The sequence below is a fragment of the Cervus elaphus genome, chromosome X (genome assembly GCF_910594005.1).
Source record: "Cervus elaphus chromosome X, mCerEla1.1, whole genome shotgun sequence".
In the NCBI taxonomy this organism is placed as follows: domain Eukaryota; kingdom Metazoa; phylum Chordata; class Mammalia; order Artiodactyla; family Cervidae; genus Cervus; species Cervus elaphus.
This window is the reverse complement of record NC_057848.1, coordinates 31,192,747-32,346,179: the sequence shown is the minus strand read 5'-3', so window position 1 is coordinate 32,346,179 and position 1,153,433 is coordinate 31,192,747. Positions and strand designations below refer to the sequence as shown.

Genomic DNA, 1,153,433 nt, shown 5'->3' with positions numbered 1-1,153,433 from the left:
TGAATAGTTGCGACAGAGACCATATGGCTTGAAAAGCCTAAAATATTTACTCTCTGGCCTTTACAAAAAAGTTTGCTGACTCGTGATCTAGGTCATGGTTACACGGGGGTAGACATATGGAAAAACTCGAGATGTGCATTCCAGATTAGTGCACTTCATGCACTTTATTGCAAAGATTTTTTTCATGATGGAGAAAAATGAAGATTAATAAGAATACTTGCTCAAATGCTTGGTGTACATTAGTTCAGAAAAGAAATGCTGAATTCAGTCCCTTCTTTACTTTCATTCTTACAGATGAGAATCATTCCTTTATACACCTTCTTTATGACCAAAGTATTACGTGAAATAATATTAGAAGCAACTTTGATATAAATTAATCCATCAGTGAAGCTCTTTCAAATCATGAAATTCAAATTGACATTTTGCAGGTAGGAAAAACATGATTAATATATCATTTCCTATTTGCTTTAAAAAAAACAGTAAAATGGAAAGCTGTTTTGGCAATAACAGAATGTTTGACTCTTATTGGTGGTCCACCTCTGAATCAAATCATTGTTAAAGGTCATCATGACTTGTCTGAAAAGGCATTTGTGTCATTAACTAAGGAACTGCTTAAAAAAAAAATACCCATGCAACCACAGGAAAATATCTGCTACCATGAAGAGGCCAGTGTAAGCCAAATGACAGTGATAAATGCATTATAAACATGTCTTTTTGGAAGCTTGTAATGATGCAATTTCTTTACATTGTCAAATTTGCTCCTAACTTTAGTTTCATATTTTCGCTGTTTCCAATATTCATAAATTGTAATGCATATCAAGGAGCACATTTCAGTGTGAAAACGAAAAAGAGCTGGAAAATACATTTACAAGATGGCTTCAGGGTGGGAAATGCATTTGTTTCTAAAAGCCAGGAGACAAATTTAAAATCACAGTCTGGCAGTCAGACAAGTCAGTGACAGCCTTTTCATTAAATCTTGGCTAAACTGTATAGTTATTCTGTTGTTGTAGTTGCTGCTATTTTTACAGCTATAGTTGTGAACCAAACAATATGAGAGTGATCCAAATACAGTGGCAAGACAAAGCAAAGCAATATTGTTAATCAGTTTGTGTTCTTTATGCTCCTATTAAAGACATTTTATATTCATCTTCTAACTGCATCCAGCCTCAGATATTCCAACTAAGCATACTTCAACTGATCTGAAATACCCGGCAGCTTTTAACATAAGGTTGCCAGAGTTCTCCAGGCAAGCTCCAAGTCCTTTCTTAGGATCTCTGATGACTGATCCCACTTCTTGAAGTGGTGGGAGGTTTTAGCTACAATTTAAAGTCTACTTGACTTCAGAAATTCATTTGTACATGAGAAATATCCTACCATGCAGTTGTTAGCGGATTAAATGAAACATGTAAAGTTCCAAGAACACAGTGGTGCTCTGTGATTGATACTGATGTCAGCTTTCTAAGAAATCCATTTGGTCCTTTCACCTAATTTGGTGGTAGTTGGATCTGGGTAAAGTGGCGCAATTACAGTGCTGTTTAATAGCACTTTCTGCAATGATGGAAATGTTCTGTATTTGCACTTTCCAATTCTGTAGCCACTAGCCACATGTGACTGTTGATCACTTGAAATGTGCCTAATGTGAATGAGGAACTGAACTTTAAATTTAAAATCAAAGGTAAATAGCCATATGTGACTAGTGGGTGTCATATAGCCACAGCACAGCCTTAGGGGACTAAATTTTATTTACTAAAGTAGCTTTCAATTAGATGTTCTTATCCATTTTGAGGTGCCATGGACCTGTTGGGAAGTTTGGTGAAACCTATTGGACAATTTATTTAAAGTCTTTTTTTTCCTTTCTTTTAAAATATATCTTTACTGAAATATAATTCACATGCCATGCAATTCACCCTTTTGTATAAATCAGTGGTTTCTGGTATATTCACAGATATACGCAACCATTACCACAGCTGACTTTAGAACATTTTTTTAACGACCTCAGGAGGGCTTCCCAGGTGGTGCTAATGGTAAAGAACTCACTTGCCAATACAGGAGGCGTTAGAAACATGGGTTTGATCCCTGGGTCGGGAAGATCCCCGGAGGAGGAAATGGCAACCCATTGCAGTATTCTTGCCAGGAGAATCCCGTGGACAGAGGAGCCTGGCGTGTTGCAGTCCATGGGGTTGTGAAGCGTTGCACACAACTGAAGCAACTAACACCAGCAACTCTTCTGCCCTTTCCTTGACCACACTCAGCTGTTAAGCTCCACTACTTGCCTGCTGATTACTCTATTAGCCATTACAATAGCCCTGAGGCATGAATTCCTCTACAGGCTGATCTAATCAGTAACTTCTGAGGTCAGTACTTGATATTTGTTCTGACTTCATCAGGGTTCCTCCCAGCTCACTCATTACCTTGATTTCTCCTACAAACTAGCTGACCTATAGTGTAGGCTATATAGGCACTAGGTTCTCAGTCCTCTGCTCCATTTCCTTCACCACAATCTCTACTCTTTTTTTTAGATTTACACTTCTCCATGCTCTACTGCAAAGAAAGTCTGTTCCTGAAACAGGAGCGATCTGCTTAATGGTCTACTTCTCTCCTTCTCTCTCCATCCCAGGAAAATCTCTGGGCCTGGGCTCTAGCTCCAGTGGTGGGAACGAAGGTAAGCTTCTCTTTTGAGTGACAACCCCATTCTAGGAGCTCAGTGCTCACTCAGGTAAGGGGCGGGGGCGCAATATCTGAGGTTTTCTTGGCTTGTCTCTCCTGGTATGGAAACACTGCCTTATGAACTGGGGAATGGGCTATTGAGGCCCAAGTATTTTCAGCATGCCAGAGCCAAAGTAGAGCCGCTGTTTCACAAGGGTGGAGTAGAGAGAAGAAAGGAATCCCCACCTCAACTGCACTGCCCAGGGTTTAGCCTCAGCAATAGGCAGCTGGGAGTAGGATGAGAAAACACTGACATCTTGGTCCTCCTGGGAAGAAAGCCCATTAGCTGAAAGCTGTGGAGAGGGGGAGCCCTGTGTTCTTGGCTCTAGCAATCTGGAGTGGAGTCTCCTCACTCAACTGACAGGGCAAGGGAGAGAGTGGTCTTGGTTCAAATACCAGACTTTCTTACAGGGAACTATAGTCAATATCTTGTAATAACCTGTAATGGAAAATAATCTCAAAAATATTATCTTTATATATGTATAACTGAATCACCTTGCTGTGCACCTGAAACAGTGTAAGTCAACTATACTTCAATAAAATATATATATTAAGGAAAAAAATTTCCATCCATTTTCTTGAATAGCTGATTTTTCATTCCTCATTTGCCCTTATTGTTACTGAGTCCAAGCTTGCTCTGCTCGCTGCACAACAGGCCAATGGATCTGAGAGACAGATGTTGAGGCAAGGAAAACGACTTTATTCAGAAAGGAGCTGATGGAGAAGATGGCAGGCTAGTGCCTCAAAATAACCATCTTATCAGGGCCAGGTTGCCAGGTTTTTTTTTATGAATCAGAGATGGAGGGGAGGTGAGGAAATAGAGAAAAAAGACTATTCAGTCCTTGCAAATGTCCTCAAGAATGGCAAGCATCAGGCAGGGGAATGTGTTAGTTTCACTTCCTCACAGTTCTTCTCTGGTGGGTGGGCAGCTCAGGTTGTCTCCCCAGGCCATTATGTATGTTTACAATAACAAAAAAGGGTTAAAGTCACAAAGATCCAGTGTAAATTTGAAATTAACTCTTCCCGGTTATATTATGACCATTTCCAGAGGCTTTAAATGGGGATATCTATATATATTACCTATATACATAAGTATATAAAATTACATATAATATATTGTATGTAAATATATATACTTTTATATAATATATAATCTCCATTTTTATCGGGGAGCAGATCAGCAGAGCTCCTCACACTGTCCTGTCAGAAGCTGATCTCCTCTAAAAATCTCTTCAAATAAGTACAATTAAATACACATGATTCCAAAGGAAACTAAATTGAAATATACAGCTTTCAAAACATTTACACACACTATGATATATTAACATATATACTTTTAAATTAATGCATTGATAATAAGACAGTGATAACTAAGAAATGTCATAAATTCAAAATAGTGATGAATATAAGTTGTATTTTAAAATATCTGGTAAAAGTTTAGTATAATATGCAAATATCTGTGATTATTACTGTTAGAAAAATTACTGGGATGGTTAAAACTACTGCAGTGTGTTGCTTATATTCATAATTAAAGAAAATGCTACATTTCAATTAAAGATTAGTTAAAATAAAGATATAAATTTTTCCCTTACAAATGCAGGGCACTTGAATCATATTCATGGACTCTGCAGAGGTCATAGATCCCAGGTTCAGAATCAGTGCTCAAAACTGTCCCTGAGATGAGGAGAGAAATTGAGGAACCCTGAGAAATCTCATCCTGTTCTATGATCAATAAAGCACTAGCAAGGCAAAAACTAAAGTTTAGGCTATTGCAAAATCTAAATGTCTTTTCTTCAGTTTCCTTAACCTCCATTCCTTCTTTATCTGGACAGCTGAAATCATAAATCTATATTTTTTATAATTTATTTCTCTATTGTGTCTTTTCTCATATCCAGCCCATCTTCTCTCTCTGAAATGGATCAAAATGTTTCTGTTAAAATTTTCCTCCATTCTTGTTACCATGGCCACCTTAATCAATCCCTCCTCAGACCCCTGACTTTCAAATTGCTTGCTATCAAGAATGGAGCTTTATTATTTCTGTCTGACAAGCTCACTGACACATCACTTTGCTTCCACCACTCATTTCTTCTTCTCTTACAAGGGTTGGCTCAGTATGTGACATATGCAGTCCAGGGCTTTAAGCTAGAGGCACTCACCATCCCATGATTTTTTCAAAGGAAAGCCCTATCACTAGGATCCAAGGAGAAGCTGGTTTTGTCATAGACTCCAGGAGATGCCACTCTGGACAAATTCAAACTGCTATTCTCATTTGTTATTTTAGGATGTCACAGTTACTTGGAAAATGATTACCCTGATCCTCTGTTAAACATTTGTTCATCTGTCTAACTAGCTTCTTCCCTCTCCCTTTTCAAATCCTGCCTTAAAATGTCTCTGGTTTTCAAGGTATTGCCTCTGCTTTCTTTCACTTCTGGAGGAAATCAGTGGTTTGTTCATAAATCTAGCTGTTAACATTTGTTCCCAGAACATTCCATCCCTGTGCAAAAGGCAATTTCAACTTGTAGAAGCCTACCCTGATTCCTTTCATAAAATTGCAGACTAAATGAAGTCCACATATATGTACTGCTTGCTAAGGCCATTTAATCAATCTAACTACACACTTTATATCCAGACTCTGTAGTAATACTACTGAACGGCTGTCTCTAAATAGAAAAGACTATATGCATAGGTAGGTGATGGAAGAAAAGAACAATGAACAATTCTGTTGCTCCCAATAGGCAAAGTCAATCAATTTTCTTTTAGTGAAAACTTCTAAAGGCTAAACGTTGCTACTGGGAAACATTCAGTGTAACAGAACCATTTTAGTGCCTGGGTAGATGACCCATTCTAATATTTCTTTATCAACTGCTTATACAAATTCTCTGCAATGATGATGCTGTACAAAAAGGCACTTCTTCTTCTACCTGTACGTGTAATAACCTCTTTCTGTAATAAAAACACCTGGTCCTGTGCTTTTGCACTATATTCAGGAGAAGAAAATTAAAACTGAACTGTAGATAGGCTCTTTAATCCTCACTTGTCCCAGCATCAAGTAGAAATTGCTGCTCAATTATTCTTCTTGGGGCATTCTTAAAATATTTCTCCATCATCTCCCCACGAAAATAACACACACACACACACACACACACACACACACACACACACACACACACACACACACACACACACACACACACACACACACACACACACACACACACACACACACACACACACACACACACACACACACACACACACACACACACACACACACACACACACACACACACACACACCCCAAACACCAAACCTAGCCTTTCAAATCACTGAAATCAAAACAAATTCTGAGGTGATGTTGTGTGTGTAATACTTCCCACATTTCTCTTCTGGTATCTGCAGGAACAGGAGTCTTAGTAAAAACTTCAATGAAGAAAAATTCTGCTTTAATAAACTAATTAGAGATCCTCTTAACTTGGTAGAACAAGATAAACCCAGTGTGTAGGAAGAAGGAGGGGACAGAGGGCCAGGTTTCCTGTTTCTTTTTGGATGTACTGAGTTTAAGAGTCTGGAGAGAGCGTGGTGGGAGGGGGGATCGGGATGGGGAATACATGTAAATCCATGGCTGATTCATGTCAATGTATGGCAAAAACCACCACAATATTGTAAAGTAATTAGCCTCCAACTAATAAAAATAAATGGGGAAAAAAAAAGAGTTTGGAGAAATATTATGGAGATGTTCAGCAGGATGTTAGAAATTCAAGTATATTGGCATTTCACAATTTTGCATTTTATACCAGAATACCTGACTCATACTCTTAGATATTTATAGTGTTGTTCTGAGTAGAAAGCTTCACTTAGACAACTGTCTTGTGGTAATAGAAACAATATGTAAAAAAATGAATTAATTAATTTATTATTATTTTCTTGTTTTGGACATTGCCCTTTGTTCAGTCTTTGGCTCTTGGAAACACATAAGTTTTGAAAGCATTTGACTCTAGATAGCATACTTGTGATCCTTACACGGTTTTACATAACAAAATCCATCCATATTATTATAACATCATGAGAAGTACCCTATTTTTCACTCTGTTTTCCAGAAGCAACAATGGTCATCTTTGTTTTTTTTTTTTTTTTCATCTAAACATTTCCTCTGAGCTCTACAGCTCAGCTGCCTTTCCAGGAAGTTGAAACCTGAAGGCTGGCCTCATAACAGATAAAAGAAAAGGATGTTTAATCATCTTTGAGAGTTAACACATCATATTTCGAATGACACTAATAAAGTCAATAAAATTAGATGATCTAATTATCTTTTCACCCAAACAAAATGTCCCCATTTCACTCATGTACCATTCCCTAGGTAATTTAGGCAAAAAGCTTCTGCTTTTATACAAATTACTTTGGACTGTCATGTGGTTGTTTTCAGCCTGAATTGTTCAGCTATAGTGTGGGTTCATGAAAGAAAGGCGGGTTGCCTTTAAATAGATGTGGGAGTGGGATTTTATACATTAGGTGCATGTCATTCCTCACTGCTGCCTTTAATGTCTGCAAAGAATACCTTTTGTGGAGAACACAGAAAATATGGTACGTAGAAGTACTTCGGGATCTTTACACCCAAATTTAAATGATAATAACAGCATACAGATTGCTCTATAGGCTTTGATGAACATGTGCACAGCCAAGACCAAGTATTCAGTGATACCTAGCTTCACTCCTGTGTTGGTTACTTTCTGGAACCATATTAAATATCTATCCAATAGACATTATGCAAAATGTTATTCAGGAAGGGAAACTGAAAGCAAAGCTGGTTTAATGAGTGGATTAAAAATAAGAGGATCAGATGGCCCATACAGGTTCCACCTGTACCATATTGGTATGAGGAACCATTAAGTAAGTGGTCAAGCAATCATGAAAAGTCCCACACTGGGGTCCAAAGAGGGACCAAGTTATACTGATCCAGTTAAAGAGAAGCCATAAAGGGCTTTGGAAGATTTTTCAAATTATAATATTTAAGTTAAACCAAGAAGAGTACTTTTGGGAACAATAGCATGTAAACAAAGAATTTACAAGTGTTCTCTATAGATTCTGAACCCCCTCTGCTCCTGAACTTACATGTAAAGTTTGGAGACTTAGGCCAAGACTGGTGTACCCTCTTTGACTGGGGTTAATGGGGAAAGTATGAGCAGAATCTTCTTGGTTGTCTTGTTCTGGCTGCAACAACACCCCTCTAACTCGGTAACACTTGCCAGAATCAGCCTGGAAACTACACAAAAATATTCAGGAATTGTCCTGTCTTGTTAATGTGGCCCATGGTGACTGGTCCATATGTGATTACTTAAATTGAAGAACAGTATATATTTGCTATATGCTTCCACATTACTAACAATTCCATACTTGATAACCCATTCTGAGCTGTTATTTTCAAATACACACACACACATCTCCCAGTGACAGTATGCTAGAGAATGTTATTGCAGGCAGTCATAAATTCAGGATGACCTCAGCAATATATACAGTCAGTTGACACTAGAAATCATGATCAATATTGAAAGCAATAGTCAAAAATGGCCCTTGAGTTGATTCATGTTGTTGTATGGCAGAAACCAACACAACATTGTAACGCAATTATCCTCCAATTAAAAATAAAAAATTAAAGCTCAATAAAAATGGCTTAAAAAGGCAAATTTTATGTTATGTATGTTTACCACAATTTTTATAAAGCATGAAAATATGATAAGATGGAAATAAGCAAAAAATTAAGAGAAGCAGTAAAAAAGATAAAAAAAAATTAAGAGAAGCAGTAAAAAAGATAAAAAAAAAAATACTTGGTACATTTGTATAAAAAATGGCCCTTGAGTATAAAAGGACTCCAATGAGTAGTTATTTGAAGAAAAATTTTCATGACATGAAGAATGGCATTTTCAAAACCAAGCTACAGATTGAGTCAGGTTGAAAAATACAAAAACATTATATTTGTCCAGGTGCTCCTAGGGATTCTCATCAATATTTTAGCAGTAAACAGTGAGCCTATTACTAGGGTCACATGGCATGCCGGTTAATTTTTATTTAAAATGAGTGCCATTATTCATAATCATCCACATCGCTGAGATGAGCTCTTAAGTCCTGCTGAATGGAAGCTTGACGATGGTGATCTTTCAGAAAAATGCCAGCAGCTACTTGAAATATTTACAAGAATGTCAAGATGGAAAAAGTTATAATAATACTCATGGTCAACCTCATCATCTCTTAGGAGTGGGTCTGCCCATGTTCAGGCTTGGACACTAACGTAAGCTGATGGAGGATGTGGTTCAAAATGAAGAATTTTCAGCACTACAAACAGGAGAGCTGCTAATTTGCAAAGCAGAGTTTTGAAATTATTTGCCTCAGTGCTCCACTGTCTTTTGTAGCTTTTATACCCTAAATTCTATTGGCAGTTAGCTTACCAAAATGTGACCTTGAATTGGAGCTCTCAGAAGAAACTGAAGGTTTCTACCTTAACTCCTTGCAGGTTTACTTCCTGAGATGGTTAATTTTATGTGTCAACTTGATTGAGCCACGGGTGCCCAGATACTTGGTTAAACATGATTCTGGCAGATTCCCTGATGGCTCAGTTGGTAAAGAATCTGCCTACAATGCAGGAGACCCAGGTTTGATCCCTGGGTGGGGAAGATCCCCTGGAGATGGGAATGGCAACCCACTCCAGTATTTTCGCCTGGAGAATTCCAGGGACAGAGGGGCCTGGTGGGCTACTGTCTGTCCATGGGGTCGCAAAGAGTCAGACATGACTAACACTTTAACACTGGGTATTTCTGTGAGGATGTTTTTGAATGAGATAATTAGTAAACAGCAAAACAGATCATCCTCCCTAATGGGAGTGGCCTTCATCCATTCAGTTGAAGGCCTGAATAGAAAAAGAAGTCTGACTTTCTCTCAGTAAAACAGAAGTGCTCTTGCCTTACTGCTCTCCAATTGGAACACTGGCTTTTTCCTGTATTTGCACTCAAACTGAAACATCAGTTTTTCCTGGGTCTTGAACTTGTTGGACTTCAGTCTAGAACTATACCATCAGGTTCTAGTTCTCAGGTTTCCAGACTCAAACTGGAACTATGGCATGGGCTCTTTTGGGCTTGAAGCTTGCTGACTTACCCTGTAGGTCTTGGGCCTTGTCAGCCTCCATAATCACATGAGCCAAATAAAAGCATATGTCTTTTTGTTTATTAGATATATACATAGAGCCATATCTATTTAAACAGATATCTATCTATCTATTGACAGAAAAAGGTTGGACAACGAGGAGACAAGAAAGAGGACATGAAGTCTAGTGGGGGTAATATCAAGTTGGACAGAAGCCTGTTTGTTTCAATGGAAAAAAAAATGAGTACATCTACAGAGAAAACACGAGAGGATGAATTGATAGAGAAAGAACTAGGAGAAGGTGAAAAGGAGAGACCTGTTTCAAAAACACTTGAGAAATGACTGTTTCATAAACACAGAAATAACAAATCAGTGGTACCTGTAGTATCTATCAGTACTCCTCCAACTCGAATATGTGACCTTCCTAGCCATGTTATCATGGAAATAAGGGAATCTTAGATTCTGCTGCAAGAATTGTGGGAGAACTTGAACACCAACTGCATTTCCCCATAGAAATAAGGCTCTAAATCCTGACTAGGTGTAGTTAAAAGAGCAATATTACTCTCTTCAGCTATACTTTTTCTTTTTAAGGCTATTGTTATCTTGTCTGGAGATCAAACTACCACTTATGACATTGTTTTTATGGGGAAATTCTCTCAATTTTCTGAAAGACAGTGTCCAGATTGAGAATTGCCTGTTGATAGCTTGGAGGCTGTCCAACTATTCCAATGACACTAGTATTGGGGGCGAAAAATGGGAACTCAAAATCATTTTCCTAACCATCCAAGAAAACCAGCCTTATTGATTTGTGGGCATATCTCAATTCAACCCAAAGTGGCATTACTTGGCTTGTTTGGCTTTCTTATTTACCACCTTTGGCTCCAAATGACTCTTAACTGTTCCCTGAAATCAATTTTCATCTTCTCAAGTAGAAATGTTTTTGGCGTCTGAGGAAATGCCAAAGAATGGATCACAGGCTCTGAAGGCAATATTAAAGATGATTTCCAAAGATCATTTTGAACAGTGGTAGCCACTTTAGCATAAGTTTGCAAGGTCCAAAGGAACAACTCTGAAGTTTTGAGAAATAATTTTGCTAAGTTATAATATATTTGTCTGAATTTTTTTTAAAAACCAAAGGCTATATTTTAGACTATTAGTTGTCTCTTCAGGGATTAATTTCTTTTCTGTCCAGCTTAATTGTACATGTTAAGAGCCAGGGACTGTAGTTTCATTATGGTTCTATATGTATCCCTATTTGGTGCCTTGCAAAGAGCTGATGTTTAAAGGATGTTTTACATTGATAATCAATATGATACATGTTCTCTCAGTACTTATGACCTAGACATAAAAATAGTAATAAATCTCATCTGAGCTGTTTTGAACAGAACATAGTACGTGTAATAGAAAAAACTTGCAAAACACAGACAGAACATATAAAATAGATGATGGCATAGCACCAAAATTAGCTTTTAACACAAACCAAATGGAAGGAAATAGAGAAGACCCTGGAAGATGGAAAGATCAATCTCATTTTTTGAGCATAAGGACAGAAGTACAAACTGAAACTTCCAGCTCAATTTGACAGTTTGGGTGTAACTCTCATTCTACAAACTACTCTGCTTTTCTCTCTCACTTCCCAAGGCTTCTCTAGAAAAATCTTATCCTGGTTTTCCCCTCAAATCCTATCCTGTTGACTAGCTCCACATTTGACATCAAATTCATCAGCTCTTATTTCTTCTTTTTTTTCTTTAGCTATAAATGACTCCAGATTTCAAAAGGCAAACGTACTATTTATTGTCATTTTCTGTAGTGTGTTTCTAAATTGTTCTCAATATAATCCAAAGAGGGATATGTTCCCCAATTTATAACAGGACACCAAAATGCAGGTTAACAAAGCTAGCATCTTAATGAAAAAAAATTCCACAGATTGCTATTTTAATATCAATGTCATATTCTTAAAGACTGCAAATGAAATCTGAATTGCTATTGGATAGAGGAAATGAAAAATGATGATGTTGGCAAGAACAAGAGTACGAATATTCATGAAGAAGGACAAGCATATATTTCCCTAAAATGTAATGCTCTCCTGCCCAGGGGAGGCCATCTGGCCTCTTTGATTGATAGTTAAAACCAATTAAGACAAAATGGGGATACTACCTTATTGGGTTTCACCACAAGCCTTCTGATATCATCCTTAATCTTATGGTTTCTTCTTAAATGTTTTGTATTAATGGTACAAATTGAAAACAACAACAGCAACAACTCACATTTAAGCTGAGTACAGTCCACCAGGTCCAAGCAAACACTCCTCATTAATATCTATAATCATTGCCTTATCCCAAAGAAGCAAAGATAATAACAATACAGGCCTGCTCACACATACAAACTGTTTTCTTGGCTCTTAGAATAGCCACCATGTTCGTTCATGCTCAGTCGCTTCAGTCATGTCTGGCTCTTTGTGACCCTATGGAGTGTAGCCTACCAGGCTCCTCTGTCCACGGGATTCTCCAGGCAAGAATACTGGAGTGGGTGGCCATGCCCTCCTCCAGGGGATCTTCCCAGCCCAGGGATCAAACACAGGTCTTCTTCATTGGAGGCAGATTCTTTAACATCTGAGCTACCAGGGAAGCCCTAGAACAGTCAGGCAGCCAGTTAACTGCTTATTCTTCACCCAAGCTGCCAGCACCTGAAGGCGTGGGAGTCTCCCAAGCGGAGTGGCAATAGTGTTGAAAACATTGATGACCCTGATTTCAGACACATTTCCTCAAACTGAGTTATGACAACATTGGAGTGAAAGAAGCTTGTATTGCTTTGTATCTATATGTTACAATCACTGGTACATAGCTTCAAGTCCCTCAATATTGCTGATTTTTTAAGTGTTTTAGTCCCAGTTTCCACACCTTAACTGCTTGCTAGTGAAGTCTGTTCTCTCCTTAGTCCAAATTTTCTTCTTACTAAAATATTTTTTTTTCCTGGCTATGGCTCCATCAGTCAGCCCTCATTTTATCTTGTATCTGGGCCATAATCACTTCTTCAGATGGTCCTCATTGTTCTGTAAATAATTCTTCTGGTTCAGTTCAGTTCAGTTCAGTCGCTCAGTCGTGTCCGACTCTTTGCGACCCCATGGATTCCAGCACATCAGGCCTCCCTGTCCATCACCAACTCCCGGAGTTTACTCAGTCTCATGTCCATTGAGTCAGTGATGTCATCCAACCATCTCATCCTCTGTAATCCCCTTCTCCTCCCACCTTCGATCTCTCCCCACATCAGGGTCTTTTCAAATCAGTCAGTTCTTCTTCTGGAGAAGGTGAAAAAAAAAAAAGATAGCACCTAATGACCCAAGTTTCATTCAATATATCCATTACTAAGCATGCAATTGTGATAAATTAGCTATATATACAAATAGTATAGAGTAGGGCACTGTTTCCAAAGAATGGCATGCATACTCTTTGTGATATGTAAGATGATTTTAAGTGGTACATAAACTAATATTTGAACTTTCCTGGTGGCTCAGTGGTAAAGAATCTGCCTGCCAAGCAGGAGACATGGGTTCAAGCCCTGGGTTGGGAAGATTTCCCTGGTGAAAGAAATGGCAACCCACTCCAGTATTCTTGCCTGGGAAATACCATGGACAAAGGACCCCGGTGGGCTACAGTCCATGGGGTCGCAAAGAGTCAGCAACGACTTAGTGACTAAACAACAACAATAACAAACTATTATTCATGATAATATTTACATATTTATTTTATTGAATGGGTATACACATACATGGGTGGTATTAGAAAACTGTGATTACTCAGATTATATTGCTTAGGATAAGATTAAGGTTTCTAAAAAGGAAAGAGTAATTTTTTAAATTAAGTAAGTAATAATATAGATGTTAATATAGATGTGGCAAAATCATGAAAGTGGTACCCAAAAGAACAAAATTTGGGAAACATTTGTGCTATAGTTAAGAACTCTCCCATGTTTTAATCCCCTGCTCTGCCACTTATGAGCTATGTGACTTTGGGAAAGTCCTACTCATTGAGCCTCAGTTTTCTCATCCATGAAATACACTTACCACACAGGGATGAAAAATGAGAAAGACATAATCTTCCTCCCTGAAATAGATAGGTATATCCAAGTTAGGGCTTGAGTCGAGGAGACAAAACATAGCAATCAAATAGCAGAGGCATGAAATGGGGCTGGGGTTGTTTATAATAGAGCCTTTGCTCAAACAATCTCCCAGGATATCAAAAATTACTTTTTGGTAGATGTTGCAAGAATACACTGGATTTCATAACAGACTCATCTGGAATAAGAGACTGCTCTTCTAACATCCTCTGCATATCTCTGTACTTAACAAATTGGTTTAGAAGTATATGTTTCCATGTCTGTTTCTCCCATCAGCTTGGGAGCATCATTACGACAGCAACTATGACTTTTCATCTTTGTATCCCAACACCTCACAAAGTGTTTGTCCCAGTGTAATGGCTCAATAAAGGGCTATTGAACTGAAAATAACAAGGCTGATTTTTTGTTTTTTTAATTTAAAGCCCTTAAAACCCATGCAACTAGAGAAAGCCCATGCAAAGTAATAAAGACCCATCACAACCAAAAACAAATAAGTAACTTTAAAAAAAGAAAAGAAAAAGTAATTAGCCTCCAATTAAAACAAATAAATTTAAAAAAAGAACACATTGTCCACTCATAGTGTCAGCTAGGAGATAAATATATATAAATGAGTTATTATATTCTAATACTTGGAATTAGGAAACAAATCAGTTACTCCATTATTTTTCTAGCCTTTTGACACAACCTCAGTAAGTTTATTTCCTGCTTATAAGTGAACAATTTTGAAGGGTGAAAAGACTCCAAGAACCCTTTCAATGTCAGATTCCTTAGAACTGTAAACTACTAATTTTGGAGCACTTGAACAATAACCACATAGTGACTGTGGCTTACTTGGTGGATGTAACTTGATTAAAACTGTGTTGAGACATGGCCACTAACTTATTTCACATGGAAAATTGACATTAAAAGATCTGTGATATAGTAAATAGGAAAAACAAATATTTTAGATACGATTCATTGAATTGTGGCCAAATCAACGATCTAGAGATAAAAGGCTAGGCATTCAGCCATCTATGTAATATTTTCTTCTTTCATAAACATATAATCATTGATGTACTTATTTTGAAGAGATGTAGTAAATGAAAAAAAATTGGGAAACACACCTAGGAAAGTGTTATAAAAAGGACTTCCTTGTCATCCCAGATATGAAGGCTCTTTGATTTGGTTCTTACTTTATGCTATGGAAGGCACCAGACTATCAGTTAACAAATGAACCAAAGCCCAAATTTGAGACATCTCAATGACAGTCTTTTAGTTAACTTGATGTCGTTGAAAGAACATCTTTTTGACTTAAATTATTACCTCTGACATTTCAAAAAATAATAAAAGGAACAGAGTGGAAGTCAATGGGCCTGAATTCTAATCCTTAGCTGTATCTTTAACTTGTTTTACCTTGTCTTTTGACCTTTTGGATTCTTATTTTTCACATGAGTATACCAAAAACAACATCTGCCTCATAAGATGGGCTTGAAAATTAATGAGATGATATCTGAGAAGTACTTGAATATCAGGTGCTCTGTAAATTCTAGGTACCGTTACTCAATATTAAAATCCATTACCCTTCTCAGAACCACCCAACTAACCTGCTACATCTGTGGTCTGATAGCACATAGGTGTAAACAAGAAAATATCAAACTGGACACCATGTCCTTCTTACTTTAATAAATTTTACTCAAATTTCATTAGAAACTAGCCATACTTTTCTTCCTTAAGTTTTTTATTCAGAATGTTGAACAATCAGTTTATTAAGAGTGCATGGCCTATTAATTGATAGGTATTTTGAAAATCAGTTGTTCTTGAATGTGAATTCTTAGCAATACTAAGGATGAAGATTTCCACATTTTAGGATAGTCCACCTTTGACCAATTTTTTTCTCACTGCAGAGAAGAAGTACATATCTCCAAAATCCAAAAAGAATCTCTTATAGTAACCATCAAGGAGTAAATATTATAGGGTTGAAGTTGCAAATTAACACAATAAAGGCCATATGGATGACCTGATAATATTGATCTATACTTGACAGCACCCTGGAGGAATGTAATTTTTTGTTTTAGTAAACTGAAAACTTATGCACTGAAACAATGACAATAATGATAAATGATTTCTAAGCAGGTGCTTTTCATGTATGATCTCGTTAGATGCGTTATGAAAATATTTCTGAGATAAATGTTATATATCTGAAAATCAAGGCTCAGTAAAGTTTGCTACCAAGTCCAAGGCCATATACCTAGTGAGTGACAGATCTAAAATTTAACCAAAATCATCTGACTACAGACTTGATATATTTTCCATTCAGTTCAGTCAGTTCAGTTCAGTCGCTCAGTTGTGTCCGACTCTTTGCGACCCCATGAACCGCAGCACACCAGGCCTCCCTGTCCATCACCAACTCCCAGAGTCCACCCAAACCCATGTCCATCGAGTCGGTGATGCCATCCAACCATCTCATCCTCTGTCGTCCCCTTTTCCTCCTGCCCCCAATCCCTCACAACATCAGGATCTTTTCCAATGAGTCAACCCTCGCATGAGGTGGCCAAAGTATTGGAGTTTCAGCTTCAGCATCAGTCCTTCCAATGAACACCTTTAGGATGGACTGGTTGGATCTCCTTGCAGTTCAAGGGACTCACAAGAGTCTTCTCCAACACCACAGTCCAAAAGCATCAATTCTTTGGCGCTCAGCTTTCTTCACAGTCCAACTCTCACATCCATACATGACCACTGGAAAAACCATAGCCTTGACTAGATGGACCTTTGTTGGCAAAGTAATGTCTCTGCTTTTTAATATGGGGTCTAGGTTGGTCATAACTTTTCTTCCAAGGAGCAAACGTCTTTTAATTTCATGGCTGCAATCACCATCTGCAGTGATTTTGGAGCCCCAAAAAATAAAGTCTGACACTGTTTCCATTATACTGTGATAACTGAATATGTAGATATTCAGAGAACCTCCCCCCACCCCAAATCTCTTACAGTGAATCTGAAGCTTTTCTAATGAACCAAAATTCTCTTCAAGTGGCTTTTCACTGAGAATTCCTATAGGGTTACTGAGGAAGTTACTCAATCTGCTTTGCTCTTACAAGTCTGTCTTTGATTACCTTCTTCAGAGCTACGATTGTAGGTCATTAAGGAATACAACTTTCAAGACTGTTTCCTATTTCTATGCATAAACAGCTTTCCATCAACTCAATTACATTGCTTTCTTTCTGCTTTTCCCTCTTCTCTATTTCTTTTTCTCCTTTTGTTTTCACAAACCCTTTTGATTGTTTTTCCTCTAGGGTCCTGTCCCTTGCAAAGTTTCCACATGAAGTGCAGCTATTTCCTACAAGAAATTCCAGGATATGGACAGTCATACCACCAAGTACCATAAGCTATATATAGCTCCAGCAAAAGACAGTGTTTTCTGTTCTAACAATGTCCCTCATGCTTAGGGAGTCAAACTCCTCCACATATTGTTTTTCTTTTAACTTTAACCCCTTAAAACACATATCTTTCATCTGTCAACACACTCCTGTTTCCTCTTTTTGTAGGGGAAGAGTGTGAAGCAGGGACTCCTGGTGGAAAAAAAGGCAGAAAGTAAGCCATATAACTAAACCAGGGGAAAGACTTTAAGAAAACATTCTTAGTATAGATGGTGAAGTAGCAACAGGGGATGTATGTAAGACACAGGTGGTCAGCATGTGTTTTGAGCAAAGGAAACATTATCCAACAGACAGTCGAATTCCTTTAGAATTGCCATTTGTTCAGATGGCTGGAGGACAGGTTTTCCTTCAGGCAATCATTTCTACTGTGTCAGGTTGTATTACACCAAGCAAAGCCTGACTAAAATCCTGTCTGCTCTGTAATAAGACTGTATTTTAATTCCACACCAACCAATCTCTGTAAATCTGCAATCATAACTTAGTCCAGGGAACAAAAGCACTGCATGGCACAGTGCCTCCTGGCATACAAAATCCACATCCTCCCTTATCTAAAATATCATCTCTAAAAACTGACAAGGAAGCTCCCTGGTGGATATCAACAGTTGTATTCTTCTAATAAGAGCAGAAATTCCAGGTGACTCCATTTTGGCCATCTCAGGGACTAGAGAAGAATCACTGCTTTCTTCATTTTATTGTTATGCTGTGTCTTCCAGAAGTGAGGCTAAAAAATCACCAACAGATGGCTGTGGCAGAGATGAGTCCAAGGGTTTGGCTGTTGACAAATCTCCCCAGGAAGATCTTTCCTTTTGATCATTATGTTAATGCCACACCTGCCCATCTGCCTCTGGACTCATATGACCCATGGTCTGTTGCCTAAATTAGAGAGCAGAAATCCAGCTTAGGTCAGCTTCTAACCTACTAGTAGAGACAAAGTCTCATGGTACAAATGAGTGCTTTGTAGGCACAGTCATACATTCATTTGTCAACTAACCATTATTCATTAAATGCATACCATCTGTTAGGAGGTCATTATAGGTGGAGAGGGAGCAGCTTCGGGAATTTAAACTTTTAAGGCCTCATCAAAGTCAGAGTAGACACAAACAGGGCAAGGCTGGAGATGTCACACAATGTAAATCAACAAGTTTCCCTCACTATATTGAATATGAAATGACAAAAGAACCAACTGAAGACCTAGGCAGTATCAGCCAGTCTCTCTGAATAGTCTTCTTCAGTACAGTCTTAGTTGTCTGCATGATCCTTTGATTATGACTATTTTCTTGAAGGTGCTGAGGTGTGATTGTGACAGTTTGGAGAATGTTTCAGACCATGAATTTCACATACGCATGTGGGGAAGGTGTTCTGACAAAAGATGGTGGACTGACTACATGTATTTACCTCTCTTTCCTTCCACAGTCTCATTGAAATGGAAGAAAACACATTTTCAAAATAATTAAACCGTAACAGGGCTAAAAAAAATAAGAAAGGCATCCAGCAATAGCCCAGAAAGTTTGAGGAAACCCTTAAAGATAGAAAGTAAATGGGATCTGATTAATGGAGTAAACAGAGGAGGGAAAACTGTGAACCTAAAACTAGGGTTGGAAGAGTTCTTCCTTCCAAGAGAGCTCTAAGAAGTGCCATGCCCAGACTGAGACTCAAATACAAGAGCCTAAGTGGGCCATGGGGTAATTTTCAGCATAATTAAGGAACTGCATGATGTATCTAGAGTCTGTCATACAGAGGGAAGTCAGTCAGAAAAACAAATATCTCATAATAACACATACGTATTGAATCTAGGAAAATGGTATAGATGAGCCTGTTTGCAGGGCAGAAACAGAGACACAGACATAGAGAACAGACTTGTGGACACAGGGAGGGGCAGGGTAGGATGAATTGGGGCAGTAACATTGACTTATATGGTCTTCGCAAGTGGCACAATGGTAAAGAACCTGCCAGCCAATGTAGGAGGCACATATTTGATCCCTGGGAAGATCCCTTGGAGGAGGAAATGGCAACCCATTCCAGTATTCTTGCCTGGAGAATCCCATGGACAGAGGAGCCTGGTGGGCTACAGTCCATGGGGTTGCAAAGGGTCAGACATGACATATCGACTAAACAACAACAGTAGCTGATTCGCTTCATTGTACAGCAGAACTGAATACAATATTATAAAGCAATTATACTCCAATAAAAGTAAATTAAAAAATAAATAAAACACTCCCCCCCCCAAACTGCTAGGCCAGTTGAACTCCTCCTCCTAACTCCAGAACAAGCCATTCAAGGTAAACAGTGGCTAGCACGTCAGACTTGTGCCCAGGATTAAACCTGAAAACTTCATCTGCAATATAAAGAGAGTAAACTGCTTCCTGGAATGGAGAGGCTCCCAAGGTATTGGGTTTTTAAGAGAGTCTGAGGTAATTTTAGATCTCCACAACAGATAGCCCTGAACCAATGACTCTCAACTCAGCTTGCATATTAGAATCACATAGGAAGGAGTAAAGCAGAAAACAACTGCTCTAAAGCAATGTTCCTAAATTCTAATGCACTTGTGAACCACCTGGGGCCTTGTTAAAATGCAGATTTTGATCCTGAAAGTCTGAGGTAGGGCCTGAGGTTATGCATTTCTACCAGGCCCCCAGGTTCCCAAATTCCAAGGCAATTGATAGAGGGACCACACTTTGAGTAAGTAAGTGAGTGTTAGTCACTCAGTCCTACCAGCTCTCTGCGACCCCATGGACTGCAGCCCACCAGGCTCCTCTGTCCATGAGATTTTCCAGGCAAGGATATTGGAGTGGGTTGCCATTTCCTCCTCCAGTGGATCTTCCCAACCCAGGGATACGAATCCAGGTCTCCCGCACTGCAGGCAGATTCTTTACCGACTGAGCTACAAGGGAAGCCCTTAGTAGCAAGGACCTAAAAAAATCACAAAAGACATCATTTCAAACAGAAGGCAAATATTAACCAACTTGATCATATGAAAGTAAAGGTGTAAGTTGGGAAGCCTCTTATCCATCAGAGGGTGGACAGAATGAAAACCACAATTACAGAAAACTAACAAAACTGATCACATGGATCACAGACTTGTCTAACTCAATGAAACTGTGAGCCATACCATATAGGGACACCCAAGATGGACAAGTCATAATGGAGAGTTCTGACAAAATGTGGTCTACTGGAGAAGAGAACGGCAAACCACTTCAGTATTCTTGCCTTGAGAACCCCATGAACAGCATGAAAAGGCCAAAAGATATGTCACTGAAAGATGAACTTCCCAGGTTGGTAGGTACCCAATACGCTATTGGAGAAGAGTAGAGAAATAACTCCAGAAAAATGAAGAGATGAAGCCAAAGCAAAAACAACACCCAGTTGTGGATGTGACTGGTGATGGAAGTAAAGTTCGATGCTATAAAGAACAATATTGCACAGGAACCTGGAAAGTTAGGTGCATGAATCAAGGTAAATGGTAAGTGGTCAAACAGGAGATGGCAAGAGTTAACATTGACATTTTAGGTATCAGTGAACTAAAATGAACTGGAATGGATGAATTTAATTCAGATGACCATTATATCTACTAGTGTGGGCAAGAATCCCTTAGAAGAAATGGAGTAGCCCTCATAGTCAACAAAAGAGTCTGAAAAGCAGTACTAGGGTTCAATCTCAAAAATGACAGAATGATCTCTGTTCATTTCCAAGGCAAACCATTCAATATCATAGTAATCCAAGTCTATGCCCCAACCACTAATACCACAGAAGCTGAAGTCAAATGGTTCTGTGATGACCTACAAGACCACCTAGAACTAACAGTCAAAAAATATGACATTTTCATCATAGGGGAGTGAAATGCAAAAGTAGGAAGTCAAGAAACACCTGGATTAACAGGCAAATTTGGCCTTGGAGTACAGAATGAAGCAGGGCAAAGGCTAATAGAGCTTTGCCAAGAGAATGCACTGGTCATAGCAAACACCCTCTTCCAACAACACAAGAGAAGACTCTACACATGGACATCACCAACTGGTAAATACTGAAATCAGACTGATTATATTCCTTGCAGCCAAAGATGGAGAAGCTCTATACAGTCAGCAAAATCAAGACCTGAAAAAAAAAAAAAAACCTGGAGCTGACTATGGCTAAGATCATGAGCTCCTTATTGCAAAATTCAGGCTGAAACTGAATAAAGTAGGGAAAACCACAATAGAATGGGAAAGACTAGAGATCTCTTCAAGAAAATTAGAGATACCAAGGGAACATTTCATGCAAAGATGGGCTCAATAAAGGACAGAAATGGTAGGGACCCAACAGAAGCAGAAGATAGTAAGAAGAGGTGGCAAGAATACACAAAAGAACTGTACAAAAAAGATCTTCATGACCCAGATAATCAGGATAGTGTGATCACTCACCTAGAGCCAGACATCCTAGAATGTGAAGTCAAGTGGGCCTTAGGAAGCACCACTACGAACAAAGCTAGTGGACGTGATGGAATTCCAGTTGAGCTATTTCAAATCCTGAAATATGAAGCTGTGAAAGTGGTGCACTCAATATGACAGCAAATTTGGAAAACTCAGCAGTGGCCACAGGACTGGAAAAGGTCAGTTTTCATTCCAATCCCAAAGAAAGACAACGCCAAAGAATGCTCAAATTACCACACAATTGCACTCATCTCACATGCTAGTAAAGTAATGCTTAAAATCCTCCAAGTCAGGTTTCAGCAATACGTGAACCGTGAACTTCCAGATATTCAAACTGGTTTTAGAAAAGGCAGAGGAACCAGAGATCAAATTGCCAACATCCTCTGGATCATCAATAAAGCAAGAGTTCAAAAAAAAACATCTATTTCTCCTTTATTGACTATGCCAAAGCCTTTGACTGTGTGGATCACAATAAACTGTGGAAAATTCTGAAAGAGATGGGAATACCAGACCACCTGACCTGCCTCTTGAGAAACCTGTATGCAGGTCAGGAAGCAACAGTTAGAAATGGACATGGAACAACCAACTGGTTCCAAATAGGAAAAGGAGTACGTCAAGACTGTATATTGTCACCATGCTTATTTAATTTATATGCAGTGTACATCATGAGAAACGCTGGGCTGGATGAAGCACAAGCTGGAATCAAAATTGCCAGGAGAAATATCAATAACCTCAGATATGCACATGACACCACCCTTATGGCAGAAAGTGAAGAAGAACTAAAGAGCCTCTTGATGAAAGTGAAAGAGGAGAGTGAAAAAGTTGGCTTAAAGCTCAACATGCAGAAAACTAAGATCATGGCATTCGGTTCCATCACTTCATGGCAAATAGATGGGGAAACAGTAGACACAGTGGCTGACTTTATTTTTCTGGGCTCCAAAATCACTGCAGATGGTGATTGCAGCCATGAAATTAAAAGACGCTCCTTGGAAGGAAAGTTATGACCAACCTAGATAGCGTATTAAAAAGCAGAGACATGACTTTGCCAACAAAGGTTCGTCTAGTCAGGGCTATGGTTTTTCCAGTGGTCATGTATGGATATGAGAGTTGGACTATAAAGAAAGCTGAGTGCCGAAGAATTGATGCTTTTGAACTGTGGTGTTGGAGAAGACTCTTGAGAGTCCCTTGGACTGCCAGGAGAGCCAACCAGTCCATCCTAAAGGAAATCAGTCCTGAATATTCATTGGAAGGACTGATGCTGAAGCTGAAACTCCAATACTTTGGCCACCTTATGTGGAGAGCTGACCCATTTGAAAAGACCGTGATGCTGGGAGGGATTGGGGGCAAGAGGAGAAGGGGACGACAGAGGTTGAGATGGTTGGATGACATCACCGACTCGATGGACATGAGTTTGAGCAAGCTCCGGGAGTTGGTGATGGACAGGGAAGCCTGATGTACTGCAGTCCATGGGGTTGCAAAGATTCAGACATGAGTGAGCAACTGAACTGAGACTTAATTCATTATTGAAATCTATTTTAAAACTTTAAAAATAATATAATAAATATAGGGTAGTAGAATAGACATAGGAAGCCACCAAAATGAGACAGAATTTTCATCTTTCAAGATAATAAAAATTACTGAACATTGAATACATCATAAGCACTATCTAAACATCTTACAAAAACATGTACTCTTCACAAAAACACTGTAAAGTAAATACTACTATTATCTCTATTTTAATGATGATAAAATGGAGACCCAGAGAGATTAAGGAACTTGCTCAGGGTTACAGAGCCAGGAAGTGACAGAACCAGGATTCAAACTCAGGGAGTCTGGCTTCTGGATCTATGCTATTAACTACTGAATTGAAATGAACTAATAGATGTTATTTAAAACATCAAGAAACAGAAGCATAAACATACTGTGTAATAGGAAATTTGAAACCACTTGAAGAATAAAAACTTAAGTGCGGTTTTTATCTGTGAGACTCAAGGGCAACTGGTGGATAAAGATGAAGATATTAATTTTACTTTTTATTTTAGATATTTCTGAGTTGCTTGAAGGTATTTTGCCATGTACAAAGTTATTTAATTTTTCAAAGATAGTTTAATGTATTTTAGTGAATTAGAAAAATAGGAAAGAAATAAACCAAAGTATTAATGATAATTATTTTCTAAAGGTGGATGAGGGTAAGGATTTATGGTCATTTTTCCCCCTTTTTTTCAACTTCTCTGTATTTTTCTAAATTTTTTGGAGTTACTTTAATCTTCTAAATAATTTAAAAACTCAATCTGTAGGCCACATTGTCAAAAATAGCAATTCTTGTTACTCCATATATTGAAACCAGTTCGCACAACAGAGGTTGGAGGTGGTACTAAGGACCCTCTTTAGGATGTTTTGAAAGTGAGCCTACCTCGATGAAGAAATCATTACCTTAGAATAACTCTCCAAACTTAATATGGATTCTTATCTAATTTTTGTGATCCCTCTGCTTCTCCATTCCCTCTCATATCCCACCCCTCTGCCCAGTAGAAAAGTAGGTACCTTTAATTGGTTGTTTTAAGTAGCTTGTCGCAGGCTATACCCTTTTCCAGTCTTTTAATATCAGAAAACAATTTTGACACATCAGGAGTATCTTCTATCTGAGGTTTCCATGCAAAAAGACCCTGGATATGCTACACTTAGCATGTCCAAGATAACAAGAAACTGACTTCTTGAAAAAAATGCTACAATTCCCCCATACAAGGCATTCCTTTTGGACAGATAACTCATCTTGACAGCCTTTGAAGGTTTTAAATTCTTTGGGTATTCCCTTATGGATACACTGTCCTGGTCGAGTTCAATACCCAGGCTAATCTGAGATCTCTTGCACTTAATTATGCAATTTGATCAGACAGAAAGAGCTGAATCTGGGAGATCTTTCAGCATCAAAGTTTCCAATGAAGGTGACTCAATATAACTTAGAATCTGAGGGGACAGTTAGCTGATATTATCAGCATTCAATGGGTATGGTCCTAGAGACTTAGCTAGGGACTTCAATGTTGTCTACCTAGTGACGATACAGAGTGCATCTCCTCTTAATTTGAAAAGTAATCCCCAAAGTGTTGAAAATAATACAAATAGTAAAGAAATACTCGTGAACCTAATGGTGGTTCTTCTTGATTTCTATCATAGTAGGGTTGCTTTGATAATTTGTGCTGAATTCTCATGTATAGGTAGTACTGATCTTGAGTTTGCAAGCAAGTGGCAATGTCAGTGCTATTTAACTTTTGGGGGCTAAGCTAAAATAGGAAGACGTAGCTGATTTTATCTCATCATTCTAGTACATACATAGAAGCCAATAATTTCTTAACTTGATTCCATATGCTGATACACCAAAACATAATTTTTTCTCAGTAGACAATGAAGTGACTCAGAAATTATTGACTTATGGAAGAAAAACACAGTAAAGGTTGTGTTGCCCTCAGGGAAGCTTACAGATCTTGATATTTTAAGGGAGAGGACTCTCTTGTATCTCCCCTTGCTATAGGTGGTGGGAAGGGGTAGGGTTAATGCCAGTTGCCTAAGAAAGTGACACTGAAACAAAGGAAGTTTTACTTTCCTGTTTCTTTTGTTTGATTTAATCAATCAAGTCATGAAATAATGCCCTCAGATATTACTGGAGTAGGTTATCACAAATGGAATCATCAGACACAGAATTTTTACAAAACTCTGAAAAATTCCAAAGGAGATGACAATTTAATCCATGACAGGTACCTAATTCAGGAGACTTCTTAATAACAACACTTTTATGGGTATCTTCAGTTGCTGGATTCACTTGGGCAAGGTAATTTTTTCTGAGACTTTCTTGCTAGCAGCTAGGAAGCTGCTTGACTCCTGGAGCTAGCTCAATGGTGGGGTGGAGGGTAAGTGCCTTGTGCACAGAGCACTCATAGTTTCTGTAGGCTCACAAGGCACACATTTGTAACTGTTGCAAGGACTTGACAAAATGCTTAATTTCTTGCTTTTCTAACACTTGGGATAAAAGGCATAGTGAATTGGTGAAACACAATTAAGTATTGCAACACATTAAGTAACACTGGAAGTTCCTAGATCCTCACAGAATATCTTGAGAAATTTGTTTCACAGCTTACTTCAGTTAAAATATTCTAGTCTTATAAATACATTTGACACTGATTCACATGGGTTTGGACCAATTTCTTATCAAGAGGCCTTTGCACCACTCAGATGCTTTCCTGAAAAGATATATAAAACAATAGGTTTTAAGCATTTGATAGTGGACATGCTAGTCCACTAAATTCAGAGAAGAAACACTCTCGAGTTGAAATACATATACCCCTTGACTTTCTGCCTAGGAGCAATTTCCAAACTGTAGTGCAGGAAAATGAAGCCTAAGCAGAATGTAGCAGTCTCATGGAGTGAAGGGAAGAGATCAGAGTTATGAGTTGCTAAGATGACTAAAAAATTTTGGACAGTTACTGGAAAAGGAGAGGGTTACAGAAATGTGTGTAGGAATACCCACTAGTTTCTTGGCCAAATCCTCAGCTCAACAGAGATTTTAGAAGTCACATAGTGCTGAGAATATAATAAAGTTTTGACCCATCCAAAGTAGAGTCCTTTGTGAACATACCAAACATTCACTTGAAACCTGAGAAAAACCACAATTTTAGGAGCAGGAATTTCAAACCAGGAGTAGGAACTGCACCTCAGAACTAGGGGCAAAATAGAAATTGTACCACCCTTCCCACCCTTCTCCAAGAAAATATGAAACCAGACTTTGACAAGATCAAGATAAATCTCCAGTAATGTAACTGCCTTCCAACACAAAATTTAATCATCTTTGGAAGAAGACAACATAATCCAGAATCTCTACAACATACCATACATGTCTACATGTCCAGTAGACAATAAAAAATTAACATACATGTAAAGAGCCAAGAAAATGTGAATTATAATACTAAAAACAAAGTTCAAAATAAAAAAACCAAAGATCCTATATGCCACAGTGAAGATCAAAGATTCTGTGTGCTGAAACTAAGACCTGGCGCATCCAAATAAATAAAGAAATCTAAATATTAAATAAAGAATAAGATGGAAATTCTAGAACTAAAAAATGCAATACCTAAAATAGAGAATTCATTGGAATGAATAAATGGGGCTTCCCTGGTGGCTCAGACAGTAAAGAATCTGCCTGCAATGCAGGAGACCAGGGTTTGATCCCTGGGTTGGGAAGATCCCCTGGAGAAAGAAATGACAACCCACTCCAGTATTCTTGCCTGCAGAATCCCATGGACAGAGGAGCCTGGTGGGCTACAGTCCAAGGGTTGCAAAGAGTCGGACACGACTGAGTGACTAACACAACACAACCCATTGGAATGAAAGATGACTGAACAAAACAAAAAGGGATTGGTGGACTTAAAGACAGGTCAACAGAAATTATACAAATCAAAGTAAAGAGAGAAAACAAGCAAAAAGAATGAAGAAATAAATCACAACAGAACTTCTGAGACTTGTAAGGCAGTATCAAATGATATAGCACAAGGGTCTCCAACCCCGGGGGCCATGAACCAGTAGGAACAGGACCACTCAGCAGGAGGTGAGCAGTGGGTAGGCTGAATGAGTGAAACTTCATCTGTCTTTACAGCTGCTCCCCAATGCACTTGAATCATCCTGAAACCATTCCCCCGTATTCCCCTCTAGTTCATGAAAAAATTGTCTTCCATGAAACCAGTCCCTGATGCCAAAAAGGTTGGGGACTGCTGGTCTAGAATACATGTAATTTGAGTCCCATCAGGGAAAGGAGAGAGGGAATGAAGCATTTGAAAGTATTTGAAGAAATAATGACCAGATTTTTTTTAATTGAAAAAGATACCAGCTCATAAATCCAAGAAGCTCTGCAACTTCAAGCAGGAAAAATACACGGAACACACCTAGGGAAATCATAGTCAAAATTGGAAGACCGAGGTAAATAGAAAATCTTGAAAGCAGCCAGAGAAAGAAATAGCATTTTTCACAAGAAAGCAATAATAAGAATGATAACTGCTTTCTTTATCAGAAACAATAAAATCAGAATTTTAAAGTATCCTTTAAAAAAGAAAGTGAAATAGAGATATTTTTGACAGACAAAGCTGAAAGATTTTGTCTCCCACAGACCTATACTATAAGAAATTTGTTGTTATTCAGTCACTAAGTTGTGTCTGACTCGTTGCAACCCCATGGAGTGCAGCATGCCAGCCTCCTTTGTCCTCCACTATCTCTCAGAGTCTGCTCAAATTCTTGTCCATTGAATAGGTGATGCTATCTAACCATCTCATCCTCTGCTGCCCCCTTCTCCTCCTGCCTTCAATCTTTCCCAGCATCAGGGTCTTTTGCAACAAGCCAGCTCTTCGCATTAGGCAGCCGAAGTATTGGAGCTTAGGCTTCAGCATCAGTCCTTCCAATTCAGGGTCGATTTCCTTAAGGATTGACTTGTTTGATCTCCTTGCTGTCCACGGGACTCTCAAGAGTGTTCTCCAGCACCACAACTCGAAAGCATCAATTCTTCAGCACTCAACCTTCTTTATGGTCCAACTCTCACATCCAAACATGACTACTTAAAAAACCATAGCTGTGACTTATATGGACCTTTGTTGGCAAAGTGATGTCTCTATTTTTTATTTATTTATTTATTCTATTATCTTTTTTTTTCCATTTATTTTTATTCACTGGAGGCTAATTACTTTACAATATTGTAGTGGTTTTTGCCATACATTGACATGAATCAGCCATAGATTTACATGTGTTCCCCATCCTGATTCCCCCTCCCGCCTCCCTCTCCATCCCATCCCTCTGGGTCTTCCCAGTGCACCAGCCCTGAGCACCCATCTCATGCATCCAACCTGGGCTGGTGATCTGTTTCACCCTTGACAGTATACTTGTTTCAATGCTGTTCTCTCTGAACATCCCACCCTTGCTTTCTCCCACAGAGTCTAAAAGTCTGTTCTGTACATCTGTGTCTCTTTTTCTGTTTTGCATATAGGGTTATCGTTACCATCTTTTAAAATTCCATATTTTTGCGTTAGTATACTGTATTGGTCTTTATCTTTCTGGCTTACTTCACTCTGTATAATGGGCTCCAGTTTCATCCATCTCATTAGAACTGATTCAAATGAATTCTTTTTAATGGCTGAGTAATATTCTATGGTGTATATGTACCACAGCTTCCTTATCCATTCGTCTGCTGATGGGCATCTAGGTTGCTTCCATGTCCTGGCTATTATAAACAGTGCTGCGATGAACATTGGGGTACACGTGTTTCTTTTAGATCTGGTTTCCTTGGTGTGTATGCCCAGGAGTGGGATTGCTGGGTCATATGGCTATCTAGGTTTGTCTATAAGAAATACTGAAAGGAATTAAGTGGGCTGAAGGAAAATGTAATCAGAGAGAGACATAGTTCTACAGGAGGAAATGAAAACCACCAGAAAGAGTAAATTTGTTAATAAATACAAATAGTCTTTTAAACATTAATCTTATCATTATTATATTTATTTATTATCATATTAAGTCTCTTTAAAGATTGTTGGCTATTTAATGTAGACATAACACCAAAGGAATGTGCAGGATATAGCATATGTAAAAATAAAATATATGACAAGAATCCAAAGAGTAGGAGAATAGTCATTGTAAATATATTTTACAAAACTATTAAATAGCTCACAAAGTAATAGAGTACATTTTTAATGTATAATAAGTCATAGATGTACTATAATCTCTAGAATAATCATTAAAATAAAACATCAATATAAAATATCATAAAAATGATCAAGAAAGAAAATGAAGTTGCTCAGTCATGTCCAACTCTTTGCGACCCCATGGACTGTAGCCCACCATGCTCCTCTGTCCATGGAATTTTCCAGGCAAGAGTACTGGAGTGGGCTGCCATCTCCTCCTCAAGGGGATCTTCCCAACCCAGGGATGGAACCCAGGTCTCCCACGTTGCAGGCAGACGCTTTACTGCCTGAGCCATCAGGGAAGCCTGATCAAAATGATCAAAAAGAATAACTAAAATATCTCAAAAGCAATCAAATTTGAGACTCTCAATATATTCTGTATCAGTGGGATAAAGCATGGAATTAACAGATTCAATGAAGACCTGCCTTTTCCTTGTTACACTAGATGTTTAGTTGCCACTTGGATTGGGTTTAGAAGATGAGGAAGTACAGGTATTTCTTGGTCTGAGTCTCTTAACAGTAGAGATGTAGAAGGGAGAACAAGATCACAAAGAGACTGGCTGTTGACTGCAGAGCACTTGACTGCCTTGATGGTGGAGTTAAATGAATTTGAGGCAGCCAAGGTATTTTGGAAGGAATTACTTCAAAGGGTTACAGCAGTTGTTTGATTTGAATAAATCTTCATGGGAAGGAGTGGCACCAGAAGCAGCAGCCCCAGTCTGAGCCTGTCCACCCTTACTCTGCTCATGTCTGCTCTATTGTCTTACTGGATGCTGAAACCACTGGCTCTGGGCAAGTGCAGGCAAGGTCAATACTTAACAGATTTGATTCAGTTCAGTTCAGTTCAGTTCAGTCGCTCAGTCGTGTCTGACTCTTTGTGACCCCATGAATTGCAGCACGCCAGGCCTCCCTATCCATCCCTAAATTAGAAAAGTAGGAACTGAAAAATAAGAAAAGAAACAGATGAGATAAATGAAAATCAAACACCAAGATGGTAGATTTCAACCTAAAATATCAATTTTATTGTGTAAATAGACTAAACACCCTTCTTAAAATACAAGATTGTCAAACTTGATGGTAAAGTAAGACCCTACTATATATTTCTTAGTTGATACACACACTAAACATAGAGACAAAAGGAAGCTGAAACTAAAAGAATGGAAAAAGACATGCCACGCAAACCCTAATCATATAAAATATGTTATGGCTGTATTACTATCAGACAAAGTAGCTTATGATGAGGAGATATACTAGTAATAAAGACATTTCATAATGATAAAAGGGTTAATTATTCAAGAAGAGAAAACACTCCCGAATGTGTTGATTCTGATGAGAAGTCCTAATATATGAAAGTCCTAAATATATGAATCAAAAAAGTCCTAAATATATGAATCAAAAACTATTAGAAAATAAAGGATAGTCAAATCTACAAACAAGGAGACTTTAACAACATTCTCTCAGTAATTGATGGAACATGTAAAGAAAAAAATCAGAAATAAATGAAGGACTTAACATCATCAACCATTTGACCTAATTGACATTTACGTAACATCAGACCCATTAATAGTAAAATACACATTTGGTAAAGAACATTCACCAATGTAGACCACATGTTAGGTTATAAAATAACCCCAATACATTTCTAAGGATTGGCATCATACAGAATCCTGCACAAGAATAAAAAGTGGTATTTTGGCACCCGTAAAAAACCAGAAATCAATAACAACAAGATACACAGGGAGTCCTCCAATATTTTGAAACTATGCAGTATACTACCAAAAAACTCATGGGTCAAAATGAAATCACAAGGAGATTAGAAAATATTTTTAAATGAAATATAATAAAACAGTTATACCAAATCTTGTGTGATACATCTGAAACATCTCTTAGAAGAAATTTTGTCACTTTGAATGCCTATTATTGGAAAAGAAGACATAGAATCAATGATTTCTATTTCCACCTCAAGAAGTCAGATAAGTAACAGCCAGCTAAACCCAAGTAAGAAAAAAATATATAAATAAAAGTGAAATTAATAAAATGGAAAAAATAGCAGAGATTATCAACAAAAATTTTTTGGGAAAAATTTAACAGCATGAATACACACAGAACAAACTGTATCAGGAAAATAATGAAAACATAAATTATGAATGCTAGGAATGAAAAAGGAGATATCCCTATAGATTACAATAATGATAATAAAAGAATAATAGGGATGACTTTATGCCAAAAAAGTCAACAACAGAGAAGAAATGAATAAATTTGTTGGAAGAAGCAAATTGACAAAACCAGTACAAGAAGTAGGAAATCTATACTTGTTAATGAAATTGAGCTCATTACCAAACAATTTTCCACAAATAGAGCTCCAGGTCCAGATGACGTCACTGATGAATTCTATCAAACATTTAGGGAAGAAATAATACCAATCCTATGCAAAATCATTCAAAAACATTTCTTACTAATTTATGAAACTGGTAATACTAAAACATAACATACAAGAAAGATAAATTATAGACAAATATCACTCCTGAACATAGATACTTAAGTCCTTAACAAAACATTAGAAAGTCAGATATAGCAATATATAAAAAGGATAATCTACCTTGATCTACCTTGAAATTATATTGAACTACCTTGAAAAAGTGGACTTTTTCATATATAAAAATTGATTAATTTTTATCAGATTAAAGAACATCCTGAAATTTCAGTAGATGCAGAAAAGGCATTTGAGAAAATACAAAAAACTTAGGGATAAGAGCAAAAGACTAAAAACTATAAAGCCTTGTTGAGAGAAATTGAAAGATACTTAAATAAATGTAAAATAAGATGTTCTTTGATAGGAAGAGCAAATATTAAGATGCCAGTTGTCCACAAACTGACCTAGAGCTGCACTGTCCAATCTGGTAGCCATTAGCCACTTTGTGGTTGTTTATATTTATTTATTTTTATTTTTATTTAGGTATAGGTGATTTACAATATTATATTAATTTCAAGTACATGGCATAGTGATTCAAAATGTTTATAGATTATACTCCATTTATAGTTATTATAAGATATTGGCTATATTCCTTGTGCTGTACAATATATCCTTGTATCTTATTTATTTTATACACAGTAGTCTGTACCTCTTAATCCTCTACACTATCTTGCCCCTCCTCCTTTCCCTCTCCCTATTCGTAACCACTAGTTCTCTATATCTGTGAGTCTGTTTCTTTTTTATTCACTAGTTTGTTTTATAGTTTAGATTTGTGGTTATTTATTTTTAAATTAGTTATAATTAAATAAAACAAAATCTTTGTTTTTCATTTATACTATCCATATTTTAAATGCTCAACAGTTACATGTATGTAGCTACCATACTAGACAGCACAGATACATAACACTGTCACCATTATAGAAAATTATATTGAACAGTATTGATTCAAGGCAATTGTGAAAAATCTTTTTTTAAGAAATCTACATGCTGATTTAAAATTTTATTTGGAGGGCAAAATACCTAGCACAGCCAAAACAATCTGGAAAAAGACAGAGTTGAAGGACTCATAACACCTGACTTCACGATTTTGTATAAAGGAACAATAAACAAGACAATATGGTACTGGGGACGTGATTTTAAAAAGGCTAGATGGAAAAGCAGAGAGTCCAGAACTAGACCCAACACGTATGATTTTCAAAAAGGGTGCAAAGCAATTCACTAAGATAAAGGCAAATTTCTTCAACAAATGATGCTTTGGGTGTCATTATGGAAGAAAATCCTAGATAACTACCTCATACCACACACAAAGAATTATGCAAGATGGATCACAGACCTAACCACAACAATTAAAACGATAAGGCTACTAAAAGAATACACTGGATAATATCTTTTCAAACTTGTGGTAGGCAGAGGTTTCTTAAAGTGAACACAGAAATCATGAACCATAAAAGAAAAAAACAATATATTTTGCTTCATCAAAATGAAAAATTTCTGCTCATCAAAAGACAACATTAAGGAAATGAAAAGGCAAACGACAGATTGGGTGAAAATATTTGGAACATAGAACAGACAAATATCTTGTATTCAGAATATAATGAAAGAATTCCTGTGACTCAATAATGAATGAAAACCTACCCAGGAAAACACTTGAAAAGACACTTTGAAACAAGATATATGTGAATAAACAATAAGAACAGGAACAGATGCTTAATATAAATCATCATGAGGAAAATGAAAATTAAAGCCATAATAAGATATAGCAATACTTACTAAAATTGCTAAAAATGAATGAAAACAAAAAATGACAAAATCAAATGTTAGAAAGGATATGGAGTAACAAGAACTCTTGTACATTGCTAGTGGGATGGCAAAATGGTACATCTTTGGAAGATTATTCAGCCTTTTCTTATAAAGTTAAATGTAAATTTACTTTATAACAAAACAATCCCACCTCTAGGCAGTGATCCAAGAGAAATGAAAAGAAATGTTCACAAAAAGCACATACTGAATGATTCCATTAATACAATAATCTGCAACAGAAAAAAACTACCCTATACATGATAGAAATCATATCAGTGTTTACTTGGAGATGGTAGGGCTGACAAGGAGAGCTGGAGTGAATTTTCCAGGGTAACAGAAATATTCTGTATCTTGATAGGGGTGTGGGTAATGTAAACATATGCGTTTTATAAACCGATATGGCACACTTAAGATCTGAGCATTTTATTGAATGCAAATTATAACTTTCAGTTCAGTTCAGTCACTCAGATCTTGAGTGTGCCATATCGGTTTTGTAAAATGCATATATTTACATTATGTGCAAATTATCACATTATTACATTATGTGCAAATTATCACAAACTTACTGACTTTAAACAACACCCATCTATTACTTCACAGTTTCTCTAGGTCAGAAGTTCAGTATAGCATGACTGGGTTTCTAAACGAAGGGAATCAAAAGGCTGAAATCAAGGTGTCAGCTGTGTCAAATTCTCAGCTCAAGGTTCTGAGGGAAAACATGCTTCCAAACTTATTCATACTGTTGGCTGAATTCAATTTGTTGATGTTGAGGGGTTGAAACCCACTCCCCTTCTTTTTTCTGACTATCTTTCAAGGACTGCTCTCAGCATTTAGAGGCCATTTTCAGTTCCTTACCCCCATGGCCTCTTGATCTTCTGTCCTAGCTCAGTTGGTAAAGAAGCTGCCTGCAAGGCAGGAGACCCAGGTTCAGTTCCTGGGTCAGGTAGATCCCCTGGAGGAGAAAACAGCAACCCACTCCGGTATTCTTGCCTGGAAAATCCCATGGACAGAGGAGCCTGGTGGGTTACAGTCCATGGGGTCTCAAGAGTTAGAAACGACTTAGCGACTAAACCACCACCACCATGGCTTCTTACATCTCAGTAACAGTGAATCGTCCTCACATTGAATTCCTCTCACAGTTCAGATAGCTCTGATTTCTTCCTTTGCTACCAGTCACAGAAAAATGCTTTAAAAGGGGTAATGTTATTAGGTCAAGATATCTTAAAACCAACTGATTTGAGACTTTAATTACATCAGCAAAATCCCTTCATAGCAGTACTTGATTAGTGTTTGAATAACCAGGGGCCAGGAATTATGGAGAGGGGTATTTAAAAATGCTACAGACCACATAACCATATAAAAAATGAAGGAAGAATAAAAACACTTTCAGACAAACAACAGCTGAGAAATTTGCTACCAACAGATTTTACTACGAGAAATACAAAAGGAAATTTTTCAGGGTGAAAGGAAAAAGGTATAAAACAAAAAGCCAGTTGTGTCCTTTCCTGGGAAAAATCCCCTAGTGATCTTCCTTTATATTTACAATAAAATACACACTTCTTACCATGGTTTCAAGACCCTCTGCTTCCTTCTCCAACCTTGTCTCCTACTGTCCTCCTATTTCTTCCTTGATCTGCAGCCATTTTGTCCCCTTGTTTGGTCATTTGTTTTGGTCCCTTGGATTCATTGGTTGACATAAGGGCTTCCCTGGTGGCTCAGATGATAAGGACTCTGCTTCAGAAGATCCAGGTTTGATTCCTGGGTCTGGAACATTCCCTGGAGAAGGGAACAGCAACCCACTCCAGTGTTCTTGACTGGAGAATTCCATGGACAGAGGAGGCTGGTGGGCTATATAGTTCATGGGGTTGCAAAGAGTCAGACATGATAGAACAACTACCACTTTCCTGCCTTAAGGCTGCCCCATTTTTATGGAGTGGCCTTCCCAGACTTAATGCTTCTCATCATTCTATTTGTTCAAATCAGAATGATCTTCCCAGATTTCAGATTCTATGATTTTAGCGTCAAAGGAGATACCTACCCGTCAAAGGTGGACCAACTTCTCTGCCTCTCACCAGATCTCGATATCACATTACTCTGTTTATTTTCTTCATAGAATTTAATATTCTCTTGAGATTACCTTGTTTATTTATTGCCTTGTTTATTCTTACCAGACTGCTTGTCCTTTATTGTGTTCTCAATACCTTGTCTCTTTCACTTTTTTTCTCTATCTTGTCCTTAGGGCTTAGTGTGGAGTCCTATAAGCACACAAAAAGTACTTGTTGTAGAGTCTGAAGTCAGGCAGGTTGATTCCTCCAGTTCCATTCTTCTTTCTCAAGATTACTTTGGCTATTCGAGGTTTTTTGTATTTCCATACAAATTGTGAAATTATTTGAAGCTCAATTCCAGAAAAATAAATGACCCAATCGAAAAATGGGCCAAAGAACTAAACAGACATTTCTCCAAAGAAGACATACAGATGGCTAAAAAACACACGAAAAGATGCTCAACATCACTCATTATTAGAGAAATGCAAATCAAAACCACAATGAGGTACCATTACACACCAGTCAGGATGGCTGCTATCCAAAAGTCTACAAGCAATAAATGCTGGAGAGGGTGTGGAGAAAAGGGAACCCCCTTACACTGTTGGTGGGAATGCAAACTAGTACAACCACTATGGAGAACAGTGTGGAGATTTCTTCAAAAACTGGAAATAGAACTGCCATATGACCCAGCAATCCCACTTCTGGGCATACACACTGAGGAAACCAGATCTGAAAGAGACATGTGCACCCCAATGTTCATTGCAGCACTGTTTATAATAGCCAGAACATGGAAGCAACCTAGATGCCCATCAGCAGACGAATGGATAAGGAAGCTGTGGTACATATACACCATGGAATATTACTCAGCCGTTAAAAAGAATTCATTAGAATCAGTTCTAATGAGATGGATGAAACTGGAGCCCATTATACAGAGTGAAGTAAGCCAGAAAGATAAAGAACATTACAGCATACTAACACATATATATGGAATTTAGAAAGATGGTAACGATAACCCTATATGCAAAACAGAAAAAGAGACACAGAAGTACAGAACAGACTTTTGAACTCTGTGGGAGAAGGTGAGGGTGGGATGTTGTGAAAGAACAGCATGTATATTATCTAGGGTGAAACAGATCACCAGCCCAGGTGGGATGCATGAGACAAGTGCTCGGGCCTGGTGCACTGGGAAGACCCAGAGGAATCGGGTGGAGAGGGAGGTGGGAGGGGGGATCGGGATGGGGAATACATGTAACTCTATGGCTGATTCATATCAATGTATGACAAAACCCACTGAAATGTTGTGAATAAAGGAATGATGCAGATCTGTATATGAAAATGTTGACCTACCCACACATTTCCATTCTTCCACACAGAATGCCATGAAGCAAAGCATTTACCCCTGGCTGCATGGCGCTGGAGCGGCCAGCGGCTGAGAGGAGATACCCCAGGTCCAAGATCAGGAGCAGCAGCCGTGAGAAGATAGCCCACGTCCAAGGTCAGAAAAACCTCAGTAAGAGAGTAGGCACTGGAGCAGATGTGAGGAGATACCCCTGTACAAGGGCTAAGGAGAGCCCCAGCAAGACGGCAGGAGGGGCGAATTTGCATTTAGGATCAAATCCCATTCCTGCCAGAGACGCTCAGAGGGCTCAAACAAACCTTGTGCACACCAGGACCCAGGGACCCCACAGAGACTGAGACAGAACTGTGTTTGAGCATCTCCTGTGGAGGTACCGGTCAGCAGTGGTCTGCCACAGGGACAGGGGCTCTGGGTGTGGGTATGGCATGAAGTCCTTTTGGAGGAGGTCACCATTAGCCCCACTATACAGCTGCCAGAACTTATATAGGACTGGGAAATAGACTCTTGGAGGGCACAACAGAATCTTGTGCACCAGGACCCAGGAGAAAGGAACAGTGACCCCACTGGAGACTTGCCTATGGGTGCTGGGAGTTTCCAGCGAAGGCGTGGGTTGGTGGTGGCCTGCTGCAGGGTTGGGGACATGAACTGTAGCAGTACATGCCTGGGATCTTTTGAGGGAGGTCACCATTATCTTCATTACCTCTACCAAAGTTTGGTGCCAGGTAAATAGCAGGGAGGGAATGCAGATCCACCCATCAACAGAAAATTGGATTAAAGATTTACTGAGCATGGCCCCACCCATCAGAACAAGACCCAGTATCCTCCTCAGTCAGTCTATCCCATCAGGAAGCTTTCATAAGCCTCTTTATCCTTCTCCATCAGAGGACAAACAGACTGAAAACTACCATCACAGAAAACTAACCAATCTAATCACATGGACCACAGCCTTGTCTAACTCGAAACTATGAGCCATGCAGTGTAGGGCCACCCAAGACAGATGGGTCCTGGTGGAGAGTTCTGACAAAATGTGGTCCACTGGAGAAGGGAATGGCAAACCACTTCAATATTCCTGCCTTGAGAACCCCATGATCAGTATGAAAAGGCAAAAAGATAGGACACTGAAAGATGAACTCCCCAGGTCAGTAGGTGCCAAATATGCTACTGGAGATCAGTGGAGAAATAACTCCAGAAAGAATGAAGAGACAGAGCCAAAGCAAAAACAACACCCAGTTGTGGATGTGACTGGTGATGAAAGCAAGATCCGATGCTGTAAAGAGCAATATTGCATAGGAACCTGGAATGTTAGGTTCATGAATCAAGGCAAATTGAAAGTGGTCAAATAGGAGATGCAAGAGTGAATGTCGACATGTTAGGAATCAGCGAACTAAGACTGGAATGGGTGAATTTAACTCAGATGACCATTATATCTACTATTGTGGGCAAGAATTCCTTAGAAGAAATGGACTAGCCATCATAGTCAACAAAAGAAATGCAGTACTTGGATGCAGTCTCAAAAATGACAGAAAGATCTCTGTTCGTTTCCAAACCAAACCATTCAATATCACAGTAATCCAAGTCTATGCCCTGACCAGTAAAGTTGAAGAAGCTGAAGTTGAATGGTTCTATGAAGACCTACAAGACCTTCTAGAATTAATACCCAAAAAAGATGTCCTTTTCATTATAGAGGACTGGAATGCAAAAGTAGGAAGTCAAGAAACACCTGGATTAACAGGCAAATTTGGCCTTGGAGTACAGAATGAAGCAGGGCAAAGGCTAATAGAGCTTTGCCAAGGGAATGCACTGGTCATAGCAAACACCCTCTTCCAACAACACAAGAGAAGACTCTACACATGGACATCACCAACTGGTAAATACTGAAATCAGACTGATTGTATTCCTTGCAGCCAAAGATGGAGAAGCTCTATACAGTCAGCAAAATCAAGGCCGGGAGCTGACTGTGGCTCAGATCATGAACTCCTTATTGCCAAATTCAGACTTAAATTGAACAAAGTAGGGAAAACCACTAGACCATTCAGGTATAACCTAAATCAAGTCCCTTACGATTATACAGTGGAAGTGAGAAATAGATTTAAGGGACTAGATCTGATAGACAGAGTGCCTGATGAACTATGGACAGAGGTTCGTGACATTGTACAGGAGACAGGGAGCAAGATCATCCCCAAGAAACAGATATGCAAAAAAGCAAAATGGATGTCTGAGGAGGCCTTACAAATAGCTGAGAAAAGAAGAGAAGTCAAAAGCAAAGGAGAAAAGGAAAGATATACCCATCTGAATGCAGAGTTCCAAAGAATAGCAGGGAGGGATAAGAAAGCCTTTCTCAGCAATCAATGCAAAGAAATAGAGAAAAACAATAGAATGGGAAAGACTAGAGAAATGTTCAAGAAAATTAGAGATACCAAGGGAACATTTCATGAAAAGATGGGCACAATAAAGGACAGAAATGGTATGGACCTTACAGAAGCAGAAGATAGTAAGAAGAGGTAGCAAGAATACACAGAAGAACTATACAAAAAGATCTTCAAGACTCAGATAATCACAATGGTGTGATCACTCACATAGAGCCAGACATCTTGGAATGTGAAGTCAAGTGGGCCTTAGGAAGCATCACTACGAACAAAGCTAGTGGAAGTGATGGAATTCCAGTTGAGCTATTTCAAATCCTAAAAGATGATGCTATGAAAGTACTGCACTCAATATGCCAGCAAATTTGGAAAACTCAGCAGTGGCCACAGGACTGGAAAAGGTCAGTTTTCATTCCAATCCCAAAGAAAGGCAATGCCAAAGAATGCTCAAACTATCACACAATTGCACTCATCACACACGCTAGCAAAGTAATACTTAAAATTCTCCAAGCCAGGCTTCAACAATACATGAATCATGCACTTCCAGATGTTCAAGCTGGTTTTAGAAAAGGCAGAGGAACCAGAGATCAAATTGCCAACATCCGCTGAAAAATCAAAAAAACAAGAGAGTTCCAGAAAAACATCTATTTCTGCTTTATTGACTATGCCAAATTCTTTGACTGTGTGGATCACAATAAACTGGAAAATTCTGAAAGAGATGGGCATACCAGACCACCTGACCTGCCTCTTGAGAAACCTATATGCAGGTCAGGAAGCCACAGTTAGAACTGGACATGGAACAACTGACTGGTTCCAAATAGGAAAAGGAGTACGTCAAGGCTGTATGTTGTCACCCTGCTTATTTAACTTATATGCAGAGTACATCATGAGAAACGCTGGGCTGTAGGAAGCACAAGCTGGAATCAAGTCTGCTGGGAGAAATATCAAATAACCTCAGATATGCAGATGACACCACCCTTATGGCAGAAAGTGAAGAAGAACTAAAGAGCCTCTCGATGAAAGTGAAAGAGGAGAGTGAAAAGTTGGCTTAAAGCTCAACATTCAGAAAACTAAGATCATGGCATCCGGTCCCATCACTTCATGGCAAATAGACTGAGAAAAAATGGAAATAGTGGCAGACTTTATTTTTCTGGGCTCCAAAATCACTGCAGATGGTGACTGCAGCCATGAAATAAAAAGATGCTTACTCCTTGGAAGAAAAGTTACAGCAACCTAGACATCATATCCAGTTTTAACTATTGCTTCCTGACCCACATACACATTTCTAAAATGAATGCATTTTAGCATATGAATCTTAGGGAGCAGGCTGATTAATTTTGGACTCTAAGATAACTCCTATGATCTGTTTTTTTTCTATGATCTGTTTTATGTAAAGGATTTTTTTCTTGTAATATAGACAATCTGTTAAAGTATTTAATAGTCTTATTAAACAATTGGTTTATATACTGTACTGCCCAGAGTTTTCAAAACAAAAAGTAAGGAATGTCATCCTCACAATCACAAAAATGTTAGTATTGAGTACCACTATGCCTGACAATAGACAAATTGTTTAAAAATGTTTATAGCTACCAAACTATTCTGAAACTAACTTGAACGATTTTAGTGTACAACCATAGTTACTTAAAGGAATGAAAGCAGTGACAAAGCATATAACCATCTCATGGGTAAGGGTTTTATTACTAGAGTATATAAAGTTTGAAGTTTTTTATAAACAACAGTTCTGTAAACAATGTTTTCACTTTATTGTCCATATTTAAAGTTTTAACTTGTAACTTATGATCCTGCTATTATGGGATTATATTAGAAGAATTATTCCTAGCTTTTCCCTTCTTATGTATTTCCTTTTTTCTTTTTCATCTTTTTCACCTACCACTGGCACCCAGTGGCACCCCAAGGCATTGCTGATTACACTCAACTATTTTAAGTGATTACTGACCATTATCATTATTTCTTTGCTAAGAAAATCTTTTTCTATTTTAGTTGTATCATCAAAATACTCCCCTAATTTTAATTTCTCCTCATCTATAATACATGACTTTGTTTTAAGGTGTCACTGTTCTGTTGTCTCTTTTATTAGCACATTTTCCAGTACATTATTATCTCCAGCCTTCATTCAAAATGTCTTTAAGATGGTTAAAATACTCAGTTCATTTAACTTTTCCCCTTGCGGAGTCACAACTGTCTTTGGCTGTTCTTCGAAATACTTATCTTCTTATGAACTTAGTTTTTAGGCATGAGAAGTGAGAAATATGCAATGGCTTAAGAAAATAAACTTGAAAGTCTAGCCATGCCTTGGCAAACAACTCCAAATGAGATGTTTATTAGAAAAGCCTAGTCCTTCAAAAGGGGATTGCCAATGAGGCGAGGAAATGGGTTTGTGAGCTGAAGGAGTCTGCTAATGGAAATCAACACTAGTTTCTAGTTTCTGTTTATAGAGGCAGGTCAGAGAGATACCTTGAGAGCTCCCATTCTAGTGTCTAGTTAGTATACTTCTGAAAGGATACTGGACACTTTTCAGCCACTTCTCCAAAAAGATAACCTAGAGACAGCCCAAATACAGCAGATTTCTGTATGTCAGATTCCTCAAGCCTACTTACATTTTCTATCTGGAGAAAAACTGCCCATGTGGATGTCATTCTAAGTAAACACTGCCACTTATTTCCAAAACTCACCCACTGAAGATAATTTAAAAATAAGACTGAAAAAAAAAAAATAAGATTGGTCCTCCTACTGCTATATTAGTATTTATCTTCTATTGTACTGAATGTTTTCCTCAGAGAAATATTTTCTTGGCTGACAAGTATAGAGAGGGAACACCATACCCTCTCATGACAGCCCCCTCTGTCAGAAAAGAACATTGTGTCGTGCAGTCAGTTCTTAATTAACTGGGGTTATGGGAAGCAGGCAAAGTATGGATTAAGTGTAATTCTACAGGTAAGTCCTACAGTTCATTTTTATCCATTAATTTCAACCTCTTTCCTAATCATGACTTGTATCAGAGTTCTCAACAATTAAGTAAATATGGAGATTTTGTTTCACTTCCTTTCTTATCCCCATCTAATGAACAGGAAAATGGAGAGTGGGAAGTGAGGGGAAGAGGTATTATCTACTAATATGATAATCAGTCATTGTATCTAAAAGAGCAGTCTGTATTGGCTCATTAGATAGCCTTAGTTTCTTCCTGATGTTTCCAGACTTTCATCATTTTAAAAAAAATTATTTATTTTAATTGGAAGCTAATTACTTTACAATATTGTGGTGGTTTCTGCCATACATTAACATCAATCAGCCACGGGTGTACATGTGTCCCCCATCCTGAACCCCCTCCCACCTCCCTCCCCATCACATCCCTCTGGGTTGACCCAGTACACCGGCTTTGAGTACCCCATTTCATGCATTGAACTTGGACTGGTGATCTATTTCACATGTTGAAATATACATGTTTCAATGCTATTCTCTCAAATTATCCCACCCTCGCCTTCTCCCACAGAGTCCGACAGTCTGTTCTGTATATCTGTGTCTCTTTTGCTGTCTCGCATACAGGGTCATCATAACCATCTTTCTAAATTCCATATATATGCATTAATATACTGTATTGGTGTTTTTCTTTCTGGCTTACTTCACTCTGTATAATAGGATCCAGTTTCATCCATCTCATTAGAGCTGATTCAAATGTGTTCGTTTTAATAGTTGAGTAATATTCTATTGTGTATATGTACCACTGCTTTCTTATCCATTCATCTGCCGATGGATATCTAGGTTGATTCCATGTCCTAGCTATTGTAAACAGTGCTGCAATGAACATCGGGGTACATGTGTCTCTTTCAGTTTTGGTTTCCAGTGTGTATGCCCAGCAGTGGGATTGCTGGGTTGTATGGCAGATCTGTTTTCAGGAATCCCCACACTGTTCTCCATAGTGGCTGTACTAGTTTGCATTCCCACCAACAGTGTAAGAGGGCTCCCTTTTCTCCATACCCTCTCCAGCATTTATTGCTTGTAGACTTTTTGATAGCAGCTGTTCTGAGAGGCATGAGATGGTACCTCATTGTGGTTTTGATTTGTGTTTCTCTGATAATAAGTGGTGTTCATCATTTTTTCATGTGTTTGTTCCAGGTTTTCATCATTAAGATTGGACCCCAAATCAGGAATCAGAAGAACAAAGCTGGGGTCAAATTTTTAAAAATCCAGAATCACATCAGATGCATGAAATATAGCCTCTAGATACATAGCTCTGGCATCCAAAACTACCAATGTAGGCAGTTTTGGTGCTAAAATTGCTTTTTTTTTTTTTCTCCCTGGTTTTTATTTCCAATATATGAAACAGGGATTCCTTCAAACTACTCTAGGGTTGGTTTGAAGAAAAACTCTAATTACTAAACAGCATATTTGATTTAAAAAGAAAGAAAGAAATATATCCTCAATGTGTGCCCGGGTCATTCTGCTGTCTTCTGTGGGGGTTGTGAGTGATCCCAGGACTGCATGTTGGTCTCCCCTTCCTGGCACAAATAGTCAAAGCAAGTGCATATGTGAACTGTGTGCTCATAAATAAGATAGCTCAAAATGGGAGTATTTTTCCCATTTCTGCCAAAGAATCCTTACTTAGATTGGAATTTCCCTTTCTCTTGACCTTATTCACTTCCTATCTGTAAAACGAGGAGTTTGGATTGGATTATCTCTAAGGTACCATCTAACTCTGAGTTTCTGATGCTGCTTGTAAAAACTTGCAACTTTACCCTTTCTCTTCTTCACTTCAAACCTTGCCCTCAGCAGAAAAATCAAAAAAGTTGAAAGTCAGTTCACGCTATACTGCTGCATTTTCATTTTATAAAAAGCAATATAGTTTTATCTTTTCCTTTGGGTACTTTTATTATACTTTGAAAACCAAAAATAAATATTGGAACTAATGTGGGTACAAACTATACTTTCTGTGCTCCAGTCCAATCTCTATGTTTGGTAGTTGAACAAATTTTACCCAGGTGAGTCCATATGTTAAAAGAAACTACAAAGAGTAAAATACCACTTTACAGTGCTGAGTCATTGTCGGGTAACAAACAAACATTTCTTTCAGTAAAAATAATGATGTTATTCTTATTTAAGAAGAGCTTACATATCTGGGCTTCCCTAGTGGCTCAGAGGTTAAAGCGTCTGCCCGTAATGCGGGAGACCTGGGTTCGATCCCTGGGTCAGGAAGATCCCTTGGAGAAGGAAATGGCAACCCACTCCAGTATTCTTGCCTGGAAAATCCCATGGACGGAGGAGCCTGGTGGGCTACAGTCCACGGGGTCGCGAAGAGCTGGACATGACTGAGCGACTTCACTTCATTTCTACATGTTTGGAAAAAATGAATCAGTATCGTCTGGGCTTCTCTGGAGGCTCAGATGGTAAAGAATCTGTCTGCAACACAGGAGACCCCAGTTCAGTCCCTGGGTTGGGAAGATCCCCTGGAGAAGGGAATGACTATTCACTCCAGTATTCTTGCCTGGAGAATTCCACGGACAGAGAGGCCTGCTGGGCTACAGTCCACGGGGTCGCAAAGAGTCGGACATGACTGAGCAAGCATAGGCATATAGACCATGGACAGTAATCAGCAATTATTTTCTTAAACAAGTTTAGTAGGGACAAAAAGACATGTAAAATGTTATGTGGCAGCCTGGATGGGAGGAGGGTTTGGGGGAGAATGGATACATGTATATGTATGGCTGAGTCCCTTTGCAGTTCACCTAAAACTATCACAATATTGTTAATTGGCTATATGTGTTAAGTCGCTTCAGTTGTGTCCGCTTTTTTGCAACTCTATGGACTGTAGCCCGCCAGGCTCCTCTGTCCATGGGGAGTTTCTAGGCTAGAATACTGGAGTGGGTTGCCATGCCCTCCTCCAGGGGATCTTTCCCACCCAGGGATTGAACCCAAGTCTCCTGCAGCTCCTGCACTCCAGGCAGATTCTTTACCCCTGAGCCACCAGGGAAGTCTGTTAATTGGCTATACCCCAAAACAAAATAAAAAGTTTTTTTTAAAAGACATGTAAATAGGTATGTGCAAAAAATACTGTGTTTATATATGGCATAGAAGGGATTATGAAGGATTATGAAGCAGTCTGAACTGGAGGCAAGAAAGGGTGGTCAGAACAGAGAGTGTAAGTAGGGACTCATGGAGAAGATGGGAGAGTAAGCCTCAAGAGCCAGATCATAAAAGACTTTATACATTCCAATAATAGATAGCATCAAAAATAGCATCACTGACTCAGTGGACATGAATTTGAGCAAATTCTGGGAGACAGTGGAGGACAGAAGAGCTTGGCGTACTGCAGTCCATGGGGTCAGAAAGAGTCAGGCACAACTTAGTGACTGAACAACAACAAATTACAGAAAAAATTTTTGCTTGATCCTATAGGCTAAGGTGTCCCAAAGTGGGCTTGTACATATGAGGGATGCTTTAAGGTGATATATGGATTACCTTGTTATTTTAATAGTATTTATTTTAACACATATTAGAAAAATAATAGACCTTCAAACTTGATTTTACCAGTGTAATTGCTCAGGGGAAAGCTAAAATTATTTTAAATGAATAAATTTAAAGAAAAATATTACCTAAATAATAGTACAGATGGTACACAGATATGGCAAGAAAAATTATGAGGGTGATGAACAAATGACTGATATTTGGGAAAGAGTTCTACATGAGGGATGTTGGAGGGTTTTAAATAGGGGGTATTATAAGATTTATTGTTTTATTTAGAAAGATCAATCTGCCTATAGCATGGAGGATAGATAAAAGAGGGGGCAAGTTAAGAGAGTATTGCTGTAAAATCTGAACTAAGGCACTAGCAGTGAGACCAGGAGTACATATAGATATGAAGGCGGTTAAGTAGACAGCATCTATAATGCTTGGTTAATAGGTGTTTTAATCCATGGTCCAAACGAGAAAATAATAACCACTCTAGGTATTTAACACAAAGGAAATTAAATACAACAGTTTGTAACATTGAAGATGTTAGAACTGAGATGACACGCAGGGGATGTTGAAGCTACAAAGAGATTAGCAACAGCAGGAATCCCCTGAGACTTCCACAGCTGAAAGGACAAGAAGAGATGTTGTTACTAGAGACAAAGAGCAGAGGTCACACCATTGAAGCTGGAATCGTTGCAAGCCTGTCAAGCGTTAGCTGAAGACATGGAGGAGACACAGCTGCTGCCCAAAACCACTGGATTGTCTTTTCCTCCCATCCTCCAGTTTCCTATTGGTGTTCCCTATTGGTTGAATTTAGTCAGAGCCTCTTAACATGGAAACATGGGAAACACAGCCTGCAGTGATCAATCCTCTACAAAAAAGAGCAGAGCAAAGAAAGGTAAGGAATGGATCTAAGGGTAATGATGAGCCTATGATTGGTACATTATGGGTGGAAAGTAGGGAAGAGAAAACCTAGTTTTATGACTTGAATAACTGGTTAGTTAGTGTGGTTATTCTCTAAGAAATATTAGAGTAGAAAAGGTTTAAAATGAGTTCATTTCTTAAACTTTGAACTACATGTGAGGTATCTGTGAAACATTCAAGAGAATGGAGAAGACCAACAGGGAGTTGAAACACAGTAGGCAGAGCTGAGTGGTGATAGAGATTGTAATAATTTATGAGTGACAGTTAATAGTATGAAAATAAATTGCTTAGGTGTTTAGTATACAGTAAGAAGAAAAAAGCCAAGGATTATGCTGTAGGGAAAACTAGCATTAAAAGAACAGATAGAGGAAGAGGAGCCAGTAAAGGAGCCTGAGGAGGAACACTCAAAGAGGTAGGATTAAAAGTACTGCCTAAAGAGTCAGAGTAGGACAGAATCTCAAGAAGGGAATCTTTTTTTAAGATTTGTTGTTTTTATGGACCATTTTCACAATTTTTATTGAATTTGTTACTATATTGCTTCTGTTTTGGATTTTTTTTTTATGTTTTGGTTTTTTAGCCAAGAGGCATGTGGGATCTTAGCTCCCCAACCAGGGATTGAACTGGCATCCCCTGCACTGGAAGGCAAAGTCTTAATCACTGGACTGCCAGGGAAGTCCCAAGAAGAGAATCTTACACACTGCCAAGTTCACCCAGCATGTTAAGTAATGTGAGAACCAGAAGAGTCCATTGGCTCTGACTGTTAGATCATTGGTGTCCTTTGCAAGAGCAGTCTCAATTGAGATTTAGGGGTAGATAGCAATTTATAATCAGAGAAGGCAATGGCACCCCACTCCAGCACTCTTGCCTGGAATATCCCACGGATGGAGGAGCCTGGTGGGCTGCAGTCCATGGGGTTGCGAAGAGTCGGACAGGACTGAGCGACTTTACTTTCACTTTTCACTTTCATGCATTGGAGAAGGAAATGGCAACCCACTCCAGTGTTCTTGCCTGGAGAATCCCAGGGACGGTGGAGCCTGGGGGGCTGCCGTCTATGGGGTCGCACAGAGTCGGACACGACTGAAGTGACTTAGCAGCAACAGCAACAATTTATAATGGTCTGATGAGAGGATGGGAAATTAGGAAGGAATTGGGAGACAGTGGTGTGAATCACTTTTCAAGAAGCTGGTGAGAGAAAAAAGGAGAAGAGAGAGGGTAGTAGTTTGAGAGGCGTGCAGAGTCCAGAGACAGTAACAGAATTTTCAGTATGAGAGCAACTTGGACTTGTTTGTATGTCAAAGGAAAGGGGGAAGATGTATTAAAGACAGAAAGGAGAGAGAGAGTAAAGCTAATGCAATTCTTGAAGAAATATTAAGAGATACACACCAGAGCCAGATAGAAATATTAACCTTGGTCAGGAGAAGGAAACTTCTGAGACCAGAAGGAAGAAAATGAGAATGGGAAGATAATCTTAGGTATGGGAAATCAAAAGAGTTCATCTGTAATAGTCTCAATTTTCTTTGAGAAATAAGAGTTAAAATAAGCTTCTAAAGAGAGTGGAAAGGTGGTGGAGTAGGACATTTTGGAATTTTCACACTGGGGCTTGGACAAAGGCATCAATCAGGGTCATAAAGCTGACATTGGAGAAAACAAATTTGCTGCAACACTGATTAGCACAACTGTGTGGTTTCTTCAACAGGTTGTAGAAGTTGAGAAGCGGGTAGTTGGAATGATCCTAGACTGGAATTTAGCAAAGTAGTTAGGTCAAAAAACAAGAAGTGAAAAAAAAAAAAAATCAAGAAGTGGAGGAAATTATTCATCAAGACAGACATTTCAGTGAAGCACTATGAGGTCCAGGCTCAAGACCAAAGATATTGATGTGATCAACAGCCTGGAGATCCCAGTATTGGACAAATTCTTCCTCTAAAATTTATAAGTGTAGCTTGATGAAGTATTGGCTTCTTCTTGGTTTATTTTATTTTAGTTTAACTTTGTGGCCTAGGAAGAGGAAGGAAAGAAATGAATTAGAGGGCCAAGTGTGTGTTATGTCCTAGCTACAGAAAATACATTATTTTAATTAACCTTCACTTGCTTGTTGTTGCTTGTGTGTGTGTGTGTGCTCAGTCGTGTTGACTCTTTGAGACCTCATGGACTGCAGCCCACCAGGCTCTTCTATCCATGGGATTTCCCAGGCAAGAATGCTGGAGTGGGTTGCCATTTCCTTCTCCAGGGGATCTTCCCTGGGAAAGATCAAACCTCTGTCTCCCACATAGCAGGCTGATTCTTTACCTCTGAGCCACCAAGAAAGCCACTTCACCATTATGCTATGGAATAAATATATTCATTATGCAGAGGACACAACTGAAGCTCAGAGAGGTTGAGAGAATTTGCTGAAGTTAACGACAACAAGTAATGAACACAGAAAGAGTTCAAATTCAGTTCTAATTGAAAATTCAATGTTTCCACTATACCCTGCTGTCTCTTTACCAAAAAAGAAGAAAAGAATATATATAAAAAGAAAACGTATAAGTGAATTTATTACATGATCAAATGACCATGCAGTACTCTTGGAAAACAATACTTCCCTAAATGGAGTCTCCAAATGAGACTATTACTGTCTCCAAAGGTTATCCTAAGCAGGTTCACAGACTGAACCTGTGTGTGTTAACATTTGCTGTATGGCAAGGCCTATATTTTGGTTTCTGGCATGAGTAAATAATTTGCTTATGACATTTAAACTAGACATCATCTCATTGGTGTCTCATTTAAAGCAGTGCCAATGTTCCCATTAGTTTTAAGTTTCGGTTTTGTTTTTTATGCCTGTGGCAAGAGATAGTTGGGGTACTGGTGATCCACAGAGATTTTGCCACTGGAAGAGGTCCACAGACTGAAAAAGACCAAGAGCCGCTATATTAATGTCCTGAAGCTGTGGCCTGTCCTCAGGGCTGAGTTAAAGGACTGTGTATTTGAGTGAGGTAATACTTGACACTCAGAATCTTGATCAATAAAGGCATAAAGTCAGGAGCAGATTGTATCAGCATAATAATAAAAGCTGGAGAACCAGAATCCAACATGCTTTCCACGGAAATCTTCCTGGTGCCCAGCTCCGAGTTGAGATGAACACAGGACAACTGATACCTCTAGAATTCAGTAGTAGGTAGTGCAGAGGTGCAAGTCGCTCAGTCGTGTGTCCAACTCTTTGTGACCCCCTGGAATTCTCCAGGTCAGAATACTGGAGTGGGTAGCCTTTCCCTTCTCCAGGGGATTTTCCCAACCCAGGGATCGAACCCAGGTCTTCTGCATTGCAGGCGGATTCTTTACCAGCTGAGCCACAAGGGAAGCCCAGGAATTCAGTAACTGGTATTTAAGGCAGGAAAGAATATCATTTTCTCTTCTGAATTAGAGATATCCTCACCACAGGAAAAAAAAAAAAAAAAACCTCTAATAATTATCATATGATGAATTTAAGCAGTAGACAATCAGGAATGGATAAGCAATTCCCCTATTAACACTGAAGTAAAAGGAATTTACTGAGCACCTAATGCATGCCAGGCACTCATTTTATTCTCGTCATAAAAACCTTTGCATGCATGTGTGCTAAGTTGCTTCAATCATGTCCGACTCTGTGACCCTAAGGACCTTAGCCCACCAGGCTCCTCTGTCCATGAGATTCTCCAGGCAAGAATACTGGAGTGGGTTGCCATTTTTTACTCCAGGGGATCTTCCCAACCTGGGGATCGAACCTGGGTCTCTTGCATTGCAGGCAGATTCTTCATCACTAGTGCCACCTAGGAAGCCCAAAAACTCTGAGGCAAGAATTATTATCCTTATTTTACAGTTTAACAAAATGAGACACAAAGAGCCAAATGAAGTTTCTCAAAGTCATGCAACCAATAGATAACATAATTTGGGCTTAAACTTATATCTATATGTTCGAAAATGCCTCATAAAAGAGGCATTAAGAAACAAGAAGGAGGTAGACATTTCTGATAGTGATCTAAGCAAGCAGACTATATCTTGTTCATCCTATTTATGAACAAAGATACTACTTATTCAACTGGAATCCCTGGCAAGATTTCCTAACTTTTTTTGTGTGTGCACTATGGACCTCTTTAATATATGGGAAGCCTATTAAAACCTTTTTAAAACTCATGAAAGACATAGGACTACAAAGTTCTATTAAAATTTAGTTATCAAAAATTGTTTTTAAAATATATGACAATCTATGTGCTTTTTTTATTAAGGTTTTAAATATAAGATCTAGCAGTAGGTTGTTTGTTTGTTTTTTATATTGAGCTGCCTGAGCTATCTGTGTATTTTGGAGATTAAACCCTTATCAGTTGCTTCGTTTGCAAATATTTTCTCCCATTCTGAGGGTTGTCTTTTTGTTTTGTTTATGGTTTCCTTTGCTGTGCAAAAAGCTTTTAGGTTTAATTAGATCCCATTTATTTCTGTTTTTATTTTCATTACTCTAGGAAGTGGATCACAAAAGATCTTTGCTGCAGGGCTTCCCTGGTGGCTCAGTGGTAAAGAATCTGCCTGCCAAGGCAGGAGACACAGGTTTGATCCCTGATCCAGGCAGATCCCATATGCCGTGGAGCAACCATGCCCATGGGCCACAACTATTGAGCCTTTGCTCGAGAGCCCGGGAGCTGCAACTACTGAAGCCTGCCCACCCTAGAGCCTGTGCTCCACAACAGGAGAAGTCACTGCAATGAGAAACCCATGCACCACAACTAGACAGTGTCCCCTGCTCACCACAACTAGAGAAAGCCCACACAGCAGCAAAGGCCTGGAATGAAATAAATAATAATAAAAGCCTAAATAAATAAATAAATAATTTTTAAAAAAAGATCTTGCTGCAACTTATGTAATTTTCCTTAATAAAAGTTTTAGAAAGATCCCTGAATTCAGACCACAGCCCCCTTATATGTTACCATCTGAGCCACCAGGGAAGCCCCTTTCTGATATGTTCCACAGAGATCTATATAATGGTGTGTTGGAGTTGACATGAAATGGCTTACAAGAGATGACTGTTGAATTGTCAGGCAGTTTGCAAGCTGATTGATATATATATATCCTTTGTTAATAAGTAAATTATATAAATTTACAGTTCAATAAATTATATTAAAAACAATCAATAAACACTAAAAACTCATCACTTACTAATTATTTCATTGCATTCTGTTATTGCCTATGCTCTTGAGGTTATTTATATCTGCTGTATCTATATTGTAAAAATACCGTATAATGGCATGCTACCATGTCACCTCTTCCCAACTCCACTTTCAGCGACATCATGTTGATAACTTGAAATCAGCCATGAAAACTAGCGCATGTTACAAACCAGGGCTTTTTATCCCACACAGACAACAGTTAAATATTTAAAGGCACACCACTCTGTCCATGGGCTCCAGGTTAAGAACATCTGGTAGGATAAATAACACACCTGAAGATCTCTAGGGAACTTTTTCAAATGGGGAATTCTAGGGTAGGCCTAACAAAAGTTGTTTTTTTTTTTTAAATACAAGCATAATCCATAAAAAAGTGAAAATATTGCAGATTATGAAAATGAAGATATTCTGTTCTTCAAAGATACTTTTAGGGGAATGAAAAAACAAGCCACAGATCTGGAGACACTATTTGTAGATCATATATCTGGTAAAGGACTTATATTTAAAATATATAAAGAGCTCTCACAATTCAATTATAAGAAAAAAACAATCAAATAAATGAATGAAAGATATAAACAGATACTTCATCAAAGAGTATATACAGATGGCCAGTTAGCCCATGAAAAATACTCAGTATTAGTCATTAGGGAGATAGAAATCAAAATCACAGTAAAATACCACTAAAATTAAAAAGATTGATTATATCAAGTGCTGGTAAATGCATGGGACAACTGGAATTCTCATACATTGATGGTGGGAAGGTGAAATGGTACAACCAGTTTGGAAAATAGTTTGGCAGCTTCTTATAAAGATAAACTTATACTTCCCATATGACTCAGCCAGTATAGTCTTAGGTATCTTCACAAGAGAAATATAATCATGAAAGTGAAGTGAAAGTCACTCAGTCATGTCTGATTCTTTGTGACCCAAGGACTATACAGTCCATGGAATTCTCCAAGCCAGAATACTGGAGTGGGTAGCCTTTCCCTTCTCCAGGGAATCTTCCCAACCCAGGGATCAAACCCAGGTCTCCCACATTGCAGGCAGATTCTTTGCCAGCTGAGCCACAAGGGAAGTCCAGGAATACTGGAGTGGGTAGCCTATCCCTTCTCCAGCAGATCTTCCCAATCCAGGAATTGAACTGGGGTCTCCTGCATTGCAGGCGGATTTTTACCAACTGAGTTAGGGAAGCTCTCACAAGAGAAAGAGAAACAAAATCATATGCCCATAGAAAAACTTGTACATGGATGTTCATAGCAGCAATATTCGCAAGAGCCCAAACGGGAAACAACCCAAATGTCCATCAACAGATGAATGAATAAACAAATTGTGGTATCAACACACAATTGAACACTACTCAGTAATAAAAAGGAGTAAACTGTTGGTACACATAACAACTTTGATGAATCTTTTAAAAATTATACCAAGTGCAAGAGGCCAGTAATAAAAGAGTACATAGGGTATGATTTCATTTATAGAAAATTCTAGAAAGTGTAAACTGCTTAGGTGTAAACCAGATCAGTAGTTGTCTGGGGATGAAGAACTGTGGAGAAGGGCATGAGAGAAGGATTACAGAGGGCCATGAGGAAACTTTTGTGAGTGATGGATATCTTCATTATCTTGATCATGGTGATCATTTCATGGGTGCATACATATGTCAAAACTTAGCAAATGTTACACTTTAGAAAGTGCTGTTTGTCAATTATACTCCAAAATAAAATTTATTTTTTAAGAGGACTATACATATCATACCATACAATCCAACAATACCACTTCTGGGTATTGTTATTGTTTAGTCACTAAGTCATGCCCAACTCTTTTGCGATCCCATGGACTGTAGCCCACCAGGCTCCTCTGTCCATGGGATTTCCGAGTCAAGAATACTTGAATGACCTAAAGTAATGGAAATAAAAACAAAAATAAACAAATGGGACCTAATTAAACTTAAAAGCTTTTGTAAAATGAAGAAAACTATAAGCAAGGTGAAAAGACAACCCTCAGAATGGGAGAAGATAATTGCAAATGAAACAACTGACAAAGAACTAATTTCCAAAATATACAAGCAGCTCATGAAGCTCAATACCAGAAAAACAAACAACTCAATCAAAAAGTGGCCAGAAGACTTAGACATTTCTCCAAATAAGATATACAGATAGCTAATAAACACATGAAAAGATGCTCAACATCGCCCATTATTAGAGAAATGAAATCAAAACCACAGTGAGGTATCACCTCACACTGGTCAGGATGGCCATCATCAAAAAATCTGCAAACAATAAATGCTGGAGAAGGTGTGGAAAAAAGGGAACCTCTTGCACTGTTGGTGGGAATACAAACTGATACAGCCATTATGGAGAACAGTATGGAGAGTCCTTTAAAAACTAGGAATAAAAAAAAAAAAAAAAAAAGACTAGGAATAAAACTACCATATGACCCAGTAATTCCACTACTGAGCATATACCCTGAGGAAAACATAATTGAAAAAGATACATGTACCCCAATGTTCATTGCAGCACTATTTACAATAGCTAGGACATGGAAGCAACCTAGATGTCCATCGACATATGAATGGATAAAAAGTTGTGGTTCATACACACAATGCAAAATTACTCAGCTATAAAAAGAAACGTATTTGACTTGGTCCTAATGAGGTGGATGAACCTAGAGTCTATTATACAAAGTGAAGTAAGTCAGAAAGAGAAAGACAAATATGAGTATTAGATCATATATATGGGATCTAGAAAGATGGTACTGATGAACCTGTCTTCAGAGTAGAAGTGGAGATGCAGACATAAAGAACAGACTTATGGACACAGTGGGGAAAGGAGAGGGAGTAATGATTTGAGAGAGTAGCATTGAAACATACATTACCATTTGTAAAGTAGATAGCCAGTGGGAATGACACAGGGAACCCAAAGCCTGTACTCTGTGACAACCTAAAGGAGTGGGATGGAGAGGGAGGTGGGAGGGAGGTCAAGAAAGAAGGTACATATGCATACCTATGGCTGATTCATGTTGTATATGGCAGAAATCATCACAATATTATAAAGTAATAATCCTTCAATTAAAAATTAAATTAAAAATTATTGGAGTGGGTTGCCATTTTCTTCACCAGGGGATCTTCCCAACCCAGGGACCGAATCCACGTCTCCTGCTTGGCAGGCAGATTCTTTATCACTGAGCCACCTGGGCAGTCCCTTTTAAGAGGAAGACTGATCCTATTGGCAAAAGATTTAAATAGACACTTCAGCAAAAAAGATACATGGATAGCAAATAAGACTATTAAGGGTTATTTTTTTCTTCATGTTTTGAGAATCCTTCATTATGTCAAGCCACTGGGGGCCAATTATTTGAGGAGAGAACAGTTTCAGATTTGACTGTTTCAGATTTGTTAAATGGTATTCCTTATAAAAGTCTAAAATATTCCCTCCTAAGTAAATCATACTTCCCTCTGTATTCTCCATTTATTATATGAATGTATATGGAAGGAGCAAGCAGAGAGAGTTTTCCTTTATAGGTAGAGAAGCTGAAGCACAGATAATAAGCAATGCGTCTAGGTCACTGAGTAAGTCAATGGCAGAAATAAGACTAGAATCCAGATCTCCATCTTCTCATTCAAATGATTAAGGGAGGGCTTTCTATTGGAAGAAAGAGCCTTCTGTGTGATTCCGCAGGGTGATAAGAATTCATGGCAGGTCACTAAGAGGTAAGCCTGCCTGTTGGAGGAATCTGTGTTCAGTTCAATTTTAACATACCCTTGGGAGAGTAGAATCAAACAAACTTAGTGCTCTGAAATGTCTAAAGAATGTTTTAAATTGGGTAGCATATTTGCTTCTTAATCAAAAGGTCTCTTATCAATATGCTATTGCTTGATACTGCTAAATTGTCCATTTAGTACATAGAAGACTCACATTCATCTACAGATCCAAGAACAATATCTGAGCCAACATTTTATTAACTTGTATATTTTTCCCAAACCAATGATTGGTTGTGTCCCCCCTACTCCCCACACCACCCTCTTTCCCTTTAGATGTTGCTGGGGAGATTTTGGCAGAGCCTAGAAAAGGGAGGAGGGAAATGGGTAGGCAAAGGGGGAGTTAAAGGGGAGTTACTGGGAGCCACTGCTCTCAAAACAGACAAAAAGAAGAAACAAGAGTGGGAACACCCAAGCCTCTTCAACCCCTCTCTCAGAGTCAGGGCCTCTGTATGTGGGAATCCTGCCAGAAATTTTAAGGTACCTCTAATAAAGAGGGCAACAGGGATTGAGGATGTTCTTCCACTCCTGTTTAAGGACCATTTACAGAGTATAGGAAGCCTATTATACCCAAACCCCAATCCTTCAATGGGAGACACAGTCAGCCACCCGTTCATACACAATGGTCAACAAAGACCTCAGCAGCTACTGGGACACGTGTATGCTTTCAAGCAGAAACAAAGGGACAAAGGCAGACATCCAGAAAAACACACGTTTTTCAAGCCCTCAAAAAATTAGTTAGGCAGAGAAGAGAATTATTGGAGAAAGTGTAGGGAAAGCCATAGGTGGCCAGAGAGGCAGGGGTGGAGGTGAGAGACTGGATTAGCAGTGAAGTGTGAAAGAGAGAGGGTAAATGAGTTAGTCTGGTCCCATAGAAACTCCACTTAAGGGTGGATTAGAATAGAATGAGACACAAATCTCCCCAAATACTAATGTTTCAAAGCTCGAATTTTCTATGAAGCCTCTGAATTCCATATATTAAAGGAAATTCTAATCACCTTCCCTACATTCTCCAGTAGATTCATTCCCCAGAACAATTGTGCAAGGGCAAAGTGATCATATTAGAATATATATTTAAATCATTCAGACATTTAGGAAATATATTTCTAAGAAAATAAGCATGCACATCAGGTGATAAGCAAAAGAAGAAAGCAAGTGCAAAAACAACCACAGCTATCTGAGAAGTGATAAAAAAAGAAAAAGAAACCATGTAAAACTGAGAGCATCTTCTAAACATTGAAAAGCAGGAATTAGACAAAGAGAATTTTAAAAACTACCTACTATCTTTTTTCTTTTCGAATTTTTTTCTGTGTTGGCACACATTCGAAGGCACACAAACAGACAGCTAAATCAATGCCCAATATAATCTCACTATTGTGAATCACTGGAGGCAGGGCTAGACTGAAGTAGTGGAAAATCTGAAATACACAATATTTTTAAAGACATGCATTTTTATTACTTCCAAGTGCAGAGTTACTCCAACTCTGTTAAGACAATTTTGCCTGGTAAAGGACCCACTTTAACAAAGAGTTCGAATGGATTGATTAGAACAATTGCAATTACCTTGAACCCAGCTACAAGAGTTTTTCAATGAAGCAGATTCTACCTTGGCACTCCATCTTTCAGAGAAACAACAATAGCTCAAGTTTATTTTGTACTTCCTATATACCAAAGGAAATCAACCCTGAATATTCATTGGAAAGACTGATGCTGAAGTTGAAGCTCCAATACTTTGGCCACCTGATGTGAAGAGCTGACTCATTGGAAAAGACCGTGATGCTGGGAAAGACTGAAGGCAAAAAGAGAAGGGGGAGGCAGAAGTTGAGATGGTTAACATCACCAAGTCAATGGGCATAAATTTGAGGAAACTCTGGGAGACCGTGAAGAACAGGGAAACCTGGCTTGCTGCAGTCCATGGGGTCGCAGAGTTGCACAGGGCTGAGTAACTTAACAACAACACAAATGTGCCAGGCAAGCACTGTTCTAAGCAGTTTACCTGGGTTGTCACATTCATTCGTCACTATTAGTATATGATGTATATTCGATGATTATCCTCACTGTATTGATGAGGAAACTTAGACTTAGGAAGATTAAGTACCTTGTTCAAAATCAGTCACTTAAGAGCTAGAACCCAGGTTTGAACCCAAACAGGCTAACTCCGGGGCCTGTGCTATTAACTAGGGTACTGCGCTGCCTCAGATAAATAACCCTTGGCCTCAGGTAAAAAATTTGATATCAAGGATTTATTTTCAAAACGAAAGAAATTTTCAGATATGTTTTGGCATCAGCACACACTGAACCCTCTCTTTTACATTCTCTGGTCTCTGCAGGTACATATGTGGTTCCAAACAAAGGTCATTGACTTTCAGAGTCATGAGCCTTGGGGACTGCAGGATCCTCTGGCATTGAAGAAAGAGCCAGTTATCTTCAGTAGACTGCATTGCTAAAGTAGGAAAGTCAGTTAGCATCTTTTAGAGGAATTGGCAATGAGAGTTGAAATATAATGGTTTTCTGCTTAACTTTTGGTTTACCAGGAAAGTAAATCAATGACAACCTCCCACCCTCAAGCAGTAAAAGTTATCAAGATTTTGCTGCAGGGAGCCTAACAAATGTTTACATGTATAAGAATACAGTTAAAAATTCCATCTCCAATTCTATCTGCTTAGCAAGCTTTCTGTCTTTACCAAGTGCACAGATGAGCTTCAGTCCAGCTTTGGCTTATCACAGCCTTCAAAGATCTTTAATTAGTGGAGTCAGGATTATGAAGATTTTGTATTTACCTCTGATAAATATCCTAGTGACAATATAATACGATCGTTCAAGATTTTTATTGTGTGGTGAGAAATAATACCATGTGAACCAGGAATGATTATGACTACGGGCCAAACAACAACAACAACAACAACAAAAAAGAAACAGAGGAATAAAATTGAGGGAAAACTAAAGAAATCATCTTTTGATAGGTTGAAAAGTTTAGAAGCTGTTGGGCAGGTTGCCATGGATACCATGTCCCGAATATAATACTGGGCTTTTCCTCACAGATAAACACTAAAGACCTGACTCACCACCTGCACACCTCCATTCTGTGCATGCAGTAGTGACTATATGGAATGGAAATTCTCTATTTTGATGAATGAGAATGCAATGGGAAATTTCCTGTGCAAAAATCCTAACTGGCTGAAAGATACTCGAATGGGATTAATTCCAAAAGGATTTTTATCCCATTTTTCCATTACCCAAAACTTCTAAATTAAACTCACTACACAGTAATCTTTATAAATTTATAGTAAAGAAACAGAAATCAGGAATTGGTTATAATGCAGCAGATCTACATAGCCTCCCTTTTTAAAATAATTAACACTTGACAACCAATGGCACACAGTCTTATTGCCCATCTATTGGAGTTTTATGGGGTCTGGACAGAGCAAAGAATATGGCAAGTTGGGAATCTCCTCCATAGACCGCTATAGAGGCACTACACCAGAAATATATACCACAATAAGTTACTGTGTCAGGAGTGCACTGCTCCCTTCAAGGAGCAGAAGCAGTTCTGTATATAACACATGGACTGTAGATTAAGACAGACCCACAGTTAGAGTCTAAAAGGCTCAAATCTCAGTTCTGTCACTTTCCTAGCTGGAAGATCTTGGGTAAATTGCTTAATCTCAGACTCCTCTTACTAATTTATAATGTATGGACAACAACAGTACCTACACTACAGAGTTGCTGTGAGGACAAAATGAGTCATATACAGAAAGCACTTAGAACAGTGTTAATTCTTCACTAAATGGTCACTTGTTTATTATTCCTCCACACCTCAAATCTTTTATCTCACTCTGGATATGGCAAAAATATCAATACAAGCTTATGATAGCACTAACTTCCACTTTTCATGTTCTGGGGGAACACTGACAAAATCTTCATTGCCTACCTCCTTCCACATGCTCCTTCCAAGTTCCTTCCCCCAACCCTTCAATTTATCTATTAATTCCCAAAGCTCCAGTCTTTCTACCTTCCCACAGAAAGGAGGCAGCTAGAGAAATTTTCTTTAATATATACCAGCAATAAACTATATAAAAGTAATGAGACAGACCAATGGAATAGAATAAAAGTTTAGAAATAGACAAAGTCAAGGAAATTTTGCATATGATAAAGGTGGCACTTTGAATTTTAGGGGCAAAGATGGGCTTTTTACTAAATAGCATTAGAACAATTGGATGACTATTTGGAAAAAAAAATTGGATCCATATTTCACACCATCAAGAAGGCTAAACTGCATGGAGGTGAGAGATCCAATGTAAAAAGTGAAATTATACAAGTTGAGTGTGGGAAAGGCCTTTAATCTAAGATTCAAAAATCCAGATTCAATAAAGAAAAATACTGATGAATTCAACTATAAAATTTTTTAACATGCAGGCAAAACAACACAAGAAAAATTAAAGACAAAGTGCAAACTGGGAGAAAGTATTCTTAGCATATATCATAATATCTCTACTACATAAAAAACTCATAAATTAACAAAGAAAAACACCCAAACTCAATTTTAAAAAACAGGCAAAAGACATGAACAGATAACTTGATATGAATGACCACTGAAGATATGAAATGATGTTCAATTTGACTCATAATAGAAGAAATGCAAACTAAAATTAATCCAAGATATCATTTCCAATCTATCAGATTGGCAAAAGTTCAAAGCCTTAATAAAATACTGTTGAAGAGGCTGTGCATAAAAGTCACTCTCATACATTGCTGGACTGAATACAAAATGGTGGAACTTTTATAGCAGGTGGGAGATTTGGCATTAACAAAACTACACTCAGTAATTCAAATTCTAGAAATTTACATTGAAGATATTCCTCAAAAAAACCCCACAAAAACCCAGATTTTTAAAATCAGGGCATTATTTGTAAATGCAAAATATTGGGGGAAAAGTTGGCTTAAAACTCAGCATTCAAAAAACTATGATCATGGATCGGGTCCCATCACTTCATGGCAGATAGATAGGGAAACAATGGAAACAGTGAGAGACTGTATTTTCTTGGGCTCCAAAATCACTGCAGATGGTGACTGCAGCCATGAAATTAAGACACTTGCTCTTTGGAAGAAAAGTTATGACCAACCTAGACAGCATATTAAAAAGCAGAGACATTACTTTGCCAACAAAGGTCTGTCTAGTCAAAGCTATGGTTTTTCCAGTAGTCATGTATGGATGTGAGAGTTGGAGTATCAAGAAAGCTGAGTGCCCAAGAATTGATGCTTTTGAACTGTGTTGTTGGAGAAGACTCTTGAGAGTCCCTTGGACTGCAAGGAGATCATACCAGTCCATCCTAAAGGAAATCAGTCCTGAATATTCATTGGAAGGACTGATGCTGAAGCTGAAACTCCAATACTTTGGCCACCTGATTCGAAGAACTTACTCATTTGAAAAGACCCTGATGCTGGGAAAGACTGAAGGCAGGAGAGAAAGGAACAACACAGGATAAGATGTTTAGGTGGTATCATTGACTCAATGAACGTGACTTTGAGTAAACTCTGGGAGTTAGTGATGGACAGAGAGGCCTGGCGTGCTGCAGTCCATGGGGTCACAAAGAGTCGGACACGACTGAGAAGCTGAACTGAACTGAATTGAATTGAGAAAGTAGCATTGACATATATACTCTACCATGTGTAAAATAGATAGCTAGTGGGAAGCTGCTATATAACATAGGAAACCCAATCTGGTCTTCTGTGATGACCTAGATGGGTGAAATGGGGTGTGGAGTGGGATGGAGCCTCAAAAGGGAGGGAATATATTTACACTTATGGCTGATTCACGTTGTTGTATGGCAGAAATCAACAAAACATTGTAAAGCAATTATCCTCCAATTAAAAAAAAACTAGAGATAAATACCACAAAAGGATAATAGCTATTAATTCATAGTGGTGGGAATATAACTAATAGTTCATTTCTCTGTATTCTTTTACCATTTTTTTTTCTAAAATTTAAAAGATAAATTCTAAAGGAAAAGTGAGTTCTCTGGGGAGGAATTACCTTCCCTTACCTTCTAAGATGAAATGTGAGGCAAGTGAGGTAAACCTACTCTTAAACCTTCAGGACACTTTGGAGTTATGTAATTAGGACTTCCTCAAGGAGTCTACAGAGAGGCATGATGATCTAGGATGGGAATAAAGAGACCAAATTTCTAGAGAGCTGGAGAAGGGTTCAACATCTTTCCGAGTCTCAGTTTCCTTTATTTAAAATAAGAAAATCAAACAAGGCATTTAGGATCTTTTACAGTTATTAATATAAAAATATATAATTTTGCCCATGCAAGGGTAACGATCCATAAAAAGTAGAATATCACTAGATGTGAACTCTATGCCAGCATCTTCATGAGGGGGCTTCCCGGGTAGCTCAGTGGTAAAGAACTCGCCTGCCAATGCAGGAGATGTGGAGTTATTTCTCCTTCTTTCTGGAGTTATTTCTCCACTGATCTCCAGTAGCATATTGGGCACCTACCGACCTGGGGAGTTCCTCTTTCAGTATCCTATCATTTTGCCTTTTCATACTGTTCATGGGGTTCTCAAGGCAAGAATACTGAAGTGGTTTGCCATTCCCTTCTCCAGTGGACCACATTCTGTCAGACCTCTCCACCATGACCCGTCCGTCTTGGGTGGCCCCACACAGCATGGCTTAGTTTTGTTGAGTTAGATAAGACTGTGGTCTGTGTGATCATATTGGCTAGTTTCCTGTGATTATGGTTTCAGTGTGCCTGCCCTTTGATGTCCTCTGCAACATCTACCGTCTTACTTGGGAATGCAAAAAGGCAAAATGGTTGTCTGAGGAGGCCTTACAAATAGCTGTGAAAAGAAGAGAAGTGAAAAGCAAAGGAAAAAAGGAAAGATATTCCTATTTGAATGCAGAGTTCCAAAGAATAGCAAGGAGAGATAAGAAAGCCTTCCTCAGTGATCAATGCAAAGAAATAGAGGAAAACAATAGAATGGGAAAGACTAGAGATCTCTTCAAGAAAATTAGAGATACCAAGGGAACATTTCATGCAAAGATGGGCACAATTAAGGACAGAAATGGACCTAACAGAAGCAGAAGATATTAGGAAGAGGTGGCAAGAATACACAGAAAAACTGTACAAAAAAGATCTTCACGACCCAGATAATCACAATGGTGTGATCATTCACCTAGAGCCAGACATCCTGGAATGTGAAGTCAGGTGGGCCTTAGAAAGCATTACTATGAACAAAGCTAGTGGAGGTGATGGAATTCCAGTTGAGCTATTTCAAATCCTGAAAGGTGATGCTGTGAAAGTGCTGCACTCAATATGACAGCAAATTTGGAAAACTCAGCAGTGGCCACAGGACTGGAAAAGGTCAGTTTTAATTCCAATTCCAAAGAAAGGCAATGCCACAGAATGCTCAAACTACCGCACAATTGCACTTATCCCACACGCTAGTAAAGTAATGCTCAAAATTCTCCAAGCCAGGCTTCAGCAATACGTGAACCGTGAACTTCCAGATGTTCAAGCTAGTTTTATAAAAGGCAGAGGAACCAGAGATCAAATTGCCAACATCTGCTGGATCATCAATAAAGCAAGAGTTCCAAAAAAAAAATCTATTTCTGCTTTATTGACTATGCCAAAGCCTTCGACTGTGTGGATCACAATAAACTGTGGAAAATTCTGAAAGAGATGGGAATACCAGACCACTTGACCTGCCTCTTGAGAAACCTGTGTGCAGGTCAGGAAGCAACAGTTAGAAATGGACATGGAACAACCAACTGGTTCCAAATAGGAAAAGGAGTACGTCAAGGCTCTATATTGTTACCCTGCTTATTTAACTTATATGCAGAGTACATCATGAGAAACGCTGGGCTGGATGAAGCACAAGCTGGAATCAAGATTGCCGGAGAAATATCAATAACCTCAGATATGAAGATGACACCACCCTTATGGCAGAAAGTGAAGAGGAACTAAAAAGCCTTTTGATGAAAGTGAAAGAGGAGAGTGAAAAAGTTGGCTTAAAGCTCAACATTCAGAAAACTAAGATCATGGCATCCGGTCCCATCACTTCATGGCAAATAGATCGGGGAACAGTGGACGCAGTGACTGACTTTATTTTTCTGGGCTCCAAAATCACTGCAGATGGTGATTGCAGCCATGAAATTAAAAGACACTTACTTCTTGGAAGGAAAGTTATGACCAACCTAGACAGCATATTAAAAAGCAGAGACATTAGACATGAGTTTAAGTATGCTCAGGGAGTTGGTGATGGACAGGGAGTCCTGGCATGCTGCGATTCATGGGTTGCAAAGAGTCGGACAGTGAGCAACTGAACTGAACTGAACTGCACTTCACATAATGGAATCATACTGTATGCACACTTTTGTGTACTCTTTTGGCATACTATAATGCATTTATTCATAGTGTGGATGAACATTTGAATTCGGTATTTACATTTTATGGTTCCCTAGTGGCTCAGATGGTAAAGAATCTGCCTACAAGGTGGGAGACTCAGGTTCGATCCCTGGGTCAGGAAGATCCCCTGGAGAAGGGAATGGCAACCCACTCCAGTATTCTTGCCTGGAGAATTCCATGGTCAGAGGAGCCTGAAGAGCTACAGTCCATAGAGTTGCCAAGAGTCAGACACAACTGAGCAACTAACACATTCACCTTTATCTTTTATGAATAGTATTGCTATTAGGATTCTTGTACATCTCATATGTTGACAATATAAAAGCATTTATGTTGGTTTATAGAGTTGGACGTGACTTAGCTACTGAACAACAACAACAATTACTTAGAAGTGAACTTGCTGGATTATAGTGTGTAATATGCTCAGCTTTAGAACATACTAAGCTTCCCAGAATTGTTATCTCAGCTTATGCTCCCACCAGAATGTATGAGTACTAAGCCTTCGGATATTTGTCGTTTTTCTCATTTTAGCAATCCCAGGTTTTGTGTTTACGTGTCAGTGTGGCTTTACTTTGCACTTCTGTAATGACTACTGAGATTGAACATCCTTTTTATATTTACTGACTGCTTTCTATCGTCTTTGAAGAAGTGCTTATTCGAATCTGTTATCCATTTTTCTATGAGTATACTATGTTTTAAAATTGATTTCTGGGTATTCTTTATATATTCTGGAGGTGTCCTCTGTTATTTGAATATGTGAATTGCAAATAACTCTTCTTCTGTGGCTTACTTTTACAATGACAGTTAATTGTGAAACATCAGTAGAGCCTTTTATTTATTATTTAAATTAATTTTTATTGGAGTATACTTGTTTTACAATGTTGTGTTAGTTTCTACTGTACAATAAAATGAACCAGCCATACATATACATATATTCCTTCCCTTTTGGACTCCCTCCCATTCAGGTCATCACAGTGCATTAAGTAAAGTTCCCTGTGCTATATAGTATGTTCTCATTAGTTAACTATCTTATACATAGTATTAATAGTGTATATGTGTCAATCAGAATCTCCTAATTCCTCCCACCCTGCCCATCCCCCTTGGTATGTGTACATTTGTTCTTTATATCAGTGTCACTATTTCAGCTTGGCAAATAAACTCATCTATGCCATTTTTCTAGATTCCACATATATACATTAATATATAATATTTGTTTTTCTCTTTCTGACTTACTTCACTCTGTATGACACTCTCTTGGTCCATCCACCAGTAGGGCCTTTTAAAAAGTCACTCCAAATACCTAACTTATCCTCAGCCAGTCCCTTTAGTAGGCAAGGGAAGGAAATTCTGTCCATGTTATAGATAAGGACAGCAATTAGAAAAGTTAAGACATTAAAGTGAAGACTGGAATCTCATTACCCTGATCCTGTTTGTGTTCCATCAATATCAGATTCTATTTTAGATTCCTCTCTTCAGCACCTCTGCCACCCTCTCCAACAACCACATGTCTACATATAATTTGATTGCAAATTAACATTTAGTTTCCTCTAGGAGGAAGATCAATCTTGATGTCAACTATAACCAAACTCAGTTTCTGGCTCTTCACTCCATTCTGTATTTCCTGATAGATTACACAAACATTAAACCAGTCACCAACTAAACAAATTTATAATAACACGAAACTGGAATAACTAGCAAAAAGGTGCCTCACACATTAAAAGTTTAGCAACTTGTAATTTCATGACAAAGGGTTCCCACTGGAATTTTAAGGTTAGTTGAGGCAAGAGACGGATATACACAGAAGACTGACTTCTGGGAAAAAATGTGATTTCAGATGCTCACTCAATATTCACTAAATGTTAGAAAAGAAGAAAGATTTGCTTTGTCTCTGAAGAGGCCCTGGAAGCCTGTAGGGGTTGGGCAGGACACATTTATGGACTTCACAATAGAGGATAATTTTTTTAAACTTTGACAGAACTTTTGTTCGGGGTGAGAAAAAAATGTATACTATCACAAGCCAATATCCCAACATCTGTGCCCTTCACCTAGTGCAATGCTATTAAAAGTCATCATTGGACTATCAGGAAATAGAATCACAAGGAAGTGAGTTCACAGATCTAAGCAAGGTCCACTCCACCTCACCCAGGTATTTCTCTATCAACTGGCTGAAAATGTAATCCAAACTTTATTTTCCATTTTAAGGTTTTGAGCTCTATTAAAATTAAATTTGGGTATATATGGTTGTGATATTTGCACAACAATGTGAATATACTTAATGCCAAAGAACTCTATACCTAAAAAGATTAAAGTGGTAAATTTTATGTGTATTTTTCATATTTTGTGAAAAACAAGGAAACAAACAAACCAACTAAATTTGGGTATGTGAGGCCATGGTATAAGGAACATTCTTTAAAATTCTTTCAGATACTTTCCTGAGAATAGATTTGTATGAGGGAAAATGAGAGCAAGAAAATGATGTATTTATGGGAGGCCTTTAAGGTACTAGGGCTTAATTGAAGAAAGGAATTTCAGAGACCTTTTGTATAAATGTAATTTTTCTGAGTCTATGCCCCTTTTGTGTGAGCTGTAGTTCAAATTCAATTTTATACTCTTTTCCACTTTCACTTCCTTCCTCGGTATCATTACCGTCAAGTACATTAATTAAACATAGGTTAACAAAAACTGTATGCCTAGAGGTCATTAGGGAAATATTCTTTAATAAAAATAGACAAGACAAGAGTTATTATTAATTAGGATATCAATTATTTTGTATAAATCACTTTAAAATTGTTCTAGGGTACTTGAATATGGTTGCTATTATTTTGCAAAAATGAAGAGAGGAATTTCTAACCAAAGTAATCTTGAGGCTGGTCCATCTGGATTGTCTCAATTTCTAAATTAGTATAATCAGAATTTATGAGGTTTTAAATGTCTCGATTATATGAGCACCTCATGTCTGATTAGTTCATAATGCATTCTGTACAACATTCAGTACAATGGGCACTTAATAAAAATAATTTATATTGAGGAAGACATGCAAAGTAATAGATTTTGCAATTATTGACTTACAATATAATGTATTCATATATTAAATAATGAATACTCATGTCAGTCATTGTTGTAGGAACTCAGAATATAAAATACATCATTCTTGCATATGGAACCTGACAGTCTACTCTGGGGGACATTGGAATATAAATTGAGAAATGCTCTAGTTTTAGCAAAACATTATAAGATAACAAAAGAAAAATCCACTATTTTGGGTGCAGAATCAGAAAAGACTTCTCATAGAAAGCAACATTTGAGGTAGTTCTTAAAGGAAAAGTAGAAATTGGTTGAACTTCGGTGGGAGTGAGAAATAATTGTGCACGCATAGAGATCGACATTGTTAAAGGCCATGACAGCTCAAGAAACTTTATACAGAGGAAATTGGGAGTGATAAGCTGAATAGTAGGAAGGTTTAGGAAACTTCTCTTAAAGTGACAAGGCCATTTTTTTCACAGACGACACATGTTTCCATGCATGCTAAGTCACTTCAGTTGTGTCTGACTCTGTGTGACATTTTGGACTATACCTCACCATGCTCCTCTGTCCATGGATTCTCCAGGGAGGAATATTGGAGTGGGTTGCCATTTCCTCCTCCAGGGGGTCTTCCCAACCCAGGGATCGAACCCAGGTCTTCCACATTGCGGCTGGATTCTTTACTGTCTGAGCCACAAGGGAAGCCCCATGTTTCCATAGGTTGGGTATTTATTTGGGATGGCTATGGAGGGGTAATTAGGTTATGAGAGCTCTAAAGTTCTCTGAAGCTCCACTTACATTAGAGCATATATTTAGGAACTAACATAGGATTGGTTTGGTGTGTCAGAAGCATTTAGGTGTTGTGGCAGGGTGTTTGGTGTGGGGACAGAGAGGGTAAGAAAGGTAACCTTCCCTTCCTTAGTAGAAAGGACAGGAGATGAGGATTCTAATATAACAAACCAACGTGTGTGCATGCTAAGTCACTTTGGTTGTGTCTGATTCTGTGCAATACAGGCTCACCAGGCTCTTCTGTCTATGGAATTCTCCAGGCAAGAATACTGGAGTGGGTTGCCATGCCCTCCTCCAGGGGATCTTCCTGACCCAGGGATCGGACTCGTGTCTCTTACATCTCCTACATAGGCAGACAGGTTCTTTAGCACTAGTGCCACCTGGGAAGCCCAGCAAACTAACACTGAAGGACAACTAATACTTTCATAAATAAGGAATAGTCTTCCTTTTTATAACTAAGACTATTCATTTGTTTGGTTTTAGAAAGAGAATCTGATTTCATTAAAGTTATTATTTCCTATGATTAAGAGACAGCATGTTTAGAATTTACATCAATATTTGAAGTTCATGTGTCTTGTATTTTATAGGGGGTATGAGCTTTCATCAACAATCTTACATATTTGTCACTGTAATCAAGCCATAACAACTAACTTTAGCTAACAAATAGTTATTTTCATATTATAAGAATAATCTCAACTCCAAACCATAAATTTACTAATTGCTTCTCCTTATGGAGCACAAGAACTGCTTTCCATGCCTATATTCTGCCTCTTTACAAATCAAATATGCCTTAGTCTAGGTTGACTTACAAAACTCACATAAATACAAATCTTACAACTAGAGTATTTCTTCACTTTTCTATCTACTACCTGGAACATAAACCAAAGATAAGATTAGCAGTTAGTACCTTTGTTATCAGATATCATTTTTTCCCACTTAATTGCTCATATTAAAGCAGAACATGTTAGCCACTTCAATTTTGTTCTCTTGAGTGGAGCAGATGTGTAGTGGGAGAGAATACCCAAAAAAAGACCAGAGATGTTGCAGTGTTGGCATAGGGTGTGATTTATATGCTTACCAAGACTCACTATGAGGTAGATCATTGGCATATCTACCCAATTGGGAACAATGGGCCAATGGTAGATAGGCAAGTATCAAACAAATAATTTGGGGATAAAAACCTGACAGAGGTTTGGTCAACAGGCAGAAGCACACACATAAGCAGAGACATATTAGCATGGTGGGCAAGGTAGAGAGAGGTCAGAAGCAGGAAGGATAAATAGGTAAGGGCATAGTGGTTAGCTGGAGATTGTTACAGAAGATCCTTGAGATAAAAGTGAGGTGGAAAGAAATATGGGTTGTAAGAACTCAAGAATATTTAAAAAAAAAAAAACAAAAAACAGGAGTGAGTGATGGTGATCAGGTAGCGAAGGAGCCCAGCAAGCCATGAAGAGAATCAATGATCTCAGTGAAGTGCTGGAGCAATTTAGTGGTCTAGTGATATCAGGAAGCTTGTAAGAAGATTGTGGTTTGAAATAGAGCTGGGCTGAGTGAAGTCCTAGTACTGTTGGTAAGTGATAAATGTAGCATGAAGGCAAACATTAACAAGGTTTAGAAGAGCAATGACTCCAATCTCTGGCATCTGGCAGGTCACTAAAAATAAATATTGATTGATAGATGGCTTAACATAAATGTTGCCGAGAAAATAGCAAAGGAAGAAGTAGAGAGAAAAAAGTCATCTAAGTGCTAGTTACCACAAAAGAGAAAGTGATAAAGGGGTAGCAAAGAGAGAAGTGGGTCTAGCCTACCATAGTTATGATTAGTATGTTAGTGAACTTTGAGATGTACGCAGTTTAAGGGAAAGTCTCTGGGCCTCAAATTTTTCTACTGAAGAAGGTGGTATGGGAGGTTTGGACTAATGATTAGCAGGGTCCCCATTCAGCTTTGATACTTCATGATACATTCTAAGGTGAAGCTCTGACTGCATCACTGGAACAGTTTCTCAACTCCTCTGAGTTGAAAGAAACTCCACTGAGTTGAAAAAGACCACCTTGGTGAGTCCATAGAGAAATTTGTGTTTGCAGAAGAGAATCAGAGTGAACTGGAGAGATAAGAGGAAATGAGTTCTAAGACTTGGTAGGGATTTGAGGCTGACCTACATGGTGGATTAAGAATATAGGGAGAGATGATAAAGAACAAGCGATGGTTTTCAGGATGTCATGAAAAGAATGCTATGAGATTATTAGGTTTAAAGAGAGGACCACAGTAATAAGAGGTTTGAAATAAGAACAATAATATGCAAAGGAGGGATGGAGGAGGGATTTTTATTGAGTAACACAGTAAAGATCAAGAGTCAGGCAGACAGAGAGAAAGAGAGAATTAAATCAGGGCCACTGCAAGGATGTTAGCTTGAAACCTAACAAGCGATCTTTCACTCTCAGCCTTCTCTTCTGGCTCCTCTTCAATTTGCAAGCACAGACAAACATTTGACTTCTTCATTTCTCCGAGCAACATGGCAGAGTGCAAACACGGCAGCTTTGGAGCCAAACAAACTTAGTATGAATACAGCTTTGTACTACCTGGGTGACTTTGAATAGGTTACTTCAATGCTTTGTATCTCATTTTTCTCAGATGCAAAATGGTAATAGTACCTACATCATAGGATTGTTGTGAGGCTGAATTGAGTTAATACTCTAAGTTCCTACAAGACTTCTTTCCTCTATTCCAACCTAGAGCCAATCAACTCCTCACAACTGTGACCTCAACCTTGATGTTACTCCTCTGCTTAAAGTAGGGACCTAAAGGCTAAAAGGCTGATGGGTCACAGAACCCTGCTAAATGTCACATGGTCAGTCTCCTGTAGTGGAATGCACACTACATTTGGAATAAGACAGAACTAGATTCAAATCCAATTTCTGTCACTTAGAAGCTTAGTTTTAACCTTGGTCAATTACTTCTCTCAGCCTTAGTTTCCACACCTTCATTGGGTGGGTGAGGAATGAAATAACAAATATAAAGTGGCAGGTACATTGTAGGCATCAATAAACTTTAATCTTTCTTTTTCATCACCAAATTTCCAGAGTGAGTTCTTAATACTGTGTATTTAAAATATTTGGATTTTCCTACCTTCAACTTGGCTTGTTAAGGTCACTGAAAACCTCACTGCCACATCAAAAGATAGTTTTTCTTTATCATATCTACTTCTCTGCTGCTGTTGATACCACAAACCACTAAATACTTCTAAACATACTCCCCAGTCCGAGCCTCAGGAATATTAGTCTTTATCTGGTTTGCATCCCATGCCTTTGGCTTCTTCTATAGTATCTGTTTCCATACTTTCACATCAAAGCATTTCCCACTGGCCTTAAGATGCTCATTTGGGGATTTTTATTACTATACAAATGAGGCCTTGTCTGTTCTTGGAGGAGCTGTCAGGGATCCCCAGATTAAAGGGACTTACAGGTCTTTGTACTACGGGAAGAGGAGAAAAGTTATTCTAAAAGATGTCAACAAGAGAGATGGAGGTACATCTTCCTTGACTGAATTAATAAATCAGCCAAGCTAAAAGTTCTATCAAGAGAGATTAGCAGTTTTGTGCTGATTGCCCATAGCATGGGTTTCTGCTGAAATTATGAAACCATGAAGTTGCACACGGTGGGTTTACTGTATCAGGGTCAATATGATCTGTCTCCTGGATTCAATTATCATCTCTGTGGATGACATAGATTCTACTTGGCGGCACTGAGCTTAATCCATGGGTTCAGTCCTGTATAACTAAGGCTACTATATTTTCTGCATCAAAAGTCAGGAGACATATGCATGGCCTGACAAAGGATTTTTTTTCTGATCTGTGAATTATTCATATGAAGACTTGCAAAGATTCAAAAATTCAATCACTTGTACTGAATTTACTTTACTGAAAAGAGGTCTAACAGATATCTATCTGTGTCACCATCAGTGTGAGCATAGATTTATCCTTGGTAGCTTCCTTCAGGTTAAACTTTCCTATCATAAATGGGAAATTTGATCATTTTTTTTAACATCCCCAGTGAGGTAACTTAGGGTAATTAATGTTCAACTCATATAATCCCTGCACACATTTAGTTTTTAGATTATCACTTCTTTGAGAAAAAGTGCTTTTTTTTCTACTTTATTCTTCCTAGTTGTGCTGTCACCATCATCATACAGGCAGGTGGTTTATCAACTGATGTGCACCAGGAACAACTGGAGAAACCTGTTAAAATGGCCAATGCCTGGGTCCCACCTCCACAGAGCTTGATTTGATAGAACTGGCACAGGGCTCAGAGATTTGCAGCTTTAACAAGTTTCCACTTGTTTCATTTTTTTTTCCCACTTGTTTCTGATGCAAGTGTTCAAAGGACCACACTCCTGTAACACTGTTCTGTGTGAACTATTTACTTTGTTTTTAATGTTTAAATCCAACTGTTTTAGCAAAGCCTTATATTTTTGACCATACAAAGATACTGAGGGAAAAGTTAATGTCTGCAACTCAACTTGAAGATAAAACATGTGTCTTGTAGATTTAATTGCAATACAGTATGAATCAAGACACCTACTGGGCTCTTTATAATAGCCCTGTACTCTAACTGTGGGCAAATTACCTGATGAAGAAAAAAATAACCCCTTGACATAAGGCTGAGGAGTTGAGGACTAAACAATCTTGCCTGTGACACTAAGGAATCTGCATTTTACTCAGTAGATCAATGAGAAGCAACTGATGAGTTGTAAAGAGGAGCAACATGAGCAGGCTTAGATTTTAGAAAGTAATTCTCAGGTGATAATTTGAAGAATATACATAGTTAGGGAGGTTAATTAGGAATCTGTCACAATAATTATTTTCAATTGTAAAAAAGGTGGAAACCTAGTACAACCAGGTTTCTGACGTTGGTGATGAAGTTGGTGCTAATAATTTTCTTTTTTAAAAACAGCCCCTTGAGGGCTGAAGCTGAATATCAAAGATCCCAGACAATAATGGTAATAGCACAAGTAAAATTTACAAAATGGACCCATAAATGCCTGGCTTCAGCTTGTTTTCATTTTTAATTTCAATCTTGAGACTTTTTAATATTAGTAATAAACTGCTGTATTCAACTAATAGTAATTGGGTACCTGTGAATGCCCACCTGTGCAAACTTATAGAGAGGCCACAATTTCAGTTTACATTGCATACCATCTAATTGCTTATTCACTTCCTCATCTGTGAGACTGGAGGCATCCAAGGCCAGAGGAGAACAGGCTCTAATGCCTAATGCCAGAGTATACCTAGATGCCCGTGAGTATCACTAATATAGAATATGAACTATTATAATGTTCCATCAATGCAGGAGATGCAGGTTCGAACCCTAGGTCAGGAAGATCCCCTGGAGGAGGAAATGGTAACCCACCAGTATTCTTGCCTGGGAAATCCTATGGACAGAGGAGCCTGGTGGGCTAAAATCCATGAGGTCGCAAAGAGTCAGACATGACTTAGCAACTGAACAACAAGTGTTCCATCTCAGGAGGTTACATGGCCTACACACGAAATGGTACACTACACTATCACAGGACTTCATTTTTGGAAACACTGGTCCATGTTCTCCTGTATTGTGTTCTCTAGCAAAGGACCTATACTCTTGCAATCTTCTTCCTGTTCAGCCTCAGTGGCTAGCTCCTCCAGCCATCTCTCAGGGGTGTTCACGTCTTCACCTATCATTTACCATTTCTTTCCCGTTGCCTATATTTTATCTTATTTCCTTTGTAATCACTACTTTCTCAGACATCATTTGTTTAGTTCTGTACAGGCCTCCTTGCAAAAGTAATCCTTTTCTATCATTACACTTGCAAATATTCTAGGATAAAGTAAAAACATTTTTGATATTTCTTGGCTGGAGTAGATTGTGTTTTCTAACTCATAGGCATGCCAAGACCCTTTGTCACCTTCTTATCTTGTACAAGATTAACAGTTTGTCCAGTGAGATTACCACTCTGCTTCTGTGTCTGTTGGTTTGGAGAGAAGAACTCTGGATATGTTATTTTTTTACATTTATTTCTATAAATATTAATATACTACACACACAATATTCTCTACATTGCTTACCTCTCTCAATAATCTATCTTGGACATCTTTGCATATCAGTAATATAGATCCTCCTCTTTCTTTTAAACTACTGCCAGGTATTCCATTTTATGAATGTACAACAACTAATTTAACCAATCTCTTAATGAAGGATGCTAGATTTTTACAGTCTTTTGCTTTTACAGTGTCTCAATAAACATTCTAGTATGCACATCATGTGCACATGTACCGCCAGAATACTGAATCACAGGATATGTGTATTTTTATATAGATATATATGACCAATTAATTATTCACTGAGTTTACAGTCGATCGATGTTTTAAAACTAACAGCAAAAAGTTCTTCCCTTCAGTTCAGTGCAGTCACTAGTCACGTACAACTCTTTGCAACCCCAGGGACTGCAGCATGCCAGGCCTCCCTGTCCATCACTGTTTGGAGTTTACTCAAACTCATATCCATTGAGTTGTTAATGCCATCCAACCATCTCATGTTCTGTCATCCAGTCCTCCTTCCGCCTTCAATCTTTCACAGCATCAGGGTCTTTTCAAATGAGTCAGTTATTCAAATCAGGTGGCCAAAGTATTGGAGCTTCAGCTTCAGCATCAGTCCTTCCAACGAATATTCAGGACTGATTTTTTTTAGGATGGATTGGTTGGATCTCTGTGCAGTCCAAGGGACTCTCAAGAGTCTTCTCCAACACCACAGTTCAAAAGCATCACTTCTTTGGTGCTCAGTTGTCTTGATAGTCCAACTCTCACATCCATATGACTACTGGAAAAACCACAGCTTTCACTAGATGGACCTTTGTTGGCAAAGTAACATCTCTGCTTTTTCATATGATGTCTAGGTTGGTCATAAATTTACTTCCAAGGAGTAAGCATCTTTTAATTTCATGGCTGCAGTCACCATCTGCAGTGACTTTGGAGCCCAAAAAAATAAAGTCTGTCACTGTTTGCATTGTTTCCCCATCTATTTGCCATGAACTGATGGGACCAGATGCCATGATCTTAGTTTTCTGAATGTTGAGTTTTAAGCCAACTTTTTCACTCTCCTCTTTCACTTTCATCAAGAGGCTCTTTAGTTTTCTTCGCTTTCTGCATTAAGGGTGGTGTCATCTGCATATCTGAGGTTATTGATATTTTTCCTCACAATCTTGATTCTAGTTTGTACTTCATCCAGCCGAGCATTTCTCATGATGTACTTTGCATAGAAGTTAAATAAGCAGGGTGACAATATATAGCCTTGACATACTCCTTTCCCTTTTTGGAACCAGTCTGTTGTTCCATGTCCAGTTCTAACTATTGCTTCTTGACCTGCATACAGGTTTCTCAGGAGGCAGGTCAGGTGGTCTGGTATTCCTATCTCTTGAAGAACTTTCCAGAGTTTGTTGTGGTCCACACAGTCAAAGGCTTTGGTGTAGTCAATAAAGCAGAAATAGATGTTTTTCTGGAACTCTCTTTCTTTTTCTATGATCCAATGAATGTTGGCAATTTGATTTCTGGTTCCTCTGCCTTTTCTAAAACCAGTTTGAACATCTGGAAGTTCATGATTCACACACTGTTGAAGCCTGCCTTGGAGAATTTTGAGCATTACTTTGCTAGCACGTGCTGCTGCTGCTGAGTCGCTTCAGTCGTGTCCAACTCTGTGCGACCCCATAGACGGCAGCGCACCAGGCTCCCCCATCCCTGGGATTCTCCAGGCAAGAACACTGGAGTGGGTTGCCATTTCCTTCTCCATGCTAACATGTGAGATGAGGGCAATTGTGCGGTAGTTTGAGCATTCTTTGGCATTGCCTTTCTTTGGGATTGGAATGAAAACTGACCTTTTCCAGTCCCGTGGCCTCTGCTGAGTTTTCCAAATTTGCTGGCATATTGAGTGCAGCACGTTCACAGTGCTTTTAGGATTTGAAATAGCTCAACTGGAATTCCATCACCTCCACTAGCTTTGTTCATAGTGATGCTTCTTAGGGCCCACTTGGCTTCGCATTCCAAGATGTCTGGCTTTAGGTGAGTGATCACACCACTGTGATTATCTGAGTCGTGAAGATCTTTTTGTATAGTTCTTCTGTGTATTCTTGCTACCTCTTCTTACTATCTTCTGCTTCTGTTAGGTCCATACCATTTCTGTCCTTTATTTTGCCCATCTTTTCATGAAATTTTCCCTTGGTATCTCTAATTTTCTTGAAGAGATCTCTAGTCTTTCCCATTCTATTGTTTTTCTCTATTTCTTTGATTGATTGCTGAGAAAGGCTTTCTTATCTCTCCTTGCTATTCTTTGGAACTCCGCATTCAAATGGGTACATCTTTCCTTTTCTCTTTTGCCTTTCGCTTCTCTTCTATTCACATCTATTTGCAAGACTTCCTCAGACAACCATTTTGCCTTTCTTTTCCTTGGGGATGGTCTTGATCCCTGCCTCCTATACAATGTCACAAACTTCTATCCATAGTCCTTCAGGCACTCGGTCTATGAGATCTAGTCCCTTGAATCTATTTGTCACTTCCACTGTATAATCCTAAGGGATTTTATTTAGGTCATACCTGAATGGTCTAGTGGTTTTCCCTACTTTCTTCAATCTCAGTCTGAATTTGGCAATAAGGAGTTCATGATCTGAGCCACAGTCAGCTCCCGGTCTTGATTTTGCTGACTGTATGGAGCTTCTCCATCTCTGGCTGCAAAGAATACAATCAGTCTGATTTCAGTACTGACCATCCGGTGATGTCCATGTGTAGAGCCTTCTCTTGTGTTGTTGGAAGAGGGTGTTTGCTATGACCAATGAGTTCTCTTAGCAAAACTCTATTAGCCTTTGCCCTGCCTCATCCTGTACTCCAAGGCCAAATTTGCCTGTTAATCCAGGTGTTTCTTGACTTCCTACTTTTGCATTCCAGTACCCTATAATGAAAAAGGCATCATTTTTGGTGTTAGTTCTAGAAGTTCTTGTAGGTCTCCATAGAACCATTCAACTTCAGCTTCTTCAGCATTACTGGTCAGGGCATAGACTGTGATATTGAATGGTTTGCCTTAGAAATGAACAGAGATCATTCTGCCATTTTTGAGAGTGCATCCAAGTACTGCATTTCAGACTCTTTTGTTGACTATGAGGGCTACTCCATTTCTTCTAAGGGGTTCTTGCCCATAGTAGTAGATATAATGGTCATCTGAGTTAAATTCACCCATTCCAGTCCATTTTAGTTCACTGATTCTTAATATGTCTATGTTCACTCTTGCCATCTCCTGTTTGACCACTTCCAATTTGCCTTGATTCATGGACCTAACATTCCAGGTTCTTATGCAATGTTGCTCTTTACAGCATCAGACTTTACTTCTATCACCAGTCACATCCACAACTGGGTGTTGTTTTTGCTTTGGCTCTGTCTCTTCATTCTTTCTGGAGTTATTTCTCTATTGATCTCCAGTACCATATTGGGCATCTACCAACCTGGGGAGTTTATCTTTCAGTGTCCTATCTTTTTGCCTTTTCATACTGTTCATGGGGTTCTCAAAGCAAGAATACTGAAGTGGTTTGTCCTTCCCTTCTAGACTAAAAAATCTTCCCAATCTTATGCCATTTCAACATTTCAAATAACAAATAACTTTTTATTAAAAATTATTTATTTCAATTATTTCATTTTATTTAAAATTATTCTTCCTTTAAAACATTTTAGAGTAAGCTAAAGCCCCTTCGACCACCATTCCCAAATCTGGTATTATCAGTCCTACAAAGTAACCACCATATGGTATTTATTCTGCTTAAGTCTTTTCTGTGTACTGATAATACATAAGTGGACTATAAAGATATAGATATACTTTGCAGTCTGATTTTTTCATACATAAATGGTATCATATTAGGTATGTCATTTTGCACCTTTTAAAAACTTAACCATAAATTTCTGAGCTCTCACTACATTGATCGATGATTAATATTATAAGAAGGCATTATATCTTACTCAAATCACATTTCTATTCATGGTTAGAGGACTCTGCACATCAGACTCAGGATTCAGGCTGCTGGGGCAGTCACCATTTTGAACACTGACAATCTACATGGCAGGAAAGAAAAAGCTTTTCAGAGTTACACACTTACCACAAAAATAGTAACTCATTGACTAGAACTAGACATGGTCCTAATCAACCATAAAAGAACCACTGAGTGCAGTCCACCTCTGTGCCCAGAAGGAAAGGAGAACTGGATAACAATGAATATCACCAATTACTCTAACAATCAGAAAAACCAAAAAGTCATAAGGTATACACTTATCCTACTTTAATGTACACTCCCAAATTAAATTCCAAAGCAGCTACACTAATTTGCATTCCCATTACCAAACTGTGAGCATATGTATCTCCCCATATTATCCTTGACACTTGTAATTATCATGGTACTTTTGTTTGTTTTCCAAATCAAATGAGGAAGAAAATCATGCTGACATAATCTGTATTTTCTTCTGATTGCTAGTGGAGTTAATCATCTCTTCATTTGTATTGGTCGTTTGTATTTCTTCTTCTGTAACATACATGTTTGGATGTTTAGCCATTTTTCTGCTAGTTTGTTTTTAAGTATGCTTACAAATTTGTAGAAGTTCTTTTATATGTTACAGATACAAACCTTTATCTGATAGGTACATCGCAAGTGTCGCTGGATTAAATTAAGTACAATTCTTATTTTTATTATTCTCCACAGGCACAGAAAACAATTACCTTGGATCTCTCACACAAAGTCCTCTGAAATATTTGCAAACAGTCAAGTCACTCCCTAAATTCCTCTTCTTTGGGCTAAATAACCACAATTCTCTTAACCTTTCCTCATAGGATTGATATTTCTGTTTCTTCAATCACATTTCCACTTTGTCTACATTGTATTAATATAGTGGCCTACCAGAAGCACCGTACATGTCTAAACTGTGTAACTGATCTGCTTTGCTTCTTATTTCTTCTCTTTTTGGTAAGTTTAAACCCAAATTTGCTTACCATGAACAGAAAAGACATATGTCTTTACAAGTTGTATGTTTGAACCTCACTCCTAGTCTTTTTATATCTTTGTACTTGTTCATCTTTCTTCTTTGCCATCTATTTTTATTTAAATTAAATTTTATTCTATGTCACTGTAAGATGTCTAATTATATTTCTGGGCAAAGAAGGGTATAATAAATGGGTAAAGGGGCAGAGAAAGAGAACGAGAGAATTCGGATAAATTTATAATATAAAGGCCCAGCTCTCAGAACTATCAACACTTTTTTACCCCAGTATTTGTTTTGTACTTTTCCCACAACAATTTTATGCTATCGATTCAATTCAGTTGCTCAGTCATGCCTGACTCTTTGTGACCCCATGGACTGCAGCACACCAGGCTTCCCTGTCCATCACCAACTCCTGAAGCTTGATCAAATGCATGTCCATCAAGTCAGTGATGCCATCCAACCATCTCATCCTCTGTCATCCCCTTCTCCTCCTGCCTTCCATCTTTCTCAGCATCAGGGTCCTTTCCAATGAGTTAGTTCTTCGCATCATGTGGCCAAAGTATTGGAGCTTCAGGTTCAGCATCAGTCCTTCCAATGAATATTCAGGGCTGATTTCCCTTAGGATTGACTAGTTTGATCTCCTTGCAGTCCAAGAGTCTCAAAAGTCTTCTCCAACACCACAGTTCAAAAGCATCAATTCTTCAGTGCTCAGCTTTCTTTATGGTCCAACTCTCACATCCATACATGACTAACAGAAAAACCATGCCTTGACTAGATGGACCTTTGCTGACAAAGTAATGTCTGTGCTTTTTAATATGCTGTCTAGGTTGGTCATAGCTTTTCTTCCAAGGAGCAAGTGTCTTTTAATTTCATGGCTGCAGTCACCATCTGCAGTGACTTTGGAGCCCAAGAAAATAAAGTCTGTCACTGTTTGCATTGTTTCCCCATCTATTTGCCATGAACTGATGGGACCAGATGCCATGATCTTAGTTTTCTGAATGTTGAGTTTTAAACCAGCTTTTTCACTCTCCTCTTTCACTTTCATCAAGAGGCTCTTTAGTTCTTCCTCGCTTCCTGCCATAAGGGTGGTGTCATCTGCATATCTAAGGTTATTGATATTTCTGCTGGCAATTCCAGCTTGTGCTTCATCCAGCCCAGCGATTCTCATGATGTACTCTGCATATAAGTTAAATAAGAAGGGTGACAATATACGGCTTTGACGTACTCCTTTACCTATTTTGAACCAGTCCATTGTTCCATGTCCGGTTCTAACTGTTGCTTCTTGACCTGCATACAGATCTCTCAGGAGGCAGATCAGGTGGTCTGGTATTCCCATCTCTTGAGGAATTTTCCAGAGATTGTTGTGATTCACACAGTCAAAGGCTTTGGTGTAGTCAATAAAGCAGATGTTTTTCTGGAACTCTCTTGCTTTTTCTATGATCCAAGGAATGTTGGCAATTTGATCTCTGGTTCCTCTGCCTTTTCTAAATCCAGCTTGAGCATCTGGAAGCTCTCGGTTCACGTACTATTGAAGTCTGGCTTGGAGAATTTTGAGCATTACTTTACTAGTGAGTGAGATGAGTGCAATTGTGCAGTAGTTTGAACATTCTTTGGCATTGCCTTTCTTTGGGATTGGAATGAAAACTGACCTTTTCCAGTCCTATGGCCACTGCTGAGTTTTCCAAATTTGCTGGCATATTAAGTGCAGCACTTTCACAGCATCATCTTTTAGGATTTGAAATAGCTCAACTGGAATTCCATCACTTCCACCAGCTTTGTTTGTAGTGATGCTTGCTACTTTTCCCACAACAATTTTACGCTATGGATTCTGGTAAATTCTGATCCTTTTCATCCTACTCAGTCTTTTCCTTTTACTTATGCACTTCAGTCCATCCTAAAAGTAACAATTTATATTTTTCCCTCTTATGTTTTATCCTGTTGTTGTAGGGGTACACACACATGTGTGTGTGTGTGCGCTCAGTCGTGTCTGACTCTTTGAGACCCCATGAGCTGCAGTCCACCTGGCTCCTCTGTTCTCCAGGCAAGAATACTGGAGTGGGTTGCCATTTCCTCCTCCAGGGGATCTTCCCAACCCAGGGATTGAACCTGCATCTCCTGAGCCTCCTGCATTGGCAGTAGGATTCTCCCTGGTGGCTCAGACAGTAAAGTATTGGTTTGTGATGAGGGAGACCTGGGTTTCATACCTGGTTTGGTAAGATATATATATACATATCCCCTCCCTCTTGGACCTTCCTCCCACCCTTACCCCCCACCACAGAGCACTGAGCTGAGCTCCGCGGATATACAGCACATTCCCACTAGCTATCTGCTTTACACAGAGCAGTGCACACGCTGTCTCCCAATTCATCCCATCCCTCTTCCACTCTGCTGCCCTGTGTCCAAACGTCTGTTCTCTACATGGAACAGACTGTTTCTTGACATATGTAGCTCCTGAATCCCAGAGGCATTCAAGCACAGGTTAGAAAGTTCCCGTTTTTCTCCTAAATTATACCATTTGTCATCATTAAAAACAATTAATTAACATTTAAAATGGAAACATCTATTATTTTGCTGAATATACATGAACATGATAGAACATTAAAATTGTACACAGAAAATGAAAACCCTCATTATTTCAACCCTAGGGATCCCCAATGTTAACAGCTTCATGTTCATTCATCTAGACATTTAATTTGTCCATGTAAACATCTTGGTTTTTACAAAATGAGATCATATTATATACAATGTTTTGCCAACTGTTTTTTCCATTTAAAAGGTTGGATATCTTTCCATGCCAAGAATAAATATTTTTGTACTGTACATTATATAAATTCTGTTAGTTTATAAACTATATGCCAAATTCAAAATCATAGAGAATCAAAAAGTGAGTTATAATAAGATTATACTACACATGCTGCTTTTTCAATGTTTTTTAAGTTAAATTATAGTTGCTTTACAATGTTGTGTTAGTTTTAGGTGTACAGGAAAGTGGTTCAGTTACATGCATATGCATTTATGTGTGTATGTATATATACATACATATATAATACTCAATATTTTATAATAACCTATAAGAAAAGAATCTGAAAAATTATACATATATACACACATATGCATATATATATTGTATATAAGTTCATTTGTTTTTTTCTTTTTTAGATTCCATGTGTAAGCAATATCACATGATATTTATCTTTTTCTGTCTGGCTTACTTCACTTAATATGATTATTTTCAATCATTTAGAAAAATTGAAAGAAATATACAGTGAATTCTTAAATGCTCACCACCTTGATTCTACAGTTGTTAACATCTTATTTGTTTTACACATATCTGTCACTCCATCAATCCATCTTAATTTTTGATACATTTCACATGAAATTATAGATATCAGTACAGTTTACCCATAAATATTTTTGTATGAATATCTTTAACTGGAGTCTAATGACTTCTAAAAAACTGTTTTCCATCCATCTTTATTGAAGTATAACTGACATATTGTAAGATATTTAACATGTACAATGTGATGATTTGATATTACATACACATTGTGAAAAGATTCTTCTCATTGAGTTAACACATCCATCACTCCACATATTTTCCTTTTTCTTTATTTTTATTTTTGGTGAGAACATTTAAGTTCTACTCTCTTAGCAATTTCAAGTATACAATACAGTGTCATTAACTACCATCACCATGTTATATATTAGAGCTTCAGATCTTATTTATCTTAAAACTGAAAGTTATATGCTTTTACCAACCTCTCCCTATTTCCTCACCTAGCGCCTGACAACAACTTTTCTATTTCTATGAGCTCAACGTTTGTTTTTTTTTTCCTCTTAGATTCCATGTGTTAGTGACACTATGCAGTATTTGTCTTTGTCTGGCTAATTTCAGTTAGTATAATGCCATCCAGGTTCATCTATCTTGTCACAAATGTTAGGACTTCCTTCTTCTTTAAGACTGAATTATATATGTGTGTGTGTGTGTGTGTATGTGTGTGTGTGTGTGTGTGTGTGTGTGTGTGTGTGTGTATATATTTTTTTAAAGGCTTCCCTGGTGGTTCCCTAGTGGCTCAGTTGTATATGGGCTTCCCTGGTAGCTCAGCAGTAAAGAATTCACCTGCCTATGCAGGAGACCCAGGTTTGATCCCCGGGTCAGGAAAATCCCCTGTAGAAGGGAATGGCTACCCACTCCAGTATTCTTGCCTGGAAAATCCCAAGGACAAAGAAGCCTGGTGGGCTTCAGTCTGTGGTGTCACAAAAGTGCTGGACATAACTTAGTGACTAAACAACGACAAATACATATACACACACCTTGGCTATTGTGAAAAATGTTGTTATTAACATAAGAGAACATATGTTTCTTCAAAATAATTATTTTATTTCCTTTGGATATTTACCCAAAAATGGAACTGCTGGATCATGTGGTAATTCTATCTTTAATTTCTTAAGGTAACTCCATACTGTTTTCCATAGAGGCTACACCAGTTTACAGTCCCACCACTAGTGCACAATGGTTCCCTTATCTCTACATCCTTGCCAAACTTTTTATTTCTTGTCTTTTTGATAATATCCATCCTACCAGGTATGAAGTGATATCTCTTTTGTGGTTTTTATTTGTAAATGATTAGTGATGTTGAGCATGCTTTCATGTACTTGTTGACTGTATGCCTTCTTTGGAAAAATATCTCTTCAGGTCTGTTGTCCATTTAAACATTTTTATCAGTTTTATTGTAGAAATTTAAGGTGTATGGTGATTTGATTTACATATATTGTGGAATAATTGCCACAATAGATTTAGCTAACATCTATCATCTAATACAGATACAATAAAAAGAAAAGAAAAAACTATCTCTGTGATGAGAACTCTTAGAATCCACTCTCTTAACTCTCCTATATATCATATAGCCATGTTAAATATAATCATCATGATGTATATTACATCCCTAGCACATAATTTATCTTATAACTGGTAGTTTGTACCTTTTATTAATAAACACCTTCTTCCAATTCCCCTCCCCTTAACTCCATGCCTCTAGTACCACAAATCTGATCTCTTTTTCTATGAGTTTGGTGAGGGTTTTTTTTTTTTTTTTTTGCTTTTAGATTCCACATGTAAATGAAATCATACAATATTTGTCTTTCTCTAAATTATTTCACTTAGCATAATGCCTTCAAGGTCCATCCATGTTATTGCAACTGGTAGGATTTTCTCATTTTTATGGATGAATAATATTCTTTATCCATTTACCCATTGATAGATATTTTAGGTGTAAGCTACTTGGTTTTTTTGATATTGAGTTGTATGAGTTCCTTTTAGTTTTGGGGTATTAAACCCTTATCAGATATATGGTTTGCAAATATTTTCTCCCATCTGTAAGTTGCCTGTTCATTTTGTTGACAGTTTCCTTTGCTGAGCATAAGTTTTTATTTTGATGTAGTTTCACTTTGATTTTTTAATTTTTGCTTTTGTTGTCTTTGTTTTGGTATCAAATTCAAAAAATCATTCCCAAGACCAATGTCAAGGAGCTTATTCTCTATATTTTCTTCTAGGGGTTTTATAATTTCAGATATTACATTCTTTTTTTTTTAATTGGAGGAAAATTGCTTTACAATTTGTGTTGGTTTCTTCCATATAACATTAAGAATCAGCCATAGTTATACATATATCACCTCCCTCTTGGCCCTTCCCCCCCCCCATTCTACTCCTCTAGGTCATCATAGAGCAACAGCCCGGGCTCCCTGTGTCATATAGTAACTTCTCACCAGCTTTCTATTTCACACATGGTAATGTATATATGTCGATATTACTTTTTAATCCACTTTGAGTTGATTTTTCTATATAGTGTGAGTTAGGGATCCAGTCACATTCTTTTGTATGACTCTTTAATTAGATAAAATTCAGATAAAGTGAAATACAAGAATTTTAGGGGTATCATTTAATGAGCTTTAAAAAAATGCATACACACATGAAACCTAGGAATCACTGAGATAGACACATCATTTCCAAAAGTTCTTACTACATACTATTTTGTAGTGTACTCATTTTGCAGTTAAAACCATATGTGACCATCATTTGTTGCTAATAAATATAGATCTTATATCTCTTTTTACATTGTAAATGTAAAATATATCCAAGCCAAAATTTCAAATATCTTTTCAAGTGGTGAGATCATACAAACTACACCATTCTGCACCATGGTATTACTTTTATCACATTACAATATATCTTGGGTATCTTTCCATGCCAGTAATGCTGAGCTACTAAATTCTTTTAACAGATGCATAATATTCAATAATATGAACAATTTATATAATCATCCCCCTATTGATGAATGTTTGAGATGTCTAGTTTTTCACTATAGAGAACAAAGTTATAATGAAAACCTGTGTAGATATTTATCTCATTTGTTTTATTATATTCTTAAGATAGAGTTCCAGAAATGGGATAAGGGGACTTTTAGGCAGAGTTCACTCCCATACACAGTCTGCACACCCCAAAAACAGTGTGTGCAGTTTCTGTTATTTGAAAGTGTGTTTTCCAGGTTTCTATAGCTGGCAAGATAAAGTTTATATTCTAAGACAGGAGAGGCCAAATTAGGGATCAGAGGATGGAAAGCCAATCTAGGACTTCTGGACTAGAAATCCAAGCATTGCACAGCCCTGGGAGCTGGGACAATCGTTATAATAATAATAGTGATTAACACTTGCAAACAATATATCATCAGCCCCATAAAGGAAAAAATAAGGAAGGAAGATACTTAATTATCCAGGAAATTCATAAATGCCAGAAATCTAGAGCAGTGGTTCTCAAACTTGAATTCATATCAGAATTACCTGCAGGATTTGTTAAAACACAGATTGCTAGGCCCTACTAGATTGCTAAGAGTTTCTGATTCTTCAGGCTTTTGATAGGACCTGAGAATTTCAGTTTCCAACAAGTTGTCAGAAGCTCATATTGCTGGTACAGGTGATACTGAAAAGCCCTTATCAAGAGAAGACTAGAAAGAGAATTCTCATATTTTATCCATACTGGCCAAAATTTTGTTCTAATTTTTCATTTAGTCCACATGGACAAATTCATGTAGATAGAGATCTAGTGATAACTATTTCTAACTTCTGTTTGTCCTTTTTCCTATGTGTTTATGAAACCATGTCAATTTCCTTTTAATCTCTGCTCTCTTATTGTTCTATATTTCTCAATCTCCATTACATGACTGATATTAGAAATTTAAAATTTAATGAAAAACATCTTTAGTAACTGAATTATCGGGTGGCAACATCTGAAATACAGGTACAGATCTTTGTCATATATGCCTACATAAAACCTATCTAGAGAAAATCGCACAGATTTAATATGTGTATTGGAAAGTTGAATTAACTACCTTTCTCTAGATAGAATGGATATTAGTTCTGTTAATTTACAAGGCTATATGTTAAAACCAAAATAATGCTGAATCAGAAAAAGAGAACTATGAGTGCTTGTTTATGCATACATACATAGTATTCCTCAGGGCTATTTAACTTTTGAGACATGAAATTTACTAGTCTTTCAGGAACATGCCACCTCCATATGTCACAAAGTTTCTTGTAAAAAATATATATATATACATATATATGATTTCAAAGGTGGTGTTAGTGGTAAAGAATCCTCCTGGCAATGCAAGGAGGTGCAAGATACGAGGGCTTGATCCCTGGGTCAGGAAGATCCCCTCGAGGAGGGGAAAGTCTTAATCCAATAAGATTGGTGCCCTTATAAGAAGAGAAAGAGAGAAATCACTCTCCCAACGCCCATGCACCAAGGAAAGGCCTTGTGAGGACACAGTGAGAAGGTGGCTATCTGCAAGGCAGGAAGAGAGCTCTCACCAGAATCTGACCATGTTGGCACCCTGATCTCAGTCTTCCAGGCTCCAGAACTAGAAAATACAGGTCAGCCACACAATCAATAGTATTTTGCTATGGCAGACTGAGAACACTAAGAGGGTATTGCTAGACTGATTTTGCACAAGAAGTTATGATAAAACCTTAGAGTAAGTTGGGATTTCTAAGCTCATCTTGGCCAAGAGCCCACTGGGTGCAAGAATAAATTCTACAGTATCCTTTGGCTTGAAGCTATCCAGTGATAAAGGACTGGATATCCAATGAGGCAACCCATACCATAATGGATAGCTTTGAAAATTGGAAAAGCCTTATGTCAATGTTCAACCTGTCTTTCTCTAATTGCCACTGTGTTTTATTTTGCTCTCTAGAGCAGCACAGATTGGGACCTCTAAGTCTGCTAGCTCTAAGAAGCAGCAAGGGTTCATTTAAAAAAGCTGAGACTCCTTTCAACTTTACATTTATAAATTGACCTGAGGTTGAAGATTTGTGCTTTTACCAGCAACCATATATGGAAAATGTATACTGACTAGGAATTTCTACCAGAAAAAATTACCTTAAGTCATTTACCTGAATCTGCAATGTGAATCTTGCAATAGCTGATGCTACGCTCAAGCTATGTTCCATCTGTCATAACTCATAGGTTGAAGCTCCCAATGGCTTTATTTTCTCCACAATTTCAAGAATTTTCAGTGTTTCCACAACATACACTAGCATACATGTATTCAGTTATTATAACAAAATAGCTTCTTTGCACATAAAACACTGGAAGTTTATTTAGGTTATAAAGCTTGATCTAATAGAAACATCCGAGGTTGTTGATCAGAACAACAGGGTTTGGTTCTTCCCATGTACTCACTTGGGGCTTCTCCAGTGGCTCAGTGGCAAAGAATCTGTCTGCAATATAGGAGCTGCAGGAGACGCAGGCTTGATGCCAGGGTTGGGAAGATCCCCTGGAGGAGGGCTGGCAATCAACTCCAGTAATCTTGCCTGGAGAATTCCATGGACAGAGCAGCCTGGCAGGCCATAGTCCATAGGGTCAAAATGAGTTAGACACGAATGAAATGACTTAGCACATAGCACTCACTTAAAAATCATTACTTTGCATGGGGAAGTATCTAATGCTTCTGGGCTTCAGTTTCCTTATTTCCAATACATGACTATTATTTGCCTTTCCATTATGAATATGTGGTAAGAATAAAATGAAAAGTTCTTCAGAAAAAGTCTAATACTCTGGGAGGTGGGTCATAGAGGATCCTGGTGTGATTTATGTTGGAGAGTGTTTTGCCTATGTTTTCCTCAGGAGTTTTATAGTTACGTTTAGATCTTTAATTCATTTTGAGTTTATTTTTCTGTAAGAAAGTGTTAGAAAGTGTTCTAGTTTCATTCTTTTACAAGTGGTGACCAGTTTTCCCAGCACCACTTGTTAAAGAAGTTGTCTTTTCTCCATTGTATATTCTTGCCTCCTTTTCAAAGATAAGGTGTCCATAGGTGCGTGGATTTATCTCTGGGCTTGCTATTTTGTCCCATTGATCTATATTTCTGTCTTTGTGCCAGTACCATACTGTCTTGATGACTGTAGCTTTGTAATAGAGCCTGAAGTCAGGCAGGTTGACTCTCCCAGTTCCATTCTTCTTTCTCAGGATTGCTTTGGCTATTTGAGGTTTTTTTTATTTCCATACAAATTGTGAAATTATTTCTTCTAGTTCTATGAAAAATACTGTTGGTAGCTTGATAGGGATTGCACTGAATCTATAGATTGCTTTGGGTAGTATACTCATTTTCACTATTGGAAATAAAAGCAAAAATAAACAAATGGGACCTAATTAAACTTAAAAGCTTTTGCACAACAAAGGAAACCATAAGCAAGGTGAAAAGACAGCCTTCAGAATGGGAGAAAATAATAGCAAATGAAGCAACTGACAAAGGATTAATCTCAAAAATATACAAGCAACTCCTGCAGCTCAATTCCAGAAAAATAAATGACCCAATCAAATAATGGGCCAAAGAACTAAACAGACATTTATCTAAAGAAGACATACAGGTGGCTAACAAACACATGAAAAGATGCTCAACATCACTCATTATCAGAGAAATGCAAATCAAAACCACGATGAGTACCATCTCACACCAGTCAGAATGACTGCTATCCAAAAGTCTACAAACAATAATGCTGGAGAGGGTGTGGAGAAAAGGGAACCCTCTTACACTGTTGGTGTGAATGCAAACAAGTACAGCCATTATGGAGAACAGTGTGGAGATTCCTTAAAAAACTGGAAATTGAACTGCCATATGACCCAGCAATCCCACTGGTGGGCATACACACCAAGGAAACCAGAATTGAAAGAGACACGTGTACCCCAATGTTCATTGCAGCACTGTTTATAATAGCCAGGACATGGAAGCAGCCTAGATGTCCATCAGCAGATGAATGGATAAGAAAGCAGTGGTACATATACACAATGGAATATTACTCAGACTTTAAAAATAACACATTTGAATCAGTTCTAATGAGGTGGATGAAACTGGAGCCGATTATACAGAGTGAAGTAAGCCAGAAAGAAAAACACCAATACAGTATACTAATGCATAAATATGGAATCTAGAAAGATGGCAATGATAACCCTATATGTGAGACAGCAAAAGAGACACAGATGTATAGAACAGTCTTTTGGGCTCTGTGGGAGAGGGCAAGGGTGGGATGATTTGGGAGAATGGCACTGAAACATGTATATTATCATATGTGAAACGAATCACCAGTCCAGGTTTGATGCATGAGACAGGGTGCTCGGGGCTGGTGCACTGGGATGACCCAGAGGGATGGGATGGGGAAGGAGGTGGGAGGGGGGTTCAGGATGGGGAACACATGTACACCTGTGGCAGATTCATGTCAATGTATGGCAAAACCACTACAATATTGTAAAATAATTAACCTCCAATTAAAAGAAATAAATTTATATTAAAATAAAATAAAAAAAGAAAAAGTCTACACAAACATGTTCTGAGACCTCTGCAGAGACTTATTTTTCTGAGGAAATAGTAGACAAACTTTTCCTTATTTCTTCCACTAAGAACAACTTTGTATATGGAAAGAATACATGTTATATAATTTTACATATAATATATATATTATATATATATATATATATATATATATGTTATAGAGGCCAAGTAGGAAAACTGGACTTCTTTCCACCTTGCAGTAATTAAATGCAGTCTCATTTCCTCTGGTGGGAGAGTCTTAGAGGTGGCCAGCTGAAGTAGAACATTTTAATAGGAATAAGAGTCTCATAATTCCTTAAAGCTAGACTTCCATCAAAAATATTTTGTAATAAGAATCAGGAAGATATCTAACTGAATGAAAAAAAGACAATGAATAAATGTCAATGCCAAGATAACAGAGATATCAGAAAAATCTGATAAGGATTTTAAAGTAGGCTTCATAAAAATATTTCAACAAGCAATTACGAATATACATTTGAAGCAAATGACAAGATAGAAAGCCTCATGAAAGAAAAAGAAGGTCTCAGCAAATAAACAGAACACATAATACAGGACCAAAATGGAATTCAGCAAAGTTATAAGGTACAAGATCAACACATAAACACATTGATATCACTATACACTAGCAATGAGCAATCTGAATAGGAAATTCAGAAAAATTCCATTTAAAACAGCACTGAAAGAATAAAACATACAGGAGTAAATTTAACCAAATAGGTACAATATTTGTAAAACTGAAAATTATAAAACATTGCCAAAATAAAGAAAACTTAAATAAACGGAAGAGGCTTCCCTGGTGGCTCAGTAAAGAATCCACCTGCCAATGCTGGAAACATGGGTTCAGTCCCTGGGTCAGGAAGATCCCCTAGAGAAGGAAACGGCAACCCACTCCAGTTTTCTTTTCTGGGAAATCCTATAAAGAGAGAACCCTGGCAGGCTATAGTTCATGGGGTTGCAAAAGAGTTGGACACAACTTAGTAACTAAACAACAACAACAACAAAATAAATGGGAAGAGATCCTGTGTTCATCAACTAGAAGATTTAATAATGTTAAGATGACAATACTTAAAGCAATCCACACATCAGATGCAATACCTTTCAATATCTCAATAGCTTTTTTCCCCACAGGAATGGAAAAGTTTATGCTAAAATTCATATGGAATTACAAGGTACTCAAATATCAAAACAGTCTTGAGAAAGAACAAAGTTGGAGGAGTCACACTTACCAATTTCAAAACATATTACAAAGCTAACCTAATCAAAATAGGGTGGCATTGGCATAAGGGTAGACAAATAGATCAAGAGAATAGAACAGAGAGACCAAAAATAAACCATCAAATTTATGGTCAATTGACTTTCAAGGAGGGTGCCAAGACCATTCAATAGGAAAAGAATACTTTCTTCAATTAATGATGCTGGGATGGCTGGATGATGACATGCAAAATAATGAAGTTGCATACACTTAACACTTTATACAACAATTAACTTAACATGGATCAAGGATTTCTTCTCTGAAGAAGACATAGAAATGACCAATAAGCATATGAGAAGATACTATGGAAATGTAAATCAAAGCCACAGAGAGATACCACTTCACCCCCACTAGGCTTTCTATAAAAAATAATAATAAAAGAGAAGATTACAAGCGATTGTGACAATGTGAAGATACTGTAATCCTCATGCATTTCTGGTGGGAATGTAAAAAGGTGAGGCTGCTATGAAAAACTGTTTTGACAATTCCTCAAAAATTTTACACAGAACTACTATATGACTCAACAATTCCACTCCTGGATATATACCCCAAAGAACTGAAAACAGATGTTCAGAAAAATCTTATATACAGGTGTTCACAGCAGCATTATTCACACTAGCCAAAAGGTAGAAACAACACACATGTCCATAAGTGATTAATGGATAAACAAAATGTGACAAATCCCTACAATGGAATATTATTCAACTATTAAAAGAAATGAAGTACTTATACATGCTACAACATAGATGAACTTTGAAAATATGCTAGGCAAAAGAAGCCAAACACAAAAGGCTACATACTGTATTATTTCATTTATACAATATATCCAGAATAGGCAACTCAATAGAGACAGAAAGTGTATTAGTGGCTGGCTGGGACTTGGTGGAGAGAAGAATGGGAAGTAACTACTTAATGGGTATGAGATTTCTCCTTGGGGTAATGAAAATGTTCTGAAACTAGATAATGGTGATGGCTGTACAACATTGTGAATGTACTAAATATCACTAACATTAAATTTTCTGTGATATGTATTTTATCACAATGAAAGAAAAGAACAAAATGGACATTTTAGAACTAAGAAATGACAGTAAACAAAATAAAATTAAAAAAAAACATAATAGGCTCAAACAGAATGGAGGGGACAAATGAAAAAAGTAGCAAAACTGAGGTTAACATAAATAAAATTATGCAATTTGAACAACAGAGAGAAAATAGATTTTAAAACTAAACACAGCCCTAGGGATCTATGAAACAGTAACAAGAGATCTATTATTCATGTACCTAGAGTCCTAGAAGAAAGAAAAAGAGTGCTGTACTGAAAAAATACTTAAATAATTGTTGAAAATTTGCCACATTTTGCATGACATAAAGTTACAGGTTCAAGAAGATTTTTAAGCCTCAAATCAGAACTGTACCACAGAATCCACAACAAAGCATCATGATCAGACTTCTGAAAATTAATAACAAATTATATTGTCAAAGAGCCAAGGAAAATGACATCTTGCCTATAAGGGACAAATAACTCAGGTTATTCAACTAGATATCAGCACTTACATTAAATGTAAATGGTCTAATGACACCAACTAAAAAACAGGAATTGGCAAATTGGGTTTTAAAGCATGGCCTAACTATACACTCTTTAAAAGAAATTAGTATCAAAGATATAGGCTGGTAGAAAGTAAAATAATGAGCAAAGATATATCATACAAAAATTAATAAAAGTAAAGTAAGATTGAATATATCAGATAAACTTCAGGGCAAAGGAAATTACCAGGGGCAAAGAGGGACACCATAAAATATTTAAAGGATCAATCCACCAAGAAGACATAGTGATCCTTAATAAAAATGGAAGGAGAAATAGTCAAATTCACATTTATAGCTGGAAACTTAAACACTATTCTCTCAACAAGTGATAGAACAACTAGACAGAAAATCAGCTAATTTATAGATCTCAACACCGTCATTAACTGAAAGAACCTGAGACATATTTATAGAACACTCCACCTGACAAGAGTAGAAAACATACACTTTTCAACTGCCCACAGAATATATACCAAAGTAGACTATGAAAAGTTGTGTCTCATACTTTGAGACCCTATGGACTGTAGCCTGCCAGGCTTTTCCATTCATGTAATTCTCCAGGCAAGAATATTGGAGTCAGTAGCCATTCTCTTCTCCAGGAGATCTTCCCGACGCAAGGATCAAACCCAGGTCTCCTGCATTGCAGGCAGATTCTTTACCGTCTGAGCCACAAAGGAAGCCCAGAGCAGACCATGTTGTTCAGTTGCTAAGTAGTCGTATCCGACTCTTTGCAACCCCATGGCCTGCAGCATCCTGGAGGTTTCCCTGTCTTTCACTATCTCCTGGAGTATACTCAAATTTATGTCCACTGAGTCAGTGATGCCATCCAACCATGTCATCCTCTGCCGTCCCCTTCTCCTCCTGCCCTAAATCTTCATTCATGCACTCATCTTCTCCTGGGAATTCCCAGGGAATTTGACTTTGAAGAACAGTGGGATTTGATTACAGAACTTCCACAGGAGTAGGGAAACAGAAACTCTTGGAGGGCACAAACAAAACCTTGTTTGAACCCGGACCCAGAGAAAAGGAGCAGTGATCTCACAAGAGACTGAGCCAGACCTATCTGTGAGTTTTTGAGGGTCTCCTGTGGAGGAGTGGGTCTACAGTGGCCTGCCACAGGGACAGGTGCAGTGGTAGCAGCAGTCCTGGGAGGGGCATGCTGGCATAAGTCCTTTTGGAGGTCACCTTTAGGCCTACTAGAGAGCCTACAGACTCCAGGACTGGGCCAGCTCAGGCCAAACAACTAACATGAGGGAGCACAGTCCCATGCATCGGCAGAAAATTCTGCATTAAAGTTTTACTGAGCATGGCCCTGCCCACAAAAGCAATACCCAGTTTTCCCCACAGCAAGTCCCTCCTATCAGGAAGCTTGCACAAGCCTCTTATCCTCATACATCAGAGTGCAGACAGAAGAAGCAAAAACTATGATCCCACAGCCTCCAGAACAAAATCCACCATGACAGAAAGCTAACCATAATGATCACATGAATCACAGTCTTGTGTAACTCAATGAAGCTATGAGCCATGCCATCCAGGGCCACCCAAGATGGACAGGTCATGGTGGAGAGTTCTGACAAAACATGGTCCACTGGAGAAGGGAATGGCAAACCATTGCATTATTCTGGCCTCGAGAACTTCAAGAACAGTATGAAAAACCAGACCATATCCTGGGCCATAAAATAAATGTGAAAGAACTGAAATCATGCAGTGTTTTCTCTGACACAATGGAATCTCAGTACAAATCAATAACAGGAAGATAAACAAGAAAATCTGTAAATACTTGGAAATTAAACAATACCTTTCAAAATAATTTGTGAGTCAAAGAATAAGTGAAATAGAATATAGAAAAATAAAATACTATACCAAATTTTGTGAGCTCAGCTTAAGCAATGAGAGGAATATTTATAGCACTAAATGATTACATTAAGAGACAAAGTCTTAAGTTAATAATCTAAACTCCCACCTGAAGAGACTAGAAAGACCAAAATAAACCCAAAGCAAGCAGAAACAAGAATATAATAAAGATCAGAAATCAATAAAATTGACAACAAAAATTCAATGAAATTCAAAGATATGATTCTTAGAAAAGGTGAATAAAATTAACAAACCTCTAACCAGGAAGGCAAAGTAAAATAGAAAGGCATTAAAAGGATAATAAGAGAATAGTAGAAACAACTTCACATATATCAATTTGATAATCTAGACAAATTATACCAATTCATCAAAAAATACAAATTGCCACAACTTATCCAAAATCTAATAGATAACTTTAATAGCCTTGTATCTGTTAAGGAAATTATATTATTATTTTAAAAATTCTTCCCCTCAAGATTTCCAAGCCCACATAGTTCCACTGGAGAATGCTACCAAACTTTTAGAGAAGATATTTTGCCAATTCTACACAGTCTTTCAGAAAATAGAATTTATCTTATGAAACTAGTATTACTTTGATATAACAGTGAGACACAATCACAAAAAAGAAAAATACAAACCAAAATTCTTTATGAATATAAATACAAAAATTTAAAAACTATTAGCAATAAAACTCAGCAATATATAAAAGGAGAATCCATCATAACCAGAAATAAAAATTTTGTTCAATATTTGAAAATCAATCAGTACAATCTACCATATTAGCCAGACTAAAAAAGAAAAACATGATCATATCAATCATGCCAAAAGAGTTTCACCAATTCAATATTTATTCATGATTAAAATAACTCTCAGAAAAAATATAAATAGAATAGAATTTGCTTTATTTAATAAAGCACATCTATCTGAAAACCAAAGGTAAACTTTTATTTAATGGTGAAAGAGTACATGCTTTCCCCCTAACTTAAGAAACAAAGCAAAGATGCCTACTCTCATCACCCTTATTCAACAAGATATCACATATTCTAACCAATGCAATAAGACCAGAAAAGGAAATGAAAAGAATACAAATTGGAAAAGAAATCTATTCTTATCTGCACATCACATGGTGATATTTATACAAAATAACGAAGGAATCTTTGGTATTGTCTTTCTTTGGGAAGTACATCAAGGCTATTTATTGTCACCCTGCTTATTTAACTTATATACAGAGTACATCATGAGAAACACTGGGCTGGAAGAAGCACAAGCTGGAATCAAGATTGCCAGGAGAAGTATCAATAGCATCAGATATGCAGATGACACCACCCTTATGGCAGAAAGTGAAGAAGAACTAAAGAGCCTCTTGATGAAAGTGAAAGAGGAGAGTGAAAAAGTTGGCTTAAAGCTTAACATTCAGAAAACTAAGATAATGGCATCCGGTCCCATCACTTCATGGCAGATAGATGAGGAAACAGTGGAAACAGTGGCTGATTTTATTTTTGGGTCTCCAAAATCACTGCAGATGGTGATTGCAGCCATGAAATTAAAAGACGCTTACTCCTTGGAAGGAAAGTTATGACCAACCTAGACAGCATATTAAAAAACAGAGACATTACTTTGCCAACAAAGGTCCATCTAGTCAAAGCATGGTTTTTCCAGTAGTCATATATGAATATGAGAGTTGGACCAAAGAAAGCTGAGCACTGAAGAATTGATGCTTTTGAACTGTGGTGTTGGAGAAGACTCTTGAGAGTCCCTTGGACTGCAAGGAGATCCAACCAGTCCATCCTAAAGGAGATCAGTCCTGGGTGTTCATTGGAAGGACTGATGCTGAAGCTGAAACTCCAATACTTGGGCCACCTGATGTGAAGGGCTGACTCATTTGAAAAGACCTTGATGCTGGGAAAGATTGAGGACAGAGGAGAAGGGGATGACAGAGGATGAGATGGTTGGATGGCATCACCAACTCAATGGACATGAGTTTGGGTGAACTCCGGGAGTTGGTGATGGACAGGGAGGCCAGGCGTGCTGCGGTTCGTGGGGTCGCAAAGAGTCGGACACGACTGAGTGACGGAATTGAACTGAATCAATAAATCTACCAAAAAAAAAAAAAACCCTCCTAAATGAATTCAGTGAGTTCAGGAAGGTGAAAGCACACAAGGTAAACACTAAAATCAATTACATTTCTATATATTAGCAACATGTCCACTGCAATAATGTTTCGTTTCAGTTCAGTTCAGCTCAGTCGCTCAGTTGTGTCCGAATTTGTGACCCCATGGACTGCAGCCTGCCAGGTTTCCCTGTCCATCACCAACTCCCAGAGCTTACTCAAACTCATGTCCATCGAGTCAGTGATACCATCCAACCATCTCATCCCCTGTCATCCCCTTCTCCTCCCGTCTTCAATCTTTCCCAGCATCAGGGTCTTTTCAAATGAGTCAGTTCTTCGCATCAGGTGGCCAAAGTATTGGAGTTTCAGCTTCAGCATCAGTCCTTCCAATGAATATTCAATAATGTTTATAACTAGTCAAAAATAGAATTCCCTGGCTGTCCAGTGGTTAGGACTCCATGCTTTCACTGCCAAGGGCTCAGGTCAATCCCTGGTTGGAGAACTAAGATAACACAAGTTGCTTGGCACATCCAAAAATTTTTTTTAATTAAAAAATAAATCGTTTATAAATGTAAAAAACATGGACAGGATTTGCATGTGAAAACTAGAAAACACTGATGAAGGAAATAAAAAATATCTAAATAAATGGAGATTAATACTGTGCTAACAGATTGAAAGACTCAGCATAGTAAGGATATCAATTTTTCCCAAATTAATAAATAAGATTATTGTCAAAATCTCAATAAGTTTTTTTTGTAGATATAGGAAAGATTGTTCTAAAATTTATATGGAAAATCAAGAGGACTAGAAAGCTAAAACAATTTTGAGAGAGTAGAATAAAATAGAGGAGTAACTCTATCTGGTTTTAAGACTTGTAGAACTACTGTAATCAAAACTGTATGGTACCAGTTTAGAGGAAGACACACACATGAACTCATATGTAAAGAACCCAGATGTAACATACATATACTAAACTGACTTTTGACAAAGGAGATAAAGCAATTTAGTACAGGAAAATTTGTCTTTAACAAATGGTGTTGGAGAAATTGGACATTCATAGGCAAAAAACACAGTGAACACTGGTTTAATTCTCATAAATTATTCAAATGTTAACTCAAATGGTTATAGATTAATGATGTCCAGGGCTTAAGTATGGTCAGGAAGTAAAAATGTGGGTGTGATTATAAAAGTGTGACATAGTGAATTTTTGTGGTGATGGTGCTGTGTCAATTTCAGTATTCTAGTTGTGATATTGTACTATAGTTATACAAAATATTATCATTGAGGGAAACAAGAAAAAAGTATTTGGGATCCCTCTGCATCCCTCTGATGTATAATATTATATGTTACAAGTGTACAACATAGTAACTCACAATTTTTAAAGGCCATACTCTATTTATAGTTGTTACAAAATATTTGCTATGTTCCCCACGTTGTACAATATATTCTTATAGCTTCTTTTATATCTAATAATTTGCACCTCTTAATCCCCTTCTCCTATATTGCCCCCTCCCCCTTCTCTCTTTCCCCACCGGTAACCACTAGTTCATTCTCCAAATCTGTGAGTCTTGTTTCTTTTTTGTTATATTCACTAGTTTGTTGTATTTTTTTAGATTCCACATATAAATGATATCATGCAGTATTTGTCTTTGTCTGACTCATTTCACTTAGCATAATGCCTTCCAAGTCTATCCATGTTGCTGCAAGTGGCAAAATTTCAGTCTTTTTTATGACTGAATAGTAGTCCACTGGGTTTCCCAAATGGTGCTAGTGGTTAAAAAACTTGCCTGCTAATGCAGGAGACATAAGAGATATGGGTTCGATCCCTGGGTCGTGAAAATCCCCTGGAAGAGGGCCTGGCAACACACTCCAGTATTCTTGCCTAGAGAATCCCATAGACAGAGGAGCCTGGTGGGCTACAGTCCATAGGGTCACAAAGAGTCATACATGACTGAAGTGACTTAGCAGCAGTAGTAGTCCATTGCATATATATATATATATATATATATATATATATATATATATACACACACACACACACACACACATTTGTTTATATATATATACATATATATATATACACACACACACATTTGTTTATGGATACTTAGGTTGTTTCCATATCTTGGTAATTATAAATAATGCTGCTATGAATATTGGTGTACATGTATATTTTCAAATGGATTAAAGACCTAAATGTAAGACTGGATACCACAAAACTCCTAAAGGAAAACAGGCAAATTGCTCTTTGATATAAATCACAGCAATATTTTATTTTGGATTCGACTTCTAAAACAAAGGAAATGAAAGCAAAAATAAACAAATGGAACCTAATTAAACTTAAAAGCTTTTGCAAAGCAAAGGAAACCATTGACAAAATGAAAAGATAACCTACTGAGTAGGTGAAAATATTTACAAATGATACAACTGATAAGGAGTTAATATCTAACATATATAAATAGCTTATACAACTAACATCAAAAAAACACTTAGAAATGGGCAGAATTGAATAGACATTTTTCTGAAAAGGAAATGTAGATGGCCAACAGGCACATAAAAAGATGCTTAACATCACTAATCATCAGGGGAATACAAATCAAAACCACAATATGATATCATCTCACATCTGTCAGAATGGTTACCATCAAAAAGACTACAAATAACAAATGTTGGCAAGAATGTGGGAAAAGGGAACCATTGTACACTGTTGGTGGGAATATAAACTGGCACAGCCACTGTGAAAAAACAGTATGCAGGTTTCTCAAAAAACTGAAAATAGAACTACCATATGATCCAGCAATTCCACTCCTGGGTATATAACATCTGTGATTTTTATAACTGTATGTGAATCTACAATTATTTCAAAATTAAAAGTTTGTTTTTTTTTTTTTTAAGATTAGGCTACATAAAATGCTGAAAATTATAACAGCATGGGTGCTCAGTCACTCTTTCATGTCTGACTCATTGTGACCCCATGAACTGTAACCCTCCAGGCTCCTCTGTCCATGAGATTTCCCAACAAGAATACTGGAGTGGGTAGCCATTTCCTTCTCCAGAGGATCTTCCCAACCCAGGGATCAAAGCCATGCCTTCTGCATTGGCAGGTGGATACTTTACCACTGTGCCATCTGGGAAGCACTATAACAACATAGTTATTGATTTTTTTTTCATTTATTTTTATTAGTTGGAGGCTAATTACTTTACAATATTGTAGTGGTTTTTGTCATACATTGACATGAATCAGCCATGGATTTACATGTGTTCCCCATCCTGAACCCCCCTCCCACCTCCCTCCCCATCCCATCCCTCTGGGTCTTCCCAGTGCACCAGCCCTGAGCACTTGTCTCATGCATCCAACCTGGGCTGGTGATCTGTTTCACCCTTGATAGTATACTTGTTTCGATGCTGTTCTCTCAGATCATCCCATCCTCGCCTTCTCCCATAGATTCCAAAAGTCTGTTCTATACATCTGTGTCTCTTTTTCTGTCTTGCATATAGGGTTATCGTTACCATCTTTCTAAATTCCATATATATGCATTAGTATACTGTATTGGTGTTTATCTTTCTGGCTTACTTCACTCTGCATAATGGGCTCCAGTTTCATCCATCTCATTAGAACTGATTCAAATGTATATGGAAATACAAAAAAACCTCAAATAGCCAAAGCAATTTTGAGAAAGAAGAATGGAACTGGAGGAATCAACCTGCCTGACTTCAGGCTCGACTACAAAGCCACAGTCATCAAGACAGTATGGTACTGGCACAAAGACGGAAATACAGATCAGTGGAACAAAATAGCAAGCCCAGAGATAAATCCACGTACCTATGGACACCTTACCTTTGACAAAGGAGGCAAGAATATACAATGGAGAAAAGACAACCTCTTTAACAAGTGGTGCTGGGAAAACTGGTCAACCACTTGTAAAAGAATGAAACTAGAACACTTTCTAACACCATACACAAAAATAAACTCAAAATGGATTAAAGATCTAAATGTAGGACCAGAAACTATAATACTCCCAGAGGAAAACATAGGCAAAACACTCTCCGACATAAATCACAGCAAGATCCTCTATGATCCACCTCCCAGAATATTGGAAATAAAAGCAAAAATAAACAAATGGGACCTAAGTAAACTTAAAAGCTTTTGCACAACAAAGGAAACTATAAGCAAGGTGAAAAGACAGCCTTCAGAATGGGAGAAAATAATAGCAAACGAAGAAACAAAGGATTAATCTCAAAAATATACAAGCAACTCCTGCAGCTCAATTCCAGAAAAATAAATGACCCAATCAAAAAATGGGCCAAAGATCTAAACAGACATTTCTCCAAGAAGACATACAGGTGGCTAACAAACACATGAAAAGATGCTCAACATCACTCATTATCAGAGAAATGCAAATCAAAACCTCAATGAGGTACCATTACACGCCAGTCAGAATGGCTGCTATCCAAAAGTCTACAAGCAATAAATGCTGGAGAGGGTGTGGAGAAAAGGGAACCCTCTTACACTGTTGGTGGGAATGCAAACTAGTACAGCCACTATGGAGAACAGTGTGGAGATTTCTTATAAAACTGAAAATAGAACTGCCATATGACCCAGCAATCCCACTCCTGGGCATACACACTGAGGAAACCAGATCTGAAAGAGACACGTGCACCCCAATGTTCATCGCAGCACTGTTTATAATAGCCAGGACATGGAAGCAACCTAGATGCCCATCAGCAGACGAATGGATAAGAAAGCTATGGTACATATACACAATGGAATAATACTCAGTTATTGATATTTTACAAGAGCTCTTTTTCTCCTCCAGCATCCCTCTGACTGTTGGAGAAAACACTAACCAAGAAATATGAAAGATTATTCTAGAGCCACAATTTCAAACTTTCCAATTAAATCACAGGAAGAATCAATAAACCAAGTGATACATATATTAATATTTAGAACCCAGGCTCAGTGGTAAAGAACTTGCCTAACAATGCAGGAGACACAGGTTCGATCCCTGAGTTGAGAAGTTCCCCTGGAGAAGGCAATGGTACTCCAGTGTTCTTGCCTGGGGAATTCCACGCACAGGGGAGCCTGGACGGCAATACCCCATAGGGTCACAAAGAGTTGGACACGACTTAATGACTAAACAACAACGTGTGACATATACTTCAAGGGATAAAGAAAAGTCTAAGACACAGATTCTGCCTTTGAGCAGCTTACTATCTAGACACATACATAAGAAATGATGCAATTAATACAAAATCAAATCTCATCCATTTTAATATGTGCTTTTTTCTCATGTTAACTTTTCTGAAATCAGAATATCTTGTAAATGAAATTTAGTAAACAAAAGGCACTATATATATGTGACAAAGGAATAAGTCCGATAAAGAGTTCTCTTAATATTTCAGAGGATAATTCATTGTAATCAGTAGTAAGGAAAGACTACATAGAGGAGGTGAGAATTAACAGGGCGTAATGCATGGGTAAGATTACAAGAGACAAATGACAGACAGGTGAGTGGTTTAAATGGAAAAGCAGAGAATGGAATTAAACATAAAAAGGAGCTGGAAATTGCGAATATGCAGGTCTCATTTCAGGTAAAAGGGCACAAGGCAGTTTGGCTTAAGTCTTCACTGAAGAAAAAAAAAAAAAACAGAGGAAATTCTCCTTTTGATAATAGTGGGCTAGGTAATTCCTACTGATGGCTCCCTGTTAGGATGGATGAAATATTTGGAAATCATCTTAAAAGTATCAAAATACTAACTGGATTGGAATTGCCTTTTCAAAGTCTCAGAGAAAGCAATATTCCAGAGAGGAAAGCCTAGTATTAAAAGCTGCTTTTGTCCTAAGGTCGTTTGACAATCTGAAATTAATAGCTGCGAAATTGAGTAGTAGTTTTTCTGGTGGCATTTGGTGAGGGAAACAGAAATCAAAGCCCTATACTTTCTCAAAGTGGAGATTCTGATAAATTTCCTTTGTCAGTAAGCTCAAATCCCAACAGCTTACATCCTCAGGGTAAAGGGAGTACTGGACTTGCCCTTCCGTGGACTTGGAACCCAGTGCATGAGCAGCCAAGGGACTCCAAAGCCATAAATTTAGGTTAACATGTTTCTAAATTGCTAATGCACTCTGTGCTTAGTTGCTCAGTCATGTCCGACTCTTGGCGATCCCATGGACTGTAGCTCGCCCGGCTCCTCTGTCCATGGGGATTCTCCAGGCAAAAATACTGGAGTGGGTTGCCATGCCCTCCTCCAGGGGATCTTCCCAACCCAGGGATTGAACTGGGGTCTCCTGCATTGCAGGTGGATTCTTTACCAGCTGAGCTACCAGGGAAGCCCAGGTATGCACGCTGGCACCTGGCAGAAGAATCAAAAATCTTCTCTGGTGAGGGTCCCATCGTCCTTGACCTTGAATTACTCTTACTGATAGTTATTAAGAGCTAATTGTCAGCCTACAGTCAAAGGCAACCAGGCACATATAAAAACAATATATCATGTGGATAAATCAGCAGAAAAACAGCAGAAACCAGCCCAAAGGACTTCAGATTTGTGGCTTATCAGGCACAGACTAAGAAATATCTATGGTTACTATATTTAAAAATCAAAGACCAGCATGAACGCAGTCTGCATGGAACACAAAACCATAAAAAGCAGTACAGCAGATATGAAAAAGCACCAAACATACCTCTAGAACAGATCAATTCATTGTGAAGATTAGAAACTCTTTGGTGGGTATACCAGCAGATTATACAGAGCTAAGGAGAAAGGAAAGATATTCCCATTTGAATGCAGAGTTCCAAAGAATAGCCAGGAGAGATAAGAAAGCCTTCCTCAGCGATCAATGCAAAGAAATAGAGGAAAACAATAGAATGGGAAACTAGAGATCTCTTCAAGAAAATTAGAGATACCAAGGGAACATTTCATGCAAAAATGGGCTCAATGAAGGACAGAAATGGTATGGACCTAACAGAAGCAGAAGATATTAAGAGGTCGCAAGAATACACAGAAAAACTGTACAAAACAGATCTTCATGACCCAGATAATCACAATGGTGTGATCACTCACCTAGAGCCAGACATCCTGGAATGTGAAGTCAAGTGGGCCTTAGGAAGCATCACTATGAACAAAGCTAGTGGATGTGATGGAATTCCAGTTGAGCTATTTCAAATCCTGAAAGATGATGCTGTGAAAGTGGTGCACTCAATATGACAGCAAATTTGGAAAACTCAGCAGTGGCCACAGGACTGGAAAAGGTCAGTTTTCATTCCAATCCCTAACAAAGGCAATCCCAAAGAATGCTCAAACTACCGCACAATTGCACTCATCTCACACGCTAGAAAAGTAATGCTCAAAATTCTCCAAGCCAGGCTTCAGCAATACATGAACCGTGAACTTCCAGATGTTCAAGCTGGTTTTAGAAAAGGCAGAGGAACCAGAGATCAAATTGCCAACATCCGCTGGATCATCGAAAAAGCAAGAGAGTTCCAGAAAAACATCTATTTCTGCTTTATTGACTATGCCAAAGCCTTCGACTGTGTGGATCATAATAAACTGTGGAAAATTCTGAAAGAGATGGGAATACCAGACCACCTGACCTGCCTCTTGAGAAACCTGTATGCAGGTCAGGAAGCAACAGTTAGAACTGGACATGGAACAACAGACTGGTTCCAAATAGGAAAAGGAGTACGTCAAGGCTGTATATTGTCACCGTGCTTATTTAACTTATATGCCGAGCACATCATGAGAAACGCTGGGCTGGATGAAGCACAAGTTGGAATCAAAATTGCCAGGAGAAATATCAATAACCTCAGATATGCACATGACACCACCCTTATGGCAGAAAGTGAAGAGGAACTAAAAAGCCTTTTGATGAAAGTGAAAGAGGAGAGTGAAAAAGTTGGCTTAAATCTCAACATTCAGAAAACTAAGATCATGGCATCTGGTCCCATCACCTCATGGGAAATAGATGGGGAGACAGTGGAAACAGTGTCAGACTTTATTTTTGGGGGCTCCAAAGTCACTGCAGATGGTGATTGCAGCCATGAAATTAAAAGACGCTTACTCCTTGGAAGGAAAGTTATGACCAACCTAGATAGCATATTAAAAAGCAGAGACATTACTTTGCCAATAAAGGTCCATCTGGTCAAGGCTATGGTTTTTCCAGTGGTCATGTATGGATGTGAGAGTTGGACTGTGAAGAAAGCTGAGTGCCGAAGAATTGATGCTTTTGAACTGTGGTGTTAGAGAAGACTCTTGAGAGTCTCTTGGACTGCAAGGAGATCCAACCAGTCCATCCTGAAGGAGATAAGTCCTGGGTGTTCATTGGAAGGACTGATGCTGAAGCTGAAACTCCAATACTTTGGCCACCTCATGTGAAGAGTGGACTCGTTGGAAAAGACCCTGATGCTGGGAGGGATTGGGGGCAGGAGGAGAAGGGGATGACAGAGGATGAGATGGCTGGATGGCATCATTAACTTGATGGACATGAGTTTGAGTAAACTCTGGGAGTTTGTGATGGACAGGGAGGCCTGGTGTGCTGCAATTCATGGGGTTGCAAAGAGTCGGACACGACTGTGCAACTGAACTGAACTGAACTGAACTGAAGGAGAAATTGGTGAACTTAAAATAAGTCAAAACAAAGTATCCAGAATACAGTACATAGAGATAAATGATAGAATAAACAGAAAGAAGAGAGGATAAGAGACAGAGGATAGAGTGATAAGATTTGACATTTGTTTAATTGGAATCCAGGAGAGGAGAGAAAAAATGGGGCAGAGGTAATATTAGAGGAAATGATACTTGCCAATATCATTAAACTAATGAAAAAACCTAATCCATGAATTTAATATGTCCTAGAAATATGAACTAAGATAAAAAGAAAGCTGCACCTGAAAACACCACAGTAAAATTGCAGTAAAATAGACACAGAGGTAATCTTGAAAGCATCCTAAATTTTAAAATGGTAGGTTATAACTATTTCTTAACTATATGCTATAACAAAATAGTGTAATGGGTAATAAAAAAAATAATAAAATAAAATGGTAGATTTACTTTCAAAGAAGCGAATTAGACTGGCTGTTTTCTCAAAAACAACAGAGGAAAAAGGAAGACAATCAAATAACATTAATTAGCTAAAAAATAACTAAAATAAAAATAAAAAATAACTACTCACCTAGAAATCTGTAGTTAGCAAGAATATCATTTAAAATAAAGATTAAAAACTTTTTCAAACAAACGAAAACTAAAACATCTTTAGAAGAGTGAACTAGAATTAAAGGTATTCCAAAGGATACAATCCAGGAAAAAGGAAGAATGAGTGAAGAGAAAAGAAAGTAGCAAATCTGTGGACTTCCTTGGAAGTCCAGTGGTTAAGACTCCATGCTTGCATTGTAGGAGGTGCGGGTCTGATCCCTGATCAGGGAACTAAGATCCCACATGCTGTCTGGCGTGGCCAAAAACAAAAATAAAATAAAGTGGTAAACACATGAGTAAATCTAAATGAATACTGACTATCAGAAACAATAATTATCCTTTGGAGGGTATTAACAATATAGAATTAAAATGCAGCAACAATAGCATACAAATCTAGATATGGAAAAAACAGAGTTAAATTCTTCTAAGAAATAATGGAAGATAAGTTTGGACAAGATAATTGAGACTAAAAGATTAGGAAGATTAAATGCCAAGATAACGAGTTAGGATTTCAATAAAGAGACAATAGATTCAGACATTTAATGACACAATGAGAGTGGCATGTTAAGAAGATGAGCCTGGACTTCTGTTTAAGTGGTTTAGAAGAAATAAATACATGAGGTAGAAGGACCAATACAGTAAACAAGGTGTGAAATAGTAAGGTGTGGTGGTGGCAGTGGGAAGTAAAAGGCATAGAGAATGAGAGACTAACTGGGAAGGAAGAACAGACAGAACTTGATAATTGACTGGGTGTAGAAGGCTGACAAAGAAAGAAGTTGATGATCCAGAGGCTTCACCAACTATGTAATGGGGAAAAGAGCTTGTTAACAGAAATAATTCAATCAAAAGAAAAGTTACTTCACACGAAGAATAGCAAAAGTAGTGAGCTTATTTCAAGATGTATCGAGTTTAGGTGAAACAAGCAAGTGAGATTTGAAGACTGAAATGAACTTGGAGAAATACTAGGGCCTGGGGAAGATTTTTGGAGTCATGCACATTTTGGTGGCATTTGCAACAGTGTGGACACAGTGTGTATTCAAAGAGTGCCAAAGACTGAACTGAAGCACACACATTTGGGAAGCAAGATTTTGAAGGAGGTCAGCAAAGATAGAAAAATAGAAAGGAGCAGGGGGTGAAGTAAGACAAGAACAATACAGTATACAGTGTCATGGAAACCAAGAGCACAAAATTTCAAAAGGGAGAGGATGATCTTCATTAAGTGGTACAGGCAACTAGAGATCAAGGATAATGGAGTCCAAGAGGCTCCTGAAGCATCACGTGTTCTTTTCATACTGTCTCATCGGCCTTATCCTTATTGGAAAAAAAAAAAAAGAAATCCAAAGAAAATAGAAAATGAATTAAAGATAATTTGCAGCTTATTTTTCCAATCTTCTCCAAGCTTTTTGTGGTGAGGTGAGACACTATTATATTTCTCAACCAAACCAGCAGGGACAGTTGCTGCTGACACTAGAAGATGCAGAAACCTCTGAGAATTCCCCAGAATCGACCAGGAGAGGCAAAAAAAGGGGAGGGGGGTAAGGGTTACACAAGCATTTCAAGTAAAGCTGAGGGTATGAGAGCATCGTAACCCAGCATTACCCAAGTTGGATTTTGTGATAAACTATAGGGGCTCCCTGACCAAGAGGCAGTATTTTTAGAAGAGATACCTATATGGTTGTTTTCTCTTGTAATTAAAATCTTACATTTGTATAATACAACCCACTTAAAAACATAAATGCTGTTTGTAGTTAAGTACATGTCTTAATTTTCACGCAAACTTCATTAGTCTTCCATGGCTAACTTTATTTTTCTCATTGATCCAAATAAGGCACAGTTTCTGATTATGATTAAATACTACAATGCTATATTAGGTCCAGGCATCCACTTTCTGTAATACTTTCCCCCAAATCTCATTCATAAAATGAATGAATTGACTGTTAATATATTATGTACATTATAGCACATTGTGAATTCATGGACTCTAGATGCTTTGAACATCTCTATGCAATTTGGCTAAAGCACAAATGTAATTATGATAAGAACCCATCTCTACCCACTATTTGCCCTACTGGAGAGAGATGGTCAATTATAATTTTCACCTATCAATCACATGCTACCATTTTCAATATCATACAACTTCTTTCCACCTGGTATCACTCTGGTCTCAGGGTCCTTCAGCTGCTTGGCAACTGCTGCAGGTTCTTGTTTATGGCAACATTTCATTCTGTATGAGGCCTGTAGCTAGAGGAATTGAAAAGATAAGATGCTTGAAAATTTCTTCTTCACACTCAGGTTTACCAACTAGAAAATCTTTCTTTTACCAAAATACTCTATTGGATTTGTCAGAGCAACAGGGAGCTTTAGGGTAGATTTGTAAGCATAGAGGATGGACAACTAGACTTGATGGGTGATTTATATCAGCCCCAAAGATCAAGCCATTCAGTCTTCATGTAAAGGGAGCAAAAGGAAGGAATTGATGGTTGATATTTGGATGAAGTCAACTTTATATCTCATTCTGGGTAGATACCACAATATGGAGCCTTATTTTTGTGTTTGATATAGCTATCACATTCCCCAGATCATCAGACTCACTTATTAACTTAATAATAATATTAATAGTAGTAGCTAAAATTTATTGAATACTTATTACATGCTAGGCATTGTTCCTAGTGCTTTACATGTATAGTATGGCAGAAAGCAAAGAAGAAAAGAGCCTCTTGATGAAAGTGAAAGAGGAGAGTGAAAAAGTTGGCTTAAAACTCAACATTCAGAAAACTAAGATCACGGCATCTGGTCCCATCACTTCATGACAAATAGATGGGGAAACAATGGAAACAGTGAGAGACTTTATTTTCTTGGGCTCCAAAATCACTGCAGATGGTGACTGCAGCCATGAAATTAAAAGACACTTGCTCCTTGGAAGAAAAGCTATGACCAACCTAGACAGCATATTAAGAAGCAGAGATGTTACTTTGCTGACAAAGGTCCATCTAGTCAAAGCTATGGTTTCTCCAGTAGTCATGTATGGATGTGAGAATTGGACTATAAAGAAAGCTGAACACCAAAGAATTGATGTTTTTGAACTGTGGTGTTGGAGAAAACTCTTGAGAGTCCCTTGGACGGCAAGGAGATCAAACCAGTCCATCCTAAAGGAAATCCGTTCTGAATATTCATTGGAAGGACTGATGCTGAAGCTGAAACTCCAATACTTTGGCCACCTGATTCGAAGAACTGACTCATTTGAAAAGGCCCTGATGCTGGGAAAGATTGAAGGCGGGAGACGAAGGGGACGACAGAGGATGAGATAGTTGGATGGTATCACTGACTCGATGGACATGAGTTTGAGTAAACTCTGGGAGTTGGTGATGGACAGGGAAGCCTGGCCTGCTGCAGTCCATGGGTTCACACAGAGTTGGACACGACTGAGGGACTGAACTGAACTGAATTTAGATATAATGAACATACAATAATGTACATTTTTAAGTTGTACAATTTGATAAGTTTTGACATGCACTCATGAAACTATCAACACAATCCAGAAAATCAAAACATCTATTACCCCTAAAAGTTTCCTCATGCTTCTTTGCAGTCAAACCATCCTACCTCTTCTACCATTCCACCTCCATCTAAGCAACTACCAGCTGGCTGTATGTCACTATGGATTAGATTTTCTAGAATTTTATATAAATAAAATATGCTCTTTTTTTGTCTGCCTTCTTTCACTAAGAATGATTATTTGAGATTCATCAATGCTCTTGGGTTATCAGTAGTTCAGTTCTTTTCCCCCTGACTAGTATTTCCTTGTATAGACAAACTACAATTTGCTTATCCATCCATTTCTCTGTTGAACATTTGGACTTCCACAGATTGTATCTATTACAAATAATGCTGCTATAAGCCTGGATGAGAGGCGAGTTTGGGGGAGAATGAATACATGTATTTGTATGGCTGAGTCCCTTTGCTGTTCACCTGAAACTATCACAACATTGTTAATCATCTATACCCCAATACAAAATTAAAATTAAAAAAAAAACAAATAATGCTGCTATAAACTTATGTATAAGTCTTTATAGGAATATATCCTGTCCTCAGGGTTTCTCTGGTGGATCAGATGGTGAAGAATTTGCCTGCAATGCAGGAGACCTGGGTTGGATCCCTGGACCAGGAAGATCCCCTGGAGAAGGAAATGGCAATCCACTCCAGTATTCTTGCATGGAAAATTCCATGTACAGAGGAGCCTGGCCAGCCATAGACCAGGGGGTCACAAAGAGTCAGATACAACTGAGTGACTAAGAAAGTTTAATAAAACACAAAAAACTTGTCTCATATTTTCCCACATATTTCATTCATTATCGCTTGTGGTGTTCCTTATTTCTTCCTGTTTAAATATACCTTTAGTATTATTTCCTTTCTGCCTCAAAAAAATTCCTTTTAATACTTCCTATAGTGAAGATCCACTGGAGACAAATTCTCTTCACTTTCATTTATCCAAAGTTGTATTTTTTTTTACCTTCATGTTTGAAGATTAATTTTTGATGGGTGTCAGATTCTGGGTTGATAGGTTTTTTTGTTTTTATTCATACCATTCCATAGACATTTGGCCTCCATTTATTCTGATTAAATATCAGCTCTTTTATTGTTTTCCCTCTGTATGTAATGTGCCATTTTTCTTTCCCTGCTTTCAAATTTTCTCTTTATTTTATATTTTTGGTAGGTTGATTGTAACGAAACTAGGTGTGGATGTCTTTGTATTTTTTTTTTTCCTTCTTTGCATTCACTTAGCTTCATGAATCTATATAGATGGCCGAATACCACCAAATTTGAGAAATTTTCAATCATTATTTCTTAAAATATTTTTTTTCTGCTCCTTTTTCTCCCTCTCTTCTCCAATCTGGGATTTTAACAGGTCTTGACAATTCTGCTCATTTTCTTCCCAATCATTTTTCTCTCCATTATTTAGATTGAGTCATTTCTATGGTATCTTCAAGTCCCTTCCTTCTGCCATCTTCAATCTGATTTTATATTCATCTAGCTTATTTTTCATGTTATATTTTTGGGCTTTTTGTTTCTAGAACTTACATTATGCTATGGATCCCTGTCTTTTTGTCCTTTAAAATAGTATTTTCCTTTATGTCCTTGAATATTTTAAAAATTATTGATTTAAATCTGTGATTGATCATTCCAATATCTGGATCATCACAGAGCTGTTTTCTATTGAAAGCATTTTTCCCTTGATTTTGGTTGTATTTTCCTGCTTTTTCACATGTCTAGTGATATTTTTATTGCATGCCAGATATCATAATATTTTAAGGAGTCTGGATTTTACGTCCATTAAAGAATGATGACGTTTGTTCTGATATTCAGTTTATTTACTAATGGTTCTCCTTTACACTGTGGAGTCTTGGTTTTAAGCTTTGTTATGATACTCTATGTGTCTAGAGTAGCCCATTGGTATTTACTGTTAAGGCAAGGCCCTTCTGGTACCTAGGTTTTAACAAGTTCTCTCCATTCTGGCTAGAACTGAATTCTAATACCTCCCTGCATTATGTGACCTCTACAATCTCCATTCTGCTCACAATTGCTCATCTTCATTCTGCTCACCTCTGACAGCCACAGTCTACTAGGTCTCATAGCATCTTATTCTGCACTTGTGCAATTCAGGCCTAAGTCAAATACCTAAAGGAAACCCTCTCACAAACTCTAGTCTCTGTGCCATTGCTGGAAAATTGTCCCCAGGCAGAGAGATGGGAGAATGTGAGGCTCTCTTCATTTGTCTCCCTCTCTCAAGGTTCATATTCCTATACTGCCTATTGTCTAGTTCTTGAAAATAGTGTCCTTAAGTACTTTTTCTAGTTTTATTGTTGTTTATGGCAGGAGGGCAAGTCCATTACTAGTTACTCTGTCATGTTTGCAGGGTATGTTTGGTTATTATATTTTTCTAAATTTTAATATTCTTACTATGTATATATTGCTTGAGTAATCAGATGAAAAAATAAAGACATTCAAAAAGTTTCAGGCCCATAATAAAGTAAAATATAACTCCAGGAGAAAATACCAATTTTGAATCAAAGACAATATTAGATCTCTATTTTACACCCTCCATTAGCAAAATGTTATTAGAGATACAAAGATGGAAAAGTATAAATGATTGAATTATGTTGGGTTGTTGATGACATTTCTTCGTTGAGTTGGCTGGATATTCAAGTTGCAGAAAAGTATAAAGACATATGAATAGAAGCATCTGTGTACAAGTTAGTGCAATGTAGAAGAGTCTTCAGTCTTTGAGAGTACTTATGGATGTTTGTAGAATGTGAGCATGTGAAAGAAAAAAGATATGATTGAGTATAAAACAAGAAAATGGGGGAATGGGGAAGGCAAGATGTATGTTGAGGAAAGAATTCTTTTAAGAATAGGAAAAGAGTGCACATAAATCTAGAATATGTTACTCTCATTATTCATATTAATTTGCTCACAATATTCTTATTTACTTGGGGTAGCTGGATACACAATAGAACCTTAATAAGAATGTGATATTTCATTCACTGTTTGTAAACAAATAAAAGTGTACTGGAACATCTGTATTTGTTCCTACAGACCACCCTATTGGGAAAGAAGAACCTCTGCTATTGTACTCCAGTTCATCAGCATTACTTACCAAATTAGCAAAGACAGCGCCTTCTGTATGTTTCTTGTAAATGAATATTCTTGACTGTATTAACTACCTAGGACAGAAGAGTTAATATCAACAGCTAATGGGTGCAGGGAAGCATTAATTGAGAGTGATTTCAAGAGTAGGAACAATAATTAGACCCTGAGGCCCAGGAAGCCCAGCTAAACAATAGATGGAAAGAAAAGCTTGGGACCAGGTGGGGGAATAAAAAGGAGCCGGTACGAAATGGAAAAAGTCAGTCAGGGACCAATGATTAGTGTGAAAGTCAATACATTTCTCTCATGCTGCTTCTCCTTTTATGTTTCTGAATTGTCTGTCTCTAGCTCACCCAGCTCTCCTTCTTCCTCCCACTATTTCCTCTGGCTGTCTCCAAAAATTCAGTTCTTGCCCCCATCCATTCCCCTTTGTACTCACTCCATTAGGGAAGCTAACCTATTCTTCTGATTTTGGCTACTCCTTGTATACAAATGAATCTAATGTGTCCAGAATCAGCACTGACTAACACTAGTTTCTTATTTTCTTTTCTGTATTCTAGGTTCAATTGCCCACAAGATATTTTTCCTTTAGCTTTCCTACTGTCCCCTGAAATTTAATATGTCAAAATTTTAATAATTCTCCCTTCTCATTCTCAGGATCCTTTTCAAAACAAGAATTCCTCCTAATCTCACCACCACCACTACCAACACCATTAGCTTTCCAGTGTCTCATCCCTGAAACTGTGAAATGCTTTTTATTTTTCTCAAATTTATACTACATCCAATATATTGCCAAATCTTTCTAATTCTTCCTCTGCAAAATTCCTTAGGTTGCAGCTTAATTTTTCTTTCTAAAATGACATCAAGTAATATCAAGACGATCATAATATCTTTTCAAATGGCTTCCTTGCCCTAGCTTCTCTTTGCTCCAGTGCAACTCTCACAGATGCTAAATTTTTTTTTCTTTTTTTTTTTTAGTTGGAGGCTAATTACTTTACAATATTGTAGTGGGTTTTGTCATACATTGATATGAATCAGCCATGGATTTACATGTATTCCCCATCCCGATCCCCCCTCCCACCTCCCTCTCTACCTGATCCCTCTGGGTCTTCCCAGTGCACCAGGCCCGAGCACTTGTCTCATGCATCCAACCTGGGCTTGTGATCTGTTTCACCATAGATAATATACATGTTTCGATGCTGTTTTTTCGAAACATCCCACCCTCGCCTTCTCGCACAGAGTCCAAAAGTCTGTTCTGTACATCTCTGTCTCTTTTTCTGTTTTGCATATAGGGTTATCATTACCATCTTTCTAAATTCCATATATATGTGTTAGTATGCTGTAATGGTCTTTATCTTTCTGGCTTACTTTGCTCTGCATAATGGGCTCCAGTTTCATCCATCTCATTAGAACTGATTCTAATGAATTCTCTTTAATGGCTGAGTAATATTCCATGGTGTATATGTACCACAGCTTCCTTATCCATTCGTCTGATGATGGGCATCTAGGTTGCTTCCATGTCCTGGCTATTATAAACAGTGCTGTGATGAACATTGGGGTACACATATCTCTTTCACATCTGGTTTCCTTGGTGTGTATGCCCAGAAGTGGGATTGCTGGGTCATATGGCAGTTCTATTTCCAGTTTTTAAGAAATCTCCACACTGTTCTCTATAGCACCTGTACTAGGTTGCATTCCCACCAACAGTGTAAGGGGGTTCCCTTTTCTCCACATCCTCTCCAGCATTTATTGCTTGTAGACTTTTGGATAGCAGCCATCCTGACTGGCGTGTAATGGTACCTCATTGTGGCTTTGATTTGCATTTCTCTGATAATGAGTGATGTTGAGCATCTTTTCATGTGTTTGTTAGCCATCTGTATGTCTTCTTTGGAGAAATGTCTGTTTAGATCTTTGGCCCATTTTTTGATTGGGTCATTTATTTTTCTGGAATTGAGCTGCAGGAGTTGCTTGTATATTTTTGAGAACAGATGCTAAATTTAAATCATTGTTGTGAGTTGCTAAGTCATGTCCAACTCTTTGTGACCCCATGGATTGCAGCACGCCAGGCTTTCCTGTCTTTCACCATCTCCCAGTTTGCTGTAACTCATGTCCATTGAGTCAGTGATGTCATCCAATCATCTCATCCTCTGTCACCCTCTTTGTGTTACTCCATTTCTCAGAACTCCTTTAGTCTGCTAACTTTATCAAGTTAAACTCATCAGCCTAGAATTCAGTACTCTACTTCAGTTGTCTCCTCGTCCATGGCCCTCCCAAACTCTGTTCTCATTTACCTCCAAAGTAGAATCACAGAAAATACATACTAGAAGGTACCTTTAAGTCAGAAATGTATGTGAGACATTTAGAAGAAGTTTCTTTTAATTGTTTATTTTATTTTGGAGTATAACTGATTAACAATGTTGTTATAGTTTCTGGTGGACAGCAAAGGGACTCAGCCATACATACACGTATATCTATTCTCCCCCAAATTCACCTCCAATCCAGGCTGCCACATAACATTGATCAGTCTTCCCTGTGCTATACAGCAGGACCTTATTGGTTATCCATTTTATATATAGCAGTGTGCACAAGAGACCTAGAACTAGGTGTAAAAGTCATCCAGATATCCATATTAGTTGAAGAGGTAGAAGTAGGTGGCATACTGGGAAGGTTAAGTGTGATTAAAGAAGAGATTCAAGGGCAAAATCTTGGGCTATGCAAATCTTTTTAAGGATGAAAAAAGGAGGAAGATTCAGCAAACAAGATTTTAAAAATCAATCACAGAAGGTAGAGGCAAATTACTCAGTAGTGTCTAGTATATACCATGTATTTTACATCCATTGTTTCTAAAGCTTACCAACTCTTGGCAAACCAAATATTATTACCAACATCTTTTAAAGATAAAAAAACCTGTAGCTGAAAAAGCTACATAGTTGCACATCTAGGGTTTTAATCCAAAACCACATTGGTTTTGATCCAGAGTCTCTGCTCTTTTCATCAAAGTCCATTGCAAAGGAATCAAGAATGAGTAAGACTAAAAATGTATTTTTGGATTTGGTTAGAAAGGGGATTTATTAACCATCTTGTGTTCAGTCCCTAGTTAGAAATGAAAGTGGAAGTCAAATTGCATGTAGGTTGAAACAGAAAAAGCGACAAGACTTAAGAAATTTGATAGGGGAGATAGATGAAGCTGTTGCTGGAGTATGTAGTAGGGTTGAAGGAAGGTATTTTATGGTAATGGAGGCATGCACATACTTGTCCCCAGAAGAGAAGAACACAACTGAAAGAAAAGGTTTGAAAATGTATTCAAGAAGGGTCATAAAGAGGGGGAGAAGGGAAGACAAAATACAAGTATGAGAGGAAAAAGCCATGGCAAGAAGAAAAGAATATTTTTTTTTTTCATAAAGACAGAATATAGCAAGAGAGAGAAGAGGAGGAAGTCAAACATTCTGAAATAGAAACTATGGGTACATGTAACTGGACCTAAGTCACTCCAGTTGTGTCTAACTCTTTGTGACCCCATGGACTGTAGCCTGCCAGGCTCCTCTGTCAGTGGGATTCTCCAAGCAAGAATACTGAAGTGGGTTGCCATTTCCTTCTCCAGGGGATCTTCCCAACCTAGGATCAAACCTGCATCTCCCATGTCTCCTGAATTGGCTGGTGGGTTCTTTACCACTAGCACCACCTGGGAAGCCCACAGAGTTCTCACTAAATCTCGATATACTTTTGTTGAGAGAGCCACTCATGGTATACTTGAGAGTGGGAAGGAGCTGAAGAAAAACATTCCATAAGGACCTATAATGTTTCAATCTCCTTATAAATATTTTCTCTTTAAATCCTCATGACTATTTCTTAAGCACACAGCCTTGTCATGGTGAAGGGGCTTGTGTAACTCAATGAAGCTACGAGCCATGCTGTGCAGGGCCACCCAAAAAGGACAGATCATAGTGGAGAGTTCTGACAAAATGTGATTCACTGGAGGAGGAAATGGCAACTCACTCCAGTATTCTTGCTGCAAGAACTGCATGAAATTTATGAAAAGGCAAAACACTATGACACTGGAAGATGAGCCCCCAGGTCAGAAAGTGTCAAATATATTACTGGGGAAGAGTGAAGAACAATTACTAATAGCTCCAGAAAGAATGAAGAGGCTGGCCAAAGCAGAAATGATGCTCAGTTGTGGATATGTCTGGTGGTGAAAGTAAAGTCTGATGCTATAAAGAACAATATAGCATAGGAACTTAGAATGTTAGGTCCATTAATCAAGGTAAATTGGACATGATCAAGTAGGAGATGTCAAGATTGAACATTGACATCTTAGGAATCCATGAATTAAAATGGAGAGGAATGGGCGAATTTAATTCAGATGACTACTATATCTACTACTGTGGACAAGAATCCCTTAGAAGAAATGGTGTAGCCCTCATAGTAAACAAGAGTCTGAAATGCAGTACTTGAGTGCAGCCTCAAAAAAACCATGATTTCTGTACATTTCCAGAGCAAGCCACGCAACACCACAGTAATCCAACTCTATGCCCCAACCACTGATGCCAAAGAAGCTGATATGGACTGGTTCTATGAAGATCTACAATACCTTCTAGAACTAACACCCAAAAAAGATGTCCTTTCCATCATAGGGGATTGGAATGCAAAAGTAGGAAGTCAAGAAATACCCAGAATAATAAGCAAGTTTGGCCTTTGAGTACAAAATGAAACAGAGCAAAGGCTAACAGAGAACATGCTGATCACAGCAAACACCCTTTTCCAACAACCTAAGAGATGACACTACACATGGACTTCACCAGATGGTCAATAATGAAATCAGATAGATTATGTTCTTCGCAATCGAAGATGGAGAAGCACTACACAATCAGCAAAAACGAGATCTAAAAAAAAAAAAAAAAAAAAAAAACTAAGACTTGGAGCTGCCTGTAGCTCAGATCATAAACTCCTTATTGCAAAATTCAGGCTGAAATTGAAGAAAGTAGGGAAAACCACTAGGCCATTCAGGTATGACCTAAATCAAATCCTTTATGATTATACAGTGGAGATGACAAATAGATTCAAGGGATTAGATCGGGTAGACAGATTACATGAAGAACTATGGATGGAACTTTGTAGCACTGTACAGAGGGCAGTAACCAAAACCATCCCAAAGAAAAAGAAATGCAAGAAAGCAAAGTGGTTGTCTGAGGAGACTTTATAAATAGCTGAGGAAAGAAGAGAAGTGAAAAGCAAGGGAGAAAGGAAAAGATATATTCATCTGAATGCAGAGTTCCAGAGAATAGCATGGAGATATAGGAAGGCCTTCTTAAATGAACAATGGAAACACACAGAGGAAAATAGTAGAATGGGAAAGACTAGAGATCTCTTTAAGAAAAATTGGAGATATCAAGGGAGTATTTCATGCAAGGATGGGCAATAAAGGACAGAAACAGTAAGGACCTAACAGAAGCAGAAGAGATTAAAAAGAGGTGGCAAGAGTACACAGAAGAACTGCACAAAAAACATCTTAATGACCCAGGTAACCATGATGGTGTGGTCACTCACCTGGAGCTGGACATCCTGGAGTGTGAAGTCAAGTAGGCCTTAGGAAGCATTACTAGGAACAAAGCTAGTGGAGGTGATGGAATTCCAGCTGAGCTATTTAAAATCCTAAAAGATGCTGTCAAAGTGCAATTTGTCAGCAAATTTGGAAAACTCAGCAGTGGCCACAGGACTAGAAACGGTCAGTTTTCATTCCAATCCCAAAGGAGGGAGAATGTTAAAACTACCATACAATTGCATCCATTTCACATGTTAGCAAGGTTATGCTCAAAATCTTTCAAACTAGGCTTCAGCAGTACGTAAAACAAAAACTGTGCATCTGAACCAGCTATACAAGCTGGATTTAGAAAAGGCAGAGGAACCAGAGATCAAATTGCCAACATGCATTAGACCATGGAGAACAAGGGAATTCCAGAACAAAACATCTACTTCTGTTTCATTGACTACACTAAAGCCTTTGACTGTGTGGATCACAACAAACTGTGGAAAATTCTTAAAGATATGGGAATACCAGACACCTTAAATGTTTCCTGGTAAATCTGTATGCTGATCAAAAGCCAATAATTAGAACTGCACATGGAATAACTGACTGGTTTAAAATTGGGAAAGGAGTACGTCAAGGCTGTATATGGTCACTCTGCTTACTTAACTTATATGTAGGGTACATCATGTGAAATGCCAGGCTGGAGGAATCACAAACTGGAATCAAGATGGCTAGGAGAAATATCAACAACCTCATGTATGCAGATGACACCACTCTAATGGCAGAAAGTGAAGAGTAAAAGAGGAGAGTGAAAACACTGGCTGAAACACGACATTCAAAAAACTAAGATCACAGCATCCAGTTCCATCACTTCATGACAAACAGAAGTGGAATACGTGGAAGCAGTGACAGATTTTATTTTCTTGGTCTCAAAATCACTGCAGACAGTGACTGCAGCCATGAAATTAAAAGATGCTTGCTCCTTAGAAGGAAAGTTATGCCAAACCTAGATAGCATATTAAAATGCAAAGACAACCCTTTGCCAACAAAGGTCCATCTAGTCAAAGATACGGTTTTTCCAGTAGTCATGTTCAGATGTGAGAGTTGGACCATAAAGAAGGCTGAGCACCAAAGAATTGATGCTTTCAAATTATGATGCTGGAGAAGACTCTTGAGAGTCCCTTGGACTGCAAGGAGATCAAACCAGTCAATCTTAGAGGAAATCAGTTCTGAATATTCATTGGAAGGACTGATGCTGAAGCTCCAATACTTTGGCCACCTGATGTGAAGAGCCGACTCACTGGAAAAGACCCTGATGCTGGCAAAGATTTAACACAAAAGGAAAAATGTGTCTAATTTATAAATTAAACTTTATCATAGATGTGTATGTACATACAGGAAAAACATAGTATATATAGGATTCAGTACTATCCTCAGTTTCCAGCATCCACTGGGGGTCTTGGAAAATATCCCTAGAGGATAACAGGGGAACTACTGTACTCTCTTCAATGTGCTGTGCTGTGTTTAGTCATGTCTGACTCTTTTCAACCCTATGGGCTGTAGCCCACCAGGCTCCTCTGTCCATGGGGATTCTCCAGGCAAGAATAATGGAGTGCATTGCCATGCCCTTCTCCAGGGGATGTTCCCAATGCAGGGATCAAACCCAGGTCTCCCACATTGCAGGTGGATTCTTTACCATCTGAGCCACCAGGGAAGCCCAAGAATACTGGAGTCGGTAGCCTATCCCTTCTCCAGGGGATCTTCCCGACTGAGCAATCGAACTGGGATCTCCTGCATTGCAGGCAGATTCTTTACCAGCTGAGCTACCAGGGAAGTCCACTCTCTTCCATACTATCACCTTTATAAGGCTTTTTTCTGAAGCATTCCCCCACCTGCTCTTCCTTATCACCGAGTAGGGTGCTGAGCACATTCCTGAATACTGTTTTGAATTAATCATGGTTGAATATTCCTGAAGAAGAAAACTGACAAGGCTATGGATGGAGAAAAAAAGACAGTATTAAGATAGGAATAACTGACGGAGGCTTGAGGAGGTTTTGTTTTGAAACAAGAGGGGAAAGGGGGGGGGGTGGGGAGAAGGAGGAAGAAGGGAAAGGAGAGAGTAAACTGAAAGGAAAAATGGTGGGAGAGAACTAAAAGGATCTATGTTAGGGGAGGAGTATATTGTCACCCTGCTTATTTAACTTCTATGCAGAGTACATCATGAGAAATGCTGGGCTGGATGAAGCACAAGCTGATATCAAGATTGCCAGGAGAAATATCAATAACCTCAGATATGCAGATGACACCACCCTTATGGCAGAAAGTGAAGAGGAACTAAAAAGCCTCTTGATGAAAGTGAAAGAGGAGAGTGAAAAAGTTGGCTTAAAGCTTAACATTCAGAAAACTAAGATCATGGCATCTGGTCCCATCACCTCATGGGAAATAGATGGGGAGACAGTGGAAACAGTGTCAGACTTTATTTTGGGGGCCTCCAAAATCACTGCAGATAGTGACTGCAGCCAAGAAATTAAAAGACGCTTACTCCTTGGAAGGAAAGTTATGACCAACCTAGAGAGCATATTAAAAAGCAGAGACATTACTTTGCCTACAAAGGAGTCAAGGCTATGGTTTTTCCAGTGGTCATGTATGGATGTGAAAGTTGGACTGTGAAGAAAGCTGAGCACCAAAAAATTGACGCTTTTGAACTGTGGTGTTGGAGAGGACTCTTGAGAGTCCCTTGGACTGCAAAGAGATCCAACCAGTCCATCCTGAAGGAGATAAATCCTGGGTGTTCATTGGAAGGACTGATGCTGAAGCTGAAACTCCAATACTTTGGCCACCTCATGCGAAGAGTTGACTCATTGGAAAAGACCCTGATGCTGGGAGGGATTGGGGGCAGGAGAAGGGGACGACAGAGGATGAGATGACTAGATGGCATCACCGACTTGATGGACATGAGTTTGAGTAAACTCCGGGAGTTTGTGATGGACAGGGAGGCCTGGCGTGCTGCGATTCATGGGGTCGCAAAGAGTCAGACACAACTGAGCGACTGAACTGAACTGAACTGAACTGAGGGTTTAAGGAGTATCTCATAACCCTGCTTTGAGAATTACTAATACACAGAGCACATATTCTTTCTTTTTCTTACATACACATACAAATAACCCAGCTATACTCACAGGGTTAAGCTACAATTTTCCCAAACTCTATCCTTCACACAGTTGTTTAAACAAATTTTCTCATACACACCCATACCCATAAAAAGACAAATCTCAGATGCACACACCCTGACACCCTTTTTCTGACCTCAGCACATGTCCACACAGACACACAGCCAATGCCCTTATATATGCTACTGTGCACACAGTCCCCTTAAACCCTTCCCCACAAATCGACAGCCATGTATCTGTGCACACACACACAAATACACACATCTACATGGCTTAGCTCCAGAGAATTCATCTCCACTCCTGTTTCCTATTTACCATCTGCAATGGAAAAGAGCTCTCTTTAGACAGAATAGCTATTAAATAGATAGGGACCAGAATAATCATTTGTTGTGCGTCATTGTTGTCAGTAATTTTGATAACCAGATCAACAAAGCACTATTATAATGGACCATCTGCAGTGACATGGAAATCAGGGTTATAAAGAACCCTTATAATAGGATTTTTACCTCTAGTTAAGAAAAGAGGTCTACTAACAGATTTAGCGTAAAAATAGGGGAAACATCAGCCTATTTAAAAGTGAGGGCCTTACAGCTGCATAATAATCCTAATTATCCATGATTCTTATCTCTTTGTTACAGCACTTATATGAGTCTCTTAGATTCTGTTCCAGTTAGCAGTATTACTGGATGTACTTGAAAGTAATACAATTACATGTCTTTCAAAATGTTCCATTACTTAGATTTTTCATTAATTCAGACTGACCTTAACTCCTCCCTTTCTCCCCCCCACCACCCCCTACCTCCGCTCCACAATTAGGATGAATTAGAGCAGTTTCAGTGTATGTAAAGACTTAAGGTTTTTATCCTTTTCTGCCTTGTACTAGAAGAAAGTAAGGGAGAGAGGAGAATGTCAACATTGAGGCCCTGGAGGGGAGAAATCTGGGAGGTCTGAACAGATGGATCAGAAGGAAGAAAAACAGGAGGGGGATTAGAGGGAAGGGAGGAGAGTGGGAGAGAGGGGTACAGAGAAGGGGAGTGCAGAGAACCTGACACCAGAGGGGAAAGCATCAGGGAGAGAGAAGCTGAGAGGGAAAGAGGCTAGGGACCCAAGTGGAGGGAAGCAGGGAACTGAGGAGGGAGCAGGATGGGGGTGGGGGGTGTAATGGGAAACCCAACATGAGAGGTAATGAGCAGGGGCTGCAGGAGGAAAGGCCTGGGAAGGAAGCAATGGAGGGCATTCAAAGCCTGAATACTGGGCTGAATAGTCTGTGCCTCTAGGAATTTTACACACACACAAACACACTTTGCTAAAATTTATTTCGTTCTCTTATGTATAAGACCAAAGATAAACTGTGCCTCCCTCACCATTTTGTCCACGAGCAATCGTGCACGCTTAAAGACAGCACACAAACACTGCCCCGCTTTATTTGGAGAGGGCCTGAAATTGCTCAGCTACTTGGAGCAGACTTAAAACCATCCAGTATAGCTGCCTGTGACCGTATATACTCCACTTTAATTCCCCAAATATACCGATGACTTAGGCACTATGTCACTGATTAATTTGTTTTCTCTTCATTTCTCTCTGACAACCTCCCCCCCAACCCCCCCACCACACACACACCAAGGAACCTCCCCCCCAAATTCTTTCCAACCACTCAGTCCTCTGAAGCAGCCAGATGATACTCCAGCCCTCAATCCTGGCTTCATAGCAAAAAGAAAAAAACCAAACGGCTGCTGTATAGGCAGCTTGTGGGTGTGTCAGGGCCCAGCTGTGAAGATACTCTCAAATGTGGCAGATCCTTGGGGTCGCTGTGGAGGTGTCGAGCAAGGCGGCAGGCTGAGACTTCTGCTCCAGTGCTGAGGTGCTGAGGTTGGGCAGCGACTCACCTCACTAATATTTGCAACTTTTCCTGAGGCTCCCAGAGGGTAATCTGGCTTTTTGCATTCACAGACTCCTCTGCTGAAGACCTTGGTGCAGGTTGTCAGGAGTTGAGGGGGACAATATTTTACTTACTTACTTACTTACTCTTTTGTCTTACTCAAAAATTCTCTTCCTGAAAATGAAACAGCAAGTCAAGGTACCCTCCAGAGCTCTCAGCGCTCATCTTGTTGTTGTTTAGTCACTCAGTCATGTCCGGCTCTTTGTGACCCTATGGACTGTAGCCCACCAGGCTCCTCTGTCCATGGGATTCTCCAGGCAGGGATACTGGAGAAGGTTGCCATGCCCTTCTCACAGGGGATCTTCCCGACCCAGGGATTGAACCCACATCTCCTGCATTAGCTGGAGGATTCTTTACCACTGCACCACCTGAGAAGCCCCAACACTCATCTACCTCTGGATAAAATCCTGTCTCACTCTTGACACCATGATCCCCTTCCCCAGAAGGTGGGGAGTAAGGGACATTTTTTGTCCTCTCTTTGATCAGTAGTATTAAACTTATAGTCTTATATCCTGGTCACCGATCCCCAAGTCGTCTTCACTGCTTACAAAAAAAAGAAAAATCTGATAGTCCTGATCCAACTATGCTTGCCGACAACAATTGATCATGAAGGATGTAGGGATGGGAATATGTGATGAGGACCTCCCTCTCAAGTGGATGCCAACCCCGACCCTCACTATATTCCTCTTGGAGTCCCTGCAATCCTGCAGACAGTCATAGGGAAAAATAAGGAAGTGAATGGTATTCTAAATGTGCATGCATACATGCTAAGTCACTTTAGTCATGTCCGATTCTTTGCGACCCCATGGACTGTAGCCCACCAGGCTCCTCTGTCCATGGGGATTTTCTAGGCAAGAATAAGAAATGGGTTCCATGCCTTTCTCCAGGGGATCTTTCCTACCCAGGGATCAAACCCATGTCTCCTGCCTTGGATGGCAGGTTCTTTACCATGAGCACCACCTGGGAAGCCCAATATTCTAAATACAGCAACTGGATAACCCCAAGACTTGGTTCCTAGGAGGAAGCAAGCTTCCACATGCCAAACACGCTAGACTCCATGGGTGGCATCTTTCCCTGCCTGGCCCACCAGATATGTACAGATAAGCCAAACTACATGTCATAGAGGTTTCTAGCTGCCTTCCCCCAATATCTCTATTCTCAGGACTCTTCTACCTGGGGAGATTCCTCACCCATATCTCTAAGTTCTTTGAATCCTAGAAAAGGTGTTCCTAACAGGGTTCTGGGTACCCATATCCCAGATTCCAGGCAGCTAGACTAGGGAATTAAAGAATTCAGTACTGCATCTTCAGCAGCAAGTTAAGCAAAAGGGGTGGGGAAGAAAGGATTCTTTGAGATGGATGAGAAGATGAAAACTATGAAACTGTAGATTAGAAGCCTCTCTGGTGACAGAGACAAATGTGCACATACCTACAGTGTGAGAGGAAAGCCATAAACATGTCTTTTTTTCAAAGTTATTTATTTCAGGGAGTGTTCCCCTGGAGACTTCTTTGGGACTTGAAGTTTTCACCAGGTGCGACATGTTGTGCACTCCATGTCCTGGCAGCGCTGGCACCTGAGCAGCACAAGAACAAGGTGGAGTCACCCAGGAAGAAGAGATGCCTCTAGCTCACTGATCGCCTGCTTCAAAAGCAGATTTGTACAGGCTAAGTCGCTTTAGTTGTGTCCGACTCTTTGTGACCCCGTGGACTGCAGGCTGCCAGGCTCCTCTGTCCATGGGATTCTCCAGGCAAGAGTACTGGAGTGGGTTGCCATTTCCTCCTCCAGGGGATCTTCCCGACCCAGGAATCTGGGAGTACTATAACCGGCAAGCTATACACCCAAACCCAAGAATGCTGATATCATTATTGTTTGAAAGAACTCCCAGTCAAACCCACTCCTTACTGTCCTAATACCTCAACATGTCCAAGACTACAGTGAGGCAAGAAAAATGCCTAAGGTGCAAAACTGAATAAAGCATTCACTCTCAGGGTCATGCAGCTGCTAACCATGCACTTACATGGCCATGAGGAGTGCCTCCTTAAATTTTGCAACTTAGACATTTCTCTTGTCTTATCCTATTCCTGGCCTTGTATCTCACTGTAAAAAGAAAAGTCCATCAGGCCTCATCTGGACTGGGAAAACCAGAAGGAAGCCCATGGTCTCACTGCATCTGATTGTACTATTCAGTTTACACAGGCAATGGAACTCCAACAAAACACGGGACCACACAACCAAGAATCAAGACAGGGCACATATTTGTAAGGATGCAATTTACCCTCTGCTTAATTTCTTCTCACAGTGGGGAACTCTTAAGCTTCTCAAGCAACTCATTTCATCTTTGGTCAGCTCTATTAGAAACATCTGTCATCACTGAGCAGTACTTTGTCCCTCTCCAAGGCTTCTACCCGTAGCTCCTGATTCTAACACACAGCAAAGACTATCTCATCCTCAACAGGACATTTCTTTCAATATTTGAAGATAAGTAAAACACTTATGCATCCCCACATGTACATAAAGTTACCACTTATTACACATCAACAAAACCCCAGCACTTTGTACTGAGCCACATCACCCACCACCTCATTTAATCCTGACAGTAATCTTGTATAAGGTATATGATGAATATTAATTCCATTTTACTAGTGAAGAAACTAAAACTCTTTTAGGGCAAGACACACATGTGCATGTGTGCTCAGTCATGTCCAACTCTTTGTGACCCCATGGACTGTAGCCGCCCAGGCTCCTCTGTCCATGGGATTCTCCAGGCAGGAATACTGGAGTGAGTTGCCATTTCCTCCTCCAGGGGATCTTCCCAAGCCAGGGATTGAACCCGAGTCTCCTGTGCCTCCTGCATGCAGGCGGATTCTTTATCCGCTGAGCCATTGGGAAAGCCCAAGAGCAAGGCCTGTGCCTATTTATATCACCATTATAGACTCAATGCTTAGCAGAGTGCCTGACACGTAGCAGGTGTTCATTGATTTGAATGAGTGTAATCCAGCGCCCAAGTCACACATCCAGTAAGTGGTGGAGCTGGGATTCAACTTCCAATCCAAAGCCTGCTCTCCTTTCGTTATTCCCACCTTCCTAGTTCCCTCATCTGACATTCAGAAGGCTTCATTTGTGTCCCTTCATCCTGATGGCTTTCCTCAAACATTGGTCTGTATCTGTTTGAAGAATGACTGGTGTAACTGACCCAAAAATGCCAGCATGTCTTCTAACAACACTATTCATGAATTTTTCAGACAGGTGTCTATTATATCAGACAGGTGATATAATTGTACTCCAAGTCCTCTCACAGTAGGTTTTCCTGTTACCCATCCACTCCAACTTCCAGCTAGAAGTTCTATTTAATCAGGTCTCAGTTATACTGATTAGCACATTTAATGTCCTGAGTTCTAATACAAATTTCACTTTACTGCACATACAATCTCTAGGCATTAGTAAACAAACAGCTGTGGACACAACACTGACTAGCCCTCTCCCTAACTGCTTTCTCATGTTAATCAGCAGGTAAATCCTAAACTTTGATTTTTTTTCCCCTTTTCCTGTCATACCTGATTTCCCCCACTGAAACTAGATTTACTATCTAAGCATTTTTCTCTGTTATTTGACACAATCTGCATAATTAGGCAGCCAGCTTCCAAAGGCCCAGGCTTTGAAAAGGAGAAACAGAAAAACAAGCAAACACCTGTGTTCCTCAATTCCCCGGCCATTCCATTTACTACTGCAAACTTCACAATCTTTAAAGATATCTCTCTGATCATCTGATGGTGTCCTAAGAATCAGCAGGAATGGGTAATCATCATAGCTTTGGAAAGTCTCTGCAGGATCTACAGCACATCCAGGTAAGTGCTCCTAGAAAACGGCACACTTTCAGGTTGGCAGTATTTGAGTTACTCCCAACTTCTCTACACCTTCAGTGGGAAATCCTACTGGCTAAGATTTGGCTCCCCTGAAGGTCTGTCTTGCTTCTAATAATGCTCAGGAATCCATGTAATTTACGCTTTTCAAGATAGTCTAGTGGACTCCACTGTGATTAGAGTCATACCACACATTATTATGCCTTATATATATTTATATTTATTTACTTACAGTTGTGGACTTCCCTGGTGGCTCAGTGGTAAAGAGTCTGCCTGCCAATTCAGGAGACATGAGTTCAAACCCTAGGTGGCCTTGGAGAAGGAAATGGCAACCTTCTCCAGTATTCTTGCTGGAAAATCTCATGGACAGAGGAGCTTGGCAGGCTATAGTCTATGGGGTTGCAAAAGAGTCGGATATGACCGAGTGACTAAACAAATTTACAGTTGCACAGCGATTCCTCTCCTTCTCTTCCTTTTCTGCGAACCTTTCTCCTACCACCCTCCATGACTCTGTCTTTGATACCTTTAGCCATGGCACCTTTCCCCCATAGATCCTGGGATGTTTCTGCTTTTTTAAAAAACCTCAACCTTCATCCTTTGGGTAAAAAGGGCTTACACCTACTGAAAATGTTATGTACTTCACTGGTTCAGCGAGTTTTATTTCTCTTTCTTTTCCTCATCACTGACAAATTCAATGAAAATTCAACTATGAGCAGGGCATTGGTTTAGGGACAGTGAATACAAATCTATAGTTGTTAAAGATAGAAACGCTGGCATAAAACAATACAGCTGCTGTGGAGAACAGTATGGAGATTCCTTAAAAAACTAGGAATAAAACTACCATATGACCCAGCAATCCCACTACTGAACATATACCCTGAGAAAACCACAGTTCAGAAAGATACATGTTCCCCAATGTTCATTGCAACACTATTTACAATAGCCAGGACATGAAAGGAAACTAGATGTCCATTGACAGATGAATGGATAAAGATGTGGCACATATATAAAATAGAATATTACTCAGCCATAAAAAGGAACAAATCTGAGTCAGTCGTAGTGAGGTGGATGAACCTAGAGCTTGCTATACAGAGTGCAGTCAGTCAGAAAGAGGAAAAGAAATATCGTATATTAACACATATATATGAAATCTAGAAAAACAGTGCTGATGAACCTATTTACAGGGAAGAAGTGGAGATGCAGACAGAGAGAATGGACTTGTGGACACAGCAGGGGAAGGAGAGGGCAGTTCAAATTGAGAGAATAGCATTGACATATATGCACCATCATATGTAAAATAGATAACTGGTGGGAAGCTGCTATATAACACAGGGAGCCCAGCCTGGTGCTCTGTGATGACCTAGATGGGTGGGGTGGAAGAGACAGGGAGGCTCAATGGGGAGGGAATATATATATATATATATAATATTATACATATATATGCATAATATGAATGATTTGCATGGTTGTATGCCAGAACCAACATAACATTTTAAAGCAATTATCCTCCAATTTAAAAAAAGAAAGGCTGGCAATCTTGCCTTAGTTTTGAGCTCTTTCTGTTATTAGAATCTAAAAAGTACTTGTTTGCTTTTAATCATATTGCCAATTGTTGTGAATGCTTTCCATCTTTCCTGATAATATGGAGTCCAGAGAGATGCTTTCTACAACTTTTCCTACTCTCAAGATGTGGCAGCTAGATGGCTTTTGGTAGCCACTCCAGCAAGAACTACAGTAGCTTCTTCAAGTTACTAGAGAAGTACCCTAGGATTTTCTCCTCTTGCTTTGGGTTGAGATTTTATGTAAAGCCTCATCTTTTATGGGCGCTATTGGTAACCAACTGGTTCAACAACCGTAATTATGCCACATTTTCTGTTGCCCTGGTAATACAAGCTTTCGTTGAGTACTTTGTAAAAAAAAAAATGTTTTTTCAAAATAAACACTTAAATTACATACAAAAATACCCAAGTAACATGCAATTTTACCAAAAGTTTATAAACATCTGCCTTTACTGCCTTTTTGAGATAGCTAACTCATCATCACTGGGGACATTGAATTTGAGATTGTATGACCACCTGTAAGGGAGATTCCTACATTTTTTTATTGTTGAGATATATTTTATTTTTTTATTGTTGAGATGTATTAATTTTTAATTAAGGATAATTGCTTTACAATATTGTATTGGTTTCTGCTGTACATCAACATGAATCAGACAAAAGTATACATATGTCCCCACCCTCTTAAGCCTCCCTCCCACCTCCCATCCCATCCCACCCCTCATTGAGTTGGAGGCTAGTCTAGATAATTTCTAAGGTTCTTCCAACTCTAAAATTTCATGTTCAAAAAACTAACCCTCAGAGGGTATACCCCATGTTATGACTCAGAGCTAAGTCCTAGGCTCTGGGGGCCCTCTGCATGTGTTGTGAATGTCTGGCATTTTTGTTATCCCTGTTATACACACTGCACTCTGGGATAGCTTTAAGATAATTTCAGCACTGTGTGATGGAATATACTGCCCATAGGTAGGCAGTATCTTCATATTCCTCACTATAATTGGTACAGTCATGCACATGTTAAGAACGGAATGAATGCTTGTTGCATTTGAACTTTGAGATCCAAAGCTGTCACAGAATACCCGCTTTCTGTCATCCCTGAAATTCATGGCATTCTGGTGATAACATTTGGCCAGGTTGTATCCATAGGTCTGGCAATTACTTGACTGTTCCCCCTCTATCATGGCATTTTTTAGGGTGGCATGAACTCAGAGTCATCCAGAGGAGGAAGTCATGGAAGATATCACACCACATGATTCCACCCAACCTCTCTTCATATTCCTAAACCTACTTACAGGTAAATAAGTTTTCAGTGTACATTGGAAGTAGCATTCAATAAGGAAAATAAAGTGAAAAGAATATATGTTGGAAGTAAGGAGGAATTGCTCAATTACCTCACACTGGAGATAACTGGAAGTTTTTATGAGACTGTTTGTATAAAAGTCTCTAATAATTTTAGTGTTCATGAAGGGAATTACTTCTTCACTACCTATCTCCTTAGGCAAGGAGACCTGGGCAATTTTGAATTTATTTAGTTGCTAGGATATTGAGTTCTTCCTACGTATGATCCAAGGTTATACCACTTACCAGAAAACATAGTGATAACAGAAGTTCTTTCAAATGGTGTATGGATTAGTGGGCATGTAGACAGAAAGAGAATGGAACAGATGAATGGAGAATAGGTGGCACTAGAAAGAATGGCTCAGTAGGTAGATGATGGAAATTGGTGTTGGCATCTTAGAAAGGTCATCCTTTCCCTGCCTGAATTCAGAATCTGTTGTGAAATAAGACAAAATAATGAGCTTTTATCACTCATAAGGGATAGGCTGGAAGATGTAGCTCATAATGTTAGTCAAGAGGGTTTCCTGATAGCAAATTCCAGAATTAACAGAGACAACCACCCAGGAACAGGCAATGATCTATGAGACCAGGCCTTTCCCCATGGGATATGTTAAGAGTCCTTTTCTTATAAGAGCAAAGGAAGAACAAAAGAGGTTACAGCTCATTCCCAAGAAGGAAGGAGGGGACTATTCAAATCCACTTTTTGCTCCCAAACTCACAAACCATGTCACTCCACCTCTCATAGGAAGGTGCAGTAAAGAGTGGAGAGAAGCCAAATGCATGACAGTGATAGCCAACCCTCCACATGATAGGGAAACATCAAGAATGGAGAAGAAGCATTTCATACCCATCTTCACTACAAAGTGGCCTTTTAGTGAGAAAATTAATGGTTAGAAAAGAGACCCCAAAATATTAGCCATTTTTATTTTCCACGTGAGAAATACTCTTAGCACGATCCACAGCATGCTATTACTTCAACATACAATAAGTTATCTGAATCTAGTTAGTTCAGTAATTCAGAGCCATATGTGATAGTGAAAGTCCTGATCACGTTTAAATATTGTCCATATTATAAAAACCATATTAACCTAGGGTAACTTTAGTACACATCTGATGACTTATTTTGACTATCTTAATAAGAGATCCAAGGCCCAGAGTGGAAATAATACATCAGTATGCATAGAAAGTGGCTGCCAGTGATAATGGATTCCAAATATCTAAGAAACTGGTATAATTAATACCTGAATTCCTCTAAGACTGATCTTTTACTGACAAGCACATGGGTAGGACAAGTTGTCCCTTGGATATTATAACAACAGTCATCTATCATAGAGGTTGAAAGGAAATTAATATTTTTCCTTATTCTAGAGAGCAGTCACACGTAGAAGACAAAACTCAATAACCCTATCAATCATTGTTTATAGATAGACAAATTCAGTATTGGGTTTAGGATTATGAAAGAGAAAGTTTGAAAGAATTGCAAACAACATAACAAAGATGGAATAATATAGCATGAATTACGAGCCCATCTCCTTCAGCATTTTTTAGGATGAGCTCTCAGCTTAGTTCAGTCGCTCAGTTGTGTCCGACTCTTTGTGACCCCATGGACTGCAGCACACCAGGCCTCCCTGTCCATCACCAACTCCCAGAGTTTACTCAAACTCATGTCCCTTGACTTGGTGATACATCCAACCATCTCATCCTCTGTCGTCCCCTTCTCCCGCCTTCAATCTTTCCCAGCATGAGCTCTAGCTGGAAGCTATTACTTTGAACACAGTTATTTTCGAATTTTAAATTAAAACATATTTCCTTAATCATCACACACAATTATCATTTGCATTATTTCTCTGCAGGTTTAAAAAACTGCATGCAATGTAAACATAATTTGGCTACAGACAAAACTGATATTGATTTTGGGCAGAGACTAGTTGACAGCAGAACACGCAGATTACGCATTGTGCCTTACTTTTGATCCTCTCCACAATAACCAGGCCTCTTCCCTTGTAGTTTAGGTCAAACAGCCAAATGGAACAAATGGAAAGTATGACTAAGAGCTTTAGTTTAATTACTACAGAAGCTACAATCAAGACAAACCATTGATGAAGAGAGCAATTATCATCGCTCTGAGTTTAAATGGTGTTCTCCTCTGTCCATTTCTCTAACACCCATGAGGAAAACCAACAGCATAAAAACAATGTGGCCCCCAAAAATGCTAATGTTGGTAATTAACAGATGATTTTAACATTTTAAAAGAGTAATTACCTTCTAGAATTTCTAGAACAATCAGATCAAAACTAAATGTACAGGGCATTTACATGAAAGTAGCTGTTGCTGTCTTTGCCTGCAGTTAGATACATAGTATTCTGGAAGCTGTGATTTGTTGAATCCAATAAATATATTTCCTCTGCTGACGACTGAAATTCTGCTTTCTCTTTGGTTTTAAGAACTCCCTCTTTGGCTTTTTACTTCCCATTAGTCTATAAAAGCAACCAATATTTATTGAATACTGACTGTTCCAGACAGCATACAGGTTGCTGGGGTTACAAAGATAAATAAGAGCCATTCTCCACCCTCAGGTAGTAAAAATGCTCCTCAGAGGAGTATCATTAAATTCCTAACACCCAAGTGAGAATTAGTTTTATCGATCCTCTCCTGCAAGAGATCGTGCAGGATAAAAAGGGAAAAGGAGAGTTTTAAAAGGAGTTTGGAATGCACTTCTACTAGCATTAATTCATGCCTTTCATCTGAGTCATTAATCCCTTTCAATTTCATCGGGAATAAATTCTAAACACCTGAAATAAAACAGTAATTATACAAAATATCTACTTGCTCCAATAATATAAAATACTATTTTTTCAACCACAGGATGGAAACAGGTTCTGTGTGCACACTTCACTTATTAGTAAAAAAAAAAAAAAAAAAAAAAAAGGTGAAGAAAACCCCTGTTTTATAAGGCAGAAAGGCCTAGGGTTCAAATTTAACTCTGCCATTTACCACTGGTGTGATCTCAACCTCTTAATGGCCCTGAACATCTGTTTCTTTTCTTTTTTAAATATTATTTAATTTAAATTATTATTTATGTTTTGGCCATACTACACAGTATGTGGGATCTTAATTCTCTGACCAGGGATCAAATTCACACCCCCTGCATTGGAAGCATGGAGTCTTAACCACAGGACCGCTAGGGAAATCCCCTGAACATCTATTTCCTCATCTACAAAATGGGAAAAATAACAAGTAATGTATGCAAAAGGATTTCCCGGTGGCTCAGCAGTAAAGAATCCACCTGCAATGCAAGAGACATGGGTTCAGTCCCTGGGTCGGGAAGATCCCCTGGAGAAGGAAATGGCAGCCCACTCCAGTATTCTTACCTGGGAAATCCAATGGACAGAGGAGCCTGGTGAGCTATAGTCCACAGGGTCGCAAAGAGTCAGACATGACTAAAGTAACTTAGCATGCATGCACACAATGTATGCAAAGCATTAAGCACAGTGCCTAGCTCATAGTAGGTATTTCATAAATATTGTGTGTGTCCTTTTTCCCCACACTAATTATATAAAACTGCTGTTCTCCCAGTGGGAATTTTTCAGGTCTTCAATACCTTTTCAAGGGATCTGTGAAATCAAAGCTATTTTCATAATACTACTAAAATATTATTTGCTTTTTTCACTCTCATTCTCTTATAAGTATATGATGGAGTAAGTATCACAATAAATTGGAGAAGCAGATAGGAGAATCCAGCTGTCTTCTATTAAGCCAGACATTACAAAGATTTGCAAAAATGCAAAATAATGTCACTCTTCTCACTTTTCACTATTGTATTTTTAATGTAGCTATTTTTTTAACAGCTATATGTTACTATGTTAACATATAATGGCTTCCCAGGTGGGGCAGGGGTAAAGAATCTGCCTGCCAATGCAGGAGATGTAAGAGATGTGGATTCAATCCCTGGGCCAGGAAGATCCCCTGGAGAAGGAAATGTCACTCCACCCCAGTATTCTTCCCTGGAAAATTCCATGGACAGAGGAGCTTGGTGGGCTACAGTTCATGGAGCCACAAAGAGTTGGACATGACTGAGTGACTCAAGATTGATGGGAGAAATATCAATAACCTCAGATATGCAGATGACACCACCCTTATGGCAGAAAGTGAAGAGGAACTAAAAAGCCTCTTGATGAAAGTGTAAGAGGAGAGTGAAAAAGTTGGCTTAAAGCTTAACATTCAGAAAACTAAGATTATGGCATCTGGTCCCATCACCTCATGGGAAATAGATGGGGAGACAGTGGAAACAGTTGTCAGACTATTTTTTTGGGCTCCAAAATCACTGCAGATGGTGACTGCAGCCATGAAATTAAAAGACACTTACTCCTTGGAAGGAAAGTTATGACCAACCTAGATAGCATATTAAAAAGCAGAGACATTACTTTGCCTACAAAGGTCCATCTAGTCAAGGCTATGGTTTTCCCAGTGGTCATGTATGGATGTGAGAGTTGGACTGTGAAGAAAGCTGAGCGCCGAAAAATTGATGCTTTTGAACTATGGTGTTGGAGAAGACTCTTGAGAGTCCCTTGGACTGCAAAGAGATCCAACTAGTCCATCCTGAAGGAGATAAGTCCTGGGTGTTCATTGGAAGGACTGATGCTGAAGCCAAAACTCCAATACTTTGGCCACCTCATGCGAAGAGTTGACTCGTTGGAAAAGACCGGGATGCTGGGAGGAATTGGGGGCAGGAAGAGAAGGGGACGACAGAGGATGAGATGACTGGATGGCATCACCGACTCGATGGGCATGAGTTTGAGTAAACTCCGGGAGTTTGTGATGGACAGGGAGGCCTGGCGTGCTGCGATTCATGGGTTGCAAAGAGTTGGACACGACTGAGCAACTGGACTGAACTGAACTGAGTGCCTGAGCAAGAGTATTGTTCATTTTAAATGAATTAAGAAATAAATATTTTAACCTTTTCAGTTTTAATTTCTAACATGGGAAATATTGATGGATATAATTCATTCACAAAAACAAAGCTCTTAAATCTAATTTTAGACTTCACTTTTCCTAAACTTATCTCTATACTTTTCAAGATTAAGTATACCAACAGACTTAAGGTTTACCACATTCTTATTTTGGCTTCTATCACTCTTTGGTAAAAGTGTGAATATGCCATGAACCAACAAAGATGTGTGCAAGAAGAGAAGTAAAGGGCCTGAAAATTTCCTCATATGATTAATCATCTCTAATTATTAGCCATAATAACTAATTTAATAGCTCACAATTTGTTTTATTATAGGGAGATTTATTGAGATACAGTGAATTTCACCCTTTCAGTGTATATTCTATGGATTTTAACAACTATACTGTGTGCTTAGTCACTTAGTCCTGTCTGACTCGTTGCGACTCCACGGAGTGTAACCTGCCAGGCTCCTCTGTCCATGGGATTCTCCAGGCAAGAATACTAGAGTGGGTATCCATTCCCTTCTCCAGGGGATCTTCCTGATCCAGGGATTGAACCCAGGTCTCCTGCATTGCCGGCAGATTCTTTACTGGCTTAGCCACCAGGAAAGCCCTTAATAACTGTATACAGCTGTGTAATGGTGATGGACAGGGAAGCCTGGCATGCTGCAGTCCATGGGGTCGCAAAGAGTCAGACATGACTGAGTAACTGAACTGAACTGTATCACAATCACAAATATTCCCTTTGTAGTCAACCCTGACCCCTCCCCCGACCACTGGCAATCACTGGTTTGATTTATGTTCTTGTCGGTTTTTTTTTTTTTCCTTTTCCATAATGTTATATAAATAGAATCATACAGTATGTAGCCTTTTGAGTCTGGTTTCTTTCACACAGCAACACAAATATTAGATTTATCCATGTTGTTGCATGTATTAGTAATTTGTTCCTATTATTGTTGAATTGTATTCTGTTGCATGGATGGATGAATCAGCTTGCTTCTCCACTCTCTAGCTGATAGATATTTGGGCTGTCTCCAGTTTGGGCGATTATGAATGGAGCTGCTATAAACAGTCGCTTACAGGGTTTTGTATGGGCATATGTTTCTCTTTCCCTTAGGTAAATGCCTATTAAGAAATATCCAAACTGTTTTCTAAAATGGCTGTAAAAATGACTTTTCCATAAAACATGTCATTGATCAAAATTTTAAGATTTCAGCAACATCTCCTGTTGGAGATCTTTGTTTGTAGAGAGTAAAGAACAGACTTTAGGGAAAGAAAGAAATTAGGGAATATAAATGCATTCTGCTTCTCATCTTAAAATTAATTCTGAGAAATTCAGTTAAAATTTCCATATATTGTTCTGTTTTTCAGCTTTTGTTTAGTATAGATATTTTGTTTACATTTGATTATCCATAGAAAATAAAAGCTTATGCATTTTGAATAGTGCTGTCACAAAAACATTCATAAAACATTTGATGTCTCTTTTTTATCTGGCCTCCCTATAAAATATAAAACAAAACCTTGCAGAGAACATTCCCTCTCACCTGAAAGGGGCAGTGGTGAACACAGTGGAGTTATTTCTTATTTAAAATTGTGAGCCTAACAGTGTGGCCTTATCCACGATTTGCAGTAAAACAATAAAGAGTCAGTTAGAATCAATACTTGGAGAGCAGAGTTGTAGTTTTCTTTGCTCTTAAAACCACACAGAGTCAAAGGAGATTATTTCCAGGATAGAAGACCTGAGGAAAGCCAAAATTTTTAGAATTCAGTATTTTTATCAGTAGCTAAAATCTGTGCTTTTTAACATGTTGTTAGAGGACAGATACTCAAAAATTCGTAAGCTACCTTGAGTTTTGTTGGTACCGTTTTACACGCTTCTATACCTCTGGTTTCTCTGTTAAAATATTAGATTGCAAGAGGTACTACAGGACATACAGCATTCAACCCTGTGGCTCTTTTGTTAAATGATGGTTACAAATGTGGCTTCAGAATCCCTTAATCCATATGAGAAATTGTCTTTCAAATAGCCATGATGAATTTCTAATCATTTGGTTTTAAGATAACAATCAGTGTTCAAGTGAGTGCATTTAGGTATATTAAACGAAATCTGAGCCCTGATAATATGTGAATACAGGAAATTCCCACTTTAAAACAGTTGATTATATAAATCTATACACTTCATTTGCCTTGGCAGACATAACCTATCTTTTCAAAATTTGAAAAGCTCTGACATTTGTCATTCCTAAGGTACTGCTAAGCTTTGAAAGCTTTGAGCCAAGATTCAGATGGCTATCTTCATTCAATTTTGTATGATATATCGGTTAAGGTGCCAGAGGAAATGAGGCAGGGAGGTTTAGATGACCACTAGGGCTGAAGCCAAATTCCAGAGTATGCCCAGTTGGTTTTGACACTTCTCATCTTCTTTTCTTGTGGCTCAACTGGTAAAGAATCCGCCTGCAATGCAGGAGACCTGGGTTTGATCCCTGGGTTGGGAAGATCCCCTGGAGAAGGGAAAGGCTACCCACTCTAGTATTCTGGCCTGGAGAATTTCATGGACTCCATGGAGTCCATGGAGGAGCAAAGAGTTGGATACGACTGAGCGACTTTCTCTTCACTTCACTTCACCTTCTTTTCTGATCCCCACTCTCATTTCTGGTTAGACTCTCTTCACCACTATTCAGGACCATTATATTATCCCATGGCCTTGGTAAGTTCAAAGTAACCCAAGATGTCCTCCTCAAAAGTGATTTATACTGACAGAGAAAGACAAATACTGTATGATATCACTTATATGTAGAATCTAAAAAATAGAACTATCTGGTGAATATAACAAGAGAGAAACAGACTCACAAATATAGAGAACAAACCAGTGATTACCAATGGGGAGAGGCAAGGGGCGGGGGCAAGATAGGGGTAGGGTTTAAGAGGTACAAACTACTATGTATAAAATAAATAAACTACAAGGGTATATAGTACAACACAGAGACTATAGCCAACATTTTATAATAACTATTAATGGAATATAACCTTTAAAATTGTGAATCACTATGTTGTACACCCAAAACATGTAACATTGTCCATCAATCATATACCTCAATAAAAAAGTGATTTATACTAAAAATAATCTTCTTTCTTGCTCTTCCCCTTCCCTAAGATCTTGTTCCCTCAGCTGACTAGCCAAAAGGAAATAATTCTGGTTATTGAATAAAATAGTCCATATTAATTACAGTATGAGTGATTGATAGACTCAAACTTCTTGCCCTAGCTATTTTCCATTGTGCCCCCAGATCCATTTCTACCCTTTTTCATCCTGATCTGTGACCTGGGAAACTGGACTATATAGGCTACATCAACAGGTCATCTTGTCCTCTGGCTTCACATTAGGTTTGGCCAATGGGAAATACTGGCAGATGACTGAAGGGCATCATAGTGAAATCAGCTTGTTTATTTCCTCAATTTCTTCTCTGCTGCATTACAATGGTTGTCTAAGTCAATTGAACAAGGGCCATACCTTCTGTCTGGGTGCCCTCTAATACAGCTTTTAATGGATTTTGTCAGTTGTGTAGTCCTCTTGCTCTCTTGGGGTTTCCCTGATAGCTCAGTTGGTAAAGAATCCACCTGCAATGCAGAAGACCCTGGTTCACTTCCTGGATCAGGAAGATATGCTGGAGAAGGGATAGGCTACCCACTCCAGTATTCTTGGGCTTCCCTTGTGGCTCAGCTGGTAAAGAATTGGCCTGCAATGCGGGAGACCTGGGTTTGATTCCTGGGCTGGGAAGATCCCCTGGAGAAGGGAAAGGCTACCCACTCCAGTATTCTGGCCTGGAGAATTCCATGGACTGTACAGTCCATGGGGTCGCAAAGAGTCAGACACGACCGAGTGACTTCCACTTGCTCCCTTGTGCAGATAGAGTCCCCACTGTTTCTAGTCCTAGGATCTTATACCATCCTTTGTTACATTTCCCTAACCCCGCCTACACATTTGCTAATAGCACCTCTAATAAGTTTTCCTCAATTATACCATTTAAGCATGTCATCTCTTTCCTATTAGGATGCTGACTGGGTTCCCAAGTAATTTACCCTCCTTTCTTCCTGCCCTGCCCCTTTTCTAAGAAACATAAATTAGACATCCCAATTCTGAAACGTTATGAGACCTATAAGATAGGGAAAGAAACCTCTGTTTCTGGACATAGTGATATATATACTCTTCTGATGATTCAAGGATCATCTCTGACTATCTAGGAGATAATGAAGAAAGAAGCTTATAATGATAGTTCATGTATTTTGAGTATTTGCTACGCCCCAAGTAATTTCTATGAACTACATCAGTTAATCCTCAAAATGACCCAACATTTTTTATCCCCATTTTAATTTTCAGAAGTTTAATTATGATGTTTCTTGACATGGATTTTCTTGGGTTTATCCTGGTTGGGGTTTATTCAGCTTCTTGAACCTGTAAATCTGTGTCTTTTGTCAAATTTGGGGAGTTTTTGGCTTTAGTTTTTCAAATACTCTCAGTCCCATTCTCTCCTTTCCATCTGGACTCCAATGATACAAATGTTGGGTCTTTTGTTATTGCTGCACTGGTCCCAGACAGAGGCTGTTTTCCTTTTTTTTCCCCAGAATATTTTCTCTCTGTTGTTCTGATTAGGTAATTTCTATCAATGAATCTATCAATCTATCTTCTATCAATCTATCTTTGATCTATCTTCAACTGATTCTGTCCTCTTGTCATCTTCACTCTACTAACAAGTTCATCCAGTGAGTTTATCCCACTGAGGGAAAGGGGAGTCTCAGGCCCAGGAGATCAAAGGGGTACAGACCTGGCTACTTTTTGTGGCATAGTTCCTCTTGCTGGTGTCATCCATCTATCCAACTGCCTCAGGGAAGGAGAAGGAAGTCTTCTGACCTTCAGGGACATAAAGACTTCCCATGTCAGGCCACTCCCTGGTACCTGTCACCTCAGTATGTCTCAGGGAGGAACAGAATTTTGGGCCTAATCTCAAAAAGAGCACTTCACCAAGCTGCTTACTGTCAACAAGACTTCCAGTGAATCAATCTTTGCTATTTTCTGGGCTTGCCTGGTCTTATCGGTGGAACTTGCATCATTGGAGGAAGAATGAGCCAACCTAGGCTCTCTTCTATTTCTAGGGTGGGAGTCAGGACATTTTGGGCCTGGGTCATCTTCTTCTGTTGGGTGGTTCTATACATTGCTGCTATTTTTCCTCTATTCCTTATGTCCCAAACCAATACATTTTTCTCTTACCATTACTCAAACTTATCTTGCATTATTTCCTGGATTTGAAGTTGTGTTTAATAGGGATGAGCAGGAATAGACAGATCTATCCCTTGTGGCTCAGATGGTAAATCATCTACCTACAACGCGGGAGACCCAGGTTCGAACCCTGGGTTGGGAAGATCCTTTGGAGAAGGAAATGGCAACCCACTCCAGTACTCTTGCCTGGAAAATCCCATGGACGAAGGAGCATCGTAGGCTACAGTCCATGGGGTCACAAAGAGTTGGACACGACTGAGCAACTTCACTTCAGGCATAGACAAGTCTACTATCTTAGTCATATGATAGATTCTCATTCTTATTTTATAGAGGAGCAGACTATATTAGAAATTTTAAGGTATTTGTCAAAAGTTGTAAGCTAGGGAATGGCTGAAGTGGGACTCAAATCAAGGCAGTGTTTTTTCCCACGTCCATTTTCTTACCTTTGGATTTGGGGAAATTCATCAAATAACCAAGGCCTCTAGACTAAAATATCTCTTTTCTTGTACATGGAACTAGTGAGCCCAGTATATGACTGCTTATCCATGATGTGTTCTAGGGAATGGTTTGAGTTCCTTCCAATGGTATGGTTCATAAAGAGAAGAATTTGAAGGCATGGAGTTAGGAAATATTGACCTTGATTTAATTTAACCTTTTCTTCTCTTCTAAAGTGCACACTGTTTGAAAAAGAATAAAGACTGGACTGTTTTAAAACTAAGATCCCAGTAACTGAATAATTAATTCTAAATGAACAAGTAGGAGATATACTTGCCATCTGAGAATTTGGGAAAAGAAAATTTTGTTAGTTTTCCTTACTTCAGGACTGGGAGGGCATTTTGCTTGAGAACTGCTGGTTATTGGAGAGGACCCCTTCTTATTTCTAGGAATATTTCTTAGTATTCACTAAAAGACATCAGAAATAATTATAAGATATTATACATAATAGTCTGGCTATCCTTATCCCTTTTCACAATTCCTTACATGAGTTACACATTAAAGAAGTAATTTTTGATGTCAGCCTTATTCACAAAAGTGCAATTCACTTTATATAACTTCAATTGCCAATTCTATAAATCATATGATCAAATTCACACTCACTTGCTTTTATCTGTGTGCTGATGGGGTGGTCCCCCCTTATTAAATAGTTTTAAGGCAACCCACTCTTCCATCTCCTGCTTATAGTACTTATTCACATTATCTTCTCCCTCCCTCTACCTTAGTTAACAAAAAGACTTTGATCTAGCAAAAAAACACAATTTCTTTAAACCCCCATGCATATCAACTCATGCAAATAGATCCTCTCAAAGGTATTTGGTTCTACAAATCTTGGTTTTGTAGCACTCATTGGTTGTACAAACTGTCATCCAAATTAGGTACAAATAGAATACCCAGCTGCATTTATAATAATGAGAGAACTGGAAACAACTTATATTGTCCAATCTTAGGGGAAAGTTTAAATACATATGCTATGTTGTAGAGTTGAGTAATACGCAGTCTTTGAAAAGAAAATAAATAGTACTAAAAGGAACCAGAGAGAAATGGCTGATTTCAGAAATGGGGCAGGGTAGGCATAAGAGGAGCCTGGTATACACTGTTATTGAAGAAAGTAAGGAAGTACTTTAGAAAAGTGATGGGAACATGTCAAAGGAAACAGGAGCCACCTTGAAGGAGCCACCATTGGCCAAGTCTGAAACAAAATTAGGATTAGGAAAAAAAAAAAAAACAAGGGCAGCAATTAATTATAAAACACTGAAAAAGTAAGAATCCGGAATTCATATTGATAACAACTAGACAGATAAGTAAACTGGAGAGGAAAGAGGTATTTTGCCTTCGTAGAATGCTGAGTACCAACTGGTAAATGTGAAGGAAGTGATAAATTGAAAGATTATCATTTTTTAGTCATTATGCTAAAGATTGGTCCAGGCAGGAATCATCAATGGAAGTTTAGTCTATGGAAAATTTTTGATGAAAAGAAGGATATTTTCATGTTATGAAAGTGGCTCTCTATAGACTGCTTATTATTTTCAAGGGAAAATACTAATTATACAGTGGATAAATCAGATAACACCTTGACTGAATGGTCACAAGTAACATCACCAAGGAGAAACAGATAAACATTGTATGCCTACTGAATGGTACCCCAAGAAGGACACAGCATCATTAAGTATTATTCTGGCCAGAAATGCATAGACCAAATCTAATTATGAGAATATGTCAGAAAAAAATGAGAAACCTTTTGTGAAAATAGAGAGGATGAGACTGTATTCTTCAAAACTGTCAGTGCAAACAAAACCAAAAATAGCATGATTGTTAACTGCAATACCTGACCCAAGACTGAGAACACTCTACTAGAAGGACACTTGGGGGTCAATTAACATAAGTGTAATATGGATGAAACAGCAAGTCACTCAGCTGTGTCTGACTCTTTGCGACCCCATGGACTATACACTCCATGGAATTCTCCAGGCTAGAATACTGGAGTGGGTAGCCTTTCCCTTCTCCAGGGGATCTTCCCAACCCAAGGATCAAACCCAGGTCTCCCGCATTGCAGGTGGATTCTTTACCAGCTGAGCCACAAGGGAAGCCATAGAAGACTAGAAAAATTATTGTTCCAATGCTATATTTCCTGAAGTTGGAAAGTGTACTATTATGTAAGACAATACACCCATTCTTAAGAAACACATGCTGAATTATTAAAGGAATTAAAGTTAAATTATTTTTAGGAGTTATTTTAGGAGTTAAAGTTACAGGACATTTTGCTGCTGCTGCCAAGTCACTTCAGTCGTGTCCAACTCTGTGCAACCCCATAGACAGCAGCCCACCAGGCTCCTCTGTCCCTGGGATTCTCCAGGCAAGAACACTGGAGTGGGTTGCCATTTCCTTCTCCAATGCATGAAAGTGAAAAGTGAAATTGAAGTCGTTCAGTCCTGTCTGACTCAAGACCCCATGGACTGTAGCCTACCAGGCTCCTCCATCCATGGGATTTTCCAGGCATTTTAGGAGTCTATTATACAGAGTAAAGTAGTCAGAAAGAGAAAATCAAATATAGTATATTAATGCATTTATATGGAATCTAGAAAGATGGTACTGATGAACATATTTATAGGGCATCAGTGGAGATGCAGACATAGAGAACAGACTTGTGGACATCTTGGGGGAGGGAGGGAGGGATAAAGAGTAACATTGAAACACATGCATTGCCATATGTAAAAGAGATAGCTGGTGGAAATTTGATGTATGGCCCAAATCTAGTGCTGTGTGACAACCTAGAAGGGTGGGATGGGGTTGGACGTGTGAGGGAGGTTCAGGAGGGAGGGGACATATATATACCTATGGCAGATTTATGCTGATATATGGCAGAAACCAACATAGTCTTATAAATCAATATCCTCCAATTAAAATAAATTTAAATATTTTTAAAATAGGTGAATCTCTATTTGGTTAAAGGATAAGAATGAATTAAAACTCTGTGTTTTAATACATATATGGTGAAATATATGTTCATCATATATTTTAAGGGAAGAAAAGCAGACTGTGGTATATAACTAGTATTCAATTTTGTAAAGAAAAAATATGTATATGTAGGCTCATGTATGCACAGGTAAATATGTGGGAGGATATATATATAAAACAATTAATGTTTCTCTTTGAAAAGTGGAAATATTTTCATAAAAACTTTTATTTTTTACTTTATACCTTTCTGTACTGCTTGCATTTTTACAATTAACTTAAATTACTTTCATGAATATTGAAAATATTTTCCACTTAAAAGAATTCACATGGATAGACATCTTCTGAATTCTAAGAGAAAGAACAAATCATTCAAAATGAAGTAATATAAGGAACTAAAATCAGTTTAAAACACACACACAATATAGACAAGTATAACAGATAATTCAAGTAGTCAATAATAAAAATGTTAATATCAAATTGCAGCAGGATCTTTTAGCAAAATAAGCCCAGACCAAGTCTAAAGTGACTTACTCAGAGAAAAATGAAATATTTTGTGAGTATGCTAAGGACCTCTGTGAAGAAAACCACAAAATTTCACTGAGAAACAGAAAAGGCATAAAAGAAGATGTAAATGAATGGAGAGACATGTTATGTTTCTCAATGGGAAGACTTAACAGTGTAAAGACAGAACCGCTCTCTTTCCCTTGAAACACATTTTTCTCTTGGCAGTTATGCTGTAATCTTCTGTTTTCGTTCCTACCTTACTGCCTGCTTCTTTTCAGTCTCCTTTCCTGGGTTCTCCTCCTCCCAGGAACCTCTGTGGCATTTAGTCCTTAAGGATCTTCCCTTCTCTATTTGCATTCTCCCTAAGCCAATTCATCTCCTCCGGTGGTGTCAAATACTATTTATATGTTGATGACTTCAGTATCGACCTCTCCTCTGACTGCCTACCTGACGTTATCACACTGATGACTCTTACTACATCAAACTTCAAAGGTAAAAAACAGAACCTTTGATGTCTAACTTCAGCTTGGGACACCTATCCTCTAGATCCTCGTAAGGTTTCTTCTCATTTAGATCTCAGTTCAAATGTCAACTCCCTGGGACACCTGATCTAAAATACTCCTGTCCATTTGCTGAAACAGATATCCATATCACACTGCGTGTGTGCTAGGTTGCTTCAGCTGTGCCCAACTCTTTGTGACCCTATGGACTGTAGCCCACCAGAATCCTCTGTCCATGGAATTCTCCAGACAAGAATACTGGAGTGGGTGGCCATTCCCTTTTCCAAGGGATCTTCCTGAACATGGGATGGAACCTGGGTCTCTTATGTCTCCTGCATTGGCAGGTGGGTTCTTTACCACTAGTACCATCTGGGAAGTCCCTCATATCATATTACCTTGTTTAAATGTCTTCATGGAATTCATTATTATCTGAATTAATTTCTATATATATTTACTTGTTTAGTACACATCTCCTCACTACTACTACTGACTAAAATGTAAACTCAAGAGCAATGATTTTGTTTGACTTGTTCATTGACTTGTTCATTTATTTTCAGCATGTATTATAGTGCCTGGCACAGAGCAGATGCTCAATGAATATTTATAGAATGAAGGAAGGAAAAACAATGTATAAATTTTAAATAATTTCAATCATATCCTAAGAGTATATTGAGAAAAGGGGTCCTTGACAAAGAGACAATTCAGTTGTTTGGGGAAAAGTAAGCATAATGGTATAGTAAGGAAATCTTTGAGGGAAAAAAAAAGAGTAAAGAAGGAGAATTTGCCATAGTAGGAATTTTTAAATGTTAAATATTGAATAATGAATAATTGAAGTAGTGCAGTACCATCGAGGGACTGAAGTGGTAGATCCGTAGAAAAGAAAGTCCAGACCAGAGCCAAATACATTTAAACATTTAATATATGACAAAGGCAGCATTTTGTATGAACCACTGCCAGTAGTGAATGGTAAATTATTCAATAAAAAATGTAAATAACGTGCAGATAACTAAGTCGCCCTTTCTTCCATGTACTATAACCTCGCTGAAGTGTTAACAGCTTCTTGTATATCCTACCAGAGATCATCTCTGCACTTTCAAAAATTTTACATTTACACATTCCTTTCTCCCCCCACAAATGGTAGCATACCACTACATTGTTATGCATCTTGCCTTTTGTTGCTTAAAAATGTCTTGGACATCTTTCTATATAACTACATGTTGAGCTGCCAAATTTCTTTTAATAACTGCATAATATTCAATTATATAGACATAACATAATTTAAAACTAGTTCTCAGTGATGGTTGGGATTTCCCTGGTGGGCCAGATGGTAAAGAATCCGCCTGCAATGCAGAATACCCAGGTTCAATCCCTGGGTTGGGAAGATCCCCTGAAGAAGGGAATGGCAATCTACTCCAGCATTCTTGCCTGGAGAATTCCATGGACAGAGGAGCCTGGCAGGCTATAGTCCATGGGGTCGCAAAGAGTTGGACACGACCGAGTGACTCACACTTTCACTTTTCACTCAGTGATGGTTATTTCCAATCTTTTGAAAGTATAAATCAGGCTGTAATAATTAGTTCACTCAAATATGACTGTATTTATAGGATGAGTACTTCAGAGTGCAATTTCTAAGTCAGACAGTTTGTCTCTTTTTATTTTTGATAGATTGTTTTCAAAATGTCCTTCATAGAGGAAATGTCAATGTATTTTTTCCAGTTTTATTGCAATATTATTGACATAGAACATTGTGTAAGTTCAAGTTGTACAACATAATCATTTAATGTATTTATTGTGAAATGATTACCATAATAAGTTTAGTTAACATCCACCACCTCACATTCTTATGAGAAGAACTTTTAAGATCAACTCACTTATCCACTTTCAAATATACAATACAGGATCATTACTTATAGTCACCACGCCATACACTACACTCTCAGCATTTATAACTGATTGTACATTTTGACCACCTTCACTCACTTTCCCCACCCCCTCACTCCCCACCTCTTTTTTTCCTCTGGTAACCACCAAACTGTCCTCTGTTTCTGTTAGTTCAATTTTTAAAATTTCACATATAAGTGAGATTATACAGAATTTGTCTTTCTCTGTCTGACATTTTACTGAGGATGTACCAGTTTAAACTCACATCAGCAATGCATGGAAGTGCCTGATTCCCTTGACTGTTCCCAAAACAGAGTATAGAAGCTTTTTGATCTGTGTCAATAGATTAGAGATGTTATCTTGAATTTGTTTCATTTGCATTTCTTTTATAATAAGTGAGTTTGACATGCTTTCATATGTTTGTAAGCCATTTTTAAATTTCCTTTTATACAAATTATCTAGTTGTATCTTTTGCCTATTTTTTTCCCTATTGTTGGTCTGTTCCCTTGTTGATTTATAGGAATAATTTATATAGTAAGAAAAGTTAGCTCACCATTTGGAAAAAAGTTCCTACCAAAAGCCATAAGCCAAAATGAATTCTATATGAATTTAAAATGTGAATATAAAAGAAGAATAGGATACTGGTGAATATACATACAATCTTGTGATGAGGAGAGGCTTCCAATATGAACTTAAAGGCAGAATTCATAAAGGAAAAAGATAACGGATTGAACTATAAAAAATTTCAAATTTTATGTAGAGCAAAATTACAAACAGACTTAATAAGCAAAGGACAGCAGTACATGTGCATATATTGGAGGGGGGGAAGAGAAAGCAAACATAGTAAAAGTGGTAAATATAGAAAGTGGTCATTATTCTACTCTAGCAATTTTTTGATAGGTTTAAAAATTTTCAAAATAAACTGTTGAGAGACAGTAATACTAAAAAAACAAAACAGAGAAATCCAACCAAAGTTTAAAATTCAAAAATTAAACAACTACTATAGCATAATAAAGATTCTTAAAAAAATAAGAATAAAGTTGTATGCAATAAACTGGAAAATCTTGATGAAATACAAATGACAGACACCAAAATAAAAAGCAATATTTAAAATATATATGATTGCCAAAAGAATATTCTTAATATAGAATATAATCTTATGAATTAATAAGGAAAAGATATAGGTGAAAGTAATTGACAAAGAACAAGATCAGGCAATTTACAAAATAAGAAATACAAATGACCAATAAACTGTAAAAGAAAATTCAAAAAATTCAACTTTGCCGGTAATCAAAAAATGCAAATTAAATGACATACCATTTTCTATCTATCAGATCGGTAAAGCTTACCAAAATAAGAGAATAGTCAATGTTGAGCCAATGGAAGAAGAAGGACACTATCTCAGATGCTGGATAGTGGGCAGATAAATTGTCACAATTTTTCGGAAGGGCAATTTGAAACCATGTTTTAAGAGTCCTCAAAAGTTCATTCCATCTTACTTTGCAATCCTTTTGCTAGGAATTTTTCTAAGGACATAATTGAACAAATGTAAAAAGACTGGTGGATAAGGAGGTCTAACATACCATTATTTTTCATTAAAAAGTTAGAAACAAAATTATCAATTAGAAACTGGTTAAATACTTATGAGGCCACTAATACAATTATAAATGTGCATGTTTATTGATATGCAAAGATTCACAATAAAGTTAAAAAGTTATGCATATTATGATCACATTTGTATAGAAAAATTTTCAGAAGATATACACCAAAATGTCAACAGTAGTTGACTCTGGGTGGTGAAATTTTGTTTGCTTTTATTTGCCATTTGTTCATCCATGTTTCTTATATTTTTAGAATGATAATATACAATGTGCATAATGAAATTTATACCATATTAACACTCAAAAAATTTTTATCAACAAATATGTAAAGGCAAAATAGTTTTGATACTAGGGAAAAATGAGCAAAAGGCTCATTTATCAAGTAAATTTATCAGGCAATTTATCAAGTAAACAGTACAATAGCCAACAACAAAAAATACTAAACATCCTAGTAATTAAATTAGTGCAAACAAAGCAATACACTTTTTTAACACATCAGATCAACCAAAATAATCAGGTGGAGGTATAAAATAGTACTCATCTACCAAAGGTGCTGTTTCCAATGGTACCAACATTTTGAAGGACTTTTTGTCAATAAGGATCGAAAACCTGTAACTTGTGCATATCCATTGATCTAAGATATGCTTTCAGAAAATAATCAGACAAGTGTGAAAAGATGTATATTTAAGAATATTCAGCAAGGTGTCATTTATAAAAGCAAGATATTGGGAATAACCTCAATAATAGTTGGTTAAATTCTGTAAGTCCATCTTACAATGGAATGTTATGAAACCACTAAAATTCTTATTTTTGTGTCACCAACAGAGAATGAGAGAGAGAGAATCACAATATGCTTTCTTTCCTTGTTCTCTGAATGTGGTTTTTTTTTTTATTATTTTATTTATTTTAATTGGAGGCTAATTACTTAAACAGCAAAAAAAAATTACATATAGGTTACAACATGGATGAAACTTAAAAACACTATGCTAAGGGAAATAAGTCAGAGGCAAAAGGGAAAATATTGTATGATCCTCCTTATATGAGGTACCTAAAACAGGCAAATTCATAGAGACAAAAAAGTTACCCAAAATTAGGGAGAAAGGGGAGTGGGCAGTTATTATTTAATGGGTACAGAGTTTCTTCTGGGGATGATGAAAAAGTACTGGAAATGGACAGTGACAACAGTTGCACAACATTGTGAATGTACTTAATGCCTCTAAATTGCACACTTAAAAGTGGTTAATATGGTAAATTTTATGTTACATATATTTTACCACAATTTTTAAAAGCACATTGCAAATAACTCTATGTAACATGATCTCATTTTGTGCTTACCATGTCAAAGTTGTAGTGAAAGTGTTAGTCACTTAGTCATGTCTGACTCTTTGCAGGCCCATGGACTATAACCCACCAGGCTCCTCTGTCCATGGAATTCTCCAGGCAAGAATACTGGATTTTCCTGACCCAGGGATTGCACCTGAGTCTCCTGCATTGCAGGCAGATTCTTTACCATCTGAGCCACCAGGGAAGCCCCAATCATGTATAACGTGATTCCATTTTGTTCTGACCATATAACCATATAATTCACTAAAGTGTCCAGTTGATTAAGCAACACAATGGAAACAGTATTTTACATCATATGGAGATTTTATGGGTGCTTTTATTTTTCCTGTATACATTTGTCTATATTTTTTTCATGAGTTTAATACTTGTATAAGACTATTTTTTAAAATTAAAAGTATCAGAAATATGTGATGAGTGAAAGTGCAGAGTCAAAAAGCAGAGATCTTTAGAAGTTTGTAAGAAATAAAAAACAATTATAACTCTTAGTTAACCTACATGTCCCAAAAAACAAATATTACTCTGTACAAGCCTTTGGAAATAGGTTCTCTGCTATGCATTTACAGATTCTTTATTAACCTATATAAACTTTCAAAGTTAAGTTTTAAGGTTTTATTTCCTTCACTCTAAAATGTTCAAGATAGGAAGTTTTAAGTGTAGATCTTTATTGTTACTTGAGGATGCATCCATTTAACTTGAAGATTTCTGTTTTGCTTTAAAATACACATCTTCAAATATTTTACAGTATTTAACAGATAAACATTTATGACCCTTTTGGTTTTTAAATTAAATATTGTATTGAGTTAAAAATGATACTTTTATCAATTCACTGCAAAATAAAGTTTAGTAGTATTTTTTTTTCCTTTCTAAGTTTTATCCTGTTGTTGTAGGGACATACACACATATACGCATGGGTGCATGCTCAATTATGTCCAAATCTGTGCTACCCCATGGACTGCAGCCCACCAGGCTCCTCTGTCCATGGGATTCCCAGGCAAGGAGTACTGGAGTGGGTAGCCATTCCCTTCTCCAGGAGATCTTCCCGACCCAGGGATTGAACCTGGGTCCCTTCATCTCCTACATTGGCAGGTGGATTCTTTTCCACTGAGCCACCTGGAAAGCCCCAAGTTTAGTAGAGGTGGGAGTAAATAATGTGTCATTCACTTAGTCAATATTTATTTAATACCTAATACAGCAGGAAAAAAAAACAGACTTAATATCTGCTTTCATAAAAAATGAAAATTAACTGAGACTAGAAGAATGAGATGGTGTAATAATAGTTAGGTAAACAATTGGGAATAGTGACTCCAGGAAGAGTGACTAGTGTCTGCAAATTTCCAGAAGCAAGAAAAAGCTTAAAACAATTCAAGACATAGTAATGAATGAGGAAGAATATAGCTAGAGTGTAGGAAAGGAGTGAGGAGGAAAATGAAGATGGAGAAACTGCAGCCAGATCATGGAAGCTCTTAGAGATATAAAAATACTCTTAAGTTTAATCACAAGCCATTGAAGGGGATGACATAATCAATCATACCTTTTTAAAAGGTCATTTTCTAAGGTAGGCTTCCCTGGTAGCTCAGACAGTAGTGCCTGCAATGTGGGAGAGCCAGGTTCAATCCCTGGGTCGGGAAGATCTCCTGGAGAAGGAAATGGCAACCCACTCCAGTATTCTTACCTGGGAAATTCCATGGACAGAGGAGCCTGGTAGGCTACAGTCCATGGGATCGCAAAGAGTCGGACATGACTGAGCGACTTCACTTTCTAAGACTTTCCTTGCTATAATTATAGCCACTAGTTTTTGTGGGGGTACTTGAAAGTTTTCAAGACTTATCCAAACACAGTATCTTCCCACATCCTGTTAGGTAGATATTTTCTTCATTTTACTTAGGAAGAAATCTGAGTTCACAAAATATAAAAGTGGACTCACTAAGATCATGTAGTTAAGGGGCAAAGTCAAGACTCTAGTTGAGGTCTTCCGATACCAAATCTTATACTCTCCATTGCCCTACTTTGAATTCTAATCATATCACTAGTATTCAACTATCCACATTATCTTTTCATTAACTTTGAAACGTTAAACTTAAAAGCAGGACAAGACAACTCTTTGTAATGCACTTAATTTTTTTTTCCCTTTGGTCAGGAAAATAAAAGTCTCATGGATCTGGAGAAAAAGTTGAGCGTTCCACTTAGGGGAAATCATGCTCATAGCAGGGTTTTTGTACAAGATGAACCGCACTCACCATGGTTAATGCTGTTTTCCAGAAGTTTGATTGTGGGACATGAAAAATATAATAAAACAAAATAGAAAAAGATTAAGGTAGATGAACACCAAATAGCATATAATAGCTAATACAAGTAAACACTGCAAAATAGAAAGGGCTTACCAGTAACTCAGATGTAACCAATTATTAGAGAATGTTTCCCATAGAAATGGTATTAACAGTAACTACAGCTAAACAAAAAGATATATTTTCAAAAACATACACAAAGCTATGTAGCATGATTTGGGTACATACAGATAAGTACTATTTACTAGCAAGGCTGTATCTATCTATACATGCACAATGAATGAACTGAAGCCTAGTCAATCCATTTATTTTGGCTTTCTTCATGATTGATGTGGAGAGCCAAATGATTGAGTGAACCAGAGCAATCAGCATCAATCTTGAGGATGCCAAAATGAACAAAGTTGCTGTAACCTAGCTCAACAAGTAAGCAAATCAAGTGAACAAGTGCTTGCATAGCACTGGCTGTATGCCCAGAAATGTTCTAGATTCTGTCAGGGCTATAGTTAGAAAACATAGTGTCTGCTTATGAACTTACAGTTTTGTTGGGGTCACAAGTTCTAAACATAAACTATCAAAGCAGTATAAAGCTAACTATAGCACATACACTCAGTTTATGCTATATGGCTTCAGAGATCAGTGAGCCAGAGTGAGCAAAATTAAGTTGGACATCAAAGAAAAGATAGGATTTGAGTTGCTGAAGAGAAAGAGAGAAAAAGTATATCACACATTTGCTGAGTGCCTCCCCTCAAAAATCCCTTCTCCTTGAAATAATGCTGAATTCTTATTTGGGAAACCATTCCATCAGCAACTCTCAGCCAAGTGCTTTAGGCTGAGTTGACTCTCACTCTAGGTGTGCATGATAATTGTATTAAGTCAATCAAGATATTCTACCCTCCTGGCACCAGTGACTGCTTGAGGGATGGGCATGTAACCCAAGCCTAAATGAACTGCTGCATCTTAGTCCCCTCTGGCCTTAGTAATTAATATAAAAGATTTCTAAAAGCTCCTACCAGAGTAGACTTCTGCACATTTTCTGAAAATGCTGAGACACAGATTTCTCTTCTACTGAATATTATATTATGAAGACTTAAAGTTTCTAGTCATTTAAAACCAAACCACATAGGTGTTTTGCAAAGGAGGGACCTGGAATTGAGAAAGATCTGCTATGTGGTCCTTGTGGGTTGGTATGGACACTATTGAAAACAGAATGGAAGAGACTCAGAGTATACCTGTACCCTTAGTAACATCACTAAACTGCTAGATCTTTCCTTGCCTGACACCAGTTTAATCTCTGGACTTTTTTAGTTATATGAGCTACTAAGTTCTCTTTCTTTGAATAAAATCAAGTTCTGCCCAGCCATTCATGTGACTAGAGCAAAGGATTCATGTTGTTGAATAGACAGCAATCATAGTGGATAATGAAGAGAGTCTATATTGTAGAGAAACAAGTGACAGAGACAGGATTTGGGATATGATAGGCAATTAGGAATCATGACATTTCATTAAAAGATAATGATATGAATGAAGTGGTAACCTAGGAATATTGATCAGATCGAGGTAAAGTTAATGGATTGCAGGGAAAACAACAAGAAGACAGCAGGGAAATCCTTTAGGAGGATTTGAGGGCCTGGTCTATGGTGGTGGTGATGGAAATACAGAGAAAAGGACTGAGAAGTATTTTTGTTAATAACATGAGTTCTGGAAACTGCCCGAGTTAAAATTTAGAATCTACTATTGCTACTTATACTCTACATTCCCATATTTTGAATAAAAATCATATTACTTCTATCCAACTAGTCATATCATTTCATTATGATTTGAAACTTTAATCTTAGGGAGATTACATATCTTTTGTAAGTTACTTAGTATTTCTTCCCCCCAGTTTTCTCATTTGCAAAATGAGAATAAAAATAATACCTAACATCTTAAGGTTGTCATTATGATTAAATGTAGAAATACATGCAAAATGAGACAGGGCGCTCAGGGCCAGTGCACTGGGATGACCCTGAGGGATGGAATGGGGGGGTGGGTGGGAGGGGGAATTCAGGAAGGGGGGTACATGTACACCCATGGCTGATTCATGTGAATGTATGGCAAAAACCACTACAATATTGTAAAATAATTAGCCTCCAATTAAATAAATTAATTTACAAAAAAAAAAAAAGACTGAAGGAAGGAGAGGGTTTCACATACAATGAAAATGGAGTCACATCCAGTACGTATTGTTAATTGAAAACTGTGCACAACAGTGTGTGTAATTTAATGCCATCTATGTAAAAATGAGAGGGAGACACTTCTACTCTTTGTAGTGCGTCCAACATTTCTGGAAGGCTAGACAGTGGTTAACTCTAGAGAGTGTGTCTGGAAATTTTACTTTTTACCCTACAAACTTCTTTGCTACTGGGATGTTTTAACCATGGGCATATACTAATTTTGAAATAAAAAGCTACTTTTTTAATTTTTACAAATGAAAAAGAAATTCCATTTGTTTAGGGAAAGTTTCTTTGGATAACATGGAGTTTTAGTTTTTCACCTCTCTTAAATAATATATTTTCAACTCTATTGAATAAATGGAAGATTTTAATTTGGGAAAAAAAGAAATACACAAAAAATACTTAGAAGAGTCTGTATATCATAATATATGACATTATATATCATATTATATATAGCATTGGGCTTCCCTGGTGGCTCAAACAATAAAGAATCTGCCTGTTATGCAGGAGACCTAGTTTCAATCCCTGGGTTGGGAAGATTCCCTGGAGAAGGAAATGGCAACCCACTCCAATATTCTTGCCTGGAGAATTTCACAGACAGAAGAGCCTGGTGGGCTGCAGTCCATGCAGTACACAAAGAGTTGGATATGACTGAGCAACTAACACTTTCACTTTCATATATAGCATTAATATGTTATGTTAATGTATTTTATATAGTTATATAGAAAAATTTTATGTAACACTTTGAATGCGTTAATCTTTTCAACAACTGTGTAGGGTGGACCATTTTACAGATAAGGAAACTGAGGCACAGAATGTTTAAATGATTTCTTCAAGGATATAAATAGTTGAAGCTAGGACCCAAAGTCAGAGCTTTGGACTCTGAATACCACAACATTTAGTGTGGCTTGCTACCTTCAATTTTAAATGTCAGGGTTATCATGGGACCTACAGGGTCTCTGAAATGTGTGGTGTGTCCACATTAAGTTCAGAGCACTCTTGGCCCTCATTCAATAGGCTAAATTTCTGTCAGTAAGTACAGAAGAAGTAGCAGATACAAACAACATCGAAGAGCTTCTAGATTACTGTTGAATATCCCCATTTCCATAAGGGCAGTTACTGTGGTGCTCAGGATGGGAAAAAGCCTTAAAGAAGGTGGACTTGAATAGAAAAGGACGCTTAGATGAGATCCAAGCATTAATATGTTGCTACAATGTTCTAAATATGGAGGATATGTCTCCAAAATAGGTTATCAACAAGTGGTGTTGGTAGATTGGATTGCAGAGTGCATAGATAGCCATGCCTATGATAATAAAGGTTACATAAGAGCATGAAGCCATATTAGCCACATGACTTACATGTGCCAGGCAAACTGAAAGTGATGGCAGGAGGAAAAGCCAGTAGTCATTGCATACTTAAATATCAAGACTTAAGAAAATTTAGTTCTTGGAGGCCAAATATAGAGCCCTAGGTAAGAAACCTAAGGCCAAAATCTCTATTTGATGTTTTCAAAAAAGCATCAGTTCCAAACAGAAAAATAAGAGTGGACACTCCAAATTATTCCTAACCCAACATAACTCTTTTAATTACTGTTGTTGCTCAGTCACTAAGTCATGTCCAACTCTTGGAGATCCCATGGACTGAAGCATGTCAGGCTCCTCTGTCGTTCATTACCCCCCAGACTTTGCTCAAATTCATGTCCATTGAGTGAGTGATGCCATCCAACCATCTCATCCCCTGTCATCCCCTTCTCCTCATGCCCTCAAACTTTCCCAGCATCAGGGCCTCCTCCAATGAGTTAGCTCTTCACATCAGGTGGCCAAAGTATTTGAGCTTCAGGTTTAGCATCACTCCTTCCAATGAATAGTCAGGACTGATCTCCTTTAGGATTGACTAGTTTGATCTCCTTGCTGTCCAAGGGACTCTCAAGAGTCTTCTCCAACACCACAGTTCAAAAGCATCAATTATTTGGCACTCAGCCTTCTTTATGTTCCAACTCTCACATCCGTATGTGATTACTGGAAAAACCATAGTTTTGACCATATGGACCTTTGTTGACAAAGTAATGTCTCTGCTTTTTAATATGCTGTATAGGTTGGTCATAGCTTTTCTTCCAAGGAGCAGGTGTCTTTTAATTTAGTGGCTGCAGTTACCATCTGCTATGATTTTGGAGCCCAAGAAAATAAAATCTGTCACTATTTCCACTTTTTCCCACATATTTGCCATGAAGTGATGGGACCAGATGCCATGATCTTAGTTTTGTGAATGTGGCGTTTTAAGCCACCTTTTTCAAACCTCCTCTTTCACCCTCGTCAAGAGGCTCCTTGTCACTTTCTGCCATTAGAGTGGTATCATCTGTATATCTGAGATTGTTGATATATCTCCCAGAAATCTTTATTCCAGCTTGTGAGTCATCCAGCCTGGCATTTCTCATGATGTACTCTCATATAAGTTAAATAAGCAGGTTGACAATATACTTCCTTGACGTACTCCTTTCCCAATTTTGAACCAGTCCGTTGTTCCACGTCTAGTTCTAACTGTTGCTTCTTGACCTGCATACATATTTCTCAGGAGACAGATAAAGTAGTCTGGTATTCCCATCTCTTTAAGAATTTCCCACAGTTTGTTGTCATCCACACAGTCAAAGGCTTTAGTGTAGTCAATAAAGCAGAAGTAGATGGGTTTTGTTTTTTTTAATTCCCTTGCTTTTTCTATGATCCAACAAATGTTGGCAATTTGATTTCTGGTTCCTCTGCCTTTTCTAAATCCAGCTTGTACATCTGAGATTTCTTGGTTCATGAGCTGTTGAAGTCTAGCTTGAAAAATTTTGAGCATTACCTTGCTAGCATGTGAAAGGAGCACAATTGTATGGTAGTCTGAACATTCTTTGGCATTGCCTTTTTTTGGAATTGGAATGAAAACTGACCTTTTGCAGTCCTATGGCCCCTGCTGAGTTTTCCAAATTTGCTAGCATATTGAGTGCAGCACTTTGATAGCATTGTATTTTAGGATTTGAAATAGCTCAGCTGGAATTCTATCATCTCCACTAGGTTTGTTCATAGTAATGCTTCCTAAGGGCCACTTGACTTCACACTCCAGCCAGACACTGTCTGGCTGAAGGTGAGTGACCACACCATTGTGATTATCTGGGTCATTAAGATCTTTTTTTGTACAGTTCTTCTATGTATTCTTCCACCTCTTCTTAATATCTTCTGCTTATGTTAGATCCTTACCATTTCTGTCCTGTATTGTGCCCATCTTTGCATGAAATGTTTCCTTGATATCTGTAATTTTGTTGAAGAGATCTCTAGTCTTTCCCATTCTATTGTTTTCCTTTATTTCTTTGCATTGTTCACTTAAGAATGCTTTCTTATCTCTCCTTGCTATTCTCTGAAACTCTGCATTCAGTTGGATATATCTTTCCCTTTCTCCTTTGCCTTTTGCTTCTCTTCTTTTTTAGCTATTTGTAAGGCCTCCTCAGACAATCACTTGGCCTTCTTGCATTTATTTTTCTTAGGGATGGTTTTGGTCACCACCTCCTATACAGGGTTACAAACTTCTATCCATAGTTCTTCAGGCACTCTGTCTACCAAATCTAAACCCTTGACTCTATTTGTCACCTCCACTGTATAATCATAAAGGATTTGATTTAGGTCATACCTGAGTAGCTTAGTAATTTTCCCTAATTTCTTCAATTTAAGTCTGAATTTTGCATACTAGATCATAAACAGGCTTCCCTGGTGGCTTAGATGGTAAAGAATCTGCCTGCAATGCATGAGACCTCGGTTCAGTCCCTGGGTTGGGAAGATCCCCTGGAGGAGGTCATGGCAACCTACTCCAGTATTCTTGTCTGGAGAATCCCCATGGACAGAGGAGGAGCCTGGCGGGCTACAGTCCATGAGGTCACAAAGAGTCGGACATGACTGAGTGGCTAAGTACAGATCATATACAGGCAGACATAGTTATGGACATGATGGTAAATGATATACATATGAATGTGCCACTTACTTTTGTTTAAAGAAGTTCAAGGGTGAAATGGTAGAATAGTAGCTTCAAGAGGTAATATGTTGCCAAAATAGAATCAGAAGATCTTCAAGATAACCTACATCCACCAGAAAAATACCCCACAAAATACAGAAAACTTCTTTTGGGAATTTACTTCCACAATCAGCCACCTGATAGATCAAATAGCATAAGGTTGAGTCCTGAAATAAACATAATATGTTGGGGAGAGAGAAAAAACTGCCATCTAAGTTTCAGACACTGATATACTCAATTGAATGCAGAGTTCCAGAGAACAGCAGAGAGAGATAAGAAGGCCTTCTTAATGAACAGTGCGAAGAAATAGAAGAAAACAAAAGAATGGGAAAGACTAGAGATCTCTTCAATAAAATTGCAGATGTCAAAGAAACATTTCCTGCAAGGATGAGCACAATAAAGCACAGAAACAGTAAGTAAAGACCGAGCAGAAGCAGAGGGGATTAAGAAGTGCCAAGAATACACAGAAGAACCATATAAAAAAGGTCTTAATGACCTGGATAACCACAATGGTCTGGTCACTCACCTAGAGCTGGACATGCTAGAGTGTAAAGTCAAGTGGGCCTTAGGAAGCATTACTATGAACAAAGCTAGTAGAGGTGATGATATTCCGGCTGAGCTATTTAAAATCCTGAAAGATAGTGCTATTAAAGTACTGCACTCAATATGTCAGCAAATTTGGAAAACTGAGCATTGGCCACAGGACTGCAAAAGGTCAGTTTTCATTCCAACCCCAAAGAAGCGCGATGACAAACAATGTTCAAACTACCATACAGTTGTGCTCATTTCACATGCCAGCAAGGTTACGCTCAAAACCCTTCAAGCTAGGCTTCAGCAGTACATAAACCAAGAACTACCAGATATACAACTTGGGTTTCAAAGAGGCAGAGGAATCAGAGATCAAATTGCCAATGTTCACTGGATCATGGAGAAAGCAAGGGAATTCCAGAAAAAAATATCTACTTCTGTTTCACTGAGTACATTACAGTTTTGACTGTGTGGATGACAACAAACTGTGGAAAATTCTTAAAGAGATGGGAGTACCAGACCATCTTACCTGTCTCTGGAGATACCTGTATTTGGGTCAAGAAGAAACAGTTATAACTGGACAGGGAACAACGGACTAGTTCAAAATTGGGAAAGGAGTGTGTGCTAAGTAGTGTCTGACTATGCAACCCTATGGACTGTAACCCACCAGCCTCCTCTGTCCAGGGAATTTTCCAGGCAAGAATACTGGAGTGGGTTGCCATACCCTCCTTCAGGGGATCTTCCTGACCAAGGATTGAACCCACGTCTCTTACACCTCCTCCATTGGCCGGTGGGTTCTTTACCACTAATGCCAGCTGGGAAAGTGATAGGCTGGATATTGTTACCCTGCTTATTTAACTTCTATGCAGAGTATATCGGGGCTTCCCAGGTGGAACTGGGACATGGTACATGGACATGAATTTGAGCAAACTCCAGAAGATAGTGGAGGACAGAGGAGCCTGGTGAGCTGCAGTCCATGGGGTCACAAAGAGTAGGACATGACTTAGCAATAGAACAACAACGTTTCAGATGCTCTAGAGGTCAAACATGTTGCCCTTCTCTTTCTCCACCTCTTGGTGTTAAACCAAGTGATGCCTCTTTCAGAAAGCATTAATTTAATAGTATTGATACTCCATGATAAACTTCAGAAGACAAAATATTCTGAAAAATTTAAAATGATTTCTACAAAGACAAAAAACCCTGTCAGCTTTTTGGCCTTCACAAAAAAGAGAAAAGAAATTGGCTTTTCTGGCAAGATTTCCCTGAAGAGGAAAGTCTCCCTCCCAATACAGACGTGTTTTACATTGAGTGGGAATTATGGACCCCAAATAAGAGTGATCTTGCCAAACAGAGAGTGCTAACTTAGGTTCTGAAATCCCTCACTGATTTGGAAATCCCCATCTTTCTGGTAGTTTATTCTAGTATTATTTCATCAGATAAATGGAGCAGCAAAAATCAGTAAAATTATATGTTATAATTTTAAGAAGTAAATTTACCTATTTCCAAAGAAGCTAAGAGCATCCCATTTCCATTTATATAGACATTTCTAATTTTTTCCTCTAATGCACAGTTGACCATTAAGGCAGTTTTCCATAAAACTACTTCTCATAATTCTGCTTCTTGTTGTAGCTATGAGAAATATAGCATTATTAGATGGTGTTCTTCTTATGAAGTAAAAAAGAATTATTCCTCATAGATTTAGCTGGTTTCTGATTCTTTCATGCCAAACCATACTTTTTTTTTCTAGTTAACTAGTGTTTTTATATATTTTTTATTTATTTTTTTCATTTATTTTTATTAGTTGGAGGCTAATTACTTTACAATATTGTAGTGGGTTTTGTCATACATTGACATGAATCAGCCATGGATTTACATGTATTCCCCATCCCGATCCCCCCTCCCACCATCCTGATCCCCCCTCCCACCATACTTTTTTTAAATTGAACTTTTACAGTGGGATTATTGTAGGTTCACATGCAGTTGTAAGATATAATACAGAAATATCACACATAACTTTACTCATTTTTCCCCAAATATAGTACCATATCACAACCAGGATTTTGATACCCATACAATCCAACAATCTTGTTCAGACTTCATCAATTTTATTTTTACACTTCCATCATCAAAAAGATCACACATATTGTCTTTTCATAACCACAGCCACTTCTCTTGTATGTCCTTAACCCCTAGCAACCGCTAATCTGTTCTCCATCATTCATAATTTTGTAATCTTAAGCATATTACAGGCATACCTCAGATACATTGTGGATTTAGCTCCACATCACAATAATAAAGTGAATATTGCAGTTAACTGAATTAACTGAATCACACAATTATTTTGGTTTTCCAGGGCATATAAAATTTATGCTTATACTATACTGTAGTCCATTGAGTGTGCAATAGCATCATGTCTTAAAAACAATGTAAATACTTAACTAAAAATCTTTTATTGCTTAAAAATGCTAAGTATCATCTGAACCTTCAGCCAGTCATAATCTTTTTGCTGGTGGAGAATTTTGCTTTGATATTTATGGCTGCTGACTGATCAGGGTGGTCCTTGCTGAAGGTTGAGGTGGCTGTGGCAGTTTCTTAAAATAAGACAACAATGAAGTTTGTGATATCAATTCACTGTTCCATTCATGAACAATTTTTCTGTAGCATGCATTGCTGTTTGATAACATTTTACCCACAGCAGAACTTTTGGGCTTGGCGGCTCACTGGTGATGAATCTGCCTGCCAGTGCAGGAGACATGGATTCAATTCCTGGATCAGCAAGATTCCCTGGAGAAGGAAATGGCTACCCACTCCAGTATTCTTGCCTGGAGAATTCCATGGACAGAAGAACCTGGCAGGCTACAGCCCATGGGGCCGCAAAGAGTTGGACACGACTGAGCAACTAACAAACAAGAAAAGTTATACCTGATAGCACAGAAATACAAGGGAATTATGAGAAACTACTATAAACAACTATATGCCAACAAATTGAAGACCTAGAAGAAAGGGATAAATAAAAATATATAATCTTGCAAAATAGAATCATGAATGAATAGAAACAGACAAGGACACCACAAAAATAGAAAATACAAACCCCTATGCATGAGGAACCTAGACGCAAAAATCTTCAACAAAATATTTGCAAACTGAATCCAACAATAAAAGGATCATGTACCACAGTCGAGTGGGATTTATTCCAGGGATACAAGGATGGGTCAACATCCACAAATCAATCAATATGCACATCACATTAACAAAATGAAGGATAAAAAGTATATGATCATATCAATAGTTTCAGAAAAATATATTCACAAAATTCATCATCCACATATGACAAATACTCTCAACATTGTGGATACAAAGGATACATCAACATAATAAAGTTTATATATGACAAACTCACAGCTAAAAACAGATACGATGGTGAAAAGCTGAAAACTTCTTTCTCAATTCAGGAATAATACAAGAATGCCCACTCTTGCCAATTTCACTTAACATCGTATTGGAAGTCCTAGCCACAGCAATTAGACAAGTAAAAGAAATAAAAGGCATCCAAATTGGAAGGTAAGAAGTGAAACTGTCACTATTTGCAGATGATATGATACTACATATAGAAAGTCCTAAAACCTCCAACCAAAAAAAAAAAACTCTTAGAAGTAACAAATAAAATCAGTAAAGTCACAGGATGCAAAATCAATATACAAAAATCTGTGGCACTTCAATACACTAATAAAATAATCAGGGAAAGAAATTAATAAAATAATCCCATTTACAATTGCAGAAAAACAATAAATTAACTAGGAATAAACTTAACCAAGAAGGTGAAAGAGCTGTACACTGAAAACTATAAGACACTGAGAAAGAAATTGAAGAAGACAAACACACACACACAAAAGGAAAGATACTCCATGTTTATGAATTGAAAGAATTACTATTGTTAAAATGTCCAGACTACCCAAAACATCTACAGATTTTATGCAATTCCTATCAAATTCCTATGACATATTTCACAGAGCTAGTACAAATATTCTAAAATTTGTGTGGGACCACAAAAGATCCTGAATAGCCTGAAAATATTGAGAAAGAAGAAAAAAATCTGGAAGTATCATTTTCCCTAATCTCAAACTATATTACCAAGCTCAAAAATGTACGGTACTTGCACAGAAACAGACACAGAGATGAATGGAAAAGAACTGAGACCTCAGAAATAAACTTCCACATATATAGAATATTAATTTATGACAAAGAAGCAAAAAACATACAATGGAGAAAGGATAGACTCTTCAGTAAATGGTGTTGGGAGAACTGGGCAGCCACATGCAGAAGAATGAAATTAGACCACTATCTTACACCATACACAAGAAACAAAACAAACAAAAAACATCTCAAATGGATTAAAGACTTGAATGTAATACCTGAAACTATAAAATTCCTAGAAGAAAACATAGGTAGTAACTTCACTGACATCAGTCTTAGCAATTATTTTGTGTATCTGACTCCAAAGGCAAGGGAAATTAAAGTAAAAATAAACAAATGGGAAAACATCAAACCAAAGAGCCTTTGCACAGAAACGATCATCAAAATGAAAACTCAGACTACTGAAAGGGAGAAAATATTTGTAAATCATATATCTTATAAGGGGCTGATACCTAAAATATGTAAAGAATATACAACTCAATAACAACAACAAAAAAACAAACAATCTGATTAAAAATTGGCAGAGGATCTGAACATTTTTCCAAAGAAGATATGTAGGTGGCCGATTAGCACATTAAAAACATTCAATATCACTAATTATTAGGGAAATGCAAATCAACACAAAATAAGATACACCTGTTAGAATGGCTATTATCAAAAACACAAGAAATAACAAATGTGGGAGATGTAGAGAAACAGGAACCCTCATATACTTTTGGTGAAACTGTAAATTGGTGCAGCCACTATGGAAAACAGTATGGAAATGCCTCAAAAAATTAAGAATAGAATTACAACATGATCTAACTATTCCACATCTGGGTATTTAACTGAAGAACACACACAAAAAACCACTAATTTGAAATATATATACATATATATATTTGCACCTCTGTGTTCATTGCAGCATTATTTACAATAGCCAAGATATGGAAACAACCTAAGCATTCATTAATGGATGAATGGATAAAGAAGACATGGTCATGGATATAATGGAATACTATTCAGCCATAAAAAATAATGAAATCCTTTTTGAGTTCTTTTTGACAACATGAATGGATCTTGAATATATTATGCTAAGTGAAATAAGTCAGAGAAAGACAAATAATGTATGATTTCACTCCTGTAGAATCTAAAAGCAACAAAACAAATGAGCAAAATAAAATAAAAAAGAACACCTCATAGATACAGAGAACACATTAGTGATTAGTAGGGACCACAAGGTTGATGGTTGGGCAAAATGGGTGATGGGGATTAATTATATGGTAATGGAACACAGGAGACTTTTAAGACAATGAAGTTTTTTGCATGATACTATAATAATAGATAACATGTTGTTATACATTTATCAAAAACCCATAGAATGTACAACACAAAAAATGAATTTTAATATAAACTATGGACTTCAATAATAGTGTACCAATATTGACTCATTATTTGTAAATGTACCACACTAATGTAAGATGTAAAAAATTGAGGAAATTGTTGGGACTTAAGGGGCATGTGGTAACTCTCTGTACTTCTGACTAATTTTTTCTCCTAAACCTAAAACTACTTTTAAAAGTCTATTAATAAAACAAACAAACAAACAAACAAAAGTCTATTAATTACAATTTTTAAAAAGGAATGAAATCAGTTGGTATACACTAAGCAGACGGAAAAAGCAAAGTGTTGAAGAGTGTCTACTATAAGTCATCTTTTGTGTAAACAAAAAGGGAAGATAAGAAAAACGGTCTTTTCATTTATGAAAAATGAAACATGGAAGAAAAAAGCAGAAATAATGAAATTTATACATATATCGGGGTAGGGCGGGGTAGAAAGGATGGGGGATGTGAATGGGATATAAAGGATAGAGATAACTACATTTCTGTGAGCATTCTTTTGTCTATAGTTCTGACTTTTGGAACCATGTTAATCTTTCACAAACTCCAAAAAAGAAAACAACTAAAATAAAAAGGGATAGGGAAAAACATAAAATGGAAACAAAAACAAATGAATCAAGTTTATAACCAAACTGAAGGAGGGGGCAGAATAAACCCAAGTAATGTGTAAATGCAGTATTTTGATTATATATCCTCAGACTAAAAAGCAAAAAAAAAAGCAACCTATAAACAAATCTTGAATTTGAGTTATAGGCTGGTTTTTCACAGTGGAATTGGTTAGCAATCATAAAACTGCTTTCTGTGCATTCTAGAATTGAGCAAATGAGCAAATATAGTATGGATAATGGGAGTCAGATTTCTCACTGTTGGAAAAGAGAGCTACAACTATGGAAAGGAGTAGTCTAGAATCAACCCTGTGTTATTGGACTAGAGTTAGAGGTGTCAGTATGAACTCCTGATTTTCACACATATATATAATAAAATATGAGTAAAATTATAACTTTATTGTTATTGTAACAAACATATTTTCTGTATATAACTAAACAAATATATATGTGTATATGTATATAGCTTGGCCTATATAGATATACAGGGCCTAGAAGCAGTGATACTCCAATAGCAACAAACACACATAGTACCTAGAATTCCTTGAAGATATGTCTCATTCCAGACTTGGAACTGAGAAATTAAAAGATGAGTCTGGGGTAGTCTATAGAGTCAGAAAGTAAGGAAGGGCTCAAAGAACCATGAGTACACTCCAAGGGTACAAATGTCTGTCTGAAATGGCTTTCACTGGCCAAATCTAGGACTACTTGAATATCAAAATAAATAATCACAGTTATAAATTATAACCTATTAAATAAGAATACATGAATTCATACCACTTCAAGTAAACAAATAAATAAAGAGCAAACTATCTTATTCTTACATTAGAATGTCAACCAACAAATGTAAAATGAATGATGGGGTTAGAAAATCTGAATTTGGCAGTCAAATCATCATCATAATTGACTTGGGCCAGAATTTTCAGTGGCTATTAACACAAATGGCTGAACATTTTAGAAGCAATTAGAGGGACTTCACCGATGGTCCAGTGGTTTAAGACTTTGCCTTCCAATGCAGGAGGTGTAGGTTTGATCCTTGGTCAGGGAGCTAAGATCCCACATGTCATATGGACAAAAATCCAAAACATAAAACAGAAGCAATATTGTAATAAATTCAATAAAGACTTTTAAAATGATCCACATGAAAAATTTTAAAAAGATATCTCTTTAAGATGTTCATTACTTACAAATTGAAAACTGGAAATTTATAGTGGTGAAACTTGGTAGATTATACCTTAAACAAGTAATTAAAATTAATATCAACAGAAGGGGACAGATAAACATAGTTGAGTCCTCATATAATATTCTGAGGAAAACACAATATTATTTCTGTGGTAGTCCTGCCAAACTGTGTGGCTTGGATCTAGTCATGGAAAAACATCAAATAAACAAAATTTGAGAGCAATTTACAAAAATAACTAGCCTAAACTCTTCAAAAGTAACAAGGTCATTAAAGACTACGAACGAATAAGGAATTATTCTAAACTAAAGGAGATTAAAAAGACATCACAAATAAATGCAATGTGTGATCCTGGATTGGAACCTAGACCAGAAAACAGAAATCTTTTTCTATAAATGACATTAGCATAATTGGCAAAATTTGAATGAAGTTTATAGATTAGATAATAGAAATGAACTAATGTTAATTTCCTGATTTTGATAACTGCAGTGTGGTTATGTAAGAAAAAAGTTTCTAAGAAAATACATACTGAAATATTTAGGGATAAACAGTCATCCTATCTACAGTATATTCCTAAGTGGCTTTGAAAATTATATATATAATACATATCTTAAAAATTTAGTAAAAGAATAGTAAAATAAATCCAGGAAAGATAGAAAGAAGGGAATGAGCATGAATAAAAGCATAAATTAATGAAACAGATAAAAACAAACAGTAGAGATGAAGACAAAGATGATTCTTTGAAAAAACTAATAAAACTAACAAAATTATTGTCAACATTGATCAAGAAAAATGTGATAGAAGATATAAATAAACAATAATAAGAGTGAAGTGGAGTACCTAATTATAGATACAGCAGACAACAAAACAAGTATAAAATATATCATAAACAAAATTATGCCCATAAACATTAGCAATCTATATAAAACAAAGAAATTACTAAAATTGAACTGGAAAGAAATAGAAAATCTGAGTGATTTTCTAACCCTTAGATAATGAATTATTATTTGAAAATGTGTCTATAAAGAAAATTCCAGCTCCACAAGGAGCTGGATATTACTAGTAAGCAATATCTCACATTCAAAGAATAAGAAATTCTAATTTCACATGAACTATTACAAACCAGTCTCATTCATGAACTAAGATATATAAATCATTTTCTAAAATCAGCAAATTAAATCTTAAAAGTATTAAAAATAGCATATCATTGCAAAAATGTATTTGAGGAATACAAAATTAATTTTTATATCAAATAATGTAATCCATGACATTAATTGCTTTTTTTCAAAAAGTGATCATTTCAATAAATGTAGAAAATACTTAAAATTTAACATCCATTTATAAGAAAAATTCTTACAAAACTAAAAGTAAAAGAACTTTTTTAACCTGATAAGGGGTAACAGTAAAAATTCTTTAGAAAAGATCATACTAATTTATTAAAAATTGAAGATGTTTCCCTTAACATCATGAACAGACAAAAATTGCCCATTATTACCATTTCTATTCACCATTGTACTGAAGAAACTAGCCGGAATATAGAAAAAATTATTAAATATAAAACATAAGGATTGGAAAGGAAGAGACAAAACTGCCATTATTCACAGATATATAGTATACCAAAAATATGAAAAAAGCAACTATAAATAAATCATTAGAATAAATAAAATTGTTTAGCAAGGTAGCTGAACATAAAATCAATCTACAAAAATAAATTGCATTTCTATAAACCAGAAAAAACAACTGGAAAATGTGTTTTTTAATGCTTTTTCTAATGTACAGGACAAAAATTTCAAATAGCTAGGGGTAAATGTAATAAAAGATGCACAAATGCTTTTACAATGAATATTACAAACACTGCTCAGAATAGACATAAATGAGTTGAGAGTTATATCACATTCATGAACTGAAATTCTCAGCATTGTTAGGATATCAATTCTCTTCAAATTGGAGTACAGAGTGGTTTTTTGCTGCACCCTGTGGCTTGTGAGATCTTAGTTCCTTGACCAGGGATCGAACTTGGGCCCCAGGCAGTGGAAGCACGGGGTCTTAACCACTGGACTTCCAGGGAATTCCCTACAGATTCATTTTAATCCAAATCAAACTCCCAGGAAGATTTTTTGTGGAAATTGATAAGCTAATTAAAAAATCTAAAATGCAAAGAATCTAGTAAAACCAAGACAATCTTGAAGAAGAAGAAAGTTGAAAGATTCATACTATTAGTTTTTATGACTTCCAAAAAAAGCTATAGTATTAAGACAATGTGATATTGTCAGAAAGACAGACAAATGGATCAATGTAAGAGAACAGAATTCAGAAGCAGACTACCTTGATGACTATTATAGAGAAAATGAATTCAAAATGGATCTTATTTTTAAGTGTAAAATGAAACCAAAAGTTCTATAAGAACACACAAAGAAATAATTTAATGACATTTGGATAGGCAAAGATTTCTTAAGTAGGATACAGAATGCACAAAAAATTACAAACTGGACTTTACTGACATGAAAAGTCCTGTGCTTCTCATCAAAATATCATCATTAAATTCATCAAAATAAAATCTTTGTGCACGAAAGGACATCAAGAAGAAAGTGAAAACATAATTCACAGAATTGAAGATATTAGTATCATATACATCTGACAAGGGACTTATATCTAGAACATATAAACAATCTTACAACATGATCATAAAGATAAAATCCAACTAAATATGGCAAAGAATTTGAATGCAGATTTCTCCAAAGAAGATACACAAGCTATCAAGAAGCACATGAAAAGATGCTCAATATCATTAGCCATCAGAGATACACATATTGAAACCATAATGAGATGCTATTTCACATCTTCTAGAATGGCTATAATCCAAAAATACCAGAAAATAACATGTATTAGTAAAAATATAAAGAAACTGGAACCTATGCAGATTGTTACTGGGGATGGAAAAATGGTGCAATCACTTTAGAAAATGATCTGGCAGCTCCTAAAACAGCTAAACATATTTAAAATATAATCCAGTGATTTCACTCCTGGATATATTCCTGAGAGAAATTAAAACATATGTCCATGCAAAATTGTGTACATGAGTGTGCATAATAGCATTATTTATAATAGACAAAGTGTGTGAACACTCCAAATGTCCATAAACAGATTAGTGGATAACAGAAAACATGATATGTTCATACAATGGAATATTATTTAGCCATAATAGGGAAAGAAACATTGATATATGCTACAACATAGACATACCTTGAAAACATTCTAAATGAAAGAGGTCAGTCATAAAAGATCACATATGGTATGATTCCATTTATATGAAATATGCAGGAAAGTCTAATCTATAGAGTCAGAAAGCAGATCATGGTTGCCAAGGCTGAGAATACTGAGGTGAAGAGTGACTGCTAACAGGTAATAGATTTCTTTATGGAGTGATAAAACGTTCTAAAATTTATTTTGTTGAAGGCTACACAACTCTAAAAGTCATTGAACTATACACTTTAAAATGTGTGGTCTGCAAATTCTGTCTCAGTAAGGCTGTTTAAAAGGACATGCTTACAAAATGAAAAAGCAAACTAGGGATAAAAAAAAGATATTTGCAATGCACATATCTGACAAGTGACTCATATTAAATATATAAAAAGAAATTCAATTTATACAAATTAGTAATTTCTACAAGTTATTTCAGAAAAAGAAAATAACAAAAATGTGGTAAAAAAAACTTGAAGAAATAGTTTATAAAGAGAATTAAAATGACCAATTAGCATATTAAAAGATACTTATCATCATCAGTCCTCAGTGAAATACAAATTAATGGCACAAACAGACTGGTTCTAACTAAAAATATTGACAATATTAATTGTTAGAAAAGATGTAAAGAACTGGAACTCTCATACACTTCTCTTGGAAATGGAAAATTGTATAGCCACTTTGGAAAACTCTTTGGAAGTATTTGCCAAAGCTAATCATATTCCTGTTCTGAGATCTAGCAATTTCATTCCTGGGAACATATCCCAAAGTAATGAATGCATTTATCCACAAAAAGACATGCACAAGATTGATCATGATACCTTTTCTATAAAAGCAAAAAACTGAAATCAACCCAAATACTCATCATTTTAAAAGTTGCCAAAAAACTGTGGTATATTCATAAAATTCAATCCTATTGAAAAATAAGAAGAATGACACACAAATGGTATCACAACCATTATATTATAGGAAATACCATAGGGTGTTAAAATTTCTTTATAAGGGTGATGGTTATATGGGTGTCAAACTAAATTTTTAACAGTTAATAAGATAAATTTTAAAAATTAATTTATTTTAAAAAAATTTTAAAAATTAAGATTAATGCACTTTATGCACTTTACTGTGTATATGTTCAATGAAAACAATAACATGATCAATAACAAAACATAATTTAAGCCAAAGAAGTCACATAGAAATCATTCTTATGATTTCATATGTATAAAGTTCAAAAATGGGCAAAACTAGACAATGTTTTTTTTAATGATACATATGTAAATGTTAAAAACTTTAAAGAAACAAGGACTGATTAACAAAATCAGCCCTGTACAGGGCTTTGGGGGTACAGTAATATTCTATTTTTTAGTCTGAGTAGTACATATATGAATGTTGATTTTTACCTTTTCCATCAACTGTACAAACACATTTCCATATATTCTTTTGTATGTATGTTAATTTTCAAAATTAAGAAAAATATGAAACAAAACTACTACCATATAAAGGAAAAATATATTAAAGTATATCACATAGAGTTAGTTCTCTGAGAATTTCACTAATATTCTAAGGCTGGATAATTTAGTAAACTATCCATTCTTTGCCATCAAAAGAGAGTGTTTAATAATTGGTGTGGAATGAAAATATTATATTCAGTCATGCCAGGGAAACTGTGTGAGAAAATATATCTGAACACTAAGAAAATCTTCCAAAAGGAAATACTCAGAATGTTAAAGTTATGAAACATTTATCCAGGTACAGCAAAATATTTCCATAATGGAATTAAGAGAGTAATTAAACAAATTATGTATAGCACTGCCAAAAGATTATGAACTGATAATATATCAGAAAGGTGAACTAGCCCAGTATTCTTTCAACATAGTCTTTCTTTGCAGAATTCACTGAACTGTTGTTTATAATAGCAAAAATTGCAAGAAATTTATGCCTAACAGTTACACAGTAACTAAACAAGATATCAGTTCAGTTCAGTTCAGTTGCTCAGTTGTGTCCGACTCTTTGCAACCCCATGAATCGCAGCACACCAGGCCTCCCTGTCCATCACCAACTCCCAGAGTCTACCCAAACCCATGTCCATCGAGTCGGTGATGCCATCCAGCCATCTCATCCTCTGTCGTCCCCTTCTCTTCCTGCCCCCAATCCCTCCCAGCATCAGGGTCTTTTCCAATGAGTCACCTCTTTGCATGAGGTGGCCAAAGTATTGGAGTTTCAGCATCAACATCAGTCCTTCCAATGAACACCCAGGACTGATCTCCTTTAGGATGACTGGTTGGATCTCCCTGTAGTCCAAGGGACTCTCAACAGTCTTCTCCAACACCATAGTTCAAAAGCATCAATTTTTCGGCACTCAGCTTTCTTCACAGTCCAACTCTCACATCCATACATACCACTGGAAAAACCATAGCCTTGACCAGATGGACCTTTGTTGGCAAAGTAATGTCTCTGCTTTTTAATATGCTATCTAGGTTGGTCATAACTTTCCTTCCAGGGAGTAAGTGTCTTTTAATTTCATAGCTGCAGTCACCATCTGCAGTGATTTTGGAGCCCAGAAAAATAAAGTCTGACACTGTTTCCACTGTCTCCGCATCTGTTTCCCATGAGGTGATGGGGCCAGATGCCATGATCTTAGTTTTATGAATGTTGAGCTTTAAGCCAACTTTTTCACTCTCATCTTTCACTTTCATCAAGAGGCTTTTTAGTTCCTCTTCACTTTCTGCCATAAGGGTGGTGTCATCTGCATATCTGAGGTTATTGATATTTCTCCCAGCAATCTTGATTCCAGCTTGTGCTTCATCCAGCCCAGTGTTTCTCATGATGTACTCTGCATATAAGTTAAATAATCAGGGTGACTGTATACAGCCTTGACATACTCCTTTTCCTATTTGGAACCAGTCTGTTATTCCATGTCCAGTTCTAACTGTTGATTCCTGACCTGCATACAGGTTTCTCAAGAGGCAGGTCAGGTGGTCTGGTATTCCCATCTCTTTCAGAATTTTCCAGTTTATTGTGATCCACACAGTCGAAGGCTTTGGCGTAGTCTATTTCTGCCAAGAAATAGATGTTTCTTTGGAACTCTCTTGCTTTTTCAATGATCCAGCAGATGTTGGCAATTTGATCTCTTGTTCCTCTGCCTTTTCTAAAACCAGATTGAACATCTGGAAGTTCACAGTTCACATATTGCTGAAGCCTGGCTTGGAGAATTTTGAGCATTACTTTACTAGCGTGTGAGATGAGTGCAATTGTGCGGTAGTTTGAGCATTCTTTGGGATTGCCTTTCTTAGGGATTGGAATGAAAACTGACCTTTTCCAGTCCTGTGTCCACTGCTGAGTTCTCCAAATTTGCTGGCATATTGAGTGCAACACTTTCACAGCATCATCTTTCAGGATTGGAAACAGCTCAACTGGAATTCCATCACATCCACTAGCTGTGTTCATAGTAATGCTTTCTAAGGCCCACTTGACTTCACATTCTAGGATGTCTGGCTCTAGGTGAGTGATCACACCATTGTGATTATCTGGGTCGTGAAGATCTTTTTTGTACAGTTCTTCTGTGTATTCTTGCCACTTCTTCTTAATATCTTCTGTTTCTGTTAGGTCCATACCATTTCTGTCCTTTATCGAACCCATATAGGACATCCATAAAGTGAAGTACTCTGTGAACTATTAAAATGAACAGGTAGATATAATATACCTGTGCTGTCCAATAAAATAGCCACTAACTTTATGTGGCTATCTAATTGAAATTAATTAAAATTAAATACAATTTAAAATCCAGCTTCTCAGTTGAACTAGCCACATGTGGTTAGTGGCTACTGTATTGGATCACATAGAACATTTCCATCATTCCAAATGGTTGTACTGGGCAGTGGTGTATAGATGTCTGCAGTGGGTTGTTAAGAAATGTGTTATGCAATTAGAAGGTAACTAAGTTCTAGAAAGCTAATGAACAGTACTGTGATTATAGTTAACAATACTACATCATGTACTTCAAAGTTGCTAAGAGGCTAGATCTTAAATATTGTCACTATAAAAGAAAAATATGATAATTATGTGATATGATAAAGATGCCAGCTGACACTATGGTGGTAACCATATTGCATCAACAATCAACATGTTGTACACCTTAAAATTACACAGTATTATAGATCATTTATATCTCAACTTTAAAAGAAGTATAAGAATAGAGTCATGTCTAAATCTATATTTGTATTTGTGAATATTTGTGGAAGGGTATTCCAAAATTTTAACAGTGCTTATTTCTAGGACGAGCTTCTGGGATTGTGGGTGGTTTTTGCTTGCTTTGTCCTACTTTTGTCCACTTTCTGCAAACTTCTACAAGCAAGTGTTGGCTCTATAACCAGAGAAAGTAAATTATCCCATTTTCTGAAAGAAAACTAGAAAATTTTTTTTTTTGTTCTTTGCTATATTTCTTGAAATATTTCCTAAGGGAATGACCAGGATCAGAAAGCTATTCATGGCAGCATTCTTTATAATAAAGGGAAATTGGGGTAGGGGTAACTCTAGGAATCCAGTAGTAGTAACATATAAGTAAATTTCTGGTTTGTCTCTGTGATGAAATATTATGTAGCTATTAAAAATAAAATGATTTGATACTTTTATTTTTTCAGCTTTATTAAAGTGTAATTGGCAAGTCAAAATTGTCCTTATTTAAGCTGTACAATGATGTGATTTAATATACATATACACCGTGACATGGTCACTACAATCAAGTTAATGAACACTCCATCACCTCACATAGTTACTTTTTTGTCTGTATGGTAAGACCACTTAGAATCTACTCTCTAAGTAAATTTTAAGTATACAACAGAGTATTATCAACTATGCTGACCATGCTGTACATCAAATCCCCCAAATTTACTCATAACTGCAGGTTTATATCCTTTGATCAATATCTTTCCATTTTACCACCTCCCTGTCCCTGACAACTACTGTTTTACCATAACTGTGGTTCTATAAGTTCAACCTTTTTAGATTTCATATAGAAGTAAGATCACACAGTATTTGTCTTTCTCTGTCTGGCTTATTTCTCTTCAAATACTGTCTTCCAAGTTCATAGATGTTGTAGTAAATTGCAGGATTTCCTTCTTTTCAATGGCTAAATAATATTCCATTGAACTTATATACCACGTGTTCTTTATCCATTCATCAACAGACAAACACTTTGGTCATTTCCATATATTCACTACTGTGAATAATGCTGCAATGAATTCAGTAGTGCAGAAATTTATTTCTCAAGTTCTGGAAGTCTGAGATCAGTATGCCAACGGGGAGGTTCTCGTGAAAGCCCTGTTCTGAGTTGCAGACAATTGACTTCCTGCTGCATCCTTACATGGCAGAAGAGGACCCAGTGAGCCCCTGGACAGGCAGGAATTCTCCTGGACTTGGGCTAAGTGGGACTGGAGCTGGTTCACTGGGCTCCTTAAGAATATGCACTTAGACTTGAGGTTGGTGGGCCTATCTCTGGGAGCACTGACAAATGAGTCTCCAGGTGGATCGCTGGGCAGGCAGAACTGCTCCTGGATCTTGGCTTGGAGGGGCTGAAGCTAGCTTACAATACCACTTCAAGATCTGCAGTTGAGCTGAGGCCTGTGTGCCTACCTCTAAAAGCACAGATGGGTGTGTCTCCTGTGGGTCCCTGAGTGGCCAGGACTGTTCCCTGACTATGGCTAAAAGGGACTAGAGTCAGGCTACTAGCCACTTCAAATCAACAACCACAGGGCAAAGGCTGGTGAGCTTCTTACATGAGACATGGGTAGAAGTGACTCCTTTCAAGTCCCTTGAAAGATGGTACCACTTAGTGGGAGGAGCAAGGTTAAATGGGGCTGTATCTGAGTCCACAGGGGGACAGGGTTATTGCACAATCTATTGGCAGGACCACAGTGGGTGAACCTGCCACTCTGGCAAAGGCCAGTCTTATGAAAGTGGTCCTCCTCAGACTGTCTCCACTGGGCTGTCACAGTCTACTACCTGGATTTCAAGGCTCCCACAAAGAAAGTTTTATCTGCGGGTGACTGCCAAACTATTGTCACTGAGCAGATATAAGAAGAGGGGAACTACTCTGCCATTTTGTTGATGTCACTCTCTATAGTTTAAATAACATGAGAAAACACAAAGTTAAATGAAAAAAAAAATAATTGTAGTTACAATATGCATCTAATTAAGAAAAATATTAAAAAGATTAAAGAAGACTAACTTTTAATTTCTTTTTATACTTATGATTTTCTCATGGGAATTATTACCCAATGGGAATGTATTTAATGTTTAAGTTATGAACATAGGCAAGAAACACTTCCTTATGAAGTCTTCCAGCTTGTAAAATAAAGTCCTAATGAGAGAGGGATTCCAAGCAAAGATGAAAAATTGAATGCATACATTTATTTTTCTTCTTCCTCTAACCCTACTTGAGCAACAGTAAGAATTATGCAAAGGCTTAAACTTACAGAGACATGCAAATTTGTATCAAGAGTAGATAAAATGCTGCAGGAGTTCAGGTAAGCAGATAGAAAAGTGGCAACTGCCAATCGTGAGGAAAGCGCTCTCTCCTGACTCAGTTCTCAGAATATTGGAAGCCAGGCCTAGGGCTCCAAGGTAAGAGATTTTAAAATTCTTCTCAGAAATCTGACTCTCTAAAAGAACTGTTTTAGGGAAAGAAACATTGGTATTTCTCACCAAAATTATCTAGCATTTACAATCACTTTTTTAAAAAAAAGTATTCTGAACTATTTTATGTATATTATTAGATATAATACATATAATAGATAAACAAACAAGTGAATGATCACAAATAACATTTGAGTAACCACCATTCAAATGAAGAAAATTCGCCACCAGCCCCAGAAGTCTCCTCAAAGCCCCTTTCAAATCTTTACCTGCTCCTTCCTTACTTAGAAGTAACCACTATGTGGATTTCTATAGTATTTTCTTGATTTTTCTTTCTATCGCAATATACACCTCTAAAAAATACAGTTTAGTTTTGCCTGTTTAAACTACATATAAACAAAATCACATAGCATACATTACATGTGGCTTCTTACACTCAACATAATGTTTGTGAGATTCACCTATGTTGTGTATATAGCTATAGCTCATTCATTTTCATTATGGTAGACCCATGGTTCTCAAGAACTTCCCAGGTGGCTCACTGATAAAGAATCTGCCTGCCAATGCAGGAGACATGGGTTTGATCCCTGGGCCAGGAAGATCTCCTGGAGAAGGAAATGGCAACCCACACCAGTATCCTTGCCTGCAAAATCTCATGGACAGAGCAGCCTGGCAGGTCATCCTGCTTATTTAACTTATATGCAGAGTACATCATGCAAAATGCCAGGCTGGATGAATTACAAGCTGGAGTCAAGATTGCTAGGAGAAATGTCAACAACCTCAGATATGCAGATGATAAATACCACTCTAATAGCAGAAAGTGAAGAGAAATCTAAGAGCCCCTTGATGAGAGTGAAAAAGCCATCTAAAACTCAACATTCAAAAAACTAAGATCATGGCATCCATTACCATTACTTCATGGCAAATGGATGGGGGGAAAGTGGAAACAGTGACAAATTTTATTTTCTTGGACTCCAAAATCAGTGCAGATGAGGACAGCAGCCACTGAATTAAAAGACGCTTGTTCCTTAGAAGGAAAGCTATGACAAACCTAGACAGTGTATTAAAAAAGCAGAGATATCACTTTGCTGACAAAGGCCCATATAGTCAACGCTATGGTTTTTCCAGTAGTCATGTACAGATATGAGAGTTGGTCCAGAAAGAAAACTGAGTGCTGAAGAATTGATGCTTTTGAATTGTGGTGCTGAAGAAAACTCTTGAGAGTCTCTTGGACTGCAAGCAGATCAAACCAGTCAATCCTAAAGGAAATCAACCCTGAATATTCATTGGAAGGATTGCTGTTGAAGCTCCAATACTTTGGCCACCTGAATGCAAAGAGCAGACACATTGGAAAAGACCCTTGTGCTGGGAAAAATTGAAGGCAAAAAGAGAAGGGGATGGCGGAGGATGATATGGTTAGATGGCATCACCAACTCAATGGACATGAATTTGAGCAAACTCCAGGACATAGTGGAGGACAGAAGAACCTGGTGTGCTGCAGTCCATAGGGCTGCAAAGAGTCAGACAAAACTTAGCAACTGAACAACAACACAGTTCTCACACTCGAGTGTCAGAATCATCCAGAAGGCTTCTTAAAACACAAATGTATGGGCCCACACCTCCAGAGTTTCTGATTCAAAAGGTCTGGGATTGGGCCCAAGAATTTGCTTTTCTACTCACTTCCTGGGTAATGCTGCTATGCTCATAAAGGAATCACACTTTGAGAATCACTGCTATGTAATATTCCATTGTGTGAATATGCCATGGCTTGTTTATCCATTCTACTATTAATTAATGGGCATTTGGACTGTTTCTAAATTAGCTAATTAGATAATGCTGCTATAAATAGTCTTGTATATGTTCCTTTATGCATATATGCATACATATCTACTGGAAATACATCTTTGCTGGATATATTTTTAAATAAAGGTACAAATATTTTTAAATTAGTGGGTAAGATCAAGTAATTTTGCAAAATACTGTACCAATATACATTCCCCTCAGCACTGAGAGTTTTGATTAACCTATATCCTTGTAAACACTTGGCATTAACTATTTTATTCAATCAATTCCATTATCATATTGTGGTTTTGATTTACTCCCTCGTAACTAAGGAGGTTGAAAATTTTTTCATACATTTATTGGATGTCCTGCTTTTGGAAGAGCATGTTCATGCCCATTATTTTATAGATTCATAGGCATTCTGGATATGAGCCCTTTGTCAAATAGATATCTTGCAAATATGTTCCATGGTTTCATTTTTCATCCATCAACTCAAATGGATTAAAGATCTAAATTTATGACTGGAAACCACAAAATTCCTGGAAGAAAACAGGCAGTATACTCTAAGTCTTAGCAATATTTTTTGGACCTGTCTCCTCAGGCTAGGGAAACAAAAGCAAAAATAAATAAATCGTACCTGATTAAACTTAGAAAAGCTTTTGTACAGCGAAAGAAATTATCAACAAAATGAAAAGACAACCCACTGAAAAGGAGCATACATTTGCAAGTGATAAGTCTGATAAGGGCTTTACAGGTGGCACTAGTGGTAAAGAATCTGCCTGCCAATGCAGGAGATGCAGGAGACAAGGTTTCGATCCCTGGGTTGGGAAGATTCCCCCAGAGTAAGAAATGGCACCCCACTTCAGTATTTTTTCCTGGAGAATTTCATGGACAGAGGGGCCTGGTGGGCTACAGTCCATGGGGCTGCAAAGAATCAGACACAGCTGAGCGACTGAGTACATACACATGTTTGATAAGGGGCTAATACCCAAAATATATAATAAGCTCATGTAACTCAATATCAAAGAAACACACAACCAAGATAAAAAATGGGCAGAAGACCTAAATAGACATTCTTCCAAAAAAGACATAAAGATGACCAACAGGCATGTGAAAAGATGCTCAACATCACAAATCCTTAGAGAAATTCAAATCCCAAAATGAGAAGTCATTGTGATAGGCTGTGAAGGCTATCCTCAAAAAGACAACATATAGGAAATGTTGGCAAGGATGTGGAGAAAATGGAACCCTAACACACTGTTGGTGGGAATGTAAATTGGTACAGTCACATTGGAAAAGCTTATGGAGGTTCTTTAAGAAACTAAAAATAGAGCTTACATATGATCTAGCAATTCTACTCCTTGGTTTGTATCTGAAATAAATGAAAATAGTCTGAAAAGATAACATATACCCCAGTGTTCATAGCAGGACTAATTACAATCACAATTACAGTCAAGATATGGAAACAACCTAAGTGCCCATCAACAGATGAATGGATAAAGAAGATGTAGCATACACACACACACACACACACACACACACACACAGGAATATTACTCAGGCATAAAAAAGGATGAAGTTTTGCATCTGCAACAACATGGATGGACTTGGAGGGTATTATGTTAAGTGAAATAAATCAGACAGAGAAAGACAAATATTATATGTTTTCACTTCTATGTGGAATCTAAAACAGCCAGACTCATAGAAACATAGAGTAGAACAGTGGTTACAGGGACTGGGCGTGGAGGGAGGAATGGGGAGATGTTGGTCAAAGGATTCAAACCTCCAGTTAAAAGATGAATAAGTTCTGGGGGTCTAATACACAGTATTGTGAACATAGTTAACAATATTGTGTAATACTATAGACTTCATAGTTGCCAAGAGAGATCTTTAAGTGCTTTTCACCACAAAAAAGAAATGGTAACTATGTGTTTTGATGAAGGTGTTACTTAACACTATGAAAGTAACCAATTATCATATACAAGTGTATCAGATCAACACATTGTACACTTTAAACTTACACAATGTTATATGTCAGTTGTTACTATATGTCAAAAAAGCTGGGAAACGACAAGGACAACAACAAAAAACCAAAGAAAGCTTATAGGTTTCTAGTCTCATTACTTCTGGTCAGTCCCATGAGGGAGTAAACACAAAGATCTCTACACTTAGTTTTTAATCCTTTCTCTGTTTTAGTTTGGGGGTTTTTTGGTGGGGGGGGGGGGCGGAATGAAGGCTTTTGGTTGTGTTTTTTTTTTTTTCTTTTTTTGCCTCTGTGGTTTGCCTGACTCTACCTCAGCGCAATGGTGGACACATGGAGGTCATCTAAAAATAAATTTGAGAGGAAAGGAAATTCTCTTTGATTTTTGCTGGATCCCATTGTCAGGAAAGAGAATGCTTAAGTGGAGTTTCCTGAAAACTACTTGGGGCCAAAATTTTATCTCTTGCTTGTATTGTCTTACTGATTACCATTGATTTCTTTTGGGATATTAAAAGTGGTAGGGTTTTTTTAACCCTGAAAGGTAGGCAAACTATAGGAATCTTAGAAAATCAGACTATAAACCGTGAGTGCAGCATGCCTCCTTCTGTCTATCTTTGGACTGCACTGTCTCCCTTGGAAGACAACTCAGTAGCTAAAAGTAGCACAAAGCAAAAGATATACCAACATACTGAATTTTAAAAGTCATTTCCGGTAACCCTGCAGGTTCAGTCAGCAGCATGCACCTTGATTTCCAAGATATCCTAGGTCACTCTTTCCCCTTTTGAAAGTCTGTTGTCTTCTTGATCTGAAAAATCTGCCCTTGACACCTGCTGCTTAGGCATTCCTACTTTGTCAATATATGAAAAGGCCATGAATTTTCTGTCTAATGCAGAGAATAATTATAACTCTAATCAATATCTCCAGTGTTATTAGAGATGATATTGCAACTATGAAATAATAAAATGATGCTATTTTAAAAGGAAGATTTACAGGATGAAAAAAGAACTCTAGGATAATTAAAAATATGAAAGCAGAAATAGAAACATAGTAAGAACAAAGAGTAAAAATATGACAAATGAGACAGCAAAGAAAATGCAATGATTTCCTGTATCTAAATGAACTGAAAGCATATTTTAAAAATAGGTAGAGGATATATGAATGAATTAGAGATAATAACATAGAAAATTAAACAACAAAATAATTATTAATACAACAGAAAAAACAAAGTTGTAGATGACATTGAAAGTATTATAGTATACTACCTCACTCACCTGTTAATTGCATTTACATAGTAGAAGTACTGTGAATACATTGTATTGATAATGGGAAAATGAAGAAATGGGAAGAGTGTATGTGTGTGGTGTGGGCATGAGTATGTATGTAAATTCTTATATAGCATAGAAAAAAGCCAACAGATGTCTAAAACTGAAAAATCAAGAATAGCAAAACAAACATTTAGCTCAGAAATAATGAGGTAAGTAGCAAAAGTTAAGCTATAAAGAGTTAAATATGGTTCCTCTGGAGAGGAGAAAATGGAAGAGCCCTTCTGTTTTTATAAGAAGCTTGTAGAGATATGTATTTTTTAAGCCATGTGCTCAAATGCAACAAGAACAAAGATGTAACCCTACCACCCTACCAGGATTCTACAACTTAAGTATACAGTCGTCCCTCTGCATTCATAGGGGATTGATTCCAGGAGCCCCAAGGATACCAAAATCTGCAGATGCTTAAGTCTTTATATAAAATGATGTAATATTTTTGTATAACCTATGGACATCCTCCAATATACTTGTTAAATCATCTCTAGATCACTTATAATACTTAATGCCATATAAATGCTATGTAAATAGTTTTAAAAACAATATAAACACTAAGTAAATAGTTGCCAGTGCATGGCAAATTCAAGTTTTGTTTTTTTGAACTTTCTGGAATTTTCTTTAAAAATTTTCAATCTGTGTTTGGTGGAATCCACTGATGCAGATCCTGTGGATATGGAGGGCTGACTAGTTCCAGATTAAACAGAAGCACTAGATTTTGACACTCAATTGTTTTTATGACTATCAATCACAGACTACATAAAGAGCCTGATAGCCTTTTGGAGTTTTTCATTAGTCTCTTCTATGAGATAGAATCTTTGCAAAGCAAATGAGAAGGATGGATGAAAGCAGGCATAGCAATCTTCAGAAAGGAAATAAGAAGAAGAACAGAAGAAACACCTCAAGGGCATTCTGAATTAAATAAAAAAATCAAAACTTCAAACAATGTAGCATTCTATGTTCAGCTGAGAAATAATAGCAATAGAAGGTATATCAGTTTGGTTTGTGTAGCTCTCAGAGACTGAATGACTGCTTCTAAACAAAGGTTCTAGCATACACCACTATGATCTGAAAAAAGGATTATCATAAAGATGGGAACCATCTCTGTATGTGTACTGCTTTTGTGCAACAGAGTCCTATAGGTCTAGCCACACATGAAGATAGCTACAACCACCAGTTAATTCATATTATGTATAACAATATTAGTTATAAAATGGCTTAATACTGTATTTGGAATTAAGTAGGATAAAACTTCCTCAATTGCTTTTAGATGTTCCATGTACCTAACCTCCTCCAGAGTTGCACAGTATTTTTTTTAAATTTTAAATAAAATGATGTGGTTAGTTACCTAGTAAGTAAAGATGTTTAATAAATGCTTGATAAAGACAAAAAGCAGACCTGGGAGAGTAGTATGGAATGGGCCCCAGAATTAAAGTGGTGGTGTTTTCAAAAACATGTATTTTAAGATTGGGGTGATAATAGGAGATATTATGAATTCAATTCCAGACTACCACAATAAAGCAAATATTGCAATAAATCGAGTCACATAATTTTTATGGTTTTCCAGTGCACATAAAAGTTATGTTTACACTATATTGTAGTTCTTTAGGAGTATAATAGTATTATGTCTTATAAACAATGTAAATGCCTTAATGAAAAAATATTTTATCGCTAAAAAATGCTAACAATTATCTGAGCCTTTAGCCAGTCATAATCTTTTTGCTGGTGGAAGGTATTGTCTTGATGTTGATAACCACTGACTGATTAGGGTGGTATTTGCTGAAGGTTAGCGTAACTGCGGCAATTCTTTAAAATAGGACAGTAATGAATTTTGCCATATCAACTGACTCTTCCTTATATGAATAGTGTCTCTTTAGCATGTAATGCTATTTGATCACATTTTACCTACAGTAGAACTTCTTTCAAAATCAGAGTTAATCCTCTCAAAACCTACCACTGCTTTATCAACTAAGTTTACGTAAAATTATAAACCGTTTGTGATCATTTCAACAATCTTCACAGCATCTTCACCATGAGTAGATTCAGTCTCAAAAATAAAAACCACTTTCTTTGCTCATCTATAAGAAGCAACTCCTCATCTATTTAAGTTTTGACACTGCAGCAATTCACTCACATCTTAAAACACCACTTCTAATTGTAATTTATTTGTTATTTCCACAACATCTGTAGTTACTTTCTCCACTGAAGACTTGAACCCCTCAAAGTCATCCGAGACAATCAGAATCAACTTCTTCCAAACTCATGTGAATGTGGATGTTTTGACCTCTTCCTACAGATCACAAACGTCCTTAATGGCATCTAGAACGGTGAATCCTTCCCAGAATGTTTTCAATTTACTTTGCCTGGATCCACCAGAGGAATCACTATCTATGGAAGTTATAGCTTTAGGACATGTATTTTTTAAATAATAAGACTTGAAAGTTGAAATGACTCTTTGATCCATGAGTTGCAGAATGGATGCTGTGTTAGTAGGCATGAAAACAGCATGAATCTCATTGTACATCTCTATGAGATTTTGTGTATGATCAGATACATTGTCAATGATAGGTAATATTTAATAGGTATATATATTTTTTCCTGAGCAGTAGATCTCAGCAGTGGGCTTAAAATATTCAACAAACAATGTTGTAAGTAGATGTGCTGTCATCTGAGCTTTATTATATTCCATTTATAGAGTACAGGTAGAGTCAATTTAACACAATTCTTAAGGACCCCAGGATTTTCAGAATGGTAAGTGAGCAGAAGATATCACTCTAATGGCAGAAAGCAAAGAGGAGCTTACTGATGAGGGTGAAAGAGGAGACTGAAAAAGCTAGCTTAAAACACAACATTCAAAAAACTAAAATCATGGCACCCGGCCCCACCACTTCATGGCAAATAGATGGGCAAAAAAAAGGAAACAGTGACAGATTTTATTTTCTTGGGCTCCAAAATCACTGTAGATGGTGACTGTAGCCACTAAATTAAAAGACACCTGGTCCTTGGAAGAAAGCTCTGACAAAACTAGACAGCATACTAAAAAGCAGAGACATCACTTTGCTGACAAAGGTCTATATAGTCAAACCTATGATTTTTTTCAGTAGTCCATATGGATGTGAGAGTTAGACCATAAAGAAGGCTGAGTGCTAAAGAATTGATGCTTCTGAATTGTGGTGCTGAAGAAGACTCTTGAGAGTCTCTTGGACTGCAAAGAGATCAAACCAGTCAATGCTAAAGGAAATCAGTTCTGAATAGTCATTGGAAGGACTAATGCTGAAGCTGAAGTTCCAATACTCTGGCCACATGATGCGAGGAGTCGACTCACTGGAGAAGACCCTGATGCTGGGAAAGATTGAGGGCGGGAGGAGAAGGGGATGACAGAGGATGAGATGGTTGGATGGCATCACTGACTCGATGGACATGAGTTTGAGTAAGCTCCAGGAGATGGTGAAGGACAGGGAAGCCTGGCATGCTGCAGTCCATGGGGTCACAAAGAGTCTGACATGACTTAGTGACTGAACAACAACATGTGAGCATTGGCTCCAAATTTAAAGTCACCAGTTGCCCTAGCCCCTAAGAGTCAGCCTGTTCTTTGAGGCTTTGAAGCCAGGCCTTAACTTCTCCTCTCTAGCTATGAAAGTCCTAGATGGCATCTTCTTTCAATAGAAGGCTGTTTTGCCTATACTGAAAATCTGTTGTTTAGTGTAACCATGTTCATTAATGACCTTGGGTAGATACAGATAAACTGCATCTTCTCTGTCAGCACTTGCTATTTCACCTTGAACTTTTATGTTATGGGAACAGCTCCTTTCCTTAAACCTCATGAAGCAACCTCTGCTATCTTCAAACATTTCTTTTGCAGCTTCCTCACCTCTCTTAACCTTCATGGAATTGAAGAGTTAGGGCCTTGCTCTGGTTTGAGCTTTGGCTTAAGGGAATGATCTATCTAGACCACAGAAACTTTCTCCATATCAGCAAAAAGCCTGTTTTACTTTCTTATTATTCATATGTTCATCTGAGTTAGTACTTTGAATTTCCTTCAAGAGCCTTCCTTTGCATTCACAACTTAGCTAACTGCTTTGTGCTAGAGGCTTACCTTTTGCTCTATCTTGGCATGCCTTCCTCACCAAGCTTAATTATTTCTAGCTTTTGATTTAAAGTGAGAAATGTGCAATTATTCCTTTAGTTTAAACACTTAAAGACCATGTGGGGTTATTAATTAGCCCCATTTCAATACTGTTGTGTTTCAGGGAATAGAGAACTCCAAGTGGAGGGAGAGAGATGGGGAACAACCAGTCAGTAGAGCAGTCAGAACAGACACAACATTTATAAGTTATGTTTGTCATCTCATAGGGGCATGGTTCTTGGCACCCCCCAAACAATTACAATAGTTACATCAAAGGTGACTTATCTGAGATAATCATAACAAATATAATCAAATAATGAAGTTTGAAACATTGTGAGAATTACCAAAATGTGACACGTAGATAAGAAGAGAGCAAATACTGCTGGAAAATTGGCACTGATAGACTTGCTTGATGCAAGGTTGCCACAAACCTTCAATTTGTAAAAACAAAACAAAACACAGTATCTGTGAAGCTCAATAAACTGAAGTACAAGGTGTGTCCATAAAATAGAGGAATGTATGAGAATGATAGTCATGTTGAAAATAAGGTCAAGTTAAAAAGTAACATCTAATTTTTCAAACTTTCTGCCTCATTTATTACAGTTATGCAAAACCACGAGAGTATATTAAAAGATGGAAAAAGTTACAAAATCCTATAGAATGTAAAGTTCAACTGTTCTATTTTCTATAAAAATAATTTCACTAAACCTGTTCATGCCAAACACCTAGGAGTTACCTTTGATTCATCCCTCTCTCTCATACTCTAAATCCAATTCCTCTGCAACTTCTGTAGACCTTCCCTCCAAAATACATCCCAACTTTGTCCATTTATCTCTGCCTCCACTATTATCACCAATATTTCATTCACCTTTATCTGGAACACTAAAAAATTCTTCTAGTTGGTTGTCAGCTTTCACTTTTAACCACCATTAATCCAAGTGACAGTCGCATGGTGTCCATTTTAAAAGATAAATCAGACAATGCCATTCTTCAGCTCAAACCTCTCCAGTGGTTGCCCAGTCTATCTAGAAAAATCTCTGGACTCCTTACCCTAACTTATAAACCCCTCCCTGATGTGGCCCTTGTCTGTCTGACCCCACTACAGTCTAGCATCCTGCATTCTTTCTGTTCCCCCAACACTCCATGCTCATGCCTGCTTTTATGTCTTGTACTTTATGTTCCTCTACATGGAATCCTTTCTTTGATCTTTGCATGGCTCAGTTCTTCTTGGTATTTGCATGTCAGAACAAATGTCCTCTCCTCTGAGAGACATTTTTTTCTGATCACCCAACTCAGTTATGTTCTCTATCATATCACCCAATTAGCACTTTTCACCACCTGGTATTTTCTTATGCATTTATTTATTTGGCTACTTCCTACTAGAATGTAAACTCCATGAGATTAAAGACATTATCTTATTCACTGCTTTATTTGCAGCTTCTAAAGCACTATCTGTAACATATCTGATTTATGATAAATATTCTTAAGTGGATGAAAAAAGAAGATGGAAACAAATTTGTGTTTAGTAATTTAAAGAGATATTCAACTGTTAAAATTTGTTGATACAAGGGCACACTGTGAGTGGTTCAAAACAACACTCTAAATATATAGCAATTGTGATGTATATATCTGTCTCAGAAACATTAGAAATCACTTGTTCCTAATTTCCCATTTTTCAAAAGAGTAAACACAGATAAATAAGATTAAATGAACACACAGATAGCAAGTTGCAGAAGCGGGACTGGAACCCACCTCACATGGGTTCTGACATAGTGTTCTTTCCATACCTTTCTTATTACTAAAAATAAATACTTTGGTCATTATCAAATACTTAATCTTTTTTTTTCCTAAATACTTACTCTACTATGGTATGACAAAATTTAAAGGTAGGTCTTTCATGAAAAGAATTTTTTAACAAATTAAAGAATGCTTTACTTACGAGTATATGGTCTGCTATGGGTGAGAATTTAACATTGTAAAACAAAAATAAATCACACGTGTTCAATCCTCATGAAAAACTAACACTTAGCTAAAACTGAATGATGACATCTAAAAGTTAGAGATGTATTGCAATACAGTTGCTAAAACTAATTTATAACATTGCAAAATGTGACAGATGATTAAATTTTAACATATTACATTTTCAATTCACAGGAAGATTGTATATAGTAAATCAATTTCCACTTCAAGTAACAGAAATTTAAAAAGGGCATAAGCCGATAGTTCTAATAGTTAAGTGAGTTTTTTTTTTTAACTTAGGGTCAGAGTCACAAAAACTTAACCTAGATATCTGAAAATCTTTAAAATTGATTTATAGAATTAATATTATTTTAAAAGATTTCCAGATCACAGCATGCTTACACATTTATACTTCAATCATTTTCACTGTACAAAACCCCTGAAACATACAATGAATGATTATAATGTCTCCAGATCATATGCATCACAGGGCAGGAGGCTGATCCTTATATTCACAGCACAAACTCTTTTGGGTATAAAATGGATGAGACAAGGAGTCACAAGCTATCAGAATATGACATGTATGCATATGAAATCAAGCAAAAGTATTCAGTGACTATCACAGAGCTAGGACACTCTGTGAAAGATAATAGATTATCCCTGTCCCCAAGAAATTTACAATTGTTGATGAGAAAAAAATTTATATCAGAAACTACAACTGTATTGTACACGCATATACACAGAGGGAAAAATCATAGAAAGTAAATTAACTTTTAGAGACAAGTAACCCTTCCCTGATAAGTATCAGCTTGTACTTGTAGGTACTATGAATAAGGCTTCTCAGCTTACATGTCTCAATTTTTGGAGCGCTCTCAGCTTTGATTCTACAAAATCTCAAAGATTCCAGAACAGTGCTGAACCATGTGACAAAAGCCTTCAGGTGGATCTTGAAATAATCTTTAAAGAAATCTCAGGTAGGCAAAACATTTTGTTTTATTTGGTTTTTGTTTTTAAATTCTAAAAGCACTAATTTTATTTTCCAACAGACACCTCTTTTCAGATGCAAATATAACTATTCCTTAAACACTCCTTTCAGATGTTAACATTATACCTTTCTGAATGCTAATTAACAAAAAGAAGAAATGGTTGATACTTTGGTTCTTGATTTTGAATCAATGTGAAATATTGATGTTTTCCTCTTAGGCTCAGATTTTTCTTTAAGGTATCTTTTCTTTGATTGTAAAATATATCATATATACAGAAGGCTATACAAAATACATGTGTGCTGTTTAAATAACTACCTACTGAATGTTCATGTAACCATCACTCAGGTTAAGAAATAACATCCTAGGTATTTTTTCATGCATTGTCACAGAAGGAAGGGAACAATTTATGATGAGAGAGTCTAAATGTCCTTGTTTTTCTTTAATCAAAAATGAAAATTTTCCCTAATCATTTCTCTTTTGACATGTTAGTCCCAAATTTGTTTACTGAAGTAAACAGTAAACAAGTGCAAACATCTTACATCCTAAATCCAAATTAAATTCTTTACATAATAGTTTATGATGCTCCTTGATGTATTTAGAGGAAAGAGGCAACATATAATTAATAAAGAACAAATTATTTTAAACCCTTGCTGTTGATGTTTTTATCATTGTGATTTATTGTCCTATATTGTTGCTAATGTTTTTAAAGCCTCCTGTGAAAATGTTTGACCATGAAGAATGATTAACAAGAATGATTAAATAAAATGTGGTCTCTAACATGATTTTTAAGTACAGTGGCCCTAAATACTGAAGAGTGCATTGAATGACTGTTTCTTCTTTTGCAAAAAATAATCCATTGTCTTCTGGGCTTATCACCTTATGTAATATTTTGCATTACGGTAAAATCCCGCATTCAACAAGTAGTTACTGAGTTCAGTGCAGTACTAAGCATCATGAAGAAGTGAACAAAAGTAGAAAAAATATTATCCCTGCCTTCAGGAGAGCTTAAAAACATTGGGGAAGCTAAGCATTCACTAATGAGGCAACTGAAAAAAATACTTACAATCCATAATCAATTGAGAGTAAAGCACAGACTGATTATAGAAACTCACAAAACTAAAAAATTGGTTGTATTTCAAAAGGAGTTTGTAAGGGTGCTGTTTTGAATTTCAAACATTTTACCAACAGAAATATTATAAATACATGCTGACTGGATTTATAGCTTTGCCAAGAGAAACTCATTTAATTCATAATATATGGAAATTCTCTCTGTATATTTGCCAAGAAAATACAGTAGAAAGCGAAAGTGTTGTAATACTATTAGACAAAAATTGGAAAACAAAAATGGGTATGAAATAGGTTTGTAAAATACATCTTGACATATTCTGAATGCTGATGCTTGAGAAGGAGTGTGTTTATTAATAATTAAAGCAGGTAGAGGAAGAATGCTGTGGAGATTTGAAAAGGCATCGCTATCAAGAGCACTTGTGGTCCAAGACATATCTCTATTTCAACTCAAAATATACATTTTTCATTTTCACTCACTCATTCAACAAGTATTTATTGAGAATCTCTACTATGTGTCAGGCACTGTTCTAGGCACTGGGAACACATGGGGGAGGGGGCATGGTGAACTCAGAGCTTCCCTTCTAGTGGGGGCTGGGAGGGAAAAAAAACAGTGTCAAGAAGAGATAAGTGTTTTTCCTTGCTTCATCTTGAACATTACTCAAGATCACAACAAATATTAACTTTATATTTACCTTCATGGTCAGGGTTGGAATGTCTCTTTGTCCTAAATGGAACTAAAGAAGGGAGGGGAAAATAGAGGGTGCAGACATTTCCTAGGGTTTCTGGCAACAACCACAAGATGGGAAAGGGAAGTATGTTGGAAAAGATTACCTCTGTTATGATCAATGAGAGGGAAAAAAACGAATGTGATTCATTTGATGGGAAGGGTGTTATTTTACATCAGGCAGAAATCACCAAGCCTTGGCGAGTTTGGGCACTATTAAAAACAATCTAGAGGAAGAGGTAGTTTTCCCTGACCATTTAAACCTGTCTTGGACATTTCTCCTCTTTCTCTCCCTTCCTCCTTCTGTGCTTCCATTCCTCTCTTCCTCCCTCCCTCCGCCCCCCCCCTCTGCCCCCCTCCTTCCCTCCTCCCCTCCCTCCCTCTCTTCCTTCCTTCCTTTTTTCCTTTTTCCTTCTCTCCTTCCTTCCTTGAAGCAAACATATACTGGTGATTGCCAGGCACAATCCTAAGCATTAGAGATAAAAACATATGACACAGTCCTGACCTGGTCCTGAAGCAACTTAGAGTCTAAAAGAGTGTTCCCAACTCAGGGATTAGTTATATCCAGGGGAAGCACTTTTAACTACTTAACAACCCATGTAGCACAAGCCTACCAATGAAAATATATGCCAGTCAAGCTTCCAGAGTAGAATCCTGGAAATGCACTGTAGGTAGCCTTGTATGGCCGTATTGTGGAGAGGTGGGAGGTCCTGAGTGAGGAGCTGGAATAACCAGGATAATTGGGAGGTAATGGTACTGGGGGGGGGGAGTTGCCATAGTAACTTATTTACCAGATGCTATAAAAGTATTAGTCATGTTAACAATGACTGTCATTTAATGATGATATGACTGTATCAATGAGTACCAATTAAATCCTTGGCTCTACTTACATCCAATGCTTAGGAAAAGAAGGAAGTGGTTGTAGTGAGATTATGTGACTGAGGGAAGCTCTCCTGAGTGAGTCCTGAGCTTAGTCTTGAGAAAGAAGATTGGCATTAATTGGTGACTAGGACGGGGAGGACATTCAGGCATGAGAAATTGCCCAAGTAACAGTGGAAATGGATAAATCATATACAGAATGTTGTTAAAGAGACCCTACTTAACTGGAAATGTGGGCAGTGAGAATGTATTATGCTAGAATGAAGAGTGCATTTGGAAGAGTGGGTTGTGTGCAAGCAGCAAGGGAGAAGGGGGAACGGTGGTTGTGGTGCTAGGGTTACAAGCTTAGTTCTGACACAGCAGGAAGAAAAGGGGGAGCTACTCTGTTTGTCCTAACATGATGAATGTGACATGTGAGGAAAAATATTCCGCTGACTATATGTAGACCGAAGAAGCGTAAGGACAGTTTAAGTGGCTACTTCAGCAGCCCTGGTAAAGTTGATTAGGGCATGAACCAGTGTGGTGACTATGGAAATGAAAGGAAGGGTTCAATCTGATAGATACTGCAAGACCATGTGAGGACAGATGATAAGAGGAACAGATGATAAGCACAATCTATTACATCTTAAATATGACAGCGGTTTTCTAAATCCCCAAAGAAAAATACAAGTCTCTAATACTAATTTCTTAAAGAATAGCAATTTAACCATATATGAATCCTATTTAATTTATAAAATAAAGATCCTAACTTTTGATGATGGGGCAGTATGAATTGATAATCTTTTGAAACTCAGGATGAGGTTGCTGTATTATACCAACAAGGAAGAGCGTTAAGCTTTTTTTTTTTTTTTTTACTGTTTATTGATATTAACATAGAAAATACATATAGTATGAAATCATTGACATGTATCTGAAAACTGCTAGATTTAATTGTTCTGATGCTCTGTTTACTTACTAAAAGTCACTTCCAAATGAGTTTTATCTTTTGAAGGTGGGAAGAAATGCTTGATTTTTAACTGAGTTAATTTTCAATTGACTCCTAAGATAACAGGGAAGATTTAGGAGCCTAATTAAGCCATGTATTTGCTCTAATTACTTTAGCTGCAGACTGCTAGGAAACAATAGCAGCAAACAAACCCGCTCTGTGCGCAGCAGCCAGGCATTTGACAGTTGTTTTCTCCAGCAGAGATTTTGAGTAGCACAGAAGTTAAGCTGAGACGAAAAGCCATCATCTGCAAGTGGTGGCTGCAGCTAGAAATCACAGGGCAGCCCTTTTTTCCTGCATAGTGTAGAAAACATCATTTATCATGCATGATTTTATTCATGTCCTAACACAGAGAACGCAATCATCACTAGCATCATTTTTAATATCAAGGTAGCACCACATTTTTATCAACATAATTGGATGTTAGCTCACAAAGACTATAGAGTTAATACTTAAAGGACAATTTATATATTGGGCAAGAATAATAGTGCTTTTATACTGCTTACTTTTTCCTCCTAGGCTTTATTCTCTTGAAAAATGTCCACATTTAATGTAACAGTTTGCAAGCTAAGTAAATTCACACTTCTATTATCCATTTTGATTTCAGTACACGTGGAGTTTAGAAGACTGATGATCATGTGTATAAGGAAAAAAAAACAGATGAGGTTTTATTACTAGTGACTACTCAATTCAGTCAAACAATTGCTTTCTTAAAACAGGATTCACAGGAAATTCCTTTTAAAGGCAAACCCCATTCAAGGCGTATTTTTTCAATAGAAACCATTTCAAAGGTAGTGTGACTGTATTTATCCATTTACCTTAGTTTCTAAGTGTAAAATATCAGCTGAAATGCTTGAGTTCCCCCCCTCAGCTACTCTAGTAAACAAATAAGAAATATTATAGGTTTTATTACTTCTTATCGGCTGCTTTAAAAATCTGTGTTGGAGATTCTTAGTTCAGAGCCCAAACTTTACAGAAATTATGACACTTTCAGCTTTCTGGGGTAACTTGTCCTAAATATAAAAACAGAAAATTTAAGAGATAAGAATCTACAACCAAAGTAGAGTAGAACATTAAAAGCAACCATCTGGTAAGTTCAGGCTGAACACAAAGTCTCTCCATTTTGCCTGAACCATCTAGAGGTCTGTATCAGCTCTCAGCTTTATTTTGCCTATGGAAACCTGACCTAAACTAAACAACTATTCTATATCATTAAGTTGTCCAGGAAAATGAAAGTTTAAATATATGTCAGACAAGCTATAGCACCTGCTGCAATTCAGTAATGACTGTCTCCTCCAGAGAGCTTCAGTACTGGAACAAGTTTTAGATCTGAGATTTGGTTAACCCATGTAAAGAAAAAAACATTCTTCAAGCCATACATTCTCCCTATTCACAAATACTATTGTATTCACAAATAATATTGCCGCATCCTCTCCCACTGTAGGAAACATACAAAGTAAAATCAGTCCCTCTATGAAACATTTTATCACATCTCTAATTCTATTCTGCTGCAGTCAAATAATACACTTTGGATACAAATAATCAGCATTGCTAAACGTTCACAGTAGTTGTCTAAAATTATTTTCATGCTTTTTTTTTTAAATACATTGATAAGTCCTAAGGGTTCCCTCCTAGAGAATAAAGTCTTGTTAACATGAAGTATTGCTTGAGTGCTGCATAACATTTAACAAGTACAGATGCTTTCTTATAGTTTGTTGATATGAGAATAAATTGAGTTCTGTCTTCAAAATAGCAGATAAGCTTAGATATGTGAATTTTTTAAAAAGAAGATTAAAGTGATCATGGTGAGATGTCAATATCTCCCTTCTCAACTGCACTACAGACCTCCTTATGTCAAATTTACACATCTTTCAAAACAGAAAAGAATGTAGTTTAAAAGTAATGGTTTTTCATCAGTAGACTGGGGAAAATTTGCAACAAATATGACAAAGTTTTAATATCTTAATTATGTAAACAAGTCACACATTATAAGAAAAAAAACTAGGAATCCAACAGCTAAGGAAGGCAAAGGACACAAAAAGACACTTTACAGAAGATAATCTATTGTCCACAAATACATGTAAAAGTTTTAAATTCTCACTAGTATAAAACATTGCAAGTTAAAAAAACCATGGGATACCATTTCACCCATCTTATCAGTGATTTTATTTAAAAAAGCAATATACAACTCTGGCAGTCAGTGTGGTGACAAGGTAAATTGATATATTTTTGAAAAACAATACATGAGATTGAGGTTCATATATTTTAACTCAGTAATTCCACTCCTCAGTTTCTACCCAAGAGAATAATTCTCAACATTAAAAAAACAATCTATAGGTTCCAAGATGTTCACTGCATCATTATTTCTAATATTAGAAAAAATGAAAACAATCTAAATACCTCAAACAGAGGGATGATTAAGTACATTAACTGCCTAGAATATTTTACTGCATTTTAAATTATGTTTAGGCTAATCTATAATCATATGGGCAAATGTTATCATGCAATGTTAAGTGAAAAAAAAGATAAAATATTATCTACATTGTAAGCATACCACTCTATGATAAAATTTTATAAAGACATGAGGATTTTTAAATCTACTATTCTCAGTATTTCCCAAATATTCAACATGCAGCTTAATGTTTTTCAATACATTTTAAAATGTCAATTTGTTTTTACTCAAAGCACTTTCAAATGCACTGCTTTGTTTTCAAAACACGTCTATCTAAAGCAAAACCCGGTGCTTGGAAAGGCTTATGAAATATTATAACACCTATCATAAAAATCTCAAATGATTTTATTAATGATCATTTTGGTTATAAGAGTAGGGAATCTTATACATAACGTGACCAAGCAGCCGAAAAGTGGGTAGCAGCTCCAGTCAGAGTTCTGTCAGCCTCCACTCTCCTTCTACCTCCAGCCCCTTTCAGAAATTACGGCTGCTCGTAGCACCTGTGAATATACTGTTTATAAACCGGTGGCAGCGGAGGGAATGATAATGGTTGGTGTTTTTTTTTTTTTTTTGTAGATAGTCAAAACCAAATCTTTTTTTTCTCAAAATGGGAGCATCAAAAAGGAGCCATTCATCCAAATGTGTTTATTCCGTTTCTAACAGAGAACAAATTCTTAAAGAGGGCAAGGTTGGGGGTTATTTTTATGATGTATACCTTGCCTGGTTTACTGTTAGATTTTATAAATAATACGCTTTGCAGCATCTACCCAGGGGCAAAGGTGAACTGACATTCCATTCTTTTAGAAATACCACATCCCACCCTCCCTCTCCAAAATCCCTCTTTGCAACTGTGGTCACTCCTTTGACATTTTAATGTAACATCAACCCATCGCCACCCTTAGGAAGCTGAAATCCTAGAGAGAGAGAGCGGGATAGAGAGAAACTGAGAAACACTTCAGGAAGTTGCACTTACACTCCACATTCCAGCAGTTTGTCCAGAAACAGAGGAGGCAGTAGTTCTTATTTTTGTGGTATCAAGCTGTACACTGAGATTCAGCAAAAAGCTTCCTTTCTTGACGCGAGGAATGCGAAATATATTCTAGGATATGTGTTAAGTATGGTCCTTTGTTCTAGGTATGAGCTTTTCTTTTTCTAAAGTTTTTCGGTCTCGATCAAGCAAAGGGAAACATTATTTTGAAATTCTCTTAAAGGCGCCTTTCAAAGCCTCTCCCACGGGAAAAGATCACCGCAGCTCAACACTGCTGTATTTGAGTAAGAACCGAGTCCGATTTTTTTTTTCAACATGGCTGTATACTTTGCAGGCCCCCAAATTTGTGCTTTCATAGTCAGCATTAATCAAACAGCCGGAACCACCTTCTTTAGCCAACCTACGTTTCGTGGACTAAAAATGCACCCTAATAAAAGAGGAGGCTCGTTTGGAAAACCTCGCTGTTATTTGTGCGCCCCAGACTCGCGGGCTTTTATCAGGGCTGGAGCAAGCTCGCGAGTGCCTACAGCGCGGTGGGCGGCAGGTCTGAGAGCCCTGGTCGTTAACACGGGTTGCCCACACGTTCTCCCGAGACTCACGGCTCGCCGGGCGCGGTGGGAACTAGTGGACCAGACTGTGACAGCAAGAGAATTTATGTGAAGGACGGGAAGAAGAGAGGGCGCCCGACTGGGTCCCGGGGTCACCGTGGCTCGGGGATTTGCACGAATTTATCACTACCATTAACAGCTATTTGCAGAGGGTTGTTTACCGCCGAACGCGCGACAACCAGACGGCGGAGCCCACTTCGCGCCCCAAGCCACGCCTCCTTGCCCCTCAGCACCCCTCCTGCCCCCCAAACTAATTAATTCGAGGCGGTCTGCCTGCCAGACCCTCCCATTGGCTCCCATCCCAGCCAATGAGAATCTGGCAACAGTTTCACCTGGCTTCTGCTTCCCAAATAAACAAACAAGCAGTCCCGGGACCCTGCGAGCTCTCCTCCCCGGCGCCGCCCGAGAGCGTTGCGCTCCGCCCCCTCTCGCCCCCTCCAGCCAATCGAGCCCGGCCGTGGTGTCCCCGCCCGGCCGCCCTCTCCTCCGCCCCTCTCGAACTTCTCCCGATACTCCCCCCACCCCCAGTCCGCGCCTCCGTGGAGTCCCCGTTAGGACCAGCGTGGCCAGGGGCCCCGCCTCCTCCCGTGGGTCCTCCCGAGACCCACAGGCCGGGAGATTCTCCCAGAGGGTCTAGGAGGGGTTGGAGGCGGCTCCACCTCTCGGGCCGGCCACCCCCTCCCTCGCACACCTCTGCGGGCGGCGGCTCGCGCCCCTCTGCTGCGCTTGTAGCAGGAGCCGCAGCGGCAGCCGCGTGAGGCAGCGGTCACGTGTTGTTTTGCCCGCCGCCGCGCGCTTAGAGTGGAGTGGGCGGGGGCGCGGGCCTAGGCGGAGGGGGGGGCTGGGGCGGGCGGAGGGGGTAGACGGCCTCTTCCCCCATCCCTCCCCTCCCCGAGCCCCCCCCTCCCTTTCGCTCACCTTAAAACCCTCGTGCATCACCATGGCTAGTTGCTCCTTCGCTCGCGACCAAGCGACAAGGAGACTGCGAGCTGCAGCGGCGGCAACAGCGGCGGCTCTAGCTGCGGCGGCGACCACCCCGTTTCTTTCCTCGAGAACCCCCACCGCACTCATTGGGACCGGGTCGTCTTGTCCGGGAGCCATGTGGCTCTCCACGGCCACTGGCTCCCGGTCAGACTCGGAGTCCGACGAGGAGGACCTCCCCGTCGGGGACGAAGTCTGCAAACGCGGCTACCTGCGGAAGCAGAAGCATGGGCACTGGCGCTACTTCGTGCTCAAACTCGACACCGCCGACGCCCCAGCTCGGCTGGAATACTACGAAAATGCCAGGAAGTTCCGGCACAGTGTCCGCGCCGCGGCGGCTGCAGCGGCGGCGGCCGCCTCCGGCGCCACTGTCCCCGCACTCATTGCACCGCGGCGCGTGATCACCCTGTACCAGTGCTTCTCGGTGAGCCAGCGAGCCGACGCAAGGTACCCACACCTCATCGCTCTTTTCACCCAAAACGAGTATTTCGCGATGGTGGCCGAGAATGAGTCGGAGCAAGAAAGCTGGTACTTGCTGCTCAGCCGCCTCATCCTTGAGAGTAAGCGGCGCCGCTGCGGCACGCTCGGCGCGCAGCCGGAGGGAGAGCCCGCCGCGCTAGCGGCTGCAGCGGCGGCGGAGCCACCCTTCTACAAAGATGTGTGGCAGGTAATAGTCAAGCCCAGGGGGCTGGGGCATCGAAAAGAGCTGAGCGGCGTGTTCCGGCTCTGTCTTACCGACGAGGAGGTTCTGTTCGTGAGGTTAAATACCGAAGTGGCCAGCGTGGTCGTCCAGCTCCTGAGCATCCGTCGCTGTGGGCACTCGGAGCAGTATTTCTTCTTGGAAGTCGGTAGGTCCACCGTCATTGGTCCGGGGGAGCTCTGGATGCAAGTGGATGACTGTGTGGTGGCCCAAAACATGCACGAGCTGTTTTTGGAGAAGATGCGAGCCTTGTGTGCGGACGAGTACAGAGCCCGCTGCCGCAGCTACAGCATCAGCATCAGCGGCCACCTGTTAACCCTGCTGTCCACTAGGAGGCACCTGGACATGCTGCCGCTCGAGCCCGGTGGCTGGCTCCGAAGGTCCCGCTTTGAGCAGTTTTGCCACCTTTGGGCCATCGGTGACGACGGGGAAGACGAGATGCTCCTCTCCAGGCGCTACATAACACCCAATGAGCCTGTGCCCCCCTCCAGACAAGGAAGACTACACCTGCCCAGAGGGCGCAGATCCAGGAGAGCGACTTCAGTGCCAGCCAGCTTTTTCCGCCGCGCCGCACCCAGCCCTGTGCGCATCCAGTGCCCTACAGAAGCCCTCCACGACCGAGATCCCGTGTCTCCTGAAGCCTCTGGTTCTGGCTCTGGCAACTCGGGGGAAGAAGGCGGTCCTCAGGGCAAAGAGGATCAGGAAGAAAACGAAGGTGACTATATGCCCATGAACAACTGGGGCTCGGGAAATGGCCGGGGCTCAGGAAGTGGACAGGGTTCAAGTGGGCAAGGCTCCAGTAGCCAAAGCTCCGGGGGAAGTCAGTGCTCAGGCAGGGGGCATGGCTCCGGAGGTGGTCAGGGTTCAAGTGGCAGCCATGGCTCAAGTGGCAGAGGCTCTGGGGAGCAGAGTGCAGGAGGAAACCAGTGCTCGGGAGACGGCCAGGGCACCGCTGGGCATGGCTCAGGCAGTGGCCAGGGAGCTGGAGGTGGGCACGGCTCAGGCCGTGGCCAGGGGCCCGGAGATGGCCACGGCTCAGGCGGTGGCAAGAACTCGGGAGGGGGCAAAGGCTCGGGGAGTGGGAAGGGCCCCGAAGGCAATGGTGATCGTGGGAAATCTCTGAAGAAAAGATCCTACTTTGGCAAATTAACTCAAAGCAAGCAACAGCAAATGCCGCCACCTCCGCCACCTCCACCCCCACCCCCACCAGGTGCAGCAACTGGTGGCAAAGGGAAGTCTGGGGGAAGGTTCCGACTTTATTTTTGTGCAGACAGAGGGGCCACAAAAGAACGTAAAGAAGCCAAAGAAGTGAAAGACACGGAGCCCCCAGAAGGTGCAGCTCGGGGGCCCCACAGAGCCAGAGCTTTTGATGAAGACGAGGATGATCCCTATGTGCCAATGAGGCCAGGCGTGGCTGCTCCTCTCGCAAGCTCCAGTGACTACATGCCCATGGCTCCTCAAAATGTCTCTGTGTCCAAAAAGCGGCACTCTCGATCACCTTTCGAAGATTCGAGAGGGTACATGATGATGTTTCCCAGAGTGAGCCCACCACCTGTGCCAAGTCCTCCAAAAGCACCTGATCCTGCTAAAGAGGATGACTCAAAGGACAATGACAGTGATAGTGACTACATGTTCATGGCTCCTGGAGCTGGCGCCATTCCCAAAAACCCCAGAAATCCTCAGGGAGGCGCTTCCTCCAAAAGTTGGAGCTCCTACTTCTCTCTGCCAAATCCTTTTCGGAGCTCCCCATTGGGACAGAGTGACCACAGTGAATATGTACCGATGTTACCTGGAAAATTCCTAGGAAAGGGCCTAGAGAAGGAAGTCTCATCTAACAGAGGCCCCAAAGATACAGCTTCAAAGCCTTCAGCTGAAGGGTCGTTCTCAAAGCCTAGAGATGGGGGATCACCTTCCAAGCGTTCAGGTGATGGGCCCCCCAAGAACAAGGCTAAGAGACCTAATAGACTTCCTTTTATGACCAAAGGAAACAAAGTCAAGCCAAAACCACAAAAGCCCACACAGGAGCAGAGAGAAGCCGACAGCCCTGGGGGCTACGTCAACATTGACTTCCCTAAGAGAGGTTATAATATGCCAGATCCATGTCTTCAAAGACTTCCAGGTGTGTGGGGCATAATTGCCGACCCCAGACAGTTTGCCTTTTCCAATTATGTGAATGTTGAGTTCGGAGTGCCGTTTCCAAATCCAGCAGACAACCTCTCAGATCTCTTCAGAGCTATCCCAGGTGCCAATCCCTTCTTTCTGGAAGGTGCTACAGGGAGCACTGCTAATAGGGAAGAAGGTGACTACATCGAAGTGATTTTCAACCCAGCGATGACACCAGCTGTGCCTTTTGCTGACAGTGCCATTCGCTACGATGCCGAAACCGGTCGCATCTACGTGGTCGACCCATTTTGTGAGTGCTGTATGAACATTTCTCTCTCCCCCAGCCGCTGCTGCGAACGACCACCTGTAGCGAGGCTGCTGCTGCGAGAAGAGCTCGAGCGAAGGCGCCCACAAAGCCGTTCGCAAAGTTTCTTTGCAGCCGCCAGAGCCGCCATCTCGGCTTTCCCGACCGACAGCCTCGAGAGAGACCTATCCGCCTCCTTCGCCGCGGCCGCGGCCGCCGTGCCAACCTTAGCCGTGGGCCGGGCTTTAGCCGCCGCCTCCGCTTTGGTCGCAGCTCCCGGCATCGGCGCAGCAGCCGCCGGCCTCGAGGCCGCCGCTGGATTTGACTCCGCCTCCGTCCGCTGGTTCCTACCTGTTGCCAATGCTGCTGGTGCCGCGGTCAGGGGGGCCCAAGACGTTGCGGGTGGCTCGAACCGCAGAGCCCCAAACCCATCAGCAGACCTGGCCGGAGGTGAGAACCGAGCCGGTGGGGCTGCCGCTGCAGCCGCCGCTCCGCCTCCATCACCTGGCCGCGGCCGGGTGCCCAGACCCCCAGAGCGAGAAGATTCTGACGACGACGACACGTACGTGAGAATGGACTTTGCAAGACGTGACAACGGGAAGTTCGACTCTCCCCAAAGAGGTTGGTGATTTTTTAATTCATTTCCCTGAAGTTAGTGGCGATTCCTTAATAAATCGATGCACTCCCCCTGTTTACAGTTTTAGGAATATATTTCATTCACTGGTGCTTATTTAGAATGGAAAGTAGAATTCTGTTTTAATCATTCATTCATGTGAATCATTATTATATTAAAACTGAAGTTTTAATATAGTAAGTTTCTTACCTGGAAAGCACTGATTATCGATTAAACATTGGTTCTACTTTTTAGAAGTAGTTCAAACTTAAGGATGTGTAACATGATGCTTTCAGATAGACTTTCTTAACGCTTATGATTTATGCAAACAGGACGTCGTCGTCCGTGGAATCCCATTAACTCATTTTCAAATCAACATGTAAAAGCTGCTTTTCTGCAAATGACCACATTTAATTGCAGGACATTTAATAAGAGCACTGGATATTAAGCAGTAATAATCAACTGTTAACCTTTGCGAGTTGATGACCTTCTCCTCTGAAAATTATTTTTTAAAGAAGCAGTCATGGTTATGTTGGTTTGCTGAGATTTACCAAGAAGGTTGAATCTCAATTGTTAGTGTGAATGTCTGGAGGGAACCAAAGGTAAATAATACAGAACAACAGGTGATTGAAAGAAGACGGTGTTTGACTCTGGAATGTGTTTTGGTGTTAATTTGTTTTGTTTTTACACAGGATAAATTGCTGGAAATCTTGAGAGTTCCTTTTCTATGTCACTAATAGTGACAGGCAAGTCATCTGCTGGGCCACATTTTCTTCATGTAATTCCCCCCCACCCCGCCCCCGCCAAAGAGGGTATGGTAATACGATAATGGGTATGACTATTTGTTTGAAAGGTTTAAAAACCATTTAAAACATCTAATTGGTGCATCTTCTGGGCAATTCAGTAAAGCAGGATAGTAAGCCTGGGGGCAGACCTGACCTCAGGGGCAGCTTACCCTGGAAGAGGGAAAGTTTTTTTTTAAAGGGTTACTTTTCCAAAGGAAGAAACAAGAAAGAATAGGATCTGTCAGACTTGGAAATAAGACTTCAAGTAAATCTGTTGTATACATCGTGCAGTGTTGTTACAGTGTCCCTGGAGACATTCTTGAGAAACAGTTTTGGGAGATGTCTCCATAGTCTCCACTGCCTCCCCTCTTTACTGATATGTGTTTCTTTTCCAGGGAAGAGAAGGGATGGACCCCAGCAGTTTTCATTCCAGTAGTCAGTTTAGTGAAGATTCTTGCTTTGCTTGCTTTGTGGAATGCTTTTGTGATTGGATCTCTGCCCACTGTGCTTGATCAGGCAGAACAAGTCAGGGACTGATCACAACAGTCACCTAACAAGCTCCCTATTTAGTGCAGGTGTAGCCCTCCTCCCCTCTTTCCCCCTGCTTTAGAAAACTTGCCTTACAAAAACTCATGTTTGTAGCATGGACACATTAAGGAGTGACCATTAAAACGACAAAAGGATGCTTTGGCATGCCAAAGGGTTCAATTCAGGTCTCCTTTAAATTGTGAGGACCCCCCCGACCCACACATGTGGGCACTCACACACGATGATCAGTACTAACAGAACCATGCGTTTAAAATATACAACACTGTTTCCAAGCATTTAATTCATACCAAGCTTTTCAAGAACAGATCTATTTTATTCCGTAAAGCACACCTGGAAACTGGTCTTAAGCCATTGTTTGAGCCTAACTGATACTGATGTGGGTGTTCCATAGCAATCTATGTCCCTGTGGTGTTGTGGAAAGGACAAGTTTTCGTAGAGGTTTGCCTATATTTTCCACTACTCTTTGTTTCAGCAAAGATGAAAGTTAGTGAAAATTTCTTGTTCCTTAAATAAACCCTGTCTTCCCAAATATTATCTAGATCATGAAATAATTAGCATAGGTTACTGATTTATGAATAACTTCAGATAACTTTGTAGCTATTCTGGAGGCTAATGTTCTGTAAATGTGTTGTTCCTTGAGGAAATTCCTAACTTTATCGAGCAAGGAGGCTGTATCTCACAGGGAGGTAAGTGCTTAGGTTAAAACAAGAGAGGGAATGTGAAAGGACTTTGGGCCTTTAAAGCACTTTGCAAATATAACATATTTTAATTTTGTCATTGGATTAACAAACATTGACATTTCAACAATTTCAACAGGTGATTTAGTTTCTTGCAAAAATGATTGGTCCTGAGACTGATTAAGGCACATTATTTACTGAGATATATAAAAGCAAGGATATATAGAAAGAAACTGAAGGAAATTACTTTTGCTACCACCTTAATGCAAATTGATACAGTGGAATGTTGTCTGTGAAGGGTTAAGAGCAAGCTGGCTGATTCTGATCATTTTGTGACTATAAAGAATAGTTTTCACCCATTTCTGATCTTGCTTCCGCCTTCCTAACATTAAAAAAAAAAAGATCACTTTAGAAAATAACAAATATGCTTTGACAAAGGAACAAAAGCACAGTCTTCATTAGGAGTTAGGTATCTCTCAGGGTAATTTTAATTTTTGCAAATGCTTAGAAGAGTGCTTGGCACATAGTAAGTGTTACACGTGAATTATTATGCAACTAATGCAACTACTGTCGTTGTTACTGTTGGTATTATTATTACATTTAGAAAAAACACAAAGCTAAAGTTTTGTGTCCCCAAATCCCACTTTTTAGTCAGTCGTATTTTCACTTAAAATGGTTTACATGCTTCTTCAGAATTGGCATCTTTACAGTTGGGATCTGTTTGTAACTTAAGTGAGATGAAGGGAGCCCATAAGGCAGTGAGACAGCTTTGTTCATATAACACAAAATTAATATGTAATCTCATTTACCCACAATTCATACTGCATATAAGTAAGTACTTCAAAGCCATTTGTTTAAGACAGTTGGAACCACCCATAAATATAAACTGGACTTGAGTTTTTAATAAATGAACTAATTTAAGAAGTGTGAAGTCCTCAGATTTTAAACACATGGGTTATAAGTATTAGCATTTATAAGGAGAATGCAGTTTTTTTATATGTTTATTCTGGCTCTTGATTTACGAATACATTTTTACTTCTTTTACTGTTGTATCTGATGTAGAATTCATAGTTTGAAGTTAGTTAAGGTTAAAAATAATTCACTGATTTTCCATTCCAGAGATGAGAAGGTAAAAGCAACTCTCGGAGGGGTGAGAGAATTGGCCAAATTAGTAATGTTATAATAGCACTTGGTATTAAAAAGCAAAAAAAACAAGCTGTATTAATTACCTTTTGAAATTTTAGTCCCTGTTATTAACACGAAGGAGGTATAAGCTCCTTTTCAGTGTACTACCGCCAAATCCTCTTGCTATAAATTATAGGTGCTGAGAGCAAATTTTTTGTTTATTGGACTTATTTGTTATACATTACTAGAGTTAAATCTCTGCATAGCAGAGATTTCTCAATCACCATTGTTGGGTCACTTATTTTAGACAACATTCATCCCCACCAAAAAAAAAAAAAAAAACACTGGATGGTTATTTGGAGTAGAGGTATTTGATCTATAACAATTAAAGAGGATTTCATTCTATTAAAGTTATCTAAAGGTATTGGCAATCATTATTTATGTGGATTCATTCTATTTTTGAGTAATCCATCCCAGGTGATTTTGGAATTTTGGCTACTCACTAGCAAAGTATCTCTTTAAACAAGGACTAGGACTTGAATATCACACATGCATCAGTACTCAAACAAGATCTCTTACTTTCTTTTCCTTCCCCTAATTAACAAACATGAACTATAAGGCTTCAGAGTCATTAACAGGAAACTATTTGGGGAACAAACTCTTCGAGTGACCCCCAAGTTTTCATGTTGAAATAGGTGAGGATAACCAGTGTAGAGAGAAATCAGGCATCTTGTGTGTGATTTAAAAGGGATCATTGTTAAATTGTCAACTTGTTGATGGAGGAAATACTTTACAGTTGCCTACTGCATTATAATTTGCAAAGCATATTTACATTCATTATTTTACTGGGGGATAGCAGGTACTGGAGCTGAAGTTGGTGTTAAGAACTTTCCCATGGTCAAAGAGGTAAGTGGCAGAGCAGAAAATCAAATCCATACATTTGATTTCAAGTCCAGTGCTCCACCCAGCATACCACACTGCCCTTTCATCAGATGTTCAATCTGCTATTTTCCTATTGATGAAGATTATGATATAGGCAAGGTTGGGGAAATTTCCAAGTCTTCTTGAATTTGATAGTATACAATTTGCTTATAAGTAATTCATTCGGAGTGTTATAATTTTGAGCCATCCACCAGAGATTGGGTCATTTTCATTACATTGAACTGTTTATAGCTTTGGAATAAAAGAATATAACTTGTACTGGAATTGAAGGGTTTAAATCTGGTTGCAGGAGGAGTTTGCTCATCTTTACCTCCCAAACACAAATACTCTATTTGGATTTCACAGAAACACTGAAAGGAATGAAAGGGGTGTATTCAATAAACTTCTGTTAATGATCCTTTCCTTAAGTAAAGTCACCTGTGTGTGGTTTTTCCAAATACTCCATTGACATTTGCCAGTTATTACCAAAAGTCTTTCAACTCCTTTTTGTCTATATGTATAAAATCTGATATTCTAGTCGGCACCATCATGGTGCAAACAAAAAACAGAATAAGATGAGACAGGTGGGAAAAAAAAGCATTGTAGTAAGAGATGCTCTTCATTTGTTTAAAATGCAAATTTGCCCTTGGCAGTCAGGGAAGAACATTTTAGAAACCTCGAAAATCGAATCCTTTCCTAGGGACATAAAAATCTTTGTTTAAAAATAAATTCATTTTGCTTAGCACCATTTTAAAAAATGTTTTATGACTATGTAAAAATAGCTCAGACATTTTATTGGCAGTATTGGAAAATAACTTTTGTAAAATGCTTAATTAAAGCCTGCAGTATGTTTTGTCTAAGAGGTGCTGCCAGGCTCGAAGATGGTGAAAATCATTTACTGGAAAACACTGCATGGTTCTGAGTGAGAAGTGAGAGATGAAAAAGGCTACATTTTATAATAATGAAATGAATACAGCACACTCAGTTTTTACCACAACTATCAGTTGCTAATTTTAAGGCTACTGATAAAATTGCCAAGACAATAGGTTCACCATATAACATCAAACTGCATTCTCTAGCAATTCTGCATTGGTTATTGGTTGTTCAGCAACAGGTCTTAGATTTTCATCTTCTTTTTCAGATGTTAGGCTGCACACTTGAGAAATAGAGGTTTTTAAAGATTTTTCTTTTTAATGTAGACCTATATCCTAGTTCAGATTTGCATTCTTTTAGAGGGTACCTTACTATTTCTGACTAATTTCTTTTAGAATTAATGAAAATATGTACTGAAATATTTAGTGAAATGAGAAAGTTATTGCACTTTTCCTCTGACTTCCTGACACCCCCTTTCTTATGGGTTGTTTTCTGTTAGTCTTACCCTCCCTAATTTCAGGAAAACATGCCTTTCCTGGCCTCTCTCTGGCAGTAAAGGTGAGCCCACTCTGGGAGTTCCACAAGGGAAGGGAGGCCCTCAGAGGGAAGACTTCTTTCCTGAGAAGTTGCTGCTCCTAGTTCACAGCCTGCCTGTGCTCCACTCACAGGAAGAGCATTGCTTGCCTGTCCTGGTCTCACTTTTTGGCACAGAGGCAGCTGGGCTGGTGTTTAAAGCAGTTTTCATGGTTGGATTGACCACACTATGTTTGATGCTAGCCAGGTCTTCTGGATTTACTGAATATCCAATTCCCCATAAACTGTAGTCACTTTAGCTAGTTTTCACAATTTATATCATTTGCCTCTCTATGATTACTAATTTACTACTTGTAGACTTGAAACTTAGAGAATATCAATGAAGACTGACTCTAAATTCACCTTGAAAATGACTCACACCTGCACCCATGGTGCCCTTGAAAGTTTGACCAATATATATGGTTTTAAACTCCTGCTGCTGCTTTTTACTTTTTCTTTTTTGGCCACAGCACGTGGCTTGTGGGATCTTAATTCCCTTACCAGCGATCGAACTCGTGCCCATGGCAATGAAAGCATGAAATTTTAACTACTGAACCACCAGGGAATTCCCACTCCTGCTTTTTCGTAAGTTACGCCTCCGTCCTCACCCTCAGACCTCCCCAACCCCACCCCTCACTACTGCCACCCTGGCCCTGTTATTACAGCTGCTTGAATTTAGGGGACCCTATTCTTATTACTATGGCTTGAAGAGATCTTTTCCTGGAGTCTCATATTAAAACTTCGAACATGTCTCCTCACAGAAATGATGTTGTACATGACTGTTGGGTGCAGTCAAAATCGTTCCCCTCTCAGTTCGGGATCTGCTTGTGTGGACGAACCTACGAACCTGTCCACTATTTATTTATAATATTGTTTTCATAGGATAATTTATTTTGAGTTTCAACTAAACAATGAGCCCTGGAATATGTCTCTTGTAAATCAGAGACTGCCTATATGAGAATTCCAGTAACTTGCATTCCTTAAGTCTTCAGTAACTAGGCAGCAGCATGAAGTGGCCTGAGTGTGTGTTGGGAGGTAGTGGAGAAGCTGACCTGTGATGAAAGTCCTGTAGCTGATCCCCAAATAGTTTGTATCCAGATAATCAAGACCTGAATGAACATGCATAAGTGGTCCAGGGCTTGCTTTCAAACGGCAGGTGTGAAGCAATTGAACTGACCTTTGAAGAGATGGAGGTTTACAAGCATCATTCATTTTCCTTAACAGATTCTTTTGAGTTTTCCATCACAAAACCGTTGCCAGTATAGGGAGAAGCATATTTGAGCTTCTAATCAATGAAGGAGACAATAGTCTGTTATGATTGGTGTTGTAAAGACTAGCGGCAGTTATTGCTAGTTTTCACCCTTGAGGGATAGCACTTCATTTAAGCTCTTTAGAGTCATCTTCCTATGTATTTACAGGGCATAGAAAGATGTGATGATCTGTTTCTTATTGGTGGAAAAAAATCTACATATAAGCCAGAGGCAATGCTAAACTAAGTAATGTAACTGTATTATTACACACTCATCTTTGGATTAAATGCTTCCATTTCCTCCTCATTTAGTTTGTTCCATCTTCAGTGCTTCACTTGTTGCCCCCGCTTGTTGGTGATCACCAGTTGACCATGGGGCTGGATAGCATGTTGTCTAATAAAATTTTCAACAGAACTTGAATTGTTTCTTTAGTTCTAGGAAGATTGGAGGTAAGATAACAGGCCATGGGATTGGGGAGAGTGGAAAAAGAATGAGAGACTAACTGGATATATTATCATTTGGGCTTCTCTGGGAAGGGGAACCACTGCTCTGTTGGACTTTAGGCAGTAATACAGGCATGTTTGAGATTCACATGAAGAGACCTGGAATGCCCTGGAGGAACTGCCTACTTTGTTCACCCTATACATTTGCGGGAGTATTGATGTCATGTGTGTTTTATCAGTATATTAAAGATTAATGGTCAGGTTTATATAATTATAAAAACTGAGATAGAAACATTTGCTGCATTTGTTTTTGAGAAGAAAATGATGTCTGTCAGATTTGGGGGGCCACAAGTAGGAGAATGTTTTGACCCATCAGAGTCCATTGAGGTTTTATCCCTTCTGGAGAAGGGGTGGAATTAACTTGTCATTAAAAAGACCTTTGCTTAATCAGAAAGTTAGAATACGTGATACAGTAATTATTTATAACCCATCAGTCTCAAGTGGAAGTAATACATCAAAATCATATCACGTTATTAAAAGCACCGCCATTTACCTTCCTGGTGGTGAAATGATATCAAAATGAACAGGAAACAGAACTCAGATATGACTGTCAGCCCTTTGATTCATTTTCCAGACTGTTTCTGATGGAGTGTTAATCCCAAATTGCTTTCCTTTGCCAGCCATCAAGCTTCTGGTTTATTTCTTATGGTGTTCTTTGAAATGTTCTTGGGGAATGTAAACTCATTTTAATATTGGCCTAAGTAAAACAGGATTATACAGGTAAATCTGTGGCTCAAGTTCCCATAATACATTTCAAAAGCAAATTATTTTTGGATTATCTTGTTTTCGATAGCAGTATTTCTTTCTACTGGCATGGCTAATCAAGAGTTGACGAATATATTTTGTAAAGTAAACTTGAAATCACACCATTATTTGCTAGGTTTTAGTATGTTATCAAGCATTCACTCAATGCTGGTGTGTAGGTGTCATGGGAAAACAATTGAAATACAAATCAAATTTTTATTAGAACCCCTGTCACTTTTAAAAAAGTAAAGGAAGAAAGCTCTAATAGGAACAAATGCCCCTAATTTCAGGCTTAGTGTAATGTTGTTGGGGTAGTCAGATGGAGCTTAATTTGTATGTTTCTAGGAAAACACTTGTGAAATACAGGGAGTAGTAAGAAATCTCCTTTAAGGCATATTCAGTATACTATGTATGAACGTTTTTATATTAAAACAAAGCAAACCAAATTAGGTGCAGTACCTTTCTAACCTTAAACTTCTGTTAAAAACCTCTGGCTGACAGTAGTTTCAAAATTCTGTAATGCTAGTACAGTCTAATTTTGCAGCAGATAACTGAGCATGGACCATCATGGTTAACCTCTACTGATCACACCTTTCATCCTATGTAAGCTTGATAAATACACAGAGTCTAAAATTTCCTAAGCCAACTGTTGACAGGAAAACAATATCTTTCCTAATCTATGGTGTTAATTAAAAATTTATTTCATGTGCCCTGTAGAGTAAATCATGACGAATTGCCGTAAGTAGGTGAGAGGGGAGTGGAGAGCTTTGATGCTTCATGGAGATGCAAGTGGTTACATTTTGAAAACCTCTGATGAAAGAGTGAATAGTTAACATGTATCAGTTCAGGTCAGTTGCTCAGTCAGGTCAGGCTCTTTGTGACCCCTGTTTTAATACAAGATCTTGTACTTGCAGCCTACTTTGGGGAATGCTTTCCATGGATTCTTTTAGGTCAGCTATAATGAAATGGAGTATTTGGTTCTTTGATGTGACTTGGTCTTAACACTCACATCCCATAATCAATTTGCTGACCATTTATCCCCATCCCTTCTGCAATCCAGCACCTTCTTCAGTATACCAGACACCCTTCCTCTGCCCCACTCCCAATTATGTACCCTCTTAATAAGCAAAAGGACAAGAGAGTAATACCAGAACTTTTTTTTTTTTTAAGACAGATGGAGATTTCATTCAAATCTCCTTTGCAGGTATGACCTTACTCTTTTAGATGAAATCCTCGTGGCTCAGACAGTAAGAAAATCTTCTTGCAGTGCAGAAGACCTGGGTTCAATCCCTGGGCCGGGAAGAACCCCTGGAGAAGGGAATGGCAACCCACTCCAGTGTTCTTGCCTGGAGAATTTCATGGACAGGGGAGCCTGGTTGGCTATAGTCTATGGGGTCACAGAGTCAGACACGACTGAGTGACTAACACCTTAGTGATTGAATCTGGAGACTAGCACCAACGCTGTGCTTGAATCGTTTGACTCATGCCACATAATTTGGTGAAGCATAGTCAAGCATGTGAGAGAAGAAAAAGCTGCTCTTTGTCCACCCAACGCCAGGCTGACTTGCTGGCCTCACTGGGAGAAAGTAGAGCAGTGCATGCACATTGACAAAGCTGCTATCCACTGGAAAATTCAGAGTGGAGCCTGGGGGCAAAAGGAGTAACTGCCCTTAGGTCTTTGTGGGGCTTGTGCTGGTGTTTGTCATAGGCATCCAGCCTAGTACGTATGTCCTTGCCAAGGAAGTGTCCTCAATATGGTTCTCAAAACTACTAGTTCAATTTTGTTTTAGAACAGGGTGGGGGTAAAAACGCTTCACAGTTTAATCCTGAAAGTAACACTTATTCTGTCATCTTTTATTTTTTTCCTAGAGTGATTACATTGCCACAAACAATTTAGAAGAAACGTGATGCTTATGGAATTTCATCTTTGTCTACTCCAGATCTGCCTAAAAGAGAATTCACAGGCTTCTGAATAGAAAGCAACCTGAATTTCTAAAAGCCTACAAGTGGATGCTGGCAGTTGAATAATCTTAACACAGATCATTGTTAGTGCTGCCTTATAGATCCGGTGATTTTGAATTAAGAAATTCACTCTACTTTGCTTTTATTTTCTGATTTCCCTCCTCAATCTGTCATTTTGAAAGGAAACAAATGTATAAAAGTGAATATCTCACAACTTGCTCCTTCTTAAGAACATTACTGACCTATGTATAAATGTGGCCAATATCAATTTTACTAATGTATAAAACTTAGATTTAGTTTTGAAGTTGAAAACCCTTGAAATAAGAGGAGATAAAGAAGGTTATGTTCCTGAGAAGGTAGGTATGATCTGGAATCTTTCTGAGTAGTATATATACAAAACTTTTCTTGATCAAAGACTTAAACTTCAACTGGACTGATATCTGGATGGGACATTTCTAATATTTTAAATGCAGGACCAAAGGGCAGATTATCTCAGTTTTGTTCATGAACAGAACTGCAACTTTCTGTCCACATTCACTGTTAACTGATATCTTGACTGAACTTTGCCAATGTTATAAAGACAGAACTGGAGAACAGAGGATCTGTTTCTTCATATACAATACTGTGATGTTCTGCTTGCAAATCAATTGAACATTTCCAAAACCATTTTTTTTTTTAATTTTAAAACCTACATTTTCCCCCTAAATGAAGCAAAGTTCTTCAGAAAGTCTCTTCACGAAGACCCTCTCTGCCACTCTGGGCCTCCCCCTTTCACCCTCCATTCTCCCCCTCTTTCTGGCTCTTTCCTTGACACACTTTCCCTCCTATGCCCAGGGCTCCTATAAAGAGATCAGTTTCCCATATTCAAGGAATTAGTGTGTACAAATCAATCAGTATTCTGACTGAAATTTAAGCCAAAAGGAACCTCTTATAAGGTTTTGTTTCCCTTTGGGCAACAAGACTATATAAGATGAACAGAATTTAAAAAATGAATCAGAGCAAGCTCCCCCTTCCTATTTTTGCTTGTCTCTGATGGAAACTGAATTAAGATTTTAGGAACCTGGACCTTTGAGAACATGACACTAACAGGTGGTGATCACAGAGGAAAGGTACAAAGGTCTTGAAGCTTGCTTAGAGCTTTGTTACGTGGTGGCACACAAATCACAACTTGTTGTACCATCACTGGCAAACCTCATCACCGATGGGTGTGAGTGTCTGTAATAGCTGTGTGAGTGCTAACGTGTGTGCACACATTTGTGTACCTGTGTACATGTGATTGTAGATGTACCTGTTGTGCGTAACTCTGTTTTAAAAAAAAATTGCTTCGCATTTGATGTGCAACTTTGAAGTAGTGTAACATTTACCTGAAGTTTTCTGCCACTCGGTTCTGATGCCTTTGAACGTGTACTTCTATCTTCAAGCAGGCTTCTAGTACATGTGTTGCTACACTAACTTTTCTGAAGAACCGAGTTGACTTCTATTATTTTTCCTTGCCTATCAACCAAGGGGATGGGGTGGGGGTTCTCCTATTGTTTGTGCCCTTGTGAATGGGGCTGAGGAGAGGATGTGGCGCAGTACCAATCACTGCTCCAGTTACTGGTCACTGCTAGGGCATCAGTCTCACCAGTTCCTTCAGACTCTTCGCTTTTCCCCAACCTAGTCAAAGAAATGCAGTGTGGCTTTTGTTTATTATGGTAACAATGCAGTCTTTAGGCAGCCTTTCTCAAGCCTTCTCTCACCATTTTGTTTTCACGTTAAGTCATAATCGTTCAGAATTGTGGAAAGAAAAGATTATTTGGGGGGAAAATGCTCTCTTGCTTTATTTACATGTTAGGTTCAGAGGCTGCCAACAGACAGGGTATAGCACAGACGTAACACTTGCTGAATAAATGAAGGGAAGCCCTCATACACAACAGTACACATAGTAACAGGTACAAATAGTCACAGGTACAGCATAACAAATATGCAATCTTTTGACACAACTTCTTAGTTTACAGACACAACTAATTTATTCAGTATTGTGCTGGAGGAATCTTTTTAGAGTCAGTGTACCAACATATCACTTACTTTTCAGCTACGAGTTTATGCTGCTGTTAAGAAAAACCAATGATGGAACGATTTTTTGTGACCTCTCTACTTCATTTGGTATCAGACATAGTTAACTTAGTCAGTAAAAACTAAAATGTTCCAGTTCCAACAGTTCATTACATTTGCTCTTTCTGCTTTCACAGATCTGCTTTGAGTTGCTCTGGCTTTGTCTTCCTTTGTAAATACTCTTGTATTCTTTTTTTCTTTGTAAACATCTCATTTGCAGTTTTGGGAGACAACCTTGCAACTCTGTATAGTGTTTATATATATATCTGACTTGCCTTTCCATAGAGCTACTCGCAATAAATGTGTTCATGAATGTTATTTGTGTGGAGATTCGTTTTTTTAATGAATACTGTTATCTCTACTTGCTGTTTAGTTGCTCAGTCGTGTGCAACTCTTTTGCGACCCCATAGACCAGAGCCTGCCAGGCTCCTCTCTCCATGGGATTTCCCAGGCAAGAATATGGGAATGGGTTGCCATTTCCTTCTCCAGGGGAGCTACCTGACCCAGGGATTGAACCCTCATCTCCTGTGTCTCCTGCATTGCAGGTGGATTCCTTACCACTGCTCCACCTGGGAAGCCCGTTGCTCCCACTACTTCATTTTAAATATATTTTTTCTGCCCCATTAAGAATTGACTGCATTTTTCAGAATAAAGCAGTTGGGATAACTAAGAGTTTGGGTTAACGTTACTATGCCTCAAAACTGGAGGGTTTTTAATAGTTAATACCTCAAGTCTTCATTCTCCAAATGTGGAGGTAATGTCACATGGCACGTGGGATCTTAGTTGCCTGACCCAAGATTGAACTTGTGCCTCCTGCAGTGGAAGCACAGACTGCCAGGGAAGTCCCCAGTGTAGAACTTGAATTTTCATGTCAATTCTGGTAATGTATGAATCCTAAGGAGAAGAGACAGGTCAATAAGGTTAAGGTAATCAGTTACAGTTTTTTTTCATCTTCTCTTGTTACTTACTCATGCCCTTTAAATGACTCCCTTTTCATTTACTTATTTTTAACCACTGGGAAGACGAATATGAATACAAGGAAAATACACAAATGAACAGGCAGAAAACATTTCTGCATCGATGAATGAATTGAATGTCGAGAATATATTAGCACACTTACTGTCAGCCTAATCAGAAGCCAAAGGTTTAAAGGAACACTGGAAAAAATGATTACCTCCTTGATTCCTTTTTACCAAATCACCCTTGCCACAGAGAAGGACACTGTAATAAGACTTTGGAACCCATGCTTGCTCAAGGATCAGTGCGGGAAAGGGGAGGGGGTTGGTGGAGTCAGATGGACTACAGGGTAGGAAGCAGTTCCCACATCATGTGCATAATCGACAAGCTACATGGCTTGTGTTTGTGGACAATCAAGTTCAATGTACAGCTTGACTTGATGTACCTAAGAAGTTGTGTGTAAAAGAATATCACCTTGGGAATGCGTAGTTAGACTGCCTTTATCATTAGAAACTGTCCACAACAGATTATCTTAAAAACATGTAATTAAAATGTGTATCTATGTATGCATGTGTACTAAGTCGCTTCAGTCGTGTCCAACTCTGTGCGACCCTATGGATTGTAGCCCACCAGGCTCCTCTGTCCACAGGATTCTCCAGGAAAGAATACTGGAGTGGGTTGCCATTTCCTTCTCCAGGGAATCTTCCCAACCCAGGGATGTGAACCCATGTCTCTCAAGTCTCCTGCATTGGCAGGCAAGTTCTTAACCACTGGGAAGCTGTTTGTGGGTATGCATGCATGCTAAGTCACTTCAGTCAAGTCTGACTTTCTGAGACCCTATGGACTAGTCTACCAGGGTCCTCTGTCCATGGGATTCTCCAAGCAAGAATACTGGAGTGGATTGCCATTTCCTACTTCAGGGGATCTTCCCGACCCAGGGATCAAACCTGTGTCTCTTACGTCTCCTGCATTGGCAGGCAGGTTCTTGACCACTATTGCCACCTGAGAAGCCCGTATGTGTGTATATGTATGTGTATATATACACATCTACATAGATATATATGAACTCTAATCCTCTCTTCAAGGGAGGCAATCTGTATTTACCATGGCATAGCCCAGAGATATATGTTTTTTCATCCCAAACAGCCCCTCAGAAACAGGCACATCTGTGCTTTTTAGTCTATATAATCATTGTATACTCATTTGGTGATTCACATTTTCATGGAACTTGGATTCCTGGAACAGTAGGCATAGTCAGTGTGACTGCTTTGACAATCAGCAGAACTTGACAGCTGGAAAGATTTACATTGAAGAGTATGTGAACAGAACTTCAGCGTCTCCACGCCCTTAATCACGTAGAGCAGCCACATGCTCACTATAGAATGTGAAGAGGTACTGTTTCTTTAAAGCATAAAACCTATTCAGAAGACTTGTCAGGTAAAACACGCCTAAGTACGCGCACTAGTTAAGCACCTCCAGTGACTGCTTAGAAAAATATTACTAGGTGCTAATTGACCCCAAAGGGCATCTTGGAAATGCACCAAAATGCTTTTTTAAATATTTTGAACTCAAAGGCAGAACCTGGAAAATGTGAGTATGGCTATATGGGTAAACCAAATGATGGCCCCTAATTTATAAAATATGCAAAAGAAATTATGCAGAATTAATGCACAGAATGAGGCTAAGCTGTATTCTGTTTTAGAAAAACCAATACATTTTTCCTCTAGGACATGCATTTTAATGGTTGCTAGTTTTCAGGCAGCTACCTTAAGTCCCAGTTTGCTGCTTAAGTGTACTTCAGAGATAAGAAATGCAACTGAGCTGTACAAAACGAGACAAATTTCCCTCCTGTCTCTTGTGAATGATAAATGCCAAAGCAATTAGGAACCACTGTTGCATGCTACATTGAAATTTGTCAGTAACATCAGTGCTGTGCTATATAAATGGGGAAAACTTATTTAGAATAAAGTTTTGAGCATTTAGGAGGAGACAACTGATTTAACTTAATAGTAAACATTGGGTCCATCTAACTGAAACAGAAACAACACCCTCCTTGACATTTCTTGTTTTTCTTTCTTTCTTTGTTTTTCTTTTTTTAATAGAGGTGTAATTGACATAGAACACCATGTTTCAGGTATACAGTGTAATTATTCAACATTGGCATACACTATTACCACAATAAGTATAGTTACCATCTGTTGCCATACAAAGTTACAAATGTTTTTCTTGCCATGAGAACTTTTAAGGTTTATTCTCTTAGCAACTTTCAAATCAGAACTACAGTACTGATTATAGTCATCTGTAATGCTGTACATCCTCATGATTTATTTTATAACTGGAAACTTGTACCTATTGATCCCCTTCACTTATTTCACCCATCCTCCATTCCCTGTCCCCCAATAACCACCTTTTTGTTTTCTATATCTATGGATTTTGTTTTCTTTGTTCATTTGTTTTGCTTTTCAGATTCTACATATAAGTGAGACCACATGGTGCTTTCTCTGTGACTTATTTCACTTGGCATAATACCCTCAAGGTTCATCCATGTTGTTGTAAATGGCAAGATTTTATTCTTTTTGTGACTGAGTACTATTCTATTTTACATATATACCACAACTTCTTTATTCATCCATTGATGGATACTTAGATTGTTTTCACATCTTGACTATTTGGTAAATAATGTTGTAATGAACATAAGGGTGCATACATCTTTTCAAATTAGTATGAATTTATTGGGTAAATACTCAGAAGTGGAATTGTTGGATTTTATGGTAGTTTTATCTTTAAGTTTTCTGAGGAAATTCCATACATTTTTCCATAGTGGCTACACCAATTTATATTTCTACCAACAATGACCTAAGGTTCTCTTTTCTCCACACCCTCACCAGCACTTGTTATTTCTTGCCTTTCAGATGATAGTCATTTTGGCAAGTGTAAGGTAATATATAATTTTTTTTTGGATCTGCATTGACCTGATGATTAGTAATGTTGAGCATCTTTTAATGTACCCATTGACTGTTTGTCTTTTTTGGGGGGAAATGTCTATTCATATCCTCTGTGCATTTTTTAAATCAGATTGTTTTGGGTTGTTCTTTCTTTCGTTGGTTTTTGTTTTGTTTGCTATTGAGTTGTGCAGTTTTTTATATTTTGGATATTAATCCCTTATTGAATATATGATTTTCAAATATATTCTTCCATTCAGTAGGTTGCCTTTTCATTTTGTTAATGATTTGAGTTTTTAATCTCAGAATATGCATTATAAGGTGTTCTGTTTCACTGGCAGTTATCTGAAATATTATTTCAGTAACAAGATGAGCAAGAAAACATTGAAATGGGAAGTAAATTCTTAAGTGTGTACAGAAAAATGTGATGCCCACAGTTCATTCTATATTTCCATATTTGTAACTCCCAAGAAGTTTTTTTTAACATTTTTGTGCTTTCTACAACATTTCAGGGAATTGAATGCATGTTTGCTATTTAAAATATATCTATGCTTAAACTTTTCTTATTGTTTTAACTTTCTCAGTAGCATTTTGGGAACCACCTTTCCAACCTTGCCTTTTTATTATGTTTTTTTCCTCTTTATATGAAGATTATGCTCATTCTGGGATGACAGGAGGTATTGGTGATGGTGCTTAGTACTGAGAATTATAGCTAAATATCTCACATTACACAGTAGATATATTTCATATAAGATATAGAAACTGCAAAAACCTTTTTTTTGCAAGACTACCATGTCTTTTGTGGAAGCACAACAATGATAATAGGTCAACATTCTACTTGTCAAGGGTTTCAGTTTGGTTACTTTACGTCTTAGAAAACTATAGTTGACTCTTGCTTTGTTTGTATAGAGTTGATATTCTGGAAATAGGTTTAGAACTACAGGAGATCTTAGACATGCCAGAGACCAGGCCCTACCACCTTTCCAAATAATTATCTTTTCATCCACTTTTTTCCCTTGGAGAAGTTATTTTAACCATCTTTCCTAGCTATTAAAGTCCTGATAAGAGGTCTAGTAGAATAGGATATAAGGATTGGGATTGGTAAGATTTCTTCTTAGTCTAGAGTTCTATGACACATGGTACATGAAAAAATTGATAGTTTGCTATGTAGGATTTGAAAGGAGGATTTTCACTTCTCCTTCCCTGTTTTCATACTCCTTACCCCCACTAAGAAATGTGTTTGTTACACCAATGGTGCTTACAATATTTCACTTTGTGTAATCAGAGCCTAAAACCAATTTTGTCCTACTTTTCCCACTTATGATAAAGTAAAACTCTGTATTACTAGAGTTAATGAGAATAATATCTGAAACTCCAATTGTTAAGTCACAGCTGAGACAAAAGATTAGGCTATCCTAATACAAATATTCATAAGAGGTAACAGATGACCCTACACTTAAAGCCCTATGTGCCATATAGTAAACAAAATCCTCTACAAAGATTTAGGCCTGCTGTTGTAATGAATATTTGCCCTGTGCTGGCACCAAGTAATTGTAAATAATAAGATATTAAGACTTCTACTTCTGGCCAAGGTGGACCTTATTTAATCTCCCACCTGAACAACCAAAGAAAGAACCTCAGAATATGAAACAAGGAGTTTCAAGACACTACATATCAAGTAATAAAGAACAGTGATCCCTAAGAGGAGAGAAACAAACTTGATAAGACCTACATCTGCCCTGTCTTATTGCCTTTAGAACAATTTCAGGCCATGGAGCTGGGTCATGGATAATCTAAGCCAATTCCTTGAATTAAAGATATGGATCTCTAACTCCAAAGAGGCCAATGTGGCTATGATTCATGGGATAGACAAGACAAAAGACAAAGATCCAAATTATTAAAATCAGATATAAAGGGGAGGCATTACTACTAATGTTACAGAGATAAAAATGACTATAAAAGAAGGTGTTTTTCACTCAGTCATGTCTGACTCTTTGCAACCCCATGGATGATGGCCTGCCAGACTCCTCTCTCTATGGAATTTTCCAGGCAAGGATACTGGAATGGGTTGCCATTTTCTTCTCCAGGTGATCTTCCTGACCCAGGGATCGAACCCAGGTCTCTTGAACTGCAGGCAGATGTTTTACCATCTGAGCTACTAGGGAAGCCCATCTATAAAAGACTACTATGAGAGCTTTTCTGCCCGCTCAGCCCTCCCCCGGAGCGCCGCTCCCGCCGCACTGCGCTCGCTCTGAGCTCCGGGCTCCTGCTAAGCCAGAGCCGCTGTCGCCTCCCTCCATTCGCCATCATGATCATCTACCGGGACCTCATTAGCCATGAGGAGATGTTCTCCGACATCTACAAGATCCGGGAGGTTGCGGACGGGCTGTGTCTGGAGGTGGAGGGGAAGATGGTCAGTAGGACAGAGGGTAACATCGATGACTCGCTCATTGGTGGAAATGCCTCTGCTGAAGGCCCCGAGGGCGAAGGTACCGACAGCCCATTAATCACTGGTGTCGATATTGTCATGAACCATCACTTGCAGGAAACCAGCTTCACAAAAGAAGCCTACAAGAAGTACATCAAAAATTACATGAAGTCAATCAAAGGGAGACCAGAAAGAGTAAAACCTTTTATGACAGGGACTGCAGAACAAATCAAGCACATCCTTGCTAATTTCAAAAACTATCAGTTCTTTATCGGTGAAAACATGAATCCAGATGGCATGGTTGTTCTGCTGGACTACCGTGAGGATGGTGTAACCCCATATATGATTTTCTTTAAGGATGGTTTAGAGATGGAAAAATGTTAACAAAGTTGGCAGTTACTTTGGATCAATCACCTGTTGTCATAACTGGCTGGCCACTGCTTTTCATCCACACAACACCAGGACTTAGACAGATGGGACTGATGTCATCTTGAGCTCTTCATTTGTTTTGAACGTTGATTTATTTGGAGCAGGGGCATTGTTTTTGAGAGAAGTGTCATGTAGGTTGTCTAAAAATAAAACGCATTTAAACAAACAAACAAAAAAAGAATACTATGAGCAATTGTATGTGAACAAATTAGATACATTAATTGGAACAAACATACTTCTAGAACACAAACCACCAAAACTGACAATAATGAAAAAACTGAATAGATATAACAAGTAAAAAGATAGAACAATGAATTGAAAAACTTCCCACATATAAAACCCTAGAATAAGATAATTGGTGAATTCTACCAAATACATAAAGAAGAATTAATACCAAGCATTCACAAAATTTCCCCCCCAAAATTGAAGAGGCAAAACTTTTCAACTCATTCCATGAGGCTAAAGCTTCATAGATACCAAAACAAGAGACATATGATGAAAAAACTACAGAGCAATATTCTTTATGAATATAGACAAAAAAAACCTCAAAAAAAGAACAATAAAAGCCACTATCAAATCCAATTAAGCAACATATAAAAAGCACAGGACCAGATAGCTTCACTGGTGATGTCTACTAAACTTTTAAGGAAGAATTAAAAAACCTTGGTCAAACCCCTCCAAAAAAATTGAAGAGGAAGGTACACTTCCTATATCATTCCATGAAGTCAGTAATATGCTGAGAAGGCATTGTAAGAAAACTACAGATTCACATTCTTATGAATATTGGTACAAAAATATCCTCAACAAAACACTAGCAAAACAAATTCAAAAGCATCTTAAAAGAATTATACACCATAATCAAGTGGGATTTCTACTGGAATGTAAAGTCAGTTTGACATATTAAAATTCATCAATGTGATACACATAATTAATAGAAGGAAGGAAAAAACCCACATGATTATCTCAGTTGATGCATAGAAATCATTTGATAATATTCAACAACCATTCATGGTAAAAACACTCACCAACTAGGAACAGAAGGGAAGTTTCTCAACCTGGCACAGGGTATCTATGAAAAACCCCAGCTAACATCACACTTAATGGTGAAAGACTGAAACTTTTCCCATTAGATTAGGTACAACAAGAAGATGTCCCTTTCCATTCATCTCTATTTAATATTGTACTAGAGTGTCTAGCCTGATCAATCAGTAAAAGAAAATAAATAAAAGACATAAACGTTGGAAAAGAAGAAGTAAAATCACTTCTGTTTTGATGATATGACCTTATATATAGAAAATTCTAAGAAATCCACTAAAAGTTATTCAAGCTGTATGTGCTAAGTTGCTTTAGTCATGTCCGACCGACTCTTTTCGACCCCATGAACTGTATAGCCTGCCAGGCTCCTCTGTCCATGGGATTCTCCAGGCAAGACTACTGAAGTGGGTTGCCATTTGCTTAACCAGAGGATCTTCCTGACCCAGTGATTGAGCCCCTGTCTCTTATGTTTTCTGCATTGGCAGGCGGGTTCTTTACCACTAGTGCCACCTGGGAAGTCATTCAAGCTAACAAATGCATTTAATAAGTTATAGGATACAGGATCAATATGCAAAAAATTGTATTTTTATACACAAGCAATGAACAATTGAAAAAGAGAATTAAGGCAAAATTTCCATTTATAGTAGTGGAAAAAATAAAATACTTAGGAATAAATTAAAGAAGTATAATATTTGTTTACTGAAAACTACAAAATATCATTGAAAAGTTAAAGAAGACCTACATAAATGATAAGACACCCTGTGTTCATTGGTTGTAATACTTCTTCTTAAAATACAATATTCCCCAAAGTGATGTACAGATTCAATGCAATTTATCAAAATCCCATTTGCTATTTTTCCCTTGAAGTAAGTGACAAGCTGATCCTAAAATTTATATGGAATCACAAGGGAGACTGAATAAGCCAAGACAATCCTTAAAAATAAGAACAAAGTTGGAAGACTCACACTTGACAATTTCAAACCTTACTCAAATGTTATAGTAATTAAGACTGTGTGGTACTGGCATAAAGACAGACATATAGATCAATGGAATGGAATTGAGAGTCTAGAAATAAACCAACACATTTGTGATCAATTGATTTTTCAAAGGATGCCAAGGCAATTCAGTTGGGGAAAACTGTCTTTTCAACAAATTGTGCTGGAACAACTGAATAGCCACATGCAAAAGAATGAAGTTGGACCTTTACCTCATACCATGCATAAAGATTAACTCAAAATGAATCAAAGATTTGAGTAAAAGAGTGAAGCAATAAAACTCTTGGAAGAAAACACAGGGGCAAATCTTCATGATCTTGGATTTGATATGACTCCAACAGCAAAAGCAACAAAGTGAAAGTGAAAGTCACATCTGACTCTTTGCAACCCCATGGACTATACAGTCCAGGCAATTCTCCAGCCCAGAATACTGGAGTGGGTAGCCTTTCCCTTCTCCAGAGGATCTTCTCAACCCAGGGATCGAACCCAGGTCTCCCACATTGCAGGCAGATTCTTTACCAGCTGAGCCACAAGAGAAGCCCAAGAATACTGGAGTGGGTAGCCTATCCCTTCTCCAGCAGATCTTCCCGACCCAGGAACAAAAGGAAAAATAAATAAATAGGATTTCATCAAAATTAAAATCTTTGGTACTTTAAAGGACACCGAGAAAGTAACAAGATGATTCTCAGAATGGAAGGGAATATTTGGAAATATTGACAAGGGACTAGTATTCAGAGTATATGAAATACTTTCACAGCTCAACAATAAACAGAAAAATCACTCAACTTAAAAATGGGCAAAACATCTGAATAGACATTTCACAAAAGAAGACACACAAATGGCCAATGAGCACACAAAAGATGTTCAACAACATTAGGCGTTGTTGTTGTTGTTTAGTCACTCAGTCATGGCTGACTCTTTGTGACTCCGTGGAGCCTGCCAGGCTCCTCTGTCCATGGGATTCTCCAGGCAAGAATACTGGAGTGGGTTGCCATTTGCTTCTTTAGGGGATTTTCCCAACCGAGGGATCAAACCCATGTTTTCCTGTACTGCAGACGGATTCTTTACCACTGTGCTACCTGGGAAACCATCATTAGGCATTAAGAAAATACAAATCAAAACTACAATGAGATACCACTTTACATCCACTGTAGTAAATACTTAATGTACCTAATAAGAGATTTTCAAAATAGAAGAAGAAAAACCTGATAAAGCTGCAAAGAGAAAAGCCTTAGCACATTGTCTTGTGCCCATGGCTGCTTCTGCTTGCTCAGAGAGAACAAAAGAAAATAATAGCTTCTGCACAATGAGATAATATCTCACTCATGTCAGAATGACTATCAGCAAAAGCCTACGAATAGCAAGTGTTATTTAGGATGTGGAAAAAAGGGAACTCTTGTACACTGGTAGTGGGAATGTAAATAGGTGTAGCCACTATTGAAAACAGTATGGAGGGTCCTTAAAAACTAAAAATAGAATTACAATCTGTTCAGTTCAGTTGCTCAGTCATGTTTGACTCTTTGTGACCCCATGGACTGCAGCATACAAGGCTTCCCTGTCCATCACCAACTCCTGGAGCTTACTCAAACTCATGTCCATCGAGTCAGTGATGCCATCCAACCATCTTATCCCCTGGCATCCCCTTCTCCTCCCACCTTCAATCTTTCCCAGCATCAGGGTCTCTTCCAATGAGTTAGTTCTTTGCATCAGGTGGCCAAAGTATTGGAGTTTCAGCCTCAGCATCAGTCCTTCCAATGAATATTCAGGGCTGATTTCCTTTAGGATTGACTGGTTTGGTCTCCTTGCAGTCTGAGAGACTCTCAAGAGTCTTCTCCAACACCATAGAATTACCATATGATCCAGCAATTCCACTCTTGGGTATATATATCAAAAAAAAATGAAAATACTAATCTGAAAGATAACATGAACCTCAATGTTCATAGCAGCACTATTTACAATTACCAAGATATGGAAGCAAACTAAATGCCCATCAACAGATGAATAAAGAAGATGTGGTTTATATTTATTTATCCATCCATTCTTCTATCTATCTATCTATATAGATATACACAATGGAATGTTATTCAACCATAGAAAGAATGACATTTTGCCATTTCAACAGCATGGATGAACTTGGAGGGCATTATGCTAAGTGAAATAAACCAGGCAAAGATAAATACAATGTTTTCACTTATATGTAGAATCTAACAAATGAATATAACAAAAGAGAAACAGATATATAGAACAAACTAGTGGTTATTAGTGTGGAGGGGGAAGTGGAGAGAATTAAGATAGCAGTAGAGGATTAAGTAGTACAAACTACTATGTATAAAATAAATAAGCTACAAGGATATTTAGCACAACACAAAGAATATAGCTGAAATTTTGTAATAACTATAAATGGAATACAACCTTTAAAAATTATGACTACATCATATGCCTGAGACATATTAATAATATAAATCAAGTATACTTCAATTAAAAAAAAACAATACAGGGAAACAAGAAAATACCACTTTCTCAGAGCAGGAGGATATGTTTGTTAAAATGGCTCTAGGCTGTTATCTCTTTCCACGCTATACGGGTGGTTTTCTGTGCGGTTGCTGGCCTTAAGGTGGACAATAGCTGCCACATCTGAAAGTACATAGCTAACTTAACATATTTAAGCCTAGAAATCTCAAAGCCCAGCTTCTTACTGTACTGATTACTGTAAGCTAACCAGGGCCCTATTTTAGCCTAGATGTCTTCCAACTTGTCTTTAACACTTCCTGTATCTCTATTCTGACAAGTAATCTCAACTCCTTGGCCCAGTTGGTTTGATGTTTGTTCATCTGATTCCCAGCCTAAATTTCTGCTGAGGGAAACCAAATGAGGAAAGTTACTACATGTAAAATATGACCAGTGCATCTTATAGTTAGCAAACTCTAGCTGCTTCTGTGTTTATTTATATTGGTGTTAATGAAATATAATGAACTTCCCAGGGAAGAAAAGTTCCCCTCCTCCAGGTAGTTGTTACATTGTCTAAGACAAATGATAGATAGTATCTGCATGGTCTCAGGTTTCATAGCAATTGATACACAATGTTCCTTACTTGAACACTGGTAGCACTGGGGCATCTGTGAACCAGAGCATTCAAATTCCAGGGGCTCATTTGGATTCAAGATCCCCAAGAAAGGTTATGTGAGGCCAATACCAGGCCAGAGTCACAAGGTTTCCTTTCACTGCGTAGACTTGGACCAGACAGAGAAGAATATCATGAGGTACCATGTAAGTCCCCTAGGTCGAACAGCTAATTCAAGAGGGTCTCAGGTGCTACTAAGGTGCTGGAAAAATCACTCTTCATTAACTAGGGACCAAGATTTCCAAAACATGCAACTTATCATTCTCAGGAGGCAGAGATCCCTGTAGTGACAAGAATCTCTAGTACATATGATTTTGAAAATTTTGATATATATTTGAATATTTTGATATATAGTGACTAGATAGTGATTATTAGATTTTGAGTGAAAGAGAACTTAATAGTTCATTCTGTGACCATGGGAAAGTTACTTAACTATTATAAGGCTCAGCTTCTGCATCTATAAAATGAACAATGGACTTTTGAATATATCAGCCTCACTGAGGCTCAGAAGAAATAAAGTGTGAAGAATGAGATTTTAATGAGAACTGTTGAGTCCTGCCCCCAATGACATTTTAATGAGAACTGTTGAGTCCTGCCCTCAGGCCAGAGGTGTGAGGCCTTGTACCAAGGCCACAGAAGCAGAGGCCAGAACCAAGGTCATCTTCAAAGCTAACCGAGCCCCTTTGTAACTGCTGCCAAAGCCCCCCTGATCATTACTAACAAGCTTCCTGACTCCCAATTAGGCAAAGATGCCCACTCCAGTAAACAACCTATAATGCCCCAATCAATCACCTAACGCCAACCTTCCAGCAGGAAGTTTCTTTGTCTTGAGGCTATAAAAATTGGCTATTAATTCACGAAAAGGGCCAACTCTCCATGGCCTGTCAGAAGTTGTCACCCCATTGCACTCACAGTGCCCACTTTATCTCTACTCTTTGTTCTTAATAAACTCATACCTTTCTGCAATACTCTGTCTGGAAATTCTTTTCCAACTCACACTCAGACTGCCTCAACAAGAACTATATAAATGTGTTACTCTTGTTGCCACTGAGGCATCAGGAATAGTGTTCCTTACAGTCCAAGCAAAAGTCAAATTACTGCCTCAAGAAAGACACAAAAAATATGGCACCTGATTTACCATTCTGGCTTGTGATAGACTCTAGTGGCCCTAAGGAAGTCAACCATAAAACTACTTCACTTTATGTTAGGTGCATATATATTTATAATTGTTATATCCTCTTCTTGGATTGATCCTTTGATCATTAAGTAGTGTCCTTCTTTGTTGGACTCTGTGGGAGAAGGCGAGGGTGGGATGTTTCGAGAGAACAGCATGTACATTATCTATGGTGAAACAGACCACCGGCCCAGGTGGGATGCATGAGACAGGTGCTCGGGCCTGGTGCACTGGGAGGACCCAGGGGAATCGGGTTGGGGGGAGGTGGGAGGGGGGATCGGGATGGGGAATACATGTAACTCCATGGCTGATTCATGTCAATGTATGACAAAACCCACTGCAATGTTGCGAAGTAATTAGCCTCCAACTAATAAAAATAATTGAAAAAAAAAAAAAACTACTTCACTTTAAATGAAAGTATCATCACTTCTTGGCAGGCTCTATGTGGCCCTGGTTGAAATTTGTAGGTAGTCTCAGACTGCCTTTGGTTTTAGAGGCTGTCTCATCTTCCATAATCCCCAGCCTAAGTCTTCACTCCTGTACATTCAATGATGACTCCAGTATTCTTGCTGGAAAATCCCATGAACAGAGGGGCTTAGCAGGCTACAGTCCATGCAGTCACAAGAATCAGACATGACTTAGCGACTAAACCACCAACTTTGAAGTTAGAAAACCACTTGTTTTAGGTGACTTAAGTTGTCTATTTCTTGGCTTAGTAACACTTTGGGACTTTTTAACTAACAGCAGGCATGTACACTGGACTTGGCAGATCTCTTGAGTGGAAGTAGTACTACTAGGAGTTTTCTTTCAGGAGCTTTCAGGAATCAAGTTGTCAGTGCTTAGCATCTAGTCTGCCAACTGAGATTCTTCATTTGGTGTGGCATGAAGCAAACCAAATGACCACCTGGGGGGGGAAGTCAAGATGAATTCTTTAGAGACACAGACAATATTTGGAAAAAGGCATATAGTTGAAGATCATAATGCATATATTTTTGCCTCGTTTCACCCTAAGACCTTGGAACACAGCTTCCAATAAAGCTTAGTAAATAGGTCTTAGATTAGGTGATACTAAGTCATTTCCTCTGGCTTATCCCTCAGCACAACGTGGAAAGATGCTAATCATGCATGTCGGCTTTATCAATTCAGCCTCATTTTGCCACCCATAGAATGAAGCACCTCCCACAGATTTTGGAAATGAGAAGTGGTTGTGCATTCATCAGGTTATCAATAACAGATAATATATTTATATTTGGACCAGTCTGAGGAGAGTTTAGAAAGATATAGATAGTCTGTCGGGAAACCACAAAATACAAGAATCCAGGGTGAGCAGCCCAGGAGCAGCAGACTTGTCATCATAAACAGAGACCTGAAGGGGTAAGAGATGTTACTACAAGCAGAGGGGGAGATAATTAAGAACAGGTCATCTTGAGAGGAGCAGAGACATTCAATTGAGAAATACAAGCCAATCTGAGGTGACCCTAGAGGCCTCATAAAAATAAATACCATAATCTCAGTCTTGGCCGTCACTCTATCTTATTGGGGAATCCCATTGGTTGGCCCCAAGAAGAAGTCAGAGGACACAGGAACCTTTGGGGGCAAAAAGTAGGGTGAAGAATGCAATGTGAATCTGGAGGAGGAAAACAGAAGATATCTGGCATAAATGAAGATATCTGACACCTATGGAGTCAGGTGTTGGGCATGCTGTCTACTCATAGAAAAATAGAGAATTACAGTTACATAAATGGCTACCCACTCGTGTTCTCGCTTGGAGAATCCCATGAACAGAGGAGCCTGGTGGGCTACAGTCCATGGGGTTACAAAGAGTCGGACACGACTGAGTGACTAACACTTTCACATCAAATGTGATTTAGTCTGTCCATGTATTAGAGAATGGACTGGTGAGTCAGCTTGCTCTGGTCAGCAAAAAGCCTTAGGATCTGTTCTGGTTTAGCCTAGAATTAGAAAGATTTAGTAGTCAAAGATAGAGCAGCATACCTCTTTTTGGAAGTATATATTAAAGGTGATGACCTTTCTGGTTGAGTTGATTTTGGATTGCTGTCTATCATTGTGCCCTACAGCTAATAAGTATCTAATGAATGTTTGTTGTTATGAAAATTGGGAGACAGGCCCAACTTGACTTTTTCCTTCAGTGTCCCAACTTATGAGTGCTTCCACCATAAAAGGCTTCCAAACATCCCAAATATACTTTAGAAACCACTGCTGTAAAATGGAAATGACATATGATTTTTAAATATTATTCAATTTATGTTGGAGCTGCTTAGGGATGAACATGTTTTTATAGTCCAGCCCTAGAACAGAACTTCTCTGCTAAAGATGCCAACTGAAATCCTGGCCAAACAAAAGTGATTGCACAGAGGAGCAAGGACATTTGCTTCTGTGTTGAGAGGCACAGGCGTTACTACCAGAGCCAACTCCTAATCAAGTTCTTAAGAAAATCTTTTGACAGCAGAGCTGTCCCTTATTTTGGATGCAAATATTGGGTAACCGGGTCACCTCTTGAAATACTTGCTATTGATCTTTATGAAGATGAAAGAATACGTGAAACCAAAACAAGGACTCTAAAAGGTAGGGCTTTAGACAGCTCCACCACCATCATCAACAATGAGCTCAACAAATACATGCTGATTTATTTCCATGTTGATTTATTTTTATAGGCGATAGTGCCCTCTAGTGATTAACATATGAATAAACCTCTGATGGCTTGGCATGACCAGTGAGTTTTTGATTATACACGCCAATTGAGGCAAAGAACCTCACTAGCACCATAAGAAAGTGCTTTTCATATTTGGCCAGGTGAAAAAAGACACTATACAATCCACAAGGGGTCCAGTAAAAACACTTCGGAAGCTTGGAAGTAATCAGTGTGATAGCAACATGGCATAAACACACACACATATAATCTCACTTGGTTGCTACATGTAATAACTATATCTGATTAAGTAGAAGAGTTTATTCATTGCCTGCCTATGTGGGAAAACCATTAACTGTTTGACTGCAAAATTCACTATAGGTAACTACTAGAGAAGTTACATCAGAATAATCAGAATATTCAATGGAAAGGGTGAGTTAACAGCATTAAGGTTCTGGAATGGATTGCGTTCATGTACTTTAAACAACAAAACAGGGTTGGGAATAGTTAGGACATTCAAGAAACACAAAGACCAGCTATACATGCTACTATTAAAATCTAGGAGGTTCTTTTTGAGCCAAGATCTTCAATCAGCTAAATATGAAAGGGAAAGCTACAAACAGCAAAATCTCTGGAATCTGTGCTTGCAGCTATAACTCAAGGAGCAACCTTCAGGTGTATAGCATGTAGAAAAATGCATAGAATGTAATATGGCATTTCACTTACAATAACCCATTAGTGTTTTCATGCGTGTAGCTCACAGAAAAATAAAGCTAGAATTTGCAATTTATTAGCCTTGAAATCAACAGCATTACTGGAAATCAGCAGTATTATCTACCATTGTTTAGAACCTAAGTTTTACCACTATAGGCTCTAAGCCTTAGAGCTTAGAGCATGAGCTCACATTAGGGTCTAAAATTCTCAAAATCCTTTGTTTGTTTCATATCTTAGCTGTAACACACATTTTATTATAGAGGCAAGTCTACGACTATTTTAGAGAGCTACATGTGTTCATTCTTAATCAATAGGAATATTAACTCACTAATCTGCTTTAACGACAGAGGATGAGATGGCTGGATGGCATCACCAACTCGATGGGCATGAGTCTGAGTAAACTCCGGGAGTTGGTGATGGACAGGGGGGGCCTGGCGTGCTGAGATTCATGGGGTCGCAAAGAGTCGGACACGATTGAGTGACTGAACTGAACTGAACTGAACTGAATCTGCTTTAAACATTATTAATGAATTCCCAAAATGAAAAGTAGTTCTGCTTCCTTTCTTAGCCATCAACACAATGTTGTTAATAAATTTATCACCTCAAAATACTTCCCAGTGAGTTGTTCTCTTCACTGGAAAAAGTGCTTTACTATGTCTATTGGGCTTCCCAGGTGGCTCAGCTGGTAAGTTTCCTATCAGGTATCAGAGTGATCAAGTCTGCAGAAACCTCTTTTGCTTTTGAACTGCTCTAAATGGTTCTCTGAGAAGGGCGATTACTTGGTGATGTGCAGAAGTGTGGTCTATCTGTAAATGAGCAGTATTTTTACACATAGGCTGAAGAGATACACAACAAATCATCCTTAATATATGATATCTTTAATTAAATTGACAATGGTGAGTTAAAAACATTAAGTGAGAAGATGACAGCTAGGGAAATAAGGTGTTCTATGACTATAACAGTGTTTAAAATAAAACAGTAAGAAATATCAGTTGGCTTTGTAATTGAAGAGAGAAGACAAATTAAGTATTGTCTTCCCAGTTCTTGAACAAGCAGAGACCACAGGAGATTAATTCTTATGTAAAAAGCACAGGGAAGAGAATCATCAACTTTATAAATGTTTTTGTTTCACAAAATTATATGGGAGAATTTGCCCAGTCAGGGATGAGCAAAATCAAGATGTAAGAAACATCAAAGAGGGGGGCATCTAGCGTTGAGTGTCTTGGAGAAAATAGCAAAAGAGAAGTTGCATCATTAGATATTATAATTTGGTATGTAACATGTACATTTAAAATTCTGATTAAAGTGACTAAAAATGACCTTTTTTTAAAAAAGTCAAATGAGAACTTAGGGAAAAAAACTCAAATTTACTCTCAGTAGTGACTTGATGCAAGAATATAAACTCTCACTTTGATAAACCTGGATATAAAATCTTGCTGTCTGTATTCTAGGTTTTCCTAAGTTTTCTGTAAAAGTGATTCATGTCAGGTGACCTCTAAATGACTCAACATTTTGAGCTAAAAGGCTGTTTACACAATATACACATTCTTTACTTACAGAGCAAAATAAGCTTAACACTTTTATATTAAAAAACTGGGATACAGTAGGATTAGTAGCACCATGAAAAATAATTCTTCCCCCAAACTGCAGTCTTTTATTTTACTCAGTGTGATTCTTCTCTTAATTGAATTTTTAACGTGCCATTTTAGTTACTGGGCAAAATATATAATCTTCATCTTATAATCCTTGGAGAAAGTCATTCTGGACCCAAAAAGTAAATTCATTTCCTCATTTCGTTTGTAGAAAAATAATAGAGACTTTGCTCTGGCACATTGCTGAGGTACATCTGAATCTTCATGATTTATTAGTCAGCATGTTCTCTTGGTCATATATAGTAGCACCATTGGTGGCAGCAGTGGTAAAGTTGGGGAGAGTGAGACATTGCATCCTGGGAATTTTATATATATATATATGTATATATATATATATATATCACATTTAAAAACACACAAATAATTCTTCAAAATGTTATGTCCTCTTCATGCACACTTGACATCGGCTAATACGTGTCCTCAAGTCTCCTGCTTTCAGCGTTTCTGATTGAGGTTTGCTGGGAAATAAAAAAACAAGACTATAAAATTAGCCTTTTCTGGTATTTTAATTATATTATTGGTTCAATTCATACTTAAACATTATATTGTGTTTAAGTAGCTGACTTAATGGTTAACTTTTGAGCAATGCAATCTAGTGCAATGACTGGTATGGCCTAAGAGCCATTAGTGGTCATAGGTATCTTTGTGACTCTCCTCCCCACCACTCTCATCCTTGTCTATTTGTCTCTCCCTCTCTTTCTCTTATACATTTTTCTAACAGTCCTAGAATGAGGGGGATCTGGGCAATTGATGATTAATAGATGATAATACATAACACATAATGGTTACAGAAAGATAATACATAAGAAAAATGTTAATAACTCAAAAAGAAGCAACATATAAAAATAGAAATTGAAAAATACCCAATAGAATAAAGTCCCCTGCAGGCACATATATTACAGGTAGCCTTACTCATTCAAATACTTGGATGAAAACCTTGAAAGCATCCTGGGAAAGAAACTACTGGACTGGGGAAACAACACAGATTACTTCAGTTTCTAGGGTGGCTTCAGTCTAGTCGAACAGTTGCTCATGTGTTATTGAGAAGATCACATAATCTTTTCCTGCTCTGTTTTGCTTTTAAAGAATTATCATCATGACATCTCAAACCACATACACCTATTATTAGTCAAGTATGTTTTTCTGACCTGAGTCTGGTATATGAGGAGAACAAGTAAGAATAAAGGACACGGTCCTCTAAATTTCTAACATTTGTTGGGTATAAACCATTCACAAGCTGCCTCTCTCTTCCTCCAGCACCTCTGAAGGAAGCTTACGACCTAAACTAAAGCCATAAGCACCTTACCTGAACATGTCTGACACATCTACAGTCGCCAGCCAAAAGCTGTAGGAGTTGGCGTAATAGTTGCAGGTCCCCCGCCCATGACACTCAATGAAGGGAGCTGAACGAAACTCTTCTAGGCAGGAACCAGGGGAGGCCAGGGCTTGGCCTGAGCCCTCTGCCCCTGCACTTGTGTGCTAGAAAAGACAAGGGAAAATGTGCCACAATACCCATGAACCTTAGTGAGTATCCAAAGATAAGTGCTGCTGCTGCTGCTGCTGCTAAGTCGCTTTAGTCGTGTCCGACTCTGTGCGACCCCATAGACGGCAGCCCACCAGGCTCCCCCGTCCCTGGGATTCTCCAGGCAAGAACACTGGAGTGGGTTGCCATTTCCTTCTCCAATGCATGAAAATGAAAAGTGAAAGTGAAGTCGCTCAGTCATGTCCGACTCTTTGCGACCCCATGGACTGCAGCCTACCAGGCTCCTCTGTCCATGGGATTTTCCAGGCAAGAATACTGGAGTGGGGTGCCATTGTCTTCTGACCTTGGCCAAATATTCAAATCCAGTGAAGTAAATAGAGCCAAAGGTAAGAGAACAGTATCCACACCAAAGGTTCTCAACAAAAGAAACAGATAGATTGTGAAAATCTGTTCCAGCAAATGTATGAAAGGGAACACAGTGCTTGGATAGAAGCTATACGAGGTTCAAATGACAGGGATTCCTCATATTAGGAAGAAATGCAGATATGATGGACAGTTAGCTAGGATGACAAAGCCAAGGAAGAGTGATTCATACCATCATGAAGGAATAACCAATCCAGAGAGAATCCCATCCCTGAGGACAACGGGGAATCTGGATGGTCTGACTGTGGACTGCAATCACCACGGCCGGAGCTTCACATACTGCACATCTGGTAAGGAACACAGAAGGAACACAATCTACAGAGTGAGCACATAGGAAATAGCAGTCCCTCTTCTTTGGAAGCCTTCCTGTTATAAAATCCCATCAAGGGGTCTACAGTGCTCAGAAAAAGAGGAGAAAAATGTACTTTGAGGACTGCTTTTGCATAAGCCCAGCCTCCCAGTATACATAATAAAGTTATAAATGAAACCTGTAAGTTTTTTCTTTTTTAAAGAAACCACAGAACCACTGCTATGGCATTTTCATTTTCCATCCTGCCCTAAACTTGTATTCATACTTGCAATAGTCAATGTCATAACTGCTGCAAGAGTTTGGCTTGGCGTATTGCACATACTACTTGCTGTCAAAGTGCTCAACTTGAGGGTAGACATTCAGTACTACTGAAACTGTGCTAAGAACAATGTCTGGTAAACTGAAGAAGATAAGAAACAAGACACTTTCTTAATCCCTGTCCATTATTTTTGGCCCAAGGGATATTTATTAACCATTTGGCTATCTCTTTAGAAGTACAACATATGCAGAATACTGGACAAGTACCAAGGCACTTGGAGATGTGGTGTCTGGGTACTTGTCTATAAAATCAAGTCAAGTGCAGCTAAGTCTACCAAATCTTTAATAAAGAGCAAGAGGGGACCTTTTGAAGTATGACTAAACCAATTTGGCAAAGTTAATCTACCAAATAGGGAATGCCTTTAGGGGATCTTTTACTCCATAGAGTTGGAACTGTTGAAAAAAAAATCACATGCACAAAAATGAATTCCCAGAAGAAGCCCTATTTATCATTTCTTTATGATTTATTCTTCTTGTCCCTGTCTAGGAGATCTTTACTAAACTCATAAAGATTTTACCCTACCCTCTCCTTGAAAACTTAACGTAGTTTTGGTTTTACCTTTAGGCCTATGATCCATTTAAAGTTGATTTTTGTATATATGTAAGGTGTGAGGTTATGGATCTTTTTTTATTTATTCACTGCATATGACTATCCAGTAGTTTCAGCACCATTTGTTGAAAAGATTATCCCTTCTTTATAAAATTATCTGAATACCTGTTTTGTACTCATCTGTTAATGATATGAATTTGAATCCATTTTTTAATTCCCTGTTTTTTATGTTAATCTATATGCCTCTCCTAACACCAATTTTATACTATCTTAATTACTGTAGTTTTGTAGTAATTCACACCGTCAGGAAATGTGAGTCCTTTGACTCTGTTCTTCCCTATCAAAATTATTTGGGCTCCTCTATGCCCTTTGCTTTTCCATATAATTTTTATTATCAGCTTGCCAATTTCTACAAGAAATATAAAAACCTTATAGAATTTTGATAAGGATTATACTGAATCTGTGGATCAATTTGGGCAGAATTGACATGTCAAAAATATTGCATATTGCATTCCCTGAATATAGTATATCTCTATAGTTACTTAGCTCTTTTAAAAAAATTTTTATCAGTGTTTTGTAGATTTTTAGTTTACAAATGTTTTTGTAATATTTGTACAGCTTTTGTTCATCTTATTCTAGGTATTTCATGTTTGGGTGGCAACTGCAAATAATTTTTCTATCATAGGAATATAATTGATTGTTATATATCCTGCAACTTTAATAGATTCACTTGTTAGTACTAGAAAATATTTTCTAGATTTGTGAGGGAAAGGGTAGGATTTTCTATGTAGACTATCATGTCACCTGTGAATAAAGATAGTTTTATTTCATTCATTAAAAAAATGAATTCCCAAAGGATTGAAGCAAATATACTGAAAAGGGCTCCATGAATTTGCTATTAAGAGTGGCTAAACTAGGCTTAACCTTTATATTTAATGTCAAAGAAACTAAAGTTTCCAATGATTCATCCTTTATGGTTACTAGACTCCTAGATCAATTGGGTCATGATCAGAATGAAAATGGCAATACCTAATATGCTTAGGAGGTAGAGTTTTACCCAGGTTCTAATGTGGCAACATTCGAGGAAATCTTTATTAACAGTACCTCCCTCCTCTTAAGACACTCATGCTCAAAAAAAAAAGAAAAAGAAAAAAGATACTCATGCTCTAAGTCTCAGCTATCACTTTTCCTTCCCATAACTAATCAATTGCTAAATCTTATTTATTCTATTAATGTGATACATGTACCCCCACTGAGAGTTCCAAACCACTCCTACAAGGACAATAGCAATATGCCTAATCTACCTGGTCTCTCTACCTCTGGATTATCCCCTCTGGAATCATGTTACACATTGATGCTTCTGTAATCTTCCATGAAATGTAGCTCAAAAACTTCAGAGGTCCCCATTATATACCAAATAAATTTCAAACTAAAACCTGACACTGAAAGCCTTCTACTGACTGGATCCAAATTAACTTTCCAATCTCTTCTCCCTCTCCACCCTTTGGACACTAGTAATATATTCTAGACACATCAGTCTACAAATCCATTCCCATTTTCTCTACCTAGAATGCTCTTCTCCATTATAAATGCCTGTCTCAAGTCCTTTACATCCTTAAAGGGCTAAGCAGTTCAAAACACATTTCTTCCATATAGTCATCTCAGATTTCTCCAGTTGGAATTAAATATCCCTTTCCTAATACTTTATTAGATTTATTGCAGCATTGAGCCCAAGCCTGATACATATTAATTTATGTATAGTTGCCTAATAACTAGATTTTGAGGGTTATTTTTTTTTATATTACACTAGTATATCACTGGTCCTGGTCAAAAGAAGATCCCCAATAAATATGGATCAAACTACATACTGAATTGAACATTATAAAGGTTCCTCTGTTCTACCTAACCTGAGAGGAATATGGTCAGATTATTATCTTTGGACTCATTTCTAACTAGCTAAACTAACTGGAGATCAGCAAATGTCAATGGTATACCCATGTCTCACCGACTAATGAATGGCTGGATGCTCTGGCCCTTCAGGGGTTCCATGCTCATTGGCATGGGCTCTGGGGTGGAGAGCCAGTAAGAATAATCATTTCTTGAAGCAAAGTTGCAAACATTATTGATGTTGCAGAACATGAAAGGCATGGTACTGAAACGACGAAGGCAGCTGCCAGCTGTTCCTGGGAAGAAATAGGGAGAAAAAGGAAAAGTGTCATGATAATTAGTTTCTTCTAACATACTAACAAACAACCTTTCAAAGAGTAACTTTTCCCTATCTCTTAGATGATAACCAGGTCTTCTCTGGTAACTCAGTCAGTAAAGAGTCTGCCTGCAATGCAGGAGACCCATGATTGATACCTGGGTCAGGAAGATCCCCTGGAGAAGGAAATGGCAACACACTCCAATATTCTCGCCTGGAGAATTCCATGGACAGAGGAGACTGGTGGACGATAGTCCATGGGGTCACAAACAGTCTGACATGACTGTGACTAACACTTTCACTTTCTAGATGATAACTACACTTTAATTCTTCAATTATAAGGTGTACATTTACTCATATTTTAACATTTCTAAAATCAGGATATATCTTACAACTTATGTAGACATTTATTGTGCTAGCTCATTACATATTCCCCAACACTGTTTTCAAACCAGTGATGCATCTTATAAACAATGGTGCCTTATGGAGAATATTGAGTAATTTATTATGCAAAAATGAAGGGTACACACTTAGTCCTTATAATATGATACCACTATTTCCTCTCCAGTATGCCCTCCCTTCTTCTAAGACATTCCTAGTATGTGTCTTATGTGGGTTCCCCACATCTTTAAGCCTAGGGACAATTATAGTGCTCACTAATATGCACAGCAACCATGGACAGGTTTGGAAGTAAATAATACAAGGGGGAAAAACAAATGATGGAGAAAGGAAAGATGCGAGGGGGGAAAAAAAGAAAGGAACTAGAGCGTTGAAATTTCTGAGCTGGTAGGGACAATAATATCTCTACCTACGATCAGGCTTTTCTTTTCTCATTTACTCACAAAGAATGATGAAAAATGATGCACCTCCCTCACATTTTTAAGTTGACACCTCAAATTTTTCATCAGAAGTTTAAATTGCTACTGTGCCAGTTATTAAGATATTATTGTCTCTTAGATCCAAATCCACCCTTCTATACTTGGTAATACTGGAGTCTGGATTTTGCAAACCACATTTCAACATTACCAGCTGTCATTTCTAGTGTTTTGTGAATATTTATATTTAAAAACAAACTTTGACATCACTCTTTTAAATGTATCCAATGTAATTATTTGAAACCTAACAATAAACCTTTTTAAAAGTACAGAAACTCATCTTTAACAATTGGAAATTATACAATGCTCCTTTTGCATTGTATTTCCATTCCACTTCTCTCGCAGTTTTATCTTAATGTATTTTTTTTTATTATTCAACGTCTTTTACTGAGGATCCAATCATATTCTCTGAAACAAGAATTTAAAATAATTTGATATTCTGTGACCCTAAGGCTTTACATGTTACATATTGCTTTGAATGGTCATCATAATTACTATTAATTCACAATGATCAAAAAATAGGTTATTATAAATTTTGACACTGACTAAAAATTAAATTTTTATTAGAAATGCATTTTCTAATGAGATGGATTAGAAGTGAATTATAGAACCTGAGTTAACAGAGACTATAACAAAGCCATTATTTTGAATTATTCCTCTGAATTTGTCTCTTAGAGGTTTTTTTTTTCTTCTTAGAGGTTTTTATGTTTCAAGGCAATATGCCATGGTATGAGTCTTTTATAATATAGGAGATGGGTGGTAGTGAAAGAGGATATAGGAAAAGAGATTATCTAAAGCATATACACAGGCAGTTCAACTTTAGGAGAAAGTTGAGGATTTGTAAACTAATTCCATTAAAATTATACATTGGAAATTCCTCATGTATCCAATGAGGTATGCTTATCTCAGACTGAAGATGATTTATAAAAGATCAATAATTCTTAAAATTGATGGATTGTCAGAATCACTGGGAATTTTTATATTATAGTTTTGGAATGGGCCTATGAATCTTTGCAAAAGTTTCCCAGGTGGAAAATCATTGATTTAGCCTAATTTATACTTTGTTTTTTACTTTTTTTTCAGAGGAAAAAAAAATAGCTCAGAGAGGTGAATGACTAGAAATCATGTGAGAACAAATAAGAAAACTGACATAATTGAAAAATGGATGGGTTTGCAATTGGTAGGTGCTACAAACAAACCTATCTTCAAAACAGAGGCAGATTCACAGACACAAAGAACAGACTTCTGGCTGCCCAGCAGAGAAGGGGTTTGGGAGGGATGGAATGGGAGTTTGGGGTTAATAGATGCAAACCATTACATATTGAATATATAAACAATAAGTTCCTATTGTATAGCACAGGGAACTACATTCAATATCCTGAGATGCATCATAATAGAAAAGAATATATATAAATATGCATACATATATATTCTTTTGTGATTCTGAGACCAGAGATATTTCCATCCCTGTCTCTAATTAGTAACGCTAGTCTTATTTTTAAATTAATTTATAATTAAAAAACACTTTCAGAGACTTCCCTGGCAGTCCATTGCATTGAATAAGTCACTTAACCTCTTAGCCAGTTTGTGTGTATGTGTATATATATACATAAATACAATACTTGCCCTATATCTTTCTTGATTATTTTAGTTTTGAAAATCAAATTGTCTAATGAATATGAAAGTGCTTTTCTTTTTTTTTTTTGAAAGTGCTTTTCTTTTTGTCTATACCACATGATTTGTGGGATCTCAGTTCCCTGACCAGGGACTAAACCCTTGCCCCTTGCAGTTGAAGCGCAGAGTCCTTCCCACTGGACTGCCAGGAAGTCCCTGAAAGTGCTTTTTAATTATAAATTGAAAATAAAACTAACATTACTAATTAGGGACAGGGATGGAAATATCTCTGGGTCTCAGAAAGAAGAGAATAGGAGGATGTGCATAAAAGGAAGGTCTATAATGCTGAGAACATGGGTGTTTGGTTGCATTTATGCTGTAGGCTACCTACGGTGATGCAGAATTCTGGTTATAGTCTCTAAGCATTCAAAGATAGGGTGATCTCATGAACTCTCAATACTCTCATATTTTGAAACTATAAAGTTTTAATAGACTAATGATTCTGGGTATGCATTTTGTTTTTTCAGACAGAACATTTTCAGTATTGTCTGGTTCCTCCACCACTACCATCTTTTTTATACACCATAGTCCTTTCACTAATTCAGCACAGACTATGTATGTATTTAGTGAGGTGATTGCTTCCATAACATCAAACCTCTTATTTTTATTCTTTGCCTAGGCATCAAGATATCTCCAATTTGATCCCTGAATGAGCCCTGGCATAGACCCTGCAATCCTGTATCATGCTTGATATATTGGATACTATCATGATGTTCCTATGGCTGAGGCCTAAGCTGTATTTGAGTCAGGTCTAGTTTATAGTCTCTGCATCAGAATACATACTATGACAGCCCTTGCTTGACCAAATACACACATTTTGAAGTTATAGGGACATAGTGGATAAGAGATCCCATTTTTTCTTTGCATTACATTTGTGAATTTCATGATATTCAAAAACTTATAATGCTTCCTGTCCACTTACTAGATTAGGAGTTTAACATTTATAAGCTTGATTATGGGTAGAAATTAGATTCTCACAGTAAAGAGAGAATGGACTGAAAGGAGAAAAAGTAGAGAACATTATCTAAAAGATAAGAGTATATTTACAATGAAGATTTGTCGATTGTAAAATTAGAAAAAGATTCTACATAAGGTGGCTCAGATGGTAAAGAATCTGCCTGCAATGCAGGAGACTGGGGTTTGATCCCTGGGTCAGGAAGATCCCTTGGAGAAGGAAATGGCTACCTATTCCAATATTCGTGCCTGGAAAATCCCACGGACAGAGGAGCCTGGCAGGCTGCAGTCTATTGGGTTGCAAAAGAGCGACTGACTGAGAGTGAAAGAATAGAGATGCACTTTGTCCAAGGTTACTCTAGAACCTAACAAGATTTTAAAAACAAAACAGAAATGCATAGTAAGAAATAAGATGCTGATTATCTCACCCAAGTCTTGACCATGAGCTCTTTTATTTCCTTGTACATACAGGAGAGAAAAGCCTTCATACACCTGGATGGTTCCCTGCGGGCATTGTGGAGCATCTGTTGTCTGGCTGTGACGTGTGATGAGAAACCCATGGGCAATAGAAGAGGTTCCAGGGGGACCTGGAGGACCCTGCAATCCATCTGGCCCAGGGGGACCATCCAAGCCACGAGTACCTATTTTCCAAAAAACCATCGGTATACAAAATTAAGTGAGCTCTGATTCACTATTATGGCTACTGACAAAACATTATGACCTTGTTTGATTAGTTAATTTAGTCAATATTTATAGAATGTCTACACAGGCATTGTCAGATATCACAGATTTGGAGAGAAACAAAACGTGGTCCCTGTCCTCAAAGAGACTTAAAAGTTTTTTTTTTTTTCCCTTCTGGAATTGGTTGATGGCATCAGGCACTAAATAAATACCGAGTAAATGGAACACTAGATGGGAAGAAGTGATGCTCATTTGGGGAATTTGTATGTTATCTAGTCTCTCACTATACTAAAGGAGTCCAAACCCCATGACAAAATCTCAGCCTGCTGTTTAGTTCATCACTTAGAAAGGAAGGGTGTGGTTGCTGTCAGTCTGCCAGCTTCAGTGCTGAAAAACATTATCCTTTGAATCTGTCTGGGGAATTATTCTCAGGCATACATTCTTGTTTAGAGAATAGGCAGGGTACTCTAAGGAAATTTTTTAAAATGTCTAATTTCAATCTGTCACTTGTTTCTGTTCTCTATTTGCCCACTCGATTTGAGCTTATTTTAAAAAAATTCTCTATATACAGGCCTTCGGCCACTGTGTGTATAGATTTTCACCTGGGGGAAATATCACAGCAATGCCTGTATGTGATGAAAGTGACACTGACTTGTTTCTTCCCTAGAAAGACAGTTAATGAAATGGCAGGGTGTTGGTTCTAGGAGCAACATAGACAGCACCAATCTGCTTTGTTGCTACTGCTGGTTTTTTTGTTTGCTTTACCAACACCAATCTTTATATTTGTTATTTAGAGTTATATTTACATTATCTACAGTTGTAAAAACACTGAAATTTATCAGAACAGTTAAGTACAATGAGTACCTGAAAAATCCTCATTTTGAGGAAAAGCTGATTTTCTAGGGCTGTAAAAACATTTAAAATGAAAACAACCTTCCTGTATTTCTCTTATACTGGCAAATCTGTGTCATCCTATTTTTCCCAAGCAACAGACTCCCCAGCTAGCTGTGCTCTCTCAAGAGGAGGCTTTCACAGCTCCAATTGGAGGCCATATGTCCAGAGGTCTCCCAGACTTAAAACTACTATCAGCAGCAGTGTTTTACTTGTCTCACCTGGCTGGCCTGGTAAACCTGGGTCTCCTTTGCGTCCTCCTGCACCATCAAAGCCAGGGAGCCCATTGCGTCCAGGATCTCCTGGAGGGCCAATTGGACCTACGGGAGAAAGCAATAGGGTTTTCAAATGTGCATAGAATAAATTCACATCCAGATAGAGCTGGGACACTTGACATCCATGAGTGGCACTGAATTCATAATCTGGTTTTGTCTTTAATTCAGATAAATGAAAGAATAGTTCAAGCCCAGGATGAAAAGATACAGACAAGGATTTAGGTTTAATTTTAAACAATCCATTCGCCTCTGTGGAGATTTCTATAATATGGCAGTTGTGTCCTCCTTGCCTTCAGAACAAGACATAGCACAAGGCCCAACTTTTGTTATATCCCAACAAAAGGCAAGGCTATTGCTACACTTCATTTATGAAAAGACTGCTGTTAAGCCACTAATAAATTGGAAAGACTGAAGTTAGTTTCTAGTTTTCTTTTAGAATCACAGTTGGTTGCAAGTATAGAGTGAAATGGCCAACTAGACAGGATTTAGTTTAAAATCGTAAGACCTCACAGCGTGGAAACTAACAGCCCATCAAATCAGCCTTCTATCCTTCTTGTGGTTGGGACAGAGAAAGCATCAGATCTTAATGCATATGAATTTCATTATAGAGATTTTAAAAACATTAACCTAAAAAAAAAAAAAAAAACATTAACCTAATCATTCAATTAGGATAGCCAGATGAGCGAGAAGAAAGTGGACTGGGCCTAAAAGAAATTAGGGCGTGAGAAATGAACCTTTTCAACAAAGGTTCAAAAAGAAAGTGTGACCTATGGTGGTGTAGTATTCTACTAGCTGCTGAGACTCCTGTGGTCAGAGACAAACTCTAACAAGTGAAAGGAGAATGAGGGAAATGTTTGCAAATATATAAGGCTTAAAAAAAGATGATCTACAAAGGTACCTGGTAAACCCTGAGGTCCTGGGAGTCCTTGTAAACCTTTTAATCCAGGCTGGCCTGGAATCCCTGGTGGGCCAGCATCTCCTTTGATTACAATACTTTGTCCTGAAGGACCAGGTAATCCAGGGGGACCTAAGAGGCAAAATACATAAAGGTGAAGGTAGGGAAGAGAAAGGTTGAAAAGAATGAATGCCAAAATAAACCTCAGATCAGAATAAGAATTGGTTTGAGAGAAATAAGTTACATGTATTGGAATCTACTATGTCCAACAGAAATCTGTTTGGGAAAATTACCTTTATTTACCCCAAAGAGCTGGAAAAAAAACAACAACAAATCATTTCTTAGGGTCTTATTTGTCCATGGATTAGGGTCTATGGACAAATTAGGCATATAGTCCCTATTTTCAAGCCTTGAAGCGTGATTTGGTTATTAGAAAATCTAATCCATTGAAAATCTGTGAACACTGGTGTCAAGGGAAGACAGTTCTGTTTCCTGATGAGTCCATTCTGATTCTAATGTCATTTGCAGATCTTGTTTGTTGAGTTTGTCAAGGGAGCCACTGAACTAACTAGTAGAGGAATCTAGTAGATACCCTGTTTCATAGTTTACAGGAAATCTCTGTAAGTCTCTCAGCAAAAGGAACTATTTTCATATTAAAAATATAGAAACATACCTATGAGACTTGCTCTTGTGATCTGTTCAATTGAATATGGGAGAGTTAGTATAAAAGGTTAAAAAAAAAAAAACCCTCAGTGAAGCATTCTTGTTGGTCCTGTATCTATCTTAAATTTAAAAGGTCTGTTTTTGATATACATTATTGAAACAGAGAACTTGAAAGATTAATATAATAAGAAGAGGGAGAGTCCTACCTATTCCCCCTCAGTTGTTGGGGACTGAGACTGAAAGTTTTAGCTGAAAGGCAGAATGCAAACTTTCAAATTCTTCAATGAATTTAAGTATCAGGTATAACTAGCTCCAGAAATAAGTCTTACCTGGTGGGCCAATAAGTCCTGGATCCCCCTCAGGGCCAGTTGAACCAGGTAATCCACTGGGTCCTTTCATGCCTACAAAGAAGGTACAATTGCACAGCAAAGCAACAGGGCCATAACCTTTTACCCAGCCAAATCAGGAATTGTGTGTCTTCTCCCAAAGGAATTTAATGTAAAAGGGGAAACTGCAAAACATCCCTTCAAATACCTGGAAATCCTGGAACACCAGGGAGACCAGGATCTCCTTTCATTCCATTGAGACCTGGCCGGCCAGGGTTACCCTGAATAAATAAAATCATTAATTTTAGAACAATATTGGGGGCAGGGAAGGAAGTGAGAGCATAGGTGGTATTGCATAGTGATTTGCAGCACTGGCTCTAGAGTCAAACTTTTAGGATTCAAATCTCAGTTCACCTTTTACTAGCTTGTGTGATATTGAGTTGATTGTTTATCCTTTTTGATGCATCATTTCCTTACCTCTAACAGAGAAAATAACAGTATCTACTTCATGAAGTTGTTGTGAGGATTAAATGAGATAATTCATATTAAGTACTGAGAAAACTGATTGGTTATGATGTGTACTTAATGGTAGTTATTATTCTATAATAGCTATATTATATTATTTATAATATAAGGGTAATTAGATAATGACAATAATATTTTATTATCATTAATGAAGGCACTTCTTTGAGTGTAGCCCTGATGTAGTAAGTGTGTGAATTAAAATCCAAAAAGTGATAAAGTCTGACAGACTAAGCAAAAAATAGAGTAGGCTTGTTAATTAATTGGGTTTGAGGGCCAGGAAAACGATGGGAAGAGGAAGAGTTGAGAATAACTCTGGAATGAACCTAAAGGAAGAGTAAGTGTGGAAGAATGAAGCTTACTAATAATAACAAAAAAAGAGACAAGGCTAGAACATCTTAAGCAAAAATGTAAGAAACAGCTTAAAAAGGCTGCCATGTCATAAAGTCATAGGATCCAGCTTGAAGGAGCTCCCAAATCTAGGACAGTTTGAGAATCAAAATAAGTAAGGATAGTTTAAAAATTACAAATCATTGAAAAGAATGAGTTTATGAGTCTATGATGATAACAAATAGACAATAAATGGAAGAGAAGGGAGGCTCTTGGTTACAGAAGGGCCAAGTGGTATATGTGGAGGCAGTGCTAGAGTGGAACAATCATCAGTTGCCACTATCACAGAATTGAACGGTTAAGGCAGAAATCATAAATAGATATTCTAAGGAGAAATTCTGATGTGGAATAGTATATTTGTATGATCTTAATGTGTCTTCCTGTAGTTTTGCTTATTAGTTACAAGGGGAAAAACAGTAACCATATAGTGGAGAAACCAGGTAACAACTTAATGGGAAAATAAAAATTAAGATAACTAATTAAGGGCAGATGAATATGGTGGGCCTCCATATCTGAGAACACACCACTCATGGAGTATTCCATCTGGGGATGCACATCCTCAATCTAATTATGAAGAAACAGCAGCCAAAAGAAGAAACATTCTTTTTTTAATGGGAAGGGACTACACACATTTCTTCAAAAATGCCCAGATCATGAAAGAAAAAAATAGGTTTAGAAACTGTTTCCGATTGAGAGAGAATAAAGAGATATAATAGTTAAAGGTAATGCATGGTTTGGTCTAGATCCTATTTTGGAGGGAGGGAAGTGCTATAAAGGGTATTACTAAGTCAACAGATACAACTGGAATACATGGTTAGAAATAAAAATGTCACATTGATGTTCTTGAAGTTGAGAATTATACTATGGTTATATAAAAGAAATATATTTAATTTGGGGAAATACTATACACGGAGGTATTTGGTGATAAAAGGGCATGATGTGCTGTGCTTAGCCACATCCGACTCTTTGCGACCCCATGAACTGTAGCCCTCTAAGTTCCTCTGTCCATGGGGATTCTCCAGGCAAAAATACTGGAGTGGGTTGCCATGCCCTCCTCCAGGGGATCTTCCCAATCTAGGGATCGAACCCAGGTCTCCTACATTAAAGGGAAGTTTTTTGCCATCTGAGCCACCAGGGAAGCCCAAGAATACTGGAGTGGGTAGCTTATCCCTTCTCCAGGGGATCGTCTCAACCCAGGAATCGAATCAAGGTCTCCTGCACTGTAGGCAGATTCTTTACCAGCTGAGCTACCAGGGAAGCCCAAAAGGGCAAGATAGATACAGCTTCTTCTCAAATATTTCAGAAAAAAATACATAATTATACACATACACACAGAGAAAATACACATAGAGAGCAAATGGGGCAAAACATTAACAACTGGTCCACTTAGGTAAATAGGGTTTTTTTTTTTTACTATTCTTGAAATTTTTCTATAAGTTTAATATTATTTCCAAAATGAAAATTAGAAAGGGTACAAATGTAAGAATTTGCATAAAAGAAAATGAATAGAACTTGAAAATACCATGTTTATAAAACGTTGGTATTAGACAGTAATCTTGAATCTGGCAAAGTGACATGTAAACTGGAAGTACATGGGAAATGAATGAGGGAGGGAGTGAATAGAGAATGAATAAAGAGAGGATTAAAATTTTAAGTCTAGATGTCTAAAATAGCAATAACAGGAGAAAAGGTTAGTTGTTTTAAACTTTAAGGACACTTTCTTTAGATTTTTTTTCTGCTCTAAAGGAGCCGTCAAAGTTAAAAGACTGAGCCCAGACTTTTGGCTGCCAAATCTAACAACACTCCTCCTGAATGAAGGAAGGAGGCTTTGAGGATCCATAAATAAACATGTGACTTTCTGGGTCACTCAAACCAAGGTGGAAAATGCATGAATAGAGACGTGAGGATATGTTATTATTCTCCTTTTACAGGTAAAGACAGAAACACAAAGTATCTGTCTGCCTTCCATAGACACAAAAGCACAGCTGTGCAGTGGAGCTGCGAGGTGACTAACTATAAAGTCTAAGACATCCCCACTCACCATGATCAGTTCTCTATGGAAGGACCCATCCACATGCAGTGCTTACACACACACCCACCAGACATATCCTTTTATAATCTGCTTTTGCTGAAATCAAAGTTTCTCAAATCAAAATCTATACACACCAAGAACTCCAGTTAAAAGATTAACTCCAGTTAATCTTTTGGGGAAGCCTTTAACTATAAGGGAGCAAAGTCCCTTTAGTTGGTAGAAGACAGGAAACTTGCCTTTTTCTCTGTACTTCACCAGTAAGCCATGCAAAGAGCCTTGACCAGTAAATGCGAATTAAAAAAATGCAGTTTGGAATTCTCATTTTGAATGCAAACACCCGCATCCATTTCTCATCAAATATCTACTCCCATTTCCTACCTGGAGTCCTGGAGGACCTTGATCACCTTTCAAACCAGGCAAACCAGGTTGCCCAGGTTGGCCTGGATTACCTCTTTCTCCTTTAATACCCCCACTTCCAGGTAGACCCCGGGGACCTTCTGGACCTGGTGGACCTTGATAATGCACAACAAATAGCCACATTTCAATATAACATAAGAACAGCATAAAAGTCAGGCTTTTAAATTATCCAAATACTCTTAGTCATCTATTAGTTTGCAGAATAAAATCCAGAGTACATTAAAATATATAGATCAACGCTGAGCCTCTAACGTAAACTGGGCTGGGTTCATTTTGTTATTAACACTGGGTTGCAGATTGTTTAACTTTGTATTTTATTATATATTAAATCCAATAAGCTCATATCTAAAGGAAGGACTTTGGACATGGTAATAAAGATTGCTTCTGTAATCCCTAACTGTTTGATTTAAGTGAACCAAAACAGACACCACAGAGCACTGTTCTCAAATTGGAAACGCATCAGAATCCCCAGGAGGGCTTGTTAAAATAAATTCTTGGATATACCCCCAGAGTTTTGGATTTTGTTGGGTTGGAGAGGGGCCCAGGAATTTCCATTCTAACAAGTGCCCTGTAAATAAAAAGTGTCCTGTAGCTAAAGCTGCTGGTTCACGGCCACATTTTGTAGGGCAATCAGGGATTCATGTCATTTGCCTCACTGTGATTAAAATACAGTTGCTTTATTTGTAAGTAGTTACTTTTATTCAGTTTGTATTACTATGCAATTAAGATAGCTATTTAGGCAAACTAATTGCTTAATTTCATTTTAGTGATATGCTTAACACATGGGAATATTTTAGAGTCAGAAATTCATGGAGTCAATATAGTACTTTTATTTTTAAAATGTTTTTGTATTATTTACATTTTAAATATTTCTGAAGAAAAATAAAGGACTTGGCATATAAATTCTGAATAAATTAAATAATTTAAAAGGAGATTTTGCTAAGCTCCTTCCTTATACTATGTTTTAAAATGTTCCTTCTAAATAAAGATATCAGGTTCATTAAGGGACCAAGAAGATCTTATAAATAGCCACATTTTTCCTCACTAGGTGGGAAATAGCTGTCTCGCCTGCAGAGTGCTGAGGTGGAGACTAAATAGCCCTGCCTTAACAAAATAATTACAAAGTCCCAAATAATCAACGGTATATAGTGAGCACCTATACCTTCTCTCCTCCAGTAATCTTAGCTTTTCACTAGTTTCAACAAAAAAGGAAAATATGTAGAGTTTATTTTTGAAGGAAATTTCACAGGTATATGAATTTAGAATACTGAATTCATGTTTATATATAGACAAATGGTCACATTTTGATCCAATCCTTTCCAGTACTCTTATGACTCAGAATCAATGGTTTCACGCTAACAAGGCAGCATGGCTTAGAGATCATGAATGCTGGACTCATTAATCAATCATTAGCTATTTGACCTCTATAAATTTTATTCATCATCTTGGCCTCAATTTCAACTTCTTTAAAATGGAAATAAGAATAGTACCTACTTTATCAGGCTGTTCCAATAATTAAATAAGATAATAACTATAAACACAGTGCCTGGCACATAGTAAGAATTATATAAGAATTTTTAAACAATTATTATTATCTTCATTATTAGTAAAACTGAAGGTAAGAACATATTTTAAAATATGAACCTGTTTTAATCTTTCAGCTATTTCTATGTGATTTCATAATGTAATACTGTCACATGAGAAAGAGGAAGCAGGTTCACAACAGTACAACAATCATTTATCTTTAAACAGTTTAAATCATAGAGTCACCCTAGCCCAGCAACCAGATAGACACTCTCAGAAATTCCCTTTCCAATCATAAAGAAAAGGTTGGGTATTTTCAATTTAAACAACTAAAAACAATTATTGAGTTCAAACTCCTTGGTAGGGTTTTCTGAGAAAAATTGTTACCTTCTTCCATAATGTGTAATTTAGACTAGAAATCAGGTAGCAAATCAGATTATTAAGAGAAAAGTAAACTATCTGTGAATCAATCTACCAGTGACTAGGGTAAGATTAAGAGGAGGAAAAAAAGGAACATTTTATTCTTCTCTCCCCAATCTGAAAAGTAATCAGAACACTTATTTGGGGAAAAAAAAAAGTAGGCATGTTTTGGGTATTGTTCTGTTTGCAATTAAAAGGAAATTTAGGTAAATTTACATGTTATTGATTCAGACCTATTGTTCTGGTGTCTCTCAAATTTAAATTACTGGTTTGCTAATAACACAAGGGGCATGTAAGTTTTATTTATAACAATACTCAACAGTTACCCTCTTTCATTATTGAAAATAGCCATGAAAACACAGCTCTGATCAATCTCAGGCAAAAAAAAAAAATTCAAGAAAATAAAATCAATACACAGAGGTTACAAATGGGTCAGATGCCTGCCTAAATAATGCATCTTAAATATAAAAATAAGTGTATTTCCATTTAAATTTTAACATGTTTCTATGTATGAATTATCTATTATAAATAGTTGAAACCACAAAGACCTAATGTCATTTCAAACTTGATTATAAACCAGTCACACTACCTTCACCAAAATGTTAAATACCAGAGCACGTAGTATTTGAGGATAACAGCACTCTTCAATGACTTCTGAATTATAGCAAAAAAAAGTGCATTTCTCTTGTCACACATACAAAGCATTAAAAAAAAAAATTGACCAGTCTAACCTTGAAAACCTGGGAAGATCAGAGTTCACCAAAGCCCAAAGATCGATGTTAGCAGTATCAGACATCACACAGTACAAAATAAGATTATGAGTTAGAAGTGGTTCACATTATAGCACAAGTTAAACAATAATTCTCTTTGCCAGCATTTCTTACACCTACAGCGTAATCAGTATGCAAACAGAACCATACAGGAGTATAGAGAGCCAAATATTTTAAAATAGAGCTTATTCTATGAAATAAGCTGCTAGTTTTCATTAATTCAAATGAAATGCTACAATGGCTTTCCAAAAGTTAGAACCTCAAAATATGAAAGTTGGAAAGGGAGTACCACTTCATTGATAGCCTTCTATTCCTTTGGGTAAAACTTTTGCGTAAAAGTTTATCTTGGCCTCTGCCATTCTTTAGTAAACACACAAGGTGCAAATATCTTGGTATAGGCAGACTGCTCCAAGGAGCTACAGTTAAAGACCTTACCAGGCAAATATACAAAGATCACAGATGACCTAACAGAGAAATTGAAACACAAATAAACAATGGTCATTACCAACTGTACTTCTGTTTGTCTTTTTTGAAAATCATTCCATGAAGACAGATCGTGATTTTTAAAAATAATCCATCAAGAAGCTTTCTTCTCTTGCATTATTACTTATAATATACTCAAAGAGAAAAAGCCAATATATGTTTGCTTATCATTTAACTTGAAAACTAAGAGTAGAATTTTCCAAAGTTGTGAAGACCATCACTGAAGGGCCCTTCAAAATATTTTGGCATGCAATATCCCACCCCAAACTATAGAAAATATCACATTTACTTTATATTATTTGATGTACATATTAAATTAGACTATTAACTATTAAAAGAAGGATCATTAAAGAGATAAAAAGCCTACAAACAGGACAACTCTTGGTTGATGTTAATTGACTATAAACCCAATTTCCTTTTCTTACAAGTCTTGCTATGATTTATAGGCATTGACGTTTGCAGAGAGAATAAATTGTACTAGCATACTGAATCCTAGAAATTAGAAGACTGAGGATTTATTCTTAGCTCTACTACTTATATCTATGAGATTCTGGGCAATTCGATCTCTCTGAGCTTGTTTTCTCACCCACACAATAGGAATAGTGTTGTCTACCCTAATCTCCTTCAGAGTTGTTTTAAAGATCAAATACATTTTAAAAATGTTGACCTTCTATGTGCAAGATGACATAGGGAACACAAAGATCAGCTAGACCCAAACTCTGCCTTCAAGGAGCATGATATAAATGATGGCATGTCATATAAATATAAAACATTACTATACCAAGTAATAAGAGTAATAAGCCTCTTAAAGCATTTGACAACTTGAAATCCAGGAGGCCAAAAAATCAACCTTTGTTTGCTTAAGTGGTTTCTAAATCACATACAGCAAACTGACTTTGCTGTATCACATACAGCAAACAACACTTTGAGCAGAGTCTGGCAACACTATTAGGTAGATAAATTAGAATTTCTACTTAAGATAATTCGGAGTTTGAGTAAAGACATTTTACATATGTGTTTGCTACAGAAGGACCAAAATAAGAACTCTAAGAAAAATATGTCATTGAAATATATGATATTTCAGTCTAAGTAACAAGGAAAACTTCAGATCATATCATAGCAAAACTTCTAAGACTTTAATTTCTAAAAGGTAACATTTTAATGAGTTATATGCCAAGTCAATTTCGTACATGAGTTCCTAAATTAATTATTTCTCAAATGACCTAACAAAGTTTAACTGAAAAACAAAATAAAACAAAAAAATCTCTTATATATAAGTAGTAATAATTAAAGATAAACTAATGAATTGATTGGTAAATTTTAAATCCAGTTTCCACTCAGGGTTGCAGTCTTCAATTGGTGCAAAGAAGAGAATACTACAGATACCAGGTTCCAATAACTATGTAATTTAGAGTACATCTTGTAAATAAGTTGTCAAATCAGTTTTAAACTAATGTGGCTACTTTGCTTTTTTTCCTCTGAATATATTCTAGGGCCTTGGAAGAAAACAATCCTATAGCTGACAGTAAAGTCTGGAAGTGATCAAGGCAGCAACTTCTATGCAAGTCAGACAGGGGAGGACTCAAAATTACTTCAAAGTATACCCTAGTCTTCTCTTTATCTTGGCAATAGCTAAATAGCATGCATTTGTCTTAATCTTTTTGATGACATCCTTTTAGGAAAACACAAGAAACAGTTAGTAGGGGTTGATGGAGATTTAGAGTTAACAGAAAACAAAAAAAGCAAAGGCAAAGCCCAGTCTGCTATGCTAAGAGTCTCCTAAAATGGCAGAAGCAGCTTTGTTCAATCAGTTATTATATTTATAACTAGAATAAGAGGCCAGATCATAAGCATCAAGCTATGTAACTGTCTGTGTGGAAAGATGATACGTGACACTTAACTAAGTACTGGGGAACCCCAAGTCAGATTTCCTGCTATGCCAGTAACTAACAATATGACCTTAAGCAAGCTTATTCACTTCTTTGGGCCTTAGTTTTCTCATCTGTGACTAAACTTTAGACAGATAGATTACTCTGAGCCCTCTTCTCAATTAGACCTTACTCCTTGGGCCCTGTCCTTGGTCTGTTGAGTCCACTTTTAGCAAGAATCTTGCTAAGTCAGTTTAGGGTGAGTTTCCCCCACCCCTACCCTCGATATCTGATCAAGTTCCTTATCCTTAATGTCTAAGTCCTTAGACTGCCTTTAGCAAGACTCTAGCAAGACTTTGGCAAGACTGCAAGGACCCTAATAGGCCTTAGACTACCTTTGGTGAGAACTCTAATAGGCCAGTTTAGCAAGAATCTGTTTACCTTGATGTCTCCTTTTAGGAATTTTTCATCCATTGAGTCTGCTGCTGCTGCTAAGTCACTTCAGTCCTGTCCGACTCTATGTGACCCCATAGACGGCAGCCCACCAGGCTCCCCGTCCCTGGGACTCTCCAGGCAAGAACACTGGAGTGGGTTGCCATTTCCTTCTCCAATGCATGAAAGTGAAAAGTGAAAGTGAAGTCGCTCAGTCGTGTCTGATTCTTCGCGACCCCATGGACTGCAGCCCACCAGGCTCCTCCGTCCATGGGATTTTCCAGGCAAGAGTACTGGAGTGGGCTGCCAGTTGACTATAAATCCCCATATGACCTTGTTGTACTCGGACCTGAGCTCAGTCTCTCTTTCCTATTGCAATAGTCTTTCCCCTAATGTAATAGTCTTGAATAAAACCTGTCTTTCTATCATTAGCCAGTATCTAGTGAGTATCTGTTTGACTAATGTAAAACTTAGGTCCTTCTGGAGTGATACTATATGGTTATATGAAATAATGGGTTTGTGGGGTAGTAATAAATCAGGGAATCAATTCAGATAGAGATAGACTGCTTCCTAAAAAGCATCTTGAAAAAGTATAAATTTTACAATAATAAGAAGAGAAAATTTCCTGCCATTCTCAGTAGCTAGAACTCAGGATTATACTTTTTCCCCTTTTAGCTGCTCCTCAGAAATGTGAAAAGGGCTATTTATCCTGAATAATAAACACATTCAGATATTTGTGATTCTTTTTACTTCTGATTAGGTGAAAATCTTTTAATATGAATCAGCAATTTTCTAATGGGCAGCTCTTGGTAACTATTCCTAGGTGTGTACTGTTTATATGTATAGGATGAAAATAAGATTAAGAGGTTTCTAATCTTTGCTGGTTACACTAAATGTTTTTTTTTACTCTGTGCCTATTAGTCCATTTACATAGTAGCAGAATTTAGAACTTTGGGACAAACAAAAATGTGAAGGTGGGATGGTTTGAAAAGTTGCAAGAGGTATGGTTCATCAAGAATTGCATATTTGCAGGATCTGATAATACATATTATTGTTTAAAAATATCTTTTTGAAGAATAATTTAATTAATATTAGCAGATATGAAGCAAAAATAGGAAATACACAGTAAGTGTAAAATAGTATACAATGTAGTTTTGAATACTATAAATTTCCAACTAAAAAAACATAAATATATAAATTTTAAAATAATAAATCAGTTTTTCTAAGTAGGTTACTTTGAGTTATTCCAATAGAAAAACTGGACTGCACAAATTCCTAACAACTTTCAGAGATAGACCAACATGTAAGAACTGAATTGGCATATATGCTCTTAAAATATATTCAAATACTTGAAAACATTAGATACAGGTGTATATATACCTATATATACACATACATATACATATGTGTATATAAATAATATACACATACACATACATATGTGTATATAAATAATATACACATACATACAAATATATATATAAATAAAAGAAAAAGTTTCATATTTCATGCAGATACTACTTTGGAGTTAAGGAGCTAACCTGTAGGACCTGGATAGGGATCAAAGTTCACCAAGGCCCAATGTCATCATTAACAAAAAGGAAAAATATCAAAATTGTTAGAAATATCAAGAAACTAAAGCATTACACTAATTTTTTTCAAGTTAAACTTTAATTCAATAAAAGAATACTCTGCAAGTTTATATTCATGCATCTGTATATAAACCAAATTATCACCACTTCACATCAACATTAAAATAAAAACAGCACATGTGACATATTTTGAAAGGCCAAAAATCATTCTTATAATAATCATTACTATAAGTGCAGACAACAACAATCAATTCTCAGAGCAACTGGGTTTAGAATTCCATTTTAATTTGTAGTTTATGAACATGTTGAAAGGTTACAAATACTCATCAGATGTGTGTTCTTCTTCTGACTACTTTTGTTATTATTCCTTTTAGAAATGGTAATTTTAAAAAAACTTTTATGACTGATGTCTTTATGTTGACATATTTCAAAATAATTTTCAACATTGAACTCCATTACTGATAATAAATAGTCACAGTGCTGATTAAAATACTAAAAAGGAGAATAGTTTGGTTTATTTGATTTATTACATGCATAACCAAGCAAGATATTCCTGTCAATGCTTTATATTACATGCAAGAGAATTAACATAGCTGAGAGCTTCACTGATTTTCTTCAATAGTAAAGCAAAGTAAAACTTTAAATAATACCTTCTATAAATAGTCAGATCAGATAAAATCTGGTTTTGAAAATGATCTTCTGAACAAGGTATGTGATCCCATTGATTCATGTTTTTACAGAATATCTTATTAAAACTGACTGCCTGCAATCACTTCAGAGTTTATGGAAATTTGCACTTTTAAATACATTATAAAAATGAGTCAGAGACCTTCAAAGGATAAAAAGGCAATTTTTTTGTTTCTTTAATTTTACATTTATCTTACTTTAAAAAATCAATGAGGGCCAAATTTTCAATAATTAGAAATTAAAAAAACTGAATATTAAGTCTCAAGTATCTATTAATAATCTATCTCCAGTGATTGGGCTCAGCGACATTAATCCAGAATGAAAATGAGCGTTTCCAAACTTAGTAAAATGAAATGAAGCAGCACAAACACAAAAGGAAAAGTGAACATTGGATGCAAAACTGAGACTATTAGAGCAGTTAACACAAGACAAATGAGGTATAGACATGAAGCTGGTATGAAGAGATCACTATTCGATTTAATCATGCTGTGATGTTGAAGATAAATTTGATTGCCTAGCTCCTAGAGAAGATAACAATTTTTTATTGTGCTTAGTGACATGTGCTGATCATATGACAGAACCATAGCAACATTTTTGGTTTGGACAACAAGCATCTATTGGGTGATCACTAAAATGATTTCTGTGATAACATGCTGAGAAGCTCACATTAAAAACGCAGCTGGCATTTTGCTGTCAGGTTATCAGTATAGTTTTTTTTTTCCTCAGTATAGCTTTATGTTGAATAAAAAAACTAATAAATTCACTATTTCCTTTTTTTCCTCCAAGTTGGTTTGTTTTAGTTCAACTTTAAGTAAATGATGAAATACATTACTGAAAAGAATTATTAGATGCCATGGAAATGGATGGAGCCAGGAATAAAACAAGCTATTTCTTTTTAAGAAGTTCTTTGGATTGCAGATTTTAATGTCCTAAAGACTGAATAACCTGCCAGCAAAAATGGACTAATAAATAGACCATTCCCCTACCACTCATGTACATACCTGGTCTCCCAGGAGGACCTTGGGGTCCAGGGCTGCCTTTAGGGCCTTCCAGAGCTGGACCTGGAGAACCAGGAGGGCCTGGGGGACCCTGCAGACCAGGGAAACCATGAAAGCCTGGTTCACCCTTTGGACCTGGAAGGCCAGGGTTTCCTGGAATGCCAGGTAATCCTTCATCACCCTTTTGACCTATGAAAGCAAAGTCATGTTATGGAACATATTAAATGATACTGAATACTAATTAGGCTTGCCTGTAAGACTAAAGCTACTCCCACTATTAGAAAAAATAATGGAATTTACTAAGGTCATTTCTACCTCCTACCAAATCCCCAACCCATCCAGAAAACCCATTTTTTCTATTAGGTTTATCTGTTATCAGAACTATTTGTTAGAGTATGTATAGAAATATAGAAACAATAATAAGTTGCATTCTAAAAGATATCCTTTGTGTTAGGAGATACAGCAATGATCACATGACCAGCAGTTAGGAGGAGAAAAAAACAAAAGCATAAAATATTTACAAGAATAGGTTAGAGATAGCTAGAGGAAATTCCTAACACAAAATATTTTTTAAAAATTATTTCTTTTAACTGGAAGCTAATTACTTTACAATATTGTGGTGGTTTTGCCATACATTGACATGAATCAGCCAGGGGTGTACAGGTGTCCCCCCATCTGTTCTGAGACAAATTTTTGAGACCATTGAAAGATATGGCTCTTCAATGGTTGCTGTGTGTCCCCAAAGACCATTCCAGCCAAGATTTAGAATCACAATCTAGACAAACTGTTTTCAACAGTTTTTCTATACCACTGACATGTCGGAGAGCAATATAACAGTTGTACATTAGAGTAATAATTTTTATGTTGGATTCATAAATGGAATACAGGAATTTCTAAGTGATCTATGTGTGGTTTGAAAAAATCCTCCATAAATAGCTTATGGTCATTTCAGAACATAAAAATACATATCTGTACACGTTTAGTCATTTAATTAACTACTTGGGGCTTACAATGAGAGTAAAAACAAATGAGGGAGGTAGATGTGTGTGCACACATACCACCCAAGATGCAAGATGTAAATTAAAATGGAGTTTTCAATAGGCATTTTATGATTGGTACAGATTTCTACAGTTTACTTATATTATCTTGGTTTTGGTTTCCATGGGGAGAAAAAAGTATTTTTCTTCTGGCTAAAAGAGTTTTTAAAAAATTACTGAAAAAAAGAAAAACTTATTGAAACCTAACTCTTCCTACAATTTTTCTTTCTTTATCATTTCCTTAACATTTATTTATGAGGTTAATGAGATATCTGTATATAAATTTTCTTAATGGTGCATTTTTTATAGTACAATAGCTTATACTAAGTTGCTGATTAAGAAATGCTTTAAGATATTACTCTAGCTTTGAGTTGTCCTGGGTTGTATGTGGAGATGAAAAAATAAGTGTACTGGAGAATATTATCTTTTTACTGACTGATTTAACACGCTTTATTAAAGTTTACCAGAAAGTCCTGGAAGTCCAGGGGGTCCTGGGATTCCAAAGCCTGGTTGACCTGTCAGAACATAAACCCAAAACTTTCAAACAGATAATAATAACTGAAATAAGAAGAAATTATTTTTGGATCATTTAGGTTTTTAGCAAGTGCTGCAATGTATATCATATGAAACATGGAGAAGACTTATTTCCAACATCGAACTACAATTTGAACATGAAAAAAAATCATATAAACTTATATTCTATTTGTGATGAGTATTAAGTATATTTTTAAATATACATATCATATATATGTATATATAGGGAGATTGCATGGTGAAAGAAGGTCATCCAGAGTAGTTAAAAAAAAGCTAGGTAGCTTCTTGACATGAACAATTGAGCAATAAAAGATTATGGAGTTTTTCATAAGAGGGAGGCAACGTGATTCAATAAATGTGAGGTAATATTCTCAGGAAGAAGGTAATTAGGAAGGGAGAAGTGTATAGTAGCTTAGAGGATAAGGAAGAATTTCACTATGGGTACATAAGGACAAAAGTTACAGTAGACAAGGAAGAAATTAGAAAATTAAGGACAATTAAAAAAATATAGTACCTGGTTCACCCTTCTGTCCAGCTGGTCCAGGAATGCCATCTTGACCTGGTTTGCCTTTTTCACCTGGAGGCCCTGGTGGCCCAGGACGACCTCCACCACCTAAAGAACAGAGTACAGAAGGTTATACTTTTCTTCTCAATTTCCTTTTTCTCCTATATTCCCAATTCTTTTACTTTTAGCCTCAAATAATTCTAGCCAAAAGACACACAGTGTCTCTAGGACATTTCTTTAAGTCATGAAACCTCGTGGAAAAGAAATAAAGGATAATGAGAATAAGGAACTGTTTTATCATCCACTCAGTATTCAAACTCACTTTCTCATATAACCTACCTTTAGAATATGTAAAAAAGCAAGGTGTGTGTGTGGGGGGGATGAAAGTGGGGTGAATTATAGGTCTCCTACGGGGCCAAAAGGAGTGATTTGCTTTAGAACAGTAAACAAGCAAAACTACACTTTGCCATTCTAAAATAATGAGAGCTTCCATCTACTATCAAAGGATACCTGAAATAACTCTCCTTGGAAAAAGTGAGCCTGAAAAATAAGGTCCCATAATAATAATTTTAAGCAACTGTTACTAAGAATTGTTCATTTTGTATCTAACAAGTGGTATGCAGTGAATGATCAGCATGTTTGTCTTGAAAACGCTCACAGCTCCCAGAAATGATTTGACTTTCCAAAAATGAATAAAGCTTTAATTTTATAGCATAGCAAACTCTTAGTTTTCATTCTTACCTACAGGACCAGGTTCTCCTGGAAGGCCAGGGTTCCCAGGAGGACCATTAATACCTTTTGGTCCAGGAAGGCCTGGGGTTCCTAGAGTAAAAAGCTCAATTTAATGATAAAGAAAAACTGCATTGCTTTGAGAGCTACAATTCAAAGTTACAATTTAGAATGTTAGCATAGAAACAGTGAAGAATAGAAAGAAAACCCCCAAATATACTGGTGCTTGCTTGATGATTTAAGAATAATTTTAAGTTTTATATTGATTTATTCAGAGGCTGGCATTATTATATATTCATAATAAAAATAATTACCATCATATTATACTGGTAGAGTTAACTGGTAGGATTCTATTGTATGGATATATCAAACTTTTAAAAATCCATTCATGAAAAAAAAAATCCATTCATGTACTGTTGAACATTTGGGTTGTTGTCAGGTTTTAGCTATTATGAACACTATTCTATTTATGGAAACCTGGTCTACTTAGCTATTATGAGTAATGCTTCTATAAATATCTCTGCACTGGTAATTTTGTAGACACAAGTCTTAATTTATCTTTGGATAAATACTTAGATGGGGTGAAACTGCTGAGTCAGAGAATAGCTATATGCTCTGATTTATAAACAAACAACAATATTTGGGAATCCCAGCTGCTCCAGGTTCTTATATAACATATACTGATCCAATTGTTTTAATAATAGCCATTCTGAGTAGAAATGTAATACTACTTCATTGTGGTTTTAATTTGCATTTCTCATATTGCTAATAATATTGATCACTTTTGCATGTGTTTATTTGACATTCGTCTTATCTTCTTTTGTGAAATATCTGTTCCAAGTTTTCCTCATTTAAAAAAAGTGGTCTGCATGTCTTATTATTATTGAGTTGCAGAAGTTCTTTATATATCCCAGATATTAGTCATTTATGAGATATATGTTTTGCAAGTATTTTCTCCTAATGTGTAGCTTCCCTATTCATTTTTTAATTGTGTCTTTTGATGATCAGAAGAAGAACTCAGTTTCTTTTTTTCTTTTTATTATTATTATTTTTTCATTTATTTTTATTAGTTGGAGGCTAATTACTTTACAATATTGTAGTGATTTTTGCCATACATTGACATGAATCAGTTTCTTTAAAATAAAAAAACAGTGTGGAGAAATTGGACATTTGTATGAAAAAAAAAATGAACCTTGACCCATAATCACATGATAAAACTATTTTTATTTACGACAGACCATAAACTTAAATATCAAACCTAAACACTGAAAGCTATAGAAAAAATTAGAATAGTTCCATAAACCTGAGTAGGCAAATATTTCTTAAATAAGATACAAAAAGCACTAACCATGAAAGAATAGTAAGAAATTAGACTTTAAAATGTAGAAGGAAATGGCAATCCATTCCAGTATTCTTGCCTGGAGAATCCCATGGACAGAGGAGCCTGTCTACAGTCCATGGGGTTGCAAACAGTCGGACACAACTGAGTGACTAAACAACAACAAGAAGACTTAAAAAAAAGAAACTGGACTTTATTAAAAGTAACATCACATAACAGCATTAAGAGTGAAAGGCAAATTTGCAACAGAATCTATTTGTAATACATGTATCTGACAAAGGATTCATATCCAGAATATATAAAGAACTGCTCTGAATCAATGCCAAAAAAAGACAAATAACTCATTAAATAAGAGCAAAAGGACTTAGAGCAGGCTCTTCATAAAAATGCTACCCAAATGGCCAATAAGTATATGAAAAGGTGTTTAATATTATTGTTCATTAGGAAAATGTAAGTTTAAATTTCATTGGGATACCTCTATATACTGACCAAAATTGCTAAAATTAAAAAGACTGACAATATCAAATGAGGTAAGGATACAGACAGCTGGACATTTCGCAGTACAAAGTACTAACCACTATATGATCATGGCAAGCCACCAGGAACTACCTGTAGACATTCATACATTGCAGGTGGGACTCTAAGGCATAAAACCACTTTGGAAAACTGACACCATCTACTAAACTTAAATGTACACCTACTTTGTGATTCAGTACTTCTAACACATAAATTTTTGTGTGAGAGAAATGAGTATGTAGCCCCCCCCAAAACATGTTAAAGAATATTAATAGCAACTTTTTTCTTAGTAGTTCCACACTAGAAACAACCCAAAAGTCCATCAAGAAGAGAATAGGTAATTGATTATGGTTTATTTCTTCAATGGAATATTATGGAGCAATGATTAAAAAACCAAACTGCTGACAGGCAACAAGATAACTTTACCTTACATACATAATGATGAGTGAAAGAAGCTAGACACAAAGATATATACTATATGATTCCATTAATGTGAATTTCAAAAACAGGTAAAGTTAATTGATAGTGATAGAAGTTATAGTAGTAGTTACCTGAGAGAGGGAGGTTCACTGTGAAGGGGCATAGGTAAATTTCATGGGGTAAGAGAATTGTTTTATACCTGGATATGTGTGGTGGGTACATGAATATATATATACATATATGTAAATATTCATCTATTGTCTTGTACATTTTACTGTGTCTAGGCTATACTTTAATAGAAAGGTTAAGGAAAAGATAATCAAAGACCCACTCCATCCATGCCACAGTGCAATCCAAAAAACAAAAAATAGACACAAACATAAACAGAGCAGATACTTTAACAAACAAGTTCAGATCACCTACTTGATTATAGTGCTAAGACCCTTTGCTTGTGCAACTCAGTCCTTATCATTTGAATAAACTGTATAATTGTTCTACCAACAGCTACCCACTGAGGACAACACCCTAAGAGAATCAGCAGCAGGCTACAGAATGGTAGTATACATTATCACCTACAAAAATAGTAAGGCCTCTTAACTGACTTGTGGCTAGCAGTTAGACTCAAAAATGCTCCACCAGTCTCTCTGCCCACAGAATATTGTGCTGCTGAATTGTTAATGCCCATTCTCATTTTCTATGGAAAGAAATTTGGGCAAAAATAGAAAAGTAAAAGAGAGAGTCCGAGATTGCATTGCTGGTCAGTAGCTGGTTGGGAAATAGAACAGAGGTCTGTCAACTAAGACGTTGCTTTATGACATAGATTAGAGTAAATGAGGAAGGAGAGAAAGAAGCATTTAAGAAAAGTAGTATTACCAGGAAATCCAGGAAGGCCTGGTTGTCCTTTTGCTCCAGGGGTCCCCGGTAATCCAGGCAAACCAGTTTCTCCCATAGAACCTTTGATACCAGGGTTCCCTGGGTATCCAGGCAGACCAGGTTCACCCTAAAAATATGAATAAAAAGATAAAACTGAAGTCTCTACATGATTTGGATTATATAACAACATAAAATTATTCATAGAGCTTTTACTGGATGTCAGGTATTCTGCTAAGTGCTTTACATAAATTGCTTCATTTAATCATCAAAACAGCCCTTTGAGTTAGGCTTTATCAGCTCCATTTAGAAATGAGAAAATTGAAATCTTGGAGAAACTCAAGTGCCTAAGGTCTCTGGTAAGTAGCAGAATTGGGATTAGAACCAAGGTCTGTCAGATTCCAGATCTCATGCTATTCCCATGAAATGTAGATGCATTATTCTCTTTAATACTAACAACTCTATAAGAAAGATACTATTATCCCCATTTTACAGTAATGTAGCTAATAAGTGGTGGAATCCGAATTTGGGTCCAGGTAGCTTGATTTCAAAACCTGTGATCATCATCCCTAGCATGCTACAATGAAATTAATTGCTTACAATAAGCGTGCCAAATAATAACCACAGTAGGTTCTACTGTAAAAGAGAAATTTCATCTTCACATGAAGAAGTCTATGAATTCTTCACTAGACATCTCAAATCCCCATTTCTTCCATGAAAACTTCCAGGACAAAGACAGCTTACCTTAAAAATTAGGGTAGGTTCTTATTCCATTATGCTTATAATGGTTTCACATATGAATGTCTTGACTCTTCAACTACACTGAAAACTTCTTTGTGGTCAGAGATAATTCATATATAGCCACTTTTGCTCAACAAATATTTGCATTGTTTTCTTCTAATAAGGCCTTAGAAGAATTCATATCCATTTTCACAATTAAAACAATTTTTCCCAATAACAATGAGAATATATATGATAACACTAAATCTACCGTGGTGTTTCCTGCTCTGCTCATGAGGACTGTGACCTGTCCAACAAAGTATTCAACATCACCTACTGAATATTTCCTTCTTCATTTAGTGCTTATGCTTGTCTAGGTGCATAAGATCATCTATTTGTGACTCAAATGTTTCCACATTATGTTAAAAGCTTTTTAAATGAATGACTTTTCTCCTTACGTCCTATTTTTTAAAAAGTTAACAATTTTGGACTTGGAATACATGTACTTTTGTCTGAACACTTATAAATCAAACATGTGGTACATTTTTACACACATAATAGGTATACAATTAAAGTTTGGATTGAACTGGTTCCATCTTAGGTATTTATACAAAAAGCTTTGAATAAAGAATCATAATTCTTATTATTCATGAACCAATGATATTTATATATCAAAATTTAAAAAAAAACAAGAAGAAAATAACATTATCCTGCTAGTGGTAAACATGCAAGGCAGTAGACAAACTTTTGATTATTTATAATAAAGTATGTTAAATTCTACAAAAAACAACCCACATTGCAATTTCAACCAGTACTTGTTTCCTAATACAGTTCTTATCACCCTATGGCCTTACTCCTTCAAACCAAATAAATTGTAAAAAAGAAAGTAAATATTTCACTAGAACTTCTGAAAAGGACTAAAATTTTCTAGCTTAAGTTTCATCTAAGCTTTTATTATTTATACACTTGCAGAAAAAAAAATGAGTTTCAAAAAAAGATATGTAAGATGTGAAAAAGAAGACAGCACTCAGAAAATCAACAAACTGGCCAAGAATCCTGTAAATCATTCTGAGAAGGGAAACTTCTAGTCTATGTAATACTCTCAGCAAAAGCTAGGCATGATTTAAATATTCTTAAACAATAAGTATCTACATTTATTCTAATATCAAGCTTTGATATAATTCTAAAATTTAGATATAATTGACATATTAGTTTCAGGTGTACTACATAATGATTCAGTATTCATATATATTATAAAATGATCATCATGGTAAGTTCAGTTAATACTAATCACCATACATAGTTTTACAATTTTTGTTCTTGTGATGAAAAGTGATGAAAAGTTTTAAACAATTTTGAATATACAGTACAGAATTATTAACTATAGTCACCATGCTGTATATTATATCCCCATCACTTAATTATTTTATTGCTAGAGGTTTGTACTTGTTAACCCCTTTCATCTATTTCACCCACCTTCACCCACCCCTGCCTCTAGCAACCACCAATATATTCTCTGTACCCATGAACTTGGTTTTTGTTTGTTTTATTGTTTTGATTTTGTTTATTTGGTTTTAGATTCCACATATAAATGATATCATATGGTATTTGTCTTTGACTTATTTCATTTAGGATAATATCCTCAAGGTCCATCTAAGTTATCACAAATAGCAAGATTTCATTCTTTTTTATACACTACTTCTTTATCCATTTATCTGCCAGTGGACATTTAGGTTGCTTCCACAGCTTGGCTATTGTACATAATACTGCAATGAACAGAGGAATGCAAATATCTTTTCCAGTTATTCTCTGGATAAATACCCAGAAAGTGAGCTGCTGGATCATATTGTATAGTTCTATTTTTAACTTTATGAGGAACATTGATAGTGTTTACCATAGTGGCTGCACATATTTACAGTCCCACCAACAATGTGCAAGAGTTCCTTTTCTCCACATCTTTGCCAGCACTTGTTTTTTTTTTTTATAATAATCATTCAAAAAGGTATGAGGTGATATCTCATTATGACTTTGATTTGCATTTTCCTGATGATTAGTGATACTGAGAACCTTTACATGTACTTGTTGACCATAGGTATGCCTTTTTCGAAAAAATGTCTTCAAATTCTCTGCTCATTATTTAATCAGATTGGTTTTTTGTTATTGAGTTATTTGAGTTCTTGTCTTTATATATTTTGGATACTAACCTCTAATCAAATATATGACTTGCAATTTTTTTTTCCATTTAGTAGCTTGTCTTTTCATTTTGTTGGTTTCCTTTCCTGTGCAGAACTATTTTAGTTTGATGTAATCCCACTAGTTTATTTCTTCTTGATTTTGTTGCCTTTGCTCTGGTGTCCAGTTAAAAAGCTCATTACCAAGACCAGTGTCAAGGAGTTTACTATCTGTGTTTTCTTTTAGTTTTATGGTCTCAGGTCTTATGTTCAAATCTTTGATGTACTTTGAGTTGATTTTTGTGTATGATGTAAGATAGTGCTCCAGTTTCTTCCTTTTTTTTTTTTTTTGCATGTGGCTGTCCAATTCTCCCAACACCATTAATTGAAGAGACTGTCCCTTCTCCACTGTATAATCTTGGCTTCTTTGTTATAAGTTAATTGATCATACATGCTTGAGTCTATTTCTGGGACATCTATTCTGCTCCATTGATCTATGTGTCCATTTTGTGTGAATTCCATACTGTTTGTTTTGTTTCAGCTCAGACAACATTCTTTCCCTCTTACTCTCCCAAAGGAAGAGAACAATCATCAAGGACTAATGGCAGTTGCAGAAGCAACACCAAGAGCTGGCTTCATATTCAGGAGAGACTGCTATGCCTCCTCTTTGTGGTTTTGGGTAGTCCACACATTCAGAGAGACTTCTCTAGTAACAAACTACAGAAATGAGCCTTGAAAGTATAGTCTTCATCCTGTTTTGATTATTATAGGCTTGAAATATAGTTTGAAATCAGGGAGTATGATGTCTCCAGTTTTGTACATTTTTCTATTGCTTTGGCTATTTTGGGGGCTTCCCACATAGCTCAGTCAGTAAAGAATCTGCCTGCAATGCTGGAGACCTGGGTTCGATTCCTGGGTTGGGAAGATCCCCTGGAAAAGGAAATGGCAACCCACCCCAGTATTCTTGCCTGGAGAATCCCATGGACAGAGAAACCTGGCAGTCTACAGTCCATGGGGTTGCAAGAGTGAACATGACTTAATGCTGTCTTTGGCTATTTTGGGGTCTTCTATGATTTCATACAAATTTTAGGATTGCTTGTTCTATTTTGTGAAAAATGTCATTGGAATTTTATAGGGATTGCAGTGAATCTATAGATTGCTTTGGTAGAATGGACATTTAAACAATATTATTTTTTCCAATCCATAAGCATGGAATATCTTTATTTTGTTTGTGTCTTCTTCAATTTCTTTCATCAGTGTCTTACAGTTTTCAGTGGACAGTTCCCTTTGTTAAATTTATCCCTAGATCTTTTATTCTTTTTGATGCAGTGATAAATGGAATTGTTTTCTTAAGTTTTCTTTCTGCTAGTTTGATTAGTGTATAGAAACACAACAGATTTTTAAAATACTTATTTTGCATCCTACAAATTGAATTTGTTTATTCTAATAGTTTTTTGATTTTTAAATATATAATATGTCATTTGCAAATAGGAACAGTTTTACTTCTTCCTTTTCTATTTGATTGCTTACTTCTTTTCCTGGCCTAATTGCTCTGGCTAGGACTTCCAATGCTATGTCGAGTAAAAGCGCAAGGGTGGGCATCCTTGCTTGTTCCTAATCTCAGAGGAAAAGTTTCCAAGTTTTCACCACTGAGAATGATGCCGGTTGTGGGCTTATCTTGTATGGCCTTTATTATGCTGAGGTATGTTCCCTATATACCTACTTTGTTGAGTTGTTTTTTTTTTAATCATATGTGGGTGTTGCATTTTTCAAATGCTTTTCTGCATCTATTGTGAGGATCATATGACTTTTACCCTTCATTTTGTTAATGTAGTGTATCATATTGCTTGATTTACAGAAGTTGAGCCATCCTTGCACCTCTGGAATAAATTCCTCTCAATAATGGTATATGATCCTTTTAATGCATTGGAGTTTGGTTTACTAATATTTTATTGAGGATTTTTTCATCTATGTTTACTAGTGTAATTTTCTCTTTTGTGGCCTCCTTGTGTGATTTTGGTATCAGGGTAATGCTGGCTTCACAAAATTAATTTGGAAATGTTCCTTTGTCCTCTATTTTTGGGGAAGAGTTTGAGAAGGATTGGTATCAATTCGTCTTTAAACTTTTGGTAGAACTCAACAATGACACTATCTGGTTCTAGACTTTTGTTTGTTGGGAGCTTTGATATAACTGAAAATGGAATATATATCATCCCTGGTGAGTCAAATTTAACACTGTGAAACTAACAAATATAGTAGCACTGTAAGACTAGAAAGCCATTTTTTAAAACTTTTAATTGGAGGATAATTATTTTACATAATGTGTTGGTTTCTGCCACACATTAACATGAATCAGCCATAGGTATACATATGTCCCCTCCCTCTTGAACCTTCCTCCCACACCATCCTACCTCTCACAGAGCACCCGATTTGAGCTCCCTGCATACTATAGCAAATTCCCACTGCCTATCTGTTTTACATATGGTAATGTATATGTTTCCATGCTACTCTCTCAATTAATCCCACCCTGTCCTTCTCCCACTGTGTCCACAAGTCTGTTTTCTATGTCTGCATCTCCACTGCTGCTCTGCAAATAGGCTCATCAGTACCATCTTACTAGATTTCATATATATGCATCAATATACAATATTTGTTTTTCTCTTACTGACTTACTTCACTCTGGATAACAGGCTCTAGGTTCATCCAGCTCATTAGAACAGACTCAAATGTGTGTTTTTATGGTTAATATTCCATTGTGTATATGTACCACAACTTTTTCATCCATTCATCTGTCAGTGGACATCTAGGCTGTTTCCATGCCTGAGCTATTGTAAATAGTGTTGCAATGAACACTGGGGTACATGTGTCTCTTTCATTTGTAGTTTTCTCAGGGTATATATATGCCCAGTGAATGTGATTGTTGGGTCATGTGGTTCTATTCTTAGGTTTTTTTTTTAAGGAAATCTCCATACTGTTCTCCATAGTAGTTATATCATTTTACATTCCCACCAACAGTGCAAGAGGGTTCCCTTTTCCCACACCCTCTCCAGCACTTATTGTTTGTAGATTTTTTGATGATGGCCATTCTGACTGGTGTGAGGTGACACCTCATTGTAGCTTTGATTTGCATTTCTCTAATAATGAGCAGTGTTGAGCATATTTTCTATTGTTTTTTAGCCATCTGTATGTCTTCTTTGGAGAAATGTCTGTTTAGGTCTTCTGCTCATTTTTTGATTGGTTTGTTTTCCTGATGTTGAGCTGTATGAGCTGCTTATATATTCTGGAGATTAATCCTTTGCCAGTTGTTTCTATTGCAATTATTTTCTCCCATTCTGAGGGTTGTCTTTTCATCTTGTTTGCTATTTCCTTTGCTGTGCAAAAGCTTTTAAGTTTAATTAAGTCCCACTGGTTTATTTTTATTTCCATTTCTCTAGGAGGTGGGTCAAAGAGGATCTTGCTGTGATGTATGTCATAGAGTGTACTGCCTGTTTTCCTCTAAGAGCTTTATAGTTTCTGGCCTTACATTTAAGTCTTTAACCCAATTTGAGGGTTTTTTTTGGTGTATGATGTTAGGAAGTTATCTAGTTTCATTCTTTTACATGTTGTCCAGTTTTCCCAGCACCACTTATTGAAGAGGGTGTACAGATGGAGAGATATATCATGTTCTTGGAATGGAAGAATCAATATTTTGATGATGACTGTACTATCCAAGTAATCTACAGATTCAGTGCAATCCCTATCAAACTAACAATGGTATTTTTCACAGAACTAAAACAAAAAAATTCAAAGTTTGTATGCAAACACAAAAGACCCCAAAGAGTCAAAGCAATCTTGAGAAAGAAAAATGGAGCTGGAGGAAGCAACTTTCCTGACTTCAGATTGTACTACAAAGCTATCCTCAAGACAGTATGGTACTGGCACAAAAACAGAAATATAGACCAATGGAAGAAGAAAGCAAGCCCAGAGATAAACTCACACAACAATGAGTACCTTATTTTTGACAAAGGAGGCAAGAACATACAATAGAATGCTTTTTAACAAGCCTGAAACTAGAACTGTTTTCAAGATCACTGTACTGTATAACAGGCAGTCCATGTAGAAATACTTGTCAGTTTGATAACTTTTCGGCTTTTAAAATTCAAATTGGTAAACTAAGAGCGTTTGGATCATAGTCATTCTCTACTATCTCTTAATAACAGGATCTCCCTTCCAATCCATGCAATAACTTAAGACATGGAATAAAATATCACGCTGACCTCAATATACAAAATAGAAGACATCAAAGTTGGTGAAATAGCTAATACTGTTTGTTATTGTGTTCTATTATAATATTGAAGAAGTGCTGTCAGTAGGTGAAAAAAAACCAGGATGAGTTGAAAATATTTGGTGAGAAAGGGTAAAAACCATACTTTGTTTTATGGTGAGAAGAGTATCACAACAGTAGTCCAATCATTTGGAAGCTGTGGTTCCCACATAATTATTAAATTTTTAGAGTTCAATTTATATTTGGAGATTAAAGATACCATGAACCAAGCCATACATAGGTTCCTCTTTAGTTAGGAAATATTAATGATAGGGATACTAAAGAGTGAATGCAGAGATACTCTTAGCTAACATTTTACTAAATGATGTAGCAAAGGCAGTATAAAATAGTATCTTTAAGCCTGCATGCTACTTACCTCTTCCAGGTAGTGACATTTTAAGCTAATGGGGGAAAATTGATAAATAATGGCTCAAAGTTGCTTGAGCAGGCCAAAACATGGTACATGGGATTCAAAATACATGTTAAAGTGATGAACTTAGAGAAAAGGTGAGGAACTCAGAGAAAAATATTATGAACTGTTTGTAACACAATAGGCCCTATAGTATCCTTTACCACCCAAGGAAGAGAAAATCTTTAGTAACTGTAGGTCTATTCAGAAAATCTATTCTTTATCATTCAGCCTTGGTAAATTATATGTTTTTAGGAATTTGTCCATTTCAAAGTTATCCATTTTGTTTTTGTACACTTGTTCACAGTACTCTCATCTTTTTTATTTCTGTAAATTTAGCGGTGATGTGCCATCTTTCATGTCTAATTTTAAGTATGTGAGTCCTCTCTCTCTTAGCCAATCTAGCTCAATGTTTTTCAATTGTGTTTATCTTTTTGAAAGAACAACCTCTTGGTTTTCTTCATTTTCTCTATTGTTTTTAATCTCTACTGTATTTATTGCTGCTTTAATCTTTATTATTTCCTTCCTTCTACCAGTTTTGGGGTTGAGTTTGTTCTTTTTCTAGTTCCTGAAGGTATAATGCTAAATTCTGATTTAGGATCTTTCTTCTTCAATGCAAGCATTTACACTATAAATTTCCTTGTTAACATTACTTTTGCTGGCTTGTATAAGTTTTGGAATTTTGTGTTTTCACTTGTCTCAAGATGTTTTCTAATTTCACTTGTGTCTTCATCTTTGCCCCACTGGTTGTTAAGAGTATGTCCTTTAATTTCTACATATTTGTGAATTTTCCAGCTTTCCTTTTGCTGTTTACAATCTAATGTAATGAGAAAAGGATCTTTGTATGGTTCCAATGTTTTAAAATTTATTAAGACTTATTTTGTGGCTTAACATACGCTCTGTTCTGAAGAATGTTTCTTGTACACTTCAAAAAAAAATGTATACCCTGATGTTGTGAGATGGCCTGTTCTGATGATAGCCATTCCGGCTAGTGTGATATGATATCTCACTGTAGTTTTGATCTGCATTTCTCTAATAACTGGGGTGGCATGTTCTGTATAGGTCTGTTCGGCCTGACTGCCCATTTAAAAATTGGTCTACTTCCTTGTTGAATTAAGAGTTTTTAAAAAAATATATTCTAGATACAAATCTCTTCTCTGATATATCATTTGCAAATATTTTCTCCCTTTCCCTGGGTTGTCTTTTCACTTTTTGACATTATCATTTGCAGCACAATATTTTCAGTTCAGTTCAGTCGCTCAGTCGTGTCCGATACTTTACGACCCCATGAATCGCAGCACGCCAGGACTCCCTGTCCATCACCAACTCCCAGAGTCTACCCAAACTCATGTCCTTCGAGTCAGTGATGCCATCCAGTCATCTCATCCTCTGTCATCCCCTTCTCCTCCTGCCCCCAATCCCTCCCAGCATCAGGGTCTTTTCCAATGAGTCAACTTTTCGCATGAGTTGGCCAAAGTATTGGAGTTTCAGCTTCAGCATCAGTCCTTCCAAAGAACACCCAGGACTTATCTCCTTTAGGATGGACTGGTTGGATCTCCTTGCAGTCCAAGGGACTCTCAAGTGTCTTCTCCAACACCACAGTTCAAAAGCATCAATTCTTCAGCACTCAGCTTTCTTCACAGTCCAACTCTCACATCCATACATGACCACTGGGAAAACCATAGCCTTGACTAGATGGACCTTTGTTGGCAAAGTAATGTCTCTGCTTTTTAATATGCTATCTAGGTTGGTCATAACTTTCCTTCCAAGGAGTAAGTGTCTTTTAATTTCATGGCTGCAATCCCATCTGCAGTGATTTTGGAGCCCAAAAAAATTAAGTCTGACACTGTTTCCACTGTTTCCCCATCTATTTGCCATGAGGTGATGGGACCAGATGCCATGATCTTAGTTTTCTGAATGTTGAGCTTTAAGCCAACTTTTTTCACTCTCCTCTTTCACTTTCATCAAGAGGCTTTTTAGTTCCTCTTTACTTTCTGCCATAAGGGTGGTGTCATCTGCATATCTGAGATTATTGATATTTCTCCTGGCAATCTTGATTCCAGCTTGTGCTTCTTCCAGCCCAGCGTTTCTCATGATGTTTTAACGTGGTTTAATTTATTTATTTTTCTTTAGTTGCTTGAGTGTTTGGTGCCATGTTTAAGAAATAATTATCCTAACCCAAGGTCATACAATATGTTTTCTTCTAAGATTTTCTGCTAGTCAATTTTGGCAAAAAATCTATCTAGGATTATGACAAGAATTGTTCTGAGTCTGTAGTATGATTAGATTTTAAGAAGGAGTAATGGAAGCTAGCAACATTATGCCACATTAAAAGAATATAGTCATTAAATATACGAGTTATAGAAATCTTAGATATTATCTAGTCCACCTCTCTCATCTCACAGACAAATATTGTGTATAGAATACTTTATAATTTATAAAGTGTTTTTTTAATCTAATTGAAACCTCACAATAACTCTGTGTAATAGGTTATATAATTCTTCTTTATATTTTACTGACAAAGTAATGAAGATAGAAAAGAATTAAGTGACTTACAAGGTCATTCAGACAGACTCGGGACTGATGCTTCTGCCTATAGATTCCCTGTCCAGGGTTTTCAGTGTACTTATATTAATTATGCTTTTTGACTAACAAGGACACTCTCTCATAAAGTGTGTCATTTGTAAAACTAAGTACCATCTGACCTTTTACCACTATCCTTACTTCTTAACAACTCACTAATTACAAAATTTTTTTCCTTATGCTTGACATCTCCTAATCATACTATCATGTTCCTGAAACTTTTATTCTACTCTTCTTTTAGAGTAATAGGCAGGAAGTCCTCATTTTGCTCAGTAGTATGGGACTACAAAAATGAAAATGCAAGATGAAACCATGTAACAAGATTTAAAAAAATCAATGGGAAAAACATGACCATTCTATGACCTTTAAAAGTTTTTCTCATAACATTAAAATCCTCTTCCTATCAGTTACATATATAAAGAGAGTCAAGTTCATATGTTGATCATTTAGTCTTCACCAGCTTTCTTGGCTGCACATCTAAAGTCTCTCAAATGGTGGCAATGTAAACATTCCTTTGGTTGGCTATTTTGTCTCTAATTACTATATTAGATATAAATTTCACTTCCAGTGTTATACCTTTCCTTTTTTAAACTGTACTTTCATCACTGTTGATCAGTTTTCTCTTTGATTATTCACTTTTGTTAAACTTCAAGTTGGTTGTCAATGAGAGACAGAGGCAACACACCTACATGCTTTGCTGTCAATGCATGATGGGAAAACAGATTCACAGTGACTAATTATTGACAGAATTTGAAAGAAGTGAAATGACTGCTCACTGATCATGATGCACAGTAGTTATTTACATAGTGGTTTAGGGACTGAAGACTAATATATTACGGTAACTTAAACCTGATCCGTATTGTTGTGGACTGATGTCATTTAACCAATCTGTGGTAAATTTGTCATGTCAGACTGTACAAAGCACAGACTGCCTGCATCTATTAGAACTGAGTGTAAAATCTTATTTTTTAAATGTGTCACCATTTTAAGATAAAATAATACCATCTGAAAGAAACAACAGAATACTTCAAATACAAGATTTCCTGGTTTTATCAACTCTGCAAGTATCCAAGCTTAGTGTAGAATTTGCTTATTGAAATATACTTGTAGGCTGCATAGAAAAACTAAGAGTTAGCCTCTTACTTAGAGAGTTGAATACACTGTGGACACTGGCCAACTGAAACATGTTTTTCTGCTGTAATTTATTATAATTTCAGAGATGAGTTATTATGATCATTTTGGTTCTATTATAAGAATGCTAAAATTCTCTCAGTCTAGAAAAAATATGGATGAAAATATTTATAAAATTTTTAAATGAAATTTAAAATCAATAAGTACAGAATGGAGTTTGTAACAAATGGTTTTAAGTTATATGGATAATTTATTTGGGAAAAATATATAGTTCCTCACCTCACACAACATACAGAAAAGAAAAATTTAAACTCTATACTACTAATCTGTAATTAATAAGCAGAAATTTCTCTTGATTACTTCTTACAATAAGTTGATTGACTAGGCAATCAAAATATAGCCTTTTGTATACTATTAACAAGAAAATATCTTAAAAATATTATTCAATGAATTCTTATCTCAGTGAGAGCTTTCACTAATTCCACAATTACTTTTCTAGTACTCTCAAGTTTTGTGTTGTAACTGAATGATTGAACATCATTATGAGACAACATTTCACTGGGAGAAGACACTTGCAATGTATATATAATAGACAACGGACGCATCTTGGTTAGTTATAAAATACTTCTGCAAATTAACAGGAATTACTACTCTTTTACATGGAATTAAGCAGTTATCAAATATTTGAAAGTCCAGTGATTCTTAAACAAGTTCTAAATTTGATTCCTTGAGAAATAACACCAAAGTTTTCACACTGACTAGCGGCATAGACGGAGAAGGCAATGGCACCCCGCTCCAGTACTCTTGCCTAGAAAATCCCATGGACAGAGTAGCCTGGTAGGCTGCAGTCCATGGGGTCGCTAAGAGTTGGACACGACTGAGCGACTTCACTTTCACCTTTCACTTTCATGCATTGGAGAAGGAAATGGCAACCCACTCCATTGTTCTTGCCTGGAGAATCCCAGAGATGGGGGAGCCTGGTGGGCTGCCGTCTATGGGGTCACACAGAGTAAGACACGACTGAAACAACTTAGCAGCAGCAGCATGGAGGGATATGTAAAACTGTTTTGGAGAACCACTTCATACATGCATTTAAGAATATTATTTCACTTTCATTAATTTTATAAGTTACTTTGCTTATAAGCCTCTTCATGTTAGTTAATAATAATATTAGGACAAAGACCAACAACTCCATCACTAAAAGGGAAAGGAAAACTAAAACTAGGCAGAAATATGCCTTTTAGTTACTGAAACATACTCAAACAGCAAGATAGAGAGAAAATAAAGAAATCAGAAAGATCCCCCCTTCATCCTTTTTTGGATTGGCTGCAAACTCTAAAACACATCTCCTTACAATATAAAAGAGAAAGAATGAATTTCTTGCCCAGAGATTCATGTCACACTATACTATATCACACTATAGTTTAAGGAAGATTTAGGAGCAAGCACAGTGTTAAAGAAAAATCATATCTGCTCAGGCATATACCTGAGTAGGATTACCTTTGGGCCAGGAAGACCTGGAATACCAATGCCTGAAACACCAGGATCACCTTTTTCTCCTTTCTGTCCAGGTAATCCTGGGGAGCCAGGTTGTCCAGGAACTCCAGGAGGTCCAAGAGACCCTTTTGCACCCTGGGGGCCTGTTAAAAACACATAACATGCAATCTTTTACAAAATATTGTATGGGATATATATAATGCACATGATCACACAAAAAGATTTTTAAAAAGAATTTCACAAAGTCTGATTTATATAATAAAGAGCTTTATAATCAGAATTGTATAAAAGCCTATTTTTAAAGGAAGTTTAAGTGAAAGGGAGTATGTGTTCATGCTAAGTCGCTTCAGTCATGTCAGTCTCTTTGTGACCCTATGAACTGTAACCCTCCAGGTTCTTGTGTCCATGGGATTCTCCAGGCAAGAACACTGAAAAAATAAATAAATTAATTAAAAAAAAAAAAAAAGAACACTGGAGTGGGTTGGAAGGGGGTATAGTTGGAGAAAAAATGTAAGTTTGTGAATTCTTTCTAAAGTTCTGTCTCTTAATTCCCACTTCAAATACTTGTGTAATGAGAGAGCTCTACCCACTGATTGCCTTAGATATCACCTCAGTTTGACTCTGTCAACAACAGTTTCTTTTCTGATAACAAAGATAGTCAACCATCTTCCATTAATGGAACTAAATATTTGGGAAATTTTCATCACTCACCTGGAAAACCCATATCACCCATGCTTCCTTTAAGTCCAGGAGGTCCTGTAAGTCCTGGCATTCCAGGGAGGCCAGGGTTACCCTTGGGACCTAGAAAAGTCAAATTGCTTAAAATTAAGACAAGTCAGCAATACTATGGTTGCTTGGTTTCCTGGAATGGGTCTTAATTAAAATGAAAGCATGAGACTGAATGGACCAAATATTAATATATGATAAAGTTTCACAAATCTAACTGGACATTAGACAGGCAAAAGTTATCAAGAAATCTCCTTAGGAACATATTACAATATAATCACAGCAACAGAGGGCTCCCAATACACATTTATTTTAAAATGCAAGAATCTTGTGTCTTGCCCTAAAACTACTCCAATTACCTGAAGTCTTATTTGTTGTACACATATAACTATCACCAGGACATCTTGATTCTTGCCCTAAAACTATTCCAACCACCTGAAGTCTTATTTGTCATATGTGTATAACTACCTTACTATATTTATCACAGATAAATTCAATTTAAAGAGAGTCTTTTAAAAAGATTCAGAAGCTTTCCCATTGAAAGCCTTATCATGTGCAACCAGAAGAGGAAAGTGGTAACCTGTCATGATACATACACCTTTGGCACATTAAGCCAGGGATAGGTAAGAGTTGATGGAGAAGTACCGGACTATCTTCCCCCATGGCTACTGCGTTCATCATGACTGCTGTGTTTGCATTCTTCCCAGAGTTTAGATACTTCAGTTCTGTGGTGTCCCCTAGGTATTTTCCAAGGACTACAATGTTGCCTTCAACATTATTTGCTTTTATTTTTTCTTTCACACTGTCTTCTCACTCAGGAAAGAGAATGCAAAGTATATGAAAGATAGATAAGGAGATAATTTTTCCTTCCAACTACATTAAGATAATATAGCATACAGTCCAGAGCAGAATAACTGATCTAAAGGGCTCTTAGGAGGATGGTAACAGCTACTCTTTATTGTTTAGGGGTCCAACTAAAAGAAAATGGTTTAAGAAGCAGCAAAAAAAAGTTTTATTAGAAACAAAAAAATCCACATTGATTGTAAGAGTGATTAATGCTATAACACATTACCAATGAAGGTTGTGAAATTCTTACTCCTAGAAACTTTTAAAACTAGAAATGGCAGTCATCTGTTTTACATGGTTTAATGATTAACTTGTCTGAAGGCAAAAAAATGAAAAGGGTGAATTCTTTAGGCTCCTAACAGATAACTGTCTAGTCTACATATGCTACAATGTATATAAGTAAAATATAGCACCTTACTTAGATGTACTTCTGATTCTGTGTATACTCTGAGGCCACAAAAAAGAAGAAATTGAGTAAAGAAAAATATCCTACAAGTCTTTTCTGTTGACATTTGTGCCAATGGCAACATTTTTGTCAAGGAGAGGTCCATATCTCAGTAGCTTCCCAAACATATTGCCATGACCAGATTCAAAACATCACTACACATGATAAATACATAATTACTTTGTTTCAGGGGTCAGGATCAGCCAGCCACCCAACTACTACAGGTGGTTTATCATACTTACCTGATGGTCCTGGCAATCCAGGTTGTCCACTCAGTCCAGGTTGCCCTGGGTCTCCAGGCAAACCCTGGTAACCTTTTGGCCCTGCAACTCCAGGAATACCTTCCAAGGATGAGTATAAGAAAGACAAGTTAGGCTGGTATTATTAATCATTAAATACATTTTACAAAGCAAGCTACCCAAACTCTGAAATATGAATGAAATACAGGAACCAGTGATATTCTGATATAGTGTGAACCAATATCACTGGACTCATTAAAATCTCCCAGTTTTTAAAGTAGCTACCATTAAGAACTTCAGAGCACTCAATAATTAAGCCACTTTCCTCTTTGGGCCTCAGTTTCTTACACTATAAAATGAAGGAATTGGGGCAGGCCGTCTCTACACTATCTCTTAGATTCTATAACTATCTTTCATAACTTTATATTAAGGCAAATACAGTTTACTGACACTATTTTGCAGAAGGTACAATGCAAAGAGAAGCTTTGCAAGAAGTAAATCAAGAAATGTAATTCATTTTAACAATAATACAAAATTAGGTGGCCTTGCCTCTTTCATGATTATATACAAAATTATAGTAATGTCTTAAAACTCTTGTTTGAGGAGAAATCCCACCAAGCCCTGCTCACGGGGAAACTTATAACATCTATGTACACACACACACACACACACACACACACACACACACCCCTACACACATACTCACACACAAACATGGACTGACAATAGCAATGGTTTCAACACAGAAAGAGCCACAAACCTTACTTCAATCTGCAAATAAACAAAGTTTAAAAGTTCCATTTTGTTTGAAAGGATATTCTATGTAGATTGGATTGTGTTTTATTTATTGTTTTGTGCTTTTTCATATTTTTCCCCTGGTGGTTCAGCTGGTCAAGAATCCGCCTGTAATGCGGAGGACATAGGTTTGATCCCTGGGTAGGGAAGATCCCCTGGAGAAGAGAATGGCTACCCACTCCAGTATTCTGGCCTGAAGAATCCCATGGACTATCCATGGGGTTGCAAAGAGTTGGACACAACTGAGCGACTTCACTTCATGTATTTTCTGATGCTTTGTTATGAATATGTTATAGTTTTATAAAAAGAATAAAGGATTTTTATTTTAAAAATCTGTTATACTTCATATCTAATTTGCTTCTAATTAAATAACTGCAGTAACACAATTGTTTCCTAGACCTACTTCCAGCAACCTTCCCCAGGGGTGTTTGGCTGTTCTTAGTCCAATATTTGTTTATTCTTTTAGGTTAGAATAACAGTGAACTATACAAAAATCAAGTATGATATGGGTATCAAAAATCTGCAGGACAACAGTGTACCACTCATCTTCATTTGGTTTCAAGAAAAAAAATTTTAAATGGCCAGAAAATTTCCCAAACACTGAAATCTGTTTTCCAAGTAATTCTGGTTATTTATCCATCTTCTCTTGATCATATTCTATACACTACTTTCTGGAAGGCTTGAAAGTGACTGTTTATTTTAAAGCCTCATAGTTTGTAATAGATAAACTACAAAGAAAACACTCAAGCAAAAGTTGATCAGTGAAACAGTACAAATCAGTAAAAACTAGCTTTCGTTACCAAAATTTGATATACCTAATTGCCTTAATCCTGGATTACAAGTCACTTTCCATGCTAATAAAAATTAAACATCATACCCACCAGGAGAAAAATTAAAATAAATGCATCCACTCACCTGGTAGGCCAGGGTCCCCTTTCTCTCCTTTTGAGCCCAGCAGATCTGGATCCATTGGCCCAGGAAGGCCTGGAAGGCCAGGCTCTCCTTTACTACCTTTCTCTCCCGCAGGGCCAGGAAGTCCTGGCTGACCCTGCAAACCATCCTCACCTAAAACCAACATGTGTGGGAAAGACACAGCCAATCAGGTTCATCTATCCAGGATTAATGCATATAAAGATTATTCATATGTTACACAGTTGGGTAGGCCACTGACCACCCAAAACACTCATGCACCTTATTCATTGTCTATAAATAACTCGAGCTCACTTTTACACTCAAACAACAATCTCTCTCCTGGTGTTCTCTGACAAATACAGACTGTAAAAAAAATAAAAATTAAATCCTTGTATGTTGTTATTTTGAGTTAATGCTTATCATATTTCATAGTATTCAAACTAAGCATGCCATCAAACTGAAAACAGGAACTACTTAAATGCCATGTCACTTAGAAACAAAATACAAATAAAGCATTGCTCATTTTTAAGCAGTCAAAAGTATTCTGTGTTGACGTAAAGCAAAATTTTTAATTTTCTTTCTTTCATATATCTGCCAGCAAACCCTGAATATTACCTTTGAGACCAGGAACACCACTCCTGCCAGGAATTCCCAAAGGTCCTGGTGGGCCTGGAGGTCCCATCATACCCATTTCACCTTTGGCACCTTTGAAAAATATCAATACCTTTTTACCTTTCCTTGACCTTGGAAAGATAAAAGATCAGTTTAGAGATGTCAACTAGAAAACTACTGAGTTAGAGGGAAGGTACTATAAGGTTTGCCTCTTTCCAACTATTGTAATCTTAGTGACCACTACTGTCTATATCACTGTGGTAGTTAGTCTCTAAACATGGTCCCCAAATGAACTGCACTTCCCAGTACACACAGCTTTGTGTACCCTTCTCCCCTTGAATTTGGGATGACTCTGCCTTAACCTTGACTATGTGACCCTGTATAACTCCCAAGGCTAGATGATAAGAACTCTAGCAGCTTCCACCCGGGGCTCTTAGAACATTCACTTTCAGTTTTGAGGATTCTCTCTTTTGGAAACCAATTGCCCTGGAAAAAGAGCAACTACCCTGAATCTATCATATGTGAGGTACCTCTGTGGATAATGAGATAACATGTGAAGAGGCCAATGAACACTGAGGTGTCACAGTAGTGCCACGTTGAAAGCATCTCCTTCATCCCAACCATGGTACCAGTTGGTACCATGGGGATCAGAGATAAACAACGCTGTCTAAGTCATCCAATAATTCCTGATGAATAAAATCTTGAGCAAAATTAAGACTGCTTTAAATCATCAATATTTTGGGGTCATTTGTTACACAGCAATATATAACCGGAGCGCTCAGAGAGAAAAAGTGCAATGCAAATAGCAAAGTGAGTTTCCCACAATCAGAGACATTTAATACATTTCCTTAAAGGATAGTGTCAATTGAGAAAATCACAAGAGACTAATACACCAGAGTCATATTAGCTCTAATGTCTGGAATCCCAAACCAGGGAAGACTAAAAAATTACCTGGAAAGCCAGAGGCACCTGCTTTTCCTGGGAGCCCTGGTGATCCTGGGGGTCCCATAGGACCTGGTGCTCCAGGGATCCCTGGACTGCCTCTCTCACCAGGAGGTCCTGGAACATCAAATCCAGGAGGCCCTGGATCCCCCTTCTCTCCTGGTAGTCCGTGCAAGCCTAGTTAATAAAAACCAATATTAAAAAGTATTGAAGCAGTTTTAAGAGATGTATCTGGTTATTTTTTTAGCAAACAGGTAATAGAATCCTGTATACAACCAACCTAACAGTGAGTTAGGGATACATTTGGTATCATGCATAGAAAATAATCTAACAATAAAACTTTAGGATTTTCAAGTATATTTTCCTAAGAATGGACTTCTGAAATTATTTCTCAAAAAAGACCAATCTTTTCTTAATTGCTACAATCATGTACTATTTTTAATAAAATGTAATAAAAAATACTAAAAAACTAAAATAAAAAAGACATAAAAATACAATCCTATATCGTGGTTATTATAGTCTATTAATACATTTATACAATTTATGCAATCAAATGCTTACTCTCAATTTCTTCTAATTCCAGTGCAGACTGGTAACAAACAGTCTGTGATTCGACACTTGTCACTGCCCACACTTGAATTTCCACTATTCTAAGGTATTGTGAATTATTAAGATGTATTTCTATAACCCATACAAAATTAATTACTGCATAAGTCAGTTACATGGGCCCTCTTGACTTTATTTTGGCTTTGTTTTAACATGTTGTTTTAATAACACATTACTATTAGTTTTTGTTGTTAACTTTTGTTTCTCAGTAATCCAGCCAGGATTTTATAGAAAAATTATGACATTGCAAAAATAGACTCCAGAAAACAAGGTAATTAAAAAAGAATATGTTTAGTGAAAGGAATTATACTACAAATATAGTGCAAGTTCCTACACCAACACCTATCAGCTATATGACTTCTTAAGTCACTTAACGTTATTGGTCTTCATCTGGTAAATGGGGATGTGCCATAACGGACTGAAAGCTGGGGGTGAAACAGGTGATCATTCCAAGCATCTCTTCAACAATATGACCAGTTTTACTGTTGAAGATTCACAGGCAATTATTGTTATAAGAGAACAAGATGGCTGGTGTTTTAAGACCTGTTTGGTGTCATATTACCAGCAAGCCTTTAAACTGATAAAATTAACTTTGAAGATTAGAGATTTCCATTTAGTTGGCACAGTAGTGATGATTCCAATGCTGCCATTTCATAGTAAAAAATACTATTAAAGGGGAGAGATATTTTATATTATATTTATGAAATATGATATCTGATAATGTATACAATTATACCTCTACATGGATGACTGTCTATTGTTATATTACAGCCCAAGTAGTTTTTAATAGCTGAGTTTTCAAGATAACTATTTTGCCCCTTGAAATATGCTCCAAGAGAGCAGTTCTACAAAATAATTAAAAGACTTCAATGTGGATAAATCTTGTTGCTTTCCAAGTTTAAGGCTTGAAGATATGGCTTTTGGAAAAAAAAAACAGATGAATAAGGTATGAGGATCTAATGTAATAGCATGGTGACTATCACTAATAACATTATTGCATAATTACAATTTGCTAATATAGTAGAACTTAAGGGTTCTCACACACACAAATCAGTAAATATGTAAGGTGATGGATGTGAGAACTTGATTGTGAAAATTTTTTCACAATGTATACATATATCAAATCATCACATTGTACATTTGAAATATATTACAATTATCTATGTCTTTGATACCTCAATAAAGCTCAAAAAATAATAAATCAAAGGAAAAATAAATATCCTATTTACAGCTTCTCAGAACTGTTTTCATGTGCTATCTTTTGCATCTTTTATGATGATGCTATTATATTTGGATGATTTTTTCTACTATTTGTTCTAATATAATAAATTCTCAATATTAAAATAGAAAAATATGGCTTTGAGTGAGAACTACAATACCTGGTAGACCTGAAGTTCAAGAGGCAGGAAGTTACAGTTCAGCAGCAAGATGAACCACCCAAGCAGAAGCAAGTTGCAAATAGATTAATTAGGTTAGGAAACAAAACTAACCATGTAAAGATTAGAAAAAAAAAAGTCTACAAATAGAATTTATTAGATATTGATTCACTACTAACATATTAGTAATGAGTAAAGAAACTTATTTTAGGCATTTGCTCAGATGCTCATATAACATATACTATAAATATGTTTGCCAATAGAGAGAATAAAATATTTACTTCAGAAAAATACTTTTTTATGAAGATCAGCAATACACTCTTGTTTATTTCTGATCTTTACACTGCTTTGAATGATCATTTCAGAATTTAAGCTCTTAAAGTTTAGTTAGGTTTAAAATTAAACTTGATTTTGTACTCTAACAGATTAGGTTGTTGTTTAGTCGCTAAGTCATATCCGGCTCCCTGCGACCCCACGGACTGTAGTCTGCCAGGCTCTTCTGTCCATAGGATTTCCCAGGCAAGAATACTGGAGTGGGTTGCAATTTCCATCTCCAGGGGATCTTTCCAACCCAGGGATCAAACCCACGTATTGTCAGGCGGGTTCTTTACCACTAAGCCACCAGGGAAGCCCGTACAGGTTAGGTACAGAGAACTCAATAATTATTAGTGCATGTCTATGATGAAGCAAACTACATGTTCTAGGCTAAGATCTCTTCATTGTTATTAGTAATAACAGTAACATATGTTATGCTGTATTTTTCACAGCACAGATCTTTTCCATTACTATTGTCACGAATTGGCATCCTGGTAAAATCCAGGATGAAGAAAGTCAATATAAATTCAAAAGTTCTGCTGAATCTTATACAGTAACAGGAATTATATGGCTATATCTATAGAGGCTAAGTGCATTAAAGGTGTATAATGCTCTTAATTTATTGACAGCCAAATGGAACAAGTTAATGGAAAAAAAGAAAATTCCAAAAATATGCATTATCTGTGAAAATGTTAAACACACACAGTCCAAGGGTTTTATAGCCAGAAAGTTAGAAAATGACAATGTACTCTCCTTCATCTATGAAAATGACATGATTAATGCCTTGTTTCTTTGATTCACATTAGTGGTGATAAGTTTGAACTCATTTAGCTATGCACATGTTCCTGAGACTGGACAAGTGTACAACACGTTTGACTCAGGTTAGGGTATTACCTGTGAACATGGAATTAAGTATATTTAACTGACCTCTAAAAAGATCACTAAAGCAATTATCTTACAGCTATTGGCCAGACCAAATAATAAGAACCAACAACTTCCATTTCTCCCTTACTAGGGTATAAGATGAAAAACATTCTGCTCCTTGTCCTTTGGCATTTTAAAAAAATGTTATTTTCCTATCGCCAAATGAGAAATTGATATTCAACAAGTCTTTAACTTAAAAACATGCATTAAACTGTACAGTCTGCTTTGGAAAAAAGAATGACAAATAGTAAAGCTTAATTAAATAATAGCAGAAAACTGGAGTCAAAAGAAAAGCCTGAAAAGGATGTATCTCTGGAGAAATGACAAGATAGAATACTTTGCAGTAAGTTTTCTACTACAAAATGAAACACAGCAAGTATATTAAATAAGCTTCTTATTTTAAAAATAGGTAGTTCGAATTTCAGCCACACAGTATAAGTTGGTGTATCAAGATGTTAGTAGTAGCCTTGCTGACAGTCCTGTTATTGAGATGTACAAACAAAAATTATGGTATTTTTGAAATGCACTAAGACAATATTCTGCTTTGGTGATTCATGTAAATTTACTTTTTTTTTTTTTAAAAATTTATTTATTTATTTTTTCACCATTGCAACAAAAAGAATAAAATACTTAGGAATATATCTACCTAAAGAAACAAAAGACCTATACATAGAAAACTATCAAACACTGATGAAAGAAATCAAAGAGGACACAAACAGATGGAGAAACATACCATGCTCATGGATTGGAAGAATCAATATTGTCAAAATGGCTATTCTACCCAAAGCAATCTATAGATTCAATGCAATCCCTATCAAGCTACCAACGGTATTTTTCACAGAACTAGAACAAATAATTTCACAATTTGCATGTAAATTTACTTTAAGAGTGAGTATACACTGCTATTATCAAGTATAAAATATAGTCATCTGGTGGTAAAAAATTGTGATTTGAGAATATTTCTATGTTAATAAGAATGTATTCAATACATTTTTGTGGCAGTTGCTGTTAACTTCATTTATTTGTTGAACTATATTAGTTCAGATCTTCAATTGTATGGCAAAATATATATTTACAGAAGAAAGAGATGAGATTAAATTCAGCATCATTACTTTTCCCCCTGCCAATCCTATATAGACTTTATAAATATACCTATATATCCATGAATTAGAGAGAACATTAGATGAATGAAATACTGTAGAATATTAGCTAAATTTTAAAAAGCATTAAAACACAAATAAATGTATTTTTATTTTGTTCAGATTGGTATTAATTGGTATTAATAATCTCTTTTTAGTCTTGCTCAGCTGTGATTTCAGAGTTCAAAATGCTTCTGAAACCTTATGTAATTTTGGGAAACAAAATGAAAAAACACAACAGAAATCATAAATTCATTTTAGCCATTTTGTGAAATAGCAGGCCAAGACTATAATGACCAAACGTAAAAATTGTTTTTTCTCAAGATCCCTCTGCTATGCTAGTTAGACAGAAGGGTTTCTCATTAATGTTGAAGCACCTACTTTTTAACCAGTTGGTTCAAAGCAACACCATAAGTTTTCTTTTTTATTTCTAAATCAGTAGTGACATGTTAGGGGCCATTTAAAAAAAAGATACAATGCGCCATAAAACAAATGTTTAAAATAGGACATAAGCAAAAATAACCTTTACTTTCCAGGCTTTTTATATTGTTAATGAGTGTTTCTAAATTTTTAGCATAATAAACTAACAAAATACCTACCTATTGGCATTTAAGGTCAGAAAACATATTCCATTGCTTCAAAGTCAACGTATGTATATCTGAATGGTGCATTTAAGTCATCCGATGTATTCAAGGAATGACTAAATGTTCCATATTTGCTTTAATTTCATATATTATTATAGTACTTTGCAATAACAAAATCTTGGCCCATGTGGGACCCTTACTATATCTTCCTAGATTAAGATAAAAGTAATTCACACCACCAGATAGTTCAGAATCTGTAAACTCTTGCATGAACATAGAGGAATCATATGATTCTCTATGAGGTTACAAGCTGAAAAATATTTTTGAGTATTAATATTAAAAAAACCTTAGCATGCTTATGAGTTGCAAAGTAAATGCTGACTTATGGGCAAAAGAAGAGAAAATTCAATTAAACTCACTTATTTAAAAAAATGAGGATACCTAAAAAATATTTTTAACATAATTTTTTTAATCCTGTGCTAAGAAATGTTATGAGGTTTCACAGACAAAGCTCTATTAATGCCATATAGCTACTCAGGTCCAAAATGATTAGCACCAGAAGTTCCTAAGATTCCAACGGTATGATTAGCTCAATGATTATAAGCCATGGAAACATACTGCAATTGCTAAACTACACTGTTGTTAATAGATCAATCTTAAATGAACAGAGAAGGGAAATATCAGGTAATATTAGCTCTTCTGCTGTGATCTGTGCTCTTTTGCTTTTGCATAATTATATACGTGGACATGTTAACTCTCAGATCTGCTTTCTGTAAGACTATTACATAGGTTACACTTTATTGAGGGGCTAACCAACCTCTACATAATTATGCTACAAAGTGCATATTTACTCCAATCTTACCAGGTTGGCCTATTGGTCCAGGAATTCCTGGTGGCCCTGGTGGTCCCTGAAAACCTGTTCCTGGCAGCCCAGGAGGTCCCATTGGCCCAGGTTGTCCATTTGGTCCAATGTCACCTTTAAGGAATAAATATAGTTTAGATATTAAAAACAACAGCTGAGTCACTTGTCTTTAGCATTGGATCACAAAGTTATAATTACAGTAGTTTTGTAGCATGTTTTAACTTATGTTTGCTAAACATTAACTTTCAGAATCAGTTATGTCATGTCCAAAAATTCCTACTTGAATTCTCATTGAAAATGCAGTATATGTATAGACAAATCTGGGGAGAATTGACTATGTCTTCCCATCCACACAGAAGACTTAGCAACTTCTTAATAACAGTTTTAATTTTTTCCACAAATACATTAGGCACATTTTGTTTTATTCATTTCCAAATATGATACAGATTTTTTTTTGCAAATTACACTTTCTTTCCTATTTATTTCAATATTTATAAACACACCATTCTATTTGTCATAACGATATTTTGCATGTTATTTCTGCCACCTGGAACATCCTTCCCTAAAGATTCAGTTCAAATGTCAGCTCTTATATTGCTTCCCAAGGTACCTTAGAAGAGGCCCTGAACAAAAGTAACACAAGAGGTAAACTGAATGCTTCCAAAGTCATCTTTTCATTTTTGTTTAATGATTCTAATGGTCAATCTTAAGCACATTTTCTCCCTCATATAGTTCTTTCCTGATGGATATTAGCCATATTGGTCACTATGTTGCCTTGAAAATGTCATATCAATTTCTTCTAAGTTTTAATACCCAATCACTGGTATAAATATATCTAGTGGGTGAAATTTTACTGTGATCTGCTTGCTGTGTTTTGACTGTGGTCTATTGGTCCAAAACATTAGTGATACATATTCATAAAGGTTTCTATTGAGAAAACCAAGATCATGGTGATGCCCTCTATGATTTTTTTTTTTTTTTACAGTGGAGAACAATCTCTGAGATATTCAAGAACAGAATCAATGCCTTTGTGTTTCTAGGGATTAAAGTAGTAGGCACACAATAAGAACATAATAAATGTTTGAGGAATAAAGGAATTACACAGCAGAAAGTCCCCAATTCTTTTTTTTTCTAGCACCTTAGGAACTTTACTGAGTTTTAATATTTGAGAATGAATCCTATGTAGGATATGAGGATTCTATACTTCAATGGTTTGGCAAATGCTTCATAGGGAGCTGATATTTAAACTAGGCTTCAAGCTCTTTCTTCCCAACCTCTGTCTCAAGGCTGTTATTATAAACAAAGTACAGTGAGAGAGCAATTTCCATATAGACTGTTAGCCACATAGCTTATCATCTGACATATTTCTATCTGTAAGTTTTGGGGTCACAGGTCTAAGCCTGGGGACGTAGTTGATAGGAAACACTACCTGTAACTTTGACTATTAATTACAGTTTATAGCTGACCAGAATTGTCTACTCGAAGATAGGAAGGTATTTTTAAAAGTGCTTATCTTAAGGCTGACACAGTGCCTTAAGAGGCTAACACAGGAGGGTAAAGAAAGTCTCCATAAAACCCAGAGAAGAGATTTTTAGAACTCCTCTCTGGATCCTGTCTGGAGTCACAACTGAACTGGAAAAAAAAAAAAAAAGTGCTTATCTGAGAAGAATTTGTATTGGTTCAGTTTGGGGCCTTTGCTGGCAAAATTATAGCCTGGTTAAATTTTGTTCTGCTGTTCTGTTGCTTTAATGGGAATCAACCCAACATTTTTCAGGAGCATGGGGGTTGCTCAGACTTTTCTCTGGGGGCGAAACTGTTTACCAGGAGAGTCTAGTTCCTTGCAAGCCAGAAAGGAAAAAAGAAACAATCGCCAAACCAGTTAAGATGAATTTTATTCATATATATAATTAGGGAAATCAAAATCAAGGGGATAGAAGAAACCAATAAAGAAATGAACAAAGGACATGAGCAGTTTACATGAAAAAAAATTCTTTAAACATATGAAAAGATGGTCTATTTCACTTATAATAATGGAAATACCATTATTTTAACTATAAATTTAATTATAAATTTAAATTACCCTGAAAGTAAAGGCAAAGGACCTAGTATATCCAAAGAGATTTTCTAAAAAGAACAAAGTTGGAGAACTTACATTACCTGACATCAAGTCTTACTATAAAACCTCTGTAATGTAAACAGTTGGTACTGACTTAGGATAATAAAATAGACAAGTAGAATTGAGAGCACAGAAATACACCTACACATAAAAAAATTATTTGATTTTTGACACAGGCACCAACATAATCCAATGGGGAGAGAGCTATTTTAAATAAATGATGCTAAGCAAAAATCATTTAAAATGGATGACAGTCTCCAACATAAAAGCTAAAACTGTAAAACTTACAAAAATAAAACAGAATATATTTGTAACTTTGGAACAGGGAAAGTTTTCTTAGGCAAAACACAGAAAATAATAATCATACGACAAAAATCTGATAAATGAAAAATCAATAAAATTAAAACTTTTGCTCATCAAAATACACTGATAGTAAAGTGAATAGGCAAGCCAGACAGGAATAAAATACTCATAAACATATATTTGACAAAGAACCAGCATGCAGGATATGTAAAAGTCACTTTGAACTTATCAATAAAAAGGGGAACAAACCATATTTCAAAGGGGGGAAAATATCTGAATGTGTAAATAATCCACACATACATGCAAAAGAGCTCAACATCACTAGTCATCAGGGAAATGCAAACTGAAACCAAAATACATTACCAACATACCTACTAAAATTCAAAAATGAAAAGATCAATAACAGCAAATGCTGGAGAGAATGCAGAACAACTGAAACTTTCATACTGTATTGGTTAGAAAATGATACAACCATTTTGGGAAAAGGTCTAGTAGTTTCTTTTTTACTACTGAGGTATGGTTGATTCACAATATTATATAAGTTTCAGGTGTACAACATAGTGATTCACAATTTTGTTCTTTTTTATTTTTATTTATTTTTTAAAAAAATTTACTTATTTTTTAAGTGGTGGAAAGTTGCTTTATAATTTTGTGTGGGTTTCTGTAGTACAACAGTCAGTATTATAGAACAACTGTACTGTGATTCACAATTTTAAAGGTTATATAGTCCATTTATAGCTATTATAAAAATACTGGCTATATTTCTGGTATTGTACAGTATATCCTTGCAGCTTATTTTATATATAGTTTCTACCTCTTAATCCCTTACCCTATCTTACCCCTCCCCACTGTTAACCACTAGTTTGTTTTCTATATCTGAGAATCTGTTCCCTCTTTGTTATATTCACCAGTTTTTTTCTTAGATTCTACATATAAGCCCTATCATACAGTATTTATCTTTTTCTGTCTGATTTATTTCACTAAGCATAATATCCTCCAGGTCTATTCATGTTGTTGGAAATGGCAAAACTTCCTTTTTTTTTTTTTTTTACTGTGTGTGCACATGTGCTCAATCATGACTCTTTGCAGCCCCACGGAATGTAGCCCACCAGGCTCCCCTGTCCCTGGGATTTCCCAGGGCAGAATACTGAAGTGGGTTTCTGTTTCCTCCTCCAGGGTGTCACTTGAGTCTCCTAAATTGGCAGGTGACACAGAATTATGTATCTGCTAAAATCCAGAAAATGTACCCTTAAGATTTGCACATTTCATTTATTGTGAATTTTGTATCAAAGAAAAAGAACCGCCATAGAATTACAATGAATGACAAGCATGCTGCAGTACTGAAGGAGAAGTTATTGCTGTTGTAGTTTACTTTGAGTTGCATTAAAAATAAGTCAATGAAAGGAGAAAGGGATGGACAAATGTGACAAATCTTACATAGTAAAATATTGATAGTAGCATATCAATGGTGGGTATAAAGTAGTCACTATAAAATTCTTTCTACTTTGCTGTATAAATACAATTTTTAAAAATTAAATGTTGGAAGAGAGAAAAATACTAATTGTAGAATCTAAGTGGTAGATATATGGATTTTCCCTGTACAATTCTTATTAATATTTTATGTGTGTTTGAAATTTCTCACAATAAAATGTTTAGAAAACTATACTGAGATACCTACTTGTTTCCAACAGTTTGGCAAAAAATCCAAGAGGTCATCAACATACTCATTTAGCAAGGCTGTGGGGAAACAAGCACACTCATACATTTTGGCTGGGAGTGTAAAGAGTGCAAATGGAGAGGAATCTGTCGATATATAGAAATGCATTTGTCCTTCCGTTCAGAAAATCCATTTTTATTGTTCTATTCTAACATTACACATAGGAAATAACATGTATGCAAGATTATTCACTGTAGCATTATTTCTAATAAGAAAAGATTGCTAAAATCCCAATCTAGCAACTAGCAACTGGTAGAACAAACCATGGTATACCCAAGCAATTCAATACTAGGCAACTATTTTTTTTTTAAATCATGATCTCTATACACTAATATGGAGGGATCTCTAGAATATAAAGTTAAATGAAATAAGTAAAATGCAAAGAGTCAAAAGGTAGTAATCTATCTTTCGAGAAAGGTAGGATATATATATATATATATATATATATTCCTATTGACTTGTACGAAGGAACATCAGAAGGGTAAATAACTAAAAAACAGCTACACATGTGATGTGGAGGAACATAGTAGATGGAGATGGGATAAAGGGAAAACTTCTTATAAAAGTGTTACTCCAATACATATATATCACCTATATAATGAAATAAAACACAAAAATATCAATGGAGGATTTAAAAAAAGCCATGATGGGGAGTAGTTTAGGCTTTCTAGTTAATTGGATTTATCACCCATAAACTTTCCCAACAGTTTCAATTTCTTCAAAAGTTAAAAGCAAATTGAGAAGTAGCAAATGCCTCCATACCTTTTGGTCCAGGTAGCCCATCCAAGCCAGCTTGTCCTGGAGGACCTTGAGGTCCTGGGAAACCACGATCCCCTTTTGGACCAAGTATTCCTTTGAAACCTGGGAGTCCTGGAGGCCCAGGTGGCCCAGGTAGCCCAAATCCTGGTTCTCCCTAGAGCATATACATGATAAAACACAACAAAATTCCCATGACTTTCTTGGTGCCTACTGTTTACTATAGAGAATTTAAAGCAGACAATACAAGGTAATATTCCCCCCTGCTATGATACAGGGAATAGGATAAATAAAAAGAAAAGTAATTGGTATGCAGTACAGAACATCTGAAAGGACAGGAAACAGGGCTTAGTAAAACAAATTGAATTATTTGGTCTGGTTTCAGGACAAGAAAGAAATATCTGAGAGAGCATGACACTAAAGAACCCAAGTGAGGAAATGTGATTACAGATTAGGTGATTATTTTAAATTTGACTAAGAATGATAATGGAATTGTGGGTTTTGTATAAAATGTCCATTTCGTTAGAGGTGAATACTGAAGTATTATATATATTTATGGGCTTCCCAGGTGGCTCAGTGGTAAAGAATCTGCTTGCCAATCCAGGAGATATGGGAGACATGAGTTCAATTCCTGGGTTGGGAAGATCCCCTACAGGAGGAAATGGCAACCCACTCTAGTATTCTTGCCTGAAAAATCCCATGGACAGAGGAGCCTGGTGGGTTACAGTCCATGAGGTCACAAGAGTCAGACATGACTGAGTGACTGAGCAAAACACATATGTATTTACAGGTGAAATGACACAGTATATGAGATTTGGGTTAAAATCCTTCAGCAAGAAAAAAAAGAGTAGATGAAGTATGATAAAATCTTGATAATTTGGCACCTGAGTGATGGGTATATGAAAGTTCATTATTATTATTCCTTGCAGTTTTGCGTTCATTTGAAAAGGTTTATAATAAAATAAAAACAATCACTAGAGCAGTGATTTCTCATGAGAACTGTGGTCATGATCAAAGTTTCTTTCCATGAGAAAAAAGGTAGTAATGATAAAAACACAGGAAATTTAAATTAATTAAGCACAGAGAAAATACAGGAACAGTTAGGATAAGACTGAAGTTTTATCCTAAGAGTTTGCTGAAGACTAAGGAAAATTTTAGATGAGATAAAATATAATAAGAGGAGAGGAAACCAACTTAAACACAGCATTATTATTACTAAGTCAATAGCAGTAATTTGAATTATGTATCTGGGGTGGAACAGAGGGAAAAAGTATGAGAAATACTTGACATGATGTGTGTGTGTGTGTGTGTTACTCACTTAGTCATGCCCAACTGTTTGTGATCCCAAGGACTGTAGCACTCCAGACTCCTCTGTCTATGGGATTTTTCCAGGCAAAAATACTGGAGTGGGTTGCCATTCCCTTCTCCAGGGTAACTTCCCGACCCAGGGATCAAACTCAGGTCTCCTACATTGCAAGCAGTTTCTTTACTGCTTGAGCTACCAGCGAAGCCCACTTGATGTGATATTCAACACCATTTCAACCAACAACCATACAGACATGGGAAGAGATTAAATAGAATAGTGATACTACAGAAAAGCACAGAGGAAGCTGATGATTGTATTCTTTCATCTCATTAAATAACCAGTCATTCTAAAAAACAGGTTCATAATTTTTTAAAATTTTGCTTCAAATTTGATCTCTTGGACTATTAAAAAAGTGTTTTGAGTTAAATATTTTTAAATAAAAATACAATAAGTTAAGTTCTATTTATATAGTGAAGACTTGGGATGATGTCTAAGCCAAAATAGAGAAGGCTAAGGGAAGGAAGGGCTTCCCTGGTGGCTCAGATGGTAATGAATCCACCTGCAATGCAGGAGATGTGGGTTCGATCCCTGGGTTGGGAAGATCTTCTGCAGGAGGGCATGGCAATCCACTCCAGTATTCTTGCCTGGAGAATCCCATGGACAGAGGAGCCTGGTGGGCTACAGTCCATGGAGTTGCAAAGAATCGGACACAACCAAGCAACTAAGCACAACACAAGGAAGGTAGAAAAAGAAAAAGGAAGGAAGTAAAATGTCTCAGACCTTTGGTCCTGGAAAGCCTGGTGGCCCAGAAGGACCTTCTAGACCAATTCTTCCAGGTGATCCAGGTGCTCCTGGAGGTCCTGGAATTCCAGGAAAACCTGTAAATTAGAAGTCATTTTCAATCCCCAAAGAGAAGACACCGTAAGAAAGATACCCAAACTCTTAAACCCACATTTTACCCTATTATATCATGCTCAGTGACTACAGTAAGATGTTAAAAGCACAATGACATTCTAGATGATTATTTCAGACCAAGCCTTACAAATACCTGATATTCTCTCTCAATCACCTTGTGGCCCTATTATTTTCATACAGGGCTAATTAGCATTTGTGGCTAATGCTCTTCTAAAAGAAAGTAAAAGCTATTACCAATGAGATAGAAGAACTAAACTTATGAACTCCACGCAAAAATGCAGAGAAACTTTTATTCTGCTTATATCTGGATATAGTATGATAAAAGGCCTACCACATAATTCTGGAAATGAACTAAAAACAATGGCAGATGTTATACACATACATACACATAAAATCAAATCTGACTCTTTTGAAGTCATTTAGTATAAATGAGTAAGGACATGTTTAAGCACTGTTCTCAGATTAATACACATGCTTGCCATTTATGAGAAAAAGTTCTGTGAAGAATAAAGCAGAGCTGAAGCAACAGCCCTAAAAGTTTCAGTGAATCATGAGAACATGACTTAAGGATAAAACATTACTTGGATAAATGTGTGTAATAAATCTGTTTTCTGTTTAATACAATCCATTCATCTAACAAATATCTACTGAGTGCTTACTATGTGCCAAAAACACATAGTTTGAGTCCTTAAAATATAATGGTGAACACAAAAGACACTTATTACTGTGATTTTTAAAGTTTATATATCATTTTTGCATATCTAGGATTTAGATGTTTTCTTATCTGAAAAAGTTTTAGATAAAGACAACAAAACTATAGTGCACACATTCTGTGACTTTTCATTTAATACTTTGTATTACACAAAGGGTCTTCCCTAATGGCACAGCAGATAAAAGAATCTGCCTGCAGTGCAGGAGACATGCATTTAATTCCTGGTTGGGAAGATCCCCTGAAGGAGGAAATGGCAACCCACTCCAGTATTCTTGCCTGAAAAATTCCATGGACACAGGAGCCTGGTGGGTTACAGTCCAAACGGCAGTAAAGAGTCAGACATGACTGAGCATTGAGCGAACTACACATAGAAAAAGTTAAAACTAATATAGTTGATTTATTGTGTGAACTATATCACAGAATAATATCACTTTGAGCAGTTAACCTACCTTGGCTGCTACCCAGTCCTACATACCTTTGGGACCAGGTGGTCCAGGAAGCCCGATTCCAGGGATACCTGGTTCTCCTTTGCTACCAGGTATTCCTGGCAAGCCTGGCTGGCCTGGGAGTCCAGGTTCACCTATGGAGAAACAGCAGTTTTTTTTGGAAGTAGCCAAAGAAAGACGCCAACAAATGTTGAGTACACGGTCAAATAAATTCCTCACATACCTGGAAGACCTACTTCACCATCTCTGCCTGGGTTACCAGGCAGGCCAGGCTTCCCTGGTTGGGTTATGGTCTGACCTGGATCACCTTTAGGACCTATGTGGGAATTAATAGTGAATAGGAAGTGTTCACTTGACTAAAGACCTCCATTAATTAAAAAAAAAAATTTATACTCTTTTGAAAATGCACACTAATAAAAATCCAAGAGAAAAACAATCATATATATTTTCAAGGATGATACTAAACAGAAGAATGAAATTTCAAAGAGAAAAGTATATTACAGTTTTAAGAATTTTCATGAAGATAGCATCTATAAAAATATTAGGCATCTATAAAAATATTCTCTAAATGCAGCTCAAAAGAAAAATATTTCTTTTTGGTTAACTACTGGTACTTTAAGGTTTTATGCATGCAAAGTCCAAGCACACATACTACTCATTAATTGAAATAAGACTTTGAAAAAGGTTGAGGATAAAGATGGATTTCTTAACCATGGCATAAAAAGCACTAACCATGAGAGGAAAGACTGATAAATTTGGCTATGCTCAAATTGATTTCTGTTCATTAAAGACACCATAAAGAGAGTGAAAAGGGCAAGCCACAGTGGATGAAGATTTTGCAAAATAAATAGCTAAGAAAGAACTAATACACAGAATACATACACACACACTCCCCTCCAAATCAGGAACAAAAACAATCCAAAAGAAAAAATGGTCAAAACACTTGAATAGACATGTCACAAGTGGAAAATTCAAATGGTCAACAAACATATGAAAATGTTAATGTTTGAACTTTATATTAATGGAATCATGGGGTAAGTATTCTTTATGTTAACTTTGTGTATGGCTATTGCATATTCATTTTTATTCATTTATATATCAGAGTAATATAAAATAAAACTGCCACCCTATACATCACACTCAACAGACTGGCAAAAGTGTAAAAGCGGCAATACAAAATGTTTTTGAAGATATAGAGCAACAATAAATATCTAATATTGCTGGTGGGAGTATGAATTGATACAACTGCTTTGGACATGGTTTGGAATTATCTAGTAAAACTGAAGATGTATTTATTCTATGCCTCAAAAATGCAAATCTTAAAATATATACCCTAACCCAGTGACTGGCAATTGTTTTCTGTAAAAGACTAGACAGCATATACTTTAGGCTTTGTGGGCCATATGGTCTTTGTAGCAACAACTCAACTCTGCAGCAGTAGTGCAAAAGCAAGCATAACAATAGTGAATGGGTGCGAATCTGTTCAAATAAAACTTTGATTTATGACAACATGTGGAGGGCCAGATTTGATTTATGAACTGTAGTTTGCTGATCCTTGCCATAGAGCACAAGAATATATAAGAGAACGCACATAGAAGCATTATAATAACAGGCCCGAACTATAAATAATCCAATTGTCCATTAACAATAGAATGCATAAATCAATGGTGACACACACACACATTGGAATACTGTACAGCAATAAAACTGCTACATCCATATACAAAGTTAACATAAAGAATACTTACCCCATGATTCCATTAACAGAAAGTTCAAAAAGAAGCATAAAGTACTTTATTTAGGAACATATATCTAGGTGATAAAACTATTTATGGAAGAAAATTATGCAAAAGTGAAGGCAGTGTTTACCTCTGGAGAAATGGAAGAAGATTTTGATCAGGAAAAGACAGAGAGGGGAGCATAGAGGTTTCCAGAATACTGGCAATGTATGTTTCTTGGCACATGTGGTAGTTATGTGTGTGTTTGTTTCTATTATAATTATTTGTTAAACTTTGCATTATGTATCATGCACTTAAAAACAACAACAGTAACAATAAATACAGCCAGAGAAACTTTAAAGAGAAGGTCTTCTTAAATGCACTGGGAAGACCCAGAGGAATCTGGTGGAGAGGGAGGTGGGAGGGGGGATCGGGATGGGGAATACATGTAAATCCATGGCTGATTCATGTCAATGTATGACAAAAACCACTACAATATTGTAAAGTAATTAGCCTCCAACTAATAAAAATAAATGAAAAAAAAAAAACATATACACACACGCACGTACATATTTATGTTTCCTTGCTAAGGAGCTCTGGAAAGTCCAAATATAAATAGCCAGGGAAAAACACCTCTCATGAAAGGAACCCAAAATGGTCAAAAGATAATGCATTTCTGCTTTTAAGCACCAAACTAAAAACAAAACAGCCATAGCAAACTCACCTGGTATTCCTGGTTGGCCTGGATTTCCTGCCACACCTTGTATGCCTTTTTCACCTACTGGACCTGGAGGGCCAAAACCAACAGGGCCCATAGGCCCCCTATTTCCTGGGAGACCTGGCAAACCTGGGTTCCCAGGGGGACCTCTTTCACCCTTAAAAGCCATTCCACCCTGAAAGGGAAAAATTTAATACAGAAATACATAGATATGACAGCTATCTGTAGGTTGGTATTACTCAGTACAGCTAGAGAAATGATATAGCCATAACAGTTCTTAAAAACTGAGTGTGTGTTACTATGGGATGGTATGTGTGATCACTCTATTTATACATTCTTTCATTCAACAAATATTTTTTGAGTTCCTACTATGTGCCAGGAGCTGGTGAAAAAGCAAAGAATAAAAATAGACTAAAGTCTCTACGTTTATGAAGCTTACATTCTAGTGTTAAGTCAAGAAGTTTATAGGCTAGTTAACATTTTATAAAGTATCACTTTCTACCTAAATATCCTGTGCTGTATGTTGCGCACAAAATAAGACTACTCATTTACGTTCAATCTTTAGGCTCCATGGCACATTTAACACAGCCATCTACTCACACTAATCTCTAAGCTTACTGTATATAAACCAAATTAGACTTTTGTTGTCAGGTCTAGACAAAACCAGACAAGGCTATGTGGGATAAGAAAAGGGGAAACTTACACTGATCTATAGGCATCTTAACCTTCTGCCTATTTGGTCATAGCAAACCGTATTCAACATAATAGTGGGTTAAGCAGAAAGAATTAACAAAACCACTTAGAGAAAAGAATTATAAAGAAACTCTACATAGTCAATAACAATGTGCCATTAGTACATATAATCACATTCTTTTAAGCATTTATTAGATGTTCAACTAAGCACCAGGCCCATCCTAGAAAACATCACTAACAATTTGACACCACAAAATCAAGAATATCAAACCAACTCACAGGTTCTCCTTTGGGGCCAGGAAGTCCTGGCAATCCATCCTGTCCAGGGGTGCCAGGTAAACCAGGAAGCCCTGGAACTCCAGGGGAACCCAAATCTCCTTTGTCACCCTTCATTCCTGGAAATGTGAGGATGTCACCGGGTTCACCTTTAGGTCCAGGAAAGCCTGGAGCACCTGGAGCTCCTGGTATGCCCTGAGGGGTTAAAAACGAAATAAAAGAAGAGACAGAAGAAGAAAATCAGTTTCTTTTTTTCTAATACTTTCTTCAGTTTATCCAGTCAACCTGCCCAATAACATTTAGTGTACAAAGCTATGAGTCAATGAGACATATGAGCCAGCAAGAGTAAAAGAACCAAATAAATCATAATATAAAAACTAAATTTCCTTTATATATATCCACAAGTGAAAACTCAAGGTGTAAATGGGTTTCTTCTATTTCTTTTGCTCTATAATATACTCAAAACTTACGGTTAATCCTTTGGGACCGATTGCACCAGCGTGTCCTTTTTCACCCTTCTGTCCAGGGAAACCAAGAGATCCTAATACACACAAACACACACAAAAACACACACACACACACACACACACACACACAGAGAGTCATATGAGCTTTGGGCTTGAAATCTTGATAAAGCGATATAAACATCAGCAAGTCAGGAAGTCAAGTCTTAAAGTAAGAACATCAATCTCATTTGACAAGTCACATTTTCATTTCTCTATTTCATGTTCTCAAGATACAGAGATCATCCTTTCTTTTAGGTAAATCTAACCTTTCATGGTATATACAACATTGTATCCTTAGGTATTTCCAATTCCAAAGTGTCCCAAAGCTTGCAGCTACCAAGTACTATGCATAGAAGTATTTGGCTTCCATAACCATCCCATTGTCAAAGGCAGAACGAGATAAGGACAAAGTCTGTATATTTTAATCTGTTCTTACTTAAACAATTTTCCTAGATTCCTACCAGTTCTTTATTTGGTTTATCATTCCCTAAAATTAACTTTATGAAAAAGGACTGGTGCTCAAAGACTAGAGGAAATATTACTAAAGCAGCATTTTCAAAATGGGTCCCTGAAATAGATGCATTGGCACCAGCTGGGTACTGGCTAGAAATGCTAATTCTTGGGCCCTCCATCTCAGGTCTACTGAATCAGAAATTGTGGGGGTGGGACCCAGGAATATGGATTTTAACAAGCCCTCTAAATAATTCTGATGCACTCCCAAGTTTGAAAACCACTAGACCAGAAGTACAAGGCTAGATGATGAACTTCCAGGGGCAGCTATTAGATTTGCTGAAAATCTATTTCCAAGCACCAAATGAATTGGTTCATTAGGGAGATACATCAGACAGAAAGGTAAGAGATCTGGTGTCTATTCTCAGCCCTAACTGACTCAGACATAACGTGTGATTTCAAGAGAATATTGGGATACTCCAAGAGGCAGCTAAGTGAAAGAGTTGTGGGTCTGCTGGATATCAAATACAGTTCTGCTTAGAAATGGGGAAGGAAGAGTTATATATAGAAAGAGGAAGGCAATATGATACTGCTTATATGTGGAATCTAAAAAAACGGTACAAATGAACTTATCTACAAAATAGAAGTAGAGTCACAGATGTAGAAAACAAATTTATGGCTACCTGGGAGTAAGTGGGAGATAAACTGGGAGACTGGGATTGACACATACACACCACTATACATAAAATAGATAATTTATTAAAAAGGACCTTCTGCATAGCACAGGGAACTCTACTCAATACTTTGTAATGGCTTATATGGGAAAAGAATCTAAAAAAGGGTGGATATATGTATATGTGTCTGATTTACTTTGCACTGCAGAAATTAACACATTATAGATCAATGGTACTCCAATGAAAATTACAAAAACAGAGGAACAGTTTTTAATTTTTAACTTTTAAAAATTAAAATAAATAAAGAGGAATATTGGCAGTTGATTGCCAAAATCTAGTAAAAGCCCCATTTCTCAATGACAACATGTGATACATTCCAATGACTAGAATCTGCCACTGGAAATGATATTTAGGAGTCAAGCATTATGAACATTTCCCCCAGTTTTCTGGAATTAAAAACTCTGACTCTGTTTAAGTTATTTTCTTCACCATAAGGAAAATAAGGAAGATATTTTTCCTGGAATAATATTGTTGAAATGCTTTAATAGAAAATGTAAGTAGCTTCAGGTACAGAAAGCAAGAGCAAGCATAATTTATTTCATAGCAGATAGTGATATTTCATATTCAGTTACTTATGAATATGAACGACTAGCTATAAAATGAGAAACTGGCATCATTCTAATATCTAATATCTAGCCAGGAATATTTTAAAGGTTGCCCTGAGGCAGAATGTTTTACCTGGGGGACCTGGAAGACCTGGCAAACCAGGCTGACCTGGAGGCCCTGAAACACCAGTTCCAATACAGTTGAAGCAGGTGTCACCTTTGTCACCTAGAGAAAACCATAATAAAAAACAAATTTTACTTGAATGGTTACATATATCTTCTTTAGACAGGTTCTAAAGAACTTAGTGGGGATTCCCAGGGGGATCAGTGGTAAAGAATATCCTGGCCAATGCAGAACAAGCCAGTTCGATCCCTGGGTTGGTAAGATCCCTTGGAAGAGGAAACGGCAACCCACTCCAGTATTCCTGCCTGGAAAAGCCCATGGACAGAGAAGCCTGGCGGGCTACAGTCCATGGGGTTGCAAAAAGTTGGACATGACTGAGTGACTGAGCACAAGGAAGTTAGCACTAAAGGACAACATTCCCACACAACAGTGTAGTTAGAGAAGCTTATATTTAGAATCAATTCATTTGATATATATTTACTGAGCACCTACTATGTGCCAAGCACTATTCGAGGAGTCTATAATATATGATAAACAAAACAGACAAAATCCATATGTTCATGGTGCTCACATTCTACCATTGGCTGAGTAAGTGAAACTGGATATGCTTAGGGATGGGTGGCAGATTGCAATTTTGAATAAGACAGTCAGGATAGAAACCATTGAGAAGATGACATATGATAAAAATAAAAACTTAAAGGGCATGGCATGTGTGCAACAACTGTAGAGCAGTCCAGGCAGAAAGAGTAGCCATGTCTAGCACACAGAAGGAATATCAAGGAGAAGATATTACTGGAATAGAGTGAGAAAGGGAAACCAGCTCAGACCATTAACAGGTTATAACAAGTGGCATATCATAAAATATCATATAGGCCACCGTGAAGACTGTGGCTTTTACTGTGAGTAAAATAAGAATCTAGGAGAAGAAATTAAACAGAAAAGCAACATGATAGGACAAGTTTTAAAAGGAGGACTCAGGTTGCTATGTTAAGAATGTGATCTAAGTACAAGGATAGAAACAGGTTAACTATGTAAGTGGCTACTGCTGAAGTGATCTAGGAGAGATGGCAGCTCATTCCAGAGTGACAGCAATGAACAGGACACGAATTGGTTAGATTCTGGACATATCTGAAGATACAGCCAATGGGGTTTTCTCATGGATCACATATAGAATGCAAAAGAAGGGGGGAATCAAGGATGACTTCAATATACATCAAAGATCAAAATAAAAAAGGAAAACAATAAAGCTTTTAGAAGAAAACATAGAGGAAAATCATCAGGTCCTTGGGGTAAGCAAAGATTTCTAAAATAGAACAGAAACAGCACTAATCATAAAAGAGGACGTTTATCATTTGATTTGTTAATTAACAACCTCTCTTCAAGTAAAGACATGAGTAAAAAATCAAGTCACAGAATGGGAGAATATATTTGTGATACATATATCCAACAACCCAATTAAATGCAGAAAAAAATAAGTACTGTACAAAGAGAATGTACAAAACTATAAGAGGCTCAGCATCAATAATTGTGAGAGAAGTGGAAACTAAATTCTCTTTGTCAAATGGTTTGGTGATATCTATGGAATCAAAATCTATACCTATCCTATATCCCAGCAATTCCATCATGATGTTTACACAACAGGAGTGAATGCTTATATCCTATAATACATACATACATATATATATGTATATATACATACACATATGTATGTATGACATAATATATATATGAATGTTCATAGCAGCTTTATTCATAATAACCCCAGACCAAATGTCCATTAACATTAGAATGGATATTTAGGAATATTTAACAGATATAATATTAAGCAAAACAAACCAGATAAAATACCAAGACATAAAAGGGCCTATATGATTCCATTTCTACAAAGTTCAAGGCAAACTGATAGAGGACAAAACAGTGGTTACCTTTGCGAGTGCTGATTAGGATGCACAAGAGAGTCTTCTAGAATCCTGGTTAAGTTCTGTATTTTGATTTAGATAGCAGTTACATATGAGATGATAGATACACATATAGAGATATACATATAGAGACATATAGAGGCAGAGTATATATAGGGAGAGACATATCTATATAGATACATATCTACTATATGTGTGTGTGTGTGTGTGTGTGTGTAGCTCAGTCGATAAAGAGTCTGCCTGCAATGCAGGAGACTTGGGTTCGATCCCTGGGTCAGGAATATCCCCTGGAGAAGGAAATGGTAATCCATGCCAGTATTCTTGCCTGGAGAATCCCAAGGACAGAGGAGCCTGTTGGGCTACAGTTCGTGGGGTCACAAAGAGTTGGACAAGACTGAGCAAATAACACTTTCACTTTCAACACTTTCCACATAAAAGATAAAATCATCACAATGTCTTACGAGGTCCTGTATGATCTGCCACAGACTGTCCCCTCCCTCAGATTATATTACATCATATTCTACAGTTCTCCTCCCAGCCCTGCCATGCACCCTGACCTATGCTCACTCCATTCCAGTCACAATGGCTCTCTTTCACATATATGCCAGGGAGGAAGGAATAAAAACAGAGCATGGAATTTATTGAAAACCAAGTGAATAAACTGTTTAAAGAATGCAAAAATCAAGTAAAATAAGGACTGAGACAATATTTGAATTGGCAGTGAATAATCCCATGGACAGAGGAGCCTGGTGGGCTATAGCTCATATGGTTGCAAAGAGTTCGACAACATTGAAGCAACTTAACACACACAGGCTACTGGTGACTTTGACAAAAACAGCATCTATGGAGTGATGCGGGTGTGTGTGTGGGGGGCGAGTCCTGATTGGAGTATGCTTAACAGAAAATGATGGGCTTTCCTGATAGTTCAGCTTATAAAGAATCCGCCTGCAATGCAGGAGACCCCAGTTCAATTCCTGGGACAGGAAGATCCACTGGAGAAGGGATAGGCTACCCACTCCAATATTCTTGGGCTTCCCTGGTGGCTCAGCTGGTAAGCAATCTGCCTGCAATGTGGGAGACCTGGGTTCAATCCCTGGGCTGAGAAGATCCTCTGGAGAAGGGAAAGGCTACCCTCTCCAGTATTCTTGCCTGTAGAATTCCAAGGACTATATAGTCCATGGGGTCACAAAGAGTCAGACACGACTGAGTGACTTTCATTTCACTAACAGAAAATGAGAGGAGAGGAGAGTTATCTAGAGACAGTGAGTAGAAAATTCTTGAAGAGTTTTGCTGCAAATGAAAGAATAGGAATAGAGTAGTATCTAGCAGCTGAAGTGAGGTTATGCTAAGATATTTTTAGATGGGTAAACAAATGCATATTTATATACTGCTAGGAATGATCCCGGAGAAGACAATGGCAACCCACTCCAGTACTCTTGCCTGGAAAAATCCCATGGACAGAGGAGCCTGGTGGGCTGCAGTCCATGGGGTCACAAAGAGTTGGACATGACTGAACTACTTCACTTTCACTTTTCACTTTCATGCATTGGAGAAGGAAATGGCAATCCACTCCAGTGTTCTTGCCTGGAGAATCCCAGAGACAGGGGAGCCTGGTGGGCTGCCATCTATGGGGTCGCACAGAGTCAGACACGACTGAAGCGACTTAGCAGCAGCAGCAGGAATGATCCAGTGAAAGGGAAAAATTGATGATATGGGAGAGACAAGAATTTCTCAAATGAATCTTTGAGGGAAACAAGAGGAAATGGAATCTATTGTACAAAGAAGAACTGTTTTAGATAGGAGCAGTAACGATCAGCAGGAGGCAGAATAAATGTGGTAGTGGTGGCAATTTGTGAAAGTTCTCTTGTTATTGCTTCAACTGGTCTGTGGAGGAGGAAGCAAAGTCAGAATCCTAAAATAAGAATAGAAAAGGATGTGTTAGAAGTTTGAAAAGAGAAAACCAGGTGCAGGCTCAGAAGAGGTGGTAATTTGGAATTTGTTGTTGTTCAGTCACTCAGTCGTGCCCGACTCTTAGCAACCCCGTGGACTGCAGCACGCCAGGCTTTCCTGTCCTTCACTATTTCCCAGAATTATTGAATTACCAGGGCTATGTTTTGGTTCCAATGGCAGGAGAGGAGGGCAAAGAAGTAAAAAGTTTATGCATGGGATTGACTACAACGATTGATCATGGAATTTAAGCTGGGTTAAGAGATAAGAAAAGACTTCAAAAGGCTGAGGGATAATAAAGGTTGGCAGGTTTCACTGAGTTTGAAGTAATGTTATTAGTCAGGTTATTAGAGGTAGTGAGCTAGAAAGATAGGATATAGTGGTCAGGAAATCAAAATTTGGAAGTGTTCACTATTGGTAATGTATGGTCTTGGCGTCTGACCATGGGAGTGAGTGGCTGAGGAAGGGCGGAGGATATAGGGAATTTTGCTGATGACTTGAAAGAATGAAGAAATATGGGGTTCAAACCTTTCATTCCTTGTTCTCCTTGGAGTCCTCTATCACCTGGAGATCCTGGAGGGCCAGGAGGGCCTGCTTCACATATCTTATCACCTGAGATAAGATAAAGCAATAATAGCAAGCCAATTGTAAAATATCCAGAAGACTCAACAAAAAGAAAGTCTGATAGGCTAGGAAAAAAAAGATTTATTTTCAGTTGTTTCTACAATATTAATGATAATTTGAATAACAAATTTAAGTATCAAACAATCACCATAAATCAAAAGTAGAAGCAGCAGAAGACTCTCTTAGTTATCAGAAATACAAGAAAGATGCAAACCATCAGATTCACTTATAAATGAAATACAACAACAGAACTTAATAGGAGAAAAGTATATAGCTTACTAGGAGGGATGTGAGGGCCGGGAGGGCCAGGGGGGCCGGGAGGGCCAGGAGCCCCAGGCTGTCCATCAAGTCCAGGAGATCCAGGAATGGAAATTCCAGGTGGACCTTCGTCACCTTTCTGTCCCCTTTCCCCAGGAAAGCCAGGGGGTCCAGGAGGACCTATAACTGCAGGTCCTAAGATAAAAACAAATACTCATTAAAGTGATCAAAATGATCTTATTTTAGACATACTACTTTGGGTCTCAATGAGACATTAAGTAAATGATAAGATCTTCCTTTAATGTATAATATCAGTTATGGTCTTATTTTTTTTATGTATAATACCAGCTATGTTCTTATTTTTTTCTATGAGAATCAACATGTAGAGAAAAGATGGAACGTCCCAATAATGTAAGTACCAGTTTGAATATAAGAAAGAATAAAGTAGTTTTATTACTTTTGGAGGGCTTCCCTGGTGGCTCAAGTGGTAAAAAAAAAAAAAAAAATAATCTGCCCGCAATGTGGGAGACCCAGGTTTGATCCCTGGGTCGGGAAGATCTCCCGGAGAAGGAAATGGCAACCTACTCCAGTATTCTTGCCTGGAGAATCCAATGAACAGAGGAGCCTGGAGGGCCTCAGTCCATGGGGTTGCAAAGAGCTGGACAGGACTGAGCAACTAACACTCACATTACTTTTGGAAACGTACTAGTAACTAACTCTGTACACTTTGACACTATGATTTCTTAATCTCTGAAATACTAGAAAGCCACTGACAGGAGAAGAGGCATCTCAAAGTTCTCAGGTAAACATGGCTCTGTTTCTGGACATTCTTCTGTTCTACTGTCCTTTCCTGCACCACTAACACATTTTTTCATTACTGCAGCTTTATAATATTTTCAAATCTGGCAAGGAAAATATACTCATCTTTGTTCTTTTGAAAACCATCTCCACTACACTTACAAATTTATTCTTCTAAATAAATTTCAGAACCAGCTTATCAGTTACATTTTAAAAAATCACTGGAATTTTGAATGAGATTTTTATTCAATTCTAATTCAATTAAAATGAATTTTAATTTGAATTTAAAGATTAAATTTTGGTAGAATCACCTGTATATAATACTGAATTCCCACATCAAGTAATAATTACTTGATATGTTTTTCCACTTATTTATTAATTTTATATTATTTAATAATTTTTTACAAAGTTATGCAAAGAGATCTTACACATCTTTTGTTAGGTTTATTCATGGGTAAATTTGATTGCTAATGTGAATTTTATTGTTGTTACTATTGTTAACTGAATTTTTCTCCTCTTATAAGTGTAATTATTTTCTTGCTGGCTTAAAGCAAATTACTTAAATTTGCAACTCATATCTCATATTTGGCTACCTTGCAAACATTAAGTTCTGATAATTCATCATTTGATTCTTTTAGGTTCTCTGAATAGATAATCACATGGCTTATGAATAACCAAAATGTGGGGTTTTTTTGTTTTTTGTTTTCCATCCATATACCTCTTTTTTTCTTCCAGACTTAGTGCACTGGCTGGGATCTTTAGTACAAGAACAAATAGCATTGGTGACCCTGGTGACCACTGGTGACCATCTTTATCTTATTCTTGACTTGAATGGGAATACTCCTGATGTTTCACCACAGAGTATATTTCCTGCACAGTCCTGTACTTCCTGTATGAAGTAGACTGCTTCATCAAATTGAGATAGTTCCCTTCCAATCTTAGTTTAAGAATTTTTTTCCTTTTAAAAATAAATAGGTATTAAATTTTGACTGTTTTCTTTTTATCTATTGGCCTATTCCTTTTTAATATGTCAATGTAGTCAATTAAAGTAATGTTGAACCATCCTTGTAATCTTAGGGTAAATACTATTCAGTCACAAATATATTATTTAATATACTTCTGAATTGATAATATTTAAGATTGTTATTCCTACATTCATAAATAATATTGAACTATAGTTACTTTCAGTGTATCTCCTTGGTGGTTTGGTATCAACTGTTAAATTGAATTTCCTTTTAAAAAGAATGTTCTGAAACAGTTTTTAAACTATGAGAATTGCCTGCTCAAGAACTTGGTAAAATTCATTTATACAACTCTATAAACCTACCCGCAAAACCAATACTTTTTCAGGGAGACCTTTAACTTTTCAAAATCTTCTATGGCAATTGATCTACTTAGGTGTCCTACTTTCTCAGGAAAATTTTTATTAAATCATGTTTTCTGTTTCATGAAGAATGTATATTTCATCTAGAATTTCAAAAATATTGACAATTTTATAGTTTTCTTATAATTCAAGAATTTTAATTGTATTTTATGGTATCTTTTTTCCTTTACTGATTTTGAGTATTTTCCTGCCTTTATCTTGATCTTCCTTTATTTTGACCTTTATCAAGTTTTCCATCTGTTTTGTTTATGCTTCTATTTTAAAGTTTTTATTGGCATATAGTTGACTTACAATGTTGTGTTAGTTTCTGGTAAACAGCAAAGTAAATCAGTTATACATAAACATATATCCACTCTTTTTTAGATTCCTTTTCCATATGAGTAGAGTTCCCTGTGCTATACAGTAGGTTCTTACTAGTTATCTGTTTTTATACGTGTGTGTGTGTGTGTGCACACACATGCATGCATGTGCTATGTCTCTCAGTTGTGACCAACTCTTTGAGATGCCATGGACTGTAGCCTGCCAGGTTCCTCTGTCCATATATAGTAGTGTGCATATGTCAATCCCAATCTTCCAATCCCCCCACCCCATATCCATAAGTTTGCTTTCTACATCTGTACTTCTATTTCTGTTTTGTAGATAAGTTCATTTGTACCTTTATTTTTTTTAGATTCCACATATAAGCAGTATCACATGATATCTTTCTCTGTCTGACTTTACTTAGTATGACAATATCTAGGTCCATCCATGTTGCTTCAAATGGCATGTGCTTGTTTTATTTCTTACTATTTTTACAACTTACCTCATTTAAGTTTAGGATCTCTAATTTTGTGATCAATTAAGTGTAAGACTTTTGGCTATATCTAATGAATTTTGATATGAAATTGTTTAGCATTTAGTAGTTCATCATCTCCATTTCTGTATCCTCTTTACCTATAGAGGTATTTACAAATGTGCACTTTAATATGAAAATATTTGATGGTTTTTGTTGTTAATTTCTAATTTCATTTTACTGTGGTCACAGAGTATGGCCTGCATATACTTTTTTTTTTAATTTATTTTTTATTGAAGGATAATTGCTTTACAGAATTTTGCTGTTTTCTGTCAAACCTCAACATTAATCAGCCATAGGTATACATATATCACCTCCCTTTGAACCTCCCCCCCATCTCCCTCCTCATCCCACCCCTCTAGGCTGATACAGAGCCCCTGTTTGAGTTTCCTGAGCCATACAGCAAATTCCTGTTGGCTATCTATTTTACATATGGTAATGTAAGTTTCCATATTACTCTTTCCATACATCTCACCCTCTCCTCCCCTCCCCCATGTCCATAAGTCTATTCTCTATGTCTGTTTCTCCATTGCTGCCCTGTAAATAAATTCTTCAGTACCATTTTTCTAGATTCCATATATGTGTGTTAGGTATTCATCTTTCTCTTTCTGACTCACTTCACTCTGTATAGTAGGTTCTAGGTTCATCCACCTCATTAGAACTGACTCAAATGCATTCCTTTTTATGGCTAAGTAATATTCCATTGTGTATATATACCACAACTTCTTTACCCATTCACCTGTCGATCTAGGACATCTAGGTTGCCTCCAATGTTCTAGCTATTGTAAATAGTGCTGCAATGAACAATGGGATACATGTGTCTCTTTCAGTTTGGGTTTCCTCAGGGTATATGCCCAGGAGTGGAATTGCTGGGTCATCTGGTGGTTTTATTCCTAGTTTTTTCAGGAACCTCCATACTGTCTTCCATAGTGGTTGTATCAATTTACATTCCAACAGTGCAAGAGGGTTCCATTTTCTCCACACCATCTCCAGAATTTATTGTTTGTAGACTTTTTGATGAGGGTCATTCTGACCGGTGTGAGGTTATATCTCATTGTAGTTTTGATTTGCACTTCTCTAATAATGAGTGATGTTGAGCACATTTTCATGTGTTTGTTAGCCATCTATATGTCATCTTTGGAGAAATGTCTGTTTAGGTCTTTTCCCCACTTTCAGATTGGGTTGTTTGTTTTTCTGGTATTGAGTTGTATGAGCTGCTTGTACATTTTGGAAATTAATCCTTTCTCAGTTGTTTCATTTGCTATTATTTTCTCCCATTCTGAGGGTTTTCTTTTCACCTTGCTTATAGTTTCCTTTGCTGTGCAAAAGCTTTTAAGTTTAATCAGGTCCCACTTTTTACTTTTGTTTTTATTTCCATTACTCTAGGAGGTGGGTCATAGAGGATCTTGCTTTGATTTACGTCATCGAGTGTTCTGCCTATGTTTTCCTCTAAGAGTTTTATAGTTTCTGGTCTTATATTTAGGTCTTTAATCCATGTTGAGTTTATCTTTGTGCATGGTATTAGGAAGTGTTCTAATTTCATTCTTTCACATGTAGCTGTCCAGTTTTCCCAGCACCATTTATTGAAGGAGCTGTCTTTGACCCATTGTATATTCTTGCCTCCTTTGTCAAAAATAAGGTACTCATAGGTGCATGGGTTTATTTCTGGGCTTTCTATCTTTTTCCCTTGGCCTATATTTCTGTTTTTGTGCCAGTACCACACTGTCTTGATGACTGTAGCTTTGTGCGCATGCTATGCTGTGTGCTAAGTCACTCAGTCATGTCTGACTCTTTGTGACCCCATGGACTGTAGCCCACCAGGCTCCTCTGTCCATGGGATTCTCCAGGCAAGAAGACTGGAGTGGGCTGCCATTTCCTACTCCAGGGGAGGAAATGCTACCAAAAAGCAAGCTGGTTTAGCAGTTCTAATACAGTATGAAATAGAATTAAATGCAAAAATGCATTAAAACCAGATATTTCATATGGCTAAATAGACAAATTATACCACAATGATATGAAAGTCATGAAACTTACTCATCTAAAAATATAACCTGAAGTCAGGAAGCTTGATTCCTCCAGCTCCATTCTTCTTTCTCAAGACCGCTTTGGCTATTTGTGGTCTTTTGTGTTTCCATATGAATTGTGAAATTTTTTGTTCTAATTCTGTGAAAAATGCCATTGGTAATTTGGTAGGGATTGCATTTGGTACTGTAGTCATTTTCACAATATTGATTCTTCCTACCCAGGAACATGGAATACCCCTCCATCTGTTTATGTCATCTTTGATTTCTTTCATTAGTGTCTTATAATTTTCTGTGTACAGTTTTTCCATCTCCTTAGGTAAGTTTATTCCTAGATTCTTTTTGTTGCAATGGTGAATGGGATTGATTCCTTAATTGCTCTTTCTGATTTTTCATTGTTAGTATATAGAAATGCAAGTGATTTCTGTGTATTGATTTTGTATTCTGCAACTTTGCTAAATTCACTGATTAGCTCTAGCAATTTTCTGACACTATCTTTAGTATTTTCTATGTACAGTATCCTGAATATACTTTTAAAAGATTTTTTTCTGGTCTAATAGAGTCAATTTCTTGACTACACAATTTCAAAGCTACACAACACAAATGCTTCATGTGTGTTTGAAATGAATGTACATTCTCTGCTGCACAAAATTTTTCTCTCTCCCTCAAAAATACAGCTTGATTGTGTTACTCAAATCATTTATATCCATATTTACATTTCACTTCCTTGATATACTGGGGAATTTCCAATTTATCCCTTGTAGTTTATCAGTTTTCACTTTACATATTCAAAGCTATAATTTTAGATGAGTAACTTTCATGACTTTTATACCACTGTGGTATAATTTGTCTATTTATCCATATGAAATATCTGTTTGTAATGCATTTTTGCATTTAATTCTATTTCATACTATATTAGAATTGCTAAACCAGCTTTCTTTTTGGTAGTATTTGCTTAACATTTTCTCATTGCTTAATTTTCATATTTTCTACATTCTTTTACTTTAGATATGTCTACTGTGCACAGCATATAGACTTTGTTCCAATTTTATTTTAGCTTTTGTTTATTAATCAGTGTTTAGTCCTTTTACATTTATTGAAGTTACTGATTTGTTTTTAACTTCTTCTTGTCAGTTTATGTTTTTCTATTTATTCAGGTTTATCTGTGTCTGTTTTGTCCCAAACCTTACCTGTATTACATAGGTCAATTTTTGGTCATCTTCTTTCTTCAACAAGTAAGTAATATATATTATTTTAATTCTTTTCTAAAATATATATTATTTTAATTCTTTACTATTAAAATATTTAACCTAGGGACTAAAATCTGTATTTTTTGAAAAACTTATATAGTTAATAGTATTTATATTCTCTCCCTCTAACAAGACAATAAACCATATAATTTCACTTCCCCATTCTCTCTGTACCTCTATATTCTATGTTAGTAGTATGTACAATTATACTTCCATATTGTTACTTAAAATATTTATGTTATTTTTTATGATCAATATTTATTTAGACTTAAAATACTTTATTAATATCTTTCTTAACCATTGTTTCTTCTATGTTAGTCACCCCCACTCCCAACTTCATCCTGAATTCATTTCCTCCTTCTTGGAGTAAAAGCTCCAGTAACTATTTCAGAGATCTGGAGGTCCTCATATTCATCCTAGGGTGACAGTTTGATGTAATATAGGATCTCAAATTCATAGTTATTTTTCCTCATTACTTTGAAAATGTGCCCCATTATCTCCATCTGACTCTCACTGCTTTGTAAGTGATCTGCTTTGGGTCTCAGACAGTTTTTAAGAACTTCTTTTTATCCTTAAATTCTAAAATGTCCTTACAGTGTGTTTAGGTATGGATTTTGTATTAATTTTGTATTATTATTATTACTTTTGCTTTGTAATTCATAACCTTTTTTACAGGGAAATATGCCTTTTTTAAATAGCTAGAAGTTTTAACCATTAATTTTTCAAATATGCTTCTTGTCCTATTCTCTCTTTGAACTCCATGTTGGATTTTGGGACATCTAGGTTTATCCTCTGTGTGTCTTACATTTTATTTCATACTATCTAACACTTTAAATTTTTTGCTCTATCCTTGGAGAATTCCTTATCTGAATTTTCCATACACAGTATGTCTTTGGTCCACTATCTTGAAGATAGAAATCCAAAGGGTATACTTCAAGCAAAAGGGGACCCACAACTTATTCTCTTTCTTCTTGGCAGAAACACTGAGCATCACTCATCTCATCATGTTAACATTTCATTAGGCAAATATTTTTGATAGAAAAGTAACCATAATTTATTAAATACCTACGTGTGACAGATACTGTACAAGATTTTTTTTTTCAAATTTTACATGAGAGGTATACTATCACCTCATTTCAGAGAACATCCAAATAAACATGCTAAACAAGGGCACTGCTCAATTAGCGGCCAAATTAGAAGTGCTCTACTCTACTGTGTATCTTCAATAAGGAAGTGATATAAAATTAGTACTGAGCTCCAAGGTTTTACTGCATAGCAAAATCACCATGGGGATTTCTAGGTAGATGTTTCTGGAATTCTAAGTGGATAGTGCTGTTTACTACATAAAAATACAGTAAATCTTACCTAACTAGGCATCATTAGCACAATGTTTCCTACCATAACAGCATGAAAGGTATAATGATTAATATTTGGGTCACAGTAATGTTTGGTGTAATTTATTAATAACAAAAGAAAAAATGGTATTTTTTATGGTAAGACGACACTATTAAAGTAATTCTGATTTTTTTTAAAGTATACATGAGGAACTTGGAAAGGTTATAGTAAGAGCTGAGGAGTTCCTGTCAATTAAAAAATACTTATGTGTTCTAGTGCCATGCTCACCCTGGAACTAGTATGATAATACTGTATACATGGATTAGTAAAGATACTATAAACACAAGGGTATTAAGTACAGTACAGTCTCATTTACCTGGAGGTCCAGGAAGGCCTGGTGGACCTTGAATTCCAGGAAATCCTCGATCTCCTTTATCTCCAGGCAAGCCAGGTAACCCAATGTTTCCTTTTTCTCCTACAGTTACACCAGTCCCAGGCCTAGGTATTACCTTTATTATGAAAGAAAAAATAAAGGAATTCAAAGAGGAAGAGACTTGTTTTTCTGAAAATAACCTGGTAGGTCCATATGATTACAATGCATCATTTTCACAAAGTGTTCAGATGCAAAATCATTAAGACGACCTTACATAGATTGTGAGCAGCATGCTTCAACAGATTAGAAAATGTTCAATGTCAGTATCAATATTACCATCCACTTTAGCCCCAGGCTTACAGAGTTAGAATTATGTTTGATGTCTCTTATCATTCAAATTCAATTCATTCCAATCACCTAAGCCTGATAATTCTTTGTTAAACAAGTCTCTCCAATTTGTTCCCTTCTTTCCTGTGACAGCTTCTATTCTTACCTCATACTTGGACTAACAGAAACAACTCTGAGCTTTTCCCTTTAAATCCAAATCTATTACTAGGATACACTTCCTCAAAAAGCAATTTTTCGGTGTTACGCTTCCTGTTAGAGCACTCATAATTGCTCATTACTTCTTATTATATTTCATGTTACTTTATAGCTTGGACTCTAAACATACTTCTCACTCCCAATACCTCTCTCATCTGTTTCATGTCCTGATAGTTCTAGCAATGACTTTTTAGGAGAGTGAAGTCTGATTGTAACCACTTCATGCATCTTGCACATTCCTGCTTTTTCCTTTGAATATGCCATTCTAAATATCTATAATGCCTTCCCATAATCCTTCTCTTTGTCAACTCATATTTCTTTCTTCTTAAAAAGCAAAAGAAAAGTCATTCTTCCAGGAGGGCTTTATTAATTAAAATTAACTAGCCCTTTCTATCTTCTTAGAACCTCATGCCTAAAGAATTTTATATTAAATAATCTAATATAAAGAGGTTAACTTCATAGAGTTATAAAGGTAAAGTAAGCTTTAGATTTAAGCAACTATCAGTCTGAGATAGAAATTATCACCTACTGGCAATATTCATCCTGGCTCTTTTGGATATAAGAAATATTCAGACAAATGGACATTTGTGGGACCTAGAATTTGGATGGTAGTTCATAGGGGAGCTATTGAACAGGATACACTCTCAAAATTTCCATTTCTTCTGATGCTCATCAAAATTCTATCATCTCATTTTTTAGAAAAATTATTTGTTAGAAAAGTAAAATTCTGATTTGAAAATGAAAGCAAATAAAAATTGTCTTAAGATCTTCTTTAAATATAATACATTCTCATCATTGGATTTGGTAAAGTACCAAGTATCAATATCTGAGACTCACTATGGACAAAAATAATTAAATAAACATTATTCAAATGTCTTATCATATAGGGTTTATGGCACTTGCCCCTTTGCAACTGAAGTCTAAAGCCAGGAGTCTTAGAAAATTTCAATGAAAGGAAAATCGATATGTCAACTGCAACAGAGATATTTTATTTTTAATAAGAATGAAAACATATGTGACTGGGATTTCATGATGAATACAGATATGACAGAAAAGTTGTAAACCCCTTAAGTATTCTTTTATAGAGCAGTTTCCTACATTTGTTATGAAGAACCCCTAGAAAGCACACACTCTGGGAAGAAAGAGGTGTGAATCAGACAATTACAAATTGAGAAAATCTATTAAGACCAAATCCATCTTTCTTCTGAGCCCTGCAGGGGAAAGGACCAATCCCTAGTTCCCCAACAGTTTCTTTTTTTGAACCTTTGTAAGCAACACTTGCACCACCTGCTGGTTACTTGAGAAATGATTTGGCAATCATTATGCAAAAAACCTAATACCATAATTTTGGAGCTTTATTATGGAGAAATAATACACAGGCAGACCAATACAAACACTTTGAGGTCAACCTCACTGAAGTTTTACATGTAAAGACTTTTAAGACAGGAGAAGTTGATAAAGACTTGGAATTTTGGGTTCTATGAGGAAAATGTATGGAGTATATAATTAAGACGCAAAATTTTAAATGCAGTAATAAATTTAATAAATAAAAACTGAAAGAAAAAAAACTTACAAGTCCAGGAGGCCCAGGTGGGCCAGTGTCACCTTTTTGACCCTATTCAACACAATTATACAATAGATTAGTAAAAATCACATGAAAATATCAATTTCCTCAAAAATATAACTGATAATTAAGATTCATAAAGACCCAGAGATCCATAATAAAAAAATCTCAAAGAGAAATACAAAATGAGTTAATAAAACATTACTTTGCTAAGCTTAGGAAAACCTGTGCTGTTATGTCAGATTTACAAGCTATATGATGCTGACCAAATCAATTAACTTCTTTGCCTTATATATAGACCAGACTTCTAAGGTATTTCTAGCTGTAACATAGAGAACACACTGAATTAAAAAATTGGTATTTCTAGAATCAGCTAAAATCTTTACCCCTTTCTTACATTTAGCCATGTCTTTTTCAAAAAACTTGTCAGGGGCATAAATTTAGTGTCATTTCCATTAGTGACAGATATTTTAAGGCTGATGAAGTTAACTATCACCAGGAACAGCTAATAAATCATAAATGGTTTGTGACTTTGCTCTTAGAATCTACTGAAAGACAAACTCAGACAAAACTGTTACCCGTAACCAGTAGCTACAACAGGTGAAGATCACAGTATTCAACTGCTATCCCACTGGCCACGACCCAAGAATAGGCGGACCTCTCACACCTCTACTTTCATTCGAGATTTATTCATAGAAACCTTCCATCTATCTATAAGCTTCTTTTAGTTCAAGGAGATACTCTGTCCTATAACTTCACATACAACTAGAAAAACAAAAGTTTATTCTTTGAGTATTTATTATCTTCCTTTATTCTAGTTGTGCCTCTTAAACCAGTCTAGAACTTGGATCTAGTTTAGAGATAAAATCACCATTAAAACATGTACCCTCTGGGTACATTCAAGTTTCTAACATGTTCCTGTCCCTGCAAAACAAAGCTTTTCATAGAAAGCAATTAAAAACCAGAGAGATTGGAAAAATGGATGTTTTGTGATCTGCTATAAATATGGGAATTGTGGGCTTCATACATTTTTTTCAAAGTCACTTTTAAAATAGGGAACTAAACAAATGACCTCAGTCAGGCTGCATGGCCAAATGAAAAAACAACAGCCAACAACAACAAAAAAAACAACAAGGAATTAGTCACGAGCTTCCAGAGAATCTCATTGCCTAGAGAATGGAAATGTCTAGTGGCAACATTCTAAATTCACAGCTATAAACCTTTTCTAGTATGAGGACCTCACTAAAATAGTGCTGAATCCTCTTTCTGGAGAACAAAAGTTTTGCCGATACATGCTCAAAGTAAAGGCATCAGCTTTTAACAATGGAAATGCTAAAGTTAAACAATTCTCCATGTATTTCTATCACATGGACTGTGATTTAGGAGAGTGAATGAAAATTTAGGGAATTGGTATAAGAGAAAAGGGAATAACATCAAAAGATGGATAAAGAAGGTATAGTTTGAATACAAAAGCTAGTTACTTAGAATTTTTTCATTTATAACTGGGATGAAAAGAACTGTGCTAACCAGAATAAAAGCAGTTCCTTCGACGTTTGAAAATTCTTACCTTTTCTCCATCTCTTCCTGGCTCACCAGGGAAACCAGGATCACCAGGCAAACCCTTTAAAAACACAGAAGACACTGACATCAGCAAAAATGGTGGAGTAAGAACCTCCAAAGCTTCTCTCCTCCATAAAAGCACCAAGACATTGACAAAAATGGTCAATCTTTTTAGAACTCTAGAAATTAAGCAAGGGTTTGCAGCAATCCAGGAAATGTATTTTTTGGGGAAAAAGAGACTAAATCTTGGTAAGAACAAAGTGGTTTGTGGCTCTATTCCCATCACCCTTCCTCAGTTCCACAGCAGCCTTGAAAACCAACAGCTCACAATCAAGGTAAAGACCAGCAGCATAGCAGCAACTGGAAGGAAAAGAACCAGCTTCTTCAAAGCCCCATCCCCACAGAATTGTCATTTCTGGTGGTTCCCAGAATATCCCATTACTTGACCTAATTTTACTTCTCCCAGTGCAAACAGAGAAAAGCCTTTTCCCTAGGGATATCTGTCAAAAACAGAGGCAATATTGAACATCATGATTGCATAAATCATTGTTTCAAAAGAAGACAGGAACTGAGGTCCTGAATTGGAATCCCCCACTCTGGAGAAGAGAAAGGCTACCCGCTCCAGTATTCTGGCCCAGAGAATTCCATGGACAGTGTAGTCCATGGGGTTGCAAAGAGCTGGACACAACTGAGTGACTTTCACTTTCACTTATGCCAGTTTATATGTCTAAGCCATTGGTGAAGCTACAGTTTGTAAGTTGAGGACTGCCTGTTTAGCAAAATTATTTAGAAATCAATTTATCTGATTCTATTGAATATTTACAACTTTCAGTCTTATTAAGAATGCTCCCTTTCCTGCAGAGTAGTCTCCAAATTTCATCAAATTTTCTATCTGTCCTTGAAAACATCTTTTAACATCTATGGTGGATACTCCTGATACTAAGGCTGCCTGAAATAATGTTCCTGGACTTCCATATTTTTACTTGCCTCTTTTTGGGTAATAATTAGAATTATATGTCAAAACTTTAACTGGAAAAAAGAAAACTTATGTTCACACAAAACAGAGTACGTGAAGGTTTTTAGCAGTTTATTCATGATGGTCAAAACCAGAAACAACCAAAATACCCTTCAATGAGTAAATGTATAAACCTTGGTACTCCATATAGTCATATACTGGTTAGGAATTAAAAGTGAATGAACTACTGATATACAATACAGTGTGTTATACTATGTGAAAGAATTCTGATTCAAAAAGCTGTATACACTATGACTCCATTTTTATGACACTCTGGAGTCAGCAACATTACAGAGATGGAGAACAGATCAGTTGCTTCAATGGACACTGGGTGAGGGGGGGGGAGGGAATAACTATGAAAGATCATGAGAGAACTTTTGAGAGAGATGGAACTGTTTTTTATTATGGAGATTGTTACACAACTTACGTGTTTGTCAAAACACACAGAACTGTGCACCAAAATGGTTCATTTTATTGTATACAAATTATATCTCAATAAATCTGACTTAAAAATCTGTCTTGAAAAACATAAAAATTTCAAACTCATATTTAAAAGAGATGGAAAGGATAATTTCAATTCATTTAAACTATTTTCAAACCCAAGCCTCTTTGCCATCCTGCTTCTTTACCAACATGTACAAATGTTGCCATTTGGAAGGGAGGGTGGATTTTAAATACTCACTGGAATTCCTGGTTGGCCATTCTCTCCATCTTTGCCTGGTTTACCCTATTTAGGATTCAAGGAAATGTGATAATATAAATTTGTTATTTAGAAATATAAGGTCAAAGGATATAACAAGCTTTCTTCCAGCCTGGGACTCTCTTCAGTAGACTTTCTGGACTTTAATGTTATAATAAATAAATAAATATGTCATTCATGCCATTTTGAGGGAATGAAGGCAGGATTTAAGAGGAAAAAATAAAATTATACACATGCACAGTGCATGAGTACATGCGCAAAGACATGTTTAAAATTTTTTGCAAAGAATATTAGAAGCCATAACACTTACTCTTTTGCCAGGCTCTCCTTGCTCACCCTTCTCACCTTTCACACCACCTGGAGGACCCTATACACACAAAAGTAATTTTACATTGGTTCATGGAGTACTATGTGAGATTATCGATTTACATTAAATGATGCTAAAGAATTTTAGGTTACTTACTGGAGGACCACGTATCCCTGGGAGTCCAGGAGGCCCTCGGTCACCAGGAAGTCCCTATGCAGTGGTAGGGAAAAGGAAAGCAATATTAAAACTATTAGTACTGTTAGGAACAATTTTAACTAGCTGAACTACAGACTCATGTACTATAACCAAAGATATTTCAAATTCAAAGTTGAAATCTACTAGGCAAAAAAAAATCTAGAGCCATCTTTGCTTATTTCAGTTAATTTTTAGTGTATGTACAAGCCAAGTTTTGAAGTAAAGAGCAAGAAAGCACTTCAAATTAAAGTATTAATGATTTTTATTCTTATAAAATATTTTGTAATAATATAATGTTATCTCCTCATCTACTCTAGTGCATGTATGCCAAGTCACTTCAGTCATGTCCAACTCTTTGCGACCCCATGGACTGTAGCCTGCCAGGCTCCTCTGTTCATGGGATTCTCCAGGTATGAATACTGGAGTGGATTGCCAAGGGCATCTTCCTGACCCAGGGATCAAGTCAGGATCTCTTACACCTCCTATATTAGCAGGCAAGTTCTTTACCACTAGTGCCACCTGGGAAGGCCTCCCCCTGCCAAAATATGGAATATTTCACGAAATTGCAGGACATCCTTATGTAGGGGCCATGCTAATCTTCTCTGTATCATTCCAATTTTAGTGCATGTGCTACCAAAGAGAAGTAATTTATCAGTAATACCATCTTTCTCCCTGAATATCAGTGAAATGTAGAGAACGTGGTCATCTAAAACAGTGACAATCTATCTTACAATGACTTAATTTTGTACATAAAGGCATTATTCATAATAGACAAAAATGGGAAAAAAGTCGTGTCCATCAACTGATGAATTAATAAACAAAAATGGGGAATACACATGCAAAGGACTATTAACTCAGCCATAAAAAGGAACAAAATACTAATACACACTACAACATAGATGAACTTGAAAAGATTATAATAAAAAAAAGAAACTAGATAATATCATGTATGATTCCATTTATATAAAATGTCCAAAAATAGGCAAATCTTTGGAGCCAAGAATTAAATCAGTGGTTTAATATAATTAAAATTTCAGGATTTGAAAGTTTAGGGAAAAATATTAAGTGATAACTAATAGGTGTGGGGTTTTGTTCAGGGAGTTCATGAAAATGTTCTAAAATCAGATTGTAGTGATTGTTTGACTATCATGTGAATGTATTAAATAAATGTAATTGTACACTTTAAATGGGTGAATTTTACAGTATATAGAGTATATCTCAGTCAAGATATTTTAAAATTTTAATTATTTCTAATCCTTGTTCTTTCAAAAAGACTATCACAAATAACCTTATTCCAGCTTGTAATGCATTTTAATGGAATGCCACTTTCATAGCAAGATATTCATTGATTTCCTCCCTACATACTCACCTGATCTCCTTTCTGAAACTCTACATCGATTGGTCTTTTTTGTTCACTGATCTGCCCAGGTGGCCCAGGGGGGCCCTGAAGACCTTGCTCACCCTGTTTGCAAGATAAAATAAGTAAAGTAATATCTCACAGTTTAAACAGACAATAATATAATATAACATGCAAGCTAATTTAGTTGAAAGAAGCAAAAAGACAAGTTCAAATGACTGTGAAAGAAAAAAACTGAGGGTTGAATAATCAACTTTTTTCTCTACTCACCTTCTCACCCTTGGGTCCCTGGAAATTTAAGCCCATATTCCCCTGAAGAGAGAGATTTGAATTTAAAACCTCATTGATTATGGCAGAAACCAACACACCATTGTAAAGCAATTTTCCTCCAATTAAAAAATAAACAAATTAAATAAAAAACCTCACTGACAATAACAACAACAAAAAAAAAATCCACACCAAATAAAAGATGTTAAAAGGAAGAAAATTACCTTTGGTCCTGGAAGTCCTGGTGGGCCAGGAGGGCCCTAAGAGTGAAAGACACAGAAAAAGGAAAAAAAAGTTATATTAATGAGTATATCAAAAATAAGTTGGTTTCATAGAAGTAAGGACTGAAAAAAGTCCTTTAAAATAATATTTCCTGAGGTTTTTTTCTCATTGTTTTCTCGTCAGAGACACATATTTAAATTGATTTTAAAAAACTAGATGATAGCGGTGACTTCTCTTGACAGGCTACAAATGGGTGAGGAAAGAAATGCAAGGATGGGTAGAGGCCGTGGGGTAGCACTCATGCCAAAAATCAATACAAAAATTAATCTCAACAAATATCAAACTTATCATATCAGAATTATGGGTTAAACTTAGGTACCATTAGACAATTAACTGTCCAGTTCTAAAAGGCATGTGCTTACTTCTTTAATGCAATTTGATTTTATATGATATTTGTATATTTGAGAATGTTTTAAGGTTTGAAAAGTTAAACTGGCATTTGTCTGTCCAGGGATATCACCTCCTGATGTCAACTGATCTATTTATTCACATATTACACCTTGGTAGCATTTCTAAGACGTTGAATCAAGGTTAATTGTAGGGACATTAAGAACAGAGTCAATGTGTTATGTGGTCACAAGAATTAAGGAAATTCAAGGTGTAACAATACACCTAGGGTCGGCCAAGGTTGTAATAGAGTTCGGAAAAAGTATCATGCTCCAAAATCTCATGTTTTGCAAGATATTTACAACTAAAACAAACTAAACAAAGAGGTTTTCTAACCCTCTCCTAAAGATTTCTAAGAAAGCAGAAATTACAATCTTTTTCTGGTAGATCTTCTAGTATTTATCAAACATTATTTCATTATTTCTTTCATTCATGAATAGAGGACCAATGGTCACAAGCAAAAATGTATGGTCTATAAAGGTATAATGAAAACTGTCATTTAAATAGGTGATAGATGAGAGAAGAGTGGCACATGAGAAATCACTTTGAAGTACAATTTTCTTGCCCTTTTAACAGGGCAACAATACAGTTCTAAGTTTAAAATATGACTTAAATGAAATTTGAGTATTTCAGGGGTAAAAGTACTTACAATTTATTAGAGTAGAAATATAAGTGACGATACAGGTAGTAAAGTAAGAGAACTGGTTGCACATTCAGGGTCTTTATAAGTTTTTGCTTCTTTCCTGGGAAATAAAAATCCTTATCCCATTTCAGAGTGATTCACTACCCTCACCAATCCTACTGTTCTGTCACAGGTCCTTAAGAAATGAAAGCCGATGTTTTTTGTGTGTGTGAATATCTACTTTTATTCCTTTTTAACAGAAAACTGCATCCTGAAGAAACATGCTTCATCAAGTGACTTAAGAATTGCCTTAGAAGACTTCATAAGGTGGCCCCAGAAGTGACTTCAAATCTGACACATCAAGAGTTAACCACCAAGATACTTTATTTTAAATCTTTCCTTTTGTGTACCTCATTCTTTCCATCTATAAAATGGAGTTATTATTTAGCATATATATTATTCACCATAACACTATAGAATCTCCTATGTAAGAAAACTTAAGAAAACTATAGACCAAATTTATTATACTTTCAAGTAGTACAAATAATATTAGTACAACTAATAAAAATAAATGAAAAAAAATAATATTAGTATTTGTAAAATGAAAGACAAGGAGGAGAAATGAAATTACAGAAGGAAGCTCACCATCAAACCTGGTGGTCCTGGGGGACCAATTGGCCCTGGTATACCAGGGGGACCAGCTGGGCCCTGTTATAAAGAAAGTAAAAGGATAAGAAAAAAAACTTGTATAAAGAACTAAATGGGTGAAATTTAAGTTTAGTTGCTAGAATTCTGTTCTACAAGTCTATAATTCTGAAGCAGAATTTTAAAATGTAGAATAAAAGGATTGAATGACTATAAAGAAATTCAACTAAACAGAATGAATGCAGTTTTTAAAGAACTTATGTTTTACAGTGGTACACAATGAATATGGGACAAACGTATAGTAAGGAAGTTTTAAAATATGAAGCAATAAAGATGGCCATTTAGTGGAGCTTTTATGCTAGAAATGGGAAGGGAAAGCCTACTAGTTTCAAGGTGGCTTCTCTAATTTTAAAATAAAAATGAGTAAAATTAAACACAAAGAGGGAAGTGAGAAAAACTGGGACAAAAGTTAAAGGAATGATGTAATGGCTGTGGAGCAAAATTAGGCATCTTAATAAGTTGAAAATTTGACTGCCTTGAAATCTATTAATTTTATATCTGGATACAAATTCTGAGTTATTTTATAATTTAAAAAATCTCCAAACAACCCAAATATCCAACAACAGGAGTTCAGATAAACAAATTCTAGTATATAAAAAAATGGACTGTAACATGGAAGTGAAACTGAATGAACTGCAGTCATATATAATAATATGGGTGAATCTTAACATATCAAATAGAAAAAGTTGCAGAAAACTACACATACATTTTATATTACTTTAAAAGCTAAATACTCTTGTTTAATGATATACGTGCATGTAATAAAACTACTTTTAAGAAGAAATGGAATGCAGAAGGATGTGACTGACAAGAAAGGTTGATTGAAAATTACAATGTTCTAGTTCTTAAACACTGCATTGGGTTCATAAGTGCTCATTTGGTAATTATGCTTTATAACCTACATATACTTTGCATGTATTCTGCTATATTTTCAAATATAATACAGTAAAATTTAGAAAAGATTGGTAATACTTAAGAACATATGGATGGGTGATATCAAGTGTGTATTAAGGTGATTAATGAAAAAAGTCCCTGACATTGTATCTTAGTGATCAAATACTAGAAAGAACTGATTTTTATTTTTGGCAAAAGGAGCAATCCTCATGAAATATAAACCTTAAAAAAATTAATTCCCTAATCTATAAATCCCCAAAAGTTGTTGTCATCTCTGTGTATGTTATGTGTAGGCTGACATGATAATTTTTCTTAAGATTACACTTGACATTCACTATACATATATTTTATTCTTTCAGCCTTCAAAATATGTTAATATGTTATGCATAACTGGTAATGTTATAAATGAATTCTTCAAATACCTTGAATGGGAAACCTGCAATTTTTAATCAGACCATTTACTCCTACTACGCTATTGATCTCCACAACACAGAAATAAGACTATATAGAAGGCTGTTTCTGCTGCAAAACTCTGAAACAAAAATTTCCATGGAAACTGGATTTGAAAGGTAAAAGAACAAGCCACACTTCTTAAAAAGCTCCCTGGTCAAGACTGCTTTTATTTTCACATACAACATACCTGCCATGTCTATCAACCCTCAGATGCTAATTTCTATAATGAAAATAGAGAATACTATAAGGCTGAGGATAAAAAAAAGTGATGCTGTGATCTGATTTAATCAATAGGGCAAAGAAGAAAGTCAGCAGATGCTTACTTGTATTCCAGGAGGACCTGGATATCCTGGATTTCCCTTTGGTCCTGGCAGTGATGACATAATTATACTACCTGGTTCTCCCTGAAAGAAACCATAAGTAGTGATTGTAAGTAATAGTTATGATACAGGAAAGCTGGCCAGAATACAAAAAATGAACTAAGCATTCAATTTGTCACATAAGTGTCCTCAAAGATTTAGGCGACCTCAGTAGTTAAATGAATACATTTACTGTTCAAAGGAAAATGAGGAAGTGGGTACAGTACATGGAAGTACAGTCAATTTGTTAAGAACCTATCATACCTTTGGTTACTCATTCATGAAAAACATTAAATATTAATATTTGCCAAGAATTGTGTTAGGCTTTGGATGCTTCGTAGCAAAGAAGATAAAACAAGACACCTGTTCTCACTGTGCTAATAATATACTGGGGAAATTAATATCATAACATGTAAACAAATAAGATGATAAAATTTTCTGTTTAGGACTATAAAGGAAAACTACATGGTACATGATAAAGAAATGGTGGAGAACAATCACAGAAATGATAATCATGTGATGTCCTAGAGGGGCTAACTATCATTATAATGGAGATCATATTACAATATATAAACTTACCAAATTAACACGTACACCTTAAATTTACACAATGTTATATGCCAAATATATTTCAATTTAAAAAAGAAATAGTGGAGAAAACTTGTTTGGGCAGTGAAGAAGGGCAATCTATGAAGGCGACATTCAGGCTGAGATCTAAAGGATCATGAATCAGCCAGGAGAAGATGGGGGAAGAGCATTAGGCAATGTAAGCAGCCTGAACAAAGGACCCAGAAAGGGATGACTCTGGCACATTCAAGTAACTTAATGCGGACTGGTGCGATCAGTGAGCCCACGGAAAAGCGGCTTAGGGATAAGGCTGGAAATGTGGGGCAAGGACCAGAATACGCAGATCTTACAGGCCATAGAAAAAAATGTGGACTTTATCTTGGATGCAGTGGGAAACCCTTGAAGGTTTATAAGGAGAGAAATTAAATTACTGATTTATATTTTAAAAAGATCATTCTTGGCTGCTTTGTATAGAGTAAATCATGCTGGGAGGTGAGGGGTACAAAAAAGAAACTAGTTAAGAGGCTACTACACTAATCCAGATGAAGCATTATGGTTAGTGTGCTGGCAGTGGAAATGAAGAAAAAGTAGATGAATTTTAATACATATACTTACAGGTATTAACAGTATTTAGAGATAGAATGCAATGAGGAGATGTGAGAAGGAGTAGAAAATGCAAATACTAACTCTCAGGCTTTGGTACATGTAAAAGTGTACATGGTATACAGTGATACAAATTTTAGAGATGAGGAAAACAGAAGGAGGAAAAGGTTTACTTGGGGGTCTGGGTTAACTCTGAGGACGTTAATTTTGAATGTCTGGGAGATAAGTCAGGAGATGTCAGAGAAGCAGTTTAATGCATGCATGTAACTCAGAAGAAAATTCTGTTTTAGAGATAGAAATGTAGGTGTTCCATAACTAGACAGCAATCAATACCATGAGCATTAATGATATTGCTAGGCATAGAAGGGAAGAAGGGCTCAGGACTATGTCTTGATGCTTGCTAGATAGAATAACATGAGCTTGCATAGAAGACTGAAGAATGACTGGAGATGCAGAAGAAAGATTAGGAAAAGGGAGAGAATATTTCCAGAATATTCCCTCACAGAAGCCAGAGGGAAAGAATATTTCCAGAGGGAGCAGGTGGTCAACTGAATCAAAATGTAACGAGGAAGGTATCAAAAAGAACTGTGAGGCTGATATACACATTTGCAAGCATACCAGCCCATAAAAGGTACCTAAAGCCACAAGAACAAAGGAGAATACTTAAGGAGAGCTCATAAATGTGCACCTGTGCAACTTCTAGAAGCATCCATTTTAAGACAGAAGTCAGAGACATCGGACTGAAGATGCTGGCTTTCCAAATACTTTATTTAAAATGCTTACCTTTCCCATATGAGATACTTACCTTCATACCTGGGATCCCAGGAGGTCCCTATTATTAAAAAGAAAAGGAATTATATGAATGAGAGGGGAGGGAGCAAGCAAAATTGAAGAGGTTGCTATAAGACCATTCTGAGGAAAAGGTATCTTAAGATACTTAGAGATGACATTTATATTAAATATGCACTACAGAGTCTTTGCTTTTACCCAGCAGAAAGCTCTATGCACTACTAACTTCTTTTTTTAAAAAATCATTTTACTTTATTACTTTGAAAAGTACTATTTTGTTCCATAAAAATGCACTGAGCTCACTTTGTACACTTCTGCTTATGTTAATTCCTGTGTTCATTATAATTCCAAATTTTATAACTTACTGGAGGACCCTGTAAACCGGGAAAACCGGGACTGCCTGGAAATCCACGTTCTCCCTAGAAGGAGTTAAAATAAAAAGCATGGAGGAACAAAAAACAAAGCATCATTATACCAACAAACAATAACTTACTGAAAAAATTTCTGCAAAAGTCATTTTGAAACATGCCAGATTGTCAAAAATTCGTTAGCCTTCACTTTTCAATTACCTTGATAACAACTATCCATATCAAATCAACCTTCTAAGATACTTTTATCTCCACTCATGAATCCCGATCAGAAATAAAGGAAAAAAATCTTCTACTTTAGTCATTTTCTTCTGACAAATCCATTTTGAGAGAATCATACCACAGATTCCTGTCTATCATCACATTTAATAGTTAATGATCTGCTCCAATTTCCTGCCCATGTATTATATAGATTCATATTTTAACTGCCCCCATTGCTTTTTTCTTTTATTGTAAACTATTTCAAATTATTTTTGTAAAGAGGAAAAGATGGTAAGAAAGAATGCCATTAACATCACCAAGAGTACAATCATAGCAATAGTTTTAGCAATTGCAGGTCATTATGTTCTCTAGGCACCCAATTTTTCTCACTCCCTATTGTAAAGTACTAATACGGACATTTGGTTTAGAAAACAAAAGCTAAAATGGCTGTAGAAGAACCCCAATGCAACCTCCTTTCAAATACCCATGTGCTGTAGTACTTCTAGAAACATCCTTGTCAGAGGCTTAAAAGAGTAAATGATACAGCTACGTGCCTTTGACTTATTGTCCAATATCCCTTTCTCCACCACTTTTTACACATGGAAAAAATAAGCCCAGACAGAAAGGAAGTGGCCTGTACATCAAGTTTAGAAAACAGAGAGCAGAAGAATCCATATATTTTGACTCCATCTCTAGGGTTCATTCAATTAGTTACATAGTTAGAAATATAAGAATCCATTTAATCTGCAGGTACACATAATGCTTTTTTCAGGCCAGTATTCTGGATTGGGTAGCCTTTCCCTTCTCTAAGGGATCTTCCCAACCCAGGGATCAAATCCAGGTTTCCTGCATTGCAGGCGGACTCTTTACCAGCTGAGCCACAAGGGAAGCCCAGTTACAGAGTTAGAAATATAAGATTCCATTTAATCTTCAGGTGCAGATAATGTTTTTAAAAAATTTTGTTGCTTACATAATTGGAGGGGACTCAAATGCAAACGAATCATGAGATCTGCTAAGGTGTTGCCTTAACAAGAAAAGAAAAAGATCCCTTTAATCACATAGCATACTATACTCATTGTAGATATATCTGGTCTTAATTAAAACTTTGGCTAGTGGTCTGTTTGTTGCTCAAGACATGCTAGCAAAAAACAATCAAATTACCAGAATAGGCACACGAATGTAGCCTGCTTTAACATGCAATATGCCATGCAAACTAACTCCATGTTGGTCCTATCACTGTAAGGTTGCCCCAAGCAAAAACGAAAAACACAAGTAAGCCTCACAAATCCAAAATCAGAATATTATTATTATTAGTGGCAAGGATGACACTGACTTGGAGAAGTATTGGAGGTAACAATAACTTTATTGCCTACAAGTATACACTACAATGATTATCATAAAATGTGATGGCCTGCATAATGCAAAATAGTTTGTTCAAGTTATTTTAAATATTATGCCCTAATATAAAATATGACATGTCATTAATTAGAAAGATCTATGGTATTTCAGAATAGTTTCACAGAGTATTATGTGCAATATTGAAATGTCAAAAGGATACACAGAAAATAATATTTCATTAACCTATAGGAAAAGGAGAAAAGTGAGGGAATAAGAAATGGAAACAAATACTTGTAAGCTTTTAAAGAGCAAATTTTCTTCTCTTTTTTTCTTGCTCTCACTTTATACTTAATCCAAATACTTGGATTTAGTCTTGACTAAAGAAATGAGGGCCAGGAAACAATGTTTGTAGCATATGACACTTTATTTTCTCACTTGTTATATTCATTATTTTCTATGATGGAGAAGTTTCAGGTTTCATACTAATAGTTCATAGTAAAAACTGATGTGGTGTCTTACATATAGATTTTTAGGATTCTTCTTCAGGAAGTTATTAGGCAAGATAAAAAAATTTAAGAATATGAAAGATTTGAAAATTTTAAGTGTACCTAGTTTAAAAAAAATCAAAGCTAATGAATGACATTCACAAGTATTACTCTTAACTGATAATAATGTGTGTGTATATATATATACAGACACACACATGTATATGTGTGTTTATATGTATAAACATATATATCCTAATTCCTTTTTAACTTTCATTTCATTCATTGAAACATGTATACTATCATATGTGAAATAGATCGCCAGTCCAGGTTTGATGCATGAGACAGGGTGCTCAGGGCCGGTGCACTGGGATGACCTTGAGGGAGGGGATGGGGAGGGAGGTGGGAGGGGGGTTTAGGACGGGGAACAGATGTACACCCATGGCTGATTCATGTCAATGTATGGCAAAAACTCTCATTCTACTTAACACTAAAACACAAAAGGGATTTGGTAGGTAATCTTCAACTCAATGCAATATCCCAACTAATTATACAGGCTTAAAGAATTACTGATGTTTCAGTATATTGAAAATGTTAACTCAGAACATACCCCATGTCTGTCCTAGACATGAAGCTACTATATCTCTTCTTTGACATTCTCGATATTGATTCCTTGAAATGTTTAAGTTCATTATTATCTAGCATATTGCCTAAGATTAAGTCAAATAAATCTCACCTTGGTTCCATTGCATCCAGGGATACCTTGAGGTCCTGGGGCCCCATCATGGCCTGGCATTCCCTTTGAAAGGGGATATAACACATGTATAATATTTCTTAGATTACTGTTTTAAGAGATTTTAAAAATAAGAAGCCAGATTCTACTTACAGGAAGACCTGGTGTCCCTGGAAATCCAGGAAGTCCAGGAGGACCCTATAAAAAGAAATAAATAACAATCAATGACAATAAAATAATATTCAACCTAAGGGAATTATGAAAACTACATTTAACAGCAATGGACAAAATGTGTCTCATTGATTATTACCACTCATTCTTTTTTAAACACCATAGAAAAAACTATACATGTTTAAAATCTCTTTTACAGAAACCTATAGAAGATACTCCTATTTGGGTGAGTTGTTTTAATTGTCCTTAGTTCAGTTCAGTTCAGTCGCTCAGTCATGTCCGACTCTTTGTGACCCCGTGGATTGCAGCACGCCAGGCCTCCCTGTCCATCACAAACTCCTGGAGTTTACTCAAACTCATGTCCATTGAGTCGGTGATGCCATCCAGCCATCTCATCCTCTGTCATCCCCTTCTCCTCCTGCCTTCAATCTTCCCCAGCATCAGGGTCTTTTCCAATGAGTCAATTCTTCACATCAGGTGGCCAAAGTATTGGAGTTTCAGCTTCAGCATCAGTCCTTCCAATGAATATTCAGGACTTATTTCCTATAGGATAGACTGATTGGATCTCCTTGCAGTCCAGGGGACTCTCAAGAGTCTTCTCCAACACCACAGTTCAAAAGCATCAATTCTTTGGCGCTCAGCTTTCTTTACAGTTCAACTCTCACATGCATACGTGACCACCGGAAAAACCATAGCCTTGTCTAGACGGACCTTTGTTGGCAAAGTAATGTCTCTGCTTTTTAATATGCTATCTAGGTTGGTCATAACTTTCCTTCCAAGGAGTAAGCACCTTTTAATTTCATGGTTGCAGTCACCATCTGCAGTGATTTTTCAGCCCCCCAAAATAAAGTCTGTCACTGTTTCCACTGTTTCCCCATCTATCTGCCATGAAGTGATGGGACCAGATGCCATGATCTTAGTTTTCTGCATGTTGAGCTTCAAGCCGACTTTTTCACTCTCTTCTTTCACTTTCATCAAGAGGCTCTTTAGTTCTTCTTCGCTTTCTGCCATAAGGGTGGTGTCATCTGCATATCTGAGGTTATTGATATTTCTCCTGGCAGTCTTGATTCTAGCTTGTGCTTCATCCAGCCCAGCATTTCTCATGATGTACTCTGCATAGAAGTTAAATAAGCAGGGTGACAATATACAGCCTTGATGTACTCCTTTCCCGATTTGGAACCAGTCTGCTGTTCCATGTCTAGTTCTGTTGCTTCCTGACCTGCATATAGATTTCTAAAGAGGCAAGTCAGATGGTATGGTATTCCCATTTCTTTAAGAATTTTCCAGTTTGTGGTGATGTAAGAGCAGGCAAATTAGTGGATGAAATGTCTGTTCTAAAAAACAAAGTGATTCTCCCAGGTTTGTGATGAATCCTGAATACAGCAGGATATGAAGAAGTGGCAAATACTGATATATCTGCCTCCGAGAACATCAATGTGATCACCCCCAAAATCTTAATCAAATATCCCTGTCAGGATTGGCAAAAAAATACAAGTTTGACAAAATCCTCTGTAGGTAAGGCTATGAATAAAAGGTACTCTCAGACAACTACTAATGAGATTTAAACACCATGGAGAGAAATTTGGAAATATCTAACAAAATTACACATGTATTTATTTACTCTTTGAGGCAACTCATTTTAAGAAATCTATCCCAAAGGCACATAAGAAATTATAAAATATGAAATCCAAGGTTACTGACTGAATTATTATAGCTGAAGTTTAGAAATGGACATATAACCAGAGTTATAGCTGAAGGTTAGAAACAAGGCCTGCATGTGTGCTCAGTCATGTCCAACTCTTTGTGACCCCATGGACTGTAGCCCACCAGGCTCCTCTGTTCATGGAATTGTCCAGGCAAGAATACTGGAGTCGGCTGCCATTTCCTTCTCCAGAGAACAAATAGGGACATGAATAAACAAACTAAGGTATATCTGCATAATAAAAAACTATGCAGCTTTAAAAAAGAATGTGGAAGATCTCTGTACCCTGAAATACATACTGATCTCCAGGATAGAATGTTAAGTAAAAGAAACAAAGTTTAAGTAGTGTATATAATATACTACCTTTTTATAACAAAGGTAGTGATACTAAACAGTGAAAGATAAACAGAAAATGAAAAATAATTACCTCTGGGGGAAAGAGGAAAGAGAATGGGGAGATGGTAAAGAAGGATGGGAAGCATCTTTGACTATACCTAGTCTTATAGAACAATGCACTTGTTTTAAATAATGAAAAATTTTTTTAAAAAAAGGTAAAAAGGAAATCATCAAGAATTGAAAGCAAACTGGAACCAATGAACCTAAAGTACATTGAACTGTGGACAGTGACCATACATAGAAGAAAACTACTTTTGACTGAAATGAGTCAATTCAAAGGGGATAAAAAACAGCAAAGAAATAATTAGTGGCAGTTAAGATTTCTACTATTACTTTTAAAATTGAAATGTTTATTTTGTTTATTTGTATATTGTTATTTTGAAGTCATTATAGCTATACTGTAGGACAAAGGAATTAATTATATTAATATCATTGGTAAATGAAGATTTTCATGTTAGAGAGAGAAAGGTGGCAGGGGGAGAGAACAAGTATAAAAAACATTTTATTTTAAAGTTCAATTGTAAGTAATAATATGAACTCATGATATTTTTTCTCTTTAAAAAAATACATATTTCTTAACTTTGTCCCCTTAAAATATATCAAAACAGTGAGAAAACTAGTAGCAATGAACACTCCTTATATTCAGACTGTGGAATCTAAATCACTGAAAGAGTCTGTAATCAGAGACGTGGTCAATTCCAGATCTAGAGAGGACATGCATAAGTTGAGCCTGAAGGGTCTTATGTCAGAAAGCAAAGAAATTATCAAAGATCAATAGGGTTTTGTCAATAGGACAAATCACAGGGGCCAACTTGAAGAGGCTCCCACAAAGATGAAATAATTTGAGCTTCAAAAAGAATAATGAGTACAAGTGATTGAAACACAGAAATTCCATGTGTTTCTAATGATAAATTAAAAAAACCTTCCTTGATCATCACTCAAAATTGCCAGTATACAAACTCATTACCCCACTAGAATTCAGCTGATAAATTAGAATTCAAGTTAATAAATTAGAATTCAAGCTATTCAATGAAGGATTGATAGACTTTTAAAACTTATCATTTTGCAAATCCAAATGAAAAAAAAAACAGAAAACAAAAACCAAAAACTTGGATCTAACCAATGATCATGGATGGATGCTAAACCACTATGTGAAAGTTGATGGGGAAATTTTGGTGGCAGAATCAGGCTCATACATCTGAGACCACTGACCAAATCTCGCATCAAAAAAGTGGGATAGACAGACGTTTGTGCCATGAGATGTAATTCAACAGTAAGTATACAGCACTACCTATAAAGTATTGTTCAATTTTCTTTCTTTATCAGTATAGTTTATATACAGTAAAATGTACACATCTTAAATGTACATATTTTTCTTTATTCCTAGAAAGTTCTCTAGTGCCTCTGCTAAGGCAACCTCAAAGTTGCAGGAAACATGGGGGACAGAGAAATAATTTAAATGACATCATGAGGAAACAGCCAGGCAGATCCAGATTGTGGAACACAGTACAACACCATGATCCAGTTTCTTCAATGGCATAATAAAAGAGGCTTAAGAAATACATCAAGCAAATGCAATATGTGGAACTTGCCTGGATCCTGGTTTGAACAAACCAATTGCAAAAAAGAAATCTTTGGGACAACTGAGAAAACCTGAATATGGACTGAATTTTAAAGGATATTGAAAAGTTTTTGCTAAGTTTTTGAGGTGTAATAATGGCATAATGTGGTTATCAGTTCAAGAAACATAATATTCATTGGTGGAATGATGATGCAAGGGATTTACTTTAAAATATTACAGGCAAGAGTGGTGAGGTATAGATGAAACAAAGTTGTCAAAATGTTGATAGTTTTTAAAGCCAAGTAATGACTTCATGGGGGGTGTCATTGTAATATTAATATATTCTCTGTATGCTTTAAATTTTCCATAATAAGTCTTTTAAAATCTGCATGCCAACAGCTGCCTGTGAGCTGAGACCTGAGGACGCAGGAACTATCAGGCCACCGAGTTCTAAGCACTCTCAGACACTTTAAAGTGGGAAGTGATAGAGTGGACAGAATTTTTTAGTCTCAGCAGTACTTAGGACATAGTTAATGGTAGCTATAGCTATTAAGATATATGTTATGTTATTATGAACAGCTTTAATAGTATATTGATATTCAGTTATGACAGAAAAACACAGAAGCATGTCTGCTAAAAAAATGTTAAGGGTTTTGAGTTTCTTCCCTGCTTTTCCACTGCTCTACCTACACCAGTCAAAAGTACCACATAAGGCAAGCTATGTGTTGTTAAGACGTATATAGCAAACGGAATATTTTAAATATTTAGGTAAAATGTATACATCTACTAAATTTCTGGAGATCAGAGGATCAGAATGTTTTTCTTTGTAATACACGTAAATATGCTAAGCCACCACCCATATATTCTATATTCAAATTCAGGGACCTTGTCAATCTATGAACACAGAATTTCAGAGCTAAAAGAGACCATGGAGATTGTCTTGTTTGACTTTCTAATTTAACAAGTGAAGAAACTGAGGCTCAGAAAAGTTAAATATGATTTTCCAAAAGCCAGTACTATTTATAAACTATAGTTTCCTCCAAATCTAAAACACACTGAAAAGTATATGTCTACTTAAAAGCTTTTCAGAAAAATTACACTAAATGTGCACTTAAATTTTTAAACACATCTTGAATTCCAGAACATTAAAACTTGAAAAATCCTACATCTCAGAACTGATAAAATACTGTTTTCTTCCAAAAATAGTTATTCTTTTTTTAAAATATTTTGCTATAATGTAGTTACATGGTGGTATAGGCAGTAAAACTTTATGGAACCAACCTCCTTTTTCAAAAATAGTTATTTTTTAATATAATGGCTTCAACTAGAGCTTCCCAAACTTGTTCTCTTCAAGACACACAAATAAAATTATACTATTTTACCTGGTTCCCAGGGAGGGTACATGACCTGAGGTGATCAGTTCTCTGAACTCTGAGATGATCACCCTGGTTGGGTAGTTCTGCTTTAAACCATTTGTGTGAAGTATATTTTTAAGAATTTGAAAAATTACTGAAATTCAACACTTTCACATTTCTCAACCATAAGCTACTTTAAAGTCTTCTTATATTAGTTTAAATAGACATCTGACTATATAAAGACAACTATCAAAATACTAAAGAAAGGCTAATTATAGACATATGAACTCTGAAACTTTAAAAGACTTCACTTTGATTCCTTAAAAAACTGGAAATAGCACTGCCATATGACCCAGCAATCCTACTCCTGGGCATACACACCAAGGAAACTAGATCTGAAAGAGACACGTGCACCCCAATGTTCATCGCAGCACTGTTTATAATAGCCAGAACATGGAAACAACCTAGATGTCCATCAGCAGATGAATGGATAAGAAAGCTATGGTACATATACACAATGGAATATTACTCAGCCATTAAAAAGAATACATTTGAATCAGTTCTAATGAGATGGATGAAACTGGAGCCCATTATACAGAGTGAAGTAAGCCAGAAAGATAAACACCAATACAGTATACTAACGCATATATATGGAATTTAGAAAGATGGTAACGATAACCCTATATGCAAAACAGAAAAAGAGACACAGATGTATAGAACAGACTTTTGGACTCTGTGGGAGAAGGTGAGGGTGGGATGATCTGAGAGAGCATTGAAACATGTATATTATCAAGTGTGAAACAGATCACCAGCCCAGGCTGGATGCATGAGACAAGTGCTCAGGGCTGGTGCACTGGGAAGACCCAGAGGGATGGGATGGGGAGGGAGGTGGGAGGGGGGATCAGGATGGGGAATACATGTAAATCCATGGCTGATTCATGTCAATGTATGGCAAAAACCACTACAATGTTGTAAAATAATTAGCCTCCAACTAATAAAAATAAATGAAAAAAAAATAAATCATTAGTTTTAAAGCAAGAGCAAAAAAAACAAAAATAAAAAAATTAAAAGACTTCACTTTTCTTCCTGCATTTCTATATGAGTCTTTTTCCAGTTGCCTTATAACACTTCAGTAGCTTCTCCGTTTGACCAACAAAATATTTGATACAGCAAATATCACTTACTCTGATCCCTTTTGGTCCTGGTGGTCCTGGAAGTCCATCATCACCCTGAAAAATACAACATAATTTAGTTATGTTTCCTTCAAAAAGAGCCCTCAAATAACTAACTTTGTATTGTAAACTGAGACAAGTTTTTGTGAACCTTTGTGAAAGTTAGTGATAAATTTATATACTCAAGGAAGAAGTATTTATTATTGAGACTAAAAGCACTAAGATAAGTCAAAAGCTAAAAAGAAAGGCCTTTATTTACTAAGAAGAAAACTGTTGACATGCAGAAGAAACCTTATACCTGTAAAGTTAGTTCTGAATCATGTCAAGAAAATGAAGATTAAATAGTGGTACAGGTATCCCTCAAGTCATTTGTGCGTGTGTGCGTGATCAGTCGCTCAGTCATGTCTGACTCTTTGGGACTCCACAGACCATAGCCCACCAGGGATTATCCTGGTCCATGGATTATCCAGGCAAGAATCCTGGAGTGGGTTGTCATTTCTTCTTCCAGGGGATCTCCCCGACCCAGGGATCGAATGCATGTCTCCTGCATCTCCTGCATTGCAGGTGGAATCTTTACCACTGGGCCACTGGGGAAGCCCCAAATCATTTATGCATTAACAAAATTAGAGCTGAAAATCTGAACAGTTTCTATATTGTGTCAATCTGCTCACCATGCTGCTAACAAACAGCATCACCTCTGAACCTAAATATGAGCTGTTCATGAGTTTGCTGCACTTCCTACTGTCAGAGCTAAGAAGGAACAAGAAAGAGCCACAGACTTTCCTTTCAAGCTTCTGCTGCAGACTCCATGCAAAAGAGGCTGCCCACAGGATTGTTAATCTATTTACCCATTTCTAGTTACAACTGCATTGCTGAGAATTTAAAGTCTTGCCTCACTAAGTTTTCCTAAGTAGTTAAAAAAAAGGGGGGGGAGGGAATAAAGAAAACCTAATCCTGCTCCAATAGGCAGGATTTTCAGTGGAACGTACAGTTAGTAGGCCACCATCTGAGGCTTTAGATAGTTTTACTAACTTGGGATATCTTGCTTTATACAAGCTTCCAAACTACTCTACTTACAATCCTAGAGATTCCCTTAGAGGTTCCTTTATGCCCATGTCACAGCCCCTCTTCAATCAGTAAAGCTCTGTTTTTATCTGTTTTATTTGGGGTTTCATGAAAAATTTTATTTGGGGAAAAGGTTACCTGATGTATTAGTTTCTTATACTGCTCTTACAAATTACCACAAACCTGGTGGGCTAAAAAAAAATACGATCTTACATACAGTTCTGGAAGTCTCAGTGGGAGAGCTGTGTTACTTTCTGGAGGGTTGAGATTTCATTTATTTTCTTTCTCCAGCTTCGAGAGCTACCAGCATCCCTCTGCTCATGGCTCTCTTCAATCTTCACATTCAGTGACAGCTGAATGAGTTTTTCTAACATTGCATCACTCTGACACTGATTCTTCTGCCTCCCTCTTCCACATTTAAAGGACCCTTGTGATTATACTGGGTCTACTCAGAGTAACCAGAATAATTACCCTAGTTTAAAACCAGTTGCCTAGCGGGTTTAATTCCACCTGTAATCTTAATTTCACTTACTTTTATAACCTAACATATTCACAGGTTCTGGGGATTAGTTACGGACATCTTTGGCTTCCTGGTGGCTCAGATGGTAAAGAATTCACCTGCAACGTGGGAGACTGGGGTTCGATCCCTGGGTTGGAAAGATCCCCTGGAGGAGGGCATGGCAACCCACTTCAGTATTCTTGCCTGAAGAATCCCAATGGACAGAGGGGCCTGGTGGGCTACAGTCCATGGGGTTGCAAAGAGTTGGACACGACTGAGTGACAAAGCACAATTAGGAGGTGGATATTAATCTGCCTGCCATACTCTGCTTGCAAACAAGCTTAATAATCTACTCTTTTCACAACAGATGCATCTCTAAGGAACTTAAAGTAAATCTAAATCTATTTTAAAACTAGAAGATTGATTGCTCAATGAATCATTTTATGTATTCCCACTGAAGGCAGAAATAAGACAAGGATGCCTTAATACTATATTGGCCATACTAAGCAACATGTCTAAATAAAAGAAATCAGAGGTACAAAAATTGGGAAAAATGAGGCAAAATGAATTATTTGTAAATAATATGTTTGTATGCATGGGAAATCCAAATTAATTAAATGAAAAATTACTATAATCAATAAAATAATTCAGTAAGGTAGCTGTATATAAAAATAATATGAAGAAATCAATAGTTTTCTTATATACCAACAACTACCTGTTAGAAAACATGATGGAAGAAAATATGCAATTTATAATAGCAGAAAAAGATAAAATATTTAGCATCAAACTGAATAAGATGTATAAGATTTGTAAGACAAAGTGACTAATGTTTACGTGGAAAAATAAGTAAGCAATAACACTGAGAAAAATTCTAAAGAATAAAGGACAAATGAGGAGACACTAGCAGTGTCAGATAAAATACAACAGGTCAATAATTAAAATAGTTTCGTTCTGATATCTGAATAAGCAGACCATTGGAAGAGTATGAGAAGTCCAGAAACAGGTCCATATAATCATGTGAATTTGGTATATAATGAAAATGCATTACAAATCAGTGCAGAAAATTATATCGGGGCACACTTGTGAGGACATCTAGAAAATAAAAGTAGAATTTATATCACAAACCATACCAGGGTGAATTAGAAATTGATATAATATTTACATGAAAAAAGTGAAACTATTAATATACTGGAATAAAACATGGGAGAATTATTTTACAATCTTACAGTGGGGAAGGCATTTCCTATTCAAAACCAAAAGCCATAACAGACCTTTGATAAACACAGAGGGACATAAATATACACATACACAGATAAAGGGCAATCTCCCTGAAATATAAATAGCTCACTAAAATATGAAAACGCCAACAATCCAGTAGAAAAGTGGGCAAATTATATAAACACACAGTTCACAGAAATGAAAAGATGCTCAATTTTCACAAGAAAATAACATGAGTACTCATTACGAATGTATAGACCTCGGTGGCTAATGGACACAGTGGAAAGGAGGTATTTTTCACTGTATACATTTTATGTTAATTTATTTTGAACAAAATGAATAGATTATGGAAAATCAATTATTTTTAAGAATAAAGAAATACTTTGGAAATTTTTATATATGCACTCCTATATATGTTATTTATATATATATATTTGTTTTCTATACTTTTACTTTCATATACAAATGTATACAGATTAAAGAATAATCGTACAAAATTTTTGACTTGGCATGTACATTAATATATACACATGTCCAAACATCCAATCACATAAAAAGTATAAATTCAGCTATTATTGGGAAGTATGAAGTCATAGTGGAGACTGAAGCACAACGTGCTTCCAATTAAAAAAACCCAGAGCTTAGAAAGCAGTGAAACCTTCTCATTTTATGGATACAGAAATGGAATCACAGCAAAAGATTGAATTGCTTTCTTAATTTAAACTGCACACAACTACACCTTTAAAAATTATCATACGCTGTACAATAGTCCCAATTAATTGTAAATTATTTTTAAAAAACCTAATGCAGTTAGTTTTTAAAAATTTGACATAAATTTTATTAAAACTGAAACCACTCAGTGAGCATGGTGTGCAAGAAACTCAGCACCTAATACCAGGTAAACTCAGATACAACAAATGTAACTTTATTTTTTTATGGTTCAACTTAATTACTAAGGATCTATTTCACTAACATTGCTGAAATTTAACCTCAATTGACTGGACTTCCCACCTCATTTTCACAAGGCTGCGCCTAAGTTATGGAGAGCTTAAGTAGTTTCAAGGTGTTAAGGGGGTGAGACAGTCTAGTCCAAGCTGGAATTCATCGAGATGTCCTTTGCCAACAGTGTGCATGGATTACTGCTGAGTTAGTGCCCAATTCTGGGCTTTCCTGGTGGCTCAGCTCAGCCTGCAATGTGGGAGACCTGGATTTGATCCCTGGGTTGGGAAGATCCCTTGGAGAAGGGGATGGCTACCCACTCTGGCCTGGAGAATTCCATGGACTGTATAGTTCAAGGGGTTGCAAAGAGTCGGACATGACTGAGAGACTTTCGCTTACTGGGCTTCCTTGGTGGCTCCAACGGTAAAGAATCCACCTGCAATGCAGGAGACCCTGATTCAATCCTTGGGTCAGGAAGATTCCCCTGGAGCAGGAAATGACATCTCACTCCAGTATTCTTGCCTGGAGAATCCCATGGACATAGGAGCATGGAGAGCTACAATCCATAGGGTTGCAAAGAGTTGGCCACGACTGAGCAACTAAGCACCTAGGGCTCAATTATACCCACTTGACTCAGATCTTTCTGCTATTTCTGTGCTGCGCTTGGGTGTACAAGAAACATTCTGATGTTTCATACCTCATTAGACTAGGAAATTCTGTTGTATGTCCCACCTACTTAAATTTTATGCAGTCATTTGGAGTTTTGCTTTTTCCTCAGTGTAAAAGTTCTCTATTCAGGAAATTTATACAAGTCATGTCTGTTCTTGAATCTAACAAAATTCCTTGGTGAACTACCACCTCCTCAGAGATTATGTGCAAACCTATTCCCATAATCTATGCTATGGTATAGTAAGTGTTAAAAAGTATTATGTATTTAAGTTAATTTTCCCCCTTTACTAAGAAGACCACTTGGTAAGTATCCATTTGATTCCCTTCATGCTCTAATGGCATGATGTACCACTATTCCATGAAATAAAATTAGGGGAAAAAAAGGGTTTTTAAACCAGTTTTCTTTTCCAGGAAAATGAACAGAACTAGCCCTTTCATCTATCAGTTCATCAGTCCAACTAATACAGATAGTAAAGGAGAATGAGCCAAAAGAGCCATTAAAAAACTCCAAAACTTCTCCCAATTTTAAAATTCACTATTATTTCTTCCCATTCATATCTTAACATGCACATAAGATGTTATCCTTGCTCATGGCATAGGAGAGACTGCCCACACAGAAGTCAATGGGGAAAAGTATCACCAACTGACAGGATGGCAGCATCTTCGGATCTTTGAGCATGGGTACAGGAGAGGGAGGGTGTATGTACCTACCCTTTCTTCTTCCTCTCTCATAGAAAAGCCTGCGTGACTTCCTCCTCACCAGATTCATTGATACAATTGTCTCAGATAGTCACCACTCAATTTGACAAACTGGTAGACATGTCACCCATCACCCAGCCCTGCAGATAAATGTCTGCTGTGTCCCTGAATACAACAAATGGGTATTTCTCTAAACATGGAAATTCTTAGTACCTCAGATATCCCAACATTGTTACACTGATGCGTTGCCACAGTTGGACTCTGATGCTACAGAAATAAAACACCTCTTCAGATGTCAACTTGTTCTTAAGTTGGGATTAACTGAGGCATCTGGGAAAACGGATATGGGATTTGCCATTGGAGCTATTTTGACATCAATAGTGCTGGCCTTCTCCCCCATACATTCCCCTACCTTATACAAATTTTGCAATTCCACTCAAGGACTCTACTCGCCAGGAGGGACTTCTGGCTGTTTGAGTCCCATGATTATCAATAACTTTTACCCACCCATCACCATGTGCACCCCACCTTGGGATATTTCTTTTGTAAAAGTCAGGCCTTTGACTTTCTGACCAATGTACATAATGGGGGCATTGACAAGAGACTTCTAAATATTCAAACAGCCTCTCCCAATGAGCACATCACAGTAAAAGAGTAAGAGTGGAACTCAAGGTAGATTATGGTTACTCAGGAGAATAGTCTGCTCATGTTTATGTTCCTGGCAGCTTTTCCCACTGTCAGGACCATTCATTAGAAAAAGTTGTGTGCAACTTGTCCTTGAAAGTGAAGTGAAAGTTGCTCAGTTGTGTCTGACTCTTTGCGACCCCATGGACTATACAGTCCATGGAATTCTTGGCAGCATACTGGAGTGGGTAACTGTTCCCTTCTCCAGGGGATCTTCCCAATCCAGGGATCAAACCCAGGTCTCCCACAATGCTAGTGGATTCTTTACCAGCTGAGCTACCAGGGAAGCCCAAGAATACTGGAGTGGGTAGCCTATCCTTTCTCCATGGGATCTTCCTGACCCAGGAATTGAACTGGGGTCTCTTGCATTGCAGGTGGATTCTTTACCAGCTGAGTTACCAGGGAAGCCCCAACTTGTCCTTGACCTCTACTAAAGTCATTAATGATACCACTTCAGCTTTGGAAGCACAACAGACCAGCCTCAACAACCTGGCCTGAGTAGTACTGGATTAACAGCCTAGTCTTCAACTTCCTGCTGGCCAACCAAGGAATGGTCTTGCTATTGCCAGAACTTCATGATGTACCTACATCACTAAAACTGGCAAGGTAGAGCAGTCTATCACCAGACTTAAATCTTCTGGCTCTCTAAGTGTGATCAGATGGGCTATGGGCCATCTATTCCTGGCTTGGTAACTGTATGAGCCACCAGGGAAGCCCAGTGGTTGGGGCTGATGGTTACACTCACTCCTCCAGGCAGGCCTGATCATCCTGCTTGGAGTAATTTTGATCAACACCATGATCCACTGTAGCCTCATACTAATTATATTGTGACATAACTCCTCAAAGTCCGACCCATCCAGGTCCATGTTGGAGTGACCTATGTTTCTCATGGGTCTTAAAAAATCAAGAGATGAAATTGAGGATTCTGGCTCCTGGCTAAAGACCTATGTGTGATTTTTCAGACCCAGCCACAGGCAGTTACAAAGACTTCATGGTAAGCCTCACATAGAAAAGCTGCCCATCCCATGCCAGAAAGCCTCATATAGGAAAGCGGCCCATCCCACACCAGAATTAGTGCACAGCCAATGCATGTCAGTCTCTGAAGGGAGTTGTAGTTAGGGCATCAGTCCTCCTGGCTGATCATGCTCTTATGCACATCTGCATTGAAAGACCTCTTTATATGGAGCCTTGGTGAAGACCTCTTTATTGAGTGCAGGATGGGGACCTTGAGGACATTTTTTTCTGTTCTCTGTACTTTTCCACTCCCAGCTCTTCCCTCTCTCCCTTCATCCATCCAGCCCTCTGGTATACTAAAAAACAGCAGTTTTTTCCCTCCAAGTTTCTGCAGCAATGAAACAATTCCCCATGCTGAAGCATTTGACCCTCACTGGCACTTTTACACGAGGAAAAATGGAACAGTGGGGAAATCCACACTTTCTCTGGTTTATGTTTTGCTTATACACACTGTCACAGTAAGTGACTAAAAGCTTGACTGTTACTTTCATTTTAGCTTGTTGTCTTAACCAGTACTCTGACACCTGGCAGTTCAGCTCTCTCCAGCTCAGCTGAGCTCCTGACAGGACTTAATTTTTGTTCAGGATCCCAATAACCACACACCATTAACAGTATCTTCCAAAAGCATTTGAATACAGCAGTAACATTTAGCCTTTTACAGAAACCAACAATGAAGTATAAATTCTTGGCCATTCTACTGTTTTATTTAAATATTAGTTTTTGGCTGTAATTCAGTAACTTTTTAATTCATCTGACACTTATCCCATATTAAGATGGCTTCATTTCTTTGGTATTACTGACTGGCAACTTGGCACATACCTTTTGTCCCCGAGGCCCTGGGGGCCCTTCTGGACCTGGAAATCCAGGCAAACCTGGATGGCCTTCCAAACCTGGAAATCCTCTCTCCCCCTGCAATTGGACAAGAAAGAAAGATAAGGTCACTCGTCAATTTTCAAGCAGAAGCATGGATGAGATTCAAAAACATCAAATGACTATCTAGAGAAGATTAATTTATTTATGCTAAATTCAGAGTATCTACTAACATGAAGAAAACTGTATGAGTAGAAAAACACAAACCACTCTAAATTTATATCATATTTGGTAATGTAATCTCTTGCTTTCTCATAAAATTTAAAGGCTTATCAGAGATGAAATAAAGCTGAAACATACTGACATGAAGAATTTAACAGAGAAGATGGCAATAAATTCAGGAAACTAGGTCTGAAGGGGTTACAATGAAATAAGTATGGTACACAGATGAAGAAGGTTAAAAGAACATCAGAGAAGATTTCAGGTTTGTAGGAGAGCATAGAGTTGTAGGATTATTCATAATGGAAATTAATTAGCTGGTTAGGGATAAGTTAGCTAGAAAAGGGCTTGATAATATCAAGATCTTTATATATTTTTTCTGATTGTAAAATTAAATTAAAAAAGGAGTCCATGTTTGTTCTGGTAAAAAAGAAAAAGAAAAAACCACCACTAACTATGACTCAAGTCCCAGTTCTGACCACAGCACTTATCAACACCAGCACAGGAGGGCTGCCTACCTACTAGTGAGGATCCACCACATCTTGTCAGCATCTATCAACAAAGGTTGCCTGATGTACAAATCTCTACAACCAGATAGGTGGGGGCTACAGAGCCACCATGTGTACTAACATACCATTAGACATATTAGAGTTAGTTAACTTGCATACAGTCAATTATGCAAAGAGTAAAAACCCCAACATCTCCAGGGGATCCAATCACAGAAAGCAAATTCACCACTATTACATTTAAGAACCCCAAGGGCTCATAGTTCCAAGGCATGAGCTTTCAACTGCTCGGCTGCACGCAGTTCCTCTACTTTTCTAAGGCTTGAAGGTTGAGTCTCTGGCCAAAGGCTCTGGACCTTGTTCTGGGAACCCCTCTCCCCAGATTCTATCCACAATGACAGCCTAGGCAGCATGTGAGAAAGACGAAGCGTGTATATCTACAAGGCAACTAACTAATGGCCCATAAGAGGCATATACCCCTGGAGATTAAGGAGCAACAGACTTTCATTCACAATCCCAGTGGGGGGGGGGGGTGTGTGTGTGTGTGTGTGTGTGTGTGTGTGTGTGTGTGTGTGTGTGTGTGTGTGTGTGTGTGTGTGTGTGTGTGTGTGTGTGTGTGTGTGTGTGTGTGTGTGTGTGTGTGTGTGTGTGTGTGTGTTAAGTACTAAGTTTAGCCTGTGTGTGTGTGTGTGTGTGTGTGTGTGTGTGTGTGTGTGTGTGTGTGTGTGTGTGTGTGTTAAGTACTAAGTTTAGCCTGGATAGCTTAGATAATCTTGTACTGAATAATTTCTTGTTAAGTCATACTATAATAAATGTAAGAACTTTGAAAAGGCTACTTCTGGTCAATTTTCACTTATTACTTCAAAACCAATGAAGCAAATGTTACCCAATTAATGGTAGGTCTCCACATTCCTGTAGCATTGACAATAATTATCATTATTGACATGTTACTGTATTTTCCATTTTCAATAAATGTATCTCTTTGTTGTTTTAATTACTCATAGGATTGTGATAATTTAGCATCCAAAGGGCTTCCCTGGTGGCTTAGATGGTAAAGAATCATCTGCAATGTGGGAGACCCAGGTTCGATCCCTGGGTTGGGAAGATGCCCTGGAGAAGGAAATGGCAACCCACTCCAGTATTCTTGCCTGGAGAAGTTCATGGACAGAAGAGCCTGGTGGGCTAAAGTCCACGGAGTCGCAAAGAGTCAGACACGACTGAGCAACACACACACACACACACACACACACACACACACACACACACACACACACACACACACACACACACACACACACACACACACACACACACACACACAATCTCAATTCCATTATTTTGAAGGAAACAGAACAAGAAAAGAGAAATAGAAGATTAAAAATTTTAGACCTGGATTGCCTCAATTCACTACATAGCCCATTTATAGCAGAGCTGGTAATAGAAATCTAATCAAAAGTGCCAGTCAGAAAGGAAGCTGGGATGAAATAAAATGATCTAGTTGGAGCAGATTTCCATAAGTGGAAAACACAGCTATGTTTTAGGATTTCCACTGGTATTTAGAGCATATCTCTGCCAAAACTTGAGGCTAATGCTTGAAGAGAGCTATATAGTTTCAGAAGCCAAATTGCTACCTGGGCTATAGATAATAGAGGACTAAACTAGAAACTGAAAGTAGAGAGTGCTAAAAAGCTTAACTACACTTGTATTAATAAAAACCATATACCTATACCAGATTCCTATCCTGAAATCTCCTCACATAATAGTCAAACAATGTTGTAGTCCTATCTAGTTGACAGAGCAGTATCATCCCAAGAAAGACAGAAGGGCAGCTACTGGAGGAAAGTAGCAGAAAAATTGCAATAGCAACCCCCAGTCTTCAAAAGGTAGAAAGTTTCCTGCAGTAGAAACTATAGAAGGCTTCCATGAGGAGAGAGTGCAAGAGGGTCCTCTAACCTAATTCCTAATACAGGAAGTAGGGAAAACTGACATTTGTTGCATGCCTACCCTTTCTACTGGTTGTCAGGCAATTATTTAATCCTTATAACTACCTAGATTTTACTGTAATTTGCTAGTTACACTCACTAACATAGAAAATGATGTGGTATACCTATTTCTGAAGGTCAAACTTAAAAAAAACTGGTTTGTGCTGCCTGTCCACATTTGGATAAAAAAAATTCTTCTCATTTTTCTTTGTGGAATAATAGTCTTCTCTCTCTGCCTGTCCCTTAAATATTGGTATTACATTGAATGTCCTTTTTTGACCCTGTCTCTGGGATATCTCAAATATCAACATATTTTTTCCTAAAAGCTGGGCTCACAGGGCCCAATGTCTTAAACATCTCCTCTTATATATCCACACAGGCACCTAACACTCAACAATAACAATAGCAAGTGTGTACTGAACGCTTTCTATGTGCCAGAGTTCATTCTTAATTCTTTCCATGTTTCATCTTATTTAATCCTCCCAATGACAATATTCAGTTCAGTTCAGTCGCTCAGTCATGTCTGACTCTTGCGACCCCATGAATTGCAGCACGCCAGGCCTCCCTGTACATCACCAACTCCTGGAGATTAGTCATACTCATGTCCATCAAGTTGGTGACACCACCCAGCCATCTCATCCTCTGTCGTCCCCTTCTCCTTCTGCCCTCAATCCCTCCCAGCATCAGGGTCTTTTCCAATGAGTCAACTCTTCACATCAGGTGGCCAAAGTATTGGAGTTTCAGCTTCAGCATCGGTCCTTCCAATGAACACCCAGGACTGATCTCCTTCAGGATGGACTGGTTGGATCTCCTTGAAGTCCAAGGGACTCTCAAGAGTCTTCTCTAACACCACAGTTCAAAAGTAACAATTGTTCGGTGCTCAGCTTTCTTCACAGTCCAACTCTCACATGACCACTGGAAAAAGCATAGCCTTGACTAGACGGAACTTTGTTGGCAAAGTAATGTCTCTGCTTTTTAATATGCTATCTAGGTTGGTCATAACTTTTGTCCCAAGGAGTAAGTGTCTTTTAATTTTGAAGTAGAACCTACTTTGTGAGTAAGAGGTACACATAAAAATTTAACAGGAAGGCCACTTTATAATCACAATAAGAAAGTTATGTGATCATGGAAATAAAAAATAAATTCTAAGAATAGTTTCTTGGGGCTTCCCTGGTGGTACAGTGGTTAAGAATCCATCTTGCAATGCATGGGACACCAGATTGATCCCTGGTGAAGGAGGATTCCACAAGCCATGGAGCAGCTAAGCCTGTGTGCTGCAACTACTGAAGCCCACAAACCTTAGAGCCCATAGTCTACAACAAGTGAAGCCACCACAATGAGAAGGTCCTGTACTGCAACTAGAGAGTAGCTCTCACTCACTGAAATTAGAGAAAGTCTGAGTGCAAAAATGAAGACCCAGCACAGCCAAAATGTAAAAATAAATAAAAATAAAAAAACAGTTTATCAAAACAGATACACAATTAACAGGAAAAATACTGGATTTCTGAGGATAGGAAAAATTAAAATTAGGACAAACTGTCACAGTGACAATTATAATTAAAATTATTTGGGGATTATACTATTGTAAAAAGTAAAAATTATATAAACCTATGGGCAAAGCAATACCCTTAAAAGACAAATGGAAACAATGACTTAATTAGGTAATGCAATTATAATGGTTTTACAATTATATAAATTATGGGCAACCGTGTCTTCTTTTGTGTAATTTCTATTGTGTTTGTAATTATATAGCACAAAGAAATATTTGAAGTGATTAGAACAAGAATATGGAGCTTTAGGAACTGTCAAAATGGAAATAATCTAGGTCAGAAGATCTCAAATTTTAGCTTGCATCAGAACCACTTGAACAGCTTGTTGAAACAAGGTTACCTGGTCCTGCCCCCAGAGTTAGATTTAGTAGGTCTGCTATGGAGCCTAAGAATCTGCATTTCCAACAAGCTCTCAGTAAATGCGGATGCAACTGGTAGAGGGGCCCACTTTGTTTAGATAATATTTGACTATGACATGAATTTCGGGATGTCAATTGATTGATTTCTTATTCTCATCAGCAGTCTGGTGAATTTTGTTTTTAGCAGTATGTACTTGAACTCATTACTTTGGCAAAATGTACATGCTTCTGTGTTAAACTTATTTTTAAAAAGCAGTTTTATTGAAGTAAAATTAATATACAATAAATTTCACTTAAAGTACACAATTTGAAAATTTTTGTCATATATGTGACAACCAAAATAATGAACATATCTATCACTCATAAAAATTTCCTTGTCTTTTCAACAAATGGTGCTGGAAAAACTGGACATTCCCTGCCAAAAAAAAAAAAAAAATCTAGACACAGACCTTACACCTTCACAAAAATTAATTCAAAATGGATCAGAGACTTAAATGCAAAATATAAAACTCCTAGAAAATAACATGGGAGAAAACCTAGACGACCTTGGATATGGTGGTGACATTTTAGATGTCACAACAAGGGCACAATCCACAAAAGAAATAATTGATAAGCTGGACTTCAAGAAAAACTTCAATGAAAAACTTCTGCTCTGCAAGAAACAATGTCAAGAGAATGAGAAGACAAATCACAGACTGGGAAAAAATATTTTCAAAAGATACATCTGATAAAGGACTGTTATCCAAAGTAGACAAAGAACTCTTAAAAACTGAACAATAAGAAAACAACCTGATTTAAAAATGGGCCAAAGACTCTATGGGGCTCCCCCGGTGGCTCAGACTGTAAAGAATCAGCCTACAGTACAGGACACCTGGGATCGATCCCTGGGTCAGGAAGATCCCCTGGAAAAGGGAATGGTTACCCACTCCAATATTCTTGCCTGGAGAATTCCATGGTCAGAGGAGCCTGGAGGGTTACAGTCCACGGGGTCGCAAAGAGACACAACCAAGAGACAGAGACTCACTCACAAAAACTTTAACTGATACCTCACTGAAAAAGATATATAGATGGCAAATAAGCATATAAAAAAATGCTCCACATCATATGTCATCAGGGAAATGGAAATTAAAAAATAACAACGAGATATCTCTACACACCCATTAAAATGGCCAAAATCCAGGGTATTGACAATACCAAATGCTGACAAGGGTGTGAAGCAACAGGAACCCTCATTCATTACTGGTGGAATGCAAAATGGTGCAGCCACTTTGGAAGACACTTTGGCAGTTTCTTACAAAACTAAACATACTTTTATCATATGATCTAGCAATCGTGTTCCTTGGTATTTACCCACAGGTGTTTAAAATTTATGTCCATACAAAAACCTGCATGTGAATGTTTATAGCAGTTTAACTCATAATTGCCAAACCTGGAAGCAACCAAGATGTCTTTCGGTAGGTGAACAGATAAAATGTGGTGCATCCAAAGGAATATTATTAATATCAGTCCAGAAAGAAACAAGCTATCACACCATGAAAAGACATGAAGGAAATTTAAATGCATAACACTAATTGAAAGGAGCTAATCTGAAAAGGCTGCATACCATGTAATTCTATCTATATGACCTTCTGGAAAAGGTAAAATTATACCAACAGTAAAAATATCAGTGGTTGCCAGTGGGTACAGGTTGGGGAGAGCAATAGAGGGAGCAGAGTTTTTTTTAGGTCAGTGAAAATACTCTGTATGATAATTTAATATGGATGCCTGTTATTATACATTTTTCCAAACACAAAGAAGGTATAACACCAAGAGTGAACGCTAAGATAAAATATAAATTTTGGGTGATAATGACATATCAATGTAGGTTCATCATCAACTGTAACAAATGTACCACTATGGTATAGCTGGGGAAGCTATGCATGTGTGGGGGCAGGGCACATACGGGAAATCTGTATCTCTTTCAATTTTTCTGTGAACCTAAAACTGCACCAAAAAAATAAAATTTTTTAAAAATAACAATATTAAAGGAAATATTATAAATAATAAAAAAATTTCCTTGTCCCCCTTTATGTCTTCCTCCTGCCTCTACTTATAACCCCAGGAAATAACTGATTTGCTTTCCATCACCTGGGATTAATCTGCATTTTTCAAAGTTTTTTATTAATGGAATAATACAGAATATACATTTTGTCTAACTTTTCACTCAGAATAATTACTTTGTGATTTAGAAGTGTGTCAATAGTTCATTCTGTTCTACTGCTGCATAGTAGAGTAGTATTCCATTGTATGTATATACATATATCACCCTTGAACAACAGGAGGGTCAGGAGTGTCAACCCCTGTGTGGTTAAAAATCTAAGTATAATTTTACAGCTGGTGGTCCAAATCATCAGTTCTGTAACTATGGATTCTAATCAACTGCAGACTGTATACTACTGTAGTATGTATTTATTGAAATAAATCTGAATATAAGTAGACCCATGAAGTTAAAATCCATGTTGTTCAAGGATCAGCTAAACTACAATTTGCTAAGATTCAATCACATGTTAAAAGGCAGTTGAGTTGATTCCTGTTTCTGGCTATTAGAAATAGAGCTACCATGACATCATGTACAAGGATGGCATAGACACATGCTTTCATTTCTCATGGGTAAATAAATGCCTAGGAAGAGAGGGGGTCATATGACAGGTTTATGTTAACCTGTTTAAGAAACTGCCAAACTATTTTCCAAAGTATTTATATCATTCTATATCTCTACCAGCAATCTGTGATAATTTCAGTTGCTCCACACCTTTGTATTTGATATGGTTATGTTCTAATATTTACACATTTCTATAGGCTTATAGTAGTATCTCTTCATAGTTTTATTATACATTTCCCTAATTAATAATGTTGAGTAACTCTTCATGTGTTTACTTGCCACCATCTATATACCTTCTTTTGGGAAGTGTCTTCAAATCTTTTGCCAACTTGTTTTTAATTTAATTTTACTTGGGGATGTTTATTATTTAGTTTTGAGATTTCTTTATATATTCTGGTTTTAAGATTCTTATCAGATAGGTAATTCATTAATATTTTTCCCTAGACTGTGGACTGTCTTTTCATTCTCTTAGTATCTTCAGAAAAGAATACATTCTTGGGCTTCCCTGGTGGCTTAGTAGTAAAGAATCCACCGGCCAATGCAGGAGACATGGGTTCGATCCCTGATCCAGAAAGATCCCACATGTTGTGGAGCAACTAAGCTCATGCCTCACAACTATTGAGTCTGTGCTTTAGAGCCTGGGAAGCCCGTGCACCTTAGAGCCCATGCTCTGCACCAAAAAAAGCCATGTGGGAACTTAGTTCCCTGACCAGGGATCAAACCTGAGTAAACCACTCTACCACAAGGAAGTCCCAACACCTGAATTTTGTGCGTACTAAATAGCTTCAGCCAAGTCCAACTCTTTGTAACCTTATGGACTAGCCCGCCAGGCTCCTCTGTCCATGGGATTCCCCAAGCAAGAATAATGGAATGGGTTGCCATGCCCTCCTTCAGGGGATCTTCCCCATCCAGGAATCTAACCCAGGTCTCCCACATTGCAGGCAGATTCTTTACCATCTGAGCCACCAGGGAAGCCCCACTTGAATTTTAGAATCAGCTTAATTTCTACAAGAAAAGTAAGAAGGTCTATTAATCTGTATATAAATTTGGAGAGAATTGGCATCTTAGTAATGTTGAGCACTTTAATCCCTAAACATGATATATATCTATGTTAATTCAGGTATTCTTTTATTTCTCTCAACAATATTTTTGTAGTTTTCAGTGCACTGGACTTACATATTTTTGTCTGACTTGCTCCCATGTATTTCAAATTTCTGGTGCTCTTGCAAAAGGCATTTTACAACTCCTATTTCCAAATTTTCATTGTTACGATATATACATATAAATGATCTTTATTGATCTTATCAGGTTTGTTTATTTTGATCTTTCTACACTCACAAAGTTTATGAGCATTTTAGTATTGTTCATCTACAAAAAAAGAGAGTTTTGTTCTTCCATTCTAGTATGGATGCTTTTCCTTTTCTAGTCTTACTGCACTGGCAATGTTGAATAGAAATAGCGAGAACAGACATGTTCCTGATCTTAGAAGAAAGGGATGTAGTCTTTCTCCACTGAATATAATTTTGGCTATAGGGGTTTGGTAGATGCTCCTTAAGATTAAGGAAATCCATTCTATTTCTAGTTTGCTGAGATTTTTATCAGAAATTGATGATGAATTTTGGTAAATGCTTTATTTGTATCTATTGAGATAATTATATGGTGGGCTTATTTATGTTTAAAATTTTTATTTAGTTTTTTAACATGGTGAATTATAATTTTTGATTTTCAAATATTAAACCTACCATGCATTACTTGCATAAACCCTACCCTACTTGGTAAGAACATATTATCTGCTTTATATGCCATTGGATCTGATTTGCTAAAATTTTGTTCTTCATTTCTGCAGCTCTATTAATGAGCTATAGTTTAATGATTTTTAACTTTTGTCTTTGGTTTGGTTTTAGGGCTTATTTTGTTTCATAAAATTAGTTGGACATCAGTCCTTATCCCTCCACTGTGTGAGTTTATGCAAGACTGATATTGTTTCTTACATAAATGCTTCATATAATTCATCAGTGAAAACTTCTGGACTAGAATTTTTATGTGAGTGTGGGAAGGGTTTGATAATTCAATTTCCTTAGTAGATATATAGCTATTCATATTTTGTTTCATTTAGTTACTTAGTTGGTTAGGTGTTAGGTAATGTGTGTTTCTCAAGTTATTTGTCCACCTTTCTTCAGTCTTCTTCATTCTGCTGTTAAAAGCCCATCTGGTAAATGGTTCTTTCTCATATTTTGCTTTTCAAATCTAGATTTTTCTTTTCTTTTTTTTTTTAACACAATTTCCAGTACTCTGATTCTCTATCTGTTCACTTATTATTAGCAGAGTTCCCTTTAAGCCAACAAATATATTTATCCTGTCTGCTTTAAATCAGTCTCCCTTTTTAATCATTTAATTTCACTGTCAGTTGCTGATTCATAGTGGCTAGGTTTATGCTATTTAATCATCAGCAATACTTTGTAATTAGTTGTCTAAAAATTCTAACATCTGTGTCATTTCAGAGTTAGTTTTCATTTATTGGTCGTTTTCTTGACTATGGGTCACTTTTACTTGTTACTTCACAGATCTTGTTGTGTTAGTGTCTAGTAAGTTTTAATTGCATACTGGACATTGTACTTAATACATACACACATCCTGGATTCTTTTATATAGTCTGAAAAGTACTGAACATTTGTTTTAGGAAATAGCTAACTTGGCTGAACTAACACTTAAAACTCCATTTTCCTTTCAATGGACAGCAGTTAAATCTGTGTTGCCTTATTGCGGCCTTTAAGCGGTTCCTTTCTGCTGGGTTGAATGAATCTTCCTGTATACATATAAAGTTCAAGGTTCAATCAAGTATTTGGGTGACATTTGCAAGCAGATATTTGGGCTCTCCATTCTGTAACTCTCTCCATTCCAGCATATCTCCCATCATTTTATAGCCATTCTGGCATCCTCAATTCTGTCCTTGACTTCTCAAGCCACTAGGACTGTGGTTTTCTGTCTGCCATCTTACCATCCGTTGCCATGCAGACTGAAAGGTACACCCAGGATAAAAAGGTACATAAGTGCAAACATGCCCACTATACTTCCCTTCTTTAAGAGGTAGAATTTGCTCTACTGTTTTCCTACTTTGGTCACTCTCCTATACTACTAAATAGTTGTTGTATTTTGTCCAGAATGTTCACTTCTTAAGAAGAGTTAATCTGATAAAAGTCATTCCGCTAATGTCAGAAATGAATCCCTCTTGGTCTTTTTACCACTACAGAAATTACCTTTACCATAAAACTACTCCCCTCAAACTAATGTTACTCAAATAATGGTTCTGTATAACACTCTTCAATTATTATTAATAGGTGTTCTGTTGGAAGGAAAGTGGGTTAAATAAAGCTTAGAAATATAGCTTTGCAAAACAAATAGGTTTCTTTACTCCAGGACTTTTAAACACCTTTAATATGCTAGCGTACCTTCTATATGCCTAAATGGAATATGCTCAAGATACTGTCCTGAACTTTTTCTTTTATAATTAGTAACATTCAGTGATTCATTAAAAAATATTGAGTCCCAAAGAATGAAGACTAGAGTATGATCGCCTTCCTCCAGTACAATTCTTTTTAAGCTTCAGTTCACTATCCCTTTTCTTTTTTTTTTTTTTTTTTTCACTATCCCTTTTTAAACACATCTAATTTCAGGGTCAGTCACTGATTCCTAGTGGCTAGGTTTATGCTATTTAATCATCATTAATACTTTGTAATCATCATATCTATACAGTAAGGATGCTGTTATGAGAAAAGTAAGATGAAAGTAAAGATGCAGTAATCATTAACTTACATGGAGTAGATAAAAATACATGAAATTGCCTAGTATGGTGTCTAGCATAGATTAGTAGCCTGATAAATGTTTTGTTCCTTAAGTGTTTTTTTACTTTCTTTTGCCTATTAAGTCAGTGATTACAAGATTCATCAGAGATTGAATGACTATAGTTATCAGGCCAAAGGCAGTCAGAAGCCCATTTTGTATAGTCTAAAAGCTAAAAATCTTTTTAACATTATTAAAGGACTATTTTTTAAAAAGGAGAAAAACATGTGAAAGAGACCTTATATAGCTCAAAAAGCCTAAAACATTTGCTATTTGGCTTTTTACAGAAAGTGTTTGCTGACTTCTGAGATACAGTCTAATCCTTGTAGTAATCTAAAATAAGCAGCATAGTAAAATTCATTTTACTTAATATTAATTAATTAATATTTAATTAATTTATTTATATATTTATTTTATTATGTTCATTTTAATTATATGCTGGGAAGTCCTATTTTTTTTAATTAAAATCAGTATTTTATTGGTTTTCTAAATTTTTGAAGGATCAATTCATATCTTACCTTTTCTCCTTTTATACCACTACAGTCACACTTTGATCCTGGAGAACACCCATAGCAAGCCTATAAGGAAGAAGAAATGGGAGCAAAATCATTAAATACGAACCTAAAAACCAGATTCTGACTTATGGCTCAGATGAATTCAACAATCCAAACTTTTAAAGCAACTACCATAAAAATATCTAAATGGATAAATACTAAACTATAAACAATGTTTATCTCTGAGGAATCATCCATCTTTTATTGTATACATTTCTGTTTGAACTCTTTAAAATGAGAAAATACAATAGTATAAAGTGAAAGAGTCTTTTTAAAAATGAAAAAAAAATCCATACAACTTCCCTTTAATATAATTTTCAGCTCTAAGGAACTCCTTTTTTCTCTTAACATCGCTTGTAAGAAATTACCTCTCAATCTATGTTAGCAAAGACTTTGGCAACTAGCCAAAGATGACTGCCACTTAAAGTCCCTTGATTTCTGCATTCATTAGCAATCAGGGAGCATGAAATATATACTACCTTTTACCACATTTCTTTCCTTTGCTTCCACTCTTTCATCACTAGTAGCTTAGTCTCTAATACCTCCAAGCTTTACTTCAGATGCTGTTCCCAGAGCTTAGGTGTCTTAAACAGCCACTACTAACACATTCATTCACTCATACTAGGAACTGAAGTCCTGGAGCCAGAAAAATATCCTTCTCCAAAATAAGAACCTATAGGACAAGAAGACAACAGATGATGTCTGCCATTTAGAACTATCCTTTACTCTTGCATGAAGTTGAACTGCTTAGAAAAACAAATAGTAATTAGTTTAACATATGTAGATAGTTCACCATTCATGTAAAATAAGGGGTTATGCTCCCCATCAAATAAAAGACATTTTTATACGATATAAATATGTAAATGAATGTTTATAATGTTCAGCCTTGGGAGGCTATGATTTAAAATGTACCGTAGCCTCCTTCCCAACATTCCATGCTTTCCTTTACTCCAGTCATTACCATAGTACCTTCCCCAATTCTTATCAAAGTACTAACCTTGTCCTTCTAAAACTCCTGACACACTCAGTCACAACTAGAAGCCACTCTCATGCTAAAACTCCTTTTCCTAATTATAACAGCAAATAATAATGACTTGATATTGGGGGAAATCTCTCACTCACATTGCAAAAAGCTGTTTCAATAAAAGATGTGCATTTGACATTTCTAATGAAACTGTTTTATGTCCATAATTATTCATAGGTGATTAAGTTATACACTCTGGTTTTAGTGTTATGTATCAACTACATTACAGGTTAAATAGACTTATTCAGACTTACTTATTCATCAAACATAAATTGAGCATTATAAGAAGTCAGAAAACACGTTAGGTGTTAATACTGAATAAGGCACAGCTCATTCCAACATATATAACTAATTCAACAAATACATATTGATCACCTGTTATGTGCCAGCCACTTGGTTATGTTAGATGCAGGTAGTGATACAAAGACAGTATATCACTGCTCTCTAATGGGTAGGATAATCCCATACATAAATATTACATTACAATGTGTCAGGAACAGATGTTAATTTAAGATATTTAGTAGTGTTTTGTGCAAACATGAATTCTAGATTCCAAAGTAAAACTTAAAAATTTTAGAGTTTATTGATTCATGAGAGTGGTTATATTCTCTGAATTAGACTGTGCATATTAACAGCTTTCAATTACATGCATTAATGGAGGAGTAAAGGATAGTGATAATAAAAAATGATTGTAAATCTAAGAATTAATCTTTGACTTTGAAGTGTATGTCTGCATTTTAAACATAAATATATTTGTATAGATTTTTGGTTCTGTAAGTAAAAGGTGGTATAACATTCTATTGTCATCTTTCATTAACAGTTCTATCTTTTTATGTATTATCTGTATGTTATATATTATATATGTATATATTTATAATACTGCATGTGTGTGTGTTAGTTGCTCAGTCGTGTCCTACTCTCTGTGACCCCATGGACTGTAGCCCACCAGGCTCCTCTATCCATGGAATTTCCCAGGCAAGAGTGCTGGAGTGGGTTGTCATTTCCTTTTCTAGGGGATCTTCCTGACTCAGGGATCAAACTTGGGTCTCTCGAATTGCAGGAAGATTCTTTACCATCTGAGCCACCAGGGAAGCCCATAATACTGAACATTTTCACTTATATGTGGAATCCAAAAAGTAAAACGAACTAGTATATATAGCAAAAAAGGAAATAAACTCAGATATATTAAACAAATCAGTAGTTACCAGTGGAGGGAAAGAAGAGGGGAGAAGGGACATAGAGATGGGGATTAATAAGTATGAGCTACTATGTATCAAATAAATAAGCTACTAGTATATATTGAACAACACAAGGAATATAGCCAATATTTTTTAACAACTAAAATGCAGTATAAATTTTTAAATTGTGAATCACTAGGTTGTACACCTGAAACTTATATTGTAAATCAACTATAGCACAGTTAAAAATTTTTTTTTAATTAAAGGAGTTCTACCTTTTTAAAATACAAACTAAGTTCTTGAAAATAATTCAAAGCAACAACCTAATACGATTTAATCAATATGGAGAAGATAGTATGCAACTTGTCTTTATAATTGCATTTCTGACTTTTCAATATCCAACAATATCCTTCAACTTATAATTGATAAACAAACAATAAAACTTTAGTCATGCATGCCATTTTGGAAGTGATTTTATACAAAGTTTTTCTAAAAATTAATAATCTCATCATTTTGCACTTCTTTGTAACTTAACATGTGGTTATACTTTAGAGAGGTCACTACTTAAAACATTTGGTGGCTACAGAAAAATCTGCTTGAATTAAATTTGAAATTTTAATTTATATTCTATTTATTCCACCTAGGTTATGAAAATGACTCCAGTACTCAGTTCAAGAAACAAAAGGAAGCTGTAATACACAAACCAACCACTAGATGCCACTTTTCTTACAGTTATAACCGTGATGCTCACAAGGAAATAGCTTCAATTTGCCATCTGTTTAATGGAACAATTTATTTTTTATCAATATCTACTAATACTGATTAAATGCTTAATAAGAACCAAGCACAATATTAGGGCTGAGTTGTACAAAAAATAAATGGGTGTTGCTTTTAAGGAACTTCCAATCTAGTAAAACAAAACAAATCAGGCCCAAGCAAATGAAAAGAATACTTAATATAATGCAATAATGATATAGCAGACAACAGGAAGAGAAAAAGCTCCAAGATGCAACAAATATATCCTGATTTTACCTCAGGAACTGATTCACTACGTGACTACAGATAAGTCATTCCTATACCCTGGAGTTCAGGTTTCTCTTTGGTAAAATCATAGAGATAGACAATATAATATCTTTAGGTATTTTCCAGCTTTTATAGTCTGTGATTCAGTAAGATTTACCAAGTGAAAATGAGTTGTATAATCAATAATTGTTATCAAACTTAAGAGACTTCCTTTGAGCTTGGGAGTGTTCCTAATGGCTCTGCAGAAAATTTAAGTAGCTCCACTCCAATTTTTTAAAATGTAGTAGAAATATATCTAGAGGAAAATGGCCATGCTAAGCAATAAAATTATAGTACAAATTTTTGTGAACAAAAAACAATATTAAGTACCTCAGTCTAAAGGACTTCTTAAGTCCATAGGGGAAAAGTACTATAGGAGTTAAGTTAAAAAAAATACTTTCAAAAACTGTGGAAAAACTATTCTACCAAGTCACTGAAGACTGTTGAAGCAAGAAAACCAGTGCAACTATAGCAATGTTGTACACTTTTTAGTGTGGGAGAAAATAATAAAAAGTAAAAAAGAATTTTTATTATCACATAATAAAACATATTATGAAGATACAATAATTAAAACAGTATGGTACTTCTCAAAGAATAGGCAGCTCAATTACCCAAAATACAAACACCAGAAACAGATACACAGACACACACACATTTACTATATGATAAAAGTTGGAATATGAGATAGATAGGTCTTCCCTGTAGCTCAAATGGTAAAGAATCTGCCTGCAATGCAGGAGACCCGGGTTCAATCCCTGGGTTGGGAAGATCCTCTGGAGAAGGGAATGGCAACCCACTCCAGTATTCTTAGCTGGAGAATCCTATAGAGAGGAGCCTGGTGACTTTTATGGTCTGTGGGATCATAAAGAGTTGGACACGACTGAGTGACTAACACTATTATGAAATAGATGTAAAAGTAATGGGCTGTTAACCTTGATGCTGGGCAAGTATAAAAAAACAATAAATTTAGATTTCAGGTTCCTACAGTAAAAAAAAAAATAAGACATGAGTTTAAAAGTATAAATAAAAGCAAACTTCTGTATGCATTGGGATCATTTATAAAACCTCACAAAAATTCAGATACTAGGACCCTATCCTAAAGATTTTGTTTCAGTAAGCTTGAGGTTGGCTATCAGAACCTAAAATTCTAATAAACATTTCTAGGTGATTTTGCTTCAGATGTTCTGAGATATATACTACAAAATAATGGCACAGAGAAATAATATACCAATAATGGAGTTAGGTATCAAGACAGTTTTAAAAAAACTTTTATGCTTGAAAAGAATGTAAAAATATCTTAAAAACCTCAAAGAGAAGCACAATAGGATTTATCAGGCCAAAATCTAAGGGGAAAAAACTCCAATAAACTGACCATAGAAACTACTTTTGCCCCAAGGGCATTTACCAGACTTGGAGAATTTGAGATTCTTGTTTTTAGTGTAAGGGAGAACCATATACAAAATAACCCCAGAGAATTTTAAGAAAAAGATACTTTGGATCTCAACAAAGAAGAACAAGGGGAAAAGATCCTTGAAAATCTATAACCACAAGCTGGCCATTGTACAGATTTGCAATTCAAGTTAGCATTTAGCTGGGTGGCCCACTAACTTCAAATTGTAAATTTTTTTAGAGTGGACTCAAACTGCTTCAACCTGCTAGAGTCTGGACAGAAATGCATATAAATCCTATGCAGAAGAGCATGTGTGTATGCTTAGCAGTGTCCAACTCTTTGCTACCCTATGGACCATGAACTGTAGCCTGCCAGGCTCCTCTGTCCATGGGATTCTTCGCAAAAACACTTGAGTGGGTTGCATTTCCTCCTCAAGCATCTTCCTGACTCAAGAGAGGCCACGTCTCCTGCATTGGCAGGCAGATTCTTCACCACTGTGCCACCTGGGAAGCCGATAGAAGAGCATATGTTCATATTAAACTTCAGAGAATTAAAAAAAATCCTTTTTGAGAGGAAAATAAGTGCTCACATTCAAAAATCACTAAGCATACAAGGAGGCAAAATACCGTAAGCAAAAATCAGGAGAAACATGTCATAGCAGAAACTACTCAGCAAAGATTTCAAATATTAGAATTATTAGAAACAAAATACATAGTGACTATTTTTACCATGATGAAAGATTTTTAACTTTAAAACAATAAAAGGACCAGGAAATCATGTAAAAAAGGTAACGGCTAAACTGAAATATAAATTCTAAAAGTAAAAACTATGATATTTAAAACTCAATGAATGAGCTTCACAGCAGACTAGATAACAGCTGAAGATAAACTTAGTAAAGTTAAAACAATTAAAGTGAAAAGGAATGATCTATAATGTAACATGGAGATGAAACATATGGGAAATGTAAAAGAATAGTTAAGAGACATGGAAGAAAGAGTGAGGTAGTATAGCAAACAGGTAATTTGGGTTATAGAAAGAAGAGGTGAAAGAGGGAAACAAGCAGAGCCAATAGTAGAGATAATCGTGGAAAGTTTTTAAGAACTAAATAAAGACATCTGTGAGTCTAGAAGTCTAGCAGATCCAATGGAAGAAAAACCAAACTCCAAACTAGATGCAAAGTAGGGTTACTTCAGAATATAAAGCCAAAAAAACAAAAAAGCTCTTAAAAGCATCAATAAAGATGCTTCAAGATAAACTGCCTTCAAAAAGGTGACATTTAATTTACAGATAAGTTCTCAGACATTCAACAGAAGACAGAATACCATGAAATTTCATCTTTAATATGCAAAAAGAAAACTGTCAACCCATAGTTTATACCCAGTGAAAATATCTTTCAAGAACAAGATAAAAATACAAGCATTTCTAGACAAACAGAAACTGAGAAAGAATGCCCCTAGCAGGACCTCACAAAAGGAAATTTAAACCTTTTGAATATCTTCTCCTGTGTAAGAAAGGAAATACAAATGAGATGGAAGCTTTAACATACAAAATGGAAATAAGAGAAGAAGTAATACACTTGTGGTTGAATTTTAAAAAATACTAATTATAAAACAAAATTATAAAAATAGATGCAGTGCTCAAAAATACAGTACTAACAGAAAAACAGTGATAAAACAATATAAGTCAGGAGAGGATGAGTGAAGTTAAAGAGCCTAATGTCCTTGTAACTGTAAAAAACAAATATGGACATTGATTACTTTAGACTTTGGTATGATAAGCATAGAATTCTAATTTCTAGGATAAACATTAAAAGAAGCCAAGTTTTCCAAATTATTAGAGAAAGGACAATACTAAAATCCAAAAGAAGACAAAAGAGAAAGACAGAAACAGAAAGTGCTATCTTAGAAAAGACAATACAATGGCACACTGTGATGAAATAATCAGACATATCTGGAATATGGTACATTATAGAAAAAAACTAAGATGGACTATTCAAAAACTCAGTGCCATGCCATGAGAGAGACGACTTTGTAAATGAGAGCTTGAGGAATTCTATGAATCATCGCCCTAAGGAAACAGCAACAAATGATGAAACTCAGGGGAAAAAAAATTCTGGATATTGTCTGAAAAACCTACAGCAAATGAAGAAACGCTTATTCAAAAAAATTTACTAAATTTCAGTGTGAATAGAAAGAATGTATGGCATTTTAGCCACGACTCACTCCTTTCCTCTCCTCCTGCCCTGCTGAGTTTGACAAAAGCTCCACACAAGGTGGGAAGCAGACTTGAATGCAGAGCTCCTTCTCCCTCCATCACCCAGCTGAGCATTACAGTAATGCCCAGTTCCAAACTACAGAAGCTCTACTCCAAGCAAGGACAGTTGAGAGTTCTGTGATTCTTGTCTTTCACACAGTCTCAACTCATAAGATAAAAGATCTAACCTCTGGCATGGCAGGCTAAGAGTACTGGACTCAGTCACTCACAGAACAAAGGCTGATGCTAGTGTAATCAAGCTGAGGAGACCAGATGTTACTGTCCTTCTCAGTGCCCTGTTCACATTGCAGGGTGTCACTAAAAAAAAGAGGGTCACTGCTTCTGCCATCAGTTCTGGAGCAGTCACAGAGATTTTGTGTGGATGAGTCAGTTGACAGGTAGTTCAGTTCAGTCGCTTAGTCGTGTCTGACTCTTTGCGACCCCATGAAGCAGCACACCAGGCCTCCCTGTCCATCACCAACTCCTGGAGTTTACTCAAACTCATGTCCTTCGAGTCAGTGATGCCAACCAGCCATCTCATCTTCTGTCATCCCCTTCTCCTCCTGACCCCAACCCTTCCCAGCATCAGGGTCTTTTCCAATGAGCTCTTCACATCAGGTGGCCAAAGTACTGGAGTTTCAGCTTCAGCATCAGTCCTTTCAATGAACACCCAGGACCTTTAGGATGGACTGGTTGGATCTCCTTGCAGTCCAAGGGACTCTCAACAATCTTCTCCAACACCACAGTTCAAAAGCATCAATTCTTCAGTGCTCAGCTTTCTTCACAGTCCAACTCTCACATCCCTACATGACCACTGGAAAAACCACAGATGCCCTTTGTTGGCAAAGTAATGTCTCTGCTTTTTAGTATGCTATCTAGGTTGGTCATAACTTTCCTTCCAAGGAGTAAGCGTCTTTTAATTTCATGGCTGCAATCACCATCTGCAGTGATCTTCAAGCCCCCAAAAATAAAGTCTGACCCTGTTTCCACTGTCTCCCCATCTATTTCCCATGAGGTGATGGGACCCGATGCCATGATCTTAGTTTTCTGAATGTTGAGCTTTAAGCCAACTTTTTCACTCTCCTCTTTCACTTTCATCAAGAGGCTCCTCTTCACTTTCTGCCTTAAGGGTGGTGTCATCTGCATATCTGAGGTTATTGATATTTCTCCTGGCAATTTTGATTCCAGCTTGTGCTTCTTCCAGCCCAGAGTTTCTCATGATGTACTCTGCATATAAGTTAAATAAGCACGGTGACAATATACAGTCTTGACGTACTCCTTTTCCTATTTGGAACCAGTTGGTTGTTCCATGTCCAGTTCTAACTGTTGCTTCCTGACCTGCACACAGGTTTCTCAAGAGGCAGGTCAGGTGGTCTGGTATTCCCATCTCTTTCAGAATTTTCCACAGTTTATTGTGATCCACACAGTCAAAGGCTTTGGCATAGTCAATAAAGCAGAAATAGATGTTTTTCTGGAACTCTCTTGCTTTTTCAATGATTCAGCAGATGTTGGGAATTTGATCTCTGGTTCCTCTGCCTTTTCTAAAACCAGCTTGAACATCTGGAAGTTCACAGTTGTATTGCTGAAGCCTGGCTTGAAGAATTCTGAGCATTACTTTTCTAGCGTGTGAGATGAGTGCAATTGTGCGGTAGTTTGAGCATTCTTTGGCATTGCCTTTCTTAGGGATTGCGGTGAAAACGGACCTTTTCCAGTCCTGTGGCCACTGCTGAGTTTTCCAAATTTGCTGGCATATTGAGTGCAGCACTTTTACAGCATCATCTTTTAGGATTTGAAACAGCTCAACTGGAATTCCATCACCTCCACTAGCTTTGTTGGTAGTGATGCTTTCTAAGGCCCACTTGACTTCACATTCCAAGATGTCTGGCTCTAGGTGAGTGATCACACCATCATGATTATCTGGGTTGTGAAGATCTTTTTTGTACAGTTCTTCTGTGTATTCTTGCCACCTCTTCTTAATATCTTCTGCTTCTGACAGGTCCATTCCATTTCTGTTCTTTATCGAACCCATCTTTGCGTGAAATGTTCCCTTGGTATCTCTAACTTTCTTGAAGAGATCTTTAGTCTTTCCCATTCTGTTGTTTTTCTCTATTTGTTTGCCCTGATTGCTAAGGAAGGCTTTCTTATCTCTCCTTGCTATTCTTTGGAATTCTGCATTCAAATAGGAATATCTTTCCTTTTCTCCTTTGCTTATAACTTCTCTTCTTTTCACAGCTATTTGTAAGGCCTCCTCAAACAACCATTTTGCCTTTTTGCATTTCTTTTCCATGGGGATGGTCTTGATCCCTGTCTCCTGTATAATGTCATGAACCTCTGTGCATAGTTCATCAGGCACTCTGTCTATCAGATCTAGTCCCTTAAATCTATTTCTCACTTCCACTGTATAGTCATAAGGGATTTGATTTAGGTCATACCTGAATGGTCTAGTGGTTTTCCCTACTTTCTTCAATTTAAGTCTGAATTTGACAATAAGGAGTTCATGATCTGAGCCACAGTCAGAAAGAGTTGACAGGTAGGGAGACCATAAAAACAAAGATCTCTGAAAGTCTCCCTGAGGGAACTGACATTACCTGGAACAAATGTGGGGAAATTTAAACCAAAGGGCACTCTCAAAAACAACAGAAATTTTGGTGGCAAGCAATTAAGAAGAAGCAGTTAGCTTCATGCGAACAAGTCAAACCACAGATCAGCTACAATTTACCAAAGATAACTGGACAAAGAGAAAAATAAGAAGAGAATCCCTGAGACTAGAACAAGTCTCAGAGATTTGGCTTCAAAGATTAACTTCTGAAACAGGCCCAAAGTTAACTGGAGAAAATTAACTCAGGACCTGGAGCAATGCATGCCCAAAGACACTGTCAAAAACAATACAGCTACCAGTAAGTAATCAGTGAAGGTTTATAGCTGGGTAAGATACCAACAAAAGAAATCACCTTAAGATAAAGAGCAGGGAAAAAAAAACCATCAAAGAGAACCCTGATAAATACACAGTAATATCAAGGTGACTGTGAACATGTCTAATGCTACAACCTTTGGGTAGTGACATCAGATGCTGTACCATGTGGGGAAAAAGAGACCTCAATCAAATAGTCTAGCAAACTCGTCGAAAAAATGGACAAGCCCTGGAAAGGAGGAGAATCAATAATAAGACTGGCTAAAATACATTACCTAAAATGTCCACATTTCAACAAAAGACAGTAAGGCACATAAAGAAACAAGAAAGTATCCCATACAAAAGGGGAAAAAAACAAGCAATAGAACTTCTTATCACAGGGCTGAGATGATGAAATTAGTGCACAAAAATTTCAAAGCACCCATTATACAAATATGTTCAAAGAATTAAAGGAAACAATGTTTAAAGAAGTAAAGTATAATGATAATATCTCAACTAATAGATAACATCAATAAAGAAACATACTTAAAAGAACAAATGGAATTCTGGAATTGAAAAATAAAAGAAAACTAAAAAGAAAAATTCATTAGAAGGGCTCAACAGTATATTTGAACTGGTAGAAGAAACAATCAATGAACTTTAAAATAGATAGATAACAATCATGCAACCTGAACAACAGGAAGGAAAACGAGGAAGAAAAATAAACAGAACCTCAGAGAAGTATAGGGCATCATCGAGGGCACCATCTTATATGTAATGAGAGTAACAGAAAGAGGAGACAGAAAAAGTAGGAGGAAAAAATAATAGAAGAGGACTTCCCTAGTGGTCCAATGGTTAAGAGTCCACCTGTCAATGCAAGGGACACAGGTTCAATTCCCAGTCCAGGAAGATCCCACATGCCACAGGGCAACTAAGACCACTAGCCACAACTACAGAGCCCGTGTGCCACAACAACTGAAACCCTCATGCTCTAGAGCCCATGCTTTGCCACAAAAAAGCCACCACAATGAGATGTCTGCACATGGCAATTTAAAGAGTAGCCCTTGCTTGCCACGACTAGAGAAAAGCCTGTGCACAGCAACAAACACCCAACACAGCCAAGAAAAAAAATAGAAGAAATAATGGCTAAAAATGAACTACATACATAATATCATGGTAAAAATATTCAAAAACAAGGACAATGAAAAAGTCTTGAAAGCAGCAAGAGAAAAATGGCATTCTCTAGCATTGAATTCCAGAAAGATTAACAAATATTGTCTCCGAAACAACAGATACCCGAAGACAGTAGATGGCATATAAAAGTAGTCAAAGACGAAAACTATTAACCAAGAATCTTATATCCAGCAAAGCTATCTTTGGAACACAAAGGTGAAACAAAGACATTCCCAGATAAACAAAAGCAAACAGATTTTATTGCAATCAGACATGCTCTACAAAAACTATAATAGGAAATTGTTCATGCTGAAAAAAAGTGAATCCAGACAGTAATTTGAAGCCACAGGAAAAAAGAAAAGGAATGTTGTTATACACAACTATATAATTGTAAGGGCTCCCCACATGGTTCAGTGGTAAAGAATCCACCTGAAATGCAGGGGATGTGGGTTCAATCCCCCCTGGGTTGGGAAGATCACCTGGAGACAGGAATGTCAACCCACTCCAGTGTTCTTGCCTGGAAAATTCCATGGACAGAAGGGCCTGATGGACCACAGTCCATGGGGTCGCAAAGAGCTGGGCATGACTAAGCAACTGAGCACAGCACAGCACATATAACTGTAAAAGGCAGTAAAAACACATATTTCTATATCTTTCTTCTCTTAACTGACTTAAAAAGCAATTACATAAAACATGTGGTATAATGGGTTGGGCCTATAACATATAGAAAGGTAACATATTTGACAATAATATAACTAAGGAGGCTGTGAGAGCAAAGTATTGAAATAATTTATAACAGATAATAATGTGAATTCAAATGAACAAAAAACCCAGAAAAGTTAAATAAGAAGTTCAGTATAACAAACTACATAGCCTTCCTTTCCTTGCTTTTCTCAGTTTCTTTAAAGACATAAAGTTATACAACATTCTAATTTCAATTAAAATATTTTATTTTTAAGTTTCTAACATACAAAGATGTAATATGCATAATAATAGGAGGAGGAAAAGAGAATAAAGCACCATAGAAGTAATATTTCTATATTTTACTGGAATTCAGTTGCTATATTTTAAGTAGATTATGATAGGTTATGATACCCATGATAAGCCCTAGAGCAACCATAAAGAAAACTTTAAAAAAAGCAGTGAAGAAAAACATTAAAGAAAATTTTGTATTTAACTAGAAAATATCCACTCAGAAAAGAAGGTAATAAAAGAGGAATAGAGGAAAAAGAAAACAGCAACATGGATGAGAAATACAGAAAACAAAAAGTAAAATGGCAGACAAAATCCAATCATATCAATAATAACATTGAATGTGAATGGATTAAACAAGCCAATCAAAATTCAGAGATTTTCAGACTATATAAAAAAGCAAGATCCAATGATGTCTATGGAGAACACATTAGATCAAAACATACAAAAAGACTGAACATAAAACAATGGAAATAATACAATCACCCAAACAGCAACAGAAATGGACTGAATATTTGTTCCCAGAAATGGACTAAATATTTGTTCCCTATCCCTACAAATTCATGTTGAGATGCCAATTCCAATGTTATGATATTTAGAGGTGAGGCTTTCTGGAGATACTTAGATCATGAGGGTATGGTCCTCATGAGTAGGATTAGTTTCCTTATAAGAAGAAGCCAAAGGGCACCCAACCCTCTTTCTGTTATGTGAGGATATAAGAAGTCAGCAGTTTGCAACATGGGCTCTCTCCAGAACATGACTATGCTGGCAGCTTAATATGGAAATCCCATCCTCCAGAAATGTGAGAAATATATTCCTGCTGTTTATAAGCCACCTAATTTGTGGTAGCTCAATTTCCTGGGTAGCTCAGCTAATAAAGAATCTGCCTGTAATGCTGGAGACCCAGGTTCGATTCCTGGGTTGGGAAGTTCCCCTGGAGAAGGGATAGGCTACCCACTCCATTCTTGGGCTTCCCTGGTGACTCAGATGGTAAAGAGTCCACCTGCCAATGCAGAAGATGTGGGTTTGATCCCTGGGTTGGGAAGATTCCCTGGAGAAAGTAATGGCAACCCACTCCAGCATTCTTGCCTGGAGAAATCCCATGGACAGAGGAGCTTGGCAGGCTACAGTCCACGGGGTCACAAAGTCAGACATAACTGAGTGAGTAAGCACAGCACAGTTTGTGGTCTTTTATCATACAGCACAAACTAAGATAGCAACCATAACAAAGCTGTAGTGGATATACTAACAGACAAAATATATAATAAAACAAAAAACATTACTAGAGATAAAAAAGGACATTTTATAATGATAAAAGAGTCAACATATCAGAAAGACATTACAAGTAGAAACATAGATGCACCTAGCAAAAGAACCCCAAAATACAAGAAACAAAAACTGACAAGTTAGAAACAGACAATTCAACAATAGCTGGATTGTCTTCAATAATGGATAAAATAGCAAGGCAGAAAATCAACAAGGAAATAGAGGACTTGAACAACAACATAAATCAGCTAGACCTAACAGACATCTATTCAACCCTCTACCTGAGAAGAGTATAATGCACATTCTGAGGGCGAGGGTGGGATGATATGGGAGAATGGCATTGAAACATGTAAATTATCATATGTGAAATGAATCGCCAGTCCAGGTTCGATGCATGATACAGGTGCACTGGGATGACCCAGAGGGATGGGATGAGGAGGGAGGTGGGAGAGGGGTTCAGGATGGGGAACACATGTACATCCATGGCAGATTCAAGTCAATGTATGGCAAAACCAATACAATGTTGTAAAGTAAAAATAAAAAAAGAATGAATAGGACATTCTCCAGGATAGCTTATATGCTAAGTCTTATAAAATCAACTTTTTATAATAAAAGTAAAAGAACTGAAATCAAAGTATGTTTTTCCATGACAATGGAATGAAATTATAAATGAATAACAGAGAAAATTGGAATATTTACAATAATGCAGAAAATAAACAAATTGTTCCAAATTAACCTTTGGGTCAAAAGAGAAATAACAGGTTATATTAGTACTCTTATGAAAAAAATTTTTAAAATACCAGAAAATATGACAGCATATGAAATGCATTTAAAACTGCTTATAAGAAAATATATAGGAGTAAATGACTATATTAAAAAAGATGTCAAGTCAATAAACTAATTTTCCACCTTTAGACTCAGCAATTCCACACCCAGATATATGCCTAAGCAAAAGAGAAACAAAACACAAACACATACATGAATGTTCATAGTAGTATTCACAATTGCCTAAAAACTATTGAAAAAAAATGTCCATCAACTGATAGACTGGTAGGTAAAATGAAATATATGTGTCTGGTGGAATATTATTTGGCAATGAAGAGGAATGAAGTACCGATGCATACTACAAACATGGATGAACTTTGAAAACATTATGCTAAATGAAAGAAGCCAGACACCAAAGACCACATGTTGCCTGACTCTATTTACATGAAATGTCCAGAGTAGACAGCCCTCTAGAAACAGCAACTAGATTGGCAGTTACCTAGGTCTGGGTGGTTGCAGAGTCATGGGGAGTGTGGATTTCTTTTGGGGTTGACAAAAATGAATTTGAGTGATTGTTGCACAACTTTGTAAATGTTCAAAAAACCTACTGAATTGTGAACGTTAAGTGAACAAATTGTATGTAAATTATTTCAGTGAAGCTGTTAACAATCAGTGTCATAAAATAAAATGTGAGAAAACCACTCTGTCAAAAACTGTGAAGGGTCTGAGATTTTTCTTTACTTAGAAGCAAACAAGTTAGCCTGACATAGTTCCATGGATGCTGTCAGAAAATACAAAACTTTTTTGACCAGAGACAACACATAATTTATTACTTACAGGAACAGCCTAGGCTTCCCTGAGCCCCAGTTCCCATAGGCTGACATGAAGAGGACAAGATAATGCCTTCACATACACATTATTGTCACAAGAAATAAATCGAGTGTTCAGGGATCCTGCATATTTTATAATGGGAAGCAAGCTTTCTTGACAATTGCCCTGAGATTTTATCATTACTACACTGGACAGGAAAGAAATCTGGATTTCACTCCAAAGGGAGATACTATCTTTATTTTCCAAGGTGTTCACTATATAAATATCCTTGAAAAGATCCATGGAAAATTTTCTTCCAACCCATCCCATACTTTTAGAAACTTAATTCCAGATTTTTAAGAACTTTTTAAAAACTTAAGAAAACAATGTCATACATGAACAGCTAGGAAATGTTTTTAGGACCATCTGAATATGACTTGACTATTAAACTATACTTTAAAATCGTTAACTTTTTTAAGTGTGACAATGATGTGCTCTTTTCAGTATAATGTTCTTTTCCTCTGCTAAGGCATGAAACATGCTGAGATATTCAGGCTTATAATGTCATGATGTCTGAAAATTATTTCTGAATCATTTAGAAAAAGTGCGTACACACACAGATTTTTTTTAAAGTCACTAAGTGGACTTATATAATCATTAGATACACGCACACACAGATGTTAGAGATAACACAAAAACATAAAGCAAATATGGCAAAATGATAGGTATTGAATCTAGAGGGAAAATACACTTGTAATTCATTAAAATTTATTTCAGCTTTTTGAAATTATTGTTATTAAAAAGTTAGGTTTGAAAAAAAATAAAAAGTTAGGTTTTTAAGTACATTGTTTAAAAAATACTCAAGAGGCAAGTATTCTCAGACTGCAGAAAACTGGGTAAACTGCAACACGTATGCTATTTTGGACACTAAAAACAAAGTTACAAGAAAAGATTCACAGAAGATGAGAAAAGTTATACAAATAATAAAGAAAACTTATATAGCTATGTTCAGTTCAGTTCAGTCACTTAGTCGAGTCCGACTCTTTGCGACCCCATGGACTGCAGCACGCCAGGCTTCCCTGTCCATAGCCAACTCCTGGAGCTTACTCAAACTCATGTACATCAAGTCAGTGATGCCATCCAACCATCTCATCCTCTGTCATCCCCTTCTCCTCCCAACTTCAATCTTTCCCAGCATCAGGGTCTTTTCCAGTGAATCAGTTCTTCACATCAGTTGGCCAAAGTACTGGTTTCAGCTTCAGCATCAGTCCTTCCAATGAATATTCAGGACTGATTTCCCTTAGGATGAACTGGTTGGATCTCCTTGCAGTCCAAGGGACTCTCAAGAGTCTTCTCCAACACCACAGTTCAAAAGCATCAATTCTTCAGCGCTCAGCTTTCTTCACAGTCCAACTCTCACATCCATACATGACTACTGGAAAAACCATAGCTTTAACTAGAAGGACCTTTGATGGCAAAGTAATGTCTCTGCTTTTTAATATGCTGTCTAGGTTGAACATAGCTTTTCTTCCAAGGAGCAAGCGTCTTTTAATTTCATGGCTGTAGTCACCACTTGCAGTGATTTTGGAGACCCAAAAATAAAGTCTCTCAATGTTTCCATTGTTTCTCCATCTATTTGCCATGAAGTGATTTGACTGGATGCCATGATCTTACTTTCCTGAATGCTGAGTTTTAAGCCAACTTTTTCCACTCTCCTCTTTCACTTTCATCAAGAGGCTCTTTAGTTCTTCTTGGCTTTCTGCCATAAGGGTGGTGTCATCTGCATATCTGAGGTTATTGATATTTCTCCCAGCAATCTTGATTCCAGCTTGTGTTTCATCCAGCCCAGCATTTCTCATGATGCACTCTGCATATAAGTTAAATAAGCAGGGTGACAATGTGCAGCTTCGACATACTCCTTTCCCTATTTGGAACCAGTCTGTTGTTCCATGTCCAGTTCTAACTGTTGCTTCCTGACCTGCATACAGATTTCTCAGGAGGCAGGTTCAGGTGGTCTGGTATTCCCATCTCTTTCAGAATTTTCCACAGTTCGTTGTGATCTACACAGTCAAAGGCTTTGGCATAGTCAATAAAGCAGAAATAGATTTTTTTTCTGGAACTCTCTTGCTTTTCTGATGATCCAACAGATGTTGGCAATTTGATCCCTGGTTCCTCTGCCTTTTCTAAATCCAGCTTGAACATCTGGAAGTTCATGGTTCATGTACTGTTGAAGCCTAGATCAAAAGTAATTTTGAACATTACTTTGCTAGCATGTGAGATGAGTGCAATTGTGTGGTAGTTTGAAGATTCTTTGGCATTGCCTTTCTTTGGGAATGGAATGAAAACTGACCTTTTCCAGTCCTGTGGCCACTGCTGAGTCTTCCAAATTTGCTGGCATATTGAGTACAGCACTTTCACAGCATCATCTTTTAGGATTTGAAATAGCTCAACTGGAATTCCATCACCTCCACTAGCTTTGTTCATAGTGATATTTTCTAAGGCCCACTTTACTTCACATTCCAGGATGTCTGGCTCTAGGTGAGTGATCACACCATCGTGGTTACCCAGGTCATGAAGATCTTTTCTATATAGTTCTCTGTATTCTTGTCACCTCTTCTTAATATCTTCTACTTCTGATAGGTAACATATACCTATGCTACTTTCAGACAAAATAGACTTTAAGGCAAAAAGCATTACATAAGATAAAAGCCTCACTTCAGAATAATAAAAGGTTTTGTTCAAAAGAAATACACTTTAAAAGAAAAACAACTAAATTTGTATATCCTAATAAGATCCTAAAATATATACAGTTAAACAGTCCAGATTTACAAGGAGAAATAGACAAATCCACAATCACAGTTGAAAATTTTAAACAGATCTCTGTGAAGGTGTAGAAAGATTTGAACATGATTATAAACTTGGTCTAATCAACATAAATAAAACATTGTGCCCATCAAACGTAGAACACACATTCTTTTAGGCTCACTCTGGATATATATATTTTTTTTTTTTTAGGCTCACTCTGGATATTTTTTAAAGTAATTTTATTTATTTATTATTAGCTGTCCTGGGTCTTCATTGCTGCATGGGCTTTTCTCTAGTTGCAGTTAGTGGGAGCTACTTTCTAGTTATTGTGTGTGGGCTTCTCATCATGGTGGCTTCTCTTGTTATAGACCACAGGCTCTAGGGTATGCGGGCTTTAGTAGTTGTGGTATGTGGGGTCAGTAGTTGTGGCTTCCAGGCTCTAGAGCAATGGGTCAATAGCTGTGGTGAAGAGGCTTAGTTGTCCCACAGCATGTGGGATCTTCCCAGATCAGAGATGGAACCCATGTCCCTTGAACTGGCAGACAGATCCCTCACCACTGAGCCCACACCCTGGATATTTACAAAAGCTGGCCATAAACAGGGCTTTAAGGTTAGTTGAAATATATCTCAAAGGAATGGTTTCACACAGGACATGATATCTGACTATCATGCAATTAAGCTATAACAAATAATTTAAATCTAACCAAACTCTTCCAGACAATGAACAGAAGGGTAAGAATAAAGCTAACATAGCCTTGATGTCAAAATTAAATAAGACTGAATGTGAGAAGCAAATGACAGTTTAATTTTACCAATGAATATTTATGTAAAAATCCTAAATAAATTATGACAAAGTTGGATTTAACTTAAGCTTTAACAATTATTGAAAAGGAAAAAAAGTTTGGAAAAAAAGATACAAAAAATGTCCTTCACAGGTGATGTGATTGTACAGATAGAAAACTTTTTAGAAATATACAGAGAAGTTAGAATTAATAGCGTTTACCAAAGTTGCTAGGTTTAAATCCAATAAATGAAAGTGAATTATATTTTTATATATTATCAATATAATAAGAAAATAAAAAGGCCACTTATGATGATGTCCCAAGTGTATCTCCCAGGAATAATGTAAGGGAATGAGATACAGTGCAGCTTTTAAAGAAACAAAGGTCATGAGAAATACATTATGAAAACAGAAGAAATGGAATTAGAAACTCTGGGGAAAAGATCAACACAATAAAAAAAGAAATACAGGTATTGGCAGGAGACATGATGGAGAAGGAGAATGACTTGAGCTTACCTTCTCTGATGGAAAAAACCAAAATCACAACTAACTGCTGAATAACCATCAACAAAAAAGACTAGAACCTACCAAAAAAGATACTCTATATCCAAAGACAAAAAAGCCACAACAAGATTGTAGGGAGGGTGCTTTCACAATATAACCAAATTCCATACACACTGGAATGCATGACAAACAAACAAGAAAGTAATTACATTGAAGAGGTTCTCTCACAGGAGTGAGCCCCATGACAGGCTCCATAGTCTAGGGGTCTGGCATTGGGAGGAAGAGCCCCCAGAGCATTTGGCTTTTGAGGTCAGCAGGGCTTGAATGCAGAAGCTCCACAAGACTTGGGGGAAACAGACACTCCACCTGTGGAGGGCACACACAAGTTTTCACATGCACTGGAACCCAGGGAAAAGCAGTGACTCCATAGAAGCCTGAGCCATATATACTTGCAGGTCATGCAGGTCTTTTGGGGAAGCAGGGGTCAGCTGGGGCTCACTGTGTGGGCAATGACAGTGGTGGCAGAGGCCCAAGGGAATATTCATCTGTGCAAGCTCTCCAGGATGTCACCATTTTGGCCCTGATACCTGGCCCTACCTGACAGCTTGCAGGCTCCAGTGCTGGGATACCTCAAGCCAAATAACAAACAAGGTGGGAACACAGCCTCACCCATTAAAGATAAGCTGCCTAAAGTTGTTCTGAGTGCACAGATGTCTCTAAACATACCACTTGACATGGCCCTGCCCAGAAGGGCAACAAAACCCAGCTCTACCAACCAGTGGACAGGCACCAGTGGCTCCCACCAAGAAGCCCGTATAAGCACCTGGACCAAGCTCATCCACCAGGAGGCAGACAGCAGAAGAAAGAGGAGCTACAAACCTGCAGCCTGAGAAATGGAGACCACAAACATATAAAGTAAGACAAAATGAGACAGCAGAAAAATGTGTTCCAGAAGAAGGAACAAGATAAATTAGAACAACTAAGTGAAGTGGAGATAGGCAACCTGCCTAAAAGAGAATTAAGAGTAATGATAGTAAAGATGATCCAAGCATAGACCAAGAAATACACAAAATGCTTAACAAAGAGCTAGAGAATTTATATAAAAAAACAAATAGAGATGAAGAATACAATAACTAAAATGGAAAATACACTAGAAGGAATCAATAGCAGACTAAGTGAGGCAGAATGAATAAGTGAGCTGAAAGACTGGTGGAAATCACTGCTGTGGAACAGGATAAAAACAAAAGAATTTTTATAAAGGGGGACCATCTCAGAGACCTCTGAAAAAAACATTAAATGCAAGTACATTTGCATTACAGGGGTACCAGAGGGAGAAGAGAGAAAGAGTTTGAGAAAATATTTAAAGAGATAATAGCCAAAAACTTCCCTAACATGGGAAAGGTATACTCATGCAAGTCCAAGAAGTGCAAGAGACTCCCATACAGGATAAACCCAAGGATGAAAACATCAATATACATATTCATCAAATTGACAGAAATTAAAGACAAAGAGAAAATACTGAAAGCAACAAATAACATACAAGTGAATCTCATTATGGCTGTCAGCTTATACTTCAGCAAAAACTCTGAAGGTCATAATGGAGTGACACAATATATTTAAAGTGATAAAAGGGAAAAACCTACAACCAAGAATACTCTATGCCAAAGAGATCTTGTTCAGAGTCAACAGAGAAATAAAAGGCTTTGTAGACAACCAAAACTTAAGAGAACTCAGCACTACCAAACCAGCATTACAGGAAATGCTCTTAAGAAAATTCTCTGGGTGGAAAAGAAATGGCCACAATTAAAAACAAAATTACAAATGGGAAAACTCACTGGTAAAGGCAAACAGTGTGGGAGATGATCTACATATAAATATGGTATTGAAACCAGCAATCATGAGAAGACCACAAATGCAGGATACTGGAAATGCATTTAAAATTAAGATACCAGTAGCATAAAACAATCTTGTGTGTGTGTGTGTGCATGTGTGTGTAGACTGCTATATCAAAACCTCAAGGTAACTTCAAACCAAAAACATACAACAAATACATACCAATAAAAGAAAAAGCAACCCAAACACAACTCTAAAGATAGTCATCAAACCACAAGAGAAGACAATAAAAAGAGGAAGGGAAGAAAAAAGACCTACAAAATCAAATCCTAAACAGTTAACAAAATAGCAATAAAAACATACATATCGATAATTTCTTAAAAGAAATGGGTTAAGTGCTCAAACCAAAAGACACAGACTAGATGAATGGATACAAAAATAAGACCCTTATAAATGCTGTCTCTTGATGAAAGTGAAAGAGGAAAGTGAAAAAGTTGGCTTAAAGCTCAATATTCAGAAAACTAAGATCATGGCATCTGGTCCCATCATTTCATGGCAAATAGATGGGGAAACAGTGGAAACAGTGGCTGACTTTATTTTACTGGGCTCCAAAATCACTTCAGATGGTGACTGCAGCCATGAAATTAAGACGCTTACTCCTTGGAAGGAAAGTTATGACCAACCTAGATAGCATATTAAAAAGCAGAGACATTACTTTGCCAACAAAGGTCCATCTAGTCAAGGCTATGCTTTTTCCAGTGGTCATGTATGGATGTGAGAGTTGGACTGTGAAGAAAGCTGAGTGCTGAAGAATTGATGCTTTTGAACTATGGTGTTGGAGAAGACTCTTGAGAGTCCGTTGGACTGCAAGGAGATCCAACCAGTCCATCCTAAAGGAGATCAGTCCTGGGTGTTCATTTAAAGGACTGATGTTGAAGCTGAAACTCCAATATTTTGGCCACCTGATGTGAAGAGTTGACTCATTGGAAAAGACCCTGATGCTGGGAGGGATTGGGGGCAGGAGGAGAAGGGGACGACAGAGGAGATGGCTGGATGGCATCACCGACTTGATGGACATGGGTTTGGGTGAACTCCAGGAGTTGGTGATGGACAGGGAGGCCTGGCATGCTGCAGTTCATGGGGTCACAAAGAGTCGAACACGACTGAGAGACTGAACTGAACAAGAGACCCACTTCAGATCTAGGATCACATACAGACAGAAAATAAGGGGATGGAAAAAGACATTCCATGCAAATAGAGATAAAAAAAAGGTTGTACAGGACATGGAAGCAACTTAGATGCCCATTAGCAGACGAATGGATAAGGAAGCTATGGTACATATACACCATGGAATATTACTCAGCCATTAAAAAGAATTCATTTGAATCAGTTCTCATGAGATGGATGAAACTGGAGCCCATTATACAGAGTGAAGTAAGCCAGAAAGATAAAGACCAATACAGTATACTAACACATATATATGGAATTTAAAAAGATGGTAATGATACCCTATGTGCAAAACAGAAAAAGAGACACAGATGTACAGAACAGACTTTTGGACTGTGGGAGAAGGCGAGGGTGGGATGTTCTGAGAGAATAGCATTGAAACAAGCGTACTATCAAGGGTGAAACAGATCACCAGCCCAGGTTGGATGCATGAGACAAGTGCTCAGGGCTGGTGCACTGGGAAGACCTAGAGGGATGGCATGGGGAGCGAGGTGGGAGAGGGGTTCAGGAGGTGGAACACATGTAAATCCATGGTTGATTCATGTCAATGCATGGCAAAAACCACTACAATACTGTAAAGTAATTAGCCTCCAACTAATAAAAATAAATGGAAAAAAAAATAAGGAAAAAAAAAAAGAAAGTTGTAGTAACAATACTTACATCAGACAAAATAGACTTTAAAATAAAGACTGTTATAAGACAATGGACACTACATAATGATCCAGGAACCAATCTAAGAAGACACCACAATTGAAAATATATATGCACCTAACATGCTGCTGCTGAGGCTGCTAAGTTGCTTCAGTCGTGTCTGACTCTGTACAACCCCATAGACAGCTGCCCACCAGGCTCCTCTGTTCCTGAGATTCTTCAGACAAGAATACTGGAGTGGGTTGCCATTTCCTTCTCCCATGCATGCATGCACCTAACATAGGAGCACCTCAATTCACAGGGCAAATGCTAACAGCCATAAAAGGAGAAACCAATGGTAAGATAATAATAGGGGGGACTTTAACACCCACACTTACATCAATGGACAGATCATCCAGACAGAAAATCAATAAGGAAACACAGGCTTTAAATGACAGATTAGAACAGATGGACTTAATTGATATTTATAGGACATTCCATCCAAAAGCAGCAGAATATATGTTCTTCTCATGTGCACATAGAACATACTCCAGGATAGATAACATGCTGAGCCACAAAGTAAACCCTGGTAAATTTAAGCAAATTGAAATCATATCAAGCACCGTTTCTGACCAGAACACTATGAGACTAGAAATCAACTACAAGAAAAGAACTGTTAAAAAAAAAAAAACAAACATGGAGACTAAAAAATGTTACTAAACAACCAGTGGATTACCAAAGAAATCAAATAGGAAATCAAAAAATACCTAGACACAAATGAAAATGAAAACATGATCATCCAAGCCTTTGGAACACAACAAAAGCAATTCTAAGAGGGATATTTATAGCAATAAAATCTCACCTAAGGAAACAAAAAAAATCTCAAACAACCTAACCTTACACCTAAAACAACTAGAGAAAGAAGGACAAAGAAAATTCAAACTTATTAGAAGGAAAGAAATAATAAAGATCAGAGCAGAAATAAATGAAATATTAATAGAGACAAAGAAAACAATAGAAAAGATCAATGAAATGAAAAGCTGGTTCTTTGAAAAGATAAATAAAATTGATAAATCTTTATCCAGTCTCATCAAGAACAAAAGGGGACATGGTTCAAATCAATAAAATTAGAAATGAAAATGGAGAATTTAAAACTCATACCAGAGATATATGAGGTTCATAAGAGACAATTTCAAGAACTATATGTCAATAAAATGGCCAATCTAGAAGAAATGAACAAATTCTTAGAAAGGTACAATCTTCAAAGACTGAACCAGAAAGAAATGGAAAATATGAACAGATCAATTACAAGTACTAAAACTGAAAATGTAATTTTAAAACTTCTAATAAACAAAAGTCTAGGACCAGATGACTTCACAGCCTAATTTTATAATTTAGAGAAGAGTCAACACTTTTGAAACTCTTCCCAAAATTGTAGAGGAAGGAAGACTTCCAAATTCATTCTATGAGTTCACCATCACCCTAATATCAAAACCAGAGAAAGATACCACACAAAAAGAAAACTACAGGCCAATGTAACTGATAAACATAAAAACAAAAATCCTGAGAGAACAAGATGGCAGAGGAATAGGTGGATGTGAAGTATATCTCTCTCCACGGATACATCAGGAATACAACTTCAGACAGAGAAGTGCTTGCAGAATACCAGCTGAGAGCAGACAGGAGTACATGACCACCAGAAAAAGAATATATAGAACCACATAAAACTTGGTAGGAAGAAGGAACTAGGGGTAAAAACGGGAGTGTTAGAAGGACTGGACCTGCCCTCGGTGGGTGGGTGAACTGAAGCAGGGTCCAATCCCCACATCAGGGCAATTTTCTGGGTCAGAGGAGAAACATTTAAGGCTGAGAGTAAAGCAGCTGATCTGTGGCAGCCTAAATGGAATGAGAATCAGACAGTCCTTGCCGCATCCATATGTACCCCAGGGAGGGATGCAGGTCCCCTAGAAGCTGCAGCGGCTGGGAGCTGGAGCATAGGGATTGTGGAGCAAACCCAGGGAGAGGGCTGCTGTTGACTGCAGAGAGACAGACAGAGGGGACGTGAGGGAGGAGATTGTGGTGGGAAATGCCTGTGGAGGAAAGCCAGGCAGCCTGGAAGCAAGGCAATACTCCTGAGTCATGCATTGGGGGTGAAGCCATCACCATAGCCTCTCTCTCCCCACATGCCAGCATCCACAGCTGAACAGGTGGAGCTACAGAGAAAGACTAGCCAAAGAGGCCTTTTGATCACCAGCTACCAAAGGTTCGAAAAAAGACTCTGATAGGGCCATAACTCCTGCAGTTGAGACAGTCCATGTCCCTGTACACTTGGCACCATCAGGGTCTGCTCGACCCAAGCAGCTGTGCTACCTTTACGTTTAACCTTCACTGGGGCAGAAAATATCTTGCATCTATACGTGCAGGACTGCTTCAGTTGTGTCCAACTCTTTGTGACCATGTGGACTGTGGCCTGCCAGACTTCTTTGTCAGGGAGGGGGGTTCTCCAGGCAAGAATACTGGAGCGTATTGGCCAATACTGGTTCCCATACCCTTCTAGAGCACTATGCCCTAGCCACCAAATCCCTGAGTACCTGGTGCTGCCAGAATCCCTGCGACCCAAGCAACTGCACCACCTCCATACCGGGCCCTCACTGGGGCAGACCCAAGTCCTCCAGGGCAGCCTCAGGAGCAGACCCAAGTGGACGACCCATATGCAGAGATGGAAATAAAACCACAATTGAAACCCAGGGGCAGTGTGGCTAAGGAAGAAGACCCAAAACCTTCCCACCAGCAAGGTGAAAAGACAACCCTCAAAATGGGAGAAAATAATAGCAAATGAAACAAATGACAAAGTATTAATATCCAAAATATACAAGCAGCTCATACAACTCAATGCCAGAAAAACAAACAACCCAATCAAAAAAAAAAAAAAAGACTAATCAGACATTTCTCCAAAAAAGACATACAGATGGCTAACAAACACATGAAAAGATGCTAAATATTGCTCATTATTAGCAAAATGCAAATCAAAACTACAATGAGATATCACCCCATACCAGTCAGAATGGCCATCAACAAAAGTCTACAAACAATAAATGCTGGAGAGGGTGTGGAGAAAAGGGAACCCTCTTGCACTGTTGGTGGGAATGTAAATTGATACAACCACTGTGGAAGATGGTATGGAAATTCCTTGAAAAACTAGCAGTAATACCACCATATGACCCATCAATCCCAATGCTAGGCATATATCCTGAGGAAACCAAAATTGAAAAAGACACATGTACCCCAATGTTCACTGCAGCACTATTTACAATAGCTAGAACATGGAAGCAACCTAGATGTCCACAGACAGATGAATGGATAAAGAAACTGTGGCACATATACACAATGGAATATTACTCAGCCATAAAAATGAATGCATTTGAGTCAGATCTAATGAGGTGGATGAACCTAGTGCCTATTATACAGAGCGAAGTAAATCAGAAAGAGAAAGATAAATATCATATACCAATGCATATATACGGACTCTAGAAAAATGGTACTGAAGAATTTATTTGAAGGGGAGCAGTGGAAAAACAGACACAGGGAACAGACTTATGGACATGCGGAGAGGGGAGGAGAGGGTGAAATGTATAGAGAAAGTGACATAGAAACTTACATTACCATATGTAAAACAGATAGCCAATGGGAATTTGCTGTATGTCTCAAGAAACTCAAACAGGGGCTCTGTATCAACCTAGGGGGTGGGGTGGGGAGGGAGATGGGAGGGAGGTTCACGAGGGAGGGAATATATGAATACCTATGGCTGATTCATGTTAAGGTTTGACAGAAAATAACAAAATTCTGTAAAGCAATTATCCTTCAATATAAAATAAATAAATTTTAAAAACGACTTTGGAAGACACCATGGCATTTCAAATAAAGTTGAATAAGTATTAAAAAAAAATACTCAACAGAATACTAGCAAACTGAGTCCAACAATATCCTAACAGGATCATACACCAAGATCAAGTGGGATTTATCCCAGGGATGCAAGGATTCTTCAATACCCACAAATCAATCAATGTGATACACCACAGTAACAAATCGAAGAATAAAGACAGTATGATCATTTCAACTGATGTAGAAAAAGCTTCTGACAAAAATTCAACATCCATTTATGGTGACACAGATTGAAAGATATAAAATGTTCTTAGACTGGAAGAATCAATATTGTCAAAATGACTGTACTGTCCAAGGCAATCTGTGAATTCAATGCAATCCCTATCAACTGACTTCCCAATAGCATTTTTCAGAGAATTAGAGCAAAAAAAATTTAAGTCTGTATGGAAACACAAAAGATCCCAAATGGCCAAAGCAATCCTGAGAAAAAGGAAAAACAGACCAAGAAGCAATCAAGCTCCCTGACTTCAGCCTATACACAAAGCTACAGTTATCAAAACAGTATGGTACTGCCACAAAAACAGATGCAAAGGTCAATGGAACAGCATAGAAAGCCCAAAATAAACTTACATAGCTATGGTCAATAAATGTATAACAAAGGAGGCAAGAACATACAATGGAGAAAAGATAGTCTCTTCAGTATGTGGTGCAAGGAAAATTGAACAGCTACATGTGAAAGAATAAAATTAGAACATTCTCTAATACCATACACACAAATAAACTCAAAATGGATTAAAGACTTAAATGTAAGACTGAATACTATAAAACTTTTAGAGGAAAACATGGGCAGGTCACTGACATAAACTTCAGCAATATCTTTTTGGACCCATCTCCTAGAATAATGAATATAAAAACAAAAACAAACAAATGGACCTAATTAAACTTAAAAGCATTTGCACAGAAAAGGAAACCATAAACAAAATGAAAGGACATCCCACAGAATGGGATAAAATATTTTACAAACAAAGCAACTAACAAGGGATTAATCTCCAAAATACACAAACAGCTCATGCAGCTCAATATCAAAAACACAAATCTAACAAAAAAATGCGGAGAAGATCTAAATAGACATTTCTCCAAAGAAGACATACAGATGGCCAAAAAACACATGAAAAGATGTTCAGGCACCACTAATTATTAGAGAAATGAGAATCAAAATTACAATGGGGTATCACTTCACATAGTTCAGAATGGCCATTATCAACAATATAAACAATAAATTCTGGAGAGCATGTGGAGAAAAGAGAACCCTCCTACATCATTGGTGGGAATGTAAATTGGTATAATCACCATGAACAACAGTATGGAGGTTCCTTGAAAAACTAAAAATAGAACTATCATATGATCCAGCAATCCCACTCCTGGGCATATATCTGGAGAAAACCATATTTTGAAAAGATATATGCATCGCAACATTCACTGCAGCAGTGTTTACAACAGCTAAGACATGGAAGCATCCTAAATGTTCATCAACAAAAAAATGGATGAAAAAGTTATGGTACATATATGCAATGGAATATTATTCTGCCATAAAAGAATGAAATAATACCATTTGAAGCAACATAGATGGACCTAGAGATTATCATACTCAGTGAAGTAAATCAGATAAAGACAAATATCATGTGATATCACTTATATGTGGAATATTAAAACATGTTACAAATGCACTTATCTACAAAACGGAAACTGACTCAAACTTCAAAAACGGACATGGTTACCAAGGGGGAAAGGTGGAGGGGGGAGGATAAATTGGTAGTTTGGGATTGACATATGCACATTACTATGTTTAAAATAGATAAGTAACAAGAACCTACTGTATAGCACAGGGAACTCTACTCAATAATCCCGTAATAACCTATATGAGGAAAGAATCTGAAAAAGAATGAATATGGTATATGTATAGCTGAATCACTTTGCTGTACACATGAAACAGAACACTGTAAATGAACCATACCCCAATATAAAAAAATTAAATTTAAAAAATAATAAAATTGTAAAACTAAGAATAATTTTAAAAAGAAATATAATGAAAAGAGTTTTACTTGGCTCTATAATAAGCAACATAGTCATACTAGTCACACATTCAAAATAACTTAAACATAACTTATTGAATTAACTGGTAACAGTTAACATATTGGGAGGAGATGAAAAAGAGAAGTAAGGGTGGTAGCAGACACTTATTTTTCTATACAGAGTAAACAGATTATGTATTGATAAAGCAAAAATTATTTACCCTCAAGGAACTGATCTAGGAAGTCCAAAGGGATGAGAAAAGAAATAGTGGTGTTTACTATTTGCTGTACTTTACATATATGCATGATACTATGCCATATTATCACACGATGGCTACTCTCACGAGTCTCATAAACTCTTAGAAGGTATTAATTTAAATTTAAGGTTTCTAAACAGGACTGGAAAAGGTCTGTTTCATTCCAATCCCAAAGAAAGGCAATCCCAAAGAATGCTCAAACTACCGCACAATTGCACTCATCTCACATGCTAGTAAAGTAATGTTCAAAATTCTCCAAGCCAGGCTTCAGCAATATGTGAACCATGAACTTCCAGATATTCAAGCTGGTTTTAGAAAAGGCAGAGGAACCAGAGATCAAATCACCAACATCCGCTGGATCATCGAAAAAGCAAGAGAGTTCCAGAAAAACATCTATTTCTGCTTTATTGACTATGCCAAAGCCTTCGACTGTGTGGATCACAATAAACTGTGAAAAATTCTGAAGGAGATGGGAATACCAGACCACCTGGCCTGCCTCTTGAGAAACCTGTATGCAGGTCAAGAAGCAACAGTTAGAACTGGACAGGGAACAACAGACTGGTTCCAAATAGGAAAAGGAGTACGTCAAGGCTGTATGTTGTCACCCTGCTTATTTAACTTATATGCAGAGTACATCATGAGAAACGCTGGGCTGGAGGAAGCACAAGTTGGAATCAAGATTGCCGGGAGAAATATCAATAACCTCAGATATGCAGATGACACCACCCTTATGGCAGAAAGTGAAGAACTAAAGAGCCTCTTGATGAAAGTGAAAGAGGGGAGTGAAAAAGTTGGCTTAAAGCTCAACATTTGGAAAACTAAGATCATGGCATTGGGCCGCATCACCTCATGGGAAATAGATGGGGAGACAGTGGAAACAGTGTCAGACTTTATTTTTTTGGGCTCCAAAATCACTGCAGATGGTGACTGCAGCCATGAAATTAAAAGATGCTTACTCCTTGGAAGGAAAGTTATGACCAACCTAGATAGCATATTAAAAAGCAAGGTCCGTCTGGTCAAGGCTATGGTTTTTCCAGTGGTCATGTATGGATGTGAGAGTTGGACTGTGAAGAAAGCTGCCTGCCGAAAAATTGATACTTTTGAACTATGGTGTTGGAGAAGACTCTTGAGAGTCCCTTGGACTTCAAGGAGATCCAACCAGTCCATCCTGAAGGAGATCAGTCCTGGGTGTTCATTGGAAGGACTGATGCTGAAGCTGAAACTCCAATACTTTGGCCACCTCATGAGAAGAGTTGACTCATTGGAAAAGACCCTGATGCTGGGAGGGACTGGGGGCAGGAGGAGAAGGGGATGACAGAGGATGAGATGGCTGAATGGCATCACCGACTTGATGGACATGAGTTTGAGTAAACTCCAGGAGTTTGTGATGGACAGGGAGGCCTGGCGTGCTGCGATTCATGGGGTCGCAAAGAGTCGGACATGACTGAGCGACTGAACTGAACTGACTGAACTGAAACAGAAGCCATCTTTGACTTGGCTATTCTGAACACAAAACTTCTATTTTGGGGGGTAGAGAGGGCATAGATTCACCATTTTTTAACAGTCCTAGGGTAAAAAATTTACATATTTTATATATATACCTCTATTTCATATCCTGACATAATCCATACTTAGTAAATGTTATCAATAGAAGAATGTTAGCAGAGTTGAAAGGAGTCTTAGAAATTACCCAACATACCCCTTCATTTTAAATATAAAAAAATGGCAGGCCAGTCAATGACAGAGCCAGACCCACAGTTAGATTCTTGACTTTTTCAATATTCCAAATCGATTCCCATTTACTTTCAAACTCTGAGCAAAAGCCAAGATGTTTCACCAGAATTTTTTTTTGAAGAGGAGACATATTCTTTTCACTATCATAAAAGTATTTCTTTAAAAAATCAAATTATAGGTGAACACATTAATCAGTTTGAAAGACTTTTTTTTTGGAGTGATGCATTTTATTTTTTTAATTGAATAAATTTAATGTGTAACATTATATAAGTTTAAGGTGTACAGCATGGTACTTTGATGCATTTATATATTGTAATATTGCAATATGGGAGAAAATAATAGCAAACGAAGCAACAGACAAAGGATTAATCTCAAAAATATACAAGCAACTCCTGAAGCTCAATTCCAGAAAAATAAATGACCCAATCAAAAAATGGGCCAAAGAACTAAACAGACATTTCTCCAAAGAAGACATACAGATGGCTAACAAACACATGAAAAGATGCTCAAAATCACCATGACACGCCAGTCAGGATGGCTGCTATCCAAAAGTCTACAAGCAATAAATGCTGGAGAGGGTGTGGAGAAAAGGGAACCCTCTTACACTGTTGGTGGGAATGCAAACTAGTACAGCCGCTATGGAGAACAGTGTGGAGATTCCTTAAAAAACTGGAAATAGAACTGCCATATGACCCAGCAATACCACTCCTGGGCATACTGGGCATACACACCAAGGAAACCAGATCTGAAAGAGACACGTGCACCCCAATGTTCATTGCAGCACTGTTTATAATAGCCAGGACATGGAAGCAACCTAGATGCCCATTAGCAGACGAATGGATAAGGAAGCTGTGGTACATATACACCATAGAATATTACTCAGCCATTAAAGAGAATTCATTTGAATCAGTTCTAATCAGATGGATGAAACTGGAGCCCATTATACAGAGTGAAGTAAGCCAGAAAGATAAAGACCATTACAGTATACTAACACATATATATGGAATTTAGAAAGATGGTAATGATAACCCTATGTGCAAAACAGAAAAAGAGACACAGATGTACAGAACAGACTTTTGGACTCTGTGGGAGAAGGCGAGGGTGGGATGTTTCGAAAAAACAGCATCGAAACATGTATATTATATCAAGGGTGAAACAGATCACCAGCCCAGGTTGGATGCATGAGACAAGTGCTCGGGCCTGGTGCACTGGGAAGATCCAGAGGGATCGGGTAGAGAGGGAGGTGGGAGGGGGGATCGGGATGGGGAATACATGTAAATCCATGGCTGATTCATGTCAATGTATGACAGAAACCACTACAATATTGTAAAGTAATTAGCCTCCAACTAATAAAAATAAACGGAAAAAAAATAGCACACTTCATCAAGCCCCCCCCCAAAAAAGAATACATACTTGTAATTAGTAGTAAATAAGCCACAGAGATCTAATGCACAATCAACAATGTTATATATATTATATAACTATAATTATGTAATGTGAAAGCCTTTTAACCAAAGCAGCAGCTGCCACTTTCTACAAATCAAGAACTAAAACTATGAGGAGACCCATTAAAAATATGATGACTACAACATGTAATTCACCTATACTAACACAGGTAAAGAGTTTTCTTGATGAAAAATATTACATTTTTTAAGGTAACTAAAGAAAAAGACACACTCATTTAGTTTTAAAGATTCTATTTTCTTTTTCCAACAGGGATGAAAGAATGTTTGGAAAAGAAGGTAGAGGCCTAAGAAAGGTTACCAAGCAGAAGTATTAATATGTCAGACTTTAAGGATGCTCATAAACTAACAATCAAAGTGAACTCAAATATTTAAAGACATCAGTTATCAGACAATGGAGCTATTCTGGAATCTAGTCTGGACAAATTACCAAATGCTTCGTTACCATAAGTATTTTTAAAATCCTTAAAAATCCTCAGACAGTTGCTTACATTAGCTCCAGTGTTTTTATATTTAGGGTGGGGAAGCTATACTTATTTCGGGTAATTTTTCTAAAATTTCCAAGCATTTTTGGATACCACTTGGAAATATGTGAAACGGGGGAGCTTTTTAAAAAATTAGGTTACCAGATGCTTTTAATGATGTTTGTATAAATGGGATTTTTACATTAGAAAATTAATCAGACTCAGAATGGCATGTGTTGAGAGTAGATTCCGTGACTGGCAGAGAGGAAATAAACCAAGCATAAGCGACCTTTCTTAACCATGGCCAACTTTCTCCCCAGTTTTAGGTACCAGTAACCATAAGTTAAACTTCAGAAGTTTTATTGAGTCAGGCTCTGTACAAATTAATACGAGGTGTATGGAGGTTATTAAATATCTTATCTCTCCAGAATATTTTATAACCAAAAAAGGAGAATTCGAGAAATAAACAAATTAGGATTAGGCAGAATGAGATAAATGACATAAGATGAACATAAAGCATTATGAACACTGAAAAAGGAAAAAAAATGCTTAGAAAACTGGTAACACACACAAAATATATTTTTTCATGTTACTCTAATAGATTTTTCCCTAGCCAGAATTTCCAAAGTTTTTAAGGGGAACAAGCAATATTTAAAGGAATAAAGTATATATAAGTATGTTAATAATCTAAATTTGAAAATAAACACAAGAAAAGATCACAACATAGCAGAATTAGAAAGCTTTCCAGTTCTTAGCTCTATATCATCTATGCTATCCACCTAAACATTTCCAGCCATCCAGCCTCACCTAGTTCACACCTCCAGTGATGCTGAACTCATAATGTAGTTCATAGTACTAAGGTTTAACATACTTGTACCATTGAACCATGCCTAAATCTCTTACAAATAAAAGTGAACAATGGGAACTCAAGCAAGTAACAGATTAAAATCACTTTAAAATGAGATCAACCCAATGAATCACTTAATATTGTTTCTCAAAGGCTATAAGCCAAAGAAGAAATATTTAATTTCCCTACACAAACTAAAAGCAGTTATTTTACTTTGCAGGCAGGGGGAGATTGGCAATGTTTACTCATACACTGTTTCTGTTGGAATGACTATTATTCATTTTTAATATGAAACCTTAGTAAGAAAATCTGGTGATACATATTCAGCAGTAAAATGAAACATACATTCTTAAGTAATACTATGATATCTAACCTGCGAGTAAGGGATTATAAGTAGGGGATATCTGTATTAAAGATTTTATGGTAAAAGGGTTGCAAAATAGCAAAAATTATAACCAACATTTATATAGCTCTTTACAGTTTACAGGGCTTCTCTGATGGCTCATGTGGTAAAGAATCTTTCTGCAATGTGGGAGAACTGGGTTTGATCCCTGGGTTGGGAAGATCCCCTGGAGAAGGGAATGGCTACCCACTCCAGTATTCTTGCCTGGGAAATCCCATGGTCAGAGGAGACTGGAGGGCTATATTCCATGGGGTCGCAAAGAATAGGACACGACTTAGCATGCATGTTTATAGTTTACAAATGATATGACATAGATCATATTTGGGCTTCCCTTGTGGCTCAGTTGGTAAAGAATCCACCTGCAATGTGGGAGATCTGGGTTCGATCCCTGGGTTGGGAAGATCCCCTGGAGAAGGGAAAGGCTCAGTTCAGTTCAGTCACTCAGTCATGTCCGACTCTTTGTGACCCCATGGACTGCAGCATGCCAGGCCTCCCTGTCCATCGCCAAATCCCGGAGTTGACTCAAACTCATGTCCATTGAGTTGGTGATGCCATCCAACCATCTTATCTTCTGTCGTCCCCTTCTCCTCCTGCCTTCAATCTTTCCCAGCATCAGGGTCTTTTCAAATGAGTCATTTCTTTGCATCAGGTGGCCAAAGTATTGGAGTTTCAGCTTCAGCATCAGTCCTTCCAACGAATATTCAGGACTGATCTCCTTTAGGATGGACTGGTTGGATCTCCTTACAGTCCAAGGGGAAGGCTACCCACTCTAGTATTCTGGCCTGGATAATTCATGGACTGTATAGTCCAAGGGGTCACAAAGAGTTGGAGAAGACTGAGCAACTTTCACATATCATATTTGGTCCTCTCAGTAATATTGTTGGACTGTATGCAGCTATACTTACCTATGGTTTTAGAAGTAAAAATGGAGGTTTAGAGAGCTTAAATGACTTGATTTAGGATGACATAGTCAGCTAAGATTTGAACTTAGATTTTTGTCTTGCCTCTAAATGCCATGTTCTTTCCACTACTAACTCTCAAAAAAGTATCCAAAATTTCCAATTAAAAAAAATTGGTGGTCCAGAATGATGGAATTATAAAATAAGTAACATAATAAAATCATTATATTTTATGTTATAATGTATTTCTGGATATTATGAAAACTTCCAACACAATTTAAAATGATTTACTTTCAGATAAATAAATTAACCAAAACTATGGATTCACTGAGAAAAGAAAATTGAGAAGATAAACCCTGATTTTGTAGCAAGAAGATTTTTATAGACTGGCTATTGAAAGCACTGTGGCTTTCCATTCCACCAGGCCTGTACAGACATATCCTGAGTTTCAACATCTTTCTTAGGATTGCAGTAAAGTGGTTCCATAAATGTAAAGAGATTAGCACAAGTTGAACTTATCTGAGTTATTTGTTTTAACTTGGCCTTGGAAAAGTACTAACATCACAGATAAAAGAAACAAACAAAAAGACCACAGTACCATGATAATAAGAATAAAAACTTCAGAGTTCTGCTGAGCATAAATATGTCTGGAATGTCTCCTATGAAGCAGTCAAAACCTGTATTCTAAGTGCATTTAAGATTCAGTGTGTCCAACTCCAGGGCTCTATGCCAGTGTAAAAATGCACTAACATGCCCTAGGTCTCCCTGTTGGCTGCTGGCAGGAAGGTAAGAAGAAATTGCTTTTTGCCCTTATACTGAGTAGACCAACATTTCCTGTGCATTTCTAACAGAATTACTGGCTGATCATCTCAGCAGTTGGTATTCATGATAGGAGGAGTTAATATGATCTTCATTTCACAGGCAGCAAAGCAGGAAACCCTGCTATCACTGAGTATGGCAACTGTTCTGCATGAAAGACTCCATGGTATTTTCCAACACAAGCAGAAATCAGCAAAACCCTAGTTTAGTACAATCACAAAAAGGTGGAATGCTTCAGTTCTGGCTTATAATCAGCTTATAATTTCACTTATAATCAGCAGGAAAAAAAACAATGCCTTCTTAATAGTGTTCTTGATGATGGGACACTAGTCACATAAAGTCACATATGAAAGGTGAGAAATACTATACCACTACCACCACAGTCCCTCCTAAATCACAAAAGCTCTACCTACATCTAATAGGTAGGTAACTGTCAAGTCAATATTTAGAAAACTTATAACAGTACTTTATTTGTCACTTAAACAGGGTATTTACAAAACAGCTTCGATTTATGTATTATTCAGAATCTATTGTCATTTTGTGCATGTCATGACAAAAATCTGTCTTAGCCCTGTCTTAGAGAGATCTGTGGAAGTGTAGGTGAGAGAGATGATTTGACAAACAGATCTAGGAGACTGAAGATGGAAAAATCCTGTAGAGGCAGAAGGAGTCCACATACACCTTACATATAGAGTCAATCAATGAGCTTTTATTTTAATAAAAATAGCAAAAACTTGGCAATTTGCTATTTAATCAAGTTTGTTAACATGGTATTGTATTTGACTTCCATCATCAGTTCATTTTCTAGGAACGAACACTAGGGTTTGGTGAACAGCTTTAAGAACCATAGATAAACTAGAAAAATAACTTTAGATATCAAAGTTTACCTGACTAGTCATCTATAAATATAATTCAAGACAACACTGAATTTGAAACAAAAAGAATGAAATAAATACTACATACCAGAAAATCATAATTCAAATTGTACATCTGGTAGAACGAGAGCTAACACATGCGACTAGACAAAATTGGAACAGAACGTACGTTATCTTGACTTGTGGCTAGATATTTGAAAACAGAATGTCTCCTTATTCCTGAGAGAATACTGACCACATTCCTCATTACTAACCCTCTGTAATATGCAGACACAAGAAGAAATGGGTTCTATGCAATTCAATTCCATAAACATTTATTGCTTGATTTACTATCTCAGAAAGCAATGAGAACTGCTAAGGATAGGGAAAGATGGCACAAATATAAATATAGTACACAAAACCTATCTTCTAGTTGGAGAAACACACAGGCAAATCAATAAAAACAATATGAAATAAAAATGTTATGATGGAAGTTTAAATAATGTGTTATGTGAGGAGAGATAAAGGATTAATTCAAATTAGGAAGAAATCATGACAAAAGAACAAATCAATGGGCATTTTCTATAGTAGATTTTAAGGTAAAATAATATGGTTGTTGTTGTACAGTAACTAAGTTGTGTCCCACTCTTTGTGACCCCATGCACTACAGCATGCCAGCTTCCTCTGTTTTCCACTGTCTCCAGGAGTTTGCTCAAATTTATGTCCATTGAGTCGATGATGCAATTTATCTCATCCTCTGCCACACCAATTGTTCATGTGGACCTACTCTGACCAACACAGTAGCCACTACCCACCTATGGCTACTGAACATTTGAAATATGGCTAGTCCTACTGAACACTTGAAACATAGCGAGTACAAATTGAAATGTGTTATTAATGTAAAATACACACCAACTTTCAAAGAGTTAATAAGTATCTCATTAGTAAGCTGAAGTTGAATGGTTCTATCAACCTACAAGACATTCTAGAACTAACACCAAAGATGTCCTTTTCGTTACAGGGAATTGGAATGCAAAAGTAGGAAATCAAGAGTTATCTGAAGTAACAGGCAAACTTGGCCTTGGCGTACAAAATGAAGCAGGGGAAAGGCTAACAAGTGTTTTGCCAAAAGAACACACTGGTCATAGCAAACACCCTCTTCCCAAAACACAACAGATGACTCTACACATGAACATCATCAGATGGTCAATACAAAAATCAGATTGATTATATTCTTTGCAGCCAAAGATGGAGAAGCTCTATACAGTCAGCAAAAAGAAGACCTAGAGTTGACTGTGGCTCAGATCATGAGCTTCTCATTGCAAAATTCAGGCTTCAATTGAGGACAGTAGGAAAAACCACTAGATCATTCAGGTATAACATAAATCAAATGCTTTATGATTATACCATAGAGGTGACAAATAGATTCAAGGAATTAGATCTGGTAGACAGAGTGCCTGAAGAACTATATGGATGGAGGTTCATAACACTATGCACGGTAGTGACTAAAACCATCCCAAAGAAAAAGAAACACAAGAAGGGAAAGTAGTTGTCTGAGGACGTCTTACAAATAGCTGAGAAAAGAGAGAAGTAAAAGGCAAAGGAGAAAGGGAAAGATATACCCAACTAAAAGCAGTGTTCCAGAGAATAGTAAGGAGAAATAAGAAAGCCTTCTTAAGTGAACAATGCAAAGATACAGAGGAAAACGATAGAATGGGAAAGACTAGAGATCTCTTCAAGAAACTTGGAGATACCAAAGGAATGCTTCATGCAAAGATGGGCACAATAAAGGACAGAAACGGCAAGGAACTAACAGAAGCAGAAGATATTAAAGAAGAGGTGGCAAGAGTACACAGAAGAATTATACAAAAAAGGTCTTAATGACCCAGATAACCACAGTGATGTGGTCACTCACCTAGAGCCAGACATCATGGAATGTGAAGTCACGTGAGCCTTAGGAAGCATTACTATGAACAAACCTAGTGAAGGTGATGGAACTCCAGCTTAGCAATTTCACATTCTAAAAGATGATGCACTCAATATTCCAGCTAATTTGGAAAACTCAGCAGTGGCCACAGGATTGGGAAAAGTTTCCATTCCAATTCAAAAGAAGGACAATGAGAAAGAATGTGCAAGCAACCATACAATTGCACTCATTTCACATGCTAGCAAGGTAATGCTCGAAATACCCAAGCTAGGCTTACATAGTATGCGAACCGAGAACTTCCAGATGTTCAAGCTGGATTTAGAAAAGGCAGAGGAACCAGAGATCAATTTGTCTACATCAGTTGGGTCACAGAAAAAGCAAGGGAATCCCCGAAAACAGGTACTTCTGGCTCATTGACTACACTAAAGCCTTTGACTGTGTGGATCACAACAAACTGTGGAAAATTCTTAAAGAGATGGGAAAACCAGATCATATTACCTGCCTCCTGAGAAATCTGCATGCAGGTCAAGAAGCGACAGTTAGAACAAGATAAGAAACAACAGACTAGTTCTAAACTGGGACAGGAGTACATCAATGCTGTATATTATCACCCTGCTTATTTACCTTATATGCAGAGTACATCATGCAAAATGCCAGACTGGATGAATCACAAGCTGAAATCAAGATTGCCAGGAGAAATATCCACAAGCTCAGATATACAGAGGATACCACTTTAATGGCAGAAAGCAAAGAGGAACAAAGAGCCTCTTGATGAGGGTGAAAGAAGAAAGTGAAAAAGCTGCTTAACATTCAAAACATTCAAAAACCTAAGATCACGGCATCTGGTCCATCACTTCATGGCAAATCGATAAGAGAAAAAGTAGAAACACTGACATATTTTTTTCTTGGGCTCCAATATCACTGCAGATGGTAACTGCAGCCATGAAATTAAAAGACACTTGCTCTTTGGAAGAAAAGCTGTGACAAACCTAGACAGCCAATTAAAAAGCAGAGACATCATTTTGCCAACAAAGGTCCGTATAGTTAAAGCTATGGTCTTTTCATTAGTCATAGACAGATGTGAGTTGACCATAAAGAAGACTGAGTGCCAAAGAACTGATGCTTTCAAACGGTGGTGCTGCAGAAGACTCTTGAGAGTCCCTTGGACTGCAAGGAGATCAAACCAATGAATCCTAAAGGAAATCAACCCTGAATATCCATTGGAAGGACTGGTGCTGAAGCTGAAGTTCCAATACTTTGGCCACCTGATTCAAAGAACTACTAAGTCATGGGAAAAGATTTTGATGCTGGGAAAGACTGAGGGCAGGAGGAGAAAGGAGTGACAGAGGATGAGATCGTGGACAGCATCACTGACTCAATGGACATTAGGTTAAGCAAAGTCCAGGAGACAGTGAAATACAGAGAAGTCTGGCATGCTGCAAAGAGTCAGACAGGACTTAGTGACTAAACAACAACAACAATAAACTATGTATTACATGATGAAATGATAACATCTTTGGATACAGTGAGTTAAAGGACACATTACTAAAGTTCATTTCACCTGTTGTTTTTAAGCTTTTTTATGGTCATTTCTAGGAAATTTTAAACTATGTGTGACACGCCTTAAATTTCAATAGAATAAAGCTGATGTAGAAAACAAAAATGACAATTGTGATTGTTATTGGAAAGATATATTCAGTCTGTAAGTGCAAAGAGTTATTTTTCTAGAAAATAAAGGATTCTTACACAAGATAGAGAACCAAGAAAAAAGAATAATGAAGAATGGGTGGGAAAAAGTTATTTTATAATAAAAGGAAATATTAAAAAACATGATAGTGAATAAACAAAAAATCTCATCACTTGGCAAATAGAAAAATTGTTGTACAGCTTCCTTTGTTATTACCAAGGTAGTCCGAAATCTGAGTGCCTTGTCCCCAATTCAGACCAAGTAAATTAAATATAATGTGCACCCAAAGCTGAGAACCAATGTGTTTAAAAATTTAGGAAGACCCGTTGTCTTCAAAAGCTGGTTGAAATCAGATTATTTTCAACAAGAGCATTCTATTCTTTAAGCCTGAAGAGCACAGTTGAACTGATTGATATTTGGCAGTAAAAGGAACCTAAAGAAGACAAATTGTAATGTCAGACTGGAGTTGTTAATAGTAAGTGAAGAGAAAGCTGAGCATACTCAACTGCAGACCCTATAATCTAAAAAGCAGAATTCAGAAAATTAAAAATTATAACTGTGATTATATATCATAGTGATTATGGGCAATTCTAAAAAGTAAAATTCTATCACACAAGTGTGAGAATTCTATGACAAAGAAAATAGAGCCATGTGAAATAAACCAGAGGTACAACAGAGGGAATACTCTGACTAAATTGGATTTTTAAATGTCAAATGATAAAAAAAGGAAAAAAGAAATGAAGAAAGGCACAAATGAGTAACATAAACCTGTAAGAACAGTCACAAGAATGCTAAAAACATAAAAGGGGCCAAAGCTCATGGAGGAAAAAGTGCTTATTAGAAAAGCAAAAGTAGCAAACACAGACCTGGGTAGTGTACTACTTGGGAAACATTTGGTTTCCTTCATCTCCAAGAAGAAAGGTAATCTTCTAGCTGGACAGAATAAAAGTTGAGGCTCTAACTAAAGGGGAGACAATGTCATAACTGTTGGATATATTCGTGTATCCAGGTTCAAGTAAATTATGTACTAACTTAATGCCACCTTTCTCATAACCACTGTTAGGAAAAGTTTTAAATGCATGGAAAGCAATAAAGATGTTGGGATGACTCAAACTGGAAAATTTTCAGTATTGTTAAAAAGAGAATTAGAGGAACTACATAAAAGTTAACATGCCGTTAAAAAGAATTCATTAGAATCAGTTCTAATGAGATGGATGAAACTGGAGCCCATTATACAGAGTGAAGTAAGCCAGAAAGATAAAGAACATTACAGCATACTAACACATATATATGGAATTTAGAAAGATGGTAATGATAACCCTATATGCAAAACAGAAAAAGAGACACAGAAGTACAGAACAGACTTTTGAACTCTGTGGGAGAAGGTGAGGGTAGGATGTTTCGAAAGAACAGCATGTATATTATCTAGGGTGAAACAGATCACCAGCCCAGGCTGGATGCATGAGACAAGTGCTCGGGCCTGGTGCACTGGGAAGACCCAGAGGAATCGGGTGGAGAGGGAGGTGGGAGGGGGGATCGGGATGGGGAATACATGTAACTCCATGGCTGATTCATGTCAATGTATGACAAAACCCACTGCAATGTTGTGAAGTAATTAGCCTCCAACTAATAAAAAAAAAAGTTAACATGACATAAATGTCAGGAAAATAATAGTTTTTTAGATAAGGGAAATGGAATAGTACAGTGACTTTACTTTCAGCATGGCATTTAACACAATGTACTTAAAAGTGAACATCAAATTTTAGGAATCAGTGAACTAAAAATGGACCAGAATGGACAAATTTAATTCAGATGACCACTATTTCTACTACTGTGGGTAAGAATCCCTTAGAAAAAATGTAGTAGCCCTCATAGTCAACGAAAGAGTCCAAAATGCAGTGCTTGGGTGCAATCTCAAAAACGACAGAAGGATCTCTGTTCATTTCCAAGGCAAATCATACAATATCACAGTAATCGAAGTCTATACCCCAACCACTAATGCCGAAGAAGCTGAACGGTTCTATGAAGACCTACAAGATCTTCTAGAACTAACACCAAAAAAAGATATCCTTTTTCATAGGGGACTGGAATGCAAAAGTAGGAAGTCAAGAGATACCTGGAGTAACTCCAAGGGAAGTTTGGCCTTGGAGTACAAAATGATGCAGGGCAAAGGCTAACAGAGTTTTGCCAAAACACTCTGGTCATAGCAAACACCCTCTTCCAACAACACAAGAGAAGACTCTATACATGGACATCACCAGATAGTCAATACCGAAATCAGGTTGATTATATTCTTTGCAGCCAAAGATGGAGAAGCTCTATACAGTCAGTAAAAACAAGACTGGGAGCTGACTGGTTCAGCTCATGAACTCCTTATTGCCAAACTCAGACTTAAATTGGAGAAAGTAGGGAAAACACTAGACCACTCAGGTATGACCTAAAACAAATCCCTTACGATTATACAGGGGAAGTGACAAATAGATTCAAGGGATTAGATCTGATAGAAAGAGTGGCTGAAGAACTATGGACAGAGGTTTATAACATTGTATAGCAGGCTGTGATCAATATCATCCCCAAATAAATGACCCAATCAAAAAGTGGGCCAAAGAACAAAACAGGCATTTCTCCAAAGAAGACATACAGATGGCTAACAAACACATGAAAAGATGCTCAACATCACTCATTATCAGAAAAATGCAAATCAAAACCACACTAAGGTACCATCTCATGCTGGTCAGAATGCCTGCTATCAAAAAGTCTACAAACAATAAATGCTGGAGAGGGTGTGAAGAAAAGGGAACTCTCTTACACTGTTGGTGGGGATGCAAACTAGTACAGCCACTATGGAGAACAGTGTGGAGATTCCTTAAAAAAACTGGAAGTAGAACTGCCATATCACCCAGCAATCCCACTGCTGGGCATACATATCAAGGAAACAAGAATCAAAAGAGACATGCGGGATGGGGAATAAGTGTAAATCTATGGCTGATTCATATCAATGTATGACAAGACCCACTGAAATGTTGTGAAGTAATTAGCCTCCAACTAATAAAAAAATTAAAAGAAAAAAAAAAGGAAAAAAAAAAAAAAAGAGACATGTGTACCCCAATGTTCATCACAGCACTGTTTACAATAGCCAGGACATGGAAGCAACCTAGATGTCCATCGACAGACGAATGGATAAGAAAGTTGTGGTACACATACACAATGGAATATTCCTCAGCTATTAAAAGAATGTGTTTGAATCAGTTCTAATGAGATGGATGAAACTGGAGCCTATTATACAGAGTGAAGTAAGTCAGAAAGAAAAACACCAATACAATATATTAATGCATATATATGGAATTTAGAAAGATGGTAACAATGACCCTATATGCAAGACAGCAAAAGAGATACAGATATAAAGAACAGATTGTTGGATTCTGTGGGAGAAGGTGAGGGGGATGATTTGAGAGAATAGCATTGAAATATGTATATTACCATATGTGAAATAGATCACCAGTCCAAGTTCAATGCATGAAACAGGGCACTCAAAGCCAGTGCACTGAGACAACCCTGAGGGATGGGATGGGGAGGGAGGTGTGAGGGGGGTTCAGGATGGGGGACACATGTACACCCATGGCTGATTCATGTCAATGTATGGCAAAAACCACTACAATACTGTAAAGCAATTAGCGTCTAATTAAAATAAACAAATTAATTAAATAAAAAAAAATTCCCAAGAAAAAGAAATGCAAAAAGGCAAAATGGTTCTCTGAGGAGGTCTTACAAATAGCTGAGAAAAAAAGAGAAGTGAAAGCCAACAGAAAAAAGGAAAGATATATCCTTCTGAATGCAGAGTTCCAAAGAATAGCAAGGAGAAATAAGAAAGCCTTCCTAAGTGATAGAGGAAAACAATAGAATGGGAAAGACTAAAGATCTCTTCAAGAAAATCAGAGATACCAAGGGAACATTTCATGCAAAGATGGGCACAATAAAGGACAGAAATGGTATGGACCTAACAGAAGCAGAAGGTATCAAGAAGAGGTGGCAAGAATACACAGAACTATACAAGAATGACCTTAATCACCCAGGTAGCCACGATGGTGGGATCACTCACCTGGAGCCAGACATCCTGGAGTGTGAGGTCAGGTGGGCCCTGGGAAGCATCATATGAACAAAGCTAGTGGAGGTGATGGAATTCCAGCTGAGCCATTTCAAATCCTAAAAGATGATGCTGTGAAAATGCTGCACTCACTATGCCAGCAAATTTGGAAAACTCAGCAGTGGCTACAGGACAGGAAAAGGTCAGTTTTCATTCCAATCCCAAAGAAAGGCAATGCCAAAGAATGTTCAAACTTCTGCACAATTGCACTCATCTCAAAAGTTAGCAAAGTAATGCTCAAAATTCTCCAAGCTAGGCTTCAACAGTATGTGAACCAAAAATTTCCAGATGTTCAAGCTGGATTTAGAAAAGGCAGAGGAACCAGGGATCAAATTTCGAACATCCAGTGGGTCACAGAAAAAGCAAGAGAATTCCAGAAAAGCATCTACTTTAGCTTCATTGACTATGCTAAAGCCTTTGACTGTGTGCATCACAACAAACTGTGGAAAATTCTTAAAGAGATGGGAATATCAGACCACTTGACTTGTCTCCTGAGAAATCTGCATGCAGGTCAAGAAGCAACAGTTAGAACTGGACATGGAACAACAAACTGCTTCCAAATAGGGAAAGGAGTACGTCAAGTCTGTATATCGTCACCCTGCTTATTTAACTTATATGCAGAGTACACCATGTGAAATGCTGGGCTGGATGAAGCACAAGCTGCAATCAAAATTGCCAGGAAAAATGTAAATAACCTCAGATATGCAGATGACACCACCCTTATGGCAGAAAGCGAAGAGGAACTAAAGAGGCTCTTAATGAAAGTCAAAGGGGAGAGTGAAAAAGTTGGCTTAAAACTCAACATTCAAAAAACTAAGATCATGGAATCTGGTCCCATCACTTTATGGAAAATAGATGGGGAAACAATTGATACAGTGACAGACTTTCTTTTCTTGGGCTCCAAAATCATGGCAGATGGTGACTGCAGCCATGAAATTAAAAGATGCTTGCTCCTTGGAAGTAAAGCGTGAGAAACAGACAGCATATTAAAAAGCAGAGACATTACTTTGGCAACAAAGTTCTGTCTAGTCAAAGCTATGGTTTTTCCAGTAGTCATGTATGGATGTGAGAGTTGGACCATAAAGAAAGCTGAGTGCAGAAGATTTGATGCTTTTGAACTGTGGTGTTGGAGAAGACTCTTGAGAGCCTCTTGGACTGCAAGGAGTCAAACCAGTCAATCTTAACAGAAATCAGTCCTGAATATTCATGGGAATGACTGATACTGAAGTTGAAGCTCCAATACTTTGGCCAGCTGATGTGAAGAACTGACTCCTTGGAAAAGACCCTGATGCTCAGAAAGATTGAAGGCAGGAGGAGAAGGGGATAACAGAGGGTGAGGTGGTTGGATGGCATTACTGACTTGATGGGCAGGAGTTGAGCATGCTCTGCGAGTTGGCGATGGACAGGGAAGCCTGGCGTGCTGCTGTACCTAGGGTCACAGAGTCAGACACGACTGAGTGACTAAACCAAACTTACAGATAAAATTGCAAAATGTGCCCAGATGAAATTATAACTCAGTCACATGAGTTCCCTAAAATCCTTTCCACAGGCAACAGAGTGGTCTCACAATACTGTATCTGACTCCCTCCTGCTTTTCAGAGCTTATTTCTCACTCTACCCTATTGTCTAACCTGTTTGCCCAGCCTCAGACATAAAGAAGATTGTTCATGCTTTAAGGCTTTTTCTTCTGCTGTTGCCTTTGGCTGGAACGACATGATCCTAGATATTCACATACTTGGCTCACTCTTTAATTCATTTCATTCAAGTTTTAGCTCAAATATTATCTCTTCAAAGAGTTTTGCTGTGATTACTCTCTCTAAAAAAGCAAAACTATCATCTCTATTTCTTATTTTTCTTCATAGCACTTATTATTCACTATGGGGTTGTTGTGTGTGTGTGTGTGTGTGTGTGCGTGTGTGTGTATACTCTGTCTCTGCACTAGAATGTAATTTTCATGAAGAAAATGAGTACATTTTGTTCACTAGTAGATCCCAGAAGCTAAAACAGTGGTATTCAACTTCTCCCTCTTTCTAGCCATTCTAAATCCCTCTCATCATTAGCAGCTATTCACTCTATGGGTCTTGGTGTGACTTAAATATTCATTCCTAAGGGAATTAATCCTTTGGTAATGATACATCTGTTACATCAGAGTTGTTTCAGGTATCCATTCACAGTTTAAACAGGGCAAGGAGACATTAAGTAGATCCCCTAGGTTTTACTTGTATTCTCCCTGACCTTGTATGAGTAAACACAGCTTAACAGTCTCATTAGAATCAATCCTTGCCAAGATGGAAGCCCCAGGACTAAGTGCAAGAATGGGAGACCATGTTTCACCCAACTAACCTCTCTCTTTTAGTTTCCCCTCAAGAAGACAGGATCAAGACCATGCATGGACAAACTGCTCTCCAAATCTGCATTGGGAAGTGGATATGTGTAACACAAGGGAACGTGGGGCTACGGGAATGTACCACTCAAATCTACTGCAGGGGTCATGTTGGATTTATAGTCCAAGTCTCTATCCCTCTAGATCCACCGTCATGCTTAGAAGAAGCAGCTATGTTTTACGCAGGCTACTCCAAGACAATGACTGAGCATAGCAGGAATTCTATTACAGACCCATTCTTATAGGACAAGGGACTCCACCAACAAGTGACTTTGGCTCAAGGACTCCCTACTGGCCTGGTTAAAACTTTGTTTGAACCGCACTGCTCCTTTCACAGGTGTCAAACTACAAGGCAATCTGAAGGTTATTGTTCAGTTGCTCAGTCGTGTAGACCCTGCCTATTACTGCTTTTCTGCAGTTATGATACCTTTTTGAACAAGCCAAGTAATTAAAACTGAGTTACCTACTGAAGACTCCAACATGCTCAGAAAAAAAATATGATGATAACTCTACAAAAAAGTTAATAAAAGACTGTCAGATAAAAACTATAATGAAAACCATAAAAATTGGTAATCACTACTTCAAAAAGACCTTCCTGATGAAGAGGACTTAAGTACATGTGAGTAAATAGTAAAGTGCTACTGATTCATTTAATTCAGTCTAGTTTCTTGAAAGTGAAAGTGAAATTCGCTCAGTCATGTCCAGCTCTTTGCGACCCCATGGACTATACAGCCCATGGAATTCTCCAGGCCAGAATACTGGAGTGGGTAGTCTTTCCCTTCTGCAGGGGATCTTCCCAACCCAGGGATTAAACCCAGGTCTCCTGCATTGCAGGTGGATTCTTTACCAGCTGAGCCACAAGGGAAGCCCAAGAATACTGGAGTGGGTAGCCTATTCCTTTTCCAGTGGATCTTCCCGACCCAGAAATTGAACTGGGCTCTTCTGCATTGCAAGCAGATTCTTTACCAACTGAGCTATCAGGGAAGCCCACTGAGATATCAGGGAAACACACACTAAATGAGATGGCTAGTTCCTTTTGTATCTACTTCAATACCACATCTGTTATTTACATCATTGAGACAAATACTATTTAAGCATGTGAAGTCTTAGTGTTCAATGGAATTCAATTTAAACGGCCAAATTATTGATATTACTGTTATCCCTACAACAAACATGATGTTATAATCTGTAATGCTATCACTAAACATAACATTTACAGAATTATCTCCACAGGTACAGCTGACTAGTCTAAACAGCCATGAATATATTTTTTAATCAAAGGAAAGCCTTCCTGGGAGTTCCTGGAGAGTCCAGTGGTTGGTACTGGGTGCTTTCACTTCCATGGGCCTGGGTTCAGTTTCTGGTTGGGGAATTAATATCCTGCAAGCCATGTGGCATGGCCAAAAAAAGGGAAGACTTCTCCCTTACCCTTTCAAATGGCAGGAAATTGAGGCTTACAATGAGGAATCTCATCACTATAACAGAGACCTGGCAACAGAAATGACAACTTAAGAAACTGATAACCTACCCACACAAAGATGTGCGGGTTATTGTCCTATTTCAGGGAAGAGTGCTCAGTTTTGACACACATCAGACACTTTTCAGAAGAAGATGTTATCAATATTAGAAGCTACCTTTTACTGACCACTTACTTCATTGGAACTTCTGTGTTAAGTGCTTTACATGCATTATCTCAATCTTCACAGAAATTGTGGGAGGTAGTAATCATTATTTTCATTTCAGAGATGAGGAAACTATCAAAAATGTTCCTAACTTGCCCAAATTCATAGTAAATAGTAGAGCCAAGAATCCCACCAATATCTTTGATTCCAGAACCAGCATGAAAAATCACTAAACCAAAGTAAAACACTCCTATTCTGTAACAATGGTAAATAAACCATAGACTAGAAAATCAGATAAAACACTTATGAATAGAAAATTGGGTAGCAACAGTAATAAAAATAAGCAAATTTCTCTACCTTCTGCCACTTACATAATAGGAGCAAATGACAGTTCTGAATTTCTAACCTGTTAGGAAAAATTCACAGTTCCAATTAAGGAGATCATGCTGATATCAACTTTTGAGCATCTCTTAGTTATCAGAACAGGGAAAGAAAGTGAAAGAGGTGGAGAATAAAGAAAATATTTGTCCTATTATACAGAATGAAGTAAGTCAGAAAGATAAAAATAAATATTGTATATTAACCCATATATATGGAATCTAGAAAGATGGCACTGATGAACCTATTTGCAGGGCAGCAATGGAGATGGAGACATAGAAGAGATATGGATACAGGTAGGGGGGAGGAGAGGATGGGACGAATGGAAAGAGTATCATGGAAACACACACACTGCCATATGAAAAACAAACAGCCAATGGGAATTTGGTGTATGACTCAGGGAACTCAAACCAGGGCACTGTGATAATCTAGAGGGGTGGGATGGGGTATGAGGGAGGTTCAAGAGGGAGGGGACATATGTCTACCTATGGCTGATTCATGTTGATGTACGGCAGAAACCAATACAATGTTGTAAAGCAATTATCCTTCAACTAAAATAAATTTTAAAAAAATTTGTAAGTATATGTACAGAATTGTACTTTATTCATTACACTGAATTTAACTAGATAGATGTTAGCAACCTCAAATACATAAAATGTCTTTAAGTAAATCTGTCTTGTAAACAAGTTCCCCAATGGTCGAAATCAATTGGAGATTCAATAATCAGAGACAGCTGCATAATTAAATAATTGTTACTTGCTTTAATGGCAAAAAGGTTCAATGAATTATATACCTTTCACTTTGGCACATGTATACCTTTTCACTTTGCCAAAGTCTAAAAGTCCAAACTGATAACATCTAAAAGTCCAAACTGCAGTATGCAATAGCCTTATATGCTGGATTTTAACTTTAGGGGCTGTAGGAGAAGCGAAGATGTGAATGGAAGGAGCTCTGGTGATTTATAGACAGTATCCTTTAGCCAGAGAGAAGCTCCACTTTTATATTTACTTCCCTTTTATGATGCAGTTAAGAGAGATGATTGAAACTAAATTTCCTATTCTATCTAAAGGATACCAGACATGTGATGACCTACACAACATGTATTTCTCTTATCTTTTCCTCATCTTTCCTCTCTGTTCTCTTTCATTTACCTTTCTAACTATGCCAGTGTGAATGGCATCCCCTGGAGTTAAACAATACAAAATTAGTGTGGTGGTCTTGGATACTGAGTTCTACTAAGAGTTTCTGGAAAGGTTACCTAATACTGGGTTCAAATATTCCAAGGGATTATGCCCCAAATTACACATATCATCAGAGTAGTTTTCCCTAGTAAATTGAAATGACCTTCTGAAAATTATAATGGTTCACTTAACCAAGCTGAAAATACTCAAAGGAAAATGAGGGTATTTTTTATAACTTAGCTAAAAGCTTGTTTTTTTAAATTAGATCTTTTGCTTAATCTTGGTGGTTAGTCACAAAGTTGACTTCAAGATTTGTTACAAAGGTACAGTAATTAAGACAGTGGGGTTTCATAAGGACTGGGAAATAAATAAATTTAACAGACTATAGCATATTTGATTTTCAATAAAGCAATCCAACAAGGGAAAATATATTTTTAAATGGTGCTGGGACAACTGGATATCCCCATGGGGAAAAATTAGCCTCAGTTCCTAGCTCATAACAAACACAAAAACTATTCAAAATGGATCATGGAAAAAAATTGAAAAGCTAAAACCACAAAGTTGTTAGAGGAACATATAAGAGAATATCTTTGTAATCTGAAGTTAGGCACATATTTTCTAGGCAAGACAAAGAAGGGAAAAATCATAAGAGAAAAATCTGATAAATAAGATTTTAAGAAAATTAAAAATGTCTACTCATCAAAAGATATCATTATTAATATGAATAAGCAAGGCAGAGATTGAAAAAAGAGAGTCACAATTCATATATCTGACAAAGAACTGATATCTAGGATATAAAAAGAACTTATAACTCAACAGTAAAAACACAAAAAGCCTAATGGAAAAACAGGCACAAGACTTAGACCAACACTTCACAAAACAAGATATATAAATTTCTGATAAGGACATGAAAAAGTGATCAACATCATTTATTATCACTGAAGTGAAAGGCACATTAAAAGCACAATGAGAAACCACTATACAATCAGCAGAAAGACTAAATATGGAAGGGGTGTGGAATAACTGGAATGCTCATACACAGTTGATGGTAATGTAAAATGGAATAAACATTTTTGGAATTCTGTGGCAGCTTTTTTGAAGCTAGACACACACCTTCCCTATGACCCAACAATTCCAGTACTAGGTGTTAAAGAGAAATGAAAACATACAATCACTAAAAGGCCTGTAATAAAATGTCTATTGCAGCTTTATTTATAATATCCAGAAACTGGAAAGAGGTTAGGTATGTACCATTATGAAAATGAATAAATAATCCTTTATAACTTCATACAGTGGAATATGAATCAACCATTAAAGGAAAACAACATGGATTAATTTCAGAAACAGCATACTGGATAAAAGTCTTACACAAAACAGTATGTATCATATGATGCCATTTATATAAAATACTAAAACAGGCAAAATGATTTTATGATGGAAAAAAATCAGAACAAAGAACAAAGGATGCCTTTAATGAAGGTAAGGGAAAACTGACTAGGAAGGAGGCATAAGTGAGCTTTTTGGGGGTGATGTTAATGTTCTATAACATGACAGGGGAATGGGTCACACAGGTATATGCATTTGTTGAAACTCAGTGGGTGCACCTTTGAGATTTATGCTTTTCATTCTATATAATTTTTATATCAAAAGGAAAATCTGTAAACACACATTTAACAAATATTGAGTATATATTAATAACATTATTAATATATATATTGAAGTACTTGGGGGGGGATGTACTGACTTCCTTATGGGGAAAAAAGAGAGTTTTGGGAGAAGGCATTCCATAAATTTTCAAACTACCAGATCTTCAATTTAAAAAAACCCTAAGATATATAATGTCCCAAACAAACTATAGTAATCTATAACTGAAAGGTCTTTTACAGAACTATGCTATGGCTGAAGGTTAAATTTCTCACATTATTGCACTTCCATCACAATCATCAGCAGATAGCTTTCTGGTTAGGATCATTCTGACTAAAAATAAACAGACAAATAAAATATTATAACTCCATAACTATTAGAGACTACCTAATAATAAGCAGAGGAAATAGAGACACAAGGAGATATAGCTGTCCACCAGGCAGTTGCCTAGGCTCACTCACAAACTAAGAGACTTGCCCTGTACTGCCTTCTGACTTAAAGGGGCATTATTCAATTTGGTGCTGCAGTAAAACTACAAATAACTATATGTAATGTATCTTTAGTTCAGTACTGAAAAAAGAAATGATAAAGCAAAACAATTTGGAAATAAGCAACATCTATTCCAGATGAAAGAAATTGTTCACACTTCTGTTTAAGTGGGCAGCGGTGAGATGGGGTGGAAAATTATGGAATTATGGATCAGGAAGGGACTTCCCAGGTAGTTCAGTGGTAAAAAGAAAACTGCCTGCCATTGCAGGAGATGTGGCTTCAATCCCTGGGTCTGGAAGATCCCCTGGAGAAGGAAATGGCAACCCACCCGAGTATTCTTGCCCAAGAAATCCCATGGACAGGGGAGTCTGGTGGGTGACAGTCCATGGGGTCCCAAAGAGTTGGACATGACTTAGCAGCTAAACAACAACAAATGTATCAGGAAAGAATGGGAGGAAGTTAGCCTTATACACTAGATAGCAGTGGTTCTTAAACTTTTCTATGTTATGAATCATCTGTGAAGTTTGTTAAATATGCTGATCCCAGGTTCAAATTCTCACAAATTCATTCTGTTTAAGCAGGTTCAGGACTCTACTATATTCTATTTAGCAAGCATCTCAGGTGACAAAACTGTGGGCAGGCTTCTGACTATACATTGTAAGATACTGAGTTCGAGAAATGGGGCAAGAAAATTTTATTTCTTTTCATTCTTTCTTCATTTTCGTATGGCCTCATTATTTGTCCTTCAGTTCAGTTGCTCAGTTGTGTTCAACTCTCTGCAACCCCATGAACTGCAACACGCCAGGCCTCCCTGTCTATTACCAACTCCCGGAGTCCACCCAAACCTATGTCCATCAAGTTGGTGATACCATCCAACCATCTCATCCTCTGTCGTCCCCTTCTCCTTCTGCCCTCAATCTTTCCCAGCATCAGGGTCTTTTCAAATGAGTCAGCTCTTCACATCAGGTGGCCAAAGTATTGGAATTTCAACTTCAGCATCAGTCCTTCCAATGAACACCCAGGACTGATCTCCTTTAGGATGGACTGGTTGGATCTCCTTGCAGTCCAAGGGACTTTCAAGAGTCTTCTCCAACACCACAGTTCAAAAGCATCAATTCTTTGGTGCTCAGCTCTCTTTATAGTCCAATTCTCACATCCACACATGACCACTGGAAAAACCATAGCCTTGACTAGAAGGAACTTTGTAGACAAAGTAATGTCTCTGATTTTTAATATGCTCTCTAGGTTGGTCATAACTTTCCTTCCAAGGAGTAAACGTCTTTTAATTTCATGGCTGCAATCACCATCTGCAGTGATTTTGGAGCCCAGAAAAATAAAGTCAGCCACTGTTTCCACTGTTCCCCCATCTATTTGCCATGAAATGACAGGACCAGATGCCATGATCTTAGTTTTCTGAATGTTGAGCTTTAAGCCAACTTTTTCATTCTCCTCTTTCACTTTCATTGAGAGGCTCTTTAGTTCTTCTTCGCTTTCTGCCATAAGGGTGGTGTCATCTGCATATCTGAGGTTACTGATATTTCTCCCGGCAATCTTGATTCCAGCTTGTGCTTCCTCCAGCCAAGCGTTTCTCATGATGTACTCTGCATATAAGTTAAACAAGTAGGGTGACAATATACAGCCTTGATGTACTCCTTTCCCTATTTGGAACGAGTCTGTTGTTCAGTTCTAACTGTTGCTTCCTGACCTGCATACAGGTTTCTCAAGAGGCAGGTCAGGTGGTCTGGTATTCCCATCTCTTTCCGAATTTTCCACAGTTTATTGTGATCCACACAGTCAAAGGCTTTGGCATAGTTAATAAAGCAGAAAGAGATGTTTTTCTGGAACTCTCTTGCTTTTTTGATGATCCAGTGGATGTTGGCAATTTGATCTCTGGTTCCTCTGCCTTTTCTAAAACCAGCTTGAATATCTGGGAGTTCACAGTTCATGTATTGCTGAAGCCTGGCTTGGAGAATTTTTAGCATTACTTTACTAGTGCGTGAGATGAGTGCAATTGTGCAGTAGTTTGAGCATTCTTTGGCATTGCCTTTCTTTGGGTTGCAATGAAAACTGGCCTTTCCCAGTCCTGTGGCCACTGCTGAGTTTTCCAAATTTGCTGGCATTACTGAGTGCAACACTTTCACAGCATCATCTTTCAGGATTTGAAATAGTTCAGCTGGAATTCCATCGCCTCCATTAGCTTTGTTCATAGTGATGCTTCCTAAGGCCCACTTGACTTCACGTTCCAGGATGTCTGGCTCTAGGTGAGTGTGAGTGATCACACCATCGTGATTATCTGGGTTGTGAAGATCTATTTTGTATAGTTCTGTGTATTCTTGCCACCTCTTCTTAATATCTTCTGCTTCTGTTAGGTCCATACCATTTCTTTCCTTCAGTTCAGTTCAGTCGCTCAGTCATGTCCGACTCTGCGACTCCATGAATTGCAGCATGCCAGGCCGCCCTGTCCATCACCAACTCCCAGAGTTTACTCAAACCCATGTCCATGAAGTCAGTGATGCCATCTAGCCATCTCATCCTCTGTCATCCCCTTCTCCTCCTGACCCCAATCCCTCCCAGCATCAGGGTCTTTTCCAATGAGTCAACTCTTTGCATCAGGTGGCCAAAGTATTGGAGTTTCAGCTTCAGCATCAGTCCTTCCAAAGAACACCCAGGACTGATCTCCTTCAGGATGGACTGGTTGGATCTCCTTGCAGTCCAAGGGACTCTCAAGAGTCTTCTCCAACACCATAGTTCAAAAGTAACAATTTTTCGGCAGGCAGCTTTCTTCACAGTCCAACTCTCACATCCATACATGACCACTGGAAAAACCATAGCCTTGACCAGACGGACCTTTGTTGGCAAAGTAATGTCTCTGCTTTTTAATATGCTATCTAGGTTGGTCATAACTTTCCTGACTATCATTTAATTCTAGACTGATCTAAGAATAACACAGTTTAGGTACAGATACAGATAGGTAAAAGATCCTTACCCTATGCCCAATACTCTTTTTTGGGGGATTTTTCCTAATTATTTTGTTTCTAGTTTTTCTCTCTACCTCTCAACAACCTCTCATCCTTCCTTGGTCCTCTGGTTGGTTCCATTCTTCTTGGTACACTCATACCTCACCTCATCCTGGTGGCTCAGTAGGTAAAGAATCCACTTGCAATGCAGGAGACCCAGGTTCAATCCCTGGGTTGGGAGGATCCCCTGGAGAAAGGAGTGGCAACCCACTCCAGTTTTCCTGTCTGGAGAATTCCATGGACAGAGGAATCTGACGGACCATGGGATTGCAAACAGTCAGACACAACTGAGCGACTAACACTTTCACTTTTTCATCCCTCAGTTTATCTGAAACAGCTTAAGTAAACTGACTTCTAATGATTACATCTTTTTTCACAATTTTATTGGAGAAGAGGATTCATTCTAAATCTCTACTATATACAGGCACCTTTAAAAAAGCCCTCTATTTTTTTCTTTCAATTTTTTTAAACTTATAAGCCTCTATTACCTTGAAACAAAAACTACACAGAGGAATTATAAGAAAGTATAATTATAGACAAATATACCTCAAGAACATAGATACAGAAAATTTAATAAAATATTACCAGACTGAATAGTGATATATAAAAAGAATATTATATCTTGCTGAAATAGGCTTTAATTCCCAAAATGCAACATTGACTTAACAATTAAAGATCAATAAATACAATATTATTCATTAACAGATTAAGGGAATAGAATGATATGGTCATTGGATAAAACTCAACACTATTCATAATAAAAACTGTCTCCAAACTAAAAGTACAAGGGAACTTCCTCAACTTGATGATGTGTGTGAAAAAAAAATACATCTAACATTATACTTAATAGTGAAGTATTGAAGACTTTTCTCTCTATGATTGGAAACAGACATAAATATCCTCTCTTATCACTTAAAGATGACATGATTAATAAATGTAGAAAACCCCAAGTCATGTGTAAACAACTGCAAAATCTAATTGGATTTTGTGAAATCACAGTATAAAAATTATACAAAAATGAAGCTAATGTTAAATTACTATAAAATTAAAAATTGTTAAAGAATATGATTTATAATACTATTAAAAGTTGTATATTAATTAAGAGATAAAGTTAATGAAAGATGTGCAAGATACATACAATGAAAATAACAAAATCTTGCTGAGAAAATTAAATTTCTTAAATAAACAGAAAGACACGTGAAGTTCATGTACTAGAGTCTAAATATTGTTATCAATTTTCCAAAAATTGATCCACAGATTCAATACCCCATCAAAATTCTAAGAGACCTTGTTTAAGAAATGGACAAACTGATTATAAAATTTATATGGAAATGAAAAGGACACAAACTATTGAAAATAATATTGAAAAGAAGAAGAAAGTTGTAAAACTTCCTCTACATGATTTTAAGACCTACTCACTAGAATGCTATACAGTCAAGACAGTATAGTATTAGAGAATAAATAGATCAGTGAAAGCAAATGGAGAATCCAAAATTAGATACAGACAAATCAAGTCAAGTGATTTCCAAAAATGATACCAGAAAACTTAACTGGGAAAAGAAAATTCTCTAGAAATTTTGATGAAGCAATAAGATATCCATATTTTCTAAAACAAAATGTCCATTTCTATCTTGCATCACTCAAAAAAATTACTTCAAGATCAACCATGCCCTTAAATATAAATAATAATTTAAAGCTTTGAGGGTAAAAAAACATGAAATACCTTTTTGGCCCTGGTATAGGAAAAGATTTGCTAGACAAGATGTAGAAGAAATAAATACTTAAAAAATTAGATTTAGTAAAAATGAGGAGCTTATACTCATCAAAGAATACTGTTAAAATGAATAAACAAGCAACAGACGGAAAAAGACCTTTGTAAAACATATATAATAAAGGATCAGCATCCACAATAAATAAAGGACAGTTAAACTGAACATAAGTGGCAATTTTACCTTGGACATGTACATAACTAGAAAGATGTTACTCCTAAACTTGAAACAAATAAAATGCTATATAAGTTGCAGATTAACAACTTTTCTTGGACTTAATACAAATAAAAGAGATCACAGGGCAAACAATTAGCACAAACCTCTTGAGAGAAATCAGTTTAGAGCATTTGATTACCTGCAAATGATGATACTGAATGCCACAGAAGCAGCCAGGAGGATTAAATTAGAAATTTTAACTAACTGCCAAAGGTCAAGCATGGATAAGCATGAGTGTGAAACTAGGAGCTACACAGAAGAGCTCACATTCTCTAATAGCCCTTTCCAGAAAGCTCATCAGGCTCTCTGGTAGGAATGCAAAATGATATAGTCCCTTTAGAAAACAAAAGGTTAGTCTACCAATTAATTAAACATAGAGTTACCATATCACTCGAAAATTCTACGTCTAGGTATATGTCAAAGCTACACAAAAACATACATTTACACAAAACTTTTTCACAAACATTCATATCATCATTACTTATAATAGTCAGAATGGGGAAAACCAAAATGTCCGTCAACTCATGAACTGATGAACAATATATGGGGTATCCATATAATGGAATTTGAGTCAGTGATGAAAAGGAATGAAGTACTGATTTACCTTAAACATGTTTGATTCTTGTAAAAATTCAGGTAAGTAAAAGAATACAGTCACAAAAGAATGTCTATTGTATGATTTCATTTATATTAAATATTTCAAATAGTCAAATCTGTCAAATCTATACAGACAGAAGTAGATTAGGAGTTGCCTAGATCTGGGAGATTAGGGGAAAATACGGACTTACTGCTAGTAACATGAGGTTCCTTTATGGGGGAGTGAAAATGTTTTAAAATTAGGTTATGGATATGACTATACAATAATCTATGAATACAGTAAAAAAACAGATTTGTGTACTTTGAATGAATGAATTACAGCTCAATACATCTTTTTATTTAAAAAACAATGACAGTATTTAAAAATTAATGTTATAGCAGCAATATTAATTTTTGACATCATATTCTCCAGAATAAGAGATATTAGTGATAAAGAGGAATATTACATAATAATAAAGGAATCAATTATTAAAAAATAATATTCATGAGTGTACACAATTAACAACTGAGCTTCAAAACATATGAGGCAAAACTTGATAAAACTAAAAATAAAACAAAAACAAAAATAAAACTAGCAAATCAATGACTGAATTTTGAGACTTTATCAGTAATCTCCCAGTAATTAACAGTACAAACATGATGAAATCAGTAAGGATTTCTTCATGATAACCTGAACAATACAATTAAGCAAATTGACACTTACGTAATATTTCATCTAACAACAACAAGATGCACATTCTTCTCAAGTACATGGTACATTCACCAAGAGAGACATATTTTGGGCCATAAAAAATTATAATTTTAGAATAAGAATCATACAAAGTATATTATCTGACCATAACAGAATTGAAATAGAAATCACAAGCAGGAAGATATTGGGAAAATTCCCAAATCTTTGGGATAAAACAAAACAATTCTAAATAACTTATGGGTCAAAGTAGAATTCTTTAAAAAAATGTACTTCGATAAATAAAAATGAAAACAACGTGTCAAAAATGGGTGGCATACAATTTGCAGCATTGTGGATGGACATAGAGAATATTATGCTTAGTGAAATAAGTCACATAAAGATAGGCAAAGAGTGTATGATATCACTTATATGTGGAACCTAAAAAAATACAAATGAATGTCAGAAACAGACTCACAGATATAGAAATCAAACTTGTGGTTACCAAAGGGAGGTGGGGGGGACAATTAAGAGGTACGAAATTAACAGATACAAGCTATTATGTATAAAATAACAGTGCTATACTGTAGAGCACTTGGAATTATAGTTATTACCTTCTAATAACCTATAATGGAATACAATCTGAAAAAATACTGAATCACTACACTGTACACCTGAAACTAATATTGTAAGTCAACTATACTTCAGTTTAAAAAAATGGGTTAAAGTGAAAGTGAAAGTGAAGTTGCTCAGTCTTGTCCGACTCCTTGCGACCCCATGGACTGTAGCCTACCAGGTTCCTCCTTCCATGGGATTTTCCAGGCAAGTATACTGGAGTGGGTTGCCATAGTGTATAGCTAAAACAGTTCTTAAAGGGAAATTTATAGGAATAAATACCTATATCAGAATAAAAGTTCTCAAATCAATAATCTAAGTTTATACTTTAAGAAATTAGAAAGGAAAATGCAAAATAAAACCAAAGAAAGCAGTTAGAAATCTAAAGAAATCAGTAAAACTGAAAGCAGAAAAACAATAGAGAAAATCATTGAAAACAAAAGATATCAATATAATTGATAGGCTCTCTAGCCAGGCTGACTAAAGTAAAAAATACACCTAAATTATCAATAGCAGAAATGAAAGAGGAGGCCTCACTAGTATTCAAGAGCTCTTGAAATGACAATAAAGGAATACTACAAACAACTCTATACTCATAAATTTGACAACTTAGATGAAATGAACCAATTCCTAAAGATCTACAAATAACAAAACTCACCTCAAACGAAACAGATAATTTGAATTGTCTTGTAACTATTAAGGAAATGGAATTCATTGTTAAAGACCTTCAGAAAAAAATATTTAAGCCCAGATGATTTCATTGGCAAATTCTACAAACATTCAAAGAAGCAATAATACCAATTCTATATAATCTCTACTGGAAAGTAGAAGATGGAACACTTTCCAACTTATTTTACAAGACCAGCATTATTTTAACACCAAAAACATATTTAGACAGTACAAAAGGAACAACATTACAACCCCTTATCAACACAAATGAAAAAATTCTCAACAGGAAATTAGCAGATGGAAGCCAGCAATATACATAAATAATAATATATTGTGACCAAATGGGATATGTTTAAGGAACGCATGAAGTACTTCAATATTTGAAAATCAATCAATGTAATCCTGCATATTAACAATTTAAAGAATAAAAACCTCATTGAGTAAAAGCATTTAACAAAATAAAATACTTATTCACAACAAAAACCTAATGAGTTAGAAATATAAGAGAAATGTCTAGGTAAAAAAGCCCTGGGAAATCAACAGAACACCTCATATAACTAATAACTGAAACTACTGAAGCTGTACCAATAGTTGAATCTACCAAGGTTGTACTCAGCTTCCCAGATGGCACAGTGATAAAGAATCTGCCTGCAAATTCAGGAGACAAGAGACGTGGATTTGGTTCCTAGGTCGGAAAGATCCTCTGGAGTAGGAAATGGCAACTCACTCCAGTATTCTTGCCTGGAAAATTCCATGGACAGAGGAGCCTAACAGGCTACAGTCCATGGAATTGCAAAGTGCTAGACACGACTGAGCATAGCACACACAAGGTTGTACCGTAGACGAGAACTGCAATGATCAGCTTTAATTAATTAATTAATTAATGCAAATCAATACATCGAAAAAAGATAGAAAATATCAATTGTATTTTATATACTAGCAATGTAATTGAAAACTGAAACTAAAAAAGAAATATCATTAAAAACTCCAACAAATAAAATATTTTGGTACAAATTTTTAAAATTATGAACAGAACTATAGGCTTTTTAAATATTTTTATCACAAAACATTCATAAGAGAAATTAAAGATGATATAAGCAAATGGAGACACAAACTATATTTGTTGATTGGAAGATGAAACACAGTAAAGGCATCAATTCTATCCAAAATGATATATACATTCAGTGTAATTCCAATACAAGTCGTAGCAGAAAATTTTGTAGATCTAGGAAGGCTAGTATTAAAATTTATGTGGAAAAATAAAGTAGAATAGCCAAAACATTTAAGTACAATAAATTAGGAAGAAACCCACTGCAGAGTTTAAGACTTTTAACAACAAAGCTACAGTAATCAACAGAGTGGTATAGATGAAAGAATACACAGTGTTAAGAAAAAATAGGAAATAAAACCACACAAACATGGTCAAGTGATTTTCAATGAAAGTACAAAAGCAATTCAACGGAGAAAGGGTAGTCTTTTAAACAAATGATATTCAAACAATTGGTAATTCATATACAAAAGCATAAACTTTAAATGAAATTTCACACCTTACACTAAAATTAATACAAAATGGAAGAGACATCTAAATGTAAACTTTAAAAGACTATAAAACTTTTATAAGAAAATATAGGAGAAAATATTCTTTAGGCAAAAAAAACTCTTCAACAATAAAATCTGTCTCTCACACACATATAGAAATTCGTAGAGATATGACAAAGAAAGCACATTTCACAGAAGAGGAAAAGGACTAATTGTACTTCACCAAAATTAAAATTTTTGAACTGTAAAAAACACTCTTAAGTGAATTAAAACTTACAGAATTTTCTGTAGGAAGAAATTTTGTGAATCACATAGTAATAAAAAGACTTGTATGCCAAGAATATAAAGGAATCTGAAAAAACGGAACAGCAAGTAAATAACAGTCAAAATTAAAAGTGGGCAAAGGACTTGAACAGATACTTCACAAAAGAAGTTATATAGAGAAGCATGTGAAAAATATTCAATGATGAACCAATAGGAAAATGAAAACTAAAACCATAATGAAATACCTCTACAAAGGAGAAATAATGTACAAATGAGTCAGTTTGTCAGCTTTTGGTGTTGTCAGTATTTTTTAACCATTCTGATTGTTTTTAATTTGCATTTCCCTAATGGCTCAAGATGTTGAACATAATTTCATGTGCTTGTCATTTGTATATGCTTTCATGTAAGATGTATGTCCATGTCTTTTACCCATTTTCTAATAGGAGTCTTGGTTATTAATGATAAGTTTTGAGAGTTTTTAATATATTTCAAATACTAATCCTTTGTTGGATATATGTTTTGCCTAGGCTATAGCTTGTATTTTCATCCTTTTAATAAAGGCTTTCACAGAACAAACATTTGAAATTTAGGTGAAGTTCAGTTCTTCTGAGTTAAATTCACCAATTCCAGTTCATTTTAGTTCGCTGATTCCTAAAATTTTGACATTCACTCTTGCCATCTCCTGTTTGACCATTTCCAATTTGCCTTGATTCATGGATCTAACATTCCAGGTTCCTATGCAATGTTGCTCTTTACAACATCAGACTTTACTTCCATCGCCAGTCACACCCACACCTAGGGGTTGCTTTTGCTTTGGCTCCGTCTCTTCAGTCTTTCTGGAATTATTTCTCCATTGATCTCCAGTAGCATATTGGGCACCTACTGACCTGGGGAGTTCATCTTTCAGTGTCCTATCTTTTTGCCTTTTCATACTGTTCATGGGGTTCCCAAGGCAAGAACACTGAAGTGGTTTGCCCTTCCCTTCTCCAGTGGACCATATTTTGTCAGAACTCTCCACCATGACCCCTCCATCTTGGGTGGCCCTACACGGCATGGCTCATAGTTTCATTGAATTAGACAAGGCTGCCGTGTGATCAGATTGGTTAGTTTTCTGTGATTGTGGCTTTCAGTCTGTCTGCCCTCTGAGGAAGAAGGATAAGAGGCTTATGGAAGCCAGAGAATGCACTGGTCAGAGCAAACATCCTCTTCCAACAACACAAGAGAAGACTCTACACATGGACATCACCAAATGGTCAATACTGAAACCAGACTGATTATACTCCTTGCAGCCAAAGATGGAGAAGCTCTATACAGTCAGTAAAAACAAGACCAGGAGCTGACTGTGGCTCAGATCATGAACTCCTTATTGCCAAATTCAGACTTAAATTGAAGAGAGCAGGGAAAACCACTAGACCATTCAGGTATGACCTAAATCAAATCCCTTAGGACTATACACTGGAAGTGACAAATAGATTCAAGGGATTAGATCTCATAGACAGAATGCCTGAAGAACTATGGATGGAGGCTCGTGACATTGTACAGGAGGCAGTGAACAAGGCCATCCCCAAGGGAAAAAAATGCAAAAAGGCAAAATGGTTGTCTGAGGCCTTACAAACAGCTATGAAAAGAAGAGAAGTGAAAGGCAAAGGAGAGTAAAGGTATACCCATTTGAATGCAGAGTTCCAAAGAATAGCAAGGAAAGATAAGAAAGCTTTCCTCAGTGATCAATGCAAAGAAATAGAGGAAAACAATAGAATGGGAAAGACTAGAGATCTCTTCAAGAAAATCAGAGATACCAAGGGAACATTTCATGCAAAGATGGGCTCAATAAAGGACAGAACTGGTATGGACTGAACAGAAGCAGAAGATATTAAGAAGAGGTGGCAAGAAAACACAGCAGAACTATGCAAAAAAGATCTTCATGACCCAGATAATCACAATGGTGTGATCATTCACCTAGAGCCAGACATCCTGGGATGTGAAGTCAAGTGGGCCTTAGGAAGCATCACTACGAACAAAGCTAGTGGAGGCGATGGAATTCCAGCTGAGCTATTTCAAATCCTAAAAGATGATTCTGTGAAAGTGCTGCACTCAGTAATGCCAGCAAATTTGGAAAACTCAGCAATGGCCACAGGACTGGAAAAGGTCAGTTTTCATTCCAATCCCAAAGGAAGGTAATGCCAAAGAATGCTCGAACTACTGCACAATTGCACCCATCTAACACACTAGCAAAGTAATGCTCAAAATTCTCCAAGCCAGGCTTCAACAGTATGTGAACTGTGAAGTTCCAGATGTTCAAGCTGGATTTAGAAAAGGCAGAGGAACCAGAGATCAAATTGCCAACATCTGCTGGATCATAGAATGCAGGGAGCCGGCCTGAACGTACAGGCCCCTTACGGCCCTAAGAGAGAACAAAGGGTCTCTCTTTGTCCTGCCACCCCTTCTTGTTAAAGTATAGACTGGCATTTGTCTCCTTCAGGGAAAAAACACACCGGTGACCTTTTTGCCTGTTTTTCTGGTGCTGATAAACTCATCATGCTCGAAACCTGTTTTCCATCTAAATAATGTTCTATTGATGAAGCCTGTTTTCTATCTAATGTTCTATTGATCTTAATCATGTTGGGCGCTAGGGTAATTAACGCTTTACTGATCTTGAGTGTGGAAATTTAAAACATCTGTAGCTCTGCACGTATGCAAACCCTCGGTCTATTCTTAGTAACTCCTGTTAGCGTATATATAGGCGTGGTATTCTTCAATAAAGTTGGCGGAGTCAGACGCAAGCGGACTCCATCCCTCTCAACCCCATCTTTCTCTTTCTGAGTCTTCTTTCTGAGTCTTATTTTTCCTAGGTACTCTGGTAATTGCATTCTTGACCAGTTCGTTTGCCGGCAGGCTCCGGCAATAGAAAAAGCAAGAGAGTTCAAGAAAAACATTTACTTCTGCTTCATTGACTATGTCAAAGCCTTTGACTGTGTGGATCACAATAAACTGTGGGAAATTCTTCAAGAGGTGGGAATACCAGACCACCTGACATGTCTCCTGAGGAATCTGTATGCAGGTCAAGAAGCAACAGTTAGAACTGACATGGAACAACAGACTGATTCCAAATCGGGACTACATCAAGGCTGTATATTTTCACCCTGCTTATTTAACTTATATGCAGAGTACATCATGAGAAATGCTGGACTGGATGAAGCACAAGCTGGAATCAAGATTGCCGGGAGAAATATCAATAACCTCAGATATGCAGATGAAACCAACCTTTTGGCAGAAAGTGAAGAACTGAAGGGCCTCTTGATGAAAGAGGAGAGTGAAAAAGTTGGCTTAAAGCTCAACATTCAGAAAACTAAGATCATGGCATCTGGTCCCATCACTTCATGGCAAATAGATGGGGAAACAGTGACAGAATTTATTTGGGGGGGGGCTCCAAAATCACTGCTGCACCCATGCAATTAAAAGATGCTTGCTCCTTGGAAGAAAAGTTATGACCAATCTAGACAGCATATTAAAAAGCAGAGACATTACTTTGCCAACAAAGGTCCATCTAGTCAAAGCTATGGTTTTTCCAGTAGTCATGTATGGATGTGAGAGTTAGACTATGAAGAAAGCTGAGCATCAAAGAATTGATGCTTTCGAACTGAGGTGTTGCAGAATACTCTTGAGAGTCCCTTGGACTATAAGAAGATTCAACCAGTCCATTCTACAGGAAATCAGTCCTGAATATTCATTGGAAGGACTGATGTTGAAGCTGAAACTCCCAACACTTTGGCCACCTGATGCAAAGAACTGACTTATTAGAAAAGACCCTCATGCTGGGAAAGACTGAAGGTGGGAACAGAAGGGGAAGAGAGAGGAAGAGATGATTGGATGGCATCACTGACTTAATGGACATGAGTTTGAGTAAACTCTGGGAGTTGGTGATGGACAGGGAAGCCTGGCATGCTGCAGTCCATGGGGTCGCAAAGAGACATGACTGAGCAACTGAACTGAACTAAGTTCTTCAGCATTTCCTGTCTTGAATTAGGCATTGGGTATCAAGTGTAAGAATTCTTGGTCTAGCTCTAGCTATGGAGGATTTTCTCACATTTTTTCTAAAAGTTTTAAAGTTTCATTTTTACATTTAAATTCATGATCCATCCTGAGCTAATTCTTTTAAAGATGTGAGGTTTGAGTCAAGTTGCACCTTTCTGTCTATGGATGTCCAATTGCTTCAGCATCATTTGTGAAAAAGTTATCCTTACTCCATCAAATTTCTTTTGCTCCTTTCTCACAAATTAGGCAGGCATATTTATGTAGGTCTATTTCTTGATTCTCTCTTCCGTTTCATTGATCTATGTGTTTGTAGCTCATCCATTACCACGATCACAGCAACTAACTGAAGATATAAAGTAGGCCTTAAAAGATGAAGTAGAATGATTCTTTATACCTTTATTCTTTTTTTCAATATTCATAACTGTGTTTTATGCATCCTGCTCTAACCCAGAGGCTGAAAACATCAAGTGTACATCTATTTAAGTAAGTTCTCATCCCCAAAGATACTAAGTTTAATCATGAGGGTAGAGAGAATGGGAGGATGAAAAAGCTTAATTTTTTTATATGTAACAATAGTTACAAAACTGGCATTATTTCTTCAGTATAGAATCTGCTAACTCATATATCTTAATACATTTGAGGCATTTTGAGAACATGTGAGTGAATCAATCTATGATTGCTTATTTGTAAAAACAGTCATTTCCACATAAACCTCTTGTACATTATTTAATCTATGAATACTGCATTTAACACATCTGAAAAAAACATGAGCACTTTGTAACAACAGAAAACGTCCTTGTGGAAGTAAATGCTTATAGGATGCTGAAATACAGATTAAGGAAGCAGCATAAACGTATTAAAACGTGAAATATTCTCTTATCTATAAAAGATTTAAGCATCTCAAAAAAAAAAAAACACAACAGAACCAGATGTCCTCTTACTTACTGTCCCTTGTAGTAACTGTAGCTGACTATAACTTTACTTATGGATCTTTTCTTCTCCTGTGCCCTTCCTATCACCCATTTGCCATAAGGCTTGTTTATATAAAATGTTGACCTATAAGGAAATCCATGTGTCAGAGCGAAAATTTTTTCTAGAATAGCAATTTCAAATAATTAAATAATGGGTCTTACTACACCCTGAAGCAGCATCTTTTTTGCATTCTCTGTAATGCTAGATCTGTTTGGAATTACAGAGAAATTCTACAAAACGACACACAGAGTCCAGTATTATAACTGTTTAGTTGAAACACAGTCTTAAATATTAATATAACCTCAATATAGCCTTTGCTTGAAATTTATAAAAACAAGAAGTACCATAGACTTAAATAGTTGCCATTTGTATTCTTATGAAGAGATTTTATTATTTTCTGAGCATCGGCCAATATCAAAATAGACCACAAATAAACAAAGCATGGTCACAATTCAACATTGTATTTTAATGTGCTTTGCATATAATTTTAGCCTGTTTCTGGCAAAATACTAATTTACAAAACAATTAAAAGTGAAAATCAACTAAAATTGTCAAAAAAAGTCAAAAAAACATTCATAATATACTATTTTTTGCATCAATTCTAGATTGGAGACACAAAGTAAGCCCTATTAAATGCTGGTTAATCTTCCATGCAACTGGGGAGCTCCCATAAGTGAAATATTGTACATTATTTGATGGCTTTGTAGACCCAAGGATTACATCCCTATATTCCCTGGATAACAGAGAAACTATATTGTACACACATTTATCCTTTTTTAGGAAAAACAGAATTGGAGTTAATCAACAGTGTATCTATTGCTTCATGATTTCTACTGACGAAATGATTCACCAACATAAAGTATGTAACACTCTGCTAACTTGGGTTACAAATTTTAAAAATTTTATACATATGATATGTAGATTTGCATTTTTATTTCTGACTCAGTCTATGCAAATGTAGACACAGGCCTGTATAGATAAATCAAACCATTTAGTTATCTCTATGACATCACTGTGGCTTCCCTAGTGGCTCAGTCAGTAAAGAATCCACCTGCAACTCGGAAGACCTGAGTTCAGCCCCTGGGTTGGGAAGATTCCCTGGAGGAAGGCACGGCAACCCACTCCAGTATTCTTGCCTGGAGAATACTCATGGACAGAGGAGCCTGGCGGGCTGCAGTCCATGTAGTCGCAAAGGGTCAAACACAACTGAGCGACTAAACACACATGACATCAATGAGGTTCAAACTAGGCAATGAACAATAGGTAGACAGTGTCCAATTTAAGTTGCACTCCATTATATTTATACAATGTATACAAATATTGTTAGATGAAGACCTGAAATTTGTCCATTTTCACAAAAGTAATATGCACAATGCAAACATTAGGGTATCAGCAACTTTCTAAAACAAAGAATTAAGACAACTCTTAATCAATTTTACATCCCAGTTAATTATACACACAGTGGAGATATCCTTTCTAAAAACTAGTTTTTAGGCCTAAATAGCCCTACTTGAAGGTAGTATATACACAGAAATTATCTTTTACTATTATTGATCATTGTGACAACTAATCTAGTTGCAGCATGCAGGATCTTTAGTTGTGGCATGCAGAATCTAGTCTCCTGACGAGGGATCAAACCCAGGTCCCCTGCACTGGGATCATGGAGTCTTAACCACTGGACCACCAAGGAAGTCCCGTGACAATTCAAAGTCCTCTCTAAGTGAAATGGTTCTGCAAATAATTCCTGACACAAGGCCAGCCATGGGCCATTATGTTTTAGATCCCATGAACATGACTATATGTAATCACTGTTGTTGTGCAGTCACTCAGTTGTATAGGACTCTTTGCAACCCCATTGACTGTAGCACACTGGGCTTCCCTGTCCTTCACCATCTCCCAAAGCCTGCTCAAAATCATGTCCATTAAGTCAGTGATACCATGCAACCATCTCATCCTCTGCTGTCCCCTTCTCCTCCTGCCTTCTATCTTTCCCAGCATCAGGGTCTTTTCAAATGAGTCAGCTCTTCACATCAGGAGGCCAAAGTATTGGAGCTTTAGATTCAGCATCAGTCCTTCCAATGAATATTCAGAACTGATCTCCTTTAGGATTGACTGGTTGGATCTCCTTGCAGTCCAAGGGACTCTCAAGAATCTTCTCCAGCACTACAGCTCAAAAGCATCAAATCTTTTGTGCTCAGCCTACTTTATGCTCCAACTCTCATATCCACACATGACTACTGGAAAAACCATAGATTTGACTAGATGGACCTTTGTCGGCAAAGTGACGTCTCTGCTTTTTAATATGCTGTCTAGGTTTGTCATAGTTTTTCTTCCAAGGAGCAAGTGTCTTAATTTCATGGCTGCAGTCACCATATGCAATTATAGACCAGGAAGAAGTAAGATAACTCAAAAAACAACCAATCTATAGATTGGCCAGTGGTCTATGACAAGATAAGCATGAAAAGATAAATTGGACCAATCAGACTGAGTCAATTTCCTCCCATGAATTTGAACCAGGAAACAGAAAGAAATTAACTTAGGTAGCAATGAGAAGGAAGCCAGGAAGCCACAATACAGAATGGCTACAAAGGCATGTTGGCCATGTGCAAGTCAATATTCATGCACCTTAGTGTTCACTGCAGCACTATTTACAACAGCCAAGACACATAAGCAATGTAAATGTCCACTGACAAAGGGATGGATAAAGATATGGACAGGATATTATGCATCCATAAAAAAAGAACGAAATAATGCCATTTGAAGCTACAGGGATGAACCTAGAAATTGTCATACTAAGTGAAGTAAGTCAGGGAGAGAAAGACACATATCATATGATTTTTGATTATATGTGGAATCTGAAAGAACTGGTACAAATGAACTTATTTACAAAACAGAAATACAGTCAAAGATGTAGAAAATAAAATTATGATTATCGGGGGTAGGGGAAATAGCTGGGCAGGGGAGGATAAATTCGGAGGTTAGGATTGACATATGCACACTACTATGTATAAAACAGATAACTAATAAGGACCTAATATATAGCACAGGAAACTCTTCTCAGTACTCTGTAACACCCTATATGGGAAAGAAATATAAAAAAGAGTGGATGTATGTATATGTATAACTGATTCATTTTGCTGTGCAGCAGAAACATAACATCACAAATCAACTATACATCGATAAAAACTTTTAAAATAAAAATAAGATGAAAAGAGGAAGCAAAAAGTATAATGAAGAGAAAAAAGAGCAAAATAAACATGTATAGGTAATACAGAAACTTGGAGTTTATAAACAAGTTATTCTCTTTTCACTGTCTCACCTCTAGAATGAACTATAGTTCCATTCTACAATAACTACTCCACCCATATTGTGGGTAGGGTGGATATTTATCTCTCAGAACCCAAACCATCCTTATTCTTTATTAAAATAGACACAGTACTTCTCTAATCAAGACTCAAGCAAATCTACTGCACTAATTAATTTTATTTTAATAAATTATAAATACTTGAACAGATTGGGTTTTGATAAAAGGCAACTGCATAAGATACCATGTTATATGCAATTCTATTTCATGAAAATTCAGATTTTCACAGAAACATCTGTAGATATTATTCCCTATAAATCAGGTTTAATTTTCCCTACTTAAGTGACTTAAGGGAAATTTTCCAAAAATGTGCTTACTGAGAATAATAAAGAAAGTGAACAGTGAAAAATCACTAATGTCTCAAAAAGAATTCCATAGAACAGAAATCCAATAAGAATAGGAGGTTTAACAATGGAAAGTACTCAAAAGGAATTTTTAAAACTTTAAAACATATGGTTGTGATCTAACAAATTAAACACCCAAAAGAATCAATGTTTTGAAATATATAATCATTTCCAATATTCCTATCAGCATGCCATTCAATTTAAACTACATTTTAAAGTGTGATTCAACTGTTTAACATGACAGGAAGCATACCTGTTTTGCTTTTCAGGGTTATCTATTTTAATATAAGCTTTACACAGGCTTCTACACACTCCTTAATCTTTTATGAGTGAAAAAGGAAATACAATGTGACTCATATTTTTAACATCATCAGCCATTTATGCCAGATTTCTCATATCAAAGGTTATATATGCCTTCCCTTTTGACATATACCTGCTTATTGAACTCATATGCAGAGTACATCATGCAAAATGCCAGGCTGGATGAATCACAAGCTGGAATCAAGGTTGCTGAGAGAAAGATCAACAATCTCAGATATGCAGACGATACCGCTCTAATGGCAGAAAGGGAAGAAGAACTAAAGAGTCTCTTGATGAGAGTGAAAGAGGAGAGTGAAAAAGCTGGCTTAAAACTCAGTGTTCAAAAAACTAAGATCATGGCACCTGGTCCCATCACTTAATGGCAAATAGATGGAGAAAAAGTGGAAACAGTGACAGATTTTATTTTCTTGGGCTCCAAAATCACTGCAGACAGTGACTGCAGTCATGAAATTAAAAGACACTTGCTCCAGACTATACAATGGAAAAAAGACAGCCTCTTTAACAAGTGGTGCTGGGAAAACTGGTCAACCACTTGTAAAAGAATGAAACTAGAACACTTTCTAACACCATACACAAAAATAAACTCAAAATGGATTAAAGATCTAAATATAAGAAGAAACTATAAAACTCCTAGAAGAGAACATAGGCAAAACACTCTCCGACATAAATCACAGCAAGATCTTCTATGACCCACCTCCCAGAATATTGGAAATAAAAGCAAAAACAAACAAATGGGACCTAATTAAGCTTAAAAGCTTTTGTACAATAAAGGAAACTATAAGCAAGGTGAAAAGACAGCCTTCAGAATGGGAGAAAACAATAGCAAATGAAGAAACAGACAAAGGATTAATCTCAAAATTATAAAAGCAGCTCCTGCAGCTCAATTCCAGAAAATAAATGACCCAATCAAAATGGCAAAAACCACTACAATATTGTAAAGTAATTAGCCTCCAACTAATAAAAATAAATGGAAAAAAAATGGGCCAAAGATCTAAACAGACATTTCTCCAAAGAAGACATACAGATGGCTAACTAACACATGAAAAGATGCTCAACATCACTCATTATCAGAGAAATGCAAATCAAAACCTCAATGAGATACCATTACACGCCAGTCAGGATGGCTGCTATCCAAAAGTCTACAAGCAGTAAATGCTGGAGAGGATGTGGAGAAAAGGGAACCCTCTTACACTGTTGGTGGGAATGCAAACTAGTACAGCCGCTATGGAGAACAGTGTGGAGATTCCTTAAAAAACTGGAAATAGAACTGCCATATGACCCAGCAATCCCACTCCTGGGCATACACACCGAAGAAACCAGATCTGAAAGAGACACGTGTACCCCCATGTTCATCACAGCACTGTTTATAATAGCCAGGACATGGAAGCAACCTAGATGCCCATCAGCAGACGAATGGATAAGGAAGCTGTGGTACATATACACCATGGAATATTACTCAGCCATTAAAAAGAATTCATTTGAATCAGTTCTAATGAGATGGATGAAACTGGAGCCCATTATACTGGGTGAAGTAAGCCAGAAAGATAAAGACCGATACAGTATACTAAAGCATATATATGGAATTTAAAAAGATGGTAATGATAACCCTATATGCAGGACAGAAAAAGAGACACAGATGTACAGAACAGACTTTGGGACTCTGTGGGAGAAGGCGAGGGTGGGATGTTCTGAGAGAATAGCATTGAAACAAGTATACTATCAAGGGTGAAACAGATCACCAGCCCAGGTTGGATGCATGAGACAAGTGCTCAGGGCTGGTGCACTGGGAAGACCCAGAGGGATGGGATGGAGAGGGAGGCGGGAGGGGGGATCGGGATGGGGAATACATGTAAATCCATGGCTGATTCATGTCAATGTATGGCAAAAACCACTACAATATTGTAAAGTAATTAGCCTCCAACTAAAAAAAAAATAAATGGAAAAAAATAAACATCATTAGACGTAGTAAAGAAATTAAAAAAAAAAAATAAAAGACACTTGCTCCTTTGAAGAAAAGCCATGACAAATCTAGACAGCATATTAAAAAGCAGAATCATCACTGCCAACAAAGTTCTGTATAGTCAAAGTTATGGTTTTTCCAGTAGTCATGTACGGATGTGAGAGTTGGACCATAAAAAAGGCTGGGCACCCAAGAATTGATGCTTTCGAACTGTGGTACTAGAGAAGACTCTTGAGAGTCCCTTGGACAGCAAGGAGATTAAACCAGTGAATCCTAAAGGAGATCAACACTGAATATTTATTGGGAGGACTGATGCTGAAGCTGAATCTCTAATACTCTAGCCACCTGATGTGAAAAGCGGACTCACTGGAAAAGACCCTGATGCTGGGCAAGATTGAGAGCAAGAGGAGAAGCGGGCAACAGAGGATGAGATGGCTGGATGGTATCATCAACCCAATAGACATAAGTTTGAGAAAACTCTGGGAGATAGTGAAGGACAGGGAACCTTGGTGTGCTTCAGTCTATGGAGTCGTAAAGAGTTGGACACAAATTAGCCACTGAACAACCACCACCAATTCAGCAAAGATATTTAAAATGCTATGTACAAATGGCTCAACAAACACTTATTTTAAGTCATAATTAATCTGACAATAAGATCAATAACCTCAAATGTATAGAATCTGAAACCTTGAAAAATAGTAAAACCAAAAAAACACTCTAACTTAAAAATTGATGTACAAAGTTGGTATTCTTTACTGTACTGGCCACTAACAACTGTAAATACGCCTACTTAATGAGTTTATCATGTGTTTTACCTGCTAAAAAATCTATAGATGCAATTAATGTTATGCCATAAATCATATTATAGTATAAATTCCATGAATTCAGGAATCTTATTTTTTTAACAGCCATATATTAACAGGTCTCATCTAAAAGTGGGGAAACCAGGAGTGACTCCATAAATAAATAGATAACTCAGATTTTCCTGTTTCAAGAAAGAGTTACAATCTTATCCAATATGTTCTTATTACTCCATGATGTGATCTCTTTAGTACAGGACAAGCTTATTTATCTGCCGTCATCTAAATAATCACTTACTCCTACCTCCTGACTTTACCTTCTCCATACCCTCAATTTTTTTTATACTGGGCTAAAAAATTACCAAAAAGACATTTTTCAAAGATTAGACCTCCCTCCAATAAGTCCTTATTCATGTAGTCAGTAACCCCTCCCTCAGCCTATCATATTTATGTACTACGACAGAGATAAAAATTTTTACAGTAAATATTATTACAAAGTTTCCCTAGTCTAATACTAATGTTGTTTCTCTAGTACAGTTCCTCACCTGTTTACATGGTTGAGTAGTGAGTAGTGCATACTCAGTCGACCCTACAGACTGTAGGCCTGCCAGGCTCCTCTGTCCATGGGATTTTCTAGGCAAGAATACTGGAGTAAGTTGGCAGTCCTCCTCCAGAGGATCTTCTAGACCCAGGGATTGAACCCACATCTCCTGTATCAGCAGGCAGATTCTTAAACACTGCACCACCATTTACAGGGTTATGATCTTTAAAATTAAACTAATACTGCAAACGCAAAGTATTATTTATCAGTTGCAATGGAGTAAGATAAATATACCTGCATTGTTAATTAATTAATATTGAATGAGTATTAATAAATGAGCTTAAACATTCTCAGAAAGCCTACAGAAGTTGAAAACCAGATTAATGTATGCACTCTGATTTGACAACAAAACAAGGAAAACACCATAAGGACTACTCTGGGTAGAAAAATCTAAATAATGGAGTTACATACCATGCTCATGAACTAGAAGACTCAGCACAGTAATGATGTCAATTCTCCTATATTTTTCCGTAGGTTTAATTCAGTTTCTATCAAAATTCCAGCAAGAGTTTATAGACATAGATAAACTAATTCTAAAATTCATATGGAAAGGCACAGATCCTAGAATATCTAAAACTATCTTGAGAAAAAATAGTGAGAAGAATCATTCTTTCCAATAGGGCTTACTATAACCAAGATAGGTGTTACTGGTAGAACAGACACACAGATCAATAGAACAGAATAGACAACCCAGAAATAGATCCACACACTAAACCCAACTGATTTTTTTCTTTTTTACAAAAGTTTAAAGAAGCACTTCAATGGAGAAAGGATAGCCTTTCCAACAAATGGATCATGGACTTAAATGCAAAATGTTAAACTATAAAACTTATAAGAAAATCTTCAGTATCTAAGGCTAGGTGAAGGTTTCTTAGACTGACACCCAAAAGCACAATTCATAAAAGGAAATACTGATAAATTGGACTTCATCAAAGTTTCAATCATTTGTACTACAAAAGAATCTGTTTAGATGACAAAAAGACAAGTTACAGACTGGGAGAAAATACTTGCAAACCACACATGTGACAAAGGACTAGAACTTGAACAAATAAAGAATTCATAGAACTCAATAGAAAAAAGAACAAATAGTCCAATTAGAAAATGGGCAAAAGCCATTTCACTGAAGAGGATACAAAGATAGAAAACAAGCCCATCAAAAGATGATCAATATAATTAGCCATAGAAAGTGAAAGTGAAGTCGTTCAGTCATGTCTGACTCTTTGCGACCCCATGGACTGTAGCCTACCAGGATCCTCAGTCCATGGGATTTTCCAGGCAAGAATATTTGAGTGGGTTGCCATTTCCTTCTCCAGGGGATCTTCCCGACCCAGGGATCGAACCTGGGTCTCCCGTATTGTAGGCAGATGCTTTACCATCTGAGCTACCAGGGAAGCCCTGGTATAATTAGCCATAAGGGAACTACAAACAGAAACCACACTGAGATATCACTACTACCCTACTAAGAATAGCTAAAATAAAAAATAATGATAATGATATATGTTGGTAAGGATGAGGAGAAACTAGATCTCTCATCTATTGGGATGAAAATGCTTCTCTGTAAAACAGACATTATCTTACACTATCTTATAAAAGGAAACATGCACTACCATATGCCCCAATAATTATACACCTGGTCATTTATCCCAAAGAAATGAAAGTTTATGTGTACACAAAAACTCATACAGTGATATTCATAGTAAATTTATTTATAATAGTTCAAAACTGGAATCAGCTCAGATTTCCTTCAATAATTATACAGTGTGTGTGTTAGTCACTCAGTCATGTCCAACTCTTTGAGACCCCATGTATGTAGCCTGCCACGCTCCTCTGTCCATGGGATTTTCCAGGCAAGAATACTGGAGTGGGTTGCCGTTTCCTCCCTCAGGAGATCTTCTTGACCAAGGGATTGATCCTGTGTCTTATGCATTGGCAGGCAGATTCTTTACTGTCTGAGTCACCAGGGAAGCCCAATTATACAGTACATACATAAAATGGAATATTACTCAGAAATAAAAGGAAATAACTTGATAATCAGAAGAACTTGGAAGTATCTTCAGGGAATTTTTCTGATCAGAAAACCTAATCACAAAAAGTCACATACTATACTATTCTATACGTATAATATTTTTTAAAGGACAAAATTTTAGAAATGGAAAACAGATTACTGGTTGCCATGGGTTAGGATAGTGGGGATGGGACTGGAAGGTGTATGTAATTATAAAAGGGCAATACAGATATTTTTATGGTGTTGAAGCTGTTTGATATTTTAACTGTGGTGGTGGATACATAAACTTACATATCTGATGAAACTGTATAGAATTAAAACAGAAACAAATGAACACAAGCAAATCTAGTGAAATTTGAATAGACTGGTGGATTGTGTTAATATTAATATCTAGTTGTGATATAATGCAAAACATTTTCAAGATGTTACAATTGGGGGATAAAGGCAAAGGGTATAAGAGATCTCTCAGTATTATTTTAGAATTGCATGTGAATCCACAATTATTTCAATAAAAATTTAGATTAAAAAAGCAGCAATTTGAAAAGCTGTTCATGCTGCTATAGAACCTTCTAAATTATATTAGCCACGACCAGAACTGTAACTGCACATTTCAAATTGCATATATAAATTGGGAGTTTTAGTGAAACGAAACAACTAATACGCCTTACCAAAGTGTCCAGTCTACCTATTGCCCAATTAATACTTAGAATTGACTGTGTGTAGAATTAAAGTAGGACTTTGATGGAAAAAACTGAAGAGCAAAGAAATATATACAAAAAAATCTACCTCTTCAATGCTATAATAAGAGAAACATTTTAAGTAATTCTTTTTAACACAAAGTCAATAATATTAGCAGAAAACAAACCCAAGCAGCATTAGAATGAGATTTTACAAGAAAAAAAATCAAACAATATGTGGGAAAATGTTTTGAAAAATGCAACCTCAGAACCCCAATGTAAATGTGATTCAATTCAATTCAACAAATATGTTGTGAGTATGGGATATATGCAGAGCTCTTAGGCTAGTGCTAAAGGGGAATACAAATTACATTATCTAGAAGTTCATGATCTAGTGAGAAAGGCAGACACATAAATAACTAATGATGATACATGTCAGACATTGATAAATGCTATAATAGAAGTGATCTAGTATGCCACAAAGCTGAGAATAATTCTGTTGTATGATACAAAATAGTCCAGAGCCATTTATGAATCAGCTAACACATTTAAATATACACTGAACTTCTAACCTTCCTGTAATGTGGCTTAGGTATCAAGAAAGAAAAGTGTATACACATACTTCAAATGAAAACATATCATACTTTTAAATAATTCTGTGTAAATTCTAACACACTGGTAAGTTTCTAAGTAAAGAATAATTTTATTTATCTTAGGATATAAAAATATTTCATAAAGTACAATCTATATTAAGAAGTAACAAAATAATGAGTTAAGTTCCTTACAAGTAATTTACATTATTTAAAATTACTAGGGGATGTTGGTTCAGTTGTTTGTCAACCATGATAATGTTGGCTGTATAATGAGTTATAAAAAGCTAGTGAATTTTTTAAACCCATAAAATGTTCCTGGCTTAGAGTTTATTTGACCTAAACATGCTCTTTGGAATCACCTTTGTTCTTTTGTGCAAAAGAACATGCCCATAGGATAAGGAGAAAAGATGCTGTGCCAATCAACCCAGTAGCATTCTGATCATCATAAAAAGGAAAATTTTTTTTCATTTATTTTTATTAGTTGGAGGCTAATTACTTTACAATGTTGTAGTAGTTTCTGCCTTACATTGACACGAATCAGCTATGGATTTACATGTGTTCCCCATCCCGATCCCCCCTCCCACCTCCCTTTTATAAATATCAAAGGGTCTTAAATATATGAAAAGATAAGGTGAGGGCTGGGGAAACAAGCACGTTTATACGTTTATATCTATTGCTGGTATAAGTGTAAACTGGTACAACCTCTGTGGAGGATGATTTGGCTATATCCATCAAAATGACAAAGGTACATACTATCCAACCCAGCAGTTCCATTTCTAGAAATTTATCCTACAGATAGGACATATCTGAAATGACCTGTTACAGAGTTATTCACTGTAGAAATGCAATAGCAAAAGTCAGAAAACAATCTACATATTCCTCAATAGGGGACTGGTTAAATAAATAATGGCATTCATACCATCAAACAATACTATACACCCATAGCTCTTCGTATACTAATATGAAATTATCTAAAGCAAAGAACATAAAAGTGTGTAAAAATAAGGGAAAAAAGTGTGTCTACGTTTGTGAGTCTTTTTATGCATGAAATAGCTCTAGAAGTCAAAATAAGAAATGTTAACACAGGAGGCTCTGGGAAGAAGAACTATGTAGCCGGGCATGAAGAGTGCCCTTTAATTGTATACTCTTTTATAACTATTAAAATTTGAACCACCTGAATGTACTACCTAATCAAAAATAAATGTAAGGAGGGAACAAAAGAAAGAAAAATAATCCAAGGTAGCACAGCTCATTTTCAAGATAGTAATTTTATTACAGATAATTCCTCCTGTTTAAAAAACACCTTGGGGGCAGAGTAAGAACTCTAGATACCAATTTATTTCAGTCACAGAACCAGTAATCAGGCTGATGTTTGTTTCATGTTATTATAGTTTAAGTTTTCCCCACTGATGTTTCCTGATATGCTATGTGACAGCTTCACTTTTAGCAGATCCTCCAGATCCAAAAGAAAATACTTGGTCAGAAAATCAACATTTTGGAATAAATAAATCAACATTTTGATAAATACAACACTGTATGGGTCATTACTTTTGAATTAGTGTAAGTGAAATATACAATGCTGTTTGGTTTACTTAATTTTCCTTTCAGATCAGTTAACCCTCTTTACTCTCTCTCTCCCTCTTCCTCCCTCTATTATCACACACAGACATAAGACACGAACACAGAGAGTTTTTTTTTAGAACTCAATATAGTTATATGCTTTATGTATAATTCTAGTATTGTACTCATCATGCTATAATTTCTTTCTCAACAGAACTGTGAGATCTTTGAGTGTGAGGAGATTATGCACTACTCAGCCTGACACATGTATTGTAATTCAAAAGCTTGACAACTGTCTCACTAACTTCCTCCCTGAAACACTCTCTCACATAATCATTATTTGCTATTATTTTGCTAAGTTTAAGTCAGAAGAAAATAACATTGATATCATGTCCTTTCACATTTTTCTTGTTTAGAAAACTTTGGGAACACCTATTTTAACCTTAATCTATCTGAACATTTGCATATAAGAATATTTAGATTTGGCATATAGACCAAGGGCTTCCCAGGTTACACTAGTGGTAAAGAACCTGCCTGTTAATGCAGAAGATGTAAGAGACACAGGTTCAATCCCTGGGTTGGGATGATTCTCTGGAGGAGGTCATGGTAACCCACTCCAGCTTCCTTGCCTGGAGAATCCCAAGGACAGAGGAGCCTGGTGGGCTACAGTACATGGGATCGCAAAGAAGCAGACACAAGTGAAGTGACTTAGCATGCATGCATGCACACATATAGATCAAAATATATTGAAATGAAAATATTTTCCAAGGTGTCCTTTGAAAGCACAAAAAAGAAACATATTTATATAAGGTGCACTAGTTTGAATATTGTCCTTGCAAAATTCATGCTCACCCAAGACCTTAGAATGTGACCTTATTTGGAAGTTAAATTCTTTACAGATGTAATCAAACTAAAAGGAGGTCATACTGAATTTGGGTGGGCCCTAATCCCTTGTGGCACAGCTGGTAAAGAATCCACCTGGAATGTGGGAGACCTGGGTTCAATCTCTGGGTTGGGAAGATCTTCTGGAGAAGGGATAGGCTACTCACTCCAATATTCTGGCCTGGAGAATTCCATGGACTCTAGAGTCCGTGTGATCACAAAGAGTTGGGCACAACTGAGTGAGTTTCACTTTCACTAATCCAAAGACTGATGTCTTTTATGAGAAGAGACAAAGTTGCACACAGAGACACACAAAGAAAGAACACCATGTGGTGACAGAGGTAGAGACTGGAATGATGCATCTATAAGCCAAGGGAAACTAGGAATCACCAAAATCTAGGAAGAGGAAAGGGAAGATTCTATTCTAGCGCCTTCAAAAAAAGAATGGCCAGGCATTCCATACTTTATTTTAACATTTCTGTTCTCCAAAACTGTATGAGACAATAATTTTCTGTTATTTTAAGCCACTCAGTTTGCAGCATTTTGTTAGAGCAGCCCTTAGAAACTAGCACATATGGAAAATTAAATGGTTAATACCAAGTAATATTAATAGCATTATCTCATTTCTAAAAATATCCTAATACTTTCTAGCCCAATTGTAATGCGATAATCAACAGAAGGATAAATACTACTTTCCACGTCTCCCAATATGAAGCTCTGTTAGCCAGTGTAGTCTCAGAAATCCCAAATAAATCAAGTGTATTCCTAGATCCAAGTTTTGTTCCAGCTGTTTATGAACCAGGAAGGGGACTTTCACCAGATATCAACTCTGCCAGCACTTTGATTGTTTGACTTTCCAGCCTCCAAAACTGTGAAAAATAAATTTCTCACCCAGTCTACAGCATTTTGCTAGAGCAATCTGTTGGTAATTCACTATATTAATAGAAAGAGGGAGAACATACTATACAATCATCTCTCTAGAAGCAGAAAAAACTAAACAAAAATTCAATAGCCAATTCTGATGAAAATACACCGAAGTTGGGGAAAAGGTAACTTCTTTAACTCAATAAAGGACATCCTCAAAACTTAGAGCTAACACAGAGATTCTCAGCAATAGCATTATCAATATTTTGGCCTGGATGATTCTTTGTTTCACAGAGTAGGTGGGTGGTAGGTGCATTGTAGGATGCTTAGCATCGTCTCTTGCCTCTGTCTACTAGATGCCAATAACAGCCCCCAATCATGATGATCAAGAATGTCTCTAGATGTTGCCAACTGTTCTCTGTGGGCAAAGTTTCCCCACACATTGAGAAATACTGAACTACCATCACAATGATAACAGACTGAATGCTTTCCCCCAATAACAGAAACAAAGCAGGGATGATTGATCTTACCACTTTGCTCTCACTGCTTCTACTGAATATTGTACTGAATTCCTAGCCAAGAGAGCAAGGCAAAGCAAACAATACATAGGCATAGAGAATGGAAAGACAACATAATTGTGCCTACAGAAGATTCTTGAGAATCTATAAAAAGTACTAATATTGATAGAAATTATAAAACTGATATGCTGAAAAGTATAAGATATTGCTAAAAGAAATTAAGGAAGACCAAAAAATAAATACAGACTTGTATTAAAAAACTCAATATCATTAACGTCTACTGAACTATAGATGACATGCAATCCCAATCAAAATCCCAGCAGGTGAGGTATATGGAGTGCCAAAACTCTGGGAGGAAAAAAAGCAGGAGAGAGAGTTTCTTTGGGAACATTAGGACACTGAAAAGTGCCCATGTATACTAGAAAATTTTACAAACCAGGCCTATGCCCAGAGGAGGACTCATGCTCAGAAAAGACCTGAGAAAACCTTGAATTTTCACTCTAGCTGATCTCCAGGCACAGTGTAAGCAGGAAGTAAAAGCAAAGGCAGAGTTACACACGGCCTGGCTAAGTAGTGAAAAAGTGCTGCAATACACAACACACAGATAGGTATTAAGTTGGTACAAAAGTAATTGTGGTTTTGCATTGTTGAAATTTGCCATTTGATATTAGAATACATTCTTAAATAAATGCGGTTATGTTATACATCATTTTAATGCACATTTCTCACTTTGTTTTTTTGCTAATGACGTATTACTTGCTGTGTATTTTATATTTATTTTAGACTAGGGAAATGATATTAGACAAAAATCAAATTCAAGTGATTTTCTCAATTGAGTTCAAAATGGGTCATAAAGCAGTGGAGACAACTCACAACATCAACAAGGCATTTGGTCCAGGAACTGCTAATGAATGTACAGTGCAGTGATGGTTCAAGAAGTTTTGCAAAGGAGATGAGAGCCTTGACGATGAGGAGCATACTGGTTGGCCATTGGAAGTTGACGATGACCTATTAAGAGCCATCATCAAAGCTGAATCTCTTAAAATTACACAAGAAGTTGCCCAAGAACTCAATGTCAACCATTCTATGGTCATTCAGCATTTGAAGCAAATTGGAAAGGTGCAAAAGCTTGATAAGTGGGTGCCTCAGGAGCTGACCACAAATCAAAAAAGTTGTCATTTTGAAGTGTCATCTTCTCTTATTGTACACAACAATGAACCATTTCTCTATCAGACTGTGATGTACAATGAAAAAGTGGATTTTATATGACACCAGGTGATGACCAGTTTAATGGTTGGACTGAGAAGAAGCTCCAAAGCACTTCTCAAAGCAAAACCTGCACCAAAAAAAGTCATGGTCACTGTTTGGTGGTCAGCTGCCCATCTGTTCCACTACAGCTTTTTGAATCTCTGCAAAACCATTACATCTGAGAAGTATGCTCAGCAAACTGATGAGATGCACCGAATATTGCAACATCTTCAGCTGGCAAGAAAGGGCCCAATTCCTCTCCATGACAATGCCCGGCCACACATCATACAACCAATGCTTAAAAGTTGAACAAATAGGGCTGTGAAGTTTGCCTCATCCACCATATTCATCTAACCTCTCACCAACCGACTACCATTTCTTCAAGCATCTTGACGACTTTTTGCAGGGAAAACACTTCCATAACCAGCAGGAGGCAGAAAATGCTTTCCAAGAGTTCATTGAATTTATTTTTTTTTTTTTTAGAGTTCATTGAAATCTGAAGCATGGATTCTTATGCTACAGGAGTAAATAAACTTATTTCTGGTGGGCAAAAATTTGCTGATTATAATGGTTACTATTTTGATTAATAAAGATGTGTTTGAGTCTAGTTATACTGATTTAAAATTCACAGTCCAAAATAGCAATTACACTTGCACCAACCTAATATATACAGAGAACTTTCAGAATTTAAGCTGGATTTAGAAAAGGCAGAAGAACGAGAGATCAAATTGACAACACCCACTGTATCATAGAAAAAGCAAGAGAATTCCAGAAAAACATCAACTTCTGCTTCACTGACTACACTAAAGCCTTTGACTGTGTGGATCACAACAAACTGTGGAAAATTCTTAAAGAGATGGGAATACCAGACCACCTTACCTGCCTCCTGAGAAATTTATATGCAGATCAAGAAGCAAAAGTTAGAATTGGACATGGAACAAAGGACTGGTTCCAAAATTGGGAAAGGAGTATGTCAAGTCTGTATATTGTCACCCTGCTTATTTAACTTCTATGCAGAGTACATCATGAGAAATGATGGGCTGGATGAAACACAAGCTGGAATCAAGACTGCCAGGAGAAATATCAATAACCTCAGATATTCAGATGACACCACCCTTATGGCAGAAAGTGAAGAGGAACTAAAAGAAGAGAGTGATGAGTGAAAGAGGAGAGTGAAAAAGCTGGCTTAAAACTCAACATTCAAAAAACTAAGATCATGGCATCCAGTTCCATCAGTTCAGTTCAGTTCAGTCACTCAGTCATATCCGACTCTTTGCGACCCCATGAACCACAGCACTCCAGGCCTCCCTGTCCATCACCAACTCCTGGGGTCCACCCAAACCCATGTCCATCAAGCCGGTGATGCCATCCAACCATCTCATCCTCTGTCGTCCCCTTCTCCTCCTGCCCTCAATCTTTCCCAGCATCAGGGACTTTTCCAATGAGTCAGCTCTTAGCATCAGGTGGCAAGAGTATTGGAGTTTCAGCTTCAACATCAGTCCTTCCAATGAATACCCAGGACTGATCTTTAGGATGGACTGGTTGGATCTCCTTGCAGTCCAAGGGAATCTCAAGAGTCCAACACCACAGTTCATAAGCATCAAACTGAGTTCAGCACTCAGCTTTCTTTACAGTCCAACTCTCACATCCATACATGACCACTGGAAAAACCATAGCCTTGACTAGATGGACCTTTGTTGGCAAAGTAATGTCTCTGCTTTTTAATATGCTATCTAGGTTGGTCATAACTCTCCTTCCAAGGAGTAACCGTCTTTTAATTTCATGGCTACAATCACCATCTGCAGTGATTTTGGAGCCCAGAAAAATAAAGTCAGCCACGGTTTCCACTGTTTCCCCATCTCTTTGCCATGAAGTGATGCACTATGGGGAAACAATAGATGTCCTTATAGTCATAGCTATGGTTTTTTCCTATAGCCATGTATGGGTGTGAGAGTTGGACCATAAAGAAGGCTGAGCCACGAAGAATTGATGCTTTTGAACTGTGGTGTTGGAGAAGACTCTTGAGTCTCCCTTGGACTGCAAAGAGATCAAACCAGTAAATCCTCAAGGAAACCAACTCTGAATATTCATTGGAAGGACTGATGGTGAAGTTGAAGCTCCAATACTTTGGCCACCTGATGCAAAGAGCTGACTCATTAGAAAAGACCCTGATGCTGGGAAAGTTTGAGGGCAGGAGGAGAAGGTGACAACAGAGGACAAAATGGTTAGATGGCATCATTGACTCCATGGACATGAGTTTGAGCAAACTCTGGGAGATGGTGAAGGACAGAGAAGCCTGGCATGCTGCAGTCCATGGGGTCACAAAGAGTTGGACAGGACTGAGCAACTGAACAACAACAAATATATAGAGAAACAGAGAGATTTTTCTTCTCCCTCATCTTTTTTATTTAATTCTCTTCTCTCTTTTATTGATTCTTGGCATTCAAAGAAATATCTATCCAAACGTAACCTAAAGAAACACAAATTTCAGCACCACACATGACAAGGGATATGGTCTCTGCAAAAATAGATTTTAAAGTCTCCAAACAGATAACTGCAGCTTTCAACAATCAGCAGTAACAAACTCTGGCAGAGTTACCACATTAAATTATACAAATACCTAGTCTTAGCAACATTTTTGTTTGCATATATCCTCTCAGGCAAGGGAAGGAATAGCAAAATAAACATATTAGACAACATTAAACTAAAAAACTTTTGTACAATAAAGGAAACTATCAACTAACCAAAAAGGCCACCTATTGAATGGGAGAAGATAACGCTAAACAATACATCCAAAAAGGGGTTAATATCCAAAATATATAAAGAACTCAACTCAACAGCAAATAAGTAACCAACCCAACTGAAAAAATGGGCAGAGGATCTGTTTAGACATTTTTCCAAAGAAGGCACACAGACTGCCAACAAACATGTGAAAGGATGCTCAGCAACTATCTGTCAGGAAAATGCAAATCAAAGCCACAATGAAATATCACCTCACACATATCAGAATGGTTATCATCAAAAAGACAGGTGTTGGTGAGGATACGGAGGAAAAGGAATCCTTGTGAACTGCTGGAAGAATGTAAATTGGTGCACTCACTATGGAAAACAGTATAGAAATTCCTCAAAAGTTAAAAATAAAACTACTATATGACCCAGCGACTCCACTGCTGGGTACTTATCCCAAGAAAATAAAATATTACTTTGAAAAATATATGTTCCCCTCTTTTACTGCAGCATTATTTACAAGAGCCAAGATACGGAAGCAACCTAAGTGCCCAATGATAGATGAATGGATAAACAAGATGAATAAAGAAGACTATTACTCAGCCAAAAAAAAAAAAAAAACAAAAAAAACTGAAATCTTGTTACTTGTAACAACATGGATGGACCTAGAGAGTTTTATCCTAGTGAACTAAGTCAGAGGAAGACAAATACTATGTGATTTCACTTACATGTGGAATCTAAAAAACAAAACAAATGGGCAAATCTCACTAAACAGAAACATAGTCATAGATACAGAGAACAAATAGGTGGTTGCTGGAGGAGAGGGGATGGGGGGAAGAAAGAAATAGATGTGGGAGATTAAGAAGTATAAACTTCCAGTTGCAAAATAAATGAGTCAAGGTGTGAAATGTACACTGTGGAAAATATAGTCAATAACCATGAAATATCTTTATATGGTGACATATTATAACTAGATTTATACTGGTAATACTTTCAAAATGTATAGAAATACCAAATCACTATGTTGCATAATAAGAACTAACAGAGTGAAATAGGGCAATTATACTTCAAAAACAAACTTATGAAAAAACAGACCAGATTTGTGGCTACCATGGGTGGGGGATGCAGAGAGAATTGGATGACGGGAGTCAAAAGGGACAAACTTCCAATGAGAAGATAAATAAGTACTAGGAATCTAACGTGTGTGCATGCATGCCTGCTCAGTTGTGTCTGACTCTTTGCGACCCCATGAACTGTAGCCCACCAGGCTCCTCTGTCCATGGGATTTTCCAGGCAAGAATACTGGAATGGGTTGCCATTTCCTCCTCCGGGGGATCTTCCCAATCCAGGGATTGAAACCTCATCTCCTGTGGCTCTTGCATTCCCAAATGGATGCTTTACCACTGAGCCACTTGGGTAGCCCAGGAATATAATGTACAACATGATAAATATAACTAACACTGCTGTATGTTATATATGAAAAGTTGTTGAGACAGTAAATCCTAAGAGTTCTCATCACAAGGAAAAAAATGTTTTTCTAGTTCTTTAATTATGTATCCGTATGTGATGATGGATGTTCAGTAAGCTTATTGTGATAATCATTTCATGACATATAAAAGTCAAATCATTATACTGTACATCTTAAACATGTATGCCAATCTTAAACTGTATGCCAATTATATCTCAATAAAATTGGAAGAAAAAATTCAAATTCCATTTTCAACCAAATATTACAAAGCATACAAAGAAACAGGAAAGTATAGCCCATTCAAGAAAAAAAATTGACAGAAATCATCACTAAGGAAGTACAGACATTGGCCTTATTAGACAAAAACTTAAAGCAACTATTTTAAATATGCTCAAAGAGCAGAAGAAAACCATGGACCAAGAACTAAAGGAAACCACAAAAACAACGTGTAAACAAAAGAAAAATATCAACAAAATTTAAATAGTATAAAAAGGAACCAAATAGAAAATCTAGAGCTCAAAAGCACAATATCTGAAATGAAAACCTCATAAGAGTTCAACATCAGCTATTACCAAGCAGAAGAACCAATGAAAATCAAACATAATTAAAATTATCCCATCTGAATAACAGAAAGAAAAAGAAAGGAGGAAAAAAGAACAGAGCCTAAGGGACCTATGGAATACCTTCAAGCAAACCAACATATATATTCTGGAATACCAGAAGAGAGAGGAAAAGGCTAAGAAAGAATATTTGAAGAAGTTGTAGCTGAAAACTTTCAAAGTTTCATTATACATGAATTTATACATTCAAGAAGTTCAATAACTCCAGGTAGGGCAACCAAATCATCAAAACTATGGTACTGGCATAAGGATAAACAAATAGTCCATGGAATAGAATTAAATGCCCAGAAATCAATCTATATGGTGAACTGATTTTTCAGAAGGGTTCCCCCAACCATTTAATGGGAAAGGATAGTCTCTCCAACAAATAGTGCTGGGACAACTGGATATCCACACATGAAAGAATGAAGCTGGACCACTACCTCATGTCATTTACAAAAAACTAATTAAAAATGGATCAATGACTAAAATATAAAATTTAAAGTCATGAAACTCCAGTAATAAAACAGAAATAAATCCTCATGACCGTGGATTTGGCAATGGAGTCTTAGATATGACACCAAAAGTGTGAGTAACAAAACAAAAAAGATACACTGGAGTTCATGAAAAAATTTTTAATTGTGCATAAAATCATATTAAGAAAGTTAAAAGACAATTTAAAGAATGAGAGAAGATATTTGAAGTCATGTATTCATCTAGTACCCAGAATGTATACAGAACTCTCACAACCCAACAACAAAAAGACAAATAGCCCAATTATAAAACAGGCAAAAGCCTTAAGTAGACATTTTCCAAAGATAACAGGTGGCAAACAGGCACATGAAAAGATTCTCAACATCATTAGTCAGTAAAAAAAAAAAAAATGCAAATAAAAACCACAATGAAGAATTACTTCATTAACAAACTAGAATGGCAATAACAATAAAACAGAAAATAACAAGTGTTGAAAGGATATGGAGAAATTGGAATGCTAGCGCACTACCAGTAGGAAAATAGTTTGATTATTCTTCAAAAACTTAAAGACAGAATTACCATATAGCCAGTAATTCTACTCTAGGTACATACTCCAAAGGATTGAAAACAGGTACTCAAACAAATACATTTACATACATGTTCATAACAGCATTATTCATAACTGTCAAAAGATAAACTACCCAAATGTCCATCAATGGATGAGTGGACAAACAAAATGTATGATTCCATTTGGTTGAAATATCCAGAATAGGTAAATTCAGAGACAGAATGCAGATTGGTGGCTTCCAGGGTCTGGAGGAAGGGTGGAAATGGGGAGGAACTGCTTACTGGGTATAAGGTTTTATTTTGGAGTAATAAAAAGGTTTGGAAGTAGACAGAGGTGGTGGTTGCACAACATGGTTAAATGTACTAAATACCACTGAATACCAGTGAATTGTTCACTGGAAAATAATTTTTCTATATACTGCTGGTAAGAATGTAAAATAGTAAAATCACTTTGACAAATATTTGGGCAGTTTCTTATAAAGTTAAATACATTATACACTCCATTCTTTTGCCTTAACCTGAGAGAAATGAAAATTATGTGTACAAGATGAGTATATACAAATATTCACAGAAAAAGATATCAGAGTATAGGAACAGGACAAGATTTTACTGGGAAGGGACACAAGTGAACTTCTTGGGGTGATGAAACTATCTAGTATCTTGATTGTTGATACTGGATAGTTTGAGGGTATATTGTTGAGGGTGTATACATTCTTCAAAATTCATTAAACTGTGCACTTAAAATGGATGCAGTTTCCTGCATTGAAACTATACTTCAATAAAGGTGACTATTGAAAAATACAAGGGAGGGAGCCTGAATTGGGACTTGGACCTCTTCAGTAAGATTTCCAAAGGCAACTCCCATGAGGGACGCTTCTTTGAGGTCCCTGTTTGCGCCAAGGAATGCGGAGGCAAAACATTGTTGGAATAGCTAAGTTATTCACTTGTTCCCATAAATTTACTAAATGGTATGCTGTATTTCCTGAGCTATTTAAAGTATTTATTTAAATTTCCTTCAGGTGAGAAGGACCCTCAAAATAAGCTTAGGTGTAACAAATTTACATATTATGTGACATACATGCAGGCAGACATGCATATCCATACTATAACTATCTAAATATTTAGTTTCAACCAAATACATCATTTAGTAATTAAAAACCTTGGGAAGCTTCCCAGGAAATTAAAGCGAGCTAAGAAGTTTTAATAGTTTTTCTCTATGGCTGCAGATAAACTTGTTTTCTTATTTATATGCTAGTTTTAATTTAGTCTTTACAATTACTTTCACATCCCCATTTTCCTGTCTGTTTTGGACCATTTCCTCTCTAGTCAGACAACACTATGTAAGAAATTATATGCTTTTAATATATCAAATATTGGTATATGTGAACTTAACTGGTATAATATCTAGCCAATATCTCCAGAAATAAACTGAAACAGTGTTTCTATGGCATTTTTTCCACTTCATGGTAGAGACCAGAGATGGGAATCAAGAAAGAAAATAAATTACTAGGCCTAAAGAAAGGCAATTAGATTTCACTAAATTATATTGAAAGAATCTACAGATCCTGCAGGAAAATTATGGTTATCATTTATTGAACACTTACTATATGCTAAGAATTAAGATATTTTAGGCCAATAATATCAGCATAATTAGTAGGTGGAAGAGTCATGACTTAAACCAAGCCTGATGTCAATGTCCATGCTGTAAACTAAACCATTACACTATACTACACTATGATAACTTTAGAACCAGTCATTGCAGGGATATGTACTGCCACAATAAAGAAGAATCTGTCCTACCTACCGCAAAACACCAAAATTCTAAGGCTGTCCACCATTCTAATTCCTGACCCTTTTCTGCTCAGGATAAACTCTCTGTGCAGTCTCTCTGTAACCCAGTTCTACAGAAGAAAAAAACAAACTTCCAAATCCTGCTCTTTCCAATAATTTCCTGTGATAAAGTGAAACACTAAAGCAACAATGTGGAGAAGGAGAATGTACCTCCCACACTACATGCTGACTGCCCCTTAAAGGAATGACTAAGAAACGTGCAGAATCCTAAAATAAGATGGATACAACATGCCTAATGGGATGCCACTCTCCTTTTTTCCAGTCGCATTCACTTACATCATCTTCTAGACAGACTCAAAAAATGTACCTTCCCGTCAGCAACATAAACTCTAATAAAAGTATATCTCTCTACCACAATACCCTATCTTGGCTATGAAGACAACTCTCAAACACTCACTGAGGCTCCACTCTCAGCCTCACTGAGGCTAACATGATTTTGTTTTTCAGGGAAATAAAATGGGGTGGAGATTAGAGCAGCAACAGGTAATATAATCTAATTATTTTCAACCAATACTGGGAAACAGCATAAACTAGTTAAAATGTTTTATTAAGGCTTTGGAATAAATTATAGAACTTGTAAGTAATTAAAAACTAAGATATCTTCTTGAAGTGTTTTGTTTATTAGAGATTTACTACATGTTTCACAAATCTTGGATACTCCTAATTCATCCAGAACACTCAAAACATAAAGTTTAAAAGTCTTCCTTTTTTTTTTTTACCAAAAGGGAATTTCTATTTTATCACAACTTTTGTGTCAATTAAAGATTTTGGATACATTCATAAGACCTTAAAATAATATCACAGGATTCACACATACATTACATATTTTGCTCCAAATATATGTCAAAAGGTTGAATCCAGCATTCAAAATCACTCTTTTTAGTGTTGGGAAGGTGTTTGGCACTCAGTGGGGGAAAAAGATGAGAATACACATTACATTTTATATGAAAGAGTACATACAAATTAAAGAAGACTGGTCCCCATTTGTGGCCAATGATAGAATTACTACTGGCATTAGATTATTCTGGCAGACTCTGAAATTCTTTACTTGAAAAAAGAAACCACCACTTGAGTTCTACTTTTTTAAAAAGGTAAGTAAAGGAAAACTCTAAAATTTACCTGAAATGTTTATTAAAATAATAAATTCCTGTTTTAGCTTTTCATTAACTCACCTAGCTAGAGGTGGCAAGAATACACAGAACTATACAAAATAGATCTTCAGACCCAGATAACCACGATGGTGTGATCACTCACCTAGAGCCCGACATCCTGGAATGTGAAGTCAAGTGGGCCTTAGGAAGCATCACTACGAACAGAGCTAGGGGAGGTGATGGAATTCCAGCTGAACTATTTCAAATCCTCAAAGATGATGGGTGCTGTGAAAGTGCTGCACTCAATATGCCAGCAAATTTGGAAAACTCAGCAGTGGCCACAGGACTGGAAAAGGTCAGTTTTCATTCCAATCCCAAAGAAAGGCAAGGCCAAAGAATGTTCACACTACCGCACAACTGCACTCATCTAACATGCTAGTAAAGCAATGCTCAAAATTCTCCAAGCCAGGCTTCAACAATACATGAACCACGAACTTCCAGATGTTCAATCTGGATTTAGAAAAGGCAGAGGAACCAGAGACCAAATTGCCAACATCCATTGGATCAGAGAAAAAGAGAGTGAGAAAAACATCTACTTCTGCTTTACTGACTACACCAACGCCTTTGACTGTGTGGATCACAACAAGCTGTGGAAAATTCTTAGAGAGACTGGAATACCAGACCACCTGACCTGCCTCCTAAGAAACCTGTATGCAGGTCAATAAGCAACAGTTAGAACTGGACATGGAACAACAAACTTGTTCCAAATCGGGAAAGGTGTACGTCAATGCTGTATATTGTCACCCTGCTTATTTAACTTCTACGCAGAGTACATCATGAGAAATGCCAGGCTGGATGAAACACAAGCTGAATCAAGATTTCTGGGAGAAATAACAATAACCTCAGATATGCAGATGACACCACCATTATGGCAGGAAATGAAGAAAAACTAAAGAGCCTCTTGATAAAAGTGAAAGAGGAGAGTAAAAAAGTCGGCTTAAAAAAAAAAAAGAAAACTAAGATCATCACTTAAAAACCAGTCCCATCACTTCATGGCAAACAGATGGGGAAACAATGGAAACAGTGACAGACTTTATTTTCTTGGGATCCAAAATCACTGCAGATGGTGACTGCAGCCATGCAATTAAAAGACGCTTGCTCCTTGGAAGAAAAGCTATGACCAACCTAAACAGCATATTAAAAAGCAGAAACATTACTTTGCCAACAAAGGTCCAACTAGACAAAGCTATGGTTTTTCCAGTAGTCATGTATGGATGTGAGAGTTGGACTATAAAGAAAGCTGAGCACCAAAGAATTGATGCTTTTGAACTGTGGTGTTGGAGAAGACTCTTGAGAGTCTCTTGGACTGCAAGGAGATCCAACCAGTCCATCCTAAAGGAAATCAGTCCTGAATATTCATTGGAAGGACTGATGCTAAAGCTGAAACTTCAATACTTTGGCCACCTATGTGAAGAGCTGACTCATTTGATAAGACCCTGATACTAGGAAAGACTGAAGGTGGGAGGAGAAGGGGACAAGGATGAGATGGTTGGATGGCATCACCGACTCAATGGACATGAGTTTGAGGAAGCTCCAGGAGTTGGTGATGGACAGGGAAGCCAGGCGTGCTGCAGTCTATGGGGTCACAAAGAGTCAGACACAATGAGTGACTGAATGAACTGAGCCTTGTTTTCTTTTAACAGGAATAATGGCATAGGGACTTCCCTGGCAGTTCAGTGCTTAAGACCCTACACTCCCAATGCAGATGGCACAGGTTCAATTCCTGGTTGGGGAACTAAGATCCAGCAAGCTAGTATTCAATATTTTTAAAATGTGTTTATTGTAAAAGTAATAAACATTTACTATAAGTAACTAGGGCTTCCCAGGTGGCTCAGTGGTAAAGAATTCGCTTGCCAGTGCAGGAGATGAGGGTTTGATCCCTGGTCTGGGAAAATCTCCTGGAGAGGGAAATGGCAACCCACTCCAATATTCTTGCCTGAAGAAATCCATGGATAGAGGAGCCTGGCAGGCTACTGTCCATGGGGTCACAAAGTGTTGGATATGATTTAGCGGCTGAAGAACAACACCGATTACTGAAAAAATAGACAAAGAAAAACAAAAAAATAAGGACCTAATCTCTCCATCATCTTCCAAATATTTTTTCTACATTTAATTTTGGATAAACATTTATCATAGAGACATCCTTTATTAATATATAAATTTCATGTTTAGACATGCATTTTTAACGACAATGGTAGGAAAAGGATATGAAACTTTATGCCTTATTCTACCCAAAATGAACCAAGTTAATGTTCCTATGAGTACACATTTCCATTAACTGTGATTTAATGAGAACGTATGTCTACACCCTTGTAATCCATAATAATTTCTGATTTTATTAATGATTAAACCTATTACAATCTTTACAGAACTTTTAACTATTATGAAGAATACAGATGAAAAAATAGATACATAAGCAGAACTAAGAAAACATTATCATCATTGTTCAGTCACATAGTCATGTCTCTGCGACCCCAGGGACTGCAGCATGCCAGGCTTCCCTGTCCTTCACCACCTCCTGGAGTTTGTTCAAACTCATGTCCATTGAGTCAGTGATGCCATTCAACCACCTCACCCTCTGTCGTCCCCTTCTCCTCCTGCCTTCAATCTCTTCCAGCATCAGGGTCTTTTCTAATGAGGCCACTCTTCACATCGGGTGGCCAAAGTATTGGAGCCTCAGCTTCAGCATCAGTCCTTTCAATGAATAGTCAGGGTTGATTTCCTTTAGGATTGACGAGTTTGATCTTCTTGCTGTCCAAGGGATTCTTAAGAGTCTTCTCCAACACCATAGTTTGAAAGCTTCAGTTCTTCAGCACTCAGCCTTCTTTATGATCCAGCTCTCACATCTGTACATGACTACCAGGAAAACCATAGCTTTGACTATACCTCTGATATAGCTTTGTCTGCAAAGTGACATCTCTGCTTTTAATATGTTGTCTAGGTTGGTCACAGCTTTTCTTTCAAGGAGCAAGTGTCTTTTAATTTCATGGCTGCAGTCACCTTTGCAGTCGTTTTGGAGCTCAAGAAAATAAAGTCTGTCACTGTTTCCATTGTTTCCCCATCTATTTGCTGTCAAGTGATGGGACTGGATGCCACGATCTTAGTTTTTTGAATGTTGAGTTTTAAGCCAGCTCTTTCACCTTCATCAAGAGGCTCTTTAGTTCCTCTTCTCTTTCTGCCATAAGGGTGGTGTCATCTTCAAATATGAGGTTATTGGTATTTCTCCTGGCAATCTTGATTCCAGCTTGTGCTTTATCCAGCCTGGCATTTCTCATTATGTACTCTGCATATAAGTTAAATAAGTAGGGTGACAATATACAGCCTTGACACACTCCTTTCCTAATTCTGAACCAGTCCATTGTTCCATATCCGGTTCTGATTGTTCCTTCTTGACCTGCATACAGGTTTCTCAGGAGGCAGGCAAGGTGGCTTCATATTCTCATCTCTTTTAAAAATTTTTTATAGTGTGATATCATCCAAACAGTTGAAGGCTTTAGTGTAGTCAAAGAAGCAGAAGTAGATGTTTTCCTAGAATTCTCTTGCTTTTCCTATGATCCAATGGATGTTAGTTAGCAATTTGAACTCTGGTTCCTCTGCCTTTTCTAAATCCAGCTTGTACATCTGGAAATTCTCAGTTCACATACTGTTGAAGCCAAAGCTTGAAGGATTTTGAGCATTACCTTGCTAGCATGCGAAATGAGTGCAATTGTGCAGTAGTTTGAACATTCTTTGGCATTGCACTTCTTTGGAATTGGAATGAAAACTGACCTTTTCCAGTCCTGTGAACACCACTGAGTTTTTCATATTTGCTGGCATATTGAGTGTAGCACTTTCACAGCATTATAACCTGAAATAATTTAATCCTTCTTGCATTGAATATTTTCAGTTTTTTAAAAATAAATTAGGACCTGATTCTAAAATAAAGCTGAGTGGTATTTCCCTGATGGTCCAGTGAATAGCCTCTGCACTTCATTCAGGAGGCACAGGTTTGATCTCCAGTTGGGAAATTAAGATTCCACATAGCAAAGCAAAAGACAAAAAACAAAACAAAACAACCCACAACAACGAAGCCTGAGTAACATAATGTTTATAATGCCTCATGGAAATGAGAAAGACCTGATTTTGGACTCACCTATTTTTTTAGCATATTGTTAATTTCAAATTATAATGATTTAACCATCTGAAGAAAAATGATGCTTCTCTTTCCCTATCTGGGAATCATGGAGTGGAGGAAAAATGAGGTCATGGGTTTGAAAATCTACTAGGATACAGATAAGTTTATAAACTCATGTCTTAAATATAACAGTTGTCAATCTGCAAATTCAAATGTGTCATTCAAATTAGTCAGGAAAACAAATGTAAGTCCCTGAAGATGAATCTCTTTCTCTGCCTCTAAGAAAGGTGACCTTTCTCAGTTTAATCTCATTTGTTATTTTACAACATTAGTTTGTAGTTTTTTCCATTATGCATTATATACAAATGAAGGCATGAAGGCTGTGATAAGGTATAATAAGCTTGTGCTGTAACAACAACAAAAATTCTTGACTCCAACTGTGGAGAAAAATGAAATGCCTAAATAGGCTGCAAAAGATAAGCAAGCAAATAGAATTGAGAGGACTAACAGCTAAGCATGCATTTATTCACTATGAACTATAAATTGAGTACATTCACTCTGAAGTAAAGAAAATTAAAAAAAAAAAATCCAGGAATTCAACTGACTATAAGAACTAAAAAAAGTTATTATTTTTCTTTTTTTTTCATTTATTTTTATTAGTTGGAGGCTTCTTCTTTCAAAATGTATTTAGTATCTTTAAGGAGGAAAATGGGGTAGGGGGAATCTAGGGAGATGAATCTTGCCCGACAGTAAAAACTTTCAACATACCATACCTTAAGAAAATGTATAGCTTACTTTGAAACAAAACAATGAAAATTAACGTGACCTTAAAACTATAGAAGGCTGGCTCATTTATAGCCAGCTATGAAAAGTACTCAGAAGGGATACTAAAGCTTAAACAAATGCTTCATATTTTAGAAGGCTTCCTGAAATTAAATCATACTAATGCCAAATAAGGCCATTTCCTACAGGGTCACTGTTCAAGCATTTCTCCTAGGAAGTCAAAATGAAGGAAAGTTAGAGTATTCCTCATCTCAAAATAAACTTAACTATATGTTTTTCTAAAATATTTTTATCGGTTACCAAATCTTAGACCTACATATAGCTTGTTTCATACACTGTTGTTTTCTCAGCTTTCCCAGTGGTTCAGATGGTAAAGAATCTGCCTACAATGTGGGAGACCTGGGTTCGATCCCTAGGTTGGGAAGATTCCCCTGGAGAAGCAAAAGGCTACCACTCCAGTATTCTGGTCTGGAGAATTTCATGGTTGTTGTTTAGTCCCTAAGTGGTGTACAACTCTTTGTGACCCCATGGACTGTAACCCACCAGGCTCCCCTGTCCATGTGATTTTCCAGGCAAGAATACTAGAGTGGGTTGCCATTTCCTTCTCCAAGGGATCTTTCTGACCCAGGGATCAAACTCGCCTCACCTGTGTCTCCTGCACTGGCAGGCAGATTCTTTACCAGTAGGCCACCTAGGAAGTGTCTGCTATTAGCTTAAAAGTAGACATATATATGGAGGAACTTTAATTAGAGTCCAAAAATAGATATTTGTAGGGAAAAAGCAAATTAGCCAAGATGGGGATGGTCAGGCTCTCTTGCCTCACAGCCTCTTGCTCTTGCCCCACATTTTGTAAATAATGATTATGGAACAGTTGAGATCACTTATAGCACTGAATATACACATCATGAGGTACTTGCTTGGCCAGAGGCTACTTTTGTTCTGTAAGCAAATATAAGCTCCACCTGGAAAGTCCTGGTGTGTGTGTGTGTGTGTGTGTGTGTGTGTAGATGTGTTGTGTTATGTCATGTCATGTCACAGTGTGTGTGTGTGTGTGTGTGTTGAGATGTGTTGTGTTATGTCATGTCATGCCACGACAGCTGCTGCACTAGCCAGGAAAGAATAAATGTGTCTGCAATTCCTATGGCTTCTGGCATTTTCTTTCAGCCTCTTAGCTCGCACCTTGCCTACCATGGGGTTCAGCGAACAGTGAGCACAGTGAGATATAGCAAGACAATATTCAACAAAAGCACCAAAGTAATTAAATGAGGAAGGGAACATTTTTTCAAAAAATTGTGCTGGAAAAAAAAATTATGCTGGAACTAGTTAAACACATGGGGAGAAAAAACCCTTACTAAATACCACACATGAACAACTAAATGTGTAAAAAGAAGCACTTTTAGAAGCAAACATGGAAGAAAATCTTGGTGAGTTTGGTGTACTTAAAGATTTCTTAAAAAGAACACAGAAAGCCATAAACATAAAAAGGAGATAAACTGTGTCAAAATTTAACTTTTATTCTCTGAATATACCAGCTAAAAAAATTTAAAAAAGACACCAAATGGGTGAACATATTCACAAAACTTGTATATGTCAAACAAAGATGTTGGATCCAAAATATATAGGAGCTCTTACCCCTCAAGTGTAAGGAAAGAAATAAAAAAGAAATGGCCTACTGATAGACACCATATGGATAAATGTCAAATGTATTACATTAAGAGAAAAAAGCTAAACTCAATAGGTTACATACTGAATGATTCAATCTATAATAAATACATTATGAAAAAGATATAAAATTATAGAATCAGAAAATAACCAGGAACTCTGGGTAAGTGGAGGGGCTAATCATAAAGGAGCAGCATTAGGAAATACCGTGAGGTGATGGAACTGTTATGAATCTTGTTTATGGCAGTGGTTACAAGATTGTATGCTTTTATCAAAGCTCACAGACCATACATCATGGACAGTAAATTTTACTGAATATAAATTTTAAAAAGAGAACTATAAGAAAACTTACAAGGAGACAGCAATAATCAGACATCAAAACAGCTAAAATTTAAAAAGAGTTACAGTAGTAAATGCAGGCTAAAGTGAGGGACAACTAGAATTTTTATACATTGGTGGAATGTACAGTAGTGCAACCACTTTAAGAACAATTTGGCACTTTCTTATAAAATTTAAAATAGCCTTATGATACAATCCAGCAATTCCAGTTCTTGATATTTACCCAAGAAAAATGAAAGTATGTTCACATAAAAACTTGTTCACAACATTCATAGCAAAACAAGTAGGGGAAAACTCTGAAGACAATTTTCTTCATCTGACACAGTATTCAGCACATTTTCACTCACAGCATTTCTCCTCTTCCTCCCCTAGGTCTCTAGGTCTCTAAAACTGCAGGAGCTTTTTGCTTGAGGCTCCTTCATCAGTGGGATGACCTAACCCCCAAGTCTGTACTGATCTGTCAGACCTGCAGTCACTGCATGGAGAAAAATGTAAATGGGAGGGAAGGCAAGTTGGCATTTTCCATGATTTAGTCTCTTGCTTATCAATCATAGTAAGCAATTAAAGGGGTGTTATTTTCATTCTGGCTTGCTTGTTTTAATTGGCTACTAAGACACCTAGCAACCCAGATGAATTCCTGACAATATGATCATTGAAACAGGTACAAATTATTTCTGATGAAATTTAACATCAATTTTTAATGTCAGCAAACAAGAATGGAAAAGGAGTTCCTCAATCTGCTACTGTGTAAAACTTAAAGGTAATATAAGAGCAAAACATTGAATATATTCCCCAAAAGACAGAGTGCAAAAAAAAAATGGATGTTTTCTCTAACACTAAACTTACACTGAAAGTCCTAGCCAGTATAATAAGACAGAGAGCAGAAAAAAGCATTCAGATTGAAAAGGTGAAAAGGAAAAAATATAACTCAAGAGATATTGAGATGATACGATATCTCAAAGATATTTGCAGATAATATGATTATGTACATGAAAAATACAAAGTTAACTACTAGAACCTAATGAATAATTTTAGCAATGCTGTTCTGTATCCTGAATGACTGCACTTACTATTGTATGCACCTGTCAAAACTCACAGAAGTGTGCCTAAATGGGTATATTCTATAATATATAAATCATGCCCTAAAAAAACCCAGTAATATCTTGGGATAAAAAGATCAATATAAAAATGAATGTCTATATCTTGGCAACAACTAAAAATAAAATTTTTAAATTATACCATTTACTATACAATCATATGCATAGGAAGAAATAACAAATACTGAGCATGACATCTATGATGAAGGTAATTAAACAATATCCAAATTAATGGAGAAACATACCATATTCACAGATTGGAAAACTCAATACTTTTAGTATTTCACTTGTTCCTAAACTGGTCCTTAGAATTACCGCTATCCTTACCAAAATCTCAAATGGCTTTTTAGTAAAAATTGACAAGATGAATCTAAAAATTATATGGCATAATTATTCAAGACAATAATCAAGACAATCATGAAGTACAAAAAATTTGAAGGATTTATACTACAAAATTAAAAGTATTATATTGGCCACCTGATGTTAAGAGTCGATTCACTGGAAAAGACCCTGACTGAAGGCAGGAAAAGGGGACAACAGAGGATGAGATGGTTGGATGGCAACATTGACTTAATGGACATGAGTTTGAGCAAATTCCAGGAGATGGTGAAGGACAGGGAAGCCAAGCATGCTGCAGTCCATGGGGTCACAAAGAGCTGGACACGACTGAGTGACTGAACAACAAATAATGTCAAGATAATGAAGAAAGCATAATACTGGAATAAGGATAGACAAGCAGATCAACAGACCAGACTAATAAATTCTGACCTATACATTCAATTGATTTTCAATAAAGCCATCAAACCAAACCAATGAAAAAGGAATTACTTTTCAATATAAGGTACTGAAACAACTGGTAATCTATGTAGAAAAAATGGTCCTAAAGACAAAATCTGAAGTTATAAATATTCTGGAAGAAAACATGATAAATAACTTTGCAATCTTGGAGTTTAAGTTTTAATAAATGACATAAAAGTCACTGAGAGGAAAGGGGCAAGATGGAGCTTGGAGTAATGGAAATTTCTGTATCTTGACCTGGATAGTGGTTACCAAAGTTTATACAATTTAAAAAAAAAATTAGCTGTTCACCTAAGATCAGTGCATGTCACTTTATGTAAATTACACTTCAACAAAATAACTGTTAAAATGCAAAAATTAAAATGTTCATAGAGCCTTTACCTGTAATAGCCACAAACCGTAAACAACCCAAATACCCATCAACAAGCGAACCAAAAAACAAAGTGTGGTATATCTACACAATGGAATACTACTCAAGAAGAAAATAATGAACTATGGATACACACTACAATGTGGATAAATGTGAAATGATGAGAAAAAAAGATACAAAATGAAGAAAGTGTACATACCATATGACTCCATTTATATAACTGAAATGCTGAGAAACAAAGACACAAAACAAAGAAAGTGTGCATACCATATGACTCCACTTATTTAACTCTAGAAAATGAAATTAATGTATAGAAAGCAGATCAGCGGTTACCTGTTGATGTAGAAAGGGAGAGAGGAACTATTCAAGAGGATGAAAATCTTTTGGAGTGACTTATATGTTCATTATTTTTAATGTACTGATGGTTTCACAAGTGTGTATATAATTGTACACTTTAAATTGTATACTTTATATATGTGCAGTTTATTTTATGCCAATTATACCTTAGAATTACTTAAAATTATAGAGACAAGGATTGGAGCTCAAAAAATTTCCTTCTAACAACCAGAACAACAGAAGTTGAGTTGAATAAGACTTTGTGGGTATTGCCAACAAAATAGTATCTGCCCTCTATTCAGGTACTTTTAGTAATGGGGCATTCCTGTTACTAAATACCTTAACAGTTAGAAAATAACTGATATCAAGAGTTCCTATAAATTGACATCATTGATTCCAGTTCTTCCCTCTTGGCAAATATATCTACCCTTCACTGAAATTCAAACTTCATTCAACAACTAGCTACTGAGAATCAACTACATACAAGGAAACAGGCTATACACTGTGGTGAATACAAAGATACATAAGACAAGAACTTTGGTTTTATGAGTTTTCCAATTTGATACCTAAAAATAACTAACTATAGTTCATTGCCTTTCTTCATCAGTGTCTCTTCTGCTGTGGTTTGTAATAGTAAGAATGTTTCTGAATTGTCAATTACACTGAACTTTGTAGGAAAGATACAAGTACAATCAGTACATTTCCTATTTGATATTTTATCTCCATCTACTAGGATGAATAAAATTACAAAATCATATCACCAATCCATAAGCCAATGTGGTACACTGGAAAAAGGACTAGAATAATATTACTTCTCTGCCTCTGCAACTGACAAGCAGCATCTTCCATCAACCACTTCACTTTCCTATAAAATGATAGAGTTGGTCTCTGGAGAGAGGTGGTTTTCAAACTTTTCAAGATCCTTTTTTTAAAAAAATAATTTATTATTTAGCTGCACTAGGTCTTAGTTGTGGCAAGGGGGATCTTTAGTTGCAGCATGCAGATTTGTTAATTGCAGCATGTGAACTCTTAGTTGTAGCATGTGGGATCTAGTTCCCCCACCACGCGTCAAACCTGGGCCTCCTACATTGAGAACTTGGAGTCTTAGCCATTGGACCACCAGGGAAGTCCCTTTAAGACCTTTTTACTCTCTTAAAAATCACTGAAGGACCCCAGAGTTTTTATGTGCATTAATATCTATCAATATGTACCATATAAAACAGTAATAATTAAAATATTTATTCATTTAAAAGCAATAATGAACTTATTACAAGTTAACATGTATTATGCATTTTCATGAAAACGATCAATAGTTATATTTTCCAAAACAAAGGAAGTGAGAAGAGGGACTGTTTTACATATTTTTTTGCAAATCTCCTTAATGTCTGCCTTGATAGAAGACAGCTGGATCTTTATATCTGCTTCTGCACTCACTCTTCTGCAATATGTTATTTTGGTTGGAACAGTTGGATCTTCATATCTGTTTCTGCATTTGCTCTGTTGCAATATGTTGTTTTGATTGAAATATATGAAGAAAATCTGGCTTCATGCAGTTATATACTTGGAAAATTAAGTATTTTAATACCCTCTTAAGATAACTGTGGGTATTCTTTGATGTTATGCCAAAGTTCTGCAAGTGGTAGACTCTTTTAGATAAGTTGCAACATAGAATCTGATATCTATTTACTTCTGTACTTGATTACATTAAAACTGATTGACCTATCTTGTCTTTCAATTGATCTTTTAGCCATGCATGATTTTGTAACATCAGGCACTAGTCATTTGGAAGATATTTGGAAGATATTCGTTCACTGGGATTTGCAGAACTTCCAACTGTTAACAGATTTTACTACCTAATATCAAAAAAATCATACACATTAATATAATTACCAATCTCATTAGAAAAGACTGAGTTTTGGGAAACTGTCAAGCCCATATTCAAGATTCAAGATTTCTAAAATTCTAATACTTGAAAAGTTCAAATTTTTTCACTGGCAACAAATACGGCCAGTTGCTTTCCTTCAAACGACAGACTCATTTTGCTCATTTTCAAGAAAATTCCTGCCAAATCCTCAAGCCTGAATAACCATAGTTTGTCTCACTTGTTCTTTTTTTTGCGGGGCTGCAATGGGTCTTCATTGCTATGAGTAGATTTTCTCCAGTAACGGCGAGCGGTGGCTACTCTTTGTTGCAGTGTGTAGTTTTCTAATTGCGGTGGCTTCTCTTGTTGTGGACAATGGGCTCTAGGCACATGGGTTTCAGTAGTTTCAGCACACAGGCTCAGTAGTTGAGGCTCCCGGGCTTTAGAGCATGGGCTTAGTAATTGTGGTGCACGAGCTTAGTTGCTCTGCAGCATGTAGGATCTTCCTGTACCAGGGATCGAACCCATGTCCCCTGCACTGGCAGGAGGATTCTTAACTACTGGACCACCAGGGAAGTCTTCAGTTGTTCCTTCAAGTAAAAATCTGTTCCATGCAAAAACCAGCTAAGTCAGGCCATAATTCACACAATTGCACAAGTGCTATTTTTAGCAACAATGATATTATTTCAGCATACAGAAGTGTTTTCTGTATAATCCCCATTTTGTCATACAGAAATTTAAAAATATCTATACTTAATGGACAAGATTTAATTTAAAAAATCAATGCTACATTGAGGACACTGTTAAATAAAATTGGCTTTTTATCCTCCAAGACTATGAAGAATGCAACTACTGGGACAATTTGTTATACTACAGTGTCTTACCCATCATCAGAGCAAATATCAACACAGTGAAAAAGGCAAAACAGTCTTCAAATTACTGTTCAAATAGTCCTCACGTTCCTCCTGATAGGATCTTAGGAATCTCAAGTGTCCACAGACCATACTTTGAGAATCACTGACCAAAAGGTCCCTAATATCCCTTCAACACTAAAATATCTATTGTTATGTAAATAGCCAACATCTTTCATTTGCATAACTCTATAAAATGTTAGTTTTCCTATTAAGAAATATATCTTACATTTAACATATACATCAAATTGTTACATATCTTTTAGTGAATTGATCCTGATGACAAACTCATGAGGTTATAAAACAGGAACTGTTTCCTCCTTCCTAAAAGCATAGTGATTTTATTCAAATTTTCCCACTCTCTGGCTTTTCAAGGCAGCAATGTGATCTGGTGTGGGGCAGGGGTGATGGGAAAGGTGGGGGTTGTAAGTCACTTGTCTAACTACCTTTATGGTTCTATTCTGCTTGCCAATGTACTGGTGTAACCATATACATGTAACGCAGTTCAAACCAATCCGATGTAAGGGTGAAGGTGTGGGACTCCTGAGAAAATTTTCATTGTTGATTAAAAGGAACACAAAAGAACAGTTCATACTCTTCTTCTATTGGGCATTGTGGCATCTACACGTGATCCCTGGAACTGCAGCAGCAATCTTGCAAGTATGAGGGGCACTAATCTGAGACAGTAAACTGATAGGCAGGGCATGGCAGAGCAGCAAGTGGAAAGAGCCAGGGTCACTATTTGACTGAATTAATTAACCTTAGAGGTACTCTACCTCCAAACTTCTTGTTATGTGAGCTAAAAGTTTTCTCTGCTGTTAAGGCAGTTCAATCAGTTTTCTACTACTTGCAACAGAAAACAACCTATCTGATACAAACAGGTACAATTATGCCTTTCACATACAGAAATGTTTCACTACATCAATTAGATTATGGACAAAGAAGGACTCTCCTTCTTTAGCAAAGTCCTAGAGAGGTCAAAACACAGAATACACAAAACAATTTTTCACTAGTGTCCCACTCTTTTTATTTATTGGAGGATAATTGCCTTACAAAGTTGTGTAAGGTCGTCATACATAAGTTGATGTATGGCATCAGTCAGTCATAATTATACATATATCCTCTCCCTCTTGACCCTCCCCCCATTCCACCCCTTGAGGTCATCACAGAGAACTAGGCTGGGCTCCCTTAATATCATTTCCCCCCCCCCAGCCAAAGTTTCAATATCTCCTTCAGTATTCCATTAATGTCACATATACTAAAAGAAATTTTGGAAGCAAATCAGCCAGTTCTCTTAATGTATATAAAGAGTGTTATTTGACTGAATTATAAGATGATACAAATGCCAACAGAATTTCTTCCAGTTCTATTTTGGTACTCACTGTCATAAAACCAATTCCATTAACCTGACTAGCATTCACTTAAAGGTGCTTAAGTCTCTGTACAAGTTAAAAAGGAAAGCGAATGATGCAGTAAATTTTCTTTTTAAGTTAAAAGCTACATTTAGCAAAAACCTGTTTCTTTTATAACATTTGCCTTTGGTTGTCTTTGGTTGGCAAATAGTAAGGGATTTAAGGTTCCCATTTCAGCAGGGTAGCAGGTACTATCTCAGGCTACACTTTTGGTACAAGGCCAGCAGAAGCTTCTAAAGGAACAAAGGGCAGTTGGACCTGGACAGATTATGAACGTAAATAAACTCAAGCATTGATGCATAAAATGAGAATCTGGTTTGTTAAAATGAAAGAAGCTAATGTATCAGGGATCACACTAAAGACGCCACTCTAAAACACCTCAAGAATTGGTGCTATTAAAAACAGTCTTTGTAATGAGGATTTAGTTAAGTGGTTGGGTGGTTCATTTATAATGTTAATTAGAGAGAATTTATTTTCAAAAATCACTTCTGTTCCATGGTTGCTATTGTCAGAAGGGAATGAGATGATGGAATGATTACATTTTAAAAAGAAAATCATTAGAGGATAGAACCAAATGTGCCAACCAACTGGCAACCAATTGAGCATCAATTCTATAGTCGCTATACTAGATAGAAAAAAATTATTAAGACTGTCTCATAGGTACCCTTTTACACTACTGATAGGAATATAATTGGTAAAACCATTCTGGAAAGTAATTTGGCAAAAGCAGATCCCTATCATTCAGAAGCTTAAAGTTCAGCTATTCAAATGCCACCTGGAAAAGCCATAATGCATAACAGTTTGTGATTTCGTGGAGGAATACATTTGAATTGCACAAGCCACAAGGCTATCATAAAAGCTGTAAAGTCACTCCACTTGTGAAGAAACACAAGGAAAAGGCAAAGTAGGGGTATTGCAAAATGGATAGGGGGCCTCTCACTCCATATGTACTTCCAAGTTTGTTGAGAAAAAGAGAGATGGGGGCTGGAATAATATCACCCTAAAGTAGGAAAACCAGATTAGCAATTAATGGGGGTAAAATTCTGGAGTATCACTAAGGGAGGATGAAAGCAAATGATAATATTAGGCAAAGACACAGGTATTTAAGTGTAAAAGCTCATAGGCAGCTATGGGGTGGGGGTGGGGAGAAAGGGTAAAGGGGTCTCTCATTTCAGATGCATTCCAAAACTCTCCTGGAGGAGGGGAATGTCAGTGAGTTTGGAGTATGTATACCCTTGCTATAGCTAGGAAGAGGTCAGTGGGGGAGGTATTCATGGAGTACAGGTTCCACCTTCAGTACGTGGGAGAAATGTAGGTAGGTGCATGGTTTACAAAATTAAAATTTAGGCCCTTGAGGATGAATGGCCCAGGCAATTATAGTAAAGAGTTATTAAAGGATGAACTGGTGGGTGAGCCTATCTTTAGAATCAATTCAAGTGACTAGTCATGGAAAGGGTAGTGGGAATTATTCAACATTTCAACATGACTTATTTTTCTACTGTGAATGAAACAGGGGTTGAAGAAAATTTCATGAGCATGTTCTAGAGCTAAACTGCTCATTCACTTACTGTGTGACCTCTGGTACTTTTTTAACCACCCTGTGGGCCTCAGATTCCTCCTACATATAATGGAAATAATATTATCCACTTAACAGGGTACAACATAGTAACCACTAAAAAAAGTTAGCTATCATATTATCTGTTGCTATAGCCTTTCTAAATGTCAGAGTCTACTGAAAATACCAAAGACTTTAAAAATATGGATGACATCTAACATAGTAATTCCCCATGAAGGAGGCAGTACTAGCAAAATAATACAAAATATGGAATAGGAATTGTTTATGGCAGTATTTCATGCAATGGCTAAAAAAACTTGAAATTTAAAAATACAGTTTATAAAAGTGAACAGGTAAATTAATTGTGGTGTGTATAAATTAAATTTTATGAAATCATTTAAAAATTTTAAAACTAAGAATTTTAATAACATGGGAAACTGCTGGATAAGTAAATAAAACATTAACATAAAATTGTATACAGAGTAATCCCAACTTTTAAAAAATCTTAACCAATTTACTCTTTAAAGAAAATATTAGATACATTAAAAAGGCAAATCATTCAAAACAATAATACAGATTATTTCTGTGCTGTTGGTAGAACTGTGGAGAGATTTTTATTTTCTTCTTTATAATTTTCTCTTTTTCAAGTTTCCAACATTAAGCATGTATTATTTTTGTTATCAGACAAAATCAACATGTAAAGTAGTTGAATGAATGAAAAAATATACAGGTTCCTGCTTCAAAAAGTCTATCATCTAACAGAAGAGACAAAATCCCATGAAACAAAATGCTTCTAAGACCAAATACATTTAGATACTAGTCAAGAGTCTAAATATGACAAATATTCAAAGAAGGGTAAAATCAGAAACTGACATAATAGTAAGGGAAAGTTTCACAAAACTATCTATGCTCACTAGCATGGAAGCTCCATGAAGGCAGGGACTGTATCTTATTTAATCTATAGTGTCTAGCACAAAATGATTTTGTGAATAGTACATATCCATGAGAGCAGAAATAGAAAAACATGAATATAATTCTTAAGTACTTATGAGTTGCTGAATAAATATCTGCTGAATGAATGTAAGGGTTATGCTGAAATTGAGGAAAGATTTGGGTCCATAAGACTCTAGTCAAAATGGAGAACCAATGGGATTTCCCTGATGGTCCAATGGTTAAGACTCTTGAACTCCCAATGCAGGAGGCCTGGGTTCAATCCCTGGTTGGAGAAGTAGGTCCCACATGCTGCAACTAAAGACCCAGTGTGGCCAAATAAATAAATAAATATTAAAAAAAAAAAGAAATGGCAAGTCAGTAAATAGTTTGTAATGGCAATAATGGAATCTAATTGAAATATTACTGAGCATTTACTATGTGTCAAGTACTATTTTAAATGCTTTACATAACTTCTCTCATTTTATCCTCAAAACAATGTGTGACATATGTGTACCACTGACTCTCTTTTGCTAAGGAAGACATTAAAGCTCAGAGGTTACTGCTTGTCAAAAGGTCACACATCCTCCAATCAGATTCTAGATCTTACTCCAGATGGCAATCTCTTAAAGACTGTCTAAGAGATTGACTGAGGAGAGGTACCAGAAAGCAGTAAGATAACATAGCATCAAAGAGGTATGGTTATTCTGTGGTCTTGGACTGGAATGAGAGGTATCAGTGCAAATTAATGGTTCTGTAAGAAATACAGAAGTGGGTATGTGACTATGTATACATACATATATTCCCTAGTTCTGTCTGCTGAGAAGGCCTAGAAGCAATGACACTCCAGTAGTAATGAGCATGCCAAGTACCCAGATTTCCATCTCTAAATACCACTACTCAACAAAAAGAATCAGAGCTTCTTGGAAAAAATTGCTCATTCCAGGGTTCAGGCAGTGAAAGTAGAAAATGAGTTGGGAATACCTTGTGGTACCAGAATGTAAGAGAATGCTCTAAAAATGATAGGGACACATTGAAAGGACACTGGAGCCAACTGGAAGGGGCTTCTACTGGCCAAATCTAGGGTAATTAAAAAAAATAGTAAAAATAGCATAATTCATTAAAGTTCATAGAATAAAACAAGCATCCATAAGTCTATACTACTATGAACAAATTACTGGATAAACAGATAAAAACAAATATCAGAGAAGGTAAAGTTCTTTGCTACATTAGAATTCGATAAATAAATACAGAAAATTTTGAAAACTTAAGATTACCATTTGGCAAATATCACAGCAGAAATTATTCAGGTTAGAATCCTTAACAGATGCTAAAACAGTGGATGAAACTATGATGAAAGGCAAGACATGTACACTGTCTCACAATATTGCCCCATACAGTGTCAAAGTCTGGTTTCTTTGTAATTACAAAGGGAAAAAGTAGTGAACTTACAGTGCATAAACCTGGCAGACACAATCTTGACTAAGTTATCAATGTTAACTCAAGATAGAGTCTCATGTGTTGCATAAACATACTTCAAAAAGCCAAGTAAAAACATAGGAAAAAAGTTATACACTTTTACACACAGGATAGATAACAATATATAAAAACATGCACAAGACTTAGGCAAACTGTGCTACTACATACATACTCTGTCTTATCACAACAGACATACATGCTCCTGAAGATTTCAGTATATTTAAAATTATTATGAAAACTAATTGAAAGTATAATAAGGCAAATTTTTCTTCAAAATAATCACCTACCACAAATTACACTTGTTTTATAAATCTAACTTTTTATATATGCAATTATATAAAATCATATAATCTGCAACAAGCAATTGCTTCTAGATTACTTTTAAATTATCTCTCTATAAATAGATATACATATAGACATCAAACTCTGATCTTTTTATTCTAGGCCCAGAGCTGTTTTCATTATACCATGATGCTTCTCCTAATATCAGCAGGAAGAGATGTAATCCTCATTATATTTTCCATTTCACCTCCCGTGTCTCCCCTTATTAAAAAAAAAAAGAAAATAGTAGTAGAGATCCCAATACTGTGAACAGCAAAAACAACTCTATAGACCACATACAAAAGAGGCAGTATAGGACAGTCATTAAGAGTAAAGAATTCGGAGTCAAACTGCCAGGATTCAAATTTACAGCTTCACAACTTGCTAACTATGTGATTTGGGCACATTACCTAATGTCTATGATCTGTAGCTCCCTGACTGGTAAAGTGGGAATAACAATAGTATATACTTCATAGGTCTGTTGTGAAGATTAAACATGATAATGTACATTTCCATACTAGCACAGTGCCTGGCACATATTAAACATGCAAAAATGTTAAGTTTTGATAACAATGTCAACAAATTCCTCCTATGGAGCAGTACGCTTTAGAGGAAAAATTGTTCCATGGCCACAAACCACACTGCTACCCTTAACAAGCTGTTGCTCCTAGTCACAAAGGAGATAGTAGATTTAAATCTACTGCACACACACACAGAGTTACTAACAATTGCATAGTAGTAGTAGAAGTTTAAATAATGTATCCATAAATCTAAGTGTACATCCTACTAATGGAGAGTCAGCATAAATACTTTAACATAAAAATATATTGTTTCCATCACTAGAATTGACCTTTCCAGCTAAATTTGCCTTCTTCCCTTATTGTTAGCCTTTTGGAATGAGTGATTTTATTCCACCTGATAAACTCTCTACCTAAAAAAATTTTTCCATATATTTGTGATAGGCTAATTTGGCATGACTTCAGAGAGAATGAAATCAGTTAACTATGAAAAATTAAAGCAATTTAAGTAGCAACGCTCTTCCTGGTGTAAAAGTTCCAATACAAGACTATTTCAGTCAACAAGCGGCCCCATTACCAACCGGTTTACTCTGCAGGTCACCAATATCCCCAGCACTAGTATGGAGAGCAGATACCATTCATATCTTTGAGATGATTAAAACATTCATCTAACTAGGATTTTAATGTGTGAAGCAGAAAAAAACAAGCTTGGTTTTATTACAGGCACAATATACTAATGATAAGGAAATGGAGTATAAAATGTCCTTTAAAAATCATATAGGAGAAAAGAGAAAAAAACTGCCTGGTATCTACTGTAATTTCTTCATGAACACTCAGTTATTAAATAGTCCAAGAAAACAAGCTTGCTCCCAAATTTTATCAATTATAAAAAGAAAATTCATTTTTAACATAACATGATTTAATATAAACTGAGGTATAGTATAGCTGTGCATACCTGTATGATTGGTATCTGGTGCACATTTTATTAATAGTAACGTCAAAAGAAAAAATGAGAAATATTTAATCAAACATCCACAAAATCTTTGTCCTCAGGCCAAATGCCACTAGCACCAAGATGATGTTTTTAAAAGTAACTACTTTCAACAACACAATTGTGGGTCTGTAGCCCTCCATCGTGGCTAAACCTTAGCCCATTAAGAAGCTCTGCATCATAAAAGCAATTTTAAATCATCTGTCTACTTTGATGGAGGAAAAATTCTGGCAAGTGTAATTAAAAATAATTGATATACATGGTCTTTTTTTTTTAAGGAGAGTTGCCATTAAGTTGTGTTAAGGTAATATGAAAGTTAGTTTTCACACCTTTAGTACACACATTCTAGAGGATGGAAGAAAGGCAATGTAACCTGAGGTATTCTGAGCGTAAAGAACAGCTAGAGGTAACTTACAAGTGGACCCATAGAAGCTATAACACAGCAGTTGCATATAAAGAATTGACAGTCACTCAACCATGTGAAGGCCTAAGCCATGATCTCATATTAAAGTGTTTTTAAAACCACCTATTATGTTCACTCAAACATAACTTTTCAATAATTTGTCACACACTTAATTCTTATTTAGAGGTTAAGTGAAATTAAGGATGATGACTTTAGGCTAGAGAACATTTCTCTGACAAAGTCATTCATTCCTTTAGATTTGCCTTTCACCCCCAGAAGGATACTGGGTGGGACTACCTAGACACCCTTATAGGAGATATATTAAGATGTTAATTCTACATTCCTAAAACTGAATGGAACTTTTTGCTCCTTCATTTCAGTTCCCTGCTTCGCTCTCCTTTAAACCAGAACACTCATTCTCCTTTGAAAAAGATAATCCTTTTCCTTTAAATAGGTGATGGGCAAACTCTCAATTTGTTTCAGGTGCCTTAAGTAAGCAAAAACAAATAAAATAAAGAACGAAAACCTAGAACTTAGAAAAAAAAAAGAGAGACGAAGAAGACCTGAAGCCTGAAACCATTCCTGGCATGTTACCTGATCATTTGCAACAAGATGTCAAATAGACTACAGAGGCTTTACTGACTAGAGGTGAGGTGAGGTTCCTGTTGCTTAAGGAAAAGGCAAAAGGAAAGAACTTCAGGGGCGCGCTTAACACTTTGGTGAAAGCTGGATTTTAGAAAAGTCAAAATAGTAAACTATCGACAAAGTTAAAAGAGTGCGTGGATTGGGTACAACTAGTGGAAAAGCTTACCCGGCAGGTAGGGTAACCCTCGAGGGTGGAGAGTAGAGAGGAAAAGTTTTAAATATCCACCAGAGCCTGGTGATCTATTAACATGCGTCCTCCTCCTCAGGTTCTGCTTTTGCCCCCAGAGCAACTAGCCACAGGAAAGCAAGCAGCCCTATTTTTAAACACTTAAACCTCTCCCTCGGACTTGAGAAGGCTTGAGTTACTAGCGTTGTAAATAATGTTTCTTCCTAAACTGAAGGCACATCTGACTCCCCTAGCCAAGGCCCGGGAGAAAGGAAGGTAAAAGGGACAAAAAGTGATTTCAGCGTGAGAGCGAGGTGATGGGGTGGCGGGGCGGGGGGTGGGGGTGTAGAAGGAAGGACTTACCGCAGCCTCTGCGGGCTGCCCCCAAAGACTCAGGGCCAGTAAGGACAAGCCGGCAGCCAGGCTGACTCCACGCAGTTTCATTCTTCTCCGGCTCCCGCAGCTCCTTCAGCACCCGCACGAAATCCCTGGCTGGCTCTGACCAATTGACATAATCTTGAGGGTTTATAGGGAAGAGAGCTAGAGCCGGAGAGGGACAGCGAGGGTGTCCCAATTGTGCCGGTCGTCTTGGGTGAGGAGAAAAGCTTTTTAAGAGTGGGGGGGGGGAATGAAGCAGCAGCAACTAGTCTTCCCTCCCCCCTCCCCTCCCCAAAGCCGGTCTCTCGGGAGCACTTGTCTCTTCTGTCCAGACTTGCAAACTTTTTCCTCGCGCAAGTCCCACAGATCTACTTTCCTCCCTCTCTTCCCCCGCACCGCCCCCTCCCCACCAGCCCTGGGGAATTTCAGGATCACTCCGCCACAGCTTTACTCAGCAACCTGCGAGGGAGTGACGCTCAGTTATTTGGAGGAGGGAAACTTCCAGACCAGTTGGCTGCGCACCCCGAGTCCCACCGGGAAAGTTTTCTATTCGTTCAGTAGCATCTTAAGTTGATACTCCTTTTCCCTGCCCAGTTCCACTCTCAGTGATGTGAGCCCCAAAGCCAATTGCAAATAGACCTGAGCTGGGACTATTTTTTGTAGCGGAGGAATCTCAGAGAACCCTCCTTTTTATTGTTAATGATTAGAAACAAATTTTGGTCGCTGCTCTGGGGGCTGCTGGGGTTGTTTGCTTTCCACCTGCTCGCAGGACAGAGTTTCTGTATACAAGAGAAAATGTGCAAATATGAGAAATATATGAATATATTTATATAATTACATATATGCTTACAACTGAAGAATTAAAATTAACATAAGCTTAAGTGTGTGAAGACTTTATGCATGTTAGGTATATATAAGATTTGGGGGCGCTCAGTAGATATTTAGCAATTATGTGGTTGGATGTTTGTAATACAGTTTTATCTTTTTTTTAGCTACATTGAATGCCATAATTAATATTTACATCTTATATTGACTAGCATAAAAGGCATTGACTCATTGCAGTTGTCTTTCAGAGAGATGTAAGGCAGGGAATTAAATAACTAGTGCAATTTTCCTTAACACTAACATGAATGCTTAATTGGAAATATTTGTATGGTGTTAATGGAAGTTGAATTGGTCTCCCAAATAAAGTAGACTTGAACGTTACTTTGGTAATTCTGATATACAGATTTTTTTAAAGCACCAACAGGCCCAGAAAATACTTTATGTGAACTCCTTGGAGGAATTCTTCAGAACAGTTGTTATTTTAGACCCTAGAATTGACCACTTTACAGTCTTTCAGGGCTTTGGACCTGTTTCAAGCGGGCCCACTTATCCTTAGGTTCCACTCAAGTAAGGGTAGGTTTACAACTCCAGAGACCACCATACCACCACCCGCCCAAGAACTTCGCGTACAATCAATTAGAGTAACTGGTATGCATTTGAACAAGACTGCAAAGACACTTTGGGGCCCATTTGTCTCTGTGGGAATTGTATGCCTTAATCTGTGTATGTGTAACAGTTTTTAGTGGTTTAAGGAAGTGTCTTAGTGTATAGGTCTGTGGGCCTGTGGAGATGCGTGGGAATGTTATGGGTGGAAGGTGCCTGAAAGTGGGAAAGACAACCGGCTGCCCAAGGTAGGGGGATGATTGACAGCAGACAGCCCCGCCCCCTTCCCCTCCATTCCTTCCTCTCCTGGTGCATGGAACTATCCCTTGAGTGCGGCAAGTTGTAGCCGGCACGGCTCATCGTGTTTCCCTTTGGGGCACCTTTTCTCTAGAAGCTGAGTTCAGTTTCTTCCGAAGTGAGCCACTCCGCCCCCCTACCCCATCCTCTTGAGTAAGGAAGCAGCCGCCAAGCATCAGCGGAGCCCCGATGAGCCGGGGCCGCGGAACCGCTTAGCAGTCTCCCGGGACCCAGCTCTGGAGGAGCCGCAAGCATGCACCCTGGGTGAGCCGTTGCTATCCCGAGCTCCGCTCCTCTTTCTTACTTTGGGCTACTTTGCCGGACCTGCACTATACTTGTACTTCTGCCACTGCAGAAAAAGTGGCGGTAGTCAGCAAAAAGGGGTCGGGGGTCTATGGACAGGCACAGGATCCCGGAGAAAACCCATGTTATTCACCCTCCCTCCCGTTTCAGGTTGTGGCTGCTTCTGGTTACTTTGTGCCTGACTGAGGAACTGGCCGGAGCGGTGAGTCTTTTCTGTCGACCCCCTTCCCTCCTTCTCCTTTGACCCCCTCCGCATCCCAACTCTTGTGTTTGTGTTAGGGGGCTGCACTGTGAAACGGAATTCACATCACTCTCATTTCCTTGGGGAGTTAGTGGGTTTCTTAGAGAGGAATAGCACAGTGTCAGGCTAATGCCTTTGGGACTCAGGCATAGTTCTATCCCCAAACTTCGTGAGGGGTTGGGAAAATAAAAGTAGAAGACACAAAAGGCACACATTTCTGAGCGTCTTCCTGGACGACTTGATATGACTGACATCTGATGCCTTTCTCTATATCGATCTCCAAGGCAGAAGAAATGTGTTTTTCCCTGGTCTACAGGGACATGAATTGGCACACACATTTGAAAGTGGGAGGAGTACACAAGAAATGGGACTTGCAAGTACCGCGAATGCTATAGAAGTTAAACTTAAGTATTTTCTTTAGAGTCCTTTGACAGTACCAGGTGACAACATCTGGGCTCTTCAACCAGCCAAACTGCACTGATACTACTAGATGATGTTCAGTTTCTGCCCTATGTTTCCGTTTACTGGTTTTCTCTCTCATCGGAAAGTTAAAAGTTAAAGTGGTTTTAAAAGAAAAAAAATTCTAAAACTTAACATTTCATAGGTTGTTTAGATATTATCCATCAAATCGGCCAGGGACTGCAGGCAAAGGAATTTCTGTAGACATTTGGTCAAGAAAAGTTTAATGGAGCCCAGAAAGGAGTAATTTCAATGAAATTACTTGGATAAGTTACCAAAGGTGGAGAGACCTTAATAATCAGAGATGCTGCAGTTTTCCAGACTCACTAGCAACTTATGCCCACAGAAATAAACCGTTGAGTTCAAATATGAAGTTGTTCAACTATTGAGTACTATTTCACTGCTCTATTTTTTAAAATTCTTAATAGCCAAAGTCACCCATGTACTCTAAATATATATGTGTGTATGTATGACAGATAAATATATATTCCAAATCTTTACCTTCTGAGTTTTGATGTTTAACTGACTGGCTCTATTTTTAATACTTTAAATATTTAAAAATACTATTTAGAAAGCCATACTTCAGCCAACCCAATAAAATCCCCTAATACTTTTATGGGAAAAAATGGATTACTTGTTGTGGTATATGTCTTTAAGAAAATTTCGGAATAAAGTGAAATGACTTCCCTTATGAAACGAGGATGATGACAGAAATCTTGACTTTTAACATTTTGTGACCCTTTATCTCAGAACATCAGCTTTTATTGTAAGTGAATTCTATACTTTGTAAGCAGGAGTATTGATCTAGGTTTCTGTACTCTTCTTTTTCTGATTCCTCCAGTATACAAGTTTAGTTATGTGTTACCTTGGGGCTCAATACTACATTTATTGAAAATGCCATGTTTTGATTATTTAACAATTTGTCTGGGAATCTTGCTACTTATAAAAATGTCATGTGTGGGCAGGATACCCTCCAGCAAAACCTTTATTTCAGACTCTGGCTGATGGTATTCAGTGTACTTTTGGGAAAAGCATTAACAAATCATTCTATATAGTTGGAGACTTCTCAAACATGGCATCCCATCACTTGAAATCTTTAAAAGTCACTAGAGGATGTTGCCTTCATTTCTCAGAAATATTAAAGCATGTCTTCAAACTCAAGCACTACTTTGGTGTGTGGATTTTAGACTCTGACCCATTGTTTTACAATGTCACCTGCTCTGTCAGTGTGACTGACCCTGGAAAGACTAAAATAAACCTTAAGATACACTGACAACACTTTATATTTTGCTTTAAGTTCATAACTGCTTCACTGACCTATTGTTTACTTCTGCATAATATCATTGACATTGTAAAGCTATTTTTTTTTAATTTTTGGAAAAATGGCAAAGAGAAAGAGGAGAGTTAACAGGGTGAGTTCTCAGAAGGTGACTTTTCTGAGGGGAAGTTCTTTTTTATTTTTTTAATTTATTTATTTTAATTGGAAGCTAATTACTTTACAATATTGTAGTGGTTTTGCCATACATTGACATGAATCAGCCATGGGTGTACATGTGTTCCCCATCCTGAACTTTCTTTGTACTCTTTGTACTGGATTTTCATCCATATTGACTGGATGAGAATAGCCAATTTTACTCTCAATTCCAGTTCATCCTCTGGGTTTGTAATGTTTTTCACCTTTCAGATGGTTTTAAATATTTGAATTCTCCATACCTTTCTGACTTATATTAATGAAAAAGAACATAAATAGATTGATAAGAACTATTTTGTGCTTCAGTATGAGGAAGTCTCTTCACTGTGAGAGTTACATTGTTTATAATGGAGTATTGGTGAGCATTGGAGATAGGGCCATTTAGATGCTTTTGAGTTCTTTCTTTGTCAGACTTTATTAAGCAGTGTTTTCGAAGGGATGGAAAGCAAAATGTTAAAACCCAGGATTAAATAATGAATTTTCATTAAATTTCTTTTAAAACAGTGCTGATCTTTATTTATGTGAAATATTTTCACAATTTATCTGAGTGAGATAGAGTGCAAAAATTCAAAATACCCATAATCATTTTTGGTTATTAAATTCCTAAGGCACAACACACAAAGATTTATTTAAAAATTGTCTCTAACTCTGTAGGAGTTCACTTTCTCAGGCAATGGTAGCCATTATGTTCCTTAAAGGATAAGATTGTTGTACTTATTGTTTAGTCTTAAGTCATGTCCGACTCTTTTGTGACCTCATGGGTTGTAGCCTGCCAGGTTCCTCTGTCCATGGGATTTTCCAGGCCAGAATACTGGACCAGGTTGCCATTTTCTTCTCCAGCGTATCCTCCTGACTCAGGGATCAAACCCACATCTACTGCATTGGTAGGCTGATTCTTTACCACTGAACCATCATGGAAGCCCTTTGGGATAGGATACTTGATAAATTATTATCTGCATCTTGTTAGAGAAGAAACTAAAAAACTCTATGTCTCACCATAGGCTGATATGTTTAAGAGTTAAAATATATCCCAAATTAGTCAGGATCCTTATGTTTTCTTCCCACTTTGCCCCAAATCTGCTTTCACAAAATGCTCCAATACAACCAAGTATATTTAAAAGTAAAAGCCCAGTGGGAGAATTATTTGAATGGCAAAGGGGTAAAGGGGAGAAAACACCTCTGTCTATTATCATCTCTGCCTAGAACACAGGTAAAGCAGCTTTAGCCATGTTCAAATCATGGTCTGATTGAAATACAAACTTCTTAAAGTTGTAGTAACTTGCTCAAGTTGGTCCCTTCCAATTTGATTTTCAGCCATAATCACAGTCATCAAAGTATGAATGGAGTGTTAAGGTTTTTCAGATGAAGAAAATCCCTTCCTAACTAGGGATCAAGAGGAGTATTTGCCTTGTATGGGGCTGTCTCTCAGATTTCTTTTGCTTTTTCTTTTATAAAACAGATTTACTGAGATATAATTTAAATACTATAAATTCACTCATTTATGTATATCATTCAATGAGTTTTAGTAAATTTGCCAAGTTTTACAACCATCACTATTTCCAGTTTTAGAACATTTTCATCACCCCTAATAAGATCCTTCATATCCATTGAATTAATCCCTGCTCCTACCTGCAAGCCCAGGTAAGCATGGATCTCTTTTCTGTCTCTATAGATTTGTCTTTTCTGGACATTTCATATAAATAGTACCATATAATATATAATCTTTTGTGTTTGGCATTTTTATTATTTAGCATTAATTAATTATGCATTAAGCATTAATTAAGCATTAATTTATTATTTAGCATTAATATTTTTAAAATTCATTAATGTTGTAGCATTTATCAGTATTTTACTCTTATTTTTTAGTATTGGTATTGGTATTTAGTATTGGTATTCCACTATGGGGGTTCCCTAGGTGGTACCAGTGGTAAAGAACATGCCTGCCAATGCAGGAGACATAAGAGATGCATGTTTGACCACTGGGTCAGGAAGATCCCCTGGAGGAGGACATGGCAACCTACTCCAGTATTCTTACTTGGAGAATCCCATGAACAGAGGAGCCTGGTGGGCTATAGTCCATGGGGTTGCAGAGAGTCAGACACAGCCAAAGCAACCATCAAAGGACTACATAAATAGGTAACAATAGATGGCCATGTAGTTACATTATGGACAGGTCAGAAGAAACATTTCCAATAGGAGTAGAGGGGAAAATAGATATTTAATGTGTAACTAAAGAGACCAGGCTTCCCCGATGGCTCAGCAGTAAAAAATCCACCCGCCAATTCAGGAGACCCAGGTTTGATTCCTGGGTCAGAAAGATCCGCTGGAGAGGGAAATGGCAACCCACTGCAGTATTCTTGCCTGGGAAATCCCATGGACAGAGGAGCCTGGCGGCCTACAGTCCATGAGATCACAAAGAGTTGAACACAACTTAGCGACTGAACAACAACTGAAGAAACAGATAGATATATGACTCTATCTCAAATTTGTTTCATTATATATTTTGATTCTATTTCAGTATAATTGGTTTCTATTGTAATCCCATGTATTTTATTGACTATGTTTAAGAATATTATTCTGAGAGGGAGTCAGTAGATAGGCTTCACTTGACTGCCAGAGTTATTCATGGTATTGAAAAAGAACCTCTCTAGTTATGAATTGGGTTTTACAATAAACAATTTGTGACTGACCCTGGGTCAGGAAGATCCCATGGAGTAGGAAATTAAAACCCACTCCAGTATTTTTGCCTGGAAAATTCCACGAACAGAGGAGCCTGGCGGGCTACAGTTAATGGGATTGTAAAGACTGCATGACTGAGCATGAGCATGAAGGCATCTTCAGATGTGAGGGCATTTGTATTGACTACAAGTGCCAACAACCTGTTAGACTCTAGGCATATTATGGTATTTCTAGTAAATATGCCCCTGTATATTATAAGATTATAGTTAAGCAGGAGCAAAGTGTGCCCTTCCCCTAATTAATTCATGAATATAATATTGAAACAAATAGATTGACCTCAATTATCAATATGTATTGGGTTTTGCTTGCTTCGATTTATGCATAATTCTGTGACTTCACCACCATGCTTGGAGTATAGACTTGTCCTATCCTGTGTAAATGACAAAACATACACATATAGAAGAAGATATTAGGAAAACACCATGCTGTATTAAACTATGAAGTCCTTTTAAGCTGACCAAATATCCCAGTGGGGCATATCATAAGGCTCTAACTTGCTTTAAAGTCTAGCTAAATATAAATGCGGGAGACCCAGGTTCGATCCCTGGGTGGGGAAGGTCCTCTGGAGAAGGAAATGGCAACCCACTCCAGTACTCTTGCCTGGAAAATCCCATGGGAGGAGCCTGGTAGGCTACAGTCCATGGGGTCACCAAAGAGTTGGACATGACTGAGCGACTTCACTTTCACTTTTTCACTTAAATATAAATACAGACCAATAAGCATGCCCAAGAGACTACAGTGATGGGAAAATTAACAAAGAACAATTATCCACTTTTTTACCATCTGTAATTTATCCCTCTCCTAGGAATTTTTTTTCTTCTACAAACAATATTGAAGTCTCTTCCATTATAAAAACAAATAAAAATTTTAAATCCATGGCTTCATTTTCCTCTGTAACTCTAACCCCCTCAATCACATTACTGCCAAATTTCTGGTCACTGTCTACTCTTCTTCAACAACCATTTACCCTTAAGCCTATTACAGTCTGGAATGAGGCCATTCTACCAAAATTGCCCTCTTTCGCATTATTAATGGATACCTAACTGTCTAGCCCAAAGACTTCACTGTAGTCCCCATTCTACTTAGCTATTTTAATGTAGTGCTTGGCGTCTTCCAATCACTTTCGAACAACCTTCCCCTTTTGTCTTCTGAGTCATGATGCTTCATTGTTTCTTATTACACTTCTCTGTGTTTTCGGTGGGGGGAGGGGACTGGCTTGCGGGACCAGGGATTGAACTCTCACCATTGGCAGTGAAAGCACAGAGTCCTAACCACTGGACTACCAGGAAATTCCCTCTGATATTTTTATTTTATTCATTCAACGTATATTTATTGAGTGGCCACTGTATTCTAACTAGTGTACCATGCTCTGGTGACACAGTGGTTAACAAGTCAGGCATGATCTTTGCCATCACGAAACTCATAGTTTTCATCACTCCCTGCTCATAAAATGGTGGTTCTACTCAGTATTTTTATCCTTTCTTTCTTCTTGCTGCAACAGTTCTAACTATGCCTCCTATACATTGATGACTATCAAATTGGAATTTTCAGGCCAGGTGTCTCTTTGTAGCTCCAAACGTTTATTTCCAATTACCCACTAAGTTCTTGTGGGCTTCCCTGGTGGCTCAATGGTAAAGAATTCACCTGCCAATTCAGGAGATGCAGGAGACACGAGTTTGATCCCTAAGTCAGGAAGATCCCCTGGAGAAGGAAATGGCAACCAACTCCAGTATTCTTCCCTGGGAAATCCCATGGACAGAGGAGCCTGGAGGGTTGCAGTCCATGGGATTGCAAAAGAGTCGGACATGACTGAGTGACTAAACAACAACAACTAACCCCTTGTACCTATATCTCATTTAGTGGATACATACAAAGCACTTAAAATGGTGCCTAGAGCTTAGTATAAGCACTCAACCAATGCCAGCTCTAGTTGTGTTGTATTACCCCAAAACACAGTATATCCAAAAATGAAATTATTTTCTAGTCCTTATCATGGCATTCCAACCTGCTATCTTTTTTGTATTTGTTCAGTGTCATCACAGTCCACCCAGTTTCAAGTGAGAAACTATAGAATCAGGCACCAACCTTCATTATCTCCATCTCTATCAAGTTCTGTTAGTTTTACCAAAAACCTGTATCATCTAGTTTCCTAGTCATATCCTAGTGGCTCCAAATCTCATCATCATATAGAAATAACCTCGTAACTAATTTTTCTACCTCCTGACTCCATTCAAATCTCTACCCTGCCATCAGAGTTATTTTATTGACAACAAACCCAATTATGTTATTTCCAGATTTGAATTTTGTTTGTTTCTGTTTTCTTCCAGGATTAATATACATACTCCTTGACTTGACACATTAAAGGCCTTCATTTTCTGGCCCCAACTACCTTTTCAGCTTCATGTCTAACTGTTTTTTTCCTGCCATCTCTCCTTCTCAAACTCATAGTATATATTACACTTCATTGAGACTGAACTTGTCTCCATTCACAATCCACTTTTTGTTCTTTCACATTTTATTGCTTTTGCTTATGCTGTTGTCTCCACATGGAATGGCCTTCTCCACCATTTACACATCCTCTTCCTAGTAAACTCCTGCTCAACCTTTAAAACCAAGGGAAAATGTCATTTTCTCTGTAAAACGTTCCAGACCTTTTCAGAAAGAATTTATTCTTCCTTGCCCTGTGCTTCCAAGGTTCTTTAGGCCCCTTTTTGGTGGCATCTACCATGTGGTTGTGAAATTCCTATGCTTATATGTCATGTTCCCCTCTTTAAATTAGAATGTCCAAGATACTGCCAAGCATATAGGAAGTGAATGACAGATGCCTTTCAAGTGAGTAAACAGATCTACTCCTAGTGGCCTGTAACAACTACCTTGTCCTTGTCTATCTTAAAGAATTATGAATGTTGACTCTAATAACAATGCTCTGATGGAAAAATAAGAACCTTGTTCAGTGGGATAATGTTTAAGAGAAAGAACTCTGGAATCAGACTTATGTTTGAATGCTGCCTCTGCCCTCTGTGATTTAGGGCAACTCATTTTACCTCTCTGAGACTCAATTTTCTCATCAGTACAAAAGGGATAATAATACCTTCTGCCTTAGAAGGCTGAGTGATTAAAAGAGAGAATTTATGTGCAAGTTATACCATTCACAAGGTGCTAAATCCTTACTCTATCCCCCTACAAGTATTCTCTATTTCTTTCAATGCTGAGGAAAAATTTTTAAGTGTTTCCCAGTTTTGACAACTGATTCATGACAAGATGAGAAAAAGGGAGATGTCAGAGAAGAGTCTCACTTTGTAGATTTTCTGTCTAAAGATAGTAGTATTTCTCAGTTGTCCCTCTCAGCTCTTTTTCCCCTCTTCTGTGTGTGTACTAAGTTGCTTCAGTTGTGTCCGACTCTGCGACCCCATGGACTGTAGCCGAAGAGGGTCCTCTGTCCATGGGATTCTCCAGGCAAGAATACTGGAGTGGGTTGCCATGCCCTCCTCCAGGGGATCTTCCCGACCCAGGGATTGAACCTGCATCTCTTATGTGTCCTTCATTGGCAGGCAGGTTCTTTACCACTAGCGCCACCTGGGAAACCTCCATATTTGGAGCCAAATGTTCCTCGGTTCTGATACAGATGCCATCATTAACTATGGCCTGAGGACAAATCACTAACTGTATTTTTAGCTGTAAAATGATTACTGTTGTTGTTATTCTGTTCCCTTCACTCACTGTGACTGTCTCTGTACTGAAAATGAGTGGTGAGCCCATTTGGGGATGTTTTAGAGAAAATTGCTTAATTATGTGTTGAGTTTGTATTTCAAGCTTCCTAGAGGGAGAAAAAGCATGGTATTTTGGTATTTTTGTTCCAGTTTCTCCAGAGCCACTTCTCTCTGCTGCCATACCTTTGTGACATCCTGTAGAGATTGGGGTATCCACTGAAGATTGTGTCTGAAGATACCTCTTCAGGCATCTTTGAAGTCCCAGTTCCCCTTAGTCTAACAATAGGGCTAGTTCGCCATTATCTTTCAATCTGATTGCTCTTACTGAGGGGGAGTTGGTACTCTTCAGTGGAAAGTTCCCTGGCCCTAAAATTCTAGCTGTATTTACCTCGGAGAGACCAGGCTTTCCCATAAATGTCTGGGACTCCTGGCCAACAGGCTGTCAGTCCTTTGGAAGACAGATTTTCTCTAGGGGACAGAAGCAAAGTTAAGAGGTATTTCTCCTTTGCTCTGTAAATCTTTGCGACTGTTTTCCCTCGCCCGGAGGGAAGAAGGTTGGCAGAGAAAATCTAAAATGCCTAGAATCTCTAAATTCTGTTTGTGAGTGTAGCAAATCCCTTGAGGATGGGGATCAACTTGAGATTTATAAGATTTATGTGACCTTGCCTTGGTGATAAGATTAAATTGCATACTTACCAGCATCTATATACATAAAGCATGCTCACAGATAAAAATGTTGGTGTAGATGCTGATAATGATGACAAAGATTAGAGCTCTTTTCAAAATTTGCAGCTGTAGACCCTTTTCTCCCCAAACAAAATCTTTTATGACTCCTCCAACATAAAAGCCAGACCAAAGTGTTTTGCTAATAAGTCAAAGTTTTTAATATTTATTTGTAAAGTCAGTAAGAAGGAAGAGAATGAAAAAAAATATAAAATCTGAAATTGAGGACTATGGAAGTCTTAGTTTCCAGTTTATTCCTGCCTGGATAAAAGTCTAATGTACTGAAATAAGTAATGGTTTTTTGCTTAATTGTTTGGCTTGTCAACTCAGGATGCTCTTCAGTGAAAGTGAGGATATTTGGACAATAAATTGAAAGTGAAATGAAAAAAAAAAAAAGACAAGGCAGTAAAATCTATATTTCTAGGTATACATATACTACCCTCTCCTCTCACTTTCATTCTCTCTTTCTTACTTAAATACACATTGTTAACTTGGCAGCACGCATCGAACAATTAGTGGTGGTTTCTGATGTGTGAATGTTTGGTGTGGAACCCATTTGAATGGGACATGCTGTGTTTTATTACAGTCTTAAAATAGTTTAACATATATTTTTAACTGAAATTAAAATCAGATGTGGAACTGTTGAAATACTACCACTATTTAAAAACACTGGATTATAGGCTAATCCAGCATTAAACATCATAGATCAGAATGAAGTGATCTAGAAGGTGAAAGAAGGAAGAGGTCAACAAGGACTGTAGTTTGAGAAACTTTCACAGAAGCAAAATTTGTGCTATGCCTTGAAGGACTCAAAATAAATTATAAATGTGGAGATTTATTTATTTATTTAAAATATTCTAGACTTTTCCAGGACATCTCTGAGATTTCAAGTTTTTGTCTCTAGGACTCTATAAATATACTTGTATTTATCAGGACAGATCATTTTATCTTTGATTTTTTCTTTTTGGTCACACTGTGGGATCTTAGTTCCTCAACCAGGGATTGAACCTGTACCCCATGCATTCAGAGTGTGGAGTCTTAACCACTAGGTCACCAGCAAAGTCTCTATCTTTGAGTTTTAAATGTAGTCCTACTAAATATCAGAGAGACAAGCTGATCAGAGCATGAGCAAAAACATAGAAGACGTATTAACGTGAAGCGTCCTTGAGGAAATTTGAAAAAAGGCACACTTTCCTCCCAGCAGTCAGAGCTCCTTGCTGTGACTCACTCCTTGGTGAGCAGCAAGCAGTGTAGATTTCAACTTCCACGTGGCCTCTCAGTCAATTTACTTTTGTAGTGAACCCTATGAGCAGTTATACACTGCAGCCCTAGCAAGAATGAATATGACTGATTGGAAGAAGACATTCCTGGCTAAAGCACAAGAGTAGAAGGAAATGATTATGTAAAGTTGGAGCAGGGTTAGGTTATGGAGGGCTTAAAGACGAAGCAGAGAGAAGAATTTGGCTGCAAAGCACTGTTATTGATTGTTATTTGAGGGAAATACTGACATGATCAGTGGGTCTTTTGCCCACTCTCCTTATGTCAGACAAGTGCCCATGCGTAAAACTCCCTACATCCTATACCTCAAACATAAATACACATACACATACCAAGAGTGTAACTGGGAGTCAGTTGATGGAGAAAATCAAGACCAGCAGACCAAGAGTCTGCTCTTTCTATTGGTCTCTTTTTTATTGCAAAAACGAACACTCTAGCTTTAACCCCAGTCTTTGCCTTTACTTTCTTGCCTTCTATTTTATTGTTGTTCAGTCGCCAAGTCATGTCTGACTCTTTGCAACCCCATGGACTGCAGCACACCAGGCCTTCCTGTCCCTCACTATCTTCTCCTAAATCACCACTTTATCCTTCCCCCGCTCAACTGGTTGTACTATCACCCAGATGCCTGTTCCATTAAAAGTAGAGTTGTACTTCTCCCTGTACCCTCAAACCTCTCCCTACTAGATTACCTGAAGAATTGGAGGCACAATGGTCAAGGTGTAAGAGAAAGATCTGTAAGCTTTCTCCGGCTTAACGTCCAGCACCTCTCTTGAGCCCTCAGCCTGTGCTTTCCAGTTTCAAAGCCCTGAGACTAGCTTGCGGCTCCCACTTTCCCTAACGACTGTGATAATCAGAGGTGCTCAGAGAGATGGCTGCTTCTCCCTCAACTGAGTCCCAGTTATACTCTCCCAGTCAGAGTATAAGTCAGCAAGGAAAAGAGGGCTCTGACATAAAACATTGTACTTTAGAGCCAAATTGATAGCACTTCCTTTGTCTGTTTTAAAGGATCTCCCTATGCATTTCTGTGTGTACACTTCTCTGTAAGTTTGGTTATGCCCTCCCATATACGCGTGAGAATATATATTCATTAACATTTTTTGTTAGTCATTTTTTGTGTGTGTTGTCTTTTACTGTTTTTTTTCAGTTTTTGAAACAAGTTCAAAATTACAGAAAGCTTCAAGTATGCTACAAAATTTCTTTCTTCAATCATTTGAGGACCAAGTTGCCCATCTGATACCACATCACTCCCAAATACTTTAGTGTATATTTCCTACAAACACAGATGTTCTGTTATGTACCCATTTTTTCCTCTTTAAAGAAATTATTATGAAATATTTTAGGCAACAGAAATGTGATACTGGGTTGGCTGAAAAGTCCATTCAGGTTTAGGGGAAGTCTGAATGGACTTTTTGGCCAATCCTATGAATATATTCAAATAATATAATAAGCATATATAATAATGTAATAAACATAATGAATATATGACCATCACCCAGCTTAAGAAATCAAATACTACCAATGCAGTTGAAACCACCTGTTTATCACTTCCAGTCCCATCTCCACCATCTTGAATTTGATATATATCATTCATTCCTAAGATGGAGTTTCTAAATGGGTTTCAGGTGGGTCTATAAGTGCCCTGAAATTGTGTGTAAAATTAGGTATGCATATGTATTTTTCTGGGGAAAAGATCCATAGCTTTGATGAGATTTACATGCATAAAAGTAAGTTGTATGTAAAGTACCAGAGTTTATGAAAAAATAGTCTACAGTTAATGCATATCTTTTTCTGCCACCCATTTATTGTTCAGCTCTTGGTCTTCTGGCTCTTTCCCCAACAAATTCACTGAGACTGATTTCTTAAAGGTCACTTCCTAATCACCAAATTCAATTGCATCTTCTCAGTCCCTATCCTCATTGAACTACCAGTAGCATCTTACTCGATGCACTTCTCCTTCTAGACTCTTTCCCTCACCTTGGCTTCTGCACTCTCTTGACATTCTTCAGTCTCCTCATCCAAAAAGTATAATGCTTACCTCATGTAGTGATGAGGGTTAGCTATAATGTTCATGAAGTACCTGATTATTGTATGTGCTCAGTAAATTGTAGCTATTGGCAGAAGATGGCAGAAGATGTTTGATCCCTTGGTTGGGAAGACCCCTTGGAGAAGGAAATGGCAACCCACTCCAGAGTTCTTCCCTGGGAAATCCCATGGACAGAGGAGCCTGGCAGTCTTTAGTCCATGGGTCGCAAAAGAGTCGGACACGACTTAGCAACTAAAACAACAACAATTCTCATACCACTGTGGTGCATCCCCAGCCCCTTGATTAAGGTGTTGTGAATGGACAGAGACAATTACTGCCTCAGCTTTCTGTGGTGCTGTTCGTTAGCCTAGTAGTAGCCTTATACCTATGAGTAATTTTGGTTAGGGCAGGATCAGTGATCTTAAGAGTCTTTAGCAAAAAATAATTTAGGTGAAGTCTAGGTAGCCTTAAATTACATAGGGATATAGTTTTAAAATTCATCCCCTAAAATTTGTAACACTATTCTCAGCCTGGTCTCCTTTAAGAACCTCAGATGGTAAAAGGATAGTTCTCCTTTCCTTGTTTGTTCAGCTTTTTACCACCCTGCTACTAAATAGACTAAAAATTGTAGGTGCCAGCTATATTACGAAGGGCACCTGCTGGCTTCAAACTGGCCTAGGGCCAGTTATCCTGGACAGGCCATTGAAGAGCCTTATGACTTTCAGTCACTATTTACTTGTAACAGAATGAGAGGAAGGGTTTATATCAAGTTACCAGTCCCCTGAGTCAGCTCTGTCCTGAACTGTCCTCTTTATTTTTCACATCCTCTGCTGGCTGCCAGTAACAGTGACATACTTTTGTTCATATGCATAACAGAACCTTATAATATCTGAGGGCACAAACCTCTGAGTAGGGCCAAAGCCTTTACTGAGGCCCATCAGTCAAGTTATTTTTGCCCTCTGTTTGGTAGAGTGCTTGACCTCATAACTGCTATCTCTTAAGTCAGCATAGGATAAGTTATGTTGCTATAGCAAACAACTCCCAACATCTCAGTGGATTAAAATAACAAAAGTTTATTTTTTGTTCATACTGTAAGTCCATCATGGGTCATCTGTGGGACTTTGTGTGGTACTCAATCTAGGACCTAGAGGGAACAGCTACCATCTGGGACACTACTGATCATTGTGGCAGAGGGAAAGAAAGAAAGGCTCTGGGAGGGGGGGTCTCACATCTGGGCTACCAATTAAATCTTATTTTTGAATATGGCATATGTCACTTTTTTCATATACCATTGATCAACCTTGATCAGAGACCAACTGGAAGCCAAGAAGAGCAATCCTACAATGTGCCCTGAAGGTGGAGAGCTGGGAATATTCAGTCACGCTGTTATTTAATATTCTCTGCAGAAGGACATCACTGGTGTCTCTAGCTCTGTCCCTTCCCTTGGGACATCTTGCTAAGTCACTTCCCTTCAGTTTCACTCATTCTGGTTTATTTGATTCTGCAAAAACCAAGCTACTTCTTATCAGTTTGATAATTATTATGCATAGCATAGAAAGTTGTATTGTTTAGTGCAAGGATTTTCCCCCCTTGATTTGAATTCCTTCGGCTTCTTTGGTATTCCTACAGTTATACACTGCTGTGATATACGGAGGTATTAACTTGGAATAGCTTTGTTTCAGTAAAATGCTATCTTTTGGACTCATCCTCACCGCCTGCTATCTACAGTTGTAAGTAACAGAATCGTTTAATTCTGTAATCCTCTAACCATAAAGATGGGATTAAATGACTGAGTCCAAACTAGAACTCAGGTTTTCTGACTGAGTCTGTTTTCTTTTTATTACACCAGGCCCTATTATAAAGAAAGTTGTCTAACTGGCAACTCTGTAATTCACTACCAGAGATGACTGGTAACTTCAGATTCTAGTCTTTAATCTTTTTTTTTTTTTTTTAGTCTTTAATCTTAAACAGAAGGAATTTTCCATTTCAGTGTCTCCTTTTGAGTCTTTTGATGAATTCCATGTCATAAAATCAGATTCCTGGGATTCTGATGCCAATAAGTTTGTGTTCTTTCTTGAAGCAAATAAACAACTGGCCCTGAATGAATCAAACACATGATCCTGACTATCTGTAAGTCCCAAACAAATGACTTGCACCTTATCTCAATCTAGAATAAGGCATTGCATGTATTGTGTTGTTGCAGATTTGTTTCTCACTAGTATTTAGAATGCAAGATGATGCTCTAGTCTTCAAGTTACAAATGGTATCCATATCTCCTGGTGAAAGCATTACTGCACAAACTGTGTCAACCTATTTAAATTTGGAGTTAGTTTTTGTGTGAACTACTGTGGACTTTTCTCAGGTATAGTTTACTATTAAGCTCTTCAATGGCACTTCTTGTTTTAACCAAATTTACTGTTGGCTAGTGGTTTAATAAAAACCCCTAATCAATGAGACTGTCACTAAAAGTCTTAGATAATAAAGGAGGCATCTCTAATACAAAGACAAGACCTAATACCCAGGCACAGAATTCCTGCTAGGATATGAACAAATATGACATAGGTGGTTCAGAGTATCTGTAGGTAACATGAACCTTTGCCTAGGCTTAACAGAAGAATATGTCATTTTATATAAATTCAATAATATAAATTGTAACTTGGGGAGAAGTAGCCTTTTTAAAGAGTGCCACACAGTACTCGTTAGAACAATATTCTGAATTGTTCCAATAATTTGTCTTCTGGCATCAAGTGATCCTGATTACTCTTTGAACACTAAAACCCAGAATTATTGTCATATAATAGAAGCACAAGGCTAGCTATCTAAGGACACTGGCCATTAGTGCAAGGTCAAGGCCAATTTCCCTTACATTCTATCTGTGGTGATATAATATCTTCCATAATATTTTTTCACAGAGTCCCTTGCCATAGTCATTTAGCTACTAGGTCTTTTTTTTTTTTCTCATGGAAAATGTTACACATAAATAAAGCAGAGAGAATAGTATCATATGCCCTCATGTTCATATCACCCAATTTCAATAACTGTTGTATCAATTCATGGCTAATCTGCTATGAGATCTTCATAAGGATAATCATAATCATTTGCATTTCATGCCTATGAACTGGCTTTTAATGCCTTTTCACTTTTTTATGGCATTTGCGTATGTGTGCTTAGTTGTGTTCGACTCTTTGTGACCCCATGGACTCTCCTCCATCCTTAGAATTTTCCAGGCAAGAATAATGGAGCAGGTTGCCATGCCCTCCACCAGGGGATCTTTCCAACCCAGAGACTGAACCCACATCTCGTACATCTCCTGCATTGGCAGGTGGGTTCTTTACCACTAGTGCTACCTGGGAAGCCCTTTTTATGGCAACTGTAAGTATAAATATTAGACTTTTACATAAAGAAAGAGGATTTATTCACACCACTAGAAAAATAGTGTTCTAAATATTTATGTCAACTGCAGATGTTATCAACCAACTTCCTAAGAAATTCTTAGAGTCAAGGGAGCCAGAATCCTTCCATTAGGATCTAATACATTGCATCAAATTACTGAAAAGCTAGAAGAGCACCACTGCTTCTCATATTGTGGTCTATCAACATTTGAGTATCAGTAAATGTATTCCTCAGTTCAGTTCAGTCGCTCAGTCATGTCTGACTCTTTGAGACCCCGTGGACTGCAGCACGCCAGGCTTCCCAGTCTATCACCAACTCCTAGAGCTTGCTCAAACTCATGTCCATCAAGTCAGTGATGCCATCCAACCATCTCATCCTTTGTCATCTCATTCTCCTCCCGCCTTCAATCTTTCCCAGCATCAGGGTCTTTTCCAGTGAATCAGTTCTTCTCATCAGGTGGCCAAAGTACTGGTTTCAGCTTCAGCATCAGTCCTTCCAATGAATATTCAGGACTGATTTCCTTTAGGATTGACTGGTTGGATCTCCTTGCAGTCCAAGGGACTCTCAAGAGTCTTCTCCAACACCAAATGTGGCAACATATGGCAACACCAAATGTATTCCTGGGGATCTATAAATTCTTAAGTTTAAGATACATTTTCCTATATCAAACTGGTAATAATCCTTCTGAGTATTCACTCATACTCATGTTGAATTCTTTTACCCGTGCTTATCTTTTAAAATGGCAATGCGTATGATATTTGTCTTTCTCTGTCTGACTCACTCCATTTTAGTATGATAATCACCAGATCCATCCATATTGCTGCAAATGGCATTATTTCATTCTTTTTATGGCTGAGCAATATTCCGTTGTGTATCATATTATATCACTTATATGGGGAATTAAAATAAATGATAAAAGTGAATTTAACTGCAGAACAAAAACAGACTCACAGACTTAGAAAATGAATTTATGGTTGCCAGTGGGAAAGGATATGGGAGAAGAGATAGACTGGAAGTTTGGAATGGACATGTACACACTGGTATATTTAAAATAGATAACCAGTGAGGACCTACTGTAAAGCATAGGGAACTCTGCTCAATATTCTGTAATAACCTAAATGGAAAAAGAATTTGAAAAAGATTAGAAAAAATCTTTTAATAATTGCTTGAAAACTAAATAAAAAATAAATTCAAACTCCAAAAAAAAATGGCAATGCATTATCAGAAGGCATTTTTATAAAATAAGATTTCACTTTGTTATGTTGGTGTTTCTCAGATAGATCCATGAATCCATTCTAGAGTTCTTTAGAGTTCTGAAGGATATGAGATACCACTCTGAATTAAAAACAAAAGAAAATTTGAGAGTTTAATCACTCAAGCTACCATTGAAACAAATAGATAGGCCTTGAGAGTTACTCTAGTTGTGCCCTCAGTAAATAATATGTGGACATCCTGGTGGAGAAAAAACCTTTCTGAAGAATATTAGGATAAAAAGTTAGTAGTGGAAAATGACATTATAAATGTATATTGGAACTGGATTATTTAAGTTAAAACATAATACCTGACTGTAAGGTTAAGAAATCTGCACTTTTATTGTTTTTGTCAGTATAAATTTATTTTATGTGAGGTTAGGAATGTTGTCTTCTGTAAATGTGGATTCTGTAAATTTGGCAGGCTCAGTAGGAGAATATTTTAGAAGTAATTTTCTGCTCTCATATACATTGTATTAGTCTATCTCTAAATCAAAGCAGGATTTTATACTGCATTTTAGTATTATTTAGGCAAAACAATATTCTCTCTACATTCATCTCCATTAATAAGCATTGAAACTGACAGCAGTGAAGCTTTTAGTCCTTTTTGTTGTGCAGATCTGAACATTATTTTAATTTCATACCTATAGTACACGTAACAATCAGCTGCTAGGGGGAGGACTCCTGTCTGCTGAAATATAGGTTACTTACTGGCTTTGAAGAATTCTTACAGGTTACTTAGCAGGCTTTGGGATGAAAATTTACTAGTGCTTTCATTTCTCACTCCAGAGCTCTGAAAAGCATGACAGAGCTTAAGCTATTGTATGTAAATTATTTCCTGCTAGCACCAATAACACAATAACAATAGCAAAAGAGGATGATAATGCCATCTGCCAGTCTTGGTACTAAGGATCTTAATTACAGTTTTATTTCATCCTCACAACAACTCAAGGATAGTAGGGTGAGAGGATCTTCCTTCTCTGTTTGCTCAAGGTACTGTTGATATCAGGTAGTCCGTTTTGGTGAAAGGCCCTAGAACTCATCTGTTTTATTCCTCTGGGCAGTTTCTCCATCTTGCAGTGGATTGTGTCGACTGGAAAAATGCACAACCTAAAAATTGAGAATTATGTGTGTTTTTTTGGCAAAATTTCTGAGGACTAAAACCTGGAAAGCAGCTTCTCAGATAGCTTTGAGGAATTTCTCTGAAAGAGGTAAGGGAGGAATTTCTCTGAAGAGGTAAGGGAGGAACCAGGATATATAGGAATTTTGCAACAAAAAGATTACTGTCAAAAGATTGCTGTTAATTGAAGAAAACCAGATACTTCAAGTTAGTGAATTTTCTATCTAAGGGAAGATGCAAGAGTCTGGGCTGAGTGAAATCATCCCTTTAATATGCACCTCAGCTGTCTAGGGTGGGTATACTATTCTTTCCCATCCTGAGTCCCCTCAGGGTACGCTCTTGGGGGTAACTGACTTGATTGAGGGCATCCTTTGTTTGCTAATATGGCAGGCCACATTTTTCATTCACAGTTGCTTCTGCTTTAACAGTCATTTTCCCATCATAGTATGAGAACTTCATCAGTATCTAATATTTGCATGCAGTTAACAAATCTCTTATGTGTACTATCTCATTTGATCCTAGCAGGAATACTATGAAATAGGAAGGAAACATGTTGTACAATATTATACTCATTGAGAATGAAAAAATGGAGGCTCACATACTTTTTACTTGCTCAAGGTATAAGACTTCACATCACCTTCTGCTACTTCCTTGACTCCTCTTGAACAGTTGAAAGTGTGTGTGTGTGTGTGTGTGTGTACACACAGGCTTCCCTGGTGGCTATGGTAGAGTGGTAAAGAATCTGCCTGCAATGCAGGAGCCATAGGAGATGTGGGTTCGATCCCTGGGTTGGGAAGATCCCCTGGAGGAGGGCATGGCAACCCACTCCAGTATTCTTGCCTGGAGAAACCCATGGGCAGAGGAGCCTGGTGGACTACAGTCCATAGGGTTGCAAAGAGTTGGACAGAACTGAAGCAACTTGGCATGCACGTATATATACATATATTGCTTAAAAAGGAAACAGAAATGAATCCTCAGTTACTATATATCTTTCATCTAACATGATATCAGGCACACAATAGGCACCTGATAAATGCCTGTTGACTTGGATTGCTAAGAGTTTATACTTAAATAGAGAAAGAGCTAGGAAAATAAAATAAATTTGAGATAAGACTTGCTTTTACTGTATGGCTATTCATTAAGCTATATAATCTTCTAAACCTTCCTAAGAACTTCCTGCTACAGAAGGGTCTAAATGTTTTACTTGCAGTTTATCACATACTGTATAAAGTTAAACTCCTATAGATCCATTCCCTTGGCCATTGATACTCCTAGACATTATCCTTAATTACATGTATCTCTAGAAAGTACAAGTCATTTACACATTAGTGTAAAATATTTTTTTAATCTTTGCTGAGGGTTTGGCCAGGGTAACTTTTTTTTTTTTTTCTCTTTTTTTTTTATTATTATTTTTTTTTCCAGTGGGTTTTGTCATACATTGATATGAATCAGCCATGGATTTACATGTATTCCCAATCCCGATCCCCCCTCCCGCCTCCCTCTCCACCCGATTCCTCTGGGTCTTCCCAGTGCACCAGGCCGGAGCACTTGTCTCATGCATCCCACCTGGGCTGGTGATCTGTTTCACCATAGATAATATACATGCTGTTCTTTTGAAATATCCCACCCTCACCTTCTCCCACAGAGTTCAAAAGTCTGTTCTGTATTTCTGTGTCTCTTTTTCTGTTTTGCATATAGGGTTATCGTTATCACCTTTCTAAATTCCATATATATGTGTTAGTATGCTGTAATGTTCTTTATCTTTCTGGCTTACTTCACTCTGTATAATGGGCTCCAGCTTCATCCATCTCATTAGGACTGGTTCAAATGAATTCTTTTTAATGGCTGAGTAATATTCCATGGTGTATATGTACCACAGCTTCCTTATCCATTCATCTGCTGATGGGCATCTAGGTTGCTTCCATGTCCTGGCTATTATCAACAGTGCTGCGATGAATATTGGGGTGCACGTGTCTCTTTCAGATCTGGTTTCCTCAGTGTGTATGCCCAGAAGTGGGATTGCTGGGTCATATGGCAGTTCTATTTCCAGTTTTTTAAGAAATCTCCACACTGTTTTCCATAGCGGCTGTACTAGTTTGCATTCCCACCAACAGTGTAAGAGGGTTCCCTTTTCTCCACACCCTCTCCAGCATTTATTGCTTGTAGACTTTTGGATAGCAGCCATCCTGACTGGCGTGTAATGGTACCTCATTGTGGTTTTGATTTGCATTTCTCTAATAATGAGTGATGTTGAGCATCTTTTCATGTGTTTGTTAGCCATCTGTATGTCTTCTTTGGAGAAATGTCTGTTTAGTTCTTTGGCCCATTTTTTGATTGGGTCATTTATTTTTCTGGAATTGAGCTGCAGGAGTTGCTTGTATATTTTTGAGATTAATCCTTTGTCTGTTGCTTCATTTGCTATTATTTTCTCCCAATCTGAGGGCTGTCTTTTCACCTTGCTTATAGTTTCCTTTGTAGTGCAAAAGCTTTTAAGTTTCATTAGGTCCCATTTGTTTAGTTTTGCTTTTATTTCCAATATTCTGGGAGGTGGGTCATAGAGGATCTTGCTGTGATTTATGTCGGAGAGTGTTTTGCCTATGTTCTCCTCTAGGAGTTTTATAGTTTCTGGTCTTACATTTAGATCTTTAATCCATTTTGAGTTTATTTTTGTGTATGGTGTTAGAAAGTGTTCTAGTTTCATTCTTTTACAAGTGGTTGACCAGTTTTCCCAGCACCACTTGTTAAAGAGGTTGTCTTTTTTCCATTGTATATCCTTGCCTCCTTTGTCAAAGATAAGGTGTCCATAGGTTCGTGGATTTATCTCTGGGCTTTCTATTCTATTCCATTGATCTATATTTCTGTCTTTGTGCCAGTACCATACTGTCCTGATGACTGTGGCTTTGTAGTAGAGTCTGAAGTCAGGCAGGTTGATTCCTCCAGTTCCATTCTTCTTTCTCAAGATTATTTTGGCTATTCGAGGTTTTTTGTATTTCCATACAAATTGTGAAATTCTTTGGTCTAGTTCTGTGAAAAATACCGTTGGTAGCTTGATAGGGATTGCATTGAATCTATAGACTGCTTTGGGTAGAATAGCCATTTTGACAATATTGATTCTTCCAATCCATGAACACAGTATGTTTCTCCATCTGTTTGTGTCCTCTTTGATTTCTTTCATCAGTGTTTTATAGTTTTCTATGTATAGGTCCTTTGTTTCTTTAGGTAGATATACTCCTAAGTATTTTATTCTTTTTGTTGCAATGGTGAATGGTATTGTTTCCTTAATTTCTCTTTCTGTTTTTTCATTGTTAGTATATAGGAATGCAAGGGATTTCTGTGTGTTAATTTTATATCCTGCAACTTTACTATATTCATTGATTAGCTCTAGTAATTTTCTGGTAGAGTCTTTAGGGTTTTCTATATAGAGGATCATGTCATCTGCAAACAGTGAGAGTTTTACTTCTTCTTTTCCTATCTGGATTCCTTTTACTTCTTTTTCTGCTCTGATTGCTGTTGGCCAGGGTAACTTTTAAAGAGGTAAAGGATCATGTTGGAGCATGGATCACTACTAGGGAGACTCTGTGCCTTAATTTCTATTATCATCCCATTTTACAAATGAGATATCTGAGACTCAGAAAAGCAAATGGCAAAACTGGGATTTAAACTAAGGTCTCACTAAACCCAAGTCTCCCATTCTTAACCATTAACTTGCACTACCCAATCAGTGGGAGTAAGGAAGGAAAGGGAAGAAAAATGAAAAAGAATGTGTAAATGGTTGCTAGGAAGATGCCCAAGCCAAACATTTACTTACAATGAAGACTTCACATCTGTGGGCTCATAGTTCTATGATAGGTATTTTGGCCTGGATTCCCCTGGATAATCACCTTCCTTTCTTTCAGCATTACTGGCTACTTTGCCTTTACTTGTGTTTATTAGCTTACTCTCTTTGGTTTTCATTGTTATTATTTCTCAAGAGGTGCCTGAACAATATAGTCAGATATTCTTCATATAAATCTTATCTTTATATAAATCTTATCTCCCATGTGCAGCTCAAAATGTGTTCCTTATAAATTCTTGTCATGCAAGGCTACTAGGAATAATAAATAATATGTAATGAGAGTTGCTTTTTACAACTCGTAAATAGAAAGATTGTTCATTCTTCCAGAGTGAACTTTAAACAACCCATTCTCACAGGCTGGATTGATGAATAATAATGACGACATTACTTTTACACTTGTGTTTAGGGCTCTCATATGTTGAGTTGAGCTCCTCAGCAGTTGTATGGCACTAGTGGTAAAGAACCTGCTTGCCAATGCAGGGACATAAGAGACTTGGGTTCGATCCCTGAGTCAGGAAAATCCCCTGGAGAAGGAAATGGCAATGTACTCCAGTATTCCTGCCGAGAGAATCCCCATGGACAGAAGAGCCTGGCGGGTTACAGTCCATAGGATCACAGAGTCGGACACGACTGAAGCGATTTAGCACACACTCAGCAGTTAATATGAGAGAGGTAGGAATTATTATATCCATTTTATATATGAAAGGGACTGAAGCTAACTGATTTTAAGTGGTCACCTGGCTCCTAAGTAGAAAACTCATTCACACAGCTACAACCTGAATTCAGCAGTCTTCCAACAATCCCACATTATTTGCTTTTCTGTCCATCCTGTGACTTGATATATCCCATCTTAAGAAGAGATTTTATTTTATTTTATTTCAAGTCTCTTCTGTGAACCAAATAAATGGTACAGACATTAAGTCCTAGAGTAGTCAGTTGGGGTGGTTGAGGGGAGAGCCCATTTGGGAAGAAGATAATCAGGAAAGTTTCCTTATAAATTTGAGTTGCAAGATGGTGAACCAATTTCCCTCCTTCTTTGATAAATATCATAGGTGGGAAAAAGGATATGTATTCCTGATTCTAAATTGATGGGGATATAGATATGTGCGGATAGAGAATGGTGATTGTGTGGGGATGGGTGTTGTTTGTAGGCCTTTCAAAAGTATGTTTACATGAAACAAAATAGTTGGAAGAAGAGAAATCCTACTCACCTGCCAAGGTCCATTCAAACTGCACTACTTCTGTAAAGCATGCTTTTACCATTCTGGCCTCCATTAATCTTCCTTTTCTTTAAAATCCTCTAATAATTACAGTCTAGACTAGAGGTTACAAACTGGTGACCCATAGTCCAAATCTGGCTCAAAGATGTGTTTTGTTTTCATCATGCTGTATGCTAGAGGTAGGATTTTATTGGCTTTCTTAGAGAAGAGGGCAGAACTTTGAGCCCTCGGGCTTGCCACAACCCCTCAGCGAGGCCCTCCAGATGCTCTGGTGTGATGAAATACAACTATACTGGGAGAGCCAGCTTCCAGCAGTTCGTAGCTAAGGATATGTGTGATTCATTGAGCAAGATGGCCCTCTTCTTCCTCAGCACTGATGTAGAATACACTTAGGAATGGTCTCAGCTAATGCATCTCCCCAGTTGGAGAGAAAAGAGAAAGTGGCACTGAGCCTTCTGAGAGATTAGGTCAGTGCCCTATTATATTTCTTTCTGCTTCAGAGCATTTTCCACTGAAATTGATTAAAGTCTTGTAGTTAACAGGCAGATTGAATATAATCTTTTCCTCCACAACCTATTAGTCACTGACTACTGAGCATAACTCTGAGAGGTTTGATTAGAGAGTTCCATTAAAAATCGTCATACACTGCATTTTCCATGTCTCTATGAATTTCTCTTTGCTCGGTGCGCTGGCCATAGATTTAACCCTCAACCCATGCATTTTGTAACACATGAGATGGGGAGGGAATGAAACCTTTAATTAGTGTCTCTTGAGGATGTAATGGTTGTGAAGAGCTTTGCACAGTGAGAACCATTAGATATTATCCACATGGTCCCTGAAAACCAGTAGTAATAGATGTTTAACTCCTACCTTGCCTTCAGCCTCTGTGAACCTCCAGAGTGCCATGGACCTAGGCTGGGAAATTAGCTCTGAATAAACTGTCTAGAAGCCAGGCAAAACCAGTGCATCCTGTTTCCAGCAAAGCAGTGGGAATTGCCTAAATGCTGCTATAAGCATGGTGTGGTTATCTTTTCCCTTTGGGGTCCTGAATCAGCTCGAATGCACTAGACTGACCCTAGCCCCTAGTGTTATGATTAACTTTGTAAGCCAGGCAATCCACTGACTCAGTTCTAGCCTGTGAAAAAGTGAAAGTGTTAGTTGCTTTAGTCATGTCCAACTCTTTGCAACCCCATGGGCTGTAGCCCACTAGGCTCCTCTGTTCATGGGGTTTCTCCAGGCAGAAATACTGGAGTGGGTAGCCATTCGCTTCTCCAGGAGATCTTCCCAACCCAGGGATCAAACCCACGTCTCCTGCAGGATTGAACCCGGGTCTTCTGCAATGCAAGCAGATTCTTTTACCATCTAAGCCACCAAGGAAGCATCTTATAGCCTATTTCTTTTCTTTTAAAATGTGTGAATGTTAACTCTATCATCTTTTTACACCCAAACTTTAACATTAGTACTTTCATTTGGAGATTCACATCTTTACACAATTTTGTGTGGGACTATGGTGCCAACTCCCTAACATGATGATCCCAAATTAAGTCTTTTTACCTCATATTACTTTAACTGACGTAGCAATCCTCCTGTATGCCATCAATACTACTGAACATTCAGGGTATATAACCTACTCTTACAAATTCCACAAGAAGGTATTCCCAACCTCCAGTTTCCCCAAACAACAGCAGATGTGTCAAATGATATACACTGCCCAGCAAAGACTAAGAAGACCTTTCAAAAGAAAGCCACTTCCCTAGCTTTGATTATTTGGCACGCATATACCAAGTCAATTTCACAGTACTCCAGGCTGTGCAAACTGATTGTGCCAGAATTTTGTTGAATTAGCTGAACGTGAAATTCAATGTTTTATTTCCTGGATCAGGGAAATGCCTTTGTTCAGCTAACAGGTGTGTACCCATTGGAATCATTATACACTGGCTGTCAGAATCCTGGTGCCTTTCCTATGTCAACTGGGCACCCTTTCCATTCAGTGTAGTTGGGTGCCAAAATGTCACAGGAGAGGCAAAGTCAGTTTAGTGTTTTTATCAAATTAGTAGGGTGTCGACTAAAAAAAAAAAATTGCACAACCTGAAAGTTGAGAATTATGTTCCTTTGGCTTACTGCCTGAGGACTCAAGCTGGGGAGGCAGCCTCTTGGATAGCTCTGAGGAACTGCTCCAAAAAGGTAAGGGAGGAGCCAGCATATTTAGGGATTTTGGCTAGAAAGACTTAGTAGTTGGAACATCAAAAGATTATCACTGCTAATTAAAGAAAACCAGATATTTTAAGTTAATGGATTTAGTGCTTTTCTTTGTATGGGAAAATGCAAGAGTCTGGGTTCACTGAAATCATTCCTTTGATAGGCACCTTAGCTGTCTAGGGCCAGTATCCTGTTGTTTCCCATCCTGAGTGCCCTCAAGGTGCACCACTGGGGATGGTACAGTGGCTGAGGGCTTGGCAGCCCCTTTGTTTTCATCCTGAGTTCCCTCAGGTCCACTTTCAGGGCAAGTCATGACTGACAGATTGATGGCCACAGCATCCTTTGTTTGATGAGACGGCAGGCCACATTTTTCACTCACAGGGGACAGGGATAGGATGGTGAGATCCCTCCACAGATCTCCTGCACACAGAAAATGGCCCCTCATGGCACATTATGATAATGATGCACCCTTGCCCCTCACCTCTGCTTCCCCATCCTTTCTGAGTTTATGACAGTGCTGGATTAAGCAGAATGCTCCTTCACACAGTAGGCTTAAGACATGTTCAGCAGCAAGAGACTACCTCTGTTCTCAAGCTTCTTGGGAGAGGGATATGTTAACAGAAACTCTAGCCAGTGTACTGTCCTGCATCTGATATTTCTGAGAGAATATAAATCTTTGTTTGTCCTCAGTTGTGCCAGATCGTCTAACTAATATAATTAGAGTGAGTAGTAATAAACCAGTATTTACATGCAATGCTTGTTTGGGGAAAGCTAGATAAGCCTACAAATCTACTGACACCATTTCTCACTCCTTTTACTGGGCCGGCCTTTTGGATGGGTCCCAAAACACATTTCCTGCTTTTCTATTAAAACAAACATTAATGTTATTCCTGTGAGTTTTTTTCCCCTGATAAGGCTTATCTCATGCTCCTCTTCATTAAGACCTAGGTGTGCTTTTGTGAAAATGCCTACTTTAGCATGTGAAATGCAGCCCCCAGTACAACAGGCACCGCTATGGCCTCCCTTGCATGCATGCCTGTGTGCTCAGTCATGTCCGACTCTTTGCAACCCCATGGGCTGTAGTCTGCCAGGCTCTTCTGTCTATAGAATTTCACAGACAAGAATATTGAAGTGGTTGCCATTTCCTTCTCCAGGAGATCTTCCTGACCCAGTGGTCAAACCCGAGTCTTCTGTGTCTCCTGCATTGGCATGCAGGTTCTTTACCACTTAGCCACCTGGGAAACCCCTCACATTCGTGGTCTCCAAAAATCTCTCTTTTTCCCTCTGATCCCACCTCTGCCCTCAACATTGAGCATCACCTCCATCCCAGTAGCAGTGGAGGGAAAAAATGAAACTAAAGGGATGCACTTGAAATGCCTGCAGGTTTTAAAATAAAGCTTAATGTTCTGAAGGATCAATGCTGGCATGCACAGGTGCCCTGCACTTACAGGTCTCAGGTACTTACAGTTCTAAGGCAATTGAAGTACATCTCTGTTCTGCCATTAGATTAGAATATCCTAGATAAATTGCATTCATATAAAATTTTCTTTAAAATTCATAGATAACCTAGTACTTTTATCTAACCTTTGTTTGTTTCAAAGGGATGGGAGTAGTGGAAACTCATTGGGTACCAATTGGAGGGCTTCTGGGCCTACTACTGTGGCCTTCGGCATTTCACTTCAGTTCTTCCTGAATTTCTTCACTTGCAAAATGGTGATAACAGTATCTGCCCTGTACACCTCACAAGGTTGTAGCCAATTTCTCACGTAATAGTGAATGTGTACACAAGGCCCCACAGAACATGAACATTATATTATTTCAGACACCTTCCTTCCCTATCACAGAGGAGCCAAAACTAATTACCACTTCCTATCAATTGGCAGCCAGAGGAAATTGCAACATGAACTTACTATAATCGTCAATCTTTTCTGTAGTTTTGTTATATTTTTAAGACACTGTCCACTTACCAACAGAGAAGGCAATGGCAACCGACTCCAGTACTCTTGCCTGAAAAGTCCAATGGACGGAGGAGCCTGGTCAGCGGCAGTCCATGGGGTCTCGAAGAGTCGGACATGACTGAGGAACTTCACTTTCTCTTTTCACTTTCATGCATTGGAGAAGGAAATGGCAACCCACTCCAGTGTTCTTGCCTGGAGAATCCCAGGGACAGTGGAGCCTGGCGGGCTGCCGTCTGTGGGGTCGCACAGAGTCGGACATTGACTGAAGCGACTTAGCAGCAGCAGCAGTCACTTACCAAGTGAAAGGTACCTTCTCAAAAAGACTTGATGATCCTGTGTGTAATTATGATTTACTGGCAAGATTTTTAAGAAAAGATATTTACTGTGCCTGACTTAGCCCACCTCTGTGCTTATCTTTCTTGTGCATTAATCACTGTTTGAAGTGCAGTTTATTTACTTTTTAATCTACCTCTACTGTGCCCAAATTCTTCATCTTTGCAGATGTTGATTGTTTTACCCTTTGACAGCTTTCTCTGCTTTTCTAGTATGAGTTGATGTCTAGACAGATAACAGTTATTAAAAGTTTGGGAAATATTGTCCTAGGTGGCCCAGTGTAGAGTTAGTTTAGGAGAAAACATTCTCTGTCTAAGCTTAAAAAAATACACACACTCATTTGTCTTTCATACAAGATGGAAATTGAGTTATTCATGCAAATGTCACCAAGAAAATGGAAATATGCAGTAGTAAAGTAACATGAATTTTGGGACTTCTGTTAGGACAGTGCAAAGTAAGTCTTATTGACCATGATATTGTGATAGTCAGTCATTGAAGATATATTTATTGATGAATTATATTAATTATGTATGCATGCAGAACCTTCATAAAACATACTGATCAATTTCCAAACACCCTCAGAGCTGATGCTTGACAGCCACTGGGAAACTCTTTCCTTATTCTCAATTTCTCACCTTCCCCAAGGAACTTTCTCCTGGATGATAGGAGGAGGATCCGGGAGAAGACTTCAGGGGACAAGCCTGGAATGAGCTGCTTGACATACACAGAAGGGTTGATCATGCTCAGTTCAGGGGAAACATTGTTTGGGGCTGTCTCATTGTCTACTCAATGGAAAAATGAAGACTGTCCTCTGCCCTTTACCATACAGTGCTGCTGCTGAGCTTAAGGGTCATAGCTTTCAGCACGAGATTTGGTATCCAGCCCCCTTCTTTGCCTGATGTTTTGCCATCCTTTCCTACTACTTTTTTTTTTCAGTTTTTTCAATGTTGATTTTTTTAATTAATTTTTAAATTTTAATTGGAAACTAAATACTTTACAATATTGTAGTGGTTTTTGCTATTCATTGACAGGAATCAGCCATGGGCATACATGTGTTCCCCATCCTGAACCTCCCTTCCACCTCCCTCCCCATCCTATAAAGAGAACAGCAGAATGGAGCTTTTACAGAGCTGACTGGGGGCAGCAGGGTTTGTCATAGTTGTGAAAACACAGGAGGTAGTATTAAATAGACCTCAGTTCAATTGCAGCTCTTCTACGTCCTAACAGTGGGAACTTGTTGAAGTAATTTAACCCCTTCACATTTGCTCAAGCCTGAATTTTTGCACTGGCAAAATAGGAATAGTGGCACCCATATATTAGGATTGTTTTGAGGAATAAATGAAATAGTAATAATAATAAATGTGCCAGGTAGCACAATGGTAAAGAATCCACCTGCCAATGCAGGAGATACAGGTTCAGTCCCCCAGTTGTGGAGATCCCCTAGAGAAGGAAGTGGCAACCCACTCCAGTATTCTTGCCTGGAAAATTCCATGGACAGAGAAGCCTGGCAGGCTACATACAGTCCATGGGGTCGCAAAGAGTTGGACACGGCTGAAGCAACTTAGCACATGCCCAGCGTAGTAATCACTTGATTGCTGGTTGTTGTTCCCAATGTCATAGTTTTGTTATAATTATTATAATAATAAATAGCAACTTCCTGTCTTATATTATAATGTGGCCATTATAATAGGTCTCTGGAAAGCTCTGTGGGCCGCAGCCCAGGAACAAGGGTTTGCTAAATTCTTCTTCTTACAAACTCAGACCAAGTTCCTTCTACCTAAGGTGATTATGCCTTCTGTGAATATAGACTGCTTAAAAAGCTAGGTCTTGCAACCACTAGGTTCCCAGTTATAGAGACCAAAGATTCTGAATATTCCAGTTAGGCTGTATCTCTTCTTAATTCCCAAAGGGCAGTCCTCAAATGCTCTAGAAAAGTGGCTTTTCAAAACTTGTTGAACAGCAACTTACCTCTTTTTCACCCACATAAAATCATACAAAGAGCCATAATATGGAAAACATACAAAGGTTTTTAAAATAAAGGTTTTATTAGTTTGAAATTTTATATGTTCGTGTGTATAATATTTATATATATGTTCAGTGCAAAAAATCAAACTAGGTGTTAAGGATGACAGTTGTAGTCTTTTGTCAATGTAATCCAATTTGTTTTGTGTTTTGTTTTCCACACAATTAAAAAAAGTAAAGTTCACATAGATGTAGTAATCAAAAATAGTTGCAGAGTTTGTCTTAATAACTAATCTAGCACTTAAAAGATTATTAATAGAAAAAATTTGCATGGACTTGTGTAAGCTACTTAACTTCTCTGAACCATGGTTTCCCTGTTTGTATAATAGTACCTAGCTAAAAAGCTTATGAGCGAACATAAGATATTGTATATAAAGATCTTTGCAGAATTTTGCAGATTTTTCAGAATGCCTGGAACATAGCAAGCAATTAGTATATACTAACTAGCACTGTTGTGATCACCACCAGCAGCAGCATCTGCTTGAATTCCTTAAATCATATAGTGATAGAATTATTCAATATATTCCTTAGGTCCTTGCATCTTCTCTGTTTGGTAGGAAACACCTTTTCCAATGTTTCTAACAACATCAAAAAATGCTTCATTTTAAATGTCCATCTCTGTCAAATACTCACTCTAGATTCTATAGTACAGTGGTCCCCAGCGTTTTTGACACCAAGAACTGGTTTCATGGAAGACAATTTTTCCACAGATGGGGTGGGGAGGTGGGGATGATCCAAGCACATTACATTTATTATGCACTTTATTTCAACCATTATTACATCGTGCCATATAATGAAATAATTATACAACACACCATAATGCTTGATTAGATCATCAGGCTTTAGACTCTCATGAGAAGCACACAGCCTAGATCCCTTGCATGCACAGTTCACAGTAGGGTTCATGCTCCTGTGAGAATCTAATGCTGTTGCTGATCCTGACAGGAGGCAGCAGTCAGGCTGAAATGTGAGTGATTGGGAGCAACTATAAATACAAATGAAGCTTCACTAGCTTGGCCGCTGCTCACCTCCTGCTGTGCGGTGGCCTGGTTCCTAACATGCCATGATCCGGTACCAGTCTATGGCCCTGGGTTTGGGGACCCGTACTATAGTACACAGTTTGGAAAGCACTGGTCTAGACATCTGATTAAGTTTCTGTGAAGTCTTGTCTGGCAGATTATGAGCTCTTCAAAAACAGAGGCTATAGATAGATAGATAGATACTTTTTTGGCCACATTGCACAGTATGCAGGATCTTAGTTCCCTGACCAGGGATTAAACCTACACCTTTTGCATTAGAAGTGCAGAGTCCCAACCACTGGATCACCAGGGAAGTCCCCAGAGGCTATATTTTATTTATCTGTGTATTCTTTATAGGACAGCAGATGTTCAAAAACTATTTCTTGTATTACATTCAAGTTCACTTCACTGGACTTGAAAGAACATCCCATCACCCCTAAAACCCTTCCCACATAAAATTAAATTTTCTTCTTGGTCTTCCACTCAATTTAATCCAACACTGATATTCTTTTATTATCTCCTTAATTGAGGGTCCCAACTTTTACATAGGTAAGGAGATTCTCAACTTCTCAGTTAGAACCTTCAGACTTTGAAGGACTTAATATCCACTAAAGCAGGAAAGCAAGTTACTCCTGTTCAGCAGTCACTAAGAGGTCACTGGCCCTCCTTCTCAAACCACAGGTTGGGGCCCTCCCAAGAGCTTGCATTTAGCATTAATCTCTCATAGGAGAGGCAAGAAACATTTGATTTTAGGCTTGACAGTTTCTGGTTGTAAAAATTACTTTTAGCAGCCATCTAAAAGTCATTAGCAGTCATAGTATAGTCAAAGTCATTTGATTACATATAATTCACTGCTAGAATTGAGTTTTCTGGCACTAAGATCACAGATGCCATAAACCCTTGATTGTTGTTGTTCAGTCGCTAAGTCATGTTCGACTTGTTGTGACCCCATGAACTGCAGCACGCCAGGCTTCTTTCTCCTTCACTGTCTCCCAGAGTTTGCTGAAACTCTGAAACTCATGTCCATTGAGTCAGTAATGCCATCCAACTGTCTCATCCTCTATCACCTCTTTCTCCTCCTGCCCTCAATCTTTCCCAGCATCAGGGTCTTTTCCAATGAGTCAGCTCTTCACATCAGGTGGCCAAAATATTGGAGCTTCAGTATCAGTTGTTCCAGTGAATATTCAGAGTTGACTTCCTTTAGGATTGACTGTTTGATCTCCTTGCTGTTCAAGGGACTGTCAACAATCTTCTCCAGCACCACAATCAAAAACATCAATTCTTCAGCACTTAACATTCTTTATGGTCCAACTCTCATCTGTACATGATTATTAGCTGTATATTAATACCACCTGTACTTAAAAATCCAGCAGGCAAATTTAGGCTGCCATTCCTTACAGAGATGGTTTTTGCCTTCCTTTTTTCCGTAATACCCTGTAACCACAATCATTACCACCACCACGATCAGTCCTTGCCCTCAAGGAGTTAAATATCTAGCAGGGGAAACAGACACACAAACAGATTTCCATTGCATGTATTGCATAACATTCTACTTGGGCTTCCCTGGTGGCTCAGATGGTAAAGAATCTGCCTACAATGCAGGAAACCTGGGTTCGATCCCTGAGTTGGGAAGATCCCCTGGAGAAGGGAACGGCTACCCACTCCAGTATTCTGGCCTGGAAAATTCCATGAACTGTATGTCCATGGGGTCACAGAGAGTCAGACACGATTGAGCAAATTTCACTGTTTGAAATATGCAAATAATATTATGAAAGCAAAGAGGAGGGAAGCACTTAATTAAGTCTCCATAGGACATTCTAAAAGATAGAAAAGAGTTTTCCAGGGGAAAAGGTGAAGATGGAAAGAAAGACTAAAGCAGAAGTTGCTGAACTGAGCATAGAAACCAAGGCAAAAGCCAGCCTGGTGTGTTTGGAACTCTCCAAACACTTCAGTGTTAAAAAAGCACCGTGTGCCAGGTAGAAATCAATGAAAAACAAACCCAGGATAGGCAAATGCCAGATCAAGAAGGATCTAGAATAACATAGGCAGCCTGAACTGTATCATCTAAGTGATAATGATCTGCTTGAAAATTCTAGCATAAAGGTAGATACTAGGTGCCTAGTAGAATGGTTGGGTGACAGTTTTCTGAGTTGTACAGTGAGTAAAAAGTGATAAGGGCAGGAACCAGGACAAGAATTGTAGAAGTGGAGTGGAAAAAACAGATTCACAAGAGATATTTAGGAGATAAAACTGATCATATTTTTTATTTGGTGCACATGGGATGAGAAAAAGATGAGTTACTCAGGAAACCTTGCATCTTAGGTTTCTAGTGATGGCAATGATTGATTCAATACATGAAGAGGGAGAGATTTAGGAGGAATTAGACTTGACATCTTGAAATTAAAACACACTTACTCCTTGGAAGGAAAGTTATGACCAACCTAGATAACATATTAAAAAGCAGAGACATTACTTTGCCAACAAAGGTCCGTCTGGTCAAGGCTATGGTTTTTCCAGTGGTCATGTATGGATGTGAGAGTTGGACTGTGAAGAAAGCTGAGCACCGAAAAATTGATGCTTTTGAACTACGGTGTTGGAGAAGACTCTTGAGAGTCCCTTGGACTGCAAGGAGGTCCAACCAGTCCATCCTAAAGGAGATCAGTCCTGGGTGTTCATTGGAAGGACTGATGCTGAAGCTGAAACTCCAATACTTTGGCCACCTCATGTGAAGAGTTGACTCATTGGAAAAGACCCTGATGCTGGGAGGGATTGGGGGCAGGAGGAGAAGGGGATGACAGAGGATGAGAGGGCTGGATGGCATCACCGACTCGATGGGCATGAGTTTGGGTAAACTCTGGGAGTTGGTGATGGACAGGGAGGCCTGGCATGCTGTGATTCATGGGGTCGCAATGAGTCGGACACGACTGAGTGACTAAACTGAACTGAACTGAGACTTGACATCAGTTTTGGATGTTTTATTTATTTATTTTTTTTCTTTTCCACTGTGCAACCCGCTTCAGTGCCTGCAGCCTACTGGCAGAGGCCAGGCAATGGTTCGGGGCCGCGTTTGCTCTGGCATTATGAGAGGCCCAGGGGGACGAGCCTGCCATAAATCCAAACCCATGCATTTTTGGATGTTTTAAATTTGAGATGCCCAGTGTCCCTTGATCCATGCAAGTGGAGATAACCATGAGACAGTTGGATGTACTAGTTCTTGGTAGAGATTTGATGCTTGAGATATGCAGAGGATGAGATGGTTAGATAGCATCACCAAATCAATGGACATGAATCTGAGAAAACTCCAGGAGATAGTGAAGGACAGGGAACCTGACGTGCCACAGTCCATGGGATCACAACTTAATGACTGAATGAAAAACTATATATACATATATATGTGTGTGTGTGTGTAAATAATGGATATACTGATGATAGTTCAAACTATGAGAATGGATGTACTTACTCAAGGAAAACATAGAATAAAAAGAACAGATCTGAGAATAGAACACTGGTACAACATTAATATTTAACAAATGTTTCCTGTCCATGCTAAATATAAGAGGGCCCTGACCTCAAGCACTTTACAACATACTTAAAGATAATACTGGATTTCAAACTGTTCCTCAAAGTGCCAGGGTTCAGAGAAGCTCTATTGAGACTGCTGCAAGGAAGAGGCTGTGCAGCCACCTCACTCATACTAGAACATGTTTCACCAGCTGCATGCTTAACTAGAGCACCTTCATTTCTCCTCTGTGTGGGGGTGAATGATTTGGGTAGGGGTGAGCGAGGACCTTACTGTTAAAAGAGCATTTGGCAAACACTTCTCTAAAGGACTGATTTAAATATAATAAAAAAAACAAAATATGTGGGATTAATTTAATGACTCAAACTCTACTTTTGGTGAAAACAAGGAATGAGATCAGTGTTGAAAAATTGGTAATGATATATGGCCAGTGTTCAGTTCTGTGTCATTCACTTCAACATCACTAAATCATCACATATTGCTAAGCATGAGCCAATAGATGGGAAATTGGAATTTATATTTGTTAGGAAATGCCTGCCAGATGAGGTATTGGGTACTGAGACAAGGCTCAATAATGAGACAAGGCTAAATAAAAGATTCTTAAATAGTGTGCTTTTGAGTTTGGATATGATCAAATGAGCAATTAGAAGCCATTGTTCTTCAGTGGGCTTCTGCCATTCAACCTTTTCACTCATCACATATGACACAAGAGGTGAATTGATAATCACCATTACTCAGTGATAAAATTTCTACAAAACTAAAACTTTTGGTAGTTTGTTGGTCAATGTTTCTTCTGAAAACCTGGGAAAAGGATAATCTCCATTTGAGGGTGATAGCTTCTGTCTCTCCTCCATCCGATGCCAATAATTAAGCACTAAGCTTATATCAGGTTTATGAGTTATCAGCAAAGGAAGTAAATTCCTGGAAGTCAAGTATATAAAGATGATTAATGTTATAGTTCTGATTGGAATGGATTAATAATGTTTATACATTTAAAAAGTTAAAAATGAAATGGTTCTACAAGTCATTATTTTTCTTTATTAAAATAAGGTATATATAATTGGTCTATTAAAAATAAAATAATTGTGCTTATTTATTGAATCATTATCGTGAAAGCTCCCAGATTCCCCTCCATTGGTGGAAATCCTGTATTCTAGCCAATTAAATAGAACTTATTTATTAGAAATGAGCAATGCATTTATTGAAATAAGAAATGTAATGACTGGTTAAAATAATACCTCAGGCCATAAGTGAAGAAAGAACTGGTAAGCTAGAAGAAAATCTAGAAGAATTACCTACAATAGAGACAGAAATACAAGGAGATAGAATATATTTTTTAAAATAGAGATAGAGTACAGAATGTGAACACTTGCGTTATATCTAATTAGTGCCTCAGAAGGAAAGAGTAGAGGGAATTGAAGAGAGGCACTATTTGTAGATATAATCACTGAAAATTTTCCAGAACTGCTGAAATACATGAATCAGCATATTCACGAAGCACAACATATACCAAACAGGATGAGGGAAAAAGAGACAGAGATAGAAAGATAGGGTTAGAAAGAGAAAGAGAGTGAGAGAGAATCCTAACCTAGGCAAATGTACTGAAACTTCTAGGAACCCATCAACAAAAAGTTCTTAAAAGCAGAAAATTACTTACAAAGGAACTGCAGTTAAACTGGTAGCAGATCACCTACTAATCACAATGGAATGCAAAGTTTAATACTAATGCAAGAAGAAATGAACAAATCTGTCAACTTACAGGGAGACTTCAAAGCACTGCCCTCAGTTATTAATATTATACATAAAGCAGCTTCCCTTGTGGCTCAGATGGTAAAGGATCCGCCTGTAATGCAAGAGACCTGGGTTCAATCCCTGGGTTGGGAAGATCCCCCGGAGAAGGGAAAGGCTACCCACTCCAGTATTTTGGCCTGGAGAATTCCATAGACTGTATAGTCCATGGGGTCTCAGAGTCAGACATGACTGAGCGACTTTCACTTTCACTATTCTTAAAGCAGATAAAAAATTAGAAAAGCTATAGAATATTTGAACAACCTAGTTAGCAACCTTGATATAATGAATGTATTAATATATAGAACACTGTACCCAACAATTAGAGAATATACATTCTTCTCAAACACACATGAAACATACATGAAAGTTGACCACATCTTGTGCCCTAAAGCAAATTACAACAGAATTCAGTTCAGTTCAGTTCAGTCGCTCAGTCGTGTCCGACTCTTTGCGACCCCGTAAATTGCAGCACACCAGGCCTCTCTGTCCATCACCAACTCACAGAGCCTACCCAAACCCGTGTCCATCAAGTCGGTGATGCCATCCCGCCATCTCATCATCCTCTATCGTCCCCTTCTCCTCCTGCCCCCAATCCCTCCCAGCATCAGGGTCTTTTCCAATGAGTCAACTCTTCGCATGAGGTGGCCAAAGTGTTGGAGTTTCAGCTTCAACATCAGTCCTTCCAATGAACACCCAGGGCTGATCTCCTTTAGGATGGACTGGTTGGATCTCCTTGCAGTCCAAGGGACTCTCAAGAGTCTTCTCCAACACCACAGTTCAAAAGCATCAGTTCTTTGGCGCTCAGCTTTCTTCACTGTCCAACTCTCACATCCATACATGACTACTGGAAAAACCATAGCCTTGACTATGATTTTGCCAACAAAATCAATACTTTGTTGGCAAAGTAATGTCTCTGCTTTTAAATATGCTATCTAGGTTGGTCATAACTTTCCTTCCAAGGAGTAAGCGTCTTTTAATTTCATGGCTGCAGTCACCATCTGCAGTGATTTTGGAGCCCAAAAAAATAAAGTCTGACACTGTTTCCACTGTTTCCCCACCTACTTCCCATGGAGTGATGGGACCAGATGCCATGATCTTAGTTTATATCTACAGAGCATGTTTTCTAACCACATTGAAATTAAGTTAATCAATAACAAAAAAATTTTTTTTAATCCTCCTGCATTTAGACATTAAAATCACACATTAAAAAAGTAATCATAAATGCAAATTAAACATTGAAGCTGAATTATTAAAATTCCACATATCAAAACTGTGGGATATAGTAAAAGGTATATAGAGAAGAAAACATACAGTGTTCAATGCTTATTTGATGCATGAGAAAAGTGCTCAGGGCTGGTGCACTAGGATGACCCAGAGGAATGGGATTGGGAGGGAGGTGGGAAGGGGGTTCAGGATGGGGAACACATGTAAATCCATGGCTGATTCATATCAATGTATGGCAAAAACCACTACAATATTGTAAAGTAATTAGACTCCAACTAATATAAATAAATGAAAAAAAAACAATGAAAGGCTGAAAATTAATAGTATAGGCCCTTAAAAGAAGTTATAAGAAAATAGAATAAAATGAGCAGAAATTAATGAGATAGAAGATAAAGATGCAGTGGAAAGCATTGTTAAAATCAAAAGTTTATTCTTTGAAAAGAAAAATAAAACTGAAAACCTCTGACAGAAGAATAAAGTCATAATCAAATAATCAATATGAGTAACTTTTTAAAAAAGAGGACAAAAATACAGATGTAATAGATATCAAAAATACAATAACGAGGCTTCTCTGGTAGCTCAGTGGTAAAGAATCTACCTGACAATGCAGGAGACACAGGTTTGATCTCTGTTACGAAAAGATCCCACATGCCATGGAGCACCTAAGCCTGTGCACCACAACTACTGAGCCTATGCTCTAGACCCCAGGAGCCGCGGCTACTGAGGCCACATGCCACAACTATGAAGCCCATGCACCCTATAGACTGTGCTCTGCAACAAGAGAAGCCACTGCAATGAGAAGCCTGCACACTGCAATGAAGAGTAGACCCTCCTCACTGCAGCTGGAGAAAAGCCTATGCAGCAACAAAGAACCAGCACAGCAAAAATAAATAAATAAAATTATTTTAAAAATATATAATAAGGATGTTATGTACAACTTTATGGCAATAAATTTTGATAGTTGAAATTGTCTCAAAGGATAATTATGTTTTTTCTTTTTAATTTATTTTTTTATTGAAGGATAATTGCTTAACAGAATTTTGTTGTTTTCTGTCAAACCTCAACATGAATCAGCCATAGGTATACATATATCCCCTCCCTTTTGAACTTCCCTCCCATCACCCCTCCCCATCCCACCCCTCTAGGTTGATACAGAGCCCTGTTTGAGTTTCCTGAGCCATACAGCAAATTCCCATTGGCAATCTATTTTACATATGGTAATGTAAGTTTCCATATTACTCTTTCCCTACATCTCACCCTCTCCTCCCCTCTCTCCATATCCATAAGTCTATTCTCTATGTCTGTTTCTCCATTGCTGCCCTGTAAATAAATTCTTCAGTACCATTTTACTAGATTCCATATATGTGCATTAGAATATGATATTTATCTTTCTCTTTCTGACTCACTTCACTCTGTGTAATAGGGTCTAGGTCTATACACCTCATCAGAACTGACTCAAATGCATTCCTTTCTATGGCTGAATGTAAATATACCACAACTCCTTTATCCATTCATCTGTCAATGGACATCTAAGTTGCTTCCATGTTTTAGCTATTGTAAATAGTGCTGCTATGAACAATGGGATGGATACATGTGTCTTTTTCAGTTTTGGTTTCCTCAGAGTGTATGCCTAGGAGTGGGATTGCTGGGTCATATGGTGGTTTTATTCCTGGTTTTTAAAGGAATCCCCATACTGTCTTCCATAGTGGCTGTATCAATTTATATTCCCACCAACAGTGCAGGAGTGTTCCCTTTTCTCCACACCCTCTCCAGCATTTATTGTTTGTAGACTTTTTGGTGATGGCCATTCTGACTGCTGTGAGGTAATATCTCATTGTGGTTTTGATTTGCATTTCTCTAATAATGAGTGATGTTGAACATCTTATCATGTGTTTGTTAGCCATCCATCCAGAAGTCTTCTTTGGAGAAATGTCTGTTAGGCCTTTTTCCCACTTTTTGATTGGGTTGTTTGTTTTTCTGGCATTGAGTTGTATGAGCTGCTTATATATTTTGGAAATGAATCCTTTGTCAGTTGTTTCATTTGCTATTATTTTCTCCCATTCTGAGGGTTATCTTTGCACCTTGCTTATAGTTTCCTTTGCTATGCAAAAGCTTTTAAGTTTAATCAGGTCCCACTTGTTTACTTTTGTTTTTATTTCCATTACTCTAGGAGGTGGGTCATAGAGGATCTTGCTTTGATTTATGTCATTGAGTGTTCTGCCTATGTTTTCCTCTAAGAGTTTTGTAGTTTCTGGTCTTACATTTAGGTCTTTAATACATTTTGAATTTATCTTTGTGTATGGTGTTAGGAAGTGTTCTAATTTCATTCTTTTATATGTAGCTGTCCAGTTTTCCTCAGCACTATTTATTAAAGAAGCTGTCTTTGCCCCATTGTATAGTCTTGCCTCCTTTGTCAAAACTAAGGTACCCACAGGTGGGTGGGTTTATTTCTGGGCTTTCTATCTTTTTCCATTGGTCTATATTCCTGTTTTTGTGCTACTACCATACTGTCTTGATGACTGTAGCTTTGTAGTATAATCTGAAGTCAGGAAGGTTGATTCCTCCAGCTTCATTCTTCTTTCTCAAAACCGTTTTGGCTATTCGGGGTCTTTTGTGTTTCTATATGAATTGTACAATTTTTTTTTCTATTTCTATGAAAAATGCCATTGGTAATTTGATAGGGATCACATTGAATCTGTAGATTGCATTTGGTAGTATGTCATTTTCACAATATTGATTCTTTCTACCCATGAACATGGAATTTCTCCCCATCTGTTTATGTCGTCTTTGATTTCTTTCATCAGTGTCTTATAATTTTCTGTGTACAATTCTTTTGTCTCCTTAGGTTAGTTTATTCCTAGATATTTAATTCTTTTTGTTGCAATGGTGAATGGGATTGATTCCTTAATTTCTCTTTCTGATTTTGTGTTGTTAGTATGTAGAAATGCCGTGATTTCTGTGTATTGAATTTGTATCCTGAAATTTTGCTAACTTCATTGATTAGCTCTAGTAATTCTCTGATACTATCTTTTCTATGTACAGTATCATGTCATCTGCAAACAGTGAGAGCTTTACTTATTTTCTGATCTGGATTCCTTTTATTTCTTTTTCTTCTCTGATTGCTGTAGCTAGGACTTCCAGAACTATGCTGAATAATAGTGATGAAAGTGGACACCCTTGTCTTCTTCCTGATCTTAGGGGGAATGCTTTTGGTTTTTCACCATTGAGAATAATGTTTGCTGTAGGCTTATCATATATGGCCTTTACTATGTTGAGTTAGGTTCCTTCTATGCCCATTTTTTGAAGAATTTTAATCATAAATGGGTGCTGAATTTTGTTAAAGGCTTTTTCTGCATCTATTGAGATTATCATATGGTTTTTGTCTTTCAATTTGTTAATACGATGTATCACATTGATTGATTTGCATATATTGAAGAATCCTTGCATTTCTGGAATAAACCCAACTTGATCATGATGTATGAGGTTCTTGGTGGTTTGCTGAATTATGTTTGCTAAAATTTTGTTGAGGATTTTTGCATCTATGTTCATCAGTGATATCAGCCTGTAGTTTTCTTTTTTTGTGTTATCTTTGTCTGGTTTTGGTATCAGGGTGATGGTGGCCTCGAGAATGAGTTTGAATGTGTTCCTTCCTCTGCAATTTTTTGAAAAAGTTTTAAAAGGATAGGCATTAGCTCTTCTCTCAGTGTTTGATAGAATTTTCCTGTGAAGCCGTCTGGCCCTGGGCTTTTGTTTTTTTGGGAGATTCTTGATCATAGTTTGATTTCAGTGCTTGTACTAGGGTTGTTCATAATTTCTTTTTCTTCCTGGTTCAGTCTTGGAAGATTGAACTTTTCTAAGAATCTGTACATTTCTTCCAGGTTATCCATTTTATAGCCATATAGTTGTCCATAATAGTCTCTTCTAATCCTTTGTATTTCTGCATTATCTGTTGTTACCTCTCCTTTTTCATTTCTAATTTTGTTGATTTCATTCTTCTCCCCCTTTTTCTTGATGAGTCTGGCTAAAGGCTTGTCCATTTTGTTTATCTTCTCAAAGGACCACCTTTTAGTTTTATTAATCTTTACTATTGTTTCTTTCATTTCTTTTTTGTTTATTTCTGCTCAGATCTTTATGATTTCTTTCCTTATACTAATTTTCTTTTGTTCTTCTTTTTCCAGTTGTTTAGCTGTAAAGTTAGCTTGTCTATTCAAGGTTTTCCTTGTTTCTTGAGGTAGGATTGTAGTGCTATAAACTTCCCTCTTAGGATTGCTTTTGATGCATCCCATAGGTTTTGCCAACAAAGGTCCATCTAGTCAAAGCTTTGGTTTTACCAGTAGTCATGTACGGATGTGAGAGTTGAACTATAAAGAAAGCTGAGCACTGGAGAACTGATGCTTTTGAACTGTGGTTTTGGAGAAGACTCTTGAGAGTCCTTTGGACTGCAAGAAGATCCAACCAGTCCATCCTAAAGGAAATCAGTCCTGAATATTCATTGGAAGGACTGATGCTGAAGCTGAAACTCCAATACTTTGGCCACTTGATGCAAAGAACTGACTCATTGGAAAAGACCCTAATGTGTGAAAGATTGAAGGCGGGAGGAGAAGGGGATGACAAAGGATGAGATGGTTGGACGATATCACTGATGTGATGGACATGAGTTTGAGTAAGCTCCAGGAGTTGGTGATGGACAGGGAAGCCTGCCGTGCTGCAGTCCATGGGGTCGCAAAGAGTCAGACACGACTGAGTGACTGAACTGATAGGTTTTGAGTTGTCATGTTTTCATTGTCATTTGTTTCTAGAAATTTTTTTATTTCCCTTTTGATTTCTTCAGTAACCTGTTCGTTATTTGGAAACATGCTGTCTAAGCTCCATGTATTTGTGTTTCTTACAGTTTTTTTTCTTCTAATTTTCTTGTAATTTTCTAGTCTCATAGCGTTGTGGTCGGAGAAGATGCTTAATATGATTTCAATTTTCTTAAAGTTACTGAGGTTTGATTTGTGACCCAAGATGTGGTCTATCCTGGAAAATGTTTCATGTGCACTTGAGAAGAAGGTGTATTCTTCTGCATTTGGATGGAATGTCCTGAAGATATAAATGAGATCCATCTCATCTAATTTATCATTTAAGACTTGTGTTTCCTTATGAATTTTCTGTTTTGATGATCTGCCCATTGGCATGAGTGGGGTGTTAAAGTCTCCTACTATTATTGTGTTACTGTCAATTGCTCCTTTTATGTCTTTTAGTGTTTGTCTTACGTATTGAGGTGCTCCTATTGTTGGGTGCATAGATATTACAATTGTTATGTCTTCCTCTTGGATTGATCCCTTGATCATTACATAGCGTCCCTCCTTATCTCTTGTAATCTTCTTTATTTTAAGGTCTGTTTTGTCTGATATGAGGATTGCTACTCCAGCTTTCTTTTGCCTCCCATTTGCATGGAATATATTTTTCCATCCTCTCGCTTTTAGTCTATATGTGTCGTTATGTCTGAAGTGGATATTTTGTAGACAACATATGTATGGGTCTTGTTTTTGTATCCATTTAGTCAGTATGTGTCTTTTGATTGGAGCATTTAAGCAATTAACATTTAAAGTAATTATTGATGTATATATTCCTATTGCCATTTTCTTAATTGTTTGGGGTTGATTTTGTAGATCTTTTTTCTTCTCTTGTATTTCTTGACTATATTAGTCTGTTTAACATTTGTTGTAAAGCTGGTTTGGTGGTACTGAATTCTCTTAACTTTTTCTTGTCTGGAAAGCTTTTTATTTCTCCATCAATTTTGAATGAGATCCTTGCCAGGTACAGTAATCTCGGTTGTAGATTTTTCCCTTTCAGTACTTTAAATATATCCTGCCATTCCCTTCTGGCCTGCAGACTTTCTGCTGAAAGATCAGCAGGGTTTCCCTGGTATGTTACTTGTTGCTTCTCCCTTGCTTGTTTTAATATTCTTTCTTTATGTTTAGTCTTTGTTAGTTTGATTAGTATGTGTCTTGGTGTGTTTCTTCTTGGGTTTATCCTGTATGGGACTCTTTGTGCCTCTTGGAGTTGATTGACTATTTCCTTTTCCATGCTGGGGAAATTTTCAACTATAATCTCTTCAAAAATTTTCTCAGACCCTTTCTTTTTCTCTTCTTCTTCTGGGACCCCCTATAATTCGAATGTTGGTGCATTTGATATTATCCCAGAGGTCTCTGAGACTATCCTCAGCTCTTTTCATTCTTTTTACTGTATTCTGCTCTTCAAAAGTTATTTCCACCATTTTATCCCCCAGCTCACTGATTCATTCTTCTGCTTCAGATATTCTACTATTGATTCCTTCTAGAGTATTTTTAATTTCAGTAATTGTGTTGTTTGTCTCTGCATGTTTATTCTTTAATTCATCTAGGTCTTTGTAAATTGATTCTTGCATTTTCTCCATTTTGTTTTCAAGGTTTTTGATCATGTTTACTATCATTATTCTGAATTCTTTTTCAGGTAGTTTGCCTATTTCCTCTTCATTTATTTGGACTTCTGTGTTTCTAGTTTGTTCTTTCATTTGTGTAGTATTTCTCTCCCTTTTCATTAATTTTTTAAAAGTTATTGTGTTTGAGGTCTCCTTTCCCCAGGCTTCAAGGTTGAATTCTTTCTTCCTTTTGGTTTCTGCCCTCCTAAGGTTGGTCCAGTGGTCTATGTAAGGTTGTGCTGAGTTTTTATTTGTTTGTTTTTGTTCTGATGGGCAAGACTGAGTGAGGTGGTAATCCTGTCTGCTGATGATTGGGTTTGTATTTTTGTTTTGTTTGTTGTTTAGATGAGGTGTTCTGCACAGGGTGCTACTGGTGGTTGGGTGATGCTGGGTCTTGTATTCCAGTGTTTTCCTTTGTGTGAGTTCTCACTATTTGATACCCCCTAGGGTTAGTTCCCTGGTAGTCTAGGGTCTTGGAGTCGGTGCTCCCACTCCAGAGGCTCAGGGCTTGAATTCTGGTCAGGAACAAAGATTCCACAAGTGGTTTGTTATGGCATTAAGTGAGATTAAAACAAATATCCAAAAACGAGAAACCAAAGATGAATGCCAGATGAATGACAGTTACAAAATCAGGCAAATAGTAATTAAAATAATGGAATGTATATGTGTATATATACCCCCATGAGCAAAGTCAAAACAGTCCAACAAAAATAAAGTATAGTAAATCGACCTGGCGAACAAAGGAAATCAAAAATTATATTTACCAGTTAAGAACAAAACTGACTAAAGCACAAACTGGAAAACAAAACCAACCAAGGTGCCAATTGGGTAATAAAGCAATGAAAACAAAACTAACATATATGTTGAGAGGAAAGGAAAGAAAGAAAAGAAAGAAAGAATAGATATGCAAAGTTAAATAGAGGTAGATGAAGAAGATTTATATATATTAAAAATTAATTGCAAAGGGTAAAGAACAGTAGGAAAGGCAAAGAGAGGAATAAATGTATAAAAAATATAATAGATTTAAAAAATTAAAAGCTAAAATTATAAAAAAGAGAAAAGGAAAAAAATGGAAGAAAAAGAAAAAAGGGGAAGAAAAGGAAAACTCCACAGAACTGCAAAAGCCCAACATAGATGCAGAGGTCTATAACAACAATAAAAAGTGTGACTGAATATACACATATACATATACACCCATAAGCAAAATCAAAACAGTCCAACAAAAATGAAGTACAATAGATTGACCCAGTGAACAAAGGAAACCAAAAACTTTATCTACCAGAACAAAACCAACTAAAGCACAAACTGGAAAACAAAACTAAAGCAAGGTGCTAATTGGGGAATAAAGCAATGCAAATAAAACTAGCAAATATGTTGAGAGGAAAGAAAGAATAGATATGCAAAGTTAAATAGAAGTAGATAAAGAAGATTTATATATATTGCCATCTCCAGGGGAACGTCCCAACCCAGGAACTGAACCCAAGTCACCTGTAATGCAGGCAGATGCTTTACCAACTGAGCTGTACAATAAAGAAAGCTGAGAATCGAAGAATTGATGCTTTTCAACTGTGGTGTTGCAGAAGACTCTTGAGAGTCCCTTGTACTGCAAGAAGATCCAACCAGTCAATCCTAAAGGAAATCAGTCCTGAATATTCTTGGAAAGAGGGGTGTTGAAGCTGAAACTCCAATACTTTGGCCACCTGATGCAAAGAACTGACTCATTGGAAAAGACTCTGATGCTGGGAAAGATTGAAGGCAGGAGGAGAAGGGGATGACAGAGGATGAGATGGTTGGATGGCATCACCGATGCAATGGATATGAGTTTGAGTAGGCTACGGGAGTTGGTGATGGACAGGGAAGCCTGGCATGCTGCAGTCCATGGGGTTGCAAAGAGTTGGACATGACTGAGCCACTGATATATATATATTAAATTGATATATATTGATTGAACTGAACTGATATATATATATATATATATTAAAGATTATCTGCAAGGGGAAAATAACAGTAGGAAAAGCAAACAAAGGAATAAATGTAGAAAAAATAATAGATTTCAAAAATTAAAAATAGAGAAAAGAAAAAAAAGGGAAAACTCCCCAGAACTGCAAAGCCCAACATAGAGGCCAAGGTTTATAACAACAATAAAAAATGTGACTGAGAAAAAAAGAAAAAAAAAAACCTCAAAAGTGTAATTAGATTTCATAGTGTTAATAAAATCGACAACTACAAAAGGTGGGGGGGAAGGGAAAAAAGAAAAGAAAAAAAATCCAAAAGAATCTAAAGAATAAGTCAAAACATAAGAATAATAAATGTTTTTCTTGAGTCACGGCTGTCAGAGTCCTTTTCCCTCACTGGGAGTCACAGTTCACCTAACCTCCCTAGGATGCCATCTAACGGTGTGCTGATCTTTGGACCTGCTGTTCAGGCAGCTCAGATTCTAATCTGGCCCTCCTCCTCTGTATTCTTGCCCCCAGTGTCCACAGCTATCAGAACTAGAGTATTTTCCTTTGTGAGAGCTCTCAGTGACCTTTTTTATATTCCATAGACACAGGGTCTGCCTAGTTGATTTTGTGGATTTAATCTGCAGCTGGTATAGTTGGTGGGAAGGTTTCAGGTCTTCTTCCTTAGCCACCCTGCCCCTGGGTTTCAGTTGTGGTTTTATTTCCACCTCTGCATGTGGGTCCTCCACTGGGGTTTAGCTCCTGAGGCTGCCCTGGAGGGCTTGGGTTTGTCCCTGTGAGGGCCAGGTGTGGAGGTGGTGCAGCTGCTTGGGCCACAGGGGTTCTGGCAGCACCAGGTACTCCGGGTGGTTGGCGGCCAGGGCAGCAGGAAATATAGTGCTCTAGAAGGGCATGGCAACCAGTCTTGGCCAATATGCTCCAGCATTCTTGTCTGGAGAACCCCCCTCCCTGACAGAGAAGCCTGGCAGGCCACAGTCTACAGAGTCGCAAAGAGCTGGAGACTACCAAAGCAACCCTGTGCGCATAGGTGCAAGACTTTTTTTTGCCTGTGGCAGCTCTGCCCCAGTGAGAGTTGGGCATGAAGGTGGCACAGCTGCTTGGCTTGTGGGGACTCTGGCAGTGCCAAGTGTGCAGGGACATGGACTGCCTCCACTGTAGGAATTATGGCCTTATCAGAGTCTTTTTTTGAGCCTCTTGCAGCTGGCGGCGATCAGAAGGCCTCTTTGGCCAGTCTTTCTCCGTAGCTTTGCCCGTTCAGGCCCTTAGAGGGCTTCCTCGCCTGGGATCCTTCTCTGTTGTTTAGCATGTCAGGCACATAGAGGGGCCCTCCTGGCTGGGGTCCTACTCTGTAGATTGGTGTGTCAGGCACTTAAAGGGCGCTGTTGGTGGGGTCCTACCCTGTAGTTCAGTGCATCAGTCCCTTAAAGGAGCAGCCTGGGTGGGGTCCTCCTCTGTAGTTCAGTGCGTCAGGTGTTTGATGGGCCAGCCTCTCTATTGTTCAGCTGCCCACGCTGGCCTGTGCAGGGAGAGAGGCTCTAGTCATGGCTCCATCCCATACACGTGACTCAGCAGTATCACCTTTCTTCCATGGCTGCCCTGCTTTCCTCCACAGGCATTTCCCACCACAGTCTCCTCCCTCACATCCTCTTGATCGTCTCTCCACAGTCAATAGCAGCACTTGCCTGGGGATTGCTCCACAATCCCTAAAATCCAGCTCCCAGACCTTGCACCTTCCAGGGGATCTGTGTCCCTGTCCGGGGTATGTATGACGGCGGCAAGGACTGTCTGATTCTCTTTCTATTTAGGCTGCCACAGATCAGCTGTTTCACTATCAGCCTTAAATGTTTCTCTTCTGACTCAGATAATTGCCCTGATGTGGGGATCAGATCCCTCCTTCAGTTCCCCCACCTGCCGAGGGCAGATCCAGTCCTACTAATACTCCTGTTTTTGCCCCTAGTTCCTTTGTCCTACCCAGTTTTGCATGGGTCTATTTATTCTTTTTGGAGAAGGCAATGGCACCCCACTCTAGTACTCTTGCCTGGAAAATCCCATGGACGGAGGAGCCTGGTGGGCTGCCATCTATGGGGTCGCACAGGGTCGGACACGACTGAAGTGACTTAGCAGCTTAGCATTTATTCTTTTCCACTGGTTAGGTACTTCTGTCCACTCTCAGCTGGTGTTCTCCATGTCTGAAGGTGTATTCCTAATGTATCCATGGAGGGAGATGTACTCCACATCCACCTACTCCTCCTCCATCTTGTTCTTTCCTAGAAGGATAATTATTTAATAAGTTAATTCTGTAGTTAAAAGTTTACCAAAACTTCATAAAGCATATTATATTGCAATCTTAAACTCTTCCAGAGAGTAGAAAAACTGGGTGTATTCCCCCAACCCACACAACTCATTTTTTGAAATAGAGATAACTTTAAAAAATAAAATGACAAAAAAATAATGGATAGTTTCTTCTGAGAATATAGACATTAAAAGCCTAAACAAAATATTAGAGAAATAAATCCATCAGGATATATAAAAGGAAAATCTATCATGACATGTTGGGTTAATTCCAGGAACACGACTCTAGGACCTATACAGGCATACCTTGTTTTGTTGTGCTTCACTTTGTGGCATTTTTTTACAAGTTGATTGTGGCAGTCCTGCATTGTTCAAGTCTACAAGCACCATTTTTCCAACAGCATTTGCTCACTTCATGTTTCTGTGTAACAGTGTATAATTCTCATAGTATTTCAATTTTTTTCATTATTATTATATTTTTATGGTAATATGTGTTTAGTGATCTTTGATGCTACTACTGTAATTATTTTGGCATTTTTAAGCAATAAAAGTTTTTTTTTTTTTTTTGGCTGTGCTGGGCTTTTGTTGCAGTGATGGACTCTTTGTTGGGGGCACACAGTCTTCTCTGGTTGTGGTTCATGGGCCTCTCTAGTTGTGATGCTAGGGCTCATTAGTTGTGGTATGCAGGCTCTCTAGTTGTGGAGTGTGGGCTCAGTAGTTGCAACCCACAGGCTTCTCTACTTGTGGCAAGCAGGCTTGGTTGCCACATAGCATATGGAATGTTAGTTTCCTGACCAGGGATCGAACCCATGTTCCCTGCATTGGGAGGCAGATTCTTTACCACTGGACCTACAGTAAAGTATTTTTGAATTAAGGTACATACAAACACAGGAAATATGGTCAATATTTCATAATAAGTAACAATAAATGGAATATAACCTTTAAAACTGGTGAATTGCTATGTTGTATACCTGAAACTTACATAAGTTGTGCATCAATTGTACCTCAATAAAAAATATAGTAAAGGAAAAAAATTAAGGAAAGTACATTTTTTTAAGACATAATGCTATTGCACACTTCGGGCTTCCCGGGTGGTGCTAGTGGTAAAGAACCAGCCTGCCAATATGGGTTCAATCTCTGGGTCAGGAAGATCCCCTGGAGGCGGGCATGGTAACCCACTTCATTATTCTTGCCTAGAGAATCCCATGGATAGAAGATCCTGGTGGCCTACAGTCTATAGGGTCATACAGAGTCAGACATGACTGAATGCAAGTACCCACGCATTATTGCATGCTTAATAGACTTCAATAAAAAATAGACTATAGTAGAGTGCAAACATAACTTCTTTTTTTAGCCATGCCACAGAGCATGCAGGATCCTAGTTCCTTGATTGGGGATCAAAAACCCATACCTCCTGCAGTGGACATGCAGAGTCCCAACCACTGGCCCATCAGTAAAGTACCCAAACATAACATTTATATGCACTGGGAAACCAAAAAATTTGTGTGACTCACTTTATTGAGATATTCACTTTATTGTATTGTACTGGAAACAAGCCTGCAAGGTACATCTGTATAAATGTAATTTACCATATTATTAAGTTCAAGGAAAAGAAAAACTTATGCTCCTCTCAGTAAGGAGCTTTTCACAGAATAGTACATCAATAACTCTCTGACAATTAATTTGATCTCCATAGTGTCTGAAACATTTTTAAAGAAATTATCAATAAATTTTATGTCTCATATTTCAGTTTGGATCAGTTCAGTTCAGTAGCTCAGTCATGTCGAAATCTTTGCAACCCCATGGACTGCAGCACGCCAGGCCTCCCTGTCCATCACCAAATCCCACAGTTTACTCAGACTCATGTCCATTGAGTCGGTGATGCCATTCAACCATCTCATCCTCTGTCGTCCCCTTCTCCTCCCGCCTTCAATCTTTCCCAGCATCGTGGCCTTTTCCAATGAGTCACTTCTTTGTATCAGGTGGCCGAAGTATTGGAGTTTTGGCTTCAGCATCAGTCTTTCCAATGAATATTCAGGACTGATTTCCTTTAGGATGGACTGGTTGGATTTCCTTGCAGCCCAAGGGACTCTCAAGAGTCTTCTCCAACACCACAGTTCAAAAGCATCAATTTTTTGGCGCTGAGCTTTCTTTATGGTCCAACTCTTACATCCATACATGACTACTGGAAAAACCACAGCCTTGACTAGATGAACCTTTGTTGGCAAAGTACTGTCTCTGCTTTTTAATATGCTATCTAGGTTGGTCATAACTTTTCTTCCAAGGAGCAAGCGTCTTTTAATTTCATGGTTGCAAACACCATCTGCAGTGGTTTTGGAGCCCCCCAGAATAAAGTCTGCCACTGTTTCCCCATCTATTTGCCATGAAGTGATGGGACCGAATGCCATGACCTTATTTTTTTGAATGTTGAGTTTTAAGCCAGCTTTTCCCCTCTCCTCTTTCATCTTCATCAAGAGCCTCTTTAGTTCCTCTTCACTTTCTGCCATAAGGGTGGTGTTATCTGCATATCTGAGGCTGTTGACATTTCTCCCTGCAATCTTGATTCCAGCTTGTGCTTCATCCAGCCCAGCATTTCACATGATGTACTCTGCATATAAGTTAATTAACAAAGATGACAGTACACAGTCTTGATGTACTCTTTTCCCAATTTGGAACCAGTCCATTGTTCCATGTCCAGTTCTAACTGTTGCTTCTTGACCTGCATACAGATTTCTCAGGAGGCAGGTAAGGTGGTTTGGTATTCCCATCTCTTGAAAAATATTCCACAGTTTTTTGTGATCCACACAATCAAAGGCTTTAGCATAGTCAATGAAGCTAAAGTAGATGTTTTTCTGGAATTCTCTTGCTTTTTCTGTGGCCCATTGGATTTTGGCAGTTTGATCTCTGGTTCCTCTGCCTTTTCTAAATCCAGCTTGAATATCTGGAAGGTCTTGGTTCACATACTGTTGAAGCCTACCTTGGAGAATTTTGAGCATTACTTTGCTAGCATGTGCAATGAGTGCAATTGTGCAGAAGTTTGAACATTCTTTGGGATTGAAATGAAAAATGACCTTTTCCAGTCCTGTGGCCACTGCTGAGTTTTCCAAATTTGCTGGCATAGTGAGTGCAGCATTTTCATAACATCATCTTTTAGGATTTGAAATAGCTCAGCTGGAATTCCGTCATCTCCACTAGCTTTATTCGTAGTGATGCTTCCTAAGGCCCACTTGACTTCACACTCCAGGATGTATGGCTCTAAGTGAGTGATCACACCATCATGGTTATCTTGGTCATTAAAATCTTTCTTGCATAGTTCTTTTGTGTGTTCTTGTCACCTCTTCTTACTATCTTCTGCTTCTGTTAGGTCCATACCATTTCTGTCCTTTATTGTGCCCATCTTTGCATGAAATGTTCCCTTGGCATCTCTAATTTTCTTGAAGAGATCTCTAGTCTTTCCCATTCTATTGTTTTCCTCTATTTCTTTGCACTGTTCACTGAGAAAGGCTTTCTTATTATCTCCTTGCTATTCTTTGGAACTCTGAATTCCTGTATGATGTCACGAACCTCTGTCCATAGTTCTTCAGGTACTCTGTCTATCAGATCTAATCCCTTGAATCTATTTCTCACTTCCACTGTATAGTCATAAGGGATTTGATTTAGATCATACCTGAATTGTCTAGTGGTTTTCCCTACTCTCTTCAATTTAAGTCTGAATTTGGCAATAAGGAGTTCATGATCTGAACCACAGTCAGTTCTCTATCTTGTTTTTGCTGACTGTATAGAGCTTCTCCATCTTTGGCTGCAAAAAATATAATCAATCTGATTTCAGTATTGATCATCTGGTGAGGTCCATATGTAGAGTCTTCTCTTGTGTTGTTGGAAGAGGGTGTTTGCTATGTCCAGTGTGTTCTCTTGGCAAGACTCTGTTAGTCTTTGACCTGCTTCATTTTGTACTCTAAGGCCAAATTTGCCTGTTACTCCAGTTATCTCTTGACTTCCTAGTTTTGTGTTCCAGTACCCTGTATTGAAAAGGACATCCTTTTTTTTGGTGTTACTTCTAGAAAGTCTTGTAGGTCTTCATAGAACTGTTCATCTTCACTTTCTTCGGCATTAGTGATTGGGGCATGGACTTGGATTACCGTGATATTGAATGGTTTGCCTTGGAAACAATCAGAGATCATTCTGTCATTTTTGAGATTGCATCCAAGTACTGCATTTCTCTCTTGAAGAGAGTACTCTTCTCTCTCTACAAGAGAGTACTGGACTCTCTTGTTGACTATGAGGCCTACTCCATTTCTTCTAAGGGATTCTTGCCCAAAGTAGTAGATATAATGGTCATCTGAATTAAATTCACCCATTCTGGTCCATTTTAGTTCACTGATTCCTAAAATATCAATATGCACTCTTGCCATCTCCTGTTTGACCACTTCACATTTACCTTGATTCATGAACCTAACATTCCAGGTTCCTATGCAATATTGTTCTTTACAGCATCAGATTTTACTTCCATCACCAGTCAAATCCACTGCTGGGCATTGTTTTCACTTTGGCTCAGCATCTTCATTCTTTCTAGAGCTATTTCTCTACTCTTCTCCAGTAGCATATTAGGCAGCTACCAAGCTGGGGAGTTCATCTTTCAGTGTCATATCTTTCTTCCTTTTCATACTGTTCATGCCTTTTCATTCCTTCCTGTTAATATGCAGATAGTGTGAATTTAATTTTTTTTGTTTGTTTTTGGAAGTCCAATTACTATTTTTATTTTATTTTTTTATTTTTTTTTATTGTAGTGGTTTTTGTCATACATTGACATGAATCAGCCATGGATTTACATGTATTCCCCCTCCCACCTCCCTCTCCACCCGATTCCTCTGGGTCTTCCCAGTGCACCAGGCCCGAGCACTTGTCTCATGCATCCAACTTGGGCTGGTGATCTCTTTCACCCTAGATAATATACATGTTTCGATGCTGTTCTCTCAAAACATCCCACCCTGTGAATTTAATTTTGTTTAACATTAAAACTGATAACTTCCTTATTAAAAATTATATATATACATATATCTTCATTGTAGAAAGTAGAAAAATACAGAAAAGCACAAAGAAGAACATTATCCATAATTCCACAGCCCCTAACATTTTCGTGCATATCCTTCCAGTAGTTTTGTTTGTGTATTTATGTAATTTACATGAATGTGATTATATTGTGCACTCTGCACTTTTGTAACCTCTTATTTGCATTTATCAATCATAAATATTTGTCATGACACGTCCCTAACAACTATATACATGATCATTTAGTGGCTGTATTGAATTATATCAAATGACTATTGTAGTTCAGAGGACATGAGACGGCAATTTCACCCTGCTATACCTGGAGCCCAGATAGAAGACATATTCCTTCCATCGTGCCTCTGAGATGCAGCTCTAGTCTTGAGCTAAGGGAAGAAAATAAGAGGGCTATGAAAATCTGGGAATGACTATTAACATGCCGATAATTTAAGCAACTTATTTCAAGCTTTTGAAATGATTTAATGAGACAGTACCACCTGTTGTGATTTGTATGACTAAAGCCTTTATGGCATGCTGTGCTCAGTTGCATCTGACTTTTTGTGACTGCGTGGTAGCCCACCAGGCTCTGCTGTCCATGGGATTTTCTCAGCAAGAATTCTAGAATGGGTTGCCATGCCCTCCTCCAGGGGATCTTCCCATCCCAGGGACTGAACCCTGGGTCTCCTGTGTTTCCTGCATTGCAGGCAGATTCTTTACCACTGAGCTACTCGGGAAGCCCATTGTAATAAAGAAATCTTATAGTTTAAGACCCTCTGGAGTTGAGAAGAGAGGAAAAGAGAAGAGATAAGAGAAAGAGAGAAGGAATAATTACACTATAAACCGAAGGATTTTTATTTCCTAGACATAGTAAGGGCTAAATATTAGCCCAGCAGTAATTGTGGTAGAGAACTCATTTCATGCAAAATTATCATAGATGCATTTTCCTAGCAAATACTAATCTTTACTAACCTTCACCTCACAATAAACAAGTTTAGTGTTGGTCTTCAGAAAAGGAAGATTTTATTGGCAGCCACGTAGTCTGGATAGAATGTCTTATAGAAATCATAAAGCATGCCTTGACTAGTAGTCATGATGACAAACATAGAATAGCTTTCAGGCATTGAAAGGAACACAGTAAACTCCCTAAAATTAGCCATCTCCATTTTCTTCCTCAATGTGAAACTGACTTTCCACAACTTACAACTCAGTGTGATCTCTATGTTAGACAATTAGAAAAACAGAATGGGCTGAGAGGTTGGAAGTTTCTCCATTATCTGTGCTTATATACTTGGATGGACTTTTCCATGGTTCTTTTTCATTATCAAACTTTCAAAATGGTTAATAATGAAAGATGTTAGGGTGAATCATTGGGCTATTCAGTGGTTATTAAAATCTGCTGCCTTCCCTGGGTGTCTCTTCCAGCCCTAGCATTTTGTGTATTGAAAAGAACATTGCCTGAAGGGGAAACACTTGGACAAATAGTACACTTGGAAACAATCCAACTAAAAACTTTGAGGCATGTTCCTGACCCAAATAGGAACATATCCTATTGTCTTTTTGCCCCAGTTTTGCTTGATTTGTAATATCTGAAGTGTTGCAGTTTTGAATAAGTTGCAGTCTAATTTAAACCAACCTAGACTGTAAATGTACTTTGGCAGTTTATAAATTAGACAGGTCTATTATTTACAAAAGACATAAAACAGAGAATCTTAGAGAATATTTAAAACCATCAACCAGGGCAGACTCTAACATAGTACATTGAACCTAGTAGGCATTTACTAAATGCTCGTTAAATTGAACTGAATGGTTTCATAAAACAGTGTTCTCTCTTACTGTTTAGCTAAAACTATCTTCAGTGGCTTTCTATTAGTGAGGAATCCTAGTTCAAAATCTTCTTCCTATTCTGTACCCAGCAGTAGTCACCAGCTTTATTTCATCCTACCTATTGTCATTTCTCCTTCACAATGGCCAAATAGATAAAAGACCTCCCATGCTCTTGACTACCTGTATTATAAGAGGAATGCTCTCATTTCAACTTAACCAAACAGTACACACCCTTCCATTTACAGTCTGGGTTCCACATCCTCAAATTATTCTGCCCTGACACTACCTCCAAAGTACTTGTTCCCACTTTTCTCTTTTGGCTTCCCCTCTAGTTTGGCTTATCAAGTATACTTATCAGTTTCTTCATATTTCAACTTTGTCAGTCTTTTTCCGTCAACTAGATTTTTCACTCCTAGAAATGTCTCAAATCTCTTTGTATATCCTTCATTTTTTTTCTGGATTATTAACCTAAGGAATGGATCCCTTAAGAATCAGTGGATAGGACTGTATTTCAATGTCATATATTTCTTTGTAATCCTACATGCTTATTTATTTTTAAAAAATTTTCACTGAAATAGAACATACATCCAGAAAAGTACACAAATCATAGGGTACAGCTCAATGAATTTTTACGAAGTGAACAAAACTGTATAATTAGCACCCAAAATAGGGAGTAAGCAGATTACATGCACTCCAGAAGGGCCCCTCAGGCCCCCTTCCACTCAGAACCTCCAAGGGTAACACTGTCAAGACTTGGACACCCTAGGTTAGTTTTACTTGTTCTTAAACTTTAAATGACAAACCTAGATAGTGTATTAAAAAGTAGACACATCACTTTGCTGACAAAAGTCTGTCTGGTCAAAGCTATGGTTTTTCCAGTAGTCATGTATGGATATGAGAGTTGGATCATGAAGAAGGCTGAGCGCCAAATAATTGATTCTTTCAAATTACAGTGCTGGAGAAGATCTTGAGAGTTCCTCAGGCCACAAGGAGATCAAACCAATCAATGTCAATCCTAAAGGAAATCAATCCTGAATATTCATTGGAAGGACTGATGCTGAAGCTGAAGTGCCAATATTTTGGCCACCTGATGCGAAAAGCTGACTCATTGGGAAAGACCCTGATGCTGGGAAAGATTGAAGTCAAAAGGAGAAGGGGGTGGCAGAGGATGAGATGGTTGAATGACATCACCAACTCAGTGGACATGAATCTGAGCACACTATGAAGGATAGTGAAGGACAGGGTAGCCTGGTGGAGTACAGTCCATGGGGTTGCAAAGAGTTGGACATGACTTAACAACTGAACAACAACAACAAACTTTAAACTGTACAAATTCACTGTTATGTATTTTACATTATGCATTTAAAGACTTTATTCTAAAAAAAAAAGACTTTATTCTGTCTCCAAAGCCTTCACCAGACTGCTGAAACGTCCATGGCACCCCTTCCCTCACCCATATACACAAACACAAAAAGTGCAAAACCCCTGGACAACCCCTTCACTCTTTCCAGCTCTGGGATTTCTAAGAGTCTGATTCTTTACATAAAATGAGGGAAAATGTGCAAAACTAATAGCAAGAGTAAAGTGATTCAGAATCTGATAATGCCTAAAATAGATGGGCAGTGCCGAAGGTTTGCAGAGATTGATTCATCGTTAGTCAGTTCTTGCTGCGAGGGCAGGGTGGGGAGAGTACTTTTTGACTGAACAAAAATGAGCTTTATTTAACTATTTTATCATATATTGCTCATGGCATTGTGTTTTGCTTTTTCGAAATGAGTTCCAGGATAGTCACCTGCTTTGTGGACTGAACTCTCACATCATCTAACACAGGGTCCTGCATGTAAAAGGAGCTCAGTAAACATCTGATTCCTTATTTTGTGCTTCAGTTGGCCATCTTGAAACAAAATGTCAGCTAATTAATTCTTTCAAAAAGGTACATCCTTTCTACTTGGCAGTTTTTAAACAAGCTTCAGTGGAATTTGTTTGCTTGATGTCTGTTGTAGGGAGATATGTTTCCACTGGAGATGAACAATGCTACACAGCCCTCCAAGTATAGGCAGAGGCTGATCTACCCCTAACGATGTTCTTTCACCTAGCATTTTATTGTTCTGAATCTCTTCTGTTCATTTGATATCATTTTTAGAGCTTACTATGCACACAGCACTGCTTTCAAAGGCTGTGGCAGATGAAACAGAAATACAATACAGTGATCCCCATCATTCCATAATTTAATAACTAGTTTGAGAAACAAGATATGATAGTAAGAGAGCTAAAAAGATGCAAGGTTGACTATATTTAAGTAACCATAGTAAATGGTAAAGACAATACAAATGATTGAATGTAACTTCTCTTTGGAGAGGTTGGAGAAAGTCTCAAAAACAGATCGTCACCATTATGTTTGGTTCAGAATTTCTGTATAGGAGAGGCTTAGCGGATGGCAATCTGATTAGAAAAGAGGGCTGAAGGACTTATCTGGAAGTTACATTTACATTAGAAAACACATAACTCTACTGTAAACTGTATGTCTATTTGTGTTAGATCTTAAAGAATAGATGGGGTCTGGCTTGGTGAAGAAGAGAGGGTCTTCTTGGTTGAAGATTAAGAATCTCTTGTGTGTCTAACTGCCTAAGGACATAAGGTGTAACACAAGGTACCTATTCTCAAGAAAGTTGCAACCTACATAGAGAGGAATGATTTACATGCATAGAAATAATAGAAATACAAATTTCATTACAAATAGAAATAATTTTCAAATAAGTGTCAAGTTCAGGCAATGAGTGATCAAAAGAGAGCATGCTCAGTGTTTGCCTTGGTGTTCAGGAAAAGCATCCTGGATTAGGTGGGACTTGAGTTAGACCTTGAAAGTCGAAGTTGGATAGGCACAAAGAAGAGGGAATCCATGTAGAATGACAATGATTTGTCTTCCCTGACTTCCTGGTCGCATGGAACGCTCTTCCTGTGACTTACCCATGAGTGGCATCGTTTTATAAATCTTAAGTGAACAGTACTTTGAATTGTTTCTGAATTGTAAGCCTATTTCCCCAACCAGCCTGTTAAATGGTTACTTAGCATTGTGAGGTGGTGCTGTCCTGAAATAGTTAACAGAGCTTCTATAGGTATCTCACTGCCAGGAGTTCAGGCACTGGGCCACAGACTGTAGATAAGAGAATGTCTTTGTGCTGGAGTGCACTTAACTAGAGACAGCGCCTCTGTCCCGACACATTTGATGAATTCACTCAATTTGGGAAAACCCAAGCCAGTGCACAAACATTAAGATGAGTAAAGAAAAAGCTCTGTTCACCTTCTTCATTCCAAGGTTGTGAATTCATTCTTGTGAGGCCTTGAGAAGGGAGAGTGGAAAAAGGAGGAGGAGGAGTGGAGGTGGGGGATACAGAGTTTCTGACCTGAATTCCTCAACAGAGGAATGTGTGAACAGTGAGAGGCACAGGTACAGGCTAGTGCTCTCACATACCTGGGGAAAGCAGTTTTTATCCAACCCCCATTCTTCCATAGAGAGTTGACAGAATTAACATTAAATGGAGATTAATGTTGGAGAATTAACCTTAATATTAATATTTTCTGCTTTTCTTTAGAGTTTGGGGAATGAGAGAGGGACAGCATGGAAAAGGAGGAGAGACAATTAACATTTTAAAACACTTACAGAGAGATCCAGAATGACAGCGTGAATGGTTTAATGCTGGTGAAAGCTGTCCTGGATCAACCATGTTTAAATGAGGAATACAAGGAATATGAACTGAGTTTGTTCTGATGCATCATAAAACTGCAAGATGATTAAGTAAGTAAGTGTTAGTCATTCAGTCGTGCCCAACTCTTTGGGACCCCATGGACTTCAGCCCACCAGGCTCCTCTGTCCATGAGATTTCCCAGGCAAGGATACTGGAGTGGGTTGCCATTTCCTTCTCCAGGGGATCTTCCCAACGCAGGGATTGAAGCCGGGTCTCCTGCACTGCAGGCAGATTCTTTACCGACTGAGTGATTAACTAGGAGAAAAATTGTGATCAGCCTCCTCTTATTATGGAATCTTTTGGAAAGGCTAGTTAAATGTATTTTGGACTGTCTTAGAGAGAGGCTCTTGGAATAGAAGTTAAGTTCAGAAAATGCACAACATATAGTGGCACAAGGGGCTTCCCTGGTGGTTTCAGACAGTAAAGAATCTGGCTGCAATGCAGGAGACCTAGTTTAGGAAGATCCCCTGGAGACGGGAATGGCTCCCCATTCCAGTATTTTTGTCTGGAGAATTCCATGGACAAAGGAGCCTGGTGGACTACAATCCATAGGGTCACAGAGACTGAGCAACTAACACACACACAAACACACACATACATACTGTCACAAGCATAGTGCATTTGTTCAAATTGTTATGTGAACTCTAAGGGCAAATACCAAATATAATTCAAGGCAACTAAAAAGGTGAAGGGAATGTGGATCGTGCTTAATCAGATTAACAGGATAAACCAAAGTAAAGTCCATTCTGTTTTATCAGATTTAATGCACTCTAGATACTGAGTTAAGGAAAAAATCTGAGATACCTATAGTTATAGTTTATACTCATGATTTTTCTTTCTATCATACTTTTCCTTTGAGATTGATGAATACTGTCAGGGGGCATTTGCTCCTTACTTAAAGAATCGTCCTTTTATTGAAGGGGCACATTTCATAGTGCACACAGAGTCTACTGTCATGGAGGATAGTCTCCCTCAGCCCTCAAACTGATAAGTTCTTCCCATTTTAAATATTGAATCAGAATCTGATGTTACAGACATAGCATGTGGAAAGCCATGCAGTAACACACATTTAGCCTTTGCTGAGGAGCTGTTTATAAACTTTGCAGGAAAGGGTATTCTTGTCTTTGTTTTTAGTTTTATTTTTCTGTAATGCACCAAGAGACAAAGGCAAACTGTGGTAAATTGGCTGAGGTTGGGATGGGATGGTGATGATATTAATACAAAAACAACTCTACTCTTCCACTGCAGGGGGGCATGAGTTTCATCCCTTGTAGGGTAACTTAAGCTCCTGTATGATGTGTGGCATAGCCAAGAAAAAAATATATATATTTATATATGAATATATATTTTATATATTATATATCAGAACAAACTTCACTAAATAAGCTACATAAATATGCCTTCCTAAAAAAGTGATAAGTGGCAGCACTGAACCCCAGAATCTCAATTCATATATGGATCATTTTAGTGTCAATTCTTTATTGAGTAGTAATACACATTCGATAAAGTACACACATGAACCTTAGCTGTTCAGTTCAATGTATAAAACAACCTCCTAGATGAAGATATAGAACATTTCCAGAATTGCATCGGACTTCTTTCTATCTAACTTCTGTCACCATTGATTAGTTTTAACAGTTTTTGAACTTCATAAAAATGGAATCATACAGTGTATATTCTTTTATGTCTAGCTTTTTTGTCTCATCAGATCTATGAGATTCATTCATGTTGTTGCAAGCAGCACTTACAATTAGTGAACAGCTCAGTAATTCTTCAAGTAGATAATGAATGCCTTTCATATTACCAGGCAATGTGCTAGGTGCTAGGAATCCATAGCCCAGTTATATGTGGTTCTTGCCTTCAGGGAACTTTAGAAGGTAAGATGGACAGATTAAGAATAATAATATAGTCACACCCACTTTCTTGTGACTAATTTTTGTAAGGGTTATCTTTCTCATTATTTTGCTTTTAACCTGTGTCTTTATAGTTATTTGGTAACATTAAATTCATTTAAAGTGTACAATTCAATAATATTTAGTATATTCACAGATATGTACAAATCATCACTACAATTTTAGAATATTTTCACCATTTCAAAAAGAAACCCTGTACCCATAAGCAGTCACTACCCCCTATAACCTCATCTGCCTAAATCTCAAGTAACCATTTATTTTCTCTAGAAATTTGCCGATTTTGGACATTTTATATAAATACAATCATCTAGTATGTGGTGTTTTGTGACTGGCTTTTTTCACTTAGGATATTCTCAAGGTTTGTTCATTTGTAGCAGATTTGTTCATTTGTAGCACTTTATTCTTTTTTATGGTTGAATAATATTCCACTGTGTGGATATACCACATTTGGTTATCCATTCATCAGTTTAGGACATTTGGATTTTTTCCACTTTTTTACTATTAGGAATATTGTTGCTAAGAACATTCATGTACACGTTTTTTTGTAGATATGTTTTTATTTCTCTAGGGTATATACCTAGGAGTGGAATTGATGGATCAAATGATAACTCTATATAAACTTTTTAAGTAACTGCCAGACTATTTTCCAAAGTGGCTTTACCATTTTACATTCCCACAATCAGTGTATGAAGGTTCTAACTTCTCACATCCTCGTCAGCTCTTGTTATTATCTTTTTGATTATAGGCATCCTAGCAGGTGTGAGATAGTATCTCAATGTGGTTTTGATTTCTTTTCCTTAATAGCTAATAATGTTGAACATCTTTTCATGTGCTTATTGGTCATTTGCATATTTTTGTTGGAGAAGTGTCTATTCAGATCATTTGTCCATTTTTAATTGGTTGTCTTTTTATTACTGAATTGTTGTTGTTCAGTTGTTAAGTCATGTTCAACTCCATGGACTGCAGCATGCCAAGCTTCCCTGTCCTCTACTATCCCCTGGAGTTTTCTTAAACTTGTGTCATTTGAGTCAGTGATACAATTCAACCATGAGTTCTTTAAATATTCTAGACACAATTTTTTATCAGATATATGAATGTCTCTCATTGTCTTTTCAATTTCTTGATAATGTCCTTTAAGATACAAAAGCTTTTAATTTTGATAAAGTCTACTCTATTTTTTCCCTGTGTTGCCCATTCTTTTGAAGCTATAAGAATCCATTGGGTTTCCCAGGTGGCTCGGTGGTAAAGAATCTGCCTGGCAAAGCAGGAGACATGGCTTCAATCCCTGGGATGGGAAGATTCTCCTGGAGAAGGAAATGGCTACCCACTCCAGTGGGTAGAGAGTTTGGTGGGCTACAGAGAGCTGGTGGGCTACAGTCCATGTGGCTGCAAAGAGTCAGACCCAACTTCGTGACTGAGCACCATAAGAATCCACTGCCAAATCCAAAGATTTATCCCTGTTTCCTTCTAAGAGTTTTGGACTTTTAGCTCTTACATTGAGAACTTTGATTCATTTTGAGTTAATTTTTGTATATGATGCAAGGTAAGGATCCAACTTCATTCTTTTGCATGTGGGTATCTAGTTGTCCTAGCATTATTGTTGAAAGGACTTCCTTTCCCTTGGACCTACCTGGGCACCCTTGTAAAATATCAGTTGATCAAGATGTGTAGACTTATTTCTCAATAAAGTCTTGATTTTATTTTCTTGATATAAGTATCTATCCTTACAACAATATTACAGTGTCTTAATTACTGTTGCTTTGTAGCAAGTTTTGAAATCAGAAAGTGTGAATCCTCCACCTTTGATCTTATTTTTCAAAACTGTTTTGGCTATTCTGGGATTCTTGAATTTTCTTTAGATTTTAGAATTGACTTGTCAGTTTTTACAAAGAGATCAGCTGGGATTCTTTTTTTTTTTTTTTTAAGTTTTTATTTTGTATTGGGGCATAGAAGAAAGTGAAGAAGAACTAAAGAGCCTCTTGATGAAAGTGAAAGAGGAGAGTGAAAAACTTGGCTTAAAACTCAACATTCAGAAAACTAAAATCATGGCATCGGGTCCCATCACTTCATGGCAAATAGATGGGGAAACAGTGGCTGACTTTACTTTTGGAGGCTCCAAAATCACTGCACATGGTGATTGCAGCCTTGAAATTAAAAGACGCTTACTCCTTGGAAGGAAAGTTATGACCAACCTAGACAGCGTATTAAAAAGCAGAGACGTTGCTTTGTCAACAAAGGTCCGTCTAGTCAAGGTTATGGTTTTTCCAGTAGTCATGTATGGATGTGAGAGTTAGACTGTAAAGAAAGCTGAGTGCCAAATAATTGATGCTTTTGAACTGTGGTGTTGGAGAAGACTCTTGAGAGTCCCTTGGACTGCAAGGAGATCCAACCAGTCATCCTAAAGGAGATCAGTCCTGGGTGTTCATTGGAAGGACTGATGTTGAAGCTGAAACTCCAATACTTTGGCCACCTCATGCGAAGAGCTGACTCATTGTAAAAGACCCTGATGCTGGGAAAGATTGAGGGCAGGAGGAAAAGGGGACAACAGAGGATGAGATGGTTGGATGGCATCACTGACTCAATGGACACGAGTTGGGTAAACTCTGGGAGTTGGTGATGGACAGGGAGGCCTGGCGTGCTGCGGTTCATGGGGTCGCAAAGAGTCGGACATGACTGAGCGACTGAACTGAACTGAACTGATAGCCTATTAACAGACAATATTGTGATAGTTTCAGGTGAACAGCTAAGAGATTCAGTCATACATATACATGTATCCATTCTCCCCCAAATTCCTCACCCATCCAGGCTGCCACATAACATTGTCAGATGAGATTCTGTTGAGAATTGCATTGAATATGTTGACCTATTTGGGGAGTATTGCCACTTAAAATACTATCTTCTGATGAATGAATATGGATGTTTTCCCACTTATTTAGATTTTCTTTAACTTCTTTCCAAAATGTTTTATAAGGTTCAGAGTATAAATTTTGCACTTCTTTTAGTAAATTCTTACACATGTTATTGTCTTTAATGTTATTACAGATGGAATTGCTTTTTAATTTTATTTTCAAATTGTTTGTTGCCAGTGTATAGACATACAATTGATTTTCATATATGGATCTTGTATCCTGCAACTTTGCTGAACTCTTCTCCTAGTTCCAATAGTTTCTCTTTTGCTAATTCTGATGGATTATTTAGGATTTTTTGTATAAAGGATTGTATCATCTGCAAATATAGTTTTTAGTTTGTTTCTTTTTTTACAATTTGGATGACTTCTATTTCTTTTTCATGCCTAATTGCTCAGGGTAAAATTTTCAATACAGTGTTGAATACAAGTGGTAAGAACAGACATATTTGTTTTATTCCTTTTCTTAGGGTGAAAGCTTTCAATCTTTCACCACTAAGTATGATTGTTAGCTGAAGATGTCCTTTATCAGGGTTAGGAAATTACCTTTTATTCCTAGTTTGTTGAATTTTTTTTATCAAAAGGGATGTTGGATTTTGTCAAGTTTTTTTCTTTGCCTATAGACATGAACATGTGAATTAGGGCACTATATTAATTTATTTTGCTTAGCTTGGTCTTCCTTTTCCAATTCCTTAAAATGTAAAGTTAGGTTTTCATATGAGATCTTTATTCTTTCTTAATATTGGCATTTATAGGTATAAATTTATCTTAAAGCAGTGCTTAAGCTGCATCTCCTAAGTTTTGATATGCTTTGTCTTCATTTTTATTTGTCTCAGAGTATTTTCTGATTTCACTTTGATTTCTTCTTTGACCCTTTGATTACTTAGTTTAATCTGTACATATTTGTGAATTTCCCCAGATATTTCCCATCTATTGATTTCTAATTTCATTCCATTGTGGTTAAAGCAATAGTTTGTGTTATTTCTATTATTTTTAACTTATTCAAGTTTCTTTTATGGTCTGTCCTGGGAAATGTTTCATATGCACTTGAAACTAAGGTGTTCTTTGAACCTGGATCTCAGAGATCAATGTAGGGGTTAACATAACCAATTAATAAGACTAGAGTGATCATAATATTTCCATTTATCAATTACTTATTATATGCCAGGCACTGTGGTGACTGCTTGATACACGTTAAACTAAATCATTTAATCCTCACAACCACCTAATGGAGTAGCTATGATAAAACCAAGACTCAGTAACTTTCCAAAGGTCACATACCAAGTAAGCAGATCTAGAATTAAAACCCTGGCAGACATAGTGGAGATGAAAGGGAAATTATATATTATTGTTGGAGTACATTTGAAGAATTCTGAGTAGAGGTAAGATGTGAGCAGACTTGTATTTTAGCAAACTGGCTGCTATATTGGAAATGGATTGGAGAGTACAAAAAATGAGGGCTGAGAAACCAATAGATGCTATTGTTACAACCTAGGTGAGAAATGACAAGTGTCTAAAATTAGACAGTAATTGTGGAGGTGGAAATTCAAATTCAAGAGAAAAAGAGAAATGCATATATTAGAATCAATATGGCCTGATACGTTAGTCATAAGGAGAGAGAAAAAGGGGGGAACTCAAGAATTGAAAAGTCCCTACCCTATCCTATGCTGCTATTACTATGTGAAACTGAGGAAGAAAGAATAAGTAATCATATTAGTTATTAATAACAATATCATCAATTGCAAATGACATATATATATGTTAGATTGTATACTAATACTGTTGTCATTAATAACACTAGTGTTGTTTTTAATGATACCCTTGTTACCAATAACCTTTTAAATGAATATGATAATGGTTTACATTTACTAAGTGCTACCTAAGTGCTCCTGACTGATTGGAAAAGACCCTGATGCTGGGAAAGATTGAGGGCAGGAGGAGAAGGGGGCGACAGAGGATGAGATGGTTGAATAGCATCATCAAATCAATGAACATGAGTTTGAGCAAACTCTGGGAGATAGAGAAGGACAGGGAAGCCTGGCATGCTGCAGTCCATGGGGCCACAAAGAGTCAGACACAACTGAGAGACTAAACAACCCAAGTGCTCAGAACTGTTGTAGTTATTTTCTTTACATACATTACATCAGTTAACCCCCATAATAGCCTATGCATGTGGGCTCAGTTGCTCAGTCCTGTCAGAATTCTTTGCAACCCCAGGGATAGTAGCCCACCCGGCTCCTCTGTCCATGGGATTATCCCAGCAGGAATACTAGAGTGAGTTGCCATTTAGTTCTCCAGAGGATCTTCCTGACCCAGGGATTGAGACCGCATCTCTTGTGTCTCCTGCATTGGCAGGTGGATTCTTTACCACTGATTCACCTGGGGAGTCCAATCACCTATGAACTAGGTACTATTATTCTCATTTTGCAGCTATGGAAGCTAGGGTACAAGGAGGTTAAGTAACTGCCCAAAGTCACACAACCTAGCCAGTAGTGCAGCCCTATCTATTCTGTAAGTGTAACTATTTTTCATTTGGTCTGTACAATTTTTTAAAAATTAATTTGTTTTCAACATGTAAAGAGCAAGACAATTCATATTTTAAATAGATATAGATTTTTCAGGTTCATTTAAAATATATGCTAAAATCTAGCTACACGTGGCGTGTTTTACCCACATGGCAATATTCAACTGGACTTAATGAGTTTCTGCTTTAGACAGGCCATAGGCTCTCTTGGACCTCAATGCCTACCCAGCCTGCTTAACTCATTTATGTTATCTGAATGTACTTGTAGGGATATGAGTCCTAGTCCTTAAGGTGTGAGACATCCCTACAGTTCTCAGGGAATTTTGGAGGGAGACAAACATAGATAAAACAGTAAATATTACAACTTATAACTTAATAATACACCTACAATTGAAGGCACATTTAAAGGTATAGGTACTATGGCTGATTCATATCAATGTATGACAAAAAAATAAATAAATAAATAAATAAATAAAAAATAAATAAAACCTAAAAAAAAAAAATAAAGGTATAGGTAAGAACTGGGCATTCTTACAGCAGATGACTTATTTTGAAGAGTGGGTGAAAATAGAATCATAGGTGGGGTTGACCTACTTTGTTGGAAATAATACTCTAATAATAGTGTTCACTATGTCCTAAGCATTGAGTAAATATTTATGTGAGTATATCTCTTTGAATCCTTTCAAGAACCCTATGAAGTAGATGAATATTATCCTCTTTTTATAGATGAGGAAACTGATACCCCTACTAGTTTTGTGATTTGCTTAAGGACCCACAGCTACTCAGAGACTCAAGAACCCTGAGCTCCTGATTTCTGGTTCAGTATCCTTTATACACACCTTCAGAAAGAGTTGAAAATCTGGGCAGTTCTCTAAGGAGAGTTTGTAAACTGAGTAGGTCAGGTGGCTTAGTGGTAAAGAATCCACTGCCTGCAAGTGCAGGAGACACAGAAGACGCGGGTTCAATTCCTGGGTCAGGATCCAGGAAGATCCCCTGGAGAAGGAAATGGCAACCCACTCCAGTATTCTTGCCTGGGAAATCCCATGGACAGAAGAGTCTGGCAGGCTATAGTCCTTGGGGTTGCAAAGAGTCAGACATGACTGAGTGACTAAACAACAAAAATAGTTCTTTATAGAGTAGTTTCAGAGAGAGCTGAAAATCTCGGCAGTTTCCCCATTCTTTAATGACAGTTTGTAAACTGAGGAGGTAACGGTGTTGCAAAGAATTTGCAAGTAGGATTTACCTCAGGTGTTTCACAGTTGCCTCTAAATGTCTTTTGGGGAGCTATTGAATAAAAGATGAGACAGATCAGTAGTGATAAAAGAGATCCCAAAAGTTAATCAATATCACAGATTGTTCTGGATTGAAATTGATGTTATTGCCTGTGGAAAAACTCCTAAGTCCAAAGTGTATCCAATCTCCTGTCTGTTATGAAGCTCAGTAAATAACCTGTGGGTCAATAGAGACCTCACTATTCACTCTGGCCAGGGCATGATCTATGTCTCCAGCCCTGAAGAAATCCAGTTTCTAAAAAGTGATTCAACTAAATTTTTTTTTTAATGGCAATTCAGCTATTTATTAACTACTTTATGGAGATAATCCCCTTAAGCTGTAGAGAGCAATTTATATAGGAAAGAATATTAACATTCTTGATTCACAGAAGGAAAAAATAGCCTTCTTAAATTTAATCCATATTAATCAAATATATTAACATCTCCATTAGCTTGTGTTCTTAAAACAGTGGATTGACAGCATTACCTGGTTAACTGAGTGGTAAGCACAAACTCCCCTGCTGAAAAATCTCAATTACGCATAAACCCAGGAGATTTCATGCTGAGTTCTTAGTGTGTTGGGTTAGTTAGTGGGTGGGTTCTTGGGATCATTATCAAATACTGAGAGCAGAGAGATTTATAAGACAGAGCACCAGGTTCACCTCTTCTAAGGAGCTCTGAAGACCTCTAGTTGTTGGCAACCAGGAGGTGAGCAGACACCAAGGGAAGCAGAGGTTAGAGCAAATAGTGCCAAATCCTTGGAGGATGTTGTTTCTGTACCATCCAGCCTTGATAGCTTTTTAAAAATATTCATTTATTTTAAATGTGATATGGAGACAAACCTGGTGTTTTTTCACCATATGTGCTGTAACACTACTCCTGTGTCTCCACCAGCTATGAAGTGCACAAGTATATATTAATAATAACATACTAAAATTTGTGGATTTCTTAATATAAATAAAGCAGACTTGAGGTTATTTCTTGTATCAGTCAGTCTCAGAAAAAAGCTTATGGCACATTCGAAAGAGTAATAAAAGACAATTTAATAAAGTGGCTATTCACAAAAGTGTAAGTGTTCTCTCTGGGTATCAAACAGAGAAGAAAAATGTGGACAGTCGATCTGGAGGAGCAAGCAGAATGTCATGCACATCCCCTGACAATATGTGCTCGATCGCTTCAGTAACGTTGAACTCTTTGTGACTCCATGGAATGGGCTGTACCCCCCAGGCTCCCCTGCTCATGGAATTTTCCAGGCAAGAATACTGGAGTGAGTTGCCATTTCCTCCTCCAGGGGATCTTCCCAACCAGGGATCAAACCTGCATCTCTTGCATCTCCTGCATTGGCAGGCAGGTTCTTTACCACTAGCGCCACTCCCCTAATAGTATGTTAGGCCAATAAATAAACCACAAATTTCAAGGGCTTAACATAATCAGGGACCCAGGTTCCTTCCATAAGTAGCCTAAGGCAGAGGTCAGCAAAATTTTATGTAAATAGCCAAGTAGTAAATACTTCAGGCTTGTGGGCCATACAGTCTCTGTCACAGCTACAACTACTGTAGCAACTGAGGATAATACTTAAATGAACAAGTATAGCTGTATTCAAAAAAAAAATTATTTACAAAAAATAGGTAGCTGGATTTGGCCATTGGACCATAGTTTGCCACCACTGGTCTAAGGCATCACAGTCTTTCTTAGAATCCTCTGCATCTGAGGGAAAATAACAGAAGAGAAAGTATGTGGAGGATTGTGTGGGTGGCTTATTACTTCCAGCTTTGCTGTAAACTGTTGTTTCCCAAAGGATGTTCCATGTGTGCAATACATGTACTGGAGACTCTCTTAGGGGGAAAAATGAGGCCATATTTCCAATTTATATGAGGCCAGGTAAATTGGGAAATATGTTTTGTAGATTCCCCCTTTGCATTGAGATTTATAACAGATATTAGTTTATCAAAGGCTCTGAAAAATGCTTTAGTATATAAAATTAAAAAATAAAACTTTGGTAAATGCTGCTTTATAATGAAGTCACTGATACTCACTTGCGTTCTGAGTGGGAGATGAAGGAAGCAGAGTTACAGGTAATGTTGGCGGTATTTTCAGTCCCAGAGGTGCCCATGGGAATTCCTCATGCATAAAAACTTTAAAAAAATCAATTGTAAAGTCAATAGATGCACATAGTTAAAAATAAAAGTAAGATTCCTTTTGATCCTTCTCTACCACCTATTCCAATTACTTGCTTACTTCAGTTTCTGTATATTATGTTTGTAGGCCTATTTCTATGCTCTGCCTCATGCCTCTGGCATGCTGTCCATCAGGCCACGTTCACCTTCAACTTTAATTTTGATTCCAAAGACATTTGTCTGTTCTATCCCTCACTGTAGTATCTCCAATGCCTAAAATACTATTTGACACATAGTGTGTGCTCAGTAGGTCTTCCAGGTGATGCAATGGTAAAGAATCCGTCTACTAATGCAGGAGACACAAAAGATGTCAGTTCCATCCCTGGGTCAGAAAGATCCCTTGGAGTAGGAAATGGTTCCAGTATTTTTGCCTGGAGAATCCCATGGGCAGAGGAGCCTGGTGGGCTATAGCCCATGGGGGTTGCAAAGAGTCAGATATGACTGAGCAACTGAGCACATACAGGCATGGGTGCTCAATAAATGCTGCATAAATGAAATCTTGTACTGTCTGGTAGAGTAGATTTCCTCTTAGTACCTACAGCTATCTACAGTAAGTCCCCCTACCTACTAATAAGTTTTGTTTTGAGAGCACATTCATAAGTCCAATTTGTTCATAAGTCTAACAAAGTTAACCTAGGTACCCAACTAACACAATCAGTTGTATAGTAGTATGCTATAATAGGTTTATAATACTTTTCACACAAGTGGCTCAGATGATAAAGAATCGGCCTGCAATGGAGGAGGTTTGATCCCTGGGTAAGGAAGATCCTCTGGAGAAGGGAGTGGCTACCCACTCTAGTATTCTTGTCTGGAGAATTCCATGGACAGAAGAGCCTGGCAGTCTGCAGTCCATGGGGTCCCACAGAGTCAGACATGGCTGAGCCACTAACACTTTCACTTTCAATACAGAAAAAACAAACACAAAAAAATAAACATTTGTAATCTTATAGTACAGTACCTTAAAAAGTACAATGGTACAGTACAAGAGCTGGCATACAGGGGCTGGCATTGAAGGAACAGGGAAGAAGAGCTACTTACTGGAGGAGGGAGAGGAGGTGGGAGATGGTAGAGCTGAGAATCATGAGCAATGGGAGATTGAGGGCAAGCTGCAGTTTCACTCACGCCTGATGTTGATGGAACACATGTTCACATCTTGGAAAGTTTTCAAGTTGAAGGTTTGTATGTAGGGGACTTAGTGTATTCTCTCTCTATATATATATCCCTATGTATATCTCCATCCAATAGTCTGTTCCAGTGTCAGTCACCCTCAAGTTAGGACAGGTCATTTAGGGTATCAAACACAGCCTCCCTTTTGTTTAGAGCAGTGATTCACAAACCTATATGGTTATAAAAATCACCCAGGGAACTTTTAAGAGAATGTATGTTTCCAGCTTTCCAGAAATAGAATTTCTAAGGATGGGATCAGGGAATCTGGAACTTTGAAAAACTCAATTCTTATACCTTCAGAAACATAAATATTTAATGAAAGATGGTTGAGAACCAACCGGGAACAAAATAGACCTTTATTTCATGGAGTTTGTATTCTAGTAGGGGAACCGGCAAGTAAAATAGTTAACAAATAAATATATAATATGGCAAGTAGCATTATAGGTGGCTCTATGGTAAAGAATCCACCTGCCAATTCAGGAGCCACAGGAGACGCAGATTCAATCCTTGGGTTGGGAAGATCCCCTAGAGGAGGAAATGGCAACCCATTCCAGTATTCTTGCCTAAAATATTCCATGGACAGAGGAGCCTGGCAGGCTACAGTCCCTGGGGTCACAAAGAGCTGGGCATGACTGAGGTACTGAGCATCCACATATGCACACAGGTAGCATTAGGTCCTAGGGACAAAAGGAAACCAGAGTAGTGGGGCACAGAATGTCAGGAATGCATCTAATAATTTAACTGGGCTGGTCAATGAAGGGGGCTGTTTTTTCTCTGATTTCCACTACCTCCCCATTCCCACCATCTCACTCTATACCAGTTTTCACTTTGCTCTTACCCGTGATAGCCAGTCTCCAAAATGACATCTAGTGATTCTCAGCTCCTGCCTTTCACATCCTTATGTGGTCATCTCCCACAATGATCAGAATCCATCTGTATGACCAAGAGAATATGGCAATGGTGACAGGGTGTGATTTTCAAGGCTGATTTTCAAAAGACATTTGCCAGGCGCCATGTCAGGAGGACACTCAAGTAGCCCTGTGGAGAGGCCCACATGGGAAGAACTGAGACCTCCTGTCAACAACCAGCATCATTTGGTCAATCCTATAAAATGAGCCACCTTGAAATGGAATCTTGATGGCATTTGACATCTTGATGGCAGTCAAATGTGAGACACAGGGCCCGAACCACCAAGATAAACTGCCCCCACATTCCTGACTCACAGAAACTGTAAGACAAAATAAACGTTTATTATTTGAAAAGAAACTCAAGTCATTCTGATGCTTCATTAGGTTTAGAAACTCCAAGTTTTGAGCATTCTTCTCAACCTTGTTTTCCCTAAGCTTTGACATCAGATGAAAATTCACATGTATTGCACAGAAAATATTTGAGTGGCTAGTTCCAAGGAGAGAGACTGGAATATATCTGTGAGAGAGGTAGGAGTCTGGATGTGTATATATACAGATACATATCCAGAACATATATATCCAGAATATATATACACATATCCAGAATATATATACACATAGCAATAATATATATACACACATATACAGAATATTTATATACACATATCCAGAATATATATATACACATGCCCATATTATATATACACATATCCAGAATATATGCACATATCCAGAATATATACAGACATATCCAGAATATTTATATAAACATATCCAGAATATGTGCACACATATCCAGAATATGAATGCTAACTCACTTTAGTCATGTCGACTCTGTGAATCTATGGACTATAGCCCACCTGGCTCCTCTGTCCATGGGTTTCTCAAGCAAGAATACCAGAGTGGGTTGCCATACCCTCCTCCAGGGGATCTTCCCAACCCAGGGATTGAACCCATATCTCTTCAGTCTCCTGCATTGGCAGGTGGGATTTTTATCATTAGAGCCACCTGGGAAGTCCTATATATCCTGAATATATGTATTCTGAATGCATATATACACATATACATATGTGACATATACACATATCCTGAATATCTGTATATCCCGTATATATACATATCCAGAATATATATACAGATTTCCAGAATATACATATATCCAGAAAATATATACATATTCAGAATATGCATACATACCTGGAATATATATGTATCCAGAATATATACACACATCCAGAATATATACACATATCCAGAATATATATACATGTGTCCAAGATATATACACACATATCCAGAGTATGTATATACACACACACACATCCAGAATATAAGTGCTATGTCACTTTAGTCGTGTCTGACTCTTTGTGACCCATGGACTGTAGCCTGCCAGCCTCTTCTGTCAATGGGATTCTCCAGGCAAGAATACTGGAGTGGGTTGCCATGGCCTCCTCCAGGGGATCTTCCTAACCCAGGGATTGAACCCTTGTCTCTTAAGTCTTTTGCATTGTCAAGTGGGTTCTTTACAATTATCACCACTTGGGAAGCCCTACATATCCAGAGTATATATATACATATCCAGAATAGATGCACATATCCAGAATATATATACATATCCTGAATATATATACACACATATCCAGAATAATTATATACACATATCCATAATATGAATGCTAAGTCACTTCAGTCGTGTCTGACTCTTTGTGACTCTATGGACTGTAGCCTGCTAGCCTCCTGTTTGTGGGATTCTCCAGGAAAGAGTACTGGAGTACATGCTGTCCTCCAGGGGATTGTCTCCCAACCCAGGGATTGAACCTGAATTTCTTAAGTCTCCTGCATTGGCAGGAATGTTCTTTACTACTAGCACCACCTGGGAACTCCTACATATCCAGAATATATATACACATATCTGGAATATATATGCATATCCAGAATATATATATATCCAGGATATATCTATACATATCCAGAGTATGTATACATATTTAGAATATACACATATATCCACAAAATATATATATCCAGAATATATATGCACATGCAAAATATATGTGTATCAGAATATACATACATATAAGAATATATATACATGCATATCCAGAATATATATACACATATCCAGAATATATATACACATCCCAGAGCATGGCTGCAATCCTACAGATAGGTTACTGAGCTAAGGGAACTAGGAAACTCAGGCAACATGAACAATCCAGGAAAGGATAGAGGAATCCAGTTTCTATTATTAACAAGCATATGAGGTGGTGACCAGTTATCTTTTAGATTCTCATGGCACCCTAGCTCTGAACAAAAATTCTATGATATTTTAAGATTTCACATCTGAAACCTAAGCTCAGCTATCTCCAAGGCCTAACTAGAGTACCTGGCACATAATAGATGCTTATAGAAGCTTGCTGGCGTGACCCTAATAGCTGAGTCATCAAATTGTTAGAACTGAGATACAAAATTAGGGCCAGACTGGCAATGACAGTGACCCTGTAATGACTATAGACTAAGGAGTTGAGTTAGGGCTCTTTAAATGCTCCTTCTTTCTCAACTATTATTTAAATTAATCCTAGGGGTTGGAGCCTGGCTGAAGCTGCAGTGATAAGTAAATGGCCACAAAAGGGAAAACTGCAAAGGCTGGAAACCAGGGAGAGGCCTGACTGCTATAGTAAGGTACCTGAAGAAAAGATAGTGTTGGAATAAGTAATGGCAACTATTCTATACCAGAATACAAATAAGGGCGTTAAAAGCAAGAATTTTCCAAGAATCTCAGATAGCATGTTAAGTTTATAAAATCTCACTGATTCTGATGATAAAAATTCTCTTCCCCAGACAGCTCAGAAAAAAATCTTGAGGGATAATATTCTTTTCTTACATTTTCCAGTCAAATTAATCCACATTCTTGTGATCAGGAATTTGTAGCCCTTAAAATGTTAAGGAGAAGCATACCAGGCATCACAGATTAGTAACATTTCCCAACAAAGTAGATTGCTACACCTGCCCACACAGGTCAGCGTTTTTCATTACATGCCAAATTTGGGGGGAAATTCTCCCTAATTCCTGAGACAAGCACCATCAAAATGATTGAAAATTCTACAGCCCAAATCATTCACGTCTTAATCTCTAGAGATGCTCTTCTCTTTCAACCTAACTGAGTGAAGAAGGCACTTCCCTGGAGATGGCAATTAGATTAAAAAGCCCAAGCCTTTCCCTTGATTACTTAAAATGATACTCAGTCCTTGAGCTAACTTAGATGGATGGTAATGGTTTCCGGGGGACAGACAACTTCGAAAAGACAACTTCAGTGCACTTTCTTTCCAGTTTACTTACTTAACACATTGAAAATACTTTTGGAAATTTTATTAAAGAGGCGTGAGCCTTTTTAAAATGGATCAGAGAACTCTCTCCTGATTTCAAATAGCTGAATGAAATTCTGCCAAGTGCTGGTAATAACAATCCTTCTGTGTCATGGTTGGTCAACCCTTACTCCCACTCTAGCGCAAGCGTGAGGTTCTAATCAGTATAATGAATGAAGTAGTTATTAACATTTCGGAAGAAAACACCCGAAATTGCTGCTCTTTTGTGAATTATACTGGTAGATTGTAGCTCTTTTTCTTTGGTCAGACTGTTCATCCAAGGACTTTGTGATTAAAAAGGCAGGAGGTTATTTACCAAATGAATAAATGAGGGGGCTGTTAAGTAAAGAATTCAGTCACCACTGGGAACCTTCTCTCTGTATTGAAAATAGTATTTGATTTATACCGCTTGACAATTACTTTCCAAGACTGAAGTGTCAAGGATACCTGTATGTTAGGGACCATCCTATTAGTGACTTATGAACAGTAAACAAATGTGTAGAATATCCTTGCTGGGTATATATTCGTCAGCTAAGGTTAGCACCGCCCCCCTGCCCTTCGCCCCTCAAATCACTTAACCTGGATGTCTCAGTTTCCCAGTTGTTCAAGTGGAATAATGATAACTTTCCTACCTCCAAAAGGTCTTTTGAGAATGAAGCAGTTAGTGAGCTGCTTCAAAGATGAACTGCCTTGTTCTCATAATTTCTTTGCTTCTAGTCTGGCTCACTCGCTACAGCAGTTAAATATATGTGGTAAACATGTTATGTTTGGTTTTCACGTAACCATACGCTCTTGAAAACAAAATTTGCTTGAAATATTTTCCCACTTCTCTGCCTTTAGTCTGTGTGGGACCTGAGGTTAATTAGCATCCACAAGCTCTTATCTACACCTTTTTGAAGCACTAATTAGTGTATATTTTGTCAAATTCTAATGAGAAATGATAAGGAGCCTTTTTACCTGGTTTTCTTTTCTCTCAGGGGGAGATATATTATTTTAGCCAACATTTGTTTTTTCCAAGGAGACAATATTTGTTGATTTAACCGATGTTTACTAAGCACTTTTAAGGCCTATGGGGATATGCAAGGATACAAAAGAGCATTTTTAAAAAGAACTACTGAATCTGAGAAGGTTAAGCTAGTTATAAAAAAAAAATTTGAAAGCCACAAACATTATGCATATGTGAGAAGGGACTCTCCAGTAAATGAGCAGTGAAGCGGGCACAAGGTGCCAGATTTGACTGATGTAGAGGTCTTGCTTTGGATGGTAATGAGCAAGATGAAATGTGTAGGATGGACTTTGGAGGGACATGTAATGGGCTTTATCATGGAAGGAGACTTTAATCAAGGAAGAGGGTGGGGAAATGAGAGAAGGAGACTGTAGGGAAAAGAGTTATGGACTTGGATTCAGTAAAACTGAGTTTAGTCCTGATGCAAACTTTATTCTGCACTCAGAATTTTAGGTCATCCCTCCACATTACAAGGTTTGGGACCACATGTGTATGCTCAGTCATTCAGTCTTTATCTGACTCTCTGTGACCCAATGGACTGTATGTAGCCCACCAGGCTCCTCTATCCATGGGATTTCCCTGGCAAGAACACTAGAACAGGTTTCCATTCCCTTCTCCAGGGAATCTTCCCAACCCAGGAATCTAACCTGTGTCTCCAGCATTGGCAGGTGGATTCTTTACATTTGCGCCATGTGGGAAGCCCTTGGGACCACATAAGGGACTTCCAACCACAGCACTCTAGGATTTAAAAGCTTCCTAAGAGATGTGAGTTTAAAAATTTAAATCCAGTCAGGTTCTCAAGTTCTCAGTAGGTCTCATGGCTGAAGAAAAAAAGATTACAGGGCAGAAGAATGAACATCATGAAGGCACCTCCATTATAATGGCCAGGACCGGAGACTTCTCTGGTGGTCCAGTGGCTAAGACTCTGCACTCCTAATGCATGGGGTCCAGGTTTGATCTCTCATCTGGGAACTAGGTCCTACATGTGGAAACTAAAGGTCTCACATGTTGAAACTAAGACCTAGGACAGCCAAATAAATACTTTTAAAAATAACTCAGGACCAGAATAAGGCAAACCAGTCATGGAGAAAAAAATACATAAGAGAAAATTCTGTATCAAATCAACTAAATTTAAGGGGAGGCAGTATTATGTAGTAGAAGGGACATAAGCTTTGCAATTGACTATACCTGGCCAGGGTTTGAATCCTAGTTTATCCACTTGGTTGTGGTTTCAGGCAAGTTTTATAACCTCTGAGCCAAAACTTTCTAACTCAAACTGGAATCATAATACTAAATTCTTAATAGACTTGTTTTGAAAACTAAATGAGTTAATCTGAGCAGAGCACATTGTACCCACCTGGCTTGCCATAAACACTCAATAAATGGTGGTCATTTATAGCTCGCAATTACTGAAGCCCTGATTTGTCTTGACTGTTTTGCTAGACAAGTTAGATTACACAAAGGGGCCTCTTTAGCTCCTCCTTAGAGACTGAGCTTTTATCATCTTTAAATTGAGGGCCTCCGTGTCAGCTTACACAACAGCCCCTCCCCCAACACAATTAGACTTCCTCAGCTCCCCAGAACAGGTTTTGAAGCATCTCTGCTATTTTCAATTTGTCAGTATCTGGATCTGCCTGGTCCTAGTCAATCTAAATGGAGAGAGTTGGACCGTATCCTTGTCCTTCAAATGCCTGTGGGTATAACTGATTTAATTTCTGTCAGTATAAAGGGTTTTCAGAGGATACTGAGGAAGCCATTTCCCATAGCCAGGCAGCCCTGACCACCCTTCTTCCTCTTGCTCATAGGGGCTTACTGGGGGCCTCTGCTCTGGTAAAGACTTTGGCTCTGTTACTCAGATATGTTAGGCAAAGATCTGTTTGGTGATTCATTTGATTAGATAGGAGTTCCACACAAAAGGTGGCTTGTGCATTTATTGTAGTTACTGAGATTAAGGGAGCCAGGTACTGCTGTGGGAAGCTGCCTCATTGAAAAGAGAGGCCATTCTTTGATGTTAAGAGAACCAGCCTCCCTCAATGAGAAAAATAACTATTAGTTTCCTTGATTTTGCAAATCACTTGAAAAGTGCATTAACCAACCCTTTCGCTTGTCATGTATAATGCTTGTTTGAGGGTGGGGGTTTCGGTCTGTGCAGAGGAAGCAAAGAGGAGATTTCATTTTTTACTTGTTTCCCATGATCTCAGTGGCAGCTCAACTGATTCCCCTCCCCTCCAACCACAGCTTTTGTTCTTTTTCTTTTTTTCATCTTTTATACTTAGTCACACACTCTTCTTCCCCGCCTCCCATGCTGGTCTTTTTTCCAAATAGCACCTCTGTCATGGTCCACATTGATCTAACCCATAGCTCTCTATGCTACTCACCCATTTTATTTTTTATTTTTTTGACACATGCAACCTCTATCACTGTATATACCTCTTGCATTCAAGATTTTCTTCTCAGTAACTAATATACTTAGTTATTTGTGTGATTGGAAGAAAATAAATTATATAATCCTGAAGAGGATAGGTTTGTATTTGGGATCTGCATTGTGCTTAATATCAGAATGGGAATATGTCTGATCTTGAAACAGCCACGAAAATAAATTCAGAGGATATACTATAAGGAAGACCTAAATGTGTGAAAACCTGAGAAGTGGTTCACTTTCGGTACTCTCTGTTTTGTGTGTCCCCCTACTCTGTAGTGAAGCTGGACAGTGTCAGCCCTCAAACTGATTCTAAAAGACAAGCTTAAGCTAAGCAGAGTAGCTCCCTTCCTCCCCCATCCTGTTCTTCTTCTTTTCCCTGTCTTTCATGTCCTTTTCTTTCATGTATGGAACATACTTGGCACTGGGTTGGGCATAATATTAAATAAATGATAACTTAACCAACCCCTGTACTTCTTTGGTAGCTCAGATGGTAAAGAATCTGCCTGCAATGCAGGAGACCCAGGTTTGATTCCTGGGTTGGGAAGAGCCCCTGGAGGAGGAAATGGTAACCCACTCCAGTATTCTTGCCTGGAGAATCCCATGGACAGAGGAGTCTGGTGGGCTATAGTCCATGGGGTCGCAAAGGGTCAAACAGGACTGAGCAACTAACACTTAACCAACCCCTGGTAGTCCTTATGCCCTTCCCCGACTTTACTTTGTAACACTAGTCACCATCTGCCATACTATATATTTTAGTTAGTTTCTTTGTTGTATCCTTTCCATGCCCCCTAACCCCCAGGTCCTCCCCTTACAAACACAATGTAGGTTCCACAGAGGCAGGAGCTTGGGGTGTTCAAAGCTGTGCCACTAGCCTGGTACTTGGTAGTTGCTCAATATGTATGTGTTGAATAAAATAAGCAGCTTCTGTCTGTCTGTTCTTCTCTGGGCCATTGGATTATGTGGACACTCTGCTGAAGATCCCAATAAACTTACTCCTCTCAAGTGAGGAACTGCATTTGCTATCTCACTCTCAGTATCAACCAGACCTATGGGAAGATGAAAAGTCACCCACCTCCACACCAAGGAGACAACAGTGCCAATGACAGCTCAAAGCTAATAAGTCACTTAAAAGCACCTTGCTCTCAAGTGTGGGTTTTTGTTACCTAGATGTCCAGAGCAATGGATAAAATGAGACAGCATTTTTCTAGAGAAGATAGATCTTTTCCCAGAAGATACCTGACTGGGGGCAGATGTGTGGGCTGGTTGAAACAATGGTCCAGAAATCTGAGAAGGGAATCAGCTAAGCAAGGTTAGGAGAGGGGGCAGAGAGAGCTGAACTCTTGCTTCAAATCTGAGTGATTTCAGCTGCTCCTGTGGAAGGAGGGAGTGTTTTTCTTGCATAAAATCTCCAACCCTGCATCTGGCCTTATTGTCTGTCTTGCTGTGCTTTGGCTCACAGATGCTGCTTTGAAGAGAAAACTTTCTCCTTGAATGGCTTTACTTGTAAACTTCTAATTTGCTAGAGCCAATTAGTGGTTGAAATTTCACAGGAAGTCAGAGTATTTCAAGGTTGAAAGTTTGAGAGGGCATTTAGTGCAACGATTCTCAAACTGTACTTCATGAATGTAAGTTAGGTACAATCACTTTCTTTGGCAATTAAAACATTGGTTATTGCCAAGTGTTGGCAAGAGTGTGGGAAAATGGTAGATCTCAGACCTTGCTGGTAGGAGTGAAAATTGATGTAGCCTTTTTGTGGGGAAATTTAGCAACACATGTCAAAAATTTAAATTCATGTACTCATTGACCCATCAATTCCACTTCTTAGAGACTATTCCACAAATATACCATATTTCATCAATTCTAAATTTGCACACTTATATGTATGCATTTATATACATTTTAATATTTGTGCAATTGAGATGCACCTTTGATTCAATGGAATATGATACTTCCCCACATCACAAGAAGCTACCACGGATTTTTATTGCAGTGTCACTTATAACAGCAAGATTGAGGAAAAGCTGCATGCCCATAGATAGAATACTGATTAGCCAACTTATATTCATCCCAAATAATATCACATACAGCTACTTAAAAATGAGGTTGATCTATATGTGATGATTTGAAAAAAAATTTCTGAGATATGTAATTAAGGGGGAAAGTTAAGGTATATAATATTGTATTTAGAAAACTTTTGTGAAAAAACATTTCAATTATATATATATATGTTTCCCAGGTGGTACAGTGGTAAAGAATCCACCTGCCAGTGCAGGAGACACAAGACATGGGTTCAATCCCTGGGTCAGGAAGATCCATCCCCTGAAGAGGGAAATGGCAACCTGCTTCAGTATTCTTGCCTGGAAAATTCCATGGATAGAGGAGCCTGGCGGGTAGAGCCTCTGGGGTCACAGAGTCAGACACGACTGAGCACACACACACACACACACACACACACCCCTATATATATATACATACATATGTGTGTGTGTATATATATATTCTGACATATACATACAAATATATTTTTAGTAGGCTATGTAAGCAACTGTTTTTAAATAATTCTTTTAGGGTGAGGGTTGGGTACTGGAAGAGGGTTGGGTACTTGTCATTTTGTACCTTTTTTGTACAGTTTGCATTTTCCAAGTTTGTTCCCTTATTGCTCTATTTTCTTAAAAACCAAAAGAGGTTTCTGAGAGATGAATTATGGTTCTTTGTCCCTTTTTTATACTTTTCTGTATCAAAACACACAATAGAATTTTAAAAGGAAACCAATAAGACAATCCCTATCTCAGTGGAGTTCTTAATGTGATAAACCAGAGAACAAATGGTTTACTAGGTCCAATAATAGAGATCTGAACAAAGTGCTGAATGGGAGAAGATGAAGGGAATCTGATTCAGTGTCTCCAGATGTGTCAGTAAAGTGTCCCATAAAAGGAGACATTTGAGCTGAGGGTTGGTAGAGCAGAGGATATGTGGTGGAAGCATTCCAAGAAGAATAGACAGCTTGTGTAAAGGCACAGTGATCTGGATTGCTAGTTGTAGGAGCATTGGAAGGTTCCATGTGGTTGGAGACTGTGGATGAGGGAGCATGATGAGTAATGAGAACAGATGATTGTATACTGTGTGCTGGACACTGGGCTAGAGTTTTTCACCTCCAATCCTTAGAAGGGTATTAAAGAATAAATACTTTGCTAACAATGGTCCATATAGTTAATGTTATGGTCTTTCCAGTAGTCATTATGGATGTGAGAGCTGGACCATAAAGAAGGCAGAGCACCAAAGAACTGATGCTTTCGAACTGTGGTGCTGGAGAAGACTCTTGAGAGTCCCTTGGAAAGCAAGGAGATCAAAGCAGTCAATCTTAAAGGAAATCAATTCTGAATACTCTTTGGAAGGACTGATGCTGAAGCTGAAGCTCCAATACTTTGGCCACCTGATATGAACTACTGACTCATTGGAAAAGACCCTGATGATTGGAAAGATTGAAGGCAGGAGGAGAAGAAGGTGACAGAGGATGAGATGGTTGGATGGCATCACCATTTCACTGGACGTGAATTTGGGCAAAAACCAGGAGATGGTGAGGGACAGAGAAGCCTGGAGTGCTGCAGTCCATGGCGTCACAAAAAGTCAGACATGACTTGGCGACTAAACAATGGCAAAGGAATAAATGGCCTTGAGGACTTCAAATGTGGTAAAGACAGCCCAGGGTTTCAACATGAACCAAGCTGAGTGTCAATCCAAGCAGTTTAGTCTATCTGATCCTTCCTTAAAGAGTTGTGAAGAGGTTTTAAAAAATATATTTTTATTTATTTGGCTACTCCAGGTCTTAATTGTGGCATGCTGGATGTTTTAGTTGCAGCATATGAACTCTTAGTTGCAGTGTGTGGGATCTAGTTCCCTGACCAGGGATCAAACCTAGGCCCCCTGCATTGGGAGCACAGAGTCTTAGCCACTGGACAATCAGGGAAATCCCTTGATGAGGTTTTAATGAAGCTGTATATAGTGCCCTTGACATATAGTCAGAACCTAGACAAGTTAACTGGTATTAATATCCTCATTCTCATCATTCCTCCCTTCCCAAGTATTAATATTCTCATTCTCATCATTCCTCCCTTCCCAAGCCTACCAGAGTACTGTGTATACAGTAGGATCTCAGTGAATCTCAGCCACTGAATGATTTGTGAGAATTGGGTAAGGTGTATGGTAGGACATGACATGACAGAGCCCTTGTCTCCTAATTGCCCATCCAGCCCTTTAATACCATATAAGTCAGAATTTTTGCCTTAGAGAACCTAGTATATACTCTCTCTGAAAACGTGAAGAGGCAGAACTCCAGGCACCTAAATAAAATAGAAGGAGTTGTAAAATCTTTCTATGAAGCTGATCACTCCCAAGGATTTTAGACTAAAAAGTAAAGATTAAAAACTGGGCTTTCCTGGTGGCTCAGTGGTAAAGAACCCGCCTACCAATGCAGGAGACCTGGGTTCAATCCCTGGGTTCTGGGAGATCCCCTAGAGAAGGAAATGGCAACTGCACTCCAGGATTCTTGCCTTGGAAATCCCATGAACAGAGAAGCCTGGCAGGCTACAGTCCATGGAATTGCAAAAGTCAGACATGACTCAGCGACTAAACAACAACAAAGATGAAAAACCACCAATGCAAATCAAATTTAAGGCAACGTCTGTTAGCTTCAATAAACAAAGCAGTATAGGACCAACACCAGGATTGAAGCAGACAGACCCTAAAACATGGCTGCGATGTCATGAGAACTGAAATTGAAAAGGTCCCCACTTTGTCTTTTATTAGTAGTGTGGACTTAAACAAGCCATTTCCCTATGGAGAAATAGCCCCTCTCTCTTCTCATCTATAGAATATGACAGTTGAGTTAGTTAAGGTCAGCAAACTGCAGCCAAATGTAGTCTGCCACCCGGTTTTCGTAAGTAAAATTTTGTTGGAACACAGCTATGCCTATTCATGTAGTATTGTCTGTGGTCTGTTTTGCACTTACAATGGCACATTTAAGTAGTTGTGACAGAGACCGTATGGCATACGAAGCTGAAGGCATTTGCCATTTGACCCTTTGTAAAAAACAAAAAGTTAGCTGACTGCTGGTAGATGTGTAACATCTCTTCCACCTCTGACATTCTGTGATATCTGTATATATAAAGGCTTTGTGCATGAGACCATTGGCAGTCACTAGGTTCATCTTAGAAAACTTCCATGAAATTTGGAAATTTTCCAGAGGCCTCATCTGTAAATTTGCTACTAATGCAACAACACTTTTTGAAGCATCTTCTGTTTGCCACGAACTCTACGGTTCTGGGGTGAAATAGGGAGCAAAATCAGACATGATCCTGGCACTCATGGGGTTTACAGTCTATTAGAAGGGACAATTTTTAACAGAACCTCATTACATCTCTCACTTTGGAAAGTAAAGCCAACTAATTATTTCATAGTAGGTTAATAACTGATTAGGTTTACATGTGGATTTATGAACATCTTCATTCATTCATTCACTTATTTATTAGTTTGCTCATCCATTCATTAATTCAGCACATATTTATAGCGTTCTTACTATGTGCCAGGTGCTGGACTGGGTTATATACTGAAATATACTAATGAAAAAGATGGATAAAGTTGCTGTCCTCAGGGACCTTATATTCTGTTGTGGATTATATATAATAAAAAAAATCACTAATATACAGTTTTCAACTGTAGTGAGTGCTCGAGGAACATGATCCTACAGCAGCATATAACAAAGGAACATGCTCTAGACTGGAGACGGAGAATGATTTCTGAGGAAGCATTTCAGCTAAAATTTGAAGGATGAGTAAGATTGATAATCTAGTTAGTGCTAGTGAGGACTGTTTCTTTCTGGGTTGTTGGTTTGGGTACATTTAAATCAGTATGTTTCAAAGTAAACTTTGAATGAAACCCCTTCTGTTTTGTTTTGTTTTTGATCAATTGTGTGGATCCTGACCAACATTTGTTTCCTAATGCAATAGAGTGGAAAGGGTAAGAGGAATAGGATGAGTGAAACTTTCATACTGCATTGCTGGAAATAATTGTTCTGTGAAACTATGTAAAATGCGCTTCTTATTATGAGTCAGTCCAGAAAGTAGGAGTCACTGATCATAAGGATCTGCTTTGGCTCTTTAAAGTTGCAGTTTATCAGATAACAGCTCTGGTCTTTGGTTTCCTGGTTTAATGTCAGAGGGATGTGTTCTTCAGGTCTGTTTCTTTTCATGTCCTTTTTAGAGAAAGCATGACAGTAAAAGAGCCATCATTTACTGAGTTCCTTCTTTGGTGCCAGTCAGTGCTTTGTATAAATTATACCACTTAATTCTCACAGCTATCCTACGAGATAGGCACACTTCATTATCGCCCTTTCAGATAATGATGCTTGAGGCTCAGAGAGGTTAAATGACTAGCCCATGGCCACACAGCCAGTAAAATTGTCTTGCCTGAATAGCTAGGAACAAAATGAACACAAATGAGCTTAATTTGGTACTGCCTGAACATTCAGCTGGTAAGTTAGAAATTAGTCAAATTTGAAATGCTGGTTAAGAACATCCTAGGTTTCTTTTTTTGAAAAGTTTTTATTTTGTATGGGTGTATAGCCGATTAACAATATTGTGGTAGTTTCAGGTGAACAGTGAAGGGACTCAGTCATACATTTATATGTATCCCTTCTCTGCCAAACCCCCTCCCATCCAGGCTGCCATATAACATTGAGCAGAGTTCCATGTGCTTTACAGTAGGTCCTTGCTGGTTATCCCAAATTCCCTAACTATCCCTTCCCCTCCAGCAAGCATAAGTTCAAGAACCTCCTAGGTTTCTATCACCTGCTTGATGATACAAGTTCTGTAGACCTTTCAGTTGAGTCCATCTCTCTCTCTTCTTCCTAGAAAAAGTGCCTCTTAATTCCTGAGCTGCTTAGATGGAATTTGGACCCATTTAATTCCAACATGGCAAAACTCATTCTTTCCAAATGAAAAGAAAATACAGAAAAGATGACACCGATGTCACAGCATCAGTCCCCTGGCCCTGCAAGTCTCAAAAAAGTCACTAAAGAAGGGAAATTTGGGAACAATAGACTCCTGTAAGGTCACAATAAGCAACAACAGAGTGATCAAGTCTCCAGGCTGGGAGATACAAACAAAAGATGCACGGCAAGTGAAAATACAAAAGAAGGCCCCTGGGAGGGGACTCTGATGCTATCATTAAGAGATTCCCATTGGTTCCATTTAATTTTCTCAAACAAAATAAATTAGCAGGGGCCTCCTCATATTCTTCCTCCAATAATTTCATTCTTCTTTAACATACAATGAGAGTGGAGGGCGCAGGGAGAAATCCTTCAGTTACTAAATAGAAGGAAATTAATAGCCTTTTGGGTCAGAGAATTATAATTCTAAAGGCAGATTTTCTTTAGTCAGATAACGAGCTGCAGTTAAAGAGAAGATTGGAATAATGTGAAGATAATTTCACAAGTGCCCCTTTTCAGGACCCTTTGTTTTAAAGTGGCAATCTACAACATGATGTGATGAAAAATTACTTTGGAGTGTGTGTCATAAAAACTTGGTTTGGCTACTGTCTCTAATCCAAGTTTGGATAAACTTTGAAAAGTAACTTCACTTCTGTGAGCCTCAGTTTCTTTGGCCTGTAAAATAGCAATGAAAACAAAAATCCCTGACTTAACTCCCCATGTTGTTGTGAGGATCAGATGACCTTAATGTGTAAGAAATGTGTTTTATAAACCAAACATTTATATAATTATATAAGATGTGAAGATGATACATCAGGTTCTTAAGAATTTACAATGGCAAGTCCAGAATCCTCGAAAGAGGTTTTGATGCAGCTAATAATGTGGTCCGACCTCAATCTCTCTAGCCTTCTCACTCATTATGCTCTTATAAGAACTCTCTGCTCTATTTACCTGGTTCCATTTACTCCTCTGCTGATTAAACTTGATCTTTCCTGCTTCAGTTGCTGCTGCTAAGTCACTTCAGTTGTGTCCGACTCTGTGCGACCCCATAGACGTCAGCCCATCAGGCTTCCCTGTCCCTGGGATTCTCCAGGCAAGAATACTGGAGTGGGTTGCCATTTCCTCCTCCAATGCATAAAAGTGAAAAGTGAAAGTGAAGTCCCTCCGTCATGTCCAACTCGTAGTGACCCCATGGACTGCAGCCTACCAGGCTCCTCCGTCCATGGGATTTTCCAGGCAAGAGTACTGGAGTGGGATGCCATTGCCCTCTCCGCCTGCTTCTATTTCTTGGATTATATTGTTCTTCCTGCCTTTTGCTCCTCCCATTGCACCTAGCATAAAAAGTGCCTCCTCCAAGAAGGCTTTCTACATCTTCACTGCTACTCCAAGTGTGGGGCCTACATAGCAGGATCAGCATTGCTTAGAAGTCTATTAGAAATGCTGAGTTATGGGCACCTCCCAGACTCAGTTCAGCTCAGTCACTCAGTCATGTCTGACTCTTTGAGACCCCATGGACTGCAGCACGCCCAACTTCTCTGTCCATCACCAACCTCCAGAGCTTGGTCAAACTCATGTCCATTGAGTCGGTGATGCCATCCAACCATCTCATCCTCTGTCATCCCCTTCTCCTCCTGCCTTCAATCTTTCCCAGCATGAGGGTCTTTTCTAATGAGTCAGTTCTCATCAGGTGGCCAAAGTATTAGAGTTTCAGCTTCAGCATCAGTCCTTCCAATGAACATTCAGGACTGTTTTCCTTTAGGATGGACTGGTTGGATTTCCTTGCAGTCCAAGGGACTCTCCAGAGTCTTCTCCAACACCACAGTTCAAAAGCATCAATTCTTTGGTGCTCAGACTACTGAACCTCCCAGACTACTCAACTAGTTTATGATCAGGCCATTCAAGATGGCTCTCCTCTTGCTCTCTGTACATCCCCTGCTCCACCACCAGTGCCTGCTCCACCCTACTCACATGACTGACCTTCCCTCTTAATCATAGAATCTAATCAGTACACGCCTGCCTACTTGCCTCAGGCCCCAGCTAGTGATTGTTCTAACCTTTAGCTCTACCAGGAGAGCTTATCAAAGACACAGTGCCCCTCTGCTGGTTTCCCTGGTAACTGATGAGCCAACCTGACATCAATTCCATTATAGCCAGTAATCACACACAAACACACACACACACACCCTCTGGTAGTGAAGACTACTGCCATGTCCTGTCCACTGTCAGTCCCACACAGTGAGACTATGCTCCCTGTTGCTCCAGGACCTTTCTTCAGATGTGTGAAAATCCCCCATCCATTAAACCACTGATGCCTCTGTCACTGACTCTGGGGCTTTTCTGGAGCTGGGCAAGTACAGGGCTTGCAGGCCTGTGGAGTGCAGCCCAACAGTCAGCTTCTCCATTTGAACAAACTCCTCACTGCACATCACAGCTTGAGAAATGCTTTCCTCCACAGATCCAGCCCTCACTCACTTCTCCCTTCTCTGAACTTCTAGAGCACTTGGAGTTGGTTGTCTATTTTCCTTCCCAGTTAAACTATTCTACTTTTAGGCTGTAAGCACTTGGGGTATAGCTATTTATTTAGTGATTTTGTAGTTAAGAATAATTTTTTTTACCTGCTTTCAATTTCACAGAGGTCTCCTGGGTATAGGGCTTCCCTAGTGGCTCAGCGGTAAAGAATCTGCCTGCAATGCAGGAGATGCAGGAGACGTGGGTTCAATCTCTGGGTCAAGAAGATCTCCTGGAGGAGGAAATGGCAACCCACTCCAGTATTCTTGCCTGGAGAATCTCATGGATAGAGGACCGTGGTGGGCTACAGTCCATAGGTTGCAAAGAGTTGGACACAACTGAAGCGACTTAGCACACACGCATGGACACTCCTGTGTACAAGCCATTGTGGGTACAAAAATGACTAAAATGTTGTACTTACCATACCCTGAAGGAGCCCAAGGTCTAGTAAAGGGAGAAATTCCTCCTTTCCTCCCTTCCTTCTTTCCATCCCTCAACATTTTCCACACACTACTGTGTTCCAGACACTGTGCTAGTTGTGGGAATATAGGATAGTCAAGACAAAGCCTCTGCTTTTGAGTCTAGTGGGATTACAGATGACTGTAAGCAAGTATCTTTTTAAAAAATTTATTTTATTGAAATATATTTGATTTACAATGTTGCATTAGTTTCAGGTGTGCTTGAGAGTGACTGAGTTATATATGAAAGTGAAAGTGAAGTCGCTCAGTCATGTCCGACTCTTTACGACCCCATGGACTGTAGCCCACCAGGTTCCTCCATCCATGGGATTTTCCAGGCAAGAATACTGGAGTTAGTTGCCATTTCCTTCTCCAGGGGATCTTCCTGACCCAGGGATTTAACTTGGGTCTCCTGGATTGCAGGCAGACTCTTTACCATCTGAACCCCAAGAAAGCCCCGAGTTATTTATATTTATATACATATACACATTCTTTTTCATATTCTTTTCCATTATGGTTTATCACAGGATATTGAATACAGTTCCCTGTCCTATACAGTAGGGCCCTGTTGTTTATCCATTCTATATATAATAGTTTGCATCTGCTATTCCCAAACTCCCACTCCATCCCTCCCCCTCCCGCCTACCCCTTGGCACCCACAAGTCCATTTGCCACGTAAGCACTTATCTCTAATAAATGTCTCAGTGCTCTAATAGTATGGCCTTGGGAGTGGATCTGAGTGAGTGATTAACTGATTTGGGAACTGAAGAGGCAGGAAAGGCTTCAGGTAGAAATTTGGGTTAAATTTGGAAGTTGACTTTGAATCCCAGGTAGACTGAAGTTTCCCACACAGAGGGAACAGCATGAGCACACTTGCACACATGCATGCACGTGCGTGCACACACACACAACATGATATATTTAGAGAAGAGCAGTCAGGTGTGCCTACATCATGTGGGCTCATGTGTGCATGCTGGGGTGGATGAGGGCAGAGGAGGCTGAATAGCTGTAAATAAGGCTCAAAATTAGGCTGAAAGTCACAATACTAAAGGTCCTATATAACATGTGTAACACTGAGAAACTTGTGGGTTTTTTTTTTCCTTTCATTTTGCAATGGGAAGTTCTTAGTGATTTTCAGATATTATCATCTCATAGCAAGTGCTCAATAAAACTTCCTTGAATTGATTGTGGAAGGAGAGAGAGAAGTCTCTTCAAGCGTTAGGCAAAATGACCTTTTATTTGCTCTGGATTCTGCAGTCTTGATTAGGATTGTCAAGAGCCTGCCATGGTGGGGGAGGAAAGTGTGCCTGATGGAAGAGAGCTTCCGATCAGAACAGTCAAGTTAAAGCACAATTTAAAGGCTCAGAATAAATTGATCTGCATAAAATGTGGGTTATTATGTCATTGAAACCCATACAGAATATCTGATGTGAAGAGCACTTGAAGGCCCTCTTTTTACATATTCTTTTCCATTATAGGTTATTACAAGATATTGAATATAGTTTCCTGTCCTTTACAGTAGGACCTTGTTGTTTACCTATTTTATATATAGTCATTGGTATCTGTTAATCCCAAACTCCTAATTTATTTCTCCCATCTTTACTTTTCCCTTTGGTAATTACAAATTTGTTTTCTATGTCTGTGAGTCTGTTTCTGTTTTGTAAATAAGTTCATTTGTATGATTTTTTTAGATTTCACATATAAGCAATATCAAATGATATTTGTCTTTATCTGACTTACTTCACTTAGTACGATAACCTCTAGGTCCATCCATGTTGCTGCAAATGGCATTATTTTGTTCTTTTTTTGTAGCTGAGTACTATTCCATTGCTCTCAGTCACTGCAGTGATTCCAACATAGGCTGGATGTTTTTCAAAAGCAGGGAAGATGTTGTAGAGGATATTTCAGCATTAGATTGGGAGGTCAGTCCTTTCGGCTCCCTTGGTAAACCCTGAGATGCTCTCAAAGAAGCCTGATTCTCCAAGGAGTCATTGTAAAATCACTGGACTAAGTGACATTTACTGTCTAGTTTATTCCCATGTTCAAACATCAGTGTTTTAACATCTATAGATTTTACCCATTTGTTGAAGGTCTACAGTCTTGTAATCTGCTTCTCTTTAAAATTTTTTTTCTTAAAAAAAATAAAATTTTATTTTCTTAAACTTCTATGTAAGGAGCTCTGTGCCTCCTAGTAAATTGTATTTCTCAGGTTTCCAAAGGGGACCTTTAGCCAAATGACCTGTGGCCACTCCATGCAGGCAGGAAAAAGAGTTATTAGAATTGTGTAATACATGTTCATTCTCTCTCTCTCTCTCTCACACACACACACACACACACACACACAACTAGTTTGATGAAATTGAAATCCAGAGATGCCAAATGACTTGTCCAAGATCACATGGCTATTTACGTTAGATCAAGGAATGGAACCAGAAAAACATACTCTTCATTATTAATGGTATGGCTTGAATTTCTGCAGAGATAATAAGCCCTTCTCTAACATCCTCCACCAAATATTTTATTTTATTAATTTATTGAGAAGTGTGTGTTAGTAAGGTAAATCTATGGTTTCACAATATAAAACACTATCTCATATTTGTGACTGCATTTATCTCAAATCAGTGAAGTTTTACTAGCCTCTGAAGCTGCTGTGATCTTAACACATGAGACTTAAGATGACTATGGGCTTGCCTGTTGCTCCTAGGAGCTCTCCTGTGGAAAGATTCTGGGGTGTTCTTTATGCATGCTCTCCAGGTTTTATGACTTGGAAGTTCCTCCAGCTTCCTTTAAAATCCCTTGGCTACAATCGAGTGCTGTCCCAGGAATGACTTAGTGTACTGGGCCTGGGAGAGAGGGCTTCCTCTCTTGGATGGCTGAGTAGCTCCTTTAATCTATTTATTGCAAGTGTTCATTGCTCTGGGGCTCTGGGATTCTTCAGGATGAAAGCTCTCTATAAATATTTGTTACTGTTATGATAACCAGTATGGCTTCCTGAGTGAGATAAATTTGTCTTCTGGTTTCTGCTTCTCATAGTTTCCTTCCCTATCCTTTTATTTCTCTCTCCAGATAATTTTTTGTATTAAAGAATCAATCTATTTGTACAGTTAATTAAACTGAATGCAGTGTGATAGACATTAGCAACTTTTCAGGTTGTGACTGCTAAGGGATAAAGGCATTGAAGCTGAGAGTTTGTACCGTAAATATATTATTTTCATCAACCAGAGGGGAAAATATCCTCAAAATGCAATTAAAAGTGACAGCAGAAAAATAATTAAATACTGTATGGAGAGGTTATGGGGACTGGTTTCCACAAAATTAAAAATAGTTAAGCAATGTTTGAAAATCCCGGAGACTCGTCCTGATAACCCTGACTTTTCAGGTTCCTATAGGATGAGAGTCAGATCATTTACCAGGAACACAAGACCTCCCTGATCTGACCCCAGACTAGTTTTCCAGACTCATCCATTCCTTCTCTCTCCCATGAATCATTCTCATCCCTCCTTGCTTATAAAGTCCTCCTCCTCCTTTAATCACAACCCACTTGGTCCTTCCAGAGTTCAGGTGACAACTCCAATTTGAAACTGCCCTGACTATATTTACCCCCAAACATCAATCTTTCTGTTTCCTCTTCTGAAATCTTATATACCTGTCTGCATTCTCATTTGGCATGTCATCCTTTAGGGCAGTAAATTCAAATAGTCTTCTCATGTGAGTCATTCTTGTCTCCCAAATATTAGTAGTTTGTAAGCTCCTGAGAGACAGAGCCTAGTACTGCCTTAAGTGATGTATCATTGTGTTCCCAACAGCACCATGTGCAGAGATAGTAAATGAATCAGTTGAGAACTTCATGTTGAGAAGAGTTGTAGCTAAGCAGAGTAGAAAAATGAGACTCACAATTGGCAAGAATGAAAGTATATCGGGACACAAGCAGTTGAAATGAAAATGGGATAGATCTCTAGAATTTGGGATTATTTAACAGTTGGGTAGGGGTATTTTATGGTAGCCACCGCACAGACCAAAACATCTGGCTGCCTCCAAATATGATTGGCCCAGCTGGTTAGGGTGCTCAGAAATACTTTGCTCTTGAAGTTTAATAGATTTTGTCCAGCTGTGTCGAGTATTCTAGCAGCTGCTCAGAATATAGCACTTCTGGATCACATCTGTTGATGACACAAGGAAGATATGAACATGGGGATTCTTTTATTTCCTTAACTCCAAATATGCAGGTAGTATTTCCCTGAAACTTGTACTTCCCAGAGGCAAATGATGACAGCCTCTGTCATTTAGTTTTCCTGAACATTTGTGCATTTGAAATAAATAATATACATTGGCTCGTTCATATCTACTCCACACCCTCTTGCATTCCATATTGATACACTGCTCCCACTTCAAGCTATGAATTTGTATTGAGTCTGAAACAGAACAGGCACCTAGTAGGCACTTAATAAATTTTTCCAGGTTTGGCTGATTTAATTAGAGATCTGCTAACTGGCTCAGATGGTAAAGAAGCTGCCTGCGATACAGGCAACCCAGGTTTGATCCCTGGGTCGGGAGGATCCCCTGAAGAAGGGAATGACAACCCACTCCAATATGCTTGCCTGGAGAATCCCATGGGCAAAAGAGCCTGGGGGGCTACAACCCATGGGGTCTCAAAGAGTCAGACATGACTGAGCGACTAAGACAGCACAAATAGAGTCTAAAGGCTAAACCATCTGTGTTTAATTTTAAGAAGAAATAATTAAGGAGAGACACGACCATGAATCTCCTGGTACAAGATAAGAGTGTTACATGGATAGTGTAGACAGTTGTCCTCCATGACCTGGAAAGGCAGGATAATAGGGAAAAACCCTGCAACAGCAGCTTGCCTGAGTTAGACAAGAAGGCAATGTTGGCAGAGTGGTTTAAAAGAAGGAGTTTGATGTCAGACAGATTTGGATTAGAATTCTGTATTTGGTCACTTACTAGCTGTGTGGGCTTGGATAATTCATTCCCTGGCTCTCAATTTTCTGATTTCTCAAATGAGGATAATGATATTGTGTACTGCATGGGGTTGGTTTGAGAATCAAATGAAATAATGCAGGACACCTGGGCATTTTGTGGGGAGGGAGCCATTAAAGAATGAGAAATTGATACAAAAAAGGGAGGAGTCACTAACTAGAAAGGACTTGGAGATAGTATCTTTTGAATGCTGTGGATAGATTTGCTTCCAGAATGGTTTAGGTTTCTGTTTTGTCTTGAACCATGTTCAAAGTCTCTATCTCTAGTGTAGATCCAAGCTCTAGCATTCTGAAGTTCTCTTCAGACCTGAACTTCAGATCTGGACTCCTAACTTTCCATTTTAGCCACTTTATTCTAGCTGTACTTTAACTTATGCTGTATTGTCAGCTCGTCGAATTCAAAGGAAAGCATTGTTGAAGAAAGCCTTCTGTTCTGTTACATCTGCAGCCTCCCAAGTCAAAGAGCATATCAATTGCGTTCTATGATAACCAAAAGTCTTCCCAGGTGGTGCAGTGGTAAAGAATCTGCCTGCCAAGGCAGGAGATATGGGTTTGATCCCTGGGTCAGAAAGATCCTTGGAGGAGGAAATGACAACCCACTCCAATATTCTTTCCTGGAACATTCCATGGGAATAGGAGCACGGCGGGCTACAGTTCATGGGGTCACAAAGAGTCAGATACAACTGAGAGACTGAGCAGACACACAAGCATGCTAACCAATAGAATGAGAAGATGAGACAATCTTTTCAAAGTCCTTATCCATTGAGCTTAGGTATGCTCAGATGTCACAGGTGAAACAGAGTGAATTCTTAGTGTTTTCTTACATACTTGTCAATATTCATGTTCCCATTCGTTAAATGCCTATGCTGTGCCACATGCAGTGCCCAGCACTGGAAATACAAAAATGAATAATATGTTCTCCCAGCTCTTGAGTAACTAATAGTCTAGTAAGGAAGATAGATAAGAAAACTGATGGTTCCAAGAAAGAGTTCTAAGTGCTATACATAGGGGTATTGTAAGAATCTGGGGCACACAAAATTGTGTGGGAGGTATCAGGCAAGACTTCTTGGGGAACCTGAGTGCTATTATATATACGAATAACCTGGAATCTGCTTCAGTAATTTGCAACCTTTGGTATTTTAACAACTATTTGTAACAATTATTTAGCCAACTACTGATTTTAACAGGTCGATGTGTTATGACAGAAGTCTATAAAATACCTTCTTAACTGGAGACTTTCCCAGCTCCTAGCTAACCCTATTCTGGGCCATCGTATGCTTAATGGCCAGATTTACTCTTCTAAAAGTTCCCAAAGATGAGTTGGTGTATTGGAATTATCCAGGAGAAGGGGGAGAGGGAGAAGCAAAGAGAGGAAGAAGGAGCATTGCAAGGAGGAACTAATAGTGTTTGGAAAAGGAAGGGGATGAAAGGGGAATTTTTAGAGAAAAAGGAAGTTGGTGGAAAGACAGAGAGGGCCTTGTATGCCATAGAAAGGGAGTTAGACTTCACCCTGTAAGGTAATGAGAAACTGCAAAAGCTATTGTATGGAAGAGTGAGAGTCACTCCATATGCTGGCATCGATCTATCTCAGTGGTTGTCAGGGAGGTAAACTGAGGTGAGTGGCACAAGTGGAATTTTCCCAAATCAAGTTAGAATGACATTTGAGGGCCAAAACAGGCATGCAGTGAAATCAGTCCATCAGGTCTTTATTGAGAAGTCACCCAGCTCCAGGCTACAGACTGTGAAATAGCCAGTAGAGGAGCCTTTTGGATCTTGTATAATCTAGTTCCCAGGGTGTACAATGATCAAACTACCAGATGTCTTCCAGCTCCAACATTCCTTTTACTCTTGTCCCAGTCCTGTGTATTTTCAAGCTCTCTGCCCATCATTGTAAGCATTCACTGAATGAATTATCGAGACTTGTCTGTTTGTATAGATGTACATTTAGAAGATAATACTAAAAAGCATGATACAACTGAGAAGGAATAAAGGACAGTCTAGTATGAGGTGATGTGGACAAAAGTATTTAGACTTCAAAACCCTTCTTTTAAGAGGGAGGGGATTCGGTATACTTATGACTGATTCACATTGTTGTATGGCAGAAACCAACACAACATGGTAAAGCAATTTTCTTCCAATTAAAAGTAAATTTAAAAGAAAACTTTTTTTTTCCTAAAGGAATTGAAAAGACTTTTCTATACTTTGTTATTATATCACGAAGACAGTAAGTTCATGTTTGCAGGCATTTTTGAGTTTTTTCAGACAAAAAGTGCTACTTCTGCTCTTACTATTTTAATAGATAAGTATTGCAGATGAAAAATTCCGGGGAAATGAAGAATGACTGTTACACCCCTGAACTGACTGTCTGCACTGATGACATGTTGCCAGCTTCTTCACACTTATCTCATTTAATCAGGCTGTTTTTCTTGGAGAGCTCTTCAGCCAGGTGACAGGAGCTTGGGTTTATGGTTGTTGTTTATGAAGAGGGTTAATATTCCTATACTCTGGTATTTCCTGCCCTTTTTCTGATACTTCTGAATGTTTTAGAAAAGTTTAAGTCTGGATGCTGAGGCAGATCAACTCCATAGATCAATATCGCATGTTTTAAATCTGATTCAGTATAAAGTGAGTTATTTTATAGTTCAAACATACCTGTTTTTTAGGATCCCAGCTACTTGGGCTAGCCCCATAACTTCCTAGCTAGCTTTGTAAGACTTTTCAGTGTGTGTTAATGCAAATTTCAATTCTTAAGGATAGATTCTTATATTGCTTGCACATATCCCCCCCTCACCCCCACAGCCGTATGGTTTAGATACAGGCTATGGAACAGGATTGCCTAGATTTCAATCCTAGTCATGTCATTTAATAGGTACTGACTTTTAAAAAGCTTTCATTTTATGGAAGTGTAGTTGATTTGTTGTTGTTTAGTCACTATGTCATGTTGGACTCTTTTGTGACCCCATGGACTGTAGCCTGCCAGGTTCCTCTGCCCGTGCGATTTCTCTGTCAAGAATACTGGAGCAAGTTGCCATTTCCTTCACCAAGGGATCTTCCCAACCCAGGGATCGAACCTGCATCTCCTACATTGGCAGGCAGATTCTGATGGCTCAGTGGTAAAGAACATACCTGCCAATGCAGGAGACACGAGTTCAATCCCTAGGTCAGGAAGATCCCCTGGTGAAGGAAATGGCAACTCGCTCCAGTATTCTTGCCTGGTAAATCCCATGGGCAGAAGAGCCTGGCAGGCTATAGTCTATAGGGTTGCAAAGAGTTGGACACAACTTAGCGACTGAGCATACACACATATAATTGATTTACAATGTTGTGTTAATTTCTGCTGTACAACAAAGTGATTGTTATACATACATACATTCTTTTCACATTCTTTTCCATTATGGTTTATCACAGGATATTGAATATAGTTCCCTGTTCTATATACTATAGGACCTTATTGTTTATTCATTCTATATATGATAGTGTTAGGTAGTTAGAATAGGAAAAAGGAGTCCAGAATGGCAGTGGCTAAAGGACAAGGAAGGAAAAAGCCTGCAAAAATAGAACTCTGGTCCGAGGACCAGAGTGAAGACCTCTGGTAGAACAGACAGCACTCCTGGCTAGCCCAATTTGCATAGGGCAGGCCCAGTGGGAGGAAAAAAATATATATAAAGAGGAGCCAAAGGGCCAGGGCTCTCTTGTCTTCATGTCTTTTAGGTCAGCATGCTCTCATGTCTCGAGGATGTATTTTCCTTTTATTTTCTAAATAAAACTGAGCTGTAACACGGAGTTGTAACACTGATCTGTCCAAGAGCTGGGACACGTTCTGTCTGAGGGCTTTAACGTCCATCGCTTCAAATTTTTGTTGTGACGAGACAGAACCAAGGAATTACACGCTCCTCTGACAATAGTTTGCAAAATCTGCTAACCCCAAACTCCCAACCCAACCCTCCCCTATAATAGCTATTGACTTTAAGCTAGTCTTGCAACCTCTCTTTGTCTTCATTTCCATCTCTGAAAACTGGGGTGAATAACTGAGGTTGAACTCAGTTCAAACTGAGACTGAACACCTCAGGGTGTTCTGGTGAGAATTAAATGATTTTAACAGGTAAAGCGTTTGAACAGTGCCAGTCCCAGAGTTAATATTATTATTTGCCTCTGAAACTGTGTATCTGCTATTTCCTGTCTCCAACACTTTCTTTCCTATGTAGTATTCATGGCTGACTTTTTACAGCATACAGATGTTCATTCTAATGTCATCCCTGACGGATACCTCCCCGTCCACCTACTCTATGGTAGGTCCCTCCCTGCCATGCTCTGTTATATCACCATGTGATTCCCTTCACTGTCTGTATCCACTCTCTGAAACCATCTGGTTTCCATGTTTACGTATTATCTGAATATTCTCATTAGAACATAAGCTCCATGAGGCCAGGGTCCTTATCTGCCCTGTTCACCACCGTATCTGTCTGGTAGTGCATAGCACATTCAGGTCAGTTCAGTTGCTCAGTCATACCTAACTCTTTGTGACCCCATGGACTGCAGCATTCCAGGCCTCCCTGTCCATCATCAACCCCCAGAATTTACTCAAACTCATGTCCACTGAGTCAGTGATGCCATCCAACCATCTCATCCTCTGTCATCCCTTTCTCCTCCTGCCTTCAATCTTTCCCAGCATCAGGGTCTTTTCAAATGAGTCACTTCTTTGCATCAGAGGGCATAGCACAAGGCAGAGTTCAATTAATATGTGTTGAATGAATAAACAAATACAGTTATTCTATTTTCAGGCAACCTTTTCTGTCAAAGAACCTTTATGCACTTCAAGGTAAAAGAAACAGTAGCAAGATACACTTTGGATCCTAAAATACTGAAATGTTTTGCACATTTTCAATGGTTTAGGTGGGAATAGAAGACAGAATGTCATTAGCACTGGCTTGGAAAATCAAAGCATATGATTTTTGCAATGCCAGTGTCTCCTACAGGGGTCTTTGCCAAATGACTACCTGATAATGTTGGTCACTGCCTCCTGCTCCCCTCTCTGGACAGATCTTGACGTCTCAATGGGTATGACCTTGCCATTTTTATTATAGTATCTCGAGAGCATTTAGCACATGATTTGCACACAGCAGGTGCTCAATAATTATCCACTATATGAATGAACTTACTCTTTTTTTTAGCATCAAAACTTTATATGTCAATGAGATGTGGAAAGAAAAGAGACCACTTGCATAGCAATTTCAAGAGTTAGGGCTTATACTTGTGGGTTTGAGAAGTGCATACACTAACAACAGCCAAACTCTTAATAGAGATTTTCTAACCCAGGCCCTTGGAGACTTCTCAAAGAGACCATTGTTTGGTTATTTTAAGGTGGGCTCCCTCTCACACTTTCAGGTTGCCATAGAGATGGCATGTTTTTCTTCTTGAATGATATTTGCTTGTAACCTCAGAAGCCTGGTCAGCAAATTAGCACAGGTGATTTAAGAGTGGAGAGGGGTGGCTATGGCAGCTTCGAGGTCTTACTATCCTATAAAGGTCTAGTTTGTTAAATGAAGTGAGGAAAGAGAATCTAAAGATCATCCTTAAAAAAAAGGCTACTGTTGGAAAGTCTTTCTTTTCCTCTCTGATGAATAAGGATGTGTTAATATGAGGAAAGAGGGAAGGGTTCCAGGTTGCAAGGTTCAAAAGTCAGGGCTGGCTGATTCATGTTGATATTTGGCAGAAACCAACACAATACTATAAGGCAATTATCCTTCAATTAAAAATAAATAAATTTAAATATTTAAAAAATGTCAGAGCTGCATTGTGCTTGTAATAGTTGTCATAGAATAACATTTGTGGGGGTGAAATGTGTGTTCAGAAGTTGTTACAGTCAGTGTTCTACAATAAAGCACTTATATGGTAGAAGTGAACTGAGTAGCGTGGAATTGTTTCATGGTGTTTGTTAGTTTCAGTTTATCTGAGTATATTCTTCTTGAGGGAAGAGACTCTAAACATTCCTTTTGAATCCTGTATAGCACGTTGCCCTGTCTCATCTGAGAAAATGGGGTTTCTCTCATTTTCCCACACTCTTGTATTAACGTTTCTAAATCACCTCTCTGATAGCATTGCTTTCTGTCCAAACCTTTAATAGTGCTTCCTTGCCAGTCAAACCCTTAAGCCTGACACTAAAACCCTTTCAAGATCTATCTTTTAGTTTGCTTTCCCACCCATTCCAAAATATACCCTAATCTCAGACATCCTGGAGTACTTATCTTGCATTTCCTGGTTATTCCCTGTGCTTTTTTGGTTCAATCTTTCCCACCAACCCTTCCCCGACCAAATGTTTGCTTATGCTGTTCCTTCCCTCTGGAATGCCTCTCCCTCACCCTAGAATCTCTAGCTAATGAAATTCTTCCCATCCTTTAAAGCCCATTGAAAGGCCACCTTGGTGGGAAGTGATCTCTTGGTGTTGCGAATTCCATTAGCCTTTTATCCTAATCTTCTTTTCATCCTCCTAAGGCTCAACACAAAACCTCCATACAGGTATTCAAATGTTTGGAGATTCATAAATGAACTATAGGTTGATTCACATATATCCCAGGGCCACAGAGGCAGAAGTAACCACCATCTAGCAAGGCTGGCCAGGAGGTTTTCTCTATACTAAAGCCTGTTTTCATTTTCTTCCTTAATAAAAAGAGAAGATGAATTGGGGGGTTGTTTGGGAAGTGATAATCAGGCAAAGAGAAGGAGGCTTACTTGATTACAACTGAGAAGGAATTTCTCAGTTGACAAGGAGACCTGACTTGTCACTGCCCTGAGGAGTACAACACAAGCCTTAGAGAGAAGGGCATTAGGATCTAGAAACACTGAGGACTGTGGTCTTATCTGGTCTTTCTTACTTCTTGCCACCACTACGCTGTGCAGCTCAACAAGCCTGTCAGAAAACATCACCTCTTCAATCAGTGGCCATCACTCTGATGCCAAGGAAACTATATAATGGGATTCCACAGGGAAGTAATAGATAAGAGGAAAGCAAACCATACATATTCCCTTCATTAAGACATTCTCACAAGGAACCCAAGTTCTAGTAAATCACATAAAGTGAGAGACAAAAGTTGCCTTGTTTAGAAGCAGTATGACAGAGTGTGATGCCAACAACAGAGATTAGTAAGCATATATTCCTTAGGGACCGTGGCATGGTGGCCCAGAGCACTTCCCATAAGTTTGATGCTTATGCTTTAAATGCAGACCTGCTTTGTAATCTCATCCATAATGTAACTGTGTTTGTATTTAAAACAGTGATTGTAGTCAAAGTCACCTCTCCAAAGCCATACCAAGTTTATGCTGCTGGGGCTTTCAGGGACTACCTGGCATACCACTGAACATTCCAGACTATTCTCAACCCAGATTGGAATAGTGAGAATTCAATGAGATAATATATAGAAAGCATGTAGCCCAATGCCAGATAGATAGTAAGTGCTCTACATATGGGACCTGTTCATAGTTAACTCCTCTAGGAATATGGTTTTTTGGCCATTGCCATTAGGAGATTACCATCTTCCTCAAAGCTTTGTCATGAGGATTCTGTGAGGCATGGATACAAAGCAAATTGACTTCTTGCTTCCTGGCCAAGTAAAAGTTCACTTTTGAGGGTAGCACTTTACTATTCACATCTTCCAGAGTAAAATGTTGAATTGCGTTCACATTGACACATTTTAGAATTTGTTTCTTATGAGTGAAGTGTGTCCCTCCCTTTCTATCCAGAGATAGAGGAAAGAAGACAGGAGCGACAGCCACATGAGAAGCATGCATACATGTATGCAGGCAGACATGCACATGTGCACACATGCTCATATGCATTCCGTGACAGCCTTATAAATACTCCTCTTAATGCCTGTGCTCACCTAAGTGCAAAGCAAGGACTACAGGCCAGAGGGTTCTGACCACGATTCCTATGTACCAAAAACCGTTCCACCTTGATCAAGGAAGAAGAGGTCTTGTAATATGATGGCAATTATCCAGGCAATTTGCCAAGCATATTTTACCTGCCATGTGCTCTCTGGCAGAAATGATCTATGCTTACAAGCCTTGTGCAGTAAATATATAGATATCTTGTTTTACTGTCTTGCTTCTGTGTGTGTGTGTGCTCAGGTACTCAGTAGTGTCTGACTCTTTGCAACCCTATGGACTGCATAGCTTACAGGATCTTAGTTCCCAGATCAGGGATCAAACCTGGGCCCTCAGCAGTGAAAGCACCAAGTGGTAAGCACTGGACCACTAGGGGAAATCCTGAATACTGCTTATTTTTATGTTTAAACCTCAAATTTAAAAATTAAATTATACTTGTTACAAAATATTTTTAAATCAAAAAATGCAGATAAATATAAAAAAGAAAAGACCATCCCTCTCCCCACCAAATAGCCACTGTTAACATTTTTTGCTTTGTTTTTGGCCATGCTCCATGGCATATGGGATCTTAATTTGCCAACCACTGATGGAACCCAGGCCTCCTGCATTGGAAGGGCACAGTCATAACCACTGGACGATCCCCTGCCACTGTTGATATCTCTAACAGTGGTTATTATATCTTTCCAGAACAAAGATTCATTTAATTTCACCTTTGTAACAAATAATAAACTGTCAATAGGGCATAAATCTTTGGGGGATGACAGTCATGTGACTTGAAGCAACATCAAGGTGCTAGAATGTGCACCTGAAAACTTACAGGTGCCCTGAGGCTAACCTTGGCTGCAGCAGAATTCGTTGTGGAGGAAACAGAATTAAGTGTCAGAACAGAAGCCATTTCAGAGGGATTGACTGTCCCTGCTAAGGCTCTGTAATGTAAGCAAAACTTTCCCAGCTCATTGCTGGTGAAAACCTTGAGGTCTAGCTCTTGAAAAGGCGGGGTTTGTTTTGACAGTCAACTGTAGCTGCTCTTTGCCTTCTCATTGCCCCCAGTGTAGAAACAAAGTCAATCCTGAGTACCAAGGTCTTTTGAACATCACTTATTTTCAGAAACCACTCCTTCAAAAAAATCTATTATAGGTGCTTTTGGGGAGAGTGGGATGTGTGGCAGAAAGATATGAAGCTCAGTGTTCAGCAAGATTTAGTTGTTACTATAGAACAATGAGTGATTTAAATCTTTCTTGAAGCTGTAGCACTTTAAAGGCATTGTCACCGCTCATAAGCATGTCAGGGCAATATATTTATATGTAAAGATTTCTTGAGCCATTTTAATTGTTTTTCCTTCTTTCCACCTACACCTACAGCTCTGGTTCTCAGATTGTATATGCCTCAGAAACACTTTGAACATGGGAGAACTGAGGAGAAGGGGGTTTGCTCCCAAGTTTAGGGGCCTGAGAATTTGCATTTTCCACAAGTTTTTAGGTGATGCTGATGCTGCTGGTTTAAGGTCCCGATTCTGAGAACCACTGCCTTACTAGAAATGTATAGGAGTGATCCTATCCCAAAATACTTAGGGAGAAAATGAAACTGCAAATTATCCAAAATACTGTCCTTGAATTAGGCAATTTTTAAACTTTATTATATTTATTTTTCTGGCCTCACCATGTGGCTCATGGGAGCTTAGTTCCCCAAGCAGGGTTCGAACCTGGGCTCTGGCATTGGAAGCATGGAATCCTAACCACTGGACCACAAGGGAAGTCCCTAGGCGATGTTTTAGAAAAAATATTGGCATTAGCTGCCACCACACTTCACCAGTTCATACATATTGCAAATTTTATTTTTCAGATCTATGACAGTATTTGTGTTGCAGAGTTCCTTTTTATCTACCCCTGTACCTTCTAGTCAACAGAATTTCTCTGATATTTATGTTTCTGAAAAAATATAGTCTTCCAGCACCTTTAGGTGATATCTGGGTTATTTGTCTTTGGGAGAGAGGATTTCTGGCTCTGCCAATTATTAACTGTAGATCCTTGAGCAAGTTATCTAACATCTCTGAACTTCAGTATAGGTGGAGCAGTGATAAAGAATCTGCCTGCCAATGCAGGAGATGCAGGAGATATGTGGGTTTGATCCCTGAGTCAGGAAGATCCCCTGGGGTAGGAAATGGCAACCCGCTCCAGTATTCTTGCCTGGAAAATTCCATGGACAGAGGAGCCTGGCGGGCTACAGTCCCACAAAGAGTCAGACATGACCGATTGACTGAGCATGCATGCATGCATCCACGTCTGTAGAAAGGAAAAAACCCCAAACAGTAAAACACCTGGTTTGCCCAGGGAGTGTGAACATTAGACAAGATAAAGCACGTATGAAAGGCCTAGCATGGGGCCAATAAATGTTAGGCCTCCATCTCCCATTTATTACCTACATTATTACTTCAAGTGATGCTCTACCACTATTTCCAGTACTGATTGCTTTGTAATAGATTATAATATCTAACGGAGCCTGGGCACCATCTCACAGATATCTTAGCAATCCCTATAGTTCTAAGGCATTTTGTGTCAGGGCCAAGTGGGAACAGGTTTAACAATAATAGTTAGAATTTATTGGTGCCCACTACTAGGACAGCTGAGAATGATCTCATCTAATCCTAACAACAGCCCTATAATGAAGGTATTATTATTATCATCATTATTTTTCAGATGAGGAAATGGAGACTCAGAGAGGTTAGGTAACTCACCGGAGGTCACACAGATGCTAGTGAAGACAGAGCCAAGATTTAAACTGAGGGCTATCATTCAATATAAAAGAAAATAGAGAAAAGTAAACCCAGGGCTGTCTTCTCTCCAGAGTGTGAACCTTTAGCCACTACCTCTTCAGCTTAGAATTACAAGCTGTCCCTGTTTAGAAGAGACCTTAGACATCATGGTCTGGTCCTCCCACAGTAGAGATGAAAGAATGGAGGTACAGGAAGGGGAGTGAGATGCTCCAGCTCACCAATGGCAGATCCAAGTGTTCGACTTGAGTTGAACTCAGCTTCTGCAGCTTTTACAGTAGTGTAGTTTTGCTTTCATATACAAAAAAGTTTTCATTCCCAGTTCAATCATTGGACAAACAATGGTTCTGCTGAATTAGGAGGGGAGGTTAGATATTCCCATGTTTAACAACAACCAGCTCTCTATGGAAGGAGGGGGAAGCCCTATTTCGTAGCATTTGCCAATTTCCACAATATAAATATTCCCACCAAAGCTGATTTCAAGTTCTCAATGTGATGTCACTAAATGCGGAGTTCAGAAGAGATGCATACAATCCAGAATCTTGAGCTGGCTCTTGCATGCCACCGCCTCCCTCTTTGTAGAGGATGACAAACCAAACCCTGGGTATTGTTCCAAGCTAAGATTACAATAGTCAAGAAAAAAAAGTGAATGTTTCTTATATGCCAGGATTCTAAAATTTAATAGAATTGGTATTCTGGCTAACTCTTCTTTTAGAGTTTAGGACTGGCTCTATTAGTGATATTGAGTCCCTGCCAAAGGGCATCTTGTGATTTATTTATAGAATCTTTTTCCCCCCAAAGGGTACAGGAATATATTGTGTCATGCTCTATCTTTAGACATGCAAATCCCTTTTCTCAAATGATATCTTAGAGGACAAATTAAGACACTCCTAAGTTGTTTGTTTGTTTTTATTCTGGGGGAAAAAAACCTATGATAGCAAAAACTCTTTGAAATTTTAGAAAATAGCCTAAGGAATACATGTTTATTTTTAGGAAATTTAGAAAATACAAGCAAACAAAAGAAACTATGTTAAAATCTCATCTGTTCTTCCAAGAGCCAGAGATAAACATGGCTAACATTTGAGTGTGCCTACTGCTAATATTTTTCTCTTACATGCATATAGATTATTTTTAATGGCTGTACTGCAAAAGAAATCCATTTCCAAAATGAAAAGATAGCACAGATTATTATCCTCCAGGTACAGGTCCTGCCACTCTGTTTGTATTCACGGAAATGGTATGTTAGCTATATTTATGCTGATGTTCTACACGCATTTGAAGATAATATTACTAATGGGGATTGTTATCTGTGAGCACAGATGGGGCTCAAAAGACCAGGGTGACAACATCAGCCCTTTCCAGTCTGTGGACCGCTGTACACACAAAGACTGTTTTTGAGTCACAGTTGCAGCTGTCCCGATAGTGTGGTTGATTGGGACTCTGCCTCTGAGACCTGGGGTCATCCTGGAGCTCAGAAAACAACCCCCTCCAGCACTCCCTTATTGCCTTAGCCAGCCCAGCCTGCCTGCTGTTTGTTTCCTGCTGCCCGCAGCAGCTCGGCCCCATTGTTTGAAGTGGGGCTTTAGAGCCGCTTTAATGGGTTTTCTTCTGCTGTCCCTGCTTGGGGTTGCCTCGCTGCAACTCACCATACAACAATCTGATCTGGCATCCTGGGGCCATCCTTCACACATGTCCAGCCCAGTGGGGCGCTGTTAGAAATGGAATTTGTTCATTCCCTCTACTTCAGCCTTGATTTTTGGGACACAATACCCTAGAAAAATTTACCAGTCATTGTAACAATGCAAGACCACTGACTCTAGGAAATGAATGTTTCTTTCTGCAATAGATGCTCATTATTAAGTTTGGGACTGGGAGCCAGTCAGAGTTGCCAAAAGGTAAGGGAATGTAACCGACCTCTCTGGAATCTTGGCTTTCAGCTTTTCATCTCAAATGTGGATTTTCTTGACAGATTCTCTCCTACCATGTTTCCAGAGTTTGGTTCCCTACCCAAAGGCCACAGTTGAAAGAGGATAACTGCAAAATGTTTGGGAAAATGTAACTCCTGACGAGGAGTTGCTTAAAGTTGTAGTAAATTGCATATATAGACATGGGTGATATTTGGTGGACTTATGCTGACATTTTTGTTCTAATGCATCATTATTGATATTTGGCTCCCTTCAGAGAGAAGAAACCTTTTTAGCTAGGAAAATAATGTGACCGAAGAGAACCCAGGCCTCTGGACAGTATATGAAAGACCAAGTATTTTTTTAGTTTCAGAAGAGTGAAGAGTAGTAGCTGGGCGACCTTAGGAAAATCACTTCGCCTGTCTGTGCCTCAGTTTCCTCCTCAGTAAAAGGCAATAACTAATAGATACCTCATAGGGATGTCACAAGGATTAAATCAGACAGAGCACATGAAGAGCTTTACACACAATGCCTGGCACAAAGTATCAGTAAATGCCCATTCAATGTTGACTGTTTTCTCTAAAGGGAAGCCAGCATCCTCATAGCCCTAGTTGTAAGGTAGCGATCCCAAGGCAGGAAGCCGACTGACCTTCCAGTTAAATGTTAGTGCCATGGAAGGTGGGAGGAGGGGGGGCTTCCCCTTTCCCTTTATTATGTTGCTTTGAATTTTTGTGAATCACAGCATTTAGAGATGCAGTTCTCAACCTCGGCTGTACATTGGAATGACCTGCAGACCTTTAAAAAATACAAATGTCTGGGCCCCACCTCCAGAAATACTGGTTTCATTTGTCTGTGACAGCACCTGGGGAATGGGAAATTTCACAGCTCCCCAAGTGGTTCTAATGTGTGTTGAGGTGAGTACCACTTGATTCTAGGCAGATGCTGCACATCTGTGATAAAGATGATGAAAGTCAGCATCAAGCCATGGAAGGCAGCAGAGTGCCTCTACAGCCCCTGCTGCCGCTGCAGCCTTGATCATGGATGCCTCCCAAATCTTTTGACTCAGGGCAATAATCACCAATCCACAAAATTTGCATTGGCCCCACCTGTATTTACCTGATATCATCCCCCCTCTTCCTTTAATATGCCCAATGTGCATAAGGGAGGATCAAAAAAGCTCACACCTGGCCTTGTGTTTAAGTTGAGTAAAGGTATGACGATAGTCTAAGAGTTAAATCTCATTAAAGCTGATCTCCTATGCTTGGGCTGTTAGCTATTGCTCAGCATCTATTAATTTAGGCTTCAACATGTATCTGCCTTGTCCACAGTTTCAGGTATAACTCATGCCCTTCTGCCGGTTCCAGAAAATGACTGCATGTGTTTTATTTAGATAAACTGTAATTATGCTGACTTTCAACTCTTTGGGTAATTTTGGCCCATTTGTGGATGATAAGTAGTAAAATCCACTCTTCCTTATGACACACTAAAAATCATCTGAAAACAGATTTGTTTGGTTAATGAAGTCTTATGGGATGGGGGAGGCAAGGAAAGGAACCTAGTACTTGAGGTTTTCATTCAGCATGGATTACAAACAAGTAGGACAACTTTTGTTTGCTTAGAGGGCTCAAAGCCAGGCAACAAAAACTTACCTTGAGAGGGCAGCAGTTAGGAACATGTCTCCACCCTATGTGACTGTGATGTATTCTAGCTTGGTGTAGACACTTAATCCAGGGTGGGGCCTATTAGTAATATAGGCACAATCATTCCCCCCTTACCCTCTGTGGTTACTGTTCAACTGGGTAACAAGCTCAGTTTGCAGTTAATGTCTATGTAAAATGGAAATATAAATCATCAAATCATCACTTGAATACTTGCTTTTATGCCTGGATTCTTTCCTATAAAAATCTCATTGCTCTTGATGGAGGAAAATGGATATGGTTTTTACACAGGGACGTGATTTATGAAGTAATTGTCTGAACCCCCCAAAAACCAGTTGCAAATAAATTTATCAATTTGAAATCAAATGATCTCGAGTCAGAAACAAATGATGATTACTGAGTTTGGGATAGACATGTACACACTGCTTTATTTAAAATGGATAACCAACAAGGACCTATTGTATAGCACAGGGCACCCTGCTAAAAATTATGTAACAGCCTACATGGGAAAAGAGTTTGAAAAATAATAGGTATATGGATATGTGTAACTGAATCACCTTGCTGTACACCTGAAATTTTCAGAACATTGTTAATCAACTATATTAAAATATAAAATAAAAAGTTTAAATAGAAACAAATGATGGTTGATCATATAATATTGTATGAATTTAAAGCATTCTTTGAGAGAGAACATTCACTGAAAATGAATTATTGATAATACAGTTTTTAATGTGTGACTTAAATTGCTGTAGAAAAGTTTGAACTTTCTTTCTGAAATGTTAAAATAAAAACTGCCTTCTGGAAGGGACTTAGTGCTAAGCCTCAGCAAAATTTAAGTTTTATCTTAGGCACAAATCTTTTATATTCCAAAATCTTCCCCCAAACTCTGATATTCTGCCAAGTAGGATGAAGAAAGCAGAAGGGGAGGATAGTTGGGTTTGTTTTCTTTATAAAGCTGTTCCTCCTTCTTGTTTATTCACTGTGGCTGGGAGAGAGGTCCAGGGCTGCTTTGTTCTTCAGCTGGGATAACTACTTTACCGAATGAAGGGTTTTGAAATCTTTAGTCTGTTCCCGTGAAGTGAAAAGCACAGGCAACATTTGCTGTCTCTAAGTACATTCTAAGTGGAAACTAATGTTTTGGGTGTTTCAAGGGGCTGACTTTAGACACAGAGTTTTATCCTGAAACTTTTAATGCAGATCTGAGCCTTCCAGAAACAGCACTTTTTGAAATGGAGTTGTTTTAATTATTGGAGTTTGATTAAATGGATATAATACATACCAGCTACAGTCGGTAAAGTTGGTCTTTATAGACAAAACATTCATGAAAAAGAAAGCAAAATCAAGTTATTATATTTTATTCCTGCCATTTGATTATACACAGGTTGTCTAATCAATTTCACTATTGTTGTTTGATCGGACCACCTTTGGTTAATGACTAGAGTGAAGTGAAGTCACTCAGTCGTGTCCGACTCTTTGCGACCCCATGGACTGTAGCCTACCAGGCTCCTCCCTCCATGGGATTCTCCAGGCCAGAGTACTGGAGTGGGTTGCCATTTCCTTCTCCATGGTTAATGATTAGATATGTTTAAATGACGGCAAATGAACTCTGGCCTGTCCTTGCCCTCCCGCCACCCGACCCCAGATTTTTTTGGCTTTTGGTCTTTGCAGCCCAAAATAACTAGTAAATTATGTTCATTCTCATCCTAATTTGGAATGGAAGGATAAAAACAAAGTTTTACTGCAATCTTTTTGGGGCCTCAGTCACTTTTGGCATCCAGTGACTCTAAACTTTTATTGAGTGTCTGGATAATGAAGGCTCTGTATTCTACTTAAACTAAGAGTTAATTCAACAGTGAAATCAAATCTCAAAGTCACAGTCCTTCCCAATACCCAAATCCTGTTTATCGCAAACCTATATACTGCTATGGCTAAGAATATTTATTGCTAGATAGTGCCTTTGTTAGGGTTTTGTTTTTCTTGAAAGACTTCAGTTTAGTTCAGTTGCTCAGTCGTGCCCGACTCTTTGTGACCCCATGGACTGCAGCATGCCAGGCCTCCCTGTCCATCACAAACTCCCAGAGCTTACTCAAACTCATATCTATTGAGTTGGTGATGCCATCCAACCATCTCATCCTCTGTCATCCCCTTCTCCTCCCACCTTCAATCTTTCCCAGCATCAGGGTCTTATCAAATAAGTCAGTCTTCACTTATCAGGTGGCCAAAATATTGGAGTTTCAGCTTCAGCATCAGTCCTTCCAATGAATATTCAGGACTGATTTCTTTTAGGATGGACTGTTTGGATCTCCCTGAAGTCCAAGAAACTCACAAGAGTCTTCTCCAACACCACAGTTCAAAAGCATCAATTCCTCAGCCCTCAGCTTTCTTTATGGTCCAGCTCTCACATCCATACATGACTACTGGAAACACCATAGCTTTGACTAGATGACTTTTCTTGGCAAAGTAATGTCTCTGCTTTTTACTATGCTGTCTAGGTTGGTCATAACTTTTCTTCCAAGGAGCAAGCATCTTTTAATTTCATGGCTGCATTCACCATCTGCAGTGATTTTGGAGCCCCCCCAAAAATAAAGTCTGTCACTGTTTCCATTGTTTCCCCATTTATTTGCCATGAAGTGATTGGACCAGATGCCATGATCTTAGTGTTCTGAATGCTGAGTTTTAAACCAACTTTTTCACTCTCCTCTTTCATCAAGAGGCTCTTTAGTTCTTCTTCACTTTCTGCCATAAGAGTGGGGTCATCTGCATGTCTAATATTATTGATATTTCTCCCGGCAATCTTGATTCCAGCTTGTGCTTCAACCAGTCCAGCATTTTTCATGATGTACTCTGAATATAAGCTAAATAAGCAGGGTGACAATATACAGCCTTGACATATTCCTTTCCTGATTTGGAACCAGTCTGTCGTTCCATGTCCAGTTCTAACTGTTGCTTCTTGACCTGCATAGAGATTTCTCAGGAGGCAGGTCACGTGGTCGGTATTCCCATCTCTTTCAGAATTTTCCCCAGTTGTGATCCACACAGTCAAAGGCTTTGGCGTAGTCAGTAAAGCAGAAGTAGATGTTTTTCTGGAACTCTCTTGCTTTTTCAATGATCCAGTGGATGTTGGCAATTTGATCTCTGGTTCCTCTGCCTTTTCTAAATCCAGCTTGAACATCTGGAAGTTCACAGTTCATGTACTGTTGAAGCCTGGCTTGGAGAATTTTGAGCATTACTTTGCCAGCGTGTGAGATGAGTGCACTTGCGCAGTAGTTTGGGAATTCTTTTGCATTGCCTTTCTTTGGGATTGGAATGAAAATTGACTATTTCCAGTCTTGTGACCACTGCTGAGTGTTCCAAATTTGCTGGCATATTGAGTGCAGCACTTTCACAGCATCATCTTTTAGAATTTGAAATAGCTCAACTGGAATTCCATCACCTCCACTAGCTTTGTTTGTAGTGATGTTTCCTAAGGCCCACTTGACTTCACATTCCAGGATGTCTGGCTCTAGGTGAGTGATCACACCATCGTGGTTATCTGGGTCATGAAGATATTTTTTGTATAGTTCTGTGTATTCTTGCCACCTCTTCTTAATATCTTCTGCTTCTGTTAGATCCATACAATTTCTGTCCTTTATTGTGCCCATCTTTGCATGAAACATTCCCTTGGTATCTCTATTTTTCTTGAAGAGATCTCTAATCTTTCCCATTCTATTGTTTCCTCTATTTCTTTGCATTGATCACTGAGGAAGGCTTTCTTATCTCTCCTTGCTATTCTTTGGAACTCTGCATTCAAATGGATATATCTTTCTTTTCTCCTTTGCCTTTTGCTTCTCTTCTTTTCACAGCTATTTGTAAGGCCTCCTCAGACAACCATTTTGCCTTTTTGCATTTCTTTTTCTTGGGGATGGTCTTGATCACTGCCTACTGTACAATGACATGAACCTCCATCCATAGTTCTTAAGGCACTCTGTCAGATCTTATCCCTTGAATCTATTTGTCACTTCCACTGTATAATCGTAAGGGATTTGATTTAGGTCATACCTGAATGTTCTAGTGGTTTCCCCTACTTTCTTCAATTTAAGTCTGAATTTGGCAATAAGGAGTTTATGATCTGAGCCACAGTCAGCTCCCGGTCTTGTTTTTGCTGACTGTGTAGAGCTTCTCCATCTTTGGCTGCAAAGAATATAATCAGTCTGATTTTGGTATTGACCATCTGGTGATGTCCATGTGTAGAGTCTTCTCTTGTGGTTTTGGAAGAGGGTGTTTGCTATGACCAGTGCATTCTCTTGGCAAAACTCTAGTAGCTTTTGCCCTGCTTCATTCTGTACTCCGAGGCCAAATTTGCCAGTTCCTCCAGGTGTTTCTTGACTTCCTACTTTTGCATTCCAGTCCCCTGTAATGAAAAGGACATCTTTTTTGGGTGTTAGTTCTAGAAGATCTTGTAGGTCTTTGTAGAACCTTTCAACTTCAGTTTCTTCAGCATTACTGGTCAGGGCATAGACTTGGATGACTGTGATATTGAATGGTTTGCCTTGGAAATGAACAGAGATCATTCTGTCGTTTTTGAGATTGCATCCAAGTACCGCATTTTGGACTCTTTTGTTGACTGTGATGGCTACTTCATTTCTTCTAAGGGATTCTTGAGAGAGGCTGTTATTTATGTAATAGCTTTCATTCTATAATTAGACATTCTATCCAACCAAAAATGAACCTTAAGAACCTCAATCACTTCTTTTGCTGCCCTAGATTGTTATGTATGCTTCCCAGATCTTGCCATACTGCTATCACCCTGGCTTATTAATATATGGTGTGAAGGCAGGGGCCATATTTTACTGGCTTACACATAGCAGATATTTGTTGAATGAGTGTACCTTGTAGCTTATGCATACATTGCCAACCCCATAACTTCCATACATATATAGTATGTATCTTAATAAATCTTAATATATTCTATACATATTAATAAATCTGGGGGAATTGAGTTCATAGTATGCATTTGAATTGAAAAAGGGTAGGAATTAGAGTAGGAATTGAAGAATTTCCTTGCTTAGAATATAATTTGTAAATAAGCATGTGTGTTTATGATGTGTCAATGGGGTCATATATACTTTGCTAGAAAACCAGATTATTGCCAGAGTATTCATATTCCTAAAATTGTAAAGTTTGTTACAACTTAAATAAAAATGTTTGATACCTTTAAACAATTTATCCATAAATATTTCAGTGTGCATCTCTAAAGAAAGTGAAAGTGTTATTCACTCAGTCATGTCCAACTCTTTGTGACCCCATGGACTGCAGCCCGCTGGGCTTCCCTGTCCATGAAATTCTCCAGGCAAGAATACTGGAGTGGGTTGTCATGCCCTGCTCCAAGGGATCTTCCTAGGGATCAACCCGAGTCTCCTGCATTATAGGCAGGTTCTTTACCATCTGAGCCACCAGGGAAGCCCCTACTCTCTAAAAGATGAGTACTTTAACACAACCATAGTACAATTATCACAGTTGCAAAAATTACCAGCCATACATTTTAAAAGTTAAATGTTCTTGACTATCACCCAAAGTTCCAAACTTCTACCTACTAAGCACATCTTGCTGCTCTCCTAGTCCACCTTTATTTTGCTTCTTCTACTGTGTTCTTTTGCTTCCTCAGAAAAGACAGCCTCATGTGGTTTTTGATGGAATATGACCAATTCTTCTGAATCACCCATTGTGATATCCTGGACTTGGGTATTTTTTCAGTTAGACTTCTTGGGGAGGGGGAATATGAGCTTTTTTATGTGTGAATACTGGGGCAGGCACATGAGTTGTGTCCTTTAATCATTACAATAACCCTGCCAATGTAGATTTTATCAAAAATACCTAACAGTTGAGTTTTCTAAGTCCCTTTTGGACATTAGATATGAGTCTATATAGGTGACCTGGACAAAGCAGAAAGAATAATAAAGGAAGCCAGTGATCATTTGTTGATTACTTGCTATGAACCAGGCACTGTATGAGAGGCATTTTTTAAAATCTTTTGACCTCGCTGCATAGCATGTGGGATCTTCGTTCCCCGATCAGGGATCAAACCCATGCCTCCTGCATTGGTGGCACAGAGTCTTAACCACCTGACCACCAGGGAAGTCTCTACTAGAGGATTTTTTAATTCTCAAATCACTCCAGTAAGTAACCGTTCTAATCCCTGGTTTATAGGTAAAAAATAAAATTCAGCGTTATTAAATATTTTGCTCATTTTTCAGACGTTTAGTTCAAAAATCTGAAGATTCTAAAGACATGAGATATGTGTGGAGTTAGTTGTCTAGAATGAGAAAGGAACTGAATGTTCTATGCCTGTCGTGCATGGTTTAAAACATCTCACCAAAACTCTATTAAGATATGTAGCATTTGTCCTCAATTTAAAGATTAGGCTCAGCAAAGTTACTTACCCAAGGCCCAGAGGTAATGAAGTAACGTAAAGGGACCTTGGATCCAGATCAACCCTAAAACTTGTGGTTGTCCCCTTACCCTGTGCTATTTCTCTGGTTACTGTTAAGTCTGAACACACAGAGTTGTCTCTGTACCTTACTTATGGCAATTGACATGTGTTACTGTTTATTCTGATATATGTATATAGTTTGCTGTATTTTCAACTGAATGTAAACTGCATGAGGCCAGGGATCTGTCTTTTTGTTGTGTTTTTGGTGGTGGTGTTTTTTTTTTTTGTCTGCTCCATGTGGCATGCAGGACCTTAGTTCCCCAATCAGGGATCAACCCTGTGTCCCCTGCAGTGGAAGAGCAGCAGGGATCTGTCTTTTTGGTCCACTGATCTATTGCCAAGGCCTCAAACAATGCTTGATACACCTTAGATATTAAATAGATAATTGGTGAGTGAATATGTATGATTTTTGCTTCACTGAGATACACACTTCTTGAGGGTAAGTGAGTCTTGGTCGTCTAAGACAATGACTAGCACAGTGCCATGCCCCTAATAAATGGCCAGTAATAATGCCTTTAAATTGGGCTTTATATTTACCAAATTATTATCATGTATGTTAACCTTAGTGTTAATATAAATTGAAAAACTAAGGCCAAGATTTCTAGGAGGCGTCAGGGGGTGGAGAGAGATGGTCCCCAGAAGAGTGATAGAAACCTAACTGCACATGTGCGTGTGTGTGTGCTCAGTCATTTCAGTAGTGTCCGACTCTGTGTGACCCTATGAACTGTAGCCTCTCCCTACCTCCAGGCTCCTCTGTCCATGGGGATTCTCCAGGCAAGAATACTAGAGTGGGCTATCATGCCCTCCTCCACGGGATCTTCCTGACCTAGGGATTGAACCCACATCTCTCATGTCTCCTGCATTGGCAGGTGGATTCTTTACCACTAGCACCACCTGAGAAGCCCCAACTGCATATCTACATACTTACAAAACTACTGCTTAGTACTTTTCTATTTGCATATCACTTGAAGCAATTCTGTGAGTCACGTTCCATGAGGGCAAGAGTCATGTCTGTCTTATTTTCTACCTGATCTTCAATATATAATACAGTGTCTAACATATATCAGGCACTCTAAAATATTTGAATAAATGGAGACAAAATCCCTTTTCTTGCCCTTAAACCAACCCAGACAACTCTCTAATCCCACCATTTAGAGGGCATAGAATCAAAATTTAATTCATTAAGTACCCACTGGGTACTTACCTAGCCAAGCACTGTGCTGGGTCCTATTGCACACCCAAAGAATTTCATGAAACATGCCTGCACTTGAAAAGCTTGTGTCTAAATATGGATGGAGAACACACCTATGCAGCAAGATTTCTACCTAAAATTATTCATAGACTGTGCCATTGTTATTCACAGTCATTAAAAAACAGTGTGTTTTGGGTTCAAAAGGGATGATAGATTAGAAGTATTTTCAGGGGAAGGTTACATGGCCCTTTGGATGGCACCTTACTTAGTTCCCCACATTTCTGAGTTTGACTCTAAGCTTTGCCCACTTAGGAGTTTAATTTTGTCAGCCTAGGGGGACTGTGCAATTTTCTTAGGAAAACCTATTCTAATCAAGTTCACAAGAAGTGGGCACCTAAACCAGAATACTAATTTATTAATTTAGCCTAAGAAAAAATAACTACTGAAAGGAACCAGGTAGTCACATGAGTGAGTCTTCAGCTTGTAGGAAAACCCACGTTGGAAGCCAAGAGATAGGAAGGTTGGTTGGTGTGTATGACACCACGACAAGGGAAGTTAGTTGTATAGTCCTAATATTTGCTGGCAGTCAACCCTAATGAGGTGATCTTTCCATCTTTAGGATGGGGATGTGCTGATCTCAGTGAAAGGAAAATAGATTTCTTGAGCCAAAGTTTGTTACTAGCCTTGGATGTTCTACATTTCTAAGGACTTCATTTGAAAAATCTCCTTTATTAATATTTCCTACTGACCTTCCTCCCAATGGACTCTCTTTTATTATGTTTTTATTGAAGTATACTTGATTTACAATGTTGTATTAGTTTCAGGTGTACAGCAAAGTAATTTAGTTATACATATATATGTTATAAGGGCTTCCCTGGTGGCTCAGTGGGTAAAGAGTCTGCCTGCAATGCTGGAGACTTGTGTTCAATCCCTAGGTTGGGAAAATTCCCTGGAGAAGGAAATGGCAACCCATTCCTGTATTCTTGCCTGGAGAATTCCATGGACAGACGTGCCTAGTGGGCTACAGTCCATGGGGTCACAAAGAGTTGGACATGACTGCGTGATTAACACTTTCATATATGCTATATGTTGATATATGTATACATACATATGCATATATGTATATGTTAATATATGTATATGTATATTCATATGTATATATTAATATTAAACTCCTAATTTATCCCTCCCCACACTTTTTCCTTTGGTGACCATAAGTTTGTTTTCTATGTCTGTGAGTCTGTTTCTACTTTGTAAATAAGTTCATTTGTGTCATAGTTTAGATTCCACGTATAAGTGATATCATATATTTGTCTTTCTCTGACTTATTCCACTTAGTGTGATAATCTCTAGGTCCATCGCTATAAATGGCATTATTTCATTCTTCTTATGGCTGAGTAATATTTCATTGTATATATGTACCACTTCTTCTTTATCCATTCATCTGTTGATAGACATTTAGGTTGCTTCCATATCTTGGCTATTGTAAATAGTGCTGCAGTGAACACTGGAGTACATGTATCTTTTCAAATTAGTTTTCTCTAGATATATGCCCAGGAGTGGGATTGCCAGATCATATGGCAACTCAAATTTTAGTTTTTTTAAGGAATCTCCAAAATGTTCTCCATAGTGGTTCCCCCAATTTACACTCTCACCAACAGTATAGGATGGTTTCCTTATCTTCAAACTCTCTCCAGCATTTATTATTTGTAGACTTTTCAATGATGGCCATTCTGACTGGTGTGAGTTGATACCTTATTGCAAAACAAAATTAAAATGGACTGACCTTTAGGTATGGTAGTAGCATTGATTGGGTTACTGTCTGGATTGACTCTCAGCCTGGAACCGCTACTGTCTCTTTTAAGATGACTTTGTATCTCACTGGTCTTATCTAATGTGCTTTCATTTTATTCATCAAATTCCTTGAGTTTGTTGAGTGCATTCTGGGTCCTCTGTGTTGTATAATCTAGTACAGTTCTCAAATGGAAGAGCGAAATGCATTTGTGACCCATGAGTCACTGTCATTTTGTCAGGTGGAAGAAAGATTGTTCAATGGTACAAGTGATTATTTTGTCATGGACAGTTTTAAAAGACTTTCTAAAACAAGTGACAATAGAACTGAATCTCAAATTAGAAGCTTTGAATGTGGGGTGGCAAATATAGTGATTTTCAAGTAGAGAGAACAACTTGTACAAATGTCATACCTGGAAGGCACTGTTCTGTATCAGGGTGAATGAAACACAGCCCACTGGAAGTTTAGGTAGGTCCACTGGTAGAGGACTCAGGTACATTGCCTGTGCCGTGTTTCTCAACCTACCTTCCAAACCCTGTGACATAGCAACTACTGACCATTCTCATTGCACACAGGCCAAGCCTTGGCACTTGAAATGTCAAAATGGGTTCTAATACATGTGATATAAGGAATATCACTTATATGTGGAATCTAAAATATGACGCACATGAACTTATTTACGAAACAGACTCACAGACTTAGAGAATGAATTTATGGTTACTGGGGGTAACTGTGGCCTCAGGGATAGATTGGAGATTTGGGATTGATGTGTGTGTGTGCTCAGTTGTTCAGTCATGTCCAACTCTTTGCAACCCCATAGACTGTAGCCCACCAGGCTCCTTGGTCCATGGGATTTTCCAGGCAAGAATACTGGAGTGGGTTGTCATGGCCTCCTCCAGGGGATCTTCCCAACCCAAGGATCAAACCCATGTCTCTTGCATCTCCTGCATTAGCAGGTGGGTTCTTTACCATTGAGCCACCCAGGAAGCCCAGGATTGACATGTACACATTACTGTATTAAAAATGGATAATAAACAAGGACCTGGAATACTAGATCACCTTACCTGCCTCCTAAGAAGTCTGTATGCAGGTCAAGAAGCAACAGTTAGAACCAGACATGGAACAATGGACTAGTTCAAAATTGTGAAAGGAATACATCAAGGCTGTATGTTGTCACCCTGCTTATTTAACTTATATGCAGAGTGCATCATGCGAAATGCCAGGCTGGATGAAGCACAAGCTGGAATCAAGATTGCCGGGAGAAATATCAATAACCTCAGATATGCAGATGACACCACACTTATGGCAGAAAGTGAAGAACTAAAGAGCCTCTTGATAAAGGTGAAAGAAGAGAGTGAAAAAGCTGACTTAAAACTCAACATTCAAAAAACTAAGATCATGGCATCCGGTCCCATCACTTCATGGCAAATAGATGGGGAAACAATGGGAACAGTGACAGACTTGATTTTCTTGGGCTCCAAAATCACTGCAGATGGTAACTGCAGCCATGAAATTAAGACACTTGCTCCTTTGAAAAAAAAACTATGACAAACCTAGACAGCATATTAAAAAGCAGAGATAAAACTTAACCAACAAAGATCCATCTAGTCAGAGATATGGTTTTTCCAGTAGTCATGTATGGATGTGAGAGTTGGACCATAAAGAAGGCTGAGCACTGAAAAATTGATGTTTTTGAACTGTGGTGTTGGATAAAACTCTTGAAAGTCCCTTGTATTGCAAGGAGATGAAACCAGTCAATCATAAAGGAAATCAGTCCTGAATATTCATTGGAAGGACTGATGCTGAAGCTCCAGTACTTTGGCCACCTGATGCCAAGATCCTAATGCTGGGAAAGATCGAAGGCTGGAGGAGAAGGGGACGACAGAGGATGAGATGGTTGGATGGTATCACCGACTCAATGAACATGAGTTTGAGTAAGCTCTGGGAGTTTGTGATGGACAGGGAAGCCTGGTGTGCTGCAGTCAATGGGGTTGCAAAGAGTCAGACACGACTGAGTGACTAAACTGAACAAGAACCTTCTATATAGCACAGGGAACTCTGCTCAATATTATGAAACAGCCTAAATGGGAAAAGAATTTGAAAAAGAATAGATACATGTATTTGTACAACTGAATCACTTTGCTATACACCTGAAACTAACACAACATTGTTAATCAGCTAAGCGTGCTCAGTCGCTAAGTCACATCTAACTCATTACTGTAGCCCTCCAAGATCCTCTGCTTTGTCCGTGGGATTTTCCAGGCAAGAATACTGGAGTGGGTTGCCATTTATTTCTCCAGGGGGGTGTTCTGTATCTCCTGCATTGACAGGTGAATTCTTTACCACTGAGCCACCTAGAAAACCCTAATCAACTATACTCCAATATAAAATGAAAAGTTTGAAAATTTATTTTTTTCCAAATCATCCCATGTATTGACTCTCAAGAAATGGAAAAGAAAACAAACCCCCAAAATACATATGATCTTCAATACAAGCAAGTCCATCCCTAGACATATACACTAGGTATACACTATTCAGTATGGTAGCCATGCACCATACATGGCTGTTTCAACATTAGTTAATTTAAGTATCAGTTCTTCAGTTTAACTAGTCACCTTTCACGTGCTTAATAGTCACATGTGACTAGCGGCTGCTAAATTTAATGGCACAAACATAGAGCATTTCCATCATTGCAGAACGTTCTATTGAATTCCCCAGTTTTGCCTTGCAGAATGATTTATTTGTATATGCCCAGTATACCCTGAAAGTAAAAAGCATCTGCTATCTATGAAATGAATGAATCTGAAAATTTTGCATTACAAGGCTTTATATGGGAAGTATTGAATGAGTTTCAGGAATAAGAGCTAAACGAGTTTATAAGGGGTGGGATTTGAGCACAGTTTCTGGGTCCTGTGCATGAGTTCGACCTCCCTGGTGGCTTAGACAGTTAAGAATCTGCCTGCAATGTAGGAGACCTGGGTCCACGAGTTTGGAGGAGAACTGAGCAAGGTGTTTATCCAGGGCAGTGAAGTGCAACATAGCAGGAGAAGGAGCTGGAATCATTATTGTGAAGGAAATCAGATAGCTCAAAAATAGAGAAGCTGTAGCAAGAATAAGATCCAAGGCAAGACTGCGAGTGGGGAAAATGAGTCATGAGGTCAGAAGCCAAGAAGATTAAAAGGAGGCCAAGTGGTAGAGTGCAAGGCAGGTCAGAAAGAGCAGTTCAGGACAGAGGCGGTGAAAAATTTGAAAATCTCTGAAGCCTGAGCATTCCTGGCTTTGAGATCAAAATCTTGTCATTCCCTGAGCAGATCACCATCACCCACAGGAAGGGAGGCCTGTCTGCTTTTAGCAAAGCTCTGGTTAGGAGAGGGTTTTCTGGAAGAGTGTGGAGGAAAATTGGGATTGGGGTCCCACTACAAGTAGCTGTGGACATTTGGAAGTGTGAGGGTGGGGCCCGATTAGGCTGCTGAGAACTGCATTCTGAGAGAGGAAATACACTGGAAGCAGTAAGTGCCAGGGAAGGAGCAGGTGTGATAAAAGAAAAGCAGATCCCAAAGGAAGGCAGATGAAAAGGGAAAGGGTCAGATGAAGATGGAATACAACAAGAGGTGGTATTATACATGCCTTAATACTGGTTTTCAATTAATTGTTGGGTTCTTTCTATAAATTAAAAAATAAGCACAGGAATGCGGTGTGGGATTCAGAAGCCATGGGTCTGATTTAGTCAGAAAGTACACTTCTAGCCCCAGGCTCTTTGAGCTGCTTTGAAGTCCACACCTGGTTTTCCAGAAAAAACCCACCTGTCCCCACCCGAATCCACCAACTTTCCCCAAGTCAGAGGTACTGATGAAAAAGTTCTGGTCCCCAACATTTTCAGCAGGGAGGGGACAAAGTGTGTGGACAAAGGGGGAAGTGGACTCTGAGTGGAAAGAAAGAAACCATCATTTGAAAGTGCATGAGTTGAGCAGGGTATCCCATGTCGCCCTATGAAATCTTGTGAAGCTTAGCTTGACAATAAAAATCCTCTTTCTCCTGCCCACCCCTCATCCTTTCACATGCTATAGATAGTCCAAACTCAGTTCAGATTTCTGTTGTTAATTTTGAAAACTCCATCAGATTAGTACCTACCTTCAGAACAGATCAAGGTATAACCTCTAGGACCAGATGAAACAAAGCTCTATTCATTCGCTTGATTATTACAATATTGCAAACTCATTTCTAACCATGGCTTTTGAGGACCAAAGCTGATGGTAGAAGAGCTAGAGACAGTTCACCCAAAGGGGAAAACCAACCTAGCTGACCTTGAGAGCAGCCAACTGTCTGCCAACAGTGGGTTTGCCATCCCAGAAATCTTTCTCAATGGCTTTCTATACCCTCCAGCAATATTGTCAGAGATTTGGATTCCTGAGAAAGACCAGTCTGAAAGAGCTATGGTGTGTGCACTGCTAATTCTTTACAAAGATTACAGCTCTTTAATTCCCAAGGCTATTTTTTTGTTTTGACTCCTCTTTTTCTTTCCACCTCATGGAACTTCACTCTTTAGTCTCAAATCCCTGTGCCCAGGCATGAGCCAGTCTACTGAAACATGGGCAACTGTCTTGGCATGCATGGGCAATCAGATATTTGAAGAAAATTGATGAATAACCATGTGTCCAAGAGACCCATAGGGCTTAGGGAATTAAAAGGCTTATTCTTGTGGTTAAACACTGGGAATGCCATCTCATTCCCGTGCACTGATTTCTCTATTATCAGCTGGTAAGCCACAAGCAGATCCCTTGTTCATCTGCCAGGATGCAAACTAGCCCTTCTTTCAAGCCCCACTTTTGTTCTCAGGCTTAGGAACGCTGCAGTTATTCCAAAAGGAATCTGGCCGGCACAGTTAATTGGACTTATTAGGTCATAATTACAGTATCACAGCATCAGCCTGCATTTTCCTGGATTTGATTACTGAGCCTTCCTAATGTATATCTTTGGGTCCTGGTTCCACATTTAGGACCCAATGATTGAATTGGTGGAGCGCTAGGCCGATTACTTCCCTGAGCCCTAAGAATATGAATAAACTGTGTCCTTAGGAAGGGCTTTTAGGAAAGCAATCGATAATTATAAATTCTAACAAGTTGAGTACTTGCTATGTATCTGCCACTATGCTTACATTATCTCATACATTTTTTCACCTTGTTTTGGGAAATATAGTTTATTTACAGTGTTATGTTAGTTTCAGCTGTATATATAGAGAGAGAACTTTTTTTTACATTCTCTTCTATCATAGGTTATTACAGAATATTGAGTAAGTTCCTGTGCTATACAATGGGTCCTTGTTGATTACCTATTTTACCTATGGTAGTGTGTATATTTTAATCCCCAAACTCCTAATTTATCCCTCATTTTCCCCTTTCCCCTTTGGTAAGATAAATTTGTTCTCTATGTCTGTGAGTTCTTATTTCTGTTTTGTAAATAAGCTCATTTGTATCATTTTTTTTGCATGCTTAGTCTCTCAAGTCATGTCTGACTCTTTGCAGACCCGTGGACTGTAGCCTGCCATGTTCCTCTGTCCATGGGATTCTCCGTGCAAGAATACTAAACTGGGGAGCTGTTCCCTTCTCCAGTGGATCTTCCTGACCCAGGGATCGAACCCGGATCTCCCTCATTGTGGGAAAATTCTTTCCTGTCTGAGCCACATCAATATATTTATAACACACAGCATGGGGAGGTACTGTTACTAACATCCCACATTTACAGATGAGCAAACTGAGGCTCAGGGGCATATGGTAACTTACCCAAGATTACACAGCTAGTAAACACAGAATTGGGATTTACTCCCATGTCTGTTTTGATTCAGAACATATGCTTTTAACTAGTACACCACATTGTCTCTTCTTGAAAAGCGTCTGTCTGTTCCCTGGTTTGCTAGCAAGAGCTCATCTGATTTTAATTTGTTAGAAACTAAAGTGCAGTAGAATAAACAGATGTTTCCTTTCTGATGAAATGATGGGTTATATTGTTCTATTTTATATGTTAGTAATGGGTTTGAGGCAGATTGTGAAAATTTGTAGGTCACTCATCAGAAATATTTATTGGGCATCTATTATGTGCCAGCACATGTTGGGTGATTCAAAGATGTGTGAGAAACAGGTATTACCGTCAAGAAGTGAGTGTATTACCAGAGATATAAGGCTAACCCACAAGAACCCCACTGAGAACATATACATATATGTGTGTGTAAACTATAATTATGCCCATTCAGGTGATAACTCTAAGTGCTGTGGGAGACAGTGAGGTATCAATAGAAAGGACACTGGTCTAAGAGCCAAAAGGTATTGTTTTGGAAACAGTCATATAATGTTAACTTTTAATATTAATTTTAGATAAAGTGGGCTTACTTGGGTCCTTCTGGATTTCTTGATTAGAAAAAGAGAATAACTGGGAAGTCTTCATGGAAGGGTGGGTCACAACTGAATTGGTTGGGCTTGGGCAGAGGGAGGAGGCTCCAGGTCTTAGGAAGAATCAAGGAGGCACAGTAGGAGTTATGGCAGAGAGGGAGAAATGAACCCAGAATGTTGAGGAGCCAGCAGAGAAGAGACTTTCAGAGACAAAACCCACAATTAGACAAAGGGAAAACCAGGGTCAAATGGTCTGGTTAATTGATTGATTTTTATTGTGGTAAAATGTGTAGCACATAAAATTTACCATTTTACAGTCTACAGTCCAGTGACATGAGTACATTCACAATGTTGTGCAACCGTCACTACTACCTCATATCAGAACTTTTTCACAATACCAAGTGGGACCCCCGTACCCATTAAGCAGTCACTCCCCATTCCCCGCTTTCCTGAGCCCCTGGCAACAACTAATCTACCTTTGTATCTATGGATTGGCCTATTCTGAATATTTCATGTAAAGGAAATCACACAATATGCAGCCTTTTGTGTCTGGCTGCTTCCACTTAGCATATTTCTAAGGTTCATTCATGTTATAGTATGTATCAGAATTTTGCTCCTTTGTATGGCTGCATAATGTTCCATTGGGGCTTTCCTGGTAGCTCAACTGGTAAAGAATCTGCCTGCCATGCAGGAGACTTGGGTTCAATTCCTGGGTCAAGAAGATCCCCTGGAGATGGGATAGGCTACCCACTCCAGTATTCATGGGCTTCCCTGGTGGCTCAGATGGTAAAGAATCCATGTGCAATGTGGGAGACCTAGGTTCGATCCCTGGGTTGGGAAGATCCCCTGAAGGAGGGCATGGCAACTCATTCCAGTATTCTTACCTGGAGAATCCCCATGGACAGAGGATCCTGGCAGGCTACAGGCCATGGGGTTGCAAAGAGTCAGACATGACAGTGACAAAGCACAGCACGGCATAATGCTCCACTGTGTGTGTTGTGTGTGTGTGTGTACACCACATTTTGTTTATTCATTCATTTATCAATAGACATTTGGGTTGTTTACACTTTTTGACTATTATGAATATAGCTCTTATGAAGGCTGGTATATAATTTTTGTTTGAGCACTAGCTTTCAATTATTTGGGGTATAACTCATAGTGGAATTGTTGGGTCACATGGTAAACCTGTGTTTAATTTATTGAGGAAATGACATGCTTTTCATGGAAATCCAGCATAGTAGGTTACAAACAAAGGTTCTGAAGTTAGAGTTGAATCCTAGCAGTGCTACTTACTAATTGTATGATCTTCAGCAAGTGCTATAACCTCTGAGCTTAAGTTTTCTCATCTACTGAATGGGGTTGTTTGAGGGATTACTTGGCATTATACATATAAAGCACTTGGCACAGTGCCTGGCACGTAGTAAGCACTAAATACACGGCAGTTACTAGGAATATCCTATATAAGTCTCATGCTGAATGTGATGTATAGTCAACATCACAGATAAGTAGAGGCACAGCCCTTTCATTGACTTTGCCACTTACCCTCATGCCCCCTTATAGAACTCAGCAAGTGATATTAATTTCCAGAGAAATGAGGTACACTGATTTCTTAACCCTTCAATTTTTAATTATTTAGATTGTGTATATGTATAAAAATATGCACACACATACCTACATACACACATGTACATATTATTTTTTTACTTGCTAAATTTCTTTAAAATGTCAAAAGCCTGTGTGTTTTTTATATAATACACACTTTCCAAGAAGAGACAGTGTACTAGTTAAAGCATGTGTTCTGAATCAGATGTGGGGGTAAATTCTAATTCCGTGGTTTCTAGCTGTACAATTTTGGGCAAGTTACCTCACCCCTCTGAGCCTCAATTTTTTCATCTGTAAACATGGGGATATCAGTAATAGTACCTACACTTTTTGCTTTGCTATGAATGTTAGATGAGATCACGTGCACATAGTACTCAGTACATGGCAAGTTCTCACAATCCAACCCCCCCCCCCCAACATTTACTTATTATTTGGCTGCGCCAGGTGCTAGTTACAGCAGGTGGGATCTTCAGTCTTCATTGTGGCATGTGAACTCCTAGTTTTGGCATGTGGAATCTAGTTCCCTGACCAGGGATCCAACCTGGGTCCCCTGCATTGGAAGCATGGAATCTTAGCCACTGTACCACCCGGGAAGTCCCAACCTTCTGTCTCTTGCTACAGAGATACCCATGACCTTGCCTTTCCCTGCTTTCCCACACCCCCTAAGCCATCAATGTGGCCCAAGGGAATTAAAGAGTCAAGGGACTTTAGCATGATTTGAAAGAATATCAAATGATCATAGTCTTTCCAAATGAAATTAGACCATAACAAAAGCAGCTCAAGACTCTATAATCTCAAATATATCTTTTGAGTTTCCGGCTTATGATTAGTCTCTCTGTTGGAAGCTGTGTTTTTCTGAGAGGGATTAATGTTCCACCTACACAAAACAGAATCATATCGTTTTTGTGCTGCAAGGAGAAGGGGCAGTGATAGTAATTAGCATCCATTGTATACTGTGCACTCAGTTTGTCTTCTTCAATCTGTATAACAACCCTGGTGTGAGGTTATTCCATATTCCCACATTGCTGCTGCAGAAATGAGCTCAGTAGCAGCTTACCCAGAACTATTAATAGGAAGTGTCATAAACCAAGATTTGAACCCATATCTGCCTGAAGGCTTCAATTTACTGTACCACAGTTGCTTTAAAGACTGTCTGGGATGTCATCTTGCTGTTGGTGAAGCAGAAACCAAGAGAGGTAAAGTGAGTTGCCCAAGGGCAAGTAAGCCATTTAATGGTAAAGAAGAGACTAGAAACCAGTTCCATGAATGCCAGCTCATGTTACTTTCATAAATCTAAATGAATGAATAATGTAGTGGCTCATCAGTTTTATAAAATGATTAAAAGATTGACCGGAATCTGAAACTAAGTTCTGTCTGTACCTTAATTACTTCCATTTTATGTTTCACGGGCTTTATTGAAAAATTGTTTTGTCCAGTTAGGAATGAACCAGTGACCTGTGATTCCTGATATCTGTGTGCCCACTGTATTTGCTACTTGATTTTCAAAAGTAGATATGCAAATATGGGCAGCCCACAGGTGATTTCAGTTCTATTTTATAAACATGTATTAACCCTATGGTGGTTAATTATATGTGTCAGCTTGGCTGGGCAATGGTGCCCAGATGTTTGCTCAAACACCAGTCTAGATATTGCTATGAAGGTATTTTTTAGATATGACTAACATTTAAATCAATAGATTTTGAGTAAAGCAGATTACCTTACATGATGTGAGTGGGCTTTGTTCAATCAATTGAAGACCTTAGCGGAAAAGATAGATCTCCTAAGGAGGAAGAAATTCTGCCTCCAGATTGCCTTTGAACTTGAGACTAACATTAACTCTTCCCTGGGTCTTCACCCTGACAGCCTGCCCTGAAGACTTCAGACTTGCCAGCCCTCATTGTATGAGCCAGTTCCTTTAAACATGTACAGACGTATGTATGGATGCACATACATGCATGAATACATACGATAAATACACACATCCTCTTAGTTCTCTTTTTCTGGAGAACCCTAACTAATACAACCACCTACTAATATACCAGGCACAGTGCTAGGCTCTGGGGATATAGAGAAGAGATCTCTGTACAAAGAGACTTGTACAATGTGGCAAAATATGACAAAGCACATTGACAAAGGTAGGACAAGGTAGGAAAATAAAGCCACAAGAAAAGTACTCAGTAAAACAATTATCCTCCAATTAAAAATAAATTTTAAAAAAGAAGAGTACCCAGGTATATTTCCTGCTGCCCTTTACACCTACTAATAATGCTAGTGGCACCCAGCCTTTATCCGTAAATGGACAATGTACTTAATTCTGAAGGAGAAACGTTGCCACTGGGCAACAATAGATTCATGCTTCTCCCTTTAGGCTATTGTTTAAATCTATTGATTGAATGTATTAATTCAATACACATTTATTGAATCTTGGCTCTCTACATGGTGTGTAATGGCAAAGGATGATCTAAGAAGCTTCAGGGTTTCCAGAGCTTCTCCCTAATCTTGTCCTAATCACTGGAATGCAGGTTAAGGATGGAGAAGTTGCTTCATGTCACTGTGCAGTGAGAACCAGGCACATGGAAGCTCTTGGACAACACACTTGTCTTTCTGGCGACTTGCTTTGAGCCAGATTAGACAGTGCATCAATGGACTAGGTCAGTAAACTGTCACGTCTCCCACCTCCTCATATTCAGGACTGCCTCTTCAGTGTTCAGGCTCTATCAGTGCCTAACTTGCATGTACCACCCATCAAAAAGACTGACCCTAAAGGTCTTTTAGAGAAGATTTATGTCATTAAAGTTTGCTAAATTCCACTTATTCCCCAATGCAAGATCCTCTCTTACTCCCTGCCTTGGAGTCACTTACAGGCTTAGGGGAGAAGAGAGTAATAAATGCCCATAAAATACCTGGAGAGCCATGCACAAGGCAGTAGATGAATACTTTCAAGTTTGTCTTCTCCCCAGTATCTAAGCCAGTACCAGGCCTATAGAGCTTAATTGAGTATGTCTCCTTGGCTAAAGTGTGAGTTCTCCAAATGCAGAGTCTTTGTCCGATTCTGCTTTGTATCCATATAAGTTTGGACCTGACTTCTTCGGCTCAGATCTTTTATTTTTTTGTGTGCTACATCGTCCAGCATGTGGGATCCTAGTGCCCTGACCAGGAATTGAACCCAAGTCCCCTGCATTGGAAGGCAGATTCTTAACCACTGGACCACCAGAGAAGTCCCCTTTGATTGACTTTTGAATGTTAAACCAATCTATCATTCCTGAGATAAACTGTACTTGGTCATAATGTATCATCATTTAAATTATTTATTTATTTATTTATTTTTGGCTCTGCTGGGTCTTTGGTGCTGCATGGGCTTTTCTCTAGTTGCTGAGGATGGGGGCTACTCTCTAGTTGCACTGCACAGGCTTCTCATTGCGGTGGCTTCTCTTGTTGCCAAGCACGAGTTCTAGGTTGTGCAGGCTTCAGTAGCTACGGCATGTGGGGTCAGTAGTTGTGGCTCCTGGGCTCTAGAGCACAGGCTCAATAGTTGTGGCACATGGGCTCAGCTGCTCTGGGGTGTGTGGAATCTTCCTGGATCAGGGATCAAACTCGTGTCTCCTACATTGGCAGGCAGATTCTTTACCACTGAGCCACCAGGGAAGCCCCATCATTTTTATATACTGTTGAGTTCAATTTCCTAAATTGTTGTTCAGAATTTTTGTGTCTATATTCCCAAAAGATATTAGCTTGTAATGGTAATACTTGACTCATAGAATGATTTAGGAGGTAATCCGTCACCTTCAATTTTCTGGCAGAGTTTTACAGGATTGGCATTATTTACTGCTTACGTGTTTGGTGAAAATCACCAGGGAGGCTGTCTGGCCTAGGAGTTTTCTTTGTGGGAAGGGTTTAACTACAAATTCTACTTTTAAAGTCAATATAGGACTATTCAAATGATCTATTTCTTCTTCAGTGAGTTTTGATAGGCTATATATTGAAAGAGAATTACCAAAGATGTAACTGAGGCTTTGCTGTAGATGGACTTTCTGAAATGAGTTTTACATGTCATTTTGCCTGGAAACAAAAAGTAGGTGAGTTTCGAAGTCACAAAAGAGAATAAGAGACAGAAATACTGTTACACTCCTTTGCTTCTGGCTTTTGGCTATGGCCAAAAAGTTTGAACTGCAGTTTAACTTTGCTTATGACATGTTTTGATTTGATTTGATTTTTTTAGCATGTTGCTTTTTAAAGTCTGTTCCCACCGACCAAGTAGACTACTCGACTAGTTTCTATTTTCTGCATATGAAAAGGGATTAGGGCTGTTTTTCCTAATTTTAGAAATGCAGGCATACGTGACAAGTTGGTTTGTTTTGCTCACCCTGCAAGCAAAATTAAGATCAACTTCTGAAAGGATTTACAGCTTAAAATCGCAGCCATATCTTATTTTGATTTTGTTCTTTTCAAGTCAGTCAACATGGAGGACAAAGGTGCTGTAACTTAGGGATAACATTTAACCATTTAAAACACCATAAAACAAAAAATTATTCCTTAAATGAAAGAAGTAAATCTGTACACTGGGAGAAAAACACAATAGTAAAATAAAAGTTGATGCATACATATTAAAAAAAATCGCAGCCATAAAATTAGGTAAAAATAATATGCCGTTCTTGGCAAATGAAGACAGAGATCCTAGTCTGCTATTTACTGGGTTCTGTACTTTGGGAAGGGGTTCCCTCTCATTTTCCTTCTAGTCATGTATGTATGTATGTGTGTGCTCAGTCGTGTCTGACTCTTTGCAACACCATGGACTATAGCCTGCCAGGCTCCTCTGTCCATGGGATTTCCCAGGCAAGAATATTGGAGTGGGTTGCCATTTCCTCATCCAGGTGATCTTCCTGACTCATGGATCAAACCTGTGTCTCTAGCATCTCATGCATTGGCAGGCAGATTCTTTAACACTTCATGAAGGATGGATTAGTTATGAACCATTATATTTCCCTGGTTTAGATCCTCTTCCCCATGTCCTCTTTCCTCATTTATGAACAAACAAGACATCTGTACTCTTATCTATATCAGTAGACCTTAAAGACTATCTGTATCATGAGCTAAATGTATAAAATTATCTTTATGGAAACAACTTGTATTTGTGTCCCATTCTATCTCCTTCTAATAACTGCTACTGATGGCGAATTCCATATGGACTCGCTATCCATCTCAACTAAGAATTGGTTAAATTCTCTCTTCCAAGTACAAAAGACAGAAATGGCAGTGTCCTTGATCCTTTGGACTCAATAATAGATGAGACAGTTTGTCAGGATATTTTCAGCAAGCCGAATACTCTGTCCTAGAATCGCAATCCTTCCAGTTCCTGTAGATCTAATTCTTAGAGAACTTACCGACTTTTCCATCTTAACTTCAGCTACCAACTAGAAATCCCAAGGGATTTTTGTCAACTTGGAATCATTTCCCTAAAGACATCATATTATAAATAAGCCTTAAGGCTCTAGGCCAAGCCACTAAAGTTCATGACACTGTATGCCTCAAGTCTAATAGCAAGAATAGACTCACAGAAAGTGAAACACACAGCCACAACAAGCTTTGAGCAGCTGAGGATTCTGACACTCAGCATGACCACTCAAAATAATCTTATATATTTTTATTAGAAACTGTCACTGCAGTTTATCTGAAGCAGTCAAAAGGAGAAGTTGTTTAGAGTGGACAATGAATACCATTATGAAACAGAAATCGTGCTATTGTTGGGAAAGTGAAAGTGTCAGTCGCTCGGTTGTGTCTGACTCTGTGATCCCATGAACTGTGTGGCTTGCCAGGCTCATCTGTCCATGGAATTCTCCAGGCAGGAATTGGAGTGGGTACCCATTCCCTTCTGTAGGGGATCTTCCAAACCCAGGGATTGAACCTGGGTCTCCTGCGTTGCAGGCAGATTCTTTACTGTCTGAGCCACCAAGGAAGCCCCGTTGTTGGAAAAAAAGCAAGGTAAAATTTAAGAAAAGAAGTGTGAATTAATGTATTGTATATGAATTATAGCTCAATAAAATTGTCACAGAAAAGACAAAGAAAATATGTGACTAAGATTTCCACAGAAATGGATAGGATATGAACAGCATTCCATAAAAATGGAATTGCTGATAAATAGAGCTCTATTAGTAGAATATTGGAGGTGATAAGTTGGTCTACAATGGTGGTTGAGTCTGATTTAAAGAGTCTGTTAATCTCATGCTTGAATTTTGAAGTTTGAAGATAAGAGAGTCATTAAAGGTTTTTGAAAGGAAAGAGGACATAATCATGTCTAAGTTTTAGAAAGGTATCTCTTTCCCTTTTCCAATACTTGTCACTTTTTCTTCATTCAATTATAGTTGTTCTTAGTCTTTAAATTCCTTATGTGTAATGAAAATTTTCTAAATATTTGTCTTTCTTCCATAGTGCTCAACACAGCACCTTAACATATAGTGTGCATGTGTGCTTAGTCGCTAAGTCATGTCCAACTCTTTTGCAACCCCATGGACTATAGCCCACCAGATTCTTCTGTCTGTAAAATTTTCCAGGCAAGAATACTGGAGTGGGTTGCCATTTCCTACTCCATTAGTACATATCAGGTGTGCATTAAAGGTTGTCCTCAAATCAGTGAAGTGGACTTGGTATGAGAAAGCCTTGTTCTTCTAGTCTTATTCCTTTCTGATTGTGTCCCTATCTTTAAATATGTCTTAGATTCATTCACTTCTCCCGTCCAACCACCATAACCCTTGTTCAGGCCACCATCTTTTCTCCAACAGTCTCTTAATTGGCCTCCCACCTCACTATTACCCTCTTCTGTCCATTGTCTATACTGCCACTAGAAATTCTTTTCTAAAATATTATTCTGATCACGTTACATTTAAAAACATCTCTCCAACTAAGGTACAGAATATGTCCATCATCTCAGGAAGTACCTATACCCCCAGTCAGCCTCACCCTAACACACCTGCAGAGGTAACCACTGATTTTTATCATCATGAAACCATTCTGATTTCTATCATCATATATTTGATTTGCCTATTCTAGAGCTTTGTATAAGTGGATTCATACTGAATATGGTCTTACTGTCTAGCTTCTTTCACTTAACATAGTATCTGTGAGATTCATCCATGCAGTTACATGCATCACTATTTTGTTCCTTTTTTATTCCTGGATAGTACTCCATTGTACAAATGCACCATAGTTTGTTTATCCACTCACTTATTGATGGAAATTTGGGCCTTTCCAACTTTGGGGTTATGAGGAATAAAATTGCTATAAACCTTCATGAAAAAGTCATATTCAATTTTTTTTTATCATGCTATCCCCAGTACCTAGCACAGTACCTGGTACACAGCAGGCACACAATAAATATTTGTTGAGTAAATGAATTAATCTAATCCTTCCCATGTTAGTGATAACTATACCTTTCCTTCCTGTTTTGGAAACCAAATTAGAAAGCAAATAAGTAAGAGTGACTCAGTTGCAAAAAAAGAAACTTGAATACCCTCTTAATGTTTTTAAAGTAAGTCGCAAAGTTTGCACTTTAAATGTTATTACTGACAATTACTACAGACAACTCCACAACTGAACTTGTCACATGAGTGTGTCATGATGCTACTTGTAGGATTTCCAAATAAAATATAAGATGCCAAGTTAAATTAAAATTTTATATAAACAACAAATAGATTTTTAGTATAAGTATGTCCCAAATATTGCATGGAACATCTTTATGCTAATTTGGGACATACACAAAAATATGCTAATTGGGACACACTTAATGGTTTTTCTGAAATTCAAATTGAACTCGGCATCCTGTATTTTGATTTGTTAAAACTTGCCACCCTAACTACATGTGAACTGTGTGACCTCTTGTGCTCAGCCTTAAAGCTTCCAGCCTTAAAGCTCAAAGATTCCTCACTTTCTCCCAGTGTCTTTCTCACTTCTTTTTCTCACATCTCCTCAGAAATTTTCCTCTAAGAGCATTATGGACAACATTTAGTTTGTCTATTTGTGTGTCAAGCGTTTGGTTGGTGAATGCGCTTTAAGGTCTACGTGGACCATGCATCCCTTCAGGCCCTGGTTCATTCTGGCTGGCTAGGCCTTTTCCAAGTGAAACCCAAAATGCCTGACCCCATCAGTCGCATGTGTGTATGTGTGTGAACACAGTTTCACAGTTTCACAGGTGGATGGAAATACCTTCCTGAACTACTCAGCCATGTCTGGTGTTAGCTTCATCCTTAAAGTGTGGCTGACAAGTCTCACCTGGTAGGGAGCCTTGAGATCTTTTCTTCTCTTCCCAGAGCCATTCATTCATAAACTCATAGAAATGCACATTAAACATGGGACAAGACTAAGCTGATTCATTGGAAAAGACCCTGATGCTGGGAAAGATTGAGGGCAGGAGAAGGGGATGACAGAGGATGAGATGAGATGGTTGGATGGCATCACTGACTCAATGGACATGAGTTTGAGCAAACTCCAGGGGATGGTGAAGGACAGGGAAGCCTGGCATGCTGCAGTCAATGGGGTCACAAAGAGTCGGACACGACTGAGCAACTGAACAACAACACCACAACTAAACTTGGTTTAGTGTGTGTGTGTGTGTGTGTGTGTTTAAACTTCAATGAACAGGTTTTGTTTTAGAATTGCTCAAAGTAAAGCCAGACTTTTTAAAAAAATTATATTTATTTTTAATTGATTGATGGTTGCTTTACAATATTGGTTTGATTTCTGCCATACATCAATATGAATTAGCCATAGATATACATATGTCCCTCCCTCTTGAACCTCCCTCCCGCCTTCCACCCTTTGCCACCCCCCTAGGTTGTTACAGAGCTCCACTTTGAGTTCATTGAGTTATACGGCAGATTTCCATTAAGGCCAGACATTCTGTATTATTATCACCAAGTACAGAAACCTAGGATGACACAATTGGAGGCCAGGCTTAGTGGAAGAGCACAAAGATTCTGAGTCAAACCTGTGTTTGAATTTGTGCCACTCCCAAGCTGTATGGCCTTGAGTAGGCAAACTAGTAAACCCCTGTAAGCCTCAGTTTTCTCAGCTGTGAAATAATGGTGGTAATGGCGCCTACCACTCAGTGTAGCTGGGACAGTCATGTGAGATAGCAAATGTGAAGTACTTAGGCAGGCACATAGCAGATATCCCATTGGTGGTAGCTGTTATTATTAATGTGGCCCCAGACTAGTTATGATCCAGCCTAAGAGGCTTCTCTTGGTTTCTGGGCTCTGAGGCACCTGGCAGGGATTGAAGGTTATAAAAGTGCACCACTGCATCTTGTATTATTTTTCTTTTCAAAAGTTTAGCTGTGCACTGGAAAGAGAGGCCCTGCTTTGAATCTTCACTTTGTCACTTAATTACCAAGTGATAACCAAATCCAAGACTCAGGTTTATTTTTTTTTTAATCTGGAAATTTTATATATAATTTTTCCTTGTTTCAAAAGTAGTTGTGAGAATTATATCTATAAGAAGGTTGTTTATAGAAAGTGTACATGCAAATGCAAGTTATTGTAAAGTAAATAAACTCATCTTGATAAAAAAAAGGAATAAAAAGTAATCTTACTAACACTCATCTTTCTTTTCCTGAATTGAATTCCCAATTTCAAGCTAATTCCTGGAATTGGTAATAGTGGGTTCAGTGGAAGAGAGTGAGGGCTGGTTTCTTATCCCAAGTCTGATACCTAATTTCCTATGGTGAGGAAGTCACTAACAGTTGAGCCGTCATTTCCTCACCTTTAAAATGCAAATTAGTCATCACATGTTCACCTATGATGTAGGCACCATACCAGATGTTATAGTTATAAATAATACCAGGTAACATATTGCTATATTGAGCATACTATAAGTGCCAAGCACTTTGCTAGGGGCACTATCTCTAACCTCCCAATACCCAGTGAAGTAAAACATTATTATCCATACTTTATAGTTGAGGAAATTGAAGCTTAGAAGGTTCTTTAATTCATTCACCATAAAGGTGAGCAAACCAACATCATCTCAGAGGAACTTACTATCTAGGGGTATAGGTGAAGATATAAAGAAAGCATTGTAGTATTGTGTTTGTGTGTGTGTTGCTACATATACCCATACATATAAAACACCTAGTTCAGATCTGTGGTAGAAAATCAAATGAAATTTGGAGTGACAAGTGTTTTGAGGAAATCTGACATTAAAACAGAAAGTTTTAAGTTGTATGAAAGCAGGATTGAGCAGCCATTTCAACAACCATTTACTGAGCTAATTCAGGAAGTATTTATTATATTCCTAGAGCTGTCTTTCCTGGTACCGGGTAGAGTATTAACAAGCCCTAGCCTCTTTTTAAAAAAATTTTGTACTGATGTATAGTTGGGCTTCCCTGATAGCTCAGTTGGTAAAGAATCCACCTGCAATGCAGAAGACCCCAGTTCAATCCCTGAGTTGGGAAGATCCCCTGGAGAAGGGAAAGGCTACCCGCTCCAGTATTCTGGCCTGGAGAATTCTATGGACTATACAGTCCATGGGGTAGCAAAGAGTCGGACACAACTGAGTGACTTTCACTTTCATTGTTGATTTACAATGTTATGCTAGGATCTGCTGTACAGCAAAGTGAATCAGTTATGCATTTATGTATATCCACTCTTTTTAAGATTCTTTTCCCATATAGGTCATTACAGAGTATTGAGTAGAGTTCCCTGTGCTATACAGGTCCTTATTAATTATCTATTTCATATATAGTAGTGTATATTTGTCAATCCCAATCTCCCAATTTATCCCTCCCTGCCCTTACTCCCTGGTAATCATAGTTTGTTTTCTACATCTGCAACTCTGCTTCTGTTTTGTAGATAAGTTCATTTGTACTGTTTTTTAAGATTCCACATATAAGCAATATCTATATTTGTCTTTCTGCGTCTGACTTACTTCATTATGACAATCTTTAGCTTCATCCCTGTTGCTGCAAATGGCATTATTGTGTTCTTTTTTATGGCTGAGTAATATTCCATTGCATATATGTACCACATCTTCTGGCCCTAGCACCCTCCCCTTTTTATGGTCACACTGCACTGCATGTAGGATCTTAGTTCTCTGACCAGGGATTGAACCTGGGTCCCCTGCACTGGAAGTGCAAAGTTTTAGCCAGGGAAGTCCCCCTAGCCTCTTCACAGCACCATCTCTTCTTTCTTCTGAGATCTGGTCACAATCCTAAAACCCATACATTTCTTCCCAAACCCATTAATATATCAATCATCCATTAATTCTACTATCTGAATATTTTTTTTACTGCATCTTACCACCTGTGCTCACTTTCCTCCTTAGGAAGCCTCGATTCCATGGTCTATTATTTCAATGACTTCTTTCCATACACCTTTGAGTCCCTTGCTCCTCTTTTCCTTTATTATTCTCACCTAGCAGAACCCAACCCCTGATTACATCCAAGTCTTCTGCTAATCTGCATCTGTGCCCATCTGGGTTAACAAGGCTAAAGAAAACCTCACAATACTGGTAACTGGTGTTCCTTGAAGTCCATCATCACTCCCTTAAGGGGGGCCTTAGAACTGCATCACAGTTCTACCATGTTTCCGTAATTCTCCTTTCTTAAATTGCTCTGGTCCAGATCACCACCTTGCTGAAATTTCTCTGGTCCAGATCACATTACTAAATCCGTTGGTATATTCTTATCTCATCCTTACTTGACTTATCAACAATTTGGTACATTGTATCATCTTTTTCTCCCTGAAATACTTTCCTCACTCACCTGCCAGGACCTTTCCCTTTATTGGTTCTCTACCTATCACACTGGCTCCTCCTTATCAGGCTCTGTCTCTGGTACCTTCTCGTTTTCTCTTAACATTGAAGTGCCTCAGTGCTCAGTCTTCTCTCCCCTTTATCTATGTTCATTCCCTAAGTGACCTCATCTAGTCTTGTAGCTTTATATAATACCAGTGGTGGCAGAGATGGTGCTCACCAAATAATCCCTGTTTTCTTCTATTTTCCACGCTATTAGGTTGCCCCAATGTGTTTAGTTTTTGTTAAGGAAAATATGAACATGATCAGGGCAATTAAAAGCAAGATGGTGGAGTTGCTTGACAAAAGTAGCTTGAATGTCCAAATCATCTTTGAAAGAAGCCACTAAGGATTGGTGCCTGTACCTCATTGGGTTGTAACATGAGCAAGAAGTGAACCTTAGTTGTGTTGAAATACTGAGATTTGGGGCTTGTTACCACAACATAGTCGGGTCTATACTAAGGTACCACGTGCATATCTTCAAGCTAGCCATCGTCCTTGAACTCCAGCCATCTACTTGATTTCTCATTAGATGTCTAATAGACATCTCAACACCAGAATTCCTGATGCCCCCCAAAAGTTTTTTCTCCATCCGAATAAATGATAATTTCATGTTTCTAGTTGCCTAGTTCAAAAACCTTAGAGTCATTTTTTTTAACTTTTTATTTTGTGTTGGGGTATAGCCGATGAACAATGGTGTGATAGTTTCAGGTGAACAGTGAAGGGATTCAGCCATACATATACATGTATCCATTCCTTAGAGTCATATTTGGCTCCTCTCTTTCAGGTATATCCCACATCCAATCCATCAGCCAATCCTAGCTATTCTGCCTTAAAAATGTACCCAGAATCCTCCTACTTCTGCCAGTTGTTATAACTACCCCTCTGATCCAAGCCTCCATCTGTTGGACTACCATAACAGCTTCCTAGGTGGCCTTCCTGTGTCCATCCTTGCCCCACCACAGTTCACATGAAGCTAGAGTGTCACTCCTATGTTCAGAACCATTCAGTGTTTTTCCAAAGACAAAAGTCCTTACAGTTGTCTATAAAAATCTTCCATTCTCTGGCCCCTGCTACAGCTGTGGCCTCATCATCTAACCCATTCACCTTACCCATTCCTTTCCAGCACTCTGGCCCCATTGCTGCCAACAGGGAAGCCCAAGAATTGGATTTCTAACAGATTTCCAGTGCTGCTGATGCTGGACCAGGAATTGTGCTTTAAGAAGCAAGGTTCTCTGCTCCAAGGTCACCTTTGAGCAAAGCCTTCCCTGACTTCCCTATATAAAGTAACAACCTGCTGCCAATACTTCCTATCCCTCTTACCCTGCTTTATTTTCCTCCTTAGCACATATCATCTGACAAACATGGATGTAATATTTATTTGTTTACTCTCTGTGTTCCCCTCTGGATGATAAACCACCTGGAGAGCAAGGATTTGGTTTCCCTTGTGGCTGTACAATGCAGCCTCTTTCTCCCATGTCTAGCACAGTGTCTAGCATGTGAAAGAAGTGAAAGTAAAGTGTTAGTTGTTCTAGTCGTGTCTGACTCTTTTGTGACCTCATGGACTGTGGCCCGCCAGGCTCATCAGTTCATGGAATTCTCCAGGCAAGAACACTGGAGTGGGTGTCCATGTCCAGGTGCTAAAGAAATACTTGTGGAGTGAATGGTCAAAAGATAATGTTGCACAGCCAACCTTCTGTGAACTAAGCTTCTGGAGGAATTGCTCACAAGGATAACTCACATTTGCCAACCATTCAATCACTCCAGTTAAGCTGCTCTTAGATTCCATCTTGCTTCCTGTGTTACCTTTTGTGTGGTGGTCATCCCTGCCGCCACTCATGCCAGAAAACACTGGTGATGCCTAGAAAAGCACATCGGCTTGTGGAGGGAATACTGTGATGTCATTCTTTATTTCAGGAACCCAAAGAGAAAGGGAGGAGCCCAAGTGGACCTGGTATGACACTTGTAACTCAGTTGTTCTGAGAGTGATCATTTCATAGCCCTTACTGAGTATCTGCTGGACGAGGGCTATAGAGAAGAATAAAACAGAGTACTGTGTCCAGTTTGATTGGCAGAACCAAAAAGATTGAGGCAAATATGGCAATGCACCCTTAACAAAGAGGAGGGAGTAAGAACTTCTGTCTGAAATTGCCAAGAGGGAAGAATTTGAGGGTGCATTCACTAAGAAGATGGTGTTTAAGCTAGACTTTAAGAACGAGTAGAAGTTTGGTCTGTCATAAGTGGGAAAAGGGATAGGGAAGTCATTTTAGACAAAGGAACCAGCATTAGCAAAGGGATAGAGGTGTGAGGTAGTAATAACATTAAAAATATTTACACAGACATCATCAAATCCAAATAGATGTTCTAACTAAGCAGAGTAGACATCGATCATAGACAATCTGGTGTGGCCATATTGTTGCATACCCCTTAACTGTCAGCTCCAGAGAGAAACCAAAGTGTTACAGAAATGCTGAGTAAAACCATAATTTAAAAAGACACATGTACCTCAGTGTTTCATTGCAGCACTATTTACAATAGCTAGGACATTGAAGCAACCTAAATGTCCATTGACAGATGAATGGATAAAGAAGATGTGGTACATACATATGATAGAATATTGCACAACCATAAAAAGGAATGAAATTGGGTCATTTGTAGAGTTATGGATGGACCAAGAGTGTGCCATACAAAGTGAAGTAAGTGAGAAAGTGGCTTCCCAGGTGGCTCTGTGGTAAAGAACCAACTTGCCAAGCAGGAGATACGGGTTTGATCCCTAGGTCCCCTGGAGAAGGAAATGGCAACCCACTCCAGTGGGAGTGGGAAATCCCATGGACAGAGGAGCCTGGTGAACTACAGTGTGTGGAGTCACAAAAGAGATACAACTTAGCAACTAAACAACAGCAAAATAGGTTGACCTTTTCCCTATAAGCCTTACTGTTTGGTTGAGGAAACAAGACTCTCAGCCTAAGGAACATTGTAAGGACACTTGCCCAATGCGTGGGACATGCTGAGTGCATGCTGTATCTTTTCCCTGAATTAGAGTAATCATGAAAGAAATGGAACTTGAAATTGGTCTTGAGAAGTATTGAATAGAGGGAAGAATATGGAATTAGGATCAGAAGTGCTACGGTCTACTCTCTAGCAGTGTGACCTGGGCCAAAGTACTTTCCTCCAGTGTTCTCATCTGTACAATGGGTGATTTGGATTAAGCTAATAGTTCTTAATTGAAATATTCTACTCCCAGGAGGTATTTTGAGAGCAATTTTGGTCAAAATGATTGGGAAAAGCTCTTAGGTAGGCACCAAGTATGATAGATGTTCCATACACTACAGAGAATTGTCCTTCATCCTATGCTACATTTAGAAGACCTCTGGATATTCATGGAGGTGAAAAGTCTGAACATAATCACACTTTACTTACTGAAATGGATGTTTATCTTTTTATTATTACTAATGAAAACTACCCAGTAAACAAAGATTGAAATTTTTCCCCCAGAACTTTACCATGAGTTATTCACCATTTCAGACAATCACTACACTAACAACAACTCCAATTGTGGTACTTGAATCAGCAATATCACATTCCAGAATCATTCTGCTTCAGCAGATGGTAACATTCCTGATGATTCTGCATCTAGCTGTTGGCCTCTGATGACTTCATTATATCTTCTAATAAAGCCATGTATGAGCATTTACATATGAAAATACATATTGTTTCATTATAAATGACTTTTTGTTGGAGTGCAATTGCTTTACCATGTTGTGTTACTTTCTTTTCAGCAAAGGGAATCAGCTATATGTATATGTATATCCCCTCCCTCTTGAGCCTTATAGATGACTTTTGTTTTTTCTTTGCAATATAATTATGGCATAATAGGTGCTTTTCAAATTATTGCTTACATCTTCATTATAACTTATTCTTATGGTTTTCTTTCCATGAATCAAGAAAGAATAATAAATACTTATAATAAAAAATGGTATGCTGCTATGGAGAACAGTATGGGGATTCCTTAAGAAACTAGGACTAAAACTACCATATGATGCAGCAGTCCCACTACTGGGCATATACCCTGAAGAAATCATAATTGAAAAAGACACACGTACCTCTGTGTTCATTGCAGCACTATTTACAATAGTGAGGACTTGGAAGCAACCTAGATGTGCATCAATGGGTGAATAGATAAGGAAGTTGTGGTCCATATGTACAGTGGAATATTACTTAGCTACAAAAAGTAACACATTTGAGTCAGTTCTAATGAGGTGGATGAACCTACAGCCTATTATACAAAGTGAAGTAAGTCAGAAAGAGAAAGACAAATATCATATGTCAATGCACGTATACAGAATCTAGAAAGATGGTACTGATAATCCTACTTGCAGGGCAACACAGGAGACACAGGCATAAAGAACAGACTTTTGGACTATGTGGGAGAAGGAGAGGGTGTGATAATTTGAGAGAATAGCATTGAAATATATACATTACCATATGGAAAATAGATAGCCAGTGGGAATTCTCTATATGACACAGGGACCCCAAAGCTAGATCTCTGTAACAACCTAGAAGGGTGGGACGGGGAGGGAGGTGGTTTCAAGAGGGAGGGGACCTATGTATACCTATGGCCAATTCATGTTGGCGGATGGCAGAAACCATCACAATGTTGTAAAGTAATTATCCTCTAGTTAAAAATTTAATAATAAATAAATAAATAATGATGTGGTGGTCTGATAAGAGTTAAGAACCAGCGTATTCAGTGATCTCTCAGGGCCTTTCCAGTTCTAATTTTCTGTGGGTATAAGAAATGGTTGGATTTTAAGAGAGGGAGAAAGCATTCCACGATGGGAATGACACCAGTGATGTAGCCAGGTTTAGCAGGGGTTAACGTGTCTGCAGACAAGCCAGGATAGGGCAGAGACTTCCTCTGTGCTTGATCTTGCCATGTTCCCTGGAAGCCACTCCTTTTATTTCCTCCACCCCTCAGTGTAACTGAAGACTCCTGCGGGAACTGCCAGGGCCAGCATTACAGGAAATTGCCTTGTGGCCTTCTCTGGTTACTTTCCTCAGTGACAGAAGACAGTGATGGCTTCCTGTCTGTTAGCTGGGTGTTTCTGCCTCCTTGTTCTGCCAAGTTCCTAAGAAACCTTAGCTTCTGCTCCTTACATTTTTGTTCAGCTCCTGTTATTGGGATTTTTCCCCACTGTCTTGTCCAGCTCCCTTGCCTCCAGCCTCCTTGCTCCATACTAGAGATCTGAAAACTTTGGGTCCATAATAGACAAATGTTATGGGACACCTAAAGGGCGATGTTTGAAATTAGGCCATAGCTACAAACAGATAGCACTTCAACTTTGGCAATGCCTGTTGAGTCCACTCCCTAGAAAGTGATGAATGTATCGTCTGGTTACATACTGGTTTTATTTTCTTCTTACTAATTATGTGTGTTCATTGAGGACTACTTGGAAAATACAGAACTATATGGAAAAGCCAATAGAAATGATCCATTATCCCAGGAAATATAGTACTCAACATTAGACAAAGGGAGCACAGTGTCAGCGAGGATTCAGTTCAGTGCTGCTGTCTCCCTATTCTCTATTCCATCCCAGCCTGCAGCTTCTGCCTCCCATGGCACCTCTTGATCTCACCCTTATGAAAACTTGCCTGTCCTGTATACCATAAAGTGGAGGGCAAACTGGAAAGTGTACAATAGCACTTACCATGTCAAAGGCATAGGAGAGAGATAAAATATCTCATATCAGGAAGGTGTTTGGAATCTAAAACAGCAATATTTTGTCATAGCTCTGCCATCACTACCTTATTACTGAGGTGTTGTGGTGATAAAGGGTTGCGGGAATGTCTAAAGAGATAAGAGACCATCTGAGAAATTCACAGTGCTCCCTGGGAAGCAGGAAAAGGCTCACAGTACAAAGAGGCAAGAATGATTAAGTGTGAGGCTGGCTCATAAAAATGCCTTTCTCTTTTGAAAAAAAAAACAGCCAAGATCAAACAAACAAACAAAAAAAAAGTTGGATGATACTAAATCCATCCCAGAGATAAAGTTCTTATTTCAGATAATAGTTAGAATTTATGTTTTGCTTTTTCCCCAAGGTGGATAGGGTCAGAATGGCAGTTTCCAGATTTTTGGATCTTTGCATTGAGACAGAAGACTTAGAAAACACTAAGACATAAGGATTAAGATCAAGGCATTGGAGTCAGCCAGACCTATGTTCAAATTCCAGCTCCATGAGGTCATCAAACATTTGTCACATTGGGAATGCAATGTTGGACAGCACAGATAAGGTCCCTGCTTACATGGAGCTTACATTCTAATGGGGGGAGACAGATGTTTAATGTTGAAAGGTAGCATCGTGGTATGATTGGAAGTAACTAGGGGCTGCTTGGGGTTGAGTGGCAAGGAAAGGACTCTCTGAGAACAGACAGTTGAACTGAGACTTGGGTGGTAAAAAGTGGCCAGCCATCAAAAACATCTCTGGGAAGAGCATTCCAGGCAGAAGTGACAGCTGGGACAAAGGCCCTGAGGCAGGACAAGTGAATAGATTGAATACCAGTGTGACTGAAGCAGAGTGAGCCAGGGAGAGAGCAGAGGAGAAGAAATCAGAGAGGGTTAGCACCTGGCAGGTCATGTAGTGGGCGGTGGCTTGTAGAAATTCAGCTAGTAATCATTATCATCATACAGCAAAGAAGGGAAAAGAATGTTGGAGAGTTTGAGGGGATACTGTACAATATCACCTCAGGAACTTGGATCTGACTAGCTGGGCCCAGGGGTATCACTGTAAGGTTTGAATGCTGTGCTGAAAGTGGGACCTGAACAAAACAATTCTGAGGGCAGAGTGCAGGGTGGGTATTTTCATATATCATTACATTGCTGGCAGTTGAAATTTCTCTCAAGTTCTCTGCTACAGCCACTGCTTTCTCAATGAGTGCAAGGATAGATGTTCAGTGGGACACAGGGTATGTCTAGAGTCTATTTCCAGCCCCATATAGAGAAATGCTCTTGTATTTTATGACTGGAATGTCTACTGATGAGCAAGTATTTAAGTCACAGTTCTCCAACCAGCTATCAAACTGGCTCTTTAGTGAGTTATGTTGTGGTTTGGTTGCTAAGTCTCTTTGCAACCCCATGGACTGTAGCCCACAAGGCTCCTCCATCCATGGAATTTTCCAGGCAAGAATACCGGACTGGGTGGGTAACCATCTCCTTCTCCAGTGGATCTTCCCAACCCAGGAATCATTGTACCCACATCTCCTGCATTGGCAGAAGGATTCTTTACCATTCAGCCATCTGGAAAGCCTTAGTGAGGCTTAGACATGACTTAAAAGGGTGCTTGCTTAAGATGACTTTTTATTTCATGTGACTCATGACACCTTCAAGTGAGATGATTAAGCTGCTCTGATTTATTTGGTTAGTAGGAGTGTGGCCACGGATTATGCTCCCTGGGCAGCATTGCTTCTTACTTTATGTGGTGCACTAACTTTTTTTCTATTTTCTTTTTAATAGGGAGAGAAGAAGCCCTATGGGAAGCCATGTGGGGGCCAAGACTGCAATGGGGGCTGTAAGTGCTCTCCTGAGAAAGGAGCCAGAGTAAGTTGTTGCTTTCATTGTTGAAAGACAAATAGTCACAGGAGCCGATTTCTGAAGTGTGTATGTTTTCTTTAGAATTAAACTGCTTAGAATTTACTCTTGTGACCTCATGGAGCAAGCAAAGTGATGAGGACCAGCTGGAAGGAGCTTTGCAAACGAATGATAGACAGAACTAGATCAGTCAGTCTCTGAAGGACTGGGAAGAGGTTTCTTTCATTGACTCAATGCCAAGGTTTCCTCCAGGTTTCATCTGGAGTGTTTCCAAAAGGCAATTAGGTTGTGCAGATTATGATATGTTTGTAGATACATGTAAATTTCCATAGCTCATTTATATCCACTTGGTCCTTCCCTACCACTCTGGGGAACAAGTGGTCTGATTGTTATCTCCAGACTAGGATGTGATTCATCCAAAATCAAGGGTATAGGGTAGCCATAAAGTCTAAAAATAGAGGTGATTATACATAAAGAATGATCTATGACATGTTTCATAACATTACATGATTTATTCAATACATTGTCCTTTAATAGCCATGCCCAGTTCAAATTGTTGTGCAGATTGCAATGAGCACAGTGCCTTGACACAGCATTTCTATCAATCCTCTATGCATATGTGTGTATTGCCCTGGATGACTTGTATTTTTGATTTGCACTGAATAAACCTGCACCTTCAGTATAACTCAGCCAAAGGATTCAAGGGGATTCAATCTACAAAACAATAAAATCCAATCTATTAATATGTTTTCTGAATTTATGGCCACCCGGTAGAATTCAGATCTTCCGACTTCCAGCATTGTATCTGCACTCTCATCACACTCAAACAAGCCTAAGCGCTTACATTGTCAAAGAAAGGTAGCATTAATAGGTCAACCAAACCCTCAAAAACAGCTGAACGGAGAACAGAGTGACCGCTCCACCTCCTCTTTCATTATCTTCCATTTGCAGGAAAGTGAAATGTCAAACTCTGCCAGAATTTGAAGGAAAAGTATAAAAAACCATCTCTAAATCAAAAGGGGCCAGACCTATTATATATTAAAGGCACAGACTTAGAGAATCATAAAATATCAGAAAGGAAAGATATCTTCATGAGCTTCTCATCTTAACCACAGTTTGTATAGAGGAAATATACTCTGAGAAGGAAGATGACTTCCCAGGGTCACACAGCAAATTGATGACAGATTCAGACTATTACCTGGGTCTTTTGATTTCTCGCCTATTTACTTTACCCACTGCTGTCTCCCAGGGAAGTCTTGTTCACTCTAGCCACTGAGACCCATGTTCTTGCCTCTGATCTACAATCAGGGAACACTTTGGAAAAAAAATAGTAATTCTACAACAAATATGTGAATACGTTCTTAAACAACAGCAAGCAACACAGACAAAGCAAACATCTCCCTTGATGTTTTCACAGTCCCACAATTGTCTTTCTGGTCTTTCCTGTATGTGATCAAAGGTATGTATGAATGTGTATAAAAATATTGGGTTGGCCAACAAGTTCATTCAAGTTTTCCTATATGATCTTATGGAAAAACTAGAATGAATTTTCTGGCTAACACAATAGTTTCATTTTCTGTTTTTCTCCAAAATATAACAGTACGTGTATATTCTGTGCCTTTTTTGTTTGTTTGTTTGGTCAAATGACATGTCCTTAAGATCTTTTCCCTCTACCCCGCAGTTTAATTTAGCCATTACCCTTTTGGTGAACACTTATTGTTTCCAAATTTCTGCTATTTTAAAAAATGAAAGTGCTGCAGTGGAAATCCATGAACAGGCCTCCTTGTACTCATTTTTAGTATAGATATAAAGGATCAGAATTACTAGATATAAGGGCAATGGGCATTTTGAATTTTCAAAGCTACAAGTACCCCACAGATTATCTATTCTAATTTATTTACACTCCCATCAGCATTGTTGTTCAAGAGTGCCCAAGTTTGTGTACCCTTGCCAGCACTTGACATTTTTGCTAATATGGGTGAAAATCATTCCAATTCCCAGACTCTATATAAGCTTAAGCATCTTTTCACATATTCATTGCATGTTTGTATCTCTTATGTGAATTTCCTGGACATATCCTCTCCCTATTTTCCTAAGGGGTGATTCTTATGGATTTATTTTACCCCCCAAAAAGATACAGCAAATAAAAATGGCTCAAGTGGAAGCAGATGAGATTTGAAGTTTGACACAGAAGGGCATTTCCTGATGGATTGTGGGGGGTAGGAAGTTGCTCGGACCCTGAGAAACTGAGAAATAGTTCTGAACTGTTTGTGGGGTTGGGGAGAATTTAAAAGTAGAAATTTTTGTATATTCTGAACAGAGGTCAGTCCTACACCAGGCGAACATGCTTCTGATGACCTCATTGTTTCACCCCTGGCTGAGATTTTGATCTTTGAAGATGGAAGGCAGTAGATTTCCTCTGTGAGGAGCTCTCATCTGGATTCCAAACATCTGGGGCCCTAATCTGGCTTCTCCTTTGAAAACATGAGTGGTTGAAGGGGCATGGGATGGAGAAAAATAGAATATCATCGCATAGATTTTTTTCTTCAATATTTAAAAGACTCAATATCCACACAGTCAAATATGTTCCTAAAAGTTTGTTTGTGAAAGCCTGAAGTTTCTGGGAATGTTTGTCGAGGTTCGTGAACCAAACCAAACTGTATTTCTTGAGTCAAGAGCATGGATGTCCTATTTCCCAAGGAGACCAAGAGGCCAGCGCATGTGGGGCCGATCCCGAGCACACGGGTGCTTGAAGCTGCCCGAGCAGCCAGGTCTTTTTACTCATCCTCCCTACCCTCCTGCGTTCCCAGGGGCAAGCAGGATTGTTTAAACTGGCCCCAGAACCGTTGACCCTGCAGGGCAGCCCCTCAGTACCCCTTTTGTGCAGATGTCAGAAAGATTTGAGACTGTTTTCCTTAGCCGAGAAGAGGGCCCCATTTGGATTTCAAGCTGTTCCTCTCAAGCTCCGTGGGTTGGGAGTGGAACGGAACGTTGGGTCACCCCTGAGATATGCCACAGCCCTTGGTGGGCCTGCCTCCTGCCTTGGGGAGACATTAAGTACATAGCTTGCTGGACAGTGTGTATTTTTTCTTTGACAAAGCCCTCTTGAACTGACTAAGACATTTACACAACCCCTTGCACTCCTGTGTGACTAGGATCCAACTCTTTGGGGCTTAAGTCATCTCAAACTGATTTCTCGAAGGTATGCCCTACCTGTAAAAAGTCCTTGCCCAACGTTGCTGGGCCACTTTGTGCTTTCCAACGCATCTTTTTCTCAGGGTCTGTATCATAATCTGTATGCAACAAATAAGCTATTAAGTGACTTGTCCAAGGTCACTAGCCTGTCGGTGGCTAAATCATCCTAGTTTAGGAGAATGGCAACTTTTTTTTCTTTTTGGCTGTGCAGGATCTTAGTTCCCTGACCAAAAATCAAACCCATGCCCCCTGTGGTGGAAGCACAGAGTCTTAACCACTGGACCACCAAGGAGGTCCCGAAAATGGCAAAGTTAAAAATGACATGCCTAGTAATGTTACATAAAAATGTTCTCCCCATCTCCCCTGGACATTTAAATTTGGATTTAATCTTTGACTTCCAGCTTTCTTTCTTGAGGGTAAGTGTTTTTATCTGGAAGAAACATTTTTTTTTCCCATATTTTAATTTTTAAAAACTTTTTATTTTGTATTGGGGTATAGCCAATTAACAATGTTGTGATAGTTTCAGGTGGACAGCAAAGGGAGTCAGCCATACAAACACATGTATCCATTCTTCCCCAAACTCCCCTCCCATCCAGACTGCCACATAACATTGAGCAGAGTTCCCTGTACTGTACAGTAGGTCCTTGTTGGTTATCCATTTTATATATAGCACTGTGTACATGTCCATCCCAAACTCCCTAACTATCCCTTCTCCCAAGCAACCTTAAGTTCATTTTGTAAGTCTATGAGTCTCTTTCTGTTTTGTAAGTTCATTTGTATCATTCCTTTTTAGCTTCCACATATAAGGGGTGTCATATGATATGAAAGAAACATTCTTTTGAGTTGTTCTCCTCCCTAGTATTTTTTTTTCTTCAGCCATTGGATTGATCAAATCATTGTAGGTTGGCATTTCCATCCCTTGCCCTTTTTTTCCCCTGGATTTGAAAGCTGTCCCTGCATTATACTCCACCAGTGTGTTTTCTGAGTTGGGAGCAGGCAGGACTGCTGGTTTTGTTCTGAGCCTACTATTCCTTACTAACATTTCAGAGTTTTCCATTTTAAAACAGAGTGTTCTGGTGTTTGCATACAGCGTGGGGAGCTCCTACTTATCCATGCCACCTAAGGGTGCATTATTGCACAAAATCTCAAACCCTGGGAAATGTTTGGATGCCCCCCATATAAGGGCTGTTGGCCCCTCTTTTATGGCCTGGGAAGCTGTGTCCTAGCTAGAGAGCTGATGCGGCTAGCCTGAGTTTCACATGAAACAGCCCAGGTTTCTTAATTCTTTATCTCTGGCTTGCATCATGCTGCTTCTTTGGCATGAAGTGTGTTTCCCATGAATTCCAGAGCTCAGATGCATTCACCACCAGCCCTTAAATTTACTCTCCTCCTGCAAACAGCTGGCGTTCCCTGTGTCAGCTGACTGGTGCCATGGCTACCGAGAGGCCGTTTCATTTTTTTTTCCTGAATCAGGGCATTGCTGTGCACATCTTTCCCTTCTCGCTGGGTGCCCTCCCCCACACCCATGCCCTGACTCACTACTACCACAGACACAGTGGTCCTTAACCTCTGTGGGTCCAAAGCGACAGCAATTCACGCGCATGACCTCCTGGGGTGGCCAGACCTTGTTCCAGTTACTTGCGCTCAGGAATCTTGCCTTCATTGCCCACTGACTCCTCACCCCTGTACAGGTTGGCCTCACTGCTCACGCTGGTCACCACTAACCTGCCTATTGCCAAAAACAATGGACGTTTTTCATTCTTACCTTCTTTGACTTCTCTGCTGCACGAGACACCGCCTTCTTTCCTGAAATGCTCTGTGCCCTTGGATGTCATCATGCTTTACTCTCCCTATTCCGACTGGAATTCCCCAGGGTTCTATCCTCATCCTACTTCCCTTCTCACTGTAGCTCTCTCCCAGGAAAAGTGAAAGTGTTAGTCACTCAGTCATGTCCGACTCTTTGCGACCCCATGGACTGTAGCCCACCAGGCTCCTCTGTCCATGGGGATTCTCCAGGTAAGAATACTGGAATGGGTTGCCATTCCCTTCTCCAGGGATTTCAGCTACCACCCATACAATGATAGATATTCAGTCTCTAGTTCTAGCTCAGACCTTTCTCCATAGCTTCAGGTCAGCACTGTCAGTTTCTTGCTGGGTATCTCTGCTAAGAGTTTCACTGGCACCATAAACATGTATTACACAGAATTCAACCAGTAACCCTCACCAGACACGATACTTCCTAAGTCCTACCTATTTCTTCCCCATCTCAGTGCATGGCCCCACCAAGCACTCCATTCATTGCTCAAGCTGGAAATCCCAGAATTATTCTTATCTTCTCTTTCTTTCCCCCACTATCACCTCCATTTCATCATCAAATCCCATCTATTTATCTTTCTAAAGAAAGCTCAGAAAATCCATCCACATTTCTTCATACCTGTTTCTTCAATCCAGAGCTGTATAGTTTCTTGCCTGAGTTCCCTTAATGGCCTCCAGACTGCTCTCCCATCCTCCAGTCCCACTGTTTCCCATCCATTTGCTACTCTCCTGTCATCTTTCCAAAACATAAATATGATCATGAAAATGTTGCTTAAAATCTCTCAATGGCTCCCCATAGATCTCACAATAAAATCTTAACTCTAGCAGGCTTATCAAGTCCTCCATGGCAGGCCCTTGACTTCTCTCCAACATTCCCTTTCATCACAAGGAGCCTCCCTCTTCAGAAAAAGAAACAAGACAAAACCATACACAAAAATGGACTATTTACAGTTCACAATACCTGCTGTGTTATTTAATGTGCTTCAGGTTTTATACCCGCCACTCCCTTTACATGTCATTCCTTTTTGTATGTGCTTCTACTCTCTCTATCTTTTCTCTGCTGACTTGCTTCTATCTACCCATCCTTTGAAACTGAACACAGACTTCACCTCCTGAGAAGCTCTCCATCATTAATGGTTATCCACTCTTCTCATCCTGAACTGCAGCAATCTAATGATTTGTCTGCTTTCCATTATCTTTATGAAGTCCTTAAGGGCAAAGACTTGGTGTCCTTAGACTCTACAGGGGCAGTAGGCACTTACAAACTGTTTCACAAAGGTCTGACCAACCAACTAGCCAATATGTTTGGGTATGGTTCCAGCCTTGCTCATCTGAATTAGCTCTTAAGTTGCTATGAAGTAGATGAGAGTCTCTTCTAGGGAGGAATCCATTCTGCTAAAAGAAGGCAGAGAGCCAGGGCAGTCATTTCCATAGCTCTTCTCAGTCCTGTTCACTGTAAGAATTGCAGCTCTTTCTCACACTCTGGTTCCCATAGCTTGCTTTGGGATTCTGCTCTACCTAACTCCTCTGGGTTTTTGACCTTGACCTCTTCTTCTGCCTGATTGCTTCTTTCTCAGTGTCTAGCAATGTCAGAGACTTGGCAAAATGCTGTTGTTTAACTACCAGCAATTCATTCTTTTTCCAAGGTGAGGACCTCTTCATGAATAATTATGAGTCAAAGATAATTGCAAACTTTCTTTTTGACACTGCTTTCACCCTTCTCTCCACCAAACCTTTTGCTTACAGCCTCGTAGCCTTATGGTTGATGGTCTTCACTTGCCCTTGCTCTTCCTTGTGGGGTGAACGGGAAAGTGTCTGTGCAGGGAAGTAGCCACTGGGTGTTTAAAGGTAGGGGAGGGAGGTTAAAAAAAAAAACAAAGATCCCTGTGTATTTTAAATATAGTTATTTAGGTCAAGGATAATTGATGATAATGTTAAAAGTCAGTGTCTCTGCCCTGAGTCAAGATGCAGTCGTAGCCCAGCAGATGTTTGTGGTTATCTTAATCCTCTCTTTGATCACACAGGGACAGTATGGGATTTCTGGAATATATTATCTGTACTAGTGAGGGAGGCTTCTGTTAGAGAGGAGCCAAGGAGCTGGAGGAGGAGATAAATACACAGCTGTGGAGTCAAGGGCACTGCTTTAGATACCCAGAAACAGTGCCAGGCCTGAGCTCTGCCAACTGGATGACATTAGGCTGGTGCTTCCCCCTCTCAGGGTCCCAGTTTAACCATCAATAAGTGAGGGTTTGGGCGGGGTGATCCCAAAGAACCCACCCGCTCTGATGATCCAAGTCAGACCCTGTGTTACTGTACTGTGACAGTTCCTTGCCCCTAAAGTGTCTTATCGCACTTTCTAGTGTTGCAGTGAGATATGGAGGGCCATGTTTGACAGTGTTTTACCTTCTGGAGGGGTGTCTTGGCAACTGCCTCAGATGGAAATCACTTGCCTTGGCTTTTTAGTTCCGATGCTGGAAGCGCCTAACAGCTGAAGTTGCTCCCCTGCAGGAATGCACTGTGCTCTCCTCCTTGGCTATCTGGCTGGTGTGATATGAAGAGACTCACAGGGATGTCGCCTTGCCACACGCACCCTCCCCACCTTGATATCTTCCCTCCCTGGCCAGCTTGCAATTCTAGCTTTAGAGACCCACTCCTTATGTTAAGCATGGCTGTGTCTTTGCATTGCTTGAATCTGTTGCATAGGCTTCTCTGATAAGAGGAGGCAAGCTTATCCTGAATACCTGGGGAGGAGCAGTGTGCACAAATCTTTAGGGACTTCCTCAGTTTCCTTGTGCTGCCCTGTTCAGCCATATGTCAGAGACACTGGATATCAAGACATGGGTGAGCATCTTGCCCACCGATGTGTGACATGGTCTCTCCTCCTAGGGTCTGCCTTCCTCTTCCCTCCCCAGCCATATACAGGAAGTCCCCTACACACAAGCAAGTTCCATTCCAAGAGTGCGTTGTAAGTCCAATGTGTTCTTAAATCCAACAGAGTTAGCCTAGGTACCCAAGGAATACAATTGGTTATGTAGTGCTGTGCTGTCGTAGGTTAATTATACTTTTCACCCAAATAATACATGAAAAACAGATAAACATAAAAATAAAGAAAACATTTTTAATCCTACAGTACAGTACCTTGAGAAGTACAGTAGAACAGCACAACAGCTGGCATACAGGGGCTGGCATCGAGTGAACAGGTAAGAAGAGTTGCTGACTAGAGGGCGGAGAGGAGGTGGGAGATGGCAGAGCTGAAGGATTGTCAGCAATAGGAGACAGAGGGCAAGCTGCAATTTCATTCACACCTGATGTTGATGTATCGCATGTTTGCATTTTTTTAAATTTTTTTTATTAGTTGGAGGCTAATTACTTCACAACATTTCAGTGGGTTTTGTCATACATTGATATGAATCAGCCATAGAGTTACACGTATTCCCCATCCCGATCCCCCCTCCCACCTCCCTCTCCACCCGATTCCTCTGGGTCTTCCCAGTGCACCAGGCCCGAGCACTTGTCTCATGCATCCCACCTGGGCTGGTGATCTGTTTCACCATAGATAGTATACATGCTGTTCTTTCGAAACATCCCACCCTCACCTTCTCCCACAGAGTTCAAAAGCATGTTTGCATTTTTGAACGTTCACAACATGAAGGTTCATATGTAATGGACCTACTGTAATCCTCTCTCCTCTTCTTGCTGTTTTCTGGTCTCTAACTGCCTTCTTTCTCCTTCCTGGCTTCTCTCCCTCTGGCTCTAGCATTGCTAGCGCTCCATCACTCATTCTCATTTTCCCTAGCGTGGCCTCCTCCCCTCAGTTACTTCCCTCTGCTTTCAGTGGCCTGGGCTTGCTTCCTGTGTCACCAGTCCCAGTTTTTTCTTCTCTTGGAGCACGCATGACAGCAGCAGGAGATGGGAAAGAGAGGCTGAGATGTACTTTACAGAGGCGTTGCACTTCTCCAGAGATTCTAAATCTCAAAATGTGGATCAGTGGTCTCCAGAAATGGTGGGGGTGAGGGAAGGGGAGGTTGGCACATTCAGTCCACTGTAAAATCAGCATAAAAGAAAATATTATGATTTCTATTTCCATTTAAATTGAAAATGTCCAGAAAGAAATTAAGATTTGGATTTAAATGATTTAATTTATGTAAAGTACTTAAAACAGTGTGTAGTGCACTGAGGGCTATCTAAGTATTAGCTATTATTATCACTACTATTCAGCCTTTCAAATATGTAATACACATATTGCCACTGGTACCCTCTGTTGCGTATGCTTTGTAAGGTATTCTGAAGGAAGAATGGGAGCCCACAGGTAGAAGGGTTGACCCTGGGCCCCTTACTCGTTTTTTTCCTGAATGTATACCAGAGATATTGCTATCTCCTTGGGTCCAGTTAAGCGGATTTCTAGATTATACTGTCTAACTACATTAACCCTCACAAAATGGGCAAGTGGCTTAAGAAGATGCCTGCAAATAAGCCATGTATTGAAGGTAATGCCAATAATGTAAGAACATGAAAATGGCAGTGCTCACATTTCTCTTACTCCTCGAATGAATTTTTCCATCAGCCTCACTGTGAGGGAAAACCCATGACAACCTAATCATATGTGACAAGAAGTCAGCAAAAAAGTAATTCAGGGATAATCAAAAAGACTACATGAAATATGGATTTATGCCCATTGTCAGTAATGAAAGATCTTGCCCTAAGTGCATATGGTGCCTTGAAATATTAGCTAATAATATAATGAAGCCATCACAATTAATAAGACATTTGACATGTCATATATTTCATCTTTATCTCATTTTCTATTTATTGTGTGTGTCTCATAATATATATGTGTGTGCATATATACATATATGCAGAATAGGACGTGTATATAATTTATATAATTACTAATAATATAGTGTGTACACATATAAAGCATGCTATATTTTTTTAACTGCAAAGCATGCAACCAGGAAGATAGCCGTACAACCAACTTTAGAGCCTCACCTTAACAACTGTACAGAAAATAAAGAAATGGGAATGTCAGGAGTGAGACAGCAAAGAAATTTTAAGATGATAAAATCTCAAACCTGCAAGACTGGATCCAAGCCCCAAGTGGCATATCATAGTTTATAAAAGGCTTTCCCAGCATGCACATGAATGCTCTTTCCCTCTCTTTAAATATGAAGGCTTTTGGAAGAAGCCATTTCAGAGAGGTGAAGAGACTTTCCCAAGGTCCCTTGCGAGTAGCGTAGCAGAGATTTGAATCAATTATTCTATCCCCCCTGCTCAGTGTTCTTTCTACCATGTCAAATGTCCTCTTAATTTCATGGCCGTAATCAGCTGAGCTCATCATGGTCGGATTGTTATGAATGGTAGAATAGTTGTAGTGGAGAAAATCTGCCAAAGAGATATAGACCTGATATCAACAAATCTATCATCCTGCCCCCACCTCGTGAGAAATAACCCCTGACCGCATGTATAGCACCTGTTTATATCCTTGTCTGAGTTTTTAAATGTTTTCCTAGTATCTCAGTTTTTTAAAAGTTACAAGAACTGAAATCCATGCATAAGGAAAGCCTGGTTTTCATCTGTGATTGCAAGTCTTTTGAGGCATTACATAAATTTTTACAGCTCTGATACAGACCTGTCCCTTTCTGCAGGCCACTCACTGTATATGCAGTGGAGTTAGAAATGTGTATAGATGAAACAACCAACTGTATGTCAAGGAAATAATATAGTGTCTTTTCTGAGAAAACTTGCATTAATGGAAGTCTTCCAAGAATGTTTAACAAAATTAATTGCATGGCATCTCTTCTAAGCTATAGAAGTCGATGGGAAAGAATGTGCATTGCTTTGCAGAAATTTGCCTTGCTATCATCTTTTCAAAAGAGCTTTTATTTTAACAAATAAAGCAGATGGCCAATTATTTAATGACCACCTTTACTTACAGAGGTAGAGGTTCTAGACTATGTTCTATGTTTTATTTTTCTCATTGTGTTGCATCAGGTTCAAGCCTATTGACAAACTTTTAAGGAAACACTCTGGAGAATATAGACATATTACAAGTACCAGACATGAGACTACACACAGACACACACACACACACACACACCAGCTAGCAACAGCAACAGCCCTTAATTACGCAGCACTACACCATCTGATTGAAAGTCTGAATGGCAGAACACAAGTCCTCAGAAAGAGGTATTGGTATGGATGGGACTGAATTTAAGCAAACTCTTCTTTTAAATTATCATGACAAAAATGTTTCTTTAGGAAGATAAATGTGGTGGGGGCTGTGCAGAATGGATTAGAGTTAGAGACAGGATAGGCAGATAGAATGCTGTCTATTTTTAGAGCTTATGAGGCATGTCACAAATCCCCTAGCACAATAGAGTGGAAACTTTGCATTTCCTGCTGCTCAGATCCTATCTTTCTTTAAATGATTCTCTGCAATCTTGAATACACACACAAAGACACATACACATTCAAGGAGAGATTCGATGACAAGGGCTTGTCTTCATTTTAGGTGAAGATATCACCTTCACCTTTGGGGCTTCCCAGGTAGGGCACAGCAACCCACTCCAGTACTCTTGCCTGGAGAATCCCATGGACTGAGGAACCTGCGGGCTACAGTCCATGGGGTCGTGAAGAGTCGGACACGATTGAAGTGACTTAGCACACACACACACACATCACCTTTTTATCTTTTTAATTAACTGAAAGATGGTACTAGCTCCTTTCCACCATATTCATCTAACTCCTTGGAAACCAATATCTCCATTGATTAGTCCCTGCTATTCCCAACTGAGAAAAACTCATCCCCAAACCAAGTGGAATCAGCAGCACTGAAATGACCCTATTTTGATTACAGAAACGACTGTATGATGCTTCTCTTCATCAGATGCTAAAAGCTCCAACAGTTACTATGATGCCCAGCAAGAAAGGCCAGCTCAGTGGGTTCTGAAAGAGCTTCTGTTTCCTACTTGATACATTTCATTGCGGGAGTTATGAGTGAATGGTGGAGTTTGAAGAATCATGAAAGAAAGAAGTCATTGGTTCATAGAAGACAGATCTTAAAGCTTGGTCAGCAGAGGAATCTACAGAATGCCTTAGAATGGTGCCCTTTTCCTGAATTACCAGTTGGGACGTTAGCAGGCTCTGTGGACTTAGCAATTGATTTTGCTTACAGTCAAATGACAGCTTTTACAGTTTTTGGATGGTTAAGTTTTACTCCTTAATTTTCGAAAAGCCAAAGGAAAAAATGTTCATTCCTTTAGACCCCAGGAAGATTAATGTATATGTTTGTTTATGAGCCATATCAAAGAAACCATGGTCTCTGTCCCTGTACATGTCTTTGCTAGTTCAAGTAATTGGAGTGACTTGGCATTCCACTGCTTTAGTTGGGTTCCTCTTGGATCTGACACCACTCAGTGGTTGCAGCCCCCTTCATATGTTGCTGGGGGAATGCCAGTAAAGCTATGAGTAAACCAGGGAGCCGGGGAGAAACAGGCTGTGGGGCCTAGAATGGAATGAGGGGTAACCAGGTTTCAGGAGCCAGATTTCCCCAGAGAGAGACAAAAAGAAAGCAAACAAAAGGAAGAGACAGGTCTAAACAGGCACCCCAGACAGGGCCCCTGTGCTGTAAGAACAGAGCCTTAAACTTCACAAAGCTCAGGAAGGGAAGGGAGCCAGGGGTTAAACACAGCCTTTGCAATTCACTTGAAGAATGATTAACTGAACACACATAGAAAAGCCACACATGTTCATATAGAGCAACATTTATTATTCTTAAAACCCACTTAGACACTCCATGAATTTAGAAATCTACCTAAACCTGTAGATCCACATAGATATTAATATTGATCCTCAGAAACCCCGAGGGTACACACCCTTAGAAACACAGACTCAGAGAGGCTCAGCAGCAAAAAAATACCGGGAGTCCCACCATGCCTAACAGTGGGCTGGTTTTTGAGGCATGCGACAGAGTTTAATGAACTCATAAAATCCAGTACTGGCACCTGGGCCCAAGCCTCCAGTGACTGGCACCAGAGTAAGAAAAATGAACTTCTCTTTGAATTTTACCTACCAAATCAAGTCCAAACCTAGCTCTAGCTCTAAGAGCAGGATGGAAGCCTGTCTCCTCCATCTCATCCTGTGTGAAACGAGGAGTCAGGCTTGAAGGCCTCCCAGGTCCCTTGGAGGAAGCAGGGCGTGCAGAGTGGCCCCCTCCTTCCCCACAGGCTCATTTACAGCCTAAAGACAAACAGCCCCCAGACCCACAATTTGACCAGAGCCCACGGGATCTCCCTCATGCCCAGCTATCCCAGGGGAACTTGATATCCTGGGGTTTGGCACCGGCTCTTCACACGGTCTCCAGAAGTTCCTGCTCCTCGGGGCTCTCCCAGCCCAGTGCCCACTCCCACACCCAGCCAGCCCCAGGGGCCTGGTGGCTGGGTCTCCAAGGGGACCTCTGGGGTCGATTCACAAGGCTGCCTCCAAGGGGAGGAGGCCAGCCTGGCCCGGAGGAGACGGCCTTTCTGGCAGGAGACACAGAATTGCCTCCACAACCAGAGAGGGCAGCCCAGGGCAGCCTTGAACCAATGACCTACCACCCCACCACTTTCACGGCCCAAATCCAGTGGCTGCTGACATTTAGCAATGGGAGAAGCCAGTTGGGAAGAAGCAAACAGGAAAACAAACACAACCTGGGAACTTTGGACCAGCTTCCAAACTGAAAGTCCTCAAATATCCCTTGTCTGCCCCCTCGCAAAAAAAGGCCCTCTTATGAAAAAAAATGGAGGACCCTTACATTCCAGGATGGCAGAGCCAAAAGTACCTCAGGAATCCTGTAGTCCAACCATTTAATCTTACGTATGGGGGTCCAGAGTGAGGAAGAGATGCAAACTCTAGGGGGTTTTCCTTGATTATGAAGGCCAGGAGTGTGTGTGTGTGTGTGTGTGTGTGTGTGAGAGAGAGAGAGACAGAGACAGAGACAGAGACAGAGAGACGATCTGAGCTGCAATCCTGAACCATGGAACTTGTGAGCAGGTATGCCTTCACCCCAGTGACCAGAAATTTTTCCCACTGCCCAGGGATCCACAGGTACTCAGGACAGGGTTGGGAAATTTTTCCATCTTGGTAGTACAAGAAATTACAGTGGTTGAGAGCACAGGTTTTATTTTTTTTTCCATTTATTTTTATTAGTTGGAGGCTAATTACTTTACAATATTGTAGTGGTTTTTGTCATACATTGACATGAATCAGCCATGGATTTACATGTATTCCCCATCCCGATCCCCCCTCCCACCTCCCTCTCCACCCGATTCCTCTAGGTCTTCCCAATGCACCAGGCCCGAGCACTTGTCTCATGCATCCCACCTGGGCTGGTGATCTGTTTCACCATAGATAATATACATGTTTCGATGGAGAGCACAGGTTTTAGAGCCAGATCTTTTAAAAGCCCATCTTTTAAGATCTGGCTCTATTATTTACTAGATATGTAAGCTTTACCCAGTGGTTCTCAACCGGCGGCAGTCTTACCAACCAAGGAACATTTGGCCAGGTATGGAAATATTTTGGGTTGCCATAATTGGTGGGGTGCTACTGGCATCTAGTCTATAGAGAATAGAGAAGCTGGTAAACATCCTATGTTGCACAGGACAGCCCCCTACAACATGGAATTATCTGACCCAACATGTCAATAGTGTCAAAGTTAAGAAACCCTGTGTCAGGCAAGTAACCATCCTGAGCTTCAGTTTCTTCATCTGTGACCTGGAGTAATAGTAACTATCCCACAGGGTTGTTATAATAATTAAATAGGCTAAAATATATAAAAACAATTAGTGCAGTGCCCAGCACAAAGTGCTCTACTGATTATTAGCTATTAGTTCCTCAAACCATCTCTTAACTCCACCTTCTCTTATAGTTACTGGTGCATATCTCTATTCCCCTTACAGCATAACTCTCTGAAATAGTTGTTTATACTCAAAATCTCCACTTTTCACATTCTCTCTCAAATCCACTCTAATCAGGCTTCATTGCCTTTGCTCCTATCTTATAAAGGTCACCAGTGACATCCACTTTGTTAATTCCAGCAATCATCTCTCAGTTTTTGTCTTACTTGACCTGCCACCAGCATTTGAAATGGCTTTTCATTCTTTCTTTCTTGAAAAACTTTCTTTGCTTGGCTTCCAAGACAGCACTCCTTTGATTCTCCACCTACCTTGATGTAGAAAGCTTTGCTCCAAGAGGAGAGGGACTTGATCTGATTTGTTTTGTTTTGTTGAATGAATGAATTAATGAATACTATTTATTGTAAGGATTGAATGAGATCATATATATAAACTACTTAGTACACATCAAGCACTTAATAAATGGCCCCTGTTACCAGTACTACTGCAACTATTACCACTGATATTTTTGCTATTATTATCATTCTCCCCTCCTGGGCTATGAGGCTTGTGAGCATGGATTAACATTTAGCTTATCTTGATCTTCTCTTATATGGAGCTTTATTCAATAGAAGAGTATATATCCAAATATCCAAACTCGGATATTTATATCCAGAAAACAGTTCCCTATGGATGAGAGTAGCTGATGAAGGCATGAGCCTAGAGCAGGGCCTTAGAGGAGAAATAGCTTTGGAAGAGCTTGATTGGGGGTGGGGTGGGTGGCTAGAGTCTTGTAGGCATCCAAAGGGAGTCACACTTAAGCCATGTCTACTCCCCTCTTCATAAATGATGAGATCATAAAAGGTAGGGAGTAGCAGTTTTCACCCATTAATCATCTCAATTCCTTCCCCCCCAGGTATGGGGGAGAAGCAGGACTGTAGCCAAATGTTAGCATGAACAGGGCTTATCTGTTGGGTTTGACAGAGTAAGCAAAATAAATTCACTTGACTCACAGTACTGGTTGAACTTCACTTTCAGTCGTCTTGAACTTTGAGCAACTTTGTACACTAATCAACTCCTATTAGCATCTGTACAAATTTGCAAGTGGCATTTATATTAGCCTGAGAATTTGGACACTTAGGGATCACCGTTAGAAAAAGTACACCATCCAAATTGTATTAGAAAACTTGTGAATACTCAAGCTATCTATTAGGTGTTACTGATCATTCTAATAACATAATTTGGCAGCATTTTGACTGAAAATGAGATAACCAAATAGTCTATTTAAACCAAGATTCTTTTTTCCATTAAAAACAGAATGGCTAGTTTTTTTTTAAAAAAAGAATGTCTAGTTTTTATAATATTTATGCTATTAACTACTGCCAATTGTGGCAGTAAATAATGGCTAGCTATTCTTTCTTTCCTTTACTTCTACTCTAAACAGAATGCCCACAGATTGGACCCTAAGAGATACTATTAAATAAAACCCATATGTTTTCAGTCCCTGGCTATCCAAAACCTACACTCCTGCTCACTTTCATTATAGCTCATATGCAGTAACCAATGTGCTTTACAGATGGGTCAGCCTATCTGAAACTCTCCAGATGGGACCTGCCCAGGTGCAGAGAAAAATTGTAACCTGGTTTACATCAACTGACTAAAGACTTTTTTTAATCCACGAAACCCAAACCTTTGACTTCAAAAGGAGTTATGTTAATACAACTTTATTTTCAAATCAGCATTTATTTTCTTTGAGTTTGAACTTGCCATCAACTCAAAGATCTTCTAAAAATTAACTGTTTCAAAATTTTCTAAACTTTTTGAACAGTCTTGTTTTTTAAGGGTTCCTATTTGGAGAAGGCAATAGCACCCCACTCTGGTACTCTTGCCTAGAGGGTCCCATGGACGGAGGAGCCTGGTGGGCTGCAGTCCATGGGGTCGCTAAGAGTCGGACGTGACTGAGCGACTTCATTTTCACTTTTCACTTTCATGCATTGGAGAAGGAAATGGCAACCCACTCCAGTGTTCTTGCCTGGAGAATCCCAGGGACGGCGGAGCCTGGTGGGCTGCCGTCTATGGGGTCACACAGAGTCAGACACGGCTGAAGTGACTTAGCAGCAGCAGCAGCAGCACAGGCACTTAATAAATTCACAAGTGACATAAAGGCCACCATGATTTTCCAGCTGACTGGGCTGTTGGCAACCTTCGGAAGTTCTACTATTGTTTGTCAAATGCCCTCCAGTATCCATCTGGGCCCACAGATAGCCAGGCTCCTGAAAGAAGTGTTGATAGAGCCCGCGGAGGGTAGGGGAGTTGTAATTCACTCTGGAAAGATGACCCAGCTGCCCCGAGTCTCCTGAGTCTCCTATAGATGCCAAATGAGCTCCTAGCCTAGTAATCCCATCTGTGATCTAAATGTATCCAGAAACCACCCACTCATCTCCGCATCTTGACTAATGTGCTCACAGAGATGTATTTTTCCTACTAAGATATAGGAATTGCTATCAGAGCTATCAGAGAAAATGATTGTCATCCTTTTAATCATTGTCATCACAAAAATAACACATAACAATGAGATAATAGTAGTTATTACCATTTAAAACGTGTTTACTCTGTGTCAGGCATTGTGCTAGGTATTTTATATATGTCATCTCATTTAGTATTTTAAATGAGTTATAAATATCATGGATGGTTGCCCAACCATCACCACTCTAATTCCATTTACATTTCATCACCCTGTCTCAGTTAATTTTCACAGTAGCCTTGGGGAGTAAGTATTTCTTTTAAAACCCATTTTATAGACAGGGAAACAAAGATTTAGAGACGTTAAGTTTTTTGCCAAGTTCCCACAGCATGTGAGTGGTGGAGCTGAGAGTCAAAGGCTGATCTCTCTGGGTCACAAACCCGTACCTCTTTCTATCCCCTCGCTGGTCCTTTATTTGTACCATAGTCTATTACAGGATCCACTAACAGGGACACCAAAGGGGAAAATTGTAAATTTCTTGTTTCTCTCTTCCACTTCTTGCCCTCCTCTCCTTTATCTCTCATGGGATTGATGGCTTTGGTATCCCTAGCAACCACCTTCCTCCCCCTACACTGCCTTCATATACATCCAAATATACAACACACAGTTCCCCAGTCAAAATCTCTTCTCAACTAGTGATCTAAATTTGCATTGAAGGTCTTAAAGACTTATAAAACTAACTTGTTTTACCCTCTTACCCCCACCCTCCCCACGCCACACAACATGTGGGATCTTAGTTCCCCAGCCAGGAATGGAACCCGTGCCTCCTGCTTTGCAAGCACAGAGTCTTAACCACTGGGCATCCAGAGAAGTCCCTGTTATACCCTGTTAGGCCTACTTTTGTTTAACAGGATTTCCCAGGTGTCTCAATGGTGAATAATCAGCCTGCCAAATCAAGAGACTCAAGAAACGTGGGTTCAATCCCTGAGTTAAGAAGATCCCCTGGAGGAGGAAATGGCAACCTATTCTACTATTCTTGCCTGGAAAATCCTATAGACAGAAGAGCTTGGCAGGCTATAGTCCACGGGGTCACAAAGAGTTGGACATGACTGAATGATTGAGCATACAAACACAAGCCATCATTTAGGACAGTGATATGAACATAATTTTTGGCATCAAGCTTAGATTTTAAGTTTTGGTCTGGTTTCCCCATGCTAAATATATTACTCTGGGCAGTTCACCCCTGTGAGCCCCAGTTTTCTCAGCTATAAAATGCAAATAATAATAGTACACTTAGGACTTCCCTGGCAGTCCAGTGGTTAAGACTCCGATCTTCCAAAAGGGAACCCTCTTACACTGTTGGTGGGAATGCAAACTAGTACAGCTGCTATGGAGAACAGTGTGGAGATTTCTTAAAAAACTGGAAATAGAACTGCCATATGACCCAGCAATCCCACTTCACACTGAGGAAACCAGATCTGAAAGAGACACATGCACCCCAATGTTCATCGCAGCACTGTTTATAATAGCCAGGACATGGAAGCAACCTAGATGCCCATCAGCAGATGAATGGATAAGGAAGCTGTGGTACATATACACCATGGAATATTACTCAGCCATTAAAAAGAATTCATTTGAACCAGTTCTAATAAGATGGATGAAACTGGAGCCCATTATACAGAGTGAAGTAAGCCAGAAAGATAAAGAACATTACAGCATACTAACACATATATATGGAATTTAGAAAGATGGTAACGACAACCTTTTATGCAAAACAGAAAAAGAGACACAGAAGTACAGAACAGACTTTTGAACTCTGTGGGAGAATGTGAGGGTGGGATATTTCAAAAGAACAGCATGTATACTATCTATGGTGAAACAGATCACCAGCCCAGGTGGGATGCATGAGACAAGTGCTCGGGCCTGGTGCACTGGGAAGACCCAGAGGAATCGGGTGGAGAGGGAGGTGGGAGGGGGGATCGGGATGGGGAATACGTGTAAATCTATTGCTGATTCATGTCAATGTATGACAAAACCCACTGAAAAAATAAATAAATAAAAGAAAAAAAAGACTCTGATCTTCCAATGGAGGGGGCATGGGTTTGATCCCTGGTCAAGGAGCTAAGACCCCACATGCTCAGTGGCATGGACAAAAAAAAAAAATAATAGTAGTACACACATCACAGGACTGCTATGCAAGCTGAATGACATATACATGCCAAATGTACAGTGCAATGCCTTGAAACAGAGTGCATGCACGCTAAGTCACTTCAGGAGTATCTGACTCTTTGCAAGCTTATGGGCTATAGTCTGCCAGGCTCCTCTGTCCATGGGATTCTCCAGGTAAAATACTGGAGTGAGTTTCCATGCCTTCCTCCAGGGGATCTTCCCTACTCAGGGATTGAACCTGTGTCTCTTATGTCTCCAGCGTAAGAGAACCTGGCAGCCAGGTTCTTTACCACTCGCGCCACCCGGGAAGCCCTTCAAATAAAGTACATACTCAGTAAATGGTGGTAGTTATTTTGGTGACTTCAGCGAATGGGTAGAATAGGGAATTATAGAGCACCCATCAAGATATATGGCCTGGAATCTCTTTAATCTCTTTTTTTAAAGCATTTATTTTGCAAAGAAATGAATGATAGTTTGCCAGGCAGTATACCAATCAAGTTAAATAGTTCCTGCAAATTCTTGCCAGTTTAATCAACTAAAAGCATAAAGATCCCTTTGGGCATTAAATCTCTGCTTTCCTCACAGCATTCATAGCATTTCCCTTTTTAAGAAACTACACTGATTCCCTATTGTCATCAAAAAGCAAAACTTGACTTGACTTGAAGATATTGAGCATAGTCAGGAGTGGTACAGCGTCTGGTTGGGTCCAACATGCCTGAGAGATTAAGTAGTCCTGGCAGACCCCATGTGGTGGGATAGAGGTCAAAGGCCCAAATATAGTTGAGAGTATAACTGATGGGCTATTTTAGAGTTAGTGGGTTAAGATGAGAATCTGGAATATAGATTTTAAACCAGGTTAGCAGGTTAGGGTTTAGGTCACTTCCAACATACAATCCAAACAGGAGCAGAGAGAGCAGTCAGCAGAGATCCAAACAGCAGGATGCCCTGACACAATCTAAGAATAAATGCCAGAGACCCAAGCTTGACTCATGATCATAGTAGCCACTGTTTATATACCATATAACAGGCACTGTGCTAAAGGTTTTACTGTGCATTCATTATCTCATTTAATTCTTACAACCATCTTATAAGGGTAAGTAGCATTATCTTCCCTGTTTTAAAAATTAAGGAAACCAAGGATCATAGCACTGAAAAGTGGTAAAGCCAGGAGTGAATCCTACGTCTGTCCAACATACATGCCCTCAATCACTGTGTTATATTAATGCCTCCCCAAATATCAGAGTACTGATGGTAACCACAGGCCACACACCTGGAGACTTTATTGTTGTTCAGTCGCTAAATTGTGTCCAACTGTTTGCAACCCCATGGACTGCAGCACACCAGCTTCCCTGTCCTTCACCATCTCCCAGAATTTGCTCAAATTCATGTCCAACATTTTAGGAATATCAGTGATGCCATCCAACCATCTCATCCTCTGTTGTCCCCTTCTTCTCCTGCCCTAAATCCTTCCCAGCATCAGGGTCTTTTCTAATGAGTTGGCTCTTCACATCAGGTGGATAAGTAGTGGAGATTCAGCTTCTGCATCAGTCCTTCCGATGAATATTCAGGGGTGACTTATTTTACAATTGAAAGGTTTGATCTCTTTGCAGTCCAAGGGACTCTCAAGAGTCTTCTTCAGCACCACAGTTTGAAAGTATCAATTCTTCGGCATTCAGCCTTATTTATGATCCAACTCTCACATCCATACATGACTACTGGAAAAACCATAGCTTTGACCATACAGACCTTTGTTGCAAAATGATGTCTCTGGTTAATACACTGTCTAGGTTTGTCATAACTTTCCTTCCACAGAGCAAGTGTCTTTAATTTTAAGGAGATGGCAAGAATGAATGTTGACATTTTAGGATCAGTGAATTAAAATGGACCGGAATGGGTGAATTTAATTCAGATGACCATTATTTCTACTACTGTGGTCAAAAATCCCTTAGAAGAAATAGAGTAGCCCTCACAGTCAACAAAAGAGTCTGAAATGCAGTACTTGGGTGCAGTCTCAGAAACGACAGAATGATCTCATTTCGTTTTCAAAGCAAACCATTCAATATCACAATAACCCAAGTCTATGCCCCAACCACTAATGCCGAAGAAGCTGAAGTTGAACAGTTCTATGAAGACCTACAAGACCTTCTAGAACTAACACCAAAAAGAGAAGTACTTTTCATCATAGGGGATTGGAATACAAAAGTAGGAAGTGAAGAGATACCTGGAGTGACAGGAAAGTTTGACCGTAGAGTACAAAATTAAGCAGGGTAAAGGCTAACAGAGTTTGCTAAGATAAGACACTGGTCATAACAAACACCCTCTTACAACATGAGATGACTCTACACTTGGACATCAACAGTTGGTCAACACTGAAATCAGATTAATTATATTCTTTGCAGCTGAAGATGGAGAAACTCTATACAGTCAGCAAAAACAAGACCTGGAGCTGACCATGGCTCTGACCATCAGCTCCTTATTGCAAAATTCAGGCTGAAATTGGAAAAAGTAGGGAAAACCACTAGGTCATTGAGGTATGACTTAAATCAAATCCCTTATGATTATTCAGTGGAGATGGAGACTTAGGCACAAGGATTAAATGATCCCAACAAAAAAAGCTGATTTTCTGCTTAGCCAGAGAATTACTAAAGTGAAGGGTCATGGTTTTTCCTACTTTTTGATGGGAGTAGTATGCTGAGAGTCTGAGGTGGGGCTAAGAATATCAGGAAAGGGCTATGGCAGAGTCTGGGTTGAACCGAGGTGGGTTACTGAAATGATTTTTTCAGGCTTTTGCTTTACTTGCTGCTGTACACAAGTTCACTTTGTCTTATAGATGTGCCCTGGAAATGTTGTCTTGATTGCCTCATATATTTTAATTTTCAGTGGTCACAAATAGAATAATAGCTCCGATCACTCTACCTTTAAATTTCTTATCTGTTTCCCTTGATCTATAAAGAAAATAAAACAAGCAGGAGAAGATGCTTGGATGGAGTTTGGGTGCTCAGAAATAGCTTCAGCAGGAAAGAGCTGAAGAGAGTGGTAAATGCTTCTATTGAAAGCATTTATTGGAGCCTCTATTGGAAAGCACCTTGGTCTCCTTGGAAGTGGAGAGATAGGCTGTGAGCTACCTCTGAATGTTTTCTCCCCTCTAGTGGTCAGTGGAAGGAGGAAAGAATGATGGTATAAGCGGTGCCCACTTTTTACTGTAAATGCAATCCTGGAAATAACATCCAAGGAAGATTGCTTCCTTAAGAACAGTGTTATCGACACCAGAGGGGAAGGAGAGGGTGGGATGAATTGATAGAGTAACCTTGAAACATATACATTACCATTTGTAAAACAGATAGCTAGTGGGAAGTTGCTGTATAGCACAGGGAGCTCAACCTGTGTCAACCTAGAGGGGTAAAATGAAGTGGAAGGTGGGACCGAGGTTCAGTAGGGAGGGGATATATGTATACTTATGGCTGATTCACATTATTGTATGGCAGAAACCAACATAACATTGTAAAGCAATTATCCCCCAATCAAAAATAAATTTTAAAAAAGAACAATGTTATCACTGGAGCTGTATTTCAAACCAAGGACACTGTATCCAATAAATATAAAATATGACCAACAATTTGTCATATTAGCACAGATACACTTACAATAAGACTATGATAATTCTAAATAATAAAATTAATGTGTGTACCTTATAATGGACACAGATACAGTCTACATAATTATTATAAAAGGGAGCCATGCTTCATGCCATATCATCTTTTTCATCTAATTATAAAATGCACCTAAAATAAACAATACAATATACATTGACTACACATTTTATTAACAATTTTTTCACCTTCTTAGACATCAACTTGAAAATGCTTTCCAAAGTAATCTAAGTTCTCTCCATAGAGCCATTTATAAAATGAAGTTCCACAATCACCAGGATATTGTTCAAACAATTTCCCAATGTGTCTCTAAAATTAATACTGCCAATTACCCTTCCCAATTAATCCTCTCTGCATTTTGGCAATATGTATCAATAGCCTTAAAAATGTTCACAGCCTTTGACACAGTAATTCCACTCTTATAAAGCAAAGCAGTACAAAAGATTTATGAATGAAGATATTCATTAGAACCCTGTTTATAACAGTAAAAAGTGGAAAAGCCTAAATTTCATACAATAGGGGAATGGTTAAGTAAAGAAATATGGTATATCCCTTGCAGTGGAGTATTGTACAGTCATTGATATGATGTTTCTTTAAAGAAGGTTTAATGACTTGGAAAAATGCTTATGATATAACATTAAGTGGGAATTATGGGAAACGAGTACTTATACAGTATGATCACAAGTTTGTAATGATAATAATTATAATATATACCCAACTGTGAAAAAAAATACTGAAAGAACATATACAAAAAGTTAGCAGTGGTTATCATCAGGAAGTAGAATTGTGAGGGAAATTTTGGACAGGCAGAGAAACAAGAGCCCACCAAAAAGACTAAGAAAGTATTCCTAAATATGATGCTAATGAGATCTGAAGGAATGAGGTGATGAATGAGTAGCAAAGCCCAGTAAGTTTTCTTCGGAAGAAGCCTGGGTCTATTCTGTGAATCAGAGGACAGAATCAAGTAGGATGACCAATCATCCTGGTTAATCTAAGAATAAGGGGTTTCCCAAGAGTGGGAGTTGAAGTATTAAACCAGGAAATTTCTGTGCACACTGGGATGCATTAGTCACCCCAGACTCAAGCCAGCTAAGACTGGGAGATGGGTAGTGTCATGACCAAAGTCACACAGGAAGCAGAGCACTGGGCTGGAAATTCAAAGGGCTTAATTCTACTTGCTACTCTGATGCCTCTTAGCAAGGTACATAATTTCAGTCTTAGTTAAGGCTATAAATACTTCCCTTTGTTTGTTTACTTGTTCCACAGACTAAATTCAATTATTCCCAAATACAAGGGATTGTCAGTAACAATAAACATGTAATAGGCACACACTACATCACTTTAAGGCACTGTTCTAAGATTAGGGGAGTATTACTGATTCCCCACATATAGAATTTTGAAGTCTGATATTATATTTCTAAATAAATTAATACAATGTTTATCTTCTAGTAAGCACTCATTAAACATTTTCTCTGATGATACTATGTGACTGATTATGTGTTTCAATTTGAAAAGATAGATATGGGAATCCCCTGAAAGCAACTCTATGAGATAGTACTATAGTCCTGCCATTTTACAGATAAGAAAATCGTGGCTCATAGAGGTTTCAAGCTGGAATCAAGATCGCTGGGAGAAATATCAATAACCTCAGATATGAAGATGACACCACTCTTATGGCAGAAAGTGAAGAAGAACTAAAGAGCCTTTTGATGAAAGTGAAAGAGGAGAGTGAAAAAGTTGGCTTAAAACTCAACATTTAAAAAACTAAGATTATGGCATCCAGTCCCATCACTTCATGGAAAATAGATGGGGAAACAATAGAAACAGTGATAGACTTTATTTTGGGGGGCTCCACAATCACTGCAGATGGTGAGTGCAGCCATGAAATTTTGACACTTGCTTCTTAGAAGAAAAGTTGTGACCGACCTAGACAGCATATTAAAAAGCAGAGACATTACTTTGCTGACAAAAGTCATCTAGTCAAAGCTATGGTTTTTCCAGCAGTCATGTATGGACATGAGAGTTGGACTATAAAGAAAACTTGGTGCCAAAGAATTGATGCTTTTGAACTGTGGTGTTGGAGGAGACTCTTGAGAGTCCCTTGGACTGCAAGGAGATCCAACCAGTCCATCCTAAAGGAAATCAGTCCTGAATATTCATTGGAAGGACTGATGCTAAAGCTGAAACTCCAGTACTTTGGCCACCTGAGCTGAAGACCTGACTCATTGGAAAAGACTCTGATGCTGGGAAGGGTTGAAGGTGGGAGGAGAAGGGGACAACAGAGAATGAGATGGTTGGATGGTATCACCAACTCAATGGACGTGAGTTTGAGCAAGCTCTGGGAGCTGGTGATGGACAGGGAAACCTGGCATGCTGCAGTCCATGGGGTTACAAAGAGTCGGACATGACTAGCAACTGAACTGAACTGAACTGAACTGAAAGTGGTAGGACCATTTGTCCCCTGGTCCAGCACTCTTTGCTCTTCCCTGATAGCTCAGTTGGTAAAGATTCTGTCTGCAATGCAAGAGACCCCGGTTTGATTCCTGGGTCAGGAAGATCCGCTGGAGAAGGGATGAGCTACCCACTCCAGTATTCTTGGGCTTCCTCTGTGGCTCAGCTGGTAAAGAATCCTCCTGCAATGTGGGAGACCTGGGTTCGATTCTTCGGTTGGGAGGATCCCCTGGAGAAGTGAAAGGCTACCTGGCCAGTATTCTGGCCTAGAGAATTCCATGGACTATACAGTCCATGGGGTCACAAAGAGTCAGACACGACTGAGCAACTTTCACTTTCTTTTCTTTCTGGCACTCTTTGGGCTTCCCAGATGGCTCAATAGTAAAGAATCCACCTGCCAATGCAGGAGACAGTGCGAGTTCGATCCCTGGGTCGGGAATATCCCCTGGTGTAGGAAATGGCAACCCACTCCAGTATTCTTGCGTGGGAAGTCCCATGGACAGAGGAACCTAGCAGACTACAGTCCGTGGGGTTGTGAAGAGTCGGACACAGCTGAGCGACTGAGCACCAGAACTCTTTTCCACTTTCATTAAACTGCCACCCAGTGAAAAGCTTTTTGGCCTTTTTTGAGAACACCGACAACAGTTTTTTGTTTTTGTTTTGTTTTGTTTTGTTTTACTGTAGACAGCGTTCCTACCTACATCTTCAGTTTAGTCAAAGTCTACTCTTAGACTAAATAGAGGCCACCAGGGAACATTCTATGGGATATTTGTTTGTAAACCTCAGAGAAATTCAGGATTCTTTAGAAGGGCTATAAATTACAAGGCCTGCAGGAGACTTCTCACCGGGTAAGGATGAAAGTCAGTAGTGTTATAGTAAATGTTTAACCACTGACTCTGAGAGAAGGGGTAGAGGGACCCTGATTTGTAGCATGTGCAGACATCACATCATAAATATTTCCACCAGGGTTGATTTCAAGCTACCATTGTGATTGGCTTCTGTGAACCAGTGCTAGCCAGTATGAAGAAGTGCAGGCCAGTTCTAACACATTACTAGAAGCAGAAAACTAACTTTGAATCAGTAGCTTTCCTGAGCTTATATAAACCCAGTGAGAATTCAAGTATGGGCATTATTCAAGGAGCTTGATTTTAGTATGTGAAAAAGGGAGAAGGAAGGGAATACAAGGTTATGATACTCCAGCTGGTGGGATAATTTAAAGAATGGATGGTCCAGGGGGACAGAGAAGCTTCTGGTTACTTCCTGCAGGTACAGATCTGGTCCCTCGTGAAACCTCTCAGTAAAGCCAAACACCTATCATAAGGAAGAGAGAATTTTTTTTTTCCTGCTTATCAAGCTTTTCATTTTCCCACCAACTTTCTAGTTTGAACATTTTCAAACCTTCATTAAAGTTACAAGAATAGAACAATGAGTGCCCAATATAGCCTTCACCTAGATTTACCTATTCTTCTTATTTTCCCACATCTACTTTGTTTTGTGTGTACGTTATTTGCTCAGTTGTATCCTACTCTTTGCAACCCCATGAACTGTAGCCTGCCAGGCTCCTCAGTTCATGGCAAGATTCTCCAGGCAAGAATATTGGAGTGGATTGCTATTTCCTTCTCCAGGGCATCTTCCCAACCCAGGAATTGAACCCAGGTCTCCTGCATTGCAGGCAGACTCATTACTGTCCGAGCCACCAGGGAAAGGCTTATGAACTATTTGAGAGGTATTTGTAGATGTCTTGACTCTTCACCCCTGCAATACTTGAGTAAGAGTCTCCTAAAAACAAGGGCGCTATCCTATGTAACTACAGTATAGTCATCACGCTCAGGAAATACAACACTGATACAACAGACAGGTATAAAGTCTATAGGGCTTCCCAGGTGGCACTAGGGGTAAAGAACCCACCTGCCAATGCAGGAGACATGAGTGATGTGGGTTTGATCCCTGGGTCAGGAAGATCCCCTGGAGGAGGGCATGGCAACTCACTCCATATTCTTGCCTGGGAAATCCCATGGACAGAGGAGCTTGGAGGGCTACAGTCCATAGAGTTGCAAAAGAGTCAGACACAATTGAAGCAACTTAGCACACACACATTCATAAAGTTTATTTTCACACTTCCCCTATTCTCTCAATAATGTCCTTATAGTTTTTTTTTTTTTTGATGCAGTAAAATATTACAAATTGCATTTAGTTTTCAGTACCTTGGGTCTCCTTTAATCTGGAATCCCACACTCCACTTTTTTCCTTTTGTCTTTAATGACATCAGCAATTTTTTAAGAGTCCAGGCCAGATGTTTTGTGGACTCTCAGTTTGCTTCCTCTGATTATTTCTCAGACTTCCCTAGTGGCTCAGATGCTAAGGAATTTGTCTGCAATGCAGGAGACCCGGGTTCGATCCCTGGGTTGGGAAGATCCCCTGGAGGAGGAAATGGCAACCCACTCCAGTATTCTTGCCTGGAGAATCCCCATGGACACAGGAGCTTGACAGGCTACAGTCCATGGGGTCACAAAGAGTCGGACATAACTGAGCAACTAATGAATACTTTAAGCTTAACTTTTTTTGTTTTCCATAATGTTATATCCTTCTTAGTGCCTCAAAACAAAGGAACATGTCATTTTGGCAATTACTGATAATGTTAAACTCCATCATTTGGCTAGGGTACTATCCAACTGGTGGTATCAGTCCAATTTCTCCATTGCACTAATATTAGTCAAGTTTTGAGTTTGTGTGAATATCCTGTTCAAGGAGAAGCTTCTTTATGCCACAAGTATAAATTACCTTATTACTGAAAGTATAAATTACATAGTTCACTGCAGACCCATGGGTTGAAAAGGCATTTCCCCTAATTAAAAGGAAAAAAATAGAAGATGAGATTTATTGTTTTAAAAATGGCACTAAACCTCTTAGCCAAATTCATGAGCTATTCACATGACAAGGGATAGTATCTAAATAAGGGGTTCCTTCTCTAAATTGTGAACTGCTGGTGGAGGCTTACATTCCAATTTATACATATACATATTCCTAGAACATAGTCTAGTGCCTAGGCAACCATAGGTGCTCAGGGAAAGTTTAAGGAATAAATATCTCTCCACTGTACTGTCTCCATGAACAAGAAATTAATCACACTAAGCAAAAAAAATGTACCTTGTTTTTTCAACTGGCAGCAGCTGGAATTGATTTGGCTACTTAAGCACCACTCTTCTCATGGGAAATGACAGAGCTTTCAGTTTCATCCAGGTATTTGACCTTACTTAGGCACTATTCAAGACTCTGGTTATTCTAAAAATCTTGGCTTCTCTATATTAAAGTCAAAAACTGCTCTAAATAAATCAAGGATCAGCCCTGTATTTGTTAGGATTAGACTTGGCTGCAAATGACAGAAAACCCAAAATAACAGTGGGTTAAACAATACAGTCATTTATTTCTCTCTGATGTAAAAGTCCGTAGTTCTGGCCAAAATGGAGGAACAGGGACTGGATTTACCCTCCTGCCTGAAACAAGTGAAAAACCAGACAAAATGAAAACAATAGTCTTCAGACATCGGACACCAGGCAACAAAGAACAGTGATTTCTGAGAGACAGGAAACAAACAAGGTGAGCCCCATGATTCCCTCAGCTTACTGCCTGGAGAGAGTTTCCAGGCATCAGTACAGGGAGAAGGAACCCAGGCAGGGCCAGGTGGATGAGGATATGGAGCTGGGAATTGGAAAAACTAGGGCAGCTAGAATTTGCAAGACAAGATACCAGAGAAGAGAAAACTGTATACAAAGAGAACTTTTGGAGACTTGCAGAGCTCCCCCTGATTCGTCAACTGAATTCTGATCAACACATGTATATGAGGCTAGGAAAAGAACCACCTGAAAAGATCAGAAGAAACAATCCTCAGATACCATTACACAGGACTATAAATAGTGCCTGTTCCTTCCAGCCAGAATGGAAAAATCTCATAATTCAGAGTATCAGAGTTCTCAAAAGTGTCTTGCCTCAATAATGGTGCCAAGTTAGCCCTAGACTCAAGGCTGCTCTAGAACTGCCTAATGAAGTGCCTTGAAAGGATCAAACTGTTTCCAAGTAATTTAACTGTGTTCAAGAACAAAGCCCAAGACTATTTATAGAAATACAAAATATCCAGCAAGATAAAAGTCACATCTTACATCCAATCAAAAACTTCTAGATATCCAAAAGAAGGAAAATATAACCCATAATAAGGAGACGAATAAATTAATCAAAACTGACTCAGAAATAACACAGATAATGGGACTGGTATACAAAGCCGTTTAAACAGTTATTATGACTACTTTTCATATGTTCAAGAAGCTAGATGAAGAATTGAACATGTTAAATGAAGACATGGGAGACATTTAAAAGACCAGAATAGAACTTCAAATTCAACGTCTGAGATGATATAAAAGTCCATATAGGAACTTGAGGGCTTATATGGGATCTCCATGATCCCAAGGGACCCAGATTCCTTCTGTGTTGATGTTCTCCCATTCTCAACATATGGTTTCCAATTTATGATCCAAAATGGCTACTCTAGCTCCAGCCATCATATCTGCATTCCAACCAGTTGGTTTGCAGACTAGGGGAAAATAGTATGCCCATCCATTTAAAGACAGTTAGAAATCATGTGACATCACTTTCCCTTACATCCAGTTGGTCAGAAGTGAGTCTCAGAAAGTGAGACTCAAGTGAGTCTCGTTTGAGATGATGCAAGTGAGATCAAGAATTATAGTTTTTATTCTGGGTGACTATGTGCCCAGTTAAAATGTCAGAGTTTTGCCACTTAGTGAAGAATGGGAGAACCAAAATAGGGGGACAACTAGCCACCACTTTTCAAGTTCAGATTCCTATCAGTGCAGGAGAGGTCCTGATCCAGTTTTAAGAACATTATGATTCCTGGCTTTAAAACAATCCAAATAAAACAGCACCTCAAAAATTAAAAATCTAATTAATTTGGTTTGAGGTTGTTTGACTTCCAGCCCCCATACCTCCATACAATTTTGAGCTTATCTCAAACAAACTGCCAGAGTTGTTCCAGTTCCCCAATCAGTGACACCAAGCTAGAGATGGAGTTTAACATTCTGTTTGACTTATGCCAGCATTTGTCCTGGCAAAGAAAGCAGGGTCATTCAATGTGTTTATGCCCTAGTCCTGAAACAGCTCCCTTTCTTTCTTTCCTAATAAAATCACTAACACCTGTAGCTGAAATTAACTTTCACAAGGGCATCCATATTGCTTGCCCTAGAACCCCGGGGCCTTCTTACTGATGGAGAAAGTTTTAGCACACGATATATACAATCTATCTTCCACAAGAGATGGTAGGTGGACATGCAATTGATCTGTTTTTGCCAGGCAAAAAACTACTGTGAAAAATGGCAGTTCTTTCAGGGTACCATACAAACCAAGTGTATATCTGGCTCACTGAGTCTTCCCACAGAACATTTTGCACTAGCTCTGTGTGCTTTCTTGAGCAACACGGATGAAAAAGTCTGCAAGAAGTCAGGCCTGGGTGCTATCCAGTTGGTAATGTTTAAAACCTTCTACTCAGACATTGCAGTGTAATATTTCCACTTTCTCCCCATGTGAGCTCTCTCCTCTTATAATCACACCACTGCTCTACTATTAGCATCATTATTATTTACACTAAACAATAGTGATTTTTGAAGTATAACATGCATAGGGTTCGCATATAGTAAACTAACAGCCCAAAGAAATGCTTTGGTGGAAGGGGTTGAGATGGAACTTATAGTGCTGATATGGACTCCAGATTGTGGTCCTCAGGGGAATACTCTTTCCTTGTTACAGAACCAAATTTGAGTCCACTCTCCTGTGTGCAGTAAAGCCTAATTTACTGTCACCACATTGCGGTGATAGAAAGTACAGCATTTATTGCAGGGCACCAAGCAAGAAGAATGGGCAGTTCATGCTTAAAAGACCCAAATTCCCCGAGGGCTTTCAGGAAAGGGTTGTAAAAGGCAGTGTGAGTGAGGGGGCTGCAGGGTATGTGATCAACTTGTGCACAATTCTCAGGTAGGTTGGCATCAAGGTGAAATTTTGTGCCTCATCAATCTTCTGGTTTCAACCAGTCTGGAGTCTATGTGCTTGCGGTCAGCAGTTTTCTTCTGGTGGGGGTCTGCTTCCTGTAAAAACAACTTAGGAATGTGTGTCAGACCTTTATCTATATCTTTCAGGGAACTGAGAGTTCAGTGATTCTTCCATGTGGCGGATTTATAGTCTAAATTGTTACCAGTTTCCTGGCTCAACAAGTATTCTTTGTTTATACATCTTCACATTTCCTAATCATTAACTCTTGAGCCAGCTTTTTGAGACTCAAGGGAGGCCTGGGAGACTAAAGCAAAAGCCTTTTACTTCAAAGGACAAAGATACTGGGGTTTGTATATGTTTCAATACCCCCTTTTCTTTGATATTCCTGAATCTTGAGGGGAACAAGTTTGGGAAAAGAAAGAGAATACAATTTTGGACAGAGACATTAATCATAAACTCAGCAGAGGAACTCAGCTTTAGGGAAACTCGGCTGAAATCTCCACTCCTGTTTCAACCTTCCCCAAATCTTTGAGAGAATGGGGCAACAACCACTTTGGCTACTCCTGGACTCTCTCACTGTGAACCTGTCCACAAGAGGTCACAATAGAGTATATTCAGTAAACACAGTCCTGCTGTGCCCTATCTAATTTGGTTTCCTGTTGGGCATCCACTAGACCCAGAGCATACCATTTGGGTCACCTGGGAAAGAGTTGATGGTTTCTGACTTAACAAAATGTTTTTTGTCAGGTACAATTTTGTTTTCAGTAAAACCTTCATATTTGGATAAAATGAAGGGTAGAGAATGGAGAGTTAATGTAAAGGGGATAACTCATGAGACTGGGTGTGTGTTTTCACCCAATAAGAAATGGATACTAACAGTTTAAGTTGTTTTCCAGGTGAAGGTGAAAAGGAAACCTTTGTTAGGCTTGGAGGTGTATTCGAAGCTTGATGTTTTATGAGCTCCAAAAACTAGAACTTTGTTCCACTTATTCAAATTAAGCCCTCATTGACCATACTATCAAAAGATTGGGGTGAATACTTGAACTGTCAATGATTATTAGCACTGTATAAATCACAAACATTTGCTAGCTGAGTACCTGTTTTTCTGACCCCTCTGTTTTATTGATTTGGAAAACATTCTTTAAACAGGTTAGCTCCAGATCTGTGAAGTGTTTTGGATCCAAATAGTGAATTGCCACAAATGAGGCAAATCAAAGAGGTTTTTTGTGGTCTTTGGGAGAAAAAAAAAAACAAACTTGAGAGTTTCACCCAATAATATACAAAAGGACAATTCAGCTTTAGGTTTTTGTATGTTTCTTTTCAGTGGATTAAACCTGAAGCACAAGAGCTCTCTCTCCTCTACCATTCAGGCAGGGCAATAGAGTAGTATTAGCAAATCAATAAATATAACACTAAACCTATTGAATGTGTTACAATTCTGTCTGTATTTTGGGCTTCTTCATCTTGTTCACATTTCTCAAGTGTGGCCCTTCTTCAGATGTTGTCTTATATAACCAGAATATCTTTTCAAACAGTAAATTAGTACCCAACAATCTTCCTCCCCCAGCACCCTCTATTAAAGAGACTCTACCTTCTTCCCCTCTTTTTTCTTGAGAGCCCATATCTAACACATTCTTGCCACTTTTATGTCCTTGTCATGGCAGATTTTTTTTTTTTTGTCATGGCAGATTTTAAAGGCTTTTTAAAGTGCTCCAGTTATAAAGCACTGTGTCCTGCCATTACCTGTAATCAAGGATGTCAGATCCCACAATTGTCAGTTACAGCTACTGAAGAGAATAAGAATGAAAGACTCACACCCTCAAAAGAGAGCCTCATTTGAGGTTCACTTCCCCCGAAACTCCAGAGAGCTACCCTATGGAAAAAAGAGATTGTTCATCTTAAGGTAAAGACACCCCAGTGCAAACATTCTCTTTGAACCAACAAGGTACATAGCAAGTGTTACTGAATACCTACTCTGTGTACTAGACGGACATTTCTCCGAAGAAGACATACAGATGGCTAACGAACACATGAAAAGATGCTCGACGTTGCTCATTATTAGAGAAATGCAAATCAAAACCACAATGAGATATCACCTCACACGGGTCAGAATGGCCCTCATCAAAGAGTCTACAAACAACAAATGCTGGAGAGGGTGTGGAGAAAAGGGAACCCTCTTGCACTGTTGGTGGGAATGTAAATTGATACAGCCACTATGGAAGATGGTATGGATATTCCTTAAAAAACTAGGAATAAAACCACCATATGACCCAGCAATCCCACTCCTAGGCATATATCCTGAGGAAACCAAAACTGAAAGAGACTCGTGTATCCCATTGTTCACTGCAGCACTATTTACAATAGCTAGAACATTGGAAGCAACCTAGATGTCCATGGACAGATGAGTGGATAAAGAAGCTGTGGTACATATACACAATGAGATATTACTCAGTCATAAAAAGGAATGCATTTGAGTCAGTTCTAATGAGGTGGATGAACCTAGAACCTATTATACAGAGTGAAGTGAGTCAGAAAGAGAAAGATAAATACCATATTCTAACACATATATACAGAATTTAGAAAAATGGTACTGAAGAATTTATGTACAGGGCAGCAATGGAGAAACAGACAGAGAATAGACTTATGGACATGGGGAGAGGGGAGGAGAGGGTGAGATGTATGGAAAAAGCAACATGGAAACTTACATTACCATATGTAAAATAGATCGCCAATGGGAATTTGCTGTATGTTTCAGGGAACTCAAACAGGGGCTCTGTATCAACCTAGAGGGGTGGGATGGGGAGGGAGATGGGAGGGAGTTTCAAGAGGGAGGGAATATATGTATACCTATGGCTGATTCATGTTGAGGTTTGGCAGAAAACAGCAAAATTCTGTAAAGCAATTATCCTTCAATAAAAGGTAAATAAAATTTGTTTAATGGTTAAAAAAAATCGAAGTGATATCTTTCAGTGATGTGACTCCCAATTATTATATAGGCAAAGAAAATGAGGACTTGTGAACCAGAATCCAAGTCCATGCTGAGTTAAATAGGTTTCCTAGATGGATGCCAATTTCATATATTATTTATTGGAATCAAGGCATATCCTTCCCTTCTCAGGGAACCTGGCAGGGATTGGCATTCCTAGTGTGCCCAAATGTGCCAGGACAGAGAGCTAAATAGAGGGTGTGGTACTAGGTTTCTTTAAAGCACAGGTCTGGAAAATAGTATTCGTTGCTTTTCCTCTCATAATTGGACTGGCATAAATAGAGAAGAAAATTGTCAAAAAGGATGGTTGTTTTTCTTGGATGAAATCAATTCTCAAAAAAAATCACAGTGAAGGGATTTCCTCACTTGCAGTTAACATACTCATACATTACTGCAAAGAGACCTAAATGGGAAGAACCCTGTTTTGGATACATAGCCTGGGAAGCATCCTTGATGGCATTGCCTGTGGTTTCCTAGAGCATTTGCTTCCTGTTTAGTTTCTGTGACTTTGGCTGGGGAATTTTCCAAGGTGAAGGTTACATTTTGGACTTGAACTTCAAAGCTCCACTCATTTGAACCCCCAGAGTTGAGTTCCTACTGAAGACATATGTGGTTTCCTTTGAGTTGCTGACTTTGATATTTCAATTCCAGTGTTCCCATTCTGCTAGTTCTCCTTGGATTGTGGATAAAAGCCCCTCTTCTCCTACTTGCCTTATCTCTTCTGAGCAGTGGTCCTAACTTACTAAAGGTTAAGCAATTTACCCCAGATTTCTTGGCTAGAAAGTAGCAAGAGCAGGAGTAGAATCTAGGCAATATGACCTTAGAATGTAGGGGCTTAACCCCTACAGTCTATTTCTCAGGTATTCCAAAATCAAGAGGAAGCACCTTATGCCTGATAGAGTCAAGGGTGAGTTTGCAGAGCAAACAGCCATGGGCCTTGAGGGATAGATTTTGACAGAAACGAAGCAGTGAAATAATATGAGTGTACCACACAGATAGAAAAGCACATGGTAAAATGTGGGCCAGGGTATGGTAGTTTGGCTAAAATATTGGGGTAAAATAAAATAAAAATAAAATAAAATAAATTTGATGGGGGTATTGGAAGGTGATTCCTTAAGCAGAAGTGGGACTATGTTATGGGGAACCTGTTTTGACAGGATAAATTTATGCTCATTTCAGTAAGCAACTGAGGATTATTTCCTTCTTCCTCTTTTCCTTCCTTGCTTCCAAAGTACTATCAGTTCAGTTCAGTTCAGTTCAGTCACTCAGTCGTGTCCGACTCTCTGCGACCGAATGGACTGAAGCATGCCAGGCCTCCTTGTCCATCACCAACTTCCAGAGTTTACTCAGACTCATGTCCATTGACTTGGTGATGTCATCCAACCATCTCATCCTCTGTAATCCCCTTCTCCTCCCACCTTCAATCTTTCCCAGCATCAGGGTCTTTTCCGTTGAGTCAGTTCTTCGCATCAGGTGGCCAAAGTATTGGAGTTTCAGCTTCAGCATCAATCCTTCCAATGAATATTCAGGATTGACTTCCTTTAGGATGGACTGTTTAGATCTCCTTGTAGTCCAAGGGGCTCTCAAGAGTCTTCTCCAACACCACAGTTCAAAATATCAGTTCTTCGGCTCTCAGCTTTCTTGATACTCCAACTCTCACATCCATACACGACCACTGGAAAAACCATAGCCTTGACTAGACAGACCTTTGTTGCCAAAGTAATGTCTCTGCTTTTTAATATGCTGTCTAGGTTGGTCACAAATTTTCTTCCAAGGAGCAAGCGTCTTTTAATTTCACGGCTGCAGTCACCATCTGCAGTGATTTTGGAGCCCCCCAAAATAAAGTCTGTCACTGTTTCCATTGCTTCCCCATCTATTTGCCATGCAGTGATGGGACCATATGCCATGATCTTAGTTTTCTGAATGTTGAGCTTTAAGCCAACTTTTTCACTCTCCTCTTTCACTTTCATTAAGAGGCTCTTTTGTTCTTCTTCGCTTTCTGCCATAAGGGTGGTGTCATCTGCACATCTGAGGTTATTGATATTTCTCCCGGCACTCTTGATATCAGCTTGTGCTTCATCCAACCCAGCGTTTCTCATGATGTACTCTGCATATGTTAAATAAGCAAGGTGACAATATACAGCCTCGACATACTCCTTTTCCTATTTGGAACCAGTCTATTGTTCCATGTCCGGTTCTAACTGTGGCTTCCTCACTTGCATACAGGTTTCTCAGGAGGCAGGTCAGATGGTCTGGTATTCCCATCTCTTTCAGAATTTTCCACAGTTTGTTGTGATCCACTCAGTCAAAGACTTTGGCATAGTTAATAAAGCAGAAGTAGATGTTTTTCTAGAACTCTCTTGCTTTTTCGATGATCCAGCGGATGTTGGCAATTTGATCTCTGGTTCCTCTGCCTTTTCTAAATCCAGCTTGAACATCTGGAAGTTCACGGTTCACGTACTGTTGAAGCCTGGCTTGGAGAATTTTGAGCATTACTTTGCCAGCGTGTGAGATGAGTGCAGTTGTGTGGTAGTCTTAGCATTCTTTGGCATTGCCTTCTTTGCGATTGGATTGAAAACTGATGTTTTCCAGTCCTGGGACCACTGCTGAGTTTTCCAAATTTGCTGGCATATTGAGGGCAGCACTTTCACAGCATCATCTTTTAGAATTTGAAATAGCTCAACTGGAATTCCATCACCTCCACTAGCTTTGTTCATAGTGATGCTTCCTAAGGCCCACTTGACTTCACATTCCAGGACGTCTGGCTCTAGGTGAGTGATCACATCATCGTGGTTATCTGAGTAATGAATATCTTTTTTGCATAGTTCTTGTTTATTCTTGCCACCTCTTCTTAATATCTTCTGCTTCTGTTAGGTCCATACCATTCCTGTCTTTTATTGAGCCCATCTTTGCATGACATTTTCCCTTGGTATCTCTAATTTTCTTGAAGAGATCTCTAGTCTTTTCCATTCTATTGTTTTCCTCTCTTTCTTTGAAGTGATCACTGAGGAAGGCTTTCTTATTTCTCCTTGCTGTTCTTTGGAACTCTGCATTCAAATGGATATACCTTTCCCTTTCTCTCTTGCTTTTCATGTCTCTCCTTTTCACAGCTATTTGGAAGGCCTCCTCAGACAGCCATTTTGCCTTTTTGCATTTCTTTTTTCTCAGGGATGGTCTTGATCACTCCTCCTGTACAATGTCATGAACCTCCGTCCATAGTTTTTCAGGTACTCTGTCTAACAGATCTAATCCCTTGAATCTATTTCTTACTTCCACTGTAATGGTCTAGTAGTTTTCCCTACTTTGTTCAATTTAAGTCTGAATTTGGCAATAAGGAGTTCATGATCTGAGCCACAGTCAGCTCCCAGTCTTGTTTTTGCTGAGTGTATAGAGCTTCTCCATCTTTGGCTGCAAGGAATATAATCAATCTGATTTCAGTATTGACCATCTGGTGATGTCCATGTGTAGAGTCTTCTCTTGTGTTGTTGGAAGAGAGTGTTTTTTATCACCAGTGTGTTCTCTTGGCAAAACTCTGCTAGTATTTGCCCTGCTTCATTCTGTACTACAAGGCCCAATTTGCCTCTTACTCCAGGTGTTTCTTGACTTCCTACCTTTGCATTCCAGTCCCCTATAATGAAAAGGACATCTTTTTTGGGTGTTAGTTCTAGGAGATTTGTACATCTTCATAGAACAGTTCAACTTCAGCTTTTTCAGCATTACTGGTTAAGGCATAGACTTGGATTACTGTGATATTGCATGGTTTGCCTTGGAAAGGAACAGAGATCATTCTGTCGTTTTTGAGATTGCATCCAAGTATTGCATTTTGGACTCTTTAGTTGACTATGATGGCTACTCCATTTCTTCTAAGGGATTCTTGCCCACAGTAGTAGATATAATGGTCATCTGAATTAAATTCACCCATTCCAGTCCATTTTAGTTTGCTGATTCCTGAAATGTCAATGTGCATTCTTGCCATCTCCTGTTTGACCACTTCCAATTTATCTTGATTCATGGACCTAACATTCCAGGTTCCCATGCAATATTGCTCTTCACAGTATCGGAGTTTATTTCCATCATGAGTTACATCCACAACTGGGTGTTGTTGCTTCGGCTCTGTCTCTTCATTCTTTTGGGAGTTATTCCTCCACTGATCTCCAGTAGCATATTGGGCACCTACTGACCTGGGAAGTTCATCTTTCAGTGTCTTATATTTTTGCCTTTTCATACTGTTCATGGGGTTCTCAAGGCAAGAATACTGAAGTGGTTTTCCATTCCCTTCTCCAGTGGACCACGTTTTGTCAGAACTCTCCACCATGACCCATCTGTCTTAGGTGGCCCTACATGGCATGGCTCATAGTTTCATTGAGTTAGACAAGGCTCTGGTCCATGTGATCAGATTGGTTAGTTTTCTGTGATTGTGGTTTTCAGTCTGTCTGCCCTCTGATTGAGAAGGATAAGAGGCCTATGGAAGATGGAAGCTTCCTGAGGGGGAATCTGGGTCTTGTTCTGATGGGCAGGGCCATGCTCAGTAAATCTTTAATCCAATTTTCTGTTGATGGGTGGGGCTGTGTTCCCTCCCTCTTATTTACCTGGGGCCAAACTATGGTGGAGGTAATGAAGATAATGGCGACCTCCTTCAAAAGATCCCATGCATGTACTGCTACACTCAGTGCCCCCAACCCTGCTGCAGGCCACTGCTGACCCATGCCTCCACTGGAGACCCCTGGACACTCACGGGCAAATCTGGATCAGTCTCTTGTGGGGTCACGGCTCTCTTCTCCTGGGTCCTGGTGCATACAAGATTCTGTTTGTGCCCTCCAAGAGCCTGTTTCCCAGTCCTGTGTAAGTTCTGGTGGCTCTATGGTGGGGTTAATGGTGACCTCCTCCAAGAGGGCTTATGCCATACCCAGGTCTGGTGCACCCAGGGCCCCTACCCCTGTGGCAGTCCACTGCTGACCCATACCTGCACAGGAGACACTCAAACACAGTTCTGTCTCAATCTCTGTGGGGTCTCTGGGTCCTGGTGTGCACAAGGTTTGTTTTAGCCCTCTGAGCATCTCTGGTGGGTATGGGGTTTGATTCTAAATGCGATTTTGCCCCTCCTACCATCTTGTTTGGGCTTCTCCTTTGCCCTTGGTTGTGTGATATCTCCTCAAAGTCACTCCAGCACCACACAGCCACCCTTCCAGCGCCTACTGTCTTGCTGGTGCTTCTCTGCCCTTGGATGTGGGGTATCTCACTCCAGCGCTGGGCAGCCATAATTCTCAAGTACTATATATGCTAACAATTAATACCTAAAAAAGAAAAAAGAATTCCACCTGAAAGGACCTTAGCAGAGACTATTCATGTTAATATATTCCCCCTTTCTCTCCATGTATGTAGATGTATCTTTCCAGACTTTTATCGCATCCAAATATATGCATATGCCTAATTCCATACTGTGGAAGGCAAAATGCTAAGATGGCTGTTCTCTGCCTATATGCTGTATTTAATCCCCTTTTCTTGAGTGTGGGCAGATCTGTGAGTATGATGTGCTATCATCCCCTTAATCAAGTCATATGTTATGGCAAAGGTGTTAGGATAGTCACATCTGTAATTCCATTACATTATATAAGTATTTCCAGCTGACTTGGAAGAAGAATATTTGCGTTGTGAAAGAGCCATGTGGCTGGGACCTGAGAGCAGCCTCTAGGGGATAAGAGTGACTCCCCAACAGTCAGCCAGTAAGAAATCAGGGACCTTAGTCTTCAGATCACAAGGCACTGAATTCTGCCGATAAGCAGTGAGCCTGAGTCAGAGCCCTGCTGATGCTGTGATTTCAACCTGGTGAGTATACTAACTATATTTTCTTCTTGTCTGTTTTCTTGATGCTCTGGCCTCTGGGGCCTGCTGTCTAGGGAGAGACTGGCCCTCTCAGGACTACCCAGGTCTTAAAGATAGCAAATGACTGGCCCAGAAGGGTGCCTTTCATATGCAAACCAACCAATCCAGAGATGGTATCTGAACCACTTCCCTATTTGGCCTACCCTCTAGGAGGCAGTATTGCTCTGCCCTAATCATCCCAGGGCCAGGTACCAGACAACTAGTGATAGCTCCAGTAGCCCAGAGCCCACTAAAATTCTTCAAACTAACTGTCTTAAACTTGATTACACTGCCTTACCTTGCTGTTCCCATAGAAACTACAATAAAGGCCTTTGCCCATGCTTTTACCACATTTCTCCTGCCACCTGGCCAATCCTGGCACTTCTCACGTGACACTCTGTGGTGTGCTATGCCCCTCCTCTTGGGACCTATAGTAACAAATTATCTTTTCAAAGGCAGTCATCACCTGATCTGTGCGCTCACTATTCTTGCCTGATGATAAAACCTACATTTTAAAAGAATGAGAGACCCATGTGCATGCGTGCATGCTAGATCAGTCGTGTCCCACTCTTTGTGACTCCATGGACTGTAGCCCACCAGGCTCATCTATCCATGAGATTCTCTAGGCAAGAATACTGGAGTGGGTTGCCATGCCCTCATGCCCTAATTCAGGGGATCTTCCCGACTCAGGGATTGAACCTGTGTCTCTTATGTCTCTTGCATTATCAGGCAGGTTCTTTACCACTAGTGCCACTTGGGAAGCCCCAAGAGAGACTCTTAGCAGCAGTTAAACCATGCTCAGAGGCCTGGCTGATGGAAATTGTGACTTAATAAATTTGTTTTATTTTAAACTGCTAAGCTTGTGGAAATTTGTTATGCAATGATAAAAACTAAGATGCACATAAAATTGAGATTTAAACATACTATATTCTTCTCTAACCTGTATTGTTTCATTTAATATAGCATATATGTTTGCATATATATAGATAAATAGAAATAGATATAGAGATATTCCATTAGAAAGCTTCCCAGGTGGCGCTAGTGGTAAAGAACCCATTTGCCAATGCAGGAGACGTAAGAGACACAGGTTCGATCCCCGGGTCAGGAATCGATGAACAGGGAAGCTTGGTGTGCTGCAGTCCACGGGGTCGCAAAGATTTGGACAGGACTAAGCGACTGAACTGAACTGAACAGTGTTATTAGGACAGTTTTCATGGGAAGATAGAAACTGGAGGCTGCTTATGTATACATGGAGTGGCAGGAATGTTGAGGAGGTCTCAAGGAGCATTCCAGCCAAAGGAAATGTTATGAGCAGTTTCAAAGGAGGGGATTAGGGTTCCAGGTATGAGCCTGAAGTTGGTGGTTGATGCAATGAGTGAAGTTAGAGCAACAGGGTTGTCACACAGAGGCTTTGATGATGTAAGAAACTGGGAGTCATTCTCATTCCGTGAAAAAAAAGGAGAATGAACTGATTTTTCAAAATGATAGCTGGGGAAGATGACCAGAGTGCAACATGAAGGAAAGTCAGAGAAAACCTAAAAGCCAGGGATCTCACAGGCTGTTACAGTAAGCAAACCATGGGGAATGGAGCCTTTTACAGGGCAGAGCACTGGAAGGGGAGAGAAGCAGGACAAATCCAGAGATGAAACTGAATAAAAAGCAAATTGGAAAGACCTGTTGGATGCAGGTTGCTAAGCTTTGGGCTTGGCAAGATGGTAATAAGGAATTTGGTCAAAGTGTATCTATTTTGGCATTGTGGTTAAAGGCATGGTAAAGTGATTAATTGGTTCAGCTGGTAAAGAATCTGCCTGCAATGTGGGAGACCTGGGTTTGATCCCTGGACTGAGAAGATCCCCTGGAGAAGGGAAAGGCTACCCAGTCCAGTATTCTGGCCTGGATAATTCCATGGACTATATAGTCCATCGGGTCGAAAAGTCAGACACGACTAAGTGACTTTCACTTTCATTTTCAAACTGATTAATTAGATTTCAAGTGTTCTCCTGTATCCCTGAAGGTGGCTGGATACTAAGGGAATTCATCCACTGTAGGCTTTCCCTGGATCAGAGTGAATGGGTGACAGATCGATTTCACAAGGGAGACATGGTAGAAATGAAGTGATTTGACAAAATTCGCATTTTCACATTATGAAGGAGAGAGCTCCCTTTGGACAGTTGCATAAAGTGAGAACCAGCAATCCCAGCTGCCAATAAAGAGAGCACACAATTTTTTCCCCTTTACAGACCCCCAAGGTGGCACTTTCTAAGGCTATGTCTGGTTGTAATTTATATTTTTGGCTCTGGTTCAAGGCTTGGCCTGTGACATGTAAGCTAGTCACTTGTAGCTGGAGCAGCAGATGGTCGTTCATCCTTCCCTTAAATGGCTCAGTCTGCCCTGAATCTTTAGGAGTGTAAATAATTTACTCTCTAGTCCACTGATCCCAGTTAATATTACTTCTCAAAATACCCCTGCCTGTGCTCTTATATTTACTTATACTTTTCTTGCCAAGGTCTTCTAAATATCCCTTCTGATATTTATTTCATGGGTAGAAATACTGGCCTGACCCAAACTCACCCAAATTGTGAAGGATGGGAGCATCTTTAGTCAGCCCAGTGGGATTTTTAAGTACAACTGTCCCCCTCCCTTGGGGGAGATTTTTACCAGAAACAACCGTGTGAGATCCTGCTTTCCATCAAGGGTTTATTGGTTAATGAGGCCTGTGGCTGGTGTGGTTTTCCTGTGTTTAACTTTTGGAAGTCTCAGAGACAGTTGCTTGGAATAGAGAGCTGACAGAATTATTGCCCAGCAAGCCTGCCGGCCACAGCCCACAAGACTCCACCAACATCGATGAATTTTATGGCCAATTCAGTGAACAGAGCAAGTATTTGAAGAGGCACATTGAAGAGCTGTTGGCATCCTGTTCTGCTATCTGAAGAAGTCTGCAAGGCTTCTCATTAAGCCATCCTTTTTCTATCTCCTTTTACTCCAGGCTTTGTTGTTCTTCCTCAACTGCCTGACCAGGGACTCATGGGCAGCAACGACTTCAAGATGAGGTCGCTGGGGTGGAACCTTGGGACTTAGCTCTGCCTCGTTTAACCTTGGGACTTACCTCTGCCTCGTTTACTTGTGGCAAAGGGGACCTTTTCAATTAAGAACTGCAGTAACAGAGCATAACCAAATTCGACTTTATTCTAGCATTCCAGCCCTTCAAGCTACTACCACTCTAAAATAGTCCCTTGCATTTGGGTAAACCTTGGAGATTTTGTACTCTCATATATTATCACATTTGAAACTCATATCACCTCCACAAATTAACATATTAAATAACTGTCACTATGTAACAAACCATCCCAAAACCCAGTGGCTTAAAAGTTTTCTCACCAGGCTGCAGGTTTCTTGGGCATAGGCCAATATTAGTTGGACTCGGTCATGACTCTGTGGCAAGCCCAGGAGTTACCTGGTTTAGGCTGGGAGTGGCTGTGTTTCACGTGTTCCTCATCCTCCTCCTAGAACCACAGGCTAACTTGAGCTTGTTATTTTTGTGGTGAAGCAGAAATGCAAGAATGGGTAGAAACAGTAATGCCTCTTAAGGCCTGGCCTCATAATTGTCTTACTGTTATTTCCACATTGTCCAATTTGCCAAAGCAAGTTCCATGATCAAACCCAGAGTCAATGGATGGGAGATGGCAGGGGCAAAGAATTAGGGGTCAATAATGCAATTTTTCACAGGTAGCTAGGGCATATATAACTCCTCTCATTTCATAAATGAGAAACCCGTGACCCAGAGAACTGAAATGATTTGCCTAAGGTCACATGGAAAATTCTAATCCTCTCTGTTTTTTGGCAAGACAAATTCCATGATCCCATAATGTATGTGGCTAGGTAAAGGTCCATGGTTCTTTTCTCATCAAGGAGGAATCCTTATGGCCTACTCCTTTTCTCTTTTATGCCCCTGGAATTTGCCTCCTTCACAGTCATCACCGTCTACTCTTCCATGTGGACCTGTTTGGGGGTGAAGGATGGATGAAGGTCCTCTATTGAAATGCATAGACACAAATTCTCCCATCCCTGAAACAGACATGCCAATCTCTCCATTTTTAATAAAAATACTAAAAATTGATAAAAAATATTAGATCTTTAAACTAAACATCCCATGTTAGTTGAACCAGAGTGACCTCAAACCTCAATATACCATGGTTCTTTGAAGAATGGGAGGATTATAATTGTTTGAAATCTGTCAACATGGTTTTTGCTGACTCTGAGCTTCACTTAGATGTTAGCAGGTTTAGGCCAGTGTTCTCCTAGCCCTTACCTGACTGCCTTTGTAGAATTTTTGGTTGCCCTCAAATCATGACTCTCCCCCATCCTGCCCAATCTGGTCTGGGTAGAATTTTCATCTGAGCTGCTTAGAGCTAGCCTAAAGAGATGTGAGCTGGTATCTTCAATATAGCCTGCAAGATTTTTTCAGGTGTCTCCATGGCAACCCTGTGTCTCTGGCTTCTGATACACTTGCACTGCTAACTATGGCTTCTGGCATACTAAAGGTAGAAGGTACCATCTGACAAATTCTCCTCCTCGGGGTTTCTGGCCAACATGCACTGGCAATGTGTTTGCCTTATATGAACCTTCTAGACAGAGGTCTCCATGACTCCAGTCTCTGAAAGCCTCTTCCTTTTCCTTAGCATGGTTCTCTTTTTTTTTTTTTTTTTTTAAACCTGCAGCCTAACTTCCACAGCTGGTTGATATGGCTGTCTGGCTGTACCATTCAGTGAGGCTCCGTCTAATCTCTTTTGATTCTAAGGGCTAACGTGCCTTATCCAGAGCAACGAGGCAGAGTCCTGATCTCTTTTCCCATACTTCCATGGAAGACTGGAAGACAGATTACTTGCAGTAATTTCCGGAGGCAGAAGGTAAGTGAGTAGCCTCTATAGTTATAGAACCAAGAGGGAATGATTGTTATCCTTGAGCCTTCAAAGATGATAGCTAAACCCAGAGAGAAGTAAATAAGGACAAGTTTGTTAAAAAAAAAAAAAATGCTGCTACTCATAAAGAAACTCGGTACATATCCCCTTGTGGTCCCTGATTATCTTGCTGTCAGTGCTAGGGAGATAAAGAAGCAAAGAAATCTGGTTAGGAGCATTGCCATAGATATATTTTCTAATTAATTAATTTTTATTTATTGGCTGTGCTGGGTCTCCATTGCTGTGTGCAGGCTTTTCTCTAGTTGTGATGAATGGGGGCTACTCTCTAGTTGTAGTATACAAGCTTCTCATTGTGGTGCCTTCTTTTGTTGTGGAGCATGGGCTCTAGGGTGCACGGGCTTCAGTAGTCCTGGCGTAGGGGCTTGGTTGCTCCGCAGCATGCGGGATCTTAGTTCCCAAACCAGGGATCAAACCCGGGTCTCCTGCATTGTCTAATGGATACTTAACCACTGGACCACCAGGGAAGTCCTGCCATAGATATTTTGCCTCCCTCTTTGGTACGGTCCACCATTGGAATATGAACAGAAAGCAAGAGGTGGATGGTAGGGTGGCACCACATGTTATGCTTCCTGACTGGTTTGTCTAATCGTTGACCACAGGGTATAATATTAGTAAGTGTGGGATCTTGAGCCAGACTGCTTGGGCTTGAATGTCTTCTGATGTGTGACATTTAGTGAGTTTCTTAATTCTTAGTTATCTCGTCTATAAAATGGGCATAATGCAGCCTACTTCATATGGTTGTCATGAGGGTTAAATAAAATAATGTTTCTAAAGCTCTTAGCACCATTATAAGCACTAAATAAATACTAACCATTGTTAACACTAGCTGATGCTCATTTTGGGTGGGGACATTTTCAAGAAGGAATTGAGTACAAGAGTACATTGAGACTGTGATATATCTCTTGAGTGCTTCTTTTTCTTTTTTTTGGCCATGCCACACAGCTTATGGGATTTTAGTTTCCTGACCAGGGATTAAACTCATGCCCTCAGTACTAAAAGCACAGAGTCCTAACCACTGGACCACCAGGGAACCCCCAAGTGTCCCTTTTTTAGTAAACTATTAAATATAGTAAAAGCTCCCATCACTAACATCTACTTAACCAACATGGTAGATTCAGTTGATGCTTTTCCTTTCTACTGAAATATATACTGATCAATGCTCAGAGCACAAAGAAAGATTATGGGCAGTAAGTCACCCTTCAGTCGACCCATACACTTCTGCTCCCATGTGTCAAGTTGATGCTTACCAAGTTGTTTTCATTATCAGCTGGCACCGTTCATGGAACATATTGCCCTATAGCCAGTGAATTAAATATCATTTCTGTCACATAAGGTCACAAATATATTTAGCTTGATCTGGGGGGAAAAAAAAAGAATTAGTTGTTTTGTCTCCAAACCTATTTTTTCCAGTTGTACTTGCTAATATAATTAGATAACTTAATGTAAATTTATGAACTATGAATACAAAAGGCAGGCCACTATTTCCACGTGAATGAAGTTCAATTCTTTGGAAAGACTGGATAAAGAAAAGTTACTTTTAAAAACTGCTCTATTGTCAGGGGGGAAAAAAACATGAAGCTGGAAAGCAAATGGGATGTATTTGGGATGTAGTTTATGCAAGAGTCAGAAATTTCAGCCAAAGGAACCACGCTCAGAAAAGGGACCTTGCTTATGTCACATCACCAGATTGCTGAATGAATATGCATTTGTGTGTTTTAGGTTGAAATAAAATGCTTAAGGACCATAAGTATAATTTTATATGATTCTTCACTCTAATCAATCAAGTACTTGTTATGCAAGAGAGTGTTATATATACAAGAGAGCTTCTACTGTATGGCCAATGTATTGTGTTAAGTAGGGCTTCCCGGGTGGGAAGAATCCGTGGTGAAGAATCCACCTGACAATGCAGGAGACGGGGTGTGATCCCTGGGTTGAGAACATCCCCTGGAGAAGGAAATGTCAACCTGCTCCAGTATTCTTGCCTAGAGAATCCCATGGACAGAGCCTGGCACGCTACATTCCATGGGGTTGCAGAAGAGTCAGACACGACTTGGTGACTAAACAACAACAATTGTGTTAACTAATTTATATGCTCTGGGCTTGAAAGAAAGCCCAGTAGAGTCCATTTACCAGCTTTATTGGTGCAAGTTTGTAGTAGGCAGAATAATGCCCCCCCAAAGATGTCCACATCCTAATCCCTGGAATACGTGAACATGCTGTTATATGCCAGGGGGCAATGAAGCTTGCAGATGGTAGTAATGTTGCTCATCAGTTGACCTTGAGATGGGAAAATTATCTTGGATTCTCTGGGATGTAATCACAAAGGTCCTTACAAGTGGAAGGAGGGAGGCTGAAGGGAGAGTGTTAGAGTGATGTGAGGTAAGAAAGACTTGACCCAAGTTGCTGGCTTTAAAGATAGAAGGAAGGGGCCATAAACAAAGGAATGCAGGCAGCATCTAGAATCTAGAAAGGCAAAGGAATGGATTTTACCCCAGAGCCTCCAGAAAGGAATGCCATTCTGCCAACACTGATTTTAGCCCAGTGAGACATTTTCAAGACTTCTGACCCAGAATAATAAACTTGTGTTGATAAGCTACTAGGATTGTGGTAATTTGTTACAGCAGTAATAAGAAACTATTGTAGACATTGAGCCAAGTTGAAGACAAACAACAAATTGTATCCCCTAACCATCACCACCACCACCACCACCCCTTCCTGTCCTGCAACTGTGCTTATAGGAAACCTAGTCTCTTCATAATTTCAAGTACCGTAGACACAGAATTTATACTTAATATCTGGCTCTGGCCTTAGAAGCACCATTTTTTTTGAACACTTCACAAATTTACATGTCATCCTTGCTTGGAGGCCATGCTAATCTTATCTGTATCATTCCAAATATAGTATATGTACTACTGTAGTGAGCACAGAAGCACCATATTTACTAAGTTCCTACCATTTGCCAGGCAGTATGCTAAATTCTGGGCTTTCCTGTGGCTCAGTGGTAAAGAATCTGCCTGCAATGCTGGAAATGAAGGAGACATGGGTTTGATCCATGGGTTGGGAAGATCCCCTGAAGGAGGGCATGGCAACCCACTCCAGTATTCTTGCCTGGAGAATCTCATGGAGAGAAGAGCCTAGTGGGCTATAGTCCATGGGGTTGCAAAAAGTCAGACATGACTGAGCACACACGCATGCATGCTAAATGCTAAGGCCTCCTTTGTAAAAATTATTTTTTAATTTATTTGGCAATGCTGGGTCTTAATTGAAGCATGCAGGATCTTAGTTGCAGCATGTGGAATCTAGTTCCCTGACTAGAGATTGAACCCAGATCCCCTGCATTGGGAACAAGGAGTCTTGGCCACCACATCACCAGGGAAGTCCCCACTAAGGCCTCTTTGATAAACAGCATAAATAAAGATCTATCTTTATGGAGCTCTCAGGCTATTTTCATTATGTCTTCCCATTTCAAAACCTATACTTAACAGGAAGGTGGTTCTCAACATCTTCCTGTTTCTTGACCAAGGAATACCTAGTTTTCTGTTCATTTGTAAAACAGAGTGTTTGGGGCATTACAAACTCCACTCTTCCTCTAATCCTTTTTTTCAGACTGCTTTGGATTTGGAAGTCCAAGATCTCTTCTTTCACTCATTCACCCATCCTACAAAGTGACTTTCCAGTATTCTACTGTTACAGTCTTCCAACATAAAAATACTAGCAACAAAACAGTTATTTCCACCAAGGAAAGAGGATGACTCCTTCATGCTCCATCTTGCCACATGACCATGTTCATTGTAAGCTTTCCACTCCATTCAGGTGTTTTCCTCCATCCAAAATGGGGGGCCTTATGAACCCCAAGTCTCTCCTATAGATAAGGTCCAGCTCATGCCTCCTTTCAACAATACCCTCCCCAGCCATAGCAGCTCATCTTTGCCTCTATAGTGTGCAATTCTGAGTCATGCCCTTGTGCCCCAAATTACTGGTCATTTTGTCCTCTATTACATGTAGCATCTGTGTTTTATTGCCTTCCTTATTGGACACCCCTTCAGTGGTTTCCCACTATCCCAAGAATAAGGTCCAAACTCTTCATCGTATAGCACTGTGAGTCATCATGATCTGATGGGCCTGTCTTCGTCTTCACATTCCAGTGCCATTCTCCACCCTTCCCCACCATCTGTCTTAGTCTTGTAAAGCTGCTATGGGAATTGTGGTGTTGGAGAAGACTCTTTTTTATTTTTATTTTTTGGAGAAGACTCTTGAGAGTCCCTTGGACTGCAAGGAGATCCAACCAATCCATCCTAAAGGAGATCAGTCCTGGGTGTTCATTGGAAGGACTGATGCTGAAGCTGAAACTCCAATACTTTGGCCACCTGACGCGAAGAGTTGACTCATTGGAAAAGACCCTGATGCTGGGAGGGATTGGGGGCAGGAAGAGAAGGGTACAGTAGAGGATGAGATGGCTGGATGGCATCACCGACTCGATGGACATGAGTTTGAGTAAACTCTGGATGTTGGTGATGGACAGAGAGACCTGGCGTGCTGCGATTTATGGGGTTGCAAAGAGTCGGACACGACTGAGCGACTGAACTGAACTGAAGGACATTCGTATTATTGTGGAACTCTTACCATCATCCATCTCCTGAGTTTTTCACTTGTCTAAACTGAAACTCTGTCCCCATTAAATACTAAATGCCCATTCCCCCTCCCCACCCCACCCCCAGCCCCTGGCATCTCCCAATATACTTTCTGACTCTGTGAATTCGACTGTTCTAGGTGTTGTGTTTAAGAGGAAGTCACTTACAGAACAAAACAAAACAAAACAAAAACTATGTTCTTTCTGCCCTCCTCACATACCACATTAACAATCAGCTATAGAAGAAACTGCTGAAACTTCTGGTCCACTTGGCCTGTCTTCTCCTCCAAAACCAGGAAGCAGTACAGCAAGAGAAGAGCTTCATTTCTGAAGTTCAAGTGCTCTCTCTCATGTACCGTGTTGTTGTTGTTCAGTTGCTCAGTTGTATCTGACTCTTTGCAACCCCATGGACTGCAGCGCGCCAGGCTTCCCTGTCCTTCACTATCTCCTGGAGTTTGCTCAAACTCATGTCCATTGAGTCAATGATGCCATCCAACCATCTCATCCTCTGTCTTCCCCTTCTCCTCCTGCCCTCAATTTTTCCCAGCATCGGGGTCTTTTCCAATGAGTCGGCTCATGTGCCATTTGAAGTATATGAAGTGTGTTTGTCACTCAGTCATGTCTGACTCCTTGTGACCCCATGGACTGCAGTCTGCAAAGCTCCTCTGTCTGTAGAATTCTCTAGGCAAGAACACTGGAGTGGGTTGCCATGTCCTTTTTCAGGGGATCATCCCAACCCAGGGATCAAACTCATATCTCACACATTGCAGGCAGATTCCTTACCATCTGAGCCACCAGGGAAGCCCTCATGTACCATAGCCTTGGACAGAAGTTCAGCATGCTGTGTATGAGTCCTGTGATAAGACAACCATCAAAGGGTAAAATGTTTATGGAAAGTGGATCGGGATGTACAAACAAGAACTCTAATTTGGATTTGAGGTAAATACTGAATGAACTCCCTTTATACTTGGCCTTTCCTGTACACTTGATATTAGGAGGCCATACAGAGTCCCTCCAAGAGCTCAATACAATAAATTCCTCTGCTGAAGGCTTTCTACTTAGAGCAGAAGCTGAGGTTGAATGTGTTTCACTCGGTAGATGAGGGATCTGTCTATTGCACCCATCTCTGGCTTCTATCTTCTCTTACTTCAAAAAAGTATCCTGGTAAACAGCAATCTGGACCCTTAAGTATGATACTAGAAGCAGAAGCTTGAAGGGTTCTCCAGAGGTTATTTTATTTCTACCAGGCAGGATCTAAGGTAAAGATGGCAAACAGTAGTTTCATGCCCACTCCATGTGTGAGAGTAACTGCCTAGAACAATATAGTGAATAGAATTATGTGGCCACTGTTGGGTTCTGCAGGAAAGAATGCCAGAATTGATTAGTGATGTCTGCCATGGACATGAAAATTTGCCAGCAAATGATCTACTTTTTTGGCTTGGAGCTATTAGCTCCTTAACCTGATTGCACACAAATCACAGGAAGCTTTTTTAAAAATACTGCCACCTGGAGTCCACCCCAGATTAATTAAATTAAATTTCTCTGGAGGTAAGATTCAGCTGTCCCAGCATCCAAGGTTGAGGACCACTGCTCTGTACCATCGCAGATATAAAGAAGACCTAACTCAGTAGTCCTCAAGTGTACTTTATCCAACAAGGACATGCCAGGCTGGTTGTTTAAGAATTGTCTGAGTAACTTGTTAAATTGGAGGTTCCTGGGACCAAATCCTCAGACTTTGAATTTGGAAGTACGGGGATAGGTCTCAAGAATTTGTATTTTTGAAAACTTCACGGGAGGAAGCTGATATGCAACCAGGTTTGGAAACCACTGTCCTAAGCTCTTCTTTTATTTATTATAATTTATTTATTTTAATTGGAGGATAATTACTTTATAATATTGTGATGGTTTTTACCATACATCAATATGAATCGGTCATACATATACATGTGTCCCCCTCCATTCTGAACTCACCTCCCACCTGCCCCCCACCTCATCCCTCCAAGTTGTCACAGAGCACTGGTTTTGGGTGCCCTGAGTCATACATCAAACTCCCACTGGCTATCTATTTTTACATATGGTAATGTATATGTTTCAATGCTATTCTCTCAAATCACCCCACCCTTTCCTTCTCCCACTGAGTCCAAAAGTCTATTCTTGATGTCTGTGTCTCCTTTGCATGCTCTTCTTAATGCTTCGAATGAATGACAGCTCTGAGGAGAATCATGTACTCTGGGACAGTGGCTTTCAACCCTGACTGCGCATCAGCATTTCCTGGGAAACTTAAGAATAAGAACAGTTGTTATTGTTGTTTGGTCACTAAGTCATGTCTGACTCTTTGCAACCCTCTGGACTGTAGCCCACCAGACTCCTCTGTCCATAGGATTCTCCAGGCAAGAATACTAGAGTAGGTGGCCATGCCCTCTTCCAGGGGATCTCCACCACTCAGGAATGGAACCTGGGTCTCCTGCTTGGCAGGCAGATTCTTTACCACTGAGCCACCTTGGAAACCCTAGGGACACCAGTACTTGAGTCTAACTTCAGATCAATTAAATCAGACTCTCTAAAATAGAACTTGGATGGTTCTAATGTGTAGCTAACACCCTAAGAAAAGCTGCTTTATGAAGTAGGATGCAGGAACCTCATTTGGAAAGTTTATCAGGTAGATTTCATTTCTCTTTTGCTATGGATTTTGTCCCTGACTTAGTCTATTGCTTTGACTTGATGTTAGGTGGTAGAACCCCTTCTGTTTCTCAAACCTTGTTTACCCACTAGAATCTATCATTTATTATGGTTATGTTGGTCTTATGGGTCTTCCTGGACCAAGTAAACATTGGCTGCAGTGGCTTACTCATTTTTTTTACACAAATAGCTACTGTGTGTATCTGAGTGTTTATAAAATGTAGATTCCAATATCTCTACCTCCATAGAGAAAGGTTTATGAGGATCATTTTTTTTTTTAGTTTTTTATTTAGATAATCAAATTAAAATTAGGGTAATTGATGCTTTTAAGTGATAGAGTCATTGTAAAGATAAAGTTGTATTTCAAGTGAGAGGCCTTTGAGGGCCCTCACTGTGAATTAGTAGGAGCAAAAAAATCAGCTTAACTTACCCATCCATGACTGGCTCTTGTAGGGGAGAAAAAAGTTTTCCTTGATCCTCTTAGTGTCCTTGGCTGGGTCTAAATTACACTGACAGAGACAGAGCAGCAGGGGAAAAGTATACAAATTAATTTAAGTTTTACATGATATGAGAATCTTTAGAAGGAACTGGAGACACCAAGGAGCAGTTACACTTGTGTTTTAGGCTAGGTTTGATGAAGAGTGGGCAGTTGTATAGAAATATGATAAGAAGTATGAGGTAAGTGTAATAAACTGGAGAACACTTAGCAAGGCCTGTTTGTTCAGATTCTTCTTGGCATCTCTTTGTCTTTGAAGACAAGGATGCTCCTTTCCCCTGGGTATGAGGAGGTCATCTCTCACATGAGGGTTTTACGATCTGTTTCAGGGGAGAAGGGTGGGGGAAGGTCAGAGTGACCTTCCTATGTCTGCTGTTGTCTCAGATTCCTTCAGCTTAAAATAGTCATTATGCCGAGGTTCCATATTTGGGGGGTAGCATGCCCTGTACCCCATCACCCTGTTGGTCCTTTCTGAAGCAAATGGAATCTCTCTGATTTCTTTTTTTAGAAGCTAGACAACCACAGATAGAGCCAGTCTGGCAGGGATGATCTCACCAGACTTGGTAAGCTTTTCAGAATACAGTAGGACTCCTCTTATTCCCCAAAATGCATGTTTGAAAAATTCCATCTATTTTCTCACTTAGGCTTGACTTTCCCTCATTAGTGATTAATATACTTGGTTTAAACATTCCCTCATCAGATCCATGTTTTCAAGTATAAACAGAGCTAACCCATTAAGTCCCCAATACCTCCAATATGTACTCTCAGGAAGGAAGAGCCATGATTATCTTGGTGAAGAAATGATACATAAAAGAGAGGTTAAAAGGACCTCACACAGGCTTCCCTGCTGGCCCAGATAAAGAATCTGCCTACAATGCAGGAGACCCAGGTTTGATCCCTGGGTTGGGAGGGAAGATCCCATAGAGAAGGAAATGGCAACCCCTCCAGTATTCTTGCCTGAAGAATTCCATGGACAGAGGAGCCTGGCAGGCTGCAAAGAGGTCACAGAAGGAGCCTAAGGCTTTGAGGACGAACCCCTCTTTAATGCCAGTTGTTTTTTCTTTGTGCTTCTCATTTTAGGACTTCCTTGCAGCGGTAACCTGTTTTAAAAATCAATACGAGTCCTTCAAAGAGACAATTGGGCCCTTACCCCTTAAGAATAAGGGTATAGTGTCTTTCTGGGGGTGGGGTCATGGGGAGTGAGACAGGCCTGGGACCTGGGACCCTTGGCTGTAGTGCTGCAATGCTTGCAACTGAACACACATTTCCTCCAGAAACAAAATACAAGGAAACTATGTTGTTGTTTGTGTGTTGTTTAGTCCCTAAGTTGTGTCTGACTCTTTGCAACCCCAGGAGCCCACCAGGCTCCTCTGTCCATGGAATTTCCCAGGCAAGAATACTGGAGTGGGTTGCCTGCCATTTCCTTCTCCAGGGGATCTTCCCTACCCAAGGGTCAAACCCATGTCCTGCATCCCCTGCATTGGCAGGAGGATTCTTTACCATTGAGCCACCAAGGAAGCCCACAAAGAAACTAAATGGGAGTAAAAATAACTGCATGTATGCATAGTTAGGGCAAATTCTGGACAAAACATAGAAAGAGACCAGAAAAACGCAACTGCTACTTTTGAGGAGCCTGCAGCAAAAGCAAGGGGTCAGGAGCAAAAGCAGGGTACTGTGCATGCCCCCTGCACACAACACCAGCTAAGGGATGAGCGAATCACCTAAGCCACCCTCCCTAACTGACCCTTGAACATACCCCTACCCTCATCCCATATAATGAACAAGCTTTCCCCCCATCCTCAGGGAGCAAGCAAGCAAGAGAACCTGCTATTTCTTCTTGATCCCCTCCTGCTGCAGCAGGGGCCCAATAAAACCTTGCCTGAAAAAAGAAAACTGACGTGAGTCCTTTGAGAAACAGTGTGCTGGGACCCAGCCATCTCTGTAGCCCCAGCACCTGGTTCAGGGTAGTTGAGGGAATAGCAGCCAATGAAAATGTACCATCGCAGAACTACTATGGGAGGTTTTGGATCCAGCCTTGGACCCAGCCAAATGAGTCCCAACAGCCAAACTTCTGAAGGACAGCCTAATAGTCCTTATAAACAAGACCATTTCCTTTCCCCCCTGCCCATGGAAAACAGGACCCAATAAACCCCTCACTGGTGCAGTATCCCCATCCATGTGCTCAGAGAATAGACCATTGTATTTTTGCCAAGAGCTGACTATCCAGTGAATAATCTGTTCCTATACATTTACACTCAGTGTGGAGTATCCTAGGACATGTTTATACTCAAGAAAGGTTAGTATTAACATTGTGTCAAGGGATTAATCTGTTTTAATTGCAAATGTCAAGAATAAACCCCCTTCTTTGGGGCCTAGATGTATGACTTTGGTTAAATATTTATAGATCACTTGGAGTGTTTACCCTTCATTCTGGAGCTAGGTATTTACTTGCATAATTGCATACTCTTCCCCAGCCTCCTACCCCATTCAGTGTTCTCCTGATGTTTTCTCTCTATAAGGAGCAACAGGGAGATAATGGGCATACCTGGCTACCGGAATAGAGCTACTGATATTGGGGGGTGCTGACCCCAAGCTAGTAGAGTAACCAGAAAAATACTCTAGGTATATTACAAGGGTCATGGAATGAGGAGGGGCCTCGGAATCAGAAATCCTGGATTCTAGTCCCCAATCTGCTATCAGTTAGCTGTGTGACCTTCGCTGGGCCTCAGTTTCCTCATCAAGAAAACAAAAGAGGTGAATTTTAAATTTTAAATTTTAAAATTTCTTCCAGCTCTGAATCCTCATGGAAATACTCTCTAAGCCATTTTGAAAGCCCTACCCACTCCAGGTGTGATACCCAGGCCCTCTGGAGCAGAGCCATTCTATAGAACTTTCTCCATGATGGAAATGCAATGTCTAATAAGGTAGCCTCTTCATTTCAGTTCAGTTCAGTTCAAACGCTCAGGCGTGGCTGACTCTTTGTGACCCAATGGACTACAGCACGCCAGGCTTCCCTGTCCATCACCAACTCCCAGAGTTTACCCAAACTCAAGTCCACTGAGTCAGTGATGCCATCCAACCATCTCATCCTCTGTCGTCCCCTTCTCTTGCCCTCAATCTTTCCCAGCATCAGGGTCTTTTCAAATGAGTCAGCTCTTCACATCAGGTGGCCAAAGTATTGGAGTTTCAGCTTCAGCATCAGTCCTTCCAATGAATATCCAGGACTGATCTCCTTTAGGATGGACTGGTTGGATCTCCTTGCAGTCCAAGGGACTCTCAAAAGTCTTCTCCAACACCATAGTTCAAAAGCATCAATTATTTGGCACTCAGCTTTCTTTACAGTCCAACTCTCACATCCATACATGACTACTGGAAAAACCATAGCCTTGACTAGACAGACCTTTTTGGCAAAGTAATGTCTCAGCTTTTTAATATGCTATCTAGGTTGGTCATAACTTTCCTTCCAAGGAGTAAGCGTCTTTGAATTTCATGGCTGCAATCACCATGTGCAGTGATTTTGGAGCCCCCAAAAATAAAGTCTGTCACTGTTTCCACTGTTTCCCCATCTATTTGCCATGAAGTGATGGGACCAGATGCCATGATCTTAGTTTTCTGAATATTGAGCTTTAAGTCAACTTTTTCACTCTCCTCTTTCACTTTCATCAACAGGCTCTTTAGTTCTTCTTTACTTTCTGCCATAAGGGTGGTGTCATATGCATATCTGAGGTTATTGATATTTCTCCCGGCAATCTTGATTCCAGCTTGTGCTTCTTCCAGCACAGCATTTCTCATGATGTACTCTGCATATAAGTTAAATAAGCAGGGTGACAATATACAGCCTTGACGTACTCCTTTTCCTATTTGGAACCAGTCTGTTGTTCCATGTCCAGTTCTAACTGTTGCTTCCTTACCTGCATACAGATTTTTCAAGAGGCAGGTCAGGTGGTCTGGTATTCTCATCTCTTTCAGAATTTTCAACAGTTTATTGTGATCCACACAGTCAAAGGCTTTGGCATAGTCAATAAAGCTGAAATAGATGCTTTTCTGGAACTCTCTTGCTTTTTCCAGCAAGATCCAGTGGATGTTGGCAATTTGATCTCTGGTTCCTCTGCCTTTTCTTTCTTCAATTTACATCTGAATTTGGAGATAAGGAGTTCATGATCTGAGTCACAGTCAGCTCCCAGTCTTGTTTTTGCTGACTGTATAGAGCTTCTCCATCTTTGGCTGCAAAGAATATAATCAATCTGATTTTGGTGTTGGCTATCTGGTGATGTCCATGTGTAGAGTCTTCTCTTGTGTAAGAGAAGCCCCAGTAAGACAGGAGGCATTGAGAGAGGGCATCAGAGCGCAGACAGACGGAAACCACAGTCACAGAAAACTGGCCAATCTGATCACATGGACCATAGCCTTGTCTAACTCAATGAATCTAACTCAATGAAAGGTAGCCTCTAGCTACATGTAACTATGGAGCGTTTGAAATATGGCTAATGTGGCTGAGGGACTGAGTTTTAAATCTTATTTTATTAATTGGAATATAATAGCCACGTGTGATTAATAGCTACCATATAGGGCAGCAGAATGCCAGATGATTAGCAGTGGTATTGGCTTGCTCCTTACAGAAGGTCATTATCTGTGTTAATGATGGCTTCTAATTTAGAGAAGATTAAAGAAGTGGTTGGTAAACACTGCTCAGTTGGAATGCTCTTTCTTTGATGTAGAAGGTGGGATACAATCAAATATCCTTAGATGTGTTGAGGTTTTCAAAATGTACACCTCTTGAGTTCTTATTAGCTCCACTAAAAAGTGGCAAGCCACTGAACTAATTTCCTCTTTTTTTTCTGTCTGAAATGTTAATATGCTTTTAGCTGCACTTTGTTAAGCTGGGGAAACAATATGAGTGTAGGGCATTCTGAGACATCACAGCAGACTGCCCAGAATCAACTTTCATCATTTCACATTAAACATTTTTTTATACCAAAAAGTGCTTGCTTACTTAATTTGCAAAGTGTTTCTTTTCCATTTAATAGGTTACTGATCTATATTTCATAGCCTTGACTGAAGACAGTCATCTGTCTGAATTAAAAACAGTGGTGGCTCTGCATTGTACAACTCATCAAGTTGAAAACCAGCTATGGCTGTTCCTGGCCTTGCCTTTCATGCTTCCAAACTTACAATATTTGTCTCTATATAGTAAATAATATCAAGTATTATTATTAGTTATTGCTAAAACTACTATTAGGAGTAGTAATAACTAATAATAAGTGTTAATAATAAAGTCAAAATTTACTCTCATTGTTCTTATAGAGCAAATAGCATTAATGATAAGTCTTGGGGATATTTGAAAAAACACTAAACTCCAGTTCCATGAACTAGTTAGAATAGAGGCTTCTAACAAATATGATCCAGTTGCCCAAGCGGTATTATCTGTGCTGGGATTGGTAAATCCATGGCCTGTCATTTCCCACCTTTGTCTTTGGCTTTCTTTCCTGCTGAACTTGAATCTAGTCTCAGAATTCTTCTCAACAGGCAGCCAGTATCAAACAATCAAGGCAATTAGCTGGCAACATTTAAGATGAAACTTATTTTCCCTCTCTAGTTTTTGCCATGTGGACACGATCAATTTGTAAGAAACAAAATACAGTAAAATACACATTGTAGAGCTGAAAGGATCCCTAAAGAGCATGCCATCTAACCCCTTGATTTTGTAGATGAGAAGACTGAGGCTGAAAGAGGTGAGGGGTGGTAAATAAGGTTAACAAAGTCAGTTGGTGGCAAAAATGGGACTAGGTCCCAGCCTCCTGATTCAGACAGATTCAGCAAGACATGGCCTCCAGCCTGCCATGTGGTAATTGGATGTTTGGTACAGGATTATCATCATTCTTGAGTTTACTAGAAGTGATGTCTACTTCCCTGGACATGTGAGACTGGAGAGGCCTGCCTATTAAACTGGGCTCATCCAATGGTTTGTGTGGTGGCCACATCCAAACAGATTATTTGGTTTATTTTTCCATGATTCAGACTTACATGTTTTCCAGACATCTGGAACTATGTCCAGACAACAGTTGTTTGCAGACAACTGGACTATGTCCAGTGCCACCTGATTGCAAGAAAGAGATAGTAGCCCATTAATTGAAATGACCAACCCTAGCTTAGCAAAACCTGTGGGCGTGTTTAGTTCTGATTAACAAATACAATCTTTATTTTTATCATGAGCAAATTCCTGGATGTTTGCCTTTGTTAATGTGTTGTTCTCCACCTAATAATTTGCTCCTCTTACTTATAGCCTGTGTCTTCAGTAGGTGTTGTTCTTATGCCAAAACTGTGTTCATTAAGTTTTAATAACATTGATATCATTGTTAGGCTGTGTCGAAGAGTTGAACTCTCACATTTTAAATAGAGTGGAGTGAAACCTGCTATTCTAATCAGAGGCAGTAGCAGGAACCCAGGAGTCTTGGTTATTCATTCTTTATTATTTTTATTTTATTGAAATGCAGTTAATATACAATATTGTGTTAGTTTTGGGTGTATAGCAAAGGGGTTCAGCTATATATTCATATATATATGTATATATATGCACATATATGTATACATATATATTCTATTCCAGATTCTTTTTCATTACAGGTTATTATAAGACATTGAATATAGTTCCCTGTGTTATACAGTAAATCCTTATTGTTTATCTATTTTATATATAGTGGTGTGTATCTGTTAATCCCATACTCCTAATTTATCCCTCCTCCTTTTCCCTTTAACTCTCCTGCTTCTGTTAGGTCCTTACTGTTTCCGTCCTTTATTGTGCCCATCTTTTCATGAAATGTTCCCTTGGTATCTCTAATTTTCTTGAAGAGATCTCTAGTCTTTCCCATTCTATTGGTTTCCTCCATTTCTTTGCATTATTCAATTAAGAAGGCTTTCTTATCTCTCTTTGCTCTTCTTTGGAACTCTGCATTCAGATGGGCATATCTTTCTCTTTCTCCTTTGCCTTTCGCTTCTTAATGACCCAGATAACCAAAGTCTTAATCACCCAGATAACTGCAATGGTGGGGTCACTCATCTAGAGCCAAACATCCTAGAGTGTGAAGTCAAGTGGGCTTTAGGAAGCATTACTAAGAACAAAGCTAATGGAGGTGATAGAATTCCAGCTAAACTACTTAAAACCCTAAAAATGATGCTGTTAAAGTGTTGCAGTCAATATGCCTACAAATTTGGAAAACTCAGCAGTGGCTGAGGAACAGAACAGGAAAAGGTCAGTTTTCATTCTAGTCCCAAAGAAGGGCAATGCTAAAGAATATTCATTCAAACTACTGTACAACTGCACTCATTTCACATACTAGTAAGGTAATGCTCACAATCCTTCAAGCTAGGCTTCAACAGTAAGTAAACCAAGAACTTCCACATGTACAAGCTAGAAAAGGCAATGGAACCAGAGATCAAATCACCAACATCTGTTGAATCATAGAAAAAGCAAGGGAATTCCAGAAAAACCTCTACTTCTGCTTTATTGACTACACTAAAGCCTTTGACTGTGTGGGTTACAACAAACTATGGAAAATTCTTCAAGAGAAAACTCTTCAGACCACCCAACCTGCCTCCTGAAAAACCTGTATGCAGGTCAAGAAGCAACAGTTGGAACCAGACATGGAACAATGGACTAGTTCCTAATTGGGAAAGGAGTATGTCAATGCTGTATATTGTCACCCTGCTTGTTTAATTTATATGCAGATTACACCATGCAAAATGCTGGGCTGGATAAAGCACAAGCTGGAATCAAGATTTCCAGGAGAAATATCAATAACCTCAGATATGCAGATGATGCCACCCTAATGGAAGAAAGTAAAGAGGAACTAAAGAGCCTCTTGATGAAGGTGAAAGAGGAGAGTGAAAAAGCTGGCTTAAAACTGAACATTCAGAAAACTAAGATCATAACATCCAATTCCATCACTTCATAGCAAGTAGATGAGGAAAAAATGGAAACAGTGACAGATTTATTTTCTTGGTCTCCAAAATCACTGCAGATGGTGACTGCAACCATGAATTTAAAAGACACTTGCTCCTTAGAAGAAAAGCTATGACCAACCTAGACAGCATACTACAAAGCAGAGACATCACTTTGTCAACAAATGTCCATCTTGTCAAAGCCATGGTTTTTCCAGTAGTCATATATGGATGGGAGAGTTGGACCATAAAGAAGGCTGGGTGCCAAAGAATTAATGCGTTTGAATTATGGTGCTGGAGAAGACTCTTGAGAGTCCCTTGGACAGCAAAGAGATCAAACCAGGCAATCCTAAAGGAAATCAACCCTCAATATTCACTGAAAGGACTGATGCTGAAACTGAACCTCCAATACTTTGGCCACCTGATGTGAAGAGCTGACTCATTGGAAAAGACCCTGATGCTGGGAAAAATTGAGGGCAGGAAGAGAAGCGGGTGACAGAGGATGAGATGGTTGGATGGCATCAGTGACTCAATGGACATGAGTTTGAGCATACTCTGAGAGACAGTGAAGGACAGGGAATCCTGGTGTGCTGCAGTCCATGGAGTCACAGAGAGTCAGACAAAACTTAGCAACTAAACAGCAGCAACAACCCTTTCCCCTTTGGAGTTACCCCTTCTTTAGATTGTCTTTATGATCTAAATGATTCTTTAGATTGGCAATGTTAAATGATTTGCAAAGTGAGAATCACATTTATTATTTATTAAGTGGTATAATGACTATAAATGAACAATCAGGAGAAGGGTATAATTGTGGTTAATAGCATTATCATTTAACTGCCAGGTGCATCTGTTTCTAAACAAATATTCGGTGCCTCTGTGTAGAAGGTGTGTTTGTATCCTAAAGCTTCCCCCACTATTGAACATTCCCACTAAACCACAAGTTGTATCAGAGAGTTTATCTTTCCATTTTTTTTAACACTTTGTTTTATCTTAAAGATCCCATTCTTGTTTCTGCAACTAGTTGCTTATGATCCTTTCAATTAGTTGTTTTTCAGCTAGTTGATTATAATCCTTATAACCCTCTCAGTAAAGTAAATTTTAGTGTGTCCGAAGCTTCTCAGCTCTTCTGAAGGCACAAGAGAGAGAGCCTTGATCCCTAGTTTCCACAGGAAGACACACCTTCAACTAGTAACTTATAATTTTCTTTACAAGACTGGCTTGTGGTACTTCCCTAGTGGTCCAATGGTTAACACTTGGTGCTGCCAATGCAGGGAGCATGGGTCAATCCCTGGTTGTGGAACTAAGATCCCACACACTATGTGGTGCAGCCAAAGGATTAAAATATACCAAAAAAAAAAAAGATTGGTTTGGCTTGGTTCCTGCCATACCCTGGGTCTAGGGGAAAACAAGCCAGACACTCAGGCTTTCTTGGCAGAGAAGAATGTCAGTGTCCTCTACAACAGTACAAACGTGGGAAAGAGACAGTTGTAAAAATTTGGGCCTTTTTCATTTATCTCAAGTCCTCCTTCAGTGAGACCCCATAGCTCACCCCTAATGAGCTCTATTTCAACTGTACCGCAGACTATCTCCTCTGAGATGTTGACTCCTAAGATGTTACTTCTCCCAGAGATATTTAGCCTCAAAGAGGTCCCTCCTGAAGAGTATATGTAGTAGAAGTCCACACTCTTAAAAAACGAAAGTCTCACTGCCAACATTACCTCCTTCAGCTTTTGCCAGATCATTCTTTTTTCTCATCTTGCTGTCACCACCAGCCTCATTTTCACCTGGAATCAGATACCTTCCAATCAATAAAGAGCGAAGTTATGTCACATGCTTTAGACTTGTCTGGTGGTTCAGATGGTAAAGAGTCTGCCTACAACATGGGAGACCTGGGTTTGATTCCTGGGTCAGGAAGATCCCCTGCAGAAGGGCATGACAACCCACTCCAGTGTTCTTGCCTAGAGAATTCCACAGACAGAGGAGCCTGGTGGGCTACAGTCCATGGGTTTGCAAAGAGTCAGACACGACTGAGCAAATAATACATCTCATCACACACCAGGATCCACCCATTCTACTCAGATCATTGACTCCTTGCACATTACTCAAGGCCTGGTATCAGAACTTTTCCTGTGGAATTCACAGAGAGAACAAAACCTGTGAGCTTTCCAATTATAATTTATAAAACCCTGACATTTGTCTCTATGTTACTGATGGAATTTGAATAAAGCAGGTCCCCTGTTGTAAAGGTCTGGGGTTAAGGCTATCACAATCTCTACTTCTACTCCCCTTTACCTCCTTAGAGTGTGAGTTACTCTTAGCCTCAAACCATTTAACCCTGAGATATCTGCAGAGTGCACATCTTCGTTCATATAGCAGATCATAGTTGGGGAAGAATCCTTTGTTAGCTTAGGACCTCTATAAAGCAGACTCCAATATGACATTAGAAATTCTTCAGGTTGGGCTTCCCAGGTGGCGTAGTGGTAAAGAATCCACCTGCCAATGCAGGAGATGTAAGACTTGTGCCTTCAATCCCTGGGACGGGAAGATCCCCTGGAGAAGGAAACAGCAACCCACTCACGTATTTTTGCCTGGAAAATTCCATGGACAGAGGAGCCTGGTGGGTTACAGTCCAATGCGTTTGCAAAGAGCCAGACACAACTGAGTGACTGAGCACACACACATGCAAGATCTTTATTGAGTTGGGTGCCCATGAGAGAAAAAGGAAAAAGCCCCAGAGAAAATAGGGGCTGTCAGATCACAGTACAGGGCTGACCCTTTTGAAAGAGAGAGGGAAGGAAAGAGGATTGGACCAGTAGAGTCTCAGATTACAGGACAGTTCTGAGAATGTTTCAGCCAAGTCAATAGGGAGTTTTCAAGCCAAAGCTGCCCATCAGAGAGGAGTCCTCTGTCTCACAGGAAGTGTGTGCTCAGTCAAAGAGTTGTGTCTGACTCTTTGTGACTCTATGAACTGTAATCCACCAGGCTTCTCTGTCCATGAAAGCTTCCAGGCAAGGTTACTGGAGTGGGTTGCCATTTCCTCCTCCATTTCCCAGCCCAAGGATCGAACCTGCATCTCTTGTGTCTCCTTCATTGGCAGGCAGATTCTTTACCACTATGACACCTGGGAAGCCCATCTCACAGGAAGGGGCCCACCTTAGTATTCTTGCCATGCTCAGCCACTGTCTGGGAACTGCCTGATGTAAGCATAACCTCGGCTCAAATGTGGTGATGGATTCAGAGATCAGCAGCTACAGCCATCTGTCAATTATGCCCCCCAAAGCAAGAGACCTGAGTGGCACATTTTCATGGCTGCCACAAAACCCAATAATCACTGGGTTTGGTTCATTGGAAAATCTTCATCTCCAGCTGCTACTATGACCTAAACATTGTGAGTAAAGATTATTTCACCTATGTCAGTGGCTCACAGGAGTTTGTTTGAATCAGTCATCTCTTGCCTCAAAAGCTGGTCAGTTCCCCTGCACCATCACTAAAATCTATTAATCTTTTTTTTTTTTTGTCATATGAGCAAAAAATCGAAAGCATTGGTTTCTTCCCTGGGTCCATTTCTGTCATTTCCAGTACTCAAGAGATAGCCATCCTCATTGTCCTCTGTGACCCCAAGCTGCACTGCTTTCTTCCTCTTCTCCTCTGTTTCCATAATCCATCTGTAATCTGACTCCTTCCCTTCTGCTATCACACATGTCCAGGCTTCTCTAATTTGTATCAGCCTTCACTCTAATCTTGTATCAACCTTCACTCTACCTCAGTTTGCCATCCAAGTTACTTTCCCATCATCCTACACTTGCTGCCATTGGTTCAGGCTAGTACATTACAGTGTGGTACACACTCCAGTGTGAGTTTGCGTGTCAGAGTTACCTGCATGGCTTGTTAAAACACAGATTATTGAACCTCCCTCCCAGAGGTTCTGATTCAGTTATCAGGGATGGGGATCTGATCATTTGAGTTTCTAGCAAGTTCTCAAGTGACATGGATGCTACTGGTCCAAGAACCACACTTTGAGAAGTGCTGATATAGACTGTGGCTTCTGCATCCAATCTGCCTGAGTTCAAATCCTGGCTCTGACTCTTAAGTTGTGTAGCATTAGGCAAGTTCATAGTCCCTCAGTTTCCTCATTTGTAAAATAGAGATAATAATAATAATGCCTACCTCATAAGGTTGTTGTAGAGATTATGTGATTTCATATACATAATTCTTAGTACATTGGCACATGCCTGGCACATAATAAATGCTGTAAGTTGTTAGTTATTATTGTTTAAGTAAGTAAGTAAGTGTTAGTCGCTCAGTCGTGCCCGACTCTTTGTGACCCCATGGACTGCAGCCTGCCAGGCTCCTCTGTCCATGAGATTTTCCAGGTAAAGATGCTGGAGTGGGTTGCCATTTCCTTCTCCAGGGGATCTTCCCAACCCAGGGATCAAACCCAATTCTCCTGCACTACAGGCAGATTCTTTACTGACTGAGCTACAAAGGAAGCCCTATTATTGTTTAATTGGCCCCAAATGCTAGAACCAGTAAGACTGATTTAGCCCATCCCTCACTAAATCCAAGTTTGCATAATACCTTTATTCTTGCTGTATGTAGTGTTTATTATTTTACTAAATGCTATTCTTTAGGTTGGTTCATGATTTTATCTGGCTAAATTTATTTTAAAATGAAACTAAAAATGGAAAACCAATGTTTTCCAAATTTAGGATAGAATATATGCTTAACTATTAGAATAAAATAAACATATCTATGTACCACCTTAAGCCATCAGCAGTTTGGAGATCCCTCTTTGAAAGAAGACTGATGTCACTCATAAGCCTTCTTTTCAAATACAGAAACTGATGGTTGAGCTGAGACCAAGTCTCCTAACTCTTTGGCTAGGATACCGTCTTTACTACCTCTTGGAAGAAATGCCCCACTACCCTCTCCTCCTGCCTTAGGATGACTTTATAGCAACTGTCTCTCTAATACTTTCTATCAAGGTTTTGTCATTTAACCTGATTTTATAGGGCTGTGACAGCATCTGTTGTTATATCATAGGGGTTTTGGCTGTGGTTGATTGTTGTCCTAAGAGCTTAGAGTTGGAAGAGAAGCCTAATGTGCTGGCTGCCAGATAATTAGGAGGAAGTGTGAAAAATGAACGTGGGAAGAAAAAGAGTCAGGGCTTTTTAACGGGGTGAGGTTGGCAGACCACTGACAAGAGAGAACTAAAAAACAGATTCAGGGCACATACAGAACTTGGATCTTAACAAAGTTAGACAATAGAGGAGAAAAGGGCAAGTAAGAGAAGAGGCTCCGAATGCTGTGTTGTTTGGTAGGCCATAGGCTGGCAAGGGAGAAGTCTATTTATGGGTGAGTCTCTTTATTGAACCATCAGTCTTAGGCCTTCCCTGGTGGTACAGTGATTAAGACTCCACACTTCCACTGCAAGGGGCACGGGTTTGGTCCCTAGTCAGGGAAGTAAGATCCCTCATGCCGTGCAGTGTGGCCAAAAAAAGCTGTATCGGACCATCAGTCCTTTCTCAAGTTCTTTCAATCCCCAAGGGCATCCTAGCCCTCACTTTGTGAAATGCTGTTTTACATTTTTGTGTGGAGCACTAACACAGAATTTTCTAGGTAACATAGACCCTCTCCTTGGGCCAATTCAAAGAGTAGGCCATCAGAGCTGAACTTTGCATACAACTCTCTTGAGGAAGTAGGCCCCCACCATTCTGAGGCACCCTTCCTTTTTCTTCTTCCCTGTGAAGCTCAAAGTGGCTTGGGCAACTAGCAGAACCAACAGTGAGGGTTCTTTGTAAGTGCTCTCAAGAGGGATAGAGCCTTCTTAAGCCATCCAATTTTTGGAAAGCTTCTGTGGCAGATCTAGGGGAAGGTTTATACAAAACTTGGTCAGGGTTTGCTTTTCTCCTGAGGCACCATTTTCCATTGTTGCTTTTTCATCACTGGAGTTAAGAAGTTCAGGATTTGCCTGGATAAGGTAAAGTAAACAGAATCTCCAAGCTTAACTTCCCATCTCCCCACCCACTACCATCTTTCCACCTCAGTCCCATGATCCTGATATATTCTCAGCTCTGACTCCTCTTCCAATCACCTCAGTTCCCCAAGAAAAGCAAAACTCATACAGGTAGCTATATGCAGAGTACCCACAGGTGTTACCACCATTTTTTTTTAATCAGACCTTCTTTTAGGAAATATTTGTATTTCTTTAACGTGTCAGAATAATTTGAGTTTTTTTTTTAACGTTTTATTTTACATTGGAGCATAGCTGATTAGGGCTTCCCTGCTGGCTTAGATGGTAAAGAATCTGCCTGCAATGCAGGAGACCCGGGTTGGATCCCTGGGTCAGGAAGATCCCCCGGAGAGGGGCATGGCAACCCACTCTAGTATTCTTGCCTAGGAAATCCCATGGACAGAGGAGCCTGGTGGGCTACAGTCCATGGGGTTGCAAAGAGTCAGACATGACTGAGCAACTAACACTTTCGGTTTTTCTTTTCATAACCCACTAACAATGTTGCAATAGTTTCAGATGAACAGCAAAGTGATATACATGTATCCATTCTCCCCCGAACTCCCCTCCCATCCAGGCTTCCACATAACATTGAGCAAGATGTAGAGAAGTGTATGAGCTGTGTAAAATGGACATTTCAGCCTCAAATCAATGGCATATAACATGTACAGTTGATTGATCTCAGCTTTTTTTCTTCCCTAGACAGGAATCAATTATTTCCCTTGCATGTTAGCAAACCAAAGTGTCACATTCTTTGGGACTCGGAATGTGTTCATTCAAACCAAATGACAAAAGGCTCCTGATATCAACTACAACTGTCTAGGAGGATTTTTGTTGAATCCCTACTGCATCCATCTTAGGGTAGAAAATGATAGAGTAAAAACCATTTCCCTTAAATGAGGTATGCCCACTGAAGTGCTCAGTAAAATCTTAACAGGCCAGAATCTCTGCTATCTGGGATATTTGTGGTATTCCTCTTTTAGGAAGAATCACATATAAATTAAAATGACCTGAGAAGTCAGGGATATAACCCAGAAAAGAAAGGAGCCTCCAGGTAGTATCCTGGGACCCCTGCTCATTTAGTCTATGTCCTACACCTCCAAAAAATAGTCTCAAACAATGGAAAATTATCTACTGGAGAATAACTCAGAAGCCACTGAGTCCTCAAACAGCAAAGAAAGATTTTCCATCATCTGCAAGTGACTCTGTCTTATGAGACAGGAAGGTTGCCTCTGACAATCTAGAGAGATTTGCATCAATAAGGGTTTTCCCCATAAGCCTCAATGAACCTTACAATTCTGTAAATTTGCACAGTGCAAAATTACTGTAAGAGTCCTCGTTACATAAAAGATTTACTGTAAGCTCTAATAAATACATTAATAAATTAATGAGTTCTCTAGAAAATAGGGCCCACAAGAACCCACAAATCCTAGAATAAAATTTCCAAGGGCTGAGGAAGGGCTTGTGAATCAGACAAGGACATCTCCAGCTTAGGAAAGAAGTAGGAATTTTAGTTCTGTTCTAGCCTAAACTTGACTTCACAGAAATAGATGCATTCTCTCTCTCTCTCTTTTTTTTAAATAATGTAATTTCTCTTTATTTTGAAAATTTTAAAGAAACACAGAAAACTATGAACATGTAAACCCACCAACCAGAAATAACAAGTGTTAATATTTTGTCATCTATATTTTGCATTTTTTGAAATAAATTTAAATCTGTAAGTATGTGTAGTAACAGTTACATTGTATACACATATATGGAATCTAATTTAATCCATAAGCATAAACTAGATCCCTTATGATCCCCGAGTCAAGAAGATCCCCTGGAGAAGGAAATGGCAACCCACTCCAGTATTCTTGCCTGGGAAATCCCATGGACAGAGGAGCTTTGCAGGCTAGGTTCCATGGGGTCGCAAAAAAGTCAAACATGACTTAGCAACTAAACAACAACGACAACTGTTTTTACTTGGTTCCTGGGCTATTTAAAATCATTCAGTGGCCTCAGTACCTATGACATGGTCCAGGACTCTCATTTCAACAAATATTTTGTGGCCATGTTCTAGGGAAATGAATATGAATAAGACATAGACTCTGCCCTCAAGTACCTCATTACCTAGTGGCAGAAGAGGTTAACAATCACAAGAGATTAACAAGAGATTAACAATCACAATTCAGAAGAGTAAATGTTATTATAGAGGTATAAACACAATGCAAAGTGAGCACTTTTTGTTATTTAACAGATAGTAGATATAGCTATCCCCACTCCAGTACTCTTGCCTGGAAAATCCCATGGACAGAGGAGCCTAGTAGGCTGCAGTCCGTGGGGTCACTAAGAGTTGGACACGACTGAGCGACTTCACTTTGACTTTTCACTTTCATGCACTGGAGAAGGAAATGGCAACCCACTCCACTGTTCTTGCCTGGAGAATCCCAGGGACGGGGGAGCCTGGTGGGCTGCTGTCTATGGGGTCGCACAGAGTCAGACATGACTGAAGTGACTTAGCAGCAGCAGCAGCAGCAGATATAGCTATAAGGATGATTATTTCCTTTGCTTATGTGATCACTTTGTTAAGATCAGATGGGTTAAAATCAGATTTATTTGAACTAGAAAAAAAAAGAAAAAACATAATTAGTTCACTCCTGTACACTATAAGAATTTATGTTGACCAGTATAAAAACTTTCAAAAATGTTTTTGCATGCCAGTTCATGTTTGGACCTTTATTTTCTTCCCTGATGACTCAGATGGTAAAGAATCTGCCTAAGATGCAGAAGACCGGGTTTGATTCCTGGGTTGGGAAGATCCCCTGGAGAAGGGAATAGCAACCCACTCCAGTATTCATTCCTGCCTGGAGAATTCCATGGACAGAGGAGCCTGACGTGCTACCGTCCATGGGCTGCAAAGAGCGACACAACTGAGCGACTAACACTTATATACCTACATTGCTTAGTATATAACACAACATTACTTTTGTATCTCTAGCTCCCTTCTATGATGTCAACTACATGAGGGCAGAGATTTTTGCCTGTTGTATCTGCAGAGCCTATAACTGAGCCAGTAAATGTGTCATAAATATTGGTTGAAGAGATGAGTAAATTAAATATAGATAATTAAAAATGACAAGTGCAATGAAAGCAAATTTACATGTGTGGTTAGAGGCTATAATAAGGGGATCTGATGGACATTGTGATGGGTCTTTCTGAACTAGAGACATTTGAACAGAGACATGAAGAGTTAGCCAACACAAGAGTGTTAACCTTTCAAACAACAAACGACTCCTATTTGGCATCCAAAAACCCCTGGTCACCTGAAGATGTTTGGGTTTTAAGTGACTCACATTTGTAGGCTACTCAGCTGACATGTTAAGGAATAGATTTGAAGTAGCAATTTGTGAGCAGGGGCACTGGTTGATTCTCTCAGTCTCCCAGTTCTACCTAAGTCATTGGGTTGAAAACCAAGGCAACAAGAGTTCATAGCCAAGTTTCCCTTCTGCCTCAGTCCCATGTGGGATTCTGGATAGACTTAGCTCCATGAATTCAGCCTCTTGGAACTTCTCTGTGACCTCTTTGGAGCTGGCACCACTACTCAGGATGCTCTTCTTCCTTGGTTGCCTTGGCAAGACACAGGTCTGCCATCTGGAGTCAGAAAAACCTCCTGCCAGCCACTGAACTGGTTCAGCCTGGGCCCCGGACAATGAGAATCAGGCAATAGCCAATTCCTTGTCTGCAATTTGCTGATTATCACACCCCGGGGTGTGGGATTGTACAGCCAGGACCGCTTTGCTCTGCCTCTCATCAAGGCAGAATGAACACAGATCCTGACAGGTCAAATCTTCCCCCAGACCTCAGAGGTTGCTGTACAAAGGACCAGGCTTAATCTCTGGCCAAGTGTATAATTCATTTATCTGCACAGTCATGAATTCTGGGCTCTCAGGGCAGGAAGCGTGGGGCATTGTGACTGGTTCTACAGGCCCAGGGAGTCACTTAAGCCCTGATTGTATTGTGGAGGGAGGGATTTTGGAGACAAAGGCCTCTGTCCTCCAGAGATTGAGCAGACTGGAAGGGGAGCCCATGCACACAAAGGAATGGCACTGTAGGGAGAGGTTGACAGCCTTGTCATCAGTGCCCGTGAACTTCTCTAGATCATGTAAGTGATGACAAGGGGGCTGGAATTAATTATTTCATAGACTTTAGCCAAGAAGAATTGAGATAGGTAAAGAGCTCATCTCAGGATGTTTGCCCACTGCACATCCGCCACTTTGTAGTGGAGGGCTATTTTTTCCATTTGTCCATTTCTCAGGGAGCTGTTGGGGGTCTTTCTGGCCTCCAGCTCTCAGAGCCCCTTTACCACCACCCCCAAAGACTTGAAGTAAAAGGCAGTGCTCTATAGAGAGCGGATACTTTAAAGCTAATTGGAAATTGTTTGGAAATTTACAGTTTCCTGGCTTGGCCAGCTGGCGCTCTCTCTCAGATCCTCCGGACTTCCTGCTGAACAGAGATGGGAGTGGGATGGCATTCTGTACTCCTGGAGTTTCATTCACGCAGTTCCACAGCCTGGGGATAGTTGACCCATTGCAATAAACATAGCCTCGAATTTAGAGTTGTTTGGATTTGAAGTATTGATACTTCAAGTGGCATGTTTTTCATGTCACCACAACCTACATTGAACTGTGCAGTGGAGGGCATTTTAATCATGAACTGTACGTTATATATACACTGAAGGCTCCAGAAAGGGAGGAGGTGGAGTGTCATGGAAGGCAGAAAGCACTGCAGAGGAAGGCAAAGAACAGGACTCTAGTGCCTACTGTGACCTTGTGCACTTTGCCTCATTGTGTGGTGAAAAATCCTAATGCCCCAATTTTGACTTTTTGCCCTATTCATTTTTGGGGTGTGAGGTGAAGGACATGATGAAATACCAAGACTAGATCTCCCTAACCAATTCTGTTAATACCTACACTGACAATCCCTCACCTCTCCATTGAAGAGTCTCTAAGTGCAGCCATTATCTGAGATGGGATCAGGCATTAAATACATTATCAGTCATTAATACTTTTCTCCCAAATGCATTTATCAAATTAGCCTCAAGAGAAAATTGGGACCCCCTGGCGATATGGACTGAAAGTGTAAAGCTCTCTAGGGTGACTGGAGAGGATTTTGTTTGCTTGGGCTTTTTACCCTTTGATAGCTGGTTCCTAGATCATCATCAGGAAGCACTAAAGACGCCCTGCTTTGTATGAGTTCACCTATCTGCCAACCAATAGCTTTATCACTGGTAAAATCATCAGAGGACTCTATATCCCAGTGCATCTCAAGCAGTTTGTTACTCTTTTCAGCAAATCTGTATTAAGTGTTCTAGCACTGTCCTAGGTCATGGAGCAAGGGTCCTGAACCTGTATCTCCTGTCAGATCAGTGATGGCATTAGATTAGAAATAAACTGTACAATAAATGTAACACACTTGAAACATCCTAAACCATCCTCTACCTCTGGGTCCGTGGAACAGTTGTCTTCCACGAAACCAGTCCCTGGTGACAAAAAGGTTGGGGACACTGCGACAGTATGGAAAACATTTCCATCGTCTTCCTTTAATGGGCTTGCTTTCTGAGTGTTGGAGATAAGTCAATAAAATCTGCAGTGTATACATTTAAGAACCACGTACTAAGTGACATAGTTAGTGCTCCAGATAGAGTTTTGCAGTGATGTAACAGATGGATTAGTCAGGAGAGGCTTCTTGATGGAGGTGAGACTTTTCCTGGGCCTTGAAGAAAGGCATATAATTTTAATATGAAGAGAAGAAGGAAGAGGGCCATCTGTGCAAAGAGAATTACATGAATCAAGGTCCAGAGGTGGGAATGAGCTTATCAATAAATGTGGAGGGGTTTAGTGAAAGAGATAAGGGTAGTAAAAACAGCTTCAGACCAGAGAGCAAAGAGCAGAGGAATCTTGATTTGATCCTTCACAGCAATATCTTCAAAACATTTTTGATCATACTTTCCTCTCAGAGAAATATCTTAGCATATCCCTAAGATATATATAATATATATATTATTATATATAACATGTATATATTATATATATTAATATATATACATGACTTAGCATGCAGGGGCACTGGTTGATTCTCTCAGTCTCCCAGTTCTACGTAAGTCATTGGGTTAGCATGACTTAGCATGCACGTATATATCTATACGTGCATGCTAAGTCACTTCAGCAGTGTCCGACTCTTTGCAACTCTATGGACTGTACCCTACCAGGATCCTCTGTCATATGTATATTTACTTTAAAGTGTATACATACACTAATGCACTTTTGTTGTTTAGTCACTAAGTCGTGTCCAACTCTTTGCAACCCCATGGACTGTAGCCCGCCAGGCTCCTCTGCCCATGGTGATTCTCAGGTAAGAATACTGGAGTGGGTTGTCATTTCCTTCTCCAGGGATCTTCCTGACCCAGAGATTGAACCCACATCTCCTGCATTAGCAGGAGAGCCATGATTGAGCCAGCTGGGAAGCCCCACATGAATGCACTAGTTCTTTATAAAGCATAAAGAAAATTATACAGGATGATGTAATAGAATTTTAAAAGTTCTAATATTTCCTTTTCATACCCCAAAGAATCATCTTGTGTTCCCCCTGGGGTGCCAGTGCCTCCACTCTGGATACCACTGCCTTAGAGCATCAGTTAAACATTTTGGGACCACAGAGCCCTTTAAGACTCAGATGAAATCTACATATCTTCTTTCCTCAGAAATCCATGTACAGATGCTTAAGCTTTTTCTACAGTTAATTTCAAGAAGGATGGGGCAGGTGATGGACACTCTGAAGCCCATTCTTAGACCCCAGTTTAAGAACCCCTTCCATGGGTGGAGAAAGGTACTGAAGACTTTTGAGTATATAACAACATCCTGTAGACTTTAATCTTGTCATTGAATTTGGTCATCATGCATAAGGTAAGGGCATCCCTGGTGGCTCAACAGTAAAGAATTCGCCCACAATGCAGGAGATATAAGAGACTCAACCCCTGGGTTGGGAAGATCCCCTGGAGGATGGCATGGCAACCCGCTCCAGTATTCTGGCCTGGAGAATCCCATGGACAGAGGAGCCTGGCAGTCTATAGTCCATGGGGTCGTAAAGATCAGACACGACTGGGCACATGCACAAACAAATCACTTTCTAAGCACTTTACACACGTTGACTCAGCTAATCTTTATGACAGCCTCCATGAGGCAAGGGTTATTACTATCTTCATTCCATTTTATAAGTAGAAAACTGAAATAAAGCAGCTTGCCCCATAGTCACACAGCTAGCAGGTATCAATAAGGATACAAACTCCAGCGGGCTACAGAATCTCTCCCCCTGAGCACTAGTCCATGTGGCCTCTCAAGAGTGAGGGTTGGGGAGTGAGTGATGGGAAAGTTCACGAGGGAGAGGAGAAGAGGAAAGGACTAACACATACGGAGTACCCCCATGGATCAGACATTGTGCCAGTGCTCTGATAACAATAAAAGCAGCAGCAACAGAAGCATAGCAAATACCACCAAGAGCTTTCAACATGCAAGGCACTGCACCAAACACTTTATGGGCCATAGTGAATATGTCATTTTAAAAATCACTCAGTAGAACTGCCATATGACCCAGCAATCCCACTTCTGGGCATACACACTGAGGAAACCAGATCTGAAAGAGACACGTGCACCCCAATGTTCATCGCAGCACTGTTTATAATAGCCAGGACATGGAAGCAACCTAGATGCCCATCAGCAGATGAATGGATAAGGAAGCTGTGGTACATATACACCATGGAATATTACTCAGCCATTAAAAAGAATTCATTTGAACCAGTCCTAATGAGATGGATGAAGCTGGAGCCCATTATACAGAGTGAAGTAAGCCAGAAAGATAAAGAACATTACAGCATACTAACACATATATATGGAATTTAGAAAGGTGATAACGATAACCCTATATGCAAAACAGAAAAAGAGACACAGAAATACAGAACAGACTTTTGAAGTCTGTGGGAGAATGTGAGGGTGGGATATTTCAAAAGAACAGCATGTATACTATCTATGGTGAAACAGATCACCAGCCCAGGTGGGATGCATGAGACAAGTGCTCGGGCCTGGTGCACTGGGAAGACCCAGAGGAATCGGGTGGAGAGGGAGGTGGGAGGGGGGATCGGGATTGGGAATACATGTAAATCCATGGCTGATTCATGTCAATGTATGACAAAACCCACTGGAAAAAAAAATAATAATAAAAAAAAAAAGTGAAAAGGTTTTAAAAACAGAAAAAAAATAAAAAAAATAAAGTAAAAAAAAAAAAATCACTCAGCACTCATATTTAAAATGGATAACCAACAAGGACCTACTGTCTAGCACATGGAACTCTGCTCAATGTTATGTGGCAGTCTGGATGGGAGGAGAGTTTGGGAGGGGGGGAAATGGATACATGTATATGTATGGCTGAGTCCCTTTGGCTCTTCACCTGGAACTATCAAAACATTGTTAATCAGCTATATCCCAATACAAAGTAAAAAGTTAAAATTAGGCAAAAGATAAAAAAAAAATCACTCAGCACCCAAATGCCATTTCTAGCTGGAAAGAATTCCCCATTGCATGAGTCTTGTTGTAGAGTAGGGCTTTACCCCTTACTGTTGAAGCCAAAGGAGACCAGATACTTTCTTTACCTGTTCTGGGTAGCTAGGAGATGGGCACAAGACTTATGCCAGGTGAATAGGCTGCTTTCCCTGCAACTTTCAGTCTGGAGCAGCTGAAGCTAAGATGAAGAGACAGAATTCAACCACAATGGTGGCCCGTGGCTGTGGCTATGTTACCTTGATCAGACTGTTCCTGCTACTGAGGTTCCAAAGTCTTATCCACCCTTCCATCTATCCCAGAAGTCTCTATATCACAGATTGTCAAACTACAAATCTGGCCCATTACCTTTTTTTTTTTCAAATAAAGATTTACTGGCACACAGCCGTGCACATGTATATACTTGCTGCTTTGGCTGCTCTGTGCCAGGGTTGAAGAGTTGCAACACCATACAGCCCATAAAGCCTAAAATATTTACTACCTGGCCCTTTACAGAAAATTCGCCATCTCCTTCTTTGCATCTTTCCAGTAAATCACCTCCCTCCTTTTTTTTTTTTTTTTTTTTTTTTTGCTTAGTAAACACAAACTTGACTTCTGCTCACAGCCAAGAACTTTAACTGTTTCAAATGGATTATCTCATCTAATCCTTGCACCAACCCAGACAAGTAGGTTCTATCATTAACCTCAATTCAAAGAGAAGTAAGACACTGGGAGGTTATCTGCCCGGGATCACACAGATAATAGGTGCTAGGAAGTGACACAGCTGAAATTCCAGCCCAGTTCTATCTGACTCAATCATACATGAAAGAAATGAAAATGGAGATGAAAACAGTTAGCAGTCCCAGACCTCTTTTGAGATAGCAAACGGAGGAAAATTCTTTCCCCGTGTTGTTCAGAAGCACCAAAGTGATCAGCACCATGGAAACAGAGGAGCAACGAGTAGTGATAGCAGCAGCTTGGGTTTGACAATGTTTATCTCTTGGCTGATTCTATGCAGTCCATTAAAATGTTGGTTTGAGTCTCTGTTGAAAGATTACACTGACGTCTCAGTTCTAACATCTTCAGCCAGCCCTTTGCTTGCTGAGAAATGTAGAATACATTTGAGTTGCAGCCCAGAACTTTACTAGTCTGTGGAGTTTGAATTCCCTCTTCAGGTTACTGGGACCAGTGCTGGGTCCAGGTGACAGGAGTCAAGGTACCCTCTGCTAAAATCTGCCTTTTGAGGACAGAGTGTGTTGGGCTGCACCCCACAGGCCTGTAAGCCTTATAGTTATTCAGCCTCAAGACCAAAGAAAGAGCCTGGAGACAGCAACAGAGATGTCAATGGTTTGTTGGGTAAGGGACCTTACACGTCCTCAGCAAAAGGGCCTGGAGTGACACGCCCACTGTGGATAGCAAGCAAGACATGGTAACCATCTTGGCTCCTGGGGGAGAAGTCAGCTACCGTTTATAGGGGGAGTTATGTCAGATTGGCTTCCCAGGTGGCGCAGTGGTAAAGAGTCTGCCTGCCAATGCAGGAGACACAAGAGACATGAGTATGATCCCTGGGTCAGGAAGATCCCCTGGAGTAGGAAATAGCAACCCACTCCAGTATTCTTGCCTGGAAAATTCCATGGACAGAGGACCCTGGTGGGCTACAGAGTCAGACACAACTGAGCATGCGTGCATGTATATCAGGTTGGCTCATCAGTTACCAGGGAAATCAGCAGCCAGGGCACAGCCCCAGGTTAACAACCATCACAAGGTTATTATGTTTCCCTTTAATAAAATAGCAGGTGGAGCCTTTTGAGCCTAAGAATTAGAACAATCACTAGCCGGTCAGGGGGCAAGCATGTTCCTGTGAGTAGGGTGTGGGTGTGGTCGAGCAGGGGATGTACAGAGAGCAAGAGAACAGCCATCTTGAGTGGTCTGACAATGTGGGTGCAAGGCTTGCTCACTAATACCATCTACATATTGAAATGTGTAGCTGGTGCCCTCTTTTGAGATGGCTTATGTGCAGATGACCACAAAAGCTAATTTAATAGACAGCCCTCTGTCCTCTCTGTTTGACTAGGGCAGATGGTAACTTTCACCCTGAGCTCAGCAGTTTGGAGCGTTTTGCTTTGCTAAATGCAGAAGACAATGACCAGTAAGCCACAGCTTTTCGGGGTTGGGTGGGAGAAGGTTCTGGCATTTACAGCTTTTCATTCTCATCCACTGGGCCTGGAGTTCCTTCTGTGGGGCTCCTGTGAATGCTTACAATAACAGGATGTTCCCTTTGCTCAGTACACCATTTAATTAAGCTAATTAATGGCAAGGAAACATCTCACAGCAGTGAGCCTTCTGTTGAAAGAGTCTGCAGGTAGGGAAGAGCAAAATGCAGACTGGCAAAGGTTTCTTGGACCAAGGCTTTTGGAGTGTTATTGGACTGACCTGTTCATGTATGTACCTGGGCGCGCGCGTGCACACACACACACACACACACACACACACACACACACACGTGCGGGCACACCCTGAAAATAATCTTTGAAGCTAGTTGGGAAAGTTTGTGAGTTTCTTTATTGTCTTGTCACGTGTACCTGATGGAGTGATTTTACCCCCTGCAAGCTTCTCTCTCTGATCATTTAAAAAAGAAAACCCTACTTCCAAGTAGGTTGGGAGAAATTTTGTGAGGGTCTTGTATTTTGCAGCATGTGATGGTCACCAGGAATGTCTTTTTCTTTAACTCTGCTAATGTGCCCAAGGGGACACCCAAAATGATGTCTAAACAGAAAACAGATGTCTCTTTGCTGTGGGTCAAAACCCAACTCCATGGCTATCTGAGCTGGCTCTTTTTTGGCTGGGTGCTTGGAGTGAACAAGCAAAAAAGAGTGAACTCAGGGAAGCCATTAGGAACTTTCATTATTATTTCTTGATGATCTGCATGTTGGAAAGGAGTGTTGGTTAGTGGAGTTGAACCAGCCTGCAGTTTACTCATCCCAAGCACTTCAGCAAACACATTTATGTGTACTAATCACTATGGTCTGATCATAGTCACCTAGTACTGAATCCTTCTTCAAAGCACTTCCCCACAAGTACAAGATTCTCATTAAACCCTCAGAACAATCCAGTGCAAGTTACACGTTTAGGGACTGCCCTGTAGATCAGTTGGTCAACAGCTTTGCCATTCAGTAAGTCAGGCACTTAGGTATGTGTTTCCAGGCACGCTGGGTCTGGCACTTGGGAATTGTGGCATTACTGGGAGGCTCAAAGAGAAGCAGAGCCCAAGCAACTGAACTCACTGTAGCATGTACTTTTTAATATTTATTTTTATGTATTTACTTATTTGGCTGCACCGGGTCTTAGTTGTGGGATATGGAATCTAGTTCCCTGATCAAGGATAGAACCTGGGCCCCCTGCATTGGAAGGGAGGAGTCTTAGCCACTGGGCCATGAGGGAAATCCCCAGTTGCATGTTTTTATGATCAGTGGCCAATGATGCACAGAGAGATGACCACTGAGAGATTTTGAGCCTCTCAGCCATTTAATTTTGCTGTAAAATTCTTTTGAATTAAATCTTTGCTGACCAAACTCAATGTTGACAACTCTGAGATGGTTGCTTAAAAGCGAACACTGCATAACACATTGCAGCAATGGAGCCTTGTTTGTGTAATCAGAGAAGAGAGTTTGATAACTCGTCTTTCATTTTCCCGTGACGGAAGCAAAAAATGTTGATGAACACATCTGAAGAGCCCATTCTTCACAGGGCTTTCCCTATGCCCACTCAGACAAGGGGATCGTATGTCTTAGTTAAGTCCACAAACAGTCCAAAATACAGATCATAACATTGTCCATAGCCTTTCTGAAGATAACCAAAAGAGAAAATACAACAGCTGTCATTTCATTAAATGTTGCATAAGCTGCCCCAACTTTCAAGTCTTTGATGGATAGGACTAAGCTGTTTGAGCAGGAAGGAGACTCCTGTCTATCCTGCAATAAAGCTGTGATGCAGGTTAATGTTTCTCCAAACACATGCAGAAGCTTTTGTGTTCACACTGGTACAAGGGTGATGCAACTTTGACGCTGCATTCACTTCAACTACTATGTAAAGCAGAGGCTCCCAGCTTTGGCTGCACATTAGAATCACATGGAGAGCTTTTTAAACTCCCAGTGCCCAAGCCACACCCTGCCTAGCATAGGCTATCATAACAAAATATACTGGGCGGTTTTGACAACAGAAATTTATTTGATTACAGTTCTAGAGGCTGGAAATCCAAGATCAGGGTGCCAGCATGGTTGAATTTTGGCAAGAGCTCTCACCCTGGCTTGCAGATGGCTACCTTCTCAGTGTGTCTCATGTGGTGGAAAGAGAATGCTGATGTCTCCTCTTCTGATAAGGGCACCGGTTCTTTCTGATCAGGGCTCCACCCTTATGGCCTCATTTAACCTTAATCACCTCCTTAAGACTCTTTCTTCAATTTGGTCATGGTAGCGGGGGCAGTAACCTTCATTATAAATTTTTGTTCAGTCACTCAGTCATGTCCGACTCTTTGCAACCCCATGGGCTGCAACACGCCAGAATTCCCTGTCCTTCACTATCTCCCTGAGTTTGCTTAAACTCCTGTCCATTGAGTCAACGATGTCATCCAACCATCTCATCTTCCATCGCCCCCTTCTCCTCTTGCCCTCAATCTTTCCCAGTATCAGGGTCTTTTCCAATGAGTCAGCTCTTTTGCATCAGGTGGCCAAAGTATTGCAGCTTCAATTTCAGCATCAGCCCTTCTAAAGAATATTTTAGGGGGACACAATTCAGTCCACTGGAAACCCTAAACCAATTAATTAGATCAGACTCTTTGGGAATGAGACCCAGACATCAGTAGTTGGTAAAGCTCTCCAGGTGATTCCAGGATACAGCCAAGCTGAGAACTACAAATTTAGAGCCTCGCTACTCAAACTGCAGCCCACAGATTAGCAGCCTCAGCATCACCTGGGAGCTTGTTAGAAAACAAGCATCTTGGGTCTCACCCCTGACCTCCAGAACTAGAACCTGAATTTTAACAGGATGCCCAGGTAATCCACATGCATGGTACATTTTGAGAAGCTCTGACTGAGGGTGTCTAATACTTTTTTACTCTAGAGAATCTTCCTCCTTCCTTATGTAGTCAGATTATTGCAACAATAACTATATGAGCCCTATATGAACTATAGGATCATCCCCAATACCAGGTGCTTGACTGGGCAGTCTTCTGACAATTGCTCTGCCAGGGTTGTTTGCCAGGGGTCTGACCACTCAGGTGCCATGTGTGTTGTTGGGTAACTGCCAATGATGTGACTGAAGTGACTGGTTTTTAGGTTCTCTTCTGAAAACAGGGGAGGGTGTGTGGTCCCCTTTTTCTTCCTGGTGATGTTTTGCTTGTGAATCAGTTTCACAGAATTATCTTGTCTCAAAATCCTTTGCAGTCTGTTTATTTTCAGGCTGTGAATTTCATCCAAATGGCTTCCTTAGCTTATTATCACCCAAGTTTTTGTTTATTAAGAGGGTTTACCACTAACCCAATCTAGATGTTTCCTATACATACTGCTCATACTTAGCTATTTCCATGGTTTCCATGTAAATCAACCATTTTGCCTGATCTTGTTACAACCTATTTGTTAATTGCATGGTGGTAAGTGTTCTTTGGTGCCAGCTACTCTGGGCTATAGGTTTTCTTTGTTGTTGTAAAAACTGTGTTTCACTGGCTTCAGTGGGGGAAGATGAAAAAGTTCTAGAAATGGATGGTTGTGATTTTGGCACAGCAATATGAATGTACTTAATGCCACAGGACTGAACACAAAATTGGTTGAGATGTCATGCATTTTACCACAATTTTAAAAGATAATGCATTTTACTAAATGCAGTGATGCACCTTGGTTTTGACCCTAGAACAGAAAAAGGGCCTAGGATAAAAACTGATGAAATCTGCATTAAGTATGGAGATGCAAATGACTCATACCAATGTTAATTTCTTGGTTTTGATAAATGTACAATAGTTATGTAAGATCTGAATGTTAGGGGACATCAGGTGTTGGGGGTATGGGATATATGAGAACTCTCTGCTACCCTGGCAGTTCAGTTCAATCGCTCAGTCATGTCCGACTCTTTGCGACCCCATGAACCGCAGCACGCCAGGCCTCCCTGTCCATCACCAACTCCCAGAGTTTACCCAAACTCATGTCCATTGAGTCGGTGATACTATCTAACCATCTCATCCTCTGTCGTCCCCGTCTCCTCCTGCCTTCAATCTTTCCCAGCATCAGGGTCTTTTCAAATGAGTCAGCTCTTCGCATCAGGTGGCCAAAGTATTGGAGTTTAAGCTTCAGCATCAGTCCTTCCAATGAACACCCAGGACTGATCTCCTTTAGGATGGACTGGTTGGATCTCCTTGCAGTCCAAGGGACTCTCAAAAGTCTTCTCCAACACCACAGTTCAAAAGCATCAATTCTGCGCTCAGCTTTCTTTATAGTCCAACTCTCACTGACTACTGGAAAAATCATAGCCTTGACTAGAAGGACCTTTGTTGACAAAGTAATGTCTCCGCTTTTTAATATGCTATCTAGGCTGGTCATAACTTTCCTTCCAAGGAATAAGCGTCTTTTAATTTCATGGCTGTAATCACCATCTGCAGTGATTTTGAAGCCCCCAAAAATAAAGTCAGCCATGGTTTCCACTGTTTCCCCATCTATTTCCCATGAAGTGATGGGACCTGATGCCATGATCTTAGTTTTCTGAATGTTGAGCTTTAAGCCAACTTTTTCACTCTCCTCTTTCACTTTCATCAACAGTCTCTTTAGTTCTTCTTCACTTTCTGCCATAAGGGTGGTGCCATCTGCATATCTGAGGTTATTGGTATTTCTCCCAGAAATCTTGATTCCAGCATGTGCTTCATCCAGCCCACCGTTTCTCATGATGTACTCTGCATATAAGTTAAATAAGCAGGGTGACAATATACAGCCTTGACGTACTCCTTTTCCTATTTGGAACCAGTCTGTTGTTCCATGCCCAGTTCTAACTGTTGCTTCCTGACCTGCATATAGATTTCTCAAGAGGTGGATCAAGTGGTCTGGTATGCCCATCTCTTTAAGAATTTTCCACAGTTTATTGTGATCCACACAGTCAAAGGCTTTGGCATAGTCAATAAAGCAGAAGTAGATGTTTTTCTGGAACTCTCTTGCTTTTTCGATGATCCAGGAGATGTTGGGAATTTGATCTGTGGTTCCTCTGCCTTTTCTAAAACCAGCTTGAACATCTGGAAGTTCATGGCTCACATATTGCTGAAGCCTAACTTGGAGAATTTTGAGCATTACTTTACTAGCGTGTGAGATGAGTGCAATTGTGCAGTAGTTTGATCATTCTTTGGCATTGCCTTTCTTTGGGATTGGGATGGAAACTGACCTTTTCTCTTCCTGTGGCCACTGCTGAGTTTTCCAAATTTGCTGTCATATTGAGTGCAGCACAATCACAGCATCATCTTTTAGGATTTGAAATAGCTCAACTGGAATTCCATCACCTCTACTAGCTTTGTTCATAGTGATAGTTCCTAAGGCCCACTTGACTTCACATTCCAGGATGTGATCACACCATCGTGATTATCTGGGACATGAAGATATTTTTTGTATAGTTCTTCTGTGCTACCCTGGCAACTTCTCTATAACTCTAAGATATTCCCCCAAAAAAAGGTTATTAAAAATATTTGATTCTAGTCTAACCCATCATTTTGGAAAGGATGTAGGAAATACCGGTAGGACAATATGACAGAAGACAACAAGAGCAAGAACCCTTTTCTCCAGAGCTTTCAGGTGAAGCCTCTTAGAAATGATGGCACCCCTCACCATGATACTGCCCTCTGCAAATGACTTGGTCAGGGAGTGTTTTCCTTCAGGACTTTAAGCTGTAAAAAGTTAATCCATTACATCTAGGTATCTCACAGGGCTCTTAATAGTACTGTTTGCTGCTGCTGCTGCTAAGTCACGTCAGTCGTGTCTAACTCTGTGCAACCCCATAGATGGCAGCCCACCAGGCTCCGCCATCCCTGGGATTCTCCAGGCAAGAACCCTGGAGTGGGTTGTCATTTCCTTCTCCAATGCATGAAAGTGAAAAGTGAAAATGAAGCTGCTCAGTCATGTCCGACTCAGCGACCACATGGACTGCAGCCTACCAGGCTCCTCCATCCATGGGATTTTCCAGGCAAGAATACTGGAGTGGGTTGCCATTGCCTTCTCCAATAGTACTGTTTACTGAATATCAGTTCAGCATAATATTAATAGTTAAGAGGGCGGAAGCTTGAATTTGAATAGGGCTTCTCCCACTTTCCAACTGTATGATTGTGGCTAGTTATTTAACCTCTGTTTGCCTCATCTTCCTTATATACAAAGTGTGTATGAAAATAGTACCTCTTTCTTATGACTTTTCTAAGCATTAAATGAGACCATCCTTATGAAGTACATAGCACAGGCCTGACATACAATGAATTCTGAGTGTTTTTATTTATGTGCAAATACTATATTGTGTTTTATATGCATTTTTATTACATGTGAATTTCCTATCATGTCTCATTTTTATTTTTTACAGCTTTTAAATTATATATACTACAACAAACTTTTAAATTATGCATAATTTACAATGTAGCCAAATCATAAGTATACAGCACAAAGAATTTTTACAGAGTTAACATACCCATGTTAACAATCAGATCAAGATATAAAACATCATTACCCCAGAAGTCTCCCATATATCCCTCCCAGTTATTACCCACCACAATTGCTCATTTGTTTTTGTTTCTATTCAATTTCAGAGATCCTTCCCCCTCCACCTTTCATAATTTAATATAACTTGTGTATGTTCTCCTGCTCAGTCCTGTCTGACTCTTTGCAACCCCATGGACTATAGCCCACCAGCCTCCTCTGTCCATGGGATTTCCTAGACAAGAATACTAGAGTGGGTTGTAATTTCCTCCTCCAGGGGATCTTCCCCACCCAGGGGTCAAACCTGGGTCTCTTGCATCTCTTGCATTGGCAGGTGGATTCTTTACCACTGTGCCACCTGGAAGCCCATATGGAAAATATTAACATGATTCAAAAGCCAAAACTGTACAATGATTAGTAATTCCTTTTTCCTCCTTCCCTTTGTTTCCTCCAACATCTAATTTGAAGTAACATGACTGTTTATTTTTAAATGAGAATCACATGGCATTTTTATCAGAAAATTATGTGGATAGTAATTTCCAAAACATTCTGAAGTACTTCACAGACCCCTCAATTCAGTTCAACCAATGTTAAGTGAGCACCTTCTATGGCAAAGCACAGTAGTGGAAAAAGAGGTGAAGCACAGGCCCATCTTTAGATGCTCCAAACCCGGTTACGAAAACTGACCCTCGTACATAGAATTCTATTAATAGTTCAACACACACTCCAAATATACAATAGAGGTACAAATTTCTGTATGGAAAATTACCATTCACAGTAACAACAACAAAAAAGAAAACCTGTAACATCTTTTTGTTAGTAATTCACCTAATGAAAGTATATTGAACATTTTCAGATAAAAATTTTTTAATTCCATTATTAGACATAATGATCTGAATAAATGGTGGTATATATACCATGTTGGCAGATGGATGACTTATCATTGTAAAGATGTCGATTTTCCCTTAACCTGTCAATTCAATGCCATATCCTGCTGGCATCAAAATACCAGCAGGATATCTTAGGGAACTTGAAAAAACTTATTCTAAAGTGTATATAGAAGAATAAATGTCTATGAACATCTGAGTCAATTCTGAAAAAGAATAGATAAGAGACTTGCCCTTCTACACTTTGAGACATGGTTCAAAGCATTATCATCATCATCATCATAAACTATAGGACTGATATAGTAGAAGGCAAATAAAGCATAAGACTAGAACATAGAGCATAGAAATAGATGATAATAAGTTCAATGCAATTTCACAGCAAGGAAAGAATGGACTGTTGAGTATTGGAAGGAGTGGGTCACCATGTGGCAAAACTTCCCAATCGGGTGTCATTCTGAAAGCTACAAAATGGATTTTAGGGATGTAGAGCTAAAGGGGCCAGGGCTCTAGTGGCTTCCACCTCTGGCTGTGAGCAGCTCCATCTGTTTACCACATTATGCTGAGCACATACTATCATAATCTCTCTATGCCATGACATAGGAAAGATTGAGAAGCACTTTTCTATAAGGAGAAAAATCAAGTTGTATCACTACTGTGTATCACTGACCACGGTGACTTCCAGGTGTATTCAAAGCCTAAATGTGAAAGGTAAAACTATAAACATAGAATTTCTTTATAGTTTGAAATGATGTAGGATTTCATAAATAAGACCACAAAGTCCAAAACATAAGCTAAAAAAGTCATGGCTTCTACTACGTCAAACCCAAGACTATCAATTCCAGTGAAATGATGCCATAGACAAAATCAACAGACAGATGATAGACTTGAAGATATTTGCAATGTCTAAAACTGGCAAAGCATTGATATCTAGAATGTCCAGGGGACTTTCTAAGTTAACAGGAAAAAAGGTGGAAAACACAATAGGTAAAATGCACAAAGTAATTCACAAGATAGACAACTCACAGAAGGGAAAACTAGAGTGGCTAATAGGCATATAAAGAGATGATTCACCTTGCTAATATTCAGAGAAATTCAAATTAAAATAACAGTGAAAAATCAAAATATACTCATCCAATTGACAGAAATCAAAAAGTCAGATAACATTAAGTGTTTGTGAGCACGTGGGGGAAAAGAGGAATTCCTGTGTATTGCTGGTGGAAGTGTAAACTGTGATCATTTTTTGAAAAGCAATGTGATGACATCTTTTGATAGTAACTACATATATATTCCAACAACCCAGAAACCTCACCCCTGAGTATATATCCTGGGGAACCTCTCCATAGTTCTAAAATGAAACCCTTATGAAGATATTTATTATATAATCATTTGTTTTTCAAAAAATCAATTGTGTAAGAGTTTGGAGGCAATTCATGCTTTTGAACTGTGGGGCTAGAGAAGACTCTTGAGAGTTCCTTGGACAGCAAGAAGATCAAACCAGTCAATCCTAAAGGAAATCAACCCTCAAAATTCATTGGAAGGACTAATACTGAAGTTCCAATACTTTGGCCACCTGATGCAAAGAGCCAACTCATTGGAAAAGACCCTGATGCTGGGAAAGATTGAGGGCAGGATGAGAAGGGGACAACAGAGAATGAGATGGTTAGATGGCATAACTGACTCAATGGACATGAGTTTGAGCAAACTCAGAGAGACAGTGAAGGACAGGGAAGCCTGGCATGCTGCAGTCCATTGGGGTTACTAACAGCTGGACACGACTTAGTGACTGAACAACAACAACAAGGTTGTCCATCAGTGAGGGAATATTCCTATAAAGCCAGGCAAAATTAACTATAGTCCAATATAAAACAAAAATTTTTTAAAGCCAGGCAAATGCATTCTATGCATACTAACAAGGTTCAGGAAAAGTAAAGGAGTTGTGCAATTTCTATTATAGATCTTGAAAACATTCTCATGAAAAAAATGAGAAATAGAAAATCTATGACCTAGTAATATTTGCATCAATTAAATACCCACAACTGCTCAAAATTCTCCAAGCCAGGCTTCAGCAATACGTGAGCCATGAACTTCCAGATGTTCAAGATGGTTTTAGAAAAGGCAGAGGAACCACAGATCAAATTCCCAACACCCGCTGGATCATCATCGAAAAAGCAAGAGAGTTCCAGGAAAACATCTACTTCTGCTTTATTGACTATGCCAAAGCCTTTGACTGTGTGGATCACAATAAACTGTGGAAAATTCTTAAAGAGATGGGCATACCAGACCACTTGATCCACCTCTTGAGAAATCTATATGCAGGTCAGGAAGCAACAGTTAGAACTGGGCATGGAACAACAGACTGGTTCCAAATAGGAAAAGGAGTACGTCAAGGCTGTATATTGTCACCCTGCTTATTTAACTTATATGCAGAGTACATCATGAGAAATGGTGGGCTGGATGAAGCACATGCTGGAATCAAGATTTCTGGGAGAAATATCAATAACCTCAGATATGCAGATGAAACCACCCTTGTGGCAGAAAGTGAAGAGGAACTAAAAAGCCTCTTGATGAAAGTGAAAGAGGAGAGTAAAAAAGTTGGCTTAAAGCTCAACATTCAGAAAACTAAGATCATGGCATTGGGTCCTATCATTTCATGGGAAATAGATGGGGAAACAGTGGAAACAGTGTCAGACTTTATTTTTTTGGGCTCCAAAATCACTGCAGATGGTGACTGCAGCCATGAAATGAATAAACGCTTACTCCTTGGAAGGAAAGTTATGACCAACCTAGACATCATATTAAAAAGCAGAGACATTACTTTGCCAACAAAGGTCTGTCTAGTCAAGGCTATGGTTTTTCCAGTGGTCATGTATGGATGTGAGAGTAGGACTGTGAAGAAAGCTGAGCGCCGAAGAATTGATGCTTTTGAACTGTGGTGTTGGAGAAGACTCTTGAAAGTCCCTTGGACTGCAAGGAGATCCAACCAGTCCATCCTAAAGGAAATCAGTCCTGGGTGTTCATTGGAAGGACTGATGCTGATGCTGAAACTCCAATACTTTGGCCACCTCATGCGAAGAGTTGACTCATTGGAAAAGACCCTGATGCAGGGAGGGATTCCGGGCAGGAGGAGAAGGGGACGACAGAGGATGAGATGGCTGGATGGCATCACCAACTCAGTGGACATGAGTTTGAGTAAACTCCGGTAGTTGGTAATGGACAGGGAGGCCTGGCGTTCTGCGATTCATGGGGTCGCAAAGAGTCGGACACGACTGAGCAACTGAACTGAACTGAAATACCCACACACCAACAATACAATAAAGACATAGATGTTAATATAGATATAGATATACACATAGGTGTAGGTATTGTTGTTCAGTTGTTAAATCGTGACTGACTCTTTACAATTCCAGGCACTGTAGCCCACCAGGCTCCTCTGTTCTCCACTATCTCCTTGAGTTCGCTCAAATTAATGTCCATTGAGTCCCTGATGAGATATAGGTATAGACAGAGATAGATAGCCTGATTGTTTTTGTTTAGTTGCTTAGTCACGTACAACTGTTTTCGACCCCATGGACTGTAGCCCGCCAGGCTCCTCTGTCTGTAGGATTCTCCAGGTAAGAATGCTGTAGTGGGTTGCAATTTCCTTGAAATAGATATCCTGGACAGACAGCAAATACCTTAGAGAGGGTTCTTGTGAAGGGACAAGGATGAGAATGGAGATATGAAGGAAGGAAAATTGAAAAATAAAAGGAAGGGCCTTATATGGGCTAATGATGTGATTTTTGCCATGAACTGAAGGGTATGATTAATTCAACTATCTATAGCTAAATTCTAAAACAAAACTTTTAAATGTTTTTTTAAAAAAGGAAGACATGAACTCAATAAAGAGAAATATAAGAAGTCTTTTTGGAAGAGATCAGATTTGAGTTGAGCTTTGAAGGATGTATACAACCTTAGTAGAGAGTTCTGGAGGAGAAGGGTATTTTTGGCGAGGAAACCACGTGGTTGGAAGCCTAGTGGAGAGAGGGCACAGGATGGATTTAAGCATCAGCTTAGAGTCTAGGGCAGGTAAGGGTGTTTAGTGGGAAAATAAGTCTGCAAAAACAGGTGGGAACTGAATGGTGAAGGGCTGTCAATGCCTGGTTAAGAAGTAAGGGCTTCATTGTGAAAGTAATGGGGAGTGATTTACAGCTTTGAGCAGAGAAGCAATAGGATCAGACTTAGGAAGATTACTGTCCAGAGTGTTAGAAAGATTGCAGCAATGTCTGACTGGACTCAGAACTCCAGAGGATATTGCCATTATCCAGGGGAGAGCTAATGAGGGACTGAGATAAGCTTTGGTTATTGGCCCCTAAGGAGACCAATAATAGTGCTGTGGACATGACTTGGGAAATTGACAGGACCTGAGAAATAAATTAGAGTGATGCCTCATCTTTATAGAGGAGGTGGTAGGAGCTATAGGTGGTGGATGAAATCACCATGGGACAGGCAAGAGCCTTTGGGAATAATGGAAGGGGCCAGTGAAGAAGATGGCGAGATGATAAAAGACTCACCCGAGTATAGAGCAATGAAAGCCAAGAAGACGGTTTCAGAAGGTGAACGTGTGTTTAGCAATGACAAGAGCTACAGAGGAGGCCTATGGGATTAGAATTTAGCAGGGATCACTGGTTCCTTTCCAGAGAGGACTTTCAAGACAGAAGACTTGGGGGACTTCCCTGGTAGGCCAGTGACTAAAACTCCATGCTCCCAATATGGGGACCCCGGGTTCAATCCCTGGTCAGGAAACTAGATCCCACATGTTGCAACTAAGAATTCAGAGGCCTCAACTAAAGATCCTGTGTGTGGCAACTAATACCCAGCAGAGCCAAATAAATAAATAATTCTTTTTTAAAAAAGAGAGAATTGGTCAGCCCAGATGGCCAGGGGGTGAGGGAAGTGGTAGGACAGGAAGTGGAGGTAATGAGTGATGTCTATTAAGAAGTTTGTTCTGGAAGGGTGGTGGAGAGATGGAGTGGTGAGAGCAACAGAGGAAAGATTTTTGTTTATTTTTTCAGCATCAGGCAGATCAGAGCACGTTTTAAAGAAACCAAAAGAAAGCAGCTAGAAGCTAGAAGGGAAAGAGAGGGCAGTCACAGGAGTAGTGTTTCAAAGAACAAGAGAATTCCTCTGAGCCCTGGAGGGCTTCCCCGGTGACTCAGTGGTAAAGAACCCACCTGCCAATGCAGGAGACACAGGACACATGGGTTCAATCCCTGATTGGGAAGATCTCCTGGAGGAGGAAATGGCAACCCACTCCAGTATTCTAGCCTAGAGAATCCCATGGACAGAGGAGCCTGGTGGGCTACGGTCCACGGGGTCCCACAGAGTCAGACATGACTGAGCACACACTCTGAGCCCTGGAGCAGCCTCCTCGGCCATGCCCTTTGACAGCTCCCTGGCTGTACCTCCCACCTTTCCCCTAATCACGCTTCTTCATTTTGTCTTTGGGAGAGCTTCCCTCTCCCAGACAGACTTACTAGAGCTTTCTCGCACCCCCCTTTGACACCTCCTCATTTTTTTTTCCTTCTCCTGGGTTCTGGAGACTAGTTGAAACTAGACTAACAAAGAAACCTCTCTCTGTCAGTCAGCAAGTCAAGAGAAGTGATTAGCTGCTAGGTTCTTTGGCCCAAGCACCTGCAGCACTCAAAGCCTTGAAGGGGAAAGCACTTGAAGGTTTGTTTACCACTCAGCTTTAGGGGACAATTGTTGGTACTCTTGGCTACAGGCTTCACTGGGACTTGATCGCTGTAGAATTCTCTGTTCACTTTCTCTGAAAGATTGCCAGTACCAGATCTAGAAGCTTTTAAAAGCCTCATAAAACCAGAGAACGAAAACAGTAGTGATGGATGGAGAAGTAAGAGGGGCCACAGTGCCTCTTCCCCAGATAACCTCCCCAGGCCGGGCCCCTGGACAGGCCAGCTCCCTTTTCATATCTCTCCCCCCGCCCAGGTCCTAAGGTTTGGCTCCTTTTGATTTCTTATATAGCTGCCACTCCCTCCCGCCCTCATTTCCTGCCTGAACTCCTCTCAAAGTCATCTCCTAATTTATCCCTAGCTGTGCTTTCTCTGGGAACCAGATCACTGGTTTTAAGCTGTTTCAAGTGTGTTCATTGCTCCTACCTCTAAGGAAATCATTGGGCTGAGTGTTGTTGTTGTTCATTCGCTAAGTTGTGTCTGACTCTTTGCGACCCCATGGACTGCAGCACGCCAGGCTTCTCTCTCCTTCACCATCTCCCAGAGTTTGCTCAAGCTCATGTCCATTGAGTCTGTGATGCCATCCAACCATCTCATCCTCTGCTGCCCCCTTCTCTTCCTGCCCTCAGTCTTTCTAGCATCAGGGACTTTTCCCATGAGTTGGCTGTTTGCATCAGGTGGCCAAAGTATTGCAGGTTCAGCTTCAGCATCAGTCCTTCCAATGTCAGGGTTGGCAGAGTGAGATATAACAAAAACATAAATGACATTGTGGCAGTGGGAATGTATAGAGAACCAAGAACTGGAACAAAATATGCCCTCAGGGAACTATGAACAGGGGAGTTACCTGATTGCCCCCGTACCCACGCCAGTAACTCTGCCCTGGGCGTGGGCACCATTATCTCTGCATCAGCCTAGTCCATCTCTGTTTGAGTTGGATGCTATGCTACAAAGTCATGTAGATGTGGCGTGACATTGCTAACAGTTTGGAGGATTTTTTTTTTTTTACATTTCAATCCCCAGGTTGCTCCCCCTGACTCTAGACTTGTCTCAACAGCCTTGAATCAAGCAGTCCATGCTGTGCAAAATTCATATCTATAGCTAGTTTGGACCTCTCACTTTAAGGAAGGTCCAAATTGTCTAGGAAATCATTTGTTTCTCAGGAATGGCTAGCCCCTCTCCAGCTTGCTCTCCAGCCTGGACCCCCAGATCAACAATGCTTTCACATGCTCCTTTTGGGCCCAGCACTGTCCCTCACCCCCAGAAATTCTGATGTAAGTGCCTGCGTCCAACCCTGGAAAACCCCACCACCTGCTTTGCCTACTCCCACTGCTGGGCTGCCAAGTATTGTTTGAGGAAGCTTCCCAACAACAGTACCTTCTCTTGTGTCAGTGGAGCCCTCAGAACTGCTTGGCAGCCCTTCACAGTTTTCTAACAATAGACTTCCGGCCATGGCCTCTGCAGCATCTCCTCCCCACCCTTTCCAGCTGCCCTCAACCTCAAACCCCTTCACTCTCTATCTGCAACCTCACTTACTACATCTATTGAGAACATTGAGGTCAAGTCGAAATGGACTTTCTCCACTTCCCTCTTACTTCCCCAGACTCATCCTGGCTCCTTTTCTTTACATATCCTTCTCCACTCTGTAGTCTGAAGGGATAAAAGATTCTCCTCTACCTTCAAGACAAAACTATCGATGGTCCTTGGGTTCTGAATGGTCCCTTCTGCCTTCCTCTGCCTTGTAGTATATTACTGTGTGTACATAACTAGACTTTCTGACCTGGACTGAGAGTTCCTCAAGGGCAAAGATCATGTTTTCATTTTATGTGTTCCCACCATGGGTGGCACACAGTAGGCAATCTACAAATGTTTTCTCAATTGATGCATTATGAGGCAACCAAGTAGGTTGAGTTCTCTGTCCTTTGTACATCTACTTAATTGGTTAATAAGGGTGCCACTGGGCAGCAATAAGGATGAAGAGAAAGTCTAAAGGATTCAATAAGCTCCAGATCCAGAGTTTCGTGTGGGGTTACATTTTTTGTAGGAATTTTGGACCCAGAATTGACCAGTCTCATAAAAAAGAAAGAGAGATAAAGTAGCAGAAAGAGCACCAGACTGGGACTAAGGTTTCTCAAGTGGCTCAGTGGTAAAGAATCATCTGCAATCCTGGAGATGCAGGTTCAATCCCTTGGTGGGGATCCCCTGGAGAAGGAAATGACTACCCACTCCAGTATTCTAGCCTGCAGAATCCCATGGACAGAGGAACCTGGCGGGCTACAATCTATAGGGTCGCAAATAGTCAGATACGACTGAAGCAACTTAGCTCACTAGGCACACACAGAGATTGATTTCCTCTCAGGTTCCCACTGTCAATTACATAAAAGGAAAAGAGATCAGAAATGTGAGACTCTCTCCCTCTAGATCCCCTTTTGGCCTGTGCATGTCTGGGCTTGTCCACAAGAACTATTGCATACAGCTGGCAGAGGGGGCTGTAAGATATTGCATCTTCTTGAATTCAAATCCATGACTGACTGAGAGGTGTAGGGTAGGCTATGCTAGAGTACCAGCAAGTCCTACCATTTTAGCAGACTCCTATGCCTGTGGGCATGTGTACTGGGGTTGGGACACTTTTTTATCTGCATGCGTGTAGAAATGAATGCTCCTCTGGTTCTAAATGAATGCAGGGGTGTGGGCTCGCAGGAAGGCAGCATGGAGACTATGTGAGTAAGCTGTTCCTCTCCCTCCCCTGCCCTCTCCTCCCCCTTCTGAGTTCCCTGAGTTCTTTGGCAAGGGGATCTTAGCAGGAGATTCCTTTGATACTATCCTCCATTTTCTCCTTCTGTTTAAGGAGCTGTCATTGGTTCCTCCCCATTACCTTTTGCTCCCAAAACTTGATGACTTCTCACTATAGACTTGGGTAAGCCAAGATTGATCCAGAAGCAATCCACTCACACGAACTCAGTAGTGGACCAAAGGTTGTACAGTATATCAATGATGGATAATTTACAATATCAGAGAAAAATGCCACAAGTACCCGTTTTCTAATGGATTAGATACAACTAGCCAATCTGATCACACAGACCACAGCTTGTCTAACTCAATGAAACTAAGCCATGCCGTGTGGGGCCACCCAAGATGGACAGGTCATGGTGGAGAGGTCTGACAGAATGTGGTCCACTGGAGAAGGAACTGGCAAACCACTTCAGTATTTTTGCCTTGAGAACCCCATAAACAGTATGAAAAAGCAAAAAGATAAGACACTGAAAGATGAACTCCCCAGGTTAGTAGGTGCCCAATTATGCTATTGGAAATCAGTGGAGAAATAACTCCAGAAAGAATGAAGGGATGGAGCCAAAGCAAAAACAACACCCAGTTGTGGATGTGACTGGTGACAGAAGCAAGATCCAATGATGTAAAGAGTAATATTGCATAGGAACCTGGAATGTTAGGTCCATGAATTAAGGCAAATTGGAAGTGGTCAAACAGGAGACGGCAAGAGTGAACTTTGGCATTCTAGGAATCAGCGAACTAAGATGAACTGGAATGGGTGAACTTGACTCAGATGACCATTATATCTACTACTGTGGGCAGGAACCCCTTAGAAGAAATGGAGTAGCCATCATAGTCAACAAAAGAGTCCAAAATGCAGTACTTGGATGCAATCTCAAAGACGACAGAATGATCTCTATTGGTTTCCAAGGCAAACCATTCAATATCACAGTAATCCAAGTCTATGCCCCACCCAGTAACACTGAAGAAGCTGAAGTTGAACAGTTCTATGAAGACCTACAAGACCTTTTAGAACTAACACCCAAAAAAGATGTCCTTTTCATTATAGGGGACTGGAATGCAAAAGTAGGAAGTCAAGAAATACCTGGAATAACAGGCAAATTTAACCTTGGAGTACAGAATGAAGCAGGGCAAAGGCTAACAGAGTTTTGCCAAGAGAACGCACTGGTCATAGCAAACACCCTCTTCCAACAACAGAAGAGAAGACTCTACACATGGACATCATTAGATGATCAATATTGAAATCAGATTGATTACATTAGTTGCAGCCAAAGATGGAGAAGCTCTATACAATCAGCAAAAACAAGACCGGGAGCTGACTGTGGCTCAGATCATAAATTCCTTATTGCCAAATTCAGACTTAAATTGAGGAAAGTGGGAAAAGCACTAGACCATTCAGGTATGACCTAAATCAAATCCCTTATGATTATACAGTGGAAGTGAGAAATAGATTTAAGGGACTAGATCTGATAGAGTGCCTGATGAACTATGGACGGAGGTTCATGACATTGTACAGGAGGCAGGAATCAAGACCATCCCCATGGAAAAGAAATGCAAAAAAGCAAAATGGCTATCTGAGGAGGCCTTACAAATAGCTGTGAAAAGAAGAGAAGCGAAAAGTAAAGGAGAAAAGGAAAGATACACCCATTTGAATGCAGAGGTCCAAAGAATAGCAAGGAGAGATAAGAAAGCCTTCCTCAGCGATCAATGCAAAGAAATAGAGGAAGACAATAGAATAGGAAAGACTAGAGATCTCTTCAAGAAAATTAGAGATACCAAAGGAACATTTCATGCAAAGATGGGCTCAATAAAGGACAGAAATGGTACAGAAGCAGAAGATATTAAGAAGAGATGGCAAGAATACACAGAAGAACTATACAAAAAAAATCTTCATGACCCGGATAATCACAATGGTGTGATCACTCACCTAGAGCCAGATGTCCTGGAATGTGAAGTCAAGTGGGCCTTAGGAAGTATCACTATGAACAAAGCTAGTGGATATGATGGAATTCCAGTTGAGCTATTTCAAATCCTCAAAGATGATGCTGTGAAAGTGCTGCACTCAATATGCCAGCAATTTGGAAATCTCAGCAGTGGCCACAGGAAGAGAAAAAGTCAGTTTCCATTCCAATCCCAAAGAAAGGCAATGCCAAAGAATGCTCAAACTACTGCACAAACGCTAGTAATGTGTAATGCTCAAAATTCTCCAAGCCAGGCTTCAACAGTACATGAGCCATGACCTTCCAGATGTTCAAGCTGGTTTTAGAAAAGGCAGAGGAACCACAGATCAAATTCCCAACATCTCCTGGATCATCGAAAAAGCAAGAGAGTTCCAGAAAAACATCTATTTCTGCTTTATTGACTATGCCAAAGCCTTTGACTGTGTGGATCAAAATAAACTGTAGAAAATTCTGAAAGAGATGGGCATACCAGACCACCTGACCTGCCTCTTGAGAAACCTGTTTGCAGGTCAGGAAGCAACAGTTAGAACTGGACAGGAACAACAGACTGGTTCCAAATAGCAAAAGGAGTACCTCAAGGCTGTATATTGTCACCCTGCTTATTTAACTTATATGCAGGGTACATCATGAGAAATGCTGGGCTGGATGAAGCACAAGCTGATATAAAAAGTGCCGGGAGAAATATCAATAACCTCAGATATGCAGATGACACCACCCTTATGGCAGAAAGTGAAGAAGAACTAAAGAGCCTGTTGATGAAAGTGAAAGAGGAGAGTGAAAAATTTGGCTTAAAACTCAACATTCAGAAAACTAAAATCATGGCATCGGGTCCCATCACTTCATGGCAAATAGATGGGGAAACAGTGGCTAACTTTATCTTTTGGGGCTCCAAAATCACTGCACATGGTGATTGATTGCAGCCATGAAATGAATAGACACTTACTCCTTGGAAGGAAAGTTATGACCAACCTAGACAGCATATTAAAAAGCAGAGACATTACTTTGTCAACAAAGATCCGTCTAGTCAAGGCTATGGTTTTTGCACCAGTCGTGTATGGATGTGAGAGTTGGACTATAAAGAAAGTTGAGTGCAGAAGAATTGACGCTTTTGAACTGTGGTGTTGGAGAAGACACTTGAAAGTCCCTTGGACTGTAAGGAAATCCAACCAGTCCATCCTAAAGGAGATCAGTCCTGGGTGTTCACTGGAAGGACTGATGTTGAAGCTGAAACTCCAATATTTTGGCCACCTGATGTGAAGAGCTGACTCATTTGAAAAGACCCTAATGCTGGGAACGATTGAAGGCAGGAGGAGACTGGGACAACAGAGGATGAGATAGTTAGATGGCATCACTGACTCAATGGACATGAGTATGGGTAGACTCTGGGAGTTGGTGATGGACAGGGAGTCCTGTTGTGCTGCAGTTCATGGGGTCACAAAGAGTCGGATACGACTGAGCTGAGCTGAACTGAACTGAACTGAGATACACTACAGAAAAATTGCTATAAAGTGAATTTCTGGCAAGGCCTATTTCACTTTGATTTTTTAAGTATAAAACCATGGCTATGTTTTGCTAGAAAAAAAATGAAAAAGACTACCTCCAGGTTGTAATTAAACCATGTCTTTTAAAATAAAACACATATTTTTCAACTACAATAATAGGATAATAGGGTAGGTTCACATCCTTTCTACACTGTAATGACAGCCCTGTGCTGGACAGTCAATTTGCTCCTATCTTTCACAGCTTTACATTCTGCTCCTCGTTTCATTCTGGTTTTTTCCTACTGAAATCTCCTCCTTGTGAGCTTTTATTTCTTTAAGAGCTTACTGCCCTATGAGCCCAGAAAACAGGGATTTTTGAAAATTGGGAGTCTGGTTACTCGGGTTTTTTCTCCCCCCGAAACAAAGCTTAGTCAATAGAATGAACCCTCAGCCAATTTTCACATACATTGTCTCAACTGATGCTCAAACCAATTCAAGAAATATGTAGGGCAAATAGGCCCATTTTGCTGATGAGCAAACTAAACCTTAGAGATGAATTGACTTTCTCAAGGTCATACAGTTAGAAGTGAGAGCAGAAAGTAAAACCTTAATCTTACGATTCTGCTTGAAGCAGGTGAATTTTCTGTTTACTAGAAGGCTTTCTTAAGAGACCTGTGCTATCAAGTCATACAGAAGTTGCCCTTCAAATTCCAAGATGGAAAACTCAATTATGGTTAATTAAGTATTCCAGATTTTTCCAACGCATGTACTAGTTTTAGGTTAAATTCATCCTAAGCAGATAGAACTGTATCTATTTCCTCATGTGGTCTGGAAACTCAGCACATACTTTATCATATGGTGGGGCTCTTTGTATAATTTGCATATATATTTGAAAGTTTATGGGGGCTCATTCAACCATTTGTAATGGTTACAGAGGTGTTTGGTTGCTTTTTTAATTTTTGTGGCCAACTATTGGTCAATTTCCATTGGATTTGGGGTTTCTTGACCATCCCAATTATATTATTATCACAAAAGAAAAGTGTTCTCTGGTTTCTGATGTGATTTTAGGAATATGTTATAGAAAAAGGGGAGACCTGAAAATTTTTCATCAACTTATTTGCCTCTATCTAGCAGACATCTCTGCTTCATCCTGTTTTTAACAATTATTAGCATTCCACAAAGGCAAGGAAAAATACAACATGTTAAAGCAAAATCACCAATTTCTGCTCATCACAATGATGAAATTAGTATACTCTGCCTGTATTTCCCTGTCCATGCCTAACTGAATAAGCTAGCGTTAGGGACTCATAGCACATCAGAATTTGTGTACAAGAACCTAGAAAAATCTCCATTGCCAACAGACCAATCAACAAAGCCACTTCCATTGTTAAACAAGAAGTAGTCTTCCATCTTTTTAAGGTATAAGGAGTGCTATTCCTTAAAGTGCATTTTATCACCTAATTTATTAATTCGGTTGAGTTTCTATTAAATAGTACCTGTTCCAGTGAAAAGACTGGGCAAATTAAGATAACTTGTCCCAGTATCAATAAAAATAGAAATATTTTCTGCCCAGAGTAGCTCTTACTGCCCCTCTTCAAGTGGGTTTGTATTTCTACTTTCATAGCTTTATTCTATGCAGAGAGGCAATATAAACTAGGTAGAAGCAGCAGAGCATTTGATATCACCAAAATTGGTTTCACTAGTTGCTTACTGGGTGCTCTCAAGCAAATTCCTTACCCTTTCTGAATTTCAGTTTCCTCATCTGTAAGAGGCAACTAATATCTGCCTGTTAGAGCTGTTAAGAGGATTAAAGGAGACAGGTTAAATGAGAGGGCACTTAGTATGTGCCTGGTAAAAAGAAGATTTTTATCTTTTAGAAGAGAAATGTGAATAAACAGATAGAAGGGAGGGATGCAGAATATTGCCCAGCAGGAGTTAACTTTAGTGCTCTGGGAGGTGTCTTTCCAAAAATTTCAACATGCTGACAGCAGCCAATGAGATGGGTGTGTGTGTCTTTGCAAACAGAACATGTAGACGCATGTCTTCATGCCTGGGCTGGCTGCTTCAAACACTGATTATTGCCTCAGAACTAGAAAATAAATGTGTTTTCATCTGGGTGTTGAGGGTGAAACTCTGATACTGCTTCTCAGCTAGGCAAAACACTGAGAATTTGGGGAGTTCATTCTTTGGTAGACCCCAAGCACCTTTTTTTTTTTTTGGAAGATGGGAAGGGTCACTGCTCATGCTGGCAAAGTGTAGTTGATGCTAATATTATCAAGCTGAACCAGAGCTTCCTGGGTCATCAAATGGATATCTGTATATGTCTTTATCTGCCATACTTTAGATCTATTCTTCACCTACTGGTGTTCTTTCTCCCTCATTTACTTCTGCAAACAACGCTAGCCCATTAGTGCTGCTGTGTTGTGTGCTGTGTTTATTCACTCAGTCATGTCCAACTCTTAAGACCCCACGGACTGTAGCCCACCAGGCACCTCGGTCCATGGGGAGTCTCCAGGCAACAAAGCTGGAGTGGGTTGCCATGCCCTCCTCCAGGGGATCTTCCCAACCCAGGGATTGAACCCAGGTCTCCCGCATTGCAGGTGGATTCTTTACCATCTGAGTCACCAGGGAAGCCTAAGAATACCGGAGTGGGTAGCCTATCCCTTCTCCAGAGGAAATTCTCAACCCAGGATTTGAACCAGGGTCTCCTGCATTGCAGACAGATTCTTTACCAGCTGAGCTACCAGGGAAGCCCCATTAGTGCTGTTACTCAAAGAGTGGACTTTGGGGCTCTCTGGGTGGCTATTTCTGTTTGTTGAAATAGAAGGAGCATAGAGTTGATGGGGAGGCCCTGATATTCCCTCTGCCACTGCATAGCTGTGTGAAATTCGTAAGCCCCATTGACTAATTGCTTTTCCAGCTTGGTGCCCAGCACCTCAATCACAGGTGTATTGTGATGCTCCAAAGGAATGGTGAAGGGAAGCATGTTCTGAAGGTTCTTAAGTAATCTGCCTTTGGGGGATATCATCGATGGTTTCCTTCTTACCACATATTTTGTGGTTAAAAGGGAGAGCCCATCTCCTTAGGCCAGAGTCTGTTAAGTTCTTGCACCCCCTCTGCCCTGGCCTCATAGCTGAAATGGGAATTCCAGTTGAAACATAAGGAAAAGTTGTAGAATTCAAGCCACATGGTTGCTAGGTTGGAGGTCAGGGATTTCTGCTACCCTTTTCCCAAAGGCCACCAGGGATTTTGGAGATTGGCAGCAAAGTCTTTTAATCTCATTTTGCTCCTAATAAGACTTGGAAGTGGCCTTCTCAAAGATTCCCAAGTGCACATTTAATTCTTTATTTTCATGTATTCCACAGTTGTGCTTTTTCCACACAATTATGTTTTGAGGGTCTACTGTACACCAGACACTGAATCTCCCGGAGATACCAGGACAAAGTCAACTGAGCTCCCTGCCCTCTCAGCCCTTCCAGTTTAGAGGCAGAAATAGGTTCTGAACATCTCCTGAGACAGTCCCTAGGTATCTTAATCCTCATCTCTCCAAATGTGTATGCCTCATCTTCCATCCAAAATTCTTCCTCCCCTAGGCTTCCTCATGTCAGTGAAGAGATTCACTCAGTCACCCAATCAAGAAAACTGGGAATCCATACATGTATATGTATGGCTGAATCCCTTCACTGTCCACCTGAAGCTATTACAACACTGTTAATTGGCTATACCCCAGTACAACATAAAAAGTTCAAAAAGAAAACTGGGAGTCCTCCTTCATACCTATCTCTGTCTTACTCACCTATTCCAATCTTGCATCAAGTCCTATTGTTTTTAGGTTCTATAATATCTCTTAAATCTGTCTTGCTAGTTCAGGTCATCATTATTTCACTCCCAGAGAACACAACCTCCTCACCGGGTTCCCTATCTCTGGTCTTGCTGTGTGAACTCGAACTTGAATTGATCCCTTTCCCTTTCTGAGAGCTTCAACTTCTGCATCCTCAACTGGATAGTTTCCTAAGTCTGGTGCAAGTCTTCTTCTGTAGTTCTGTGATCAGATGGTTCTTGATTATACTCTAGTGTAGCCATCCAGACTTCCAAAGAAGATGTTGATATACCTGATATACCTGAGCCACTGGCTTCTTGGTGTGTGTATTCATTCATTCATTTCTCCATTCAGGAAATACTGAGCACCCACTATATACGAGGAACTATAGTTACCACAAGTGACTCAATGGAAAGTAAGACACAGGCCCTGTATTCAAGGAGGTCAATCTTTTGGGGAGTAAGGACACAAACAGGCCACCTAGTCCATTCTGTGGAGGAAGGGTAATCATGGTAGGTTCCTTGGAAGAGCTAATGTCTTGGTTGGAGCCTGAATGATAAATAGGAGCTAACCAGGAGAACAAAGATAAATACAAAGACCCTGAGGCAGAATGCCAGGAGAAAATAAAGTTAAATTAGAAGATGGCAGACCAATTGGGAGGCTGTAGCAACACTCTAGGGGAGAGATGAAGAAGTCCTGAACTAAGACCATCAAAGTAGACAAAAATGAACAGATTTCAGTTCTATTTTAGAGGTGTAATTGACAGTCCTTGCTGGTGAATTGGATGTAGAAGATAAGGGAGAGAGGTCATGGAGGATTCTTGGGTTTCTGGCTTTATCAACTTTGTAGACGGACTGCCATTTACAGAGTTAGTTCTGTTAACTCAGGAGGAAGGAGCTGCTTTGGGGAATTAAGTTGGGGAAAAGATGATGGGTTCAACTTCAGTCATGTTGAATTTGAGTTGGAATATCCAGGCGGACAAGTCTGATAAGTCATTGGCTCCAAGGATCTGACACACTGAGAAGAGAACTCTGGTCTGGAGGTTCAGGGTGGGGAGTCATTAGCTTGTGGATGAGGCCTACAAGGAGAGTGAGCAGACGCTGAAGAGCTGAGTGCCCAAGAGGACCAGGTCATCCGTACTAAGAGGGAAATACTCTCCCAGATATGGAGTGCCCATTCATTCCTGGAACACATTTCTGTCCCACAGAGAGTTTCTAAATAATGTCAGTTCATCTCCTACTTATACTTAAGATAAATAGTTTTAAGAACCCAATTATAACATCTCCTTTTGCCATAAACATGCCTTAAGAAGAAAGGAAATGGATACATTCGTATGTTCATGCTATCCACCACATGTGTTACATTCACTGACTCACATGCTCCCCATAACCCTACTGTAGAGCTGCTTGGAGCCCTTAGGGACTCAGAGTGGTTAAATCACTTGCCCAAGGTCACAGAGCTATTAAATGGCAGTAAGATCTGACTCCAGGTATGTCTGACACCAGAGCCTGCACCATGATACCACCTAACAGCACTGCACCATTTCTTGCAGTATAGCCGGATCCTTAAGAAAGCGTGTGCATACCCCCTTTCCCTTCTGTGCTTCATAAATATAATTTGTATCCCCTAGCTTAATGCTTTGCTCTCCATTAAAATACAAAACCCCTGGGGAGAAGTAAAGCTCTAAGTTGTTGTCAGTCATTTATGCCTCAGTGGGAATGAGTTTCAGATTCTTCCTTAGGAACAAATTTTAATTTTATGGGAGAAGGACACTGGAACCTTGAGGGAGAGATGAAAAGGCAGAAATGGGCCTTGGAATGAAAAGTCACCCTCCTCTTAGTTTTACAGTTCTACCTGGTCAGAGGCACGTGCTTTTAATGTTCCAAGATGCTATTTCTGCATATGTGTACCTCTTTATATGCAGACCCATTTTGGGGTCGGCTACCCCAATTATCTGGGGCTGGGGCTTGGGTGTGGTCTGATCAAAGGTGAAATTAAACTACCCATTGACCCCAACCCACTGTGATCAGCAAGAGGAAGCCAGCCCCGAGCTGCAGTTCCTTGCCTTATGCACAAGTCCCAGGCCACTCTCTTGAGAATTTGACCCTGATGTGCTTATTTAAAATCCGGAGCAGATGGAGGCAGGAGAGCTGGTTGGAAAGACTTGGAGGAGTCCCTTCTGCCCTGTCTGGGTCTATTTGCCAAAATATATGACATGTATCAGGGCAGGGCATTGGTCCAAACCCATTGAAATTCTGCTAGCAATCCAAACAGTGATGGCATTTCAGATTGGTTCTGCAAAATGATCAGTTAGGAAGAGAGAAATGAGGTGTGAGCATCTGGCTACTACAGCCTAGTGATTGGGACAGTCCCAGGGGCAGGCTTGGGGTGAGGGGGGCAGCCTCAACTACCACCCCCCAGGACATCTGCCACTGGAAAACAGGGAGAGAGCCACACACTGGCAGCAGGTGGTCTAGTTTGAGTCCCATGCCATTTCTCACTAGCTACGTGACCTAAACAAGTCCTTCCCATTCTCTCGGCCTCCTTTTTCCCCCATGTATAAAATAAGCCCTGGATGGAATGGTCTCTAAGGGCCCTTCCTGCTTGAATATTCTGTGACTTCTCCAGATTTCTTTTTCTCTGTAGTGGGAGAGGTCCACACATCCACCTGTTTATCTGAAGCCCTCTATGTTCTCACACTGCCCTCTGCTGGCCATTGTGAAAAGTGCCACCGATAGCTTCTTTGGAGTTCGGCAAACCAACCAAAAAAAACCCATCATTGATTTAGTATTAAGCATTAGCAGTACACTGGGCGTGGTAACAGAAAGCCTATACATTGGAGACAAGGGAAAGATTATACAGCTATATTCACAGAATAAGCATAGCTACAGATGGCTGACAAAACAGCCCATGAAAGACATGTCTTCATTTTTTTTTTCTTTGCCATCTTCGTCTGTTTGTGGTGCTCTGTGCCACTGTATGAAAGAAAGGACCTCAGTGGATGGTAAGGCTCCTTGTCTCATACCCTAGAACTTCAGGCTCCAGGGGCCCTGGCACCACCCTGAAGAGGCAGTTCTGGGCCAGCAGCGCCTCAGAGGTGTCAAGTCATCCCCCCGGCCCTGCTTCCATCTGAGAGGTTTTGAAACTCAGGACCAGCTCAGAAGTACACCTTCCATACCATTTCAAATGCCCTTTTTGAAAAAGAATTCAAACTCAAAGAATCTATGAGCTCTTTAAGAGCCCCACTTTAAGCTCTCTGGCTGGAATGGAAGAGTCAGCTATGTGACTGTGGTAGATTCAACACACCCTCCCAGCCAAGAGAAAGGGAGTGGGCCATGGAACCCAGCCTTTTCTGGATGGAATCAGATTTCCTGTTAAGTCCAGCCTGAGAATTGCCTCACTCCTATGTCTCTTTGCTTATTCTCACTGAGCATGCACTCACTCACCAAGGCAAGGGACCAGGGCTGGCATGTGCTAGCCCATGTGCGCACACCAGGTACCGCTTGGGCTCTAGTGCCGTGGGCAAGATGGGAATTGGGCCACGCCACAGTCTGCTGTCTTGGTAGCAGCTCAACTGTTTATCAGGCTCTCACCTCCTAGCCCTTGATGCGTGAAAGCTTTGGGCAGGGCTCAGATTTGGGTCAAGCATTCAGTACCCTGACTGCATGCATCTCCTTTGCTAGTAATAACATGGTCTTGGCAAGCCTGTCTTGCCCCTCACCCTCCCACCAGCCAGTCCTTTCCTCCCCCAACAGCTGGTTCTTATCTGTCTTCCTTGTTCCAGCCTCAGGCAGACTGCCCTAACCTCATGCTCTCTCTCTCTCTCTCTCATACACACACACACACACACACACACACACACACACACACACACACACACACACATATTCTCCTAAACACTCATTGATGAGTTTCAACATTGAAACTGCCTTCCTCCCACCCACCCCATCCCCAAACCTCTAAGGGTTCCCTATTTCCTGTCACATCGAGTCTTCCACTTCCCTGCCTTGCTTTCCAGGCCTACTTCAGTTGGGGCCCACTCAGCCTTTCCAGTGTGGCCAGTGACTGCCCCCACCCCCCTACCCCATCATGGACAGAATGTAAGCATTCCACAAACCCTCCATGGTCAACCCTGCCTTTGTGTTCCTGCAGCACTAATGCTCCATTCTGGACTTGAACTGTTTGCTATAGTTTTGTGTACATTAGTCTTGAAAGCTAGGCCCACATTTTAGGTTAAAGTGTTCTATTGCTTTTTAGTTGTGTATGTGTAGTGAAAAATTTTAAGAGTAATAAAAGAACCACCATAAAAGTTCAGCAGCAGGAGGTTAGAGCATAGAAAGTAAAAGTTCAACTCCCATCCCATCATTCCCAGAAATAAGCCCAAGTTAAGTGCTCTGCAGCCTAGCGCCGTCTATAGGTTTGTGTTGGAAAGATTGCGTGGTAGGTGATACACCCAGAGAATTACATCGCTTGGGGAAGAGCATCTTTTACTTCTTAACGAGAAGCCCAGGTCTTTGTCGGCCTAATAGACTTTGGAAATTTTAGTCCAAAGTCTGCACACAGCTGGCGGCCACTTGTGTGTCCAGTATGTGACTCTAATCACCACATAAAGCTTCTGTCCTCTTTTCAGCCCTTTCAAAAGTAAACCTTGAAGGTGAATAGTAAAGAGCACATTTAATGGACCTTTCTCAGAGTTTTTCACAGGACTGTAGGAAATTGCAGACAGAAAGTAAAGGGGCTGAGGGGCGGAGATGGGAAGCGTTTATGAAAATAGGCTTTCTACCTGATATGATGTTGTTTTCTCTGAGAGTTAATGCATATTACTAATGGTTTTCATTTTTACCAAGAAAATTCAGTCCCTACTGGGATTTGTTCTAAATGGTAGCCTCGCCCACCTGTGTTGCACCCACTGGGGTTAATTCTGCATCTCAATCAGCTTGAAAATGTCAGCCTGAACTCTCAGACTTAATTGTTACAGACGCTTTATAAGTAGGGCATTCAAAATCCTCAGGCTGCTCCCTCTTGCTATCATAATTGATACTTAATGGATATTCCCAGACTTCTTTGGTTTTACACATTCAGCACTGTACAGATGGCGGGGGTAGTAAAGGGAAGAAGAGAGACACAGAGGGGGCAGATAAACAATGTGTGTGTTCGCTGTGGGTGTCTGTTTCCAGTTGCAGTCCTGGAGTTCTGGGAATGGCTGACAAAGGTGAGCTGGCAGGTCGGTCAGCCGGGGGTTTCTGGGTTCTCTTCGCTGTGGCCCCCCAAGGCAGTGTTCTATGGGCACAGCCATCTCTGAACTTCAGCTCAAACATGTTGGCCATTTGGATGTGAGTTCGAAAATGTCCCAATGCTCTCCAGAGTTCTGTTCTTTTGCTCTTTTGACAGTCTGATGGATGACCTGGCATTAACTAGGGAGAGGACAATATTATCCAGCCTGAATAACTAATCTCCTAAGAAGTACAAAGTTGAAGGATCTTGGTGCACATGAATCTTATTAAATGTGCTTATAAAATATGTTCTATCCAAATAAGCTTAGAAACCCCTAAAATAGCCTTTTCTGATCAGTGGCTGGAACTTTGGCATGCTGCGTAGGTCTCCAAGCCAAAATTATTCAGTGACGTGATGACAGGGTTCTTTGTGGGAAAATGGGAAGTGGGGATGGTAACTCCTCTGTTGACTAATTGTACTCCTTCTGTCCATCGCAGGGGAGACCAGGACCAATTGGAATTCAAGGTCCAACAGGTCCTCAAGGACTTCCTGGCCCTAGTGGTTTATCAGGCTTGAAAGGAGAAAGGGGCTCCCCAGGCCCGCTGGGACTGTATGGACCAAAAGGCGATAAGGTAAGCTCAAACCAAAGCTTGAGTTTTCCTTTGACTCATGGGCCATGGGTGTGAAGGTGAAAGGTTCTAAACCTCAGCTCTGTTTATTTATGAAAAGAATACTAATTGCACATACTTTGGTGCCAGGCTACACACTTTAATAATAGGTAGGCTGGGTGATATACTCCCATTTCTGGAGAGAATCCTGTAGCCAGCAAGTCAGAAAGTCCAGGTATCAGCTATTTGCCAGACAAATGGGATGACCGTGGTGGAAAAGTCCAGAGGATTTGAGCTAGAGGTGGATCAGAAGGCCAATCAACAGGGCAGCAGAGGAATCCAAACAAGGGGAATGGGACGCCAGGGGTCAGAATGCTTGGAAACCAGCTGGGCCACAAATATGGGGAAAGAGATGCAAGAAAGGGGATTGGTCATGTCATGGCAGCTGGCTGTCTGAGGTTAGCAGTTAATCACCTCCTATTTACCACATTGGTGAGAGCAGGATTCCTACCCTAGGGTTCTGCAGATGGCCAAGTATGTGACACCTGGCACAGGACAGAAGAGATCAACAACAGGTTTATAAGTCACATACACTCACAGTGGAAGAAGACATCACACACCATGCAGGGTCACACAGTGCTTGCGCTCTGGAACAAAATAAACCAGAAGGGCTGTGGGAGGCAAACTCTGCCATGTCAAAAGGATGAGTGTCCCTAGGTTCCTAAAGGAGGATATGACTGGCTTGTTTGAATAATTCATTGGGCCAGCAGGGAACTGAAACCTACAACTCAGGAACAAGCAGGAACTGTGCCCGGTATATTTGATAAGGAGAGTTGTTTGCCTGAAAGATCTCATCAGGAGCAAAATGCCGTTTCAGGCACTCCTCAGTTTTCCCAGGGCTTCCCAGGTGGCACTAGTGGTGAAGAACCTGCCTGCCAATGCAGGAGACATAAGAGACATGGGTTTGATCCCTGGGTCAGGAAGATCCCCTGGAGGAGGAAATGACAACCCACTCCAGTGTTCTTGCCTGGAGAATCCCATGGACAGAGAAACCTGGCAGGCTAGGGCTGCAAAGACTTAGCAAGCCCGCATGCAGCCTTCCCAGATGTCAAGGCACCATATAATACTGAGCCTTATTTTTAGGTCTGATACCACATGGTCTAAGACAAGAACTGCCCAAGACCTTAGGTAAAGGCTAGTGATCACTTGGAAGTGTAGTAGACAGCAAGGTGATGTGATGGGGGGGGGGGGGCGGTTGGGGTACAAAACACTTCTTAACAACTTAGGTCATTAACTACATGAACAAACCTACCTCACCTAATGGAGATCAGTTGGACCCATCTCTTACATTCCTACTCCCTTTTTTAGGGTCCCATGGGTGTTCCCGGCTTTCTTGGCATCAATGGAATTCCGGTGAGTGTGTTCATAGAAGCATTTTGAAATTTTATTTTATTGAAGTAGACTTGATTTACAAGATTGTGTTCACTTCTGCTATACAGCAGGGTGATTTGGTTATACATGTGTATATATTCTTTTTCATGTTCTTTTCCATGATGGCTTATCACAAAATGTAGAATATAGTTCCCTTGGGCTATACCTTGTTGTTTATCTATTTCATAGAGGCAATTTTAATACAACCTCTAGTTTCTGCCTCATAGCTCAAGTACTTTGGTCTTAACCACATCCTGTCTCAGGCAGGCATGCTCAGGGCTAAGTGTTGAGATGTGCGTGGTAAGGTTTGAAGAGCAGTGCTCACCTACACTTGCCTTGGGATCCCATTATGGGGAGCACTAAATTATATAGTTGGGGATGCAGAGATATGTGCAGGCATAAAAAACCATCAGTATCTTAGACAAAAGGGGTTGGGTCTTCTAGGTTGAGGGCAGCTTTCACTGGGGATGAGGGACTGGTTCTGAAGTGTGAAGACAGTGACATGAGAACACATATATCCTCATTATCAGAAAACTAAGAAGGTACACGAAATTAGATAGAAAAATACTTACTGATACCTTAACACATTTAATTTCAATAATTTGTTCTCTTCAGCCTTATTCCCAAGTGAATTTCCCTTCAGATTTTTCGGACTTCTAAGTACAAATTTTAAATGTTGCTTTCCATTTGTAGTTATTACAAAATACTGGCTATATTCCCCAGGTTGTATGATATGTCTGCGAGCCTATCTGACACCCAATAGTTTGTACTTCCCACACTCCCAACCCCTAAAGCATAGTGCCCCTCTCCACACACCAGTAACCACTAGTTGTTCTCTGTGTCTGAGAATCTACTGCTTTTTTTGTTATATTCACTAGTTTGTTGTATTTTTTAGATTCCACATATGATTGACATCATACAGTATTTTGCTTTCTCTTTCTGACTTATTTCACTTAGTGTAATGCCCTCCAAGTCCATCCATGTTGCTGCAAATGGCAAAATTTCAGTTTTTTGTATAGCTGAGTAGTATTCCTTATATATATATATATATATATATATATATATATATATATATACCACATCTTCTTTGTTGCTTCTATACCTTGAGAATTGTAAATAATGCTGCTATGAAAATTGGGGTATGTATATCTGTTTGAATTGGTGGTTTTTTCATATATATACTCAGGAATGGAATTGCTGAATCATATGGTAGTTCTATTTTTATTTTTTTGAGAAACTTTCATATTTTTTTTCCCCAGTGACTGCATCACTTTACATTCCTACCAACAGTGCAGGAGGATTCCCTTTTCTCCACATCCTCACCAACACTTGTTATTTGTGTTCCTTTTGAGAACAGCCATTCTGATAGGTGTGAGGTCATACCTCATTGTGGTTTTGACTTGCATTTCTTGATGATTAGTGATGCTGAGCATATTTTCATGTGCCCACTGGACATCTTCATTTGTTCTTTAGAAAAGTATCTATTCAGTTCTTCTACCCATTTTTTAATTGGGTTGTTTGTTTCTTTCATATTGAGTTTAATGACCTGTTTATATGTGTTGGATATTAGCCCCTATCAGTCATAGTTTTTGCAAATATCTTCTCCCATTCAGTAGGTTGTCTTTTCATTTTGCTGATGGTTTTTACAAACTGACTACTCTAAAGATCACTTGAAGACAACCTCTTCCCTTCATCCTGAGGACCTGGTTTTGCTGGAGATAAGTGGGGAGTCTGGAGCTTGCAGACATGTCCTTTTCCCATTCCATCCAGCCCAATCCCCCCCCCCTTTTTATTGAGTTTCTCCATTTTTACTCAATATCCCTACTTATCCTGCCACTGGATATTACATGGTAACATTTCTCCAGCTTTTAAAATGCAGTATTTGGAACTTGGTACTATCACTTTTTAGTTATATTCTTCAGTGCTTCTCTATATATTTAATCTTTAACCTGGGCTGTGTTTGCCTTTAGCAGTGGTTTTCAACCTTAAGAACCAAATCTTGTGTGGAAGCTCAGCATGTAGAACAGAAAAAAAAAATGCAGCTCCTCCATTTGAGGAAAGGCCCAGAGCCTGCTTTTATCTTTCTAACAGCCTCTAAGGGGTTCTTTTGAATCATATCAAAACAGTTTAGTTAAGTCTTGACTTAACAGCTTCTTGTGTTATACTACATAATCATCTAATATCAGGTAAGGGAGTTCAAATTGTTTTGTGCCTATCTACAGGTATTTTTCTTGAGTACCTGATATATGGTAGCACTCTACTATGGGAATACAAAAAAAAAAAAAGGCATCTGGCTCTGCCCTCGGAGATATTATCATCTGATTCTTTTTTTTTTTTTTTTTCATCTGATTCATTTTTATCCACAGATCTACTATACCTTTGTGGCTTTGGCGAATAGAAGACTCACTTGCCTTGTATTTGTTACATGTATCAACAAATCGGTCATCAGATTTTGGCCTTTTATTCAATTGCAGAGTCTATAAAATCCCAGAAATGGGTCATTGGAGAAGTAAGAAGTGGATGGGGTTGGTTACCCTCTTATGACTTCCCCTGATATTTTCTCATGGCTATGTTCTAAGACCACATCATCCAGCGTCTCCACTCAGTGTATGTGTCTTGAGGGAACCAATGGATGATTGTTGTTATTGTTAAGTTGTTCCGTCGTGTTTGTCTCTATGAGACCTCACGGACTGCTGCACGCCTGGCTTCCATGTTGTTCACCATCTCCTGGAGTTTGTTCAAATTCATGTACACTGAATTGGTGATTCCATCCAACCATCCCATCCTGTCATCCCCTTCTCCTGCCTTCTATCTTTCCCAGCATCAGGGTCTTTTCCAATAAGTCAATTCTTCGCATCAGGTAGCCAAAATATTGGAGCTTCAGCTTCAGCATCAGTCCTTCTAAAGAATATCCAGGGTTGATTTCCTTTAGGATTGACTGGTTTGATCTCCTTGCTGTCCAAGAGACTCTCAAGAGTCTTCTCTGGCACCACAGTTCAAAAGGATAGAAACTAGCGAACTGGAGGCCACCTCTTCCATTTATCCTGTGGATCCAGCCTCACTAGATATGAGTGGAGGATTTGAAGCTCACAACAGCACTACACCCTTCCTCCTGCAATCTCTTTTTAACGGGGGCTGGAAGGAAGTGAATCCTGTGAAGCAGAGGCTGATTCCCATTCTGAGTTGGAACCCACCCCAGAGTCCAGCTGGACACTTCTGTGTCCAACCATCCAACTTGTGGCCAAGAGAGCCTGAGGGCTTCTAGAAATTGATCACTTCTTTTGGGGGCCTTTGTTGCTTGGGAGAATGAGTCCAGATTCCTCCAAATGAGTCTGCTGTTTCCAGTAGAAGTTCTCATCCCCTTGGCTCTCTTCTTGCCCCACCCCCTTGACCCCTTGACCTCAGGTTGTACATATATTTTTTTGACTTTCAATCTCTTTAGCTTCAGGATTTAAGCCTCACTTACTCCAAGAAATTTTATCCCCTGTTCCCTTCCCTCTCTTCCAGCTATTCATGATGTATTAAGAAGCATCTTCTGTTGACAGCTTACCTCTCTTTTCCATCTCTAATCTCCCAGGAGTCTTTGGGGTCTGTACTACAAACTCTAGCTCCTTATTGCATATAGTGCATGTTATTTATTTATTTTCTTGTATGTTAGTCTTATCTACTTTTGCATTCCAGTCCCCTATAATGAAAAGGACATCTTTTTTGGGTGTTAGTTCTAGAAGGTCTTGTAGGTCTTCATAGAACCGTTCGAATTCAGCTTCTTCAGCATTATTGGTCGGGGCATAGACTTGGATTACTGTGATATTGAATGGTTTGCCTTGGAATGCAAAAGTAGGAAGTCAAGAAATACCTGGAGTAACAGGCAAATTTAACCTTGGAGTACAGAATGAAGCAGGGCAAAGGCTAACAGAGTTTTGCCAAGAGAACGCACTGGTCATAGCAAACACCCTCTTCCAACAACACAAGAGAAGACTCTACACAAGGACATCACCAGATGGTCAATGCTGAAACCAGACTGATTATATTATTTGCAGTCAAAGATGGAGAAGCTCTATAAAATCAAGCAAAAACAAGACCGGGAGCTGACTGTGGCTCAGATCATGAACTCCTTATTGCCAAATTCAGACTTAAACTGAAGTAGGGAAAACCACTAGACCATTCAGATATGACCTAAATCAAATCCCTTATGACTATACAGTGGAAGTGAGAAATAGATTCAAGGGATTAGATCTGATAGACAGAGTATCTGAAGAACTATGGATGGAAGTTCGTGACATTGTACAGGAGGCAGTGATCAAGACAATCCCCCAAAAAAAGAACTGCAGAAAGGTAAAGTGGTTGTCTGAGGAGGCCTTACAAATAGCTGTGAAAAGAGAAGTGAAAGGCCAAGGAGAAAAGGAAAGATATACCCATCTGAATGCAGAGTTCCAAAGAATAGCAAGGAGAGATAAGAAAGCCTTCCTCAGTTATCACTGCAAAGAAAGAGAGGAAAACAATAGAATGGGAAAGACTAGAGATCTCTTCAAGAAAATTAGAGATACCAAGGGAACATTCCATGCAAAGATGGGCTCAATAAAGGGCAGGAATGGTATGGACCTAACAGAAGCAGAAAATATTAAGAAGAGGTAGCAAGAATACATAGAAGAACTATACAAAAAAGATCTTCACAACCCAGATGATCATGATGGTGTGATCACTCACCTAGAGCCAGACATCCTGGAACATGAAGTCAAGTGGGCCTTAGGAAACATCACTATGAACAAAGCTAGTGGAGATGATGGAATTCCAGTTGACCTATTTCAAATCCTGAAAGATGATGCTGTGAAAGTGCTGCAGTCAATATAACAGCAAATTTGGAAAACTCAGCAGTGGCCACAAGACTGAAAAAGGTCAGTTTTCATTCCAATCCCAAAGAAAGGCAATGCCAAAGAATGCCCAAACTACTGTGCAAGTGCACTCATCTCACACGCTAGCAAAGTAATGCTCAAAATTCTCCAAGACAGGCTTTAACAGTATGTGAACCATGAACTTCCAGATGTTCAAGCTGGTTTTAGAAAAGGCAGAGGAACCAGGGATTAAATTCCCAACATCCGCTGGATCATTGAAAAAGCAAGAGAGTTCCAGAAAAACATCTACTTCTGCTTTATTGACTATGCTAATGTCTTTGACTATGTGAATCACAACAAACTGTAGAAAATTCTTCAAGAGATGGGAATACCAGACCTGCGTCCTTAACAATCTGTATGCAGGTCAAGAAGCAACAGTTAGAACTGGACGTGGAACAACAGACTGCTTCCAAATAGGGAAAGGTGTACATCAAGCTGTATATTTTCACCCTGCTTATTTAACTTATATGCAGAGTACAGCACGTCATGATGTAGCACAAGCTGGAATCAAGCTTACTGGGAGAAATATCAATAACCTCAAATATGCAGATAATAGCACCCTTATGGCAGAAAGCAAAGAAGAACTAAAGAGCCTCTTGATGAAAGTGAAAGAGGAGAGTGAAAAAGGTGGCTTAAAATTCAACATTCAGAAAACTAAGATCATGGCATCCAGTCCCATCACTTCATGGCAAATAGATGGGGAAACTGAAAACAGTGTCAGACTTTATTTTGGGGGGCTCCAAAATCACTGCAGATGGTGACTGAAGCCATGAAATTAAAAGACACTTGCTTTTAAGTTTCATTAGATCCCATTTGTTTAGTTTTGCTTTTATTTCCAATATTCTGGGAGGTGGGTCATAGAGGATCTTGCTGTGATTTATGTCAGAGAGTGTTTTGCCTATGTTCTCCTCTAGGAGTTTTATAGTTTCTGGTCTTACATTTAGATCTTTAATCCATTTTGAGTTTATTTTTGTGTATGGTGTTAGAAAGTGTTCTAGTTTCATTCTTTTACAAGTGGTTGACCAGTTTTCCCAGCACCACTTGTTAAAGAGGTTGTCTTTTTTCCATTGTATATCCTTGCCTCCTTTGTCAAAGATAAGGTGTCCATAGGTTCGTGGATTTATCTCTGGGCTTTCTATTCTGTTCCATTGATCTATATTTCTGTCTTTGTGCCAGTACCATACTGTCTTGATGACTGTGGCTTTGTAGTAGAGTCTGAAGTCAGGCAGGTTGATTCCTCCAGTTCCATTCTTCTTTCTCAAGATTACTTTGGCTATTCGAGGTTTTTTGTATTTCCATACAAATTGTGAAATTCTTTGGTCTAGTTCTGTGAAAAATACCGTTGGTAGCTTGATAGGGATTGCGTTGAATCTATAGATTGCTTTGGGTAGAATAGCCATTTTGACAATATTGATTCTTCCAATCCATGAACACGGTATGTTTCTCCATCTGTTTGTGTCCTCTTTGATTTCTTTCATCAGTGTTTTATAGTTTTCTATGTATAGGTCTTTTGTTTCTTTAGGTAGATATACTCCTAAGTATTTTATTCTTTTTGTTGCAATGGTGAATGGTATTGTTTCCTTAATTTCTCTTTCTGTTTTTTCATTGTTAGTATATAGGAATGCAAGGGATTTCTGTGTGTTAATTTTATATCCTGCAACTTTACTATATTCATTGATTAGTTCTAGTAATTTTCTGGTAGAGTCTTTAGGGTTTTCTATGTAGAGGATCATGTCATCTGCAAACAGTGAGAGTTTCACTTCTTCTTTTCCTATCTGGATTCCTTTTACTTCTTTTTCTGCTCTGATTGCTGTGGCCAGAACTTCCAACACTATGTTGAACAGTAGTGGTGACAGTGGGCACCCTTGTCTTGTTCCTGATTTCAGGGGTGGGATCTAATGAAACTTAAAAGCTTTTGCACTACAAAGGAAACTATAAGTAAGGTGAAAAGACAGCCGTCAGATTGGGAGAAAATAATAGCAAATGAAGAAACAGACAAAGGATTAATCTCAAAAATATACAAGCAACTCCTGAAGCTCAATTCCAGAAAAATAAATGACCCAATCAAAAAATGGGCCAAAGAACTAAACAGACATTTCTCCAAAGAAGACATACAGATGGCTAACAAACACATGAAAAGGTGCTCAACATCACTCATTATTAGAGAAATGCAAATCAAAACCACAATGAGGTACCATTACACGCCAGTCAGGATGGCTGCTATCCAAAAGACTACAAGCAATAAATGCTGGAGAGGGTGTGGAGAAAAGGGAACCCTCTTACACTGTTGGTGGGAATGCAAACTAGTACAGCCACTATGGAAAACAGTGTGGAGATTCCTTAAAAAACTGGAAATAGAACTGCCATATGACCCAGCAATCCCACTTTTGGGCATACACACTGAGGAAACCAGATCTGAAAGAGACACGTGCACCCCAATGTTCATTGCAGCACTGTTTATAATAGCCAGGACATGGAAGCAACCTAGATGCCCATCAGCAGATGAATGGATAAGGAAGCTGTGGTACATATACACCATGGAATATTACTCAGCTGTCAAAAAGAATTCATTTGAATCAGTCCTAATGAGATGGATGAAACTGGAGCCCATTATACAGAGTGAAGTAAGCCAGAAAGATAAAGAACATTACAGCATACTAACACATATATATGGAATTTAGAAAGATGGTAATGATAACCCTATATGCAAAACAGAAAAAGAGACACAGAAATACAGAACAGACTTTTGAACTCTGTGGGAGAATGTGAGGGTGGGATGTTTCAAAAGAACAGCATGTATACTATCTATGGTGAAACAGATCACCAGCCCAGGTGGGATGCATGAGACAAGTGCTCGGGCCTGGTGCACTGGGAAGACCCAGAGGAGTCGGGTGAAGAGGGAGGTGGGAGGGGGGATCGGGATGGGGAATAAGTGTAAATCTATGGCTGATTCATATCAATGTATGACAAAACCCACTGAAATGTTGTGAAGTAATTAGCCTCCAACTAATAAAAAAATTAAAAAAATAAAAAAAAATAAAAAAAAAAATAAAAGACACTTGCTCCTTGGAAGAAAAGCTATGACCAACCTAGACATCATATTAAAAAGCAGAGACATTACTTTGGCAACAAAGGTCCTTCTAGTCAAGGCTATGGTTTTTCCAGTAGTCATATATGGATTTGAGAATTGAACTATCAAGAAAACTGAGTGACAAAGAATTGATGCTTTTGAACTGTGGTTTTGGAGAAGACTCTTGAGAGTCCCTTGGACAGCAAGGATATCCAACCAGTCCATCATAAAGGAAATCAGTCCTGAATATTCATTGGAAAGGCTGATGCTGAAGCTGAAACTCCAATACTTTGGCCACCTCATGCAAAGAACTGACTGATTTGAAAAGACCCTGATGCTGGGAAAGATTGAAGGTGGGAGGAGAAGGGGAAGACAGAGGATGAGATGGTTGGATGGCATCACCGACTCAATGGACATGAGTTTGAGTAAACTCCAGGAGTTGGTGATGGACAGGGAGGCCTAGTGTGCTGCAGTCCATGGGGTCACAAAGAGTTGGACATGACTGAGTGACTGAACTGAACTGAACTGAGTCTTATCTAGCTCCTTGAAAGCACAGAGTTTTGTCTTCTGTTCCTCTCAGAGACCTCAGGGCTAAATTCAGCACAGAGTAGAAACTAGAAATCCAACCTCTAGTACCTCATAGCTCTAGTAGTAGCTACAAGAGGCTTCCCTAGTAGGTCAGTCAATAAAGAATCCACCTGAAATGCAGGACAACCAGGTTCCATTCCTGGGTTAGGAAGATCCCCTGGAGAAGGAAATGGCAACCCACTTCAGTATTCTTGCCTGGGAAAACCCAGGGACAGACGAGTCTGGTGGGCTACAGTCTATGGGGTCACAAGAGTCAGGCACGACAGAACGACACCACAGTACCTATAAAAGCAGCAATTCTCAGACTTGCAGGGCTCCCTCAGACAGAGGAAAACACAGAGACCCTAGGATCCGTCGGACTAATTATTTTACCCAACTTTCAGCAGCACTTATTAAGCAATTTGGCTAAAACCAACACATCTTTACTAAACTGGATCACTGCACAAATCTGCTTCCCCTATTAATATTGGCTGATTGCTAACATCTGTGTCACTGGTTTTGGTCCCAGAACTCCATTTTTGCTGTCATGTAGACGATTTCCACATGAATGAGCAAGATCATCCAAGTCTGCGCACCCAGGGGCACTGTCACCAGTTGAGAGTGAACAAGCAAGCAGTCGTCAAGATATTCAACATTAAAATAGCATAGACAAGGGACAATAGGACTGTGGCTTTTAATGATATCACAGATGTGAGTTGAGCTGTCGGCACCCCCAAAAAATGCAGGTTGATCCAATGTTTTCAGTTCAAATAAGTTGGAAGCAGAAGTTTTCAAGTTGTCTTTTGCGATTTATGTTGAGCTTTTCCCACGGAGTCGATCTCAAACATTTCCCCGCCTAGAGACTCATAAATGAACACACCAGATTTATATCTTCAAAGTGCCCATGAACTACTCACCAAATGGAAACATCTCCTTTCCAATCTGGGTTCTATGAAACATTTGTTGTTGTTGTTGTTCAACCACTAAGTCATGTCCAACTCTTTGTGACCCCGTGGACTGTAGCACACCAGGCTTCCCTGTCCTTCACTATCTCCAGAGTTTGCTCAAATGCACGTCCATTGAGTTGGTGATGCCATCAGGGTCTTTTCCAGTGAGTTGGCTCTTCGCATTCAGTAGCCAAAGTGTTGGAGCTTCAGCTTCAGCATCAGTCCTTCTGATGAGTATTCAGGGTTGATTTCCTTTAGAATTGATTGGCTTGATCTCCTTGCAGTCCAAGGGACTGTCAAGAATCTTCTCCTGCACCACAGTTTGAAAGCATCAATTCTTTGATACTCAGCCTTCCTTATGGTCCAACTCTCACATCTGTACATAACAATTAGAAAAACCATAGCTTTGACTAGATGGGCCTTTGTTGGCAAAGTGATGTCTCTCCTTTATAATATGCTTTCTAGGTTTGTTATAGTTTTTCTTCCAAAGAGCAAGCATCTTTTAATTTCATAGCTGCAGTCACTGTCTGCAGTGATTTGGAGGCCCAAGAAAATAAAGTCTGTCACTGTTTCCATTTTTCCCCATCTATTTGCCACAAAGTGGGGAACATGAATTGGGGAACACTGCTTTTCTATAATACAGCACATCCACCTGTCCTGTGTGTTTAGTCCCTTGTGGTTTTATAGAACCATGGTTTTCTCTTTCAAAGAGCTATATTCTCTTGGAGAAGTGGCACACACATACGTGAAGTCATTCATTCTCTCTACCCAGAAAGGGCATAACCAAGGTCTCAGGACTGAGTAAGATCCCTAGTACTGAGCCAGCCTGTTGTCTTAAGTCATTTCTGTTACCCAGTTGAGAGATAACCCCTAGCAAATTTGGCTGGGACATTTTTTAATAATTAGGACCCCAGGAAGAAATAGACACTCCACCTGAAGGAATTGACTGAATAGAGGTAAATGAAGGGTATATTTAAAGCAGGCATCCCCAACCTCTGGGATCTAATGTGTGATGATCCAAGGTGGAACTGATGTAATAATAACAGAAATAAACTGTACAATAAATGTAATGTGTTTCATCCCCTTTACTCCTGGTCCATGGAAAAATGTCTTCGTGGAACCAGTCCCTAGTGCCAAAAAAGTTGGGGACTGCTAATTTAAAGGATGCAAGCAGAATTAAGGGAAACAGCAGTGGATGCAGAAGTAACCAACACAAAGCTGTTACCACACCTAGTCCCAAATGGGGAGAGGAGGAATAGTAATACTGGAACTCTGTAAGACTGGGAGCCATGGACTAGCACTTGTCCAATGGGAACTAATATTGTAGAGAAATATGGCCACAGCCACAAATACTGCCAGGGAGGAAGAGTATAGGAGAAATAGACAACCTGAGCTCTTCCTCATCCTGGTCTCCCACCTCCCGCTTGTGCCTCCTAGTGACCACATACAACTGGAAGACAGAGGGAAAGGGAGGCTAGGCATAGTAAAGGTTAGTCTCCCAAAGCACAGATGTGGGGAAGGTAGAGTGTAGATCTCCAGGGCCAGTAGGGATAGCCATCTCATTTGGTAATAAAATGTTGATGACTCTAGTGATGTGCTATGCTGTGCTAAGCTGCTTCAGCTGTATCTGACTCTTGCAAACCCATGGACTATAGCCCTCCAAACTCCTCTGTCTATGGGATTTTCCAGGCAAGAGTACTGGAGTGGGTTGCCATTCCCTTCTCCAGGGCATCTTCCCGACCCAGAGATCAACTCCACATCTCTTATGTCTCCTGCATTGGCAGTTGGGTTCTTTACCACTAGCGCCACCCTAATGACTCTAGTAAGCTGTCTCAATTTCCCCAGTTCAACTAAGATTCATCATCTGAGTCTGCAAGTTTTTATTGCAAAGGTAAGCTTATTGAGCACTCCTCTGGACTCTGTGTTCCGTGAGTCTAGCAGTCTAGACTCACAATGGACCGTCTATCTCCTACAAAAAAGAACAATAATAATAAAAACAAAACAAAATTCTCCAGAGCATTCTCACAATAAACATTTTTCAAAAGATTGTTTCCTCAAATAATTTGAAAAGTTGCTTTTTGAACACATGACATGTTTTCTTCAAATCAGTAAATATATATTATATATATGTATGTATATTTAACCAAATACATATAATATATGTATATGTATTTATATACATATAGGTATTTGGCTTTAATACATATATATAATATATATTATATATATAATATGTATTTGGCTTTAAAAGTGTATGGGTAAGTGGGAGACTACCTTTTGTTGATCTGCCTAGAGTTTTGGTCTTTTAGGTCATCTCTTTGTGCCATACCCAACACACACCTGCTTTTGATTTCCTACACATAGGTAGGAAATATACCAAGTGCACTTCCTATACACCAAGGAAGCACAGAATTATTGAATTCAGACACCAACTGTATGTGAATGATTACTGATTCCCCAGCAAAGCAACTGCCTCAGTAGTGAGTATGGAGAAAAGGAAAAGATGCAGTTCCCTGGCTGAAGAAATAGCATGACATGAGATAATGACAAAATAAAGTTCCAAGTGTGATTCTTGCTTGTCTTGTTTATTTTTGAGCAAGCAGTGTTCAGGAGAGGTGGTGCTATGGAAACTCCTTCTGCCCTGTTAACCAAAATCCAGCATCATTTCCCATACAGAGCATCATTTCTAATACAGAGAGCCAGTCCAGGCTGCCCAGGTTCCAGTCCATTGTGAGGAATCCCAAGGCCTGGCATGATTTCCTGTTGGTAGCAATTCAGCTGCCAGGCAGCTAAGACCCATCTTAGTGCATCTTTCTACTAAAGGAAGGTACAGTCGCAGCACTCTTTGTAGCCCATCTCTTCATGCTTGATCCCTTTGGTTTCAGCTTGTAAAGCATCAATCCTTTGGACAGGGGAAACACTGAGCTGTCATCTGCCACCTACACCTGAGTATAATGAACAGAGATGGGAGCAGAGGTGACGAGACAAAGGGAGTGGACAGGGAGCCCGAATTTGGGAGCATCCTTGGCTTCTCTCACTATGGAACTTGTTGGATTAGCCAAGAGTCCTGTGACTGACTCGATCCCTTCTTTTCTCTTTCAACAGGGCCACCCTGGACAGCCAGGACCCAGAGGCCCACCAGGCCTGGATGGCTGTAATGGAACTCAAGGAGCTGTTGGATTTCCAGGCCCTGATGGCTATCCTGGGCTTCCTGGACCACCTGTAAGCTGCCACATCTTTGTACATTATTTCAAATGGTTTTGCTTGCCTCCAAGTGTGCCCTCTCTTCTGCGTCTCTGGAGGTCTTGTTAAGTATCCATGGGGCAATCACTGAAGCCCCTTGTCCAATGCAGCACCACAATGTCAAAGTCTAAAGAATACCAGTTTCAGGGGAGTGTACACATGCTACACTAGTTAGGATTTTTTTTTAATGATGCTTTTAGAGTTGGCAAGATTATTAAAAAGACTGTAGTAAATTTTAGATCAAAGTACATGTTTGGCTATTTGACATTTTCCCACATTAGGCAATATTGGGAAATGCAGTACTTGGAAGGTTTACATGGGATCATGGAAGCACTAACAGTGACCCAAAGGGCTTGGCAGGCTTGTTCTCTACCAGTGATTCTTAACCAGTGGGGATTTTTGCATCCTTCCTGAGGACATTTGACAGTTATTATTGACACTTTTGGACTTCCCTGGTGGCTCAGCTAGTAAAGAATCCACCTGCAATGCAGGAGACCCCAGTTCAATTCCTGGGTCAGGAAGATACACTGGAGAAGGGATAGGCTACCCACTCCAGTATTCTTGGGCTTCCCTGGTGGCTCAGCTGGTAAAGAATCCGCCTGCAATGCAGGAGACCCTGGTCAATTCCTGGGTCATAAAGATCTGCTGGAGAAGGGAATGGCTACCCATTCCATATTCTGGCCTGGAGAACTCCATGGCCTATACAGTCCATGGACTGTACTGTCCATGGGTTGCAAAGTGTTGGACACGACTGACTGACTTTCACATCCCATAATGTAACTACATATACATATGTAATATTGACACTTTGGGGCTTCCCTGGTGATACAGCTGATAAAGAATCCACCTGCAATGTGGGAGACCTGGGTTCGAACCCTGGGTTGAGAAGATCCCCTGGAGAAGGGAACATACTGGAACCCACTCCAGTATTCTGGTCTGGAGAATTCCATGGACTGTATAGTCCTTGGGGTCGAAAGAGTCAGACACAACTGAGCAACTTTCACTTTCACTGACCCTTTTGGTCCTCACAGTTGGGAGCATGCTACTGGTATAGGACAGCCCCCATCATGACATCAAGTTATCATCTGTCCCAAAGTGTCAATAGTCAGAAATAATTGAGAAATCCTACTCTACACTGACATAGTTTTCCCCTTGCCATCCTCTCCCCACGTCATAATGCTTGGTTCTGGAATTGATAAGGCATTTATTGGATATTGGTGTCATCACTTTTGCTTCATTCCATTCGTCCAGATAGAGCTCAAATATTTGGATCTAAAAGATCTCTAATAGATGCCATGCCCTTACAAGGCTGCTTTTGTGAGTGGCTGGAAAGAGAAAAATAATATATTTCAAACCCATTCTCAACCTCATTTGAAATAATCTAAGCGAATAAGAGTACTGATGTGATATGTTTAAATAGAAATTACACTATCTATTAGACAGTTGCATAGCTACTTGAATGACTTGGCATTTTACTGGAAGAGCATTGCTTTCAGTGACCAAGTTGTGGATGTGAATGTACATGTAAGAAGGTGGAACAGACAAAGCACAAGCCCCAAATTGGCATAAGGGACTTTCACAACTAAGGACCAAACCAATATATAGCAGACAGTTGGGGAGAGAGATGTATTACCAACATAGTATGAGCTATTTGAGTCTCAAAGGCCTCCAAACACTGCCATGGTAACAGGGCAAGAGAACAAATCACATCTGTGTTAAAAACAATGGAAATCTGGAAAAGTAAGGAATCCCAGCCCCCAAGAGGGAGAAAAGAAATCTTGAAGTAATAAACAGCCCCTGACAGCCAAAGGACCAGGGTAAAACCCAATCCTGTCCCTACACCTTCCTTTAAGCCTAAATAGGAACTTGGTTGTGGATTTTTACTAAGCTGAACCTTACTAACCCTACTGAACACTGAATAGATGGCCTTTGAAGTTTCTTTGATGAAAGCAAAAGGGGAAATAGGAAGTGTTAGGAAAGAAACTGGTTTGTGCTTTTGGAACTACATGGTACTTTTATTATACCTATGGACCTTGAACTCAGGAATCCATCATTCAATCAATGCTTCTGTCCCCAAAGCTTAGGCCTACCCCAACACTAATTCCAACTTCCATTTAGGTATTGGGACATTGATTTTCCCCAGGAGGTCAACATCTAGCAGATATTAGCTGGTGTCTGCCACTGAGACATTAAAAACTCTGGCTGATTAGACAGGTTGGACATACTTTGAACAGTTTTCCATGTTGACAGTGAGACCCACCTGCCACTTAGATGTCAAAGCTGAAGTTGTATGGTAAAAGCAGAAGATGTAGATGGTTATGTAATTATCTCTTAGACCAGGGGTCTGTAAACTGGCCCACATAACCTTTGTCCTGTGGCTTGTTTTTCCATTTTTTTAAAAGATTGTGAAGAAAAACAGAATACAGGACAGAGCTCAGATATGACCCCCAAAGCATATATTATTTACTCACTGGCTCTCTACAGAAAAAGTCCACTAACCTCTGTCCTAGACAAAGTTCCCATCAGTGATTTATACCTGTGACATATGGAGCAGGTTAGCTATAGCCTTATAAGAGACATATGTATTTTATGTAGATGTTCAGATTGGTTCTCTGAATAGATTCAAAATCTATGTTCTAATTTCTTAACAAACTTCTGACTTGTAGGCTGGGGAACAGGCATGTAGCTTTGAGACATAGCACCTGTTCAGGGGCTGTAATTTGTATGCCTATCGCTGCTGTAGAATAAGCCACATGGTTTCAGGCTTTTGCTTTTCCATCTGATCAGATCATACTATTAACAATACCGTGTGTGTCTGTGTGTGTATGTGTGTGCGTGCGTGCGTGCACACATGTGCACATTTCTTCACAAATTTTTCTTATTTTACTCAGGGGCTTCCTGGTCAGAAAGGCTCTAAAGGTGAACCTGTCCTTGTCCAAGGTAGTCTCAAAGGAATGAAGGTAAGAGCCTTTAAGGCAGACAGCTGAGTAGGCTATAAGCTGAGTTCCCCCAGGATGGAGCACCATATCCAATGAAAACATTTCTGGAACTAGCATCTGCATCTCTATTTAAGGAACAGACCAAGCTGGATTTAAAAAGGATCTGGAACTTTTTGTGGTGGAAACATTGACAGAAATGTTTGCAACCATATTGTCAAAGAGATTTGCTTTGTCAGAGCAAGACCAAAAATAGGGGACAAATCAGCAAACAAACAGTGCACATGGGTGTCATTTTCCTTGACAGGCCAAGATATTTCCTGAAGGCAGATACCTTTGGTCTACTCCAGAATCCTTGATGTCTGAATACCTCGGTTTGAAGCCACGTGTGTCTCTACCCATCTTAGCATGGCCACCAGTCCAGGATCATAGTTCCGCCCTTTTCTCTATCTGCATACCAGCCCATCACCCTTGCTGGGCCCCTGGCTGTCTGCAAAAATTGTCCATCAGCTCTGTAGCTGGATAGAAACTTTCATCTCTTCCTAGAATTGACAAGAACCTTCTGTATTCTTGTGGCTGTATTCTTGGTGTAGGCTGCCTAGTATCCTGTGGGCCTTCAGTAAATTCTGGTGCCAGAGGATCGACCCTAATCCCTTGCAGAGTGGGATAGGAGTCCATCATTTCCCTGGGAGCAGACAGGAACCTATTGTGTCCAATATGGGAGGGGAAGATGTACCCAAGCTCACTTAGCTGGAGTTGGTACCTTTCTGCCCTCTACCCATGCACAGAGCTGGAGATACTGGAAGTCTTCCAGTATCTCCAGCTCTTTAGAAGGCAGTGATGGGTGTACATAGCTGGGAAATGAAGAATGTACAGGGTTTGGGTTTTTGATGATAGTGGGAATGGCATGTTAGACTTGGAAAGGACTTTACTTTTATTTTTTATAAAGAAAAACTTTCTTTTCAGCATAAGAAGCACACAGAGCATATACAGTACACGCCAACAGAAGTTTAAAAAGTGCATTATGCATCTTTGATGGCCAAATTCACAGTACAAAAGATACTGCCTTTTAAATATATAATATTAAAAAACAAGAAGAAAAAATATAATAAAACTCATTGATTTAATAATGCAGCACCCTGGAACCTACCTGCAGCTTCTGAAAGCCAAAGGGCAGCCCATCTTGGGAAGCTCCTGATTGGGAGAGGGATGGCCTGTACCTGCATTTTGTTGCAAAGAGCTCGGGACACCAAAAGAGGAAAACAGGGTGGCCTAGGTGGTAATAAAAGCTCTACTGAAGAGGAGAACAATTGTGTGATGGGGGAATAGGAGAGCGACTGGGCTGTGGTCCAGAGAGGACCTCCTGATTCTCGAATTCATGTGGCTCATTTTACAGATAGAAAAACTGAGGTGGCCCGAGGCTCTGTGACTTGCTCACAGGCATAAGCCAGCTTCCCAAAAGAGCTAAAACCCAGGCAGTGCTCTTCCCAGGTTGCAGAGAGCTGGTTTTTTACTGTAAGCCAAGTCGGGTAAGACTAGCAGGTGTCCACATATGGCCATTGTTGTAGCAAACATTGATTAAGTGGTTTTGCAAAAAATCAAAGAGACCCTGGACCCAGTGGAACACAGTAATTTCCACAGGATGGTTATATTACAGATTCATATGGTGACTTAAGATGCTGCAAAGTAATTAAAACGTAATCAGAGACTATATGCTCTGTTGATTCTCCCTTGAAATGTCTGATTTGCATTGTATACATATGGGCACAGATTCTCTGGGGATGACGGCACACGGCAAGGTAGCTTTGCTTTCTTCCAAAAAGAGCAGGAAAATCACCAGCCCACAGAAGCAGTTTCTAATTGATAAGTTCCTAGCAAAGTTGGAAATTAATTAATTCAAGTAAAGAATGAAATCCTGTTCAATCAAGGTTATAATATTTTTCTTCTAGAGTCTAGATTTTTCTTAGAAAAAAAAAGGAAATGGTTGGATATGTCTGATGCATGCATTATTTAAAACACAAGACCTTGACAGAGGAGGCTCAAGCTTCAGCCATGCATTTTTATACCCGTGCATCTTAGGTCAGTTATGTGTAAAATACCACAAACTTAATTTATTCATCTCTTCAATGTCCTGCCTTTGTCTGTTACTCAGGGGGAGCCTGGGCTGCCTGGACTGGATGGAATCACTGTAAGTTGTTACCTACGTGTTGAGCTCTCAGTGTTTGTCTGGTTAGTAGTTACTGATAGCCCCTTTTCATTCCTCTCCATGGTGTTTGAAGGTCTTCGTAAACCTTCAAGGCAAATCCAGAGGGTTGGAGTAAAACCAATCACTCTATTGACATTTTCAAAATAAGAATGTACTGAAGGGATGGACTGTCCACCTCCAGTGACACGGCAGCAGGCTTTCAGACCTCTCGGCCAGGGACCTGCATCTCTCCCGGGGATGTATCTGGAAGAATCTTGCCTTTCACTGCGCAAGCATTTGCTAAGTTTTCTGTGTGTTCAGAGGGCTACAGGTAAAACAAAAGAAGTGAAACACTCTTCTTTTAAAAGGTATTCCATAGAGAAATTCCTTTTAGGGATTCAATAATAGTGAGTCCATGAAAGGCCATGAGTTGTAGTAATAAGAGCTTTGTTTTACCTTGACTTTCCACATTGTCACCACTTGCCTTTGAAGTAGCTTAAAAAAGGCCCCTTCTCTCTTCCTCTTTTCCTGTATCAGGCTTCCTTCTTTTCTTCTTCCATTCCAGAACAGATATTGAGCTCCTACCATCAGCAAAGGGCCATGAGTGATCTCTGAAACAATGCAGACATGGTCTCTGCACACACACGCGCACGCACACACACACACACACACACACACAGAGCCACCTCCCACCCCCAGGATGTGAAAAACTGGTAGGAGTGTGGAGTAAAAATTCCACAACAGCATCAAAGAAAGGGATGCTGTCCACCTAAGGCTGCATCACTAAGAGAAGATAGCCTCTAAGAAAGGTGAGTGATATTTAGGCTGGCTGGCAATGGGAGGAAGCTTTCTAAGCAGAGAGAGTATGTGAGAAAAGGTGGGCAATAAGCAAGATCTGTGCAGGCACACTTGTAAACACAGATGAATGAGGACCAAGAGCACAGAGGTCTCCTAAAGTGGAACGGCGTTGGCTTAGATCGTGGGTTAACCACATTTGTGGAAGAACATCCAGTGTATTTGCTCCATAACTTCTCCTGGAGATGCATATCCCTGCCCTCAAAGATACAGTTTTTGTCTGCATATCCAGACATGTTAAATAAACTGCTTAGCTTTAGGGAGGGAGGGTTCACGGCTGGATAAGAGATTCATGATCAGTAAGGAGACCACGGGTTATTAGTTATTGTCAGAGCAATGTTCTACTCTCATATATTTCTAGGGAACCTGTGAACCCCTACTCTCTCTCCCTCCTAAGTCTTGATTTCACTTAATTTCTCCATCCTTCACCTAAGCACAATCACCTTATCACTTATCATTAAACTTATAACTTATCATTAAAACTAGGGAGCATACCATCTTTCCCCATACCATCTTTCTCTTCAGATTTCATTCTCTCACTTTTAATATTGTCATCATATAGTTCAAAATATTTTCTAGTTTTCCTTCTGATTTTTTTTTGACCCATGGGGATTGATGGTGGTTAATTTCCAAATATTTGGTGACTTTCCAGATATCTTTATGTTATTGGTTTCTAGTCTGATTTTATTGCAGTTAGAGAGTACCCTCTGGATAGTTCCATGCTTTAAATTTGTTGAGGTTTATTTTATGGCCCCACTTATGGAACTATCTTGGTGAATGTACCATATGTACTTGAAAAGAGTATGTATTGAGCTGGTTGAGGGTATAGTGATCTAAAAAATATGCATTAGGTCAAAGTAGTTAATAATGTGATTTGGATCTTCTTTTTCCTCACTTTTTTGTTCAGTTGTTCTATTAATTACTGAAGGAGGGATGTTCAAATCTCCATCTAGAATCGTGAACTTATCTATTTCTCCTTACAGTTCCATCAGTCTTTGCTTTGTGTGTTTTGAAGCTCGGCTATTAAGTGTATGCACATCAAAGATTGTTACATCTTCTTGATGAATTGAACTATATTACTGTTACAAAGCACCCCCTCTTTATCCCTAGTAATATTCTTTGTCTTGAAGTCCACTTTATCTGATAGTGATATAACTGTTTTTTTTTCTTTTTTAAGTTTTTGGCTTTTTCATAACTTTAATATGAAAGTTTTCAAATAGAGAGCAAAGTTGAACCAAGTTTTCAGTGAATAGCTGTACCATTAGTACTTTACCTGCTTTATCACACTTCCATCCATCAATCCATCTTAGTTTTGCTGCATTTCAAAGTTAACTGCAGACAATAATACTCCTACCCCTAAATGCTACAGCATGGCTATCATTAGCTAGACTTCAAAATTTGTTTACAGTTTTTCCTTTCCTGTAAAATTTACATATAATGAAATACACAAATCTTAAATGTGCATTTGCTGCATTCTGACAAATAAACATTTCCGTGTAATTCAACCCCTCCTAAGGTGTAGACCATTCCCATCACCTCAGAAACTCCACCCTGCAATGCAGGGGGTGTGGGTTTAATCCCTGGTCGAGGAGCTAAGATCCCACATACCTCATGGCCAAAAAACCAAAACGTAAAACAGAAGCAATGTTGGAACAAATTCAATAAAGACTTTAAAAATGGTCCATGTCAAAAAAATCTTGAAAAAAAAGAGAAAGTTCTCTCCTGCTCCTTCCCAGTCAACCCACATCAAAGGCAATCACTGTTCTGATTTTTTTTCTATCATAGATAAGGTTTTCCTATTCTAGAACTTCATACAGAGGGAATAATATGTATGTAGCCTTTGGGGTCTGGCTTCTTTCACTTAGAACAGAACTTTTGAGATTCATTCTCTTTGTTTAATATATCAATAATTTGTTACTTTCTATTGTTGAGTACTTATTCCACTATATAGATGTATTGGGTCTTTTAAATCAGTTATTCTATCACTGGACACCTGGGACATTTCCAATTTTTAAAAAGTTTTATTGAAGTATAGTTGATTTATGATGTATTAATTTCTACTGTATAGCAAAGTGACTCAGATATATATATATATACACACACACACATACACATTCTTATTTCATATTTCTTTTCCATTATGGTTCGTCACAGGATGTTGAATATAGTTCCCAATGCTATACAGTAGGACCTGGTTGTTTATCCATCCTGTATATAACATTCTGCATCTCCTAATCCCAAACTCCCAGTCCATCCCTCCCCTACCCCCTCCTCCTTGGCAACCACAAGTTTGTTCTCTATATCTGTAAGTCTGTTTTTGTTTCATAGATGTGTTGATTTGCATTGTGTTTTAGACTCCACATATAAGTGATATCATATGGTATTTGTCTTCCTCTGTCTGATTTACTTCACTTAGTACGATAATCTCTAGGTCCATCCATGTTGCTGCAAATGGCATTATCTCATTTTTATGGCTGAGTAATATTCCATGATATTAATATGCCACAACTTCTTTATCCATTCATCTGACATTTCCACTTTTTAAGTATTCTAAATAAAGCTGCTATGAACATTCTTGTGTGATTCTTATGGGTATATTTTTCCTGAGAAACTGTCTTACTTCTTTGACTTTGGTAAAAACTTTCCTCTCTAGGGCCCACAAGGAACAGCTGGATCTCCAGGAGCTGTAGGACCCATAGGACCACCAGGATTGCAAGTAAGACTGGCCTAAATCTACCATGTGATCATAGCATTTGCATGAATGCTTTCCCCTGGATTAAAAGCCTATGTAAATGTAGGCCTTCCTAGTGGAGAAAGGCAGTTTCCATTCTTGGAGGTTTAAGTGAAGCATGTTCTTATAAGGAGCTATTTGTAACCTTTATTTATCAGAATCTCTGACCATCTACTCTGGGCCTCCAAAGCCTCCTAGTCTAGCTCAACCTAAAGTATATCCCAAGGATGGCTAATACCCAGCACATCTATTGTGACCCTCCATTCCCCTCATCCATGATAGACATTGCTAATTAATCATACCACCAGCACCATCACCCACCCTGAGCACAGAAGCAACTTCAAAATCTTTCTCAGCACTTCACCTTGGAGAGCTCTTCCCACCTACCTATTTTCCATCACTGATTCTAGGAAGAACATAGCCAGTTATCTGTGTGGTACCCAGAAAGCCTCTCTCCAGTATGTGAAAACCCACCCCTGATTAGTTTGAATTACTTCCACCAAAACTCATCATTTAAAATTGTCGGGCCTACCTAATGGGAAGAATGACACATGAAGTCTTCATTACCTTAGCATGACTGTTATCAGGTCAATTGGGGAAATTTCAAAGGAGATGTTTAAAAAAAAGGAACTCTGGGGAGAAGGAGCTAGAATCTGCTACACCAAAGCAGGGCCACACCACGCTGGTAGGGGACTTACCCTCAGTGACTCTCAACATGCCTAGGTTCTTTGGGGCTAAACTAACAAGAGCTAACTCTTTCTTTTCTCTTTTAATCCAGGGTCCTCCTGGCCCCCCTGGTTTCCCTGGTCCTGATGTAAGTATACTTTGTCTTGGGTCACTTGACCTCCTACCACTAAGTACGCTAGTTTCCCCAGAGATATTTCTTGTCTTGTTAAACATACTCTGTTTTAAAAAAAAAAAGACTGCATTCCAATTTAAATTCCTGGAGCTTATTTAGTAATTGATTTTGTTTTTCTTCCCTGCATCCCTGTGCCCCAGGGGAATATGGGGTTAGGTTTCCAAGGAGAGAAAGGAGTCAAGGTAAATAGATTTTGGAACATACACTGCTTTCCATGTGCTTCAAGAAGTGTCTCTAGTTGCACACGTGTGCCTGCTTGTGTTGGGGGCTTTGGATCTTTGCCTTGGAAAGTGAACATTTCCCATCCCTCATGAGTCCTCTGGTGGGTTTCCTTGAGGGTTGCATATGTACACATAGGCTCTTGTGGTCTTTTTCCTTCAAAATATTGTAGTCTTCCTGCTTCCTACTGTGAAGTGTACATGTCTGATGAACGTACTCTCTTGAAATATATTTTATCTTCCTTCCACCTGGGTATTTCCCTACTGATTTGTATTATATTGTGTTGTTTTCTCTTTCCTTTTGTCTGCTTCTCTTCTCTCCATCCTTCCTCCTTCTCCCCCTCCATCTCCCCCCTCTCTCCTTCTTAACCTTCGCTCATCATTCCCTTTTATTTTCCTTCCCTCATTCTCCTACTAATATTTCCCTCTATAGAAACTGTAAAGTCATTTAGGAGCCTCAAGGGAGACTGGGAGCTTGCCCTCCCCTTCCTTGGTGGCTGCCTCTTGTAGCTTGTTGGCTGCCACTGTCTTCAAGGAGCAATTCCAGTCTTCAGTGTTCCAACACAGACTTTACTGCCTCTGCTTGTGCTCTTGGCAAAGATTGGACCAATTAGAGTCTGATCACTGTTGCCAAGAGGTTGCCATTCACCTTGCTCAAACCCCTTTTTGGCTTACTTCTAAACACCCTTTCATGCATGACCATGGAAACCATGAACCTGCTGTTTCCTTTCATCCATCTCACTTCCTCCCTCTGCAGTGCTGGTACAGAATGCATTTGGTCAGGCTCATAATTCTTTTCACCTCTTGGGACTGGTAGTTTTGGTTCCTCATTGCTGCAAGGGTGAGGGTGAAGAGGCTAAAGTCATGGACAGTTTATCTGTGAAGTATATCTGGAGGACAAACCTACCCTCTGGAGAAATGGTCTGTGTGGTGTCTGCTTTGTTTAATGTTTCGTTTGATCTTACAGGGAGATGTTGGCCTGCCTGGTCCTGCAGGACCCCCACCATCTACTGGAGAACTGGAATTCATGGGATTTCCCAAAGGGAAGAAAGGATCCAAGGTAGTGAACATTTAAGAACAAGTTAATAAGCCTTTCCCTATTAATACTAGAGTTCAACTCTAATAACCAGACTATACTAAGATAGAAGGTTCTGGGTAATGGATTTTTGTTTGAAAGTGAAGATAAAACCTTCTTTGTTCTGTCCCTTGTGAAAATTTTATAGAGTCTGTTTTCTGGTATATGGTTATGAGTGTGCCTGGGTTTCTGAATAATCATTCAGGTGCTATTCTCTGTTTCAGTTTTGTAGATTCAGTTATCAAGATGCTAAATAACTTAAAACAAACATTAAATAGTTGAGTTTTTTTCCTCCTAACTACCAACTCTCTCAATACTTACGTTGTCCCCAACGTGCTATAACAGAACAATAGGGTATAATGGTTGCTCTTGAGTTATCCTCTTAAAGAAGCTATTTTCCCTCAGAACTTGACCCTGCATACAGGGTCACCCTGTCACCCTACTGTCAAGTGGCAGTAGATGCCCTACTTCACCTGATCTGAACTACCAAGGCTGAACCTGTTTAAGTGAGATATTTTATAATCTATATTTTGATATGAGTGTAGACCTGGTTGTATTTGAATGGCTGTTTCCTATTAATCTGTGCAGATATCTTTTAGTAACCTGCATTCCACTCCTTCCTGGGGATCCCTTTAGTTTTGTGATCGATCCTGTACCTGTGGTCAAGGGAAGTGTTTAGTCCCATTTCTTTGTGGAAGCAACAGCTCCAGGCATTCTCCAGGTTTACAGGAAGTAATCATTGTTTTGGGAACAGTTTGGGAGCACATGAAAAATTCCCTGCCTTCCTAACTATTCCCAAACCTTAAGGAGCCCCTTCAGGGTACTAATCGGTAAATTAGCATATTAAGGAAAGACAGATTAGAGTATTATGCAGCACTTTCCAAACTGTAATCATTACTCTTTTCCCAAAACCATTGATGTCTTTGCAGCCAGTAATTTGCTAGAGAAAATCGCACTTAACAGCTTCTTCCACTGGAAAGAAAACAGATGATCATCTTTTCTGCCTCCCAATTAACCTGGGCATTTGAGATTCTGTTTTGGATAGTTTTTTTTTCCCCTGCCATGGACTTTGGTCCTTTCCACACCACAAAAGGCTCCCTAAATTTAGACATCCTGGTGTAGTTACTAGTTGTGGAGCCTGGGCAATCTGCATCAGCATCTCGCATCCCAAACATCCCTGTGGTTCCCCACTGCCCATCCAAGTAACTCAAGGGAGCCATCTCCTTTATGTTCACTGCTGCCTGCTGCTACTCACTGAGCTTTGGTTGATTTTCCAGGGTGAACCAGGGCCTCAGGGCTTCCCAGGAATAAGTGGTCCACCTGGTCTGCCGGTAAGTCTCCCTATTTGGTCAACATGTATTTGAGGATCTGATTGGACAACAGCTATACTAATAAAAAGCAAACAGAAATACTTTCCTCCTATGGTTATTGTAGAGAATTTAACCGTCTTCATTGTTAGAAGGCATTTAAGGACATGTTCTTGTTTTTCAAATCCATGGGGACATTAGGTTCTTCATATGACTATATAGCTTAGAGGATATTATCTCAAGCCCTAGAGTTGAAACAGACCTATAGGCTTGACTTCTGATTTCACCAGTTTCTGGCTATGTGACAAGTTTCTTAACTTTTCTAAGCCTCAGTTTCCTAACCTACCAAAAAAATGGGGACAATAATGGGGTGGTTACGAGGATTAAAGGAGATAATATGCATGAAGAGGACTTAATAAATGCCTGGCACTTATCAATTGTTCAGTAAATGGTAATGTTAGTGATCCTTTTTTCACTTTCCTAAATGCCCTTGTATCTTAGATTTTTTTACCCAACAAATGCTTTTTGAGGGCCCCTATATGCCAGGCCTTCTGCTGGACTCTGAAGCTCAAACAGTAAATAACAATCAGATAGGTACGAGTCCCTGACCTTGAGGAAAGTATATTCAAAGGGCAGAGGGGTAAGGGAGGGGAGAGAATTAACAAGTAAACAAATGAATGGAGAACAAGTTCCTATCGTGGTAAGTGATACATAGATGATAAAAAGGGGTCAAAGTGATGGAGTGTGGGTGGGGAATGGAATTGGTTACTTCGGACAGAGTGGTCAAGAAGGGCCTGTCTGAGGAGATGCTTATTATAAGGGAGTAAGTCATGTGGAAGTTTTGGAAGAGTGTTTCTGGCCAAGAGAACCACAGTGCCAAGACCCTGAGGAACAGCAAGAAGTAGGTGGGTGGAGAAGAGTGAGCAAGGCCAATAACCAGAAAAAGAGGCAGGAGCCAGATCATGGAGACTTTTGTAGGTCAAATGTGGCTTTTATGTTAAATGTAATGGGAAGCCATTGGAAGGCTCTGACTTGTATTTTTAAGAAGATCTCTCTTTGTGGTAGTGGGAAGTGGAGGGGGGTAATGGAAGATGGGGGCAAGGAGCGGGGGTCAGCAAACAGAGGCTACTGTGACAGTGCAGGTGAGAAATGGTGATGTCTTGGACTAAAATGGAAAATGGAAAGAAGTACATGAATTCAAAATGTAAAAAGTTGAAATTTCTTGTTCTAGAACATTTCAAACATATACAAAGTGAAGAGAATGGCATAATGATCCCCCTGTGTCCCCATCACCTGGCTTCAATAATTAGCAACTCATGGCCAATCTGAAGCCAGTAACAGACATAGCACTTCACCGCAAACACCTCAGTATTTCTAAGAGATAAGGACTTTTTAAAGACATCATGATGATTTCATCATCACTAATTAATTGTAATGACTTAACATTCATTATCAGAATTTGTATTCATGATTGTCTCATAAATATATTTTTTAATAATTACCTTGTTCGGAATCAGAATCGAAACAAGGCCAACACACTACATTTGCTTGATATATCTATTAAACCACACGATGAGTTCTGAAGGAGCTGATGAAATTTCCATGGATTGGGTGTCGGGGTTGGGAGAGAAATGGATAAATCAAAGATGACTAGGCCTGTCCCGGCTGGCTGGAAAAGTGAGAACAGAGGACTCCAGTGCTTCCCTGCAGTTCTTTGAAACACTTTGGGTCTCTCCTGGTGGCCAGAAAACCCAGCCAGTAGAGCCAGTGGCACAGGTGGCTTTCACGATGATGGCTACTACTCCATAGAGACACAGCAGCACAGAGAGCCATCTGTTCTATGGCTTTGATTTTAATCAACTCAGAATCTAATGAATCAGAAAGGGAAAGAATCCTGATGTTGGAGACAGGATACCTAGACTTCAGCCCCAACCCCAGGTCTGGGACTTTAAGTCTCTGAACCTTTCTGTATATATGTCACATGGCAATGGTCATCTCTCCTGTTTTGAGACCAACTCATGATGTACGTCAGGTTTCTTTGCAAAGTATAAACATGTGTTGTCCAATATAATAACCACCAGCCACAAACGCCTACCAGTCCCTTGAAACGTGGCTAGTTTGAAACAAGTTGTGCTGTAAGTATAAAACACACAACAGATTTCCAAACCTAGGTGTGAAAAAAATAAGAGAGAATATCTCATTTTTTAAACAATTTTTACTTCAGTGTTGAAACAATATTTATGATGTGCTGTGCTATGCGGTGGCAAGTTGCTTTAGTCATGTCCGACTCTTTAGGACCCTGTGGACCGTAGCCCACCTGGCTCCTCTGTCTGTGGGATTCTCCAGGCAAGAATACTGGAGTGGGTTGCTGTGCTCTCCTCCAGGGGATAGTCTCAACCCAGGGATGAAACCTGCATCTCTTACATCTCCTGCATCGGCAGGTAGTTTCTTTACCACTAGCGCCACCTGGGAAGCCCAATATTTATGACATATTTGATTAAATAAAACGTTGTTAAATTAATGTCACCTATTTGTTTTACTTTTTAATGAAACTTCTAAACAATTGAAAATAACATAGTAGCTCACATTATCTTTTTATTGGACCACACAGATATAGAGTACTTTGCAAGTGGGTTGGGGGACCTTTACTTTGTGAGCATTTCACATAGATTCTAGTCACACACATCATCTCTGTGATGTAAGCAAGATGGACGGAGCTTATATCCCTGTACTGATGAGGAAACCATGGCCTGAAGAGGTAAAGAGTCTTGTCCAGAGTTATACAGCAAGTTATTAGCAGAACAGAGACTGAAATTCAGTTCTCTTGAATACTAGCCAGTTCCAGGCTTTTTCCTCATACCACACTGCCCCCTACAGTTCAGTTGGTTCTTGTCATGGTGGTGGTGGATTGTGTGATCTCTGCTGCTCTGCCATTCATTCACTGGCTCGCTCCTTCCTATCCCCTTCTCTGTTCTACCTCAGAGGAATTCCCCTTCTGCAAGTTCACCCCATTCCCTTTTGCCCTGTAAAAGAAAGACAGACTGACAGCAATGAACAGTGATAAATTGCAATGCCTTTTTAAGCTCAGCATTTCCAGTGTTTCACAGTGTGATCTGACAAATAGAAACCCCAGTTGACTGTAAAGACATCCAAGCTGGAAAAATACCTTTCTTTATATGGTACAGTGTTATTTTCAGAGAGTGGGAATCAAGAAACCAGAGTTCTCAGCCCACTTTGGCATGGATTTCACGTGCAACCCTGGCCAAATCCTGTAACTCCTTTGCTCCTAATATCTCTATCTGCTTAGTAGGGACATTCATAGGTACCTTCTTGCCTTCTGTCAAAAAAGTTGTAAGAAGAAAGGTGGTAACATGTTTCAGATACTCTGAACTTTTCGAAAGGAACACACTTCTCAAAGCCAGAACCCTCACATCAGCTTTCAGTTATCCACACTCATTGAGAAACAAGACAGCACTGAGGGTAGAAATCTCTAGAGAATCCAAAATGTTCCCTTCAACCGTTTGTTTTCTTTCCATTCTAGCCCAGATCTTTGCAGGAGCAACAAGTGGCCAACCTGACTGGTGTAGGCCTCCCCTTCTTTCCCTTGCCCTTTCTGCAGTGACCCAGCATCTCTGCTTTTGTGGTTCAGCCCCAGCTTCACACACTTCACCACACTGTCCCAGCAACAAACTCACACGTAGGCCACAGGTGCTCCTGTGGAGACTCTCAGTCATTTACCTCTGTGCCCTCCAAGGTGCCAGCAAACACAGGGTAAGGCAACATGGCAGATGGGGGAGAGAGAGAAGAAAACAAAATGGTCCATCCTGAGGTGATTGTTGGGTGGAGCTGAGGCAACTACTGGGCAGGTGGGAGTTCTCCTTCAATGGAGCCCCAGGCTTTCCAGGCATTTCAGGTAGGTCTTTCAGAGGTGCAGCCCCAACTTGACAGACTTAAGCTAGGCCCCAGGCTCTGGTGCCCTGAGGGGGCAGTAGCAACAGTGTGACAGGATCAGAGCTGAGGAAGACTGACTTGTCTAACCTCTCAAGTTTCACATCTCAAGTCCTCCTGCAGTGCCAAGCTGAACAGATTCCTGTGGTTTAGCCTCCCAAAAATGACCCCTAAATATGATCACTCCCTGCCCTTCCCCTGTGGCCTTAGCCCCTTTTCAGACATCAGCCTCCCTCCTGCCTTCCTCCCTGGTTGTGCAGATGGGCCTCGCCCTTCTCCATGGCCCTTATGGGGGCTGGGAGAGGAGCCCGGGCAGAGGGTGACCACCCTGGCAGCCTGCCTCTTGGGCCAGCAGGTCTCTGAGGACCCAGAGCCAGTGTCTTTCACTCCCCAGTGGGGCCTGACACCCCCTGGTTGCAGCCTAGTGTTTGCAGCTCGCCTTTTTCTCATACTGCGCTCTTCATCCTGCCGACCCCCCTCAACTCCTGGCCATGTGATTGAAGTTGAGTTTGTACAGAGCCACTAATATCCTTGAACCAAAAATACCAGGAGACCAAGGCCCTAGAGAGCAGACCTGTAAACAGCTAAGCTAGTTGTCTAATGAGGCGTTCTTGGCCATGGCTGAGAAGAGGTATGGGAGCAGTGGGTGCAAGTCAGGTCATGACGAGCACTGGCTGGGACAGGGCCGGGGCCCAGGACATCTTGCTAGAACAGCTTGTTCAGCAGGGCCTTGTATGGGGCCTCCATGTGCTGGGAGACAAGCTGAGTCTACAACCCAATATCTTGCCAAGTCATCTATGTTTTATTGGCTTTAACCCACACACACAAATTGCTTTATGATTTTTTTTTCCTTTTTAAACATTGTGTGTATTTATTTTTGTTCACATTCTAGCTCAAGCTCTCAGACCCTCTCTCTGAGAAAGCAAGAGTCCAGAGGCTCCTTCTGCTTTCTGAAGAAGGACAAGGCCCTTTTGTCTTTACAACTATGGACAAGATAGGTGGGGGCTGTGAGATGGTTCCTGGACATTCTTCCCCTCACCCTTTTGAACACTTTTGTTCCCTGGGTCACTGTTCTATTTAATTCAACAAATATGTATCGGACCACCTTGTGTGTGTTCAGCCTACAGTAACATGCCTTGGAGGAGACAGAAGTGAATGTGATATAGACCTTTTGCTCATAGACTTTCATCTAGAACCCATTTTGGTGCTTGAAGAGTGGGGGCAGCTTGGGCTGCCATGGGCTTCCCTGGTGGTACAGAGGGTAAAGCATCTGCCTGCAATGTGGGACACCTGGGTTCTATCCCCGGGTCGGGAAGATCCCCTGGAGAAGGAAATGGCAACCCACTCCAGTACTCTTGCCTGGAAAATTCCAGGCTGCCATAGCTTCCTTCCATAGGCCAGGGAAGCCTCCATGAAGTGTTTGACTTCAGACGCCAGTAGACACATGCCACCAGGGGGCACCATGCCTTGGTGTCCAATTTGAGCTGCAGAACTAAGATTTCAAAGAAGTTTGCATTCAGTTTGACCCACAAGCCATTCAAATAGAAATTCTATTCAGCATGAGGGCTGAGCTATTTGACTCCTAACTGTAGATGTAGAAAAGAGAAAAGATAAGTAGGAACCAAAGCCTGCTTTGAATTGGATCCTTAACAGACATGCACTCCTCACCTCAACAACCACAATGACAAGAAAAACAACTCACATTAAAAAAAAAAAAAAAAAAAAAAAACTTGGGCCTAGAAAGCTAAGGGCTATCCAAGCAACTGTACCCATGGGAATGCTGTTAGTATAAAAGAAGAAGGAAAAACTATTCTACAAATGGGTTTGGAGCAGTGCTTTTTACAACCAGCTGAGCCAGATCACATCAAGAGGACAACAGGACGTGTGCCATAACATTTAGTGTCTTTCACAAGCTTCCTTGTGAGAAGATTTCACTGTCTTCTTTACTCTCTTAATAGGCCTAAATGCTATTTTACAAAATCTATGCTCCAGAAAGTCCAATTTTAAACACTGACAACAAAGTCACTCAATTACGTTTGTCGTGAAATACTTTATCCACTTTAGCAATGAATTCTTCCATATCTCAGGCATATGCTTGCCCTAGACCCAGAGGGGAGGAAGTGCTCCCATTCACTCTGCTTTTGGGATTTCTGCTTGTCCCTTGAAGATCCTCAAGTCATGTTCACGACTGCATGCCCTCATCTCCTGTGAGCAGGGCAGGAGGGGTTGGTGACCATCTTGCAGTCCCTCTGGGAGTGTTCCTAAGGCCTGCAAGGCTCTAGACCATGACTAGATAGAAATGAGCTTCCGAGGTGGCTCAGTGGTAAGGAATCCACCTGTCAATGCAGGAGACCTGGGTTCAATCCCTGGGTCGGGAAGATCCCCTGGAGGAGGAAATGGCAACCCACTCCAGTATCCTAGGCTAGGCCTGGAGAATTCCATGGACAGAGAAGCCTGGCAGGCTACAGTCCATGGGGTCACAGAGAGTCAGACATGGCTGAGTGACTAACACTTTCACTTTGGATGGAGCCAGGAGACCTATGGGGAAATCAATGTTATAACCTGTGGTTTCTTTTTTCCTTTAGGGATTTGGAATTGCTGGAGAAAAAGGAGAAAAGGGAATTCCTGGTTTGCCAGGACCTAGGGTATGAACGTGGAATATTGCTTGCCTGGATCTATGAAGTCAACTGGTCCATTTTCTTTCTTGTTTGCATCTTTCTATTATATAACCTGATGTACTCCTAAGCTTCTCTTATTTCTCTTTCTCAACCCTCAGGCAGGTCCCTAAGTCCTCTTCCTCTTCTCTGCCCCACTCCCTTGACTTAGTGGTTCCCTTGAATAAGGAATGATGTACCTTCTACACCAGGGCCTCCTCAGCCCATTTACTCTCTTTTTGTCCTCACATATAATTATCTTCTGGGCTAAAGAATGATGTGAATGATGTGAATGTTTTCCATCCTATCCTGGGAGGGGCAATTTGCAGGAATGCAAGAGAGAGGCCCAAGTGCAATTTTTATAGAACAGAAACCAGCCTGGGAAGTTCTAGAACATAGTGAATTTGAAGTCAATTATTTCCAATAATAATCTCACTTCAAGTGGAGAACTAACTGTTAGCCTGATTCCTAGCTTCAGGCACTTGGGTCTCAGCTTGTAAACAACTGGCCAACCTTCACCTTAAAGAAGCAACATTTCAGAGAATTAATTCATTGTGTTTTTAGCTTGGTCACGAAGCTTGTTAAGAGTCTTGAGTATTCAGCAATGTTCATCCATTAGGCTGCCATTTCTTTCTCCACTCTCCTCTTCTCCCTTGTCTTGAAAACATATAATCATCAACAAAGAATGCATTTGCGGTGAGAGACAAGAGGCCCTCCCACAATCTATTTAAAAATCTCATGACTTGGAACTAATGCAGACTAAGTATAATACCACCCAGCCCTTCTACCAAATTCCACCTACTACTTAAAATGTTTCCATTTATTTAGCTCTTTAAAAATTCTCTGTGCCTCTATTCAGCCTGATGGATTAGTGCATAGAAAGAAGTCATTAAGCCAAGTCTAGGAACATTCTCTTACCTGATTTTAGGGGCTGCTAAATCCTGAACTCAGTGGGAGAGCTTTGTTATGTAAGTCTAGTGGCTTTGTCTACTGTGGGCTATTAATCTTTCTAAGGTACCTCTATTCTCTTTACAGGGTCCCATGGGTTTAGAAGGAGTCCAAGGCCCTCCAGGGAGTCAGGTATTTTGGCTAATATCATTAAAGTCTCAGTGTATAACATCCTGACCAGAAGACTCTCCTACTTTATTTAACATGACCATCGATCCAAAGGGAAACACCGCTTATAATGCAAATTGTCTGCCTCTATTTGCTTGATAGAATCTCAGCCACTCACTTCTTTTGTTTTTACCCAAGAAGATGAGTGTGCAGTAAGTTCGGTGCCATAATGCAGTCATACATCTTTAACACGATATCAGGGCCAAGCCAGCTTATATTCATCTCTAGCCGTGTGGTCTTTGTACCCACTAACATGCAAGTTGGCTACCTAGCACCATAATTGCTTCCTGAAATATTTTATGGCTTCCAGAGTCAGGTACAATCCATGCATGTTCTGGAATGCCAGCCAAAATCCCTGTGCCATTTGTCCTGGACTAATCCAAAAACCAACGTCTCTTATGCTCTTAGACACTCAATTTAGTTGTAACTATGTTTCTTTCACAGGGCAGGAAGGGGTCTTCAGGTTTCCCTGGGCTTAATGGATTCCCAGGAATTAAGGTAAGGCTGGTGGGAGGTGAAAATCCAGGATTGGGAAGATGGAAGGGTAAGGAATTAGTATAAATGCTATTTTGTCCATTTGGGCTGCTATAACAAAATATCACAGACTGGGTGGCTTATAAACAAGAGAAATTTATTCCTCATAGTTCTGGAGGCTGGAAATCTGACATCAGAGTGCCAGTATGGTTGAGTTCTGGTGACAGTCCTCTTCTGGCTTGCAAACTGCCTACTTGTAACAGTGTCCTCAAGGTGGAAGGGACAAGCTAGCTCCTAATGGTGGGAGCTCTGCCCTCATGACCTAGTCACTTCCCAAAGTCCTCACCACCTAATATTTATCACCTTGGGCATTCGGTTTTCAACATGAGTTTTCAGGAGACACAAACATTTAGCTCATAGCACATGCCTACATAATGAGATGGGGTATTTTTTAGTGTTTTGCTATTTTAGATGTCACCCATTTTACCCCAAATGCATGCAAGCTACTTTGAACACACAAAGTTGATGACCATTCCTTAGACACGACTTGATCAGTGGTAGACGAAAAAGTGGCGGTCACGGTGTGGGAGCAAATCCATCCGTACAAGGAGAAATATTCTATTCTTGATATCATTTAGAATGAGCAACTTTGGGGTTTTGTTATCATTCTTAAATTCTTTCAGACAATGCACCCCCCTTACTGCCTGAACCTGGGGCAAGTGGCTCCTGCCACCCCACCCTGGATATGCCACTTTATCCAATTCTGGTACCTGAGTCCCTCTTTTGAGAAAAGTAGGACTCTTTTAATTTCTTCAGCTTGATGTCATCCAATAACAAGGGCAGTGACAGTAGCAGAGTTTCAAGCCTGCCGAACATGGGAAAGAAAGTTAAAACTCTGTTCCCTCCTCAGCACCTCTTGAATATAGCCATCTTGTCTCTTCCTGCAATATGTTTCCCAGGTTCAAAAGCAGATTGTCCTGGAGTCAGGTTGCAACATAAATCAGGACCCCTTGTCCTCGACAGATTTGCAGTTGAGTGTCAGGCCTCTGGCCTGCCTTGTGTCACCTTCCTCTTAAATTTATTGGACTTTGAAATTAACCTATGGACAAATTGGCCCTCAAAATAAGGGGTTACAGAAAGAGGAATCTTTCATTGTCTTGGGGAATGGTTTTGAGGGAACATGATCTTAGGTGATGAGGTCACAGAAATATTTGTGTTTAATGTATTTAATCTTTGCAGGGTGAAAAAGGTGGCATTGGCCTGCCAGGTCCAGATATTTTCATCGATACAGATGGTGCTGTGATCTCAGGTGCAACTTTTCATTGAGTTGAGTGAGAAAAAGCAGAAAGTTGAATTTTATATCCCCTGTAATTATTTAAAGGATACTGTGTCAGTCATTGGATTGCTGCTAAACCCAACATCCACAAGGGCCATTCATGGATCCTGAACTTGGGGAATGAATTGAATTCCAGTGTTTTAGGCAAACAAACCAATACCCATTAATCCATGTTTGTGTTAGGTCACCAGTCTGGGATTTGCATTGGCCTGGGTCTCGATTAGCTAAAAATGGTTCTCCTAGTGATGCTTAGGAAAGGATTCACATCCTCTCAGCTAGGGTAACTTCAGCCTGATGCAATGGGACACACAGAATCTCATGTATGTCATGCTTGAGCCTGACAATTTCACAGGAAGTGGGAAAGTATCTTTGGCTAGGGGAACAAGTGGTCAACAGTGCTCAGTAGTATGACACTTTGGAAGTTTTTCTTTACCTCTCATTGTTGTAGTTACTATATGTGTCCAATTCTTCCTTTTGGCTTCTCCAGAGATCCAGATGCTCAACCAAAAGCTTCTGCTATAGTACCTGTCCACTCGGATCTCCTAACTAATCCCTCTCCTCACATCCTCTCAGGCCCATGCCCTGTCTGGTAAACTCATTAAAGCTGAGGTGTTGGTGGTTGACAGTGGCTTCCTATGTTCCACAACCAAGAAACCTGTGTATACTTGAAGGGTACACCTCAACACCTTAACCCAAATGGTAGAGGTTTGAGGCATGACAGAAGATTACTAGTGAGAACCTTCCTAGTACTTGTCAGACCTTACCATGGAAGGCAAGCCCTAACCAGTCCAGTTCTGAACACTAGGAGGCCCTCAGTTCAAATAGGCCATCATCACATGAGCGCATCAGCATCTGGGAGGCCTGTAAAGGGCAAGGAAGGCGCTTCCAACCTGAGAACATCTCCTTGCGGCTCTTTTGAGGCATTTTGTGACATTTGTGGGCTTCCTTTGGTTTGCTTACTGCTTTCTTTTTCTTTGCAATGCCAGGTTATCCTGGAGACCCTGGTATGCCAGGCCTCCCAGGCCTTAAAGGAGATGAAGGCATACAGGGCCTACCTGGCCCTCCTGGCGCCCCTGGATTACCAGCTTTACCAGGTGAAACAAACCAACCCACCCCCTGCACAGATTAGTCCTCTATATCCACTCTGGCTCTCAGCATCCCCTGCTATACCTCTGGTCTGGGGACTTAGTTAACCAAAGTCAAAAGAAAGGTATAAAAAAAATAAATAAATAATTAAAAAAAAATTTTTTTTTAATTAAAAAAAAATAAAAAAAATTTTTAAAAAATTAAAAAAATAATAAAAAAAAAATAAAAATAAATAAAAAATAAATTAAAAAAAAAAAAAAGAAAGAAAGGTAGACCTAGTCAGTAAGCTCCCCACTGTGAGTGCAAGGACAAATGTACTCAAGGCCTGGGTAAGCAGCATTCCTTTGGCCTTGATAATGTACCATAGATAGACAGGCCATCAGTGAGGCCTAGACCATCAGTGAGGAAGCCTGGCTTAGACTGCGGCAGCCCTGTCACTCTTCTGTGGATGTGCCATTGCAGCTGATGCTTGCCAGAAGAAGCTAACAAAAGCCTAGAGGAAAATTTGTACCCAGACCTTCACTGTGTGCTTAACCCAGGCAGTAAATGGCCCTGGGATCCTGTGGATGACACCCTTGAAACAGTCACTGGAGGCACACACTCATAAGTCACTCTATTAGCAGTAAAAAGAGAAAGGGCATCCCAGAGTCTGGGAGGCACTGATGTCCCAAATATAAAGCCAGACATTACTTTTAAAAACAGCAGTTTCTAAATTCCTCAGAGATGGGCCTCTGTAAGGATACCTGTGCTTTTAAAACATCCCCTTGTGGGACTTCTTGGCAGTCCAGTGGTTAAGACTCCATGCTTCCAATGCAGGGGGCACGGTTCAATCCCTGGTTGGGGAACTAAGATCCCACATGCCACATGGCACAGCCAAAAAATAAAAATTAAAAAAAAAAAGCCCCTTGGAGGAGGTACAGCTGATCCCAGCACCAAGGTGGAAAAAATCTAGAAATGGGGGGCTGGAGTCCCAGTTTTCTCTCTCAGGTTTGCCACTGAGAACTTCTAGGCCCTTGACCATGTTTCTGTACATCTTTGGGCCTCTGTTTCCCAGGAGGTTAGGCTAGATGATTCCTAGGGACCCTTTTAACTTAGCTGCAGGAGAGAGGCAAATGCTTTCCCAAACTCTTCCTTGGAGTTAGTGTCTAACATATGGCACCAATTGGACTCCTTAAAGAGGAGGCTGATGTGACTAACATTTTTGTGTGGGCTTATCCTTCCAGGTGGCCCCGGTGCTCTGGGGCCCAAGGGAGCTCTAGGCCTGAAGGGGGAACGAGGAAACCCCGGCCGCACCACAACGGGGGCAACTGGTCTCCCTGGCAGAGATGGTTTGCCAGGCCTCCCAGGCCTATCAGGCCCACCTGGTAAGTTGTTTCTCCCTTTGGTCTTGAGATCCGCGTGTGATCCAGACTGTAGAACAGCCCTGATTTTTGAGGGAGGGAGCATTTCACAGGTTAGGGACCACAGCAATCAGAGTGTTCATCAAGGAAGATGAGCGAGGGCCATCTCAGTGACCAGGCACTCCCTAATGCCTTCCGACTTCTGTAGTCATTTCATTTAGCCCCTCACTGTTCTCAACCCCTAAGCCTGTGGACTGGTAGTTCTCGAAGGAGCAGAATTGGCTCTTTTAAGCTTTCCCTGGTCCTCAGGGCTCCAGCAGGATGGGCTGAAAGCTCAAGAAATTAGAAACCAAGCCTGGATCTTCATGTCTCTGTGTGCTCAGTCGTGTCCAACTGTTTGCGACCCCATGGACTGGGGCCCACCAGGCTCCTCTGTCCATGGGATTTCCCAGGCAAGAATACTGGAGTGGGTTGTCATTACCTCCTCCAGGGGATCTTCATAGATGGCTGCTGAAAGCCTCCACAGGGCTTATTCTTCTTAAGTCATCAGAGGATGAAACTCTAGATTCTAAGAAAAAAGGCTAGAAATACACCCTGCATGTTTCTTTGTAACCTACATCCCCTGACCGCTGCAGCTCGCCCCCATCTCCTCTTTTGTCATAAGAGGACTTCCTGGGATAGACACAGGGATGTCTGAGTTGCTGAAGCTGCCTTGCTTATTTCCACGTCCCCACTATCTAGTCCAGTGCCTGGAACATAGTGAATGTCCTGTAACTAGTAGAAGTAGAGTGAATTGAGCCAATAGAGTTGGGAAATTGCTACAGACTTTGGGTCCCTGTCTTGGGTTTTTTGGGGGGAGGGTATCTCTGTTTTGATAACTGATGCTCCAGGATTCTTGGTGACTGAGCTGCTGTGCATGAGCCCAGGTTCTTGTAAGTTGCCAAGCTTTTATGTTCCTTCTTCCTGAAGGTGCAGCATCTGAGACGGGAACCCTACAGAGCACAGAACCAGGATTGCCGGGACTCCGAGGGGAACAAGGTCCAAAAGGACACGTAGGCCTCAAAGGAATGAAAGGTGATCTTTGTCTGCTTAGGTTTCTTTGTTCCCCAAACTCCTTGGAGAAGGCCCCCTGGGAAGGAGCCAACCAACAGCCTTGGGAATCCAAACAGGAGCAACCTTGGATCTTGATGTGATTATAAGATTGTCAAAAGTGCTATGTTTGGAGCTCTAAGACTGAGGCTGGCGATTGAGGTTGCACAGGACAAAGTGGCCCCTAGGCCATTCTTCCTGCTCCTCCACCTGTAGAAGCTATTCTGCATATCCGGTAACCCCTCTCAGTTTGCAAGGCCAAGGCAGGAAGTCACTTATCATTACCTTCAGCCTGCAGGAAAGGTCAAGACCTGAACCTCTGAAAAAGCCAGCTGGCTCCAGGAAAACAACTCCAGTCCCCACTGATGCTGAAGGACTGACTGATTGCCCCAGCCTTCAGCTGTCCCGCACACTCCATCTTCCTGCTGTCTTTCGGTCATTCCTCTGTTTCATACTCTAAGGGGCAGATGCTAAAGTGTAAATAAATCAATTTATAATAGTTGCAGCCCAGGGCAAGGTGGAGGAAGAGGTGAAAGTGTCAACAGTTGCTGAAGAGAGTTTTGGAGATGACCTGGGGGATTCAGGTACCAAGATCTCTTCTCAAAGGAATTCACAGCTCTCCTCAGCCTCAGAGTGGTTTTCACTCACTCCTCTCCTTTTTCATTGCCCTATCATAAAATGGCACTACCTAAGTATAGGAGCTCATTCGGACATTTTTTAAAGCTCCATCTCTACTTTTTAGACACAGGGAAGACTGCTGGGGGCAAAGGATATTAAATTACAAGTCTTGACCTAGGGTGCCAATTTTGGTTTTTCCCTGACTCACTGCCGAGCTAGTGTGCTTCTTGATACCATTCTCATACTTAAAAACAGGGCCAATTCTAATGCCTCTCCTTCTATATTCCCATGGTGCCAGAAGGTTTTCTTTCTCTAAGTCTGGAATGATGATAGTAATTCTCAACTGGTTCACTAGACATGAGAATCACCATGGGGAGGTGACAAAAATTAGATTCTTGGATCTGGCCACCTGAGAGTCTGATTGATTAGTCCTGGAGTGAGGCCCAGCAAGTTGTCTTGTAAACAAGCATCCCAGGTGATTCAAACTCAGGTTGGAGGTCCATGGATTATTTGGAGAAGAGATTATTTGGAGAAGAGATTGTCCTTTCAGAGTTTCAGTGACTATCAAGTGATTATTAATTTTCTAAAAGTAGGAGGAGGCCCTTTGGGATGTTAGGGAAACTCAGAGTCACCTATGTTGGCCCAAAATCTCTTTTCTTAGACCATAAGCACAGATGGTCTAGGTGGCTGGGCCACAGTGCTAGTGACTCTGTGCTATCTCTTCAAAGATGCTTTGCTAAACTCTCTATCATTAATTTCTTTGGTATTGTCTCTGTGTACAAAAGACATTTTGGTGAATAGAACCTTCAAGTAGCTTGGATTCCAGACTCTCAGCTGATTAGTATAGGTCAGTGGTTCTCAACTCTGATGGCACATTAGACTGGGCTCTACCTTAGATGAATGAAATCCAGATCACTAACACAGATGTACTTTGATCAAGAGTGAAGCTAGTTCATTCATGTCTGTTCTCTGCAGGCCTTCAGTGGAGTTGTTCAAGTCACAAATTCCAACTGGCGGGTCTTCCTTCTTCTTGTAAAGATGGCCCACTTAGTTTAATGTTGTCTTTTTTTAATTTTTCCTCCAGGGGACCCAGGTTTTTGTGCTTGTGATGGTGGTGTCCCCAACATGGGGCCACCTGGGGAGCCAGGCCTGCCTGGGCCACCAGGACTTCTGGGCCTTCCAGGTCTTAAAGGAACCAAAGGTGATCCAGGCTCTGGGGGTGCACAGGGCCCATCAGGGGATCCAGTAAGTCTTACCAAACTTGGCCCTGAGGAAGCAAATGGGAGCTTGTCAATTGTCCCTCACTCCTCAACAAGCACTTTATTAAAACACATAAAAGAAAGATGGGGATAAAGCAGACTTCAGGATTTTGATCTGTAATGTGAAGAAATCTGTTTAGCTATCTTGAAAGTCCCTTTCTGCTTTAACCTACTTGTGATCCCTCCCTTCCTCTCTCCCTTCCTTTCACAAAATAACTTACAATTGACCCACACTGTGTCAGACCTTGAAAATAAAATTTGAATTAAGGCAAAGTTCCCATCCTCAAAGATTTCAAAACTTAGAAAGGGTAAGAAAATAAATGGGCAATGATAATCCAAGGTGGTGACATAATCCAGTGTCCATTTTTTGTGCCAAAATGTACCCAAAGACTTGTTTTAGGTCAAATCTATGCAAGGTAATAAAATTCCATGAAGTCTGTATCTCCTGATCATTACCTTCTCTTTTTGTCAGGGTGTATTTGGGCCTCGAGGTCCAACAGGCCCTAAAGGAAAGAAAGGGGACCCGACTCTCAGCACAGGATCAGGGATGCCAGGAGAGCAAGGTGATCCTGGCCCCCAGGGGCTCCCTGGTGAGACAGGAGCCCCAGGCAAGGATGGAATACCAGGTTTACCAGGGCTGCCAGGCCTTCTGGTAAGTTGATTTTTCTTGGGTGACTAGTGCTATAAATCGTCACACTTGACTTGGCAAGGGAAGGAGGCTGATGGCAGCTTCCTACCTCTGCCACCAACACTGTGCTTTTCCTTTCTGCAAAATGGGAATCTTTTTCTCAGAATGGGTCATTGGCTCACTTGATAAATGCTAGTGACAACTGACCATTATCACTTAAAATGCTTCAGTTTCTTAGGAGATTTCCCTTGCAGGCAATCCAGCTGCTTTCTGTGACCAACCCCTGCCCCGCCTCCAGGGTTATCTCTGCCCCCCTCACCTGGAGCCTTTTGCATTATAAGGTCACGCAGGGTTGACAAGCTTCATTCCCATTACCTCAACTCAGAGGAATTGATTGAAAAACTAGAGTGATAAAGAATTTTAACTGAAAAAAAAAGCCTTGCTCCCACTGGTTATGTGTCTGTTTCCTATGGTCAGAGGGCTTTGCAGATGTGTCTTTAAGTCACACTTTCATTCTTTCCTATGTGTTGTTTAGGGTGATGGTGCACAGGGCTTCCCCGGTGAAAAGGGGTTACCAGGACTTCCTGGTGAAAAAGGCCACACTGGTCCAACTGGCCCCCCAGGAATTGGGCTACCAGGGGCTCCTGGACCTCGTGGACTTCCTGGAGATAAAGGAGTAGATGGATTACCAGGGCAACCAGGCCCCCGTGGAGTTCCAGGTGAATCAGCGAATCCGATGGCTTTGGGCTTGGAAAACTGACTCCTTGAGTATAGATATGACCTAGATGCATGAAATGTGTCATAAGAAGACTAATTGTAATCACTGCTTTCAATCCTCTAGAGGGTTTTCATGTGGAAAAGGGATTGTAATTGCACTGTGGTACAGGTACACAGAACAATAGAGATTTCAGGTCTACTTCGTGAAAAACTTCTTAATAGAACAGTCCAAAAGTGTGACAGAGCTTCTTTGGGAGGTTATGAGCCCATCATCTCTGGAACATTTCAGACGGAAGCTGGATGACCATTTATTACAAGTGTCATGAAAGAAATAAGTGGAAATTGAACAATAAAGGTATCCTCTAAGTTGTATGGTAATATCAGCAGGGAAGAACCTTTACTTAATTCATAAGATCTCAGACTGAGAAGAGACCCTAGTTCTATCTAGTCTGATTTCCATTTCATACTTTAAATCCCTCCTATTTACATCACTTCTTTTTCTACTTGAATTTCAGGAATTATAGAATGATAGCTCTGCTTATAGATTGTTATTGTGCTATGCTAATAATTTCCCTTCTTGCACACAGCCAGAGCAGCTCTTCCTCCCAACTTCTGTGTTTCCACAACTTCTATGTTCCCATTAGTGGTACCACACTTCTTATAGTCATCTGAAGTTGCAAAACTTGAAATTTGTCTCGTATCCCTCATTTGCAATGCCTCTTATAATCTTCCCTTCCTCTTCTTGGTATTAAGCTCTCATTATCTCGTGCCTAGCTTATCAAATACCTATATGCTTGTTGGGATGGATGGATGGATGGATGAATGAAGGACAACAATTTCCTGAGTAGTTTTACATCTCCTACCTCTGGACTTCCCCCACTCAAATCTACTAGGAACACGGCTTCCAATTTTATATCTGTAAAGTGCTGATTCCCTCATGTTACTCCCCTAGTCCAAAGCCACAAATGGTTTCTACTGAACAGAGAAACACTCTACTGAAACTCCTCAGGCTGGAATTCAAAAGTCTCCAGACATGGACACAACCAACTTCTCTAACCTGGCCTTATCTCATACTCTTCATAATTAAAACCAAACACTAAAACAGCAGTTTATCTCACTGTCCCCACAAAAAGTACATTCATTTCCACTGCCAATATTTTGCCCATGTTGCCTTTTTTTCTGGGATACTCTTCTTCTTTTGTCTATGTACTCACATCCTATCCAACTTTCAGTGTTCAGTATAAGCCCTAATTCTTCCACTAAGCTTTCTCTTGACCCCTATGGTATGTCATTGCCACTTAGATTATATATTTCCTTCCATTAATGTTTTTACTATTTCTAACTCATTATAAGCCTCTGGATACTAAGGAAGGAGAATAATCCTTTTTAGTGTTTCTCAATCTGCCTAGTATAGTACAGTACTCCACAAGAGACTAATATACACACTCACAGAGAAAAGGGCCTTCCCCATAACCAAGAGGGTTTTCTTAGATCTACGTCTCCTCTTTCCACCTCATCACCTAGAAGAATTACAAAAAAGAAGACAGATAATGGGTCTTGTAAAAATGTATTTGTTTTAAAATATACTTTTGTGAATTGATATAATAGTACAAGTTAAAAATTGATGATTCAAGACTCTTAAAGCCAAGTCAGTATTTCAGTCCAAGTCAGTATTCCTCTTAAGGTTGAAAAGAATTTTTTTTCAACCTTTTATTTTGTATTAGGGTATTATCCAATTAACAAACAATAATTTCAGCTGAACAGTGAAGGGACTCAGCCATACATATACATTCTCCCCTAAACTCCCCTCCCATCCAGGCTGCCACATAATATTGAGCAGAGATCCCTGTGCTAAACAGTAGGTCCTTGTTGGTTTTCCATTTTAAATATAACAGTGTGTACATGTCCGGCCCAAACTCCCTCTCCCTTCCCCTCATCTTTCCCTACAGCAAGATTATGAGGAATTTTATCAAACAAAATATGCTTCCTTTTGAAAGTCCTGGTGTCAGCTACAATTTTGCTTCCACCTTTGTTCTCAGAGATATTATTCATGGTCATTCCACTGCCCCTCTGCCAATTGGATCTTCACTCTAGGTCAACCTGTTTGGCAGGCAACTAGGTTTTAACTGAGTTATATTAACATGGTACCTAAAAACTTAGATACACTCAAATTTGGATATTATCAATATTCAAACTGCTTGAAAACAGGCTGAGTCAACAGAAGGAAGCCCACAGGACCATTTCTGTCCCAAACTTCACTACCCCGGGCCTAGAAAGTTCTCAAGAATCTAGTGATCTAAAAAAGCTATATAGCCTGGGAGATGCCTTATGCAGAAAATATTCTTGTTGCAGTATCAAGACTTTCCAAAAAGTGACTTCATTAGCCTTCTTTTTCTCTCTCTATGGCCACCAAATATAACTCCTCGAACCAAGCTTTCTTTCCACACAGATTTAAAAACATATCACCTGTGGGCCCTAAACATTTGCAATTGTGGACATGACTGCTTGCTGCCATGAAAGATGAAGATGCCGTTCCTAAACGTACTCACTCCAGCCAATTGTGGCTCAGGCTAGGACACATTGCCAGGAAAGGGAATGTAGTCACTGAAGCTTTTCAACCTAATAGTATGAATTATTACAAACCCTAGGCAAAGAGACAACTAGCTGTTTCCAAAGAGGCTCTGATCCAGCTGTTCATAGTAATCAATCACCCAGGTTATCACTGCAGTGGCTACTGTGTCCTTGATCCTGTGTGGATGCGAGTTTTCTCCCCTCTATCCAGACAATTTGATCAGTGGGCTACAGACAAGACTTTCCTTGGGCCTCAAAGAACTTCCATCCCGGTTTAATTTTCTTCTTTACTTGATTGGTCTAGGTGACTGCTGCTGCAGGGAGGAGGTTGGGAAAAGAGACTTAGACACAGAGGGAGGTGAGACCTAGCTAGGTCTAGAGGTTCTCAAATGCCAATGGTGGCAAACCACCCCCCTCCTTTTTGTTCACTTTGTCTCAGATATTCACAGTGGCCTGAGCACCACACTGAAGGCCTGAGTTGGGGAGGGGTGATCCTAAGGCTGGGGTAAAAAGGCTCATGCTGACACTGCTTCAAAGGCTCCTTAGCACACCTCTTCTGGGAGGGAGGAGAGAGGAAGTGGGCACGCAATCTCTGCAAGCGGCTGGTCACCTTCATCATGCATGTTGATGGCTTTGCTGATCTCTGCCTTGAATATTTTCATTTACGAACTTAACTGAGGCCACGACTTGCCTTGGGAGTTACATAAAAGGATCTACACATCTGATATTTATTCATTTGACCTGGAATCAACCAAGATGTTAGAATCTTGATAACCAGAACTGCTTTTTGATTCTGAAGATGAGTTTTGGCATTAATGAGGAAATTCTGAATAATGATGTCATTTGTTGCACTTGTAAAATAGAACATGGGTAGAGCTGGTTTCTGCTTTGTTGGGGAGAAGGCTCTGAATTTATGTAAAGTAAGAGAGCCAGATGTATGACTTGAAGTCCTTACCTTCTCGCCATTTTGACCCTCTGCTTGAAATACACAAATGTGTACAGGGCTGGTCTGAGGCAAAAGGGAAGTATGCCCCTGATTCCTTCTGGTATCTACTCATCTTCCATTTTCTCATTATTTTTCCTTCCCTGGAACCTTTCCAGATGCCTGTCCTCAGCCCCATCCTCTAAAGGTTTTGTTTTCCTCTGGTGATCACAACTGAAAAGAATCTATAAAACTGATATGATAAATTGAGGATAGGTGGTTTCATGTTTGGACCCGGCCCAGAGATATTTATCTTTTGCCTAGTTTGTTTTTTTAAGCCATAAAGCAGTGGAACTACAATGTTTGATACATTAAAGTCAATGAGCTATTGAAATAGTTGGGGCAGCAGAGTTTTCTCCAGGGTCCCTCTCAGAATACCACATAGGGAGGCAGTTCTTCAGCCTAGTCCAAAGCTGAGGGCAGGACTGCAGCCCTCTCCCCATGAAGCATCTCATCCATCATGAGATGCTTGCTCATAAAGCATCTTTCCACAGTAGGGAGATAGCCCTCTGAAAGAGCTCCATCATTTCAGCACCTGGCAGGATGGAGACGGGTATAACCAGCCGTGGAGGAAGATCAGGTTTGTGGCTATCTTTCCACCTGTGAAAATGTAATTATAGGAGCTTGACGTCTAGAAGGCAGGAAGCTGCTGCCAAGGTTACAAAATACGTCACTAACCTGAATGAGGTAGAATCTAGGGGATGGCCTCAAGGGAGCTCTTCTGAATCCTCCTCCTTAAGATACTAAAAAACTAGTATTCATGGAGCACATACCAGGGTGCCCAGCACTGTGCTAAGTGCTATTAGCACTATTCCATATAATCCTCACAAGTACCATATGAGATATGTAGCTCCAATTTTACACATGAGACTCAGAGAGGTGGAGTATCTTGCTCATACAACTAGCTAGTAGCAGAACTACAATACAAGCCCAGCTCTGTCTGGCTTCAGAGCTCAACCTCTTAACCAATACATTATACTGTTGAATTCCCAGTTTTTATTTAGGACAGAACAGGTGGGCTAAAAATGCCATCAAGCTTTTGTATTGGAAAATGAAAGCAAAACTCGGGGAGGAATGCCAGCCAGTTGAATAAGCTGTCTGAATCATAGGTTGTATCTTTAAGAGATGTAATTTGTGATTTAAGTACAGGCAAAAGCTATAGCAGTTTCTTAGAACTGTGGGCTCTGTGACTTAAACTAGATCTCTGGGGGTTGTTTTAATGAATAGGCAAGACTAATTTTAATTAGCAACTGTTTATAAATGGCCTCTGAAGGAGCCAACTAACAATTCATTCGCTGGTATTTTATTAAACCTTCCCTCTGTGATCTTAGACTTTTTATTTGCACTGTGAGTGAGTAAGGAAGAATTTGCTAGGGGAAGGGCTATGCACATCAATTTCAATGTCTTGAATACTGAAATTGATGACCCCTTCTCTGAGTAGCAGAGTTGACCATTTCAAATGAGGAGCTGAGCAAAGGGTCACCGTCTGTCATGACCAAGAAAGTGGACTTCAGTGTTTGCTTGGTATAGACATATGGGTCCATCTGACCAAGAATAATGGATAGGTTTCAGCAGATCCTAAATGACATGTGTCAAAAGAACCCAATGGTTTGGGAAAAGCCTCATTCCAAGAAAAGAGCAGTCATGTGAACTTGAGGGGTCTTGTCTTCAAACCCTCCAATCTAGTCATGTGGACATAATAACTAACCCTTAGCATGCATTCTAGGGAGGGGCTCCACCTGAGGGCAGGGTGAATAGGCAACTGCTGTTTGCTGCTGTTCCTACACAACAGGAGACTTTGTTAGAATGTTAGGTCCCAGCACTAGGACACTAGGGGCATTCTTATCCATAAGAAATTGCGCTAGGAGTAACTCCCAAGAGCTTCTGAAGCCAAGATTTTTCTGCATGGGCTCCCAGCTTCTGGGTGGAAAGAATAACTTAGCTGTTGCATTCAATGGAATGAAAGTAAAGGAGCATGCTAGGGGGAAATCATCCCTGACTCGATTGGTTCAGCTGCTTACATGTATTTACAGGTATCACCTTGCCTTGTATTATTCCTGGACCGTATGGTCCATCAGGACTCCCAGGAGCTCCCGGATTCCCAGGTATGGAATGAGGCCAGAAAAAGCAACTGAGCACACATGTAAGGGCCATGTACCAAAGTAAGCCAAGGATAGCCCAGGAGCACTGGGGTATCCTCATTCCTCCTGAGAGGGCAGCCTTGAGAATTGAGGAAATAGAATGGCTGCTAGAAAGGGCTGTGTGGGGAGGGGAGAATAAGAGAGGCCCTCCAAGAGATTAGGTTTTTTTTTTTTGTTTGTTTGTTTTTTTGACTGCACTGCATGGCTTGTGGGATCCTAGTTCCCCAACCAGGGAATGAACTTGCACCCTTGGCATGAAAGTACGGAGTCACAACCAATGGACTCCAGGGAATTCCTAACTAACTAATTCCTAATTCTTGACTGGACATCACAAATCATAGCCATACCAACGTTCCTTTCCCCTTACCACTCACATTTGGGTTTTCAGGCCCTAAAGGGGCCCGTGGCCTCCCTGGGGCTCCAGGCCAACCTGGATTGCGTGGAAATAAAGGGAACCCCGGAAGTCCAGGATTGGTTCACCTGCCTGAATTGCCAGGTAAGAAGAGGAGCTTCTCCCCCTGCCCCCTGCCTCTCCTATTGTGTGAGTATGTGTTTAGATTGTGGTAGCCATCCATCCACTGTAGGAAGTTAGGTTTGTGCTCTGGTGTAAGTGGGATGGTTTTGATTTCATAGTCAGACAAAACAGAGCTTAGAGCTATAGAAGGACAGTGTCTCAGAGCAATAAGGGCCATTTGTGATGAGCTGAGTCAACCCCTTCAGGTTCAGAGGAGGAAACTGTGGTGCATATGGAAAGTGACTCGCCTGAGATCACAAAGTCACTAGTGACAGGGCTAGGACTCTAGCGGGTGGTCTGACTGCATGTTCTGTCAATTGGTCTGACTGCACGTTCTGGCAGTTCCCCGGATCAACTCCTGAAAGTTGATAAGGGAGAGGGAAGTTGTCATATTTCAGACCCTTGGCTGACACCCTGTTGTTCCAACCTGAGCTTCATTGTGCTACACTGCACCAGCGGTTCTCAAACTGTGTTCCCTCAGCCAGCAGCATCAGCATCACCTCAGAACTTCTTAGTAATGCAGTTCCTTGGCCCCGTGGCAGAGTTACTGATCAGAAGCTTTGTGGCGGGGTGGGGGTGTGGGCCCGACAATCTGGGTTTTTCCAAGCACCCCTGCCCCAGGGGATTCTGACGCATGCTCAGTCTGAGAACCACCCCTGCTCAGCAGCAGGGGATTCATCTTAGGCTATGTTTCCTTGGGTTTATTGGTGTCTCAGGTCCCTCCACCATCCAGAAAGAGGGAGGCATGAGGATGGGAGTTAGACAACTCCAGAAGAGACCAGGTCTTTGACAGAAGGTCCTGACTCTAACCTGTGCTCTTCAGCCACTGTAGGAGCCCCAGGAGCTGATTGCTGAGCTCTGCCCAAGGCCCAGCCTCATTGAGCTAGAACCTCCTCTGGGTCACACATTGCAGTCCCTGCCACTGGGCAAGTCTTCCCAGGACCAGAGACCTTTAAGGAAAGCCACACACATTACTAATGTGACAACCTTTGTAGTAGGACAAAAAAATCTGTGTCAGAGTTCTCTAACCAAACCTATGACTTCTAAACCTCCATGGCCTTTTATTTTTGACTCTTCACTTTTAGGGTTTCCTGGACCTCATGGGGAGAAGGGCTTACCTGGGTTTCCTGGGCTCCCTGGAAAAGATGGCTTGCCTGGGAAAGTTGGCAGCCCCGGCTTACCAGGTCCCAAGGGAGCCCCTGGTGACATCCTTGATGCTGAAAATGGTGCTCCAGGGGAGCAAGGCCTACAGGGACTGCCTGGGGACAGAGGATTTCCTGGAGACTCTGGCCTTCCAGGACTCAAGGGTGACTCTCTTTTCCCCACCTGTTTGACAGTCTGCAGAAAGGCTTTTAGTACCTGATATACCTGCATGAATAACTGCATGAATCTGGGGTGATGGATGAACTAGGGGCTTGAAATAAAAAGTCATTGTGGTCTCTCCCTGCCTTTCTTAAATCACCTGAGTCCATTCTCCTATCTCAGTAATTCTAGAAATATCTAGAATCCATAGTCAGGTTTCTTGCAAAGCCCATAATTAGCAGCAAGGCTGGAACTGATGAGACAGTGGCATGTCGGAGGCATCCCGGGGCTGGGCTCTTCTGGAAGGTGGTTTGATGAGCGGTCCCTGCTATCAATCCAGGCTGTGATCATCTGCCTCTTCCTTTCCTTAGGTTTGCTTGGGAATTCGGGCTTGCTCGGCCCCAAAGGTGAGCAGGGCAGCCCTGGAATACCAGGCCGCGTGGGTCAGCCAGGCCCCCCAGGCCCTAGTGGTCTATTTGGCATCAAGGGCAAACCCGGGCTCCGCGGACCCCCAGGCTTTCCAGGCATTTCAGGTAGGTCCTTCAGAGGAACAGCCCCAACTTGACAGACTTAAGCTGGGCCCCGGGGCCCTGGCACCCTGAGGGGCAGTAACAGCAGTGTGACAGGGTCAGACTGAGAAGGAGAATGAGTTGTCTAACCTGAGTTTCACATCTCAAGCCCCCCATGGTGCCAGGTTGAACCAGTTTAGCCTCCAAAAAGTGACCCTCAAATATGAGCACTCCTCGCCCCTCCCCCATGGCCTCTGCCCACCCACCCACAACCCCCTGCCCCACCAACCCTGGCAGCTGGCCTCTTGAGCCAGCAGGTCTCTGAGGATCCAGAGCCAAAGTGTCTTTCACTCCACAGTGGGGCATGGCAGCTTCTGGTTCCAGCCTAGTGTTTGCAGCTTGCCTTTTTCACACACCACCCTTTTCACCCCTGACTCCTGGCCATGTGACTGAAGTTGAGTTTGTATACAACTATTAATATCTTTTTTAATCCTCTTTGTGGTTGTGTGTTTCTGGGGGCTTCACATAGGCTGTCCAGATGAGAAAACAGCACCCAAGCTCACAGACTAACACCCCCACCAGCTTGGCCTCTCAGGGAATTATCTTACTATACATTACAACCTGGTAAAGCCAGGGGTCCCTGAACTCATACTGCGGGGTTGGCCCCCATTGAATTTCCTTCCCTTGTTGTGGAATCCCCTTCACAGCCTCCCATTAGAATCCTGGGGCTCCTAGCTACATGATGCTTTTCAATCCATAGAAAACCAAACCAGCCATTCATTTAGGTCCTTGGGGGCCCAAATACCTCTGTCATCACTGATTTGATCCTTTGATTTTTTAATTTCCTTGCTTTGTACCTGAACATTCCACTTTGGCAGCAGCTCAAGAGGTTAATCCCATTGAGCAACTAAAAGCCCAGTGAAAGAAGTCTCAGAATACCTAGGAGACCAGATGGGCCTTGGGAATTCCTACAGTACTTGGCACTAGGGGGTCTTTCAACTCTAATGCCAAGGAACTGGCTGACTTAACTGCTTGCATGAGGGATTAAAAGGGCAGCCCTGATCCATGACTCCCTGGGAGGCTGAAACAATTGTTGGGCTTTAACCTCTACTTCACTGGTTGGCTCAGGAAACAACCATTGTGGACTGATTCATGCTGGAAGTACCAGGAAACTAGAGTCCACTTGCCACCCTGGCTTCCTAGAGCTCCATTCAGAGGCTAAAGTATGAACCACATTCATAAAGGGAGAAGAGTTGTCATCCATCAGAAGGGGTTTGCTCATCCGCCCTGCCAGCTATAGTGCCATGCTGGTAAAGGTAGCCCCTGGCGGGACACCCTGGGTAATAAGTGCTATGCGTCAGCCAACTAAAAACAACTCTGCCTGTTAGTAGCCTGCACAGCCCATTGTTCAAAGGCCGTTTACAAACCCCAACAAGTCAACCAACCAGAAGTCAGGGGAATGGGCAGTGGCCCAGATCTGGATAGTCTCACTTGACAGCCATCATGTATTCTCTCCTGTGCTGATTCAGGACATCCTGGAAAGAAAGGTCCAAGAGGCGAGATAGGTCTCCCTGCATCAGCTGGAAAGAGAGGCCTGCCTGGGCTGAAAGGACTTCCGGGACCACCAGGGCCAATTGGCTTCCTGGGGAACTCAGGCTTGCCAGGGGCCACTGGGTTGCCAGGCCTGCCAGGTCCGAAGGGTAAGTAAAGTGATCAGGAAGGCACCAGTGGGTGCCCAACTTGCCTCCTCCCTCCTCTCTGCCTAGGAAAGGGGGATGGGGAGGGAGGTGAACAGGGCTTCCCTGGTGGCTGAGACAGTAAAAAATCTGCCTGCCTATGCAGGAGGCCCCTTTTCGATCCCTGGGTTGGGACGATCACCTGGAGGAGGGCATGGCAACCCACTCCAGTATTCTTCCTGGAGAATCCCAGGGACAGAGGAACCTGGTGGGCTACAGTCCATGGAGTCGCAGAGTCAGACACTGGGCAACTAACACTTCCACAGTAGGAGAAGATAAGTGCTAAAGGAGGACTCCCACCCACAGCAAGTCACTTTCCCTGACTGCTGGGTGGAACACTGGGCTGAATAGCTTGAGCTGGAAAGCCCAGGACAGGAACAGCCACACCAGGTTTACTCATTTGCATGAACCCTGCATACAGCCTGATGGCCCTCACTTCCTGTAATTATTCTACTAAACACCAGGAGTTGGGCAGGAAGGGAAGTAACTGGTTCAAGGTCACACAATTGGTTAGCAACAGCACCAGGCTAGATTTCATCTCTCTGCCTCCTGGGCCTAAGTTTATTTTTTTTTTCTCTGTGCTACACATGAGCTCTAACTTGACAAATCATAAGAGAAGTGCCCAGCTCTTCTTTCCTTCCTGGTACTTAGTTCCATGTCCCTATTCAGGGAAGTAGCATAACATGTACTAAGAGCTTGGGGTTTAGAGTTAGAGAAACTTGGGTTTGAATCTCTCCTCTGCAACTTTCTAGCTGTGTGACTTTGGGTGAGTTAATTAACCTCTCTGATCATCCATTTCCTTGTATGTCAAACAGGGATAATAATAGAATTTCTTGTTTCTCAACAGGTGAGAAGGGGTCTGTTGGACTGACAGGTTTTCCAGGGATTCCAGGTCTCCCTGGTATTCCTGGAGCAAGTGGATTAAAGGGAATTCCTGGGTCAACAGGAAGAGTGGGGCCATCTGGATGGGCTGGTAGCCCTGGTGAAAAAGGTGAGCTGGGGAATCCAGTTCAGGAATTGCCACCCATGCTTCCCAAGGTACATTTTATTTATCCACTTTGTCATCCAGATGGCTTGTACCAACCTCGGGTTAGATAGTAAGATTTGAGGTTTCCCAATGAAATCCTTTTAAACCCAGAGACCTCAATCACTCTGCATTACCACAGCATGTTAAGGGGCCTTGACACTCATTCCCAGATGCTTAATGGAGAAGGGTTTTGAGTAGGGTCTAAAATTGTAGGATCTTGGGCTTGTCCAAGAAGAGGGTGTGCCCGTTAATGCAAAGTTGGGGAAACAGGGGCAGGAAAGAAGCTGGAAGAACCCAGAAAGGGCCCTGGAGTGGTGCGGGAAGAGCTGATATGAAAGAGCTGATATGACATGCTTACCCTGTGTCTAAGCCCCCCTCATGCGGCCTCATGACCTCCATCCCTGCAGGAGACAGAGGTGAACCAGGCCTCTTTGGGATACCCAGTCATCGACCTCCAATGCTGAACCTCCGCTTCAAAGGAGACAAAGGTTCTCAGGGCTCAGCTGGAGCCATTGGATTTCCCGGACCCAGAGGTACTGGGGCAGGGAATGGGAAGAAGAAAAACCCAAGACAGTTTTCATGACCAAACTCAACTTCTTTACTGAAAAAAGTCCCCACAGTAGAAAAACCCTCAGAGCAGCAGTGTGGGTGCCAGTGGTTGGCGGGAAGGGGCACAGAGGCCGCCTTTCCTGGGCCTGAGGAGTATCTGGAGTATTTGCACCGCCCCTGTGGAACTCAATTTTTGAACCACAGGTGGCTGTACCCCTGGAGGGGCCAGGCAGATAGTGGGGGGTGGGCACAGAGCGGCTTTCCCACTGAGGAAGCTGGGGTGGCCCTGGCTGGTGCCCTATAAGGCCAAAGGCACCTCCTCCTACCCCCATCCCACCCCCAGCTAACTGTCCCCAAGCTTTCCCTTTGCCTACCTGTGACCCAGGGCACCTGCTGCTTGGGGAACAGATTTTCTCTTGCCCAGAGTGTTTCCCCAAGACTTCTGCTTCTTTCCCAGGTGACAAAGGAGAGGCTGGCCACCCCGGGCCACCAGGCTTGCCTGGAGCTCCTGGCTTCCCCAGCCTCATCAAGGGACTTAGTGGGAGACCAGGCTCCCCTGGCTCCATAGGACTACGGGGCTTACCCGGCCTGAAGGGGCTCCCTGGAATCACAGGTTTCCCAGGAATTCCAGGAGAAAGTGTAAGTGGGCCCAGATCTTTGTCTCCCCACCAGGGAACAGCCTTGATAGCAGGGGGATGGGCCCCTATTGCCCACCTTTCTGATCTCAGCCCACTTCCCATGTCCTCCCTGAGCTAACCCCAACAAGGCACCTCCTTGAGTTAGCCAGGTCTTCTCACTTGTTCCCGAACATCCCCTCTTCCGGGCCTTTGTTCACACTATCTCCCTCACATGGCAGAGCATCCTCCTTGCAATTGCTGACGACCTGCTGGTCCTTCAGGCCCCAGCCAGGCACCCCCCACCTCCAGGAGTCCCTGAGCTCCCACCCTGCTGGAACCCTACATCCACTGCCTACTTCCACTGATCCTGGTTGGTTCTGCCTGGGTCTGATCTCCTCAATGAGATCGTTAGGACTTGAGAGCAAGCCTTGCTTGGTTTTTTTGTCTGCATCCCACCACCAGCATCCCATGTTGAGTTTGGCACATCAGAAGAATTCAGTACAGACTATTTGATGTTTTGATTTCAGAAAGGTCTTTGTTGCCTCTAGGCAACAACTGGCAAAGAATCAAAGTCAGTATTTTTTTTCCTGGATTTTTAAAAAGCAGGGTGGTAGGGTAGTTAGCAATGAGACAGGCGTAGGCTTGATTCTCCACTCCATCACTCATTAGCTCTGTGATTTGGGGCATATCACTCCACTTGCTGGAGACTTACTTTTCTCATCTGTTCAAAATGGCAATAGTATTCAAACTTTCTTCAGCCCATAGTGATGGTTAAGGGAGCAGGTATGTATAAAGCATTGTATTTGGTACATGGCAGACTCTGAATAAATAGTAGCAACAATAGTACTGAAGGGACTAAATAAATTGGATCACAGGACACCTGTGTTCCCTGCAGGCATAGTCCCTGTCCTTTAAAAGTATCAGTCCAGCTGATGGAGGGAAAACACACACATATACACATACCTGAAGCAATTGCAAAAGAAACAATTCTCAACCTGCTACTTACATAATAGGAAGGATGCAATCAAAGTGGGAAGGCATTCTGGGAGGGGTCCCAGCATAAGCAGGGGCTCTGAATGAGTAGATATTGTGATGCACAGAAAACACCATGTGAATGGGGGGTGTCGTGGTCATGGTCTAGGGAGCTAAGTGACCCAAATCAGACTGCCACCCAAGGTCCTGGGTAGCATGTGTCCTTACTGGGTACATCTCAAACCCAAACCATACCAGATGCCAGGGGAGGAACTGGGCCAATTGCAGCCAACATGCCTGCTTCTCAGACTCAGTCTGTTGGACATTAGCCAGTGAAGACAATTTTTCTTGTGAAAATCATGGGAATATTAGACCAAATTCAGACTCCAGTACCTGCCTGCATACAGCCCACTACCTAGTGGCAGGAAGACTCCACATTCCTTGCAGAATCTGTGGCAGAGGCCTAGCTCCACATGGCAAGGCCACACTTGTTCTCGTCCGTCATGGCTTTGGCATGGGTGGTGATAGCCAACTGTATGTAGAGTGAATCAAATTTCTGGACTGACTTTTAGGTTCTGTATTTTCTAAGAGATTTGCTAGAACATCCACACCTTGATTTCCCATGATACCAATTTTGTTAGGCACTAGGAAGTTATGAATGACAAGACCAGGGTTAATCTGCAGATCAAATTCTTCCCCTATTAGCATAAATATGCATTTCTCCCCTTGCACATCACTTTCCCCTCTGCAGGATGCCCCCCTCCTCTCCATACCTGCACAGAGTATGCAATGGACAGGTCTCAAGCAGTGGCTCAGGGAAGGGAGGGGGAAGAAATGATGGGAGGTCCTGAATGCTAAGCAGAAATACTGATTTCTGTATTGCTTTGAAGGGTTCACAGGGTCTCAGTGGAGCTCCCGGGCTACCAGGAGCATCTGGTCTCCCAGGTTTAAAAGGTAAGGAGCTTACTTCACTCTGTATAACTGGCTCTAGGTTCATCCACCTCACTACAACTGACTCAAATTCATTCCTTTTTATGGCTGAATAATATTCCATTGTATATATGTACCATATCTTCTTTATCCATTTATCAGTCAATGGATATCTAGGTTGCTTCCACATCCTGACTATTGTAAATAGTGCAGCAATGAACATGGGGGTGCATGTGTCTTTTTAAATTATGGTGTTCTCAGGGTATGTGCCCAGTATATTAATGCATATATATGGAATCTAGGAAGATGGTATTGATTAACCTATTTGCAGGGTGGGAATAGAGACACAGACGTAGAGAATGGACTTATGGAGACAGCAGGGGAAGGAGAAGGTGGGACGAATTGAGAGAGTAGCAATGAAACATATACATTACCATATGTAAAATAGCTAGCTAGTGGGAAGTTGCTGAATAACACAGGGAGCTCAACCCGGTGCTCTGTGACAACCTAGAGGGGTGGGATGAGGAGGTGGGTGGGAGGGAGATTCAAGAGGGAGGGGATATATGTTATACTTATGATTGATTCACATTATTGTATGGCAGAAACCAACACAACATTGTAAAGCAAATTATCCTCCAATTATAAATTTTAAAAATTCTTTCATTAAAAAAAGATAAGGAACATTTCCCCTTTTACTGTTTTTCCAGAGCAAGGTGGATTTCTAACAGGCCCAGGGCTCTTGGGGGAGACTTTGTGTTTACAGGAAAATGAAAATTTGGCCAAATCCCCTTTGCAATCTTTGTTAGTCAAAGATAGGCGACAAGCAGTGGTTTGACCCACCTGCCTTCCAGACTCAGCAGCAGAGGACACCCTCAGCTTTAGACAGTCTCCTCTTCGGATAATATTTTAGGGCTCCTCCTATCATCTTCTCTGCCCATACCAAGCCTGGTGATGTGTTTCCCAGTGGAGATATGCTGCCCGGTAGCATCCCAGCCCTGAATTGCAGCATAAAAGCAAAACATTTTACCCAATGGGTAATTGTGTCAAGGAGTTTCTCTGGCCATGATTTTTCCTTCAAGAGATCTTTTTGCTATACCCCAATACAAAAACGTTTGTTTCTTAAAAAAAAAAAAAAATCTATTTGCTGCAAATTGAGCTCTACCTTTTCCTGAAGACTTAAACAATATCTTGATATCCCCAGGAGATCAAGGCCAGACACCTGGAATTTCTGGTAGGCCAGGACCCAAGGGACAACCTGGGGAGTCTGGTTTCAAAGGTAAGGCTGCTGTACTTTTGTCTCCTACGTTTCACAGACTCCTCAAAACTGAGCATTGGAAGGAATTTTGGAGGCCAAACCTAAGTTCTGCAACTTCTGTCCAGTGCAGAAAAATCCCTACCTGACATGTATCCACTCAGAGGCAGTCAACAGTTTCCCCAAGCAAACCAGCCTACTTTTTCTTCAAGACTCACAGACTTACAGGATAGTCTAAGACCTTTAGGATAATGGTGTCCACTCCATTAATTTATACTTATCCAACTACTTCTCGAACCTTTCCACCTATCACTCCTACTTCTGGGAACACTCAGAACAAGTTTACTTACTTTTTCAGTTGGTTGTGTGTGCATGCTAAGTTGCTTCAGTCATGTCCGACTCTGTGCGACCCCATGGACTGTAGCCCACCAGGCTCCTCTGTCAATGGGATTCTCCAGGCAAGAATACTAGAGTAGGTTGCCATGCCCTTTCAGTTGGGCGACACCTTTCAAGTATGAAGACAGCTGCCACAATACTTTTCAGAGTTTCTTCATTGGATCCAGCTGCCATGGCGGCTCAAAATGGCTTCATCTTCCTGCTCCCACCCCCACCTCCTGTGGAGGAACATACTCCCTTAACTATACCCTGATCACTCAGCATTTTTCTTGATTTTGTAGGTGTGAAAGGAAAAGACGGACCAGTTGGTGATGTGGGTTTCCCAGGAAACAAAGGTGAAGATGGGAAAGTTGGTATTTCTGGAGATGTTGGCCTTCCTGGCTTCCTAGGTACCATGACACATGACAACTTTATTCTGAAAAAGTTTGGATCAGTGTCATGTCAAGACTCCTTCTGAATTTCTGCCTTTTTTTCATTCTTAGGACTCCCCGGAGTTGCAGGCATGAGAGGAAATCCAGGGCTTCCAGGTTCTCCAGGCCACCCAGGGGCAACTGGGCCCCTGGGGCCCCCTGGCCTAATAGGAACCAAAGGTATGTGTATTAGGGAGTGGCAGTGGGGAAAAGGGTCCTTCCCTCAAAAAAGGATAGTAACTACTTTTTATTAGGAGACCCTAGTTGGAGTTAAGCCATATCCAGGGGAGTCATTGACTGAGCTGCATGAGAGGTAACAGGAAAGGAGGAAGAAAGGAGGGCGGGCATGAGTGGAAACAGGAGAACATGGGGTCCATGGAGAGCAGAGTTAGGATGGAAGGTCATCGCCCTGGCATAGGTAGCCTTTCCCTGACTGAGAGATTGGGCAGCAAGTCTCTGGGAGCTGACAGTTCAAGGTCTTGGCATTGCCGCTCTGAGTTCTTCTTGAAGTTACATAATTATCTACCATCCTGGAGGAGGACATGGCAACCCACTCCAGTATTCTTGCCTGGAGAATCCCATGGACAGAGGAGCCTGGCGGGCTACAGTCCACAGGGTTGCAAAGAGTTGGACATGACTAAAGTGACTTAGCGCAGCACAGCACTGCTCTTAAAGCTATGTGTGCATGCATGTTCAGTCGCTCAGTCAAGTCCGACTCTTTGCAACCCCTTGGACTGTAGCCCGCCAGGCTCCTCTGTCCATAGTGATTCTCCAGGCAAGAATACTGGAGTGGGTTGCCATGCCCTCCTTCAGAGGATCTTCCCAATCCAGGGATCAAACCCTTGTCTCTTAGGTCTCCTGAATCGGCAGGCAGGCTCTTTGCCACTAACGCCACCTGGGAGGCCCTCTTCAAGCTATACTGGTCTCTAATGAGAGGCAGAAACACTTAGGGTAGAAGGTGGAGACTAGGGGTGGTCCAGTCTCCCTTAGGGCATTAATTAATGCTTCAAGAATGCCCATTATACAGAGTGAAGTAAGCCAGAAAGATAAAGACCAATACAGCATACTAACACATATATATGGAATTTAAAAAGATGGTAACGATAAAACAGAAAAAGAGACACAGATGTACAGAACAGACTTTTAGACTCTGTGGGAGAAGGTGAGGGTGGGATGTTCTGACAGAATAGCATTGAAACAAGTATACTATCAAGGGTGAAACAGATCACCAGCCCAGGTAGGATGCATGAGACAAGTGCTCTGGGCTGGTGCACTGGGAAGACCCAGAGAGATGGGATGGAGAGGGAGGCGGGAGGGGGAATTGGGATGGGGAACACATGTAAATCTGTGGCTGATTCATGTCAATGTATGGCAAAAACCACTACAATAATGTAAAGTAATTAGCTGCCAACTAATAAAAATAAATGGAAAAAAAAAAAAAAAAGAATGCCCAGGACCTTTGAAATGAGGACTTTGCAGTGCCCTTGGGGGCAGGACCTTTTACTGACTCTTCATGATTCAGAGTTGCTGGAACCATTTCTGATCTTCTCTCCCCTCAGGTTTCCCTGGACTTCCAGGTTTACATGGACTGAATGGGCTTCCGGGAACCAAGGGAACCCATGGAACTCCAGGTAAGCAAGACCTTGTAAGGCAAGGAGGAGAACACCAACTCTTCCAGAAGCCTGATGGGGCTGATCTTGAGTTCTAGGCCACAATGTATCCCATTTCCTTAGACTCCTAGATGTCCTTAGTGTGAGTGAGTGAAAGTCGCTCGGTCGTGTCCGACTCTTTGCAACCCCATGGCCTTATACAGTTCATGGAATTCTTCAGGCCAGAATACTGGAGTGGGTAGCTTTTCCCTTCTCCAGAGGATCTTGCCAACACAGGGATCAAACCCAGGTCTCCCACATTGCAGGTGGAGTCTTTACCGGCTGAGCCACAAGAGAAGCCCAAAACAGTGGTTAGAGGTGGCTGGATTAGAGTTTTATATAAATTTGGTTAACATTTATTGAGCATTGTGCTAAATATTATACCTGAATTACCTTATTTACTGGAGTGGGTAGTCTTTCCCTTCTCCAGAGGATCTTCCCAACCCAGGGATTGAACCCAGGTCCCCCACATTGCAGGCAGATTCTTACTGGCTGAGCCACAAGGGAAGCCCAAGGATACTGGAGTGGGTAGCCTATCCCTTCTCCAGGAGTTGAACCAGGGTCTCCTGCATTGCAGGAGATTCTTTACCAACTGAGCTATCAGGGAAGCCCTCTAGACGTCCTTGCCAGCCCCCAGTTGGGGATGCCTTGATGTGTATGTGTATGTGTAGGGGGAGGAGGGATAGGAAGTTGAATGGGGTTTGTCCTTCTACCTGCATCAGCTCTCCTCCCTATCATTTCAGCCCTCAGCCTCTGGTGTCTGTGAGGCAGACTCCCTGCAAGTGAGCTGGGCACAAGGGCCTCACCCCCACTGAGTTGTGTCCCCACATCTCTCTGTATCTCCTCCTAGGACCTAGTATAGCTGGTGTGCCTGGGCCAGCTGGCTTGCCTGGTCCCAAAGGGGAAAAAGGTTCTCCAGGAATTGGCATCGGAGCCCCAGGAAAGCCAGGTATAAGAGGACCCAAAGGTAGTCAAGGTAAGTGAACCCCAGTCACACTTGGCTGGGAGGGTTGGGGTTCCTTGGGGTCATGTGGCTCTCAGGGATGAGTTGTACATGTTTTTAACATCTCTGGGGATTTCAGAACCCAACTACTGACAAAAAGAGGGTAGGCTCCACCTCAGGCTTTCCCAGGAAGGGGTGTCAGAGAGCAGTTCAGTGAGTCCTCTCTAGCTTCCAGCTTCCCTCCAGTTCTCCCTTATTAACCATAGGGCCTCTCTTTCTCACTTTGTCAGAGTCTGGTTTTAATGGTCCTGAGGGACTGGGCTTGTCCACTTAGCAAGAGGTTTACCGGAAATCCCTTGGTGTCCAGGGCAGTTGGCAGTCACGGGGCCCTGAGAAGACAGTGTGGCTGCTGGAAGGAACCCAAGACTAAGAGGATAAATATCCCCCTAGGACAGTTACACAGCAAGCAGTTGGTTAGGATTTACTGGGTTTACTAGAAGTCAGATTTCACCTTAATCTCAGCCCCTGACTCATCACATAGTCTGAAGTCCCTTTCTGAGTCTCCCTTCCCCTACTTCTCGGGCTTACCTGGTGGCTCAGACAGTAAAGAATCTGCCTCCAATGAAGAGACCTGGGATCAATCCCTGGGTCAGGAAGATCCCCTGGAGATGGGCATAGCTACCCACTCCAGTATTCTTGCCTGGAGAATTCCATGGACAGAGGAGCCTGGTGGGCTAGAGTCCATGGGTCACAGAGAATCAGACACAACTGAGTGACTTTCCCTTTCACTTTTTTCACTTCCCCCACCTCTCAAATAATGAGAATGAATTCTGATTCTTTAACTCTCCTTAGAAATGTTCTAGAGATGCATATACCTCCCACTCAATGTAGAACAAGACATGAATTTCACGTAGCATCATAGCTGAGAGCAAGGGCTCTGAAGTCAGACTACTGGATTCAAATCCCAGCTCTCCCTCTCACTAGCTACATGACCTTGAACAAGGAAGTTACTCACCCCTCCATCCCAAAGGAACCCACAGGTTTCCTTTTCTATAAAATGTGAATAAGAGAATCTACTCTATATATTTGGTGAGACATCAATGAAGAGCGAGGTAATACATATGGAAGCACCTAGCACAGTGCATGGCAGCTTCCCTGGTGGCTCAGGTGGTAAAGAATCTGCCTGCAATGCAGGAATCCTGGGTCTGACCCTGGGTCAGGAAGATCCTCTGGAGAAGGAAATGGCGACCCACTTCAGTATTCTTGCCTGGGAAATCCCATGACAGAGGAGCCTGGCAGGCTTCAGTCCATGGGGTCACAAAAGAGTCAGACATGACTAAGCAACTAAGCAACTTACACCTTAGCATGGCACATAGTAGCTGGTCAAGAAACATTGGCCATTCTACTATCACATGTTACCTGGGGAAATAATGTTTGCAAAATGTTCTGTTCCTCATAGTTCTGGGGCCTGATGTCCCACCACATAATGATGTGCATTTATGTGCATGTTTGTATAATGGGCGTAGGTTTTCCAGGAACTATATTCATGCATTAATTCATTTCCAGCTGCATTTTATGTTGGGGTATCTGCTGTCTCTGTGTTTACTCTTTCCTTTGTCTGGACCAACCTGTACTTTTCTGAAAGCCAGCAGTTTCTCCAGAAGTGAGGGCTTAGGAAGGGAGGCTTTGTGGCTTCTTTGGCAGGAGATAGAGAAAGGTCTGGGTCCTGGGTGGAAGCACAGGCATGATGCCTTTTCTGTTTTTAAATCTTGACTATGAATTCCTGGTCATTACATTATTCATTGTCTTTGGCTATCTGAGGTAATAAAACCACAAATACAAATGTAGTAAACAGCACATGTCAAGATGGATACATTTCAGGTGCATAATCTTGAAGGGGGAGAAAGGGGAAGTTGCAAAGGAATATGTTTAGTGTGATTCCAAACAATATGTTGTTTAGGGATGCAAATATGCATGGATATTCAAACTGTGATGAAAAGGGAATGATGAACACAAACCTCAGGACTGGTTGCCTCTGGGAGGGAGGGAAGATGGTGAAATCTGTAAAGGGTGTGAAAAGAACAACCTAGAGGGATGTGATGGGGTGGGAGGGAGGTTCAAGAGGGAGAGGACTTATGTATACCTGATTCATGTTGATGTATGGCAGATACCAACGCAACATTGTAAAGCAATTATCCTCCAATTAAAAATAAACTTAAAAAAGCCAGGAAAGAAAAAAATTCAAAGGTATTGCTATCTTCTTTTCCTTAAATTGGGTGGTTGGAACACAGATGTTCATTCTATCTAGATGATATTTTACATATGCTTTATAAATATCCTTCTCTTCTTCTCAATATCTAATTAAAAGAATTTGTTCAAATATCATATCCCCCAACAGGAACTGAATCTCTAATTTGATTATAGAAATCAACGTATAACGAAGGTTTCAGTTCAGTTCAGTTCAGTTCAGTCACTCAGTCGTGTCCGACTCTTTGTGACCCCATGAATTGAAGCATGCCAGGCCTCCCTGTCCATCACAAACTCCTGGATTTTACTCAAACTCATGTCCATCGAGTCAGTGATGCCATCCATCTCATCCTCTGTCATCCCCTTCTCCTCCTGCCCCCAATCCCTCCCTGCATCAGAGTCTTTTCCAATGAGTCAACTCTTCGCATCAGGTGGCCAAAGTATTGGAGTTTCAGCTTCAGCATCAGTCCTTCCAATGAACACCCAGGACTGATCTCCTTTAGGATGGACTGGTTGGATCTCCTTGCAGTCCAAGGGACTCTCAAGAGTCTTCTCCAACACCACAGTTCAAAAGCATCAATTCTTCGGCACTCAGCTTTCTTCACAGTCCAACTCTCACATCCATACATGACCACTGGAAAAACCATAGCCTTGACTAGACGGACCTTTGTTGGCAAAGTAATGTCTCTGCTTTTTAATATGATGTCTAGGTTGGTCATAACTTTCCTTCCACGGAGTAAGCGTCTTTTAATTTCATGGCTGCAGTCACCATCTACAGTGATTTTGGAGCCCCAAAAAATAAAGTCTGACACTGTTTCCACTGTTTCCCCCTCTATTTCCCATGAAGTGATGGGACCAGATGCCATGATCTTAGTTTTCTGAATGTTGAGCTTTAAGCCAACTTTTTCACTCTCCTCTTTCACTTTCATCAAGAGGCTTTTTAGTTCCTCTTCACTTTCTGCCATAAGGGTGGTGTCATCTGCATATCTGAGGTTATTGAAAGTTTACCCCTTAGCAAATTTCCTAGGAGCAAACCCTGTCCCTACATTACATTTATCTAAATAACATTAAATTATGCCATTTATTTCCATATTTGCAGTATATACTGAGAGGCCACATTAGTATATTTTGGGGTTATTTTTAGGGCTGTGACAATGGAATAAGTTTGGAAAATATGCCATCTTGCATTTTCATCATGTGATCACTGAATGAGAATTCTTAAAGAAACACTTGAGCTTTTTTTTTTAACTATGTGAGGTCAGTAGTACCTTTATTTCACGTTTAATAATATATTAGTGTAATTATAAAATCAAGAAACAGTTCAAAAAGAGAAGTTGGCTGCAAAAATTGCCATGGAAACAAACTTTATAATCTGTGCCTAGCCCACACTTACTCTACTATTTGTGGTGTCTTGTTTATTTGTTTTGCATAATTTCAGCCCATATATATGTATAGATATATGAAGATATATTTTCAGGACAAAAATACAGTATGTCTTTCTTTTCAGATTTTTACCTTTGTGAAAATGAAAACTACTTCAAAGACTCATCAAGACATAACTAAAAGTAGTACCATGTGGTTTTGTGACTAGTTTTGCTTTTTGTTTTTACTTTGTTTCTTTTCCAGACTTCTAATAATTGGAGACTTATTGAAATTTAGTTTCTCCTCCTTTATATTTCATCAGTATTCAATTAATCAATGAGCTGTTAATGATGCCCAAATTAACCAATCTGCCATCTTCCCTTACAAGTTTTCATGGATTTTCTATTTATTAGCAAAGTATGAGAAATTCTACATTAATATTTTCAGCTTTTTGGTCAGAACAATCAAATGCAACATTAATATTTTGGTATTTTCTTGTCACAAACAAGAATCTCAACCAGCAAAACAGTTTATCAATCAATTTGAATTAATTCCTCTTCATTTAAATATCTTCTAGAATATACCAAAGTAATAAATACACTTCTTCCATGTTACAAGAATAAAATAGATTTCTGCATTTGTGTATGTGGCTTTGATATGTTTTCCCAGCAAGATTATCACTCTATGTTTTTGATGTATGCATATTATATACATCTTCTATAATCTGTTGAAATTTTTTTGGTTTTGAACCTAACATGTTCAAACAGAAATTTGAGCAAATATGTACATAGGCCAGTAAGTGGCTATTTTCCTTGGACAAACGGGGAAGGGATTTAGGCAGTTAAGAAAGCATTTAGCTAATATCATGAATCACCTATAAAACTGGTTTCCAGCTTGCCTGGAAGACCCAGAAATAGCCAGATAAGACACCAGGGGTCTCAGCACTCTTCCCACCTCCATTCTGCTGGAGCAGGTGAGGTTCTCTTCTGACTGGTTAGGAGCTACACCCTACCTCCTTCTATAACCTTCTCTGAGCAGCAGCAGACAAGACTGGCTAACTGAATGAAACATTATACAATAGGGACAGTAGGTTTAAAAACACCTCAGGAAACTTCAGTTCCAGGTGCTACAGTTATACCTTCTTTTCTTCCTGATTTGGGGGAAATCTGTTTAACATATTTCCATTACCAGCGAGTTGGAGAGCTAGAACTTTCTGAGGCTCTATTCATCCCAATTCAATGCCAGTGGGGGCTCTCTGAGCCCCTGTCAGCTGTTTGGGGCCGCTGGCTGCCAAGGGACAAGAGCCCTCTGCTGGCCTCGGCTGCTCTGGCTGCTACCTAATGGCTTCCATTTTCTCTGTACGAACTTTCATTTTCTCTGAGAGAGCCTGGCCCTCTCTTAGGTACACAAAGCCCCTGCAGCCCCTTTTATTTATTCTTTGCAGGTTTTCCAGGTCTCCAGGGCACCGCTGGTCTCCCTGGTGCGCTGGGCCTCTCCTTGCCTTCAGTCATAGAAGGACAGCCTGGCGACCCTGGGCGACCAGGCCTAGATGGAGAACGAGGTAAAGCCAGCAAGCGCAAAGAAGGCTGGCCATCACCTTCTGTCCAGAGTTTAGGGAGAGCTTGTCTACAGTCTAGCCTCACATCCCTCCCCCTGCAGGGACACAGGGGACTGGAACGGGCTACATTTTGCTAAAAGGGTTTGGGAAGGTCTGGGCATTGGGGCCCGACAGAGGGCAAGGGGACATTATCTGCCTTGGGAGTGGGCTTTGGCTTCCTATCAATGTCAAGGCCTTCCACAGTGGCCACTTCCTCTGCCCCCTACCCTCATCCCTCTTCCTATCTTATCCCTAGGCCGCCCAGGCCCCCCTGGGCCTCCAGGCCCCCCTGGACCATCCTCAGATCAAGGCGACCCTGGAGACTCTGGCTTCCCTGGAATTCCTGGCCCTCAAGGGCCCAAAGGAGACCAAGGAATTCCAGGTTTCTCTGGCCTCCCTGGAGAGCTAGGATTGAAAGGTATGACTGCACGGCTGGCAACTGGGCCCTTTCCCACTCCACAGTTGGAGATGACCCCTTCCTGCCACCCTGTGAACAGAGACCGGCTGATGATGCTCTTCCAGCCCTTGTCTCTGCTTAATCTCAAGCCCCCTTCCCCCACCAGCACCACTGGGCCAGGCCCTGACTTGCTTTCCTTTGGGCTTTGCCAGGCATGAGAGGTGAGCCTGGCTTCATGGGGACTCCAGGCAAGGTTGGACCACCTGGAGACCCAGGACTTCCCGGGATGAAGGGGAAGGCGGGGCCAAGAGGTGAGTTGAGAGCATATACTGGCTGTTCCTGAGCTCGAGGGAGGGGCTGGAGTAACATTCTTTCAGGAGCCATTTATCACCATGCCAGAAACAGAGGGAGCTTGTCCACCTTGGGGACACCTCTGCCACCATCAGCTCCCAGGACTGAAGGCCACTGCTGCTTTGCCACCATGGATCCTGCCACTGACCTCCCCTCTCTGCATCATTTCTGCATTAGTGTGTACTGGGTTGGCACTCAATCACCACTCATCCATTTGCTGAATCCAGAAATGAAGCCCGTCTTTTACACCACTCCCCTCAATCACACACATCCAGTCCCATTAGCAACTCCTGGGGGCTGTGTTTCCTGAATGGGCCTTGCATCCACTCCCCTCTCATCACTTCCACCGATACCTCTCAGATTCAAACCACCACCATTTCTCACGTGAATCTGTGGTGACCTGCTGACTGGTCTCCGTGCTTTCATTATGCACCTCCCCCAACAATCGTTTCCCCAGACAGTGGTGGGAGAGGTCTTATAAAAGCAGAAATCATCCATTGGTAACCCATGGCATCCCTCATCACCAGTTTTTACCCTTTGCTGCTCACTGTGCTTTTCTCACACTGGCCTCTTTCTGTTATCCAGAAACATCACACCCGGGCTGGCCACAGGACCTTTGCACATGCTAGTTCTACTTCCTGGAATACTCTCCCCTACCTCCAGCCCCTTCTAATGCTTTAATAATCTCAGCTTAAGTGTCACTGATTGTAAGAGGCCACTTATCACTAAAGCAGGTTCCCCACCCTGTAGCCATCTCCACTGCATCCCACAGTCACTGCACTCTCCATTTCCTTTGTAGCACTTTTCACAATTTGCAGTAAGATGAATGGTTTTTGTCAGGTTATGCATATTTCATCTTTTTCAACAGACCGTCATCTCATTAAGGTCTTACTCACTGCTCTATCCCCTCATCTACCAGGGACTAGAACTCAGTAGGCACTCAAGCAAATTGACTCATTTGGCTTCTATCAGTAAGCCAGCTGGTTGAGTTTGAGGTCCTAGGCTGTGATGCCAACTGAACCTCCAGGGGCCTTCCCTAGCCACCTCCTCTGCCTCCACCTGACATTTCCATTTCCCCCACCTGCCCACAGGCTTATCTGGCCCTCGAGGTGCTCCTGGACACACACCCATTGCAGAAGCCATCCAGGCTCCCCCTGGACCCATGGGTCTTCCAGGCATTGATGGCATCCCTGGCCTCATGGGAGACCCTGGGGTCCAAGGACCTGTGGGCCTACAAGGTGAGTAGGGTGCCAGGAAAAGGGAACTTAGTTGGGAGCTGAGATGGCTTTGATTGGGAGGCTGAAGCAACTGGCTGGGAACCCCCAGCTTCAAGGGGTAGTTTCATCAAGCATTTCCTTGGTTTCCTCACAAAGCTCCCAAACTTTTTGCCAGGAAGGAGACCCCCCCCCAAGAGCCAGCAATTGTACTTGGCTTCAGAGAACATGTGCAGAGCACAATAGCTAATCCAGACAGCTTGTCCCTCACTAATGTGCTGCTACTGGAAGGAGGGAGTGGTGGGCAAAGGAGTGTGGTGGGCAATAAAGAGAAAGAGAGAAAGCCCAGGGTTGGGGGACAGAAAACCCAGCTTCTAGTTCCAGTTTTGCCAAACTGGAGTAAGCAAGCAGTTGCTCTGGGCCTCAGTGTCCTCATTTCTGACTTGGGACCCCAGCATTTGCCCTGCATCCTTCCCAGAGTTGCTGGGAGGATGAGAGGAAGTGAGGACAAGGGTGTGATGGGGCTCAGAAGGGCTAAGTTCAGAGTGGGGTCCCAGGGCCGAGCTACCCAGACGTGAACTAAGGACTAGCCTAGGAGGCTCAGCCCTGTGCTCAGCCTGCACTCCCAGGTGATGGCCAAATCTGCCCTCTTCTGGTGAGTCCTGGGCATGACACATAAGTCCCCTTTCTCCAGGGAAGACCTGGAGAAGTCCTCCTTCTCCACATTGAGTACCCCACTGTGGGCCTTCTCTCCTTGCAGGATCTAAAGGTTTACCTGGCATCCCCGGCAAAGATGGCACCAATGGACTCCCTGGCCCACCCGGGGCTCTTGGTGATCCTGGTCTCCCTGGACTACAAGGCCCTCCGGGATTTGAAGGTCTGGCAATGTCAGCACTAGCAGGCAGAGGGCTTCTATAAGGGTTTGAGGCTTGGTAGTGAGTCAAAATCTCAAATCATGGAATTAGGAAACCTGGCAATAAAACTTGACACTACTAGGAGGCTGGAAAACTGGGCTCTCATCCATTCACGCCCACTCCATTCTGAGCTGTGACGGATCAGAGCCCTACATTCCAGAAGGCGAAAAACTGTTCCAAACAGTTCTCTGGGTTCTCTTCCAGCTCTTAAGAGCTATGACTCCCCTGTCCTGCACCAACACCCTTCTACCCAGGGATTCTGATGTGGACAGAAGGGGGTTTAGTTCAAGGGAGAAGAAAAACTAAGGTAACATATGGCTGTTACTCCTCCTTTTACCTCCTTTTATATCAGAAATGGCAAATCAACATTCCTGAGGCTTACAGGAAAAGTGCCGTCATTGTCAGCTATGCCTGACAGGAAAGGAGGGTGTGATTTTGCCTCGCTAACCCCAGCTCTGCCTTCACTGCCTTTGATTCAGTGAGTCCTCAATTATCTCCTATGAAAGCCTGAAGGCCAGCCCAAAAAGTAGCCCCCTCTGCTCCCTCATCCCATCCCATAGAACCAAAGGTTGGGTGACTGGAAGAGAAAGCAGATCGTGTGCTTTTCAAAATGAGGACTCCCTAGCCAGATACATCTGAGTTGGCATTCTAGTTCTACCACTTACTAGCTGTAGGTGGCGAGCCTGTTTCATTAGCCACAAATTGGAGTGATAAGGTTGTTGTAAGGATTGAGTGAGCTAATGCTTGTACATAATGGCCCCTGCTCAACACTTGCCACCAAGTGAGTACCTGCTGTTACTATTGGCTGTACCTGGCTCACCCCTTTTCTGCTCTCTCCATCTCAGGAGCTCCAGGGAAGCCGGGCCCCTTCGGGAGGGCTGGAGTGCCTGGGCAGAGCCTGAGAGTGGGCTACACCTTGGTGAAGCACAGCCAGTCAGAACAGGTGCCCCTGTGCCCCAGTGGGATGAGCCAGCTCTGGGTGGGTTACAGCCTGCTGTTCGTGGAGGGGCAGGAGAAAGCCCACAACCAGGACCTGGGTAGGTATCAGCTCCCACAACCACCCCTGGCCATCTGCCCCCACAAGGACCACTCCTTGTTCATCCTGACCATTGGTGGGCCCATGTTGGATAGTGGGTTATAAGTACCAGGTCTAGAGTCATTCATGAAGATATGGGTTCAAACCCTGGCTCTGCCACTTACTCTGGACATGTTATTCAACCTATTTTACCTTCTGCCTCCTTCTCAATGGAACAAGGCTAATTCTAGTACCTGTCTCATAGGTTGGAGTGAGGATTACAGAAATCACCCAAGTAAAATGCTTAGAACAATGTTTTACATATATTTGTTGTTGTTGAGCTGCTAAGTCATGTCTGACTCTTTGCGACCCCATGGACTGCAGCACACCAGGCTCCTCTGTCCTACACTATCTCCTGGAGTTTGTGCAAATTCATGTCCATAGAGTCAGTGATGCCATCTAGCCATCTCATCCTCTGTCACCCCTTCTCCTTTTGCCTTCAGTCTTTCTCAGCATCAGGGTCTTTTCCAATGAGTCAGCTCTTTGCATCAGATGGCCAAAGTATTGGAGCTTCAGCATCAATCCTTCCAATGAATATTTAGGGTTGATTTCCTTTAGGATTGACTTGGTTTGATCTGCTTGCAGTCCAAAGGAGTCTCAAGAATCTTCTCCAGCACCACAATTCAAAAGCATTAACCATCCATTAAACATTAACGATTAGTGCTAAGGTGCTTAGTCACTCATATGTGTCTGACTCTTTGTGATCCCATCCATGGGATTTCTAGACAAGAATACTGGAGTGGGTTGCCATTCCCTTCTCCAGGATCTTCCCGACCCAAGTATTGAACCCAGGTCTCTTGCATTGCAGGCAGATTCTTTACCATCTGAGCCACCAGGGAAGCAATTAGTAGTAGTAATAACAACATGATCTGTGAGTAACAATGATTACCCAAGAATTAACTGAATTGTCTTCAGGCTTGCTGACTCTGAAATGTAGACTCACTCTATTAAATGTTGGTTTTACAAAATGGGTTGATTTAGGGAGTCTTCATTCAGTTTCTAAAAAGATTCATTATCCAATCTCTCTGGTACATAGAAAGTAGGATTTGATCAGCAGACATCAGGGTGTGTACAGTAGTCCAGGACCAGAAGGAGAGGCAACCATGCTCTGGAACAAGCAGTTGGATATGAATCCAAACCACCACCTAGTTCAGTCGTAGTGGCTCTGAGGACAATCCCAGCCCAGTCCCTCAGCCAGACCTTACCTGCCCCTGCCTATCTTCTCTCCTTCCAGGGTTTGCTGGCTCCTGCCTGCCCCGCTTCAGCACCATGCCATTCATCTACTGCAACATCAATGAAGTGTGCCACTATGCCCGACGGAATGATAAGTCCTACTGGCTCTCCACCACTGCCCCCATCCCTATGATGCCCGTCGGCCAGACACAGATCCCCCAGTACATCAGCCGCTGCTCTGTGTGTGAGGCGCCCTCGCAAGCCATTGCTGTGCACAGCCAGGACATCACCATCCCACAGTGCCCCCTGGGCTGGCGCAGTCTGTGGATTGGGTACTCCTTCCTCATGGTGAGGCCCCGCACTGCCCCTTTCCCCAGGGTAAAGGCTAAGGGTAGGGAGCGCTTGGAGGGAAATCCTGAAATCGAGTGCTGAGGGAACCGGGTGATGCAAGGGCTGGGACATCAGGCCAAATATGAGGCCCACTTGTACTCGACAGGTGACAAACACTAAGTGTTCCCTCAAGGGTTTGGTACAGATTGCAAGTAAGAGTTCCAATAAAGGTGACATCAGAGTAAGAGCTGTTAATAGATCCATGAGGGGATGGGCCCATGGTCTAACCACCTGGTAGACTATTCCATGTTCTCTCCCTTCTCTGGAAAACACCACCATGGGCTTGGAGCAAAGGGTTCTGAGATCTGCATTCTGAATCCCACTGAATTTTCCTTAATTCAGCCTTTCTCAGATTTCTTTGTCAGTGGAAATCTGCTGGGGGCACTAGCACACCTGGGGGACTCAGAGGGCATCAGCAGTCTGAGAGAAGCTGGCTAGGATGTAGCCACAGCCCAGGTGCTGTGGGCTAGGAGGGCACTCAGGAGCTCGGAGGGGGCACTCCTGGCCCTAAGGCAGTGACAAGGGTCCAAAACACAGTGTTTGGTTTATTGACCTGACACAGGGGCTGAACCAAGGGACCAGAGGTCAGGGATGGATAAGCAGAGCCTGTTGCCTCCCAGGTGACCAGCTCATGGCCACCCTCTGTCCGTTTCAGCACACAGCCGCCGGTGCAGAGGGAGGAGGCCAGTCCCTGGTCTCTCCTGGATCCTGCCTAGAGGATTTCCGGGCTACTCCTTTCATCGAGTGCAGTGGTTCCCGGGGCACCTGCCATTATTTTGCCAACAAATATAGTTTCTGGCTGACAACAGTGGAAGAGAGGCAGCAGTTCAGGGAGGAGCCCGTATCTGAGACACTGAAAGCCGGACAGCTCCATACCCGGGTCAGTCGCTGCCAGGTGTGTATGAAAAGTGTGTAGGGTGGCACCTGCCACTCTGCCCCTTGCCCTCCCCTCCTGCACACAACGGTCACCTCACAAACCCGAATGGTCTGAAGAAGGAAGGCCTAAGCCCTTTTGCCCATCTGTCAAGTTGTACCTTGGAGTCTCGTTTGGGCTGGACTACTGGACCTTGGTCACCCCCACCCTCAGGCCCCCTGGGTGAGCCCACCCTGCTGAGGTCTGCTGTCCCATTTCAGTCAACCTGGTGCTACAATTTGGTTTGGATGTTTGCATGATTCTTCATGGCTACCTCAGAAAGACTGCTAGGCCACCACTTTCTTAGAATGCTCGCTTTCCTCACCATCTTGATCAGAAAGCTCTTCATGATAGCTAAGGAGTCATTTCTCTATGTCCAGAGGTCACCGCACATTATTTGGCTTAAACTAGAACCCAGTGTTTCCACACACAAAAAAATGTTCTCTGGTTCAACATTATGGATGGATGGAGCCTGCACAGGGCAAACTCTCACTCTTCACAGAGACAGAATGAGGTGCTAGCAGTAACCTGGGGTGAGCTTTGATTCCTTTGACAGTAAGCACGACTGGGCTGGAAGGCCAGCTGCCAAGAGGGGCTCATCAACTTCATATGGTCATAGACAAATCAATTCCTCCTTGTCAGCTCCCTCTCCAGCCACAGGCAGCAGACTTGGCCTGATTCAGAGTAGAGCAGAGGATGTACCAAATGGGGTTAGACCCATAAAGGGAAATGCGAACTGCTGCCCATTCTCCTGGGCTGGGGGTAGAGAGGAGCATGGGTAAGGAGGTGTGAATTTTGCTTTTGACTCCAGGAACAAAAAGATAAATCCCTTGTCCCAATTTCTCAGAAGCCCTTGTTTATTCCAAACACCATCCAGATGTGTGCAATGTGGCAAATCAACACTGCAGTGCTGGTTGCTTTGCATTTTGAGGCTGTGAGAGACTTGCCATTAAAATTTCCATCCAATTGCTCTTTCATAGGTAGCCTGTTAAACCATTTTGATGTTTTTTTAAGCCTCATAAAAATCTAGCACACTGCTCTCTTTAACAGTTAGCAGACCCAAAGCAAGCCTGAGCCTGGACAGATGATAAACTATATCATATTCTGTTTAGGGGGATTATTTTAACCATTTCCTTTAATTATCAGTTTCCCAGAACACTTAGCTATGTTGACATGAGGCAATTCCTTCCAGGTGATTCTGTTTCCTTAAATATTATATAAACTGTGCCAACACACACAAAGCATAATCAGTATAATCCAAACTATTGTTACCTTCACCTCTTGAGTAATAAGCATGGTGTCAGCTTTGTACATGGCAAATAAAAGGAATTCAATGTGAACATTTGACTCTTTGACATTCTTTGATGAAAATTTTTCAAAGCCCATGTCACTGAAATTCCTAAGTCCCCCTCAGAGCCTTGGGGATTCTTGTTACTGCAAGTTGAGCTTTACAACGTAACAGTGAGGCACAGAAAAATACAATGAAAGTCGAGGGCTGAAAATGTCTTCCAACAGGCAACAAATCTACAAGTTGTTTCAAGATAAGCTTACTACTGTTTTTAGCCCCATCACATGCTTGAGTTCAAGAAAGGGCTTTCCATACTTCTGGGTTCTCAGGATCATTTGCAGATTAATCAAAAGGAGAGAAATTTTAAAGTCATTAAAATCAAATCAAGATATATGTGCATGTATTTGTATATGCATAAAATATAGCCTCTGGAAGGATAAACAAGAAATTAATAACATTGGGAGGGTACAAGGAACAGAACTGACTTGTGGGAAGGAGAGACATTTCACTGAATACCATTTTGCATCTTTCAAATTCTGAATTCACTGGAATATATTACCTACTGGGTAAAATAAGAATATGGAATCTAAGGAAACGAGTATTCAAATATTCCTAACTATACCAAAAAAAAAAAAAACCCCACCTTAGTTTGGTTTATTTCCTTTATTTGCTAGTTTTCATACTGCAGTTGCTGGCCTTCCTGGGGCCTGTTGGGCACTTTGTTGACCAAGGAGGTGAAATGCATACAAGTTGAAAAAGACAAGGAGTGGAAAATGGGAAAATATCACCGGGATGTGAGGTACACCCACACAGGAGAATGGTTAGCAAAACCAATTTGATGAATATGTGCTTTAAAACTTAGTATATTGCTAGTCTTGAAATTAAGGGCTTCCCAGGTGGCTCAGTGGTAAAGAATCTGCCTGTCAGTGCAGGAGACATGGGTTTGATCTCTGCACTGCAAAGATCCCCTGGAGGAGGAAATGGCAACCCACTCCAGTTTTCTTGCCTGGGAAATCCCATGAGCAGAGGATTTCAGTCCTCTGGCAGGCTACAGTCCATGAAGTCGCAAAGAGTCGGACATGACTTAGCGACTGCACAATAACAACAGTCCCCAAATAGTATTTGATGCACAGATTAAATGTCACCACATGAATAATTATCTTTCCAATTATGACTGTAAAGCAAAAGGGAGTCAAATTCAACCACAATTTTTAATTTCCCAAACAAAAATCAATAATTTAAGTCAGTGATTAGCAAACTACAGCCTGGGGCTAAATCCAGCCCTTCCCCCCTTTTTTGTAAATAAAGTTCTATTGCATTACAGCCAGGCTCTTGTGCGTGTGCACTGTCTAGGGCTGTTTAGGTGCTTCACCAGCAGAGATGAGTAGCTGTGACAGTTGCTACATGGCCTTCAGAGCCTAAAACATTTCTTCTCTGGCCCTTGACAGAAAAAGTTTGCAGACCCCTGAATTAAGTGATAAATGATTTAAGGACAGGGTGACATCTGACAGAAGTATCAGTTAAGACGGGGACAAAATAGTAAGGTTCTCTCAAGTAGGTAGATCAATAAATATACATTTGATATAATGTCTTTGACATACTTTTTGAGATCAATTATGATTATTTAAGTACATATTCAAATACTTTAACAAGAACTTTTTGTTCTTGTTACCATTGTTCTGATACAATGATTAACACTTTATTATTAGAGCAAGGGAACAGACTGCTTCTTAGTATTTAGCCCAAAGAGGTCAAACCTGAAAAGGGTAAAGAAGCACAGGGTAACCATCTCTCATCTGCTGGTGCTGAAAGCAAGGTGGGAGTTGCTGGCTGTCCTCCACACATCCACCTCCCCATTCCAGCAGCTGAAGATTTGCTGTGGCCATGTAAGAAGCTCGGAAGCAAGAGACGGCTCCTAATCTTTCTGCTCCTAGATTCCATGATTGTTTTAGTTCCTTTTGGGGAAGGGGCATATTGTTCATTCTCTCTCTCTTTTTTTTTTGCTGAGAAATGGTGACTGGCTCAGTCATGATTCCTATCAAGTTTGTATGCTGTTGGCATATTAGGCACTTGCTGACTAAAAAAGTTTTACGTGATGAGTTCATGTTCTTCTGGTGCCAGATGGAAGACAGATCTCCAAGGTGAGTTTCCACTATCCTATATGCTCAGAATCTCGAAATCTTCCTCCAGGTCAAACTCCTCTAGTTGTTCAGTAGAGTCAATGAACTCTATCAGAATACAGAAATGAGGGGGGAAAAAAGCTTGAAAACCTTTGGTTCAACAGGTCAGTATGTTACTCGGTAGTTAAGACCATATGTTCCTTAACTGCTTTGCTACACAAAAGCTAGTGTAGAGGAGACTTACAGGTGGGACCACTGCCAAGTGTTAGCAATTCTCCATAAAGAATCAAAATAGTTTTAGGGGCCCAAGATGTGAGAGTAGAAAGATCCTGAACTTACCTCCTCTTATGAGCACAACAAAACCAAAACTATCTGCAGAACAACCGTTGATGAAAAAGACTGGAACCCACGAGAAGAGATCTTCTACAACTAAAGTCATAAAGAAGAATTCACAGCAATATGGGTAGGAGGGGCGGACTCAGGATATGATCAAATCCCATACCCACAGGCAGGCAACCCACAAAATGGAGAATAATATTGTAGAAGCTCTCCCACGGGAATAAGAGTTCTGAGCCCCATGTCAGGCTCCCCAGACTGAGGGACTGGCATTCGGGAGGAGCCACCCAGAGCATTTGGCTTTGAAGGCCAGCAGGGGTTTATTGCAAGAACCCCATAGGACTGGGAGAAATACAGACTATACTCTTCAAGGGCCCACACAAAAGTTTCATGTGTACTGGGACCCAGGACAAAAGGAATAATTTGATAGGAGCCTAGACCAGCAAATTTGGAAAACTCATCAGTGGCCATGGGACTGGAAAAGGTCAGTTTTCATTCCAATCCCTAATAAAGGCAATGCCAAAGAATGTTAAAACTACTGCACAATTGCACTCATCTCACACGCTAGCAAAGTAATGCTCAAAATTCTCCAAGCCAGGCTTCAAGAGTATGTGAGCCGTGAACTTCCAGATGTTCAAGCTGGATTTAGAAAAGGCAGAGGAACCAGAGATCAAATTGCCAACATCCACTGGATCATCAAAAAAGTAAGAGAGTTCCAGAAAAAACATCTACTGCTGATTTATTGATTATGCCAAAACCTTTGGATCACAACAAACTGTGGAAAATTCTTCAAGAGATGGGAATACCAAACCATCTGACCTGCCTCCTGAGAAATCTGTATGCAAGCCAAGCAACAGTTAGAATTGTACATGGCACAACAGACTAGTTCCAAATTGGGAAAGGAGTATGTCAAGGCTGTATATTGTCACCCTGCTTATTTATATGCAGAGTACATCATGTGAAATGCCAGGCTGGATGAAGCACAAGCTGGAATCAAGATGGCAGGGAGAAATAGCAATAATCTCAGATATGCAGATGACACCACCCGTATGGCAGAAAGCAAAGAACTAAACAGGCTCTTGAAAGTAAAAGAGGAGAGTGAAAAAGCTGGCTTAAAACTCAACATTCAAAAAACCAAGATCATGGCATCCAGTCCCATCACTTCATGACAAATAGATGGGGAAACAATGGAAACAGTGAGAGACTTTAATCTTGGGGGCTCCAAAATCACTGCAGATGGTGACTGCAGCCATGAAATTAAAAGACATTTGTTCCTTGGAAGAAAAGCTATGACCAACCTAGACAGCATATTAAAAAGCAGAGACATCACTTTGCCAACAAAGGTCTGTCTAGTCAAAGCTATGGTTTTTCCAGTAGTCATGTATGGATGTGAGAGTTGGACCATAAAGAAAGCTGAGTGCCGAAGAACTGATGCTTTTGAACTGTGGTGTTGGGGAAGACTCTTGAGTGTCCCTTGGACTGCAAGGAGATCCAACCAGTTAATCCTAAAGGAAATTAGTCTGGAATATTCACTGGAAGCGGAGAAGCAAATGGCAACCCACTCCAGTACTCTTGCCTGGAAAATCCCATGGACAGAGGAGCCTGGTAGTCCATAGGGTCGCTAAGTGTCAGACATGACTGAGCGACTTTACTTTCATTTTTCACTTTCATGCATTGGAGAAGGAAATGGCAACCCACTCCAGTGTTCTTGCCTGGAGAATCCCAGGGACGGGGGAGCCTGGTGGGCTGCCATCTTTGGGGTCGCACAGAGTTGAACACGACTGAAGTGACTTAGCAGCAGCAGCAGCATTCATTGGAAGGACTGATGCTGAAGCTGAAACTCCAATACTCTGGCCACCTGATGCCAAGAACCGACTCATTGGAAAAGACCCTGATACTAGGAAAGATTGAAGGCAGGAGGAGAAGGGGACACAGAGGATGAGATGGTTGGATGGCATCACCGACTCGATGGACACGAGTTTGAGCAAGCCCCGGGAGTTGGTGATGGATAGGAAAGCCTGGCGTGCTGCAGTCCATGGGGTCACAAAGAGTCAGACATGACTGAGTGACTGAACTGACTGACTGACAGGCCAGACCTACCTGCTGGTCTTAGAGACTCTCCTCGAGAGGTGTGGGTAGGCTGCAGCTCACCAGGGGGACATAGACACTGATGGCAGTCATATTCGGGAATATTCAACCACATGAATATTCCTGGTAGCTGACATGTTGGATCACTAGTGCCAAGACCTGACCTCACCCAACAGCCTGTAGGCACCAGCACTGGGACACCTCAGGCCAAATAACTAATTGGGCAGGTCTTCCTTGGCGGCTCAGTGGTAAAGAATCTGCCTGCGGTACAGGAGACGCAGGTTCTATTCCTAAGGGAATGGCTACCCACTCTAGTACTCTTGTCTATAGAATTCCATGGACAGAGGAGCCTGGCGAGCTACAGTCTATGGGGCCCCAAAGAGTTGGACATGACTGAAAGACTAACACTTCCACTTTTCAGACAAGCTGCCTGAAGAAGTCGAAAGCCCACAGCCTCTAGACATGCCCTTAGACATGGCCCTGCCCATCTGAGGGCCAAGTCCCAGCTCCACCCACCAGGGGACAGGCCCTGGCCCCTCCCACTAGGAAGCCTGAACCAGACTCTAGACCACCCTCATCCACCAGGGGGCAGGCACTAGGAGCAAGAAAACTGCATCCTGCAACACAGACCAGACCTGACCCTGGGATCACCTCAGCCCTGGCCCTGCCCACAGCAGGTCAATGAAACCTTTGGACACCCCAGAGCTCATACCCAACTCTATCAGGAACTAGCCCCCACTTACCAATGATTTGAAACATGCTCTGGGATCCCTGGGCCCAGCAGCCATACTACAGGAACTAGCTCTGCCTGCCAGTAATCTAGCACTAACCTCTGCCATTAGTTGGCACAGCCCCAGAGTCTTCAGTACCCTGACTCCAGCCACCAGTGAGCCAGCACTAGCCCTTGGGCCCCCTTGGATTCTGCAGCCAGCCACCTCATGACCAGGCCCCACTAAAGAGCAACCAGCAGAATGTGGACAAGGCAGGGCCTGGCAACCAACCAGACTTGATGCCAACTAATCTAGTAGATGGCCCACAGGGTCAGTCCACCACAACAGAAAGAACCAAACAGCCCTCATAGGGGGAACACCTAGAGCACATAGCTTGGGTGACGAGAGAGGAGTGCACTTCTGGGACACATAGGATGCCTCCTTCAGAGGGCCACTTCTCCAAAGTTGAGAAATGTAACTAACCTACTGTAGACATAAAAATACAAATAGCAATGTAGGCAAAATGAGGCAGCAGAGGAATATATTCCAGACACAGGAATAAGATAAAACTCCAGAAGAATGAAGTGAAGAGGAGATAGGCAATCTACTCAAGAAACAGTTCAGAGTAATGATTATAAAGATGATCAAAGAACTTGAGAAGAGAATGGATGCAAAGAGTGAGAAATTAGTTTTTAACAAAGAGAACATATAAAGAACAACCAAACTGAGATGATGAATACAATAACTGAAATGAAAAATATACTAGAAGATGTATACCTATGGCTTATTCATGTTGAGGTTTGACAGAAAACAACAAAATTCTGTAAAGCAATTATCCTTCCATAAAAAATACATTAATTTAAAAAAAGAAATGCAAAAAATATATACTAGAAGGAGCCAATAGTAGACTAAATGATACAGAAGAATGGACCAGTGTGCAGGAAGACAGAGCAGTGGAAATCACTACAGCTGAACAGAAAAAAAAGGCAGAAAAAGAATGAAAATAAATGACAGTTTAAGAGATCTCTGGGACAGCATCAAATGCACCAATATATGCATTATAGGGGTCCCGGAAGAAGAGAGAGAGAAAAGACCTGAGAAAATATTTGAATAGATAACAGCTAAAAACTTCCCTAACCTGGGAAAGGAAACAGGCACCCAAGTCCAGGAATTGCAGAGAGTCTCATACAAGATGAACACAAAGAGGGACACACCAAGACATGATGTAATGAAAATTACAAAAATTAAAGATAAAGAGAGAATACTAAAAGCAGCAAGAGAAAACAAATAACATACAAGGGAACTCCCATAAGGCTATTAGCTGATTTTTCAGCAGAAATTCTGCAGGTCAGAAGGGAGCGACACAATATATTTAAAGTGATGAAAGGGGAAAACCTACAACCAAGAATATTCTACCCAGTAAGATTCTCATTCAGATTTGATGGAGAAATCAAAAGCTTTACAGACAAAGGAAAGCGAAAAGAATTCAGCACCACCAAACCGGCTTTACAATAAATGTTAAAGGACGTCTCTGCATGGAAAAAAAAAGATCACAAATAAGAACAAGAAAATTACAAAATGAAAAAGCTCATTGGTAAAGGCAAATATACAGTAAAGGTAGAAAATCATTCAGACAAAACTAGTAAGGAGGTTAAAAGACAAAACTTGTAAAGTCACCTGTATCTACAATAAGCAGATAAAGGATTCAAAAAACAATTAGATGTAAAATATGATATCAAAAACAGTAATCATGAGGGGAGGAAAGAACAAATGCACAGTATGTACAATGCATTTGAAATTAAGAGATCAGCAACTTAAAACAGTCACATTTATATACAGACTTATACAAAAACCACAAACCAAAAAATCTATAATAGATATACACACAAAAAAGAAGGAATCCAAACATAACACTAAAGGTAGTTATCAAATCACAAGAGAACAAAAGAAGAAAAAGGGGGGAAAAGACCTACGAAAACAAATCCAAAACCATTAACAAAATTGTGATAAGAAGACACATATCAATAATCACTTTAAATGCAAACGGACTAAATTTTTCCAACCAAAAGACACACACTGGCTGAATGCATACAAAAACAAGACCTGTATATATGCTGCCTACAACATATTCACTTCAGATCTAGAGACGTACACAAACTGAAAGTAAGGGGATAGAAAAGGGTATTCCACACAAACGGAAATCAGAAGAAAGCAAGAATAGCAATACTCATATCAGATAAAATAAACTTTAAAATAAAGACTGTGACAAGAGACAAAGAAGGGCACTAGAAGGGATGAACCAAAGGATTCAAGGAATGCATCCAAAAAGAAGATATAAAAATTGAAAATATATATGTACCCAACATAGGAGCACCTTAATATATAAGGCAAATAATAACAGTTATAAAAGGAGAAATTGACAGTAACACAATAATAGTAGGGAACTTTAACACTCTAGTTACATCAATGGACAGGTCATTGAGACAAAAAATCAATAAGGAAACACAGGTATTAAAATAACACATGAGACCAAATGGACTTAATCGGTATTTATATAGCATTCCATCAAAAAACAGCAGAACATTCTTTTCAAGTGCACATGGAACATTCTCCTGGCCACAAAATGAGCCTTGGTAAATCTAAGAAAACTAAAATCATATCAAGCATCTTTTCCAACCAGAACTCTGAGATTAGAAATTAACTACAAGAAAAAAACTGCAAAAATCCACAAACACATGGAGGTTAAACAATATGATACCAAACAACCGATGGATCACTGAAGAACTCAAAGAGGAAATTTAAAAGTACCTAGGGACAAATGAAAATGAATATGCAATGATCCAAAACTTATGGGTTGCAGCAAAAGCACTTCTAAGAGGGAAGTTTATAGCAATATAAGTTTACCTCAGAAAATAAGAAAAATCTCAAACAATCTAAACTGACACCTAAAACAACCAGAGAAAGAAGAACAAACAAGACCCAAAGTTATGGAAGGAAATAAATCATTAAGATCAGAGCAGAAATGAAATAGAGACTAAAAAAAAAAAAAAAAAAAAAAAAAGAAATGATCAATGAAACCAAAATCTGGTTCTTTGAAAAGATAAAAAAAAATGATAAACCTTTAGCCAGATGCATCAAGAAAAAAAGGGAGAGAACCCAAATCAATAAAATCAGAAGTGAAAAAAGAGAAATTACAACTGACACCACAGAAATACAAAAGATCATAAGAGACTACTATGAGAAACTACATAGCAATAAAATAAACAGCCTATAAGAAATGGACAAATTCTTAGAAATGTACAATCTCCCAAGACTGAACCAGGAAGAAACAGAAACTATTACCAGTACAGAAATTGAATCAGAAATTTAAAAATTCCCAACAAACAAAAGTCTAAGACTGGACGGCATCACGGGTGAATTCTATCAAACATTTAAAGAAGAGTTAACAGCTATCCTTCTCAAACTATTCTAAAAAATTGCAGAGGTAGAAACACTTCTGAACTCATTCTATGAGTCCACTAACACCCAGACACCAAGTCAAACAAAGATATCACACACGAAAAAGAAAATTACAGGTCAATATCACTGAGGAACATAGATGCAAAAATCCTCAACACAATACTAGCTAATTGACTCCAACAATACATTGAAAGGATCACACACCATGACCAAGTGGGATTTATCTCAGGGATGCAAGGATTTTTCAATATCTGCAAATCAATGTGATACACCACATGAACAAAGTAAAGAATGAAAACCATATGATCACCTCAATAGATGCAGCAAAAGCTTCTGATTAAATTAAATATCCATCTACGATAAAAACTCTCCAGAATGTGGACATAGAAGGAACATACGTCAACATAATAAGGCCATATATGACAAACATACAGATAAACATCATACTCAATGGCAAGAAGCTGAAAGCATTCCTGATCTCAGGATGCCCACTCTTGCCACTTTTATTCAATATAGTTTTGGAAATCCAGGCCACAGCAATCAGAGAAGAAAAAGAAATAAAAGTAATCCAAATTGGAAAGAAAGAAGTAAAACTGTCACTGTTTGCAGATGACATGATACTATACATAGAAAATTCTTAAGATGCCATCAGAAAACTACTAGAGCTCATCAACAAATTTGGTAAATTTGAAGGGTACAAGATTACCATACAGAAATCTGTTGCATTTCTGTACACTAACAATGAACTATCAGAAAGAGAAATTAAGGAAATAATCCCACTTACTATCACATTAAAAAGAATAAAATACCTAGGAATAAATCTACATAAGGAGGCAAAACACCTGTACTCCCAAAACTATAAGATGCTGATGAAAGAAACTAAAGATGACACAAACAGATGAAAAGATATACCATGTTCTTGGATTGGAAGAATTAATATTGTTAAAAACACCATACTACCCAATACAATCTACAGATTCAATGCAATCCCTAACAAATTACCAATGGCATTTTTCACAAAACTAGAACAAAAAACTTTCCAATTTGTGAAAACAGAAAAGACCTCAAATAGACAAAACAATCTTGAGAAAGAAGAACAGAGCTGAAGGAATCATGCTTCCTGACTTCATACTATACTACAAAGCTACAGTCATCAAAACATATGGTACTGGCACAAAAACAGAAGCATAAATCAATGGAACAGGACAGAAAGCCCAGAAATAAACCCATGCACTCACTTAAGGTTAATTAATCTACAACAAGTGAAAGTTGCTCAGTCAAGTCCGACTCTTTGTGATCCCATGGACTATACAGTCCATGGAATTCTCCAGGCCAGAATACTGGAGTGGGTAGCTGTTCCCTTCTCCAGGGGATCTTCGCAACCCAGGGCTCGAACCCAGGTCTTCCACATTGCAGATAGATTCTTTACTATCTGAGCCACCAGGGAAGCCTAAGAATACTGGGGCGGGTAGCCTATCCCTTTCCAGCGGATCTTCCCTGCCAAGGAATCGAATCAGGGTCTCCTGCATTACAGGTGGATTCTTTACCAGCTGAGCTATCAGGGAAGCCCAATCTACTACAATGGAGGCAAGAATATACCATGGAGAAAAGACAGTTCCCACAATAAGTGGCTCTGGGAAAATTGGACAGTTACATGAAAAAGAATGAAATCAGAATATTCTCTAATACCATATACAAAAAATAAACTCAAAATGAATTAAACACCTCAGTGTAGGACTGGATACTATAAAACTCCTAGAGGAAGACATAGGCAGAATACTCTGACATAAATTTCAGCAATGTTTTTTTTGGATCTGTCTCCTAGAGTAATGGAAACCAAAGTAAAAATAAACAAATGGGACCTAATTAAACTTAAAAACATTTGCACAGCAAAGGAAACTGTAAACAAAATGAAAAGATTACCTATGGACTGGGAGAAAATATTTGCAAATAATGTGACTGCAAGGGATTAACTTTCAAATACACAAACAGCTCATATAGCTCAGTATCAAAAAACAAACAGCCCAATCAAAAAATAAGCACAAAACTTAAATAGATATTTCTCCAAAGAAGCCATACAAATGACCAACAGGCACATGAAAAGATGCTCAATATCACTAAGCATTAGAGAAATGCAAATTAAAACTACAGTGAGGTATCACCTCACACTGCTCAGAATGGCCATCATCAAAAAATCTACAAATAATAAATGCTGGAGAGGGTATGGAGAAAAGGGATCCCTCTTATACTGTTGCTGGGAATGTAAATTGATGTGGCCACTATGGAGGACAGTGTGGAGGTTTCTTAAAAAACTAAAAATAGAGTTACCATATGATCCAGCAGTCACACTCCTGGGCATAGATCCAGAAAATGAAAAATCTAATTCAAAAAGATATATGCACCCCAATGGTCACAGCAGCACTATTGACAACAGTGAAGACATGGGAGCAACCCAAATGCCCATGTACAGGTGAATGGATAATTAAGATGTGGTGTGTATATATAATATATGTATACACACACATGCATGTATATATAATGGAACATTACTCAGCCATAAAAAAGAATTAAATAATGCCATTTGCAGAAACATGGATGGACCTAAAGATTATCATACAAAGTAAACTAAGTCAGAAAGAGAAAGGTAAATACCACATGATATCACTTACATGTGGAATCTAAAAAATGATACAAACGACCTTATTTATAAAATAGAAATAGACTCACAGACATAGAAAACAAATTTATGGTTACCAGAAGGGGAAAGGGGGGGCTATAAATTAGAAGTTTGGGATTAACAGATATATACTACTATATATAAAATAAATAAATAAGAACCTACTGTATAGCAAAAGGAACTATATTTAATATCTTATAATAGCCAATAATAGAAAATAAACTGAAAAATGACATATATATATGTGTATGTGTGTGTGTATATATATATATATATATATATCACCTTACTGTATACCTGAAAGTGACACAACACTGTAAATCAACTATACACCAATTAAAAAAAGAAATGAACTGGACTTGTTACATCTTTGAGGAACCTTTTGAATTACCCATGTCCTCTGATTTGTTTTCTAAACCAGACCATTAAAAAAAAGAAATTCTACTCATTTTGATTTTCCATGGAGCTCATTTTCTTTTACTATTATTCTTTGCAATTACTAAGTCTCAGTTCATCAGAAGAAATACCATTCCTTGATCAGTCCAACTGAGTAGAAATTTTCATTCCACAGAAAGCATGACCCATAATTGCTTCTGTCTCATAAAACAACTGCTATCCAAGGGTCTGCTGGCCAGAGAGCTTCTGAACAACAGCTTACCTGCCCCTGTGGTTGTTACTTCTGGCTTGGCTGGAGGAACAAAAGGAGGCCAATGTGATGGATGTTTCTGAACTAATTCAAACATCCTTAAATTTTCCTTTAGAATTTCCTGAGGAGACACAGAATCAGTTGTAAACACTGCAGAGCCACTACATTTCTGTCCAATTGGCAATATATGACTCCAAACCCCAAGAGAGTGATCTGGTTATTGAAAGGTGAAAGCACAGGCTTAACAAATATACCCATCCTGTACCAGACCCATCTGAAGACCCAGACCTCTTCAATTCTAGATACTGTTGGCCAGGGAAGGAAGGATACTGGTGGGAGGATCTGATGGAAGGCCAGTACCCACTGCCCATGCTCCATCATAAGGTTCAGGTCATTTGCCAGTTGCACGGGACCAACTCAATTTAGGGATAAGATGTTCCTGAAGTGTTGGCTCCAAAGAAATGTGGGTTAATTAAATTAAATCTGCCCCCAAAGAACATCAGTACATGTTGGCATGGTTTCAGTTTTAGTCCAAGACATATGGTATATGTCCTAATTTAAAGACCTTGGTCTTATCAGAAATCTTTCTTTCTAATGTTAAATGTGATACACAGTTTTTCTGCATCCTGAACTAATTTTAGAAAATAATTCTCCATGATGTCTCAGTCAATTATTAACTGGGGTTTCAGATTCAGCTGGGGACTTTGGAATTAATTATTTGTTTACCTGTGAAGAAAAATCTTCCATCCTTACACTTAGGTGAGGCTCTGGGATCCCATCTCTCCAACCCCTCTGTTTTGCAGATAAGAGAACATTATGTCTCCTGCCACCCCAACCAGGGCTCTTTAAACTGCTCCCTATGATCTCCCTTCATTCTTTCAATAACCATTGATCAATGTCTCCCACAAAATTGACATGTGTTAGAAGCGAAGGATGAGGGAGGCAGATATAAAGATTAGGAGCCAGCAGAACAATAAATATCTTTTGACATAAAATGCCCAAGAAAAAAGAATAGCTTGCTTTCATATTTACACAGATTTCTGCAAACTGTGTTTCCTTTAAGTGGCAGTGTGTCTATATTTTATCAATATATAAATAAAACTGTTACTAGAAAGGTAAGCCCTTTAAACCATAATGGAATACACTAAACTGTAAATGGACCATGAAACAAATAGAAAAGTAGTTTGGTTTATCCAACCACCTCAATGTTATAATCAGAGTATAGAAGAATTTAGGCTGACCTATATGAAGCTGACATTTTTAGGTTAAAATGGTAATTAGTTGAAGATTTCATTGACTCATAACTTCAATGAGATGGAACATTCAGTAGCTAAAAATATCGCTCATTTGACAAAGTTCTGTATAATTCCCCATATCTTAGTTTCTTTCTCATGGAATAAAGTCATATCAGGTTGGATTTGTTACTATGAAAAACCATCTTGGAAAGGAATTATGTTGAAAAATATTTGGTTTTTTAAGACTGAGAAAAACAGAGATCTTTACCTTCTGAACAAGGCTACACCAGCTATCAAAGTCTTTTTCTTCTTTGCAGAAAAACCCCTTGGGGGAAAGCAAAGACAACTTAGAACTGTTCATGACATATATACACTACCCATCTCATATCTCCAGTTCCCTATTGGCCATTTATATATGAATGTCCCTTCTCTAATTTGTTACTTATCCAAAATTATCTTGCCTCAAAAAATGCCCTCCTATGTAGAGAACGGACATGTGGACACAGTGGGGGAGAAGGTGAGGGTGGGATGAATTTGGAGATTAGAATTGACATATATATACATGTATACATGTGTATATATATACATATATACACACACACACACACATATGTACACCACCATGTGTAAAACAGATAGCTAGTGGGAAGCAGCTGTATAGCACAGGGAGCTCAGCTCGGTACTCTGTGATGACCTAAAGGGGTGGGATGTGGAGGGTGGGAGGGAGGTTCAAGAAGGAGGGGATATATGTATACATATAGCTGCTTCACATTGTTGTACAGCAGAAACTAATACAACATTGTAAAGCAATTGTATTCCAATTTAAAAAAAGAAGAACTGGTCAGGCATACCAAGGCAGGCCTCATGTATTGCAAGATGGAGCCGTTGGTCCAGAGTTGTGACACAACATGTGGGCCACTTCCTTTGGATCTATCCTCCCAGCAATAAGGAGGAAGATTGAGTTTACCACTCTCCCAGATCAGTGCCTCACTAGGACACACACATTCATATTTTCTCTCTCTCTGCTTCTCGCTCTTATTCTGTCCCTTTCCCTTTTACCGTATCCCTTTTCCTCCCTGTCTCTCCTACTTCACACTGTGAGATATACTAACATGAAGACCAATCTCCAAAGTACAGGGTTAATTCCATTACATTCAGTGCACAAATATACCTACCTAGAAAAAAACAATGCAATAAAACCAGCAGACAAAAGCCAAATAGTACTTTTAACTAGAGTCATTAATTAGTAAGGTGGCTTTGACCTTAAGGAAATTATCTGTCAGAATAAAGAGAACCATGGGCCTCTTTATCCATCCTCAGAACATTCTATAGTACTAAAAGAATGGTCCAAAACAAGAGCAGGACTCTGTCAGCTCTCTACCACTGGCACTCTGACAATCAAGTTAAACTGGAGGAGAGGGTTCAGACAGGCCTCAGAACCACTGGCTAGTTCCCAGACTAGCCCTTTCCATGTGTCGACAGCAGACATACTTCTGGGGGTGGGTGGGGGGAACCCTGCAACTTCCTGGATTGTGTGCCCAGAGGAATGGACATTTTCCACCCAGGAAGTCTTGCCCCCTTATCCCTCCCAATGTCTCACCTTATTCCCTGTGCCTGGGTGGCAATATTTAGGGGTCAAGAAAGAAAAGGCAGAAAGATGGTAACAGTAATAATAACCAACATTTCTAGAATGCTTACAATATGCTGGGCACTGTGCTAAGTACCTTACACATAGCATACCTCACCAAGCCTACAAGGAAGGAGCTATTGTTTTGCCCATGGGAGGGATGAGAAGGCCAAAGCTCAGAAAAGTTAAGGAGGGACTCCCCTTCAGTCCATGGCTGGTAAGTGGCTTGGATCCTAACTCAAGCAACTCGGCCTCAGGGCCCATTCCTTCCCTGCTACACTACATGACACTACCTTTCGTGGGCGTGGGAAGCAAATATTCTCTTGCCATTCTATCTAGCAACCTGGATAACTCCCAGGGAACCAAACTGTGATAGGGCAGCAGTGTGTCTCTTCGCCCACCCAACCTTCAGATACCAACCAATGCTACGGAAGGATCCAAGTTCAGGATGTTCATCCGCTGCGGGGGTTGCAGACAATGGAAAGTCTGGTCGTCAACCATTCCATTCTCTTCAGTGTCAACAAAGGTCTGGGTTGTGTGAGGGTCCAGGAAAATGAGCTCATCACCTGTTTTGAATGAGACCTGATTAGCCTTTGAAGAATCACCCACCCTGGCCCCACTGCTGTCCTTGGAAGGGTCACTCTGGTTGTCCTAATCCCTCCCTTGGTGACAATGGGAATGAGATAACAGAATGCCTGAAGGACATGCTCGAAGGAAGCCACACACCCCCAAAGCCAATCATTCCATGTGAAGATTTGTCCTAGCATTTACATCTCCTGAAAGTCCAAGTACAAAAATGGAAAGGGACAGGTTTGGGGACAAGGGAGGAATGAGCTACCACAGATGATATGGCGGGCTCGGTGAGCAGCAGTAGCCAAGAGGTGGTAGGTGGAATCACCAGGCCATGAGTCCAGGTGCCATTAGGGAAGCTTCCTGACTCTTTCAACACTGGAAAGCATCTTGCTCTAGACCATAGGTTCTTAGACCTATGGTCAAAGAGCACATCTGGGCAAGAAAAAGGCCTTGGCCTCCCAAAGAAATGGGAATGCTGACTGTGCCACAGACGAGATACCAGGGAGGTGACTTCTGGTCTTAATTCACTAGCAAGTTAGTCAGTGTTAGAAAGTCAGTAGTTCCTGTCAGAAGGCACTGCTTGGTCACATGAGTATCAGCACAGATACACCTCACTGGGAAAACTCAGTTTGAGATGATCAGCTGTTACAAATGGGAGAAAAAAACGATGCTTCATCAAATGGAAAATGTCTAGCCCAATAATGACTTGGGAGGGTTTGGGATAATAAAATCTCTACTTTTATCTGACATTCAAAGGGTTGAGAGTATCACTAAAGATCATGAGCTGATGTACCTAAGGGGGCACCCCAACCTCACTGTCCAGGCCTGAGAACCAACTGGACCTCTGTGTTCTAGACTGGGTTAGGGAAGCAAAGAGAGATCTGCCTGAGGCAGGGGGATGGGGTAGGGAGGGACACCCCAAAAGTCTCTGGAATGGCATTCAGGATTGTGTTGGGTACATCTAAGTGCTTCTGTTGGCAAAGAGTGTATCTGATGTCTGATGCCAAGTTTAATTTGTCTCTATTACAGACCTAAGACAAACCACTCCACTCTGCCTTAATTTTTTTTTAAACTGGGACCACTGGGCTTGTTCCAGTTAGTTTACAGAGTATTATCAGAATGGGAAGATCTCACTTCTGTGAACTGCTTGAAAAACAACACAAATGCAGGATGTATCTTGCTCAGACTCTTTGCAATCCCATGGTATATAGCCTGCCAGGCTTCTCCACCCATGGGATTTTCCAGGAAAGAATACTGGAGTGGGTTGCCATTTCCTTCTCCAGGGGATCTTCCTGACCCTGGGATTGAACCCGGATCTCCCACATTTCGGGCAGACTCTTTACTGTCTGAGCCAGCAGGGAATCCCCTTAAATGATCTGAGTGAATTGACTCTTCTGTAAAACAGCCTTATTATGTGATTTTTTTGTATGAGTTCATGCTCATTTGGGCTTCCTTGGTGGCTCAGACAGTAAAGAATCCGTCTGCAACATGGGAGACCTGGGTTCAATCCCTGAGTTGGGAAGATCCCCTAGAGGCATGCCTAGAGGCATGGCAACCCACTCCAGTATTCTTGCTTGGAGAATCCCCATGGACAGAGGAGCCTGCCAGGCTACAGTCCATGGGGTTGCAAACATGGGGTCAGTCAGACAGGACTGAGTGATTAAGCACACCCACATGTTCATTCAAAAACTGCACAGCCATGTGTCTGGCTTGGTCAGGACTTGGTCAATAGATGTGGATCACAGACTTACACAAACAAAGTAATGTACTGACTAGCCCAAGTTTTTAGTTCAAACCAGTGGTTAATCTTTGACAGGAAAGGAAGCATTTCTTCCTCCAGAGGATCCCGCGTCTTCTGCATTGGCAGGAAGATTCTTTTAGTGCTGAGCCACCAGCAAAGCCTTTGGTTTAAGGTACTGGGAATAATAACAGTGTCCTCTCTGAGTCTGGCCCTTTCCATGTGTGTGTGTGTATATCTGTATGTGTATGTATGTATGAGCGTGTAGTGGAGCTCTGTGGGCTGGCCTATTTCTGACAGTGCTTAAAAGAGATACAGTAGATTGAAAAAGCCCTAGAAATGACATGGGGACTGTATCAAGGGCTCCATTGAGGCCTGAGCAGAAGGAGCAGGCAAGTCCACCATCTGTAGACACCCAGTTCATGTGACAGAGCTCAAGGTGGCGCCCTCTACCAAACCACAGGAGACAAACATCTTCTCTAAGCAGAAAAAATCACCCAGCCAGGCTGTCACCCTGGCCACAGTCTTGTACACCAGGAGCATCTCCCAGCTTCCTACTGGGCAAGAGAGCACTAGGGAAGCAAGGGGGTATGTTAGCACAGACAGCCAAATTGGGATCAAATTCTGGCTTTGCTACTTTTAAGCTCAGTGACCTTGAGGAAATGACCCCTCTAAGTTTTCCACTAGGCATAAATGGAAATAATGATCTCTACCCCTCAGGGTTAACCCTATCTATCTATTTGTCTACAGCTAGATACATCTCTATATTCTTGTTGCTTAGTCACTAAGCTGTGTCTAACTCTTTTGTGATTCCATGGACTGTAGCCCGCCAGGCTCCTCTGTCCATGGGACTTCCCAGGCAAGAATACTGGAGTGGGTTGCCATTTTATTCTCCAGGGGATCTTCGTGGATCAGGGATTGAACCTGTTATCTCCTGCATTGCAGGCAGACTCTACCACTGAGCCACCAGGGAAGCCCCATCTCTATATAAATATTGATACTAATCTGTATCTCTCTATAAATGTATTTATATTTCAACATGTTATATAAATATATATTTATATATCATAAACAATATAATGATCAGTATGTGTGCTCAGTGGTGTTCGACTCTTTGTGATCCCATGGGCTGTAGCCCACCAGGCTCCTGTGTCCATGGAATTCTCCAGGCAAGAATACTGGAGTGGGTTGTCATTTCCTCCTCCAGGGGATCTACCTGACCCAGGAATCGAACTGCATCTCCTGTGTCTACTGCATTGCAGGCAGATTATTTACCTGCTGAGCCATTGGGGAAGCCATTATAATGATAAATTTTATATATATGTGTGTATATATATATATATATATACACACACATATACACACATATACATACATGGAGAGAGAAAGGGGGATGGAGAAAGAGAGAGTACCCTCTGTAGAGTTCCTGGTTCAGAAAATGGAAGCTCTCATCTGTCCCCTCCCTTAAGACATTCTGTCAATCTGGTCCCCCACCCCAACCCTAACACAGTAACAGGGTGAGTCAGAAAGGGGGAGTTGAGGTGACTTTGGAGCCTCAAGTAAAGGTTAAACAAAAGATTTATGAAATTAATGGGCAAATGGACACTATGTAAACCTCTGTTTTGGGAACTGGGGATTGTCACACCTCTTTCATAAGCAGTCCAACTCCACCAAAGTCTCCCCAGCCCAGGGTCCCCCCAAGAGATGGAGGGCTATGGCAACTTGGCAAAGTCTCTCTGGGTAACCTGGGATAAGGAGGCCAGGGTGCCCAGGAATTCATTGAGATCCCTCCACAATTATTTTCCAATCTGTTTTCAGTTTGTCTTCAAGCACAGACAATAGGAAATAGATTTTTGCAACAGTTTTTTTGACAGGAACCCAGAAGCTTAGAAACAGAGAACATCTAAATTTGTAAAACTCCAAATACTGGGTTTTGAACTTAAGAAAGTAAAAGCCTCCACTTTTCAAATGTTCCATCAAGCTGTAGTTCTTAAGCTCGACCAGGAGGTGACAGCATTCAAGAGCGAGCCCAGCAACCGCAGAGAAACCCCACCTTAAGGAGAGAAGAGTAATAAGCAGCTGAAAGAAGCATTGGGGTCAGGCTGGCTCTTTACTGAGTGCTTTACTGTGAGGTGACAACATGGTGAGCTGGGGGTCAGCCCTATTTTCCATAAAGGGAGCCTGAGACTGAAAGAGTTGACTCTCTTTTCCTACTGTCACACACCAAGCCAGCAGGAGGCAGGCCACATACAGGAGCCAGGTCTGTCTGTTCCCACTCACCTCGCCTCCCTGAATCTCTGAGGAAGAAATGGGTTGGGAGGGTGGCCAAGCTCATCTCACCATGTCCTCTGCACATCCCTCACACCATTCCCCATGCCTGCTCTGGCTCTCCTTTGTACCCTAAACTCGTAAGTTCCTCAAAGCCCACTCCTGCCAGAGGCGGCGGCATTCCGCTTCCCTGGCCGCATCGCTCCCTCACTCTGCGGCACTAACCAGGTATCTAGGCCCTTGATACTCAAAGTGTGGCACCAGCAGCACCTGCTCTACCTAGTAAGAAATGCAGGCTCTCAGGCCCCACCCCAGATCTGCTGAACCTGCATGTTAATCTCAAGGTGATTCGTGTGCACATGAAAGTTTGAGAAGAGCCGGGCTGCTCCTTTTGTGTGCCAAGGGCCTTTAATATCTCTGGTCACAGCTGGTGAGGAAGATGGCGGGGTTTCCAGACGTGTCCACTGAGGCAGGAATGTCGGGCTGCTCATCAGGATCCACGTTAGGTTAGTTGCTTTAAGACTGAGCCTCCATTATCAGAAAAGGGATACCTCTGTCTTCATGTTCTCTAATTCCCACCCAGTCAAGCCTCTGAACAAAAAGCTAGCAAGCCCAGCTGTGTGGTCCTGGGAAGTCAGAGGATGGCTCCTGGCCCGAATGCCCAAGCTCCAGTAAGAAGGGGATTGGCAAGGCCAGGGAAGTGAAGCCCTGCCGCCCTGGGTCCCAGAGGAAAAAAGAGGTGCTGAAGCAATGCTGTGACCTTGGGGTTGTCCAGTATGAACATAGCCATGGAACCATCATATTGAGAGGCAAAGAGACGGAGACACTGGTCTCTGTGAGGCACAGGTAGGTGTTACTCTCCAGGCTAGAGGCCATAGCATCTCCAGGCTAGGCCAGGACCTCCTAACTGGAATTGCCTGGTCTTCCACGCAGACCTTGTTGTGCCCGCCCTCCCCTAGCCCACAGTGACTTACTTGTGATTACTCTTTTCTTACCTAAGAATCCTATGAAATAATAGGCGTTATTTGGTTTTCCTCCTAATGCCCCTAAAGACTGTGGCATCTTAAAACACTCCTGGAGGGAAAGAGAACGCAAGATTCTCAGCTCACTTGTGGACTGCTGCTCACGGATCTCCATGCTCACGATGGTGGTGGGATGGGTGGGCCACAGGTGGCTTGGGGAAAGGTGTGACTTACTTTGAAGGCGTCAACATAGACGGGGTTGATTTGGTTTATGCCTAGGCGGAGGGGCACAATAAGCAGCAAGGGTTTCCAGGCTGTGCAGCAGGCCGAGGGGCCCTTACTCTGGGTGGAAGCAGTCAGAGACTCCAGGGGCCTCTCAGCAGGTATGTCAGCACTCAAGGACAGGGTGCGGCACATTTTTTCTAGAAACAAAAGACAGGGCTAGATAAAAAAGGGGTACCCAGCCCTAAGAGATGCACCATGGGCAAGACTAAGGGAGACCTGACATGACAGCCCCCACCTGGAAGGCCCATCCTGCTGCCACCCGGGCCCTGCTGCCCTTGCTACAGGAAGCCCAGGGTACTGGTCCAGCCCTTACTTCTCTTCCTTCTGGCAACTGAACACTCCTTGTGTCTCCTCAGATATGATGGGCTCATTGGGAGAATCTCATTTGTCAACTAGGCTACAAGGGCCTTGGAAACAGGGACTGTATCTGTTGGTATCTCAAGCCCCATGTTGGGGAGTACAGTGGAGGGGGGAGGCCAGAGAAGACCCATGGGTGGTTTAACTGATTATCTGCACTTGGGGTGTCCTGCAGGAAAAGAATCTGGTACTTCACTGAGGGGCACCAAAGATCCTCTCATTTTTTCCCGTTTCAGAAAGCTGAAAGGGAAGAGAAAAAAGGGCACAGGGAATGATTAACCAGAGCCCTGTGCTCCCCTGTCTTGCTAGATGGGTAGGCCAGAGAGAGCGTGTGTGTGTTTATTCTTTCTCTTTCTCTCTCTCTCACTTTCTTTCTTTCTCCCTTTCTTCCCCCTACATGTTCTGAATGGTAAAGAAGAACCTCTATACCCAACCACCCGAGAAAGTAAACCGGCCAAGGACTCACTGATATCTTCGATGACCACGGTGTTATCCATTGAAACATAAACAGCCAAGGAATTCCATTCATCAAATAAAGCAAGTTTTCTGCAAAGCAACATACAGTGAAGTCACAATTGGGGAAGATGGACATCTCGGCAGAAAACAGTACCACCTATGCATGTCCAGTGTTCCAGAAGTTACCGAATGCTGAACCACACAGAAGTTGTTCTCTCTGTGGGATTCAGGTCAGGTCTGGCTCCTTTGCCCAAGCTCTGAAATATTCCATGTCCAAGGACTTTGAAAATGCCAGAGTCACTGTTTCTGAACCTCAGAAAAAAGGCCTTGCTTTATAAAATGGAACAGGCTGCCTCGCAAAATGATGTTACTACTACTGGGCAAAAGAGGACCAGTACACCTGCTCCCAAGAGATTTTGTTTTCTTTTCTTAAATGTGAGACATTCTGCCTTACTGCTTGGGAAAAAAAAGAAAACTGCTACTTAAAAAAATATATGTATATATATATGGGCTTCCCTATTGGCTCAGCAGGTAAAGAATCTGCCTGCAATGCAGGAGATGCAGGAGACCCAGTTTCAATCCCTGGGTTGAGAAGACCCCCTGGAGGAGGGCATGGCAACCCACTCCAGTATTCTTGCCTGGAAATCCCCATGGAGAGAGGAGCCTGGTGGGCTATAGTCCATGGGGTTGCAAAGAGTCAGACACAACTGAAGTGACTTAGAACGACCACGTGTGTGTGTATGTACATATATGTGTGTGTGTATATATATATATATATATATATATATATATATGTATGTATGTGTGTGTATATATATATATATATTTAGAAGCATATATAATATGAAGAATAAGTCCCAGGGAAATCCAGAGAGAGAGAGAAACAGATAGAGGAGATGATCTCTTCAGTCCCTCCCCAAGTGCGGTAAGAATGTTGTCCCAGCAGACTTGCTGGGCCTTGTTGGTCAAGAACTGAAGACATAGAGCCACAGAGCATGCTGAATTGCGTGACTTCAGAGGCTTCCCTGGTGGCTCAGCTGGTAAAGAATCCACCTGCAATGCAGGAGACCCCAGTTTGATTGCTGGGTTGGGAAGATCCCCTGGAGGAGTGCGTGGCAACCCACTCCAGTCTTCTGGCCTGGAGAATTCCATGGACTGTATAGTTCATGGGGTTGCAAAGAGCTGGCCACAACTGAGCGACTTTCACTTTCAGAGATTAGAAAGAAAACCCGTTTAAAAGAGAGATTATCTGAGTAAAATATGTTGTCTATTTCTCCCTTATTTTCTTCTCTTGCCAGTTTGAAGAAGACATTTTTAACCTGGCTACTATGGGATTCTGGGGTAAAGTCCAGTCTCAATAACCAACAAAATGAAACAAAAACACATTCTCTCCCAAACTAAAGTAGCTCTCAATAAGAGGTTAGTTACCATTATATTTTCATTTCATTCATTGTATCTTTCCCCAAAATAATAATAACATAATCATTATCATCACATACTGCTGTTCCTGATAATAATATTCATGATGAGTAAGAATCCACCTAAATTCTTTTTTAAATGTATGTTTCCATTTACTTGTTGTTGGGAAGTTCAAATTTTAGAAGAAAGAAGCAAATTCTGAGGGATGTCATTTATAAACCAACCATATCAAACTAGGTTTTGGGATCAGCACAGCCATTCTAATTTTTTATACTTTCTACCCTGGCTTCTTGCAGTGGTTCCTGAAATACCACCAGATCCTCACTTACCTGATCAACAATGCCCCAAAAGGCACTACAGACTAAAGTAAGAAAGTGGTCTCAAAGAGGCTGCACTGTTAGCAAAGGGTGATTCCAAGATACCAGGTTTCACTTGGGTCCCCAAGAAATCCAGACTGCTCCCCTCACAAGCACATTTCCAAAACATTCTAGTTCACTGAAGGTTGGCTAATAACTGAAACAGTGCTCCATTTGTATTTTGCATGAAGCAGGTCCTGTCATCATGCTCCAGAGAGCCCAAGAATTAAAGTAGCTACCAAAGAAGGCTAGATGGTTTCGATTTTCTAATGCCTAAATCAGCATCAAACTCTGGCTGCCATTTTCATTCACTCATTTATCGGGTATTTATATAGCACTTACAGGTACAAGGCAGTTTCATGTGCTAATGTTATAGGAGTGAACAAGGAAAACACAATTTCTGCCCTCATGGAGTTTCCATTTGGTGATAGGCTGTCAGGAAGGAGAGTGACAATGGTGAGGTGGTCTGTGGGTGTAAGTGCCAATGCCACTCACCCCATTCATTTCCAAAGCATTGGTCCTCTTGCTGTGGGAGGTGAATTCTGGGACTTAATAGGACAATGGCAAAACGACCATGCTGGGGTACCCTGAGTTTACTAAAAGATGACAAATTGATTCCAAGACTCCCTTGGGGTTTGTGTCTTCCAATAGATAGTGAGTTCCTTGAAGCAAGAACTATACCTAGTTTATTTTTGTATACCCAATACTTAGCATAGTAGAGGTACCCAATAAATGTTGAATGAATCAATGAAGATTTTTAAAAATACCACACAAGGTGGGAGTCTGTGCCTTTTCTAGGCTGGTTCAGGCTTCCCCCTCCTCCTTAGTACAGACCCTTTGGCTTCAAGGTGACCCTTAGGCTGACGGTTGAGTGTCTGAGCACCAATCTATCAAGGGGATATGCAATGAGTCCTGAGGGGCCGCTATCTGGACTGGTACTCATGACTACAACTCTGACAAACAAAGACAGTTGTCCACACACATTACACACTTCAAAGAAGTATTTGAGCAAAATGGTACAGATGTTTGGTGGCTCAGTGGGATGGCAAGAACTGCTTGGTTGATGGGATACTGAGTTGGTGGAGGCAAGCCTAAGAGACAGTAGAATAAGGCTCATGCCCAACCTTTTTACTTACTTCAACACCTGTGCAACTGTATTTGGTCCAAACCATTCGCCAATTGATTTCCCTTCTCCTACGCCCATCTGTGCTGTTTTCATGTGGAAAAAATAAACATGTTAGCGAAACATCTTCCAACAAACCACAAACTCCTAATTTTTTGCATAAATAATTAAGTAGATAGATGACTTAATGGAGCCACATATAAAGCAGGGGACAAGAAAAGCAAGTACAGGGATTTTCTTGGTGCCCCAGGGGCTGAGACTCTGAGCTCCCAATGCAGGTGACCTGGGTTCAATTCCTAGTCAGGGAACTGATGCAACTAAGTTCACATGCCACAACTAAAAGATTCCACGTGCTGAAACGAAACATCCCACATGATATAAAATATTTTAAATTAAAAAAAAAGAAAAGCAAGTACAGGCAAAGTAAGCTGAATTTCACAGTGTTTCTTTCCTCTTAATTGGACTATGCAACAGAGAGACAGTCTTTAAACTACTCATGTGACCTTACCCATTTGATGGATAGAGTAGCAACAGTCTTTTCTATCTAAGAAGCACTGTAGGATTTGTTGGTATTCTTTGGGTTGTTCTTTCTGTTTCTCCCATTTCCAGTCTTTTTAGGGGAAAAAAAAGAGTTAAAATCATGTTTATAACCATTTGTTATCTCTGCAGCCTTACTCTGACTATGAGGTTAGAAGGAAAACAAAGGCATTACATCTAGAAAGTGGGAATGATCAGGTCAGAATATTCCCAAGTATCTTTAATATTGATGACCAAGACATCTGGAAACAGATTTCTTTCAGAGACTCAGTGAGTGTAAAGTAAAAACACGACAAGAAGTTGACCAAGAAATTGACTTTGCCCATGAGCTGGAGTTGGATAAATATTACTTGAAAACAGTGACACAAGGCCTTTCTGGTCAGCTACTCAGTGACCAGGATGTCATCTCAAAACCCAGCAGTATATCCATGTCTCACTCAGACACTGTAGTGTCTCACGTCCACACAAACACCAATGGCTTTAGTTTGTATATTTCAGCAGCACTGTCAAGAGTCTCACGGGGGTGGGGGGGGCAGGTGAGGGGAAGTGCTATCCTGACACACCAGTATTTCCAGGGGAATAAACACAATTTGCAACTAAGAAGGCTTTTTAAAGAAATGCACACTGCCATTTTTTACATAGCCTTTTTAAAAGGCCACACTGAGCTTTGGAAAAACAAATACCTTTGCTATCAGGTGTTGAAGCAAACACCTTATGACCAAAACTAAAATAATTACACCTGTAGAGATCTGATCTGTGCCTCAGGCACAGCCCCCCAGTTCCACAGAGGCTGCTTATGACTTGCTGAGGACAACTCTGAAAAAACTCTCCTTGTCACCTCTGTGGACAGGACACACTGTTCCCATTCCCTCAGCTCTAGGAATTCTGTCTAATGGGACAGATTTCTGAGACTTAGTTGGCTTCCAAGACAGAAATTTCTCTCCTGAGGTTTTAGAAAGTGTTTGAATTCACAAGTGAAATCTACTGGAAGGCAAAGGCCATTATCTCCAGTCTTTAGTTCTCTTTGCTTTTGTATTTCTGAAACCAAATGTTTAAACTTTATATCTAGCAGTCTTCAGAGGGTAAACAGCATCCAACTGTTTTTCACCAGCTACTGAACTGTCCGACTCTGGGGGAAATCCTGATTAGCTGGCTGAAGGAAATGGCAACCGACTCCAGTATTCTTGCCTGGAGAATCCCAGGGATGGGGGAGCCTGGTGGGCTGCCGTCTATGGGGTTGCACAGAGTCAGACACGACTGAAGCGACTTAGCAGCAGCATGTACCACTAAATATTTACTGATGACAATGATAAGTCAACTAATACCCCACCTCAACTGCAAAATAACCAAAAAGGAAATGCTCCAAAATACTTTATAAAATCACATCTTCTCACTTGAATATCTTAGCTATGAGATCTATTTCCACATTCTTCCTGCTACTTGCTTTTACACAAAAACAGTTGAGACTGCTGATTGTGGGGAAAACTCCACAGTTTGCTCTCCACAAAACTCATTTCCAGAAGAATCATCTTGAAGTGTTTCATAAATGAGAAAGTAAAAACAGTAAGAATGGATCTGTTCCAAAAAAAAAAAAAAAAGAATGGATCTGTTCCAAGAAGTATGTGTACAGTAGAGAAATTACTGAACAAGAAGACAGAAGACCTGCATTCTATTCCCAAATCAATGACTCTTGCTGTTCAGCCTGGGGCAAGTCACCTTATTTCCTGAGCATCAATTTCCTCATCTATTAAACAGAAATTTCACCCTTGATAGTATACTTCCCAGGTTGGATGCATGAGACAAGTGCTCAGGGCTGGTGCACTGGGAAGACCCAGAGGGATGGGATGGGGAGGGAGGAGGGAGGGGGGATTGGGATGGGGAACACATGTAAATTCATGGCTGATTCATGTCAATGTATGGCAAAAACCACTACAATAGCCTCTAGTAGCCTCTAATAGCCTCACACTAATTAGCCTCCAACTAATAAAAATAAATGAAAAAAAACCACAGAAATTATGATACTACCCAGGGGATGCAGGCATGGGACATTCTAAACCCTGAAAAAAGGCATGAAGCCCTAAAGCCTCCCCAGACTCTTCTCTAGTCTTCTCTGGTAGCCGCAGGAGGATGTGTGAGGTTGTACAGTCAGGGAAAGGGAGTCGGTTGTTGTACCTCTGAATCTCAAGGAGTAACAGCTGAAGATTTCAGCAGCCCAATCTCATCCAAGGTGGCCTTTCATTCCTTCATCCCCAAGGCAAACCAGACTTTCACCAACTTCCTGAACTGGCATCTAACCAAGGTCAGCCCATGGGGAAGCATGCACATGACTTAAGAAAGCAAGACTCAAGTGTTCCAACAATGATTACTGGAAGGTTCTAATTTTAAGATAGTGTGTACTTTTTATTATTTAAAAAATTTTGCAAGCTTTATTTAAGTATGACTGACAAAAATTGAATATATTTAGCTTAAACAGCATGATTTTTAAAAGGCTATATGATGTGATAATTTAATAAACCTATACATTGTGAAGTGATTATCATAATCTACTTAATTAACACATCACTTCACATAGTTACTTTTTCTTTTTTTTAAACATTATTTTTATTTTTTTAATTAATTTATTGGAATATAGTTGCTTTACAATGTTGTCTTGGGAAGTTCTTAATAAAGCAGCCTCCTGAGAAAGCTAATTTAAGGATTCCTTCATTATCAAGTGGACCTCATCAGTGAACCCAAACCAAAATAGCACTGGCTCCCTCATTAGGAACTTCCTTTAGGTCACTGACATCTTTCGCCAGGCAAATATTTTAAATGAGGTCAAAAAACAAGCTCACCACCACAACCTTCTTCCTGCTCCTTTTGTTATCTGACCTGTTTAAGAACTCACGTGAACAATAGTGAAGATGGAAACTCTATGATACACTTGACTCAATATTCAGTTCTATCCCAGGAAAATAACTCTCTGGCTTAGTGAGTCACAAGGAAATGCCAGCTGTTTCCTCCTCATGAGAGGGTTTGTTGACTTGTCAGCCCCACCACTTGGGCTTACAGAGAGCACTTCAGGACCTGCAGCTCTGTTCCCATTAGCACCAAGGTTAAACCATCAGCAGTAAATGCGACTGCAGAGGTCTCCGAGACAGAACAAATTTAACTTACCCCTTCCCAAGTGTCTGCAGATAAGGGCTTGAGCCAGCATCATCTGTCCACAGCGTAGCATACATCCCCAGCCAGCATCTGACGAAGGGCCTGTTCCCCCTGTTGGCAAAAGGGATGAGAATGAACGTGAGTTCATTAAATTGCCCTTTCCTGAAACATCAGCATATTGGAGAATCATACAATATAGATAGGCACACATACTCAGAATAGAGAGGCAAGAGATAAAGCCAGATATCAAACAAGATTTGTTACAGGATGGAACTTGCAAAGATAATGCTGAGTTAACCAAAACGGGTTCTATGACCTAAGGCAAAACAAACAAATGAACAAGACCTGCCCTGTATGTTTTCTGCTTAGAGACATCCAGGTATGCATTCAATTTTGGTAGATGACTGACTACCATGTATGACTACCAACACTTAATCCATGCCATGTCATCATCTGCCTGACCAAATCTGGCTTTTCACAGCTCACTTCCAGAGGAGGGCTATCTTATCTGAGTTAAGGAATAAATGCTACCAAAGTTGATCATCAGTATGGTCAAGGAAATCTGGAAGGCTCTTGACCATTCTAAATATACATTATGAAGCTCTGAATGGTAAGGAGAATGTAAAATAGAGGAAAGAGTCCTAGGTTAGGCATCAGAAGACCAGTCTCTAGTTACCTACTCTAAGTCTCATCTGTAAACTGGAGATAATAGCATATACCTTGCCTACTATCAGTGGATACTATAAGAATTAAATGAGAGAGTATCTATAAAAGTATTCTACCACTCATTCAAGATGATGTAAATATTTGGTATGATGAGTATGGTCATAATGTTGTTTAGTCACTAAGTGGACTCTTTGCAATTCCATGGACTGGGGCCCACCAGGCTTCTCTGTCCATGGGATTATCCTGGCAAAAATATTGGAATGAGCAGCCATTTCCTCCTCCAGGGGATCCTCCTGACCCAGGAATTGAACCCGTGTCTCCTGCGTTGGCAGGTGGATTCTTTACCACTGAGCCACCAGGGAAGCCCTAATATAAAATACTATTAATAAATTAGAAATATACTATATTTTTAAAAGGCACAAAACCAGTTAATAAGATAATAGGTTCCATTTGAAGAACACTTGATGTAACAAAAATCCTATATACGTGGCCGGGGCGGGGGGCGGTGCTCAATATTCTTTTTCAAAGTACTTTGAAGTGAGACAACTGGGATGGCAGAGGAGACATTATGCTTTCATTGCCTCTCCCAACACAGAAGTGGAAAAGTATGCTATAAGCATGGTCTCACAAGACTAACCATAAACAACATCATCAACCATGTAAGACAAGTGGGCCAAGATGGCTGCTCCTTTCCTTTTGTTGTGGGGACTGAAGGAGAGTTGCTACAGCAAGATGAGGAGAGTTGAGCCAACTTGTCAGCTGGAAGTGGAGTCTGTTGGCTCTTGCTAATGGTGGGATTATAGGCCAGATTAGTATGGAAATATGCAATGAAGCCCACATAAAGAAGGGATCATCTCTTTCAAAACACTGTCAGAGTTGAATTGCAAATGTTTTCAAATCTTGCAAAGATCTCTTCATCCAGAAAAAGTTAACAGTTTAGAATTACTGAGTAGTAAAGATTGTTCTTTTGTGTATTTCGCTCAGGTACTTCCTATGGAGAGCAAAAAAAAAAAAAAGTCTGTGTGAACTTCATTTTTCACACTTATCAGAAAGATAGATTTCACTCCAGTTATTAGGTCCAGTCCCCAAACAAAATAAGTCAGACAGGTTTCCTCTAGGAGAATAGCTTCCACCAAGTGAGTTTGGTGATCCTTTTCTATAGGACCACAAGATCAGAAAGAAGTAGCCTGTTTGCAAACATTTTACAAATTTTCTCTGGAGGGATCCTATTCACTTAGCTCATTAAACTATCCTTTTTTCTAGACAGCAGCTGGTACTCTTAACTGCCTAGAATTAGCTCCAAGGATATCCACTATAATTCATTTCTCAGTGGCAAAGTGTTTTCATATCATAGGAAAGGAAAAAAAAAAAGCAAGAGAATTATTTTCTTTCCTTCAAGGTACAGTCATCTTTAATAATCAAATAACTCCATAAAGTAGTGGATTGTATCAAATTAAAAGTTTGAATGTTTTGTTACTCTTAGACTTAAAACAATATCTCTAGTGCCCAAACATTTGGAGGTGGGCTCAAAAGTAAACCGGCATTACACATTAACACCATGGAACCATACATGCTGAGGCACATCAGCAATGAAACTTCTGTATGAAGCATAAGACTTAATCAACTACTCCCCCAAACTAAATTCTTCGCCATAGTGAGTTGTTAATTCTGAGGTTTCCGTGATATCACTTATAACCTCAGGAAAGCTATCTACAAGGAAGAAAGCACAGTATAACAAATGATATACATACCAATTGGTGAAAATTTCCTCCTGTATGTAAACCATAGACGAGCACTTATATCAGACAACAGCTTAGATTTTTCTGTAATTAAATGTGAAATTAAAATTAAATCACCGTATCCCATCTAAAGATATCTGTCTTTGATTTCTGAGCCAGGGGCAAACTCAATTTCAAATAACCAGTCATTTCCATTGTTACGAGGCTAAGGGAAATTCATAGGAAACCCAATCTCATTTTAGCCAAATAATTTCAGTATTTCCTCCCACCTATATTTTGACCAGAGCTACTGGCTACAATGATGCTGAGTGGCTCCTATCTCCTCACTGAGCTCCATAGCCCCAGCAGGTACTTAACACTGAGATCACGTGGCCAAAATACAAGGACTAAGAAAAGCAAGGATCCTGGGTAACCTATTGACAAGGCAGTCAGCCCCTGCCTGATGGTTGGCTGGATCTCTCACTAGCATCCATGGTCTGTTACATAAAACGAGGGATAGGTTGTTGGCATGTGTGTATGCACATAAACTAAAAAGATGTCCCTGCTAAGCAAATTAAGTGTGTAAGAAATTTATCAATACTACCTAGTGCACTGGCATTTGTAATCTAAATGGAGATATAACATTACAAATGCTTTCGTTATTTTTTTCAAAGCATGCTTTCCTGTATATATTTTACAGCGTAAATTTACTTCAGTGGCCACAAATATGGCTTCCACATGTCCATCTGTACTTAGATGTGCTTCTGTCTTTCTTAGTCTTCTCTCTCACCCTTCTCAACAACACATCTATATTTGTAATTCTGTACAGAATTTATAGTCATTGCACTTTAAAAGAAGAAAAGGAAATTCAGTTTTAACCATTACTCTCTATTTTCTCTTCTGCCTTTCCTTTGAACAAATCAGAAAGCTGAGCTGTCTGGATTTTTCTTCCCCTTCATGTCGCCAGTGCCTAGCACAGTATGGGAAGCAGACGTAAAATGGTCAAGAGTAAGACTTCTGGAGTCATGCTCTGCCTGGGTTTGAGCCCTGATTCTGCTGCTTATCAACTGTGTGGCCTTGTTACTTAACTTCTCTGAGCTTCAGTTTCCTCATCTATATAATGGGGAGAAAAGGACATGAGAGGAATGAGAAGTATGTAGTCATCAAGGACTAGATACTGGTTAGTAATACCTGGAGCCGGTCCATGTTTTTTGAAACCCGAGGCTTATAGAATTGGGGGGTTCTCCTTTAAGGAAAAAAAAAATATGACTTTTTCAAATTGTACAAATACCTATGATCATGTGAACACACTGCTAGGGCCTCAGAAGGGTCCTTGCATGCAAGAAAGGGGCCGGAGGCTTAAACTCCTCTGGCTGTAAAGTAAATCTGCCTAGCAGTAGCATTAACCCCTTATCAACCCAAGAAGGAAAACAGGGTAGGACTTTGACCTCAGGCACCCACCTCATTTGGGTTCTCACAGACAAATGCAACCAAACCTTACCCGTTTTAAGAAGATGCTGTTTTCCCAAGATCCATACCAGCTCATTTGTATCTGGAAACTCTTCTAGGTAGTCAGCAAAAATAGTAATCTGGTTTTCATACTTGGATAAAACTGAAAAGGAAAGAAACGTAAGCAAAATGTAATACAGGGGACTTGCTTCTATGATTTATTAATCATTACCTTTCTCCTGAAGGTAAAAATTAGATTTTTTTTAGATTCACCACTGGAATCTAATGGAAGCAAATCCTCCTGCTTGAGAAATGAAGACACTTATGGGGCCTCAAAATCTTTTAAGAGAGGGATTTCCTTTTGACCACCTGTTTAGACCTTCCTTTTATCATGGTCCCATTTGGCACCATCTCTGAGTGATGTTTTGGTCACAATTACATCAAACCTTTTTTTCCAATGGGGCTTTCTTTGTAAACAGCCACTTTCTAGCTTGTCCTAGTGTGAGTGTAGTACAAGGTGACACAATAGTACCTGCATACCTGACCCCTTTCCATGTCTAATCAGACCCCAGGGACTAATGTGAGGTTTCTAGCAGCCAGTGGCTTAGAAGGGGGCTATGACAAGCCTGAAACACTATATATACAGCTCTGAAAATGTAATATTTTAGCTGGAAGTCCAGATGTTTTATCAGTAAGTTAGTGTTTTATTCACTTACAACTTCTGCAAAGAAGAATCTTGAAGCAGCTATAAATAGAACTTGTTCTTGGGATTCGCAAATGACCATGGTTATCTCTCAACAGAAAGGAACTGAACAAAATACAATTAAATCTCATAAGTTCATAGGCCACACTCTCAGAACTTATGTCCAGGTAATGTGGGATGAGTTAAAATTCACTTCTGTACCGCCTGCGGGGAAAGGATCTGCTAAAAGACTCAAGATTGACTTGTGAAGGGAAGGATCTTATCACAAAAGTTTCAAGTACTGACTCGGCCAAAAAGTTAATTCGGATTTTTCCATATGATGTTGCGGGAAAACCTGAACAAACCTTTTGGCCAAGCCAGTAATTTTCTGAGAGAAAGAATATCATAGGTGGTAAATAAGTTTCCAAGCCAGCCCAGAAAAATCTATCTTAACCTATAAGCAGAAAAATGAAATTGTTAGTATATTTCATAGTTTATAGTGCTATTTCAATGACAAATCATATTTCAAGTTCAAAGCTGAGACAACCGAGCACACATCTTATCATCTCGGCAACTGGAGGCTCCTAGATCCTACAGAGATGGGAGCTCAGAGCCAGTAGGGGCCATTTTGTGCAGCTACTAGTAGCTGCAAGGGCTCTCCCAGATCAGCCCCTAAGAGCGCCAAGGGAATAGTTCCCTATAAAAAAATATCATTGTGGGATGTGTTTAGCTCACTTGAAAGGACAAATTGCTTTCTTCTGGCTTTGTTTTCTAAGGCAGGAGCATGCTGTTTTCATAGAAATAAATGGTCTTTCATAGAAATAAATAGATGAGTCTTATCTGATCATGAAAACAGACTACTCAGTTGGAAGCTGACATTATACTTTGTATAATTTGTATACATTGAAGTCATAATTTGTTTGAAGTTATAATTTTAGAAACACAGCTACCCGGGGATACTGCTCTTCTTGAAATATGTGACAGAAGTCCAGTCTCTCAGGGATTTAGGTAGCCTTTCTCCTCAAGATGTTTTCATCATTAGGGTCACAGCCATGGCGCTATTTCCAATGTACAGAAGTTAGAAATGAGACAGCCATTTCATTCCCCAGTGAAAACTTATCACTGCCAAATCTGCCAGGGAGCTTGTGTCACAGTCTTAGCCTTTCTGCCCCTGGCCGCAGCCCCTGGCCCATGCTCAGGAAATAGCAGGCTAAAAATGATCATCCAGGTCAGGCCATCCCCAGGAGGTGGTGGACAGAGGTGGCGTAAATCACACTGTGTACCTTCCCACCCTATTCTCCACCCCTCACAGGCAAGAGAAATCAGGTTAAAACAAACATCCAGTGCAGCCTAGAAAAGGGGCGCAGAGGGGAGGGGTGAGTCAGAAAAAGAAGCAATTTGAGAGAAATGTTGGAAAGGGGCAACCTCTCTGGCATTCCCCTGGTAGGGATGAGGAAGGTGGTATTGGATGAATGTACAGCATGCATGCATATAAGCCTTGGGTCTTTTTTTAGTACTGGCTGAAAAAAAAATTCTCTATTGCCAACCCTGTCTCAGTGAGTCATTGCCCAGTTATCTGGTCAAATTAGTACAGCTCCTTACAGCCTGTGAGAACTGCACTGCTTCATTTGAGATGGCTCTGACCAAAATGATAGCCAACGAATTTTCCTCTTGCTCTTACACCCCTCACCCCCAGGCCAGGAAAAAGGGCAATTACAGTTTCTATTCTTCCAGAGTCTCCTCTTAGGAAATAGACTCCAAGAATGCAGTGTGTCAGCCCATAACCAGCCTGAGTTGAAAGCTACAGGGATGAAACAAAAGAAAGCCAGACTAGATGAGATTAACAGAAGTACAGAGCGATAACATGAGGAGAGTGTATAAAAGGGAGTCTGGGGAGGAAAGCGGACTTGATCTTCCACAAGAACTCAGAAAGATGAAGAAGCCAACCGGGTTGTGGTTGAGGTGCAGAAGTGAAATGGCATTTCCAAACAAATCAGTTCTCACTAACACCAATCCTTCTGAAAGAAATTTTCATAAACTACGTTTGTCTTACCTTAAAATTAACAAACAAGGCATCAGACTTATATGAGCTCCTTGCCCTTTCAACCTGTTTAAAGACATAGGAACTATACAGGCAGAGCTACAAACATTGCAGCTTGGTGGACCAAGAATCAGCTTCAATAAGGTCTGATGGGCAACAGGCTTCACTCTGTTCCATTCTACTTTAATAATCATTAAAAAGAATGAAGTCTCTGCTGGGTTAGGTTAGTAGTCAAATAATAACTGAGAAAGAGATTTCCATAAGCTCCTGGGACCAAAAAGTCTCCCAGTCTTGGCCAAGACGCTCTGTGTACATGCTAGGGCATGCCTTCAACACTCAGCCAGGCAGTTGATTAACTCTGCCTTAGTCTTCCCTTTCTGCTTATACAGAGCTCCAGGTCAGCCAGAGTGAGAGCTGAGGGACTTCTCAGGTCTTTCCTGAGCAAGTACATAGCCTTGAGACTGCACACATCCCTGAGTAGGCATGTGGTCCTCTAGGTTCCCAAGAATATGCCTGAACTTTTCAAACAAATTTGTTGTTTTCCCAACAAATATATTATTCTTCAGCTTTACATTTCAAACTTTTTTGTTATCTACTCCTCAAATAGCTGTGAAGTTAATCAGTTGCCTCTAATAGTTTTCCAGTAAAACACCCCCCAACCCAGAGAGGGGGAGGCTATCTGCACCTCCAAGTCAGGACAAATAAAGTTTTACATGTGGGGTTTTCTGGGGAATCGCCAGACAGATCAAATAATGACAGTTCTCTAGAAATGAGGATTTACAGGAGTTTCAAACCTGTTCTGCATCCTCCAGGGGTTACCAGGTTGCTGGCTTTCCCTATGGTTGCAAGCTGTGAATTCTCAAGGCCACTGCAAAGCTGGAGAGCAAAAGATGGGCATAGCACAAGTGAAAATGCCACAAAGCTGACTATTATAAGGCAGTCATTTTTCATGAATAAATGAATATTCCACAGATTGGTGCAAACCTTTGGTTAATTTCCAGAGTGCTGCAAAAGTTGGTTCTGATCATTTTTGCCAATTCTTTTGATTTCTATTACGGGTAGAATTTTCAGAAGTCTTCACTCTGCTATTTTTGCTGATGACTTACTTGAATAATTTGCTTTCCAGTGACTGACTACATTTGTAAGGGTTATTTTGTAAAATGGCAAGTAAATGAAAAAAATCACTTTAAATAACAGACTTTCTAATAGCACTTAACAAAGCTTGTACATCAAGTCTCCTAGATTCTGTGGGGGTTTCTTTCCCCACAAACAATAAAAAGACTCTAAAGGGAAATCAAAAGGTCACAGAGTCTCAGGGCCAGAAAAAGCCTGAGAGACCACAGAGTATCTTGCTTGTGAAAAATAAAAGTGAAAGTGTTAGTCGTTCAGTCATGTCCAACTCTTTGTGACTCCATGGACTATAGCCCGCCAGGCTCCTCTGTCCATGAGATTCTCCAGCAAGAATACTAGAATGGGTTGCTACTTCCTCCTCCAGGGGATCTTCCCAATCCAGGGATCGAACCTGGGTCTCTTGCATTGCAGGCAGGTTGTTTACCATCTGAGCCACCAGGGAAGCCCATACCATTTATAGTTATTGTAAAATATTGACTATGTTCCCTGTTCTGTACTATATGTACTTGCAGCTTATTACAAAGTACTTTGTGCCTTAACCCATTACCCTTATCTTCCCCTTCCCACATTTCTCTCCCCACTAGTAACCACTCACTTTTTCTCTGTCAGTCTGTTTCCTTTTTGGTATATTTACTAGTTTAATATACACACATTCAACATATTGTCAGGTCACACCTTCAAAATCATGAGAAAATGGTCACAGGAGACAGGTATGGTAAGGGCTGAATATACATTGATATATTCATTCCATCAACTTTTACACAGTACCTACTATGTGCTAAGGGGGCTTCCCAGGTGGTGCTACTGGTAAAGAAACCACCTGCCAATGCAAGAGACCTAAGAGATGTGGGTTCGATCCCTGGGTTGGGAAGATCCCCTGGAGGAGGGCATGGCAACCCTCTCCAGTATTCTAGCCTGGAGAATCCCATGGACAGAGGAGCCTGGTGGGCATAGGGTCGCAAAGAGTCAGACACGACTGAAGCAACTTAGCAGGCATATACGCACTATATGCTAAGCACAATGGAAAAGACATCACTGAGATGTAGCCTCCATCGTCCAAAGCATTTAATCTAGTAGAGAGGATGGGTCTGAAAACAAACAGTAAGTACTATAAGAAAGGAAAGTGAGAGAAAAGAGATCAAGATGGTGAAGTAAGAAGAAGTGTAGCCTACTCCCGCTACAAATGCATCAAAAATACATCTACACATGGAACAATTCTCACTGAAACTAACTGGAAACTGGCAGAAGCACTCCTGTTGTAAGAACAATCCACACATAATCCAGTAGGAAGGGAAGAAAAGTAATTAAGTCAAGACCTGTGCCCTTGGGAGGGGAATCAGAAGAAAAGGGAGGTTGCAAAGGTGGACAGCGATCAGGTCAAGCCACAGACTGGGTGTCCCAGACCTGGGGTCCTATGTAGAGAAGACAAGCCCCCCTAGCTGGCCAGAGGACTGGACTCCACTCATGAGGAGGGCATGCACTGGCTGTCTTTGAGGCAGGGCAGAAAAAAATCTGCTCTGAGCCCGCTGGGTTTCCAACAACCAGCTAGCCATGTACCCCAGCCCAAAGTACCGAGCAACACTCCCATCCTGTCCATTTCACGTCATGGCACAGCAATTGGATCTGGGAAGCCATAACCAGGGAAAGGACTTGACCATGGGACACAGAGGTGACCAAGTCCCAGGGTAATGCCTGAGTGGGGCAGCAATAGCCATTGTTGACACCTACTCAAACAGCAACCCCCAGAAGTCACCCAGATCTCAGATGGCAGCCACCCCACCACAGCTCGTCCCCCACCCTGATACACACAGAGTGGTCACAAAGCCCCCGCCTGCCGTATGGAGCAGTTCCACAACAGGGCAGGAACAGCTAAGGCTGGGGACAGTGAACAGCTGTGAGAGACAATGGAGATCTGCCCCTGAGGCAAGGCAGAGAGAGGTCTGCCCTAGCAGCTCTGGGTTTCCTGTGACCATTTTGCCATGCCTGCCAGCCTGAGACCAGTGAATACTCTGGTCCTGCTCAACCCATGCCATAGTGCTGAACTGGATCTGGGGTGCCCACGACAGAGGAAAAGATTCAACCATAGGACACAGAGGTCTGAGTAGAACTTTCTTAGCTCTTACTGAAGCAGTGCCTCAGAACCCCCCAGATGTCTGACAGCGGCCACTGTACCACACTGACCTCCTAATAGACGTGGAGAGTTCACACAGGCTCCGTCTTTCCTGTAGACAGGTTCCATAACAGGGCAGGGGTGGTGAAGGCTGTGAGGGACAAAGGGGATCTGCACCAGAAGCTATGCCTGAGTGAAGCCGTGGACAGGCAGTCAGCATATGGGGCCCCACTTGCTTTAGCATTCCCCTTCTCTGGGGCAAAGGTCCTAGTGTGAGGAGAAGAGAAAAACAGAGTCAGCTCAGGCCCCACCCCTGAGAGGGTGGTGACAGCCACTGAGCAGAGAGGAAGCCCCATCTCACACTCACCACCAGCTCTAGCGGCTCTGTCTCCAGTCACACCCATTACCTAGGTGATAGTGGCCAGTGCACTGAGGAAAGATGTGACTTGTGTGCACATCAAATCCAGCTCTCCCACCAAAGGCATTGAGCACACACAGTCTGTATAGAGATGGCTCCACCGAGAATGACTTGTGTTCACATCAAATCTAGCTCTCACACCAAACACAGTGGGCACACACAGTAGAGAGATGGTTCCACCGAAAAATATACTTTCAAGACTGCAGTAGACAACTGTTTCACCTAAACTCATAGAGGCAAGAAAGTCAAGCAGAATGAAAAGGCAGAGTAACTACTCTCAATTGAAAGAGCAGGAGAAAATCCCTGAAAAATAATGAAAGAGAAAGAAAACAGATTTAAAAAAGAAATAAAAAAAGTTACAAGATAAAGAATTCAAAACATTGGTAATAAAAATGTTAACTGAATTAGGGAAAACAGTTGATGTAATCAGAGAACATTTCAGCAAGGAACTAGAAAATATAAAGAAGACCCAGTCAGAAATGAATAATTCAATAGCTGAAATAAAAGACACACTAGAAGGAATGAACAGCAGACAAAGTAATACAGAGGAACACGTAAGTGATCTAGAAGTCAGAAAAATGGAAAACAACCAATCAGAACAGCAGTAAGAAAAGCAAATTAAAAAAAAATAATAAAGCAATTGAAGATATTCCTGGGATAACATTAAGCATCCAAACATTCGCATTATATGGGTTCCAGAAGGAGAAGAGAGAGAAAGGAAGATAAAAAATGTATTTGAAGAAATTATGCCTGAAAACTCCCAAACCTAAAGAAGGAAAAAGATATACGGGTATAGGAATCACACAGGATCCCAAATAAGATAAATTCAAATAGACCCACACCAACATTTATCATATTACAATGGCAAAAGTGAATGATAAAGACAGGATTCTAAAGGCAGCAGGAGAAAAACAAGAGTCATTTGCAAGGCAACCTCCATAAGGCTATCAGCTGATTTCTCTGCAGAAACCTTGCAGGCCAGAAAGGAGTGAAATGATATATTTAAAGTGCTAAAAGGTAAAAACTTGCAACCTACGACAATCTACCCAGAAAATTATCATTTAGAAGGAGAAATAAAGAACTTCTCAGATAAACAAAAATTAAGAGTTTCTCAGTACTAAACGTACAATAAAAGAAAAGCTGAAGGGTCTTTTCTAAATGGAAAAGTAGTAAGAATCTATAGTAAAGGGAAAATCCCACTAGGAAAGGCAAATATGTAGTAAGGACTGGGGTCAAACACTTAAATAAGCCAGTATGTAAATTAAAAGACAAAAAAACTGTATAAGCAATTATATCTACAATAAACAGTAAAGGGATAATACTGACAATATAGACTATGATATGACATCAAGAACACAAAATGATTAAAAAATGGTAAAAACTAATTTTAAATGATTTAAAAATGAGCAGACCTGAACAGACTTTTTTCCAAAGAAGACATACAGATGGCTAACAGCTATATGACAAGATACTCAACATCACTAATTATCAGAGAAATGCAAATCAAAGTAACAAGGAGATATGATCTCACACCTGTCAGAATGGCTATTATCAAAAAGCCTACAAATAACGAATGTTGGAAACAATGTGAAGAAAAGAGAACCTGTGTACACTGCTGGTGGGAAGGTAAATTTGTGCAGCCACTATGGAGAACAGTATGGAGGTTCCTCAATAAATTAAAAACAGAACTACCGCATGATCTAGCAATGCTACTCCTGATAATATACTTAGAAAAAACGAAAACACTAAAAAAGATACATACACCCCAAAATTCACAGCAGCACTATGTACAATAGCCAAGATATGGAAGCAACCCAAGAGTCCATCAACAGCTGAATAAAGAAGATGTGGTATATATAGATACAATGGAATACTACTTGGTCATAAAAAGGACAAAATACTGCCATTTGCAGCAACATGGATAGACCTAGAAAATACTATGTTTAGTGAAATAAGCGAGATAAATACAAATGCAGTATGACATCACTTATATGTGCAATATAAAAAATAATAATGCAAATATATATGTAAAACAGAAACAGACTTACAGATAAAGAAAACAAATTAATGGTTACCAAAGGGGAGAGAGGAGAGGAGAAGGGCAAATTAGGGGTATGGGATTAAGAGATAAAAACTACTATGTATAAGATAGAGAAGCAACAAGTATATATTGCATATAGCAGAGGAAATTATAGCTATCATCTTGTAGTAGCTTTTAATAGAGTATAAGCTGTAAAAATATTGAATCACAGTGCTGTATACCTGAAACTAATATTGTAAATCGACTACATTTCAATTTTAAAAAGGAAAGTGATGTGGAAGGCGACAAATGATTAATTTGGGGATGAAAGGACCTTCAACAACCTGAAAAGGTAGCATTAAAGCTGAGCCTCAGGACTTCCCTGGCAGTCCAGTGCTTAAGACTCTGTGCTTCCCAGCCAGTGGGAATTGGCTGTATGATAGAGCTCAAGCCCAGTGCTCTATGACAACCTAGAGGGGTGGGATGGAGTGGGAGGTAGGAGGGAAGTTCAAGAGGGAGGGGACACATGTGTACTGATTCATGTTGATGTATGGCAGAAATCAATACAATATTGTAAAGTAATTATCCTCCAACTAAAAATTAATACATTTAAAAACTAAAAATATTAAAAAAGACTCAATGCTCCCACTGCAGGGGGCACAGGTTCGGTGCCTAGTCAGGGAACTGACATCCTACATGCCAAGCAGTGTGGCCAAAAATTTAATAAAAAAAAAAAAAGCGGAACCTTAGTGAAAAAAAGATTAAAAAAAAGTGGGATAGGGGAAGGGAAGAAACTCCTGGTTGGGGGAACACCAAAAGGATTTGGCAAGCATGTGGGATGGGTCTAGGAAAAGTGAGACAGAGAGTAAAAAATAACTTGCATTTTTCAAGTATAATGAAATGGTAGCAGAAAACACATAGTGGTGGGGGGTAGGGGGATAATAATCTTGATCCAACCAGAACATGTTGGATTCATGGATTTGCTTGACAAAGGAATGAGAGGTTATAAAAAATGCAGAGGAAAATCAACCTGCACAGGGGTCACGTAGAGGTGCCTGGTAGATAGCAGGTTGATTAACAGAGCTGAGGAAGGCAGGAGGAATCCAGAAGAATAAAACTCAGCCTAAAATGTACCTTCATCCCCTTCCTCCTGGGTCCATGTAGTATCCTGGTCTTCTCAGCCTCTGCTCGTCTGTGCATAGGCCCTGCCCCCATTTTCATTTCTCTTCCTCCCAGTGCCCTGCTTTTCTGACAACCAAGAATTTTGAAAATAAAGAACTAGATAGCAATTCTTAGCATTTCACATGGGATTTTCATGTTCAAAACTGCAAGTTTCCTTGAATTTATTCAGCGAATCACACCTTAGTGATGCTGGATTGTCAAAGAATGCCAAAGACTTGAATAATTTCTCTACAGACCAGTGTAAACTCTGACACCCTAAGAAAAGAATCCTGTCATTTTTAGACTTAGGCTAGAAAATCTTAGCCAAAGAGTTAGTCAGCTAAAGTTTATGACTTTTTAAGATTCTACTGAACTGACTAGTATTGGTGTTGGTGCAAGACAGGAATCTGCACCTGACAGATTTCAGGATGAGTCGGCAGAGATAACCAGTCCAGTTGTCAAGGGAACCATTGCTAAGTGATAAGACCCTTTGGTTTTCAGCTAGAAAAAGCAACTGGACCATAGAAATTTGGCCCCTCAAGATACAACATTTCTTAAAGATTTCAGTCAGTTCATCTTATTGTCAACAATGGTAGAATCAAATGCAATTTAAAAAATGGAATCTTTCTGGTTTTCTTTAAAGTGACAAGTTTGAAAAGCTTATCATCTTGTAAAGTATATTTTGTTTGTTTTTTACACTTAGGGACAATTATTGCCTGCTGTTTGCTACCTGAAACACCTTTAGATACACCCATGAGGAAATGGAATTCCATGTACAAATGGGTCAGGAATGCACTTACCACAGAGACTACTGAATCTCTAGATGGCTGCCTCTTTCTGCTTTTGATATGGTAACTCTGATCTTTTTGAAAAGATGCACTTTTCAGAAGAATAAAAAGATGCCACTTTTATAATGGTTATCTTTGTTGATAAGGCATATAAAGAGGGTAGCATATTGGAGGGAGGAGGAGGGAAGGAGAAAAAGTATTTGGTCACTTTATAATTCAAGATTTGAGGCAAATTCCACAAACTGAGGTGAGAATCACCTTGATTCTTCATCAGTGGGTTTTGTTGTCCTTAAGAATCAATCTGTTTTTATGGAAAGCATGGCTGTATTCCCAAGGAAGGCCATTTCACATTAGTGCCAGTGTCACATCATCCAGTGGGTCCACAGCAAGCCTCCATTGTATGTATCTTTAATTTTGGACAGTATCCAAACCAAAAAGCAGCAATACTCAAATACAGAGCCCATGTTTCATGTAGGAAGCAAGACAATATGACAATATTTAGTAAGAATGAGTGTGTCAAATGTTTTTTCTCTAACATTAAAAAGAAAAACATTGGGAGTGGCTTTTATTTTGTCATGGTGAAGAAAAGGTGGAGTCATTCCATATCCCTCCTGAAAATAGCTCTAGCTTAAGAATCCTAAAATGTAAGTTCTAGTCCCACTCTGCCACTAACTAGCTATGTGGCCTTGGAAAACTTACTGCACTTCTTTGGGCCTTGATTCTCCATCTACAAAATGACAAGCATATGTTTTCAAACAGCACATCATAACTCATCAGTTGGTTGTGTGTATTTAAACTGGATTGAAATATAAAATGTATTTATCATTGTATTCTTGGATTAAAGAAGTTGGAATATCACTGGTCTAGACCTATGCTATCCAATACGGTAACCACGTGCAGCTGCCTACATTTAAATTAATTCAAGTTAAACACAACTAAAAATTAAGTTAGTTGCATTAGCCACATTTCAAGTACTCAACAGCCACATGTGCTAGTGGCTACCATACTGGACAGCACAGTTGTAGAATAGTTTTGTCATCACAGTTCTATTGCAGTCCTATTCTAACAGTGTTTCTATGATTCTACTGGAGGTGACGGTAGGGTAGGTTGTTAGTAGGGGTACTCCAAGCTCTTAGAAAAGAAGATAGGTTCACTTGTCTCTTTCTTAAGAGATTCTGTGTGAATTTCTAAATAAATGAGCCAGCAATTGTTTATTAAGTTCCATACTTGGTTCTGTGAGAAATACAGGGGAAACATCCTCATACACATTCACTAAATGTTAAATGAACAAGCAAAGGCATCATAAAGTCATAATCTAGTTAAACACATGAACCTTAGGTAAAAGGAAAGAGCTAAAAATAAAAGGTAATGTACATAGGCAAGTGTTGATAATAACTAAGTACTGTCAAAAATTCAGAAGTGGGGGAAGTCCCCGAGTATTAGAGTCATCAGGGAAGATTTCAAGGGGGATGTAGGATGTGAACTGGTCCCTAGATTACCACTTGGTCCCTAAATGAGCAGAGATGAGTGTGGAGAATATTCCAGATGAGAGGAACACCTTACGTGCATGTCAGAGATGGGGACAGGTTCCAGAGAATACTGAGCAATGGGATTAAATAGGTGGCTTGGGACTGGATTGTAGAGAGTGGAAAGCAAGCAGTTGCATCTACGTCTCAGTAAAGCCATTAACAGTGTTCAGAGTGCTTTCACATGATCCTGTGACAGCCCCTTGAGATAGCCATGGCAAGGATCATTACTTTCATGACCTTCTGTTGAGTCTCAGGTGATATGACTTGCCCAGGGTTTTATAGTTAATGAACAGTATAACCAGGGTTCAAACTGAGTTAATCTTATTCTCCATTCAGTATTCTTCCCACTATATTTTGCAGCTATGATAAAAGCTGGATGTAAGGCACTAGAGAGAGGGAGACCAAGGAGAAAGTTGTAATATTCCAGGCATGAAGTGTTGAAGGCCTGGCCTAAGGTGGCAAGAAACCAGATACTCTGATTATATAATATCCTATAAAGCAGACTGACAATGCAATACCCACTGTTTATAGGGGAGACTAAGAGTAGACAGTCTGAGGTTCGAACAGTGTAGTTATTTTTAACTGCAAATGATCTAAACTACCCCCAAAGGAATAAATATTAACAATATAATTCATATACCGTGTCTGGATTTTTCCGGACAGCTGAAGGCAATGTTTTGGACACGGTTGCTAAGCAAACAACACTTTATATGTCTATGCATATTTATGAGCCATTTCTGACTTGATAGTGTTTCTCTCCCCTGTCAATTTCAATGTTCATCTCTCAGAACTAATCAGTCATAAGATTTCTTACCTCATCTACATTTCCAATGAGAAAGGACTACTGCAAAAATGTCAAGGAGCTACAGGCCTTGGAGTTTTTCCACACTATTTAGTAAAACTAATTATTAGCTTAGCAATTAATTACCTAATAATGAGACCCAGAGGAATAGGGTGGAGAGGGAGGTGGGAGGGGGGATCGGTATGGGGAATACATGTAACTCCATGGCTGATTCATGTCAATGTATGACAAAACCCACTGAAATGTTGTGAAGTAATTAGCCTCCAACTAATAAAAAAATAAAAAAAAATATTGAATAAAAAAAAAAAGAAAACACTAAAGTACACCTTTGTCAGACTAATCTTAAAGGATTTCTCCACCCATGTCACTAAGCTGCTCAGAAACTTCCATGGACTTCTAAGATTGCTCCAATGGATAGGAATCAAACACAAATTCATCGACCTGGCATTTGAGACCCTCTCCAATACGGCCACGTCCTACGTTTCTAATTGTTCCCCACTGCTCATTACTCCTTCATGAGATCTACTCTTTTCAGACAATATAAACCACGTGATACATGGGAGACTCTTTGCTCATTCATGTCCTACTTTCACTTAATTCCTACTTCAAATACAGGTGGCTTCCCAGGTGGCTCAGTGGTAAAGAATCCACCTACCAATGCAGGAAATGCAGGAGACACAGGTTCGATTCCTGGTTCAGGAAGATCCCCCAGAGACGATCCCCACTCCAATATTCTTGCCTGGGAAATCCCATCGACAGAGCAGCCTGGCAGGCTGTAGTCCATGGGGTCACAAGGAGTTGGACATGACTTAGCAACTGAGCATGCATGCCTACCTCAAATACTACCTTCTCTATGAACATTTCTTCCTCAATCTTCCCACCAAAAGAAGCACTTGCTCCTTCCTCTAAGCCTCTATATATAGTCCTTTATTTATATCTCCTTTATGGCACTGGGCACTTTGTACTTTAGGTTATTGTTATCTGCAGGCATGTCATCTCTCTGCTGTTGGAATGTACTCCCATCTCAGCCCATGTAGTGTTCATCTCTGTATCCCCTATAGCTCGGATCATAATGCCCTGCAGTAAGTTTTCCCCTAAGGGCCTTCAAATGTTTATTGAATGAATGGGGACACGGACTAAAGTCCAAAAACTGGTTTATATGTCCATCTAAACATTGATTTAATAATCCTTTACTGAGTGCCCTTCATATGACCAGAACTGGGCTAGGCCCTGGGGACAGTGACATATTTTAAGCAATGTCAAGTCTAATGGAAAGAGAAAGAAAAGGAGAGTTCATTTTGATACAGTATGGTCAGTGTCTGCACGTGGGGCTAGGGCAGAACCACAAAGGTTCGTGTAAGTCAGTCTAGGGTCCAGAGAAGGCTTTGGGGAGAAAGGTGACGGCAGGATTTATCCTTAAAGGATGAAAGTTGAGCATATTGGGCAGAGGAAGGATGTTCCAGGTCGAGGAGAAACTTGCACCAAATCACTGAGGGCTGAGAGACTGGAATAGTGATGCCACATGGAGACCATCAAAGGTTGAGGTTAATGGGACACACACAGGGCTCGGAGATACTGGCCTTAGAAGCCTTGGTAAAAATTCTGGATTTAACCCAGGCTTCATGGAGCCCCTGGAGGGTTTCAAAGACATCCAAGAGGAAGTCTAGGTATTTCACTATTTGCAGAATACAAGCAGTGCAGCAAATAATTGCCTGTAAGGTAGGGTTTTTTTTTTTAACATTCATTATTAAATTAAATTCAGTTAAGAAACAAAATGAAATAGAAAGGCTCAAAAACCTTCTTTGTCAAGGAAGGGGTTAAGGTGAGTCTCTGTCTTACCACACATTCAGTGGTACAGCACAACTGGAAAAACTCTGAATTCTTCCCAGAAACAGTACTCTTCATTTGGAGCACTTTTCCAGTTTTCTCCTCTGTTTACAGCCATCTCACCCGCTTCCCAGACCACAGGAATTTTCCCCACACCCTTTCAACATCACACTTCATTAGTAAATGTTGCTAGCAGACATATGATGTTTAAAAATTCTTTACCTTCAAGGTAATGTAAAATTATACTGCCAGACTGAACTTTTTTGGATTACATAAAATTATATGTGTACCTTTACTTTCAAAACAAAAGATGTACCCCAAGTTCATCCTAAGACAAATTTCTGTAAAGTGAACTTGATTTTTCAATGTTATTCTATGATGATTTGAGCCACATTACCCAAGAAAAGACAATCTGACCCCATCCAAAAAAAGATACAACTTGTATTTAAATGGTTCTTTAGCCCTGATGTGCACTCTATGTACCAGACACCAGAAAAATAAATATCTATCTACCCACAAGCATGAAAGACTCAACCCATCAACCACAGTGAAAATACTTTCTAATATCTTGACACATCAAACAACACAGGCCCATTTTTAATCCCTAAAAGTGGCTCTTCATAGTGACTTTTTCTTATTCTCAGCCATCAGTTCTTTCATTAATATTAAGTTAAATTATTCTAAGTTAAATTAATTCAAAGCTAAAATGTCCTTTTATTGCATCTACCCTAGCAAGTACACTCTTAGGTTTATAGCCAAGAAAAATGAGAACTCACATTCCTTGGTAGCTCAGCTGGTAAAGAAGACTGCAATGCAGGAAACCCCTGTTTGATTTCTGGGTCAGGAAAGATTCCCTGGAGAAGGGATAGGTTACCCATTCCAGTGTTCCTGGGCTTCCATGGTGCTTCAGACAATAAAGAATCTGCCTGCAATGTGGGAGACCTGGATTTGATCCCTGGGTTGGGAAGATCCCCTGGAGAAGGGAACAGCTACCCACTCCAGTATTCTTATCTGGAGAATTCTATGGACAGAGGAGCTGGCAGGCTACAGTCCATGGGGTTTCAAAGAGTCGGACATGACTGAGCAACTTTCACTTTCATGTCCACCAAGAAATATGGTCAAAAACATTCATAGCAGCTTTATTCATAATATCCAAAAGCTAAAAAGAACCCAAATGCCTTATTACACATGTGCGATAGACTGAATGCTTGTGTCCACCCAAAAATTGCATGTTGAAGCCCTAATCCCCAATGTGATGGTACAAGAGGTGGGGTCTTCAGGAGGTAATTAGGTTATGTGGGTGGAGCCCTCATGAATGGGATTAGTGTCCTTTATAAAAAGAGACATCAGAGATGACCTCTCTCCACCATATGAGGACACAGTAAGACAGGGGCCGTCTGCAGACAAGGAAGAGGGACCTCATCTGACACCTATCTGCTGGTGCCATGATCTAGGGCTTCCCAGCCTCCAGAACTGTGAGGGAAAAAAATGTCTGTTGCTTAATCCACCCAGTCTATGGAATTTTGTTATAGCAGCCTGAATAGAATAAGACAAGGAGAATGGATAAATTGTGGTAAATCATACATGGAAATGGTACACAGCAACAAAAAAGAGTTAACTAATACTATACACAAAACATGGATAGATCTCACATACATTATGTTAAACAAAAAGAAACCAGACACAAAACAGTACACACAATTCTATTTATATAAAGTTTGAAATCAGGAAAAGTTAATCTATGATAATAGCAGTCAGAGTAGTTGTTGCCCTTGGGAAAAGATGCTGACTAAAAGGAGGCAAGAGAGAACCTTCTAGGGGACCAGAAATATTCTGTCTTGATATGGGTGGTGGTTACTCATATGAAAATTTCATTGAGTTCTACACTTCAGATTTGGGTACTTTATTGTCTGTAAGGAATACTTCAAGAAAAAAGAAAAAGATAAATTCTTACAGTGGATATTTCTGGTACAGATTGGCAATGCAAATCAAAAGCATGCTAACAACAAACTATTATTTTGTTATCAGGAGATATAGTTATGAATTTATCCCTGTACACACATACAGATCAAATCCAACTGCAAGTAGTTTGGGGCTTCAGATATTATTTAGATTTAAGGCTAATTTGATTGGAGTTTTCAATTTATAGCATTTCAAAATGCTATCTATTTTTACAGGCTCATTTTGATTTGAAGCTCATTTCATCTGAGAAATATTTTTAATTTGTTCCCTAAATCTTAATGAAATAAAACATAGGAGACTGAAGAGAACACTGACCTATGAATTAGAAGAGCTAGGTTCTACTTCTGCTCTTCAACTAGCCAAGTCACCTTGGGCCAATCTTCAAGCTAAGATTGCCTTTCCTTATCCATAAAATGGTGATAATGTTTCCCTCTCTACAGAGCTGTAGTGAGGTTCAAATTACAGAATGGATGTGAAAGTACTTTGTAAAATTTAAAGAAGTATTAATATCCCCAAAGCTGTGTTTAATTATAACTTGTGTAGCCAATAGAAAATATGCTTATATTTCAAAGCTTGTATTTCAGTTTCACATATCTGTCATTTCACCAGAGTCAGGATTAGCAAGTACACTCAAATTCTAAGATCTTTGAAAAGTTGAAATAATTCTATTGAAAATAGATATGTTCAGGGAAGTAGAGTTAATAGCTGTCTTCCTTGTTTTTTTTTCTAATTATGACTTCTAGATGTAGCTCTAGCAGTGTAATACACATTATATTCAGTTCTCGCTTCTAGAACTGTTCTTGCTTCAAACTGTTTCTGCAACACACACACCATAGTTCCCCTCTCCACTATGAACTTCACAGTATCTGACCCTGAAGGATGCTCCCATTTCTACCCTCTACCTTCCATTGTGACCACTATAGAAAAAATTTTAAATGCTCTGAAGTCCTTGTTAGAGCCTTGACTACTCCTTGTCAGAGAGCCCCCAATGGAAGTTCTTTTGTATCACCTTTGAAAGTTTGTTTCTCTGATGAGAGGAAGTGATATAGGCCAGAGTAGCCTCAAAATGTTTCCTGTCATCAACTATTCTTTCCAGCATATCCAGCAGGAAACTCCTGACTGGAGAGCCATGCAGTGTGAGAGGAACTTAACAGGGGGTAAATTATGGTGATTTGGCTTCAAGGCCTCCAGTGGTTCCTATTCCTTGAGGTTTGGTTCTTAGTTCCACAGCTAAGCTCCCCAAACTAGAAGAGCCTGCAGATAAACAAAACAGACTAGAGAAGGTAAATCCTGAGCCTCTCAAGACCCTTGAGAAACATTCCCTTTAGGCATTAAGCCCTAGTTAAGAAGCCTTTGCTGAGCCTACTAAGCTATGGGATGGGGATTAATTTTACAAAAGTATATCAACAGCAGCCAGAAAGGCTATCTGACAAAGAAAGAGATAGAAAACCATGAAAAACTAATATGGATTCACACACACACACACACACACACACACACACACACACACACATACACACACACTAAATGGCCTATGACCAGTTATGCCATGTTGCAAGGGCAAACATTAAATTACATTTCAATAGGCCTTAGGATGGGTTTCCAGGTGGCTCAGTGGTAAAGAGTCTGTCTGCCAATGCAGGAAATGAGGGTTTGATCCCTGGGTCAGGAAGATCCTTTGGATGAGAAAATTACAACTCATTCCAGTACTCTTGACTGGAAAATCCCATGGACAGAGGAGGCTGGCAGGCTACAGTCCTTGGCGTTGTAAAGGGTCAGACACAACTGAGCACACACATGCATACAAGCTTTAGAATACCACTATATTATAATAACTGACACCATTCAACAACTGACAGTCATAATAATGATCCTTAACCAAAAGGATTAAATTATGTACATCAACATTGTATAAGAAGTCAGAGAAGTACACTGTTTATTTGGAGTTTTTTGGTTTGTTGTTTGTTGGAAAATTCCATTCAGGGTGGTTAAAATGTTTTCTAAAACACATATGATGCTTAGAGAAATCACGAGCCATTTGAAAAACCTAGTAATTAAAAATGTCTTTTTCCCATAAAGAGCCATGTAACAGAGCTTTTATTTTAATTGGTAAGACAAGATGAATGTTGGGTTGTACAGTAGAAGCAAGTGTTAGAGGAGATCTGAAAAAGGAGATGAGTATGGGATAGCTTGGCTTCCCTAATAGCTCAGTTGGTAAAGAATCCACTTGTACTTCAGGAGACCCTGGTTCGATTCCTGGGTTGGGAAGATCCACTGGAGAAGGGATAGGCTATCCACTCCAGTATTCTTGGGCTTCCCATGTGGCTCGGCTGGTAAAGAATCGGCCTGAAATGAGGGAGGCCTGGGTTCGATCCCTGGGCTGGGAAGATCCCCGGGAGAAGGAAAAGGCTACCCACTCCGGTATTCTGGCCTGGAGAATTTCATGGACTGTAAAGTCCATGGGGTCACAAAGAGTCGGACATGACTGAGCGACTTGCACTTTCACAGGACAGCTTAGTCAGGGAAGGCTTCACGGAGGAGGCAGGGCTCAGGGTTGGATTTACTTTGAAGTCTCTCTCCATTCAAAGTCTGGTTCTGCCTTTTTTGATTTCTACCCTTAAGCAGACCTGCCAGAGCCTCAGGCTGAAAGACACTAAAGGAGACTAGTCTTAAGAGAAATATAATGATAATGAATAAAGAGAAAGACAGGATGCAGACCATAGCCCCACTCTATTGTACCACAAAGGAGCTAGGTTAGGCATCAATGCCTGAATGAGTAAAACCTCTGGTGTGGGCAGCAACTGTGCTAAACAGCAAAGAATCTGTAGGAATAATGAATGGTATCCCATCATCCATAGTTCTTTACTCTGGACAAGCAAGGTTTAGCAAAGAATTTTTACTTGACAGTCAACTTTTACTAAGTATATAGAAGTACACCAGGCTCCCGTGGTGGTCCAGTGGTTGGGAATCCATCTGCCAAGGCAAGGGATATGGGTTGGAGCCTGGTCTGGGAAGGTTTCTCACGCTGGGGGGCAGCTCGGCCCATACACCACAACTACTGAAGCCTGTGCTCCCTGGAGCCCGTGCTCCGTGATGGGAAAGGCCACCAATGAGATGCCTGCAAATTGCAACTGGAGAGGAGCCCACACTCACCACAACTGCAGAAGGCCTGTGCACAGCAACGAAGCCCCAGCACAGCCAAAAATATGCTACGCACATACAAGGAAATATTATTCACCCTTAAAAAGGAAGGGAATCCTGTCACATGCTATAACATGGATGGACCTTGAGAAAATGATGCTAGGTTAAATGTCAGTCACAGAGGGACAAATACGGTATCATTCTATTTATATGAGATGCCCAAACTAGTCAAATTCATAAAAACAGAAAGTAGAATGGTGGTTACCAGGAACTAGGGAAAATGTAAATTGTTGCTTAATGAGTACAGAGTTTCGGATTTAAAAGATAAAAAAGTTCTAGAGATCTATTTTACAATAATGTGAATATACTTAACATTCCTGAACTGTACGCTTAAAATCAGTTAAGATGGGTTTTTTTTTGTTGTTGTTATGTGCTTTTTACCATAGTGAAAAAAAATCCTAAAAAAGAAGTATATCAATGCAGGTAGGGGTCAGAGTGATTTTACCTATTCTTATCTAGATTTTTACTGGACAAAGGCTATAGCTAATATAGCATCCATGTTTTTAAGTAACCACTTACATAATTTCTGGTTCTAAGAAAAAATAGAATATATACATTTCTTTATTCTTCCCAATTAGTGCAGCTAAAAACATTGGACATTATACTATACATAATAATAACAATATGTTAATATATATAATAAGAAACATATTAATATAAAGATATAATAATATTAATATAGCATGCACACACACACACTTTGTTTTTGTTTTTTTCAACAATGCCCAGCTCATGGTCCATTTTATTCATTTTTCCCCCAATCCACTCTCCCATTCTACACCTCAGGTGATCTCAAAGTTTATCCCAGATGTCCTGTCACTTCATCCCTAAGTATCTCCTAAGCCTCTGTCAAAGATAAAGGACTCTTCTTAAAAGCATGATCCTAAAACTGTTATTTCACCTCAGAGACAATAATAATCTTTTAATACTGCCAGAGAGCCAATGTTCAAATTTTCCCAACTGATTCCTAGACACACACAAACTTTGAAAGGTAGAAGACAGTTTGGCTAGGGATCTCAAGACCCAAGCAATGACCTGACAATGAGTTTCCTGGTTTTGTCTATAAGTAATATATCTCTTAGACCTCGTGATGGAGAAGCCAGCAATGCAGAAATGCCAATGCATGCAGACAAAAATGTCCTCCCAAAAGTTCTAGCCTAAAGAATAGGAAAGTGGTAGCCTAGCAAGATAAGAGAAAGCACCAGAGAAAAATCTGTGGCCTCATCCCACACTCATCAGCAAAGACCAAGTGGGGAGATAGGCTTCTACATTCATCTGGCTGTAAAGAGCCACCCACACCCTTCCCCCACTCCCTGAGGTGATTTCAAAAAAAGGCTAAATGGGGATCTGGGACATTCATCCCTTTCAGGCAGTAATGAAGCCCCTAGAGCATGATGGTAGAAGTGGCCTCAAGCAGTAATAAGCCAAGGTGATGTCAGCAGAGGTTGAGAGGGAAACATGAAATTCCACCCTTGCCCAGTAATAATGAGAGACCCCTACTCCTACCTCAGTATCAGTGGATTATGAGTGGGAACACTTGACTCCCACCCACAGCTGGCAGTAATGAAGCCATGCCTCCATTCATGCACCTGAGCAATCTCAGAGCTGACCCACTGAAAGAAAATATTGATAAAAGATACAGGGTCTCATAATACCCAAAATGTCCAGGATACAACAGAAAATCACTCATCATACAAAGAACCATGAATATCTTAAGCTGAATAAGAGAACACAATCAATAGAAACCAATATGAAGATAACATATATACTGGAATTATCCAAGAAAGATTTTAAAGCAGCCATTATAAAAATGCTTCACCAAGAGGGAAGGAGAGGAGTATAATGTGCGCCAGCACTTTGGCCTTTTAGGAGAGCTACCCAAGGGACTGGTATCTGTCTCACCAGAACTGGGGTGGTAATAGAGAGGAGGCATACGTTGGATGCCTGGTGGTGTCACTAAGAAGAAAAGAGAGTGGAGGAGCCTGCTGCTACAGAACCAGATAACACGCATCACACAGACGGGCACCAGTGGGAACAAGGACTCACAAGCTCCTGAAAGACAAACTGGCAAGTCTAACAGAGAAATTGCATGTATAGGACCAGAGAAGACATATCCCCCTATAAAAGGTTTCAGAAACCCCAGAATCTGTAGCCATGCTGATTGGTGAAGGTCTTTCACTGTACCAAGTTGGTCCATGAAAAATGGGAGAAGTGGCTATTTTCTCAAATACACAGATCCCAACACAAAGTGAGATGACACACAAAGGAACAGGCAAACATGACAAAAAAAAAAAAAGAACAAAATAAATCTCCAGAAACTTGAAGAAACAGAGATATATAAATTACCTAACAAAGAATTTAAAATAAACATCATGGGGGCTTCCTTGGTGGCTCAGTGGTAAAGATTCTGCCTGCCAATGCAGGAGACATGGGTTCAATCCATGGTCCGGAAAGATCCCGCATGCTAGAGAGCAACTAAGCCCATGCACCACAACTACTGAACCTGTGCTCTAGAGCCCAGGAGCCACAACTACTGAGCCCATGTGCTGCTACTACTGAAGCCCACGCACCTAGAGCCCATGCTCCACAACAAGAGAAGCCACTGCAATGAGAAGCCTGTGTACTGCAGCTAGAGAGTAGCTCCCTCTCACACAACTAGAGAAACACCCATACAACAATGAAGACCCAGCACAGCTAAAAATAAATAAATAAATTTTTAAAAATAGATAAAACAACCATCATGGATGAACTACAAGCTCAAGAAAATAGTGTATGACCAAAACAAGAATATCAACAAAGTGATAAAAAATATTTTTAAGAGGACCAAACAGAAAATTACAGCAGAAAAATATAATAACTAAAAAATTCACTAGAAAGGTTCAACAGCAGACTTGAGTAAGCAGTGTAACCAGTGACTCACAGAGAGGTCATTTGAAATTATCCAGTCAGTGGAACAAAAAGAAAAAAGAATGAAAAAGAGTAAAGAAAGTCTAAGAGACTTAAAGGATACAATCAAATTTTATAAATGCATTTTGGGAGTCCCAGAGGAGAAGAGAGAGAAAGGGACAGGCAATTTACTTTAAGAAATAATGATTGAAAACTTTCCAAATTTGGGGAAGAAAATGAACATGCATATTCAGAGGTCCAATGGACTCCAATGAGAACCCAAAGAAACTGACATTAAGACATTGTATAATAAAACTGTCAAAATTTAAAGACAAAGAGAATTATTAAATCAGCAAGAAAAAAGCAACTCCTCATGACAAGGGAACCATTATAAGACTGAATTTCTCAGCAGAAACCTACAAGGCAAGAAGGGAATGGGATGATACCTTCAAAATGCTAAAAGAAAAAATAATGCCAACCAAGAACATTATATCCAAGAAAATTATTCTTTGAAAATGAAGGAGAAATAGACATGCCCAGATAAGCAAAAGCTGAGGCAGTTCATTACTGCTAGATCTGTCCTACAAGAAATTCTGAAGAGAGTCCTTCTAGTTGAAACAAAAAGAAACATGAAGTCATATAAAATTATAAAGCTCATTAATAAAAGTAAATATATAGACAAATACAGAACAGTGAGTACTGTAACAGTAGTATGTAAATCACTTTAATTCTGCCATGAGGTTAAAAGATAAAAGTATAAAAAATGACTCCAACTATAAAAATAGATTAGTGGATGCACAATATAAAAAGATGTAATTCATGACACTGATAACATAAGGTGTGATGGGAGAAAAAGTAAAAGTGTAAAGCATTTGTATGTAATTGAAGCTATTGTTATCCATTTAAGTAAGTGATTATAACTATGTTTTATATAAGCTCCATAGTAACCACAAAGAAAATGCTTATAGAATATACACAAAATAAAATGAGAAAGAAATCAAGCATGTCACTAAAAATATCAATGAAAGAAGGGAAGAGAACAAGGCAGTTAAAAAGGGACCAAAAAAATGTACAAGACACACAGAAAATAATAAAATGGCAATGGTAGTTCCTTCCTTATCAATAATTAATTTATATGAAAATGAATTAAATTCCCCAATCAGAAGACATAGAGTGGTTGATGGATAAATAAAATCCAACTACAAGTCGCCTGCAACAGACTGACTTTAGATTTAAGGACACACATAAGCTTCATTTGAAAAGATTGAAAAAGATATTCCATGCAAAATGCAACCAAAAGAGAGGAGGTGTGGCTATTACTTATATTACACAAAAGCAACTTTAAGTTTAAAAAAAAGACTATCAAGAAAGGCATTATATAATAATAAAAAGTCAATTCACCAGTAAGTTATAAAAATTATAAATATAAATGTAAAGCATGCAACATCAGAGGACTCAAACATATGAACATACTGACAAAACTGAAGGGGGATATAGACAGCAACATACTTAAGAGTGGGTGATTTCAATATGTCACTCTCAATAATGGACAGAACATTCAGCCATAAAGTCAATAAGAAAACAAAAGACTTGAGCAATGCTATATGAACCTAACAGACATATATAGAACATCCCACCAAATAGCAGCAAAATACACATTCTTCTCAATGCACACAGAACATTCTCTAAGATAGATCACATTAGGTAACAAAATAAGTCAATAAATTTTTAAAGACTGAAGATCATACCAATTATATTTTCCAACCACAATGGAATGGAACTGGAAATTAATGGCAGGAGGAAAACTGGAAGATGCACAAATATGTGGAAATTTAAAAACACAATCTTGAATAACCAATAAATCACAGAAGAAATCAAAAGGGAAATTGGAAAATACATCGAGCCCAATGAAAATGAAAGCACAACATACTAAAACTTATGGAATGCAGCAATAGCAGTAATAAGATGGAAGTTTGTAGTGATAATTGCCTATATTAAGAAAGAAGAAACTTTTCAAATGAACAATGTAACATTACATTTCAATAAACTAGAAAAGGGAACATATTAAGTCCAAAGTTAAAAGAAGGGAGTAATTAAGAACAGAAATAAACAAAACACAGAATAGAAAGAAATTGATGATACTAACTGTTGAGTTTTTTAAAAAGATCACCAAAATTCACAAACCTTTAACTAAGTTAGTTTAAAAAATACTCAGATAAATAAAATAAAAAATTAAAGAGGAAAAAAATTTAAATGAAAGAAGACATATTGTTATGAATGCCATAGAAATTAAAAGGATTATAAGAAACTACTATGAACGATTATAAGCTCCAATACTTTAGCCACCTGATGCAAAGAGCCAACTCACTGGAAAAGACCCTCAAGCTGGGAAAGACTGAGGGCAAGAGGAGAAGGGGACGGCAGAGAATGAGATGGTTAGATGGCATCACTGACTCAATGGACATAAGTCTGAGCAAACACCAGGAGATAGTGAAGCACAGGGAAGCCTAGCATGTTCATGGGGTTGCAAAGAGTCAGACATGACTTATCACTGAACAATAACAACAATGAACAGTTAAACACCAACAAACTGGATAACCTAGAAGAAATGGATAAACTGCTAGAAACATATAACTTATCAAGACTCAATCATGAATAAACAGAAAAAGCTGAACAGAACTGTAACTAACAAGGAGATTGACTCAGTAATCAAAAACCTTCCAACAACTAAAGAGCCCAGGACCAGATGGTGAATTCTATAAAACATTTAAAGAAAAAATTAACTTCTTTTATAAATTTTAAATTCATATCTAAGTGAATTCTTAATTTAAAGAATTAGCTTTAATCTTTTTAAAAAAGTTTCAGAAGCCACTCTCAAACTCTTTCAAAAAGCTGAAAAGGAAGGAGCCCTTCCCAGTTTACTTTGTGAGACCAGCACTATCCTGATGCAAAACCAGAAAAAAAAGATATTACAAGAAAACTGTAGACCAATATCCCTGATGAACATAGATGCAAAATGTTAAATAAAATGCTAGCAAACCAAATTCAGCAGCACATAAAAATATTATACACCGTGATCAAGTGGACTGTATCCCTGGAATGCAAGGGTAACTCAACATATGCAAAGCAATCAATGTGATACACCACATTAACAGAATGAAGGGAGAAAAAAAACCACATGATCATCTTAATAAATGCAGAAAAAGCATTTGACAAAATTCAACACTTTTTCATGTTGAAAGTTGAGTAATCTAAACTCAACAAACTAGGAATAAAAGGAAATTACCTCAACATGATAAAGGCCATATATAAAAAATCCACAGTTAACATCATACTCCACTGTGAAAAACAAAGATTTCCTAATTCAGAAACAAGACAAAGATGCCCACTCTCACCACTTCTATTCAACATAGTACTGGAAGTTCTAGCCAGAGCAATAGGTAAGAAAAGAAACAAAAATTCAAATTAGAAAGGAAGAAGTAAAATTAGCTCCGTTTGTGTATATATATATACACACACACACATATATATATATGTATATATATATATATGACCTTATATGTAGAAAACTCTAAAGACTCCACAAAAATTGTTAGGACCACTAAATTAATTCAGCACATGCTTGAATTATTAAGTCTTTACAGGATACAAAATCAATATACAAAAATCAGTTATATTTCTATATGCTAACAATGAACCAGGTGAGCAAGAAACTTAGAAACCATTTCCATTTAAATTCATCAAAAAGAATAAAATTCTTAGGAATGAACTTAAACAAAGTGGCAAAACTCTTGCACACTGAAAATCACAAAATATTGCTGGTAGGAATTTAAAGGTACAAATAAATAGAAAGATATCCCATATTAATTGATTAGAAGACAATATTGTTCAAATGTCTGCACTATTCAAATGAATCTACACATTCAATATAATCCCTATCAAAATCCCAATGGCATTTTTATAGAAATAGAAGAAACAATCCTAAAATTCATGTAGAACCACAAAGAACTCCAAATAGCCAAAATAATCTTGAGAAAGAAGAAAGCTAAAAACCTCATACTTCCTAATTTCAAAACATATTACAAAGTTACAGTAATCAAAACATAATGGCACTGGCATAAAGACAGACATATGGACCAATGGAACAGAACAGAGTACCCAGAAATAAACCCACATATGTATGGTGAAATGATATTTAACAAGGATGCCAAGAGTACACAAGAGGGAAAAAGATAGTCACTTCAACAAATAGTGTGGGGCAAATGGGATATCCACATGCAAAAGAATGAAATTGGACCCTTATCTTACACCACACACAAATATCAACTCAAAATTAAAGTCTTGAACAGAAGACCCAAAACTATAAAACACCTAGAAGAAAACCTAGCGAAAAAACTTCAAGATATTGGTGTTGGCAATGACTTCTTGAATATGACACCAAAAGCACAGGCAACCAAAGCAAAAACAGACAGATAGGACTACATCAAACTAAAAAGTTTCTGCATAGAAAAGGAAACAATCAATAGAATGAAAAGGCAACTGACAGTATAGGAGAAAATATTTGTAAAGCATATTTTGATAAGGGATTTATATTCAAAATATATAAGGAACTCCCACAACTCAAAAGCAAATAATAATAATAGCAACAATAAGTTGTTGTTGTTTTTTTTTGGGGGGGGATTCAGAGCCTTTTCATTTTCTTTTTTTTTTTTCCATTTATTTTTATTAGTTGGAGGCTAATTACTTTACAATATTGTAGTGGTTTTTGCCATACATTGACATGAATCAGCCATGGATTTACATGTGTTCCCCATCCTGAACCCTCCTCCCGCCTCCCTCCCCATCCCACCCCTCTGGGTCATCCCAGTGCACCAGCCCTGAGCACTTGTCTCATGCATCCAACCTGGACTGCAACAACAACTTTAAAATGGGCAAAGAACTCTTCAAAGAAGACATCCAAATAGCCAACTGGTATATGAAAAAAGTGCTCACCATCACTAATCATCAGGGAAATGCAAATTAAGACCACAATTAGACATCATCTCACTCCTGTTAGGATGGCTATTTTTAAAAAAACAAAAAAATAAGTGTCGCCAAGAATGTAGAGAAATGGAACCCTTCTTCACTGCTGGTGGGAATACAGAATGACAAAGCTATTATGGAAAATACTATAAAGGCTTCTCAAAAAATTAATTATAGAACTACTATATAATCCAGCAATACCATTTCTGGGTATTTATCCAAAAGAATTGAAATCAGGATTTGTAAGAGGTATTTGCACTCCCATGTTCATTGTGGTATTATTCACAATAGCCAAGAAGTAGAAATAATCTAAATGTCCATCAATCAAGAAAATGTGGTATATGCGATATATACATACAATAGAATATTAGTCTGCCATATAAAAAGGAAATTCCATCATACACTACAAATTGAGGAACTTGAGGACATTGTGCTAAGTGAAATAAGCCAGTCAGAGAAGATAATACTGCATCGTTCCACTTAAAAGAGGTGTCTACAGTGGTCAAACTCATAAAAACTGAAAGTAGAATGGTGGTTGCCAGGGACTACTGGGAGAGCAAAATGGGGAGTTGCTATTCAATGGGCATAGAGTTTCAGTCATGCAAGGTGAAAACAACATTGTGTCTACTGTTAAAAATATTGCGTAATGTACACTTAAGATTTTAAGAGGGTAGATTCCATATTACATATTTTTTACTACAATAAAAAATATGTGTGATATGCAGCTAAACCACTGCTAAGTGGGAAATTTATAGCACTAAATGCTTACCTCAGAAAAGAGGAAAAGTCAAATTAAAAAATGTAATTTTCCACCTTAAAAAAAAAGAAAACTAAAAAAAGGAGTAAAATAAACCAAATGCAAGGAAGGAAATAATCAATTTGAGAGCAAAAGTCAATAAGACTAAAAACTGAAAATTAATAGAGAAAAATCAATGACATAAAGAGTGGGTTCTTTGAAAAGATTAACAAAAGAGACAAATCTCTAGTGAGACTGCCAAATTTAAACAAGAGAGAAAACACAAAGTATTAATATCAAAACAAGACAGGGGATATCACTTGAGACTCTGCAAACACCAAAAAGATAAAGGAAATACTACAAACAAATCTACACAAATTTTACAATTTTTATAAACCTGACCAATTCCTTGAAAAACACAAACACACACAAGCACCCAATATGAAATAGATCATTTGAACAGTCCTATAACTATTAAGGAAACTGAATCTGTACTTTTAAAACTCTAAAATAAGAAATCTCCTGGCCCGGTTGGTTACACCAGAGAATTCTGCCAACCACTTAAAGGAAAATTAATACCATCATCACATAACCTCTTCCAGAAAATAAAAGGAGAGGAAATATTTCCCAATTCTCATTAGAAGGCCAATATTTCATTGATATCAAAATCAAACACAGTACCCCCAAATTAAATAAAAAGCCAATATCATTCATGAATAGAGACACAAAAATCCTTAACAAAATGTTAGCAAATAGAATTCAGCAATATATAGACAAATTTATATACTATGATCAAGTGGGTTTGTTTTAGGAATGCAAGGTGGGTTCACTATTTGAAAATTAATTAGTGTAGTAAGAAAAATCACATGACCATATCAATGAAAAAGCTGTTTGACAAAATTCAAGTTATTGATGATAAAAATCCTCAGAAAACTAGCAATTAGGGAGGAATTGCCTCAATTTTAAAAAGTAGATACCCCCAAAAAACTACAACTAACATCACATTTAATGCTGAAAGACTGACTGCTTTCCCCCTAGGATTGAAAACAAAGCAAGGGTTCAGCTCTTACTACAGTTAACTGGTATTCTGAACCAGAACAATACAGGAAGAAAGAAATAAAAGGCATAAAAAGCGGAGTAAAAGAAATACCACTGTCTCTGTCCCACCATCCCTATGACAAGATGGTCTACCAAAAAAAAAAAAAAAGAAAATGCCAAGAAACCAACAACAGAAAAAACCTCCTGCAACTTAGTCAGTATTCAGCAACATTGCAGGGTACAAGATCATCATGCAAAAATCAACTGTATAACTATGTACTAGCAATAAACATATGGAAACCAAAATTTAAAATACAATACCATTAATGGTCACTCAAAAAAATGAAGGAAAATTCTAACAAAACACGTACAAGACTTGTATGCTGAAAACTACACAATGCTAACAATAGAAAAGATGTGAATAAATGGAGAGATATGCCAGAGATCAAATCAGTCAATCCTAAAGGAAATCAGTCCTGAATATTCACTGGAAGGACTGATGCTGAAGCTGAAGCTCCAATACTTTGGCCACCTGATGCAAAGAACTGACTCATTGGAAAAGACCCCGATGCTGGGAAAGATTGAAGGCAGGAGAAGGGGACGACAGAGGATGAGATGATTGGATGGCATCACCGACTCGATGGACATGAGTTTGAGCAAGCTCCAGGAGTTGGTGATGGACAGGGAAGCCTGGCATGCTGCAGTCCATGGGGTCGCAAAGAGTCAGACACGACTGACCTACTGAACTGAACTGCCCTGTTCATGAATCGGAAGATTCAACATAGTAAGGATTTCAGTTCTCCTCAGATTGATATACAGGCCTTATACAATTCCTATCAACAACCTAGCAATTTTTTTTAGATATTGGCAAGTTTATCCCTGGTGGCTCGGCCGTAAAGAATCCACCTGCCAATGCAGGAGTTTGATCCCTGGGTTGGGAAGATACCCTGGAGAAGGAAATGGCACCCCAGTCCAGTGTTCTTGCCTGGAAAATTCCATGGACAGAGGAGCCTGGAAGGCTACAGTCTGAGGGGTCACAAGAGTTGGTCACAACTTAGTGATTAAACCACCACCATTCTGAAATGTATAGGTAAAGTCAAACAAATAACATTGAAAAAAATAATAAAGTAGGGGGTATCACTATAATCAATTTTAAAACATTATAGAGCTATAATAATCAAGACTGTATGATATGGCAGAGACAGACACATGGATCATTCAGTCAGAACAGAGAACCCTGAAACAGGCCTACAAAAGAAAAGCATACTCATTTTCTATTACAGTTCAATGGAGCTGAAGCAATGGGATGTCCATAGTTTAAAAAATTAACCTCAACCTAAACCTCACACTAAATACAAAAATTACCTAAAAGTGGATCATGGACTTGAATGTAAAATATAACTAAAAAACATTGGGAGAACATCTTTGAGACCCGGGGCTTAAGGATCAATTAGACATATGAACAAAAGCACAATCCAAAGAATTAAAAAAAGAATGAATTGGACATCATCAAAATCAAAAGCTCTTGCTCTATGAAAAATCCTATTAATAAGATGAAAAGACAAGCCACAGACTGGTAGAAAAATATTTGCAAACTACATACGTGACAAAGAACTTGGATTGAGAATATATAAAGAACTCTCAAAATTCAACAGGTAAAAAACAAAAAACCCCAAACAATGCAATTATAAAATGGGCAAAGGATTTGCAACAACATGGATGGAATTTGAGGGTATTACGCTAAATTAAATAAGTCAGATGGAGAAAGACAAACATGGCATGATTTAACTTACATGTGAAACATATAAACAAACAAACAAAATTAATGAACATGGACTTCCCTGGTGATCCAGTGGTTAAGAATCTGGGCTTCCACTGCCGAGGGCATGGGTTTTATCCTTGGTTGGGGAACTAAGACCCCCCCATGTCATGTGTTGCAGCAAAAAAAGAACAAATGAAACTATAAACAAATAGATAGAAACAGAAAACAGAGTAGTGGTTACAAGAAGGGAAGGGGTGGAGGGAGGGCAAAATGGGTAAAAGGGGTCAACTGCATGGTGATAGAAGTGAGATTTTGGGGGGTGAGCATGCTACCATATACAGAGAAATAAAATGTTGTACATGCCAAACATACAATATTATGAACCAATGTTACCTCAATAATCTTTTTAAAGAAAATGGGAAAAGGACATGAGGAGACATTTCACTGAAAAAGGCATAGTGATGGAAAATAAACACATAAAAAGATACTGACCATCATTAGCTATTAGAGAAATACAAATAAAACCAAAATAAGATAATGCTGCAGGGAAAAGGAAAAAAGAGGAATGAGCTTTTTCTTTTCCTTTCCTGAGAACAAAGAAGATAAAGGGAACAATGAGCGAGCCTGGTCATTCCTAGTTTTTACTTCAACTGTTCCTAATCTGTAGTCTGTTTTTCTGCCCCTAACTCTGCATGAGCTATATATTGCACCTATTATCCTTTGACTCTGTGCTAATTACATCATGTATCTGGTCATGATTTACAGCACACTCTTCACAGACCACCCCTGATAGCTTTTCTCTTTTTGCATTACAGAAAGAAGGCCACAGAACTACAGAACTGCCTGACTCAATTACTGGGCTACCTGACACCAGCCTATGACTCTTTGAAACGATGCAAGAGGAAGAAGAGTCAGTCAGTTCAGTTCAGTCGCTCAGTCATGTCCGACACTTTGCACCCCATGAACTGCAGCACACCAAGCCTCCCTGGCCATCACCAACTCCTGGAGTCCACTCAAACCCATGTCCATTGAGTTGGTGATGCCATCCAGCCATCTCATCCTCTGTCGTCCCCTTCTCCTCCTGACCTCAATCTTTCCCATAATCAGGGTCTTTTCCAATGAGTCAGCTCTTTGTATCAGGTAGCCAAAGTATTGGAGTTTCAGCTTCAACATCAGTCCTTCCAGTGAACACCCAGGACTGATCTCCTTTAGGATGGACTGGTTGGATCTCCTTGCAGTCCAAGGGACTCTCAAGAGTCTTCTCCAACACCACAGTTCAAAAGCATCAATTCTTCGGCACTCAGCTTTCTTTATAGTACAACTCATACATCCATAAAGGACTACTAGAAAAACCATAGTCTTGACTAGATGGACCTTGTTGACAAAGTAATGTCTCTGCTTTTTAATATGCTGTCTAGGTTGGTCATAACTTTCCTTCCAAGGAGTAAGCGTCTTTTTATTTCATGGCTGCAATCACCATTTGCAGTGATTTTGGAGCCCAGAAAAATAAAGTCAGCCACTGTTTCCACTGTTTCCCCATCTGTTTGCCATGAAGTGATGGGACCAGATGCCATGATCTTAGTTTTCTGAATGTTGAGCTTTAAGCCAACTTTTTCACTCTCCTCTTTCACTGTCATCAAGAGGCTCTTTAGTTCTTCTTCACTTTCTGCCATAAGGGTGGTTTCATCTGCATATCTGAGGTTATTGATATTTCTCCCAGCAGTCTTGATTCCAGCTTTTGCTTCCTCCAGCCCAGCGTTTCTCATGATGTACTCTGCATGTAATTAAATAAGCAGGGTAACAATATACAGCCTTGATGTACTCCTTTTCCTATTTGGAACCAGTCTGTTGGTCGATGTCCAGTTGTAACTGTTGCTTCCTGACCTGCATACAGGTTCCTCAAGAGGCAGGTCAGGTGGTCTGGTATTCCCATCTCTTTCAGAATTTTCCAGTTTATTGTGATCCACATAGTCAAAGGCTTTAGCATAGTAAATAAAGCAGAAATAGATGTTTTTCTGGAACTCTCTTGCTTTTTCAATGATCCAGCAGATGTTGACAATTTGATCTCTGGTTCCTCTGCCTTTTCTAAAACCAGCTTGAACAATCTGGAAGTTCATGGTTCATGTATTGCTGAAGCCTGGCTTGGAGAACTTTAAGCATTACTTTTCTAGCATGTGAGACAAGTGCAATTGTGCAGTAGTGTGAGCATTCTTTGGCATTGCCTCTCTTTGGGATTGGAATGAAAACTGACCTTTTCCAGTTCTGTGGCCATTGCTGAGTTTTCCAAATTTGCTGGCATATTGTGTGCAGCACTTTCACAGCATCATCTTTCAGGATCTGAAATAGCTCAACTGGAATTCCATCACCTCCACTAGCTTTGTTCGTAGCGATACTTCCAAAGGCCCACTTGACTTCACATTCCAGGATGTCTGGCTCAAGGTGAGTGATCACACCATTGTGATTATCTGGGTCGTGAAGATCTTTTTTGTACAGTTCTGTGTATTTTTGCCACCTCTTCTTAATATCTTCTGCTTCTGTTAGGTCCCAACCATTTCTGTCCTTTATGGAGCCCATCTTTGCATGAAATGTTCCCTTGGTATCTCTAATTTTCTTGAAGAGATCCCTAGTCTTTCCCATTCTATTGCTTTCCTCTATTTCTTTGCATTGATTGCTGAGGAAGTCTTTCTTATCTCTCCTTGCTATTCTTTGGAACTCTGCATTCAAATGGGTATATCTTTCCTTTTCTCCTTTGCTTTTTGCTTCCCTCTTTTCACAGCTATTTGTAAGGCCTCCTCAGACAGCCATTTTGCTTTTTTGCATTTCTTTTTCTTGGGGATGGTCTTGATTCCTATCTCCTGTACAGTGTCACGAACCTCCGTCAATAGTTCATCAGGCACTCTGTCTATCAGATCTAATCCCTTAAATCTATTTCTCACTTCCACTGTATAGTCATAAGGGATTTGATTTAGGTAATACCTGAATGGTCTAGTGGTTTTCCCTACTTTCTTCAATTTCAGTCTGAATTTGGCAATAAGGAGTTCATGATCTGAGCCACAGTCAGCTCCCGTCTTGTTTTTGCTGACTGTATAGAGCTTCTCCATCTTTGGCTGCAAAGAATATAATCAATCTGATTTCAGTGTCAACCATCTGGTGATGTCCATGTGTAGAGTCTTCTCTTGTGTTGTTGGAAGAGGATGTTTGCTATGACCAGTGCATTCTCTTGGCAGAACTCTATTAGCCTTTGCCCTGCTTCATTCCGTATTCCAAGGCCAAATTTGCCTGTTACTCCAGGTGTTTCTTGACTTCCTACTTTTGCATTCCAGTCCCCTATAATGAAAAGGACACCTTTTTTGGGTGTTAGTTCTAGAAGGTCTTGTAGGTCTTCATAGAACTGTTCAACTTCAGCTTCTTCAGCGTTACTGGTTGGGGCATAGACTCGGATTACTGTGATATTGAATGGTTTGCCTTGGAAACGAACAGAGATCATTCTGTCGTTTTTGAGATTGCATCCAAGTACTGCATTTCAGAATCTTTTGTTTACTATGGAAGAAGAATACAAGAGCATTATACCTTTGTTCCTCATCGCCGAGCCCTGACTGCAAGCCTTCATCTTATATAAGCCCCTAGACTCCTCATGGAAGGAGGGGGGCACAGTTCTTAAGGCATGAGCCTGCTGTATCTCCCCTCTGCCAGTTGAAGATTAAAGTCGTCTTTCTATTTCCTCCAAACTCTCCATATTTTTTTTATTTGGCTTTGGTTGCCAGAGAAAACCAAGATTTTGACTGCAACAATATCACTATGCGAGAATGGATAAAATAAAAAACAATGACAACAGTGGCAAGGATGCAAAGAAACCAGATGTCTCATATACTGATGGGAGTGTAAAACGCTATACAGCCACTCTGGAAAAGTTTCTTTAAAAACTAAACATACACTTGCCACATGCAGGCACGCTAAGTCGCTTCAGTCATATCGGACCCTTTGCAACACTATGGACTGTAGCCCTCGAGGCTCCTCTGTCCATGGGGATTCTCCAGGCAAGAATACTGGAGTGGGTTGCCTTGCCCTTCTCCAGGGGATTTTCCCAACCCAGGGATCAAACCTGCATCTACTGCAGCTTCTGCATTGCAGTCAGATTCTTTACTACTGAGCCACTAGGTATGTGCACACTTACGATATGATCCAGAAACGACTTTCCTGGGCATATATCTCAGACAAATGAAAGTTGTGCTCCGTTGCCCAGTGGTGTCTGACTTTTTGCAACTCCATGGACTATAGCCTGCTAGATTCCTCTGTCCATGGGATTATCCAGGCAAGAATGCTGGAAAGTTGTGTGCGCTAAAGTCACTTCAGTCATGTTGCACTCTTTGTGACCCTATAAACTGTAGCCTGCCAGGCTCCTCTGTCCATGGAAGTCTCCAGGCAAGAATTCTGGAACGAGTTGTGTCCTCCTTCAGGGGATCTTCCCAACCCAGGGATCATACCAGAGTCTCCCGCATTACAGGTGAATCCTTTAACCGCTGAAACTCCAGGGAAGCCCACTGGAAAGTTATGTCTGTGCAAATTCTATACTCAGATGTTTATAATAGTTTTATCTGTGACAGCCCCAAAATGGAAATAACCAAAATGTCCCTAATTAGGTGAATGGTTAAACAAACTGTAGTATATCCATAGCATGAAACACTCCTCCCCAACAAAAAAGAACAGACTATTGATACATGTATCAACTTGGATAGATCACAAGCATTGAACAAAGCAGAAAAAAATTGGAAAAATCACATTCTTTATGCCGTCATTTACATAAAATTCTCAAAAGGACAAAATTATAGAGTAGGAAAACAAATTCATATTTGGCAGGGGTTATGGATGATGGGGGTGTTAGGTGTGCCTATGAAGGGGTAGCTCTCTAGTGAAGGAATATTTCTACATCTTGGTTGCAATCATGGTTGCACAAATCTACACAAGTGATAAAATAACATAGACCTGTACATATACAACATTCCAGTGTCAGTTTCCTAGTTTTTTTTCCTAGTTTTTTTTTATACTGTAGTATAATAATGTGAAATGTAATGATTGGGCTAAACAGGATGAAGAGTATGTGGAGCATTTCTGTACTGTTTTGGCAACTTCTTGGGAATCCTTCATTATGTATCATAAGTTAAAAAAGTAAACCACTTATAAAGCAAATAACTCAGAAAACAAGAGTGTGGAAGCTAAAACCCAAAGAGCAAGTAAATAAAATATTTTATAATAATAGCCTATAACAACATGCAGTTTTATGAAGAGAGATTTTAAATGGGGAAGATTTGCATAGGCCAGTTACGTATAATACCAAGATCATTTTTATCTGTAGGATTAAAACATGAGTTAAAAAATATTAGAGCCACAGATTAAAATATCTCATCGTAAACCAGCCAACTGGCTATTATGAATTGCTTACAATTAGTCACATAAACAAACAATGAAAAAATTCTGCAAACAATGAAAAAATCATTCGTGAAGTGTCTTCAGATTAGTTGTTCAAACTTTATCTAGTAAGTGGTGGGAATGAAGAAGTTTCATATTTCTATGACTGTCATACAGTTAATTGATTTGTGTATGCCCTGTGTAGGATGTCCTCAAGTTTGTTTCACTACAGATTATATTCATTTCCAGCTGTGGTAGGGAAAGAATATTTGCACTGGGTAAAATGTTTAGTGATAATTAGAAAGGAGCAAATAGGGGAAACCTGCCTCTCCCACCTTGGACACAAAAATGATAACCACTAGCCATATGAAGCTATTTAAATTTTTAAAATTAAAATCAAATTTAAAATGTAGTTCCCAGATACATTTCAAGTGTTCAGTGTGACTAATGGCTACCATATCAGAACAGCTTAGATATAGAACTTTTCCATCATCACAAAAAGTTCTCTAGAAAAAAGTGTTGCTCTAGAGCATGAAAAACATCATTTCCCCACAATCATAGGTAGTGTTACAGCCCAAAGAGCTCTGACAGGAATTAGTATTGCATTATCTGAGGTTTTCATTTACACATAATTTTATCTTCAGCAATACTGAGCAGTATGTTGCAGTGGTCAAGTTCTAGGGTTTTAGGGTAGAATAGCACTGGATTACCATTTTAGCTCCAACCTTTGCCAAGTTGTGTGACCTCAAGCATGCTATTTTGCTTCTCTGTGCCTGTATTCTCCTTTTTTTCTTTTTCTTTTTTTTTAAGGTGGGGACTCGGGAATATGGAAACTCCCTCAAAGGGTTGTTGTGAAAGACTAAATGAGAAAAGCGCAATACCTGACACATGTGATCTGTAAATATTATTCTTTTGAAGTCCAGATGATGGATTTGGCTTGTTCTAGTGCCTAAACTCTAGATGGCCAATAGAAAAGGGAATATTCAATTGTACAAGTAGCAAGGGAGTCCATCCCTAACAGGGCACCCCTTTGACTTTTGGTAAATAAACAGTAACCACACTGTTCCTCCATACTTGGGGACAGTAACAAAAGAGAAGACATCTTCTCCCTTAGAGATCTATTTGTCTTGCAGCTTTCAAAAAGTGAAAGAATACCTTACCCTTGTCCTTAAGGGATTCAGAATTGAAAGCTAACCACCCAGTCATATCAAATAATTTAAAAGCACAACACACCATCTATAAAAGGTTACCCGAACAAGTCACTCAGTAGTAGGGGCACTTGGAGTTTGTCTCCAGCTGTTTCTGGCAATCAAATCCAATTTCTTGATGTATTATTATAGTAAAATGTTACTATACCCAATCCTTTGTGAGTACCACACAACAGGCTTTCTGTGCCTCTGAAATCAACTGGATATTTATTGAACACCTACTAAATACAGGACACTTTCACTATACACCAGCCATTAGCAAGCTACATCTGGCAAGTCAAATTAGGTCCATTTTGTATTTTCCTTATGGTAAGGAAGTTATGAATGACTTTTACATTTTTTCACCTGTTAGAAGAACTGCCTTCACCCACTAATACCAAACACCAAATGGCCCTGGACATTAGCTTTTCCTCCAGACTTGATAATGTTTCTTAATTAATTCAACCTAAAATTCCAAGGCAAAAGAGCACTTACATGTGAAACTTATACAGTAGGAAAGTCATTTCAACAGCTATCACTGTTTGAATCATAAGTGGTGCCAACACGCTTTATACACTTTCCATGCTGTTACAAATCAAAACAACAAAATCACAATGAGATAACACTTTGCACCCACTAGAATGGCTGTAATAAAAAAAAATAGACATTAACAAGTGTTGGTAAAGATGTGGAGGAGAATAGTATACATTGCTAATGGGAGGGGAAAATATATAGTCACTTTGGTAAATTCTGGCAGTTCCTCACAAATTTAAACATAGAATTTCATATGGCCCAGCAATTCTACTCCTAGATAGGTACCAAGAGAAATGAAAGCATATATCTGCACAGAAACATGTACATGAATGTTTATAGCAGCATTATTCATAATAACCAAAAGGCAGAAGCCAACCAACTGATGAATGGATAAGTGAAATATGGAAAGTCATATAGCGGGATATTATTTAGCCATTAAAATGAAGTATTGATACATACTACAATTTGGAAAAACTTTAGAAACCTTATGCTAAGTGAAAGAAGCTAAACACAAAAGATTTTTGTATGATTCATACACATTGTATGATTCTATTTATATGAAACCTCGTCAAATGAAAATCCATAGAGACAAAAAATTAATTAGTGGTTGCCCAGACCTGTGAGTGGATATGGGGTGTAAGTGAAAAGGGGCACAAGGTAATGGAAATGTTTCAAATAATACTGTGGTGATGGTAACACACCTCTAAATACACCTCTAAACACTAGTAACAATAAATTGTAGAGTTTTTAAAAGTGTACATCACCAAAAGCACATCTCATAAAAGAAAAAAAGGATAAATTATATCTCATCAAAATTTTAATTTTTTGCATCATTAAGAAAATGAAAAGACAAGTAACAGAGCGGGACAAAATATCCACATACCATGTATCTACAGAGACTCGTATCCACAATGTATAAATAATTTTTACAATTCAACAATAAAAAGTCAGTAAAGACAATAATTCAATTTAAAAATGGAAAAGAGGTATGTATGTTTTAATAAGTAAATGAAAACATGCTCATCGTCATTAGTCTTTAAGGAAGTACAAATTACAACCACAAAGACATATCATTTCACATCTACTCAGAATGGCTAAAACAAAAAAACAGACAACAACAAATGCAGGTGAGGAGGTGGAGAAACAGAAACCCTCATACATTGCTAGCAGAAATGCAAAACAGTGCCGCCACTTTGGAAAATAGTTTTGTAGTTTCTTATAAAGTTAAAGATAAATTTGCCATATGATCCAGTCATTCCACCTTTATGTTCCTATCAAAGAAAATGAAAACATTTGTCCACACAGACTTGCACACCAATGTCCTTAGTGGCATTATTCTTAATAGCCAAAAACTGGAAACAACCTACATGTCTAGTAAGCAGACAGACAGAATGTGTTATAGCCATATAATGTAATACTATTTGGCAATAAAAATTAATGAAGTACTGGTACATGCTATAGTATGGAGGAATCTCAAAAATATGCTAACTGAAAGAAGACAGGCACAAAAGACCACTTCTTACTTGATTTAATTCAGATGAAATGTCCAGAATATGCAAATTTATAGCGACAGAAAATAGATCAGTGGTTACCTGGAGTTGGGAGTGGGAAAGAACTGTAAATAAATGAGTATGAGGGATTTAGCGGGGAAGTGAAAATGTTCTAAAACATGATTATGGTTGCATCATTCAGTAAAGTTACTAAAAATATTGAACTATACACTTGAAATGGGTGAATTTTATGATATGAAAAATATATCCTAACAAAGTTATTAAAAATAGGAAAGGAAGAGTAGGGGAAACTGGATGAGGAATACACAGGAATTCTGCATTATCTTTCCAACTTTTCCATAAACCTCACACTATTCTGAAATTTAACTAAAAAATAACAAGAATATGTTTGTGCATTCATACCTATCTGTGTGAAAAGACATTTATAAAGATGAAATGTGTAAAATCTCATTACAGATGAGCATTAACATGAACATTTGAAACTATTTCGATAACAGAGAATACTATTAGCCCCAAATAAACAAAATGTTATCCCCCAAAAAGAATTCCATTATTCTCATTAGTTGTCCTGTATTACCTAAAATAAATGCTCAATTATTATTACTATGAATTTTATCAATAAACATTTGCTGAAATTTGTTTTCTCCTTTGTCATATAAGTACTTACACATTATCTTCGATTTTGTTTTTTAGCCCACAGAGCCTACTATCTCGTTCTTTAGGGAACTCTGTTCTACAATATTACAGGATAAATATAATCAGTCTCCTTCTTGAGTGTATTGTTATCATTACCTAGTTTTGGCATAATGCCCTTAGTATATTAGTTGCTCAGTCCTGTCCGTCTCTTTGTAACCCCATGTCCGTGGAACTCTGGAGGCAAAAATACTGGAATGGGTAGCCACTCCCTTCTCCACGGGATCTTTCTGACCCAGGGATCTAACCACGGTCTCCTGCATTGCAGACAGATTCTTTACCATCTGAGCCACCGGGGAAGCCCGTCCTTCCTTAGCATAGATCCTATAATTTTGCCTTTTGACTGACAAAGTCTAAAGATATTTACTATGTAGCTCTTCACAGAAAAGTTGCCAAGCCCTGTTCTACACCATAACAGGGTAAATATAATCAGTCTCTTTATTGAGTATATTCTTATCATATTTAGCTATGGTATGATGCCAGTCTGGATATCCCCTATAAAGGATAAGCCGTGCATCTCTTTTGCTGTGGCACTATTTAGGATTCCCACAAATAGAAACACTATTAGCTTAATAGTCTAGCAAAACCTCGATGTCACCTTTATTATGGTGATATTAAAGAGTCAACACTATAGAAAGAGTCAAGATGACCCTCAGGTTGTTATGTCACCACGCCATGGACTCCGTGAGATCTCTTAGATATCAAGTGGCTCCTATGGCATCACACCCTGCCTTTGGCATCACCCTGGCACATCACCTTAGTGTCATATGCTATCACTGTTGTGGCAGAATTCTGCCCTAATGCCACTCCACCGAAATGTCAGCATAAATAACCCCTACTTCCTTCCAATCCTTTGGCAGCAGCAGGAGCGATGGGGAGGGTGGCCGCAGGCACTGGTTCGAGCTCAAGAGGTAATACTCAGCTGCTTACCGTCTTCCCTTCCGCTTACCACTGCAGGTCAGGGCCCCCAGGACAGGACTTTTTTGGCTCCCATAACTCTCTTGCCATGACCCCGCACCCATTTCGCGTCACCGACTTAGTGCCCCAACAGCGACCACCCACCCCGGTTCTACGCGAAGCCGCTCCCCATACCTGACTCCATTCTCCAGCTGTCATCCTGGGCCAATTCCACCGGCCACTTGACTACGGTGGCCGCAAGGGACCCTGGGACTCGTAGTTCCGCGCCGCTAGGGGCAGAGTCAGGGAGAGTGGCGAAGGCGCCTCCCTGCCCGGAACTGCGCTCAGACTGCAATTCCCAGAGGCGCCCTGCGATGGGAAAAGCAACGGAAGACGAGAGGATGGTGATTGGTGGAGCTCTACGGGCTCTTGTGATTGGCACTCGGAGCCTGCGAAGTGAGGAGGTGGTGGGTCTGGCTGCCCCGTGATCCTGGGAAAGCGAAATGGAGGGGTGTGTGTCTAACCTAATGGTCTGCAACCTGGCCTACACCGGGAAGCTGGAGGAATTAAAAGAGAGGATCCTGGCGGATAAGTCCCTGGCCACTAGGACTGACCAGGTAAAGCAGCGCTGGACCCTCTCCTCAGGCGGCGGCGGCGGCGGCGACAACGTGGCTGCGCAGCCCTGCCCAGTCCAGGGGGAGGCCGGTTCCGAGAGGGCGGGATTCCCGCCCCCGCCTCCCCATCCTTACCCCTGGGTCACCTCAGGACTCGGGATAGAGCGGCCCGATCTAGCCTCGCAAACCGCCAATGTTTCCCCCCCTCCCCCTTTGGCCCGGTACTGAGCTCGCTGTATTTTGGATATTTCTAGAACGTTTAGCTCATTTCTCAGAAATGCCCAATCTTTGAGGCATCTGTGAGAAGGAAAGTTTTTTTGGATTTTTGAAATGGATTTCTTTGCTTTTATTAGTGATTTTATTCGAGGCAACATGTGTAACTGAACGCCTCTTGTGTGTCAGGCAGTTACTGGAAGGAGCAGACGTGTATAAAATAATCCCAAATCATATGTCCGATTCTAAATGTGGTATTCTTCGGGAGAGAAGTTGACGTGGTGCTTTCAGAACATATCATGGAAGGACCTGATTTAATCTGGCTTAGAAAAGCCGAATCTTGTAACCCTAAAGACTTTGCAAAGGAGGGAAGATCGACTTATCTTGAAGAATGAGAGAGGTTTCCCTGGAGGATGAATGGGCAGTTTAGGCAGAACCGAAACAAAAGAGAGTGGACCTTGGGAAATGTTTCTTTCTGCTCTCCTACTTAAGGAACCCTCATGCGTTCACCCTGAGTTTCTAGAAAGATTCATGGTGCCCTCAGTAAGCCAACAAACATTTATAGATTGCTTCCTGTTTGACAGGCACCGTGCTAAGCATTAGCAAGACAGTGTCACATAATTAAAAATCTCCATTTTGTGTCTTTGGGAAGAGAATTAGAAGTCGGGAGACTTCTCTGGAACTTTCCTTTGTTGCTAGGAAAAATCCCTTTTCCTAGTTTGCCTTTTAGTTTGGTCTGGTAGTGTTTAATACTTTAGATTTAATTTAACAAAATTAAGATTTAATAATACTTCTAACCATTCTTCATCAAATCAATGGCATAAAAAGGGGAGAAACTATTCAGGATCAAAAGACTTAAACAATTGTTGGAACTTGTGGACCTTGTATGGATCCTGATTGAAAACAAGCTAACTGCAAAAAGACATTTGGGGTACTGTTGGGGAAATCTGAATACAGACTGGGTATTTGATGTTATAAAGGAGTTAGAGTTAATTTTAAGCAGTGTAATAGCTATGTAGTAAAGTATTTTTTTGGAGAAGGAAATGGCAACCCAGTATTCTTGGCTGGGAAATCCCATGGACAAAGAAGTCTGGCAGGCTACAGTCCATGGAGTCACAAAAGAGTTGGACAGGACTTACGGACTAAACAACAAAGTGTTTTTTAGACACTCAAATATTTAGGGATGAAAAGTCATGATATTTAAGATTTGTTTTTTAAAATCTCTTTAAGAAAAAAAAATGAAGCAAATGTTAGAAAACATTTGTACAATGTAGGTGATTGGCCTATTTTTATATGAGTTTGAAATTTTTGTAATAAAGCTTATAATACTGTTTTCTTTTACACAGAGCTAAGAAATATAGCAGTCACTGCAAAAAAAAAAAAATAAGAGCGAGAAATTCTTTTTGAGAAACATGACTAACTCCTTTCTAGCTTATTTTTAAAAAATAATGTTGCTTTCTAATTCTGTGTGTAGTATGTTTTTAAAATGGCTATATAGGGAATCTCAACTAGTTTTATGAACATTTCCTTTCCATAAGATTCACTTGTTCTTTCTAGAGCATCTAGAAAATTCAGGCTTGTGTCCTAACATTTGCTAGCTATCTGACCTTGGTCAAGCTGCTTACCTTGAGGAATCTTAGTTCCCTAATCTGTAAAATGGGGATAATATATACTATATAGGATCATGGGGATTACAGGAGATGATAGACGTAAAATTTTTAGCACAGTGCCTGACATAAAAATATGTACATAGCCAAAGTTCTATTGCTGCCAAAGCACTGAAGTAAGTTTTTTGCTCTATTGCTTTCATGGGTCTATTCTACCCAGAATTACCTACATTCATCAATGTATTCTCTGCATGGTACTAAAACCTTAGGCTCTCTTATATAAGTAATGTAGTTTAAGGTTACCTACCTGAGGATCCAGTCCTCTCCATTTCTTGTTTCCAAACCGTATGTTCACTGGCTCAGGATTAATATGTTCTGCTTTCTTGTCTTAGTTCTTCTACTTCTTTTCAAGAATGTTGATCTTACTGCTTCTCTGTTTCCCGTGTAGGACAGCAGAACAGCATTGCATTGGGCATGCTCAGCTGGACATACAGAAATTGTTGAATTCTTGCTGCAACTTGGAGTGCCAGTGAATGATAAAGATGATGTGAGTACTAGGCAGAGTTGATAAATTCCCTGTTATCTTTAGAGTCCAGACTGGTGTTTACTGAAGCCCAAGAATTAAAGTCACAAACAAATTTTAACGTTTATGACTAGGAAGTTGCAGCATGGCACCAGTGACCAAATACAGGACTGGTGGTAGCATTATTTCAGAATGTTAATTTTGCCACTCATAGCCTGTAATTTAAGGTAAGCATGCAGATCAAGTCTTATTGCAATGACCACTAAGAGACTACAAACCCTTTTTTATTATGTTAAAAACTTTTTGGTGAATAGTGCCTAGATATTAGAATGAGGGCCTAGAACCTTTTTTGTTATATAGAGATTTAGTGCAATAGTACTAGTTATATTAGGGTAAGACTTCTTGCAGGAGACCCCAGTTCGATTCCTGGATTGGGAAGATCTGCTGGAAAAGGGATAGGCTACCCACTCCAGTATTCTTGGGCTTCTATTGTGGCTCAGCTGATAAAGAATCTGCCTGCACTGTGGGAGACCTGGGTTTGATCCTGGGTTGGGAAGATCCCCTGGAGAAGGGAACGGCTACCCACTCCAGTATTCTGGCCTGGAGAATTCCATGGACTGTATAGTCCATGGGATCGCAAAGAGTCGGACTCAACTGAGTGACTTTCACTTTCACTTTCTGAAGAATAAGGGTGAAAACTTTTTATAAGCAGGTTCCTTTTCAAGGATGCTTGAGGAAGTAATATTCTTAATGGCAAAAAAAGAAAAGTAATGGAGGAACAGTTGAGTACAGTATGTATATCCACATAATAGTATGCAGTCAATAAAGTTATGATTCCAAAGAATGACAGAAAAATTCCTACAACATGATGATAAGTGGAAATTGTGGAAAATACAACTTAACGGAGCTTGATATCCTATGATCCCTATTTAAAAACACATTAGAGTTAGACTTAGGTAGTCTCCATGTTACAGAATTATGGATGCTTTTCTTTTGTATGTATCTGATTTCCAAATATCCTGCAGTGCTTAATGAGGGAAAGAGAAAGAATATATTTTTTTAAAACCTTTCATACACAGCTCTGTAAACCCTGTCTTAATGTTGGCATTAATCCCTGTGACTTTTCTGCCTTGTTTGTGTCCGTCCACCTCTTTTACAGGCAGGTTGGTCTCCTCTTCATATTGCTGCTTCTGCTGGCAGAGATGAGATTGTCAAAGCCCTTCTGGGAAAAGGTGCTCAAGTGAATGCTGTCAATCAAAATGGCTGTACTCCCCTACATTATGCGGCTTCCAAAAACAGGCATGAGGTAGGGTTCCATTCCTAGGCTGCTGCTTTTGAGTTCTAAACCTCTACGCAAACACAAATATTAACAGATATCTGCATTGTTTTCTTTTACATCTTCCCAGATTGCTGTGATGTTACTGGAAGGTGGAGCTAATCCAGACGCTAAGGACCATTATGAGGCCACAGCAATGCACCGGGCAGCAGCCAAGGGTAACTTGAAGATGATTCATATTCTTCTGTACTACAAAGCTTCCACAAACATCCAAGACACTGAGGGTAACACTCCTCTGTAAGTGACGAGTAGCAGTCATTTGTATTCTACCTGACGTTAGCCCTCTTGCACTAATTCTTACACATTATTTTTTTTAATTCTGCTTATAATACATGTTTATGGCCAAAAAAAAATTGAAAATACATAAAAGTATAAAGATAAAAATTCAAAGTGCCTATCAGCTTGCCACCCGGAAATAACCACTGATAACATTTTAATGTATTTCTTCCCTGTCTTTTATATGTAAATATGCATACTTTACATATGCTTTTTTTTAAAATTGGAACCATATTGTGTATGTAGTTTCATATCTTGTGCTTTTTACCTCATACTGTAAGCATTTTCCAATGTTAATAAATATTTCTAAAGTGATTTTGAATGCCTATACACAACGCTATTTTATGGATGTGCCAGAATTTAATAATTCCTCTATTACTGTATATTTAAGCTTTTTTGAGTTTTCCACTATTATAAATAATGCTGCATTGATCAAACTTTATATGAAAACCTTTGGCCATATTGCTGATTAGTATCTTAGTGTAGAACTGGGATTGTTGGGTCAACAGATACACATTTTAAAACAGTTGCTGTGTATTCCCAAATTACTTTCAGAGAAGTTGTATTATTGCCTCCTTCCAACAGCAGTTGGAGAGTGCCTATTACCCCTCTCCAACACAAAAAATATCCTTTTCTTACAGGAAAAATGGTGTTTCAGAGTTGTAACTTGCATTTTCTTACTATCAAGGAAGCTAAACATTTTTAGTGCCTATGACTATATTTCTTCTCTAAATTATAGCTTTCTATATCCCTTTCTCTGTTTCCTTTTGGAAGATTAATTTATTTTTACTGAGTCATTTGCATATCCTTGACATAGTACAAATATTAACATTCTTCCATGCTAGTTGAAAATATTTTCCCAGTTTGTCTTTAAATTTTGTTTATTATTTTTTGAAATACCAGAAGTTTTCAACTTCTATATAGTCAGATCTATTAATCTTCCCTCATAGCTAGAAAATGCTTCCTCACCCTGAAGTTAGATAAATATTTACCTGTATTTTGGGGCTTCCTGGTGGCCTAGATGGTAAAGAATCTGCCTGTAATGCAGGAGACCCAGGTTCAATCCCTGGGTCAGGAAAATCCCCTGGAGAAGGGAATGGCTACCCACTCCAGTATTCTTGCCTGGAGAATTCCATGGACAGAGGAGCCTGGCAGGCTACATTCCATGGGGTTGAAAGAGTCGGACACGACATAGCAACTAATATACTTTCACACACTACAATCAAGAACTTAGGCATTTTCATTGCAGATCCAGTTTCTTTATATCTTTTGGGCTTCCCTGGTGGCACAAATGGTAAAGAATCTGCCTACAATGCAGGAGACCCAGGTTTGATCCCTGAGTCGGGAAGATCCCCTGGAGAAGGAAATGACTACTCACTCCAGTATTCTTGCCTGGGAAATCCCATGGACAGAGGAGCATGGTGGGCTATAGTCCACAGGATCACAAAGAGTCAAACACAACTGAGTGACTAACACTGATTATACTATGTACACTTAAGTCACCTGTATTTTATTACTGTTTTACAAAAAAAAACATTGCATTGGTTTGGTTTAGTTACTGTTTTTCATTTAACTCAAATGCATCTGGCATTGATTATGTATGACCTGAAGCCATCCTCTACCTTGATATTTCTTCTACAGTACTTGGCCACTTTTATGCCTTATTATATGGTGACTTTTTTGAACCAGAAATTCTATGAGTCTTCTTCTTAGTCCAGAGTAAGATTCAATTTTCTTAAAAGTATTGTTTTCTTAACTCTGTTTTAAAATTTTTCTCTGTAGTTCTGAGTGGCTTTATTTAGAAAAACATGCATGTTCTAGCCCTTTTCTCCAAATAAGAAAGGGAGGGTGGCCTGGAGGAAATTTAGGAGTCACAGGCAGTGTTGGGCCCTGGGAAGAGCCAAAGATTAAGGAATAGTTAGATGCTATTTGCGCTATCCAAACTCAGCCACTTAACAGCTATATTAAATACTTGCATTAAATAACTTGGAGAAGTTATTTAACTTTCCTGAGTCTAATTTTCTTATCTGTAATATGAGATGTGTAAAATTCCTTCCTCCCTAAGGTTAAATAAAATAACATGTTAAGTGTATAGTACTCTACCTGGTAAACTGTTAAGTGCCTCACAAGGTCCCCACCCCCACCCCCGCCCAACTTACTGCTCAGCCATGTCGTCATCATATACAAAGACTTTAACCTCTGTTACAATTTCAACTGTAAAATGGTGATAATAATACCTTGTTAACCTACAAAGTGCCTATAAAAATCAGGTGACATAAAAATTTTTGTAGACTGCTTTTCCAATATTTAAACCACCCAAGTTTCTATTAGCAGATTATGTATAGAGGTTTTTCTAAATTCTAACCCAGAATTATATGTGTTTGGTGTAACCTACTAATCTCCATAAAATGAGGGCATTGTTCCTTAGGCTGGCATTTAGATAACTTTTGTTGTAATAGGGTCAGAATTGTTATTTATGATCTGAGATTATAAAGCTATATTCCACTGAATTTTAACTTATAAACACTCTTCTCCATGGAAATAGATTTTCCTTTCAAGATTAAATAACTTTCCAACATCACACGACCATATGCAGTTTAGACTACCTGTCAAGAACTCCTAACCATTACACAGAATTGGAAATGATTAATCAATCTCTGTGGTCCTTCATTTCAGACACTTAGCCTGTGATGAAGAGAGAGTGGAAGAAGCAAAACTGCTGGTGTCCCAAGGAGCAAGCATTTACATTGAGAATAAAGAAGAAAAAACACCTCTGCAAGTGGCCAAAGGTGGGCTGGGTTTAATACTCAAGAGAATGGTGGAAAGCTAAGCAACTTGGATTTAGTCTTACTTTGTTAGTTTTGTGGCTGTTCCCTAATGTACTGGTAACTAATGTACTTGTGCACAAGACATCATCTATGAATGATGAAGTTTTTTCATCTCCCGTCTTATAAACATGTTTACTATTGTTCCTGCCAAGTTATTTGTTCTTAGCTTACAACTTGCTTTCCAGGCATTGAATAACTGTTGACATTGTTCTACTCTTTTATATTATTCTGTATTGAATTTTGGTTAATTCTGTGCAAGTGATTCTGTGGCTGTTGTGAGTCTTAAGCACCCTATCATGCACCCTCTATCCCCCTTTGAGGCAGAACAACCCCAGTAGCACCAGGCCAATTGTTTTGCCAAATGTTTCTAGGTAGATGCGAGAATGTTCCTCCATACAGTTGAAACACATCGTAACTCATTTTTCAAGATCACTCAGAAGCCTATGCCACATATTTCTGTTTTTTCCGACAGTACGGTTTAATTTGTTTTCGTTATCGGAGGAATACTTACATCTTGTGAGGACCAAGTTTTCGGTTCGGGGATCCTGTCCAAGTTTGGCATTCATAAACACTAAAATAATAAAATATAATCACTTGGGTACCAGTGTCTTTTTTAATGAGCTGTTTCCCTCCAAAGTAAAATGTATTGTTTTTAAAAAGAAAATTTTAAAGTACCTATATTAAATCACACCATATTGAAAAGAATGTCAATTTTGTTACCATGATGTATAACAAAAACGAATTTTGATTTGTATTTCAGTAGCTAAAAAAATAAAATGCTGAATCTCCTGATTCTTCTTTCAAATCAGTTAGATACTCACTTAAGCCTTTAAAGGCTTTATAAAGATACTTTTTAAATTTTTGGTAGCTCTAAAGTCAGTAAAATTAGTGAAGCTTGAACTGCAGCTAAAATATGTAAAAATCTTCTGAATTGCTAATTAAATTGGAGCAAAAGAAAATTAATAAGTATAAACTTGATCTCAATTTAGGGAAACATTTTAAATGATTACTAGCCATAAAATCTAATGAACTCCAAGTGACTCTTCTAATTATTTTTTATTTGAATTTTATGCTGCAAATATTGCTTGAAATAAGTAATCCAAGTGAGTCCACAACCTTCAATTAATTTGAGGTCAGAAACTTAATGACTGGTATCTAAAATGAGTTTTGTAAACACAAATGTGTTGTTGATATGCAAACCCTTTTACATAAGTATTTTGAGTGCTAAGCTTTACAGTTATTAATCAGGGAAGCATATTCTTATAGAACTAGACTTTGTTTATTGAATGCGAGAGATAGAATTGATGATGGGAAATAATTTCTTGCTAATGTTTTTAGCGTGATAACAGAGTAAAGTTGTATCTAATAGAGCCTGTTAGGCCTGAAGGTATTCATAAGTGCTGAGTCTTTTTGTCTGAGGTAGTAAGTTTTATGAATGTAAAAGAAAACTCATCTTAATTCTTTAATAAACAATACAGATGGAACCAAGCCTCATGTAATTTGTAGGCCTTTGGCATTTTATTCCATTTTATTTTTTTGCCTGTATCATGTGACACTTGGGACCTTAGTTCCCTGACCAGGGATCCAACCTGCATCCCCTGCATTGGAACTGTGGAGTCTTAACTATTGGACCACCAGGGAACTCCCTTTTGGCATTTTAAATGAAGTGGCTTAACATTTCAATCACTAAAACTGAGGGTATTGATGGCCTCAGATATTGATCAGATTGTTTCATGTTCCCTATAGGAAACCCAATAGAGATGAAACTGATTCAAGTTCAGCAGGTTTTACAGTTATGTTCAAAATGAACTCAGGAAAGATGACAATTTTAATTGTAGAGCTTAACTGAAAATATAATATGGAAATAATAGATAAATAAAAGAGTGGAAAAATTACATTCCTATTTATTGGAGGGAGTCTGCCTTATCAGTGTGGTTCTTTGAGATTCAAGATAATTAATTGTACATTTTCCTTCATAATCTCTGACTTAACAATTTAGTTGACCCTAGTGTTTTGATTTCCCAATATAACTATACCAACTACACTGAATTCATTACATGGCAGTGTTTTCTGCTTTTTGTTTCCATATCGTTTTACACGATCAAGCCCCCAGATTCTTCTGTTAGCAAGTTTGATATAATATGGGAGCTCCTCACTTGGAGGTGTATGACTATAACTTCACAGTTGTACTGACTGCCTAAAATTGAATGCATTTTAATGTGCATTTTTCTGGCAAGAGGGTTTTGTAGCTTTCGTCAGATTCTCAAAGGGATGTATGACTTCTAAAAAGGTTAAGAATACCTGGTTGAGGGGAAGGATGGGAAGAAAGAATAGTTAGGGCGTTTGGGATGGACACTGCTTCCCCAGTGGCTCAAAAGAGTCCACCTGCAATGCAGGAGACGTGGGTTCAACCCCTGGGTTGGGAAGATCCCTTGGAGAAGGGCACAGCAACCCCACTCCAGTATTCTTGCCTGGAGAATCCCATGGGGAGAGGAGCCTGGCAGGCTGCAGTTCATGGAGTTGCAAAAGAGTCGGACATGGCTGAGTGACTGAGAATGCACACATATACACACTGCTATATTTTAAATGGATAACTAACAAGGACCTACTGTATAGGACAGGAAACTCCACCCGATGTTATGTGGCAGCCTGGATGGGAAGGGAGTTTGGGGGAGAATGGATACATGCATATTTATGGCTGAGTCCCTTTGCTGTCCATCTGAAACTATCACTACATTGTTAATTAGCTAAACTCCAATACAAAATAGAAAGTTTAATTAAAAGGAATCCCCAGTTGAGAGAAAAAAATACTGAATCAATTATCAGCAGACATAGGTTCTCCAAAAGTAGAATACCATGCTTTATAAATTTTTACATCCATTCGCCATTGTAGCCATTAAGAGGGCAGAAATCATCTCCATTTTACAGATGATCAAACACCAAGAGCTAGAACTACAGCCAACACTAAATTTCCTGGATCTTGATCCTGAAAGAAAATGATTCATTTTCTTTCCACCTCTACTCAAAAAACAGTGGGCCAAATGGAAGGTACTGTGACATTTTGACAATAATCCATTACTTGTAATACCCACCCACTGAAGCTGAAGCTCCAATACTTTGACCACCTGGTACAAAGAGTCGACTCACTGGAAAAGACCCTGATGCCGGGAAAGACTGAGGGCAGGAGGAGAAGGGGGCAACAGAGGATGAGATGGTTGGGTGGCATCATCAACACAATGGACACAAATTTGAAAAAACTCTGGGAGATGGAGGACAGGGAAACCTGGCATGCTGCAGTCCATGGGGTCACAAAGAGTCGGACCCGACTTAGCAACTGAACATACACGCATACACACACACACACTCCAAACCCTGTGCTTTTCTTTACATTGGTGGACTTGCGGGTGATTTATTTTCTGGTTTCCCAGAACCTTCATTATCATCTTTGAATTATTTTTTGTTTTTAAACCAAAGCTTCAAAGACAAATGGGATTATTGAATCTTTAGATTGGTTTGAACCTTTTATGAGACCCCATAACCTGTTTTACGGGCTTCCCTGGTAGCTCAGCTTGTGAAGAATCTGCCTGCTATGCAGGAGACCTGGGTTCGATCCCTGGGTCAGGAAGATCCCCTGGAGAAGGGATAGGCAACCTGCTCCAGTATTCTTGGGCTTCCCTGGTGCCTCAGATGGTAAAGAATCCGCCTGCAATGTGGGAGACCCCTTGAAGGAGGGCACAGCAACCCACTCCAGTATTCTGGCCTGGAGAATCCCATGGAGAGAGGAGCCTGGTGGGCTGCCGTCCATGGGGTCACAAAGTCGGACACGACTGAGCAACTAATCACAGCACAAGCAAGCACGACCTGATTTACAGCATGTAGACATTGTAAAACCACCTTTTATTACTAAACCTTGGGTTTGTTTCATTGAATTTAGTAATTTGGTGCAGTTAAAGGAACATTACACTGGGAATCAGATTGGGTGGGGTTCTATAGGAATGACCCAGCTTTTTAAAAAATATTTTTGTTTATTTGGCTGCACCTGGTCCTAGTTGATGCATGCAGGGTTTTCCATCTTTGTTGCAGCACGCAGGATCTTTAGCTGTGGCGTGTGCGATCTAGTTCCCTGACCAGAGATAGAACCTGGGCCCCCAACATTGGGAGCATGGAGTCTTAGCCACTGGACCACCAGAGAAGTCCCAGAATGACCCAGGTTCTTAAACAACATTCATCTCTTCCTGTCTCTCCCACCAAGATTATAATTCTGCATGATCTCCTACTTCCACCCCATCATTGTCAGGAGTGGGCCATTATGTGCATTACTATCCTTAGGTGCACTGAATTTGAAAAAAGCTTGAGTCCTATTAATCTCAAAGCTCCTTTCTAGCTCTTCTTACTGGAAGTTCAGGGTAAAAGCTGCAAATGCTAACTTCTCAGCATACAATACTGGGGGGAATATTTGCTTGGTACTCCAAAGAACGTAAGAGATCTCAAATATTAATAAATAGCTTCTGGGTTGTTGGTCAAGAATTACTATGTTTTAGTCCTTTTTAAAAAAAAAATTCATAGATCACTATTACTTGGAGGCCCTGTGCCATGCCATACAAATTCCAGCCTTCTTGCCCTTTAGTCAGTGCACTACTGTTGATGACATGTAAGAACTTGTCACAGTTAGTAAAGCTGTATACTGTTAATACATGAAGACAAGTCCTAGCTCTGATTCTGCTCAGCACTGTGTCACCAGCCACAGTACCTGGTTCATAGTAGCTATTCAGTAAATATCCAATGGGTGACTGAATAAACAGATGAATTTGGGGACAATAAGGACCGAAAGCTACAAAGCTGTTCCATTGACTTTATCATATCCTAGTTGCTAAATGCAGAAACAGGTGAAAGAAGTTCCTGGAAATCTCTTTGGGCAGTGAGAAGTGAATGGTTAAGAAGTCAAGGCTGGTTGGGGATTTGGTTGGGATGACCCACCTAACTTTTAACTACCTGTAGCAAAATAAATCAGGTTGTACCCTATCTGAATGAGAATTATGCTGAAAGAATTTGGTTGAAGCTTAACCCATCTTCTAGAATATTTGGGTGATGACCTATCCACTACTTATCTTCTGATCTACTGATGAATAAGCAGGGGGAAAAAAACTTTATTTCCTTATTGGGAATCTCTTTAACATAGGAGCCCATTTTCCTACCCAAGTAAGATTTAGTGAACACAATTTTGCTATGAATCTGTAAAATGTCTCAGGATTCATCACAAACATAAATATATGGTATATTATGGATGTATTGATACTAATAGAAGATTAACAGCCTGGGATAAAACTTGCACTGACCCAGAGTGGCCTTACAAGTAGATGGAGTAGTTAGATGGTAACCCATATGGTTTGATTTGAGAGGGGCTGAGAAAGCTTCTTTTGCCAGGAATACTTCCCCTCTGGATTGTTCCAGTACTTGAAATTCCACCATTATTAGTATCTTTGGACCAAAGAATTATTTTCAAGAGTCCTGTTAAAAGATAATTATTTCTAAGAGGGCTAGCTCATTATCAGCTTGAATGACATCACTGGTTGATGAAAGATCATATCCACTGGACAAGAACAGGCCACAGAACAGCTACATTTGGAAAGGGTGGCAAAGGGAGAGATAGGCTGAGTAATAATCCTGCTGAAGGGACACAGACCTGAATGGGTCACAGAGCCAGCAGGCACATGACAATCCCAGGTGTTTGGAAAATAAGATGCCAGAAGGCCAAGGGCACTGAAAACAGAGATCCAAAGATATCACTTCCGATTAACCTCACCTACTTCCCAACCTTGCCCAGCTAGGGTTTCTGCATGGGCAACATGTACTCTTCTATCCTTAAAACAGGACCATACCCTCCATTCCTGGCAAACTCACTATGTTGATTTCAAGTCAGCTCCCAGACTATCAAGATCATTTTGAGTCATACAGCAGAGTATCCATGCACCCCAGGAAACATGATTTTATTAAATGTGCCTTCTGTGTTTTTATATAAATCACTAATTCTTATTCTTGGATTCTGGGCATCTGCAATTTTTCTAAAACTGGACATGACACTGTGTGTGTATAAGCATTTTTCTAAGGAGAGGGGTCCAGAGTTAACAGCATTTTCTCAAAGTGATCCATAGCCTAGAAAAAGGTAAAAAAAAAACCACTAATCTAACTATCAACATTTTGATCAGAAGTGAAGTCTCTCAGTCGTGTCTGACTCTTTGTGACCCTATGGACTGTGGCCTGCCAGGCTCTTCTGTCCATGGAATTCTCCAGGCAAGAATACTGGAGTGGGTTGCCATGCCCTCCTCCAGGGGATCCTCCCATTTTGATCACAGCAATACTAATAAGAACAGAACTTTAAGAAGTAGCTGAAATAGCTCAGTTGGGAGAGCATTAGACTGAAGAACAGAACTCTATAAGACCAGCAAGAGTTCCTGCCTTCCTGCTCAGCACCAATTCATCAAAAATTTGGGAGTGGTGGTGTTAACTGTTATATATTATAAGTCTCTTTTCTTATAATTTGCCTCTATCGTAAAAGTAGAAGGGAAGGTGAATTTCAGCTACTTTGGCGTTCTGGTCATTAAAATTTTTACACTGCTGGTATTTGGTTTTTAAGATCTAAATATCAGGTCATTCTTAAGACCGTCATCATTTTGCTTCCTGAACCCATCAGACACTATATGTCATAATATTATATTTAGTCTGAACAAAATTACAGAATCTTCAAAAATCCCTGCAAATGGCTGAAAATTAACCCATCAAAGAAAATACATAAGTAAAAACTTGCTGTCTCTTTTCTCCGTGACTCTGGAGAAGTGTAATGTTAATTTCAATGTCTGTCTACCCTAAAACTTTCTGAGACTCTACCTCCGTTAGTGTATAGGTATAATCTATATACAAAGAGTTTCTCAGTTTCCTCTACATGAAAACCTAGATGTGATAAGTTAAAGAATCATTTCTTTATTTAAAAAGGCTTCACTTATAAGGAAGTAAGACACACAAAAAAGTGCACACTGTATGGTCATTTTTATATGAAGGTCAAGAGAAGACAAAGCTAATCTCTAATGATGAAAAACAATTCAATGGTTGCCTGGGTCCAGAGTGATCGTTAGAGTGCACAAAGGGGCATAGAAAACATTTTGGGATGATGGAAATGCTCTATTTAGACTACCATGGTGCTTTCATGAGTGTACTGCTGGCTCAGTGGCAAAGAACCTGCCTGCAAGTGCAGAAGCCACAGGAGACACAGGTTCGATCACTGGGTCAGGAAGATCCCCTGGAGGAGGAAATGGCAACCCACTCCAGTATTCTTGCCTGGGAAATCCCTGGCGGGCAGCCAGGCTCCTCTGTCCATGGGGTGGCAAAGAGTCAGACATGACTGAAACAACTGAGCATGTATGCAGGCATTTGTGGGTGTATACATCTGTCAAAACACATCAAAACACTTGAAATAGGTGCAGTTTATTATACATAAAGTTAAAACCAATAAAATTATTCATAAAAGATTTACCTTAGGCTCATTAAAGTAAGATTTTTATTGAGTATTACTTAAAAGAAGATTTAAAATCTGATTACACAAATGAAAAAGTCTACCTGTAAATTTATTCAAAGTGGAGTGTTGATAAATATAATCAAAAGAAAAGCTTTTTAGCCGGTGACAAGGTGATATGAATGCATTTTAGTTAATAGTTAGCATTTACACAAGAATTATATCTCTTTGTTAATGTGAAATATCCCAACAGTAAAACAGTTAATGTGTTCAGATTATCTAAGATAGATCTTAAGTGTTCATTTAGTTTGGCCCTTCCAAAGTAGAGATAGCATCAGACAGTGCGACAACATAATAGCGCATTCAAAGCTAAATAGTACATTACCTGTGATATCAACATTTTGTATTCATTGAAGGGAAGTTGTATTTGGAATTGTTTGCCCATACATTATTTTGCGTTTAAAAAGTTAATTTACTTTAAAATTTTGCTGTGCTCAGATATTGGATAGCACAGTGGTTCCCTGGGAAATCTAATATGATAAATGAAGCATTAATTTTAAGACCTAGTTTTAAATGCTATGTACCAATTAATATGTACCCTTTCTTCTCTGGAATTTTAAGGATTTTCTCCCCAATCTATGAGATTATTGCTGGTGAATTCTTAGTGATCAATGTGAAAATGAATAGGGAAGCTCTGATAACAGCAAATCCAAGAAATAATATTGAATCCAGTTAATGGCACCTTGTCATGTGTGCATGTGGAATGCCAAAGAATAGCTAAAAATAGAGAAACAAGATTTCTGAAATAAGACACAGGTGTTGTGGCAAAACACCTTCAATGAGTTCAAAATCACTTGTCATTAATTGTGTTTACAGGTTAGTGAAATTAAGTCCTCTAGACTGGTAATGCAGGAACCCTTGCATTTATTTAGTAGTTATCTTGATCTGTCTATTCTGGATTGATAGTAAGAGCTCCATGTTAGAAGAGGGTTGGCCAGAATGGAGGCAGGTGGTGGGAAATTAGTTAGGTCAACTCAATTCCACATGCCACTAATGGATTCCTTGGTGATGAACACTGTACTCAGGCCACTGGCCTATGGCTTAATCTCCCCCTTCTCCTCATCAGAAAATGGCTCATCTACAATCAAGGGCTGGGGCTCCTGCTGGGGCGCAGGCTCCGGCTCCAGCTGGATCTCGAGCTCAGACATGGGGACAAGCTCAGGCCCAGAGGGTGGCTCCGCAGTAGGCTGCAAGGCAGGCTCAGGCTCGGGGACAGGCTCATGATCTGGCCCCAGGGTGGCATCAGGCTCAGTCTCATGGGTGGAAGACGGAAGGGCGGCTTCGAGTTGGATGACATCATCATGTGGCATTGTCTCACCCTCTGTTCTTTGGTTTATCTTTGTCATTGGTCTGTGGGAAGAAGGCCCAGGCAAGAACGAGTTAGGGTCTGACATCTCATGTGGAGCCATAGGCTCTGTAGCCTCAGTGACCATAGGTCCCAAACCCCTGTGATTTCTGATAGTCTGACTCACTGTCAGACCATGGGTCTCCATTTAGGGTACAGAATGGTTAGGTCTTAACTGTCAAGAGAAACAAACCAGTGTTTAAGAGGCAGGAAAACTCACATCAGGAGGAAAGGGTATAAAGATCTAACAGGATCGTTGGGGGCCAAATCCATGGCTCCAATGCCTCTCTAGCACCCACTCCATCTAGCACAATACTTGGCACTTGGTTGGTACCCAATACATAGTTGTGGAAGCGCAGAAATGGAGGGAAGAACAAATGAACGTGTGATATACATTTGATGAGGAAGAATAGAGTGGGCAAGAGCTTGGGCTGTCAGCAGTTTTGTGTCTATTGACCCCTTGTTCCATAAAAAATAATATTAAAAATTGTATTTTATTTGCTGTTCATAGAAAGACAAGTAGATGAATATATTGTAACATTTTCTTAGCCCTAAAAGGACTGTTGTCACCGTTAAATGAGTTGATATACATAAAATTGCTTAGAACAGAGTCTGGCACACAGTACCCAGTACGTGATAACCATCACCACTCTTTCATAAAAGCAACGAGAGCGAGCAGAGAGATGGCCCTCTATCTTATGCTAAGAGGCGTGCTTAGGAAGAGCTGACTGAGAGAGATAGGCCTGAGACATGTCTATTCAAGGAAAGGCAGCAGAAGTAAGGTCTTACTCGAGTTCTGTGGTGGTTTTAGAATTCCTCTTCCTTTCCTTCCCCTTCGCCTTTACCTTACGCCTCACGAACCACACCACAGAGATGATAATGATGACACCTATCAGGGTCCCCACAAAGGCCCCAACAATGATTCCAGTTCCTGGATCTGGAGGATACAAGCAGCTGGTTAGTAAAATGGAGCACAGTGTCTGCCCCATCCCGTGAATCTGTGACCAGTGGGAAATATTCAGGGCATTCATATAGTGGGATAGTTCCTTGTATAGGCTGGGACCGTGGAAAGCCCTAGAACTCTACATATATGAAGTATTATATAAGCATTAGATATTAGGATGGTTGTCCATTGTATCATTCTATAAATAAAGCACCAAAATCTCCAGAGTCAGGAAGGACTAACCAAGAATTCTAAGTGACTTGATTGGCAGGCACAGGATACTTAAGGAGACACTGTTAAAAGTTATATAATCCACTTACATGAAGTAGTTAGGTCAATTTCACAGGAACTATTGCCAAGGATGTTAATAGCGGTGCACTGGTAATAACCTTGTTCAAAACTGGTCAGGTTTCCAATAAACAAAATCCCGGTGGCTGGGTCTGTCAATATCAGGAAATAATGTTTTGAAATCTTGTATATGGGTACAGATCATGGGAATGAAGCAGACCATCCAATGCCCACCCACTTCCTCAGATTGGCCTCCCTTTCTGGAGATGGATCAACTAGACCCCTGAGGACTCCCATCTGGGACCATGCCTATTTTCTCCATACCCGCTACCTCCAAGCCAAAAATGGTCTTGACTTCTAGAAGCTGGGGAGAAGACCAGAGGACAATCATTTTGATGACAGGCTGACATTCTTTGTACATTTCCCTCCCAAAAAAACAGAGGACTGAGCTCTAAGGACGAGCAGCCAGTCACATATACATGCTGTCAACCAAGCCCACACACCAGGCCTTGCCAGGTGCAGCAAAGATATATACTTACTGAAGTTTTCTTTCACTGGGACGATGTTTCTTCCTTCAAGTTTATACCAGTAGTACACAGGGGAAGGTGTTCCAAGCACCGAAAGGCAAGTAAGAGATATAGGATGGCCAGTTTCTGCTATTCCTTGGATGCTGCAGAAGGGCTTAGAAGGTTTGACTGTAAGACAATGACAAAGAGTAAGAAATCAGGTATGATGAATTGCAGTCTGTACCACTTCCTCACTCTCATTTTGGAGACTATGAACACTTTTTTTTAAATCTTAAAAAAACTTGTTTTGACAGTTTTCTAGTTGTACCACCAGATGGCAGTAGAGCACTTCAGGTGCAAAGACCTCTCTCGTCACTGGGCCATCTAGTAGCATCTCTTCCATCTGACTCTTCCTCAGATTCATAACCATGAATTTCCACATTGTGTCTTAAAATATGCCATTATTAAAACAGTCAAATGTAAACAAACATTAAACTAGGAACAGAGGTTATATTTTGGAAGCATGGTTTTAAAGGAAAAGAGAACATTAAACACTTTGAGATAGCTAATTTTTTCTCCCCAAAATTGTCTTATTAATGCCATATTTTTCTTTTCCTTTGTGAGTTATTTTTTGGCATAAATTCTCCTGGTGGTGACACACAATGGAAGGTTTGAATTTGCCCGTGTCCCTCATTGGGAGGGGAAACCCATTGTGGGGGAGGGGTGTGCCACAAGGCACTGAAATCTTGTTTCATCCTTCATGCCACTAGCATTTACTTGAGTGCCTCCTGTATGCCCAACACTGAACTAGGCACCAGAAATTCAAAAGTGCCTCTTACACAGTTTTGAAATGGGGTGGGGGGAGTGGTAAGAGATTAGGCTAGAGAGCAATGGAGACCAGAGCTTCAGGGGCTTTGTGTTTCACGTTTTTTATCCTGAGAGCAGCAGGTTCACAGAAGGAATTTAAGTAGGTGCGGAAGCACAATGATCATTCTAACTGAACTGTTCTGACTCCGGGAGTGCATGAGGCAAGGAAGGGGAGGAAACAGAGTTAAGAGGTATTAAGAAGTCCAGAGGGCTTGGATATGTGGCATGAGGAAGAGGGTGGGCTCAGTGATGACTCCCAAGTTTCTGATTTGGACAGCTGGGTACACCATCTTGCCACCCCCTGAGATAAAGAAGTCAAGGAGAGGAACAGGTGTTTGGGGAAGGAGTGAGGAGGAGGAAGGGGCAAAGATGAGGTCAGTTTGGGATATGCTGAGTTTCTATGCTTACGGATAAGTCCTGTGGGAAGCTGAAAATCTGATTCTTGCCACTCGTCTTACTGCTCACAGCTTATTATAACCTCAGTCTGACATGCAGATAAGGATCTGAATCAATATTTTCCCATTCACCTGCCTTATATTAATTTAGATATAAGACACTCCAAAGGCATAGATTCTCTCCCTTAGGCTTAGGCTGTAAATGCTCCGGACTACCCAGCTCTCTGACTCTTACTTGGGAGGCAGCAGTTAAGAGCACAGATCTGAGTCCACACTGAACCCTGGGTCTGCAGCTTTACACCAGATGTATTTAGGCAAGTAACCTAACATAGCCAAGCCTCAGTTAATTCATCTGTAAAATGTGCACAAGAAATTATCTGACCTCCAGCTAATCCAAATATATTGTGTTTATACAAATAAAATCATGCATATAGTATCTTACACATGGAATTGCTGTTGCCCACAGGCAGGAGTAAACACTGCGGTCACATTTCTGACATTGCAACTGACAACCTTCCAGTCTCGGACACTAACCCACTATACATATGAGCAGAAAAACAGATACAGCTATAGCTGTTTGAAAATTTCACCATCCCCTCTTTTTTAAAATTATAGTATACTTGATTTGCAATATTGTGTTATAGTTTTGGGTACACAATATAGTAATTAAGTATTTTCGCAGATTTTTATTCCATTATAGGTTATTACAAGATCCTGTGAAGTCGCTCAGTCATGTCCGACTCTTTGCGACCCCATGGACTCTAGCCTACCAGGCTCCTCAGTCCATGGAGGCAAGGGTACTGGAGTGGGTTGCCATTTCCTTCTCCAATGGGTATAGATTCCTTCTGTGTTATACAGTATATCCTTATTGCATATCTATTTTATATATAGTATTTTGAAGCTGTTAATCCCATACTCCTAATCTGTCCCTCCCCCTTCACTCTTCCCTTTGATAGCCATCAGTTTGTTTTCTATGTCTGTGAGTCTGTTTTGCATATATATTCATTTGTACTATTTTTCAGATTCCACATATAAGTGAGATACAGTATTTGTCTTTCTCTGTTGGACTTATTTCACTAAGCATAATATCCTCTAGGTCCGTCCACGTTGCTGGAACCAGCAGTATTTCACTCTTTTTATGGCTCAGTAATATTCCATTGTATATATGTACCATATCTTCTTAAACCAATTGCCTATTGTACAATCCCTTCTTTTGAACAGGTATCTTTTAATTAAAAGGAGTATTTTTCTGTTTAGCTCTTTATTCTCTCTTTCCTGGTATTGATCCCTTAGCTGCAGACAACTCTTTGGATTTGCCTATCCTAAATAAACTAGGCTATTTAACCAGAAATCCAACTATCACTAGATTTAGATACTGCCTTTTTTTTTTTAAAGATACTGCCTTTTAAAAAACATGGTGAATTTTATAGCTTTTACAGTGGAACAGAATAATTTGAACAGAAAATTAAATGGGGGTGTTTCATCACAAAGCCAGACCCCAGGACTTGAACTAATTATGGACCAAAACCTGGAATGACTTGCATTCATTTCTTGAGCCCAGAATCAAACCCAGATATTTTTCTGAACACATTTTTCTCCTTTTGTTTTTATTAACCAAACACTCAGTGAATCACTTTGAACCAAATCCCAAACCCATACACTTTCTAAAACTACTGATTCAGGATTGAATTGACATTTCATCCAGTTATAGTCCCCGACAGAACTTGGATTTTTACTGGCAAAGCCACTGATCTACCATTTAGCTTTATTGCTTTCAATAGAATTGTGGTGGGAAGAAGAGGCTCACCTCAGAAAATAAATGAAAATGTTTCAGTGTGTTCTCAAACCTTCCTAAATTCATCATTTTCTTTTTACGTGCCAAGTTGCAGAAGGAAGATGATGCTCATTCCAAATGCATACAAAATAATTATTCAAATTTCTTCTGGGTATTTTTCAGAGATTCATTTTCCAAGGCTGTCATACCTAATGGAAGTCTTTCAGATGAATGATCATGCAAACCACCTGGTCCTTTGCGCATTGCTGCTTCCTTCACCTAAACTGCACCCTGCCACCTCAGCCCCTCTTCTGCCTGACATGCTCTTACATATCCTTCAACATTCACTGCAGAAGTCACTTTCTCCAGGAAGCCTTCTCCAGTTTCCCCTGTGATCTCCCAGCTTACCTCTCCTCCCTCCACTATAAGCTTATGTGATACATCTGCCTCCCCCACTACATACTTAGAACTTTAGGAGGGCTGGGAGCCTATCTTTTACATCTTTCCATCTCCACTGCCTATCACAGTGACTGAACATCTGTTCAGGGTGTGCCAAATGAATATATGCATGAATAAGTGAGTGCATGGGGTTTGTGTCTACCACTGGGTTACAAAAGTTTCTGAAAGATGCATTGCTAGGAAGAGCAATATTTAAGGAAATGTCAATACCTCTCTCTCTTGGTCTCCCTCACATGCTTGCCTGGGCTTCTCAGGTGGCACTAGTGATAAAGAACATGCCTGCTAATGCAGGAGACGTTAAGAGTCGTGGGTTTGATCCCTGGCTTGGGAAGATCCCCTGGAGGAGGGCAGTGTAACCCACTCCAGTATTCTTGTCTGGAGAATCCCATGGACAGAGGAGCCTGGTGAGTTACAGGCCATAGGGTCACAAAGAATTGGACACGACTGAAGTGACTTAGCACGCACATGCTTGCCCCCACCATGCCCCACCCCTCAGTCAGGGCAGACAGAACAGGCACTCATGTGCAATAGAATTTGAGAGCTGCCAACAGCCTCTGCAATTTTTAGAGAAAATTATCAGTCTCAAAATTTCCAGAAAGCATAAATTTGTAGAACATCTTTGTTCTTAGCCTAATTAATTAAAGTGGGATTTTGAGAATTCCCAAAGAAATCCAGAGTCTTTCATCTCTTACCTTGCCTGGATACTGGAGGCTTAAGGAAAAGTCATGACTCTTGGGAAAGGAAAACTTAGAAGGGAAATGACCCTCAACTTCTTACGGAAGTTCATTAGGAATTCTCTAAACTTTAAGAATATTAACTACCCTGTCTAACTTTACCTCAGGGCTAATTCCAAGCTCAGATAAAAAGAGGCTTGGCTTCTTTAGGTTGTTTCTGGTCAGAAGGACAACCCAGAGCTAGGGAGTAACAAAAATAGTAGAGGACTAATCCCTTAAACAGTCCTGGGTGTTCATTGGAAGGACTGATGCTGAAGCTGAAACTCCAGTACTTTGGCCACCTCATGCGAAGAGTTGACTCATTGGAAAAGACCTTGATGCTGGGAGGGATTGGGGGCAGGAGGAGAAGGGGATGACAGAGGATGAGATGGCTGGATGGCATCACCGACTCGATGGGCATGAGTTTGAGTAAACTCCGGGAGTTGGTGATGGACAGGGAGGCCTGGCGTGCTGTGATTCATGGGGTCGCAAAGAGTTGGACACGACTGAGTGACTGAACTGAATCCCTTAAATTCTTTGAACACTGAATCTCCAATATGTCATTTGATTCTCGTAATAATATGACTGGGCAGAAATTACAACCCCATCTCAAAATGGCCAGAGAAAGGTGAACTGACTAGCACTGAGGCCAGTGCATACATCATTTAGCTCCCGTGTATATGGCTAGTCTTCCAACCCAGAACATCAACTCTCCCAGGAAAGGGTTTATGGATATGTGTCTTGTTGTCCCCTGTACCCCCAAAGCCTAGCACAGGATGCAGCAAAAATAAGAACACGATGGAGTTACCTTGCTCCTAGAAATCAGCTCTTGATTACCTTTTCCTCTTTTCCAGGTGAGTAGATGCAGTAGCAAGCCTCACAGTAAAGAGTTGGTTCTTTGTTGGCATCACTTGGGCCGCAAGCTCAGACAATACTGGACAGTCCTCCTCCTTGTGCACCTTGTTACCAATTGAGGCTTTTCCAATTTACTCAATTATTGTCTGATCTAGTTCCTTTTTTTCCCGGGATGGATGTACACAGCTCAAGAGCAGCCATGGCTAGACCAGTTCCACTTGAGGTTACATAGAAGTGGGAGAGCCCTTAGCTCAACTTGGTAATGGGTGAAGGTTGACAGCCCTTGCCTCCCTCCCGTCCATACGTGTGAAGGCCTGCAGATAGGACTTGCTAAGCAATACAGACAGGGGCAAAACTCAGACAGAGATTGGAAGGAGCCCTAAAAATCACCAATATTGTGAACTTCCCCAAGAGCAGAAACCATGCCTCTATCATGGCTCCTGACCCGAAGCAGGCACTTAATAAACACCGCATAAATGAACCACTCCAAATTCATTTGAAGAACAGATATGACTTGCTCCATGTCACAGAATGAATATTTGTGTATAAGTAAATGAATCAACTCTGGTCCTTTTTCCAAATAGCATTAATATTTTAGAAAAGGACCTTTCTGCCTTTATTTAAAAGAATAATTTAACAGTGGGAATTGTGGCTGGCTTAGGAGAGGTCAAAAGTTGACAGTTGTCTCCCCCAGGTAGGACTGGCTTCAGTTGGAGGTTCTCACTGAAAGAGTTGCTAGTGATCATTTGGTGAGACTGTGGGTTGTCCTGTCTGTTCTCACTGCATCCTTCAGAGATAGGGACCCAAGAGGTTTGGTCATCCATTGTTATCTGTCATGGTGGCAGCCCCATTTGTTTTGACAACTGTTTCAACATGTTTTGTGAGTGATTTTTCAGTGTTATTCTATGGGTTGGATTGGTGTGGTGTGTCTCTATTTTCCTGGTAATAAAAGAAGTAGGGAGGATATTCACCCTTGGGACTTAATTGGCACCATAACTCACTGCCTTGGCTCATTCAAATTGAAAACGAGAAAAAGCAGAAAATAAAATGTCCATACCTAACACGCTGACACTGATGGTGCCTTGATTTTTGCCGAAAAAGTCAGGGGGGTTGTTAACATCACAGACGTAGATGCCACTGTCTTCTGGCTGCATATGCGAGATGGTGATGGACGCGTTACCTGAAGTGTTGGACCCTACAATGCGATCTTTAAATTTTCCTATGGCTGTAGCTTGTCCACCTTCAGAATAGTAAATCTAGGAGAGAAAATGACATAAATGAGAACTGGACAATGTCTCAGGCTAGGATAAACTACTTGGAAGTTCTCTCTATCCAATGTTTCCTTCTTGGACGATAACTAGAATCCCCCCACCCCTCCCACCCCTGGTAAGACCCCTGTGGCAAAGATTTCTCAGCTCAGTGGGACACTGTAGGTCTCTCAAGGCTGTACACAGTTGTGACCTCATTTGTGCTCAAAGTAGCTCTATGATATCATCAGAGCACAAAGGTATGCCTGTCTTGTAGACAGTAGGCAGCCAGAGCTGACAAGATTCAACACCTAAGCTTAGGCCAGGAGATCAGGATACTCCCCAATGAGTCTACCTGAAAGAAACTCATTGTTTAGGACACAAGTGTCTGATGGGGAAACCAAACCATCATTTTATTCTACTTTACAAACTTTCTTTGCCTTGAGTTTACCCAGTGGGCTTATCTAGAATATCTGATTCCTCTAAAAGAATATTCATGCTCCTTTTGAACACACATATTCTTTTGGGTAAGCAAAACTGAGTTCATTCTGTTTGTTAGAAGAATAACATTTCAGAGCAGAAAGGCTCCTGAGAAACCATGTGGCCCCATCCCCTCACAATGGTGGTATAAGGATGAAGCAAAGTCACTTAGTCAAGGGCCTAGGAAGTGCTTGGTCAACAGTAGCTATTACCTTTCTCCTCACATGGCAGGAGGAAGAAATGGAATTATTAATGCTTTCAGATAAAGGCAGGCACTCAAGTACAGACTAATGACCCACCCAAAGTCATAAAGATTTATATATTATTATTTTAATTAACTAGATTTAAGAAATATCTTGATTCTAGTCCCATCTGTATTATAGAACTTGGATATTAAATCATAATGGTAACCATGGGAGCAGCAGAGTGTGATGTAAAAAGGCCTGGTCTAGGAATAAGACCTCGGTTTTAGCCACACTGGGCCTCTGATTATAACATGGGAGAGGTAGCCGCTGGTCATGTCTCCATGGCAACCTGCTTTGCAGTAAGAAAAAAAGTCATTTAATCTCTTCAACCTTTAGTTTCCATATCTGAACAAGGAACCAGAGCAGTGTTCTCTAAAGTATGATATGTATTCTCCTAGTATAGGCACATAAGTTGATTTTAGGTTGTAAATAATTGAAAACTTAAAAATCTAATGTGTATTAGAGACAAATCTAACACATCAAATCTGTGAACTCATGGATGTTATTGTTTACAGTGAAACTAAGGCAGACGCTTTTAAGACTTTTAAAAACCAAGTCAGGGAATTCTTTGGCACTCCAGTGGTTGGAACTGAGTACTTTTAACTGCTGAGTGGCCCAGGTTCAATCCCTGGTCAGGGAACTAAGATCTCACAAACCTCACAGTGTGGCCCCCCCCAAATGTCAATATAGAAAACATTAAACAATTACTGGTGCTGGTAATACACAAATATGACAAAAAATCATGAAGATGAGACATGAATAGACTAAAGCTTAAGAATCACTGGATTAGGTGATCCCGAGGTCCCTTCATAATACGCAGTCTATGTACACACTTTGTTAGTTTAATATAAATGCCTGTGACTCCAGTGATTGTTTTGCATTATCAATAAACTGGGATTGCCCTAGTCCACTGGCAATTGATATTTAATAAAATCTACTAGAAGAGACTTATGGTTCATTTAATTCACTCTTCTCACTTTATAGAAGAGATTGAAGCCTAGAGAGCTTTAAAAAAGACACACAAAGTTAACAGCTGAGTTGGGTCTAGAACCCAGTTCTTCAATTTCCTTGTCCAGCATTCTTTACATTAACAGGCTAATGAGACAGGGAAGGCAATCAGAAAACCAAAAGATATTGTCTACATAAATTCAAATGTATTCTCTTTCAGGGAAACAGCCAGGAAGTTTTTAAACTAAAGCACAGAGGGAGAGTCTGATGGAAAATTCAAAGAAAAGAGTATCTTTAAGGAGAAAACAACTTGTCTCTCTCCTGCGGTCCTCTAACATCAACTAGCTTTCTTTCGTGCCCTGAAAGAGCCATTTATAAGTCAATTCGCCCATTCATACCTACTGAAATCATAAACTCTTGCTCCAGAGGGGTCTTGTTTGACTTACAAACTGGTAAGCCAGTGTAACCTAAGGTATTCAAGTGGGGCAGGAGGAAGTTCAACTTGTCAAAGGTCTATTTCCTTTAAGTGAGTTGACATCCAAGATATCCGGCTTTCCATTTCACTAGCCAGCCTAGCCTTATTTACTTTCTAATTAACAATTTGTGACCCTGTAGACTCTTACCTGGAATGCAGCCTGTGGTCTATCAAGGAAGCCCTTTGCAGCTTAGGTATCTGGCCACATCCCCTGCTCCCAGGAAGACTGGGGGGTTGGTCAGCCTGTTTTATATTGAGGCTTTATGACATCACAATGAGAAACATCAGTCCTGCCTACAGCCTGCAGCAAGTCCCAGAAGATCTAGGGGGAAAGACTTTATTTCTACAAAGAGTAGGGGGCCAAGAGAGTGTGTTTTAGGTCAAGACTAGGACATGAAAAGAAGCCACACTAAAAGTTTCATGGTTGGCCATGTATCAATAAGCAAATAAGTCATGAGGCCCTAGACTTGTAACTTCCCTGAAAAAAGGACCTTCACCAACCCTTCGATCCTAGCTCCTCACACTGTGAGCCTAATAAATTCTGTTGTCCCACAAATAATACTGAAAATGTCTGGAATGGAAGCAGAGGTTAAAGAGGTGTAACAATGGACACCTAAAAGGGAAAGGCCCTGGCCTCAGGGTGCTGTGTGAGAAGGAAAGTCCCCAAGGCTAGCCAGTGGCCAGACACATAGGTGGAGGGGCTTTCTGTTAGGGGAAGTCCACACTGTCATATCGTCCTTGTGAAGAAAGAAAATGAAATGCTTTCCTGAAACTACTTATCTAATCACACAGGAAGGAACTGCAACTTGGTTCCATTTTCCACAAAAGAATAATTCTTTTAAAAATCAAAGCTGAACGATGGCCAAAGCCTGGCTCATGATCCTGTGAGGCTTGTACACTTTTCAAGGAAAGTATATTGTCAATTTAGAGATCAAACAAATTGAGGTCCAGGAAAAGCCACGGCTGTTCAACAGGCCACATTCTTTGGGGGTGATGATGGGGGTGGCAAGTCTGCCCTGAGAAAATCCATCCATGTATTCCTTTAAGTGGCGCTTGTTCATTTTTTGGCCACTTGCCTTTTGTGGCTGTGTTCACAGGAGAATGCCCTACTTTCCCCCCAGGGTCCTCTCTGCCTGCCCCGTGGTGATGTTAGAGGCTGATTACGGAGACATAACAGCACATTAGTTATAAGACTCCCAAAGAGATAACTCATCGCATGGTTGCTAAGGCAGTGGAGCCTTCAGGAACCAGCTGGATACTGGAAATATGGGAACTAGCTGGGAGGGGCTGGTGGGTAGTGGTAAGATCATGGAGGATAGTAAGGACTGTGGTGAACTGCAGAGCCAAAACAAACAAGGCTTTCAAACTGAGCAAATAAACAAAATACTGGGTTGGCCAACCAACATGCATTTACTGGCCAAATAGGGCCCAGAGGTTGCCAGTCTGCAACCTCTGATTCATCCTCTTCTACTACAGGAAAGGACACACAGGCCCCATAAGAGGAAGTGATCATCCCAAGGTCACACACTTGGTAGTCAGACCTAGAATCCAGACCTCTCAAGTCCCTTGAATCCATGAACATGGCACTCACATGCCTGCCTTGGACCAAGAAGATGACTTCCAGGCCACCCTACCCTCTTGGGGCCATTCCATCACCTTCTCCAGCCCAAGCCTTCTTCTTCCAATTGCTGCTATTCATTGGCATGATGTTTCCCATGCCAAGTGGGTTCACCACATGATGCCTTCAGTGGATGCCAGCTGCAATAACAGCCTTTCTCTTCCTCCTGTGCCAAGCTCCTATTCACATAAGGCTGTGCAGCTGGGAGCCAGATTTGTCCAAAAAGATTTTTCCCTCAGCTTTGTGATACTGCTCTCTAACTAGCGCTGGAATATGAACAAGAAGGGTTGAAGGAATTCAGTCTGCTTTCTGTTTGAGTCTGAGTCTGAGCTAATAAATGCCTTTAGCCTCCAGAGCTGCTTTTGTGGGTTCCTTTTGGAAATGTGCAAGTCCACAGCAAACCACCTATTCTTTCCCTTCCAGCTTCTTCCTTTCCTGCTCTGCTCATAAAGGCACTAACCATGGGAGAAGAGGAATGTAGAGTAATGATGGTCTCAAGCCTAGAATTTTCTCTAGACTATTTAAGGAGGCTGGGATTGCACATGGAAGGAATATAACACCAAAAGGAAGGCTTGCCTGTTCCAAACCACTCCCTTCCCAGCCTGCCATGTGCCTGAGACACCCACCAGTTGAACTGTTTCTGTAAGTCACGGAAGGTTTCTGCTTAAACAGTTTTTGTGAGAGAGAACAAAGTAAATGGTCACTAGCATTAGTGACCTTAACACCTTAGCATTACATTAATTTATCAGATTTAGTAAGAATAGACATCTGAAGAAATGGGACACTGAAAAGAAAAAATTTGATTGGGAGGGGTGCTGGGAAGGGAAGAAGCTGGAGTATTTCTCAATGGGAGCCACACTGGCATTTGGGGCAAACGATTCTTTCCTGTGTGGGTCTCACCTACATATCACAAGACATTAAGCCCCTCTAGACACCATCCACTAGCATCAGTAGTGACTCCCATTTATAACAATTAGACCAACAGTTTGCTCATTTTCAAGTGTGCTCCTAAGGAGATGAAGCACCCTCACTTCACCAATATTTGAAAAGCATTGGATATAATACTATATGTAGAGGCCAAGCTAGAAGAATCTAAGCAGCCATGGAGTATGATGATACTAGGTTCTAGAAAGAAGTTGTTCACATTATATGGGTGTTAGAGAGGTGAAGATGGTGCAGGGTTTCTTCCACTGTGGCTATCCTAGATGCGTACGTGTTGTTTGAGAGACTCATGCTAAGTAGGTTCCATGCCTGTCCTGTTCAAGGGCAGGTGAGGTCCCTGTATTAATAATTTTTCCAGTGACTAGCTGAATGAAGAGGCAGCCATTCATAAGAAGGGAACCAAAACTTCCAAGCTAGCCTGCCTGTTCTGGGGTCTAGAGTCTTCAGCTATGACTCTTGCTGAGGAACTGACTATCTGAATCTGTCCATGTCTTCTGAAAGGAGGGCTTCTCTAAAAGAAAGACCATGCTAATGAATATCCTTTGGCCACCTGATGTGAAGAGTCAACTCATTGGAAAGACACTGATGCTGGGAAAGAATGAGGGCAGGAGGAGAAGAGGGTGGCAGAGGACAAGATGGTTGGATGGTATCACCGACTCAATGGACATGAGTTTGAGCAAACTCTGGGGGGTAGTGAAGGACAGGGAAGCCTGGCATGCTGCAGTCCATGGGGTCGCAAAGAGTTGGACACAACTTAGTGACTGAACAACAACAACAACAAATGAATATCCTGGCACCTGGTCAGAAGACTTATGGAATACCTCCATAGCCTCTATTCACAAAGGAACCCTATGGAGGGGGTAGTCCCTAGGAGATAATATTCTCCCCTGGGTACTGAGAAATACTAGGTCTTGGAGTCAACTGCTCCTTTAACACAATGATTTTGGGGGAGGAGAAGATAAGCTTATTACAAGAGTTGACCACTGCCCTGATCAAGGCAGCAATAGAGCCTGAAACTTTCAGAGGAAGATGAAAGGAATTCCAGACATGGGCATGAGAAAGCAAACTCAAGACTGTCTCAAGGCTTCCCTGGTGGCTCAGTGGTAAAGAATCTTCCTGCCAATGCAACAGACATGGGTTGGATACCTGATCTGGGAAGATCCCACATGCTGTGGAGCAACTATGCCTGTGCACCACAGTTATTGAGCCAGTACTCTAGAGCCCAGGAGCTGCAACTATGGAGCCCACGTGCTACAGCTACTGAAGCCCTCACACCCTAGAGCCCACACTCTGCAATAAGAGAAGCCTGCATACTGCAACGAAGAGTAGCCCCTGCTCACTGCAACTAGGGAAAAGGCCCATACAACGAAGACTCATCACAGCCAAAAAAAAGACTGTCTCACCTCTGCCAGGGGTTTGTGCTGATCTCAACTGTTACCAAACTCTGACCCTCCTATTCCACTTCAAAAATCTGGTGCCACTAGCCTAGAGACTCCAAATAATGAGGGGGTCCAACAGTACAGGTGTTACTGCCTGAGAGGTCCAACTACATCTTCCCCAAGCATCTCTTGCACGCACCAGTTTTAGACACTGACTGACTGCCTTTTTCTCAATATTGAGGCATGGGCCGTGCTGTGTTTGAGCAGAAGTGGGTGGATCTGAGGACTGAATGCTACAAGGTACACTGCCCATGTAGAAGAATATTACTGTTCTACCATAGTTTGAAGAGAGGCACAGAGTGATTCAAATACTTGTGTGACCCCATGGACTGTAGCCCACCAGGCTCCTCTGTCCATAGAATTCTCCAGGCAAGAATACTGGAGTGTGTTGCCATTCCCTTCTCCAAGGGATCTTCTCGACCCAGGGATCAAACCCAGGTCTCCTGTATTGCAGGCAGACTCTTAACCATCTGAGCCACCAGGGAAGCCCCTCTAGGGTAACCAGTACTGAACAAAACTGTTGAACTTTGACTAGAGGGCGGCACTGATAGAGTCTCCTCTTGAACGATGTTTCCTTCTGAACAAATGTTCAAGACCTTTGGTACAAAGAGGAGTCAGCACCTCCGAAAGCTCAGTGATGGCTGAAGTGACACTGGCGCTCCTCCTTCTCCACCTCCACCCTTGGGCCTCCTCCAGCCCACTCAACTTGCCTCTCTCCCTATCTTCTCTCATCATCACCCTTGCTTTCCTTCAAGGCCCAACTCAACTATATCCAAACCACACTGATTTGTCTCTTCTCTGAACTCCTTGTTTTGGATCATACATCCTTTTGAAAATCTGATGAAAGCTACAGATTTTTCCCCCTCAAGGGATATGTATTGGCATACAAGCTTGCACACTCACATGCATAAATGTGCACACATATGCCCCCTCCCCCAACACACACACATAAATCACACACTTTTGAGTATATTCATTTTAGTCTTTGGACTGATTTAAAGGAGGAATTACCCTTAAGGCCAGATGAAAAAAAATCTAGGAATAGGCAACTTGCAAGTAGAATCATCCTCCTCTGACTTTCATCCACCCTCCCCCAGTTACCTCTTACCCAGACCCCAGCCTCCCTTCCAGTCCCTTATCCTCTAGCCTCCAGCTGCCTCTGATTCCCCAGGGTTCATTACGACTTTGCCCTTACCCACCCATGTAGGGAGTCTCATTCCATTAGGACTCAGTCTGGTACAATGAGCTAGCTCACTTGACAAGCAGTGTCCAGATACTAAGTTTCACAGAGATCTGCGGATCAATTAGGACACATATTTGAACTAGAGTTTTCTGAAAATAATAGGGAGAGATCTGGAGGAGGGGAAGCCCTTTCAGAACTACTGCTCATTTCACCCAAGAAAGACCCTTCCTGCCTACTCTAGAATATATGATATACTTGATGCTGACCTACACAGAATGGAGGTCACAGGCTGTAACTAAATATGAGGAGAGGACAAAGGCTGTCACTTAGAGGATGATCTTCCCTAAACAGCTATTTCCAAACTTCTAGTATCTGAGGCTCTGCTCCTGTTGCCACTGGCTTACCATTCCTTCTTCACACACTGACCCCAACAGTTTATGTCAGAACTACTGAAGGGGAATAGTTCATGGGGAAAAAGTTCTTACAGAAACTGGTTGTGACTCCTCCTTATGGAAGAATGTCCACTGAATGGAGAGCTTGTTCAGTGAGGCCACAGTGGTGGTGTAGGTGCAGATGAGAGTGACATCAGATCCAATGGTCACATTCACAAAACTGTCTGGGATGGTCACTTGCACTCCATTAACTTGACCTGAAAAGATAATCATCAAAAAACAATGGCACACCTTCACATTCTAGTGACTTTTTTTTTTTTTATTACATGACATCTTATTTGAGGAATCCAAGGTGAGGAGGAGAATGTAGAATGAACCATGTCTGAAAGTCAAGCAAGCAACTGGCATGGGGTAGGAGAATTTCTAACTAATTACAGTGTGAAGATCTTCAACTTCTATGTGGTGGTGAGTTAACAATATTAAACTGAGAATTTCTTCTGTGTGAGTATGGCCTGACACGGAAGTTCTTAAAGTGTTGTCCAGAGACCCAAAAAGTCCATGACTATTGAGAACAACCAATGCAGTTGGTCCAGGGCTGATGAAGTTCCTTGCATGTGGCACATTCAGTTTTAAAACCAGGTAGGTCTTGAGCAAGTGATGCTGGTTTTGCTAGGACTTTTCAGTGCTTAAACCAGGAAAGTCCTAAGAAAACTAAATGAGTTGGTTATCCTAGCCCTAAGACCATTTTAGGGAGGCTACAAGACCTGCAGTGGTAAAGAATCAGCCTGCCAATGCAGGAGATGCAGGTTTGACCCCTGGGTTGGGAAGATTCCCTGGAGGAGGAAATGACAACCCACTCCAGTGTTCTTTCCTGGAAAATTCCATGGACAGAGGAGTCTGGCAGGCTACAGTCCGTGGGGTCGCAAAGTCAGACACAACTGAGGAACTTAGTGCAGGCACAAGATCAAAATTATGTTCATAATATTTTTGTATGTCTTTGTCTGGTTTTTGTATCAGGTTAATACTAGTTTCAAAAACAAGTTTGAGATGTTCCCTCCTCTTCTTCTATTTTTTTGAAAAAATTGTATAAAATTGTTAATTATTTTTTAAACATTTGGTAGAATTATACAGTGAAAGTATCTAGGCCTGGAGATTTCTTTTTTCAGGAGGTTTTTAAATTATGAATTCAATTTCCTTAATGATTATAGAGATAGTCAGACAATACATCTTCTATTGAGTGAGTTTTAGTACTTTGTTGTTTTTGAGGAATTGATCCATTTCTTATAAGTCATCAAATATGTGAATAAAGTTGCTCATAGTATTCTCTTATTGTATTTTTAATGACTGCAGGATATATAGTGATATCCCATATTTCATTTCTGATATTGACAATTTGTGTCTTATCTCTTCTTATTTTTATCAATCTTGTTAGAGGTTTATCAACTTTTTTTCAAAAAAAACAGACTTTATTTCATTTAATTTTCTCTATAGTTTTCCTATTTAAATTCCATTGATTTCAGCTCTTGATTGTTTCCTTCCTTCTGCTTGTTTTGGGTTTGTTTTATTCTTTTTTTCCTAGTTCCTTGATATAAAAATTTCAATCATTCCCTTGAGACTTTTCTTCATTTCAAATCTAAGCATTTAGTGTTATAAATTTCTCTCTCAGCACTGCTTTAGCTGCATGTTACATTTGTCTGTATTTTATATTTCAATTTTCACTCAGTTCTATATATATTTTAAAAATTTCCTTTGAGACTTTCTCATTGATCCACAGATTATTTAGAAGTGTGCTGCATAATTTTCAAGTATTTAGAGACTGTCCTGTTGTCTTTCTGTTCCTGCTTTATAGTGTATTTCCACTACACTCAGAAAATAAACTTTAATTTCAAATTTTTTAAAGTTGCTGAGGTCTGTTATATGGACATGCCTATGGTCTATCTTGCTAAGTGTTCTTGGGTGCTTGGGTAAAAAAGTGCATTCTGCTCTTTTGGGGTAGAGTGTTCTATACAAAGAGCCTTGTGTGCATCAGTGCCAAGTCACTTCAATTGTGTCCGACTCTTTATGACCCTGTGGACTGTAGCCCACCAAGTTCCTCTGTCCACAGGATTCTCCAGGCAAGAATACTGGAGTGGGTTGCCATGCCATCCTCCAGGGGAATCTTCTCTACCCCGGGATCAAACCCACATCTCTCATGTCTCCTGTACTGGCAGGTGGGTTCTTTATCACGAGCACAATCTGGGAAGCCCATCTATACAAAGAGATGTACTTTGAGAATAACATTGAAACAAAACATGTATATTACTGTATGTAAAATAGATGACCAGTGCAAATTCTATGCATGAAGCAGGGTACCCAAAGCTGGTGGTCTGGGACATTCCAGAGGGATGGGGTAGGCAGGGAGGAGGGAGGGGGGTTCAGGATGGTGGGAACACATGTACACCCATGGCTGATTCATGTAGATGTATGGCAAAAACCACCACAATATTGTAAAGTAATTAGCCTCCAATTAAAATTAAATAATTTTAAAAAAACACTATGATTACTCACCAAGACAGACCACATTCTGGGCCATAAAGAAGACCTTAACAATTTTAAAAGAACAGAAATCAAACACTGTCTGCTCTCAGACCACAATGAAAATAAAGTAGAAATCAATAACAGAAAAGATTACTTGAAAGCCCCAAAATACTAGGAGATTAAACAACATGCTTCTAAATAACATATGGGTCAAAGAAGAAATCTCAGGAGAAATTTTAAAATATTTTTTAACTAGATGAAAGTGAAAATACAACTTATCAAAATTTATGGTATGCCACCAAAACAGGGCTTAGAGGAAGATTTACAACACTGAATGTGAAAGCTCTAAAATCAATCATCTGAGCTGTTCCTTAGGAAACTAGAAGAAGAAGAGTAATAAACAATAAGGTCCTACTGTATAGCACAGGGAGCTATCCTCAGTATCCAGTGATAAACCATAATGGTAAAGAATATGAAAAAGAACATATATGTATAACTGAATAACTTTGCTGTACAGCAGAAATTAATACATTGTAAATAAACTATATTTCCATAAAATTAAAAAAAATTTAAGAGTATATTAAATTCAAAGTAAGCAGACGAAAAGAAATAATGAAAATTAGAGTAGAAATCAATGAAACTGAAAACAGGAAATAAATAGACAAAGCCAATGAAACCAAAACTGGTTATCTGAAAAGATAAAGAAAATTGATAAGGCTCTAGTTAGGCTAACTAAGAAAAAAACACAAAGGCTATAATTGCTAATAAAAGAGGGGCCATCACTGCAGATACCATGGACATTAAAAAGATTAATAAAAGAATACCAGGAACAAATCTATGCCCACAAATTTGACAACCTAGATTAAATGGCCCAATTTCTTGAAAGACACAATCGCCAAAACTCACACAAAAAGTAGCCAATTGGAACAAGCCTATGTCTATTCTGTATCTATGAAAGAAATTGAATAAATAATTAAAAACTTTCCAAAATAGAAAGCACCAGGTTCAAATGGGTTCACTGGTGAATTCTATCAAATATTTAAGGAAGAAACTGTATCAACTGTCTACAATCTCCTTTAGAAAACAGAACAAAGGGAATGCTTCCTAACTCATCCTAAGATGCCAACGTCACCCTAATACTAAAACCAGAAAAAGATATTACAAGAAAACTATAGACCAATATGTCTTATGAATACAGATGCAAAAATCCTCAACAAAATATTAGCAAATCAAATCCAACAATGAGTAAAATGAATTTCTACACCAAGACCAAGTGTGATTTATACCAAGCATGCAAGCCTGGTTCAACACTTGAAAATCAATTCATTATCACAGAAATAGGCTAAAGAAAAAAAATCACATGATATCAATATATGCAGAGAAAGCATTTGACAAAGTCTAACATGTATTCATAATAAAGACTCTCAATAAACTAAGAATAGGGAACTCCTTCAATTTGATGTAGAACAGCTACAAAATTCCAACAGCTAATATCATACATAATGGTGAAAAACTAGAAGCTTTCCTACTAAGATCAGGAACAAGGCAAGGATATCCCCTCTCATCACTCCTTTTCAGTCTTATACTGGAAGTCCTAGCTGATGCAATAAGACACAAAAAGGAAATAAAAGGTATATGGATTGTGCAAAATGACAGATGACATGCTGCCTATGCAGAAAACCAAAAAAAATCAGCAAAAAAACTCCTGAAACTAGTTAGTGATTATAAGAAAGTTCCAAGATACAAGGTTAATGTACAAAACTTTATTGCTTTCCTGTATACTAGCAATGAACAAGTAGAATTTAAAATTAAAAACACAATGGGATAAATTAGGAGATTGGGATGAACACACACACACTACTATACATAAGACAGGTAACCAAAAAGGACTTTCTGTGTAGCACAGGGAACTCTACTCAATATTCTGGGATAATCTATATGAGAAAATAATCTGAAAAAGAATGAATATATGTGTATTTATAACTGAATCACTTAGCCATACACCTGAAACTAACACAACATTGTAAATCAACTGTGCTCCAATAAAATTAAAATAAAAGAACACACAATCATTTATATAAAATACACAAAATTTAAATCAAATACTTAAGTCTAACAAAATATGTACAAGATCTATATGAAGAAAACTAACAACTCTGATGGAAGAAATGAAAGAAGAAATAATAAATGGAGAGATATTTCAGTCCTAAGGATAGGAAGACAATATTGTCAAGATGTCAGTTCTTCCCAACTTGATCTATAGAGTCAATGTAATCCCAATCAAAATCCCAGCAAGTTATCGTGTGGATATCAACTAAGTTACTCAAAAGTTTATATGGAGAGACAAAAGACCCAGAATAATCAACACAAAATACTAAAGGAGAAGAACAAAGTCAGAGGACTGATATTACCAACTTTAAGACTTCCTATAAAGCTACAGTAATCAAGACCATGTAGTACTGATGGAGGAATAGACAAAAAGATCAATGGACCAGAATAGAGAGGCTAGAAACAGACTCACATAAATATAATCAACTGATCTTTGACAAAGGAGCAAAGGCAACACAATGGAGGAAAGAAAATCTCAACAAACGGTGCTGGAACAATGGATGTCCACGGGCACCATAATAATAATCTATACATATATCTTACACATTTCACAAAATTATCTCAAAATGGATCACAGATCTAAATGTAAAAAGCAAAACAAAAACTCCTCGAACATAGACAGCATTGGAGAAAATCTAGATGACCTTGGGTTTGATGATGACTTTAGATACAACACCAAAGGCATGATCCATGAAAGAAAAAGTTGACAAAACTGAACTTCATTAAAACTGAAACTGCTCTGTGAAAGACAATGTCAAGAGAACTCTTAAAACTCGGTAATAAGCAGACAACTGGATTTTAAAAATGGACTAAGTACCATCAAGGGACATCTCACCAAAGGTAATATATAGATGGCAAATGAGCATATGAAAAGATCTTTCACATTGTATGTCATCAGGGAAATGCTAATTAAAACAACACTACAGGGGGTACTTCCCTGGTAATCCAGTGGTTAAGACTCCAGGTGTCTAATGCATGGGGTGCAGGTTGGATCCTTGGTCAGGGAACTAAGATCACACAAGCCACATGGCACAGCCAAAAAAAAATTTTTTTTAATTAAAAAAATTCACAACACACAATGCTGATGAGGATGTGGAGCAACAGAAACTCTCATTTGTTGCTGGTGGAAAGGCTAAAATGGTACAGCCACTTTCAGTTTGGTGGTTTCTTACAAAACTAAACATACTCTGACCATACTATCCAATAATTGTGTTCCTTGACATTTAACCAAAGAAGCTGAAAACATATGTCCACACAAAAAAATCTGCACAGAGATGTTTACAGAAGATTTATTTATAACTGCTACAACTTGGAAGCAACCAAGATGTCTGTCCTTCAGTAGGTGAATGGATTAAAAAACTGTGGTATATCCGGACAATGCAATGTTACTTAGTGCTGAAAATCAATGAGTTATCAAGCCGTGAAAAGACATGGAGAAATCAAGAAGTCAATCTGAAAAGGCTACACACTGTGTGATTCCAACTTAAATGACATTCTGGAAAAGGCAAAACTATGGAGACAGTAAACAGATCAATGGTTGCAAGGCACTGGTATAGAGGAAGGCATCAACAGGTAGAGCAAAAAGGATTTTTAGGACAGTGAAAATACTCTGTACAATAATACAATGGTGGATATATGTGATTATACATTTGTCAAAACCTATAGACATTTTGTCTATTAAGTTAGGAAACTTCTATTTTAAATCTTTCATTTTAGCAGATAGTCCATTTTATTTATGTTCTGTGCACAGCTCTCAGCCTACTTTGTGGGCTGTATTTCTAATGCTAGTTTAATTTTCAGTCTTTGTGGTATTGTTTTGGTCTGTTTGGTTATCTGGAGTCAGCAGGACTTCTGTACATCGCTGACCCTGTTGCCTGAGTGGGTGGAAGCATTTCCCCAGGTCAGGCTGCTGAGTGTCTTTCGGCGGAGGATAGGTATGGCAAGACACTCCTACTGGAACCCCCCAGCTGCTCTGGTGTCTCTGTTTGGGGGAGGAGAGACAAAGAGCCTTCTAGAACCAGGCACTTGCTGTGACTTCATCCTTCTTTTCTGTTTCACCCTCCCACCTCAGAATCGCTAGGTGAAAGTAGGGAATCTCAGGCCCAGTGAGGAAGGAGATTGCTTCTTTTGTCTACTATTGTTGGCGGGATTCCTGATGATTCCCTCTTGCCACTGTGTTTAGCTCATCTGATGTCAGAGGGACTCCCACTCATTCTGGGTTCTCTTCCTCCTTTGGGTAAAGAGACATAAGACACCCTGCCTCTCTGTTGTTTCCAGAGTCCCAAGCAAGTTTGCTTTTTCTCTTCTCTTTAAAAAGTTTTTATGTATTCATTTATTTTTGGCTGTTCTGGGTCTTCGGCGCTCTGCAGGTTTTTCTCTAGCTGGGGAGAGGGGGGGGTACTCTTGTAGCTGCAGTGTGCTGGCTTCTTCATTGTGGTGGTGTCCCTCGTTGTGGGGCAAGGGCTCTAGAGCACAGGCTCCACAGTTGTGGCACACAGGCTTAGTTGCTCAGTGGCATGCGGGACCTTCCCAGATCAGGGGCCAAACCCACGTCTCCTGACTTGGCAGGTGGATTCTTCATCACTAAGCCACCAGGGAAAGCCCTGCTTTCATCTTAATATCTTTCTGAGTTCTCCTTTGGTCGTCTCTTGCATTATTTCCAGGGAGGCTTTATACTTGTGCTTAGCAGGGAGAAGCAAGGAGAAACAGATCTGTGTCATTTTGTCCAAACCAGAAATCTTCAAGATTTAAGATTGTAAAAGAGCCTGAGACCACGATGTCTGAGAACTGTTGACCTTACAAAAGGATCTGCTGCCCATATGATTTGGAGGAACAACGAAGAGCCTCCTACTCCAAAATTCAGCCTACCAGTGTACTTGAAATCCTTAGTACTATGCAAGCAATTTCCCAAGGGGTGTTACAGGCGATGTTACTTTGGATAACATTATAGAGGCATAGTATCTTCCCTGGTGGATCAAATGGTAAAGCGTCTGCCTACAATGCAGGAGACCCAGGTTCGATCCCTGGGTTGGGAAGATCCCCTGGAGAAGGAAATGGCACCCCACACCAGTACTCTTGCCTGGAAAATCCCATGGACGGAAGAGCATGGTAGGCTACAGTCCATGGGGTAGCAAAGAGTCGGACACAACTGAGCGACTTCACTTTCACTTTATAGAGGCGTTAGCTCATTTGAATAACTGGTTATTATCCATTGCAAAGTCAGAGTATAGAATATAGAAGCTCTCCAGGGTGGAACATGACTGTCAGGCAGGTGTTAAAAAACGGTCAAGTTTAAAAGATGCTCTCTATGCTGCAGGGGGGCTAGAATGAGAAAGCTAGCTACCTTCAGGGTTGGGACAGGATGAAGATACAAAGATGACAGGAAGATCAGAGGAAATAGTACAGAAAGACAAATTCCTGGCCCCCTTCCCAAAGATGACTTTAATTTTATTTTTTCTTAGTGACAGGGGTCAGGCAAAAGGAACTCAGGGATTTAACAAATATTTTGAAAATTTTAAAGAAAAAACAAACTATTGTACTGATTACCCCTAGTTTCCTGGACTCAATAGCCATGTTCTCTGTCACAGCCAGGTCATCTGATCCAGATGCTTCTCTCCCGGAGTTGGCTGTTTACATCAATGTCTTGATGAATTGAGAGAAGTATTTTAGGGTAGGCACTCATGCAGCATCTTCTGACTCCATACAGTTTTCCCTCTCCCAATGTTCTCCTTCCTATGCATTCCTGGTTCCCATAACACCTCCCCACAAAACAAAGCTGGAGTGCAGAAAGCAGCTACTCTTTTTGATGGAAAATTCACTGGAGATCGCTAAGTGACTCTCCTGCCCTCAAAAGCCCTTTTTTTTTTTCTCCTGGAAGTTAGGCTCATCCATCTCTGGCTATGCGCAAATAGTGACTTCCAAATGTCTTTAAAGCATCCAAAATTAAAGGGATAGAATGAGGATTTGGTGGCCATTAAAGTTACCATAAACTTTCCTCTAAAAAAGGGATTTTAAAGATATTATTTGGCCGTCATTTTTGTCCTCTAGTTTACATCCCAAAATCTACTATGGAATTGAAATGAAGTGAAGTGAAAGTCGCTCAGTCGTGTCCGACTCTTCGCAACCCCATGTACTATACAGTCCATAGAATTCTCCAGGCCAGAATACTGGAGTGGGTAGCCTTTCACTTCTCCAGGGGATCTTCCCAAACCAGGGGTCAAACCCAGGACTCCCGCACTGCAGGTCGATTCCTTACCAGCTGAGCCACAAGGGAAGCCCATTATGGGATTGGGTAATGGTAATAACTTTTGATAGGTAAAGTAAAAAAAAAAAAAAAACACAAAACAAAACAGAAAAGCCTCTAAGGGCTGCTCTCAACAAAAGTGCCTGAAGGCAGAGTGAACACAATTCTCACACAAAGCAAGCCATGGAAAAAGTCGTGATGCCTATCAACTAATAATATCTGCTGAGCACCTATTTTATACCATGAACAGCACTAACACTGGGGAAATAATAACGAACAAGACAGATACTATCTCTGCCTGCCATGTCAATGCACCACGAACCATTTATATAGCACAGACCAGAATGGAGGCAAATGAAAATCAAGGAGTTGGTAACACTCTGATTTAAATATTTTCAACATATTTTTAATAGAAGCCATATAAATATGGCGCTAGTGGTAAAGAACCCACCTGCCAATGCAGGAGACGTAAGAGTCATGGGTTTGATCCCTGGGTCTGGAAGATCCCCTGGAGGAGGGCACAGCAATGCACTCCAGTACTCATGCCTGGAGAATCCTGGCAGACAGAGAAGCCTGGCAGGCTACAGTCCATAGGGACGCACAGAGTCGGACACAACTGAAGCAATTTAGCACATATAAATATGTCTATTGAGGTGTATAAAAGCTCAACAATATCACCTCAGAATAAGTACAGTAACCTCCAAATCTATTGTGAGACAAAATATTTTTAAGGATACAACATGTTGTTCTGTAAATAGGTAACAATTGGCAACGCAATATTTCCAGACCATTTTTATTGTCCTGATTCCCAATACTCAGCACCATAATCAATCCTTAAATTCTGAAGAAAAGACAGTTTTCAGAAACTGTCCATTTCTAATATAATGACAATGCACTTCAGAGTTATATACTTCCAGATGAACTTTTAAAAAATGTCACATCATTCTATTAGTGAACATTACTTAAGCCTCTGAGATCACTGTCCAATAGAACTTTCCGTGATGAAAGTAGCCATTGAAAGTGAAAAAGTAAGTGTTAGTTGCTCAGTTGTTGTGTCCAACTCTTTGTGACCCCAGCAGTTAGGACTTCGCGCTTTCACTGCTGAGGGCGTGAAAGTGTTAGTCCGCCCGTCTCCTTTGTCCATGGGATTTCCCAGGCAAGAATACTGGAGTGGGTTACCATTTCCTTCTTCAGGGGATCTCTCCAACCCAGGGATCGAACCCAAGTCTCCTGAATTGCAAGCGAATTCTTTATTGTCTGAGCCACCCCCTGGGGAAGCCCATTACCCACATGCAGTTATGGAGCACCTGAAATATTGCTAGTGCAACTGAAGAACTGAATTTCTTATTTTATTTAATTTGAATATGTGAATAACCACATGTGGATAGTGAAAAGTAAAATTTAGTCTTAAACTGAAAGTGATTCTGTGTGTGTCAGGGGAAAAAATGTTCCCTTCCTTTGGATTCATTTAGTCTAAATTGAGAAATTATTTAAAAATTGAAGAAGGAAAAAAAACCTATACATTGACAAGACTGACTGTACAGCAAAATAAAGATTAGCACCTGATTTAAACAAAACTGAGCACTGCAATTTCACTCACTGACCTGGCTGAATTAAAAAAATACTCCCCCACCCAAAGAACACATACGTGGTTGAAATATGTGTGACTGTTTTTAAAAATCAGTGCATATTATTAAAGGAAAATAATCCAAGGTGTATACACTTGAGTTAATCAACACTCTAAACAGATTTTAAATGCCTCATGTTTTGGTAATGATTGTTCATTCATCAATTTAATGCCTACAATGTGACAGGCTCTTTTCTTAGGGGGATTATTATTGTAACATACCAAACAGACATATTTGACCTGATGCAATCTAAGTGATTTAATTTCAAGCAACTTCATGTAAAATTGCTTCATTTTTGAGTTAGGCAATAATCAAGTGATCACTAACTTTATGGATCTGACTAAAGTTCAAATATGTTACTGCATTCAAATGCATAGCACGTAACTTGTGAAAATGGAAACAACATTAACATATCTTTCCAACAGGTGACTATACTACAAGCATCCAAAATGATATGCTTGAACTTTCTGAAGATGTTTTTCAATAAAATTATTTTCCTGAAGTGGAATATAACTGACTTCCTTAGAAGTCAGTAGAAAGGCTTTCATTAAAATAAAATCTGTCTTGCTTAGTTGTCCAAAAAATTTATTTTATATATGTATGTGAAAATAATTTCTGAATATTTGGGGTTTGAGAAGGTAAGTGACTTTTGTTTTTCTACCTTTATTCAGAGATAATTAACATATAACATTGTATAAGTTTAAGCTGTACAAAGTGTTGATTTGACATATATTGCAAAATGATTACCACCAAAGCATTAACTAATACTTTCATCACATCACATAATTACCATTTCTTTTTTGTGGTGACAATATTTAAGATGTACTCTCTAAATAACTTTCAAGTATACAGTATTGTCAATTACAGTCATCATGCTGTACATTAGATCCCTAGTACTTACTCATCTTCTAACTGGAAGTTTGTTACCGTTTGATCAACATCACTCCCATTATCCCACAACCACCATCCCTGGTAGCCACCACTATAGTCTCTGTTTCTATGAATTCAGGTTGTTGTTTTTTCAGATTCCACATATGAGTGAGATCATATAGTGTTTGTCTTTCTCTGACTTATCTCACTTAGCATAACGTCCTTAAGGTCCATCCATGTCACAAATGGCAGGATTTCAGAAGGTAATTAATTTTCAGTAAACATTTCCTATGTGCCCACTATGTGCCAAGCACCATGCTTGACACCAAAAATGTGACATTCTTCCTGACCAGGAAACAAGTTCAGATAGCACATCAAATTACACATTGATGGAAACACTACCAGCTGCCTCACAGCCATTTCTGGATCAACTGATGGACACTACTAATACCAGGCATAGCTTACTGAATTTTTTCTCTGACTTCCATACATATGTAAGCACTGCAAACAACAATATATTGTACCATATTTCTTTTTTTTCCATTTATTTTTATTAGTTGGAGGCTAATTACTTTACAATATTGTAGTGGTTTTTGCCATACATTGACATGAATCAGCCATGGATTTACATGTATTCCCCATCCCGATCCCCCCTCCCACCTCCCTCTCCACCCGATCCCTCTGGGTCTTCCCAGTGCACCAGCCCCGAGCACTTGTCTCATGCATCCAACCTGGGCTGGTGATCTGTTTCACCCTTGATAACATACATGTTTCGATGCTGTTCTCTCTAAACATCCCACCCTCGCCTTCTCCCACAGAGTCCAAAAGTCTGTTCTGTATTGTACCATATTTCTATTCTATCTGCTAGACTGATACTACCACATTTTGTTGGGCCAGCTAGATTGTATATGTACACTATGCATTAGCAAAATCAGTTAGACAGTAACTTAAAAACAAAGGCTCTGAAGTATTTATTGGTAACTGTGCTTTGTTCAGAAAGTCACAATCAAGTAAGATCCTGATATCATCTAAGTAAGTTTTTAAACAATAAAAAAATTGTATACAAGATATAAACTCAATTCTGTAATATACTATTTACTTGCAAGAGGAAAAAAATAAGAAATTCACCAGAATCTCTGATAAGATTTCTGGTGACTTTTATTTTCTTGTTTATATGTTTCCATATTTCCAACTGTCTACAAAGACCATACATTACATTTATAATCAGTAAAAATTTTATCTACATTAGTTATAGTAGAAGCCACTCTTGTAACTGTTCCAAAATGGGTATCTAGTACAGGCCAGAGGTAAGCCTCAGAGAGGGAAGTAGGTGTTGACTACAGGTGTGATTTTAGAGGCTGCTGCAGAAGGCCCATGGCAACCCAATTAGCTAATGACCGGAATCTCTTTTAAAGGGACAAAGACTTTCACTGTCTAAAGTTAAGGTTTAAAATGAATATTCCTGGAGGAAAGGGAAAATAGGAACATACGTTCCCACCAGGATGGAAATTGAGAAAGGCAGCTTTTTCCAGTTCTAAGTCCTGGCTAGATCACTGGAGGTAACTCCACAGAACATGTCTGCTTAAACATTTAGCAATGAACATTTAGAGAATTATTACTAAATATCATATAGTTTTGAAAAGTAACATTTCTGATGATATAAATAGTGTAATACAGTGTTCTTTGTAGAAACCATAGAAAATATGAAAAGGCAGGGGAGTTAAGATTAAACTCATCTATAATCCCATCAGCCAGAGGTAATCATCATGAACAGTTTGGTACATAACTTTCTAAGAATTTATTCTAAGCATGTGGGTATATCCTGCTTTTCCCTTAGTATTTTATCTTGAGAATTTTCTTATGCTGTTAAATATGCTTAGTAAACCTCATTCTAATAACTGCCTAATATTACTTAGGGCTTCCCTTGTGGCTCAGCTGGTAAAGAATCCGCCTGCAATGTGGGAGACCTGGGTTCGATCTCTGGACTGGGAAGATCCCCTGGAGAAGAGAAAGGCTACCCACTCCAGTATTCTGGCCTAGAGAATTCCATGGATTGTATAGTCCATGGGGTTGCAAAGACATTTCTTGGATAAACAACCTTATTGAATCTACCATGGACCTAATTTATCATAAGAAGAGATTCAAAATATATCTGGTATCAGAAAAAACTAACCAAGGGATTTTTCTGAACTAGTGATCTCTCCTGGGTCTACCAATATTAGGATTTTGACTCTAAAAATGATTTTGTTTTGCTCAAATCCCTAAAAACACCCATATTGTGCGCAACAATAAATTACTCATGTATTTTCCTAAATACCATCTTATCTTGAAAAGTACAACTCTTAGGAAATGTTAGATAGTTAAGCATGACAGGTGCTCCCAGCCAAGTTTAGCAAGTCGATCAAAATGAATTTGAAGGAAACAGTCAAATAAAACAGAGGAAGAAAAGTATCATTGGCACAAACTTCAGCTTCTGAGTAAATTCATCTGTTCAACTTTCAAGCTAAAAAAAGAAAGATACTGCAATTTGAGGGGGTGATTCTAATTCAGAAGCTACATAAAACAATTCTATTTACAGCCTGGGTTCCCAAAATATCAGCATAGCACATATTTGCTAAGCAAGTTTTCTGAAAATTGTTTTACTCAGCACACTAATATAGTTCCTTTTAAGCACAGGAGGGGAATATTCTATGTAAAAAAATTTGCAATTTCAGTTTAAAAGGAAACTCCATTCCCAATGATCTTTGGTGGGCTGGAGATCTGCTCCCCTTACCTGCAAGGCAGTTGAGAATCAGAAACACCTTCCAAAATGTTAACCCCATTGTGCTGAGGTTCGCTGAGCGCAGTCAAGGTCCAGTAGCTTGCCTGGGCTAGGCTGAGTCTCAAACTGACTTCTTCAGTCACACCGAGGTTTGCCAGGCTTATCTGCCGGCATCACCAGGCAAACAAGCTTCTTGGGGCTTACTTATTGGTTACAGACCTTTCTCAGAGCAGATGTGTGTTTCTTTGAAATGTTTTTCATGGGGCGTGTTTCCTTGATATATTTGCTACTGTGTTAATGATAAACCCACATATTTAAATTCTTACAGTTCTTTGTACACAGATTCCTAAGTTTTATTGTTTAAAATTAATCTTATTAAAAAGTTATACTTGAGGGGAAAAGATATAATTGGAAGAGAACCTACATAAATAAAAGTTGACAAGGTTAATTAATTTAAATACTTCCATAAATGCCTTATGGCATTGATTCACTAACTTTTTACAAATTAAGTTAGCAAATTAATGTTCTAAGATTTTCTCAGGAGACAGGGTTCACAGGAAGGGCACAGAGGACATGAAGCAAGAAAGCATCCAGTTTCAATGTGAACAAACTCTGGACACATCACACTTTTTTGAAGCCCTAGTGGTACAGTGAATTGCATGTTTTTGTCTTTCAAGTTAGAAATCCTGTTCCTTTTATTCATTCACCTAATTTTGCAAATTGGTTGGGCTTGCCCAATGGCTCAGCAGGTAAAGAATCTGCCTGCAATGCAGGAGATGCAGGTTCGATCCCTGGGTCAGGAAGATCCACTGGAGGAGGAAATGGTAACCCATTCCAGTATTCTTACCTGGAAAATGGATAGAGGAGCCTTGAGGGCTATAGTCCATGGGGTCGCAGAGTAAATAAATGAGCTAAGACTTCCACTGGATGAGTCTGAATTTTTTCAGAATTAGGATACTGAATAGGTGCCACAGGGTTAACTTAGAAAGGGGGTTCACTAGAAGGGAATGCACACTTAAGAATGTTCACTAATTAATCCACTTAATTTGGATTCCCAACCTTCTAAGATCTTGCCCATGTCTCACCTGAATTTAAGTCAGGTTAAATCGTCCATCTGAAAAGTGCTGTCAAAAGTTATTGCCCCAAAGAGTGTTCAATCACATGAAATATGTGCAAACTGCAGTGATATGTTTTATGAACTTTAAGTTACAGAAAGCATTTGACACCATCTCATCTCAGCCAAGTGAATTTCCCACCACTCCTCAGAAAGCCATTTGCTCTCATCAGATATCATACCTTCTCAAAGCATTCCCTGTCCATGCTCATGTCTGATGCCAAACCTTTGCTTCCAGTGAACTCGATCCCTACTTAGAACTTTCTCCTCCTTCCTCTTGCTATCTAAGCATATGCTTAGCACAGATCAGTCATACTGTCCTATGTGAAAATTTTGAAGAGCTCATAAACTGCCTCTCTCTGGACTCCCTCTTGGATAAATCTGTATTATACTTAGATCCAATACCCTCAGTTGGTACCAGATTACTCTTCAGTAGTCTGTGTATTAATGAGGTCCCTAAGTAGACTGTCTATGAGCCCCTCCAGGATGGGGACCAGGTCTTATACAGGCAGTTCCCAACTTAAGAAGGAGCGTGTCCCAAAATGTATTGGTTAGCCCCTTGATTGAATCCAAGAGTACACATTTCCTGCTAAAGCAATGCTTAAATGAAGTCTTGTTCCCAAACCCACACACAGCATAGTCTAGCACTGGCTTGAATTCTTGGTACTGGGCAATACAGGGTAGGGGAGAAGAAGAAAGAGCTGCAGGTGGCAGAGAAAGAACATTCCTTTCCTTTCCCAAGACACAGCTTGAGTGCAAGGCAATGCTTTTTTCCCCCAAATAACTGCTACATGTCTTTGTCACCCACCTTCCCTTATGCCCCCCACTCCATCACCGCCCACATGATCTACTGGCCCTTTGGGTACCTAGGCTTCCCTAAGGGAGGGTCTTGTGCTGTGCTATGCTTAGTTGTTCAGTCATATCCAACTCTTTGCGAAGCCACGGATTGTAGCCTGCCAGGCTTCTCTGTCCATGGGATTCTCCAGTCAAGAACACTGGAGCGGGTTGCCATTTTCTTCTCCAATTACATGGGACAGATAGCATAAATCATGACAGTCCCAGGCAAACCTGAACGTCTGGCCTCCCACCCACAGGGGAGTGCTAAGCATAAAGCAAGTGCTAAGAAGACCCTGTTAATTAATTCGGTATATCCAAGATGGTTGACTCTGAGATGGGGAGAGGAAGGGTTGGCTTAAAGCTGTTGCTAAAACCCCGCAGCATCAGACAGAATCTCTCATACAAACACGAAACACTCTAGAGGATTTAAGTAAAATGCCTGCACTGCTGCTATGTGTGACCTAACTTGGACAGGTAGAGCTCTGTGAAAATAAACTCTAAGAGAGAAAGTTTCCACTTTGGACTGAATTTGGTATCACTGACTATCTCTCAGAAGAAGCAAGTCACTAACTGGGACATGAAATATTATCAAATATCGTGCACAGTTTTACAGAGCTTCACAATTTTTAAAACTGTTTTTCCATTTTATCTTCACAACTAACAGTAAAATAGATAAGGCAGGTATTATCTACATTCTCTATATAAGAAAATGGAGGCTCAGAAATGTTGTGTCTTTCCCAAGGCCACATAACACAGCATTCGATGCTGTCCCTCCCATCACAATGCACAGTGGCCCAGTGTGAATATATAGTAACAAACATACTGCCTCCAGGGTTCTTCCTTGGGAACATTCAGAAACTGGCAGTATCTGATTTTTCCCTCATTTTTATACTTAAAAATTACAAAAGTAATACATTTTGCTTGTGAAGGGATATCAAAGAACAAAGAAGCATACAGAGGGTGAAAAGAAAGCCCCATTCTCTCACCCACGTGTGTAATCGCATGCCATGTTCACAAGCAATGGGAGTTTTGCATTTTTCTCAGCCTTTCTATGAATTTACATACAGGCATATGAGGTGGGATTTTTTAAAGGAAAGGTAATCATAATATAGATTGTTCTGTAAGTCGCTTTTTCCCCCCCAGGAAGCATTTTTGTTCTCTGTTTATGTCACCATGCACAACTACATCTATAGAGCTACCTTATCTGTTTTAAGGCCATATGATATTTCATAGTATGAATGTACCACAACTTATTTTAACATTCTCCTAATGGGGAATTCTTAGGCCATTTCCAGTCTTTAAAACAAAAGTCTTATAAACAATGGTGAAATGAACTTCCTTTTGCTTGTATCTCTGCCCACTTATGTGATGATTTCTCTAGATTGGGTACCTAGAAATGAAACTGCTAGATGATCAAAAGGTATGAACATTTTAATTTTTGGCATATTATGAAAAATTGCTCACCAGAAATTCTTTACAAATCTACACCTGTGTTAAAAGAGTGTATGAGAGTGCCCGTTTCTCCATGGCTTTGTCAACAATGAGATTTATCAGTCTTTTAATTGTATTAATATCACAGCTAAAAACTGCTATTGCATTGTTATTTAAATTTGTATTTCTCTAATTAGGTTGAGCCTCTTTTCATAGATTTGTTGGCCTAACTGGTGTACTTTTTCTTGTAAATGCTTGTTTTATGACCTTATACCATTTTCCCACTTGAGTTTTCTTTTCATATTGCAGAAGTACTCTTTACAGTTATGAATTTTAACCTGAGTTTGGTATATACATTATAAATATTTTCTTATAGCCTATCACTTTTTTAAAAAAATTGTCTTTTACTATAAAGACTTTCGCATTTTGCAGTAGTTAAATCTAGCAATCATTTCTTTGTAGCTTCCAGGTTTCATGTCTTCTTTAAGAAATCCATTTCCAATCTAAGATTATAGAAATAATATTATATATTATTATGTTAATATTAAAATATTATATTTTTTTCTAATGTTTCTATAATTTTGTCCCATCTTTCAGTTATGGGAATTCTCTCCTTCCTCTTCCTCAGGCCAACAGCCGTTGGTTATCCTTGACTCCTCTCCTTCCCTCACATACATCTAATTCATCAGCAAATTCTTTTTGGGTCCATGTCCAAAATATTCCCAGGCTCCAACCACTTTCCCCACTTTAACTGTTACCATCTGACTCTGAGCCACCAGTGTCAATTACCTGGCTCACTGCAATTGCCCCTAACTGGTCTATCTGCTTTTGCCTGGTTCCCATTGTCTATTCTCACAGCAATTGGAGTGATTCTTTTCTATGCAAGTCAGATCACATCTCACTTTTGCTCAAGATCCTCCAGTAGTTCCCAATTTCTCTCAGAATAAAAGTCAAAGTCTTTGAAACAACAATAACTTTGTTGTTGTTCAGTTGCTAAGTCGTGTCCAACTCTTTGTGACCCCATGGACTACAGCACACCAGGCTTCCCTGTCCTTCACTATCTCCTGGAGTTTGCTTAAAATCATGTCTATTGAGTCAGTGATGCTGTCTAGCCATCTCATCCTCTGCCAACCTTATCTCCTACCATTCTTCCCTCTCTCATTCTGCTCCAGCCACCTGCTCTTTTTTTTTAAAAGACATTTATTATTACTATTTAATTCTTTTAGCTAAGGTGGATATGGGATCTTAGTTCCCCAACCAGGGATCAAACCCATGCCCCCTACAGCAGGAGTGCAGAGACCTAACCACTGGACCACCTGGGAAGCCCCTAACTGCTCTTCTTGTTGACCATCCAATCCAGCTAAGTATGCTCCCACTTTTTAGGGCATTTTCACTGCCTCTGTCTCTGACACTCTAGCCCAGATATCAACAGGGCAAACTCCCTCATCTTCAAGTCTTTGCTCAAATGTCAGTTTTCAACATCTGCCTTGTTCACACTTTAAAACTACAGCTTACCCAACTCCAGCCTTTCCAACTCCTACTAGCTTTTCCTTTTTTCACAGCACTCATTAATGTCCAAAGTACTATACAGCTTACTTACTGTTTACTTTTTCACCTGATCAGAAAGTAAGTTTCAAGAGGGCAGGGATCTCTGTATATTCTTTTTTTGTTAAATGAACAAACTTGTGACCTGGGTTCAATCCCTGGGTTGGGAAGATCCCCTGGAGAAGGGAAAGGCTACCCACTCCAGTATTCTGGCCTGGAGAATCCCATGGACTATATAGTCCATGGGGTTGCAAAGAATTGGACACAAGTGAGTGACTTTCACTCACTAACTCACTTGTGAAACTGGATTTAATCCATTTGGAATTTATCTTTGTGTATTGTGTGAGATAGGGAGAAATTTTTTTTAATGCCCTCATGTCCTAAATAAGAGCAAATCTTTACCCTTTAAGAGAATTTTCTCTGACAATAGCTAGATCATTTGAGGCTAATTCTAATCAATTAAATAGGTGATCAAGTTCAGTAATGCTGTTCTGTGGTCAAGAAATGAGGCATAATTATAAGGCGATGAGCCTGCTGTCTTTGTGTGGCTTGGGACCTGGCTCAGAAGTCAATCTCAGGTTTCCAAAAGACAGACCAAGGCCATTCTTAGGGCACCATTATGAGAGAGAGACAAACAGAGATTTGGGAGTAATGCTTTCCATATATATTTTTGATAGTTGAAATGTCTGATTTTTGTGGGAAAAGTCAGAATTTACTGGACTTCCTAATGCACATTTTATGGTTTTGTATGATTTTTTACAATGTTGAATTATGTATAGAAGGGCACAATCTAGTCAGTGCTTTGAGTCTAAAGATTCTCATTCATTCCTGTTGGAATGGTTCCGAAGAACTTGTTTCAAAAACTCCTTGTGCAATCACCATGCCACTGAAGCTTCAGTGCTTTTTCCAACTGCCTGCCACACGGCCCTGCTTATATGCCCCACTAGTACTGCAAATTTTATCTCACACAAGTCACCCTCTGTTGCCAAACCTGTGCCATTCCCCAATCACTGTTGCTGGTGCTCCCACACATTGACTTGTACTTTTAGTCACTCGGTCAATGCTCCAGTATCAAATCCTACTGAGAACGTCTTTGTAGTTCATCTTCTTCTTTCCATCTCCTGTCATCCTTCAGTGCAGTCACTGTCATCTGTCATTTAGACGGCTGCAGTAGCCTCCGAGCCCATCTCCTGGACTCAAATCTTCTTCTCAAATCCATCTTTTGTAACCCTGTCTGATAAGCTTTCTGAAAGTCCAATGTAATTGTGTCATTCTTATCATCAAAAAAGCTGCTGTGACACCCCATCACCTTTTTGCCAAGACATAAATGTTTTTAATCTGGCATCCTCAACCTACCTCTCCTGTCTATTTTCTGCTATTTGTAACACCTAAGAGCGTCAGAACTGGCCAAAATCTTACAAGTAGCCTCCAAACAAAATTACTCTGTTTCCTGAACCTGTGCCTCACTTTCCCACCCCTGCGCCCTTACGAAGCTACTCCCTCCCTCCCCATCAAGTTTAATTGTCAAATACCTACTCATCCCCTGAGCCTAACCCTCCATATATTGTTTCCTGATTGCCATATGATGTGACCTCATCTTTACAGCACTAGTGAATACCATTTGCCCAGCACTTAGATGATAGGGCAGATATTCATGTACTGGTCTTCTGCATGCTTCTAAGAATGCAAGCTCTGAAGGAGGATAAGGACTGTGTTTAGGTGATTTCTCCCTCCCTCCCTCCTCCTCCCTGCCCCCTACACACACTGAGCTTGTTATGGGCCAGACATTATGCTAAGCTCTTTATATTCATTATATCACAATCTTCTTCGAAGCCTTATGATGTAGGCAGTTTTATGATGCTTATTTTATAGGGGAAGAAACAGAAGCACAGAGAAATGAAGCAATTTGCACAAACCTCAAATATAGCAACACATAGCCTCAGGACTCATATTCTCATCCTCACAACTGGCCTCGAATATTCCTGTTATTATATATAGCCTGCATCCTACTCACTTGAACACTTAAGTGGTCTTCTGCTCTCTTCGGAAGGCAATACTTACTGGCTCCTGCTCCCCTTCCCCATCCTTTACTGCACACATCTACTGAGCAGCCATATTTATCTTGCTTTACCAGTTCCCTGTTGTGAAATGGCTGTCAGTCATCCTCCTCAGAAGTAAAACTGCTGGTGGTCAAAACCTCAGTTCCAATAACCACCTTATTGCTGAAAATGAGGCTCAGAGAGAATTTTTCCAAACATCACATAAACGACAGAGTCAGGACCTCAGCCCAAGATACCTGGTTCTGGGACACATACTATTAACTTATGGTTTTGTTGTTGTTGTTTAGTTAATTAGCCTTAGTCGCTAAGTCAAGTCCAACTCTTTTGCAACCACATGGACTGTAGCCTGCCAAGCTCCTCTGTCTTTGGGATTCCCAGGCAAGAATACTGGAGTGGGTTGCCATTTCCTTCTCCAGGGGATCTTCCTGACCCAGGGATTGAACCCACATCTCTGGCATTGCAGACAGATTCTTTGCCACTGAGCCACCTTTAGAAGTACACTAACTTATGGTAGACTGTGATTTAAAGGACCTGACCTAGTAATGTTTGGTGAATTCACTTTTCCAGATTCTTGATATATCAAAGTGAATATTTAAAAGGCGGAATTTATTTGGGTGTGCATGATCTGGTATATTTGTTAATAAACAAATCTAGAGTAATATCAGTATCATCAACAACAACAAACTTCCTTATTCCAAGTTAACACTGAGTTGCCTTGAAAACGATAAAAGAGAAGTGACAAAAAATTTTGCAATTCTCCACACAAGGAGGCTGGGAGTTCCAAACTAGGGGTTCCAGAAAGAAAATCTGTCAAGTGAATTCTGTGATGGTGTTATTCAGTGAAAGAGTCCCTCCTCCCCCTCCCATCCCTGCATTGTAAGGACTGGAATTTCCCACGGCAATCAATCTGGTGTGAACTCACACCCACTAAATATGCTCTCTGGAAACCTTGTTGAGAGTCTTCCAGCAGCCTTCAGTAAAGCTGTTAATCAAAGGTACTATGGGAATATATTTAGGTAGAACTATGGAGGTTGCTGTCCTGTTGAATTTGGGGAATCTTTGTTTCCTGTCCTGGAAGAGAGAAGCATCCAAAAAATTCTCCTTTGGTAAGTTGTGTTTTAACAAAAAGTATGAGTCAGCTTGTGTCAAGTAGCATGGGATTGCTTACCTAGTGATAGTAGGGAGGCTGGAAAGGGTTAGTACCAGGAACCCTATGTTAACTGATAGTGTGACTCAACCCGCTGTGTACATTAATGTGTTTGGGGAAGCCTACTCCTAGGCAGTTTGTGTTGACGCACTGTACAAACACATGTCATAGGCTGTGCTTCAAAAAATACATATGTGCAGGCGCAAGCATGTGGAAATGTGCACACATACAGGGACACATCTACATCTATTCAGCCCAAAGAGGTCCCAGACCCTCCCATTCCTTCCAACTGGGAGAGAGAAAGTTTGATTTAAATCCTGAAAAAAAATCACATTTTAATTGTATAATTGCAGGGCCTTGCTTTGGTTTTTGTTTAGTTGGTTGGTGGGTTGGTTTAGTTGTTCAACAAGTCCTATTCAACACTTCCTAAAATTGCCATACCTGAGTGAAGTTAACCCTGAAAATCAGAGATTTTTTTTGGAGCCAAGACATTGAGGAGTTTCACAGCTCCATGAGCTGATTAATGGCACTGTGACACAGTAATAAGAGCTGCCAAATGCTGAAGGCTTACTAGCTGATAGGCCCTGGGTTAAGCATTTCATATGCATTGTGTCTCACACTAATCTTGTGAAGGAGGTGTTAGGAGGTATGCTCCTCGTTTTACAAGTGAGGGAAATGAAGTTAAGAGAGGTAAAATGAGTTTTGTTTGGTCACAGAGTTTGTAAGTGGCAGAGCAAGGCCTTGGGCCCAAGTGTGACAGCTCCAACTCCCATCCCCTTGCCAATTAAGTGATGTGACCTCCTGGCTCTGAACAAGGGACAGTAGAATACACAATTAACACAGCCCCTGCTTAAATGGCTCACACTCTTGTTGGGAAGACAAGACAAACACATACTAAATACACACTTAGGGACTGATGCTAAGAAGTACACAGTTATGAAAGGCCACATTATGCAACACAGAGGACAAATAATCACAAGTACAGAAAGAGGCGTGTGGGCCATTGAAAGGGAGGGCTGCAAACACCCAAATCTTCTTTGCAGAATGAGTTCCATGGGATCCACCTGGCAAGAGAGAGGGATTCCAGGAGGATGTGAGTAGGATTTTTGAAGGTAAAAATCTAGAATGAACAATGAAAACAGACAGGTAGAATGACAATAAGGCAAAAAGGCCAGGTTGCTTTATGGACAGGCTGGGGAAAGAGTGTTGGGAATATCTAAAAAAGAGTTGTTAAGATGGAGGTCAGGCATGAAAGAGCTTACCAAGAAGACATTACAAAGGCAGGAGAAAACAGAAAAAGTGTCAAATCCTGTTGGATTTGGTTTAAAGCATATGAAAAGCCTGTTTTTGTGCTTACTTGTCTGCTTGGTTTTTGTCCTCCATGGTGTTTTGTTTTTGCTGTTTATATAAGGTTTGCTTGTTTGCTAGTTTTAATGAGGCAGCCTAGCAAAGTGACAAAGAGCACGGTCTACAGAGTCAGGCTGCTTGGCTTTAAGCCCGGGCTTTGCCATTTACCAGCTGAGGGATTGTGGGTAAGTTACTTCAATTCTTTGTGCCTCATTTTCCTCACCCACAAAATGAGACAAAAGAAGACTGACCTCATGAGACTGCGATTACTGTAAGAATTATACACCTTATTATTTGCAAAGTGCTTAGAACAGTGCCTACATATAGTAAGTGCTATAGATGAGCTTGTTGTATCAATACAAATGTAATTCTTTATCAATATTGAAATACATGGGAAATTTCTAAAATCACTTTGTAAAGATCTTTCTCCTAAAACCACTGATAGATGAGGCCATCCAGGCAGACTGCAGTGTGGCACCAACTGAGGATATCTGAGGAGTGGCTGCTGCCTTTACACGGGGCTTGTAAACCTCCAGTGCTCACAGTCCCTACAACCCTCAACTGCTTATACCAGGCCCACCTCACATGATCTTGCAACTTCTGGTTTAAAGTGACAGGGACACTGTGGCTCATAATACACCCCTATATTTACAGAGCTAATAAAGGATGAAATTTGGGCCAGGAGCCCAGGCCCAGCTAAGCTCACAGGATGCTTTAACCCTAGAGTCTAAGGAAAGTGTCTGTCCTCCTCCCCCACCTGGGGTCCCTTCTTGGCCCCAGGTGTTGGGCCACTGGGAAGCACCAGCACCCCCACCTCCAAAGCCTCTTCCACTGACTCAAGTCTTCCTGGGCAGTTCAGCACTTCTGATGTGAAGGAGGACTTAGGGTTCCCATAATCCTTGGCAGCAGCAACTCTGGGGGAAGCACAAAACTGAGATCAGCAAAGCAGAAGTAGGGAGGCTTCCTGTGAGTGACCAGACCTTGATAAGTTGTATCCTTCTCCTATGCTCATCTAGGAGATTAAACTGTGCCTCCAGGTCTGAAAGCTCCACGACTCAGCAATAAATTACAGAATAGCTAGCCCCAAATCACGCTACAAGGTCAGTCACATTTTCCTTCAGAGCCACAATCCATTATAGAACTCCCAGGGAGTCAGCTCCTAGTGGCCCCTGGCACTTCGTGTGCTAGAGCTGCTCAGGGCCACTCAGCAGAGACCTTGGCCTGAGCCTCCCCCACTGGTTTTTCTGACAGTCTGGAAGCCTGTGTGTCTCTCACTCAAAGGAGATATTCTGTCTTTCTGCCTTCCAGGAGCTTGATTGAGTCTTGCTTGGGTAGGGTGGGTGTTCAGGCCTGCTGGATCCCAGATGTTACCCCCAGAGATAGCCCCTCACCTTTGCTTGTGAGGGATGATTAATGGCAGGAATGCCAGGGCACGCAGGAGAAGAGAAGCTGGAGGAGGCAATGTTTGGGAAAAGAGACCTTGGGGTTTCAGTCAAACCATGCCACCACCACTGTTTTTGAATAAGCTGCACAGTTATGCTTACACCTGCATGCAGCTACATGAAGAGGCCCACAGGAAGCCTACTTCCAGGGTGAGAAATCAGGTGGCCTGTCATGCAGGAAGAGTTAAGACACAGACATGATGTGACAGCTCTAGACCATCGGGTCCAAATCCTTTATTTCATGGAGTGAGACCCAGGGCAAGTTTGAAGACTTCTTGGGAAGAGGGATGGGATGGGGAGGGAGGTGGGAGGAGGGTTCAGGATGGGGAACAAATGTAAATCCATGGGTAATTCACGTCAATGTATAGCAAAAACCGCTACAATATTGTAAAGTAATTCACCTACAACTAATAAAAATAAATGGAAAAAAAAAAAAGAAGAAGACTTCTTGGGAGAGGAAAGCTCCCTCTTCCTGGGAGAGGAAAAGGTGTAGAAGTGGGAAACTTGAGACTTGTACTAAACATCCATGTATCTGATGAATAACAGCTCCGGAGCCCTTTCCAGCTGGGTGGAGGTGTGCAGCCTGGTTCCAGCCCCAACCAGCAGGAAATAACTGACCAATCTCCACCACTCCATGACCCTCCCAAGGCAAACAGCGCCTGGTCTCAGGTGGGACCTGCATCTTGAGAGCCTTGCAGTAAAAACTCTGGATAGTAAGGGCATTAAGAGAAGTATGTATCTGTAAGAAAAGCCATTTTGACTCATGTGTATCTCCCTGGCACTGCTACCACACAACTCAACAAGACTGAAATTCCTTACCCCATTTTTCAGCTAAGGCTTTGTGGTCTATGGGCGGTTGAGGAGGGTGACGATAATATGGTCTAGCCCTCCGTTGCCTCTCTGACCTCCCACCACTCCCCACCTTGCTCACTCCGCAGTAGCCACCCTGGCCTCCTTGTTATTCCTTAAACATGCCAACCATGCTCCCGCTCCAGGGCCTTTGCACTTAGTGTTCTCCTCCAGCTATCTGTATGGTTTGCTCCCACCCTTCCCACAAATCTTTGCTTGTGTCACCTTTCCAGAGATCCCTTTCCCAACTACCCTATCTAAAAGTGCACCTGTCACCTTCTAAGGCTTCACCAGCTTTTATATTCTCCTTGTGACATTTATTACCATCTCACATTGTAGTATATATTTTGTTTAGTGTCTTCCCACACTAAAATATGAGCTATGTGAAGATACGGACTTTGCCTGGCATGTTCATTCCTGAATCTCCATCACCTAGAACAGTCCCTGGCATATAATTGGTGCTCAATAAATATCTGCTAGATAAATGGATGAGTGGATAGAAATGGGGCTTCATATTTTTCTTGATGCATGGTTACATATAGCAAGTGACCTTGTAAACACACATTCATTCCATTTATTCATTTATGAAATAAATATTCATTGCATGTCCTTATGTCCCAGGCACAGTATACTCAGACTAGTGGAAAAGAAATATGAACAGACAGGGAATGACAACACAGTGCAGTTAAGTAAGTACCAACCAGGGTTTTGGGAATAACAGAGGAGGAGCTGGTGAAGGCTTGCTTCTTAAAGGAAGATAGCTCTTAAAGAGTAGGAGATGTTAGGAAAAGAAAATTGAGGTGGGGATGTGGAGAAGGACATTTCAACTACATATGCATGAACATAGAGGATCATGTGGAGAACAACTTTACTGTGTTGGGCCACAGAGCAGCAAGGAAGGAGAGATATAGAGAAAATCAAGGCTGGGATGAAGCAGAGGTGTTGGCTAGAGGGCTCTGCTTGCTGTACCAAGTACAGAGTTAAGCCTTTAAGTCAGAGGGGACAAAGTTTTCAACCATGGAGTCAGCCACAGATGTATATAGTTTGACCTACAAACTTATTCTTTGAAATGAAGCAGCCTATACTTTAAAAATTAAAAAAATTCACATAAAAATCTAGAATTTTAGCTTTTTTTGAATTATCAGAGTATCACCCCCAACTAGCCCACATAGCTATGACTGTCAGCATCTGAGCTGTTATCCCCATTAAACAGGGATTTTGCTCTCCAATTTGTCAGTCTCTATTCTGTGTGCTTCACTGATTAAGTTATAGCTGATTTCCCAACGCCTATGGCTAGGAAGTGGCAAGGCTTGGGATTAAGTCTTTGTCCTCAAAATCCATACTCTTAGTCAGTATACAATTGGCACCTAGTGCCAAGAAGGCTCTCCACAATACTTTATTTGAAGAATGAACAAATTCATACTATTATCTCTTACTGGAAAGTCTTTCTTACCGTCTCAGCTTAAGCAGATCCTGCCCCATCTGTCAAGGCCCCAGCTCAGATACAGCCTCCTCCATGAAGTCTTCCCTGATTTCATGCTCCTCACCCAACAGAGGTGACCTGTCCTGTGGCTATGGGGTGGAGTTTATGAAGGCAACAAACCTGGGGTGCAAAGATATCTTGTGGGGAGCATTGGAATGGTTCGAGCTATGTAGTACAAGAAAAGGAAAATCTGGCGTTTGAACTTGAGAATCTGAGTATCTGAGTGGAGAGTGAGTAAATGGTGGAAGCTGAAAGACAACTGTAAAAGAAGTAAAATATATCCCAGTTTTTTCCTTGCTTGAAATATCTCTCTTTATTTTTCTTATTTTTGCTCCCTGTCCCCTGTACCTTAACTGCCATTCAAGAGTTAAGAGAGGACCCATAGGCTCAAAAAAGTCAGTTTTCCAAAGAACTGTTCTGCAAGCAGCCAAAATGAGATTGCTCAGAGAGTTGCCATAAACCAGAACAATCTCCAACCATTCCAACCATAAGGTGTGCAGCACTAACAGTTAAAGAAAACTGCAACCTGGGACATGACAACAATCCTATAACCCTCTCTTCTTCTCATCCTATGAAACTCCCAATCCTGGGACTTCCCTGGTGGCCCAGTGGTATAGAATCCACCTTGCAATGCAAGGGACGCAGGTTTGATCCCTGGTCAGAGAACTAAGATCCCACAAGCTGCGAAGCAACTAAGCCTGCACGCTGCAACTACTGAAGCCCATGCACAGAACTAGAGTCCGTGTGCCACATGGAAAGATCTCGCATGATGCAACTAAGACCCGACACAGCCAAGTAAAGAAATAAACCCAATCCTGCTTTGGCTCAGGAAGAGACCTAATGTCGAGATGCTCCCGGATGCAAATCACCTGAATAAAGTCTGTAACTTCAGATTGAGTCGGGATAACCCTCAAGCCTACTGAGATTCAGCTACGGATAGAGCATTCTGGGGAACCTCTTCCTCCCTTCTTGGAGGCCCCTGCTGGGTCAAATGGTGAGCACCATTCCCGCTCATGTGCTCCAGTTCTTTTTTGTTGCACAAGTTGCAGGCTTTGATTCTTTGAAAGGGTGAACATATTGTCTGACTGCCTCTATTTTCTTTTTGTATTTTGAGGTTCTCTGGGAACAGAGTATGGGATGATGATTCTAAGTTTAAGTGAGGTCTTTCTCTTTTCTTCTATGTTGATCTCTTTTATTATGGGCTGAATGGAGTGACTTTGAGGAAGACAATTTTGTTTCTTTTAAATTTAATTTTTATTTTATATTGGGGTATAGTTGATTTACAATGTTGTATTACTTTCAGCTATTGTAAATATTCCTGCAATGAACATTGGGGAGCAAGTATCTTTTTGAATTATGGTTTTCTCCAGATATATGGCCAGGAGTGGGATTGCTGGATCATACGCTAACTCTATTTTTAGCTTTTTAAGGAACCTCCATACCGTTCTCCACAGTGGCTGCACCAATTTACATTCCCACCAACAGTGTAGGAAGGTTCCCTTTTCTCCACATCCTCTCCAGCATTTATTGTTTGTAGACTTTTAGATGATGGCCATTCTGACCTGTGTGAGATGATACCTCATTGTAGTTCTGATTTGCATTTCTCTAATAATTAGCAATGCTGAGCATCTTTTTGTGTGCTTTTTGGTCATCTATGTGTTGAGGAAGACAATTTTGAACTGCAGTGGTCAATTTGGGACTCTCGGGGCCCGTCGAAGTGTGTACCTTAGAATAAAAGGAAATAAGATGGCTAACTAACAATGGACAGCTTTCTTTAACTGGACAGCTTTCTTTAACTGGTAATGAGAAGCTGAGAAAATAACCAGTTCAGAACAATTCCAATTTATTGAGTTCTCTCTTAAAATAATCTCAGCCTTCTCTCTTCCTAAAGATCTTCTCCTTTCTAACTCTGTGACTGACTCTTATAAACTAATTCCCTCCTGGCATTCCTCCTCTCCTGCTCTCTGTCTTTTGCTCTGCCCTCTTTCTCTCCTCTTTCCCTTTCTTAGCTTCCTCTCACCTTCAGATCTCTACCTTCAGAACTCTCCAGATGTGCAAAAGTCATAGAGATAGGAGAAAGTCTTTTCAAGGCAATCCCTGAAGGTTTTCCCTCTTCTATTGACTAAAGAATAATCCAAACCTGTCAACAAGAGCATGATGAATCTGTCTCTAATTGTAGGGACCAAACAGAAACCCCTTCTAAAGAATATTCAGGGTTGGGTATTAATGCTAACACCCCTACAGCAATCTGCACATTCTTTGTTAAAGGCTTTAAGCCTGAAATATTGGAAGCATAAAACAGGCTGGCAGACTATACCCATTCATGAGTTCCACTTGGTGTCCAGCACTTTTTGTTCATCATTTTGTGGAAAGCATAATAAACAAACAGAAAACCACACACCACAAATTTATGTAGTAATGAGTTGAACAGCTTGAAGGAAATAAAAGGCCCTCCACAAATATAACATGGATAGGCTTGAATACCTGCAGGTATTACAGAGAAAACGACATTGGGCCTGCAATTGTCCCACTTTGGCCAACTAGGGTTGCCAGATTTAGCAAAATAAAATACAGGATTTTTTTAAATTTTCAGATAAACAACAAGTAATATCTTAGCATGAGTATGTCTCATGAAATATCTGGGACACATGTACACTAAAAAATGATTTGTTCCATATCTGACATTCAAATTTAATTCCTGTATTTTACCTGGCAACCTACACAGACTGCTCAATAAGAAACAAAGCAATTCCTCCCCTCCGAGGAAGACATCCTAGAGTATCCCTAATTGCCTTTGGATCAGCAAAGAGAAATAACTCTATTTATTCATAAATGCTGTCCCTGGGACAGCAAGAAGATCAAGTCAGTCAATCCTAAAGGAAATTAACCCTGAATATTCATTGGAAGGACTGATGCTGAAGCTCAGTATCAATACTCTGGCCACCTGATGTGAAGAACCAATTCTGATGCTGAGAAAGACTGAAGGCAGGAGGAGAAGGGGATGACAGAGGATGAGTTGGTTAGATGGCATCACCAACTCAATGGATGTGAGTTTGAGTAAGCTCTGGGAGATGGTGAGGGACAGGGAAGCCTAGCGTGCTGCAGTCCATGGGGTCGGAAAGAGTTGGACACCACTGAGCAACTGAACAACAATTCATAAATGGTCATTCAATCTCATTTTTAGTAGACACTGGAGCCACACTCTCTACCATTAACTCCTTCTAGTTTCCCACCACTCTCTCTTAGGATAATAAAAAATTCTCCATAGTGGGATTTACCAATTGAACAAACTCTCTCTGTCTTGCTTAGCCCTTTGCCTATCTTAACCTCTAACTTTGCCTAACTAACCCTGAGAACCGTAACTTCTCAACATACCTTTCTCTTCAGTCCTTCCACCTTCTCTAACCAATTCAGATGGGACCTTTTGGCTCAATGGGAAACTACTATTAGGTGCACACCCAAAGGACTTTTTCTTGATCTTTTAAACTCTGATAACACATCTTATGTTGGCTTTGCTTGAATACCTCAGTAGTACCTGAGAACTACTCTTGAGTCCTCCATTCACTTTCTCCCTAAAATTACCTCAGTTTTCTGATTTAAGTTCTTCATTACCCAATATCCTTGGGGCCCCCTTATCTACAGATACAGGAAAAATAAAGGCTGTAGAACCCTTACAAGTCAATACTGACCTTACAATGTCTCTGCCTAAATGGGCTTAAAACTCAAAGCACGAGAAGGAGTATAACCCACTGTGACAGATTTCATAGTTAAAGGCTTAATCATTCCTTGTTCCAGTGTCTGCAACACTCTTATCCATCCACTAAAAACATCCTAATGGACATAAGCACCTCTTTGTACAAGATGTAAGGGTACAAACCATATAGTATCCCATGATGTACAGGTACAAACTGTATAGGATCCCACATTTCTCTATGGTTCCCAATCCCACATTGTCTTGGTTTCTATACCTCCAAAGTGTCTGTTCAGCCTTCCTTAGTGATGCCTTATATCCTGCTTTCCAATACCTTTTCACTTTAACATGGAAAAACCAACAGTACACCTTGACTGTGATGCGACAAGGCCTCCCTGAAGCCCCTTCATACTTATCTCAGGTTCTAAATCATGATCTCCAAGCATTACAATTTCTCTGTTCCTTTACCTTGATCCAATATTCAGGTGAGCTGCTCTTTTATTCACCTTATATCACCTCTTCTCAAGAGGGCTCTCTTTATCTCTTAGAAATGTTGGCTATGAAAGGACATACAGTTTGTAAGAATACACTACAATTTTGTTACATTCAGATTCACTACCTAAGCCACGATATATCCTAGGGAGGCAAATCCCTCTGAGTAGATAGAAGTACAGCCATTCAAAATTGCCCTCGCCTTATTACCAAAAGGCAACTAAGCAGATTTAGAGGATATTGTAGTTCGTGGATTCCTGACTTTTCTGAATCAGTTGCCATCTTCTATTACAGACTAAAAATGGCACCCCTGAACCTCTGCCTTCAGAGGGCACTACAGAGTCAGCTTTGGACCAACTCAAGGCTACTATCTACAACCCTACCATTCTGGGTCACCCTCAAATTTTACAAAGGCTTTTTTTTTCTGTTTAAACATAAAAGGGGCTTCCCTGGTGGCTCAGACGGTTAAGAATCCGCCTGCAGTGCAGGAGACCCAGGTTTGATCCCTGGGTCAGGAAGATCCCCTGGCGGAAGGAATGGCTACCCACTCCAGTATTCTTGCCGGGAGAATTCCATGGGCAGAGGAGCCTAGTGGGCTACAGTCCATGGAATCACAAAAGAGTCAGAAACCACTGAGCAACTAACACCTTCACTTTTACGTCCAAATGTAAAAGGGATGGTCAAGTTCTTGGCATTTCATCTCAGAAACATAACGGAAATCAGAAACTCATTTGGTATTACAATCTTTCTCCCTACCCAGTAGTTAAAACAAATCCCTCTTATCTTAGAGCAATAACTGCAGCTGCATTTGATCTTGGGGGTCACCTTTCCACCTAATGGTACCTCATGAAGTTCAAATGCTTCGCCAAAAGCACTTAACATTTTTCTGCTTTCAGACTCACTTCCCATGAACTGCTGCTTCTGTCCTCAGCTCATATTACCTTCTACAGAAGTAATACTCATTTTCAAAATTAAGATATAATTCATATACAATAAGTCCCCTACATACAAACAAGTTCCTTTCTGAGAGTATGTTTGTAAGTCCAATTTGTTTATAAGCCCAACAAAATTAGCCTAGGTACTCAACTAACACAATTGGCTATATAGTACTATACTGTAATAGGTTTCTAATACTTTTCACAGAAATAATACATAAAAACAAACACAAAACATAAAGAAAACATTTTTAATCCATTCATATATCTTTTTGTCATGATCTTAATCCACCTATCTCATTCCCTCCTCCAGAGAAGTGAGAATCTCATGACTGTTTAAACTAAGAACTCCATCTGTCTCTTTCTTAGCTCCTTGAAATATCTCCACAAAACCCAAGCTTAGGGCTTCCCTGGTGGTTCAGTGGCAGAGAATCTGCCTGCCAATGCAGGAGACACAGTTCCGTGATCCAGGAAGACCCCACATGAAGAGGAGCAACTAAGCCAGTACATCACAACTATTGAGCCTGTGCTCTACAGCCCAGAAGCTACAACTAATGACCCCACGTGCTGCAACTATTGAAGCTCATGTGCCCTAGAGCCTATGCTCCACAACAAGAGAAGCCACTGTAATGAGAAGCCCACACACCACAACTAGAAAGTAACCACTGATCACTACAACTAGAGAAAAGCCTGAGCAGCAATGAAGGGCCAGCACAGCCAAAAATAAATAAATTTAAAAAATCATTAAAAAAATGAATCCTTTAAAACAAATCTAGACTTTTTTTTTTGTAGACAAGTTACACCTTGAGACTGAACAAGTATCTACTCAAGTTAGTTATGCTATTACCACTTTCCAAGAGCTTACTGAATATAAATATTTTTCTGAAGACCACTTACTATGACTAGCTGAACTTAGAGGATTGATTCTAGCCAGTCAGTCAGCAAAGAATGAAAGGGCTAACATATACACAGAAATGCCTTTGGTGTGGTTTATTATTTTGGTATACTAATGAAACAAGAGAACTTCCTAATAGCTGCTGGTACTTACAATAAGTAGTGTGATCACATTCAAGTTTTATTAGGTACCGTGCTCCTCTCCAAGAAAGTGACTATAATTAAAGTCCATGATCACACTAAAGAACAAACCCATGAGGTGAAAGAAAATGCCTTGGCTGACCAGTATGATAAACAGAGTGCCTCTCACCCAAGTTCAGTTGACTCAACAAATCAAAGACTTGATCTGGATACTCCAGATTACTTCTATGAAACCTTGAGCAAACTTTAATTAAAGCATCGGACTCTGAAAAAATAAAGGATATTGAGAGAAATCTGGATGCTCCTTTCGTCAAACAAGCTATGGAGACACCAAGACTGTCCCTTGGTCTCTCCAGTCTCTCTGGAATAAAGTTTGATGGAAAATTTGCAGGCTATGACCTGTCATGGTAAAATAACTTGGAAACTGCCCTGGGACAACACTGTTGAGAAAATGTTAATCACATAATAGCTAAAGTCTCCAGTCCATGTTCCATTTGCCAGATTCATTACCTTGGAAAAACTCTTAAGGTAGGATCTGTACAGAAACCATAGCCTTGGGGACACATTGAACATTTACAAATGAACTTTGTGTAACTTCCTACATCATAAGAATTTGAATATGTATTTACTATCATCTGCCTTCACTCTGGATAGCTAGGAGTTTTTCCTGGTCTTTGATTACTATAGATTAGAATGTTAATTGTGACCCCCAGGGCAACCACTAAGAAAAGAACTTGAAAATACATATTTTAAAAAATGACGAGAGAATTAAAATGGTACACTATAAAACATCTATTGAATACAAAAGAATTCAGTAACGAAGGAACTGAGGAACAACAACAAAAAAAATGAAATGAGGCATATAGAAAACATAGCAAAATGGCAGAAGGATGTTCTTCCTTACCAGTAATTACATTACATGTAAATAAATCAAAGACTTCTCAGGTGCCTCACTGGTAAAGAATCCGTCTGCCAATGCAGAAGACATGGGAGATGTGGGTTCAATCCCTGGATTGGGAAGATCTCCTGAAGAAGGAAATGGCAACCCACTCCAGTATTCTTGCTGGGATAATCCCATGGACAGAGGAGCCTGGAGGGATACAGTCCATGGGGTCGCAGAGAGTCGACATGACGGAGCAACTAAGCATGCATGCATGCAAATGGGTTAAATTCCCAATTAAAAGTCAAAGAATGACAGAACGGAAAGAAAAAAAATATGATTCAGGTATATGCTGTCTTTAATGGACTCATTTATAACTCAAAGCAAAAACAGGTTGAAAATAAAAGGATGGAAAAATATGTTCCATGCAAACAAACCAAAAGAGAACTAGAGTGGCTATACTAATATCAAGCAAAATAGACTTTAAAATATAAATTGGTATAAGCAAGAAAGAAGGACAATATGTAATTTAAAAAAGGGTCAAACACTCAAGAATATATAACAATTATAAACATAAGTTGCCCCAAAAAATTGAGCCCCAAAATATATGAAGCAAAAATTGACAGAACTGAAGTGAGAAATACAGTTCCACAATAATAATGGGAGATTTCAATACTCCACTGTCAATAATGCATAGAATAAATAGAAGATTATCAAGGAAATAGAAGACTTGAGTAATTCTATAAACCCACTAGATCTAACAGACATCTAGAGAATACTCCACCCAGCAACAGTAGAATATACATTCTTCTCAAATGCATATGGAACATTCTCCAAAGGAGACCATGTATTAAGTCACAAAATAAGTTTCAGTAAATTTTAAAAGTGAAATCATGTAAGATATGCTGTCTTGTCACAATGGAATGAAATTAGTAGTCAACAGAATGAAATTTGGTAAATTCACAAATAAGAGGAAACTAAACTCCACACTCCTAAATAGCCAATGAGTTAAAGATATCACATAGCATTTAGAAAATATTTTAAGATGAATGAAAATGAAAACGCAACATACCAAAACATATGGGATGCAGCAAAAGCAGCGCTCAGAGGGAAGCCTGTAGCAGTAAAATACCCACATTAAAAAAGAAGAAAGATCTCTGAGTTTTTCAAGGAATCTACATACCATTTTCCATAATGGCTGTATCAGTTTACACTCCTACCAACAGTGCAGGAGAGTTCCCTATTGCACTGGTTCCATATCCTTTCCAGCATTTATTGTTTGTAGATTTTTTGATGATGGCCATTCTGACTAGTGTGAGGTGATACCTCATTGTACTTTTGATTTGCATTTCAAGAGAAAAACATGTATTGTATATTAACGCATATATATGGAATCCAGAAAAATGGTACTAATGAACCTAGTAGAGAACGGACTTGTGGACACAGCGAGGGAAGGTGAGGGTAGGATGAATTGAGAAAGTAGCATTGACTATCATGTGTAAAACAGACAGTTAGTGGGAAGTTGCTATATAACACAGGGATGGAGAAGGAAATGGCAACCCACTCCAGTATTATTGCCTGGAAAAGTCCATAGACAGAAGAGCCTGGAGGGCTGCAGTCCATGGTGTTACACTTTTGAGCACACACGTATGAAGCTGGTGGAGGGAATGGGTTGGTAGCAATAAACTGGTAGAACTAAACAAAATAAAATAAAACACAGGAAGTCCAGCCTGGTGCTCTGCGATGACCTAGAGGGGTGGGATGGCAAGAGGGGAGGGAGGCTCAAGAGGGAGGGGATATATATATATATATGTAATTATGACTGATTTGTGTTGTTGTACAGCAGAAACCAATACAACATTATAAAGCAATTTTCCACCAATTAAAAAATAAATTTAAAAAAATCTCAAAACAATATCCAAATGTCCACCTTAAGTAACTAGAAAAACAAGAAGAAACTAACCCTAAAGCAAGCAGAAGAAAAGGAATAACAAAGATTAGGGAATAAATAAATGAATTGGAGAAAAGAAAATAATAAAGAAAATCAATTAATCATTCTTTGGGTGAAAAAATAAACAGCAAAACTGACAAAACTTTGTCTAGACTGACCAAGAAAAAAAGTCTCAAATTACTAAGATCACAAATCAAACTGAGGACATTACTGCTGACCTTAGAGTAATTTTTTTAAAGGATTATAAAGAATACAACAATCAAATGTATGCCAACAAATTAGATAATCTAGACGGAATGAACTCCTAGAAACACACAAACTATCAAGAAGAAACTAGACTCAGAAGAAACTATAAAGTCTGAACAACAGGTAAAGTTGGTCAGTGTTCAAATTGAGTTTTCTTAGAACCTATATCTGTCTCTGGCATCCACTAATTACAAGGCCAAACTAATAGCCAAATTTGTTTACACTGCCCCTGTAGTCCAGAGCCCATACTTTGAGCCATCTCCTTATCTAACTCTCATATACCAAGCCGATATTTCCCCTGAACTAAGACAACCTAGGCCAGATATCAAACAATGAGACAGCTTCCCTACACCCCAAGGCCCACTAGAATTATTCAGACTAGCCAATCCTAATCTATTTACCCTGCTCTGCCTTGATTTCCTGGAAACCCAATAAAGACTCTGGCCTAGGCTTTCCATTTACTCCTTCTTGCCTATTAACTGACATTGGTGCTTCCCCATGTGGCCTTGTGTGGTATGGCATACTCCCTCCTCTTGGAAAATGTAGGGGATAAAAAGCTTTCAATAGCATTAACTTCTCCATGTTGACATTTAGTCACTCTGCAAATTCAAATACGTTGGGTATAATCACTGACACAGCAGGGGAAAAAATGAAACAAACAAAAAAATGTTCAAGACCAGTTGATCTCACTGGCGAATTCTATAAAACAATTAGAGAATTAAAACCAATACTTCTCAAACTCTTCCAAAAAGTAGAAAAGGAGGGAACACATCCCAACTAATTCTATAAGGCCAACATTATCAAAGCCAGTCAAAGACATCACAAGAAAAAAAAAAAAAAAACCGCAGACCAATATCCCTTATGAATCTAGATACAAAATACTAGAAAGTCAAATACATCAGCATGTTAAAGAATTATATGACATGATTAGGGATTCCCTGGTGGCTCAGTGGTAAAAAAAAAAAAAAAAAATCCACCTACCCCCAATGCAGGAGATAGAGATTCGATCCCTGGGTTGGGAAGATCCCCTGGAGAAGGAAATTGCAGGCAAGAATACTGCACTCCAATATTCTTGCCTGGGAAATCCTGTGGACAGAGGAGCCTGGCAGGCTATAGTCCATGGCACTGCAAAAGAGTCAGACACCACTTAGCGACTAAACAACAACAAATGACATGACTATGTGGGGTTTATTCCTAGAGTGCAAGATTGGTTCAACATATGAACGTCAATAAATATATCAACAGACTAACAAGGGAAAACATATAATTATCTCAATAAACACAGGAAAGCATGTGACAAAAATCCGACACCCTTTCATGATTAAAAAACTCAAATACTAGGAATAGAAGGGAACTTTCTAAAGATGGTAAAGGGTATCTATCACACACACACATAGGTAACATAATGGTGAAAAAAGGATGTTTTCTCCTAAGGTCAGGAACAGGGCAAGGATGTCTGCTCTTGACACTTCTATTTAACATTGTATGGGAGCTTCTAGTCAGGGTAATCAAGAAAGAAAAATAAATGGCATCCATATAATAAAAAGAAGACTCAAAAGTACCACTGATCACTTGATCTTATATATAAAAAACCCTAAAGTACTCACAAATAAACTATTATAGCTAATACATGAGGTTCAGCAAAGTTGCAGGATATAGATCACCATACCAAAAAATCAGTATTATTTCTACACACTAGCAGTGAAAAATTTTAAAGAGCACACTATTTAATTTACAATAGCATCAAAAAGAATCCACGGCTGATTCATGTCAATGTATGGCAAAAACCACTATAATATTGTAAAGTAATTAGCCTCCAACTAATAAAAATAAATGAAAAATAAAAAAAAAAATAAAACTAGGAAGATCTGAAAAAAATATTAACTGAGAAAGTACCTGTACACTCTAAACTACAAAATTTGTAGAAAAATATTTTAAAGACTAAATAAATGGAAAGGTATCCTGTGTTCATGGATTGGAAGACAATACTATTAAGATGGCAATATTTGCCAAATTAATCTATAGACCCAAAGCAGTCCTTATCAAAATTCCAACTGCTTTCTTTGGTGAAACTGACAAGCTGCTCCTAAAATTTATATGGAATTGCATGGGACCCAGAATAGCAAAAACCATTTTGAAAAAGGATAGCTAAGCTAGGATCTAACACTTTCCAGTTTCAAAACTTACTACAAACCTAGATTAATTAAAATAGTGGGGGTATTATCATAAGGACAGACACATAGATCAATGTAATAGAGCTGACAGTCCGAAAAGAAATTTACACACCTATAGTCAATTGATTTTTGATAAGGGTGCCAAGGCCATTTAATGGAAAAAAAGATAGTTTTTTTTTTTTTCCAAAAATCAGTGCAGGGACAAATGGATATCCACATGCAAAATAATAATAATAATAATTTGGAACCCTACCTCACACAATATGGAAAAATATACTCAAAGTTAATGAAAGACTCAAATGTAATAGCTAATACTATAAAACTCTTAGAAGACAGGTAATAAATACTTGTACCTTATGTTAGTGGAGAAGGAAATGGCAACCCACTCCAGTATTCTTGCCTGGAGAATCCCATGGACAGAGGAGTCTGGAGGTTTCATAGGGTCACAAAGAGTTGGACGTGACTTAGTGACTACACCACCACCACCACTACCACTCTGTGTTAGGCAGCGGTTTCTTAAACATAATACCAAAACGACAAGTAACTGATGAAAAAAATAAATCAGATTTCATCAAAACTAAAACTTTTATACATCAAAAGACACTATCAAGAAAGTGAAAAGGCAACCCATGGGATTAGAGAAGATATTTGCAAATGAATATAGCTGATAATCTAGTATATAGAATACATTAGAATGCTTAAAACTTCATAAACTCAGTAAAAAGACAAAGAACCCAATTTAAAAATGGGCAAAGGATTTGAATAGACATTTCTCCAAAGAAAATATACAAACGGCACAAACACATGACAACATCATGAGTTATTTGGAAAGTGCAGCTCAAAGTCACAATGAGATACACTCATTGGGATGGCTATAATTGAGGAAATGGAAAACAATACTGTGTCAGTGAGGATTTGGAGAAATTGGACCCCTCATACACTGCTGTTGTGAATATAAATGGTGCTGTCTCTGTGGGAAAAAGCTTGGCAGTTCTTCAAAAAGTTAGACACGGAGTTTCCATGTGTGCATGCTAAGTTGCTGCAGTTGTATCTGACTCTTTGTGAACATATGGACCATAGCCTGCCAGCCTCCCTGTCCATGGGATTCTCCAAGCAAGAACACTGGAGTGAGTTGCCATGCCCTCATCAAGGGTATCTTGTATCTCTTATGTCTCCTGCATTGGCAGGTGGGTTCTTTACCACTAACATCACCTGGGAAGCCCAGAGTTATCATACAACCTTGCAATTCTACACCTAGGCATATACTTAGGTGTGAGAAGTGAAAAACTATGTTCAAACAAAAACCTAAGCCCAAATGTTCACAGCAGCATTATTCATTATAGCCATTATTCAAACACTGGATACAATCCAACTGTCCATCAACTGATGGATGGATACACAAACATGGTATATTCATACAATGAAATATTATGCAGCTGTTAAAAAAGAATGAAGTCTCTCGACCTTAGCACCATTTTCTGAGAAACCATGCCATGACCAGTGAAGCAGGGGAAGAAGCAAATGTGCAGGCTGAAGCACAAAAGAAGAAAGATGAGGCAGAGGTCCCAGTAAACCTGTACACCCATGGAAGCCACAGGAATAGAAACAAGGGAAGCCAGAGGCCAGGGACACTGGTGCAAATTGTTGGACTGCATGCCTACCATCTAGAACTTATTTCAAAGGATCTTGAACATCTATGGCCATTCTGATCACCTCGACTACCTTTGGGAGACCCACCTTGCTCATATTAAAAATGGTTCCTTTTGTTCTTTTAGAGCTGCCCTTGTGGATCAGACAGTAAAGTATCTGCCTACAATGCAGGAGACCCAGATTCAAACCCTGGGTCGGGAAGATCTGCTGGAAAAGGAAATGGCTACCCACTCCAATAGTCTTGCCTGGAGAATCCCATGGACAGAGGTGCCTGTTGAGCTACAGTCCATGGGGTGGCAAAGAGTCAGACATGACTGAGTGACTAACACTTTCACTTTTGGTCCTTTGCCCTGGATCTCTGACATTCTGGACTAATTTTGTTCTCAGTTGTCACTGAGTGTAATACATGTACAACAAATAATCTCTTTTGCTGTCTTAGTTGAAGAAAAAAAGGAATGAAGTTCTGATACATACAACAACATAGATGACCCTTGAAAACATTATGGAAAGAGAAACAAGCCAAACACAAAATGGCATATATTGTCTGATTTCATTTATATGAAATGTCCAGAGTAGGAAAGTCCATAGAGACAGGAAACAGATTAGCAATTGCCAGGTGGAGAATGGGAAACAACTGTTTAAAGAGTACAGAACTTATCTTTGGGTTAATGAAAATGCTCTGGAATTAGTGGTGATGGCTGCACAATATTATGAATATATGAAAAATCACCAAACTGTACACTTTCAAGTGGTTAAAATAGCAAAATTTATCTTAGAAAAACTTAATTCTTGAAATGAGAAAAAAATGGAGCCTTACTTCTAGACAGCCTATGAAAGCTAAAAAAAAAGTTTTCTTTTAAAAGGTCTGGCGAAAGTCAAGAGCAGCCTTTTCAATTACTGTATATACAGGGGACTTCAAACAAGGGACAGAAAGTCTTCCCTGGTTTCTATTGACCAAATTCTATTGACCAAATGTGGTATGCTGTCTTACCTTTTCTTTTCTTCCATTATTGTGGTCTGGTAAAATGGAGACCACTCACTGGCCACTGACCACACCCCCCCCCCCACTTACCTTTTTTCACGATTCCAGCAGGCTTCTGCTCTGGCAAAGCCTTTGTTCATTGTTGCCAAGACCCAGTAGCATCTCATCCAACTGGGAAGAGCAGTCACACCAGATCCCCAGAACTGTGTGTTTCCATGGTCTGAAGTTGAAATGGCCTAGCTGACACCCACACTGATCCCCCTTCCCCAGTCCTCAAGGCTCTTCACAGTCCACCTAGCATCTGGGCTGTCACCATTATTCTTGCCCCACCAAGCTCAATTCCCAAAGGTGCCACATCCTTGGTGACCTGGCCAGGGTGGACTGGGAGAGCATCAGCTGCAGGCATGGTCAGGACCCAGGAAAGCCAATACAGCCTTCAGGTCACAGTGGGTGAGGTCACCACTATCTCAGGGTCAGGACTGGACTGGTTCCAGTGGCAAGGGTTCCAGGTCACTGAAGTACCAAAGCCACTGTACACCATCCCCTTCCAGCTCACAGCCCAGCCTGGCTAGAAGGTCTCCATTGTTGGAACTCCAATCTCACCTTGCTTTCTGCTGGAACTGACAAATTGAGCTAATGGGGTTTCAAAATCAAAGCTACCTAAACTTTCTGAATACTTACACCTACATTAGCCTAAGGTAGTGTCATTGGCCCTAAGGGGCCCTTTCCTTCTGGCAGACACTGATTGTCACTTGGTGACTATATCTCAGACAGACTAGTGAAGACTGGACATTACACCCCAATTTTCCACTCCACTGTGCTGTAAGCAGATAGGACCCAGTACTGCAAAAGACTAATGCAACAGACTCAGACTTATTACCAAGAGGTTCAAACTGCCTTTCTGGGCCAGAACCCTCTCTTTTTACCCCTGATTTTGTTCCCTGGTATTTATAAGAGTATAAAACTTCTAGGTTAATGGCAAAAAGATTCTCCCCCGTTAGGGACACCCAGAGAGGTTCAGAGTTACATGAAGAAGAGGAGAGGGAGGAGGGAGGTAGTGATGAGCAGGAGGAGAAAAAGGGGGACTCAAGAGGAGAGAGACAGATATACGCAGTTGTCTGTTCCCAAAGTGTTCTCCCTAGCCCAGACACCCACCAAGATTCACAGAATTGGATTGGGAAGAGAAGGGGAAAGGAAGAAATAGAGGTGTTCTGAGGTAGAAAACAGAGAGTCAAGATTGGGAGAGAATAATCAACACACTCCTAAATAAAAATGGGAACTGAATATTGGATTCTCAAATGTTCACAATTTATATCATATATTGAAAAACAAAAATTAAAAATCTAGAGTAGAGATTAGACTCTTAAAAATACTATATTAAAAACAAAACCCAAAACACACACAGAAAAATTTTAAAAATATATATGAAGTTCAGTTTAAAAAGTAGGGCTTCTCTTTTTTTTTTTTTTGGTAAGGTTATAGTGTATTGAAAATGAAAATTAAGGAGTAGTAGAGGAGTACTAGAGGACTTTAAAAGAAATATGAGAAAAAGAAAAATAGAAAATAGAAGAGAAAAAGGAGAAAAAAAGAAAAAAAAAAGAATTTTCCCTAATTAAAAAAATTGTAAAAATCTATGAAAATGAAAGTCAAGGAGTAATGGGGGAGTAATAGGGAATTTTAAAGGAAAATAAAAGAGAAAAAAATAAAAAAGAAAAAATAAAAAAAAATTTTTTTTCTTATTTAAAAAAAAAAAAGAGTAAAAATATATCTAGGAGTTTCTCTGGAGCTGTTGCGGTCAGTGTCGGTTCGGCTCAGTTTCAGATATCTCCTCGTTCCAGCTTACACTTCTCGGTATCTACAGGCCTCTTCCGGTGTAATCGGTGTTTTCTGCAGGGATTTTAATCTGTTGCACCGCTCTCTTCTGAAGTGGTTCCCTTTGTTTATTTGGCTTCTGTTTGCCGGTTTCTTCAGAGCCTCATTTCCGCCCTGACACAGGCGGGCGGAGGTGGACTCTTATTCAGGTAGCTAGTTCTGTCGCGCTGCGGGGAGGGGCTGGTGCTGCAGGGAGGGGCTGGCGCTGCGGGGAGGGGCTGGCGCTGCTTTCTTGGTCTGCGCTGCTCAGGATCCCGGCTGCTCTATATGGAGCGCGCCGCGCGCTGCGCACAGCTCCAGCCCTCGGGTGTTCCACAAAAGCACGGAACAAAAGGCTGCGTCCGCTCTTGTGCCTTCCCCATCAGAGCGGTCCAGGCAGCCAGGAGCTTGACAGGCGCACTCTCCCCAGGTGCGGCGTGCCCACTACCTTCCGCGGTCCCAATCTCGGTTTCCGCAGGCGCCAGTCGGGTGTGTGCGCCTTCTGCCCTCTGCGACCCCAGCCCCAGTCCCCGCCCGCGCCGGTCGGGTGCCGGTGCCCTGTGTCTCGCCGCGACCTGCTCCCGCCTCCGGCAGGTCTGGGCCGGTCCGCAGTCTGCGAGCTCCTCTCTGGACTTTCTCGGTCCCTTAGTTCTGCGAACGGCCGGCAGCGTGTTCGGGCCAGTTAATTTTCTCTCTCTTCCCTGCTCTCCCACAGTTCAAGTTGGCAGCTCACAAAAGCTCCCTCCGATTGTCCTCAGGGCACTCAGGCCCGGACCCTACCCCAAGCAATGCCGCCCGCTCCTCTCCATGCCGCCCCCACTTGCTGGTGGTGGATGCGGGTGTCTGGGGTACTTTTCTGCTGAGAGTTGCTTTTAGGCACGTAATCTGTGGGTTTTATTTATTGTTTCCCTCCCAGTCAGGTTGCCCTCCTAGATTCAAACACTTCCCCCAGGCCCGCCAGTGCGAGGGTTTCCCAGTGTCTGGAAACGTCCTCTAAAGAGTGACCATAGTTCACTGTTGGCTCCAGGAAGTTCTGGGACTTACCTCCCTGCAATGAAAGTCTTACCACAGTGAAAGTCTTGTCAGGGTGTATAAAAACTGGGAGCACCATTTTTTACAGCCTGGCTTGGGACAGTGAAGTATAAGGCCACTAAACCTTCTTGCACTAATACTTATGGGTTCCAGCAGAAACCCTCACAAACACATCCATTCAGCCCCTGGTGACGACACAACTACCAGCACAGGACCAGCAAAAGGGAGACAACATGGCTGCCACAGACCCCTGCACATGCGCACAGAGGCATGGGGTTGTGGGAAAGGTGGAAAAGGGACCTGGAGCAGTGTCTGCAAACAGGGTCTTGGGGGCTTTTCTTAACCTGAGGCTGGGGATGAGGGAGTTGTAGTTTTGCACCTGAGTTTGCAATACTTTAGTTAAAGTTGCTACAGATAAATTAAAAAATCACCAAAATGGGCCTCTGGTGCATCAGGACAGAATTCCAGCTGCCTAGGAAGCATATTTGGGCAGCAGGAATTGGATGGAAAATGTATGCGAGTTAGACGGCTGCATTTGAGCAGTGAGGGCGCCCTGGGAGCTGCTTCTAGGACCCAAGGAGAAGAGGAGGCTGCTATAGGCAGTGAGGCCAATGTTGTCGATGAGGGTAAAACCAGGTATTTGGGACTGTGAATGAAAAATGTTGCCTACGACTTCCCCATTGATCCATCGGCTGAGATTCTGCACTCCCAATGCAGGGGGCTCAAGTTTGATCCCTGGTGGGGGAACTAAATCCTATATGCCACAGTTAAAGATCTGCATACCACAATCGAAGATCCCACGTGCTGCAACTGAGACCTAGCACAGCCAAACAAATAAATACTTTTTAAAAAGAAAAATGTCCAAGAAGGAGGGGACATATGTATACCTCTGGCTGATTCATGTTGATGTTTGGTAGAAACCAACACAATTCTATAAAGCAATTATCCTTCAGTTTAAAAAAACTCATTTTAAAAAATGCCTTGTAAAACTGGAAAAAAGGAAGTTGGCTGGCTATCTTTGCTGTGCCCCTCACTACCTCAGCCCTTTGTTCTCAATAAATTCTTAAAAAAAAAAAGAAAAGAAAAATGGCTCCTGCCATACTAGCAAACAAAGGATGCCCTCAACCACAGCAGCTGCCCCAACGGTGAGCCCTGAGGGGACTCAGGATGGCAAAGAACAGGATACTGGCCCTAGATAGCTAGGTGCATATCAAATGAATGATTTCAGTGAGCCTAGACTCTTGCATCTTCCCACACAGGAAATTCCTGGAGTAGGAAATGTCAACCCACTCCAGTATTCTTGCCTGGAAAATTCCATGGACAGAGGAGCCTGGCAGGTTGTAGTCCATGGGGTCGCACAGAGTCAGACACAACTGAGCATGCACACATAGACACAGGAAAAGCACTAAATTCATTAACTTGAGATGTCTGGGTTTTCTTTAAATAATGGTGATAGTCTTTTGATGTTCCAACTATCTGGTCTTTGTTGCAAAACTATTATATATCCCAGTTCCTCCCATAGCTCTTCAGAACCATCCCTTAGAGCTATCTGAGAGTCTGCCTCCCAGGTATAAGTTCTCAGACAGTTCCTTGAACATCCAACAGAGCCTAGGTCCCATTGACTCCAAAGTCTGTGCCCTTCTTCACCTTGCTCCTAGAGCCTGGCATGTAGGAGATGCCAATAAACATCATTTGAATAAGTGAATTTACACCATGGCTTTTCTGAAAAATTCCTTCCCTCCATCTCTGATAAAATCCCTCCCAATCTCTCAAGGCCCAGTTGAAATGTAGCCTCTTCCATGTAGCCTTGGGTAATTTTGTGTCCCCTCTCAACCCAGCAGATGTGGTCACTCCTGTGGCCACGGAGTGAGTAAGGGGGAGATAGGGAGAGGCATTCATTGTGGAGTGCAAAGGAGTGTTGGGTCCTTTAGGATGGGACACAGCTGGACTAGCAGGAAAATTCTGAGTTTTGCAAATGGAGATTTTTGGCTCTTGAGTTTGTCTATTGGGATTAAGGTTGCTACAGGAGATTTTACCTGATTAAATCCATGACTTAATAACCCATCCTGAACCCTACTGTTAGGTAGTTAGAATAGGAAAAAGGAGTCCAGAATGGAGGCGGCTAAAAGACAAAGAAGGAAAAAGTGTGCAAAAATAGAACAAAGGAAAGTCTGACTGGAGTGAAAACCTTAGGTAAAACAACCAGTCCTCCTGACTAGCCCAATTTACATAGGGCAGGCTTAGGGGGAGGAGAAAAAAAATATAAAAAGAGGAGCCAAAATTGAGCCTGGGGCTTCTCTTCTCTTCACCTCTTTTAGGTAGGCCCACCCTCACGCCTTGAGGATGCATTTTCCTTTGTTTGCCAAATAAAACTGAGCTGTAACATGGAGCTGTAACACTGGTCCATCCATTGCTTCAAATTTTTGCTGTAGTGAGACAGAACTGAGGAAATTACACAGTCCTCCAATACTACTCTAGAGAAATGCCTGGAGATTTTTAGTTTTGACAAGTAGTTCTATTGATTACTATAAGCAGACATGCTCACAAAGCTGGTCTCACTTAACCCTCTCAATTTACTGATTAGGCAACTGAGACCCAGAAAATGAAATGAATTTACTCAAAGTCACACAGTGACAGAACCAGGATAAAGCTCAATCAAGTATATCTCTTACATATCTCTTACAATAATCTTATATTGAGTTCCCCAAAGACAATGCTGTATTTCAGCATTTAGCAAACACTGTGTGAATAGAGTTTATAAGTGAGCACATGGCCACCTGCCAGAATTCTGGGGAGTGTGATGCAAAATGGGTAAATTTTGATAAGCAGAAAAAAGTGAAAATTTGGTCATGAGACACTTGGCAGTTAAGTGAATAAAACAGAGGGTACAGGCAGAACAGATCACATATATAGTCCTTCAAAATCCTCAAGCCTCAAATATGAGAAAAGAAGTCATGCTCAGGGATAGTCTGAATAACAGGAAGTAGGTGACTACATGAGTCTGGAACTTAAAAGATCAAAATCTCATCTGGAAACATAGACCTGGAAGTCATTGGCATAAAAGTTGAAGTGGAAGCCATTGAAACTAGATGGGATCACTCAGGAATAGTTAATGAGAGGGGCAGAGATGAGGACAGAAGACTGAAGGGACAGCTGTTTAAGGAATAGTTACAGCAAGAAGAGTTTACAAAGGAGGCCGAGGGAAACAGCAAGACTGGTGGGAGGCAAACAAGGAGTGAGGAGGATGGAGTCAATGATCACTCTGTCACTGAAACCTCCTTCTGTCACCTCCCTCTCTAGACCTCACAGTCCATGTTCAACATTACTTGAATGTCCCCTGCAAGAATATCAGAGTTGAGCCTTTATGGATTATTTATGCAAGGGTATCTCAATCTTGACACTATTGACATTTGGGGCCAAATCACCATGTTGTGGAAGGCTATCCTGTGCACTGTAGGATGTTTAGCTGTATCCTTTGCCTCTATCCCCTAGATGCCAGTAGGGCACACCCCTCATCCACCAACCACCACTTATGACAACCAAAACTGACTCTAACAGTATGCTTCTTTTTTTTTTTTGGCTACCCCACATGGCATGTGGAACCAAAATAGGGATCCAACCCATGTCCCCTGCATTGGAAGTGCAGAGTCTTAACCACTGGACCACCAGGGAAGTCCCCCTCAAATGATTCTAGACATTGTCAAACGTCCCCTGAAGGGACAGAATGGTCCCCAGTTGATAACCAGAGATCTACACAATCTTCCCATCTCTGAAATTCTAGTAGGGGAATCCAAGTGATGAACCTCAGGCAGATGATTAGAAGGGTCTGGAACTCAGAAGAAAGGTCAGATGAGGGTATTGATTTGACAGTTTATTAGCATATGGTGGGAATTGAATCCATGAGCATGGATGAGATCACCCAAGGACAGGGCATAGCATCAGAAGTGATCAAGACTCAGGACAGAACCCTAGAAAGGGGAACCTGAGAAAATAATTAAAAGAAGGAACAATAACAATTCTACTAAAGCTACTACTATCCTGTACTACCACTTGCCATGTGCCAATAACTATGCCAAATGCTTCACAAGCATTGTCTCATTTAATCCTGAATAGAAATTTTTGAAGTAGGGATTATCATCCCCATTTTCCTGAGAAAGAAGCAGGCCCAAAGACACTAAGGAAGCCTGCACAAATTTACACTGTTAGTCAGTGGCAGAGGCAGGATTCAAACCAAGATTTGTCTGCCTTTTCAGTTCAAACCTTTGTTGCCAGAAAACCTAGGAAACAGGGTGGTCCTGGGATCCAAGGAATGAAGGAATATAAAAAACAACAGAGTGATCCATAGTATCAAATCCAACTCCACAATATAGGAAGGTCAGAGAAGTACACAAAAGTGTAGCAGTTGAGCAGCAAGGATGCCATATGTGACCTTGGTGACAATGATTTCAGTAGATGGTGGGAAATCAGGCTGGATCTCAAACAACTGAGGAGAAGTTGGGGAGGAAAAAAGCGGGAAATCAAATGGAGATTTCAGAACACTTAGAATTGAAAGAAAGAAGAGAGATAAGGTGGTTACTATAGAGAGATAATTTTTTAATTACAAAAGTTACATGTTTCATGTAGATTTAGAAGACACTGGTCAATCAATGGGATCCCACAAACCACAAAAAAATAAGGAGTTAACATTTTGACATTTATCTTTCTGGCCCATTATTGTCTTATACATGCACACACACATTTTTAGAAAAATGTTATCAAACGGTTCATAATCTTCCATAACTTGATTTTTAGTTAAAATATATTGTAAGCATTTTGCCATGACAATTGTGCTGAATAATCATTCTATTATTTGCTTGCTATTCCCACAGACCACAATGAAACATCATTTCTCTCACTGTCAGCTTCCTTCCCTTCCATTCCCGTTCCTTTTCTTCTAGTCTCTTCCATTCTTTACCCTCCCACACCCTACCTACACCCCAAACACAAGTTATCAAGCAGGGGAAGTGTAGTTAATTCAAATAGACTTAATTTTGAAAAAAAAAATCACAGAAATGAGAATTTGGGTTTTTTAAGCTGAACAATAGTTGTTCTTTTTTTTTCCATTTATTTTTATTACTTGGAGGCTAATTGCTTTACAATATTGTAGTGGTTTTTGCCATACATTGACATGAATCAGCCATGGATTTACATGTGTTCCCCATCCTGATCCCCCCTCCCGCCTCCCTCCCCATCCCATCCCTCTGGGTCTTCCCAGTGCACCAGCCCTGAGCACTTGTCTCATGCATCCAACCTGGGCTGGTGATCTGTTTCACCCTTGATAGTATACTTGTTTCAATGCTATTCTCTCAGAACATCCCACCCTCGCCTTCTCCCACAGAGTCCCAAAGTCTGTTCTGTACATCTGTGTCTCTTTTTCTGTTTTGCATATAGGGTTATTGTCACCATCTTTTCCATATATATGTGTTAGTATACTGTATTGGTCTTTATCTTTCTGGCTTACTTCACTCTGTATAATGTGCTCCAGTTTCACCCATCTCATTAGAACTGATTCAAATGAATTCTTTTTAATGGCTGAGTAATATCCCATTGTGTATATGTACCATAGCTTCCTTATCCATTCATCTGCTGATGGGCATCTAGGTTGCTTCCAGGTCCTGGCTATTATAAACAGTGCTGCGATGAACATTGGGGTGCACGTGTCTCTTTCAGATCTAGTTTCCTTGGTGTGTATGCCCAGGAGTGGTATTGCTGGGTCATATGGCAGTTCTATTTCCAGTTTTTTAAGGAATCTCCACACTGTTCTCTATAGTGGCTGTGCAAGTTTGCATTCCCACCAACAGTGTAAGAGGGTTCCCTTTCCTCCACACCCTCTCCAGCATTTATTGCTTGTAGACTTTTGGATAGCAGCCATCCTGACTGGAGTGTACTGGTACCTCATTGTTTTGATTTGCATTTCTCTGATAATGAGTGATGTTGAGCATCTTTTCATGTGTTTGTTAGCTATCTGCATGTCTTCTTTGGAGAAATGGCTGTTTAGTTCTTTTGCCCATTTTTTGATTGGGTCATTTATTTTTCTGGAATTGAGCTGCAGGAGTTGCTTGCATATTTTTGAGATTAATCCTTTGTCTGTTGCTTCGTTTGCTATTATTTTCTCCCAATCTGAGGGCTGTCTTTTCACCTTGCTTATAGTTTCCTTTGTTGTGCAAAAGCTTTTAAGTTTCATTAGGTCCCATTTGTTTATATTTGCTTTTATTTCCAATATTCTGAGAGGTGAGTCATAGAGGATCCTGCTGTGACTTATGCTGGAGAGTGTTTTGCCTATGTTCTCCTCTAGGAGTTTCATAGTTTCTGGCCTTACATTTAGATCTTTAACCCACTTTGAGTTTATTTTTGTGTATGGTGTTAGAAAGTGTTCTAGTTTCATTCTTTTATAAGTGGTTGACCAGTTTTCCCAGCACCACTTGTTAAAGAGGTTATCTTTTTCCCACTGTATATCCTTGCCTCCTTTGTCAAAGATAAGGTGTCCATAGGTGCGTGGATTTATCTCTGGGCTTTCTATTTTGTTCCATTGATCTATATTTCTGTCTTTGTGCCAGTACCATACTGTCTTGGTGACTGTAGCTTTGTAGTAGAGCCTGAAGTCAGGCAGGTTGATTCCTCCAGTTCCATTCTTCTTTCTCAAGATTGCTTTGGCTATTCGAGGTGTTTAGTATTTCCATACAAATTGTTAAATTATTTGTTCTAGTTGTGTGAAGAATACCATTGGTAGCTTGATAGGGATTGCATTGAATCTATAGATTCAATTCTTTGGGTAGTATAGTCATTTTCAAAATATTGATTCTTCCAATCCATGAACACGTATATTTCTCCATCTATTTGTGTCCTCTTTGATTTCTTTCATCAGTGTTTTATAGTTTTCTATACATAGGTCTTTTGTTTCTTTAGGTAGACATACTCCTAAGTATTTTATTCTTTTTGTTGCAATGGTGAATGGTATTGTTTCCTTAATTTCTCTCTGTTTTCTCATTGTTAGTGTATAGGAATTCAAGGGATTTCTCTGTGTTAATTTTATATCCTGAAACATTACTGTATTCATTGATTAGCTGTAGTAATTTTCTGGTAGAGTCTTTAGGGTTTTCTATATAGAGGATCATTCTATACAGAGGATCATGTCATCTGCAAACAGTGAAGAGTTTTAATTCTTCTTTTCCTATCTGGATTCCTTTTATTTCTTTTTCTGCTCTGATTGCTGTGGCCAACACTTCCAAAACTATGTTGAATAGTAGTGGTGAGAGTGGGCACCCTTGTCTTGTTCCTGACTTTAAAGGGAAATGCTTAAAATTTTTCACCATCGAGGATAATGTTTGCTGTGGGTTTGTCATATGTAACTTTTAATATGTTGAAGTATGTTCCTTCTATTCCTGCTTTCTGGAGAGTTTTTATCATAAATGGGTGTTGAATTTTATCAAAGGCCTTTTCTGCATCTATTGAGATAATCATATGGTTTTTATCTTTCAATTTGTTAATGTGGTGTATTACATTGATTGATTTGCGGATATTAAAGAATCCCTGCATTCCTGGGATAAAGCCCACTTGGTCATGATGTATGATCTTTTTAATATGTTGTTGGATTCTGTTTGCTATAATTTTGTTAAGGATTTTTGCATCTATGTTCATCAGTGATATTGGCCTGTAGGGTTTTTTTTTTTTGTTTTTTTTTTGTTTTGTTTTGTTTTGTGGCATCTTTGTCTGGTTTTGGAATTAGGGTGATGGTGGCCTCATAGAATGAGTTTGGAAGTTTGCCTTGTTCTGCAATTTTATGGAAGAGTTTGAGTAAGATAGGTGTTAGCTCTTCTCTAAATTTTTGGTAGAATTCAGCTGTGAAGCCATCTGGTCCTGGGCTTTTGTTTGCTGGAGGATTTCTGATTACAGTTTCCATTTCCGTGCTTGTGATGGGTCTGTTAAGATCTTCTATTTCTTCCTGGTTCAGTTTTGGAAAGTTATACTTTTCTAAGAATTTGTCCATTTCTTCCAAGTTGTCCATTTTATTGGCATAAAGCTGCTGGTAGTAGTCATTTATGACCCTTTGTATTTCAGAGTTGTCTGTTGTGATCTCCCCATTTTCATTTCTAATTTTGTTGATTTGGTTCTTCTCCCTTTGTTTCCTGATGAGTCTGGCTAACGGTTTGTCAATTTTATTTACCTTTTCAAAAAACCAGCTTTTAGTTTTGTTGATTTTTGCTATGGTCTCTTATTTCTTTTGCATTTATTTCTGCCCTAATTTTTAAGATTCCTTTCCTTCTACTAACCCTGGGGTTCTTCATTTCTTCCTTCTCTAGTTGCTTCAGGTGTAGAGTTAGGTTATTTATTTGACTTTTTTCTTGTTTCTTGAGGTTAGCCTGTATTGCTATGAACCATCCCCTTAGCACTGCTTTTACAGTGTCCCATAGGTTTTGGATTGTTGTGTTTTCATTTTCATTCGTTTCTATACATATTTTTTATTTCTTTTTTAATTTCTTCTATGATTTGTTGGTTATTCAGAAGCATGTTATTTAGCCTTCATATGTTAGAATTTTTAATAGTTTTTTCCCTGTAATTGAGATCTAATCTTACTGCATTGTGGTCGGAAAAGATGACTGGAATGATTTCAGTTTTTTTGAATTTACCAAGGCTAGATTTATGGCCTAGGACATGATCTATTCTGAAGAAGGTTCCATGTGCACTTGAGAAAAAGGTGAAATTGATTATTTTGGAGTGAAATGTCCTATCGATATCAATTAAGTCTAGCTGGACCATTGTGTCATTTAAAGTTTGGGTTTCCTTGTTAATTTTCTGTTTAGTTGATCTATCAATAGGTATGAGTGGGGTATTAAAGTCTCCTACTATTATTGTGTTATTGTTAATTTCCCATTTCAGTCTTGTTAGCATTTCATATTTATACCTTGCAGTGTGTGTGTGTGGGAAAGAGAGATCAAACCCAGGTCTCCTTCACTGCAGGCAGACTCTTTACAAGCTGAGCCACCAGCGAAACCCCTAAAGAGGAACTGTGGTGGTTTAGCCACTAAATCGGGTCTGACTCTTGTGATCCCATGAAATGTAGCCTGCCAGGCTCCTCTGTCCATGGGATTCTCCAGGCAAGGATACTGGAGTGGGTTGCCATTTCTTTCTCCAGAGGGTCTTCCTGACACAGGAATTGAACCCTCAGCTTAGTTTGGCTCAGTCAGTCGTGTCCAACTATTTGCAACCCCATGGACCGCAGCATGCCAGGCTTCCTTGCCCATCACCAACTCCCAGACCTTACTCAAACTCATGTCCATTGAGTCAGTGATGCCATCCCATCATCTCATGCTCTGTCATCCTCTTCTTCCCCCACCTTCAATCTTTCCCAGCATCAGGAACTTTTCAAATGAGTCACTTCTTTGCATCAGGTGGCCAAAGTATTGGAGTTTCAGCTTCAACATCAGTCCTTCCAAGGAATATTCAGGACTTATTTCCTTTAGGATGGACTGGTTGAATCTACTTACAGTCCAAGGGACTCTCAAGAATCTTCTCCAACACCACAGTTCAAAAGCATCAATTCTTTAGCACTCAGGTTTCCTTACAGTCCAACTCTCACATCCATACATGACTACTGGAAAAACCATAGCTTTGACTAGATGGATTTTGCTGGCAAAGTAATGTCTCTGCTTCTTAATATGCTGTCTAGGTTGGTCACAGCTTTTCCTCCAAAGAGCAAGCGTCTTTTAGCTGCAGTCACCATCTGCAGTGATATTGGAGCCCCCCAAAATAAAGTATTTCACTGTTTCTGTTTCCATCATTTCCCAATTTTTTTGCCGTGAAGTGATGGGACCGGATGCCATGATCTTAGTTTTCTGAATGTTGAGTTTTAAGCCAACATTTTCACTCTCCTCTTTCACTTTCATCAAGAGGCTCTTTGGTTTGTCTTCACTTTCTGCCATAAGGGTGGTGTCATCTGCATATCTGAGGATATTGATATTTCTCCCAGAAATCTTGATTCCAGCTGTGCTGCCTCCAGCCCGGCATTTTGAATGATGTACTCTGCATATAAGTTAAATATAAGGGTGACAATATACAGCCTTGGTGTACTCCTTTCCTGATTTAGAATCAGTCTGTTGTTACATATCCAGTTCTAACTGTTTCTTCTTGACCTGCATACAGATTTCTCAGGAGGCAGGTCAGGTGGTCTGGTATTCCCATCTCTTGAAGATTTTTCCATAGATTGCTGTGATCCACACTGTTAAAGGCTTTGGCATAGTCAGTAAAGCAAAGGTAGATGTTTTCCTGAAACTCTCGTGCTTTTTCTATGATTCAACAGATGTTGGCAATTTGGTCTCTGGTTCCTCTGCCTTTTCTAAATCCAGCTTGAACATTAGGAAGTTCAAAGTTCATGTACTGTTGAAGCATGGCTTGGAGAATTTTGAGCATTACTTTTCTAGCATGTGAGATCAGTGCAGTTGTGTGGTAGTTTGAACATTCTTTGGCATTGCCTTTCTTTGGGATTGGAATGAAAACTGACCTTTTCCAGTCCTGTGGCCTCTGCTGAGTTTTCCAAATTTGCTGGCATATTGAGTGCAGCACTCTCACACCATCATCTTTTAGGATTTGAAATAGTTCAACTGGAATTCCATCAACTCCACTCGCTTTGTTCATAGTGATACTTCCTAAGGCCCACTTGAATTTGCATTCCAGGATATCTGGCTCTAGGTGAGTGATCACACCATCATGATTATCTGGGTTGTGAAGATCTTTTTTGTATAACTCTTCTGTGTATTCTTGCCACCTCTTCTTAATCTCTTCTACTTCTGTTAGGTCCATACCATTTCTGTCCTTTATTGAGCCCATCTTTGCATGAAATGTTCCCTTGGTATCTCTAGTTTTAAGGAAGAGATCTCTAGTCTTTCCCATTCTATTGTTTTCCTCTATTTCTTTGCATTGATCACTGAGGAAGGCTTTCTAATCTCTCCTTGCTTTTCTTTCAAACTCTGCATTCAGTATGGGTATATCTTTCCTTTTCTCCTTTGCCTTTAGCTTCTCTTCTTTTCTCAGCTATTTGTAAGGCCTCCTCAGACAACCATTTTGCCTTTTTGCATTTCTTTTTCTTGGGGATGGTCTTGATCACTGCCTCCTGTACAATGTCACAAGCCTCCACCCATAGTTCTTCAGGCACCCTGTCTATCAGGTCTAATCCCTTGAATCTATTTGTCATTTCCATTGTATAATTGTAAGGGATTTGATTTAGGTCATTTAGGTCACGTGCTAGCAAGGTTATACTCAAAATCCTTCAAGCTAGGCTTCAGTAGTGTGTGAACTGAGAATTTCCAGATGTACAAGCTGGGTTTAGAAAAGGCAAAGGTATAACTTTCCAAAACTGAACCAGGAAGAAATAAAAAATCTTAGCAGACCCATCACAAGCACAGAAATCGAAACTGTAATCAAAACCTTCCAGCAAACAAAAGCCCAGGACCAGATGGCTTCACAGCTGATTCTACCAAAAATTTAGAGAAGAGCTAACACCTATCCTACTCAAACTCTTCCAGAAAATTGCAGAGGAAGGTAAACTGCCAAACTCATTCTATGAGGCCACCATCACCCTAATACCAAAACCAGACAAAGACGCCACACACAAAAAAACAAAACTATAGGCCAATATCACTGATCAACATAGATGCAGAAATCCTTAACAAAATTCTAGCAAATAGAATCCTGTTTGCTGAGCAATTCTTCCTTAAAACTCACTTTTACCAAAGCTTCCAGGACACCTTTCTCTCTTGGTTTTCTCTATGGGTTTTCCTTTCCATGTGGTGGCTGCTTAGTCACTAAGTCGTGTCCGACTCTTTCGACCCCATGGACTGACTGTTTCCTTTCCATACTCACCTCTTAAAAGTTGGCACTGTCTAGGGCTAATTCCCCAGGGATGTTTCTCAGGGGTGCTTCTCTTCTCAATCTCCCTAGAGGAATCTCATCCACTGCCATGGCTTCAGCTGTCACCTCCAGGGAACAATCCTATACCCAACTGCCTACCTACTAGAAAACCCCCCACGCTGTCCTACAGGCAATTCAAACTCCACAGGTGTATCCCTGATTAAAACCTACTGACTACAAAAGAAGGTATAAACTCTTTCAAGTGTGTAGTGAGGTACAGATTTTAGTTTTTAATGGATAGAAGCTAATCTTTATCTAGCAAAGGCAAGGTGTGCTGAGATTTATGGGGTCACAAAGAGTTGGACACGACTGAGCGACTGAACTGAACTGAGCAAAGGCAAAGGAGTAGCTCTGCTAGCTATGCAACTGTAGGGTAAGTAAACATTTAATGCCGTGGAAGTGTAACAAGACCTTTAGAATTTTTTGAATGACTTACCAAAAGCTGTCTTATCTCCTGACATGTACAACTCACTGCTGGAGGAGAGGTAGGCCAATATGCGTAGGAAGCCTGGAGGTCTCCTGAGACTAATGAGACCACCTACTCTGAACTCCTTCTTTCCAAATTTAGAATCAGGAACATGTGTCAGGGTGATTTGGGGGGCCTTTATTCAAGGCCCAGTGCCTGGGAAAGGCACCAAGGCACCACAAATAAAATATCTTGAAGAAAGAAGAGGGCTTAAGTGGGGCTCCTGCCTCAACTCATGGGCTTACATTTTTGTGGGCAAGGACTGGCTTCACACATATATACCTGTGGCTGATGCAAGGAGCTTTTCTAGACCCAGACTTTCTGCAACATATGGTATTTTAGAGAACAATGACTGCACATTTGGGTGAAGACTAAAACATATGTAAGCTAAGAGTCCAGATATAATGTCACTGCAGGGCTGGGAGGGATCCACATTAGTCAGAGCATCACTGTCCAGTCACCAAGTTTCTGTGAGATTGAAAAGGATGAGTCCTCAAGATGAGCCCCAGGTGGCAGTAAGAAAGAGCACCAGAAGTGGACTGATTTTCCAACCAGCTTTGGAAGCAAAAGTGGCTCCATTTTTGGGACCAATTTTGGAAAGATGAGGGAAGGCCCTCAAATGTACTGCACTCAGATATGTGAGAGAGAAGAGTGACAGCTGAATCTGTACCCAGAATCCCGTAAACACACCTTACTAATCACACATGGAATACAAAGCTTTGCTTACACCCTCAGTTTCATTTCTTGACACATTCTGCTTTGCACTTTATGTTCCCATAATAGCAAACTTCCTAGAGGTTTCCCACCTGTATTCCTATCAAGTACTATAAAATATGCTGTTTATTGTCTACCTTTGCTCATGCTAGCTCCTGAGTATGAACTTACCCTTCTCCATAGTTACCCCCATTTCCCTGGCTATAGTCCTGAGCCTCCTGAGCTGGGTGAGTTGTCCCCTGACACGGTTCCCTTAAGATCTCATAATTACCCTATTGCATTCATCAGTTCATGTGTCTGTCTCTACCACTAAGTCTACAGTCCCAGAAGAGTACAAATCAAGTCTCAAGTTATTCATTCTTGTCTCCTAGCACCTGGCACATTTGCCTAGCACATAGTAGATATTCAGCAAGTGCTTGCAGAATGAGTGAAGGTAAGCATGGTAACTCTGAGGCCACAACCTCTTTTTTTCCCCTCGATCTTCTGAATGTCTAGACACCTAGTCTATATTGAAGATATCATTAACTGTCTCCTTGCCTTGCCCTCAGATGCTCAAAATTAGTAACTGGCTTCTTATATGTGTTTACTAAATGCAAAGCACTGAGCTAAAAAAGTTTACAGGGGAAAATACAATGAGAAAGAAATTCAGACCTTGCACTCAAGCAGTTCTTAGAAAGCAAACTTCTTCATTCAGCCTTTACAATTTCCAGACAAGACTCCCCTTTTAGGAGGCTCTCCTGGACTTATCCCTATCTAGCCTACCACATTAAATGATCAACAGTTTCCTCTCACCTTACTTGGGTTAAGTATGTATTTCTACTGATTTCAGTGTTGTCTGTCTATATACACTCTAATGTTTAAAATTTGAGGTCAGTGTATGGTGTCTATTCTGTGAACATGTATCCTTTATTTTGTATTTTGAGCTATTACTGCACACTGCTATCAACTTATAATAGATTGACAAGTTATAAGGGCTTGAAATTTGGCCTGAAAACACAGTGGAAGTAGATTGGTTAAGACAAAGGGTGAGAGAGACAGGAAACAGTGCAACAATTTACAATAAAAATAAATAATAGCATGTACCATCTCAAAATAATTTATCCATGACATCATTTAGGACCTTTGCTGAAGCTTACATACTATATATATACTATATACCATATTAAATTACTTTAAAGAAACATTAGGATTGATTGTTGAGTTTATTTCAAATTGCTGACAATACATACATGCTGACAATACAGTCACCTTTTTCTGAGAAAGACACCATGGAGGTCCCTAAACCCCTGAGGTTTATTATGTTGTGAATAATTCCCTCTTCCTAGTCAGTAATCACTACACTCTGGAGTCAAACAGACTTCACTTTGCTAGTAGAGAACTAGCTTCTGTTTCAGCCAGACTTGTACTCAGGCCTTTATGCTGTTTTCATTTACGTTTCAATCCATCAAATTGGCTTTGGAATGTGGAATTTTTGTACTCAGCCGTTATTTTCCATTATGTGTTCCAGTTCTGAATGGCAGAAATAAATGGCCATTTGGCCACTGGTTAGCTGCCAAAAGAGCATAGCTATATCCTAATTAAGAATTACTTTGTGTGTTATGCCAGCCTGCTGAGCTGGCAGATGGACACTGATCTGAAAGGGTGATGACCTCCACTTTCTATAATTATAACTCTGTAATAGCTTCATCCCCCTACATCTTAAAGGCTCTCAAAATGCAAACCACAAGCCCTCTATCACGTATTAGAAGAAGGGAAAGGGTCTAATATTTATGGAGTACCTCATTCATAATTAATGTCTTGTTTCATGCAATCTCCAAGCTAACACCAGGTATCAGGTACTACTCATGTTGGCCCCATTTTATAGATAGTGATGCTAAAGCTCAGGAAGGTAAAGTAAGAATGGTCACATAGCTAGTAGATGCCAGATCTAGTACATAAGTCAGACCTAGCAGAATGTGGATTTGGTGCTCTTTTTCCTACACCCTGTTTCTTAGCAATGACATCTAGGACTATCTGTTCTTTACCTCTCTCCTTGCCTGTGTCCAAGGAAAAGGCCTATTTCACTTACCTTGATATTGTGCCTAGGCATGGTCTGTCCTCAGTTCTTCTCTTTTCTCAGTGCAATGGCTGTGATCAAACCAGCATGCCTGTCCTGACCCCCTCCCTCCCACCTCCCCCACTACTATAACTTCCTAGAATGTTTGTAGTTCACATATGGGATGAAGCAGTGCATCACACAGCATTTGAACTCCAAAATCCTTAAGGTGATTTCCACTTAAGTCTAGCAATGTTAGGTTCTCATTTCTGCTGAGGACAGAGGTGAGGGCTCCACAGCATGCATCTGTGAAATGACATTCTGCTAACCTATGGGGAATTGGGGATTCAAGAAAGAAATCGGTTTACCCCAAGTTCCATAATGACCTTCCATTTCATACACAGCTGGAACAAGAGCCCAGTGGACAAAGAGTCTCTGTGAACTTACCACAACGTCTGTAGCTTGCAGGAGGGGTGTTTCAGCCCTTCACAGAGCACCTGCATGCCTTCATCCCCTAAGGCATGAGTTCAAGGACTCTCAGGTGTTCGTTGGTGTACAGTGCATTGCATGAATCCTGACAACACTCTCCAGTTAGGTGACAAGTCCACAGTCTGCCGAGAAGTAAGATAGATAAGGCTGGCATAATTTCATCAGGATTGGGTCACTTTAGATATTGGGTTTACCCACTAGAAAAATACAGTAGAAACTCAGTTTGTCATGTAAAAAAATCCCTTGGGCCAGGGCCAAGCAGAGATTGTGGAGAAAGGAAGATTTATTTCCCCTAAATTATCGAGTCATCATATGTTTCTTTGGAGATTGTATCACCAGGCCAGAAAAAAATCATTTAATTTGGGGAGCTGCTCAGACATCAAGGAACTCTGCCTGTGGCTATTGTTCATGATACTTACACCAGATCCTTTAACTGACAGTCAGGCTGTTTTAATCCTTCACACAGCAATTTCAGTCCCAAATCTTCAATCTTATTATTAATTAGAAGCAGCCTTGTCAGGCTCCGGGTAGAGTTTAGGACTTGGGCGAGGGACTCACAAGAAGCTGGAGAGAGGAAACATTCGGAAAGCCTGCAGGTATGGGGACACCAACGTTGTTAACCATGGCAGCAGGAGTCCCACTGAACCTCAAATGCAATGCCCATGAGAAGGACAAGGATGAACAGACACTTACACAAGATTCTTGATTATACCATTCGCATGCCACAGACCTTCACAGAGATGCTGTACTCCTGTGTCCCCCAGGGAATTGGCAAACACAAACAGCTCTTTTAAAGTCTGACTCACTTGCAAGAAAGAAGAGAGATCCACACAGCTTGCATTTGTCAGGTAACATGTGTTCAAGCTACCCAGAGACAAAGAAGAAAAATCAGCCACTGCTGTCATTGAACTTCCTGGGAATGTTCTCCCAGCCTCCTCATTTAGCTAAGTCCTAGCCATCCTTCAAGTTCTAGCTCCTGGCCCACCACCTACACAGTCTCCTCCTGAGGTCTCCAGCCCACAATGACCTCCTCTCTTTCCCTGGGCTCATCTGACATTTCTGAATGATTCTGTAGTGTTAGGCACTTTATTACACATTCAACTGTGTTGCTCTCTGTTTCATATCTATGTGTCTTTAAAGGCAGTTTTGTCACTTGCTATCCTCTTGATAAATCCATTCACATCTAGCCCACTGTTGGACACATTTTTTATAGAGTATTCTTTGGAGAGTTAATATTTAATTAGCATCACTCCTGTAAACACACAGGATGGTTGTATACTGGAAAGAGCATGGGTTATGGATAAGATAGATTTGGGAGTCACATCTTGACTATACCACTTTTTAAAAATTTATTTATTTATTTATTTTTGGCTGTGCTGGGTCTTTGTTGCTGCATGAGAGCTTTCTCTAGTTGCAGACAGTAGGGGGATAATCTCTAGTTGCGGTGCACGGGCTTCTCTTTGTAGTAACCTCTCTTTTTGTGGAGCATGGGCTCTAGAGCACTCGGGTTTCAGTAGCTGTGGCATGCAGGCTTAAGTTTCCCACGGTATGTGGATCTTCCTGGACCAGGGATAGAACCTGTGTCCCTGCATTGCAAGGTGGATTCTTAACCACTGGACCAACCAAGGAAGTCCCTGACTATACTACTTTTTAGTGGTGTGACGTTGGACAAGTCACTTTCCCCCCAATCCTCAAAGTTTCCTCATCTGTACAATGGGGCTAAGAAAACCCACCCTATATAGTTATTTCAAGGAATGAATTATGTGAAATAACTTCTAGCAAGCACCAAGCATAGATCCTGCCGCAGAGCAGGCATTAAAAAATTTCGGTAGTTGTAAGATGACAGCAGATAGTTCTAAAAACTTACTCTTGCTTCTTCACCTTACAGTTCGAATGTCTGAGACCCTCACAGAGATACTTCGCCCTTGTGTCCCCCAGGGGATTTTCACTCAGGTCCAGCTCAGTGAGGTTTGGATTGCAAATGAGAACAGAGGCAAGATATCTGCCAATAGTCTCTGAGCTTCCAGGGAGAAAACTAGCAGACAACCTGGAAAAAAAGAAAGACACAGAATTGGCCACTCATTCCCTACCTGAAAAACATCATGAGAAAAGAAAATAAGGCCCACCCATATGAGACCCCCAACCAAGAATATGTCACAGCCCCCTTTTACCTATGATGGGGATTTGTACATTGCCCCCACAACACTGTATGCCCCAGTGAGAGCTCAATAAATGTTGACTGCCACCAAAAAGAAAAGAATTGGAAGGAAGTATCAAATGACCTAATCTCACTTTAATTCCCAGCATGAATTTTATCACTCTCATATCTTTTTTCAAATTATAGGGGAAAATGCTATAATCATCCTTAATACAGTCAAAAGATCTTTCCTTTCCTCTTATCTGTAAGTTCATTACTAATTAATAATTTGCCATCCTTAGAGAGAACTAGACCATCACCGTCATCCATATAATATTTCTTCTTGAGCACAAAAAGTGGTTTTTACTGACCTTCCTGTCTTCTCGATCTTTGTCTCTTCATATTAAGCAGTCCAATTCATTAAACTGTTTCCCATCAACTTTCTCTGCTATTACTTTCAAGAATTTCTATGATATACACTACAACATCTGAGTCTTCAATTTTTCTCTTGAGTTACCAGGCTCCAAACTCAATCTTGAAGAGGGCTCATAAAGACATCATGTATATATATTTTCCCAATTTAGAAATTTTAAATAAAGGTATTTTAAATAAAAAATTAATTTCAAAGTAGATTTAGAAAGCTTTAATGCTTAAGAGCTTTTACTATAGAAAACTCCAAATATACATTGTGATTGTTAATTTTATGTATCAAGTTGCCTATGTCAAGGTACCCAGATTTTTGGTCAAACATTATTCTAAAAGTTTCTGTGAAGGTACTTTTTAAATGAGATTAACATTTAAATCAGCACATTTTGAGTAAAGTAATTTGCCCTCCATAATGTGGGTGAGGCTCATCCAATCAGTTAAAAGTTTAATAGAAAAGACTGACACCCTAGGAAGAGAGAATTCTGCCAGCAGACTGCCTTTTGATTTGCAGTACAGCACCAGCTTTCCTGTGTCTCCAGTCTGCTGGCCTACCCTGCAGATCCTGAACCTGCCAGCTGCCATAATCTGAGAGAGCACCAATTCCTTAAAATAAATCTCTCTATATGTTTACACACATTTTACCTCTCTGTTTCTCTGAAGAACCCTAATTAGTCAGGGTTCTTCAGAAAAGAAGATATATATATATACTATATATATATATATATGGTAAATCTTTTATCAAAGTCATTACATGGACTTTGGGCTTCCCAGGTGGCACTAGTGGTAAAGAATGTACTTGCCAATGCAGGAGATGTAAGACATGAGTTTGACCCCTGAGTTGGGAAGATCCCCTGGAGAAGGTCATGGCAACCCACTCTAGTATTCTTGCCTAGACAGAGGAGCTTGGTTCATAGGGTTGCAAAGAGTGGGACATTACGGAAGTGACTTACCACACATGCATGTGGACTGTGAGGTCAGACACATCTGGGTTTCTTATTGTGTCTCTGTCATGTTATTTAGCCTTATACTATTGGGTTTCTCGTTCCTCATCTGCCAAAATGGGGACAATAATCTGAATCTTGCAAAGCTGTTGTACACATTAAAGGAAATCAAAGCACTCAGCACAATGCTTAGCACAAAGTAATTGCTCAGTAAGTGTGAGTTTTCATTATTGATATTAACGTTATTGCTACTTTCGCTATTCTTCCTCTCCATGACTCCTTGAAATGTGTTTTGATTATACAACATCCATCTTGAGCTGCATATTTATAAAATTTTTCTTGCAGTATGAAAACTAATAGTAACAACTTACTTGAGCTTCTGTACTTCGCAATTTGGATCTTTTAAGCCTTCACAGGGCAGTTTCAAAGCCAAAGCTTCCAGTTTTGTTTCACTAAATTCGAGCTCAGTGAGCCACTGATTGGTGCTGTGAACGGTTGCCAGTGCACCACAAGAAGCAGGAGAGATAAGGCATCGGTACAACCTTTAGAGAACAGAAGAATGACCTCATTACTTTATTCATGCTTTCCCCCAAAACAAAAGAAACTGACCAAAAAATTACATGAACACAAACAACAAATTCTCCTGTTCTCAGTTACCTCAATGTCTATAAGATACAGTTTGGCTGTTTTAGTCCTTCACACAGAAGCTTCATTTCAGAATCTTCCAGGGTGTTTTTCACAAATCCCAAATCTGTCAGATACTGGTTGGTTTCAAATACTAAGGCGAGGTCTCTGCCATAAGAGGCTGTGAGGTGGCAGAAAATCAGTCTGTGTGGAGAAAAAGCATTTCAGAGGAGAAAACAGAACTCTCTATAAAGATACTTGTTTGCCTCATTACTGATATAATGAATTATTTCAATTCATTCAGCAATTAATTTATTAGGTGCTAATCACTGTGCAAGATGTGAAAACACAGAAATAATTAAGACCCAGCCCAGACTCTGCCCTCAAGGAATGCCCAGTTAATGGGGGAAAAATTTAGAAAATCATGAATTATAATACTGTGTGGAAAGCACTGCAAGTGGTATGCACAAGGCACCATGGAGACACAGAAAAGTGGCACAATCCAGCCTAGCCTGTGGGAGGGGGTTGGAGGATCAAGAAATACTTATGAGAGGAGAAAATACTTTAGTTCTGCTTGAAAGGGTATTAAAAATTGAACAGAAATTAGGTGGATGAGGAGAATCGGAGTAGGGAGAGCAGGGGGCGCTGAGGAACAACCTGTTCATGAAGCAGCCTGTGCAAAAGCCAGGAGGCAAGAGAGGGGAGGCTTCAGTTGAGAAACTGTCAATTACTTGCTATGGGCTACTTTATAACACTGGAAGATACATATCAAACTGTTAACAATGGTTATCTTCCAGGTAGGAGGGAAGGGTTGGATTATAGGGAGACATTTACTTTCTAGTATTTAAAAGATCAGAAATTATCAGAAAAAAATAGTGTAAAAAATTTTAAAAACATAATACATGTTTATTATAAATAAATTTTACCATAGAGAAAAATATAAAGAATAAAATTTTTTGAGAAAGTACTGTATCCTTACCACCCAAAGATAACCACTGTTAAAACTTTGATATGTAACTTTCCAGATTTTAAATGCATGCATACTTATAAGACACTTGCTCCTCAGAAGAAAAGGTATGGCCAACCTAGGCAGAATATTAAAAAGCAGAGACATTACTTTGCCAACAAAAGTCCATCTAGTTAAAGCTGTGGTTTTTCCAGCAGTCATGTATGGATGTGAGAGGTGGACTATAAAGAAAGCTGGGCGCCACAAGAATTGATGCTTTTCAATTATGGTGCTGGAGAAGACTCTTGAGAGAGTCCCTTGAACTGCAAGGAGAGCCAACCAGTCAATCCAACCAGTCAATCCTAAAGGCAACCAGTCCCGAACATTCAATGCAAGGATTGATGCTGATGCTGAAGCTCCAATACTTTGCCCACCTGATGTGAAGAACTGACTCACTGGAAAGACCCTGATTCTGGGAAAGACTGAAGGCAGAAGGAGAAGGGGATGACAGAGGATGAAATGGTGGATGGCATCACCTACTCAATGGATGTGAGTCTGAGCAGACTCCGGGGCTGGTGATGGACAGGGAAGCCTGGCGTTCCGCAGCCCATGGGGCCACAAAGAGTAAGACACAACTGAGCGACTGAACTGAATACTTATATTAATAGCATTATATCTTCCCTGTAACAAATGGTATCACAGAAAGATTTTAAAGAAAAGAAAACATCTTCTCAACTTCCCCTCCAACTCCAACTCCCAGACACACCCAGCATTTAGTGTGTGGTCTATATGCTTCCACTCCTTTCTCCAAGATCGTAGAAACATATGTATGCGCAGGCACATGCGCTCACAGACGCACCCGCGCATGCGTGCATATGCACCCGCGCGCGCGCGCACACACACAGAAGATTTGCACATTTTACAAAAATAAAGTGAAGTCGCTCAGTCGTGTCCGACTCTTTGCAACCCTATGTACTGGAGAAGGAAATGGCAACCCACTCCAGTATTCTTGCCTGGAGAATTCTGTGGATTGAGGAGCCTGGTAGGCTACAGTCCACAGGGTCGCAAACAGTCAGACACGACTGAGCGACTTCACTTCACTTCGTACTGTAGCCTACCAGGCTCCTCCGTCCATGGGATTTTCCAGGCAAGAGTACTGTAGTGGGTTGCCATTTCCTTCTCCAGAGGATCTTCCCGACCCAGGGATCATACCCGGGTCTCCCACATTGTAGGCAGATGCTTTACCGTCTGAGCCACTGGGGAAGTACCTACTTACAAAAATGGGACCATAGAAAACATTACTACTTCACATGCATTTTGTCATTCAGTCCTCATCTTAGGCCCATAGACAAAAACTGAGACAATCACAGCACATCATATAGTAAGTGGTAAAGTATTACTCAACCTCAGAGTTGTCGGGTTTATCTTGTAGGCTTGGAAATACCATCAGAAGTTTAGACACAGTCAGATCTTTGTGACAGGGTACAGCAGGAGACAAACCTGGTGCACTACGGCTGCAGGCAGGAGGTAGGGGGACGGTGGTGGTGGAAGAGGTGGTAAGCGCTGGAGGTAAACAAATTCAAGACACAAGCATGTTTCGGGGTTGGATATGGCCAGGATTTATGACCATTTGCAGTGATGCGGGATGAGGAAGTAGTCAGGTTCCACCTCTTGCCTCCAGGGGGCAGCCGAGGCCACTGAGAGATGGGGGCTGTTTCCTGTTCTAGAATATTCCATCTCTAGGGGGGTCCGGACCCTGAATGGGACAAACCATTATGGTGGGGAGCTGAGAATTTTGGTATTTGATTACAAGCGCTTCATGTTCTTGGTTCTGAGTCTTTTCTGACCACTCCTGTTTCTTCCCACCTTCGAAGATTTGCAACACTGTAGGACGTTCCTTTATGTCTGGTGGGGGGGGGGGGGGGCGGGGGAGAAAATCTTCATGCACCCCTCCCACCCTCGCGGTTTCTGGAAGTTGGAACATTCCGAAGGTTAAAACCTCGAAGGGTAGGCCCGAGCTTTTCTCTCGCTGGCGCCCTCAGGGAGGAGAGGTACCGTTTGCGTGTGGTAGGCGGTTTTTTTGGCCTGTACTCTCACTAGCCGGGAGGTGAGGCTCGCTGGGAGGTGTCCTGGGGCGGGGCAAAGGGTCTTTAGGAGGGTGTGAGGGGCGAGGGAGGTAAGCGGAGAAGAGGAGACTCAAGGGGTGGGGGAGGGGAGGGGGACTGATAGATTTATCCCCGCAGAGCCAGCCAAGCCCCAAAGGCACTCAGTCGTCATGGCCTTGAAATCTGAAGACCTCAGTAGTGGGTTCCGGCATGACAAAGTGATGGCTTTCATCAACGAGAGGATGTCCAGGCACGCGAAAGGCCCTGAGTTCTACCTTCAGAATCTGTCTCTGTCGTGGGAGAAGGTGGAGGACAAGCTCAGGGCCATCTTGGAGGACCGGCTGGTGCCCAGCCAGGCCAAGGAGGCCTGTGCCTGGAGCAGCCTGGCCCTGGGAGTGCGCTTCGCCCACAAGCAGAGCCAGTTATACAGACACAGGGTGCAGTGGCTGCACGACTTCGCCGGGCTGCACAGGTCAGCGGCGCAGGCGTTGGCCTCAGACCTGAAGTTGCTCACGGCACAGCACGAGGTGGAACGCAAGGAGGCGGCCTTCCGGCTACAGCTGGTCCAGGACAGCCTGGTGGAAGTGCAGAAAGAGCGGGACCTCCTGAAGTGGAAGCTCTTCAAGGCCGTAAGATTACCGTCCCCCGTCCCGCCCCACCCATTCAGTCCTGCCGCGCAGCCCCCCACACCCCGATGTCAGGGCAGGTCACAACTCTGCTAACTTCTTTCCAGGAGCTGCGGTCTTCCCAGGCGCCAGTCGCAAAGGGGCCAAGCCTGGTCACTGCCAGTGGGGCTGGAACAGAAGGAACAAGTGAAGAGGAAGAGGAGGAGGAGGCAGGGGCCACTGCTACTACTGCTGCGGCTTCAGAAGCCACAGGAGAAGGAAGACAGGAGGATGCAGAGGGGGCGGAAGCTGCCGAGGGGGCAGAAGATCTGAGTATAGACCTTATGCAGCTTCTTGGAGTTGTAGACCAGAAAAATTACACCTCTGGCGGGCAGAGTGAGGTAGATTTCAGGTCAGTGGAAACAGCCATGTATTCTTTCTCTGGGATGCTCAAGCCCGAGGCAACAGTCTCTCCTGAACCCCTTCCTGTCCAGCTCCCTGCCTCATTCACATATTCATACTCATGCCCCTTAGCCCCCTTCCCGGACGCACCAACACCATCCCCACCCACATCTCCACCACAAGCACCGTTCACAGCAGGAGCTTCATCTCAGACATCTCCCTACTGGGGATCCTCTGATTTTAGCTTGTGGTCTGATGGAAGGATCCAGGGAATAGACCCTCAAGAAGGAGACAGGAGCGATTCTGATCCCCTTCAGCAGATAAGACTTCCAGTATTTAGCAGGCCTGGGAATTGGGACTGCCCTTGGTGTAAATCTGTGAATTTTTCACTGAGTGGTAGTTGTTTCCACTGTGGAAAGTGTATCTGACTATAGAGCCCTCAAGTGAATTCAGAAATGTGAAACAGCAAAAATATATCCAGAGGGGGGAAAGGTGGGTGGGGGGTGGGTGGGTGGTGTGAAGTCAGGGGAAGAGTGGAAGAATAAGGTTGGGGGAGGAGGGTAGGAGTTGGGGACGGTGTAGACTGTCTGCACCGTCCCCAACTCCTACCCCATCTCCCACCCTCGTTGACCTCAACCCTTTGTGTTCCAGGGGCTTCCCTGGTGGTGCAGACAGGAAGGAATCTGCCTGCAATGCAGGAGACCCTGGATCAATCCCCTGGATCAGGAAGATCCTCTGGAGAAGGAAATGGCAATCCACTCCAGTATTCTTGCCTAGAGAATTCCCTGGACATAGGAGCCTTGCAGGCTACAGTCCACAGAATCGCAAAAAAGTCACACACGACTGAACGAGTATCCACACCCCAGAACTGCTGCAGTTTCTATTTGTATTTCTTTTCCCAACTCTAGTTATCTGTTGGACCTGGGCAGCCAGTATATAACACTCCCACTCCCTACCCCCGCCCCCACACTAAGCTGTAGATGATTGGACCAGGAATGGACATTTGACCAATCCTGAGCCAAATGTTCTCACATGGGACATGTGACCCATCCTGAACCAAATATCCTGAGAATCTGAACAGAGGCAGATTCCATAGTTCGGAGGGTGTTGGGAAGTGAAGCAGTGGGTCACTGGGAGTCGGGGTCAAGGTCACACTCATGAACACCGAGGCCACAGCTGAGACCTGGCCCTGGCTGTGGGGTAATAGAACTGTGTGCTTTACAGAAGCCAAGTGTCTTTTAGAGAATGACACTATGAGGGCCCAGGGGGCAGAGAGGCACAGAGAAGCAGAGAAGAGTTGATCCTGTGACCCCAGAGATGGAGAGTGACAGCCTGATCACTTTTCCACTTCCTGCAATTTTGCTGAGTGAAAATTCATAGCAATCCTCTTTTCTTTAAGCTAACTTGAGCAAGTTCTTGTTCTGGGCAACCAGATTTTAGCCAAGCCAGAAGTTTATACCAGAAGAGAAGTTGCAAACTGTAAACCATTAAAGAAGATGTTGGAACTGACTGGTGAGGTGCATCAGGGAGTGATGGGTAGTGGGGATTCCTGTATCCCAAGGCTGCAGGAATGAACTGGACAAGAAGCTTATTCATGTTCTGAGTGAATTACGTAAGAAACAATTAAAGCAGGCCTGAGGTTAACCCTGGGCTTACAACAGGGCAGAGATTCACCACCCCTAAGGGAATCCCTCAGGGCTTTGTACAGAGGACGCCAGAGCCAGCTGCAGACAAAGACTGCTATCGTTGTTCAGCCTCATGAGAGAGAATCCTCCCCAGTCCCCACTTCCAACTGGGGACAGGCAGATCTGAACAGGAAACTTGTGCCACTTTCAAGGTGAGTCAGCAACTGAGAGTGCCTGAACGGTTTGCTGGTCTAGACCACTGAACAAAGGATGATGCCATCCTGAGATTTTCTCCCCCCATCACCAGATTACAGTGGGAGGGGAGTCTGGCTACAAAGCTCCTAGTAAATTCAGAAATGCATAATGGAACTTAGCCTGATGGGAAATCAATTCCCAGAGGGTGGGAGTAGAAGGGGGAAGATGGTGTGCATCTCCCCATCTGATGCCTATAAGCTGTGTTGAGGGAAGCTAAATGTATGTTTTAGCCCACAGATGGAAGGATGGATCAAACTCAGACGGAGAAGCCCTGGACATCACCTGGGAACTGTGGACCTAGGTACTGAAGCTGTCATAACCTGGGACACCTCTGCAGTAACTGGATGTGACTTTGGGCTATATCCGGTCAGAGCAGATGTTAACAGTCATCAGGATTAGAGGCAAGATCTGTACCCTCCACTTGTCAGAAATTTCTTTGGGCTTGTTTATATCCTTGTTTATATCTTAGGAACTGTTTCCAAATCTCAGAACTATTTGACATTTGAAATTAGATAATTCTTTGTTTCAAGAGGCTGTCCAGTATACTAGGATGTTTGGCACAATCCCTGGCCTCCACCCACTAGATGCCAGTAGCACCCCACTCCCCCCCCCCCACCAAAACAACTCTTGACAACCAAAAATATCTTTATATGCTGCCACATGTCCACTGGAGGGCAAAACTGCACTGATTGGGAACCATGGAGGCAATGAAATACTTAGGAGTAGTTGAAACAAGGGGAAGAGAGTTGTAAGGGGTGGGACACTAAGGGAGGAAAAGTATTCATTGGGTCTGGCAACGTCTGATTTTTAAGCCAATCTGGGTGGCGGCGGGGGGTGGGAGGGGGCGGGGGGGCGTTGGGGGGTGGGTGGGCAGAAGCCCAGTTGCAAGGACTGAAGAGTGAGTAGAAGTGAGGAAGTGCAATTACTGAGGGGAGGTTCTTCTTCAAGGACCCTTGACTGTGCGGTAGATCCTGTATACTGTATTGGAGGCATGTCCACTGTACTATTCAATGAAAAAATATGAGTGCCATTGTGTCTTTGTGTGTGAAATAAACTCCCATTAAGTTCTGTGTGTGTGTATGCTATGTATATTACAGATTTATGTGTGCCTTATGCTATAGGTTTATATTTGAATATGCAAAAGAAAGATGTCTGGGAAGACATTTAGCAAACAAGCTATTAACTAGGGAGGGTGGTGGGATCCAGGATTAGAGGATGGGAAGCAGAAGTAGGTATATGGGGTTGGTTGGGGTATGGGGCAGTGGGATGAAGAGCCTTTATATCTTTATATACTTTTGTGTTGTATGAAGTAAAATAAATGCTCACAACAGTACAAAAAATAAAAAGTGAATTTACTGGCATGGGTGGGTTTGGAAAGGCCACCTCTTCCTCTGGGACAAGAGGGAAGGAAAGCAGACATGAATCTGTGGGGAGGAGGTGAGGAACCAAGGCAGCTCCTATTTGTGTGTTTATGATGTGGACGGACTAGACAAGGGGACCTGAGAGTGAATGAGAATATAAGGTCAGGGTGTGGGGTGGGTGCTTCTGAGTAATTGCACTTGGGGAATAACTGAAGAGGAGGGTTGGGGTGAGGAATGGAGGGAAAGAAAAGGAAACCAAAGGGAAGACTGGGAGTCTAGAAGGAAAAGGTGGGGAATGGAGTAAGGCAGGTCCAGAAGGGGCACCAGACACAAACTCCTAGGTATTACAGCCTGACACCCACTTGCTACAGCAAAAAGCAACACATACCAAAGGGGAAGAGGCAGGAAGGGTTGGCAGAGTTCTCTGCCTGACTCCCTACCCCTTCTAGGCTTGTAGCGTATCTTTTCTTTTGCTACTCTGCTATGAAGAAGCTCAGTGCCAGTTATACTTTGTTTTCAAGTCCAATCAGATGGAAGAACAATTCGCAGCAACCCAGTTATTACCTGCAAATACCTAAGAGTTTAAAGCAAGGTCCAACTTACTTCAGGTTTTTTATTTTACAGTATGGATTATGCAGTGCTTGGCAAAGCAAGTGTAGTGGAGAGACTGGCAAATTGTGCAGCTGAAAGGGCCTAAAAGATGAGAAAGCAAAAATAACTTAAGATCATTAAAGCAAAATTTTAAGTAACAGGCTTATTTTGGCTTCTATTGCCATCTTAGTACTAATTTACAAAAACCTTAGGAATTAATACCCCATTTTGCAGATAAGGAATCAAGGCACAAAAAGTAATTTGCCCAAAGTCAAATAGGAACAGAATGAAGTTAAGTATTCAGGTCTGTCTGACTCCAAAGTCATGGTATTGTGTCCCAGGCACTGAGGTAAGCACTTTACACACAGTGTATTTTATCTTGTCCTTAATCCAATGACTGGTATTGTAATCACCATTTTGCAGATGCTCCACGAAGTCAAGTGACTTGCTTAAGCTATCTGTACACTGTAACTGATTCTTGGCTGTCAGTACTCAGAAGAATTAATGACAATAGTTGAGAGCTAGGAAAGTTTGATACAGTTGACCATTGAACAATGTGGGGACCAAGGGCACCACACCCCTGCAGTTGAAAACCCACATAAAACTTTTGAGTGAGCCCTTCTTATCCCTCCATATCGGAGGTTCTTCATCTGAGGATTCAACCAGCCTCAATCCTGTAGTACATATTTATTGAGAAAAATCTGTACAGTTCAAATCTTTGTTGTTCAAGGATCAACTGCAGTACACTCTCACTTAGTCAACATGCCTTGAAGAAGAGGTTTTTGCGGGCTTTTGGTGTTTTATTTGGTTAAATTTTGAAAAGAATTTTAGCCCTCTGATAAAGGTAATGGGTTGAGGGGTGGGGACTCCATCTAAGGCTGATTTTCTGGAAACATCAAATGAACAAAAACCCCTTTTGGTTTCCATCAGTGCTTATTGTACATTGTGTATATTGTGCTCAGTATATATTGCCCATTATTTTACTTTATAATACACAGTTGGATTGAAGCTGTCATGAATTCATGAAGACACGGTAGCCAAGTTCTTTCATAATTACAAGTCCAGGTAACTTCTACCTCTTCCTTTCTGGTCCCAAACACAAATTCTTGCTGCACCTCCGTGCTCCCCTCACTTCCCACAAACACACATACCCCATGCTCAATTCCATCTCTATGCTACTGCCCACTGAGGAACTAACAATTACCAGAGAAAAGACTCGGGTTAACTCATTTTCCAAGTTGAGCCTTCTGCCCACTGTCATCCTTCTCAAGGTCCCCTACCCTTCACCTGACTCCACAACTAAAAGAGGCACTGTCCATCTTAACCTGAGTATTGAAAACAGACTTTGACCAGTGGCATTTTTCTTGAGTCAGTCAGTAGAGCTGTACTTTGCAGTATACAGAGCACATATTGTGTAAGTGGTTTACCTAAGCCTCTTTAAACTCCAGCTTTCAACTCTCCACATAGGTGTCAGTTTGGCAGAAAGAACTCAGGCTTCATAGCAATATACACAGGAGTGCCTTCTAGCAATATATACAGAGTAAGCTCTGTCTGTTACCAACCTGGAGCTCTTTGAGGCCTCAGTGATGAAATACATGTAGAGAAGAGTGAGGACCAATTCAACTTTAAGTTTACAACCTTTTCCAAGATAGTTGTCCGACACCAAAATAGCAGAGTGCTCAATTATAATCCTAATGATTAATATGCTCATAACCTTTTATAATTATACAACACCTTCACAAAGAGACAGTGAAGACTAATAGACACACACAGTGGCTAGCACGGTGCCTGGCACGTAGTAAGTGCTCAAAAATGTTAGCTTTCCCTCAGTGTCTGCCTAGGCCAGTGTTCAATATGCAATACTCAATCCTTATTGTGTTGACTGGCATACAATATGAAAAGCAAAGATAATTCATTTTATTTATTGACAATGCTAGAAATGATCATGTGCCTGAATACTTGAAATAAAGAAGAAGGCCGATCATTTCTGTAGGCCAAGACACTGGTGAAAAGACATTAATATACTCACTGATTAAGTGTCAACATTGGTCGCATGAATGCTGAGGCTTGACCTTCCTCCTCAAATCCAAGTAGGTGCTGACACTTCAGAGACACTAACAGAGACTATGACTGCTTTTCACACAGAATGACATAGCCAGAATGTCCATTTTTGTATACATAGGTTGAAGCAATATAATTGACCCTAAATCATTAATTATCCTTTTTGCATATTCTTCTTGAGTCTCATACAAACAATGAAACAAGTCCATCAGCTCAATCTGTAACCTATAAGATTTATCCTTTATTTCTTTCTCAGTCCACTTCAGTAACTCTTCTCGAAGTCCTGGAGACACTTTTCCCCCAAAGGTTGTTTGCACAGCCTTTACCTTTCCTTTATATAAGAGGCCAAATAAGAACTGTATTGTTAGTGATGAAAACCCTTTTCCATACTGTTGGAAGATTTCTTGCCATGTTTTCCCCACTTGATCAAAAAACATCCAGCTGCTGTCATTCTTCAAAGTATAGAACACAGCAGTCAGGAACTCTTGGAAACTGAAGTGAAGGAAAGTGTAGACACCGACAACTCCTTCAACTTTTTTCAAAAGGTGATTGAGAAAAGTGCAATTGGTATCATATACTCCTGGCCAATTGGTATCTGAGGTCACTGACTTCAAATAGGACCTGCTGGTTCTGTAGTCCTTCTGCAGCCAAAGAGCAAAGGCCCCACAGGCAAATTTGTCCCTTCCATACTGAGATACCTGTAAGAGTGTTGAGACACTTGGAAAAGTAAAACAAGATACATATCAGTCATAGTTTGACATGATCTCGTAAGAGTCCTGCCTCCATCTTCCTGTGACTGCAGGACTCAACAGATCATCCCGGAGATGATGGGAAGAGAAGACATAATGTCAAGGCCTTCATTTTCTCACAGATCATAAAGGACTCTCATTGCTGCATTAGCACCTGAAAACTGACTCAAGAAATATGCTCTTTTTTCAACATTTGTAAACCACAGGATCTCTGTTTGGATAGGTTGCTTTAACAGAGAGTGAAGCTTCTTCATGGTCCTAGGCTGAGCAGTTATCAGGAGGATTCAGGGAACAGTTTTGTCCTCATGAAACTGTGTAAGAGAGTCTCTTCTGGCTTCCTTTCCAGGGGATTGGTACTAAGATCCTCTTCCTGGTCACTGACAGAGTACTGAAGCTCAGGAAATTCATCAAGAATGAACAGAAGCTTCTCTAGATATACAAGAATAATGTCCATGATTGGTCCACCTGTACCTTGAAAAGTGTTATTGATCAGGTCAGAACCACTAGGGTTAGCAAAAGGGCCATCTCTCTGCAGTTGACATAGATGAGATAGTCAAATCTTCCTGGAGTAACCACTCCTGCTGCCCAGTCAAACATGAACTTATGTACCACAGCCATTTTCCCAATCCCAGCACATCCCTGAAGCACCACAGTTTGGGATGAGATAGAACCCTCTTCATCAGGATCAAACACATGTTCCATCTCAATAAACTTATACTGTTGAGGAATTCTGCATGGTGGCTTTTCTGATATACAGTGTTTTTTTTACAACAAGCAGTCGTATCTCTATATGTTTGCCATGATGATAATATCTATCGACTCCTATTTTTAGGTATTTTTCTTTTAGATGTTTTCTAAATACTTCCTGGTAATCTAATAAGGTGACACCAAGAGTTAATAATCACAGAATCCTAGACAACAATACAAATAACAACTATAACTAATACTACCATCACCTCTATCTCCACTCAGATGTGTCAAAGGCTCCTCAAACTTCATGCATCTGAGCTCTTGATTTCTATTCCACTTCCCACTACCCCCTCTCCCGAAAAAAAAAAAAAAAAAAAAAAACCCTCCTCAGACATCTCGTCTTGGTTAAATGGTGCCACCCATTTTCTCACAAAAATGTCAGGAGTCATTACTTCTTTTACCCCCTTGAATCCTCCATATCCAATAAGCAAGGCCTAGCATTCATACCTCCAAAACAAGCCTCCAACCCACTTATTAATCACTGCATCCTCAAATACCACCCAAGTGCAAGGCTCTTTTCTAAACCAGTGAAACAGTCTCCTACTCATCTACTCTTGCCATCAATAGCTCCTCTCCACACAAGCAGCCAACATGATTGAAAAATATCAATCACATCATGTCATTGCCCTGGCCCAAAACTTTTTAAGAGCTTTTCATTGCACTTGTTATTAAATCCCAAATGCTTACCTTATATGACAACCCGGGCCCTATCTGTCTTTGCTCCCTAGCCTTGTTTTATATTACTCTCATTCTCAGTTTCTATACTAAAGCCATACTGGCTTTTTTTGAGTTTCTCACAAATGCCATGTTCTTTCCCACTTCAGGACCTTTCCACCAGCTATTCTCGCCACTTGGAAAATGCTTTTTTTTCCTGCTCTTCCCATGGAGAAATACTTTTTTCATGCTCTTCCCTTCTCATCCTTCAGATCTTAAACATTACTTGCTAGGAGAGGACTTCTCTGACCACCCAGTTTAAAGCAGATCCTCTCTACTATACCTTTTCCCAGGACTCCGTTTTCCCTTTGTAGCACTTATCACAATTTACAATTGTTTTGTTTCCTTTTTTTTCATTATCTGTCCTTCCCACTAATCTATATGAAAACAGGGATCTTATATGTCTTCTTCATCATAGTATCCTAAGTTCCTAGCTGGTGCCTGGAACATGATAGACACTAAATAAATATTTATTGAAAATGGCTATAAATGCTTGCATTTGATTACAAAACAAACCATTTATTATGCCTATTCTGTGTCAGATACTATACTAGGCCCTTTACGTATATTTTAAATTTAATTATCATAATAATCCCATGAAGTAGATATTATCCACATTTTACAGTTGAGGAAACTGAAAACTTACAACCAGGGTTATATGTTAATGGGTGTGCAATCTGTGCTTAGGCCTTGTGCTCAGAGGATCCATACTTTCTGTAATGCACTGCTGTTCCCATCTTGAAATTTTTAATAATTTTTGAACAATGAATCCTGCCTTTTCATTTTGCACCATACCCCACAAATATGTATCTAGTTCTGCTTATAGCACTGGGTAACTTGTCCAAGATTCATAAGCAAGTAAATGGCAGAGACTTAAATTAAGACTCAGGTTTGTCTGAGACCATGCCCTATGTGCTTAAATACTATACCACATAGCTTTTAACTTTCTGCAACTAAAATAAATAACCCAAGGAGTCAGTTATCAAGCTCAAACTTCTATTAAGTTAATATCCAAGTTAGCATTTTCCAAATAAGTTTTTCATGGAACATTTGCAAGATATTAATAGGAGAGCTATGAAAAAGTTGTCCTGTGGTCAAATAAGGTAAGGCAAATCTATTCCATTTTTGAGTTTCTCAATGCATATTAGCATATGAAAGGCTCTGAGCAAATCAATGGCTAAAAAAAGCAGACTGTTTGACTTTTGTTTAATCCATATTTTCTAGACTTAAATGACTATGGAACCCTTTTTTGAAAGCAAAATTATTAACTTCTGGAGAATAGTGTTCTGTAGAATTCAGGTTGGGAAATGCTGATCTAAAGTGGTCTCAAACTTTTCTTATAAAATTTCATAAATAGATTAGGCTTTTAGGTCTCTGCTGCAATTACAAGCATACCTTGGAGATATTGTGGGTTTAGTTCCAGACCACTGCAGTAAAGTGCATATTGCAATAAGCAAGTCACACAAATTTTTTGGTTTCCCAGTGCATATAAAAGTTATACTAACTATACTGTAGTCTATTAGGTTTGCAATAGCATTATATTTAAAATACAATGTACATACCTTAATTAAAAAATACCTTATTGCAAAAAAATGCTAATCATCATCTGACAATACAGGGTTGCCACAAATCTTCAATTTGTAAAGAACCATAATATCTGTGAAGTACAATAAACTGAAATGCAATAAAACAAAGTATGCCTTTATTCAACTCTGGCATCCCAGTATGAAAGCAGCCATAGACAATATGTAAATGAATGAGCATGGCTGGTTCCAGTAAAACCCTACTTATAAAAACAGGCAGTTAGCTGGATTTGGCCCACTAGCAGTAATTTGTTGACTCTATCTAGATCATTCCAGAAGCAGACTGGTTTATTCTATCCATAAAATCCCGTATATCTGTTGCTTTGACCATCATCAGAGGTCCTCCGAGGATTTGAATACTTATTCTAAAGGATATAAAGTCTTATTTGTTATGACAGTTTGGGACTTCATGAACATTATCAAAAAAAAAGAAAAAACAACAGCCATTGTTTGTTGCCCAGTGAATATGGGGGAAGATATGGGGGAGAAGTGAGGATGAGTGGGGTTCACAGGAGGCACTATTCCCAAAACAGAAAAAAAAAAAAACAGAATAGACATCTGCCTGTAAGCTTCTTCCATGAAAATGAAGCCAGAGAACTTGAAGCAACTGTGGGAAGAAGAGTTGGGGTTAACAGTATCCCAAATACACCTTCCTACCAAAACATGAAATACACACAAATTTAGCCACACTGTTACAGCCATTTATGCTGTTCCCCAACTAGAAATACAACAAAGAAAGCCATCTCACGTCTATTCTAACTGATTAAAAAGGTATTTTATAGCTAATGTCCAACATAAAGTAAACCTAAGATCTTTCCACACAATTATGAATATACTTAGGGTGTAAACATTTCTATTTATATGATAAATGAAATTTTTAGGCGTGACCTTAAAAGGGCATTCATTATTAGAAGTGACTGTTTCTGGTGTTTTGTTTTCCATTGAATATTAACTTATTGCTTCTGTTGGAGCTCCTGTTGAGCTTAAGTTGTGAATGAGAAAGAATAAGGCATTGCTGATATTAGTTCAACAGAAATATACAATAACCTACATTCAAATGCATACACACACACACATGCACACACATCCACATTCCTATAGGCTTTTAGTATTTGCACACCTTTGCAGGTAAGAGTAAGATATAGATGGGAGGTGTGACTAGGTGGGTGGGAGGAAGCAGAGTCTGGAGAGGCAGATATTAGAATGTCACAGAAGTGGGCAGCAAGTGAGTGGTCTGTTGAAGATAACCAGTTTCTATTCCCCATAGCTAAACATTTCTTGGAGTTCAGGAATCAGCCACAAGGGGAAGGACTTCAGCAATCTTCACTCTTTACTCTTTTGTGCTGTGTCCTGTGAAAATCTGTGGTTACAGTAAAAGGAGAGATTTAGAGTCTTTTATGATTATAAATGCTTTGGGAAACTATGGAAAACAGTATAAACAACAAAAACTTTCTGGTTTTTTTCCCCTCATTTTGGGAAACACAAAAGTTGCAGAGAGATTATAATGGGTAAATTCTGTATCCATGTAATACCTTAAATACACATACCTATACACATACAACACAATTTTAAAGATTCAGAAAAATCCCAAATTCCATGAGAAGAAGTAGGGGGAAGAGAATGAAGATTATACCCTCTCTTACCTCATTTGGTTACTCACCTTTCTGTTCACACAGTAAACTCCAGGTGCAAGCAGGTCCCATATCCTTTCGTTTCTTTCAACAGTACATCCTGGCAAATCAAGACAACTGTAACCCAAAACAGAAATGATGACTGTAAGGCCTGGTGGAAGCCCAGAGTACAAAAGTAACTCAAGAAAGACTACTCAAAGCATTACAGAGCTGGGGAAATGAGAAGAACTAATAACCAAGTATAGAGCTAGGGTGGGATTAGGAGATCACATGAAGACAGGCCAAAATTAACAGTCTTCAATTTGAAGACAAAAAGAAAAAAAAAACTAAACAGAAGATAGACTGTCTACACACTTTTGATGAGTACAAATATGAGGAATGCCAAATTAAGCTATAAAATACATTACCAAGGGAAGGACAGGGTTTAGGGAATATACCTCTGATGTCTGTGGTCAAGATAAGAATGACTGTGTCCTTCTACATACAGCCAACTTGGTACCATTGGTAAAGGGAGAATTCTAAGACCACAGATTAGAATACAGTTATATAATAGAAACACTCTGGAGAGTTAGGAGATCCAAGCCCTAGTTCCATTTCTATAACTATCTACCTCTGTGGACCTTAAGATTCTTCTACTTTCTGAATCTGTTTTATTATTTTCAATATGGTGGCGAGAATGTTAGCCCAGGTTTCTTTCCAGGTTGAACATTGCAAGATCAGTTGTCTAAATCCCAGTTGCACATTAGAATTACCTTCACACCACCTTCCTGAAATTTTTTGTTGCAGTGTTACTTACCCATTTCTAATTCACTTGATGATTTTCTCATGTATTAGGCTTATTGTTCATTTACAGTCTATCCCCCTTTAATTGAATTATTGGCCCCAATTCTCAGCCTTTGCCATGAATTTGGCAGGTCTGCACAAAAGAAGTGAAACATTTTCCCACCTCTTATCTTTGAGCTCAGCTCTGAAATTTGCTTTGGGTAATAGCTTGTACACAGATGTGACTCAAGTAGGGGCTTGGAATATGCTTCCACAGCTGTACATCCTCTCTCTTGTGATTCTGCCACTGGCGTGACACCAGCCTGAGACAACAGTAACCTATCTGTAAAATGGTGGTGGTTTAGTCGCTAAGTTGTGTCCGACTCTTGTGACCCCATGGACTGTAGCCCGCCAGGCTCTTCTGTCCGTGGGATGTTTCAGGCAAGAATACTGGAGTGGGTTGCCATTTCCTTCTCCCAGGGGATCTTTCCAACCCAGGGATCGAACCCAGGCCTCCTGTGCTGCAGGTGGTCTTCTGCATGTCAGGCAGATTCTTTACTGATTGAGCCACCAGGGAAGCCATCTGTAAAATATGGTGATAATAATAACTACTACATTGTTTTGTTGTGAGAATTAAATAAGGTGACACGCATAATATTCTTAGAACAGGACTAAGTGCAACATAAATAATAAATGTTAGAGAAAGGTAAGTTGGCATTTATTATAACTGACATAAAGAAGTTACATTCTATTAAAATCTCCACATAACTACTTCTTATGAGACAGAATGTTCCCAGCACAGTGTTACATTCCCACATTCTGGATTCACTTTCCAGTCACTGGGAATACCATGTCCTCTAAAAAGCAGAAAAAAAAATCTCTAGTTAAAATTACTCCAGTAAGCACCCCTGCCCTCAGATAATGGAACTGGAGAGGTACATGGTTACTCACTTTCATTCTAGGCAATCTCTAAGATGCCTGTAACTTCAATTATCCTTATGACTTCTAATTTGTTTATCCCAGTCCAGCTCTCTTCTCTCAGATCCAGATTTTTCATCTTTAAAGGCTTAATCAAGCCACTTGGATGTTGGCACCTCTCTTTTTCTTATCTCTTTTGGTAACTACTGCTTGGTTTGTCCAGCATTCTTTCACTGACCTTGGTTTTGAAAATATATCCCATATCTCTTAATGGAATAATCAGATTCTCTGTGCCTGAATTTTAAAACCTGAGTGGGGACTGTACAGATTGAGTTTCCACTACCCAAATGCCCCAAGCTTCCTCAGTTCCTGACACCCCTGAGGCATCATTTTGGAGCACTTCTTGTAGTTTGAAGCAACTCCAGTGTCCTTCCAAAAATCCCTATTTTCGCTCAAGTTATTCAGAATCAATTTCTGTTGCCTGGAACTAAAGAACTCTGACATAGAAATTATACCAGAGACACGAACAACAAATGATCAGAAAGAGAAATTAAGAAAACAATCCCATTCACAGTCGCATCAAAAAGAATAAAATGCCTGGGAATGAATCTACCTAAGGACAGAAAAGACCTATACTCAGAAAATTATATGCACTAATGAAAGAAACTGAAGATGACACAAGGAGATGGAAAGATATACTGTGCTCACTGATTGGAAGAATTTATATTGTTAAAATGACCATATTATCCAAGGCAATCTACAGATTCAGTGCAATCTCTATCAAAATACCAAAGGCATTTTCACAGAAAAAAATTCTAAAATTTGTATGGAAACACAAAAGATCCCAAATAATTAAAATAATCTTGAGAAAGGAGAACAAAACATAAAATATCATGCTCCTTGATCTCAAACTATACTACAAAGCCACAGTAATCAAAATGGTATAGTACTGGCAAAAAAACAGACATATACATCAATGGAACAACATAGAGTACCTAGAAATGAACCCACATTTATATGGGCAATTAATCTACAACAAAAGGAGGCAAGAATATATAACAGGGCAAAGATGGCCTCTTTGATAAATGGTGTTGGGAAAACTGGACAACTAATGCAAAAGAATCAAACTGGACTACTTCCTCACACCATATTAAAAAATGACTCAAAATGGATTGAAGACTTAAATGTAAGACTTGAAGCCATAAAATTTCTAGAAGAAAACATAGACAGTACACTTTGACATCAGTCTTAGCAATATTTTTTTGAATATGTCTAGTCAGGCAAAAGAAATAATAGTAAGAATAAACAAATGGGACTACATCCAACTAAAAAGCTTTTGCACAGCAAAGGAAGCTATCAAGAAAAAGAAAAGGCCACCTGATGAATGGGAGAATTTATTTGCAAAAAGTATATCTTACAGGGGGTTAATATTCAAAATATACAAAGAACTCATAAAATTCAACATCAAAAAACAAATAACCCAATTAAAAAATGGACAGAAGACCTAAATAAACATTCTTCCAAAGAAGACATATGGATGGCCAATAGGAACATGAAAAGATGATCAGCATTACTAATCATCAGAGAATGCAAATAAAAGCCACAATGAGACACCACCTCACACCTGTCAGAATGGCTATTATCAAAAAGAGGACCAAGTGTTGACAAGAATATGGAGAAAAGGGAAATGTACAGAAACATCAAATCACTCTGTTGTATACAAGGAATTAACATAGTGTTGTAGGTTAATTATATTTCAAAAACAAACAAACTCCTAGAAAAGAGATCAGATTTATGACCAGATTTGTGGCGAGAGGGTATTAGATGAAGGCAGTCAAAATGTACAAACTCCCAGTTATAAACTAAGTACTAGGGATGTAATATACAGCATGGTGAAGATAATTAATACTGCTGTATGAAAGTTGTTAAGAGTAAATCCTAAGAGTTCTCATTACCAAAAAAATATTTTTTTCTATTTCTTTTATGTTGTACTGATATGAGACAATGTATTCATATCATGGTATGTAAGTCAAATCACTATGATATGTCAATTATATCACAAAACTGGAAAAAACAAAATTGAAAAAAAAGAAATTATAACAGAGAGTGAGTTACAGTCAACAGTCCTGTAGGGAACTATCAGTTCAGTTCAGTCATTTACTCGTGTCTGACTCTTTGTGACCCCATAAATCATAGCACGCCAGGCCTCCCTGTCCATCACCAACTCCCAGAGTTTACCCAAACTCATGTCCATCGAGGCAGTGATGCCATCCAGCCATCTCATCCTCTGTCTTCCCCTTCTCTTCCTGCCCCCAATCCCTCCCAGCATCAGGGTCTTTTACAATGAGTCAACCCTTCGCATGAGGCGGCCAAACATCAGTCCTTCCAATGAACACCCAGGACTGATCTCCTTTAGGATGGACTGGTTGGATCTCCTTGCAATCCAAGGGACTCTCAAGAGTCTTCTCCAACACCACAGTTCAAAAGCATCAATTCCTTGGCGCTCAGCGTTCTTTAAAGTCCAACTCTCACATCCATACATGACTACTGGAAAAACCATAGCCTTGACTAGACGGACCTTTGTTGGCAAAGTAATGTCTCTGCTTTTTAATATGCTGTCTAGGTTGGTCATAACTTTCCTTCCAAGGAGTAAGCGTCTTTTAATTTCTTGGCTGAAATCACCATCTGCAGTGATTTTGGAGCCCCAAAAAATAAAGTCTGACACTGTTACCCCATCTATTTCCCATGAAGTGATGGGACCAGATGCCATGATCTTAGTTTTCTGAATGTTAAGCTTTAAGCCAACTTTTTCACTCTCCTCTTTCACTTTCATCAAGAGGCTTTTTAGTTCCTCTTCACTTTCTGCCATAAGGGTGGTGTCATCTGCATGTCTGAGGTTATTGATATTTCTCCCAGCAATCTTGATTCCAGCTTGTGCTTCTTCCAGCCCAGCGTTTCTCATGATGTACTCTGCATATAAGTTAAATAAGCAGGGTAACAATATACAGCCTTGATGTACTCCTTTTCCTATTTGGAATCAGTCTGTTGTTCCATGTCCAGTTCTAACTGTTGCTTCCTGGCCCGCATACAGGTTTCTATGGGAAATACAGAAACAGGTAAAATAGCAACTCACAGAAGTAATCAGGCAAATCCAGAATGTAGGTGAGTCCACAGAACAAATGTCAGGTTTCTTCAACAAAAATATGCCATTAAAATAAAAGAGAGGATGTGTTGTTTTGTCTTAGCTTTTGGAACAAATCACAGTGGTAAAAAACATTTTTTAGACACCTGGAAATATCTGAAGATAAGATGAGTATTAGTATGAAAATGGCATTATGATGATTATGTGATTTTTTTGGTGAGGGATACTGAAATATTTAGGAGTTAAATCATATGATATTCATGATTAGCCTAAAATATCCCAGCACAAAACAGGGGAGGGGCATAGCTGAAACAAGTATGGCAAAATGTTGATGGCTATTAAAGTTCAGTTATGGGTACATGGAGGTTTATTGTGCTCTCTACTGTCATTTACGTTTGGAAATTATCATGACAGTTTTTTTAAAACTATCAATGCAATTCAATGCATTAACTAACAAGTTAAAGGGGAAAAACTATGTCCAACTTACAGATGAAAAAGCAACTGATAACATTTCAAACCTATTCTTGCTTTTTAAAAGCCTCAAAAAGTAGGAATTATTAATAAAGAAAATTTATTGAATTTAATAAAGGGCAACTGCCAGAAACTCACACTAAGGATCATACTTGATGAAATTTTAGAAGCATTCCCACTAAAAGGAAGGATGAGATAAGGATGTCTGATATCACTGTTGCTACTCAATCTTCTACTGGAAGTCCTAGCCAATGCATTCAGATGAGAAAAATACATCTGAAGGTGGTATACAGATTGAAGCCAGAGAGAAAGCTATCAATGTTTGCACATAATCTGTTTGCCAACCTAGAAAATCCAACAGACTCAATGAGCAAACTATTAGAGAAAAGACAAATTTAGTAAAGTTGTTGGACACAATTTCAAACATAGAACAATAGTTTTCTTAAGTGAGTAAAGTGAAGTCGCTCAGTCGTGTCCAAGTCTTTGCGACCCTATGGACTGTAGCCTACCACGCTCCTCTGTCCATGGGATTTTCCAGGCAAGAATACTGGAGTGGGTTGCCATTTCCTTCTCCAGAGGATCTTCCCAACCCAGGGATTGAACCTGGGTCTCCTACATTGTAGGTAGACGCTTTACCGTTCGAGTTATCTTATATACCCTTAATTAGCTCAACAGTAAGGACTCCGCCTGCAATGCAGGAGACCCAGGTTCGATCCCTGGATTGGGAAGAGCCCCTGGAGGAGGGTGTGGCAACCCACTCCAGTATTCTTGCCTTGAAAATTCCATGGACAGAGGAGCCTAGTGGGCTATAGTCCATAGCGTCGCACAGAGTCGGACACAACTGAAGCGGCTTAGCACAGCACACATACCCTTAATTACAAAATGAAAGAAGAAAATTCTATTAATAGTAGTAACAAAAGCTATCAAGTATCTAGAAATAGCACAAACAAGATATGTTTAAGATATTTATGGAGAAAATGATACATTATTAAAGGATTTAAAAATCTGAATAAACGGAGAGCCATGCCATATTTATTCATATCTCATTAATGTAAAGATGCCAATTCTCCCCAGCTAAAGCTGGAAATTCAGCAAATGCCAATAAAATTCTTTATGGGAATGATAATCTGACTCTAAAGCTCATATTAAAAAGTAAATATGCAAGAATAACACAAAATTGGAGAACAAAGATGACTTCCATGTCAGACATCAACCATTATAAAACTACAGAAATTTAAACTGTGACATGAATGCAAGTATAAATAAATGGATCAGCAGAATCAAATAAAGAATCCTGAAAGAAACCTAAATATGCATAAGAATCCAGTATTGATTAAAGGTAGCATTTAGAAGTAAGTAGAGAAAGAAAAGAGGGAGGCATGTGGAAGGATATAGATTGCAGCACATTTTGTATTAGCACAAAACTTGGAAATAACCATGTCAATGGGGAAATGGCTACACGAATTATAGCATATCTATTCTGTAACTCTGCAACTGTAAAAAAGAAAAAGTTAGATTTACATGTACTAAAGTGAAAAGTTCTCACACATAATGGTGGGTGAAAAGTAGCAAGTAGCAGAACAATACATATAAGCATGATATCATTTATATTTTTAAATAATAACACTAAATAATACTATATATTCTCCGTGCATGTGTGTCTGTGTGTGTGTGTGTGTGTGTGTGTGTGGCAGAGAGACAGAAAAAGAGGTCTGGAAGAAGTTAAATCTAACAGTGAGTAGGGAGAGGGAGAATCAGGGAGGAAATCAAAGATGACCAAAGGAGGCTTTAGCCTCCCCTGTAACATTCTAATCCTCTAAAAGAAAAAATGTGTTTGTGTGTTGTGCAATTAAGTCAATAAATAAGAGATTTAAAAGTTATATAATGATATCAATGAATTATATATGGTATAAGGACTTATTTATTCATATAATTGCATAGAAAGGCGATTGTAAGGATACTTACTCACCAAACTGTTGACAATTTTTTCTTTGTTTCATTTTTTATGGGGGGCGGGTGGGAATGACAACTATAAAGGGAGCAGAAAAAGGAAGTTTCAAGATTTACTATCTCTATACTTGTGTACTATTTTAATCTTTTACCTTGAAAATAAATATTATTCTGTATTTCTATGTCTCTTTTTCTGTTTTGCATATAGGGTTATCGTTATCACCTTTCTAAATTCCATATATATGTGTTAGTATGCTGTAATGTTCTTTATCTTTCTGGCTTACTTCACTCTGTATAATGGGCTCCAGCTTCATCCATCTCATTAGGACTGGTTCAAATGAATTCTTTTTAATGGCTGAGTACATGTAAATCCATGGCTGATTCATATCAATGTATGACAAAACCCACTGGAAAAAAAAAAAAAACTAATTACAAAAAAAAAAAAAAAGAAAATAAATATTATTGAGTAATTAAATAAAGACATGGAAAAATCAAAGACACACTGTTAAGTGGGAAAAGCTAATTGCTATATTATATATATATATATATAATTTTATATATGGAATAATGTATACTTCTATTGCATTATATATGTATACATGTGTGCTAAGTCAATTCAGTCATGTCCGACTCTTTGCAACCCTATGAACTGTAGCCCACCAGGCTCCTCTGCCTGTGGGATCCTCCAGGCAAGAATACTGGATTGGGTTGCCATACCCTCCTCCAGGGGATCTTCCCGATCTAGGGATCAAATCCATATCTCTTACGTCTCCTGCGTTGGAAGGTGGATTCTTTACACCACCTGGCAAGCCCATATATGTGTACCTATATATTCTAATGCACAAAAACAAAAATACAAATTGCACTTTCACAATTTATATAATTGTGCTGTTTATTTTATTACAATGGGCATATAGTTATGCATTATTTAAGAAACACTATGGTAATCATTTCTCAAAATATGCATATATCAAATTAATATGTTGTACATCTTAAACTGTATAATGTTATGTATCAATTATATCTCAGTAAAACTGAGGGGCAGAAGAAGCAGAAATATAGATAAATCTAACCATGCCATTAACCTAATGAAATCCCTTTAAGTAGGAATATTCCCACTGTTCCTAGGATAAAGCTCAAAATAATTAAGGGAACCTGTCATCCAGCCTCAGTTCCCAATACTCTCCCCCTTGCTTAATATGCTCTAATCACAGGAGACACCTTTCAGTACTTCAAGTCCCTTTTACATGTTCTAGTTTCAGGTCTCTGCGTATGTTGATTCTTCTACGTGGAACACTTCCTCCATTCATCCTTCCTCTATCTCCTTCTACTTTGGCTGATCCTTTAGTTTTCCTCACTTCTTCAGGAGAACCTTCTCTGACATTCAAGTCAGAGTCAGGTCCTCCTGTTATAATTACTTATAGAACCCTTATTTTTCCTTCCCAGGTCTTATCTTAATTTGCAGTTTTCTATTTACAGATGAGATTATTAATGTCGGTTATCATTACTAGACTGAAGCTCCATGAGAGCAGGACTCTTGTCTGTCTTGATGTATCCTGACATTTAGTAAGAGCTCAGTAAATATTTGTGAAATAAATGACTCCTCCCTGTTAATCAAGGTGGACTTTAGCTTGGCATTAGTTCCATTTTCTTCTCCATTCCAACGTATGTCATCAGATAAGCAACTTCAGTGATTATAGATGACTCACCCAACACCCTGGCCTCACTATCCATCAGTCTCCTCTACTTCTGCAACCTCTGACCACATGCCACTTCACCTGTCATTTCTAACCATTACTGCCCTAGGCCACCTAAAAAACATGGAGATGCCCCACTTCAGAATTCCTGAACTCCACTAACCCAATCTCTAGCTACAACCTCTTGCCCCTATTACTTCTTGGTTCTTGAAATATTTAGTCCTAGTTCTCATCAAGATTTCCCATCCTTTGATTTCTCCTGTTCTTCAGCTCATTACCACCTCATTGCTTAACTCCCTATCCAGTCTAGATGCCATGGTACATCACTTTAAACACTCTTCTTAGCAGCCTCACTGCTCTAATCTATTTTAATCTTCCATTTCCCAAGCTACTGAGTTACTAAGGGCCACTCTACATACATTACTTCTGGAACTTCTCAGAACACCAGTATGAGATAGAGACCACCATTATCCCCTTTTACAGACAAGGAAAAGGATTTTTAAAGAAGTGAAGTATTAGTAACTTGTCCAAGGTCACACAAAAAGTGATGGGAGCAGGGTGGAGTTGGGATCTGAAGGAGATCTGTCTGACATCAAAGTCTGTGCTCCCAAGCAGTAGGTTCCTTTGTTGCTCAGAGGGAATGAAACTCTGACTGCAACAAGGAGAAAGAACAGGAGGGAAGCAGGCCAAGAGAGAAAGTCCGGAGACCAAGCCAGCAATCCCAGTGAGAGTTCACACTGGACTAAGGCTTTTCTCTCAGAACACAGCAAAAAATTCAAACTAAAGGCTCACTTACTTCAGGCGTGTGACTTTACAGGATGGATCTGGTGGGCTTTGGCTGAAGATGTCACAACTAGATGTGCCTAGAAGAGATGAAAAAGAAAACCAGCAGTTTAATACATTCTTTAAGAATATAATTTCTACTATATTCTATTATAAAACTGCATCCTTATCGCATCCTTGCACCCCCAGCGGTCTCCACAGCCTGGGTGTCCTGTGGGGAGTACGACTCTAAGGTTGGCCCTTAGTTGGGTAAGTGACTAGGAGAGCAGCAGATTTGGGTTCTGATTCTATCTTTGAAAATGAAAGTCGCTCAGTCCTGTCAGACTTTGTGACCTCCATGGTCGATACAGTCCTGGAATTCTCCAGGTCAGAATACTGGAGTGGGTAGCCTTTCCCTTCTCCAGGGGATCTTCCCAACCCAGGGATCGAACCCAGGTCTCCTGCATTGCAGGTGGATTCTTTACCAGCAGAACTACCAGGGAAGCTGTGAATCAATTTCTCTAATCCTTTTGTGCCTTACTTTCCTCCTTAGTAAAATGGGAGAGTAGCTAACACCGTGGTTGGAAGTGTAAATAACACTGTAACAAATTTCTAGCATTTAAGGTATGATGCCATTAATTAAATGCTTCCATGTGCTGAAAATTTATTACAGTAGTCTTTTTTTTTCCATTTATTTTTATTAGTTGGAGGCTAATTGCGTTACAATATTGTAGTGGTTTTTGTTATACATTGACATGAATCAGCCATGGATTTACATGTATTCCCCATCCTGATCCCCCCCTCCCACCTCCCTCTCTACCAAATCCCTCTGGGTCTTCCCAGTGCTTATATACACTTCCAACTACTACTCTCCCATTTTACAAATAAGGAAAGTGAGGCACAGAAAGATTACAGAAATTGACTCACAGCCCAGTTAGTTGATGGTAAAGATGGACTCAGAACCCATATCCACTGCCCTCCTTGTCACTTACCCAACCAAGGACCAACCTTAGAGTCTCACTCCCCAGACCGTGGAGACCGCTGGGAGTGAGAGGATGCGACAAGGACGCACTGCTAAGCCCCGCGCTCTGACCTGAGCGAGACCAGGGAGCTGACCAGCACGTCAGCGGCTGGAGCCCGGATCTGGGCTCTCCTGGGGCCGGTTGCAAGGCACGGTGAGCCAGCTGGATAGGGAACACCATGGGCCCTAGAGCGGCCATACCCCAGGGAGCGACCTCCATCTCATAAACCCACTCTGAGGGTACCACGTCCCAGAAGCATGGTGATCTGGCCTCGAAGCCACCCAGCCTAGGACTGACCCACAGAGAAAGGAGGCAACAGCTCGATCACCTATTCCATTGCTCAGTCGCACAACCACAAGCCCCAGTTTCGAGTACCTAAGTCATCTATTTGGATTTTCTTCCCTCTTTCAACCATAGTGTGGGGTCTACGGATGACCGTCCGTGGGCCCAGGAAAGCACCACGTGCTTTTTGTTCCTTTTCGTTACTTTTTTCCTTTCGAGGAGAGGGTCAATGATTTTCCTCAGATTTTCAAACGGGTCATGTCCTCCCCGCCCTGCCACCCCCAACTCACTTCAAAAAACAAAAAAGAATGCTGGTTGGAAGCTGCCAGCCAGAGCTCCTCTGCCATCCTTTACTTCAGTCCTGCACGCTGGAGGTGTGGATCTCCATCCCCTGCGTCCCTCCGCACGCCTTTCCTTTCTGCCCGCCTCCCCACACACACGCCTACATGCACGCACCCCACACGCACGCACCTCCCCCTCCCAGGCCCCCATGCACTCACCCCCTACACGTGCCTCCCCACGCACGCGCCGCACGCACGCGTTACGGTTCTCCAAACACATCCCCCAAAACATTGCCACACGCACGCGTGTCCCCCCGAGTCCCTCCGCGCACAGGCGCGTTCCACTCCTGCGCCTCAGACCCTCGTCTCCACAGGCACCGCCTAGGGAGCCTCTCCCCTCTCTCCTTTCCAGGGCGGGCGGAGGAGACTGGCGGCCCGACCCTCCCCGCTCGTCAGCTTCTCGGGCAGCGAGGTCTCTCCCTGGCGCGCAGAGCTCGCCCCGCCTGAGCACGTGGCCAGCCAGTCCGACTGGGCCGTTGTGTCTCTGCTCACATCCCAGGAGTCACCAGGCGGGGGGTGGCACCTGCCAAGCTCCGCCACCGGAGCCTTCGGACAGCGGAGAAAGCGGCCGCTCAGTCGAAGGGAACCCCCTCGATTTCCCGTCCTAAGGAACGGAGTGGGCAGTAGCGGGTACGGGGTGCGGCCGGAGGCGTTGCCCTTCCCCACTGAGAAGAATGCTCACCTAGTTCCCAAAGCCAGTTTGCCCTTCTCGTTTCAGCCAGAGGGAAGGGAGAGCCAAGGTCTTTGGGTCTGAGAAGGGGAAATGACTCAGAGAGGAGGAGGCTCAGAGGGAGGGGCCGGCCTGGGAACGGGGGAGCATTGAGGAGCCGGAGGGGAAGGGGAGGGGGGGAAAGGCTGGAAAACCGCGGTAATGGGCGGTCCTGATGGTGTCTAGCGCAATCCTGGGAATCCTGCCTGGTCAACCCCGAATCCACGAGCCACTCGGCTGGATCTTTTCCTAGGTGCTAACTCCTTTACCCCGCGCCAAAGACATCCAGAGTCAAGACCCTTGCTAGCAACTACCGGGCACCACGGAATCTGCTGCTCTGGGCAAGGGCAGAGGTATTAACTCTTCGTGTCCTTCGGAGCCAGTACTAGTCTTTAGCTCATAGTGTTACTGGGAGAATGTAAATGAGTTACTACATCTAAAGTGCTTAGAATATTGTCAGGGACACTGTAAGCAATCAGTGATGGCTCCTGTTATTAACAAAGGTGTTGATTTGTTGGTGGTTGTCTCACCTCTGTATTGTAAGCCTCATTAGGGCAAAAACTGTATTTTCTTCATCACTGAACTCCAGCATCTTACACAAAGAAGCTATCAATAAATTATTTCTTGAGTTAATAAATGAGTGATTGAATGATAACTTGGACTAGTGGGTATGCCAAGACTTTCTTCTCTGCCATGTCAGAGGTGCATTTGTGGAAGTTTGAGGAAGAAGGGCTATGATTGGGAAAGGTAGCACATGGGACCACTGTTGGTTACTCTATCAAGTGACCTGCTCTGCCCTTGGAAATGGAATTGTCTTTGGCAGTTTCCTACATGGACAACTGAGCTGACCTGAAATTTGAAACAGAGCTGTGCCTTGCTAGAGTAGTATTCACATCTTGTACAGTTAGTAAAGAAGAGAGGGGGAGAGGGCCGACATGGAAAGGTCAAAAATAATGGTGGTAAATGTTAAGTGAGGGAGTTTGGCAGGGGAGCTCTGAATGAAGTGACAGAGACCCCTCCCTATACTCTATACAGAGTACAGAGCTTATGGTGGTCCTAAAGGAACAGTAATGTTATCCACCTTTCTATTCTAGTCATAGGGTTCCTGATGATCTGACCTCATGTCCCAACATTTTTGGGGTTGGTATGCAGGTTAGGCTCCTCCACTGCATTCACTAAACTTGCATTTATGGAAATTAATCCTGTTAGAACTAGTGTGCATGTGTGAAGGGACTTTAGACATTATTCATACACTTAACAGTTGAAAAACTAAGAGCCAGAAATAGATAGCAAAGGACTTGGGCTTTGGGATTCTCTGGCCTTGGTACTGAATCTTTCAGGGCCTGAATTTGCTGTGTATCCCATTATTCCTTTAACTCCTCCCCCCATCCCATCCCAAATCCCGAAGAGACTGAATGAAAGGACCTAAATTGGAGGTCAGCAGAAAGGAGGGAGAAAGGAAGTTCCTCAACAGACTCTGACTTTACTTCCTTTTGTTCCCATCGGAGAAGGTACCTAGCCTTCAGCCAACTACTGTAGAACAGCTCCACCCTGGAAACTGTTATCCACATAAACCCAGCAAGCAAAGGTTTGAACCATAGCTAATCTGAGTCTCAGCAAAATGCCTGTGATCCTTCTAGAGCATTGGAAGCTTGCAGGAAAGTGCTTCAGGGACATCTCCCACTCACCTCTGTATCTCTTCTCTTCTCTGGAATGATAAGAGACAGTTTTTCATTGCTTACCACCTGCTGAGATCTGATGAAATGAATCTGTCTGACTCATCTCTCTCAGAAGAGAGCTACAGACCATAAAGCAAGTTAGTTGCTGTCTAGAATTGGCTTCCTAGCAAAAGGATATCCAACAGCTACCTGTTGCAGTCCTCTGGCCCCTTTTGTTTCATTGTCTTTCTTTATGGCTTGTGGGATAAGGAACACTAGGAGCAGGAATCTTTGACTACTTTTTCTTTCACTCACTTCAGTTCAGTTCAGTCACTCAGTTGTGTCTGACTCTTTGTGACCCCATTAACCACAGCATGCCAGGCCTCCCTGTCCATCACCAACTCCTGGAGTCCACCAAAACCCATCGTGTCCATCGAGTTGGACCATTCAACCATCTCATCCTCTGTCATCCCCTTCTCCTCCTACCCTCAATCTTTCCCAGCATCATGGTCTTTTCAAATGAGTCAGCTTTTTGCATCAGGTGGCCAAAGTATTGGAGTTTCAGCTTCAACATCAGTCCTTCCAATGAACATTCAGGACTGATTTCCTTTAGGATGGGTTGGTTGGATCTCCTTGCAGTCCAAGGGACTCTCAAGAGTCTTCTCCAACACCACAGTTCAAAAGCATCAATTCTTTGGCACTCAGCTTTCTTTATAGTCCAATTCTCACATTCATACATGACCACTGGAAAAACCATAGCCTTGACTAGACAGACCTTTGTTGGCAAAGTAATGTCTCTGCTTTTTAATATGCTATCTAGGTTGGTCATAACATTCCTTCCAAGGAGTAAGTGTCTTTTAATTTCATGGCTGAAATCACCATCTGCAGTGATTTTGGAGCCCAGAAAAATAACGTCAGCCACTGTTTCCCCTGTTTCTCCATCTATTTGCCATGAAGTGATGGGACTGGATGCCATGATCTTTGTTTTCTGAATGTTGAGCTTTAAGCCAACTTTTTCACTCTCCTCTTTCACTTTCATCAAGAGGCTCTTTAGTTCTTCTTCGCTTTCTGCCATAAGGGTGGTGTCATCTGCATATCTGAGGTTATTGATATTTCTTCCAGCAATCTTGATTCCAGCTTGTTCTTCTTCCAGCCCAGCGTTTCTCATGATGTACTCTGCATATAAGTTAAATAAGCAGGGTGACAATATACAGCCTTGAGGTACTCCTTTTCCTATTTGGAACCAGTCTGTTGTTCCATGTCCAGTTCTAACTGTTGCTTCCTGACCTGCATACAGGTTTCTCAAGATGCAGGTCAGGTAGTCTGGTATTCCCATCTCTTTCAGAATTTTCCACAGTTTATTATGATCCACACAGTCAAAGGCATTGGCATAGTCAATAAAGCAGAAATAGATGTTTTTCTGGAACTCTCTTGCTTTTTCAATGATCCAGCGGATGTTGGGAATTTGATCTGTGGTTCCTCTGCCTTTTCTAAAACCAGCTTGAACATCTGGAAGTTCATGGTTCACGTATTGCTGAAGCCTGGCTTGAAGAAATTTAAGCATTACTTTACTAGTGTGTGAGATGAGTGCAGTTTTGCGGTAGTGTGATCATTCTTTGGCATTGCCTTTCTTTGGGATTAGAATGAAAACTGACCTTTTCCAGTCCTGTGTCCACTGCTGAGTTTTCCAAATTTGCTGGCATATTGAGTGCAGCACTTTCACAGCGTCATCTTTCAGGATTTGAAATAGCTCAACTGGAGTTCCTTCACCTCCACTAGCTTTGTTTGTAGTGATGCTTCCGAAGGCCCACTTGACTTTGCATTCCAGGATGTCTGGCTCTAGGTGAGTGATCACACCATCGTGATTATCTGGGTCGTGAAGATCTTTTTTGTACAGTTCTTCTGTGTATTCTTGCCACCTCTTCTTAATATCTTCTACTTCTGTTAGGTACCTACCATTTCTGTCCTTTACTGTGCCCATCTTTGCATGAAATGTTCCCTTGGTATCTGTGATTTTCTTGAAGAGAAAGTAATAAACGGAATTTAAACATGATTCATTGTGACTTTATCTGCTAAATGCCTCAGGTCTTGGACTCCCCTTGTGTACTTGTACTTGGGAGGAGGAAATGGCAACCCACTCCAGTATTCTTGCCTGGAAAATCCCATGGACGGAGGAGCCTGGTAGGCTACAGTCCATAGGCTGGCAAAGAGTCGGACATGACTGAGCGACTTCACTTTCACTTGTGTACTTGCTACTTGCTGTGTTCAGGTATATTATAGCACTCTCCCTTATCACAGAGGAAGTTGAGCTGAACAAAAAGATACATACATCGTAAAGGCTTTTTTCCACCACTGCATGCAGAAAATCAGCCCAAGTTCCGTTTTTCTGCATCTTCCAATCTGGTGGAATTAGTCACAGATCTTTTTTGCCTTCTGTATGCAAAAAGAGTGGGCATTTGTATTCTGTTATTTAAGACTCCCCTTTGCTCAAAGTATGTTTCCAACAGGCTTTCCAGAGGATTATTGGCTGACCCTTTCCAAACCTGAAAATCTGAAGCTTGCCCCACCCAACTCACCCCAGGTTAGACAACAAAACATTGCCTCTAGAAGACCCTCATTAACATTTTCTTGTTTTCTGAGCAGGAAGGAAGAGGTAGAGTGAGAAGCTGGCAAAGATGTGGGATTTTGCCCATGCCCTTCCATTTGCACATTACTGATGGCTAATATATTAAATCTCATTGTTCCCTCTGAAAGAGACTGGCCATAAAGAACAATAGCCTGTTAACCAAGAGGCAGTTGTCCTAGACCAGAGATAGATGCCCGAGAGGTGGTGTGGAGTTCACCTAAGACAAACTTCACAATGTAGGAGGTGGCCCATTTGTCACTCTGCTTATCAGGTTCTAATTCTATTCAACCAGCACTTACTAGGTATCTCCTATGTACAAGTCTGGTAAGAGCTTCCACTCTCATATCTGTGTCTCCAGTAAAGGCTTCCTTTTACAGCTACCACTAGTAACTCTAATTCATAAATCAATCATTATTTGGTAAGAATTACTGGGTTGGATGGGCTTCCCAGGTGGTGCTAGTGGTAAAGAACCCATCTGCCAATGCAGGAGACATGAGAAACACGGGTTCAATCTCCAGGTCAGGAAGATCCCTCCTGGAGGTAGGCATGGCAACCCACTCTAATATTCTTGCCTGGAGAATCCCATGGACACAGGAGCCTGGTGGGCTACAGTCCATAGGGTAGCAAAGAGTCAGACACAACTGAAGTGATTTAGTGCATGTGCACACACATGCGCACCCACACATGCTACCCCAGCTCTGGGAGATCTCCTAACTCTCCCAGGCTCCTCCTACAGGCCAGATGTTTAACAGCAAGTTGGCTCATATCTGGCCCTATCCTGACCTTAACCACTAGGTTCCAGTACTGGAGAAGGGAAAGGCTACCCACTCCAGTATTCTGGCCTGGAGAATTCCATGGATACAGTCCATGGGGTTGCAAAGAGTCAGACATGACTGAGCGACTTTCACTTTCCAGCACTGGGGTTTTCTTTGTTCTTCCCTAATTCCCACCTTCTGGCCCAATTACTGAAACATGAACGTGCCATGTTTCCTTGGGCCATATACCTTCATCTCTTTAGTCTTTCTGACTGTATCCTGCTCCTGAAACCAAAGTCTTCATGATTGGATCTCGATATCCAGATGTTCCAGATCCTCCCTGCCTGAATCTTTACCTATTAATATGGTAATCAATTTCCCCTGTCATTTCCAGTAACTCTGGACCTTCTTCCTTTTAATCTTCCCCCAATTCAAGCTTCAGTGAGAGACAATCAAGAACTCATGAATACATATATATTTATTTAATTCATAATATAGCATTTTTGGATGGGCTGGGATATTTTAGAGGGATGAGGCTGTGTAATCCACAGATGCTCAGGTTTCTGTCACTAGGAGAGACACTATTGGTCCAGAGCTCCCAGGGCAAACAAGCCTGGGATAAAATATTTGATAAAAAATAGTCCAACAATAGTCCAATAAATATTCTAGCCAACAACAATGACATAGCATATGTCTGAAGCTGGCAGATCAGACTGTAGAAGGCAGTTTCACCTGACCTGATGGCAGTCAACCTGGCCAACCTGAAATACACAGCCAAGTACAGCCCAATGGCTGTGAGGCTGCAGTTGGCTTCAGGAATTGAAATAAGTGTGGGAGAGGTTCTCATCTGTCAGCCTCACATTCTCCATTCTGTAGAAGAAATGGTATCAAATATTTGCGCTTATCAAAAAGTCCATCCGTGGATTTCTCCATCCAGGTAGTCATATACAAATATGTAAACCATGGAAGCTTAGAAAATTCACCTAGTATACTTTAGCTGAGAAGAACATAGATGTGATTTTGTTGCAATTTGAAAGTCACTGCATCCAGAGTTTACACAATGGAATCACATGATAAAAACACATACAGATGCAGTTACTCTTACATACAAGTAGCCAGAACTCCAATGTGGCATTAAAATTTCTTTCATATTCTCAAAACATGTTTAACTTTATTGTTATTTTTGTGCTTCTTTCAATAAGACAATATAAAAAGTGAAAATAAGCATAAATTGCAGACAAAAGAATAATTTGCTAGGAGAAAGGATTGTAGGAGAACAGACTGAGGACAGCAATAATGAAAACTTATGCAGTCACCTTCCTTGAAGATGTTAAATAAAGGTCTTACTTCCTTTGTCCAACTGGGTTTAGCTAGAGGTAGTCAATGACATCTCTAATGTACCTGAAATTGCCAGAATTCTATGAAAGTCCTTAAGTTTACTGAAGTAGCTGGGATTCACCATATCCCCACCAAATACTTTTGTCACCATTTTTTTGGAACGTACTTTTCATTATTTGGCTCAGAAACTTCATTGCTTACCCCAAACCCAGTTTAATTTCCTACTTTATTCAGTAGGCTTAGCTCTGAGTGATTTTTGGCAATAACCAAAACATAAATCCACATTCAAAGAACAAAGTTTGAAGAGACTGAAAAATTATTGAAAACAATTGTGCCACATGCTCCAAATAATTCCAAACAATTCCCCAAGAGCTTTTGAGGAAGACAATACTCATTTATATGTATGAGTTCTGGGACATCTGCAAAATAGTATCAGTACAGCTCAAATGGCGTAGCCAAGCTTTTCTGCCCAGAAAACAACAAACACCAATATGGATATCAGAGTACAACAGGGAAACTTTGATTATTCATTCATTCATTCATACATTCACGCAATTAACATTAGCCAGGCAACTACTCTGTTCCACACACTATGTCAGGTGTTAAAAATACCACCACAACAAAAAAGACACAACCCCTGCCCTCAAGGTATTCACAGTCTAGGAGGGAGGATGATTCTTAATGTCAAACCTTGGTATGCATCAGAATTACCTGGGGGAGCTTGTTAAAAATGCTAAATTCCACTTATGTGCCCAGACATTTTAATTAAGTAGATCTAGGTTGGAGGTCTACTTTAAAAATCAACTGTTTTAACAAACACCAAAAATAATTCTAACAGGTGGTCTGAGGATCGCACTTTGAAAAACACTGTTATACAATGTGATTATTGCTGAGAAGGGGGCATGGTCATGGTGCCATGGGAGCTCCCAAGAGGAAAACGTAACCCAGCCTAGGGGTTCAGGAATTAAATCTATTGTGGGGCAGAAGTGGGGAAAGGTAGTCCAGGCTAGAGTCAAAAGTAGGGTGGAGACAATGAAGCTTTGTCCCGGGGCACTACAATATAAAGGCACAAAAAATGAATGGCACCGGAGACCCTGCTGCTGCTGCTAAGTCACGTCAGTTGTGTCCGACTCTGTGCGACCCCACAGACAGCAGCCCACTAGGCTTCCCCGTCCCTGGGATTCTCCAGGCAAGAACACTGGAGTGGGTTGCCATTTCCTTCTCCAATACACCGGAGATCCTAGGTTAACTTAAAGAAAATTGGAACTGGGATGGAGGTGGAGTGTTCTGCATTGACAGCATTTTCACACTATTCCCTTACTTTAAGAACAATTCCTGCTGTTTACTCTGGACATCAAAACAGTTACTAATGTCTCTATTCCAGGCCCAGAGAACAACTTGTGTAAATAGTTAAGCTTGGCTAGAGCAATCAATGTGAGGGGGAAGGTGGCAAAAGATGAAACTGTGAAAGCAAATAGGGACTTGAAAAGCCAAACTGTAAGTAACCGGGACTTTCTATTGAGTGTCAGTGAAATGTTTTATGAAGGGGTTGAAATCATCTGTTTTGTTTAAGAATTTGGGCATAGGCCCTAGAGGAGAGAGAGACCCAGAGTTAACTTAGAAATGAAAGACATCCATTTTAAAGCACTGCTACACTGTATTGGGGCTGAGGCCGAGCAAAGGAGAGTAATATTTGTTGCATACTTAGCAAAATGCCACGCTTCATAGTTAAGTATGCCATACTAATGCCATACTTAACTAAATGCCAGGTGTTGTGCTAAGCAGTTTATATGTGCTATCTTTTTTCATCTTTGCAAACAGCCTTGTGAGGTAGGTATTATTGTATAGAAGAGGAAACAGTGGCTCAAAGAAGTGAAGTACTTGCCCTGGGTCACACAGCTAGTAAATGGCAGAGGAAATCGATTATTTTAATTCAAAGGCTATGATGAGCTTTCCCACACAGCAAACTATTTCCCAGCACTGCTGAACCTTACTGAGGTTGCTTGTTTCCTGATTAGCAGTAAGTATGTAGGGTTTTTAAAACCCCAAATACTGACTTTGCCACTAGATAGGTAAGTTTGAGCCTGCCATTTGTATCTGAATCAGTCTTGCTTTCCATGTTAGGTGTACAAACAATACAAAACTTATTTAGGGGATTTTTATAGATATTTTGTCTCTCCTGCAGAATAGTAAGTCATTCGACAGCAGGAACTGTGGATTATTAATATGTCAGCTCTAGCGTGGTACCTGGCATCTAATAACTTGTTGAATGAATGAATGAATGAACATCCACCAAGGTGGTGGAAAGGAAGAGGGGGAGAAGTTTTGGCATTGTTTCAAGGCTCCAATCTGGGGGCTTGTTACAACTACCACGTTGTATGACAGTAATATTTTCACAACTCCCAAGAAGTAGACTCTTTGAAGCCGACTTAGCTCCTGAAAGGAGAGAGCTCTGGTGCTGACACTCCCAATTACAGAAGAGGAACTGACAGAAGCGTCGACCATAAAGCTTAATTCCCTTCAATGATTGCAATAAGGACTGGGTTGAAGTTTACATCTGCATTTGCCATGAAGGGGTTGGCTAAGCAAATGAATAGTGTAAACAAGATCAGAAGAATGATTATTCAACCTGTTTAAGAAAACAGACTATTCTCAGGCATTCTTAAGCACTTCAGAAGTGTTTTATCTGAAAATATAAGTCCATTTATATGGAAATAGCTGTTGCATCTACAACACTCCATTCTTACTCATTAAGTAAAGAAAGCAGGTTCCTAAAGAACCTCCATTATGCAACTCTTGTTTTTTTAAGCCTAATTCTAGTAACTGTATGCTACTTGAGACTAGTAAAACTGTATTTCTTCGAAATATTCTGTGACAGAATTTTTAACAGTTCAGACAGACCTTCTCCATTAGGTAGCACCAATGAAAGTGTGCTACACATAACACAACTACCTGGATCAATTTTCTATCCAGCAAGAGCATCTCTTGTGCAGTCTTGTCTCCCTATGTCTCCTAATCCAATCTAGAGCTCTTCCCACCATCTATGTCATTATTGCATGTGCATGTGTGTGTGAACAGAGGGAAGAAGGGAGGGATGAATGGAGGGAGGGGAGAAATGATTTTGATGTTCCCTTTAGGGGACAAAAATGGATGGTATAATTTATTTTCCCTTCCAGTATATTTCTCACTCAAATGAGTAAATTTAAAAGTTCATTATGTATATATAATTATAAAATGAATATATAATATATATTATTTATTCATTTTATATATATATTATATATACACATACATGTTTTCTTTATAATAAATCCTTGATTGTAGGTTTTCATAAAAAGCTACATATAATATGGGATCATTTGACATTTCAAAATTCTACTTGACCAAATCAGCCAGTACTAGAAAGGCTGATGAATCCCTGCTTTCTGGCTGACTAGCCCCTTGTTCAGAGCATCTTTATACATTATTTACCTAGAATTCCTTCCAATATCATTTATACTCCTAAATCACTGGGAATTTTGAATTCTTCAATGACAGAAGAATTCTCCAAATTTGTTCTCCAATGGCTTGAACCCAGACTACTCATAATTTGTTCTGAGAAACTCAATACATTAATTCAAATACAAGCTTTAATGCACAAAAATTAAATCTATAATATCTAGTTCTTTTGGATGCTTCAAATGAACTTCATTTTTGTATCCTGTATATTGGATACTAACTGAGGTTTAGGAGGGGAAGCACTGCTGAACTGGAGAGCCAGTGAATTATTACATGCTCTCTTGAAACTTAATGGCAAGCTTTCATCCCAGAAACGTAAGGGGATTCTTGAGGCCTGCAGTTGCATTCCTGCCGCTCAGGGTAATCAATAAAATCTGGGGCAGGCAAGCCAGACAGGATCATTAGGGATTTGTTCCAGATTGTGAATGTTGGACAAACGGGAAGAATGAAGGTCACATCAAAAGTATGAAGATGGAGAGAGTTAGCTGGGTCATAGAAAGACAGCATGTTGTTGTCATAATCCAGAAGGACACCCAGGCGCTTCAACTGTGGAGGCACGTCCACCAGCATTTCCTTGTTGTTATGTCTCACAACGAAGTTACTATTGCATCGCGAGAAGACCCACGAGGAGGCGTTCTTGCCAATCCATTCATTCTTGGGAGCTGATTTGTAGGCAATGCCAACTGCATACCTGTGAGACAATGGAAAGGAGATCACATCTGTTCATGATCTGAGTTATGCTAGATACCATTGGGCTTCCCTGTGGCTCAGATGCTAAAGAATCTGCCTGCAATGCAGGAGACCTGGGTTCGATCCCTGGGTTGGGAAGATCCCCTGGAGGAGGACATGGCAACCTACTCCAGTATTCTTGCCTGGAGAAGCCCATGGACAGAAGAGCCTGGCAGGTGACAGTCCATGGGGTCACAAAGAGTTGGACACAACTGAGCGACTAAGCACAGCACAGCACAGACATGATACAGGACATCTAAGCAATAGAATACACGTTTCTTCCTTAAATAGTTTACATTTAGATCCATAACAGTGATAGCACTAGAGCTTTAAAAAAAAGTTAGCAATTAGAGTGCTGTAATTTTCAACTCCTAGCTCAGTATATTTTCCATGATTTGATTTTTTAAAAACTGGAAAATTTTTCTAAGAGTGGTTTCCATCACTTGCCTTTTAACCTTGACTTACTGGTATTATATTTGTACTATCAAACTGAATCTCCCAGGAACCTAACAACAGGGGGAAAGAAAAGTTGGATCCACTCACCATGTGGAGGACCCCATGACCACCTCCCAGTAGTGGCAACCGCTGTCAATGAATATATTTCCTGCTGCCCCATAGCACCCAGTGCCACTAAACCTCTCTGGGGTATGGCTCTTCTTCAGAGAGCTTTCTTCCTTTTCCATCTGCAATCCATCATTGGAAATCTTCAACTTCTTGTGAGTCATTTTGGGATCCAGTTTAAAGGGTTGGCCTGAAAAATAAAGTAGGAAAAAAAAAAGAAAATACATGAGAAAGTATGTAAGAATTCTCTCCTGGTTCTGCACTATCAGAGGAACCTCGACATAATGATCATTTTTTTTTTTTTATAATGATCATTCTTGAGTCAGTGAAAGCTGACTGGTGTTTGGATTATATGAAAGAAGCAGGACAGAAGCCACTGTTTTCAATAAAATAAAAATAAGCTGTCCCCCCCTTCATAGACTGTCAAATTAAAAGGGGGTCTCAAGGTCTCCTATTCTCAAATAACTTTTGTACATTGCTTTATTTCAGTGGGTGGTTTGGGATTTGAGCAGATTTTAGGGAAAGGAGTATTTCAGGTAAGGCAAAGTGGGGATAGATGAGATAATTGCTGCTTGGTGGCAGAACAAAAAACCTGAGAATAACTCAACTATAGGACAAATTGTTTTGCCCTCTAATTACTGGGATGTAAAAAAAGCAGAGACATTACTTTGCCAACAAAGGTCCGTCTAGTCAAGGCTATGGTTTTTCCAGTGGTCATGTATGGATGTGAGAGTTGGACTGTGAAGAAAGCTGAGCACCGAAGAATTGATGCTTTTGAACTGTGGTGTTGGAGAAGACACTTGAGAGTCCCTTCGACCGCAAGGAGATCCAATCAGTCCACCCTAAAGGAGATCAGTCCTGGGTGTTCATGGAAGGACTAATGCTGAACCTGAAACTCCAGTACTTTGGCCACCTCATGTGAAGAGTTGACTCATTGGAAAAGACCCTGATGCTGGGAGGGATTGGGGGCAGGAGGAGAAGGGGACGACAGAAGGTGAGATGGCTGGATGGCATCACTGACTCGATGGACATGAGTTTGAGTAAACTCTGGGAGTTGGTGATGGACAGGGAGGCCTGGCGTGCTGTGATTCATGGGGTCGCAAAGAGTTGGAAACGACTGAGCGACTGAACTGAACTGAACTGAAATGACATCTAATAGGTCACTTTGTTAGAGTGATTGTTGCATCATCAATAATTAGAGAAAATATCTGTTGTGTTGGATCATTCCCAACAAAGAATTCCTTAAAGTCATATGACAAAAGCAGTTAGTTACTAGGAGCCAACATCTGGGTATGGCAAGAGCTGTATAATACAAAACACGTCTGACAGACACCGTTGGTCAATGTAACACCCACCCACTACTTTTTTTTCTCTTACCTGCTTTTACTATAGAGGCAAGAAAAGCTAAATACTCAAGCTCCTAGCCTCCCTTGCTGCTAGGGGTGACTAAGAAGATGGAAGCAGAGGTCAGGTGGGGTGGGGAAACTTCTGGGAAAATGCCTACATTCTTGGTAAAAGAGATAGTCAATGCATGTACCAGTGTTTTCCCCCTTCTTTCTATCTTGAAAAGAAATATGTCATCTGGAGGTTGCAGTGGCCAGGTTGGGACTTATTGCCAGGTTAGCAATAAGCCAACACACAAAGGGAGGAGGAGTCTTGGTCTTTTATGACAGGCACCAGCCCTGAACTGCCTACCTCTGAGCTTCTTGCTATATGAAAGAGAGAAAAAAATACAATTTGTTTAAGCTGCTCACAAATAATATTTGTCAAGCTAAATTAGTTGGATTTTTCTGTCAAAAAGCATTCCTAACAGGTTTGGCTTCTCTGAAGGAGAATTTTACCAGATTATTACAAACAGTACTCTTTTACTCAGTTGCACCCCAAGTATGGAGGCAGAGTGCAGAGAAAAATCTTCACTGGACATTCCTGGTGGGCCAGCGATTAAGAATCTGTCTGCCAAGGCAGGGGACATGGGTTTGATCCCTGGCCTGGGGAGATTCCACATGCTATGGGGCAACTAAGCCTGCCAGCCACAACTACTGAGCCTGCATGTTGCAACTAGTGAAGCCATGCACCTAGAGCCTGTACTCTGCAACAAGAGAAGCCACTACAATGAGAAGCCCGTGCATGGCAACTAGAGAACAGCCCCAGCTCACCACAACTAGAGAAAGCCCATATGCAGCAATGAAAACCCAGCACAGTCAAAAATAAATAAACAAAAACATTTCTTCACTAACATCCTCCCAAGCCACCAGCTGTTTTCTGTATATCTCTGTGTCCACACACCTCCCAGGGGCAAAAACAACCCCTCTGGCCCAAAGCACATAATCCAACAGCAAAGCTTCTCTACTTGGTGCCTCTGCCCTCTTACACTGCTGTAGGAGGTGCCAGTGTCAGACTAAGAGTACTCGCTGCTTAGGAGGGCAAAGCTGCTCTCTCCTTTTGCGATCACAACGTACTGTTTGTCTTGAGTCGGGTAGGTTCACTGTTCCGGCTGCCTGCTTGGTTTATGGCTTTAACAATGAAGATGTAGCGTGTTCCACTCTGCAGTCCGTGGACTGTGTAATGGTTCTGTTTGATGTTGGGCACGATCATCCAGCTATCCACAGAATTATACAGGCCTGTAATGTGGGGAAAGCAAGGATGTTAATGTAAAAAGGCAGGATGAGAAGCACACTGAGTATTCATCATAAGCCCCCCAAAGCAAATTTCATTTTGTTTTGAGTCGTGGAAGACATAGGGAGATGAATCCCATCTGCTTCTTTTCTCCCACGGAGCTAAGCTTATGCCAGGCTCCTTGCCTCTGGTAATTGAATGTAACCACTGGTGAAAAGTTACTTCAATTTTCTGCCAAAGAATACAGGGAAAACTTCTACACAAAATCACAGAATCGTGTCTTTCATAGCATTTCTAGATCTTTACCCCAAAGGTTCAATCCTCTGAGATCTGAGTCTGACTCTCGAATGGGTAGAGCAGAACAGAATAATAAGGAATCTCAGAGCCAAAAGGCCAACTAGACACCGTATTTCCCTTGTTTTACAAATAGGAAACTAAGAAGGAAAGTGACTTGCCCAAGGCCACAGAGAGCTGAGAGTGGCGCTGAATAGAACCCTGGTCTCTTTAACCTAGTTCAGTGTTCTCTCCACTACACTGCTCCACAATCATGGAGCAAACAATGTTCCTTTGTCACTGCAAGGTAGCAAAGCTTGCAAGGCTTATGATTCAGCTCTCCCACACTATCCTCACCCTTGCTTCCAATCCTGGTGGGCTCCAAGGTGTCACAGGGAAGCCAAGGAGATGACACGATAGTCAAAGTGAAATAGCATCTCCTTACTTGACACTACTTATTTTACCCCTCCCCATTTCTGATTCCAATACTCATTTGAGGTTGGGCAGTCCAGGAACACATTTGTTGTCTGGAACCTTCTTCCCTCCCAAGTAGGGAAAGGGACCAGAGATCTAGGTTTCTGCTTTTGAAACTCTTTAGACCATAAACATTGACTTAAACAGATAAAAATATACATAATTAAAAACAAACATGTATTTAGCTAAGTTTTGATAAAAGAGGGATAGACATTCCAGTCTGTGAATTTACACTTATCTCTTCTGTTATCTGCTTTTCACTTTACCACTTTTTAACCATAATTCTACCAGAGGATGGAAAAGAAAGGGCAGGGGAAATGACTGGTGGATCTAGTTATTTCTATGCAGCTTTAGTAAAGATTAAAAATGAAATAATAATAACTGATTTGAAAAAGATATGATCAGGAAGGTTTTGTAATTAATTTGGGGGGAGGTAGAAGTCTAAATTAAAACTAGAAAAAGAAGCATAATGGAGTACAAACAGATATGCTATAGAAAGAAGAATAATTGGTGGCAATGTTCACTGATTCTCATGAAATGACAATAAGGATGAAGGCCAGAAAAAAAATGTTGGAGGGCTTGACTACCAATGTATCAAAGCACAGTATTAGTCATAAACTACATATTAAATTTTAACAGTAGGAGGGAAATATATGATCTTTCAGGTATGCTTCTAACAATACAAAACAAAAAATCAAAAGAGAAAACAATCTTCACAAAGAAGTATTATGCAGCTATGAAAAAAGAAGGTGGGAGATTTCTATGAACTGGTAATGGAATGATTTCCAAGATATGCTGCTAATTTTAAAAAGAAAATCACAAAAGGGTATAAGTAGTATGCTACCTTTTTCATGCAAGAAAGAAAGGCAAAATAGAAAACCTACATATATTTGCTTAGATTTACAAAGCAATAATAACAACAGGAAAGAAAAACCAGAAAATAATGAAGCTGGTTACATACAAGGGATGGGGGTAGGGGAAGAGGATTAAAAGAATACAAGAGAGAATGACACTTCTCTGAGTATACCTTTTTTTTTCATATCTTTCCCTTTCAGAAAAGTTGCTTTAGAAATTTAAAAAATGTAAATGACACCAATATGAATGGTAAGAGTAGGGTCTAAAACTGAAAGCAAACAAACCAAATGAAGCCACTTGCATTTCAAATATCAAGAATCACAGAAAAGGGCAAGAGGAGAACTGTCAATAGATGCTCCAGTATTGCTTGTTTTTGTAGTGGTATGGGCAATGCCATTCTGAAACTATTTCAGATATGCTACGGGATTGAGCAAATGAGTATATGTGCTGATGCTGTTGGGAGCCAGGGTTCTCACTGTGGAAGTAGGAACATCCAAGTATGAAATGGGGGGTGGCAAGAAAGAGCCTGTGGGAATGGGCTGGAGATATTGCTATGAACTCATTATTTCTAAAATGTGTATGTGTATGTGCATACATGCATGCACATACGTTAAGTATATGGGTACATATATTATGTGTGAATATGTATATGTACATGGGTGTATTGTGTGTGTATTTTTCTAGTACCCAGGTCTTGGTCTCTAATAACATCCTGCCATGAAAAGGGACCAGGGTTCCTTGGAAAAATGGCTGATTTCAAGGCTGGGGCAGGTATGGTCTAAAATTAGCCAATAACCTTTTGTTATGTTGCAAAGTAAGGAAGTGCTCGAGAAAATGATGGCAGAATATAAGGACTCAGGAGTCAGCTTAAAAGGCTCCAACTGGCTAAATTTGGGTGATCTGAGCACCAAAATAAGTAAGGGCAGTAAAGAATTATAAACGAATGAAAAAAGAGAATTCATGAGTCCATGCTGAGAAGTAAAAATGTAAACAAATGAAGGATGAGACTTTTGCTTACAGTAGAATGCAGAGTGGCAACCTGTAAATGTGGGATGGGATGCTCACTTGGAAAAATCATTATTTTGCCATCATCAGAGTAAAGTTTGGATCAGGTGAGAATTATTGACTGATGCTAAAAGAGGAAGTAGGATGGATTTGATGAGGAAGCAGGATATTTTTATGGCCTTAAAGTATCACTGCACAGATTGATTATTAGTTGCAAAAGGAAAAATAGTAACTATGCAGAGAAGAAATCAGATAACACCTTTGATCAGGTGATCAAAATCAGCATCACCAATGAAAGGCATGTACACATTGTGTGTCTCTTTTTTGTGTGTGTGTCTCTTGATGTGATGTCCTAAGGAAAACACATCACTTACATGATGGAAGCCAAAAATGCATAATCTGAATATAATCATGAGGAAACATCAGACAAACTCAAGGAACAGCATAATAAACAAACAAAAGGGCACTTTAAAAAAGAATAACAATGTCATTAAAGACAAAGAAAGGCTGAGGAAATGTTCCAAATTAAAGGATGCTACAAATATGACAATTAAGTCCAGTACCTGATTTTAGACTATATAGGACAATATTGGGTTCTATATGTCATAAAATATATTATTGGGTCAATGGTCAAGACTGGAATATGAATGGTGGATTAGTTAAAAGCACTGCATTAACGTCATATCTGTTAAAGTTAATAACTGTACTGTGGATACATAAGAGAATTTCTTTATTCTTAGGAAACACATACTGAAGAATTTAGGAGTGAAAAGCCATGACGTATGCAATTTACTCTTAAATGGTTCAGAAAAAAACACAATAATAGAGAATGTTAGCAAATGATAAAGGAAATGGGATAAAATATTAACAATAGGTGAATCTGGGTGAAGAGTATATGGGTTTCCTTTGCACTAGTCTTGCACACTTTTCAGTAATTTTGAAATCATTTCTAAATTTTAAAAGGTAAATATATGATCCTCTGGGTATCACTGAGACTTAGTGAGATGGGATTTATCACTTATTTATGGTAATGGAAGTATACACCTTGTTCAAAAGGAAAAGACCACAATATGGAAATCCATGAACCTGAGTGTAAATGGGCATAGAGAGCATTTGCATGAGAACAAGACTGAGGGGAGATAGAAGTTAATCTTTGTGACAGTATGTTACAGACCGCCTGGCAGCCAGAAGTTATAGCCAGTTGCTTTTATAATACAAAATGCAAAACTGAAACAGAGGAAAGAAATACAGTAATGGGGAAGACCATTATCCAAACATCTGTTGGAATTTTCATTCAGCCAACAGCATCATCTGAAACACTATTGGCCTATGACCATTTCAAATCTTACATAAAGTGGGAAGAAAGTTCAAAATATAGGAGAAAAGCTGAAAAAAATAAAGAGAACTATTTCTCCAGACAAAATTCTAACAAACAAGGAAGAAATTTCTGGTTAAAGAAAATGTGGAGTTTGACTATTTTAAGATTCTTCATATAAGTGGTATCATGTAGTATTTGTCCTTCTGTGTCTGGCTTATTTCATTTAGCACAATGCCCTCCAGGTTCATCCATGGTATTGCATGTGGCAGGATTTCCTTCTTTTTAAAGGCTTAATAATATTCCATTTTATGTATATATCACATTTTCTTTATCCATTCATCTGTTGATGGACAGCTTTTTATATGTCAATCACACCTCAATAAAGTGGTTTTTAAAAGAGAAAATGTAGGGAAACCTCAAGGGAAAGTAGCTCTCACAAACAGAGTTTAGTCAACAGTGGCAGGCCAGACAAGCATGTAGGACTGGAATCTTCATGAATATTTATTCTGAGTAAAATAGTTTCAACTTATCTGTCCAGTGCCATCCAAAACTTTGCTTCAGGGTTCTGTCTTTGTCTCTGTCCTATTACACTTTTCCATCAATGATCAAAGGAGGAAGACAGAGAAGGCAGGCTGGGAGGGAAGGTAAATATATTGGGAGGCAGAAACTCCCCCCAAAAAATTTAGCTGGCTTGGTAAGGAGTCAGAACTAACCAGATAAAAATGTCCCTAGGAATAAATTCAAGATGTCGTATTTCAGTTTAAACACTCAATTGTATAGGAATGGGATTTGGAGTGCCTAGGGATTTCAGCTTACTATATGTTCAGTCAACACGATAGTCAATGTGGCTGCTAGAAAAAAGGTATGGGGTAAGGGGATATCAGCTAATACACAAAAGCAATAATTCAGCTATCCTCCATGGACTAGGACTAATTGGTAGCTAGTTTAATTCAAGAGGCATTAAGCTTAAAGTTTGAAAGGCTTGGGTTCAAATCATGATTCCCTCAGTTTGTAGCTCTGTGACCTTGGACAACTCATTCAACTTGAGACTCGATTTCTATGTCTATAATTTTACAATTATAAAATAATTAATATCATCTATTTCATAAGGCTAAGGAAGAAGTCATGAGGACCAAATGAGATAACATATATGGGAGTGTCTGTAAATGGAAACACATACCTATGTAAATTACTATTATTATTATTCACTAGGAGGAAGTCTTGGGCCTTTTATAAGGAAGCACTGACAATTATTTATAGCTGCACAACAACTGAATGGGCTATTTTGCTAGAATTCCATTACTGGAAATGTTTGAGCAGAGACAGAACAACCACCTACAAGGTATGTGGTAGAAGGGAAGATGATTTGACTAGATGACTTCCTAGGTCCCTTCCAATTCTAAAGTGCTATGATCCTATCACTATTAAGACTTATCCTTTAAGCTTTTCTTTACAAAGGACTATCTATCCTTGAAAATAGAGGTAACAGCCTTTTGATCTTTGTCACTCCTTGGACTTATTCTCAACTCCCAGGAGACCACTGCTCTCCCCATATCAGGAAAGAAAAGCACAGTTACTGGCTTTAAGACTTTCCAGAGCAGGAGAGGCCACTGTAAACATGTGTGTTGGGGAGGCCTTAGCATTTTTCAGCTTCACAACCTGAACAAACACCCAGGAACGCAGCTACCAGGACCAAGTGGCTTAGGTTGGAGCTGCACGAGGCAAGTGTTTTTTTTGAGCTGGACCCCAAATGTCCTCTCACCTCCCCACCCCACCATGTGGCCCTAAATTGTCACAAGATGGGAAAAGGAAGCCCTTTCAGGAGGGTTTCATCAGAAAAACTCCTCTCACACAGGTCTGTGAAGTCAGACACAGAAGCACAAACACAAGATTAAAGGAAAATACTAATTTGCAGCTATGCAGATGCAACCTTAGCGTGCAAGTTGGTTCCAATCTTGAATTCAGCTTTAATTTTGCTTTCATTTCCATTTTCTCCAGCAGGTTGAGGGGAATTTGCAGCTTGAGTTAAGGTCCTATGTCTTGTTCCAATTCATCAGAAGGTAAAACCATAACATGTGAGCTAAATGACTGCTTTCAGAACATCTTTCATTTGGTGGCTCGCTGATGCACTTTTATATTTGTTGTAATTTTTGAAGGAAAGGAAGAAGGGATAGGGGGAAGAGTGACAGAGGCAGGAGGCTTGTCACTTATTCACTGATACAAATGGGTACAGTAAAGGAAGTGGTAGTCTTTGAATGTAATGTTTTTTACCATGATAATGAAGTGGAAGAAGAGTCAAGAAGAGAGATGTTCACACACATAGAATCAGCAATGATTGTGACTTAACTACTTAGGAACGAATTCTGAGCTGTGTTCTGATTTCAGAGAGTGGAGTGACATGGATTAACTCAAGAAAGGCTAAGGATTACATAAACAAATGGGAGTGGCCCCAATGACTGCCCAGCAAGGAAATACACAACTTGCTTGTCACCCATCAGTAAGATCTTTGCAATGTGCTGGGGGAGCTTGTACTGTCTATACAACACTATACTAAACAACCTAACATGTCTTACAAACACTTGCCTCGTGGCGCCCCGGCCAATCTTGAGCAGCTTACTGCTTCCTTACATTTCCTTATCTCTGGCCACAGGCCCCAACTACACCATGACTTACTGATGAAGTTAGCCTGGCCAGTGAATATGGTGTACTGAAGCTCATAGGAGCTGATGCTGAACTCATCATCCGAGATCCAGTGGACCGTAATGGTGTCATGGGAGGCAGTACAGAGTTCCTCTCGGATAGATGGTGGGTTGGGGGCTGTAACGAAAGGTGGAAAAGAAGGTAAGGAAAACATACTCTCTGTTATGGCATTTTATAATGTGTTACTCTTGCTAACCAACCCAACATTTCCTGGAAAGGAGGTTTTCTTAAAAAGAAGCTTTAGATTGCACATACCACACAACCTGAAGTCAAGTGCTGAGACCTCAAGTTCCCCTAACCACTTTTGCTTCAATGATATAGGGATTTTAGGCAAAGATCTAAGCCTAAGTTACTCAGTAGACCCATTGTCTACTCAGCCTGCACTAACACATACATAGCTATTAGAATAATGCAGTCATGTGTTTCCTTATTATATGGCCTTCAATCTATTTTCTTTTTATTTCAAAATAAGATGTATTATATATTTTGGCAGTATTAATAGGGATTATTTGTGCAAATTAATATGAGTTTCCTCATCTGTAAAATGGGGATGATAATTAACCTCACAGATTCCTTGTAAGGATCATGATGTAAAATTAATATATAGTGTCTGGCTTAAAGGAGATGCTCCATCAATGACACCTATTTTAATATAGTAACAAAGATAACTACAAACACAAAGCTATTGTGTGTGTATATTTCCTCATGAAATGATCATTCAAACATCCTGAAGGCAGTCAGTATTTTTAACAGACAAGTTGTTGCCCTCATTTTCTAAAATTCTCTCTGCACGTCAGATATTTCTTACATTTTTCTTCCTATTCTGCTAATTCCTAAATTTCCTTACAAGTATTTGGGTGGTACCTGTACCCATGTGAAAAATTCTCTAATATTCTTTAATTACCACCCGAGTTCTACCCCTATAACAGGTGACATTATATTACTGACAGGCTTGTAAGGAGAAAACCATCAGCAACTTCTTGTTTTTTACCTTTAAGTAGGGATGGTGTGTATACCCATTCTGTCCTTGGAAATATTTGACAAATCATTTCTATTTTATGTTACATGAATTAAAATATATTATATCTAAAAAGATATATGTATCATTTTAAAGATTATAAAGGCATTTTTATATTTATAAAGGCCTTTTCAGATTATTTTAAAGTAAAAGCCTACCAAAAGAAAAGGACTAAAATGGAAAGGAAAGCACAGTATTTTCACACCTGTTAAATAATCTAGCCCCTCCAGCAGTTTCTTTTCTCTGGAAAAATCTAAAGCAAAGTTTTCAAAGGCATCATTAAAATTGATGTCTGGAATCAGAACTTGAGAAGATGCAGTTGCCATAGCGACCCTGAAAGAGAGAAAAGTGTATCAATATACATCAAAATAGATTTGCAACCTTTATCCAATGTTTGATTTCTGGTTTAACAAGGTGAAGATAAATGACTGGTAGGACTTGATTAAAATGAAAAATATCTGTCCTTTCCCAATGGAAACCATTTAAATTTTAATCATCAGGAACCAATTAAGGGTTATACCATATTTATTCACATATGTTCATTCCTCAAACACACTCCCCCATCCTGTCTTAATTTGGAGAAGTAAATACAGGATTTTTTTCCCTCTGCATCATTTTCCATCTGGCAGGCAGCATCAAAACTAGACCTCTGAAAGCTTGGTGACAGAAGTTTGAGATTTTTTTTCTACCCCTCTATTCTTTTAAATGTTAATCAATAAGCCAGCATGCTAGGGCTTGGTTAAAATCTTCCCCTAAATACTATACTTTGTTTGATCTTTTATAACATTTACATTTAATTTTATTGCTCTCTAGTTATATAATGCTATGCTAGTTTTATCTCCCTAACTAATTGTAAGAGTCTCAAAAGCGGGATCTGCATTTTATACCATGGTTCCTAACGCAGTGTTGGACACATAGAGAATAAATAATTGTTGAATGACTAACAACGACACCACAAATGGTAACTTTTATTGAGCATTCAGTATGTATAAGACACCATGCATGCACTTTACACACATTATCCAAGTTACTCCTTACCATAACCCTGTGTAGCAAATGTTATTTCCATTTTGTAAATGAGACATAGTAAGGTTAAGGAACTTGCTCAAGGTCACACAAGGGTTAGAAAAAAAGAAATATAACTGAACCCATGTTCCCTGGATTCTAAACTCTATACCCTTAACCATATAGACAGCTTTTTTTTTTTTTTAATTAAGGTATATTTTTACATACCTCAGCAATTCTCAAAATTTATTCCACATCAGAATTATCTCTGAGCTTTGATTGAAACATACATGTTTAGGCCCTGTGCCTGACCTGAATCAGAGCCAATGAGAATTCTGGAGAGTGCAAATAACGGTATGGAAAGAAACATTAACTTGGCAACAATATGCACCTTAGAGTAGAGAAAAGAGGCACTGAATGTAGGACTACCAGAGAGGAAACTTGTATGGTGAACTAGTTATAAGGGGATGAGGAGTTAAAGAAATAAATCTCCTCATGCATGGATATCCTGTTACACGTCTATGACAATAGCTTTTGGCTGTTTCTGAAAATAGAGATGTTGTGGGAATAAATTTCAGGCCAGGATAAACAGGTGAAAGACTAATATAATGAGAGCCCCTGAAGCATTTTAGGCAGAGGAGTGATGAGTGCAAATTTATATTTCAAGAACAATACTCCAGCTGCAGTGGATGGACTGGAAGTGGTCAAAACTAGAGGCAGATCAGGTTTTTCAGGTGTCTAGGAATAAGCAGAAAGTAAAGTGGTGACAGGAGAAGTATAGACATATAAAACAGAAAGTTAATTCATAAACATGAAAATGAATAGCCAACAAATATATTTAAAATCCCAACTACATGACAAATCAAAGAAATGTAAAGTAAAATGAGATAGCATTTATGATTATAAATAAAGGCATCATAGCAGCTTTTTATGTCTCTATTAAACAAGCCTACATATTTTTATTAGGACTGAAAATGACTCAGATTTTGGAGGCCAAATTTAGCATTACATGAGAAAATAGGTTCAAATGCAAATATTCTTTGATATCACAGTTCTAATTCATAAATATTTTTTAGTCTATGATTTTGGTTTTAATTCTTAAGCCTTATGATCACATAATTTACAAAGCTTGTGCTGCTGGTATATCTCCTGTAATTTAATCCTTCTGAGTTGGCTAAAGCACCATTACTAATCACACATATACAGTAGTTCTACAGTTGTATGTTGTTTTTGGATAGCTGTTTAAAAGACAATCCTGAATTATAACTTGGTCTGATTTAGTAAAGCAAAGTTTGCTACTGTATCTTGTCATGCTGAATTTTAAAAACATCTGACCTTATAGATTATCTATAAAAATGGATAATCTATAAACAGCTTAAATATTCTTTATTTAGCATTATACATAAACCACACTAAAATGTCTTTCATTAACTACAGGGCAACATTTTAGATACAGAGAATTTTAATTAAATTGGCATGTACTGTGCTTAGTCACTCAGTTGTGTCCAATTCTTTGCGACCCCATAAACTGTAGCCCGCCAGGCTTCTCTGTCCATGGGATTCTCCAGGCAAGAATACTGGAGAAGTTTGCCATGCCCTCCTCCAGGGGATCTTCCTAGCCCAGGGATAGAACTCAGGTCTCCCACATTGCAGGCAGATTCTTTACCATCTGAGTCACCAGGGAAGCCCAAGAATACTGGAGTGGGTAGCCTATCCCTTCTCCAGGGGAATCTTCCTGACCCAGGAATCAACCTGTGGTTTCCTGCATTGCAGGCAGATTCTTTACCAACTGAGCTGTCAGTCATTAGTAAGGGGGAAGGAATAACTCTCTGTCTCTCAGTTAAAATTTCACTTTAACTGAAGTCCTGGTTCTTAATACATAACAATGATTAATTGTGGGGAAGAATTTCAGACCCTGTGAGAGAGACCAGTGAGAAAGATATTTAGGTTATGTAGATTATTCTCAAGCCATACCAGAGTTAGCTTTTTTTGTTGTTGTTATTTTTATTTTTATTTTGTTATTTTTATTTTGTTATTAACAGTAAGCTGGTACCAGAATGGAATTTGGTCTTCTCTTTGTTTAGAGAACAAAGTTTTCTTAGAATGCAGCTTTTGATAACAGATTATGATTGTCTTTGCCTTTAAGTGATTTATATTTGTTTTTAAAATCTTTTTGTTACTTTGGTGAAGTAAATAAACATTATTTATGATTATGTTACATGTAGACAAAGTTCATTCTGCTTCTACAAAAAAATAACCCCTCACAGCTAGGATTTTGCTATCTTGATGTCCTTAAAACATGGCAATAGTCTGCTCCTAAATCAGGAAATTAAAAATGGAGAAACAACAGTTAAAAATCCAAGAGCCAGGGCTATGGGGAATTCAAGATGGCCACTTGGCTTTTCCCTGGCTCCCTGACAGACCTCATTTTTATTTGATGGGTTAAAGCCTTCCCTGGCTATAGTGTTATGTACTCACAATGAGTTCTCAAAAAAAAATTATGTTTCACTGAATATTAAGTTCTAGTTTTGTTAATTAAGGTCTGTGCTTACTAAGACGCACTTCTGAGACTCACTTGTTATGTTATATTGTTAATATGTTATCTGTTAATATATCATTAATATGTTACATGTAATATGTTATATTGTTATGTTATATAAAGATGATGCTGTGAAGGTGCTATACTCAAAATGCCAGCAAATTTGGAAAACTCAGCAGTGGACACAGGACTGGAAAAGGTCAGTTTTCATTCTAATCCCTAAGAAAGGCAATCCCAAAGAATGCTCAAACTACTGCACAATTGCACTCATCTCACACGCTAGCAAAGTAATACTCAAAATTCTCCAAGCCAGGCTTCAACAATACGTGAACCATGAACTTCCAGATGTTCAAGCTGGTTTTAGAAAAGGCAGAGGAACCACAGATCAAATTCCCAACATCCGATGGATCATCAAAAAAGCAAGAGAGTTCCAGAAAACATCTATTTCTGCTTTATTGATTATGCCAAAGCCTTTGACTGTGTAGATCATCACAAACTGTAGAAAATTCTTCAAGAGATGGGAATACCAGACCACCTGACCTGCCTCTTGAGAAATCTGTACGCAGGTCAAGGAGCAACAGTTAGAACTGGACATAGAACAACAGACTGGTTCCAAATAGGAAAAGGAGTACATCAAGGCTGTATATTGCCATCCTGCTTATTTAACTTATACGCAGAGTACATCATGAGAAATGCTGGACTGGATGAAGCACAAGCTGGAATCAAGATTGCTGGGAGAAATATCAATAACCTCAGATATGCAGATGACACCACCCTTATGGCAGAAAGCGAAGAAGAACTAAAGAGCCTCTTGAAAGTATAAGAGGAGAGTGAAAAAGTTGGCTTAAAGCTCAACATTCAGAGAACAAAGATCATGGCATCCAGTCCCATCACTTCATGGCAAATAGATGGAGAAACAGTGGAAACAGTGGCAGACATTTTTTGAGGGGGCTCCAAAATCACTGCAGATGGTAACTGCAGCCATGAAATTAAAAGACACTTACTCCTTGGAAGGAAAGTTATGACCAACCTAGACAGCATATTAAAAAGCAGAGACATTACTTTGCCAACAAAGATCTGTCTTGTCAAGGCTATGATTTTTCCAGTAGTCCTGTATGGATGTGAGAGTTGGACTATAAAGAAAGCCTGAGTGCCAAGGAATTGATGCTTTTGAACTGTGGTGTTGGAGAAGACTCTTGAGAGTCCCTTGGACTGCAAGTAGAGCCAACCAGTCCATCCTAAAGGAGATCAGTCCTGGGTGTTCATTGGAAGGACTGATGTTGAAGCTGAAACTCCAATACTTTGGCCACCTGATGCAATGAGCTGACTCATTGGAAAAGACCTTGATCCTGGGAAAGATTGAGGGCAGGAGGAGAAGGGGACAACAGAGGATGAGATGGTTGGATGGCATCACTGACTCAATGGACATGAGTTTGAGTAAACTCCAGGAGTTGGTGATGGACAGGGAGGCCTGGTGCACTGCAGTCCATGGGGTCACAAAGAGTCAGACATGACTGAGCAACTGAACTGAACTGATGTTATATTGCTAAAAGGTTTAATTAAGTTATTTAAAAGGACACTCTAAGATTGTTTCTAAAGCTTATGTCAGTAACCAATCTTTGGATAAAGGTCAAATGCTCCATGATGTACAACCAGGAGATGAACACTTGGCTATAATCATTTAACTGAGTCAGATGACCTGGGGTATACTGGGCTATACCCAATGAAAGTTCTTGACTTAAATTCTTGCTTGTGACCTCACTAATAACTGCCAGATATATTATTTTCTATGTAGCCTGCTTCAGAAGGTTATTTCTTACATTACCAAATGTATGACTGAGCCTGTGATAAAATACTGATATGCAGTTCCATATGAGATCAATAATTGTAATAATGTAACTCTAGATATAGGAACAAGCAACAAGAGGAAATATTTTCCTGGACCAAGAGGCTAGTAAGACAGGCATGGTATGGTATGGTCCAGAGACTTTTGCTACTTACAAGGCCTGGTCTAGTGACAACACACTGAGTGGCCTCTCAATGGAGTCTTTGTTAGATCTGGGAATGAGCCTTCCCAACACCGTGGGACACATTGACCATGCAATGCTCCCAAAACATGGTCAAATATATGGCTATGAAGGGGCCCTGCTGACTGAAAGTTGGCCCATGCCAGCTGCCTCTACAAAGATTAAATCATGACCACTACAAGATGCTGACCTTCAACACCCCCTTGAAAGGAGTTCAGGGGGAGACAAAAAATAAGGCACTCTGTGCTCTGGGAAAAACCAGAAAAAAAAAAAAAACAGGCCTTCAGATAGTCAGATGTTTTCAGTGAAGATTTTTATGAGTCCAAATTCTTGCATCTTCTCATACCTAGAGAAACACTAATGTCACGAATCAATGTCTGGACCTGGTTCTCCTGGCTAGCCCCCCCACCCTGCAGCTTTCCTACGTCTATTAATCTTTGGGCCATATATCTTTAATTTTCTTGTTAAGTTTGTTTCTTCAAGTAGTAGTACATCAAGAATATCCCCTGGCCAACACCCAGACAGTGCTAGAACAAGCTGCCTTATCATTCTGTGGACTCTCATCTCCCTCTGTAAATGTACCCCGAGGTCCTCAGGCTATTCTCCCTTTGAGATCTTATACAGGAGACCACCCCCAGTGATAAAAAAAAAAAAAAAAAGCTCAAGGGAGACCACCAACAACTAGCTGACCTGGAGATGTCCTGACACCTTCTGGCCCTGGAAAAGTCTTCTGCCATATTGCCCGAGGAACCTTGGAAAGGACACCCACTCCTTTGGGCAAGTGGGTTCATCCCTATCAGCCAGGAGATGATGTATGGGTTAAAGATTAGATTAAAAAAAAAAACAAAACACACACTTCAGCCAGTTTGGACAGGCCCTCACACAGTTGTCCTGGCAACCCCTACTGCTGTTAGTTATACATGTCATCCCTTGGATCCACCACACCACAGTCAAGAAGGCAGCTACTTCCTGTGACGAGGACACCTGGAAAGCAGTTTAGGACCCCAAAAACCTCCTCAAGGTCCAGTTCCAAAGGCAACGGCCCTCACCCATGAAGGACGCTGAGCCCTGCTCTAGTCACTCTGGAAGCTGACTAGTCAACACACAGCAGAAGCTTGAGGATTCTTCATCCTTGCTCTAGCCACACTCCAGCAGCTGGCTGGCCAATGCACAGCAGAAGCTTGAGGATCCGGCTATCAAAACATTGATGGATTTTCATTGTCAATTCTGGCCTCTATCCCTAATTGGTATTATTGCTGTGCTCTTTGCTACAGGACCAACTAGTTACAGGACCAACTAGACTCCTTGGCTGAGGTGGTTTTACAGAAAAGGAGAGGGCTAGACCTACTGAGAGCTGAAAAAGGATTCTTCCTCTTCTTGAATGAAGAATGCTGCTTTTATGTAAACCAATCAGAAATAGTCAGGGACATGGCCCAACAGCTAAGGGAACAAATCATGAAAAGGAGGGAGAAACTAATTTCTGGGGTGATTGAAACAATATCTGGGCATCCATGCCCAGTCATGAGCTGGGCATCATGACTTCTCACTTTAACAGGTCCTCTCTTCATGCTTTTTGTGGCACTCTTGCTTGGCCCTTGTATTCTCAATGCAATTACCCAGTTCATAACCTCTCGGATTGAATGCATAATGCTACAAATGGTAAAAGCTCAATATAGTCCCCTAAATGATAGGGAGCTCTAAATGTCTTACTAAAACATGAGATGATGCTTTCTACAACGAGTGATAGAAGCATTGAGAGGAGAGAATGAAGAGGAAAAGTTAAAATTTTACATAACCTCCTGCTTGTTCTGCCTCTGTAACTCAGCTTGCTCCTTGCAAAGTTTGGATCACTAAGGTCACGTAGCCTCAGAAATCGGGGACTTACAATACTAGGAACTGGAGCTTACCTCACTCACCCTTGTCCTGCTCTTTGCAATTGCCCTGCCCCTGCAAACCTGCTTAATCATGCCTATCTGTGTAAAGGTCAGGCATCCCTCTCCCCATCTTGACTCCTGTTCCCACACACATGAAACCCCTTAGTTTAAAGCAGCCTATTAGCAGCCAGTGTTGCCCACGATAGTCTGTCTATAAAAACTCTAGAACCCTTTTGTTCAGGGCTCAGAGCTTAGAGTGTTAACTCCTCTGGGCCCACCAGTGTAATAAACCTGAATTCTCCAACTCTTCAAGTGTGGTGCTTGGTTTCTCAATTACTGGTTTCTGCAACAGTAGAAGAAAAGATTTCTTAAAATAAGAGGGAAAATCTAGGGTGTCTGAAATCTGGCTCATAAAAGTCCCAGAAAGAGAAAAGGGAGAAGAGGGGGAAGCCATTAGCAAATAATAAAAGACAAATTCCTAGAACTAAAAGTCAATAGTCTTCAAATTGGAAAGACTCACTTAGAGCCCAACAAAAATGAATAATAAAAGACTCACACCAAGACATATATTTGTGAAATTTCAAGAAAAGTGGCTTAAAGATAAGACTTTCAAAGCTTCAGATATTAAAATATATGTCACATTCAAAAGATCAGAAATCAAAAGAGGGAGGAGCCAAGATGGCAGAGGAATAGGATGGGGAGACCACTTTCTCCCCTACAAATTCATCAAAAGAACAATTGAACGCAGAGCAAACTTCACAAAACAACTTCTGATCGCTAGCTGAGGTCATCAGGAGCCCAGAAAAGCAGCCCATTGTCTTCGAAAGGAGGTAGGACAAAATATAAGAGATAAAAAGAGAGACAAAAGAGCTAGGGATGGAGACCTGTCCCAGGAAGGGAGTCTTAACAGAGGAAGTTTCCAAACACCAGGAAACCCTCACACTGGCAGGCCTGGGGGAAGTTTTTGAATCTTGGAGGGCAACCTGACTGGGAGGGGAAAAATAAATAAAACCCACAGATTACATGCCTAAAAGCAACTCCCAGCAGAAAAGTACCCCAGACGCCCACATGCACCACCAGCAAGTGGGGGCGGAACGGAGAGGAGCGGGCGGCATTGCTTAGGGTAAGGACCGGGCCTGAGTGCCCGGAGGGGAATCAGAGGGAGCTTTTGTGAGATTCCAACTTAAACTGTGGGAAAGCAAAAGAGAGAGAGAAAATTAACTGGCCTGAACACACTGCCGGCCGTTCGCAGAACAAAGGGTCTGAGCAAGTCCAGAAAAGAGCTAGCCTGCAGCGGACTGGCCCAGCCCCAACGGAGGCAGGAGGCAGCGGGGAGGGGCAAGGGGCAAACTTGGCCCCAAAGACGGCATCCCCTACCACACTGCAAACAGGCCTCCAGTTTCTAACCAAAGACTTCCTGAGATTCTGGATGGTCAACATCCGCCGGGAGGGTCGCGGCTAAACTCAAGGCGCATGCACCCGACCAGTGCGGGGGGAAACTGAGGCTGGGGCCGTGGAGAGGAGAAGACGCACTGCACCTGGGGAGAGTGCGCCCGTCAAGCTCCTGGCTGCCTGAGCTGCTCGGGCCGGGAAGGCACAAAACACAGGCGCAACCGAGTCCGCGCTTTTGTGGAGTACCTGAAAACTGGAACCGCACGCAACGCAGGGCACCCTCCATATAGAACAGCCGGGAGCCTGAGCAGTGTAGACGGGGAGAGCACACACCTGTGAGTGGGGCCAACCCAGTGTGGCTGGAACACTGTGAGTGCTACCCACACACAGCGATGTCTGCCTGCAGCGCCCCTCCCTCCCCACAGCAGGACTGAACTAGCGAACCTGAACAAGAGACCACCTCCGCCCGCCTGTGTCAGGGCGGAAATTAGACACTGAAGAGACCGGCAAACAGAAGCCAAATAAACAAAGGGGACCGGTGCAACAGATTAACATCCCTATAGATAACACCGACTACACCGGAAGGGGCCTGTAGATATCGAGAAGTGTAAGCTGGAACGAGGAGCTATCTGAAACTGAACCGAACCCACACTGACTGCAACAGCTCCAGAGAAATTCCTAGATATATTTTTATTATTTTTTTTTAAGTAAAAAAAAAAATTTTTTTTTCTTTTTTGTTTTTTATTGTCTTTTAAAATTCCCTATTACTCCCCCACTACTCCTTAACTTTCATTTTCATATATTTTTATGATTTTTTTAATTAGGAAAAAAATTTTTTTCTTTTTTTCTTTTCTTTTTTTCTTCTTTTTCTATTATTTTCTTTTAAAGTCCTCTATAACTCCTCTACTACTCGTTAATTTTCATTCTCATTTCACTATAACCTTGCAAAAAACAAAAAAGAGAAGCCCTATTTTTAAACCGAACTTCATATATATCTCTAAAATTTTTTGTGTTCTTGTTTTTAATATTGTATCTTTAAGAGTCTAACCTCTTCTCTAGATTTTTAATCTTTGTTTTTCAGTATATGATATAAATTGTGGACATTTAAAAATCCAATATTCAGTTCCCATTTTTATTCCGGAGTGTGTTGATTACTCTCTCCCACTTTTGACTCTCCATTTTCTACCTCAGAACACCTCTATTTCCTCCTTTCCCTTTCTCTTCCCAATCCAATTCTGTGAATCTTTGCGGGTGTCTGGGCTACGGAGAACACTCTGGGAACAGACAACTGCATAGATCTGTCTCTCTCTTCTTGAGTCCCCCTTTTTTCTCCTCCTGCTCATCTCTATCTCCCTCCTCCCTCTCCTCTTCTTCATGTAACTCTGTGAACCTGTCTGGGTGTCCCTCATGGGGGAGAATCTTTTCACCATTAACCCAGAAGTTTTATTTTCAGTGCTGTATAGTTGGAGAAGTCTTGAGACTACTGGAAGAATAAAATTGAAATCCAGAGGCAGGAGACTTAAGCCCAAAACCTGAGAACACCAGAAAACTCCTGACTACATGGAACACTAAGTAATAAGAGACCATCCAAAAGCCTCCATACCTACACTGAAACCAACCACCACCCAAGAGCCAGTAAATTTCAGAGCAAGATATACCATGCAAATTCTCCAGCAACGCAGGAACATAGCCCTGAACGTCAACATACAGGCTGCCCAAAGTCACACCTAACACATAGACCCATCTCAAAACTCATTACTGGGCACTCCTTTGCACTCCAGAGAGAAGAAATCCAGTTCCATGCACCAGAACACCGACGCAAGCTTCCCTAACCAGGAAACCTTGACAAGCCAATCGTCCAACCCCACCCACTGGGTGAAACCTCCACAATAAAAAGGAACCACAGACCTCCAGAATACAGAAAGCCTACTCCAGACACAGCAATCTAAACAAGATGAAAAGGCAGAGAAATACCCAACAGGTAAAGGAACATGAAAAATGCCCACCAAGTCAAACAAAAGAGGAGGAGATAGGGAATCTACCTGAAAAAGAATTTAGAATAATGATAATAAAAATGATCCAAAATCTTGAAAACAAAATGGAGTTACAGATAAATAGCCTGGAGACAAAGATTGAGAAGATGCAAGAAATGTTTAATAAAGACCTAGAAGAAAAAAAAGAAAAAAAAAAAGACCTAGAAGAAATAAAAAAGAGTCAATTAAAAATGAATAATGCAATCAATGAGATCAAAAACACTCTGGAGGGAACCAAGAGTAGAATAACGGAGAAAGAAGATAGGATAAGTGAGGTAGAAGATAAAATGGTGGAAATAAATGAAGCAGAGAGGAAAAAAGAAAAAAGAATCAAAAGAAATGAGGACAACCTCAGGGACCTCTGGGACAATGTGAAACGCACCAACATTTGAATCATAGGAGTCCCAGAAGAAGAAGACAAAAAGAAAGGCCATGAGAAAATACTCGAGGAGATAATAGCTGAAAACTTCCCTAAAATGGGGAAGGAAATAGCCACCCAAGACCAAGAAACCCAGAGAGTCCCAAACAGGATAAACCCAAGGCAAAACACCCCAAGACACATATTAATCAAATTAACAAGGATCAAACACAAAGAACAAATATTAAAAGCAGCAAGGGAGAAACAACAAATAACACACAAAGGGATTCCCATGAGGATAACAGCTGATCTATCAATAGAAACCCTCCAGGCCAGAAGGGAATGGCAGGACATACTTAAAGTAATGAAGGAGAATAACCTACAACCTAGATTACTGTACCCAGCAAGGATTTCATTCAGATATGAAGGAGAATTCAAAAGCTTTACAGACAAGCAAAAGCTGAGAGAATTCAGCACCACCAAACCAGCTCTTCAACAAATGCTAAAGGATCTTCTCTAGACAGGAAATGCAGAAAGGTTGTATAAATGTGAACCCAAAACAACAAAGTAAATGGCAACGGGACCATACCTATCAATAATTACCTTAAATGTAAATGGGTTGAATGCCCCAACCAAAAGACAAAGACTGGCTGAATGGATACAAAAACAAGACCCCTATATATGCTGTCTACAAGAGACCCACCTCAAAACAAGAGACACATACAGGCTAAAAGTGAAGGGCTGGAAAAAAAAATATTTCACACAAACGGAGAACAAAAGAAAGCAGGAAAATGGGCCAAAGAACTAAACAGACATTTCTCCAAAGAAGACATACAGATGGCTAACAAACACATGAAAAGATGCTCAACATCACTCATTATTAGAGAAATGCAAATCAAAACCACAATGAGGTACCATTACATGCCAGTCAGGATGGCTGCTATCCAGAAGTGTACAAGCAATAAATGCTGGAGAGGCTGTGGAGAAAAGGGAACCCTCTTACACTGTTGGTGGGAATGCAAACTAGTACAGCCACTATGGAGAACAGTGTGGAGATTTCTTAAAAAACTGGAAATAGAACTGCCATATGACCCAGCAATCCCACTTCTGGGCATACACACTGAGGAAACCAGATCTGAAAGAGACACGTGCACCCCAATGTTCATTGCAGCACTGTTTATAATAGCCAGGACATGGAAGCAACCTAGATGCCCATCAGCAGATGAATGGATAAGGAAGCTGTGGTACATATACACCATGGAATATTACTCAGCCGTTAAAAAGAATTCATTTGAATCAGTTCTAATGAGATGGATGAACCTGGAGCCCATTATACAGAGTGAAGTAAGCCAGAAAGATAAAGAACATTACAGCATACTAACACATATATATGGAATTTAGAAAGATGGTAACAATAACCCTATATGCAAAACAGAAAAAGAGACACAGAAATACAGAACAGACTTTTGAACTCTGTGGGAGAAGGTGAGGGTGGGATGTTTCAAAAGAACAGCATGTATATTATCTATGATGAAACAGATCACCAGCCCAGGTGGGATGCATGAGACAAGTGCTCGGGCCTGGTGCACTGGGAAGACCCAGAGGGAGCGGGTAGAGAGGGAGGTGGGAGGGGGGATCGGGAGGGGGAATACATGTAAAACCATGGCTGATTCATGTCAATGTATGACAAAACCCACTACAATATTGTAAAGTAATTAGCCTCCAACTAATAAAAATAAATGAAAAAATAATAAAAAAAGAATAAAAACAAACAAAAAAATCACAATTTGTTTATCCATTCTCCTATTGGCAACATTTTGTTTCCAGGTTTAATTATTATGAATAAAGATGCCATAAATGTTACTATTAAAAAAAATCAGAAATCAAAAACTAGTGGACTTCTCAACACTAGGAGAAGCTAGGAGACAATGGTGCCATGGCTTTCAAAACTATAAGGAAATTTTTTCCCAATCTTTCAATTTAGAACATAAATTTAAAATATTTTTTAAACAATAAACTCTCAAAAATGTATTTCCCTTGTACTCTCTCTTAGGAAGCTAAGGAAAAATTTGTTCCAGCAAAATTAAGGGAATAAAATAGTACATGAAGGGGCAATCAGGTGGTATCTGATGGAGTCCCTAATTAAGAACACAGAGCTGAGAAATCAAGGAGACTAAACTGGTCCAGTTAGAACTGAACATGGACCAAAAGACTGGTTCTAAATAGGAAAAGGAGTACGCCAAGGCTGTATATTGTCACCCTGCTTATTTAACTTATATGCAGAGTACATCATGAGAAACACTGGGCTGGAAGAAGCACAAGCTGGAATCAAGATTGCCGGGAGAAATATCAATAACCTCAGATATGCAGATGATACCACCCTTATGGCAGAAAGTGAAGAAGAACTAAAGAGCCTCTTGATGAAAGTGAAAGAGGAGAGTGAAAAAGTTGGCTTAAAGCTCAACATTCAGAAAACTAAGATCATGGCATCTGGTCCCATCACTTCATGGGAAATAGATGGGGAAACAGTGTCAGACTTTATTTTGGGGGGGCTCCAAAATCACTGCAGATGGTGATTTCAGCCACGAAATTAAAAGACACTTATTCCTTAGAAGGAATGTTATGACCAACCTAAACAGCATATTAAAAAGCAGAGAGATTACTTTGCCAACAAAGGTTCGTCTACTCAAGGCTATGGTTTTTCCAGTGGTCATGTATGGATGTGAGAGCTGGACTATAAAGAAAGCTGAGCACCAAAGAATTGATGCTTTTGAACTGTGGTGTTGGAGAAGACTCTTGAGAGTCCCTTGGACTGCAAGGAGATTCAACCAGTCCATCCTAAAGGAGATCAGTCCTGGGTGTTTATTGGAAGGACTGATGCTGAAGCTGAAACTCCAATACTTTGGCTACCTCATGCAAAGAGTTGACTCATTGGAAAAGACCCTGATGCTAGGAGGTATTGGGGGCAGGAGGAGAAGGCGGTGACAGAGGATGAGATGGCTGGATGGCATCACCGACTTGATGGATATGAGTTTGAGTAAACTCTGGGAGTTGGTGATGGACAGGGAGGCCTGGCGTGCTGCGATTCATGGGGTCACAAAGAGTCAGACACAACTGAGTGACTGAACTGAACTGAACTGAACTGAAGCTGGTTGAAGTTCTCAGGGCATATGACTTAGAGAGGACAATGCACAGAGAGAATTCTGAGAACTGGAAAGGGTTTTTGCCTCTAGTATTCAACAAAATACTGATCAACACATGCATGTGGAGGAAAGTGCCCAATGCCAGAGAAAGAGCCATCCAAAAAAAATAGAGGGGACAAATACTAATGCTTACACAGGCCCAGGAATAGTGTATGTTCTCACTGGTCAAATCAGAAAATCTCATGATTCATGGGGCACTTGTTAAAGTACTCAGAAGGGTCTTGCCTCAGTAGTGGGGAAAAACTTCCCCTGTCTAAATACTGCTTTGATCACACCTAACAAATTTTCAAAGCAAGACCTAAAAGGAACAAGCTATTTTCAAGTAATTTAACTGTGTCCCAGAACAAAGTTTAGGAATATTTATAGGAATATAAAAATATACAGCATCCAATAAGATAAAATTCACAATGTTTAGCATCCAATAGAAAATAACCAGACGTACAATGGACAGAGGAACCTGGTGGGCTACAGTCCATGGGGTCGCAAAGAGTCGGACACAAGAGGCTGAGCACAGACACACAAAGAGGCAAGAAAATAAAACCCATAATGAGGAGAAAAAAGTAAGTAGTTGAAACTGACCCAGATATTAGAATTAGACATTAAAGCAATGATTATAACTGTATTCCATATGTTCAAAAAGCTAGAGAACCCTAACTTCCTGCTCATGCTCAGCAAATGACTTTGCCTCCTATTTTAGAGAGAGACGGGTAGATATGAAATGATAAATTATCTAATTTCTCATACCAAACTGCTGGGCATACCAACATCCACATCCATTACTTGGCCATATACCTTTTTTCCATACCTTCAGTTTTGCCCATCTCTAGCTGACCTCACATCCACTTTTAAACTCATTCATGTCTCTGCTATCTAAAAAAAAGTATTCACAACCTTCCTTTATCTCATACTCATTCTGGTTATCACCATAATTTTCTCTTTCCCTTTACAGGAAACTTCCTAAAATAATTTTAATTTCTTCACCTCTAATTTATTCTTCTTAAATATTTAAAAGTTATTTATATTAAGGTAATGTGTATGTGTGCTCACTCAGTCATGTCTGACTCCTTATGACCCTATGGAGGAGCCTGCCAAGCTTCTCTGTCCATGGGATTTTTCAGGCAAGAATACTGCAGTGGGTTGCCATTTTCTCCTCCAGGAAATCTTCCCAATTCAGGAATCAAACCCACATCTCCTGCATCTCTTACACTGTCAGGCTGATTCTTTACTACTGAGCCACTTGGGAAGCCCCAATTAAATAGTCAAATATTGCTAATAGTAATACTGCAAGAAATGGCAATCTCCTCTCATCTGCAATTTCTGCTCTCCAATGATAAGAATACTGAGTATTTATTTTGTACTGGGAATTATTTTTTAATTAATTATTATTGGCTGCACTGGATCTTTGTTGCCACATGCAGGCTTTCTCTAGTTGTGGTGAGCAGGGGCTACTCTCTAATTGCAGTGGCTTCTCTTGTGGAAGCCCCCTAGTGGCTCAGACGATAGAGTCTGCCTGCAATGTGGGAGACCTTGGTTTGATCTCTGGTTCAGGAAGATACCCTGGAGAAGGAAATGGCAATCCACTCCAGTATTCTTACCTGGAAAATCCCATGGACGGTGGAGCCTGGAGGGTTACAGTCCATGCGGTCACAAACAGTTGGACACGACTGAGAGACTAACGCTGCTCTTGTTGTGGGGCATGGGCACTAGGGTGCTCAGTCTTCAGCAGTTGCCCTGAGGCATGTAGAATCTTCCTGGAACAGGGATTGAGTCCATGTCCCCTCCATTGGCAGGCAGATTCTTAACCACTGGACCATCAGGAAAGTCCACATGCTGGGCATTATTCTAAACCTTTATAAATAAATATTAACTCATTTTACCCTCACAAAAACTTAATGAGATAGGCACTATTATTATTGCAAATAGGAGAATGAGAATGAGACTCAGAGAGGTTGTGTGACTCCCCAACGACCAACCAACTAGTTTAGAGTCAGAGGCAAGATTCAAACCCAGGGAGTCTAGTGCTATGGTCTAGACTTAGGTAGGGCATGCATCTATGTATGTGGCCAAAAGTTTCTCTGCCCCTAAACCAACACCAACATAGAAAGCTCCAGGCCTGAGTAGGTAGCATAGAGCTATGGCATTGCTAGGGTGCATGGTTGGCTGTGTATTAGAAGAACTGGGAACATACTGTATAGCACAGGGAACTTTGCTTAATGTTATGTGGCAGTCTGAATGGAGGGGGGACGTTTGGGGGAGAATGGATACATGTATATGTATGGCTGAGTCACTTTGATGTTCACCTGAAACTATCACAACACTGTTAACTGGCTATACTCCAATACAAAATAAAAAGTTTTTTAAAAATCACTTTAGAAAAAAACAGAATAAAACTGAAATTCTTCAACATTTAAAAAAAAGAAGAAGAACTGGGAGGTGGCAGAGACAGAGAAAGGGGCGCCAGAAATCCACAGGGCTACCCATCACACTGAGGCTTAGTAAGTAGCCAGCTGGAAAAATCTTCAGGTGGCAGTGGCTACAAACATGACTGAACTGAATTAAGTGACTTTAAGCTGGTCCCTTTTCCTAAGAGGAGGCATGTTGAAAGACCATAAGGAACTCACCTCTCAGCGATATTTTTTGCAGACTGGAGAAACCGTGCCTGGTCATTTTCTTTCAGGATATGCTCGGCTTGGTTGATGAGGACTGTTGACCGTTCAAGACACTGGCGGCAATTAGCAACCTGCTGTGCCAACTTTCTTAGTTTCATAACCTTAAAGAATTAGCAAAAGAGAAACAAGATAAACACATCCAGTGCTTAATTAAAGATGATAAAACAACATGAAGGAGATCTGCTACAGTGATTCTAAAAATAAGACCTATGAACATCCCATGGTCCCTGAACTAATCACTCGCCTTCTCCCCCACCCTCCATGTCTATTTTGCCAACTCCTCCCTGCACCCGCTTACTTACTCTGCAACACACTCAGTCATACACTCTAGGTTACCCACCTCCTCTTTTATTGATCATATTAATTATTTTGATTATAAAAGCAATGCATGGTCATTATAGAAAATTTAGAAAATAAAAAGTATAAAAAGAAACCCTACCACCTGGAGATCACCTCTGTTGACATTTTATTGTCAATATATTGTCATGTATATGCTTAATAAAAAACACCTCCTTTTTCTTTATGAGTATCCACATTCATATGTATATATTTCTCTCTCTAGGCACTCATGCGTACCTGTGTGCTCACAGATCTGTGTTCTCAGAAACTTCAATATCTGTGGCACAAAGTAATGGTTAGCATTCCAGGCTCTCAGAGCTTCTCACATTGTACACATAGCGTGAGGTCATCATCACTACACTAACCAGCAGACCAACAAGCATAAAATCAGATAGCTGCATGAAGGCCCACACCTGACCTTCTTGATCACAATTCTCCAGTTCCCATGTTAAAAGCCTGGAAGTCTTCTCTCTCTCTCTCCTTCATTCATCCTTTATATATATATAATTGGTTGATGATTCTCGTCATTTCCTTTTTAGAGATGCCTGTTATGTTCTTCCCTGCCATTTGTGCTGCCACTTTCCTGGGTTAGGCCTTCATCAACTTATACCAAGAATCATTCAATAAGCCTCATAACTTGCTTCCCTGACTTTAGTACCATCCTATTCTGATCTACCCTGCATACTTCTGCTATATTTATCAGTCTTTTCCCATCATAAGAAACTGAACAGAATGGTTTCCTTATGCCTTTCAGATTAAACCCTAAGTCCTTACAATGGCAATCATGATCCTTCCATAATTCTGGTCCACAGTTCTTTCTGTGTTGACTTAAGCCATACATAGAGTAAAGCACCAAATCTGAAGTGTACAACTCAATGATATTTGCATATACATATACCCATGTAACTACCAACCAAGTCACAATATGAAATGTTTCCAACACTGCAGAACTGCCATCATCTTTTCTGAATTCAGAGCCATAGGCCAAAGATTGCTTCTTCTTTGTTTCTATCCCTAAATTCTCATATCTTCTTGCTTTCATGATCCAAGTTTAAACTGGAATCATTGGAATGAAACTTGGACTTTTGGAAAGTCAACTTGGCCTTGGTCTCACTGAAGTGCTCTGTTTTACCTTTGTCTCTTTGATTTTGACAGCAATCATTTGCTTCCTTTGCTGGATGATCTCTACCAATTCGTCACATTCTTCCATAAGTTTTGCCTCATGCATAGCGGTATTCACCTGCCAAGAAAGTCCAGAGTGTTACATAGTGATTTCTGTCCTTGTCCCCTGCAGGTTCTCAAAGGTTTGGACTTACAACTAAGCATGCACAACTTCTTCCGTACCTCCCTCATAAGATCCACTCCTAGAAGAAGGGTAGATATGATGATATTAATGATGCAAGGGCATTGAAGCACCACAGACAGGAAGGTCTCTGGCCTCTGGTAGATCATGATGATTAATGGAAGGCTGGGCAGAAGGACAGATGAGATGGGGGCATATTATTCCCACTGTGCAATTCCCTTTAATCTAGCACCCTGTCCTCCTGTTATTCTTTTGGAAAGAGGATACGAAGATTTAAGTATATCAGGGAAAGAGGATCCTCTCCATAGGTACAAGAACACTAAGGTTAACCTTACAACAACATATTTCTACCATCCTAACAAAAATGTTTTCAGTTTTCCTTGTTCCTTTCTAATTTTAAAACATATGAATGTTTAGCTCTATCTTCATATTAAGTATATGATTGTGTAGATGTATTTTCACACAGTTGTCATCATGTCTTAATAGATATCTCTTACTTTGGGTTGTCCAGTATCTGAATACCTTTCCTACTTGTGGATACTAACTACATCAAAATATCCTTACTGCAAAGTCAGGGTGGGAGGGTGAAAAAAACAGCCACCATTCTTCATCGTCTTCCCACGTACTGCCTTCTCCTTCTGCCCATCTCTACTACTATAGACATTAGATGATATGAAGTCCCTAGCTGGGCTAAAATGAGCACAGAGGATCTTTGAGCTGCCTAAATGTAAAGGGAAAGAAAGGGGAATGAAACTTATGTCTTTTAAGCACTCAATGTATCAAGTACTTTATAGATAAATTATTTCATATAATTATCATAACCACTTTATAATATAGGAGCTATTTTTATTTCCATTTCACAAATGGGAAAACTGAGGCTAAGAGAATTTCAGTGACTTGCTCGAGACTGCCCAGCTGGGACGTGGTGAGAACAGAATTCAAACAAGATGTGTCAAGGGAAACTCCTGGGCTGGCAAGGAGGGCAGATAAGGTTCAGTTTCATTTCAGCAGCAGTCACAGAGGGAAGCATAATCATTCTAAGAGTCCATTCAAGGATCATTCGAGTAGAGCTCTAAAAAGCTGAGACATAGACAATGGATTTCTTGAGCAGCAAAACTGAAGTCGTCAGATGTGCTTCATTAGCAAAGTAGGGTTGCATTTTCACCTGCTAGCCCTCTTTAGAGGGCTGCTTTATGTACTCCAAGCCCAGCAAGATACCTGTCACTAGGCCCCACTGTCTCCTCTCTCACCCTCTAAGGTCCCTACTGGTCAATTTTCTATTTCCTACTAAACTGAAATAAAATATGCATGCCGAATTTCAACCTTCTTTTGGTTTATTTTCACTTGCCAGAGGGGAAGTGCCACAGTGAGAGCTTCCATTTATTCTGAATGAACGGTCCCACTCTGGCCATCCTAATGTGTTTTCTCAGACTGCTCACCCCTTCCTAAATTGGATCTTCCTTTCCAAGGCAGATAATATCACCCTCTCAAAGAATTCCCACTCATGTGGGAATTGGAGATTCATCTAGTGCTCCCTGGATCTGTGCAGAGACTATTTGGAGACATAAGACAGTTCCTATTTATAGCTGCTGATGGTATAGTAAACAGTGGTGTGGTGCCTTATTTCTTATATTTCAGTCCTTGGAGTAACCTTGGAGTAACTCACTATATGCCAGGCACCGTCCTGAATAGTTTATATACTAGCTCTCTCAAACATCAAAACAACCCTATGGATCTTTTAATTAAAGTATGAGCAGAAGCTTTCTATGGTAGTGCTTCATCTCTTTAAAAGGATCTATTTAAATGGATGCCATATTATTTGAAAGTGAAAATGAAAGTCACTCAGTCGTGTCCTGAAGTTTGGGGTTTCCCTGGTGGCTCAGTTGGTAAAGAATCCACCTACAGTGTGGGAGGCCTGGGTTTGATACCTGGGTTGGGAAGATCTCCTGGGGAAGGTAACAGCTACCCACTCCAGTATTGTGGCCTGGAGAATTCCATGGACAGAGGAGCCTGGCAGGTTATAGTCCATGGGGTTGCAAAGAGTTGGACACGACTGGGCGACTTTCACTTTCATATTATTTGGGACTATTTTGATTACTTTTAATAAAACCAATTCTAGCTTCACTTGAAAAAAAAAACCCTATAAAGGAGGTACCATTAGCCCCATTTTACAGAAAAGGAAACCTGAGCACAGAGAAACTGACTTGCTCAAGGCCCCAGCCCTACTAAGTGGCAGAGATGTAATCTGAGCCCAGAGCATCCACCTCTGAGAGTTCATACCTTTAACTATCACACTAAACTGTCTCTCCAGTCTAGTGTAGCAGAATCCTGTCTTCAGCTCCTGACAATCGTTACCTCTTCTGCACTATCCATCTTTATTTTGTCATTGCATTCTCTTTAGCGTTTTCAGACTATGTTCCCCCAGAAGGCCATGTACATCCATGTCCTGTGCCTTTGCTCAAGACTATACTTTCACTTAGAAAGTGATTTCACTATTTATTTGTTGAACAAAGTTCTACTTATCGTCCCAAACCCAGGTCAAAGATTGTCACTTCTGAAACTTTTTCCCACCTGCTTGGATACAACTGATTCCCTATTTATATTCCCATAGCACTTTATATCGGCTTCCCTGGTGGCTCAGCAGTAAAGAATCTGCCTGCAATGCAGGAGAGGCAAGAGACGCAGGTTCAATTCCTAGGTTGGGAAAATCCCTTGGAGGAGGGCACGGCAACCCACTCCAGCATTCTGAAACGCCATGGACAGAGGAGTCTGGTGGGCTACAGTCCATAGGGCTGCAAAGAGGCAGACACGATTGAAGCAGCTGAGCATGCACGCACAACACTTTATATATAATTCTATCATATCATTTACTACCTTATAGGAATTTATTCATTTGACTTCCCTGAGCAAACATGAGCTCTGGAGGCCAGGGACCGTGTATTATTTGACTATATCTCCAGCATAGCGACTGGCATATGGTTGGTGTTCAGTAAATATTTGTTGCATTGAATTGAATGGAGAGCAGTATCTTACTGCTTGTCAGACATGTTCACTTAGTTACTCAAGTTATCGTAACTCAATATGTCTAAAAACAAACTCACCATCTTCCCTCTAAATCCAGCTTCCATCTCTGATTTCCTCTTTCAAGTTAATGCTATCATTATTGTACTTGTTCAGGTTCAGTCACCTAGTTCTTCCTCATTCCCACATAAAATCACAGCAGTCCCAAAGTCCTCCCCTCCCTTCTTTTCAATCTCACTAAAATCCTTCTGGTAATACAATGAGGCTCTGAGCCAAGGAAACAATAAATTGAAGCCCTCATCACCCTTTTTTGATTATAAAAGCCTCATTAATTCATCTCCCTACCTGCAGAATCTTTACTTTGCTATCTTTCATAATCCATCCTATCCCCTGAAATCAGGAAAAATCATCTTTATCACCAACCGTCAATCATCTCTTGTGTGCGATGCACTATGCTCAGGACCTGCCCTCAATAAATGTACAATCCAAAAGGGTGATAAGGGCTTCAGTTTTTTGGCTCCTTGGCCAATTTTATGGGAAAAACCCACCTAAACATAAAACATATCAAGGTAATATAAGTGAAATGTCAATGAGTGATGTAGGCTATAATGTACAGAAACTGAAGGGAAAGATCAGTCTCAGTGGGGAATTGAAAAAAGATACCTGAATGAAGCAGGACTTGAAAATGGATAGGACTCAGATTTAAAAAGTGAGAATGGGGAAATTTTGAGCCAAGATAATGAGATTGAACCTTACTTTACTGAGATTGAACCTTATCAAAAAATATAGTATCTTTGAAAATTTTGCGGGGGAAGAAAGAGGGTAAGATGGTGGGAGAATAACTATAATAAAATTTCTTAAGAAGATGAATTAGGGTTAATTTAATTGGGGGTAATAGCAAGCATGGGATTCCCAGGTGGAGCTGTGGTAAAGAATCTGTCTGCCAATGCAAGAGGTGCAAGAGACATGGGTTCAATTCCTGGGTCAGGAAGATCCCCTGGAGTAGGAAATGGCAACCCACTCCAGTATTCTTGCCTAGAAAATTCAATGGACAGAGAAGCCTGGTGGGTTATAGTCCCTGGCATCGCAAAGAGCTGGACACAACTGAGCACATACACACATACACACACACACACACAGCAGCAGCAGCAGCAAGCATGGGGACAATTTAGGAGGCTACTGTGATGTGAACAGGGCCTAGTCAAGGAGGGTAACAGGAACTGAAAGGAAAGGTCAAACACGAGAAGCATCCCTTTGCTTAATAATCTTCAATTAGACAACAAGCTCCTTGAGGAAAGTTTTTATGCCATCTTCTTTTTCCTGCTGCAATAGGCACAATGCCTAAACACAACAAACACTTAAGAAACATTTACTGATGGATTTAGCAAAGTGAAAAATCAAAATAGGAATGAAAAACATTTAAAAATATTCTACAGTAAATGCATTTTTTAGAGAAAATGCAGGTTGAAATGAGGGAGTTTGAGTGTGGTTTGGACAGTTACATCAGGCAAGATGAAACAGCGAGATGCAACTAGTAGAGCAGACAGTTAACTGAAGAGGCAAAATCCCAAACTAAAGGTAAAGCAGTGACATTAAAATTTTTCCATGTCAAGAAGCAGCCCAAAAGAGCAGGGTCCTTAAGTGTTATTGGAACAAGAAATACTCCAGGGAAAATCTGTCTTCATGGTGTAAATAAAACATCTCAAATTGCTTGGAAGGCACTTGAAACCCCTGGTATTTTCCTTGTCTGCAGTTTCCTTTGAAAATACAGTGAGGTATTCCACATGCTTACTAACCCTCAGATGAAAACAACAGGGGTTACTTTTTTCCAACTGGGGTTACCTTGATAAGCATGATTGGTTGGTTGATTGGTTGGTTCATTGGTCAGTTGGTTGGTGGTTTGTGGAAAACCCCAGATCTTTATTTGAACTTTGTTCTTTGGTTTAGTGTGTTTGACTAAATGGCTTTATGTGTGTGGAAAAATCTATCCCCCCTGAAAATCCAATTAGGGGTATATTGTCACCCTGCTTATTTAACTTATATGCAGAGTACATCTTGAGAAACGCTGGGCTGGATGAAGCACAAGCTGGAATCAAGATTGCCGGGAGAAATATCAATAATCTCAGATGCACAGATGACAACACCCTTATGGCAGAAAGTGAAGAAGAGCCTCTTGATGAAAGTGAAAGAGAAGAGTGAAAAAGTTGGCTTAAAGCTCAACATTCAGAAAACTAAGATAATGGCATCTGGTCCCATCACTTTATGGCAAATAGATGGGGAAACAATGGAAACAGTGGCTGACTTTACTTTCTTGGGCTCCAAAATCACTGCAGATGATGATTGTAGCCATGAAATTAAAAAACACTTACTCCTTGGAAGGAAAGTTATGACCAACCTAGACAGCATATTAAAAAGCAGAGATGTTACTTTGTCAACAAAGGTCCATCTAGTCAAGGCTATGGCTTTTCCAGTAGTCCTGTATGGATGTGAGAGTTGGACTATAAAGAAAGCTGAGCACCAAGGAATTGATGCTTTTGAACTGCGGTGTTGGAGAAGACTCTTGAGAGTCCCTTGGACTGCAAGGGGATCCAACCAGTCCATCGAGAGTCCCTTGGACTGCAAGGGGATCCAACCAGTCCATCCTAAAGATCAGTCCTGGGTGTTCATTGGAAGGATTGATGTTGAAGCTGAAACTCTAATACTTTGGCCACCTGATGCGAAGAGCTGACTCATTTGAAAAGACCCTGATGCTGGAAAAGATTGAGGGCAGGAGGAGAAGGGGATGACAGAGGATGAGATGGTTAGATGGCATCACCGACTCAATGGACATGGGTCTGGGTGGACTCCGGGAGTTGGTGATGGACAGGGAGGCCTGGAGTGCTGCGGTTCATGAGGTCGCAGAGTCAGACACGACTGAGCAACTGAACTGAACTGAACTGGCAACCTACTTGTGTAAAGGAAGGGGAGTTTCTGATGTTTTAGACCGAGTCTCAGTGCCAGTCTTATAAGGCCTAAGTATTAGGACACACAGCCCTTCCTGTTAAGCCTCCAGATCTGTTCTGCTCTGTGCTCTCTTTTTTCTTCCCAAAGGCAGCAAGAATTTGACTGGCAAGTTTCTTTCCCATTGCCCACCTCATTCTATTTCCTATAGTTCTTTCCTACCTCTTAGTTGAAAGATTAAACCCAGAGTCAGACTGTGTCTTCCCCAATTTCCACCCTTCCCTGACAGAAACACAGGTTCTCTGAAGGATTTACAAGGAAATCAATATGTAGGGGTTCACAAAAGCCACAAGTTACCAAGGTTTAAGAGGATGCAAAAAGTTATTTTGGTTAATTGTTTCTGTTACCTATTGAAATGTAAATGGACTAACCTTTTCACCCCTCCCTTCTTTTACAGAGCTTGTTTGAGAGTTTTTTGGGAGAACTCCCACACACTCATTCTTTTGGTCCTTTATCCCTTGGTTTAAAGTTCATCAGCCTTCCCTCCAACTCACCCCCAGAAGAAACTTCACTTACACCCTCTCCCTAGCTCAGTCACATCCATCAGTCCTGCAGAGCACCACAACGCAGTTCAGGAGGAACTGAGAATTTATGTTCAGGTAGAATAATATGTATGAAGTAGTGGATGAGCCCTCTACCTGCAATGAGCATTTGCAAACTCAAATGCAATTTATTTACACGGTAATAGAACTCCTTGTTGACATCTCCACCTCACTGTACTCTGTTCTAAAAGGTCAGTGCCAGCCTCCTTTATTTTCTGAAATCTTCTGCCCAAATAGGTCTTCCCCTTCCACCTCAAAGATTTTGAAATGCCAGCATTAAAGATCACTTGGGGGACTTCCCTGGCGGTCCAGTGGTTAAGAATCCAACTTCCAATGCAGAGGACATGGGTTCAATCCCTAGCTGGGGAACTGAGATCCCACATGTTGTGGGGCAATTAGGCCCACACACCACAACTAGAGAGAAGCCACAACTAGAGAAGCCCACTTGCCGCAGTGAAGATCCCATGTGCCCCAACTAAGACCCAACACAGTCAAATAAATAAATATTTAAAAAATCATTTGGGGAAGTTTTCATTTCAGCACTTACTGAGTGCCTGGGCTTCCCTGGTGGCTCAGATGGTAAAGAATCTTTCTGCAATGCAGGAGATCCGGTTCGATTCCTGGGTTGGGAAGATGCCCTGGAGAAGGGAATGGCTACAGTATCCTGGCCTGGAGAATTCCATGGACAGGGGAGCCTGATGGGCTACAGTCTATGGGGTCACAAAGAGTCAGACACGACTGAGTGACTAACACTTTCACTTTCCACTTTTATTGAGTGCCTACATCACACACATGGCACTAGGTGGGTTTCTGAGTGAGACCAAAATGATGAAAAAGACTCAGCTTCTGGCCTTTAAGGCACGTATAGTCTAGTGCAAAATATGACTGTGAATTCAATTAATTACAATTTAATAAATAGCAGAAGAAGAAATATAATAGGATACAAACAAAGCTCTAAGGAGAGCATAGAGAAAGGAAAGTAATTTGGTCTGTGGAAAATGACAGTCAGGAGATTAGGGAAGGTTTCATGTAGCTGAGCTGGTTTTGAAGGACGAACAAGACATGGGCAGGCAGATATTAGGTTTAAGGCAGAGAGAATAATATGAATAGCATAAGCAAAAACAGAGGCAGGAAAGCAGAGAACGTGTTTGGGTAAAGCAGATCAGCCTGACAGATGCAAGGGAGGGAAATAAGGCTAGAAATGAAGACTGCAGATGTATTCTAGAAAGCTGCACTGTCATTCGGAGTCTCTGAACATAGCTGGATAAAATGTCAGGATCTTAATGCCATGTTGTTGTTGTTTAGTCACTCAGTCGTGTCCGAGTCTTTGCGACCCTATGGACTGTAGCCCATGAGGAATCCTCTGACCATGGAATTCTCCAGGCAAGGATACTGGAGTGGGTTGCCATTTCCTTCTCCAGGGGATCTTTCCAACCCAGGGATTGAACCCGCGTCTCCTGCATTGGCAGGTAGATTCTTTACTGCTGAGCCACCAGGGAAGCTTGTGTTTAGGCATACATGTTCACATTTCTGGGGTTCACATAAGGGTGAGATCTAGAGAGTTTTATATCTTCAGAGGGGGTTATAAGAAAGCGCTATGCTTCACAAAAGCAGCAGTAGAGTGGAAAGAACACTGGATGGGGAGTCAGAAGACCCTGTCATTGATCAGTAATATGATGTTGGGTAAGCCCTTCTCTCTAGGCCTCATATTTCCATCTTTAAAGTGAGGGGCTAGGAACTGATGATTTCTTTAGTCTTTTGAAGATCCAACAATTCTGTGGTTTTGAAGAGACAGAAAGGAGGTTTTTGCTTCATTTCACGTAGGATTTATAGCTCTATATATAGAATCCCAGGTGGAAGCCTAGATTATACCTCTCCCACTTCTTGCATGTTCTAAACAGCTGCCTTGTGTGGAAAGAGAATATATGGCAGAAAGTAACTAACCCTAAGGTTACCAAGGCTTGGAGGTCTGATCCCTGGGGAGAAAGGATTCTAAAACCAACACAGACATGCAACATGGCACCGGTTCATTCCTAAGGCATGCATATGGAACAAATTGCCCTCTCTCTCTCTCTGTTGCCAAGATTTTTGTTAGTTACTCAGGGTAAAATAAACATGGAATACATGTGTCGATACATGTGTGTACACTGCATAAATGTGACATTACATGCATTTTTATACTATACAATATTTTTTCAAAATCAGGAACGAATTACCCAAAATGTCTGTAACAGTTAATGCTACGGAATGTGATTATCTTAAGAGGCAACTGAGAGGAAAAGAAGTATGTGAGCACGTGCTCTCTATCACACACACCCCCCCCCACACACACACGCACACACCTGGTTAAATCATGGACAAGAGCCAGCCTGCTGGAGTGCAAATCCTGGCTGTGTCATTTACTCATTATATGTATGACCTTGGGCAAATTATATAACCTCTATTTCTCAGTTTCTTTTGTAAAATGGCAATGATAATAATAGTGCCAACTTCATAGGGTAAGTGGGAGAAGTGAATGAGTTAAAATATATGGAGCAACGAGAACAGTACCTAGCACATCATAAGCACCCACAGCCTGACAGGAAACATGTCTTCAGTTGATGTCCATGTCTGTCAGAAGGCCTTCCACATCCTGGTTCCCTGAGTCCAATATACTAGGATTCTTACACTTCTAGATGCCCTGGCAGCCACCTCCCCATCCACACTACTTTTCTAGCTTCAACACTCTCATCCCCCACCTACCTTTATCCACAACCCCTCACTCACACCTCTGCCAAAAAGTTTAAACTTAGGCACTAAAGGCAGTAGGTTGCTTAACTCTGCTTCAGGAATTATTTTTTTGTCTCCTAAGCTACAGCTACTCCAGTACAGGGGACTCAAAATCCTATTAATAGTTTTCCATGTCTCCCAGTCCTGAAGGCAGTGACCCCCTGCCTTCAAGTGAACAGATAAAATCCAATAAAAGCCCTGCTTTATTTAATTATTTTTATGTAAAGCTGATGGAATCATCTTTGAAATGTTGCCCTGTTTTGCTTTGGAAAACAAAAAAACAAAGTAGTCTCATCTTCTTTATCCTTTTATACATTTGAACCTTCCTGATACAAAGGACTGTGGAGGTGGTGTGTGTGATGCAGTGCTTTAAAAAAGCAGTCCCCAACCTTTTTGGCACCAGGGACTGGTTTTATGGAAGACAATTTTTCCAAGGAACCGGGGGTGGGGGAATGGTTTTGGGATAATCCAAGCCCATTGCATTTATTATGCTCTTCATTTCTATTATTATTACATCAGCTTCACTTCAGATCATCAGGCATTAGATCCCAGAGGCTGGGGACCCCTGCTTTAAAGTGTGATCTGGATTAACACCTTAGCTTAGATGCTGCCACAGTAGGTGTAACATGTGCATCATAAACATCATGGTTTCTTAATTTTTCCGGCTTTATTGAGATATGATTAACATACAACATTGTGTAAATTTAAGGTGTACAATATGATGATTTGATATGCTAACATATCACGATAGAATTATCACAATAAGGTTAGTTAACATGTACTTCACCTCACATTGTTACATGTATGTGTGTATCTCTGTGTGTGTGTGTCTGTGAGAACATCTAAGATGCACTCTGTTAGCAACTTTCAAGTATACATACAGTCTTGTTAAGTATAAACAAAAAATCTTTAAAAAAAACAAACTCATAGAAAGAGACCATTGCCTTTTCTTGACTGCATTGTTATGACAGTAATAAATTCTTCGCTGCTCAGCAAGGTGAGAGGTTTTCATAACAATTTCTTGATAATCAGTCAGATGTCCAATTTACTTCTCTTTCTCATCTCCTTTGCACAAAAAGTGGCTGCATGTTAAAAAAAGCCCTCAGCCTCTTTTCTTTGACATTTTGGAGTCTGAGAAGGTGGGGAAGTGGTCACCTGGGTGATCCTGGGCTAGAATGAGAAGTGAGAAATTTGTTGTATCCTTTCACTTCTTTGAGTACCCTGCCTGCTTTTTCTCTTCACCTTGTTCTCAACTAAGGTGTTAATCAATGATAGTTAAAGGTGTTAGTATGGCATTAAGGGCTTCCTTGGTGGCTCAGGGGTAAAGAATCTGCCTGCAGTGGGGGAGACCTGGGTTTGATCCCTGTGGGGAAGATACCCCTGGAGAAGGAGATGGCAATCCCCTTCAGTATCCTCACCTGGGAGATCCCATGGACAGAGGAGCCTGGCAGGCTACAGTCCATGGGGTTGCAAAAGAGTCAGACATGACTTAGCAACTAAACAACAACATGTCTAAACACACAAAAATCTTGCATGAATGTTTATAACAGATGTAACTATAGTAGCAAAAAATGACCAAAATGCTCTTCTTTGGGCACATGGGTAAACAAACTGTGGAATATCAACAATAAAATTTTTTCACTATTGATATACACAACGTGAGTGTGTCTCAGAGGCATTATGATGAGTGACTTAAGCAAATCATAATATGTTGCATACTGTGTGATTTTGTTCATATAACATTCTACAAATTACAAAATTATAGTGATGAAGAACAGATCAGTGATTGCTGGGGGGTAATCAGTGATTGCTACAAAGAGGTAGCACAAATGAGGTTTTGGGAGTGATGGAATTATATTGTTTTAACCAAGGTGGTGATTGGGCTTCCCAGGTGGCACAGTGGTAAAGAATCCACCTGCCAATGTAGGAGACATGGGTTCAATCCCTGGGTTGGGAAGATCCCCTGGAGAAGGAACTGGCAACCCAGTCTAGAATTCTTGCCTGGGAAATCTCATGGAGCCTGGTGGGCTACAGTCCATGGGGTTGCAAAAGAGCTGGACATGATTGAGTGACTAAACAACAATGGTGGTGATTACATAAATCTATACATGTGATAAAATTCACAGAAATACACATACTCCCCTGGGCCCCAAAAGGTTGAGTATATGTAAAAACTGGTGAAATTTGAATGAGGTCTATAGTTTACTAAGTAGAATATTGTACCAATGACAATTTCCTAATTACGATAGTTAATGTGGTTATGAAAGGTGCTAACACTGAGGAAGAGTAAATGAATATTATGTTGGAACTCTATTATTTTAGCAATTCTATATGCTAGTAAGGGTATGTTCAAAATCCTTCAAGCTAGACTCCATCAATACGTGAACCGAGAACTTCCAAATGTACAAGCTGGGTTTAAAAAAAGGCAGAGGAACCAGAGGTCAAGTTACCAACATTCATTGGGTCATACAGAAAGCAAGGGAATTCCTGAAAAAACATGTACTTCTGCTTCATTGACTATGCTAACGCCTTTGATTGTGTGGATCACAACAAATTGGAAAATTCTTAAAGAAATGGGAATACCAGAACTTACCTGTCTCCTGAGAAACCTGTTGCAGGTCAAGACAAGAGTTAGAACTGGATGTGAAATAACTGACTGGTTCAAAATTGGGAAAGAAATATGACAAGGCTGTATATTGTCACCTTGCTTATTTAACTTAAATGCAGAGGACATCATGCAAAATACTGGGTTGGATGAAGCACAAGCTGGAATCAAGGTTGCCAGGAGAAATATCAACAACCTCAGATATGCAGATGATACCACCCTTATGGCAGAAAGTGAAAAGGAATTAAAGAGCCTCTTTATGAGGATGAAGGGCTTCCTTGGTGGCTTAGCTGGTAAAGAATCCGCCTGTAATATTAGGGAGACCTGGGTTCAGTCCCTGGGTTGGGAAGATCCCCTGGAGAAGGGAAAGGCTACTCACTCAAGTATACTGGCCTGGAGAATTCTGTGGACTGTATAGTCCCTGGGGTTGCAAAGAGTTGGACATGACTGAGTGACTTTCACTTTCACTTCATGAGGGTGAAAGAGATCATGGCATTTGCTTTCATCACTTCATGGCAAATAGAAGGGGGAAAGTGGAAGCATTGGCAGATTTTATTCTCTTGGGATCTAAAATCATTGCAGACAGTGACTACAGCATTAAATTATAAGATGCTTGCTCCTTGGAAGAAAAGCTATGACAAGCCTAGACAGCATATTGAAAGATGGAGACATCTCTTTGCCAACAAAGGTTCATCTAGTCAGAGTTATGGTTTTTCCAGTAGTCATGTATAAATGTGAGAGTTGAACCATACAGAAGGCTGAGCACCAAAGAACTGATGCTTTCAAACTGCAGTGCTGGAAGAGACTCTTTTTTGTGTATTTGTGTGTATGTGTATATTTTGAGAGTCCCTTGGACAGCAAGGAGATCAAAGCAGTCCATCCTAAAGGAAATCAGTCCTGAATATTCACCGGAAGGACTGATATTAAAGCTGAAGTTCCAATACTTTGGCCACCTGATGCGAAGAGCTGACTCATTGGAAAAGACTCTGATGCTGGGAAAGATTGAAGGCAAAAGGAGAAGGGGGTGGCAGAGGATGAGATGGTTAGATATCCATATCCTTCAAGGGATATGAATTGGAGCAAACTCTGGGAGACAGTGAAGGACAGGGAAGCCTGGCATGCTGCAGTCTATAGGGTCACAAAGAATTGGACACGATTTAATGACTGAACAACAACAACAAGTATGAGCTTAAACTTATTTCAACATTTAAAAGAAAAAAAGAAAGAAAGTTCTAGAAGTCCCACAATGTTTTAGGCAGGTCTCGTGAACCAATATTTATGTATTTTTCTGAAATTATAGCTAATATGTCTTTAGGACTTTGCTTAAATGGCATCTCCTCTCATACACTTTGCATCCTAGGTTTATTTTTACCCATAACACACATAACCGCTAGTTAAAATATGCTTGTTTATCATGTATCTCTCCCAACTGGAATGAAAGCTTCTTAAAGTATCTGTTTTGTTCACTGCTGTACCCTCAACACCTAGAATAGTACCTGGCACATTGCAGGTACTCAACAAATATCTGTTGAATTAATGAATGAATGTGAGTATGCTGGCCCTGAAGTAAAGGTAAATTGCAAAATTATATACAAGGTTACATTTCTTCATTACATGAGATAAATTTCCCTTACATTTTCTTTTCACACAATTACTCAAAATGACAATCATGTTCTGTCATTTATGTATTGTTTGCTGATTATGAAAGATTTGGAAAAATTTGGAATAACAACCTAGGTGCTAGGTAATCACATATTCTGAAATAGTTTTCCACCCAATGTTAAAAGAGGAAAAGTTACCTCTCTTGGGTAATCAGCTATGCTTTACTCACCCTTATATGTGAGGGCTTCCCTGATAGCTCAGTTGGTAAAGGATTTGCCTGCAATGCAGTAGACCCTGGTTTGATTCCTGGTTCAGGAAGATCCCCTGGAGAAGGGATAGGCTACCTATTCCAATATTCTTGGACTTCCCTCGTAGCTCAGCTGGTAAAGAATCCGCCTGCAATGTGGGAGACCTGGGTTCAATCCCTGGGTTGGAAAGATCCCCTGGAGAAGGGAAAGGCTACCCACTTCAGTATTTTGGCCTGGAGAATTGCATGGACTGTATAGACCATGGGGTCACAAAGAGTCAGACACGACTGATCAGCTTTCACTTTCACTTTCATGATGTGTGAAAGATTACACAGCAAGCCACCAGAGGGTACTGTTTATTCAATTATCCTTTCTCAATATCTATTGCATACCAAGCCATGTGCTGGGTATAAAAGGTGGAGAGCACACAGTATGCATTCTCAGAGTTTACAGTCTAGTGGAGAGACAGATCAATACATAGAAGTGCTATGACAGAAGTATGCATAGGGTGCTTCAGGTACACAGGGGAAGGAGAGAGAGAGTACAGAGCATGCGTGATGGGTTCCTGGAGGAGGGGATGCCTGAGCTGAGTCTTAAGAGACAAGCAGCAGTCAGCCAGGAGAAGAGGGGAGGAGTGGAAGTTCTATGAGGGCAGGCTCATGTTCACACTGTATTTCCAATGCCTAGCCCAAGGCAGAAATATGCCTAAATATCTGTGGAATGAATGAAAAAAGTATAAAGTGCAGGTAGTAAAGAGCACATGCTAGAGGTAGATAGGGTCCAGACTATGATGGGTCTTATAAACCTTTATCTTAATCATGATGGGGAACCACTGAATTATTTGTGGTAGGGGAATGACATGTGGGTTTTGCATTTTTTAAAGTTCATTCCCACAACAATGTGGAAAGTGGATTAGAGAAGGAGACAGCATGACTCAGATAGACCAGTTAGGAACTGTGGTTTCCAAAATGAATATGTCATGGCCACTGCCTTTAAGAAGCTTATAGTCCACAGAAGGAAATGAGATGGAATCTGGTCATTCTAATACAGCCAAGCAGGCAGTGTGCCAGAGGTGATACACTGGCTGCTCTGCCCAAGGTCTTGCAGCTGGTGGGTGGCAGAGCCAGTAACAGAAACCAGGTTTCCTGATTCCGAGTCTAGGGCTTTTCCCCAAGCTCTCCTTTTAACTGCCTTTCACAACCACAGAATTATGTAAGGGAAAGACAGCAGGGCGAGCCAATGAAAAATTATGCTTTCTTTAGCCTCAGACTAGACTGTGGGGAGCATTTAGCCCTTTTTTAAACTCAAGTCTGACATTAGCATCCCTCCCCAAGACCTTTGTCTCTGGGTGATGGCTGCAGTATCCTGGTACTTCTTTTTTTTTTTTTTTGGTACTTCTTATATACATATGGAGCAAGAGAGCCCAGGAAATTCACATTCTGACAGTTAAAGTCAGGAAAACAACCATTCTGAGAAAGAAGTCATTCTTTATGAGGCAGGGGACTTCAGATGACAAAAGGAAAAAAAAAAAAAAACTGGTTCCATGTTCAGAAAAGGAAGATGGTCACTAGAAAGAACAAGGGCCCAAGTGGAAGAGTGAAAATGGCTGCTACGTGCATGCTTAGTCCTGTCTGACTCTCTGAAACATAATAGACTGTAGCCGGCCAGGCTCCTCTGTCCATGGCAAGAATACTGAAGCGGGTTGCCATTTCCTTCTCCAGGGGATCTTCCCAACCCAAGGATTGAACCCATGTCTCCTGCATTGGCAGGCAGATTCTTTACCACTGACCCACCTGGGAAGCCCTAAAAATAGCTGAAGAAGGGCCTATATTGTTTCTAAGCTGTGGAGGGTGGAGGAATTGGGGGGTAGGGAAAGAAGATGGAGAAGCACCAGGAAAGAGCCTCAGGACAAGGACCTGAAGAATTCTGTATAAGACCATCAGTGAAAAAGGAGACCCCAGAAAAATGTCCAATTCCATGAGCAGGTAACAAAGATGCCTGGACAACGTATTTTCAGGAGTCCCAACTACCTCATGAGCCAGGACAGGGACCACAGCTAAGGGGTTTCTATATGGGAATGTCCAAGGAAATAAAGGGGTCCTGAGGAGAGCCCTTGGCCAGGCTATCTTGGTGGGGATGGGGTTGGGGATGGACAGAGACAGAGTGAGTGAGAGCATGGACATACACACGCATCCATGTGAACACTCTGTGGGAAGGATTCCTGGGTGTCCTGGGGTAAGGATTTATCTTTACTGAACCAAAAATCAAGTCAAAAATAGTTAAAAGAATGGGCTTTGAAGTTAGACAGCCTCAGCTTAGCCTCCCAGCTCTGCTGCTTACCAATGGCCTGTCTGGTCTTGGGCAAGCAGCCTAAGTTTCCTCTTTTGCAAATGAGGATGAGACTAGCATCCAGCCTTGTAAGGGTTTGTACACGTTTATTAGATTAAACATCAGAAATAAAGCACCTAATGCATTTTCTGATATATAATAGGTAGTCAGATAGTTGTTTTTTCTTTTGTTTTGTTTTTCCTACTGCTGCTCTGATGATGATGATGACTGTAACTACTCTTGCTAAAACCACTGTATCTTCTGGGGTTGTCTGCAGAACAAATGAGCAAGCACTCTGTTATCATCTGGCTTATTTTTATTCAGTTTCTGCATCCGTTTTTCTTTCTAAAACATCCTAGGTCATGATCACTTTTCTCTGAGAGTACCATGTCCCTTTTCTTATACTTCTTCCCACACCTAAGCATCTAGATCTCATGCCCAAAGGTAGTTACCTCCATACTGTGGGACAGGGTTTGTCTTGCCTCTGAAGATAAGATGGTCTCTCTTCCTACCAGGAGCCAGACCATCACCTTCTCCCTCCATTTAGAGTAGAAGGCTGGTGCCAAAACAGAGATTAAGTACTGATTTCTGACAAAGCACTGATTATATTTCACATGTTTGGCTGGGAAGGAATGTGGCTGGCTCAAGCATGTTATTCTCTGCTTTTCTGCTCTGGGCTCTCCCCATAATTATCACAATTCCCCAGGCTCAGAGACCAAAAGATATTAGGCTGAATCTCGAAGAAATAGGTGTGTAAGCAAGAAAGCTAACACATTCCCTTACTTATAAAAATATAATAGCGTAATTACATTCTGTTTCAGTTTCCTCTGCAATGGTCCCTAATGGAGAGGACCCCATCTGTCCTGTACTCTAAGCTCCAAGCAGCTTAAAGCACTATACCTTGGAGGCTCATTAAAATACTTGTTAATGCATTGATGAATATGCACCTTCCCACATAGAATCCCTGCTCTGTAGTTCAGGGATTCACTGGTTAGCCTGCCTGTGGTATTGATGAGGAAAGATGAGAGGCAGTTGTCAAACATATGAACGGAAAGTATGGTATTATGCAAGTATTACTGGAATCAGCAATGACCCTAGGTTATATTTAGGACTCTGTCCTGATGGGCACTGCCTTATGGTGAAAAGTCCTGAGGCCCACATATATTTGGGTGTTTGCATGTGTGTTGCTGTGTATATAATGCCTGAAATTCATAATCTCTTTCCACCTTCACTAGGACAAAGAAGGTAGGTCTGTGTCTCCCAATCTCACACTTGCTCAGACAAAATGATACCTTTTGGGAGCTTATTTTCGCTTATGAGTCTGCCCTTGATCTTGACCTTAAGCTGATTTGTGCTTGTGTGTGTGCTACGTGGCTTCAGTCTTGTCTGATTCTTTGGGACCCTATGGACTGTAGCCCGCCAGGCTCCTCTGTCCATGGGTTTCTCAGGCAAGAATACCAGAGTGGGTCGTCATGCCCTCCTCCAGGGGGATCTTCCCAACCCAGGGATCGAACCTACATCTCCTGCAGGTCCTGCATTGCAGGCAGGTTCTTTACCACTGAGCCACCAGGGAAGCCCTAACCTGATTCACCTATACATAAACAGTGGTGGTATAGTGGGGCATAGAATATGAATTACTTTGGGTCTTTACTTTCTTCCTAGGGCTCAGGGTTCAGTTTCTCACTTTGGGAAGTTCAGTAGCTCCTAGAGAAAACACAAAGCAAAGGAGAAGGCATCTTAACTTGCTGGGAAATTCCAAAGAGCTGATCATCTTAACACAATGTGACTCTAATCAAGGAAATCATTGATTACAGTTGTGTAGTTATAGGTGTGTAGTGGTTATGGTTTAGACTAGAGAGTGCTTTCAGATGTATTTGATGTCTGCATTTGATCTTCACAACCTTATGAGATTGCTAGGACAGGCATTACTGTCTGTATTTATGGATGAGAAAACTGAGATTCAGAAGGTAAAATGAGTTATCAAAGTCATATAAACTATAGAGTGGTGGAGTTACAACCCAAATTAGGTTTTCTAATTTCAAAGCCAGGGCTCCTTCAGATTCCCCATGATTCATTCTAACCATCAAAGTAATCCTGCTCTTTGATCACTCTCTTTGTAGCTATAACTATTTTGGGGGGAGAAAAAGTGCTCTTCTTTTTTTCCTTTTTGAGGATTTTCATGTGCTAAGTTGCCATTTCTTCTCAGCACTTTTTTCTCCCAGGAGGCAACAAAGTAGACTGGGAAAAGCTCTGGATTTGAAGTCAAGCAGGTCTTATCTAGCTTTAATACTTACAAGCTGAGTGACCTCAGACAAGTTACTTAACATCTCTGAGCCCATCTTTCTGCCAAGTAAAACAGAAGCACTGCCACATATCTTGCATATTGTTCTAAAAATCAAATGAGAAAATAGAGATAACAGCCTTAGCACAGAACCCGGAACCTAATAGGAGTTAAATAAATATCGATGACATAGAGGGTTGGGATGCAAAGATGGGAGGGAGGCTCAAGAGTGAGGGAATATGTGTTAATTATGGCTGATTTGCATTGTTATATGGCAGAAACCAACACAAGATTGTAAAGCAATTTTCCTCCAAATAAAAAATAGATTAAAAAATATTGATGATCTTTGCCACTCCTCTCACACCCTTACTTTCTACTCTAGACTGGAAATATGCAGTACTTCTTTCCCAGAAAGCAAAAATTCAGGGTTTGATATATGTCTATACTTATTCATCTTACTGTAAAAATAGGATGACTTGCATTTCAGCTCTTGATGGTTTATCATTTTCAACTGATATTTCTGTAATCTTTGTTGGTTAATGGAGATAGTTTTAGAATTTAAAACATGTAGGTGTGTATATGTGCACATAAGAATGTGTTTCCAAAAAAAAAAAAAAAGAATGTGTTTCCAAATCATTTAAAGGCTTCAATTATTACTCAGGAGTTCCTTCCATTCTCTCCTTCTTCGTAATCTCATCTAGAACCTAAAGGGCTGGGTTGGCCTTATTTGAATAATGAGCTAACTTATTCAGTGACATTGGTATGAACATATTGTAGAAATTCAGCTCTAAGATCTCTTACGAGTTCAAATCTCACATCTCTAGTACCAGATTCAAAATGAATTTTCTAAGGAAGGATACATTTACATATGGCCAATTCCTGTGGGCTGCCTTTAGACAGTAATGTGGTTTATTTCTTGCACCTGGATCTTTCCCTGTTCTCACATTCACCTCACTGAGGAGCTTCAAACAATGTGACCCAAAAAAAGGAGGGTAAATTGGGCATGGGAGAAAACTGGGCTAGTCCTGATAGTGGGGATATAGGACTTTGTGACAAAAATGGATTTGGCAGACAAAAAGGAAGCTAGACTATGATTCTGACTGGAGAGGGGGGTGAGGAAAATGAAAATGTTTTCCTTACACTGATACATTGCAGCCCTGATTTACTGGTTGCAGTGAATGTACATTACTATTACCATTTTAAACATTTTTATGAAATTTTCTAAGCATATTTAAAACTAGACATCCTCTAGATAAAACTTCATATATCCATCTCCCAGCTTCAAAAGTCATCAACATTTTGCTCTACGTGTTTGGTTTATTTCCATTTTTTGCTGGAGTATCTTAAAGCAAATCTCATCTATTATTTTACCCCCAACTTCAATTTGAATCTCAAATATAACAGGATATTTTATTGCACAATCACAATGATTAAAATGATTCCTTAATATTATTCATCTAGCACTTGTTCCATTTTAAATTTTCACAATTATGTAAAAAAATGTGCTTTACCAGTTGATTTGTTTGAATCAGATACTTTACGAAGAGGAATTTAATACTGATTTTTCAAAGGACATCAATATTTCTAAAAAGTGAAAAGTGAAGTCGCTCAGTTGTGTACGACTCTTTGCAACCCCAATGACTGCAGTCCACCAGGCTCCTCCGTCCATGGGATTTTCCAGGCAAGAGTACTGGAGTGGGTTGCCATTTCCTTCTCCAGGGGATCTTCCCGACCGAGGGATCAAGCCCGGGTCTCCTGCCTTGTAGGCAGATGCTTTTACCGTCTGAGCCACCAGGGAAGTCTATATTTCTAAGGAATAATTAAATACTGCTGTTTTGTGGTGAAAAAAAAAAGGAAGACCCCATGAGTACTATGCACTCTTCCACACTAATTGTTGACCTTTAAAATTCTACTTTCAGAAATGTATGTCTTTTTTGAAAATACAGATCTCTGTATAAGCAGTTTTCATTCATTAAAAAAGCATTGTGGGGCTTCTTTGGTGACCCACTAGTAAGAATCTACCTGCCAATGAAAGAGACATGGATTCGATCCCCGATCTGGGAATATTCAGCAACTAAGCTCATGTGTCACAACTATTGAGCCTGTGCTCTAGAGCCTGGGAGCCATGACAAGAGAAGCCACTGCAATGAGAAGCCTGAGCACCACAACTAGAGGGTAGCCCCTGCTTGCCACAACAGGAGGAAAGCCCACACAGCAACAAGACCCAGCACAGCCAAAAATAAAACTAAATAAGTAAATAAATAAAAATTTTTTTTAAAAAGAAAACATGGTGAATTTCAGTGTCCCAGAAAATAGATTCTGAAAGATACTGGAGAGAAGAAAAAGTTACCTCTGGAAAGAACAAAGCGTAAGAAAGCCAGGGGATGCAAGGGTGGCAGGAATTGTGAAGAAAACTACTTAAGGACCAACATGGGGATATTTAGTTGCTTACTCAAAACTGCTTCTGATTTCTCTGACCTTGTTCTCTATGGAAACAACCCAAACCATAGAGACTTGGCTGTCTTCCCTGCAACAGGAGTTAGGATGCCCACTGGATGACATCAGTTTTGTAAACCCTAACTCTAATCCAGTGGGAGCTCCTGCTTTTAGCATCCAAGGATTTTTCTTTTAGAAAGAAGACCAAAAAGGCTAGGTGTAATTGACTGAATTCAGCAGCATTTTGTAACAGTACAGCAGAGGAAAACACAAGAAAGCCCCATCTGCTCCCTTGTATATTTCTGGTGGGAGTGTAAATTGCCTTGGTGAACAGAGAATGTTGACAATATGTATTAATAATTTTAAAGATGTGCCTTTTCTTTAAGCTATCAGTTGCACTTCTAGGAAACAAATATTCTTAAAAATAGGAGAAATGACAAGGGGAAAAGATATAGTTACAGTGTGAAGCAGACAGATGAAATAGGTTTCAGACTGAAAAATAAGCAAGGACATACGGAATATGGGGAAAATATTGATAAAACAATGTAATAGTTACATGTAGAACTTTGCATCCTGTAGGAAATATATATTCTATTTGCGAAACAGACAATTCATCATGTACTTCAGCACAAAGAATGGTGCAATACAGATACATTTAAAAAGATATAGCCTACCTTCTCTAATTATACTCCTGTAAAATAAGAAGAAAATAACAAGAATATGAACCCCTAAATCCTTAAATACTTGGAGATTAAGAAACATATGCCTAAATAAATTTTGGAATCAAACAGGAAATTAAAATTGAAATTCATAATTTTATTGAAAATAATAAAAAGGCATACCTTATTAACAGCATCTACAGGATAGACTCAAAGCTCTACTCAGGAAAATGCATATGATTAAAAATAAATGAATTAAATTTTCAATTTAAAAAACTGGAAAAGGACAATAAAATAAACTAAAAGGGAATGGAAGGATCTCATTAAAAAAAAACTGAAATTGATTAAATCAAAATGAAACTATCATATCAAGTATAATTAAAATCAATATGGGTTCTTTGAAAATCCTAATTAAGTAAAAAGAGAGAAAACAAAGCAAAACATACAAGAAAAACACAATGAAAAAGGAGATACACTCATATACAGACAATAGTATGCTGGTAAACATTTAAAAATTGGCTCTCAAAAAAAGCCTCTATTTGCAGTGCTTGCTAATTTTCATGGTATAAAACTCCTAACATGGTGGATTTTAAGCTACCAATGTGTAGTCACTAAACCCAGAAATGTACACAACTGGCTAGCCAACTGCAGCATACCACTAGATGGACATAAAAGTAATTACAAGGAAATATTATGTGCAACCTACAGGACACAGTTGAAAATCTATCAAATACTACCTAATTTTACCCAAGAAGAAGCAACAAAACCTTGACAGAGTGATAACTTTAGGCCAGACTGGAAAGCTGATTTAAGATGTATAATTTTTTTTAAAAAAATGGTTTCAGAACTGGGTTCCATAAACTCTTTAGAGAACAGATCATTCCTATGCTGTTTAGACTATGAAGACCATAGAGAAAAACAAAAATATCCCAACTGCATTTAGTAAATCTAATATAACCATAATACCAGAAACTTAAAAACGGTATCAGAAATAATAAGATTATATAGATTGATTTCACTTCTGAATATATACAGAAAAATTCTACATAAAATAGAAAATGAAATCCAAAAGGGTAACAACAAAATGGATGGGTGCTAAGTCGCTTCAGTTGTGTCCGACTCTGTGCGACCCTATGAACTTGTAGCCCACCAAGTTCCTCTGTCCATGGGATTCTCCAGGCAAGAATACTGGAGTGGGTTGCCATGCCCTCCTCCAGGGGATCTTCCTGACCCAGGAATCGAACCTGCCTCTCTTACGTCCCCTGCACTGGCAGGCAGGTTCTTTACCACTAGTGCCAACAGAATAGAACAGTATAATCAAACAGAGTTTATTCTGGAAATAAAAGAATGATTCAACATTAGAAATATCTATCAACACACAGGATTGTATTAATACATTCTAAAAGATTTTTAAACACAATTCAGCAGGCAATCCAAATAAAAACTCTACATAAAGGACAACTTTTAAATATGATAAAGAAAATAAATAGCAAACATGATATTCAATGGTGAATATTCTAAGGTCCTTCCCAGAACATGAACAAGCAAAATTATTATTCAGCAATGTTTTTAATGTTTTAGCTGAGACAAAAGAATATTAGAAAATTAAATAATTGATATAAAAGATAATTATTTGGTAAGATTATTACAGACAAGAAAATACATAAAATCAAGAGTCTTTTCCACATGCTATTTTAAATGGAAATAGAAAAACCACTCACAACATGGACAAGACCATAAGATACCTATGGATCAGTTTAATGAGAATGCACTGTACCTATTTGAAGAATACAGTAAAATGTTAAAGTTCCCCAAAATTAAACCTGAAAAACTGCAGAGACATAGCATGATTCTGTTTGGGACGATTCAACATCATTTCTTCCCAATGTAATACAATGACAATCACAATCCAAATTAAGTATATTTGGTAACTAGATAAAATTATTTTAAAGTTCACATGGAGAACAAAATATCCAAGAATAGAAAGAAAATTATGATAAAGAAATACCAGATATTACTAAATATTAAAAGTTACCATAAAACCACTATGATCAAAATAGTAAGGTATTGGCATAAGAATAGAAAGTTAAAGCATTAGAACAGAGTCGAGTCTAGAATAGGTCCAACTACATATGGAAACCCAATATGTGGCAATGGGAAAAGGACTGTGGTGTGAATAAATGGTCTTGGCATAGGAGCTCTTTATCTGGAAGAAAACAAAACTATATATCCTAAAATAAATTTGAAAACCACATATCCTAAAATAAATTCCAGGTATATTAAAGACTTAAAATACGAAAAAGAAAACCACTGAAAACATGAAAAGAACATTTAAGGAGGGGGGACCTTCCTCCCACAAGCCAGGAACACTAAAAGACATATAGGAAAATAAAGATAAATGACAAATCAGGGGGGAAAAATCACAACATGTGACAGATAAAAGGCTAACATCACTAATACAATAATAAAATATTGGATATCTCCAATATTAGTGACAGTAACCTTTTCGTCTGTTGTATATATATACACCGCCATCCTCTTCACAGTCTCTGGTGGCTCAGTGGTTAAGTATCCACCTGGCAAGCAGGAGACACAGGTTTGATCCCTGGATTAGGAAGATCCCTTGGAGAAGGAAATGGCAACTCACTTCAGTATTCTTGCCTGGGAAATCCCATGGACAAAGGAGTCTGGTGGGCTACTGTCCATGGGGTGGCAAAAGAGTCGGACACAATTTGGCAACTCAACAACAACAACATCCTTTTTCTCACCTAACCAATATTTGATTTTTGTGGTTTTAAATATGACCTATATGCTCATCACACAAGCATAGATTGATTCCCCTTTACATTCATGGTGTACAGCTTCCAGCAGGCTCTCAATGTTTCCTACTAATCCTATATTAGTAGAATTCTCTTAACAGCTGTTTCCATCTCTCTTTACAGTAGCTAATTCAAATCTCCACAGTCCTCAAAGCTCCAAGGCCACCACCTCCCTTCTCACTCATAATAAAAGAACAGCAAATGATTTTACTTCCTTCTTCATGAAGAAAACAGAACCTATGTCACAGAATTCCTTCAAATTCTCAAAACAAACCAATAAACAAACATACCTGCACCCTCAACCATCCTGCCCTCAGCTGGCATTATTTTTAAAAAATGGTATCTCTCTTCCTCTAGAAAGTTTATCACTCTACCTGTGCTCTGCACCCCATCCTCTCCCACCCTCTTGGAATCCTCACTTAATCAGTCTTCCTTTCTCTCTCCTTCATTCAACCTCTCCCTCTCAACTTTCTCCTTCCCATCAACATTCAGGCTGTAGCTCAGTGGTTCCTTCGACTACAAACTGATCAAATAACCCTCTCCAGGATGGCTTGAGACCTGCATGCACTCTCCAGTTGGGGCTTCCCAGGTGACACAGTGGTAAAGAATATGCAGGTTTGACCCTTGGATCAGGAAGAAGATCCCCTGGAGAAGGAAATGACAACCCACTCCAGGATTCTTGCCTGGAAAATTCCATGGACAGAGGAGCCTGGCAGGCTATAGTTCATGGGGTCACAAAGAGTCAGACATGACTGAGCATGCACAGATGATGATGATCAAGTCTCCCATAGTTTTAAAAAAATCATCTATTTCCTTCTGGAAACACTCTCTTCCCTTGGTTCCCATGACACTGATTCTCCTAGTTTTCCTTCTGATCACTCCAGCTCCTCTGCCTGAACCATATATGCCAGTATTCCAAGAATTATATTGCCCTCAGTCTTATGTAATCTCATCCATATCTAAGGGCTCAATACCACCTATATGCCAGTGCCCTGCTTATGTTCCCTGTTATATAGTAATCCTTGTTTTGGTTTATTTTATATATAGTAGTGTGCTTCGCTAACCCCATACTCCTAATTTATTCCTCTACCTCCCCTTTCCCTTTTGGTAGCCATAAGTCTGTTTTCTATGTCTGTGAGTCTGTTTCTATTTGGTATAAAGATTTATTCTTTTTTTTTAGATTCCACATGTAAGTGGCATCATGTAATTTGTCTTTCTCTGTCTATCTGACTTATTTCACTTAGTATGTCCATCTATGTGATGCAAATGGTATTATTTCATTTTTTTGTATGGACAAGAAATATTTCATTGTATATACATACCAAATCTTCTTCTAGCCACAGGATTGGAAAAGGTTAGTTTTCATTCCAATCCCAAAGAAGGATAATGACAAAGAATGTTCAAACTACGGCACAATTGCACTCATCTCACATGCTAGCAAAGTAATGCTCAAAATCCTTCAAGCTAGGCTTCAACAGTATGTGAACTGAGAACCTCCAGATGTATGAGCTGGATTTAGAAAAGGCAGAGGAACCAGAGATCAAACTGCCAACATCTGCTGAATCATAAAAAAGCTAGAGAATTCCAGAAAAACATCTACTTCTGCTTCACTGACTACACTAAAGCCTTTGACTGTGTAGAATACAACAAACTGTGGAAAATTCTTAAAGAGATGGGAATACCAGACCAGCTTACCTGCTTCCTGCAAAACACATATGCAGGTCAAGAAGCAACAGTTAGAACTGGACATGGAACAATGTGAAGCTTCTCAGTCATGTCTGACTCTTTGCAACTCCATGGACTGTAGCCTACCAGGCTCCTCTGTCCATGGGATTTTCCAGGCAAAGGTACTGGAGTGGGTTGCCATTTCCTTCTCCAGGGGATCTTCCCAACCCAGGGATCGAACCCAGGTCTTCCACATTGCAGGCAGATGCTTTACCATCTGAGCCACCAGGGAAGCCCATGGAACAACAAACTGGTTCAAAATTGGCAAAAGGCTGTATATTGTCACACTGCTTATTTAACTTATATGCAGAGTACATCATGTGAAATGCCGGGCTGGATGAAGCACAAGCTGGAATCAAGATTGCCGGGAGAAATATCAATAACCTCAGATATGCAGATGATACCACCCTAAGGGCAGAAGGCGAAGAGGAACTAAGGAGTCTCTCGATGAAGGTGAAAGAGGAGAGTGAAAAAGCTGGCTTAAAACTCAACATTCAACATTCAACAAACTAAAATCAAGGCATCCAGTCCCATCATTTCATAGCAAATAGATGGGGAAACAATGGAAATAGTGACAGACTTTATTTTCTTGGGCTTCAAAATCACTGTGGATGGTGACTGCATCTATCCTTGGAAGAAATGCTATGACAAACCTAGACAGCGTACTAAAAAGCAGAGACTTGACTTTGCCCACAAAGGTCCATATAAACAAAGCTATGGTTTTTCCAGTAGTCATGTACGGATGTGAGTGCTGGACAATAAAAAAGGCTGAGCTCCGAAGAATTGATGCTTTTGAACTGTGGTGTTGGACAAGACTCTTGAGAGTCCCTTGGACAGCAAGGAGATCCAACCAATCAATCCTAAAGGAAATCAGTCCTGAATATTCACTGGAAGGACTGATGCTTAAGCTGAAACTCCAATACTTTGGCCACCTGATGCGAAGAGCAGACTCATTGGGAAAGACCCCAATGCTGGGAAAGATTGAAGGCAGGAGGAGAAGGGGACAGAAATTATTTGAAAGACAGAGGATGAGATCTTTGGATGGCACCACGGACTCAACGGACATGAGTTTGAGAAAACTTTGAGAGATGGAGAAGGACAGGGAAGCCTGGCATGCTGCAGTCCATGGGGTCGCAAAGAGTAGGACATGACTGAGTGACTAAACAGCAACAACAAAATGTACCACATCAAGGCTGTACACCCTGCTTATTTAACTTATATGCAGAGTACATCATGAGATACACTGGGCTGGAGGAAGCACAAGCTGGAATCAAGATTGCCGGGAGAAATATCAATAACCTCAGACATGCAGATGACACCACCGTTATGGCAGAAAGTGAAGAAGAACTAAAGAGCCTCTTGATGAAAGTGAAAGAGAAGAGTGAAAAAGTCGGCTTAAAACTCAACATTCAAAAAACTAAGATCATGGCATCTCGACCCATCACTCCATGGCAAATAGATGGGGAAACAGTGGAAACAGTGACAGACTTTATTTTCTTGGGCTCCAAAATACTGCAGATGGTGACTGCAGCCATGAAATTAAAAGACACTTACTCCTTGGAAGGAAAGTTATGACCAACCTAGACAGCATATTAAAAAGCAGAGACTTTTTACTTTGCCAACAAATTTCCATCTAGTCAAAGCTATGGTTTTTCTTTTAGTCATGTATGCATGTGAGAGTTGGACCATAAAGAAAGTTGAGCACAGAAGAATTGATGCTTTTGAACTGTGGTGTTGGAGAAGACTCTTGAGAGTCCCCTGGATAACAAGGAGATCCAACCAGTCCATCCTAAAGGAAATCAGTCCTGACTATTCATTGGGAGGACTGATGCTGAAGCCGAAACTTCAATACTGTGGCCACCTGATGCGAAGAACTGACTCGTTGGAAAAGACCCTGATGCTGGGAAAGATTGAAGGCGGGAGGAGAAGGGGCCAACAGAGGATGAGATGGTTGGATGGCATCACCCACTCAATGGACATGAGTTTGAGTAAACTCCAGGAATTGGTGATGGACAGGAAAGCCTGGCGTGCTGCAGTCCATGGGGTTGCAAAGAGTTGGACACAACTGAGCAACTGAACTGAACTGAGAAAGTGATGATAAAGTTAGACTTCTTTGATCTCCCTCTCCTCTGAACTCCTATAGCCCTTATCAACAACTGAGGACTCAGTTGTTGTATTTTGTATTGCTTCATACTGTTAGTTCTTGTTTCCCCAAATAGACTACACTGGCCTTGTCTTCAAGGCTCTAGTCCCCTGCAATACTTAGCACAATGCTAAGCACACAGTGGAATTTAATAAATACCTCTTGATAAACATTCACATAGGGAAAGTGACAAGTTTTACTGACTCTCTATAAGGGTATTTATTTTTTAAAGTGAAAGTGAAGTCCCTCAGTCATGTCCGACTCTTTGTGACCCCATGGACTACAGCCTACCAGGTTCCTCCGTCCATGGGATTTTCCAGGCAAGAATACTGGAGTGGGTTGCCATTCTAAAAGGAGACCGTAAATAGTAAACACCAGTATCCTGGGAATACCATTTGCTTTCACCTCCTGGGCTAATGATGTGTTAGCAGCTGTCTAGTAGGTTAGCATTGAGCATGGGGCTCACAAAGAGTCGGACAAGACTGAGCGACTTCACTTTCACTTTCACTTGGCAGGATTCACTATAGTTCAGTGGGTCTTTTTCAGGTGGTTTGCTGCCAATATCCTGTTTTTGACAGAAACAGAGTGTGAAAGCATAAAGATGTTTATTCCACTCCCTAGTCTGCAGACCGCTGTACAATTTGCCTACTCATCTGTAAGAGTAGATCTTGCTTCTTAAATAAACTGTTCTCTCTGCTACCCATATAATATAAATTCCACTTCTTTCGAAAGCGAATGGAATCCTCCTAAAATAGGTTGCATTTCTTGGCTGAAGACTGGATGGCAATCAGAATCCAAGAATAGCCCAAGAAGACTAGAAGAGCTCTTCAGATCCTACAACACATCACAAATTTGGCAAGAATTACATTATGTGCACTATATAGTAAACTGGCATCTTGTGATTGTTTTCCTCCTTCCTTTTCACATACTTGCTCACCAAGTACCACTGTGGTCCTTTCACCCTTGTCTAATCCTCCTCTTGTCCTGTGCTTGCCCCTCCACCTGAGATGTTTCAAAGAAGACATCTGTGTGCACTCACAAGCCTGCTGTTGTGTGCCAGCATGTGACTACCCATATATAAACTGGGAGTGGAAAATCAAAAGGCAGAAGTGTGTGATTCTATGTGACATGGGCTTCCATTGGTACAATGCAGTCTTTTGGCTAAAGTTCTATTGGTTTACAAATTATTCCAAAGCCAATAACTCTCTTATGCTTTTGATGTTATTAGAAGAAGCTGGAACAGGCCTGGGATATGGAGGAGAAGAGGTCAGAAAAACTGCTCTGAACACGACAGACAAGGTTTCCAATCAAAGCAAACAAAAAGACTACCTCCTCCAGGTGTTTCTCAGTTTTTTCCCCTATATGGGGAAAATGCCAAGGGTTTGGAAAGAACCCTTTGAGGGGGGGAAAAAAAACAGATGTCAAAGCAGTCCTCACGACCCAGTTCAAATACTTATTCTCTCATTAGACATATTCTTCTTTCCACATATATTATCTTTATAATATACCCACCTCCCCACACACACATACACGAGATGAACACTCAGGCAGCCATGTCTGAAATAGACAGACGCATAGCATGTGGAAGGGTGCTAAGATGCATGCTCTATAGAGAGCTTATCACCACAAAGAAAGGCATGCCCAAACACTGATCAGATATGCACCGTGCCCTTCCCACATAGACATACTTTCACTTAACACACCAAGACTGATTATACTGACAAACGTCTGTCCTTATCCAGACTGGAGACACAATAATAAGCAACTTGCAAAGCATTGTACATAGAGCCACTAACTGACCTGGTCAGCTCTGCCCTTCACTTTAAATATAGCATAGTGGTTAAAATCATGAATTCTAGAGTCTAACTAGATACAAATCCTCACTCTGCACTTACTCCCTGTGTGACTTTGTACAAATTAGTTACCTGCCCTGTGCCTCAGGTTCTATGTCTGTAAAATGAAAATAATAATAGTACTTATCTCATAGAGTTATGGAGAAGGCAATGGCAACCCACTCCAGTGTTCTTGCCTGGAAAATCCCATGGACGGAGGAGCCTGGTGGGCTGCCGTCTATGGGGTCGCACAGAGTCGGACACGACTGAAGTGACTTAGCAACAGCAGCATAAGGTTATTGTTAAGATTAAATGAGTGAATTCATATAAAGCTCTTAGGAGTAATAAGAGTTCCTAGAACTGCCTGAGATAGGGTAAACTTAGATTCTAGATATGATTTAGGTGAGAGGAGAGGGAGTGGGAATGCACTGAGCTGTGGAATTCTCTTTCTGTCCTAAAGTAGTAAATAGCTGATTCCACAGGTGTGCCTGCACTTCTCAATAATCATTCCATCAGAGGATATGGGCCCACCATTAACAGTAATAATGTATCTGGACTACTAACACCACACATAAAAATTAACTCAAAATGGATTAAATCCTTGAATTATCAGACCTAAAACAATAAAACTCCCAGAAGAAAACATAGTCAATAAGAACCTTGTGGAGAAAAGCCTTGTGTACTTCTAGTGAGAATGTAAATTGGTGCACCCGATATGGAAAACAGTATGGAGGTTCCTCAAAAAATTAAATGTGTAACTACCATATGATTCAGCAGCTCCACTTCCAAGTATTTACCCAAAGAAGATGAAAAACAAATTCAAAAATAAGTACCTGGGACTTCCCTGGTGGTCCAGGGGTTTAGAGTCCACCCTGCAACATAGGGGTTGCAGGTTTAATCCCTGGTTGGGGAACTAAGATCCCACATGCCTGGGGCAACTAAGCCCACATGCTGCAAGGAAAGATCCCACATGATGCAATGAGAGCTGCATGCCGATGCTGATGTTTGGCAGAAACCAGCACAATACTGTAGAGCAATTATCCTTCAATTAAAAATAAATAAATTAAAAATAAAAAGATCCACATGCCAAAACTAAGATATAAAGCAGCCAAATAAATAAGCAAATATTTTTTAAAGTATGCACCCCCATGTCCCCACAGCATATTGTAAATAATGCTGCATCTATTTCATAGCATAATTTACAATAGCTAAGATGTGGAAACAATCTAAGAGTTCATCAGTGGATGAATGGATAAAGAAATTGTGATATACCTATATAATGGAATATTACTGAGTCATAAAAAGGAATGAAATCTTGCCATTTGTGACAATGTGGCTGGCCCTTGAGGGCATTATGCTAAGTGAAATAAGACAGAAAAGGATAGATACCATGTGATCTCTCTTATATGTGGAATCTAAAAAAAATTTTTAATTAAAAAAATAAGCTCATAGATACAAAAAAAATTTGATGGTTGCCAGAGGTGGGGGATAGGGGGATGGGGAAAATCAGTGTGTTGTTTCTAGGTTTTTTTTAATTTAATTTAATTTTTAAAAATAGTAGCAAAGTATGTACTTTTTCTGAGGAAATCTATATATTTGCAGTCACTGTGGTATTATATTTATCAGTTATAGCCTAAGTGTGATAAAATTAAGGACACTTTTTAACTTTAAGATTCTTTATTTAACACCAAAAACATTTTGTACTGGGGTGTAGCTAATTAACAATGTTGTGATAGTTTCAGGTGAACAGTGAAGGGAGTCAGCCATACATATACATGTATCCATTCTCCCCCCAAACCCCCCTCCCATACAGGCTGGCACATAACATTGAGCAGAGTTCCATGTGCTTTACAGTAGGTTTTTGCTGGTTATCCATTTTAAATATAACCGTGTGTACATGACCTTCTCAAAGTCCTTAACTATCCTTCCCCCCTGCCACTCCCGGAACCATGAGTTCATTTTCTAAGTCTGTGAGTCTCTTCCTATTTTGTAACTTCATTTTTATCATTTCTTTTTAGATTCCACATATAAGGGAATGTCATATATTTCTCCTTTTCTGTCTGACTTACTTCACTCAGTATGACACTCTCTAGGTCCATCCATGTTGCTGTAAATGGACTTATTTCATTATTTTTAATGGCTGAGTAATATTCCATTGTGTATATATGCCACATCTTCTTTATCCATTCCTCCATCGATGGACATTTGTTTTCATGTCTAGTCTATTGTAAACAGTGTTGCAATGAATATTGGGGTGCATGTATCTTTGGGAAACATGTTTTTCTCTGAGTATATGCCCAGGACAGGGATTGCAGAGTCATATGGTAGCTCCATTTTTAGTTTTTTAAGGAACCTCCACACAGTTCTCCAATAGTGGCCATACCAATTTACATTCCCACCAACAGTGCAGGAAGGTTCCCTTCTCTCCACACCCTCTCCAGCATGTGCTGTTTGTGGATTTTTTTGATGATAGACATTCTGACTGGTGAGAGGTGATACTCATTGTAGTTTTGATTTGCATTTTTCTAATAACATCTTGAACATCTTTTCATGTCCCTATTGGCCATTTATTTATCCTCTTTAGGGAAATGTCTAGTCAGGTCTTCTGCCCATTTTTTGAGTGGGTTGTTTGTTTTGATGGTATTAAGTGTCATAAGCTGTTTGTAAATTTTGGAGACTAATACCTTATCAGTCACATCATCTGCAAATATTTTCTCCCAATCTGTGCTGCCTTTTTGTTTTATTGTTTCCTTTACTGTGCAAAAGCTTTTGAGTTTAAGTAGGTCCCATTTGTGTATTTTTGCTTTTATTTCCATTATGCTGGGAGATGGATTAAAAAAGATGTTGCTATGATTTGTCAGAAAGTGTTCTGCCTATGTTTTCCTCTAAGAGTTTTATAGTGTCCAGTCTAATATTTAGGTCTTTAATCCATTTTGAGCTTATTTTTGTGTACGGAGTTAAGGAATGATCTAATTCTTTTTTTTTTTTAACATGTTGCTGTCCAGTTTTCCCAGCACCATTTGTTGAAGAGACTGTCTTTCCAACATTGTGTAGTCTTGCCTCCTTTTTCATAGATTAATTGACTATAGGTGCATGAGCTTATTTCTGGGTCTTCCAGCCTGTTCCATTGATCTACATTTCTATTTTTGTGCCAGCATCATACTGTTTTGATGACTGTAGCTTTTTAGTATAGTCTGAAGTCAAAGGGCCTGATTCCTCCAGCTCCATTTTTCTTTTTCAAGATTGCTTTGGTTGTTCAGGGTCTTTTGTGTCTCCATACAAACTTTGAGATTTTTTTTGTTCTAGTTCTGTGAAAAATGCCATTGGTGATTTGATAGGGATTATTTATTTTGGGGGGCTCCAAAATCACCACAGATGGTGACTGCAGCCATGAAATTAAAGGACACTTACTCCTTGGAAGGAAAGTTATGACCAACCTAGATAGCATATTAAAAAGCAGAGACATTACTTTGCCAACAAAGGTCCGTCTGGTCAAGGCTCTGGTTTTTCCAGTGGTCATGTATGGATGTGAGAGTTGGACTGTGAAGAAAGCTGAGTGCCAAAGAATTGATGCTTTTGAACTGTGGTGATGGAGAAGACTCTTGAGAGTCTCCTTGGACTGCAAGGAGATCCAACCAGTCCATCCTAAAGGAGATCAGTCCTGGGTGTTCATTGGAAGGACTGATGATGAAGCTGAAACTCCAGTACTTTGGCCACCTCACGCGAAGAGTTGACTCATTGGAAAAGACCCTGATGCTGGGAGGGATTGGGGACAGGAGGTGAAGGGGACGACAGAGGATGAGATGGCTGGATGGCATCACCAACTTGATGAGCATGAGTTTGAGTAAACTCCAGAAGTTGGTGATGGACAGGGAGGCCTGGCATGCTGTGATTCATGGGGTCACAAAGAGTCGGACACGACTGAGCAACTGAACTGAACTGAACACTGAGTAAATCTTTACTGCTAAACTCTTTTGTAACGGTTAAGAAAACCTGTCTCACATGTCTTACATGAAGACAATGTTTAACCAGGAGCAGAGTCATGCCCTAGGAGGCCCAACAAGGCAGTCTCAGGGAGGAAGTATGGGTCCCACAGTAAACTGACTGTATGATCAGGGTCAGTATCAATACCTGGAGCTGACCACCCCTGACCTTGGTCTCATGGCACAAAAATAATCTAAGCAAGTAAGTGCCTTAACAGTGGGCACTACTGCTTTCTCTGCTGGCTTGAGCAGCCATTTTCCCTCTGCTTCCTAACTCCACGAAGGGTTTTTACGGGAGAAAGTTGCTCTGGGCTATCAAATATAGGTATGTAAGAGACTTCCCATTCAGTCAGGAATGCCAAGGCCCCAAACAGATCATCTACTCTTCTGGAGTTATTTAATGAAGGGAGGAAAATCAGTGGGCATCCTAAGCCATCTCCTCTGTTTGCTGTTTAGTGGCTTAAGTCATGTCTGACTCCTTGTGACCCCATGGACTGTGGCCCATCAGGCTCCTCTGTCCATGGGATTTTCTAGGTAAGAATACTGGAGTGGGTTGCCATTTCCTTCTCCAACACCAGTGAATCCATGGCAAGTAGACACTGTCTTCAGTCAGCTGCATAATACAGCAGAAAGAACTTGGACTTCAAAGCCAGAGAGATGCAAGACTGAACTTGAGCTAACTCTATGTGTGACCTTGAATAAGTCATCAAATTTCTCTCACTTTCAGGTTCCTCATTTGTAAAATGGGGATATCACCAACATTATCACAGGATTGTCATAAACACTGAGATTAGAAACAAGAATGCCTCCTGACCTGACCTGCCTCTTGAGAAACCTGTATGCAGATCAGGAAGCAACAATAAGAACTAGACATGGAACAACAGACTGGTTCCAAATAGGAAAAGGAGTACATCAAGGCTGTACACCCTGCTTATTTAACTTATATGCAGAGTACATCATGAGATACACTGGGCTGGAGGAAGCACAAGCTGGAATCAAGATTGCCGGGAGAAATATCAGTAACCTTAGACATGCAGATGACACCACCCTTATGGCAGAAAGTGAAGAAGAACCAAAGAGTCTCTTGATGAAAGTGAAAAAGGAGAGTGAAAAAGTTGGCTTAAAGCTCAACATTCAGAAAACAAAGATCATGGCATCTGGTCCCATCATTTCATGGCAAATAGATGGGGGAAACGGTGGAAACAGTGGCTGACGTTATTTTTCTGGGCTCCAAAATCACTGCAGATGGTTACTGCAGCCATGAAATTAAAAGATGCTTGCTCCTTGGAAGGAAATTTATAGCCAACCTAGACAGCATATTAAAAAGCAGAGACATTACTTTGTCAACAAAGGTCTGTCTAGTCAAGGCTATGGTTTTTCCAGTGGTCATGTATGGATGTGAGAGTTGGACTATAAAGAAGGCTGAGCACAGAAGAATTATGCTTTTGAACTGTGGTGTTGGAGAAGACTCTTGAGAGTCCCTTGGACTGCAAGGAGATCCAACCAGTCCATCCTAAAGGAAATCAGTTCTGGGTGTTCACTGGAAGAGCTGATGTTGAAGCTGAAACTCCAATACTTTGGCCACCTGATGTGAAGAGCTGACTCATTGGAAAATACCCTGATGCTGGGAAAGATTGAGGGCAGGAAGAGAAGGGGACGACAAAGGATGAGATGGTTGGATGGCATCACCGACTCGATGGACATGGGTTTGGGTGGACTCCGGGAGTAGGTGATGGACAGGGAGGCCTGGCGTGCTGCGGTTCATGGGGTCGCAAAGAGTCAGACACAACTGAGCGATTGAACTGAACTGAACTAGCACAAAGCCTAGGACATAAGATTCAAATATGATTCTCTCCCACTCCCAGTCTCTGCTGACCCTATCACACAGCTGAACTATTCCAGACAAGCAGAGACAGAAAGGGCATTTCAACGGCTGTGTGCATGTCTGTTATAGTGGTGGATGTTGTTTTCATTTTAGGGTTTTTTTTTTGGCTTTTGATTTATTTGTTTGGTGTTTCGGTTGGGTTGATGGCAAGGAAGATTGGAGATAGAGGTGCAACTGGAAACATTTAAAGGTTATAGGGTAGGCTTGATATGGCTATAACTGGAATTATAATTCCACCAACTTTTCAAGAGCACATTGGAAGTGGGAAATTTGGATGGGTTGTGCAAAGAGTGGAGCAAGCAGAAGAATCCAAAATTAGGCAAGTGTTCTTGTCATTTAGTGAATAACCTGGAATTTGAACACTGAGAAACAGGAACTGGAGGAAGAAGGCAGCAGAAGGGGAATGGAGCTATAAAGTGAGCTTCACTGCACTCCCCCCTCCAAAGGCACAAAAACAGAACAAGAGTACATGCCTATATGAACTGTTTTGACTATGATGGAAAGCTTATATGCCCTATAGGTGTCGGGAGGAGGGAAGAGAAAACAATGTTAATCCTAACTCATTTTATCCTTACAACCTGTCATGTGTTCACACCCTCCAAATGTTTCAAATGCAGCCTTTAATGTCCTCAAAATTTTTATTTCACTGGAATATATCAAGAATTGTCACAAAAGAATGAAACACATTAGGTGTCTGAGAAATTATAAAGCATTTTCTTTTCTAGTATAAAAATAGGCTATGCCCACACTTAAGATTGCACAGTTGATTTAGCTTTTTCATCTATATTAACTATCAATTGCCATATACTTAATAAGATTGACTATAATACTCTGAATTAGTCATTTCAGTAGTATAAATGAATAGACTGACTAGGTCACTCTGTACTTGTTTCCCATTGTTCATGAAAACCATTTCTTCACCTATAATCCCACACTGACTTCAAAATAGCTATTTCATTCTCATGAGGCACTGGGAGGCCAAATCCTCCTCAGGAGCTTAACAGTAAGTCTGCTCCTCTTGCTCTTCCATCTTCCACAAAAATACTCACAGAACATTCTCGCTAATAAACATTTTAAAATCCTCAATAAATATTGAATCACTGTGCTGTGCATCTGGAACTAACAAAGAGTTGTATGTCAATTACACTTCAATTAAAAAAAATCCCCCAAAGTCACTGTTTTAAAAACCACTAGAGATGAAAGCATCTGTCCGTCCCCAAAACATTTCTTTGCCTTTGCTTAGGGGCAGTAATCAAGGGGAATTTGGGCAGGATAATAGGCAAGTTTACATAAGTATCAACTTAAAGAATCCCCTAGATATTCGTGCAGAAGGGCAGTGAACTTTTCCATAGTAAATAAAATTAGTTTAATTCAGTAACTGAAAACCGGCAGCTTATTGAGCATAATAACCCTTTTTGGTGTACCACCTTTGCACAGATGTGGGTGGGTGATTAAATAGGGCCATGTGGCTGAGATTTCCAACATTTTTAGTGCTGCAATTTCATTACCACTCCCCTTTCCCAAGGCAAGTTCTAGTTCATGTGTTAAATTTGAGATTAATTGTGATTGCTGGGGACTGACTGTCTTCCCCACCCTCAGAAATATTGATGATCCTTTAGAAGTTCTGAAGTTGGGACTAGGAATCTCTGGCAAAGGTGAGGTGCCCAGAAACACTGCTAGTACTATTAATACTGGGCTTCCCAGGTGGTGTTAGTGATGAAAAATCCTCCTGCCAATGCAAGAACCACAGGAGATGAGGGTTCGATCTCTGAGTTGGGAATATCCCCAGGAGGAAGGCATGGCAACCCACTCCTGGAGAATCCCATGGACAGAGGAGCCTGGCAGGCTACTGTCCATAGGGTCGCACAAGAGTTGGACACAACCAAAAGCAACTTAGCATGCATATGCACTATTAATACTAGTACTATGAATACTAACAAGTGCTCCTATCATCACTCCTGCTGCTGCTGCTGCTGCCACTGGTACTACCATTTATTGAGCCGTGACTATCTGCTTGTTACAGTAGCAAGTATTTTACATATATTACCTTTCCCTTAAAAATATGATTAATCTAAGTTTCATAGATAATGAAACTGAGGCTCAGAGAAGTTATGTGTGTGTCCAGGGTTACGCAGCTAGCACACCCAACTCCAAAGCTACCGTATCACATTTCATCCCAGAACCCACACACTTTCTACAAGGAGCAAGATGTAGAAACTGAGGAGTGAGCTGCGGAAACTTGGAGCTGGGCCCAGGATTGGAAAGGGGGCTGGAAGCCAAATCAGGATGGGAAATGAAGCATGTATAGTCAGTCAGTGGATCTAGTGACTCTTATTGTGAGCTACCAAGTAATAAATAAACAACCAGAATACTGTACAGAGTGTTTGTGAGTCTGATCGTTTGGCATTTCAAAAGGATAATGACTATCACTCTATTTATCTTTTTACTTTCATGGTCAAACTTCTCACAGCATGTGTTTCCTTACAACTTACTTTCTCGTGGACCTCTCTGACTTTATCCTCACCTTTCCACTGAACCTTCTCTCAGAGGTCACTAATTATATCTTCCTATATAATGGCGCTGCTCCAATGGACTCTATCAAGACTCCCACACCTTGAAGGCCTCTCTTCCTTTGCCATTCTGAGCCTCTGTTTTGTCAATTTTCTTCCTCCATTCTGCACCTTCTGTTTCTTTTGCTTTCCTTCAGAATTCACACCCATATATCATTCCCCTTACTCACTACAAGTCATCCTCATGATGGTCAGGAATCACTGGTGATGAACAAGGGACATCCAAGTGATGTATGCCTTGGCCTTGCACAAGAAGTATAATAATGGGGTGTTCAGGGGTGTAGGCTCTGGAGCTAAAGTGCCTGGACTCAAATCCACACTCTGTTACCTACTAGCAGCATGACCTTGGCAAATCACTTCAATCTCTCTGTATCTCAATGTCTCTATCTGTAAAGCAAGAATAAGAATAGTGTTTACCTTATAGAGTTGTTGTGAGGATTAAATGAGTTAACACATATAAAGTGCTTACCTGTAATATGGGAAATCTTCCTTGTCACTTATTATTGCAGTCTTTACAGAGGTAGTATCTAAAATGTTGATTATGCCCACAATTGAAAATTTTCCTTCTGATATTTAATTTTTTAAACACATGCCATCACTCAGTAACTTTGTAAAAGGCTCCAGCCTTTCCATTTATTTTTGGAAAGTCAGCTTGTTGTTGTATTCTCAGTGACAAACAATTGATTTCAGTGTCCTAGGCTTTCTTCTCATTGTACACATTCTCCATGGCTTTCAGTGCTACTTAGATGACTCCCCAGTATTTATCCCTTTCCCAGACCTCTCTCCTGACCTCCAGACCCAGACAGCTGTCCACTGGGCGTTTCCTACTTGACTCTCTGACCCATGGCACAACAAACCTCACTTGTCTAAAAAGAATTCCATTTATTTCCTAACCTAGTTAAAGGCAACACATTCATTTAGTTCCCCAAGACAGAAACCTATAGATCATCCTACTATTCTCTCATCTCTCTACCCACTTCATCTAACTGCTCTCCAAGAAATATTGATTCTACTTCCCACAAATCTGTTTTGAATTTATCTCCTGCTCCCTAACCGTACTGCCACTGCCTTAGGTTGGCCTTCATCTCTCCAGGGATCAGTAAAAGCCACCTCACTGCTCTCTTCGCCTTCAGTTTTGACCCTTGACACTTGCTCCATCCTGCATACTACAGCCAGAGCAATCCCGAAATGAAGACCATATCCAGTTTTTCACTCACTTTAAATCCTTCCATGGGTCCCCAGAGTCTACAGGATAAAGTCCAAACACCTGTGCATGGTATACAAGGCCCTTTGCTACCCAGGCCCTAGCTACTTCTCCATACTCACCTCTCACAATGATTCTCCCATCTCACATTCTGGCTGAACTAAACTTCTGGTGCTCCCTCGAACACCTCTATGCTGTTTACCCTCCTGTGTTCTTATATGGTGTTCCCTTCACTCTCTTTTCTCATTTTGGGGGGCAAAATTCTACTCTTATTTAAGACAATTTGATTTTTGGTCCCACTCTACAGTCCTTCCTAAGTCCCTCAGACAGACAGGTATTTCTTTATGCTAGCTTGTCATCCTGCACTTACCTTCATTACAATAATTACCACTTCACATTATATTTGACATTTTACCTGTTAAACAAGTTCCTTGAGGTCAGGGACTATTTACTGTTTATCTCTGTATAGCCAGTGTATATACCATTTTGCCCATACAATTTGCTCATTTCCACCTCTTTTAATACCTTTGCTCCCTGTCTCAGCAGAAGGGGAGAATTTATTTTTCCTCCTTCAACATTTGTCTAAAGTGTATTTTCTCCACTAAATTTTCCCTAATTATGCTTACATCTCTCTAATGACTCTGTTTTATCATATCCTCAGTGCTTGCAGAAGAGTCTTCCAACAAACATATTTGTGCTTTAATGATTTAAGATTCTATTATTTCTTCTAGTTCAACCACTTGAAAACATTTCAGGATCATCTGCTGGAATCACTCAACACAATGTTTTTTTCAACTAATTTCTTTTAAGATACCTATTTTTATGCTTGGAGAAGCAGACATTGATTGTTGCTATTTCCAAACCAAATACCATTTCAGTGAGCAACAAGAGTAGAAAGGGGAGAACACCGAGTCACCTACAGGTTGAACTCTAATAGAAGACTTCTGAAAGTTACTGGAGCAAAGACTTGGTGGCAAGATGAAAAGCTGAAATTCTGCAAATTAAGGGAAGCCAGCTCATCTCCTTTCTTTTTTCTTTCTGTTAATGCTAAAGAGCTGTGCCACCCAGGTCCTCAAACGGTTTGAGAAGAGCCAGCAAGAAATCAATCTACCCATGGAGATTCTGGGATGGACAGACCCATTGTCCGGCAGCATTTCTGAAGGAGAAGAAAACAGATGGCACACAGAATAGCCAGGAAAGTGCTTTAATCCACTCCATGCCCTAAAATTTAACAATAAGATAAAATAAGTAAACCTGGGAGGGTCATGCTACATTCATCTGTGCTCCCTATACTGCAGGCTGTTTTACAAATACTCCCCTTTCTCACTAGGTACTGGGTTATTCCTCGCTAGAATAAAAGTTCCTGGAGGTCATCAACAACTTTTTTTTTTTTCGTAGCCCCCAAATGACCTACCACATGGAGCACATCATGTTTGCTTAAGAAATGTCGTTGCCTGACTGATTAGTATTTTACCATTTTTCTTCCTCTCAGTATTTTCAGGAATGCTTATTTATTCACAAAACCATGCAGACTTGGAAGCCAAGAGGAAATATTCATCTGTTGGTATATATTTTCCCTTGGCTATGCATTAAACAGAGATTTCCTCTGGAAATGTAAACAAAAGATGCCTGATGAGATGGGACAAAGAACTATATATAGAGATCAAGTGGCCAGAGTAACAAGGTCAGAGCATTCCCTTCCTTAACCAGATTAAAGGAGTCTTGGGCCTGCCTCTCCCTCCTTCCCATGTTCTCCAGCCCCAACAGAAAATATTTTCCAACTGCCTATCCACGGAATTCTGAAAAGCTGGGCAGTGACTCTAAGAGTCTTGCATTACCAAAGAATTCAGCTAACAAATCTGTGGTGATCCTAATCTCTGTTTCTGTAATAATAGGAAGACTGCAGCTTTGTTTACTTTCTGAGGAGAATAGAGAATGGGGAGAAAGAACCAGGAGGGGGAGGCAGTATTTATGGCTCTTTTATGAAAAGTCAATCTGTGACAAAAATATTTGCAGACAATCAGGAAGGGGAACAGGTCTGGCAGGAAAATAGCCTATTCCAGTTTTCTCAGAAGTGCCTTAGCTGGGATCCTCCACTCCCGCCTGAAGTGAAATGCCTGCTTTACACAGTGAATACAGTCATTCCTGATAGACAAATTTGCATTAGATAAAATGAAAAAAAAAAAGTCAAATAATCCCTCATTTTCTGGCTCCCATGACAGACAGTCTCCTTCTATTTATTTCATTTTATAAAGTATTTATAAGCATGTGGTGGTGGTGATGGTTTAGTCGCTAAGTCGTGTCTGACTCTTGCGATCCCATGCCTATCAGGCTCCTCTGTCTATGGGATTCTCCAGGCAAGAATACTGGAGTGGGCTGCCATTTCCTTCTCCAGGGGATCTTCCTGACCCAGGAATTGAACCCAGGTCTCCTGCATTGCAGGCAGATGATTTACCAACTGAGCTATGAGGGAAGGCCTTATAAGCATGCATGAAGTCTCAAATCTGTTCTTTAACTGCCTTTCTAATCCCGGGGGCTGTCCTGAAGCCTTTTGGACACACAGGCTCTGTGCCAAAAGAACATAATAAGGACTCTGGATTCACCCTATTATTATGGGGAAGTTAGGGCACATCCCTAACTTTTCAGAAGGGGTAATGTCATAGAGCACAGCCATGGGCGTCCAGAAGCCATCCTGTAGGGCCCCCACCAAAGACAGAATCCTAAACTGAAAAGATGGTGGACTTAACTCCCAAGATACACTCTCACTCTTGACATTTAATGTACTATCTCAAGATTCTTTCCCAATTCTCAGTTAATATTTTAACTCCACTGTCTGTATTGCTTGCACATGTGTATCTACATTAGGGTGGATTTGTATAACATGTAAGCCCTTAGAGGATAAATACTGTGTCTCTTCCGTTTTCCTTGCACCTGGTACAGTGCTATGCATAGTTAGTGTTAGCCGTTCAGTCATTTCTGACTCTTTGAAACCCCATGGACTATAGCCTTCAAGGCTCCTCTGTCCATGGGACTCTCCAGGCAAGAATACTGGAGTGGGTTGCCATGCCCTCCCCAGGGGATCTTCCCAACCCCGGGATCTAACCTGCATTTCCTGCATTTGCAGGCAGATTCTTCATTTCTCAGCCACCAGGGAAGCCCAATGCTATGCATAAGTGAGTATCAATAAAAGGTGACCTTTTGTGTGTGAAAGCAGACAGTGGCCAAGGATTTTATAAGCGTCCCTAAGGAAGCCTCTTAAACACCTCCTTTGCTGGTTGCCATGGGGCTGCTCTTCCCAGCTACTCTGCTTACATTTGGCACTAGCGTCATCTCCTGAAGGCTCAAGCAGGAATACTAGCTTCAGAAAGGCGCTGTGAAAACATTGCCTATAACCTAGAGGGCCAGAATGAGTCCTTCTCCATTTGTACAATGATGTATTGTTTTATGAGGCTAGCTCCTTAATGCTTGAAAACAGTAGGGCCCTGAATTATACAGGTTTGATTGGTGCAATGGGCTGGGAAAGGTTAGAACAGGGCTCTGTTTGGGTGAGGCTGGCCAGAGCGATAAGCTTCTGGAGGTGGGGGGAGGGGTGTGTAATAAGATGTTAGAGCAGTGTTAAAGTGAATAAGCAATGAAAAGAAACCGCTTACTTTGCTAATTTGACTACAACTTGCTCTCTACTTAAATAACTTTTTGATGAGACTGAGGAAGCGATTATTATAATTTCTAACCATGTTTTATTCACTAAGAGCTGTTACCCCACCCTCAATCATGCAAATTCTAAACCAAAGGGATTCCTTTTCTTGTCTCCTGCTCACAATACTTCCTTGTCTCTTCACCAGTGTGGATTTCTTACACTGTAATCTAACGGCATAATCAGAAGCTTTGATAGAGTGGAACATAAAGGGATTCTGATTAGCTGAAAACCATTCTAAAATGCCTTCTATTTTGCTTCTCCCCTCTTGGAAAGGATGAGACTGAAGAGAAAAAGAAAAGAATAAAGTAACTATTCACAGAATCATGCCTTTGGAACAGACAGTGAAGGTCATGTATTCAGTTAAATCCCTCATTTTATAGGTAAGGACACTGAAGTTGAAAGGCTAGATGACTTACCCAAGATCATACTACCAGTTAATGACAAAGTCACATTTAGAACTCAATTTTCCAACTTACATTCCAGCATTTTTTCTTTCCATTCCTTATACTTCTTCCTGAATTCCCCACCCCATTCCACAATTTTGCACCTGAGTTTAACCAGTATCCTACGTACCCTACATGCACCACCACTCTCTTCCACGAATGGAACACCCAGCAGTGATTAAATTGCTATGGTATGCTCATCCTACAAGAACAACCTACTTTAAGAAACCCAGTACTTTAAGATATCCAAACAATCAGGAGTGGTTACTCATATAAGATTCTTTGCCTTTCATAAGAAGGCAAAGAATTTGCCTTTCTGATTCTTTCATAAGAAGATTCTCCACATTCTTTTAAACAGGAATCCCCAGGGGGATTAAGAGATGAGATATTAATAAAGTTATTTTATTGTTTAAAATAAACTTGAACCATTACATTTTCTGTGATATAAGTAAGACTAGAACTAGAGTGGTGGTGGTGGTTTTAGTCAGTAAGTTGTGTCTGACTCTTCGCAACCCCATTGACTGTAGTGTGCCAGGCTCCTCTGTTCATGGGATTCTCCAGGCAAGAATACTGGAGTGGGTTGCCATTTCCTTCTCCAGGGATCTTCCTGACCCAGGAATCGAACCCAGGTCTCCTGCATTGCAGACAGATTCTTTACCATCTGAGCTATAAGGGAAGCCCTAGAACTAGAGTATCAGGTTATAAATAGAAACATTTTTACCCAACCACTGCCCACAAGGAGTCCTATAATATTTTACCCAACCCTGTCTACACTTTAAGCTCTACCGGCACCTCATCAAGAAAATCAACACAAAACCAAATGCTATGGCTGAAGTTTCAGGCTCTTGAGAAAAAGAGAGAAAAAGCATCTTTCTTCTATCATGTCCACTTATGAAGAGGTCAACTCCTCTCATAAGCTTTGTTCTGAGATTCGATGTAGATAACACATTTGGAAACAGATAACTTTAACATAGATACCATTTGATGATGACAAGAAGTAGAAAGGTGATGAGTGAGGACCAGGTAAGGTGTATGAAAAAGAAGGGAGAAGGGGCTAGGAAGAAGAGAAGCAATTCTGATATTTTTTACAGAAATAATATTGCATTGAACAAAGCTCACTCTATCCCCAAGGACCTCAGGTTCCCAACTTTTCTTACTCTCCAGCAATCTCTTTAAGGAGCTATGATGTCCAGTCTGATAAAGAAAGAAACGCACTTCATGTTGGATTCTCATACCACCTGGTATTGGAAGAGGAGACAGCACTGCCCCTTGGGCTGATGTCTTCCCCTCCACTCACCACTACCACTTATTATTATCCTTTAAACAATAGCTATCTGCCACTTTTCTTGGAACATGCATCTTGAAGGAATTAGATTTCTTAGAATTCTCATTAAGCCTTTCACTCCAAATGACTGAGTCATACTCTGGCAAAACAAATCCCCCCAAAAGGATCACTGGATCCCAGTTCTTTGAAAGAATGACAAACGTTTCTGTTACGTACCTCAACCTGCTGGCAGATCTGTATTAGCTTGGCCATTTGATTTTCTAGTTCACTGTTGCGCTTAACCAGGTTGGTGAGGTTCATCTCCAGAGTTTGCTGCCATTGCCAAATGTGAAGCCAGAGAGAAGCAGGGAAGAGGGGGGAGAAAGAAGAAATGTTCGATGAGTTTGAGACCCAGTATCATGTGGCTATCAGTCAGTCAACAATTATTTCAAAGATTCATTGCATATGGGCCAAGCATTGTTCTGGGTGCTGATTAATAATGCTGTATCTTTGCTCCGGATTGCCATTTTTGGGGAAAAATGACATTCATGACTTTGAGGATGTAGGAATTTAATGACTTTAAAGCAACTTTATGTTCTCTATAATATTTTTAAACTTTTAAAAGTATCTCAGAGTCAATATCTCATTTTGCCCTCATAGTAATCCTGTGACATAGGGAAAACAGGTTTTATTCTCTTTTTTACAGGTAAGTTGACTAAGAAAACTATAACTTATTGAACAATTACTACTTGCCAGACACTAATCAAGGCAATTTCAAACATATCATTTAATAATAATGTCAGCATTTTACAGATGAGAGAAATGATCTGCAGAGCGGGGTTAAAGTGCTTTGCCCAGTCATAAAATTAGCATGTGGCAAAGCTAAGACTGGAACCCAGGTCTCTAGTCATCAGATACAGTTTTGCCTCAGTATTTCATGATATTTTTTTTTGTCTTTGTCTTTTGTAGGTTCTTTCAGAAAAAAAAGATGGTATTTTAAGTGTGAAATTCATCAGAATCTAGCTTTCTATCTCACAGCTTCCCTCTTTTGGGACTAAGCAATAGCCTACAGAAATGCCAGACTTCAAACTGCAAAGCCTGGCTATATCAAGACAGGACATTCATTGCTTACTATCATTTATTGGGACATAGATTCTTTGCAAATCTGTTTATTACAACATGGTTACAGCAGTACTAAGACCTCCTAGCATATTTTCAGTTGATCATGCTACTCTCTTCCATTCCTCCTGTGGGAAAACAAAAACAGAATGTTATTCACTCTAGATTAATAATAGGATTTTTTTTAATTACTCCTCATTTTCAAGTCTTCAGCTCTGGTGACTGCTTCTCTTCCAGGACCTGCCCCAATAACCTGCCTCACTCACCATCCCAACAAAGTCTGCTCCAAATCTGATACCCCAACTTCTGGGCCTTTATTCTGCTAGCATAGCATGCCTTCCCTTGGTTGTGCCCATTGCTTCATTGCTGTCTTCATCATTCCTACAGTTCATAGTTGTTCAAAGTTCATGTTTTGGGCAGGGGCAGGGAAGAGGGGGCAAGGAAGAGTGGGAAAAAGGGGAGAGGACTCGTATACTTGGCCCCTTTCTTCTTTGCTAGGTAGCTGTGGTTCCTTAGTATCCTTGGCACTGTCCCACGAATCTATCCCAGGTGAGTATTCCCACGGATATATATATATTGCTAGGACAGGTAATCTGATCTCACTTTTCCTCAATCTGGATTATGAGGATCAACTTAATCCCTGCTTCTTGCCAGATCTCTCTTGGGGTCTCTGGCTTTATTCCAATGGGAGTGAGTTTTCACCATTTGTTCCATTTTTCTTGGCTTGGGCACTGTGTCTCTCCTGGCCTTCCTTAACTCCACCACCATCTCAATCTGTGGTCTTCCCCTGAGCAAGGAAAAAGGAAGAGAGACAAAGGAAAATGCGAAGGCCCACAATTGTTGATTTGGACGTGAGTTCTAAGCAAAGAAGATGTCAGGACAAAGGAAAGAGATGGCAGTTCAGAGACTTAATACAAAAGGTATTTCATTTGTATTTAATACAGAAGGTATTGAGCACCCACTCTATTCAAGGTGCTTTGACTTCAGAGATAAAGAGGAGATGAAATTAAGATGGGTCTTAGAGAAGGAGAAATATTATATGATATCCTTACACATGAAATCTAAAAAAAAAAAAAAAAAGATACAAATGAACTCATTTACAAAACAGAGACTCACAGACTTAGAGAACGAACTTATGCTTCCCAAGGGGAAAGGGGAAAGGGAAGGGATAGTTAGGGAGTTTGGGATGCACAGGTACACACTTCTATATATTAAATGGATAAACAGCAAGGTCCTACCGTATAGCACAGGGAACTCTGCTCAACGTCATGTGGCAGCCTGGATGGAAGGGGAATTTGGGGGAGAAAGGATACATGTATATGTATGGCTGAGTCACTCTGCTGGACATCTGAAACTATCACAACATTGTTAATGGGCTGTACTCTAATATAAAAAAAAGTTTTTTTTTTTAAAGGTGATTAATTTCACCAAGTACTTTAGAGTGTTTTTATAGAAGGGCAATGTTTTCTATGTAAAAAGCATTCTTATGGCCCATATTGGGGGCCTGTTGATTTCCTCTGTCAGCATTGAAGTCTAGGCCCCTAACATCAGAACATAGATCCCCCATAATTGTCCATCCTGAGACTCTTACCCAGACCTGTGCACTCAAATTATTTTCAACTGGATGGTGATGGATTTATTTATTCATGGTACTTATAATTTATACTTAGATAGCTGCTGTTGGTGCTTGTTTATTGTCCATCTTCTGCTCTAAAGTGTAATTTCATCTCCCTGAAGGGGAATTATGTCTGATTTGGTCTTAGTTGCAACCCTTCTGCCTGAGGGGCATATAGTCCACAAATACTGCATGAAGGAATTAAAAGAATGAATCAGTGGACATTCATGACAACTAAGTTTTAAATATGGGCCCTAGGACTTACTTTGAAGTAGTTAATATTTTCAAAAGCCTTATAATGGATATTACTAAGTTAAATTTGGGGGGGTTGATATTTTTTATATATTTTTATTTGTTTATTTGGCTGCACCGGGTCTTGCTGCAGCACACAAATTCTTCGCTGCAGGCATGTGGGATCTTAGTTCCCCAACCAGGGACTGAACTCTAGCCTCCTGCATTGGGCTCATGGAGTCTCAAGCCACTGGACCACCAGGGAAGTCCCTGATATTTCTTTAATTGGAGGATAATTGCTTTACAGTATGTGCTGGTACTAAGTTAAAACTGATATGTATTTTATTAGTACTATGAAGGCTATTATATGGCACAAGGCTGGAAATGGAGATTGAGGCCCTGTTATGAAGGTCTTAAATGTCTAGGTGAGGAGTCTGTACTTGTTTTTTTTAAAGCAGTAGGTGTTTATCAAAGGCTTTTGAGCAAGACAATGACATAATCAGGGCTGCATTTATGAGATCAACCTATGTGGGGCAGACTAAAACAAGAAGACCTGGGAGCAGGGGCACTGGTCAGGAGGAGACTTGCAATATGCAAAGCAGTTGGTAATGCAGATATGGGTCAAGCTAAGAGGATAATCAAGAAAAACGTGTTTCAAGAAAGGATTTGTCACTCTGAAATATGCAGAGAGGGCAAGAAATATGAGGCCTGATAAAAGGCAGCTGGATTTGGTCATTAGAGGTCACTGGTGACCTTTGATAAAGGAGTTTCAGCAGAGTTTTGGAAGCAAGTGCCAAACTGTGCAGGGTTAGTATGTCAATAATGATGACATAGAGGCTACAAGTCTGGACTCCTCTTCAAAAAATTGAGCCATAAGGTGAATATGATGGAGTTGTAGTTAGTTGAAAAATTCCAGCTCAAGTTAGAGAGTAGGCATGGTAACGGATACAATCAGTTTGTGATTTCCTCAGGCAGAGTGGTCCAGATTCCTAGATCAGTGGTCATTCTATGTATCACAAATGACTCTATCGATGTATTAGGTAAATATAGTGTAGATTGATGAACTCAGAGTATATATAATGTTAGAAACCTGTGTTTCAACTGTACTGTGGTTTCTTTCAAACATGGGATTCCAAGGGGAGAATGTTTCCTAACAAATGCATGCAACCTGTTGCAACACTTGTCATGAAACTGATATCTTATAAATAATTCATAGTGTAGAGCAGGACTAATCCCTGCCATGTGTTCCTCATTTATGGCTCACAACTGAGACTCACAGCTTCTGTAAAGCCACTGAAAACAAAAATTAAGGCTGAACATATAATGTGGGGTCTGATTAGACTATAGACCTTGGGTTACCATCACAACATCATAGCAAATGGTTATTTTGCTCTGCCCACCCCCTAGCAATTTGCCGAATGCCAGCACATTTTATCAACCCAGAACTAGAACTGACAAGATGACTCTAATTTCAACCTTACTTCATTAATATGAAAGTGCTTGGAAAAATAAATCTTTGGCTAATGAAAACACCATCTGTTGATGGCTTTTTGCCACTGTTTTCTTACATTACAAGACATAATTCGAGGGAAATACCGAACGTTTACTTACTCACTTCCTATTCATTTACTGGGAATTAAAACCTCCTCTCAAACTGGAATTGATTCTCAATAACGAACATATGCAAAGGGAAGCAGAGAACTGAAGCAATTATGCAGTCCATTTCCTCACCCTTCTTTATCATGCCTAGCCCTAACGAATCATTTGCAACTAGAAATTCTGTGCCACTCTAGTTTTGAATGATTTCATTGATTTGGCTAAGTAATTATCATGGCTATATGCTAAGTAAACTAAAAGGATGTGTGTGTGGGTGTGTGCAAAATCTTATGTAAAACATGTCTCTTTGTTGTTGTGTTGTTGTTGTTCTTTTTTCATGCAGTCCACTTAGTGACTTGGCCAGGCTCCCTCTGCCTATGCCTAGTTAGTGCAGTTTTCTCTGAACACTTGATCTATGATAATGAGTGGGCCCAAGTGGCAGGGGAGATTGGAATGGAGATATCTGCTGGAGGAAACGGGACAGGAGGTTGGCAAGGAGAGCAGGATGAAGCTCCCATTTCCTGCTGCAGGAGGTTACCTCTGGCCCCTTCTGTGCTTCCCTGAGGCTTAGAGAAGCCATTTAGCTATGAAACTGTGACACAACCTGCCCCCTCCACACTTCCAGGTAACTACATTGTTAGAGCTCTCTCAAAATTGTACATGTGTCTAAATGGCACAAAATGAGGGGAAGACTTGGCTGATTTACATAACTGAGATTTTAAAAGGCCCAAGTTAGCTTAATTGGCAGTCTGATTACATTTTTACCCAAGTTCCACCTCATTTGTGTCATATAGACTTGGCCTGTTTGTGTTTTGTTATACCCTTCCCAAAGAGAAAAATGCTTTGCTATTTCTGAGAAAGCCAGGCATGGTCTATTCTTCTTCCAGACAGCTTCCCATAAAAAGAAATGGCTTCACTAACCCTCTCAAATAATTGCTGTGTTTTTTTTTCACTTCTTTAGACACAGGTTATTTCAGATAGCTTTATCATTGCTTCACTCAAGAAATCTAGCTACACATTCAAACACCAGCTCTTCATTAAAACCAGAGAATCCCCTTATGGCACACACTTGACCGTGATCTTCATCTGTCATGCTCCGGGAAGGCACATGTATTCACACATATATGAGCACACCTATATACACCTACCTGACACAGAAAGTCTTGAAGCCTAGAAATGGGCAAAGCCTTTCTCTTTGTTCTATTGAAACATGTTTTATTGCCACTGAATGCCACAGAATTCTCTCTTGCTTTCTACAAGGTACAAGGCGAACATTACCTAAACCTAGGCAAGATCCCCACTGTTTTGATGTGGGAACTGAACCTTGGAGGTTGCAGAGAGAAGTGAATGGAAGAAAGGCCAACCCACCCCAAACCTCAGCCTTCCCAATTGACAGCAGACAACTTCATCTTTAAAAATACTTGGAGCCAGTGACCCCATTGCTATTCTTTGACAAGCTCTTTTTTGATATCCTGTCTATTCACTGATGTTCCCAGCTCCTCCAAAAGCCAGTAGCCAAAATCTTAGCACACTTTTGGGGTCACATTCTGCCTTCTTTTTTTAACTGCTTGTCTTAAAATACTTACTTTGCTTTTGCTTCAGTCTGTCACTTTATGTATCAATTACATATGGCCTTTCAACAGCAGAACACACCATCTGGTCCACAAACTGAAGCCCACACCCTTATGCCTGAATTTATTTCTTCCCCAAACATTTATTTGCTGTTGTATAGACACAGGCTTTGTCCCAGAATGAGAGGCATGTGACATACTGGGGGTATGAGATCTGCTCTCCCTGAGGGTTTCTTGGGGAAACCAGCAGACTGGTCTTCAAGCCAGGTGAAACAGGTGGCCAGCCCTCCTCTTCTCAGAAGGTCCTGAAACCATCCAGCAAAGACGCACCCTCTCCCAGTTTCCTTATCAGAAATTCTACACCAACGATCTACAAGCTACACATTCTTTTCTTTTCCCTCTCTTCAGGGGTGTATCCTGGTTAAGTCTCTAGCTTAAATGTGTAAATTATGATTTGGACCTTCTGAAAGAAAACCTGTACTAAAAACCTAAATCTAGTGTTTACTTTGATAATACTAACCAAAGGAACTCTACTTTCCCAGAGGCCTCACTACTCTCTTCCACTTGCATGATTCTTTTTTGGTCCCTGCCTCTTTATACACATCCTCCCCTTTCTCCTTCATTTGTTGCCCTTCCTCTGTTGTCTTCCTTCTAGACCAGGAGGGTGATTCGGGGCTTGCTCCTTGGCTCTCATTCAGCCCACTACTGCATGCTTCTCCCTCCACGCTAAATACCCTCAAACCTATGTCTCTGGCCCTGATCTTTTAGCCACTGCAAAGGCCCAAATGTCAACTCCTTCTAGAACATTTGCCCTTTCAGTTCTGCAAGTGCTCCATGCTCAACCTCCACCAGATATTTGAACAAACTATTTTCTCTGGACTACAACACTCCTTGCCCCTAACCCCAACCTTGTCCCCCAACTGGGGGTCCAAAACGCCACCCGAAGTCTCTTTTGTTGGCCCTCCTATGTAGTCTTGCACCCTCCCCACCCTGCCCCTCAGTGCCTCCACTATCACTCACCACAGTTGTCACTGTGTTCTCATTTTTCTGCCTCCCCACACTAAGCTGAGCACTCCACCAGGGTTGGGGCTGTGTTGTGCTTATCACCGGAACCCCAACACCTCTTCTATTGCTTGGCACCTAACAGGTGTTTGGTAAAAGTTTGATGAGTGAGTGAATATTAAGTGATCCATGATCAATCACATAAACTCAAATCTGAAGTCAAGTCAACCCCCAAAACCACTAGCCCCTTTCTAATTTCTTTATTTCTATGCCCAAAACCACCATTCTTCAAGACATCTCCTCCTCAAAAGTCACTTTTTAATTCTTTCTCTCCATCATCTATAAGCACTGTAATCGTTCTTCAAGTCCTGTCGATTCTTTCTTCAGTTTCTCTCCAATTGGCCCTCTTCTCCAACAAAATCATTTATGATTCCTGCTTTTAGCTCAGTGACTTCCTTTCACCAAACTTTCCTCTGTGCTTCAGAGCACCCTGTGCAAACCTCTGTCATGGAACTTACCATACTGAATTCAGAGATGTCCTTATCTATCTCCCTTATTGAGCTCAAAGTTCCTCAGGGCAGGCACTGTGCCTTATTTCCCACGTCCCCAGATCCTACTACAATGACCTAAAGACCCAGGGATCAAACCCAGGTTTCTTGCTCAGACATATTCTTTACTGTCTAAGTCACCAGGGAAGCCCCATTTTGTTTCTTAAGTGAAGTGAAGTCTCTCAGTCATGTCCGACTCTTTCCAACCCCATGGACTGGCTTCCCTGGTGGCGCAGATCATAAAGCATCTGCCTACAATTCGGGAGACCCAGGTTCAATCCCTGGGTTGGGAAGATCCCCTGGAGAAGGAAATGGCAATCCACTCCAGTATTCTTGCCTGGAGAATCCCATAGACAGAGGAGCCTGGTGGGCTCCAATCCATGGTGTCGCAAAGAGTCAGACAAGACTGAGAGACTAACACTTTCATTTTAAATAAACAAAATGCATGCTCATTAATTGCTTTTAAATGAATGAATGAGCCCCAGAGCTAAATCCCTGGGGCTACAGTTTTAAGTTCTTGTCTGATCCATCTTCAGGGGAGATAAAGAACAAGACATTACCTCATATATCAACGTTTCATGAACTTGAATGTCATTATTACATTTTCCCCTTTAAACCTCACTTCTTTGGGTTTAATAATTCTTGTTTCTTTAATCTTTCCTTGTGTATATTATATTTCTGTAATATGTTCTTTTGCCCAATAATAACAGACAGGAGTTTCATCCACCCAAGAACAATCTTGGAGTCAATGTTTTGTAAGCTGTTCTCAGACTGATGATTGTTAGCTCTTTCAGATGTTGATGAAGAGGAGACTTGGGACAAAAGAAATAAAAGAAAAACAGAAAGATAAGAGCACAGATCGGGCTTCCCTTGTGGCTCAGCTAGAAAAATAATTCACCCGCAATGCAGGAGACCTGGGTTTGATCCCTGGGTTAGGAAGATCCCCTGGAGAAGGGAAAGGCTACCCACTCCAGTATTCCTGTCTGGAGAATTCCATGGACTGCACAGTCCATGGGGTCACAAAGAGTCAGACACGACTGAGCAATTTTCATTCACTCACTCGAGAGCACAGATAGTTGGAATATCCACTTGCTAAACTTGCTCTCAAATCTGAGAAACAATAGAAAACATCTTCCAACACAGGGCCTGTTACTACTACTAATCGAGTCAGAGAATCAATATAATTATTGGAGGGCGAGAAAGGTGATTCAAATGAGTCTTAGCACACAGTTCAAGTAGAAATGAAATAAAATGCATTTTTTACCCTCCCACACACATACAGAACATGTACAGATTTATACATATTCTAAGTAGTCAGGGGCAAGTCTTAGTCAATTAACAGACTACAGATCTACAAGCAAGAATGATTTTAAGATTGTGAGATGAAGGCCGGTTTAGCTGAAAAACCCCATGACAGATATTACAGCTCAGACAGTAAAGAATCTGCAATGTGGGAGACCTAGGTTTGATCCCCGGGTTGGGAAGGTCTCCTGAAAAAGAAATGGCAACCCACTCCAGTATTCTGGCCTGGAAAATCCCATGGACAGAGGAGCCTGGTAGGATACAGTCCATAGCATCACAAAGAGTTGGACATGACTGACTAATACTTTCATACACACACGTCTACCACCGTACCTTAGAGAGTGCAAATCTAGACAGAAATGCTCTGCTCTTATAATATTAATATTTAGCTAGTATGATTCAGTACCTAAGTGGGTGAAAGTGAGAAACAATTCTGTTCCTTCGGCTATGGTGACCCACCCTGTCCTCCTAAAGATTTGTCTCATCATGAAGCTCATTTATTGGTGATCCTTTGTCTCAGGATAGGGTCTACTGAAGCCCTAATTCTCCTTAGAGTGACCACAGAAAACCTGTCCTACACTCACGACCCCCTCATACCCCAGTTATCCACCGATAAGCCCACAGAAGATGAACACAGGCACTCTCTCCTCTTCACAGTGACACACATTTATAGATACACAGACACACACACAGATTAAATTCTCAGCCACCCACCCATGCAGAGATACACACACTTGTGTATAGTGACATATACAGATGTATGCAAATATGCCCTCTCTCAACACAGTCTCTCATAAAGATATTTCTCCTTATTTCTCTGATAGTCATACTGGTTCAGAAACAAACATCCATTGGTAGATAAGCTGAGAGGGTATCTGTTTAGGCAGACAGTAGTTGGTGTCAAGTGGATGAGTAGGCAACCGACTGGGAGAAGGTAGTGGCTGAGTGAGAATGGGTGGGTAGATGAGAGAGTGACTGAGTAGGAAGAAGGACAAGTAACCCACTATGATGAGATTCTAGAATATCATATTTTCCAACCTTTTAACTCTCACTGTGGTTTTCTTTTGAACATTCTCCAAGTCTCATATCTCCCTTCTCTTTGTCTGGCAATCTTTAGCTCTCTCTGTCTCAGTCTCTGTTTATGTGTGTGTGTGTTGAGGGGGAAGTGCAGGGGAGGAACTTTTACTTTCTATAGCAAAAATCTTACTCTAGCGCCAGGTAATATTTTATAACAGTAAGATCCATGATAGGTAAATGTAACTGCATTTAAGAATTATTTGTAGTAATGAATTTGTGGAAATATAATATGAAAAAGCAAATGTACTTGTTTATTCCCTTCAGGAAATTCCTCTATTCCCCCTGGTTTTCATCAGCTATATTTTTGGCAGGCTGTGGGCATGGAAATGTGAAGACATTACTCTCAGAGAGAATTATAATAATCACATCTGATTTATACAGATGTCATCTTAGGGCTAGGCAATTAGAAAATCTAGCAGTCAAAATGGATAGGCACCTGAAATTAAGGACATGTCACACTTTGCTAACACTCTGGTTTTTATCATTATCAGTAGTTCACAGGAGATTTTTTCCCCTAGACTTATTAACTGTTAAGTATGGCAATTTGGATTTCTTGAGCCTATACTATGTGTGCTAGACACAAAGGAAGACTTTGGAGAAATAAAAGACACTGTGCATGCGTGCTCAGTCACTTTAGTCATGTCCAACTCCTATGGACTATAGCCCACCAGGCTCTTCTGTCCGTGGGAGTGGGTTGTCCTTGTGTGCTCCAAAAAGACATTGTGCCTGGCCTCAAAGAATTTATGGTATCACTGGGGTGTGTTGGAGTGGCCTTATGGGATTTCAGTAGAGCACTAAATAGTGGGTAGGATTCCTAAGCAGGCCAAAAGAACAGTATGAGTGAATGTTAAGAGTCAGAAAAGAGTGGCATGTTTAGCAGTCAGAAGGTTATACTGGATGGTGAAGGTAACATGCTTGAAAGTGGCAGGAGGAAAAGATAGGTGAGCAAGCATGAGAACCAAGTTGTACAGGACTTGGAATATCCAGTTGAGTTCTGTCCCCAGTAGAGAGTCACCCAAATTTGACCTCTTTTATAAAGCCAACATTTATTAATGCAATAATATCAATTTTTCTAAGGGGAAGAACTCATGTGACAATGAAAACTCTAAAATATGAAGCATTTTTATAGAAATGCAACATATATCATAAGCTCATATATATGGAATAGTAGATGAAAAGAGAATAGAGAAGCTAGTTACTTTGATAGGCCTTAAACTGTAATGACTGTCATGAACACAATTACTCTGTCAAATCAAAGAATTAATTAAACCACTGGTAGCCTTCTGAAGGATGTTTAGATAGACAGGACAATTAGATAAAGATAATAAACGATACTAAGTATCCCAAATCCTCTAACCCATTTTGAGTACATGTTAAGAATCCAGGCTAGCTTCTGGTTCTTCTGACCTTTCATCTAAAATGTCATGATCTGTTTATTCTTTATTGAACATATAAATATTTGAGACCACTAATCCTAATCAGGAAGGTTAGTGCAAAAAGAGTAGTTAGAAATGCCACCAATGAATCTCCAGAGAAAAAGTACAAATAAACACTGCATCAGTCACTGACCAGGAAGTAAAACCTTTTCCCTCCTCGGGTAGGACTCCTGTGCTTCTCTGAGGGCCAGGGGAGTCCACTCAAGGCCATCTACCCTATAGCTTCTGACAGCTACCTTTCTCCTTTTTCCTTCAGGAAGAATCAAGCAGATAAAGGGGATAATCCTAAATGCTTTTCTAAATTAAAATTAACTCAAAGAAGTGAGGATATGTGACCCTAAATGTCAGACTTCCTCTCTGCTTAATGTGGAGAATTAATACCCTTTTATTCTTGGCACCAAACCGAAGTGACCCCTACTGCACCCATCCCCCTCTCATACAAGCAGGACTTCTCTCTCCCTCCTCAAAGTCCAAGTTGTTCCAGACAACATAACAAACCACACAGTTGGGAATGATTCATATGTTTCCACTCTCTGTCCAAAAATGAGCAAAAAAGTTTCCACTTAATTTATAATCTGAATTTTCTGCACATTTCCTAAAAATTTAAAGGGGAACAATTCAAAATGTGATCTTTCCTAACTCCCCAAATTACTGATTAATTACAGAGTAAAGTATCTTTTGGTAAAATACTTTTGTTTTACACCTACCCCTGGAGACAAGGACTGTAGCTGCATGATGCCAAATATCTAATCAATCATCCAATGTTTTCATGTTTTCAGATGTTTTCAAAAAGCTGGTGTTCTGTAGATACAGGCTTGGTCTATCCAGTCTTTTGTTATCTCAATGGTACATATGGATACAGAATTTTCTGTTTGGAATATTTCTCAAGGCCAATGCCTTATTATAGTTCCAACACCTGCAAATATTTGGCAGAGATTGTTCTCTCCTCTCCATATCCCCTAGTCTTCCTGCAACCCCGCTTTCATCTCTTGCTATTAAAAAGCTGTAAGTTTATACAATATGCCTTTTCCTCGATGCTATTAACTGTTTATCTGTGACCCATGAAATGTGCAGTTGCTGGAGCATAAATTTAAGTTTCAAATCACATTTCACAGGAAAAATTTAGGTCCAAAACAAAGTGGCAGCAGGCTACAATAGAAAGGATATTTAACTCAACTTAGCTCTAGAAGCTGAGTTCCAGTTCCAGTTCTGTGACTTTGACCAAATGGCTTAACCACACAAAGCCTCCATTTAAACCAATTTAAAACACAGGGCTTCAACTGGACCAAGTCCAAGGCCAACCATCTTAGGATTCTAAGAATTGAAGCCAATGAGATTATTGCCCTCTACAGTCTTGATATGAATGAGAATATCAACTTGAGTGAAATCAACAGATAAACATTAAACTTCGTACAAATTTATAAATATTAAATGTAAATAAAAATCAAAAGGCACAAATTGGACTTCCTTGGTGGCTCAGTGGTAAAGAATCTGCCTGCTAATGCAGGGAATATGGGTTCGATCCCTGATCCGGGAAGATTCCATGTGCCACGGAGCAACTAAGCCCATGTACCACTACTGAGCCTGTGCTCTAGAGCCAGGGAGCAGAAATTCCAAACCCACAAGTCACAATTACTGGAGCCAACTTGCCCTAGAGCCTATCCTATGCAACAACAGAAGCCACCACAATGAGAAGCCTACATGGTCCAACAGAGAGTAGCCCCCACTTGCTGCAACTAGAGAAAAGCTTACACAGCAAGGAAGACCTGGCACAGCCAAAAAAATTTCTTTTAAAAAGAGCCAATTTCAACAAATTCAAAAAATTTAAAAATTTAAAAGGCACAAACCATGGTCAGTGTGACTCTCAATATTGTTTTCAATAAATTACAGAATGGAAAGTGTATCCTATTCTGAGTATTACTACCCTCACCAACATTATAATTTTTACATAAGCTACAATGACTTTTCCATAGCATGGCAAGAGGGGAATCTCCATCCCCTTATCACCCTCCTTCCATGCTGTCTGGGTGTTCCTTCTAGCTTCGCTTATATATCCAGGTCCTATTTTGGAACGGTAATCTTATTATTTGTTTAAACATTTTATTTTTCCAGAATTTTGGTTGAGTAGTTTCTTAAGAGAAATTGAGCCCCATAGCAGACAGGCAATGGTAATAAAATAATTTGCTGGGTCTGACTTTTGTTAACATCAACGTGAGGTAGTAGTGCTCTAAAAAAGACAGGCACTTAGACTTGCACAAAAATATTACATGGCACAACAACCTCAGAAAACTCTGTCCACTGAACAGGAACTTCCCAGGAAGGGACTGCAAACAAACATTTTGGTCTGTACCCCACAAAACTGAACATTGGCACAAAATGTGATCCTGGATTAAATATTTTTTGCCTTCAGTTTAAATCTTTACTTCAGTATTTGATGATCCCTCCTGACTTCATAGTACACTGAAGTCCCGTTTTTGTCTGTTTGCTTTGTTTTTTAAGGCAGATTTAGAATTAGCCACCTTGTTAAGGGCTTGGTAGCAATTTGTAGTGGTCAGTGCCAAAGCTTTATTTCTCTAGTGTATAACACATACAGTACTGTCCTCCATGAAAATCTCTCACCTACGTAGATACACTCAGACACCTCCACCCACATCTACACGGAGACACACCCAACCTTCCCATTGCTATATGCACAATTATGCAAATCAGCACATATGCTAATTGTAGTACACCTACACAGGTGCTCACATACTTAAAAGAAGATGTGGAAAGATCATGGCAGAGATACACAGGGTATAATAAGTCATTGTCAGAGGAGAGAGGGCGCTGTTTCCCTGGGCAGACTATTAGTGTAGGCCATGGGCTAAATCCCCCAGAACTGGCCAGAGGTGAATGAATGCAAGCAGGTTTGTGCAAAAGATGAAACAGGCTACAGTGAGAGCTTGCAGGTTAGAAGGCTATTTCTTATGAAAAGAACTTGGAGTTAAATCATTCTTGTCATATAGGAAAAGTGACCGATTTTATTAGGGAACTTGCTGATTGTATATAACTTATGTGTAAAGAGACAAAGTTGTGTAAGATGTGTCTTCCAGATCCCTTACCTTGAGCTTCTCAAACCGATCATTCAGGGATGCGACCTGATGGTCTCGGTGACGCCCCACCAGTTTGCATAAGGCACAGATCAATTGGTCATCAGATACACAGTACATATTCACTTTCTCATTTTCATGGTCCAGGCAGGTGATCCCTCGAAGATGCGTGTCTGGCACTGGTTCCACCAGGCGGTGGCTGGTGAAAGGTTTCTTGTTGGGGTGTGTAGCCCGCAGGCAACGGTCACAGTAGGAGACCTCACAAGTGATGCACGTTTTCACTGCATCCCTTGGCGGGTCCTGCTCACAGAATTGGCACGCAATTCGCTCACTAGACATGGCGCTGCTGGGCCTGTAAGTCCTCTCTCGGCGGCTCTCACTTGGGGAATTGGGTCCACTGACGGAAGCCTTCTGAAAGCGGTCAATAATGTTCTGCAGGGTCACATTTCTCTTGAGGCCGTCCAGGCCCCGGTGGTTCAGTGAGATAACATACCTGCACGTAGGACACTGGAAAGCAGTAATGGGTTCAATGGATTCACCGGAGCTGCAGCTTGAGACCAAGATGCGATGGGCACAGCTGAAGCAGAGGCTGTGAGCACAAGGGAGCAGAAGGGGGTCTTCAAACAACTCTAGGCAGATTGGACAGGTCAATTCAGACTCCAGTGTTTCCATCTTTAGTGAAAATAATCCTGCTGAGGCATTAAGAACCGCAGAGGCCGGGCTTTCACCTGCAAGGAACACAAAGCAAGAAGTCGTTAAGCATTTCCAAAGGAAATGTGGATGTAACATAATTACACACTAACCCATGGAGGCTTTACAGGCTGGATTCCCCAGGGATACTGGAGCACTAGGAAAGCGAGTTGGGAATTAATCAGAAAGCTATTCTCCCCCTTGAAACCTTGTTTTTGACAAATGCCTGGGCTTATTTTCCTGCACTAATAATTAGAAGCTAGTGCCACCTCTGAATCCTGGTTTACCAACTCACATTCCTATTCACAGACCCTCTCCACTGACATCTCTTGTCCTGGACTATGATGCGTCTGAGGCCCTGCCAAATTCTCAATCTCCATTCTCCAGTAGTGTTCTCTATTTTACTTCCAAGCTGCTCCTATTTCACATCTAGTGAAAGGAAAACAAGGCCATATTTCAACCTAACTCTCTGGTTCTTGAAATGATACCATTCTAAGAGACTGTGTAAAAAAAGAACAGCTTTCGAAAAAATGTAGTTCTCAGTGCAGGATAATTATTTCTTCAGATAGGTGACCTTGAATTATTTCCTATTACCACACATGGAAATTTCTATTCCATACCATTTTTAGCAAACTGAGTTACTAGAGACAAAGAGGAAAAATATTAAAGTATAAAAATTAAGGAATTTTGTTGGCTTATAGTGGGAATCTGATTTATGAAAAGAGAAAGGCATTTTTGGTTCTGAACAACTTTTGTTCATCATTTTGTTATTACTGGAGAGTCTCATCAGGGCTTGAAAGTTTGATTCTGCCATTGGTATTTGTTCAGATTTTGTCATCTGTCAGAGATATCCGCATAGCCCTCTCACAGGACACTTAACTATTGAGTACAATTACATGTTGTCCCCAAGTACAATAAATGTATCCCTAAAAGCTATTTCTAAATCAAATGTTTTAAGTGCACTGAACTAACCAGCTATTTAATGGAAATCTATGGAAAACTGAACTGTAAAAGTGAAGAATTTTATTGTAAAACATTCTCAGTTGGTTTAATAAGTTTAGATGTTTGTGTAACCACCTTTTTAAAAAGAGATGTGTGCTATTCTTATTTTACAATTCACAAGTGCTTAAAAGTTGTTGGCTAGTATTTTGTAGCTTATAACATTTATCTGCATTCACTGATAGAGATGAAAAAGTAAAACAATTAAAATGTACATATATCACAGAATTTTAGGATTGGAAGAGACTTTAGAGATGATAGATCCCAACTTTCACTCAAGGCAGGAATACTGCCTTTGGTAGTTCCATTGCTCAAATTCAACATGTCCATAAATGAACTTGATATTCTCCCCAGCCCCACAACACAAAACACCCGTTCCTCTTCCAATTTTCCCTATCTGTTGAATATCATCATCCAAGCCGAGAAACCCAGGAGTTCTCTCATTTACATGTTTATCACTCTGTTTTATTTAATACATGTATCTGTGTCTCCAGCTAACTCTCCTTGCAGACATTAACTATGTCATATTTTTAATCATAGCACAGTGCTTCGCACACACTGGTTATTCAAAAATTGTTAAATGAAAGATTCCTTAAAGTAGAGGAAGTTAAAGAAGGGACCTAGTGTTTACTAAGCACCTCCTGTATTCTAAGTACCTTGTTAGGAACTTTACACACAGTATTTCATTAAATTCTATCAAGAAGGCTGTACAGAGGTACTAATGCTACACACATACTATGGTTAGGAAACTGGGGCTCAGCGTTTTTAAGTAAATGAACCAGGAACCTACATACCCAGATCACTGGAGCAGTCTAATGCCAATGTCTGTGCTCTTTCCCCTACACCTTTATTTTAATCATCTCACCTCCTTCACTTGACAAATATCTTGACTATTTACAAGAGGGTTTCTAGACAGCATGTTTCCACTTCTATTTGAGTCTATGTCCCTCTGAGTTTCTCTGAATCTGCCTCTCACTCCTAGTCTCTTTCAGAATCACATCTCTTCCTTCTAGGCCCATTTCCACCTCACTCTGAATTTCTATTGTGTTCTCTTCCAGAACTGCAGGTCTGCATTCCTCAGGGTCTGTGTTGGAAGCTACTTGGGAGAATGGAGTAAGGCCTCCGCCAAAATGATAGGTGGTCAAGAGCATTGCTGATAGGCCTGTTTCTATGTTGAAACCTTTACAAAAACAACTGGTGTACCACAACTTCTCTAAATCTTAGGAACGTGTCATATAAATTCCTCAGTACAGAGGAAAAACTGAATTTTCCTGCAACCCAAAAAGTTGTTCCTGACTAAATGTGACACTTGGAACGTCACTGTGAAATTAAGCTTAGGAAAGCATGCTATGAATCAGGATTGCCTTGGATAAGGTCAAAATAGGATTTCTGACCAGGGATTTCTGAACCTTCTAGAAATGTTTAAAGAATGCTGTGTGTAGATCACATATCCACTTTCATGGGGAGCAGATTGTCCATAGCATTCAAATTGTTCTCAAAAGAGTCTTTGACAGAAGGGACTTCCCTGGTAGTCCAGGGATTAAGACCCTGCACTTCTAATGTAGGGGTGCGGCACAGGTTTGATCCCGGGTTGGGGAACTAAGCCTCCACCTGTAGCATGCTGCAGCCAAAAAAAAAAAAAAAGAGTCCTTGATAAAAAAGCCAGACATCAGTGCTCTAAAATAACTACTTGAACTGATTGCAGGTCTATACAGAATAATATAAAATGGTTACAGTCTGTTGCTTATGGTAAGTAACTTTTTCTATTAAACTGTTTCTGCTGCTGCTGCTAAGTTGCTTCAGTCGTGTCCAACTCTGTGCGACCCCATAGACAGCAGCCCATTAGGCTCCGCCATCCCTAGGATTCTCCAGGCAAGAACACTGGAGTGGGTTACCATTTCCTTCTTCAACGCATGAAAGTGAAAAGTGAAAGTGAAGTCGCTCAGTCGTGTCCGACTCTTCTCAACCCCATGGACTGCAGCCTACCAGGCTCCTCCGTCCATGGGATTTTCCAGGCAAGAGTACTGGAGTGGGATGCCATTGCCTTCTCTGAAACTCTTTCTACTCTGTTTTATTACAATTTGGGAGAATTAGGTATTTTTCAACTTTTTTCAAATATCTGTTCATCTCATCTCTCATTTATGAGAGACCTTTTTCTGGTCTTTCCTAGTATTTCAGCATCCTTTCAACCTATCTCCCATTTTCCCTACCTACCTGACTACCCCAGCACCTTTCCCTTTAAAAGCAATTATGCATTTGCCACTTGTGAGGCGGTAAATAATACCCTTTATAGGCATTATCTCATTTAATTTTCACAACAGCCCTCTAAAAGGCAGGCATTATTATTAAAACAACAAAAAAGGTAACTTGTCCAGGGTCACACTTGTTTGCAAGTAGCAAGGTGGAGATTCAAACCCAGAATAAAACTGAGAGTCCAGAAATAAACTCATATATTTATGGTCAACTGACTTTTGATAAGGGTTCCAAAACCATTTAACAGTGAAACAGTAAATTTTTTTCAAGCAAGTGGCTTTGGGAAAACCAGTTGCCCACACACCAAAGGATGAAGTTAGAGACATACCTCACACTATACACAAAAATTTACTCAAAATAGATCAATGATCTAAATGTAAGCACAGAAACTATAAAACTCTTGGAAGAAAACATAAGTGTAAATCTTCATGAACGTAGGTTAAGCAAGGGATTCTTAGATGACAGCAAATATGCAACTGAAGAACAAAACAGATAAACTGGACTTCATCAAAATTTAAAACTCTCTGTACTACAAATGACATCACCAAAAAAGTGACAACTCACAGAATGGGAAAATATTTGTGGATCAAATATGTGATACAGGTCTAGTATCTAGAAATATACAGAATGGCAAAGCATCTGAATAGACATTTCTCCAAAGAAGATATGCAAATGATCAGTTGGTATATGAAAAGGTACTCAACATCATTAGCCATTAGGGAAATACAAATCAAAACCACACTGAGATACCACCTCACACTCACTAGAATAGCTATATTACTTCACACACACTAAAATGGCCAGAATAAAAAAAAATAGCAAATGTCAGCCAGGACATGAAGAAACTGGGACCCTCATACATTGCTGGTGGGAATGTAAAATTATGCAGCAAAAATAGTTTGACAGTTCCCCAGAATGCTAAATGAATTACCATACGATCCAGGAGAACTGAAGACATGCTCACCTAAAAACTTGTACACAAATGTTCATAGCAGTATTAATCACAATAATAGTGGGAACAACCCAAATGTCCCTCAAATGATGAACAGATAAACAAAAGTGGTATATCCATACAATGGAATATAATTCAGCAAGAAAAGGAATAAAGTACTGATACATGCGGGGCTTCCCTTGCAGCTCAGTCAGTGAAGAACCTGCCTGCAATGCAGGAGACCAGGGTTCGATTCCTGGGTTGGGAAGATCCCCTGGAGAAGGAAATGGCAACCCACTCCAGTATTCTTGCCTGGAGAATCCCATGGACAGAGGAGCCTGGCAGGTGACAGTCCATGGGGTTGCAAGAGTCAGACATGACTTAGCGACTAAGCCACCACCACTGATACATGCTACAACATGGATGATCTTTGAAAACATTTTGCTAAGTGAAAGAAGTTAGTTACAGAAGGTCACAGATTATATGATTCCCTTTATAGGAAATGCCCAGAATAGGCAAACTCATAAGAACAGAAAGAAAATTAGTATTTCTCAAGGGCCTGGGTGGGGGGTGGAGGAAATGGAATGTGACTGTTAATGCATATGGGTTTTCCTTTGGGGATGATGAAAATGTTTAGGAATTAGTGGTGACGATTGCACAGCTTTGTGATTATACTAAAAACCACTGAATTGTACACTTCAAAGTAGTGAAACTAAGGTATGTGAATGTTATCTTAATTTTTAAAAAAGATTCAAACCCACAATCCAGAGTGTGAACAGTTAACCACTATTCCACCCTGGCAACTGTGTAATTCAGTAGTGTTTCTAAATTCTACTGAAGCACTTACTCCTTTCAATTGCTTTTCTAGGTTGGTGATTGCCTGTCTAGGTTTTACAATACCTGGGATATCTCTAATGATCAATGGGTATCAGGAAATGATTAGCTCCCAATTTTTTATTCATTTAAAAATTGTAAGACTCCTAAAACATATTTGACTCCTAGGTCACAAAATACCTTTAGGAAGTACAGGAAGAAGTGGTACAACAAAAATAAAACAATGGCTGTGTTGCAACTTCAAAAAGTTTGTGAAATGCTAATCTATCCAGAATTAGATAATATACTAAGGAAAAAGAGGATGTAAACCTGATAGAGTGTCACTGAATGACAGGTAATCACAAAGTTTGTTTTGCCAGAAAACACAATAGTTTGTCATAAAAATGCACTAATGAAATGCCTGGGCAGGCAGGCCAATTGTCATGTTAAGAAACAAATGCCCACATCCATATCTACTGATTTGTTCCCTTCCATATCATTTAGTTACTGCCGTGTAGTCAAATAAGAATGTTTATGGATTTGCCCTTGTTCTAGTATAAAATTGATTCTGTACAGCTGACTGTCAGCCTGCACTCCCCCTTCAGGCTGAGACTCCTGAAAAAAAAGTTGATGAGAATAAACTATAAGAAGGTATCATAAGGCTGTGTGAGTAGGCAGGAATACAAAGGAGGAGTCTCAATGCAGGCAATTAGGATAAAAATAATACATTCTACACTTACAAAATAAAAGACTGACTTCAGCATTGCCCTTCAAATCCAGCATTCAGTTAACTCTGATCAGAGAAGCCATGATCGGCACTTGGCAGAATGCTATTATTTCAAATGTTATTTGAACATAATTAAATGCCCGCTTATTTCAAAAGTTTATATTCCATCTAGTTTTCATCTTCCAGGTCTGTGGAGCATGGCTCTGGGCTCTCATTACCTCCCTGAGGAGCCACAGTCTCCTTTTCTTCACAGAAAAACCAGGAGTGTAAAACCCAGCCTGACCCCTGGGCTGTAGAATGAGGATTGAGCCAAGTAGTAGGCTTTATATTCTGCAGGATATTAACATTAATATCCCATGAGCTGAGCTCTTCCTTAAAACACTAGAAACTGTCTCTCTGCCTTAGAGGATGAGCAAATGAGCCCTGGCTTAGTCTGATGTTCCCTTAACTGTAAAATGTCATTCAAGTTGCACTAGAATCATCAGACGATCTCTTTAAGATGTTTTCCAGCTCTGACATCCTATTATAACAGAGTTCTTGCTATATGTTACCACATAGGAAAGGCACCTGGAATTAATGAAAACCAGCTCCTCAAAACACAAATCTTATTTATTAGTATGACTTGAAAGGCTGACAAGCGATGGGCATCATAAAAGAAACTGGAAATAAACAAAATGCATTACTTACCCTTGGCTAAGCCAAGGTGCTCAAGGACAGTGGCTGGTTTTGCCTGTTGTACCTCCAAGAAGACATAATGGGTGTTCCGGGGGACAACTAAAGGGGGAGGGGCATCCCATGAGAGTACAAACTAATGAAAACACCTTTTGGAAGAAAAGGAAGACACCAAATTCTAGAATACTATTTAGTAGGAAAGGACCCCTCTACAGCACAAAAAAAATATTATTTGGGAGTATAAAAGGCACCCAATGCATAGAATTCTCATCCTAAAAAAACTGAAGACAGAAACCCAGAAAAAGAGACTATGTGGTCAGTAAGCACAATTAACAGTCACTTTACATTTGTGTACCAATTTTATACTTTTCAAATGGCTCCAAAGCTATCAATCTCATTTGATCCTCTCAGCAAAGCCTGGTTGTAGTCCTGGCTCTAAGCTGAATTTGCTGAGTGATCCCAGGTAAGACATTTAAATCTTTTGGGCCACAGCCTCCTCATCTGTTGAATGAAAAATACCTGTGTTACCCAATCTCGCAGGCTTTTGTGAAGATCAGATGAAAATAACATTATTAACTTGCTTTATAAATACAGATAGTCTCAACACACATTCACAGATGACAGATACAGAGCAAGTTATTAAGGAAATAGTGCATGTTTGGAAATACACCCCAAATGCATAATGGTTGACATAATAGAGGACAATTACACTCCCCCACAAGTTTTCTGGAGGACCACGCATCTGACTGTGGTATTTAACATACCCAAATGTATCCCCTGTTAGACTGGAGTTTCCCCAAAGGGAGAAACTATCTCTCTTCTTTTTTCTTAAGCTTTTACCATGCACAGGGAGAGCTCAGGACTGGAGGCTGATTATTGACTGACAGCACCAGAGCCAGTTCCTGTCTAAAAGGTTATTAAAGCCTACTTAATATTTTATAGTACATAGATTTAATGCTCTTTACAATAATTAGCTCCTAAATCCAACCATTGGCTATTTGATACAATATAGTCATCATAAACATTAAAATGAATATCACAATAGCAGAACTAGAAGTCCTAGATCTGCTACAAGCACAAATGATTAATCTAAGTAACCAAGAAACGGATTTGCCAAGGTAACACCTGATAATTGTCAGAAATCATAAGTACAATTCATAACACCTTTATCTTAACGCCAATTACACTGGCAGTTTTGGGGTTGGAGAACAAATGGAGAACAAACAACTTACCTACTGCTAAGAGGATAGCTCTCCATCTATTCTAGGACTGCTTTCCCCGATCTCTGCTATCCAATGAAATATTTGTAAATTTTTAAATGTTCAGGGGCACACCTGGATGGACAGCCATCTCTAACCTCTACAGAATAAAATTGGCAATATATGTATGTAGGGCATGCTGTTAGGTGTTAGGCTGAGAGGACCCCAAGTTCAGGTCAGAAACAAGGGGCAGAGAACAGAAGTGTATTTGAAATCAAGCTTCTACTCCCCTGGGAGCCACATGGATCCTAGCAACACTGAACAAAGGGCTATAGACAAAAGCGATCAAGGATTCTGGACCATAAACCATTTTTCTACCTCTGGGCTGTATACATTCAGACACGTCACAGTCCTGCATTAGCATTGTCTCCCATGCCCACGCATTATATCCCTAACTGGTCAAACTGCAACTACTGGGATTTTCTGTTTCAAGAGGATTTTAGGTTATATAATGAATTTGTTATCAGATCTTTTGGTTTCTGCAAGAGGAAGATCCAGAGACTAGAGGAGTCTGACCTGCAGGAAAGAGGCTGAGACAAAGCCCAAGGTCAGGCAGTCGGAGCTCTGCACGGAGCAAAGATCCCAAGTAGGACAAGTCCTACTAAGGATACTTTGCTAACCCACTTAGGCAGAACCAAAACCCTTATTATGAAGTCAAGTGAACCCCACATGAAGAAGGGAGTGGTGAGATGTTGGCACATAGCTCAAAATCCCTCTGCCACCATATTAACCATCTAGTAGTCTGAGCAGCTTACACAGATTTTTAAGGGCAATGCAGGAGCAGGGGGATTGTCAAAAGAGCGTGTCTGTGGTTATGGAGGAGGGGAAGATGGAAAAAGAAAAACTGTAGAAAGAGCCACAAACCTCCAGTGCCCACAGAAGACTCTTAACAGTTTTAATTCATGAAAATGGAGAAACATATATTGATCCCTGGAAGAGAGGGGAAATAAAAAGAGGACTAGCAGCCTGCACAGGGGAATCATTGGAGTCAAAATTTCTTGTTGCAACACCACCCATCTGGTCTTCTCACTTGTTAGAATGATCCAACACACTGGTTGAGAAACACTTTTCCAGTCTATTTTTTACACTGCTCAGCGATGAACACAAGGTTTGTTGAGAGACCTGGGATATAGACATTAGCACAACACCACCTTGGTACCCAAATTTCACTCATCAAAAAGTGAACAATTGTGAACTGTCATATATCAATTATCAACACGTTACACATCCTATTTTGATGATGCAATGCTCTAAGTCAAGATACTCAGCCTAAGTAAGGAGGTGTTTCACACAGTGCCAATTTCCCACTTTCACATGGAAGAAAAGAACAAAACTTAATGCTAACTGGCAATGGAACACCCCTCTGGCCTCCACCAGCAGCTGAGGCCAATGGCCTAACAGCTAGGGACTTACCAAGATCCACAAAGACTGAATGACACACACGAGCAGACACCTCTGAGAAGAGCCATTTGAGACACATTCTATGCCTTTGCACTATCTTCCCTTCCTTTTAGAGATTTCTGTCCCTGTTGGGGGAAGAGAGAACCTGAGAGACAGAGTGAAGGGAAGACATTCTCTCCTCTTCATCAAGTAGCAAAGGCATATTCCTTGGGCAGTTTCCTTCTCAACTGTCATGGTGTCAGCAGATTTTATGGGAGGAGGGATGAGGGAATAGACAGGTTCACTACTCAGAGCAATTTTTGGATGCAATTATGAGACTCCTTTGGCACTGTTTTAGGATCTACAAGTTGGAGCAAGTTGCCCTGCACCTAGAGGAGGGATTAACTAAACCAATTTCACCTAAATCAATTTGCACTGTTCAGATGATACGTTCATAAAGCAACCAAGCCATTCTGATTTGTGGCAGTACTTCCCAGGGGTGGCCTTGCAAGGTACAACATGCTAGATTAGGAGTCTAGTAGTCATGAAAGTAAATGGAAGGGAAATACTCACTCCTTCAAGTCTCTAGACTTTACCCCTGCCCTAGACAGTCCCTCCCTGTTCTAATCTGAGAGCTGCAAGTACAGAGGCATGCCTTAAACAAACAGGAGGCCAAAATGTAAGGCCAAAGCTGGGGCCTTGGCCCAGTCAGCAGAGGGCTGCACACTGTAGGTGCTTTTAAGAAACACTGTTGACTCACCACCGCAAGATACTAATCCTGCTTAGATAGCCATGCCTAAAAGTATTTAAGCCACTTTTCAGCAGAAAGTAACTACCTGCCCCCATATGGGCTAAAAATGAGTAAGGTTATGTTTTCAAATGAGTCTGACTCAGATTGTTAGGTTGGAGTACATTAGATATGATTCAAGCCTTAGTTTAAAATAATCATCATTACTCTGTATGTCTTATTTTATGTAAGTTTTCATTCAGTTGCATGTGCACTAAGGGGGAAAAAAAAAGAAACAGACCTAGTACCACAGTAGGGTAATAGATGCAGCTCCCAAAAGGGTTAATAATGGCAAGTTAGGGTTCCCAGTAAACCAGGGTTCCTACTTACACGCAGTCAAACTGTTACCTCAATTAAAGGTAAATGAAGTACTTTCTTTGAAAAGTATAATGCTGAAGGTTTATAGAATCCTTTCATCTTCAAAGGACCAAGCCAAGACTCACAATAGCCAGTACACAATATGATGTCTTTCATACAAGTGCATCAACTATGAAAGAAAGGTCACAGGAATGTCCTAAGGCCACAAAGCCAATGCAACATCAGATCTGAAATGAACTCTCTGATCTCCTTGGCTCCTAGACTTGTATTTCAACCACATAAATCAAGCTGTGTGGAACCATCAGGGGAAATCTAATTCACATTGTATATCTGCATTAATTGATTGGGCAGGAAAATATTAAAATAGCAAAGACTCTTTCCCTCTCAAGGCCGTGATAAGTGGAGTGAAAAGGGGGATGTGAGCATTAGGGGTAACCAGCTGGGGTAAAATGAGTAGTAGAGGAGGGACTCTCCCTATTCAGGGTTCCCCTTCCACTGGAACATTGACAGAGAACTGACTGGAGTACTGGAAGGGGACAGAATGGAGTTAGGGGCAGCCCTTATGGCCCATCTTAAGAATCAGAAGAATCAACCCACACACAGTACTCGTCTATTTACATAGCCTCTAATACACTCCTTTATAAGGGCTTCTCTTCAGACACAAACAACCATAACCATCCACCCTCCCCACACTCAGAAATCCTCAAAAAGGCAAAGCTGGTTCAGAAGCCAGAGGCTGCTTGACAGGGAGCCTGGGAGTGCACAGGACTCCAGGAGACGTGTGGTTCTGGCTGGGAGATTCCGGTGAGCAAGTAGGTGTGTGATCACCACGTAGGAAGAAGGCGAGTGAGCATGAAGGCGGGTAGGGGAGTGTGGAAGAGAAAAAGTGAAGAACCCAATGACGCCAGGATTCCAATGTCCTGCTCTGAGAAGAAACGCCTCCAAGAAATGTGCTGCACGCGTTATGCTAAGTAACCGAAACCTTATCATCACCAAAAATGTTTCTGTCAATCTACTCCGCTGTTATTTACTTAATTCTTACGAGCCAGGAATGGAAAAACCCCACCTTTCCCGGGTTCCATCGCAGTCTGTCTGGGGGACCTATAAGTTTTCCCTCTCCCCCACTGAGCTGGTTTCACAGCTAGGCCAAAAATAAGGAACCACCCAGACGGAGACTCGAGGATCATTCCCCTGGCAGCAAAGGGATTAAGTTCCGCCCAGCCTCCCCGCGGGCAGGGTGTCCGCAGCATCTTTGGCTGCCGCAGCCGCCACAGCCAGGCGGCCGAGGGGCGCCGCCCGGGCCAAGGAGGTGGCCGGCTGCGGGAGCGTGGGAAGGCGGCGGTGCCCTTTCCCAGACTAGCGCCCAGGCTCTCGGGGAGCCGCTCGGGGAGGGGCCCGCGCCCGACCCGGCTGGACTGCGCGGGAGGCCTAGGACCCGCCCCCGCCCCCGCCCCGGACCCCGGAGTGCAAACTCCGTCCCTGGAGGGCAGCGACGGGAGCCCGGGCCCCAGCGGCGCATCAAGGAGCCAGGGCCGGGCCGGGGCGCCCTCCGCCGCCGCCGCCACCTCGGAGCCTCGCGGGGCCCCGTCACCCCGCCCCGCCAAGCCCCGGAGCAGCCCTCGGCCCCCGCCGGGCCCCGGCCGCACCTGAGACGCGCGGCCCGAGCCCGGGGCCGAGCCCTGCGCCGGTGGTGGCGGTCGGCCCCCGGGGCCGCGGCGAGAGGGCGCGTTTTACCCAGAGCCTTCCCGGCGGCCGGCCATGTCCTCGGCGCTCCCAAGGGCGCCGGGTGCTCGCCTGCCTCCGGCGCGAGCTGGCTCAGGCTCCGGCGCGAGCTCCCTGGCTGCCACCGCTGCCGCCGTTGCCGCCGCCGCTCTAGGCCGCCGCCCGCCTTCGCAGCCGCCGCCGCCGCCGCGCAGCAGCCAGGATCCGCCCGCCCGCGCGCCCCGCCGGGGACAGCACGGCGGCCGCCACGCTACCGCGGCTGGGTCTCCCGTGCCAAACTTAAAGAGTTTTCGCTCCTCAGTCCAGGGGCAGCACCATGACACCGCGGCAGCACCACACTGTCATTTCCGCCGTCGCAGGGCGTGGGGGGGTGGCGGGGGGGAGAAGGCGATTCCGACGAAAAGGGGGATGGGGTGGGGGCGAAGCGGGCTGGGGCTGCTGCCCCGAGGGAGCGCTGGGAAGGGCCCGGCAGCCGGGGCGCTCGGCCACCTTCCCCGGCTCACCTTCCGCCGCCCCCGCCGCTCTCAGCTCCCCCTGCCCCTCCTCTGGAGGCGCGTTTACATGTTTTCTCCCCTGGCAGGAGTGACCGGAGAAACCTGAGCGAGCAAAGGCAGCGGGTGGGTGGGGTTCGGGTTACTACTGTACCTACCAGCTGATTCCAGCAGCCTTTTCTCCAGCGCCCTGTCATCTTGAAGGAAGACACACGGAGAGGGGCCGGAGCGGGGGTGTGTGTGTGTGTGTGTGTGTGTGTGTGTGTGTGTGTGTGTGTGTGTGTGTAAGAGAGCGAGAGCGCCAGCAGAATGTGTGTGAAATGCAGAAGGAAGACTCTGGCCAAACTCTTCTCCCAGCCGCCAAGCCCCTGGCACCCACAAACCCCTAGGTTAGAAAAACGAAAGGGCCGTTGCCACCAGCAATGAGAAGAGAGTGCCCGGGTCCAGCGCACAGGTCCTCGGACGAAGCTGCTCTATGTAAAGTTAACTACAGAATAAAACAAAAATAGTGGAGGAGACAGAAAAGGGCAGACAATTGAAGGAAACCCAACCCCTCTTTCTTTTTACAAAGGGAGAATGGCTGTGTTTTATTGGCCTTGGGCAGAAGTTGTGGAGATGGATTAAAGCCACCAAAATTAAAAAACAAAACCAAAAAAGGCGGGGGGAGAGTGTAGGGCCTCATTTACACATTCAAATCCTTGATGGGTCAAACCAGAGGGTCTTTAATAAGAGGACAATGGGACAGATGCTAGCTATATAACAGGTATTCAATGTCCCTAATAAGCTAATTGGTCCAGCTGGAACCCAGAAGCGCTCATTGGTCTGGAGTCCGCCCGCCCGTGGGCTGACCTGTCATTGGCTCAGAGACCACCTCCCCACTCCCCGAGGAGGGTGGGAGAGGGAAGGGGGAGGAGGCCCCAGAGGAGATTCTGTACCTCAACATAGGGAAATGAAGGGGATTTTTTAAAAAGGCGAGATGAAGGGGAAAGGAGTGAGAAAATGGGAGGAAAGAACCCCCTCTCCCATAGGCCTCCCATTACCTTCGGTGGGAATGAGTCCAGAAAAATTAAGGTAATTCTGGGTGTATCCCATCAGGGAACCAATAGTAATTAGCCAACACCCCGCTAAACAATGTGCAAGAGAGCACTGAGGTGGAAAGGAAGGCAAAAATCACAACCAAGCTATCCTGATGAAAGTCTGGCCCTAAGAGAAGTAAAAGTTAATGAGTCACACCAAAAACACAAGTAAAAATAAAGCTAAACTAGACAAGAGGGACTACATTCAACTTAAAAACTTCTGTGCAGCAGATGAATCAACAATGAAAAGGCAAAAATAGAAAATATTTGCAAACCACGTACCTGGTAAGAGGTTAATAGGTAAAGAACTCCTACAATCCAATAACAAAGTAAATATCACAATTAAAAAATGGGCAAAGGACTCAAATAGGCATTTCTCCAAAGAAGATAAACAAATGGCCAATAAGCATATGAAAAGATGCTCAGCATCGCTAATCATCAGGGAAATGCAAACCAAAACCACAATAAGATATTATCTCACACCCATTAGGCTGACCAGTATTTAAAATAAAACAGAAAATAGTAAGTGTTGGTAAGGATGTGGAGAAATTGGAACACTATTTGCAGTTGGTAGGAATGTAAAGTGGTGTGACTGCTATGGAAAACAGTGAGGAGGTTCCTCAAAAAACTAAAAATAGAACTAGCATGTGATTCAGCAATTCCACTTCTGGAAATATATCTGAAAGAATTGAAAGCAGACTCTCAAAGAGATATTTGCACCCCCATGTTTATTGCAGCATTATTCACCATAGCAAGAAGTGAAAACAACCTAAATATCCATAGAGAGATGAGTGGATAAAGAAAATGTGGCATATACACTGATGGTATGTGTACTGAATATGGCATATACAGAAAAAGAGGGAAATCAGCCTTAAAAAAGAGAGAAATCCTGCCATAGACTATGACATGGATGAACATTGAAGATAATATGCTAAGTGAAATGAGCCAGTCACAAAAGGAGAAATACTGTATGATGCCACTTACAGGAGGTACCTAAAGTAGTCAGACTCATAGAAACAGAAAGTGGAATCATGTACTCCAGGTGCTAGGGGGGAAGGGGAGGAGAATTGTTTCGTGGATGTGGAGTTTCAATCAAGCAGGACTGAGGTCAGGGGTTCTAGGGAATCTGTTGCATGAAGCTGTGCATGTGGTTGTATTGTACACTTAGAAATTGCTGAGAGTGAATTGTATGTTACATGTTTTTTTTGTCACAATAAAAAATTAATTTCTAAAAAATTGAGTCAGAATTAAAATAGTAGCATAGCAGAAGAGTATATATGTAAGAATTGTGTATATATAAATATCATATATATTTACATATTGCAGATATTAAGTGAAAAGAGAAAGCTGTTTATGGTTTGCTACTACTATGTAAAAAAGGAGGGAAGGTATATATGTCCATCCATGTATGCTTATAGGAGTTTCCCTGGTGGCTCAGATGGTAAAGAATCTGCCTGCAATTCAGGAGACATGGGGTTTGATCCCTGGGTCAGGAAGATCCCCTGGAGAAGGAAATGGCATCCCATTCCAGCCTAGAGGATCCCATGGACAGAGGAGTCTGGCGGGCTACAGTCCATGGGGTAACAAAGAGTTGGACACGTCTGAGTGACTAACATTTTCACTTTCATTTATGCTTACATGTGTATAGACTTTGGTAAAGATACCTAAGAAACTGATTGCCTAGTTCCCTGGGAGTCAAGCATTTATGATTATGTAACATTGTGAATGTACTTAATACCTCTGCATTATACACTCAAAAATGATAACAAAGGTAATTTTTACATTATGTATATTTTAATGCAATAAAACAAATTTAAAAATTAAAAGAATGAAAAGGTATATATAACAGGTAAAGCTTATTGAATTTGTGTAAGAAAGTAGATGTATGTATATGCCAGTAAAGGCATAGAATGTAACAGGGAAGCACAGTATAAAATAGCAAGAGCCAAGAATTGTGGTGGATGTTGAGGGGATTGTTCATGTTTGAGTCTATATATTTTATAACTGTTTGAATACTCTACAATGAGAATTTCTTTTGTAGTAAAACAAAATTTAAGGTATCTCTTCAAAAAACCCAAAGTTGAGTCAGAAGTCAATTGATCCCTGAGAATTCTTTAACCTCACTTGATATGATCCCTACTGAGAGCTGAAGAGTTTTCTGAAATGTGAAGAAGCAACCACTTTTATCACGGACACACCAGAACCAAGCTAGCTGCTCTTGGCTGAACTGTCGCTTAAAGGAAACTTGCTTTTAATGGCTTTTTATCATCCTTCAGAAACCACCTTTCCTTCACTTTTTTAAAATTAATTTTTATTGGAGTATAGCTGATTTTCTTTATAGTCCAACTCTCTTTGGAGAAGACTCTTGAGAGTCGCTTGGACTACAAGGAGATCCAACCAGTCCATTCTAAAGGAGATCAGTCCTGGGTGTTCATTGGAAGGACTGATGTTGAAGCTGAAACTCCAATACTTTGGCCACCTGATGCGAAGAGCTGACTCATTTGAAAAGACTCTGATGCTGGGAAAGATTGAGGGCAGGAGGAGAAGGGGATGACAGAGGATGAGATGGTTGGATGGCATCACCGACTCAATGGACATAGGTTTGGGTGGACTCCAGGAGTTGGTGATGGACAGGGAGGCCTGGCATGCTGCGGTTCACAGGGTCGCAAAGAGTCAGACACGACTGAGCGACTGAACTGAACTGAACTGATAGCTGATTTTAAATGTTGTGTTAGTTTTAGGTGTACTGCAAAGTGAATCAGTTATACATACACATATATGCACTCTTTTTTAGATTTTATTCTCATATGGGCCATTACAGAGTATTGAGTAGAGTTCCCCATGCTAAACAGTGATCCCAAGGACTATACAGTCCATTGAATTCTCCAGGCCAGAATACTGGAGTGGGTAGCCTTTCCCTTCTCCAGGGGATCTTCCCAACCCAGGTCTTCTGCTTTGTGGGCAGATTCATTACCAGCTGAGCCACAAGGGAAGCCCAAGAATACTGGAGTGGGTAGCCTATCCCTTCTCCAGCAGATCTTTCTGACCCAGGGATTGAACCGGGGTCTCCTGCATTGCAGGCAGATCCTTTACCAACTGACCTATCAGGGAAGCCCAAATAGTAGGTCCTTCTTAGTTATCTATTTTATACATGCATGCATGCAAATCACTTCAGTTGTGTCTGACTCTTTGTGACCCTATGAACTGTAGCCTGCCAAACTCCTCTGCCCATGGGATTCTCCAGGCAAGAATACTGTAGTGGTTTGCCATGCCCTCCCTCCTCTAGCAGATCTTCCAGATTCAGGGATCTGACCTGTATCTCTTATGTCTCCTGCATTGCCAGGTAGATTCTTTACAACTTGCACCAGGTGGGAAGCCCTATTTTATACATGAAAAGTGAAAGTGAAGTTGCTCAGTCGTATCTGACTCTTTGCGACCCCATGGACTGTAGCCCATCAGGCTCCTCCATCCATGGAATTTTCTAGGCAAGAGTACTGGAGTGGGTTGCCATTTCCTTCTCCAGGGGATCTCCCCGACCCAGGGATCAAACCCGGGTCTCCTGCATTGCAGGCAGATGCATTACTGTCTGAGCCACCAGGGAAGATATTTTATACATAGTGGTTTGTATATCCCTTCCCACTTCTTCCCTTTGTATCCATGTTTGTTCTCTACATCTGTGTCTCTGTTTCTGCGTTGCAAAATAAGTTCATCTGTACTAATTTTCTAGATTTCAAATATAAGTGATATTATATGGTATTTGTTTGTCTCTCTGACTTACATAATTGTGTATGACTTTAATAGTCTTACCTAAGTGTCCAGTGCTTTCAAACTGGTCTCTGGCTTACCAGAGCTCTACACAGAGTGTCCCAACCCCATCAGATGGTCAATACTGAAATCAGATTGATTATATTATTTGCAACCAAAGATGGAGAAGCTCTATACAGTCAGCAAAAACAAGACAGGGAGCTGACTGTGGCTCAGATCATGGACTCCTTATTGCCAGATTCAGACTGAAACTGAAGAAAGTAGTGAAAACCACTAGAGCATTCAGGTATGACCTAAAGCAAATCCCTTACGATCATACAGTGGAGTGACAAATAGATTCAAGGGATTAGATCTGATAGACAGAGTGCCTGAAGAACTATGGATGGAGGTTCGTGACATTGTACACGAGGCAGTGATCAAGACCATCCCCCCAAAAAAAGAAATGCAAAAAGGTAAAATGTTTTTCTGAGGAGGTCTTACAAATAGCTGAGAAAAGAAGAGAACCGAAAGGCAAAGGAGAAAAGGAAAGATATACCCATTTGAATGCAGAGTTCCAAAGAATAGCAAGGAAAGATAAGAAAGCCTTCCTCAGTGATCAATGCAAAGAAATAAAGGAAAACAATAGCATGGGAAAGACTAGAGGTCTCTTCAAGATAATTAGAGATACCAAGGGAACATTTCATGCAAAGATGGGCACAATAAAGAGCAGAAATTGTATGGACCTAACACAAGCAGAAGATATTAAGAAGAGGTGTGAAGAATACGCAGATGCATGCATTCTAAGTTGCTTCAGTCAGTTGTGTCCAACTCTGTGCGTCCCCATAGACGGCAGCCTACCAGACTCCTCTGTCCACAGGATTCTCTAGGCAAGAATACTGGAGTGGGTTGCCATTTCCTTCTCCAAGAATACAAAGAAGAGCTATACAGAAAAGATCTTCATGACCCAGATAACCACAATGGTGTGATCACTGACCTAGAGCCAGACATCCTGGAATGCAAAGTCAAGTGGGCCTTAGGAAGCATCACTACGAACAAAGCTAGTGGAAGTGATGGAATTCCAGTTGAGCTATTTCAAATCCTAAAAGATGATGCTGTGAAAGAGCTGCACTCAATATGCCAGCAAATTTGGAAAACTCAGCAGTGGCCACAGGACTGGAAAAGGTCAATTTTCATTCCAATCTCAAAGAAAGGCAATGCCAAAGAATGTTCAAACTACCGCACAATTGCACTCATCTCATATGCTAGCAAAATGATGCTCAAAATCCTCCAAGCCAGGCTTCAACAGTATGTGAACCGTGAACTCCTAGATGTTCAAGCGGGATTTAGCAAAGGCAGAGGGACCAGAGATCAAATTGCCAACATCCACTGGATCACTGAAAAAGTAAAAGAGTTCCAGAAAAACATCTACTTCTGCTTTATTGACTATGGCAAAGCCTTTGACTGTGTGGATCACAACAAACTGTGGAAAATTCTTAAGGAGATGGGAATACCAGACTACCTGACCTGCCTCCTGAGAAATCTGTATGCAGGTCAAGAAGCAACAGTTAGAACTGGACATGGAACAACAGGCTGGTTCCAAATCGGGAAAGGAGTACATCAAGGCTGTATCTTGTCACCCTGCTTATTTAACTTATATGCAGAGTACACCATGCGAAATGCCGGGCTGGATGAAGCACAAGCTGGAATCAAGGTTGCTGGGAGAAATATCAATAACCTGAGATATGCAGATGACACCACCCTTATGGCAGAAAGCAAAGAACCAGAGAGCCTCTTGATGAAAGTGAAAGAGGAGAGTGAAAAAGTTGGCTTAAAACTCAACATTCAGAAAACTAGATCATGGCATACAGTCCCATCACTTCATGGCAAATAGGTGGGGAAACAATGGAAACAGTGAGAGACTTTATTTTTTGGGGCTCCAAAATCACTGCAGATGGTGACTGCAGCCATGAAATTAAAAGACGCTGTTCCTTCGACGAAAACTATGACCAACCTAGACAGCATATTAAAAAGCAGAGACTTTATTTTGCTAACAAAGGTCTGTCTAGTCAAAGCTATGGTTTTTCCAGTAGTCATGTATGCATGTGAGAGTTGGACTATAAAGAAAGCTGAGTGCCAAAGAATTGATGCTTTTGAACTGTGGTGTTGGAGAAGACTCCTGAGAGTCCCTTGGACTGCAAGGAGATCCAACCAGTCCATCCTAAGGGAAATCAGTCCTGAATATTCATTGGGAGGGCTGATGCTGAAGCCTAAACTCCAATACTTTGGCCACCTGATGCGAAGAACTGACTCATTGGAAAAGACCCTGATGCTGGGAAAGATTGAAGGTGGGAGGAGAAGGGGATGACAGAGGATGAGATGGTTGGATGGCATCACCTTCTTGATGGACGTGAGTACGCTCCGGGAGTTGGTGATAGACAGGGAAGCCTGGCATGCTGCAGTCCATGGGGTCACAAAGAGTCAGACACGACTGAGTGACTTAACTGAAGTGACTTGCTTCATTGTGTATGACTGTAGTCTTACCTAAGCGTTCAGTGCTTTCAAACTGGTCTCTGGCTTACCAGAGCTCTATACAGAGTGCCCCAAACCCCTCTTCCCTCCCCAAACAGCAGCCCATATTCTGAATCTTTCCTATTTCCTTCTCAAAACCTAAAACTGCTGCTGGGTTCCTTTCACAAAGGACCTTACTGATAAAGGATTTCAGTCAACTAATTTGAGCTAAATGTTAATAACTTCATTTGTCTCTCTGTTAGTAATGTTTTAATTTTAACAGAGGCCTTCCATGTATTAAAGCAGTGACTAATAGTGTGGGTGGGTGTGAATGGGGGTGTGGAGATTTTACTAATCACATCCCATAAGCAGCCAGTTTGAAAATATCTCCACTTTCAGTGGTTTTATGCAAATTATCCCTGTAAATGTATTAGAGTAAATGTTTTGTGTCTGGCAGAAGATGCAAACTCGGCTGGGAGTATGTGATGAAATTATTTGTCTGTAATTATTTAATGGTTACCTTTGTATATAGCATGTGTTGATCCTATTAGCAAAATAAATCGGGCCCATGGGAAAAAAATGACATCTGACAAATTCTGCTTGAGGTGTTTAATTGAATTAAGTGAGGCAGACTCAGGACACCACAGTTCTAGAGGATGAATGTGACAGCTCATGGGCTCTTTTTTTCCTAACTACAAATATGGGGGCAGGGTAGGTGGAGGAATGCTCAAGATACTTTCCACAGAGAGAAGCACAGAGCCCAGTCTGTTTCAGAAGGAAAAAAATCACAGAAGGGAGATTTTGTTGCATAAGAGCATTGTTACTTCTGCAGAAGGGAACCTTCATACTGCTCTCAAAAGAAGTGGCTAATTGTCTGAAATCCAGAAGTTGACTGAAGGCTTTTCTAACCAGTGAGCTCTTAACAAGATGGTGAGAAGAAAAGTACTTTGGCATGGGCTCATCTATAGGACATTGTTCTAAAACCAGTTGTGAACATGCCACGTTCAAATAAATACATTCCCAGTATGGAGAAATGGCATGCTACTAGCCCTTCTTACTCACCTTTGAACTCTATTCTGGTATTGCTTTCATTAATTTTGTAATTTATTTGAATTATTCTGTTTGTTACAATAAACATATCTGTTTGAAATCTATGGTACATTGGTAAATGCTTTCCTAGATTTTTAATTAGCCTTTAAGACCAAGCCTAAAACTTGAGGCTCACCATGCTTTCCTAACCAGCTCACCAGGTCACTTACAATCTAGTAGTGTCTATGACTCCATGTCCTCCAAGTTTTGCTCCCATTTCCAATGGGCTCTGTTGCTTCCTCCTGCTGCTCTTCAACCTCTGAAGGTTTGTGTGACCCAAGCCTTGGTCCTTGGCTCTCTTCTACTCCTACATTCACTTCCTAGGTGACCTCTTGGCTCTCTTCTACTCCTACATTCACTTCCTAGGTGACCTCTTCTAGTCCTATGTTTTAAGTACAGTCCCCACTTTAGCTCTCCAGCTCAGACCTCTCCCTTGAGTTTAGACTTGCTTATCCACCTGACTATTTCATATCTCCACCTGGTTGCCTCATGAACAGTACTAACCTTTTTTTTTTTTTTTTTTTTTTTTGGCTGCGCTGAGTCTTAGTTGCTGCTCTGACTTTTCTCTAGTTGTGGCGAGCGGGAGCTTCTCTCTAGTTGCAGTGCACAGGCTTCTCATTGTGGTGGATTCTCTTGTTGTGGAGCACTGGCTCTAGGGTGCACAGGCCTCAGTAGTTGCAGCTCCCTGGCTCTACAGCACAGGCTCAGTAGTTGTGGCACATGGGCTTAGCATGTGGGATCCTCCCGGACCATGGATCAAACCCATGTCCCCTGCATTGCAAGGCGGATTCTTTACCACAGAGCCACCAGGGAAGCCCAGCACTAACTTAATGTTACCAAAAGAGACCCCTTGGTTTTTATTACTCCCCATCTCAGTCAATTACACCACCTGATTGCTTAAACCAGACCCTGGGATGTTATCCTTGATGCTCTCCTCTCCCCAACACTCGGTGTTCAATCCATCATCAAGTCTTACTTTGGTCTCCCCTCCTCTACTTTTGGGAAGCCCTGGTGGCTCAGCGGTAAAGAATCTGCCTGCAGTACAGGAGACATGGGGTTTGATCCCTGGGTCAGGAAGATCCCCTGGAGAAGGAAATGACAACACCTCTCCAGTATTCTTGCCTGGGAAATCCCATAGACAGAAGAGCCTGGTGGTCTACAGTCCATAGGGTCACAAAAGAGTCAGAAACAACTTAGTGACTAAACAACTTCTTTTGCCCTCTTACAATCACTTAAAAGTGCTCTTTTAAAAGTGATCAGATTTTACTTTCTTCTCTCTGGCCATTAGAGTAAAATGCAGATTTCTTGACATTGTATCTAAGACTTGGCATTAGCTGGCTCTTATCTACCTCTCCCACTTCATCCTGTTATACTCTTACCCTTACAATCCAAACACATTAGTCTTCTGACACCCCTGGAACCACAAGCTCTTGACTACCCCAAAAACTGCATGTAGTCTCCCTCTGCTGGAGTGCTCTCCCTTTCAGTCTTCACCTGGCTGTTCTAGTTCCTCCTTCTGTGTTATGCATCACCTACTCCAAGATGCCTTCCCTGATTACCCCATCTAAAGTAACCTCTTCACATTTTTCTCTAATATAACACCCTCCAGGACACTTACTGCTAGCTAAATTTATTATATGTGTTTATTATATTTCTCCCACCATGCACATGCACACGCGCATGCACACACACACACACACACACATACACACACACACAGAGCACACACAAGCATATATAATCCATGAGAACAAGAACTTTGTCTCTATCACTGGTGCCTCTCCAACAACTAAAACAGTACCCAGCTCATAGTAGGTGCTCATATTTGATGGATGGATGGCAAAGAACAGGAAAGAGTGCAGTCCAGAGATGACTTTCATCACACTGATTCAGATTTACTCCAATCTTCCATCTGCAATGGGAATATCACATGGAAAGGATCTCTTGGCAGAAATTTATAGCAGATTCATGCAAAGAGGCCAGACACATTTCTCTGTGCCTCAACTGCCTAAATGCCAGCAATTTTCAAACTGACCCAAGAAACGCTAGTGTCCCTCAGGGTATTAACCAGTGTTTCGAGAAAAATGAATTCGCTCAAGTAAGTTTAGGAAACGTTGCACATCAAATCTCTCTCTCAGAGACATTAGCATATTAAGGCTTTAAGAAGTCTTGCCAGAAATAAAACCTGTTTTAGCTTTACTTAGCATTTTCCAGATATATTTGACCCTGGAACTTTCATGTTTTACTCACTTACTGATATCCCACAGGATACTAGCATCTCTCAAAATACAGTTTTGGAAATACTGTCACAGATATAGACATAGATAAATATGTATAGATAGACATAGAGATGGGCTTCCCTTGTCTATAAATAAATATTTATAAATGTCTATAAATATATATACTGGATATTAATCAGAGTTTACTTCAGGAACCAGAGATCAAATTGCCAACATCTGTTGGATCATAGAAAAAGCAAGAGAGTTCCAGAAAAAACATCTACTTCTGTTTTATTGACTAAGCCAAAGCTTTTGACTGTGTGGATCACATCAAAGTGTGGAAAATTCTTAAAGAGATGGGAATACCAGACCACCTGACCTGCCTTGAGAAATCTGTATGCAGGTCAAGAAGCAACAGTTAGAACTGGACATGGAACAACAGGCTGGTTCCAAGTTGGGAAAGGAATATGTCAAGGCTGTATATTGTCACCCTGCTTATTTAACTTATATGCATCATCATGTGAAACACTGGGCTGGATGAAGCACAAGCTGGAATCAAGATTGCCGGGAGAAATATCAATAGCCTCAGATATGCAGATGACACCACCCTTATGGCAGAAAGCAAAGAACCAGAGAGCCCCTTGATGAAAGTGAAAGAGGAGAGTGAAAAAGTTGGCTTAAAACTCAACATTCAGAAAACTAGATCATGGCATACAGTCCCATCACTTCATGGCAAATAGGTGGGGAAACAATGGAAACAGAGACTTTATTTTCCTGGGCTCCAAAATCACTGCAGATGGTGACTGCAGCCATGAAATTAAAAGATGCTGATTCCTTGGAAGAAAAGCTATGACCAACCTAGACAGCATATTAAAAAGCAGAGACTTTATTTTGCTAACAAAGGTCTGTCTAGTCAAAGCTATGGTTTTTCCAGTAGTCATGTATGCATGTGAGAGTTAGACTATAAAGAAAGCTGAGTGCCAAAGAATTGATGCTTTTGAACTGTGGTGTTGGAGAAGACTCCTGAGAGTCCCTTGGACTGCAAGGAGATCCAACCAGTCCATCCTAAGGGAAATCAGTCCTGAATATTCATTGGGAGGGCTGATGCTGAAGCCTAAACTCCAATACTTTGGCCACCTGATGCGAAGAACTGACTCATTGGAAAAGACCCTGATGCTGGGAAAGATTGAAGGCGGGAGGAGAAGGGGATGACAGAGGATGAGATGGTTGGATGGCATCACTGACTTGATGGACATGAGTTTGAGTAAGCTCCGGGAGTTGGTGATAGACAGGGAAGCCTGGCATGCTGCAGTCCATGGGATTGCAAAGAATTGGACATGACAGAGCAACTGAACTAAACTGAACTGAACTGACTTCAGGTCCATGACCATAAATTCCAATTCAGAAATACCAGTGAAATGAAGTTGAATGGGATTCAAGTTTAAAATAAAGTAGCAGTTGGAGATGGTGCTTTCTGTTACTATCAACCAGCCTGCAATGGGTTAACAGTTCTACTTTTAATAAGTTCAAATCTTCTAGCCTGGATGAATTACTCCCTAGGCAATGAGAATGTGCAAGTACAATCAAAGAACCATTGTCAGTGATCATTGGGAAATCGTACACATGGGAGAAGTATCAGTATCAGATCCTCAAAGACTAGAGACGAGGGGCTTTCAAAGGAGGAAAGATAGTGGATTCTAAAACCTACAGACCAGGGTGAACTTAATGTGGATCCAGGATAAGATTCATTATCATTCATTCCTCTAACCCATTTCAGTACTTCTTTCTGTTCCTTGTAGCTCAGCTGGTAAAGAATCCACCTGCAATGCGGGAGATCTGGGTTCGATCCCTGGGTTGGGAAGAGCCCCTGGAGAAGGGAAAGGCTACCTACTCCAATACTCTGGCCTGGAGAATTCCATGGACTGTATAGTTCATGGGGTTGCAGAGAGTCGGACACAACTGACCAACTTTCACTTCACTTTCACTTCTGTTCCTTGAACCCTCCAAGCTCATCCCTGCCTAGGGCCTTTGAGTTTGCTATTCTTTTTGCTTAGAGCAGGGGTGGACAAACTTCTTCTCTAATGAGCCAAATAGTAAATATTTTTGGCTTTTGAGCCATATGGTCTCTGTCACAACTATTCAGCTCTGAGCAAAAGCAGCTACAGATGATGCGTAAAGAATCAAACTTTACTTACAAAAACAGGCTGTGGTCCAGATTTGGCCCAAGGGTCATCTTTGGTCTACCTAGAGTGTCCTTTGCCAGGATTGTTATAATACATACCTTTTTGTTCAAATTCAACTCAAACATCCTTGTCTCAGGGTACACCATCCAAAGCAGCTATGCATTTACTTGCTTTCAAATCATTCAATTTTAATTATTTCCATTGCACCCATCACTAACTTGTATTTTTTGTTTATTGGCTTGTCCCCATGTGCCCACACACAACAGAATAACTAACACTTATTGAGCTCTTTTGATGTATCAGACACCGTTCAAAGCATCTTATGTGTATTAGCTCTTTTAATCTTAATAATAATCTCGGAGCAATAACCCTTAATTTCCCCATTTTATAGATGAAGAAAGCAGGGCTGAGAGATTAAGTAATTTATCCATAGTCACATAGTTTAGCAGGTAGTGTTTCCAGGATTTAGACCCAGGCTTATAAGCATTATGCTACTGTGATATTGTGATTTATAATAAGAAATACATATATTTGGCTTTCCTCCCTGTTCCTGGCACAAAGCTCTTAAAACTTTCAGAATTTCCTAAGTGATGAGAGTGGAAAATGTGTTTTTCTTATGTTAATGAGGTGAATTTTGGATCACACCCAAGGTAGGATGCTGGTTGCCAGGGGACTTCCAGAGAGGGGAGGGGCTGGAGGTTGAGTTAGCCAATGGCCAGTGATTTAAATCAATGATTCCTATGTAATGAAGCTTCCATAAAGATCCAAAAGACAAGGTTTGGAGAGCTTCCAGATTGATGAACATATTTTTTTTAGAGTATAATTGCTTTACAACGTTATGTTAGTTTCTGCTGCACAACGAAATGAATCACTATATGTATACATATATCCCCTCCCTCTTGAACCTCCCCCTCCACCCATCTAGGTGGTGAACACATATTGATGCTGGGAGATTGGGCACACAGAAAGGGCTTGGAAACTTGGTGTCCCTTCCCAAATACCTTGTGCTATGCATCTCTTCCATCTAGCTGTTTCTAAGATTATATCTTTTAATAATAAACTGGTAATCTAGTAAGTAAAACGTTTCTCTGAGTTCTAGGAGCCATACTAGTAAATTAGCCAAACTAAAGGAGGGGGTCACTGGAACCTCAAATCTCCACCAAGTGAGTCAGAAGTACAGGCAACCACCTGGTCTTATCATTGGCATCTAAAGGGCAAGGGGCATCTTATAGGGCTGAGCCTTTAACCTATGGGATCTGACTCTTATGTCCAGGTGGATAGTGCCAGAATTGAGTTGAATTGTAGCACAACCAGCTGGTGTGGGAAAATTGCTTGGTGGTATGGGGAAAACCCTTGACACTTATCGGGATTGGAGTCAGTATCATACTACAGTGTATCTCAATTACAAGCTCCATGAGAGCAGGGTTTTTCTTTTTTTCTGTCTGGTTTACTAATGATGAGCCTAGAACAGAGCCTAGTCCAATGCTTGGTGTAAGTTAAGTGCTCAATAGATATTTATCCATTTAATAAAAATTATAGAATGCTCAGATTATTAAAGTGAGATGTTTTTACTAAGAATGAGTCAAATTAACCTGATTTTTTCCTTTGATGAAGCTAATCATTAGAGAGAATAAGCAAATGGAATTTGGGATTTTGGGGGGTTTTAACAAAGAATTAAATAAGCTCTTTTCTGGAACCCTTATTTTACTAAACCTTTCATCATTTAACACTGCTGCTCATTTCTTTCTTTTTTGTGGTTTCCATGACACCACACTTTCCTTGTTTCCTTCACACCTCTATGACTATTCTTACTTGTTCTTTCATGTGATTCTCCTCCTCCATCAGCATGTAGGTGTGTTGACCAGGATTTCATCCTTGGTCCTTGGTTCTTCCCACTTTTTGAATTGTCCCAGATGGCCCCATCCATTCTCATTGTTTTCAGTCTTACCTTTGTTCTGATGACACTCAAATCTATATTGCCAGGCCAGAACTTTGTTTCAAGTCTGAAAATCCTGCAGCTACCTCAATTTAAACAGGTCCAAAACCAAACTCAGTATCCCCCAAGTCCATTCCTTTTCTTATAATCCCTGTCTTATTGGATGGCATCACCCAATCACTGCCACACCAGAAACCTGAAAGTCATTTTTGCCTCCTCACTCCCACTCACCTCCCTCATAGCTAAACCCTGACTGAATCTTGACAATTTTCCTTCTCAAATATTTCTCAGCTCATCACATACCTGGTAGTTGTCTCCCTGATTCCAGTTTTGGCCCTATCCAGCTCTCCACATAGCCACCTGAATTAGCTTTTTAAATTGAAAATAAGATCATGTAACAGGCTTCCCACATGGCACAGTGGTAAAGAATCTGTATGCCAACGCAGGAGACACAAGAGACCCTGGTTTGATCCCTGGGTTGGGAAGTTCCCCTAGAGTAGGAAATCACAACTCACTCTCCAGGATTCTTGTCTGGAGAAGTCTGGCAGGCTACAGTCCATGGGGGTCACAAAGACTGAGTACACACACACAAGATCATGTAATACCTCATGACCTACAAGATGGAGTCTAAGCTATGTTGCTGTTCAGTCACCTAGTCACGTCCAACTCTTTGCAATCCCATGGACTGCAGCACAACAGGCCTCTCTGTCCCTCACCATCTCCCATAGTTTGCCCAAGTTCATGTCCATTTTCATTGTTGATGCCATCCAGCCATCTGGATGCCCTCTTCTTCTGCCCTCAATCATTCCCAACATCAGGGACTTTTCCAATGAGTCAGCTGTTCACATCAGATGACAAAATACTGGAGTTTCAGCTCTAGCATCAGTCCTTCCAATGAACAGTTGGGGTTGATTTCCTTTATGATTGACTTGTTTGATCTCCTTGCAGTCCAAGGGACTCTCAGGAGTCTTCTCCAACACCACAGTTCGAAGGCACCAATTCTTGGCCCCTATATCAGGGACATGCAAATCTCCTCAAACTTGCCAGCTTCATCTCCCACACTACTGCCTCATTCACAGCTAATGTCTCAACAATACCAAACTGCTGGCAACCTTGCAATTCTCCAAACACTTCTATGACTTTGCTCATGCTGCAGCCTCTGCTTTGATGCCCATCACTTCTGCTTCTCACTCCCTCTTTGCCTGGCAGACTTCTTGTCATCCTCTCAAACTCAGCCCAGGCATCATCTCCTCAAAGAAGGCTTCTTTAACATGCCCTGTCCTATGCTGGGTTAGATTTTCCTCTTCTGTGCTTCCAAAGCATCCTGCTTCTACATCCAGCTGTATTTTTCTTGTCTGTTCACATGTCTGTATCCCTCATTAGACTGTGAGCTTCCTGTGGGCAAAGAGTATGCTTTATTCAAAATTTTACCCATCACACCATGTACACATAGTAAGGATTCAGCTGATGTTTGATGAATCCACTATTTTATGGCCATAACATCCTCTTGGTTCATGGGGTTGACTTAAAACATTCTTACTTCTTTTCACACAAATAGCTGTTACATAGTGTAATGTGCAATGATAGAGGTAAAACAAAAGAACAGAAGAGGAACATCCAGCTCAGCCTGAGATGAGGGGAGGTAGAGAAAATGGTAGGGGCTTTCCAGGTGGCTCCGTGGTAAAGAATCCACCTGCCAAGCAGGAAACCTGAGTTCGATCCCTTGATCAGGAAGATCCCCTAGAGAAGGAAATGGCAATCCACTCCAGTATTCTTGCCTGGAGAATCCCATGGATAGAGGAGCCTGGTGAGTTACAGTCCATGGGGTTGCATGGATATGAATGAGCGACTAAACAGCAGGAGCAGCAGCAGAGGAAATGGTACATCAAACCTAAGCTACAGTGATAGAATTAGAGTATGTGGAAGCAGAGAGGGGATAGTGCGGGTCTATTCATATGGTCAAATGACACCTGAATAACATTTCAATCAGTGGGCTCAGTTGAATTATTCAATAAATGGCAGTGATTTAGGGAAAAATAGAGCCAAAGCTCAGGAATGATTGAAGGAACAGAGAAGGTTTAACTGAGACAAGAGAAGGCCATATGGAATTTGATGATTTTCTTAATATTTGAAGGGCTGTACTCTGAGTTGAATCATGTCCCCCCTAAAAGACATGCTGAAGTTCTAAACTCTGGAATATCAGAATGTGACTTGATTTTTAAAAATAATTTTATGTATTTATTTTTGGCTGTGCTGGGTCTTCACTGCTGCATGAGCTTTTCTCCAGTTGCAGTAAGGGGGGGACTACTCTCTAGTTGTGGTATACTGGTGTGTGCTTTTCATTGCAGTGGCTTCTCTTGTTGTGGTTCCCAGGCTCTAGGGTGTGCAGACTTCAGTAGCTGTTTAATGTGGGCTCAGTAGTTGCAGCTCCTGGACTCTAGAGCACAGGCTCTGGAGCTATGGCACATGGGCTTAGTTGCTCCGAGGCATGTGGGATGTTCCTGGAGCAGGGATTGAACCCGTGTGTCCTGCATTGGCAGGTGGATTCTTTACCACTGAGCCACCAGGGAAGCCACTGAGTTTTGAACGCAGTCTTTACAGATGCAACTCATTCAGATGAGGCATATTGGTGTAGGGTTGGGGCTTAATCCGATATGACTGGTGTCCTTGTGAGAAGGAAATTTGGTCACAGACACAAAGGGAAGATTATCATGTAAAGAAGGAGGCACAGACTGGAATTGTGCTGTCACAGCTGAAAATCAGGAGCCCTCAGAAGCTGGAAGGGGCAAGAAAGGTTTCTCCCCAGAAATGAAACAAATGAAACATCACCCTGTCAACACCTTGATTTCAGACTTCTAGTCTGCATAACCGTGAGACAATAAATTTCTGTTGTTTTAAGCCACCTGGTTTGTGGCACTTTGTTATAGTGGCCACAGGAAACTAATACAGACTGTCATGGAGCAGAAGGAGTAGATTTATTCTATGTAAGACTCAATGGATAGAAGATACAGGGAGACAGCAATCCTTCTTTCTATTGAATGGAAACACTATTGAAAAATAAAATGAACTGCTGTGAGAGCTGATAAGCTCCTCATCACTGGAAATCAAGGCTGGAGATCTTTGTGATAGAAATGATAATGGTGGGAGGAGCCAAGATGGCAGAGGAATAGGACGGGGAGACCACTTTCTCTCCTACAAATTCATCGAAAGAATAATTGAACGCAGAGCAAACTTCACAAAACAACTTCTGATCACTAGCTGAGGACATCAGGCGCCCAGAAAAGCAGCCCATTGTCTTCGAAAGGAGGTAGGACAAAATATAAAAGATAAAAAGAGAGACAAAAGAGCTAGGGACGGAGACCATCCCAGGAAGGGAGTCTTAATAGAGGAAGTTTCCAGACACCAGGAAACCCTCCCACTGGCGGGTCTGGGGGAAGTTTTTGAATCTCGGAGGGCAACCTGACTGGGAGGGGAAGAATAAATAAAACCCACAGATTACATGCCTAAAAGCAACTCCCAGCAGAAAAGTACCCCAGACGCCCGCATCCGCCACCAGCAAGTGGGGGCGGAATGGAGAGGAGCGGGCGGCATTGCTTAGGGTAAGGACCGGGCCTGAGTGCCCTGAGGACAATCGGAGGGAGCTTTTGTGAGATAGCAACTTAAACTGTGGGATAGCAAAAGAGAGAGAGATAATTAACCAGCTGAACCCACTGCTGGCCGTTCGCAGAACAAAGGGTCTGAGCAAGTCCAGAGAAGAGCTCGCAGGCTGCAGACCGGCCCAGCCCCACCGGAGGCAGGAGGCAGGGGGGAGGGGAAAGGGGCAGGCTCGGCCTCAAGGACCGCATCCCTTACCGCACTGCAAACAGGCCTCCAGTTTCTAGCCAAAGACTTCCTGAGATTCTGGATGGTTGACATCCGCCGGGAGGGTCGCAGCGAGACACAGAGCGCAGGCGGGGACTGGGGCTGGGGACGCGGAGGGGAGAAGGCGTGCCACACCCAGGGAGAGTGCGCCCGTCAAGCTTCTGGATGCCTGAGCCGCTTGGAGGGGGAAGGCACAAAAAGGAGGCGCAGCTTTTTGTTCCGCACTTTTGTAGAACACCCGAGGGCTGGAACCGAGCACAGCGCAGGGCACGCTCCATATAGAACAGCCGGGAGCCTGAGCAGTGTAGACAGGGAAAGCAGCGCCAGCCCCTACCCGCAGCGCGACGGAACTAGCAACCTGAATAAGAGACCACCTCCGCCCGCCTGTGTCAGGGCAGAAATTAGGCACTGAAGAGACCGGCAAACAGAAGTCAAATAAACAAAGGGAACCGCTTCAGAAGGGACCGGTGCAACAGATTAAAATCCCTATAGATAACACCGACTACACCGGAAGGGGCCTTTAGATATCGAGAAGTGTAAGCTGGAACGAGGAGCTATCTGAAACTGAACCGAACCCACACTGACTGCAACAGCTCCAGAGAAATTCGTAGATATATTTTTACTTTTTTTTTTTAAGTAAAAAAAAATTTTTTTTTCTCTTTTTTCTTTTTTATTTTTTCTCTTTTATTTTCTTTTAAAATTCCCTATTACTCCCCCACTACTCCTTAACTTTCATTCTCATAGATTTTTATGATTTTTTTAATTAGGAAAAATTTTTTTCTTGTTTTTTTTCCTTTTTCTCTTCTTTTTTCTATATTTTTTTCCTCTTATTTCCTTTTAAAGTCCTCTATTACTCCTCTACTACTCCTTAATTTTCATTTTCATTACACTATAACCTTGCAAAAAAAAAAAGAGAGAAGCCTTATTTTTAAATGGAACTTCATATATATTTTTGTGTTTTGGTTTTTGTTTTTAACATTGTATTTTTAAGAGTCTAATCTCTACTCTAGATTTTTAATCTTTGTTTTTTTAGTATATGATATAAATTGTGGACATTTAAGAATCCAATATTCAGTTCCCATTTTTATTCAGGACTGTGTTGATTACTCTCTCCCAATCTTGACTCTCCGTTTTCTACCTCAGAACACCTCTATTTCCTCCTTTCCCCTTCACTTCCCAATCAAATTCTGTGAATCTTTGTGGGTGTCTGGGCTACGGAGAACACTCTGGGAACAGACAACTGCATAGATCTGTCTCTCTCCTCTTGAGTCCCCCTTTTTCTCCTCCTGCTTATCTCTATCTCCCTCCTCCCTCTCCTCTTCTTCATGTAACTCTGTGAACCTATCTGGGTGTCCCTCACGGGGGAGAATCTTTTCACCATTAACCTAGAAGTTTTATCATCAGTGCTGTATAGTTGGAGAAGTCTTGAGACTACTGGAAGAATAAAACTGAAATCCAGAGGCAGGAGACAAGCCCAAAACCTCAGAACACCAGAAAACTCCTGACTACATGGAACATTAAGTAATAAGAGACCATCCAAAAGCCTCCATACCTACACTGAAACCAACCACTACCCAAGAGCCAATAAGTTTCAGAGCAAGACATACCACGCAAATTCTCCAGCAACGCAGGAACATAGCCCTGAGCGTCAACATACAGGCTGCCCAAGGACACACCTAACACATAGACCCATCTCAAAACTCATTACTGGGCACTCCATTGCACTCCAGAAAGAAGATATCTAGTTCCACGCACCAGAACACTGACGCAAGCTCCCCTAACCAAGAAATCTTGACAAGCCAATCGTCCAACCCCACCCACTGGGTTAATCCTCCACAATAAAAAGGAACCATAGACCTCCAGAATACAGAAAGCCCACTCCAGACACAGAAATCTAAACAAGATGAAAAGGCAGAGAAATACCCAACAGGTAAAGGAACATGAAAAATGCCCACCAAGTCAAACAAAAGAGGAGGAGATAGGGAATCTACCTGAAAAAGAATTTAGAATAATGATAATAAAAATGATCCAAAATCTTGAAAACAAAATGGAGTTACAGATAAATAGCCTGGAGACAAAGATTGAGAAGATGCAAGAAATGTTTAATAAGGATCTAGAAGAAATAAAAAAGAGTCAATTAAAATTGAATAACACGGAGGAGCCAAGATGGCGGAGGAGTAGGACGGGGAGACCACTTTCTCTCCTACAAATTCATCAAAAGAATAACTGAACGCAGAGCAAACTTTGCAAAACAACTTTGGATCGCTAGCTGAGGTCATCAGGCGCCCAGAAAAGCAGCCCATTGTCTTCGAAAGGAGGTAGGACAAAATATAAAAGATAAAAAGCGAGACAAAAGAGCTAAGGACGGAGATCCGTCCCGGGAGCTCTTAGGCGGCATTGCTTGGGGTAGGGTCCGGGCCCGAGTGCCCTGAGGACAATCGGAGGGAACTTCTGTGAGTTGCCAACTTGAACTGTGGGAGACCAAAAGAGAGAGAGTAAATTAACCGGCCCGAACACACTGCCGGCCGTTCGCAGAACAAAGAGACCGAGAGGGTCCAGAGAGGAGCTCGCAGGCTGCGGACCGGCCCAGCCCCGCCGGAGGCAGGAGGCAGCGGGGAGGAGAAGGTCGCGGCGAGACACAGGGCGCAGGCACCCGACCGGCGCGGGCGGGGAATGGGGCTGGGGACGCGGAGGGCGGAAGGCGCGCGCACCCGACTGGCACCTGCGGAAACTGAGACTGGGTCCGCGGAAGGGAGGGGGCGCGCCACACCTGGGTAGAGTGCGCCCACCAAGCCCCTGGCTGCCTGGACCGCTCTGACGGGGAAGGCACAGAGAGCAGGCGCAGCTTTTCCTTCCGCACTTTTGTGGAACACCCGAGGGCTGGAACCTCGCACAGCGCGGGGCGCGCTCCATATAGAACAGCCGGGAGCCTGAGCAGCACAGACGGAGAAAGCAGCGTCAGCCCCTCCCGGCAGCCCCAGCCCATCCCCGCGGCGCAAGCCTGTCCCCACAGCGCCAGCCTCTCCCTGCAGCGCAAGCCCCTCCCTGCCCCGCAAAGCGACGGAACTAGCTACCTGAGTAAGAGTCCACCTCCGCCCGCCTGTGTCAGGGCGGAAATGAGGCTCTGAAGAGACCGGCAAACAGAAGCCAAATAAACAAAGGGAACCGCTTCAGAAGGGACTGGTGCAACAGATTAAAATCCCTCTAGGAAACGCTGACTACACCGGAGGGGCCTGTAGATATCGAGAAGCATAAGCTGGAACGAGGAGCTATCTGAAACTGAGCCGAACCCACACTGACCGCAACAGGTCCAGAGAAACTCCTAGATATAATTTTACTTTTTTCTCTTTTTTTTTTTTAAATTTTTTTTCTTTTTTTCTTCTTTTTTTTCTTTTTTCTTTCTTCTCTTTTATTTTCCTTTAAAATCCCCTATTACTCCCCCATTACTCCTTAACTTTCATTTCCACAGACTTTTACGATTTTTTAATTAGGGGGGAAAAAAAAAATAAATTTTTTTTTCTTTTTTTTTTTTCTTTTTTTTTCTTTTTCTTTCTTTTTTTTTCTTTTTTTTCCTTTCCTTTTTCTCTTCTATTTTCTATTTTTCTTTTTCTCTTATTTCTTTTAAAGTCCTCTAGTACTCCTCTACTACTCCTTAATTTTCATTTTCAATACACTATAACCTTACAAAAAAAAAAGAAGAGAAGCCCTATTTTTAAACCGAAGATTATTCTCTCCCAATCTTGACTCTCTGTTTTCTACCTCAGAACACCTCTATTTCCTCCTTTCCCCTTCTCTTCCCAATCCAATTCTGTGAATCCTTGTAGGTGACTGGGCTACGGAGAACACTCTGGGAACAGACAGCTGCATAGATCTGTCTCTCTCCTCTTGAGTCCCCCTTTTTCTCCTCCTGCTTATCTCTATCTCCCTCCTCCTCTTCTTCATGTAACTCTGTGAACCTCTCTGGGTGTCCCTAACGGGGGAGAATCTTTTAGCCATTAACCTAGAAGTTTTCTTATCAGGGCTGTATAGTTGGAGAAGTCCTGAGACTACAGGAAGAATAAAACTGAAATCCAGAGGCAGGAGACTTAAGCCCAAAACCTGAGAACACCAGAAAACTCCTGACTACATGGAACTTTAAGTAATAAGTGACCGTCCAAAAGCCTCCATACCTACACTGAAACCAACCACTACCCAAGAGCCAATAAGTTTTAGAGCAAGACATACCACGCAAATTCTCCAGCAATGCAGGAACATAGCCCTGAGCGTCAACATACAGGCTGCCCAAGGACACACCTAACACATAGACCCATCTCAAAACTCATTACTGGGCACTCCATTGCACTCCAGAAAGAAGATATCTAGTTCCACGCACCAGAACACTGACGCAAGCTCCCCTAACCAAGAAATCTTGACAAGCCAATCATCTAACCCCACCCACTGGGTTAATCCTCCACAATAAAAAGGAACCACAGACCTCCAGAATACAGAAAGCCCACTCCAGATACAGCAATCTAAACAAGATGAAAAGGCAGAGAAATACCCAACAGGTAAAGGAACATGAAAAATGCCCACCAAGTCAAACAAAAGAGGAGGAGATAGGGAATCTACCTGAAAAAGAATTTAGAATAATGATAATAAAAATGATCCAAAATCTTGAAAACAAAATGGAGTTACAGATAAATAGCCTGGAAACAAAGATTGAAAAGATTCAAGAACTGTTTAATAAAGACCTAGAAGAAATAAAAAAGAGTCGATTAAAAATGAATAATGCAATGAATGAGATCAAAAACACTTTGGAGGGAACCAAGAGTAGAATAACGGAGAAAGAAGATAGGATAAGTGAGGTAGAAGATAAAATGGTGGAAATAAATGAAGCAGAGAGCAAAAAAGAAAAAAGAATCAAAAGAAATGAGGACAACCTCAGGGACCTCTGGGACACTGTGAAACGCCCCAACATTCGAATCATAGGAGTTCCAGAAGAAGAAGACAAAAAGAAAGGCCATGAGAAAATACTCGAGGAGATAATGGCTGAAAACTTCCCTAAAATGGGGAAGGAAATAGCCACCCAAATCCAAGAAACCCAGAGAGTCCCAAACAGGATAAACCCAAGGCGAAACACCCCAAGACACATATTAATCAAATTAACAAAGATCAAACGCAAAGAACAAATATTAAAAGCAGCAAGGGAAAAACAACAAATAACACACAAAGGGATTCCCATAAGGATAACAGCTGACCTATCAATAGAAACCCTTCAGGCCAGAAGGGAATGGCAGGACGTACTGAAAGTAATGAAAGAGAATAACCTACAACCTAGATTACTGTATCCAGCAAGGATCTCATTCAGATATGAAGGAGAATTCAAAAGCTTTACAGATAAGCAAAAGCCAAGAGAATTCAGCACCACCAAACCAGCTCTTCAACAAATGCTAAAGGATCTTCTCTAGACAGGAAATGCAGAAAGGTTGTATAAACGTGAACCCAAAACAACCAAGTAAATGGCAACGGGACCACACCTATCAATAATTACCTTAAATGTAAATGGGTTGAATGCCCCAACCAAAAGACAAAGATTGGCTGAATGGATACAAAAACAAGACCCCTATATATGTTGTCTACAAGAGACCCACCTCAAAACAAGAGACACATACAGACTAAAAGTGAAGGGCTGGAAAAAAATATTGCATGCAAACGGAGACCAAAAGAAAGCAGGAGTCGCAATACTCATATCAGATAAAATAGACTTTCAAATAAAGGATGTGAAAAGAGACAAAGAAGGACACTACATAATGATCAAAGGATCAATCAAAGAAGAAGATATAACAATTATAAATATATATGCACCCAACATAGGAGCACCGCAATATGTACGGCAAATGCTAACGAGTATGAAAGAGGAAATTAATAGTAACACAATAATAGTGGGAGACTTTAATACCCCACTCACAACTATGGATAGATCAACTAAACAGAAAATTAACAAGGAAACACAAACCTTAAATGACACAATGGACCAGCTAGACCTAATTGATATCTATAGGACATTTCACCCCAAAACAATCAACTTCACCTTTTTCTCAAGTGCACATGGAACCTTCTCCAGAATAGATCACATCCTGGGCCATAAATCTGGTCTTGGAAAATTCAAAAAAATTGAAATCATTCCAGTCATCTTTTCTGACCACAGTGCAGTAAGATTAGATCTCAATTACAGGAAAAAAATTGTTAAAACTTCAAACATATGGAGGCTAAATAACACGCTTCTGAATAACCAACAAATCATAGAAGAAATCAAAAAAGAAATCAAAATATGTATAGAAATGAATGAAAATGAAAACACAACAACCCAAAACCTATGGGACACTGTAAAAGCAGTGCTAAGGGGAAGGTTCATAGCATTACAGGCTTATCTCAAGAAACAAGAAAAAAACCAAATAAATAACCTAACTCTACACCTAAAGCAATTAGAGAAGGAAGAAATGAAGAACCCCAGGGTTAGCAGAAGGAAAGAAATCTTAAAAATTAGGGCAGAAATAAATGCAAAAGAAACTAAAGAGACCATAGCAAAAATCAACAAAGCTAAAAGCTGGTTTTTTGAAAAAATAAACAAAATTGACAAACCATTAGCAAGACTCATTAAGAAACAAAGAGAGAAAAACCAAATTAACAAAATTAGAAATGAAAATGGAGAGATCACAACAGACAACACTGAAATACAAAGGATCATAAGAGACTACTACCAGCAGCTCTATGCCAATAAAATGGACAACTTGGATGAAATGGACAAATTCTTAGAAAAGTATAACTTTCCAAAACTGAACCAGAAAGAAATAGAAGATCTTAACAGAGCCATCACAAGCAAGGAAATCGAAACTGTAATCAGAAATCTTCCAGCAAACAAAAGCCCAGGACCAGATGACTTCACAGCTGAATTCTACCAAAAATTTAGAGAAGAGCTAACACCTATCTTACTCAAACACTTCCAGAAAATTTCAGATGGAGGTAAGCTTCCAAACTCATTCTATGAGGCCACCATCACCCTAATTCCAAAACCAGACAAAGATGCCACAAAAAAAGAAAACTACAGGCCAATATCACTGATGAACATAGATGCAAAAATCCTTAACAAAATTCTAGCAAACAGAATCCAACAACATATTAAAAAAATCATACACCACGACCAAGTGGGCTTTATCCCAGGAATGCAAGGATTCTTCAATATCCGCAAATCAATCAATGTAATACACCACATTAACAAATTGAAAGATAAAAACCATATGATTATCTCAATGGATGCAGAGAAAGCCTTTGACAAAATTCAACACTCATTTATGATTAAAACTCTCCAAAAAGCAGGAATAGAAGGAACATACCTCAACATAATAAAAGCTATATATGACAAACCCACAGCAAGCATCACCCTCAATGGTGAAAAATTGAAGGCATTTCCCCTGAAATCAGGAACAAGACAAGGGTGCCCGCTCTCACCACTACTATTCAACATAGTGTTGGAAGTTCTGGCCACAGCAATCAGAGCAGAAAAAGAAGTAAAAGGAATCCAGATAGGAAAAGAAGAAGTAAAACTCTCACTGTTTGCAGATGACATGATCCTCTATATAGAAAACCCTAAAGACTCTACCAGAAAATTACTAGAGCTAATCAATGAATATAGTAAAGTTGCAGGATATAAAATTAACACACAGAAATCCCTTGCATTCTTATATACTAACAATGAAAAAACAGAAAGAGAAATTAAGGAAACAATACCATTCACCATTGCAACAAAAAGAATAAAATACTTAGGAGTATATCTACCTAAAGAAACAAAGGACCTATACATAGAAAACTATAAAACACTGATGAAAGAAATCAAAGAGGACACAAACAGATGGAGAAACATACCGTGTTCATGGATTGGAAGAATCAATATTGTCAAAATGGCTATTCTACCCAAAGCAGTCTATAGATTCAATGCAATCCCTATCAAGCTACCAACGGTATTTTTCACAGAACTAGACCAAAGAATTTCACAATTTGTATGGAAATACAAAAAACCTCGAATAGCCAAAATAATCTTGAGAAAGAAGAATGGAACTGGAGGAATCAACCTGCCTGACTTCAGACTCTACTACAAAGCCACAGTCATCAAGACAGTATGGTACTGGCACAAAGACAGAAATATAGACCAATGGAACAGAATAGAAAGCCCAGAGATAAATCCACGAACCTATGGACACCTTATCTTTGACAAAGGAGGCAAGGATATACAATGGAAAAAAGACAACCTCTTTAACAAGTGGTGCTGGGAAAACTGGTCAACCACTTGTAAAAGAATGAAACTAGAACACTTTCTAACACCATACACAAAAATAAACTCAAAATGGATTAAAGATCTAAATGTCAGACCAGAAACTATAAAACTCCTAGAGGAGAACATAGGCAAAACACTCTCCGACATAAATCACAGCAAGATCCTCTATGACCCACCTCCCATAATATTGGAAATAAAAGCAAAACTAAACAAATGGGACCTAATGAAACTTAAAAGCTTTTGCACTACAAAGGAAACTATAAGCAAGGTGAAAAGACAGCCCTCAGATTGGGAGAAAATAATAGCAAATGAAGCAACAGACAAAGGATTAATCTCAAAAATATACAAGCAACTCCTGAAGCTCAATTCCAGAAAAATAAATGACCCAATCAAAAAATGGGCCAAAGAACTAAACAGACATTTCTCCAAAGAAGACATACAGATGGCTAACAAACACATGAAAAGATGCTCCACATCACTCATTATCAGAGAAATGCAAATCAAAACCACAATGAGATACCATTACACGCCAGTCAGGATGGCTGCTATCCAAAAGTCTACAAGCAATAAATGCTGGAGAGGGTGTGGAGAAAAGGGAACCCTCTTACACTGTTGGTGGGAATGCAAACTAGTACAGCCGCTATGGAAAACAGTGTGGAGATTTCTTTAAAAACTGGAAATAGAACTGCCATATGACCCAGCAATCCCACTTCTGGGCATACACACTGAGGAAACCAGATCTGAAAGAGACACGTGCACCCCAATGTTCATCGCAGCACTGTTTATAATAGCCAGGACATGGAAGCAACCTAGATGCCCATCAGCAGATGAATGGATAAGGAAGCTGTGGTACATATACACCATGGAATATTACTCAGCCATTAAAAAGAATTCATTTGAACCAGTCCTAATGAGATGGATGAAGCTGGAGCCCATTATACAGAGTGAAGTAAGCCAGAAAGATAAAGAACATTACAGCATACTAACACATATATATGGAATTTAGAAAGGTGATAACGATAACCCTATATGCAAAACAGAAAAAGAGACACAGAAATACAGAACAGACTTTTGAACTCTGTGGGAGAATGTGAGGGTGGGATGTTTCAAAAGAACAGCATGTATACTATCTATGGTGAAACAGATCACCAGCCCAGGTGGGATGCATGAGACAAGTGCTCCGGCCTGGTGCACTGGGAAGACCCAGAGGAATCGGGTGGAGCGGGAGGTGGGAGGGGGGATCGGGATTGGGAATACATGTAAATCCATGGCTGATTCATATCAATGTATGACAAAACCCACTGGAAAAAAAAAAATTAAAAAAAAATTGAATAACACAATCAATGAGATCAAAAACACTCTAGAGGGAACCAAGAGTAGAATAACGGAGGAAGAAGATAGGATAAGTGAGGTAGAAGATAAAATGGTGGAAATAAATGAAGCAGAGAGGAAAAAAGAAAAAAGAATCAAAAGAAATGAGGACAACCTCAGGGACCTCTGGGACAATGTGAAACGCCCCAACATTCGAATCATAGGAGTCCCAGAAGAAGAAGACAAAAAGAAAGGCCATGAGAAAATACTCGAGGAGATAACAGCTGAAAACTTCCCTAAAATGGGGAAGGAAATAGCCACCCAAGACCAAGAAACCCAGAGAGTCCCAAACAGGATAAACCCAAGGCAAAACACCCCAAGACACATATTAATCAAATTAACAAAGATCAAACGCAAAGAACAAATATCAAAAGCAGTAACGGAGAAACAACAAATAACACACAAAGGGATTCCCATAAGGATAACAGCTGACCTATCAATAGAAACCCTTCAGGCCAGAAGGGAATGGCAGGACGTACTGAAAGTAATGAAGGAGAATAACCTACAACCTAGATTACTGTACCCAGCAAGGATCTCATTCAGATATGAAGGAGAATTCAAAAGCTTTACAGACAAGCAAAAGCCAAGAGAATTCAGCACCACCAAACCAGCTCTTCAACAAATGCTAAAGGATCTTCTCTAGACAGGAAACACTGAAAGGTTGTATAAATGTGAACCCAAAACAACCAAGTAAATGGCAACGGGACCACACCTATCAATAATTACCTTAAATGTAAATGGGTTGAATGCCCCAACCAAAAGACAAAGATTGGCTGAATGGATACAAAAACAAGACCCCTATATATGCTGTCTACAAGAGACCCACCTCAAAACAAGAGACACATACAGACTAAAAGTGAAGGGCTGGAAAAAAATATTTCACGCAAACGGAGAACAGGAGTCGCAATACTTATATCAGATAAAATAGACTTTCAAATAAAGGATGTGAAAAGAGACAAAGAAGGACACTACATAATGATCAAAGGATCAAGAAGAAGATATAACAATTATAAATATATATGCACCCAACATAGGAGCACCGCAATATGTATGGCAAACGTTAATGAGTATGAAAGAGGACATTAATAGTAACACAGTAATAGTGGGAGACTTTAATACCCCACTCACAACTATGGATAGATCAACTAAACAGAAAATTAACAAGGAAACACAAACCTTAAATGACACAATGGACCAGCTAGACTAATTGATATCTATAGGACATTTCACCCCAAAGCAGTCAACTTCACCTTTTTCTCAAGTGCACATGGAACCTTCTCCAGAATAGATCATATACATGGGCCATAAATCTAGTCTTGGAAAATTCAAAAAAATTGAAATCATTCCAGTCATCTTTTCTGACCACAGTGCAGTAAGATTAGATCTCAATTACAGGAAAAAAATTGTTAAAAATTGAAACATATGGAGGCTAAATAACACGCTTCTGAATAACCAACAAATCATAGAAGAAATCAAAAAAGAAATCAAAATATGTATAGAAATGAATGAAAATGAAAACACAACAACCCAAAACCTATGGGACACTATAAAAACAGTGCTAAGGGGAAGGTTCATAGCATTACAGGCTTATCTCAAGAAACAAGAAAAAGTCAAATAAATAACCTAACTCTACACCTAAAGCAACTAGAGAAGGAAGAAATGAAGAACCCCAGGGTTAGTAGAAGGAAAGAAATCTTAAAAATTAGGGCAGAAATAAATGCAAAAGAAACTAAAGAGACCATAGCAAAAATCAACAAAGCTAAAAGCTGGTTTTTTGAAAAAATAAACAAAATTGACAAACCATTAACAAGACTCATTAAGAAACAGAGAAGAATCAAATTAACAAAATTAGAAATGAAAATGGAGAGATCACAACAGATAGCACTGAAATACAAAGGATCATAAGAGACTACTACCAGCAGCTCTATGCCAATAAAATGGACAACTTGGAAGAAATGGACAAATTCTTAGAAAAGTATAACTTTCCAAAACTGAACCAGAAAGAAATAGAAGATCTTAACAGAGCCATCACAAGCAAGGAAATCGAAACTGTAATCAGAAATCTTCCAGCAAACAAAAGCCCAGGACTAGATGACTTCACAGCTGAATTCTACCAAAAATTTAGAGAAGAGCTAACACCTATCTTACTCAAACACTTCCAGAAAATTTCAGATGGAGGTAAGCTTCCAAACTCATTCTATGAGGCCACCATCACCCTAATTCCAAAACCAGACAAAGATGCCACAAAAAAAGAAAACTACAGGCCAATATCACTGATGAACATAGATGCAAAAATCCTTAACAAAATTCTAGCAAACAGAATCCAACAACATATTAAAAAAATCATACACCACGACCAAGTGGGCTTTATCCCAGGAATGCAAGGATTCTTCAATATCCGCAAATCAATCAATGTAATACACCACATTAACAAATTGAAAGATAAAAACCATATGATTATCTCAATGGATGCAGAGAAAGCCTTTGACAAAATTCAACACTCATTTATGATTAAAACTCTCCAAAAAGCAGGAATAGAAGGAACATACCTCAACATAATAAAAGCTATATATGACAAACCCACAGCAAGCATCACCCTCAATGGTGAAAAATTGAAGGCATTTCCCCTGAAATCAGGAACAAGACAAGGGTGCCCGCTCTCACCACTACTATTCAACATAGTGTTGGAAGTTCTGGCCACAGCAATCAGAGCAGAAAAAGAAGTAAAAGGAATCCAGATAGGAAAAGAAGAAGTAAAACTCTCACTGTTTGCAGATGACATGATCCTCTATATAGAAAACCCTAAAGACTCTACCAGAAAATTACTAGAGCTAATCAATGAATATAGTAAAGTTGCAGGATATAAAATTAACACACAGAAATCCCTTGCATTCTTATATACTAACAATGAAAAAACAGAAAGAGAAATTAAGGAAACAATACCATTCACCATTGCAACAAAAAGAATAAAATACTTAGGAGTATATCTACCTAAAGAAACAAAGGACCTATACATAGAAAACTATAAAACACTGATGAAAGAAATCAAAGAGGACACAAACAGATGGAGAAACATACCGTGTTCATGGATTGGAAGAATCAATATTGTCAAAATGGCTATTCTACCCAAAGCAGTCTATAGATTCAATGCAATCCCTATCAAGCTACCAACGGTATTTTTCACAGAACTAGACCAAAGAATTTCACAATTTGTATGGAAATACAAAAAACCTCGAATAGCCAAAATAATCTTGAGAAAGAAGAATGGAACTGGAGGAATCAACCTGCCTGACTTCAGACTCTACTACAAAGCCACAGTCATCAAGACAGTATGGTACTGGCACAAAGACAGAAATATAGACCAATGGAACAGAATAGAAAGCCCAGAGATAAATCCACGAACCTATGGACACCTTATCTTTGACAAAGGAGGCAAGGATATACAATGGAAAAAAGACAACCTCTTTAACAAGTGGTGCTGGGAAAACTGGTCAACCACTTGTAAAAGAATGAAACTAGAACACTTTCTAACACCATACACAAAAATAAACTCAAAATGGATTAAAGATCTAAATGTCAGACCAGAAACTATAAAACTCCTAGAGGAGAACATAGGCAAAACACTCTCCGACATAAATCACAGCAAGATCCTCTATGACCCACCTCCCATAATATTGGAAATAAAAGCAAAACTAAACAAATGGGACCTAATGAAACTTAAAAGCTTTTGCACTACAAAGGAAACTATAAGCAAGGTGAAAAGACAGCCCTCAGATTGGGAGAAAATAATAGCAAATGAAGCAACAGACAAAGGATTAATCTCAAAAATATACAAGCAACTCCTGAAGCTCAATTCCAGAAAAATAAATGACCCAATCAAAAAATGGGCCAAAGAACTAAACAGACATTTCTCCAAAGAAGACATACAGATGGCTAACAAACACATGAAAAGATGCTCCACATCACTCATTATCAGAGAAATGCAAATCAAAACCACAATGAGATACCATTACACGCCAGTCAGGATGGCTGCTATCCAAAAGTCTACAAGCAATAAATGCTGGAGAGGGTGTGGAGAAAAGGGAACCCTCTTACACTGTTGGTGGGAATGCAAACTAGTACAGCCGCTATGGAAAACAGTGTGGAGATTTCTTTAAAAACTGGAAATAGAACTGCCATATGACCCAGCAATCCCACTTCTGGGCATACACACTGAGGAAACCAGATCTGAAAGAGACACGTGCACCCCAATGTTCATCGCAGCACTGTTTATAATAGCCAGGACATGGAAGCAACCTAGATGCCCATCAGCAGATGAATGGATAAGGAAGCTGTGGTACATATACACCATGGAATATTACTCAGCCATTAAAAAGAATTCATTTGAACCAGTCCTAATGAGATGGATGAAGCTGGAGCCCATTATACAGAGTGAAGTAAGCCAGAAAGATAAAGAACATTACAGCATACTAACACATATATATGGAATTTAGAAAGGTGATAACGATAACCCTATATGCAAAACAGAAAAAGAGACACAGAAATACAGAACAGACTTTTGAACTCTGTGGGAGAATGTGAGGGTGGGATGTTTCAAAAGAACAGCATGTATACTATCTATGGTGAAACAGATCACCAGCCCAGGTGGGATGCATGAGACAAGTGCTCCGGCCTGGTGCACTGGGAAGACCCAGAGGAATCGGGTGGAGCGGGAGGTGGGAGGGGGGATCGGGATTGGGAATACATGTAAATCCATGGCTGATTCATATCAATGTATGACAAAACCCACTGGAAAAAAAAAAATTAAAAAAAAATTGAATAACACAATCAATGAGATCAAAAACACTCTAGAGGGAACCAAGAGTAGAATAACGGAGGAAGAAGATAGGATAAGTGAGGTAGAAGATAAAATGGTGGAAATAAATGAAGCAGAGAGGAAAAAAGAAAAAAGAATCAAAAGAAATGAGGACAACCTCAGGGACCTCTGGGACAATGTGAAACGCCCCAACATTCGAATCATAGGAGTCCCAGAAGAAGAAGACAAAAAGAAAGGCCATGAGAAAATACTCGAGGAGATAACAGCTGAAAACTTCCCTAAAATGGGGAAGGAAATAGCCACCCAAGACCAAGAAACCCAGAGAGTCCCAAACAGGATAAACCCAAGGCAAAACACCCCAAGACACATATTAATCAAATTAACAAAGATCAAACGCAAAGAACAAATATCAAAAGCAGTAACGGAGAAACAACAAATAACACACAAAGGGATTCCCATAAGGATAACAGCTGACCTATCAATAGAAACCCTTCAGGCCAGAAGGGAATGGCAGGACGTACTGAAAGTAATGAAGGAGAATAACCTACAACCTAGATTACTGTACCCAGCAAGGATCTCATTCAGATATGAAGGAGAATTCAAAAGCTTTACAGACAAGCAAAAGCCAAGAGAATTCAGCACCACCAAACCAGCTCTTCAACAAATGCTAAAGGATCTTCTCTAGACAGGAAACACTGAAAGGTTGTATAAATGTGAACCCAAAACAACCAAGTAAATGGCAACGGGACCACACCTATCAATAATTACCTTAAATGTAAATGGGTTGAATGCCCCAACCAAAAGACAAAGATTGGCTGAATGGATACAAAAACAAGACCCCTATATATGCTGTCTACAAGAGACCCACCTCAAAACAAGAGACACATACAGACTAAAAGTGAAGGGCTGGAAAAAAATATTTCACGCAAACGGAGAACAGGAGTCGCAATACTTATATCAGATAAAATAGACTTTCAAATAAAGGATGTGAAAAGAGACAAAGAAGGACACTACATAATGATCAAAGGATCAAGAAGAAGATATAACAATTATAAATATATATGCACCCAACATAGGAGCACCGCAATATGTATGGCAAACGTTAATGAGTATGAAAGAGGACATTAATAGTAACACAGTAATAGTGGGAGACTTTAATACCCCACTCACAACTATGGATAGATCAACTAAACAGAAAATTAACAAGGAAACACAAACCTTAAATGACACAATGGACCAGCTAGACTAATTGATATCTATAGGACATTTCACCCCAAAGCAGTCAACTTCACCTTTTTCTCAAGTGCACATGGAACCTTCTCCAGAATAGATCATATACATGGGCCATAAATCTAGTCTTGGAAAATTCAAAAAAATTGAAATCATTCCAGTCATCTTTTCTGACCACAGTGCAGTAAGATTAGATCTCAATTACAGGAAAAAAATTGTTAAAAATTGAAACATATGGAGGCTAAATAACACGCTTCTGAATAACCAACAAATCATAGAAGAAATCAAAAAAGAAATCAAAATATGTATAGAAATGAATGAAAATGAAAACACAACAACCCAAAACCTATGGGACACTATAAAAACAGTGCTAAGGGGAAGGTTCATAGCATTACAGGCTTATCTCAAGAAACAAGAAAAAGTCAAATAAATAACCTAACTCTACACCTAAAGCAACTAGAGAAGGAAGAAATGAAGAACCCCAGGGTTAGTAGAAGGAAAGAAATCTTAAAAATTAGGGCAGAAATAAATGCAAAAGAAACTAAAGAGACCATAGCAAAAATCAACAAAGCTAAAAGCTGGTTTTTTGAAAAAATAAACAAAATTGACAAACCATTAACAAGACTCATTAAGAAACAGAGAAGAATCAAATTAACAAAATTAGAAATGAAAATGGAGAGATCACAACAGATAGCACTGAAATACAAAGGATCATAAGAGACTACTACCAGCAGCTCTATGCCAATAAAATGGACAACTTGGAAGAAATGGACAAATTCTTAGAAAAGTATAACTTTCCAAAACTGAACCAGAAAGAAATAGAAGATCTTAACAGAGCCATCACAAGCAAGGAAATCGAAACTGTAATCAGAAATCTTCCAGCAAACAAAAGCCCAGGACTAGATGACTTCACAGCTGAATTCTACCAAAAATTTAGAGAAGAGCTAACACCTATCTTACTCAAACACTTCCAGAAAATTTCAGATGGAGGTAAGCTTCCAAACTCATTCTATGAGGCCACCATCACCCTAATTCCAAAACCAGACAAAGATGCCACAAAAAAAGAAAACTACAGGCCAATATCACTGATGAACATAGATGCAAAAATCCTTAACAAAATTCTAGCAAACAGAATCCAACAACATATTAAAAAGATCATACACCATGACCAAGTGGGCTTTATCCCAGGAATGCAAGGATTCTTTAATATCTGCAAATCAATCAATGTAATACACCACATTAACAAATTGAAAGATAAAAACCATATGATTATCTCAATAGATGCAGAGAAAGCCTTTGACAAAATTCAACACCCATTTATGATTAAAACTCTCCAGAAAGCAGGAATAGAAGGAACATACCTCAACATAATAAAAGCTATATATGACAAACCCACAGCAAGCATTACCCTCAATGGTGAAAAATTGAAAGCATTTCCCCTGAAATCAGGAACAAGACAAGGGTGCCCGCTCTCACCACTACTATTCAACATAGTGTTGGAAGTTCTGGCCACAGCAATCAGAGCAGAAAAAGAAGTAAAAGGAATCCAGATAGGAAAAGAAGAAGTGAAACTCTCGCTGTTTGCCGATGACATGATCCTCTACATAGAAAACCCTAAAGACTACCAGAAAATTACTAGAGCTAATCAACGAATATAGTAAAGTTGCAGGATATAAAATTAACACACAGAAATCCCTTGCATTCCTATACACTAACAATGAGAAAACAGAAAGAGAAATTAAGGAAACAATACCATTCACCATTGCAACAAAAAGAATAAAATACTTAGGAGTATATCTACCTAAAGAAACAAAAGACCTATACATAGAAAACTATAAAACACTGATGAAAGAAATCAAAGAGGACACAAACAGGTGGAGAAACATACCATGTTCATGGATTGGAAGAATTAATATTGTCAAAATGTCTATACTACCCAAAGCAATCTATAGATTCAATGCAATCCCTATCAAGCTACCAATGATATTTTTCACAGAACTAGACCAAATAATTTCACAATTTGTATGGAAATACAAAAAACCCCAAATAGCCAAAGTAATCCTGAGAAAGAAGAATGGAACTGGAGGAATCAACCTGCCTGACTTCAGACTCTACAACAAAGCCACAGTCATCAAGAGAGTATGCTACTGAAACAAAGACAGAAACATAGATCAACGGAACAGAGTAGAAAGCCCAGAGATAAATCCACGAACCTATGGACACCTTATCTTTGACAAAGGAGGCAAGGATATACAATGGAAAAAAGACAACCTCTTTAACAAGTGGTGCTGGGAAAACTGGTCAACCACTTGTAAAAGAATGAAACTAGAACACTTTCTAACACCATACACAAAAATAGACTCAAAATGGATTAAAGATCTAAATGTAAGACCAGAAACTATCAAACTCCTAGAGGAGAGCATAGGCAAAACCCTCTCCGACATGAATCACAGCAGGATCCTCTATGATCCACCTCCCAGAATATTGGAAATAAAAACAAAAATAAACAAATGGGACCTAATGAAACATAAAAGCTTTTGCACAACAAAGGAAACTATAAGTAAGGTGAAAAGACAGCCCTCAGATTGGGAGAAAATAATAGCAAATGAAGCAACAGACAAAGGATTAATCTCAAAAATATACAAGCAACTCCTGAAGCTCAATTCCAGAAAAATAAATGACCCAATCAAAAAATGGGCCAAAGAACTAAACAGACATTTCTCCAAAGAAGACATACAGATGGCTAACAAACACATGAAAAGATGCTCCACATCACTCATTATCAGAGAAATGCAAATCAAAACCACAATGAGATACCATTACACGCCAGTCAGGATGGCTGCTATCCAAAAGTCTACAAGCAATAAATGCTGGAGAGGGTGTGGAGAAAAGGGAACCCTCTTACACTGTTGGTGGGAATGCAAACTAGTACAGCTGCTATGGAGAACAGTGTGGAGATTCCTTAAAAAAATGGAAATAGAACTGCCATATGACCCAGTAATCCCACTCCTGGGCATACACACTGAGGAAACCAGATCTGAAAGAGACACATGCACCCCAATGTTCATCGCAGCACTGTTTATAATAGCCAGGACATGGAAGCAACCTAGATGCCCATCAGCAGACGAATGGATAAGGAAGCTGTGGTACATATACACCATGGAATATTACTCAGCCATTAAAAAGAATTCATTTGAATCAGTTCTAATGAGATGGGTGAAACTAGAGCCCATTATACAGAGTGAAGTAAGCCAGAAAGATAAAGACCAATACAGTATACTAATGCATATATATGGAATTTTAAAAGATGGTAACAATAACCCTATATGCAAAACAGAAAAAGAGACACAGATATATAGAACAGACTTTGGGACTCTGTGGGAGAAGGCGAGGGTGGGATGTTCTGAGAGAATAGCATTGAAACAAGTATACTATCAAGGGTGAAACAGATTACCAGCCCAGGTTGGATGCATGAGACAAGTGCTCAGGGCTTGTACACCGGGAAGACCCAGAGGGCTGGGATGGGGAGGGAGGTGGGAGGGGGACTGGGATGGGGAACACATGTAAATCCATGTCTAATTCATGTCAATGTATGGCAAAAACCACTGCAATATTGTAATTAGCCTTCAACTAATAAAAATAAATGAGAAAAATTTTTTTAATTTTTAAATGATAATAGTAAAAAAAATATCTAGGAATTTCTCTGGAGTTGTTGAGGGCAGTGTGGGGTCAGTTCAGTTCCAGATAGTTCCTTGTTCTATCTTATACTTCTTCTCAAGGTTTATAGGCCCCTTTCAATGTAGTCAGTGCTAACTACAGGGTTTTAATCTGTTGTACCTGTCACTTCCAAAGCGGTTCCCTCTTCTTTGTTTATTTTTGTTTTCCTCTGTTTGCAAGTCTCCTCAGTGTCTAATTTCTGCCCTGACACAAGGGGGCGAAGGCGGACACTTATTTAGGCTCACTTGTTCAGTCGTGCTGTGGAGAGGGAGGAACACTGCAAACAAATCCCGCTGGCATGTGTGGGAAATGCTCACCGTGTCTAGGCCACACTGGGTTTGCCCCCACTCATGGCGTGTGTACTTTGCCAGTCTACACTGCTCAGGCTCCAGATTGCTCTGCAGGGGATCTGTCTAAAGTGAGCCTTGGGTTGTTTGCACTTCCCAGGTCTAAGCTGCTCAGGTTCAGGTTCTCGAGTACTCCACAAAGGCAGACTTGGTTGGGCCTGTGTTTTGTGTCCTTCCCAGGTCTGAGCAGCTCAGGCAACCAGGTGTTTGGCAAGCACACTCTCCCTAGGTGGACGGTGCATCTTATCACCTCCCCAGTCTCAGTAGCTCAGTTTCCTGGGTGCGCTCAGGAGCACCGTCTCAGGTGTGCCATGTGTCTCCTCTGGGGAGCTGATCTCTGGCTGCGACCCTCCTGGTGGATGTCAACCATCCAAGATCCCAAGAAGACTTGGTTAGCAACAGGGAGCCTGCTCACAGTTTGGTAGAGGATGCTGTCTCCAGGGCCAAGATTGCCCGTCACCTTCTGGCTCTGACTGTCTCCTGCCTGCCTCTCTGCCTCCGGCGGGGGGTGGGCCAGTCCGAAGCCAGCTAGCTCTCCTCTGGTATTCGCTCAGTCCCTTGTTCTGTGAGTGGACCCAGCTGTGCCTTAGGTTAGAGCTTTTCACAGGAAAGTTCTCTCTCTCGTTTTTTTTCCCTCTCTCTCTCTCTGGCTATCCCACAGTTTGGGTTGCTATCTCACGTTAGCTCCCTCAGATTGTCCTCAGGGCATTCAGGCCTGGTCCTTACCCTAAGCATGCAACCCACACCTCCCTGTTCAGTCCCCGCTTGCTGGAGGTGGACACGAGTGTCTGAGCTACTTCTCTACTGGGAGTTGTGTCCTGGTGTTTGGAAACTTCTCCTTCTTCCCGACTCCCTCCCTGGGACAGGTCTCCGTCCCTAACTCTTTTGTCTCTCTGTTTATCTTTTATATTTTGTCCTACCTCCTTTCGAAGACAATGGGCTGCCTTTCTGGGTACCTGGTGTCCTCCACCAGCATTCAGAAGTTGTTTTGCTCAGTGTTCAAATTTGCTCAGAGTTCAAATGATCTTTTGATGAATTTGGAGGGGAGAAAGTGGTCTCCCTGTCCTATTCCTCTGCCATCTTAGGACCGCTCCCCTTGGTTCTTCTTTTTCAAGATTTTTTAAAGCTATTCTATTACGTTTCCATATGAGCTTTTGGATCAGCCTGTCAATTTTTTTTTAAACCTGCCAGCTGGGGTTTCAATAGGAATTGGATTGAAGCTACTGATCAATTTGAGAGATATTGTCCTCTTAACAATATTAATAAGTCTTCCAACCCATTAATATGGGATACTTTTTCCATTTATTTAAGCCTTCTTCAATTTCTTTCAAACAATATTTTGTAGTTTTCAGAGTGCAAATTAGACACTTCTTGCATTTTTTCCTAAGTATTTTATTCCTTTTTATGCTATTTTAAATGGAATTGCTTTCTTAATTTCATTTTGGATTTTTTATTCCCAGTTCATAGAAGTGCAATTGATTTTTGTATATTGATTTTATCTCCTGTAACTTTGCTGAACTATTAGCTCTAGTAGTTCTCTTTTTAGTGGACTCCTTGGGATTTTCTCTCTACAAGATCATGCAACCTGCAAATAAAGAAGTTTACTTTTTCCTTTTCAATATGAATGACTTTTATTTCATTTTCTTGCCTAATTAATCTTAGCTTAAAATCTCCAGCACAATATTGAACAAAAGTCTATTGTTCCTGATCTTAGAGGGAAAACTTTCAGTCTTTCACCATTGACGATGGGGTTTTCATAGATACCTTTTATCAAGTGAAGAAGTTCTGTTCTATTCTTATTTTGTTGGTCATTTTTGTTGTGCAAAGAGAATTGAATTTTTTCAAATATTTTTTCTGCATCTATTAAGATTATCATCTGATTTTTATCCTTTAGTCTACTGATTTATTCAACATGATTTTGAAGAATATGTTTTATTGTAAGAACTACTGGAAGAGTCCTCTAGCCACACAGTATGAAAGTTCCTTTAATTTAACTGACAGTATGCTTCATAAGACATTGTTAAATGTTTAAAGACATATTTGGGAGCAGGCTAAGTGGGTAGCCACTAGGAGGAGTGGCTGGGAGATATGCCAAGGTACTCCTCTAGAAACATCCTGTGATAAAAACAAAATTTTAATCCCATGACTTGAAAAGTCTCTTTTTCTATTTTAGGGAAGTTGCAAAGAGGAGACACTAAAAACTCAGTAAACTCCATTGCTGTATGCAGAGTAAGCTAAATTGGCCAGAAATGCATGTCAGGTGCTCCTCTTTCTCGCAGAGAGTAGAAACAAATATGGCTGGGTGAAATTCCCGACATCAGACAGAAAGGCTTGAGAAGCTTGCTTGAGGGAGAGAGAGCTCAGATATGATGTGGTCAGTGGGACAATTTCTGGAGAAATAAAACTCTAATAGAGGTTTGGACCTCCTGTCCTGACTGAAGATAAGGGAAAGAGACAATAGAGTACCCTGCTTAACACCACCTTCGATGGAGACTCCTTGGTTTGAACCCCAGCTCTGCCACTTACTAGTTGGTGCCCTTACCTCTCTGAGCCTCCGTTTTCTCACCTATGTAAGGGGCATAGAGTTGCTAAGAATAAATGAAATTGTGTTTTAAAGCCTCCATCAAAATACCCAGAACTTAACAGTCATAAAAATTGACATTCCCTTTCTTCTCCTACTCAGGAAATTATGTTACTGATGAGAGAAATAACATCAGGACACAGGGTGAAGAAATCGGGAGTAAGATGGGGATTTTATCAAAATTCCCAGATAAAAGGTCATGAACCCTGGAGAGGTATGTTTGGGCTCATGAGAAATCAGTTTAAATCCTTTATACAAGAATAAAATTAAGAAAAAGTATTTGGTATCAGGGTACTTTCAGCTGCATGTCAACAAGCTGGTTTACAGGATAAAATACTGTATTATCTCACATAATAGGATATCCAGAAATAGTGTGTGCTACCAGGCTAGTTGATTCAGCATCTGTGTAATTTCATGAAAGACACAGTTGCTTTGGTTCTTCTTCCCATCATCTAAAGAGCCCAATTCATCCCAGGGCTTGTTTCTCTTGTGGTTGTAAGAAGGCCATTTGTAACAATCTCTGTACACATACTTATTCATATGCAGTGGGAAGGAGAGAGACAATGGTTCATTCAAATATAAATTAAAAATCCTTCATTTCTGTCTTACTGGGGTCCCCATTGGTCACTGTCCACCTATGGCCTTATTAATAACTAATCTCATGGGATTGTAAACCTCTGATTGGCTTAAGCCTGGATTCCTAAACCAATCACTAACAAGAAAGAGGGAATTACCATAACTGATTCACGTGACTGATAGTGGATAAGCCTTTTGGGCCCCCAAAGGAGGATGATCATGGCATGGAGCAGACCCCCCAGGCAATCAGCAATGAGAATGTAGTTTGAGGAGCAGACTTCAGTGATTTTAAGCCACTAAGGCTTTTGGGGTTGTTTGTCACTGCAGAATAAGCTAACCTATGTTATATAACAATATAAAATGTAAGTAAAATGTTATAAACTATACTGAGAGGATTGAGAGAAGAGAAGTGCCAGTGGGGGTGTAATTGAGCTACATCCTCATCTCTGAAAGCAGAAAGTCAATAGATGACATTTAAAATTAAAATAAACCGTGTAAGTAGTCATGTTATTTAGAAATATGGAGAAAACTACCAGGAAATAAACCAAAGTCAGTTCAGTTCAGTAGCTCAGTCATGTCTGACTCTTTGTGACCCCATGGACTGTAGCATACCAGGCTTCCCTGTCCATCACCAACTCCCAGGGCTTGCTCAAACTCATGTCCATCGAGTCAGTAATGTCATCCAACCATCTCATCCTCTATCATCCCCTTCTCCTCCCGCCTTCAATCTTTCCCAGCATAAGGGTCTTTTCCAATGAGTCAGTTTTTTGCATCAAGTGGCCAAAGTATTGGAGTTTCAGCTTCAGCATCAGTCCTTCCAATGAACACTCAGGACTGATCTCCTTTAGGATGGACTGGTTGGATCTCCTTGCAGTCCAAGGGACTCTCAAGAGTCTTCTCCAACACCACAGTTCAAAACCATCAATTCTTTGGTGCTCAGCTTTCTTTATAGTCCAACTCTCACATTCATACATGACTACTGGAAAAACCATTGCTTTGACTAGATGGACCTCTGTTGGTAAAGTAATGTCTCTGCTTTTTAATATGCTGTCTAGGTTGGTCATAGCCTTTCTTCCAAGGAGCAAGTGTCTTTTAATTGTGTGGCTGCAGTCACCACCTGCAGTGATTTTGGAGTCCAAGAAAATAGTCTCTCACTGTTTCCATTGTTTCCCCATCTATTTCCCATGAAGTGATGGGACCAGATGCCATGATCTTAGTTTTCTGAATGTTGAGCTTTAAGCCAACTTTTTCACTCTCCTCTTTCACTTTCATCAAGAGGCTCTTTAGTTCTTTTTCACTTTCTGCCATAAGATACCAAAACAAGCTGCTAAAATAATTGAAAGTTATCACCCAGGGAATAGGCCTAGGATAGGAAGAGGTGGGGCAGGGGGATTTTTGCTTCCCTTATAGTCTCTTCTGGACTTTTTAAATACTTTATAATAATGTGCTTACATTCCTTTAATGACTTTTTAAGTTGTTTCCAATTATTTTACTTTATTTTATGCAAAGTCTATAAAATGATCACTTCAGGTTCTGGGAACATGGTCATAAAATCCAGCTGACATCTTCCTGAATGGGAAGTTGTACTTTTCACGACTCATATCTCACATAGTTAATTCCTGAAGGACATTTCACATTTGACCACCTGATGATCAAACTGGTAACCTGACAACCAGTCTCAAAATTAAGATAAGAACAAGAGACTATTTTTGTTTGCACCATTTAATATCATTTCAGAGAGAAAAAATACATCAATAAGGCTTCTGCCCAGCAAATAAAGTAATTTAAATTTGTTATGAAATGGGCTATTTGCTGGCCTGGCATTGTTCTTTAACAAAGACTTTTTGAGTGGATTCCTCTCCTACCAGGGACCTGAGCCTGTTTTCCAAAACCTCCTCTATCAACATTGAAGTCTTCTTGAAACTCATCTCTTAACTGGCCCCCAGATTGACCACGGCCATATTGTCTGCCCTCTCTAAAGCCTAGATCCCAGTCTGTGCAGATGATACAGTCATCTAGGCTGGTGCCATTTAGGAATTGCATGGCATTTTCAGCCTCATCTCTGTTAAAGTATTCTATGAAACAGAAACCACAGGCCATTTTCTTTATTTTATCCAGGCCCATATAAACATTCTTGATGTCACCACATCTACTAAAGAGCTCATATATTTGCTCTTCGGTTGTATAAAAGGAAAGATTCCCCACATAAAGTGTGGAGCTTTCTATCAGTAATCTTTCTTGCTCATCGTTGTCACCACTAAACTTCTGGTCCCAGTACTCGCTCAGCTCCAGGGAAGAGTCATTGCACAGAATGCTTAGGTCATTGGATGTGGCACCATGTGGGCACCGTGAGGATCCAGCTTAGCAGTAGTGACACCACCAAAGAAGCCCTAAATTAAATTTTAAAGAAAGTAAAGTTACAAGGAGGGAAACTGAAATACAAACTTGTGTGTATTTGAGGTTTGCATCAAGGCATAGACAACCTCAGCTCTTGATTGTGAAAATCACATCAAGGCAAACCAAAAATGCTAAGTTCCAAGTCCCAGGAACATGGTCATAAAATCCAGTTTTGCAAGTCTTCCTGAAAGGGAAGTTATGCTGCCTTAGGTTGACTCAGATGTTGTACATACCTCATCTATTACCAAAGAACACGTTTAATAACAGTACCCTCTGGGAAAATACAGCATAAAATGGTAAAAGGAATCAAATTTTCATGGAGAATGAGCACTACCACCACTTCTGATCAAGGACTAGGCATCAGATAAAACATACCTAACCAGGGGCCAAAGTACCAATATAGTTGTGACATACTCTCATAATTTAAAATAACAAATTTGTGATTCAGGCCTATAATATGGCAATCACTATATTATACTGTTAAATTAGGCAAAATCTCTATATATTGTCAAGTACACAAGTGAAGTGAAAAGGGAAAGTGAAAGTCACCCAATTGTGTCTGACTCTTTGAGACCCCATGAACTGTACAGTTCATGGAATTCTGCAGGCCAGAATACTGGAGTGGGTAGCCTTTCCCTTCTCCAGGGGATCTTCCCAACCCAGGGATCAAACCCAGGTCTCCTGCATTGCAGGTGGATTATTTACCAACTGAGCTATCAGGGAAGCCCTCAATATACAAGTAGTTATATAAAAATGAAAACTCTCTGGCATTACAAACTTTGATCTAAATTAAGATTAGATTTTATTAGCAATAATTCCACTTATTATCTTAGACTTTAGAACTTTAATATAATTAATTGAATATTCCAAGTCTATTTAAAAACCCTTCCCAGATAATTTTAACGAATGCCCTTTTCCCCCTTTACAAAATGTTCTTACTGTAGTCAGAGGCATTAAACATGATTCAACTGGTTTTAGCTACACTTTTCAAAAATATGCATTAGTTTTCCCTGCTCCCCTGACTCCTATTTTGCAGTGGTTCCCAAATTTTAGTGGGAAAGAAATATCTGCAAACTAGACTGAAATGCAGCTTCCTGAAGTCCACCCTTAAGAGATTCTGACTCAGTAGATCTAGAACAAGAACTGACATTTAACATGTAACCTGAGCCCTTCAGTGATCTAGGTGCAAGTGGTCTAAGGACCACACTTGGAGAAACTCTTCTGAGGAAATGCATTCTCTTACAAAACCTGCAATGAGCAATCTTTATTTGCCAGGCACTATGCAAAGTGCTATGAATGCAAAAATGAAAAAGACAGTGTAAGTATGATTTTCAGAAATTATTGTATCCCCAGCACCTAGCATGAACAATGACTTGCACATACAGTAAACATGGAATAAATACCTCTTGAATGAAAGAATGCACGAGTTCAGAATTGACTGATGCAGGGGGCAAGTAAACAAGAGAATACAATATGGTGTGATCCATACTGTTTTAATGATATACAGGGGGAAAGAGAGAATGAAACTAACGTTTATTGGGCATCAACTTTGTGATAGACATTGTGTGCACTTTCCACTACATCACACAGGAGGAGGAACAGTTATTCAGTTTGGAGGCACCAGAGAGGGTGTCCAGAGGGAAGGCTGGGTACACTGATTCTCAAATGACAAGGAGGGTGTGTGCATGTGTGTATGTGCGTTTTGGGGGAGGGGAGAATGTAGAAATTGAGGGAACAAACCAGACAGAAGAAACATGTGCAAGGGTAGAACTCAAAGAAAAATAAAAGCACGGAAAACTGAAATGGGAGCCTAAATAAAACCAGGTGCAAACAACAGTGCTGTACCATTCAAAGCAATAAAAATGGGGGGCCCTGCTTATTTAGATGTCATTTGAAGAGCAGTAGGAAGCCCACTGCTCCCAAATCTTCTTCCTGACAGCATTTCAGTGACGTTTGAAAGTCTGGGAACTTTCTGCTGGAAACTCATTACTTTGAGTCATTGACAAATTGCCCCCTTTAAAAACAAATATCCCTCCCAGACTTCATTTCTTTTTTTTTTTTTTTTTATCTCTTTACTAGATTGGCCGATCAGAGAATGTGATATCTATAGTGGGTTGCAATCCATCCAGGCATTAAGCAAACTTTCCCATATTTTCCTTGTTGATGAGATAGCAAAATACAGGCTGGGTGCCCCAGCTGTTTGTTGCGATGAGCCTGTAACTAGTTGAACAAATGAATGATTTGGTATCACACATGAAGGGAAGTTGTAGGAGTGAGCCAAAAAGCTCTATTCTTGGCTGTGTCTTATTCAGCTCATTTATAATTTTGGCTTCCTACAAACAAGAGCTTTTAAAATGATCAGAATATGGATGTCCAAAGATGGAATGGCTGCCTTGGGGAACAGTAAGCACTAGGTACTAGCACTAGGAATTCAAGTCAACCTTGGAGAATACCTTGCCTGGCAGTCAGCAGTGGAGACACCCCTTTTAACCAGTGTAGTGTTGTGAAAAGTAGAAAAAACAGTGAAAGTGTTAGTTGCCCAGTCCTGTCCTACTCTTTGCAACCCCATGGACTATAGCCTGCCAGGCTCCTCTGTCCGTGGAGTTTTCAGGGCAAGAATACTGGAATGGGGAATGGGCTGCCATTTCCTTCTCTAGGGGATCTTCCTGACCCAGGGATCAAACCTGCATCTTGTGATTTCAGGCTGACTCTTGTAGTGTTATGAATCAAGCATAAATTTTGAAGTCAAAAGACCTCAGTTCAAACCTAAACTTCACCATTTATTATCAATGTGACCCTCAGGAAAGTAGTTAACCATAGTGATTTCAGTTTCCTCATCTATAAACTGGGGATCAAAACATGAACCTTGAAGCAAGTACTGTGACAATGTCATAGGGGGAAACACCTATCAGTGGTGGCGCAGACAGTAAGGAATCTGCCTGCCAATGCCAGAGACATAGGAGATCCAGGTTTGATCCCTGGGTCAGGAAGATTCCTTGGAGGAGGGAATGGATACCCACTCCAGTATGCTTGCCTGGAGAATCACATGGACAGAGGAGTCTGGCAGGCTACAGTCCATGGGGTTGTAAAGAGTTGGATACGACTGAGCGACTTTCATTTTCACTTTTCATAGGCCTTAAAACACTGTTCAGTTCAGTTCAGTTGCTCAGTCATGTCTGACTCTTTGCGACCCCATGGACTGCAGTACACCAGGCTTCCCTGTCCATCACCAACTTCCGGGGCTTGCTCAAACTCATGTCCATTGAGTCAGTAACGTCATCCAACCATCTCATCCACTATCATCACCTTCTCCTCCTGCCCTCAATCTTTTCTAGCATCAGGGTTTTTTCCTATGAGTAAGTTCTTCACATCAGATGGCCAAGGTATTGGAGTTTCAGCTTCAGCATCAGTCCTTCCAATGAATATTCAGGACTGATCTCCTTTAGGATTGACTGGTTCCATCTCCTTGCAGTCCAAGGGACTCTCAAGAGTCTTCTCCAACAACACAGTTCAAAGCATCAATTCTTTGGTGCTCAGCTTTCTTTATAGTCCAACTCTCACATTCATACATGACTACTGGAAAAACCATTGCTTTGACTAGATGGACCTCTGTTGGTAAAGTAATGTCTCTGCTTTTTAATATGCTGTCTAGGTTGGTCATAGCTTTTCTTCCAACGAGCAAGCATCTTTTAATTGCATGGCTGCAGTCACCATCTGCAGTGATTTTGGAGTCCAAGAAAATAAAGTCTGTCACTGTTTCCATTGTTTCCCCACCTATTTGCCATGAAGTGATGGAACCAGATGCCATGATCTTAATTTTCTCAATGTTGAGTTTTAAGCCAATTTTTTCACTCTTCTCTTTCACTTTCATCAAGAGGCTCTTTAGTTCTTCTCTGCTTTCTGCCATAAGGGTAGAGACATCTGCATATCTGAGGTTATTGATATTTCTCCTGGCAATCTTGATTCCAGCTTGTGCTTCATCCAGCTGGGCATTTCACATGATGTATTCTGCATATAAGTTAAAGAAGCAGTGTAACAATATACAGCCTTGACGTACTCCTTTCCCAATTTGGAACTTGTCTATTGCTCCATGTCCAGTTCTAACTGTTGCTTCTTGACCTGCATACAGATTTCTCAGCAGGCAGGTCAGGTGGTGTGGTATTCCCATCTCTTGAAGAATTTTCCACAGTTTGGGGAAAGGTATAGAATCAGAAAAATCCTGGGAAAGACCAGCATTTAAAGGGTGGCAGAGGTAGAGTCCACAAAGAAGCATATAAAGGAGTAACTAGAGAAGAATGAGGAGAATCAGGAGAGGAGCAGCATCACCAAAGCCAAGCAGTAGACACTTTCAAGAGAGGCATGAGGACAGAAATGGAATGAGAGTTAGATATTAAATGCAGCAGCAAGATGTCCAGTAAAACAGAGGTTTGTTAAAACAAATACTTAAAATTGTTCATTGGATTTGGCAATCAGGATATCATTAGCTTCCTTAACAAGAGCAGTAACCGTTGTGTTCTGGGATCAGAAAAGCCAGACTGGGGTTGGGGTGAGGTGGGAGGTGGGATGTGGAGGGAGGCAGGGCTGGCTTTTGAATGGGAGGTGAGGAAATGAGTGTAGACTATTCTTGTGAAAGGCAACTGTGATAGTGGGTGGAATACGGTGAGCACCAGTTAAAGATAGAGCCAAAGGAGAGTTTGCTTCTTTTTTTAAAAGTTGAAGTATAATTGATTTACAATGTTGTATTAGTTTCTGGTATACAACAACATGATTCAGATATATATATATATATACACATACATATATACATGCATACTGACATATATATGTATGTATATATATATGTATATATATACATGTATGTATTGTTGTTGTTGTGTTGGTTGCTCAGTCATGTCCAACTCTTTGAGACCCCATGGACTGTAGCCCACCAGGCTCCTCTGTCCATGGTATGCTCCAGGCAAGAAACTGGAATAGGTTGCCATGACCTCCTCCAGGGGATCTTCCCAACCCAGGGATTGAACCTAGGTCTCCTGCATTGCAGGTGGATTCTTTACTGTCTGAGCCACCAGAGAAACCCATATGAATGTATACATACATATATATGTATATTTTTTAAGATTCTTTTTCATTATAGTTTATTACAAGATATTGACTATAGTTCTCTGCACTATACAGTAGGATCTTGTTGCTTATCTATTCTCTATATAGTAGTTTGTATCTATCAATCCCAAACTCTTAGTTTATCCCTCCCTCCTCCTTTCCCTTTTGGCAACTATAAGTTTGTTTTCAATGTCTGTGAGTCTGTTTCTGTTTTGTAAATAATTCATTTGTATCAATTCTTTAGATTCCATATATTTGTGATATCTTATGATTTTTGTCTTTCTCTCTCTGACTTCCTTCACTTAGTATGATAATGTCCAGGTCCATGTCTGTTTCTTTTGTAACAGGAGAAAGTCGTACATATCTAAATGCTGATGGGGAAACAGCCAGTAAAAAGACAAAGAAAGGTTGAAGATACAGATGAGTGAGGTGATAACTGAAGAAGAGAGGTCAAGGAAGTGGGAGAGAATAGGCTCCAAATCATAAGCAGTTCCTGCAAAGTAGGAAGAAAGGAGGTAGGACATGTAGGGATGCAACTCTGTGGCAGGGTGGGGTGAGGGAAGGAAATTGAAAGGATGAATCTTGGACATGGGTCATTTACAAGGACATTAAAGTCACTCAGGATAAGGGCCAGAGTTGGGGAGACTATAAGTGAGATGCCGAGATCCTCAATAAGTGAGAGACCTGGAGAGCAGTGGATATGAGGAAGAAGGCTGGGAAGAAGGTAGCTATACCATCTCCTGGACCCATGGCGTAAGAGAGAACAGAGAACCTCTACCACTGAAATTCTAGACAACTTGGTTAGTAAATATCAAGTATCTGACCCAAAGGAGGTGCTCAACAAATGTGAAGAAGTGACTTTTTAAAGCCAACACAGGGGAGGAGCCAAGATGGTGGAGGAATAGGAGGGGGAGACCACTTTCTCTCCTACAAATTCATTGAAAGAACAACTGAACGCAGAGCAAACTTCACAAAACAACTTCTGATCACTAGCTGAGGACATCAGGCACCCAGAAAAGCAGCCCATTGTCTTCGAAAGGAGGTAGGACAAAATATAAAAGATAAAAAGAGAGACAAAAGAGCTAGGGACGGAGACCCGTCCCGGGAAGGGAGTCTTAATAGAGGAAGTTTCCAAACACCAGGAAACCCTCTCACTGGCGGGTCTAGGGGAAGTTTTCGAATCTCGGAGGGCAACCTAACTGGGAGGAAAAATAAATAAAACCCACAGATTATGTGCCTAATAGCAACTCCCAACAGAAAAGTACCCCAGACGCCCGCATCCGCCACCAGCAAGTGGGGGCGGAACGGAGAGGAGCGGGCGGCATTGCTTAGGGTAAGGGCTGGGCCTGAGTGCCCTGAGGGCAATCGGAGGGAGCTTTTGTGAGATAGCAACTTAAACTGTGGGATAGCAAAAGAGAGAGAGAAAATTAACCGGCCCGAACACACTGCCGGCCGTTCGCAGAACAAAGGAACCGAGCAAGTCCAGAGGAGCTAGCCGGCTGCGGACTGGCCCAGCCCCGCCAG

At 39.5% G+C, this 1,153,433-nt stretch overlaps 10 protein-coding genes, 4 non-coding genes and 2 pseudogenes across 31 annotated transcripts; 7 read left to right on the top strand and 9 right to left on the bottom strand.

The window, feature by feature from the left end:
* Positions 1–196,573: 196,573 nt before the first annotated feature.
* On the top strand, positions 196,574–212,702 carry IRS4 (insulin receptor substrate 4). The gene is made up of 2 exons (XM_043896308.1): positions 196,574–200,342; positions 210,204–212,702. The coding sequence occupies exons 1-2, from the start codon at positions 196,574–196,576 to the stop codon at positions 210,206–210,208; spliced, it is 3,774 nt and encodes a 1,257-aa protein (XP_043752243.1). The 3' UTR covers positions 210,209–212,702.
* Positions 212,703–218,488: 5,786 nt separating this feature from the next.
* LOC122689783 (translationally-controlled tumor protein-like) lies at positions 218,489–219,324 on the top strand. Its single transcript, XM_043896514.1, has one exon. The coding sequence runs from the start codon at positions 218,598–218,600 to the stop codon at positions 219,099–219,101; it is 504 nt and encodes a 167-aa protein (XP_043752449.1). The 5' UTR covers positions 218,489–218,597; the 3' UTR covers positions 219,102–219,324.
* A 10,367-nt stretch (positions 219,325–229,691) lies between these two features.
* COL4A5 (collagen type IV alpha 5 chain) lies at positions 229,692–465,999 on the bottom strand. Of its 5 annotated transcripts, XM_043896509.1 has the most exons (54): positions 465,603–465,999; positions 353,870–353,929; positions 342,264–342,353; positions 334,670–334,714; positions 328,454–328,498; positions 328,304–328,366; positions 325,541–325,594; positions 325,192–325,218; positions 323,181–323,261; positions 321,451–321,513; positions 319,739–319,774; positions 319,518–319,559; positions 319,260–319,352; positions 317,852–317,905; positions 317,699–317,755; positions 317,371–317,415; positions 315,681–315,734; positions 314,123–314,164; positions 312,010–312,142; positions 304,035–304,208; positions 303,660–303,743; positions 299,275–299,367; positions 297,377–297,447; positions 296,910–297,101; positions 295,944–296,112; positions 293,725–293,817; positions 293,531–293,635; positions 292,209–292,306; positions 290,129–290,279; positions 285,231–285,344; positions 281,410–281,418; positions 279,434–279,601; positions 278,486–278,575; positions 277,874–278,023; positions 276,167–276,265; positions 274,619–274,708; positions 273,911–274,050; positions 261,097–261,223; positions 257,961–258,041; positions 257,229–257,327; positions 256,645–256,695; positions 255,147–255,332; positions 253,408–253,416; positions 249,045–249,053; positions 246,331–246,464; positions 243,217–243,289; positions 243,012–243,083; positions 242,023–242,151; positions 241,071–241,169; positions 239,706–239,918; positions 235,577–235,754; positions 232,566–232,680; positions 231,794–231,966; positions 229,692–230,945 (listed from the first exon to the last, which is right to left on the bottom strand). In XM_043896509.1, the coding sequence occupies exons 1-54, from the start codon at positions 465,681–465,683 to the stop codon at positions 230,864–230,866; spliced, it is 5,085 nt and encodes a 1,694-aa protein (XP_043752444.1). In that variant the 5' UTR covers positions 465,684–465,999; the 3' UTR covers positions 229,692–230,863. The 5 variants fall into 5 exon arrangements, with proteins under 5 accessions (XP_043752444.1, XP_043752446.1, XP_043752445.1 ...); XM_043896511.1 differs by lacking the exon at positions 253,408–253,416; XM_043896510.1 differs by lacking the exon at positions 281,410–281,418.
* On the bottom strand, positions 264,522–264,732 carry LOC122690919. Its single transcript, XR_006340178.1, has one exon. It is a non-coding gene; the product is annotated as a small nucleolar RNA U3 (small nucleolar RNA).
* On the top strand, positions 286,736–286,859 carry LOC122691117. Its single transcript, XR_006340353.1, has one exon. It is a non-coding gene; the product is annotated as a small nucleolar RNA SNORA26 (small nucleolar RNA).
* LOC122691026 lies at positions 318,430–318,534 on the bottom strand. Its single transcript, XR_006340276.1, has one exon. It is a non-coding gene; the product is annotated as a U6 spliceosomal RNA (small nuclear RNA).
* LOC122689784 lies at positions 435,256–436,298 on the top strand (annotated as a pseudogene).
* A 1,358-nt stretch (positions 466,000–467,357) lies between the features above and the next one.
* On the top strand, positions 467,358–793,167 carry COL4A6 (collagen type IV alpha 6 chain). Of its 2 annotated transcripts, XM_043895350.1 has the most exons (46): positions 467,358–467,606; positions 467,796–467,847; positions 612,030–612,113; positions 719,003–719,137; positions 720,482–720,526; positions 733,126–733,242; positions 736,155–736,223; positions 738,352–738,387; positions 741,893–741,955; positions 742,749–742,784; positions 742,970–743,011; positions 744,015–744,107; positions 745,400–745,453; positions 751,963–752,022; positions 753,067–753,111; positions 753,592–753,645; positions 754,861–754,930; positions 755,944–756,051; positions 757,267–757,407; positions 758,353–758,457; positions 760,175–760,335; positions 760,822–761,001; positions 761,513–761,696; positions 764,570–764,623; positions 767,281–767,352; positions 767,777–767,884; positions 768,988–769,209; positions 769,576–769,737; positions 771,243–771,413; positions 772,297–772,440; positions 772,884–773,009; positions 773,483–773,664; positions 775,505–775,568; positions 776,746–776,820; positions 777,474–777,581; positions 777,675–777,782; positions 779,162–779,233; positions 780,102–780,227; positions 785,248–785,364; positions 785,657–785,818; positions 786,010–786,108; positions 787,240–787,386; positions 788,123–788,239; positions 789,122–789,313; positions 790,586–790,872; positions 791,570–793,167. In XM_043895350.1, exons 1-46 carry the CDS (start codon positions 467,596–467,598, stop codon positions 791,828–791,830), a joined length of 5,121 nt encoding a protein of 1,706 aa, XP_043751285.1. In that variant the 5' UTR covers positions 467,358–467,595; the 3' UTR covers positions 791,831–793,167. The 2 variants fall into 2 exon arrangements, with proteins under 2 accessions (XP_043751285.1, XP_043751286.1); XM_043895351.1 differs by lacking the exon at positions 764,570–764,623.
* LOC122691094 lies at positions 501,639–501,764 on the bottom strand (annotated as a pseudogene).
* Positions 660,420–660,526, bottom strand: LOC122691047. The gene has a single exon (XR_006340294.1). It is a non-coding gene; the product is annotated as a U6 spliceosomal RNA (small nuclear RNA).
* A 596-nt stretch (positions 793,168–793,763) lies between the features above and the next one.
* ATG4A (autophagy related 4A cysteine peptidase) lies at positions 793,764–866,819 on the bottom strand. Of its 4 annotated transcripts, XM_043895353.1 has the most exons (14): positions 866,604–866,817; positions 831,100–831,295; positions 825,117–825,227; positions 823,649–823,720; positions 821,244–821,342; positions 818,059–818,160; positions 817,564–817,636; positions 814,663–814,742; positions 813,789–813,976; positions 813,588–813,666; positions 808,434–808,579; positions 806,655–806,711; positions 805,164–805,272; positions 793,764–795,343 (listed from the first exon to the last, which is right to left on the bottom strand). In XM_043895353.1, the coding sequence occupies exons 2-14, from the start codon at positions 831,155–831,157 to the stop codon at positions 795,273–795,275; spliced, it is 1,245 nt and encodes a 414-aa protein (XP_043751288.1). In that variant the 5' UTR covers positions 831,158–831,295; positions 866,604–866,817; the 3' UTR covers positions 793,764–795,272. The 4 variants fall into 4 exon arrangements, with proteins under 4 accessions (XP_043751288.1, XP_043751290.1, XP_043751287.1 ...); XM_043895355.1 differs by lacking the exon at positions 831,100–831,295 and having other exon boundaries at positions 866,604–866,819; XM_043895352.1 differs by lacking the exons at positions 806,655–806,711; positions 831,100–831,295 and having other exon boundaries at positions 866,604–866,750.
* Positions 866,802–875,289, top strand: PSMD10 (proteasome 26S subunit, non-ATPase 10). Of its 2 annotated transcripts, none has more exons than XM_043895357.1 (5): positions 866,802–867,025; positions 869,291–869,389; positions 870,525–870,671; positions 870,772–870,859; positions 873,654–875,289. In XM_043895357.1, exons 1-5 carry the CDS (start codon positions 866,912–866,914, stop codon positions 873,659–873,661), a joined length of 456 nt encoding a protein of 151 aa, XP_043751292.1. In that variant the 5' UTR covers positions 866,802–866,911; the 3' UTR covers positions 873,662–875,289. The 2 variants fall into 2 exon arrangements, with proteins under 2 accessions (XP_043751292.1, XP_043751291.1); XM_043895356.1 differs by having other exon boundaries at positions 870,772–870,938.
* A 6,054-nt stretch (positions 875,290–881,343) lies between these two features.
* On the bottom strand, positions 881,344–912,843 carry VSIG1 (V-set and immunoglobulin domain containing 1). Its single transcript, XM_043897709.1, has 7 exons — positions 912,627–912,843; positions 898,580–898,743; positions 890,575–890,773; positions 884,488–884,643; positions 883,981–884,100; positions 883,507–883,654; positions 881,344–882,722 (listed from the first exon to the last, which is right to left on the bottom strand). Exons 1-7 carry the CDS (start codon positions 912,673–912,675, stop codon positions 882,407–882,409), a joined length of 1,152 nt encoding a protein of 383 aa, XP_043753644.1. The 5' UTR covers positions 912,676–912,843; the 3' UTR covers positions 881,344–882,406.
* Positions 912,844–965,535: 52,692 nt separating this feature from the next.
* On the top strand, positions 965,536–969,122 carry TEX13B (testis expressed 13B). Of its 4 annotated transcripts, none has more exons than XM_043896380.1 (4): positions 965,536–965,560; positions 965,753–966,243; positions 966,348–968,458; positions 968,732–968,872. In XM_043896380.1, the coding sequence occupies exons 2-3, from the start codon at positions 965,785–965,787 to the stop codon at positions 967,047–967,049; spliced, it is 1,161 nt and encodes a 386-aa protein (XP_043752315.1). In that variant the 5' UTR covers positions 965,536–965,560; positions 965,753–965,784; the 3' UTR covers positions 967,050–968,458; positions 968,732–968,872. The 4 variants fall into 4 exon arrangements, with proteins under 4 accessions (XP_043752315.1, XP_043752316.1, XP_043752312.1 ...); XM_043896381.1 differs by having other exon boundaries at positions 965,553–965,616; positions 966,348–966,631; positions 968,732–969,122; XM_043896377.1 differs by having other exon boundaries at positions 965,553–965,616.
* A 26,371-nt stretch (positions 969,123–995,493) lies between these two features.
* On the bottom strand, positions 995,494–1,103,586 carry MID2 (midline 2). Of its 6 annotated transcripts, none has more exons than XM_043895607.1 (10): positions 1,103,006–1,103,586; positions 1,089,818–1,090,533; positions 1,075,457–1,075,552; positions 1,029,993–1,030,100; positions 1,028,474–1,028,622; positions 1,011,627–1,011,754; positions 1,010,287–1,010,520; positions 1,003,622–1,003,783; positions 1,001,145–1,001,352; positions 995,494–1,000,563 (listed from the first exon to the last, which is right to left on the bottom strand). In XM_043895607.1, the coding sequence occupies exons 2-10, from the start codon at positions 1,090,475–1,090,477 to the stop codon at positions 1,000,161–1,000,163; spliced, it is 2,148 nt and encodes a 715-aa protein (XP_043751542.1). In that variant the 5' UTR covers positions 1,090,478–1,090,533; positions 1,103,006–1,103,586; the 3' UTR covers positions 995,494–1,000,160. The 6 variants fall into 6 exon arrangements, with proteins under 6 accessions (XP_043751542.1, XP_043751545.1, XP_043751541.1 ...); XM_043895610.1 differs by lacking the exon at positions 1,103,006–1,103,586 and adding an exon at positions 1,102,860–1,102,962; XM_043895606.1 differs by lacking the exon at positions 1,103,006–1,103,586 and adding an exon at positions 1,102,369–1,102,664.
* Positions 1,095,026–1,152,659, bottom strand: NCBP2L (nuclear cap binding protein subunit 2 like). Its single transcript, XM_043895865.1, has 7 exons — positions 1,152,644–1,152,659; positions 1,146,278–1,146,772; positions 1,103,006–1,103,044; positions 1,102,696–1,102,952; positions 1,102,433–1,102,606; positions 1,101,701–1,102,313; positions 1,095,026–1,097,039 (listed from the first exon to the last, which is right to left on the bottom strand). Exons 1-7 carry the CDS (start codon positions 1,152,657–1,152,659, stop codon positions 1,096,993–1,096,995), a joined length of 1,641 nt encoding a protein of 546 aa, XP_043751800.1. The 3' UTR covers positions 1,095,026–1,096,992.
* Positions 1,152,660–1,153,433: the final 774 nt, after the last annotated feature.

What these genes read in the sequence shown, in the direction of transcription:
- IRS4 (XM_043896308.1), top strand. Translation starts at nt 196,574, where the DNA reads ATGGCTAGTTGCTCCTTCGCTCGCGACCAAGCGACAAGGAGACTGCGA.
- LOC122689783 (XM_043896514.1), top strand. Translation starts at nt 218,598, where the DNA reads ATGATCATCTACCGGGACCTCATTAGCCATGAGGAGATGTTCTCCGAC.
- COL4A5 (XM_043896509.1), bottom strand. Translation starts at nt 465,683, where the DNA reads ATGAAACTGCGTGGAGTCAGCCTGGCTGCCGGCTTGTCCTTACTGGCC. An exon ending in CTGGATGCAATGGAACCAAG is followed by an intron (nt 325,595 to 328,303) that starts GTGAGATTTATT and finishes AACTCCTTCTAG; the next exon opens with GGAGAACGTGGATTTCCAGG. An exon ending in TGGTGTTCCAGGATTTCCAG is followed by an intron (nt 243,084 to 243,216) that starts GTATTTGAAGGG and finishes CCTTCTTTGTAG; the next exon opens with GCATGAAAGGACCCAGTGGA.
- COL4A6 (XM_043895350.1), top strand. An exon ending in AGGCCTGCCAGGTCCGAAGG is followed by an intron (nt 771,414 to 772,296) that starts GTAAGTAAAGTG and finishes GTTTCTCAACAG; the next exon opens with GTGAGAAGGGGTCTGTTGGA. An exon ending in TGGGGAGTCTGGTTTCAAAG is followed by an intron (nt 776,821 to 777,473) that starts GTAAGGCTGCTG and finishes TTGATTTTGTAG; the next exon opens with GTGTGAAAGGAAAAGACGGA.
- ATG4A (XM_043895353.1), bottom strand. Translation starts at nt 831,157, where the DNA reads ATGGAACCTGTCTACAGGAAAGACGGAGCCTGTGTGAACTCTCCACGT. An exon ending in CTGCAGACACTTGGGAAGGG is followed by an intron (nt 818,161 to 821,243) that starts GTAAGTTAAATT and finishes TCCCCTAAAAAG; the next exon opens with ACTGGAAATGGGAGAAACAG. An exon ending in GGTGTAGCCTTGTTCAGAAG is followed by an intron (nt 805,273 to 806,654) that starts GTAAAGATCTCT and finishes GTGTCTCCTCAG; the next exon opens with GAAATTCTAAAGGAAAATTT.
- PSMD10 (XM_043895356.1), top strand. Translation starts at nt 866,912, where the DNA reads ATGGAGGGGTGTGTGTCTAACCTAATGGTCTGCAACCTGGCCTACACC. An exon ending in CTTCCAAAAACAGGCATGAG is followed by an intron (nt 870,672 to 870,771) that starts GTAGGGTTCCAT and finishes ACATCTTCCCAG; the next exon opens with ATTGCTGTGATGTTACTGGA. An exon ending in ACTGAGGGTAACACTCCTCT is followed by an intron (nt 870,939 to 873,653) that starts GTAAGTGACGAG and finishes CCTTCATTTCAG; the next exon opens with ACACTTAGCCTGTGATGAAG.
- VSIG1 (XM_043897709.1), bottom strand. Translation starts at nt 912,675, where the DNA reads ATGGGGTTAACATTTTGGAAGGTGTTTCTGATTCTCAACTGCCTTGCA. An exon ending in AGGAGTCACAACCAGTTTCT is followed by an intron (nt 890,774 to 898,579) that starts GTAAGAACTTTT and finishes TTTCTCTCCTAG; the next exon opens with ATTTACTATTCTGAAGGTGG. An exon ending in AATTGACCTAACTACTTCAT is followed by an intron (nt 883,655 to 883,980) that starts GTAAGTGGATTA and finishes TGTATCCTCCAG; the next exon opens with ATCCAGGAACTGGAATCATT.
- TEX13B (XM_043896380.1), top strand. Translation starts at nt 965,785, where the DNA reads ATGGCCTTGAAATCTGAAGACCTCAGTAGTGGGTTCCGGCATGACAAA. An exon ending in AGTGGAAGCTCTTCAAGGCC is followed by an intron (nt 966,244 to 966,347) that starts GTAAGATTACCG and finishes ACTTCTTTCCAG; the next exon opens with GAGCTGCGGTCTTCCCAGGC.
- MID2 (XM_043895607.1), bottom strand. Translation starts at nt 1,090,477, where the DNA reads ATGGAAACACTGGAGTCTGAATTGACCTGTCCAATCTGCCTAGAGTTG. An exon ending in GGGGCTAGATTATTTAACAG is followed by an intron (nt 1,010,521 to 1,011,626) that starts GTGTGAAAATAC and finishes CTTTCGTTACAG; the next exon opens with CCCCCAACCCACCATCTATC. An exon ending in ATTGGCCGGGGCGCCACGAG is followed by an intron (nt 1,003,784 to 1,010,286) that starts GCAAGTGTTTGT and finishes CCCACATTACAG; the next exon opens with GCCTGTATAATTCTGTGGAT.
- NCBP2L (XM_043895865.1), bottom strand. An exon ending in AAAACAGGCTCAGGTCCCTG is followed by an intron (nt 1,103,045 to 1,146,277) that starts GTAGGAGAGGAA and finishes TCTTCCTTCAAG; the next exon opens with ATGACAGGGCGCTGGAGAAA. An exon ending in AAGGCTGCTGGAATCAGCTG is followed by an intron (nt 1,102,953 to 1,103,005) that starts GTAGGTACAGTA and finishes TTGCTCGCTCAG; the next exon opens with GTTTCTCCGGTCACTCCTGC.